The sequence below is a fragment of the Pseudorca crassidens genome, chromosome 4, assembly GCF_039906515.1.
Source record: "Pseudorca crassidens isolate mPseCra1 chromosome 4, mPseCra1.hap1, whole genome shotgun sequence".
NCBI classification, from domain to species: Eukaryota; Metazoa; Chordata; class Mammalia; order Artiodactyla; family Delphinidae; genus Pseudorca; species Pseudorca crassidens.
The window spans coordinates 112,067,759-113,213,012 of NC_090299.1; the positions used below are offsets into that span (position 1 = coordinate 112,067,759).

The 1,145,254-nt window shown below is 37.5% G+C and overlaps 4 protein-coding genes, 1 non-coding gene and 3 pseudogenes across 7 annotated transcripts; 3 read left to right on the forward strand and 5 right to left on the reverse strand.

Moving 5' to 3' along the window:
- Positions 1 to 10,813: 10,813 nt before the first annotated feature.
- LOC137223854 (proliferating cell nuclear antigen pseudogene) lies at positions 10,814 to 12,073 on the reverse strand (annotated as a pseudogene).
- A 50,660-nt stretch (positions 12,074 to 62,733) lies between these two features.
- On the forward strand, positions 62,734 to 84,585 carry FGF5 (fibroblast growth factor 5). Of its 2 annotated transcripts, XM_067734726.1 has the most exons (3): positions 62,734 to 63,211; positions 70,943 to 71,046; positions 81,658 to 84,585. In XM_067734726.1, exons 1-3 carry the CDS (start codon positions 62,851 to 62,853, stop codon positions 82,003 to 82,005), a joined length of 813 nt encoding a protein of 270 aa, XP_067590827.1. In that variant the 5' UTR covers positions 62,734 to 62,850; the 3' UTR covers positions 82,006 to 84,585. The 2 variants fall into 2 exon arrangements, with proteins under 2 accessions (XP_067590827.1, XP_067590828.1); XM_067734727.1 differs by lacking the exon at positions 70,943 to 71,046 and having other exon boundaries at positions 81,658 to 81,820.
- Positions 84,586 to 128,151: 43,566 nt separating this feature from the next.
- On the forward strand, positions 128,152 to 763,732 carry CFAP299 (cilia and flagella associated protein 299). 2 transcript variants are annotated; one of them, XM_067734728.1, is made up of 6 exons: positions 128,152 to 128,276; positions 146,445 to 146,575; positions 371,469 to 371,559; positions 663,527 to 663,669; positions 743,093 to 743,222; positions 761,585 to 763,732. In XM_067734728.1, exons 1-6 carry the CDS (start codon positions 128,166 to 128,168, stop codon positions 761,678 to 761,680), a joined length of 702 nt encoding a protein of 233 aa, XP_067590829.1. In that variant the 5' UTR covers positions 128,152 to 128,165; the 3' UTR covers positions 761,681 to 763,732. The 2 variants fall into 2 exon arrangements, 1 of the variants encoding a protein (XP_067590829.1); XR_010942757.1 differs by lacking the exons at positions 128,152 to 128,276; positions 146,445 to 146,575; positions 371,469 to 371,559; positions 663,527 to 663,669; positions 761,585 to 763,732 and adding an exon at positions 704,639 to 704,792 and having other exon boundaries at positions 743,093 to 743,223.
- On the reverse strand, positions 200,497 to 200,854 carry LOC137224133 (dynein light chain 1, cytoplasmic-like; annotated as a pseudogene).
- On the reverse strand, positions 662,842 to 662,914 carry TRNAR-UCU (transfer RNA arginine (anticodon UCU)). The gene has a single exon. It is a non-coding gene; the product is annotated as a tRNA-Arg (tRNA).
- A 62,490-nt stretch (positions 763,733 to 826,222) lies between the features above and the next one.
- On the forward strand, positions 826,223 to 850,387 carry BMP3 (bone morphogenetic protein 3). The gene is made up of 3 exons (XM_067734729.1): positions 826,223 to 826,547; positions 842,864 to 843,774; positions 850,196 to 850,387. Exons 1-3 carry the CDS (start codon positions 826,223 to 826,225, stop codon positions 850,385 to 850,387), a joined length of 1,428 nt encoding a protein of 475 aa, XP_067590830.1.
- Positions 850,388 to 880,890: 30,503 nt separating this feature from the next.
- PRKG2 (protein kinase cGMP-dependent 2) lies at positions 880,891 to 967,863 on the reverse strand. The gene is made up of 18 exons (XM_067736367.1): positions 967,403 to 967,863; positions 946,468 to 946,634; positions 942,481 to 942,594; positions 940,951 to 941,056; positions 937,370 to 937,433; positions 929,921 to 929,998; positions 928,213 to 928,307; positions 925,163 to 925,231; positions 920,798 to 920,896; positions 919,303 to 919,456; positions 917,297 to 917,433; positions 916,260 to 916,349; positions 914,044 to 914,185; positions 897,905 to 898,068; positions 894,319 to 894,441; positions 893,267 to 893,329; positions 886,187 to 886,253; positions 880,891 to 884,177 (listed from the first exon to the last, which is right to left on the reverse strand). The coding sequence occupies exons 1-18, from the start codon at positions 967,861 to 967,863 to the stop codon at positions 884,082 to 884,084; spliced, it is 2,289 nt and encodes a 762-aa protein (XP_067592468.1). The 3' UTR covers positions 880,891 to 884,081.
- Positions 967,864 to 998,339: 30,476 nt separating this feature from the next.
- On the reverse strand, positions 998,340 to 998,567 carry LOC137223224 (ragulator complex protein LAMTOR5 pseudogene; annotated as a pseudogene).
- Between the last annotated feature and the right edge of the window lie 146,687 nt (positions 998,568 to 1,145,254).

Consider the following 1,145,254-nt stretch of genomic DNA (forward strand, 5'->3'; position numbering starts at 1 on the left):
AAGGCAATTTTATAGCAGCTCAAAAACAGGAACCTGGGATTTCAGATAACACAAATTTCTCTTTTCTGGGATGGTGGCTTTCCTTTGAACACATTTCAGGAGAAGAAACTTAAAGTTTAATATGTACAGTTTCTGAGTCCGTGTCATATCGGTTCTTTACAACAGCCTGTTCAGGGACCCAGGAGCATAGGCAACTGGAAAATCAGGTAAAGATACTGAAAAAAAGAGGATTTCTGTAACAAGTTCACAATTTCATTAACTCAGTGAGAGAACAACTCCAAAAGAAAGTAATTCCCAGAAACTCACATTCTCAGAAATTTTCATCAGAAATGATAGAAAGAGCTATCATTTCTATCATTACTGTTCTATTAAAGAGTTATTAAAAGCTCCCAGAGCAGAGGAAAAGTAATATCTTTGGGATTAAAGAGACCCTAGAGACAGAGAGGGAAATCTCTACATCACCTATGTAGCTGTTAAAAATGCAGATTCTCAAACTCACCTCCAAAAATTGAGTAGATCTCATGAGGGGCCCAAAATCTTGCATTTTAAATAGTCATTAGGTGATTCTAGAGCAGGTGGTTCTCGATGCACACTTTGAGAAATACAGTGCAGGGGTTAGAACAGCAACCAGCCCTATAGAAACTTAAAGTAAAATGTGTGCGTCCTCAGTCTAGAAAATTGCTCTGTTTCTGAAATACTGAGGCTAAATTGAATTATAGTGCTATAAATATACATTAAATTAAAAAAACTCTTCAGTGATGCTCTATCTTTGTTTCAGATCGATTTTTTTCCATTTCCGGTGTTTCATAACATGTCTACATTTTGCTGTTCTTTTCTCACTCAAGTCTTGGTCACTTTGAACAACAAAACAATATAAATGCATAAGAAAGCCTCTGTTAAAGAAAACCTTTAAGCTAAATCTTTATGGAAAAATTTTTAACTGTTCTTGGATTATCACCCGCCGAGGGGTTTAATTTTTATTTTTTGGATTTCGATACATTAGGTTTTCTAAAATCATGTCACAACTTACTTGTATATGTGTGTTCACAGCCTGCACCAACTCATACTCTGACCCCAAGCTCCTAAAAGCCCTCTTTACCCATGGATTTTGGATAGGTAATAGCAGCAGAATTGAAAATCTCTTGAGCTACCTGTTTGCTCCCTGTTCCAGATGACCAATCAACCACTGCAACTTCTCTGCTGATGCCTGCACAGAGGCTGCCGTTTCTAATGGTGAGTGATTCTAAGCCAACGACTCCTGCTGCAGAAGCTACTGGTGCCAGGCAAACAGTCTCCACCATTGGCTTCATCTCCCTGAATTTGCTAACTCGTTACTACAGCTTCTACCTAGGACTCAGGCCTAAATCTGAGGAGGTGGCCAGCAAAGCCTGGCAGCACGGTGGAGGAGGAATGCAGAGTTCACAATAACCCATCAGTTCTGATGTTGCCCATTGTCACTGAACACAATACAGGCTCCCGGAATTTTTTTTTTTTTTTTTTTTTTTTTTTTTTTTTTTTGCGGTACGCGGGCCTTTCACTGCCGCGGCCTCTCCATTTCGGAGCACAGGCTCTGGACGCACAGGCTCAGCGGCCATGGCTCATGGGCCCAGCAGCTCCACAGCATGTGGGATCTTCCCGGACCGGGGCACGAACCCGTGTCCGCTGCATCGGCAGGCGGACTCTCAACCACTGTGCCATCAGGGAAGCCCTGGAATGCATTTTTAATGGAAATATAACTGTAATGAGCCTGCCCTATTGGGCTTCTAAGTTTGTCAGGACACGCCTGAATTCAAGGGTAGATGCAGTCTAATACTGGGACCAGAGCTACAAGATCGTTTTAATATCCACACAGTGCTATATTAGAACAGAGAATCCTGCTAAAAATTAGATTAGATTTCAGATCTAACATCTAATCTCCTTGTTCTGCCGTTCTCTAGCTGTGTGACCTTGGATGAACTAACTTTACCAAGCCTCAACCTTTTCACCTGTAAAATGAGAGGGTTAGACTAGATCAGAGCTTCTCAGACTTTTGGGTTCATAATAATTACTAGGGCACCTGATAAAAAAGACATGGCTCCATTTCTGGAGATTCAGAATGAAGACAGCAATGGCCCATGTGTAGGAACTTGCATTTTAATAAACCCTCTGGGTGATTCTCTAACCACCTTTGGGAAATATTTGTCTAAAATCAGTGATTCTCTACTCAGGTCTCAGAAATGATTGGGAAGTTTTTTCAAAATACTCATGACTGGTCCCACTGCAAATTAATTCATCAGAATATCTGGGTCTGGGAACAGGCATTGGTGTGCTTTAAAAGTTCTTCTGTGTGTCAAGGGTCAATAATCAGTGGATTAGGTAATCTCTAAGGTCTTTCCTTAGCTCTAGAACTTGGACTTTCAATCTAGGATTTTTGGTTCTACCACAATACCTCAGTTTAGAAAATGGGGCATTCTGTGTATACAGACTTACTCGTTGTTATGGTCTGAATTGTGTTCCCCCCTTAAATTCATATGTTGAAGTCCTAACCCTTAGTACTTCAGAATGTGACTATATTTGCAGATAGAGCCTTTAAAGAGGTAATTAAAGTAAAATAGGGTCATATGGGTGGATTCTAATCCCATATGACTGGTGGCCTTGTAAGAAGAGGAGATTAGGACACACACAACACAGACGTTCAACCATGAGAGGACACAAGGAGAAGGCTGCCATCTGCGAGTCGTGGAAAGAAGCCTCTGAAGAAACCAACCCTGCCAACACCTTGATCTTAGACTTCTAGCCTCCAGAATTGAGAGAAAAGAAATTTCTGCTGTATAAGACCTCCAGTTTGCGCTGTTTTGTTATGGTAGCCCTTGAAAGCTAATATATTAGTCAAAGTTTTCTGAAACTTATCTGACTTCAAAGAAAATAGGATTTGTCTTATTATTCATTCAGAACCAACTTATATCTAGTATGGACACAAACTAAACACACACACACACACACACACACACGCACAAGTGATTTAATGAGTTTTTTTTTTTCAAAATCTTGATGGAAGATAGGCTATGGAAATAAGTGAAAGCTATGACCTAATCTTGAGGATGATGTTTTAAACAGGACTAAGAAAATTTTCAGTGCTTTTTGCTACTAACAATAAATAACAAACCTGATTTCAATTAAAAAATAAATCACTACCAAATTTTTAATGTGATCATGTAAATTTAATGTAAATTTTAATTATGAGCATATGTGAAGCGAAATTTATTAATTTTAATTCTGGGTTTTATAAGACAACCCTGTTCCCTATCTTAATACATCTTTAATTCCTTATGCCTCTTTCTTAAGGTTTCTTTAGTCTTAATTTCAGTTGGGTCAACTAAAAAGGAAAACTACTCAAAAAAAGTAATTTTCATCATACCCTGGAAAAACAAATTTAGACTGTAAAGAAAAAGATATATTGCCACCTAGTGGAAAATAGGCAGAATCATCTGGTTGTAATTTAGGTTTAAACTACAAAATGGTTAGTACAAGAAATGTTTTAAAATGCTTTTTGATCATGAATAATTACGCTTTGTTAATGAAAGGATGTCTTCCATGTTTAGCTGCAATACCACCTTTGACTTTTATATATTCTTTACTTTTATTTAGCAACTGCTCATACACATGTAGTATATGCTGCTTGATAAAGTTGAACTTAATCTTTATCAAAGATATTTAGCTAAAGTGACAAAAGAATTTACAACTAAATATTAAATATTTACCACCCACAAAAGGTCAGTAATATAGTAAACAACCAATGTAAATATAGCTGACTGAGCTTGGGCAAGTCACAGCTCTGGACTGTTTCCTCATCTAAAAAAATGGGGTTGAACTACACGATTTATTAGACATTTTCAATTCTAATATGTTCAGATTATATATCTATAATACATGCTTATAGTTATTAAGGTCACGGTCTTTTTAATAATTAGGAGAGTACCCAAACTTGGTTTAGGAACCAGTGTTGGTGAGTTAATAGGTGTATGTCTTTGGAGTAATGTTTCAGCACAAAACTGAAAGAAGCTTATTAATGGGAATGAAGTTCCTATCTATTTATTTGGTTGCCAGGTTCCCAGGGTTTTTTTTTTCCATAAGAGTAAGATGACCTGGCTAATTTTAACTTCAGCAATTACATTCTATCCAGCTAAGTTATCCTTGCAGCTTCTGTTTTGATATAGCATCCTTTATTGTTTCCTGTCCTAAACTTTTAGGAAGTTGCTAGTAACTGATTTACTGTTGCTGACCTTTAATAAGCATGAAGGATAATATTAATTACTCGGTAATTCTGTAGGTCTTTCTTACCATAGGCCAGGGAAGGAAAGGAGAGTTTAAAGATGCTTCCCTTTTAATAGCCCTTGGTATGTAACAAGAGTGTCACAATTCTTAATTAGTTAACCCTACTATGTGTATGCCCTCGGAAAAGGTCTTATTTCAGGTGATGTAATTCAGGGAGCTTAAGTTATCAAATTGTTTTGGCTCAAATTGTTGGATACAATTTCTTGCTGTACAGCATTAAGGTAGAAGTCTTTCCCTTTCAAATAGGATGGATTTAATGTGCAAATGTCATTATGTCTATAGGAAATAAGGAAGCATGCTAAGTTAGTAGGTGTCGTGAAATACTACAGATAGGTAGTTTGCTATAATCACTCAACCTTTAAATAATTAATTGTGAGAAACTGCATTTATATGAGCATTAAGAAAATAGTTAGAAGACATAGGAAAGATTGATATCAAACTTCTGTTCGATGCTTTATCCAGAGATAAGGCCCTAGGGAATGCTAATTGTATTATTTCTAGTAACTTCCCTTATTTGTCCCTTTTTCTGTCCCACCCTCACCCCCCAACAGAGGCAAGAAAGGAAAAGGAACAAAAGAGAGAGAAATGGCTAATTTTCCAGAGTACATTTATTCTAATAAAGTCACAGAAAGTTGCTACTGACAGCTGAGAACAGAGAAGACATCTAGGGTCTCAGTTTTTCTTCCTAGAAACTCTTTTTGTGTGTTCTCTTTAGTAATAATTGATTCTTAGGTGCATATTGTGATACTTTTTGCCCATTTTACCTATTCTATTTTCAAACAAGCAAAACTGCAGAAAAATAATGTTCTAAGTCTCAAATATGTAGCTAGAAACTACCTGTCTTCTTAGAATGCATAACTGTTTCTCCTCTATTGTTTTTTCTATATGAATAACCAGATCCACCTAATTTCAGAGGTAAAAATTTCAGTTAATAGTGTGAAATACTCTTTATTCTATCAGATTACATGGCTGCTTCACATCACTTTCATTATCAATGTCACCAGCCTGTTATATATCGTCAAATTTCTCAGTTACGTAGGTAGTTTCAGCAATAAAATATGAGAGAGGGGTATACTGCATGCTTGAAATAATGGTTGGATGTGACAAGGACAAATTAAAGGTCATGACACATGTCATTAGGGAAGCAGTCTCTATAGGTTTGAAAAAAACTATCAGATTGATCTATGACTTAAATTTCAACATAATTTAATATATCTGTTCCTTGAACAGATACATCTGTCAACTGATTACCATTATTATTCTCTTTAAGATAGCATTTTCCCCTGCATTGTAGTGGAAGAGTACTAAAGAACATATGAAATAATGAGATGATTCCCGCTCTAGGAATCTATTATTAAAATATTCCATTTCAACTAAAGAAGGCATCCTAAGTACAGACACATGGAATGGGTACTTTGTAAGGTAACTTTGCTTTGACTGCATTGATTTTTTTCCTTTTTATTATCCAAATGCACTTTCATTTGATACACATTCCAGGGAAGCAGAGTTTAAAAAGTCAAAGGTTTTTTTTCACAATAAATGAAAAGAAATTTTTGAAGTCGTACATGTTAAATTCCAGGCATTTTCTATGGCTCCTGATAGAAAGAAGTTGTAGTATAATGAAATAGTTTGGAAATACTGCTCGTACTTAGAATTCAGAGAGAGTTAAGATGGAAAGTTGTCCCAGAAATACAGGCAAAACTGACAATAGTTCTTTCTGATAAAATATTGGTCTGCTTAACAGAAAAATGTTTTATTAACCCTCAGTTCTATTGAGCACATTTATACATATGCATGATAATAAGGTTATTTATATTCAACCAAACATTCATTTGGCAAGCAGCCTAGAATATTCCACTATTCTAAGAGTCAAACAAATGCCTGAGAGATTCAAAGTCTTTGTTTCTTTTTCAGTATCTCAAATCATAACAATTCTTTGCCCTCTTGTTTCTGCACTCTGTAAAGCATATTAATTGACAGACTACACAAGCTGCCTAAATGGCTTTCTCTATCTACCTTAGAGGTAGAGCCTTCATTTGGGGCTTATATATGATATTTTTAACACCTCTGTGTATTTGAGTGGATGAATTTGGCTTCTAGGCGGACTGAAAAAAGTCACAAGTTTTTATTTTATTTCATCTTGTTAGAGATTCTTTTTCTTTTGGTTCATTGGTGGGAAAAAACTTAAGTCAGGGTTCAGAATTTTTGGCTAGGCAGCTAATAAGAATGATTATTCAGATATTGAGACTACTGATGACCTAAGGAATGACCACTGCCCTTTCTTGCTTTTCTAGGTTTTCTGACTCCAAAAACAGGTATCAGAGTCAGAGAGACCATAGCATTTCTTCTCGGTAGTTGTCTGTGTAGTGTGTACTGTTGGCAAGTCACCTTGCTTTTCCGAACCTCAGTTTTCTCCCCTGTAAAGTGGAATACTGAAGACCACATAAGGTTGTTGTAAAGACTGGAGATAAAGTTTGGAAGTCCAAGTCACCTAGTAGGCACTAGATGCATAAAAATTATTTTCATAACCCCACTTTCTAGGTCTTTGTGAATTTCCCATTTCCTTGGGGTTACTCAACTTTATAAACTGTTTTCTCCCTTTTGTGAATGAAGGGAGGCATCTTTGGTACTCTATGTGTACAAAGAAGAGGATGTTGCTGGGAAACTATGAAAGGAGATTTCCTGGGATGCAGGCTGTTTCTTTTCCTGAGAATTGCAGGTGGGAAACTAAGACAAATACAGCTGGAGCCTGAACCACGGACTCCTCCACTTGACAGAATAGATTCCTTACCTCCCCTCAACATCTTGGGTAAAAATCCACTCCCCCAGACTCCTCTGGAAGCTCACTACTCCAGAGAGCTCCCTTCCCTGGTGGTCTGGTGAAGCCCAGGAATGCTGGCCTTTAGGGCACACAGACCAGACCTGTTTGCTCACTCAGACTCAGAGTGAGCAGCATGGGAGGTCTTGATAAGCTGGCTTCTTAAGCACGTAAGGCACTTTCCGAGCACTTGTATAGGCTGGTGAGACAAATTGTCAAGTGGTCGCTAAGAAGTCTGTATTCAAAGAAAAAAAAAGAATAAAAGCAAGGTTTTTATTAGCATATTATCCTATTAGAGCCCTAAAAGATGATTCTATATAGAATATTTTCAGATCTCTACGTTTAACTTTGGAAAAGAATTATCCTTTCTCTTTAAATAGCCTTCCAGTTCTCCTTTTTTTCCTAAATTACCTGGATGCTAGAAGAATTTAAACCAGGAAGGATGAAAAATTCGTGGCTCTGTAGTTTTCATTCTAAAGGAATTGAGTAAAAAGGAAAAACAAAACATGAAAAATAGATGAAAGTAATACTAAGCTTATACACCCCATTCCATTTTAATATTTCTCTGAATGGGTGTGGGGTTGAGCTACAAGAGGTTTTCAACTGAAAATCTTATTAGTCCCATAAAACTATATTATATTAGTTAAAGAAGACCTATAAAGTTCTCCTTCTAAAAATCTCCTCACCTCAAGATGATTACTAATTTACAAATTTTCAGAAATTAATTTTTAATTAATTTTTAACTCTAATCAAAAATTACAGTTTCTCTGGGTTAGAAAGAGTAAAATGATCATTCCAGGAATTTTCTATGCTCCTTGGAACTTGCACAGAATTTCTATGTTTACTTGAAAATACAGTTTCTGAATATATTTGCTTTTATATTCAAGAAATTTCATCTTAACTTTTTTCGCTCTTTGGGAAAATATGGTTCTTCTTTTTTTTTATTAGAATATATCGTGATTTTGGGGGGGGGCCTTCACTGCCGTGGCCTCTCCCGTCGTGGAGCACAGGCTCCAGACGCGCAGGCTCAGCGGCCACGGCCCACGGGCCCAGCCGCTCCGCAGCACGTGGTATCCTCCCAGACCGGGGCACGAACCCGCACTCCCTGCATCGGCAGGCAGACTCCCAACCACTACGCCACCAGGCAAGCCCCTATATCGTGATTTTTGAAGAGAAATATCATCTTTAACTTGGTGAGAACCTCTTCTACTTTTACTATTTTATCACCCTACTGTAAATCAACATCTTGTCTCCAATGTGTACATTTTAATGAACTTCCTTCAAGATCCTGAAGTCAGGAAACAACTGGTGCTGATTTGTGGCACTTATTCATCAGAGGATTTGAGCCCCTGCAGAGGATCGGCCTCACTTTTTTAACTGGAGTATAGTTGATTTACAATGTTGTGTTAATTTCTGCTGTATGGCAAAGTGATTCAGTTATAAATATATAATTATTCTTCATACTCTTTTCCATTATGATTTATCACAGGATACTGAATACAGTTCCCTGTGCTATACAGTAGGTAGGTCCTGGCTGTTTATCAATTCTATATATACTAGTTTGCACCTACTAGTCCCAAACTCCCACTCCATCCCTCCACCATCCCCCATACCCCTTGGCAACCACAGGTCTGTTCTCTATGTCTGTGAGTCTGTTTCTGTTTAATAGATACGTTCATTTGTGTCATATTTTGGATTCCACAGGTAAGTGATATCATATGGTATTTGTCTTTTTCTGACTTATGTCACTTAGTATGATAATCTCTAGGTCCATCCATGTTGCTGCAAATGGCATTATTTCATTCTTTTATGTGGATCAGCCTTATTTTATTTATTTATTTTTTAAATAAATTTATTTATTTTATTTATTTATTTTTGGCTGCGTTGGGTCTTTGTTGCTGCGTACAGGCTTTCTCTACCTGATGTGAGCGGGGTCTAATTTCTGTTGCGCTGCATGGGCTTCTCATTGCGGTGGCTTCTCTTGCTGCGGAGCACAGGCTCTAGGCGCGCAGGCTTCAGTAGTTGTGGCGTGCGCGCTCAGTAGTTGTGGCTCACAGGCTCTAGAGCGCAGGCTCAGTAGTTGTGGTGCATGGGCTTAGTTGCTCTGCAGCATGTGGGATCTTACCGGACCAGGACTTGAACCCATGTCCCCTGCATTGGCAGGTGGATTCTTAACCACTGCACAAACAGGGAAGCCCCAGCCTTATTTTAGAATGTGAGGAACCAGCACGTGGTGTGGGTCAGTCTTGCAGGTGCGCTGTTGACAGGCAAAGTGGGAGGTGAAAGAAATGAAGCACTCGGCCCACAGAGGCAAGTGCTGGTGAGATCCTATCACTCATTCCTTATAGATCTAAACCGTGTCTGTCCTGGTCCGACTGGAAATGCATTTTTGGCCGATAAACGCTATTCCATGTGTGAAAAGTACTTTTTAAACTTTATTTATTTATATTTTTAAATAAATTTATTTATTTATTTTATATCTATTTTTGGCTGCATTGGGTCATCGTTGCTGCGGGCGGGCTTTCTCTAGTTGCCTCGAGCGGGGCTACTCTTTGTTGCAGTGCACGGGATTCTCATTGCAGTGGCTCCTCTTGTCGTGGAGCACGGGCTTCAGTAGTTGCAGCACAAGGGCTCAGTAGCTGTGGCTCATGGGCTCTAGAGCGCAGGCTCAATAGTTGTGGCACACAAGCTTAGTTGCTCTGCAGCATGTGGGATCTTCCCGGACCAGGGCTTGAACCTGTGTCTCCCGCATTGGCAGGCAGATTCTTTTTTTTTTTTTTTTAAATGTCGAGCTTTATTAAGTATAATTTACATATGATAAAGTACAATTGGATTAGTTTTGAGAGATTCATATAGTCTTGGAGCCATCATCACAACGTAGATAAAATATTTTCATCACTCCAGAAATTTCCATCAGGCCCCTTTGCAGCCAGTATCCTTCCCCAAACCCAGGCACACAGAAAGGTAATGAATAGTTACCTACTGGATACAGTGAGTTCTACCATCACTGCAAGTACGACAGAAATCTGTCACTTAATCCACCAAACACAAAATACACCAGAAAAAAGGACTACAATAAAGGAATTCTCAGTATGCAGCATGCCAATTTGTGACCTTGTAGCACAATTACTGCTTGGCCTTTTTCACTTTCTTGGTTGAATCCAACATCCATGGAACTAAGCCACCTTCATCCTTTAAGGGAATAAGTCCCCACAAAAGGCTACTTACGCTAGAGAAATTATTTTTGCACAAACATACTCCTTGGGACCTATCAGATCTACTAAAACTTCCAAGATTCCTGTACAAGGCTCCCTAGGCTAATGAAACACTTCCCGGTAACAATGCTAGTCTTATAAAGCTGACAGAACTTTGGGTACATTAAGCTTCTGTAAAGTGTTAGTTTCTGCTAGCAAAACTGACAAAATATTATGTATTTTTTCTACTCTCCCCTTTTCATTTCTTGAGCTTAAGTCAGAATACCAAAATAAGTTTGGCAAATGAATCCCCCAAAATACTTTGTCACCTGCTGTATCTGGAATACTTTTTATCACTGTATCTAATGTCATATCAACCTGCTCTAGACTGAAAAAATAAGCTCATTTACATGAGCTGCTTGAATTGTGAATTCTCTAGGATACTTGCAACCATCGTGGTCCAAATGAAGGCACTGTCCTGTGATGCTTGAAATTCAAATGACTTTTATTTAAATTGAAAACAATACTTAAAACTGCATTTAGAGTCAAAACCCTTTTGTTTATAAAAATTATAAGGTGTATTCCTAGGTAAGGCAAAGTTATTACTCAGTTAACAAGACCAGATTTGACTTTGGACTTTACTCTTTGAACAAACTGTAGAGAATGGAGAAAAAAAAAAAGTTATTTACAGAAAACAATACCTACATATGTACTCAGAGGTACAAAGACAAAACAGACTTAAGTATGTGCTAGCATCTCAGAAACAGTTCTCAAAGAACTTAGTTTTATTTCCTTGAATTTTAAGAATGTCTAAGATCCTTCTTCATCCTCTATCTTGGGAGCCAAATATACTTTAAATGTCTCATATCAGCAATTTTATACTCTACAACAAGGGGTACATCTGCAGACATACTGAGTGTTACTGTAGGAGAGAGTGGAGTGGCTTTTGTAAAGAAGTTCAGTTACCTCAGTGCAAAAGTTAGCTGAACTGGTTCATTCATGTCTATGGTAACAGCCTCCTCTTCTTTATCAACGTTACTCGTTTGTGACAACTTAATATTTCCATTTCCAAGTTCTCCACTTGCAGAAAATTTCACTCCATCTTTTGCACAGGAAATTACAACAGCATCTCCAATATGACTGAGATCTCGGCATATACGTGCAAATTCACCAGAAGGCATCTTTACTACACAGCTGTACTCTTGTTCTGGAATTCCAAGTTGTTCAACATCTAAATCCATTAACTTCATTTCATAGTCTGAAACCTTTTCTTGATTTGGAACTTCAAATACAAGTGCCAAGGTGTCCGCATTATCTTCAGCCCTTACTGTAATGATGTCTTCATTGCCAGCACATTTCAGTATTTTGGACATGCTGGTGAGGTTCATGCCCATGGCCAAGTTGCCATCGCAGCGGTACGTGTCGAAGCCCTCGGAGCGCAGGGTGAGCTGCACCAAAGAGACATGGGACGAGTCCATGCTCTGCAGGTTCACGCCGCTCGAGCTGATGTCCCAGCAGGCCTCGTTCATGAGGTCCTTAAGCGCCTCAAGCACCTTCTTCAAGATGGAGCCCTGGACCAGGCGCGCCTCGAACATGGTGGCGGAGTCGCAATGACACGGCTGCTGGCAGAAGGAAGGAGGAAGGTGTAGCCGGCTTAGGCTTCAGAAGATGAGAACGAGCGGCGGAACTAACTCACGAACGCTTGAGACGGAGAAAGCCCACAACCAGCCCGCAGCGCCTGCAGCAATTTAATCGGCAGGCAGATTCTTAACCACTGCGCCACCAGGGAAGTCCTCTAAAGTTTATTTTAAATATATTAGATTATATCAGGAGAATTTATGAACTCTTTTTGAAATTATGATTTTTAAATTTTGAAAACAATCAAAATAAATACATTATGTTACTAAATCTGTTTTTAAGATACGTTATCAAGATTCTGTGTCTTCAGCAACTTATATTCATAATAAAAACTTTTATTTTTTTCAAAATGCAAAACTTGTTTTTAAACATCTTTATTGGAGTATAATTGCTTTACAATGGTGTGTTAGTTTCTGCTTTATAACAAAGTGAATCAGTTATACATATACATATGTCCCCGTATCTCTTCCCTCTTGCATCTCCCTCCCTCCCACCCTCCCTATCCCACCCCTCTAGGTGGTCACAAAGCACCGAGCTGATCTCCCTGTGCTATGCGGCTGCTTCCCACTAACTATCTATTTCACGTTTGGTAGTGTATATATGTCCATGCCACTCTCTCACTTTGTCACAGCTTACACTTCCCCCTCCCCGTATCCTCAAGTCCATTCTCTGGTAGGTCTGTGTCTTTATTCCCGTCTTGCCCCTAGGTTCTTCATGACCATATTTTTGTTGTTTTTTTTTAGATTCCATATATATGTGTTAGCATATGGTATTTGTTTTTCTCTTTCTGACTTACTTCACTCTGTATGAGAGACTCTAGATCCATCCACCTCACTACAAATAACTCAATTTCGTTTCTTTTTATGACTGAGTAATATTCTATTGTATATATGTGCCACATCTTCTTTATCCATTCATCTGTTGATGGACACTTAGGCTGCTTCCGTGTCCTGTCTATTGTAAATAGAGCTGCAATGAACATTGCGGTACATGAATCTTTTCGAATTATGTTTTTTTCAGGGTATCTGCCCAGTAGTGGGATTGCTGGGTCAAAATGCAAAACTTTATACATGAATCTAAGAGTCCACTAGAGGTCACTTTTTCAACTTATTTCCCATAAAAACAGAAAAATTTAGCTTTGATTCCTGTCATTGAATCTTTTATACATGACTTTGTTTTCCACGTTGGAATTTTTGATTCCTCCCAGAAAAATTTCTTCTATTTCTCACTCTTTTTCCTGAAATCTTTCTAATACTGGGTCATACATCCTTATGTTTCAAGTATATTTTCTATTGTGACATTTTTAATGACCTTCTTAGATATCTAATTAAGTCTATATTATTTTTGATTATTTAAATATCTCTATTTGAACACTAGCATCTAGAACATGTGTCTATTTCCTGAAGTTTTCATGGATTTTTAAATGCTGTATTAGTGTGAAAGAACCAGAGTACAGTCTTCCTAAGACTTAGAAACAGCTGCTCAATTTCTGCTTTTTGTCACAAACACTAGTGCTAATGAAAGACATCCAGTGTCAACACCTGTTGAATCGAATCTCTGAATTTCATCATTCTTGATTTAATTTCCCTAGTGATCCATTAGATTCATGTTCTGAATCACTTTTTAAAAAGCAATGACTCTAAAATGTGAATGCCTAATGTATTTTTGTTTATCTAACACATTTTTTTGCTTGAGGCTTGACTAGCATGAAAATGTTCACAAGCTGCTATTACATTGTTAGTACCACTACTTGTACATAAAAAGTCACTTTGCAAGCATATCTTTGTGTATATATAGTCTTGTGTACTTTTCACTAAGCTGTCTGACATAAAGTTACAATTTTCTGGCTTCCCAGTTGAATAAATGCCCTCTTCATAACTATATTGATTTTCAGTTATTCTTAAAAAAGAATTATCCCAAGTCAGCAGTTTTTAAACTCAGAAATACTGCAATATCTCATTTCTCTATGAAATGGAGGCATTCGTAGGGAAATAACATAGATTTATTCTTACCTTCCAAAAGACTATCTCTTTATATCATTCACTCAACACTCATCTAAGTACACTGTAATAGAGGTCCTTTTAACATAATTTCTACCAGTTTTGAAAAGATCTTACTGAAGAAAATATTTGATATCTGAAAACAAAAGTTAAAACAGCAGGTATGATTTAAATCATTCTACATATAATACCTAATTTGAACAGTATTACTTGTTGAATTTATTTTCACGCACGAATATAATACAAGAATAACTTCTCCATGTAAAATACTGAAATATTACAGAGACGAGGCCACTTCCATTGTTTACAAGGTCTAATCTCCAAAGTGGCCCAAAGATAGCTTCTTTTGTGTATTCTTCCAGATCTTGTGATACATATTTACATTCAAATGTTTCAAACAGCTAGAATATACACCATACTATTATTATACATATGTACTACATGTTTTATGTACCATACTACTATTATATACATGTACTACATGTTTCGTTTTATGTACATGTGTTTTTAAAGTAAATGTTATATAACATCGAACAAATTGTTCTGTCATTTATGTGCTTGATTTTTATTCAATAATAGATGTTGGGGACTTCCCTGGTGGCGCAGTGGTTGAGAGTCTGCCTGCCGATGCAGGGGACACGGGTTCATGCCCCGGTCTGGGAAGATCCCACATGCCGTGGAGCGGCTGGGCCCATGAGCCATGGCCGCTGAGCCTGCGGGTCCGGAGCCTGTGCTCTGCAACGGGAGGGGCCACAGCAGTGAGAGGCCCGCGTACCGCAGGAAAAAAAAAAAAAAAGATGTTGGAGTTATGTACATGTTGGTTCCTATAAATCCCTCTCATTCTTTTGATCTACAGCATAAAGTCTTTGAGAATGAACATGTCTATAGTTGAATTACCCATTTTCCTAGATAAGCACAGTCGTTTCTTTTTCCTCTTAGAAACAATGTGTATATGTGTGTATATTCTCCTACACATGGTCAAACCTTCCTCTACACTGAATATTGTGAAGAGAATTGCTAGATCATAGGAAAGAGGCACTGAACATGTAAACAGTTACTGCCAAATGGCTCTCCCAATGTCTCTCAGTGTTTCACCAGTGTCCTCTCAACTAGCAGCAATTGCAGAAGAGCGGACTCCTCACACCCATGTCCACAGTCATTACCTACCTTTACATTTTCGATCATTTCTATGGTATCTCATGTTTGAAATTGTACTTGCCTAGTTATTAATACTAATTATGTTCACCATATTTCTGTACATTTATTGTGTATTTGTATTTCCTCCTCTGTGAATTTCTTATTCATATTTTTTGTCCCTTTTCTACTGCATCATGTGCTTTCTCTTACTAATCTCTAGGAGATTTTACATATTTTGACTGTCAAGTCATTTTTGGTTATATTTATGCAAATATTCTTCAAGTCTCTCTCGACGTTTAACTTTATGATTTCACTGTCATAATTTTTAAAATATTTTTATGTGGTCAATTTTTCAATTCTTTCTCTTATTACTTTAATTGTGGTATCTTGCTTAAAAAAACCACTCCCACTCTCACAACAAATATATGTTTTATATATTTATCTTATATACGATTTTTTCATTTAATTCTTATATCATTTTATTGTTATAATTATTATTTAAGTCTTCAGATTTTCTAATTTTTTAAAATATCCTTATTGGAGTATAATTGCTTTACAATGGTGTGTTAGTTTCTGCTCTATAACAAAGTGAATCAGCTATACATATACATATATCCCCATATCTCCTCCGTCTTTCATCTCCCTCCCACCCTCCTAATCCCACCCCTGTAGGTGGTCACAAAGCAATGAGCTGATCTCCCTGTGCTATGTGGCTGCTTCCCACTAGCTATCTATTTCACGTTTGGTAGTGTATATATGTCCATGCCACTCTCTCACTTTGTCACAGCTTACACTTCCCCCTCCCCGTATCCTCAAGTCCATTCTCTGGTAGGTCTGTGTCTTTATTCCCGTCTTGCCCCTAGGTTCTTCATGACCATTTTTTGTTTGTTTGTTTTTTAGATTCCATATATATGTGTTAGCATATGGTATTTGTTTTTCTCTTTCTGACTTACTTCACTCTGTACGACAGACTCTAGGTCCATCCAACTCATTACAAATAACTCAATTTCATTTCCTTTTATGCCTGAGTAATATTCCATTGCATATATGTGCCACATATTCTTTATCCATTCATCTGTCAATGGACAATTACGTTGCTTCCATGCCATGGCTATTGTAAATAGAGCTGCAATGAACATTCTGATACATGACTCTTTTTGAATTATGGTTTTCTCAGGGTATATGCCCAGTAGTGGGATTGCTGGGTCATATGGTAGTTCTATTTTTAGTTTTTTTAAGGAAACTCCATACTATTCTCCATAGTGGCTATATCAATTTACATTCCCACCAACAGTGAAAGAGGGTTCCCTTCTCTCCACACCCTCTCTAGCATTTATTGTTTCTAGATTTTTTGATGATGGCCATTCTGACTGGTGTGAGGTCATACCTCATTGTAGTTTTGATTTGCATTTCTCTAATGATTAGTGATGTTGAGCATCTTTTCATGTGTTTGCTAGCAATCTGTATATCTTCTTTGGAGAAATGTCTGTTTAGGTCTTCTGCCCATTTTTGGATTGGGTTGTTTGTTTTTTTAATGTTGAGCTGTATGTGCTACTTGTAAATTTTGGAGATTAATCCTTTGTCAGTTGCTTCATTAGCAAATATTTTCTCCCATTCTGAGGGTTATCTTTTGGTATTGTTTATGGTTTTGCTTGCTGTGGAAAAGCTTTTACGTTTCATTAGGTCCCATTTGTTTATTTTTGGTTTTATTTCCATTTCTCTAAGAGGTGGGTCAAAAAGGATCTTGCTGTGATTTATATCATAAGAGTGTTCTGCCTATGTTTTTCTCTAAGAGTTTTATAGTGTCTGGCCTTACATTTAGGTCTCTGATCCATTTTGAGTTTATTTTTGTGTATGGTGTTAGAGAGTGTTCTAATTTCATTCTTTTGCATGTAGCTGTCCAGTTTTCCCAGCACCACTTATTGAAGAGGCTGTCTTTTCTCCATTGTATATTCTTGGCTCCTTTATCAAAAATAAGCTGACCATATGTGTGTGGGTTTATCTCTGGGCTTTCTATCCTTTTCCATTGATCTATATTTCTGTTTTTGTGCCAGTACCATACCGTCTTGTTTACTGTAGCTTTGTAGTATAGTCAGAAGTTCAGGAGCCTGATTCCTCCAGCTCCATTTTTCTTTTTCAAGATTGCTTTGGCTACTTGGGGTCTTTTGTGTTTCCATACAAATTTTGAAATATTTTGTTCTAGTTCTGTGACAAATGCCATCGGTAGCTGGGTAAAGATTGCAAGTGTACAACCTTGTCTTGTTCCTGATCTTGGATGAAATAGTTTCAGTTTTTCACCATTGAGAGCAATGTTGGCTGTGGGTTTGTCATATATGGCCTTTATTATGTTGAGGTGAGTTTCCTCTATGCCTACTTTCTGGAGAGTTTTTATCATAAATTGTTGTTGAATTTTGTCAAAAGCTTTTTCTGCATCTATTGAGATAATCATATGGTTTGTGTCCTTCAGTTTGTTAACATGGTGCATCACATTGATTGATTTGCCTATATTGAAGTATCCTTGCATTCCTGGGATAAACCCCACTTGATCAAGGTGTTCCCTTTTAATATGCTGTTTGCTAGTATTTTGTTGAGGATTTTTGCATCTATGTTCATCAGTGATATTGGCCTGTAGTTTTCTTTCTTTGTGACATCTTTGTCTGGTTTTGGTATCAGTGTGATGGTGGCCTTGTAGAATGAGTTTGGAAGTGTTCCTTCCTCTGCTCTAGTTTGGAAGAGTTTGAGGTTAGGTGTTAGCTCTTCTCTAAATGTTTTATAGAATTTATAGAATTCTCCTGTGAAGCCATCTGGTCGTTTGTTTTTTGGAAGATTTTTAATCACAGTCTCAATTTCAGTGCTTGTGATTGGTCTGTTTTTATTTTCTATTTTTTCCTGGTTCAGTCTTGGAAGGTTGTGCTTTTCTAAGAATTTGTCCATTTCTTCCAGGTTGTACATTTTATTGGCATATGGTTGCTTGTAGTAATCTCTCGTGATCCTTTGTATTTCTGCAGTGTCAGCTTTTACTCTCCTTTTTCATTTCTAATCCTATTGATTTGAGTCTTCTCCCTTTTTTTCTTGATGAGTCTGGCTAATGGTTTATCAATTTTCTTTATCTTCTCAAAGGACCAGATTTTAGTTTTATTGATCTTTGCTATTGTTTCCTTCATTTCTTTTTCATTTATTTCTGATTTGATCTTTATGATATTTTTCCTTCTGCTAACATTGGGGTTTATTCTTCTTCTTTCTCTAATTGCTTTAAGTGTAAGGTTAGCTTGTTTATTTGAGATTTTTCTTGTTTCTTGAGGTAGGATTGTATTGCTATAAACTTCCCTCTTAGAACTGCTTTTGCTGCATCCCATAGGTTTTGGGTCCTTGTGTTTTCATTGTCATTTGTTTCTAGGTATTTTTTGATTTCCTCTGATTTCTTCGGTGATCTCTTGGTTATTTAGTAGCATATTGTTTAGCCTCCATGTGTTTGTATTTTTTACAGATTTTTTTCTGTTATTGATATATAGTCTCATAGCCTTGTATTCAGAAAACATGTTTGATATGATTTCAATTTTCTTAAATTTACCAAGGCTTGATTTGTGACCCAAGATATGATCTATCCTGGAGGATGTTCCATGAACAGTTGAGAAGAAAGTGTATTCTGTTGTTTTTGGATGGAATGTCAAATAAATATCAATTAAGTCCACCTTGTTTCATGTATCATTTAAAGCTTGTGTTTCCTTATTTATTTTCATTTTGGATGATCTGTCCATTGATGAAAGTGAGTTGTTAAAGTCCCCTACTATGATTGTGTTACTGTCAATTTCTCTTTTTATGGCTGCTAGCATTTGCCTTATGTATTGAGGTGCTACTATTTTGGGTGCATAAATATTTACCATTGTTATATCTACTTCTTGGGTTGCTACTTTGATAATTATGAAGTGTCCTTCTTTGTCTCTTGTAATAATCTATATTTTAAAGTCTATTTTGTCTGATAAGAGAATTGCTACTACAACTTTCTTTTGATTTCCATTTGCATGGAATATCTTTTTCCATCCCCTCACTTTCAGTATGTATGTGTCCCTAGTTCTGAAGGGGGTCTCTTGTAGACAGCATATATATGGGTCTTGTTTCTGTATCCGTTCAGCCAGTCTATGTCTTTTGGTTGGAGCATTTAATCCATTTACATTTAAGGTAGCTCTCAATATGTATGTTCCTATTACCATTTTCTTAATTGTTTTGGCTTTGTTATTGTAGGTCTTTTCCTTCTCTGTGCTTTCTGCCTAGAGAAGTTCCTTTAGCATTTGTTGTAAAGCTGGTTTGGTGGTGCTGAATTCTCTTAGCTTTTGCTTGTCTGTAAAGGTTTTAATTTCTCCATCGAATCTGAATGAGATCCTTGCTGGGTAGAATAATCTTGGTTGTAGGTTTTTCCCTTTCATCACTTTAAATATGTCCTGTTACTCCCTTCTTGCTTGCAGTTTCTGCTGAAAGATCAGCTGTTAACCTTATGGGGATTCCCTTTTTTTTATTTGTTGTTTTTATCTTGCTGCTTTTAATACTTTTTCTTTGTATTTAATTTTTGGTAGTTTGCTTAATATGTGTCTTGGCATGTTTCTCCTTGGATTTATCCTGTATGGGACTCTCTGTGCTTCCTTGAGTTGACTGAATATTTCCTTTCCCATATTATGGAAATTTTCAACTATAATCTCTTCAAATATTTTCTCAGTCCCTTTCTCTTTCACTTTTTCTTCTGTGACCCCTATAATTCAAATGTTCGTGCATTTAATGTTGTCCCATAGGTCTCTGAACCTGTCCTCTATTCTTTCCAATCTTTTTTTCTTTATTCTGTTCTGCAGTAGTTATTTCCACTATTTTATCTCCCAGGTCACTTATCCATTCTTCTGCCTCAGTAATTCTGCTATTGATTCCTTCTAGAGAAATTTAAATTTCATTTGTTGCTGTGTTCATCATTGTTTGTTTGCTGTTTAGTTCTTCTAAGTCGTTGTTTAATGTTTCTTGTATTCTATTTCCAAGATTTTGGATCATATTTACTATCATTATTCTGAATTCTTTTTCAGGTAGACTGCCTATTTCCTCTTCATTTGCTTTGTCTGGTGGGTTTTTGCCTTGCTCCTTCATCTACTGTTTGTTTCTCTGTCTTCTCATTGTGCTTAACTTACTGTGTTTGGGGTCTCCTATTCGCAGGCTGCAGGTTCATAGTTCCCATTGTTTTTGGTGTCTGCCTACAGTGGCTAAGGTTGGTTCAGTAAGTTGTGTAGGTTTCCTGGTGGAGGAGACTTGTGCCTGTGTTCTGGTGGATGAGGCTGGATCTTTTCTTTCTGGTGGGAAGGACTGCATCCAGTGGTGTGTTTTAGGGTGTCTGTGACCTTATTATGATTGTAGGCAGCCTCTCTGCTAATGGGTGGAGCTGTGTTCCTGTCTTGCTAGTTGTTTGGCATAAGGTGTCCAGAACTGTAGCTTGCTGGTTGTTGAGTGGAGCTGGGACTTAATGTTGAGATGGAGGTCTCTGGGAGAGCTTTTGTAATTTGATATTATGTGGAGCCAGGAAGTCTCTGGTGGACGAATGTCCTGAATTCGGCTCTCCCACCTCAGAGGCACAGGGCTGACACCTGACTGGAGCACCAAGACCCTGTCAGCCACAGGGCTCAGAAGAAAAGGGAGAAAAAAGGAAAGAATGAATGAAAAAAAATAAAGTTATTAAAGTAAAAAATAAACATTTATTAAAAATTAAACAGTAATAAAACAAAGAAAAAAAAAGAAAGAAAGAAGAGAGCAACCAAATACACCAATGATTAGAAGCACTGAAGAAGCACTGAAAACTATACTAAAAAAAAAAAGCAACAAAGGACAGAAAGAACCCTAGGACAAATGGTAAAAGCAAAGCTATACAGACAAATTCACACAAAGAAGCATACACATACACACTCACAAAAAGAGAAAAAGGAAAAATAAATATATATCTATATATATAAAAGAAAGTAAGAGAGCAACCAAATCAATAAACAAATCTGCCAATGATAATAAACTCTAAATACTAAGCTGAGATAAACATAAAACCAGAAACAAATTAGATGCAAAAGGCAAACCCCAAGTCTACAGTTGCTCCCAAAGTCCACCGCCTCAATTTTGGGATGATTTGTTGTCTATTCAGGTATTCCTCAGATTCAGGGTATTTCAAGTTGATTGTGTAGATTTAATCTACTGCTCCTGAGGCTGCTGGGAGAGATTTCCCTTTCTCTTCTTTTTTCACACAGCTCCTGGGGTTCAGCTTTTGATTTGGTCCCGCCTCTGCATGGAGGTCACCTAAGGGCGTCTGTTCTTCGCTCAGACAGGACGGGGTTAAAGGAGCAGCTGATTAGGGAGCTCTGGCTCACTCAGGGCAGGGGGAGGGAGGGGTACGGAATGTGGGGAGAACCTGTGGCGGCAGAGGTCGGGGTGATATTGCACTAGCCTGATGTGGCCATGTGTTCTCCCGGGGAAGTTGTCCCTGGATCACGGGACCCTGGCAGTAGCGGACTGCACAGGCTTCTGGAGGGGCTGTGTGGATAGTGACCTGTGCTTGCACACAGGCTTCTTGGTGGCTGCAGTAGCAGCCTTAGCATTTCATGTCCGTCTCTGGGGTCCACGCTCATAGCCGTGGCTCGCGCCCATCTCTGGAGCTCGTTCAGGTGGTGCTGTGAATCCCCTCTCCTCACGCAGCCCGAAACAATGGTCTCTTGCATCTTAGGCAGGTCCAGACTTTTTCCCAGACTCCCTCCTGGCTAGCTGTGGTGCACTAGCCCCCTGCAGGCTGTGTTCACACCACCAACCCCAGTCCTCTCGCTGGGATCTGACCTCCGAAGCCCGAGCCTCAGCTCCGAGCCCCCACCCGCCCCGGCGGGTGAGCAGACACGCCTCTCAGGCTGGTGAGTGCCGGTCGGCACCGATCCTCTGTGCAGGAATCTCTCTGCTTTGCCCTCCGCACCCCTGTTGCTGTGCTCTCCTCTGTGTGGCTCTGAAGCTTCCCCCCTGCCACCCCCAGTCTCCACCAGTGAAGGATCTTCCTAGTGTGTGGAAACTTTTCCTCCTTCACTGGTGCAGGTCCCATCCCTATTCTTTTGTCTCTGTTTTTTCTTTTTTCTTTTGCTCTACCCAGGTATGTGGGGAGTTTCTTGCCTTTTGGAAAGTCTGAGGTCTTCTGCCAGCATTCAGTAGGTGTTCTGTAGGAGTTGTTCCACATGTAGATGTATTTCTAATGTATTTGTGGGGAGGAAGGTGATCTCCATGTCTTACTCCTCCACCATCTTGAAGGTCTCTCCCCAAGTCTTCAGATTTTCTAAGGATTATTTTTTGTGTGTGAGGTAAAAATCTCATTTCATTCTTTTCCCCAAATGGATGATAAATATTCCTTATACCCTTTGATGAATAGTTGACATCTTCTTACTTTTATGATAATGTAAGTTTCCTTAATTTCACAGAATTATTGCTGGGCACTTTATTATTAATTTATTATTATTTATTATTCATGCATACCTGTGTAACACATTTTAAAAAGTAGCCCATGTTTCGCTAACAGGCATATCAAAATCTTTTTTTCTTTCTTCAAATAGCAAGCTTAATAGCAAAATTATCTTTGCTATTTTTGCTCATTTACTCTTTCATATTAATTTTAGAATTAGCTTATGAAGGTTACTGAAAAATTCTACTGAAAGTCAATAATTGCATTGAATTCACATATCAGTATGGGGTGAAATGGCATGTTGAGTCCTCTCATCAATGAATATGTATCTCTGAAATTTTTATGTCACTTTATGTCCTTCAGTTAATGTATTTTTCTAATACACTGGTCTTGCCAGCTTTATTCACAGTCATGCTATAGTTATTGATATTGTGAATGAAACCTTTTATTCTTTTGCCATTTCTCATGATTGCTTGTGTAAAAGAAAGCTACTGACTTTTAAAGATTGATCTTGTGTCTGTCTACCTAAATGGATTAATTCTAAATATTAATTTAAAATCTTAATTCTAATAGTTTGTCAGGTGACCCTCTTAGATGATTTTTACATCAGTGATCATATCATCAGACAATGACAGTTTTATTTCTCCCTTCTGAAGATATATACCTCTTATTATTTTTCTGGTTTATTGCATTTAACTAGGATCTTTAAAATGCTGAATTGAAGGAATATTGGACATCTATGTCTTCTATTGACTTTAATGGGAAAATTTTTATTATGTCATTATGACTTTGCTGGGTTTTTGACAGTCACTTTTTATTAAGTTAGGGAACATGATATTAGTTTTTAATCTGCATATAATGTAATAAAATATTATTCTTATTAAACAGGGTAATCACTATTTTGAAAGTGTTGAGTTGTAATGGATTATTGTGTTGCTCAGTACTCCAAATAAATTGCATACAACATGAATTAGTCTATTCAATGTGAGTGAAGCTGAGGGTAATCCTAGAAAAATAATCAGAGGCAGCTAAAACCTCTGACCTAATCTTTAGGTTTCCTCTTAATTGAAATTCTTTTTTCTAAGGCTGTTTGTTAAAGAATATACCATTGGTGTGTACTAAAATATCAGATACAGCACAATTTTAAACTACATATTAAATACTTTGTCCAGTTTTTCCTAATAACACTGCTGCTTAAAATTTACTGACTAATAGGTAGTCCATTATTGGTCTTGGCACTGTTATAATGAATACTTCTAACCAATGACAGTATAAGGTGTCTGTGATTTATTCAACCAACATTTAAAGAATGCTCATTTTGTGCCAGACATAGAAGGTGAATATTGAAAGCTGGAGAAAAGTTGTGCCTCTGAAAATCTGAGTTGATTTAATTGTTATTGCCATATTCTAGAAGTAAAAACAGACATTCAAACTTATATATTTACCAGTGGTATATTACAACAGTTCTGAAAGTTCAGAGCTCCCTGAGATACTTTTGGGGAGTCCATAATGTCAATACTAACTCATATAATCTCAGTCTCTCACACTGGATTGGGGTGTTTCAGAGGCAATAGGAGGTGTGCTATCACAACAGACTGAATGCAGATAGGAGAATCCAGATAGTAAAGAGATTTACAGAAATGTAAAACAAAGCTTCTCTTCCTACTAAATTAATTTTGGTTTTGGAAAATATGATTATTCCTTATAAAAGATATACAATTCCATGCTCACAATGTCTCATGTTAAGAACCTTGGAGTTATCCTTGATTCCTCTATTTTTCTCCTATTCCTCATGCAAACGATCAATAAATCCTGTTGGCTCTATATCAAAATGTATCAGAATATGACACACATCTCATCATTTTTGCCACTACCAACTGCCTGATCCAAGCAAAGATGATCTCAAGCCTGGATTATTATCAAAAGCTTCTAATGCTTCTCCTTATTGAAGCCCTTTTCTACCTTCAGTGACTTGATTTGACTTAAATTTTATTTTATCCACTTTTTTTCTTTGTTTTTCTTTTAAAAAAATTTATTGAAGTATATTTGATTTACAGTTGTGTCAGTTTCAGGTGTAAAGCACAGTGATTCAGATATATATATATATATATATATATATATATATATATATATATATATATATATATATATATAAAGAATCTTTTTCAGATTCTTTTCCCTTACAGGCTATTACAAACTATTGAATATAGTTCCCTGTGCTATACAGTAGGTCCTTGTTGGTTGGTTATCTATTTTATATACAGTAATGTGTATGTATTAATCCCAACCTCCTAACATCCCTTCCCCCTTCCTTTCCCCCTTGATAAGCATAAGTTTGTTTTCTATGTCTATGGGTCTATTTCTGTTTTGTAAGTAAGTTCATTTGTTTTTTGTTTGTTTGTTTGTTTTAGTTTTAGAAGTCCTGGCTATAGCAATCAGAGAAGAAAAAGAAATAAAAGAATCCAAATTGGAAAAGAAGAAGTAAAACTGTCACTGTTTGCAGATGACATGATACTATATATAGAAAATCCTAAAGATGTTTCAAGGAAACTACTAGAGTTCATTAATGAATTCGTTAAAGTTGCAGGATACAAAATTAATACGTTAAATTTTAAACTAATTACTCCAGGAGCTGTGCTGAGGATAGACTGTAGAGGGAGATAAACGTGGGATCAATGTGTTTAATTCAGGTGAGAGTGATTGCAGCTCTACCTAGGCTAGTGGTGGTAGAGATAGTGGCAGTAAATGATTAAATTCTGGATGGTTTTCATTATGGGCAATTTCAAACAGATACAAATGTAGAAATAATAGAATAATGAACCCATATGTAACTATCTCCCAAACTCAACAACAATTGACTCATGACCAATTCGTGTTCATCTCTAATTTCCCACTCTCTGCTTTAATAGATTATTTTGAAGCATGTTCCAGACAGCAAATCATATGTAATCCTAAAAGATAAATTTTCAAAAAAAAAACCATGATCACATTTTAAAACTTAAGACTAATTTCTTAACATCATCAAGTATCAAATCAAATCAGTGTTTAAATTTCCCTGGTTGTCCCATACTAATTTTACAAACTGTTTGAACTAAGATCTAAATTGCAACTGATCTATATGTTTCCTAAACCTTTTAAAATCTACAATTCTGTTCTTTACTTTTTTCTTGTAATTTATTTCATGAAAAAGTTGGCCATTTGTCTTATAAAATTTCCTACATTCTAGGTTTTTTGGATTGCATGGTAGTGTCATTAAATCATGTTTCTCTGTCACCTTTATTTCATGTAAACTGGCAGTTAGATCTCTAGAGACTTGATCAGAATTCTTCATAGGTGGTACTGTGAACATGCATCAGGAGCCATCTGTCTGTTGTTTCACTTAGGAATGATAATGACCATTGATGGTCATTGCCTTGATCCATTATTTCATCAAATGTTGAAAAATGGTGACATTCTAACATTTCTTCTTTAATTATTATTAGCTGGAATTTTTCTGTCTGTAATTTCTTATAATTACAGATTCCTTGGAGCTTGAAGTGGCTTCACAGATAGGAGATTTAGCCCATTTTACAGTTGAGGAAATTAGGGGCAAAAATATGTAAGTAACTTCCCCAAATACACATGGTAACAGTTTTGGGACTCGATTCCTCTCTTTTAGTCAAATCTCTGCTCTCTGTATTACACCTCTTTGAGCATTGTAAGCTTCTTTGCAATTGTTAAATGACAACTTTGTGTCATTTTAACAGAATTTGAGGCCCCAGTAAGTAGGTGGAGAGGGATTTTGGGTGATGGTTGGGAGATGGTGGAGATGTCCCAGACTAGTCTGGCTACAGGATTTGCAGGGCCCAGTGCACAACAAGTGCAGCAGGAGAAGAGCGCCGTTAGAGGTATTAAAATAAAAAAGATTTTCCTTTTCTTCTGCTTCTCTCTCTCAACTTGTTTTTTTTTTATTAGCTATTTAATATGGTTCTAAGTAAAGAAAATTTAAAAATGCAAATTATTGCATGAAGTTTACTGTTTATCTTCATATTGTGTGATGCTAGTTTTAAATGTAAATATAAGAATATTGAACAAGTTTGCAGAATCAATCACTGAAATTACACAATTCTATTTTGTACCTCATACATGTGGCTTTGTAGTTTGTTCTTACCAGAACAGTGGCAATCTGCACAACACTAACTCAACTGTTTTTATTTCTTTTCTTAATAGGCACACGTTCTACCAATAGTCTTTGCCTTTGGCTTCCTGATAAGTAAGGAAGGCCTGAAAGGAAAAGAAATCGTGCATTGTCCTATCTTTTCCTTTTCTTCTATGTCTTTATTTTCAGCATAAGTCGTTGGCTAATACAAGAAAGCAGCACACCACCATTGCCTTCTTTCTGCTGTCAAAGCAAGTTCTGGTTCAGACTGAAAGTGTGGCACTGGGGGACTGTCAGCCGTGCTCCCTCATCCCCCTTTCTTGGTCTTAGATGTATCAAACTTACCTGGTACTGGCTTTGTGCCTCAATGAACTCCCACACATCATGGGTCCACTGGTATTCTATGCTCATGGGGATCACAAGCACGAAATGTGAGTCGGGCAGCGAGGAGCAGAGGTGGACACTCATGTTGGGCATATCTTCTCTGCTCTCCCACATACTTCCTTGTCCCACTAGACTTCATATCTGAAACATAATATCAATGATAAAATTATTAAAAATTTCAAGGTAGCAAGAGCAGAGTGTTAAACCAAGCAGGGTCTTTCTGAGCCTAGGGCCCTGAGCACCTGCACAGGTCACGTGACCATGAAGCTGACCCTACTTCACATTTTCCTGAAATCAGTCAGGAGATCCCTGGCTTGCCTGTGCATTGGCACCAAGCTGGTTTGCTTTGCATCACCTCTTCCCTTCCTCCCTCACTCTTTCAAGCAGCTTTTATCCAGAAACTCTCCCTTCATTCCTGACACTCATCTTCTACAGGGTTTCCATTGCTTACTGACATTTGATTTTATTTTATATCACTTTAATTTAATTTAATTTATCTTTGTGCCAGTTATCTAAATGATCTGAGGCACTATTTCTCTTTACTAAACTTCCCCATCTTTACAAAATTATTTATTATTAACATTGTACATTATAACAAAACTATTGCTTGTCTATTTTTGTTATTCCTTCTGAAATGTGTCCTACAAATACAAGGTATTTCTACCAGAAATTTTCCCCATGAGTAAATTTCATAAGTTTCCATGTTGCAAGGGTGATCGTCTCTTTATAAGACTAACAGTAGTAAATATTTTGCCTCTTTAAACTTTAGTCCACATTACTTGGTTTTCTCTTTTAAATATTTGTATCTTCCAAACTTTATTTTCCTCTAAATGTGTAGGAATTGAATTATCTTTCTTCACATGTAGTTTATCATTTAATGTTTTCATTTAGTTGAGCCATCAGAAATGCACATTTTCAATGACTTTTATTTCAGAAGAAATATGAATAATAGAGCTTGAATTTCTTTAGCATTTTATACTTACCAAAGCATTTCATTTACACATTCTCATCTGATCTTCATGGCAACCCTGGAAATGATTCACAAATGTATTTTTAGTTTTAAAATTAATAAATAACATTTTGTGTTATATCATTTTAAGCATTTTTATTTTTTCTTCCAATTTTATTAAGATATAATTGACATACAGCACTGTATAAATTTAAGGTGTACAGCATGATTTGACTTACATATATTGTGCAAAGATGACCATAATAGGCTTAGTTAACATCCATCATCTCATATAGATAAAAAAAAAAATCTTTTTTCCCTTGTGATGAGAACTCTTAACAACTTTCAAATATACCATGCAGCAGTTTTAACTATATTCATCATGTTGTACCTTATATCCCCAATACTTCTTTATCTTATAACTGAAAGTTTGTACCTTTTGACCACTGTCATCCAATTCCCCCACCCAGAAATAATGTTTTAAATAGCATATTAACATACTTATTCCTCTCATTCTGAGGTTTAAATTTTTACAAGCACTTCTTTGGAAATGATACATTAGCCTCCTCCACAACTTCATGGCAAATAAATAAACATAGCCATTTTGAGGTCAAGTCAGTTGGGTTGGTTGCTTACTACAGTTAGTCAGTCTAAAAGCACAATGGAATAATTTTAAAATAAATATTTCTTTATTCTAATACTTTTTAAATTTGCTCTGTGCTTATTTTCTAAGTCAAATGTACAGTATGGTAAAAGAGGAGGTCAAGTAATCAGGCCTGGTTTCTTTGCAGTGACCTCTTGTGTTAAGCAGAACTTAGTATTTCATTGTTACAAAACATGGGTACAAACATATCATAAAACTAGACCCAAGCCCCCAGTTTCCTTGAAAATGTTTCATGCATTTTCTCCTTCCAAAATTTAAATTACATAGCTTCATTCTTTTTTTTTTTTTTTTTTTTTTTTTTTTTTGCGGTACATGGGCCTCTCACTGTTGTGGCCTCTCCCGTTGCGGAGCACAGGCTCCGGATGCACAGGCTCAGCGGCCGTGGCTCACGGGCCCAGCCGCTCCGCAGCATGAGGGATCCTCCCGGACTGGGACATAAACCCGTGTCCCCTGCATCGGCAGGTGGACTCTCAACAACTGTGCCATCAGTGAAGCCCACATAGGTTCATTCTTGAAATCACAATTGCTATAAAATATTCTTTCTTACCATGGCAACATATAAGGAGAATTTGGAAAACCATTCAACTTTCCCTGCTGGTCAAATGAACCAACATTCCCTGTTACACAGCATCATAGTTAGCAGACTCCTAAATGCCTTCTCATTTTGACTATATCACCTAGTTAACTCTCTTGGAAATTATGTATATATATAATATAATATATATATAAAATATAATATATAAATATAATATTTATAATTGTATGATATAGAACATATAATATATAAATATACCTCTATAATTTATAATAATCTGAGAGAAGCTCTAAGCTATCTATTAGGCGAGTTTTAACAAAGGTCTCATTGCTTGTTGCCTTCTTTACATTTTATTCTGATTACCTACTTCTATTTTAAATTCAGATTTCTCTTCCTTCTGCTCACTTTCCATTCTTTCATCTGGGATACACCAATTCTTGGAATACCTTTGAATATTCACACTTCCTCTCTCTGTAGTTTCACTTTCCTTCCTTTTCCTTTCTCAGGTGTTCAGTTTCTCTATCCTCAGGTCCTTCCATACCCTCCCCTCACCACTCCCTCCTTCCAGTTGCTATAGCTGACTAGGAGTTGTCAGTTCCTAAAAAGGAGAAGGAGAAAGCATGTATTCGCACCCTATACTTTTTGGCTATTTTCCTACTATTGTTCCTCCTCTACCTCTCCCCCTACCCCCACACCTTCCTTTCTGTGGCTATTAACTTCTTTTCTAGCATATTCTCCCCATTCTTTCTTCCTTTGGTAATTTCTTGTAACTGCTACTGGATTCTTTCAATCATTACTTCTTACCCTTTTAGGCAGTAGTTATCATGTTACAGCTTCAGGATACAGGTAAAAAGATACAATTATTGTTAAAAAGAAGAAATATCAGTTATTTAAGTCACCGAGTAAGGGTCACACTGACCATTAATCTTGGAGCTTAGACGAGAGGCTGGTGTCTCCAGTCCTAGGAGTTCCTGGGTTCTCCCATACTTCTTGAGTATTATGAGTCATTATAGTAGACCCTGGCTTGCCACTAGCAGAACAGAAGTGAGTACCCTCACTTTTGTAAGATGCCAATAAGGGATATTATAAGATAATTATGCATTCATGAAAGAAACAGAATTGTGGATATTGTCAGTGTCTTAAGAGGAATATCTGTTGAGTGTGTAAAGAAGCCCTGAGGATGTATCCTCTTGCTTAAGTTCACACAGAGACAAAGACACCTTATGCTTTATCCTCCAGGGCCCCCATGAAAATGATTCACAGCAAAAATTTACCAACATGCAAAATTGGTTGATGGAATTGGGAAAGATTAACTCAAAAAGAGGAAGAACTAGATTGGACATGACAACTGTCCTCAAATAGCTGAAGTGCTATTAAATAGAATAGCAATTAAATAAATAATCAAATTGATTTCTAGAGGATGATAATTAGACCAAAAGTGGAAGCATATTTTTACTGCTTTAAAGAAAGTGAGGGGGTCTTTTGCCTAATTGTACATTTTCCCCTCTCTTCAGATTATATCTTTTTTCTATGGCTTAGCTACTCTAGGTGAAAGGGGTATTTTCTCCATCCTTTGGAAGATTTTATCATGTAAATCCTTCAGGACTGGCTTGATATATTAAATGGAACTAAAAGGAATTCATTAAATCTTCTACCACAATGGTTCTCAACTAAGGATTTTTTTTTTTTTTTTCCTCCAGGAGATATTTGGCAGCATCTGTAGATATTTTTGGTTGCCACACTTGGGGTGCTGCTAGGTAGAAACAAGGCATACTGCTAAACAGCCTACAATGCACAGGACAGTCCCCCCAAAACAGAGGAGCTTTTCTGAGGTTGATAAACCCTGGTCTATCAAGACAGTAGTCCATTTGACAAAGCTATTCCTAACTAGCCCTGCTGCCTAATCCTGTTTTCCATGTCAGAAGTAAAATATTACTTTATCCTTTCTCTTCATGTTTTCTAGCAAATTCTTACCATTATTTTCCCTTTCCAGGCAGTTGTATATTTTGGATCAGCTTGGTAAAGATCTTACACTCAGAAAGATTAAGGAGAGAAGCATATTTACAATTTTCAAAATATGACCCTTGTTAGAGGTGTCTATTAAGAGTAGCCATGAATAGCTTCTTAATGTGATTAGGTAATACCTTGAGTTGCTAATTTAAATTCCTTTTTCTCTGTATTTCCCATTCCCCTGATCTCCATCAGAGCAAGTGGCTGACTATACACTTTATTGAGCTAGAGGAACTACATGGCTGGGTGGAAGCCGAAGCACCATGTAAGTATTTCAAGGTACTGAAAATCCAAACAACACTTAGGAGAACTGAGAGGGTTTGTGGATGAAGACACAGGGACAAGGGAATTCTCAGGTATCAACAAGGTGCCTCAGAACTCAAGGGCATAGGTAGTGCTCTCCCACCCACAGAATAAAAGCACAACCTCCAATATTGCGGGTAAGGGTAGCCTGGAGGCAGACATATGAGGAGAGAGATATTTGGGGTCTTTGAGGCTCAGGTAGCATTGTCAGAGAGGAAGAAAACCTTTGAGAAAAGTGTCTGGTGAATTCATACTACAAATACAGCATACACCAGCACAAGTTTAATAATTCTGAAGGGATAGTTCAGGATGGATGAATGGTCATTCCAGTGGCAACCTATATTCACAAACAGTTAATAGCCAAGACTCCCTACTTTTCCCCCACCTTGCCCCCAACATGGAGAGAGGGATGAAGATCCCAGGAATCACTAGTATTTTGCCAGTCTGACATAATAAGGACCCAGAGAAATAAACTCAGTTGTTACATAAGATGAATTATATTCCTCGCACCTAAGAATTTGGAAATTCATATCCATTATAGGCGAGTTGTGCTTAGTTCCCCATGACTGAAAAGTATTTAAGACAAGGCTTCTTTCTTCAGCCATTCACAATCTTCCCTCCACACAACCTGATTAAGATAGCATTTTTCAACCTGCTAAGCATAGTCTATTAGTGGGTTATAAATCTTATTGGTGGGCTACAACATTGTAGAGAGAATAGCATAGATAGGAAAAGAAAAGAGAGTCCATAAAAAGTCTCACCCACGGCTAACTTAAGTGTTAGTTTGTGAAAGTGTATATTGGAAGCCACATAAAATGCACTTCTTCAAACAAAATGTTTTAAGAGCTTGGCCCAGGAGACTACTAGGACTAATGCCACCATGTCCTACATTCTGGCTGACTGCATCCAGAAGGCTTTCATCTCCATACAACTTTGCACGTTTCATCTAACCCTTTTCCACCTTCTTCTCTAGCCTTCACCCTTTTTCCACTGTGACATCTGAAGCTCCTGTTTTGTCATGAGAAAAATCCACGATGTCTTCAACTGCATTTCTAAATGCTCCTTCATCTTTTTGCTCTAATTTAATCTCTGTTCCCCTCTAAACAAGGGGCTGTGCTTCCCTGACAGCTTTCTCAAGTCACAGCTATGTCTTTCAGTCCCTTTGTGCCATTGAGCCAGAATTGAGGTATGTGTTCTTGCCCCTCACTTCTCTGAATCCCAGCTTTGGAGTCATATCATTGGACTATACCACTTGCTACCCTCCTTGTTGCTCCTTGCTGGAGATGTCTACAGATGCCCAGATCTTATTTCCTGAAGATGTTATCTCCTCTCCCCCCTCATGTATATAATTTATGATATCTGAACTATCTCTTAATGGTTTCCATATCCATATTATACATCCTTCAATACCCTTGCAGTTCTTTGATCTGCCTTCCTCTAAGGATATTGTCCTTCACCCACAACCATAGTCACAATGCCTTAACCATGCTGATTGGCTTTACTTTAAATTCATTACCATTAGCTTTAGGGCTCTCTGGTAATCCAACTACATTTCCCTACTCCATTCATTCTCCCACTCTCTGAGATACTGCTCTTCTCTTCTCCAGTTTCCAGTACATTCTTTCTCCTTTACATTCTCAGATGAAACAGAATCAATCCTTATATTCCCGTTATCACATCTTCAAGATTATCTGAATCCATGACTCTGCCTTTCCCCTTGCTACTGTGGGTGAACTATCTGTACTCTTGCCTAAGACCAAGTCCTACACCACTGGTTCTCAGTGATTTTATCCCTCAGGGGGCACTTGACAAAGTCTAGACATGTTTGATTATCACAACTTGACTATAGGGGAGGGGGTGCTTCAGGCATCTAATGCATAGTAGGGTCATGGTTTCTGCTAAGCAGTCCTGTAGTTTACAAGAGAATCCCCACAATAAATAATTGTCTGGCCCAATGTGTCAGTAGTGCTGAGGTAGAGAGATCCTGACCTACTCTAGAGCCCTGAGTCCCATCCCAGCGTTTCTCTCCTCCCTTCTTTGTATCATCAAGTTTTTCCTCTTACCTTATCATTTTGTCTTGATACCAATATACGATTAATACCCTCTATCTTAAAAAACTTTTTTTTCTCATTCCTGCATTCCTTTCTAGCCACCTTTCCATTTCTTAGATCCCCTGAACAACAAAATTCATGAATGAATGAATAAATTTTCCAAATTCTCTTTTCTTGTTCTCTCTTGAACCCACTGCAATCAGGCTTTCTTTCTCACCATTTAGAAAAATAGCGTTTGTCAAGGTCACTGATGAGGATCTTGTTGCCAAATTTAATGGTCAAATTCTTCGTTCTTCTCTAGCCGAACTGTCAACATTTAATGTGAATGCTCATTTCCTCCTCCTTGAAATAATTTCTTCTCTTGGTTTCTGGCCACTTTTCTCTCAGTTTTTCTCTTACCTCACTGGCCAGGGGTTTTCAGTCTGTTTTGTTTTCATTTTATTTGTAGCCTAACTTTAAAGTCTTTAGACCTCATTTGGATTGCTTGAAAATATAATTAAAGAATAATTTTACTTTGTGTTTTAAAAAAAAGCCTTTAGACCTCATTTGTATCTACACAAGTTTCCCAGGTGACCTCGTCTGGCCTCAGGGCTTTTGTTTCATGTATACACCCGTGGCTTTGGAATTTGTATCTCTAGAGCCAATTTCTCCCAAACTCCAGACTTTTACAATCAATACCCAGTCAATGTCTTCATGTGGTTACCCAATAGATAGCCAAAATAGAACTCCCAATTGATTTTCTTCTCCAGATCGACCCTTCCAGGAGTCTTCCCTATCTCACTCAATGGCATATCCCTTCTACCAAGTTGCTTAGTTCAAGAATCTTTGTGTCCTTTCTGGTTTCTCTGTTTCTCTTGTACTCCATACATTCTATCCATGAGTAGCTCCTGCTGGTCTATCTTCAAAATGTATCCAGCAGCCAACCACTTCAGTTTCTTTCAGTGCAAATGCCTTAGTCCAACCATATCATCTCAGCACTAGATTATTTCAATAGTCTTCTAACAGGACTTCTAGCTTTGACTTTTGTGCCCCTTACAGTCTATTGTCTACCCAACGGCCAGAGTGACCCTTTGGAAAATTAAGTCAGATCATATAATTTTGCTCAGAAACCTTCAACAGTTTCCCTTAGCTCTCAGAATAAAATTCACAATCCTTACCATCATCTGTAAAGTCGCACATGATAAGCATCCACCTGTTCTCCTATAACTCTCATTCTCTCTCATTATGTTTCAATCACATTGGCCTCCTTGCCCTTCCTGAATTGCACCAGACATGTCTTTTTCAGAATATGTTTTTGTCCATATCTGCACAGCTTGCTTCCTCACATTTTAATCTCTTTGCAATGGCAATTTGTTAAAAAAATAAAAAGCTGTCCTTGATCACTCTATATAAAATAGCAACATTCTATCCTCCAACCAAATATCTCCATCCTGCTTACTATGATTAATTTTTTAGTGGTTTATTTATCATTTGCTGCCCTTCACTGCAATGAAAGTTCAACAAAATTCTTGCTTGTTTTTTGTTGCTGTTGTTTATTATGACACCTCTAGTACCTAGGACAGCACCTGGTACAAAGTAAGAACTAAGAAAAAATTTTTGAATGAATAAACCAATCTAGTCATACCTATAGGTTGACATTTTAAGAACCTCCATTTAAAAAATTATTAATGGGTTTCCCTGGTGGCGCAGTGGTTAAGAATCCGCCTGCCAATGCAGGAGACATGGGTTCGAGCCCTGGTCTGGGAGGATCCCACATGCCGCGGAGCAGCTAAGCCGGTGCGCCACAACTACTGAGCCTGAGCTCTAGAGCCTGCAAGCCACAACTACTGAGCCCACGTGCCACAACTACTGAAGCCTGCGCGCCTAGAGCCCGTGCTCTGCAACAAGAGAAGCCACTGCTATGAGAAGCCCGCGCACCACAATGTAGAGTAACCCCCACTCAGCACAACTAGAGAAAGCCTGCGTGCAGCAACAAAGACCCAACGCAGCCAAAAATAAAAATATTTATTTAAAAAAATTATTAAGTGTATTAGAAAACATAATATACAGTAAGGTACTGAAATTAAACTCTGCTTTGCAACTTAACTCTCCCCTCAGCAAGATTGACACTTTGGAATCCTGGAGGAATATCTTCTAATGTGAGACAACTTGTCAAAACAAACATAATAAAATATTGATGCAATTTTATCACAGTGAATTATGTATGTAATCATATAGTTACATAGTGACAAGGCAGTATCCAAATGCAGCACAGTAGCAATCCTCAGTGACTCCTTATTTTATAGGACTTTTAATGCAGTAATCTGGCATCAGTAAATATTTACTCAATTGAATTGTATGAGAGAAGTGTTTTACAATCATTGGTAATTAGCCATCTTGATATGTGGTCTCAACACAGCTATCAAGCAGATAGAATTGGGGCTATAACAAGATATTTAATCTCAGTCTAAGAACTCTGGGTTCTTAGAGTATTTGGGGACACCCAGATGTTCCTCTCAGATCATGGTTCTTTGAGTGGAAAAAAAAGCAAATCATCAACAATAGATGAAAAAAAAGAAATAACACTAAGGCTCTTTTCTCTTTGTTTTCCTCTCTCCATGTGGCTGCAGTGTGTGGACTGCCTTCTGGCATGGGAGCTCTGGGTGACTCGCATGTCTGCTGGGGTACTGCAGGCTTCGCTGTCATCATGGTGTGATCCTCCCAAGCTAATTTGGGGCTGCAGGCCACCACTTCCACTCTTATCACATTTCCGGTTTGTTCAGGGGGTACCTGTCACCCTGCTATGACAGTCTGTTCTGCCCTGCTCCTCTATCCCCGTGCCATCATCTCTGCTCTTTCTCTGCTATCAGTAGTTCCTGAACTCTGGTTACCGACAGCTTGCCAACAGCACACTCTGTGCCCTTGTCATCTCTCGCCTATCACACCTGCTGCTGCCACCTGTTCCGGTACCTTGCCAACATCTCCCCTGCTGCCTTCAGTGCTGGTTATGCTCCTTCAGGGGAAAAGGTTTTTTTTTTTTTTAATTGGTGGCTGCTGCTGGACAGTGACACAACTAAACAGTGACATCTGGGAAATATCATGTCATCTGTCCTTGAGCTGGTGTACTCACTCTCTTTGTTGCCTAGATATTTAACCACCAAGTTCTGAGGTCTGTGGTGTTTACTGTTCTAAGAACACTCCCCACTCCTCCACTCCCCAGCTTTCTAAGAACTGCAACTTCTACCAGAATAAAATCTAACTGTTAATTAAAATTACTCCATTAAGCTTGTTTTCAAAGTCTTCTCCTTTGATTGTCATATCAAAATTTACTTAGGGGGAGACGAAGGAAGGGATATTTTGCAAAAGTTTGGTTTCAGCAACACTCATGTTAGCTAAGGTGATAGAGATAAGTCGAAATCAAAGAGCCCTATTACGTTTACAGGTAAGTCTGAATTAAACTTAGATTTTAAGGTGAATATTAACTTGGTATACGATCTGTAAAAGATACATAATTAGGGGCTTCCCTGGTGGCGCAGTGGTTGAGAGTCCGCCTGCCGATGCAGGGGACGTGGGTTCGTGACCCGGTCCGGGAAGATCCCACATGCTGCAGAGCAGCTGGGCCCGTGAGCCATGGCCGCTGCGCCTGCGAGTCCGGAGCCTGTGCTCCGCAACGGGAGAGGCCACAACGGTGAGAGGCCCGCGTACCGCAAAAAAAAAAAAAAAAAGAAAGAAAAGAAAGATACATAATTAGGATATTGATGACTATGCCACATACATCTGGGTGAATGATGTGCCCCATAATATTCTGGGTTTTTTTCCAAAATGCCAAAGAGAAAACTCGGTGGTGGGAGAGGGAGAGCGAGGGAAGTGAGAGAGTATGTTAGAGGTTAATATACATTTTCAGAAAACAAGATTTTTTAAAAACTTACATTTCTATAGAATAATAGATTAATGCAGATCCAAAGATCAATAGAAATCAAATGATATGAATGTGCTATGTAAGCAATTAACTATTATGCAAATATAAGGATGATTATTATTATTATATTATTATAATTATTTATTATTATTATTTTTTGCGATACACGGGCCTCTCACTGTTGTGGCCTCTCCCGTTGCGGAGCACAGGCTCCGGACGCGCAGGCTCAGCTGCCATGGCTCACGGGCCCAGCCGCTCCGCGGCATGTGGGATCTTCCCAGATCGGGTCACAAACGCGCGTCCCCTGCATCGGCAGGCAGACTCTCAACCACTGCACCACCAGGGAATCCCCGGGAAGCCCCTAAGGATTATTTTTAAGGAGGTTATTTCTGAAGCACAGCTAGAAACAGTAAAGTGATCTCTTAAAAAGGCAGTCTATTTCATTTATGAACAGCTCTCACTGCTAGAAAAATTATACCAAGCCAAAAGCTAATTTCACTTATGCTAGTTCTATGTTCTAGAATGATACAAAATAGCCCAATCTCATTAGCAAATCTTTTAAAACAATTGAAGATGTAAGTGTAAATTCCAGAATATCTATGTTTCTGTAAAAGTGAAAAATCAAGAGTTTTGTGCATTGTGGAGGGGGTCTGTGGAGAGATATATAGCTTTTTGACAAGTAATCTGGCAATACTTATTCAAATAAAGATTCCTCATAACATTTGACCCAGCTATCCCAGTTTTGGCAATCTATCCCACAGAAATAAAATCAAAGGTACATTTGAAAGTTTTGCATTCCAAGTAACTATGGTTAAAAAATACTGGAAACAAGTAACAGTGAAAGAATATATATTTATTGTATATGATTCTATGGAGCATAGAGCAATTATTTAAGAGAATGAACTAGATTCATATGTACTGATCTAGTCTAAGAAGGCCACACTTGGCATATTTTTATATGAGGGAAGCACAATCATGTGTATCATATGGTCTCATTTCTTAAAACAAACAAAAAAAACAACCCAAATATATATATTTGGGGATACGTGTTTGAAATAGAACAGAAAAAGGCATGGAGGAACATACTACTAACCAACATTGATTATATTTTTAAAAAACACTCTTTGATATAAATCAAATGGCAAGATCTTTTTTGATCCACTTCCTAGAGTAATGAAAATAAAAATAAACAAATGGGACCTAATGAAACTTAAAATCTTTTGCACAGCAAAGAAAACCATAAATGAGATGAAAAGACAACGCTCAGAACGGGAGAAAATATTTGCTAACGAACCAACTGACAAGGAATTAATCTCCAAAATATACAAATCTCCAAAATATATGTTGAGCTCATGCAACTCAACATCAGAAAAACAGAAAATCCAATCAAAAAATGGGCAGAAGACCTAAATAGACATTTCTCCAAAGAAGACATACAGATGGCCAAGGAGCACATGAAAAGATGCTCAACATCACTATTAGAGAAATACAAATCAAAACTACAATGAGGTATCACCTCACACCGTTCAGAAAGGCCATCATCAAGAAAATCTAGAAACAATAAATGATGGAGAGGGTATGGAGAAAAGGGAACCCTCTTGCACTGTTGGTGGGAATGTAAATTGATATAGCCACTATAAAAAAACAGTATGGAGGTTCCTTAAAAGACTAAAAATAGAGCTACCACATGGCCTAGCAATTCCACTATTGGGCATATACCTTGAGAAAATATAATTCAAAAAGATACATGCACCCCAGTGTTCATTGTAGCACTCTTTACAATAGCCAGGACATGGAATCAACCTAAATGTCCATGGACAGATGAATGGATAAAGAAAATGTGGTACATATATACAATGGAATACTACTCAGCCATAAACAGAATGAAATTGGGTCATTTATAGAGATGTGGATGTACCTAGAGTCTGTCATACAGAGTGTAATAAATCAGAAAAAGAAAAATAAATATCGTATATTATTAACACATATTTGTGAAATCTAGAAAAGTGGTACAGATGAACCTATTGGCAGGCAGGAATTGAGATGCAGATGTAGAGAGAGGATGTGTGGACATGGGTTGGGGAAGGGGGAGTGGGATGGAATTGGGAGATTGGGATTGAGATATATACACTACCATATGTAAAATAGATAGCTAGTGGGAACATGCTGTATAGCACAGGGAGCTCAGCTCCATGTTCTGTGGTGACCTAGATGGGTGGGATGGAGGGATGGGAGGAAGATCCAAGAGGATCTGTATATATGTATACATATAGCTGATTCACTTCATTGTACAGCAGAAACTAGCACAACACTGTAAAGTAACTATACCCTAATTTAAAAAAATATATAGGTCCCTTTTATTTGAATGTTTGCATTCTTTTTAAAATTTAAACTAATATCTAAAAATAAAAACATATTTTTAAAAGTAAATCTCAATCTATGCTATAACTATATATGAAATATACATGAAATTGAAGTTGCTTTTAGAATTTCTTCTGGTGTGGAAATTATACACAGTGACAAATTTATACAGTGACAAATTTATCCCTAAGAGATGCTTGGTTTTCATACATGAATCATTAAGGATCCTGTTAATCATTGTTCAACTCTAATAGTTATGGCAATAAGGTCTCTGTTTTGTTTAAGTCCTCACTTTTATATTTCGATTGAAATTGGGAACACAACCAAGTAAATGTAGAAAAGTTATAACTCCAAAAAGAGGTATAGTCCTTCCAATTCTATTTTCTATGATAAACATCCTCTGATCATTCAATTAAATACTAATATTATCAGATCTTTTATACTGTATTTTCTGTAACTTTCTGGTCCCGTTGTAAAATATGTCACACTGTTTTGGAAACAGTTTTCCATATCTTCTTTTTTTTTTTGTCCCCACCGCACCGCATGTGCAGATCTTAGTTCCCTGACCAGTGATGGAAAATGTGCCCCCTGCAGTGGAAGCATGGAGTCTTCACCACTGGACCACCAGGGAAGTCCCATCCATATCTTTTCTAAAGTATCCCAATACTGCAATTGATTTTGAGAAGCCTTGTCTCAATAGAGATTTACATTGAGATTGCGGCAAACTAACAGTCCCAAGGTCTTTTACCTGTGTTGTACTTGTGAATGTTTTAACACAAACAATGTTAGATTCTCTGCCCCATCTATCTTGTACCTGAGATATTGATTTTTTTAAGCCTACATGTAGGGCTTTATCATTATCCATTTTCACATTGACTGTGTTCACCATGTTAAAATTTTAAAAGGAACTAAATCGTACATACAGTGTGACTAAAACTATATGAAAAATACACTACTTGTTAAAAGAAGTGAAAAAGAAAATAAACAGATCAGAATTATTGACTGCGAGTATGGTTAGGGGTTAGAATCATAAGTGATTTGTCCTCCCACCCCCTTCTGATAGCTTTCTAATTCTCTTTAATGATATTTCAATGAAAAGTTGTATTCTTTTAAATACTAAAATTAAAATAACCTTCATCTTTTTTGTTTGAACAAACTGCTATATATCTGATGATGACATAAGAAAAAGACCTTGGGAACATTTAATAGTGGAGAAGCAAGAGTGCCCAGTTGATAAGATCTTGGGTGCTGACGTGGCCTGTCTCCTGACTTAAAAGGACAAAAGGGAAAAGGGGAGCTGTTGCTTAATGGGTATAAATTTTTAGTTTTGCAGGATGAAAAAGTTCTGGAAGTCTGTTTCACAACGATGTGACAGTACTTAACACTGCTGAACTAACACTACTTAAAAATGGTTAAGATGGTAAGTTTTATGTTATGTGTGTGTTTACAACAATTATAAAAAAGTGTGAAAAGAGCAAACTTCAATATTAGATATGATGGATGGGGAAGAATATGATCACTCAAAGCATTCTGGCTTGGAGAAACTTGGTAGAGGGTTATTGCATTAATGGAAGAAGTGAATATGTATGAAGAGGAGCAGTTTGGAGTGAAGATATTAATAGATGATGTGGTGCTTTGCACCATCTCTCTTTTGCCCAAATATTTCATCCTTGCTGTAGTAAGCAGCTCCTTGTGTATCGCCAGGGTCGCATCTCAAACAGGAAATGTACCTCTCTACTTTTCTACCACAGGGCTTTATTCTAAGGTGACAGTACCCTCATCCAGCACGTAGATGCAGCCTGGAAGTGGGAGGAAGAGGAATCAATGGATAATTGCTCCAACTTCCCCATCCTTCTATGAGACAATTTTAAGCCAGTTTCTACAAGGTGCCCAGCATGTCCCCTGTTGGTCTGTGCCCCAGCTACTGATGCTGGAAACTAGTTCAATAATTTATCCTTTTTTTGGCTCTCTCCTCATTTCTGCTTTCATTCTCTCATTTCTCTTGTCTGCTTCCTAGTTTTATCTTCCAAATAAACCATCTACACCCAATCCTTGTCTCAGGCTCTGATCAAATCTAAGATAAAGATAATGAACTATATTTAGGACATGATAAAGTTTTAGGAGTCTTTGGGAGACTCATTGAAGATGTCCATTAGAAAGTTAAAAATTAATTACTGGCATCACAAAAATAATCTTTCCATTGTCTTGATCCATTTTGCTCTTCACCCTTTCAAAATTTTTCTTTCTGCTCCTTATGTGCATTTATCATTGTTCTGTGCCCCTTCTCCTATTTTACTGTTGTTATTTATAAAGTCTGAGATCTTAAGAAAGTTTACTAAACAGAAAATTTGTTTAAAATGCCTCAACTTTTTCTTCCTCAAATGGATCATATGTGACTATATACAGGTCTAGCTTCTTTTCAGAGAATCTTTCGTCTCTCTTGAGTTTCTGGCCCTGGGACCACACCTAATTTATTCCTAAATCTAATTGCTCTAAATAAGGGCATGTTCCCTACCATGAGCTTTTATTTCATCAAATGCAAAGCAGTGTCATTAAAAACAATGGGAAAGAACATAATAAAAGATATTTTGATCATGCTTGGTCTTGTCAGTCTAAGAGAGGTTTAGTATTATAACAAAGTGAGTTTTATTTTCTTAAAAAAAATCTCTAGGAACCTGTTATGTCCATGTGTCATATCTTATTGGATACACAGTGTCAGAAATGTGGTTAAAATCTGGAGAAATCCTGGATCTTTGGCAATTTTCCAAACGCTAAAAGAAATCCTTGCAATAATGAAAGCTGTTTGTGTCTGGGAAAAGTAAAATTGTTCTGCTTGAATCAAAACTGTTGTTTCAAAGAGAACAAAAAGTGAAGAGTTTGGAAGATGAAATTATGTTAATCCACTCTTGTAAGTACTCTTCTCGTGGCAAGGATGCTGTGATCATGTTTCCTTATCTTAATCCTTCTGCAAGCACAGTGATCCCCATCTCCTGGGATATCAACTTTTCCTCTATGCTTTGTTTCTCCTGGTTTTGTATATATTGTCTATTGTCTTTTTCAGAAGTAACTGTTTTCTACAATATTTATTGTCTTTATAAGGTTTAGAGAACTTGTTAGTTTGACAAGCTTAAAGAAAATTATTGGAAATTAGGTATTTAAAAGACACTAATTCAAGAATTTTCACAAAAAAGAGTAACTTTAAACAAAAAAACATATTAAAAAATCTAGAATAATCAAATATTGGTGATAAAAATGGTCAGAAATATCTGATTCTTCTCCTAAGTTTGTATATAAGAAAATGAAGGTCCATGCAGTTTATATAATATGAAAAACCACATACCAATAATCAACCTTGCCAGGACTAAGCTATACTCTTTCCATCATTTAATGTAGTTTAATTGAAATAGGCTGTAACGTGGTCTATAAAACCTGAAATAATGTAGGGATAAGTGACTTTTTCTGTTGATCCTGTGTTTATAACATCTGTCTTTTTCTTTTAAGACTCTTAGTGATTATCTAATCGAATTGCTTTTCAGATTTTACATGTTACTGTTGAGGAAAACCTGATGTATGGAGAAAATAAAGAAGTTGGCAACCACATGGTTAATCGATGGCAGAGACAGAACCAGAACCCATTGATGCATTCACTCATTCATTTTTCCACTCAGGCAACAAATATTTCCTGAGTGCATTCTCAGTTGCTGGCATCATGTGGATTCAACTAGTGACCAAAATAAACACAGTTCCCACTGTAATGGAGTTCATGACCATGGAGACCATGGCTGGGCTGCTATAGATCCAATGATCACATGAGAAAGAGAATGTGGGAATATTTAATTGTGGAGTAGCAAGAATTCCTCATTGATAGGATCTTGGCTGCTGGTGTGGCCTATTCCCCCAGCCTAAAAGTATGAAAGGTGACAGAAAGATCGACAAGATGAAAAGACAGAGGGCTACGCACCAGATGAAGGAAGAAGATAAAACCCCAGAAAAACAACTAAATGAAGGAGAGATAGGCAAGCTTCCAGAAAAAGAATTCAGAATAATGATAGTGAAGATGATCCAAGACCTCGGAAAAAGAATGGAAACAAAGATCGAGAAGATGCAAGAAATGTGTAACAAAGACCTTGAAAAATTAAAGAACAAACACCTAGAAGAATTAAAGAACAAACAAACAGAGATGACAAAACAATAACTGAAATGAAAAATACACTAGAAGGAATCAATAGCAGAATAACTGAGGCAGAAGAACGGATAAGTGACCTGGAAGACAGAAGGGTGGAATTCACTGCCATGGAACAGAATAAAGAGAAAAGAATGAAAAGAAATGAATACTGTCTAAGAGACCTCTGGGGCAACATTAAACACAACAATATTCACATTATAGGGGTCCCAGAAGGAGAAGAGAGAGAGAAAGGAGCCGAGAGAGTATTTGAAGAGGTTATAGTTGAAAACTTCCCTAACATGGGAAGGGAAATAGCCAGCCAAGTCTAGGAAGTGCAGAGAGTCCCAGGAAGAATAAACCCAAGGAGAAACACACTGAGACACATAGTAATCAAATTGACAAAAATTAAAGACAAAGAAAAATTATTGAAGGCAACAAGGGAAAAATGACAAATAACATACAAGGGAACTTCCATAAGGTTAACAGCTGATTTTTCAGCAGAAACTCTACAAGCCAGAAGGGAGTGGCATGATATATTTAAAGTGAAGAAAGGGGAGAAACTACAACAAAGATTACTCTACCCAGCAAGGATCTCATTCAGATTAGACAGAGAAATCAAAAGCTTTACAGAGAAGCAAAAGCTAAGAGAACTCAGCACCACCAAACCAGCTCTACAACTAATGCTCAAGGAACTTCTCTAAGTGGGAAACACAAGAGAACAAAAGGACCTACAAAAACAAACCCAAAACAATTAAGAAAATGGTCATAGGAACATACATATCAATAATTACCTTAAACGTGAATGGATTAAATGCTCCAACCAAAAGACACAGGCTTGCTGAATGGATACAAAAACAAGACCCATATATATGCTGCCTACAAGAGACCCACTTCAGACCTAGGGATACATACAGACTGAAATTGAGGGGATAGAAAAAGATATTCCATGCAAATGGAAATCAAAAGAAAGCTGGAGTAGCAATTCTCATATCAGATAAAATAGACTTCAAAATAAAGAATGTTACAAGTGACAAGGAAGGACACTACATAATGATCAATGGATCAATCCAAGAAGAAGGTATAACAATTGTAAATCTGTATGCACCCAACATAGGAGCACCTCAATACATAAGGCAAATGCTAACAGCTATAAAAGAGGAAATCAAAGTAACACAATAGTAGTGGGGGACATTAACACCTCACTTACATCAATGGACAGATCATCCAAACAGAAAATTAATAAGGAAACACAAGCTTTAAATAACACAATAGACCAGATAGATTTAATTGATATTCATAGGATATTCCATCCAAAATCAAAAGATTACACTTTCTTCTCAAGTGTGCACAGAACATTCTCCAGGATAGATCACATCTTGGGTCACAAATCAAGCCTCAGTAAATTTAAGAAAACTGAGATCATATCAAGCACCTTTTCTGACCACAACACTATGAGATTAGAAATCAATTACAGGGAAAAAAACATAAAAAACACAAACACATGGAGGCTAAACAATATGTTACTAAATAACCAAGAGACCACTGAAGAAATCAAAGGAAATCAAAAAATACCTAGAAACAAATTACAATGGAAACACAACGATCCAAAACCTATGGGATGCAGCAAAAGCAGTTCTAAGAGGGAAGTTTATAGCAATACAAACCTACCTCAAGAAACAAGAAAAATCTCAAATAGACAATCTAACCTTACACCTAAATGAACTAGAGAAAGAAGAACAAACAAAATTGAAAGTTAGTAGAAGGAAAGAAATCATAAAGATCAGAGAAGAAATCAATGAAGTAGAAACAAAGAAAACAATAGCAAAGATCAATAAAACTAAAATCTGGTTCTTTGAGAAGATAAACAAAATTGATAAACCTTTAGCCAGACTCATCAAGAAAAAGAGGGAGAGGACTCAAGCCAATAAAATTAGAAATGAAAAAAGAGAAGTTACAACAGACACTGCAGAAATACAAAGCATCCTAAGAGACTACTACAAGAAACTCTATGCCAATAAAATGTACAACCTGGAAGAAATAGACAAATTCTTAGAAAGGTATAACCTCCAAGACTGAACCAGGAAGAAATAGAAAATATGAACAGACCAATCACAAGTAATGAAATTTAAACTGTGATTAAAAATCTTCCAACAAACAAAAGTCCAGGACCAGATGGCTTCACAGGTGAATTCTATCAAATATTTAGAGAAGAGAGAATACCCATCCTTCTCAAACTTTTCCAAAAAATTGCAGAGGAAGGAACACTCCCAAGCTCATTTTATGAGGCCACCATCCCCCTGATACCAAAACCAGACAAACATACTACAAAAAAAGAAAATTACAGACCAATATCACTGATGAATATAGATGCAAAAATCCTCAACACAATACTAGCAAACAGAATCCAACAACACATTAAAAAGATCATACACCACGATCAAGTGGGATTTATCTCAGGGATGCAAAGATTCTTCAATACGCGCAAATCAATCAGTTTGATACACTATATTAACAAATTGAAGAGTAAAAACTATGTGATCATCTCAATAGATGCAGAAAAAGCTTTCGACAAAATTCAACACCTGTTTATGATAAAAACTCTCCAGAAAGTGGGCACAGAGTGAACATACCTCAACATAATAAAGGCCATATATGACAAACCCACAGCAAACATCTTTCTCAATGGTGAAAAACTGAGAGCATTTCCTCTAAGATCAGGAACAAGACAAAGATGTCCACTCTCGCCAGTATTATTCAACCTAGTTTTGGAAGTCCTAGCCATGGCAATCAGAGAAGAAAAAGAAATAAAAGAAATACAAATTGGAAAAGAAGAAGTAAAACTCTCACTGTTTGAAGATCACATGGTATTATATGTAGAGAATCCTAAAGATGCCACCAGAAAACTACTAGAGCTAATCAATGAATTTGGTAAAGTTGCAGGATACAAAATTAAGGCACAGACATCTTTTGCATTCCTGTACACTGATGATGAAAAATCTGAAAGAGAAATTAAAGAAACACTCCCATTTACCACTGCAACAAAAAGAATAAAATACCTAGGAATAAATCTACCTAAGAAGACAAACGACCTGTATGCAGAAAACTATAAGACACTGATGAAAGAAATTAAAGATGATACCAACAGATAGAGAGATATACCATGTTCTTGGATTGGAAGAATCAATATTGTGAAAATGACTATACTACCCAAAGCAATCTACAGATTCAATGCAATCCCTATCAAATTACTAATGACATTTTTTATAGAACTAGAACAAACTGTCTTAAAATTTGTATGGAGACACAGAAGACCCTGAATAGCCAAAGCAGTCTTGAGGGAAAAAAAACAGAGCTGGAGGAATCAGACTATACTACTAACTTCAGACTATACTACAAAGCTACAGTAATCAAGACAATATGGTACTGGCACAAAAACAGAAAGATAGATCAATAGAACAGGATAGAAAGCCCAGAGATAAAACCACACACCTATGGTCAACTAATCTATGACAAAGGAAGCAAGGATATACAATGGAGAAAAGACAGTCTCTTTAAGAAGTGGTGCTGGGAAAACTGGACAGCTACATGTAAAAGAATGAAATTAGAACACTCCCTAATACCATACACAAAAATAAACTCAAAATGGATTAGAGACCTAAATGTAAGACTGGACACTATGAAACTCTTAGCGGAAAACATAGGAAGAACGTTCTTTGACATAAATCACAGCAAGATCTTTTTTGATCCACCTCCTAGAGTAATGGAAAAAGAATAGTATAAAAGGCAGTAGGCTTAAGGTTTTTTGTCTCCTTTTACCTGGTCAGTTATTCAAAGGACTGAATAAACCAATGTGACACTTTGCACACTGTAGCGTGAAGAACTAAGGAGAAATGATCAATCACGAGCACTCCCTTCTAAGATCTTTCTGTGTGTAAGCCATACTCTATATGGCTGCTGGTTCTGTAGTAAGACAAAGTGAAAGAAACATTTGTTAGGATTTCCTTTCTTGCCAGTATTTGAACCTAGATCAACCTTTGTGGGCCAGCCTGGCTTAGAGCTGATTGTCCATTGAAAGCTACTGAAAAGTGTAGCTGACTATAGAGTCTAACCCTAGGAGGAGAGACACTGGTGGTAGGTCTCATGCAATTTGTTCATTGGAAACAAGTTCATACAAGGAAGCCTCCACATTTAACTTCATTTATGTACTTTATAAACCCTAATGCTGATTTTCAGCTATACACATTGATCTTTACTTTCACACAGTTTTTACCCAACCATTAGAGAAAGGTTGGTATGGTATGGTCCCACTCCTGAGCATATATCTGGAGAAAACTATAATTCAAAAAGATGCATGCTCATTGCAGCACTGTTTACAATAACCAAGACATAGAAGCAACCTAAATGTCCATCAACAAATGAATGGATAAAGAAGATGTGGTATATATATAAATAAATAAATATCTATATCTCTATCTATCTATACACACACACACACACACACACACACACACACAATAGAATATTACTCAGCCATTAAAAAGAATGAAATATTGCTATTTGCAGCAAAATGGATGGACCTAGAGATTATCACGCTAAGTGAAGTAAACTAGACAGAGAAAGACAAATATCATATAATGTCACTTATATGAAGAATCTGAAAAAATGATAAAAATGAATTTATTTACAAAACAGAAATAGACTCACAGATATAGAAAACACACTTATGGTTACCAAAGTGGAAGAGGGGGAAGGGATAAATTAGGAGTTTGGGATTAACATATACATACTACTATATATAAAATAGATAACTAATAAGAACGTGTTGTATAGCACAGGGAACTCTACTCAATGCTCTGTAATGGCCTATATGGGAAAAGAATCTAAAAATTAAAAAAAGAGTGGATATATGTATACATATAACTGATTCACTTCACTGTACACCTGAAATGAACACAACATTGTAAATCAACTATGCTCCAAGAAAAATTTAAAAATAAAATAGATAACAAACAAGGACCTACTATATAGCATAGGGAACTATACTCAGTATCTTGCAATTACCTATGATGGAAAAGAATCTGAAAAATAATATATACATACATATACATATGTATATATAATTGAATCATTTTGCTATACACCTGAAACTAACACAACATTGTAAACTATACTTCAATTTTAAAAAATAAATGAAACAGATAAAAAAAATATTTGATAGTATTAGGCTTGTTTTACCCTTGAGCCTGAAAAAATCGTTGAAGAAAATACCATTTTTGGAGAGACTAGCAGGACCAATTGTATTCTCAACTCCTTTTTCAGCTTAGGTGATGTGGGAGATGGACTTTGGTTAATTATCCCATAAAAAGCTATGTAGAATAAAGCTGCATAGATATAATTGTGGCAAGTAAGAATACTTTATAAAGAATGGGATACATTGAAAAGACATCAAGGGAGGACCTAATCTAGATTTGGGGTGGGAGATGAGTCAGAGAAGGCACTTGAGAGGAAATAGCTTTTAAGCTGAGATCGTTTTTTTATAAAAAAGGAGCAAAAGAGAAGAAATTAGTTAAGAAAAATTGTGGGAAGTGGAGGGCTTATTTCAGAAGACAGAAGCCCATGTACCTTTCTTCTAACATTTTCCCCCATTCTTTGTGTTTTCCATTTAAAGGACTGTATCACTTACACTTTGTATTTATATTTTGTTACGTATATCTTAGGGCCAATTACAACCAAATGAAGGTCTTGATTGTGGCGATGGTTACATGTCTATGCATTTGTAAAACTGAGATCGGTACGCCAAAAAAGAATGAATTTTACTATATGTAAATTTTTAAAAGAAAGAAAAACAAACAACAAAATGGAAATAAAGTAGAGCACTGACTACTGTTGTCCAGTTGCTCCTTGGGCTTCATGTAAAGAAGCAGCAAGTAACACAGAAATATATGTGTGCTTCCTGGAAATTCTAATCTTACCCTGGACTGTTTGCACTTGTTTTTATTTGAGTGTTTTATGTTTTATTTTTCTAATACAGGAAGGACTCTTTAATATGCCTCTAATATGTGGACTGGCTAGGAAAATCCCTGCAAGAAGAATACTTTTTGTGACATACGGACGTGACAAATGGAGTGTCATTTGAAGGCTTTATTCTGGCATTAGGTGGCAGGTGTCTTCGGTATCTAGAAAAGATATGCTACCCGCACTGGGAGAACACATGATATAGGTGCCTGAATATCATCACTCCAGAAATGGGAAGACATGAGTGATCATTATTCCATAGCCTGCAAAACTTGTGTACTATTGTTGGTAAATTGGATGCCTATCACTTCGCTACGTGTCATCTGATGACATTGTTTCTGATATTTATGACAAAGGAAATCCCTTGTGATTTTTACCCATCAGGATAAAGAGCATTTACTTTTCCTTTCACAGAACTGAAGAAATCTGACTTAGAAAAGGAAGGCCCATTTAGATGCATTTGTTAACTTGCATCAAAATGTGAAGCCCTCTCTCTTCCAACATTATTTCCCCCAAAATAAGTGAGTGGAAAAGAGGAATTGCATTTTGATGGTTAACAGTACTGAGGCACCCAACGTGCCAGGAAAGGATAGTACTGCTTCTTTTATGTGCATTAGTTCCTTAGCTTTTACAACAATTATCAAAACAGCACTTGGAGACAGAGGTTATCACCAGTTCCATTTTACCAGTGAGTAGAGTGAGGTTCAGAGAGGTTAAGAAAGTTGGTCCAGGTTGCAGAGCTAGGAGTATTATGCCTGTGCAGATGATTGAGTGTGTGTTTCATGTGCCAAGGTCAGATGTGTTTGTGGAGAGGAGTAATGCTACATAATTCATCCAATCAGCCTCTAATGCTCATGTTTAGGTGCTGATTTCCTCTTGTTGGGCCTGCATCTTGTTTCAATTCATATTAAGATCTCAGTACCGTACTTCCTGGTTCCCAGAATTTACATAGAAGTTAGTTTCCTGTGATTCCCTTTAAGAAGCTGTAACCAAAGTGTCCCCCAGATTTTGCTTTGTTAACAGTCCTGCTTTCAATGTCAATAGATTAGGTGTGAAACAACTGCAATGGAGAGTGCAAGAGTTTCCTACCTCCTTATTAATCAATGCAAAGGTAATTTTTTTTTGTGTGTGTGTGTGTGGTGCACGGGCCTCTCACTGTTGTGGCCTCTCCTGTTGCAGAGCACAGGCTCCGGACACGCAGGCTGAGCGGCCATGGCTCACGGGCCCAGCCGCTCCACGGCATGTGGGATCTTCCCGGACCGGGGCATGAATCCGTGTCCCCTGCATCGGCAGGTGGACTCTCAACCACTGCGCTACCAGGGAAGCCCGCAAAGGTAATATTTTCCATAACAATTTCAAATGTTTCAAAATGCTTTACCTTGGTAACAAACCAACAGTGGTCTTTGCCACTGAAATAGTTTCTTTTTGATTTTTTTGTTTTCTTAAAACACATTGACCTTTAAAATTTTTAATCTTAGACATGCCCCCCTATTTTCCCTATGAGGCCTTGTTATAGTAAACCTACAGCACTGTTGATCATCTTTCTCCGAACAAATCAAAACACATTACAGATGAACCTTAATGAAGTAAGAGGTCCTAAAATGCTTTTTAAAACAAACTTTGAAAATTAATCATATATAAGGAAAACTCTTAAAACTGACACGTTTGTGTCTCAATTTTACTCATGGAGAAAATGCGGTGAAAACAGGTTAGAGTTTGTTCAAAGTGCTCTCCTCGGGCACCTCAGACACTGAGGTTATTCAATGCAGTCTGTGTAAATTATTTGTTTGATTTTAAGACAAGTAACTTTCACTACCATGGCGTCAATGTGTCTGCTACCAAAGTATTCCCATATGGAAATCTGACCAGAACTACTTTTCTTTCAAAGGACAAGTTATCTGGATAAATTCTCCTACTCTGCAAACTGCTGTACCTGCTAAAGGCCTTAGAGTCAGAAAAGACGACACACCAGTGACTCTTGCTGCTTTTAGAAGTACTAGCAGTATTAGGATCACTAGTTGAAGAAGACACTGGCAAATGCAGATTGGGCTTCTTTACTTCGATTATTTTCCTTTCCTTTAGTTTTCCTCAAAATAAGGCCGATAAATCTCATTCATCTTATAATTCAGAAATGTTCATTGTGATTGTCTTTCAGCTGCTGAAGTACCAATAGGGAATCATAATCTAGCCTTGTAAGAAGTTGCTGGACCGAGTTCCTCTGTCTTGTGTCTTCTGTCACAAATTATGACACACCAGCGCATTAAATTTATCTATTTTACCGTCTACATTTCTCCAAAGGCAAGGTGAACCGATTAAAATATTTTTATACTCATACATTGTTAGATTTTTTGTATATTAAGGAAGTGCATTATTCTGACAAATTTAATATGAACAACTATAATTTTTATAATTATATAATTTTAATTATAAATTAAATTTGTGTGATAATTTCACATTTATAGTCACACCTGTGCTCCTATTTACTTCTCTAAACAAAGAACAACAAAACAGAAATTATTACCCCTATTTTTACAGAGAATGAAAATGAGACTCTAAGGTTTGAGTCACCACACAGTGACTGTGTGTGTGTTTATGTGTGGAGGTGAGCTGTGGGATTAGAATTCAGGTATATTGGTTCTTGTTAGGGATCTTTTCCACCATTGCCCCTGTTGTCTTTACAAAATGAACTGAGTTGTGAAGCACTCACTGCAGGCTTCCACTCTGGAATTTAAAAAAATCTGGATGCAGGAGGTTTGCTTTGTTTTGTTTGCCAAGTGTGGGTACCACAAAGAACCAGCTCTATTGCTATCACATAGTCCATCCCCATTTTCTGGCTCCAGATCCGTCTCTCTTCGTGTTGTCATCATTACAGAATTCTTAGAGGAAGTAAGGTTTAAAGGATAACTGGTGTTTAGTATGTGTGTGTGACCCTCACTCCTTTCCTTACTTCTCTCTTCTCACATCTACCCACTCCAAATATAGGGTGGAGAGGAGTGGGTGGAGTTGTAAAGGAAACTTACAGTGAAAAAAAATTAGAGAGAAATAACAGCAGCATCCCTGAGGCAGTTTCTCTCATTCAAAAATTATAGGGTGGGCTTCCCTGGTGGTGCAGTGGTTGAGCGTCCGCCTGTCGATGCAGGGGGCGCGGGTTCGTGCCCCAGTCCGGGAGGATCCCGCGTGCCGCGGAGCAGCTGGGCCTGTGGGCCGTGGCCGCTGGGCCTGCGCATCCGGGGCCTGTGCTCCGCGGCGGGAGGGGCCGCAACGGTGAGGGGCCCACGTGCTGCAAAAAAAAAAAAAAAAAAAAAAAATTGTAGGGTGAAATAAAATATCTGAACTAGAATGCTGTTTCTCCTTGTTCTTATTCTACCTGAAGTCCCTGGAGGATAAACTGAGAAGTGGATGTTTTGGTAATGAACCCAAAATAATGTATCTCAAGCTGGGGAGCCGACTCTCAATCATCCAGTTTATTTATTCATTCAACAAATAATTATTGGCACCCACAATATATGTCAAGCATCATTCTAGGTGAATGATAAATATTTGTGAACAGAAGAAAGATCGTTACCATCGTGGAGCTTACATGCTAGCAGGGTGAAACAGACAATAAACAATAAATATAATAAGAAGTATATCCTATAGTATATTAGAAAGTGATAAGTACTTTGAGCACATTTGTAAGGGTATTGCTCCTAGAATCAGACTGAGCCTGAACCTCAGCTCTACCACTCCCTAGCTGTGTGACTTGGGTAAGTTACTTACCCTCTCTGTGCCCCAGTTTTCTTATGACTATAAAATAGACAAGACAATAGAGTCTACTCCATAGGTTGCTATGTGCATTTGATGAAATAATACCCGGAAAGAATGCCTGATTGATAGTAAGAGTCACATAACTGTTTATTAAACAAATAGCTGCTGTGGAAAAAAAATTAAAAAGAAGAGCAGCATGAAAGTTAGGGAGTGTGGAGCCTGTAGTTTTCTATAGGGTGGGCAGGTAATATTTGGGAAGAAAATATATGAGCAAAACCTTGAAAGAGACAAATATATTGAGAAGAGTAGTCCAAACAGAGGAAGTGACCTTGGTGAATGTCGTAAGATGAATGTGTGGCTGCTAAGTTTTGAGAACTGCCAGGGAACCAGTCTGGCTTGAACAGAGTGAGCCTGGGGTTCAGTTAGGGGCTGAAAGGCCACTGGGAGGAGTTTAGCTTTTATTTTAGGTGTGAAATGAGAAGTGATTTGTAGTTTTAAGGAGAGGAGTGGCATACACTGACTTTTCTTTTGAGAACGATTACTATGTTGCATTGAAAATAAACTGAAAGGGTGGAAAGGCCAAAAGCAAGGTCTTTTGGGAGGTGATGATGGCTTATACCTGGGTGGTTACAATGGAGATGGTATGAAGTGTATGGATTCTGCATATATTTGGAAGATAAAGCCAAAAGGAGCTCCTGATAGATTGCATATAGTGGGTGTAGGAAAGAGAAAAATCAAGAGTGAATCCAAGATTAAAAGTTCTCTTAATGATTTCTCCTCTCTGCTCTCCTTACCTACAACTTTATTCATGCACCCCCGTTTCCTCTTTTTATCTAATGCCAAGAGAGCTCTGAGCCTAGGAAAAGTCATAATGTAGGGAAAGGAGACAGTGGGACAGAAGAGAGAAGCAAAATCCATCTGGAGGAGGAATTTCAAGCTGACAGTTCCTCCCACACAATATAGTGGAAAACAGTTCCTACTGGAAAGAGATACAAATGGAAAGGCTCGATGGTCCCATTCTTACACTCCCTAGCTTTGTGGGTTATCTTTCACCAGATGAGGCAGGATCAAGACGTTTCTCTGAGCTGGCGTGGATTTCTATATATCTCGATTATGGGAAACAAAAGGTTAGGAAATCTAAAAATAAATATTGGTGCTAAAATCTATCTTTGAAAAATGTAGGCTTTTAATCTCCTCTCTCTCCTTCCCAAAACTTTGTATCATTTCATTTTCTTCCTTCTCCATGTGTGGACATAAACTGTATCTTAATAGCTAAACTGTCAAAGAATAATCGATAAGTTCAGGAACTGACACTGACTTTTTCCAGATAAGTCCGTTAAGCTGGTTATACCTGTCTCTACATAGGACCAGCCCAGTACCACGAATGCACTCCAAACGGTGATTTTCTGAAGGAGGTTGTCATATGGAAAAATCTTCTTTGTCCCATTTTTCTTGCTCTCCCAACATTTCTTCCCATCCTCTCTCTTTTCTTCTTGCTTCCCTTCATCCACTCTTAGCAACTGGATATTCATACATAAAAGCCATTTATAGTTTGATGCCTCAAAGCCCTCATATCTGTTAAACTACAGTCTCCTTTAGAAAGGAATTTCCTCAAACCTGACCACATTCATTCACTCATTAACAGATGTTGTGGCCCTAGGCTGCATTTCTGGGGAGTAGGTAGAGGGAAGGGATTCATCGACATCTTCTGTCAGAAGTCAGTAAGCTATTATTCAGCCCTCCCGGGCCCTAAGCAGGTGCTCTTTCCTTTCTTCTGACAATAGCAAAGGTTCCCAAGACCCCAGATGACAGTCCCTACATTAGTACTTACTGGCTCCACTGACAGGTGTTTCTCTGTACAACCAGACAACAGGTGTTTGCCCGGTGCAGCCTGCCAAAAGCCAAGGAGCCAGAGTAGAAAACAAAGCTCATTTGTGAAAATGATTACTGTAATTAAGAGCTACGGTAATGCAAACGATGAAAACTCATACACATGCGCACTTACACTCTCCCAAATTCTCTGTTCCCCTGGATAGAGGAAATGACAGACTACAGATCACCCAGCATTATGATATACTTTTAAATGTTAAAGTTCTCGCTTCTTTGGGGGAGAGATTGAAATGATTATTAAGGCATCTTTTGAAACCATCCCTCTTAAGGATCCTCATTTAGAATTTATGTTATTGTGCATTTGGGGGATTACAAGGCAGTGTATGCTGAAGGAGACTGCCTTTGAGGGGCTTATGATTTACTTGAGAGCCCCATATACATCCATGAGAAAAGTGAAACAGCTAATCAATACTCAAATCACAATACGTTTGGTGGTGACCCTCATTACAGCGACTTCCACTGTGCGCCCCACGGCCTCCCAGCAGGAAATGGCCTCATTTACAACCAGGAAAAGTCTTGATAGTAATATGCTGTGTGCTTCTCAACTCCTCCCCTAGGAAGCATCCATGAGCTTCAGAGCTAGGGCAGATAGCAGAATGGTGTGCATAAGGTAAATATTTCTTTCTTAAAAATCTGTGAACATACATCAGTCACTCATTTGTGTTTCAGGAGCTAAGGGTCCTCTCACTGCTCTGATCTGAGTGGAATGAAAAGCAAAGTGTGGAATGCACCAAGGGTGAGGACACAGGTCAGAAGACGTCATGGACTTTATCAATATGATTTTCATATTATGCATATATGATCACAATATGCAAAATAAATTATAACTGTTAAGTCCCTCTGCTCCATTTTCAATCCCATGTTTACATGGGAGCTGAAGGGAGGCATATGGGTAGTTCAATTCTAGCTGTTGCATACTGTGATTACTATTTCTATTATTTTTGCCATCAGGAGTTTCTTTATTTTAACAAATTTACAGAAGTGGAAAACTTATAGATATTCTTTTTGTCCAGTAAACAATATAATTATTATTCATCATGTATGGTTTAAAAATGCTTATACAATTTTCAATTTTGTAGGCTTTTATATTCCCCTCTCTTAACTCTCTAGCCAAGTTTAAAATTTTTATGCCTTTTATTTTGATTTTCTTAGTGTATTACATACTAAGAGCATATTTTATTTCAGTTTTCTATAGTTATTATTATTATTTATTTTTTTTGCGGTACGCTGGCCTCTCACTGTTGTGGCCTCTCCCGTTGCGGAGCATAGGCTCCGGACGCGCAGGCTCAGCGGCCGTGGCTCACGGGCCCAGCAGCTCCACGGCATGTGGAATCCTCCCAGACCAGGGCATGAACCCGTGTCCCTTGCATCGGCAGGCGGACTCTCAACCACTGAGCCACCAGGGAAGCCCTCTATAATTATTAAAGGGATAAATAATGTATTATGATTCACTAAAATAGAGTAATAAATAATTTACATGCTGTGATTATTAAATACTTTTATACTGTGATTGCCAAAAGAATGGTCCTGGATTTTTCAGCTAGGTATTTTTCAGTGTAAAAAAAAAAAACATTGAAAGAAATAAAAAAGGCAATTCACAAATAATTCTTCTATAGGACACAGGAATGGAATGCTTTTTTTTTTTTTTTAACAGCTTTTGGTTAAGCTGAAAAAGATTTTTGGGCTTCTCAGAAAGTTCTTGATTATAAAAAAAGTATGAAAGGAGTATTTCTCTAGAATGTGATGTCTAAAGTTTTATTGGGAAAAAAACTAAACCGAAGCAAAACATCCACTTGGTATTGTTGAAGATATCTTTCAAATTCTGTGTACTTCCCAGCCAACAGTTGCATCTTCAATTTTGGTCCCCATACTGCTTTAACAACTGAAGAAAAATAAGCATCTTATTATGGGAAAAAAAAAACTGTCTGTGTGGACTGGCTCTCAGACTTAGTCTGAGAAATCAGCTTTGATCAAATTACTTTCTGAACAAATGGACTTTGACTGGGTCGATGAAAAGATAGCCCATGTGTCCTGGGTTTCAGCAGCTTCCTATCTGTTTATTACTGGTACCAGGCTTGGTCTCACTTCTGTTCTCTTCCTCCTGTCTCATTTGGCACAAAAGGGATGTCCTAGAAGAGGACACTGTGCTTCCTTTCTCTTCATCCCCCCACCCTCATTTTTCTTGAATGAGTGCCCATTTGCTTATGGCCTGTCTCTCTGGATACAAACCAACAATAGCAGCAACTCTAATTCACCCTCTTTATCTCTCATGATAAAGATGAGAGATGAGAAAAGTCTCTGATTCCTCACTCTTTTTGCTACCTAACCCACTTCTTACTAAGAATTGAGACTGGAAGTACCACACCTCTCCTCTTATGCTCAGAACGACCTCTCTAGACATTATTAGATACAGATTGTGCCAGGAACAAAACCCATCATAAAGGCAAAGTGGGCTCTGTTTGGGTCAGGGGATGGTGGCATGATCTCAGATCACGACTTTTGTACTCATATGTAGCCAGTACAAGGAAATACATCCTCCATCTTCAATGGCTGGCCCTGGACAGGATAAGGGGCTTCTAGTACTTTAAGAGCAGTTATTTCCTGCAATTGGATATTGTGTGCTGAGATAACTGGGGGCCTGTAGTGCTTTGGGACTCAGTGCATGGATGTACCAGAAACTAAAGCAAAACTAGTCACCAGGTTAGTTGGAAAGCACTAGAAATGAGCTTTATGAGAAAAAGTAACAGATTTCATTGAGTCAATTCACAAAAGATCTCTTTCTACTAGCAAGGGCTGCTTTGCTTTCTGACTCCACAGATATGGAGGAGACCAGCTGCCTGTGGCCATTTCAAAACAGCTGCCTCTTCAGCAAGAAGTAATAGACCCTGGAGAAAGAAGAAGAGATCTAACCTCCGGACCTGCGGAGTGCCTAATCACTCTGTCAGCACCCTGCCTGTGCGCCCTCGCTCTCTGTTTCTTTCCCGCACAGCCAGCCCTTCCCACCCTGCTCAGCCTGCTCAGGGCTCCTTTAGCCACATGCTATTTGTTCCTGTAATTGCTGCCAACTTGGCTGGTGAGAAGCCAGGCCTGGAGGAAATAGAGGGTCCTGGCAACAACACAGACTGACGGCCCCAACAGGGTCAGCGCCTGAGTCCTCCCACAATGCAATTGTGCCTCCGACAAAAATCCTATGGAACTAGAAGTGATTGTGGGGTCACCAGGGACCTGGTTAGCAAAAAGCGGTGCTGCTGTCTGGATTCAGCCTCTGAGTGTGTGGAAGGGCAGCAGGGATGGAGAGGGAGGGCGAGATTCAAGCCCTTCACTTAGGAAAAATTTCTGAAATCCTCTGGGCTTTTGTCTGCTAGAATCAAGCAAAGAAAACCAGTCCTTGCCTTGAACTGCAACAAACCAGACTAGGCAAACCTCATAGATTGTGGGTACCTCCAGCAGAAGAAATGAGGAGAGACTGACTTGCTCTGAACAGAAGCCTGTGCGAGGTCCGCGGGGACCCTGGCAGCCTCGTTCGTGGGCTGGAGAGCCTTCCGCACACTGTGGTTTGCACTGCCCAGGGTTGCTCATCCTATCCCACCATCTATCTCTGGTCCTTCCCTCCATCACAGTGTGATGCACTGTAGGACGGACCAGGCTTTGGCCTCTCCGCTGGAGCTCTGGTCTCAGAGACCTCCAACATCTGTTTACAACCAGAGGAGGGTTGTAATTAGTAAGCTTGTCCCTCGGGTGAAGGGAAGCTTGTCTTTGCCCTGATCTCTTTCTTCCTAGACTTTTAAGTGGCAGCCTGAGGATACAAGTCATCGTATCTTGCTTTGAATTGACTCCTGTTGCTAGTAACTGGATCATAGCTATAGCTACAAAAGACCTATGAGAAATTCATCCTTTGGTTCCCACACAGAACTAGGGGAGGCCTGGAAAGAAAGTTCAGGTGCTGCGGCTAGGAAAGGTGAACCTGAGGTGGTGAGGCTACAGAACATGAGGCCGAGGGATTGAAGAGATGAGGAACGTAAACCCGAAGAGATGGGGACCAGAGCTATGCCTAGATGACTGGTGGGACCCATTCACCTGTTAGTTTTTCGGTGCCCCGTCCAGTGGAGATGAGTGGAAACTAGCCTTTATCTCTGCAGGTAGCCAGGAGCCTGCACCTTCTCCCCGACCTTGCTTCCGCGGCAGGGGGAGCGCATGAATCAAGAACAGCACGACGCAGCGGCCGCGGGCGCGTCTCCGCCTATGCCCTGGCGACCTTGACCAGGCTCACTGGCCTGTGAATGGACTGAGGGATCGTCTCCAGCCAGGGGGCTTTTGATGATCCAGAAAAAAAAAAAAAAAACAAGTGGCACAAGCTTGCACTCTCTTTCGAGTGGAATTTATGGGAGTAGAGCCCGGGTAGCCAAGACCGTGAAATGAGAATTTTTCCGACCGCAGATTTGCGGTGCACCCAGGCTCCGCGGATCTGCTGCGCCAAGCGTGAGGCAGCGCGCTGGCCAGGGAGGGCGCAGCCGGGAGCGCAGGGCGACTGGCTCCTCTCTCGGCGGAGCTGCGGAGAGAGGGAGTTTGGCTGTTCAGTGCACGGGACAGGCGCAGTGCTGTCTTCTTTCACTGCTCAGTTTTTGCAGGTCTTTACATTTAAAAAAAAAAAAAAAAAAGACCCAAATACATGTTCAACCCTCTTGTAGATTTTTAAAATGTTACTGGCACCCACCCTACTTGCTCACGCACACCATACCGATTCCGTTTTAAGGGCGCACTTTAAAAAAAAGTCTCCTAGCATCCAGGAGAGTTGAGAAGGAACCTGAGGTCTAGTTTGCCAAACTCAGTCACAAGAGCTGGTCAGTGCTCTCCACTTAGTGAATGCTCTGCTTTTCTGAAAGTTTCAACCTCAGACCCCAGAGGAGGTCGGAGTGCACCTTGCCACCCTCCAGGCTGAGCTGGGCTAAAACCTGAGCAGGTGTCTTGGCCTTCCTGGGCCATCCCTAGACAAGAGTTTGACCCCCAGCTGGAATCTTGCAGAACATGAGAGGGATACGGGAATGGTTCTTTCACTGGGGGTGGGGCTTGAGGAGCTGAAAGAAAGAAGAAGAGAAAAGGCATAATCTCAGTTCCAGAGGCTCAGCCCCAGAGTGGTTTTGACCTCCTGGGTTTGGGAAGGAGGCTGATAATGCCTGATAGTGTCTCCAGTGAGACACAAGCAACTGGATTTACTTTGGAAAATCTTTGTCACTTGAGGAATGGGTGACACACAGGGGAACTTAGTGATGGCATCCAGCACCACCAATGGGTCTTAAACCCTGACAGCTTTTTTAGAGACCCAAGGACATCACTTGCAGAAAGCACAGTGCCCAGGCCCAGCATTCCACAATCATTAACCCTGGAAAGAGGCAATGCCAGTCAAGTGGATAGTCCTGAGGGACCACCCGTCCTCAATGTCCACTTTCAGGATTGCCTTGCAAGGGTCTGCTTACCTATGGTGGTTAAACCAGAAGCAAAAAGCTTGAGCCTAGCACAGCGGAAAAAGAAGGGGTGTTCAGCCCAGGACAGCATCTTATATAGTGCCCAGGCCATGCACATCTATGTGTGATGTGCCCTTTCTTCCCCCCCCCCAACCACCCCGTGGCTTCACTAAGTTGTCCAGTTGATTTTCTGTTTACCGCTGCCTTGATGTTAAGTATTCTAACCATGGGAGATTTCCAATCCTGAAAAATAAACATATGTTTTATATGCCTTTCATTATTGAGATAGGAATCCTTAAGTGGGTCTCAAAAATGGAGAAAGCCACCTCTTAGCATCAACCTTGGCTTATATGAATTGACCTTATCGGTCCAAATCACAGCCTTTTCATTAAAATGAGCAATGAATAATGTGCCGGAGTGTAGTTTAAAGCTTCAAATATGTTTTCAGATGGAAATATTTCAAGAATGCAAGCCAGGTATATTTCTCAGATAAATGACAGTAGGGGCATTGCATACACGGGAATTCTCCGTTCTCAGGTTTCCTGAAATCCAGCGCGCGCATCATTAATCATTCATTGGAGTCGGCCTTCAGTCAATGGCAGCTCTGAGTAAGCTGAAGCGAGCCGTTAGCTAATCCTTCCTGCCACGGGGATCCTGGGGCGAGAGAGGACAACTGGACAGTTAGTCACATGTGCCGGTGCCCAGAACCTACCCCTCTTGCCCGGCTCCGAGCACGGTGTGCGTGTGCGCTCACTCTCCCGGGCGCAGACCTAGAGCTTCCCAGAAGGAAAAACAAATTCGGTGGCATTATGCTTAGCGCGACCAAGAGTTTCCCAACAGGAAAGCAGCTCGAGCCCTGGCGTAAAGGCTTAGGGCGGCTCTCTAAATGCTGAGTAAATCCATTCATTAGCTCTTTAGTAAATCAGTAGCAGCAACAAAAGCCTTCTCCCCACCGCGCCACATCAAAGCCTTCCAACTTGCGCTGCGAACAGTTGCAGCGGTGGGATCCTGGCCGCAAACACTAGCAGCGGTGGGATCCCTCGGCGGGACGCAGTTCCCGAGAGATCCCTGGGGCAGGGGTTGTAACAGTCGGGTCTGCTGGGCAAAGGGAAGGGAACCTGGAAACTGTGTCCTGGGTAGGCGAGAGCGCATTGCTGGGACGCAAGCCTGCGGCAGAGGTGCGAGAGACGAGAACTCACTCCCACGTTTCACCCTCCCATTCCCGTGACTGCCCCAGGAGGACTCCAGGGCTCGCGGGGAGCTGAGTTCCGCGCAGCGTTAGCTCGAGTGGAGGGTGGCCGTGTGGCGCGTGAGAAGTGCTGGGGTGCGTGGCCTCGGTGTGCGCGCGCCCAGAGTCGGGGCGCAGCTTCTCTCCGCCTGGCTTCTCCTCCCACTCACCCTCTCCCGTCTCCTCCCTCCTCCACACCCCCGCCCCCGGGACGGCGAGGCTTCCTCCCCGCACCGGCCGGAGAGTACACAAAGCGGCGGGTGAGGGGAAGCCTCGCAGGCGTGCACCGAGCAGTGAGATCACTGGCGTTATAAATATCCCAGTGCCAGCGCCGAGATCCGTTCGGGTGGCCTCTCTCTCTCTCCCCCTCTCCCTCTCTCTTCCCCGAGGCTATGTCCACCCGGTGCGGCGAGGGGGGCAGCGCCAGAGGCACACAGCCGCGCGCGGGCTACAGAGCCCAGAACCAGCCCTGCAAAATGCACTTAGGACCCCCGCGGCTGGAAGAATGAGCTTGTCCTTCCTCCTCCTGCTCTTCCTCAGTCACCTGATCCTCAGCGCCTGGGCTCAAGGGGAGGAGCGCCTCGCACCCAAAGGGCAACCCGAACAGGCTGCCACCGGTAGGAACCCCGGAGGAGCCAGCAGCAGCCGGAGCAGCAGTAGCACGAAGTCTTCCTCTTCTTCCTCTGTCTCCTCCTCCCCCGGCGCTCCTCTGGGCAGTCAAGGAAATGGCTTGGAGCAGAGCAGTTTCCAGTGGACCCCCTCGGGGCGCCGGACCGGCAGCCTCTACTGCAGAGTGGGCATCGGTTTCCATCTGCAGATCTACCCGGATGGCAAAGTCAATGGCTCCCACGAAGCCAATATGTTAAGTAAGTTGCCTGCTCTCCTACAAAACCTGTCCTAAGCGGGCGGCGGGAGCCTCGGGAGGGGACAGCTGGTGATTCCCTGGTCTGCAAGCCCACCTTCCGGAGCCCCGGCCACTGGGATGCAGCCGGCCCTCGAAACAGCCGGGCGGGTTGGGTGGAGATGCGTCTACGTGGCGGGCACACACTTTCCCCTCTCGTGAGTACGAGGAATGGCGATTACTGAGGTATAGGCTACCCGGAGGCTGGCGCAGACAGGCACCTTGTTTCCAGTTTGCCCTGGTCCCAAAGAGGAGCTCCAGCCAGTGCCTGGAGAAAAACCAAAAATCTCCTTTCTCCTCGTTTAGCTTCTGTTTACCAGACTCGCATTTTTCACTGGGCATCAAAGCGCACCCCTTTTCCCTGCCCATAACTGAACAGTTTTATTTAGAATAATCAAATCTCACATACTGCCCCTCACAACGGCTACCATAACCCCGAATTAATATTATATATAATGTATATATACATATGTGTATACGGATATGTCTATTGTAGATACGTACATATTTACACATTATATACATATAGAATATATATGTATATTATACGGGAGACCAGACATTCCCTGTTTGGAAGAAGACAGTGATCTAGAAAACTGGACACGTTTAGAGAGGAAGACGTGATGGACATTAGAATTAATAATTGCAGAGTTGGGTTTAGCACCTTTTAGTATCTTGAAACTATGACCAGACCTTGAGGAAGCGTGGCCTGCCTTTGGTCCCCAAGGACAATTAGGGGAAAGTTCTTTATTTTAGAAGAAATTCAGAGGCGGTTTAATTCGGTACAGGTGAAAATTTTGTAGGTTTTTTTTTTAAGCCAAGTTTTAAATTTTCTTTCGGAGTTTAGCTCTCTCTCTTTCCCTCCTTTCTCATCTTCTCCTCCCTTCCACCCCGTCTGAGTTTTCAGACCATCACTGCCATTCCTCTGATTCCTCTCACTGCCCCTCTAGGCAGCAGAGGGGAGAGATGATTTGCGGTTGTATGCGGGACCGGGGAGATCTCTGCAGGCCTTTTCCTCCGTAGGGCCAGATGGTCTTCCAGCCGGGGTTAGTCCAACAGACAGAAGCACAGCCCGGGCCTCAGAGGCACCCAGGGAGAGCGGAAACATGGCCAGGAGATACCGATGCGCACACGGTCACCCGGCTCCGGAGTGTCAGCCTGGTGGCTCCCACGTGTACTTAACTTTCTCCGTCTCAAACCAACGACCCGACGGGTTTCTTCTTACCCAAGCTCCGGAGGAGCGCGGGCTCCACAGAGGGGCTGGCATCTGGCACCCGCCCCCGACAAGGGTTGGAGGTATGCACGTCTGTGGGATGGCTGGTCGGCAAGCTTCCTCCGGGGGATTCAGGAGGCTGGAAGTGGAAGAGCTGGCGGTTCGCGCCGGAAGGGGAGCGGGTCCACGCCAGCCTCCTGCCCCTGACTGGTCTTTCAGGCTCTGCCGCTCCAGCTGTCTGTGTTGCACATGGCGAGGTGGCCTGGAGCAGCAAACACGAGAGGGGCCTTCCCTGTCTGCCCCAGCGAGTCCCAGGCCCTCCCACACACTCCTTAGAGGCGTCTGCTTTTATGTTTTAAGGTTCATTACACTCACTAAGCAACTGACCATCTTCGGTGATAAAAGGCAAGGTCAGTTAGGGCGAAGGGGAATTTCCTGAGATTTAAGGGTAAGCAAGAGTTGTGTCTAGTTCAGTATTTCCATTTGTCCTCATTTTGTCCCACCAAACTCTTTTCCTCCACCAGCCATCAGAGCCCTATTCCCCACTTCTAGTAGTATTTTCCCCTTTCACTTACATGAACACTGTTTCTATTCTGTTCTTCTTGCAGCCTCAACAGAGGATAACTTCTGTGTTCCCAAGGGAACATCCAAAGTTAGCCTGTAAGGAGGGCAGATTGGACCCCAGGGGGTAAAAGGATGTGTGGGAGGTGGGTTTCGGTGTGCTAGGGATCTCTGAAAACCAGACTTATTCCCAAGATATTCACCCTCTTCTCTTGGAAGAAACCATAAGAGACAAAGATTTTTGCAGCTTAGGCCTTGTGGAGGGGAAATTGTAGAAAAGGATAGAAAGGAAAATGAGAACAGATCAACAAAGAACACATTCAGCTAAAGAAGACATTGGCCAGTATTTATTTCCAAGGTACATTTTATTTTAACATCCACTTTGAAAGATATCTAACAAAGAACAGACACAAAACACTGCTTTGTTTCTTAAACAAAACTGAAGTGCCTAAATAAAACTCTCTTAATTTAATGAACACTTTCCTAATTCATTTCAGTTTATAACAGCCTTTCAGAGTTTAGTCTGTGCCTTTCACTTGGCTTGCAATCATTCACTTATTCATTTATCCATTTATTCATGTACCCAACATAGGATACCTAGCTCACCAAGCTTGTTATTTTGATTACTTTGGGGTTAGTTGGGATTTTTTTTTTCCTTTACCTTCCATAGGTTTTTCTCACAGAGGAAAGTATAATTTAAGTGTTTAAATCATGGTGATTTTCAGCTTTGTGATGTCTGGAATGTCCAATAATATATCATAAGATTTCGCTACCATAGATCCATGAAGAATTTATGAAATACGTCATGTTTAAAAGGATAGCAAGTAATTTGGAAGTTTAAAATGAATCTCTGTCTTTAAGTAGCTGTGAAAGAGAAACAGGACCTGCTAATTGCAGTTGGTCATATACCTCTTTGTAGATAGCACTTGATGCTTTCCTGATACATAATGTAACCTCAGGAGTTGTTTATGGAATGTTGGTTAGAGTAGATGAGGAACCATTTGTCCAAGTCTCTCAAGAGAAACTGACCATGAGGATCATGGAGAATACATCAGAGTTTTACCTCATCATCTAATTCTACGGTCTGTGAGTTAACAGTGATTGAAAACTTACATTATTTTGTCACAGCTTACTACTTCTGTAAAGAGTCAAAACTTTGCCATGCCAAACATTCTAACAGGTTCTTTTAAACTCAATAATTTTCTGTAATGTTTGTCAGAAGAAATAAATATATGTTGGAATATATGTTTCACAACTATCTTTTGACATTAAAATTTTTGCAAACTGTGAATATTTTCTAGTTTGGCTATCAGAAGTACACTGACCATAGATTTGAAACATAATTTGTTTAGTTAAGGAATACCACTTAACATATTCCTAGCTTCTCTTATACAGTAGTTATCTCAGGTTTTGAAGACAGGAAAAAGAATCAAGCTCATTGCACATAAACTCTTATTATAAGGAAATAGTAGGGAAGAGTGAAGAAAGATGGGCAAGACAAGATAGGTGATAAAATCCCACTACTGAATAGAAACAAAGACTTTGTTTTAATTTCTATGCTTTCAAGTTTAATTCCAAAACAATGCTTCTGTTTGCTTATCTTGGGCCATTGAAGAATAGGCAATCAAGTAATTGTCAATTTAGGGAGCAAAAGCTTAAGGCTATAGCTACACAAAGCCAAATTGTTTACATAAAATATAGAAATTCCAATTATGTATTTTGGCTAAACCAAACCCTCAGTTTTACTAACTTTAAAAAATCTGAATTCACTATCAATTTTGATGTTAATGTACAGTCAAACTTTATGTAGTCCCCAAAGCCTAAATAAACCAGAATCTCTATCTTCTGTATGGAAAAACTCAAGTAGGAAATTTCTATGTTGCTAACTTAATCAATGAAGACTACTAAACTGGATATTTCAAGACTCAGATTTGATAAAGACATGGCATATTTGTTGCTGTGTGAGCACAAGTAGAGAAACTTCAGTTTCAAATGGTTTTTCTTGGGGCTTCCCTGGTGGCACAGTGGTTGAGAATCTGCCTGCTAATACAGAGGACACGGGTTCGAGCCCTGGTCTGGGAGGATCCCACTTGCCGCGGAGCAACTAGGCCTGTGAGCCACAACTACTGAGCCTGCGCGTCTGGAGCTTGTGCTCCGCAACAAGAGAGGCCGCGTTAGTGAGAGGTCCACGCACCGTGATGAAGAGTGGCCCCCGCTTGCCACAACTAGAGAAAGCCCTCGCATAGAAACGAAGACCCAACACAGCAAAAATAAATAAATTAATTAATAAACTCCTACCCCCAACATCTAAAAAAAAAATCATTTTTCTTTGAGGATTTTTCAGATGGGCTGTTGATAGCTTCTGAATACATGGAATATCTGTATATCTTTCTCATTCACTGAGAAAAGAGAGAAAAAGGAGAAGTCTACATAATTGTATCAACCATCATTGATAGAGTCCTAATGTATTAAAAACTCTAGAGGGGACTAAGTAAGAAAATCTATATCCAGAATAATTTTACTTTGTAACGCATACTTATGCTTGTAAGTAAGTGGATTAAACAGTGTATAATCTGAGAGACACTGAGTTCTTGCATCCTTCAACCTAGATGTCAATCACAAAATTCCACCAAGAGAGAATAACTCCTTCAGTTAAGCACTGTTTTTTTCTTTTGATCCTCTTAAATGTGAACACCCTAGGAAAGATAACACATTGTCACTTGCACTTTAACTCTCTCCCTGCCCCACTCCGCCAGCAGTAGAGGGCCAAAATAGCAGGAGAGTACTAAGACATGTGTCCATACATGTGTACACATGGGGTGTCCTGAAAAGGAAGAGAGGTAGTGAGAAGGTCAAAGAAACAATCCAATTTAGCAAACATTCATTGACTATCTACGATCTGTGAGACACAGTTGGCCTTCCACAATTTTGCTTAGGGATACCATCTGGGCTTCCACGTGAATTGTAAATTCCCATCAAATTTATTATTACTGAGGAAATTACTGAAATTGAAAAAATAAATCCGTTTTAGAGAAATATTTTCTGGAATTTATATACGTGTGATTTAACGCACATGGGTTTAAAATACTTAGAATTCTTTAATGAGTTACTGAGACTTGGCATGAAAAATCAATAGGCCTGTGATCTTTTTGGGGAGCGGGGGCAGGAGGTTAAATTGTGGAGCTTGTAGAATCTGCTCCTATATTCTAGGAAAAAAGACATCATGAAATTGCTGTTGAAATTACTTTGGAAACTATGATCTTAACAAGGTTCCTAATATTACACCATAATTACATTATTTAGAACATCATACCAAAGTTGCCTATTTGAAAAAAAACAATTATTTCATCTAATCTCATCTTTTTTCTTTCCTGCATTCTTCATAATTTTAAATAGAATGATGTATGTAAAAGTATGTTTTTAAGCTTTCAATTAAGTATAATTTTCTTAATATTATAAAATCTTTTCATTCTCAGGCACTATATCATTTTTTATACTGGAACTTACAAGAAAAGAAACCACGTAGTATGTAATAAAATAACACTTTCACATATATTATTTCATCTTCCCCATATTTAAAATTTATTACAATGCAAATTTATATAACAGATACATGCAGAATGTACAGTGTATTGGGAAACAAGTTGAGTCAAAATGGGTCTTTCTTAAAAATAGAATATGTTGTCAGAAACCAATAGTTTACATAAGCAAAGCAATGCTCCCATTAAAGAAGTATGTACAGAGTCCTTTTGTCTTGACCTCTTAAATGATAGCCTGCAAACATATATGCTTAATGAGAATTTTATCTTTTATGCTACCATGTATTTTTTTTCCCACTAATACAAAATAGATTTTCATTTACAAAACCAGGTAATTTTCCAGACAATGGTATAAAAAACCTTTAACAAAGCAGAACCAGGAGTAAATTGGGGGAAACATATGGTCAAGTCTCCTTTTCTACCAACTCCACATTGTCTCTTTTGTGGCTGTCATTCTACACATAGATGATTTCTCATGTTCTCCCTGTCTCATTTTTTAACAGACATTTACACAGTATTCACAATCACATCTCCCATCTCTGAAATATCCAAAATCATTAATGCTGTTTTTCAATATCATTCTGTAATTTTGATAGAAATATAACTTTGTATCAGATGTTCTATTCATGTTTTATTAATAATATTATTACAGCACTACATTGTGTAGTAAATTTATCTTTACAAAGGATTCTGTGTGTTTTGCTACTATTTCATAAAATGATAATGCTTTTAAATCTTTTTTGGGTATGCATCACAGTCAAATAATTTGCATAGCAAAATCTATTGTAAATAGCATTTTGAAAACATTTTGAAGGAAAGAATTTTTTGAGACAGTTTTTTTTTAGGAGTTTCTTCCTAGAAGCAGAAGTAGTTCCTTTCCAAGTTTTTAGATTTTTTTGGGTTTGTTTTAAAGAAATATCCACTAATAAAGTGGTAGCTGCAGTTTTCTTGAGATGTGTTTTATTTACTCTAGGCTAAGAATGCTCATCACAAGATCAATAGTTCCTTCACAAACTTTCTGATTAATTATTTTTAAGAAATCAGGTTAAATAAATAAGCGACAGTATTTGCTACAATTATAGGTATTAGGTCGCATTATTCAACATAAGTGCTCTATAACGATATTCATATATGTGTTTACATGTATTATATATATGTGTATCCACAATACACTGCATTTGGTAAGTTGAATAATTTTATATGTACTTCAAATACTGCAGGGGGAGACTGCTATTTTAAGAAAACCTGGTGATTTTCTCTATTTGTCATAGTCCTATTGACATATTCTAATTAGAATATGTACTCAAAATACTACAGATTGAAATGTTGAGATGTTTTTTCCCTCCTCCCTCCCATCCTTGCTTGCTTCCTTCCTTTCTTCCAGGACAAGTCCTTTTTTAGCTTTAGTGAACCATATTATTTTGTCCTTTTTTTTTTTTGCATTTTGTTGTAGGCAATTAACAAAAAGCTCTATGCTTTTCTTCTGTTCATATAACATTAATACAAGTTTATGGTAAACAGGCAGGAATCCCAATTATATACAAACTATGAGTTTCATCTTCTTAAAATACTCTAAACTGTGGTGTGTGACTCTCTTGACCCAGTGGATGTGGACTTTCAAATTATTAAAGGAGACAGAGGGACATTGACTTGATAATTCTGACTACTAAATGCCAAATATAAACAATAACGTAATAAATACCTCATTAAATTTTTTCCAGAAAAGTCACTCAAAATGCAAGATGTCTCAAACCATAATCCATCAAACACTTCACTGAGCCAATAGTCTCAGATTATTTATATTGCTTTCAGTATCTTATGTATACTCTTTAAATGAGCAAGTCACTAAATGATAGAGTGTGATATATATTGATTTATCGATTTGTATTATGATCATTTGAGAAGAGGGATTTCTTTTATGTAAATAAGTATTATTTTCAAGGCTTCCAATGATTTATACTAATCTTGAGTACCATCTTCTGTGCTTTAATATTAAAAGTACTGTATTATCTCTGACAGAAAAACAATGCATGAGAACTGTTTTGTAAAACATTTTAAAAAGTCTTTGCCATTCCTTTAGAACTTGAAAAGATTCTACTGTCAAACATTGATTACTAAAAGTGACTTATCATTTGTAAGGAGAAAAAGAATTACTAATGAAGCACAAATTTTTGAACCTTGAAATTTATTATTTTAAATGAATACTTGAGTGCTAGACCTTTTTATTTCTTTTACATAATAAATGTCACAAAAAATAAAGATGTTAAATACTTTTTTAAAAATCACAGTGATAAAGAATGGAGACAATCTACATAGAAATTTAATTCTTCACAATGGTATATAGAAGAGTCTGTGTTTTATTTTGGGATTTCTGTCATCCTAGGTATTTTGGAAATATTTGCTGTGTCTCAGGGGATTGTAGGAATACGAGGAGTTTTCAGCAACAAATTTTTAGCGATGTCAAAAAAAGGAAAACTCCATGCAAGTGTAAGTAGAACCACTTTGTATTTGTTAAAGGTGTTATAGAGATTTTACATTTGTAAAGTGGAATGAAGTGATTTTCCAAATTGATAGGACAATTTGCCCAGAGAACTTAATGTTTTTTTGTTTTTGTAAAATTATATGTACATTAAACCAAGAGAAATGTATGTGTTTTTGTAAGTAATCGTTTAAATATTTTATTTACTTGAGAAGATAATATAGAATCCACAAAAAGTTTTAAGGGTAAGTGTATTTGAAAACAGCATTTTCTAAGTGATTGCCATTATTTATTTCTTAAAAGTGGTCCAAGTGAGGAGAAATATTATGGAAATACTATGTTTTTAATTTACATGTTTATGGTGGTTGTGTGTGTGTGTTCGGTAGATCATGTTCTTAATTTTAAAAGCTACTTATGATGTCAAAAATGGAGTCTAAGTAATGTAACGTATATTCATATTAATAAGTATGGAGGGAAGAAACAAATAGTGAGAAGACTTTGACCTTTAATAGAGAAATTTAATTTGACTCATTTGAGAAATTTTCATCTTGTTTTTTTGTTGCATCAAAAACACTTCTTAAAACTATGAAGACTAGTTTTGCACTCTTAAAAATTTCTTCAGCCCACTTAACACAGTTTGTAATCAATTTACAAATTATAGATTTCTATGCTTTGTTCTGAAAATGTTCATTACTTGGGAAGCATTAAAATGTTTTAAAGATAATAAAATATATTTAGCTTAGTTTTCCCGCTCACAGGTTCTGTTTATTAGTATTAGTAGTATGCACAGCCCTTAAAAGTGATTTATGCTTTTTTTGTAGTGTACTGAGTTTTGTCATGTTAAATTATTTTAAAAAGCAATTCTTCTTTAAAGCTACTCCTTTAATCCTTATTCACTTTAATTCTTATTAAACAAATTGGAGAAATATCACTTTTCCAGTTTTCAAAGTATATAGGAAGTTTTAACTGAGTGCAATCAATTGGAACTTGCTAATTATGATTTCTTCTTTACAGACCTTTAAAAAATTGAATGAGAATTTCACTTGGTTTAATGTTTAAGACTTTCAATTTTCCTTTCTCTAGCATCTAAATGTGGTTTGTTAATATCTCTTGGAGGAGACAGTAGAATTCAAGCTATTTCTACAGTTATTTGAGGATTAAATGAGATAATGTATATAAAGCTTGTTAGAACAATATTAAATACCTTGTAAGTACCCAATAAATATTACCTATTATTGAATGATAATTTAAATATATTCTAAATATAATAAACTACTAAAATCTCAGTTTATTAAGATAGATGGGAAATCTTTGGTAACCTCTCTGATCATCCATTACAAGCATTATAACCAGATTTACTTATTTCATCTTCTGAGCTGGTTACTATATTCTAGTAAACCACAATACAGTGTTCATAAAATAATTGCTCTTTAATTTATTACATGTCTTAAGGGAAAACGTTCTTCATTGCTGTGGAAAAGTAGGACATGCCATTTTATTTTTTAAAAAATATTTGATTTTTAAAAATCCACATACAAAATAAAAAACAATGATCAAATGCATCTACACTGAATAACTTTTCCTCGATCTACTTTAAGGTGGTAAAAGATGGAAACACCTTCAAAATCTAAGCATCATAACAATATGCAATGCCTAAAAAGAAATTGTCTTTTATTGGTTTGCTTGTTTTGGGTGAAAATCTTAATTTTTTAAATATTCTGATTCATGCTTTAGTACATGCAAAAAAATAGACTACCTTGGGGCAGCTTAAGGATAATTGCAACAGAAAGCGAAGTACTACAAATGGATGCCAATTAGAAAGGTCAAACTGAAAGGTTAGGTTACATGATTCCTCTGTCAAATGCAAGTAACAAATTTCCAGAAACTTGACCCAAATGTCTAAGGATGGCTGGCCGAAATAATGCAGATAATGCAAAAACAGCATCTGTTATTCTTTCTCATCTTGGCAGGCTAAAGTTATTTCATGGAATAATGACTTTTAAACAGTACAAAGCAAGCCTTGCTCTTGTCACTCACTGAAGCCCTTTGATATAAAAGTCATTCTGATGACTTTGAGCTGAATTGTAGATAAAAAATTAAGCCCTACGATTATGTGGATTCTTTCTAAACCATTTGTCCAAGCCCACTTTCTCTTAGCATTTATTAGCACTTTTTCTCTAGATAGAAACCTAATTAAATTATAAAGTGATTTATTTTTAAGGAAGTTGAATTTTGAAATAGTATTAATTCTAACCATTATTAGTTTTATGCCAGATGGTTTCTTTCCTCTTTTCAGTTTCTAGTTAAACATGTTGAAAAATTGTTCTTATAGCTAGCTTTAAATATAATTATTTGATTTAGTTTTGGTTTTTACAAAATTTCATCACCACTAAAAATGCTAAAACCCCTTATACTTTTAGGATTAAATGTTGCTTAGGATTAGTGAGTTGCTTTAAATTAATAATTGTGCAGAGGCATTTAAAGAATACCTTTATAATCATTTCAAAAATATATGTATATAAAACCATGTTGTGCATCTTAAACTTAAACAATGTCGTATGTCAATTATATCTCAATAAAACTAGAAAACAATGTAAATAAATAAAGAGTAACTTTAGGGTTTTATTTACAAAGTAAATATAAACTATAAATCTAAAGTAGTCATATAATTCTGGGGAAAGTAAATCTATAGCGTATTGAGAAATACTCATGGATAATAGGAGATTTTCAACTTCGTTTTTATAGTAACAATGAGACTATTAAAAATTAGCTACTTGGCAGAGGTAAAAGATTTGCATATTTCTTTAAAATGTCTTTCATTCACATTATCTCATTACATAGTTAGGTGAGGAAATAGTCTCAGAGATGTTAAATATTTTCCTAAGTTACCACAGGTAACAATTGATTGAACCAGAATTACATAATTCAAAAATTCTCTCTCCTTTTAAATGCTATAATACTTGGTAGGGAAAAGTTAGCTTGAAAGAAGGCATTTTGTTTCATTTGGAACTATTTACACTGTTTTCAGCTATTATTTTATAGGAATTATTAATTGTATGTTTTAATAATATTTTTGTATTACGTTTTAAAGAATGAATACTGTGGTTCATCCTTAGAATATTTTTGGTTGCTTCTCTCTCTCTTTCTCACTCTCTCTCATTCCAAACCCTTTTGGAGGATCTTTTTTCCCCTTCTACTTCTGTGTCTCCTACTTGATTTTAAAGTCTAGAAAGGAGGGGATGTGTGCACCACAAAACTTGTCACACAGTTTTATAAATGTTGGTTATTCAGTGTGAAGATGAGTTGCATAGGGAACCCCTTTTAGGATGTACTTTCAGAACAGAAAAGAGATCTATTTTGTTCACAGACACTCTTCATTTAGGAAATGCTTCATTGTCAGTGGACAGGAAGATGGTAAACACTATTATCAGGCCAGAAAGTTTAAACTTAGGCAACATATATGCTGATTTCCTTTGTGTGCTAAGTTTGTTAATTTGGTAAGAGAAGTTTTCATTGAACTTCATCCATCTCGGTGTGCTCTGCTCATGCACTCAGTCCACCTATATACTCATAGTAATCTCCTTGCAGCTTTCCTTAAGACCTTGACTGATAGACCCTAAGTAGACAATGCATTTCAATTCCTAGTGTGCAGGGTTTTTTCAGCATTCTTTACAAGGATGAAGGTGTCTGGTCTTCTTCTCGAGATGCCTTGGGAATCACTGAGAGTAAGAGCAGGTAATTGCTTCCCCAAGAGCCATGAGGGTTAGTCAGAGCCTTCACTGTGGCCTGTATCCTCTTTCTCGACTTATTCCCAGACTGCGGTGCTTTGTGGGGCTGAGCACCCTTCTCTTTTGGTCTCTACCTCTGCCTGCCTGTCTGTTTGTGCTCTCTCCTCAGGTTTACTGTCTTTATCCAAAGTTGCATAGGCAGCCTTTCTGGATTTATCTGAGGTGTGTCCAGATGTAAGTGTAGAAGGTCTTGAGTGTGGTGGTGAAGAGCACAGTTCAATTGTGTCATTCTACCTGAGATACACTGTGTCATTTTACTTAATCTTTCTATTCCTTGGTTTTATCAGCTATACATGGAAGAAAATTAAAGTAAAAATACATGGTGATAGTTGAGCATTTTAAATGAGATAATATGTATAAAACACTTAGAATAGTTCCTGGAAAGTATTCAGCATTTAATGTTAGAACAGATCTTCCTGAATTTGCTCTCAGGCAGCTGTTTGATGATCCTCTATCTCCTCTCAGAATACTTTCTGATTTTGGGGTCAAGCAGCTGTGACCCCCTCAGATATTTAGACCAGCCACAAATCCCATTTATTATTTGCCCCTTTTTTCTTTAGGTCCAAACTCATCTTGCATACAGTAGCCCCTTTTCTTCTGGGTTTTCCTTTTTCCAAGGAACCTAATTTGAAAGCAAAATTCCCAGGTTCAAGATCTTAAAGAGGCAAGGATTTCCAATGGTCATAATCTCATAATTTTTTAAGATCCTTCTTGTGCATTGTGGTTTTCCCCTTAAAAAATCTCAATCTTGAAAAAGGTGGTTATCATGAATTCTTCAGTCTTTTCATTAAGTATGCATGTTCACTTATTGCCTGTTGGGGGAAAAACATTTTAGCTCATTTTAAAGATACAGAAAGAAGCACGTGGTGGAATTATTTTTGTTTCTCAGTGTTTTAGGGAATCGTGTTTGGAAGGAAAGCTAATTGTAGAGTTTACGAAATAGGCATGGAATGTGTGCTTGATCAGCCCTAAGCAAGGACTAGAACAGCCTCCTTTCCTGGTTTCAGAGGGCGCCAGCTGGCTTGCCTGGGATGAGAGTCTGGACTAGACTTCCTGAGCTCGGGGCAGAGTGAGGATGAGTCCGCAGCCCCTAAAGCTGGGCATGTTTATTGAAAGGGGAAACGGAATCTTGAGTAACGGTTATCATCATCATTAAAAAAATAAGTTATTAAGCACTCCACTCTTGCAGTCAAGACCCTGAGCTCTATAAAGGCCTTGAATAGAAACTCGCCTTGCCCTCTAAGAGCTTTCAATTTACATAGTAAAACTGAATAGCTAGTAATTCAGGCTAAAAAATGAGTTCAGTGTTCTACCTTTGCAGTAAATGTCAGTTTTCTCTTAATTTCACACTATGTAAATCTGGTTAGAGGGCTTATTTTATTGAGGAAATCTGCCTGTGATGAATCGACTTGTAATTTCAGAGATCCATTTCAGCCTAAAGTGAGAGATGGTGTTCTACGTCTTAGATGGTTGGGGGAATGGCACTTGTTTTTCATCAGTATTTTAATATGGAGCAACTGCAGGGCAGGTAGGACTATATAGAAACCTAGGAGATGCCTTGGGTTTGTACAGTGTTACTGAAAGAGTTTGAATCTAGGAATCAGTAGGTGAGATTTAAGTCACAGGCCTACCCTGGCACGTGATAAATGAGGGGATTTAGACTAATTCTTTTCTTTACTCTTCTGTCTGGAAAATCAGGTAATAACATCCTAATAGTCATGGAATTATATCAAGAATGAAATAATATATGTAAAACACCTGGCACATGGTAGCCCTCAATAGCCCAGCTTTTTTGAGCTATTAAGAGCATCAGACAGTGAACTATCTTATACCATGTTTCTACAAGTGTGGTTCTCACCTCACCTGCATCAAGATCACACAGGATGCTGGTTAATGATGTGATTCCAGGGTCTCAGCTCAGACTTACTAAAACAATCTCTGGAGATAGGGCCTTGGGAATCTGCATTTTGACCTGGCTCCCTGAGTAATTTGAAGTCAAATTCAAGAGGTTCAGAGGAGGAGAAATCATGTGGCTAGCATTCTTCACTACCTTACCTCAGGTTGATTTAAATCCAACTTGTATATTCCCTTGGTTGCATGAAGAACTGAGACACAGAATGGCCAGATACCTAGTGCCAAGCAGGAAGTATGACCATGCTCTGGAGATGGTCATACATCAACTGACCCATATAAGGCTTGTGAACTAAAGAGAAAGAGGCAGCTCCTGTACATGCATGCTGCTCTGTTCTGGGGTTCTCTGCTTGGGAGCAGTTGGAGCAGGGTCTAGCTTTCAGCCTTCACTCACCACCAAAGGTGGGTGCTTTTGTGCTGGGCACATCCTACACAGCCATACAAAACAGCCTGGGCTTAGGGGACCTGACCCGGGCAGTCCCATTGGTGAGACTAGGGGTGGGAACCAAAATGCATTGAAAGGAGGCAGGGGAACAAGAAGTGTAGGGATGCAGGCAGCAAGAAAACTTTGCTTAGAGCACAATCTGGTCTTTAATTGTTTTCGTTACAGTCTATAATAATAGTTTAATTATTTAATAACATTATATAGTCTATAATAGCATTTTAGTTGCTTATATTTAATTATTTCTTAACTTTATAAAGCTTTTCAAGAGAAAGAGGCAAATCAAAGAAAACAAAGTGAAATAAAGAAGTAAAATTGATTAAATGATTAAATAATCTGCAGACTCCAGGGTTGGTACTACTGTTAGTCCAAGTTCAATCCTCTTTATATACCTCTTTCATACAATGCGTATTTACTTCTTCAGTCACACGTAATGAGAATCGGGACTTGTAGGCATAGCCTCAATGCATTTGCTACAATATTCTCAATCATCATAGAGCACGTTTACTAAGGAACAAATCTATGTTAAGAGGTTTTAGAAAGTTTTTAAAAATATTGTTTCAGAAAGAATTCTCTGGTTTAATTGACCTTCAGATTTTAATTAAGCAGAATCGGTCTTTTCTGGAATATCACAGTCAAAGTTTTACTTTCTTTGAACTGAATTTGACCTTTCTTTTAAATATTCACTGTGTGCCCTCATCACATGAGGAGATGAGTAGAATCAAGGTAAAGTATCCTCCTAAGCCCAAAATTCTTGTTTTATTTAATAGCACTATATTGCCCCACCTCTGAATAATTTGCATTTGCATATTCAGGCAAAAGTAGTTTAATTTCATTTTCATCTGTGTTTTTCAGTTAAGACTCCTTTAAATTACGTAGAAATCAGCCAGTTTAAACTTGTTAGTTTTGCAATTATGGCTTGTTGACTATAACTTATTTTTACACTTGCAAGATCAAGGAGAAATTATAGAGGAAAACATAGATAATTTAAGTCAACAAAGAACATGGGCAGGACCATGGCTATATTGTTTTTCATTGTAAAAGTGACAACCAGCACAGTGTCTGGCATGTGATATACAGTCGATAAATATCTGTGGAATGAATCCACAAAAAACTGAGTTTGAAACAAAGATAGGGGCTCTTTACGAACATTTTAATGAATGCGTTTGTTGTAGTGGCTGATGGTGGTAGGGTGGAAGTTATGGGGGTCCTGATTTCAATAGCTTATTTGAAATTAGATTTACCTCTCTACTTCACAGCTGAACTGTAGATAAAGTCTTTACATCCCCTTCCCATTTTCTAGGGAAATAATCCAGTTCTATTGTTTTAAAAGTATATATATTGCTAAAGCACTTTTTATAATTCAAAGGAGATTTCAAAAATTAAAAGTAACCTGGAAAGTTTATTATCTAAAATTGTGTAATGGTAAATGGTAAATATATTTAAATGGCTCTGCTGCTTGGTGACTCTGTTGTGAAGATGCCTCATACGTAACATTAGGGACAGAGATGAACTGCTTAATGTCGCCGTGTTGTCTGAACAGGGCCGGGAATACTGACAGGGACAGTCCATCCCTCCAGAAGAAACCAGATCTCCTGATGAAAAACTCACTATGTTTGTTTCAAATGGTTTTGTTCCATCATAGCTGGAAGAATTTTTCAGACAAAATATTAAATTAGAAGTCAATTAAGAAATCCAAAACAGTCTGACTGCCTTCACTCCTGTTTTAATGTGGGGTTTGGAATGGCTGAGGGCCAGCAAGTAATGTGGGTCCTCAGAATTCTGAACATCCTTATCCCATGTGACAGTTAGGTGACCCTCGAAAAATCTAGAGCCTGAACAGCCATCCTCTTTAAGTCTTCTCTTAAGAAAGAACTTAGAACATGAACCTTGAGGGGGAAAGAGAAAGTTTTCAGATGGAATAATTTTCGGGGGTGGCATCGGTAGGTTTTCACCCCATGAAAGACAGTAAGATGGAATTGCTATAGGTTAATATACCGTGTGTGTGTGTGTATGTGTGCATGCACACGCATGTGTGTCTGTTGGCCACATCAATTAAAAAAGACATGTTCCTTCTTTATTTTTTTTTGACACCATTAAGGAAAAAATAAGGTTAAATTATGCAGTACACTTAAAAAAATCTAACTGTCAAAATTGAATAAAGCAATCACTGCTATCTTTATTTCAGGAAAATGATTTTTTGTGTGTGAAACAAGGGTAGAAGTCAGGTCTATAATGTATTATAAACATTATAGACATTAAAAATGTTATTCAAATAAATTTTAGGAAAAAAATCTGAGGCAGGGTAAATATACCTGCTACCGTTTTTAGTGAAATCTCCCACACCTTTCTAAAATGCTTGGTCTTTTCTGTAGCAGAAAATATTCCAGATGGTTATAGCTTTTATTTTAAAGTAAAACTTTGGGATTATCTAATTGAATGGGAGAGCATTGAAGTCCTTTCAAGAGCTAAGCAGACAAATCTATGTTTGACTTGTAAGAAAGACTTTTTAATTAAAAAAAAATAAGGAACAATAAATGTGTGCTCTTCTAAAGGAATGGCAACATAGCACCCTTGTCCTGGTCAGGGGCTTGTAGGTTATGATGGGATGAGAGAAAGCCATTGGCAGTGGTTCTTTAAAATAGCGGCTTACAGCCTGCTAGAGACCCAGTCCAGGGTATATAGCTTCATAGCCTCCAAATAAAGAGCTGTATTGATTGAACTACACTCGAATGTAAATAACCTGGATAGACTATCGTACATAAGATAAATGTGCTGCTGGAAATACTCTGAAACTGGTTGTCTCCTGATATTGTCAGTACCCTGCACAACTCAAAAATTCCACGTGGCCATCAACAGTAGTTCTGTGTAAACTGCCTTGCAATGTTCAGACTTCTATATTACAGCGTTGGGATCTGTATTGCAGAAGAAAGTTTGGCATTATTGAAAAGCAAGGGAATTAAAGGACTTTTAATTCCATGTTAGAACCTCTTGGTTTGATATAGAAAGAATCATATCTCTGTGTGTGTGTGTGTGTGTGTGTGTGTGTGTGTATGTGTAGTGTTCTTATATAGGAGTCAAGATATTTGGTATTTCTAAGCCCAGGACGTTTATACAAATGGTGTTCCCTGAAATTGTGAAACATGTTGGTCTAGTCCAGGTTAGGGATTTGAATTCTTTGGGGGCTATGGAATCTTGTATTTGATAAAAGCTCCAGATCCTTTCCTTAGAAAAATATTTTGATTCTCACAATAGCCCTACAGTTGCAAGGATTGTGGATAAAGAGCCTAAAGCTGAGAACTCAACTGGCAGGATTGGCATTTGATTGCATGTCTGTCTGACACATTCTCACTTGCTTCCCCTGTACTGCGGTCATTCAATTTCCTCAATACGGCAAACTCAGCCTTTTCAGAGCTTGTTGTGGCCTGCTTTGTTGTCCTCATCTCTTCTTCCTTTCTCCATGCGTCCTAAGTGGAAATCACACTGAACTACTTATAGTGCTGTCCTGCTGACCTGTGAACACACCAGTTCTGCTCCCTGAAATCCTTTCTCATGTCACCTGCCTTGCTCACACCTTGTCGGACTTGAAGACTCAGCTCAGAAGTCAGCTTTTCTAGGAAGACATCCTGCCCTCTTCCCTGCTACCTCCATCCTCTCAGATGCCCTTCCTCTATGCTATCATTGTATCCTCTGCATACCGCTGTCATAATTCCATTTATCAAGCTGCATCGTGATGGATGTCTACTTCTTTGCTTAATCCACTGTTTCTGTGAGCATTTCAAGGGCAGAGTTGTGTGTGTGTGTGTGTGTGTGTGTGTGTGTGTGTGTGTGTGTGTAGAGAGAGAGAGAGAGAGATCTGGCTGAAGTATTGTTAGTGACTCCAAAGGTAATTTTTTTCTTCCTGCCATCAAATATACTCTCCTGTATCACTGTGTGAAGATACATTCTTTCCTAAAGAACTCTAACATATGCAATATTAATAGGGCCATATGCTACCCCTTTCTCAGCACCATGAAGCATGCTGATAAGATTGAAAAATGTATTCTTGTTTCAAAGGATAATATGACCCCATTCCTCTGAATAATATAGTACTATTTATTTTCTTGATGGCTTAAGAGGGGGAAAAATCTTATAAGTTAACATTTTAACTAAAAATTTCAAAGTAATTAGAAAGAGTAATAGAATTTAAATATACAAGTTCCTGTTATCACTTTTATATACATTGATATTATTTCACGATTGTACATAATAAACAGAAATCAGCATTACTAAGATGAATAAAGTAGGAATATAGAAATGAAAATAGTAATTTTAAAGCAACTCTAAAAGAAGCAAATGTGTCTTTATAAAAGAGAATGGAGTAGGAGGGCAGGGGTCAATGGAATTCTTGTTTTTTCTTTACAGTAGAAGACCTCATTTTATTACATGCTGAACATATTATCACTACTTGAATTTCCTCTTCTTCTTTTATTCCCTAGGCCAAATTTACAGATGACTGCAAGTTCAGGGAGCGATTTCAAGAAAACAGCTATAATACCTATGCCTCAGCAATACACCGAACTGAAAAAACGGGGCGGGAGTGGTACGTGGCCCTGAACAAGAGAGGGAAAGCTAAACGGGGCTGCAGCCCCCGTGTTAAACCTCAGCACATCTCTACCCACTTTCTGCCAAGATTCAAGCAATCAGAGCAGCCAGAACTTTCTTTCACAGTTACTGTTCCTGAAAAGAAAAAGCCACCTAATCCCATCAAGCCAAAGGTTCCCCTCTCCGCACCTCGGAGAAGTCCCAACACAGTGAAATACAGACTCAAGTTTCGCTTTGGATAATACTCATCTTGGCCTTGTGAGAAACCATGCCTTCCCTTCAGGAGTTTCTGTAGGTGTCTTTGTGCTCTGAAGACAACTTTTTGGACACAGCTTCAGTTACACTACACTGTACTGAAGTCAGGACATTTGTTTCAGTTTGGCTGAAACAAAAATGTCTCCTGATAGGAACTAAACTGGAATTCTTTGTACCAATACAGGGAGCTCACTGCTTTAGTTCAGTATGACATAAAGCCTTTTGCTTTATGCTTGGTGCATACTGGGACTCTGTTTCCAGAAAGTTAAATGGTGGGGATTATGTATTTTTCTGACTTTTACAGATCAACCTGAAAAAGCATACGATACATTTTTATTTTTGGTTTCCAAAGACTATTTTGATGCAGATAAAAATATTTTATTAACGTTTGTTTTTTGGGTTTTGGTTTTTTTTAAAGTACCTTGCATTGAGCATATTTTCTTACTTTTGTTATTTTTAATTAATAAGACATAAAACAGCCATTTTAATGCAATTTATGAATTATAAATGTGTTTATAGCCTGTTTATAACATGTGGATTTATTTTTCATTTTTCTTATTCATTGCACTTTTAATTTTTATTGTGATTATTTTTTTTTACCATACCTCAGATAATGTAAGTTAGTCTTGCATCTTAAAATGTTTAAATTCTCTTCAACAGCACCAAATGTTGAGCTTGGGTTTGTATGTGTGTGTGTGTGTGTGTGTGTGTGTGTGTGTGTGTGTGTGTGTGTGTATAAATTCATGCTATTATATGGAATCCTGTCTTTTTGGTGGCTGGGCTACAATGAATTGGAAGTAAGGAGAAAATATAAGGACTTTTTTGGTGGAATTAAAAGTTGGAGATAAGGAAGAGGATTAGAGGTACAAGTACACTGAGTTTGCAGCATTTACTGATATCTAATTCTGCCTTGCCTTCACTTCTCCTTTTATCTACCCTGCCCTCATTCTTTAACTGCTGGAGGAATACATTTTATTCTGTCCATCAAACATACACTATGAAACCAGAGTGCTTAAAATACCTCTTTTATGACCCTCTGCTATCTCCACTGTATAGATCCACAGGGAGCAACCCACTTAGTGGAAACACACAGAGAACCAAAGGAGATGAATCATGTAACAGTTACCCATGTCAAGTCCCATTGTCAAAAATATTCTTATTACTCAGTTAAACACACTTTGAGTTTCCTATCCTAAAGGTAACCATCCCAGTGAATAGATCTGCCCTTTTATAAGGAAAATTTCTGATGTATGTTTTTAAAAAGTTGGCTGTGCGATATGGGAAACTTAATTTGGGAATTTGATGAGTTGAAAACGGCACTTAATTGTCAACCCAAATACTGGATGTTGGGCATAAATCACAGAAAATTTAACTTAAAAGAATTTATATAATTTATTTTCTTGGGTAATCATTTTTATGGCGTTCTATGAAACATAAGTGTTTATCTTCAGAAATGTGGCAATAAAAACGGTAAAGCTAATGTTTAAAAGTATGTCTCATAGGAAGAACAAAAGCATTCACAGAAAGTTTATGGTTTGTATTTAAGCATGTTTCTTTTCTTTTAGAGAATATTGCTAAACTTCTTTTAAAAACAAAGTATGTTTTATTTTGATGCACAAATGCAAAATAGAAACTCAGCAAAATTGAACTTACTACCATTTAAGCAGACTGCTTTGTTTTAATGGAAACTATACACATATATTTTATACAATATATATAAAATCCATCCATCAACTAAAACATCACACGTATACTCTAGAATGGTGTTTTATTATAAAACTATAATATGATTAAACATTGTTTGCATTTAATGCATAATTTTTTATTTTTAAAATCTATTATTATTATTATTATTATTATTATTTTTGTCACACCACGAGGCATGCCGGATCCTAGTTCCCCAACCAGGGATGGAACCCGTGCCCCCTGCAGTGGAAGCATGGAGTCTTAACCACTGGGCCACCAGGGACATCCCTTAATACATGATTTTTTAAAAACAAAATACAATGCTACAATAGTTTTAACTAATTTATACATTAAAAATCTCCTGGATTAAATGAAATGAAATTTTGCCAACACAGATATCTTACTCTTATCTAATTGGTATATCACATATATACATGGTATAAAGCTAAAAATAATCCTCTAGTTTATTTTAATATATCGTTAAAAATTGTACACTGTATATCAAGTTCTTACTACACATGAGAAATAAAATTGCAGAACAGGAGAACAGTAGACATATGTCCCTAAATGGGCAAGGAAAAGATGACTTTAATGATGATTAACAACAAACTAAGTTAATGTATATATTGTATTCGACAAATGTTGCTGGTAATTTATGTTAAACTAAAAAAATTACCTTATCTTGTACTCCTAGTTTGATTTGATTAGCATTTGGAAGTTCAAGTAGAATAGCTACCAAATATATATTATGCAAGTCAGGATTCATTAATTTCAAAATTTAAAGCCAAGCTAAAATTAAAAAGAAATAACTTTAAATTACACTTCTCTTTAGTTTACTGGCCATACACAATTATATTTATTTAAAGCTCACTGAAGCAAAAAGTTACCTAAATTAATTAATTGAAAGAACTCATGTAGAGAAAATATGTATAAATATAATTCCTTACCAATACCTAGCACTTTTTTTTTTTTTTGCGGTACGCAGGCCTCCCACTGTTGTGGCCTCTCCCGCTGCGGAGCACAGGCTCCGGACGCGCAGGCTCAGCAGCCATGGCTCACGGGCCCAGCCACTCCGCGGGCATGTGGGATCTTCCCGGACCGGGGCACGAACCCGTGTCCCCTGCATCGGCAGGCGGACTCTCAACCACAGCGCCACCAGGGAAGCCCCCTAGGCCTTTTAAAAGGGGTCTTTGCTTATGTAGTTTTGGTAATTTTGAAGTAACTAGACCTATCTCATATTAAATAAAATTGTTTAATTGAGATTGTGTTCACCTAAAAATGTCAATGAATTTTACATTACAATTTTGGAACCTCATTTGTCTAGAAGAGAGATGACAAACACCTTCAGAATGACATTTCAGCTTTATTAATTACATTAATTTAATTTAAGATAATCTTTATTTGGAGCATCAGTAGAGGTAAATAGAGGTTTTCAATAAGATGTAATAATATCATGGTTTTTATTTTGCAAAATATACTGTCACTTCTTTCTCAAGAAACTAATTTGAGAGTGTGGTTATATATAAATTATCTTTTAGTTCTTTTAGCTGAGTTATAGTGACTCAGCTGTATAAAACTGTGTGATGGTGATAAAGGACGCTGACAAAAGTTATTTCTAAATTTAACAGTTATATCATCTTAGATGCTTTTATTTCTTGTACCTGAAAATAAAACACCATAAATCTAGTAGGTAAATTTTCTATAAAGTTGATCTTGAAATAGAAAACTGAACAATTGTCTTACATTAACATTTTTACCCTTCCAAAGGACAGCGGAATTAAGCTATAACTTCCCACATTTTCAATCACGAAATGAAAATACTGCACTAACCAAAAACTTGAATTCTGGCATGATTTTTACAGCTGCAGAAAATTTCTTGTACAGTTAATTTAAAAAATAAAAACAGTATTGTAGACAATGCTGCAATGGGAAGAAAACAAAAATATCTTGTCCAAGGAATTCTACACCTTCTTCAAGATTTATTTCATTGCTACAACTAAATTTTGATCACTTAAAATCTTTTTTTTAAGCCAATTATCTTTTTGCACATTTTGAAAGAAACTTTTCTTTCTTTATTTAAAATTTATTTATTTTTGGCTGTGTTGGGTCTTCGTTGCTGCACATGGGCTTTCTCTAGTTGCAGGAGTGGGGGTCACTCTTCGTTGCGGTGCACGGGCTTCTCATTTCAGTGGCTTCTCTTGTTGTGGAGCATGGGCTCTAGGCACGCGGGCTTCAGTAGTTGTGGCACGCAGGCTCAGTAGTGGTTTGTGGGCTCTAGAGCACAGGCTCAGTAGTTGTGGCACACGGGCTTAGCTGCTCCGCAGCATGTGGGATCTTCCCGGACCAGGGCTCGAACCCATGTCCCCTGCATTGGCAGGTGGATTCTTAACCACTGCGCCACCAGGGAAGCCCAAAAGAGACTTTTAGGTAAGTGAACATGACTCCTCTATTTTTCTTTTGTAAGTCATCTAATTGTACTAGTCGGTTTTTGAAATAAGATTATCAAATGATTAGGCATTAGTCCAAGAAAAGCGTTACCTCCTCTATGTCATTCCACAGGAAAGAAGGGAGGAGAACGCAGCCTGAGTCAGTGGAGGCATTTTTTACATCCAAGAATCACATACAAAGCAGAAATTAACACACCATTGCAAAGCAATTATACTCCAATAAAGATGTAAAGAAAAAAAAAAAAGAATCACATACAACATTCAGAGATACCATCAGACAACTGAGCTACAAATCATCCATCAGTATTTAAACAATTTTATGTAATAAAAATACTAGATTAGGAAGCAATAGCTCTTACATACTTCTAATTTTATTGTCTTTTTCCTGACTCTGATGTGTGATTACCGGAGGTCAATCTCTAGGCCTTGTTTCACCCATGCTATCTCAAGCGTCATTTTCAGCTTTGTCATCAGTGATTGTTTGAGTCTTAAAATGTTGACGTACCAAAAAGAGGACATGGTCCCTCTTCAGGCAAAACTAAAAGTCTATGTCCAGTTGAAATTGCACAACCACATGAAAAGAATTGTGAAAGAAATAATAAACAGATATTTTAAAAAGGCCTTGTCTTAGATTAAGAAGAAAAATAAACTGAGTGCGAGATTGGATCAAGACATTTAAAAAATGGGAATCCATTCTGGGTTTACTTTTCTTTTCTTTTCTTTTTTTTTTTCTTTTGCACTGCCAAGAAGCTTGTGGGATCTTAGTTCCCCGACCAGGGATTGAACCCAGGCCCTTGACAGTGAGTCCTAACCAACCGACCACCAGGGAATTCCCCTGGGCTTACCTTTTCATAAGGGACTTTGCAAATTTGCAGTAATTTCCTATTAATTAAATCAAATTTCCTATTAATCCAGATAGGAACGGTCAGAGTAACATCACTGTTGATAATACATAGTTCATGACCTTAACTAAACATGTAATTATTGAACATCTCTGTTTTGACCAAAATCACACTTTCTCCATGAAGCCTTCTAGAAATTCATGAAGAAATATGAATAATCTCATCTTGACACCACTCCTTCAAATATGTATAACTCATGACATTCCACCACCATTCCCTTACTATCCCAATAATTCAGTATTTTCTGAGATCCTGCTTCGCCAAGACACTCAGCTAGTGAAACAGTTCTTCATTTGCTCAATACTTGTTCAGTATGTTCCTTGTAGAGGTTGACATCAACATAGTCTTAGATTTTGAACTCCTGCAGGGAATATAGCTGCTCTCTCCTTGCACATTGCCCAACCCAAGTTCAGGCTAATAAAAGGAACTTAAGAAATGTTCTTAGCTGATATAGCAATTTTGAACGATGTGTTCCTCCGAATTAAACACTTCGTGGAGGCTATTGGACATTCTATTTATTCAAAGTACTGGCTATATAATTATATCTACAGGTCCCTATATGGAATATGTTAGGTGCTCAAAAAAAAAGCTTGTAGGATGGATATTAGCACTGAATAAGATTTACTTGATGAAAAGGTTGATGATGGTTAAGAGAATTCCTGTGAGATACAAAATGGCTCCAACAACAAGAGTAAGAACACTGGCTGCTTCCCTCACTCTGCTTGGATTTCCCACACACAAATCCCAAGTCCAGACTAGAAATATCAGGCCCTTGCAAGCTGCATTTAAATATCAATAAATTAGTCATCGTATGAAACTTCAGTTTCATTGACAATCAGAAAAACAGGTGACTGTGCAAATCCTGATGATTTTGCTGTTTGCAGGCCAAATAAGCAGTCCAGTGGGGTGTCAGTAGGTATCAGTGGGAGGGTGAAGACATTACTTTTTGGTAATTTGTTTCTAGACATGTTTTTTTTCCCTTTTGTCAGATAAACTCTCTCAGAGAAGACCGCCTTTTTCTGTACCCTACAGAGAGATTAGTGAATGCATAATCACACAGTGACAGGTCCCGTTCCAATGTGTTTCTCATTAAATTCTCTATCATTCCCTCTGTGGGAAACTGGAAAATTTAACAGATTTTCATACAGGGAGGTGAATTTCTGCTGAGGAGGCAACACAATGTCTTTTACTCTCCGGAGTGCAATTATCATTCTGCTGCCACAGCCCTGCTTCGTCTTCCATAGGGCTCTCTTTGTGGGATGCATGCATTCCATAACCTGTTTCCATACTTTGACACAGGTTATATATTTACATTTTTAAAAGTTTGCTAGCTGTTCTACATTCTTCTCTGTAAAAGGCTCCTGAGAGCAAGTGGAAATATACTAGAATATTAAATGCACCAGAAGAAGATACAAAGACCTCCCTAATAGTCAACATCCTAATGGAGAATGGGACAGGACGAGCTTAAAGTCTAGAAGCGAAAAGCAGTCAAAAGTTGTATGTTCACTGTCTATTCTCTCTCTCTCTCTTCGCATATAAGATGCATTACAAAGGGGCGAAAACATGTTTTCTGTTTAGGTAATGAAAGAATAACAGTCATGGCAATGACTACTATAAATATCCTCTGAGACCTGCAATTCCTGTAAATGTTATGTTGCCACCTTTATATATCACTGGGTTATAAAACTGAGTCAGCTCTGAGTGAGAGTTTGCTTTCACCTTGGAAATCATGCTACCTGAGATTCTCAGCCTTTACTGTCTGGAGAGCAAGAGAGCAAATGAGAAAAAGACAGAGCCCGATGTGCTGGTACAGAGCACAAACCACAAGATCTCTCTACTAGTCAAGAGAGTTTAACATTTAATGATGAGAAATCAACTCTGTCCAGCAAACTCCAAGGTCCAAAGGAACCCACTCAAACTAAAAGGGGTAATGATTTCTTGGTTGCTAATAATTTATGGCAGAAATCTCTAATAAATTTCTAATAAAGATATTCAATGTTCATTTAACCCCTTACAAGACACTGGCATAGCGCTGGGGTTCTAGGGATAGAACTAAACATAGCACCTGTTTGGGAGGAAACTTACATTCTTGCTTCTATCGTCAGGGTAGTGGATTATTTCTTTTGAGTGTTTTATCCAGTTCTCAGTTAGTTAAAAATGACACTTATTCTTGCCAAAAGAATGTAATATGTTAGGATACTATTTACCACAATAGACCCCAAAGCTTAAGCTGCAGGTTACATTATAACTTTGGAAGTACTTCAGAAAATTCTTTGGTGCTCCCTTTGGAAAGCATGCTTTCTAATGGTTATTGAAAAAGATGGAAGATTATTCTACACTCATTGAAAGACAATTAGGAAGACAATAGAACATAGGAAAATGGGACGTACATTTTTCTATGGAGACCTCTAATTCTGTCTATTGTAACACTGACCTGATCGCTGGGATTGGAAGATCAATGGCCAACTGATTTCAGTATTGCTTAGAAATGGGAAAAACTGACTTGTGCTTCCCAGAGTCTAATATTTTTCCCACGACAAGGATGTCCATGGGATAGGAACAAGTGTGTGGGTAAAAAATCAAAACGTGAACGTGGCCCTGAGTCTTGCCTAAATGTTCAGCTCTATTCTACCTGTTTGCAGGAAGCTGGAAAAATTGTTAACAATTTAGAACTTAAAAAAAAAACAAAACAAAACTACCTCCCACTGTTGGTCTTAAACAAAGGATTATATCAGACTCCCTTTGAGAACAGCTGTTGCTTTGGGGGCTGCTAAGATTACTGCAAACCAACCTCCCCCAGGACGTGTGAGGGGGTTGGCAAATGTTGCGGTGTCTACCTTGAGTGTTACAGAGGCACCCTTGCAGTTCTTTCAGGCAGTGTTCCTGTAACGTTGGCCCGCAGTCAATAAGTATGTCGTGTCTCTTGCCCCCAGGGTGTGCTCAGAGGACCACCCTGCAAGTGTCTGCCTCTGTGGTCATGGTCATGCTGTGGGAGGAAAGGTGGGTGTCGAACCAGAGGCAGGATGTGCAGGCAGGATCCAATGTGGTTAAAATTTGGGATCACTGATCTGGCTGTAGGGAATCTGGAGACTTCTTCATGTCAACACTCATTCTGGGAGGAGAAGTATGTCCACCAGAGGATTATCATCAAGCATCAGTGTGACTCACTCAAGGGGTAATGGAAGGAAGCATTCATAAGAGGTGAAGTTGCAGGTTAAGGGAGAAATGGAGGCCTCTCGGACTTCTCACCAGGGCTTTCACTGTTAAGGTAATGTACAATGCCACCTTCCATTTAGGAAGGAAACTCTCAAAACTTCCCAAAGGCAGGCACACAAATGAGAAAGGGTTCTTGTCTCCTTAACTCTTTAAAACCTGTCATGAATGGTGCATTGAAACAGTAATGCACTAAGTGAATATCTAATAAACCAAATGATTTAAGATATGGTCAGGGTTCTGATTGCCTAATAAAGAAACTCACAGGCCAGAGAGGGTATTACGAGTTTTGTATCGCTGAAGAAAATACAAGGAAAAATGAAAATGAAGTCTCACATAGATTTGGGACCTAATATATTACCTTCCTTGCACCCTAATGGAGGGTGGGTCTAGTTGTTGTAAACCATCATTTGGATGGCTTACTTATTCATCTCCTGCCTCTTTATTTTCCATTGACACTGGTTGAGTACCTACTGTATACCTAATACAGTACCAAGTGTTGGGTACACAGAGATAAATAAGACATGGCTTCTTCTCTCAAGAAGCTTCTAGTCTAGATGGGAAGATGGACAATTCAGCAAATAAGCCCTATACATGCTATAGTGGAGGGGCTGGGCCAGGTAGGCAATAATATTAGTATCAGAACTTGACTACTCTAATTACTACTACTACCTTATATTGGAACAGTGCTTTTTAGTTTTAACTTAGCACTTTTGGTTTTCAGAATATATTTAGCTACCTTACCTAATTAGATGTATATTTAAAACACTTTGAAGGAAATGAATAGTTTCTAAAGTGTTGGCATTTGAACCTTGAACCCTGTGGTGCTCCGTGCAGATTCCTTCTTCAGTGCTGTGACACTCATTCCCCAGCTGCCAGAAATGCACCTACTCAAGGCTGTGGCCCTTGGCCCTTAGAGAACAGTCCTGTCCAAGATTATACCCACTCCCAGGGGCACCATGAGGCCAGTGACTGGCTGATTCAGAGATTCAATGGCCTAGCCCACTTGCCACAATTTGCAATAAATAAGGAGGACCACGCTAGCTTCAAAGAGCCCCCAGGATCATCTGAGGCCTTTGTTGTAATCATACAAAGGATCACCTCCTTCTAACCTGCCTTCTTCACCTCCTTACAGGTAAGGATGCAGATAAAATACAACATTTTCAGTTTAATTAAAATTCCAGGTATAAACCAGATAATGTTTTAGTATTAGTGTATTCAGATGTTGCATGGGCTCCCTGTATTTTTATTTGCTAAGTTTGGCAACCATACTTAGGGAAGTTGCTCTCGAGCGTACTCCCCAATAAACCTTCTGTGTGCTACTGTCAGCCACAGATTGTTTCCAGGGAATCCATTCTCCAGGAAAATGTACTATGGGCACTAAACACCAAGGGTTACCTTGGATTGCCAATGAAAACTCAGAGAGGAACAAGAATAGGATCTAGAAGTTTCACCTTCCACATTTGGGGGGACGTATTTCAACATTTTCATGGGCATAAAGACCGTTATACTCATAAGCAATGCCAAATTCAGACGTTTCAGTGGCTATACAACCCCTAAATTATTTTTTATCCTAAGTGTGATCTTAAGGCATCAACACTTCACTCCACCAAGATATTGGCCATCTGTCTATGTGTTTGTATGTGTTATACCAAAGCATTTGGACTGTATTTTCCTAAAATTATGCAAGGAATGTAATCATTTTGAGACTTACCACCACCATTTCTGAAAGTCTCTTAAAAAGGTGGTCACTCCCGCCTTTGTGAACCACATGTTTTAGTTATTTTCCAAAGTGCCACATGCCCTTGGTCTTCCTGCCAGCTCAGTGGCTAGCTCCGTGCAGATTCCCTCTTCACTGCTGTGACACTCATGAGCCGTTCCTTCCTCATCTCTTGGGCTACCCCTCTTGCAGCTGACCTCTAAATCTTGCAGGACCCCAGGGCTCAGTTTTCGGCTCCTTTCAACTCTCTCTCTCAAAACTCACTCTCTGTGTGATTTGTATGCTGATGACTCTCCAATTTAAATCTCCAGCCTCAACCTCTCCCAGAGCTCCAGGCTCACATAATCAGCTGCCTATTCGACGTTGCTCCTTGGATTTCTAACAGGAATTTGAGCTCTAGACTGTCCAAAACTCAACCCTTGTTCCCAAACAGCTGAAGTGTCCAGACTGCCACAGTTTAATAAACAGCATGATGATATATTTAGTGACATGAGCCAAAAATCTAATAGGAATCATTCTTGTGCCTCCTCTTTCTTTCATAACCCTCATCCAACCTACCAGAAACTCCTTTTGCCCAAACCTTTGAAATAAATCCTGAATCCTCTCTCTCTACTCCATACCTCAGTCCAAGCCACCCTCACTTCTCACTCCATTTATTGCTACAGCCTCCCAACTGGTCTCTCTTCTCGCAAGAGTGGATTTTACAAGAGAAATCAGAGTAAAATTTTCAAAACTTAAATCATGTCAAAGTCCTGCTCAGAACACTTTACTTCCTTCTCTGCCCACTAGAACGGACCTGGTCCTTTCTTCACTCTCCCATCACATCTCCCACTCTCCAGCAGCCTCACTCCCTCTGCTCCAAACACAATGGCCTGGAATGCCTTCCCTCCAGTTCTCCACCAACTGCACTCTCTCTCTTTCCTCAGAGATGCCTTCTCTGACAGCTCTGTTTAAAGCCTCTTCCCCAAGTTCATATCATCCTCTCTTTATTTTCTTTAGCGCATCTTACACACTCCTTAATTATCTTACATCCTTCTGTGTTTACTGGTTTCCCCAGGGGAATGTAAGTAGTCTGTCTCTTCCCAGTAGAATGTAAGCTCCTTGAGGGAAGCCACCTTGTTTGGTTTATTCATTGCAGTATCTCAGGCACCAAGCAATGTGCCTGGCATGTAGGAGGCACCCAATATTTATTGATTGAATGAATGAATATGGTCAGTTTTGTTGCGATGCTTCTTTTGAGAACGCTAATTTGTTCCAACTTGATTGATATGTAAAGGAACAACTTGAACAAAATGAGAATTTGTGTTTGCTTATATGAAATTTCATCCATGAGAAATATTATGCATTTCAGATAACCAAACTGCATAGACATACACAACATATACTGCACACTTCTCATGAAGTCAGTGAGTCACACCTGTCCACATCTGGTTTTACAACTTTCCACTTGATTTAGACAACCCTCCTTCAACCATTTTATGGACTGAATTGTGTCTCCCACAAATTCATATGTCCAAGTTCTATCCCCCATGTATTTGAGGATAGGACCTTTAAGGAGATAATTAAAGTTAGCCAAGCGTATAAGAGTGGGGCCCTAATTTGATGGATTGGTTGGGATTGGTGTCCTTATAAGAAGAGTAAGAGGCAGCAGAGAGCTCCCTCTACCCTCTCTGTTGTTCAAGCCATCCTTTCTGTAGGCTTTGGTGACGGCAGCCGCAGCAGACTGGTACAAACCACTTGGCAATAACTCACAAGCCACACCCCTCCCTACAGCCACCCTGGTCACACAGTCTGGCACCCTCCCTCCTTTTAATTTCCCCCTTTCTCCTCTTAGCCTTTTTGGTATTTTTTTCATCTGTGTTCTTTTCCTCTCTTTAGCGCTCTTTTATTATAAAAGTATTGTCTCACTTTTTTTCTATCGCTTTCTTTCTCTGTTACTTATACTGGAAACTTAAGTATAAGCAAACTTAAGACTTTTGAAAAGGTAAAATGGCATATTTATATTTATATCTATACATATGTATATATCTATACATATATTATATCTATATATATAGATATGTATAGATATACATACATATGTATATATTTCTTAACCATTTAACATGTATAATCTGCCATTTTTATTAGGTTTCTATCCCTTTTTTAATGGGTCACCTGAGGAAGTTTTGAGTGTTGTATTCCTAACACCCCCCCAATTTTCTCCTGTGGTTTTTATTGCATAATTTTGTGTATTGCATGATTTTTTAGAAATGCATATGTTGGGTTATTACAGTTTTAAGAAGCTATGCATTTTATTATCAGATAATATTTATCAAACACAAACTATGTACAAATCTGTAAAAATGACTAAAGAAGACTTCTTCTGTTAGTTGTTCCATTTACTGGGTGCATTCTCCAAGGCGGGGAGCCATTGGGTGAACTGCTTGTAATAGAAAGAGCTGCAATTGGCAGATGTGAGTCAGTGTCCTGACCTTGGCCCTGCCACGAATTAACTGGAAGGGGTTGGACATCTTAATGGGGATTAAGCTGTTGATTTGTAAAGTTCCCCAGCAGCATGAGCTGGTGAATTAGTCAGGGTTCTCTAGAGAAACAGAACCAGTAGGATCAATCTATCTATCTGTCTATGTAACTATCATCTATCTATCTATCTACAGAGGCAATTTATATAGGAATTGATTTGTATGATTATGGAGTCTGAGAGTCCCCCCATCTGTCATCTACAAGCTGGAGAACGAGGAAAGCCAATGGTATAATTCAGTCTGAGTCCAAAGGCCTAGAACCAGGAACACTGATGTCTGAGGGCAGGAAAAGATGGATGCCCCAGCTCAAACAGAGAAAATAAATTTACCCTCCCTCCATCTTTAATTCTATATAAGCCCTCAGTGGATTGAAGGATGCCCAAGCACATTGGGGAGGGTGATCTTCTTTACTCAGTCTACCCATTCAAATGGTAATCTCTCCTGGAAACACTCTCCAAAACACATTTAGAAATAATGTTTTGCCAGTTATCTGGGCATCCCTTAGTCCAGTCAAGTTGACACATAAAATTCACCATCACAGCTGGGTTTTCTGCTCTTTTCCCTCCAGTCCAGCTTCCAAATTGGCTACATTTAGGGTTGAACCTCTGTTTAGGCTGTAAATGATATTGTGGAGAACTCTTTGTTCTTCCACCAAAAGTCCACAGACCTCTGTAAGCTTCCTTTAGGAAGACCTTAGTGGATGAATAGGAATAAGACAAAGTCTTCTGTAAGAACACAGAGTCCTTCTAACTTTGCAACATGGTTCACTCAGAAATGATCTACTTAATAATTACAGACTATAGGGCGAGAAGGGGGAGAGGATATCAATAAGACATGGTTAGTTTAATCAGTACAGTTAATTGAATGAATGAAAGAATTAACAAAGATTACTTTCTTTTTTGATGTAGGTCAACTCTCGAAAGTCTTTTAATAACATTCCACTCTGAGGTAGAAGGAGTTGATGAGATTATTTCAATTTAGAGGTAACCAAAACTTTTAAACTCTCCTACTAGATTTAAATCTTGTTTTCAACTTGACTTTCCCCAAATAAATCACACTTCCTAATGTAGCTCCCATTAACCTATTGATATAGAAACTCAATTCTCTTTTAAGACTTGTTTTCCTTTCTTACAGTGAATATTTTCCAAATTAAACAGAGAGAGAGAGAAAATCTTACAGTTATAAACACAAATGTGACAAAAAACAAGACAAAGATAGAAATGTTTATAGTAAGATGTAGGAAGTTGCATCTTAAATTGCTTCTAAGGCACTATCCAAATTTAAGCTTTTAAAATTACATAAAACTCACTAGTTTTAGATATGTTGATTGACCAGCTGCTACATTAATTATAATTTAAGCCATTTTTTGAAAATCTCACTGAAGTAGAAAACCATGGTAATAGCCCTCATAGGAACTGACCTTAAGATGTGCTTGAATATTTCAGTGATAAGCCATACATTCTAGTAGTGAGGTACTCATTTTACAAGAAAGGAACAATACCATGTAAATAATATAAAAACAATAAATCATTTAGAGTGGCTTTAAACCAAGCTTCTGATCTTGTCTCTGAGAGAGTTAAGGTTCATTTTCCACATATCTTGAGTGGGAGAAATGAGAACACTCTTGTTCTCAACAACAACAAGAAAATGAACGGCCGGCTGTGTTCTACAAAAGATAGTCTGTTTTGTCTTCAGAATACAGTAGGGGGCAAAGGAAAGGGCACTTTAAGGAAAATGACACACATATTTTTAGCAGAAGTTATGACCACTCATATGATCCAATAAAAAATATGTCCCATCTACATAATAGCATCATGCTTACTATTGTGTTAATTGAACTCTGTACTTTTGATGCATTCTCTATTCATGTAAAAGTGTGGGTAGCAAGTGATAGAAGTCAACAGTCATGGCAATTGGACACTCTGAAAATCTTTCTTCTGTGACTGAGTCAGTCTCCTCAGTGGATTACTAAACACATTCCAGAAATCTCATAAATTACTACTGGTCTAAAAATGGATATAATTAAAGATGAGTAAACCTACCGCAGAGCTTGATGTAATCTTTAACGGTAATTAACACAAACTATTTACAATGGACTTTTATTCCACTTTTCTAAAGATTGCATGTATGTTACTACAAGTTCATATACCTTACCATTACAAAAGCAACCCCTCCCCCAACATATTCACACAAAGCAAAGAGATATCTGCATTGTAACAGACCTAGAGTCTGTCATACAGAGTGAAGTAAGTCAGAAAGAGAAAGACAAATACCGTATGCTAACACATATATATGGAATTTAAGAGGAAAAAAATGTCATGAAGAACCTAGGGGTAAGACAGGAATACAGACACAGACCTACTAGAGAATGGACTTGAGGATATGGGGAGGGGGAAGGGTAAGCTGTGACAAAGGGAGAGAAGCATGGACATATATACACTACCAAACATAAGGTAGATAGCTAGTGGGAAGCACCCACATAGCACAGGGATATCAGCTAGGTGTTTTGTGACCACCTGGAGGGGTGGGATAGAGAGGGTGGGAGGGAGGGAGACGCAAGAGGGAAGAGATATGGGAACATATGTATATGTATAACTGATTCACTTTGTTATAAAGCAGAAACTAACACACCATTGTAAAGCAATTATACTCCAATAAAGGTGTAAAAAAATAAAATAAAAAAGCAGTTCTAGAGGAGGTAAATCCAGTAACTATGGTTGTCACTTTGACCAGAGCCCGGCTAAGATCTGGGGATCCTTCATGAATTTCACTACTTCAGAGATTTACCAGTACATACCTCTGTGTTTGGGAGTACTGTGATTTGGGGTATTAACTTCCTAAGATATGACTGTCTCAACGTTAAGTTGCTTTTATTGCTGTGCCACAAGCTGCTTTCCATGGTGGGGGGAGAGAGGACTGATTTATAAAATTCTCTTTTTTGTTCAGGTCTGGTGGAGTGTTATCAAATTCTAGAAAGTAAGGCTCCTTTTCTTGCTGTCTCATAGTTTTCTCTTAACTCAGACACAAACTTTCCATAGTAAAGCTTTCCATTCTATGTGGACTTGCTAAAAGACTTATGAAATAAGGTTGTTTCCAGATAATTAGCTCTATTTTTTCATTTCATAATCGACCATTACTTCTAGTAGGCCAGGTACAGTGCTCAGTGCTTTCATCCTATATCTTTAGCCTTCACAACCACTGTAGGTGAATGAGTAATTTCTCCCTTCTCAGGCTGATGAAACTGAGGCTGAGGGATTAAGTCTTCTAGGATCACAGGGCAAAACTGAGAATCAAATCAGGTTTGTTTTTTGCCCCTGTGTTCCCCAAGTTTTAGCTTAAAAGCAGTGTGTTCATCCTTGAAACTCTGTTATATATTACACCGTTCAAAACCTAAATGTTACCTTCTCTATTGAGACAGCTATGGGGGGTAGGGTACAGGGGGCATATAGGGTTTAGAAAAGAAGAGCAAATGGTCAGATGTAAATTCGGTTTTCGGAGCCTGCACGTGGAGAGTTTATGAATCTGTGTGTTGGTATACAGGAGAGATGCACCAAGCTCTGAGAAATAACAAAATGACTGGTTGGATAAGGATTATGGGTACTGAATGACATGTATGTCAGCCTATACATCTGGAGATGCCCACTGATCTTTTAAGGTATTGAATCCTTTTTACTTGTCCATTCTGATATTTTTTTAACATCTTTATTGGAGTATAATTGCTTTACAATGGTATGTTAGTTTCAGCTTCACAACAAAATGAATCAGTTATATATATACATATGTTCCCATATATCTTCCCTCTTGCGTCTCCCTCCCTCGCACCCTCCCTATCCCACCCCTCCAGGCGGTCACACAACACCGAGCTGATCTCCCTGTGCTGTGCGGCTGCTTCACACTAGCTATCTACCTTACGTTTGGTAGTGTATATATGTCCATGCCTCTTTCTCGCTTTGTCACCATTTACCCTTCCCCCTCCCCATAGCCTCAAGTCCATTCTCTAGTAAGTCTGTGTCTTTATTCCTGTTTCACCCCTAGGTTTTTCATGACATTTTTTTCCTTAAATTCCATATATATGTGTTAGCATACAGTATTTGTCTCTCTCTTTCTGACTTACTTCACTCTGTATGACAGACTCTAGGTGTATCCACCTCATTACAAATAGCTCAATTTCGTTTCTTTTTATGGCTGAGTAATATTCCATTGTATATATGTGCCACATCTTCTTTATCCATTCATCCGATGATGGACACCTAGGTTGTTTTCATCTCTGGGCTATTGTAAATAGAGCTGCAATGAATATTTTGGTACATGATTCTTTTTGAATTATGGTTTTCTCAGGGTATATGCCCAGTAGTGGGATTGCTGGGTCATATGGTAGTTCTATTTGTAGTTTTTTAAGGAACCTCCATACTGTTCTCCACAGTGGCTGTATCAATTTACATTCCCACCAACAGTGTAAGAGGGTTCCCTTTTCTCCACACCCTCTCCAGCATTTATTGTTTCTAGATTTTTTGATGATGGCCATTCTGACTGGTGTGAGATGATATCTCATTGTAGTTTTGATTTGCATTTCTCTAATGATTAGTGATGTTGAGCATTCTTTCATGTGTTTGTTGGCACTCTGTATATCTTCTTTGGAGAAATGTCTGTTTAGGTCTTCTGCCCATTTTTGGATTGGGTTGTTTGTTTTTTTGTTATTAAGCTGCATGAGCTGTTTACAAATTTTGGAGATTAATCCTTTGTCAGTTGCTTCATTTGCAAATATTTTCTCCCATTCTGAGGGTTGTCTTTTGGTCTTCTTTATGGTTTCCTTTGCTGCGCAAAAGCTTTTAAGTTTCATTAGGTCCCATTTGTTTACTTTGTTTTTATTTCCATTTCTCTAGGAGGTGGGTCAAAAAGGACCTCGCTGTGATTTATGTCATAGAGTGTCCTGCCTATGTTTTCCTCTAAGAGTTTGATAGTTTCTGGCCTTACATTTAGGTCTTTAATCCATTTTGAGCTTATTTTTGTGTATGGTGTTAGGGAGTGATCTAATCTCATACTTTTACATGTAGCTGTCCAGTTTTCCCAGCACCACTTATTGAATAGGCTGTCCTTTCTCCACTGTACATTCCTGCCTCCTTTGTCAAAGATAAGGTGACCATATGTGCATGGGTTTATCTCTGGGCTTTCTATCCTGTTCCATTGATCTATCTTTCTGTTTTTGTGCCAGTACCATACTGTATTGATTACTGTAGCTTTGTAGTATAGTCTGAAGTCAGGAAGCCTGATTCCTCCAGCTCCGTTTTTCATTCTCAAGATTGCTTTGGCTATTCGGGGTCTTTTGTGTCTCCATACAAATTGTGAAATTTTTTGTTCTAGTTCTGTGAAAAATGCCAGTGGTAGTTTGATAGGGATTGCATTGAATCTGTAGATTGCTTTGGGTAGTAGAGTCATTTTCACAATGTTGATTCTTCCAATCCAAGAACATGGTATATCTCTCCATCTATTTGTATCATCTTTAATTTCTTTCATCAGTGTCTTATAATTTTCTGCATACAGGTCTTTTGTCTCCTTAGGTAGGTTTATTCCTAGATATTTTATTCTTTTTGTTGCAATGGTAAATGGGAGTGTTTTCTTGATTTCACTTTCAGATTTTTCATCCTTAGTGTATAGGAATGTCAGAGATTTCTGTGCATTAATTTTGTATCCTGCTACTTTACCAAATTCATTGATTAGCTCTAGTAGTTTTCTGGTAGCATCTTTAGGATTCTCTATGTATAGTATCATGTCATCTGCAAACAGTGACAGCTTTACTTCTTCTTTTCCGATTTGGATTCCTTTTATTTCCTTTTCTTCTCTGATTGCTGTGGCTAAAACTTCCAAAACTATGTTGAATAAGAGTGGTGAGAGTGGGCAACCTTGTCTTTTCCTGATCTTAGTGGAAATGCTTTCAGTTTTTCACCATTGAGGACGATGTTGGCTGTGGGTTTGTCATATATGGCCTTTATTATGTTGAGGAAAGTTCCCTCCATGTCTACTTTCTGCAGGGTTTTTATCCTAAATGGGTTTTGAATTTTGTCAAAAGCTTTCTCTGCATCTATTGAGATGATCATATGGTTTTTCTCCTTCAATTTGTTAATATGGTGTATCACGTTGATTGATTTGCGTATATTGAAGAATCCTTGCATTCCTGGAATAAACCCCACTTGATCATGGTGTATGATCCGTTTAATGTGCTGTTGGATTCTGTTTGCTAGTATTTTGTTGAGGATTTTTGCATCTATGTTTATCAGTGATATTGGCCTGTAGTTTTCTTTCTTTGTGACATCCTTGTCTGGTTTTGGTATCAGGGTGATGGTGGCCTCGTAGAATGAGTTGGGGAGTGTTCCTCCCTCTGCTATATTTTGGAAGAGTCTGAGAAGGATAGGTGATAGCTCTTCTCTAAATTGTCCATTCTGATTTTTGATGAATAACATACAATTTTTCTTTCCGTTGTTACACCTACATATCAGGGATTAATATCACCTTCAATTTTAAAAATTTTTACATCAAAGAACCAGAAAACAAATGGTAGGAATCAATCATCACAAAACTCAGGACTCAAATCCTGTCTTTGAGATACGTTTGTCTCATTAAAATTTGACCTGATTGTAGCTGGGGAGTAGTTGAGAATATTTCCCTTTTTCTTAGCTGTCAAAATTCAGTTGATACATCACAGATCCCTAAAACTATGTAGGGAACTCTTCCCTTAATTCCACCTGCTTCATTTCTAAGCATCTGTAATAGTCACGGCTGGGTTCAGTGAAAGTTCTGCTTGCCATGAGCATGAGATCATGACCTAAGTAATTACAGTAAGCATGCAATGAAAATATGTGGTGAGTATAATGTCAGGAAATCATGCAAATTTTATTATCGTCAGTGAATTGGTGGCTGGCTGGTGGAGAACTTGTATGTATTTGCAACTGGTAGCTTCTAATTACCTTGATTTACTTGTAGTTCCATTCATAACCTTGCTGCTGTGCTGTTCCTGACAGCACTATTGCATTTTACAAGAAAGGAACAATACCATGTAAATAATTTAAAAACAATAAATCATTTAGAGTGGCCTTAAACCAAAACCTAATGCAGTAGCTGGCTGAGGACTTGCTACACTTGACAGGTAGCTGGCATGCAGAATTCATCTATGAATCATAAGTATTTACTTTAAAAATTCCCCAATCCAAACCAGGCACATTGAAGAAAAAATAAGACCTAAGTCTCCTCCATTCTGCCTCTCCTTCTCCATTCTCCTCCTTTTTGAGGCAAAATGGGTAATAGATAAATTAAGTTTTATATAGGGTAGTTCTACTGAGAACACAGATTTGCTGAGTTATGCTAGGTAAATGACTAATTAAGGCTGAGTCTCCGAGCAGAGCTGGCTGTGTTGGAAGAGTACATAGACACGCCTGTGGTGGCATCCCCCCCACCCCCACCCCCCGGGAGGGAATGACTGGAAATATTGAGAGCCGGATGAGAGAACAAGCTGCTACTAACCAGTTCCCACCTACTCACAGGGGAAGACGGAGCTCTTTCTCTTTGGTCATTTCTATTCATACAAGACAAAGCAGATAATAAAAAGCAAAAACCCACCTAGAAAAGCTTCAGCTTAAGAAAAAGGTAGGACTACTTCCATTATGCCAGAGGGAGAGTGGGTCTGCCAGCTGCCTTTGGACAATTGAGTTCCTACTGGGTACCAAGCATGTCATTATCTCTTGTAATCCTCTCAACAATTCTCTGAGGTAGGTATGATTATCCCCTTTTACAGATAAGGACAAAACCTGAGTTAGATTAAGTAATTTGCCTGAGATCACCAGCTAGGAAGTGACTTTTGGAATTAAGTCTGAATCTGTCTGACTCCGGCAGCATTTTCCCTCCTTTCCCTGCTTTGTATCACCCATCCTTCCCCACAAGTCCGATTTCTTTCTGAACTCCATCTCTATTTTTGACATACTTGTGAGGCTGTCCTATGAACATTCAGAATGGTGTAATCCCTGAAAGTCACTGAGTCAGGCTATGTCTAAAACATCACTCTTGGAACAGACTTGTGGTTGCCAAGGGGGAGAGAAGGATTGGGAGTTTGGGGTTAGCAGATGTAGACTATTATATATAGAATGGATAAACAACAAGGACCTACTGTATAGCACAGGGAACTATACGCACTACCTTGTAATAACCTATGATGGAAAAGAATCTGAAAAAATATATATATGTGTGTATATATATATATCTTGGAATCACTTTGCTGTACAGCAGAAATTAACACAACATTGTAGATCAACTATAGTTTAAAATAAAATAAAATAAAAGCTCCTTCTTCCACCTCTCCAAAAAGGGTCCCCTAGCATATTCTGCGAGTACCCCATAGTAAGGCAGTAGGGCACACACATGGATTGCTTGAAACAGATGACAGCTCTGTTTCTTCTCTATACATTGCTCCTGTCCGCCCCCAGTAATCTCCTCAAGTTCCCAGCTATCTTTTCTCATTAAATGTTTCTCTTTCAGGGGAAACCTTACCAGACCTGTTAAAAATGCCAAAGTGTTTTTTTTTTTCCTAAAATACCAACATTCAAATATTTATTTATTTAGATTAATGGTTCTCCAACATTAGTCTGCATAAGAATTACCTGGAGCACTTGCTAAAACACAGATGGCCATCTTGTGAATTAAAAATGTGTAATGCTCTGGCTCCTGGTAGGCACTCAATAAATGTTAGTTCCTTTTTTAGTCTAGATTTTAAATGATCCTCATATCTTCCCGATTTATGTTTACCTTGGTGTCCCCCAGGCTTTGAATATCAGTTTCCTATTAACCAACAGCAGGTTTCTTGAATTAATGCATTTAGAAGGAAAATCAGGGGCATTTTTACCCACTTACTTGTACTGCACGAAGAAGCAAAATCTACCTGGCACGGACAAGAGACAGTGTAGTGTAATCGCAGTTGTGCTGCATCTGTGGAAAAAGATCATGTCTTTAGAAGGTTACTCTTCAAATGCATTAGAAATATTTTGAGGGAAAGAGAGCTGTTCTTTAAGAACTAGAAGTAAATGGCAGAGTCTAGCTGATAAAATCTGCTAGACGCTTACTAAAGCTACTCAGAGGGATGTACATTTGCGAGAGGTTAGGTACTGATCAGAAGGGGACTTGGCAGTTAGTTGTCAAAGAATATTGCCTTCTGTGGGGAAAGATCATTAAGGAAGAAGAAACCTGGTGGGCTTTTATCAACTGCTCAGAGTAGTGGTTCTTAAAGTGTGGTCCCTAGACCAGCAGCAACAGCATCCCTTGTGAAATACAAATTCTCTGATCTCATCCTAGACCTACTGAAGTAGAAACCTTGGGCGAGGGCATGGAAATCTGTGTTCTAGCAAGCTCTCCAGAGGATCCTCATGAATAGGAAAGTTTGAGAACACAGTCTTAGAACAATTTTCCTAAAGAAAGGCTCAAAAGACCTGGGATATTAGCTATGACTTTGGTCTATCACTCGCAGTAGAGTCTTTCATAAGGACAGCTTAACAGTGGAGCAGTATAAAGGTGATTCTCAACTCGTGGTTGCACATTAGCATCACTTGGGGGCACTTTAAAAAATACTACCAACCACCAAAAAAACAACCAACCAAATGAAAAAAACTCCACTCCGGCCACATCCTAGCAATTGCATTTTCCTTGAGGCGGGGTCCCAGGCTTCCATAATTTTAAGGCTCGCTCAGATGACTAATGTGGTGGCCTGGGTTGAGAATCACTGTTGTAGAGACCTGAAGTTTGGAACTTAAGATACCATAAGAGAAAGTTAGTGATATTTCCTTAAAAACACAATTTAAGTACGGGATGATAACAGCCATCAGTTAGCTGAGTTATCAGAGCTCCTGTCACAATTAGGAGACTGTCTAGATTGCAAGGCCACTGCCATTGTTCCTAGTCTGACCTGTCAGCAGCCTTTGCAGGCTGCTGGACACATGCACAAGTAGAGTTGTATACCCTTGAACAGAGCCCACTGCCCCTTTTGCAACTGTGCTCTGTGTGAGGGGAAAGTAGGGAGGCTCATGGAAAGAACTTGGTCTCAGAGGGAGAAAATCTACACTGGAGCACCTGCCTCACCACTAACAAGCTCTACAATGAGGTCAAATAACTTAAGTACCCTGCACCTGTTTCCTTGTCTGTGCTACTCAATACCCTTCCTCCACCTTCTTTAGTTTCATGCAAAGCAGATATTTGTACATTTACTTATTAAGAGACAACATGGTCTGATGCATCACAGATCTCAATCCTTGAATCTTATTCCTTTGGCTCTTTCATTTGTTAGAGTTAACCTTTCCCCTTTTGATAAATAAGATTGATGCTCTAAGGGAAACACAGAAATTCCTGAAATTGAGTTCACACTATGAACTGAGAGTGTCCACTTTACCTCTTTCAACTGTAAAATCAGTTGAAAGCAATCCATTCAGGTACCTGTAAAATCAAGTTTTCATGAAAGGAATGGAATTGGCTATAGAAAATAAGAAGTTTCTCTGGCTGCCTTTTTTAACAAGCTGCGATTAGATGTGCTTAAATTTGATTTCATGATTCTTTTTTATTATCAAGTCAACTTATAAGCTGAGAAGCACATTCCCGTCCTCTCATAAATGATGCTCCAGATAGTATGTGATTCTGACAGGTACCATATGAAGCGTATCATATAATTATTACAGTCCATTCATCATGGTTGGTTTCAACCACTGGATTTGGAAACCGTGCAAAGATCAGATTCTAAATGGAGTACTTAGGAAGGAGACAGATATGGCCTCTGGCTTTATTGCTCCTGTACTCTATCCTTCTTACATATTAATATTGTAAATATTCGTTCTGCTGTAGCATAAAAGGACTCTTTTCCCCTCTCTCTCTCTCTCCCTACCTTCCCTTTTGCCCTCTTACTCTAACGTATCTCCAAGTATTATTAAGTCAGAAAAGTTCACTTAAGAGATTCATATAAACTTTCATTTTTGTTGAGGCATAGGTCAATTGATAAATGCCAGTTTTCATTTACATGCTTTTAACAAATCTCAAAATACATATGTGCCTATGGATACACGTGTGTGCATGTGTGAGTGCGTGCACATCCGCATGCGTGCGCGCGCGCACACACACACACACACACACACACACACACACATTTGCAGCCTTAATAGCAAAACTATTCCCTTCTCTTTAACCAAAACATGGTCTTGGAGGCAGTCACATGGGCCAGGACTAGAGGTTGAACCAGGAAGTACTGAACTGGAGGAAATGAGACCTCTTCTAGTTAAAGATGCACAGTACTTTCTAACTAGCATGAAAGATTGTTATCAGGGAAGACAGAGATATATTTGCTGGATTTCAACAAAACTCTTTTACCTAATTGGCAGATGAGATTGAAAAATGCTATTGTGATTCAACAAGCAGCGTCTATGTTGCACCTCTCCCATATGGGTCTATGAAGCTTAGGAAGAATATTTTTCAGTTATAACAGCTATTTAAAATCGTGTATCGAAACATGCTGAATTTAGACCCATAGCTTTGAATTGCTGTACCACAAAGGGTTAAATCAAGTTAAAAACATTACAAGACACTCAATCATTTTGCTCTTAATTAAAATATTAATATTAGTGAGACAAAAATTATTTGAACTATTGGTAAATAACAAAAATTATTTAAAACTTTATGGATTACATTTTATCTCATCCTTTTCAATTTCATATATATTTATAACACAAACACGATATAAATATGTATTACATTTTTTATGTTTATAAGGGAAGGTCACCTATATAGGGGACAATCTATAACAGAAAATTGTAACAAAAAAGACCACTAAGTGGGTGAATTAGAGTATTGGGTTCATCCACAAACAAAGGCAATTATAGTTCTTTTATGAAAATAAACAGACAAACCAAAAATAACAATCCAAAACTCCTACAAATCTTATTGAGGACTTATAAGAAGGTGATTGTTTTAATTCAGCAAGAGAGATGCAAGCTGTATATCAAGACAAGTTCTCCAACTATGAGTTGTGAAATATTTCTAATACATATTAAGAGTTTGACAAGTAGAGTTTCTTGGATGCTATGATGTGTGTGAGGCTTGGGGAATTAGATGTTAAGAGACTTTTCACAATCCATTTTATAACCACTGGTGATCAATTGTACCTCCTGTTTTCTCTTCCATCATATCTGGATTTAAACAAGGATTTCAGGTGAGAGAAATTTCAAGCTGAAAAAAAAAAGATGGATGAATCAATAGGTAGATAGATGTATAGGTAGATGAGTGAAAGCTATTTCAGCACCCCCCACCAAAGTCTCCATACCTTTTAAAATTAACCCTATTAATAAAAGATTATTTGAACCCAAACCCCAAATTTTATATCTTTATTTATAAATTGCATAAAGTTCTATTGTACCAATATATAATTATCAGTAATATGTATCAAAACAGAGTAAATATTTTTATATTGCTTTATAGCATATCCAAGGGGACTTTTTTTGTATTATTGAGTTTTTAATCTACCTTATCATCTCCCCCCTATCTTTCACCAGGTACAGGATGTAGTTTTTGTTCATTGAACACTTTTTGAACTCCTACTATTTCCTAGGTACAATACTAAGACCTCTAGGTGATACATAGAGGAAATAGGGTTGTCATATCTCATCTATTGTGTGCCTAGTGCCTCTGAAAAATATACACCCTAGACATCATAGCAGCTGTTGAATTAATGAGGGCATATGGTTCAATGCAGGCTGTGGTTTGTTATCTGTTAGTCCTCCATACAGGTAGTACTGCCTTCCTGGAAGTAAAGGAGATAATAAAGTGAATGCTAAGGTACAAAAGTTGGAAAATTATATATATAATATATATAGCATATATATACTTTATACATAAATATATATGCTTTATATACAGCATATATGGTATATATATGATATGTTATATATTTATCTTTTAAATTTAAAGTGTTTCAGTAATACTAATAGTAGACAGTATCAATATATATGTTATAAGAGGAAATTATAGTGTATTCTTATTAGCTCTCAATTATAATTAAAATAAACATGAGTGTAAGACAAATTATTAGTTAAGATTTTCAGATTAGTAGGCAAAGAAAGGAATAGAATTCAAAGTCTATATGAGAACTTACCATGTGCCAAGCATTGTGCTAAATTTTTCAATGTACATATTCTCATTTCATCTTTTAAGATAACTCTTAAACTAAGTAGTTCCATTACTTTCAGTTTACAAAGAAGAGAGCAGGCTTAGGAGAGATTTTGTGATTTACCCAATATGACACAGCCACAAAAGGGTAGATCCAAGACTACAATTCAGATTATTCTGGTTAATAGCTAAGGCTCTGGAGTCAATTCTAGACTGACTTTCCTACCTCTTTACTAATAGGGATGCTCCAGTGTTTTCACTGAGATTGAAATCAACAGCATTTAAGTACAGTTTGTGGAGGCATGTTCGGATAAGTCACTTGTAAGTAAGCATTCTCGCGGTTTGTTTTGTTATGAATTAATGATAACGGAGGCTATCAACTCTGCCAAATTTTAATATATGTTCAATAACTGTTTTTATAACAGTTAAAGCTTGGTCTTAAAAAAATGTATGAGTGGCAGTGGTTAAAAATATGAAATATAACCAGCCAGACTAGAAGACTAATTACTTAAACCTTTCCTGTGATTATATATATTTCACTTCTAGAAGCATGTAATACAAAATATCCCAGAACAGAGCTGAAGTTCTATCACAGATTAATCTATTTCCTTCTGATTAAGGATTTTAACCTCATTCTAAATGCAGCATCTTTTTCTGTGTGTCACTCTCCTAACTTCTAGATAAAACTCCTTAAAAGAGATATTTTCTCAGAAATTTCATGGACATATTCCTTATAATATACATTGGTTCTGGGATCACTCCACATCCTGGGGTCAGGAGGTTGCTCCTGAACTCGGTACCCTCTTTGGTAACACAGTAACCCATCAGCTGAGCTCCTTAATGAGTGCCTCAGAAACATAATTCTAATGAAGACAGCCATATGTGGCTGATAGATGGAGTTTGGACAGAGACAGAGAGACATGTTGAAAGCTTCACAGTGTTCCCAGAATCAATTATATAATTCTTGACTAATTTTTATTGCTTTGCTATTAGTCTTGTGCCAAATGCTGGTAGATTTGTTTTTTAATTCAATATGTTACAAAGTGACTACAGGGGCATTTTTCTTCTGTAGAGGAGAAATTAGCCATAAGTGGCAGGTATTTATGTTTTGTGATGTGGGGGACACATACATCAAAATTTTAATTGGCCTCTTGTGGGCAGATGTTCTATTGTCTTATTTATATTACTACAAATTTACTGCCATAGTGATGTGACATTGCTCTTCTGTACTTTTGATTGCTGTGTAAAACTCTATTCTAAAGAAATTTGTCTTATTTTGTTGAATCAGATACTACTGACCCTGCAATTGGTTAGATAACATAATCCTTTCAAAATAAATGGTAATAACATCTTTATTTTTTGGCAGAAAGGTAACAGTTTTACTCTGGGGAAGTAAAGTGGTCAGAGGAAACAACGGTCCAAGCATATATTTAAGAAAAGAAAAAAAAGGGAAGAAAAGGAATATTTATCAGAGAATCATATATTAGTGAAAAGTAGATTTGACAAAAATGAAAAATCCATGTATAAATTCTTACATTTGGACTTAGTATACTCAATGATTTCATTTAAGGCTAAAATGTGGTAAATTATTATTTTAAAGGCATTACTAAGAAGTAAAACTATCTCTATTTGAGATGACATGAACTTGTATATAGAAGAAACTAAGGAATCAACTAAAAAACCATTAGAAGTAATGGACAAATTCAGCCAGGTTGCAGCATGTAAGATAAATATATAAAAATCTATATTGTAGGGGCTTCCCTGGTGGCACAGTGGTTGAGAGTCCGCCTGCCGATGCAGGGGACGTGGGTTCGTGCCCTGGTCCGGGAAGATCCCACATGCCATGGAGCGGCTGGGCCCGTGAGCCATGGCCACTGAGCCTGTGCATCCGGAGCCTGTGCTCCTCAACGGGAGAGGCCACAACAGTGAGAGGCGCGTGTACCGCAAAAAATAAATAAAATAAAATAAAATTAAATTAAATTAAAAAAAATCTATATTGTGTGTATATATATATATATATATATGAGTATATATTGTATACTCTTGCAGTGAACAATCCAAAAATGAAACCTAAAACAATTTAATTCATATAATAGCATCAAAAAGAATAAAACACTTAGGAGTAAATTTAACAAAAGAGTGTGAAACGAATACTCTGAAAACTACAAAATATTGTTGAAAGAAACCAATCATCTAAATAAATAGAAAGACATCCTGTGCTCATGGATTAGAAATCCCTATCAGAAACCCAACTGGCTTCTTTGTAGAAACTGACATGCTGATCCTAAAATGTATATAGAAATTCAGAACACCCAAAATAACCAAAGCAATTCTGAAAAAGAACAAAGTTGGAGAAATCGAATTTCCCAATTTCAAAGCTCACTACTACAAAGCAACAGTAATTAAGACAGCATAGTATTGGCATAAGGATAGACATATAGATCTATAGAAAAGAATCAACATCTCTATCGTCAGTTGATTTTCAATAAGGGTGCCAAGACCATTCAATGAGGAAAGTAGAGTCTTTTCAACAAATGTCAATAGGATAACTGAATATTCACCTTGAAAAAAAAAAGTTGGACTACTACTGCATACTCCATGTGAAAATTAACTTGAAATTTGTTAAATGGAATCTCTAAAACTATAAAATTCTTAAAAGAAAACATAGGGATAAATCATCATGACCTTGGATTTAGCAATGATTTCTTAGATACAATACCAAAGACATGAGCAACAAAAGAAAAAGATTAAATGGACTTTATAAAAATTTACAACTTTTGTGCTTCCAAGGACACTACCAAAAGAGTGAAAAGACAACTGTCATCTCGAATAGCCAAAGCAATCTTGAGAACGAAAAATGGGGCTGGAGGAATCAGGCTTCGTGACTTTAGACTATACTACAAAGCTACAGTAATCAAGACAGTATGGTACTGGCACAAAAACAGAAATATAGATCAATGGAACAGGATACAAAGCCCAGAGATAAACCCATTCACATATGGTCACCTTATCTTTGATAAAGGAAGCAAGAATATACAGTGGAGAAGAGACAGCCTCTTCAATAAGTGGTGCTGGGAAAACTGGACAGGTACATGTAAAAGTATGAAATTAGAACACTCCCTAACACCATACACAAAAATAAACTAAAAATGGATCAGAGACCTAAATGTAAGGCCAGACACTATCAAACTCTTAGAGGAAAACATAGCAGAACACTCTATGACATAAATCACAGCAAGATCCTTTTTGACCCACCTCCTAGAGAAATGGAAATAAGAACAAAAATAAACAAATGGGACCTAATGAAAATTAAAATCTTTTGCACAGCAAAGGAAACCATAAACAAGACCTAAAGACAACCCTCAGAATGGGAGAAAATATTTGCAAATGAAGCAACTGACAAAGGATTAATCTCCAAAATGTACGAGCAGCTCATGCAGCTCAATAACAAAAATACAAACAACCCAATCCAAAAATGGGCAGAAGACCTAAATAAACATTTCTCCAAAGAAGATATACAGATTGCCTACAAACACATGAAAGAATGCTCAACATCACTAATCATTAGAGAAATGCAAATCAAAACTACAATGAGATACCATCTCACACCGGTCAGAATGGCCATCATGGAAAATTCTAGAAATAATAAGTGCTGGAGAGGGTGTGGAGAACAGGGAACACTCTTGCATTGTTGGTGGGAATGTAAATCTATACAGCCACTATGGAGAACAGTATGGAGGTTCCTTAAAAAACTAAAACTAGAACTACCATATGACCCAGCAATCCCACTACTGGACATATACCCTGAGAAAACCATAATTCAAAAAGAGTTATGTATCAAAATGTTCATTGCAGCTCTATTTACAATAGCCAGGACACAGAAGCGACCTAAGTGTCCATCAACAAATGAATGGATAAAGAAGATGTGGCACATATATACAATGGAATATTACTCAGCCATAAAAAGAAACGAAATTGAGTTATTTGTAGTGAGGTGGATAGAACTAGGGTCTGTCATACAGAGTGAAGTAAGTCAGAAAGAGAAAAACAAATACCGTATGCTAACACATATGTATGGAATCTAAGAAAGAATAAAAAGAAAAGGTCATGAAGAACCTAGGAGTAAGACGGAAATAAAGACACAGCCCTACTAGAGAATGGACTTGAGGATATGGGGAGGGGGAAGTGTAAGCTACGACAAAGTGAGAAAGTGGCGTGGACATATATACACTACCAAACGTAAAATAGATACCTAGTGGGAAGCAGCCGCATAGCACAGGGAGATCAGCTAGGTGCTTTGTGACCACCTAGAGGGGTGGGATAGAGAGAGTGGGAGGGAGGGAGACACAAGAGGAAGAGATATGGGAACATATGTATATGTATAACTGATTCACTTTGTTATAAAGCAGAAACTAACACACTATTGTAAAGCAATTATTCTCCAATAAAGATGTTAAAAAAAAAGATAACTGTCAGAATGAGAGAAATTATTTGCAAATCATATGTCTGATAAGGGGATTGTATCTAGAATATAGAAAGGATTCCTATGATTCAATACTGAAAGGACAAGTAACCCAGTTAAAAAATGGGCAAAGGATATGTACAGACATTTCTCTCAAGAAGATATACAAATGGTCAATAGGTTCATGAAAAGGTTTTTTTAATCAGAGAAGTGCAAATCAAAGCCACAATGAGATACCATATTTTCATCCACTAGGGTGGCTATAATCAAAAAGTCAGATAACAAGGGTTGATGAGAATGTGAAGAAATTGGAATCCTTATACACTGCTGGTGGGAATGTAAAACGGTACAGCCACTTTGCAAAGCAGTGTGGCAGTTCCTCAAAAAGTCACACATGGAGTTACTACATGGCCCAAGAATTCAAATTCCAGGTATATATTCAACAGATATGAAAACATATACATACAAAGACATGTACATTAATTTTCATAGCAGCATTATTCATAATAGTCAAAGGGTAGAAACAACCAAAATGTCCATCAACTAATGAATGGATAAACAAAATGTGGTATATCCATGAAATGGAATATTATTTGGCTAAAAATAGGTATGAAGTGTGTATACATGCTATAACATAGATGAACCAGATGCTAAGAGAAAGAAGTCAAACACAAAATACCATGTATTTTGAGATTTCATTTACATAAATTATTCAGGATAGGCAAATCTACAGAGACAGAAAGTAAACTAGTGGTTGCCTAGGACTGGGGGTGGGAGTCTGGCTGGCTGGGAATAACTAAAGTGTACAGGGTTTCTTTGGGGAGTGATAGAATGTTGTAAAACTAATTGTGTTAATGGTTGCACAACTCTTTGAATAGACTAAAAACCATTGAGTTATACACTCTAAATTTGTGAATTATATGGTATGTGAATTATATTTAAATACAGCTGTGGCCAAGGAAAGCATTATTTCTGAGGCAACAAACACACACTTTTAAGTATCCAGTCCTTTCAACATGGGTTTTCCAGTTATACCTGTGCAAAATAAGGAAACATTTCTGAAGAGAACTTTATTTGTTCTGGATGAAGAAACATCCACTATACTTCGAAAATACAGATTCATTTAAGCTTTGGTATGTCACAATGCTTACTAGCATTGTGAAGTTATAGTTGAAAAGGTCAAGGGATGTGAAATAGGAGAACAAATTCTTTAGACTTTTTTCTTTTTTAACAGGTGCACCATATCCAGAGAAACAGTTGGTGTAACCCCTATATCCATCTTTTTTGTTGATATCTCAGTAGAAAAGACTATTTTCAGAAAGTATTGTCTTGCCAACGAGTTATACGTTTACAACCTGTCATTCTTGCCCAGCTACAAAAATAATCTTAGGGCATTGCACCAGAATCCTGAAGAGCTGGCGCAAGAGCCAATTCTGTTTGCCTCTTGTCTCTCTTTTGCCTCTGAGCCTTTCTACTTAATAAATCTGAAAAATGTATTAGTCACAGTGGTTTTGGATTCTGCTTTCCTAAAGCTCTCTTCTAAGTGAGTTGTTGCGCTTCTGAATTAAAATTTCCCCGCTCTTTGCCATCTTTCACCCTGTGCTTTTCCTTTCCTAAAATGTCAAAGTATCAAGCAGATGGAATTACATTTGGAACATGGGTTTAGTAGGGAATGACTCCATGCTTTCAGCAGATCTGTAATTGTAGTATTTTTACTTATTTATTTTTTGGCCTCGCTGTGGCATGTGGGGATTTTAGTTCCCTGACCAGGGATCGAACCCATGCCCCCTGCAGTGGAAGCATGGAGTCTTAACCACTGGACCGCCAGGAAAGTCCCCTGTAGTAGTAGTATTTTAAAAAACAATAGACTGTTAATAAAGGACTCACTGAATCCGGTTCTCTGTCTCAAGTAACTATTGTGTTAAAATATTCAATACTGTAAAATAAAATCAGCACTGGCCCTTTGCTAAGGTACCTAGGAAGTTATCGTAGGCCAGATTTTTGTCTAGTAATTCTTCAGAAGAAAGAGTTTTAGGTACATTTGGATTTACTTCAAAACTTTTTTTTTTTTTTTTTTTTGGTGCATCTGGGTTAAAGAAGTTAAAACACTTCTTCAACCTCTTTTGAGCAGAAGGTTAGAATAGCTTCCTTTTTGCCAGGGTCTTGTGCCCATGGAGCATCAGGCAAAGACATTTTGTTCTGCCCTTTAAAAGGATAGGCATTATGTTTCATTTAACTAGAAGTGTACAAAGATGCATTTCTGTGATTGGGAGTACATTCTTTTCCTTACTGGATTTCAGACCTACATGACTACAATTATGTCTTATTGCATTGCTGACTATGGCTAGGGAAAATATGAGGATGAGTAGTGCCAGAACAACTGACCAGGAACTAGGAGTCCTTCTGGCTTCTAACACTGGCTCTGTCACTAACTCTGCCTTTGGGTAATATTTCCATCATCCAACAGATATTTATAAGCACATAGTGTGAATGCGCAAAGTACGGTCTAGATGTCTAGACTCATAGGAGTTCAGTTTCCTCATCTGTAAAATGAAACATGATTTTTAAGCTGTAAAGTAGATTATTCTCCTAGGACCCAGAGAGCAGAGGTTAACACATTTGACCTTTGTTCTAGAGAAATCAGAAATTTTACCCATATTTGTACACCATGATTTCTCACTCATAGGGAAGCCCCTCTATTCTAAGTGATGTTAATAAAGTCTTGTACATGCCTTAAACTAAATTTTGAAAGTCACTTTAAATGAAAATTGTGTGTGTGCATACAACCTGACAGGAAAGTCAGCAGTGGAAATGTGACATTGGGCAACTTATGGTACGGTGTCACAATTTTAAATGACTTGAGATTCCCTCCAGTCTGAACAGGGAGGAATGACAAGATATTTTGTTAGTCTTAAAAAACTGCTGGATTCTAGTCCACTTGCTCCTTTATTCTTCTCCCCCTTTTCAAGAAAAAAAAAATGACCAAATGCAATGAGGACCAGTGTAGCTGTAGCCCAGTAGGGGCTAGCAAGTGTTCTTAGTCGCAGTCACAGTATGGGATACGGGCCACTTTATAAACTGCCCTTTGGTCCTTCAGCCCTGCTCACAATCAATCTGCTTCCTCATGACGGGGGATGGGGAGGAGGACACTGAAGCCTGGGCTCTGTATTTGTTTTTTATTTTTTTATTTTTTATTTGCGGTCCACGGGCCTCTTACTATTGTGGCCTCTCCCGCTGCGGAACACAGGCTCTGGATGCACAGGCTCAGCGACCATGGCTCACGGGTCCAGCCGCTCCGCGGCATGTGGGATCTTCCCGGGCCGGGGCACGAAGCCGCGTCCCCTGCATCGGCAGGCGGACTCTCAACCACTGCGCCACCAGGGAAGACCTGGGCTCTGTATTTTTAAGTGCACCCTCCTTTTCCTGCCATGCCCCTCCCAATTTGAAGAGTTAAGTGGTTAAAAGAACAACTCCACTCAGATCTGGATCCTTTCCTTTTAGACTGGGCTTTTGGTACTGGGATTCCAGAATTCTCTGTTAACAGGGCCTCCACACTGCAGGTGTATGGACCCTGCCTGAAGGGTGGTCAGGCTAGGCATGGACCCAGAATAAACCTTTGCATGTGCATCAGGGATGAGAGGAGAGGGGAGAATTGGGCTCCAGGCCATGTAAAAATTGGGGCTGGGCCTGAGAGTAGATATTAACTACTCTTTCTAAGACATCCTCCTATGTGTACGTTTCCATGGTCACTCCCTCTTTTCTGCAAGGAGCACACATTTTCAGAGCAATTTAACTCTAAACCCTGGGCAGAATGGTAAACTTGGTTAAGATCTCCCTTTGAGGGAGGAGAGATTGGTGCAAAAATCAGTATAACTGTAACATTTTGGTAGGGGAGAGAGAAAATAGCAAGTAGAAGGAGAAAAAAGGATTTAGAAGGGTACTGGAAATACTTCTTGTCCTTGGGGGAATTAATATGGGTATTCACTTTGATATAAATCATTCTGGGTATTTTTCTCTTGGTGTGTTACAATTTTCAATAAAGAAATATTTTTTAAAGCTTTAGATTAAAAAGATCCTTCGGTTTCCTCTGCCCCTCCTTTATGCATCTCTCAGTCATGTTGGTGATTCCTTTCCAACACCCCATCACCCTGTATTCCCACACGTTTATCACTGGCTGCTCTTAAATCTCTACCAAACAGGTTACCTCACCTGGACCAAGCTCACTCCTTTGATTCCTCATCCCTCCCTACCCCAAATCAACATGGCTAGGTCTCCATTTGTTCCAGGAAGTACTGTGCTGTTGTAAGCAGCTTAATTAATTAATTAAATGTATCTTTAATGATCCATTTACTAATTAACGTGTTCTTTTTTTTTTTTTTTTTTGCGGTACGCGGGCCTCTCACTGTTGTGGCCTCTCCCGTTGCGGAGCACAGGCTCCGGACGCGCAGGCTCAGCGGCCATGGCTCACGGGCCCAGCCACTCCACGGCATGTGGGATCTTCCCGGACCGGGGCACGAACCCGTGTCCCCTGCATCGGCAGGTGGACTCTCAACCACTGCGCCACCAGGGAAGCCCTCAGAAGGCATTTATAAGGAAAATAACATCCACAGGGAAAGGAAAACTCAGAACTTCTTGTGTTTTAGGAAGTAGAATCATCTGGTGAGGAATGTTCCCTGAGTACCTGTGTTTGCTTGGATTTTTCTCATTCTCGTTACAGTTTCCATTACTTCTGTTACCATCACCCCTGGGCCACTCTCTTCTTAGGTGCATACAATCTCTTGTCTTTAGGCAAACTTATTTTTAACACTTTTTTTTTCCTTTCTAAATACTAAAGTAGAATAAAAGGATTACAAGAAACGTAAAAATCTTGCTTGCCAAGCACCATCCGTTCTGCTAAAGCGCAATTGTTGAAATCTTAGGAAACCTTGAGTTCTCAATAATCATGTAGGGAAACAATTATTTCAAAGAGGAAAAGGTAGGAGGGGTGCAAGAAGGATTCAGAGTCAAAACAACGAAGTTCTTTTAAGGAGCAACACTAATGATCCTCGGCTGGAATTTCAGGTAGGCTTCCCGCGGAGTTTTTGGCTGACAGGCCCGATGCCCTTCAAACCACCCCGTATTACAGCTTTCACCTGTAGGTAAAGCTGTTCCTGAAGGGCACCATTGGCAGACACAGAAGTAACCATTGGATCATGCTTTCAGATTGGGGAGACTCAGGCAGGAGCGCCACCCACAGGAAGTTGGAATAAATGCATTACTCAGGGAAAGAGGAAGCAACGTGGAAGAAAAATCCATCTCCAGGCCAGAAGCAATGGCCAAGGTCATAACTGGGAGAGTAGGGTAAAATATGGGGTGGAAAGGCAAAGTCAGATTGTAAATGGAAGAGTAACAAACTTAATCAGTAATAGAGAGGTCAGAAACTAGTTGGAACACAGTGTATAAATTAGGGCAATTGGTTCTGGACCAAAAACTTTGAATAGTGATTAGAAGCCAGCTGTCATCTAATGTCTTGGGTGCAGAGTTTATGGATTGAAGAGCTCATGACTTCAAAAAAAAAGGAAGAAAACATGGTCTCTGTTTTATGTAGCTCATTTCTCTTAATTAACTTCACTGTTTAACTATGGCTTGAAGCTGTAATTATCACTGTCTCTCAATAAAGTAAGATATAAAGGATTTATAGGATTTGACTATGGTTCCCAGCTAAATAAACATAATTGGGCCTTGATTTTTTCGAACCTAAACCAACACGATATGTTAAATGCTGGCTTCTCAGGAAAACTGTCTTAAATAGTTTTTTCTTGACCCAACAAAACATTTAATTACTTTTTTTCTGTTAGTATCCAAAGACCTACGTAAAAATTACATTAGCCTAAGAAAGCTATTGATTAAGATTGATTAGCATGTGGAGGAACAAATTCGTTATGTAATCATGTATATTGGTCAATAATTATATAGGCCTATAATAGAAAGTGTGCAAGTATTTCATAAAAATAATATCATTCTTTACTCTTGAATAATTATGCAGGCCAAACTTTCAGAAATCAGTAGAAGCGTTAATTCTGTTTTAAAATTACTTAGCATATTTTTAGTTTGTTTTAACTTAAAAATTAGATTTCCTCCTTTGTACTAATAATTATTTGGAAACATTGAGTGACTTAGTTTAATCAGAATGATTGGCAAAAGACATCTTTTTTCTTTTTTAAAATTAATTTTTATTGGAGTATAGTTGCTTTACAATGTTGTGTTAGTTTCTACTGTACAGCAAAATGAATCAGCTATACGTATACATATATCCCCCCTTTTTGGATTTCCTTCCCATTTAGGTCACCACAGTGCATTAAATAGAGTTCCCTGTGCTATACAGTATGCTCTCATTTGTTGTCTGTTTTATACATAGAATCAATAGTGTATATGTGTCAATCTCAATCTCCCAGTTCCTCCTGCCCACTTCCCCCCTTGGTATCCATACCTTTGTTCTCTACGTCTGTGTCTCTATTTCTGCTTTGCAAATAAGATCATCTATACCATTTTTCTAGATTCCACATATATGCATTAATATATGATATTTTGTTTTTCTCTTTCTTACTTCACTCTGTATGACACTCTCTAGGTCTATCCATGTCTCTACAAGTAACCCAACTTCAGTCCTTTTTATGGCTGAGTAATATTCCATTGTATATATGTGCCACATCTTCTTTATCCATTCTTCTGTTGATGGACATTTAGGTTGCTTCCATGTCCTGGCTATTGAAAATTGTGTGGCAATGAACATTGTGGTACATGTGTCTTTTTGAATTATGGTTTTCTCTGGATACATGCCCAGTAGTGGGATTGATGGGTCATATGGTGGTTCTATTTTTAGCTTTCTAAGGAACCTCCATACTGTTCTCCATAGTGGCTGTATAGATTTACATTCTCACCAACAGTGCATGAGGGTTCCCTTTTCTCCACACCCTCTCCAGCGTTTATTGTTTCTAGGTTTTTTGAAGATGGCCATTCTGACTGGTGTGAGGTGATACCTCATTGTAGTTTTGATTTGCATTTCTCTAATGATTAGTGATGTTGAGCATCTTTTCATGTGTTTGCTGGCAATCTGTATGTCTTCTTTGGAGAAATGTCTGTTTAGGTCTTCTGACCATTTTTGGATTGGGTTGTTTGTTTTTTTGCTATTGAGCTGCATGAGCTGCTTGTATATTTTGGAGATTAATCCTTTGTCAGTTGCTTCATTTGCAAATATTTTCTCCCATTCTGAGGGTTGTCTTTTCATCTTTTTTTATGGTTTCCTTTGTTGTGCAAAAGTTTTTAAGTTTCATTAGGTCCCATTTGTTTATTTTTGTTTTTACTTTCATTACTCTAGGAGGTGGGTCAAAAAAGATCTTGCTGTGATTTATGTCATAGAGTGTTCTTCGTATGTTTTCCTCTAAGAGTTTTATAGTGTCTGGCCTTACATTTAGGGCTTTAATCCATTTTGAATCTATTTTTGTGTATGGTGTTAGGGAGGTTCTAATTTTATTCTTTTACATGTAGCTGTCCAGTTTTCCCAGCACAACTTATTCAAGAGGCTGTCTTTTCGTCATTGTGTATTTTTTTAGCCTCCTTTGTCAGAGATTAGGTGACCATAGGTGCATGGGTTTATCTCTGGGCTTTCTATCCTGTTCCACTGGTCTATATTTCTGTTTTCCTGCCAGTACCATACTATCTTGATTACTATAGCTTTGTAGAGTCACATGTTCTTGATAGCTGCCATTGCAGTAATACTTTAAGGCAAATAACTAGATTTTTAATTAAAGTAAGGGACAATATTCTTAAACTACATTTTTTAAAAATTCAGGAATTTATACTACATGTACACTCTTTCTGGAATACGTAATCTACTGGGAAACATTATGAAAGAACACAAAGTAAAAACAGTGTTCTGCTCCCTGGAGTGGTTACCATGAAAGGCTCTCAGAGTACTTTGCAATCAATTTTTATTATCAGCCCCTTTACAAAATCCCTCAAAATCCAGTAACTGACTCATAAACTAAATAGTAAATGGAAAGGGAAAAAATTAGAAGCATAGCGCATTACACATGGTATCGTAAACAGACGCCTAAGTTATCATTATTAATGCATTTGGTTATTGATAGGTATGCATATAGAGCTACACTTTATGTGATAAAACTTTATCACAGACTCACTCACAGCCATTTCAGTTGTGTTGTTGCCATCACCTCATCTGTCTCAATGTTCTATAATGCAAATCAGAGATACTAACACTAATGTGTCCTGGAAGCAAACAAGTTTTAAAGAAATTTGAAATTCTGAGAATAGCAACAATTTTGAAAAAGAAAATGTGGGCATTATATATGACAGTAGATATTCTGAATGGACATGGAAAAGGAGAAGTCTGAGGAGAAAGGTAAAAGGACTGAGAAATAAAAGTGTTAATGAGGTCCAGATAGAAAAGGTGGCAGCTGGGGATCTTTTAACACGGTCACACAATAACACATTCGTGTTATGTTCATTAAAATAACTTCACATTTAATGTGCGTATTGCTGAAACACTGTAGTTGCTAGAAATATTCACTCTTGGTTATTGAAATTAATATTTTTGTGTGCCTTAGCTAAAGTTAACCACATCATTTTGGCAAGTGGTAACAGTATCTATTTATATAAGCTTTTCATTTTTTTCATAAATACATTCTAAGATATTAATATATTTTGTGTTCAGATTATTTGGCTAGGGTTAGCTTTATCAGTCTGAATTTTCCTAAAAATAATATTCATCTGATCTGTTTTAACATTCAAAAATTAAATTGCCGTGTAGATGTCAGTATTGGGTGGGTAGTAGTGGTGGAGGGAGGGAGAAGGAAAGAGACAATTTTGAATAAGAGAGAAGATTGTAAATTCACATTTTTTGGACACACTAAGACAATATGATAGTCTTGCCAAGCGTGCTGGGATTTTTGGTCATAAAATAATTTAGTACAATATATGTTTTTCTTAAGGCAAAACCCATTATAGGGGAGCAATTCTACTATTTCCCCCTCTTTTCAGAGACTTTCTTTAGGTTAAATCCAAACACTTAATAAACATTATGTTATGTTAGAGTATCACAGAATTTTGAAGCTAGATGTGATCTCACAGATCATCTAGTTCTCTTAGAGAAGACAAAATTATTTTCTGACTTCTTAAAATACAACATTCTTGCATTCTTTCTATTAAGTATGTCCTTCACACATAGAAGCAATTTTTCTCACCTATATCTCACTCTGTACATTGTAAATATTTTTATCATAACTCCTATAAATTTAAAATGTGTTTCCCAATTCTGCTTAGTTCATCTTCTTCTTTTCCTTTACTCAACCAACTACCAGTTCAGGCTATCTCTCATGCCTAAATTATAATATCCTTGAAGCTATAAAGGACCAGGTTTTATTTTTTGTTGCACTTTCAGGGCCTAGCACAGTGCCTGATCTGGTTATGTTAAATTATTGCCGAGTGATTAAGTTTATTGCTGTGATAAGTAAGCGTCAGTGGGAAAGATGGGACAAAACATCTTTTATTATAATTACTGTGATTAATTTTTTTGTAGTCAGAGAATGTTTGATATCCTGGAGAATTAGAGCCAAGTTCAATGAGTGAATTTCCTCTTAATGGGATTGGCATCCCTTCCTTTAATGCTTCTTCTAGAGCGATTAAAGAAGTCTAGTGATCTTTCTCCCTGTTTTGTATTGGCTTAGTTGTGACTGGAGTTGTATTATTACCATGGCTGCAAAAACACTTTAGTACCTGATGAGCCCTGACACTGTACTCAGAGGCTAGAAAGAAGATGTTGGTTTAAAATAGATTAAGCTTCTCCTCTGATGAATTCTATAGAGGTCAGTGCGTATTTTAGAGGTGCTAAATATACTCCTCAGGGAAGCAGCTTGTTTCCACCTTGTCTCTGGAGTTTTAAAAGTGTCACTTTCTTTTTCCTCCAGAAATTTCATCTGAATTTTCTTTTTACATTCACATCAGTGCTTCATTATTTGAGCTTATTAAGTAGTTGCAAGCTTTCATTAAAAACCAACCACATCACTGTATTTCTTATTTTGAGCAGGCAAAAGTTTGATCTGAAATGAAAATTTTCTGAATCTTATTTGAGGGTAAAAGTATGTGTTGAACTTGAAATCAGTTGTTCCTCTATACAGTTTCTTCCCCAAAGGTTTCTAGAATCCATCTCTCCTAGGTGTAATGTGTGAGACGGAGGATAGAGATTGTCAGATGAAAGAATGTGGATGGCCTTGTCAGCCATGTTTAAAAAAAAAAAAAAGGAAAGAAAATTTACTCTTGAGGACAATGGGAAACCCGTGGAGGTTTTCAGAGGAGTGTGCTGAAATCAGATCAGTGTTTTTAAATAAACACTTCGACTCCGTTGTGAAGAGTGGAATGGAAAGGGTGCCTATGGGATCTAAGGAAACCAGAAAAGGGGCTATCTTTGGAGTCTAGATGTCAGTCTCTGGCTTAGGCAAGAAAGCAAAGGCAATGAGATTGGACAGAAATTGAAGCCTTCAAGTGATGTATTTGGGAGACTGAAATAACAGGTCATATATTTCAAGGGTAAAGGAGAGGCAAGGATCACAGCTGTCTTCCAGGTTTCTTCCATGAACCACAGAGAGGAGAAAGAAAGATGTATACTGAAGGAGGGAACACATGGGGAGCAGCAAGTTTAGGAAGCATGGGAAGAGAAAAAAATTCAATTTTATACATGTTATCGTCTGGTGATGTATTGTAGGCAGTTGGTTATTTGGGCTGGAGCTCAGGAGAGTGACCGGGCTAGTTGTATAAACCTCGGAACTGTACGCATGTAGGTTATAAGTTATGGATGTGGATTTAGTCTCAAAGTCAGAGAGTATAGAAGCAGAAACAGGCCTATGAGAGAACCCTGAGACTCTCCAGTTTTTAAAAGCTACTTAAGGGGAAGAGGAGCCAACAAAGGAGACAGAAAAAAACCCAGCTAATGGAAAACCAACCAACCAGTCAACCAACCAACTAGGCTTAGGGCAAAGTAATGTGATGGAAGCTATGGGAGAGTTTTGAAGAGAAGGGAGTGGTCACAGACGCAAATGCCCCTGAGAGTCAAGTACTATGAGGACAGAAAAAATGCGTAGGAGATCATATTGGTGAAGATAGTTTCATGGAACAGTGTGTAACACTAGATTAGAATGTGCTGGGCCGAAAGTGGAAGGTAAGAAAATGGGGATAGGGATTGTTGCTAACTCTTTCAAGAAGCCTTGCTGTGAAAGATGAGAGAGCCTATAGCTGAAGCAGGCTGTGGGGTTGATGGGGGGTTGTTTTGGGGTTCATTTGCTTGTTTTAAAAATGGGAAAGGAAGTACGAGAGAGAGAGAGAGAGAGAGAGGAAGGGAAAGAGAGAGGAAGAGAGATAGTGATACAGTAGTGAGAAGGGATAATGAAAGTAAGAAATCCCGAGAAGGCAGAAGGAGAGAACCAATGTAGAATGAAGGTCTAAGAGAACATGAATATCTTCCTTTGAAACAAAAGGGAAGAAGTAAAGGATTGATATGTGAGTTAGCTTGTATATTTGACTACAGGATATCTAATCTGAAGACCTTTTCTTCCCTTGTGATGTAGGAGTTAAGATTGTCTGCTTTGAGACCGGAGGATATAGGAGTACAGAGAGAAGAGAGAGTAGGAAAAGACATTGTAGGAAGTAAGAGAGAATTGAAGGGAAAAAACATAGTAAAGATCGGGGGCAGTGCTGAGCAGCCATTTGAAACTGGCAGCTCTGCATTGATTGTGGTGACGGTCTATTCACGGGTGGTGTCTTTTGAGAGTGTTTGGTCACTCAAGGGAAGTGGTGTTTCAGGGTAGAGCCTGATTTCCATATAGGCAAGGAGGGTGAGGGAATTTTCAGTGAAATTGTTAGGAAAATCCTATAGAGTCACTGAGAGCCCAAGTTTTTTTCTGTTCCAAGGAGATGGTTGAGGCTACCATATCCATCATCTATCCCACTGTAACTGAAAGCACTGTAACTTGAAAGCACTGTAACTTTCAAACTTTTATTAGCTTCTGACACCTGTCATCTCCACTCCTGGGAGCAGTTCCCTCTTATACTTGTCTTTCTCTCTTCTGGATCCTTCCTTTTACACTGTCAGATATAGGCAAGGAGAGAACTCTGGAGTTATGACACACGAACCCATCATGTCTCCATGACCGAGAAGCTGTGGAACCAGAACTCCAGGACCTTTGATAAATAAGATGGTGTGGAAGTCCAGTGATCTCATCACAACAAATATCTTAAATTCAGTGTCGTCATTATTATAAAGCACAAAAGAGCTCTCTTCAGCTGATGATTAAGCAATAGTCCTCATCTGTAATCCACAGAAGCTTTACAAGCAACTGGGTAACATCAGACACAAATCTCTTATCTTTTTAGCGTGAGCATATGTTTTTCTTTCTTACAATATGGTAATGTATTAAGTCCATTTTAATAGAGCTTCAAGTTCTTAGAGTGTTTAGCATCTTATTAACATAATAAGCAGGGCATTCCCCTTCTTAGCACGTCAAAATATCAAAAGTATGTTTTCTATTCACTTTCCCAGATTTCATGCTATATTGCTAGATATTTGGACATAGAAAAGCATAGACTTTAATTTGAAATTCTTTCATATACTTTCACCAAGTAAGTATAATACCAGAGCCTTTTTATTTCAAAGAGATAATGATGCTTAGATTTTGCTTACAGTCCTATGATTTTTATTTTGATATTGTGTCAGTTTTTTAAACTCAGTAAACTAAGCTAAATATGGTATATATTTTGTTACTCTTACATAGCACATGTTTCTTTTATCTTTTAGAGTTTTGTTGTGAATATATATAATCCTTGCTGGTCCTCTTGCAAAAAAATGGAATATCTGGGATTGGGTGCTAAATTCAGATTTCAATCTTTAAAAATCCTCAACTTTATGTAAGAATTCATGTTATCCAAAATAAAGTATTTCCCGATCATAACAAAGACTTTGCAATAGGAAATAGAAACCTGCTGAAGCTTGTTAATTTCTTTCACGCAATTTTTTTAAAAACATCTTTATTAGAGTATAATTGCTTTACAATGGTGTGTCAGTTTCTGCTTTATAACAAAGTGAATCAGTTATATATATACATATGTCCCCATATCTCTTCCCTCTTGCATCTCCCTCCCTCCCACCCTCCCTATCCCACCCCTCTAGGTGGTCACAAAGCACCGAGCTGATCTCTCTGTGCTATGTCACGCAATTTCTTTCATGCAATTTCTCAGGCACAGGTTTGAAACTGCTTTTGAACTTAAATTGAAAGTTAAGCAAAATACAATTGAATTAGGCCTATTATCATGCAAGCCTTTCTGTGGGAACCAAGCCTATGTTTACACATTTTCATTTTTTCTTTCACTATTCATAGAAAAACTAATTTGTTGAAAATCATCCTCAGTGTTTTGAGTTGGAACACATTACTAGATTCATTGACTGAAAATACTTTCATGATTGTTTAAATTTAGATGTTTCAGAGATTACTTCATCAAAGAGCTGTTGATTTAATGAGGTTTCCATTGAAAATGCATAGTCACAATGGATAATAGATAATAGAATGATATACAGGCAAACAATAACCTCACATTTTACTAACATATAGGTCCTTGTAATCAAACTGCCATAGTTTAATGAACCCAAAGATTCCCTAGATGCTTTACAGTTTCTTGAAAGCGATGAGATTGTGATGGAGGAGGACTTCAAAGCTAATATAATCAATATAAGCACTCTGGAGGCTTTAAGAGTAAGACACGTTTTGTTCAGTAGTACGTGATCATCACTCACAGTCATTTTCATTTTACCCTCTCTTCTTCCACGATTACTATCTCTGCAAGCGATTCATCCAAGCACTCAAAACCTTCCTACCAGTTTTCCTCCTTAGTCAGCTTCCTTTCCTCTGCTCTCCTTACTGGATCCCTCACAGCTGCCGGATCGATGTGCAGCTCTTCCCTACACAATCTTCCTTGCCTCCATGTCTCGGAATATGCCATCACCTTTTGCTCCTTTATTTGCACTGACCTGTATTCCCTCTCACAATTGGACTTATTTTTCTAATAAACACAAAAAAACCAACTTTCATAGTTAATTCCATGTGGCCCTTCAAACCTCTATTCACCTCTGCTTTCTCTTTCTGGGAAATCAGGAGTAATTTGTTGTGTGGCTATTTTTATCTTTGGGACTTTGGCCAATCCACTAAAATTCATTCTGTCTCTATATTATGGATAACGCTAGTGTTACTTTCCTGGTGGATTTGAGGTCATGATTAAACAAGATAATGAATGTAAAGTATGTATTTAGAACAGGGCTGGCACATGGTAAAGTTTTAATAAATATTATCATACTGAAACAAATATATATTTTCCATACATAGTAAGTGGCTAGAACTTTTCTAAGCCTTTCCTTATGCTCAGTTCATCCAGAATAATGCCTCTTTCAGGAGGCATTTATAGAACTCTCTGGATAATTGAGAATACTGAGACCTGTGTCCCTTATCAATTAGAATGTCTTAAGTCACATGGATTTCTTCTCATCCTTGGGCTGTTTGAATTTTCAAGTCTTTTTAGACATGAAAATCTTTTTAGATTAGATGATATCAAAGTGTTGGTGGTTGTTAATTTTAGCATAAATACTAGTTAAAGATGTAATTCTTTGTTGACACTTAGGACAGTGCCTGGTATGCAGGGTGCACTCAATAAATGGTATTATTATTATTAATGTTGTTGTTATTATGTGTCCAGGGTTTCTCTCTCCTTTCTTTCTGTTCTCCTAAATTAAATGATTACATTGCATTTAAAAATAATGTCCAAAGTGCCTTTTAAAACATTTCAGAATATATTATTTAAAAGACAAGTCAGTAATATCCTAGAGATTATTGTTTACATCACTTAAACTTTGTACATTCATGACATCCTAATTTTGAGATGACTTTTTAAACTAAGAAAGCTAACTCAAGGTGAAGTATCTTACCAGATGTTTTCATTAAAAAATGTTTTTGCACTTCTGTGAAAATCTTCAGAATCAATTCAATAAGTACTTAGAGAGCAACTACCTCAGGCTCAAGTGTTGTATTATGTGTTAATTCCTAAGGACCATTTGTAGAACGTTAAAATCCAAAAATGGATTCTGAAAAGTTTTGCCAGCTGCCAGGTTGGATTACTTTAAATCCATGTTTTAAAAATGCAAAACTGTTCTAAAGGAAAAGTCTTTAGTAAAAACCTTTACTGTCTAAGTTTCCAGATATTGTACCCTTTGAAAAAGACAGCTTCAACAAGCCAAGGTCTTTCATTGTGTGCTTACTGAAACTTAAAAAGTAAAAAGAAAAAAAAAATTAAAAACAAGCACTTGGAAAACAAACAAACAAACAAACAAAAAAACAAAAAAAAACCCCAAGCACTTGGGGCCAAAAAAGGTCTTCAAAGACATTTCATTGAGTTTCTTTCCTTTAGGAAATTCACAAATTCTTCCTTGTAACCAAAATTTTTGAAATAACACAATCATTAATGTATTTTGTTATCGGATTTGTTCACAAGACCATTTCCAGAAACTTGTTTTGAGATACTCTCCCTGCAAAAGTGGATCTTCAGTTACTTGAGAACTAACCATGAAATTTTTGTCCTTCACAGCACTGTTTTAGAACAAGATTAGGAGCGTTGATCTATAGTATTTTGTCTACATATTCTTTTAAATTTTGGATTGCAATTTGCATCTCTCCCGTGGCTGCATGTTTCGCCGAAGTCCGGTCAGTTGATGGTGTCAGACCTGAACTTGGACTGGGTAATTTGAGACGGCGTTCCTAGGAGTTAGAAGGAAGCCTGAAACGCTAGCAAGACACGGGGGTGGGATTAACGTCCACAGCTCCGCACCGGTTCCCAACTGATTGGAAGGGACGAAGTGGGTGGAACCTTCTGACCCTGCCCCCGCCCCCCCCGCCTCCGTTGCTGGGGACGCTCCGATCAAGGCAACCGCAATGGATCAGGAAGAGGGGTGGACCACTGTGGACAATATAGTCACTCAGTTCAACACCTATGAAGATTTCCTGGATTCGCAGATTACTACACTGGACTTGTACTACCTGGAGGTAAGGGCGGCAGCCCCGCAGGGTGGCCACAGCTTCGCGTTCCTCGGTGCCTCCCGAGCCCCCGCGTCGTGGGGTGTTCGCCGCCTGGCGGTGGACCGCGGGAACGGCCGACTCCGCAGTTTCCCGACTGCTGTACGGCGGGGCCTGGGTCCGTACAGAATTCGGGGCCCTGGCGTCCGTGACCGGCACAGAACCGCGCGCGCGCGCGCGCGCGCACGTACACTCGCTGCGGGGCCTGGTATGTCTGTACGGCGGCCTCCGTCGCCCCGCTCCTGGTCCGTACCCTTTCCAAAGTCCTGCTCCTTTGAGGAACGGGGCTGGATTCCGAGGCCCACTGAGACCCTTCCGGGGTCTGCAATTCAGGTCTGACACTGTTTCTCTCTCCTTTGCCAGTTTGTACTAAAGAACAGAAGACAGTATCCTCCCAGGTGTATCTAGTATATACTAGGCATTTGGTTCCATGAACTTCCACGCCAAGCTAGTTGACTCAGAAAGCCCTTTAATTACGGATACACGTTACAGCTCCCTGGCATTGCAGGCATGAGCTGATTCATTTTTATCGAGTTGATTGTTCACAACTATAGTTGATAGTTAAAAAAAAAAAAAAATCCTGCAACACAGCAAAATCGGACGTAATTGGGATTGGCTACTGTCTTCCTCTCAGCAGCCATCCTCCGACCTGCCTCTTAAAGGTGTGGGGATGGGCAGGAAGCTGATAGGGGGCGGGCGGGGGGGCGGCGCGGAGGGATGGAGTTCTTGTGCTCTTTGGGGAGAACCAAGTTGAGCGGGGAAAATAATAGACTACGGGTCCTGGGAAGCAGGAGGTGGACAGTGGTCCCTAGAGCCGTGGCGTATTCCCAGACTAGGCCGACTAAATGGGCACTGACTTGGATTCTCCTGCCCTGGACCCATGCCACAGAGCCGCCAATTGCCCCTCTCTATTTAGGCCAGAAAGAACAAGGGCCTCTGTTTGGGGTCACACCATACCTGAGTCTGAGAAGGATTTGTATCCTGCAGCCAATCCCCAAACTCCTTATGCGCAACAACGTGATTCAGCCGTTTAGGGGACTGAAATTTTTGGACTTCAGTGATCATGTTCAAAGTGAGATTTTACTTCAGTGTAGGTTCCAAGGTCTGAAAAGTGCTTATCCTCCAAAACACATTCATGTTCTAGATAGGAACATAATTTTAAGGAGCTAGAATCATCTAATTTTAGTCCTATCTCTGCTAAGAACAAGTTGTGTGACCTTGGACGGATAATTTGATCTTTCTGGAATTAACTGTTAAAAAAAGCCAGGTGGTATTTCCAACATATCTTCTGATTTCAAAAACAAGCTTTTGAATATTTTATACAGATAACATGTTTAAAATCATGAAGGTTCCGTTTTATGCCTTGCATGGAAGTCACTGCAATGAAGGGGAAATAGTAGTGGTGCCAAACAATGTTTGCATCTAAGGTTTTGAATATCTAAATAAACAAGAATGAAATATAGACAATAAATATCCCAATAGGCTATAATCATCTTTGTAGCACTTGTGGAAAATTGTCAAGCTTAAGCTTGATATCCTTAAGAAGGGTTTCAACTTTTTTAAAGGCAGAGGTTTTTTTTTTTTCACGTGAATTAGAAACTAAGAGCATTAACGTTGATTAGGAGTGAGAAATTAATACTTTGTTTCATCAATCAGAATTTTAAAGTTCTGCAAAATGGGAAATGGTGACCATGTTTAGGCGAAAGGTAAAGAAATTTACTTTTAAATTTGGCATTGGTTAAGACAGTTGCTGTCAACCAGCCTCTTTCATTGGCCACCTTAGCGCTGGCATGATGGGCACAGGGAGGAAGATGGAGGCTACACATGGGCCCAGTAGGGTGGGCTTCCACTTGTCAAGGCTGATGTAGCTACTGGCTACCTCAGAATGTCCAACTTGGATGACAGGCATTCGACTGTCAGCAAGCAAGTCGAATGCCTCCGATACAGCACCATTTTTCAAGGGAATCAACTAGCCACTTGGTGGCAACTAAAAGCATTGGGCCCCTTCAACTTTGGAAGGGTCAGCAATTCAGTGTGATAGGAACAGCCACATTTGGTAGTAATGGGTTTGCTCTTCTGGCTGTAGTCATAACACTGCTCTGCTACCTAATGGAATATTTTTTTCTCTTGGCTTTATTGAGATCTCATTGACATATAGCACTGCCTAAGTTTAAGGTATAGAGCATAATGACTTAACTTACATATTTTGCAAAATGATTACCACAATAAGTTTAGTTAACATCTGTCATCTCATGTAGATGAAAGAGAAAAAAAGAAAAAATGGTGTTTTCCTTGTGATGAGAACTTTTAGGATTTACTGTCTTGGCAACGTTCAGCTCTACCACCCAGCAATGGTAGCCATAGTCATCAGGTTGTGCATTACATCTCCAGGCCTAATTTATACCTGGAAGTTTGTACCTTTTGACCACGGGCATCCAATCCCTTCATCTGGTAACCACATATCTGATCTCTTTGAGTTTGTTTTTTTGTGTGTTTGTTTGTTTGTTTTTAGATTCCACATATAAGTGAGATACAGTATTTGTCTTTCTTAGTCTGACTTATTTCACTTAGCATAATGTCCTCAAGGTCCATCCATGTCGTTGATGATGGCAGAATTTCCTTCTTTTTCATGGCTGAATAGTATTCAGTATGGCTGAATGGTGCACCACTTTTCTTTATCCATTGATCTGTTGATGGACTCTTATGTTGTTGGTTCCATGTCTTGGCAGTTGTAAATAATGCTATAATGAACATGCGGGTGCAGATATCTCTTCAACATAGTGTTTCTGTTTCCTATGGATGTATTCCCAGAAGTGGAATTGCTGGCTTGTGTGGTAGTTCTATTTGTAATTTTTTGAGGAACTTCATATTGTTTTCCATAGTGGCTGCAAGCATTTCCTTTTCTCCATATCCTCACTAGCATTTGTTATCACTTGTCTTTTTGACGATAGCCATTCTAACAGGCTGTGGTAGTATCTCATTGTGATTTTGATTTTCACCCTACTGATTAGTGATGTTGAGCACCTTGTCATGTACCTGTTGGCCATTTGAATATCTTCTTGGGACAATATGTCTATTCAGGTTCTTTGTCCATTTTTAAATTAGATTGTTTATTTTTCTGCTATTGAGTTATATGAGTTTTTCTTTTTTTTATATTTTGGATTTTAACTCCTTATCAGATATATGATTTCCATTCCATATGTGGTCTTTTCATTTTGTTGATCATTTTGCTGTGCAGAAACTTTTTAGTTTGATGTAGTCCCACTTATTTACTTTTGATTTTGTTGCTTATGCTTTTGGCGTCAAATCCAAAAAATCATTGCCTAGACCCTTCAATGAGCTTTTTTCCTGTTTTCTTCTATGAGTTTTACGGTTTCAGGTTTTACATTTAAGTCTTTAATCCATTTCAAGTTAATTTTTGTGAGTCATGTAAGATTTGGGTCTAGTTTCGTTATTTTACATGTGGCTATCAAATTTTCCTGGCACCACTTATGGAAAAGACTGTCTTTTCTCTATTGAATATTCTTGGTTCACTTGTCAAATGTTAGTTGACCATATGCATGGGTTTATTTCTGGGCTGTCAATTATGTTCCATTGGTCTATGTGTCTGTTTTATGCCATTACCATACTATTTTGATTACTATAATTTCCTAATATAGCTTGAAATCAGGAATTGTGATGCCTCCCAGTTTGTTGTTCTTTTCCAAGATTACTTTGACTGTTTGGGGTCTTTTGTAGTTCCATATAAATTTTAGGATTTTTTTTCTACTTCTGTAAAAAATTGTCATTAAAATCTTGATGGGAATTGCATAGCATCTATAGATGGGGTCTTATGGAATGACTATTTCATCCACAGGCACAGGGTCCCATTTACCACTGTGTCAGACTAGGGACCTAGGCTACAACAGAGGAGCTGTGGGAATAAGGACCTGAGCATGTGGTTCACTTTTAATGATATATTCAGAAACATTCAGAGCTGCCAGCAGATAGATCATTGGAATGGGTTGCTAAAAGCATAAATAAGTGCCAATTTGGAGATGATAGTTTCAGAGAATGGGTGCCGTCCACCATGATACAGCATATACTTAGCATCCAAGATCTTTGCACTGAGCTTTGTTCCCTTTTTCTGGGAACTAAGAGGTTAAAGCACCTAACCTAAAGAATCTGGACTTTCTTTCCTCACTGGGGGCTCTGCAGGTTAATTGTCCTGGTACTAAATGGGGGAACATGCCATCAGGTGACTTGGTGAGAGTCAGTTGAATTAGGAGTTATAACTCTTGCCTGGAATCTTCAGGCTCCTTGTCTAGGAATCAGGAGGCAAGAAGAGAGTCACCATCTTGGCAAGCATAATTGAGCTTTACTGTCAGGAAAAGTTAGGACTTATAAAATCAGTCATGAAGGAACGTGTTTGGAATTCTGGTGACTCACTTGGATGCCTCTTGGTAATCTCTCTCAGTTGTGGTGGTAAATGTACAAGGGCAGCAACCCAGACTTGAAAAGGGCTTCAGAGCCCTCAGGAATGAGGGTCTGGCTCACACCACTTGATATGCTACCAAGACCAGTAGAGGTGTTAGTTGAGGGTGAGGAGAATCTAGACTAGGTGGCAGAGGTAGGAGATGGTATTTGTGTGGTTCTGAGTCAAGCTGCAGCAACAAGGGCTGAAGTTTACCCCAGTATCTTTCTTCTTGCATACATCTGAGTAGTCTTCAAAAATATATATATTTTTAATAAATTTTATTTATTTATTTATTTATGGCTGCGTTGGGTCTTCGTTGCTGCACACGGGCTTCCTCTAGTTGCAGAGGGCAGGGGCTTCTCATTGCCGTGGCTTCTCCTGTTGCAGAGCACGGGCTCCAGGGCACATGGGCTTCAGTATTATACTACATAAATATTTTCATTATATGTAAATATATATATTATTCTTCATTTATATTTTCCACACAGAAGGTAATATTTATATCTTTCTGTAACAAAAAAAACGACATTAAATCTTGGAGGCCATTTAATATCACTCTATATAGGTCTTCCTATTCTTTATAAGTTGCTACATTGAATCCACTGTTTACTTAGGTTGGTCCTTTGGAAGTTCATTTTCCTTATTGCAATATCTCAAACAACAGTGAAATGAGCGTCTTTTGTACATCCTCTTTGTGTGCAGTTGTAAGTGAATCAAAAAGTAGAATTGATGGGTCATAATAAACATGGTCAAAGTGCCCTCCAGAGTAGTCATTTACTCTCCCACCAGCATGTATGAGACACCTTTTCTCTCAGACAGTCACCAGCACTTGATATTGTCGACCCTTTTATTTTTTGTCAAATCATATGTGAAAAAAAACTCGTTGTTTTAATTTTAATTTCTCTGATTATTAGTGAGGTTGACCATCTTTTACATTTTTCCTGGCCATTTGCATTTCTTTTGCGAATTGCCTATTGCTCTTCCTTGATTCCACCGCCCCCCACCCCCAGCTTGTTTTTCAAACTTTCTTTCCTCTCTTCAGGCTCTTAGTGGATGACTTCATCTTCCAAATCAACAAAAAGAGTCAATCAGGCTGGAACCCTCTTCGGTTTTCTACCATGAAACTTATAAAACCACCTTAAATTCTGGCCATCCTCTCTTCCTTCCCACCTGTGTTAATGGTGTCTACCATGCATGGTGCCTATCTGAATATACCGAATCTGGCATTTGAACACCCATTATCATTATAATGTTTTGGGAATTTTCCCAACTCTGAGTCCCACCTCCCTAAGGTAGAGGCAGAAATTCATCTTCTCAGTTTTCCTTGCGGCTAGTGTATCCTTGTGTGACTTAGGCACTGCTAATCATATACACCTACATGAGACTGCTGTATAGGAAAAGAGTGACGTGAGGAAGAAAGCACCATGTAGAATCCATTTTGTATTGAATGAGGTGGTTGAGGCTCTTGACTTTCAGTTGATGCAGTGGCATAAATTCAGGCGTGTAATGTCCTAGGTCAACATGGTGAGTTGCAGTATATGTTTTCAGTGGTGGCAGTGAGGGATATTTGCTGAAATAGTTTGTATGGCTTAGAGTATTGTTTCTGGCTGTGTAGGCTTCAAATTTCACTTTCCCAGGGATCTTTTGAGCTATTGTATTTTAATAATTCCTTTTTATGCTTGGACTGGTTACAGTAAACCCTGCTGTTTACAACTAATAGGCTTGACTGATGATGGTCACTTGCATTCTCTACCCTTTCCTTTCATATATTTAGGGAACTACCTCTATTGATTAGCTCCTCTCACCTTTAATTCCAACAGTCCCTTCTGTGCTCAGTGAGGTAGCTCCCATTTTCCCCTCCATATCTGTCTTTTCTTCCTTTTTTACAGTTATCCTTTTTGAATGAATTGTAAAATCCTTAATCTTCATTTCCTCCATCTTCCGTTTTTCAACCCACTGCTAGCTGGCTCCCATCTTCACATTCAATAGAAATTGTTCTTGCCATGGTGACAAGTGAGGGATGTGTCACTAAATCCAATGGACACTTTCTGGTTTAATCATTCAGTCTTCCATTGGAAGGATGGATTGGATTGTTTTACAACTAGAGGCAAGAGAGTTTTTCTGAAGCTTTTTAGGTATATTAAAAAAAGAAGAAGTTGTGGCTGAAGTAGACACTGTGGATTGTAGAGCCCTGGATATAATCAAGCTTGCTTCCTTCCTTCCTTGCTTGCTTCCTTCCTTCCCTCCCTCTCACACTCCACCCTTCCTCCCTCCTTCCTTTCCTTCCTACCCGTCATCTGTCTATCCATTTTCCTTGTAAATATGAAATAGAATAAATCTACAATAGCACTAGGAGACATGAAAGGATGCTACTCTACAGGATCAGAAATTGTGCTTATTTCTGATAAGTTAGAGATTGACAAGATAGAGAAAACCATAGCCCAAAATTAGTAAATAAGAACAGTGTTGGGAAGGTAAAGCAGATTTAGAGAAAAGTCAGAGGTAACAATAATACAAAGAGCAAGAGAGAACCTATAATTGATTAAAGAAGTTAATTCTGCCTTAGCTAAGCCAGAGGTGTATCCTATCCCCAGCATATACCTACAATGTTTAACCCAAGGGTAAATGAGAGAACTGCTCTCTAAAAAAAGTGCCTAGCAAGGAGTCCTGGAGCAGGTAAAGGGGCTTGAGAGATAATCAAAACTAAGTGTGAAGTAGCTAGATAGTGCTAGAAGTCCAGAACAGATGTTGGAGAGGAGAAGATAATCTGGAGAGAGTTACACTTATTACCAAATCCTTCTTATTTTGGTAATTAGGTTGGAGAGGGTGGGATTTACCCCAGACCGCCTTCCTTCTTCATGTCCGCATCCTCAAGTGGAGTCTGTACATTGCTATACTCTGTTGTTTTACACATAACTTCCTCAGTTCATCTATTCAGAGGAGAAACCAGTTAGGGAATCAGATCTGTACGACTATAGAGGGAATCCATGCTAATGACTTTGCTAATTACCCAGTTCTCTATTCATAACTATGTATTCCGAGATGTTTGAGGGAACACAGGAGCATGAAAGAGAGGGCCTAAGATGAATAGAGGAGAACAAGTAATGTCAGACAAAACAAAACACTCAAAACCCTGAGGCAACTTTAAATAAATTCCAATTTTCTACCTTACAGGCATTTTAATATGTATAATATGAAGTCTGTAAGCAAAATAATAGACTGGTATGAAAAGGGAGCAATCAGAGAGCAAGAAAGAATCCTTAGAAATTAAAAACTTGATGCCATTTTTAAAAGAGGTAATTAATGGAAGGAGAATGTCACTTTTAAAGGACAATTTAATGATCTGGAAGTTAAAGTTGATGTAATTACCCAGAATGCAGTACGAAAAAAATGAGGAGAATAAGAATTATATGAAGGAAAGTATGAACAAATAATTCCAGGAGGCTCAATATTTATCTAATAGACATTCCAGAAAGAAATTATACAGAAAATGAGGGGGATAAAATAATCAAAGAGGGCTTCCCTGGTGGCGCAGTGGTTGAGAGTCCGCCTGCCAATGCAGGGGACACGGGTTCGTGCCCCGGTCCGGGAAGATCCCACATGCAATGGAGCGGCTGGGCCCGTGAGCCATGGCCGCTGAGCCTGCGCGTCCGGAGCCTGTGCTCCACAACGGGAGAGGCCACAACAGTGAGAGGCCCGCGTACCGCAAAAAAAAAAAAAAAAAAAAAATCAATGAAATAACAACAACAACAAAAATTCTCTGTGTTGGAGATAAGTGCAAGATTGTAAGTGCCCATCTTACAATCACTTGCTTAGTAGGATGAATGAAAAAGATCCACACCTTGGCAGATAGTGGTAGAATTACAGAACTCTGAGAATAAAATGATAGTTCAAAAATAATTCAAATTACATGACATCAAAATTAAAAACTTATGTGTATTGAAAGACACCATCAATAGAGTCAAAAGGCAACCCATAGAATGGGAGGAAATATTTGCAAATTATATATCTGATAGGGGTTAATATCCAGAATACGGAAAAAAACTACAGTTGAACAACACAAAAGCAAATAATCCAATTAAAAATTGGGCAAAGAACTTGAAAAGATGTTTCTCCAAAGAATGTATGCAAATGACCAATAAGCACATAAAAAGGTGTCAACATCATTAATCATTAGGGAAATGCAAGTCAAAACCACAATGGCATATCACTTCACACCCATTAGGATAGCTATTATCAAAAAAAAGTAGAAAATGACAAGTGGTGGTGAGGATGTGGAGAGACTGGAACACTGTACACTGCTGGTGGGGATGTGAAAAGGTGCAGCCATTGCGGAAATAGTATGGCAGCTCCTCAAAAAATTAGAAAGAAAATTACCATATGATCTAGAGATTCCATTTCTGGGTACTATGTAGCCAAAAGAATTGAAAGCAGGAACTTGAATAGATATTTGTATACTCATGTTGATAGTAGCATTATTCACAATTGCCAAAGGTAGAAGCAACTCAAGTGTCTACTGATGGATGAATGCATAAACAGAATGTGGTATATATCTACAATGGAATATTATTAAGCCTTTAAAATGAAGGAAATTCTGAAACATGCTACAACATGGAAGTCTTGAGGACATTATTCTAAGCAAAATAAGTAGCCACAAAAAGACAAACACTGTGTAATTCCACTTATATGAGGTGCCTAGGGTAGTCAAATTCACGGAGACAGAAAGTAGAATGGTCATTGCCAGGGTCTTGGGGGAAGGGAAGATGGGGAGCTAATGTTTAACTGGCACATAGTTTCAGTTTTGTAAGATAAAAAGAGTTGTGGTGACAGATGGTAGTGATGATAATGTCACAATAACATGAATGTATTTAATACCACTGTACCGTACACTTAAAATGGTTAGTTTTATGTCATGTATATTTTACCACAATTTTAAAAATAATTCAGAGTGTCAACAAATAACCTGTAAATGGGAATCAGCTTGATCCTAGACTTTGCATTCCTAATAGTGATTCCTAGAAGAAAATGGAGTAATATCTTTAAACTTCTTAGGAAACTTTACTTTGAGCCTAGAATTCTGTCCCTGGCTATATTCTGTCCCTGTTTGGCCCCTGAGATTCTGTCTTACCTTGAATTCTATCCTACCCCAACGTGCTCTGTGCTGTGTGCCCCAAGAGGTTGATTTCTGTTGACTACTTCAACTGGACTCCCTTTACATTTGGCCAGTTGGGTTCAGCCAATAAGAGGCACCAGTAAGAAATTAGAAGCCAGGAGGCTGGGCATTGTTTTTCAGACTCCTTCCATACTATGCTGCAGGTTAGCAGTCGATATTTTCTTCCACCAAGCCAAAACTCAGGGTCTGATAACACTGTGCTACAGCCATCTCCCTGTGTCCTATTAGTTGCTCCCTCCCCTTACCTCATTTGCATAGGTTAATGGCTACTAATACAGTAGCTTACTGCTGTTGCTAGCTGCAGGGTATTTCATTGTCCCACTTGGATTTCTCTTAACCTGGTGAATACCTTTGTAAATTAACTCAGCCATTCAGTTTCCTTCAGTTACTCCATTTAAATACATCATCTATTTCCTGCCTGGACTCTGACTAAATAAACTAATATTCAAATGGGAATGCAAAATGAAGACATTTTTGGGGAAAAATCAAGGACTCATAAAACCACCTACAGATCTGTTCTGAATTCATAACTTGAGCAAATGCTTCATATATTTTTACACAGATTTTCAAATTATTACTATAAACTTGTATGTAGTTTTCTTTTATCTGTTGTTATGGCTCTTTTCTGATTTCTAAAATTGTTTGTGTATTCCTTCTTTTCCACCATTAATCTTGCCAAATGTTATCTATTTTATTGGTCTTTTAAAAGAATAAGCTCTTGAGGGACTTCCCTGGTGGTCCAGTGGCTAAGACTTTGCGCTCCCAGTGCAGGGGGCCTGGGTTTGATCCCTGGTCAAGGAACTAGATCAACATGCCACAACTAAAGATCCTGCATGCCACACCTAAAGATCCCGTATGCCGCAACTAAAGATCCCATGTACTGCACTGAAGATCCTGTGTGCCGCAACTAAGACCCAGTGCAGCCAAATAAATAAATAAATATTAAAAAAAACAAAACAAAGAGGAAGCTCTTGAAATCAACTATACTTCAATTAAAAAAAACAGAATAAGCTCTTGGCTTTCATTAGACAATTAAAGCTGACTGGATTTGTATATTTTAATTTCTATTTTATTCAGTTTCATAATGAAATGAACAGTTCATTCAGTTGTTTTTATTCTTTCCTTCTATATCATTTTGATGTATTTTGTTATTCTTTCTCTAGTTAAATGGTTAGCTGTTTATTTTCAAGCTTTCTTTTCTCTATTAAATGCACTGATGCAGTTTTTCTGTGTATTTTATTAAGGTTTCATATACAATTTCCTTGCCAAAATTTTTAAACTCTGTATGACAAAATATAAATCAAATGATAAGCAACTAGCTGAGAATAAATATTTGTAAAATGTATACTCAACAAGGACTTGCTGTATAGAATATAGCTTTATAAATCAATAGTAAATAAAATCCAATAGAAAAATGAGCAAATTTAACAAACAGGTAATTCTTATATGGATACTAAAAAATAATAATTATTTGAAAAGTTGTGTATATATGGCATAATATCTTTATGGAAAAAAGCTTTTAAAAATCATGAAACTATGTCAAATATTTTCCCCTTTCATAATGTGGGTAGTCCTGTGTAACTAACCTGCCACCAAATGGCTGGCTAATCCCCAAACCGTGAGCTTCTCATTTTCTTTTCCCAAGGCCTTCAACACACTTGGAAGCAACCAATACCATTATGTTTCTTATTGCCACTAAATTGTCCTCTGGAAGCAAACACTTGGTTACCTAAAGCTCTGTTTTCATTGCATGTCTTTAAAGGTGATAAATAACTTGGCCTCTGCATTTCACTGACTACAGTATAATCTTTTCTAGTGTAAACAGGGCTTGTAATACTTTTAATAAGATCAGAGAACCAATTCTAGGTAACCCAGAACCAACTCAGAGAACCCACCCTTAAATTTCTGTTCCTCTGGAACCATTGCCAATAGCTAATTGTGACTCATTCAGGGTTCAGTCAGAGAAGCAGAACACACACACATACATATATATGTAGATGTAGATATATGTGTGTCACATGTATTTACTTTTTTATAGAGATTTGCCCCTACACAATTATGAGAACTGTTTAAATGGTCAATGAAAGGCTGTTTCTTTGGTGTCTGGTGCTGGAACCTGAAGTCATTAGGACAGACAGCCAAGAAGGAAACGTACATGAGAATTATGGGAAACAAGGGCAAACAGACCTGCAAGGATGAGCTAGAATTCATAAGGACAAACTGGAACTTGGATCAGGCCCTCACCTCTTTCACACCTCCAACTTTGATGGTAGAAGAGATCTGCAGAAGAAGCTGGCACCTTTAGTCACAGAGCTTAACACACTCATGCACTTGGCCCAGGAGTTGGAGGAGGTACAGGAGAAGCTTCTATAAGAGCTAGAACAATATGGCTTCTCCTTTTCTGTCTTCCAAATCTATTGCAAATGTCTCTTGTGGCCCAATGTAACCTGTAACTATCTAAGGAAGAAAAATTATGGAAACAAAGCTCCAGCTTAGCTAAGTTGACAGAATACAAATTCACTACATCTGCCACATGTTAATTTTTTCACAAGGAGAATGTATTTATGTCTGACTTATATAATTAAAAATTAATGAAAAGAAAAGCATGTAATTTGCTTAAACCATTTTATAGGACTTGTGTAACCCTGACATCAATCTAGAGAAGAATAGCACAAAATGGAAAGCTAAAGACTAATTTTACTTATGAACTGGAGGAAAAGAAGTGAAAAATGATCTAGGACTATATTAAGAAATAATAGATCAGAGACTACTAAATACTACTCCTAAGTAGTGTGATTTATCATAGGAATGCAACGATGAGTTCAGACAGGAAAGATTGAACTTCTCATCAGAAATAATACAAGTCATGGGACAATGGGATGACATCTCTAAAGTGCTGAAAGGTAAAAAGTCAGCCTGGAACACTAATCCAGCAAAAATGTCTTTCAAAAATTAAGGTGAAATCACTGAAGAAATCAAAGAGAAAATTTAAAAAAATTCCTGGAGGAAAATGAAAAAGAAAACCCAACGATCCAAAATCTAGGGGATGAAGCAAAATCAGGTCTAAGAGGGAAGTGTATAATGAAAGAAGGTTTTCAAGAGACAAGAAAAATCTCAAATAAACAACCTAACCTTACACCTAAAGGAACTAGAAAAAGAAGAACAAACATAACCCAAAGTGAGTAAACAGAAAGAAATCATGAAGATCAGAGCAGAAATAAATGATGTAGAGACTAGAAAAACAATAGAAAAGATCATTGAAGCTAGGAGCTGTTTCTTTGAAAAGATAAACATAGTTGATAAACCTTTAGCCAGCCTCATCAAAGAAAAAACAGAGAGGACCCAAACAAATAAAATCAGAAATGAAAAAGGAGAAGTTACAACTGACACCACAAAAATACAAAGGATCATAAGAGACTACTATGAACACCTATATGCCAATAAAATGGACAACCTAGAAGAAGTGGACAAATTCCTAGAAATGTACAATGTCCTAAAACTGAACCAGGAAGAAATAGAAAATACGAACAGACCAATTACCAGTAATGAAATTGAATCAGTAATAAACAAACTCCCAACAAACAAAAGCCCAGGACCAGATGGCTTCTCAGGTGAATTCTACTAAATATTTAGAGAAGAGTTAGCACCTATACCTTTCAAACACTTCAAAAAATTAAGGCAGAAGTAATGCTTCCAAACCCATTCTACAAAGCCAGCATCACCCAGATACCAAAACCAGACAAAATCAGGCCAAAAAAGAAAATTACAGCCCAATAGCCTCAAAAATTCTCAACAAAATATTAGCAAACTGAATTCAACACTATATGGAAAGGATCATACAGCATGATCAAGTGAGATTTATCCCAGAGATGCAAGGATGGCTCAATATCCACAAATCAATCAAAGTGATACACCCTATTAACAAACTGATGAAGGAAAATCATATGATCATTTCGATAGATGCAGTAGAAGCTTTCGACAAAATTCAATATCCATTTATGATAAAAACTCTCAACGAAGTGGGTATAAAGGAAACATACCTCAATGTAATAAAGACCATATATGACAAGCCCACAGCTAACATCATACTCAACAGTGGAAGGCTGAAAGTGTTTCCTCTAAGATCAGGAGTAAGACAAGGATGCCCACACATGGCACTTTTGTTCAACATAGTATTGTAAATCCTAACCACAGCAGTCAGAGAAGAAGAAGAAATAAAAGGAATCCAAACTGGAAAGGAAAAAGTAAAAGTGTCCCTGTTTGCAGATGACATGATACTATACATAATAAATTCTAAAGATGTCATCAAAAAACTACTAGGACTCATCAAGGGATTTGGTAAAGTTGCAGTATACAAAATTAATATACAGAAACCTGTTGCTTTTCTATATGCTAACAATGAACTATCAGAAAGGGAAACTAAGAAAACAATCCTGTTTGCAATTGCATCAAAAAGAATAAAATAGTTAGGAATAAATCTAACTAAGGAGGCAGAAGACCTGTACTTGGAAAAATTTAAGACACTGATGAAGAAAAGTGAAGGTGACACAAACAGATGGAAAGATACACAGTACTCATGGATTGGAGGAATTATTGTTAAAATGACCATACTACCCAAGGCAATCTACAGATTCAATGCAATCCCTATAAAAATACCAATGGGATTTTTTCATAGAACTAGAACAAATTCTAAGATTTGTATGGAAACACAGAAGGCTTCAAATATCCAAAACAATCTTGATAAAGAAACAAAGCTGGATTTCAAACTATAATACAAAACTATGGTAATCAAAAAAACATGGTACTGGCACAAAAACAGACACATAGATCAATGGAACAGAATAGAGAGCCCAGAAATGAACCCACACTTTAATGGGAAATTAATCTTTGACAAAGCAGACAAGAATATACAAGGGGAAAAAGACAACCTCTTTAATAAATGCTGTTGGGAAAACTGGATAGCTGTATGCAAAAGGGTCAAACTGGACTACCTTCTCACACCATGCACCAAAAGACTTCAATGTAAGACCTGTAACCATGAAACTTCTAGAAGAAAGCATAGGCAGTGTGCTCTTTGACATTGGTCTAGATAATATATTTTTGGATATTTCTCCCCAGGCAAGGAAAACAAAAGGAAAAATAAACAAATGGGATTACATCAAGCTAAAAAGCTTTTGCACAACAAAGGAAACTATCAACAAAACAAAAAGGCCACGTACTGAATGGGAGAATATATTTACAAATGATATATCTGAGAAGGGGTTAATATCCAAAATATACAAAGAACTCATACAGCTCAACATCAAAAAACCCCCAAGCAACCTGATTAAAGAAATGACAGAGAATCTGAATAGACATTTTTCCACAGAAGATATACAGATGGCCAAGAGGTATATGAAAAGATGCTCAATATCACTAGTCATCAGGAAAATGCAAATCAAACCCACAAAGAGATATCACCTCACAACTTTCAGAATGATTATTAACAAATAACAAATAACAAGTATTGGCGAGGGTGTGGAGAAAAGGGAACCTTCATGTACTGTTGGTGGGAATGTAAATTGCTGCAGCCACTGTGGAAAAGAGTATGGAGATTCCTCAAAAATTAAAACCAGAACTACCATACAATCCAGCAGTTCTACTCTTGGGTATTTATCCAAAGAAAATGAAAAACACTAATTTGAAAAGACATGCACCCCTGTTTTCATCATAGCACTATTTACAGTAGGCAAGATATAGAAGGAACCTAAGCACCCATCCACAGATGAATGGATAAAGAAGATGTGGTTGCAATAGCATATTACTCAGCCATAAAAAAGAATGAAATCGTACCATTTCTGAAAACATGGATGGACCTAAAGGGCATTATGCTTAGTAAAATAAGTCAGACAGAGAAAGATACTGTATGATCTCACTTATATGTAGAATCAAAAAAATCAAAACAAATGAACAAATATAACAAAGCAGAAATAGAGTCAGAGATACAGAGAACAAACCAGTGGTTGCCAAAGGGGAGGGAACTGGAGAGAGGAGAGAAATAGGTGAGGGAGATTAAGAGGTACAATCTTCCAGTTGCACAGAATTAAATGAGTCACAGGTATGAAATGTACAGTGTGGGGAATATAGTCAATAACTATGTAATATCTTTGTATGGTGACATATTTGTTAACTAGATATCATGGTGATCATCTTGTAATATATAGAAATATCGAATCATTATGTTGTGTGATAGGACCTAACTTAGTGTTGTAGGTCAATTATACTTCAAAAACAAACAAACAAACATACTCATAGAAAAACATCAGATTTGTGGTTACCAGAGGTTGGGGTGTGGAGGGAGGGGGAATTGAATGAAGGCAGTGAAAAGGTATTGAACTGCCAATTATAAGAGAAATAAGTACTAGGGATCTAATATACAGCATGATAAATATAATTAACACGGCTTTATGTTATATATGAAAGTAAATCCTAAGAGTTCTCATCCCAAGGGAAAAAAAATATATTTTTCTCTTTCTTTAATTTTGTATCTATATGAGATGATAGACGTTCACTAAACTTACTAAGGTAATCATTTCGTGATGTCTATAAGTCAATTATATCTCAATAAAACTGGAAGAAAAAAATTAAGGTGAAGTCAATATTTTTTTCAGTAAAACAGAAGCCACAATACTTTTGTTGTTAGCAGACCTTTACTATAAGAATTGTTAAAGTTTTTTAGGTAGAAGGAAAATCATATATTAGTAGGAAACTTAGGTCTACACAAAGGAATGAAAATCACCAGAAATGCTAAATACGTGAATAAATAAAAGTATTTTATTTCTCAGTTTCTTTAAAGATAATTCTTTAAAGATTATTGACCATTTACAGGAGAGAGATGGCTTGTAATTCCACCAGTTAAAACATGGTAATGGTTAAGTGGGGCAACAGCTTCAACTTTGTATCTGATCTTGTCATTTGTAGCAATATACGTGAGTGTCAGTGAGTGCAGAACTATCCAAATGATTCTGTGTGGCTCAGGTAAGGCACACAGGAATGCATAGTTCATTCCATATACAAAGTTAGTACAGGAAATTTTTAATGCCCTTTATTATGTAAAATACTCTGTTGACCACAAGCAACTTATATTCCACTAGAAGAACCCCACAGTCTCAGCAGAGCTCACTGCAAGTTCTTCCCGTAAGCTCACTTTAAGTAATGTATTTAAGAAAGTCATTCCACTTTTGTAAATCAAACCCGAAATCTGCATCGCTTTTTCATTTAAATATTAACTCCACTAGGTGGAGGCATTTGCTCAGTTTTGTTGTTCGCACTAAAGCAACCTGGGATAGCAAGTATAGTGAGCAGGGGAACAAGTCAGAAAGAAGGCAAAGCGCCCTTGTGCAAAGCCTGGTGCTTTGCCTTAACTTGGCAAATGTATCCATATTGCTACACAGAGTTCAGCAATTTGCTTTTAGTGTTTAGCAAAGCAAAGTAGCAAAGTTTTCTAGGTTGATGGTGTCTAATTTTTTTTTTGTTAGAATAGTTGGAACTTTAAAATAGCCACCATGGGTTGTATAGATTATTAACCACGAATCTTAAGTTTTCTTATTTAATTCTGTTAGACAGTTCTTGCATTCAGCAGTGATGTAGTAAGTAAGGGTCTGTAACAATAAAATATATGCTGTTTTCTCTATATTTCAGACATTTCATGTTTAATGTAAGGATAATGTAATATGTTAATATACATATTTTTATGTAATACATAAGCCTTTATATTAGTAACTTCAAGTAAAATGTCACCTATTCAAGTTTTGGGGAAATGCTGTTCTTTTTTGAAGATGCTATGCAGTGACAAAAATGTGTGTGACAGTTCTTAAAGTAACTGAAATATAAAAGGTCTAAAGGACTGTGGGGAAATTTTTTTTTTTTCAGTTTGAAGCTTCTTGTCATCTTCTTGGGTTTCTACTTCTCTGCTTTTATTGGTACCAACATTACATGGAAACAATATCTTTCTACTCAAATAGGAAATTCATCTGCCCTTTGTTTTGTATTTGAAGTTATAATGCTCTGTGTCATCAGTTAATTGACTTCAAGGAAGTAAGTCTCTGAAATGTTGAACTTGCTGAAAGCAACCCAATTTTCTTTTTGTGCAGTTGGTTTTTAAAAAGTCTTTCTTGTATAAATACTATTGTCTATAGTTTTATTGTTTTAAAGATACTTTATTACCTACAGCTGTTCTCATAAATTGATTAAAAACATTACAGACTTTTGTCCTGCAATCCCTTAGAGAAAATTTAGTGCTTGATGTTATTCTTATTTTTTTTTCATCTTACATCTTTGGGAAAGGGATGACAAATCAGATGTTTATAAAACTATTGTTAGAAAGAATTCTAACTTTTCAATCTAATAGATCTTGTCTCATATTTAAATATTCCATTTGATTTTTCATTTAAAACAATTATTCAGTATACATTGGATAAAATAAGATGTCTCATTAATCCACAAATGTAACAATTGATTTTCTTTTTAGGATGAAGGCCTGGCCCGCCAGTTGGTGGAGCTAGGCTACCGCGGGACTGGAGAGGTGGTGAAAAGGGAAGATTTTGAAGCAAGGAAGGCAGCTATAGAGATTGCAAGGTTGGCTGAAAGAACTCAGAAAAAGTAAGTGTCCATGTTCCAAATGGATTTTATATTATATTGTAGAGTCTCTGGAAAAATCCAATTTTGTTGGCAGTGTTTTAATTTAGAAACATTGGTTGGAGCAGGTAGAACTTGGAATATTCCAAGCGTTTGTTCTGCAGATCAGGAACTGGAGGAACTGTGATATTGCGATAAAGCCACATGAAACTGGGAGCTACAAATTTAAAAATATAAATACCAAAATATGGCCATCATACCAATAAAGTCCTGTTTACGCATAGCTCAGTATTATTGGCTTTACACATTTATATACTAAAAGTATGAGTGACCTTTGCCTTAGAGTTCTTTGTACTTTCGAGGCCTGTAAATCTTTGGCTTCATTTATGTTCTCACATTTTTGTAGACATTGATTCATTGAACTCTATTTAAACGATCACTGGCTTTTGTTAATATGACTCATATGTGGTTATATAAAATATGAATCTAATAAAGTATGTTAGGAAAGAGATGTACACCTAAAGTGAACCGTATCAAACTAAGACAATCTGAAAAAGACTTGACAAAGTAATTATCTATTTACTTTTAAAAAATGAATGCTAAAGTTTTAAATGTTGTTGAGAAAAATTACTTAGAAATTGGTATATTATTCTTAGATAACATTTAAAAAAATACCCAGTAATTATGAGTAGAAGTCTCCCATGTATTTATTATAAAAATAACATTTGGTAGTGGAATGTGAATTGGTTCTGGGAATGTGCAATTTTAATTGATTGTTCTAGTGGTTCTTGTATTTCAGAACCCTAGAATATTGTCATTTAATACAGTAACCTTCAGTAATATACTAGTTTTCTATTGCTGTCATAACACATTACCACAAATGTAGTCGCTGAACACGACACAAACGTATTTATTCATAGTTCTGTAGGTCAGAAATCAGAGTACAGTGGCTCAGCTGGATTCCCTGCTACATATATCACAAAGTTAAAATCCTGGTGTTGGCTGGACTGAGTTCTTTTCTGGACACTCTGTGAATGAGTCTGCTTCCACCCTCATTTAGGCCAAATTCATTTCTTTGTGATTATAGGACTGATGTCTCATTTCCCTGTCACCTGTCAATCTGGGGACTCCTCTTTGCTCCTGTAGGCTGCCCACATTCCTTCTCATGCTTTCCATGTGGCTGCCCGCCAGCAAGAATGGGTCAAGATCCTGCCAACCTTTAAATCTCTCTGACTTCTCCTTATGCAAGTCTTCCCTGACTCCAGCCACAGAAAAATCTCTCCTTCTGAGGGCTCATGTGATCACACTGGGTCCATCTAGATAATCTAGGATAATCTCCCTATTTTAAGGTCTATAACCTTCATTACATCTGCAAAGTCCCTTCTGTCATGTACTGTAACATACTAATAGGATTAGGCAAGGGTATCTTTGAAGGGGCCATTCTTCTTACCAAAGGTAAATTTATATAAAACTTCATTAGTTTATGCAACACAAGTATACTTGGCTTCTATTTGTAGAAAATTGAAATGATGCAAAATATATGTGTACATGTGATGTGTCATATAAAACATCAGGGGAGTCTTCTCTTTCTGTTTTTAATCAATAAATGTTTATCAGTCAGGAGCAGAAGTATAGAGATTTTTGTGAGATTTTATAAGGAATTAATGTATATTCATATTTTATTAGAGATGTATCCTATTTTATATCAGGAGGACTTGGTCATGTTTACAGTATAAATTCTATCCATGTACATGTTCATTTTGTGTTTGGCTCAAAATGAGTATTTATTCTATCGATAGTCTCTTTAACTGGCCAGAGCTGGAAGTCATCAGACTACTTAAGTGCCAGTCTTGGGAGACTAATCCCCACACAGAGCTGCTAAAATCGGAAAGCCTTTTCATCTGCGCATCTTCTCATCTGCCTTTGTAGTGGGATGGGCCCCATATGTTTCCTCTTTCCTTCCCTGCCAGGTCCATTGTAGTGTTATTGGCAGCAGGGCCAGCAGAGTGTGGACACCAAATATGTCCTGTGCCTATATTTGCTTGAGGATCACTTTGAAAATATGCATGAACATGTGACTGCCCGCCAACTGGTACCAACTTGGAAACACGTGATTCTACTATCAGATTATCTTAAATTCTCTAATGTGTGGGTGAGCAGCCCCAAGCAGATCACAATCCTCTTCACTAGCAATCATAGAGCACCCGTTTCAAGAAGTGCTGGCACCTAAGAGTATGTCACTTACTTAGAATAGTTTCATAGATAAAAAGGGTCTGGTTAAAGATATTGGGAGGGGGTATTTTGATAAGTATTTTGCCAGAAGAAGTCATAAAGTGAAAAAAATTATTTTGACCCTTTATTTAGTCATTCACTTCACAAATACTCATAGACAACCATACGCCATTAGGCACTATGCTAGGTGCTGGGGATACAATAGAACATAAGACTTAGTCCCTGACCTCAAGAAATTTGAGGGTTAGATAAATGAAAGACAGTTACGTTGCTGGTGGGAGTATACAATGGAAAATAGTTTGGCAATTCTTCAAATACTTAAACATAGAGTTACCATATGACCCAGTAATTCCACTCTTAGATGTATATCCAAGGGAATTGAAAACAGAGGTCCACTTAAAAACCAGTGTTCCTAGCAACGTTATTCATAGCGTTATTCATAGTAGCCATAAAGAAGCAACAACCCAAATGTCCACCAACTGATGAATGGATTAAAAAATGTGGTACATAGATAAAATGGAATATTATTTAGTCATAAAAAGGAGTGAAGTACTCTTACCTGCTACAACATGGGTAAACCTTGAAAACATTAGGCTTAGCAAAAGAAGGCAGACAAAAAGATTGTAAATTGTATAGTCCCATTTATATAAAATATTCGGAATAGGTAAATCCATAGGGACAGAAAGTAGATTTGTGGTGGCCAAGGGCTGGAAGGAAGAGTGAAAGAAGAATGATTGCTAATGGGTATGGAGATTCCTTCTGAGGTGATAGAATGTTCTGGAATTAGATATGGGTGATGACAGCACAACTTTGTGACTATACTAAGAGCCATTGAATTGTATACCTTAAAAGTTTGAATTTTATGGTATGTGAATTATATCTCAATTAAAAAAGGCAGTTACAACGGAAGATAACATATGCTATCATAGGTGTTGTGGCAACACCCTAAAGTAATACTAAGTCAAGATTTGAAGGATGTGGAGAACAGGGAAGGCTATTCTTAAGGCATGACTGCTAAATTTACCTTTAAAGGGTAAGTAGGAGCCAAGCAGGCAAACAAGGGTATGAAGATGGACACATTTACTTTGCCTCAATTCTATAAATTTTTCTTCTTCACAAATCATTCTCTCTACCTCTTTGTTTTAACTTGTGCCTATTCCCTTGCTAAGACTTTTTTCCCCCCTAAAGTTGTGCCAGCTAGAGGCCACTCATTTCCACATGTACTGGATTGGTGGTGGTGGCAATGGTGGTGGTAGGTGGGCTCTGCATTCTCCTAGCTTCTTCAAGCTTTGCTTCAAAGCCATCTCTGCTTCCTATCATGTAAACAGCATCTCTCATCTCTCTTACCCTGAGATTCATGCCAGCTGGGTTTAGTAGCCACAAGGCAGAGACTATAAAGTTTGGAAAGAAGGGATGGGATAAGTTTAGCTGGTGGTTACTGAGGTAGCTCCTATCATGAGTCCTGGAGAATTTCTGTTTGTAGTGAGAAGTTCAGTTGATTTCTATGGGTGATGGAGAGATAGACTTTGACTGCACAGAAGTTGAATATTGGGTTCTTGGGATCTAGTTAGTAGTTGTAACTGAGTCATCTCTCAGGTGGAACACTTTCCTGGATGAGCTTGTAAGACCATTGGCCTCTTCACTTTGGGTCAGCTTATCTTTGTAGGAGATGAATTAGCACTTCTTAAAACTGCTTCTGAGATAATGACCTTATTTTACTGAAACACAGAATCTGAAACATAGATGGAATAAATGGCAGCCCTGATGGAACTGATAATTATACTGCTTGGTTGTTGCTATCTTCTCAAGAGACTTTGTGATGAGCCTTTGGGAATTCTTGTAAAGTGAGCTTGACAGGAGTCTCAGATGCTGAATATATAGGGATCCCTGTGATCCTTTTTGCTGAAATGAAGAGGGTATCTGTGGTGATTAAGGAGAAGGCTCTTGTGTCCTTTTATCCTCTGGTACATCTGGGACTAAATTTTAAAAGTTGGACAAGTCCCCAGCCTTTTTTATTCTAGCCAATCTAGTCAGTTTATCAACTGTCAACTATTTCTGGTGTGATTGGAGTATTCTTCTTCAATTTGTTTTTAAAAATAGGAGGTGGAAGTATCTATTAATTGATAACATGCTCTTTTAATTTTATGAAGATGAAGTTGGATAAAAGGCCAAAATTTGTTTCATGTAAAATGACTTTACTCCATTCACTTTATGATCAAAAGTGAATACCATATGCTAGTGAATTAAATGAATTTCTGTAAGTTTAAAATGTTCTGCTAGATAAAATCTGGCTTCTGTGAAATGGTTTCAACTTTTTGGTTTGTTTCAAATATTTTATGTTTTAAAAGTTATTCTGATACATTTTATAGCTCTTAAACAAAAAATATGGAGTTGTGGCTTGTCACAGACTAGCTGCTCCAGGAAGCAGACAGTGAGGGTTAAGAGTGCAGAAGGTTTGATGGGGACATAACACCTGTGAAAGGAAAAGTGAGGAAACAGGACTAAGCAGGGTCAGAATCTTGATGCCAAAGTTTCAGAGACTCTCCCAGCACAGTGGAAAGCTCCAGGGTAAAGGCTGTCCATTAAAGAAGTCCCACATTGGGTGAAATGTTCAGGCCCTGGTACCTCTTCTGTGCCCAGTCATTGCCTGAGGGCTGCCCCCAAAAGTGTGATCTCAGCTTGAAACTGAGGCAGACCCTGGAAATGTTCACAGCTGGAGGCTGTCAGCTCAGCAACTCCTCACAGCCAGGCAGAGAGGCCTTTCTCCAAGGGGTATCTGAGTGATGTGTCCATATGCCTGCCACAGTTCGCCCCTTGTGACATACAGATCCATTTTGTGCATGCAGGGAGCAGTTCTTCCAGAGCACCAAGGGCCTTTCTCCTGGGCAGGATACTCAGAAGAGGAAAGTTAGTCCCCAACACTGCTGTTGGTCTGGAGGCCAGAGGTGGTTCTCATCATCTCCTTCTTCCATTAACCATCCTAAATCCTCTGCCTTCAGCTGTCACCTCTCTGAGTCTCAATCATAAGATGGTGGAGGCCCTGGTAATCCTACTGTCCTTAGGCTGGGGTTGTTGCATTTCTCATTCTCATTTAAAACTCTATAAGGGAGTACCAAGAGGTAGCTAGGTGGGCCGCTCGAGTTTGTCACTTGTTACTCTCTACCCCCATTCTGTAACAACAGTCCTATCTCTCTTGCTGATCAGCAGCAATTACTCTTCACAAGATAGTGTCTCTCTGTCTTGCCTGCTGTTCCCTGGGCACAAGACACTCAAAGTGCTCACGTGGCAGCCATAGTTTGTAGTTCAGTGAGACACTTGCTGTTTTCCCTGGTGAGAGTGTTCTAAAAGATGGCGCCCTATCCTTGAACAATATTGCCTCTAAGCTGGTGATTCAGCTGTGCCTTAAGTGGACCATTCCAACACTTTCAGGCTGACAGCTTCTGATGGGGCACTGTGTGATATGGCCGGAAGATCCCATGGTCATGAGCTCTCTCCCACACCTTTTTTGTTGTATAGCGGGTTCCCTGGTTGGGATGCTATGCTGTGTTGTATTCCATGCCTGTGGATCAGGCATTTTGTAAGTACCCAGATAGTGGGACCAACTAAGACCAAGGAGGCAGAAAAGGCACACTCATATCTGGAATAGGTAGATATTCCTGTGGGAATGAACTGTTGTCCCTTCTTGGTTTATAAAAAGGACCCAGTGTAGTCAGATTGAGTCCATTGTTCTCCTTGAGGAATAATGACCTACCAGGGGCTCAACATTGGTCTCTGTTGCTGGCAAATTGGACATGGAGAAGTAGAAGTAGCTAGACTGGCCTTGGTAAGTGGGAGTCTATTCTGTTGGGTCCTTGGATAACCTTCATCTGCTCTACATTGTTCATGTGTCCATCATGCTATTATTGAGAAGACTGCTGACAAGGCTGGCTGACATCGACTGGCTGAGCCCTTTTGTCTGTTTGGGTTGTTTAGTGCATCATTTTTGGTGGGTGTTATAAAAATCTTCACACTTGTACTCATTCCCCTATGTCCATCCACGTGACTCAGACATTCCTAGTCTCCACCTTTTTGCTTCACAGTTTCCTGCTCAGCCAGCCAGTCCATTCACCATTGCTTATGAGTCTCTTCTAATCTTTGGGACATTTCTTTTTCCTTATCCTTCTACACAAAGTGGGTGATCAGATGTGTCACCTGAAGTTCTGCCCATTTGGGAAAGTTTTTCTTCCCTACTGTAATTTAAGGCCATCCTTGAATTTTATGGGTTGAAATGTGTTCTCCAGCAAAGGTATGTTGAAATCCTAATGGCCAGTACCCTAGCATGTGACCTGATTTGGGAATAAGATCATTGCAGATATTTGGATCAACGATCCCTGGGTGGATCCATGGACACAGTGGACCTATTATAAACCAACCCTTGGCCAGGATTCCATGTGTTATCCTACCCTCCTATGCCTTCACTCTAATAGTGGGACCATGGTGTTGCTTTGGATCTCCAGATACCAATCTCAGCTATGACCCTGCACCCAATACTCTATCAACTATCTGGCTATTCTCCTTTCCTTAGTATCTACTCATTTAAGTAAATGGTTAAAGATCCCTTGGGGGAAGAACAGAGGGAATCATTGCCATGGATAATTGATATAGTGTTACAGGTCTATTCCTCTAGCACAGGGTAACTTCTTTAGTCAGCAGGTTCCTAGTCTGAGAACTGGATCAGGTAGAGATACTGGGCCAACACATCCTGACTTTCTATTGTGATGGCTGCCTTCAACCTCAGATAATTAACTTTGATTTCTTGTTGTGATACAGATTGAGTAGTACCTTTGTTGACCGCCTATCTATTTTGCCTCAAGGGATGTTGTGTTCAATAAACCAACTTCATGACTTTCAAGGTTAGGGTCCTTGACTCTGAGCTTGTTGGTCTTTATAATAATTACAAGTCCCTGGATTCTTGAGGTTTAGCTCCACTTCTGAGTCTGCAATATATGGTACTGGTAAATGCTCACTCTCAACTAGTTGGATATTGTAACATTACTGAGATTACACACTGAATTTTTCCTCCTTTCCTCCCTCCTTCCCTCTGCCTCTCTTTCACCCTTTTTTTCCTTCTCTTTCTCTCTCCCTCCCTCCCTTTCTGTCCAACAAGCAAGCAATTACAGATGGTGTTGATATTTCCAAGGAACATCATATTATCTGTATCTATCTATCTATCTGTCTGTCTGTCTACAGGTGTATCCATATTATTCTTTAGTTGAGTACTTATATGAACGTGCTCATAAGTGCAATTAATTCTGCCTCAGAGAGTAAATGGACCCATTGCTTAGATGAATTGATTATTTTTGTATTTGGCAAGTTGTTAACATTGCCACATTTATAGATCTTAGCCTATTTGAGCTTAAAATAAATCTAAAAATAGTCACAGAGAAAACTATGTAGACAAAATCCAATATTGATAACAGTTCAGCTAATGATTAATCAAAAGCAAATGAAATTCACATGTTTAAAAACGTTATAGTCCTTTTCTTCAGAATATTATTTAGATTTGTTTCTTTTGTGTTCTTAATTTAGCTCTTGATTTAAATTGTGTTGATTCATTCAATACTCATTCATAGTCCCTTTGTAGGCAAATTCAAGGATTTCTTCTCAGATTCACTTTGCTTGGTTGATGTCTACTGATGCCTTTAACAGCAATTTGGAATTATCCATTTCTTGAAATGTTCCCTTTGAATTTTATTACCTTTAACCTCCCATTTTCTTCTATTTGCTGTTGTCCACTATCTTTGCTGTATCTTCTTCCTTCTCACTAATTTGGATCTCTCCCAAAGGACAGTTCTTTGTTTTTTTTCACCCTTTTTAATACTCCACTATTTTCATATATCAACCACTTTTACGTTTCCAGTTTTCCTGTGTCAGATCTCCAATCCTGATTTCTTTCTTGGGTTTTTAACTCCATGTTTGTTTTAATACTGTGTTGTCAAACCAATACCAAAATAGTAAAATAAAGTCTCATTATTGTTCCCTTACAGATCCACTCCCCATAAAAAAATTCCATTTTTTAATGCCAGTAATACCATTTTTTAAAAAACTCTATAGGCGTTATATTTTACAATATCTTCAAAGTCTACTTGTGAGCAATTCTAAAAGGCAATTAACAGTGGATTTCTGTTGACTCCTTTGTTCACATTTGCTCCTACGTTCATACATTTTTCACTCTACTTACACGTTGCTAATCCAATTTTTCTTCAGATTGACTTTTATTGCGATGTCTTACCTGATTGCTCAATCTCAACTTTCTTCATTCTCTAATACCATGCTGCCTGATCATACATCTGTGAAACAGCTTTCAAAATGTCTCTTTCCTCCTGTCCCTTCCTCATTCCATTCCTTCCTCTTTCTATCAGCATCTAAATATGCATCTCTATAAAAGAATATGAGGTATGAATATGAGTTTACAAGGGAAATAGGAATATCTCATAGCAACAAGACTTTAAAAGGTAGAGAAGAAAAAGTAAAGGTGGAAGAAATGCAGTGAAGCTGAGGTTGAGCTTAGTGCCCAAAATGTATGCCAGATTTGGGAAGATAATGCAAAGAGGTAAATATTTACATTACATAATTCATTATGTCGACCTGGAGCAACAAAACCATTGACAAAAAGTGTAGATATTCCTGGTTCTGAGAGCTGTAGGGAAGGGAAAAATTTCTTCGACCCATTTAGGGTCCCTGGATGCATCTGAAAATTGAATTCACAAACACATTAGCAGGAGAAAAGGATAAAAATTTATTTAATATAAGTTTTACATGATACAGGATCCTTCAAGAGGAAATAAAGACCTAAAGAAACAGACCTGAGTATTTTATACTAGGTTTGATGAAAAGTGGACAGTTATCAAGGAATATAACAGGTTAAGGAGTATGAGGTAATTATAGTAAACTGGGGGAAACTTAGCAAGGCCTGTTTGTTAGGATTCTTCTTGGCATTTCTTTGTCCTCAGAGAAGTGATGATTGTTCAATATCTGCAAATCAATCAGTGTGATACACCACATTAACAAACTGAAGAATGAAAGCCATATGATCATCTCAATAGATGCAGAAAAAGCTTCTGATAAAATTCAACATCCATTTATGATAAAAACTCTCCAGAAAGTGGGCATAGAGGGAACCTACCTCAACATGGTAAAGGCCATATATGACAAGCTCACAGCTAACATCATACTTAATAGTGAAAAGCTGAAAGCATTTCCTCTAAGATTATGAACAAGACATGGTTGTCTACTCTCTCTCCACTTTTATTCAGCATAGTTTTGGGAGTCTTAGCCACAGCAATCAGAGAAGAAAAAGAAATAAAAGGAGTCCAAATTGGAAAAGAAGAGGAAGTAAAACTGTCACTGTTTGCAGATGACGTGATACTATACATAGAAAATCCTAAAGACTCTACCAGAAAACTACTAGAGCTCATCAATGAATTCAGTAAAATTGCAGGATGCAAAATTAATATACAGAAATCTGTTGCATTTCTATACACTAGCAATAAAAGTTCAGAAAGAGAAATTAAGGAAACAATCCTATTTACCATTGCATCAAAAAGAATAAAATACCTAGGAATAAACCTACCTCAGGAGGCAAAAGACCTGTCCTCTGAAACTATAAGATGCTAACGAAAGACATCAAAGATGATACAAAAAAATAGAAAGATACACCATGTTCTTGGATTGGAAGAATCAGTATTGTCAAAGTGATTATACTACCCAAGGCAATCTAGAGATTCAGCACAATCCCTATCAAACAGTCAATAGCATTTTTCACAAAACTAGAACCAAAAATTTTTAAATTTGTGTAGAAACACAAAAGACCCCAAATAGCTAAAGCAATCTTGAGGAAAAAAAAACAAAACAGAGCTGGAGGAATCAGGCTCCCTGACTTCAGACTATACTACATTGCTACAGTAATAAAAATAGTATGGTACTGGCACAAAAACAGAAATATAGATCAATGGAACAGGGTCAAAAGCCCAGAGATAAACCCACGCACCTATGGTCAATTAATCTATGACAAAGGAGGCAATGAAGAAAAAACAGTCTCTTCAATAAGTATGCTGGGAAAACTGGACAGCTACATGTAAAATAATGAAATTAGAACATTTTCTAACACCATACACACAAAAAAACTCAAAATGGATTAAAGACCTAACTGTAAGACTGAATACTATAAAATTCTTAGAGGAAAACATAGGCAGAACACCCTTTGACATAAATCACAGCAATATCTTTTTGGATTTGTCTCCTAGAGTAATGGAAAGAAAAACAAAAATAAACAAACTGGCCCTAACTAACCTTAAAAGCTTTTGCACAGCAAAGGAAATCATAAACAAACAAAAAAAGCCAGCCTACAGAGTGGGAGAAAATATTTGCAAACACTGTGACTGACAAGGGATTAATCTCCAAAATATACAAACAGCTCATACAGCTCAATATCAAAACCAAACAACCCAATCAAAACATGGGAAGAAGATCTAAAAAGACATTTATCCAAAGAAGACATACAGATGACCAGGAGGCACATGAAAAGATCACTAATTATTAGAGAAATGCAAATCAGAACTACAATGAGGTATCACCTCACACTGGTCAGAATGGCCAACATCAAAAAGTCTACAAATAATAAGTGCTGAAGAGGGTGTGGGGAAAAAGAAACCCTCCTACGTTGTTGGTGGGAATGTAAATTGGTACAGCCACTATGGAGAAAAGTATGGAGGTTCCTTAAAAAACTGAAAATAGAGCTACCATATAATCTTGCAGTTCCACTCCTGGGCATATATCCAGAGAAAAACATCATTCGAAAAGATACATATACCCCAATGTTTATAGCAGCACTATTTACAATAGCCAAGACATTGAAGCAACCTAAATGTCTGTGGACAGATGAATGGATAAAGAAGATGTGCTATATATATATATATATATATATATATATATATATATATATATATATATATTATATATATATATATTTTATATATATATATATATATATATACACACACACACACACACACACACACAGTGGAATATTACTCAGCCATAAAAAAAACAATGGAATAAAGCCATTTGTAGCAACATGGATAGACCTAGAGATTGTCATACTGAGTGAAGTAAGTCAGACAGAGAAAGAGAAATATCATATGATATCACTTATATTTTTGTGGAATCTAAAAAAAAGACGCAAATGAACTTATTTACAAAACAGAAATAAACTCACAGACATAGATAACAAACTGATGGTTGCCAAAGGTGGGGGAGAGGTAAATTAGGAGTTTGGGATTAACATATACACACTACTATATATAAAATAGATAACCAACAAGGACCTACGGTATAGCACAGGAAACTATACTCAATATCTTGTAATGACCTATAATGGAAGAGAATGTAAAAAAAAATTATATATTCATATATATATATCTGAATCACTTTGCTGTACACCTGAAACTTACACAACATTGTAAATCAACTATATTTCAATAAAAATTTAAAAAGAATACCAAGAACATTGAAGGTATTTGTTTCAGAAAGCAAAGCTGATGTCATGCTTCCCAGTCCCTTTTTAATTTAAGGACCTCAGAACACAGAGTTTATCTGATTGTGCTCTTCTTTCCATTGCATGCTATTTCCATGAGTCCTTACTAGGCTCCTCTTTAATGAAAAAATTTTAATGTTTTCCTTCTTTATCCCCCATTTTTCATTGCACTTCTCTTCCTCCTAATATACCTACCCTAGAATATTTAATTTATTTCCCTCGCTTTCTTCTTTTCATACATTTAAATGTATGTTTTCTAGAAAAATCATGTTTAAATTTTTGCAGAAATATGAATTGCACTATATATACTATATTTCTTATAATTTGTTAGTAGTTTATTTGGGGCAGTGGGATTTCAATGTAGGTATTCCTATCATTTGCAAATAATGATATCATATTGTTTCTTCCAATTATTTCGCTTAATTTGTTTTTCCTTTTTTAATTGTCCTTGTGAGGCACTCAAGTACATGGGTCAATGGGAATGTTGATAGTGGGCTTTCTTATATTGTTCCTGATTTTAAAGGGATGGTGTCTACTATTTCCCTGTTTATAGTGGTGTATGTGTGTGTGTGTGTGTGTCCGTGCACGTGTGTGTGTGTGCACACATGCGTGTGTTTGTATGTGTTTGACCTGGAAATTTCCCTTCTATATTCAGTTTACTGAGATAGACTATCATATGGGTTTTTTTTCCCCTTTATTAAAGTGGAGAAAGATACTTAAGGTTTTTCTAATACTGAACTATCCTTGCATTCCTGGTATAAACTTAAGTTGGTCAGGTTTCTTATTCATTTTTGGACTCAGATAATAGCAACTTATCTGGATTGTCTCTTGGATTTTTCTACCAATATTACCTGTTAATCACTTTATTTGGTATCACCTTAACAAACTAACTCTTCTCTTCAGGGCTTTACCTTCTAACCATCTCCCTATTTCATTCCCCTACCTCTCCCCTCTGGGGTAAAATCAATCTTTTATAAGCCCCATTTTAAGAGTCTAAGGATTTTTTAAAAACACACTTAATTAACATAGGTCTGGTCCTCATGGAACTAAGGAACAAGGCAGTCCCCAGCTGTTTCTAAATCCATAGTCCAGGCAAGGGACCTGTGCTTGGAATGGACAAAAAACCAGAGCAGAAAATCAGTGGTATCTGAGGGATGAAGGATAAATAGAATACTTTTTGGTTTTAACTGTACCAGGGGAACAGGGATGAGTAGAATGATAAGACTTCGGCAGAAAATGTTTATTTGAAGACAGGGGCTTGATTCTGTCATTAAGAAATCAAGATCTACTACCTGGGTAACTCATTGGCTAACGGAGCTAGTTAGAGGCATTTTTACTTTCTGCCTCGATTGTTTAATTGATAATGAAAATAGCTGACATTATTGAACACATAATAACATTCAGATATTTAGTACTAAAATGCTTTTTTTAGTATTTACTTATTAAAACCATTTCATGGATGATGAAATTGGGCACAGAGAAATCAAGAAACATGGCCAAAGTCCTTCAGTTGGTATGTAGCTGAAGATTTAAATCTAGGCCAGAGCCCACAGTGGTTTTCTAGTTTAAGAATTGATTACTAGAGATTTTTAAACATTTTCTAAGTATCATGCCTTAAGTGAGAAGTTTAATGAGTCTTAACCTGATTATTACAAGTTATTAGGTAAAAAATTTGAAAAAAGAAATGGAATGATTTAAGTAAATCTGTGGCAAGTAGCTTTTTGCTATCTTTATTAATTTGAATGAAGTTTTAAAACTAAATTCAAGCCCATGAAAGTGTTCATTTTTTATCAAGTCATTGAATAATTTACTATGTTAACGATCTATTAATTGCTTTAACCCCTGGTTACTGTATTTATTATAATAGGTTAACATTGAATGGTATTAAGATTGAAACTGGAGAACCTAAAAAATGCTTATGTTCTACACACACACACAGAACACACACACACGTATTCTCTCTTTCCCTTTTCTTCCTCTCCCTTTCTCTTTTAATGTGTTTAGAGTCACTACTGAGTGAAAATAAGTAAATGGAACAATAGCTATTTTCCACATTGCTATATGTTGCTCTCAAGTTTTTTAGCATATTCGATTAACTAGTTTGCTTAGTTGACAAATTATTTTTCTTTTTTGTTTTAGTTTTTATTTGATGAGAAAATTCTTTATAACCATCAAACCATATATTTGATCTGAGAAGGATAGCAAAACCTCACTACAATGGTCCTTTCATCTACTTAGAGTTAGAGATGTTCATTTCCAGTAATCAATGTATAATAAGGAGAGGTGTCAGGAGCAGGATAAACAGAGTTTCTTCCAGTTTCTCATGAGTCAGTTCAGTACCTCGTAAACGCCCTTGTTTTCCTCAAACATATTTTCAAGGGTAATTGCAAACATCCATTGAGAAAATAAAATATATATTTTATATATATATATATAAAACATTTCATATATATGAATTCAGATAATGATTTCTAAAATTTTATACTATGAATTTTATTAGCATCAGTATTAATTTTAGAGACAGGTAGTAAGCATTAAGTTCTTTCCAGTGTACAGAATCCTACTAGTAGAATTATCCCAATCAAGATGATTGTAAGTGATCTTTTTCAATTAAAATGTTGAAATAATTTCCAGATGTGAGCTAATTTCTTTACTTGACACAACTTATACATTTTAGAAAACATAGATTTTCTTTTAAACCAGAGGGGTTTTTTGTTTGTTTGTTTTTGCCATAACATTAAATGATTGTATGGCACATCTTTGAAACAAATTATCGTCATAAAGCTACTAGATTTTTAACACTAAAATTTAATTTCCCTATTTGTTGGGCTAATGTTATGACTTTTTTTTTTTTTTTTTTTTTGCGGTATGCGGGCCTCTCACTGTTGTGGCCTCTCCCGTTGCGGAGCACAGGCTCTGGACGTGCAGGCTCAGCGGCCATGGCTTACGGGCCCAGCCGCTCTGCGGCATGTGGGATCTTCCTGGACCGGGGCACGAACCCGTGTCCCCTGCATCGGCAGGCGGACTCTCAACCACTGCGCCACCAGGGAAGCCCTGTTATGACTTTTTAATTTTGGACTTTAGTTTATATATTATCTTTTTCTTTATATCTGTATGTTGAATGATATATCCATATATCATAGAACAAGAATATATACATATATATGTATTTAAAAACAAACTTTCATGGCAGTGAATAGTTTGACAGTATAGTGATCTGAGTGTATTTTGTGTATAATATAGTAATAATAGTTAGTAGTATTGTAGCTATCATTTGCTGATATGTGCCAGGCACCATAGATCATTTTATGTGTTTTAACTTATTTAATGTTCACAACCACCTTCGTGGATATAAGTATCTCCGTTTTACAGTGGAAAAACTCAGTACATAGAGTTTATATACAAGTTTAAACAACCATTAAGAGGCAGATGTAGGATGAAGCGCAAGCAGTCTGGTGTTAGAGCCTGGATTCTTAACTACTACACTCCTTGCCTCATGTAATGAAATATGTCATTAAATGCCATATCCTCAGTACATAGTCTCTCCCTTATATTCAGTACATTACGCTGTGTATTCTTAATCACGTATGTCTTATGACCAAGGTAATACTAAAGTGAAATTATAAGCACCAAGTACCACCTGATAATATTGGATTTGAAACAGAACTCACGAAATGCGAAGGTTTATCTTTATCAGAATCCAAGTAGCTTGTTTAATTCACTTTAAGTAGCAAATTGGGCAGTAGAGCTTTTTGATGACTAAACTTCATGTCCTTAATATGTTTACTTTAACACAATATTAAATCAGTTCTGAAAAGGTGCAGGTGTGTTTGGGTAGCTTTTCTCTCTTAGTAGTGAATTTGTAACATTAGCAAAAATGTTTTTGCACCTGGATTTGGACTGCGATAACAGACTTTCTCAGCCTAAGAATAAATTTGGACTCCTTAAATTTTTTTTTTCTATGACTGAAAAATAGTCTAAATCTAAATAATTTTGGAAAACCCTGCAGCAATAAATAAATAAAATTTGTTTACATAGGTGCAACAAAACATTTCCTTTTAATAGGAATTGTTTCTACTTGTAATAAGTTAATAATCTTCAAGCAAAAGGGGCTAGAGGCAGTAACTTGTTTGTGGAGTCCAAGGCTGTTACGCATAGGTTTAAAAGGATCCTGCTCTTTTGAATCCTTTTCCTCTTTTATTTCAATATTAACTGACAGTTTTGATTTGTTTCTTTTGTGAACATGAAGCTTGTTCCTGATATAGACTCTGCACTAGCTGTTCTTTTTGTTTGGAAAACTCTTCTGCCTGATTGATCATTATGTGGCCGGCTTCTTTATGTTATTCAGATCACAGTCCGTATCTCAATATCTCAATAGAGGTATCCCCAGACTGTCAATCTAATCTGGCCACAGTCATTTGCTTCAACATTGCTCTATTTTATTCTTCTCTGAGGTCAAAAACTTCACAGGTTGGACTTCCCTGGTGGCCCAGTGGGTAAGAATCCACCTGCCAATGCAGGGGACATGGGTTCGAACCGTAGTCCAGGAAGATCCCACATGCCACGGAGCAACTCAGCCTGTGCACCACAACTACTGAGCCTGCGCTCTAGAGCCCACGAGCCACAACTACTGAGCCCGTGTGCCACAACTACTGAAGCCTGCGTGCCTAGAGCCTATGCTCTGCAGCAAGGCAAGCCACCGCAATGAGAAGCCTGCGCACTGCAATGAAGAGTAGCCCCCTCTCGCTGCAACTAGGGAAAGCCTGAGTGCAGCAACGAAGACCCAATGCAGCCAAAAATAAATAAATAAAAATAAATTAAAAAAAACAAACTTCATAGGTTTTTGTTTGTATTGATTGATTGATATATGCAGTCTTTCTCCTCAGCAACATGTAAGCTCTGTATGAACAGGCGTTTTTCTTTTGCTCACCACTGGCTCACCAAAGTCAGCCTTAGTGCCTGATAGATAGTAGGTTCTCAACTACTAGTTGAATAAATGACTTTTTGATTCAGGACTTGAGAGTGCCAGGTACTGGATGTATTATGGACAAGGTAGCAGTAAAATGATTTGTCATTCAATTTGCAACACTAATGTTTATCCAGCATTGACAATGGAGTCCCAGAAATGGCACCCAAGAGCTTCACTCGAGTTCAGAAACTTAACACACGCACTTTGAACCTACATTATCAAAATAAATCACACTGCCAAAACCTATACCTCCATATATCTTTTAAAAACTTACATCTGGGCTTCCCTGGTGGTGTGGTGGTTGGGAGTCCACCTACTGATGCAGGGGACACGGGTTTGTGCCCCAGTCTGGAAAGATTCCGCATGCCGCGGAGCGGCTGGGCCCGTGAGCCATGGCCGCTGAGCCTGCCCGTCCGGAGCCTGTACTCCGCAACAGGAGAGGCCACAACAGTGAGAGGCCCGCGTACTGCAAAAAAAAAAAAAAAAAACCCCAAACTTACATCTATGTGCAATTAGGTACTTAGGCAAATTGCTCCTAATTTAGATTGTGAATCAATGGCAATGATTAACAAGTCAATGGTTAAGTAACAATTATATGTAATATATAATATATATAATATAAATTCTATATTTGTGGTATAAATACACATTACATAAGATTTACCATCCTAACCATTTTAAAGTGTACAATTCAGAAATGTATATTCACATTATTGTGCAGCCAATCTCCAGAACTTTTTGGTCTTGCAAAACTGAAACTCTATACCTGTTAAACAAAACTCCCTATGTTTCCCCTTCCCCCCAGCTCCTGGCAACCTATTTTCCGTCTCTGAATTTGACTACTCTTAAGATACCTCATGTAAGTGGAATCATGCTGTATTCTCTGTTTTATGACTTGTTTATTTCACTTAACATGATGTCCTGCAAGGTTCATCCATGTTGTAGCATGTGTCAGAATTTCCTTTGTCATTTTCTGAAGAGCATATTATTTTTTTTTCATTTTTGTCTTTTTTCAGCTTCTGAAAAAGTATTAACTATATCCTGGATATAGTTATTATATTTAGCCTTGACAATAATTATTATCAGCTCACATGCTTTTTTTTAAATTGGCTGATCAAAAACTGCAGAATTATTTGTGATATTTTTTATTGTACCTACCCATCAGGGTATGCCATGTCTTAACTGAAAAATAAAAAAGGTAAATCACACACAGGAAAGACCCAAGAGGAATAATTTTAAAGAGGCATAGGGATGTCGATATATTCAGCACACATTATTTAATGATCTTGTATATTTGCTTCCAGAATGTTAGTAGCATGGGTCCTGGGCATGTTCTCCTGGCAGAGGCAGGGATCTAAGGGAGAGAGACCCAGACTTGGAACCAGCACACTATCATTTCTATACCATCTTATTCACCAAAGCGAGTCCCAGGGCCAGTCCAGACTCACGGGATGGAAAAACAGACTCTGCCTCTTGATGGAAGAAGGTGCAAAATGATATTGCAAAGGGGTTAGTTGTAGGGAGAGGTATGAAAGATTGAGCCCATTTTTTAAATAATTTGATTCATTTCTATTATCACAAATTAACCAACATTCTGAATTCTGCATTCACTATCTTCTTGCTTTCCTTTTAATATAATTTTATATCTATATGTGTTCCTAAAAAGTAAATTTTTAATTTTAATTGTTTTGACTTTACAAAGGATGGTATTGCTAAATATCCTCTTTTGGGATTTAGTTTTTCACATAATATTTTATTACTAAGAATAATTCATGTTGTTGTGTGTTGCTATATTTTATTTATTTTTTGCCTTCTGTATAACATTCTGTTGATGGTATCAGCACTGAGTCTTAAACATCCTTGTTGATAGGAATTTGGGTTGCTTATAGGTCTTGCTGTTGTGAACATATCTCCTAATGCATGTTTCTCCTGGACATATCCCACACACTGGGATATATCAGTTGTAGAGTATGTGAATGTTTAATTTTACTTCCAAAGTAGTTGAGCCAATTTGCCTTCCTACTACCAATTAATAAAATATCTTTTGGCTCTCCATCCCACCCAATACTTGTATGGTCAGAATTTTGTTTTATTTTTGTCACTAGAATTTTTTTTTTTTTTTTTTTGCGGTATGCGGGCCTCTCACTGCTGTGGCCTCTCCCGTTGCGGAGCACAGGCTCCGGACGCGCAGGCTCAGCGGCCATGGCTCACGGGCCCAGCCGCTCCGCGGCATGTGGCATCTTCCCGGATCGGGGCATGAACCCGTGTCCCCTGCATCGGCAGGCGGACTCCCAACCACTGCGCCACCAGGGAAGCCCACTAGAATGTTTTTAAAGTGACTTCTCAATGTAGTTTTGTGTTCCCTAATCACGAAAGAAATTGAATTGAAAATACCAATATGTTTATCGGCCATATAGGTTTCTCTTTTGAGCTTTTCTTATTTTCTTGCAGGAATATTTTATTTATACTTGTTTCAGGATTGTATACTTCAAGTAGTTCCTTCTAGTCTGTAATTTGTCTTCTCCCTTAGTTTAAGGTGTCTTTTGATAGTCAGAATGTGAAATTAATTTGGGTGTGAGGTTATGAAGAGTCATGGAGTGAGTTATACATTTTCATTGTCACACACAAAACAGAGATGCATATTGTCCTCTCTTCCATACATTACTTAGATTGTGTGCTGCTGTTTAAGAGAATAGTTAAGAATGGCAGGCACCCAGAAGAGGCTCTGAAAATATGGAACAAATTGGGAAGAAAATTCCCTATTTAAAAAATTAATTTCTAAAATGAAAACATTGCCTTTACTGTTTTTCTTCAAATCATTGTAATGCTTTTCTTTTTACGTCTTTCAGTTTTAGCATTCCTAAACAATAAAGTGGTCAAGTGATGTCTTAAAAATATGAACAACTGATAAATATATGTGTTAGGGAACTGTATAATTCTGGCTTAACATGTTTGTGAAGTGAGAATTTGTACATAGTTCGGTAGCTTCATGAAGGTAAACAGAAAAAACATGAGAACTATTAGCTGGTTTCAAATATAGTTATTTATAATAGTTCAAGATAAAAAATTAGAGTTACTGGCAATTCTTAACACCCTGTGAAATGTATCCCTTGATAAATACATTTAAACATTTAAAGCAATATGCGTCTGAAAATGCTTAATGTATATCATTAAAAGATAGAGTCTAGATTAAAGTTATGAAACTCAAATCAGATTTAAAATGTGCTGGCCTCACCAGTTTTACAAATTTATTGACAAATTCATCTGTAAATTTTAACCTTTTAGTTTCTGGTGTTGTTATTACTTGTTTACATGTTACTCCTATAAAATCTGTCAGAATATGTCATCTTAACTTAGAAGAAAATGGATTTCTACATACATGTGAAGAAAACATATTTCTTAAATGTCATCAAGATGTAAATGTTGATGGTTATTTCATGGATTGTGTGAATTTTGATTTTGTTTTCACAGCTTTTCTATTTTAGCTTTGATAGAAGGTAGAAAAATGTGCTGAAGCTGTGCACTTCTAAATTTGGTCCTTACTGACAGGGAGGAATTATTTGAAGCACCCAAAATCTGATCAGAGCCTTGGAGGAAGGTACCACAAGATGATAGTGTACATGATTACAAAGCAAGGAGGATTAGAAAGAGCAATATATTTTTGGAAAAAAGGGCAAGCACACCACTTGGAATGTTTTATCAAGAGAGGGATACAGAAGTGAAAAGTAATCCTTTTGCTTTATTTGGCATTATTGCTGTGTTCGATTTTGGTCTTTGCATTTGGCAAAGTACATGGAGACTCTGGAGAAGGTCCAGCGAAGATCAGCAAAAGTGATGTAAGGAACGGGGACTAGCTCCTAAGAGAGGGCTCAGTGCGATCAGGACTGTTTAACTTGGAGAAGGGAAGACTAAGGGGTGATTTAACTGTCTTCAAGTATTTGAAAGGTTATTATATGGAAGATGCAGAACAGATGTTCTTTACTTCCACAGGAGACCAAATAAAAGGAAATAGTTTTAAACTGTAGCCAGAGAAAAAGTTCAGTTGATCATAAGGATGGACATAACTATGAAGAAGGGATTAAACATTGAAACAGGTAACCAAGGAATATAGGGAAATTCAATCCTTAGAGATCTTTAAAACTAGGAATAGACAGCCATCTGCCTAGGACGGTTTAAGTGTCTTCCACCTCAGTGCAGAGAGCTACCCAGTTTCTCTGTTTGAAACTCTTCCCACTTTGAGATTCTATGCATGTTGTTTCTACTCTTTCAGAGTTACCTGGAAGATAGTCAGTTACTAGTATCTATCCCAGGATAGAAGCTAGAATTCAGCAAAGGCAGAGATCAAAGGGCTACCCGGTGTTCCCCTGAGTATCTCTGATCTCCTTCTAACTACATAGATATTAGTGACTGGACCAGAGAGGAGAAAGTATTTCTTACCTGTTCATTTGTAGAACTATAGTATATATGTTCTTTCTTCCCGGAGCTTTCTGGTAATGCAATGGTAATTCAGGGATTATGCTAGCTACTGTGATATGGAAGGGCAGGCATTGCACTAAATTATCTCAATCACAGGCAGGTGGTGTGTTTCTCCTTTCACATATAAGGAAACCAAGACTTCGAGAATTTAGTCATTAGCTTAAGGTCCTTCTATGAGTTAGTGACAAAGGCAGAATTCTTGTTCGAACTTCTTGTTTGTCTCTGTTCTAATGAGAGGTTATACACATTTAGATGTGTTCTTCATTAATAATGCCAGCTTCTGTTATTATTAAGAACAGAATGTGGGTACAAAAGTAATAATCATCATTAGACTATAAGGAAATAGGTGTTGAATGAATGATGACCCAGACTTAGATTTGAAGCAAAATTTGTGATGTTTTGTGATATACATCATAATTAAATTGCTCCCCTTCACTAAAGCAGCACTTTATGTAACCAAAGATGATTATTTACTTTGGCTATTTGATCTATAGTTAGGACAATTGAATAGTGGCCTCATGAATCATAAAAACTTTACAATTCAAATAAGCTTTGAAGTTTGAGCATCTATACTTCCTAAAGACATGAGTGACATGGGATATTGCAAACTTCCACAATTAAGTTAAACACAAAATGATAATATAACTATTTTAGAGGAAATTTAAATGAATCAAATGGTATATGTTTAATTTGATGTTTGATTCACTGATTCTTAATGGTCCTCAGTCAATACCTCATTTAACTTTATCACTGCCTAAAGTTTGTTTAGAGTTAACTTAATCTGACTCTTTGTATTTCTAGTAAAAATACTTCTGGGAAAATCTAAATAGATAAAAGGGATATAAACAATCTATTTTTTAAATTAAAAGATTAGCAATTAACATACTACAGTATTTATCTTGTTTTTAGAAAAATAATACCTTTCTCATTAATCTATCCAACGATAAACTTTAAAGAACCTGCGGCTATGTATTATGAAGTCTTAATTTGTTAGGGTAGTAGAAATGTGAAGTCTTTCACCCTGTTTCGTTACTGTTTCATTGCTGTGATTCTTGGGAAGCTTATCGGGCAAATAATGTTAAGAGCACTTGAATATTATTTTCTAGGATAAGATTTCTCTCTGCCCAATTTCTCTTTTGTATTCCATAATTTAGATTTCTTTTACTTTGTAGTAAAGAGAAAGAAAGATAATAAATAACATTTATTGAACACTTCAAGTCAGTGCCACAGAGGGCACCATCTATGGTACAGTCTATGCAGTGGTTTCTTTTTTGTATGACAGGTAATCATCTAAATGCTCTGAAGGTATTATCTCATCTAATCCTGATACTCATCCTATGAATGGGACTTTGATTAGGCTCCTCTTATGGAATAAGAAACAGAGTATGTTGTATGTAGACTACAGTCACAAAGAGGTTAGCTAATGAATCAGGTCACCCAGCTAGTAAGTGGAAGAGTAAGGATTCATACTCCGGCAATCTAGTGACCATGCTTTTGGCCTCATACCGTGCTGCCTGTCTTTTTGAGATCACCTTGCCTATGGAAAATCTCATAACTGTCATTTCAATAATCCAAGCTTTCTGTACCTTATTTCTAATTAATAGTTTGAATCAACATAGTGTTTTTATTTTTTTGCTTATTAAACACTAACATAGAACCGTTACAATTCAAATAATTATTTGTTTCTTCTAAGCTATGACCAAAATGAATGCGTTTTGCATGACACATTTTAGGATAAAAGTTAAGCATGAAAAAGCTCTTTTTGTTTTGTTAAGGAACTTATAGTTCAGAGAGATTAACACATAAATTCAACTAAATATATTGCTTGAAGCAGAATGTGCTAACTGGTATAAGAGAAGTATAAACAACATATTCCAGAAGCACAGAGGAGGGACAGATTCATTCTCACTTGGCAAGTGTAGTGCCATGGAGCTTGCTATAGGGAGAGAGAGCTAAAGGATATGTATTAAGTAGGGTAACTACAAGACGTGGGCACATACGATGTGCAGTGAGGGAAAGAGAGACATTCTTTCCAGCAGCTTATGCCCATTGAGGACTGTAGGGAATGCAGCAATGTGTAGATATATCTCTCAATTATTTGCTGGATTATGAACATCAGAAATGGCACTTTGACACACACACATATCCATCCATCTGGCTATTCACTCTTTTATCAAATCTCTGGTTAAAGTAATATCAGTTAATTGGGATGGTGATTGTCTTCCTTAATAAGTATGCAGTTTTTTAAAAATTATTTATTTATTTATTTATTTTTGGCTGCGTTGGGTCTTCGTTGCTGCGCGTGGGCCTTCTCTAGTTGCAGTGAGCAGGGGCTACTCTTCCTTGCAGTGCACGGGCTTCTCATTGCGGTGGCTTCTCTTGTTGCGGAGCACGGACTCTAGGCACGTGGGCTTCAGTAGTTGTGGCTCGTGGGCTCAGTAATTGTGGCTCGCGGGCTCTAGAGTGCAGACGCAGTGGCCATGGCTCACGGACCCAGTTGCTGTGGGATGTGGGATCCCACAGCGGCATGTGGGATCTTCCCAGACCAGGGCTCGAACCCGTGTCCCCTGCATTGGCAGGCAGATTCTTAACCAGTGCGCCACCAGGGAAGTCCCAGGTATGCATTTTTTCAACCTCAAGAAGATTTAAAATGAGTGTAAAGGTGTTTAAGACTCAAAATTTTAGAGCATTAATATCTCTGTGTTAAGGAAGAATCTTCATAATTAACATTGTGTTTGCTTCAAATGAGCAGATCTCAAGCTTTTAAAATGATAACCTGGTAGCTTCAAATTAAAATGTGTAATTGACTAAGTAGTTTCAACTTGTGGTTTTATGTATAAATATTTCTAAATTTATATGTTGTATTAGAACATTTAAGAGAACTTAAGATTACCCTTTTTATATGTTTAATTTACTAAATATATAAAAAATACTTAAATGCTTTGGAAAGCTTTTTTTCCAGGAAGATAATTGAAGTATTTAAAAAGGAAATTGAGTATATTGAATTTATGAATGCACTTTAATATGTTTGAATGTATTTAATTTTATAAATGGAACAAAATGTCAATCAAACACTGCTTAAACAGACCCTTAAAAATTTCTAGGCTTATAAGGAAGATTTATCAGCAGAGTTTAAAAGGCTAGAAAAGATGTTACATTTGTATCCCAAAGCTGCCTGTGTGATAACATCAATTATAGGGGTAAAAGTCTAATTGGAATGGTTTTAAGAGAGAATGGGAGGAGTGGAATTGGACAGCAACCGTAGACCCAAGTATAGACCCAGACATTAGTGTCATTACTTAGGTGTTGACTGTGGTGCTGGCCACAGCTTTGAAGTCTTACCCTTAAATGATTGTACAAGCAGCAGTCTTCCTGAGAGGGACCAGAGTGGGGAAAGATGACAAGACTGTGCATGAGCTCACCTGTGACACCTCCCAAGGTGAGATTCAGGAGCTGGGGCTGCTTGCAGCTATGCAGACAGGGGCTAACACCTGCAAATGTGGCTTATTACCTTTAGTAAAACCCTGTTTGTAATATACAGACTTCTGAGTCTGAAACTCACTCTACAAGAGTAAAAAAGAGGAAGAAAAGTCTGGGACAATGAAGGCACCAAGAAACTGGAGGAACTGTGGAGAGTGGTGGATGCCTTAGATTTCTGGATGAAAGGAACAGAAGCCCATTTTATGGCTGGGTCTCATAAGGCAGCAGAACCCAGGAACTAAAAAGTCAGGAATGAAGTTTTCTTTCTCTGCCTCTCCAGTGTCTCATGGTCACTCACTTCGGCTTTTGTCTGCCTATCTGTGTCATTCTTTTCTGTCTTTAGCTACAATCCTGCTTCTCTATTTCTGTGTTTATGACAAAAAATGATGGATGCAGCCTTATATATCTTTCTGTTCAAGCAATCAGAAACTCATAAAAGTCATGAGTCACAACTGCAGATTTCTAGGAGCAAAAAGTGTGATTGACCCAGGTCCAGTCACTTCTGGCTAAGGGAGCAAAGTCTATGGTCCGTTGTCCTCTTAACGAGCATGAATATCTTCTCTGAAAAGCAGACCCAGTCATTGTCTTGGAGTGGGGTGTGAAGGCCATGCAGGAAATGGATGGGCATTTCTGGTGTACTGGGATATGTCTGGAAAACGCAGCTAGAGAAGAATATTATTCCAAATCTAATTTTTTAATAGAAACCAGTTCAAAACTTTATCCATGATAATCAAAGGATTTTTACATAGTTCTAAAGTGGTTTTGCATCAAGTTTAAGGAATAAAATGAAGCATAGTAAATAGGTCAGTGATGTTCAATTTTTTTTGTTTTTTGTTTTTCCTTCAGCAGAATCTTTTTGCAAATGAAATCTCATGTGCAACTGCACAAGATAGAACAGATGTGGGTGGAGTGCTGTGGCAGAAGTATTGTCAAGGGGTATGGAACCCTCGCTGCCCCATTCTCTGAAATATATGTTACATCCTAATAGGTTCCATCTTCTACTTCTATTTCTAGCCCTTTTTCCACATCCAGCATCCACATGAAATTACCCTTGGTGTACTGTAGAGGAATTTCATCTTTCTTGACATATTTATTTTAATTTTACTTTTCATTTTCACATGTGCATTCTATGTGAATAGTTTCATATACATTTATGTTAGGGACCTTGAAGGGACTGTTGAACTTTTTGATTCACAAGGGTGACCCTACCAACCCAGACCCCTGGCTGGAACACAGATGTGCTGAAGCCATAGTTGTATTGAATGAATATAGATAAATTAATAAAATTATAAAGAGAGGGACCGTGTCACACTGTAAAAACCATTCACCTAACAAAAGTCTAGTAGTTGTGCAATAAATATTCGCTTAATTAAGTCAACTTAAAAATAAAAATAGAACCTCTATCTAGTGTTCCTTGGTAGTATTACAATTGTGGCTGTGATAACATATCTAGTGGAAATTTGCCAGTCTTTCTGGATTAACTAAGGTGCAGTTCAGGCCTAAAAAAATGACTTAGGAGGCTTAAAAGTTGTTACTAATTTTCCATTTCTGAGTTTTTTCCCCAAATAATTCTATACTGTAAAGGAGGTCAAATAAAAAAATACTCTTTCAAACATTTACCACTTGCATAAAAATTACTGCCACTTGTATAGTGGATTATTAATTTGTGTATAATCCTACCTCAACACATTGAATCTGAGTGAAATAAATTTTTGAATTTTGTTTTATATATGTGTATATGTATTTAAATATTTTAATTAAGACTTTTAATTAAGACTTTACTTTTTAAAGGATTTCTGGGTTCACAGCAAAATTGAGAGGGAGGTATAGATATTTCCCATATGCCTCCTTCCGACACATGCATAACCTTTCCCATTATCAACATCCCCTACCACAGGGGTACATTTTTTATAACGGATGACCTTACATTGACACATTGTAACCACCCCAAATTCATAGCTTAAATATGGTTCACTCTTGATGTTGTCCATTCGGTGGATTTGGACAAATGTATAATGACACGTATCCATTATTATGGTATCGTATGGAGTATTTTCACTGCCCTAAACATCCTCTGTGTTCCATCTATTCATTCCTCCCCTATCAATCCCTGATCTTTTCACTGTCTCTACAGTTTGACCTTTTCCTGAATATTGTATCTTTGTAATCATACAGTATGCAGCCTTTTCAGATTGTTTTATACATTTAGTAAAATATGCACTTAAGTTTCCTCCATGTCTTCATGGCTTGATAGTTCATTTCTTTTGAGTGCTGATTATTTCATTGTCTGCATAGTCTACATAGGTATAAATGGCGGCACCACCTATTTGTCTGAACTTGTATATCCACACATTTCTGCTCATCAGAAATAAAAGAAGTATAGCAACTTTCTCTATGACATTTCCATAAACTTCATCCTACCATTCACTGATTTGAGTAAAATGAGGACAGTTCTCAAAAGATGCTGTTATAATGAGCAAACCAAATAAATGAAGTTACTTTATAAATTGCATCATTGTGTTATAATTACTGACTTAAAAATTAATTTAAAATGATCTCCCACGTATAGATGTTGAAACCTGGCGATTTGGTAAAGGCCCATAACATTGACATTCAGAAAAGGAAGGCACCGTGGCAGGAGTTCTATCACAACAGCTCACCAACAGTAAGATAGCCCCATTCTGCATGTGAGATCGAGAATAAATGCTCAGATGTTGTGCTGGTGGCTCTTTCCTTGAGGCGGCGCTCAGCCTGTTGTGTTTCTATTTTGCCAATACTAGGTCATTTTTACTATTACAGAAGGATTAGTTTCACTGTTGGGTGGCAATTTGAAATCCAATTATATTCTATATTTCATTACACTGAAGAGTGTTTCCAGAGCTTTGCACCTAAGATGCCGGGTGATGCCTTGCCATGTTTTAGGGAGGTTTTGACAAGGGGGTGGTTATGACGTGCCCCATGATTCTGTGGCTCCCAGCCCTCATCTCTGCCCTTGGATCTTATATCCTACTCTCCTCTCACTAAAACAGAGCTCTGGTTTTGCTTCTCTCTAGGTCATAATCCAGCAAATAATTGAGAGATATTTATTTATTTATTTATGGCTGTGTTGGGTCTTCGTTGCTGCACGTGGGCTTTCTCTAGTTGCAGCGAGCAGGGGCTACTCTTCACTCATTGTTCACTCAGCTTCCCTTCACTCATTGTTCCAACTTACTTTTACTATCGAATTCTTCACTTCTCCTCTTGCTATTTACTTTGACCAAGATAAGATGCTTCTTATGGCTCACACAGGCCTTGGACTGCCCTGCTTCTTTACCTTTTCATATTCCTTTGTTTGTTTTTTGAATAACCAAGTGTTGGGGCTGCTTCATGCCAGGCACCTGTCTTTCTTAACCTCCTCATATGCTGTAGAATCCTATCCATTATTCAAAGCCCAACTGAGATACTTCATGAAATCTTCCATGTTATACCTTGATAGCCCCATTCTTCTGGGAGCTTATGACATATTGTCACATTATCTGTATTTTGCTCATGACAAATCACATTCAGTCTTGCATTATCATTACTTATGTAAGGCTTTTAGAGCTTCTATTAGATTATAGTCTCCTTGAGGACATAGATTTTGTTTTAGTCCTTTGGCTTTCTCCATAATCCCTAGTGTGGTACTTTTTAGATTGTCATAGGCATTTGCAGAATAAAAAAACAGAAATTAGATTTTAGACCAGTTTTAATTCAAACTGATTTCCATGTTGAGAAATGAGGAGACTGATATATCTACTTTATGACATTTTGTGGTCTTGGTACAGTAGCTTTCTAAATAATTAGCACTTACTGATTACTTATCTTATAGTCCCATGAATTTTTATTTCCCTCTGTCTTGTCTTTCTCTTATTTAAAATGTTTGGATAAGAAAGATAAGTAGGAAAAAAATAGAAAATAATTTAATGTAGACCAAATCAGGTTTTGAACGTATGTTCCCCAAACTCCTTAAAGAGGGGATTCCATGAATGGCCTTTAGAGGGTCTGGGAACTCCATGATATTATATGCAGATCTTGTGGGTGAGTCAGTAGTTTTTATCCAATTCTCAAAGGAATCTTTTACACAAAAGCAAAACAAAATAACAACAATAAGAACAAAGAACCCCACCATTCTAATTAGTCTTCTTCATCCTTCTACTTTATCCCAGAATTTCAGAAAAGGTCATTATATATGAAAGGGTTTTTGGAAACTAAATTCTATGTATAAATTAATTTTAGGCATTATTGTTGTCAGCAAAAGTCCATGTGATAAGAACAGTTATTTAGTATAGTTCACTAAGAGACCATTCATTAGTAAGACTTAGAGAAGTGAATGCCAAAGTCATTTTTTTTCCTGTCTTAATGAGATAAAATACAAAAATGTGAATACAGCAGTCCCAAGGGCTGGTATACTATTATGAAAGAGCATGTGATTTGTTCCCTAAATACTAAAAGAGTGAAAAAATGCTGCCTTGCTTAAAGCTGACCAAGGTTTAAGGAAACAGAGAATGCAATGATTCTGGAATGCCACTCTCATTCCATTGAAGTTGTACTCATAACTATCCACCATAATTCAGTGTCCTATAAAGTCACTGGTATTACATACCTGATGGAGAACAGTCCTCTGTAGTTTAGGAAATAAATAGTTTTCCTCCTTAGTAATCTAAAAGCATTGGTTTTTCCAGTGCTACCCAAATTAAGAAAAAAATCTTCCACTTAGCCCTCCACAGCATGGTTAGTGAGCTGCATTTCTAACTGCATCTCCCAAGACCTTCATACATAGAACCTAAGTTTCTTACAAATGAGATTCCTTGCAGGGCCTTGTACTTTTTCAGCGTTTTACTTTTCCTCATCCTGTTATTTTTTCCTTAAAAGGAGTTAACTAACTCAATTATTTATTCCACCAGTTTTTATTGAGTAAGTACCCTGTACCAGGACTGAGCACCAAGTATCTTACTTACTGATAAGTAAGATATAGTCTTCAGGCAGTCAATACCCTGCCCTGGCCATTAGATAGGGTAATTAGATAGGATAAAGTATTAGTAGATGATCAGTATACATTTTATATACATAAAAATGTATATAAAATAGCCTTCACAGTCATTTACACATTTTCATGTAGAGAACCTATTTTTTTCTGCCTGGATACTTGTACTGTATATGTATAACAGACAAACATACTGATCATCAACTAACACATCCTTACCTATGTGCCTTTCTTGAAAACATTATTTTAAGAAATATTCTATATTGTGAATTAATTTTTGACAAGAATACTCAATGGAGAAAAGATACTCTCTTCAGAACTTCCCTGGCAGTCCAGTGGTTGAGACTTCACCTCCCAATGCAGGGGGTGCAGGTTCGATCCCTGGTCGGGGAGCTAAGATCCCACATGTCTTGCAGCCAAAAAACTAAAACATAGAACAGAAGGAATATTGTAACAAATTCAATATAGCCTTTAAAAAAAAAAAAAAAGACAATCTCTTCAATAGACGGTGCTGGGAAAACTGGATATTTACATGTAAAAGAATGCAACTGGATACTCCTGTATCATACCACTCACAAAAATGAATTGGAAATGTACTAAAGACTTAAATGTAAGGTCTGAAATCATAAAACTCCAAGTAAGAAAACATAGGAAAAAAGCTTAAGTCTTTGCAATGATTTTTTGGATATGACACCTAAAGCACAAGCAACAAAATAAAAAATAAACAAGTGAAACTACATCAAACTAAAAAGCTTCTGCACAGCCAAAGAAATTATCAACAAAATAAAATGACAACCTACAGAACGGGAAAAATATTTGCAAATCATATATTTGATAAGGTGTTAATATCCAAAATATATAAAAAAACTCATGCAACTCAATAGCAAAAAATAAAAAGAAATGACAATAATCTAATTAAAAATGGGCAAAGGACCTGAATAGACATTTTCCAAAGAAGCTATATGAATGGTCAACAGGTATATGAAAAGGTGCTCGGCATCACTAATTATTAGGGAAATGTAAATAAATACCACAATGAGATATCAGCTCATGCCACTTAGAATGGCTATCACCAAAAAGAGATAAATGCTAGTGAGAATGTGGAGAAAAGGAGAACCCCTGTGAAGTATCGGTGGGATTGTAAACTGGTACAGCCACTACAGAAAACAGTATGGAGATTCCTCAAAAAATTAAAAATAGAACTATCATGATCCAGCAATTCCATATCTGGGAGTATATTCAAAGTAAATGAAAAGTGGTATATATAATGGAATATTATTCAGCCATTAAGAAGAAGGAAATCCTGCCTTTTGTGACAGCATGGATGGCCCTAGAGGACATTATGCTAAGTGAAATAAGCAGACAGAGAAAGACAAATACTGTATAATTTCACTTATATCTAAAACCAAAAAAGAAAAAGGAAAAAGAAAAAGAAGAAATGCAAACTCATAGTATAAGAGATCAGATTTGTGGTTGCCAGAGCTGGGTGGAAGTGGGAGGGGGAATTGGAGGAAAGTGATCAAAAGGTACAAACTTCCAGTTATAAATAAGTCCTGGGGATGTGATGTACAATACGATGACTACAGCTAACACTGCTGTGTTATATATTTGAAAGTTGTTAAGAGAGTAAATCCTGAGAGTTCTTATCACAAGGAGACAAGTGGTTTTTTTCTTTTTCTTTTTTTTTTGTATCTATATGAGATGCTGTGATAATCATTTCATGATATATGTGATTCAAGCTGTTACACTGTACACCTTAAACTTATACAGTGCTGTGTGTCAATTATATGTCAATAAAACTGGGGGTAAAAAATACAATAAGAAAACAGTGGAAAAAGAAGAGAGTACAGTGCCAGGCAAGAATAGTATCTCAATAAATGTTTCCCGAATAAATGAACAGAAAGGAGAAAAGGAACCCTGAAAATTTAATTGGATTATGATGGGCTGGATTTCAGAGCTTCTGGGATCAAATGCAACGAAAAATATTCAGACCATCAGAAAACTATTCTAAATGACAAAAATTAATCAAAATTAATAATGGAGAAATCATGATATAATAACTGGACTATTGGTAATCCCTAGAATAGCCTGATATAGTTGGGATTGCCAGATTTAGCAAATAAAAATATAGGACACCCAGCTAAGTTTGGTTGCCAGAAGCCCTTTCCTCAAATGTTTGGAGTTCTCTTCTGGCTCCTGGGACCTGTTAAGACCAGTGGTGGTTTCTGGAGCAGCACCTGGCAAGTTCTGGACTGTGTGGGCTGCAGTTCCTGTGTTTCCTGCTGGGGGAGCTCTCCAACTCTCTACCTTGAGGATGAAGCCAATTAGATGTCACGGGAGCTCTGGGACTTGAGCTTTTGGGGTCACTTCAGTCCACCATAGTTTGGCTGGGGTTCTGGGGGGCAGTCTGCTGGGAAGATCCCTCTTCTCACTGGTGCAGTAATTCTTTCTCTGATTGGGCAAGATTGAGTCACAAGAATGGTACTGACATACAGATTATTGGTGACTCACCCATGCAGGTCAGTGAACAAATTCAGGGCTCTGGGAGACTGAAAGAACCTTGTGCTTGAACCACTTGGGCAGGTGTAGGCATTGTCAGTGTATTCCAACTGTGGTGCTGCCTTGAGTCTACTCTACTCTCAACACTCCCCACCCCTGCCCACCCCTCCCACTACTGGCATCCAGGGCAGCCACCCACCTCTCTGCAGGTATTCCTCCAAAGTGGGCATGCCTCTGCCTCTGAGAACTTTAGAAATCATTGCTCTCAACACCAGTGGGCCCTACTGATTGATATCCTCTCTTGTCTCTGATCTATGTAGATGCATGTTCTCCTGGTCAATCTTAAGCTATGTCGGAAAAGAGGGACATTTCTTACTCTGGTGGGACTCTTCTCTTGCGGACCATGGCTCTTCCCCTAACCAGGACACTAGTGGCAGTGTGTGGGAGGCAGGGTTGTGGTTTCAAAAGAATCCACATTCTATGAATGCAGTGATTATAACCAGAAGACTTCAGGAAGAGGCACTATTGAAAGATGTTTGTTCTGTGTTATAAAAATCCAAAGGTAAATTTAACATGACCAGAAAATGAATTATCATTCACACTTTCCTGCATGCTCTGGGTAAGACTTGCTTTTGTGGTTATCATCAGTAAAGCAAGTATCATCTTTTGAATGTCACTGGATGCCATGCCAGCATTCACGAGTGGCATGAGGGATGAGGCATAAGGAATGATGTAATTAGCATGAAAGAACTGGTATTAGGGAAGTGCAGAGGCAAGAAGGTGTATATTGTTTCAATACAAACAAGTGCCAAAGAGTCATGGCATTATGAGTAATAATAGTGCTGCTAGCTTTTACTTGCTGAAGGGGATAGGAAATTAACCAAGAAAAGCACACTTGATAATAAAGAACACAAAGAGATAGTTCCTGGACTTGTTCAAGAGGGGATGCTACCTAGACATTAGGAGGAATTGTCACATGTGTTACTGGACTGAATTTGGGTCTGCTTGCCCACCACACAGCCAAGCCAATCTACTGACACCACTGGGTTGTGGTGAAGGAGAGTATAGCATTTATTGCAGGCACCAAGCAAGGAGAATGGGTGGCTTATGCTCAAATGACCTGAACTCCCTGATGGCTTTCAGGTAAGGGTGTTTTAAAGGCAACATTTGGGGTGAGAATTACAGCTCATGGACTTTCTTCTGATTCATTGGTGGTGAGGTAACAGGGTGATGTTTTAGGAATCTTAACCATCAACCTTCTGGTTCTAACCAGTTTAGGGTCTGCTGCTTGTGGTCAGTGTGTCCTGACCTCCACCTGGGTGGCAGGGGGATCTTAGTTTCTGTAGAGCAATTCAAAGATATCCATCAGTTTGTTATAAATATCCCTTGAGGAGGAATAGGACTCTGTTTTATCACTGAATTATTGTTTAAGCTACTTTTCTTGCTTAATTGCTTTTTCTTTGTTTCTGCATTCCCTCACTTCCCTAATTAGTAACTGCTTGAGTCTGCTCTTTGGAATTCAGGGGAGGCTTAGGAGACTAAAGTTTTTTTTCTACAAATAAGAAACTGGGGACAAAGAGGGGCTTTTATACCTGGGAAGGCCCTGCATGGTCCTGCTTGGTTTCAACCGTTCTTTTTCTTTGATATTTCTCAATCCTGATGGGAACAGAGGGCAGGGCAAGAAAGAGAATAAAGTTTTGGATAAAGAAGTTAATCTGACAGAGAAACTCGGTTTTAGGGGTACTTGGTTTTACACACACTGATTGGACAATACAAAAATACTTAAATACCTGTTTTCTACCCATTTTCCTAAATTGTTATCAATCACTAGACATCATATAGATACATGAATTTTTAAAATACATTATTTAATCAACTAGTTTATATAGACAGGGACCCTACACACTCTAAGGGCAACCTAGCCAGAATCAGCACTTTGTCCATGGATTGTTTGGAAGGAATGGTACCATCTGTTCCTGGAGACTGTTTTATTTATTAGTCATTTTTTACCTCTTGCAAGGCCTAGCCCATAGTTTCTCACATGATTTTTTTTTTCACATTGTACTCTGAGGACCTATGGTAAGCTCTCAATAAATATTTGTTGAATGAATAATAGCTGCTTAATACATACCTATTGAATTAAAAAGGATAACTGTATAACAAATGGCACAGAGAAAATGCTTAGCTGTTACTCCTGGTAATTATTTCTCCATTGGGGGATAATAAAAAATATTTTCCTGTTATTTACTACTACAGATAAATTTCTGAGAACACACTCACATAGCTCTGGGGATACCTTTGTTATACCAGGGATTATTCTCACCCTTTCTTGTCCTTGGGGAGAACTGATTCAGGCTTTGTGAAGAAAATGTTTAGTGTTGTTTTCTTGTTCCATTATCTGTTCCTAGGTCTTTTCATTTAGAATCCTTGTAAAACAGGTGTATAAATAGAATTGTTTTCAATGAAAGGGAGCCTTGCCCTTAGCAAGCCTCTGAACAGTTGTTTTTTGCACCTGCAGTAATAAAATTCGAGAGAGATAATGTATTGAATTTTAATCACATGCTGCCTTGTTACATATTCACTGTTTAAAAACATTTCCTTTATTGTGGAGCTGTTAGTAAAAAGGCGGTGTTGCCAGTTAAGCCACTGAATGGCCTGGGGAGTGATTTTACACTGGGGAATGATTATAGTCTTGTGTAAAAATATCAGACTCTTAGGTTAAAGTGAAAAAGACTGGTAAAAATGCTTGATGAAAGCTGTGCTCACTAGAAATGCTTCAAGTGTGTGTGTGTATTTAAGGTTATAGATGAAGTAGAATTTTTATCTAAACACACAGAAAAGGATCATTTAGTCGACAGCTATGTATATTAAAATTTTGATAACATCAATATATTTAATAAAATTGACCTCTGAAGGGAAGGGGAGCAGATTTTGCCACCCCAAAATATGCCTGTTTGGCATAAGGATTACCTTTACCTGGTTATTTTTTAAGAAACAGCAGGAAGAGAAAAGCTTCGAAAACTGAATAGAAGTAAGAGACGTTGACAGTTATAAGGGAAATCTCCATTTGGAAGGATGTCACCCTGCTGTAACAGGAGGAGGATGATGACCAAATCTCTAGAAACTCTTATCATGGAGAAGGCTATGACTTAAATCTGTATAACAGTGTTAGCCTTGTTTATTGTGCTTTGCCTGATGATTTCCCATAACTGGTTCCCCTACCCCAACGTTTTTGTCTTTAGGTGGAGATGGTATTTAAGGCGCTGCTTGGGCCATTTCCTGGGTACCCAGTTTTCCTGGGTATCTCCCATATTTATAAAATGTATACATAGTATTAAGCTTCTGTTTGTTTTCTCCTGTTAATCTGTGTTTTATTATAGATGATCTCAACTGAGAACCTGGAAAGGTGGAGGGAAAATGATACTTCCTCCCCAACACAACCAAAGACAGTTTAACAGAGTTCCTAGGGCTGTCAGTTTTCTTCTTGTTACTTGACTTTTAACAAATATTAGACTTATTTCATGTTGACTGTTTCCACATTTATTTACCTGAACATATTCAATGCTTATTTAATAGAGATTATTTCAGTTATTTTTTAAAAGGAATTATGAAAGGGAAAAAAGTTATTCTTATTAGCCTTTATTTTTTTACTGTATATTTTAATATGATCAATGCATTATGTTTTGCTCTGTTTTCTGGAAGACTCTAGATATTTTCTTTATATTGGAATATGGAGTTCTCTAATATGGAGTTTTTCTCAAAAGGTGGAGAATAGATACAGATGAAAAAGTATCTGCTGTTCTTCATCCTCAGGTAAAAAAGTACACAAAAAAACTAAAATGTAAGAATTTAGTGGTACTGATGAATCTAGTGGCAGGGCAGGAATAGAGACGCAGAGGTAGAGAGCGGACTTGTGGACACAGGTGGGGAAGGGAAGGGTGGGACGAATTGAGAGAGTAGCATTGACATATATACACTACCATGTATAAAGCTAGCTAGTGGGAAGCTTCCATATAGCACAGGGAGATCAGCTCCGTTCTTTGTGATGACCTAGAGGCATGGGATAGGGAGGGTGGGACGGAGGCTCAAGAGGGAAGAGATATGGGAATATATGTATACATATAGCTGATTCACTTGGTTGTACAGTAGAAACTAACACAACATTGTAAAGCAATTATAATCCAATAAAGATGTAAAGAAAACAAATAAAATGTATGAATTTAGGTTAATATATGTTAGAAATTAGGTGACATATATGTTAGAATTTTCAGAGATTCAGCATAACATAGTGTGGGATTTCCCAAACTTGCTTGTTCATAAGATCTTCTGGGTGTGTCACCTTGGTGAGTGTCAAGACAAAAGGCACAACCAAGCCAAAGATCGGGAGGCGGAAGTATTTATTACTTGCAGCAGTAAGGAGAACACCAGGGATATTTCCCAAAGTAATGTCTTCCTGAACAGCAAAATTGGGGAAGTTTTAAACTAAACATCATGCATATTCATGAAGGGGTTTCAGCAGAGGAGAATTCAGCATAGAAGTGGGGCAAAGGTCTTCAGAGGCCAAGCTCTAGCTTGACTGAAGTCTGGAAAGATCAACATCATCATCCCTTCTTCACCTGGGTGAGGGCCTTTGTTCCTGCAGAACTCAGAGATATGTATCAGATTATCATGTTATATCCCTTGAGGAGGAACTAGGACTCTGTTTTATCACTGAACTATTGTTTCTTGACTGCTTTTCCTTTGTTCCTGAATTCCCTTACTTCCCTAAGGATCATTAATTACTGAGATCTGTTCAAGGACAAGCACTGTGGCCCGGCTTAGATCACAAAATGGCTCAGGCCCAAAATAGCTTCTCTTATGTCAAGAAAGCCATGCCTGGTTCTCTTTCTCCAGGGACCCCCTATCACATCTGCTTACAGGAGGACTTCTTGCTAATGTAGATTCTTGGGTCCCCCAGGCCTGCAGAATCAGAATCTCCAGGGAGACGGCCTGGAGTGCTTGTTTAACATACAAAACATTGGGTAGTGGTTAAGAGCAGGTGTTTGGGACTAGAATATCTGAGTTAGAACCTTGATTTCATCATTTTTTAACAGGTTATTCATGGAGAAGGTATTAAAAGTTCTAAGCCTCAGTTTTCTCGCACATAAAATGGGGGAAGTGGTAATGCCTACTAAGAGGGTTGCTGTATGGATTAGATGAGATGGTAAATTGTGTCAGGTATTTAGTACAAGACTTGGCACTGGGTAAACGTTCAATAAATATTAGCTACTATCATTTGTAGTATAATATTTAGTACATATTCAAATAAATTTTCTCAAAGAAATTATGAAATACACTGATTATTTAAATAGGTTGGCTACTATTTAATGTGAGAATCAAATGAACCAAAATGCTATTTTCAGCTCTTTGAAGCTAATTCAGTCTTTTGAGCTTTTCCCTAACAAAAAGGCACATTTGGGCTTCTCTGGTGGCGCAGTGGTTGAGAGTCCGCCTGCCAATGCAGGGGACGCGGGTTCATGCCGCAGAGCGGCTGGGCCCGTGAGCCATGGCCGCTGAGCCTGCGCGTCCGGAGCCTGTCTCCGCAACAGGAGTGGCCACAACAGTGAGAGGCCCGCGTACCACAAAACAAAAAAAAAAAGGCACATTTATGCCACATATATTCTGGCATTTTAAAAAATACAGCATTTTCCTGAAGTAAAATGTTGCAACAGATCTAAAAGACGGTTTTTGTTGTATTGTCTGTAAGTTACTTTTAAATACTTAAGCATAGAAAGTGTGATATATATGTGTAAATTGTTTTGTTTTTTTAAAAATAAATAAATTTATTTATTGGCTGCGTTGGGTCTTTGTTGCTGTGAGCGGGCTTTCTCTAGTTGTGGCGAGCGAGGGCTACTCTTCGTTGTGGTGTGAGGGCTTCTCTTGTTGTGGAGCACAGGCTCTAGGCATGCCGGCTGCAGTAGTTGCGGCATGCAGACTCAGTAGTTGTGGCTCGAGGGCTCTAGAGCGTAGGCTCAATAGTTGTGGTGCAGGGGCTTAGCTGCTCTGCAGCATGTGGGATCTTCCCGGACCAGGGCTCGAACCCATGTGCCCTGCATTGGCAGGTGGATTCTTAACCACTGCACCACCAGAGAAGTCCTGTAAATTGTTTTTAAACCACAACTGTTAACATTTGAAATGACCTAATCAGGAATCCACAGGCTAAGGGAAGTTAGTTAGCATTCAAAGAGACGATTATCTGAATCTGCAAGAGAGGGTTTATTAACTATCATAAGTGATTTTAGAAAAACATTTTCATTGATTAAATTGGAGCTGTCAATTTACGTGGATTGGGTAGATACTATAATGCACCACCACTTTTGCATGGTTGAGGTAGAAAAATTAGGAGCGTCCGTCAGCTTGATCCCTTCAGATTGATACAGATAGGTTGACTTTCCTTCAGTCCTTTATCCCAACACTTAAAGGATGGGCCATTGTGTGATTCAGCTAGGCACTCAGATCAGCTCATCCTGCCCACAGAATGCTGTGTTTGTCTCTGAATCTTTAATGTGAGGCTCTTCCTGGAGAGCCCAAGGGCAAGTGAGGACTTCATCTCGCTTACAGACCTGGGTTTGTGCCTCCTTTCTATAAATGTTTATACATGTGGGGGAATTCATTGTGAAGCTAACTTTGTTTTTCACATATTCTGGTGGTGAGTTGTAGAAAAGGACACGTGCAGCACTCACCTGCCTTTGATCATTAAAGCTACTAAGCAAGAGATACTCAGAAAAAAAAAAATGTGACCAATTTTGAGTGACCACTGTTAAAACATGAACTGAGACATATTAAAATTTTTAAAAGTGTTGTTGAGCGAAAATTGACTTGGGCAGTGCCAAACCAGAAGTGGTTAGGAGCACTCCTTGGACAGGAGCCAGGGGAAAGACTTACCTAGAGAGGATGAAGAAGCAAAGAAAGGAAATTATTGATTGGCTTAAAGCCCTGCTGGCTGTTTGTGATTGGTTGTGCTTAGCATTTTGATTTCAAAACCATGAGGCATTTACAGGCTGAGATTTTGGTTTGCTTACATAGGCCACCCAGACATTAGTACCACCGCAGTCTGATGGCTTCTTTGTTTACTTAATTTAACACCACATAAGTTTACTTCAATTCACGCATACCTCCTAGTTTCATTGCAAGTTTTAAAGGTTGAAGGTCAAAATCTTAGGGATTTTAGTATTCGTTTTTCAGTCCTTGGTATCATATATTCACTCAAAAGTGGCAATTCTGCATAACTCTTCCAGGTTCATTGGCAGCTTGAAATAGAACGTGGCAGGAATGTTCACAAGTTGGCAAACTCCACAAACTTCCCCAACCATCCCCCCGCAGAGCTGTTTGCTAAATATTTACCTAGACTTTCATGGTCTGGTGTCCATTCTGACAGGTCTGTACTCATGATTCACTGGATTTAAAAAAGATTCAGAATAGTACCTTTGCATAGAAGATAAAGGTCGGCAAATACTTAAAAAGCTCATAAATTTCTTGCTTTCTTTCTGGACCACATTGCATTGCTGGGAGACAATGTGGAATACAGCCAGCTAGAAGCACAGAATTGGCCTGGGCCTTTGGCAGAAGAGGTTGGTTTTAGATGAAATTCAGAGATAAAACCCAGATAAAACCAAGACAGGTGATGGAGCTGAATAAAGAAACTAAGGTTCATGTATTAATTTCCACAAGCATCTCTTAATTTTCTGTTGGTAATAAAGATTGGTAACATATTTATTGTTCTTTATGTAAATGTTCTTCAGTTAAATTTTTTTTATTTTGAGATATTTGTAGATTTATTTGCAGTTGTATGAAATAATACAGAGATCCCATGTACCCTTTACCCATTCTCCCTCAGTGGCAACATTCTACAAAACTGTAACACCATAGCCTTGACATTGACACTGATGTAGTCAAGATACAGAACATTTCCATCACTACAAGGATCCGTCCTAATGCCCTTTGATAGCCATGGCCACTCCCACTCACCACCACTCCTTCCTTATAACCCTTGACAACCATAAATGTGTTCTTCATTTCTATAATTTTGTCATTTCAAGAATGTTATGTAACTGGAGTAATACAATATGTAACCTTGGGATTGGCTTTTTTTCACTCAGCGTAATTCTCTGAAGCTTCATTGAGGTCACTGTGTGTATCAAAAGTTCATTCCTTTTTATTGCTTGGTGGTTATTCATGGTGTGGATGTACCACAGTTTGTTTAATCATTTACCCATTGACGGATATCTGGGTTGTTTTGGCTGTTATGAATAAGGCTGTTATAAACATGGGTGTACAGGTTTTTTGGTGAATGTAATTTTTTATTTTTCTGGGATATATGCCCAGGAGTGCAATTGCTGGGTTATATGGTCGTCACATTTAAGTTTTTAAAGAATGTGCCACACTTTTTAGAGTTCTGTATCATTTTTACATTCCCATCAGCAAAGTATGAGAGATCCAGAGTTTCTGTATCCTTGCCAGCATGTGGGCATGTGACTAGTTTTTATTTCAGCCATTCTTGCAGGTGTATCTCATTGTGGTTTTAAGGCATTCTTACTGGCTAATGATGCTGGACATATTTTTTTGTATTTATTTGCCATCTGTATATCTTCTTTGTTGACATGTCTCTTCATGTCTTTTTCCCATTTTCTAATCGGATTTTTTTTTTGACTGTTGAGTTTTGAGAGTTCTTTAGATATTTTAGGCTAGTCCTTTGGCAAATATGTGGTTTGTAAATGTTTTCTCCTGGACTATAGCTTGTCTTTTCACATTTATCATATGATCTTTTGCAGAACAAGAGATTTTAATTTTTATAAGTTCCAATTTATCATTTTTTTCTTTTTGGTGTTGACTAAGAGGGCTTTGCTTAATCCTAGATCTTCAGGATTTTTTTTTTCCTTCCAAAAGTTTTGTAGTTTTTTATATATATATATATATATATTTATATAGTTTTATATTTTAGATTTAATCTGTGGTCTATTTTGAGCTAATTTTTGTATAAAGAGTGAGACTTAGGTGAGTTTTATTTTTTGGTTTATGGATGTTTAATTGTCCAGCATTGTTTATGGAAAAGGTGATTTTTTTTACATTGAAGTGCTTTTGAACTTCTGTCAAAAAACAATTGGTTATATTTGTGTGGGCCCATTCTGGCTTCTCTGTGCTGTTCCAATTTCATTGATTTTTGCTCTCTACTTTTTTTCATCCTTCTGCTTGCTCAGGGTTTATTTTGTCCTTCTTTTTCAAGGTTCTTGAAGTGGGAGCTTAAATTATTGATTTGAGAATTTTCTCCTTTTCTACTGCATTAAGTTCACACTATAAATTTTTTCTCTCAGCACTATTAGCAGTCTCCCACAAATTGATGATGTATTTTCATTTTCATTCTGTTCAATGTATTTTTAATTTCTCTTGACTCTTTCCTTTTTTATCCATTTACTATTTAGAAGTGTGTTATTTACTTCCTAAGTGTTTGTAGATTTTCCCATTATCTTTCTTGTTGATTTCTAGCTTAATCTCTTTTTGAAGAACACACTGCATGTGATTTGAATTCTTTTAAATTGTTAAGACTTGTTTTATGGCCCAGAATATCTATCTTGGAGTATATTTCTTGGGCAGTTGAAAAGAAGGTGTATTATGCTGTTGTTGGGTGAACTGTTCTATAAATGTTGAGATTCTGTTGGTTGATAATGTCAAGTTCTATGTCCTTGCTGATTTTCTGTTTGGTGGTTGTTTTATCAATTGTTGAGAGAGGAGTGTTGAAGTCTACAAGTATACTTTGGAATTTACTTCTTTTTATTTTCAGTTCTAGCAGTTTGGGATTCACATAATTTGCAGCTCTGTTATTTGGTTCATACTCATTTAGGATTGTTATGTCTTCATGGTCGATTTACCCTTTTATAACTAGATAATGTGTCTCTCTGTTTCTGGTAATTTCCTTTGCTCTAAAGTCTATTTTATGTCATATTAATAGAGCCACTCCTATTTGCCTTTGATTAATGTTTACATGATATGTCTTTTTTAATCCTTTTACTTCCAGGTGACCTATATTGTTACATTTAAAGTGAGTTTCTTTAGACAGCACATAGTTAGTCCATGTGTTTAATTCACTCTGCCAATCTTTGTCTTTTAATAAGTGTATTAGGCCATTTCATATAATGTATGTATTGATATGTTGGGGTTTAAGTCTGCCATTTTATTTTTTGTTTCGTGTTTTCTTTTGCCTATATTCCTATGTATTTCTTGAACCTGTTTTAGAACTTATTTTCATTTATCTGTATTGTTCTTTGTGTGTATGTGTGTGTGTTAGTTTCTGCTTTACAACAAAGTGAATCAGTTATACATATACATATATCCCCATATCTCTTCCCTCTTGCGTTTCCCTCCCTCTCACCCTCCCTATCCCACCCTTCTAGCTAGTCACAAAGCACAAAGCTGATCTCCCTGTGTTATGCTACTGCTTCCCACTAGCTATTTTACATTTGGTAGTGTATATATGTCTATGTATACACTACCACTCTCACACTTTGTCCCAGCTTACCCTTCCCTGTCCCTGTGTCCCCAAGTCCCTTCTCTAGTAGGTCTGTGTCTTTATTCCCATCTTGCCCCTAGGTTCTTCATGACCATTTTTTTTTTTTTTTAGATTCCATATATATGTGTTAGTATACGGTATTTGTTTTTCTCTTTCTGACTTACTTCACTCTGTATGACAGACCCTAGGTCTATCCACCTCACTACAAATAACTCAATTTCGTTGCTTTTTATGGCTGAGTAATATTCCATTGTATATATGTGCCACATCTTCTTTATCCATTCATCTGATGATGGACACTTAGGTTGTTTCCATCTCCGGGCTATTGTAAATAGAACTGCAATGAACATTGTGGTACATGACTCTTTTTGAATTATGGATTTCTCAGGGTATATGCCCAGTATTGGGATTACTGGGTCATAGGGTAATTCTATTTTTAGTTTTTTAAGGACCCTACATACTGTTCTCCATAGTGGCTGTATCAATTTACATTCCTACCAGCAGTGCAAGAAGGTTCCCTTTTCTCCACACCCTTTCCAGCATTTATTGTTTGTAGATTTTTTGATGATGGGCATTCTGACCGGTGTGAGATGATATTGCATTGTAGTTTTGATTTGCATTTCTCTAATTTTTAATGACGTTGAGCCTCCTTTCATATGTTTGTTGGCAATCTGTATATCTTTGGAGAAATGTCTATTTAGGTCTTCGGCCCATTTTTGGATTGGGTTGTTTGTTTTTTTGTTATTGAACTGTATGAGCTGCTTGTAAATTTTGGAGATTAATCCTTTGTCAGTTGCTTCATTCGCAAATATTTCCTCCCATTCTGAGGGTTGTCTTTTCATCTTGTTTATGGTTTCCTTTGCTGTGCAAAAGATTTTAAGTTTCATTAGGTCACATTTATTTATTTTTGTTTTTATTTCCATTTCTCTAGGAGGTGGGTCAAAAAGAATCTTGCTGTGATTTATGTCATAGAGTGTTCTGCCTATGTTTTCCTCTAAGAATTTGATAGTGTCTGGCCTTACGTTTAGGTCTTTAATCCATTTTGAGTTTATTTTTGTGTATGATGTTAGGAAGTGTTCTAATTTCATTCTTTTACACGTAGGTGTCCAGTTTTCCTAGCATCATTTATTGAAGAGGCTGTCTTTTCTTCATTGTATATTCTTGCCTCCTTTGTCAAAAATAAGGTGACCATATGTGTGTGGGTTTATCGCTGGGCTTTCTAGCCTGTTCCATTGAGCTATATTTCTGTTTTTGTTCCAGTACCATACTGTTTTGATTACTGTAGCTTTGTCAGAAGTCCAGGAGCCTGATTCCTCCAGCTCCATTTTTCTTTTCCAAGATTGCTTTGGCTACTTGGGGTCTTTTGTGTTTCCATACAAATTGTGAAATTTTTTGTTCTAGTTCTGTGAAAATTGCCAGTGGTAGTTTGATAGGGATTGCATTGAATCTGTAGATTGCTTTGGGTAGTAGAGTCATTCTCACAATGTTGATTCTTCCAATCCAAGAACATGATATATCTCTCCATCTATTTGTATCATCTTTAATTTCTTTCATCATCTTATAATTTTCTGCATACAGGTCTTTTGTCTCCTTAGGTAGGTTTATTCCTAGGTATTTTATTTTATTTTTTTGCAATGGTAAATGGGAGTGTTTTCTTAATTTCACTTTCAGATTTTTCATGATTAGTGTATAGGAATGCAAGAGATTTCTGTGCATTCATTTTGTATCCTGCTACTTCACTAAATTCATTGATTAGCTCTAATAGTTTTCTGGTGGCATCTTTAGGATTCTCTATGTATAGTATCATGTCATCTGCAAACAGTGACAGCTTTACTTCTTCTTTTCCGATTTGGATTCCTTTTATTTCCTTTTCTTCTCTGATTGCTGTGGCTAAAACTTCCAAAACTATGTTGAATAAGAGTGGTGAGAGTGGGCAACCTTGTCTTGTTCCTGATCTTAGTGGAAATGGTTTCAGTTTTTCACCATTGAGAATGATGTTGGCTGTGGGTTTGTCATATATGGCCTTTATTATGTTGAGGTAAGTTCCCTCTATGACTACTTTCTGGAGGGTTTTTATCATAAATGGATGTTGAATTTTGTCAAAAGTTTCTCTGCATCTATTGAGATGATCATATGGTTTTTCTCCTTCAATTTGTTAATATGGTGTATCCCATTGATTGACTTACGTATATTGAAGAATCCTTGCATTCTTGGGGTAAACCCCACTTGATCATGGTATATGATCCTTTTAATGTGCTGTTGGATTCTGCTTGCTAGTATTCTGTTGAGGATTTTTGCATCTATGTTCATCAGTGATATTGGTCTGTAGTTTTCTTTTTTTGTGACATCTTTGTCTGGTTTTGGTATCAGGGTGATGGTGGCCTCGTAGAATGAGTTTGGGAATGTTCCCTTCTCTGCAATTTTTTAGAGGAGTTTGAGAAGGATAGCTGTTAGCTTTTCTCTGAATGTTTGATAGAATTCGCCTGTGAAAACATCTGGTCCTTTTGTTTGTTGGAAGATTTTTAATCACAATTTTAATTTCAGTGCTTGTGATTGGTCTGTTCATATTTTCTATTTCTTCCTGGTTCAGTCTTGGGAGGTTGTGCATTTCTAAGAATTTGTTCATTTCTTCCAGGTTGTCCATTTTTTTGGCATATAGTTGCTTGAAGTAATTTCTCATGATCCTTTGTATTTCTGCTGTGTCAGTTCTTACTTCCCCTTTTTCATTTCTAAATCTATTGATTTGAGTCTTCTCCCTTTTTTTCTTGATGAGTCTGGCTAATGGTTTATCAATTTTGTTTATCTTCTCGAAGAACCAGCTTTTAGTTTTATTGATCTTTGCTATCATTACCTTCATTTCTTTTTCATTTATTTCTGATCTGATCTTTATGATGTCTTTCCTTCTGCTAACTTTGGGAGGTTTTTTGTTCTTCTTTCTCTAATTGCTTTAGGTGTAAGGTTAGGTTGTTTATTTGAGATGTTTCTTGTTTCTTAAGGTAGGATTGTATTGCTATAAAATTTCCTCTTAGAACTGCTTTTGCTCTTTCCCATAGGTTTTGGGTTGTTGTGTTTTCATTGTCATTTGTTTGTAGGTATTTTTTGATTTCCTGTTTTATTTCTTCAGTGATCTCTTGGTTATTAAGTAGTGTATTGTTTAGCCTCCATGTGTTTGTATTTTTTTACAGATTTTTTCCTGTAATTTATATCTAGTCTCATAGCATTGTGGTCAGAAAAGATACTTGATATGATTTCAATTTTCTTAAAATTACCAAAGCTTGACTTGTGACCCAAGATATGATCTATCCTGGAGAATGTTCCATGAGCACTTGAGAAGAAAGTGTATTCTGTTGTTTTTGTTTTTGAATAGAATGTCCTATAAATATCGATTAAGTCCATCTTGTTTAATGTATCATTTAAAGCTTGTATTTCCTCAGTTATTTTCATTTTGGATGATCTGTCCATTGGTGAAAGTGGGGTGTTAAAGTTCCCTACTATTGTGTTACTGTCAATTTCCCCTTTTATGGCTGCTAGCACTTGCCTTATGTATTGAGGTGCTCCTATGTTGGGTGCATAAATATTTACAATTGTTATATCTTCTTCTTGGATTGATCATTTGATCATTATGTAGTGTCCTTCTCTGTCTCTTGTAACAGTCTTTGTTTTAAAGTCTATTTTGTCTGATATGAGAATTGCTACTCCAGCTTTCTTTTGATTTCCATTTGCATGGAATATCTTTTTCCATCCCCTCACTTTCAGTCTGTATGTGTCCCTAGGTGTGAAGTGTGTCTCTTGTAGACAGCACATATGCAGGTCTTGTTTTTGTATCCATTCAGCCAGTCTGTGTCTTTTGGTTGGAGCACTTAATCCAATTACATTTAAGGCAATTATTGATATGTATATTCCTATTACCATTTTCTTAATTGTTTTGGGTTTGTTATTGCAGGTCTTTTCCTTCTCTTATGTTTCCTGACTAAAGAAGTTCCTTTAGCAATTGTTGTAAAGCTGGTTTGATGGTGCTGAATTCTCTTAGCTTTTGCTTGTCTGTAAAGGTTTTAATTTCTCTGTCAAATCTGAGTGAGATCATTGCTGGGTAAAGTAATCTTGGTTTTAGGTTTTTCTCCTTCATCACTTTAAATATATCCTGCCACTCCCTTCTGGCTTGCAGTTTCTGCTGAAAGATCAGCTGTTAACCTTATGGAGATTCCCTTGTGTGTTATTTGTTGTTTTTCCCTTGCTGCTTTTAATATTTTTTTCTTTTTGTTTAATTTTTGGTAGTTTGATTAATATGTGTCTTGGTGTGTTTCTCCTTGGATTTATCCTGTATGGGACTCTCTGTACTTTCTGGACTTGATAGACTATTTCCTTTACCATATTAGGGTAGTTTTCAATATAATCTCTTCAAATTTTTTCTCAGTCCCTTTCTTTTTCTCTTCTACTTCTGGGATCCCTATAATTCTAATGTTGGTTCATTTAATATTGTTGCAGCGGTCTCTGAGACTGTCCTCAATTCTTTTCATTCATTTTTGTTTATTCTGCTCTGCAGTAGTTATTTCCACTATTTTATCTTCCAGGTCGCTTATACGTTCTTCTGCCTCAGTTATTTTGCTATTGATCCCTTCTAGAGAATTTTTAATTTCATTTATTGTGTTGTTCATGATTGTTTGTTTGCTCTTTAATTCTTCTAAGTCGTTGTTAAATGTTTCTTGTATTTTCTCCATTCTATTTCCAATATTTTGGATCATATTTACTATCATTATTCTGAATTATTTTTCAGGTAGACTGCCTATTTCCTCTTCATTTGTTTGGTCTGGTGGGTTTTTACCTTGCTCCTTCATCTGCTGTGTGTTTCCTTGTCTTCTCGTTTTGCTTAACTTACTGTGTTTGGGGTCTCCTTTTCGCAGGTTGCAGGTTCGTAGTTCCCATTGTTTTTGGTGTCGGCCCCTAGTGGCTAAGGTTGGTTCAGTGGGTTGTGTAGGCTTCCTGGTGGAGGGGACTAGTTCCTGTGTTCTGGTGGATGAGGCTGGATCTTGTCTTTCTGGTGGGCAGGTCCACGTCTGGTGGTGTATTTTGGGGTGTCTGTTACCTTATTATGATTTTAGGCAGCCTCTCTGCTAATGGATGGGGCTGTATTCCTGTCTTCCCAGTTGTTTGGCATAGGGTGTCCAGTATCTGTATTGTTTTTGGTGTGTCTTTTTGCGTAGCTTTTTGGTGGTTGCACTTGATTAATTATATTTATATGTACATAATTTATCACAGTCTGCCGCTATTATCATTTTTCTCATTTGAGTTAAATATAGAAGGCTTACCAACCGTTTAATCATTTTATTTTCCTTTGTTAGAACATAATTGTTTTAAACCTCTCCTCTCCATACATTTAATCAATCAGACAGTGTTACATTTTTTGCTTCAACCATCAGTTACCTAATAGTTCATTTACCTCTTCCTTGTTTCACTCTAGCTTAACTACCACTCATCTGCCCCACTTATTACTTATAAAAGATAAACCAGAGATAAAGTGCTGTAGATGGGGTAATATCAGTGCCACTCTGCTGAGCACAGGAACTACAAAATAGTCTCCATACTCAGTCAGGGGTAAGGTATGGGAGTAGGGTCAAGTTCATTGGCCAGTAGGGCAATATTTTAGTTTTTGTCATTTTTGTTTTCATTAAGTTTCTTTCTCATTTTCTTTGGGTTACGAATGGTAAGAAATTTGGAATGCTTATCGAAAGAAGTGCAAAATGTGTTAAAAACCCAAATATAACATTTAAGAAATTAGTTTCTATTTCTCAATATCTGTATCCTTGCTTCAGGGTTCCTGCTAATATACACAGTGTCTGTGAAAAGTAGAGGAAAACACTCCCACTGGGGGAAGAATTGTAAAAAGGTGCCATTTTTAGGGCTGCTCTAGCCCCACAATATGTGGGCTAAATTTTCTACCCTCACCATCTTAGCAGGGTCCCTCTGTGATGGGCTCAACCTGCCTCACTGTTACCTGTGAACCTGCCTTACCTCTCTGAATTTCTCTCATGTTTTGATCTAAAGAAATTTTCTAAGAAATCTGCTCAGATATATTATTTTTCTTTTATTCTGATATCTTGGTTTCTTTCAAGAGGAATAAAATGTAAGTTAAATGTAGATTTATTTCTATTCAAAATTCAGTATTAATAAAAGCAATTGTAGCTCTTACCACACCCATCAAAAGTAATTTCCAACAACAGGTAACAGGTGTTTTGAGGGAAAGGGGACTTCATGGTCAAAAAAAGTTGAGAAAATGGTACATAATCTATCCCATTTTTGTATATTTATATAGTAACAACTCTCAAAAGTTATGTAGTAAAGAAATTCTTGCTTAACTTAGTTTAATCTAGCATTTAACTATATAATTCTACATAATTAAATAATCCAAATTTATTTAACTACATAATTCCTCTCCAGTATATTTCATTTTATTTTACTTTGCATATAACCAATTAATAAGTTTTAGTCTATTAATGACTATTAAAACCAATTTTAGCTTGGGAAATGTAAGTTAAAAATTATTTATTTGGTTTCTACAATATGTGGGATGTTGTACTATGAACTGATATAATTAATCTTTTTGGCTTTTTAAAGTTAATAACAAATCTGTAACTTTACTGTCATCTCCTCTATAGGAAGTTCTCTTAATCTGCATTTTATGGACCTTTTCAGGTTCCAGTGAATGGCATGAACAGTCCCCAAATTGGGTATGGTATTTTGTGTAAGGTGTGCACATTTCTGTAGAAAGGCTCATTGTTTTAAAATTCAGTCTTCAAAGAGTTTGTGACCCTTGTAAGATTAAGACCTACTCTTCTATAGGAGGTAGTTGCCACCATTAGTGTAGTTTTTCCTTTCCCAAATCAAGGTACTGCATTAAACAGCAATTTATGTATCTAAACAAGATATAAAGATACATTATAATATATGGGTGAAGGCATTTAGGACATTTTATTTCAACTACCTATAATGATTATAACTTGTATAAAAGGGCAGGGGAAGTCACACTCTTCACGTTTTTATATTAAATAGCAGATTCAAATTTTTTTCATTGTTGCTTTAGTTTCCTGATGTGTTTTTTTTGTCTGTTTATATTTATTCACAAATGGCTACTAAATAGCGACTAGTTGCCATATATTAGATATTATGAAATAAAAAGAAGAATCATCAGGTGATTTTAAGGGATAAGTCTTCATTTGAACTTTACATTTCTTGGACAATAATTAGTAAGGTTAATATGCTAGAGAGCAGGCCATTGCAGAAGGTGTTCCCCGTCCCCGCCCCAAAAAAAAACAGAAATTGAAGGGATGCATTTTCAGCAGTTTGTTGAACAGCTAAACTTACTCCTGTTTTGTTACTTCAGACACCTGTTCTGATGCTATTCCTTGGCTCTGTATCACAGAACTTCCCATTAATGACTGTCCTTTTATTTCCAGTTTGATTCTTAATTCCATAAAATTTCTATTTTCATTCTTCCACTATTCCTATCCATCCAACATCTTTTTATAAAAAGTCTATTTTATATTGAAAACAGGCAGGGACTATTTTTTATCTGTATTCTATAAAGTGATGTGGGCAGGATTTAGGTCCCAGCATGTAATTTTAATAATTTAAGTGATCCGCCCGGGAATGGGGAATGGCTGAGGGTGCAAAATCTGAAACCTTGACCTTAATAGCATCGTGTTTGAAAACGCTGAATTAATTACTCTAAGAAAATAATGTACAAGTATAGTAACATATGAAGAAAATGTTTCCTTGGGAGAAAAATGAATTAATTATGGTAAAAAATTTTCAGCAGAAACAACACTGCATTCTTTTAAAGTGAAATCATGAATAGAGGTAAACTAATATTTCCGGAATTACTGACACTCCATATACAACGTGTGTATTTTTCTTGGCCTTAAAATTTTTTTTCCACTAAATCAGATTCATTGCATTTGGCAAGATTTTCAGAAAGAGCATGAGGTTATTTGGGGGATGAGTATTTGACATGTTCACACAATGTACAGTTCAGGGTTCAAAGTTGAAATCACAGCACTGTTTTCCTTGACAAGAATTCTCTCTGGCAAATTGCCTAGGAAAATTCTGGTAGGTTTCCTTGCATCCCACCCAATATTCAACTAATATTGTAAAATCAGTCATCAGCTGGGACTAACAACTCTCCATTAGACTTGTTGAAACAATAGGACACATTTAATTGAAAGACTCAAATATTCTTTTGCCTAAAAATTGGTGAGAAAATATATGTTGAATTTGTATCTTTGATAATATGACAATTATATTATTGGTAAGTTATAGAAATATCTATATATCTCAGGATAAAATCTAAGTAGGAACTTCTTAGAAATGTTTCTGCTCTAACTTCATTTAATGACATGTTACTGTTGTACTCTTACTATGCCATCAACATTCTCACTTGTTAATTTATTTTGGTGGCTATAGTGCTGAAATTTTATGTCATTTAGAACTATGGACTCTGCCTCATGGAAAATATTATAGTGGTATTCAGAGAGTATAGACTCAGATTGGCTATTATAGTGTGAGTCTAAAATTTGATTTTAGGAGTGTGAGCATGTTGCTGAATCCAAGTTTGTGTGACTGACGCACAGTAAGGCCAAAGAAACCGAAATGCCAGAATTTGGAGCTGAGAAAGGTTTATTGTGAGGGCCAAGGAAGGAGAACAGGCAACTCATGCTAAAAAAACCCAAACTCCATGATGGTTGTCAGGAAAGAGGTTTTAAAGGCAGAATTTGGGTTGCGGGCTGCAGGTTGTGTGATTTTCTTCTGATTGGTTGGCAGTGAGGTAACAGGGTGGTGATCCAGGGATCTTGTGCTCAGCCTGAAGTTACCGTCCTCCACCTGGGTGGAGTCCTTACTTCCTGCAGAAGAACTCAAAGATAGTTAGGTACATCCCTTGAGGAGGAGCTAGGACCTTATTGCTGCACTATTGTTTGACTGCTTTTCCTTTGTTTCTGCATTCTTTCACTTTCCTGCTTAGTAACTGTTTGAATCTGACCTTTGAAACTCAGGAAAGGTTTAGGAGGCTGAAGTCTTTTCCCTACAAATGAAAGTGGGGACATGAAAAGGCTTTTGTACCTGGGAGGGCCCCACAGGGTCCTGCTTGGTTTCAAGCAGGCTGTGAAATGTTGAACAACTAATGTAATTCTAGTGGAGTTCTTCAGTGTCTTCCAATAGAATTAAATATTGCTTTTTGAAAGAAGTTAATTTGGGATTAAGAGCTGTAATTTGTAATGTGCCATTGCAAAACATTATGTAAAATGGCCATGTTTGTAAATATGCAAGGTTTAGGTAAAATAAGTAATTTGGATGCTAAAGCAAAAATTAGGGATGCATATTATTTTTTTATTTCCAAGTTTTCTTCCTGTATACTATCAACTCTCTGTGCATTTTGTAGTTAAATTGGTGCTATGTAGAACCTGAAGCTTTATAGCAAAGTTCTACTTTTTTCTATCTAACAATGTTTACAAGCATTTCACCATCATAAAATATTTTTCACTTTATATTTTATTTTTATGTTTATATTCACAACAGAGATTCATCCATTTATTAATATGCATTTATTGAACATGAATTATGTACCAGACACTGTTCTATCCCTCAGAATTTACTAATGACTAAGACAGGAAGAAACTTCTAACCATAATGATGTTTACATTATAGCAGGAGAGAAGACAATAAACAAACAAATCCAATGACTAATTCTTAGTTCTCATCTTAGTTGACTTACAGAAGCATTCAACAGAGCTGATCTTTTTCAATACCTTGCAACTCTTTCTTTACTTAGTGTTGGGATTTCCCCAGGTTTTCTTCTCTGTCTGTTCATTCTCTATTTCCTTTGCTGGTTCCTCCTTATCTTCTTGATTTCTTAATATTGACATGCTCCAGGGCTGTCCTTGAACTTCTTCTTCTTGTCTTCTTTGCATCCTTGATGATTGTATTTATTAGCATGGCTTTAAATACACTCTGTACTCTGACAACTGCCTACTCATTAGTCTCCAACTTAGACCTCTCCCTTGATCTCCAGGTTCACTATGGAATTGTTCACTCCATATATCTTCTTTAATATCTGATACACGTAAAGTCCTGATTGTACCTTCCAGATTGGCTTGTCCTGCAGGCTTTTCCATTTTAGTAAATGGTATCCCCAGCCAAAAATCTAAGAGCTGTCGTTCACTTCTCTTTCTCTTCTAACACATCTCTAGTCCATTGTCTTTTTGATCTCATTACCCCTCATTTTCCCAACTCCAGCCATTCTAGCCTCCGTGCTGTTCCTCCAGTACACTGTATATGGTTCAGCCCGAGGGCCTTCTGCTGGAAATCTCATCTCCCAGATTTACTCATGGCACACTGCCTCACATCCTTCAGGTTTGTTCCCAAACTAACTTCTGTGAAACCTTCCCTGACCTATTGAAAAATTATACACTCCTTATTTATGTTCCTTCCTAAGTTTTTCTTTATTGCATTTATCCCTGCCTAACATACTGTGTATTTTACTTCCTTTGTACTTTTGCTAGCTCCTCTCCTGCTAGAATGTGAGCTCCATGGGCAGGAAATTTCATGTTTTGCTCTGTACCTGGAATGGTATCTGGCATGCGGTAAATCCTCAGTGGAATGTGGGGCTCCAGAGCAGAGGAACCACATCTCTGCAGGGTTTTCCTCCCTCCTTCTTCCCTCACCATTTCCCCTCCTTTCCTTCTTCCTTCCCTCTTTATCTCCCTTCCTTCCTCCCTTCCCCGGCCCCCTTCCTCTTCCTCCTCTTTCTTCATTGTTCTTAATAGGCTTGGAGAAGCTGCTGAGTTAAAGCCAGTTTTCTATTTCTGGCTCTCTGTTTGGATTGGCAGTCACTTGGTTATTGGGAAATTCGTGCCTAGTCTTCCTGAGGTGTGGGCTGCCTGGACATCATAGAAGCCTCTTCATCTTCAGGGTCATGGCCTATTTTTTTTGTTGTTTTGTTTTGCTAATTGCTTTATAACCACAACAAACTAGTACAGAGTATGCCCTGTACAAAGCAACACAATAAAGGTCGAGGTGTTCCCTTGGGCAAGGCTGAAGTTTTCAGTCTGTGGTATTTGGAATTTAGGCTACAGTCCTTGTTTTTGGATGGATCATTGGGTGTGTGGCACAGTCCATGCTTTTAACAATATTTGAACAGGAGAATGGCCACTCGGCCCAGGTAGAAGTAGATGAAGTGTTTGGTTTCATGTGTCACGTAAGTACCGAAGTTCCTCCCCACAATGCAGTGCCAGGTGGGGTTCTACTTCTTGTCAAACTCCTTGATACGGGCAGCAATGTCCTTATATACATTTCTCCAATGCCTGAGTAGCACACTCCACCAAGTCCTGTTGCATCTCCTCCAACATATCGGCATTTTTGATCACGGCCTTTCGATCACACATAGTTACCAAAGAGCAGCGGCTGGCCGACTGCAACGGTCTCCTGGGGGAGAAGCTGGCGAGGCTCAGACCCTTAGAGAGGAGCAGTCCCTACTGAAGCCGTGGCGCATCTATCAGAGTCACAGCCTATTAACCCTATAATTTGAATTCTGCTCCTGGCAACTCACCAGTCATTGAATGCCATTGATATGTGGCTGCAAACGTTCTGTTTGGGGAGTGGCTTGTTCTTCTAGTGAGTGTCCAAGCTGCTGCCCACCATCGTGGCTCTGGATAACCCTCCTTTAGTACCTCCTATGATACTGTGCTACATTCACAAACTCATTTATTGTTCTCCATGGCAGTAAATTGTAAGCTCTATGAGAATAGGAACATTTTTTGAATAGCAAGGCCTAGGACACTGCCTTGGTCACGAAAATAAATATTTGTTGAATAAATGAAGGAATGTCTAAATTACACTTATAGATAGAAAAATCTATAAAAAATCTATAAAAATCTATAAAAAAAATAAAGATGAAAACTATTTTATGATGATAAAATATTGGTAATAAGAACATAGTTTTTTTCTTTCATTTATCTATGCTATTTCTAAAAAAAGTCTTTGTCATTTTTTGGCACAAAGTTTCCAGTTCTTATACAGTGTACACCCTATTTTTTATATACTTTCATTCATGTTAATGGGAATCTGGAGCTGGATGGAGAGAAATGAGTGTGCCTAGCTTGCCATCTTTCCCAGAATATTTTCACCAATGTTTATATTTTTTAATAAATGTGTTGTAATGAAAAATACTTCTCAGCTTTTTTGCTCACCTTATATGCTTGATAGAACAATAAATGACTTTGTCCACTCTCAAAGAACAAAAATTTAGTCTCATCAAGGAGACTTAAAAAAATATCTGTTCTTTGTGTGACAAGGCAGGTACTGAGCAGTTGTTTTCCTGCACCTATTGTCCTTAATTTTTTTCTGTTCATCTCTTCATTCCCAAATATGCAAAACTACAGAGAAAAAAAGTTATCAAAGCCTAACGATATGTGATTTCTCCTAAGGTGTTATTCTGTAGAAACATCTGGGTGTGTCATGTACCTGAGTGATTATAAAACAAACATTTTATATATGTTTATAAACAGGTCATTTCCCTTAATGTGTGCACAGCCTTCAAAATAATATATCCCAATAGTCTATAGCAATGCATTCCTAAAAATAATCCATGGTGATAACTAAATGCTGCTTCTAGGAATGGAAGAATAGAAAAGAGAAAGATTTGTGAAAAAATGAGAAGAATAGTTTACCTCATTGAAAGTATTGGTTCAAGTTCTTCTTTTCTGTTTCTCAAAACTACAAATGAATTATTTTATTCTTCGTATGTAAGCACAAATAGCTTTGATGGTTATAAAGAAATAGTTCATGTATGTGTCATTGATTTAAATTACTTGAAAACCATTCCAATTTTAAGCAAATAATTACATGTCACAATTTCATGCTAAATATGTTGTTACTTTTTACTAAAATCTTAAGTGTAAGATTCAGTATAATATAAAAATTACATAAATAAATACCAATTAATTCATTTGGTCTTAGAGTAACCTTCTTACTAAGAGTGAGTTAAAAAAAGGATACCCAATTTTTTATCTTATTTGAAATTATAAAATTATTTTAAGAAAAAATTTAATTTAGGAAGTTTTATTTTTCTGTATAATCATTGGGAATTGTGTAGAAAATTTATTATATTTATTATTTATATATTATTATTATTTTATATGTTTATTAGATGTGTATAGCACTTCACGTTGCCAGTATCATCAAGTAAAATGCTGCCAACCCCTTCCATATGTCATACCTTTTTTTAATATGTCTTTGGTGTCTACACAGTCATGGCCTCATTGCAGTGATTCAGTATATATTTGTTGCTTAGTCAGTTCATTCATTCTTTCATTCAACAATTATTTATCAAACGCCTATTATGTATCAGATATTTAATGCAAAAGGTAAACTAAATTTACATTTATTTATATCAAAATTTATATTTTGGATGTTATACCTTGGAAAATATTCTATAAATATCATTAGGTGAGCAGTTATTCCTAAAATAATGTTCTATTCACCTTAGTTCTTATTGTTATAAATACTGGTTCACAAAACACCATGTTAGATCCCAATAATGTCACTTATTTTAAGGCTGTAGCAAGGACATTTTTTGCTCCCTGATATCCGTGATCCTCTTCTCCTATAATGAAAGGACTCTTGTTTTGTAGCAGGACATGTGGCTACAGAGTAAGCACTACATTTTCTAAGCTCCCTTGGAGGTGATGTGTGCGGTTTCCAGATTTTCCTTAAAGGACGAAGAGCTGGCCCTCTGCCACCTTTTCCCCATCCTGCTGCTTTGAAAAGTGTTTATGGTGATGGATCATCTTGTACCATGTGGATAAGAGCAGTATCTGAGGGATGACAGAACTACGTGATAGAAAAAGCCTGGGTCCCCCATAAAATCCCTAGACTATCATTTCCATACTGTAATGTGAAAGGAATAAACCTCTATTTTCTTTCTTTTTTTTTTTTTTTTTTTGCGGTACGCGGGCCACTCACTGTTGTGGCCTCTCCCGTTGGGGAGCACAGGCTCCGGACGCGCAGGCTCAGCGGCCATGGCTCACGGGCCCAGCCGCTCCGCGGCATGTGGGATCTTCCCGGACCGGGGCACGAACCCGTGTCCCCTGCATTGGCAGGCGGACTCTCAACCACTGCGCCACCAGGGAAGCCCTATTTTCTTTATGGACTGTATTTGAATCTCTGTTATGCATTTCCTAAGGCAGAATTTGGTACCAGAAATGGGGTGCATGAAGTGGCATAACCTAGGTCTGTGGCATAATATGTTTAGCACTTGGGAGGCAGGAAGCACAGACACAGATATTGGAAGTTGAAAAGCTGGTTGATCCCTGATATGCTGAGGCAAAACATTGATATAACTCTTGATTACAGTATTTTAGAAGGCAGATTAAATGGTGACGGAGGCCATATATAACATTAGGGGAAATCACTGGAAAGCTGCAGGATCTTCATGTGTGTTGGCAGCTTCTTGCTCTTCCAGCAAAATCCTATGACAGAGATGAACTCAGGCTAGCGTTAACCAGTCTGCAAGCAGAGGTGGAAGGGCATATAGTTCTGTTAAGAAAGGCTCTTTGTGCCAGGTTAGCAAAATAATTTCACTGAGAGTCCTATAATTTGAGGCCTTTGAGGGTTGAAAAAGTCAACTCCTTCTGTATTCCAAACCAAAGCAATTATAGCTGGTAGCTTCAAAGCCACTGCCTTACTAGGAGATAAATTCAATGTCCTGCCAGATTTGCGAGCCAGACGAGAAGCAAAATCAAATTAAGAGTATTGCTTTTCCACCCAAACAAAATGGTTTAGATAGCCTGGATGTAGCTTCCATCCAGAGAGGGGGTAAGGAAACACAGAGGGTAATAAGGAAAAGACAAGCATCTTCAGGCTTAAAGAGTACATCTAGATTAAATCTTTGGCTATAGTTACTTACATATGGAACTAATCCAAAACAAATTGCCTGGAATCTTGCTAAGGTTTTAAGGGAATTGTATGGCTACAGAACAACAACATAGCCTGCAAAAGCCTGTAATTGTTCAACCCTTTAGAAAATTCCTGGGCCGCCAAATCTGGACCAGCAAGGAGAAGGCTACAAAAATATTGCAGTCTCCAAGAAGAGCAATCTTTGTACCACCTGCTTGATTCATAGCAAGGGAGGACAAAAGATAGGAAAGCACCCGCCAGGGGGTAGAACCAAAGGCTTTGGAAGAAAGCACACATTTCTTCCAGGAAAGCAGAATCAGGGCCTTCCAGATGAGACTAATCCATTGTTGGTTCATGGAATATTTGTAACGCCTATCTAGTAGGATTTGATTATTGCCATGGCCCAGAGACTGCTGTAAGTTTCCCAATCCCTCTTTGCTCAATAGGGGCAGTTTAGTTTGCAATATCTACTTCTTCACAAGCCGTGAGTATTGAGTGTATGGGGACAGATAAACTTGTTTTAGTTTGTAGGTTGCCAAATCATGAGGCTCCACATCCATGATTAATGAAGGGAAAGGGCTATACGTCATCCAGAGGGGAGACTTTTAGCTGGGTACAGTAACCAGTGGGACTTCGGAATTTTCTCCTTTGTGGAGGTGATCAATGTATTCTATGTGAAGGAGAGAGATTGTGATGGATATTTGGGTTGCCACATGAATAGACTGTGGCAAATAATGCTAGTTGTATTTAAATGTCCATTCTCTCAGTTAACAGAGACACAGGCATACCTCTGAGATGTTGCAGGTTCAATTTTAAACCACCACAATAAAGTGAGCATCACAATTGAGATACACAATTTTTTTTTTTGTTTCCCAGTGTATGAGTTATGTTTATACCATACCATAGTGTATTAAATGTGGAATAGCATTATGTCTAAGAAAACAACGTTCATGCCTTAATTAAAAGTACTTTATTGCTAAAAAATGCTAATCATCATCTGAGCCTTCAGTTGAGTCATAGTAGTTACATTAAAGATCACAGATTTCAGATCATCACAACAAATATAATAATAATGAAAAAATTTGAAATATTGTGAGAGTTAACCAGACTGTGACACAGAGACATGAAGTGAGCAAATACTGTTGGAAAAGTGGCACCAATAGACTTGCTCCACGCAGGGTTGCCACAAACCTTCAATTTGTAGAAAACACAATAACTCTGAAGTGTAATAAAGAGAAGCACAACAAAACAAGGTATGCCTGTAAAGCCTCTGAGTTTTGGCTATGTGCAGGACTGCCAAAAATAAAGTTTTTTTTTACCTTCCTTGTAGTTAGGTGTGGCCACATGACTAATATCTAATGGATGTAAGGAGACTTTGTGGGTGCAGAATCTGGGATGTTTTTAAAAGGCAAGTGTGTTGCATTTCTGTCATCCTTCCTCTATCCCATTTTTTCGAACACAAATGAGGTAGTGAGCTACCTTGGAACAAGAACTAAGGATGATTTTGTTGGAAAGGTAGATCAGTAAGATAGAAGGAGCTTTTGTCCTTGGGTAACTTTGTGTAGCAGAGCTCCCATACTAGTTCTGTATTGCTTCCCTTAAGAATATTTCACAAGGGAGAAGTAAACTTTTATTACATTAAGAGGGTTGATATTTGGGTCTTGTATCAGTCAGCTATTGCTGCATAACAAACAATATAAAAATTTCAGTGACATACAAAAATAATCATTTATTTCTTGCTCATGATTTTATGAATTGGTTGGAACAGTTCTATTTCATACTTCAGGTAAAATGGTAAATTCTGCTTCATATTCTCATACTTCTCCTAAGATATGAGTGTGTATACTGTTTGTAGCTAAGAGTTATGAGAGCCAGATAAATGACTGTAGTGAACTGTCCTACATAATAGTGAACTATTATGCATTTATGAATATCATGTAGGTGAAAGAGAAGTTGAATGATGGTTTTGAGTTTTGAAGGTGTAATTTAGTACTGTATTGAGTGGAAGTAAATCACTATATCAGTGCTAATGCTAGTGTAGCTATACAAAAATCCTGTTATTTTGCCATCTCTCTATCTAGAACTGTAAAAAGGCCTGGGATTTTACCCTACTTGCACACTAATAAGTTAGCCTGCTATAGGTTTATAGATGCTGACAGGAGACAAGGCTCTTGGGTCAGAACAATTTATTATTCACAGCATTAGCAGCAACCAGAAAATCAGCATTTTTTGCACCTGTTTTCTGGGCTCCAGTTCCCATAAGGAAACACAAAGAGGGTGAGCTGATACCTGCACACTCCATGGGTTGCATTACAGGAGAAGAATCCAGAGCATACAGAGCCCAGAGTTTTTATTAATGGGTAGTAAGCATCCTGCCTTTTGCTACAGAGGGGAGACAATGTCTTTATCTTCCAAAGTTGTAAACAAATGTGTCTCTTACTGCAGAGTAAATACCACATCTTCCAAGGCTGTTCACAATACAAACATACTTGAAACGATCTTCTGGAATAAAGGACAGTCAGTATCCTTACTAGCAATGGGTGTAGAAATGAGAGATCCATGGAGAACTGTCTCCCAAACTGCTTTTGCCAAAGTCATTAGTGACATTCTAATTTTTGTTCTAACGTGTACTTTTGCCTGCTTATCTAACTTGATCTCTTACAGCTTATGGCTCCGTTGTCATTTTACCCATTCTGGTTTAATTACACCATTTTCTCTAGGCTTTCTTCTTACTCCTTTGACTTTTTATTCATTCTTTCTTCATTTATCAAATATGTTTTGAGCACTTTGTATGCTCCAGGTAGTCTTGTAGGCACTGAGAAGGGAACAATACAGAAAAAGCACCTTTGCTTTCATGAAACTTGCAGTCTAGTAGGGGAAGTCAGATAATAAGTGAGATAAATTAAATGACATATAATATTTTAGGTGGTGTCAAGTACTAAGGAGAAAATTAATGCAAGGTAAAGGAATAGAGGAATAGGAAGATTCCAGTGGGTTGCCATTTGAGAACAAAGGCTTTACTGAGCAAGTAACATTTGAATAAAAATCTGAAATAAGTGAGCAAACCTTGAGGCTGTTTGGGCCCTATTTGAGGTGGATGGAAGAGATCTAGGAAAAGCCAACAGGAAATGCAAGGCCTTGAGCCCACAGTGGGCCTTGTGTGTCTGAGGAATAGCAGGAGGTGTCCTATTACTTATCCGTTTATTGTTCAGCTTCCAAAGGTCATCCTAACTCTGGCAATATAAACTTAATTTTTTTTTCTTCTACAAATTTATGGTTTTATGTGTGTGAGTGTGTGTGTGTGTGTGTGTGTGTGTGTGTGAGAGAGAGAGAGAGAGAGAGAGAGACATGCTTCATCCATTTGTAAGAGTTAAGGCAGAGAATTTTCCAAAAGGTTATCTAGTTTTTCTAAGATAATTTATTGAGTAATCTTTTTCTTTCTCCATTGATTTGAAATGTTACCTTTGTCATTTAAGGAATTAAAATAAATTCTTACCTGAATTAAGCTTTTTTTTTTTACTTCTGTTGCATTCATCTGTTTATCAATTTTTTAAATTCATTAAGAAGCTATTTTAATTATATGACTTCTTTTAGAAATTTCTAGACTTTCCTCCTTATTTTTCCAATTGAAATGTATAATCCCTCTGTCTGATTTCAACATTTTCTTGGTATTTTAATTTATATTGCACTTAATAGTTGACAGATAGATAAATAGATAAATGACTATAGCAACTGAGTCATCCCATACAAGAATGTGATTTGTTTATTAATTTATTTAAATATTCTTTTATACTCCTCAGTAGATCTTTAAGGTACAATAATGTGTCTTTTTGGTTATTGGGTTTATACTTAGGCCTTTTTTTTCAATTGTGTTTGGGTGTTAGTAACATTGAACATAATAGAGAAAAACACATCTCCGGACCCAATTTTAACAGTTAATATGCTTTATTTTCAGCCTCAGATAATTCTTAGAATTCAAATTGCAGTTATTTTGTTTATTATTCTAATGAAATTATGACATATCCAGTATAGAAAGTTATCAAACATATTTCTAAGTGAGAGTTTTGGTGTTCTGGGCTTTGCGTACATAACGATGATGAGGCAGTTACTGATCCTGTGACAGAAACATACGCCAAGTGATCATCTAATCTTCTGTCTCCCTCTGGATAGAGCTAAATTAAAAACATCAGGCAAAGCAGCTTAATGTACTTATTGGAGATTTAAGTCAAGACAAGAAGATCCACATATTCCTCTGGTACAGTCTGCAAAGTATAGAGTCATTTTGCAGATGGTCTTATATCCCAATGGGGCAAAGATATACCACCTGCATTTTTCTATTTTGTTTTGATTTTTAGTCAAAGTTTGCATGATGGCATGGAGACTATCCCACTCACTTTCCTACCATAGTCTGATTATTATTTAAGTCATGATGTTTATCAATAAAGTTCTTTGTTTTGTGGGTACAAGTAAAATATTCAGTTTTTCTTAAGGTTTATTTTCCTCTGAATTTTCACAATGAAATTATTTCATGCTTAATTTTATTATTTTTGTAATAAAAACAGAATTACTTTTTAAATTATCTCTAGCTTCATTCTTATTTTCCTTATTTCCTTATTGGCTACTGATATTAACAATTAGCCAAGCCTGATTCTTGATGCAATTTCACAACTTTTTTCATGTAAAGGTAGAAAAGGTTTACTTCTAAAAGCAAATAAATGAAAATAATTTAATAATTTTGTTAAACATGATTGTGTGTCTTACTGGATTCAGAAATCTATTTTTTAAAAACATTTAAAATAATGATCATAATTGATAATTATATTTTTTGAATTTTCCAGGATTACAATGAAATGAAATAATTTATAATATTTTCTACTTTGCTAACCATGTGCTTAGCTATCAAGTTTTCAATCCATTTTGTTTTGTATAATTTCTAAGAATGCCAACATCTAAAAAACACTGACAAACTTATCTTCTGAAGCTAGAGAGTCCCCCAGTCTCCTTCAGTACTTTATTTTTAATTCAATACTTATAGATATTAATTTTTCACCAAAATGTACAACTTCTTTCTCAAAGCTAGAAGGTTACTGATTCATAAGGTAGATTACCTTGTTACTAATTCAAATAGCTTTTTGGTCCCCCAATAATTTCTCTCTTCCTCTTCCCACATGTCTTACTTGCCTGGAAAAGATATGCTATAAAGCAGTGGAGCAAAGTACATTATGCTGGCACAAAATTTAAAAAAAAACCATTATTTTGAGATTGCTTATAACAGCAAATCAAGCGCAAGAAGCTAGTTTTAGAATTAAGTCCTAGTGCTAGAAAAAAAGACACCTCACATAACTGCAAACCTTTAATTTTACCAGCCTATATAAAAACTTGTCAATACTGTATTTGATATCAAAGAGGGGAAGAGAATAAAAAAGTTGCCTTTTCAAACAATGCTATTAGTAAATATGTTGACGTTCATATCAAATATGAGAGAGACAACATGAATCCAGAAGAATAGTACATCATAAAGTTTTCATTACACGTGGATGATTCCACAGAAGTAATATACTTACTAATATCATACAGCTTGGAATCCCTGAAGACAAATGCTTGGAAGAATATTATTTGTTCCAAAGAAGCTCTATATCAAATATCTGAGAATAAAATGTTCAAAGTGGTAAAGGGATACTTGAAACCAATAACATACTAAGGAAGCACTCACCAAAGTATCTTTGGGCATTGAAGGTTATGTTAGGTTGTAGGAAAACATGAGATTTACATCAAAAGTTCTTTTTAAACCCTAGAATTCAAAAATACATTATTTAATTCACATTAGATATATTTATATATGTCAGTGTTTGTCCATAGATTTACAGTCCATATTAAAAGATGTTATTAAAATGGTGATTGGTAATAAAAAATGAGGGTAATATATATATAATGGTAATTAAATCCAAGCTGTTAAAATATCTTTTTCATCTTTATTCAAAGAAATATGATCAGAACACAATTTCATACTGAAGTGCATTGGTTCTTCAAGGAGAGTTAGGCAAGAATTTATAAAATTATTGATGAATTGTGTGTGTGTGTGTGTGTGTGTGTGTGAGAGAGAGAGAGAGAGAGAGAGAGACAGAGAGAGAGATGAAGGAGTGTAAGGAAGAGGAGGGGCTGGTTTCTTACTTTGCATATTTTTAAAAGGCATTGTTGTTGGCTTTCAAAACAGTGCATTTTGTATTTTTTCAGCTTCTAAGGAGCTTAATTAAAGTATTTTAACAGGTACTGATAGAGTTAATGGAAAAATCTGAATCCTAAACATTTAAGATGAGCAAAGCAACATCTGTGTAGGATTAAGGAAAATCTTTAATATTTTTAAATACTTGAAGGTTTAAAGTCAGCATTACCACCAGACTGTTCACTGTTAAATTTGTCCCACACAAAAAAGAGGGAAGACATTTTAAAGGACTGATTGCTCCCATGAAATATTGATATAATTTAAACAGAATTATCTGAATTCTGGTAATTTTGTAAGAAAGCAATTGAAATACAAGCAACGTATATTCATTTGATACCACCTACTTATGTGAACAAAATTTGTCATTAATATCACTATGAAAAATTTAAGGAGATCATCATTAAAAAGTCTTGATAAGGATTTGTGTGTAGCTATTTCGAACATAAAACCATATACTAAAGCATTATGTCCACAGAAGATATTTCATGTTTCTTATTAAAAGTTAGAAAACATTTTTTGGAAAGTGCATTTATAGTCGATATTTTAAATCTTCCCTAATACTTTGTATTTTATTTATATTATAATCATAAAATGCAAAGGAAATGTAACACTTTTTTCCTCTAAGTCTTATATAGATGCTCCCAGAGTCAGTTTTGTGAAAATTTTATTTCTATGTGTGTCATGAAAAAAAGACTGTGAGTCACTTCTTTATAATGCAGCAAGGGAGAATAGTGTCAATAACTGGTGAAATTATCAGGGCTGAAAGAAGCAGCATCTTTGAAAACAGGCAGTGAAGGAGTTAGATAATTTTCATCAGAATAAAAAAACAAATGAGGTAAAGCTAAAGTAGATTAGGGAAGATAACTGTTCTTGGGAAGTTGAAAACTCTTTGTCGATTTTTATACAGTGTTTTAGTAATTGTGCTTCTCAATTACGTGAAGTGTTTCTGTAATGCACTGAGCAGCTGGGATGGGACCAGTCTCCCAGTGCTGTACTCATCCCAGTAGCTAGCGCCCTCCCAACCCATGATGGTGCTCAGGTAGTATTTGTTGAGTGAATGGGGGTTGTATTAGTTTGCTCTGGCTGCTGTTACAAAGTATCACAGACTTGGTGGCTGGCTTAAACAATAGAAATTCATTTTCTCACAGTTCTAGAGGATGGAAGTCCAAGATCAAAATTTTGGCAGGGCTGGCATCTTCTGAAGCTTCTGTCTTTGGCTTACTGGTCGCTGCTTTCTTGTAGTGCACAGACATCCTTGGTATCTATTCATGTGTCTAAATTTCCTCTTGTTATAAGGACACCAGTCAGATTGGAATAGGGTCTGCGTATACAGTGTATCTCCAAGTATAATCATGCTCTGGGGTACTGGGGCTTGGCATTTTCCCATATGAATTTTAGGGGGATACAATTCAGCCCAAGATAGGGGTGCAGCAATGCAATTGAGACTCTGTAGGAGCTCATTTTTAAAAATTTGAGTTAATATCTTTCAGTGTAGGAATGATTTTCATGATATTCAGTAATGATAAAGGAAACAGTTCTGTCAGGTATACAATTAATATAGTTAATTATCTACAGAAATACTGCTTTCATTTAAACTTTTTTTAATGCTTGATTTAGTGTTTGTTTTCAATCTTTTGACAATATAAGCCATTCATTTCCTTTCTTCTTTGACAACTGTTATACAAAACATTATACAAAGGCTAGAAATGTCAGTGATAGATGGCTTAGATTAATTTAGTCTCCTCCTCACTTTCGCCCATTACTCTAACAAACTATGCTACTGAGAAGATGGGGCCTCATTTAAGACTGTCTATATTGATCTGATAATTACTCAGTGAAAGACTAGATCCCATCATACCTAAATCCTGAGCCTGTTAACTGGAAAATTGTTCCTAGAAAACTGATGGTGCACCAGTAAACACTTAGGTCCTGCAGTAAACGCTCAGAAAAATGCTAGGGATGTTACCTGTTAACTTGTGCCTCATGGGTACAAGAACAGTTGGTGAGGGTAAACATACAAACCCACCAGAAGAAATATAAAAGTAACTTCCAGAAGGCCTTAGGATATCTTCACTCTGAAGAGACACGACTCTGCTGATAGATGTTTGCTGGGGACTTGAGGCAGGCAAGCCTGCCCTCTGCCTGGGAGTGCTGCCACGTCATGATTGGTGCATACAGTAAGCTGTATGTCGTAACCTGAATTCTTTCCATACTTTAAAGGAGCAGTTTAGTCTTTGCATGGCTCTGTGGGTATATTTTAGTCGGTTATATCATCCTGTTGGGGCAAACAGGCCCTCAGCTATTCATTTCATTCCCCACTTGTTCCTCTTGATACAGAGGAACGCCCAGCAGAATAAGTTACAGGATATGTGACTCCAAATTAGTTTTCTTCTGGCTACTGTCACTTCTGGGAAAGAGAAGTGGATAAAATTACTTTTATAATTTCTTCTGAGAATTGTTGGTCTCTCAGGTTTGTAAAGGCCTTGGGTATCCTGTATGGAACTAGCTGAGTTATGTTAACATGCTGCTGTTTGGGTAAAGACTATTGTAAAATACATCTCATGATTGATTTTAGATGACAGAAATTTAATGCCTTTTGGAGCTAAAGCTATTATTGTTAATACTACTAACATTAAAAGGGCCATCAAACCAAGCTGAATGAGAACAATGTGGTACAACAACAATAAGTCTGAAAAATAAGGTAATTAAATTATTGTATTCTACTTGATTACTTGTTAAGCAGTAGGAGTTGTGGGGTTAGATTATGGGATTTGTTTGAAGGGATATAACACATTTTTCCAAATGAAAACATCTGTTCACACTGGTGTTTTCCATTAGTCATCTTCAGGGATGTTAATTTAACTTAAAACAATTCACACTACTCTGTTGATGATTAATTTGAAAATGATGTTTGCATTATTAGTTGAAGTCAGAGACACCGTGAGAAACGGTAGTGAAAGCACATGGCCATGATGATGCATTTGGTACTTAGAATGTTTATATTAAAGCAGCACCTGGTGTTTGCACAGGGATTGAGAGCAGAGGAGAAACTAACATTGGCACAGGTTATTAAGATGCCTGACTCAGGAGTCAACGTAAGCCCTGAGTAGAGTCTCATAGAAACTGCAGTCTTACCAAGTTTCATGTGATTGATATAGCATGCACTCACCTATTATTCTACAAGGCTATAGAGTAAGCAGTGAGAACTCAATCCCTTTTATTTATTTATATTTAAGAAAAGGTTTTAAAATAATAAAAACTATTAGGAGAGATCATGCTTTTGTCTAATGAACTTGCATATCACAAACACTCCAATTCTTAATAGACAACAGAGTTTTCTCTGAGCATTCAGGCAGAGGCATTTACACTCCTTTAAGAATACTCATCCTAAGAGGTGTGTTCTCATATATCATCCCTTTAATTCATTTGTTCCCAAATTTATTGTGCATGTATCCTGTCCTATACATCTTAATTTAATTAGTCAGTATTTTGGCCCAGTAATCTAAATTTTTAACAAACTTTAGAAATGCTCTAAAGAAAAAATTTTAAAAATTCACATACACCTAATCCTCAAATTATTCCTTAAAGATAATCCCCAAGCCTGATGTTCGTTTTTACCTAAGTAGCTATTTTCCTAGCATTTTAGCTTTACAGTAGCTTTAAAGGTCAGAGATTTTTGGTTCATGATGGCACACTAATCACATGGTATGGTGTCCTTTACCATTTCAGACACCTCAAAGGGATTAAAACATATAAATACATCATTTTGAAGATAATAGGAGGTGACCATTAATGGTTGACAATTTTCAGCAATTTTCTGGCAGACAGAAAGCAGTTTGGGGAGAGCTACTGGAAGAAGCAGGATAGAGGGGGCCAGGACCTGGGAGGGAGTTGATCTACCCTGCTGAATCCTAGAGAGCCTCAAGATTCTGGGATGCCAGTTCTGATGAACAACAGGAGTGAAGAGTGAGTTGAAAAACAAGGCCATTAAGATCTATATATGGAAGGTCACCATAATCTTATACTTCACATGGTGGACAGGGTACCCAACAATGACCATCAACCCACTTAAGCAAAATGTTGGAAGGTCCTTATTTTAGAAATGTGACTGTCTGAATGCATGTGGACAGCTGGTGTGGGAGTTGGTGCTGAGATCAAAGACCTCAGCATTCTGGGAGGTAGGAGTTCTCAAGCATAAGGACCAGTTCATCACTGAAAAATTCCACCAGCATCCGTGCACACATTGCCACGTTATTTAGGTTTTTATTGCCTCATTCCTAAATGTGAAAAGATGACTAAGGTTCAACAGATATTTGAGGAAAACTTGAAACATAAGAAAGAAAAACTAGGGTAAACATATTTAAAAATGCCTACAAATGCACACACAGTCACAAATGAAACAGATACTTATTCAAATTATATGGGGATTTTAGTGAATTCTCGCACCACACACTCATACACACTTTCACACTCTATTCAGTATTCTTAAAAACAAGGATACAATGCTGTGCGAAAACAACACTTGGAGAACAAGTAAGATTTTTTAAAAAATATAGGCACAATAAAAGATTTCAAATGTAGGACCAGTAAAGTTGAGGAAAATTCCTAGATAGCAGGAAAAAAATACACTGACCTATTTCATTTTATAACATATAGCCCAAGGGAATAAGCATCTCCTTGAAGTGCCTTTAAAGTTTTAAAGTTACTATTTTCAGATACAAATTTTGACAGTCACCAGTATACAATATTCAGTGATTCACACATCAATGAATTATCCTTTATTCATTCATTATCTTGTATTCATTGAGCATCTACTATTTGCCTGTCATTACTCTAAGTACCAAGTAGTGATCAATACAGTGATCAAAACGTACAAAAATTTCTGTATCCACAGAGCTCATGTTTTTGTTGGGAAAGATAGACAATAAACAAAACCCAAAAATATATAGTATGATAGATGGTCATAAGTACTTTGGAAAAAAATAAAGCAGGTAAAGGAGATAGGAAAGGTGCTTTTGGGTGTGGGGTCATGAGGAGGATTTTATGGAGGGTTGGAATCTATAGAGTTTGTGTTTCAGACATATCAAGTTAGAGATGCCATGTAGAAATCCAAGTGGAGATGGAGAGGGCAGTTGGGTAAGCCTTTTGGAGTTCAGTGGAGAGGTCTGGGCTGGAGATATTAATTTGTGAGTCATTCAAGTATAGTAGTATTTAAAGTCATGTGAATGGATAAGATCAAGAAGAGTTACAGGGAATGAGCCCTGCCACATGCCAGCACATAGAGGTCCGTGTGACGAGGAAGAACTTCCTAGCGGAGACAGAGAGGGGTTAGCCAGGAAGAGACCAAAGGGAGTATGGTGTTCTGGATACCGAGAGAGAAAAGTATTTTGAGGAGGAGGCAGTAGTCAGTCATTCCAAATGCTTTTATAAAAATATTTTCATCTGCAAATGGGTAGTGATAGTGTTCTTGTTTATGAGGCTGTGAAAATAAGTGAAAATAGGAGAGTTATACTGCACAAGTAGTTTACACTATACCAAAATGTAGCCACTTCAAATACAACTTTGAAGTAAGCAGAGTAGAAGTAAATTATTGAGTTAACCACTAAATTGAAAGGGAAGGATTACACTATTTGATGATCCACAGGCAGCATACCCCCCAACCCCCCAATAAATCACATGGGACATTGAGTAACTGTCTTTGTTATTTGCCTATGCCCTAATAGCATCTCTGAAACCTGAAATCATTATTGGGACATGTTGGAAAGTTGTTTTTGGTAATTTCCCTAGTTTGGAGAAGAGAGTCAAAGAGGCTACCCTGTTTGTGGTATTTTAAAACATATTCTTTGAGTTTTCTCACTTACGCAAAATTAAATGGAGTGATAGATGTTTAACCACTGAATCGCTTTGGCTTGGATGCATTGGCAGGGTAGCAGGAAAAGTTCTTGCTTTTAATATATTCTTTGGGTGCCTAGAGTGCTCTTAATACTTCATTTATTATAAATATTGATACAACAATATATGTTAACTTGTTGAGATATTATTTGTTGGTCCTTTGTGTTTCCTTCCCTCATTTATTGATATTTTCCTAGAGCTTCTGCCTGGAGTCCTGAAGGGCAGAGAGAGCCCAATCTTTGAAAGTAAGGAGAGGTACAGAACAGATTTTCTTCCTGACTCAGTAGGATAGAGGCTGTCAGATCTTTTGAGTAGGAGGGAATCCATTCCCACCTTAGAGCAGTACCTTGCACCATGGGCCTAAGGAGCCTGATCCCCAAGAATGGAGGGCCCTAGCCGTACCAGGTGTGACACAGAGGAAACCTTCAGCTTCCAGGGCCTCTATGGCTAGAGGCAACAAACGTCATTCTTCTGTGATCTTCAGGTGGCACTGGAACAAATTTATGTGCAAGAGTTCCGTATAGTACCATCATACAGTACCATCTCATTTTTGCCCTTGATTCATAGGCTACTGCTCAAAAATTCAAGGTTTTTTAGTCATAGCTTTTCTCCTGAGCTAGCCCTAACTTTGTTGGTTCTTCCCTGCCCCATGGGTTATTTTCAAATGCCTTCCAGGCCTTCTTTAACTACATTCTACTTTAACACTCATTTTTCATAGACTGCTTCATGCAACACTTCATTTTTGCCCTAACTGAAGCTAGGTCCCCCTGCTGAGGATATGATTTTTCTGGCAGCCATCTGCAAGAGAGACTATTTATCCATCCCGTGTTTCACAGAGCTTGTAGTTCCCTGTTGATTTTCTACACCATTTCCTGCATCTTCCAGTAACAATCCTCCTTCTACTTTGAGACTTATTCCTGACATCCATCTCCATCCTTCTGTGACATATTAATCCACCTCTTGTGTTTGTCAAGGGCTTTGGCACCTAGGTCAAAATTTTACTTGTCATTCCAAGTGCCTTCATTTTTTACCATTACTTCCTGTGGTTCACACAGCTCTGAAAGTTCACAGTTCTTAACGATAACCTGCCAGGTGGCTACATCCTGGAACCTCTCATTCCCAGTACTCCTCCTTCTTTGGACTCCAAAATTTTACTATCTTTACTTCTAGTCACAATCTCTAATATTTCTAGCTTTCTCTCCCCTCCTTGGTAATCTTAATCTCCAGTTCCTTAACTGCTTATGCTCCATCTCTCCTTCCCCTTTTGGCTTAACTTCATTTTTCTCTTACTACTTAAATCTTCCTTTGCTTGTGTTCTCAACTTCTTAGCTTGTCTCTGTCTTTGCCTCTTTCCTTTTCCCTCCCTCCCTCCCTCCCTTCCTTTCTTCCTTCCTTCATCTATATCTTCCTCTTGATCTTTCTTTTTATCTATCTATCTATCTATCTATCTATCTATCTATCTATCTATCCATCCATCCATCCTAACTTACTGAAACCTACCCCTTATGTCAGCAACTTGGCTAGCTCTTCACTGAAAACCTTTTTTTTAAATTTCTTTCTAGCACATAGGCATCCAGTTAGGTTTTAGCATGTGTCTGAGGTCTAGCCAATAGGTTGTGAGTGGAAATAATGTGTGCCACTTCTAGGCCTGGTCTATAAATAAACCTCTCGCATGACCCTTCATCTCTCCCCGAGTCCCATCTGCTGGTTGGATGACAACACTCAAGGTGTTCTTGGAATTCACATGTTGAAGATGGGTGAGCCTTCACTAGCTTGACTCCCTAAATGACTTCATGCATAAATCCCTACTCCTAAATAATTTTAAATGAATGAGAAATAAGCTTCTATTTTGTTAAACAATTGAAATTTCTAAGTTAATCTGTTATAGCATTTGGTGTTATCACAACCAAAGATAGATCCACACCTCTGCCTTTTTTTTCTTTCCCATGTTTGGTCTGTCACTGAATGGCACTGGAGAAATTCTCACCATTGTGTGGATTTGTACCAAAATCTACCACCTTCAACTTTAGCTGGATTGTCAGTTGTGCTCGATGATCACCCTGTGTATCATATTTCTTCTTTTTCTCATTTCATTCAATAATTATTTTATTTATTTTACTATGACATCCTAATTTGGGTATATGATTTTCATCCTGTATTATAGAAATAGGAAAGACCTTGATGTCTGAACTTTTTCAAACTCCTACCCAACTCCTATCCTGCTCTTCCCTCCATCTACAAACATGCCTGCACTCATCACTTTACCCTAGTTCTATGAAAGAATTGATTCTCTTTCTCCTTGAGGCTAATAGCTCCATTTGGATATTCATCTCATTTACCTTCTTAGAGCCTTTGGTCCATCTGAGAATCTCAACAGGGCAGCAGTCATGCTAATTTAACCCATCCTTGGATCCCCAACATGAAGCACGGTACATGATACATAGTGGGTGTTCAAAACAAATTTCTTGAGTGAGAAAATAATTGCATTTTCTTTATTGTATTTTCAACATCATCCTCTCTACTGATACTTTTCCTCCTCAGTATATAGTCAATTCTGTCCCTATGAAAAACAAATACAAGTAAACAAAACTTCCTCAACCTGGGCTTCCTTGGTGGCGCAGTGGTTGGGGGTCCGCCTGCCGATGCAGGGGGCGCGGGTTCGTGCCCCGGTCTGGGAAGGTCCCACGTGCCGCGGAGCGGCTGGGCCCGTGAGCCGTGGCCGCTGGGCCTGCGCGTCTGGAGCCTGTGCTCCGCAACGGGAGAGGCCGCAGCAGTGAGAGGCCCGCATACCGAAAAAAAAAAAAAAAAAAAAAAAACTTCCTCAACCTTTAAACTCCTCGAACTCCTGCTCTATTTCTCTTTTATGAGCAACCTTTCTGGGAAAGCTATCTACATAACTCTTCTCCTCCTCAGCCCACCATAGCTAGACTTCTGTCTCCATCGCTTCACTAAGCTGTTTTGCTTGTTTGTTAAGCAAGACTTTGTAGTTCTTAAATTAAAAGTACATCAGCACCCTTCTTGTCTCAGTTTCCTTGATTTCTCTGCTGGATCTCATGCTGTTGTCACTCCCCTACCCCCACCACAACATTTTCCCTTGACACATAGTTTTGGTTTTCTTCCTATCTCTATGCTCTTGCCCTCCCACCATCAATTTATCTATTCATGCTGGTGGTACTGATTTGCTTTCTTCTCTCTCTATAGACTCTAAGTGATCTCTTCCCACACATGCTTTCCCAATTTACAACAGTCCCAACCTCTGGCCAGTTTCAGATCTGTTTATTCAACTATTCACTGGATGATCCATAGATGCTTCAAACTCAACATGTCCCAAAGTGCACGCATCAGCCTATCACCCAGGGAAACTTCCTCCTGTTCCTAAATTTCCCTTTTTAATGGTAACAGAGTCCTAATAACAGCCTATACTGGAAGTTTTAGTTCTTTTTTTCTTCAACATACCACTTCAGTCTAGAGTATTGGAGGATGAGGTTGTGAGGGCAGGAGAAGTTGACTCCTAAGGATGACAGAATAGGACCAGGTGAATATCTGAGCAAAACGGGAAGTAGAAGAGGAAGGTATGCATGTCAGGTTGTTTTGAAGTTGTGCATCTGAGAAAATAAATCACCTGCTCCCCTCAGATAGTGAGTGGGACAGGAAAAATCTTCAAAATCTATCTTTTGGCAACAGTAAGTCAGAATAAAATGACTAAATATTAAAAAAATCTTTTTAACACAAGACTTATTAAAACTTTTATATAACAGAGAAAAAGAAACAGGCAATTAAACACTCAGAAGAAAAGCAAAACTTGTGAAAATCATGTATAGCAAATGGCTATTTTAGAAACACTATCATAGGAATGAACCAATTAGGAATGAATGCTATAAATTATATGAAGAAAGAACATGAGGTATAATCAAGAAACTGCTCTGAAGAATTTCACGAACAAAAGGAAATGACCTTAAAGAGATTAAACATATCTTCTTATGAGTACACCAACCCTATCATGTTAGGGTCCCGCTCTTATGACCTCATTTAACGTTAATTATCTCTCTAAAGGCCCTATCTCTAAATACAGTCACATTGGGCACTAGGGGTTCAACATATGAATTTTAGGGGGACACAATTCAGTTCATAACATTATACTAAACACAGTAGAGGTTCACTGAAGTGATACTTTGCTTACTAGGTAATATTATTACTCCCATGGCATAGACTCATATGCACAAACGTTAAAGCTCTGCCAGTCAGACCTGGTCTTCATTATCTACAAATGTCTGTAACATTTCATTTTTAAAGTTAAAACTGACTTTAAATGAGAGATGCATAAAAGTATCTAGATTCTAGCCAAGACCATGTTATTTTTGGCCACCTTTGACTAAATAACAAGAAAACTAATTTTGACTTTATTTTGTAAGGTAAAAGAAAAAAAAATATTGCACACTCTAGTGAAGAACTTCCATGCCAAGTTTAAGCCCAGAGCCAATGTTAAAACCAAATTATAACTCCCTAAAATGTAGAAGTTTGCTAGAACCTTAACATTACTGTGCTGCCAATTGCTTACTGTAACATTTACTTAACACTACTAGTCCTTAAGCTAAAGGAAACTGAATGTGGCTGCTTAATTCAAGACACATGAAACTATGTGCTGTATTTTCTGTGCATTTTACTCTTTTCAGCATTCACTAAGAAAATGATGATTTTTACCTAAGCAGTGAAAAAGGTAACATTCATTGGCCACTCAAAACGTTGCAGTGCTAAATGGTACACCCATAGTGTGTGATGCAGAACTTTAAAAACACTGAGTGTCTTTCAATTTTCCAATATTTAAAGCTTTGCTCCTAACATTTTAGAGCTTTACAGATGAGGTATATCGTCCAGGATTCCAAACTTCAAAGGCTTAAAAAATAAACTGCAAACTAGCAAACATTTTGTTTTTGTTTTACTTCCATTATTTTTGTAACCTTTCCTTTTAAACACACTTTTTCTTGCATTTGCCATTTGCAGATAAAGTTAGTAGTACTGAAATAATTCATTTTTAATAAATTTTAAATGGGTTGAACTTTCTGTGAGTTTTACCAAATGACATAAAAATGTAAATTCCAGAGATTTTATAGTTTCTTCTACTTTCTCATAATATTTTGACATCTTCTAGTGAGCTTCATATTAAAAAGGTACCTGGCATATTATTGATTAATAGAAAAACAATGAACCTGTGAACTGCAGAGAACACTTTTATGTCTTTTACTTTTTCAGTTATTTAATTTTCTACTCTGGCAAGATAAAACTAGCTAGTATTTTTTTCTCTTCTATGATGAGCCTAAACTTTTTTTTTATTAAGAATGGCATTAAAATTATAAATTATTTCATAATTCCATGTAAAAATGATTTTCCCGTGGCTAAGTTGCTTTCAGGTATTGATCAAAGTTGATTTACAATTAATAATGCAATAAAAATTATGATTCCTGGGTGTGTGTGTAACCTAAATGATCTGGATTATTTTATTAAATTACCATGCATTGTATGTACTGGACCTTATTTTCCAGCAGACATAAGTCAAGAATAGACAAAAATAGAATTTGGCATTTCTGTTTTATATGATACCCAAATTTAGATAACAAAAATGCTAGAGATACAGACTAAGGTGACAGGGGAGGAGAGCAGTGATGTTGGGAGGTCATAATTCCCTGTGAAGGGAGAGACAGGAAGGTGGGCTGCTTTAGAAAAGAGGTGGCAGAGAGTCGCAGAGGCAAAGATTCCAAAATGCCCCACAGATCCCGGGAGCAACCTGAGATTATGCATCGGGACTGGAGTGAGGGAACCAAATACTTCAGTTTTCTGTATCTATCACTGCCCTTCCATCCCTTCCACACCCTAAAAACTGTTGCTATATTATGAGGAAATTAAAATAGATCCCTGTCCCTCCCTCTCTCCCCTTGGGAGAGTGAAAGAGAAAGAAACCATGGGAAGAAATGGAGTGAGTGACACAGAATGAAAAAAACAAACCAAGCCAACACACAAACTAACAAATCACAGCCTTTCGACACGTTTTGGAGCTTTTCCTTAATGTTTTAACCCTCTGAAAACTGTTCTTTCCTTGGACATACATGAGCAAGGCTCCTGAGACAGGCAGTCCCAAAGAAAACAAAAAAGGAGTGCCTAATGAATAAACACTTTGTGTGATTAATGTTCACAACCCTGAGGATTGCAGCCGGGCAACTCAAGCTGTACTTCACACACAGACGAATGTAAACTCCTCTTTCATTCAGCAGCCATAATTTCTGGGAAGAAACAGATCCTCGCACAGGTTCAGAGGAGCACAGAATTTCCAGTTTTTGAGGTCCCCAGTTGCAATTTTCTAATTTAAAGGAGGATGCCTGAAAATAATTCAGGGTACCTTAAAAAACTCAAATCATTTTCTAGTAATTTAAAATGTATATGAGCTAATAATCAAGGGAAAAATATCTAGTTTTTATGTAATGTCATCTCAGACCGGAATGGCATCGACTTGCGTACAAAAAAAATGGCACAAAGTACAAATTAGAAGCCCTTTTTGAGCCCAAATCTTTCTAGACCCTTTCTGAAAAAAGGAATAACAAGTATAAGTCATGGAAATACCACCAGGATAGTCATTGTTATGTTCTTTCAAACAAAAGGAACCAAGTATTTTAAGGTTTTAAAAATTCTCTGTGAATTGCTTATCAATGTTGGAAGAAACAAAATATGCGATGGTTTCTCTCAAAGTATTTTTAAAATAAATATGCCTAAAAATCTAAAATAGGTACAAAGCATTTAGAACCATATTTCAAAATGTTTAACCTGAAGGCCCAGTTTGGAGGTATGGTCCTGTTATGGACTGTTGACCAGCACTAGAACTATGGTAGGTGGTCATGGAGGCCTTCTGCTCCTGGGCTATTGCTTTCCTTCTAGTCACTTTGAAGCCAGCTGTGGTAGAGAGCCTTATTCCCCTTACCAGCCCACCCCATATCACAGAGAGTCAGCCGAAGGCAGCATTTTTCATCCCTCAGCGCTTGAATTCTGTTTTCGCTGATGTAGCCCCTGAAGCTGACCTCAAGTAATCTTTACCACCCCGTCAAATGCTCTGTCACCCAGGCTGCTGCAGTCTTGCATCACCTCAGACCCTTACACTGCAGGGTGTATGTACAATGAAAGCAGCTAGAGATGTATGTCAGTACCAAAAGATGAAATAGCTGCAGGCTAAGGCTTTGTTTAGAAACTTGGAAGAAGGTAATCCCATGCCTCTCTCTCAATTACAGAGAAGAGATAGTTCTCCATTCTACCGAGAACTTTAGGGTCAACATTCTAGCAGAGAGCTGGAAGAAGGCTGTAGAGCTATTGTCTTGAAGCTGTGTTGAATAGTGGGTCTACTGATTTTCTCTTAGGTTGTGTTTTCCTAGGTGGGTTTGGGGCAGGGGTGTGCTGGAGCCAGCTTTCACAAACTAGCAAGACCATTGGGCACTTCTCTTCCCAGATAGGCCATCAGTTGGTAGCTTGAAATTTGCCAAGGTGGGAGTGTTTACACCTTTACACCATTCATACTGGCAAATGCTATCAATCAGGGCCTCTGTCCCTCCTTTACCCTGCCCCAGCCAGGTTTGGGGATATTGATAGTGATTGGAGCAGAGCAGCTAAAACCATTCTAAGCCAATACCTTGGTGGTACCACTGTCTTAACCACTTCCTAAAATGCAAACCTTCCTTCATTTTTCTGCTTTTTTCTCATCTTCATTTTGCTCTAGATTTCCTCTCCAGACTAATCCACTTCCCCTCTCCAACTTTTCCCATTCCACCCTTCTTGTAAAATCATCTGCCTCCTGAATCTCTTCCCAGAAAGTTCCCCAATTCTTTGCCTTGTCTCAGTCTGGCAGGCTTCTAAGTCCACAACTTTGCCTGCACCTCTATCCCTCTTATTCAACATGTGGGAGAATATTTTCCTTTCATGTGTCCTCCAACGCTGGAATATGTAGTAGAGACTAAATAATGTAGATCTTAATGCTAAGTGATATGATACAAGTGTGCATGAGAGAAAGAAAAAGTTGATACTACATAGGCATTGTGTTACCTGTCTTTTACTTGTTTGTTTTTTTGCCCTTATATGTAATCCAGATTTTTCACTTATAAGATTGAACAAAAAAAATGTGACCATTGTAAATGTCTTTAATAAAAGAAGATAGTGAGAACCAAAGTGAACATTGGTTCCTTTGTTAGCTTTAGAAAACTCGTAGGTAAATGTGGTTTAGAAAGGGATGTTAATTACAATAGAATAATATCCAGCCATTACATGGAATGAAGTTCTGATACATATTACAACATGGATGAACCTTGACGTAAGCCAGGCACAAAAGGACAAATATCGTAGGAAATACATAGAGACAGAAGGTAGATTAATGTTTATCAAGGGCTGGAGAGAGGGGTAATGGGAAGTTATTGCTTGATGGGTCCAGAGTTTCTATTTGGGATAATGGAAAGTTTTGTAAATAGTGGTAGTGGTGCTCAATACTGTGAATAATTAATACTACTAAATTGTGTGCTTAAAAATGGTTAAAATAGCATATTTTATGTTATGTTTATTTTACCACAATAAAAAAATACCCTAATTGAAAAAAAAAAAGAAAGGGATGTTATTTCTTGATACTCCTCTTTATTATTCTTTATCTCAGTGAGGTATATATTTAGAAGCTTTAAAATTCTAGGCCAGTGGTTCCCAGTAAGTGGTCTCTGACCAAGCAACATCAGTATCATGTGGGAACTTGTTAGAAATGCAAATTCTCTTGGCCACACCTCAAGTCTACTGAATCAGAAACTCTGATGGTGGGGGAGAGGTGGAGGGGTGGGGGAGTGGGGGGATGGGGGGGCTGCGATCTGTGTTTTTCACAAGCCCTCCAGGTGATTGATGCCTGCTGGTTTTGAGAACCACTCTTCTGGGCTGTGGCCACAGAGTTGACTGCCAATGCTGTGCTGTCTTTTTATCTGAAAGAGAACATGGGATTTGTAGTAACAGGATGAGCATAAGTGTTTATGATGAAATGCATGAGTATTTACTATTTATGTGACCTGGGGCAAGCTACTAAGTTTTTCTCATGTGTACAAAGGTTTTCTCATCCATTAAGTGGGGATAATGACAGTACCTAATTCAAAAGATATTCTGTGTGAAAACACATAAAAAATTTGGCATTATTATACATTTAATATTAATAATAATAGTATTAACAATAGCTAACAATATATAGGAGGATGCTGGGTTAGGATGTTAGGAAAGGGCATCATTTAATATATTATCTGTGGGTGTCCAATCAAAGAAAACAGGTGAGAAATTTCCTTTAAAGGTTTAATGGCAGGAAAAATGTTTTATTTTTCCCCAAGAAATAAGTGCCCTTGTTCATTTCTGCTTATGAGAATTATATAGTTTTTCATGTGTTCATTTTTACTTTGGTTGCTAAGATACTCAGGGCCCAATTTGATACTCAATCCCATCAATTACTCAAGACTTCTTGTATAATACATTTACTTCCCTTAGTTCCTTGGTTCTATTTTTTTTAATTCACCTTATTTTGTATAAGTCCCTAATTATAAGTTCCTTCACACTTACTTTATTTTGTCTTAGTAAAAAATAGAAGAGAGAAAGGATAAAAAACCTAAGAGTATCATTTGGTTTAGTAAAATGACTTTACTTAAGAATGCTAGGAATACCAGGAAAAGTCTCCATACTGAAGGAATGCCTCTGTGTTCTTTCTGTGGTCATAAGCTTCCTCATGCTCAGTCTCTCCTCTGCATAATGAAAAATGATTTTCCGGGACCACATAGTGAGAAGAGCACTAGCCAGTATTCAGGAAAACCAACCACAAGCCTCTGCTACCTTGTACATTTCATATATTCAGTTCCCCCATCTCTTAAATGGATTATGAAGATCAAATAAGAAAATCTGTGTAAAAATGCTTGGTAAATAACAAAGCCCTACACAAGTCGAAGCTGATGTATACAAAATTTTGGTCACATAGATACCATTTGTTAAATGAATGGAGAAACAATGAATGAATAGATTCTGCATCTGCCTTCTTCTCTTTCCCTCTCTTTCTATTGCTGTGCCTGAGTATACTGGCTTCCAGAACAAAGTTTAGGGCAATGTTTTAATAAATAAAATTCATTTTGTCATTAAGAACATGGTATTCAGTTCGTGTAGATATCACCTCAAATGGAAATATGATACTTTTAATACCTTATACAACTGTAATTGTTATTATATGTATTGTTACTGAGTCACTTGATGTCATTTAATGGCCCGTACTTGTTTTTATTTTCTTTAGATTCAGTTGTGGATATGACAGTTGTCTCAATTTCATGTTGACTTAAAATTTGTCAGTTATTCTGTGAATCAGGAATAATGGCATGACATGTTGTTAATGAAATCCTGGGATGCATTTTGACAGTTTTTACCAAAGTACCATCTTTCATACAGCAGAAAATTGACTCAAGAGAAATGTTCAAAACTGAGAAAATAGAATAGAATAGGGGAGAGAGATTATATTTTAGCAGAGAAGTTAATTACAAATTTATTTATTTGCATTTTATAGTCAATCATTTCATACAATCAAGCAGTTTGGGAACCATATCAAATGAAGTTAAATTCTAAATGAAATAAGTTTGATATTATTAAAAAGTTGTAATAATGAGATTAATAGTAATTTTACACTATTACCAGGCACTGTATAACCAAAAAAATAACCCCCTACAGGGAGCTATCATACTTATCTCCATTTTGTAAAGGAAGGCCTGAGGCTTGAGAATTTACATAATCTGCTCAAGCGTCATAGGTTGTTCAGCTAAAATATGAACTGAGACTGTCTGCCTTCACAACATATATATATATATAAATAAATATATATATATTTAACATCTTTATTGGAGTATAATTGCTTTACAAATGGTGTTACAACCTATATTTATAACCATTGGCTACCCTAAAAGTTATTATACACTATTTTAACACTGTTTTTGATAACAGAGAGATATATCAGAAAACTAAACCCACACTTTCCCCCCAAAAAAAACCCCATATAAAACCAAAACAACTTCAAAAGAGCAAAGCCCTAAAAACTGAAAGAAAAAAAAGAAAACCCAAATCCAAACCTATTAACAAATGTTATTTTTATTGATACATTTATTGGTAATGTATGGCATAGTCCTAATATATTTTTAAAAAGCACTGCTATGCCATTTAACAGACTTTGGCAAGAATAATCCTCTTGTGGCATTAATTCCATGCAACCGTAAAAAGAATCCTTGCTAAATGCCAGCAAATGAGGTGGTAATAACTTCAAACTACCTTACTCAGCAGGGAGATGCTCAGCAGGGGAAAAAAAAAAGATCTGCTTTCCATCTCTTAAAATTTTCAATGTAAAACAATGATATGAGGTTCAGGTGTGCTTCATGGACCCTTTAAGTTGAGGATGTATTAACCTGCGAATTAAGATGTAGCAATTTTACAAAAACGGTCTATTTTCAGAATTTCGCATTCAGACTCCACAGCGTGACCGCCAGTGTTTCTTTAGCTGCTAGATGGGAGAGCCCTGCGCGCCTTCCCACACACCTGTGTTTACATTGAGGCCTTGGCAGCACATGACCCGTAGCCATCCCTCACTCACAGCTTTCGGTTTGCTTTCAGCCATGGCAGGCCGCACTGTCCCTGTACTTTCACTAGCTAGCACTGTTAGAATGTTGACTCAGGAGTCCTAAGCTTGGAATTTCATATAAATCAGTTTGTTGAATCTCACTCATTTTAGAATGTTACACAGACATTTTCTAAAATCCTAAACTGGAATTGATTATGTCTTGAAAATACTGTTGAACTTTAAAAAGGGAGTGGGGCAGGGGAGTTGTTTTCATGTAACTTTTGCTTTTATATGGACTTAAGATATTTCTCTCCATTTGCAATGCTTGAAAAATAGGGATCATGGACTTAAAATGAGTTAGTTATTTAGCAAAATAGATAGCAAGACAGGAGGGGGGTAATGTTTCTTTGAGGCTTCATAGGTTTCAGGTACAAGATATTAAAGCAAAAGAAATCTATAACAATACAACTTTGCAGTGACGGTTAAAGTTTTTAGATGTTACTTTTCATGAAAAATTTGATGCGTAATTAATCTTTTCATCAAAATATGTGCCACTGCTCTCAGAACCTGATGAATGAATAGTGAGTGGAGTGCACTGACCTCCAAATTTCTTGGAAAATAGCAGGTACTCTGGCTATATTCAACTACAGTGAATGTGACTGATGTGATTAATTGATTCATGAAACAAATTATGCTTTCCAAAAGTTCATTGCTGAAGAAGATAATCAGCTCCTGCCCACAATGAGCTTAAACTTGTTTAGGGGTTAGAGACAAGCAAATAGACCATTACAATAAGAATAAATAAGAAGAGAAGTACAGGATGTCCTGGAAATCCACAGGAGGGACCCCTAACCCAGATACTGTGGGACCAGGAAAGCCTGTACACAGAGGGGGATACAGCCAAGTTGAGACCTGACAGGTGAGTAGAGGCCAGCCAGGTAAGGATCTGGGTAAAGAATATTCTAGGCGGAAGGTAGAGATGTATGAATCCCCAAAACCAAAAACATTTCTACAAAACAAATTCAGTAAAATGAGTCTGAGGCCAGTATCATTAATCCTTCCCAAGTGGTTCTAGGGTTTAATTTTAAATTTGTAGTTTTCGATAGGCTTAAAACATCCCATGCTTTAAAAAAAAAAAAAAATCCGAGGTGCTACTTTTTTTAGGGAGGTGGACTGTCTCTCAGGGAATATCTCTTTTATTTATATATTTTGTGCCCTTTGGGAGTAAAATAGAAAGAGCACAGCCTGTTCAAAAAAGTTAGAAATTTTGTTTTACTCCATGAATTACCAAAAAGAGTTTGATTATAAACTACATTAAAACTAAAAATCTTTTTGCTATTAAAAAATTTCTACTATTAAAAAAGTTTATTATAAATCATTCTTTTTACTATTTAAAATGCTTTGGCTATTTAAAATTATGATTTTAAAATTGAAATTAAATTAATTTAATGAATAAAGTTGAATTATAAATTTAATTTAATTGAATAATTTAATGAATATGTTGAAATTAAAATGGAAATTTAATGAATAAGTTCTGGGGCCCTCAGGTACAGAATAGTGATTACAGTTTGTAATACTGTATTATATACTTGAAAGTTGCTGTGAGAGTAGATCTTAAATGTTCTCACCACAAAAAAGAAATGGAAATATGTGACATAATGCAGCTAACACTATGGTGGTGATCATTTTGCAATATTAAGTATATTAAATCAACATGTTGTACACCTTAAACTTACATAACATTAATATTCAATTATATATCTCAAGGGAGCTGGAAAAAAAATTGTTTTCATCACATATGGCTGTGTCTCAGGTTTCTCCAATTTTGTATTATCAGCATTTTCATTAAGCAAAGGACATGCTGAATAATAGAATAAGAAAAATGTGTTTATTTGAACAATAATGTTTGGGTACATAATTTATCTGGTAAATACGATTTTATATATAGTTTTAACTTACTGAATTATGACTCTTTTCAAAAAGCTGAGCAGTGAGTTTACAGATCTGACAAATAATGCTCCTTATTTTTAAAATGGAAGAAAGTGATTGTAATTAGAAAATGTTTTTTCCACCTAGAAATTTCCTGGATGGGACAATAAAGTCAGTTTTGGAGCACTTAAGGTTAGTGAGGTATTGAACAATTCCCTGTTCATCTATAAAAAGCAAGCAATCTAAAACAAATTCAGTTTTCTTCTTTGACATGGTAGAGTGGGATGAAAAGTATATATGTTCAAATATGACTTTAAAACAATTTTCTGAGGGGCAATTCAAGATGGCAGTGTAGGAAGATCCTAAAGACTCAGCCCCTCCCATGGACACACAAATTGTGTATGTAGAACCAATTGTTCTACGTTTGAAACAAGTCCTTCTGTAAAAGACCTGAAAACTAGCTGAATGGTTCCTCCCCAATAAAGGATAAAAGGGCCACAGTGAGATGGTAGGAGAGGCAGAGACGTGGTCTCACCAAATATTCGATCCTCCCACAGTCAGGAGGGATCTCACAAATACAGAGCTTCTTTCTGAGGAGTGAGGCATTCATGCCCAACGTCAAGCATCCCAACCCTTGGGACCTGCACTGGAAAGAGGAGCCCCCAAAAGGTCTGGCTTTGAAAACCAAAGGGACTTACATCCAAGAGACCCAACGGGCTATAGGGAACAGAGATTTCAATCCTGAAGGACTCATGCACAGAGTCACTCACCCTGGGACCCAGCACAAAAGCAGCAGTTTGAAAAGCACATAGATCATATGTGAAGGAGATTCATTTGCTAATCTTAAAACATCTGTTGGAGTGGCAGGAGCCTGTTGGCACTCTCTCTGGGAAAAGAGGTGATGTTGGGTGCCATTTCTGTGTTCATCATCTACCTTGCTAGCAACAGTGGGCATGCCCTGGCCCCAGACTCTCCTACAGTCCCACAAAAGCTGGTAGGTGTGCCCCAGCATCATGCTCACCTATGGGCCTGCTAAAGTCAACAGGAGCACACTGGCCTCACACTCTCCTGTCACTGTGCTAAAGCTCGTGGGGGCACACAGTCCACGCAGCTGTTGATGCTTGTTGCCATCAGGTTGTGCATTTCTGTCCCCTGCAGAACTGAAAACAATCAGAGAGACTGTTCTTGGCAGGCTTTGCACAGACAGTAGACTGAAACACATCCCCAGTCATCCTGTGAAAAAGGCCTATTTACTTGTCCTGGAGCTTCAGTCTGAGCAACAGACTTCACACATCTAGAAGCTACTGAGGTGCTCTCAGAGTATGTGGGCCAGGGGAACCATCTTTGCACTCTCCCTTGGCCTTGCTACAGCTTGCCAGTACTTCCCAGAAAGGAGCTTATACACTTGTCTGGACCCCTGATTTTTATAACTTTAATGAAGAGGACACTTCCAGATCACATGGTTTGGAAGCCAGCAGGGTTTATGATTGAGGTCCCACAGGACTGTATATGTGTGCATACTTTAAAAGCTGCTGCCTGAGGGTCTGGCTTCCATTCAGCCTGAAACTTGTGCTGACTGAGATCCCTCCCTCTGGAATGCTGACAGGTCTTGGCACACCCTCAGTAACTGGGACCTATCAAGAATAAATCAGGCTGCTTAAACAATCACAAAGGTTTGAGAGACAACTAAGAACTAGGACAAGGTTGAATGATAAGATTCATTTCTTATATAAGGCCACTCCTTCAAATCTGGAAGAGTGAACTTTTTTGCCCAATACATAGAAACAAACATGGAGAGTCAAGCAAATGAGGAAACAGAGGAATGTGTTCCAAATGAAAGAACAAGATAAATCCCTGGGGTGGGGGGTGGGGAACTTAATGAAATGCAGATAAGTAAGTTAGCTGATAAAGAGTTAAAAGTAATGGTCATAAAGATGAGAACTTCAACAAAGAGATAGAAAATACAAGAAAGTAACAAACGGAGGTTGTGGTTGAATAAGAATATAATAAATGAACTGAAAAATACACTGGAGGAGTTCAACAGCAGACTAGATGAAGCAGCAGAAAGGATCAGTGGTCTGGAAGGCTGGCCAGTGGAACTCACCCAAACAGAATAGCAAAAAGAAAAAAGAATTTAAAAAAGTGAAGGTAGCTTAAGGGACCTATGGGACAACATAAAGCAGAACAACGTTTGCATTATAGGGGTCCCAGGAGGAGAAGAGAGAGAGAAAGGGGCAGAAAACTTATCTGAAAAAATAATGGCTGAAAATTTCCCTAACATGGGGAAGGAAATAGACATCCAGATCCAGGAAGCCCAGAGAGTTCCAAATAAGAGGAACCCAGAGAGATTCACACCAAGACACATTATAAGTAAAATATCAAAGTTAAAGAGAGAATCTTAAAAGAGCAAGAGAAAAAACACTTGTTATATACAAAGGAATTTCCATAAGACTATAGCAGATTTTCAGCAGAAACTTTGCAGGCAAGAAAGGAGTGGCATGATATATTCAAAGTGCTGAAAGGGAAAACTTTCAAGCAAGAATACTCTACCTGGCAAGATTATCATTCAGAATTGAAGGAAAGATAGTTTTCCAGACAAGCAAAAAGTAAAGGAGTTCATGACCACTAAACTGACCTTAAAAGAAATGTTAAAGGGACTTCTTTAAGGTGAAAAGTAAGGGCACTAATTAGTAACAAGAAAACATATGATTATAACTATCTCACTGGTAAAGGTAAATATATAGTAAAGGTAGGGATTAATCACTTATAAAGCTAGTATGAAGATTAAAAGACAAAAGTAGTAAAAATAAGTATAACTACAATAATTAGTTACACAGAATAAAAAGATGCAAAATGTGATGTCAAAAACATAAAATGTGGGGAAGGGGGAATAAAAATGTAGTGTTTTAGAATGTGTTCAAACTTAAATTGCTACAACTTAAAATAGAATGATATATATATAGTAAGTCCCCTACATATGAACCTTCAAGCTGCAAACTTTCAAAGATGCGAATGTGCATTTGCATGTCCAATCACGTAAGTTAGTTCACATGTATGATATACATGGTCACATGCATGCATCTTCTACAAGTGGTTGCGCTTTTGTGTACTTTGCAGTACTGTATAGAGTACAGTAGTACAGTATCTTTATTTCAAGCCCAGGATGTTTGGAAGCAAGCGTAAAAGCAGTGATAATGTAGCTGGTATAGTACTACCCAGACATCACTAGATCGTTTTTTCAAGACAGTAGATAGAATTGAATCCAGCAAGGAACCAGAACCTGTGCCATCAGTATCAGGTAAGAGTGAAATTGCAGCTTGCCCTTCATCTCTTATTGCTGACAATCCTTCAGCTATATCCCTCACCTCCCCTCCCTCTTCCAGTAAGTGACTCTTCTTGCCTGTTCACTCAATGCCAGCCCCTATATGCCAGCAGTTGTACTGTACTACTGTACTTTTCAAGGTAGTGTACTGTAAAATTAAAAATGTTTCTTTTTTTGTGTGTTTGTTTTTTATGTATTATTTGTGTGAAAAGTATTATAAACCTATTACAGTAGAGTACTATATAGCCGATTGTGTTAGTTGGGTACCTAAGCTAACTTTGTTGGACTTATGAACAAGTTGGACTTATGAATGTGCTCTTGGAACAGAACTCGTTCATATGTAAGAAACTTACTATACATACACAAATATACATACATAGGCTATTATATGTGAGCCTCATATAACCACATCTAAAAAATGAACAGTAGATAAACAAAAGGTAATGAGAATGGGATCTAAGCATAACAGTAAAGTAAGTCATCAAACCATAAGGGAAGAGAGCAAGAGAAGAAGAAACAGAGAGGAACTACAAAACAGCCAGAAAACAACTAACAAAAAGACAATAAGTACATATCTATCAAACTTACTTTAAATGTAAATGGACTAAATTCTCCAATCAAAAGATGTGGAGTGGTGGGTTCAAGATGGTGGAGTAGAAGGCGCTCACTCCCTCTTGCAAGAGTGCCAGAATCACAATTACCTGCTGGGCAGTCATTGACAGGAAGACACTGGAACTCACCAAGGAAGATACCCCTCATCGAAGGACAAGAGAGAGGCTGCAGTGAGATGGTAGGAGGGGTACAATCACAGTGAAATCAAGTCCCATGGCCCCTGGGTGGGTGACTCACAAACTGGAGAACAGTTGTGCCACAGAGGTCCACCCACTGGAGTGAGGGTTCTGGGCCCCACGTTGGACTTACCAACCTGGGGGTCTGGCAATGGGGGGAGGAATTCCCAGAGAATCGGACTTTGGGGGATAGCAGGATTTGATTGCAGGACTTTGACAGGACTGGGGGAAGTGGTGACTTCACTCTTGGAGGGTGCACACAGAGTGGTGTGTGCATCGGGATCCAGCGGGAAGGAGCAGTGACCCTGTGGGATACTGAACCAGACCTGCCTGCTGAGACCCTGTTGGAGGGTCTCCTGCAGAGGTGGGGGGGTAGCTGTGGCTCACCACAGGGACAAGGACACTGGCAGCAGAAGTTCTGGGAAGTACTCCTTGGCATGAGCCCTCCTGGAGTCTGCCATTAACCCCACCAAAGAGTCTGTAGGCTCCAGTGTTGGGTCACCTCAGGCCAAACAACCAACACGGAGGTAACTCAGCCCCACCCATCAGCAGACAAGTGGATTAAAGTTTTACTGAGCTCTGGCCAACAGAGCAACACCCAGCTCTACCCACTACCAGTCTCTCCCATCAGGAAGCTTGAACAAGCCTCGTAGATAGCCTCATCCACCAGAGGACAGACAGCAGAAGCAAGAAGAACTATAGTCCTGGAACGAAAACCACATTCACAGAAAGATAGACAAAATGAAAAGGCAGAGGACTATGTACCAGATGAAGGAAAAAGATAAAACCCCAGAAAAACAGCTAAATGAAGTGGAGATAGGCAACCTTCCAGAAAAAGAATTCAGAATAATGATAGTGAAGTTGATCCAGGATCTTGGAAAAAGAATGGAGGCAAAGATCAAGAAGATGCAAGAAATGTTTAACAAAGACTTAGGAGAATTAAAGAACAAACACCTAGAAGAATTAAAGAAAAAACAAAGATGAACAATACAATAACTGAAATGAAAAATACACTAGAAGGAATCAAAAGTAGAATAATTGAGGCAGAAGAAAGGATAAGTAACCTGGAAGGCAGAATGATGAAATTCACTGCTGCAGAACAGAATAAAGAAAAAGAATGAAAAGAAATGAAGACAGCCTAAGAGACCTCTGGGACAACATTAAACACACCAACATTTTCATTGTAGGGGTCCCAGAAGGAGAAGAGAGAGAGAAAGGACCCAAGAAAATATTTGAATAGATTATAGTAAAAAACTTCCCTAACATGGGAAAGGAAAGAGCCACCCAAGTCCAAGAAGCTCAGAGAGTTCCAGGCAGGATAAACCCAAGGAGGAACACGCCGAGACATGTAGTAATCAAGGTGACAAAAATTAAAGACAAAGAAAAATTATTAAAAGTAACAAGGGAAAAACGACAAATAACATGCAGGGGAACTCCCGTACGGTTAAGAGCAGATCTCTCAGCAGAAACTCTACAAGCCAAAAGGGAGTGGCACGATATATTTAAAGTGATGAAAGGGAAGAACCTACAGCCAAGATTACTGTACCCAGCAAGGATCTCATTCAGATTCGATGGGGAAATCAAAAGCTTTACAGACAAGCAAAAGCGAAGAGAATTCAGCACTACCAAACCAGCTGTACAACAAATGCTAAAGGAACTTCTCTAAGTGGGAAGTTAAGGACCCAAGAGAAGAAAAGGACCTACAAAAACAAATCCAAAACAATAAGAAAATGTTAATAGGAACATCCATATTGATAATTACCTTAAATGTGAACAATTAAATGCTCCAACCAAAAGACACAGGCTCGCTGATTAGATACAAAAACAAGACCTGTATATATGCTGTATACAAGAGACCCACTTCAGACCTAGAGACACATACACACTGAAAGTGATATTCCATGAAAATGTAAATCAAAAGAAAGCTGGAGTAGCAATATCCATATCAGATAAAATAGACTTTAAAATAAAGAATATTATAAGAGACAAAGAAGGACACTACATAATGATCAAGAGATCAATCCAAGAAAAATATATAACAATTATAAATATATATGCACCCAACATACGATCACCTCAATACATAACAGCTATAAAAGAGAAAATCAACAGTAACACAATAATAGTGGAGGACTTTAACACCTCACTTACACAATGGACAGATCATCCAGACAGAAAATTAATAAGGAAACACAAGCTTTAAATAACACAGCAGACCAGACAGATTTGATTGATATTTATAGGACATTCCATCCGAAAACAGCAGATTACATTTTCTTCTCAAGTGCACATGGAACATTCTCCAAGATAGATCACATCTTGGGTAACAAATCAAGCCTCGGTAAATTTAAGAAATTTGAAATCATTTCAAGCATTTTTTCTGACCACAACACTATGAGATTAGAAATAAATTACACGGAAAAAAACCCCATAAAAAACACAAACACTTGGAGGCTAAACAATAAGTTACTAAATAACCAAGAGATCACTGAAGAAATCAAAGAGGAAATCAAAAAACCTAGAGAGACAAATGATGATGAACACATGACAATCCAAAACATATGGGATGCAACAAAAGCAGTTCTAAAGGGGAAGTTTATAGCATTATAATCCCACCTCAAGAAACAAGAAAAATCTCAAATAACAATCTAACCTTACACCCAAAGAGACTAGAGAAAGAAGAACAAACAAAACCCAGAGTTACTAGAAGGAAAAAAGTCATAAAGATCAGAGCAGAAATAAATGAAATAGAAAGAACAAAAAGGAGTAGCAAATATCAGTAAAACTAAATGTTGGTTCTTTGAGAAGATGAACATAATTGATAAACCTTTAGCCAGACTCATCAAGAAAAAGAGGGAGAGGACTCAAATCAATAAAATTAGAAATGAAAAAGGAGAACTAACAATGGACACTGCAGAAATACAAAGCATCCTGAGAGGCTACTACAGGCAACTCTGTGCTGATAAAGCCGATAAAATGGACAACCTGGAAGAAATGGACAAATTCTTAGAAAGGTATAACCTTCCAAGACTGAACCAGGAAGAAATAGAAAATATGAACAGACCAATCACAAGTAATGAAATTGAAACTGTGATTAAAAATCTTCCAACAAACAAAAATCCAGGACCAGATGGCTTCACAGATGAATTCTATCAAACATTTAGAGAAGAGCTAACACCCATCCTTCTCAAACTCTTCCAAAAAATTGCAGAGGAAGTAACACTCCCAAACTCATTCTCTGAGGCCACTGTCACCCTGATACCAAAACCAGACAAAGATACTACAAAAAAAAAAAAAAAGAGAAAATTACAGACCAATATCACTGATGAATATAGATGCAAAAATCCTCAACAAAATGCTAGCAAACAGAATCCAACAACACATTAAAAGGGTCATACACCATGATCAAGTGGGATTTATCCCAGGGATGCAAGGATTCTTCAATATACGCAAATCAATCAATGTGATACACCACATTAACAGATTGAAGACTAGAAATCATATGATCACCTCAATAGATGCAGAAAAAGCTTCTGACAAAATTCAACACCCATTTATGATAAAAAAAGAAAGTAGGGGGGCTTCCCTGGTGGTGCATTGGTTGGGAGTCCGCCTGCCGATGCAGGGGACATGGGTTCGTGTCCCGGTCCAGGAAGATCCCACATGCCGTGGAGCGCTGGGCCCGTGAGCCATGGCCGCTGAGCCTGCGCGTCTGGAGCCTGTGCTCTGCAACGGGAGAGGCCACAACAGTGAGAGGCTCACGTACCGCAAAAAAAAAAAAAAAAAAAAAAAAGAAGAAAGTAGGCATAGAGGGAACCTACATCAACATAATATAGACCATATATAGCAAACCCACAGCAAACATCATTCTCCTTGGTGAAAAACTGAAAATATTTCCTTTAAGATCAGGAAGAAGACAAGGTTGTCCCCTCTCACCACTATTATTCAACATAGTTTTGGAAGTTTTAGCCACAGCAATCAGAGAAGAAAAGGAAATAAAAGGAATACAAATTGGAAAAGAAGAAGTAAAATTGTCACTGTTTGCAGATGACATGATACTGCACATAGATAACCCTAAATATGCCACCAGAAAACTGCTAGAGCTAATCAATGAATTTGGTAAAGTAGCAGGACACAAAATTAATGCACAGAAATCTCTTGCATTACTATACACTAACAATGAAAGATCAGAGAGAGAAATTAAGGAAAAAATCCCATTCACCATTGCAACATAAAGAATAAAATACCTAGGAATAAACCTACCTAAGGAGGTAAAAGACCTGTACTCAGAAAACTGTAAGACACTGATGAAAGAAATCAAAGATGACACAAACAGATGGAGAGATATACCATGTTCTTGGATTGGAATAATCAATATCATGAAAATGACTCTACTACCCAAAACAATCTACAGATTCAGTGCAATCCCTATCAAATTAACAATGGCATTTTTTTACAGACCTGGAACAAAAAATCTTAAAATGTGTGTGGAGACTCAAAAGACCCTGAATAGCCAAAGCAATCTTGAGAAAGAAAAACGGAGCTGGAGGAATCAGACTCCCTGACTTCAGACTATACTACAAAGCTATGGTAATCAAGACAACATGGTACTGGCACCCAAACAGAAATTTAGATCAACAGAACAGGATAGAAAGCCCAGAGATAAACCCATGCTCCTTGGTCAACTAATCCACGACAAAGGAGGCAAGGATATACATTGGAGAAAAGAGTCTCTTCAATAAGTGGTGCTGGGAAAACTGGACAGCTACATGTAAAAGAATGAAATTAGAACACTCCCTAACATCATACACAAAAATAAACTCAAAATGTAAAATAAACTCTAAATGTAAAACCAGACACTATAAAACTCTTAGCAGAAAACATAGGAAGAACACTCTTTGACATAAATCACAGCAGGATCTTTTTTGACTCACCTCCTAGAGTAATGGAAATAAAAACAAAAATAAACAAATGGGACCTAATGAAACTTAAATGCTTTTGCACAGCAAAGGAAACTATAAATAAGATGAAAAGACAACCCTCAGAATGGGAAAAAATATATTTGCAAATGAATCAATGGACAAAGGATTAATCTCCAAAATATATAAACAGCTCATGCAGCTTATATTAAAAAAAAAATCAAAAAGTGGCCAGAAGACCTAAATAGACCTTTCTCCAAAGAAGATATGCAGATGGCCAAGAGGCACATGAAAAGCTGCTCAACATCACTAATTATTAGAGAAATGCAAATCAAAACTATAATGAGGGGGCTTTCCTGGTGGCGCAGTGTTTGAGAATCTGCCTGCCAATGCAGGGGACATGGGTTCGAGCCCTAGTCTGGGAAGATCCCACATGCCATGGAGCAGCTAGGCCCATGAGCCACAACTACTGAGCCTGTGCATCTGGAGCCTGTTGTCCACAACAAGAGAGGCTGCGGTAGTGAGAGGCCCGCGCACCGTGATGAACAGTGGCCCCCACTTGCTGCAATTAGAGAAAGCCCTCGCAGAGAAACGAAGACCCAACACAGCCAAAAATAAAAATAAATTAAAAAAAAAAAAAACTACAATGAGGTATCAGCTCACACCAGTTAGAACTGGCATCAACAGAAAATCTACCAACAACAAATGCTGGGGGTGGGGTGTGGAGAAAAGGGAACCCTCTTGCACTGTTAGTGGGAATGTAAATTGATACAGCCACTTTGGAGAACAGTATGGAGGTTCCTTAAAAAACTAAAAATATAATTACCTTATGACCCAGCAATCCCACTAATGGGCATATATCCAGAGAAAACCATAATTCAAAAAGACACATGGACCCCAATGTTCATTGCAGCCCTATTTACAATAGGCAGGTAATGGAAGCAACCTAAATGCCCATCGACAGATGAATGGATAAGGAAGATGTGGTACATATATACAGTGGAATATTACTCGGCTGTAAAACGGAACGAAATTGGGTTTTTTGTAGAGATGTGGATGGACCTAGAGACTGTCATACAGAGTGAAGTAAGTCAGAAAGCGAAAAATGAATACGTGTATTAACACATATATATGGAATCTAGAAAACTCGTGCAAGGCAGAAATAGAGACACAGATGTAGAGAACAAACGTATGGGCACCAAGGGGGGAAAGCAAGGTGGGCGTGTTGGTTGTGGGATGAACTGAGAGATTGAGATTGACATATATACACTAATATATATATTATAGATAACTAATAAGAACCTGCTGTAAAAAAAGTAAATAAGTAAAATAAAATTTTTTAAAAAAAGGATTGGAGTGGCCATGTGGATAAAAAACAAGACCCCTCTATCTGCTGCCTATAAATGACTCACTGTAGATGTAAGCACACACAGACTGAAAGTGAAAGCATGGAAAAAGATTTTTCATGTAGATGGAGACCAAAAGGAAGCTGAGGTAGATATACTTATATCAGGCAATATAGACCTTAAAACAAAGAGTGTAATAAAAGACAAAGATGGGCATTACATAATGAAAAGGGGTCAATCCAACAAGAAGATATAACATTTGTAAATATTTATTCACCCAGCATAGGAGCACCCAAATATATAAAGCAAATATTAATAGACCTAAATGGAGAAACTGACAGCAATACCATAGTGGAGGATTTTAACACCCCAGTTACATCAATGTATAGGTCATACAGACAGAAAATCAATAAGGAAGCATTGGCCTTAAATGAAATATTGGACAAGATAGACTTAATAGATATATACAGAATATTCCTTCCAAAAAAGGTAGACTACATTCTTCCCAAGTGCACATGGAACGTTATCCAGGAAGGATAATATGTTAGGCCACACAAGCCTCAATAAATTTAAGAAGATTGAAATCATATCAACCATCTTTTGTAACCACAATGGTATGAAACTAGAAATCCATAAGAACACTGGAACAATTACAAATATGTGGAGATTAAACAACATGGTACTGGACAACCAATGGAAGAAATCAAAGGAGAAATAAAAAAAAAAATACCTTGAGACAAATGAAATCGGAAATACACGTACCAAAACTTATGAGATGCAGCAAAAGCAGTTCTAAGAGGAAAATTCATAATGATACAGACCTAACTCAAGAAACAAGAAATATTTCAAATAAACAATCTAACTTTACACTTAAAAGAACTACATAAAGAGGAACAAATGAAGCCCAAATTTAGCTGAGAGAATGGAATAAGAAAGATCAGAGTGGACATACATGAAAGAGACTAAAATGCAGTAGAAAAGATCAATGAAACTAATAGCTGGTTCTTTGAAAAGATGAACAAAATTTACAAACCTTTAGCTAGACTCACTAAGAACAAAAGAGAGAGGACCCAAATAAATAAAATTAGAAATGAAAGAGAAGTTACAAGGTGTACCAAAGAAATACAAAGGATCATAATAGAAGAAATGGATAAATTCCTAGAAACATGCACTCTTCCAAGACTTAATCATGAAGAAACAGAAAATCTGAATAGACTAATTATTAGTAAGGAGATTAAACCACTGATCAAAAATCTCTCCCCAAATGAAAGTCCAGAACCAGATGGCTTCACTGGTGAATTCTACCAAACTTTCAAAGATTTATTACCTATTCTTAAACTCTTCCAGAAAGTTGAAGAGGAGGGAATGCTTCCAAACTCATTTTACAAGGCCAGCATTACTGATACTTAAATCAGAGAAGTACACCACACAAAAAGAAAATTATAGGCCAATATCCCAGGTGACCCTAGATGCAAATATCCACAGCAAAATATTAGCAAACCAAATTAAACAGTATATTAATAGGATCACATACTATGATCAAGTGGATTTATTCCAGGGATACAGGGATTGTTTAACATCTACAAATCAATTACCATGATACACTACATTAACAAAATGAAGAATAAAAATCATATGATGATCTTTATTGATGCAGAAGAAACGTTTGACAGACTTCAGCATCCAGTTATGATAAAAAAAAAACTTTCAATAAAGTGAGTATAGAGGAAATATACCTCAACATAGTAAAGGCTATATATGACAAACCCACAGCTAACATCATACTCAATGGTGAAAAGCTGAAATCTTTCCTCTAAGATGAAGTATAAGACAGGGATGCCCACTCTCACTACTTTAATTCCACATTATATTGGAAATCCTAGCCAGAGCAAATTAGGCAAGTAAAATAAATGAAAGACATTTAAATTGGAAAGGATGAAGTAAAACTGTCATTATTTGCAATTGAAATTATTTATATATAGAAAGTGTAACGAGTACATCAAAAAAAAAAACCTGTTAGAATTAATTTAAAAAAATCAATAAAGTTGCAGGTACAAAATCAATATACAGATATCTGTTGTGTTTTTATACAGTAACACTGAACTATCAGAAAGAGTAATTAAGAAAGCAATGCCATTTACTATTGCATCAAAAAGAATAAAATACCTAGGGATAAATTTAAGCAAGAAGGTGAAAAACCTGTACACTGAAAAGTATAACACGTTGATGAAAGTAATTGAGGGTGATGCAAATAAATGGAAGGATATTCTGTGCTCATAGATTGGAAGAATAAATATTGTTAAAATGTCCCTATTACCCAAAGTGATCTATAGACTCAGTGCAATCCCAATCAAATTCCAATGGCATTTTTCAAAGAAATAGAACAAATAAACCTAAAGTGTGTATGGAGCCACAAATGATCCCAAATAGCCAAAGCAATCTTGAGAAAGAAGAACAAAGCTGGAGGCATCACACGTCCTGATTTCAAACTATATTACAAAGCTATAGTAATCAAAGAAGTATGGTATTTGCATAAAAACAGACACATAGATTACTGTAAGAGAATGGAGAAACCAGAAATAAACTTACACATATATAGTCTCAATTAATTTCCAACAAAGGAGTCAAGAATACACCATGGGGAAAGGACAGTCTTTTTAATAAATAGTATTCAGAAAACTGGACAGCCACAAAAAGGTGAAATTAAGCTACTATCTTATACCATGCACAAAGATCAACTAAAAAATGGATCAAAGATTTGAATGTAAGAAATGAAACCATAAAACTCCTAGAAGAAAATACAGATGGCAAGCTCCTTGACATTGGTCTTCACAATGATTTTTCATATTTAACACCAAAAGCCACGGCAACAAAAGCAAAAATAAACAAGTGAGACAACATCAAACTAAAAAGGTCTGCACAGGGCTTCCCTGGTGGTGCAGTGGTTGAGAGTCCGCCTGCCAATGCAGGGGATGCGGGTTTGTGCCCTGGTCCAGGAAGATCCCACATGCCACGGAGCAGCTGGGCTCGTGAGCCATGGCCACTGAGCCTGCGCTCCACAATGGGAGAGGCCACAACAGTGAGAGGCCCACGTACCACAAAAAAAAAAAAAAAAAAAGCTCTGCACAGCAAAGGCAGCTATCAACAAAATGAAAAAGCAAAGGTACAGAGTGGGAGAAGATATTTTCAAAGCATATATTCAATAAGGGATTAAGATCTAAACTATATAAGAAACTCATAAAACTCAACAAGAAAAAAAACAAGAAACTTGAAAGTTGCTAAGAGAGTAAACCTTAAAAAGTTTTTATCACAAGAAGAAGAATTTTTGTTATTTTGTATCTTGACAGATGGTAACTAGACTTATTGTGATCATTTTGCAGTGTATACAAATATTGAATCATCATGTTGCCCACCTGACACTAATATAAAGTTATATGTCAATTATACTTCAGTTATAAAAAGGAAAGAAAAATCCCTGCATCTCACCATCAATATACTATGACAACTATTTAAATATGGCTTTATATCATATAATGGGATTCAGGAAATGGGTCAGGTTAGAAATATTTTGCAGAATACAAAGAAGAATTAAACTGAGTCATATAAGTGAGTAGAATTTGAGATTTAGTATATAAAGCAAAAAAAAAATGAGAATGTAAAGAATATATTTATAAATTGACCATTTACTTATTCCTCAATTCTTTCAGCAATATTATTTGGTCATGGAACTATCATTCAAGGTTTTGGGGATACAGAGATGAAAAAGACATACATGATGCCTGTGTTCATGGGGTTTATAGTCTAGTGAGGAAGTAAACACATCAATTTGAAATCCAGGTTTAAGTGTTAATTGATAGTGTGAGGAAATGAAGCAGAACATGGTGCCTTGGCTGACTTGAGGTGGTGCAGTACAAATAAACGGACAAATGAATGTTCACGGGTATGGGGTATATGCGGGGTGTTCAGTGATGAGAACACAGGTGTTTAAAACTAACTTAGTGGGCCTAATTGAGAGCCTCCAGGGGAAGTGATAGAAGTAAAGAGGGCCAAGGACAGAGTCCTAGACCACTTCAAAATTTAGACATTAGGAGAGGAGGATGATCTAGCAAGGACACTGAGAAAGAGAGTCAGTGAGGCAGGGTGGAAGGCAGGAGAATGTGCTGTCCCAGAGGTCAGTAAAGAAAGAGGTGTTGACTGAAATAAAAATGCACACTGTGAGAGCTGTGAGGTTCTGTTTTACTGGGGACTTACTGAGCACTATAGCCCAGGATACAGCCTCTCAGACAGCTCTGAGGAACTGCTCCAAAGAGGTAAGGTCAGCATATATGTGAAGAGTACCTTTATAGAAAAGGGGTGCATGCAATCAAGCACACATCTTGGTAGAAGGTTGCTGCTAGTCACAAGGCACAGATATGTTACTTAATGATTTTAGTGCTTTTCTAAGTATGAGAAGATGCAAGAAATTGGGTTCACAAAATTTTCTCCTGAAAATATCTGTCTGAAGACATGTTCTGGTGGTTTTCCCAGAGCACAGAGTGGCTCATTCCTGATTTCTGTCCTGAACTACTTTCAGGGTGTGTTGAAGGTCAGCGAATGCAGTGGCTAATGACACAATCCTTGTGGAGCCAGATGGCTAGTGACATTCTTTAGTTGGCAGAGGCTGCTGAACTCTTACTGGTCCCTGGTGAAACCAAGTGGTCTGTTTTTTTAATGGATGAAGTGCTGTAATAAGGCTGTCCCTCCTCCAACCACTAAAGCATCAATGGCAGGAGTAATGAAGGTGTTCTTGAACCTCCAAGCTCCTGGAAAGATCCCTTCTTTCTTAACACTCACAACTTCACCAACCACTTCTGTCTGCCTTGATAGTGTTGGGATGAAAACTTGTCCTCTTCCAACTTGGGTCTAGTGTTTGGGGACCTGGAAGTAAATTGACAATAGAAAGATCAACAGGAGAAAAGACAAGGTTCATTTGTACGTTCACAGGTATGGGGTATATGTGGGGTGTTCAGTGATGAGTAACTCACTCAGTAGCCAGAGATAAAAGGTTTATATACCAAACTTCCAAGGGTGGGGTGTTGGGTTAGGGTTTCACTGGGAAGGTATGGAAAGTTTTGTTGGGCTTTTTGATGCTAAAGGGAATGAGTAGTCTGTCTTCATGGTAGCTGAATTCATAGGAAACTCCCTTGGAGGGGGTTTAAAAGTAGCTGTATTTTTGGAAGACTCTACTTCAGATAGATGAAATTCAGATAATATTTCTTTCTGCATCTTCTATAGTTCAAATGTTTTCACTTAAATTAATCTTTATACCAACTCTTGGGGTCCAAGTGGTTCTCCCATAATGGCATCAGGATTAATCTCATGTTCTGTTTCACTGTCAGATATACAGACACTCAAGATTTCCAGGAGTCCTTATCCCCTGGAATTTCATTCCACTTATGCATCTCCTTTTCTGACTCTATCTTCAATTTCTTTCCAAGTTTTGGATCCCTTTCACTGTGCTCTCTGAAGCTCTTGTCTGATCACCCTCTTCATTGCCTACTGGCTCTTCCTCAAGGACACTATCTCCCCTGCAGCCCTCTTGAATGATGATGAATTTTACACTTTCATACCCCTGGGACTGCTGTTTCTGGACAATTTTCCTTTGTCTGCTCCAGTCTCCCAGCTTTGAAAATCATGTCTTCAGATTACATCATCTACCACCCCTGCTTCTTGATGTTCTCTACAAACTTCAGTTTAACCTCCTGGATCTGTCAGTCTTTTCAAACTGTTAAAAGATAAACTGAAGCCTATGAAAAATTTCAGGAGTTTATTTGAGCAAAAAACGATTTTAATCAGGCAACACCAAACCAGAAGTGGTTAGGAGAGCTCCACCAACAGGAGCTCAGGGAGAGACTTTGATAGAGAAAAGGCAGAAGCAAAGCAGTGAAATTATTTATTGACTACAGCTTAAAGCCTTGCTGGCTATTTCTGATAGGTTGTCCTTAGGTTTCAATTTTGTAACCTTGAGGAATTTATTGCTTAGATTTTGGTTTGCTTACTTATATAGGCCTCTAAGACATTAGAGTCACCTCAGTCAAATGGCCTGTTGTTTAAATAACTTAATCCCCATGCCCATCATACTCTTGGGGATTCAATAAGCATGGAGGTAAACCTTTCAGTCTGGCTACTCAGATCCTGGTTTTCTTCTCCTCCAATGAGCTTGTCCACCAATGACCCTTACCCACTCATCACACCATCAGACCCTAGACCTTGCATTACACTTTCATACCCCTGGGACTGCAGGGATATCTGCAGTCCCTCCATAATCTCAATTTCAAATATTTCATTTTCTCAACACCACCACTGACATTTCCACAGGTCTCTCTTTAGTTCTCTAGATTTATTCTTTGACTCTCATGAGCCCTATAGCCCATTGTTCCTACACCTTTTAAAAACTATCCCTTAAGTCCCTATTCTCCCATTTCCCTCCCATTTCCCTCCCAAGTTAGTTTGAATTCCATAGTGCATCATTATAATCCCTCCCTTGCAGACATTGTCAATGCACTTGCTTCTATTTTTTGCTTTATTATTGTTGCTTGGCAAAACTCCAACTCTGGTTAAATCCAACTCTCCTCTCCCTCCACACCTGCACTTGCAGACCTGAACATAGCTGGAGAAAATCCTGCAAAAGTGACTGGTCTTTTTTTGAATTCTTAAGAACTAACCTACATGAACCCTTAGTGCTCCTGCAATCCTACAATATTTCCCTAGTGCATTTGTTTACTCCCCCAGTTTCCTAAATCAGTGGTCTTCAAACATATTGTTCATTTACTCCTAGAAGAATTTTGAAAAACTCTACACTCCTCATGTATTTTTTAAGTTTATATCTAATATTTTCACCATAATTTAAATTATTACAAAGAATGTCACACCTGGTATATTGTATGCCACCTTTTAAAATGTATCCAATGGAAACTAAATGCCATAGCAGATATGTCCACTATTTCCCATTTAAAAACCCAGACAAGCTCTTCCATAACAATTCAAAATGTTTGTCACTAATGTTTGACTTTAATTCCATTCTACTTAACCTACAGAATTTTATTTTGTTCTAATGAATTTTTCTTTGTGCTTGATAGTCTTTCATTTATGTCCTTATCATACTTATCTGGAATAATAATGCCTATAAATAAAAATTTACAAATTCTTTGTATTCCATTAGCATAGTCCTCTAGCCTCTAAAGTAGTTAATGGATTATTGTCAGTGCAAATATTTTTAGAAGTAGATGATCAAATAAATAATCTTTTGTGTATTTCATAAAACAATAATAAGCCTAAAAATAAAAACAAATTTACTGGAAGTTCAGGTTCGAAAGAGACTGACAATTTTTAAGCACCAATAAATATATGCACCCAATGAAACCATTTTGTTTCTGAATGCAATAGTTGGGTGTGAGTTGATTCTATTTCCTTGCATTTTCCTTAGATTGAAAGTTTAACTCCCTGTCTTAATATATTTATTATCATTTAATTTATTATCATTTATTTATGAAATTTAAAATCCTTGCTTAGAAAGACATGACTGTAGTGGAGTGCCCTGGCAAAAAAAAAAGGCATATTTGGGGGGATGAGGGTGGGAGTGGAGGGTGTTGATGTGTTGATTTCACATAAAATTTTCAAAGAAGCCTACTTTAAAAAGGGAATGTGCAGCAGTAATGTCAGACAGGTCTTGATGTGTAAAGTGGTTCCTGATTCTTGGAATATGCTGTCTTCATTAGATTGATATGCCTAGTGTCGATTATCACAATTCAAAATGATTGTAGATATTTTTGAAAAGTTAGGGTTCCAGAAGAATGGTCAAATGGGTATAAATTGTGATTTATAAGGAAAAAAAATAGTAGGACTTTGGTCTATTTAGTCTATCAAAGTGAAAGCTAAGGAGTGATATAACAGTTTTACAATGCCAAGCACAGTACCTTGGTGAGTATTTACTGCATTGAGTTGAATTATGTAAAAGTTGAGTTTAAGGTTGCCAGTTTATCAACAGTCTCTATTAAAACAAAAAAGAGAATGAGACATAGGGGGCTCAAAGTAAAAAGATATAGATTTGAAAGACTTGAAAACAAATTATTTAAGAATTAGAAATGAAGTATACAATGAAAACTTGGAGGTATCTTTTCTATCCCAAGCCTTTTAAAGTACTCTCTGCATGAGGTTAATATCTTTTATCAGATATAAGGATTCCATAGTCAAATAAATTTGGGAAATGCCGAGTTAAAGAAAATCAAACTGATTTCTTTTTTGCCAGATTTCTCAGATCATTTAATATGCTAACATGCATAAGAAAAGCAGTAAATACTTTAAAATTTTGTGGAACACACTCTGAGAAAGCACCAGATTAGACATTAAATAAATGTTTCTATCATTAATTGGTTTTTACAACTGTGAGGTAAGACTAGGACATATTTCTGGTCAAAAGTGCAAATTTTTGCCCCAGACTGATAAAGTAATGAATTATTTATTATGAAAACTGGTCTATTTGGAATAATGGCATTGTAAACAAATCCATTAGTTAAAAAATTCAAATTAGGTATTTTAATGTTAAGTGGTCATGTAGAACTTACTGCAGCGTTAGAAAGTGCTACATCACTTTAGTCCAATGAAATTGGTTAGTTCAGTAAATTGAGACTACATCTTGAAAAATCTTTATATTGTACTTATTCAGTACTCACTGAATTAAGTGGACACCTGGAACATTAACACATTTTGGGAAGCCTTAAGAGAACCAAGTGACAGAAAGCTCACAGCCTATTGCCATAGAGCTAAAACATGTGCTCTGATTTATGCTGGCCAAATATCTGCTAATAGTTGTATCCAGACTTTTTTTTTAATGGTTATACCCATCTATAACAACTTAATGTGAACCTGGGCAGTACCTATTTGATTTATTCTTTTTTTTTTTTTTTTTTAAGCGGTACGCGGGCCTTTCACTGTTGTGGCCTCTCCCGTTGCGGAGCACAGGCTCCGGACGCGCAGGCTCAGCGGCCATGGCTCACGGGCCCAGCTGCTTCGCGACATGTGGGATCTTCCCGGACCGGGGCACGAACCCGTGTCCCCTGCATCGGCAGGCGGACACTCAACCACTGTGCCACCAGGGAAGCCCTGATTTATTCTTTCCCTTAATGTACTAGGGCATTTTCCTTAAAAACAAATTAATACAAAACTTTTAACTGTGTTCTTTGTTCAAGTATTATCCCCATGCTTCCTTATCGATTGCATAGTACTCCAAGGATAAAAGTGTCTAAGTGGATATTGTAAAGATGCTTCTGGTTGTTTATTTGATGGATTGTTTCAAAGAATTACATTTTCAAGATAGTATTTCCAATCAAAATAAATTTCCAATTACAGTATGTGTAGAAAAACCTCTGAAGTTCTGGTATTGGATTTGTTCTCATTATTCATAGCTCTACTCAATTTACAGAGTGCAATAAAATATGCATTTGTCCATGAAGTATTTTTTTTTAAAATCATTCTATATTAATTTAGCTAATAAATTATCTGAACAAGTATGTGCTATTGTTAAATATCAACTGATGGCCAGAAAGTCAATCATTATCCCTGGAAAAGTATCAAAATGCCCCAAAGACATATTTTTAGACTATTAGTCTCATTAAGTCATGAAAGCAGAAATGGCATGTTCAAAGACAATGACATTGTCATGTATGGCAGATGGGAAAGCATAGTCATAGATACTTCTAAGAAGAGGCAGCGCTTTGTTGGAAAGGCTTAGTATCAGTAGAGGCAGCCAATAGATGTTCTGAGGATTTGGGGTCTGACTTGTAAAGACAAATAGTCTAGACAAGGATGCCAGTACTTCACTGAAATGAAGATGCTCTTGTGAAGTTCATAGCTGGTTGTTTCTGAAAAATCTCTTTATGCCACAAAAACAAAATAATGTGCTAAAATGATTAATTACCACCACTTAAATCCCCCCAAAGGCATAGCAAATAACATATTTTAAGATCTATGTGTATTAGTGAGCTATTGATTTTTTTAAGTTAACAAAATTGAAACTCACTGTAGAGACTTCACTCAGCTTAAGGCATTTTAAAAAACTCTGTTGAAAGAGTAAATTCACCTATTTTACTGGCTTTGCAAAGTACACATGAAATAATTTTGCTAATATGAATTTTGTTTTTTTTAGAGAATTTTGATTACTGACTGTAGCCACTAAATGTGGATAAAGTTTTAAAACTAGAAGGAAACTTGGAAATCTAGTCTTTATTTCCTTATTTTACAGGTTGAGGATACCATGCCTGACCCTGAGGGCTTAAAAGTGACTTGTTTAAAAATTTCATGCTGATTGGTAGCAGAGCTGGGGCTAAAATACAGGTGTTCCTACTTCTAAGCTGAAAATAGAAAATATTATTGAACGAGTATGTCTTTATTGTTACCAGTTAACATATGGTGATAGCGGTGCTACCATGTATTTTTTTCCCCCATTTATATTCTGTTCCTCTAAGAATTTTTCAATATGAGCCTGGTTTATTTTAGGACCTGGTACATGGCTAATGCTCAATATCACACATTTAATTAGAAATCCTATTCCAAGAAGTGGAAAGACAAAATATTTTGTGTTCTGGTATATATGGCATTATTTGAAAATATGGGAACACACGTTTTGAGTGAATATATGAGAAAGGCTTACTATCTAAAACTGGATAATAATAAAAGAAGTGGAAGTGTAAAATGGCTCTATAACTGCACAGGTGGCAACTCTATCTGGGAATATAGAATTTAAGGAAAGATTTTATGACGCTTGAAATTCTTTTACCAGAAATGTGTACTAGATAATAAGAAAGTACATATTACTGTTTGTAGTAATATCGGTACTGGCTCTAACTGCCCTTTCTCTTTTCTCTGACCATGAAGCGATATTAGAGCATGAGAGGAAATTCAGAATGAAGTCTCAAGGACTGTCACTTTTGTCTAGATGATATTTCTATCATTTGTTTAATAATAATATTACCCATAAAGTATTCCTTTTGGAAAGATTAAAATGCCACTCAAGATTTTAACACTACTAAGAAATCTCTTATTAAGTCATCCAAGAAATAAGAAAGTTTTAGCACATGCACTTAATAAAATATCTTGGCATTCAGGCTGTCGTGACATATGCATTTTAGCAATTGTTGGTTAGTAAAACAATAAAGAACAAAGCAGTAGAGAATAAATTAAGGAAAAAAGTCTTAACTCTGGGCAGATATTTGAGGAGGTAGCAAATAGTATATTGTTTTCAATAATCTAATAATATCAACTAGTGTTTTTGAAGGACTGATTATACTAAGTCAGGTATTGTGTCCAATCTTTTACGTAATTTACCCTTATCCTCACAATAATCCTATGAGATATTTTTTGTCTCAGTTTCTTAGGTAAGGAAAGCATTGCCCAGATGATTTCAAAAATATGTTAAATCAAATAGCCATTAAATGCTGAAGCTGAAATTTGAATCAGGTGTCTCTCTGAACACTAGCTCTCGGTGAAAATGTCACCTCAACTTTAGTGTTTTAAATGTACTTACTAGTGTATATGTAAATTCCAAAGAAGGGACTTCAAAGAGAACTGAGGTAGACAGAATAATGAGCCTCCGAAGATGTCCATGTCCTAATCCCTATAATTTATGAATGTTACCTGTCTGACAAAGGGGAAATAAAGCTGTAGATGGAAGTAAGATTGCTAATCAGCTCACATTAAAGTAGGGAGATTACCCTAGATTACCCTGGTGGGCCATTGTAATCCCAGGGGTGTTTGAAAGTGTCTGAGAGAGGCAGAAGAGGAAGTCATGTGATCACAGCATCCTATGTGAGAAGGATTTGACCTGCATTCTGGCTTTGAAGATTGAAGGAGGCCACAATCTAGGAATACAGGTGCATTCTAGAATGTGAAAAAGACAACGAAATGGGTTCTCCCCTAGAGCCCTAATTTACAGAACTATAATACATATATTTTGTTTTACATCACGAAGTTTGTGGTAATTTGTTATAGCATCAGTAGAAAACTAATACACCAGGTACAGTTTTATCATTCTCTTTCTTTCTAATTATGATGAGTTACATTGATGATTTCCTACTTTTTATTCTCTTCATTGCATTATGGATACGAATATTTTTAAAAATCTTTTTGTCATTCTCAATTTTGTCTTCATTGTATACTAAGTTTCTCCATAGTCTTTTAAAATGTGTTTAAGCAAGATTAAAGTATAGTTATAACTAGATGAAGTATGGGGTCAATTTTTAAAATCTGAATGAAAATAATAAAAAATCTTCAGGAGTAGTTTGTAGTAGTCAGTTCAAAACTGTGTACATCAAATGTTGAAAATATCTTAAAAGTAGGGTTCTTAAAACTTTCCTCCTTCCTTCTTCCTTTTGTCCCAGACCCTTTATGAATCAAAGACCTAGACTCTTGTTGTTGCTGTTAATTATTTAAGTAAACTTTGAATCTCTTGTTAAAACATTTCCTTTTACAATTAAATAATTAGGATACTTGAATGTTCAAATTGTTTTGTTCTACACCACTTGTAATACCTGATTTTTTGGCAATAGTGTTGAAAGCATTAGTTTTTATAACAGTCTCAAAAATTTTCTTTAAAAGAGCAAATTCTTAATGCTAAACATGGTAGAGAAAAGATCATTTGATTCAAATATGGAAGAGGTATTGAAATAGTATAGTGATTTTTAAAATAATAAATGACTTGCTTTCAACTTGCATATGTTTACCTTTCTCTTTTCCTGGTTTTTTGGTCTTAGTGAAATGTAGCTTTTTAAACAAACTTTAATTGTCTGCTAAATATTATTAATTTCAGTTTCTCTGTAACTGTAATGCCTGAATAAAATGAATAATTGAAGAGATCAAATATAAAAAATTGATTTCTACTAAAAACATCTAAATCATATTCACTAAAGATACCTAACAAGATGCACTGTTGTGTTAAAATAAATGATAACTGTAACTTAATAATATTTTTATCTGAATGAGTGTAAATGAAGTGAATACTGATGGCAGAAATTGTTTGAAGTACAGGACTACAAGCTAAAAATTTTTTTCTTGTAAGATTTGCCTTCCTCCATCAGAAACAATTGTATAAAAAATTTTAGTTTAGTTTTTTTTTTTTTTTTTTTTTGCTGTATGCGGACCTCTCACTGTTGTGGCCTCTCCCGTTGCGGAGCACAGGCTCCGGATGCGCAGGCTCAGCGGCCATGGCTCACGGGTGCAGCTCCGCGGCATGTGGGATCTTCCCGGACCGGGGCATGAACCCGTGTCCTCTGCATCGGCAGGCGGACTCTCAACCACTGCGCCACTACGGAAGCCCCCAAATTTTAGTTTTAATTTACCATTATGAATGCAATTTTATTATACAAAATTTTAAATATAAAGAAAAAATATTGCAAATTTCAGCACCTACTAACCCAGTCACTGTAAGTGTTCCTGCTCTTTTTTATTGCATATGTTTTTATATAGCTGGGATAAAGGAAAAAAAATTTTTTTTCCTATTTGTCCTATACAAATTATATTTCAGGGTAGAAATGGCCCTAGTTGATGAGAGAACATTTTTTATAGGAAAATTCCAGCTAAGAACCATAGAAGGAATGACAGCATTAGCAAATCACATTTTGCAATCCTATTGAAATAAATGAATTAGTAGCAGCGATGAATGCTTAAACCATTAGGAGAAAGAGTGACAAGGAAGTTTATAATGGAAGGACTGAGCTGTAATCACCTGGGCTTAGCATCACTAAATGGAGGCAAAGAGGCATTATGTGTTTCCTCATACGATACTGTATATATTTCACAGCACCATCTATGATGTAGTCTTGCTAAAGAAGTTGAATTTGACTAATATAGCCTTTAGCTCTAAGTACAATTTCTATGAGATATGGAGGATAAAGGAACGAGCTGAATTATAAAAGAGGAAGCAATCAGAAAAATTCAGAATATGGAGTATTCTCAGGACAACCAACCCAATTTCTCCAACAAGTCAATGGCATGGATAGGTGGGTGGAATGAGGTGGTTCTTATTTACAAGAGAATTAAAAAACTAAATTAAATGTGTGGATTTTGTTAGGATCCCAACTTTAATAAGCCAACTATTCAAAAATATTTTTGAAGATGATTGGGATAAATTTAATAGGAATGATATTAAATGATATTAATGGAATTTTGTTAAGTGTAGTAATTATAATTATGTAAGAAAATTTACTTTCCTATAATACCTGTAGAAACATTTGGAGGAAAAAATGACATTATTTGAGGACTGACATTGTCTTCTAATTATTCATCCATGGGAAAGTGCAATAGATGGTAAAGTAGTAATGGTTCAGTATCTTGTCTGTTTTCTGTATCTCTGTTGGAAAATGATATAGCTTATAGCAACTTCAAACTCTTATGCCTGCTAATTTTTAAATATCATGACTTCAAATAAGCTTGACACTAAAAAGTTAATAGTAATAATTTTGGACAGAATATCAATATAATTTACTAGTATACATAAAATATAAAATAATAATTTTAGACAAAATAATATTTCCAATTGGTATATAGATGAACCTGTGAAGAGATCTCTAAGAATGTTAAAATACTTTGAACCTTTGTATGTTTAAGTAGTAAAATGAAGACTTAACTGGAACAACTCTCTGCAGAAGTAACCCAAGAGAGTGGGTGTAAATGAATCCTGAGGAGTTTTGGAAACACGTAAAAATCCCAATCAAGTATACTGGAATGTTTTCTCAGAAAGGTAGAGCTGGATTGTGGTTGCAGCTGAGAAATTTTAAAACCATCCATTCATTTATTCACTAGTGGTTATTGACTGTACCTTACTATGGAGCAGGCTCTGTGCTAGGTAAAAGAGCAACAAACAAAATACCATGGTAACTGCTCTTAATCAACTGAATATATTATTATATCTTTTGCAAAGGAAAAACTCTGTTGAAAGAAAAGGAGATGCTCAGCATGGAACCTGGAATCAGATGGCAAGCTTATGTCAATGTGTTTCTTGGCACTGCCCAGATTCACCTTAATGGTTGCCTGAAACAAAAGTAATTACTCCATTTTCTTGTCTTCAAAGAACAATATTTATTTAGATTTAACAGAAAGGGTCAGCTGGAACCAAAGGTGTTGTGGCCTCCCTGAATGTTTCTTCTCTACTTTTTCTGTTTCTTCTTGGAGATGGGTCCAGAGTTAGATTCCTGCTAGTTGGACAACATAGATTTCTCCAACAAGGTAGATCTAAAGGTATTTTTACTATTATTTTTAAAGCGATTTCATGTATCCTTTTGTTGAATTGGGAGCTGCCATTCAGATGTCTGCTGCTCACTTATTGGCTCATCTTGGTAAGCCCTGAAGTTGGCAATTCTCTTCAGTTGCTGACCAAGGAGAGAGGTAGGGTTGAATGTACCAGCAATTGGTCTTTGGGCAGCATGAAAATTAAGGGTCTATTACTGGATGAAGTTTCAACTTCAGTCAGTGTCACAAGAAGACAAGAGATAATATGGAAGCTAAGGAAGGCAAATGTAGAAAGCAAACATGGCCCTTCATCTAGCTGGGCTATGTCATGTAAGGCATTGGGATATTCGTCTAGCTGGAGAGGTACAAGTAACCATGGTTACATATAAAAACCTACTTTATTTCAGACAGCTGACCTCCTCTTTATCTCTGGTGCTAGGAATCAGAGTTCATTTTCCCACCTTTTGAGCTACCTAACTGTAATAAGGTACTGCTTTTGTATAAGAAGTTTTGAAACAAGTTCCTCTGATGATTCTACCGTAGCATTCAAACTTGTCAGACTACTTGGCAAATATATCCTTAAGTTATGATCTATCAGGCTACTAATTATAACTTTATTTTTATTGACCATTAAGATTATTCAACTATCTGCTCTTGTTGGAATCCATGACCATTGAAGCCACCTTCTGATTTTAAATATGCTTTCTTTGTTGAATTTCTTTTTGGCAGTTACAGTTCCCAATGCAGATGAGCTGTCTGGTTTTATAGCAATCTCTTGGGGATTTGGTTAGCAGAAATCAGTATCCCCCGAGCCTGTTTACATGAGACAACCTGCCTGTGTGATCAGCCAACTGCTTCAGACATTTGGAGTCCTCATTGCAACTTGACTTTATATTTTTCTAGATCTATACTATCTCCTATAGACTATAACATTATAGTAAGCAGAACTTTCTTCTTGAATGTCAAGTCCCAAGTATATTTAGGCACTTTATATAGGTTGGCTTTTTTCCTCCCCATTTCTAGGTGCTGCTGTAGTGTAACATTATTTCAATTATGTCAATACTTTGGGAAAATATACAGAACTTATATCACCAAAGGCATGCAAAAAATAAATTTAGTAATTTCTAACTATTATTTAGTACATTATTTTAGCAATAATGGAAGATGCATTTAATTTTTTTTTAAATGTTTACTTTATCAGGAGCTGTTACAGTGGAGGATTACTGGACTGAATGTCAATATTATGACATAGTATGAGTGTGTTTCGTGTTTGGTAATTGCGATCATTGTTGCTTTTGTTGTGGTCATCCATTTACAATGCTTGGTGTCAGTTTATTTATCTCGTAAAAATAACAGTGTGTGTGTGTGGAAAAAAAACTTAAAAAACAAAAAAATAAATAAAATAAAAATAGGGCAACATAACACTCAAAGATATAGAGAACAAACTAGTGGTTACCAGTGGGGAGAGGGAAGAGGAGAGGGGCAATATAGGAATAGGGGATTTTGAAAAAGGGTTATTATGGGATTATATGAAATCATGTGTGTGAAACGTTTGAAGATTGGAAAGCACTGTAGAATTTAAAGAATCTTTCATTCAATAAAATTAAAAAAATGTTTACTTTATCAACAATGATCTTTGTCAACTATGATGACTTAGGTTTTTATAAATAGTAATATACATTCTTATTTTCCCTGACATATCTCTTTCTGTTCTACTGAATATCGCTCTGTGAAATTTAATATAATCTACCCAACTCAGGGGATCCTGGACAAGTCTATAAGGGTCTCTTCATCCTCTCACTACTGTTTTTCACGTGGTGAATATATGGGTCTTTTTGCCTTAGGTAAAGCCTCTCAAGGCTGTGTCACCTGAGGATTTCAGAATACTTACCTATGCCTCCTGACTTTGACTCTTCTAAATCTTAGCTTCTTTGGTACTTGGTCTTTCTTTGTTTCACTTCTCTGTTTCAGCCTGCCTATATTGCCTCTCTTACAAAGCCTCCTATCTTTGATTTAACAAGTCACCATCTACTTTTGTTCTACTTTATCAATGTCCACCCTATAGAGTATAAGACCTATGGGTGCAGAAACCTCTTCTGCCTCGTTCACTAATACCCTGAGTTGTTCCTGGATTATAACAGAGGTTAGATATTATATAAATGCTGAACCAAGTGCCTCTTTATACGATATTTCTTCTTCTAGAAATAATATAATTTATATATTCTGGGAATTCCCAATTACGTTCTTCACATTTGACAAAACTTTCCTGGATTTTTTTTTTTTTTTTTTGGTTTAAATTGGCACTTAAAAAAAATCAAACGCATTTGTTTTGAGATCTCATAGTTTTAAATCCAGTGCATTAAATATGTATAAAATTTAAACCCTTACAACTTTCCAATAATTCAGTAAAATATTCTACAGAAGGGCTTACTGCCTTTTTAAAGACAGCTCTACTCATAACTTTTTATTATACAAATTTCGTTTTCTTTAGTATTTCTATAAAGAGGATGTTTTTCTTGGTTAATTAATCTTGTTTGCATCTCCATTTTACGAAAGGCAAATTTTTGTTTTAACAGTGCCTGAGTAGCTTGTCATGCTCCCAACAAAAAGTTCAATCTAGCATTTAACAGTGTTTGCCAAGAGTAAAAATATTCTGACATGAAATGCTTTTTTAATATGTTTAATTTTGTCTAATATGGATGTCATTAAGCTGTGGATCAAAATTATTTAACTCTAATGAAAATAATTGTAATTTGCTTTTCAGGAAGACCACACATTTTATGTAATGATTATTTTAATGAGAAAGATTTAAAAAAAATTCTAAGGATAATTTCATGGTTTAAAAATAGAATTTATATAGGCTGGATACCAGATTTTTTTGTAAGTTTCATATGTTCATAAAAATAGAGGTAGAAAATTAAACTTAGAATTCTGAATGCCATTTGATAAAAGCACTTAAATAATAATGAGTTTTGCTCAGGCTTTAAAAAAGAACTCATCTGGAAAATATGTTATGCAGGACAGCACATATGATATGCATACAGATACCATAGTTAACGTTCATAAATAGGACATAAGAGTAATATAGCCATTTTCTTTCTCTAGTTAAGGAAATGTTTTGTTGTAGTCAGGTAAACACGATATTATACAGCCCATATCTGTGTGTAATAACTTTGAAAAGCTTCTACTTTTCAGTTCATTCTCACCTGATTTCATGAGTTAATATTTTTGACAATCCAGTGTCAAGAAAGGTTAACGATAGAGATGTTTGTAAAAGTAAATAAGCGTGTAGTGGCTCATGATAAACTAGTTCTTTGGGGGATGCAGGGAAAATAGTTGTAACCAATAGGAGGTCAAAGGCAGAGAGCTTTTATGTAGGATAAAGTGGAGGGACTTGCAAGTATGTGTAAAGGAGTCAGGAAGAAATACACCTTGGTATAGTATAATGCTAGTTGCTAGTTTAAATGGTTTCAACAGGCTCTGGAGTATATATAAGGCTGTGTCTAGTTGTATGGTACCTGGGATTGGTGATTAGGGCAGGATGATAGTAGCTTGTGGTGTGAGAGTCTGATAAAAGGTATGGTTGGGAGTATATATGGTTGGGGCTTTGAATCAATTGGTTTATACACGAAAGGTGTAAGGAGAGGAGGGTCCTTTACTGTCTCTAGGAAATTGGCTAGCCCAAGGAGGGGCCAAATCTCCAGGGTCAGCGAGGCCCCAGTTGTCACAGCATCAGAATAAAGAGATGCTTAATACAAGTCTCTCACCAACCCTTTAGGTCGATATAGTATTTATAATTTATTTCATTTAACTGCATGCTTCATACATTCTCATGCCTTTAAAATTCCTTATATGCTAATGACTTTATATCTAGCTCTGGCCTCTCTTTGAACTTGAGCCTGAACTGTGTCATCAACATCTCATACCTGGTTGTATTATATTCTTGAAGTTAACATTTTGCTTGATTTCCAAACCCATCCTTCATCCCAAACTGCTCCTCTTCCCATTATCCCCAGCTCCACTATGTTAGACCAAGTCATTATCAAAGTACCCTAACTGTTCCCACGTTTTGCTCTCCTGTAGTACTTCACATAATAGGCAGTACGATTTTTTTTTTTTTAAACATACATCTGATCAGGTAACTCCCTTGCTTAAAACCTCTGCTTGGCTTCCCTTTATATAGAGAGTAAAATCTAAACTTCTTACTGTGGCTTATCAGTCCCTACATGATTTGACGGTTTCCTGGCTTTCTATCTGTATTTCATACTCTACCTGTCCTCATGTGCTCATGACCCTCTGGCCATGATAGCCTCCTTTCCATTCATCACACCCCAAGTGCATTCTTGTTTCCCTGACTTGTATTTCCTCTGTTTGGATTGTTCTGCTACATGTTCTACATGTGTGACTCTTCATCCATCTGGTCTGGGCTCATACGGCAGTTATTTTAAGCAGTCTTCCTTGATCACTTGAATTAACTAACCCATCCTCTACTCCTTAACCCTATGTCAATTTTATTTCCTTCACAGCATTTTTTAAAAAATTACAATTTATAATTATGTTTAGTTATTCAGCTATTTATTGTCTTTTACTCCACTGAATTGAAACCCTCAAGACAGCTGAGACCCAGTCTCTTTCTCCTTCCCATTGCTCTAATATCACCCTTATGTTTTAGTGACTGGAATATACACATAGTCAATATTTGTGGAATAAAGCAATATATTAATACATATGGTAGACTCAGAAAAATCAAAGTGATCATCTGTGGCAATTAAGAGTCTTAATTCCAGTATATTTGACTCCAGGTCCAGCAATTTCTCAACTATAATCTACAGAGAGATGTCTCTGTTTTACCTCATCTTTTAAAAGAAAATCATCACAATTTATATGCTAAATTTTATTTTGTTTTGTTAAGGCATATAAAGGTAGGCTAGATTTTATGGATTTGGTGTTCGTCCGCAATGTGAAAATTCAGTATTAGCTTTTACATTTTACAATGAAGGTAGCAAGAGGAAGGAGAAGGAAAAACTATTTAATTTGGCTGAAACTCTGATTTCCTTCTTGAAATGTATCCTTATATCGCTTACTTTACTAGCAGAAAAGCATCAGCAGCAAGAACAAATTTTACCTATATATTTAACATAACATTTTAAGAAATCATATAAATATCACAGACACATTTAGCTGTCAATTTTTGGTTATCGTGAAATTTTTAATGTGGGTAAAAAAAATTATAGTTTTTCTTTATTTAGAAGAAAATTTTCTTTAATTTCTACCAAAGTAATTATACAATGCATATCAATTTTTTTGTTTAATTTTCTTAAAGCCGTAATGCAAGTTTTGTTAGTTAATAAGTGACTTTGGCCATTTCTTTTTTTTACTTTTTAAAAAATTTTATTTTTATACAATTTTTAAAGGTCACTTTCCATTTACACTTTCCAGTTATTACAAAATATTGACTATATTCCTTGTGTTGTACAGCACATCCTTGAGCCTATCTCACACCCAGTAGTTTGTACCTCCCACTTCCCCATCCCTGTATCGTGCCCCGCCCCGCACTGGGAACCAGTAGTTTGCTGTCATTTCTTTTGACATAGATTTCCTTAAGTGGCTTTGATAAATGAGACTCTTGAAGTAAAACAGAAATATGTCTATTTAAAAGGTAAGGAATAGAGTATCAAATAAGATAAAGTTAATACTTGTCACTCTAAAAGTAACCTTTTATAAAAATGATATTCAATATAGAAAATAAAAAAATAAGCAAAAATGATAAAGATTGCCTGTAATTCTGTCACCTTGTTTTGGTATATTGATATAGTTCTTTCCCTTTATTTATATATATATGTGAATCTCTATTTTATATATTATTTAAAATTTGGATCATGCTATACATTCCATTTTGAAACTTGCTTTTTAACCTAATAGTATACTATGGGCAATGTTCAAAATCATTACATATTTTTTGTAACTTATTGTTTATTTATTTATAAATATATTTTTAATAAAAATTTATATATTTAAGGCATACAACATGAAGATTTGATATACTTATGCATTGTGAAAGGATTTCTGGATACCCACTGTTAATTAACACATCCATCACCTCACATATTTAACTTTTTTATTTTTTAGTTTTTGGTGAGAACACTTCAGTACTACTCTGTTAGCAAATTTCAATTATACAATGCAGTATTATCAACTGTAGTCACGATGTTACACATTTATCTTATAACAGAAAGTTTTTACCCTTTAACTAGCCTCTCCATACTTCCCCCACACCCCAGCCCCTGGTAACCACCATTTCTACTCTGTTTCTATGAGTTCTAGTTTTTTTTGTTTTGTTTTTTTAAGATTTTGCATGTAAGTGAGACCATGTAGTACAGTCTGCCCTCCCTATCCGTTCTGCATCTGCAAATTCAACCAACCACGGATGGTAAATATTTGAAAAAGAAAAGTCCAGAAAGCTCCAAAAACCAGAACTTCAATTTGCCTCACACCAGCAACTATTTACATAGCATTTATATTTTATTTACAATTATTTACATAGCATTTACATTCTATGAGGTATTATAAGTAACCTAGAGATGAGTTATATTATACAGGAAGATGTGCATAGGCTATATGCAAATATGACACCGTTTTATATAAGGACTTGAGCATCCATGGATTTTGTTTATCTGTGGGGGGTTTTGGAACCAATATCTCATGGATACCGAGGACAGTTGTATTTATCTTTCTTTGTCTGGTTTACTTCACTTAGCATAATTCCCTCCAGGTTCATCCATGTTGTTGCAAATGCCAGGATTTTTTTAAAAACACAATAGTATCCCATTGTATATTTAAACCACATTTTCTTTATCCATTCATTTATTAAAGACACTTAGGTTGTTTCTATACCTTGGATAAGATAAATAATGCTTCATTGAACATGGGAGCACAAATAACTCTTCAAGATAGTGATTTCATGTAATATAATTTTGAATGGCAATATCATAATATGGATGTCCCATGTTTAGGATTTTTATTGTACTTTATATTTCACATTATTCTTTTCTTGTAATATAATAAAATAATGATAATATGCTTCAAACTTGAATTTGCTTACTAGAACACTAATGGATATTATTTTTACCATGTAATGATTTAACCTTGAATCTAATGTTTCTGACATTAACATTTCTGCATTATTGTACATACCACTAGCATTTGCCCCATGTACTTTTCTCATCCCTTTAATTTTTCCCTTTTTTTTGTATTTTGATATAGGTATGTCTCTTGTTAACAGTGTGCACATATTTTTAAAAAATTTATATTCATCTAAGTGGAAAATCTCTGGTAGTTAAAAAGAGATTTTAGCCTACTTTCAATATTTTTGTTTAATTTGTGTTAATTTTAGTGGGTGGGTGCAGTATACGTCCATGAGCTACTTCAGCCATTTTAGTTCTATCTCCTCTTTTTTTAATTGAGGTATAATTGACATATAACATTATATTTGTTTCATATGTACAACATAATGATATTTGCATATATTGCGAAATGATCACTACAATAAGTCTAGTTAACATCCATCACCATATGTATAATAGTTACAAAAATTTTTTTTCTTGTGATAAGACCTATTCAGATTTACTCTAACAGTAGCTTTCAAATATTTATTATAGTATTATTAATTATATTCACCACGCTGTACATTACCTCCCCATGACTTATTTATTTTATAACTGGAAGTTTTTATCTTTTAACTCCCTTCACCTGTTTCATCCACTCCCCATCCCCTGCCTCTGGTAACCACCATTCTGGTCTCTATATCTATGAGTTTTGTTGTTGTTTAAATTCCACATATAAGGGCTTCCCTGGTGGCGCAGTGGTTGGGAATCCACCTGCCAATGCAGGGGACGTGGGTTCATGCCCCAGTCCGGGAAGATCCCACATGCCGCAGAGCGGCTGGGCCCGTGAGCCATGGCCGCTGAGCCTGCGCGTCCGGAAGCCTGTGCCTTGCAATGGGAGAGGCCACAGCAGTGAGAGGCCCGCGTACTGCAAAAAAAAAAAAAAATTCCACATATAAGTGAGATCATATGATATTTTTCTTTCTCTATTTCACTTAGCCTAATGCCCTCAATGTCTATCTGTGTTGTCAAAAATGGCAAGATTTCATTTTTTTATGACTGAATATACACACACACACCCCCCACATTTTCTTTATCCATTCATCCATAATGCATACTTAGGTTGTTTCCTCTACCTCCTCTTGATAGCTCTTTTTCTAAGTTTAATAATAAACATAAAGTCAGGATTTCTCTGATTAAAGCCCACATTCTAGAGTATGATGGCAAAATGTCTCATAACTTCTAATTAAGCCTTGCCATTTTAAATCTCATATTTTATTTACATAAAATAGCCATTAATAGCCAGCCTAGCTCTAAGGAATTTAGAAACCTACTTATTTTATTGAGTTCATTTTGTTGTTGTTGTTGCTCTTTTTTTATGACAGGCCTATGCATTTGCATTTTGAAATGTTAACACTTGATTTTTCTGGTCAGAGGGAATATTACCTCTGTCTTCCACTAAATGGAAGTCATTTCCATTTAGTCCTCAGACCACTGCAATCTGGGATGAACTCCCATCTCAACTAAAATTGCCCTTGTCAGCATCACCAGTGACTTCTAGTTAATCAATCCATTGGTCATTTAATACTACTCTCCTAATTAAACTCTCTGATGCTTTTGGCATTATTGAAAAGGGGTTCCCAGAAGAATATGGTGAGAAACTGTGAGAGAGTAGTGTCTTAATGGGCAGTCTCCTTTGGGTCGCCTTCTTCCATGTATGGAAGGTAGTTTCATTCAGTGTTTAGTCTTTGAGTTTGTTCTCTTCTGATTATTAATTTCTCCTTGGAAGAGCTCATTTAAAAGTTGTCTCCTAATTTTTCGCATACAAGAGCCTGATATATTTTATTATAATAAAATCCTTAAATTTAAATCTGTGTAGATTGTACAGTATTAGTAAAATTAGACTATAACAAGCTACCATATTTTAAATTGCAATAATTTTGCTATTTCAATATATCCAATTTCTCATTTGTTGGAATAACCAGCTATTTTGTTGAAACTGCTGTCAAAGCAATGGTAAATTTATTCTCAAACGTTTTAATATTTGTGGTATTTGGCACTATATTCAATAAGTCTTTAATTATATCTGTTAGAAATACAAGTTCCATCTGTCTTACACGTGCGTCCTACTCAGAGTATGGCACCAGTGCAAGTCTGTTTCCGATGCTCATAAATAAGATACCAACAAACCCACAATATTGGTACAGACTGTTCTGGACTAGGTTCTAAAACGTTAACCACAGGAAGTGATTTTAGTTCTTTTTTTAAAACCTTTTTTCCCTTCCAGCAGGCCGCCTACGTGCTCATTGTGGCACTTTAGATTTCCTGGATCTTCTAAGTACTCAAAATTACTGGAATAACCAAGTGGAAGGCAATCTTATTTACTTAAATAAAATGTGGACATATAACTAAAATGATAGCTGTCTAAGTCTGATTTTTCTGAAACTGGGGGTTTTAATAAAGCCCATTGAAGCTTGTAAAATGTGTGGTCACAGCAAGTACAGACTGGTGCATTAATGGTCAACCCTCCTGATAATTTGTAAGATAACATGGGCCTTCATAACTCTAGCTTACCTTATCACTGCTCTTGGACATTTGTATTTACAATATGAGTTATTGCTTATTGGAATTGAAATTGTTTTAAATGGGAACAAAAGTACTAAAAATGGAATTGGTGCATTGTGCTTAATAGTGGACTTAATTTTTCTCAGGAGACACTTTCTTTTGTAATTACAATAATGTATTCTTTATTAATTTCCATTTTTATATATAAATAGAAATAAGTGTATATTTATAGTATATAAATATATAAACATATGTCACAATTAATTTATTAAAATTAATCTTAAAATAAAAAAATTCTATTCATGTAACTGAGTAGGTTTCTAAGAGTTGTCTTAACAGTTTGAACTTGTCTCCACATTTTTGAACACAGAAAAATATTTCTACAGTGTTCACAGATAGACACTATGTTTGATGTAATATTTATTCTCTTTATTTTTTCTTGTTTATAACATAATAGAGGAAATGAAACATGTAAAGTTTAGTAGTTTGGAAGATATGGTTTTTCATTTTTTAGGAGGAATTTTAATTATTCTGATCATTTTACTAAGGTTATAATTCATTGTCTTGGTTCTGCTCAGTTCTGCCCAACTGCCCAATATTTTACCCCATGGTAAATAATTTGAAATACTTTTATGTTTTGGGTGGTCCATTTTAATTATTCTTTGTTTTTTCTTTTTTTTTTTTTTTTTTTGCGGTACACGGGGCTCTCACTGTTGTGGCCTCTCCCGTTGCGGAGCACAGGCTCCGGACGCGCAGGCTCAGCGGCCATGGCTCACGGGCCCAGCCGCTCCGCGGCGTGTGGGATCTTCCCAGACCAGGGCATAAACCCGCGTCCCCTGCATTGGCAGGCGGATTCCCAACCACTGCGCCACAAGGGATTTTTAATTATTCTTGATCAAGATGACTGATTTTATAAAAGGCCATGAAATAATCCCTCTCCTACTCTTTTTATTTTATGAAATGCTTAGATGAATGAGTCAAATTTGATGCTTTCTTTAATTTTGCCCCACGTACCCACTTATCAAGTAAATTAAATTTGCAGATTTTCTTTACTCAGGTGGTTCCAGATAGAAACTGGCAAATAAGAGATCCTGACTAAACGCTTTTCATTTACTGAGAATTTAACCTGGTGCACAATTGATCAAACTCTAGAGGGGAGTAAAAGTTTAGGTAGGGAAGTGAACAAGGGTGGGGAAGGGTAGAAACGTGTTGTTAATTTCCTGAAGGGCATGTGAGAGAAAGTGTGAGATCCAAAGATCTCTAGGATTTTGAAAGACCATCTGCCCTCCATGGTAGGAATTATTAAACTGAGTTATCACAGAAAACCCGAGGAATTACATGGAACTGGCAAACAGAGATTGTTGTCCTTTAATGTCTGAACAAGCTTACTCTCAACTCTTGATTTCTCCAAGACATCCTTATGGTTATCTTTACCACAGAATGTCTTGAAGATGTCAGTCTGTATTCACTGCTTTTACTTCTCAGTCCTTAAATATCAATCTGATTTCCTCCCACCATTTTGTGAGTTCTTCTGGAAAAATCTAAGTCCACTACTGTTTTTGATCTTCATCTTACCCAATCTCTTGATAGCATTTGTCACTGAGACCAACACCTCCTTGATAATATCTCAGCTTCCGCCTACCATGTCACACTTCTCTCTTAATTTATCTTCTGCCTTCTGGGATCCTTTTTTTGGCTATTTCTCCAGATCTACTTCTTCTACCTAACTTTACTAGTTAGGTTTCTCACATATGCTTTTTTGTCCTCCTTTTGGCATGTTTTTCTTTGTCCATCTCATTTATTCCTATGGCTTCAACTACTGATAACACCCAGTTTTATATGCATACAAACCCTTTCTTAGCTCATGAGCCTGGATCACCCATGAAACATATAGTTACAAGCTGTGGTAGGTGTTAGAATAAAGCTCCATTAGAGCTATGAGAATAAATAAATAATTTAGAAAAATAAAAGGAAGAATCTGACCCATTGGGGAAAGGGTGGTTAGGGAAGACTTCCTGGAGGAACTGATAATTGAGATGGAATTTGAAGGCATGGAGGAAATGATGTCATGAAGAGGTAGAAGAACAAGCAAGATTCTTGCATCCTGTCTAAAACTGAATTTGCCAAACATCATTCTCATGGTAACGATACCTGACTAAAATCCTTCAGTGCTATCTTATCATCTACAAAATAAGGTTAAAACCCTTCAGTCTAGGACTTGAAGTCTGTCATATCTCAAGTTAATTTTCATCTAATTTCTAGAACTCCCTCTGATCTACTTGGTTGGTCCCTAAACATAAATGTACACCTAATACTTTGTCATTTGTTTTCCACTGTTTTCTTTACCTAGATTGTCATTTTTCTTCCACATTTTGTTCCTGGTGAGCATCTCTTACTCATCATTCAAAGTCCAATGAAATATTGCGCCTCTGCAAGTTTCCTACACTACGGGTTTTCGTAGAACTTTTTATGTGACTTTATTATGTTCCCATTGTATCATGCTCACAAGAGGCAGTGTTGTATTGATGCCAAGAGCAATGACCCAGGTCACAGACTGCCTGGAATCAGTATCCTGATTCCTCTGATTGTTACCTGCGCGATCTTATACAAGTTTATGATAGTACTTCATAGGGTTGTTGTAAGGGCCATAGGTATCTCTCTTTTTTTTTAAGGTTTTTAAAATGACATTTGTTCTTAAAAGTTAACATGTGCATAATAGGAAACCAAAAAAAACAAGAAGCAAAAAACAAAGTCATCCATGATCACAAGCAGTTACTGTTTGATGTGTCCTTCCAGGTCTCGTTTGTGTATCTATACAACTAAGCATCCATTTATATATAATGAAAATCATACAGTTATGTATCATGTTTTTTCACACATCATGAATGTTTACCGTTTCAAAGTCCCAAAGCTATGAATATTCTGATAAACAAGAATACACTACACCAACTCAATCTGGAAGGAAAAAATGTAATCCTGCCTTTCTTGGCAACAAAAATTTCATAAAAGTCAAAAATGGCAATGGGCCTCTAGATAAAGATATTGGCAGAGTTATGATTAAAATACTACATTCCCTTAATTTTCAATTAAAAATGAGACATAAAGCAACAGAGTACACAAAGTATGTTTCTAAGATGATTCATTATCTGATCTAAAGTATTAAAGTGTTAGCAAGGATGTATGTTTCCATTGAATTACTTAATAATGTATTCCTATAGTACAGCCGAGAGATGCACACACATCAATGGTTATTATCAAAATATAAATATGAGCACATCCACATACATCCCTCCCTTTATACTGCCCTCTGCTGTCAACCTAATGAGCAAGTCCTGACGTACATTTCTCAGAGATGGTTTAACAATTCCGTGTCCAAGATACTGCTTTTTTATCAATTTTAACAAAGATATTTACAAATTAGTTAATTCACTAGCTCTACTTTTTATCATACATAGTCACCCCAGAACATCTAAAAAGCCTAGATGTTGCAAAATAAAGAATGAACCTTGGCTATAATAAAGATAGGTACTTTACAAAAATACACATATAGACCTAAGTTTATAACCTAAAACTGTCTTCTAGATATGGAGATACTAGTCAGGAGCCCTTCCCTTCACTCTTCCTCTTACCCCTCCTCCAGCACATCAGCCAGCGACTAAGTACAGGACTACATCTAGCTCTGAGAGGTGGATTAACATAGACAGTCCCAGAAGACACAGCCCTTCTTAAAAACCAACAAAAGGACATTTATTAAGGGGTTATTTTACTACCTCTACTTTTAATATACTTTGGGCATTAGGACTTGCTTATTCTTTACTACATAGCAATATTAACTAAAATGCACAAATAGAACAGTGGTTAGACAATCTGAACTTGTCTAAAGACTCATGGGCACAGAACCCTTCTCTCTCTACTTCCTTCCCTGTCCCCTCTCCTCTCCCCCACTACCCAGTGAACAGCTTACTCTCCAAGACTCAAGTTTAATAATTCCACTCCCCAAATACAACCATTCCTATGAATTAACAGAAAAAAATACTTAAAAGGTGTTACTTTAACTCACTACTTTCAACTTAATGTTGTGCACTTTTACACATCTAGAAAGACTAGATATGTCAAATAAGGATTTTAGTTTATCCACTATACATACATGTAGTAGCATTGAATGAGCTACACACGAAGGCTATAATCTCAAAGTGTTTTCTAAACAGGAACACTCTGGCCTAGAACCCTTCCCCTTCTCATCTCTGTCAACCCCGTGGACAAGTGTAATAAGCATCTGTAATGCTTAGAGAGGATTTTAACAATTTCACTTCTTCCAGTTGTTTTCAGAAGTCTTTCCTATGAATCTTAACACAAAGTGTGCACCATGTGTTTATTTGCTATTTTTGTCATACACTGGCCACCTCTTTAACATCTAGGAAGACTAGATATTGTAAATTTGGACGTTTGTCCTTTATGTACACTGTATACACAGCTAAGTAAAACAAAATGCAGAGACATATAGGACAATGGTTAATCTTGCCTAACTAAAAACATACTGGTATAAAGCCCTTTGCACCTTTGTTTTTTCTCCCTGAACCAGCACAAATAAAATAATGTGTACTGCTCACAGAGGTGGTTTGATCATTTTGATCTTTCCATTTCTAGAAGACAATATTTCACATGAATTTTAACAAAAAGATATCTATGAAATGTGCGGTTTCACTACCTCTACCTTTAACATAGTTTGTGCACTTCTAAACATCTAGAAAGACTAGATGTTTTAAATAAGGACTTAAGTGTATACACAGTAGTGTTGAATAAACTACACACGTAACAATGGTTATATCTGAAAGTGTCTTCTACCTAAGAACATTCTAGTCTAGAACCCTTCATTTCTCCCAATTCCTCCTTTCTGCCATCCATCCAACAGTGGGCGAGTACAGGCATGTGTGTCACTTAGATGTGATTTACAATTTCACTTCCAAAGGTACTTTTCAGAAGACGGCCTTCCAATGAATTTTTTTTTTTTTTTTTTTTTTTTGTGGTACGCGGGCCTCTCACTGCTGTGGCCTCTCCCGTTGTGGAGCACAGGCTACGGACACACAGGCTCAGCGGCCATGGCTCACGGGCCTAGCCGCTCTGCAGCATGTGGGATCTTCCCGGACCAGGGCACGAACCCGTGTCCCCTGCATTGGCAGGTGGACTCTCAACCACTGCGCCACCAGGGAAGCCCCCTTCCGATGAATTTTAACACAAAGTGTACAAAATGTATTAGTTTACTGACTCTACTTGTGTCATACGTTGGTAACCTTTTTAATATCTAGAGACTAGATATTATAAAATTGGGACCCATTTGTCCAGTATATATGTAATATATAAAGTTAAACAAAATGCATGTAACATATAGAGCAATGGATAAGTTGAAATGTTCTAGTACGCACTAGCAAAACATCTTTTGCAGTCTTCCCTCCCACCTCCCTCAACCCAATGAACAAGCACAGAGTATATTGTTCAGAGAGGAGGTTTAACAATTTCATTTCCAAAGATAGTATTTCCCGTCAGTTTTTACAAGCTATTTACAAGAAGCATTATTCCACTACTTCTACCTTTAAATACATCAAGCATTTCTAAATTTCTAGAAAGACTAGATATTTCATGTAAAGAACTTACTTGTCCACTAGGTAGGTATTTATTTCTTAGAACAGTGGCTGACTTGTATTAAGCAGTCACTTTCTGAGTTGTCACTTTTTTATTATATATCAACCTGTATGTTCAAACTACAAGCCTTTTGGGGGAAGAAGCTGTCTTATTCACCTTTGTGCTGGCCACAAAGTAAATGAAAAAATAGATATTTGTAAGACTGAGTTGAAAGGGATGCCACGGCATTAAAGTTCAGGCTTTAGTTAGTTGATCGGGTGGTATTTCCTATTATGCATCAGAACCATTCATTCATTCAACAAATACTTATGGATAGCCTACTCTGTGCCAGGCACACTGCTAAGAACTAGAGATGAGATGGTGAGCAAAGAAACAAGGTTCATGCATTTGTGAATTTTATAGATGGTGGTTAAGAAAGATACTAAACAAATAATCATGCAAATAGATATATAATTCAAACTGTCTAGTGCTATGAAGGGGTGGTATGTGGCGTTTCTTATCATCGGGGGGAGGTTGACTTGATTTAGGAGGTTATGAATGGCTTCCCTGAGGAATTGATACATGTTCTGAGATGGGATGGATGATCAAGTTGGTGGTAGAGAGAACCTGGTAAGCATGGGGGAAAGATGCCAGTGTGTCTGGGACAGAGAGAGCAAGGGAGAACATGGTAGGAGATGGCACAGTAGAGGTAGGTCTTTGTAGAGTAGGAGTATGTTTTGTATTGTGAGAATAATGGGAAACCATTTTAAGTACTGGGTGTTATCAGTTTTGCACTTAAAAAACAAACTAATTCTCTGCCTGCAATGTGAAGAGCAGATGGATAGGCCTAGAAAGGATCTAAATTGATATCTTAGGTTGATGATGAGATGTCTCCATTAGTTTGATGATGATTAAGTAACGTTAGGAAGATGGAGAGACTTGGATGGATTTGAAAAAACAAAGAGATGGTATCACATACATGATAGTCCTTCCTGGAGCTCATGTCCAAGGAAAGCCTTAAAAAACATACAAAGTAGCAAAGTAGCCAGCTGCCCAGCATTTTTACTCAAATTTTGTACTTTATGATTTTTTTTAACTTACCTTTTTATTTTTACTTATATATGTACTTAAATTGTACTTAAAATCCCAGCATTATAGATTTTTTTCCTTTGGAATACATCGTCTCTAAAATTCTATTCAGAGAATAAAATGAAGCTTCCCTTTTAAAAACATATGCACTACTGGGAAGGAAATACATTAAATTATTTTAGTTTTTGTTTATTAAGACCTCAATTTCTAAGATTTTGGGGAGTTTGTGGAAAATAGATGTAAGAAAGCACTTTAGAAATGAGAGATTACATGGCACTTTTTGGCAAGGTCAAGGCAAGTGGGCTGAGAAAAGGGTAGCATGTGGTTACTAAGGCTAAAAGGAACAGGAATGAAGAGGAAGATGAAGACGGGCATATATGAAAGGACTTCTCTTTCTTTCTATCTCACTCTATGTGTGTGTGTATGTATGTGTATATGTATATATATATCTATATTTATACACACATATATATGAAAGGATATATATGTATATAGGATACATATATGATGAAGAAGGCATATGTATGTGTATATATACATATATACACATATATATATAAAAGAGATGGAAATACATCTTACCTTTTCACAATTCTTTTCTAGAGTAGTAATATATTTAGTACTTATGATTTGCAACTTTTATTTCTTTTATATTCTTTGAAATATTGAACTGTACTGCTAAGTTATACATGTAGTGACCAAAATTTAATCCAGTTATTTTCTGAATGGAGGAACAAGCTTGTTACATTTTAAAGTAATGCTCTTTTCTGCATTAATTCGCTTGTGTAGGTGCTAATTGACCTATGAAATGATACCCTTTTACTACAGGGGAGTGACATAAGCTTTCATCATTTTCCTGTGCAGTTGTATTTGTTTGGACAGAGGCTAGGAATGATACAATAAAACTGTTAAAAATAACAATACAAAAATGACTATTACTGTACAAAATTTAAAAGTGGAAGTTGTATAAAATGTGAATATCATTATGAAAAATAAGTTCAACTACCTCTTATTTTCCTAGCCTATTTCCCAAGACACTTAGATATTAAGTGATATAAGAAGGGTGCTTATTAAGATATAAGTATGTATAGTAATATATGTGAAGATACTTTTTCTGAAGGGTTAAAGTCTATAATATATGAAGAAAAGATATTTTTTATTACCTCAAAAGGAAATCCTATGGGTCATACCTTTGTGGGGACTTTTTTGTTTTGTTTTTGTTTAATGTCTGCTTGGCATTTTCTGCTTGTGGATAAGTTTGAATGTACTTATTTTATGCTTTTTTCTTGACTCAGTGTGGGAGATGACATTTAGATGTAAGTGATAAAAATGACACTGAATTGCTTGTGATTTTAAATGTAAAATTCTACTATTCATAAATCTCTAGACTGAGTTATGGTAGATAGATACATTTTAACATCAGTCCTCATTTTAAGAATTTTTGGTTGTAGTAAATCCAGGTGAGACTGTTTGAGACACATATTTACATAAAGAGATTTCTAGATGTGGGGAATATTCTTTTTTATAGTAATGTGACTATTGAAATCGTGGGGGTTGTGTAGATGCAGAGATAATAATAGTATAGTGAGAAAGTGTACTTGTCAGAGGGGAAATCTCACTGAGGCTAGACTAGCTAAGTGAAAGTGTGGTTTGCTATTTCTATGAAATTCTTAGAATGAAATTTTTACCACGACCTTTGTTTTTATATCTGTTCATGGTTTTGTAGGGAAACAGAATTAGGGTAACAAACTAATTTCTCTGTCACTTGAATGAGTGTCAATATATTGACTGATGTCTTGATATAAAGTACTCAGTATATGTATAACTGAATCACTTTGCTGTACGCATGAAACTAACACAACATTGTTAATCAACTATGCTACAATATAAAATAAAAAAAAATAATTAAAAAAATACTCAGGAAGCTCTTGACTGAATTGCGAACTGGACAAAGTTTGTCCTTTTTTCCTGAATTAGTTCCCCAAAGCTCTTCTCCTATTCCTAACATCCTAGCTATTCCTAGCTATTCTTTATCTGCCTCATAAACTTCAACTCTCAATTACCTGATAAGCATCTCAAAAGCAGTGGGATATAAGAAAATAACACATAGATTGGTGTGAATTATTGTCAGTGTTCTAGTTCCAGAGTTGGTTGTTCAGTTCATGGAAGTTCAGTATAAAATACAGAAAAAAAGAAAAGTTGATCATGCATGGCCCATGGTGATTAATCCAATTCTATGAACTAAAGTCTATCTAACAATATTTTTTCCTTTTTAGATGATAAGGCTACAGTACTTTCCAGAGTTATTTGCATTTTAATGGGGAACTGAATTTACTTCAAAGAATCCATCTCTTAGTCATTTAAAACTCAGTATCAGATTGTCCTGTTATTTCTAGTTCTAGAGATTTTGATTCTCCTGTATCTCATATCTGCTCACATTCTTTTTATGGAGGTTTACTTCTTCATATTCATAAGAAACATATATGTGTTTGTATGTCGGTAGTTGGGGAAAGGAGCTGTCCTTATCATCTTAGGTCATCATGTTGCCATAGATTCCTGAAGGCATTGCTAATAGTTAAACTTCAGAGTAACAAGCCTTGGGCAATGTGATGGGAGGGGCATTCTTTGGAGCATCACATGGTCTTCCCACTCCATCTGCTTCTAAGGTAGATCCTGATTATACTTATTTGAAAATATTGTTAGTGTGTTTGGGAGCCTTCAGAACTATATCCTATAACAAGAGTTGAGGCAATTTTCTAAATAGTACATTCAGAGTGTTGCATTAATTTAATAATACTAGCTTTAGAAGCATCACTTTCTTGGATCTTTCACAAGTATTCTTTTGGAAGATTGATTTTTAATTAAAATCTAATCGATCACCAAATTATGTTGATCCCAGTTCAAAAAGAGATCTTAAATTTGTTGACATCTGCCAGTTTTCACTGCCACTGTCCTGGTCCAATCACATCATTTCCGCCGGAGAAAACCACCACGTTGGCCTCCTACCTGGTCTGGGTGCTTGCAGTTTGGCTCTTCTTCTCGACAAGCCCCCTATCTGATGCTTTTACAGCAGAAACACATTACAAGTGCCAAACTCTAAGCTTTAGGAACTTTTGTAATGGACGCAGATTCCAGAAGCTTCACTTATTGGGGATTTATGTTATCTTTTCTTGATTCAAAAACAATAAATTACAACTGATTTCCATATAAAGACAGATGACACTTTTGTGTCAGTTTTGTCTTTATACTGTACACTATAATTAGTCAGACCAAAATAACTTTAATTATACTAGCTAGATACAATTTTAAAATTGGTCTCAGCTGGTATACAAGAATAATACATAATTGAGACCTTAAAATTATGTCATGTCTACTGCACCCTAGGAAAAAAAAATTTAAAAACCTATATTTAGATTATACTGAGAAAGGTGTTATTTCTTTAGAGGAAGCAGTTAGTTTGAATTTGATTTTTTTCTACTCGTTTACCTATATTCTGAAATTTCCACACTTCTTCCTTTTTAATATTAATATCCAAATAAATTGACCATCCATGTAATAACTTTCTTCACAGAGAAGGACTGTGTAAAGATATTATTCTGTGATATAGTTCAGTATAACAATTATTTTTTTATCGTGTGGTAGAAAGGTATAATTTTTTTTCTGATTCAACCAATTCTATGGAATAGATGGTCCCGTAAATGCAATTTTTTGTTTTGATTCGTTTTCTGTCTAATGTAATAAACAAAATAAGGAAGAAACTTTTGCAGTAAGAACTTAGTTGTATAAACCTTGTAATGACTCTATCCTGTATCAAGTAGGCGTTGTCTTCAGATTCCCTTTATCTCTTCAATTCTTTTTTTTTTTTTTTTTTTTTTTTGCGGTACGCGGGCCTCTCACTGCTGTGGCCTCTCTCGCTGCAGAGCACAGGCTCCGGACGCACAGGCTCAGCGGCCATGGCTCACGGGCCCAGCCGCTCCACGGCATGTGTGGATCCTCCCTGACCGGGGCACGAACCCGTGTCCCCCGCATTGGCAGGCGGACTCTCAACCACTGCGCCACCAGGGAAGCCCCTATCTCTTCAATGCTAATCAGCTCTATTGACTATCTAAAGTAAATTTACTGGAAAAACAATATGGTGACACACACACACACACTGATATACTAGAGCCAGTCCCCTCTTGCCAACTTAAGGACATCTCTCCAGGCACCCTGTCTTCTTTCAACATAAACTTTTCTCTCACTATTAGGTCATTCATGTCAGTGGAAAATTTTACTGTAATTTTTCTCATCTCATAAATCCCAATCTTAAGTCCATATTTCACTCCACATATCATACCATCTCTCTGTTTCTCTTTACAACAAAACTACTTGAGATAGTTATTTATACTTTCTGCATCCAAGTCTTCTCCTCTTATTATTTCTCACCTTAGAAAAAATTGTATTCAGATTTATTGATTAGCACCATGTAGTGTACAAAATCTGTTTTACTCTTTTATGATTTCTTGAACCCGTGAGTTTTATATAATTTTTCCATTTAATATTATTAAAACCTTCTTGCTTTCTATCATCTTGAAAACATGGCTATTAAATAGTCTTCCTTTTTAAAATTCCCAATGAAAAGATACTTAAATGTGACATTTCACTTTTAAAAAAAATCATGGGGTATTTTGTACCTACCTTTGTGACATGATAATTACCATTTTATCTTGGAGGGACTGTATTCACTAGCAAGAAAGACAGTTTATTAGCAATGCTCTCTGGTACGGTCTTACTGCAGGGTGCTATGACTTGAAACACATACCAGTGTTTTCGCTATCATAAAGTTGCAATGCTTCTCTTCTTGAACCTACTCTACCAGGCTTCCTTCCATCCTCACCTCTCTCCACTTAATCTACTCTTGCTCAGGTCACTACTGATTTCCATGTTGTTTTTTCCAGTGGCTGATCCTCAGTCCTGATCCGACAGAGACAATCACTTTATTCTTCTTGAAACAACATCTCCGCTTGGTTTCTAAGACTCTTTCAGGACACCATATTCCTCTAGTTTCCTTCCTACCTCATTGGTCATTCCTGCTCAGTCTCACTGACTGGTTACTTTTAATATTCCATAATTATAAATGCTTGAGTATTCTAGAGCTAAGATCTTGACCTCTTCATATCCACTTACATGTTGTTACTTCCAGACTTCTCCCATAAACTCCAGACTTTTATATTCAGATGCCTATTGGGCATCTCTACTTAGATGTCTAACAGGCAACTTAAATTTACTGCGTCCAAAGCTGAACTTCTGACCTCTCACTCCATCTCCAAACCTTCTTTTTCCCACAGGCTTTCCCATATCAGGAAGTGGAAGATCTATCCATCCAGTTGCTCAGACCAAAAAATATTTGAGTTACCTTGATCCTTCTCTTCCTACCTCACCCCAAATCAAATCTGTCAGCAAATCATGTAAGATCTACCTCTACAATATATCCAGAATTGAATCATTGCTCACTAACTCCACTACTACCTTTCTGGTCTACACACCACCATTTCTAGCCTGGAATATATATACCATACAATAGCCTCTTAACTGGTCTGCTTGATTCTGTGCCCTTCCTGCTTCCCCACCACTTTCTTTTCTCAACTCAATAGTCAGAATGATCATATTAATTTAGATCAGTTTAGTTCTCTACCCCAAACTTTCAGTACATATTCTTTTCCTTCACTGTACAAGCCAAAGTCCACATGATGGCTTACGAAGCCCTACCCAAACTGGCTTCTTTTCACCTTTCTGACCTTACCTCTTACCAGTCTCCCCATTACTTACTTCACAGAAGCCGCACTGACCTTAACATGTCACGCAAACTCCTAACTCAAGGACCCTGCTCTTGCTATTCCTGTTGCCTAGAACACTCTTCTTCCAGATCATACCCTTCCTCGTGAGTCACACCCTTACCTCCTTTGCACCTTTGCTTATGCATCACCTTCTCAGTGAGGCCAACCCTACCACCTACTACCATATGACTGAATATGTATTTACTTGCTTATGTGGTCATGGTGTATCTCCACATTGGAATATAAGCTCCAGGAGGATAGGGACTTTACACTAGTTTTCTCCCTGCTGATTTTCAAATGCCTAGAACAGTGCCTGGCTGGGTTATAACAATGCTTATTAAATGAATGAATGAATGAAACACAATGCAAACGTTCTCCATCTTCACCCTGTAATTTTATTCATTCTTCAAATCTTATTTTATACTTTACATCCTTTGGGAAGGCTTTATTTCCCCTCCTGCCCCCATGTCAAGAGTGAATTAGCTGCACCTCTTAGCTGCAGTCATTGCATCCTATACTAAGCCATATTTTTGCACCTTATCACCCTGCCTATTTTCATATGTGCCGTCATGGAGGGCAAGTACCAAGTGTTTACCACTACACATTCAGTAACTGTATCATAATACATGTTCAATAATTATTTGTTGAATAAATGAATCACATATATATTCTCTATTGGGATTCTACCAGTGTCACAGAAATACTATTTGTTGTATATCTAATAATTATCTTTATTGTATGCTAAGATTTGTTTGATGCTTTCAAACCTCTTCTTAAATGAATAGTACATGGGTACCTTTTGAATTAAATTTTAAAACATACTGTTGGCAACCTTGACAACTTGACTATTCATTAGTAAATATTTTAAATAATACCCTTATTACTCTTTGATTAATTTTTAGACCATATTTTCTCTCTTGGGGAATTGTGTTGATTTATTGCCCATTATCAGATTGAAATCCTAGATAAAATCCAAGTTCAGTGTCTTCAATAATCTTTATTAGTGTTAGGATCTGTTTTTATTTTATTTTATTTTTAAAATTTTATTGGAGTGTAGTTGATTTACAATGTGGTGTTAGTTTCAGGTGTACAGCAAAGTGATTCAGTTATACATATACATATGTTCATTCTTTTTCAGATTCTTTCCTCATATAGGTTATCACAGAATATAAAGTTCCCTGTGCTATACAGCAGGTCCTTATTGGTTATCTATCTTATATATAGCAGTGTGTGTATATTAATCCCAAGATCCTGATTTTCCGCCCCCCCCCCCACGTTTCCCTTTTGTAAGGGTAAAAACCATAAGTTTGTTTTTGATATCTGTAAGTCTGTTTCTGTTTTGTAAATAAGTTCGTTTGTATCATTTTTAAAATTAGATTCCACATATGAGTGATATCATATGATATTTATCTTTCTCTGTCTGACTTACTCCACTTAGTATGATAACTTCTAGGTCCATCCGTGTTGCTGCAGATGGCATTATTTCATTCATTTTTATGGCTGAGTAGTATTCCATTGTATATATATACCACATCTTCTTTATCCATTCCTCTGTTAATGGACATTTAGGTTGCTTCCATGTCTTGGCTATTGTAAATAGTGCTGCAGTGAACACTAGGGTGCATGTCCCTTTTCGAATTACAGTTTTCTCCAGATATATGCCTAAGAGTGGGATTGCTGGATCACATGGTAGTTCTAATTTTAGTTTTTTAAGGAACTTCCATACTGTTCTTCATAGTGGCTGTACCAATTTACATTCCCACCAACAGTGTAGGAGGGTTCCCTCTTCTCCACATCCTTTCTAGCATTTATTGTTTGTAGACTTTTTGATGATGGTCATTTTGACTGGTGTGAGGTGATAACTCAATGTAGTTTTGATTTGCATTCCTGTGATAATTTGTGATGCTGAGAATCTTTTCATGTGCTTTTTGGCCATCTGTATGTCTTTTTTGGAGAAATGTCTATTTAGATCTTCTGCTCATTTTTTTAAATTGGGTTATTTGTTTTTTTGATAGAGCTTCACAAGCTGTTTGTATATTTTGGAGATTAATCCCTTGTTGGTGCCTTCGTTTGCAAACATTTTCTCCCATTCTGTGGGTTGTCTTTTTGCTTTGTTTAGGGTTTCCTTTGCTGTATATGATCTGTATTTTAACATCTTGCTTCTCTTTGAAGGAAGGAAAGAGGTCAAGTAGGTTGCTTTAGATGAATCTAACTTCTTATAACAGTTCCTTAAGAGCTAACTGGCTTCATTTAGAACTTAGGTGTAATAATGAAAACCAAATGTTGACTATACTTTTGGTAAAGTTTAAAACAAAGTAAGAATTAATTTTTATTTTATTCCTGACACCATATACAACAGAATATCATTTTAACAAAGTCCAGTTGTTTCACATTTTCAGATATTTTAAAAGTCTCATAAAGTCTCCAAATAGACCACCACACATTGCATAAATTTGTTGGAACGTTGATGGCCTGGAATAGCAATGTCAGTCCTGCAGTCAGCACCATATGTATTGTTCAGAGATTAAACTTTATAATACATTATCAAGATATTAAACATTTTGAAGCAACATGGGTATTTGGGAAAAAATTTTAGAAGGCGTCTTCATGTCTAGTCTTATTCCTTATTTAAGGAGGAGTAAAAATATATATGTTAGAAGACCATCATAAAATTGTTAAAATAAACTTGATTTGTAAATGCTTATAGTCACTTGGCTGTCTGAAAAATGTGTATAAATAAAGCTATCAGTTCTAGATTATGTTGGGTACAGGAAATGTCATTTTACAATTTTATTCTAATTAATTATGTGATACACATGAAAAAATTAACCTAAGTGTAATCGTTTTAAGAAGGTATTATATGCAAGTTATATCCATTTTAAGAGTTAGGCTCAACAGTCCTTTATTAAAAATAAATAACTGTGAATCAACCTATAAACATTAAATGAAATCATTTGTAGCCGATAGTATTTTAAGTATATTCCACTTTTCTTAACCAGAATTTTGGTGGATCTTGGTCCATCTGCTATTCAGTATGCTGGAGAAGTCTTTATTCATTTCTCAAGAGAAGGGAATACTCAGAAAAAAGTTGAGAATAAAGGGAAAAGCAAGAGAATGTCTTCCTTCAGGAGGGTATAGGAATGGGGCTGGGGAGAAATTCAAAGGAGAATCGATCAAGGCTTTATCTCAGTCTGGGGGATCCTTGAGAAAAGAGTCATGTACCCTGATTGCCTCCCTCTAATAGTCGAGCCCCAGGTGAAGATCAATAGAGATCTCAACTGAGATCCCAGAGCAGAGGAGACCTAGACCTTACCCTTATGGAAGGGCCTGGGACCTGGAGACCTGGCAAGTAGAGATGGCTACATAACACGTCTAAGCAGACTGCCCTGAGGTTAACCCATAGTTTTCCCATGGACCACCATGCTCTGCAGTGACTAAAAATCCTCAGGCACCCAAAAGGTTATGAAAATAAAGGAGAGAGTTTCTGGATAAGATCCTATGAATGAGAATTAGGTTTGACAGAATTGTAACCTCAATAGACTGACTTCCAAGGACCAGACCACAGATTAGGTAAGATTCAGAACGTGTGAGCCTGGGCAGGTGTCACCAAGGAACACTCCCAACCCTATGTTTTAATACTACATCAGACCCTTGGCATGTATACTCAATCCTAAGCAAAAATAGCTGGAGTTTGGGTGAGTTCAGAAATTAAATTTTTATAGAAAAATAAAGGTTTTGTTTTCCCTTACAACTGAATATGTGGGTAGAGCTTCATACCTACTTCAAACATCTCTTTTTTCAAATATATTGAAAGTTTTAACTAATACGTATCCTTAAGTCAGTAGACAACCACAGTTCATATGATGACAGTGGAGAATTGCTTCCTTAGCTACATTTCAGGGGCCATTTGGCTGGTATATGGAGCTCATTATACAGCTCTGATTGGCAAAAATATCTTCTACAGGAACTGTCGAATAGGGGTTGCCCTGACCTTGGGAATATTTGAGATCTATACAAGAGGAGAATCCAGATACTCTCCATCATATATACAAAAGCACCGTGGGTAAATAAGTTCCTATCTGTTGTGCTTAAGAATAAATAAATAAAAGCCACCCTCAGAGATTTTCAGGTTTACAGATCCAACACTGAGAAATTTCCAAGTTCATGGTGAATTGCCTCCTCTACTCGGTGTTTATAGATTTTCTCTGGAACACAGCTCTCCAGACACCAGAACAGGCCAAATGACAAGTTGCCAACAGAGCAATATGGGAAACGGTTGAGATTACATTTTAGACAGAGAACCACAAACTTCTAGAACTGGAGGTCAGCTCTAGAAGTTTAGCCTTTCTTGACTATAAATCTGGAAGATAACTTCCTGCCCCCAGGTGTTTCCATGATGATCTTGGTGACTAATGAAGGGAATGAGGGAAGATGTTTAAACCACAGGATATGGTATGGTTGGAATTAAATACCTAATTATGGCTTATATAAATTAAATAATAAACACATTTGCTCATGTACTCTAAATATGTGAAATTATGTAATTTTTGTTTTAAACAACTTATAAAAAGTAAAAGCATGGCACCCTTTATTTTTATTAGTCTATAGCATGCTAAAATATATTGTTAAATCTTGAATTTATGTGAAAGCATTTTAGAACAAGCTTGAGTAGAGGAGGCGGAATTAAATGTGAGTATTTATAGACAGTAGTACTCTGCACACAGAGGAAACAAAAAAGTTTTTTAAAATTTATTTGTTTGATTTATTTATTTTTGGCTGCGTTGGATCTTCGTTGCTGTGCACGGGCTTTCTCTAGTTGCAGCGACCGTGGGCTACTCTTCGTTGTGGTGCACGGGCTTCTCATTGTGGTGGCTTGTCTTGTTGCAGAACATGGGCTCTAGGTGCGCAGGCTTCAATAGTTGCAGCACACGGGCTTCAGTAGTTGCAGCATGTGGGCTCAGTAGTTGTGGCACTTGGGCTCAGTAATTGTGGCTCGCATGCTATAGAGTGAGTGTAGGTCGGTAGTTGTGGTGCATGGGCTTAGTTGCTCCGCAGCATGTGGGATCTTCCCGGACCAGGGGTCGAACCCGTTTCCCCTGCATTGGCAGATGGACTCTTTTTTTTTTTTTTTTAAATAAATTTATTTATTTTTGGCTGTGTTGTAGTTTCTGTGCAAGGGCTTTCTCTAGTTGTGGCAAGCGGGAGCCACTCTTCATCGCGGTGCACGGGCCTCTCACTGTCACGGCCTCTTTTGTTGCAGAGCACAGGCTCCAGACACGCAGGCTCAGTAGCTGTGGCTCACGGGCCCAGTTGCTCCGCGGAATGTGGGATCTTCCCAGACCACGGCTCGAACCCGTGTCCCCTGCATTGGCAGGCAGATTCTCAACCACTGCTGCCACCAGCAAAGCCTGGCAGTTGGACTCTTAACCACTGTGCCACCAGGGAAGCCCGGAAACAAAGTTTTAAGATGTATTTGCTTTCACATGAAGTAGGCTTTTACTTAAAATGGAATGAAAGCTGAGTAAACACCAAATCTTTTGTTATGTGTGAATAAACACGTGTGAATGTGGCTTGTAGTCAAAAATATATTGTTATATACACTCATAGCAGTTTTCCTTAGTCAAACCTTCAATCTTGACCTTTAAGTGTGAACATTGGAACTCTATATTGTGATCTTATAAAGTTGCCTATTTCTGAAAAAAATAGTAACTAGCAACAGAATTTATTAGGCCATATACATTAGGGATACATAATTATTATTTCTTCACATAGAATTGACTATTACCGATGTTAGAATTAACTAATCAGCAACAGAAAATCACCATACATTTTGAAGATTGAACATTTTGTTTCATTGAGGTGAGTAATGATAAAGTTACCTAGAAAAAGCATGGATTTATCACAAAACTGATTCCCTGATCATCCTCTGTCCTCTGACTTGTCCTGCTTCCCTCACTGCGTTTCTCCTCTGAGCAGTCCCTTAACAGTACAAAAGTACCCGAATACCTGACTCAGGCTTTGCTGCTAGGTACCTCTGTCTGAGTCAATCACTAATTAGGAGAGGGACCATTTATTACTCATCTCTGCATCTCCACCACCTTGCACCATTCTTGACACATTATAGGTGTTCTATAATGTTTGAATGAAAGGCCTTTCTAGGATGGTTTATTTTAGTGGTAAATTTCTTTCAATTTAGTATTGTCCAAGACATAATTGTGGAGGGTATAAATTAATCTTCCTTCATAGATATATACTTCCCTCTAACTTCCTGGTGTGGTCTTTCCAGTAAGGCCCCCAGCTCTAGACCATCTCTGACTCCAATCTCAGACTTCTAAAATGTTTATTTCTTTGATGGCCTATTTTAAACTCAGTTTCTTTGGAAAGATTTTGAATTCATAGCATATTAGAATGAGAGAAGCCTTACAGAATATCCAGAAAGGAAATTGTAAAAGAAAAAATCTTGGATGTTCAGGAAGCAAGAAGAAAAGAAACAATGAAAAAATCAGAGGTGTGGTTACATATAATGGGCTATCCTTTTTCTCCTGTGCTTTATAAATCCTATTCTGATGATCATAGCAAAGTTATGAATTATCAGATGTAACCATCTGGTACACAAGACAATGATATTTAAAGATGAGGAAAGTAAAGTGACTTAAATGGAAGTGAAGTGTCCACACTTAAATAGTAGTGGTAAAAATGATGATACCAGTAAAGTATTATAAGTCACATGTGTATACTGTAATTCTCTGAGCAACACTATGAAAACTACGCAAAGAGATACAGTCAAAAACACTATAAATCAATCAAGCTGGAATCCTAAAAAATATTCAGTTACCCCACAGAAAGGCAAGAAAAGAAAAACAGAAGAATGAGTTCCAGGAGAAAGAAACAGAAAAAAATTTAATAAAAAGGGAAGACAAGTTCTAGAGCATTGACAGCTCAATGGTACCAATCAAAATATACCAATCAAAAGACAAATTGGCAGAGTGGCTTAAAAAAATAACACAACCATGTGCTGTTTCAAATTCAATGACATAATTAGGTTGAAAGTAAAAGACAGAAAAAGGTATACATGAAAATATTAACTTAAAAAATTCAGGATTGCAGTGGTTGAGAGCCCGCCTGCCAATGCAGGGTACATGGGTTCGAGCCCTGGTCCGGGAAGATCCCGCATGCCACAGAGCAGCTGGGCCTGTGCGCCACAGCTGCTGAGCCTGCACTCTGGAGTGTGAGCCGCAACTACAGAGGCTGCGTGCTACAATTACTGAAGCCCACGTGCCTAGAGCCCGTGCTCCGCAACAAGAAAAGCCACCTCAATGAGAAGCCCGTGCACCGCAACAAAGAGTAGCCCCCACTCGCTGTAACTAGAGAAAGCCTGTGAGCAGCAACGAAGACCCATAGAAGGTAACTGGGTAAATTTGATTTCATCCAAATTTAAGACTTTTGCTATGTGAAAGTCTATGTCAAAAGGATGAAAAAAGCTACAGATTGGGAGGAAATATTTGCAGGCTATTTATCAACAGAAGACTAAAATGTAGAGTATATAAGGAGCTCTCAAAACTCAACAGTAAAATATAGTCTAAACAGAAAATGGACAATCAACATGAAGAGGCATTTCAATGAAAAGGATACACAGATGGCTAATAAGCACATGGAAATATGTTCAGCATCAAAGAAACACAAATTAAAACCTCCGTGAGTTGTTACTGCACAGCTATCAGAAGGGCAAAAGTGAAAAAAAAAATAGTGATGATACCAAGTGCTCGAGAGGATGTGGAGAAACTAGGTCTGTCACTGGTGGGAATGTAAAATGGTACAGCCTCTTTGGAAAACAAATTGGCAGTTTCTTATAAAACTAGACATGCAATTGCCATATGATCCAGTAATTATACTCCTAGGCATTTATCCCAGAGAAATGAAAACGTATGGTCACTTAAACTCCTGTACAATGTTCATAGCAGCTTTCTTTGGAATAGCCGAAAGCTGAAATGACCCCCAATGCCCTTCAACAGATCAATGGTTAAACAAACTGTGGTACATATATATTGTGGACTACTACTCAGCAATAAAAAGAAAGGACCTGATTCGTACAACAAATTGGGTGAATCTCCAGGGAATTATGCTGAGTGAAAAACAGCCAAGCAGGGCTTCCCTGGTGGCGCAGTGGTTGAGGATCTGCCTGCCGATGCAGGGGACATGGGTTCGTGCCCCAGTCCGGGAAAATCCCACATGCCACAGAGCGGCTAGGCCCGTGAGCCATGGCTGCTGAGCCTGTGCATCCGGAGCCTGTGCTCCACGACAGGAGAGGCCACAACAGTGAGAGGCCTGCGTACTACAAAAAATAAAAAATAAAAAATAAAAAACAGCCAATCACCAAAAGTTACATACCTTGATTCCATTTATAGAGCATTTAAAAAAATTTAAGTGTAGTTGATGTGCAATATTGTGTTACAGATGTATGATATAGTGATTCAAAATTTTAAAGGTTATATTCCATTTATAGTTTTTATAAACTATTGGCTATATTCTCTGTGTTATACAATATATCCTTGTAGTTTATTATATACATAATAGTTTGTACTTCTTAATCCCGTACCCCTATATTGCCCCTCTCCCCTGCGCTCTTGCCACTGGTAACCAATAGCTTATTCTTTGTATCTGTAAGTCTGCTTCTTTTTTGTTATAGTTACCAGTTTGTTGTATTTTTTAGATTCCACATATAAGTGATATCATAGAGTTTTTGTTTTTCTCTGTCTGACTTATTTCACTTAGCGTAATACCCTCCAAGTTATAGCATTTTTTAAATGACAAAATTTTAGAAATGTAGGGCAGATTAGTGGATATCAGAGGTTAGGAACAAAGGAAGGTTGGAGGTGGGAGGGAGATGAATGTGGTTACAAAAGGGCAACAGGAGGGATTCTTATGGTGATGGAACTCAGTATCTTGGCTAGGTGGTACATACAGGAAGCTACACATATTATAAAATTGTATACTACCAAATCCATGCACACATACCTGAGTACAAATAAAATGGGAAAATTGAATAATATTAGTGGATTGTATCAATGTTGATATTCTGATTAGGATATTATACTATAATGGTATTATACTACCATGCTACCATTGGGGGAAACTAGAAAACGTATACAAGGGATCTTTCTGTATTATATCTCTTAACTGCATGTGAATCTACAATTTTCTCAAGTGAAAAATCAATAATTAATAAAAAGTTATCTCAATAATAAGTCAGAAGAAATTCAAAGAATGGTAACTTTAATTATAAATTTAAATATTTTTGTTTAAAGTCTTATTCAGTACAAGGGCAGTATTATTGTCTAATTTATTGCCTGTAGAGTTCATTTTTTATTTGGGAACTTTATGTTCACACTTTGTTATAAGATAGTTATTCATGTACAGCCAGTTCTAAGATATAAAATATATTCAAGATGGTGGAGGAGTAAGACATGGAGATCAGCTTCCTCCTCACAAATACATCAAAAATACATCTACATGTGGGACAACTCGTACAGAACACCTACCGAACGCTGGCAGAAGACCTCAGACTTCCCAAAAGGCAAGAAACTCCCCACGTACCTGGGTAGGGCAAAAGAAAAAAGAAAAAAAACAGAGACCAAAGAATAGGGACGGGACCTGTACCTCTGGGAGGGAGCTCTGAAGGAGGAAAAGTTTCCACACACTAGGAAGCCCCTTCACTGGTGGAGACGGGGTGGTGGTGGGGAGGGACGCTTCAGAGCCATGGAGGAGAGTGCAGCCACAGGGGTGCGGAGGGCAAAGTGGAGAGATTCCCGCACAGAGGATTGGTGCCGACCAGCACTCACCAGCCCGAGAGGCTTGTCTGCTCACCCGCCGGGGCAGGCTGGGGCTGGGAGCTGAGGCTCGGGCTTCGGTTGGATCGCAGGGAGAGGACAGGCGGCATGAACACAGCATGAAGGGGCTAGTGCGCCACGGCTAGCCAGGAGGTAGTCCGGGAAAAAGTCTGGAGCTGCCGAAGAGGCAAGAGACCATTGTTTCGGCGTGCACGAGGAGAGGGGATTCCTTTCCTGTGTGCCCACAGAAGGCAGAGCACTGCCTACGCAAGCTCCGTAGACGGGTGCAAGCCGTGGCCATCAGCTCAGACCCCAGATATGGACATGAAACGCTAACGCTGCTGTAGCAGCCACCAAGAATCCTCTGTGCGTTCACAGGTCACTATCCACACCCCCGCTCCCACTCCCTGGGAACTTCTGCAGCCAGCCACTGCTAGGGTCCTGTGATCCAGGGACAGCTTCCCCAGGAGAACACATGGTGCACCTCAGGCTGTTGCAATGTCACGCTGGCCTCGGCCGCTGCAGGCTCACCCCGCATTCCAATTATGACTACTGTACCCCTCCCCCCCCCCCCAGCCTGAGAGAGCAAGAGTGCCCTAATCAGCTGCTGCTTTAACCCCCTCCTGTCTGGGCGTGGAACAGATGCCTGAGGGCGACCTACACTCACAGGTGGGTCCAAATCCAAAGCTGACCCCAGGAGCTGTGCGAACAAAGAAGAGAAAGAGAAATCTCTCCATGCAGCCTCAGGAGCAGTGGATTAAACCCCCACAATCAACTTGATGTACACTGCATCTGTGGAACACCTGAATAGACAATGAATCAACCTAAAATTGAGGTGGTGGACTTTGGGAGCAAATGTAGACTTGGGGTTTGCTGTCTGTGACTAATTTGTTTTTATGTTTATCTTAGTTTAGTTTTTAGCGCTTGTTATCATTTGTGGATTTGTTTATTGGTTTGGTTGCTCTCTTTGTTTTTTATTATTATTTGTTTAATTTTAGTAATTTATTATTTATTAAATTTTTTTTTCTGTTATTATTTTTTTCTTTCTTTTTTTCTCCCTTTTCTTCTGAGCCATGTGGCTGACAGGATCTCGGTGCTCCGGGCTGGTGTCAGACCTGAGCCTCCGAGGTGGGAAAGCTGAGTTCAGGACATTGGTCCACCAGAGACCTCCCAGCCCACATAATATCAGTCAAAGAGAGCTCTCCCAGAGATCTCCAACTCAATGCTAAGACCCAGCTCCACCTAAAGGTCAGCAAGCTCCAGTACTGCATGCCCCATACCAAACAACTAGCAAGACAGGAACACAAGCCTACCCATTAGTAGAGAGGCTGCCTAAAATCATATTAAGTTCACAGACACCCCAAAACACCACCTGACACGGCCCTGCCTACCAGAAAGACAAGGCACAGCCCCACCCACCAGAACACAGGCACCATTTCCCTCTACTAGGAAGCCTACACAAGACACTGAACCATCCTCACCCACTGGGGGCAGACACCAAAAACAGTGGGAACTGTGAATCTGCAGCCTCCAGAAGAGACCCCAAGCACAGTAAGTTAAACAAAATGAGAAGACAGAGAAATATGCAGCAGATGAAAGAGCAAGGTAAAAACACACCAGACCGAACAAATGAAGAGGAAATAGGCAATCTACCTGAAAAAGAATTCAGAGTAATGACAGTAAAGGTGATCCAAAACCTTGGAAACAGGATGGAGAAAATACAAGAAATGTTTAACAAGGACCTAGAAGAACCAAAGAGCAAACAAATGATGATGAACAACACAATAAATGAAATTAAAAATTGTCTGCAAGGAATCAATAGCAGAATAACTGAGGCCGAAGAATGGATAAGTGACCTGGAAGATAAAATAGTGGAAATAAGTACTGCAGAGGAGAATAAAGAATAAAGAATGAAAAGAATTGAGGACAGTTTCAGAGACCTCTGGGACAAAATTAAATGCACCAACATTTGAATTATAGGGGTCACAGAAGAAGATGAGAAAATAGAAGGGGTCTGAGAAAATATTTGAAGAGATTATAGTTGAAAACTTCTCTAACATGGGAGAGGAAATAATCAAGTCCAGGAAGTGCAGAGAGTCTCAAACAGGATAAGTCCAAGGAGAAACATGCCAAGACACATATTAACCAAACTATCAAAAATTAAATACTAAGAAAAAATATTAAAAGCAGCAAGGGAAAAGTAACAAACAACATACGAGGGAACCCCCAAAGGTTAACAGCTGATCTTTCAGCAGAGACTCTGCAAGCCTGAAGGGAGTGGCAGGATATATTTAAAGTGATAAAAGGGAAAAACCTACAACCAATATTACTCTACCCAGGAAGGATCTCCTTCAGATTTGATGGAGAAATTAAAACCTTTACAGACAAGCAAAAGTTAAGAGAATTCAGCACCACCAAACCAGCTTTACAACAAATGCTAAAGGAACTTCTCTAGGCAGGAAACACAAGGGAAGGAAAAGACCTACAATAACAAACCCAAAACAATTAAGAAAATGGTAATAGGAACATACATATCAATAATTACCTTAAATGTAAATGGATTAAATGCTCCAACCAAAAGGCATAGACTGGCTGAATGGATACAAAAACAAGACCTTTATATGTGCTGTCTACAAGAGACCCACTTCAGACCTAGAGACACATACAGACTGAAAGTGACAGGGTGGAAAAAGATATTCCATGCAAATAGAAATCAAAAGAAAGCTGGAGTAGCAATTCTCATATCAAACAAAATAGACTTTAAAATGAAGACTATTACAAGAGACAAAGAAGGACACTACATAATGATCAAGGGATCAGTCCAAGAAGAAGATATAACAATTGTACATATTTACACACCCAACATAGGAGCACCTCAATACATAAGGCAAATGCTAACAGCCATAAAAGGGAAACTTGACAGTAACACAATAATAGTAGGGGACTTTAACACCCCACTTTCACCAATGGAGAGATCATCCAAAATGAAAATAAATAAGGAAACACAGGCTTTAAATGACACATTAGACAAGATGAAAAAGAAATGAAGAAAACAGTAGCAAAGATCAATAAAACTAAAACCTGTTTTTTGGAGATGATAAACAAAATTGATAAAACATTAGCCAAACTCATCAATAAAAATAGGGAGAAGACTGAAATCAATAGAATTAGAAATGAAAAAGGAGAAGTAACAACTGACACTGCAGAAATACAAAGGATCATGAGAGATTGCTAAAGGCAACAAAATGCCAATAAAATGGACAACCTGGAAGAAATGGGCAAATTCTTAGAAAAGCACAACCTTCCATGACTGAACCAGGAAGAAATAGAAAATATAAACAGACCAATCACAAGCACTGAAATTGAGACTGTGATTAAAAATCTTCCAACAAACAAAAACCCAGGACCAGATGGCTTCACAGGTGAATTCTATCAGACATTTAGAGAAGAGCTAACCACCTATCCTCAAATTCTTCCAAAATATAGCAGAGGGAGGAACACTCCCAAACTCATTCTATGAGGCCACCAGCACCCTTATATCAAAACCAGACAAAGATGTCACCAAAAAAGAAACTACAGGCGAGTATCACTGATGAACATAGATGCAAAGATCCTCAACAAAATACTAGGAAACAGAATCCAACAGCACATTAAAAGGATCATACACCATGATCAAGTGGGGTTTATCTCAGGAAGGTAAGGATTCTTCAACATATGAAAATCAATCAATGTGATACACCATATTAACAAATTGAAGGATAAAAACCATGTGATAATCTCAGTAGATGCAGAAAAAGCTTTTGACAGAATTCAACAAACATTTATGATAAAAACTCTCCAACATGCATGCATAGACAGAACCTACCTCAACATAATAAAGGCCATATATGACAAACCCACAGCCAACATCATTCTCAATGGTGAAAAATTGAAACCATTTCCTCTAAGATCAGGAACAAGAAAAGGTTGCCCCTCTCACCACTCTTATTCAACATAGTTTTGGAAGTCCTAGCCACAGCAATCAGAGAAGAAAAAGAAATAAAGGAAACCCAAATCAGAAAAGAGGAAGTAAAACTGTCACTGTTTGTGGATACATAGAGAATCCTAAAGATGCTACCAGAAAACTACAAGAGTTAATCAATGAATTTGGTAAAGTAGCAGGATACAAAATTAATGCACAGATATCTCTTGCATTCCTATACACTACTGATGAAAAATCTGAAAGTGAAATTAAGAAAACACTCCCATTTACCATTGCAACATAAAGAGTAAAATACCTAGGAATAAACCTACCTAAGGAGACAAAAGACCTGTATGCAGAAAATTATAGACACTGATGAAAGAAATTAAAGGTGATACAAATAGATGGAGAGATATACCATGTTCTTGGATTGGAAGAATCAACATTGTGAAAATGACTCTACTACCCAAAGCAATATACAGATTCAATGCAATCCCTATCAAACTATCAACTGGCATTTTTCGCAGAACTAGAACAAAAAATTTCACAACTTGTATGGAAACACAAAAGACCCTGAATAGCCAAAGCAATCTTTAGAAAGAAAAACGGAGCTGGAAGAATCAGACTCCCAGATTTCAGACTATACTACAAAGCTACAGTAATCAAGATGGTATGGTACTGGCACAAAAACAGAAATATAGATCAATGGAACAGAATAGAAAGCCCAGAGATAAATCCACACACACGGTCACCTTATCTTTGATAAAGAAGGCAAGAATGAACAATGGAGGAAAGACAGCCTCTTCAATAAGTGGTGCTGGGAAAACTGGACTGCTACATGTAAAAGACTGAAATTAGAATACTTCCTAACACCATACATAAAAATAAACACAAAATGGATGAAAGACCTAAATGTAAGACCAGACACTATCAAACTCTTAGAGGAAAACATAGGCAGAGCACTCTTTGACATAAATCACAGCAAGATCTTTTTTGACCCACCTCCTAGAGAAATGGAAATAAAAAGAAAAATAAACAAATGGGACCTAATGAAACTTAAAATCTTTTGCACAGCAAAGGAAACCATAAACAGGACAAAAAGACAACCCTCAGAATGGGAGAAAATATTTGCAAATGAAGCAACTGACAAAGGATTAATCTCCAAAATACACAAGCAGCTCATGCAGCTCCATATCAAAAAAATAAACAACCCAATCGAAAAATGGGCAGAAGACCTAAACAATCATTTCTCCAAAGAACATATACAGATTGCCAACAAACACAGGAAAGGAGCTCAACGTCACTAATCATTAGAGAAATGCAAATCAAAACTACAATGAGGTATCACCTCACACTGGTCAGAATGGCCATCATCAAAAAATCTACAAACATTAAATGCTGGGGAGGGTGTGGAGAAAAGGGAGCCCTCTTGCATTTTTGGTGGGTATGTAAATTGATACAGCCACTATGGAGAACAGTATGGAGGTTCCTTAAAAAACTAAATATAGAACTACCATATGACCCAGCAATCCCGCTACTGTGCACATACCCTGAAAAAACCACAATTCTAAAGGACACATGTACCACAATGTTCATTGCAGCACTATTTACAATAGCCAGGACATGGAAGCAACCTAAGTGTCCATTAACAGATGAATGGATAAAGAAGATGTGGCATATATATGCAATGGAATATTACTCAGCTATAAAAAGAAATGAAATTGAGCTATTTGTAATGAGGAGGATGGACCTAGAGTCTGTCATACAGAGTGAAGTAAGTCAGAAAGAGAAAAACAAATACCATATGCTAACACATATATATGGAATCTGAAAAAAAGTGTTTCTGATGAACCTAGGGACAGGACAGGAATAAAGACGTAGATGTAGATAATGGACTTGAGGACACAGGGAGGGGGAAATTAAGCTGGGACGAAGTGAGAAAGTAGCATTGACATATATACACTATTAAATGTAAAATAGATAGCTAGTGGGAAGCAGCTGCATAGCACAGGGAGATCAGCTTGGTGCTTTGTGACCACCTAGAGGGGTGGGATAGGGAGGTTAGGAGGGAGAGGCAAGAAGGAGGGGATATGGGGATATATGTATACATATAGCTGATTCAGTTTGTTATACAGCAGAAAGTAACACACCATTGTAAAGCAATTATATTCCAATAGAGATGTTAAAAAAAAAGACACATGCACCCTAATATTCATTGCAGCACTGTTTATAATAGCCAAATCATGGAAGCGACCTAAATGCCCATCGACAGACGAATGGATAAAAAAGATGTGGTACATATACACAATGGAATATTACGCAGCCATAAAAATAGAATGATGTTGGATCATTTGTAATGTCATGGAAGGACCTAGAGACTGCCATACAGAGTGAAGTAAGCCAGAAAGAGAAAAATAAATATCACATATTAATGCATATGTGAGGAATCTAGAAAAATGGTACAGATGAACTGGTTTGCAAGGCAGAAATAGAGAAACAGATGTAGAGAACACACATATGGACACCAAGGGGGGAAAGCGGAGGTGGGTGGTGGTGGTGGTGGGATGAATTGTGAGATTGGGATTGACATATATACACTAATACATATAAAATACATAACTAATAAGAGCCTGCTGTATAAAAAATAAATAAAATTCAAAAAAATAATAAAATATATTGGATATTTTTATAATTATAAAATTCCTTGATGAAATGGACCTGCTGATACTTTTTAAATGTGTGTCCTATTCTATTTTTGTTTTCCTTCCTGACACCGACCAAATGTCCTAGAACTTAATTCTGATATTAACTATATGTAATTAGTGTCCATCTCCTCGGGTTTATGGACTCAGTCCCAAGATTTTCTCCACTTCAGACACCAGTTACAAGTGAGGTGCGCAGGAGACCCACATTTCTGCATGATTGAGTACAAATTCAGGGATTCCTATGACCTCCCCTCAGATTTGATAATTCACTAGGACAATTCACAGAACGCAAGAAAATTATAGCTAGATGGAAGAGATGCACAGGGCAAGGTATGGAGGGAGGGGTGTGTGTGTGCAGAGCTTCCATGCCCTCTCAGACCACACCATCCTCCCAGCACCTCAATGTGTTCACCAACCCTCTGAACTACGTCATTTAGGGATTTTTATGGCGGTTCCATCATGCAGGCATGATTGATTAAATCGGCTATTGGTGACTCAACCTCTAGCCTCTTTTCCCTCCCTGGAGTTCTGGGGGTGGGGCTGAAAGTTCCAGCTGTCTAATCACGTAGTTGGTTCTTCTGGCAGCCAGCCCCCATCCTGAAGCTAAGATCATGGTTGCTCAAGTTGGACTGAGTTCAAGTCCCACTTCACTTATCTATATATTATCTTGGGCAATCTACTTAACCTCTTTGTGCCTCTCCATAACTATAGTAAAAGTACCTACTTCATGAATAAACTAAGTACATATAAAATGATTAGAACTGAGACACATGGGAAGCATTCTATTGATGTTGGTGATTGTTACTTTTGACATGAAATACAGGAGATGCCCATAGCATTTGATAATTTATGTTTGAGTGTATTACAGCTATAGTCAATACTGATTTGTAAATGATTTTTCCTGAATTGATAAAATGATTACTATCTTGGGGCTTCCCTGGTGGCGCAGTGGTTGAGAGTCCGCCTGCCGATGCAGGGGACGCGGGTTCGTGCCCAGGTCCGGGAAGATCCCACGTGCCGCGGAGCGGCTGGGCCCGTGAGCCATGGCCGCTGAGCCTGCACGTCCGGAGCCTGTGCTCTGCAACGGGAGGGGCCACAACAGTGAGAGGCCCACGTACTGCAAAAAAAAAAAAAAAAAAAAAAAATGATTACTATCTTAATTTGGCTAATATTTTCTATGAAGAAATAAAATAATGGTTTAATATAACTAATATATTATATTGAAGTATTCAAAACTACCAGTTCATATTTTTATACTAAAGTGAATAGACTGATATTTTAATATCTGGTTTTTGGTAAGTCAGTAGTTACTAACAATGAAGTTAGTGGCTATGGATGTGATAATGAAATTCGTCATTGTGCAGCACTTAGGGTGTATTTCTTTTTCTTGAATTTATTAAAGACCAGAATCTTCAGACAAACCATATTGCAACATTTATAAAGCTACCTGACCCCAGACCCATCATTTGACCTAAAGATTGACTGAAGAGAATCTTTATATATCTTAATGGTATGTCCAATAACTGTAGTCAAACCAAGCATAAAATAACAGGTCCTCTTCTCTTTAAAGTTATATTAACTCAGGAATTGCCTTAATGCTAATTTCTCTTAGGATCACTGCAAGGATTACTACATTGAGGCTAAGATTTCATATGAAATCCTGAGAGATTCATAAGGCCTAGAAGTTGATTTTTTAAAAATTCTTAAGTTTTAATTATTGATCAACATATGTAAGTTTTTTTTTTTTTTTTTTTTTAAGAGAGTGTCCCCTCAGCCCCCTTCAGTTTTTTTAGGACCTGAGACAAACCAAATTGCTCAGCTCCAACTCCCAACACTTTTATATGTGTGAAATCAGATTAAAATGAAGATGAAGTACAACCATAGAAGAGGAAAATAATAGAAAGTCAATTCTGTTTGGTAGAGATGGCAGGCACACATTTTACACACTATATACTAGTACCTTGGGAGTTTTTTATGTATGTATAAAATAAAACACATCTTTTCCCATCAGCCATCTCCCTGATTGATTACCTCAATATCTACTAATTTGAAGAAAATGGGAGAAAGTGATGCAACTTGCTATGCTAGGAAGAGCTGTGTCTTGCAAGAGAAAATTGTACTCAACTTCTAACGAACAACTTATAGAGCAGCAATATGCTTATGGAGCACACATGGAGAATAGCTCTAAATGGCAGTACTCAGTGTAGTGACACATATTTTGGACCCAGATGACGATGCAGTCCTCAAGGCTTTTATTGAGTAAGTTATATATTATATGTGTGAGCTGCCCAACAAGACAACTAGAGCCATTTAGTAGTGGGGTACTATAGGACAGAAGCTACCAGTTAAGCTCAAGAGATCAGACTGCCTCAGTTCAAATTCCCAGCTCTACTGTTTAGCAGCTGAGGCCTTGTGTAAGTGGCTTAACTTCTTACTGTCTCTGTATTCTCATCTGAAACATGGGAATAATAATAACTACCTGATGGAGTTATTATAAGGAGTATTATTCTTAGAACAATTTCTAGTACTTAATAATCACTCAATAAATGCTGACTATTTTAATTTTATTATTTGGCAATTTAGTAATAAATTTTGTACAGAATTCAAGAAAAAAAACGTTCCTATTTGATTTCTACTTTGTAGTGATTAGTACTGTTAACGTATTTCAGGATTCCTTGCCCTTTGGTACCTGTTTTCTATGTTTATCATTACATTATTTAAAAGTATGGAATTTGAAATATTTTGTAATCCATATAATTTTTAGGTATGGTCATGTCTGACTGCATCAGGGAGAATGTTTATCAATAAGCATAACTCTGTAAAAATCCAAATTACCTCATTGTGTTCCTCATTAATGTATCCTGGAGGACTGAAAGATTGTAAATAGGAACCAGATGCCATGAATCTTTAACATATAGCTTCAAAGTCATTGCAAATTTTTTAACCTAAATACAATCACAAATATTTAGCTCACCAGAGCCACTGTAATGGAAGGGTACATAAGTTAGAAAGCACAGAAGTAAGGCCATATTTACATTCTAACAAAATTCTAGTGTTGAAATCCATGCTGAAAGCCAGCTTGTGAAAGTACAGTGCAAAACTGGTTGATTTGTACTTCATATTTTTATTTAAAAACTTGCCTGCTTAGATAAAGAACATTCAGTGTAATTAAAATTTTTATTAAATTCAATCAGGGAGCATTTGAAGTTATAGTTTACAAAGTGCAAATTTGAAAATTAAATTTTAGACTTTACTGCTAACATATTGTAAACAACTGTACCTTTCCCACAGCCCCTGACACCAGTCCCAATATTGGATATCATAGTGGTCAAGAGTCCAAACACAAAGGACAGGCTGCATGAGTTCAAATCCCAGCTCATATCCCTGCTGGTGGTGTGACTTTGACTTTGGGGAAATTATTTAGCCTCTCTGTGCCTCAGTTTCCTCATCTGTGAAACAAATTATAGTACAGTACCCACTTCATAGGGTTTCTGTGAGGATTACAGAATGTATATATTCTGTATATATTGTATGTATATATATAAGGTGTCTCTCTATATAATAGACACACACATATATACACAAGTGTGTATATATATGAGTGTGTGTGTCTATATATATTATATGTATATAGAAAATATATAGCTGAAGAATTACCATGTCCCTATATTTGGCTTTCTCCTAAACCATTGTTACTCTTGCTGCCTTTCTCTAGGTATAAGGGGAGAGAAATCAGACTTTTCAATAACACCTTTACTCTCCTGGCCTGGGAAAAATAATGAAGCTGTTGAAATTTGTTTTTTTATAGCATTCCATCTCCCCTTCTGCACTCTTGTCTCTTTTCTAGTATTCAATATTCCCTTTTTAGCCACTCTTAAAAAATAATGCCTTTAAGCTGCCCACACTGGTTTTCGAAAGTCCATTTCTCTAGTGCTTTTCTTGTGTCTGCCTTATCACAAAGTGTTAAAATAATAACTTCTTACCCTCTTGCCCCTTCCCATCAATTCAAAACTCTTTTTTCTTACGTGATCAGCACTTGGGACAATACCAACTGGCAAATACACACTAAGGTGTGACCTACTAATAGCCTTACCTGTGGCTCCCTTCCTCTGATGGAAAAAAATCTGTGCCCCTGCACTGGAGTAGTGAAATTGGAATTTTGCAATTCCAATTGATTTGTATTAGTGGGTATGAGTGATTGGAGAGGTGGCTGACACCCTTGGGGTAAAGCTAACTGTAAAGAGAAGTAGATAGCCTCAGTTCTAATATTTAGTGAAAGTAAGTGTCATGGAAAGGTAAACAGAAGAATCTAGAAACTAAGGTAGTTTAACATAAGCAGTCTTTATTTAGAGTCACTGTCTTTCATTCACTTACTTAGAGTACTGTTTATTTCCTTTACAGCTCCTAAGCCACTACCTAAAATTGTCTTGTGTATTTGAATAACTTTGAGAAGGGCAGACATGAGAACACAGATATTGTGGGTCTTGTTTACCCACTGTATCTCTTAGGGTAGATGCTCAATAAATGCATGTTGAATACAAGAAATATAAATGGGCCTATTTCCTTTTGACATCTTTTTGGCTTACCTGCCTCAACATTTTTTATTTTTTAAAAAATAAAATTGAATTTTTGTGAATTTTAAATGAAAATTGATAATCAATAGAGAAGTTTTTAAAACCTGTTCAAACACACCTCTGCATTTTCAACCCTATTAAAATACACATATGCACCAATTGCAGCAACATTATTCCTGGGGCCTAGAGAGAGCCTGAAGGGAATGCACAAAAGATGCTAACACAGCTTTAAGTGGTAGCAAAGCCAGAGCAATACAAATGGGTTTTAATCAGTTTTCCTCTCTCAGAGGTGTTTCACTGACCTTCTCTGGGATAGCCAGGCCTAGGAAATACCCACAGCTCCTTTGAAGAGTACTCAAAATATAACCTCACAACAAGAGCCATTTTAGGGGGAAGTAGTTGGGCAATAATATTTAAATAAATCCATAAATAAATGATTTCAAGCAGTTGTAATGTAACCTGATAAGCACCTGTAATCAGTTCTCAACCAATGTGTTAAGTAACTTCTCATAATCCAGCTGCAGAGAAATTACATTAGAGCCTTTGTGCAAAAATAATCTCTGGATGTGAAGACCAAGAAAGTTTAGTAAAATATATTTGATGACTAAGTAATAATAATATTGAGGAAAACAATACTTTGTACTTGTCTCTAGAGGATTAACTTCAATTACATCTAGTACCATATTTGACATTTTTAGAATTTTTCTCTTTCTGTCTCCACATAAATGATTACTGATAATGATTAAAATAAATTAATTACATGTTTTAAATTTTGTTGAAGGCATAAAATAAATAGTAGATCAAGAATATTTCCAATTATACCCCAAGCTGAGTTCAAATTTTTAAACTTTGCTGAATTTCCATTTAAATAAAAATGTATGGAAGAATTATACATTCATTCTTTGGTCCCCTGATATTAAGGAGACCATTTTTGCTTGTGACTTTGTCTGGATAGTGTCAGATTGTGTCAGTTATCCCAGCATAATAATTCATAACACTGTCTTTGACTCTCAACGATATTGTGCTTTGATTGATACAGCATATGTACATCCTACCTAGTACAGAGAATTTGTTTGCGATGTGCTTTTATAATCTAAAAAATTCTGGAAATTTTCAGGCTGTGATTCACACGTAGTGGTGCGAATTGTGTCCGGTCATAATAAACATCAGTTCTTCTGCCTGGTCATTCTTACCAATGCTGCTTTATGAGGCATTCCTCCAAATATTTTGCCACGTTCTTTAAAGTAAAAAAGTATTACTCCTTCCTAACATGTTTTATTCAAAACATTCAAAACTGCAAGTCCACTTTTTCCCCTAACATATTAACATATCTAACATGTTACGATTTTTATTTGTGCAGTACTTAGGAGTCTGTGTTATTATTCAGTAGAGGAAAGATCTTTTGGAAGCTATAGCTTCATTAGTCAACTTCATCCTCAGGTAAACTCTTGGCTTCTGGAAGTATCATCCTGGATGTAGCATAATGTCTGCTATGCAGTAGGCACCTAACAGATATCTGTTAAATGAATGAATGAGTAGCAATAATAGTTTTCTAAACTTTAAAAATATATTAATTTATTTTAAGTTAATGGCATTATTTTTCAAGTCATCCAAGCTACAATGCGAATAATAAAATTCTTACTTGAAAAATAGCCAGTCATTAGTATCCACATTTATTAGGATACACTAAAGGAGAATTAACTAAATTACCCCAAGTGAGATATTAACTGAGAAACTTTAACCCATATACGTTTAAATATGAAGGAAGAAAAAAACAATGTGGAGGGGAGAGTACCCATGAAATAACTGAATTTCTTGTCATGGTGAATGGTGGGCCCATGAATTTCTTCAGACTTGCTGTTGAAAGCTTATCAATAATTATTCTGGAGCCCCTTAAAAATATACTTTCCATGTTATGTTACAAATTTCTGTCATGTTCAGAGAGATGGCTTGTGATTTCAGCCTAACATCAATTTAAAAAATGCACCATATTACAGAGGAGGAAAGCTTGGGACATCAGTAGGCCGTGAACTTTTCGGCCGGTAATTTGAAAGCAGAGTTTGAGAACTGCACTTTAAGAAATGGGCTTTGCTCCTTTGATCATGTTATTAATCTTTCAGGAATTTAATAACACTTAAGCCAATTTTACAATTAAACTAAGAGGTAGTCAATAATTACAATAAACTATAAGTGTCTGTAATAGCATGTGATGGGAAAAGAAAGGATCAGAGTGGATCAGAGTTTTAAAAGTTTTTCTTCAAGTCAATTGGAAGAGAATTATTGGCATAAAAATGGGCTAATTCAGGTGAATTACCAAAAGGTGACCGGCAAGCCACTATCAAATTAAAATGATTGTTTAAAGCCCACTAGTCCCTTGATGTTGCAATTGAATCCCATCAAAGCACTGAGCTCTACATCCTCTTTTCATTCCTAACCACATTTTTGTATACCTGGCAATTTTTTCCCTACCTTTCTCATTCCTTTCTCTTAGTTTCATCTACCTCTTTTAGTTGTTAAAAAAGAGTATCATTTTATGTCCTTTTTTAAGTAAAAATAATATATAATGGAGATAAAAGCATAGTTGCTTCAAAGTTCAATAACTACATATTGAAATTGCTGGAATAAGTAAAAAATTGCCCTTACTGGGGGGCCAAACCCCTCTCCCACTGTAACAGGAGAGAAGACAGAAAACATGCATGTTGGTGCAGCTAAGTTTGTAGGTCTGATGGCAGAAAATTGAGGGGATGCTGTTGGCTTTAATTTTTGTTGTGTAATGCTAAGGTTATTATTTTATATTGAGCAAGGGTATAGCCAGAGTTTTGAGATGAGTGGAGATTTTTTTGAAAAGGCTGCATGAGGACTGGAAAGAGCATTTGCTAGTGATACCTAAAAGTGTCCTAGACAGTAAAGTGAGCTGTTGATATTGGAGGCCACAGATATTTAGTGACACTGACATGCATTACTTATTTTCTCTAGCAAGGTACAGCTTTGCAGGTTTAGAAGGAAGACATTCAGTTTAAATCAGTGAGGGTGTATTGTAGGGATAAGCGAGGGAGTTGAGGACATAGTAAGAGCAATTGGTACGGTGCACTATGGAGTTGAATATGAGAGGAGATAAAGTAGAGATATGATTAGTGGATTTGATAGGGAGAAAGTAGAAGCATTAGAAATTGGGTACCTTACTAAAACCTAATACCTGGTGCAAGGGGGAGAAAAGTTGAGTTATAGAGCTAGGATGATGGACAGGTGTGGTTGTTTGAGTTTCAGAGTTTGGCAGTGGACCAGTTGCAGGTTATGAAAAGAACCAGGATACAGAAAAGAGAGTTGGGTGGTAAAGTGGAGTAGAAGTGAGGTTCACTGAAGATGAGGAAGCATGAGAGATTAAGCTTGTGCTTTTGGACTTTGAAGATACTCAAGGTGATATTAACAATTGGTGTACAGGAAATAATGCTGATAGAAGCGAGAAGCCTTCAGTGAATGTGGGGCAATGGCTAAGAGATTGATAGATAAATAGTAACAAGGAGATTTAGAGGGTAGAAAGCTGGAATGCAGCATAAGCCTTTAAAGATCAGAGGTTCTCATGGAATTCTGTAGGCATAAAGATGTAGAGGCATCATTGAGGAGCTGGGATTATGATAACTAGTCATCTTGACTCTAACATAAAACAATATGAGGAAATGAGCGGATTTTACCCATGAGTTCTATATGGGGAAACCAGGTTTGAATCAAGGCAAGGACATAGAGAAGATATTCAGTGAAAATGTTCAGAATGCATGTCTCTTTGTTCTTCATGAAATACTTTTTTGGGACCACTCTGTTTTTAGAGGGAGAAAAACCAATGTTTGGTCAGATGAGAGGAATTACAGAAATGTATGGAGATATGAATTTAAGAGAGAGAAAATGACCGACGAAGGTTACACCTTAGGTGGAAAGATAACAGGACTGAGAGAGGAATGCTGACTTAACATGCATCAGATTTCCTGCCCTGGTGAATGGGACTGTGAGACCCTCAGCTTGCTCAGAACAGTCTAGTTTGGCATTTAAGCTAGGTTTTGACAAAGTGAGTAGGACTTTGCTTAGAAAAAAAGCATGGGAAGCTGTAACAGGCAGAAGGAATAGCACACACTAAGAAATACAACTATGCAAGTACTTTTCAAGTAAAGTGAATGCTGTAAAGTTGAGTATGGATAGAGCCACAGCGTATGTGGGCAGGAGTAGTAGACCATAAGGCTTGGTTGTAAAGGAGTAAAAAAGTTTCATCAATGCTGGTGATTAAATAAAAACTATTTTTGTCTTTCTCATATCTGTAACCTCACTTCCTAGCATAGTTACTAACACATAGAAAGCACTCTGTTACTATTTGTTGAACAAATACATTTGCAGTTACCTAAAGCTTTGAGGAATCAACACATTTGAGTTAGATTTCAAAAAAAAATTGAGAACAGACTGGAATGGGCCAAAAACATTGAGGTGTAATCTAATGTCGGGACCAATATACAATTTTAGCCTCATGTTCAAGAAGTCAACAAGCTAAGTACAGAATGGTGTGGTGGTGTGGGGGTAAGCCGAGCTGAAGAGCAGTTTAGGACTGGAAAATGTAGGGGCTTTAACTGACCATAGCCAAATATGTGTCAACACTGCCATACAAAGGACCCAAATCATGGATCCCCAAATATATGTCGCTCACTAGAAGTTACAAAAGCAAAGTGGGTAAGAGCCCAGAAACCTACAAGTTAGTCCATACCTGGAGCATCGTTTTGAGTTCTGAGCACATAATTTTATGATTCATATAGTGTAAGAACTATAGTTAGTGAGCGTTGGGATGGGCCAGGACAGAAAGAGATACAGGCTTTCTACTCCTTGCCTGCCTCCCCATCTCCATTCTAGGCAACCACGAGTTTGGGGGTCTTACTGGAGAGCTGCCAACAGATCTTTGAAGACAGTATAAAAGAAGCACATGTTGACTTTTAAAGCTCTTTAAAAGTTCTCTATTTAATTTTCTATGTGTTCACTCTGTTTTGAGTACTTAATATGTTTAATTGTATCATATGACACAAGCAGAGAGAAACAAGCCTATCTAAAACATTGTTCTGGGAGGGGCATTCCTTAACTCATTTTATCTCCTCTGAGCACCAAAATGTTGACTTTTACCAGCTAGCTGGGGTATATTTAGCAACATACCTTAGAGTTAGTTCACTTGGTCCTGTTCTCTGTCAGCATTTTTTCTGTGATTACCTTCTCTGACACATTAGGGAGGGCTATACTTTGATCTGCCAAAAGAATCTACTGATTGTTTAAGAATTTTTTCCTTAAAATTTCCTCCTTTACCTTTACCTTTAATATGGAATTGTCAAAACATTTCCCAAGATGGTAGTGACATCACCATCACAGTAGCATAAGACATTCCTCGTTTTTGTCACCCCCATAACAACAAAAATTTGGCATTTATTCATCCACAAATAAAACTGCCTCTGTGGGAGTTGTGGGATCCAGTACCATATGCCAAGGGACCTGGAAAGAGTCTCGCCCACCTGTGCATCGGGTAATAGACTGACAGACCTCAGTACCAGCTGTGGACCCTGCAGTAGCCTGTGAAGCAGTTCCAGCCCTCTCGGCAGTGGTCCAGAGCACCTGGAGAACACTGACCTGGGCAGTTACCCATGGAGGGACAAGAGAGCCTTTGTGGAAATCTAGGTTTCCAGAGAAGAAGTTGTAGCACTCTGCTGGAGAGAAAAAAAATATGAGTTTGGATGAATTGGAGTGGATAAGGAGAATAACTTGACTTCGCCCACATCACCCATCTCCCAGGTGGCACAGCTTAGGCCTAAATGAGACCCATTTGGCCTGAGATGTCTCCCATGGGAGAAGGGAGAAATGGTGAATGAATGTGAGGCTTCTCCAGCTGTGCGGGATGCTGCCAAAGAGACTCATTTCTCTCTTCCAGCATCCAGAGTCCTAAACTGAGAGCTTCATGACTGGGAGGAAGAAGGAGATTGGGAAAGAGGCAGATGTGATTCTGGGAAGGTATTAAAGGGATGTAGTTTCTGATGGCTGCATAGTGGACTCCATTAGGAAGCTTGCCCATGAGCCACTGGGGAAACCTCATGTGTGAATTCCCCCAACTGGCCTTTGGGTACCTGCAGTACCTGCATGCCTTTACCCACTTCCCCCTACTCTGCTGCTGGCTCCCTATGGTCACTCCAGAAAGCAGGGAGAGTGAGCTTTGGTAGGAGTAAGCAAGCACAGAAAGCAGGCCAGGTTCTGTGGGCCAGAGGGAAACCACTAAAAAGTCCCATGGTAGGGCTACATTCAGGAAAACAAAGAGAGGCTATCAGCAGCCAACCTGTTGCACTGTAGGACTGAGAGAAGACATACAAGCTTAAGAATTATTGGGGCTTCCCTGGTGGCGCAGTGGTTGAGAGTCCACCTGCCGATGCAGGGGACGCGGGTTCGTGCCCCGGTCTGGGAAGATCCCACATGCCGTGGAGCAGCTAGGCCCGTGAGCCATGGCTGCTGAGCCTGCACGTCCGGAGCCTGTGTTCCACAACAGGAGAGGCCACAACAGTGAGAAGCCCGAGTACTGCAAAAAAAAAAAAAAAAAAAAAAAAAAAGAATTATGCCACAGTGGGAGCAAGAAGTATGGAGTAGGCATATTCATACAAGGTCTGAGAAAGCCTCAAAATGTCTACCAGGACTGATGGAAGGTATTGTTACACTGAAGTCAGTTAATAAAGATTGGAGGAGGTGACTGCTAACTCAAATGTGAAGATAGCAATACAAAACTCCAGGGAACAGGAAAAGTCAAGGAAACGTTATGAAAGATCACAATACTCTTCCAGTAACTGAATCCAAAGACATGGAGAGCTATGATTTACCCAATAAAGAATTTTGAAAAGCTGTTTTAAGGAAACTCAGTGAACTACAATAAAACACGGAAAGACAATTCAATGAAATCATTAACACAATGAGAAATTTAACAAAGAGATAGAAGTCCTAAAAGGAACCAAACATTCTGGAGCTGAAGAATTTGGTGAATGAAATAAAAAATGCAATAGAAAGCATCAACCACAGAATAGACCAAATAGAAAAAGAATCTGTGCATTAGAAGATAGGAATTTTGAAAATACCCAGTCAGAGGAAAACAAAGGAAACGGTTACCAAGGGGAAAGGGGGGGAGGGATAAACTGGGAGACAGGGATTAACTTATACACATTACTATATATAAAATAGATAACTAATAAGAACCTACTGTATAGCACAGGGAACTCTACTCAGTACTCTGTAACAACCTATATGGGAAAAGAATCCAAAAAAGAGTGGATATGATTCACTTTGCTGTACAGCAGAAACTAACACAACATTGTAAATCAACTATACACCAATAAAAATTAATTTAGAAATAGTGCTGCATTATTTTAGGGGTATGTGTTTTCTCACTACAAGCAGATATTATCACATAGTAAATGCTTATCTTCAGATGCCCAACTTTAATATTTATTAGTTGTGTAACTGGGGCAATTACATAACCTCAGCTTCTTAAACTATAAAATGCGGATAAGTAGTAATGACCTATTTCAAGCATTATTATTCAGTAATTTAGAACATTATCTAGTACACATGAAGTATCAGTAAATTTATTAAGAGTGTATTCTGAAATGTATCTTCATTTTCATATGACAGCCCCATTGATCAAGAGCAATAAGATACCTCCCTACGCAAATCAAAGTTTTTAACAGAAAAAAAAAAAAACGAAATGAAAAAGTAACCTATGGAATGGAAGAAATTATTTGCAAACCATATATATAATAAAAGGGTAACTCATACAACTCAGTAACAAAAACAATCTGAATAAAAATTGGGGGCTTCCCTGGTGGCGCAGTTGTTGAGAGTCCGCCTGGCGATGCAGGGCACACAGGTTCATGTCCCGGTCCAGGAAGATCCCACATGCCGCAGAGCGGCTAGGCCCGTGAGCCATGGCTGCTAAGCCTGCGCGTCTGGAGCCTGTGCTCCACAACGGGAGAGGCCACAACAGTGAGAGGCCCACGTATCGCAAAAAAAAAAAAAAAAAAAAAAAATTGGGCAGAGGATCTGAATAGACATTTTTCTAAAAACAACATACAGATGGCTAAAAGGTGCATGAAAAGGTGCTCAACATCACTAACATCAGGGAAATGCAAATTAAAAGCACAGTGAGGTAGCACCTCAAACCTGTCTTATCCAAAAGACAAGAAATAACAAGTGTTGGCAAGGATACGGAACAAAGGGAACCTTTGATGGGGAACAGGGATACGGAACAAAGGGAACACTGTTGATGAGAATGTAAATTGATGCATTTATGGAAAATAGTATAAAGGTTCTACAAAAAATTAAAAATAGAAGTATCATATGATTCAGAAATCCCACATCTGGGTATATAGCCAAAGGAAATGAAAACAGAATCCCAATGAAGTGTCTACACTTCCATGTTTATTGCAGCATTATTCACAATAGCCAAAATATGGAACAATCTAAGTGTCTATCAAGGACAAATGGATAAAGAAGTTGTGGTATATACATATATAATGGAATATTATTCAGCTATGCGAAAGAAGGAAATTCTGCCATTTGGGACAACATGGATGCACCTGAGGGCATTATGCTAAGTGAAATGTCAGACATGAAAGATAAATAGGTGTATGATATCACTTATATGTGGACTTTTAAAAAGCCAAACTTGTGGGAACAGAGAGTAGAATGGTGGTTACCAGGGCCTTAGAGCTGGGGGAAATGGAGGATTGTTGGCCAAAGGGTAGAAATTTCCAGTTAGAAAATGCATAAATTTGAGGGATCTGGTGTACAGCATGGTGTCTATATTGTACTGTACTGTATTATACTTGAAATACTGTATTATTTACTTGTACTGTATTATATACTTGAAAAATAAGAGAGTATATCTGAAATGTATTCCTCACAAAAAGGAAATGGTAATTATGTGATGTGATGGTAGTGTTAGTTTATGCTACAGTGGTAATCGTTTTGTAATATGTAAGTATATCAAATGAACACCTGGTACATTTTAAAGGTACACAATGTTATATGTCAATTACATCCCAATAAATGTGGGAAAAATTTCCCATGGATCATCATTAAACATTCCCTACAAGCAGTAGCTCAGCTATAATACACCTTCACCAAATTATGCCCCACTCGTGTACAAGTTCAAGGTACTGAGGTCAGCCTTGTATGTGAGAAGATGAGACCTTGATGATTCATATCTACTCACGCATAAGTGGTTGTGCTAGCAGAAAACACCTAAGTCATATATACTTTCAGAAAAGTGACTTTAAAGATAGTTGACACCTTTTTAAAACTTAAAACTGTGGTTAAGAAGACTTTATGGTGGTTTTAAAAAAACTATAAATTATGTTCTAACTTATCCTACAAATAATTTAAGGTACTTTATAGCAAGCAAATATAATTTAGGAACAAAAAAGAAAATGAAGAAAAAATAAAGATATATGGAACTAGGGTTATGATGTCTATGAAAACACATACCACAGTGTGCCATGCTTGTGAATAGTGGGCCATCAATTTAAGTTTTTTATCAGTCAGTGAAAAAAGGAGAAGCAGACTCACAGACATAGAGAACAAACTGGTGGTTGCCAGTGTGGAAGGGGGAGGGGCAATATAGGCATGGGGGAGTGCGAGGTACAAAGTATTGGGCGTAAGATAGGCTCAAGGATGTATTGTACAACATGGGGAATATAGCCCATATTTTGTAATAAAGGGTAAATAAAAAGTAAACTAAAAATTTTATAAAAAATGAAAAAAATGAGCTCACAGGACAAAGGAATTATGTACATAAAGAAATAGAGAAAACTTTTGCCATAAGAGCAATGACACCAAATATGTAGACAAGAGAAAGTCTTAGGATCACTTGAAAATTTAAAAATAGTACAAAAAATTAGATATTAATACCTGAAATGATGGAGATTTTAGGTTCATTCCTGAAGGATTAAACTGACAAAAACCAGTTCTTGTATGTATTGTAAGTAAAACTTTCACCAAATGATATCAGATTTGGTACAGATTTTCCCTAGGCAAAATAAGAGATAAATTTTATTCTAATTATTATATGACTATCACAAAATTGATGTTCACTTGAATATTTTACTCCTTGATTTAAATTGAAGTGGTTTCTATTTCTGTTATATGAAACTAATGTTTTTATACTTGAATGTTATCACAAGTAGTCTTTGGCTATGACAAAAGTAAGAAAATGGTTTTATTTTAACATGCATAAAATGTCTTGTTCTGTGCCAAATGTTTTATACACTTTTCTGAAAGTGGTAAATTACTTAACTAAAATATTAAAGAGTTATTTTACCACTTTCAGAAATTTCCCTGAAATAAAAGGTAAATACAAGGAAATGATACAATAAATTAAGGGGAAATTTTTCATTAATAGCCTAGTGGTTGCAGAACAGGAACCTATAATTTTGAATCTCATACCCAGTTCTGATTTTTATCACAGTATGCTCTTGAACAAATCTGTACTATCTGTACTGTAATTTATGCTCATACAATAGAAATCCATCTTGCCTTACATGAGATGATATTTTCAAAAGAGAGAATGATAAAAATACCCATTATGGTATTTAAACCAGAGATTTTTTATCATTTTAAGTAAACTTCAAGGAATGCCCTACGTCACTATAGAAGCAGCTGAAATTCATCCAAAATGAATAAGACATCAGATAATTTGCTGAATCAGTCTTTTATTTATTAGACAGTGTTACCTTGAAAACCAATCCATTCATTCAACAAATATTTAATAAATGTCTGCTTCAAAACACTGTGCTATTTTTTTTTACATCTTTATTGGAGTATAATTGCTTTACAATGGTGTACTAGTTTCTGCTTTATAACAAAGTGAATCAGTTATACATAAAATTCCCATCTCTCTTCCCTCATGTGTCTACCTCCCTCCCACCCTCCCTATCCCACCCCTCTAGGTGGTCACAAAGCACCTAGCTGATCTCCCTGTGCTAGGTGGCTGCTTCCCACTAGCTATCTACCTTACGTTTGGTAGTGTATATATGTCCATGCCACTCTCTCGCTTTGTCACAGCTTACTCTTCCCCCTCCCCATATCCTCAAGTCCATTCTCTAGTAGGTCTGTGTCTTTATTCCTGTCTTACCCCTAGGTTCTTCATGACATTTTTTTTTCTTAAATTCCATATATATGTGTTAGCATATGGTATTTGTTTGTCTCTTTCTGACTTACTTCACTCCGTATGACAGACTCTAGGTCCATCCACCTCATTACAAATAGCTCAATTTCGTTTCTTTTTATGGCTGAGTAATATTCCATTGTATATATGTGCCACATCTTCTTCATCCATTCATCTGATGATGGACACTTGGGTTATTTCCATCTCTGGGCTATTGTAAATAGAGCTGCAATGAATATTTTGGTACATGACTCTTTTTGAATTATGGTTTTCTCAGGGTATATGCCCAGTAGTGGGATTGCTGGGTCATATGGTAGTTCTATTTTTAGTTCTCCATAGTGGCTATATCAATTTACATTCCCACCAACAGTGCAGAGGGTTCCCTTTTCTCCACACGCTCTCCAGCATTTATTGTTTCTAGATTTTTTGATGATGGCCATTCTGACTGGTGTGAGATGATATCTCATTCTAGTTTTGATTTGCATTTCTCTAATGATTAATGATGTTGAGCATCCTTTCATGTGTTTATTGGCAGTCTGTATATATCCTTTGGAGAAATGTCTATTTAGGTCTTCTGCCCATTTTTGGATTGGGTTGTTTGTTTTTTTGTTATTGAGCTGCATGAGCTGCTTGTAAATTTTGGAGATTAATCCTCTGTCAGTTGCTTCATTTCCAAATATTTTCTCCCATTCTGAGGGTTGTCTTTAGGTCTTCTTTATGGTTTCCCTTGCAGTGAAAAAGCTCTGAAGTTTCATTAGGTCCCATTTGTTTATTTTTGTTTTTTACTTCCATTTCTATGGGAGGTGGGTCAAAAAGAATCTTGCTGTGAGTTATGTCATAGTGTGTTCTGCCTGTGTTTTCCTCTAAGAGTTTGATAGTTTCTGGCCTTACATTTAGGGCTTTAATCCATTTTGAGCTTATTTTTATGTATGGTGTTAGGGAGTGATCTAATCTCATACTTTTACATGTACCTGTCCAGTTTTCCCAGCACCACTTATTGAAGAGGCTGTCCTTTCTCCACTGTACATTCCTGCCTCCTTTATCAAAGATAAGGTGACCATATGTGCATGGGTTTATCTCTGGGCTTTCTATCCTGTTCCATTGATCTATCTTTCTGTTTTTGTGCCGTGCCATACTGTCTTGATTACTGTACCTTTGTAGTATAGTCTGAAGTCTGGTAGCCTGAATCCTCCAGCTCCATTTTTCATTCTCAAGATTGCTTTGGCTATTCGGGGTCTTTTGTGTTTCCATACAAATTGTGGAATTTTTTGTTCTAGTTCTGGGAAAAATGCCATTGGTAGTTTGATAGGGATTGCATTGAATCTGTAGATTCCTTTGGGTAGTAGAGTCATTTTCACAATGTTGATTCTTCCAATCCAAGAACATGGTATATGTCTCCACCTATTTGTATTATCTTTAATTTCTTTCATCAGTGTCTTATAATTTTCTGCATACAGGTCTTTTGTCTCCTTAGGTAGGTTTATTCCTAGATATTTTATTCTTTTTGTTCCTATGGTAAATGGGAGTGTTTTCTTGATTTCACTTTCCGATTTTTCATCATTAGTGTATAGGAATGCCAGAGATTTCTGTGCATTAATTTTGTATCCTGCTACTTTACCAAATTCATTGATTAGCTCTAGTAGTTTTCTGGTAGCATCTTTAGGATTCTCTATGTATAGTATCATGTCATCTGCAAACGGTGACAGATTTACTTCTTCTTTTCCAATTTGGATTCCTTTCTTCTCTGATTGCTGTTGCTAAAACTTCCAAAACTATGTTGCATAAGAGTGGTGAGAGTGGGCAACCTTGTCTTGTTCTTGATCTTAATGGAAATGGTTTCAGTTTTTCACCATTGAGGACGATGTTGGCTGTGGGTTTCTCATATATGGCCTTTATTATGTTGAGGAAAGTTCCCTCTATGCCTACTTTCTGCAGGGATTTTTATCATAAATGGGTGTTGAATTTTGTTGAAAGCTTTCTCTGCATCTATTGAGATGATCATATGGTTTTTCTCCTTCAATTTGTTAATATGGTGTATCACATTGATTGATTTGCATATATTGAAGAATCCTTGCATTCCTGGAATAAACCCCACTTGATCATGGTGTATGATCCTTTTAATGTGCTGTTGGATTCTGTTTGCTAGTATTTTGTTGAGGATTTTTCATCTATGCTCATCAGTGATATTGGCCTGTAGTTTTCTTTCTTTGTGACATCCTTGTCTGCTTTTGGTATCAGGGTGATGGTGGCCTTGTAGAATGAGTTGGGGAGTGTTTCTCCCTCTGCTATATTTTGGAAGAGTTTGAGAAGGATAGGTGTTAACTCTCCTCTAAATGTTTGATAGAATTCGCCTGTTAAGCCATCTGGTCCTGGGCTTTTGTTTGTTGGAAAATTTCTAATCACAGTTTCAAAATCAGTGCTTGTGATTGTTCTGTTCCTATTTTCTGTTTCCTCCTGATTCAGTCTTGGCAGGTTGCTTTTCTTAGAATTTGTCCATTTCTTCCAGGTTGTCCATTTTATTGGCATAGAGTTGCTTGTAGTAATCTCTCATGATCTTTTGTATTTCTGCAGTGTCAGTTATTACTTCTCCTTTTTCATTTCTAATTCTATTGATTTGAGTCTTCTCCCTTTTTTTCTTGATGAGTCTGGCTAATGGTTTATCAATTTTTTTTATCTTCTCAAAGAAACAGCTTTTAGTTTTATTGATCTTTGCTATCGTTTCCTTCATTTCTTTTTCATTTATTTCTGATCTGATCTTTATGATTTCTTTCCTTCTGCTAACTTGGGGTTTTTATTCTTCTTTCTCTAATTGCTTTAGGTGCAAGGTTAGGTTGTTTATTTGAGATGTTTCCTGTTTCTTAAGGTAGGATTGTATTGCTATAAACTTCCCTCTTAGAACTGCTTTTGCTGCATCCCATAGGTTTTAGGTCATTGGGTCTCCATTGTCATTTGTTTCTAGGTATTTTTTGATTTCCTCTTTGATTTCTTCAGTGATCACTTCGTTATTATGTAGTGTATTGTTTAGCCTCCATGTGTTTGTATTTTTTACAGATCTTTTCCTGTAATTGATATCTAGTCTCATAGCATTGTGGTTAGAAAAGATACTTGATACAATTTCAATTTTCTTAAATTTTCCAAGGCTTGATTTGTGAACCAGGATATGATCTATCCTGCAGAATGTTCCATGAGCACTTGAGAAAAATGTGTATTCTGTTGTTTTTGGATGGAGTGTCCTATAAATATCAAGTCCATCTTGTTTAATGTATCATTTAAAGCTTGTGTTTCCTTATTTATTTTCATGTTGGATGATCTGTCCATTGGTGAAAGTGGGGTGTTAAAGTCCCCTACTATGAATGTGTTACTGTCGATTTCCCCTTTTATGGCTGTTAGTATTTGCCTTATGTATTGAGGTGCTCCTATGTTGGGTGCATAAATATTTACAATTGTTATATCTTTTTCTTGGATTGATCCCCTGATCATTATGTAGTGTCCTTCTTTGTCTCTTCTAATAGTCTTTATTTTAAAGTCTATTTTGTCTGATATGAGAATTGCTACTCCAGCTTTCTTTTGGTTTCCATTTGCATGGAATATCTTTTTCCATCCCCTCACTTTCAGTCTGTATGTGTCTCTAGGTCTGAAGTGGGTCTCTTGTAGACAGCGTATATATGGGTCTTGTTTTTGTATCCATTCAGCCAGTCTGTTTCTTTTGGTGGGAGCATTTAGTCCATGTATATTTAAGGTAATTATCAATATGTATGTTCCTATTCCCATTTTCTTAATTGTTTTGGTTTTGTTATTGTAGGTCTTTTCCTTCTCTTGTGTTTTTTCCTGGAGAAGGTCCTTTAGCATTTGTTGTAAAGCTGGTTTGGTGGTGCTGAACTCTCTCAGCTTTTGCTTGTCTGTAAAGGTTTTAATTTCTCCATCAAATCTGAATGAGATCCTTGCTGGGTAGAGTAATATTGGTTGTAGGTTTTTCTCCTTCATCACTTTAAATATGTCCTTCCAGTCCCTTTTGCCTTGCAGAGTTTCTGCTGAAAGATCAGCTGTTAACCTTATGGGGATTCCCTTGTGTGTTATTTGTTGTTTTTTCTTTGCTGCTTTTAATATGTTTTCTTTGTATTTAATTTTTGATAGTTTGATTAGTATGTGTCTTGGTGTGTTTCTCCTTGGATTTATCCTGTATGGGACTCTCTGTGCTTCCAGGACTTCATTAACTATTTCCTTTCCCATATTAGGGAAGTTTTCAACTATAATCTCTTCAGATATTTTCTCAGTCCCTTTCTTCTTTTTCTCTTCTTCTTCTGGAACCCCTATAATTCGAATGTTGGTGCATTTAATGTTGTCCCAGAGGTCTCTGAGACTGTCCTCAGTTCTTTTCATTCTTTTTTCTTTATTCTATTCTGCAGTAGTTATTTCCACTATTTTATCTTCCAGGTCACTTATCCATTCTTCTGCCTCAGTTATTCTGCTATTGATCCCATTTAGAGTATTTTTAATTTCATTTATTGTGTTGTTCATCATTGCTCGTTTCTTCTTTAGTTCTTCTAGGTCCTTGTTAAATGTTTCCTGCATTTTCTCTATTCTGTTTCCAAGATTTTGGATCATCTTTACTATCATTATTCTGACTTCTTTTTCAGGTAGACTGCCTATTTCCTCTTCATTTTTCAGGTCTGGTGGGTTTTTATCTTGTTCCTTCACCTGCTGTGTGTTTTTCTGTCTTCTCAGTTTGCTTATCTTACTGTGTTTGGGGTCTCCTTTTTGCGGCTGCATGTTCGTTGTTCCCGTTGTTTTTGGTGTCTGTCCCCAGTGGCTAAGGTTGTTTCAGTGGGTTGTGTAGGCTTCCTGGTGGAGGGGACTAGTGCCTGTGTTCTGGTGGATGACGCTGGATGTTGTCTTTCTGGTGGGCAGGTCTACGTCTGATGGTGTGTTTTGGGGTGTCTGTGGACTTATTATGATTTTAGACAGCCTCTCTGCTAATTGGTGGGGTTGTGTTCCTGTCTTGCTAGTTGTTTGGCATAGGGTGTCCAGCAGTGTATCTTGCTGGTTGTTGAGTGAAGCTGGGTGCTGGTGTTGAGATGGAGATCTCTGGGAGATTTTCGCCATTTGATATTATGTGCAGCTGGGAGGTCTCTTGTGGACCAGTGTCCTTAAGTTGGCTCTCCCACCTCAGAGGCACAGCACTGACTCCTGGCTGCAGCACCAAGAGCCTTTCATCCACACGGCTCAGATTAAAAGGGAGAAAAAGTAGGAAGAAAGAAAGAAAGAAAGAAAGAAAGGAAGAAAGAAAGAAAGAAAGAAAGAAAGAAAGAAAGAAAGAAAGAAAGAAAGAAAGAAAGAAAGAAAGAAAGAGAGAGAGAGAGAAGGAAGGAAGGGAAGGAGGGGGGGAGGGAGGGGAGGAAGGAAGGAAGGAAGGAGGGAAGGAAGGAAGAAAAAGAGAAAAGAAAGAAAGAAAGGAAAAAATAAAATAAAGTAAGGTAAAATTAAATAAAGTTATTAAAATAGAAATTAATTATTAAGAGAATAATTTTTTTAAGAGAAAAGAAAAAAAAAAGGATGGATAGAACCCTAGGACAAATGGTGACAGCAAAGCTATACAGACAAAATCTCACACAGAAGCATACACATACACACTCACAAAAAGAGGAAAAGGGGAAAAAATAGTAAATCTTACTCTCAAAGTCCACCTCAATTTGGGATGATTTGTTGTATATTCAGATATTCCACAGATGCAGGGTACATCAAGTTGATTGTGGAGCTTTAATCCGCTGCTTCTGAGGCTGCTGGGAGAGATATCCCTTTCTCTTCTTTGGTCTCACAGCTCCCAGGGCCTCAGCTTTGGATTTGGCCCCTCCTCTGGGTGTAGTTTGCCAGAGGGCGTCTGTTCTTCGCTCAGACAGGACGAGGTTAAAGGAGCAGCTGCTTCGGGGACTCTGGCTCACTCAGGCCGGGGGGGAGGGAGGGGTGTGGATGCGGGGCGAGCCTGCGGCGGCAGAGGCCAGTAGAACGTTGCACCAGCCTGAGGCGTGCCATGCATTCTCCCGGGGAAGTTGTCCCTGGATCCCAGGACCCTGGCAGTGGCGGGATGCACAGTCTCCCCAGAAGGGATGTGTGGAGAGTGACCTGTGCTCGCACACAGGCTTCTTGGTGGCGGCAGTAGCAGCCTTAGCGTCTCATGCCCATCTCTGGTGTCCGCGCTTTTAGCCGCGGCTCGCATCCATCTCTGGAGCTCCTTTAAGCAGGGCTCTTAATCCCCTCTCCTCGTGCACCAGGAAACAAAGAGGGAAGAAAAAATCTCTTGCCTCTTTGGCAGGTCCAGACTTTTCCCCCGGACTCCCTCCCGGCTAGCCGTGGTGCACTAACCCCCTGCAGGCTGCTTTCACGCCGCCAACCCCAGTCCTCTCCCTGGGCTCCTACCGAAGCCCGAGCCTCAGCTCCCAGCCCCGCCTGCCCCGGCGGGTGAGTAGACAAGCCTCTCGGGCTGGTGAGTGCTGGTCGGCACCTATCATCTGTGCTGGAATCTTTCCGCTTTGCCCTCCACACCCCTGTTGCTGTGCTCTCCTCCGCGGCCCCGAAGCTTCCCCCTCCGCCACCCGCAGTCTCTGCCCGCGAAGGGGCTTCCTAGTGTGTGGAAACCTTTCCTCCTTCACAGCTCCCTCCCACTGGTGCAGGTCCCGTCTATTCTTTTGTCTCTGTTTATTCTTTTTTCTTTTGCCCTACCCAGGTACGTGGGGAGTTTCTTGCCTTTTGGGAGGTTTGAGGTTTTCTGCCAGCGTTCAGTAGGTGTTCTGTAGGAGCTGTTCCACATGTAGATGTATTTCTGGTGTATCTGTGGGGAGGAAGGTGATCTCCTCATCTTACTCTTCTGCCATCTTCCCGATTACCCCCCACTGTGCTATTTTCAGTGCCAAAAATAAAATTATAGGTGACGTATTCTCAGCCTTCAAGGGGCTCACAGTCTAACAGCAGAAATTAGACTAATACAAATGTATTAAAGTGAGACTTAAAGCAAGCTCAGGAAGAAGGAGGAGTTGTAGAAAGGGGAATTTAAGTATGAAGAGGTTTTTTTTTGCGGTACGCGGGCCTCTCACTGTTGTGGCCTCTCCCGTTGCGGAGCACAGGCTCCAGACACGCAGGATCAGCGGCCATGGCTCACGGGCCCAGCCGCTCTGCGGCATGTGGGATCTTCCCAGACCAGGGCACGAACCCGTGTCCCCTGCATCGGCAGGCAGACTCTCAACCACTGCGCCACCAGGGAAGCCCCATGAAGAGTTTTTTTTAAGTAGACAAAGTAAGATTTTACTGCTAGTATACGAGCTGAAGACTGCCAAGAGATACCTTTTACTCAAAGATATCTCCCTCACTATCACTTTAGGTCTCAAAGGCTTTTATGTTATTAAGAGTTAAACGGCAGTTTAATCATTAAACACAAATGTCTTGGAAATCTAACATCTTCAGATCTAATGATTTCCTAGTATTCATTTTTGGTGTCCTAGCAAGTGAAGAATCTTAGGGTAATGGGAGGAAGAATATGACCTTGAAGAACAGAAGAGCATATAAAACAGATTCTGAAAACTAGAGTGCTATGTGATATCCTTCTCAGTACTCACTTCTCTCAACCTAAGGTCCTGCTTTATGTGGCCAAAGATAGGATGCCAGCCCTGGAACCCTGAATCTTAAAGCTTGTTGCTTACTAGAACTTACTAAGCTTTCCCACCAGTGATTGCTGCCTGACTGTTTGCCAGAACTTTGGTAATATTATTAAGACTCTCATTGATGATCACTTACCCCAGGATGATCACCTACCACCTGCCCAGTGTTCCCAGAATTTATTTACTGAATCCCCCAAATTTTCCTTTACCTTAATATTTAAATCCATTAAAAAATGACTGTATGTCCTGCTTGAAATAGGTTCTTCAATATTCATTGCATTATTTGGGTTCACTCTCATCTCCCATGAAACTGGGAGTCATCTTGGACTCCTCCCATAGTCTTGCCCCCAATTTCTGGTCAATTGTTAACATTTACCTATTTTATCTCATAAATATATCCAGAACGCATTTTTTTCCTATCTATCTTCAATGCCATTTCCCTATTTGCAGTCTTCTTTACCACTGTTCTGACCTCCTTTATTTTTCCACATTCTGTCTACATAATTCAGGCCCTTAGGATCCTCCTCACCAAACTACCCCATAAGCATCCCTTTATTTAAAAAAAAATCATATTGCATTCTTATAAATCTCTTTTCTTTATTCTGACTTTTATCCAGTTTGTCCTTCAACCATATTCAAGTCCTTTTAAGGGAAATATTTTAAAAATATATTAAATTTTCTGTATTATTTTCTATATGTAATTCATACTGGAAAGTTTATTTTATGTTATTAAATCTATTTTTGAGGAGAATTTTAAATATACACATATATGTAGAAAGAATATAATTAATCTTTTTTTGAAACTAGCACTATTTACTAGAATTTTTCAGGTTGAAGTTATTGCTATTTTTTATTAAAAGTTTTTGTATTATAGTTTTTCTAAAATATTTTTATTACAAAACAATATATATTTATTTAAAAAGTTAAAAAATAAAATTGTGTGAAATAAAAAGCAAAAGTCTCTCTGTCTATATCCTTAATATACTCCTTGGAGTAAGCTACTGAAAAATTATGGTAGTCATTCTTTCAGACATTTTTTAATAGAAAATGTATATAATTTTTATATATGTACACATACATGTACTTTCTACATATAAATGGAATAATATATTGTGACCTTCTTTTTAATCAGTTATCAATATATTTTAAATATCACTTCACTTGGTGGATATAGATTTACCTCATTACTTTAATATATGGATGTCGTATAATTTATTTAACCAGGTTCCTATTGATGGACATTTAGATTTTTCCCAATTATTTACCTTTATCAAAATGCTACAGTGTTTGCACAGCAAAGGAAACCATAAACAAAATGAAAAGACAACCTATGGCCTGGGAGAAAATATTTGCAAATAATATGAATGACGAGGGCTTAATTTCCAAAATATATGATCAGTTCATACAACTCAATATCAAAAAACAAACAACCCAATCAAAAAATGGGCAGAAGACCTAAATATATATTTCTCCAAAGAAGACATACAGATGGCCAAAAACACATGAAAAGATGCTCAGCATTGATAATTATTAGAGAAATGCAAGTCAAAACTACAATGAAGTATCATCTCACCCCTGTCAGAATGGCCATCATTAAAAAGTCTACAAATAAATGCTACAGATGGTGTGGAGAAAAGGGAACCCTCCTGCACTGTTGGTGGGAATGTAAATTGGTACAGTCATTATGAAAAACAGTATGGAGGTTCCTTAGAAACTAAACATAGAGCTACCATATGATCCAGCAGTCCCAGTCATGTGCATATGTCTGGACAAAACTATAATTTGAAACGATACATGGACCCCTATGTTCATAACAGCACTATTTACAATAGCCAAGACATGGAAGCAACCTAAATGTCCACTAACAGGTGAATGGATAAAGAAGACGTGGTATATATATACAATGAAATATTACTCAGCCATAAAAAAAGAATGAAATAATGCCATTTGCAGTAACATGGATAGACCTAGAGATTATCATACTAGGTTAAGTAAGTCAGAAAGAGAAAGAAAAATATATGTGTAATCTTATATGTGTAATCTTAAATGTGATACAAATGAACTTATTTTTGAAACAGAAACAGACTCACAGACATAGAGAATAGACTTGTGGTTGCCAAGGGAAGGGGGGAGGTGGAGGAGGGATGGATTGGGATTTGGGGATTAGCAGATGCAGACTATTATATATAGGATGGATAAACAACAAGGTCTTACTCTATAACACAGGGAGCTATATTCAATATCCTGTGATAAACCATTCAGATATATATATATATCTCTAAATTACTTTGCTGTATGCTAGAAACTAACAAACACATTATAAATCAACTATACTTCAATAAAAAATAAAATTTAAAAATGTTACAGTGAATATATTAATATATTTGCTTTCTTTTATTAGTGTATTAGTATAGTAAATTCTGAGAAGTGGATCCTTGGGCTAAACTATGTATATTTTAAATTTTAATAGATATTTCCAAATAGTCCTCCCCAAATTTTACCAACTTACATTCCTAAAAATGGGCTATGAGATTTACTGTACTCAGCTACCACAGGCTATTATCAAACTTCTTTTTTATCTTTTCAAATTTCCAAATGAAAAATGATACCCCACTATATTTTTACCTGTACAGTTGACCTTTGAACTACACAGGTTTGAACCATGTGGGTCCAGTTATAAGTGGATTTTTTTTTCAATAAATATGTACTGCAGTATTACAAGACTTCCGGTTGGTTGAATCTGTGGATGGAGAACTACCAATAAGGAGGGCTGGAGGGCTGACTATGAATTTAAACACTGATTTTTCAATACGCTGAGGGAAGTTGGCATCCTTAACCCCCACGTTGTTTAAGGGTCAACTGTACTTATTAATGAGTGTTGTTGAGCAACTTTTCACATATTTATTCATGACAAGAAAATTGATCAACGATTTTCAAATTACTGTAGTCATTAAGACCACTAAAATTCAAGGATGTCTTTTGACCTCCAGGAGACTTTCTTTTTACCCATGCCTAGAAGATCATGTTCAAACACCCTCTAAGGCATGAAAGAAGAGTGATGTGTAGATATTTATTTGAGAACAGATGAAATACTTTGGATTCATTTTGGACAAGGAAAGACTGAGAGAAGAAGTGACTTAAATTTCTAAGACCATGGACACTATGATAAATTGAACATAAACTTGCTTACTCTGATGAAATGTTATAATGTGTTCATTATTGGGTGAATGCTTTAATTGGCCAGGCATGTTAGCTAAGAATGGAAATTGACTTGGGTGATTTTTTTTTATACTAATCCACATATATCTGAGAACATAGGAATCAAGTCATATACCACTGAGTTTTACAACACCCAAACCTTGGAATTAACCCTGGAACACTCACTTCTCTTGAAACACAATCGTGGATGAGATAATTGAAGGAGAATACAGCCTAGAAGGGGAAATACCTAGGACAAACTCTGGAAGAACTCAAACTTCTATTTAATATAGTACTCTCTTCTACTTTTCTTGCAACTCCATCTTTGTTTCCTTTGCAGGTTAATCCTTCTCTTTCCAGCCATAAAATGTTGACCTTACTGAAGGCTCAGTTCTAAATTGTCTCAACTTTTCACTTTATGCTTTTTTTCTGGATAATCTAATACCATGCCCATTGATTCATACATTATTCACACACCTATGTATACATTTATATATCTAGCCCAGAGTTTCTCAACCTTAGCATTATCGATAATTTGGGTGGGATTTTTTTGGTATGGAGATCTATCCTGTGCATTTGAGGATGTTTGGCAGAATTCTTGGCTTCTCCCACTAGATGCCAGTAGTAACCCCCATTTGTAGCTATCAAAAACATTTCTAGACATCGTCAAATGTTCCTGAGGGGCAAAATCACCATTGATCTAGCCTAAGCCTTCTTTTAGCTCCATATATGCAAATATCTAATTACCATGCCTCTTGAGTGTTTCAAGGAGCCTCAAATTCAACATGCCCCAAACAAAACTAATTGTCTGTCTCTAAATCTGGGTGTTTACCAATCCTTGCTCACTCAATGAAAAGCACCACACCCTCTGTCTATGCAAGCCAGAACCTAGATATCTCTCTTTTTCTAGATGTATTCGTTATCTACTGATGTGTAACAAATTACCACAAATTTAGTGGCTTAAAACAGCACACATTTATTATGTCACAGTTTCTGTGAGTCAGGAGGAGTCCGCACACAGCTTAGCTGACTCCTCTGCTGAGGATCTTACGAGGCTGTGATCAAAGTGTCAGCAGGGCTTTATTCTTTTTTAAAAATAAATTTATTTATTTAATTTATTTATTTTTGGCTGCATTGGGTCTTCATTGCTGCGTGTGGGCTTTCTCTAGTTGCGGTGAGCGGGGCCTACTCTTCATTGTGGTGCGTGGGATCCTCACTGTGGTAGCTTCTCTTGTGGAGCATGAGCTCTAGGTGTGCGGGCTTCAATAGTTGTGGCACGCAGGCTCAGTAGTTGTGGCCCACGGGCTAAGTTGCTCCGCACATGTGGGATCTTCCTGGACCAGGGATAGAACTGTATCCCCTGCATTGGCAGACGGATTCTTAACCACTGCGCCACCGGGAAAGTCTGCAGCAGGGCTTTATTCTCGTTTGAGGGCTTGACTAGGTTAAAATTTACTTCAAGTTCCTTTTGGTTGTTGTTGAAGTTCATTTCCTTGTGGCTGTGTGACTGAGGGCCCTGACTGTTTGCTGGCTGTTGTTTGGAGGCTGTCCTCAGGTCCTAGAGGTTACCCACAGTTCCCTGCTCTATGATCATCTTGATAAGCAGTTCACGGTATCTGGTATTTGCTTCTTCAAGGCCAGAAAAAGAATCTCTCTCCAGTCTGTTAAGACAGCCTTCTATGACATAATTTAATCAAGAGTAAGATCCCACTACCTTTGCCATATTCTATTAGTTAGAATCAAGTCACAGGTCCCACCTGTATTCAAGGAGAGGGGATTATATAAGAGCATGACTCATTGGGGGTCATCTTAGGGTGTTATTGCCTCCCTAGAAAATCAATCCATTACGAACACGTGCATTTTATCTTAACATGTTTATCTATATCTACCAGCTTCCATCTGTCTCCTCCTCAACCTTTCTTATGAACCTGTTCCAGTCTATCGTCATCATTTATCTGGACTGTTGCAGTGTCTTCTTTAATGTGTTTGTCTATATCCACTCTGGTCTTCTCCAATCCATTCTCTACCATATAGCCAATGTGATCTCTTTGAAATGCAAATATATTCATGTCCCCCTTTTGCTTAAATCTTTCCAAAGGCTTTCAAGAGTTCTTGATGGATAAAACTCCTTATCAAAACTTCCAGGGCTCCTGCTAACTGGTCATTCCTATCAAGATCCCTGGTCTCCTCCCTCACTGCTCCCCTTCACTGTGTCTGCTCCAGTCATTTCAGCTTTTTAAAGATCCTTTTCTCCCTTCTGCCACAGGGTCTCTGTATACATTTTCTTCCTTCACCTAGAAAGATTTTACCTCTCATCATCACCCAGCTCACTTCCTCAGAGAAACTTTCTGACCTCTATGTATATAGACTCTTCTTATGACAAATTCCTCCTCTTGGAATTTATAGCAGTCTCAATGTTATAAATGAGTTTATGGTTAATTGAATAACGTCTCTCTCTTCCACTAGACAATAAGCTTTATGAAGGCAGGGGCTATGTCTGATTTTGCTTACTTTTTAGCCTCTGCATGAAGTACTAGGTCTGACATATAATAGGCATTTATTGCTTTTTTTTATAATTAACTTTTATTGGAGTATAGCTGCTTTACAATGTTGTGTTAGTTTCTACTGTACAGCAAAGTGAATCAACTATACATATACATATATCCCTGCTTTTTTGGATTTCCTTCCCATTTAGGTCACCACAGTGCATTAAGTAGAGTTCCCTGTGCTATACAGTATGTTCTCATTAGTTGTCTATTTTATACATAGTGTCAATAGTGTATATGTGTCAATCACAGTCTCCCAATTCCTCCCACCCCACCTCTTTCCTCCTTGGTGTTCATATGTTTATTCTCTATGTCTTTGTCTCTATTTCTGCTTTGCAAATAAGATAATCTATACCATTTTTCTAAATTCCAAGTGTATGTGTTAATATACGATATTTGTTTTTCTCTTTCTGACTTACTTCACTCTGTATGACAGTCTCTAGGTCCATCCACGTCTCTACAAATGACCCAGTTTCATTTCTTTTTATGGCTGAGTAATATTCTATTGTATATATATACCACATCTTCTTTATCCATTCCTCTGTTGATGGACACATAATAGGCATTTAATTTTTTTTTGTTTTAGTAGATGAATAATTGATCAGAGAGTTAATTCAGGAAACTGCAATCATATAGGAGATATGGATACTTTGTTTAGTTTTTAATATCAGCTGATTCTAGAATGAGAACAGTACATACATGTACTACTTAGCAGTCATATATCTAACAGTTTTTACGGGTCAGGAGTCCAGGCATAGCTCAGCTGGGTCCTCTACTTGGGATGTGCTATGATTTGATTGTTTTATACCGTACCCCCCATTCATATGTTGAAGTCCTAACCTCCAAAGATGATGGTGTTAGGAAGTGGGGCCTTTGGGAGGTGCTTAGGTCATAAGGATGGAGCCCTCATGTATGGTATTAGTGACTTATAAAAAGAGGATCCAGAGAGATCTCTGGTCCTTTCCACCATATGAGGACACAGAGAGAAAATGCTGACTATGAACCAGGAAGACAGCCCTCTCCAGAGAATGCAGCCATGCTTGTGTCTTCATCTTGAACTTTCAGCCTCCAGAACTGTGAGAAATACATTTCTGTTGTTTATAAACTACCCAGTCTGTGGTATTTTGTTACAGCAGCCCAAATGGACTAAGATAGGCCGCAATTAAATACTCGGAAAACTTCAACTGAGATGAATTGCTCAGGAATTTTAATCAAGAAATTAAGAAATTGTATTCATTTGGAAAGTAGCTTGAAAGACTACATTTTGGCATAGAAAATAGAAAATTCATTATATAATATTAAACAGAAGTTCAAAGTGAAAAATAACTCTCTATTCCTTTAGGGCCCCAAATCTTTCTACTGCCCAGTTAAAAAAGTCTTTCATGCAAATATGACTAATACATAGTAAATTAAAATAATAAATCTCTAGAAACTAGTGACATAGTTTCTACTATTTATGCTAATGTATATTTATTAAAAAGCAAATTTAAATTAAAAACCTGTGTGTCATCTCTTCAATAGCATTCTGTCTTAGCAACTTAAAGGGAAGTGAGGGCTTCCCCAGTGGCGCAGTGGTTGAGAATACGCCTGCCAATTCAGGGGACACGGGTTCGATCCCTGGCCCGGGAAGATCCCAAATGCCGCGGAGCAACTAAGCTCATGTGCCACAACTACTGAGCTTGTGCTCTAGAGCCTGTGAGCCACAACTACTGAGCCCGTGTGCTGCAACCACTGAAACCCGCGCGCCTAGAGCCCATGCTCCACAATGAGAGAAGCCACTGCAATGAGAAGCCCGAGTACCGCAATGAAAAGTAGACCCCGCTCACTGCAGCTAGAGAAAGCCCACATGCAGCAACGAAGACCCAACACAGCCAAAAATAAATAAATAAATAAATAAATAGATAAATAAAATTTTAAAAAAAAGGAAGTGATCAGACTATACTACAAAGCTACATTATCAAGACGGTATGGTACTGGCACAAAAACAGAAAGATAGATCAATGGAACAGGATAGAAAGCCCAGAGATAAACCCATGCACATATGGACACCTTATCTTTGATAAAGGTGGTAGGAATGTACAGTGGAGAAAGGGCAGCCTCTTCAATAAGTGGTGCTGGGAAAACTGGACAAGTACATGTAAAAGTATGAGATTAGATCACTCCCTAACACCATACACAAAAATAAGCTCAAAATGGATTAAAAACCTAAATGTAAGGCCAGAAACTATCAAACTCTTAGAGGAAAACATAGGCAGCACACTCTATGACATAAATCACAGCAAGATCCTTTCTGACCCACCTCCTAGAGAAATGGAAATAAAAACAAAAATAAACAAATGGGACCTAATGAAACTTCAAAGCTTTTGCATAGCAAAGGAAACCATAAACAAGACCAAAAGACAACCCTCAGAATGGGAGAAAATATTTGCAAATGAAGCAACCGACAAAGGATTAAACTCCAAAATTTACAAGCAGCTCATGCAGCTCAATAACAAAAAAACAAACAACCCAATCCAAAAATGGGCAGAAGACCTAAATAGACATTTCTCCAAAGAAGATATACAGACTGCCAACAAACACATGAAAGAATGCTCAACATCATTAATCATTAGAGAAATGCAAATCAAAACTACAATGAGATATCATCTCACACCAGTCAGAATGGCCATCATCAAAAAATCTTGAAACAATAAATGCTGGAGAGGGTTTGGAGAAAAGGGAACACTCTTGCACTGCTGGCGGGAATGTGAATTGGTTCAGCCACTATGGAGAACAGTATGGAGGTTCCTTAAAAAACTACAAATAGAACTACCATATGACCCAGGTATCCCACTACTGGGCATATACCCTGAGAAAACCAAAATTCAAAAAGAGTCATGTACCAAACTGTTCATTGCAGCTCTATTTACAATAGCCCAGAGATGGAAACAACCTAAGTGCCCATCATCGGATGAATGGGTAAAGAAGATGTGGCACATATATACAATGGAATATTACTCAGCCATAAAAAGAAACGAAATTGAGCTATTTGTAATGAGGTGGATAGACCTAGAGTCTGTCATACAGAGTGAAGTAAGTCAGAAAGAAAAAGACAAATACTGTATGCTAACACATATATATGGAATTTAAGAAAAAAATAAATGTCATGAAGAACCTAGGGGTAAGGCAGGAATAAAGACGCAGACCTCCTAGAGAACAGACTTGAGGTTATGGGCTGGGGGAAGGGTGAGCTGTGACAGGGCGAGAGAGAGTCATGGACATATACACACTAACAAATGTAGTAAGGTAGATAGCTAGTGGGAAGCAGCCGCATGGCACAGGGATATTGGCTCGGTGCTTTGTGACAGCGTGGAGGGGTGGGATAGGGAGGGTGGGAGGGAGGGAAACGCAAGAGGGAAGACATATGGGTACATATGTATATGTATAACTGATTCACTTTGTTATAAAGCAGAAACTAACACACCATTGTAAAGCAATTATACCCCAATAAAGATGTTAAAAAAAAAAAAAGGGAAGTGAAACCTTCTAAATATTCTAACGATTTTTAATAATGAGTATAGATTTTTTTGCATTAGTACGATCCTACAATTGCAGTTTATAACTTTAAAATCAAATGAGGTATTGCCATTTTTTTAATGGGCTCTCTTGGTAATTTGTTGTTTTAGTAAATAAGGTTATTCTACAGTTTGTAAGCTATGTACTGTGATTCTAATTAAAACTGACCAACAAACATAAACAAATAGACAAGCAGAATGGATTTACTTAGCTGTTCTATTGCATCATGTCTTATACCCCTTTTAGTTCCCAGTCTTGCCAGCACTGTACGCGTCCTAAGAGCCTAATATCTAGTTTTTGAATAAACACGTATATAAGGCCTTTATTTTGAAGATGTTACAATTAAGTAGACAAAAAGTGCACTTTGAACTTTTTCCATCTCTTTCCAAAGTACAGTGTACAATAGCAAGATATCAGCTGTGTGGCCTTGGGGCAGTTACTTAAATTTTTCAAGCTGCATTTTCCTCATCCAATACCTACTCATTTATTATTGCGAGGATCAAATGAGATAAAGCACACAAGAGCTTAATAGAATGCCTAGCTCATACTAAACATATTCAGGTAATATTAGCAGTTGTTATTTGCTCTTTATATAAATTCATCATCATCTTTCAGAAATGTGCTCCTTAGTGCTACATCACGCTTGCTTGTCATGGAATCATTGGGGACTTGCTAGTAAAAATTTTTAATCTTAACAGTAACATTTGTTTCTGTAAAAAATATTATCCTACTCAGATTAGAAGCAGTTTTCATGACAGATTAGCATAGGAAGAGACTTGGAGGGTTTTATAAGAATTTGCCTGTGACCTTTTTCTGTTTATTGCATCTTTTCTCACAATGTTTGCCTATGTAGGTGTTGGCAATGAAGAAGCAAAAGAAGGGCATAGGGCCTTATTCATATTCCTAAAATACCACTTTTTTCATTTATCCACCTTTTACAAAAGCCCTTAACAACTTTCTGTTGTTTAGAAGACAGTGTGCAAAGCTAAAATCAGAGAGTGAAGGTCCCTCTATAATCAGGCCTTCCCCATCTTTCACCAGTGATTCCTTTTTCTCTCGTACATGCTGCCCTAATAGGATTGGTCTGCTGTCCATTTCACTGGAACTGCATAACCATTCTCACATCTGCACTTCCATTCATGCCCTTTCCTTTCGTGGTGTGCCCCCTCTGTTTCAGAGTTTATTAAGTCTTTATGGCTTCTTATGATTGCTTTTGCCAACATTGTGTGTATGCTTGAAAAGAAGGGATACTCTATGATGTTGTTATACAAAGAAAAGAATTGTTGGAGAAGGGTGGTTAAAGAACTTAGCCATCTCAGACCTTGAAGAGAATTATTGCTGTCTTCTTGGTTGACAAATTTTGTGATCTCTGCATTAGGCTTGCAAGCAGCTGAGGGTGGCTCTCACCCTTAACTTCCTTCTCCTATTTCCTGATTCAGAGCCCCTTCTACATTTTGGATAATGGACAATTCTTGCAGTCTGGTAGATTATTTATTAAGATTTCTGGTTTCTCGTGTGGCTGCATTTTTCACTTTGTTGTGTGTTATTCTCATAAATAAATGGAAGGAGATATAACGGAAGCTCTTCGATAGTTTTCATCTTACTGGAAGCCCTTCCATATTTGAATTTAATGCCAATCATTAGAATTCCTCTAGTCCTCTTTTGAGCCCATTAGACCCTCTCTCCTATATTTGCAACCTCATTCTGCTCCTGGATCTTTCCCTACAACATGCTTATGCCACTTTGTTTGAAAAGAAAAAGGCAAGTACTTTCCTGTGTCTCCTTCCAGCCGTTTTTCTTTAGAGTCATGGTTCATGGAACCTTCTGAGTCTAATGTCTAAGTGTCTCCATTTGTAGTGGACATCATGGAGAGATGGTTAGATCCCTGTCTTATTCTTTTCACTCTGCTATAACAAAAATGCCATAGACTGGGTGACTTGCAAACAACAGAAATTTATTTCTCACAGTTCTGGAGGCTGGCAAGTCCAAAATCAAGGCTGTGCAGATTCAATGTCTGATGAGAACCCGCTTCCTGGTTCATAGAAGGCTGTCTCTCACTTTGTCCTCACATGGCAGAAGGAGCGAGGGAGCTCTCTGGGGTCTCTTTCATAAGGGCACTAATACCATTCCTGAGGGCTTCATTCTTATGACCTAGTCACTTCCTCAAAACCCTGCCTCCTAATACCATCACACTGAGGATTAGATGTCAACATATAAATCTGGGGGGAACATAAACGTTTGTCTATAGCAACCCCCTTTCAGATTAAGGCCCTTCTTCTCCAGCTGCGGGGAGATTATTGGCTGCTATAGCCAAACAGTTGAGCTCCTCTCCAAGAATTGCCCTTACAGAAGGACGCTGCCTGGCTCCCCTCCCAGGCCTACTACCCAGACCTCACACGCAGCCCACATCCAATAACCAGTTGATGTCAGGATATAAATGTCTGGTCTTCTTGCCTTGAATTGGAATAACTCTGAAGAGCTATAACGTCTCTGTGAGACCCCCTTTTGCAACCGCAGTATAGTTAAACTTTTCCCCTTGCACATTCCTTTACAGCAATGATGAGAGCACTCACCAATAAACCTCATACACATAATCCTAGAAGCTCAAAGTCTGATTCTCAGAGAATTCAACCTACCACTCTTGGCAATATTCCTTTCTTCTAGAAAAAAATCTTTCCTGTTTTCTGCTGATAGTTATTAAGTTCTGCTGTTCCTGTCACTTTACTGCCTTATACCCTAAACTAGAGCCTTACACAGTTAAGAGCATCTCATGTTCCAGAAACATCTCATGCTGTTTCACACCTCCCACTCCCTAGCTTTGAACTTGCCCTTTGTTTTCCCTTCAGAAATGCCACATCTCTCCCACATTGCATTGCAGTCCTCATTATCTTCCAGACACGGGTCACAATCACTGCCAACCCACTTCCAAAAATGTGAATTTGCATTCTCGTGCAACATTGTGTTTTTAATCACAATGTCCCTCATTGTATTATAATTATTTACAGTCCTGTCATCTTCACTAAACTGTGTGCTTCTTGATTTATTTATCTTGGCATTCCCAGCTCTTAGTATGGTATCTAGAGTGTAATAGATAGCTAATAAATATTTTTTGAATGAGTGGATGAATGAATGCAGTGGCAGAGGAGAGAAGGACAGAGAAGGATAGAGAATCAAGAGATAATTTAGGCACTAGGTTTGATAAAGCTTCATAACTATGGGCCTGTGGGAAGGAAAGGTGCTATCTATCGGTACACTTGTGTGATAGTCAGGTAGAGATGTCTAGAAGAATCAAAGAAATAGGAGAATAAAACCTGTAAAAGAAAGTTGGAACCCCCGCATCCAGATTTGGGAGACATGTATTAGCACTTTTGTTCTGTGATTGTTTTGTCAATTATGTCAATTTTGTCAATGCTAGAGTTTCTTCTCCTTGGGAAACATTTACTCTCATGTCCTTAATTACTGTAACTAAGGACCACCAAAGCTTTATTTCAGGTTGACTAGGGTCTTTTCATACCCATATATCCAACTGCCTATTAGATATCTCCTCTTGAATCCATTAAAAATTTACTTATTGAGCACCTAATATGACCAGGAACTTTTCTAAGTGATAAGAATAGTGATCAAAACAGACCAATTTTTTTCATGTATTTTCCATTCCATACAAGGATATAGATGATCGACACATAAATAAATTCATAGTATAATTTCAGGTAGTGATGAGTACTATATTATGAAGAAAAGTAAAAATGGTTAAACAGTTTGAAAGGGGCAGGGTGGTATTTTAGATAGGCTCAGGATGGGTTCACCAGGGAAAACCTTCCTAATAAAGTGAATGAGTATAGCAGTGAGCTATGCAGATATCTGATGACAAAGTGTTCCAGGCAGAAAGAGGAACATGTACAGAGCCTTGAGATGGGAGTGTGCTTGGCTTGTTTGAGAAATGGCAAGGAGAACGGTGACGGCATAGTTACAGATGTGATCAGAGAGGCTAGTTGGAGGGGCATGACCTTGGAGGCTATGCCCAAGGTCATATCTAAAGATTTTGGATTTCATTCTGTGTGAGATGGGAGGTCTTTGGAGGGTTTTGAGCCAAGCAATGACACAATCTGACTTAAATTTAAAGGGTTCACTCTGGCTGCTATATTGACAATCAATTATAAAGGGACAAGGAGGCCAATTAAGAGACTGTTGCAATAATCCCAAGAGTCCATATCTAGGACTAGGATAAGAGCAGAGCAAATGGTGAGCAATGGTCAGATCAGACTCTGGATATATTTTGAAGTTAGAGCCTGTAGGCTTTGCTCATGGACTAGATGAGAAGAGACAAGGGTTCTTCCTGGATTTTGGCTTTGAATATTCTACAGTAACCTTAAAGACAGTGTATTCAAAACTAAACTCATCTTATTCACTCCAGCTTTCATTCTGGTATTTAAATTTCAGTGTCCCAATATCTCTTGCTTATTCTGACCATTTTTTTCTCCTTTCTTGGTCTACCCAAACAATTCCTAAATCCTGCCACTTTTACTACCTTACTGATATCAAATACATTCACTTCTATTCACTCACTATCTTATTTCAGGCCATGGAACTACCTTGTTTGGATTACTCCCACAAACTTTCTCTATCTGCCTTCAGAATATCTTCATTTCAATCTACTCTCTGCATGTAGCCAAAACAATCTTTCTCAAACTCAATGAAACATTTCAGTGACTTCTGTGATCTGGCAACAGTCTTCTTCTCTCTTGCTGGATTCTTCAAGCCCCAGTCTCTTGCACCTTTGCCTGCACCATATTCTCTTACATCCAGCCCTTTGCATGTGCTGTGTTCTCTGCTCATAGGCTCTCTTCCAATTCCTTCTTGAGAATAGGTATGACTCATGTCTCAGGTCTCAGTTTAGTCATGTGAACAGTTTGAGAAACCTTTCCTGGTTCATTTTTATAGTATACTGCATTGTATAAGACAAATAATGTTCTTATTTTCTAAACATGAACTAACATAGTTGAATTTTCAAAACAGTACTCAATGCTTTTGTATCTCTATGTTGGATTGTTTATTTCCTCTCAATCTGGCTGATAGTTTCACTCATTTACAGTAAAATTAGTTGGCCATTTGGGTCACCCTAATGTGGTTTAACCATTGCTGGAATACAGTCATGTATTTCACATGAACACATTTTTATCCTGAATTTTAGCAGAGAAATATTTTAAAGAGCTATTTTGGAGCTGCTGTGTTTAGTTTTAGCTTTTGTTTTTCTTTTCTGTGTGCATGGAGAGAGTCTAAGGACTCCTTGCTCACCTGTACTTGCTAACTCCCTGTTTAGACACAGGGCCTTCCTTTCGTTGGCAAACAAGGTAGGTTGTAAGAAAAACCCAGGGAGGTGAGAGGACCTGTGGACCCAAAGGAAGGACAGTGAATTACATACAAATTAAAAAGACAGCAGATTTTCCTTTTTCTAATATGGTGCAAAAATTTTAAAACACCTAATCTCTTGTTTTGAAAGCAATATTTGAACACAGTGAGGGAAAAAGAATGTGACCTGAGGGAAGAAATTGTATAAATCACCAAGTTGAAATATTTTCCTTACAGACTATAAATACTAATTTTTAAAATGCATGTGAGTTAGCAAAGCAGGTCACACGTTCACTAGTATGGAGAGAATATTTATGTGAAATACACAAGGGGTTTCAACATCTCGATGTTTGCCTTGGAATGTAATTGCAATGACATCACAAATATATTTGAAAATATGTCTGAAACTATGATCATAGTGTTTCAAAATTTGAAATGCCAAGAGTAGCAAAATATATCATGTTAATATTAGTGATTTCTTTCAGAAATAGTATAGATTTTATTTGTAACATATAAATACTTCCTGGAACAGTCAAGTGAAATGTTTTTAAGATAATATGGGTACCCTGCTACCAAATTGATATTTTCTAGAGAATATCATTTGTAGAAATCTTATGCAAAAAAGAAAGTCATTTAATTAAGCTGTAATCTAGTTTTCTTTTTCTATTTCTGAACTATAAGGCATTTCTTCTTTTTTTATTAACTAATGATGTCTATCAAGCCATTCAACAAGTATTTATGGAGTATCTCCTATGTATCAACCATGTTCAGGCACAAGGGTTCATCAGTTAACAAAAAGTAAAGTCCCTACTTTGATAGAGGCTACTCTGTGGAGGGAAGAGAGACAATAAATAAGTAACAAGACAATGTATTGTATGTTACAAGGATGATAAATGCAGAGAAGAAAAAGAAAGCAGAAGAGGTAGGATACAGAATGCTGGAGGAGAGGGGCTGGGCTGCCTTTTTCCATAGTGTCCCCCAGCAATGCCTAATCAATATGATGAGAGTGAAGAAGAAATGAAAGGAAATTTAGGAAGAAAGCCAAGCAAATTTGGGGGAGAAAGTGCTCCAGGCAGAGTGAAAGCATGTACAAAGAGCTTGAGGTGGACGTGTGCTTCCAGGAGTGGCTAGAGTGGATAAGTAGTAGAGCCGATAGGAAATGAGATCAAGATCTGTGATGTGGGAGTCGGTGATGGCAGAGATCACATAGGGCCTTGTGATCAAGTTTGTATGTCAACATACAAACTTGAAGTTTTGTTTTGGAAAAAGATTGGAATCTTTTAGATGGTTAAAAGCAGAGGCAAAAATGGTTTACATTTTAGAATATGACTGTGGCTGCTGTGTTGAGAGGCAAAAGAGGAAGTGGGAAGACCAGTTAAAAGTCTAGTTTTATAATCTAGGCAAGAGTTGAGGATAGCTTGACTGGGATGGTAAGAGGGTGGAAATAGAAAACCATGGCCAGGTTCCAGATATATTTTAAAGGTAGCTTTCAAAAGACTTCCTGATGTCTTAGATGTGAAATGTGAGTGAAAGAAAGAAATCGTGAATTATTTAAAATTTTTTACCTTTATATTTCTTTTTTATCATTTTTAAAAATTTTATTGAAGTGTAGTTTTTTCTACAATGTTGTGTTAATTTCTTCTATACAGCAATGACTCATATATATATATGTATATATATATTATTTTTCATATTCTTTTCCATTATGGTTTGTCACAAGATATTGAATATAGTTCCTTGTGCTACACAGTAGGACCTTGTTGTTTATCCATCCTATATATAATAGTTTGCCTCTGCCCATCCCAAATTCCCATTCATTCTCTCCCCTACCCCCGTACCCCTTGGCAACCACAAGTCTATTCCCTATATCTGTGAGGCTGTTTTTGTTTCGTAGATATGTTGATTTGTATCGTATTTTAGATTCCACGTATAAGTGATATCATATGGTATTTGTCTTTCTCTTTCTGACTTAATATGCTTAGTATGATAATCTCTAGGTCCATCCATGTTGCTGCAAATGGCATTATTTCATTCTTTTTTTATGGCTGAGTAATATTCCATTGTGTATTTATATATATATATATATATATATATATATATATATATATATACACTGCATATTACTTATCCATTCATCTGTCAATGGATATTTAAGTTGCTTCCATGTCTTGGCTATTGTAAATAGTGCTGCTATGAACATAGGGGTACATGTATCTTTTCAAATTATAGTTTTGTTACCTACCTTTATATTTCAATTTATACATTGCTTTTTAATGTTTAGAACATAATTTTAAATAATTCTTAAAGTGCAAAATGAAGTACTTGATAATTTTACTAGTTTTTATTATTTGAGCTTGTGGCTCAAAGATTTGTTTTCAAATGTTACTCCACCTGCAGCTGATACAATTTTCCAATTTAGAATTAATATTTTAATTATAATACTAAATTATAGTCTTTTATCATCTTTGAAAATCTACAGAAAAAAAAAACAGAAAGACTATTTTAGTCTGTGAGAAGCAACTGATAGTGACCTATTGAATATCCATTCTTTTCTTCATTAAAGAGAAATCTCTGATTTGGTTCAAGGTGGAAATGTGCCCAGCTAAATATACTTGCTTTCTCAGCCTCCCTGGCAACTAGACATGGCCATGTGACCCAATTTTGACCATTAAAATGTAAAAGGCAAGCACAGGTGATGAGACTCCGGGAATGATTTAAGGTACAAAGACGAAGATGACGCGGTGCTTCTCCCTACTGCCTTTTCTTCTTCTTCCTACTTTGAGCTGTCTTAAAATCTCAATTGAGTATTTAATGTCTTGGAGATCTGGCTATTTTGGGAATATCTTATCACGGTTTAATACTTCTATTTTTTTAAATAAGAGAAATAAGCATAAGGAAGAATGTGACACTTTTCTAGATATTTACTGCTAAGTGTTGGGAAAAGGTTTGTTAGAAGGGAACAAGATATTAAAAAATAGTTATTAGTCCATTATAAACTTCTTGACTTTTTTGGTCATTTCTCTGCAACATTCTGGAATGTAAGATTGGAAAGCCATATTTATCTTGCCCATTCTCTGTAGTGTCAGGTAGATTTAGAATTGTCTTCTGCTCTGTCCCTTAATCATATGGGTGGGCTAAGGTTCAGTTTCCTGGTTTGTAAAATAAGATCAATAGTTATTTTCTGATTAGTTTGTTGTGAGGATTAAATGACATAATATTGGTAAATTGTGTAAATCCTATGAAATTCCACAGCCTATGTCTGGCATATGGTAAGAGCTAATTACATGTTAACTGCTACTATTATTGTTGTTATTTCATTGATATTTGGAAATCTATGTTATTTGAGTAACACAGTAAAAAATTTGGCAAATAAACTTTAAGTTGAACACATTGTTTATAAAGCAGAAAGAAAACTCCACAAAGCTAGAGAGACCACAGATCTGATATAGTTACACCAAAGTTGTCTGCCAAGCGAGTACAAAGGACCTCCTACAAGGAGAAACCTAATGGATAGCTAAGTACTGTTCTTTACCTTTTTCTTCCCATTACTTTAATGTCACTGGGCCAAGCATCTCAACACTAAAAAACTTCTTAATAATTTATTATATTCTTGTTGTGTCTGTTTTCCATCTGACAATGTCTAAACCTTATATGTACTATGCCTTATTGAATTCCTTGAAAGTATTGTCTTCCTTTAAAAAGCTTTTTACCTGCTTTACTGTAATCTGAGTTGAGCAATCTCACATGCTTGTCTGTGGAACAGGATTTAAGAACTCATTAGAAATATTAAATCCAGAGGCAAGCACAGGTGCACGACTTCTGGCTTCAATTTCATTTGCATAATAGTAGCTGGGTAATTGAAGCTGTCAGTGGTTACCTGGCCAAACACAAAAGATAAAAACACGGTATTCAAGCATGGTTCCCTAAAGCTGTCTACCTTTTAGTCTTTACAAACTTGAGTGAATGTTGTTAACATTTATTAGTATGCACAGGTGTGGAATTCTAGGATTCCTATTTATAAATTCTTTTACTGGAATGTCGCAGTCTCTTCGTTAAACCTTATTTTTGACTCTAGCTAGAAAGGAAGTTTTTGCCACTAAATACTTTTTTCCTTTCAGGGTGTATACCTTTTGCAATTTTAATTATAGAAGAGCCTTAACAGTTGGCAAAACAAAGCTACTGGGTTTCCGGCCTCAGGGAAACTTTAAAAAAGGATTGTGGCTGATTGTATGGACTAAATATGTAAGGTCCAGCCGTTTCTCACAGTCTTTCAATGTTTGAAACAAAACAAAACAAAACAATCAAAAAACCTTCTAACAACAATTTAGCAATACATATCAGAAGCATTTTAATGTCAATGAATTCACATCATATGCACACATGGTCCAAAGATGTTCATCATAGAGAGATTTATAAGACAAAACCTGGGAAGCTTTCTACAGTAAAATATGGAACCCGCATACAATTGAATACTAAGTTGTCCTTTAAAGTAATATTGTAAAAAAAAAAAAAAACAACTGTTTTATAACCTAGGAATATGTTCTTGACTTCTTAAGTAAGAAATAAAACCCCAGATACGTTGCATTGTATTATGTAAAAATAATGGGAATATACATAACTGTTGATTAGATCCAGCACTGGACTCAGAATAATTGTGAGGCAAACATTGTCATCACTGGGAGAGAATACTAAGATTAATTATTGATAACTGCCATAAGTAAAGAAAAGGATACTAATGTCCTGAATGCTACATATTTAAAATTCTTGCCCCAAACAGTAAAAGTTATCATTTCTGGGAGGTGGATTAAAGGTTATTTTATTTTTCTATTTTTGTTTATCTCTGATTTTTGAACCTTTGAGAAATGACTTTGTTATTTTATAACATTAAAAAAAGCTCAAAAAATTTTTTTATGAATCTTTCCTTAAAAGCAAATTATCCGCAAATTAAACATAAAACTCATAAAGAAATCAACCAAAATTTTTCTGATATATTTTTGTTAAGGTTTATAAAGTTCAGATAACTTTTATAACATTTCTATGTGAGGTGATTCCATCGGCAATGTATGCTGGCCTGGTCTTAGTAGTTAAATGTACTTTAAGTACAACACACAATTAATCTTGATAATTAGAAATAGAAAATTATCTCTTAAGAATTTGATGATTTTCTTAGGGTTTAACAAATTTAACTTTTGTTCTATTTATCCACAGAAACAAAATGATTTACTATGGTGTTAAAAGAAAATTTTCCACAGACAATTTACTGATCCGGTTGGCTTTTATTTAGTGAATCAAGAAGCATCTAGTCTAGAAAATACAATCATGTTTCAAAGAGTTGTATAAGGCAAGAGGGTTTTATAGACCAAAGTGAGAAGAAGAAGGAATTTACACTGGGCATTTGCTGATTAGTTAAAGCAGGGTTACTTTCCTTGGGTGGAAAAAAGGGAAGTATTAGAGCCGGGTCAGGTCACTTGTGCTGAGCTGGCAAGTGTTGAGTGGTTGACTCAGTCTTTCCCTTTCTGAGAGAGTCAAGCATAGGAACATAGATAAGTTTTGGTTTGCTGATATGGGGCTTAGCATGCGCTAGTCCATCTTGTGCCTTATCTGGTTACTTCCACAGTTGGTAATCAGTTGAATATAAAAAATAAGGTTTTTAATTTATAGTTTTATGTCGGGAATATAAAGACATTTTCTTCTTGTTTCAGAAAATAAGCCATGGACAAATGAGAAAGAAGTCTGAAAAAGAGTGGGTATATGTATACGTATAGTTTTAGTTAGTTTCTGTACAGCAGAAACTAACACAACATTGTAAAGCGACTATACTCCAATAAAAATTAGAACAAAACAAAACAAAAACAAAACAAACCAACCAAAAAACCAGAAAGAAAGTAAGCCATGGGCTCCTGTTATTAAAGACATTTTCTTTTACTAACACATTTATAGGACAAAGATATTTTAAGAATCATGCTGGGAAATTTATGAATGACAATCTCCAATTTAAAGAAAATAAATGGATTTCATTATTCGTCAGTATTTTTAATTGGACATGGATTTTTTTCCCTTCTTTTTTTAAATGTAGGAATGATTGAAACCTTTGGATAATAGGAATAACCAGAGAGAAATTTGTAAGACTATCAAGAAGTCTTTTAAGAATTCTAGATTCCCCAGGGTTTTTTTTTACCTGATTTCTGAACAATAAAAATAGTAAGGATTAAAAGAGAACTCTCATCCCACTCATGCCAGTCCTGGATGAGATGATGGGCTATAACTACATGACAAAGGTAAGAGACTCATAGTTTAGCTAATTTGTGTGTGTGCCTGTTTCATTGAGGAGAATCATTTTCAACCTGGGTAGGGCAAAGCACATACCATAAACATATAAAAAGTTAAGCATGAAGCATATTTTCTAAGTCCCATTTTTTAGCCTCCAGAACTCACATGTTAGGAGTAGAATAGAGTGGCCATTTTGTTTTCAGAGTCATTTCTAAGAGTGAGAGACCTGACAGGGGATCCTACTTTAGTTTTCCAAATGGGAAAAGAATTCAGTTTCAGACACTCTAGACTGAGGAACTTCATGTCAATCCCTAGCCCTGTTTTGGAACATATAAATAGACAACTGATTGGTGAACACTTAGTGAAGGGGCGATATTAACACTAGAAGAGAACCTTGATTCTTAAGAATAGGAATTTTAACAAACTCTTTTCCTGTTTTGATAAATTTACTAGCTTGATAGTCATTCTTTTAGCCTTGAGCTTTAATGGTGTATGACTGAACCTTGCAAATACCTTGGGCAATTAGATAGAAGTGACTTTAAGATTTGTTAAAATCAGTCTGTGTCAACAGCATGATGTAAGTGCTTACAAGTGTAGAGCAGAAATGCTTTCCCATTGTACTCTCAGTTAACCATCTGCAGAGTATAGTTCTGAATTGTGGGAACTTTATTTTATAGGAAATACTTTAAAATTGGAGGTTATTCAGAGAAGGGTCATCAACTAATGAGAGCTCTAGAACCATGTGCGTTGAAGTTGTTAAGGAACTGGTGATATTTAGCATAAAGAGGTGAGGTATAAGGTGGTCACAGAAAAGCTATCCTCAAATAGTTAAAGGTATGCCCGATAGATGGCATAATTGTGAGGCTTAGGAAAACAAAACTAGAAGCAGTAGGTAGTAATTTCAGGGAGGAAAATTTCAACTCAGTGTAAGGAACCATGTTCTAATCATTAGAACTGCTCAACAATGGGATAACTGGCCTTCAGAAATTTCCTGCCGTGGAAAATATTGCTGCAGAATCCAAATTACTGCCTTTCAAGGATGTCACTAATTACTGCCTTTCAAGAATGTCATCCTTTCAAGGATGTCAGTGTAGTGAATCCTTTCAAGGATTCACTACACTGGGTAGGAATCCTTAGATTCTCTGATTTTATGACTCTAGTTTTGTTCTACATAAACAAATCTGCATAATTATTCCACTAGGTAACTCTAAGTCATGAAATACATGTATCATTTAAAGATCTTTTAATTATCCTACTGAGATTCATTAGATGAATATTATTTCATTAACAAAAACTCATAGAAGAGTGCTACATCATCCACAGCTCTTAGATTAAGGTACTTTAAAATGTGTTGTATAAACAATAGGGTTCACATTTCTACACTGTGACTTCCTTAGTAGGCTTTTACTTGTCTCACAGCACTAAAGACATCTTCAGGTTAAGGACAAGTTTAAAGGACATATTGGTGATTTTCCAGGGAAGTATCCTAAATTGAAATTTGTCTACAATTTCTCTCACTAAATTTAATTAACTGGAAAACTTTCTATTATTAAAATGATCTCATTTACTTATTAGATATACTGGTCGTTTATCATACTTGTGGCTTTGCACCATCTTTGAAACACCTGTATTTGGATGGTTCTTCAGATTATATGCCTTGGACTCATGGTTTAAGATTTGTACCCTGGATTTTGTTCTAATTAGATATGGTAAGGTGACAGGCAAGGAGATATCTGCCTTTGAAAGAAGAATTTATTACTTACATTTTCTAAGAGAAGGGACATGCCATGCTCCAGAGGGCTACATGGAGAAGCACCAGGTTTTGTCAGGAGGCCGAAGCAGGAGTGAGCGGGAGAGCGTGGCTGAGAGCCTTTATCATGTTTTCTGTGGGAAAAGCAAGGCAGGGCAAGGGAAACAACTTAGGGTTGGCTAGTTTGAATAATGTCAGCTGGCTCTGGGCAATATGGGTAGTCTCTAGTTGTTTGGTACCTGGCTCTGGGTGATTTAGGACAAGAAGCATATTGACTTGGTGTGTGAGAGTTAGGTAAAGGAGTTGGTTGGGAGTATGGAGTCTTGATTGGCTGGAGGGTTTATAATATCATCTTCATATACCTGCAAAAGCTGGATTGCAAGGGAGATGTAAACAATTTTAGCTGTTAATTTAGCTCTGTGATTATTCAGTGCCAAATAGACAAATACAGAATTAAAACAAAACAAAACAAAACACAGAATGCTTCCTCAAAGTAGAAGTCAGGATCATTATCCTAGCCTCTCTTGCTTCTAGAGCATGAACATGTGACTTCAACTTACAAATCTCTTGATTTGCAAGAGATCTGTATTTGGAGGTGTCCAAGGTGAGGGAATCAAGACATTGGGAATACATTTTTTTGGCGAGTAAAGCATCTAGTTTTTGGGGCCTGCAGTGGGGAATCTTCTGGAATCTAATCTTAGTATTTTTGATAAGAGCTATGGAGTCTATAAAAGCACAATGTCTTGGCTAAGTGCAGAGGCTAAGTGTTTTTGCTAAAGCTATCAATTCAAAGTAATTGAGTAGCTTCTGTTTCTGGATTTCTGCCCTTTTTCAAAGTTATGTGATCTCCTTAAGATCCTTTGATTAAATTTGATTTATACTTAACCTAGCCAGAGTGGATTCTGTTGTTTGCAACTAAGAACATTGAGATATACAGTGACTTTCTAGGAGTCTACATTTTCCTGAATTTTCTTTTAATAAATAGAGAATCCAGACATAAATCATTGAAAATATGTTTAACTATTTTAATTAAACATGAATATCAATAAAATAATTATGGCTTGAAACTTAAGTATCTACTGAACCATATGATGAAAGGCAGAAATTGTAAGTGGGTTAAACAAATAATATGCTGCAAGATTGTGTAATTCCAATACCGCAAACAATGACAGGAAATGAAAAGGAGGCAAATTAACTTGTAAACTTCAGTTGTAAATATATGACTATTTTGATGACACAAAGAGATTTAGAGGAAAACAACTCTTTACAATGAATAACTTTAGTTAGAAACCAAAACAAAGTCTGTTTATGTGGAACAGAGAGAGGAAAGACAGAGTTGGCGATCATACGTCAGGATGTTCAGCACACCCCTACCCATGGATAGCAAGCTAAAAACCTCTGGTTCAAATAAGAAGGATGAAGTGTGTATTTTCTCTATATGTAGGTTTTATTTCCATGATGTAAAGTAAATAATGTATACTTGAAACTTACAAAAAATGAAGAGTTCTTAATGTGCCACAAATGACCCCAAGTAATTTTTTTCCTATGTCATATAAGGAACCTTTGTAGTGATTAGCAGGGGGCTATCTAACAAATTTTTTCAACTCTTGCAAAACTCTCATATGTTTCTTTGATGGGGATTTTTATTCTTGATAATTATCAGAGCTGCTAACCACAGAGAAGGATCAGAGAAGCAGATGATTCACTTCTTGCTCTGATCTTTGTGTCCTAGTCAAATTAAAACCTTGTTACAAAAAAGAAATTTTCTTCCTCTAAGATATTTAGTAATGTATGTTGCCTTTTCCAAGAAACATGATGGAGATATTATTTTATGTGACTTAGACATAATATGCACAGAAAATAAATGTTTCGTATGACAGGAAAGATTATTGTGAGAAATAATATACATGCCATTTTTTCTAACTTTCCTTAGACATTGCAGAAATATAATTTCTCTGTTTATGTGTATTCCACATAAACATGGTTACGTTTATTTGAACACTTTGTTTTCATGTTGCTTCATTGTGGTTGCTAGTTTTGACCATTGTAAGGATTAAACATTTCTTCCAAGAGACAGTTGGGTTAGTTCAATCAAAGTTATAAATGCATTAAATATATACATATATATATATTACATATGCATATTATGAATATTTTTCTTCTTAACATTTTACATTAGTTAAGAGAATGTTAGGATATTTTTGATGTAGTGTTATATGCCATTTCTACAGGTTTATTTGGCACTCGTACCTCACAGGTTTTATCAAACTTCTAATTCTCTGTTTAATATTCTGTCTTCTTCTATTTCATTTATAACTTTTTTTTTTTTTTTTTTTTTGCGGTATGCGGGCCTCTCACTGTTGTGGCCTCTCCCGTTGCGGAGCACAGGCTCCGGACGCGCAGCCTCAGCGGCCATGGCTCACAGGCCCAGCCGCTCCGCGGCATGTGGGATCTTGTGGACCAGGGCACGAACCCGTGTCCCCTGCATTGGCAGGCAGACTCTCAACCACTGCACCACCTGGGAAGCCCCATTTATAACTTTTTAAAAGGAGGATATATTATCACATTTCTTCTTCTAGTTTTTATCAAAGTAACTGATACAGTAGGTAATTCATACAAAAATTCACTCAGTTCACAGACATTTATTGAAGCGCTCTGCTGCTCATTGCGTATGCAGAGTTAAGCAAGGTAGATAAGGTTCTTGATCTCACCAGCTTCAGCCCAGTGAGGATAATAGACATTTCCCAATACAACACAAAAATAAATGTTATAATCGCTATAAAGAAAAAGAAAAGGATTCCGTGTAAACTCTAAAATAATGTGATAGGAATTCCAAGTAGTTTATTTATTATCATGGTACTAGGCCACTACTGAGCCATTGGCCAAGGATTGGCAAGGGAATCAAGTTTGAAGGCATATTCACAAGAAAAATAAGAAAAAACTATTGTAAAACATGAGAGCTAGGCTAGAAATATCCATCTACATAATTAATTATGAAAACTTTAAGATATGAGAAATTCAGTTTGTATGACTGCAGTGTGTTTTGTCTTTTCCCTGTGAGGGAAACTGTGGCCCTACCAATCTCCTCACTCTGTGTGAGTTTGTGTGAATTAAAGCTCTGATCAGGATATGATGGTTTGCTTAACTCATTTTCCCCTTAGTATTACTTTCTTTTGTAATAAAACCTTAGTTTTAATCTGTTGTGTTTTCAAGTGCTGTAATTATCTTTCATTGAAATTGTGTAATTGCCGAAATTAGAAAGGAGGTCAGGGAGGACTCTCTGTGGATGTGACATTTAAGTTGATATATTATAGATAAGCAGGAATTAGAGAGACAAAAGAATATTCCAAATAGTATTTTCAGCAAAGGAAACATCTTGTAGGGAGACCTGAGGCAGAAACAGCATTACATGTTTCAAGAACTGTACATGACCAGTACGGTCAAAGTAGTGAGAGGGAGAGAGTGGCAAGAAAAATCTTGCAACGCTTTTCAGGACAGGTTTGTGATTTTTATATTTTATTCCAAGTTCTGCAGGAAACAATTAATTAGAAGGGTTTAATCAAGCAAACAACACACACACATGCACACACATACAGACACACATATTTTTAGGGTACTCTGGCTTCAATGAGGAAAACTGACTGGAGAGTAAACTTAGAGATGCCAGCTAAGAGGCTATTGTAATTTTGAACATAAGTGATGACAATGGGTTGGATTTAGGATAGTGGCAAAGAAGACAGAGGAAGTTGAATGGATTCTAGATATATTATAGAGGGAGACTTAGCAAGACTTGGTGAAAAGTGAGAGGGAAGGACATAGCATGATTAAACTATTGAAATGTTTACAATGTTTCCAAAAACATATTTTATATGTTTATGTATATACTTGTTACACGTATATTAATAGATGTTCTGTGAAATGACAGAAACTCATTCTGTGGTCAAATGAATTTTGGAAACACTGAGTTTAGGCAAAGTTAAAAAGATTACTATAAGAGTTTTCCATGTTTTTAATACACTAATGTGCACTGTGGATTTTCAGCAGGGTGACAATAAAAACTCTTGTATTTGATGAAATTCTTGTAGACTTAGTCTTTTCCTGAACATACTTTGTGATTTGCTGCTTAAAGGAGTAAATGAGCTCTCATAGAAACATATTAAATACTGAATTTTAATAAATTTTTCTTTTAGCTGATTGAGAGTATTTATGTGTTTTTGGAATTGAGATAAAAAGGGATTTTAGAAAAACCATTGAAAGCTGAATATAATGTTTGATAAGTTTATTAGACAGAAAAAAGTTTGTATGTTATAAATGCACTTTATCATTGCTGCAAGGTAAGAGGAAAAAATGAAAATTGATCTACGGAAATTATCCTTTGTCAAAATTTTCCTCTGTTCATTCAAACTCCTTAAACTTTACCAGTTCATTAAATAACATTTTTATATTATGCAAAATTTAACTATCTACAAAATGTCATTCTAATTAATATTTTATAATTATTATATGTGATTGTAGAAATAAAAAAATGCAGCTACTTAAAATTTTACACAATATAACATTAATCTATCACAGGAGATTTTATTTGTCTATTCAACAATATTTATTGAGCTAAATATTATATTAGGCATGTAAAATTATAAATAAGACATGAAAATTATGTCTCATAAAAAATTAGCCAATGTTAATATTTATTGATTGATATTAAGTGCAAGTATCCCTTTATATTTTAATTGAATCATCTGAATCCTGAGTCACCATATCCAACTCTTTCTTTCCTACATTTAAGTACACATGTATCTACATAAGTTGGGCTGATCTGATATAGGCAAATTTTACTTTTTCGTAGCCATGTCTCAATTTAAGGCTCAAATGTCTTTAGATTTTTTAAATAGCTAGTGGGAAGCAGCTCATAGCACAGGGAGATCAGCTCAGTGCTTTGTGATCACCTAGAGGGGTGGGATAGGGAGGGTGGGAGGGAGACGCAAGATGGAGGGGATATGGGGATATATGTATACATATAGCTGATTCACTTTGTTATACAGCAGAAACCAACACACCATTGTAAAGCAATCATACTCCAATAAAGATGTTAAGAAAAAAGTCTTTAGATTTTTGACTAGGTAATATCATCTTCTTAAGTGGCTTCAAAATAGGTTCTGTTTTATTTTACTATTATTAATTATTCATATGGAAAATGAAGTTAGAGTTTGACCCTTATCCTTCTTTTAATCCCTACCATTCTTATCCTAAAATTAACATTGTTCCTAACTTAACGTCTCATATGATTCAGGCTGTAGCAACGTATATAACTTAGAATATTTTCTAAATATTTAAAGTATCACTCAACACACACACACACATGCACAAATACACACAGATACTCACACAGACACACACTTCTAAATATGAAATATGAAGGACAAAAATTACCTCTTCACATATACTGGGCTATGCTATAACCATATAAGAAGAGCTTCTCAGTTATAGTTTTTTCCCCTTTCTGGAAGTGGTAGGTTTTACAAACTTAGCAGAAAGCTGATAAAGAAATTATATATATATATATATATATATATATATATATATATATATGTTATTAATGCTGGGTAAGTGACATGGGACATGCTGCTGGTAGCTCTGTTAACTGAAACATTTGTGCCAATATTTGGTCAGGTGTGGACTTCCAGTGTAAGCCAAAACTCCCATAACTGTGGAAACTGTTCAACTGAAGTTGTGAGCAATAATAATATTTTTTAAATCGTTTACTCTGTGGAGTTTCAAATATCATATACTAAGTGTAGTTTTTACAATTACTTGTTCATTTTATTAAACAATAAAAATGCGGTATTAAGATCCTTACAAAGGCATTTCCTGTACATTAGATTATGTAAGTAGCAATCAAATTTTTATGGTAGAATTTTCAGCTGACAACATGCCAACAATGTCAAAATGACTAACAATCTAAGCTTTAAAAAATGACTTCCTAATCCAATTATTTCTTATAAAGGATAGCACATTTTAAAAGTATCTTTAACTTAGAAATAAAATACATGATAGAAAGATAGGGTATACATAAATAAAATATGTTTATTCTGACAACATATACATTGTTATTTCTAATTCATATGCATTGTTATTTCTAATTCATATTCTAAGTCCAGATATCAACTAACTGTACTATAAATAATATCATGTGTTAAAACTTTTTTCCCTTGGAGTGGGTTTTAGTTTTATACATGGAAATTTATGTGTACAATTCTTCCAATATTAAATCTAAGATTTCTTCAGATGACTAATACTTGAATTTTGATGTATAAAAGATTTTCATGTAAGTTATGTATCTACTAATGTTTTTAAAGAAACTGAAACCATTATATTTACTTAAGATAAGAACGTAATAAAATTCTTTGCCTTTCAAGGTAGTATTTAGATACAAATAGCCACTTAAATAATAGAATCTTGTTTGTTTTCCTTATTGGGGCAACCTAACTAGTACATGCTGCTTGGAACGTCAGTTAATAAAAGGTATTAAAATATTGCTGGTTTAAATTGGAATATGGTGCTGGTAACACAGGTGACCAACTTGATTGCTTTTGTATTTGGGGAAATAGAAATAGATTCTGCTTTTGATGAAGTAGAAAGTGCCATCAAAAGGAAATGAAAAAGAAAAATATCTGTTCCCTGGCCCTGGCCTGTAAAATGCTTTCGTAGCATATATATAATTGTGCCACCAACTCTGAGCCAGCCAGGTGAAATTCCCAACCAGAACAGCATGGGCCATAGTGCTTTTTATTAGAAATGAGTGGTATATTTAATTATCTAGACTTTAAAGTCTTCTAATATGTCTCCTATGTATTTGTATGGTCTAGAATATTACAAAGGAAGCCGTAGAGAGGAAAAGAAAAAGGGAAATATTTTGCTAACATGAAAGCTGACTTTACAAAGATTTAAATAAATAAATATATATATATATATATATATATATTTTTTTTTTTTTTTTTCGGTACGCGGGCCTCTCACTGTAGTGGCCTCTCCCGTTGCAGAGCACAGGCTCCAGACACTCAGGCTCAGCGGCCATGGCTCACAGGCCCAGCCGCTCCGCGGCATGTGGGGTCTTCGCGGACCGGGGCACAAACCCCTGTCCCCTGCATCGGCAGGCGGACTCTCAACCACTGCACCACCAGGGAAGCCCTAAATATATTTGGAACAAGAGTTTATTACTACACCTAGAAGCTTTATTCTTAGAACATATGTGAATGAATAGCCAGTTATGAATGGTAGACAAATTTATGAAATGAAAGATAAATTAAAATGTGGTTTTCCATTCATTGAATGTGAGAATCATTTATTTTGAACATAAACATGAAGGTTTATAATATTTTTCCCATAGGAAATAAACTTCATTCTACATCTTCTAAATAAATATTTGTTCTGGTTATCCCGTCTTTTGCAAAACACACCACAGCTTTAGATATCTGTTTTGTTTTGCTTATACTTCTGTGAGTCAGGACTTCAGGAAGGGCTTGTCTGGAAAGCTGGTCTTTGCTCAGTAGACTCTGAGGGGGCTGGAGCTGGAGGGTCCACTTCCAACATGGCCTCTTCACTGATATGTCTGTGGCCTCAGTACTCTGTCTACCAGTGTCTGTCTGTCTCTCCATCTCCTTCTCTCCAAGTGACAGCTCCCTCTCCAGGGTTTTTTTCTGGTGGCTTGGGCTTTTCACAGCATGGATGTTGTCTCAGTGTAGCTGGCTTACATGGCAGTTGGCTTCTGAGACAGTATGTTCCAAGAGAGAAGGAGGAAAGATGCCAATTCAAGTACAAGCTGGGTTTAGAACTGGCACAGTGTTATTTCCCTATATTCTGTTGTTCAAAATAATCAGATTCAAGGAGGTGGAGAACAAAAGACTACTCCTTCTGCTGGGAGGGATGGCATGAGTGCAATGCATACGAGTATGTAGGATGGGAGATACTATTGCTGCCATTTTGAAAAATGCAGTCTAACACAATGTCCAATAAATCTTTTAAAAAGCAGTGGTCTAGATGGATACTTTATGATTTACCTATTTGGGAAGCCCACATATCTCCTTGATTGGAGCATAGAGAGAGGCAGGTGAAAATAAAAGAGACTCAAAATTTAAATGTTAAAGTATAACTTTACTACACCAGATATCTCTTTCTCTGTTTTGATCCTCCATCAAATGATGGCAATAATAATCATAATGATAACAAAAATAGTTTTATTTACTGAGCACTTACTATGTGCCATGCAATGTACTAAGGGCCTTGCATAAATTATCTTAGAGCCCACAGCAATACTACTGCATTATATATTGTTGTTATCAACGACCTTTTTTCATTCTAGTTTCATTCTGGGCTGCCAAGAATTGCTAACAGGCAGCAGATGTTTTTATCAATGTTGCATTTGTCTGATGTCTTTTACTTTTTTTTTTTTTCAACTTGGGTATGTCAATCAGAGTGAGTTCACCAAGCAGAGTAAGATATATAGTTCTATCTTATAGATAATGTTAATAAGAAAAACAGGCATGTTGGTTTCCCATTATTAAAAAATTGAAGAGCTAACACAACAAGGATAAAGAACATGAATAACAAATATACATATACTTATACACATACGTTGTAGGAGTGCCTGGAGAAGAAAAAAAACAAAACAACAACATAAAATTAGAACTAAGCATTATACTTTAAGGAAATTTTCGGAAATAAAAGACTGGAAGGGCACACTACTTTTCCAGAAATAAACAGAATAGCCTACAAGACATGTAAAATAGAATTTAAGGAAAAAGAAAAAAAAATGCCTCTGGGTATACAGGCAAAAAAGACTTCTTAGGGAAAGCAGCTCAGATTGTCATCAGACTTTTCAGTGTTTTATGCAGCAAATAATGGAGAACGTTTAAGAGACTCAAAGAAAGAAATTATGAGCCAAGGATTTTTTTTCCGGCCAACCTAAACTTCATGTACAAAAGTTGCAAACACGCTTTCCTGGGCATGCAGAAACTCAGGAATATTTTTCCCATGAGCCTTCCCGAGGAATTAACTAAAGAAGACACTTCAGACCACGAAGATGACCAGAAAGACGTAAATCAAAGGACTCGTGGTCAACAATAAATATATATTTATCTGTAAAACTAAGACTAAATGGAATATAAGTGAGGAAATATAATATAACATTGTTGTATACACTGGCAATACAGATAGAATTAGCTATCAAAAATAAGGGAAAGTATACGAAGAATAAAGTAAATTCACTAACTGCCTTATAGGTATTAACTGAGAGGAAAAGGCATATGATTCCAGATTAGATGTTTAGAGATAGGAAAGAGTGGTAGAAAAAAATGCTGCTAGCTAATTTTAATATTTTTCATAGTAGGAACAATGAACATTAGCTAAAAAGAAAAAGAGATGGGCAAGAGTTTTATATAAAGGTGTTCATATAAAGGTAATCATTTGAACAAAATACAGGCCCTTCATAATGCCAGGGAATACATAGAAAAAAAGATGTATCTTCATAGTGGAAAAACCGTGTGTGTGTGTGTGTGTGTGTGTGTGTGTGTGTGTGTGTGCGCGCGCGCTATATGCAATACGAATCAGTATGACAGATTATAATATAAAGCATTATGACACAAACTAAGGCCAAATTTATCAATTACATCAGTATATGTAAATGAACTTAATTCAACTATAAAAACAAAATGGTCCATATTTTATATAAAATATATAAATTAGAGAAATACAGAAATGTAAAAATAAAAAAATGCAAATACTCCAGATACAAATAAAAGAGTTATAATTTTGACATATAACAAATTAGTATTAAAATAAAAAAGCATTAACAGACAATGAAGGACAAAATATAGTGCTTAAAGCTATAATTCACAATTGTAGATATGAGTTAATATTACCCAATTAATAACCCAAGAACACAAATTGATAGAGCAGAAACACAGTAGAGGAAGTGATAAATGGCAGAAACACACTAATAATAGAAGTCTTTAGCACGTTTATCTCAATCCAAATCAGAACAAGCAGGCAAATATTTACTAGAGGGATGAAAGACAATGTAATTAATAAATCCGTTTTTATTACTATATAGTAAACTCTGAACTCTGATAACAAAGACTTCACCTCTTCAAGTCTACATGGAACATTCTCCAAATTGAACTATATCTTGCCACACATGTGCACCAAAAAAAAAATATATATATATATATCCCCTTAATAAATTTCACTCCCTTGATTACTACAAAGAGCATTATCAGACCACAATCCAATTAAATGACATTAATAACAACAACAATAAAAACGACTTTAAAATGAGGCTTTTAAAATCATATTATTAAATAACTCTTGGGTAAAAGGGGAAACAGAAAATGAAATAGCAGAATTTCTTTAAAATAAAAATAGTGAAAATACAACTATCAGAATCTACAGATACGGTTAAAGCAGTTTTCAGAGAAAAATGTATAGCATTAAATATCTCTATCAATAAAAACAAATGAACTAGGTACCCAATTCAAAAGGTAGAAAAAGGACTACAGAGTACCCCAAAAAGTAAAAGGAAGACATTAATTAAAAAATCCAAATAAGGGCTTCCCTGGTGGCGCAGTGGTTGAGAGTCCGCCTGCCGATGCAGGGGACACAGGTTCGTGCCCTGGTCCGGGAGGATCCCACATACCGCGGAGCGGCTGGGTCCGTGAGCCATGGCCGCTGAGCCTGCGCGTCCGGAGCCTGTGCTCCGCAACGGGAGAGGCCACCCAGTGAGAGGCCCGCGTACCGCATAAACAAAAACAAAAAAATCCAAATAAGTGAGAAAAATGTAGAATTAATAATAAATCCAAATGCCAGTTCTTTGAAAAATAATTAACAGAATAGTCAAACAGCTAGCTAACCCAGCTAAGACAAAAGGGAGAAACTACAAGTACATAAAATGAGAAATGGTAGGGTGTTTTAACTGTTAAAACAGAAGACTTTAAAAAAATCAATAGAGACTACTTTATATTTGTAAGCAATAGATGAAATAGATAAATTTTTCCAGAAAAATACAACTATCCAAAATTGGTTATGGAAGAGATTGTGTAAATAGATCAATTATTATAGACAGAAATGAAGTAGATGGTGCACAGTATGATAGTATTTATGAGTTCAGTTTGGTGATCAGACTCATGAAAACACATGGTTTTAATCAAATATTACATTTATTAGATTAATGGAAAATATAGAACTGGAGATAAAACAGTGAAGCATTTTACTCTCTTTGAAAGGCATAGCAATAATTCAGGTACACAGTGTCTACAGGAGCCAGGATACATGTGGATAACCATGACACAGAGAAGCTGTGATTCCAGTTTCATGCCAATCTTTTACACTGTTCTAGTCAAGGCCTACATTTCAATTTAAAGCTCCCTCAATCCAGTGCAGTCCCATACAGCAGATGAGCAGACAGAAATTCCATATCTATCTCCATTCTGTAGTTCTAAAGAAAACAGTTCTGTGCAAATGGATTAGAGATTGTTCTCTTAGGCAGGCCTGGATTGACACAGGCCTGAAATTAACTTTTTTTTTAATTGAAGCATAATTCTGTACAATATTATGTTACAAGTATATAATATAGTGATTCACAATTTCTAAAGGTATACTCCATTTATAGTTATTATAAAATATTGGCTATACTCCCCATGTTGTACAATACATCCTTGTAGTTTATTTTATACGTAATAGTTTGTACCTCTTATTCCCCTCCCCCTATATTGCCCCTCCCCCTTCCCTCTCTCCACTGGTACCCACTAGTTTGTTCTCTATATCTGTGAGTCTGCTTATTTTTTGTTGTATTCACTAGTTTGTTGTATTTTTTATCACATATAAGTGATATCATACAGTGTTTATCTTTCTCTCTGACTTATTTCACTTAGCATAATGCCCTCCAAGTCCATCCATGTTGCTACAAATAGCAAAATTTTGTTCTTTTTTATGGCTAACTAGTATGATTCAAACTAGTTAAGGAGCTGCACCAAAAAAGAGTTCCAGTCACAGTGGTGTCACAGGAATTCCACCAATCTTTTAAATATCAAATAGTCCCAGGTATTAGACTACTTCAGAACATTGAAAAAGAAAGAAAACTTCTAAATTCATTTTATGAAGTGTGTTTAACATTGATTCACAAAACTTACAAAGCTTATATGTAAAGAGATGTCTACTAACTAACTTTGCTTATGAATATGATACAAAAATCTTAAATAAATTACAACTGTGCATCAAAAAATAATACATCATGATTAAGTGCAGTTTATCCTAAGAATACAGGGATGATTCAATAGAAGTAGATAGAAAACAATAAAATCCATCATATAAACAATGCTAAGGAGAAAAATCTTGATCATTTCTATTTTGGTTATTTATTACTACAAATCAAATCACCTAAAACTGAGTGGTTAATAGTAATCATTTATTTATTTGCTCATGATTCTGCAATTTGGGCATATTTTGGTGGGGATAGCTTATCTTTACTCTGTGTGGCATCTGTTGGAACTAGAATATCCAAGATGGCTTCTTCAGTTACATGTCTTCTCATCTGGGATGGCTGGGGGCTGGCCAAACATCTCCCTCTCTTCATGTGTACTCTCCAAGTAGCTAGCTTGGGATTTCATATAATAGGACAGATTCAGAGTAGCAGGACTTCTTACACATGGTGGCTGGCTTCCCCAAAGTGCAGAAGTGTAAGCTTTCTGGCCTTTTTAATGTCATTTCTTAATGTCACTTCTGCTATATTGTATAGGTCAAAGAGAGGAGTAGATTCTACCTCTTAGTGAGAGAGAGCAAAACTCATGTTATAAAATAAAAAAAGAATGCATGAGATGGGGGATATTGTTGCAACCATCTTTAGAAACATAAGTTATGACATTTAGAAATTTAAAGTAATCCTGGTAAATTATCATCAGTTTTTGAGGGATTTTGGGAACTAGACAATTTAATTATAAAATTAAAAAGTAATTTGCTTTGGAAAAAGCAAATAAGTGGGAATATCCACAAAAACCCTGAAAAAAGAATAGCAGTGAGAGGGGGTAACTTTACCAGATATTAAAAGATAGAGTTTCTATAATCAATATACTGTGGTACTAATGTATGAACAGACAAAGCAACTGAGCAAAATAGAAAACATAGGAATAGACTCAGGCATATATGGAAATTCATTATTTGATAAAGACATCATCTCAAATCAGTGTAAAAAACAAAGGTGGACTTTTAAATAAATGGTGTTGGGAATAGGCAAATGGAAAAAGTTAGAAGTGGATCAATTTATCACACAGACAATTATGGTACATTCCAAGGAATTAGAGATATAAATGTTAAAACAAATAAAAAAAGAAACCATTCAAGTTCTAGAAGAAAACAACATGAATTCCTCCATAATCTGTAAGTGATTCAAAGTCCATAGTCAGGAAGGGAAAGATTGATAATTTGCTAACACAAATAAAACATTTTCTTGGTAAAATGCACTCTAAGCAGAGTAGGATGACAAATGAAAAACTGGGAAAATATTTGCAATTCATATCACAGAGAATAGCTAAAATTCTTCATGTTTAAAGAAGAAAAGAGGCCAAGAATATTATAGAAAAATGAGATATCAACATATAGTTCACAGAAAAAGAAATTCAAATAGTCTAAACATATGAAAATATGTTAACGTTTTTTAAAAAATAAGATAAATACAAAAAGTTTACTGAGATAGTTTCTCACCTATCAAATCAGCAAAAATCTAAAAGCTTTAGAACATACTTTTTTGGTGAGTCTGTGCAGAAACTTATAAATGGTACTCTTATAAATGACAGGGAGGACTGCAAAATAGCCCAACCCCTTGAAGAAGAATTTGATAATATTTAACAAAATAAAATACTCATGCACTCTTTGACCAGGAATTCTGCACCGAGGTATTTATTCCAAAAATATACTGGCAAAAAATATGAAATGACCTATGCCCAAAGCTATAAGCAATATTTGTCATAACAAATAACAGAGAACAACCCAAATGACCACAAGTAGCTAAGTGACTATATTATAATAGAGTACTATGCAACTAAAAGAGGAGTGAAAATGTCTCTTACTGCTATAGCATAATTCCCTGAATATAATGCTAAGTGAAAAAGCAAGGTTGAGATAAATGAGTATAGGATGCTACTATTTACAAAATAAATATAGAGCTAGCTAGCTAGATGATAGATAGATATGCTTATATTTAAAAAAATAACAGTTAAAAAGGCAATATAAAGCTAATCCTTTTATTTAAAATGATGATCTATATAGAAGGGAGGTAATAGAACAGGATAGAGGGAACTGGGAGAGATACAAGCTAGACTTCTTTAAATCTCTAAATTGTAGATTTGACTTTAGAATTCTAAGAATATTTTCTATAATTATAAGGCAATTTTTAAAATAGCTTAAAAAGTGAAATAAAATTAAATAAATGAACCTAATTATGTATCTAGCTGGGATCATAGGTATAAAGAAGGGATGTTTTTCAAGTGTGGTGACTTTACAACACAGTAATGTGGTCATGCATCTCTACTGGGATATACCCTAAGGAAAAAAAGATCTGCAAAAAGTCTTAAAGTTTTTTCAAAGCACATTGTTGATGATAATATTGGCAATTTTATTTTGAGACTCTATTCGTGATAAAGCAAGTGAATTATTGTGTTGGTGATTTTGAACCTCAGGATTTTTGTTTTGGATGAAAGGAGATTGTGGTTGTTAGGAGAATGTACCTCACATAAGGAGTGTAATTAACTGAGGGCCCCTTCAGATGGTTTTGAAACCTATTGTGCATTTGCACCCAGGCCACACCTCCCATAGGCTGCTTTCCCTCAGCGACTGAGTATGGCAGGGATATTAAGGGCAGATCCATTTCTGGGGGCTGTAACTCTTTATTTGCTGACTTTAGTTTAAGGACATACTTAGAGCTTTGCTGAACCTTCCTTAGCATAGCAGTTTAGGTCTCTCTTTCTGTCTCCTCATTCTAATGTTGTCCCATCTTTTCTAAACTCTCTTTATCACTAAGGGTCAGACTTGCAACACAGTACGACAACTTTTATTAAAGGGCTAACACAGGGGATCATACAGAGGACATCAGGCAGCAAGCCTTCCTAACAGCCTTCTTTAGGTATCTTTCTCCTCAAGGTCCCACATGGATACCCCTCTCCTCCCATACAGCGCCCCCCTCGTCTGTATACTCTTCTGCTCTGAGCACACATATGTCCACTATTCCCGATACATGACAGACCTTACTGCCTCATACAGTTGTTTAGAAATGCAGTGTGGGCTTCTGCTTAGACTGCTTTTCTCTGGTGAGGAATTGCCCCCTGGAATTTCATTGCATCAAATTGTCTTCCTCTTTATATAGAATCTTTCAAAAATTATTAACAAGAGACACACACATAAAGACTAGCTATTTAGCATAAAGATGTTGAGCCTCAAGACCTTCAGCTTTCTAAAGCCTCATGTGCATGACAACCTCAGCGTTCTATGGAGCAATAAGGCTGATTCCCACAGATAGGAGTTTGGAGGCAAGCATATCAAACCAGGGGTTACTTTCCTTGCTTTCTATTTTCTCACTGGCTTTACTGTATAAATATAACCAGAAGATGAGGGAATATACTTCAAAACAGATAAAAGATTTAGCTCCCTCCCAGAGGAGGGTAAAAGCAAAGTTATATATTAATGTGTTTACAGAATAAAAGCAAACACGTTCAGAAACTACGAGCATTTATTTTCTCTCTAAGCAACTTCTTTTCTCCTCAAAGTGTGAGAACATCTTAACCTACCATATTTAAGAAGTAATTAGAGAAACTTGCCAAATGTACCAAAAAATGAGGAGTTCATTGACACTTTCTCACACAGAAGCCAAACCATTTCGTTCCCTCAAAAAAAAAGCACAAATTTTCATCCAGGCGAAGTGGAGTTTGACTGATGTAAGATACCACAGATTTTTCAGGACTCCCACTTGGGTTTTTCTCAAAATAGAAAATGAAAAGAAACAGCTGTCCAGTGTGCATGTTAGCACTTCTTGTCTTTCGTCTGTGTGCTTCTGACAGTTGAAGTTTTTTCCCAGAGATGTTGATAGCTTTACTGTACATTTGATAATTTAAAAACTCTTTCACACAGAAAAGTGTGGGGAAGGTGGTGCCATTCATCTTCTTAATGGAAATTTGATTCTCATTCCTTCTCACCAATAAATGAATCTCATTTCTCAAGTAGTCTCCTTTTCTGAAATTTATTAGAATATAAATTGATGACCTCCTGGAAATTCTGTGGGAATCACAGTATATGGTATAAAAGTTCCTAAACCTTAAGTGTCTCCAAATGTATTCCTGACTGATTTGACTGCTAAGGAACACTGTTTCAATTATATTTTAAGAAAAGAAAAGCCACCAAGAATAGCTTACACGAAAAGACAGGAGACTCAAAAACCACACATTGGATTTAGCTCCACTATATTTTTCCTCTTGGATCTTCAAAAAATCACCCCTCCAGTATTAAAGGTAGATTTATGCTCAAAGGAAAGGACTTGAAATTGTTCACTGGTTGCTTTTTTCCTTCTACGCAATTTCTGGTATTCATTCTGGTATTCAGAGGACATACAATCAGACATAAAAGTATGTACATACAAAACATAAAAGTAATCAGGGAAATGCAAATTAAAGACATGATGAGATACTAGTACAAATACACTGAGTTGCCTAATATTAAAAAGTCCTAAAATGCAACATTTTGGGAATGATATGGAGCAAAAAGAACTCTCATGTTCTGGTAGTAGGAGTGTAAATTGGTTCAACCATTTTGGAAAGAAGCTGGCATTATTTTGTAAAGTTAAAGTTACAAATATCCTACAACACAGCTGTTCCATTGCTAGCTACATATCTTAGAGAAATTTATGCTCAGGACACATGTACAGGAAATTCTAGCAGCATGTTTATAATACACCCAAATGAGAAACAACTTTGTGGTCTATGTTAATAAAAAGGATAAATAAATAATTGTATATTCATGTAAAAGAATTCAGTGAAAGTGAGGTACAGCCCCATGCATCAGCATGTATGCAAAAATGTACATCAAAAATATTAATGAAAGAAACAGTATGTTAAAAATACACACTTCATGATCCCATTTTAGAAAGTTCAAAAACAGGCAAATTAAACTATATTGTTTGAGGATACATACTTAAGTGATAAAAGGTAATGATGATCATGAAAGTTGAAGACAGATAAGGGAAAAGCATGGGAGTGGATTTCATAAGAGTAAGAAAGTGGTTACCTGTGGTGATGATGGTGGTGGGAGATGGAGTTGTGAGCAGGAAGGAATAAGCGGAGGTCCTGGAGTGTCATCATTGTTCTATTTCTTGACTAAGTGTTGAGCTACAGGGGTTGGCTTTGTCATAACAGATTAACAAAGTTTTATGCTGCTTTTATGTATGTTAGTTATATTCCACACATATAAAAGTTAAAATAGTCCTATAATGCATGTATTATTTTCATCTAAATTCACATTCAAGATAAGGAAAAGGAAATTTTTCTCTATGCTATTTGAGGCAAATTCCTATGGTCAGGCATTTGGAATTTTTCTGTGGTTATCTGGCTTGAAATTGTTTGCACCTTGCTAAGGATAGCTGGAGAGGAACAAATAGCTTACTGCAGTAACTTAATCTAGCATATCTCAAGAGGTAAAAACTTGCAAAGTTATCCCACATGTTAAAAGAAAATTTGAAATATCAAAGTTGTACCGGGCTTCCCTGATGGCGCAGTGGTTGAGAGTCCGCCTGCCGATGCAGGGGACGTGGGTTCGTGCCCCGGTCCGGGAGGATCCCACGTGCCGCGGAGCGGCTGGGCCTGTGAGCCATGGCCACTGAGCCTGCGCGTCTGGAGCCTGTGCCCCGCAATGGGGGAGACCACAACAGTGAGGGGCCGGTGTGCCCCCCCCCAAAAAAAAAATTGTACCAAAGAAGTGATAAGGCAAGCAAGACAGAATATTGCAAGAAAAAATAAAATGTGGGAAACGAGTTCTGAAGGGAGAAAGAATATGCTATGAATAGAATTGTGTGCACCTCTCATCCCACTCCCACCCTGCCAAATTCATATGCTGAAACCCTAACCCCCAGTGGGATGGTATTTGGAGACTGGCCTTTGGCAGGCAGTTGGGTTTAGATGAGATTATGATGGTGGGGCCTTCGTGATGGGTTTAGTGCTCATATAAGAAGAAATACCAGAGAGTTTGCTCTTGTTCTCTCTCTGCTGTGTGAGGACACAGTGAGAAGGCAGCCAGCTGCAAGCTAAAGAGAAACAGAACAAGCTGGTACCCTGACCTCAGACTTCCAATGTCCAGAACTGTGATAAATAAATTTCTGTTATTGAAGCCATCCAGTCTGTGGGCATAATAAAATACTATGGTATTTTACTATGGCAGCCTGAGCTAATTAATACAGAGCAAATATACAGTGACAAATTAAGAAAAGAAATGTGAAGATTTACCAATTTAAAAATATTCATAAAACATTTTATTGGGGGAAAAATAAGATTTTTTTCCTCCTAATTTATGTAAAGGACAAAACAAAAGGTATCATGTTGTCCTGGAATAAATGTGCAAGATCATCACTCTCTAACAAAGCAACAGATGCCCTATGATAAAGGACTATAAAAACATATCTCCCAATTTCATACTCAGACACTCAAATGACTTATCTAAAAATTCACACATTGTTTAACTAAAATTATATATATATTTTATCAACTTTGCAAACAATTTTTTCCATTTTGGCCTCTAAAAAATCAAAATTATATTATTTGAGACCATACAAATACACATACATACAAATAGTTTTGTCAGTAAACTCATCATGGGAAATAAAGCTGTTTATGAAAACTACTTTTTCATAAAAAGTGTGCTTGTTTCTTTAGAAGATAATATTATAGAGTTTTTATAATAAATTTTTTACTCATTTACTATTTTTTACTTTATTTTTTACTATACTCTCCATTTAATTTTTCCAAACTGAGTTACTAAAAATCCTTTTAAAGAAACTGAGGCACAGAGAGGTTGAATTACATATTGAAACAAGTGCTAATGAGTTGAATGTAAATTCTAGAAACATGAAATGTGAATGTGGGATATATAAGCAACGTAATTAAACCATAAAGCCAGTAGCCTAATTTTTGAGGATTAAGAATATATTTAGTCATTCATGTAGAATTATATAAATATGTTTAGCTAATGATTAAACAAGGTTGGTAAAATTTAACTCATCCATATGATTTTTATGCCATTTTGAAAGTGTGGTGGAGTGTAAACAAAGATGGAGTATTTGCCTTTATAAAACTTATAGCCCTCAGATTTTGTAACAGAACTACTTCACTTCTTGAGGAAGTAACTCCTTTTGTAATATTTACTTAAGCAAGGTTTCTCAGGTCACTGACTGTTAAATAAATCTAGTTAAGTAAGAGTAATGCATGTTAAAGATTTAAGAATTCCTTACCACACCCTCGGTATTACCTTTCTTTTCCAATATTTCTCCTTGCTGAGAAGTTTCAGGTTCTCAGATGTAGCATGCTATAATAATTGATTATTTATATAATTTGTTTTACTCTGCTGCAAATAGCTTAGGGGTTATAGACCATATTCTCTCTGTTCCCAGTTTATAGAACAAAAATACTTTTATCTTCCTCATAGAGGTTATAAGAAATGATGTAAGTCTGTGTATGTAAGACTTGAACAATATGCTCTTAATGTATTGTCAGTGTGACAGTCACATTTCTTAAGCTGATTATAAATTAATGATGTTTGGTGATTGATGATAGAGTATGATCATTTTACATTACAAGTTGTACAACTGCTAGGGGGCTTAGAGATTATTTAGCCCATTGTGAAATCCAGGTTCAGAAAAACATGATGACTTGGACTAATCAGTTGGTAAATGGATAAGAATTAAAGACTGATGTCCCATCTTTTATTTCAGCTTAATTTCCATTATCTCATGCTTCCATTTAAAATACTTAACATTTTGACTATTTAAAAAACAATTCATTTTAATTAGATAAGTAATACAGTCTCCTGTGATATCCTCAGAATATTACGGATAAGGTTAAAGTCTAGTTTGATCACCAAGCCAATCCCACAACACCATCTTTGTCGGAAGGGTGAGCAATTTCATATGGTGAATGTATCTGTTTAGATTAAGTTTAGTTAAAAATAATAGAAAAACCTAAAATGACAGTGGCTGAAACCAAATATAAACCCTTTTTAGTCTCATATTCCAGATGTCCAGATGGTGTCAATCAAGGCTGGGTTGGTCCTCCAGGGTGCCAGGGATTCTCCTTTCTCTTGTTTCTCCGTAACAGTGGCCTCTCACTTAAGTCAAGATGGCAGCTGGAGCAACAGTCATTATATGGCATTCCAACTACAGGCAAAATGGCACCCACCCCCTTTAAGTACAGAAGTTGTATGTAATTTTCACTTGGATACCATTGTGCAAAAATTAGTCATATGGGCATAAGTACCTGCAAAAAAGCCTAGAAAATGTAGTCTTTATTCCAGGAAGCTACATGCTCAGGTGAAAACCAGGGTTTTATTTTTAAGGAAAAAGGGAAAACAGTGTGGGTCAAAGTAAGTGTCCAGGGACAGCAAAAATTCTACTGCAATTATTTCCTTTTCCTGCCCTGCCCAGATACCTGCTAAAAGCCTCAGCTGTTTGCAAGTGAGCTAGGCCTGGCAGAATATTAGGAGTTCCTTCCCTGCTAGTGAATGGTACCTAGAAATCTATTATTCTGACTTTTCATGTCTGATAAACTTGGGAATAATTTTGATCTTCCTTGGCACTCTCATAAACATCTACTCCCAGGAACAATAACAACAATGCAACAAAACAGTAAGTTGAAAAATATGTGATAAAATGAACAACTCACCAAGTGATACTATATATGCTTTTATGGGTACACAAGTATATACGTAAACAATAGACAATGACCTTGAAGGATGCATGCAGAAATGATAATGATGGTTACCTTTGGTGTTTTGAGGCAGGAGTTGGTGATCAAATTGGACTTTAACTTATCTGTAATGTTCTAAAGATTTACAGCAAAGTCAGGTGTATTTGGGGAGGTGGGAGGAGTGGACAGTAGACTTACTATATGGAAACCTTTAGGAGCTCTGCAGTATCTTAGCTAGATAACCATCATGTCAATTATAGGTTTTGGTTGTGAGCAATAGAAACCAATTCTAATGAACTAAATAAAAAAATGAGATTTATTGGAGGAGCACTGGTTATCATAGATTTGAAGAAAAAGTTGAATGATGAAGTTATGTAGTAGGAATTAAGGACAATCACTACAATTCCAGTTGCTTTTCATCCTTGTGTCTCTCTGTTTATTATGTAAGTTCTCTTGAGGTTAAGTGATATTGGTTAAGCTTGAGGCATATTCATTCGCTGGGATTTGGGAGGTAAGAGTTGTGAGTGAGTGGGTACCTTAAATGACTGTGTTAACAAAGCATAGCAAGTGGGAGGGACCATTTTCCAAATAAAAATTAGGTTCTGTTATCAAAAGTGGGAAGGGATGTCAGGGAGGCAAAACCAACAGGTGTTTATGACTATCACAGAAGACCACATACCAGACTATTTCATTCCTTCAACCATAATTTTTAGAAGTTTTATGGGTCTGTGGGAAAACATTCTGCTTTGGAGCTAAGATTAGTGATCTTAATTTACAAAAGCATCTTTATTTGGTTAAATTGCAATGAACCACATTATTTAACACATTTTGTATACCTTTAAATTTTACTCAGAAATTGTTTTCTTTATTGCTCTTGTTTACTGAGCTATCTACTCTCAGCCTTTGTTTGGTTATGCTATAGAAGCAAGGGGTACATAGGATACTGTTTACAGATATTTGCTACTCTTCCCTGGGCAGTATTATACCTTTCCATCCCATTGATTTCAGGCATGGCACTTGCTTTGGCCAATCAAATGTGAGTGGACGTGACATGAGTCTCTTACAAGCAGATGCTCTAAGAGCCAGCATGTGACCATGTTCCCTCTGCACAATAACCAAAGATGTTTCAGATAGAGGCTATTTCATGAGCCTCCCAGTTCATCCCTTCAAGATGAAGAGCCACAATCAACCTGCTATTGATGCATAGCATTATTGAGAAATAATCCTTTGTAATTATAAACCACAGACATTTGGGCCACTTGTTACTATAGTATAACCTAACCAGTCCTGATTGATACACTTGTAAAACTAATTCTCTGTTCAAACTTCACAAAGAATTTCTAACTCGTTCTGGTTTTAAATATAGACCATAAGCAGGAAATTAGGTAGAAACTGACCAGTGATGAAAAGATTAACCTGTGAGCAATGGAGAAAAAATACATGTTTTCTGGGCAAGCTTCTGACAAAATAAATTTGATATTTTGGAGATTTAATGTCAGAGCAGTGCATAGGTGTATTATAATATGGAAGACTCAATTTTGAATAGCACAATAAATTGAGAAATTTCTCAAATATCTGATTCTCTGCATTGGTACCAATGAGTAGTTTATGTATATTTAGATATTTTGAGTATTAGTTGATATTGATACTATAAGCCAAGGCACATAAAACTAGAAAAGGAAAAGCTGACAAACTGTGATCAACTTAACGAGTTGAATTTATAGTTCAACAAAATTATCAGTAGGTTACATATTGTACATGCCTATATTGATTTAAAGAAACCTGGTAGTAATCTTGAACTCTTCACAAAAAGAAATCACCAGGTCTACTTCCCTTTTAAATATTTCCTTAATCTATCCCCTCTTATTTTTACCACCACTGCTTTAACTCAGGTCTTCATCATCTCTTACTAAAGCTCCCTAATTAATCTTTCCATTGTGGCTCTCCTCCATGCTATGTTTATCACAATGCCTGGATACTATTACTGAAACACAAAATTGACCATCTTATTTCCTTGCATACGACACTTGTGATTCATCTCCTACAAGATAAGGCTCAAGCTCCTTAATGTAGCATACAAGGCCTTCCTGGAAAGGCAGCATGGCCTAATGGTTATGAGAATCAGTTTTGGAACCAGACTGCCTGAGTTTGAAAACAGGTCTGCTCCGATTAGCTGAGTGGCCTTAACTAAATATTTACAACAGTATGTCTGTAAAAATATTAGCTTTTATTAATATTGTATGGTTTCTCCTTCACTTCCTGTGCTTACTTTCTGACTGTTTTGCAGTTACCCAAGGGCACCTGGCAGTTTTTCATCTCTGTTCTTTAATTCCTTTGAAGTTACTCAAAACTCTTTCCGTCTCCCACCACCCTCACCCCCAAACTGGCTAATGCTGTCTCATCTTTTAACACTTAGTTCAACGATGGCTTTAAAACTTAAGATTAAGTGACTTATTTATCTCTTGTAAAAATAAAATACAGTTTGTGTGTGAAAAAAAAAAAGATTAAGTGACTTTTCCTTGAATAGGTAAGGTATTTCTCTTATGATTCAATATCCATCCATATCTCTATTATTACACTTATCACATGGTATGATATTATAATGTTCCTGTATCTGTTCACCTCCATCAGACCACAGGCAACTTGAAAGCAGGAATTATGTCTCATTTATCTTTGTCCCTAGTACTGTTCCTGGTACATAATAGACATGCAATAGAAATGTTTGTTGAATATATAGAAAATTGCTAAATAAAGAAATGCTTATTATTTCTCAAATCACTCTTGAACGCAGTCTTTATTTTGTGGTTCAGTGTTGCTTGATCAAGATCACTGTGATAAATTTTCTTTAAAATTTATTTCCAAAGAAAGTCATTTCTCTCTTGAATTCTTAATGCTTTCTTTTCTTTTTTTTATTACATATTTATATTGGAGTATAATTGCTTTACAATGGTGTGTTAGTTTCTGCTTTATAACAAAGTGAATCAGTTACACATATACATATGTTCCCATATCTCTTCACTCTTGCATCTCCCTCCCTCCCAATCTCCCTATCCCACCCCTCCAGGCGATCACAAAGCACCAAGCTGATCTCCCTGTGCTATGCGGCTGCTTCCCACTAGCTATTTATTTTACGCTTGGTAGTATATATATGTCCATGCCTCTCTCTCGTTTTGTCACAGCTTACCCTTCCACCTCCCCATATCCTCAAGTCCATTCTCTAGTAAGTGTGTGTCTTTATTCCTGTCTTACCCCTAGGTTCTTCGTGACATTTTTTCCCCTTAAATTCCATATATATGTGTTAGCATACGGTATTTGTCTTTCTCTTTCTGACTTACTTCACTCTGTATGACACACTCTAGGTCTATCCACCTCATTAAAAATAGCTCAATTTCGTTTCTTTTTATGGCTGAGTAATATTCCATTGTATATATGTGCCACATCTTCTTTATCCATTCATCCGATGATGGACACTTAGGTTGCTTCCATCTCTGGGCTATTGTAAATAGAGCTGCAATGAACATTTTGGTACATGACTCTTTTTGAATTATGGTTTTCTCAGGGTATATGCCCAGTAGTGGGATTGCTGGGTCATATGGTAGTTCTATTTTTAGTTTTTTAAGGAACCTCCATACTGTTCTCCATAGTGGCTGTACCAATTCACATTCCCACCAGCAGTGCAACAGTGTTCCCTTTTCTCCAAACCCTCTCCAGCATTTATTGTTTCAAGATTTTTTGATGATGGCCATTCTGACTGGTGTGAGATGATATCTCATTCTAGTTTTGATTTGCATTTCTCTAATGATTAATGATGTTGAGCATTCTTTCATGTGTTTGTTGGCAGTCTGTATATCTTCTTTGCAGAAATGTCTATTTAAGTCTTCTGCCCATTTTTGGATTGGATTGTTTGTTTTTTTGTTATTGAGCTGCATGAGCTGCTTATAAATTTTGGAGATTAATCCTTTGTCACTTGCTTCATTTGCAAATACTTTCTCCCATTCTGAGGGTTGTCTTTTGGTCTTGTGTATGTTTCCTTTGCCTTGCAAAAGCTTTGAAGTTTCATTAGATCCCATTTGTTTATTTTTGTTTTTATTTCCATTTCTCTAGGAGGTGGGTCAAAAAGGATCTTGCTGTGATTTATGTCATAGAGTGTTCTGCCTATGATTTCCTTTAAGGGTTTGATAGTTTCTGGCCTTACATTTAGGTTTTTAATCCATTTTGGGCTTATTTTTGTGTATGGTGTTAGGGAGTGATCTAATCTCATACTTTTACATGTAGCTGTCCAGTTTTCCCAGCACCACTTATTGGAGAGGCTGTCCTTTCTCCACTGTACATTCCTGCCTCCTTTATCAAAGATAAGGTGACCATATGTGCGTGGGTTTATCTCTGGGCTTTCTATCCTGTTCCATTCATCTATCTTTCTGTTTTTGTGCCAGTACCATACTGTCTTGATTACTGTAGCTTTGTAGTATAGTCTGAAGTCAGGGAGCCTGATTCCTCCAGCTCCATTTTTTGTTCTCAAGATTGCTTTGGCTATTCGGGGTCTTTTGTGTTTCCATACAAATTGTGAAATTTTTTGTTCTAGTTCTGTGAAAAATGCCATTGGTAGTTTGATAGGGTTGCATTGAATCGGTAGATTGTTTTGGGTAGTAGAGTCATTTTCACAATGTTGATTCTTCCAATCCAAGAACATGGTATATCTCTCCATCTATTTGTAACATCTTTAATTTCTTTCATCAGTGTCCTATAATTTTCTGGATACAGGTCTTTTGTCTCCTTAGGTAGGTTTATTCCTAGATATTTTATTCTTTTTGTTGCAATGGTAAATGGGAGTGTTTTCTTGATTTCACTTTCAGATTTTTCATCATTAGTGTATAGGAATGCCAGAGATTTCTGTGCATTAATTTTGTATCCTGCTACTTTACCAAATTCATTGATTAGCTCTAGTAGTTTTCTGGTAGCATCTTTAGGATTCTCTATGTATAGTAACATGTCATCTGCAAACAGTGACAGCTTTACTTCTTCTTTTCCAATTTGGATTCCTTTTATTTCCTTTTCTTCTCTGATTGCTGTGGCTAAAACTTCCAAAACTATGTTGAATAAGAGTGGTGAGAGTGGGCAACCTTGTCTTCTTCCTGATCTTAAACTGAAATGCTTTCAGTTTTTCACCATTGAGGACGATGTTGGCTGTGGGTTTGTCATATACGGCCTTTATTATGTTGAGGAAAGTTCCCTCTATGCCTACTTTCTGCAGGGTTTTTTACATAAATTGGTGTTGAATTTTGTCAAAAGCTTTCTCTGCATCTATTGAGATGATCATATGGTTTTTCTCCTTCAATTTGTTAATATGGGATATCATGTTGATTGATTTGCATATATTGAAGAATCCTTGCATTCCTGGTATAAACCCCACTTGATCATGTTGTATGATCCTTTTAATGTGCTGTTGGCTTCTGTTTGTTAGTATTTTGTTGAGGATTTTTGCATCTATGTTCATCAGTGATATTGGCCTGTAGTTTTCTTTCTTTGTGACATCCTTGTCTGGTTTTGGTATCAGGGTGATGGTGGCCTCGTAGAATGAGTTTGGGAGTGTTCCTCCATCTGCTATATTTTGGAAGAGTTTGAGAAGGATAGGTGTTAGCTCTTCTCTAAATGTTTGAAAGAATTCGCATGTGAAGCCATCTGGTCCTGGGCTTGTTTTTGTTGGAAGATTTTTAATCACAGTTTCAATTTCAGTGCTCGTGATTGGTCTGTTCATATTTTCTGTTTCTTCCTGATTTAGCCTTGGCAGGTTTTGCTTTTCTTAGAATTTGTCCATTTCTTCCAGGTTGTCCATTTTATTGGCATAGAGTTGCTTGTAGTAATCTCTCATGATCTTTTGTATTTCTGCAGTGTCAGTTGTTACTTCTCCTTTTTCATTTCTAATTCTATTGATTTGAGTCTTCTCCCTATCCTGGAGAATGTTCCATGAGCACTTGAGAAAAATGTGTATTCTGTTGTTTTTGGATGGAATGTCCTATAAATATCAATTAAGTCCATCTTGTTTAATGTATCATTTAAAGCTTGTGTTTCCTTATTTATTTTCATGTTGGATGATCTGTCCATTGGTGAAAGTGGGCTGTTAAAGTCTACTACTATGAATTTGTTACTGTCGATTTCCCCTCTTATGGCTGTTAGTATTTGCCTTATGTATTGAGGTGCTCCTATGTTGGGTGCATAAATATTTACAATTGTTATATCTTCTTCTTGGATTGATCACTTGATCATTAAGTAGTTCCTTCTTTGTCTCTTCTAATAGTCTTTATATTAATGTCTATTTTGTCTGATATGAGAATTGCTACTCCAGCTTTCTTTTGGTTTTCATTTGCATGGAATATCTTTTTCCATCCCCTTACTTTCAGTCTGTATGTGTCTCTAGGTCTGAAGTGGGTCTCTTGTAGACAACATATATATGGGTCTTGTTTTTGTATCCATTCAGCTAATCTGTGTCTTTTGGTGGGAGCATTTAGTCTATGTACATTTAAGGTAATTATCGATATGAATGTTCCCATTCCCATTTTCTTAATTGTTTTAGGTTCGTTATTGTAGGTCTTTTTCTCTTGTGTTTGTTGCCTAGAGAAGTTCCTTTAGCATTTGTTGTTAAGCTGGTTTGGTGGTGCTGAACTCTCTCAGCTTTTGCTTGTCTGTAAAGGTTTTAATTTCTCCATCGAATCTGAATGAGATCCTTGCTGGGTAGAGTAATCTTGGTTGCAGGTTTTTCTCCTTCATCACTTTAAATATGTCCTGCCTCTCCCTTCTGGCTTGCAGAGTTTCTGCTGAAAGATCAGCTGTTAACCATTTCAGGGATTCCCTTGTGTGTTATTTTTTGTTTTTCCCTTGCTGCTTTTAATATGTTTTTTTTGTATTTAATTTTTGATAGTTTGATTAATATGTGTCTTGTCATATTTCGCCTTGGATTTATCCTGTATGGGACTCTCTGTGCTTCTAGGAGTTGATTAACTATTTTCTTTCCCATATTAGGGAAGTTTTCAACTATAATCTCTTCAAATATTTTCTCAGTCCCTTTCTTTTTCTCTTCTTCTTCTGGAACCCCTATAATTCAAATGTTGGTGCGTTTAATGTTGTCCCAGAGTTCTCTGAGACTGTCTTCAGTTCTTTTCATTCTTTTTTCTTTATTCTGCTCTGCAGTAGTTATTTCCATTATTTTATCTTCCAGGTCACTTATCTGTTCTTCTGCCTGTTATTCTGCTAGTGATCCCATCTAGAGTATTTTTCATTTCATTTATTGTGTTGTTCATCATTGTTTGTTTCATCTTTAGTTCTTCTAGGTCCTTGTTAAATGTTTCTTGCATTTTGTCTATTCTATTTCCAGGATTTTGGATCATCTTTACTATCATTATTCTGAATTCTTTTTCAGGTAGACTGCCTATATCCTCTTGAATTGTTAGGTCTGGTGGGTTTTTATCTTCCTCCTTCACCTGCTGTGTGTTTTTCTGTCTTCTCATTTTGCTTATCTTACTGTGTTTGGGGTCTCCTTTTTGCAGGCTGCAGGTTCGTAGTTCCCGCTGTTCTTGGTCTCTGTCCGCAGTGGCTAAGGTTGGTTCAATGGGTTGTGTAGACTTCCTGGTGGAGGGGGCTAGTGCCTGTGTTCTGGTGGGTGAGGCTGGATCTTGTCTTTCTGGTGGGCAGGTCCATGTCTGGTGGTGTATTTTGGGGTGTCTGTGGACTTCTTATGATTTTAGGCAGCCTCTCTGCTAATTGGTGGGGTTGTGTTCCTGTCTTGCTAGTTGTTTGGCATAGGGTGTCCAGCAGTGTATCTTGCTGGTTGTTGAGTGAATCTGGGTGCTGGTGTTGAGATGGAGATCTCTGGGAGATTTTCGCCATTTGATATTATGTGGAGCTGGGAGGTCTCTTGTGGACCAGTGTCCTGAAGATGGCTCTCCCACCTCAGAGGTACAGCACTGACTCCTGGCTGCAGCACCAAGAGCCTTTCATCCACACGGCTCAGAATAAAAGGGAGAAAAAGTAGAAAGAAAGAATTAGTAGATGTAGAAAGAAAGAAAGAAAGATAGAAGGAAAGATAGAAGGAAAGAAAGAAAAGAAGGAGGGAGGGGGAAAGATGGAAGGAAGGAGGGAACGAAGGAAAAAAGAAAGAAAGAAGATAAAGTAAAAAAAAAAGGTAAAATATAATAAAGTTATTAAAATAAAAAATAATTGTTAAGAAAAGAAAATTTAAAAAAAAAAATTGACGGATAGAACCCTCGGACAAATGGTGGAAGCAAAGCTATACAGACAAAATCTCACACAGTAGCATACACCTACACACTCACAAAAAGAGGAAAAGGGGAAAAAATCATAAATCTTGCTCTCAAAGTCCACCTCCTCAATTTGGGATGATTTGTTGTCTATTCAGTTATTCCACAGATGCAGGGTACCTCAAGTTGATTGTGGAGCTTTAATCCGCTGCTTCTGAGGCTGCTGGGAGAGATATCCCTTTCTCTTCTTTGGTCTCACAGCTGCCAGGGCCTCAGCTTTGGATTTGGCCCCGCCTCTGTGTGTAGGTCGCCGGAGGGCGTCTGTTCTTCGCTCAGACAGGACGAGGTTAAAGGAGCAGCTGCTTCGGGGGCTCTGGCTCACTCAGGCCGGGGGGGGGGGGGGGGGGGAGGGGAGGGAGGGGCATGGAGTGTGGGGCGGGCCTGCGGCGGCAGAGGCCGGCATGACGTTGTACCAGCCTGAGGCGCGCTGTGCGTTCTCCTGGGGAAGTTGTCCCTGGATCTCGGGACCCTGGCAGTGGCGGGATGCACAGGCTCCCCGGGAGGGGAGGTGTGGATAGTGACCTGTGCTCGCACACAGGCTTCTTGGTGGCGGCAGTAGCAGCCTTAGCGTCTCATGCCCGTCTCTGGGGTCCGCGCTTTTGGCCGCGGCTCGCGCCCGTCTCTGGAGCTTCTTTAAGCAGGGCTCTTAATCCCCTCTCCTCGTGCACCAGGAAACAAAGAGGGAAGAAAAAGTCTCTTGCCTCTTCTGCAGCTCCAGACGTTTTCCCGGACTCCCTCCCGGCTAGCCGCAGTGCACTAACCCCCTGCAGGCTGTGTTCACGCCGCCAACCCCAGTCGTCTCCCTGGGTTCCGACCTCCGAAGCCTGAGCCTCAGCTCCCAGCCCCGCCCGCCCTGGCGGGTGAGCAGAGAAGCCTCTCGGGCTGGTGAGTGCTGGTCGGCACCGATCCTCTGTGTGGGAATCTCCCCGCTTTGCCCTCCGCACCCCTGTTGCTGTGCTCTCCTCCGCGGCCCCGAAGCTTCCCCCTCTGCCACCCGCAGTCTCCGCCAGCGAAGGGCCCTCCTAGTGTGTGGAAACCTTTCCTCCTTCACAGCTCCCTCCCACTGGTGCAGGTCCGTCCCTCTCCTTTTGGCTGTGTTTATTCTTTTTTCTTTTGCCCTACCCAGGTACGTGGAGAGTTTCTTGCCTTTTGGGAGGTTTGAGGTTTTCTGCCAGCGTTCAGTAGGTTTTCTGTAGGAGTTGTTCCTCTTGTAGGTGTATTTCCGGTGTATCTGTGGGGAGGAAGGTGATCTCCATGTCTTACTCTTCCGCCATCTTCCCCTCTTCTCTCTAATGCTTTCTTTTATCTGGCAAAGATAACCTAGTTTCCTGTCTTGCCTTGATTATCTCCACTCATAAAACTAAAACAGTGCTCTGTTCCAGTAACTGAATTGGCTTAAGTGGCTAATATTTTAGTTTTCTTATATTAAATTAATAAATTGTACTTAAATTACAGGCAATTTAAAATTATTTTTTGTAGTGAGGGGAATAAATATATTGAATTTTCATGGCACGATAAAAAGAATAATATGGGCACATAAATGGAATTAACTGTATCTGGTGTCAGTATTGATATTATTTATAAACTTGATTCCAATTATTTGTAAATAAAGACTGTATAACTGTTTGAAATTAAATTGAAGTATCTAATAGATTATAATAATTGTTTATGGTTTATAATGATTTTGTATAATGTGTATATATAGTTTTAGTGTTAAAGGGATTGTCACTTGGAATAAACAAGCATTGTTTTTTGTACCCAGGGTATTTTCAACATATTTGTTTATCTAATATATTATAATTGAAGACCTGCTTTTTATAGGACATTAACAAGTGCTGGTAAAGACCTGCATGATAATTTTCTGAAGGCTCTGGCAGTGAGAGAAGAAGACAATCGCAATGGAATAGTGAGCGTGAGTACATTTCATTCAAAGGCTAAAAATGTATACCTTAAAGGCACAGTTAGTATATAATATATAGTTAGTTAATAACATAACTTTCACTACTGTCTCTGAAAGGTAATTCATGAGGGATGTAATATAGCTCTTTATTATTTATATATTATAAGAATATAGGTAAAAAAAAAATTATTCCAATTTACATCTGTAGAAGTAGCCAAATGGTGAAAAATATTAGTAGTATTCTGTGTATCTGTTGTGGGGAAAATGTCTGTATTTGGCAGACTGGTTGTCATCTCCAACTCTGTGCTACTCCTATGTTGAAACTTCATGGTTCTTTTCAACCCAAGCTCCTACTACACTTCTCCAAATCATGTCATCCACTCATCCCCAATGTTTTCCCCTACCTACCTGATTTGTGCTACCCCTATAGTCATCCTATCGTCCTATCTGAGGAGGTGTGATAGAAACCACATAATGGAGAGATATGATTTTGAATCATACAAGGAGAGCATGCTCTTGCTTTATTAAAATATGTGCTAGATCAAATATTTAAAATTGCTAATATTATTTGGAATATTTGCTTTCATGCTTGCTAATATAATATTGGTGATAACAGTCTTCTTTAAGTCTCAAAATGTTCCAAGTTAAGGATAAAAATAGACAAATATTCATGCTGAAACTGTAATAGTGAATTACAGAAAAATAATCAGAAGTAGTACAATGAAAAATTTAGAGCAACAGAAAAATATGTTATAAGGATATCTATTTTTACCAAAGTTTTCTCAATAAAAAAGTTGGCATTTTTCTCACTATCATGTCCCTTGAAAATTTCACATGCAGATAAAATCCTCAATGTTCTTCAGAAAGAAAAAGAAATCATGCCTTCGTTAGAGAATTGTATAGAATGATCCTGGACTTGAAAGCAGGGAAAGTTTCTTGGTGGAAGTGGGCTGAGTGAGGTTGGAAATATGGGTGGGGACTAGACTAGTCAGTCACAACAGAAAAGTTTGGAATTTATCTGATCATTAATAGAAGGAGAAGATAGAAAGGTAGGAAGAAAGGCAGAAAAATGTGGTGACATAGGAATCCATGGTAAGGACTTTCAAGAAGGAACAAACGATCATCAGTGATCAAGCAGGATAAGAACTGAAAAAGGATCTGTTGTATTTGGGAACATGCACATTTGAAAGAAAAAAAATTGACAAGAACAAATTTCATTCATAGGAAGGATAGAAATAAGGTTTCTTAGGGTTGAAAAAAAAATGGCCCATGGTTAAACAGTAGCATCAACAAACACAAACAGCTTTAGAGACGCTAGGCCCATGTTTTTTTTACTGCAATGGTATACTTCCTCTCAAAAATGTCTTTTTAACCTTTCTATCCTATTGGTATTTCCTTTAAAAATGAATGATGGCATCATCCACTCATTTACCCAGATGAGATGTCAGTTATAATAAACTTTCTTTTTTTTAAGTCTTTATTGAATTTGTTACAATATTGCTTCTGTTTTTTATGTTTTGGTTTTTTGGCCATGAGGCATGTGGGATCTAGCTCCCTGACTAGGGATGGAACCTACACCCCCTCCATTGGAGGTGAAGTCTTAACCACTGGCCTGCCGGGGAAGTCCCATAATAAACTCTTTATTCTCTTTCACCCATGTTGAATGAGCCACTAAGTTCTTCTAAATGTGTCAAATCGCTTCACTTTTCACCATCTCAAATACCATTTATCTAGATTCGAACACCCATCATATCTTAAATATATTACTGTAACAGCCTCCTAAATGATACACCTGTGTATTTTCTTGGCCAACTCCCATCCATTTTCCAATCACTCAATATATATTTCTTGTGTACCTGCTCAAGCCTGGAACTGTTTTAGTCGCTGGGACACTGGGGCACTGCTGAATCTATGACCTTAAACTGTTTATATTTTAGAGAGGGAGATAAAAAATTAGTAAACAAAATAAAAATGGAACAATTAATTTCAGCTCTGGATAGGTGCTATGAAGAACATAGAACATAGAATATGGAATATAGAGAGATTGAATAGACAATGGTTGGTTGCTTTATCTACTGTATACAGGAAAAATTACTTTAAAGAGGTGACATCTGTTGAGACTTGAATGAAATGAGGAAGATAGCCATGGAATTTGAAGGGTGAGATACCCCAAAGAGATAAATATTTGAGAGGGAGAAATATCCCAAGAAGAAGGAACATGTATTAAAATCTCCTGCGATAACAGCAATCATGGCATATTCAAGAGATGGTAAGAAGACCAGAATGGCTGGAAGGCAGCTATTGAAGGGAATTAGAAAATCAGATGAGATCAGAGAGGAGGTCAGCAGCCAGATAATGTAGGTTTTAAGGAATTTTGATTTTATCTTTTTTTAATTTTTATATTTATTCTTTTATTATTGTGATAGAAAGTTGATGGACAGATGATCTTTAGCAGAGAAGTGACCCGATCTGGTTTACACTTTAGAAAGATTGATCTCATTGTTGCTGTGTGGGGTAGAAGAATGTGGTAAAGAAATGTAGAGCCAGAAGCAAGGAGATAAGTTAGGGAGCTCTTGTAATCAACCAGCAAGAGATGAAACTCTCAAGGCATCATGGTTGTAGTTGAGATGGAGGGAAGTTACTGAATTGTGTCTATGTTTTGGAGGCAAAGCAGACAGGACTCACTGATGGATTGGATGTGGAATATTAAAAAGAGGAAATTAGGATGACTTCTAGGTTTTTAGTTTGAACAGGTGGGGATGATGGTGGCACTTACTGTGACAGGGAAACTTATTTCAGGAATCAATAATGAAATAGCTCTGTTTGGGCTATATTAATTTTGTGATGCCTATTAGATATCCAAGTGGAGAAGTTGATTGGTTACTTACATATATTGGTTTGGAACTTGGGAGAAGTTTTGGCTAGGATATAAATCTGAAAGCTATCAACATCTAAATGGTATGTAAAGTCATGGGTTTGCAAAAGTTTACCAGGCAGAGAGTGTGGGTAGAAAGAGTGAGGTTCTATGACAGATTTTTAGGACACTGCAACATTTAGAGGTCTGAAATGTGTGAAAGAACTAGCTAAGTAACAGGTAGGAGAAAAATCAGGTGAGAGCCATGATATAGACATGGGAAAAGAAAAAAATTTCAAAGGCAGGAATGCTCACCATGTCAAATGCTGCTGAGAGGTTAAATAAGATGATCTGTTAGTTTCTCATGGCTGCCATAACAAGTTATCACAAACTGAGTGGCTTGAAACAACAGAAATTAGTTCTCTCACAGTTCTTCTGGAGGCCAGAAATCTGAAGTCAAGGTGTCAGCAGAACCGTTCTGAAGCATCTAGGGGAGACTCTATTCCATGCCTTTCCCTTAGCTTCTGGTGTGTCTGAGAGTCATTGGTGTTCTTTGGTTTGTAGAGACATCACTCTAACCTCTGCCTGCATCATCACATGGCATTCTCCTTATGTATCTGTATCTCTGTCTTCTTTTCTTATAAAGGCACCAGTCATTGCATTAGCACCCCCTCCCCTGGTTGAATACAACTTAATATTAATTCCATTATACCTACAAAGAGCCTATTTCCAAATAAGGTTATTTTCACAGGTACCAAGTGTTAAGATCTCAACATATCTTTTGGAGCGGGGGGCGGGGACATACAAATGATGAAAAGTTTGCTATTGTTTTTGGCTAAGTAAGTATCATTGAGTATGTTGATGAGGGCTGCTTCAGTGGAGGGCTGTGGTTAAATGTCTCATTGGAGTATGTATAGAAAAGAAGAAAGTGTGTAAGTGAAGATAAGGAGGTCAAATGTTTTTGAGGATTTTTGCAGTGAAGTCTAACATAGATCTTGAATGACAGCTGGTACAGGGCTGGGGGTCTAGAAAGTTTGTTTTAAGATGGATAATATTAACCAAGTTTATGTTAACGGGAATGACCCAGTAGAGAGAGGGATATTGATGGCACAGTGAACAAAGGGGATCTTTGCTGGGATTCAGAGCACCAGGAAAGGGTTTGTCTTTGAGAGGGGCAGAAGCCACTAGCAGGAGGGAAGAAAGAGTATATAGGCACATCTGCCAAATAGGTTGATGGATTTAGATATGGGAAGATGAGATAGCTCTGCTGTGAGTTTATCTATTTTTTTTTCTACATTGCTGCTCCAAATGACCTTTAATTACATCGTTATGGTTTTTTTCCCCTTAGAAAATATCATAAATTTAACTTTTTTTAAGTCATTTAATGTTGGGTAGGTTGTCATTGATTTGGAAACAAGCGTCTTTTTTAGATTTATAGCTTGCTTGCTGACTTTGAAAATAACATATGGTCATTTATTTGGGCCTTTGAATTTGTGATACTATTATAATCAGCAGACTACATATCATTGTATCAAGGGTGGCATTTAAGGCTTAATTTTGTATGTCCTAGTCTTGTCTTAATGAAGACTCCAAATAGTTTTAGAGCAAACACTTTACAACAGAATACAATATATTTTAGAAAGATCTAATTATTAGGATCATGGGCTTACTTTAAAATCCATTTACTAACTGGATATGCTTTTTTAAAAGTAGTCCTATAAAATATACAATATTCATGAGATTTGAATCTATATTAATTTACTGTCAGCAGAAATTACATGTGAATTTTATGAGGTCTGAACTCTCTGAGGGAAATGACTATTTCCTGAGCATTGAGATTTCTCTACATAATGTGTAGGGTCAAAATAAATGGAGAACTTCAACCCAGAGGCACATTTGCTACTCTTTTTGTTTCATCTTATTGAAGGTACATACGAGAAAAAATTATGTTAGAGTTTTAGAACTGACGTAGTTGACTTGACCTGCATGGCCTAATAAGGTTTGAAGGCTAATTTCATAGCAATTTTCCTAGGTAATTTTCTTTAAATGTAGCTAGGAAGTTAGAAGAAGATTAGATTTACTTTCCCACACTCATAACTTTTTATTTTATTTTTAAGTTTGGTGATCCCAGGTTTCAAATGCTATTTAGTGTAATTGGATCTTGTTCTGAGTGTCCTCTTTCTCCCTCTGGTCAACTAATTGCAAATGTGATTTATTAGTTTTCTCCACTTAGGCTTTGAATTTACTCTGCTATAGAGCCTGGAGCTTAGGAAAACATCACTCCTTTCTGCCCCCTCATCTCCAGGGGCCTCCACCCTAATATTTTCAATGTGCAAGTTATAGGATTATTTGCTTATTATATACATTTATACCATTCCCACAAAGCTGCTGCTTGGGTGTGTAGTCTTGGGCTATGCCCTGGGAGAGAATAGGGTTTTATGAAAATTAGAAATTTATATAGCTGCTATTTAAAGAATAAAAATTCTTGCAAATGTACTTCCTTTAAAGCTTTCAGTGGCTCAGTGGGTCAGATGTTCTAGATATAGATATTGTTTAGATAAGTCCGTTTTTAAGAAGCTTGTAGTAAGCCAGAGGTAACTCAGTTTAATTCAAGAATTAGTATTATTTCATGATTGCCTCTGAATTTTGTATATAATATATACAAAATAATGTGTATGTATAATATATGAATATGTATATATACACATATATACACACATATACAAGCACTATATATAAGCATATATATATATGTATGTATAAGCACACATTTCTTTTTTTACATCTTTTCCAAAATACTCTGTTTTAAATTACTATGATGCTCCATGCATTTTGTTTAGACAAAACATTGAGCCTTATGTGTAATTCATGTACAAAAATGTTTGAAAGGATTAATTGTGTAGTACTTCAAATGACAGCTACAATAAGTATTTTTTCCTAGTAATATAACTATTTAATTTTATTTTAAATGTGAGCTATTCATGTAAGAAAACATTTCTACCTCATGACTCATGTATTTCAGATTTAAAACTTTTTAAAAGACTAAAATGACTAACCATTTTCTTCTCATTGGTAAGCAGATTTATTGTTTCCTGGGAAAGTGTAGTTTTCTTATTGCTCATGCTATGAAGTGTTTAACACTGCCACCACAATGACCCATTTATTAAGTGTATGTTTATAACAAGTGCTTGGGAAAGCACGTTAAACAAGCCTGGTTCTAGATATCCAGAAACTCAGATCAGAGGCAAATCATAGTGATGCTAGTGGACATTAAAAAATTCACAGAGAACTGAACACATTGTGTGAACATATGAGATAGTGCAAAATGCATTTTCTCAGAAAAATCAGTGGAAATGTTAAATAATTAAATATTTAAATAAGAGTGGGATTAAAGGGAATTTTTTTTTTACAATTTCCAGAAATGTCTTAATAGAAATGGTTGAATTACAGAGGATGCTTGAATGAAGATGTTACATCCTGAGGGCATTTCATGTTCATGATAGAGACTAAGGAAAATATTTGAGGTCAAGATGTGTTGATTGTATAAAGAAAAGACTAGATAGACAACAGAGTGAAGAGGTAAAATGAGTTCTTCTGAGACAGTAGTATCCAATTTCTTTCTAAACTGCTCTGAGTTTTTTATATAGTTGATTAATCTTTTTTTCTCTCCTATCTTGGTGTCTGTGACATGATTATCTTATAGTTTTCCAATTTTCTTCTGATTTTGATCTCAGTCTCTTTCTTGGGCTGACCACCATATACCTCCATTTGACCTGCATCTCTTCCACTATACACATTTTCCCTTGGTGAGTCACCCAGACCCATGAACTCACTAACTGTATGCTTCTTGCTACAGAGGCTTAGCTCTTTGTTGTCCATCTATTTATTAATTTATTCACTTATTTAGTAAATGGTGATAACTGGTTCTGTACAAGGCATTATATGAGCTTCTGGGGATACAGTGGATGGCAAGTGCCTTACAGAGCTTAGAGTTGCTTGGAAAAGAAAGTGTATGATCAAGTAAACATACAGATAAAGCAAAATTGCAACTGTGATAAGTGCTATGAATGCAAAACACAAAAAGATCTGATTGCATTTAAGTAGGTTGAGAGATGATATGGTCAGAGTTTTAGACAAAAAAGATCAGTGTGCTATCAATATAGAGAATAATTTATAGAAAGCATAAAGCAGATGCTTTATCTTTTGCAATGCAATAAATGCATTGCAAGATCTGATAAGAGAAGATGAGATGGTAGCCTGGACCAGGAAGATGATAGGGAAGATAAAGAAGATTTGAGAGTTATTTAGAAGGTAAAGTGGGTAGGAATTGGTGACAGTTAGGATATGGCTAAGGAGGGAGCTGAGGCAAAGGGAGTGGCCATGGATAATTGGCCTTCACAGCTGGATGGTAGGTGCTGCTACTCTTTGAGACATGGGGCAGTGAAAGATGGGGAATGGGGTACAGAGATCATGGGTCTGATTTTGGACATACTGAGTTTGAGTTGTCTTTGACGAAAGAAGTTGTTGAGATGTTAAGTAGAGAGCTGGAGAAGAAGATCTAAACTCTATTCCAATGTTTATCTCCACATTGCTATACCTCAGATACTTACATTTAATCTATAGCTAAATCAAATTTCTGTTCCTCTTCTATTCCTCAGTTATCACACCCAGTTGGTGACCAAACCTGGTCAACTCTACCTTGTAAATATGTCTCAAATAAATGTGGGAGATGTGGCAAGAAAGCCAAAGTGGTGGGTGACAGCCAGCTCGGAGGGCTCTGTTGTGCTGTGCTCAGTAGCGTGGGTAATGCCCTGAAGATGATGGCTGTCCATGAAAGAATTTAGACAAATGGTCCATGTGATCCAATGTGTATTTTAAGAGTACATCGGGGACAGGATGTAAGGAAAAGCACGTGTCTGTAGAGATAGGAGATGAGATATGAGACAGGGAGATCAACTGAGAGGCCACTGTAACATTTCAGGTAGATAATAAAAGGCTGGGATAGAGAAATGACAGAATGAGTGGTGGGAAAGGATGGATTTGTGTAATTCAGGAGATAACTTTGTTTTTTTGATAAGGAAATTGTGAGAGGAAGTTTTGAATACTGTTTATGCATTTCTGTTTGGGGGATTCAATGGAGCATATAAACAGCTGATGATAATTTTATTTATGGGAAGAGAAGTGTGATCCTGGCTTTAGAGGATTTAGTGTAGTTCAGTGGCTAAGAGCATAGAACTTGCAGTAGACAGTAACTAGTCTAAAGTTCCAGATTTACTATTTACCCAGTATTACAAATTTCTAAAGGACTATGCTACTTTTCCCTAAACCACAATGTCCTGCTCTGTAATGTAGAGATTAAAAGGGTACCCTCATCTTAATAATGATTGAGTATTGAAAAGAAAATAAAGGTTAAACATTTGGCACACTGCATGATACATGACAAGTATTTAATAATGTGGACCAGTCCCTCCCATCAGGAAACTTGCTCAAGCCTCTTAGATAGCCTCATCCACCAGAGGGCAGACAGCAGAAGCAAGAAGAATTACAATCCTGCAGCCTGTGGAAAAAAAAACCCACATTCACAGAAAGATAGACAAGATGAAAAGGCAGAAGGCTATGTCCCAGATAAAGGAACAAGATAAAACCCCAGAAAAACAACTAAATGAAGTGGAGATAGGCAACCTTCCAGAAAAAGAATTCAGAAAACTGATAATGAAGATGATCCAGGACCTCAGAAAAAGAATGGAAGCAAAGATTGAAAAGATGCAAGAAATGTTTAACAAACACCTAGAAGAATTAAAGAACAAACAAACAGAGATGACAAAACAGTAACTGAAATGAAAACTACACTAGAAGGAATCAATAGCAGAACTGAGGCAGAACGGTTAAGTGACCTGGAAGACAGAATGGTGGAATTCACGGCTGCAGAACAGAATAAAGTAAAAAGAATGAAAAGAAATGAAGACAGCCTAAGAGACCTCTGGGACAACATTAAACACGACAACATTCACATTAAAGGAGTCCCAGAAGGAGAAGAGAGAGAGAAAGGACCCAAGAGAATATTTGAAGAGATTATAGTAGAAAATTTCCCTAACATGGGAAAGGAAATAGCTACCCAAGTCTAGGAAGGGCAGAGAGTTCCAGGCAGGGTAAACCAAGGAGAAACACACTGAGACACATAGTAATCAAATTGACAAAAATTAAAGACAAAGAAAAATTATTGAAAACAACAAGGGAAAGATGGCAAATAATATACAAGGGAATTCCCTTAAGGTTAACAGCTGATTTCTCAGTGGAAACTCTAAAAGCCAGAAGGGAGTGGCATGACATATTTAAAGTGATGAAAGGGAAGAACCTACAACCAAGATTACTTTACCCAGCAAGGATCTCATTCAGATTCGATGGAGAAATCAAAAGCTTTACAGACAAGCAAAAGCTAAGAGAATTCAGCACCATCAAACCAGCTTTACAACAAATGCTAAAGGAACTTCTCTAAGTGGGAAACACAAGAGAAGAAAAAGACCTACAAAAACAAACCCAAAACAATTTAAAAAATGGTAATAGGAACATACATATCAACAATTACCTTAAACATGAATGGAATAAATGCTCTAACCAAAAGACACAAACTCGCTGAATGAATACAAAAACAAGACCCACATATATGCTGTCTATAAGAGACCCACTTCAGACCTAGGGAAACATAGAGACTGAAAGTGAGGTGATGGAAAAAGATATTCCATGCAAATGGAAATCAAAAGAAAGATAGAGTAGCAATACTCATATCAGATAATATAGACTCTAAAATAAAGAATGTTACAAGAGACAAGGAAGGACACTACATAATGATCAAGGGATCAATCCAAGAAGATATAACAATTATAAATGTATATCCACCCAACATAGGAGCACCTCATACATAAGGCAACTGCTAACAGTTATAAAAGAGGAAATCAACAGTAGCACAATAATAGTGGGGGACTTTAACACCTCACTTACACCAATGGACAGATCATCCAAGCAAAAAATTAATAAGGAAACACAAGCTTTAAATGACACAATAGACCAGATCGATTTAATTGATATTTATAGGACATTCCATCCCAAAACAGCAGATTACACTTTCTTCTCAAGTGCGCACGGAGCATTCTCCAGGATAGATCACATTTCGGGTCACAAATCAAGCCTCAGTAAATTTAAGAAAATTGAAATCATATCAAGCATCTTTTCTGACCACAACGCTATGAGATTAGAAATGAATTACAGGGAAAAAAACATAAAAAACACAAACACATGGAGGCTAAACAATACGTTACTAAATAACCAAGAGATCACTGAAGAAATCGAAGAGGAAATCAAAAAATACCTAGAGACAAATGACATTGAAAACACAATGATCCAAAATCTATGGGATGCAGCAAAAGCAGTTCTAAGAGGGAAGTTTATAGCAATACAAGCCCACCTCAAGAAACAAGAGAAATCTCAAATAAACAATCTAACCTTACACCTAAAGGAACTAGAGAAAGAAGAACAAACAAAACCAAAAGGTAGTAGAAGGGAAGAAATAATAAAGATCAGAACAGAAATCAATGAAATAGAAACAAATAAAACAATAGCAAAGATCAATGAATCTAAAAGCTTGTTCTTTGGGCAGATAAACTAAATTGATAAAACATTAGCCAGACTCATCAAGAAAAAGAGGGAGAAGAGTCAAAGCAATCAAATTAGAAATGAAAAAGGAGAAGTTACAACAGACACCACAGAAATACAACGCGTCCAAAGAGACTACTACAAGCAACTCTATGCCAATAAAAAGGACAACCTGGAAGAAATGGACAAATTCTTAGAAAGGTATAACCTTCCAAGACTGAACCAAGAAGAAATAGAAAATATGCAAAGGCCAATAACAAGTAATGAAATTGAAACTATGATTAAAAATCTTCCAACAAACAAAAGTCCAGGACCAGATGGCTTCACAGGCGAATTCTATCAAACATTTAGAGAAGAGCTAACACCTATCCTTCTCAAACTCTTCCAAAAAATAGCAGAGGAAATAACACTCCCAAACTCATTCTCTGAGGCCACCGTCACCCTGATACCAAAACCAGACAAAGATACTAAAAAAAAAAGAGAAAATTACAGACCAATATCACTGATGAATATAGATGCAAAAATCCTCAACAAAATACTAGTAAACAGAATCCAACAACACATTAAAAGGATCATACACCATGATCAAGTGGGATTTATTCCAGGGATGCAAGGATTCTTCAATATATGCAAATCAATCAATGTGATACACCATATTAACAAATTGAAGAAGAAAAACCCTATGATCATCTCAATAGATGCAGAAAAAGCTTTTGACAAAATTCAGTACCCACTTATGATAAAAACCCTCCAGAAAGTGGGCATAGAGGGAACCTACCTCAACATAATAAAGGCCATATACAACAAACCCACAGCAGACATCATTCTCAATGATGAAAAACTGAAAGCATTTCCGCTAAGATCAGGAACAAGACAAGGATGTCCACTCTCACCACTATTATTCAACATCGTTTTGGATGTCTTAGCCATGGCAATCAGAGAAGAAAAATAAAGGAATACAAATTGGAAAAGAAGAAGTAAAACTTTCACTGTTTGCAGATGACATGATACTATACATAGAGAATCCTAAAGTTGCCACCAGAAAACTACTAGAGCTAATCAATGAATCTGGTAAAGTAGCAGTATACAAAATTAATGCACAGAAATCTCTTGCATTCCTATACACTAATGATGAAAAATCCGAAAGAGAAATTAAGGAAACAGTTCCTTTTACCATTGCAACAAAAAGAATAAAATACCTAGGAATAAACCTACCTAGGGAGACAAAAGACCTGTATGCAGAAAACTATAAGACACTGATGAAAGAAATTAAAGATGATAGCAACAGATGGAGAGATATACCATGTTCTTGGATTGGAAGAGTCAATATTGTGAAGATGACTATACTACCCAAAGCAATCTACAGATTCAATGCAATGCCTATCAAATTACCAATGGCATTTTTTACGGAAGTAGAACATAAAATCTTAAAATTTTTATGGAGACACAAAAACCCCGAATAGCCAAAGCGGTCTTGAGAACAAAAAACAGAGCTGGAGGAATCAGACTCCCTAACTTCAGAGTATACTACAAAGTTACAGTAATCAAGACAATATAGTACTGGCACAAAGACAGAGATATAGATCAATGGAACAGGATAGAAAGCCTAGAGATAAACCCACGCACCTATGGTCAACTAATCTATGACAAAGGAGGCAGGGATATACAATGGAAAAAAGAGAGTCTCTTCAATAAGTGGTGATGGGAAAACTGGACAGCTCCATGTAAAAGAATGAAATTAGAACACTCCCTAACACCATACACAAAAATAAACTCAAAATGGATTAGAGACCTCAATGTAAGACTGGACACTATAAAACTCTTAGAGGAATACATAGGAAGAACACTCTTTGACATAAATCATAGCAAGATCTTTTTTGATCCACCTCCTAGAGTAATGGGAATAAAAGCAAAAATAAACAAATGGGACCTACTGAAACTTAAAAACTTTGCAAAGCAAAGGAAACTACAAGCAAGACGAAAAGACATCCCTCAGACTGGGAAAAAAATATTTGCAAACGAATCAATGGGGAAAGGATTAATCTCCAAAAAATATAAACATCTCATGTAGCTCAATATTAAAAAAACAAACAACCCAATCAAAAAAATGGGCAGAAGACCTAAATAGATATTTCTCAAACGAAGACATACAGATGGCCAAGGAGCATGTGAAAAGCTGCTCAACATCACTAATTATTAGAGAAATGCAAATCAAAACTACAATGAGATATCACCTCATACCAGTTAGAATGGGCATCATCAGAAAATCTACAAACAACAAATGCTGGAGAGGGTGTGGAGAAAAGGGAACCCTCTTGCACTGTTGGTGGGAATGTAAATTGATACAGCCACTATGGAGAACAGTATGGAGGTTCCTTAAAAAACTAAAAATAGAATTACCCTATGACCCAGCAACCCCACTACTGGGCATATACCCAGAGAAAACCATAATCCAAAAAGACACATGCATCCCAATGTTCATTGCAGCACTATTTACAATAGCCAGGTCATGGAAGCAACCTAAATGCCCATTGACAGACGAATGGATAAAGAAGATGTGGTACATATATACAATGGAATATTATTCAGCCATAAAAAGCACGAAATTGTGTCATTTGTAGAGACGTGGATGAATCTGGAGACTGTCATACAGAGTGAAGTAAGTCAGAAAGAGAAAAACAAATAGTGTATATTAATGCATATATGGGGAACCTAGAAAAATGGTACCGATGAACCAGTTTGCACGGCACAAATTGAGACACAGTTGTAGAGAACAAACGTAGGGACACCAAGCGGGGGGGAAAGTGGCGGGGGTGGAGGTGGTGTGATGAACTGGAAGATTGAGATTGACATGTATACACTGATATGTGTAAAATGGATGACAAATAAGAACCTGCTGTATAAAAAAATAAATAAAAATAAATAAATAATGTGATTTCTGCAGTAAAAGAAAATGTAGCATTGCTAGAGCTAAAATTGTAAATAAAATAGAAATTGTAGAAAGTATGCAATACTTTTGTTTATAGTTTTTAAGGTAAGCATTGAATAGTTTTTAATCCTTTTTTAGAAAAAATCGTGGAAAGGGTTCCTTGAGACCATAGATACTAATAGATTTTATTAGAGATCTAAAGATTGTTAGTCATTGGCAAGATATTATAGCAATCAGAGTATTTTTAAAAAGACTTTATGTTATGGATTTTTTTTTAATGTTATAGGAAACCATATAGGAAACCACAGTTCATTTCATTAGTTTTCTGCTCTGTGCAAACCACATTGCTCTTTGCCATAATATTTGCTGTTTTCCAAAGACTAAAAAGACACAGGCCTTCCCTACAGGGTTTCTAGTGTGATAGGGTTACATAACTCTTTTAAGTAGCTAAGTGGCAGGGTGGGGGTGGGTGAGGGGAGTTGTTATTTTTCAGGTGGTAGTAAACAAAGACTCCTGCATTTATTGATTCCACAAAAACAAAAACAAAAAGTCCCTTCCTAATCAGAGACTGATGAAGATGGAAATGAAGGGTCACAGCTGTTATGGGTTGGGAAAATAGAACCTGTTGACACTTATTTTCCCACTGAATGTTGACTGTGTAAACAGTTACATGGCTGACTAGTTTGGGCTTTGAAGTATGCATTATTGAAGCTGGTATAAAAGCACTGCTTACAGGTTTTTCTTTCAGAGTCATTCAAAGAAACTACTGTATGTGGGGCAGGAAAACCTATGAATTAGGCAGTTCCTAATATACCCATTTCCTGTGTTGAAATCTCTATGAAACATAAGATTGCGTTGTATATGACCAGTAACATTGTGCTGACATGATCTTTTCCCTCCTTGCTGTTTTCCAACTTATATAAAATGTTCCCTTTCAAGAAAATGAAGGTATTATACAGATGTTTATTTCCTTTTTAATTGAATCCATGCTTGTCCACTAATAAACCCTATGGAAATTATATGACTCATACAATCTTACCTTCATTTTAAACAAATTACATCAATGTTTGGAAAATAGAATGCACATCAACTTCCATTTCACTAAAAAAAAGTATAGTCAAGTAGATCTTTAATTTTTTATTTTCTGGATAAAAGTATGATACAGAGGCAGCAAGAAATTCTAAAGAGTAGAGATTATGGAGCCATATTCAGCTGAGTTTGATTCTTGGCTTTCCCACTTATTATACACTAAGTTCTTCAACTCTACAATCTGAGTTTCCCCACCAACCATATGGGGATCATAATTTTCATATAGTTCAGATACTTCTAGAATAAAATTATACCATGTTTAAAGCACAAATAAACCTAATCCTTAGTAGGTGTTTAATAAATTATAAGTAGTATGTGTTGTGTTAGTTCAGGTCCTCTAGAAGCGGAGTCTAAGATGCAGATTTTGGTGCAAGTGATTACATGAGAAAGTTTTCGCATATGAAACCTGTTAAGGGAATGAGGGATGCATGATTGTATAGAAGAAAAAGGTAGGCAGAGATGTGGTTTCAGTGGAAATCTAGCCTCAGTCTGATCACACAGGGGGCTGTGGAGCATGAATCGTATCAGATTCGTTCTGCCTTGAGGTAAGGGGGATGTGCTTATATACACTCTCTGTCCCCTTTCCTGTCTCCATCAATTAATTCTCAGCTGCCACAGGGGTTGGGGGAGGAGGGAAAGTGGCTCCAGTCACCAAAGAACAGTCCTTTCTGAGGGGAGTGCAAGTGTGAACCATTAGCCATTAACACCTGCAGCATCTGGAACTGAGTGTACCAGCCTGGGAAAAGGGGATCTAGGAGGGCCCCCACCAACATACTCTTCAGATGTAAAAGCTCAGTTTCAGCCATTTTTGAAAGAAAAGAATGCCCCTCTTTCAATAATGTAATCTTATAGACAAAAAATATTTTTAAAATATTTAAATTTATCAATCACTTTTATACAAAAATTTATTTCTTTAGTGTTACCTTTCCATAATCATTTGAATTAAAATAAAATGTATTATACTGCAAAGGCCTCTTCATTTACAAATAATCAGAAGTTCAAACATAGTCTTCAGGTCCAGAAATTTTGCATATGTTAATAAGCTTTCCCATTTAAGTCTTATTTCCACTAGTACATGTCCCCATATAGATAGAATGTTTTGTTAGGATTGACAGAATCAATGACTAGTGACTCTACTCATGAGTGAGCAACCAACCTCACGTTGGAGTGCATTCACCAAAGATATGTTTGTGAATATAGTAAGAAATAAAGTCATTATAAGGAATGGAGATACAGTTTATTACCTGCTAAACACAATGCATTTTCACATCTAGTACAATATTTTTGGATGCTTTTGGTTGTTTGTGGGATATGAAAAAGAGTAAAGTTGATATATGGTTACCAAAATTTGAAAATGAATCTCTTTGCCACATTATGGAGTTATTATATCCCCAATGTTCTGTGCAAACCAGTTACCTTGGTTCTTTGTCTAATGGTGAAATGTAGTAGAATTGTTTAGATATTAACGAAGGTCTGAACATTCTAAGAATGCATCACTTTTCTCCATAAATGAAAATAGAGCTAAAAATGCTTTTTAAAAAAGCACCAGTTTACTGACAGCAAGTGCCCTGATATGAAAGATTTTGTGGATTTCCAAGTCCACAGTCCCTTAACCACCAATCTAAAATCCACAAAATTCTGAAAACCAAAGGACTTTTTAAGTTTGGAATAAAGTAAATTGGCATTGAAACCTGACCTGACATGAGGCTATTTATGGAGTTTATCTCATTTAGTGTGACTATCCTTTTAGTTCATCACAGAAAAATTAATGCGTTAGGTTAATGGGTGCTGTCCTAGGCTTCTGTGGGAATGTGGATTGATATTTGAATATCCACCATGCTTACCAAAATCCATATATTCTGAATTCTAAAACAATTCTAGCTCCAGAGATTTCAGGTAAAAGTTGTGAATCTGTATACATATAATACAAAGTATTAATTATGGTGCAGTGAACTGTATAAGAAAACAAAACACATCTTAGTGGTTTAATACAATAAAAATGTATTGCTCTCTCATTTTACGCTCAGTCTCTTGTCCAAGTTAAACTCACAGTAGGGCTTTTTCTGTTTCTTGCATTCATTCAGGAACCTATATTGATAGATGTGCTCTATTATCTTCATTATATAGCTTCTGAAAATGCTCTTGTTATTGAGAATCCACTCAGGGAAGAGAGAGAGGAGAATCATGCAGATGTTTCTTTATGGGTCAAGCCTGGACGTGTTGTTTACAGTACTCTGTCCCACTTCTTGTGCTTAGGACTCAGTCACATGGCCTCACCTAATTGGGATGACTGGGAAATGCAGTCTAGCTGAGTGACAGGAGGAAAAGGAAATGTGATTGATGAGTTCCTAGATGTTCCTGGGGTCTGCCACATATGCATATGTACACATTATATTATATATATATATATTGCTGTGTCATATTCCCAGAATGTTTATTCACAGAAAAATTATTTTTTAATTAAAGCCATCAGTGATCTTTAGTAAATGAATGACGTTTACATTTCTAAAAATAATGGGCAAACTCTGAAAAAGAAGAATAATGGTGTGGGTAACCAGTTTTACCAGATAATAATATACATTAAAAATCTATCATTACTAAGTCAATATGGTACTGGAGTGTGAAAAGACAGAATGCTCAGCTATGCTAGTAATCAGAGAAATGAAAATTAAAATGAGTTACAGTTCATGCCCATAAAATCGGCAAAAATTAAAAAGACTGATCTTTCCAAGTGCAGGTGAGAATGTGAAGAAGTAGGAAACCAGGTTCAGAGATGGCAGGAGAGTGCATTGTTAAGTGCACTTCAGAGAGCAATATCTGGATGAAAGAAAGATGTACACAATCTTTAAACTGGTAGATATATATCTAAGAGAAACTCTCGATCATATATATAAGAAGATGATTACAAGTAAGTGCATTATAGCATTGCTTAGAATAGCAAAATAACCTAAATGTTCACAGACATGAGAACAAGTTGTGGTCTATTTATGGAGTGGGATGTACAGCAGTCAATGTGAAAAGCTAGGTGTATTCTGTATATCAACGTGGAGTCATCTTAAAAACATCATTTTATGTTAAAAGAAAAAAAAGTGTGTTTCAGAATGACATGTGCAGGATGGCCCTCCCTCAGTCACTGACAAGCTCTGTTCCTTTCTATGTCTCAGTTTCCTTATCTGCCTATTGAACTAATCACAGTATTAAGTTAGTAGAATTGGTGTGAAGTTGAAAGGAACTAACACAAGCAAAGTGCTTGGAACTCTATTTGGAGCACAGTAAATTCTCAACAAATACCATTATTGAAAACATTTATGTAAGCTTTAAAAACGTACAAAGTCACTGAACATTTTTTACGGATATACTCAGTTCTAATTGTATAAAAACTTCATGGGGTCAATATACACCAGATTTTGGAAAGTGGTTATATTGTGCAAGGTGAGAAGAGGTTGGAAAGGAAAGAGAGGAGAAGAATAGAATTGAAGAACAGACTTTTATGTAATGTTTTATTTCTTTAAAATTTATGATGCCAGTATGGGAGAATGTAAAGATTTAAGCAAGTTACTTAGCTGGATGTTGGCTAAGATGTAGTAGTTGTGGTAGTTATGTTAATAAATATTATTCATGTTAATATTTTTTGTAATTTTCTTTATGCTTGAAATATTTCATAGTCATAAATGGAAGGAAAAAAGATTATAATATTTTTGGAAAAAATTTTAAATGAGTGAGTTTAAATTTATTTATTTATTTATTTTTTTGTGGTATGTGGGCCTCTCACTGTTGTGGCCTGTCCCGTTGCGGAGCACAGGCTCCGGACGCGCAGGCTCAGTGGCCATGGCTCACGGGCCCAGCCGCTCCGTGGCATGTGGGATCTTCCCTCACCAGGGCACAAATCCGTGTCCCCTGCATCGACAGGCGGACTCTCAACCACTGAGCCACCAGGGAAGCCCTTTAAATTTTTATAAGGAAATAAACAAAAAAAATGCAGCCAAGAGGTCAAACGCACAGGGCAAATTTTGGGGTGGCAGTTCACAATTCTTTTGCCTCTGAGAATGGAACCCAGATCCAGAAGAGGGCCTCCAGAGGCCACAGGTGTCCTGCTTTCCCCTATGCTCTGGATGACTGATTCATGTTGGGCCAATAGGATGTTCTCTGGTGGGAAGTGACATTAGAAATGCTGAGATACACTACCAAGAAGGCATTGATGCTAAGAGAAATGGTCCATGAACTCCAACTGCTGAGTTATCTGAGCTGCCTATGTATCTACTCTTAAGTTTTGAACATTCAATCCTGCCTTTGAATCTGGGAGATATTGCAGGACTGTTCCAATAAAACCTCCATTTTGCTTAAATTAGAGTCCAATTCCTGGTTTACAGCAAGGGAACCTACAATCTTACAATTAGTAAAGTTTATCTCTGATAGAGAGGGGATAATCATTTAGCAAAATCCTTTTGTGGGAATATGATATTTCCAATTTCATCTAGAATAAACCTCCAAAAGCATTGGTAGAGTTGGAATCTATGGATTCATGCTCCATGTGAATCTAAGAAACCTATTACTTCCTCTAAACTCAGTTCTGTGTACTTACTTCTCACACAGCAATTCAAAGGTTAATTGAAACAAATTTTCCAGAGATGCAATGCAAAATGCTCTGAGTCCAGTGAAATGTAAAATTAATGGATGTGCCAATTGTGGTGACATACACAAGGGCTTTTATTTTTTAAATGTTATATGTTAATTAAATTATACATCTGTTACTCTATATAAGCAAGGAAACATTTACAGATTGTTTTGTATTTGGACATGTGCAGTGGAGGACCAGTATATTCATGAGGCTATTTGACCATTGGTGTAACATATAGTAATATTTCTTTCTTCAAATCCATAAATTTTAAGAAAAAACTTCTGGCTACTTAATGTTAACAAACACGATGATTTTCATAAAGTGAGTGATACAAAAACAACAGGAAAAGAAAATTTCTTGATACATAAAATATGCTCTTAGAAATGAATGAATTAACTAGCTCTTCTGTCAACAGATAGTTTCACTTCCTGAAATTAACAGAGGATCTCATAAGGAAGTTTCTACTGAAAATTAGCTGTTTACTATAATAAATAATAGAGCTGACCTTCAGCACAATAAGAGGGATATAACAAAGATTGCTCTTTAAAATTTATTAACATTTTTGCTCAACACAATTTGCAAAACATGATGGTGAATTTGACAGAAAGTTGTAATACCTAATAGTTCTAATTTAATGTTTGTGGTGTTAGGAAAAAATTATATCATATTCAAAAGATTTTTTCTTTTGATTTTTCAATTGAATATAATTTAGAACTTTAAGAGATTAGTAGATATGTTCTTAGCAAGGTCTGGATCACAAACAGAAACTTAGCAGCCGTGTTGATTTCTCTTTTCCTCTTTAACTCCAGTATGTGGTGAATTAATTAAGTGCTCTTCTTTTTTCCCACATTCTCCAGTCCAAGCAAAGGTATGTATTATAGCTCTAAGCACATGACAAGATTGTGTTCCTTTAGATGAGAAAAACAGTGTAGTGTTGCCAGGTGCCTTTCTTTGGACCAGTTCTACATGTCTGACCATTGCTGGTCTCTATATTTACTAATCTTGGGTAGAGAGGTTCCAGGGGAGGGACCAGATCTATACCAATGTCTTCATTAAACTCAAGATAGCAAGAATACCTGCTTCCTTTGGCATGGTAGGGGGCCAAATACATTTATACTCAGCTTTAGTTCTTGGGAGATGGAAGAAAAATCTCAGAAGGATCATTTTATCTGTCACTCTTTTTTTTTTTTTTTTTAGAAATCTCTATTCCTCTTCATATTTGATCAGCATAGAGCCTTTGCAGTGTTTACAAATTACAATTAAGATAATTGTCTTTTATTGAATGTTCACTTTTTGTTGGCACTTGTAATTTGTCAAATTTATTAGCATAAAGTTATTCATAATATTCCTTGATCATTTTATTATCTGTTAGATCTATAGTGATATCCACTTTCATTCCTGATATTGGTAATTTGTGTCTTCTCTTTTTTCCTGAGCTGTCTGGCCCTGAAGTTTATCAGTATTATTGGTCTCCTTATAGAACCAGTTATTTGCTTCATTGATTTTCTTTAGTAATTTCATATTGTTTATGCCATTGATATTTGCCCCTTATTATTTTGTTTCTCCTGCTTACTTTGGATTTAATTTGTTCTTTTTCTAGTTTCTTAAGATGAAAGTTTAAGTCATTGATTTGAGATTTTTTTTCTTTTCTAATACAGGTGTTTTCGTGCTATATATTACACTCTAAGCACTGCTTTAGCTCCAGCAGATATTTTGATAGATCATGTTTTCATTTTCATGCAATTCATTTGATATGCAGTACAAATTACTTTCTGATTTCTCCTTGGATTTCTTTTTGACCCATGAGTTATCTAAAAGTTATTATTTAGTTTCCAAATATTTAGGTATTTTCCAGCTTCTAAGATTGCCCCAAGGTCTAAGATTAATTTATTAACTTTGATTACCTGTGCCTCTTCTTCCTTTACTGCCATGGTCTTATCATTTGAGATCAACAGACTAATATATCACTGTTCTAGCTGATGTTCTTTCATCCTAGTATTGTGTTCTTATGTGACCCCTGAGGAGACTAGAGGTTTTGGTTTTTTGTTTGTTAATGTTCTCTGTTGCCAAAATTACTTCTTTGTCTTCTGGGGGAAATCATTTTTTATGTATTTTTGTCTATCATGTTGCAAGATTCTTCATTCATGTTTAAGAAAAAGGCAGCATAAAAGCTGACTATGAGCTCTGATGGGTTTTGCATTAACCTGTGGTTAGTCAAGGAGCTTACCATAACGCAGCAGCCCTCTTAAACATGGAAGACTTTGTTCCGTGGCTGTTCTGATTCTCCCCAGGGACTTTGTGCAGTTTCTTTAGATATTAATCTTCAATTCTTTGGGTGTTTGAGGATCATGACTGTCTAGCTACTGATAATTGTGTTCATGCAGGTGGAGTATATTTTGACTGTCTTTCTTGTTTCTAGCTCACTTCTTAGCCTTTGGCACTTATGTAAGTGGAATTTCTGAGTTCTGAGCTTCTCCAAGGCTCGGCTGATAAAACTGGTTCCCTACTTGGGTGCAGTTCTCTCCCCACTCCCTCCTGCCATCCATTCTTCCTTTCCTCCTTTGTGAATAGGCCCAGTTATACCTGATTCTCTTTTAATAATAATGACAGGTATATTTTAATCCTTGATAGTTACAGAGCTTTATTTTTTAAAACAGAATTATGCCACTGTATCCTCACCACCAAGAATCTAACGTTTGATATGAGCAGAGTGTGCTCATATAGATGTATAATTTATAAATTATACAAGAAAATGTTCTGTTCATTTATTAATGTAATTTTTGGTAAAGCACATTTTCCCATATTTTAAAGATTTCTAGGAATACTAAGAAATGTAATATATACACCAAATTATATAGGAACTCTTCGGGCGTTATGTTGAGGGGGCTTGTTCAACACTTTGTGTGTATGTGTGGCTTTGCAATAGGTGTTATTTGATAGGCCAGAACTAAGATGACTTCTTAATTAAATGCTTTCTACCTTATTGGATTGGGGTTAAAAATAAAATGACATCTCAATTATTTGAGAACTAATATGCTGAAATGAATATAAAATTCAACCAAATGCTGTTGTTCTGAAGACCTAAGGGATAAGGTATTGTTGAAAGAATTCTGTATACCACTTTGGCATCTGTAGTCAGGTTTGAAATATTTATTATGTATGTATTTACTTGTGTGTTTTCTGAGGTAGTGGAGTTCTTAAAGATTCTTGGTATAATATTTGGGGAGAAGAAACATCCAGTTCCAAAATATTTTCTCTTTTGGAAGAAGTGAAGTTGGCAGGGCACGGACTATGTAACACTCTACATCTGGCCCATGGTGAGGGCTGCCATCGCACTTACCAGTCTTTGTGTGATTCACCTGAAGGAAATAGAATTAGGAAAACAAAAGATCTCATTTTCTATTGTTATCTTTTTAGAGTCTGGGGGACAGAGAGGGATTGTGGAATGAGGGCAAAGAGAAGGGAGGGAGGGAGGAGAGAAAGACAAGATATATTTGACACCAATTTCATCATGAACCATCATGAACACCAACTTCATCTTAGAAATGAAGGGAGCAGAGTGCATCTTGTTCAACCCTTTTCCAATATGGAAATCCCTTTTTCAGCTTCTCTGACAGAATAGTTTAAATACTTTCATTGGCAGGGAGCTCATTTCTCTGTAGGTTGTCATTTACATTTCAGAGTCTAACAGTTAGAGCTGGGAAAAATCTGCCTCCTCTTAGTTACTTGTCTTCTGGAATAATATAAAATAATGCTGCTGCCACACTGATTTTTGAGGATAGCTTTCATTTTTTTCTTTCACATTTTCTGGCCTTTTTAAGTTAACTTTTTTATTTCCTTCAATCACTCTTTATTTAAACATTCAGTATTCCGATTTTTTTCTTGAAACTCCCTAATTTTCAGTGTCCCTCAACAAACTTCTTAAAATTAAATTATAACATACATATAAAAGTACACAACTTGTAAATGTGCCACTTCATAGATTGCCATAAATGAACAAACCCTTTGATCAATACCCCGAATAAGAAAAAGAACATTATAGATATCAAAAAAGCCCCCTCTGTGCCCATTTATTCACTACTCTCCTACCCCCAAATATAATCATATTCTAATTTCTAACACCATTGAACAGTTCTGTCATTTTTGAAATTTTATGTAAATAAAACCGGATTGTCTGAGGTCTTTCACTCAGTATGTTGTTTGTGAGACTCATCCATGTTGTTGTGTGTAGTTGTAGTATATAGTATTTCATTTCTGTGGTTTTTCACTGTATAATTACACAATTTATTTTTCTATTTTACTGTTATGGACTGTGGATTGTTTACAGTTTAGGACTGCTAAGAATTATGGGGCTATGAACATTCTTGCACACGCCTTTGTGTGCATATGTACATGAATATTTCTATATCTATTGGATATATACTTATAAATGAAGTTGTCAGGTAATAAGTTATATATATGTTTAGCTTTAGTAGATAATGCCAAACACTTTCCAAAGTGATTGAGCCAATTTACATTCCCAGCAATCATGTATGAGAGTCCCTATTGCCTCGGTCTCATTAACATTCATTTATTTTAATTTTTGATTTTAGAAATTCTAATAAGTGTGTGATGTTATCTCATTGTGGTTTAAATTTGCATTTCTTTGATTATTGATGAGGTCTTCCATGTGTTCATTGGTCATTTGGATATCCTCTTCCGAGAAGTGTCTGTTCAAGACTCTTCCATTTCTCTGCTGTATTTTTTTGCCTTTTTCTAATTGATTTAAGGCATTTTCCATATATTCAGGATAAAAAGTCTTTGTTGATTGTTTGTGCTGGAAATACCTTCTCCCACTCAGTACCTTGACTTTTTGCTCTCTTAATGAAAGTTCCTAGTTTTAATGTAGTCTAATTTATTAATCATTTCCTTTATGGCTAGAGCTTTTTTTTTTTATCCTGTTTAAGATATCTATGCTATTCCAAGATCATAAATATATATTCCTATTTTATCTTCTAGTAGTTTTATTGTTTAATGTTTACATTAGATGTATATTTTACCTGCAATTACTTTTTCAAATATGGTGTGAAGTAGAGGTCAAGTTCCACTGAGATACCTATTGTACATCCTAACAAAGACGCCAAGCAGGCATAGATATAAAAATTTGGATTTCCAAGTGGAGGTCAGCATTGAAGTTAAAGTTTTAGGAGTGTTCAGCGTACAAGATGCTGCTTAAAGTTATGTGATTGATTGCTATTGCTAGAGAAATGAGCATAGATTGAGAAGAAGCCTGAAGACAGAGCCCAGGGGCATGCCAACACGTCACCTGAAATTACATTCAGTACTCTGTTACATGTTAGTGTGGAGTACAGCATACTAACATAGGGCAGAGTGTACTATAGATTCTAGCCATCTGGATACCACCTTCAGTAGTGTATCCCATGATTGTGTTGGCTTATGCCACAGTCAAGGCAGAACATAAACTTAGTTCAATGTTATGGCAAGCCAGAATGTCATATTTTTTAATATGATTTGTTAAGCCAAATGCTTCATTCTGCACTAATGGAGTTAATTAGTTGGCATATAAAAGCAATAATTTATATTTTTTTCTTGAGCATTTTATGAGGTTTTCATGTTATTTGGGTTATTTGTCTCAACCTGTCAGGATACTTTGGAATACTAAATAATTAATCCAACATGTTAGCTATCTGTCATACATACAGACATTCAACATTTATAGATTTGATAAGCAAAGGACTAATAGGGAATATTGGATACTATAGGATCATATCTTGAAATCTTTGGTACACTAGAAACCTTCCTCCTCTAGCTGACATTGCTCCCAAGCTCAAACCTTGTTTGAGCAAAACTGTTCAACTATGTCTAACTTACTGTCATCCAGATCATATTTCCTCAGCTTTTCTAGGAAGGAAATCTTGAGAGAAGCCATCTTTGTTTGAATTCTCACTTTAGGTAGTCTTGAGTGGGGCACCTAATGCTGAAATATTGCCTACATTCTTGTCAGAGTAAATTACTTCCAGTGTCAATTTATTTCACCTCTGCGAGAAGGAATATCCACAAGATGGTATGATGCATGCCCAAATGTCACATTTGGCCTCCAGCCACCTCCAACAGTGTGAAAGTAAAAACTGTGCAGAGTAGCTTTTATTCAGCCAAATTCAAGAAGAAAAAGTCCCTGAGCATGCATTCATTTCAGTTGCAACATTTACGAAGTGCCTGTTTTATGCAATGCACTGTTTCAGATGTTATGAAGAGTGTAACATGAATTATGGATCCCTGCCATCACACCATATACCTAACTTAGAGGTCTGTCACTTATATTGCTCGTGAGTCCACAACTCTGTAATTTTCTTCATTTTCCACGTAATTTGTCCCCAGATCGTTTCCTGTGATATTGCTTCTTTGAGACACCTCTTTGTTACAAGGTGCTTTTCTAAGTTCTTTCCAGCAGTGACAGTATTTGACTCTTTAGAGCCACATGCCTAATATTCCTATCCTGTGAACCACCTTTGATTCTCTACTGTCGTACAGAGGTTTGGTAATGAGAAACAAGGACACTGAGTCTTTTAGAGGTTAAGTCATGTAGTTTGTGGCCAGCGGGGTCTGGAAAATAAATGCCCTCATGTCCAGTTCTATTCTTTTTTCACTAGTCCACAAAGTGGGATTTCAGAATTGCAGAGGCATTGAATTTAAGGACCCTTATTAACAATGAATACAGACTCAAAACTCTCTTGGGTGTACCTCATGACCATGTTGTTGTGAATTTCATGTAAAATGAGGTATTGCCACTCCTGATCTTGCAAGCTACTACTGTTACACTCCTAGGAAATCTTTGAGGTCTGAAAACTTGTGTTTAGATTACAAGGGATCATTTATTCCTGAAACATTTACAGTAGTGTTTTTATAAGGCATGTGACCAAATCATAATATGTGCCTTTAGTGATGAAGGAATAAAGGTTGTTGATTATCAGTTGGAAACTTGGATGTTATACACTTGAAATTGGGATACAAAACAAAACAAAAAGCTAAAGATGACCAGATCTCAAAGAGAAAAATTAGTAATCCATGAATAATAAACAGAGAAAATATTTTTAAAAGGTAGGGTGTCAGAATACCTCTGAGATCAGTTTAACATATATGATCCGCACTTATATATAGCAGATTACCTAAATTCAAACTGACCTTGGGCACTGTATGGGAGCAGTATTTTTGAAAGAATGAGCTGTACTAAAACAGTTTCTGCAGTATATTAGGCACAAATATGCTTTCCTTCCATGTTAGGCATGCAGAACTTTTTCCCACCTGTTTATTTTTCCTTAAACAAACATATTATCTGATATAACTAGTCCAAAGAAAATTTTCTCTTCCTCTATGTGAATGAACTCCCCTCTTACCCTTTTGCTAATTCCTGGAGTTCTGATGTAGTTCAGGATCTTATATTACATCCATGTCACTTTTTGGAATCACTTCAGTGGTATAGTGACTTGAATTATTTTCAAGTATTTAATCAGCTTCTGTTTGTTGGTTTTCTCCTTTGACAGTGTAAATTTATTTTCCAAATGCAAATGTATGATAATACAGACTGGCCTCCCTGTGCTGTTATGAGGTTTGAAACAAAAAATAAGTTTTTGTCTTAAAGTCTTTTATAGCTGCAAAAAGTGGCAAAATTAAGACTGCTTCATCAAGTCTGTACTGTAGCTCTCATGACAGTTATTAAATACTGTGGCTGTTTATTTTCTTTTCATCATTGAAAACTTAAGATGTTTTTCCATGGAAATGGACAGCTCCTAAAGGAATGGTTCTGGGTTTCCAAAATATAAGGAAGAACTTTTCTAATAAATGGATTTAGACTTATTCTGTGATTAAAAAAAATAGTAGGTGCCGGATTCAGGGTTTTAGATTTATAGCTGAGCTCTGATATTTACTAGTTTGAGCACTTTGGGAAAAATGATATGCCCTTTCTGTACCTCAGTTTCCTCAGTTATGGAATAAGGATGATAGTGGCTCTCAGTCATTGGATTATGGAATGCTTTAAATGAGGCAGAGTGTGTGATGTACTTAGTGAGTGCTCAATAAATATTAATTATTAAGATTTACACACAAGATTATTATATAAAGTAGTGACCTTCCCAGAGGGTTGAAGAATGGCATCACTAGGAAAGATTAATAACGTTCAGTTACCTTTTGTATACAGGTGATGAAATTGAGACTCAGAGGTGACAGGTTATTATAGCTATCTTAATTACCTAACAAGGTAAATTGAAGAGGTTAAGCTTTAAATCTCACTGTTTTATCATACAGCATTATTTAAAGTGGAAATTTGTGCTAGTATAACTTAACTTCTGCCTAAATTTTGAGTTTATCTGATTTGGATATTTAAAATTTTTCATTTGATGAAATTTCCTTAATGGAAAATATACCATAGTTTGTGCATTTTGAGATGTAAGTTGTATGAATAAATAAACAATAAATACTGTTGGAGTTTGAGGACATTATATATGATTTCTCTGTTCCTCACCTAAATTTGGATTTGATTTAGAGAAGATCCTAAAATCAGACAGAATGGGAAAATGATATTGATCTTAAAACAGATAAATAAATATATATTGACTGGGTGGCTTAGGATGAAAGCAAATGGGCTTGCCATTGCTATTCTTTTTCCCAGGATAGATTTTGGAACAACTAGTCTAAAGGGAAAGTTCGCTCTACAGAGTGGAGTTTTCATTTACCTAGGATCACTACACCACTTCACAGTTACAGCTTTTTGAGCTCTACCTAGTTGAGAGAAGCAAGGATTACTAACTTGTCCATTTCTGTAGGGAGGAGTAAGAGGTAGAACAGGCAGTTTTCTTAAAAATCAAGAGGTTCCAAGTGAGTGTAGATGAGGAGAATGCAGGGATGAAACACTAGATGCAGACCTGTTAAAGTTGGACTACCTGGCAAGAATGTTGGCAATCACTGCAGTTGCGTACGATTATCATTATCCTAAAGGCTCTAGCTTAAGAAATAACCTAATGAAATAAAAAACCTATATGTAAACATGGAAAGGAAGAATTCCAAGAATCAATAGTGGACGATGATGTCATTTTTTTCAAAGTTCAATAGAACTAAATGAAAAATTATTGGAACTACTAGGTGAGAAGACCAAATATCAGATCTTTGCCTTCTGCCAGAGAATTCCAGGATAAAAATTTAAATATAAAAAGTAATTAATCATTAGATTTAGGTTGATGAGAGACAACTCCAGCAGCCCTGGTGACTAACCTCTTTTCCTTTCTTGGTTGCTTAGCAGAGAACTGGCTCAGAAGGTGTAAGTTAGTTCAACAGAAGAACAGTCACTGGGGTCCAGAGGCAGCCCCTTTCTAACAGGGCCATCCCCTGATGAGGAGGTTTCTACTGATACAGATCTCATAGATTTCCCTGACCCTTAGCCTTACAAATATGTGGGGTGTTACTGACGCGAACTTCCTCTCTGCTGGAACATTGGCCATGTGCACATGGATATGAGCAGTGGATGATGAGAGTTGAGGGTTGGGAATGCTGTGTGTTCTGCTGCTTCTCTGCTTGTCAGTTTTCTCTTGATAACCCCCATGTTCTATCTGGACTGTAAAGTGTTGGTGGTGTTTGCCCATGACTGGCAACTAGGAAGCAAAGAGGGACACCCATGTTTCAAGGTGAACACAGGAAAACAATCAATAATCAAAGTATGAGTCATACAAAAGTATGAATTGCACATCACATCAGAAAGGCAGAATGGGTAGATGTCAGTGACCTTGGATTGGACACGTGTCCCCCGAGGCCAGTGTGATACCAGGAGGAAAAATTTAACCCTGGGAGGATCAAAAAGAGAACAGGGAGGAGGAGAATTCTGAGCCATCAGAATATTTTTCTCAGAGAAAGTGTTTAAAGTAACTGAGTTTATTTTACACTGGCACGATTACATATTTTGCCACCAGTTGAAATGGGGACTCACGAGGTAAGTTCAGTTATACAGAAAAAAACTTAAAGCTCCATTTTTCATGGCTGAGTTATATAAAATTCATACCTCAATTAAAAGAGAAATTGTTATTTGTATCCTACTTGAGGTCATGTTAAGATAATTTATTCATATTTTAAAAAGTGGGAGTTAGATGATTTTCATTGAAGAGATACTTCTGTACAAATACATTTTCTTTTGAACAACATTTACTTTTCAACCAAATGCTTAATAAGTATGTCTGTGACTTTATTTTCCAAGGGTAAAAAGTGGCCTAATGGGAGAAGAAAAATACCAAAATGATTTTCCTAATGCGTTTCCATAATAATAATTTTTCCTTAAACATAAAAGAAGTTACACTAATACATCTAACTCTAGATACAGACTGGAAAGCTGAAAAACTAGATTATATAGCCAAGAGGAAATAACATTATGAAATACTCCTACTGATTTACTACATTACCTTTTAAATAAAAGAAATAGAAACAAATGTTAGGAATGTTCTTTCAAGAATAGCTTTTTGCTTGTGGTATTTCATTCTGGCTCTAAACATAACCTACAAATGAAATGAAAAGAGGACATTTATTTGTTTTTATAGAAAACCAAAAAAAGTTTGTTTTGTCACCTACTTGATAACACTTCATTATGCCAGCTTTCTTTTTTTGTTTTTGAATCTTTTTCTTGAGAAATAATTTTAAACTATAGAAAAGACACAAGAATAATATAGACAGCATCTGTATACCTTTTACCCAGATTCACCTATTGTTACCTATCATTTTTAAGGACACTTTTCAAAATTTTAATATATTGAGTACTTAAACAAAAGTTAGTCATGCTGCATTGTTTTGTGTGTTTCATGGGCAACATCCCTGCTTCCAGGGAAGGACAGCTGTAGCCAGTCCTCACAAGTCCTCTTAGGGCAACAGGAACCAAATTGCCTTTCTTTTGTAATTCTAAGAGGGGCCACTCCACTTGTTGAAAAAAGAGTCAGTGAAGCTCCCAACTATTCTACCTAATGAATAAATTAAAAAACAATAAATAAATAAATGTGTTAGCAAGTAAATAAGTCTTAACAATAGGTATACATTTTAAAATTGAAAGTCCCAATTTCCAATCTCACTACTCCTTCTGCAACTAACGGTATCTCGTAAAACTTTCCAGAAAAATTCTACGGATGTACAAAGATGTATGGCCATCACTATAGAAACAGGTATATATTGGGTTGGCCAAAAAGTTAGTTTGGGTTTTTCCATAAGATGTTATGGAAAAACCCAAACTAACCTTTTGGCAAACCCAATAGTTATAGACATATATAGAATTATAAATACATTTGTAAGTGGAATTACAGATACAGATTTAGAAATCCTTTTCCATATATAGTCTAATGAGATTATACTGTATATACTCTTCTGCAGCTTGCTCTTTCCACGTAGCAAAATATGTTAATTAGCTTGTGATATTAGGTCATATAGATCTACCTCAATCTTTTTAAAAGCTGCATAATATTTCATTGTGTGTATACGCCATAATTTTTTAATCCATACTACAAATGATAAGTATTTAATTTTTTTCTTTTTACCTCTTGCTGTTACAGAACTAACAAATATCCTTATCATAACTGAGTTTCTATAAAATAAACTTCTAGCAGGGTATTTGTGCATTTAAATGGTGATAATAATTGTTAAATAATTTTGATAATGGTCATTTGATATTTCTTGTGTTTGGAACACAGTATGCATTCAGAAAATATTTGTAGAAGGAAGGGAGGGAAGGAGGTAGAAAGGGAGGGAAAGAAGTAAAGAAGGCTAGTCTCTTGGGGACAGTTTCCTTTACCTAAGTGGAGAAGAAGAGGGACCTTTCAGACAAGATTATGATTGCCTTTACTTACAAGTTTTCTACTATGCTTTATATCTTTGTATTTGCATACTTTTAAAATATTATGTAATTTTTATATCTTTCAGAGGCCAGCTTGACTCTTACTTCCTCAGAAAGAATATAAGAAATAGAATGTTAAATATTTTTATTGTATGGTCCTGTCATACCCTAAACTTCTTTATCACACTTGCATTTTCCTTCAATGTCTGTTTCCTTAGATCAGAAGCAAGAAGCACCCTAAGGATCGTGTCTGTCTTGTTTGTCAGTGTATTCTCTACATGAGGATGTCTAGGTGTTCAGCATTTGTTAAAAGCAAAAAGGTGGTGGAGAGGAGAGAATTAGAGAGAGGGAGACAGAGAGATAGGGAGATATAGACACAGAGAGAGAGAAATAGAAAGAGAGAGAGAAAAGAAGGAAGGGAAGGAGTGATTGAGGGAGGGAGGAGAGGAGGGAGATGAGAAGGTTGATGATGGCAGGAGTTAGAGCTGTAAATATGGGAGAAATAGGTAAAAATGAATGGTGAGAAAGAAAAAACTCACAGATATAAGAATCTCAGTATTTTCTGACTAGAATAGGGAAACACTGGGTCATTTTTCAGCAAACCAAAGGAGTTGACCATAGCTTGGTTTCTGACTGCAGAGTGAAAGCTATGAGTGTTGGAAGGTCCAGAATGAGGATTGTTTGGAGGACTTGTTTTTCCATGAAGTGGTGCAAAGGTAACTGGGAAAGGTAACACTGTAAAGATGAAATATCTGCTTTGTATTCCTAACACTGTGGGAATAGGAATATAATTACGATCATGAATCCATCATAGAGGGGCCACTTGGAAATTGCACTGGACTCAAAGCTCATGTAACATAAGAGTGTGAAGGTTACATGAGGTAGTTTTGCTTATTTTTATTTTACATTAGAATGTAATGTAGACATTTATAAAACATTTCCTAGCTAAAATTTCTTTTTGAATCTACTACATTATAATTATATAACTCTTTATCTATATTTCTATATGTCTCTATATACATACAAAATATAATTATAATGCATAGAGACATTCACATTCACAAATGAACCATCTGAAATTTAATACCATTCATAAGTGTTGTTAAACCTAAAAAATTAGGAAGTAGATTATTCAATTTATAAGCTTCTTGCTTTTTCTGTTTCACTCTCCTTTTTTGGGCCATATGTCTGTTTTCACCAACATTGGAAAGTGGGTTCTTGAAAGGAAAGTAAATGAAATATTTAAATGATTAATAGCAGGTTGCACATTTTTTGTTCATTTTACTTATCAATATTCTCATATTATCAATATGCCTGATTGATGATTGATGTCAACAATAACAGAAGGTGGGATTCAAATTATACTCTAATAGGACCATTTGTTAACCTGTGGAATATGCCTCATTTGGATTGCCTCTCAGTTTATTGGAGTTAAATCAACAGGAGGCTGATGCTGCTCATACCTTGAAGAAGCAACTGGCAGAAAGTAGTGCTCATGGAAAAGTTTCCTTTACAAGTTAGAAAAACATTTTGGCTTCATCCTACATATACTACACTCCAAGGTCTACTGCTACCGTTTTCCAAATTACTCACTGGCTTGATGAATGGCAGTTACAAGTAGTGCTTTTATTGCAATACACAGATGTTGTTGTTTTCCAATTTTTATGAAGTAAATGGAGGGCTTTCATATAGAAAAACTCATTTTGGATGTAATAAAAGAACGTGGATTTCTGCTTTTTAAAGATCCATACAACGCCTACATTTTATTCTTATTTTGTAAAGAAAGTTTATTTAAAGAACCTGTCTTTCTTGGCATTGATAGAAAGCAGGTGTTACCTAATGGGATGAAGCCAGGAGGTTTAATGAGGAATAATAGAGAGTTAGAATAATCATGTTGAGGGTCAGAAAAGGGTTAGAATTCTTATATACAACTGAGTAAAGCTAACAGTGTGTGTGTGTGTGTGTGTGTGTGTGTGTGTGTGTGTATCTGTGGGCATGTATGCAGAAAGAGAGAGAAAGAGAGGTTGAGAGGGAGTGGATGATGAAAAGGAGGTGAAAATAAGGAAACGTGTGAAAATATTTCCTGATAAAATTTAATTCTACAAATGATTTGGGATTACCTACATTTAAGTTTATTTCAATTGTTTGAGGTTCACAAAGTGTGTGAAACTTTTAAATTAGGGCTTATAACTCAATATAAAGAAATGTAGGGATGAATTTCTTGGAAAAGTTTCTGAGGGCTTTTTGTATAACTATACTATTTGCTATTTGAGCACCTTACTATATCCAGAAACTTAAGGTTGTTTTGGGGAAAAAAAACGTTTACATTTTGTTAAATAACATGACTTTGTAAATCAGTAGGACTCTTGCCTTGTCTATAATTATTTATACTAGCAAAATTTTACAGTACTTTGTGACTGCCTGGAGGGGTGGGATAGGGAGGGTAGGAGGGAGGGAGACGCAAGAGGGAAGAGATATGGGAACATATGTATATATATAACTGATTCATTTTGTTGTAAAGCAGAAACTAACACACCATTGTAAAGCAATTATACTCCAATAAAGATGTTAAAAAAAAAAAAAGAAGCCCTGGTTTGGGGACTGGCTTTACTTTTATCTAAAAGCATTTTACCTACTTGGGTAGCATATAGTTAAAAATGTATACTAGAAACACAAATCTCTGTTGAGATAATAAAAGATTTGCATTCACCCAAAAGAAATCTGAATAATATTCATAGTTATTACTTTCTCCCCATATGTCCCCTTCCTCCACACATGCGTGGCCTTCCCCATTATCAATATCCCTCAACAGAGTGGTTCATTTGTTACAATTGATGAACCTCATTGACACACTGTGATTACCCAAAGTCTATACTTTGCATTATAGTTAACTCTTGGTGGTGTGCATTCTATGGGTTTCTAAAAATCCTCTGTTCTCTGCCTTTCCATCACTCCCCACTGTCCCCCAGCCTCTGGCAACTACTGATCTTTATACTGTTTCCACAGTTTTGCCTCTTCCAGAATGTCATATAGTTGGTTTTATATAGTATGTAGACTTTTCAGATTGGCTTTTTTCACTTAGCAATATGCAGTTAAGTTTCTTCCACATCTTTTCATGGCTTGATAGCTCATTTCTTTTTAGTATTGATTAATATCCCACAGTTCATTTATCCATTTACCTACCGGAGGATACCTTGGTTGCTTCCAAGTTTTAGTAGTTATGAATAAAGCTGCTGCAAGCATCTGTGTGAAGGTTTTTCTGTGGATGTAAGCATTCAGTTCTTTGGGTAAATATCAAGGAGTGGTCTGACGATTTTTTAATGGTGCCTTGAATGTTTACAACTCTCCCTGTCTTTTTGTTTATATGGCATTAGTGAATTTTTTTATAATTTCTATTTTATGTATAACAGTATGTATTGGTAACTTTTCAGTGGTACCTAGCCGGCCTATGTATTTGCCTGTTTGTATGCTACATTCTGTGACTTTTTGTGACCATATCCCTGTGCCCACTAGTGGATTTTTGTCTGGTTAAATAATGATTTTGTTTTAATAGTTCATAAATGACCCTCAAAATGATAAAGTGAAAAGAAGCCAAAAATTCTAAACTGTCTTTGAACAAACCAAATGCATTTTAGTAGTTATTTCCTTCTTTGAATCATATCCAGCCAACATTTTACCCATGGGAAGTTTCTTGAAACTTTACAAAAGGCAGAATAATACTCATTAATATCTGTGGATTTTCAGGTAATTTGCATATTTATTTAATCTTTATATTTTATGAGGTAGATCTAATTTATTAATTGAAGAGATTTCAGTTCCCCTTTGTAGTGCCTCTTTCTGATCACATTAACTTCTTTAATTTAATAGAAGCTCTAATAAAATTAAATAACATCAGCAAGATGCAGAGGGAAATGAGAGTCTGCTCTCTGTTCACAGAAGACATTACACTGGTTTCACGGGAATGAATACCTCTGAATTCATCTGAACCCCCAGTCCACCCCAAATGGACATAGTGCTGAAGTAGTAAAAAGATGCACATTTAAGGAGAAGAGAGCAATTTTTTCCAGCTTTATTGAGATATAATTGACAAATAAAAATCATATCTATTTAAATGTAAAATATGATGATGTGAGCTACATATATATTATGAAATCATTAACACAATCAAGCTAGTTACCATGTCCATCACCTCACATACATTTTTTGATGAGAGCACAAGATCTATTCTCATAGCAAATTTCAAGTATACTATACAGTATTGTTAACTATAGTCATCATGCTGTACATTAGATCCCCAGAAGCTATACATCTTATAACTATTTATCTTATACTCTATGGCTAATATCTCCCCATTCCTCCCTCACCCCACCACTCCGCAGCCCCTAGCAACCACGATTCTACTCTTTGCTTCTGTGAGTTTGGCTATTTTAATTAAGATTTCACATATAACTGAGATCATACAGTACTTGTTTTTCTGTGTCTGGCTCATTTCTTTTAGTGTAATGTTCCCAGGGTTCATCCATATTGTTGCACATGGCAGAATTTCCTTCTATTTTATGGCTCAATAATATTTCATAATTATAATTTTATGGCTGAATATATATATATATACATATATATATATACATATATATATATATATATATATACTCATCAGCAGTGTAGAAGGGTTCCCTTTTTTCCATATCCTCTCCAACACTTATCTCTTAATTTTTTGATAATAGCCATTTGAACAGGTGTGAGGTGACATCTTATTGTGGTTTTGATTTGCATTTCCTGATGGTTAGTGTTGTTCAGCAGCTTTTCATATACCTGTTGGCCATTTTATGTTTGCTTTAAAAAATGTCTGTTCAGATTGTTTGCACATTTTTTTAACAGGATTATTTGTTTTTTCGCTATTGAGTTGCATGAGCTCCTCATATAATTTGGGTATGAACTTCTTGTCAGATATATGGTTTGCAATTATTTTTCTCCCCAAAGAGTAAATTCTAACAAAATGGTATGCTAATTTGATATCTAAAGAGAAATAGCCACTTCTTGTTTTTGTCTCCCATTCTATCCCATGTCTTTCCTGTGACACTCATTACATTCTTCCTTATATTATAGTAATTTACACTTACATCTTCTCTCCTTCACATTTAAAATTTTTCTTAAACTCACTGTTGCTAAGCCCAGTTCCTTAATGATAATAGTATGTTGGTTTAATTAATCAATACAATTTAAAGACCTTTTATCAGAATGGACTTAAAGCTAAAAAGTCCTTTGGGACCTTATTCTCAATACTATACAATCTAAAAAAGTGACATAAGATCCTTTCTAAATGTAAACCCGTGGTTTGTGTTCAGTGATAATTATAAAAACTTTTTGTACCCAGGTCCCTGTCTTTTTTTTTTTTTTTTTTTTGCGGTATGCGGGCCTCTCACTGTTGTGGCCTCTCCCGTTGCGTAGCACAGGCTCCAGACGCGCAAGCTCAGCGGCCACGGCTCACGGGCCCAGCCGCTCCGCGGCATGTGGGATCCTCCCGGACCGGGGCACGAACCCATGTCCCTTGCACCGGCAGGCGGACTCTCAACCACTGCGCCACCAGGGGAGCCCCAGGTCCCTGTCTTAAATCTTGTGATTAGCCCAGAAACTTGCTGGCAGGAGGGTTTCATCAGTCATGGTTCAATTGCTCTGGGTGGCCTATAAGCATTATGTCATTATCAGCTGCAGGATGAGCTGGTCACACTGTTTGTAGGTTCACTAAGTTGTTCTATCAGCTCTCCAGAAGTAAATGCAAATAAACGGGTTCCAAACCCCTTCAGAGCACACTGTAAATCTTTGTAACTTCATGGCCAAATGGTAAACCGCAGGACCACATGACTCAATTCCCTTGAGACAGTCGTGTTATTCCTGTCAGACTTTTCTTCCCCCATTCATCAGCTGGAGGCTTTCATCTCCTTTTAAAGTCATGGCCTTTCAAGTAGGGGTGAAATTACACCTGTCAGTAATAAATGTGCCCAGTACTTTCTATCATTCTGTCATTTCACAAAAGATATTAAAAGGAAGCATAGCTTATTCCAAATTCAGTTAGCAACACTTTTTTCTTTTCTCCACAGTACTTTTCAGTACCTTCCAGTTATGTAATTGTTGAGAGAATTTAAAACATTCTCACATAAGATGGTTTTAAAAATATTCCCCTAAATCAGGGAACCTTGAGGAAATTAGCTTCCATGTGAGCTATACATTATATTCAGTAACTGCATTAAACTTATTTGACAGAAAGATTTAACTGTATACATAATCTACAACGGCAATCTAAATATGTCCCTTAGCACACTTGTTCTGTTTATTTTTTCTACCTTACCCTCTGATAACTTTGTGTTTGCCTGTAATACCATACAGCAGGTGCACCTGGACAGCCACCATTTTATTTACACAGAGAACAAAGTTAATGTTTTATCAAATGCAGGTCACACCTGGGTTGAGACATTAGTAGGAAGCAGGGTTCAAGTCAAAATTGCAACTTGCTTTCAGCCTGATATTTGAACTCCATTGAGCAAACTCTCTTGAGTTCTCTTGAAAGTTCTGAGGACTTGGTCTCTTAACTCCCCATTTACTGAAGGATGAAAGGGAAGCCAGGAGACTGAATACATTACTGGTAGTGCTACCACTCTCTATGGTAGGTCTGGATCTAAGCAATGAGAAAAAACAAATTGTGTCATTATTGCCCATACCATGAACTCCATACACTGTCCCAGGTAGAGAATTCTTGAAATACAAATCTGGTCTGATGTACATGAGGGTGAGGGAAAAAGTTTGGGTCAATATCCTAAAAGTCAACTAGGTAAATGAATGAATACTGTGTGAACGTCACAAATCACTGATAATGGTCGTAGTGTAAAGAGTTTTTGTTGTAGTTGTTGTCATCCCTCAAGGAGAAAGTATGTGCCATTTGTTCTTAGGTTAGTGATACTGTGAAGAAGACACGAATACAGTTATCCACCACAATTATTAGCAAAAAATTGTATTTTACTTTTTTCAGAACACAAAGGAAATATATAATTCTTCTGTCTCTGTACCTTGTTTCTTACCCTGTGTTGTCCATTTTCTTATTTCCCCTAAGGAGAAAAAAAAACAAAAAACAGTAAACTAAAAAAACAGAGCCTAAAACTTAGTGAAAAGGGTGGATTGACCCAGCATGTTACTAAACTAAAAAATTTATGTCAAAAGCACAATGCAAATTTAATTTGTCTGGAAATTATTACATTAGAGTCTGATGAGAAGACATCTGAAGTATCTATTTGAAGATTTATCAACTAATATCCTATTTATAGAAACAACCTCAACCATATATAAGGCTAAAAATGAATTACTATTTTTTAATATGATGTGTTTTTTGATTCTTCTTTAAATTTTTAATCTCTATTGGAGTATAGCTGACTTACAATATTGTGTTAGTTTTAGGTGTACAGCAAAGTGATTCAGTTATACATATACATGTATCTATTCTCTTTCAGATTCTTTTCCCATATAGGTTATTACAGAATATTGAGTAGAGTTCCTTGTGCTATTCAGTAGGCCCTTGTTGATTATCTATTTTATATAAGTAGCATATACATGTTAATCCCAAACTCCTAATTTATCCCTCTCCCTGATGTTTCCCCTTCAGTAACCGTAAGTTTGTTTTCTAAGTCTGTGAGTCTATTTCTGTTTTGTAAATAAGTTCATTTGTATCATTTTTCTAGATTCCACATATAAATGATAGCATATGATATTTGTCTTTTTCCCTCTGACTTACTTCAGTTAGTATGGTAATCTCTGGGTCCATGCATGTTGCTGCAAATGGCATTATTTCATTCTTTTTTTATGGCTGAGTAATATTCCATTGTATATATGTACTGCATCATTTTTATCCACTCATCTATCAATTTCTTCTGTTTATCTGTAGGCTATTGTAAATAGTGCAGCAATTAACACTGTGGTGCATGTATCTTTTTGAATTATGGTTTTCTCTGGATATATGCCCAGGAGTGGGATTTCTGGATCGTATGGTAGCTGTATTTTTATTTTTTTAAGGAACCTACATACTGTTCTTGATAGTGGCTGTACCAATTTACATTCCCACCAATAGTGTAGGAGGGATCCCTTTTCTCCACACGCTCTCCAGCATTTGTTGTTTGTAGACTTTTTGATGATGGCCATTCTGACCCATGTGAGGTGATACCTCATAGTAGTTTTGATTTGCATTTCTCTAATAATTTGCAATGTTGAACATCTTTTCATGTGCTTTTTGGCCATCTGTAAGTCTTCTTTGGAGAAATGTCTATTTAGATTTCTGCTCACTTTTTTTAATTGGGTTGTTTCTTGTTTTGATATAGAGCTGCATGAGCTGTTTGTATATTTTGGAGGTTAATCCCTTGTTGGGTGCTTCGTTTGCAAATATTTTCTCCCATTCTGTAGGTTGTCTTTTCATTTTGTTTATGGTTTCCTTTGCTGTGCAAAAGCTTTTAAGTTTAATTAGTCCCATTTGTTTATTTTTGATTTTATTTTCACTACTCTAGGAGGTGGATCCAAAAAGACATTGCTGCGATTTATGTCAAAGAGTGTTCTGCCTATGTTTTCCTCTAAGAGTTTTATAGTATCCGGTCTTACATTCAGATCTTTAATCCATTTTGAGTTTATTTTTGTGTATGGTATTAAAGAATGTTCTAATTTCATTCTTTTACATGTAGCAGTCCAGTTTTTCCAGCACCACTTAATGAAGAGACTGTCTTTTCTCCATTGTATATTCTTTTCTCCTTTGAAGATTAGTTGACCATAAGTATGTGGGTTTACTTCTGGGCTTTCTATCTTGTTCCATTGATCTATAAATCTGTCTTTGTGCCAGTACCATACTGTTTTGATTAGTGTAGTTTTATAGTATAGTCTGAAGTCAGGGAGCCTGATTTCTCCAGCTTTGTTTTTCTTTGTCATGTTTGCTTTGGCTCTTCGGGTTCTTTTGTGTTTCCACACAAATTTTAAGATTTTTTGTTCTAGATCTGCAAAAAAATACCATTGGTAATTTGATAGTGATTGCATTGAATCTGTAGTTTGCTTTGGGTAGTATAGTCATTTTCACAATATTGATTCTTCAAATCCAAGAACATGGTATATCTCTCCATCTGTTTGTGTCATCTCTGATTTCTTTCATCAGTATCTTATAGTTTTCTGAGTACAGGGCTTTTGCCTTCTAAGGTAGGTTTATTCCTACATATCTTATTCTTTTTGATGCTATGGTAAATGGGATTATTTCCTTAATTTATTTTTATTGTCTTTCATTGTTAGTGTATAGAAATGCAACAGATTTCCATGTATTAATTTTGTATCCTGCAATATTACTGAATTCATTGATGAGCTCTAGTTGTTTTCTGGTAGCATATGTAGGATTTTCTGTATACAGTATCATGTCATCTGCCAACAGTGACAGTTTTACTTCTTCTTTTCCAATTGGATTCCTTTTATTTCTTTTTCTTTTCTGATTGCTGTGGCTAGGACTTCCAAAAAAATGTATTGTGTTTTGTGGAATCTCTTTATCTATATAAATGATTTGTGAAAATTGAGTTATTCCTATTTCTTTACCTAGATAATCCTTATACTAAATAATTTTCTGTGGTTTAAAGTGTTCTAATACTATTTCCACTTAAATAGCTTTTGAACAATCCTCTCAATTAGGTGCAAAATGCCTCTGAACACCCCAAACCCTAACATTGTGGCCTTGGGCTATCACTCCAAGTCTTCTTCCATTTAATGCATGGTTCTTAAGAATCTTGTTTTTCTGTTTTATTCACCTTTAGAAGATAAGAAGCACGAACACAAAACAATTAAGTACCATAGCGAGAAGGTAAAAACTAACAGGGAAGGAGAGAAAGGAAAATAACAATGACGTGCTGGACATTTTATTAGGCTCTTTCACATTTAATGCTCACAACCTTACATGAGGTACATTACTTATTTCACAAATAAGTACATGAGGTACATTACTTATTTCACGAATAAGTAGGCTACGGCATAAGGCATGCAATTTTCCTCAAGGCTAGTAAGCAACAGAATTGGGATATTAACTCAGGATATTTTACCTTAATCCTGTGGGGAAAAGTCAGAAGGCTGACATAAGTCACCTATACAGTGAGTGTAAATGTTGTCTAGTGTGTTTGTCAGAGCAAGAAGTAGAGAATTCATTTTAGGGAGATCCATAGAAATGTTTAAAATATACAGAGCTTTGAAGTCATTGGTATCATGTCTTTTGTGGAACCTCTCATTTTCTAAAGATAATTAATACATTATTTTACATATTTTTGTTGTCACTGCCTGAATCATTTAACTCTAAAACTGATGTGGCCCCTCGGCTGTCTCAAATAAATTTAAATAACTCAGTTCCTTAAACTCAATTCATTATAATCCCAAATTACATTATTTCCTTCACTCTCTCCCCAAAACTCAGTCACATACATAATGCCAATCAGGATAAACAGAAGCACTTGTCTCCTGCCCCATTTCAGCTGGCTTTTATGTTTTACTGATATGCACCCCTACCATGTAGCAGTATTTTACAAAATGCAATCCACAGGTCACCTCCATGAGAATCACCTATGTTGCTCTTTGTAGAAAGCTGAATTAGGTCATCAGGGACTGGGGCTTAGGCACTTAAATCTGAGAACCACTGTCTTTTAGTTCAACATCATTTCCCTTTGTACATATGATGGTGGTGTTTTGCACTGACTGCATTTTACAATCCATCTACACTACAAAGACTAACGCTTGCCCAAAACGCTGTTAACTGAGACAGAAGTGATGGGGAAAACAAATGTCTGTCTTTGGTTTATAACTCTGAACACTGTTGGCCATGCTCTTACTGTTCCTTTGCCAAAAAAAAGCAGGCTGGAACATATTTGATTCATTCTCTCCAATTATTTTAAGTTATTACTGTTGTTTCCCAATTAGTATGGAATTGGGTTTTGTTAATTGATGCTATTATTCATGGGCCCCTGTCTTATTCGTTAAGTACATTTGTAATCTGTATTCCATTTTTTCTCTCTGTATATATAACAAATCATCCATTTACAAGTTAGGTTTACCCCAACAGATTTTTAATGTCAGTTTACACTGAAATTATGATATTCTTCCTATCTTAATGAGAAGAGTTTTTATTAAAATTAACTGCTATCTTAAAATATTTTGTCTCAAGGGGTGATTCAAAACACATAGAGTGTTCCTGACAGAAAGTGTCCTAGGAAGTGCATTTGTACGACTAATAGTGACCAGGTCCCTGTAGCTCTATATCTAATACAGATGACAGAGGTACATGGCAGTGGGGAGGCATTGTCTCTAAATTAGAGGCACTTCTACTGAAAAAGGAGATCTTGATGTAGCAGATATCACAGATACTCTAATTAGTGAAGATGGCTCTGATTTGATGTGGGTGATGGGGAAGAACTGGGGCCAGGTCTTCTGCTGGAAAAGCATGTGTCACTGTGTCCTTGGAAGCCTAGCTGCACTCCTGAAAGGTTAGGAGTCAAAGTTCATGTAGTTTGTTTGACAGAGAAGTTAGGTAATATGGGACAATGCTTTTTTTTTTTTTTTTTAACTTGTAAGAATAAATGCTGTCAATTTCTGGCAATGTGGCTCTTTTTAAATGTGGTTACAAGTCAAATTTAAATGAGTTAGGGGAAAATTAGGGGTTTGGGATTAAGAGATACAAACTTCTATCTATAAAATAGGTAAGCAACAAGGATATATTGCATAGCACAGGGAATTATGGCCATTATCTTGTAATAAGTTTTAATGGAGCATAGTCTGTAAAAATACTGAATCACTATGCTGTACACCTAAAACAAATGTAATATTGTAACTCAACTATACTTCAGTAATGTGTTATCTTATTGCATTGAATGTCAGTTACCTGGATTTCAGTGTTAATAGATCTTTACTTCAAAACTAAATAATAAAATTTCTAGTTATCCCTGCCTATAAAAAAGTAGATGAGTTAGTCCCATTTACCAAAAGTTTTGAAAAAGTATTGCATACACATGCTATTAAAATGTTGTTTGACGTTGACATGTTTTGAAAGGTTTTCTGATCAGAAGAGAAAAACATGATTTTAATGTCAACAAGAAGAAGACACCTTTGCTTGCACTTGTACCAAAATTTTATGAACTATTTTTAACTATAGGCTCAAGTTTCCCATATCTTTATGGATATACTTAAATGTTTATCAACTAATTATATTTTAAATACCATATTCTATTATGGATTTCCTCAATGGTAAAGAGTATTAAAAGTTCATTTGTATTTTAATAGTATACTTTACTTGAAAATCTGTATTTTTATTTCATTAACTCTTTCCTTCTCTCTGTGTAGTCAAATTTTGGCTAATACTGAGAACTGAAATTGCTAATATTTACTAATATGAACAAATTAGTGTACTAGGCTTTAGAAATCCTGATTTGAGCTTAGGGAACTGTAAACAGTGCAGAATTTAGAAATCATTGGCTATTTACTGGTCAAACATTGTTCATTGGCTAGGTAAATAATGATATGGAAGCAAACTTGTACAAGTGCAAAGTAAATAACAATGTGTTTACTTTTTTCTAATATTTCAATCTATTTATAACAAAGTATTATGGGTTATTGGAAGTCAAACTTCTTTACAAAGTAAATCTTTAGGAATACTTTAATGCCTAACTGCAATGTGTCTACTTTAGCATAGAAAACTGACACCACTGATTCACCCTAGGTGGGCATGCATCTTGGTATTTTCAACAATGTTAGCTTAGAATTAATTTCTGTCTCCCCTGTTTCACTCAGCAACCTTTACAAGACCTGAAGGGCATTATTGAAAAAAACACATTATTGCTTGTGGGCATGGAGTAGAGTAGGTGTAGTTGGGTGGGTATCTGGGCCCTCACTATCTCCTTCAAAGTAGAGCAGTCTGGGGGTTACTCTCAACGCCATTCCTTCAGCTGCTTGGGAGCTGGTAATTAACCGTAATTATCCACAGCTTAGTTACTAACCCTCTCCAGGAAAGGGGAGCTATTTCCTCTGATTGGTTAATACAACCTCAGATGTCTAAGAGTTAACCTCAAGTAAAATTATAACAAGTATCATAGTGTTGTATTGTATTATGTTGTATCATATTCTATTTTCATGTAAATTTTGTTTGTGTGTCTTCCCAGGTAAACTGTTAACTTCATTTTGGGTGTCAAGACTGGAACCAGGCCAAAGTAGCTCTTTTTTTGTGAGCCCTAGCCTTCTGGCTGCCCCCAAACATATAAAATTACAATGAAGGGTTAAGAATCCGTTATAACCTATAAGCATCTTATGGTTATATTAATGAAGGTCAAGCCTGGAAAGAATAAGCTTTTACTCTTTAGGTTTTTGAAGAAAAAATAAGAGGTCGAGCAAGGTTTACTCTTGGAATTAAGAGGTAGGAGGTATTGTATGAAGTCAAGTTATATTTAAAGAAAAAGGTATTATCTACAACATGTAAGATTTTTATCTCATGAGCATGTAAGTAAAGAGAGTAAACAGCTTTTCTTAAACAGACACAGGACTGAAGGACAACCAAGCAAATACGTAATTTGATAATAATTAAATATTAAGTCTTTCAAGTTTGTGATCAAGTATTCTTATATTCAAAATTGTACCATGGATACAAAAAAGTTAAGAACCTCTACTGTGTTAGAAAAGAATTAGAGGGCTTCCCTGGTGGCGCAGTGGTTGAGAGTCTGCCTGCTAATGCAGGGGACACGGGTTCGAGCCCTGGTCTGGGAGGATCCCACATGCCGCGGAGCAACTGGGCCCGTGAGCCACAACTACTGAGCCTGCGCATCTGGAGCCTGTGCTCCGCAACGAGAGAGGCCACAACAGTGAGAGGCCCGTGCACCGCGATGAGGAGTGGCCCCCCGCTTGCCGCAACTGGAGAGGGCCCTCGCACAGAAACGAAGACCCAACACAGCAAAAATAAATAAATTAATTAATAAACTCCTACCCCCAACATCTTCTTTAAAAAAAAAAAAAAAGAAAAGAATTAGAGATATATAAAAGTAATTTAGAGGTGAAATCATATTAGGTAAATATCGATGAAGTCTTAGAAGATAAAATGGAAGCACAAACTAAAATCATATAAAAATAGTTGAGGTAGCAGGAAGGGATTTCTTTCTGAAGGGTCTTGCAGCTAGATCAGTCACTGAACTCTGATTATTAACACGATTTTTATTACTAATAAACTAAAATATATATATCATTTTTTCCCAATTCAATTGAAGAGGAGATAGCTAATAACAAGTGGATTTTTACTTATTGTAGTTAGAGTAGGGTTTACTATATTATAAATAGAACAAACTACTAGTTAAGGGCTTAAAATAAGTACCTTCTAATAGCAGGAATGAAATAAAATTTTTATTTAAAGCACATGTGAAACTCATAATAAAAATTATTTTTTAAAAATAGAGGAAGTGTGACATCTATATATGTAATACTTATTACTCTTTTGGGGGACCCAATTTATTAGTCCAGGAGGACCCAATTCCAGCATGTGTGTATGTGTGTGTGTGTGTGTGTGTGTGTCTGTGTGTGTGTCTGTGTGTGTGTGTAGGCTTCCTCACACCAATGAGCAATTCTTGGACGCCAGTACATGTCCAAGAATTTGAATTAATTCTGACTTATCTACTTGGAGATAGCATCAGATTACACAGGTAAAGGGCTTGGTCACACAAGACCACTCCTTACTTCAGATGCCAATTACAAGTCCAGTTTGTTACCTGTACTTCTGACCCACTGACTATATAAATCAGTGGTTCACATGACCCCTTCCTTGGGTTTGGTTAATTTACTGGAACAGCTCACAGAATTCAGGAAAACCCGTTTACTCACTAGAGTCCTGATTTATTACAAAGGATATTACAGGATATGGATCAACAGTCAGATGAAGAGATATATAGGGTGAGGTCTCAAGCAAAAGAGTTTCCATACTTGTGGAGCTTGGGGCCTGGCATAGTGGCACCTGGAAGTGATCTGGTTCCCCAGCCTGAAGGCTCTCTGAACCCCCTCCTTTTGGGTTTTTATGAAAGCTTCATTACATAGGCATGATTGATTAACTCATTGGCCACTGGTGATTGATTCAACCTCCAGCTCCTCTCTCCTCCCTGGAAATCATGGGGGGGGGAACTGAAATTTTCAGCCCTCTAATCACATGGCTGGTTCTCCTGACTACCAGCCCTCATCCTTAGTACTTTCCAAAAGTCACCTTCCATAATATGAATGTAGACTCAATAGTGATGGAAAGGGGTTTGTCAAGAATAACAAAACACCCATTTCATCTTTGTGGCTCTGAGGCACTTTCAGAGACTGAGGATAGGAGACCAAATATTGTCATAAAAGCTGTTCTTATTCTTCTTATTGCTTAGGAAATACCAGGTGTTTTGGGAGCTGTGAGCCAGGAAACGTGGATGAAGATCAAATATATATGAGAAATATATTTTGGTCATCTGAATGACCAAGTCTATATTTATTTCTTGTAAATCATGATATCACAATTACTAAAGTGATCTTTGGTTACCTTTCAGTTTTGCAAAGACATTCAGAGCTCAGGGACAATTTTAAGTTGTTGAATATTTTATTAGAATTGACTGACTTGTCTGAACCTGTGAAAATACAAACTAGATATGAAAAGAATTACCTATACAGCATTAAAATCCAGTGAGAATCAGTTTATCACCAAAGGAAATAATTGGGAAAGATCCCTACTCCAGTTTACACTTCATTGTGATATGTTAGGGATACATTGCTTATCAAAACTTGTTGAATCAAAATGCCACGAGGTCGCAGTGGCCTGCTCAAGGCAGTGGCCTTTCAGAGGGCACTGAAGGCCCTTTAGAGTTGACATTCTATTTCTATCTTGTATTTTTCGATAATTGAACTTCCTGTTTAGACACATGGCGTTTTCTGAATACATTTAATGTTGGAAAACATTTAATTACTCATTTCCTTAACCTTTATTATCTTCTTCAATCCTAAAAGAAGGAAAGAAGAAAATATTATATTTAATGTGCCAGCCACCCAACTAGATGCCTTACACATATTATGTATCTAGAATGTAGTTAAATATTCAGCAGATATTTAGTACTCTTGAAGGACTGAAATAAAGTATATTTTCCTTCATCTCAAAACACAGTGCAAACAGATCTTCACTAAGCACCTATTAAACCTCTCACTCTCTAAGCTCCTATCACTCTCTGTGACAGTTGATTTGATTTGCCGACGTAAAATATCTGTCCACATATGCATTTTATGTTTAGGGATATATTCCAGGGTGATTGCATCTAATACAATGATTTTGTAATATTTTTTCTCTATTGCAATGGGCTAAGCTGAGGTTGAGAGAATTTGTCATGATGCTGTTAGCAGTCCATTTTCTACTATAAAAATGACTAAATGATCTGTAAACTTATTGTTTTCCAATTTCCATATAAACATTTTGATATATTAATGAAAAATGCCATTAGTAGTCAAAAGCATTGAGAGAATGAGATAATACAGAGTTGTGGAAACAATTTTAAAATATGTGATATAAAATACAAAGCATTTTGTTACTGTTATTGTTCTTAGGTTGAATGCATATATTTTCACAAGTTACATTTATGAAAAAAGATACAAAAAAATCCATGCAACAGTACACACTTGTCTCAACACCTGTAGGCAGATTACAGTGGTCAAGGCTGTGCAGTAAATTTATAGATAAGAATCTTTGGAGTTGAATGTTTGCCATTACCCTTGCTTATTGATAAGGGCAGTAATACAATGTATAACTTTATTTATGGGTGGCTTATCAGTGGATGACTCCAGAGAAGAATGAAAAGAGAAATTTGTTGAAAAGGAGGTGACTACAGAGGTGCCAGGGATGTCTTGGTAATGAAGCAGGTGTAGTTCTACTCTCAGAGATAGCACAGGAAGATTTCTGAAAGGGCTTTGTGATTGAGAGCTATTGTGACTTTATTCAAAGATGTTCATAAAACAGTTTTGAAATGAATTTAATAAATCTTTCATTTGTATTTTCTGTTTGATCTACGATTGAGTGAACTTAAGACTACGTTACTATTGCTTCAGGGGAATGGCTTTATTCCTGATGATAAATTCAGGTTGGACTCCTCATTCCTGTCATCATTCTCATCCCTTGATTTAATTAGTTCTTTGAGGTCATGTTTAATCAACTTTACACTGACTGACTGATAGTCTCTCCTGTCTCTTTTGTATCCTTAAATCTGTGCCCTGTAGAAAGTCAGAGCCCTGGCTTTACAGCAAAGTAGATCTGGGTTCAAATTTTGGCCTAGCTACTTTCTAGCTATGAGATTTTTGGCTATTTATCCTCTATAAACCTTACTTTCCTAGTATATAAAATAAGAAAAATGATGTCTGCCTTTGGGGGTTGGTTTGTGATGAAGACTGAATGACACAAGTATTTAGAGCACTTGGCCTACATTATTTAGGTAAATTGGAGCTATTTCTGTGACTGCTACTTCCAGGCTCTGGAACTGTCTCAACAGCTCTATCTACTTCATCAAGTAAGTGAGTGACCTTTAGTAAAGTCACTGACACCCTTTTCTAGTGGTCCCTGTGAGTATTTCCAGTGGAGAGCTTCCCTCCTTCAATTATTGCCTTAAATATTTGGTATATTATGAAAAATATTTTTTTTCCGGGATCCAGTTATGGGTGTGAAGCCACATCAGTTTTATCCAAGATGCTTTGAAATGTGTGCTGTGAATGTTGCCACTTGAAGAGGACTTCTTCCCTTTTCCCAAGGAGTAAGCTTGGAACCTATTTAAGAGAGTAGTTAACATTATGAAGACTTATGAAAGATTAAATACCAGATTCTAAAAATATTGCTTTTGGACTCACTGAGTAAAAAGCTCAACTAATAGTTAGACAAACATTGGAGATCCTGGGGTGAAGGAGATAAGAACTCTTTCTAGAAGATCTTAGTTGTAATTATTTGCTTATAAATAATTAATACAGTATGATAAGTGCTTCAAATGAGGTGTCAACCCAGTGCTGGGGCATGCAGAAAAGGCAGATATTTGGCCTGGATCTTTAAGGAAGTGAGAATTTTCTAGGACATTGGGGGAAGTGTGGGCTGCTGAGGGGAATGTATTAAGGAAAAAGACTTTTGTAGTCTTAGAGTGAAGCATTGTGTTAGGAATGTTTTTGTGGACAAAGAAGGCACTTAAAGTTCAATACAACAAGCTGAGCATGAAGAAGCAAGTTGGGGCCAGATGCTAAAGGCCTTGAGTGTCATGCTTAGAAAGTCAGTCTCTTTTCTGTAAGGTTGGGGAACAATTGGATTCTTTAGTACAAAGATCTGCCATGATCATTTTTATTAGAATAGTAATTCTTCTGGTCATGGAAGAGGAGAAACTGATAGTGGGGGACTAATTGGGAGACTGTGGCAATAGTCAGGTGAGAGGGGATGTAAGATGAAGACGGGCATTGAATAGGAATACAACAGTCCAGGTGTACTGTGACCTATACGGGGGAGCTTCTGTTTTCTTCTTCACATCAACATGGAATGATTCTGCCTGCACCATGGCCCTACTGTCTGGATCAGGCCATCCTCAGATGAGTTAGATCAGAGAATGTTGATCAGCGCTCTGTTTCAAATCTCAGTATGCCAAAACGTTCTTTCTTAGATAAAGACTTTTACATAGGCATCTTTTCTAAAACCATCTTTTCTCGTAATATGTTAACTTTACCAGTCTTTATAATTTTTCTTATACATATGTTTTTAACAATAACTTGCATTACAGGTTGGGATAACACAGTGGATTCATATTTAAAGCACCACCTCTGCTTCAAAAAATAGCAGTGAAAGATGAAAATAAAGAATATCTAAAAGATATAGCTGGGCTCAAAAGCAAGATTAGGATCTCTATAGACCCAAAACATGGTATGAGTCACATGGTCTAAAAGTCTCTATGTAATACTTGAAACTAGAGAGAGTGGGCTTACTGCTTCATGTCTGGGATGGGAATGACTCTTGCTTATTCTGGTGCCACTCAGGAAAGGAGGTTAGAATTATGGTTGTGATTGTGAGCTTGGGACTATGGCATTATAAGACACTGTAGGTCAAAGTAGGCAAGACTACCAATACATTACTTTTTTTTTTTTTATTGAAAATGAGTCAAGTTGCTCATTGGCTTAGTGGTTAAAGCCTGTGTTATCACTGATATACCACAAAGAAGGACCTATTTTATTGTCTGATTCTGGACTTAATTCATTAGGAGCCTAAGTGGATACAACTAAAATACAGAAGAATAAGAAGGGCTTATAATAGTTGAGAGAGAGAGAAGTGAGAAGGAAAAGGTGGAGGAGAGAGGGGATTCCTTTCATTCAAATGAACTTGCAAACCAAGATTCCAAAGTATATGAGCAAACTTAATGTTAAGAAACACAGCCAACAAACTAGGTAAATGTTCACAAGAATGCACCCAAGATGAAATTAATTTTAGGGAATAGTCTGATAATAATATTCATGACAAAAATTAAGAAACAAAAAAGGCAGAAAAGAAATAAAAATAATTAGATATGAATAGAGCCAAGTTACACTTTTGGAAATACAACTATTTTTATTGAAGTTAATAAAAGTATTAGATGGAATAAATTCTAGATTGAACATCATCTAAGAGTAAATTAGTGAACTGGATGATTGGACTCAGGATCTCACCCAGAATGTAGCACAGAGAGGCAGAGAGATGAGAAATATAAAACAACCAAGAGATACGGAGGGTAGATTGAGAGGCTCAACATATTTCAATAGAACTTCCAGCAGTTAATGGAAGTAATGGAATAAAAGCAATATTTGTTATTTGTCTGTTTATTTATATTTTTTTTCTAACAGAGAAAAGGAAAACACTGACTAATGGTAGAGTAAAATTATTTCAAATTCAACCTCATCACTCTGCGTCTGTGAAAGTTGCATATGCCAGACATTATAGCAGTTATCAGAAAAGTCCTGTCTTTAAAGATATCTTAAAAGGAAAATTTGCAGTCTGCTTTGTAAATTGGTGAATACCATTGTTTTAAAAACTGTAGCTTGAGTGATAACTAAATTTAGAAGAGTGCAATTTTTAAATAAATTATGAGATAATAAACTTAAAAAGTATTATGTTTTGGAATGCTTTAGAAAAGACCTTATTGGCAACTATAACATTGATATTATTCTAGGCATATTTTGTTCAAGGCAAATGAAAGACATAAGCTTATTTTTTAATAGCAAAACTTTGATTACCGCCACTTCAGTAGATCTACAGTTCAGTGATAGTTGGTGATCATAATCCTGACTCTAAACACATTCCAAATTACACAATTTCTTAGAAAATTAAAAAAACAAACCACCAAATTAGGTGATGCAATATGTTGAAATTTTGAGACCATATTAATAATTCAATTTTAAAAGTTCCAGTTTTGCTAAGATATATGATCTACACACACACACTACATCACAACTATAAATCAATATCTCAGGATTCTTATTTTCTTTTAAGGGCTTGCTTATAAATGTATCTTCAATAGTTTCCTAAAACTTTACAACTTATAAAGTAGTTTCCTTGGTATAATATTTGAAAATATCAATTGTCTTTATATTTTGGAAACAGAAATAGTTCTGTATTTTGATTTTCTTCCTTGAAAATCTTTCATTTTTCTTCTACTTGGATAAACTTGTCAAAAGTTTGAAATAGCCCAGGGGCCTGGAAAATGCAGTGCTTTAGGACCATGGGACTCATTCAAAGAAGAACAAAGTTATGATGATAAAGTTTTCAGCATATACACTTAATTACTTAGTACATGGCATTTAAATTATTTATTCATTACATGTTAGTACTATGGATGGAAATTAATGATCCATTTATTATTAAGTAATATATTGACGATAACTGCATGATATTTTTTTATAAGAACTTAAATGATATTACTTGATTCATGGTAGATTTTCCATGAAATCAATGCCAAGTATAGGCAGACTTGTAAATTATTTTTTTCACTCAAGCATACGTAAGAGTTATGTTAACATATTACTTTAGCACAACATATTTTGGAGATTAATTAGGTCTAATATGAGAATAGACCCTCACCAAATCCCCTTAATGACAGGAAGATGCCATTTAGACTGGTAAAATATTAAAATTAGAAAGTATAAGAGAAGTATGATCAGTTGTAGGGATATTCATAAAATACAGTTACTTCCTGTATTAGAGAATAGTGTTGTTTAAATTAATTATAAACTAACATTGTGTTCACATCAATTGGCCCAGTCTTTGATATGTTAAACTGGTATAGTCACTAGGATTATCTTTTTAACTTTAATAAAAGATACAACAGTACTTTAATAAAAAACACAATAAAAGTGTTGATTTTGTGATTATTGAATGTTACCAGATTAGTAGATATGAATAGTAAACTGCATTATTATTTTATAATTGATTTTATATGAAATATCTGTTGATATTATATTATATAATATATGCTTTGTTAATTATATTTAAATATACATTATTAAGTAATAAATTATATAAACATCATAAGATTTAACGCAAATACTTAAAATAGATGCTCATATAAGTATGAAGCACAAATTATGAATTAAACACTAGGGCTGGAAATTAGTAGTTGATAAGATTAAACATTAAAAAAGAAAAATATGTATGGTGGGATTCCTGGCCATATGCATTTCTTCCCTTTTAATAATTTTCCATTAAGTTAGCATCCTTTCCTTTATGCTTTTTGGTATATTATAATCCTAGTAGCTCAGATGTTCAAGTATTTATCTGTTTCATTTTGAAAATGAGAGGCATTTCATTTTGCCCCTTGCAATGTTCAAATACTAGCATAATTCTGACTGTATGAACATATTGTTTTCAAATCAATTTGCATAAATTTCTTTCAAATTTTTTTCTTTTTAATCCATATCATCATGGACTATGATTGCTTTTGTCATGTTAACAATAGTAAAAGCATTTTGGAAAATTAGAGTTATTCAGAACATTCTATCTGAGGTTTCATTTTGTAGTCCACTTTATTGATTTATTTCATTATGATATGAACACTTCGTAATAAAAAAACATTTTCTTGTATCAAAATTGTTTTTATGGGGCTTCCCTGGTGGCGCAGTGGTTGAGAATCTGCCTGCCAATGCAGGGGACACGGGTTTGAGCCCTGGTCTGGAAAGATCCCACATGCCGCGGAGCAACTAAGCCCGTGAGCCACAATTACTAAGCCTGCGCGTCTGGAGCCTGTGCTCCGCAACAAGAGAGGCCGCGATAGTGAGAGGCCCACGCACCGCGATGAGGGGTGGCCCCCGCTTGCCGCAACTGGAGAAGGCCCTCGCACAGGGACGAGGACCCAACACAGCCATAAATAAATAAATAAAATTTAAAAAAAAAAAAAAGAATGATTCCCCCCTTTTAAAAAAAATTGTTTTTATAACAATATGACTTTCTTTTCACAAAGGCCAAATACTCCTGGTTATTATTAACACTGAGTTATTTATTTATTCTTTTCTCCATATTAGTTAATCCATTTATTCATTCATTCAATGAATCTACGTTTATTCCGCATCTTTTATGTGCTTATCAAATGCTAGCTGCTGGTGATAAAACTTGACAAGTCCCTGGATATCGTGGAAATTAATGCTCCCTAAGAGAGATAGACAATAAACAATAAGTAAATGTAGAGTGGTAACTACAATACTATGAAGAAAACAAAGAACAAGAATAATGACTTATGTGGGGCAGACTAATTTACATATACATGCTTATGAGAATACATACACTTACCACTTTTCATGTGTATAATGAGAAGTAAAATCATTTTTTGGTGAGGAGGTGCCTTTTTGCAAGTTTCTTTGTATATATTCAACACAATGATAATTGAACTAGAGAAAAAATATTATCAAGTAAATAGAAATTTAAATATCTCCTAAGATCTCATTAGTGGAAATTTTTTAAACCCATTTACCTGATTTGTAAAAGAAGAGAGAAAAGAGAGTAAAAATAATCTATGTGAACAATGTAATTTTAATAAGCACAATCCATATTGTGTTGAAAACTCACAATATGATGAATAAAAAATTTTATATGAGTGACTTGTATTTGATACAACAATTAAGACAAAAATTTGCTGAAAGGGCATATATTAAACATGATTATCTTTCATCTCTTTAAAATGCCATTTTTGAAAAAAATTAAATGTTTATCTTAACACTTAAAATTGGGAAACTTGTAAATCATATACATTATGGTAATAGAATCTTCTTTTTTTAAAATGTGAACATTACTACTTAACTTTTTAAATTAGAGTTTAAAAATTACCTTGGTAATTTTAATAGACCTTATTACTTGGTTTAATTTTTTGTTTTTAGGACACATTTTATTAGATTATGCCATGGCTTTAGGGTTTTATATATGGCAGGATACTATCAGGAATGTAGATACTTTCTTTCTTGAATTTTCTTTGAGTCTAATTAAGATTATAACTACCATTGAAAAAATTAAATCTTGCTCCTTTGTTTCTGAATTTCACGGGAGAATAATTTATTTTGAACTGTACTGATTATTTACTTTGCTCAAATTTGTACACTAATACCAACTGCATTAATGTATGAGAAGCAATGTTTCCTGAAAATAATTAGTCTTAATTACAGATTTTTTTTCTTCATGGTTTAATATTTTTTCCCTCTTTAAACATTTTTAGTATGCAGAGAATGAGAACCATGAAACTATTAAAACAAAAATCTGAGTGTAAATTCTTGCTCACTGAGGGGAAAACTCATGAGATAGCACAGAATAATGGTGAAGAGTAGAGGTGAAGGGGCTAGAGGCAGATTAAGCTCACTTCAAATGAGCTCTGCTGTCAACTTCTTGGGCAAGATCATCTCTGTGGTTTTCAGTTCCCTCATGTGTAAAATAGAGAAGATAATATCTTCCTCAGACTGTCATTTTCATTATATATATAGGTATATATACATAGGCACATTTAAAAGAGTATGCCTGCTATTTTATAAACACTCTATTAACATTTGCTATTATTTTTTAACATTTTCACTTAGCTGTTTAAACATTTTACCTTGATTGCAATGATTGTAAAGTAATGTGATCTTAGAGCATAGAGGTTGAACATGGGCGACAAAACACACTTTTTTGGTAGGCTACTATAATTGAATTATTAAATTGTACTCAAAAGCACAACCACATTGGATCTACTAATCTGAATTTTGTAAGCTTCTAAAAGCACTTAGGGTTTTTTTTTTTTTTTACGTTCTTTGGAGACATCATTATGAACATCTACTATCATTTAATTGTAGTTGTATTAAAGTTATGTTGACAAAGAGTTCCATTTAGTGAATGCCTGTTAAACTTGAATTGCTAAAATATAAAAGCTGTAGGCTATGCATTCTCTAACTTGAAATCATCAAAATGTGAATAGTGAAATACAATTAACATTATGTATTCCACTGAGGTCATTGTAAATCATTTCGTATTATGCTGTCTCCCAAAGGAATTTAATATATGAAATAATTAATTGTACAAAAATTGTACTTTCTTAATATAGGCACCCTTAGAGTAATCTAGCTTTATAAAATTCTGTAATTCTTATAATTATAAAGTAGGAAATGAATTTCATGAATGTTTATGGAAACTTTTCATTTATAACATTTTAGCTCATGTTGACGTTTAACATACATGGAACTAAGCTGGAAATAGCTGAAATAGTGATTGTCATATATGCAGCTTTCCCCACAGGAAGTGTGTTTCATGAGAGAGAACTAGCCCCCCCAGAATATTGAATCTGGAATACAATCTCCCTACCATGAAGTACAGATCTAGAATCTGCTTTTCCTTCTCCTTTTTTCTTCCTGCTGCAAACAGCCATCCTATAACTAACAGCCACTTTCACTTTCCTACTTTACTTCCATTACGTTTAGACAAAATAAATAATACTCAAAGAAAATAGATTTACATTTTTAAATTTTGTTAAAATACAGCATTTTATTAAAAGCTAAGATAAATTCTCTGAAACAAAATTGCTCATAAATTTAATGTATGTTAGTGACTCCTATTTACTCTTCATCTGTAACTTATTCTTAGAATTGAAATTAATAAAAGAGAAACGTAAAGGTAAAATAAGCAGGTCATTTCATTATTTTACATGCTCACTTACGTTTTCACAGCTGCCCTCAGATTCCCCTCAGGTAATACAGCAGTAATTTGCTAGGAAGTGGATTTTTATGACCCATGTTAGTATTGAAAGTAGCAGCAGGCATTCATCTATCAATTTGTAGTGTTCTAACAATCATGGGCCCTCACTTATTCAACTTTACTACCTTAGGTAACTGCAGAAAATTTGGAGATCTTAGATCTTTGGTTAAATATGGCCCACTGATAATTGGATAGTTTCACATTCTGATAGAATTATAAATTATATGTTTCTTGGAAGAAACTTCACATAAATTCACTAATACCCAAAGTAAATGTACCATGAATAGCAAATCTTATCAGCATTTCAGTTAGTTAATAGGAGTACTATATTATTACCAAAATGACAAACCTTTTGGATACTATCGCAGTTGTCACGTATCATGGTCACTAATATTCCTCAGAAGGTTCAGAAAATAAAGGCCCCTCCTTCTCCTGAAAGCTCACTCTCTTCTTCAGGGGTACAGACAGCGATTTGAGAGGGAGAAAGAGGACAGAACAGCAGCCTTAACTTTGGCCATTAAAGCAGTATCAGACGTCACAGCCAGTTCCTTCTCAGACCCTTCTTTTCAATATTAAAAGTTCAGTTATGGATGAATGGAGTGTTTCATTTATAACCACTCAGAAATTTTATTGAGGGGTTCTAAAAGTTTACTTTTCAAAGGAAAGCAATAAAAAATAAAATATTTTGCAAAAAGGAATTGTTTTAAGATTTAAAAAAACCTGTTCACAAGTTGTAGCATTTAGCTTCTTTAGCATTTGTCCACCAGTAGTGAAGGGGATGCTCAAGTGACTATTGAAATGTTAGGATTTGTTAACATTCACCTAGACCAGACACCTTCACATTACAAATTAGGGAGCTCAGAGAGGCTAAGAGATGTGCCCAAAGTGACATAGTTGATGAAAAAGCTTGTTCTAAATGAACATATCTTGGCATCCTATATTTATGATTTGCACAACACCATATATAGAATAGGATAGAGCAGGAGTCAGCAACTATGGCCTGTGGGCCAAATGCAGCCTGTTTTATTTTTGTAAATAAAATTTTATTGAAGCACATCTGTGCTCGTTCAATAACATATTGTTTATGGCTGCTTTTGTGCTAGATGACAAAGTTAACTAATTATAACACAGACTGTATGATTCCCAAAATATAGAGTACATACTATTTGGCTCATTACAGAAAAAGTTCACCAACCCCTGGTGTAGAGAACTAAGGTATGAGTGTGTGCTAGATAAGAGAACAATTGCAGTGTTTTAAAAAGTGTTGTTCAATGTGCCTATCAAAAAATAGTTTGAAACTTTACTCTGAATCTCCAATCAAAAATAAAGATTATAGCCATCCATGGATGTTATAAAGCCTGGGTCTTTCATAAATTACTTTTGTTCCTTTTTTAGAGATCAAGAATCTAAAACCCATTGTATTATGTTTAATGAACATAAAATCTTAGTATGGAAAGGCTATATAAAAGGTATGGATAATATTCTCTAAATTGTATTCCAACAAAATAGAGGGTAAATGAGAAAAAAAGTCATTGTCAGCAAGGTATAATAGATATAATATAATGTACAGTAAAAAGGAGAAGTGATAGACATGCATTTTCATTCTTGTAAAACTCCCTTACTTTGGAAAGAAATGGTTGTCAATGCCTGTGCATTTCCTTGACAGATTATACCATGGTGCACAATGGCAGCATTTGTCTTTGGTCTGTGGACCTAAGACATTCAGTATTGATGGGACCTTTTTCAGTACAGGTAATAATAAGGTGGTCAGTCATGCAACCGAAAGATCGAGTTTAAAGTTAAAATTAAAGAAGAATTCCCAGCACTATAGCATTTCGTTTTATGTAAAGCTCTTCACCAGCCAGGCTCGTTTACTTGTCATAGGTCCCCAAATGAGAATATAAGGTTGACATGAAAGATACAAGCAAGTAAGCTAGTCTCATTCCATAGAAAAGGAGCTAACAGAAACACTAGAACGAGCCGATTAGATGACTTAAAAGAATGGCAAAGGAGTAATTAACAAAAGTCTGTAATCTCTATCATGTCCTTTAAAAAAACAACATGTCCAAGCAGCAGTTCAACCAAAGGTCATGGTGCCTGACTTCCCAGTCTTCACTGGAGAAGCCACTGGTAAAGAGTCAGTACAATGTGTTTCTTTTGTCACACACAGTTGACTCTCTTAAAATAATATTTAATTTATAGTATCATGGTTGATTTCTAGCAATAAAGACAATGCTTCTTTAACTTTCTACTTGCACTTATAGAGATGGGAGGGAAACTGGCGACTTTTGTAGTGTTTAGAGTTCAGGGAGATTCACCTCACCAAACCCTCTTGTGTTGACAGATAAGGAAACTGAGGCTCAGAGAGCCTTATTTCCAGAGCTACACAATGTGTAAGGGTGTGGCTGATAGACTAGAAACAAATAACGCCAACCTTCTGTCGTAGACTCTGCACAGTACTACTTTAATTCCCTACTTGGAGAGCTTTTATTCAGTTTATTTGTTGAGGTGTGGCAAGGAGTTAAGGTATGCCAAAGGGATCCAATTTGAGGACATTTCCTTCAACATTTATATATTATCATGCACTATACTGATATAAGCTTTGAAACCTATTTAGCCATCCTTCTTAGGTCTAGTCATAGGTCCCCAGATGAGAATACAAGGCGGACATGAAAGGTACAAACAAGTAAGGTAGCCTTATTCTTATTTTTTATTCCAAAAAAAGGGATCTAGAGACTTCCAGAATCAGAAACACTAGGGCACGCCTATTGGATGACTAACACATGGAGTCTAAGACTTGGATCATGCTTTCCTGAGAATATAAGTGCTAGGTTACAGCTCACAGTTTCAGTGATTAGACCAAGTCCCTGACTAGAGTTTCTGGACACCAAAGCTATCACATTTCCCAGTGTTCTATCGTTTCCCCATCAGTTCTTACTAAATTTAAAGTCCTATAAAAATGCCAATTGTGATCCACTATGGGAGCATGCAGCCATTCTTATATTCAGTGAACATATTAGAGCACTCAGTTTGTATCAGATTGTCTTAGTCTGCTTGAGCTTCCATAAGAAAATATCATGGAGTAGTTGACCTAAACAACAGAAATTTATTTTCTCACATTTTCTGGAGACTAGAAGTCTGAGATTAGGGTGGTGGCATGGTGGATTTCTGATAAGGACTCTCTTCCTGACTTGCATATGTCCACTTTCTGAATGTGTCTTTTCACAACAGAAAGAACAAGGACAAACTCTCTGGTTTCTTTTCTCATAAGGATAGTATTCCCATCATGAGTGCAGTAACCCCCTACCATGACTTCATCTAAACCTGATTACCTCCCAAGGGCCCCATCTCCAAATATTATCATACTGGGGATTAGGGCTTCGACATACGCATTTTTGCGGGGGGAGAACAATTCAGGAACTACACCAGGCATGAAGGATACAAGGATAAGTAAGACATTTCCTCTAGCTGGGAAGACAGATTTAAGAAGAAAGAATCACAATACAATGTGAAGAGTGCCATCAGTGAGTAAATACAAACACTCTAAGGAGTGTAGTGGGCTGTATCGTCTGTTATTCATCTCATAGAAGAGATGAAATTTAAGTCAAGCTTAGAAGGACATGGAGATGATTTTGGTGTGGAGAAGATGGAGGTAATTACAATTATTCACAGAAGGACTAGCTACATAACTTGTGAGAGGACCAGTGCAAAATGAAACTGGAGAGGCTCTTGTTCTAAAATTATTAAGAATTTCAAGGCAGTGACAGTGGAGTATTCAAGTATGGGCAAAAGGACAAGTACTGTATGATTCCATTTATACGGGAGTACCTAGAGTAGACAAATTCAAAGAGACAAAGTAGACAAGTGGCTATAGGGGTTGGAGAAGGGGAGAATGGGAAGCTACTTTTTAAGGGATACGGAGTTTCTGTTTGGAATGATGAAAAAGTTTTGGCAGTGGATGGCAGTGACAGTTGCACAACAATGTAAATGTACTTAATGCCACTGGACTGTACACTTAAAAATGATTAAAATGGTAAATTTTATGTTATGTCTATTTTATCACAATAAAAAAATAAATAAACCAAGTGTGGGGCTCTTCTGAGTCCAGGGCACTATGTGACAGCTGGGAGGTATGCCCATGAATCCAGCTCTGATATGCAGCAGCTAGGAAAATGCTGAGTCCTTAGATCTGCTCGAATGCCAGAGGCATATGTGTGGGTGTGTCAGGGTTGAGAGGAGATGAGAGCTGGAACAGTAGACTGAGACCAGGTCATTTTGGCCCGTAGCATTGCTTGCCTACCCAATGAGGTTTACCCTTCTTTCCTCTTAATTAGCCACCTGTTTTGTTCAGGTCTTGTGCCCTTGGGCACAGTAACCCTATCTCAAGTTCAGAGCTTAATACTGATTAGCCTGTGAAAACAGAGCAGTACTCAGAGTATTCCCATTGCCAGTGGTTAGTTAAGAAGCAGCCCCAAATTCATCTTCACATATTTTCCTCCACGGAGTGCTAAGAAACACATGTAATCATGTTTCAGGATTAGTCCTGGGAATTTTAAAATTCCCCCAAAGTGAACTCCAGTAGTGACACTAGATACCACCTGTAATACTCATTGTATTTGTTTAAATGTAGTCTGTTTTTAATCTGTGTCTATTTTCTGGTGAATTATTGTTCTTCTCCTGTGTGCACATTGCTTACATTCTGTGTCTCAGAGGGTTACTCAAGATTAATTAGTGGTCCCCTGTATATAGAAAGTGACAACCTCTGCAGTTAATCATTAGGGAATATCATCCGTACTTTGCTCAACAAAATCTAGATAAAAATATTTTACGTTTCCATGGAGGTATTAATGGGATATGTAAATAAATATGCTATGTCCATTAGCTAAATTTTCTGGGTAAGTCTGTCACTATAGATAGAAAAATTTAATAACTGCTAAATATGATATCAGATGAATTACATGAATTTGAAAAATTTTATTATACAGGGTATTATTTTGAAAGACTTGATTTTTTGATCATCAAAGCATTTTAAAAACTAAATCAGTATAGTTATGCAGATATAACATCATCATATCTATAACTTAAAAGTCATTTCTGCAAATTTAATATATTCATCATAGCATATTTGGCTACATAAAGTTTCTCTTTTAAATCCAATATCACAGTGGTATTTATCCAGAGATTGCACAATATTTTGCCCTATTTATCACCTTAGTTTAATTACTTTTAAAATTAACTATATACTTTGTACAAGGTATGTGCTAGGTGCTATACAGAATTTAATCATGAATAAGAAATCTACCCACAGCTTACATTGTGAAAGTACAAATGATTGTAACAAGAAAGAGTAGAAAGGGCATCACATGGATATGGCCACACAGTGGGGGACATTCACATATCATTGAGCTGAACAGGAAAATGTATCATATGAGTTAAGCAAATGGGATAGGGAGAATCTGTGTAAGCTGAAATCAAGCAAAGTACAATTCGGCAAATACTTAATGAAGGGGTCATTTGGGGTAGCGAGGAACTTGTAAAATCAATGACAGGTACCTACTTCAGGAAAAAGGGATGGTTCTGTTTCATGGATATTTAGGGGTAACTAAATGAAGCTAATGGAGGGGGGATGTGTTTGCATTTAATAGGGCCTTTAAAGGCCAGTCTAAGGAGTTTGTGCTTAATCTGTTGTTTTTAGGGAGTTAAAACATTTATAAATTGCAAATTATCATTCTAAATCTTCTGTCTAGGAGAATTAATCTGTTAACAGTGTGAAGAGTAATTTAAACTATGGAAGGATAGAGGCCAAGGGATGCAGTTGGAAGGGATACAGTAAACATAAAACCTCACAGGAGTTGGCAACTGATTAAATTTGGATTTAAGTACTATTCTGAATAATCTAGCCAGGCAGGGAAATGAATGTTGGCATTATTAACTGAACTAGGAAAGTCAGGAGAAAAGTTGATTTATGAGAGAATATAATCAATTGTTTAGACATTTTACAAATTAGTAGGAACTCTTGAGGTTCACTGTGCCAAAATTACCAGTATCTACCTTGGTAATTTGGTGAAAAGTCAATAGTTGTGCAAGCATACCATAGACCTACTACATGGGCTACAACATGCCAGACCCTACTTTAAGTGCTGGGATATTAAGCAGTTAATAAAAGGGACAGAAACTAAGACCCTCCTGTCATGGAGCTTACATTTTAGTGGTAGAAAAACAGCTAAGGACACTTGAATGAAATAGGAGGAAGATCCAGAGAGATGCTAAACTGGAGCAGAAGTAAAGGAATTGTTTAAAGGAAAGAGTGACCTACTGGGTCAAATGCTGCTGGTAGAGGAAGGAGAAGACAAACAAGTGGTCATTATATTTGGCAAGATGAAAGTTGTTGGTGACTTCATGAAGAGCTGCTTTGAAGAGAAGGGTGAGGATAGACACCTGAGTGGAGTGGGACCAATAAAAAAAAGAAGAGGGAATAAGTGTGAAAGACCCTACCATTTATCAGAAGACTTTGCCATAATGAAGAGTATAGAAAGAGGCCAGTGGCTAGAGAGGAAAGAGGGGTCATGGAGTCATTGGCTTGTCTGCTTTGAAGTGGATGAAATTGTAGGATATTTGTTTATTGATGGAAAAATCCACTAGAGAAGGAAACGTGATGATAAAGTAAGTAAAGGGAAGAATTCTAGAGCAATGTCTTTGAATAGGTGAGAGGCAATGGCATCCAGCATGCAAGTTGGAGAGTTGGCTCTTGTATAGGAAGATGGATGATTCATCCTGTATGATAAGGGAAAATACAGTTTTGGGGTCCAGACGAAGGGATTGGTAGGTATGATTGAGGGAACATATGGAAGTTCTGTTCTTACTGCTTCAGTTCTCATTGCTTCAGAAAAATAAGAATCAAGGAAATTAGCTGAGAATGAGTTTTTTGTGTAACTCTCATCAATAATCAGAAACATATTATTTTATAATAGATTTATAGGAAAAAAGAGAAAATTTTCATGTTACAATGTAATATGTCTTTTGAAAGATATTTGTAACATTAGGCAGTACAGGCAGCTTTAGTATCTGTATGAGATATTGATTTTTGCATCATGCAAATTCTAAGGTATAGTGTCAATGGCTCTAGTGTCCATCAATAGGGAAGTAGTTGAATTCATTATGGTACATCCACACTGGAGAATACTATGTAGTTATTTGAAAATAAATTTGTTAGCTCTATAGCTACTGGACTAGAGGTATTTCCAATATATCTTTGTCAGGTGAGAAAAGCCAGTTATAGGGTAATGTAGTTATTATGATCCCAGATTTTATAAAAACAAAGTATGTGTCTTGTGTATATTTTTGTATATCATGTTATTAATATGAAAAATCAATGCAAAAGGATACATAGTAAGCTATTAGCATTAACTGACTTCTGAGGAATGAGAATGAAAGAGTGATGGAGGGATTAATAGCTTTGTTTTTACATATCTTTTCACTGTTTCACTGATGATAACGAATATACTTTTATTTAATTAAAAATTAAAGAGAAAACAGTTATAGAGACTGAATTATTCAATATCATCCTTCAGTAACACACCCAACACCAGAAACCAGACTTAACAATTCAATTTTATGGTTCTTTTTATGAAAAAACTATATTGACTTTTTTCATATTTTGGACTTTTCATACTACTATCCTATTTTCTTCTTCCTGTATCCCCATGGAATTACAGATCAGTTGGTAATTGGGTTGAAGGAAACAATAATAAGTATTTGTCTAAGTGTTCTATGAAGCCTAATTCAGAAGTTTAGAGAATGCCAACTTCTGTTCCTTAAGTGGATTTTGCAACCTATTTGGAAGAATTTTATGCCTGAGGCAGCTGCTGCCCCTGTAATGGGCTTATGTATGACTCTGGGCCTGTTGCCTAACTTCAAAGGGCAATATTTCTCATGCTTCATTATGAAATGAAATAATTTTTAAAATGCCTAATTCATAGCAAAACTGTGAGCAAAAAAAGAAAAAGGGATATTAGACACAGAAGTATTTTTCACCTCCACTCTCACTGATCTTTCATCAGTGTTTGTTGCTTTCCTTCTTGAAAGACTTTATTAATCTAACTTCTGTGACACAACATTCTCCCACAGAAGTCTTACCCCATTTATGTCTTCCAGCTCAGACTTCCTCCCTGAGTTCCAGAGTACCTACTTTACATACAGATGCTCTTCATTAGATCAAAACTGGAAACCTGACATTGCTCAAGCTGAATTGCGCATCTTTCCCAACACTGTTCTCCAATGTTTGCCATCTCAACAAATGTTGAGGGTCTTTAAAATACTTATAGTTCTTATAACTGTAACACACAGAGGCAGAAGAGGGGGAACCAGAGAGATGTCTATCATTTATCCAGATGTAGAGTTGCTCTTCAACGGCAAGCAAAGAGGTGAGGCCCACAGTCCAATAGCCCATGAATTACTTCATCTCATCCTGCCAGAAGCTGTGAGAATGAGCTTGGAAGTGGATTCTCCCCAGTTTGAGCCTTCAGAAAGTCCGATATTTAGCATCTTTTATACACTTTGGTTTTTTCTATTTCCCTGTATTAGTTTCCTTTTGCTGCTGTAACAAATTACCACAAACTTAGTGAGTTAAAACAACACAAATTCATGATTCTAAAACACTGGAGGTCAGAAGCTTGAAACAGGTATCACTGGGGTAAAATGAAGGTGTTGGCTGGGCTACATTCCTTCTAGAGTTTCAAGGGTAGAATCTGTTTCCTTGCCATCTCCAGCTTAGGGTGGCCACCTGCATTCCTTGGTTTGTGATCCCTCTCCGAATGTTGGGCTTCATGTTTCCCATGCTGCATCTCTTGTGTTTATGTTCTTCTGCCTCTCTCTTCCACTTATAAAGACCCTTATGATTACATTGGACTCACCCAGATAACCCAGGCTAATCTTCCCATCTCAAAGTCAGTGATTAGCAAACTTAATTCCATCTCTAAACTTAATTCCCCCTTGCCAAGTAACCAACATATTCTTGAGTTCTATAGATCAGGATGTGAGTGTCTCTTGGGGCCACTATTCTACCTAACACATGGGTTCACCCTAGAAAATGTGTGCAAATTAGACGCACACACAACAAAAGGAGAGTAGAGTGGGGTGTCAAATATTTATAAAGTAATTGGAGTGAGAGAATGTCAAAGCAAACATGATATGAGTAGCATGAGGCTACGGGGTCAGGAATATCCTTTCTTCTGATGTGTTCTTAGGTGTTCCAATAAAATCACACTTGTACAGTAAGAGTTTAGTATATGAGTTTGGAAACACAGGAGAATTAAAAGAATAAAATAAATTGGTTATGGGACATAATTAGGGCTTATTTTTTCCCCTATGTCTAGCCCACGTGTGACGGTGAATCTCCTGATGCCACACTTGTTCAGTGTGACTGGAGCTGTGCAGTTGGGAAGCATCCCACAGCAGAGTGGTGCTGCTGGGTCCCCGCCTTTAATCAGCTCCCTTTGTTGGGCAAAGTATGACCTGTGTCCCCAACTAGAAAATGAAAAATTATCTTCCACTTCCCAAACCCATACTAGTCAAAAATCATATTGCCAGGGAAAACTCCCCTCTATATTGTAGAGGTAGTCTGACTTTTATTTTGCCTTGAAAGATTAGAATGCCATTATCCAAGTAGACGACATTGAGAGCAAGAGGTTTGACTTTATATAATGCAAGTAACTGCCTAGAATTATAGCTGATTTAAATTAATGTTATATTCAGAAGCTGAATTAATTACTTCTTTAGGTCACCCTGCAACAGTCAGTTGCAAGTCATCTAACTTATGAAATGTAAAATAACTAGGAAAAATGGGAGAACTAATAGCTCTCTGGGTGCTTGAAATGTATTCCCATCACTTGGATTATTTTTGAGGTGGGGAAGAGACATTTGGCTTCTATTGTGTGGGTTTCTTTCTATTACTTGGCATATTTTCCAAGGCCTTCGTGACTCGGAAGGTTAAGTGCTGACTGTGCCTTTTCTCACAAACAATATCAAGTAAAAATGAGGAAAGTGCTTGGTAGACATTATCTGCAAAGAATGTTTGTTTAGAACCTGTGTTTTTACTGTGGTTGAATTGCTTTCAGTCCGAAATATTTGAAATTTAGCATGATCTCCAAACATGTGGTTGTTTCACTCTTTAGCTTTTAGGACTGAGCTTTTAACACACAGTCACCGAAAAGGCAGCATCCTTTCCTAAACGCGGTTGTATCTTTGAACCACAAGTTAATGAAAATGGATGATTTCAACTGCCAAACCACAACAGTGCCTCCAGTGTCTGTAATCTTGCTTTGAGCTGGCACAAATGCATGTGTTCTGCATCTGTATTAGAAAGTTTTGCCTTGACATTCCTTCATCCCATGCAATATTTGTTAAAAAAAAAAGAAAAAGAAAGGAGTGGACATGCTTCACCCAGATGTGATATTTAGTCAGCCTGGAAATTCTCCCATGATGTCTTTCCTGTCACCAAACAGCACCATGCCAATGCTGGCTTCCTGCATCCAATTTAAATTGTTGATTGCTGGTGACTTATTATCCTAATTTCTCATCAGCTGATTACAATAGATCTACTGCCCAGAATATGAGTGCTGCAGTTTATTCCAGAAAAAGTCTTATTCTCAGTTTCATGTTTACAAATTCTACATTTAATTAATTATCTCCTGTGTGAGCCGCTTTAATTTCTGAGTGTTTTGAAAGGTTAGAAAAAAAGCAATCCAAATCATTTTGAAAGTTTTATCAGAAAACAAGGTCATGTGTCACAGTTTTATCATATTCATTCCTGGAAAACAATGCATTTTGACTGGTGATATTCACTGTCTTCTCTAAATCCTAGACTCCAGATAACGTGGAAATTCTTGATATTGTTTTGTTCTTCTTTCCACCTTCCCTTTTCTCCCTGTCCCTGTCTCTTCCCTCTCCCTCTTTTTTCTCCTTCCAAACTATAAGCCATATTTTGTGTGCTAATAAAGTAACATAAATGCAGAATGGGTTAATAATATTTAAAAATATAATTAATAATATTAATAATATTAAATATTCTTAATTATTTAATAATGTTTTGGTTTTATATTATATTCTCCAATCTGACACTGTGATTTTGAAATATATAGAGTGAAAAAAAAAAGACTTGAAATTGGATTTCAATTAGGTTTTTCAGTTTTTTGAATATATAAATATTTCCAAGCACTGGAAAATGAAGTGTAGGAGTAGTTTATTGTTAAAGTATATGAACAATTCTCCTTAAAATAACGTGTCAAATAATAAATATTATGGAGAGAGCGTCTGTGCCAGACAGTGGACCTACATGCCCCAGACCAGAGGGCAGTGTCCTTCAAACCATGTGCTAGTGAATGCTAGGGTTTCACAGAAACTTTGTGAACATTCCCTAAAATATAATTTAAAAAACTCTCATGTGCATTGTAAAATTTTTTAGGTCCACCAGTTTGTTTACTTATGAAGACAGGTGTATTTATTTCTGGTGTAGACCAGCAGTCCCCTACCTTTTTTGGCACCAGGGACCAGTTTCATGGAAGACAATTTTTCCACGGACGGGGCGGGGAGGGGGGATGGTTCAGACAGTAATGCGAGCGATGGGGGGTGGCAGGTGGGCAGATGAACCTTTGCTCGCTTGCCCACCGCTCACCTCCTGCTGTGTGCCAGGTTCCTAATAGGCTGTGGACCAGTACTGCTCCATGGCCCTGGGGTTGGGGACCCCTGGTGTAGACCATGGAATAAACTCTCAATCATGGTGCAGTTGACTCATCTGATAAATTTTTTATCAAATGGATGACTGTATCTTTGCACTGGTCATGTTAAAAAGAAAAACTCACTTCTGTGCATGTCCCCTTATGTAAAATGGTGGAAGTAACAAATAATTTTCCTACATTCAGAACCATGGAATCCAAAGTTGACTGTGAATATTTCATAAAGCATAATATGTACAGATGTACATCATATAATTTATAAATATACATATATAAACATGCATATATGTGTATATATGCATATATGTACATAGATAATTATATAGATAAGCATATATTTATAAATAAAGAGATATATATAATCCTCAAATATTTTTACTGGTAGACGTGTGAACAATAAGTTTAGAGACTACAACTCTAAAGAATATAGGTTCTATAAAGGAATGGATCTTTTTATCAGTATATTTCTTGAACTGAGCACAGTTTATTGCATGTTTTGGGAGTCAATGAACATTAATTAATCAATTCAACTTACTCGCATAGAATTCAATTAAAAATCAGTCAAGTCTCAGATACATTTGTTTGGTGGATGGTCTTATCTTTGTTGTCCGTTGAATAACATGAAATAATGTTTTAACGGCAAGTACTAAAATGGCATTACAGATAGATTTCACATGTATTTTATGTTTCCTCTCCAGTTTATATTTCTAACAGGAATTCCAAATATTGTTAAGTAATTAGTACAGTAGAAAGCCTCTAAATCTACATTTCATGACTCACTGGACTATGAAATGATCCATTTCCTCTGAAAGCCCATGGTAGGATGGGTGTTCAAAGTTAGTGAAATACTCCGCTGCAGCCCTGTGCACTCCTGCTCCCTCTAGCTGTGCTGTATCCTAATCATGAGCCATTTATTTTATTACTTTTTTATTATTTTTTTTTTACATCTTTATTGGAGTATAATTGCTTTACAATGGTGTGTTAGTTTCTGCTGTATAACAAAGTGAATCAGTTATGCATATACATATGTTCCCATATCTCTTCCCTCTTGCATCTCCCTCCCTCCCACCCTCCCTATATCACCCCTCTAGGTGGTCACAAAGCACCGAGTTGATCTCCCTCTGCTATGTGGCTGCTTCCCACTAGCTATCTATTTTACGTTTGTTACTGTATATATGTCCATGCCACTCAAGAGCCATTTATTTTTGTTTCCCTACCTGTGTATGCTAGTTGTTCTCTTATTTACCATTACATTAAATTTAATATTTAATTGTTCACGTAATTGAGTGTTACATAGGAGATTAAATACGGGAGCAAAAGAAATGTTGTTTCTAAGAAAAGTAAGTAAATGCTTTGGAAAGTTTTGGTTAAAATCACAGTTAAATTAGGTGTAGAAAAAATAATTATAAATTATTGGAAAAAGAATCATAAAAATCTAGATGATTTTCATGTGCCAGTTGCTTCTAAATATCTTTGAGTTCCTGTCATGTTTTAAAGAAACAGATACTAGACTTTATAGATGATACATAAGGAGCTCTGAGGAGCAGCTGCTTACTTAGAAAAGGCTTATCCATAGTTTTAAAATGGGATAAATTGAAAGATTGGGATTGACACATACACACTACTATATATAAAATAAGTAACTGATAAGGACCTACTGTATAGCACAGGGGACTCTACTCAATACTCTGTAATGGGAAAAGGATCTAAAAGAATCTAAAATAGAGTGGATATATGTATATGTATAACAGATTCACTTTGCTGTACACCTGAAACTAATACGACATTGTAAATCAACTATACCTCAATAAAAAAAAATTTTAAACGGCCACAATATGGACCTTTGTATGTTTTACGTGAAAAATTAAATTGTTTGTATCCGTTCATAATCCTCTCCTTAACTGTTTTTTTGACACACAGACTACTTACCAGTCTGTCAGTGAAGAGGCCTTCTACCATAATTCAACTTTGACATTTCCTTTTATTCCTCTTTCATGCTCTGGGGCAATGTTATTGAAAGATCTTGAGACTGAAAAATAAGGAGTTAAAAATCTATTACCATTTGCAACTTAATTGTGTGAGTCATGATTTTTTGTTATTGTACAACCTAGAGAAAATTCAGAAATAAGTGAAAAAGTATAGCTGTTAGGCATGAAAATAAATGTTACTCAGATTCTCTTTTCAAAGGTCTCTCAAAACAGCCTCATTGTTTTCACTGATTAACTACAAAATAAGTAAAGATCATAAATGCAAACATAAACAAGAAATTCTAAGGCACATTTTAATATATTGGGAGATTTATATAAGTTTTCATCAAAAAAGTATTTCTTTATCAAAATATGCTTCAAATACTCTATTTTAGAATGTTCAAAAGTGATTCAGATCCTGCCTGGGCTCTCTAGAAAGAAGAGTAGGAACAAGACAATATCAGATTGATACAAAGGAAATCAGTGGATGGTGGGCTTCCTTCCCAGTAAGGGAATAGGGGAGACTTCACATAGGAAGTAAGTTTAAACTCAGTCTTAAAATTTTCTGGCAGATAGAGGGAAAGGTAATTGCAGAGAGGAAACTCAGCAAAGGATGGTACAAGAGAAGCGGAAAGTACTTATAAAGAAGGGTAGAAGCGATTGGTCCTGGAATCGGGAGGGAGGGAGCTGCCTGAAGGCCAAGGCATTGGACCTTTTAAGTAAGTGTCTTTTTTGAGCCACTGACGTTGCCTGAGTCTGCAAATGACACTGATTGTTAATTTATGGAACATCTGTTAAGAAGGGTATGAAGTATTATGGGAGAACCTATGAAACAATGACTAATTCTGCCTGTAGGGAAGCGTCTTCATAGGGGAGATGACACTTAAATTTAACTTTAATTTAATTCATTTTGATGGATCCATATTTCGGATCTACTTACTGGGCATAATTTGAAGGAGGTAGAGACCAGAGACAGTGATACTGATATGGTGCAATGGAAAATAATTTATGACTTTAGTCAAACAATTTCCCTTCATTTTAAGGTAATTACTGTTGAAGTTTAAAAATAAATTCCAAATTAGTGGAATTTAAATTAACAAATTATCATTTCCTCCTGCTTTATTTGTCCTTTTCTCTTAGATTCAGAAAGTCCACCACTAACTATCTTGGAGGCATTTGACTGAAGTCAAAAATTAATTTAAAAAACCTTTAGATCAAAACTGATCATTATTTCTAAATAAAATGAAAATACAAGTTTATTTTGTAGAAAAATAAAATGTTTGCTCAAATTGTATTATTATTAAAAGACCACTAAAATGGATTTTAAATGTTTTTGAAAGATTCCTAATTGTTGTCATATGGTCCAGTTTCATGTATGTTTAGGCATTAAGGAGTTTCCTTTCATAAATCACTGAAAAATACGTTCCTTGTGAAATGGACTTTCAGTATTATTCATGATTAATAAGGGAAAGAAGTACAATTGTGTCTTTTTTTTCTCAGTGCTGTACGGGCTTTCATTTGAGAGGTTAGCTTGTAAATAAGCAAAATAGTGACAAAATAACTTCATAATACAGAAATGCCTTATATAATACATGTGGTATGAGAAATATGAATACAGTTCATATATAGAATCATTTAAAAATATGTTGGGAAGGTCAATATTTGCAAGCGTTTGCAGAATTCATAGTATTCACAAATTGAGAGCTGTAACTTTTGTGTATGAGGTATTCATTTTTTAAATAACAATTTTAAATTAATACTTAACGAAAAACTTTTTAGAAACATCAGTAAGACAAAAAAATTACTTTTTATCCTACCATCCCCCCAAAATAATTTGTAGGATATATCTTTTATGGATACATAAAACTATGTAACCTATTCCTTTTTACTGTTTTCTTACAAAAATTATATTGATATATCATTTTTTAAACTTAATTCTTTACTTAGCATATCCCATTAACATCTTTTTAATATTCTAAATCTTTTTTTTTTTTTTTTTTTGCGGTACGCGGGCCTATCACTGTTGTGGCCTCTCCCGTTGCTGAGCACAGGCTCTGGACGCGCAGGCTCAGTGGCCATGGCTCACGGGCCCAGCCACTCTGCGGCATGTGGGATCTTCCCACACCGGGACACAAACCCGTGTCCCCTGTATCGGCAGGCGGACTCTCAACCACTGCACCATCAGGGAAGTCCTCTAAATCAGTTTTTAAGAACGGGATCTTAAGGCTTACACAAATGTTATCATATTGATATATCATATTTTATTTAGTCATCTGTGGTGGGCATTTACACTGTTCATGTTGCCTCTAATGTAACCATGAAGGTGAACTACCTGAGACCTAAATATTTGTGCCCATCTCTTAGAGGACAGTACAAGGATGTAGGCAGTAAGTGTCTTAAGGCTTTTGATTCATAGTGTGAAAGGGCTATCCAATTTAAATGCCTACTTTCTCTAAACTCTCCCATCCTAGGTAGCATCATTATTTCATCATTGTTTTTGTTATTTTTATTCTTTGTAGTTTTCTGCTTAAAAATCATTTCTTTGGTGTTGAACATATTTTACATTTATTGGCTATTTATATTTTTGTGAATTGCACATTAATGTACTTTTCTGTGAATTTATACGGTACCTTTTGTCATTTAAGTTGCCAATATTTTCCTCATCCTGTCCCTTGCTTTGATATTTTGTTTATGGCATTTTTGAAATGTAGATATTTATAATTTGATTTGTCTAGTCTAAATATCTTGCTTCTTTGTCTAGGCTGTTAGGTGTATGCATGTGTGTGTGTGGGGGGGGGGGTCTGTGTGTGGTATGGGGCTGTAAATGGGCACATAAAAGGAAAAAGCACTCAGATAAATTTTGAAATATTAATCCACTACATATTATTCAATTTCATTCAGGAAAAAGTCAAAGCCTATTTAAACAGTCCATATATTTATGAATTTGAGGATTCACTTAAGTTGCAAGTTTAAGGCCTTAAAAATGTTCTGGGGCTAATGAATTCTCTCTAAAAGAAAGATAATGCTCTTAAAATCTAGGACATACTCTACTCAGAATTAGTGTATTTGGGTGGTTTTGAGAATAGAACAGAAGAGAGAATTCCTGTGAAGATGAAAATCTACACTTATGCTAGGAGATAAAAAGTCAGTGGTATGATTAAGTCTCTCAAAACACTCAAGACAAATTAGGCTGTGATTGTCACAATGAAATTTTCATCTGATGAAAACTTGAAACTCAGTGCATGATTGCCAATAAATGTTTCCCATTAGAAGGGACACTGTACATTTTAGATGATGAAATACTGTTGTTAATGGATATAGAACTTCAACAGTGCCAAAAATACTTCATCAAGTGAATTCTCTGCATGTGGTGAAATTTCACCAAGTACAAAAATTTTATGAACAATATTTTAGAAAATATGTATTTATATATTTGGCAAAACTATAGAGAAAAGTAAAAAATGAAAAACATAAATTTTAGGTTAGTAGTTACCTTTGGGAGAGAGGAAAGGGAGTGTGAATAGGGTAAATAGGGGCAACAAGTTACTGAGAATGTTCAAAGTGGTGGTGGTTACACAAGTTGTTATTATCATTATTATCCCTTATGTATACATTATGCCTAGGCTTTGTTTGAAGAAGCTATTAAAATATTTTAATGATTTTTGAAATCACAAAAGTATCTAAAATAAATACAGTGATAGTCAATACTTCTGAATGTGTCCTGTGTGCCAGGTACTTCCTTCATGTCTGGTTCCCCTTCCCCCATCACGTTTCCACACTGTGTTGACCTCCTTCCTATCTGTCTTGTGTTTCTGTTCTGCCTCTGGTGCTCTCTCACTGCTCTCTGGTGGATGCCTTCCTGATATGGGTGTTCAGTTTTCTCTGCCAAAATACCTTGGGTAAGTTCTCTCCAAGAAGCATATTAATGAGCTTGAGCTTCTAAACCTGACTCACTCCCAAGTTACTTATCTTACATGTGCCCTATTGCCATAGAGTCTCAGATTCAGGCCCCCATGTTTTCCAAATGGTGAATAGACAAGTCTAAAACATTAATACTATATGAAAATTGTTAATAAAAGACATAGAGCCTCTTCACTCCTTTGTCTCTTGTTATCGATGGCCTTCAGAGACAATGGCCCACGCTTCTGCTGTCCACTTAAAACTTTGAAATGATGTCTAATTTTTATCCCAAACCTCTTTTCTCAGCTCCACGTTTCTATATTCAGCTGCATGCCCTACTTGTATAGCAAACATATACTAAAGTGGATGCATAATTCCTCACACTTACCCTAAACCTCCTCTTCCTGTGCTATGTGTTGATGAATTGCAGGGTTACTGCCAAATGGTGCAGATAAGAGTCATAGGAGGCACCCTGAACTTGTCCCCCCATTCATTTCCAGTGACTCCACCCTGGCCATCTGTTTTCTTTCCTCCTTCCCTCTCACTGCTATAGTTTTAGGGCTTCATTTTTACTCAGCTAGATTATGTATGTAGTAACAAATTAAAAATTACAAATGACCTTATTGACCTATCATATTGCCTACTCAAATTTATTCTCTACACAGAGTGAACATCCTAGAACATCGATCTATCAATATCATCCTCCTGTTCAAAAAGCATTTCTCCTCAATGTCTATATCAGTGGTCTCCAAAGTGCAAACCTTAAGGGTGGGCAAGACAAACCAGTGTAGTGCAGGAAGAAAACATTAACACTTATATTTATATTTGGTTTTTTAATTTATTTTTTATTGAGGTATAATTGACAATATAACATTGTGTAAGTTTAAGGTGTACCACAAGTCGATTTGATACGTTTATATATTTCAATATGATTAAGACTGTAGCTTTAGCTACTGCTTCTATCACATCACATAATTATAATTTCTTTTTTGTGCTGAGAACATTTTGTGTTTGTTGTGAATATATAAAATTAGGAAGAAATTAATCTTTATTAGTATTAAAATATGTATTGGCTGGATTGGCACTGTTTTTTTTTTCATTCAATCTATATAGTCTATGGCCATTGGTTATGAACAGTAACAAGATATATTGAGGAGCAAGTTGGAATTTAAAAACTCTAGCAATTGGCTAGTGGTACCTTTACTTATTTTCTTCCTTTCAGCATATATTAACGTATTGCAGTTCATGTGTGACAAGTTAATTGGATTTACTGATTATAATATCTAGTTTTAATTAAACTAACCTTCAGAAAATGGACAAGAAACTAACAAATATTTCTGCAAAATGAAAGAAAAGGAGAGAGGGAGAAAGGGAGAGGGGAGAGGAAGGCAGGAAGGAAGGGAGGGAGGGAGGGAGGGAGGGAGGGAGGATGGAAGAAAGGAGAAAGTGAGGGTGGGAAAGAAAGAAAGCCTGCTGATTAGGAATGATACTAATGATGAATACATTGAATAAATTTTCTAAGTGAGGAAAATCTTCCTTTAGGGAGACTAGATTAAATAAAAGACATTTAAAAAGTAGATAAAAGCTCTAATATCTAATATCTTTCAATTAATTTGTCTGGAAAAAAATTAACATTAGAGAAGATGAAAATTTGCTAGCTGAATTTTAACCAAAAAAATTGTGTAATTTATGGATGTAATTGAAAAATGAGTGTCATGATTTAGTGAGTGCATCTTGGTTTGTAACTTTTCTACTTGCATCTAAGTAAGTTTGTGGGTTATCTTTTTTCAGTTCTGACAGACATCAAGAGCAAGTGGGCAGCTAATCCAAATTTAGAACCAGATTTTTAAAGCACTATTTTACAAAGTGTTAGATGTAAATTTAGGGGGGAGGGGAAATGAAGCATGTTTATTTAAAAAATATTCTAAACTAAAAATAGAACTACCATATGACCCAGCAATCCCACTACTGGGCATATACCCTGAGAACACCATAATTCAAAAAGAGTCATGTACCACAATGTTCATTGCAGCCCTATTTACAATAGCCAGGACATGGAAGCAACCTAAGTGTCCATCAACAGATGAATGGATAAAGAAGATGTGGCACATATATATATATTACTCAGCCATAAAAAGAAATGAAATTGAGTTTTATGTAGTGAGGTGGATGGACCTAGAGTCGGTCATACAGAGTGAAGTAAGTCAGAAAGAGAAAGACAAATACCATATGCTAACACATATATATGGAATCTAAAAAAAAAAAAAAAAAAGGTTATGAAGAACCTAGGGGCAGGACAGGAATAAAGACGCAGACCTACTAGAGAATGGACTTGAGGACATGGAGAGTAAGAAGGGTAAGCTGGGACGAAGTGAGAGAGTGGCATGGACATATATACACTACGAAATTATACTCCAATAAAGATGTTAAAAAATAATTCTATATTTCATCTCTATTGCATCCTTTAAAAATATATTTGATTTGTGTTTAAACATACATCCATGTTAGTAAAGTAATAAATATATATGTATATATTTATCTATTTATAATAAACAAACTTAAAATACTTCTGTGTTTTAATTTTACTTATAGTGCATATTCTTTAAAAGGTTAATAAAATAGCATAAATTTAGGATAGTTATGGAATATATGCTATTTAGGAAAGGCAGGATAAAATTAAAAGTTTTGACAATATAAAAAGGGCTATTCATAATCCTGACCATCTAATTTAAATATAGTGTATAATAAATTTCACTATCTGGTTTCCCAGTTCTCCTAGAGGAAAGTACTTGTGAGGTAGGCACAGACAAAAAAATGTGAGGAGACAGCTGACATCCTGAAAGCAAAGGGAAAATTAAGAACTATCTCAAAAGTGGTTACTCAGTTGTATAATACTTTACATGATACAAGGTGGATATTCATGATGGCATCAAGAAACACTTCGTTTTTATATTTGATTTTCACTATAATTATTTGAAGTTTATCACTTGAATTATTACACTCCAATATTGAAATTTTTTCATAGTCTAAGATATTTTTTTCTCAATAAATTGGACAGCCATGTAGTGTTCTTTTCTTGCTGAACATTTCATGTGAGTGTTTTATGAAATTATTCACTGCCATGAAGTCTGTGTCCAATTTGCTCACATACTAGTAATGTCTGTTATGTAGATGTGGGTATGCATAGTGTGCTAATTAGGGAGAATTCATTTTTATATACGAATGCAATAGGCAAGCATTAAGCTGATTTTTTTTTTCCAGATACTCACTCGTTGCAGTTACTCCATTTCAGGTATAAGATTTGCTTCAAATTGTGGCTAACCTGATTATAAAGCTCCATAATGTTGGAGTACTGGGGAATGATAGACATCTTCTGAAAGCTGATTAAGAAGATCAACAATACTAATACATTATTGGGTTCATGTGTATCTGTCTAATTGCTGATGTTCAAGGAAGATGAAGCATATTTAGTGATTCATTATGTTCTTAGGATAAAGAGAGGCACAAAAAGAAAGGCATAAAGTTAGATGGCAGGTATTTAGGTGGTATTTACTGGTCAGTGTAGATGGCTCATGGAATTTTCTTAAATTCTGCGGTGCTCCAAAGACCTGATAGTTCTTATTAGGTCTTGTCAAACCCTATACTAAATAATGTGTTTATGGTTCTTGGTTTCTTTCCTTTTTTCAGCTTTTTGGTCACGCTGTGTTTCAGGTCTGGTTAATCTTACTGTGAAGTTTTCTGACGTAAATGAATGATTATCTGGGGATAAAATGTCAATAGAAATTTAAAGTAAGCACACAAATGTAAGAGTGTCCACAGATACACCACCTATATTGCACTAATTTATTAATTTGTGCAATTTTATATTCATTATTCTAAATATTGGTTTTAAAAAATAATAGATATTTCCACTTATATAAGTAAGAAATATTCCAAGACTTCTGTTTCCTAGTCCCTTTAGTCAGAGCCCCCCCGACCAAGGGAATATTTTCATAAAAGACATTAAGGGTGAATTCTAGGCAATGCCACCTAATTATCAATATTAACTTATTACTTTTATTTCTAAAAATAATGTCTTAGGAGTTTGTATTCTGCACAGAATTAATGAAAGACAGTGAAGATTTTCAGTGAAACTGATTAACTTGAATAGGTTTTTTCCATTAAATTATTGATAACATATCAGTTGTCCATTTATCATTTCCAGTAATTATTTGCTAAACAGTCTCTCTAGCATAGTGGATAGAAAGAAAGGATTTACTATGAAGTAAAGGTGACACTGAAAAGTACTAAGATAAGCTATCTTCCATTGGTACCTGATACAATATCACTGAAATACTTATTTTAAAAACCAATATATTCTGGAATCATGGCAGGAAATACATTTCATGTGTCTTAAATCTGAATCTATATAAAAGCTAGAAAGGATACTGGGTAGACAGACTTGGTATGGTAAGTGGGTCCTGCAGCTGTGTTGGCTTCACAAATGCTTTGCATGTATCATTCTTGAAGAGCGAATAATAAAGCAGTCCCCTCATCTTCCAAGGGCATGAGAATATTTTTTTCCTTTTAATAGTAGTCCCAAATATTATCTTCATTTTATTTCCTTAAAATGTTTGAAACAGTGAGTAGACACTTCAACTTGAAGACAGCTGTTCAGTTGATCAGGCACAAAAGAAGACCAACAATATCCTCAAACTGAAATTGAAATTGTAATTATGTGGATTTTAGCTACTGAAATTATAAACGTGGGGACCCTTCAAGGAAAGCTGGAAAGCTGCCAGCTGCGTTTTATGAAAACATTCGCAGATATCACAAAGAAATTTACATTTTGTCACCCTCTTCCCTTTGTTGACATGTAAACCATCTCCCTGCTCTCTGCCACGTACTTCTTCTATTTGAAGGTGGAAGTCAGTTGGTTTGAAGTTGCTTTAATGATTTCCTCTCATCTGCTCAAAATGAGCAGCTGCAGTAAATTGTGCAGCATCATTTTGAATATGCATAGACCAATGCTCAGCTCCGATTAAAAAGAAAGTGTGACTTTATCTTCTTGGCTATTTCAGTTTGCGTTGAACATTTTTAAGGCAGAACTATTATTGTTGCATTTTGATACTGTACAAAATGGACTATTATTGTTATGGGGCCTTTGAGATATATTTTAAGTTACTTAATGTACACTTTGAAAATTTTTAGAAAATTCTTTGACAAAAGGTAGAGAAATTTTTCCTTTTCACAGTTTCCAAAAAATTCTATTTAGTTTTTTTATGATTACCCCTCAAAATTATTAATACAATTTTGAGTTATTGAAGATAGTCATTTGCTTTTATCAAAGCCATGTGAAATAATTAATGTGCTCCCTGCCATATATTTCTTGTTATTAGGACAAAGCTAGAACTTTGTGACTTTTCATTAGCTTTCATGTTTTTATTCAATTCTTGTGTCTGTCCAGCCATACATTTCTTCTATTTTTAAATTATTTCTTTTTAATTTTTTTTAAATCTTTAACGTTTTGAAAATGTTACCTCTCTGAGCGTACCTTATTATTAACTTAAATTTTAATTTATTATTTAAAAAAACTTTGGATTTTTTCATAAAAAATCTCCAAACAAAAAGAAAAATGTTGATTATCATTTGTATTTGGGGTCAGCATCTACTATTTAAACTACTGCTGAAAACATGTAACTTTCATCTATAGTAATCTTGTTTATTCCATGAAGATTCTAAATGCTAAAGGATTCCTTGGAAGGAAAGTTAACACTTAAAGTATACAAATAGTTTTGATACCCATTATTATGAATTTTGAATTGAAAAATGATTTTGAATTATTATCAATATTTTAAAAATATTTTCTAAATATTGATAATGCAAAAGTATCATTAAAATATTTTTTAATATACTACTTGTATGTCTCAAAATTATGAGACATCTGGGGTTAGAATTGTTTACCGTGGCTAAATCTATTGCTCACTTCTAAGACTTGATTGAATTCTCTTTGTAGCATTTGATAGTATTAGCCATTTAAGCTTTTTGCCTTTTTCTAACTCTCCCTCATACTCCAGACCTGGTACTTTTTCATAGCAGCATCTCATGTCACTGCTAGCCTCTTAAATATATCTGAATTTTATTCATGTTTGTATGTTCCTTTCTTATTAAACTTACTCTACCCTGGGTACTTCTTTTTTTCCCCAAGTTTTCACCTCATGCTCAAGGCTAACAGATCTTTCTTCATCTCAGCTCTCTCCTATGAACTCCAGAACCATATCATCAAGTGCTGCTGGAAATCTCCACTGAGTTGTTCTACAGACACTTTAAACTCAGCTTCTCCAAAACAGAACTTATTATTTTTCATTTACCCCTATTCCAAGCCCCGTGTTTCCCCACTACTACTTGAAAAGGCCAGGAACATGGACATCATCCTATAGATAATATCTTCCTTCTAACCTAATCTCCCACAATATTCATCAAGGCTTATCACTTTTAGCTTTTCAATACTGATAGCAGAGTTATCTCATTCAACAGCCATTCCAGCCCCTTTCTATTTTGACTTCTCAAATTCTAGATGCCAGAAAATAATAAAATTACATATTTCTAGACTGTCTTGCAACTAGATTTCTACATGTGACATAGATACCTCCAAATAGGGAGGAGCTAAGCAAGAAGATGCAGTAGTCACACTCACCAAGCACCATATCTTCTATCAAACCTTGATGGTACCATCTGATATTTTGGACAGCTGAAGCAGAAAGCCTAACATCAAAGTTCCCAAGGGATGAAGAGTGATTGAACATTTCTTATGACTGGCTTGCCTTCAATTTCCATAGTCTGGCATTCAAGGCTCTCCAAGATCAGCTCATCTACTTTTATTTTCTTTTTATCCTTCCATTACTCTGTACTACAGACAAACAGGACTGCTGTTGTTATTCATACCTAAACCAGAATTTCCTGTGGTCAAGCCTTTATTCTGCATTTTCTTCCCATAATCGGCCCTAACCTCACCCTTACAAATGTAATCTTCCAGTTCCTAGATCACTCAAGTTCTATTACTTCTCTTATCGTTTTATACATTGGAATTCATTTATTTACATGATGACTTTTTTCTGTTCTACTCTTTTGTAATTTTCTTTAAGAAATAGTTTATGTTTTTTTCTTTGTATCCCCACAGTTTTTAGCTTTCAGTTTTTGGACCTTGAATATTTAAATATTTTGAACGTATGCATGGTTTTGATTAAGGATTACTGAGATATGAATGGAATTATTGACCAACATTTTATATTGTGGTAAAATACACATAGCATAAATTTTGCTATTTTACTTTTTTTAAACAGTACAGTCAAATGGCATTAAGTATATTCAGATGGTTGTGCAACTATTAGCACCATCCATCTCCGGACTTTTTCATCTTCCCGAACAGTAACTTTGTACCCATTAAACCATAAGTTCCCATTCTAAAATAGCTAGCCTCTGCCCCACGGAACCACCCTTCTGCTTTCTGCCTCTATGAATTTGACTACTCTAGGTACCTCATGCAAGTAAAATCACACGATATTTTTCCTTTTGTGACTGTTTATTTCACTTAGCATACCGTCCTTAAGGTTAATCCAGGTTGTCACATGGTCAGAATTTCATCCCTTTTTAAAACTGAGTAGTGTTCCATGGTATATATATATACCACATTTTGTTTATCCATTCATCTGTCAATGTACATTTGGGTTGCTTCCACCTTTTGGCTGTTGTGAATATGCTGCTGTGAACATGGGTGTAAACATATCTGTTCAAGTCCTTGCTTTCAATTATCTTGAGCATATATCCAGAAGTGGAATTGCTGGATCATATGGCAATTCTATATATAACTTTTTTCGCACTGCTCTACTGTTTTTCATTGTGGCTATACCATTTTAAATGCCCACAAGAAATGCTCTAATTTCTCCATATCTTTGCCAATGCTTGTTATTTTCTGTTTGTTTGTTTGTTTTTGATAGTAGCCATCCTAGTGGGTGTGAAGTGGTGTCTCTTTGTGGTTTTGATTTAATTGCCCTAATGATTAGGGATGTTGAGCATCTTTTCATGTGCTTATTGGCCATCTGTATGTCTTCCTTGGAATAATGTTTATTCAAGTCCTTTGCCTTATTTGTTAATAGGGTTGTTTGTTTTTTTGCTGTTGAGTTATAGAAGTTCTTTTATATATTCTGGATATTAAACCCTTATCAGATGTATAGTTTGAAAATATTTTCCATTTTGTGGACTGTCTTTTCACTCTGTTGATAATATCCTTTGATGCATAAAAATTTGTAATTCTGATAAAGTCCAATTTATCTACATTTCTTTTTGTGTCTGTGCTTTTAATGTCATAGTTAAGAAATAATTGCCAAAAACAGTGTCATGAAGATTTTCCCCTTTTGTTTCTTCTAAGAATTCTATAGTTTTAGATCTTATGTTTAGGTCTTTGATCCATTTTGAGTTCATTTTTTGATTATGCTCTAAGGTAAGAGTCTAACTTTGTTCTTCTACATGTGGATATCCAGTTTTCTCAACACCATTTGAAAAGACTATTCTTTCTCTGTTGAAAGGTCTTGGCACCCTTGTTGAAAATCATTTGAGAATACATGTGAGGGTTTATTTCTGGGTTCTATATTCCATTCTCTTGGTCTATACTTCTCTTTATGCTGGTATCACACTGATTACTTTGTAGTAAGTTTTGAAATCAGGAAATGTGAGACCTCCAACTTTGTTCTTTTTCAAGGTTGTTTTGACTATTTGGGGTGCCTTGAAATTTCATATGAATTTTAGTTATCAACCACATTTTTTTGTCCTCTTTTTACTCAGCCACACAAATGGGCATAGAATCAAAGCAATTAGTATTCCATCTGTTTTTTTAGTGCAGGAGAATATTGCATATTTTTGGATATTAATAATACCTGAACCATTAGAATACAAAGAAGACATTATTGTGTAATGGAAACAACCTTGAATAATACTTGAGAAGTTTAGAGATTCTGGTTCTAGTCTCTAACTAGCTATGTGGTCATCAGCAAACTATTTAATCCATCTTGGCCTCAGTTTCTTTATCCTTATACTGAGGGTATTGAAATGGATTATGTCTAGATGTGTTCTAACTCTGAAGTTTTTATGAAAAATACAATATTTGGAAATTCTGCATGATAGCATTTTAGTTCCTTTCCCTACCTACTCCTAGCTAATATTATGATTATGAAAAGTAGTCCTTCTCTCTATCGAATATATGTGTAGCCCTTCCTGTGGCAAAGGGAAATCTCTTGTGAATTCTGTACATGCATATGTTTGTTAATGCCCCATCAATCAGGAGGTTGACGAGGTGGAAGTTTAACAAAGGATGAAAGTCAACTTGTACCCAGGTGTGCAGAAAGAAGTAAGTTGGGTAAACAAGAAAAATCACGAGGGGTTAGCACCAGAAGCAAACAATTAGGAGAGGCCAGTGGAGGAAAGGCGGTGGGAAGCTTGTAGAACTGGAAAGTTTGGGGCTGGAATGCTGGAAACTGGGGCAGTAGAGGACATTTCCACTTATGCATCTGAACTAGAATTAGGACTACCCACATCTTTAGTTGCCCAGGGACCTAGAGGTATAGAAGCAGAGAAAAGGAGAGAACTCTTCCTGACGTGTTGAAAGGGAAGGGTGAAGCATAAAAACTGGATGAAATTAGAAAGAGAATGTAATGTAGCATAGCATTAGCCAAAGGTAATTTAACAGATGGCAAGATGTATAAGATGCATAATTGTGATCCTGACCAGTAACTACGAAATATTCAATAAAGTCCCCTAAGCTCATGAATGCTTTGTGTGAGAAACATTTTGGTGTGTTTAAACTGCCAAAGGGCTAATTCTCATGCCTGCATCCATGTAGCCCAATGCAAAGGCAGCCCTTGAATTCAAGAACTTGCAGAATATTAGACCACCAAAAGTTCCCAGAACTTTGGGGAAGGCCTTGGAAACTTACAACTTTAGAAAGTGGTAGAGAAAAGAGATACAAGGTGATATTGGAATATAAGTGAAAGAGAAAAGGGAGAAATTAGCTGTTGAACGGGCTGATTTCAGTGGGATATACAAAAAAGGTCAATTTTATTCTTCTCCAACCACTGCTTTTAGATTTGTCCTGTGGAATCTGCCTTCCTTTTCCCTGGACAATATCACAGGCTTAGTTTTCTATTTTTTTTTTCCCACTAAAGATAGTCTTACGGTTAATTCAAATTCACTTTCAGTTTTTAAAAGTCCAGTCCAGTCTAAATCAAACTTTTAGTCTAATGCACAATTATTATTATCAGATAAGTTCTCACCTTACATTTGGGGTAGGAAACTGTGATCTGTTTTGTTGTTTATTTCATATTCTTTTGAATAAGAAGAACAATAGCTAAGATTTGAGTGCTAAGCTGTACATTCTATGCGCATAGCACATTTATTCTTTGTGACAACCATATTACTGCCTCCATCACATAAATGAGGGAACTGAGCCTGAGAAGGTGAAGTCCCTTTCTCAAAGGTCATATCTTCACTGCTTTTAGTCTAGATCTTCCCCACTAAGCCAGTATTTTATGCATATCACTTAGATTTCATTTTTCAAGTTTCACTCTATCAAATCTGGCCCATTGAGATCCTTCCAATGTTTCTGACATCCTACCCCTTTCTCCTAGCTCTTGAAGGCTGCCAATGGATAAAACCTTCCCTGTCATCATCCCAATTGTTGATAAGACGGTTGAAAAGATTGGTACCAAGAGCAGAGCCCTGAGGTCATCTGCCAGAGAGCAGTTCTTACATTGTATCAATTCATCCTTCAACGTTCTATGCAGGCTGCTGATTTACAGGTTGTGAATTAACTCTCATTCAGCCCATTTTTAAAAACCTGGTCCACAGATTTTTGTCAAATTCTTTTTCCTTCTCTAGTATAACACCTTTATCTTAAAGATAATACGAGAATAAATTTGCTGTTCTATGGGCTGATGTGGTGATGGTGGTGGGCAGAATACAGTGTAAATATGAAGACTATAAACTATTATTTTTAAGTTCACAAAGTGAAAATATCTCAACGGGTCTCCCAATACATTCTGCTCCATGCCAATACATTAATAATTATATTATTTATTTCTTAAATATCTATAAGTCCTCATGCTTCTTAGTAACAAAACCTAGTGGCTGATGTCTAAATTTTCATAAACTCAAAAAGTCTTGCAGAAGTTCCCCTTGAACATTCTATCTCATATTGTCTTATTTTATCATTACCAAAAGATGTTTAATAGAGGAGACTGGTATTTATTTTATAACATAAAACCTACAGGATTACCTGGAAAATCTCCATTTTCTTTTAACTAACCTAATGTGGATCTATCCACATTGAATTTAATGAAATATCTCTTGAACATATTTGTATTTTTAGCTTTGCTTTTAATGTTAATGAGTTCCATATGTTTACTACTGAACTGCCTAAAATAAATATTTTAGAACTTTTTTATAATTTTAGTTTTGAAAAATAGGAATAGCACAAAATTTATGAGATATTTATTGAGTACATACTATTTACACAGTGCCTTATCCATAACAGATGCTCAATAAGTATTTATTTAAAGAGCTTTTGTGTTATGGAAATCTCGTGTATTTTCTTTTCTGTATTATAAAATGTCTTTCTTTGAGTGTCAAGGAGTGCACATTAGTTCTAGTCTTAACATTTGGGGGAGTAGTCCATTTTTATAAGTTTTAGGATTTTATAGACTTTAATCACATCTATTTTTAAATTTCACTTTCCAAACTGGAGTCCCAGTTGTTTCTAATATAATCTTGTAGGAGAGCTACATAACATCCTTGCTAATTGCAGTTGTCCATTTCTGAATCTTTGCCAGAGTAGTTGTATCTTTTCTGTTCCATAACTGATTAATCAGAATGTAAGCTTCTAGGTATGAGTGACCATTATTTGTTGTTCCAGGGCATCTTAAGATGTTTTTCTTTGTTTTATTTCTGCCATTTATCCTGAGATATCTATTTTTTAATCTTTCTAACTATTATATGCTGGTTTAATTTTTTAGAATCAGGAAGTCATTAATATTATCTAAACTAGACCCCTTCTCTTTGAAATGAATTCCATTTTTCTTGTTCTTCACCCAATGGATAAGGTTTAGCCACTCTTACCCAGGACTACTAGGCTTTACATCATTAAAAACTCTTATTACAATTACCTTCACACTTTTTCTGAGTAAAAGTCCATCTTTCTGTAGGTTCTATTATGTCTGTTTACACAGTCTCAAAACTGTTTCTCAGGGCTTCCCTGGTGGCGCAGTGGTTGAGAGTCCGCCAGCCGATGCAGGGGACACGGGTTTGTGCCCCAGTCCGGGAAGATCCCACATGCCGCGGAGCGGCTGGGCCCGTGAGCCATGGCCGCTGGGCCTGCGCATCCGGAGCCTGTGCTCCACAACGGGAGAGGCCACAACAGTGAGAGGCCCGCATACTGCAAAAAAAAAAGACAAAAAAACAAAAAACAAAACTGTTTCTCTTCCATTGAAGCCTAGGCACTTCAGACATACATGTATATTATGTCTGTCCCAGTAACGTCTCAGAAAAAATTTTAAAAATAGAAATGGTAAAATACTTAAGTTCATATAAACAGTACAATGATATCGATATGTATTATTTGTGTAATTATACACAATTTAAATGATATTAGAAAATTATTTAAAATTTGTATCTGTATGTTGTTTTATCAAGACGACACAAATAGGAAACTTATCCACAAAGCCAGAATTGAATACTCTATACAATGCTATTGTCCTTTAAAATTTTCAGATAAAAGAGACTTTGGGGCTGGCCTCACACATTCAGCTAACATTTCTCTGTAGTTTTCATCACTTATTCTAAGAAGCTCTTGTTCAGCGAATGAATTTTCAGAATGTTATTAAATTTAGGTTACTAGTTTCTTAGATTTGGTTTGAGATCTCTGAGGGGAAAACTGCAGAGCGTCACCATTAGCTACCCAACACATAATGTCTGCTTTCAAAACAATGAGCAGGGAAATGTGACCCCGTGCTTGGGAATTGAAATCTTGCCAATTGCACTGAAGTGTTACATTCATTATGTCATACCACACACATCTGATAAGGGAAGACATAATGCTGTTGGATAGGTTCTTGTATACAAGAACTCTCTAGGTCAAGTAAAGGGCTGTTTTTCATTTAATAACTGAACTATGCAGGTGCTAATTTGGACCATATGTAGGACAATGAAGAAATATCTTACTCTACAGTGGAATGGTAGCATGTGTGTGAATTGATATTAAGGGGGATTTTTTGATTAATTAAGGTGCCTATGCTCTGGTTAATTTAAACCATGGAAATCAATTAGCATAACTTTGTAAAAAATAAAGCTTGCAGAAAACTGTCATAACGCTGAAATTTTTCCTGTTCCTTCTCTTCATACACCCTGACTTTTTGAAGCTCCCAGTGGACCAGTTCATCTGAGAGAAACATATTGGACACTGGGAAAGGCCAAATTAGAACTGAGGCAGCAACTGACTCCCTCATTAAGTATGCCTGCCATGGGATCTACATAGTATATCTGGCACAAGTATTACTGAGTGATTCAGGTTCTTAATATTTTTCATCTTCTTGTGGGAACTAAGTTAGAAAAAAGGACCCCAGAGGTAACATGCTAAGAACCATTTTCACAATTTAATTGCAAATTTGCCCTAACCAACCAAATATAGACTACGTATTGAGGATTAAATAAATCCATGAGAACTTTGGTGAAAATTTCATTTGGATGCTATTAGGATCAACTCCTAAGAGAACTTTTTAGATTGTTGACCTATCTAGTGAAATCCACATTTTGCAACCTTCTGCCCTCCAGTTGCTCATATGCCTCTCTAGCATTTTTGTACTTTCTTCTTGCTCCTTTTTGAGATTATGTTATAAAAATCCTTTTATTTGCATTACAAATATTATTCTCTTCCTAAAAGAATCATTAGAGCTGAGTAATTTTTTAGTTCATTATGATCATACAAATGCATGTGAAGAAAAATTTTGTCACCCTACTGGATACAGAAATGCTGCCCCAGGTCTCCCTGTTTCATGGGTCTTATTGCTATTGCACAATGGCAGGGTTTATGGTGCAGTGGCAGCACATAGATGCCATTCTTAATTCTGAGGAGCAAGAAGATTTCCAGAGAATATAATTTTTGATCATATCTTTGGCACTTAACCAGGATATGGCCTTTCCTGAGCCTAGATTTCTACCACAATGTGAAGCATCTGCCCCATCAAATGAAAATATGGACTAATTTCCTCCAAAGTTGCATGTAAAACTCATCTCCACTCTACAGTGCAGTGATTTGGAGACCATGTGCATGGTATAACATTTCTGTTTTTCCCTTTACACATCCAGCTGAAACCCCCTGAGTTATGCTCCTTATATACTTGTTCCTATATCCCTATAGCTTGCTAATTGGACTTATCACCTCTAAAATACCCACACATATCAGTTTCATAAATCTCTATAAAACGTACTTTGCAAAAGTTACCCCTTCTCCTTAGAAAACACTCTTGCTTCTAAAATAAATCCTGAACCCTGAGCTGGGTAATTAAGTCACTATGCCATCTGGCCCAACTTACTAGTCAACTTTCTCTCCTGCCACTCTCCAATGTGTCTTCACTTGAACAAATCTGACCCATCACTGGACTTTTGAAACTATTATGTCAACTCTCCTCTAATCTGTGCTCTCCCAATTCCGTTTCCCTGGAATGTGCTCCTCCCTCCTCTCTATTTATTAAACCTCCATATTTCACATTCTTATCTCAAACTCCAGCTCTACCAACCTGGATCTCCTCGGCCTCAAAACTCTTGAAATTAGTTATTGTAGGATTTCAGAATTTTCATACCTAAAGGGAGCTTTATAAGTGACCTATTTTAATAAGCTCATTTTATAAGTAAGAAAACTGAGAGCCATGGAAGATAAAATTAATAGCTTTCTATTGAAGAAAGCTTTAAAGATACACAGAGGAAGGATTTATCCCTGGGGAAGGGGGTGGGTGGTGGGTGGGCATCACAATTGTAAATTCTTTGAGATCAGAGTTTGGGTCTCATACTCATCACCTAGCAAGTATGTAACGGGTGCTTTGTAAATAATTTGATGATGACATCCTGATCAGATTTACATGATGGAAAATGGTGACCATTTTTTGTCATCTAAAGGCTATCCAAAATGTAGAGTATTGGCTTCCATCATTAGAAACTTTGCAACAAAAATATTAGGTTGGCCAAAAAGTTCGTTCAGGTTTTTCTGTAACATCTTATGGAAAAATCCAAATGACCTTTTTGGCCAACACAATAATTTGTAAAAATCATTCTTCCATCTCAGCAGATTAATGCCCTTATAGCTGTCATAAACAGCTAAATTTAATCATAGAGGGAGTCATTCCTAGTATTTACTATTTATACATAAAAATTATTTTAAAACTTCCATTTTAAAGTTTACTATGAATAAAATTGTCACTGCCCTAAGAACTGGTGTTTCTGCCTCACCACTTAATATTGGAAATACAACAGTTGAGTTCTGAAAGTCACACGTGGAGTACATTCTTTGGAATCTTCTTTGTTTGATCACTGCTGAACAACACGCAAAGCTTTGTATTTTTTCACCTGAATAAATAGTGCCCTGCATTTCACCCTTTGAGGTCAATACATATGTCTCACAAGACAGGCGTTCTTCAGCTCTTTCCTGCAGATTCTAATGAAAAGCAAAAAGCTCAGCACTCATGCCACCTGACTGAGAGTGGAGGAGTCTGTGTTTTTTATTCTTATTTTGCAAGACCAGATGCTGGTCACCAGTAGTTTTATATATGGTAATGTTTTCTCAGTAGGAAGGAACAGGGTACATCTATATACTGCTCTCAACTTTATCTACCAACATAGCGTCAAAGTAGATGACTTGCCAAATACACTGAATATTTAAATTTCATTGTAATTTGTAATAACAGGTGTGCAAAAGAGTTGCCAGTATCTGTGTAGTGTTTGTGAATTTAATTATTACTTGCCAGAATAATTAATATTTAATTGATATTTTGAATTCTAACTTGGCAATAGCTCTTTAAAAAGTTTTACTTTCATTAGAAATTGTTGTTTATTATTCATAAATGTCAATTGTGGGTGGAAAACATGTTTACTATTTTTAAGAAATCTCAGATTATTTACAACATGTTTTTAGTTGAAATTTTTTTCATTGTGTCTTGAATCTGACACTTTTTAAAGTAACGTAAAGAAAAACTACTGTGATTTAATTGTGCAGAACAAATGCATTATAAGGTTTAGAGTCCAAAGCAGAAACCAAGACTTCATTTGTGTAGCTTCCATGAGTCTCCATAACTTGACCTATTTTTAGATGCAGGGGCCAAATTTGGGGTGCTAAAATTGTTCTAGTGGTTATCAGACCATTTAGGTTTGCTAACAAACCCTATACACTCTATAGTGTTTGGAAATGTCTCAAAATAGCGTCATTAAACAAACTAAGTATACACATATATGTGATGAGAGCCACATTAATATGAATGTGCACATGGTTTTCTTATTTAGGCACAGGATAATATTTCGATAGCACATCCGTACCTCATCATTCATTTGGGGAAATATTTGCTGTGTTGTTAACTAATAGGCAGTGTGGACTATTCTGGATAATCCTAGGTATATTGTAAAATTGATTTCATTAGCATATCTTACCAGTTAAGTCTAGTGATAATATATGGACTGCTAGAACCTTCTTGGGTTTTTTTGGTTGTTGTTTTTTGCTTTTTACCACCTAGCTTCTTCCCACTTACCTTATTCCAGGGACAGCTTCCTCACATGCATTGAGGTCCAGTTGCCGTCCTTGGCAGGTACCTTCACTACCCAGATGGGGCAAGCTGTATTTTATCCATCCACATGTTTTGTTTGTTTTTTTTTTCAGAATGAAAATATGACCCAAATGGATGTGAGCACCTGTATAAATTTTGTTTGTGTTACTCCCCACCACCACATCCTCAAATGTTCCTCTCCTTTCATAAAGCTAGAGTTGACTGTATCAGAAATCCACCAATGCAAACCACATTTTTATCACCTTAAATGGTACAAAAACTTGGGCATAAATAGACAAAAGCCTCATGTATATAGTATTTTTAAAACTATAGAAGAGGGCTTCCCTGGTGGCACAGTGGTTGAGAGTCCGCCTGCCGATGCAGGGGACACGGGTTCGTGCCCGGTCTGGGAAGATCCCACATGCCCCAGAGCGGCTGGGCCCGTGAGCCATGGCCGCTGAGCATGCGCGTCCGGAACCTGTGCTCCGCAATGGGAAAGGCCACAACAGTGAGAGACCCGTGTACCGCAAAAAAAAAAAAAAAAAAAAAAATTATAGAAGAAAAATTTGAGTCACTATGACTTAAAGTTACTAATTTAAAATGAGTCATTTGTTCAGTGGACATATAGGAAAGAGGAGAAGCTGGATTATGCAGAATAGTATGGTTTTCCTGCACCATGGTGAGAGGAGAACCTCCTGACAGCAGTTAAAAGTGACAAATGACAATCAAATACCAAGATAAGAGACAGAAAAATAAAGAAAGCAGCACATGATCTGTGAAAGTACAGTGAATCTACAGACTTCATCACCTGTTCTCTAAAATGGTTCTTTCTTTAATAATTACTGTCTTCTGTGTTCTATATAGTAAGGATACAGAATGGCGAATAAGGATATAGAACAGTGAGTAAGGATATGGACACTGAAAATGTAGAACAGAGGATAAAACAGGCAAAGCTCCTCTTTCTATGTAATTTACATTCTATGTGGGGACACACATAAATAAAAATAAACTTGATCATTTCATGGGAAAAATACAAAAGGGAATGAAAACAAGCCATGATAAAGACTTTCAAAGGTGGTTATGAAAGGCTTATCTGAGAAAGTGACATTTGAGAGGAGGGCTGAATGGCTGGAAGAGCAAAGGGAAGAACTGATGAAAGTGTTCCAGGCAGAAGGAGTAGTAAATGTGAAGACCTTGAGGCATAAATGAATTTAAGGTGCATGAAGAACAGTAAGAAGGCCAATATACTTGGACTATGTAAGCACTGGGAAGAGTGGTATGAGATGAGGGTGGGAGGAGGTAGCCAGACACAAATCACATGTGACCTTTTGTGAAGAGAAGCAATTTGGATTATATTCTGTTGTGTCAGTGGAAAAAAATGAAGTTCAGTATATTTGAGACCATATAGACTGATGCTTTTAAAAAGATTTTAATCAAAGTACTTAAATCTTTAAAAATTAAACATTCCTTAAAGCAGTTATTTCTAGTTACCAAGAAAATGATCTATCTCAGAAATGGAGATCCTGGTTAAAGGGGACCTTGAGGAGGATGAATTTCTTTATAGGATAGCCTAAGGTTTGGGGGTAATTTTAGAAGCAAATTGTGTTTGTGCAATCACTGTTTTTGTTGTCTTTTTAATTGCTGTCACTCTCATAATAGAACCCTATTGCCTCAGCTTTCCAAGTCTATTCAAGCAAGTACAGGAGCCACGACTAGCCTCATCTCCAAACAAATGAATACATAAACAGAATAAACCGCAACTGCAAAAGACAGACTGAAACAAGAATCAAGTGGCTCCTGGCCTTTTGGACTTGGTGTTATGAACCTACACAACTTAGGCTAAACCTCAGCAGTGACATTGGGTGACAGTAGTAGGGGCTACTCCCTGGGAAGTGTCATGAAAACCTCTTAGATTTGTAGAATTGTGGCTTTGGACCAGGGTGAAAGGTAAGCATGATCATAACATTTAGATTTCTCACAATGGAAGTGGACAAGAGCAAGATTTATGGATGCTACTACTCAGCTTCACTTTAGCCCTCCAATTTACCACGCGTGACATGGGGCGGTATGTCTCAAGATCTGTCCATACAAAGTGGCAGTCAAGATAACTTGTGGTTGCATGAGGACAAACTTTTAATTTTGTTAGAAATATATTTATTTTAATGAATATTATGAAGAAAAGAACTATAACAAATCAAACTAAGGGTTTTGTAGACAGTATTGCTTTAGACAGGTAATATTTAAATGGAAATAGTACCTTATATGACAAAAATTGTCAACTTCATAGCTGAACGATGGAAGATTGAGGAATGGGAGCCTTGACCTAACATAGATACCAAAATTGAACTTCTGGTGCTTTGACGTCCTAAATGTATGACTTTGGCAAATCACTTTAATCTTTGAGGGACCACTTCTTATAAAATGGGGGGAATATTCCAAATTTCATCATTATTTTTGTGAGAATTAAATGAAATAATTCATTTGCAGACACTAACAAAGTGTCTGTCCTGTAGTAAATACCCCAAATTAGCAGTTGCCATTACTGTTTTCTATCACCATAGGCTCCTTGAGGACAGATATTTTCTTTAGTACATTTACATCTCTAGAATCTAGCCCAGTGACCTGGTAGTCAATGAATGTTTTTGAATAAATAAAAGAATGACTGACTCTACTGCAATTGAATTTCTTAATAAGTTAAATTAATTGGATTTCTTTCTCGACTTTCAATCCAGTAAATATTTTTTAGGTGCCTACTATATATTAAGCACTCTCTTAGTTAGATGATCATTGCCTTCAAAGACTTCACAACATATGCCGCAAAATAATTCCAACACAGATAAGAATTAGAATCCTAAGCATGTTAAGCTTATTTGGAAAATTACTAAATGTTTAATATTTCTGGCACAATTTGAATTTCCTCAGTCCTCATAAGCTTACTGGTACCAAAGAAATCACTTAACAGTGATAATTAAATTTTGCAGCTTCTTTCTCCTCTGCAGTAAGTGCCTTAAGCTCGCAGACCCCAAAGGGGTATAATTGATACATCCCTTCACCCCAGCAACTTAGTTTTGTCTGAGACTAGTCAGTATTATCTCAGACGTGTTTATAAAAAAAACTTTGTTCCAAACAGGTTCTGCATTTGCTCTGTTGGGCAGGACAGGCTGTCTGCTGGGCTATGGGTTGCCTGTCAACATTTCAGTCTACAACTTCATTGCTGCTCCAACAGATACCATGTTATCTATGGCTGCTTTTCCAGACCCCATAATTCCCAACCACCTGCCACATTTTCCCCAGATGCAGAAAGCATACTTATTATTCCACCAGGCAGTACCAGAAACACTCTGAATCCCCATAGTGCCCAAGATGGGAAGCAATCTGTGGCAAAATGGGTAATGGGAAGGTGACTTTCCTCTGACTTATACCTTATTAGAGTTGCCCGAGAAATGCTGTTAGCTAATATTTTACGGCTTCTTCAATTGTTACCGGTAGTCAAGTTCCATAGAACAGTTGAAGAGATGGTCAATGGCTATATATGAAATAACTCCTTACCTCTGATAACCAGGGCTTTGTTACTAGTGCAAGTTTACACTAGTTTATTGTACATTGCCATATGGATATGCCACTGGCTCTTCAAACTCAATATTTCAAAAATTTAACTCATTATGTTACCTTTCAAACTTACCTTGAATCCTAATCTCATGTCCCATTTTTTTCAGTTAGTTCTTGGTTTACTGGGTTTGTTTTTTTGTCCCTGGGTTTAAATTCTCCCAGAAAGTTCCTAAGTCCCTGCCTCAATAGACTGCTAGGTTATCACACATGCCTGAACTTCAGCTCTGGACACAGTCTATACTCAATTTGGGATCCCTAGTTATATGTGTGAATAAAAATGACAAGAGTTGGCATTGAAGAGGTAGGCAGTATCTGTATAGTGAAACTTAGTTTTTATCCTCAAAGTTATTGGGAACCATTGAAGCAGGGAAGTAACTCATCAGGATTTAATATTAGACAGATCCTTTCGGCAGGATTAGGGTAGATGGATTGGAAAGAACTAGAAGCAAAGAATGTAGTAACCACATAGGTGAGATAACATGAGAATATGAAGCAATCTATTTGTTAGGTATATAGGAGATAAAATGTGTAGAATTTGGTATACTAGCCCAATAAAGGAGGTGAAGGAAATTGAGAAGTTAAAGGTGACTTTCATCTTTCTGTCTTCTAAGCTGAGGTCAGTATAGCAAAAGTGGTTAAATATGCAGTCTCCAAAGGCAGAATACTTGGTTTTACTACTTACTAGCTGTGTAACCTTGGGCAAGTTACTTAAGCCTGCTTTTCATCAGCTATGGTAGTAATTGCTTCCTAGGATTTTTTGGACCATTAGTGAGTTAATATTTGTAAATACTTAGAACAGTGCTTGGCACACAGTAAACATTGATAGCTTTAGTCATTGCTGTTATAGTTTGTAGTTAATATAATACTTATTATTTTATCAAATGGATGGTAATGGTGCCACTAATTGGAATGGGCAATAGAAGAGGCAAAGTATACTTGAAAACTAAGGTAATGTTTTAATTTAGACTTACTGAGTCTGAGGTGCCAGTCATATGTTCAGGTAGCAATGTACCACCAGAAGATGAGCCTGCAGTTCTAGCAAGGGGTCTGGCTAGAAGAATGTGAGTAGGTAAGATTGCCTTCTAAAAAAACGTGCTAGAGTTTGGGAACTAAACAGAAACCAATTTGTTCAGGAATAAATAAAATGAGAATGTGATGATAGGATGTCTAGCATATTCGTTCAAGAAGTTGTAGATGAGAGAAAAATATGTATGGCAGTAGTCAGAGAGAGGAAGAATTTTTTAATAAAGTTTTTTAAAAATAAAATCTTAAAATATTTTAAATAAAAAACTAGATTTAATATATTTATAGACTGAGTTTATACGAAGCCAGAGGATGGCAAGGAAAGGAAAATACTCAATAAAAATCAAAATAAAAACTAATATTAATTATTTACTAATGAAAAGGCATACTTATTTTGTGTCAGCCACCGTTCTAAGTACTTACATGCATTATCCCACTGGACCCTCAGAGCCAAGCAAGATGGGTACTGGATGAGAAAGCTTGGAGTTTGAGAGGCTAAGCTGGACTGTGTGGCCTTGAACCCAGGACTACCTGTTACCAAAGTTATTGTCTTTAAGCACTGTACTATTTTGCTTCCCATACTTGGAATAAAAGGGATAATGGACAGTGATCCTAAAAACAAGAGTTCGGGTTAGAACTGAGAACAAAAATGGAAAAGTCGATGTAATAACCTATAATAGAAGAGAATGTAAAAAAATGAATATATATATTTATATATGTATGTATCACTGAATCACTTTACTGTACACCTGAGACTAACACAACACTGTAAATCAACTATATTTCAATATTTTTTTAAAAGAATGGATAAATCAAGAGCATCATATAGTTGAGGATATGATTGAAGAATCTTTGGGTTGGGTTAGAAAGGAAGATATTAAACGAGTGAGAGGATATAGAGAACAGATTTCTCATACCTTGGACACTGTGAAAACAGAAATATTATTTATATTAAAAATGTCTAAATCCTAATATTCAGTTGTCAAACACCAGTCATCAAACAATTTTAATGAACTTACTGCTTTTTCAAGAATACCTAAATCTGTTGGTTCTCTTGAGGAAGTGCTAAGACTCCTTTGGCAAGAAGGATTTGAAAGTGATATTTAAAAATAATAATCCTAGATGTGAGTCCATTTATCTAAACTGATTTTAGGCAGGAAATACAGTGAGATTTACTGGTGTGTCTATTTGTCTGTTTTTTTTCCACAATAGTTTGAATGTTGTTAATGGGGTAATTGTTAGCAGAAACCTTTTCCTTATAGCAATGTTGGTGGGCTTTAAAATCCCTTGTACTTAAATTATCTTTTTCCCCCTTATTTTATCTATGCAGTATTTACTTGAGAGGAAAAAAAATCTGTACTGATTCATACCAGGCTTATAAAACAGAATGTGTGCTTCTACTTTTAATAGGCAAATGAAATAGAATGATTATAAACAATGAACTTGCCAACGTGATACTGCTAATCAGCTTGTTTAAACAAAATCCAAATCATGTGCCAAATACCTGCCATCTTGTTAAGGAACAGTTTGTGTTCTTTGTATGTGGCCAGATTTTATTCCCCAGAGATTTGATGCTATGAGGCTGGAATTCAATTTGTATGTGGTTAGGAATGATATTAGGTTCTAGACACACTGCCAGGACATATCTTTCCAAACAGGTGGGAGAATGAGGTGGAGTGGAAAAACTCTACAGTGATGCTTGAGGAGATGCATAAATAGATTTATTTTTATAATGGCCTTTCAAAAATCTTCTCAGCCCTTTTCAGTTAATCACAAGGTTAGGACGTTCTCATTCTCATTCTCCATACTCATTACCCTGTATTTTCTTTTGCTTAATACAATGTAGAGGATGTATTTCAATGTTTGTAAATATTCATTTTCCAGAAACTCTTTTTCCATACATTTCATGAATCCATACTTGGTTTATTGCATTTTTCCCATCTGTTTAAAAGACATTTATCAATTAAAAAAACTTATGGCACAGAAAATTTCTCTTGGAAATGCTGCAGAAATAATTTATTTTTCTGCTTTAATATACAGCACTAAGCTGTTCCTTAGTGGAATGGAGATAAATATCTTACCAAATGTCTGAAATGTTGGCATCGGTACAAGCTAATCTGCATGTCTGTGATGGATATTAGGTCATTCTAGAAAACTGTACTCAGATAAGACCATGCAACTACTTTTATCTGTCCCTTTTTTAAAGTTTTTGCTATTTGGGTAAGTTCTGGAATTTCATTGAATATTTTTTTCCTGCCCATTTTGCCTCACAACATCTGCTAAGTAAGAAAGAAATGAATCTGCAAATATTTTACATTTTATATTTTTAAAAATAAACATATGAAGTCTCAATTAAGTTTGCCTATATTAAGTATTTCATGCTAGTTAACTGCTAATGGGGTTTAAAATCTTGTATCATATAACAAATAAGCCTCATCAGATAAACTGGAAACTATTCCAATTGAGTCTGTATTCTGATTCATGGAGCATTTCAGAACTAGCCTTGGAAAAATTGACATAATGGAAGAAAAAATGCTTAACTTTCTGGTAAGGTATTATGGAAATAAACTGTGCTAATGCCATCCTTCATAGTTAGATCAACCTCCAGCTCGACATAGACTCAGCTGTCTTCTTCCTACTTACGTCTGTTTCACCTTCCATGACCTGTTTTGTCTTAGTGGGACTGGAGGGGAATCTACTCCTGCCCCTTAACACAAACATAGCATATGTCTTCTTAATAAAGAAGTTAATAGGTCTTGGTTGCTTCAGGTTAACCTCAATTAACATCTGTAGTTTTCTTATTCATTAAACTGAAATCTTTGTGATCAAAGACTGTCTTTGATTGGACCTGGATCTACTGACCTACTGCTGTCTGTAGCTAACACCCTATGACCTTAGAGGAAATGTCAATTTTTGAAGACCTAAGGAAGGATCAGTCTAGCTTGCCCTATATATATCTCTCCTTAAAGACAATGAAGTGTTAATATAGTCAGTTATTGAAATGATATTGATCATTGGCATATCTTTTGTCCTTCTGTACAGAATAACAGGAACTTTCTTGTGACCAAGGATGAAAATTTTAAACAGTAAGACTTGAACCCTGGAAAATTAAGACCTATAAACAAAATAGAAATATCTATAGAAATTTTTAGAAATATCTATAGAATTCTCTCTGGTCTCCACCCCTGTCTTCTCTGTTACTGCCCATTTGTCCTTCTGTAATCAACAGTGCATAAATAATCTTGGCCCTTCACTTCCATACAGAAAAATAATCAAATTTCTATTTAATTATTACAGAGCAATATCTAATCTGAAAACCAGGTAAACTGATGCACACAAGTTTGCTTGTAATTGGGAGAAAATAGAACATCTCTTTCTCAGGTCACTTTCCCTTAAATTGTGATATTTTTGTAAAAACACTCCTTGCCTTTGTTGTCTGCATGAACTGTTTTTACTGGGACTTGGGAAAGGTTGTACATAGCAGTAGCAGCTTTTGGTGCCTTAGGAAAAGTCCCAGTTATGTGATGAAAAGAGCGTGGGCCACCTACTCATCTACCTGGGCAGATCCTGTCTCTTCTACTTTAGCTCAAACCCTTGGCTTCTCCAAGCCACCTTTCTTTTTTAAAAAAAATAAATAAATAAGTTAATAAATGTAAAGCATATGGAACAGTGTATGGAACACATAAAAAATCAACAAGTCAACAATCAATAAATCAATTCCTGTAGATAGTTATGCACATATCAGGTTAGCCCATGGACTTTGCTTCAGCAGGCACCCAAAACCCATTACACACCATAACTCTATGAGAAAGCTTAGAAGGAACAGTGACAATTGTATATATTCCTGAAAGAGCAAATCTATTTGTAAGGCTAAATTAGTTCTTCAGTAAGTTCCCCATTATAGTCACAGCAATCTTGTGAAAGAATCATACCTCAAAAAGCCCATAAGAAATACTGGAAGTGATGGTAAACGGTTAGTTATTCCTCATTTTTTAACCAGAATATCCTGTATTAATGGCTTATTTACACACTCAGATTTCTCTTCACTGTACTTCATTTATTATGGGAAATATAAAATACGAAAATGTCAGTTCTGATAGTGGCAAAGAAAGCTGTGAATTGTTGTAATGTGATAAGGACGTAGATAGTTAGATTTGGTCTAAAGGCAGAAGAATATAATAGCAAGGAATAAGTGATAGGATGTAGCAAAATACAAGGATTTGGGACCAAGAAGAGTAGCTAAATTTCCTTACTTACCCATTTTCCTGAATTTAAAGTGTATTCTCATATTTCGGTGCTTCTAGAGGTTATGAAATATTTATTTGCTTAAAAATAACTGTAATGAAAATTCTGAATATGCTACATAGATGTTGATATTCAGGACCCTCTACACTCTATCATAGTCTACTTCTTAGCCCTTTCTCCCTTTCTTTCTCTACAACCACCCAACAAGATAAATATATTTCCTTCCAAAAACGTTGTCTTTTTGTCTCAACTTTGCTCTTCTATTTCTGTGCCTATCTTAGTCCATCTTCAGTGGACAATATCCAGCCCACTTCCTCATACATCTAGATTAAAACTGATTAAGAAACCAGCGGCTGGGAAAGGAAAAGAAGCAGAAAATGTAGGTTATCCTTTTAAAAGTTTGTTAGTAAAAAGGAGAAAGGTGAAATAATGTTGCAAGTTCCTGAGGAAGATTTCCTTTCTCTTTTCTTTTTGTCCTTAGAATTTTGCTTTAGACTGAGAAAATTAATAGAGAAGAAGAGAAAATTGTATGTACTGGGAAAATGAGGAAGCTTGATAGAGAAAACCTGGAGGAGGTGAAAATAAACTGAATCAAGGGTAAAGATGGGGCTGTATCTAGAGTCTAGGAGGTAGTGAATGATAAGGCTTCAAAGAGATGCTGGAGAGTTATTTTATAGATAGGTGAAAGTTGAAGAATTTGAGTGAACTCATTATGATGGCCTGCATCTTCTCAGTAACATAACTGCTGAAAATGAGAAATGCAGGGTTGGAGATGATGGACACTTAAGAAGAGTAGAAAAGTTCTGGAAGGGCTATCATAGGAAATAAGATAGGTTGTCAGCTGAATTTAAGGAATGCAAAGTTAAATTGAAGACCTAGTTGAGATTAGATACATATAGAGATGATGCAAGTTGCAATTAAGGAATCTCATTTTTTGTTCATTTCTAAGAATAAGGCATGATGCTGTACAGTTACATTTTATGATTAGGTTCCTGATAGACATAGCAGATAAAAGGCATAATTACATGTCAGTGTTATTGTTGGCAAAAGATCAGACATTCCTGAAATTGCAGAAGCAGCATGCCTTTCTTCAAGCCTTTAATATTAACAAAATGGATAACTATTCGTTGCTAAAAAATAATCTAATGTAATACCAGCCTGTCCTAGATAGAACTATATCTGCAGATGTACCAAGCACTTATGGAGGTTTCAATCAATTCTAATAAATATAAAATTCTGTTTTATAGAATGTTGATATACATGGTTTTACATTACTGGAGCTGTCAGTTAAGAAGAACTAAGACTACAGGATTAAATGGTTATTTTCCCATTTTAGATACAATGATAGTAATTGGATAAGGCTCACCCAGTTTTTGTATAAACAGGAGATCATAGAACCATTGGCTTTAGACTCTAATACAGGTTCAAGTAGAAACTAGAGACAGTAATGACAATAAAGTCAGGAGTGCTTGACAGGCATTGGAGGGACAAGAGTGCTAGCAGTTTTCTTCTTCTTTTTTTAATTTTTTTTGAAAGGAGTGCTAGCAGTTTTGTCTCAGAAAGAAGAAAGAGAAAATGTAACTTCCTCTTCACCTATATCCCCAATTACATAATAATAGGGTAATACTAACTGCTATAAAAAATGTGCCACAACATTTATAATTGCTTGAACAACTAGTTTGTTTCTTGCTCACAAAACAGTCCTGAGCTATTCCAGTTTAGTGGAAAGTAAGGAATGTTTCATTCCGCTTAGTCATGCAGGAACCCAGGTTAATGAAGTCTCTGCCATACTCAAGACATGGCTTCCAAGGTTGTATAGTTGTCTCCTCCCAATGAAAGAATGAGAAGTTTCCTGGAAATTGGCTTCTGGGAAGTTTGATGGGCCAATATAGAAGTGTAGCACGTTGATTGTGCTAAATTTTGTTCTATTATCCAGAACTTTGTCATGTGGCAAATCCTAATTGTAAGGGAAGCTAAGAATGTAATCTAGTTGTGTGCCTAGGAAAAGAGGAAAAGGGGTGTAGAATAACTCACAGTTGGTGCCATGCTAACTGCTTAGTAGACATTGTGACAACAGTAACTGGTATATTAATCTAATATGGAAGGTTATCTCTTACCTAACCCTAAGCGCCACTTCATGTTTGGGAACATGTAGCTGGTTTCCTTCTAGTTAGACCTTGTTTGAATACATTTTTAAAATTAAGAAATCAGCAATTAAACTCATTATCCAACATTTGAAAACTGTTGAATTGTTTTAGAATTCACCTGTTCAGTGTCACAACTATACATGACCCTTGACGATGAGGCAATGTGGAAAATTCTTATTTTTCCAAGGACACAAAGTCTTATCCCCACTGTGATTGGCAACTGTAAAAATAATGAGTGCGTTGGAGAAAAGACAGCCTCTTCAATAAGTGGTGCTGGGAAAACTGGACAGGTACATGTAAAAGTATGAAATTAGAACACTCTCTAACACCATACACAAAAATAAACTCAAAATGGATTAAAGACCTAAATGTAAGGCCAGACACTATCAAACTCTTAGAGGGAAACATAGGCAGAACACTCTATGACATAAATCACAGCAAGATCCTTTTTGACCCACCTCCTAGAGAAATGGAAATAAAAACAAAAGTAAACAAATGGGACCTAATGAAACTTAAAAGCTTTTGCACAGCAAAGGAAAACATAAACAAGATGAAAAGGGAACCCTCAGAATGGAGAACATATTTGCAAATGAAGCAACTGACAAAGGATTAATCTCCAAAATTTACAAGCACCTCATGCAGCTCAATAACAACAACAACAAAAAAACCCAATCCAAAAATGGGCAGAAGACCTAAATAGACATTTCTCCAAAGAAGATATACAGATTGCCAATAAACACATGAAAGAATGCTCAACATTAATCATTAGAGAAATGCAAAACTACAATGAGATATCATCTCACACTGGTCAGAATGGCCATGAACAAAAATTCTAGAAAAAATAAATACTGGAGAGGGTGTGGAGAAAAGGGAACACTCTTGCACTGTTGGTGGGAATGTAAACTGATACAGCCACTATGTAGAACAGTATGGAGGTTCCTTAAAAGCTACAAATAGAACTACCATATGACCCAGCAATCCCACTACTGGGCATATACCCTGAGAAAACCATAATTCAAAAAGAGTCATGTACCAAAATGTTCATTGCAGCTCTATTTACAATAGCCAGGACATGGAAGCAACCTAAGTGTCCATCAACAGATGAATGGATAAAGAAGAAGTGACACATATATACAATGGAATGTTACTCAGCCATAAAAAGAAACGAAATTGAGTTTTTGGTAGTGAGGTGGATGGACCTAGAGTCTGTCATACAGAGTGAAGTAAGTCAGAAAGAGAAAAACAAATACTGTATGCTAACACATATATACGGAATCTAAGAAAAAAAAAAAGGTCATGAAGAACCTAGGGGTAAGATGGGAATAAAAACACAGACCTACTAGAGCATGGACTTGAGGATATGGGGAGGGGGAAGGGTAAGCTGTGACAAAGTGAGAGAGTGGCATGGACATATATACACTACCAAATGTAAAATAGACAGCTAGTGGGAAGTAGCCACAGAGCACACGGAGATCAGCTAGGTGGTTTGTGACCACCTAGAGGGGAGGGAGGGAGACGCAAGAGGGAAGAGATATGGGAACATATGTATATGTATAACTGATTCACTTTGTTATAAAGCAGAAACTAACACACCATTGTAAAGCAATTACACTCCAATAAAGATGTTTAAAAATATTCTAAAATTTAGTTATTGGCCAGTTCTATAAATAAAGTAAAAACGATTGAATTATATATTTTAAATGGGTGAATGTTACTGTATATAAATTGTAGTGAGATAAAGCTGTTACAAACGTACTTTTAGCTGATATGTCCTTTATGAATTTCCAGACTATTTCTTAATTAAAATTTTCACCTAACAAAAAAAAATTTAAAAAATAGTGAGTGCGTTTTGACTAAAGAGGATGATAATATTCATTTGTTAAAGTAGTGGGATTTTACATATTTTTTTTTCATTTAAAAAATGTCTGCTGTTGCCTCAATACTGTTTATGCAATAAATAAAAACTCTTGCTTTTTAAATGGTAAGTACAAGTTTCTCAAATGTGTTTAAGTGCCTATGTTATGTTAATGTATATGTTATGTTTAAAAGCCTACTATGGATTTTTCAAAATTCATATTATAATTCTCTTATAATCTTAACTTGACTTTGAATGTAGGCTCTCATTAGCAAGTATGCCCAGATGCATTCCTTAAAAAATTGTCATCATTATTGACCTTTGTTACTTTGTGGTCTGTGCTATGTCTTAAGAAAATATTGTTTATTTTTTCTCATATTTGGGAGTTGGGTTTGTGTGAACATATCTTAAAATGTTAAAAATTTTAATTAAAACAAATGAGAATATTCCAGAATCCCTATATTGTCTAAGGATTAAAGGAAAAATTACTTATATTAAGTCTTGGCCTCACTAGTTAGCACAAGCTTCAAAGTTTCAAAGAATAAAGGTTTTCCCAAAAAAGTAAGGTTTCTGGGAAAAACATGAATTCAAATCATATTTGAAATTATTATTCTCTTCTCTCCTAATACCCTCCCAACATGCAAATGTACAAATTCCTAATAATCATTAATGAAATCATATATGGAATTATAGCCTGAATAATTGTAAGGAGAAATTTATAAAAATTTCGTAGATACATTGAATTTCTTCCTGCTATGGGACAGAGGATTGTGTGGCAATGTGTATGTCTCTGTGTGTGTACCACGTGTGTATGTTTAGCATGCATGTAAGACTGAGTTTTGCAGTTTCCTTTTGCTCTCATACCAATTCGTTAGAGTGAGATTTACTGAATAGTTTTATGCTACAGTCAGTTTTGACATTTCTATGGATAATTAGATATACATATGGGCTTCTCTGGTTTCAGTAATAAGCATGAAACATTGATTTCATCACTTAAATAATACCTACCAAAGTATCTCCATATCAAGAAAGTTGTTCTTGAACTTAAGTACACACAAAAATTAACTGGATAGCTTAATAGAAGTGTAGATTTCCAATGAAATAAAATTAGAAGGGCATGAATATGCATTTATTATCAGCACCCCCTCCAAGGTGCTTGCTCCATGGATCACATGTCAAGAAACACTGCCTTGGGTAGTGTATATATGTCAACGCATATGTAAAATAGATAGCAAGTGGGAAGCAACCGCATAGCACAGGGAGTTCAGCTTGGTGCTCTGTGACGACCTAGAGGGGTGAGATAAGTAGGATGGGAGGGAGACACAAGAGGGAGGGGATATGGGGATATAAGTATACGTATAGCTGATTCACTTTGTTATACAGCAGAAACTAACATAACAATGTAAAGCAATTATACTCCAATAAAGATGTTTAAAAAAAAAAAACAGAAACACTGCCTTAAGGAGTGACTCAAGGAATATTTCAATGTTCAACTCCTTTATCATGCATCTTACATCAAGCCTTATGCAAAACGACGTTTTTGAAATGAATATTTTGTGCCACCCATATTTAACCTGAATTCTGTAGTGACACATGAAGTTCCTGATTAATAACCCACCCAGTTTCCCTTTGAACATGAAATATCTCAGCTGTAGAACAGGGGCTAGGAAACTATGTCCTGTGAGCCAAATCTGGCCTGTCTGTTTTTGTTGGGCCTATAAGCTGAGTGGTTTTTACAGTTTGAAATGGTTTAAAAAAATTGAAAGAATATTTCATGATACGTGAAAATTATATTCAAATTTCAGTGCCCATAAAATAAAGCTTTTTAAGTTTTATTTATGCTCATCTGTTTACATATCACCTATGGCAGTTCATATGCTATAATGACAAAATTAAGTAGCAACCACTGTATGGTATGCTATCATCACTTTTCATTGCTGTTCAGTGCACTTCAAATCACAGTGACACAGTTATAATTCTATGTAGTCTTTCAAGTGCCACACGTATGGTCATATCATGTCATTGGCAAAGCAGTGGCACTGTGGTTGTGCTAAAATAATAAAATATGTCAACATCACCAAATTAAGCATGCACTAGTAATATTCCAAATTGATAAGAAAACAATAGTCAAAAAATTAGAAAATTAAAATGGAATTTCTCACCATAGCAGAATTCCTTCACAAAAATAAAAATGAGAATGAAGATGCAACCATAGTAAGTTTCTGAATCATTCATTTGTTAAACAAGGAAAGTCATTTGCTGATGTTGAGTTAAATCATGTTTGATTGCAATAGTTGAAGAAATTTATCGGGAGAAAATAAACTTGTTTAAGACTATTAGTTTTTTGGTAAGAACAGTTGCTGAAAGAATTGAGGATGTTGGGAGGAACATCAATAGTCAGTTGAAAAACAAAACAAGTGATTTCCTTGGCTGTTGATCAGCCCACGAATGTTGCTGATACTGCTGTTAATTTGAACAGTCAATGCCAAGTGTAAAGTAACAGAAGAATTAGCCCCTATGAATAGACCATAGGCAAGAAATTTGTAAAGAACTTGAAAAAAACACTAATTCAGTACAACCTGAAGCGGAATCAGCTAAGACGTTATAATAGTGTTGAAGATATATATCAAGCAGAGAAGGATTTGTTATACAAATTTACAAAGTTTGTGAAAATGAAAAGGTGTTTAAACTATTATTCATCACCGGGGACTTTGTGGGAAATATTTGAATCTGTAGTGTATTATTGAGCTAATTGTGTTAGTGGTGAACTTCGTTCACTCTTGTGGCATTAACGACTGTCATTTCTAGGCATTTTTTTGTCAGAAATAGAGACTGAATATGTTGAGTTGCCCCACCATGTGGCAGTTCAATGGTGTAACAGTGGTCAAGTTTTATTATAGTTTTCTTTTTTAGCTCAAGGCTGAGATTGAAGTTTTTCTGAATAGGAAGCACAACCTTCAATGACTATTTTTGAATATTAAATGATTTTGGAAATTAGCTTTGCTTCAGACTTGGTAATGTTTCTTAATGGATTCAACCTAAACTTATAAGCAAAACAGTGCATATATGTGCAATTTTTATTGCAGTAAAGTCATTTCAACAATGACTTATGTTGTTTGAATTAAATATATTACTTTTCTATTGATGTGTAACAAATTATTACAAAGTAGGCAGCTTAAAGCAAAACCTATTTATTAACTCACAGTTCTGTATGCTGAAATCAAGATGTCAGCCAGGCTGAGTTCTCCTAAGGGCACTCTAGGGAAAAATCCACTTCCAAGCTCATTCGTTTTGTTGGCAGAATTCAATTCCATTTAGTCTTAGGACAAAAAAATCGTTTCCTTGACAGCTTCATCAAAGAACCACTCTCAACATCTAGAGACTGCCCACATTTCTTTCCACATGGTACTCTCAATTTTCAAGCCAGCAAGGTGCATCAAATCCTTTTCATTCTTAGAATCTCAGACTTCCTCTATCTCTGACCTCTAGAACAGGTTTGAAGGGCTCCTGTGGTCAGGCCTAATCATGGGAGTAAATTTCATCCCCTCACAGTCTCAGAGATTATACAGGGTGTGTACACAGAGGGTGGGAATATTGGGAGTCATCTTAGAATTCTGCCTACCACACATTAGTGATGTCAAGGTGCTTTATACACTTCCATTGCTGTTGAATGGTAAAATCAAAAGCAAGATCTCCATTTCCACACAAATTTGCAATGGATATATTTTCTGAACTCAAACTATAGATCCAGTAGTGTTTTTCAGACCTCTATGTAAGTACAAAGAAAATTTCAATAAATAAAAATCCACTTAACTGTGCCATTGAGAAGCTTTGACATAACTCTCAATTAGAAGTGATTCATCTGCAGTGTAATAACATGCTTAAGGGAAAATATAAAAAGATTAATGTAGTAGAACTAAACAGATTCCTTCCAAGGAATGAATATACTCAATTAAAATCATATTTTTATAGATTGATATCAGTAGTTGGCAATACCTGTCTTGTGAAAAGACATTCTCAAATATGAAATACATAAAATCTCATCGAAGATCAGCATTAACAGATGAGCATTTGCAATTGATTTGAACAATATATTTGAAATTTAATTAAGTAAATTATTATTTAAAAAAACAAGGAATTCAATTTTTGGTAATAGGCTTGTCTTATAAAAAGTTGAATTCTATCATTACTATTATTGTTTGAATTTCATCAATAAAATGTGTATTGTTATAATTACATAAGTACATAATTTCCTCAATTTTGTGTCTTGACCACCAAAAATCTAAAATATTTACTATCTGTCCTTTTAAAGGAAAAGTTTTCTTGCTTTAGAATCGTGCAGCTATCTGTGGGTCAATGGTGATAGTGATGTCTGTTTTGATGTGTGCTTCTAAGTGATGTCATATATAGTATTGGCTATACAGCACCTTCATCAAGAATGTCTCTATGATTTACATCTTTGCAGTTACTAAACTCCTCAACCTCCTCAACTCCTTCATTTCTTTCCATTTATAAATCTAATAAATATTTAGCACCTATTAGGTGCCAGGTACTGTATTAGTCTTGGTGAGAAGGTACAGGGTGAATGACAGGCTTAATTCCTGCTTTCATGGGTTTTCACTCAAGTTTGGATAGCAGAACAAAAATAAAATAAAATTAAGTAAAATAAAGTAAAAAATAAACGTGTGAAATATTTATAAAGTGTAGCTAACGCTATTCATTCAGAATGCTTACTGAGTTCCTTTCTCTGAGCCAGACACTATTCTAGGCACTGTAGACTTACTGGAGAAAAAAAAGTCAAAAATCCTTTTACTAATGGAGTTTACATTCTAGTGGAAGAAACAAGCAAAACTGAAAAAGAATAAATGATCAGTCGCCATTATATCGAAGAATCGGGAATCCTTTTCTATGGTGAACACCGAAGTTGAACCTAAATGATAAGAAGAGTTGTTCTTACAAAGAATGGACGGAAGAGTGTCCTAATTAAGGGAACAATGTGTGCAAAGATCCTGAGACAGAGCCTGTTTTGGTCATCAGCACCCCCAGCACCGAATAGGTCTCAGTAAATATGTTTCTAAATTTGTTTTTGTGGGATGTAGCATAGCATGTGAGGAAAAGAGTGGCATAGATGGAGGGAAAGACATTATTCAAGGTATTTCATACTTTAAAAGGAAGTTAGATTTATTCAAAGTGAAGGGTAAGCCATTAAAGAGTTCTACATGAAGGATAAAATCATACATGCATGTTTTGAGAAAATAATTCACTACATCATTCCCACTCACCACCACCGCATGTGATCCTCTCCTTCACTCAGTGGTCTAACCAAACTACATTTAACGTCCCTAAACATTTTGTGCCCTATCAGCATTCCATGACACAGCTTCATTACTAACTATTCTTTGAAGCCTTTCCTGATTCTCCTAGCAGATTTAGTTGTTCCCACCCCAGCAGGTTCTTTATAGCTTTGATATTATTGTATTCTATATTACATGTTAGCATTTGTCTCCAATGACTTGAACATGAATTTTCCAAATACAGCCTTCAAATCTTACTTATGTTTCTAACTTCTTCTTTCACTGTGCTTGCAACATAGTAGGTATTCAGAAAATGTTGACTGAATAAAGAAAACCATGAAACATTTTATCTCCTAATATAAGGTTTAGTTAATATTACTTTTTAATAGCGACTGTAATTTCCAGGAGGCTCTCTGGTGGATTTATAAAAATTAATCACTTTCACTGTTGTGATCATCATAATTTGGATAAGTGTATTTGGATAGAAAAAGAGGAAAATATTGAGTTTAGATTCCAATTACTGATTCCAATTCAGATTATGTTTTTAAAAATACTGAATCGGTCCAGCAATTCTGCTGTAAATAAGGTGATATTTCATAAAGGTCAAGGACTGGGGGTGGTAAATATCTGATGTATTTATTTTAAAATAAAAACGTAAGAAAAATAGGTGATGTTATAAAATAAAATTCTGTATCAAATTAAGAGTTATAAGAATTAAGATTTTTATTGAAGTACATTGATTTACAATATTATGTTAGTCTCTGGTGTACAGCATAGTGATTCAGCATTTTTACAGCTTACATGCCATTAAAAATTATTACAAGATAATGGCTATAATTCCCTTTATTATACAATATATCTTTGTTACTTTTCTATTTTATTCATAGTAGTTTGTGTCCATTAATCCCATACCTCTGTCCTGCCCCTTGCCCCTTCCCTCTCCCCACTGGTAACCACTAGTTTGTTTTCTGTATTTGTGAGTCTGTTTCTATTTTGCTATATACATTCATTTGTTTCATTTTTAGATTCCACATAATATAAGTGATATCATATGGTGTTTGTCTTTCTCTGTCTGACTTATTTCACTAAGCATAAGATTTTTTAGACTCATCCACAATGCTGCAAATGGCAGACTTTTCATTCTTTTTTATGGCTGAGTAATATTCCATTATATATATATATAATATACATTTTATGTATATCCCATTATATGTATATAATAATATTCCACTATATATATATATATATATATATATATCACCTTTTCTTTATCCATTCATCTATTGATGGACACTTGGGTTGCTTCCATATCTTGGCTATTATAAATAGTGCTGCTGTGAACATTGGGGCATGTGTATCTTTTTGGATTAGTGTTTTCATGTTTTCCAGACATATACCCAGAAATGGAACTGCTGGATCATATGTTGTTCTGTTTTTAGTTTTTTGAGGAATCTCCATGCTGTTTTCCATAGTGGCTGCACCAATTTACATAACCACCAACAGTGTACAAGTGTTTCCTTTTCTCTACATCCTCACCAACATTTGTTATTTGTAGACTTTTGGATGATAGCCATTCTGACAGGTGTGAGGTGATACCTCATTGTGGTTTTTGATTTGCATTTCTCTAATAATTAGTGATGTTGAATATCTTTTCATGTGCCTTTTAGCTGTCTGTATGTCTTCTTTGGAAAAATGTCTATTCAGGTCTTCTGCCCACTTTTTGATTGGGTTGTTTGCTTTTTTGATATTGAGTTGTATGAACTGTTTAACTATTTTGGATATTAACCCCATGTCAGTTACATCATTTGCAAATATTTTCTCCCATTTCATAGATTGTCTTTTTGTTCTGTCAGTGGTTTCCTTTGCTGTGCAAAAGCTTTTAAGTTTGATTAGTTCCCATTGGCTTACTTTTGCTTTTACTTCTTTGGCCTTGAGAGATAGATTGAAAAATATATTGCTGTGATTTATGTCAAAGAGTGTTTGGCCTATGTTCTTTTCTAAGAGTTTTATGGTTTCAGGTCTTACATTTGGGTATTTAATCCATTTGAGTGTATTTTTGTATATGATGTGAGGAAATATTCTAATCTCACTGTTTTACATGTAGCTGTCCAGTTTGAAGAGGGTGTCTTTTCCCCATTGTATATTCTTGCCACTTTTTTCATAGACTAATTGACCATAGGTGTGTATGTTTATTTCTGGGCTCTCTATTCTGTTACATTGATCTATGTGTCTGCTTTTGTGCTCATACCATGCTGTTTGTATTTCTGTAGCTTTGTAGTATAATCTGAAGTCTGGGACGATGATAGCTCCAGCTTTGTTCTTTTTTTTAAGGTTGCTTTGGCAATTTGGGACCTTTTTTGGTTCCATATGACTTTTGGGATTGTTTGTTCTAGTTCTGTGGAAAATGTCATGGGTATTTTGATAAGGATTGAATTAAATCTGTAGATTGCTTTGGGTAGTATGGACATTTAAACAATATTAATTCTTCCAGTTCAAGAACACAGGATATCTTTCCATTCTTTTGTATCAACTTCAATTTCCTTCATCAGTGTTCTGTAGTTTCCAGAATATAGGTCTTTCACTTTGTTGATTAAGTTAATTCCTAGGTATTTTACTCTCTTTTGATGCAATTTTAAACAAGATTTTTTTTTTTACTTTCTCTTTCTGATAGTTAATTATTGGTGTATAGAGAAGCAGCACATTTCTGTATGTCAGTCTTGTGTCCTGCAACTTTGCTAAATTCACTAGTTCTAATAGTTTTTCAGTGGAGACTTTAGAGTTTTCTATATAAAATATCATGTCATCTGTAACTAGTGACAGTTTTATTCTTACCTTCCAATTTGGATGTCTTTTATTTCTTTTTCTTGTCTGATTGCTGTGGCTGGGCTTCCAATTCGCTGTTAAATAGAAATGGAGAGAGTGGGCATCCTTCTCTTGTTCCTGATTTTAAAGGAGAGGCTCTCAGCTTTTCACCATTGAGTATGATGCTGGCTGTGGCTTTGTCATAAATGGCCTTTATTATGTTGAGATATGTTCCCTCTATACCCACTTTGGTGAGAATTTTTATCATGAATGGATGCTGAATTTTGTCAGATACTTTCTCTCTGTCTATTGAGATGGTAATGTAATTGTTATTCTTTCTTTGTTAATGTGATATATCACATTGATTGATTTGTGAATATTGAATCATCCTTGCCTCCTTGGAATAAATTCCAAAGATCATCATGGTGTATGATCCTTTTATATATTGCTGGATTCAGTTTTTTAATATGTTGTTGAGGATTTTTGCTTGTATATTCATCAAAGACACTGGCCTGTAATTTTCTTTTTTTGTAGTGTTTGTCTAGTTTGATTTCAGGGTGGCCTGGTAGAATGAATTTGGGAGTTTTCTGTCCTCTTCAATTTTTTGGAATAGTTTGAGGATAGGTATTAGATCCTCTTTATATGTTTGACAGAATTATCCCATGCAGCCCTCCAGTCCTGGACTTTTCTTTGCTGGGAGTGCTTTTATTACAAATTTAACTTTACTGCTAGTGATTGGTCTGTTTAAATTGTCTGTTTCTTCTTAATTCAGTCTTGTCAGGTTGAATCTTTATAGAAATTTCCTCATTTCTTCTAGGTTGTCCAATTGGTATCAGCTGTTGTTTCTCCTCTTTCATTTCTTTTTTTTAAAAATTTGTGTCCTCTCTACTTTCTTGGTGAGCTGGGCTAAAGATTTTTCAATTTTGTTTATCTTTTGCTAAAAGCTGGGCTAAAGATTTTTCAATTTTGTGAGCTCTGCTAAAGATTTTTCAATTTTGTTTATCTTTTCCTAAAACCACCTCTTGGTTTTATTGATCTTTTCTTTTCTTTTCTTTTTGATGTCTATTTTATTTATTCCCTCTCTGATCTTTATTATTTCTTTCCTTCTGCTGACTTTGGGCTTTGTTCTTTTTCTAATTCCTTTAGGTGATAGTTTAAGTTGTTTATTTGAGATTTTTCTTGTTTCTTGAGGAAGGCTTGTATTGCTATAAACTTCATTCTTTGAACCGTTTTTGCTGCATCCCATAGATTTTGGAGTGTTGTATTTCCATTTTCATTTGTCTCAAGGTATTTTCTGATTTCCTCTTTGATTTCTTTATTCACCCATTAGTTTTATAGTAGCATGTTGTTTAGTATCACCCAATTTTTTTTTGTAGCATGTTGTTTAGTCTCCATGTGTTTGTTATTTTCCCCTTTTTCTTTCTGTAATTGATTTCTAGTTTCATATCATCGTGGTTGGAAAAAATGCTTGATATAATTTCTATCCTTTTAAATTTGTTGAGGTTTATTTTCTGGCCTATTATGTAACCTATCTTGGAGAATGTTCCATGTGCACTTGAAAAGAATGTGTATTCTGCTGTTTTGGATATAATGTCCTACAGATATCTATTAAGTACAACTGGTCTATTGCATCATTTAAGACCACTGTTGCCTTATTGATTTTCTGTCTGAATGATCTGTCCATTGATGTCAGTATGGTGTTAAAATCCCCTACTATTGTATTATTGTCAGTTTCTCCCTTCATGTCTGTTGGTATTTGCTTTGTATATTCAGATGCTCCTGTATTGGATGCATATATGTTAATGAGCTTAATGTCTCTTGTATTGATCCCTTTATCATTCTGTAATGCCCTTCTTTGTCTCTTGTTATACCCTTTGTTTTAAAGACTATTTTGTCTGATATGTGTATTGCTACCGCAACTATCTTGTTGTTTCCATTTGCATGAAACATCTCTTTCCATCCCCTTACTTTCAGTCAGTGTGTGTCTTTAGCCCTGAAGTGAGTCTCTTGCAGGCAGCATATCAAATGGTCCTGGTTTTGTTTGTTTGCTTGTTTGTTTGTTTTATCCAATCAGCCACCCTATGTCTTTTGATTGGAGTGTTTAGTCCATTGACATTTAAAGTAATTTTTGATAAATATTTACCTACTGCAAATAACAATTTTATTACTTGTTTTCTGGTTGTTTTGTAGTTCTTCATTGTTCATTTCTTTGTGTTTCTTTCCTTGGGGTTTAATGATTTTTGTTAGCATGCTTGTGTTCCTTTCTTTTTAGTATTGTACCCATTGTGGGTTTTGATTTGTGGTTAGCATGGGGTTCATATACCTTGACCTATCACTATATCTATTTGTTTTAAACTGGTAGTCATTTAAGTTCAAACACATTCTAAAAGATCTACAATTTTTTACTCCCTCCCCCTACATTTTGTGTTTTTGGTGTTATATTTTACATCTTCATGGTTATACCTTAACTGTTTATTGTAGTTATAGTTTCTTTTACACTTTTTTGTCTTTTACAATCTTTATATTGGTTTAAGTGTTTGATCCTCAGTCCTTACTATATATTTACTTTTCCTGTGGGATTTTCTCTTTCCTATAGATTTTTACTTCTTTTCCACTTAGAGAAGGCTCTTTAACATTTCTTTTAGGTTTGATTTAGTATTGATGAAAGAATTAAGTTCTTTTGAGTTTCTTTTGATATTCATGTTACTCCCATATAAATTTGGTTCCCACCTTTATCTCTAAGATAAAAAAATATGTAATTTCTTACACTTGATTCAGTGTCATTGAAAAGCAGAAGGAACTCAATAAATGTTAGATGGTTATATGAAAGAGTGAATGAATTTATCCTCCTCAAGTATATTAATAGCAAACTCACACTTTTTTCTTTTACACATTAGTTATATTTACTTTTAGTAACTTCAACATTTACATAATGACAGTCTTAATGTTCTGATATTACAGTTTCTCATCTTTCCTGGCTCTTTTAGGTTTCATTGGTACATCATGGCAGTTATCCACTTGCAAGACTCCTTCATGTGTCATTCAAAACTGCTCATGTCCAGCATTATCAAATTTATAAAACAAGAAACTCCAATATTTTCAACTTCCCCTCATTCTCATTCATTATTTATGGTTACCTTGCCATAGCAGCCTCCAATTTTTCCTCACCAGTGTATTGTGTCTTCAGTTTCATTCTTATGCAACTTGTTTCCTTCTTTTAGCTACATTGGTTAATATGCCATTTTATCAGTCTCTCAACTAACACAAACTTATTATATCTTTCTCTCCTGGTAATCTTTATAATCACCAATAATGTACTTCTTCACTTTGATGTTTAGATCGCCTTTACTTTAGTCCATGCCATAATTATCATTTATTTTGTGTATTAGAATTGTGTAACTTCTAGGGCATACACAACCTCACCATTACTACAGATCAATAGCTCAACCTGCCAAGTATTTATTTATTTCACAACACTTCTTAATTCCCACTCTTCCTGTTCTAGGCATTGCAAATTCTAAAGTTCCAAATGTTCCATTCAAGTTTATTTCTGTCTCATTTCTGGACAGTAATCCCATTATTTCTAATTTTGAATATTTAAAACTTCATTGAGTGAGTCACACATGTTACTAAATTTTAACTATCTGTGCAGCAAACACAAAATTGTAGTAAATGAGCATTTTCTTCTAGTTCAAGAAAGTATCATTGTACATGTGGCTATTTGTCACCACCACTTTAGCTGTGATGAATTAGAGAAAGTGGTCTTAGGAGGAAGGAAAAATTCCGGAATCTGAAGAGGTACTATCTGCAGATCTAGGCACCACAAATCAGGAGCTTTCAATTATTTTCATCCATGAGGGACAGGTAGTTTAATCTTGACACTATTGGTTTCAAATCAGGAAATCTGGACCCAGTATCAATAGCAGTCAGGAATGTTAACTTCACTAGTATATCTGAGTGATAGCTGCTTACCAGCAAACCCAACTGTGGGCAAGTTTTTCACTTAAATTGTTTCACTTGATATAATTTTCACAGTTTGATGCACCATGTTTTCTTACACCATGTTTTCTTCTTAGATTTCAACCAGTCCTCCTTTTGAGCTGGCTTGGAAAAAAAGGACTGATGAAATTTATGCTTTATGCTTTTACACTTTTTAATTGAGCTATAATTAGTATATAATATTATATTAGTTTCAGTGGTACACCATAGTGAATCAATATTTTCATATGTTATGAAATGATTGCTTCACTAAGACCAGTTATCATCCATCACTAGTTGTTACAATATTATTCACTATATTTCCTTTGTTTTTATAACATCCTGTGACTTAGTTATGTGCTTTTACATTCTTGTTGTCTTTGCAGACCACCTAGGAAAGAGTCCAATCCTAGTAGGAGATAGATTATTTTAAATCTTTTTGCTCTTTATGTGAATGTATTCCAGATTCTTTTTACTTTACTGAATATAAGTGAAAGTGAGTCCAACATTCCACATGATGTCTGGCATTTTCTTTATTAGGTTCAATGTACTATTTACAGTTCAAATTATTCCCTTTATAGAGATATTCAATTGGGAAAGACTGTCAGTTGGTAGTTTTCTTACAAGGTTTGCTAGGATTCTATTTTAAATTAGTGTAAAATATTTATGAAAAAATGCCTTTGATGTTAGTATTTTTAACATACTGAAAGAAGTACATATGGACATGTTCAAATAGCTTTTTCAGTGGAGAGAGTCACTTAGGCAATAATAATGTGGTTAAAAAGCAAATAACATGTAAGGATGATAAATCATAAGAAAATGCCCTTGAATTTGAACTTTTAGTTACTAATAACCAAGAGCACAACTTAAAATATTAAAATACATGACTATATGCATTGTTTTAAATGTAAAGAAAAACTATATTTAAAGAGGGAATCAGGGTATGGTTAATTTGACATCTGATCTGTAGAGTATCAATCTTAAACCTGTAACAGTCACACAAAATAAATGTCAGCTCTGTTTTTACTATTATAAATACTATAGCTATTAACACTTTTACTTTTTTTCCAATAGCTGGAAAAAGTGTACCAAACCAATGTGAGCCCAGTAAATGTTATAACAAAGGCAAATATATTCTTATAGCCAAGCGCTTTTGCATTTAGATATCAGTCAGTCGCTAGAAAAATCCATTTCTCTTTTTGGACTTTAGCTGTTTGATTCTTCCACATGTTTTACATTTGTTAAAGGAAGTGGCTTCTTTGAAAGACGTTTTAACTTACAGCCTCTCTGTTGTATTGGTAAATGAAAGTAATTGATGCTGTTGTAAAGTATAAAGACAAAAGAAAATTTTGCCAAGGTTGCAAACAAGTATAAGCCTGTAAAATGTATATGTAATCTGGGTTAAATATCATGGTTGTCAGAAGCACTGTTATATATTGCTGCTATCCTCATTCATATTTTGATATAAATCGCTACCCCTATGAATAAGAACAATTATTGAGCAAGTTTCTTCCCAAGTTTAAATTTCTTCTTCAATTTGAGTGTATTAGTGCTTCACCCATCCCCTAGTAGTTCAGATGCTGGACAATCTGATTCAGTAGAGGCCCATGGTGTTCTGTCATCTGTAAGCTAGATAAAATGCAACACAAACACAGCCTGGTTCCTTTGGGTCATCAGGCACAGGGTTGATCAGACTGGTTGAACAAGAAGTGTGTTTTGCTAAGTCAACACTTATACAGTGATCTAGATTTCACTCATGTTGGTGGCAGTGTGCAAAAATCTTGGGTTTTGCTTAAACACATTGCTTCAACATTGTCGGAGCTCAAGACATACCTGGGGAAGAAAGGCAGGAAGATAAGGAGGGAGCTTGGGCCGGTAGATAACAGGGACTCTCATTTTCTTTAAAATTATTTTAACTTTAAAGTCCCTATGACAGTTATAAAGCACATAATGAATGTTAACAACTATCACAGTTATTTAGCCACAGCACACTATGACACGTATACTTAATACTTACAGCTATGCATATACAGTAAGTAGTGCACAATTGATTGATTTCTCATATCTCTGATAACCAATAAAAATCAATAGCTATTAGGAAACTGTCAAATTTATCTGAATGCCAGCTGGAGAAATTGATCTCAGAATGATGAGAATGATAAATCAAGATTGAATTATATAAGGCCATGGTGATAATCGAGTAGCTGAACAAATTTTTATAGGACTAAAAATTGGGGCTCAAAGAGGGAAGGAAGCTCTGTAGCCAGCTATCTTCAAGGTCAAAAAATCAGAAGAATGTGAACTGGGAGAGCATTTTATCTGAGCTTCATTATTTGAGACCCATTGTGGAGGTAGGTGAAGTCTTCTCATTGGCAAGGATGATTGAGAAAAAAAGGTTTCCTTTGTTTAAGGAAAGCAACATACAGAAAACAGAAAAGGAAATTTGATTTTTTTAGGGATGCCAAAAAGGGACAAACTTGTGATTGAGAGAAAGAAGCTCAAGTAAACCTACCAGGGAAGCAAGTTCTAATTCCAACTCTTCTGCCAAGCTGCTGGGTGATTAAGACAAGTAACAGTCTCTCTGAGCAATGACTTTCTTACTTTTAAAATAATTATGTTGGAATATCTTGCATTACAGATTGATGGCGTGGTCTCTAATTTGAAGAACTGAAGTGAGACTTTTTGTCCATGATGTTTAAAAGATTTGAATCTAAAGCCTTAAAGAGGCTTTTATACATTTCCTGATTCTACCAGGACTCCCCTCCTCTACCCTTTGTCCTCCTTGCTCAAGGAGGACAGTGTTTGCCCTTGACAGTGTTTGATTTTGCAGTCTCTATACTTCTCTTTCTATTGTCTTTTGCTGTTGTTAGTTTTGTTTTGTTGTTTTGTTTTTTGCTCTAAAATTTCATCAGTCTCTGCAGATAATGATAGAATGAACAATAATACTGGCTAGTTTTTGGCCTCCTTTTATGTGCTTGACAGTAACCCTCAGAACCACCTTACAGGGTCAGTAACATTATGTTAATTTACAGATGATTAAATTGAGCCTAAGGGATGCTAATGACTTGTCTGAGGCCACATACCTTGTGAGTAGCAGGGCCACGGTCCTAATTCTCACCTAACTGGAACCAAGATTGAAAGTCTTCCCATTGTACCATACTTCCTTAAACTAGTGTTCACTATTGCTATTTTTTAAATTATGAACCTAAAAAGTGGAAGTATTTAGTCATGTTGGAGATGTTCTCATCCAGAGTGACATATTTCCTAATTATGCTGTAAAAATGAGTTGCTATCTTTCATCAAATAAGGTTACTTCAAGATAGACCCTCCCAGTAGGCTTAAGAGATACTTCTTTGACCAGGCATTGTAGAACACAAATTCTAAGAATTGATTCTTAAAGCAGATCAAAATGTAAAGTTGCAGTTATCATCCCAATGTTTAAAGTTATATTTTGCTTGCATTTCTAAACCACAGGATCCTCTGTAATTAAATTTTGTAAAATTAATTTAATGTACTAACATTAAATTTTCATTTTAGTATTGAAGAGGCAATAGTTATCTAGTTTAAAATGTTGTTCAAAAAGTCCTCAAAAGTTTAATGAAGCCAAACTTCTTGTAAGTTCACACATGCTGAGGCTGTGGTAATGAGGTAACCATACTTCTTGAAAGCTAAAGGTGCAGGTGTCTGACAACATGCATCCTTTATGTATTTAACACATGTGGTTACTTCTCAACAGCCATACTGCCCTGAGAGCCATTATCTCCTAACATCTGCTCCTTAAGTACTATCTGAATTATGACTGTTTAGCATACTGAGAAGAAAACCCTGCATCTGTACCACTGTTAATATTGCAAAGCCAGTACAGCCAGGATAGAGTAGATTGGCTTCATTTAACCTCATGTATCAACAAAAACTTCAGATAAGTACTAAGTCCAGAATCTAGGTTATATGTGATAACATAAAGTATGACGAAGACCAGCTAACACTGGCAATCTTCGTTTCTTAGCTACTAGCTTGAGCTTGCAGTGCTGGCTGTACAAAAAAATTGTCGTTTTGACTTGAACAAATTAAATGTGTAAGTCAGTAATGATGACTAATTTTATGATCCATACTTAACAATTTTTAATTATTTTCTTCACTAAAATGAGTAAACTGTAAACTTTCAAATCAACAACAAAATGTTGTTGTAGAGCCAAAGACTTTTTAAAAATCAAATATAGAAATGATTTGGAATCATTTGTCTTTCCATAATAACTTGATTAATTCAATAAGTCAGTGAATAGTTTGTCCAAAAATGATCTGTTGACCTTTAGATTTAACAAAATGGTACTAAAGGTTCTGCTATGTTCACATGTTTTGTACACTCTGACCAGTATTGTACTTTGAACCTGTAAACAGAAACTTTCGTATGCCTCCATTTCATCATCTCTCTGTAGGGGGGAGAGGTACCCTATCAGAGGGGTATCCTTTCATCCATTCATTCTTTTAGAGCCAACAGTGTGCCAAGCACTATTCTGGGTGCTAGGGAATAGTGGTGAGCCAACCATTAAGTTGGGAGCCTAGGAGAGGGTGTAAGAACTGACTATTTGAGAATATGCCGGAGTTAACCTGATGGATGGGACATGAGAGTGCATTCCAAGAGAGCAGAGAAACTGGAGCAGAGGCGTGGAGGTGAGAGACAGCACAAAGTATAAAGAACTAAAGGTTAATGGTGTTTATGGAGCATAAAGTAAAAAGAAGAGGCTGGAGAGTTGGGCAAAAGCTTGGCTACAAGGATTCTGTTAACGGGTTTGAGCCCCTGAAGGGAGGCCACTGAAGAGCTGAAGTCAGAAGAATTGAATATCCAGCTGTGCAACAGGCAGCTGTGTGCAATTTTGAAAAGACAATTATCAGACTTCAAGGCAAGAGACCAAGCAAGAGATGATGATGGTCTGAAGTAGGCTGTTCTTGTTCCATAGAAAATAAATCGTTCTCTAGAATGTAGGAAGAATTCGAGGATATCAGAAGAATCCCACAAAGACATCACCAATAGCAGCAATGGTAACATCAGTGGCAACAACAGTAGCAACCAGAATTTATGGAGAGCTTACTTGGTGCCAGGAACTCTGCCAAGACATTATATGCTCCAGCGCAGTCCTTACTGTGACTTTTTGAGTTAGGTACTCATTATCTCCATGTTGAGAGAAGGTCACACAGCTAGGAATTGGGTGAACTGAGACTCAAAGCCAGATCTTTTTTAGAGCTATGGTCTTAGCTACTATGCTATGCAACCAAGCTTATTTTATTTATAACTTTAAGTTTGCATAAAATACTAATGACTTTCAGAATAAAAACTAAATAAACTTGTCTACTAAAGTAGTCAAGTGAGTGGGCTTTGTGACTGCTTTTGCCCACGCTTCAAAGAGGCATTTAACTTCCAAGTTTGCAGTCATTAGACAGGTGCTTAAACTCTGGAGGAGTCTGCTCATACCCAAACAAAAGTAAGCTACAAAGCAGGCCCTATTAAATTTATGAAGTAGTAGAATATATTTTCAGCCCTTCTTGTCTCTTCACCCTTATTTCTTGTAGACTTTTTTTTATAAAACATCTTTATTGGAGTATAATTGCTTTACAATGGTGTGTTAGTTTCTGCTTTATAACAAAGTGAATCAGTTGTACATATAGATATGTCCCCGTATTTCTTCCCTCTTGCATGTCCCTCCCCCCCACCCTCCCTATCCCACCCCTCTAGGTGGTCACAAAGCACCGAGCTGATCTCCCTGTGCTATGCGGCTGCTTCCCACTAGCTATCTATTCTATGTTTGGTAGTGTATATATGTCTATGCCACTCTCTCACTTTGTCCCAGCTTACCCTTCCCCCTCCCCATATCCTCAAGTCCATTCTCTAGTAGGTCTGTGTCTTTCTTCCTGTCTTGCCCCTAGGTTCTCCTTTTTTTTTTTTTTTTTAGATTCCATATATATGTGTTAGCATACAGTATTTGTTTTTCTCTTTCTGACTTACTTCACTCTGTATGACAGACTCTAGGTCCATCCACCTCACTACCAAAAACTCAATTTCGTTTCCTTTTATGGCTGAGTAATATTCCACTGTATACATGTGCCACTTCTTCTTTATCCATTCATCTGTTGATGGACACTTAGGTTGCTTCCATGTCCTGGCTATTGTAAAAGGACCTGCAATGAACATTGTGGTACATGACTCTTTTTGAATTATGGTTTTCTCAGGGATATGCCCAGTAGTGGGATTGCTGGGTCATATGGTAGTTCTATTTGTAGTTTTTTAAGGAACCTCCATACTGTTCTCCATAGTGGCTTTATCAATTTACATTCCCACCAAAAGTGCAAGAGTGTTCCCTTTTCTCCACACCCGTTCCAGCATTTATTGTTTCTAGATTTTTTGATGATGGCCATTCTGACTGGGGTGAGATGATATTGTATTGTAGTTTTGATTTGCATTTCTCTAATGATTAATGATGTTGAGCATTCTTTCATGTGTTTGTTGGCAATCTGTATATCTTCCTTGGAGAAATGTCTATTTAAGTCTTCTGCCCATTTTAGGATTGGGTAGTTTGACAAAGGATTAATCTCCAAAATTTACAAGCAGCTCTTGTTGACTTTTATCCTCTTCACTAGGTTATCTGTGATTTAATGCTCTCTTTCCCACCTCTTGGGATAAAAGTTATCTGAGAAACTGATTTTAACATCTATGATTATTAGTGACTCAGTGGGATATTTCTCCTAGAGGATATTTTTATATGAAGAGTGGGCTATACAAGGTTAGAAAGTAAAGAGAGAGGCTTCAGAAGTACTTGGAATGGGTTACTTCCTAGAAGGACTAACTCTAATTTTAAAATAGTGATCCTGTATCATGAATATAAGCATGCAAATTACATAGTAAAAACATCCGTATTCAGATTCTGTCCTTCAAAGCAAATGTCTGATTATAATATAACTTTCACTGTGGTTGGACTACCTGGAGAGGGTTCTCTGAGTAAAGGTGAAGTACCTGGATACACAGTCCATTATAGTTCTCAATTTTAATCCCTAAAATAGCATCTGGTTTTATCTGTTACATGTCTGTCACCTTTGGTTAATGTGAGTCAGTTTCTGAGATGCAAATCCATTCCCAGAATGCTCCCAGATCAAATTCTAAGTCTGACACCCTGAGGATAGGCTTGGAGTAATGGTGAATCCATCAAGGAAAATGCTCTCTTTTAATGCTCTTTGGCAATAATCCAGATTGTCTTTCTATGTTACACCCTTACTTGGCTATATGTCCCTTCCCTTTGGAAAGTTTTACAAGACCTGTTTAGAAACTCAAATTGTAAGCATCTCCATCTTAGAACTTGGAAGGGAGATAGAGTTCTGAGAAAGCTGGCTTTTCCATTACCTCCAGACCATATCATGTAGAAAATTGAGCCCGTTTTGGAAATCTACTAATCATACTTCCGACATTGATGACTTCTTACATTATTCCAAGGAAAAATATCAATTCTGACAGCTGACAATTTTTTATAATTGCATTTAATCAAAGAGTTTATTTTAAGGCTGCCTGGAGTTCTTACTGCATTCCACATGGCTGACTCTTGGCAAACTTAGGAATACTGATAGTCTTACTAAAACCTCATAATTTTCCAGGTAGTTCCCTGTCTTAGCCAATAAATCTCATTTTCTCTTCTCAAAAGTCATTAGACTTCCTGGGCAATGTACCAAGTTGGGCAGATGTTTTGAAGATGTTCTGATCAATCCAAATTAGGAAATAGGTATTTGAAGTTCACTATATAAACATAATTGTACGGAAACTTGGATGTATGATTTGGGTGGAACACAGAAAAAGAAACACAAAACATTTGCTGCCTCTGTATGACCCAAACTTTAAGAGACGAGAAAAAAAAAAAAGGCAAGTTGGCTTACCACAGATATATTTTGATATCCCTGCAAATCCTGGCAATACTTAGGTCTCTTTGCTGTTGATAATAACAGATCAAGAAATATTTTCCACAAAAATATTGTGATGGCATAAATTATTTTTCTTGTTTCTCATCTAGAAATAGCATATATTTTAATTTCCTGAGGGTTGTCATAAATATTGCACTTCTGAAACACCTAAATGAGCCTACAGAGTGATGTCAAAGAAATATATTCCATTGTTCATCAATTTATTTAACATTATGGGAAAGTGCTTTTCAGAAATAAAATAGTTGTCTTTTAAAAAAGAAAAGTTGCTTTTAAATATAGAAAATACACATTTTTCCCTTGAATGGATGTCTTCCTTACATACATTTTTTAATAACATTGCTATTTAAAATTTGATTGTGAGAGGGAAGACAGCAGAAGCAAGAACTACAATCCTGCAGCCTGTGGAACAAAAACCACATTCACAGAAAGACAGACAAGATGAAAAGGCAAAGGGTTATGTACCAGATGAAGGAACAAGATAAATCCCCAGAAAAACAACTAAATGAAGTGGAGATAGGCAACCTTCCAGCAAAAGAATTCAGAATAATGATAGTGAAGGTGATCCAGGACCTCGGAAAAAGAGTAGAGAAAAAGATCAAGAAGATGCAAGAAATATTTAACAAAGACTTAGAAGAATTAAAGAACAAACAAACAGAGATGAACAATACAATAACTGAAATGAAAAATGCACTAGAAGGAATCAATAGCAGAATAACTGAGGCAGATGAACGGGTAAGTGACCTGGAAGACAGAATGTTGGAATTCACTGCTGCAGAACAAAAAAAAGAAAAAAGAATGGAAAGAAATGAAGACAGCCTAACAGACGTCTGGGACAACATTAAATACAGCAACATTCGCATTATAGGGGTCCCAGAAGGAGAAGAGAGAGAGAAAGGACCCAAGAAAATATTTGAAGAGATTATTGTTGAAAAATTCCTTAACATGTGAAAGGAAATAGCCACCCAAGTCTAGGAAATGCAGCGAGTCCAATACAAGATAAACCCAAGGAGAAACACGTTGAGGCACATGGTAATCAAATTGGCAAAAATTAAAGACAAGGAAAAATTATTAAAAGCAGCAAGGGAAAAAATGACAAATAACATACAAGGAAACTCCCATAAGGTTAACAGCTGATTTTTCAGCAGAAACCCTACAAGCCAGAAGGGAGTGGCAGGACATATTTAAAGTGATGAAAGGGAAGACCCTACAATCAAGATTACTCTACCCTGCAAGGATCTCATTCAAATTTGACAGAAAAATCAAAAGCTTTACAGACAAGCAAAAGCTGAGATAATTCAGCACCACCAAACCAGCTCTACAACAAATGCTAAAGGAACTTCTCTAAGTGGGAGACACAAGAGAAGAAAAGGACCTACAAAAACAAACATAAAATAATTAAGAAAATGGTAATAGGAACATACATATCGATAATTACCTTAAACGTGAATGGATTAAATGCTCCAAGCAAAAGACACAGGCTCAATGAATGGATACAAAAACAAGACCCACATATATGTTGTCCACAAGAGATCCACTTCAGACCTAGGGACACATACAGACTGAAAGTGAGGGGATGGAATAAGGTATTCCATGCAAATGGAAATGAAAAGAAAGCTGGAGTAGCAATACTCATATCAGATAAAATAGACTTTAAAATAAAAAATGTTACAAAAGACAAGGAAGGACACTACATAATGATCAAGGGATCAATCCAAGAAGATATAACAATTATAAATATATATGCACTCAACAGAGGAGCACCTCAATACATAAGTCAAGTGCTAACAGATATAAAAGAGCAAGTCAACAGTAACACAATAATAGTGGGGAACTTTAACACGTCACTTACACCAATGGACAGATCATCCAAGCAAAAATTAATAAGGAAACACAAGCTTTAAATGACACAATAGACCAGATAGATTTAATTGATATTTAAAGGACATTCCATCCAAAAACAGCAGATTACACTTTCTTCTCAAGTGCACACAGAACATTCTCCAGGATAGTTCACATTTTGGGTCACAAATCAAGCCTCACTAAATTTAGGAGAACTGAAATCATATCAACCATCTTTTCTCACCACAACACTATGAGATTAGATATCAATTACAGGTGAAAAAATGTAAAAAATGCAAACACATGGAGGCTAAACAGTATGTTACCAAATAACCAGAGATCAGTGAAGAAATCAAAGAGGAAATCAAAAAATACCTAGAGACAAATGACAATAAAAACACGACAATCCAAAACCTATGGGATGCAGCAAAAGCAGTTCTAAGAGGGATGTTTATAGCAATACAATCTTACCTCAAGGAATAACAAACATCTCAAATTAACAATCTAACCTTAACCATAAGGAACTAGAGAAAGAAGAACAAACAAAACCCAAAGTTAGCAGAAGGAAAGAAATCATAAGTTTCAGAGCAGAAATAAATGAAATAGAAACAAAGAAAACAATTGCAAAGATCAATAAAACTAAAAGCTGGTTCTTTGAGAAGATAAACAAAATTGATATACCATTAGCCAGACTCATCAAGAAAAACAGGGAGAGGACTCAAATCAATAAAATTAGAAATGAAAAAGGAGAAGTTACAACAGACACCACAGAAATACAAAACCTCCTAAGAGACTACTAAAGCAACTCTATGCCAATAAAATGGATAACCTGGAAGAAATGGGCAAATTCTTAGAAAGGTATAACCTTCCAAAACTGAACCAGGATGAAATAGAAAATATGAAGAGGCCAGTCACAAGTAATGAAATTGAAACTGTGATTAACAATCTTCCAACCAGCAAAAGTCCAGGACCAGATGGCTTCAGAGGTGAATTCTATCAAACCTTTAGAGAAGAGCTAACACCCATCCTTCTCAAACTCTTCCAAAAAATTGCAGGAGAAAGAACACTCCCAAACTCATTCTATGAGGCCATCATCACCCTGACACCAAAATCAGACAAAGATATTACAAAAAAAGAAAATTACAGACCAATATCACTGATGAATATAGATACAAAAATCTTCAACAAAATACTAGGAAACAGAATCCAACAACACATTGAAAGGATCATACATCATAATCAAGTGGAATTTATCCCAGGGATGCAAGGATTCTTCCATATACACAAATCAATCAATGTGATACACCATATTAACAGTTTGAAGAATAGAAACTGTATAATCATCTCAATAGATGCAGAAAAAGCTTTTGACAAAATTCAACACCTATTTATGATAAAAAAAAAAAGCAAGTAGACCTAGAGGAAACCTACCTCAACATAATAAAGGCCATATATGACAAACCCACAGCAAACACCATTCTCAATGGTGAAAAACTGAAAATATTTCCTATAAGATCAGGAACAAGACAAAGATGTCCATTCTCACCACTATTATTCAACATAGTTTTGGAAGTTTGAGCCACAGGAATCAGAGAAGAAAAAGAAATAAAAGGAATACAAATTGGAAAAGATGAAGTAAAACTGTCACTGTTTGCAGATGACATGATACTATACATAGAGAAGCCTAAAGATGCCACCAGAAAACTACTAGAGCTAATCAATGAATTTGGTAAAGTTGCAGGATACAAAATTAAGGCACAGACATCTCTTGCATTCCTATACACTAATGATGAAAAATCTGAAAGAGAAGTTAAGGCAACACTCCCATTTACCATTGCAACAAAAATAATAAAATACCTAGGAATAAGCCTACCTATGGAGATAAACGACCTGTATGCAGAGAACTATAAGACACTGATGAAAGAAATTAAAGATGATACAAACAGATGGAGAGATATACCATGTTTTTGGATTGGAATAGTCAATATTGTGAAAATGACTATACTACCCAACGCAATCTACAGATTCAATGCAATTCCTGTCAAACTACCAATGGCATTTTTTACAAAACTAGAACAAAAAAGCTTAAAATTTGTATGGAGACACAAAAGACCCCAAATAGCCACATCTGTCTTGAGGGAAAAAAAAAAGAGCTGGAAGAATCAGACTCCCTGACTTCAGACTACACTACAAAGCTACAGTAATCAAGAGAATATGGTACTGGCACAAAAACAGAAATATGGATCAATGGAACAGGATAGAAAGCCCAGAGATTAACCCACACATCTATGGTCAACTAATCTATGACAAATGAGGCAAGAATACATAATGGAGAAAAGACAGTCTCTTCAATAAGTGGTGCTGGGAAAACTGGACAGCTACATGTAAAAGAATGAAATTAGAACACTCCCTAAACACCATACACAAAAATAAACTCAAAATGGATTAGAAACCTAAATGTAAGACCGGACACTATGAAACTCTTAGAGCAAAACATAGGAATGACACTCTTTGACATAAATCACAGCAAGATCTTTTTTGATCCACCTCTAGAGTAATGGAAATAAAAACAAAAATAAACAATGGGAGCTAATGAAACTTAACAATTTTTGCAAAGCAAAGGAAACTACAAACAAGACAAAAAGACAACCCTCAGAATGGTAGAAAATATTTGCAAATGAATCAACAGACAAAGGATTAATCTCCAAATATATAAACAGCTCATGCAGCTCAATATTAAAAAAAAAACAAACAACCCAATCCAAAAATGGGCAGAAGACCTAAATAGACATTTCTCTAAAGAAGACATACAGATGGCCAAGAAACACATGAAAAGCTGTTCAACATCATTAATTATTTGAGAAATGAAAATCAAAACTACAATGAGATATCACCTCACACCAGTTAGAATGGGCATCATAAGAAAATCTACAAACAACAAATGCTGGAGAGGGTGTGGAGAAAAGGGAACCCTCTTGCACTGTTGGTGAGAATGTAAATTGATACAGCCACTATGGAGAACAGTATGGACGTTCCCTATAAAACTAATAGAATTACCATATGATCCAGCAATCCCACTAGTGGGCATATACCCAGAGAAAACCATAATTCAAAAAGACACATGCACCCCAATGTTCTTTGCAGCACTATTTACAATAGCCAGGACATGGAAGCAACCTAAATTCCCATCGACAGAGGAATGGATAAAGAAGATGTGGTACATATATATACAATGGAATATTACTCAACCATAAAAAGGAACGAAATTGGGTCGTTTGTTGTGACATGGATGGATCTAGAGACTGTCATACAGAGTGAAGTAAGTCAGAAAGAGAAAAACAAATATCGTATATTAACACATGTATGTGGAACCTAGAAAAATGGTACAGATGAACCGGTTTCCAGGGCAGAAATTGAGACACAGACATAGAGAACAAATATATGGACACCAAGGGGAGAAAGTGGCGGTGGGGTGGGGGTGGGTGGTGTCATGAACTGGGAGATTTGGACTGACATGTATACACTAATATGTATAAAATGGATAACTAATAAGAACCTGCTGTATAAAAAAATAAAATAAAATTCAAATATCAAAAAAAAATTGATGGCATTTGATGATTTTAAGAAGTTTAGAGTTTAGTATCCCCATTTTATTGGCAAGGATTTCAAACTAATGGTTGCAATGATAATGAATGCAGAGCTGCGTTTAAAAGTCATGTCCAGTGTTTCCAACAAACCTTGAATTTGTACCCATTTTGGTGTACCTAAGAGATAACAAACCTGTACTGTAAGCAATTGCTATTTTTCTGGGACCCTGGTTTGATTCTCATTATGTCAGAAACTGAAAATAATTCTCCTATTTGTAAACTTACTAGGATAATGTTCATGGGACTGAAAGAATGCAGGAGTTGTAACCTATAACGCTATAAAACTCCAAATGGAAAGAAGGAAGAAAGCAGACCTTGTTCAGTAAAATAGAGTAAGAAAATCAATATGATAGGTGTGTTAACAATCCCTTAAAAACTTTGAAGCGATATGTTAACACAATGTGGCTTCTATATTTGTTTGTTTGTTTGTTTGTTTATTTGTTATATGTTATATATGTTACATATATGTTATATATATAAATATAACAAACATATATTTGTTATGTTATATTTATTTGTTCCTCCCAACGATCCTGTGAGAGAAACAAGGCACATAGTTTCACTTTGCAGATAAGGAAAAGGAAGCTTAGAAAGCTAAAATATCTAATGTCTGACAACAGGCGAATGTCAGTAAGGATAACTCTGGCTCCTAATATATGATATAACTACGTTAGTTTGAGCTTCAGTTGAGTCCATTGGTGACACGTGCACCTACTTACACCCATGCAAAAACAACTTGAATGTAATCACTTCACTGTGTCTTACCTTAAAACACTCACTCCCAACATGTAAACTTACATCTTGTATATGCATCCTGGTTCTTCTACTACCAAGCTACATGACTTTGATCAGTTATGACATATTTTATGGCCACTTTACTTATTTATAGTAGAAATGATCATCCTACGCCCTTATAGTTTGTGCCACTGAGTAAAATGGCATGATAAAGCACATAGCTCTTAGCCTAGTACATAGCTAGTTCTCTACAATCTAGTTTAGTTGAATCTGAATATGTAAGTATTCAACACATAGCTGTGGATTAAGGAATCTTTGCTCGTTCCAAAGCAATGCCAATCCTGAAGGTCTCTGAAGGTCTGTCATCATTATCAATGATAGAGAAGTTGCTCTGGGGATGCAGATAAAATTTTCTCATTCTATCAAGACGTTTGGAGGAGTGTGCTTGCATGTTCTCTGGTGTTTACTTCAGACCCAGATTCTAGAACTGTCTCTGGCTGTACACTGAAATTTCCATGTCTGTTAGGGAATTTATTCATTTACTCAATAAATAATGAGTTGACAACATTGTGCCAAACAGTCTGTGTAGTGCTGGGGCAACAACAATGAATAAGACAGACAGGCCTCTTATTTTTATGGAGTTTGTAATATATTGAGAAGATATACAGCTAAAAAATAACTATGAAAAAATGTGATGAATATTATGATAGGGGAATTTGAGGTTAGGACACTTAGAGGAGTCTAGCCTAAAGGGAATGCCTTCACTAAGGAAGTGAGCGTGTTTAAGCAAAAAACTGAAGGATGAGTTGAGTTAGCTGTTTTTAAATGAGAGAAGAGAACCAGAAAGTCTGGCAATGATTTTGTTCTGTGTAGTTCCAGCTTCTCCCATGACATTTGAGATATACAAAGTCATATTTGAATGCTTTGTTGTGACCACTGTGTGTTACGGGAAATAAACTCAGGTCAGCAAAAATCACATATGACTACTACTCTTTCTTTCCAACTACTGGTAGACAAAATATCTAAATTCCCCCAAAATGTATCCTGTAAAGGCCTTTAAGTTATTTATGTTTCAGGATCACTGTTTTAAAAAAATTTTTTTTTAATGTCTATCTTTATATAAGAATGCACTAATAATGAAAACGAGAACTACCATATATCTAGCACCTGCTCTGTGTCAAGCATAGCATTCATTAGTTCTGATCTTATCAACAACCCCATAAGTTGATATTTTTATCACCATACTGTGCAAATAAAAATTGAGGTGCAGTTTGTCTAATTCTTATTCTATTAATCATGAAGTCTTACTTTTATAAAATATTACATGTGCAACTGTGTGCTAGCTAAAGCATTTGACTTTCCCCATTTCACAAATACCTTCTTATTATTAATCACTATAATTTTTTGACCATTTTTAGTTTTATAATTATAACTGTGTATTAATTCTCCAGTATGTATTATTTTTCTATGACCTCTCCTTTAACTTTACACTTGGTAATAGTAATGCCCTACTAATTGTTGGAGCCAGAGTCTTTATAACTCAGGGAAGGGTAAGCGAGAACATGAAGAGGTGAAGATGGTACACAATATTGTTATAGTGATCATTAATATAGTTTTTATAGATAGACTCTACAATAATTTGAGTAACATTGCATGGCAGTACTAACTCTTTGGAACATTGTACCTAAAAATATGGAACAAAACTATGAGTGATTCTAGCAAAACTCAAGGAGAAAAAAAGACATGGCAGATTACCATGCTTCTTCTGGGACAGGGACCAAGTCTTCAACTTGGTATCTGTGGTACCCACATTATGCTCAATTTTTTGGTGAACTGGAGAATATACAGGTGGTCTGAAACTAACACAACACTGTAAATCAACTATACTCCAATATAAGATAAAAATTAAATTAAAAAATTTAAAAAGTAACAATATACAGATGGAGAGGAAAGAATCTTGTCAATAAGGAATGTGTTTAAAATGGTTATTTTCATCAACACAAACATATAGGAGCCATGTTTCTGTTTAGTATTTTGGAACAGTTGTCACTGTTTCTGTGAATTGAGTATACAGGTGGAGGGGGAAAGGATCTCTTCAATAAGGAATGTGCTTAAAACAGTTATTTTCATTCAAGCAAACATACAGTAGCAGTGTCTCTGTATAGTATTTTGGAACAGTTGTCAAGAGTAAACAATTGGGAACTTCCCCAGTGGTCCAAATGTTAAGACTCTGTGCTCCCAGTGCAGGGGACACAGGTTTGATCCCTGGTCAGGGAACTAAGATCCTGCAAGCCACACAGCACAGCCAAAAAAAAGAGTAAACAATTGATGGTAGGGAGACTTTAGGAATTTAATGGAAGAGAAGGTTTTAAAAGTACTGAAAATAAGAACAAAAAATAAAATAATTCTTAAAAACGTATTTCTATTTTAAAAGTCAATTATATATTAGGTCACAAATAAAACATCAGTAAGTATCCTGATGTAAAAATATTACAAAAAATATTCTTCAATCACAAGGCAATAAAATTAGAAATTATGCATAAAATAAAGACCAAAAAGGTCCTTACATCTGTAAATTAAAAATAAAATCTTCTATTAAACAACTTTCAGATAAAAAGGGAAAAATAAACTGATCTAACAGAATTTGCAAATAGTAATAATAATTAAAAATACTACATATCAGGACCAATGGCATATATTTAAACAGTAATCAGAAGAAAATCCAAAAACTTATTAAATTAAGACCTTTGCTGCTACCATCTTAGTGCATAGGTGGAGAAGTGGGGGAGAAGCAGGTGAATGAGATACCAGCCCTGGCTAGTTTACAAATAGTTAAGATATTTTCATATCTGACTATTGTGGGGTAATGGGGACCAGATTTACCTTCTTCATGAAACAACTAAAGAAATAGATTAAAATGTATGAAACAACAGTTGTCCTGCCATTGGATATCAAGAAAACAATGGGCAGTTACCCCTGAAAATGGAAAATAAATGAAATGAGCCCTGCAGTTTTCCCAGGTTACTGCCCGGAGAAAGTGTATAGGTTGCAATGCAGGGAGGGGGAAACCAGGCAGAGTCCAGAAGTCTCCATGAGATGAAGAGATGAAATTGGTAACCTGGGGAGGCCAAGACAGCTATGGTTCACTGAGCAGTTGACTGGAGAAGAGCAAGCTACACAGAGAGACAACATCTGAGATCTGTAGAGGGTCTCTCTCAAGCAATCAGCTGAGTATTAGTAATGCATGTGAGCAACTTGTCTGGAGTTGGGGGGAATTAATTTCCTGAAAGGGTTAGAAAGAACAATCTTTAAAGCCAACACAGGACCAGTAACTTGAGTGGAAAACCTCACAATTCACAGAGCATTAGGTAAAGTACTCAGAAGGGGTTTGCCTCAGTAATAGGAAAAATTAACCCTAGACTAAATGTTGCTCTGGCTCCACTTAACAAACCTTAAAAACAAAACTGAATGGATGAAACTAATTCCAAGTAATTAGACAACTTCAGAATAAAGCTCAAGAATATTTATAGGTATACAGAAATATCCAGCACTCCAAAAAGTTAAAATTCACAATGTCAGGCATCTAATAGAAATTACCAAAAATACAAAGAAACAGAAAAATACTACACATAATAGATTCTATTGAATGAGGAGAAAACTCAACCAACAAAACAGACTCAGAATTGACACAGATGATAGAATTAATGGTCAAAGATATTAAAATAGTTATTATAACTGTATTCCATATGTTCAAGAAATTAGAGAAAAGACTGAACATGTTAAGTAAAGAGTGAGAGAGTGGCATGGACATATATACACTACCAAATGTAAAATAGATATCTAGTGGGAATCAGCCACATAGCACAAGGATATCAGCTCGGTGCTTTGTGATCACCTAGAGGGGTGGGATAGGGAGGGTGGGAGCAAGGGAGATGCAAGAGGGAAGAAATATGGGGACATATGTATATGTATAACTGATTCACTTTGTTATAAAGCAGAAACTGACACAACAATGTAAAGCAATTATACTCCAATAAAGATGTTAAAAAAAAAAAGAAAAAAAGAATACCGAGTACAATGCAAAAAATAGAGTTGGAAGGTATTTTTTAAATGACCCAAATTGAACTTCTAGTGATAAAGGCTATAGCAGTTGAAATGAAAAATATACTGGATAAGGTTAATAGTAAATTAGACATTGAGGAAAAAATATTAACAAAAAAGATGCAGTTGTTGAATTAATGACAGACTCTATCCAAAATTAAACGCAGAAAGAAAAATGAAAAAAATATAGCAATTTTGAAAGCTGAGGGATAACTTCAAACAACCTAATATATGTACAATTGTAGTTCACAAAGAAAAGACAGGGATAGCAAAAAAAAAAAAAAATGAGAAGAAATAATGGCTGAAAAATTCCAAATTTGATGGAATCTATAAACCCACAGATCCAAATAGTTCAATGAACCCCAAGTCTAAGAAGTATGAAGAAAATTACACTAAGGCACAACACAATCAAATTCCTTAAAGCAAGTGATAGAGATAAAAATCAGAGATAAAAATCTTAAAAGCAGCTGGAAGAAGGGGAGGAGAGAGAAGATACATTATATCCAAAGACACAAAGATAAGGAAGACAGCATATTTCTGGTAGGAAATAATGCAAGTGGGAAGAGAGTAGGGAAACGTCCTTAAACAACTGAAAGAAAAAACTGTCAAACTAGAACTTTTTACCCAACAAAATAATTATTCAAGAAACTAGCAAAATAAAGACATTTTGAAACATAGAAGAGCTGAAATAATTCATCGCCATCAGACCAGTACTACAAGAAATGTTAAAGGAAGTCATTTAAGCAGAAGGAGAATTACACCAGATAGAATCCTGGATCTACACAAAGGAATGAAGGACACCAGAAATGATAAGTACATTGGTAAATAGATTTTTTAATTTATTTAAATATATTTAAAATATAATAAACTGTTTAAAGCAAAAATAATGACAAGTTGTGGGTTTTCTAACATATGTAGAAGCATAATCCATAAAAGGAAAATTGATGAATTGTATTTTATTAAACTTCAGGATGTTATTCTTCAAATGATGCGCTTAGTAGAATGAAAAGACAAGCCACAGACTGGTAAAAATACTTTTAAAGCATATATCTGATAAAAGACTTGTATCCAGAATATATAAAGAACTCTCAAAACTCAATTATTAGAGTACAAACAATGCAATAATAAAAGCAGGCAAATGACTTGAACAAATACCTTACCAAAAACAATACATGGATGGCAAATAAACACTTGAAAAAGTGTTCAACATTACTAACCTCACTAGGGAAATGCAAATTAAAACTGTAACAGGATACCACTTTACACCTATTAATATGTCTAAAATAAACAAGACTGATTATACCATCTGTTGGCAAGGATGTGGAACTCTCATACTCTATAGTGGGAATGTAAAATGGTACAATCACTTTGGAGAACTTTTTTGGCAGTTTCTTAACTGTTAAACATACACCTACTATATGACTTATTTTCCTAGTCAGTTATCAAAAAGATATCCTCATACAAAGACTTGTACATGAATGGTTGGAGCATGATTCATAACAGTCACAAGCTAGGAACAACCCGTGTATCCATTAACAGGCTAAAGGATAAAAAAGCAGTAGTATATACATACAAAGGAATACTACTTAGCAAAAAAGGAATGAATTGCTGATACATGTTACAACGTGGATGAATCCCAAAATGATTATGCTGAGTGAAAGAAGCCAGATAAAAGGGTCCATAGATGATTCCATTTATACAAAATTCTAAAAATGCAAACTAATCTACAGTGTAAGAAAGCAGATCTGCGATTGTCTTGGGATGAGAGGTTGGGGAGAAGTAGGAGGAAGGGTATGGAAGGCAACAAGACAACTTTTGTGAGTAATGGGTATGTTCATTATCCATATTGTCAGGATGGTTTTACGTAGCTAAAACGTAAATAGTACACTTTATATGTGTGCATATTTTAATGTATGTCAATGGTACCTATTAAAATATAAAAATAAAATGAATAAATGAGTTGAATACCTACAGCCCCCCACAAAAAAAAAACTAGATAAAAAACAACAAATCAAAGGAAGCTCAAAGGAATTATTAAATATAAAAGTAGAGATAATGAGGTAGACAATAGATAAATAGCCTACCTAACTAATAATTCAAAACCTTGCTGTTACAAAAAAAACCCTAAGATAATAGACAAACCACCAGCTAATTTCATAAGGAAAAAGGGAAGGGAAGCAACATTATACAAGGTAAGAAATGATAATACATAGACCTCTGTTAAAACATAAATATTTCATTTCATTTCACAATAAATTCCAGAAATTTTAGTACCGTCCATATCTTTGTTTCCTTGAGTTCATTTCTTCATAGACTCAACAGCAACTGCAACAACTGTTTAGAAGTTAGATGCACACAAACTTGTTATGGATAAGACTGTTTTATCACTGACACAGTTTAGAATTGTTGGCTCATGATACTAATAAAAAGCAGACTACTTTTAGTTGGTTTTATTCTTTTAAAATTTTCTACACACAGTGCACCCCTTTCTTGCCTGTACCCAGGTAAGGCCATTTCCATCATCCCACCCTTAATATGCAACTACATCCAACTACTTTCTTAATATTTCCTATTGAATAGTTTATTTTCATTATTTTTCTAATTCCCAAAAGATTTGCCTTATTCTCTGAATGTTTCTTTTTTATATCATGGATGAACTTCTTTCTTTTAACTCTTTGAGGATATTAATTTTATATATTTTGAGGTTTTTATTTTTGCTTTCTTCATTAGCATGAAGAGACTATATTTCCGAGTCTCCTTTTCAGTTTGTCTTTTTTATCACCTTTGTTTTATGTTAGAAACTTCCCTCCAATGTCTGGAGATCCTTGGTTTACTTATATTTAAGAAAATGCACTGAAAAGGCCATTTGGAAGGTCTCTATCCCTGTGGCTGAGTTCTTCCAAAGGTACAAAAGTATATCTCACCATGGAGGTACTGAGTGGAGAAGAACCTAATTAGTTATGGGAGCCCTACTCCAAGTCAGATTCTTTCTCTCCAGAGGTCAGCACCAGTGAGGACTTCTCTCATCTTCTGCCCACAAGGGAGATTAAAAAGGGGCAACTATAGACTTCACTGCCAACCTGAGCGTTAAGAACAAGGGGCTGGAGTCTTCTTTTTTTTTTTTTTGGGGGGGGGGGGTACGCAGGCCTCTCACTGCTGTGGCCTCTCCCGTTGCGGAGCACAGACTCCGGACACGCAGGCTCAGCGGCCATGGTGGCTCACGGGCCCAGCCGCTCTGCGGCATGTGGGATCCGCCCGGATCGGGGCACGAACCCACATCCCCTGCATCGGCAGGCAGACTCTCAACCCCTGCGCCACCAGGGAAGGCCTGGAGTCTTCTTATTCAGACTTTCTGGTTTGTTGTCTTTCACTTCATGATCCTGTTTTCACTGTGGCTTCTGATCCTCCTGCTTGACTGATCTCTGAGTTCCAGAGACCCTGTGTTTTTCAACTTTTCTGAACTCTTGCATTGGTAAGGGAAGGAGAGACACTTTCCTGGCTGCCAAACCTAGGGAGGGGATGGAAGATAGTTCTAAGTGGTATCCATTTAGGCTTTCACATAATTTTGATTTCTGCCCCGTTCCCAGAGGAACCCTCTTACACCGAGTGCCTCTCATTTTCTTTCCCCTATGCAGAGAACACTTGGGCATCAACCTCTTCTGCTGTTAACTGGTGCTCAACAATCTGCTTGATACCTTCTGTGGTTTTGTGGATTTCTCTCTTTGTCACTCATTTCCTCCCTAATTCTCTTTGCTCTTGTGAGTTCATGCAATCTGTATCCTTTTACTGTTGTTTCATTAGGCTTTCCAGGGGGAGCAGAGGTAAATGAGTGTGTTCAATCTGTCAAATTTAACCAGAAGCTTGTATGTATAAGACTCTTCCTGTATGACATAATTAGAATTATAACATTAAAATTTATATACTGAAGCTGTCTGTAATTTTCAAGTGTTTGGATGGGTTTTCTTTTGGATTTTTAAAAAACTGTCCCATCAGGTGATCACTAATACTTGGTAAGTTTATCTTAGAAGAGAGAAGAAAATGCCTCTTAAAAAGCCTCCAAATAAATTTTTTATACTTATTTTAGGTATATTTAAAGTATAGTTACTTTAAATATATAGGTATATTTAAAGTATACTTACTTTAAATATACTTAAAAATAAAACAAATACATTTATACAACCTGTGTTCAAAGTTGAATAAGTAATTATCAAATAATGAGAATTAAAAGGAAAGAAAAAACAAAATGTATCAAGAAGATTAACTTTTTTCCCCCACACTTCACTGGTGTTGAAATGTGTTATGAGCTATCTTTCTCTGTAATGCTTTTGGCACTTCACATTCATAGCAGATCAAAACTAGCATATGTTCTTTTCCTGATTTTCCATTTCTTCACTAACTTAAACATTGTGGGGACTGGCTGTATTACTCACCAATGGTGGAATAAAGTAGTTGGCTTGAAATTGATTTAAATTAAATCTGATATTTCAAAGATACAATCCATGTTTTGACAGTATTACCACAACACCCATGAGGTATTATATAATCAGTTGGATGCAGATATGTGTTTATCAGTTGGTCTTTTCTCATCTAGGAATACTTTTCATGATTGTATTGTTTTTCTTTCAGTTCAGTAATTTCCCTCAGAGAAAATCTAAAGGTTTCTTCTTTCCACCCCCCACCCCCAGCCTTCCAGGAAAAATAAAGTAAAAAATAAATAAAAGAAAATAGATCGCCATGAGTTAGGGCAATGTCCTATATGTTCCAAGATAACATTTAGATATTTTAAGGAAAATATTTACTTTCAATGTGAAAGAACGTCTATGTATCCTTTCTAGAAAAAATATTTTTATTTCAGCTCACTAGTAAAATATGACATAGTCAGCATTCCAGGTCATTTAACGAAGGTATCTACATGTTCTTATTTTCCTTCTGGAACATTTTATTTACTACTTTACTGCTATAATATTTTAAAATAGCTAGAATATCTTCTGAAAATTATTTAACTAGGCTGTACTTCACTTTATTCCTCCAAGAGGATAAAGAATGTAGAATATGAATTGTATTAACTTACATGCACTACCATGTGTTTTTGCTTTAAGGACAACAAATGCCTGGAAAAATATGTAGAGGTGGTTAAGAGTAATGGACTCTTAAGCCAGACTACATGAGTTCAGATCTTATTTCCACCACTTATTGTCTTGTGGAAGCATGGCCCTTGGTGTCCTCATTTTAAAAATAAGGCTAATAATAGTACCACATAAAAATGTTAAGAAATTTAAAGAAAGGTAAGACATAAAAAGCATTACATAGGGCCAGTTACTTAGTAAAAACTCAATAAATGTTATGTATTAATTGTCATTATTATCATAAACTAGTAACAATATTATTATTATTATCATTATTACCAAATCAAGGAAAATCATTTTAAGATGTTGCCCAAGAATATTCTGTTGTTAGATTTGGGACAGATCTTTAGGTCTTGAGTCCTGATTTCCTAGGCTTCCATTGACAAGCAAAATATATTTCAGAAAATGGTCTAGAAAACAAATGTGAACTTACTGGCAAAATATGTTCGGAAATTCCTCATCCTATTTTGAAGTGACAGCAATATTAATAAATTTATAAATAGAATTTCTTTTTGCAACTGTTAATTGGCAGTCTAAGAAAAGCTCAAGTCAATTATGCATTTAATGAATAACAAAAGAACAATTGCTATGTCTAAAACCATGAATATCAGGGATTTTCCTTCAGAACATATTACAATTTAAAAATTAATAGCAATAACAAAGTTCCAGTTGGTTTTGGAAAGGAAACTATCCTTAATATCTCCATATTCAATCCTCAGTAAGTAGTCTTAAAACTGATATGATTTATTGCACAATAGTGATATTCTTTTTTTATCCCCTTATTTTTCCAAACCTGTAGAATATTATTTACTCTAATCTTAGTGCTTTTCTCTTTAATTCTGAGTCTAAAAAATTTTGGCTTAGCACTTTCTACATATTACAATGATAGCAGAGTAATAGACTAAAAATATTGTGGAAAAACAAAAAACAGTAGACTGAAGAATGTTACTATAGATTCTGTTTTCTTTAAAATAATACTCTTTTTCCAGGAACAACACTTATTTTAGTTCTTTCTTCATTTGCTTTTGACCTCAGATTTATGAAACTGTTCAGAGCCATATTCTATATTTATCTTTTCCTGTTATAATTACTTTCAAACTTACATTTCCTTCTGTCTTCCCAATTGATCTCATCAAGTAAACTAGGAGACTGGGAACTAACCTAAATCCTTCCTTCTTCCATATACTCTGCATTCAATCAATCATCATCTCATGCATTTTACTTTTAAAAAAAATCTCTCAATTCCATTCTCTCTGTGTCTTTTCTGTCCCTGTCTTAGTTCCTGCACCAGTCCCAAATATGAGGACTTGAAGAAATAATCATCCTTGAAACATAGCCTTCAAACCCACTCTTTCCACGTTACTGTCAATGTGATCTCTATAAAACGTAGTACCTTCAGAAGTCACACATTGCCCATAGGGCAAATCTAGGCTTTTTAGGGTGAGAGATAAAGCCTAGTTTTGTTGGTTCCTGCCTACCTATTCAGTGTCTTGCTTTGACCTTTGCACCAATGTACACTCAGTTTTTAAAGGATGCTTTTGCTCCCCCCAACCCACATACAACCAAAAGAGATCTACTCCTTTTTCCTGTGATCAGGAAAAGTGAGTTCGATTAACCAAGACAAAGTTTCTTAGGTAGATGGAAAAAAAAGATTGCAGATTGCTGTTGTAGGCTGTCCCCCTTCAATGATGAGATTGAGATTACACAAAAAATGGAAGGTAGATGCATCTTTATCCTAATAAGTGTCTACTCTGGGTGCTGCCACAAAGCTTTCACAGATTTCCTAGTCATCTGGAACTGAGGCCACCAGTTTGGTCTCATAGGCAGAACAGTATATAAGGTTCTGTGTGAAAGCTTTGGCTTACACCAGTGCCACCTCAGAGCTTTTATAGGTTGCTGACCCCTCAGCCTCAGCAGTGCCACCTTAAGCATGCCTGGAAGGAAATTTACATATGTTTGTGATTGGCAGCCTCTTAGGCAGGTAGCTCTCAATGGTCCTACCCTCCTGATATTCATGCACTTATGCTACCTCCTTCCCTCGAATAAGTTGGACTTTATGACTCACTTTTAACAAATAGAATACAGCAGAGATTATGGTATGTCACTCTTGAAATTGGGTTATAAAAAGACTGTGGTTTCCTTCTTGAGCACTCTCTCTTAGATGGCTCATTCTGGGGGAAGCAAGCTGACATGTTATGAGCAGTCCTGGGAAGAAACCCACTTGAGTGAGCTTGGGAATTAATCCTTTATTTCAATCAAGCCTTGAGATGACTGTAGCCCTGGTCAACAGCTTGACTACAATCTCCTGAGAGACCCTGAGACAGAGGCACACAGTTCGGCTGGGACCAGATTCTTAGCTCACAAAAACTGTAAAATAATAAATGTTCGTTATTTTAAGCTGCTAAATTTTAGGGGTCATTTGAGCAGTAAATAACCAATACACTGTTCCTTACAACTATCACACCTCCATGCAATGCATTGGCTGCCATTAGCTTAATTACACTGCTAAAGTACTGAACGACTTTAGAAATTCCCATACATACCGAGTTGATTCATTTCTTCCCTCCTTTTCGCATGCCTTTCTTCTTCCTATCTGCCCTTCATCTTCACTTGTTTTCTAGTCTTACTATTAGATTCCTGAGATGGTAAAATTACATAGCACTTCCTCTCTATTATTTCTATGCTTTGTAAGTATAGAAATTGTTGACTGTTGACTTTCTGTTGTAATGAATTGAGAGATCTTCTGACTCATAAACATATAACCTAATTCTATGTGCCTCTTTTCTCTGTGTGTGTGTTTAAAGATGACACCTACTTTTCATATAAAGTAAAACCTTTGTGAGAGTAGTAGGTCCCTGGTTTATTTATTTATTTTTTAACTTTTGAAAGCTTCAAAGTGCCAATCAAATCACATACTGAAGCAGGTACAAGGTAGTTCCACATTGTTGGAATAAATGTTAAGTTAGACTATATGGGTAAAAAAGCAGACACAGTAAAATCACCAGATCCTCTGCATTTTAAAAATGCCCTGTGGCGGGCTTCCCTGGTGGCGCAGTGGTTGAGAGTTTGCCTGCCAATGCAGGAAACGCGGGTTCGTGCCCCGGTCCAGGAAGATCCCACATGCCGCACAGCGGCTGGGCCCGTGAGCCATGGCTGCTGAGCCTGCGCGTCCGGAGCCTGTGCTCCGCAACAGGAGAGGCCACAACAGTGAGAGGCCCATGTACCGCAAAAAAAAAAAAAAAAAAAAAAAAAAGCCCTGTGGCAATTTTCCTAGAAACCTCCACTGACAATAAAAAGGAAGGCATGCATGGGGAAATGCACAATAATGGCTTGTAAAGTAACTTTCAAATTACAAGAAGTCAAACGTTCTGGTTTCTGTCAGGGCCCAGTGGCCATTACTAAGCTTTAATGGGTGCAGGTGTGGTTGGTTCTTAACATGTTTTTGTTTTTACTTAATCCCGTTATCACTGGGTGTTACCCCAGTGCCCACTCCATCTCTTCGCCCTCATCGTTCACTCATTTAGCACTGCCTTGGCAAGCTCAGTTTATCCATGGAAAGGAAAAGAATTCCTTGATTTCACCATAATCTAGTAGTGAGTGACCTTGTATTCTTAAGTTCATTGGCCTAAAACTGTAGAAGCCTTTGGCCAAGTTGACTTTCATCAGCTTTTCATAAGTTTTCTCATAATGAATGTCACGATTATGACCACTTCATTTCCTAGGTATAGAATTCTAAAAATTCCCTGACTTTTTAAATTCTCATCAGCCCTCAGTGTGGTTCTTTACTGATTTATTTCTATAATTCATAATTTTTATTATCAGCTTCTCATGTGTTTGCTATGCTATAACCCCAAATTGCCTCATTTCTGAAAGCTTTCATAAACTTTTCTTTTTGTTATGTGATTTCTCCTTTAAAATGCTGTACAAATATTTCCCTGCATTAAATATATATATATTGTATGTCTTGAGTGTAGACACTGAAAGCAGGAAAAAGACCAATCTGATTGGAAGTGTTCCAGGAAGGTTGGAATATTTGAAAGAAAGTGTTCAGTTTAATGGTTTTCCTTCATAAATCTTGCTGTTTACTTGGAGGAAAGCCATAGATACTCTGGGAATTTGCTTTAAGAATCACACACCTTGACCTATTAGATCTCCTTGCTGTTTCCAGATGCATAGAATGACCTGCTGCTTATTTTTCGATTACACATTAACCTTGCTTCCTCAGCTTTTCAATAATTAAGAAAGTATCTTCCCTTTTGACTGGAAATACAGAACACAGTGAGACCACATACAAGGGTTATTTAAGACATGCATACGAGTTTTCAACTATAAATAAGAAAAGAAACAGCAACTGGAGAAGAATTATTTTGCAACACTGTAATATTTAATTATTACTGTTCCAATTCAACTTTTAGATGCAGAGTAGCAATTGTCCCTAAGGGTCATTATTCTTCTCCTTTTTCCCCACGAATTCCTCTTCTAACTTCAAGATTAACTTGAGAAAGGTATTCTCTGATACCCTTTCCTGAGTCCCCACACTGAGTAATTGTCACATTGCTGTATTCTCTTCTGTTTACTCTAGACTTTGAGCTCATTCTTCTCTGTATTCCTCCTGTTAGAAAAGAGTCTGTTACATAATAGACTCTCAACAAATGTTTTGAGGAAAGGCAGCAAGAACGAACTTCAGGATAAATTTTTCATTATTTGCCAAGAGCTATGACAATAAATGTAGCATTGTTTTCTAACTCTTGATGAATTATAAGCCTTATTGAAGCATTTGACATGGGTTACTTTCAAAACTCCCTGGAATATACACGTATACTACTAAATCAGTGTTAATTGGGCCCACATCAGTAATGTGATTATGGTTGCTTATCATCTGCATGTGTCTATAATTTTGAGACAATAATATATTAAGTTCTGCATATAATAATTTTGAAGTTTACATAAATCTACTAGCCTGAACTATAACTGAAAATCTGTGAATGGGTATTAAATATAAATTAACACTTGTAAAGGCATGCAAATAAATTTTTAATGAACTACCAAGTTACTCTTTGAACTTATGCCAATTTTAATGAACAGCTAATTTTGTCTCAGCTTAACGTAGGGCATTAGAAAGGGAATAAAATAAGAAGTGTATAGATAGAACTCTTATAGGAAAAATAAGGCAGTTTCTAATAAAAGTCATTAAATTTATTTATTCATTTCCTTAGTCATTCATGAAATAATTATTGAGTTTCTAAAAAGCGCCAGGCACCATTCTAGTTCTAGGCTGTAGCAGGAGAGAAACCAAATTCCCTACCCTCAGGGAGGTGAAATTATAGTGGTAGAGATAGACCATAAATAAATCTATCATATACTTAGGATAAAGAGACACAGACAGATAAACAGACAGACAGATAGAAAGAATAATGTCAGCCTCTGGTAAGTGCTATGAAGAAAACTGACAGGTCAGAGAATGAGTGGGCTATTTTGATAGGTGGTAAAGGAAGAGCTCTTTATCAGAATGTTGAGATCAGGATCTGAAAAGGTTTTCTACAAGTGAGATAATTTTGAAGAATATTTGCATCTAACAACTTCTGTATTTGACTCAACCTGATTGTGTAGCTTGTTGTCAAATTTGATATTTATTTTATATGTCATTGAAACATTGTGTGAGTATATATATAGTGTATGTTTATACACACAATATGTCTGTTATATAATACTGTGTTTCATTCATAACAAGGTTCAAGCAACTTTTCAAACTTATTTTGTAAATGATCATTAAAGTATTAGGGTTTCTTTGAGGCATGTTGGCAGGTAATTAGTTAATAGAAAACAGTCGGGTATGATTTTTATCTCTAGGAAGAAGTTGGGTTGAAGTCATTGGTTTCTTTTTCAAGTTCAGGTAGCTGGTAACATTTTCAGACAAGATAGAATTTTGTTCTCTTCATCAGCAGTTAGGAGTTAGATCTGAGAGAACATATCGCCTCTAAAATTAAATCAAACTGTTTTACTCCCATTTAGTGAGATATTGATTACACAAGGAAATATTAGGTTTTGAAAGAATATGTCTAGATAGATAAAACAATTCTTATTTCTTCCTTATAGAGGAGATCTAAATCCTTGCCCCCAAAATCATAAAAATAACTGATAAATATGCATTTAAATTCATAAAATACACTTGATTTTAAAAAGTTAACGTACTGTCATATGTGGTCAGAAGCCAAGCTTCATTCCACATTGAGCAGTGCTCACTTTTGGTCCATAATTCCTTGAATTTCCTATGCTAATCCTGTAACTTGGAATGTAAATGGTAAAGGAGCAATCTCAAACCAGCACAGAAATATTCAGCGAAAAGTATTTGTAGAACTATGACTTATACACATATAACATGTTGCTAGAAATGACAAAAAAGGAAGGAAAATTTTGAACATCATAACCCAAACTAATTCTTTAGATAATTTATATTTATTTATACTATTTTCTATATATACACACACATACACACAGACACACACACGCACACACACATGCACACACACAGGTTTATCTGATCCCATGGTTAGCTTTTGACCTCCGATAAAATAGGAAATGCATTTTATGATAGCCATTAATACATGCATATAAATGATTATAAATATAAAATAATGTTAAATTGAATTTTGAGTCTACAATATATAATGATTTGGTTTTCATGAACTATTTTCTGGCTTAGTCTAAGTAGGGATCTTTAAAAGAGACTATTCAGCTGCTCAGTGGTATTTGAGAATGAGTAGAATTGAAATCTATAAAATATGACTTAATTTGCCACATGTCAGAAGCCATAAAAGCAAATATATCTAAAGGTCTTTCATGCCTACATGTATAACACAAGTGGTCTTTTTCATCATTTATAGTAAATATGATTACTGCCAGATTGTAAATATGGACCCAGGCTGTTCCTTGGGAAATTTAGTTCAATCTGTTTTCAACTCTTTACAGATGTGAGTTTTCCATAAAGATAATATCTTTGTATTTTGCTACAAACTGTAAGTTAGATTATTTCATTTATCTCTTAAAAGAATACGATAACATTACTTAAGTAATTCAGGATAAGACTGAATGTTCATGATTTTTTGTGAAAGAAGATAATAGAAGAAAAGGGTAGGAAAATAAGATGGCAGTTTCTTCACAACAGAGACATCTCATTTTAAAGAGAGCAATATAATGACCTTATAAGAAGTGCTATTGCTGTCTTTCCATTGTTCAGATGTCCTAGAAAGAATCCAAGGACACTGTGCCTCATTTAGGTCGTAGTTGTAATCCCTGCTATGTCTGTGTCTCTGTTTGTAACCCTGACCAGCCAACTCAGAGATGTTTACTATAGTTCATAAGAACAGGAGGAAAATAGTGAAAAATAGATGAATAGGCACTTATTTTCACTTTTGAAAAACTTGATATACATATATTACTAATGCAGGTCAGCCTTGACATTTTGAATGTTAGGGCACCATTTTGGGCAGGTAGTCCTGCTTCCTGCCTATGAGCACCTCCTTTCTCTTACCTTTTATGGTTCTCTTGTTTTCCTTTTTAAAGGCTGTTTACTTTATTAATTCCTATTAACACACAAGATCTACCCAGCATATAAATTATTCATTTTAGTCATTTATATAGTTTACAGGAAGTACATTGATTTTTTAAGAATTTGACCACCTTTTATAATAATAAGCCTCAAATTTCTCCTCAACTTGAGAAAGTGAGCTCCATGATTGAAAAAAATCCAAATCATCTCAGATACAGATCACTTCAAAAGTTATGCAAAATACTACTCCACTGGTTGGGAAGTTGGGTTGGTCACCTTATATGTGGCAGTGAGGGATAAGAAAACATTTCTGGTAGATGAATAAAAGCATTCTGAACTAAGGCTTGCCCTACCAAAGAGGAATTTCTAATGTATTATTTGTTTCAACCAAGACAAAGCCAAATGACTCATCTGGCCAAAAAAAATTGAAAAGGACAGATAAACACTGACTTTAAAATGAAGATCATAAACATACAAGTGTCTAAGCCAACTCCACAGTGTAGGCAGGCATTAAGTCACAGAGAAGGACATGACCTTGAGGCAGTGACACAGCAAATCTTCAGAAATGGTGGCTGCACATCACAGTGTTGTAACACCTCAATACTCACGTTTGGTGATTCATCCAGAGGCCATGTGCCTTAGCCCATCTTGTAGTGAAATCTCAAAGGGATATTTCTAATCTTCTCCACATGACCCTGAAAGTGTTCAGATGGTTACAAGCAGGGAAGCAAAATATGATGTCCTATACTCAACAAAAATAATGTTTGAATAGGGTGCAATATATTTTAAGAGGTAACATATAAAGATCTTCCACTAGTCTTTTTTGGGGAGTATTGCTCTACAATGTTGTGTGACTTTCTGCTGTACAACAAAATGAATCAGCTATATGTATACATATATCCCCTCACTCTTGGACCTCCCTCCTATTCCCCCCACCCCCATCCCGCCCCTGTAGGTCATCACAGATCACTGAGCTGAGCTCCCTGTGCTATACCACATGTTCCCACTAGCTATCCATTTTACACATGGTAGTGTATTTATGTCTAATCTAATCTCCCAGTTCATCCCACCCTCCCCTCCCCCCACTGTGTCCACATGTCCATTCTCTACATCTGCGTCTCTATTCCTGCTCTGGAAATAGGTTCATCTGTACTACTAGTATTGATATCATTATCTCATTTCATCCCAACTGCAATCCTGTGGGTTATCAATTTTTATCCCCACTTTAAACACAAAGAAACAGAATGAGAGATCGCCATCTTGAATTGAGTGTTGTCTGCAACTTCTGCCCACGGTCCTGAAGCTGAAGTGATGGGCGCAGCCACATCGCACCAGGAACTCTGGTCTGAGGTGCTGGGGGCAAGGCCTCTGCACACAGCATCCTGTGAGCAAGTGAAACCAGACTAAGCACAAAGGAAAGGAAAAAAAAAAGCTTGCAAGATCTTGGTTTCAGGCCAGAGGTCAGACCCAAGCTCCTGTGGAGGGAGCTCCAAGTCCAAAACACTGGACTAACAGGGAACCTCAGACCCCAGGGAATATTAATCTGAGTGAGGCGTCCAGAGGTCCTCATCTCAGCACAAAGACCCAGCTCTGTCAAACTGCCTGCAAACTCCAGTGCTGGATGTCTCAGGACAAACAACCAGTAAGAAAGGAGTACAGCACCACCCATCAAAAACAAAAAATGAAATGACAAAAATATATGTTACAGATGAATGAGCAAGGTAAAAACCTACAAAACCAAATAAATGAAGATGAAATAGGCAGTCTACCTGAAAAAGAATTCAGAGTAATGATAGTAAAGATGATCCAAAATCTCAGAAACAGAATGGAGAAAATAAAAGAAAGATTTAACAAGGATCTAGAAGAACTAAAGAGCAAACAGTGATGAACAGCACAATAACTGAAATTAAAAATACTCTAGAAGGAATCAATAGCAGAATAACTGAGGCAGAAGAACGGTAAGTGAGCAGGAAGATAAAATGGTGGAAATAACGGCCAGTGAGCAGAATAAAGAAAAAAGAATGAAAAAGATTGATGGCAGTCTCAGAGACCACTGAACGCACCAACATTCGAATTATACGGGTCCCAGAAGACGAAGAGGAAAAGAAAGCATCTGAAAAAATATTTGAAAAGATTATAGTTGAAAACTTCCCTAACACAGGTTAGGAAATAGTCAAGTCCAGGAAGCACAGAGAGTACCATACAGGATAAACCCAAGCAGAAACACACTGAGACACATATTAATCAAACTATCAAGAATTAAATACAAAGAAAAAATATTAAAAGCAGCAAGGGAAAAGCAACAAATAACATACACGGGAATCCCCATAAGGTTAACAGCTGATCTTTCACTAGACAGAAGGGAATGGCAAAACATATTTAAAGTGATGAAAGGGAAAACCTACAACCACGATTACTCTAACCAGCAAGGATCTCATTCAGATTCGATGCAGAAATTAAAACCTTTACAGATAAGCAAAAGTTAAGAGAATTCAGCACCACCAAACGTGCTTTACAACAAATGCTAAAGGAACTTCTCTAGGCAGGAAACACAAGAGAAGGAAAAGGCCTACAAAACAAACCAAAAACAATTAAGAAAATGGTAATAGGAACAAATTGATAACTACCTTAGATGTAAATGGATTAAATGCTCCAACCAAAAGACATAGACTGGCTGAATGGATATAAAAACAAGATCCATACATATGCTGTCTACAAGAGATCCACTTCAGACCTAGGGGCACATAGGGACTGAAAGTGAGGGGATGAAAAACGATATTACATGCAAATGGAAAACAAAAGGAAGCTTGAGTAGCAATTCTCACATCAGACAAAATACACTTTAAAATAAAAACTATTACAAGAGACAAAGAATGGCACTACATAATGATCAAGGTATCAATCCAAGAAGAAGATATAACTATTGTAAATATTTATGCAACCAAAAGAGGAATACATCAATACATAAGGCAAATGCTAACAGCCATAAAAGGGGAAATCAATAGTAACACAATAATAGTAAGGGCCTTTAACACCCCACTTTCACCAATGGACAGAAATGAATCCAAATGAATCCATTTCATCCAAAATGAAAATAAATAAGGAAACATAAGCTTTAAATGACACATTAACCAAGATGGACTTAATTGATATTTATGGGACATTCCATCCAAAAACAACAGAATACACTTTCTTCTCAAGTGCTCATGGAACATTCTCCAGGATAGATCATATCTTGGGTCACAAATCAAGCCTTGGTAAATTTAAGAAAATTGAAATAATATCAAGCGTCTTTTCCAACCACAACGCTATGAGAGTAGATATCAATTACAGGAAAAAAATCTGTAAAGAATACAAACACATGGAGACTAAACAACATGCTATTAAGTAACCAAGAGATCACTGAAGAAATCAAAGAGGAAATCAAAAAATACTGAGAAACAAATGACAATGAAAACCTGACAACCCAAAATCTATGGGGCGCAGCACAACCAGATCTAAGAGGGAAGTTTATAGCAATACAATCCTACCTCAAGAAACAACAAACATCTCAAATAAACAACCTAAAATTACACCTAAAGGAATTAGAGAAAGAAGAACAAAAACCCCAAAATTAACAGAAGGAAAGGAATCATAAAGATAAGATCAGAAATAAATGAAAAAGAAATGAAGGAAACTAGCAAATATCAATAAAACTAAAAGGTTGTTTTTTGAGAAGATAAACAAAATTGATAAACCATTAGCTGGACTCATCAGGAAAAACAGGGAGAAGACTTAAATCAATAGAATTAGGAATGAAAAAGGAGAAGTAACAACTGATACTGCGGAAATACAAAGGACCATGAGAGATTACTACAAGCAACTATATGCCAATAAAATGAACAACCTGGAAGAAATGCCCAAATTCTTAAAAAAGCACAACTTTCTGAGACTGAACCAGGAAGAAATAGAAAATATAAACACACCAATCAGAAGCACTAAAATTGAAACTGTGATTAAAAATCTTCCAGCAAACAAAAGCCCAGGACCAGATGGCTTCACAGGCAAATTCAATCAAACATTTAGAGAAGAGCTAAAACCTATCCTTCTCAAATTCTTCCAAAATATAGCAGAGGGAGGAATGCTCCCAAACTCATTCTACCAGGCGACCATCACCCTGATACCAAAACCAGACAAAGATGTCACACAAAAAAGAAAACTATAGGCCAATATCAGTGATGAACATAGATGCAAAAATCCTCAACAAAATACTAGCAAACAGAATCCAACAGCACATTAAAAGGATCGTACACCATGATCAAGTGGGGTTTATCCCAAGAATGCAAGGATTCTTCAATATATGCAAATCAATCAATGTGATACACCATATTAACAAATTGAAGGATAAAAACTATATGATAATCTCAATAGATGCAGAAAAAGCTATTGACAAAATTCAACAACACCCATTTATGGTAAAAACCGTCCAGAAAGTAGGCATAGAGGGAACCTACCTCAATATAATAAAGGCCATATATCACAAACCCACAGCCAACATCATTCTCAATGGTGAAAAACTGAAAGCATTTCCACTAAGATCAGGAACAAGACAAGGCTGCCCACTCTTACCACTATTACTCAACATAGTTTTGGAAGTTTTAGCCACAGCAATCAGAAAAGAAAAAGAAATACAATGAATCCAAATCGGAAAAGAAGAAGTAAAACTGTCACTGTTTGCAGATGACCTGATTCTATACTTAGAGAATCCTAAAGATGCTACCAGAAATCTACTACAGCTAATCAATGAATTTGGTAGAGTAGCAGGATACAAAATTAATGCAGAGAAATGTCTTATATTCCTATACACTAATGATGAAAAATCTTAAAGAGAAAGTGAGGAAACACTCCCATTTACCACTGCAACAAAAAGAATAAGATACCTAGGAATAAACCTACCTAAGGAGACAAAAGACCTGTATGCAGAAAACTATAAGACATTGATGAAAGAAATTAAAGATGATACAAAGAGATGGAGAGATGTACCATGTTCTTGGATTGGAAGAATCAGTATTGTGAAAATGACTATACTACCTAAAGCAATCTACAGATTCAATGCAGTCTGTATCAAACTACCAATGGCATTTTTCACAGAATGAGAACTAAAACTTTCACAATGTGTATGGAAACACAAAAGACCCCGAACAGCCAAAGCAATCTTAAAGAAGAATGGAGCTGGAGGAATCAGGCTCCCAGAATTCAGACTATAATACAAAGCTACAGTAATCAAGACAGTATGGTACTGGCACAAAAACAGAAATATACATCAATGGAACAGGATAGAAAGCCCAGAGATAAACCCAGGCACATATGGTCACCTTATCTTTGATAAAGGAGGCCAGAACATACAATGGATATAAGAAAGCCTCTTCAATAAGTTGTGCTGGGAAAATGACAGCCACATGTAAAAGAATGAAATTAGAACACTTCCTAACTCCATACACAAAAATAAAATCAAAATTGATTAAAGACTTAAATGTAAGGCCAGACACTATCAAACTCTTAGAGGAAAACATAGGCAGAACACCCTATCACATAAATCACAGCAAGATCCTTTTTGACCCACCTCCTAGATAAATGGAAATAAAAACAAAAATAAACAAATGGGACCTAATGAAACTTCAAAGCTTTTGCACAGCAAAGGAAACCATAAACAAACCGAAAAGACAACCCTCAGAATGGGAGAAAATATTTGCAAACAAAGCACTGACAAACGATTAATCTCCAAAATATGTAAGCAGCTCATACAGCTCAATATCAAAAAAACAAAGAACCTAATCCAAAAATGGGCAGAAGACCTAAATAGACATTTCTCCAAAGAAAATATACAGATTGCCAACAAGCACATGAAAAGATGCTCAACATCACTAATCATTAGTGAAATGCAAATCAAAATTAGGTGAGGTATCACCTCACACTAGTCAGAATGGCCATCATCAAAAAATGTACAAACAATAAATGCTGAAGAGGATGTGGAGAAAAGGGAACCCTCTGCACTGTTGATGGGAATGTAAATTGATATAGCCACTATGGAGAACAGTATGGAGGTTCCTTTAAAAACTAAAGATAGAACTTCCATATGACCCAGCAATCCCACTACTGGGCATATTCCCTGAGAAAATCATAATTCAAAAAGAGTCATGTGCCACAATGTTCATTGCAGCACTATTTACAATAGCCAGGACTTGGAAGCAACCTAAGTGTCCATCGACAGATGAATGGATAAAGAAGATGTGGCACATATATACAATGGAATATTACTCAACCATAAAAAGAAACAAAATTGAGTTATTTGTAGTGAGATAGATGGACCTAGAGTCGGTCATACAGAGTGCAGTAAGTCAGAAAGAGAAACACAAGTACCATATGCCAGCACATATGTATGGAATCTAAAAAAAAAAATGGTTCTGATGAACCTAGGGGCGGGACAGGTATAAAGACACAAACATAGAGAATGGACTGGAAGACATGGGGAGGGGAAATGGTAAGCTGAGACGAAGTGAGAGAGTAACCCTGACATACATACACTACCAAATATAAAATAGCTAGTGAGAAGCAGCTGCATAGCACAGGGAGATCAGCTTGGTGCTTTGCGACCACCTAGAGGGATAGGATAAGGAGGGTGGGAGGGAGATGCAAGAGGGAGGGGATATGGGGATATACATATGCATATAGCTGATTCACTGTGTTATATAGCAGAAACTAACACAACATTGTAAAGCAATTATACTCCAATAAAGATGTTAAAAAAAAAAAAAGAAACAGAATGAGATGAGTTAAGGAGTTTGTGAAAAGTTTTGCCTTGACGGTATGTATGAAACTAATGACATAGTTTGTATAAAAATATTATTAAAATGACCAGCAGATCCAACATAATATGAACCAAACCTTAATTAATTAAGTTGCAGGTTGGAATATTGCACGTGGGTATGCTGCACCAAATAAAATTTCCTTTATATGTTTCTAGGAAGTCTTCAAAAAGTTTGCATTCAGTTTGAGAATTGTGTTTATAGGTTTCATTTAGTAAAAATGAAGTATAGAGTAGCATTTTTTAAACTTCTTTAGTAAACTTTTTATTTTAGAATAGATTTAGATTTACAGAAAATTTGTGATGGTTATATAGAGTTCCCATATACCACATACTCAGTTTACACTACTATTAATGTCTTACATCAGTTTGAAACATTTATCAGAATTAATGAACCAATATTGATTCATTATTATTGACTAAAGTCCCTACTTTATTCAGATTTCCTTAGTTTTTACCGAAGGTCCTTTTTCTCCTCCAGGGTCCCACACAGGATATTGCATTAGATTTAGTCACCATGTTTCCTTACCTCTTCTTGGCTTCTCTGTTTTTGAAGACTTGACAATTTGGAGGAGTACTGGTCAGAACATCCCTCAGTAGGGATTTGTGTGATTGTGTTTTCATTTGCCTGATATGTGTCTTGAGCTAAGAAATTTCCCAAGGAATTCAAATTCTACCTCAATTTCCTAGAATCTTCTGGCTCTCAGTCCTATCTGAGTTGAGGTAGTCATGTTGTAAAAACCCAAGGTACAAGCAATTTAGGACCTGGAGCTTTTCTGCAAGTAAAAAATTGGAAACATCACAGAAAACAAAAAGGACCTATGCCTGAGTCTTGGTTCAACCTCTCATTAGATTTTTGTACTGAGGCAAATAATCTCCTAGAGCCAGTTTACTCATCAGTAAAGGGCCACCTTCCACTTTAGAGGATGTTCTAAGGACTAAAATAAATGAAGCATGCTACATTTCTGATATAGTTCCTTGATATAATGTTATTAATAAGTAGTAGCTTTAAAAATATTATTAGATACCACATGTAAAGAGTTGGGCACAGCATAGTGCTTTATAAGAATCTATTAAAAATGAGTGACTTGAGAAGTAAGCCTACTTAATTTGTGAAAATATTTAATTTGGAAATATATACTATTATACTAAGGGAAGTAACATTTTTTGCACTTGGTTTCACTAGAATCTATTCAGCTTTTAGGGTGCTAAAATTTCGTTGTTCATCAAATTTAGAGGTTGATATCAATCAGGTTGTTGTGACTTCCTTCAGGAGCAGAGATGGGTCAGCTCCTTAGTGTCTAATCACCTTTGAGTAACTAATGATTAAAATTACATTCATAGTCAAACAAGAGTTAATTCTATAGTGAAAATAATCTAGTATTGGGACAGACGGCTGTTTTTATAGACTTCTATTCAAGTGGATAGTGAAAATAGAAAAAAGATAGTATATAGTCTAACTGAAATGCATTTTTCATTTAGCCTGTAAAAAGTAACCTAATCAAGCCCATTCAAAGCTTGTGTGCACAAATAAGGGCATTAGAAAAACAAACTAGGAACTAGGAAATGGTCCTCAGAATATGACAAGTTGGGTAAGACTGAGTGATAATGATAATAAGTACTGGCCTTTGTATCCATGGCTTTAAAGAAACCAGAATGGGCTCAATGGAAATTGGGCTCTGAGCCCAAGAAGAATTAGGCAGGGAGCCTAAAGGAAATTTAATGTTCTCTGCTTCTTCTTTCTGCTTTCTATTTAATTTGGTTTTGGAAGAAATCTCTATTTACAGGCCAATTTTAAGTTTATCTGAAGCAGGTGGAAGATGGTTTTAGACCTACTGAGATGGAGAAGCAGAGAAAGATACAGGAAAAAAAAGGAGAGGGCGCCACTGGTGTATGTCAGAGAGACCGTCGAAATCTTTGCAGATAGGATTTGATGCTCTGTAATATAAAGGAGATTTATAGGTTTTGCCTGGGTGAGCTGGATATTTGATTGTTTGTCTTTGTTTCATAGTTTAGCTAATCTGTCCTCCATTATTGTAATAGAATTGTATTAATCTCAAAAAAGCACTGGAATAGTTTGATTTACTACACAACATTTCCATGAAATAGGTTCCATATATTTGTAAAGTATATCTAAATATAAAGAGGACTTAGAAATAATACATCCAGTAGGAATATAAATTTATTTGCTCCAAGCAGTATATAGAAGTTCTTTATACATGTGTACTATGGTTAAACGCTCTTTAAGTTTTTACTAAGTAAAGTTTCAGAATATATCAGGTATGGAAGAAACTTTATAGTTTAATATATACACAGTACATGACTGAGAAATTTACAAATGAACTTACTCCACGGCTCTTTAAGATTTCAATAAATGTAGATGCTAGCTTGATACTGATCTTAATTTTACTAATGTAGTCAAATTCTGTTTTAAGCAAAGGGCATAATATTTATCACATCAATTCCAGACACCAAAGTCCAAGGTGGACTCAGAAGTAAATTGGTTGAAACAATTGGCAGAATATCTCAAATCAACAATTAATTAAATTTATGAAACTTTAGAACATAAATAGATGATGCACAAAATAATTCCTTTCCAGCTCTAGGGACTGGGTGGGGTTGCCATTTTTGAGTGGAAGAGCTTTCACAAATAGAATAAGAGGAGCCAAAAATAAGAAAGAAGATATGCAATTAATAAACTGAATAATCAAGTGATGCTAAGGTGATGCTTATTATATCCTAATGAGTTGATTATATAATTAAGGTCTAGAGAATGCAGTTTGTCACATTAAAAGTATCACTATTAAATATAAAATAAAAATTGAAACTGGAGAAAAAGGCATTTTGACCAGAATCCTGAGTTCCAGCTAGGTTTGTTGCTTAAAATCTCTATTTTTTAACAAACATTTTCATGTTGGGACCATCTATAAGTTGGAATTGTTTTATCTATAAGTAATATTGTTGTGCAGATTAATTGAATCTGGTATAGCCTCCAAATGGAAACACTTAGAAAATTGTAAAATGCCATTGAAAGCAAATATTATTGTCTCTGTTAAAGGCCTGTGCTCTTCCCAAGTTAGCACGTTCAACAGCCTGCACACTGAACATATTTCTAGATAATAATTATAATCATAGGAAATACAGACTCATTTGGTAGTCTAATTGTTTACTGCTTCGAGAGAACAAAACAACATTAAAATTAATGAACTTTGAGGCTCCCAATATAGCCAATGTTTCTGAACACATTTTTCAAAGTTGGGAAAAAAAGAATGGCTACGTGCACAAAAAAGAAATATTCCTGGGTCCAAGCTTTCTTTATTTTATTTTAATTTTTTTAAGGAGGAGCATGGTGGAACTAGAAAGCCTCAATGAAATTAATCAGTGAGCAAACAAATGGCAACCTTGTGTTTGGAGCTCAGCTGGCTTACAGATGAGTCTGTTTTCTTCTTCCAGTACAGATGCCATTAGCGTATCTATGGACAATAGCCCAAGCATCCAGCTCTGTTTCCCTAAAGCAAGGCAGTAGTTCTAGAGTCTGTGCTTTCACGACTAATCAAATTACTTTGACGAGGAGAAGTCACTTTAAAAAAAAAAAAAAAAAAGGAGGGTGCCAGGACTGTTGGTACTTAACCTTAAGCACAGTGGTATGCCTTCATTAGCTGTGCAGTTGTTAGCTGAGGGCTTTCTAATCTGCTCATTGGGATTATCAGTGGTTTAAGGGGAGCTGTTCTTTAGCACCCAGCAGTTAGTAGGTACACATCATATTACTGGAGTGATAAAGATTTATCACATTGAATAGAGTTGCTGGGATTTAACTGCCCTTGTCTGGATTTCTTAAAAATCAATATTCCAAGCAAAGATTGATGTCTATCATGTTTTTTCTCTTTCCCTTTTTCAATGTCTCTTTGCTTCATTCTTATAATGACACTTCCCAGATTTCCACAGGTTTTAGCCCTGTAGTTTGTCTTGGAATAGCAAGAGGCAGCTACTAGCCAGCCAGTGATGATTTTGTTTCTATGTGCATGTGTCTGTTCCACTGTGACACAAATTTTACCTAATTAAAATTATTTCTGATATGGATAGGGAGATTCCTTAATTTCAGTGAGTTTGATGTGATATATATGAGAGTTGACACAGTTCTTAGGAAATATGATTTAAAACTGGGCAGAACTTTGTAAGAGAAAGATTAGGGTCAATAACAGATAGAGGAAACAAACACCAGACATTTGAGTTGTTTCTGGTTTGGGCTATCACAAATAATGTTGATGTGAACATTCTTTTATGGTGGACTTGTGCAAACATTATTATAGGAAATATACATATATATATATGTGTGTGTGTGTGTGTGTGTGTGTGTGTGTATGAAATAGCAGTAGAATTGCTGTACCATAGGTTGTTTTTAGGCCCACATTTAGTAGAAAATATTAACAGGTGTCCATAGTAGTTTTAACAGTTTATATGCCTACTGGTGTGTGAGACTTGCAGTTTGTCTGCAACCTCACCAAAACATGGGATTGTTGACCTTTTATAGCCCTTCTGGTGAGTTTATAGTGGTGCCACATTGTGGTATAAGTGTGCATTTTCTTGATTTCTAATGGAGTTGACAATTTTTTTTCATATGTTTACTGGCCACTTAGATATCTCTTTGGTGAGGTTGTGGAAGCAATTGTGAATTTTTTATTGGTTTGTCTTTTGCTTGTTGATTTATAAGTATTCTTTACATACTTTGTATTGAGGCTTCTGTCCATTACATGGATTGTAAAAATGATTTCTCACTCTGTACCTTGCCTTTACATTTATTTCCTTAATGGGGTGTCAGTGAACAGACACTCCCAATATGAATGTAGTCCAGTTTGTTAATCTTCTTCTTCATGAGACTATAGCTATATATAAGATAGTTATATAATAGAGTTCTGAAGCAAATTTTCACTTCCTTTTCTTTACTATCTTGTTGGCAGCCATGGACAATAAGAATAATCCTGGCTATGATTTTTTTTCTTTTCTTTTTTAGCATTTTTAAGCAATAATTTTATTTATTTATTTATTATTATTATTATTTTTTTTTGCGGTACGCGGGCCTCCCACCGTTGCGGCCTCTCCCGCTGCGGAGCACAGGCTCCGGACGCTCAGGCTCAGCGGCCATGGCTCACGGGCCCAGCCGCTCCGCGGCACGCGGGATCCTCCCAGACCAGGGCACGAACCCGCGTTCCCCGCATTGGCAGGCGGACCCCCAACCGCTGCGCCACCAGGGAAGCCCCTAATTTTAGTTTTTTAAAATAGATCTTTATTGGAGTATAATTGCTTCACAAGACCGTGTTAGTTTCTGTTGTACAGATTCCATATATATATGTTAGCATATGGTCTTTGTTTTTCTCTTTCTGACTTACTTCACTCTGTATGACAGACTCTAGGTCCATCCACCTCACTGCAAATAACTCCATTTCGTTTCCTTTTATGGCTGAGTAATATTCCATTATATATATGTGCTACATCTTCTTTATCCATTCATCTTTCAATGGACAATAGGATACTTCCATGTCCTGGCTATTTTTTTAACATATTTATTGGAGTATAATTGCTTTACGATGTTGTGTTAGTTTCCACTTTATAACAAAGTGAATCAGTCATACGTATACACATATCCAAATATCTCCTCCCTCTTGCTTCTCCCTCTCACCCTCCCTATCCCAACCCTCTAGGTGGTCACAAAGCACCGAGCTGATCTCCCTGTGCTATGTGGCTGCTTCTCACCAGCTATCTATTTTACATTTGGTAGTATATATAAGTCCATGCCACTCTCTCACTTCATCCCAGCTTACCCTTCCCCCTCCCCACATCCTCAAGTCCATTCTCTACGTCTACATATTTATTCCTATCTTGCCACTAGGTTCTTCAGAACCTTTTTTTTTTTTTTTTTTTTTTTTTAGTTTCCATATATATGTGATAACATACGGTATTTTTCTCTTTCTGACTTACTTCACTCTGTATGACCGACTCTAGGTCCATCCACCTCACTACAAATAACTCAGTTTCGTTTCTTTTTAAGGCTGAGTAATATTCCGTCGTATATATGTGCCACATCTTCTTTATCCATTCATCTGTTGATGGACACTTTGGTTGCTTCCATATCCTGGCTATTGTAAATAGTGCTGCAGTGAATATTGTGGTACATGACTCTTTTTGAATTATGGTTTTCTCAGGGTATATGCCCAATAGTGGGATTGCTGTGTCATATGGTAGTTCTATTTGTAGTTTTTTAAGGGATCTCCATACTGTTCTCCATAGTGGCTGTATCAATATACATTCCCACCAACAGTGCAAGAGGGTTCCCTTGTCTCCAAACCCTCTCCAGCATTTATTGTTTGTAGATTTTTTGATGATGGCCATTCTGACTGGTGTGAGGTGTTACGTCATTGTAGTTTTGATTTGCATTTCTCTAATGATTAGTGATGTTGAGCATTCTTTCATATGTTTGTTTGCAATCTGTATATCTTCTTTGGAGAAATGTAAATTTAGGTCTTCTGCCCATTTTTGTATTGCATTGTTTGTGTTTTTGATATTGAGCTGCATGAGCTGCTTATAAATTTTGGAGATTACTCCTTTGTCAGTTGCTTCATTTGCAAATATTTTCTCCATTCTGAGGGTACCCTTTACGACTTGTTTATTGTTTCCTTTGCTGTGCAAAAGCTTTTAAGTTTCATCAGGTCCTATTTGCTTATTTTTGTTTTTATTTCCATTTCTCTAGGAGGTGGATCAAAAATGATTTTGCTGTGATTTATGTCATAGAGTGTTCTGCCTATGTTTTCCTCTAAGAGTTTTATAGTGTCTGGCCTTACACTATAAAATTTAGGTCTTTATCCATTTTGAGTTTATTTTTGTGTATGCTGTTTTGGAGTGTTCTAATTTCATTCTTTTACATGTAGCTGTCCAGTTTTCCCAGCACCACTTATTGAAGAGGCTTTCTTATATCCATTGTATATTCTTGCCTCTTTTATCAAAAATAAGGTGACCATATGTGCATGGGTTTATGTCTGGGCTTTTTTTCCTGTTCCATTGATCTATATTTCTGTTCTTGTGCCACTACCATACTGTCTTGATGACTGCAGCTTTGTAGTATAGTCTGAATTCATGGAGCCTGATTCCTCCAGCTCTCGTTTTCTTTCTCAAGATTGCTTTGGCTTTGGGGGTCTTTTGTGTTTCCATAGAAATTGTGAAATTTTTTTTTCTAGTTTTGTGAAAAATGCCATTGGTAGTTTAATAGAGATTGTGTGGAATCTGTAGATTGCTTTGGGTAGTATAGTCATTTTCACAATGTTGATTCATTCAATCCAAGAACATGGTATATCTCTCCATCTGTTGGTATCATCTTGAATTTCTTTATCAGTGTCTTATAGTTTTCTGCATACAGGTCTTTTGTCTCCTTAGGTAGGTTTATTCTCAGGTATTTTATTCTTTTTGTTACAAAGCTAAATGGAAGTGTTTCCTTAATTTCTCTTTCAAAGTTTTCATCATTAGTGTATAGGAATGCAAGAGATAGCTGTGCATTAATTTTGTATCCTGCTACTTTACCAAATTCATTGATTAAACCTAGTAGTTTTCTGGTAGCATCTTTAGCATTCTTTATGTATAGTATCATGTCATCTGCAAACAGTGACAGCTTTACTTCTTCTTTTCCAGTTTGGATTCCTTTTATATCTTTTTCTTCTCTGATTACTCTGGCTAAAACTTCCAAAACTATGTTGAATAAGAGTGGTGATAGTGGGCAACCTTGTCTTCTTCCTGATCTTAATGGAAATGGTTTCAGTTTTTCACCATTGAGAACGATGTTGGCTGTGAGTTTGCCATATATAGCCTTTGATATGTTGAGGTAAGTTCCCTCTATGCCTACATTTTGGAGGGTTTTTATCATAATTTGTGTTGAATTTTGTCAAAAGCTTTTTCTGCATCTGTTGAGATGATCATATTGTTTTTCTCCTTCAATTTGTTAATATGGTGTATCACATTGATTGATTTGCATATATTGGAGAATCCTTGTATTCCTGTGATAAAACCCACTTGATCATGGTGTATGATCCTTTTAATGTGCTGCTGGGTTGTGTTTGCTAGTATTTTGTTGAGGATTTTTGCATCTATGTTCATCACTGATATTGGCCTGTAGTTTTCTTTCTTTGTGACATCTTTGTCTGGTTTTGGTATCAGGGTGATGGTGATCTCGTAGAATGAGTCTGGCAGTGTTCTTCCCTTCTGCTATATTTTGGAAGAGTTTGAGAAAGATAGGCGTAGCCCTTCTCTAAATGTTTGATAGAATTCCCCTGTGAAGCCATCTTGTCCTGGGCTTTGTTTGTGGGAAGATTTTTAATCACAGTTTCAATGTCAGTGCTTGTGATTGGTCTGTTTATAATTTCTGTTTCTTCCTGGTTCAGTCTCAGAAAGTTTTGCTTTTCTCAGAATTTGTCCATATCTTCATGGTTTTCCATTTTATTGGCATATAGTTGCTTGGAGTAATCTCTCATGATCCTTTGTATTTCTGCAGTGTCAGTTGTTACTTCTCCTTTTTCCTTTCTAATTCTATTGATTTGAGTCTTCTTCCTTTTTTTCTTGATGAGTCTGGCTAATGTTTTATCATTTTTTTTATCTTCTCAAAACCCAGCTTTTAGTTTTATTGATCTTTGTTATTGTTTCCTTCATTTCTTTTTCATTTATTTCTGATCTTATCTTTATGATTTCTTTCCTCCTGCTAACTTTGGGGTTTTTTTGTTCTTCTTTTGATAATTGCTTTAGGTGTAAGTTTAGGTTGTTTATTTGAGGTGTTTGTTGTTTCTTGAGGTAGGATTGTATTGCTATAAACTTCCCTCTTAGAACTGCTTTTGCTGCATCCCATAGGTTTTGGGTCATTGTGTTTTCATTGTCATTTGTTTGTAGGTATATTTGATTTCCTCTTTGATTTCTTCAGTGCTCTCTTGGTTATTAAGTAGTGTATTGTTTAGCCTCCATGTGTTTGTATTTTTTACACATTTTATCCTGTAATTGATATCTACTCTCATAGCATTGTGGTTGGAAAAGACGCTTGATATTATTTCAATTTTCTTAAATTTACCAAGGCTTGATTTGTGAACCAAGATATGATCTATCCTGGAGAATGTTCCATGAGCACTTGAGAACAATGTGTATTCTGTTGTTTTTGGATGGAATGTCCCATAAATATCAATTAAGTCCATCTTGGTTAATGTATCATTTAAAGCTTGTGTTTCCTTATTTATTTTCATTTTGGATGATCTGCCCATTGGTTAAAGTGGGGTGTTAAAGTCCCCTATTATGATTGTGTTACTCTCAATTTCCTGTTTTATGGCTGTTAGCATTTGCCTTATGTATTGAGGTGCTCCTATGTTGGGTGCATAAATATTTACAACTGTTATATCTTCTTCTTGGATTGATCCCTTGATCATTATGTAGTGTCCTTCTTTGTCTCTTGTAATAATTTTTATTTTAAAGTCTGTTTTGTCTGATATGAGAATTGCTACTCCAGCTTTATTTTGATTTCCATTTGCATGGAATATCTTTCTCCATCCCCTCACTTTCTGTCTGTATGTGTTGCTAGGTCTGAAGTGGGTCTCTTGTAGACAGCATTTATATGGGTCTTGTTTTTGTAACCATTCAACCAGTCTATGTCTTTTAGTTGGAGCATTTACTTCATTTACATATAAGGTAATTATTGATATGTAAGTTCCTATTACCATTTTCTTAATTGTTTTTGGTTTGCTATTGTTGGACTTTTCTTGTATCTCCTGTCCAGAGAAGTTCCTTTAGCATTTGTGGTAAAGCTGGTTTGGTATTGCTGAATTCTCTTAGCTTTTGCTTGTCTGTAATGTTTTTAATTTCTCTGTCAAATCTGGATGAGATCATTGCTGGGTAGAGTAATCATGGTTGTTGCCTTTTCCCTTTCATCACTTTAAATATAGCTTGCCGCTCCCTTGCAGCCTGTAGAGTTTCTGTTGAACAATCAGCTTATCACCTTATGGGGATTCCCCTGTATGTCATTTGTTGTTTTTCCCTTGCTGTTTTTAAAATTTTTTCTTTGTATTTAAGTTTTGATAGTTTGATTATATGTGTCTTGGCATGATTCTCCTTGGATTTATCTTGTATGGGACTCTCTGTGCTTCCTGGACTTGATTATTTCCTTTCCCATATTTGGGAAGTTTTCAACTGTAATATCTTCAAATATTTTCTCAGTCCTTTTCTTTTTCTTTTTCTTCTGGGACCCCTATAATTCAAATGTTGGTGCTTTTAACATTGTCCCAGAGTTTTCTGAGACTGTCCTCGATTCTTTTCATTCTTCTTTCTTTATTCTACTCTGCAGTAGTTATTTCCATTATTTTATCTTCCAGATCACTTATCCGTTCTGCCTTTTTTATTCTGCTATTGATTCTTTCTAGAGAATTTTTAATTTCATTTATTGTGTTGTTCATGATTGTTTGTTTGCTCCTTAGTTCTTCTAGGTCCTTGTTAAACGTTTCTTGTATTTTCTCCAACCTATTTCCAAGATTTTGGATCATTTTTACTATCATTACTCTGAATTCTTTTTCAGGTAGACTGCCTCTTTCCTCTTCATTTGTTTGGTCTGGTGGGTTTTTACCTTGCTCCTTCATCTGCTGTGTGTTTCTCTGTCTTCTCTTTTTGCTTAACTTACTGTGTTTGGGGTCTCCTTTTCGCAGGCTGCAGGTTCATAGTTCCCATTTTTTTTGGTGTCTGCCCCTAGTGGCTCAGGTTGGTTTAGTGGGTTGTGATGCTTCCTGGTGGAGGGAACTGGTGCCTGTGTTCTGGTGGATGAGGCTGGATCTTGTCTTTCTGGTGGGCAGGTGTCTGGTGGTGTGTTTTGGGGTGTCTGTGACCTTAGGCAGCGTCTGTACTAATGGGTGGGGTTGTGTTCCTGTCTTTGTAGTTTGGCACAGGGTGTCCAGCACTGTAGCTTGCTGGTCATTGAGTGGAGCTGGGTCTTAGATTTGAGTTGGAAATCTCTAGGAGAGCTTTCACCATTTGATATATGGAGCCAGGAGGTCTCTGGTGGACCAATGTCCTGGACTCGGCTCTCCCACTTCAGAGGCAGAGGCCTGACACCCGGCCGGAGCACCGAGACCCTGTCAGCCACGTGGGTCAGAAGAAAAGGGAGAAAAGAAAGAAAGAAAAAAATAAAGTTATTAAAATAAAAAGAACTTATTAAAAATAAAAAAATTAAAAAGTAATAAAAAAGAACAAAGAAAGAAGAGGGCAACCAAACCAAAAAACAATTCCACGAATGATAACAAGCACTAAAAACTACACTAAACAAAACAAAACAAAAAATGGACAGAGAGAACCCTAGGAAATGGTAAAAACAAAGCTATGCAGACAAAATCACACAAAGAAGCATGGACATACACACTCACAAAAAGAGAAAAAGGAAAAGAATATATATATCATTGCTCCCAATGTCCACTGCCTCAATTTTGGGATGAATTTGTTGTCTATTCAGGTATTCCACAGATGCAGGGTACATCAAGTTGATTGTGGAGATTTACTCTGCTGCTTCTTAGGCTGCTGGGAGAGATTTCCCTTTCTCTTCTTTGTTTGCCCAGATCCTGGGGTTCAGCTTTGGATTTGGCCCTGCCTCTGCATGTAGGTCACCTGAGGGCATCTGTTCTTTGCTCAGACAGGATGGGGTTAATGTAGTAGCTGATTGGGGGCTCTGGCTCACTCAGGCCGGGGAGAGGGAGGGGTACGGAATGCGGGGCAAGCCTGTGGTGGCACAGGCCAACATGACCTTGCAACAGCCTGAGGCATGCCGTGTGCTCTCCCGGGGAAGTTGTCCCTGGATCACAGGACCCTGGCAGTGGTGGGCTGCATAGGTTCCTGGGAGGGGAGGTGTGGATAGTGACCTGTGCTTGCACACAGGCTTCTTGGTGGCTGCAGCAACAGCCTTAGCGTCTCATGCCTATCTCTGGTTTCCATGCTGATAGCTGCGGCTCTCATGCATCTCTGGAGCTCGTTTAGGCAGTGCTCTGAATCCCATCTCCTCACGCACCCCAAAACAATGGCCTCTTGCCTCTTCTGCAGTTCCATACTTTTTCCCAGACTCCCTCCCAGCTAGCTGCGGTGCACTAGCCCCCTTCAGGGGGCCAACCCCAGTCCTCTACCTGGGGTCTGAACTCGGAAGCCAGAACCTCAGTTCCCAGCCCCCACTCATCCCAGCAGGTGAGCAGACAAGCCTCTCGGGCTGGTGAGTGCTGGTCAGCATCGATCCTCTGTGTGGGAATCTCTCTGCTTTGCCCTCTGCACCCCTATTGCTGTGCTCTCCCCTGTGGTTTGAAGCTTCTCCCCCACCACCCCCCGTCTCCACCAGTGAAGGGGCTTCTAGTGTGTGGAAACCTTTCCTCCTTCACAGCTCCCTCCCTCACAGCTCCCTCCCTGAGGTGCAGGTCCCATCCCTATTCTTTTGTCTCTGTTTTTTTCTTTTGCCCTACCCAGGTATGTGGGGAGTTTTTTGCCTTTTGGGAAGTCTGAGGTCTTCTTTCAGTGTTCAGTAGGTGTTCTGTAGGAGTTGTTCCACATGTAGATGTATTTCTGATGTATTTGTGGGAAGGAAGGTGATCTCCACATCTTACTCTTCTGCCATCTTGAAGGTCTAGCCCCTGGCTATTGTTAGTAGTGCTGCAATGAACATTGTGGTGCATGTCTCTTTTTGAATTATGGTTTTGTCAGGGTATATGCCTGGTAGTGGGATTGCTGGGTCATATGGTAGTTCTATTTTTAGTTTTATAAGGAACCTCCATACTGTTCTCCATAGTGGTTGTATCAATTTACATTCCCAGCAAGAGTGCAGGAGGGTTCTCTTTTCACCACACCCTTTCTAGCATTTATTGTTTCTGGATTTTTTGAGAATGGCCATTCTGACCAATGTGAGGTGATATCTCATTGTGGTTTTGATTTGTATTTCTCTAATAATTAGTGATGTTGAGCATCTTTTCAAGTGCCTCTTGGCCATCTGTATGTCTTCTTTGGTTAAATGTCTATTTAGGTCTTCCACCCATTTTTTTAATTGAGTTGTTTGTTTTTTTGAAATTGAGTTCCATGAGCTGTCTGTATATTTTGGAGATTAATCATTGTCCATTGTTTCATTTGCAAATATTTTCTCCCATTCTCAGGGTTGTCTTTTTGTCTCTTTTATGGTTTCCTTTGCTGTCCAAAAGCTTTGAAGTTTCATTAGGTCTCATTTGTTTATTTTTGGTTTCATTTCCATTACTCTAGGAGGTGAGTCAAAAAAGATCTTGCTGTGGTTTATGTCAGAGAGTGTTTTTCCTATATTTTCCTCTAAGAGTTTTACAATGTCTGGTCTTAAATTCAAGTCTTTAATACATTTTGACTTTATTTTTTGTATGGAGTTAGGTAGTGTTCTAATTTCATTCTTTTACATGTAGCTGTGCAGTTTTCCCAGCGCCACTTATTGAAGAGGCTGTCTTTTCTCCATTGTATGTTTTTGCCTCCTTTGTCATAAATTAGGTGACCATATGTGTGTGGGTTTATCTCTGGGCTTTCTATCCTGTACCATTGATCTATATTTCTGTTTTTGTGCCAGTACCATACTGTCTTGATTACTGTAGCTTTGTAGTATTGTTTGAAGTCAGGGAGCCTGACTCCTCCAGCTCCGTTTTTCTTTCTCAAGATTGCTTTGGCTCTTCAGGGTCTTTTGTGTTTCCATACAAATTGTAAAATTTTTTGTTCTAATTCTCTGAAGAATACCACTTGTAGTTTCATAGAGGTTGCATTGAGTCTGTAGATTGTGTTGAGTAGTATAGTCATTTTCACAATATTGATTCTTCCAATCCAAGAACATGGTATATTTCTCCATCTCTTTATGGCATCTTTGATTTCTTTCATCAGTGTTTTATCACGTTCTGAGTTCAAGTCTTTCGCCTCCTTAGGTAGGTTTATTCCTAGGTATTTTATTCTTTTTGTTGTGATGGTAAAGGGGATTATTTCCTTAATTTCTCTTTCTGATTTTTCATTATTATTATATAGGAGTGCCAGAGATTTCTGTGCATTAATTTTGTGTCTGGCAACCTTACCAAATTCATTGATTAGTTCTAGTATTTTTCTGGTGGCATCTTTAGGATTTCCTATGGTTTCTTTTTGTGTTATTTACATTCTCACCTTCTATAATATCTTGGTAGCATTCCGCGTAGTTGACTGCATGCTAGTTTTACTCAATTAGCATTTTCCTTTGTCTGCCCTGACACAGCTAGTACTTAGCTGATTTTTTGTTACTCTCAGTCTTTTTTGTCAAATTCTATGATATTCAACTTGAAATGGTAAAATTCATAGTGATCTCACTCAAACTTTCTTCTTTTCTCACTGTTTATTCCATGTCAGGTGTTCTTATCTGTATTCATGGCTATATGCTGAAAAATTACACATTTATATCTACAGATCAAACATTTTTTCTGAATTCCTGATTTATCAGCTTACAGGCACTTGAAATCAAATATGTCCAAAAATGAACTCATGAACTTTCTACAACTCTCCAATGTTCTCTTGTTAGGTAAATCACACCTATTATCCAAGTTCTAGGAAATCATCCTTTATACCCACCTTTTCTTTTTCAACTGTTATATACTGTCGCCTGCATAATCCTGCCTTCTATTTATTAAATATTTCTCTTTTCAGCCACCATCAAGTCATAGATTACACCAACAGCTCTCTAATTAGTACCCTTACATTTACCCTGTAGCCCCAGTGCCTTTTTCACATTGAAGAGTAATCTATTTAGGATGCAGGGGAATTCCCTGGTGGTCCAGTGGTTAGGACTCCACCCTTCTACTGCAGGGGGCACGGTCTGTTTGATCCCTGATCAGGGAACTAAGATCCCACATGCTTCGAGGCTCACCCCCCCCCCCAAAAAAGGATAGAATTCAAATATTAAGTTGTCATTCCCTTGTTTAACCCCCTTCAGTGATTTCCCATGCTTTTGGAGTAATAAAAATCCCTTTATCCCTTAATGTAGCTTAAACAATTGGGCATAATTTCATCTTGTTGACTTATTCAACCTTATCTCTTTTCACTCTCCTAGATGAGTGTCTGTTTTCCCTACTAGATTGTAAACTCCAGGAAAACATAACTGTTTTTTTCTTTTTTGACACTTAGTAACTATTTAGTTTTTGTGTGTGTGTGTGTGGTACATGGGCCTCTCACTGTTGTGGCCTCTCCCATTGCGGAGCACAGGCTCTGGACGCGCAGGCTCAGCAGCCATGGCTCATGGGCCCAGCCGCTCCGCAGCATGTGGGATCTTCCCGGACCGGGGCTCGAACCTGTGTCCCCTGCATCGGCAGGTGGACTCTCAACCACTGCGCCACCAGGGAAGCCCTATTTAGTATATTTTTGTTGAATGGATAAAATGTATCATGGTGTTTTCCACATTCTCATTTATGCTGGAATATCCCTTTTTTGGTTTTAGATGTTATCACTGTTTGTGAATTTGCTCAAATTGATTTTAATACAGTGTCTTTATTTATCATATCCCTAAGGCGATCTCTTCTCATCCATATGCTCTGCCACCATTTGCTTATAGACCTGGAACTGGCTTTGCCCTCTTGGAAGGATTGTACATTCTGATTACTTGCCCATGTGTTCAGCCTGTGTATTTTTTGCCACACTGCAACAATGGGTGGGGTTCAATCTTTCTTTTTGGTAAACATTTGGGGTCCAATATTAAAAGTAAACTTCTGCCCATATATACAATACAGCAGCATGAAGACCATACTACTTCCTAATTAACAACTCTCTTAATTTTCTCTTTCTCTATAGAATGATATGATTTTTTTCTCTTTAACCATTTCACATTCACTAGTTAATAGGAAACATTTGTGCAGATATATATGGTAGGGCTCTATTTACATGCCATTAAATAGAAAAAGAACATTCATCCACTTATTTTAAAACATTTATTGAATAGTTAGGGAATCATGAATAATAATGCTACATGGTGTTCAATGCATGGAGGTAATACTGAGTATGAGGTACAAGGCTTTGGAATGTACAACCTGGTTTTGAATCTTCATTGCACCATGTAAGAGCTGTTCAAGCTACTTGTTTTGGTTTCCTTATGTATAACATGGAAATAAAATCTCATCTTATAGGGCTGTTGTGAGGATTAAAAAAGAAGCATTTATCACAGTACCTAGCACTATGTAAGCAATTAATAAATCTTAGCAATTACTAAAGTAAAACTTAGGAAGATAAATCTTTTGTATGAAATGATTGCTTATACTATAAAATATATTCTAAAATATGACACGTGCCAATACTTATTTTTTCTAAAGTAAAATTTCTAATATTGTATGAATAAGTTATACAAATCCATGACAAATCATTTAAACTGTTTAAAATGGTATTATAATGAAAAGTCTCTCTGCTACCCTTGTTGAATTACATTCAAAAGTAGTAATATTTTTAAAAATTAAAGGATATCACTTTAAAGTATTCACAATATGCCTGACACATCTAGATCATTGTTAAGTGCTTTGCATACTTAAATGGGAAGAGGATTCTTTGTGTTTAAGTCATATTGAAAGCCGCAGCCCCTGTGTGAGTTACTTTTGCAATACCATGGTTTGATCATGTTGTGACAACATCAGAAACAAAACATGCTTTGGATTATGTCAGACTCTGCTTAAACTATTCTTCAAGAAAGACAAAACCATAAAGAATGCTGCAAGTTAATACCATGTTCAGAGTTTCAGAAGTTTGGTTCACCTTTTACTTGTCAACTTATAATATAGGACTGAGAAAGGAGGGAGGAAGAGGAAAGTATGAATTCCAGGCAGCATGATAAATTTCCAAACACAAAGTCTTATCAATTACATGCCTTCAGAGTAGTAAAAGTTGAAGGAAGTGAGGAGCTTTGTTCAAAAGAGAGAATTGTCTTTCCAATTTTCTTATCTTTTAAAGTTTATTCTTTGAAAATTTCAGGTTAGTGTTATTACTTTCATTTTTCCAAAAGTGTTTCCATGATTTTCTCTACTCTGCCTTCTCTGAATATCAGAGTTGCTGCTCACAAATTTTTATTTATTAAAAAATTAACTGACAAACAGGTACTGTGAGAAATACGATGAAGAAGGAGTAGAAGAAGAAGAAGATGGGAAGGAATGGCAAGAAGACAAAGAAAAGACAGGAAGAGGGAGCAGAACAAGAGGAAAGAGATGAGATCCCTGCTCTCCAATGTCTAAAATATTCACCTGTACAATTATCTCTAACTAAAGAGTAAAATTATGTACTCTATTAGTTTGCTAGGGCTGCCTTAACAAAATACCATACACTGGATGGCTTCAAACAATAGAACATTTTTTTTTCACAGTCTGGAGGCTAGAAGTCCAAGATCAAGGTGTCAGCAGGTTTGATTTCTTCTAAGGTGCCTCTTGAGCTTGGTTTGTAGATGGCCTTCTTCTGGTGTTTTCACATGGTCTTTCCTCTGTATTTCTGTGTCATAATTGCCTCTCCTCGTAAAGACACTAGTCATATTGGATTAGGGTCAGCCCACATGACCTCATTTTACCTTAAATTACTTCTTTAAAGCTCATTTTCCAAATCCATTCATTCTGAGGGTTAGGACTTCAACGTATGAATTTTGGGGAGCACAATATAAGTTTCTATAGTATGTTTTTGAGCAAATTAGAATACAAAAAGAGTAGAACAATTAATTCCAGCCAAAGAAATTTGGGAAAGTTTCATGGTAGAGGAAATATATATTCCTAAATTCACATACATATCACATGATGACAGGTTTGAATTTTAGGGCTATAGTCATTTTCAATAAATACTTAATATGTTGAATATAATAATATTGTATGCATGAGTAGGATTAATTTTTCAGGGAGCAAAGTAAGTATAATGTCCTTAGCTGTTATTTATGCAAGAGAAATGTTGAAACATTCCAAGCCCTCTGCATTAATATTCAGTTCAAAGAAATATTCTATATTAAAGATTGTTTTAGTTATAAGTGTATACATGGTCTGTTTTCCAAAATTATTTCCAAGTGTATGTGCCTTAATACATTTCCCTATAGTTTTACCTCTTTGCTATCACTCCGGAATAAGAATCTGAAATGAAAAAGAGTTAGGTAATTTAGTTTAAAAGGGGGAAAAAGACCATTTTTTAAATTACATTTAAGTTTTAAAAAATTAACAAGTTGTAAACCAGGAAGTGAAAAATTATAAAGGTATGCAGACATCCTAATTTGAGTTGTCTTCTTTTCGTTAAATATTAAATATTCTTTTGAAAGAAATGGTGTTGTATTTTTGTAAAACATAATCAGACTGGTTTAAGTTCAGCTTACATTTCTATTGTTTGCAACTATTCCTATACTGAAAAGATGAAGCATTCTATTTGCAATATAATTACTATTACTTTTTCCACATACTAATTTAATATGTCTTCTATAGACCAAATGCTTGAGCCCCCACCCCAATTCATATGTTGAAACCTAATCCTCAGTGTGATGGTATTTGGAAGTAGGGTAGGGCCTTTGGGAGGTGGTTATGTCCTGAGGACAGAGACCTCATCAAAGTGATCAGTGCCCTTATAAAAGAGACCCAGAGAGCTCCTTTCTCCCTTCCACCATGTGAGGACATAGTAAGAAGCTAGCCATCTGTGAACCAGAAAGCAGGTTCTCACCAGACGCTGAATCTTTCGGCACTTTGATATTAGTCATCCCAGCCTCCAGAACTGTGAGAAATAAATTTATGTTGTTTATATGCCATCCAGTCTGTGGTATTACAGACAATGTCTCTGTAAAGTTGGATACCAAGAACAACTTCAAGAAATGCATCTGTCATTAGGGGGGAAAAAGCCATTTCAGTATTTTTAAATAAGAAAAATCTCAATAGATGAAATCTAATACGTTCTTAAAATAATGCAGACTGTGATTTATGGAGCCTTTACTTAAGGATATGAAGTAGAAGTACTTACTTATGACAAAGCTGAAAATTAGGACAAGGATGATGATGATAATGGTAATGGTGATGAATAACCAAAATTCTCAAGTAGCTGGAAATTGTCTTTTTTTTTTTTTTTTTGCGGTACATGGGTCTCTCACTGCTGTGGCCTCTCCCATTGCGGAGCACAGGCTCCGGACGCGCAGGCTCAGCGGCCATGGCTCACGGGCCCAGCCGCTCCGTGGCATGTGGGATCCTCCCGGACCGGGGCACGAACCCATATCCCCTGCATCGGCAGGTGGACTCTCAACCACTGCACCACCAGGGATCTGGAAATTGTCTTTGATTCCCCTTTATCACTTTTGGTCCAGAGGAAGCAGGCAACTCTAAATATTTTTGAAAGCCCATTATCTAGCACCTGGTTCTCAAAATCTATACTTTCTCTACATCTAAATATATTATCTACTTCTCAATTCTGTTACACTACCAAGATTCTCAGTGCAACTGAAATTGGTATTAAGAAGAACTTTCTAAGAGTATTATTAAGGTTAATTTTAGGCAAAATGGTAGGCTAGCAAAATAAGTGTATTTAAATTACACCATTACCTAAAATTGGTCTTTTATATCACAGAGTTTATATGTGCATCCAGCTTATTATTTTGATTTGAATAATTACTTATGATTGAGACATGATCCAACTTCTTGGTCATATATTAAATAATTCATTCTATATATTTTTTTAATTTGAAATTTATTTCTGCTGTAACATAAATTAGAAATAGAGGATTCATGGATAACTTAGACCATGCTATAACTATTATGATAGTTACGTATGCGGTTGTTAATTTTTTAAACCTTTATTTAAATATTCTATTCAATGTAAAAAAAGTCATAAATCACAAGCTGTGGTTCAAGGTATTATCACAAAGTGAACACACCTACATAAATACCACCAAGATCAGGAAATAAAACACTGCCAGCATCCCAGAAGCCCTCCTTTAACCTCTTTCATCACCGATACATTATTCCTCCTTTTTATTCTCCTCCGTAAAGCAAACCAATATAGATTAGTTTTTCCTGGTATTGAATTTTATGTAAATAAACCATGCAGTATGTATTCTTCTGTGTTTGGCTTATTTTGCTCAGTATTATTATTGTGGGATTTATGTTGTTGTGTGTAGCAATAGTTTATTCATTTTCATGTTTGAAAATGTCTTAGATTATGTTCCCCAGAAGCAAAACCTGGGATAACAGATTATGTTAAACTCATTTTATCATTCCTAATAAAATCCCAAGGAAAAAAATGGTAGGGGACTGTGGGAGGGGGATAGAGGTTAGAGGCCAAGCAAGGTAAGTACAATATAAAGCAAAGTTGCCAGGAGGAATTGTGCCCAGTCTCACACGGGACCCCTGTGCAGAGTAACTTGAAGACAGAGCTATCTGGATCAGGGCTAGAGGAATTGGGAAACTTAGACTCTTGCACCTATCACTCATTGGTTAAGGGTTGCCCATAAGGTAGATAAATTTTCAGGCACTTCTGGCTCTCTGGGTGCACAATAAATTAGGTTCCTGTAGTCTAAAGACAGCCTGATCTAGGTGCAGGTGTTGGCTGCTGAAAATGAAAGTACACCAAGGAAGATGGCAAAGGAGTACAAGGACATATGGATGGAGTGCTGAAGATCTGTTACAAATAATATACCATTGTATAAATACACCAGGATTTATGTATCCATTATATGGTTGACAGACATTTGGGTTGGTTTCCAACCCTTGGCTATTATGAATAATGCTGCTTTGAACATTCTTTGACTTGTCTTTTGGTGGACTTCTCTATACATCTATACTTCTATGCTTCTCTATACATTCTATACATCAATATAGGAAATAGACCTAGCAGTGGAATTGCTTTGTCGTTAGCTCCTCGTGTAGTACAAAATATTAGCAGTTCTCCATAGTAGTTTTAACACATCCCCATCAGGAATGTGTGAGACTTCCAGTTGCTCAAGAGCCTCAGCAAAATTTGAGATCTGTCAGTCTCTTTCTTAGCCATTCTAGTGAGTTGCATTTCCCTGCAAACTCTAATATAGAGTTGACTTTTTTTTTGGTTATCTTTATTGGCCATTTAGATATCTTCTTTTGTGAAGTTGTGTGCTTCATATTTTATTGTCTTGGCCTTTCTCTTGTTGATTTGTAAGCATTCTTTATATTGTTTAGATTTGAGCCCTCTGTTGGTACATGGTGCAGTAGGCTGAATAACGGCCCTCTAGATATATCAGGTCCAAATCTCTGAAACCTATAAATGTTACTTTATGTGATGGAAATTTCACAGAAGTGATTAATTAAGGATATTGAGATGGAGAGATGACACTTTGTTATCTGGATGGACTGTAAATGCAATCATAAACATCATTTTAAGAGGGAGGCAGAGAAGATTTCCCTGGTGGCGCAGTGGTTGAGAGTCTGCCTGCCGGTGCAGGGGACACGGGTTCGTATCCCGGTCTGGGAAGATCCCACATGCCACGGAGCGGCTTGGCCCGTGAGCCATGGCCGTTGAGCCTGCGCGTCTGGAGCCTGTGCTCCGCAGCAGGAGAGGCCGCTGCAGTGAGAAGCCCGCGTGCCGCCAAAAAAAAGAAAAAGAAAAGAGGGAGGCAGAGGGAGATTTGGCGAAGACATAGAAGATAAGGCGACAAAGACTTAGAGCCTTGTCCTCGCAGCCTCAGAAGCCTGAAGAGGCAAGGAAGAGATTCTCCCTCTAGGGCCTGCTGACAATTTGATTTTGACCCAGTGATGTTGATTTCAGACCTCAGTCACCCAGAAGTGTGAGAGAATACCTTTCTGTTGTATTGGTTTTTGGTAATCAGTTAGAGAAGCTTTAGAAACTAATACACATGGGTTGCACATATCATCTCTGCCATATAGCTTGCATTTTCATTCTTCGAATGGTGTCTTTGATGAAGAGAAGCTCCCAAAATGAATGTACTCCAATTTATCAATCTCTTTCTTATGGTTAGTGCCTTTTTCTTGCCATGTTTAAGAAATATTTCCCTGTCCTAATGACATGAAGATACTCTCCCATGTTATCCCATTTTATCTTGCATATTTATGTTTACCAAACACTTAGAATGGGTTTTTGTACATAAAATGAGGTAGGGAAGTCAGGTTTTATTTTTTTCCCCTGTATGGATATCCCTTGGATTTGGGACCATTTACTGAAACAACTTTCCTTTCCCCTCTACCCTTCAGAGGCACCTTTCTTGTAAATGAGATGATTGATTCCATAGAACTGTCTCTACTTTTGTCTCTGTTCCATTGATCTATTTGTCTGTACTTGCACAAACACACCTTGATGTTAAGCAGAATAAGTTCTCCCATCTTGTTATTCTTCAAGGTTGTCTTGGCTATTTGACCTTTGCACGTCCATAACTGTTTTACAGTCATTTTGTCAATTTTCACAAAAATATTGGATGGAATTTTGAATTTTATTGACTCATAAACCATTTTGAGAAAATCGGGAGCCTGTAAAAAAATGGCCTTTTCAATTCATGAATATGATATTTCCTTCTATTCATTATTCAAGATAATGTTTTAAAATTTTTACTAGATTTATAAGTGTTTGATGTTATTATCATAAATGATAACTTGAAAATGTCATGTTCTTAACTCTTTGTGGCTCTTAAATACAAATATGATTGATTTTTAAAAATATTAACTTTCTATCAAGCCAAATGGTTAAATTCATTTACTCTAAAAAAATCTTTTGCATTTCCTATATATACAATCATATTATACACAAATAAACTATTATTTTTTTCTTTTAAAACTCATAGATGTTGCTTTTTTTACTTTTCTCCTTTTTTAAAATTTCATTGATGAGGCTTTCCACTACAATTTGAATAGAATTGCTAATAGCAGGCAACCATTTTTTCCCCTGGTGTCAGAGGGAAAGATTTACCACTAATTATGAGATTTGCTTAAATTTTTTGTTGATTTTTTTATAAAATTAAGAATATACCCTTCTAATGTTAATTTTGCTGAGATATTTTAAATCACAAATTTACACATGCTTCGTTCTGGATGTTATTTGAGGGAATAATTTTATTTCCCCCCCCCCTTTATTCTGCTTAATGTGTTGAATAACCTCAACTGATTTTCTAATATTAATAAACCTAACCTGTCAATGATGGATTTTTTTTAATACATGACTAAAATTCGTTTGTCAATTTTTTTTTATATAGAATTTTATTTAGTTATTTATTTTTGGCCACGTTGGGTCTTTGTTGCTGCACGCGGGCTTTCTCTAGTTGCCGCGAGCGGGGGCTACTCTTCGTTGCAGTGCACGGGCCTCTCATTGCAGTGGCTTCTCTTGTTGCGGAGCACGGGCTCTAGGCATGCGGGCTTCAGTAGTTGTGGTTCGTGGGCTCTAGAGTGCAGCCTCAGTAGTTGTGGCGCACGGGCTTAGTTGCCTTGCGGCATGTGGGATCTTCCCGGACCAGGGCTGGAACTCGTGTCCCCTGCATTGGAAGGCGGATTCCCTCGTTTGTTAATATTTTGAACATAAATATTCGTAGCTATATTCATCGATTAGATCGGACTGTAATTTTCTCTTCCTGTAATGTTTTCAGATTTTGGCATCAAGATTATCTTAGCCCCATAAAACAAATTTGGATGTCTTTTCTCTTTTTCAGTATTCTGGAAGAGTTTTTACAAGATTAACATTGTTTCTTCCTTAAGTGATTAGTAAAACTTACTGATGAAACTATCTGAGATAGAGTGAGATAGAGTTTTTTTGTTTGTTTTTGGTTTTTTTTTGTTGTTTTTTTTGTTGTTGTTGTTTTGTTTTTGGGTTTTTTTTGCGGTATGCGGGCCTCTCACTGTTGTGGCCTCTCCGTTGAGGAGCACAGGCTCCGGATGTGCAGGCTCAGCGGCCATGGCTCACGGGCCCAGCCACTCTGCGGCATGTGGGATCTTCCCGGACCGGGACACGAACCCATGTCCCCTGCATCGGCAGGCGGACTCTCAACCACTGCGCCACCAGGGAAGCCCTGAGATAGAGTTTTGTTGTAAGAAAGATTTTTATTTATGTATTCAATGAAATTATTTCTTCTTGTGTCAATGTAGTGGGATATGCTTTTCTAGGAATTTTATATCTTCACAGACTTTCCAATTTGTTTGCATAAACTTTGTAAAACTCTTTTCTGACCTTTTTAAAGTCTGTATGACCTGAAGTAATGTTCCTTTTTCATTCTTGGAATTGATTATGCTTTCTCTCTCTCTCTTTTGTTGAACAGTCAGTATCACCAGGTGACATTTTTATTATTATTATCAAATATCTAAATTTGTCTATGAGATTCCACTCTATTGCTTTTATCTTTTATATTCCCCTCATTGTATTTTTCTTCATTTATTTTTTATTGTTTTTCTGTCTCTCGAGATGAATACCTAGGGACTATTGATTTTCTTCTTTTTTTTTTTTTCTGTTCTAATATACTTATTTTAGGCTGCTCTACCCTGAACTTTAGGTCTTCCCTTTGCATAGTGCCTTAGACTGTCTTCCTACCACCTCTTGTCCCTCTCCCAAGAGTAAGAAGACTGCTGTTACTCAGTGCTTGCCATCCTGCTGGGGTGGGGGACAGGGGCATTTTTTCTTGATTAAGAACTAGGTGTAGGTAAGCACTCTGTCAATGGGTATTGAAATAGGGCATTCTCAGTGACTCTGTCCCAATCCCGGATTCAGTTCTGGGTCATACATGTATCCCCCTCCTCTCTCCTCCTCCAGGGGCGAAGTGGACTTTTTCTTAGTTCCATTCTTCTAGTTGCAGTGAGTTTTCAGGAGGTCCCTAAGGGTGACAGTTTTTTTGGCATTCCCCCACCATTTTAAGGCCTTTTTTCCCCCTAGGGAAATAAGAGGAAGATCTGGTCAGGTGTTGAGCCTTTTCTAAAAGTGGTCACTCTTCAACTCCCCTAGGCATGTGCCTTACATATACTTTCTCATGACTCTCATTGGTCTTTTTTTTGCAGGAAGAACCTGAGTGCTTGTGTGAATTTCCCTTGTGTTTGTGGTTCTCACATGTTCTATATTCTCTTGCTGTCCACAGTCAGCCTTCAGCAATTTGTTAAAATTTTTAGCTGAATTCTTCCAGTCTTTCACTGGGATCCACTCTAGGTAAGCAAGAAAACTTGTATTCTGTCTGTGGAGATGCCTGCCTTTCCGTAGACTTCATGTTAGTTAGTTTGTGACTTCAACTCTGATGAGTTCAAGAAAAGTTGTGTTTGCAGGTTGTCGAAGGTATTGTAGGTATTGTCTACCTCCTGTGTGGAAACAGGTGTTCATTTCTAAGTCATTAATGGTCAATCGGCAACAAGAATCTTAGTCTTAGAGGTCCAGGCAGTCTGAGGTTTTCTAGGTCGATAGTAACCAAATGAGGTAGAGCTGAGTCTATGGACGGGGTGAAGAGGGAAGAGGTAGATACATGGGCAGTGGTTTTATTTCTCTACTATTGTTGCCTGATAGTTTTATAGAAAGAGTCATAATGTACCATTGTTTGGTCTGCTCTTTGAGAGAGGTGAGTAGAACCAATAGGCATTAGGCTAAATACAAAATTGCCTGCTCTGGAGTCAGATCTAACAAAAGAAAAACAACCAAACACAAATCATGGGTGAAAAATGCTAAACTCTTTGTAAGACATTAAAATCTAATACTTCGTTCCATTTCATTTGATTGATTTTGAAACCATTCTTCAATGTTTTCTCAATTATATATTATGACAAAATACTTTGAGAATGAAATTAAAGGACCATAAATCCTGTAGAACAAATACTTAAAAGATTGTGTAGAAAATGATTTCATTCAATTATTAAGTTCACCCTTTACTCCTCAGGGTGATAATGAAAGTAGAAGTTGAGCTAAATGGGAAGTGGAAATCCAACATAATCCAAGATAGGTCCTAGATAGGTCTTTGTGAATCCTTGAGAAACTCAAGGGCTCCCTTTCTAATTCTTGGTCAGTGAGCAGTGAAGTTTTCATTAGAACTCTGTGGCCAGCAGAAACATCCGCTTAGTTCATTTTACTAGCAAGTATTTTTGTACTTCTACATAAATAAATAAAAAAGACTGGTTCAAGCAGGCCTGTTTCTTTCCTTTGGTGCTTTTGGTAACAAAGGGCTAGTGTCAGTTTTAGGGCAACCCTCCCATCCTGCCCATGGTCTCTCTCATTAGAGTTATCTGAGAGCTATATTGTGTGGACTCTGCTCTCTCACCTTCAAGAAAACATGTTACCCAAGGTCGTGAAATGAAGGGAAAAACACATGTCCTCCGTTAGACCCCTTGTTGTCCTTCAAAATTTCATCTTCTTGTCACTGACCAGGGTTCTTGGATTCCTTAATCAATAGAAATTGATAAGAAGCCAGACAAGAAATTCAGGCAAGGCTTTCTTGGGACTCATGCTACAACATGAGGGAGTGAAAACAGGTAACAGTTTCCCTTGCTTACTCCCTGAGTGGGGGGCGAGCTGGTTCCTTAAGTAGGGTAAGGGTAAGGGTAGATCCTGGGGTCAGGCAGGAAGGGTGGCCTGGGTGTTCTGCTCACCCACTTGGTGGTACTGTGTGCAGGGATCCTATGCAGGACCCTGCTTTTGCCCCCAACACCTCAGAAGTGGCACTTGGTCTTTTTGTATCATGTTGTTCATAATTTGCTCCAACTGAGTATGTTATTTTTAGTCCCTTATCTTTTCTTTGTATTCTGTTGCTTGAAGAGACGTTTGTCTAGATGCAAGCACTGCAGCAAAGGGTTCCAGGTCCCAGGTCCCAGCCTGTCTCATTTTCAGAGGAAGCCCATGTACCTCTGCTTTGCAATTTAGGTAGTTTTAATGTAGAAAATACTATGCCTACTTTGAATCAATTGTAATAGTTCTCCAGCTAGACAATCAAATAGCATGTTAGATTAATGTGTGTCTTCATTAGTTTTGTTTTCTGTGCCCCAAGTTTTTCATTTTTTTCTTTCTTTGAAGAAAGTATGGTTTAGATATTTGGCTGGTTGCCTTTGCACAGTGTCACTGCATCTATTTGTCTTTATACAAACATATTACAGTTTACTCTTTAAGTATGAAAACCTGTGATTAGTTTCCTGTTTGACCACCATCAGTGGGCTTAAGATTATTATCCCACAACTGAATTCAGTTGACAGGCTCCTCAGTACTCTGTGTCAGGAGTTGGCAAACTATGGCCCACAGGCCAAATCCAGCCCATTACTTGTTTTGTACACTCAGGAGCTAAGGATGGTTTTCATATTTTTTAAATTATTTTTAAAATAACATCATAAGAAGGGTAATATTTTACGACACATGAAAATTATGCCATTCGAATTTCAATGTCCATAAATCGAGTTTTATTAGAACTTTATTTGCTTAGTATTTTTCAGTAATTTATTGGAACGGCCACACCCGTGTGTCTTTGAAATATTTATGGCTGCTTTCTGCTGTGAGAGCAGAGTTGAGTAGTTGCCACAGAACTGTATGGCCCACAAAGCCTAAAATACTGATCTGCCAATTAGCAGGAAATGTTTGTTGGCCTCTGCTGTCTATAAAGTATCTAGATTGATCACGATCAAGAATATTTCAAGGAGAAAGAAGTGTGCCAAACAGTAGATGATGCAAAGGAGTTATCATTGTTATCATTACCTAGAATTCATGATGTCCTAAAATGTACTGGATTTTTACAAAATAATGTAGTTGATATTTGTGGTTACATGCAGCTAATACTGATTCCTCCCCAAGAATGTCCACACCATGGTTGGGGTTTTAATCAATTTTAAAATAATGAAAATAATCACTCAAACCACACCTAGAAATCAGTACTATTTTTCTATTCCCATAACACATCAATGTTTGGTTTTTCTAATGTTCTGGTAAGTCAGTTTTTATAATCTCTCTTCATTAGTTTATATGAGACATTGGACAGAATTTTTTAAAAAGAGAAAGAAAAATTATAATTAGAAGTAAAATATCAGATGTTTGATAACTACTGAAAGTTCAATTTTAAAAATATATTATTAATCAAAAAATTGGGGCTTCCCTGGTGGCGCAGTGGTTGAGAGTCTACCTGCCGATGCAGGGGACACGGGTTCGTGCCCCGGTCCAAGAAGATCCCACATGCCACAGAGCAGCTGGGCCCGTGAGCCATAGCCGCTGAGCCTGCGCGTCCGGAGCCTGTGCTCTGCAACGGGAGAGGCCACAACAATGAGAGGCCCACGTACCGCAAAATAAAAGAAAAAAAGATTGTTTAAGATTCAAAATTCAGTAAAAAATAATTTTAAAATTGTATTTCTCATGACTACAAACAATTGGGTTTGTTACCTTTATCCTGAAAGCTTCTATAGTTTCTTACCAGAGGTAAGATTCCATTATTCATATTGCTAGCTTAGTATTAGACATTAGCAAGTTAATGTAGACATTTTTTCATTGTTAAACATTAGTTCTAACTTTTCCACAAAATCACTTTTTTAATTTTCCCAATCTAAGTTGAATTAAACTGGTATTTCCTCCTAGACCTATGTTTTATAACATATGCATTATATAAACAATAAAGGATAATAAAGAATTTCTAAAGGACATAACTTTGTGGACCTAAATGATATTAATACAGATATAACAATATTGCCCTTTTCAAAGTTTTATTAAATTAATTGCAAAAAAATGTATGTCAGGCATGTAAAGATGGTATATTTTCTAAGGCTAGCAAAACAGAGAGAATTATATGTCAAAGATGTCCAGAAAGCAGAAGTAAACTTCCTCAAGTATGGATAAAATCAGGGTAAATTGTATTGGCCAAAAAGAATTCCTACCATCTTCTAAATATTAAAATAGCAGGAAAGCATTATTAATGTTTTTTGTACTGTCCTGGATTCTTATTCTTAAAATTAACTCTGGAAAAGAGGTGATGAAGCTCACTGAAATTACTTTGAAAAATATATTTATATTTTTATAAAAAATAAGTCATGACCACAAAAAGACATAAAACTTGATTTGTGTAATATTCGTGCTTAAAACTTCCTATTTCTTTTTTTAGCGTGGTTTTAGTGAATCACTTTATTTCAATAAATCTTTTTGAATTCCTCTATTTGCCAGGCACTGTGTTAGGCTCTGAAGGAGGATATACACTTGGTCAGTATGTAGACTGATTCTCCAGGTGCTCACAGTCCAACAGTTGATGTAGAATTTGTACAATTCCTACATGGCCAAATGTGTATCAGATAAGGTTATGAGAAAAAAGATTTAAAGTGGTAGTCTGAGATCCTATTAAAGCGAAAAACTTGAATGCCATTGTTATACTTTGAACTTCATTTGTACTCATTAAAAACTTATGAGTGGATAGTAGTTATGATTATAGTTGTACTTAAAAACCATAGAAGAAAAATGTGAACAAAGTTGTCTTTTGTTTTATATGTTTGGTTTTGTTGTTTTATGTTGCTCCTTTCAACAAATATTCTGACCTATGTTAAGAAATGGGAAAAAATATCAAATTAATAATATTGACTATTGTATATCCATGGCAATTTTGACATCACCATTATTTCACTTGTTTGTGGAATTATTATACTTTTTTTTTGGAATTATGTTATTGTTGTTCTTGTTGTTAGAGTATAGGACAGACTTGCCATAAACATAGAAAACTGGAAGTATTTGATATCAGTGTTACAGGGATTTAACAAAAATAGAAATAATGATGATTTGCATAACTTTTACACTGAATTTATTTACTAACTTAATTAATTCCATAACTTTATCCCATATTTTATTCCTGATTTTCCATAGCTTTATTTACCTCAATATGGACTTAATCTCCTTAAGCATTTTTTTCCTTATATATTAAAAAACCCTCTAGATCTTATCACAGCAGTTTTTTATTTGGGATTGTGTTATGGGTAAGTTTGCCCATAGCTGCAGACAACCTTTTTACAAGTCTAAGAAATATGTCCAAGGACGGAGAAAAATCTTTATTTAGCTTACCCTGATTTAGTCAACGTTATGGCTTTCATAAACTTCACAAAGCTAGACTGTCTTTTTAAATTTTCATATTGGCTCAATTTATTTCTGCAATGAACATCTACTAAGAAATCACTAACCTGAATTTTGATCTTTAGCATGTTTAACAAAGTATGAAATAACCTGAAAGAGAGAAATAGTGGTTATTACTTTCTGTATCGATCAGGGTTTCATCACAAAGCAGAACTACTACTATGAGCATTATGGAATAATGGACCCATTGTAGGAATTGCATCTTACATAGCTGTGGAAGAAGTTGGGGAATAATTTAGGTGTCCGGAAGGAAGAAGAGCTGGACATAGAGCAAGGGAGAGATAGAACAAACTAAGACCCACTACCCCCTCTGCATCTATTTCCACCATATCTAACCACAATGGCATTCAAAGCGCAATGGCCACTGGGTAATTTCCAATTTCCAAACCCTGTGCAAATTTCTCTTTTGCCTAACTTTAGCCAGGAATTATCCAGGGAAGGGGATTCTGAGAAACAGTTTCAGCTTAGCTAAGTTGACACAGTACAAAACTACCACACTGCTCTTTTTAAAAAATCATTTATATATACTTTCACTTATTTTACAGTTATTTAATAAGCACTTACAAGTTTCCAAGCCCCTTGTTAGTTGTTGAAGATGCGGTTCTAAACAAGAATGCCACTTCTTCTCAAAATTCAACTTTTTTCAGGGACAAAAATGTAAGAAACAAAATAAAAGTGTAACAAGAAGTACCCGTAAAAATGGGAACAGCAGAGGCCTTTCCAAAAGAGTTCACCAGAGAAGACTTCCTGGGCAATGAGACATCTAAACTAATACCTGATGGGTGAACAGATGTGATGGACGATGGGGGAGAGAAGTAGAGGAAGGAACGTGTGAAAACATGTGAAATGCCCCAGAACCAAGAGATATCATGGTGTCTTGGGAGAACTGAAAAAAGTTCAGGATAACTATCAATAGAATGCTGAGTCCCCAGGAGGACTGCGTAACCTGTGATGAACAAATTACTGTTTTTTTGGTAAACTGTTATAAATATATTTAATTTCTTCCTGTCCCCATACTCATTTTGATAGTAATTCAGTTATCTGAGGATTGTCATTTAAAAGTTCTTCTGGTCCTAGATAAAAGTATGCTTTAATTGATATTATTGTCTCACAGCAGATGTTTTAGAAATAATTATATCAGATAGAAACTGCATTTTTTTAAAAAAATCTCAATTTAAATTTGTCTAGAAGTATAATATAAACAAAAACATGTGTTTAAGAAAATGTTTTTTTCTCTCTCCATATCCTCTTAGCAACAAGTCCTTTACTTCTGGGTGGTCACTATGGTGGTCTTTGTTTTTCCAAAGGAAAATATAAGAGGACTCTCCTGTAAACTAAAACAAGTGGAACTTTGCTTAGAATTAGACTACTAAAGAAACCACAATCGTGGGCGCATTATTTCCTGTTGTTATCAGCATGGTCAATCTCTAGTTGCAATGATGTGCGGCACTATTCAAAACTGAAAAATTTATATATTTGTATCAATATAGGGGGAAAAAAGAGAATGCTTCACCTTAGATTCAAATACCCAGGCTATAAAAACTAAAGTATAGGGACTTCCCTGGTGGCACAGTGATTAAGAATCCGCCTGCCAATGCAGGGGACACAGGTTCGAGCCCTGGTCCGGGAAGATCCCACATGCCGTGAAACAACTAAGCCCGTGTGGCACAACTACTGAGCCTACGCTAGAGCCCACGAGACACAACTACAGAAGCCCACGTGCCTAGAGCCCATGCTCCACAACAAGAGAAGCCACCGCAATGAGAAGCATGCACACCGCAATAAAGAGTAGCCCCTGTTCACTGCAACTGGAGAAAGCCCGCGTGTAGCAATGAAGACCCAACAGAGCCAAAATTAAATAAATAAAAATAAATTTATTTAAAAAAACCTAAAATGTATATTCAATAAAGTAGATGCCTACACAATGTATACAGGAAAAAAAGCAAAAGATTTCCTCTATATCTACAATAGCCAACTCTGTAAAGGATGAAAATTAATAATAAATATAAAATAATTAGACAATAATTAGAGAAATAGCTTAACAAAAAAATTCAGGCTTTAAATAATGTTAACAAGCTCTGATCAAATTTCCAATGCAAGTTTATCTAGTTTTAAAGGCGATTTTAATATTTCTTTTAAGTAATAGTCAAACTATGTTAGGAGAGCATAAGAGAATCCTGTATAGTAAAAAGAAATATGAATCTACAAATATCTAATAATGTGATATTGGTACAGAAGTAGATAAGCAGGTTAATGGAGATGAATAGAAAACACAAGAACGGAAATGTGGTTGAATATCTTTGTGCATGTTTATGTGTGTTTGGGGTTCAAATATAATAAAGTATCATTTTAAATCAATAGATAAATTATTAATTATTCCATAAATGGTGCTGGATTTTAACTTGGTAAAAAATATAACAGTATATGCATATATTAATTTGATGCAATCTGATAAATTTAGGTTAAGTTTTAAAAATTGAAAACCTACGTTTCTTTTCTTGCAAGTTGATGGACTAAGATAACATCAAAAACTTCCCACACATACATAGAAATGCTGGGGATGAAATATAAAAATGTTGACCTCGTGGATAAAAATCACAAGAAAGAAAGATACGTGAAATAAATGATATGCTTTTCCTTTTGCCTGGGACAGTCCTGCCGTCCAAGTGTAAGTGGACTTCCAAAAATATCTTGGTTTGGATGACTCCACTAATTATAAACAGGAACTAGAAGCTCATGGACTATTAATGCACCTGGTGGTCCTGGTGTGGGGGATGGAATATGGTGAGAATTGAGTTTGTAGTTTTGATGTCAGTAAGTTAGAGCGTAAGTTTAATGCTCATGTAGGAATAGGAGATGTGGTCTTGAGCCCACCAGAGGAGGGGAGTTGGGGCCCTTAAAGTCTGTACTGTAGTGAATGACGTATTTCTAGATCCCCTTTCAATAAAATGCTTATTATTCCAGTTGTTAGGAGTGCCTGGCAGACAGTCCTTTGCTACCAGCCCCCTTTGGAAATTGCCTCAGCTAAAGAGAGCTATTTCACCAGAGCCATGCCCCTGTCCCAGGGTGGCCAGCATCCAACGACTGATCGACAAGGGTATAAAGACCTGGTCCTGTTTCCTCAGTGAGAAAAAACTATAAAGGGCCATCCCAACTCCAAAGCCACACGTAAGGTCAGCAGAGGCATTTAATGTAATTGCATATAGCTTAACTTCTTCCATTGTCCAATCTTATTTCCTTTCTTTTCCTTCCAGAGGTGTTAATCCCAAGAGCATTCCTAATGGCTTGAGCACTAAACTCTTTTTTCAGTCTGTATTTCAGAGAACCCAATCCGTGACATGTACACTTGGTGAAAGAGTGGACTGCAGGTAACCTGCCTAATGGCACAAGAGGGCTATCTGTTTTTCCAAGATACTGCATAGGAAGGGAAAAAAAAGAGAAGTCCAACTGCTGGATGTGGGCCTAGCCCATGCTGAGGTCCAAATTTACTCTACCCACGTGGTTCAGGAAGCCTTATGCTTTATAAAACATATCAAGAAAATTCACTTTATATTAATTGGTAGACATAAATATACTAAAGAACTAGAGTTTCAAGAGTTTAAGATAATTAGATTGAAATTTTAAAATTAGTGTTTTTAAATGAATAGATTAAAAAATAAAATAAATAGGTCATCAGAAAGAACAAGACACTATGAAAATGTTAAATTTTAAAAGAACTAATGTGAACTTCTAAAATGTAATAAAAACATCGTATTATAATTAAAGGAGGGGAAAACCTCAATGGACAGATTAAATAACATTAAAAAAATGGAAGAGAAAATTAGTAATTCAGAATATAGAATTAAATAAATTACCCAGAATGCAGTATAGAGATATAATATTTTGTAATTAATAAAGAGGTTATGACACACAAATGATAACATGAGATGTTGGACCACACATCTACTATAAGTTTCAGAAGGACAGAACAGAGAAAATGGCAGTGAAGCAGTACTTGAAAAAACAGTAGCCAGGAGGGACAAGAGAGCGGTAAGGGATTAAGAGGTACAAACTACTATGTATAAGATAAATAAGCTACAAGAATATATTGTACAGCACAGGGGATATAGCCAATATTTTATAATAACTATAAAAGGAGTATAATCTATAAAATTTTGAATCACTATGTTGTACACCTGAAACTAATATAATATTGTAAATCAAAGTATACTTCAATTTTTTAAAAGTAAAATTTTTTAAAAATAAATTTAAACAAACAACAGTCCCCAGTTTTTTTGAGTAGTTGAAAGTCATGAATCTTAAGACTTGAGAAGCATAATGAGTTAACAGCAGGATAAATAAAAATAAACCATCACCTAGACAGAATATAGTGAAATGTATAGCAACAAGAACAAAGAAAATACTCAAAATAACTATAGAAAAAATCCAGGTCATTTACCAAAGAAAAACAGATTGACAAGTTAAAATGTACACAATAGTATGAAACGTCAACAACAATAGAGATCAAAAGACAATGAGAAAATAGCTTCAACTTTCACAAGGACAATAAATGTTACACTAGAATTCTAAACTGTTGTTTAGGTAAAATATTCTACTTATACAGATGTGTAATATATACAGGAAATAATTTGCTCATTTTTAAGCACTTAAGATAATTGAATTTTATCCTCTCTACACAGTTGAAATATGAAATCATTAGCAATGGCCAAAGACTAGTTTTATATCATTTATGGGGTCTTTTCAGCTAATACAACACTTTGACAACATTTCTACATAGCCCTCAGACATACATACACACACACACACACACACACACACACACACACACACACACAGAGTTAAATCAGACAGGAGTACCATTTCTCTTTTACAGAGAGTGAGATTGAGGTTCTAAAATACTTTGAGACTTCTTCAGACGTTTTTGACTCATTCCTTCACTCTCTTTATTATGCCACACAAATTAAAACCAAGCAAGCAACCAAAAAACAACAAAAAAAGAACTATCATGAATGTTGGGATTTTGTGAGTGCCAGATAACATTCTAGAAATGACATTTTGTATTTGAGGTCTAAGTAACTGAAATTTTGCCGGATCTCATCAAATTTTGCTTTGCAAATTGCTATAAAGCCATTTCCTCATTCCTATTTAACTCCTTGATTTAAGAATCTTAAGTGGAGAGTCAACTTGTTAAAAACTGTGTGATTGTGTGTATGTGTTTTAAAGGAGCAGATTTTAGTTTTAAGCAGATATGAGTCTTGTTGCATTTCTGTTAAGCCCTGAATGATGCAATAAGGACAATAACAGACTTAGTATTATTTTCAGTATTCAATTGTCTCCTTCTTATGACTTTTATCACCTGACTTATTGCTCTATTATTGGATGACTTTCATTCTTTTGAAGAACTTAAGCTGATTTTTCCATTTATTATTTATCAAATACAACTCTCCTTCATCAAAGAAGAATCTCTATTTTTTGTTCCACTAGTTATTTATCATTTCCTTTTAATTACCCTATGTACATCTTTGTCAAATAAATTAATATTAGCATTGATGTTTTAAAACTAGTGCTGTAATTTCTAGTAAAATGTATTATTTCTAGTTATACACAATATGTTTGCTTTGGACTTGAAAATATATTTAGTGTTTCAGTTTTGCAAGTGAGAGCATTTTAATAAGTGAGGTCCAGAGTGCCATCAACATTATTAGCACCCATTTTTTCCCTTTCAGGAAGGCTGAATCATCAGTAACCAAACTTTAAAAATGCTACCTAAGATTCTAAAACACAGCTTTTAAAAAGTGTAGAGGTTTCCACAGATGTTATCAAGAAGTCATACGATGCATACACCTGAGAAGTAAGAAGGCATCACCTAATAGTAACTTGTATCTGTTTACTATTTTAAGTATAATGGCTTACCCTAAAGTCAAGGAGATAGAGATTGTTCAACAATCTCTAATGAGAAAAAAATTCAGTGGAAATATAAAAAATCCAATCTATCCAGATGATATTTTATTCATATCTACTGAACAAAACATTTGATTTTAACTGAACTTTATAAATTTTCTGGCTGTTCCATACTATATAAAGACTAGCATGTAATTACTAGCAATGTTAAAGATAGATTCATATTTGCAACATGAAAATAAATTTATTATTCAGCAGGCCTATTCTATTGCTTTGCCTAAGTAGGTCCAATATTTAACCATCACAAGTATACAGAAAATCACCAGTTTTTTTTTGCTATGGGAAATTCAAAGTGTTTTATTAACTGAATACATCGTGTAGAATTTCCTTCTGATGATTCATTTTAATTCAGTACATATTGATTAAGCTTCTACTGTGTACCAGATGCTTTGTTAGATTCTGGGGTCAAGGGTCGAAGACAGAGATACCAGGAAGAATAAAACATTTCAAACAGTCTGCCATTTAAGGGGAATATAGACATGCAAACATCCAGATAGAGGGTAGGATAAAGTATGCCTTAAATAGAACTACAAATAACAAATACTGTGGTTGCTCCAAGGAAGGACTGATTAATGCTGTCTGAGAGGATTCAAGTAAAGCTTTAGGCAACAAGAGATATTAATTTGATCTGTGATGTACAGCAATACTTTCTAAAGGTGGAGATTAAGTAGATAAGCAGAGCAGATTAGATAACCTTAGGTTAAGCCTTTGATAGAAGTCAATATAGTAAGTTGAAAGAAAAATTTAAGGATTTTGTAATTTTCTTGGAAATAATGATATATATATATATATATACACATATATACATATATATATATATATATAGTTAATTGCTTGCTAGGTGCCTGACATTTTGCTTTGGCTTAATGAGAATTATTTCATTCAATACATGGTAGTATGACAGAGGTATTACTATCCTATTTTACTGATTCTCTAACTCAGAATTAGTGAGTCTGTTATAGAATTTTACTGAGTGTGACATAGCTTATTCATAGCTATATTAGATTTATATTGTTGTGCAAAAAATAACCGTAAACTTAGTGGCTACATTTATTATCTCATAGTCCTATAGGTCAGAAGTACAGGTCCAGGTTAGCTCAGTCCCCTGTTCAGGGTCTCACCAAGCCTGTGATTCTTATCTGAAGTTCAAGAACCTCCTCCAAGCTTATCTGTTGTTGACATGATTCATTTCCTTGTGGCTGTGACTAAGGTCCTTGTCTTCTTGCTGGCTGTTGGCAGGGGACTGCTCTTAGCAGCTAGAAGCTGCCCACAGTTCCTTTCCAGCTGACACCCATAAGAAGCTCACAATGTGAGTGTTTGCTTTCTTCCAGGCCAGGAGAAGCTGATCCCTCTGACTTCTAGATACCTTTATAGATTGTTATGATGGAGTCTTATATAATGTAAAGTAATCAATGAGTGACAATCCTATCACCATTTGGCGTAAAAGTTAACCTGAAAATGAGTGGCTATTCCATCATATTCACAGGTTCCACCCACATTTGAAAGGAGGTGACTATACAAGGTGTATACACCAGGGGACCAAAATCTTGGAGGCCCTCTCAGAACTGTCTGCCCTTACAAATGCAAAATACATTCACTCCCCTTCTGAAGTCCCCCAAAGACTTATCCCATCACACCATCAGCTGTAGTCCAAAATCCCATCATCTAAACAAAAATTTCATAATCCATTCAGGTCAAGTCCAAAATTGTATCTAAATCTCCTTAGCTTAAAGTAAAAACATTTCATCATCCAAATCATCTTAATGGGGTATAGATGAGGCTCCTACCATAATCCATAAATACAACTCTTGGGGCACACTTCCCCTCCATCTGTAGATCTATAAAATTAAACAGAAAAGTAGTCTGTTCACAGCATTACCAACATACAAGGTGAGACAGGCATATCAGATTATAAACATTCTGGTTCAAAAGCAGAGAAATGGAAGGTCAAAAGGAGTCACTGGTCCAAAACAGTTCTGTAATCCAGAGTTTCTTGATTACTTTGTAAAGGCTGTGAATAATTCTCTGTGGTTCTTCATTGCACCCTCTGGGCTCTAGGTTTCACCCTCTGAGTCATCCTTTCTCTTTATGAAAAGTAGTTTGCAGTTGAGTAGTTTATCTGCCTGCTTCTTGGCAGCAGAATTTCAGGGCGGGGGTGGGGGAGGAGAAGTCTAACAGCCTCCTTTCATTTTGTACTTCCTCTGTCCTTTTCAGCCAAGCTTGAGATGTTTGTACTAATAGAATTTTTTCAAGGACTTTTTGGGCCTTCCATGAATTTCCATGACATTCACTCCATTAGGCAAATCCATACTCACAAATCTTTGTGAGATAACTGCTTTCTCTTTGGCTCCTCTTCTTAGAGGTCCTCTAGTTGGTTGAAGTGTGTGAGACAACTTTTAATCTCTTGAAATAGGCATAATCTAAATCCAGACCTCTTTTACTCTAAAGCTCCTTCTTTTAATATTAGGTTATACTGCCGTCTCCTAGAGTTATTCTGAAGCATATTTCATAATTTAATATGTTAAAGCCAGGATAGATGTACATGCTTTTTCAAAGTATCAGGCACAGACCAAATTTATTTACCTCCCACCCATAAAGAGATAAATCCATATTTGCTCAGAAATATAGGTGTTTGATACAGAAACATCTTACATATATAAACATTAATTACAATACTGGTTAGTACAGTTAATATAACTAAATTTGTTCTTGTACCCAGTCAATTCAATTGAATAAAATCTATTACATGATCTCAACCAATAAAAACTACCCTGGCACTTCTGTGTGCAACTTTTCAGCTTATATTATTAGTTAGAAGTCTATTCAAGTACTAATAAATGGTAAAGTATAAGATAGGTTTTTTAATCTCACTTAAGTATTAGGCTAACTATAAGCAATTAGGTCTGATATGGTAGAGACCCATGCCCCTTCCATGTTGTTGCTCAGCCATCCTAAAAACATGTCTTCCATTATGTCCATTATGTACTCTAAGGTGGCTCCTCTGACCCCTGCTGTAACTCTAGCTAACAAGGACAAGGGGAGGAACAGAGAGGGCATGTCCATGGACATTTCTATTTAAGAGAATGACTAACAGTTGCTTTCTCTCACATTCCATTTTTTATAGGGACTAGTCAAATGGCCATTCCTAGCTGCAAAGGTCTCTAAGAAATTTAGTCTTTGATGAACAATGGCAGATTCAGCCAAAATTTTTTATTATCATAGAAAAAAGAAAAATGAAGATCAGAGGACCATTAGCAGTGACTGACATATTTTGTAATTGCTGCCCTGAGTGTTGTTGGCCAGTACTTCAGGTTGTTATGACTGGTTTTGACCTATCATTTCTGGCTAACCAACGGTAGGCAAATCACATAGGGTATGAAAATCTAAGGTTTTACTGACTCTGGGCAGAGAAGCACATTTAAGATAGCAACCAAATAAATGGTAAAGATCAGTGGTCAATAAGAAATTAGTAGAATTTTTTTCCTTTACAAAGGACATTATAAACATCAATGGAGCCTGAAGAAACATGACAAAAATGTCAAGAGTTGCCAGAAAAAAGTGTGGTGCAGGCATCTGATTGCTTCAGAGGTTGTGAGGAAAAGAGGATATGACTGACGTATAAAGACATGGAACACAATAGTGTGGGGGAATAAGTGCTATTAATTTCATTCAGTTCTATTCAGATGATGCTCCCATCTCAGGGAACTCATCTCTAGGCTGGATAAAATAGTGACTCTATATAAATCATTAAACTAAAATCTCACATATAATTAGGTTAATATTTGTCTATAACCACTTGAGAAAGCACATTTTCCTATTATGCACTCAGAACTAGCATAGCTCAGATATAAGGAATATAATCAGATATCATTTAAATATCCTTTAAGAATTGTGGCCTGACATACTGTAAGAATATGAAACAAATTCAGAATAGCATGAAGCAGGGGATAGATTCATGGAATCCTAGTAAGTATTAAAGTGAGTAGGGTATGACTCAAACCAGACAGAAGATATTCTTTGCTAGTTTCCTGAGTTGAGAGCCCTGAGTTGATGTTAGCCAGCACCATGTGGAAGGTATGGACTTGAATCCATGGTTGTTATAGTGACTAGTGGCCCAATGTGTCCCTGTTTGGCAAGGGAAAAATCCATCTGGATGTCTGCAGTCCATTTTTTCTTTCATTCTGCAAAAAAATGGTTATCCCAATTTTCTTTTTTCCTTGGTGGATAATTTTCTTTAAAACTCCAGAAGTATTAGAATTGCAAATATAAGTGATAGAGTAAATTGTAAGCATGGCCTTATTATATTTTTGTTAAATCTAGAAATGCAGATTTTTGTAATAATTTTATCAGTCATTTATTTGATATTTTAAATATTTTAATAAGGAAATTGGAAGTGATATTTAGCAGGTGAGCCTTAGATTTCAATTAAATGTGTACCTGAGTAATTTTTTGAGACTTGCAATTTGTAGGTCTAAAGTTATAAAAGAATTTTTCATGTTATTAGTGAGTCTTAGGTGTCATACTTCAGAGTTTAATATATTTGGGTTACTAAAGTTATTTAAGTACTCCAGCAAACTTCTAACTTGGAATAACTGAATTACTTGAAAAGAAAGTTAAAAACAAATTTATACATGAGCTGTAGTTGAAAGTGTTTCAAGAAATTTAATTAACTAAGTTTGTAAATGGTAGAGATTGTTAAGAAATTTCAGTTTGTTTATATTAGACTGGTTAAACATTAATCAAAGGCTCTCTTGAAAGATATTGTTAAAATTTACTCAATTTATGAAACTAATAATGAAGAAAAATGTAAGATAATTTAAAATTTGAAGTTAAAGTCTTAGGTAAAATAGATCTGTGATTTTGTGAATTTATTAAATTTAGTATTTAAAGAATCCAAATAGCTATCATTAATTTTTCCAGGCACAAGAGTTAACCTCACAGTCACCAAAATTTGACACAAATACTTTCTTAGGAGGAAGGATAGTAATACTTATATTTTGAAAAATAAGAGTAATACCAATTTAAACAAAACAAAAGTGCATATAAAAACTAAGTATCTTTTACATGTACCGCAATGTTCATTGCAGCACTATTTACAATAGCCAGGACATGGAAGCAACCTAAATGTCCATCAACAGATGATTGGATAAAGAAGATGTGGCACATAAATACAATGGAATATTACCCATAAAAAGGAATGAAATTGAGTTACTTGTAGTGAGGTAGATGGACCTAGAATCTGTCATACAGAGTGAAGTAAGTCAGAAAGAGAAAAACAAATACCATATGCTAACACATATATATGGAATTTTAAAAAGCCATACTGATGAACCTAGTGGCAGGGCAGGAATAAAGATGCAGGCATAGAGAACGGACAATTGGGTTGCCTGCATGTCTTGGCTATTGTAAATAATGCTACATTGAGGTTCATGTATCTTTTCAAATTAGTGTTTTCATTTTCCTCATATATATGACCAGAAGTGGAATTGCTGGATCATATGATAGGTCTATTTTTAGTTTTTTGAGGAACGTCCATACTGTTTCCATAGTGGCTGCACCAATGTCATTCCCAGCAACAGTGTACTAGGGTCTCTGTTCTCCGTATCCTTGCCAACATTTGTTATTTGTGGTCTTTTTTATGATAACTATTCTGATAGATATGACATAATATCTCATTGTAGTTTTGATTTGCATTTTTCTGATGATTAGTGATTTTGAACATCTTTTCATGTGCTGTTGGCCATCTGTATGTCTTCTTTGGAAAAATGTCTATTCATATCATCCTTTAATTAGATTTCTTTTTGGCATTGATTTGTGTGAGCTGTTTGTATATTTTGGATATTAACCCCTCATTGGTCATATCATTTGCAAATATTTTCTCCCATACAGTAGGTTGTTTTTTTTTTTTTTGATTAGTCAATGGTTTCCTTTGCTGTGCAGAAGCTTTTAAGTTTAATTAGGTCCCATTTGTCTATTTTTACTTTTGTTTTCTTTGCCTTAGGAGACAGATCCAAAAAAATATTGCTACGATTTATGTCAAAGAGTATTCTGCCTATGTTTTCTCCTAAGAGTTTTATGGTTTCCAGACTTACATTTAGGTATTTAATCAATTTTGAGTTTACTTTTATATTTGGTGTGAGAAAAGATTAATGACTATATGTGTGTGAGTTTGTGTGGGTTTATTTCTGGGCTCTCTGTTCTCTTCAGTTGATCAATGTTTTTGTGCCAGTACCATGTTATTGTGCCAGTACCATGCTGTTTTGATTACTGTATCTTTGTAGTATAGTCTGCAGTCATGGAGCGTGATACCTCCAGCTTTGTTCTTTTTTACTCAAGATTGCTTTGGCTATTTGAGGTCTTTTGTGTTCCATATAAATTTTAGGATTATTTGTTCTAGTTCTGTGAAAAATGTCATGGATATTTTGATAAGATTGTATTAAATCTGTAGATTGCTTTAGGTAATATGTATATTTTAACAACATTAATTCTTCAATCTGTGAACATGGGATATCTTTCCATTTCTTTGTATCATCTTCAATTTCCTTCATGAATGTTCTATAGTTTTCAGAATATAAGTCTTCCACCTCCTTGGTTAAGTTTATTCCTAGACATTTTGGATGTGTTTTTTTTTTTTTTTTTTTTTTTTTTTTGATACACGGGCTTCTCACTGTTGTGGCCTCTCCCGTTGCGGAGCACAGGCTCCGGACGTGCAGGCTCAGCAGACATGGCTCACGGGCCTAGCCGCTCCGTGGCATGTGGGATCCTTCCAGACCAGGGCACGAACCCGTGTCCCCTGCATCGGCAGGTTGACTCTCAACCACTGTGTCACCAGGGAAGCCCTTTGATGTGATTTTTAAACAGATTATTTTCTTGCTTTCTCTTTCTGATAGTTCATTATTAGTATATATTTAGAAAAGCAACAGATTTCTGTATATTAAGCTTGTATTTTGCTATGTTATTAAATTCATTATTAGTTCTAATACTTTTTTGGTGGAAACTTTAGGGTTTCTATATATAGCATCATGTTATCTGTAAATAGTGACAGTTTTACTTCTTCCCTTCCAATTCTGATGCCTTTTATTTCTTTTTCTTGTCTGATTGCTGTGATTAGGACTTCCAATAATACTATGTTAGATAAAAGTGGCAAGAGTGGGCATCCTTGTCTTGTTCCTTATTTAAAGGAAAAGCTTTCAGCTTTTCACTATTGAATATAATGTTAGCTGTGGGTTTGTCATAAATGACCTTTATTATGTTGAGATATGTTCCCTCTATACCAGCTTTGAAGAGTTTTTATCACGAATGGATGTTGAATTTTATCAAGTACTTTTTCTGTGTCTGTTGAGGTGATCATGTGATTTTTATTCTTTCTTTTCCTAATGTGGCATATCACATTGATTGATTGCAGATACTGAACCATCCTTGCATTCCTAGAATAAATCTCACTTGATCATGTTATATGATACTTTTTATATATTGCTGGATTCAATTTACTAATACGTTGTTGAGGATTTTTACGTCTCTATTCATCAAAGATATTGGCCTGTAATTTTCTTTTTTTGTAGTGTCTTTGTCTGATTTTGGTATCAGGGTAATGATGTCCTGGTAAAATGAATCTGGAAAACAGGCAGACTCTCTGGCATATACCTTGGTGATATATGTCAAAAAGCTTAGAACATCCACATTCTTTGATCTATTGGTTCTGTTTCAAAATATTTACAGGCAAGGATATTCATCACAGTCATACTTTTTAAAAAATTGGATAAAACTAAACATCCAAAGAAAAGACTCATTAAAAAGTTGTCTTCATTTGGTGAACTATGATGTAGCTATTAAAAACTTAGTTTCAGAACAATTTCATGAGGATATTGCTTAGTGGAGAACTAAGCTATAAACCTATGTATAAATATGCTTCTAATCAAAATGAATATGTAGTATAGAGAGATATATTTGTAAGGTATCAAAGAAGACAATAAAGTATTACAACATAATTTCAATATCTCAGGTTGCTAGAGTTACAGATTTTAAAATATATTTTCCTTATGCATCTCTGTAGATCCAGGTTTTCCTCAATGGTTATGCATTACTTTAATAATTATACATAATACATTATTTATTTAAAGCATAATAACAAAAATAAGGGATATTCAATTTTATATATTCATTCATTCATTCTATTCACTAATTCATGACTAGGCCTCTTCCATCTGTAACACACCATATTTATTTTCTTGCTATTTGGCTCTATTTAGTTGGTGTAATTTTAGATCATCTAGTTCATCAGTTTAGGGAATGAAATTAGAGCACAGTTTTCCAAATTCCAAGCAAGCATTCTTTGACTGAGACTACACTGCAAAACAAGAAATAATTTGAAAATTAACTAAAAGAAGCACCAGAACACTAAAAGTGAAAAAAAATTCAGTGCAAATATGTTTGTACAAAAGTTTAAAATCTTGGGCTTGGGACCATTTTGGAGAATATTTCTGAAACACTGGCCATCCAAATAAAACAAGTTTGTCTGGGATGTAAATTCATAAACAAAATGGTTGTATGAAATGAGAAACGCATGAGTCTTTGTTTGCTTCGATATTATTTTTAACACATTGGAATATTCCAGTAAGTGATTTGAATTGCAATTTAGGAACCAACTGAGTCAACAAAATAAATATGACAATTTGATGCCATTTGAGGATATTGGCATTTTATAAAAGAAATTGTCTTGTAGAGTAGATGGTGGTTCTGGCTCAGGTTGCATCTCTTTTACTTTTTTTGTGCCCCTGGATTGAGATCGTTGCCACCAGGTTCAAAGTATTCTCTTGCCAATTCTAACACCATGGAAATAATTTAAAAGGTGCAATGGATGAAATGCTTCAAGGTAATGAGGCTTTTATGACTGTTTAGGATACAAGGATACCCTTGTACAGGTGATCAAGAGAGGGAACATAGAGATATATCATGCTAATTTGGCAATTTTCACACTTATTTTAGGACCGTAGCCAGAAGTTCAACAAAGCATGCTTCTCTACAATGTCAGGCCACAGTGGTTGCTCAGCCTCTACTTAAATGTTTCTAGAACAGAGAACTCTCAATCTCTCCCAGGTTCTTAACTTGGGGTCACAAATGCCATAGGAGTACCTAAACAAGTTTTAGGGATCATATAATACCTTGAAGTTACATGCAAATTTTTGGATTCATGTGTTAGTTTTCATATCTTAAGTTCCCAAAAATGTGAGCATCCTCAAAAGAATTAAGAACCATTGCAGAGGTAGCTGATTACATTTTCAAATAGATCAAGTACTTAAAAAATACACACACACACACACACACACACACACACATTCATTCTGGGACAAAACAGAATAAGTCTAGTCATTTGAGCTGATTATAACATTTTAATAGAACAAATACTTCACCATTTACTCCTAAAATCTCCTCCACTCTAAACACTATTTTCTTAAACATTTCCTTTCTGGAGACTGGTTGCCCCATCACCATGTCCACTCTCTTTTATACATATTCCACTTTGATCATTTATTGCTTCTTCAAGTGTGGTTCCCAGCTTGCAAATTTCAGGTGTGATCTAAACCACACACACCAAAGAGGATTAATCCTCCTCCTATTCTGTACCCTCATCTTATATTAATAGAGAAATGCTTACCTTTGGGAGGGAACCATAACAAATGTTTCTCATCTTTGAAAATCAAATAATTTTTCATGTATTCAGATGTAATATTTGCTACAATTCCATAAAGTATAATGAAATTGCATATCTCCCGTTTCTACTCCAGCCCCCACACCTACTTGATCTACTCTTTTCTATCACTAGGACATTTGATTGTTTGGCCTCACCTACTGTTAAGTCACTCATGTGCTTGCTTGGACTTTTCATTCAGATTAGGCAAGGTTCTCTTTAATTACATCAGTGCTGATCTTAACTAACGCTTCTACATTTTCCAGCATGGCATATGGAGAAATACAAGTCATACAGATGCAAAACACTGCAGTTTGATTCTTAGTTCTATCTCTTATTAATTGTGTGATCTTGGACCTTTTATATAACATTTCAAAGCATCAAGTTCTTCATCTATAAAATGGAAATATTAATATACAATTCATAGTGTTATAAGAATTAGAAAAGATTACCTCTACATATTTTTCTAGAACAGCTCTCTTCTTTCCATCTTTTCTACATTCAATTTTTAACAGCATTTATATTTTTATTATATTGTATACATGTAGAAAACTGAAGAATGCTCAGTAAATGCTTAGCAAATTTTAGGCCTTATACCGTATGTATCCCTCTACCCTTTAACGTATTCTACTATTGTCCACACCCCCGCCACTTATTCTTCAGTTTTATCCATGCTGACTTTCTTACTGTTCCTAAAACATTCCACACAAACTTGCATTTCAGGGCTTTTGATTTGCTGTTCACTTAAGCTGGATTGCTCCCTGCTTCCCTCCCCCATCTCCCCAGTTAAAAACGTATTTCTTATTTCTTATCTCCTACTTCATGTCTTTATTTTTCAAGTGAAGCCAGCCTGTCAAGATTGCAATGCTTGCCCTCCTCCAAACATAGGACATAAACCTAGAATATCCTGACATGCTAGAAATCAAGGAAGCTCTCAAAGAATACTGGGGTTGTGTGGAAGACAGTTTCATAATCAAAAAAGAAGAATGATAGGTAAATGAAACTTCTATTTCTGGCTACTATGGAGTAATCTCTATCATCAGACCATCTCTTCTACTTAGTATAATTATAAAGGCAGGATAAAAAATTAATAGATAAATAAATACAATGTTTTAAAGTTAATCAGTGGACAACAACCAAAGCAGCCAGCATTTGAGGGCTCCACATTCCAGAAAGAAATTTAGGTGACTCAACTTCCTTTGCCATTTTCCCCATGGAATATTAGGCAAATTTTAGTCACAGCACTGAGGTGCAACAGAAAACAATAACCTAAAGCAGGGGTCAGCAAACTGCTACCCGAGGGCCAGATCTGGCCTGTTGTATACGCCATGCTCATTGGATTACATAATGTCTGTGGCTGCTCTGCAGGACAAGGGCAGAGTTGAGTGTTTTCTTAGAGACTGTCTAGCCTGTAAAGCAGACATGACTTTATGTCTCTCTCACAGAAATGGAGGGACAAATATTGGATTTTAGGGCTGCCAGTGCCATAATAGAAAGGAAACCTAAAAGTATCAAAGAATCTTGGAAAATACATGTTTTTCAGTTGAGACCTCAGAAAGACTATGGTCTATGACTAAGAGCAAACTCAAAACTAGAAAGACTTCACAAAACCTAACTCCCATCTTTGATCCCTCTCAGCCCTTGATTGGATCAAAGTTCTTGATTTTTACCAACTCTTCTTGACAACTTGAAGAGTAGTAAATCCTCTCTGGAAAAACATAACTTTATCCAGAACTTCTATAATTTTTCATACTCAATGCCTGACATTTAATCAGTAACTACCAGAAATGTCAGGAGACAAGACAAGTGAAAAGCAAGAGGGGAAAACAAATTATAAAAAGGGAGCCTGGAAGTGTCAAGATAATGAAGTTACCAGGTGTAGACTTTAAAACAACTGATTAATATATTTAAGAAAATAAATGACAGTATTGATAACTCACCATAGAGTCATAATGTATGCAAAAATTGAAAATTCTAAAAGTGAAAAACACAATTAATGAAATTAAGAGCACAACTGATATGTTTAGTAGCAGATAAAAACTATACTAAAGCAGTGAAAGAAAGAAGGATGGAAGATACATTAAAAAAATGTAAGACACATGGGACCCAGTGAAAACCTGTCACAGGGGTTCTAATATACAGGAGAGAGATAATGATGTGGAAGCACAATTTGAAGAGATACTAGTTTTAAAAAAATAATAAACTAAAGATATCATAAATTAATAAAACCTTATTAATCCTAAAGAATATGAATGAAAAGAACCCACACCTATGTATCCCATAAAAAAATCTTCTGAAAATTTAAAACAGGAAAAAATTGTAAAAACAGCCAGAGAGAGAAAGAAAAAAAAAAAAAAACAAACACATTTCCCTCAGTGAAGCTATAGCAAGACTGACACCTAACTATGAACCAGAAACTATGAAAACCAGATGAATCTGATCAAAGCTATAAATATAACTATAAAAGCCATAAGGATATAGAAGATCATGTTAAATGTCATCAGGTATAAAGTCAACCAAATCCAGAATGTCAAAAATTCTAATGGCATATGGTTTCTGCATCAGACAGATAGAAGAACAAAGAGGAGAATGAGAAGAGGAGAAGTGGAGAGGAGAAAAGTAGGAGGAGGAGAAGGAAGAAGAAGAAGAGGAGAGGAAGAGGAAGGGGAAGGGGAGGGGGAGGGAGAGGAGAAATTATCTTGAATGCATATTAATCTAATGCAGTGCTGGAACTTTGCATGTGTCCCGATTTTAATAAACTGAAAAAAGACATTTGCGAAACAATTGGGGAATTGTAGGTGTGATAATCCTATTTTGGATGTTTTTTTTTAAAGCCCTTAACTCTTAGAGGCATGTACCAAACTACAAACACAGTAATATGATATTCATGACTTACTTTAATAGAATTCAGTGGAGATTTAAGATTTACCAGGTTGATGATTTTTTTAAATTAATTAATTTTATTTGTTTTTGGCTGTGTTGGGTCTTCATTGCTGCACGCAGGCTTTCTCTAGTTGTGGCAAGTGGGGGCTACTCTTCGTTGCAGTGCATGGGCTTCTCATTGCGGTGTCTTCTCTTGTTGCGGAACATGGGCTCTAGACGCGTGGCCTTCAGTAGGTGTGGCACGTGGGCTCTAGAGCGCAGGCTCAGTAGTTGTGGCACATGGGATTTGTTGTTCCGCGGCATGTGGGATCTTCCTGGACCAGGGCTGGAACCTGTGTCCCCTGCTTTGGCAGGAGGATTCTTAACCACTGCACCACCAGGGAAGTCCCACCATGTTGATAATTTTTGAAGCTTGTTGATGAATATAGGAAATCTACCATATTACTATACCTATATTTGTGTTTTAGAACATTTCTATAATAAAAAAGCCAAAACTTTAAAAAGAGAAAGAAATTACTTCCGGCTATTTGAGTTGAACAAAATGAGATTACAATTGATATTTTAAAAAGGCATATCTGTGGAATTATTTTATTATACCGAAATCCCAGGTATTTCCTCAGAAGCACAAAAAGTCAAAGCAACAATTCTAGATTCCAAAGTTTCAGTCCTTTTATAGAGGCTTAGAATCATTTTTAAATTTTTTTCTTCTTTCTTTCAAATTTGTGATGTAGACACTACTTCAAGACTTCCTAGCTAAAATGCAACAGATATTTACAAACCACCTGTACAGAATGTGCTTTATACACCAATTTGGAGAGGAGCAAGTCTTACTGTGTACCTGTACTGGTCCTTAGAGCTCCTTTGTGTGAATTAGAAAAAAGGTTCTAGCAGAGGCCACTTGTTTGGGATCTGGGTTTCAGCCTTTGCTGATCCCTCAGCTGGGCATTATTGTTTAATGAACAAATTGAACACGTTCTTGAGACAGCCTTGGGATTATGGAATATTTTCTCCATCATCCAGGCTCTGCTATTCAAACTGATTTTTATTTTTCGTAGAAAATTACTGATTAACTACCCCCTCCTCCTCTCACTGGTTTTTCTACCACCTTCTTTCACACTGCTGGTACAAAGTGCTTTTAAGCCCTTAAAAGATGACTGTTCTCTCTGTATTACATGAAATCCTCCCCTTCACATAAACCAGTGCACTGCAACACAGCCATTTCTTCCACAGATTTATAAAGGGATAGAGAACAACCCACACCTTCTTTAAATTATACTCTGAGTAATTGTAGATTCACATGCAGTTGTAGGAAATAATATCTTCTTGCATAGTTTTCCCCTTTGCTAACATCCTACAAACTATAGTACACTATCACAACGAGTATATTGATACTGATACAACCCATCAATCTTATCCAGACTTCCTCAATTTTATTTGTACTTATTTGTGTATATGTACTTGGTTTTTGCAGTTTTGCTGAATGTATAGGTTAACCCACACATTTTCACTTGTATGCTTTTGTACAGTTACCATGTGTTAACTGAACCATCATAAAAATAACTAACACATATAGTATTTAATATATGCCCAACAATGTTCTAAGCATCCTACATATATTAACTCACTTAGTACTCAGAACAAACTTAGAAAGTAGGCACTATTTATTCTCTCCATTTTAAAAATGAAAAAACTGAGGCACAGAGTGTTTAAGTACTTCACTCCTGTGTCACATAGTAAACCAGGGGGAAAGTGCAAACTTGAGCTAGGCATTCTGATCCAGTGTCTGTGCTCTTAATCTTTACACTGTATGCCCTGACAAATTAGTTCATTTTTCAGCTCTTCCATACTTTCTAAATGGGCTTAATAATTGAGAATTTTTTGAGCCAACATCTCTATTTCAATATGTCATCTAGTTCTGTGACAGAAAAGTTATTTTTTGTGACTCTAAGTTCAGGTCACAGCTGGCCCAGCACCTAGCTATCTATCTATCCTACTTTACTGGAGTGGCATGAGGATTAAGTGAGACTCAGCAAGTCAACTGTCTAGCACAGTGTTGCAGAGATAATAACAAGAATTTTTTGCCTTCTTTCCCTTTGAATCTGTTATTCCTTCTTCATTTCACCACAGCTGGGTCCAGACCCTGTCATTACACACCTCAGTTCCTCAAGATAATAAATTAAGATATTCAGACACTGTTCATATATATACTGTAACAGACTGTAGCCCTTTTATTTCCTCCGGCCTCTTCCAGTCCTGCCTCCACTCTTCACCCACCACAATGACACTTATTCTTCTTCTCATCCAGCTGGCACATCATTTCCTAAATCTTCACCTTGTCACTCTCCTACTCAGCATTGTAGTGTCTTCTTCTCAATCTTTGGCTGTCAGTTTCTATTTATTTATTTATGTGTGAGAAGAGTAGTACTCTTCTTTGAAGAAAGCATATGTGAAATTCCAGTATGTAATAGGTATTGGGAAAAAAAAAGAAAAAGGTCTCCAGAATCCCGTTGAATAAAAGCTCCTGGCTCCGTGGAACACAGCTTTAAAACACCTCTGCTTTTATTTATTCCACTTTTACATTATTTCATACAACTCATTCCACCCCTCTGGACCTTCCTCTCCTCTTCTCCACATTTCCATTTTTGTTGCCATGATTATTCATTGTTTGTTTTGATTCATACTTTTTTGTCCTTACCTGAACTGTTCTCCTTCCTCCCCTCCACATTTGCAATTCTTATTCATTCTCCAAACAAACTCTATCTAAGACACCGCCTCCTTTTCTCACTCCACTCCCATTCCTTGTTTTGCTCCCCAGCATCTCTTTGGCTGCTATTGCCTGTACCAATGCATCCTTTTGGCATTTAATAATATGTTGGCTTATGTTGGGATTTATGACTTCTGATGGTCTCTTTGTGCCATTACAAGCTCTTGAATGGCAGTGCAACTTTCTCAGAATCCCATCTTTGCCACTACTTAATCAGGCAAAGTACTTCTTGGCATTCCCATAGCAATTAGCAGAGCATACTACATATAAGGCCTACACAGACATTTTTTGTTAAATGAATAACTGAAATGTTTACAACATCATAGCTTGGGGTATAGAAATTATATGAGGTACACAGTGTTTAAGGAAAATATTTAAATTCCGGGTAACCTTAGAAACAAGCAAATGATTCTTATTGGCCTCATAGTTCACTTAAAACCAATAATCCCATTCAAATCTGTTGCTACAGACTTTTAGTTAGAAAAATGTTTGTCTCTGATCATATGCATAGAGTTATTCCTAATGACTTACACTAATGAAAATTCAAATAGTTTTGCTTATATGCCTATACAACTGAATCTGGGAAAGAAACATATGTAAAAGTAATATCTAAGCCTGTCAGTGATTGCACAGTCAGTGACTAAATACACACAGTCTATGTTTACGGTAGAAATACAGTTGGTATGTATAAATAAAAATCTATGTTTATGGTAGAAATGCAGTTGGTATAAATAAAAAAGGGTTAAGTTGATTTTTTTCCCTAAGTATGTTATGCCTATGAATTGGACCCCAAACCCATGTATTTTCATGCTTATGCTGATTCTTTGTGACAAACTTCAGCCATAAGAAATTTATATAAAATGTGTATTACATAATTATGACATTCATAATTGTATACTTTTCATATTTAGACATTATCATACCATATTGTTTTCTTTAAAGGAGATTTATAATTAATCAAGTTAAAGAAGTCATAGTATGAGATATTAAGATATTAATATCTCATAGTATGAGATATTAAGGAAGGGAAGAAGAAAATTCTAATGCCTTCAAGTATCTGATATTGTTGAGTAGTTTAAAGAATCCTATTTTGGGGGAAAAGTCATACTATTTTCTTTGTTTCAGGGAAAGTGACAAAGAGGGCAATTATTTTATCATCATCAGAACTGTTTGATTAATATCATTGATCTTGAAAAACTTAAGAATGGTTTTAATAATCAGTAGCAATATTAAAGTGGTACTTCAAAAGAGCCTGGGGGATTCCCTGGTGGCGCAATGGTTGAGAGTCCGCCTGCCGATGCAGGGGACACGGGTTCGTGCCCCGGTCCGGGAAGATCCCACATGCAGCAGAGTGCCTGGGCCCGTGAGCCATGGCCGCTGAGCCTGCGCGTCCGGAGCCTGTGCTCCGCAGCGGAAGAGGCCACAACAGTGAGAGGCCCGCATACCGCAAAAAAAAAAAAAAAAAAAAAGAGCCTGGGATAAGAGTGGATGTCAAATAAAACAGATATATGCAATACTGATATGTTAAATGAAGAGGAATAGGTAAGCACCTATATATTTGTATAGTATTCTAGAACGGTAGATTGTTTTTGAGATTTAATCTTCAAGGGTTAGATTACATAAAGAGCAGAAAGGATAGCCAATAAAAACTTGACTGTCACAGCCCTTGATCTTGGTTTGCTGGAAACTAGAATAAGACCATTTGCAAGGCCTGAGGGAAATTATTAACACTTGTTCATCCAGTAACCACAAGGGAAGGCTTAATTAACAAGATTGTACACTGATTTTCTATAGCCCAGACCATGACTCAAAAATTTAGGTTTCATAGCTGAGTATATAGGATAATTGAAGAAACTGACCAGATTATACAGGGTAGGAGTATAATTTAGAAGAGAGGGAGTGGAACAGGTGTAGTGTCTGAATAACTCAAATCACCAAGCCACAGTAAAATAATAATTCATAGGATCACTTAGAGAGGTAATATAATAATGTGGTGTAGCACATGGAATCAGGAATCTGACTGGCCTTTCCAGGTGTGGCTGTGCAAGTCCATGCAAGCCACTCAAGCTCTGTACTTCAGTGTCCCCTGTGGAATGTAATAATCATATCAACTACTTCATATAATTGTTGTGAGGTATGAGAGATATTTATTATTTTTGCCCAGTATCCATTTACCCTTCTTCTAATCATGAGACCCTAGTACCCTAGTTTTCTTCTGGCAGCCACCCCTCCCCTACTTTTAACCTGTGTTCATCAGAGGAAGCATGTGATTTAACCTGACCAATTATGGTGCCCTTCCCCTGGCTCTGTGATTGGGTCAGAGACATTTACGTTGTCTAGTCAGAGCAACAGTGATACAATGAGAATTTTTCTGGGATTGTTGGGAGAGAGAGGCATTTTTTTTCCCACTGGACTGGAACCGAGAAGAATCTAGGGCCGAAGCTGCTGGGAGCCTTTGCTGGGGAGAGCTTGAGAACTAAAATAACATGGGAAGAAGGCAAAGCGCAAGGATGGAGAGAGAGACAAGGTGGTATTGTGTAAGCCCCTGAATCTAGCAGTTTGTGAAAGAAGCTCTTGCCTTGTCTTTTTAGTTACTTCAACCAAAAATTCTTTATTTTATGAGGGGAGGGGTGTTCAGTTAAGCCAGTTTGAGTTGAGTCTTCGGACACCTGAAACATAAAGAATGCTAACCATATGAGGTTTAAGTGAGACAATACATATGTATACATATATGAACTAGGATAGAGGATAGGAGATATATATATATGTATATATATCCCAGTTTCTAAAACACACTGGTGCTCAGGAATATTACAAACACTTATGTGAATTCATTATATTCTAGATACTATTCTGTTGGCTTCACATACTTATCTCATTTAATCTCACAACCTATCAGGCAGGGTATATTAGTTACCTATTGCAGCATAATAAATTACACCAAAGCTTAACATTCATTGTTTCATAGTTTCTGTAAGTCAGGAGTTTGGACTCAGCTTATTTGATGCTGGTCTGACTCATAGTCTCTCGTGAGGTTTGAGCTAAAATGCCATTTGGGATTACAGACACCCGAAGACTTGACTGGGGCTGGAGGATCCACTTTCAAGAGAGAAGTGTAAATGATCCGGTAGAGACAGAAACTTCACTGTCTTTCATGACTGAGTATTGGAAGTGATACTCTGCCACTTGCATATCATCCTATTGCTTACACAAGTTATCCCTATTCAGTGTAGGAGGCGACTACACAAGGACGTGAATACCAGGAGGCAGGGACCATCAGGGGCCACCTTGGAGACTGGCTAACCATACAAGAGTATGTTATTATCTCCATTTTAAATATGAAGAAATTAAGACAGAGTATTTAAGTAATCTGTCCAAGGTCACATAGCTATTACGTGATAAAACATGATTTGGGGACTTCACTGGTTGCACAGTGGTTAAGAATCCACCTGCCAAAGCGGGGGACACGGGTTCGAGCCCTGGTCCGGGAAGATCCCACATGCCGCAGAGCAGCTTACGCCCATGCACCACAAGTACTGAGCCTGCGCTCTAGAGCCCGCAAGCCACAACTACTGAGCCCGTGTGCCACAACTACTGAAGCCCGCACACCTAGAGCCCATGCTCTGCAACAAGAGAAGCCACCGCAATGAGAAGCCTGCACACCACAAGGAAGAGTAGTCGCCACTCGCTGCAACTAGAGGAAGCCCTCACGCAGCAACGAAGACCCAACACAGCCAAAAATTAATTAATTAATTAATTATTAAAAAACTTTAAAAAAACCCCCAAGATTTAGGACTTATACAGTCTTTTTTCCAGAATCTGCTCTCTTAATCACAATGCAATGCTTTTTAGTTAACTGTCTCAGTAAAAGTTATTTATTACTTAATTCTAATGTGTTCAGCAACTCATTTTCCTTCATATATGGATGTAAAACTATAGAATGTAAAACAATGTCTCTCTCACTTTAATGTTGAAACATGTCTTTGTTTTAAAACTGTAGTAAATATTAGTGAGGCTTAAAATAATATATCTTTGCAAAAGGTTGTTTCAAAGAGATTTCATGTATATTAAGGCATTTGGAGCAACTTTCCTGGCATCTCCATTGGCCAAACCCAAACAGAAGCCAGCCAGTTTGGGAGCCTTGAGTGCACTTCTCAGGATCAGTGTTCAGGGAATGGAGCCAGGCATAAACGGGCAAAGATGTTCCACGGAGGCAAACAGAATGACAAGCCCAACATCCCTACACCTTTAACTAGTAAATAACTTACTTGGAAAGAAGCAAATTGTAAGTAAAGTGAAAAATTAACCCTATGTAGAGCACAGTTTTAGGGGATTTTCCAAAAAATTTTAGCTCACCAAAATATTCTGAATGGTTAATATTTCATCCATATTCCTTCTTTCTTCTTGCTTTAAATAGCCTGTTTTTCTTCATCCTTTCATATTGACTTTTTTTGGACCAACTGTATGTTTAGAAGGCTTTACCCAGTTGATAAAGTCAAGAGTTTAATGACTGTACAAATACCCTTATGCTCTGCTGTTCATATGGCATGTTCCATATTACAGAACAGGTAAATGCTTTCTGATTGATAAAGAAGACAAGTTGTATCCAACAATTTTATTTAAAACATTATTTCAACAGAATCAAGTTGGCTGATACATTTTGCCAAATTTTAGTATCACTTTTATTTGAGAAAGTATTTGTGAATACCCTAACGACAAAAAGAAACCTCTTTTTCCATGTCACTGTGGCTTTAGCACTTCATCTTTAGCTTGTCATTATTTATTTATTTAAAGCTAAGATTCTTATTTATATGTGTTAAAAGTTCCCTGATGAAAACAAAAGGTTATACTTTCAGGGATATCTATATATGGCGCCCTACTTTCCCACCTCTTCCAATGGTATCCCACGTACTTCTGTCCTTGAGCTAAGGTGTTTTCTTCTCCATCATGTCTAGAATTTTTCTTGCAGAGCATCCCTAAGATCACCATTTTCTTTTCATTTCCATGGTCAAAATTTCAATCCATATTCTAATCACCCCAGTAACACTCTGCTGGGCTCATGCATTAAATGCATCAAACATTCATTTACTAAAGTGAAATTATGGAGTCTTATGTAAACACACTTGCTTTGGATAATGATGACACAGCAACGTCTGTAGATAGTAAGAGTCATTAGACCGCATGGAGCATAAAAAGTCAGGATAGAAGTTTTGATCATGAGGCATATAGAGCTGCCTGTTGAAGCCATATGAATAGATATTTTTCCCAGTGATTACTAGAGTTAATATTCTTCACAGTGTAACTTTTTTTTTAACTGAAAGAGTCTGTAATTGGTTTCATCAATATAGGAAAGTGCCTTGCTTCAAAACACAGTTAAAGTAACTCAGAGCACAAAAATAATATTTTTGAGTTACTCTTCTTGAGTCTGGCAATAAAGCTCAATGCTCAGGGCCAAGCAGAATGGAATAATGAAAAAAAAAAAAACCTCATAAGTTTTAATTTTTTTTCCTTTCAATGTCAGAAAGGACCTCCACATATTTTCTAGAAATCTTGCAATTTGGAATTGCTATTGTCTTTGGCTCTGATTTAACCAGTAAACTAGTTACCCTAAACTCTAAGACCTCGTGATAGACATGTGGCTGGTGAAATAGACCCTCTGTTTAGTGGACTATGGTTTCTGCAGAAAGAACTATAGTACTCCAGGCTATTTTAATGTCAGGGCTTTAAAAGGATAACCCTAGTGCAATTAAGTCATAGTTTGGAGTGGAAAGGGGGTGGGGAAGGAGATATTAAAACCAATGAAAACACTGCTGACCAAATTATTTTGGCTCTTTGATGGAGCAGATACATCAGATTAAAAAGTGGTGATTTGCAATACTATGTACATACTACAGTCCAAGAGGGTTTGACTTTCAGATTAATGAAGCTGTAAAGAAAAATTGCCACCTCTATGCTTGCTTACTTTTCAAATGTGAAATACTTAAAAACTGAAGTCTAATTATGGACTATAGTCCTCCAGTGAACATTAATAAAAGTTTGACCAAACCTAAATTACGCTTTGCCCAACCTTTTTAAAGTCAAAAAAAAACCCAAAAACCCTCAATCAATTATAGTAACAGTGCTGTGTAGGAGGTTTGCAAATATATGATACATTTTGACAGCTGTTTTTTACTGGAATCCTATCAAGACAATCACTAAAATATTTTGGAATGTTTAAAATGAGGGAATGCTAAATTTGTAGCTGTGCCTCAGCCACTGGAGGCTCCAGAGTTCGAAAGTGCTTTTGGGTTGCTGCAGCGCTACCAATTCTCAAGTCAGCCACATTCTGTAACTCAGATTCCCCAGTGATTGATACAAAATATTCACTTTAAATGTAATCCCTCACTGCTCAAAATGTTTATACCATTTGTGCTAAGAGGTTTGTCCCTCTGACACACTGGATCAATAAAATGGACAGGTAAGATATTCAGAGATTGCCCCTATAAAATGGGCTTGATGATTATAAAATAACACTCCCAAACTTGTAAATAACAGATTGCTGGGAAACTAACAGAAGGAATAAATGAAAGTGTGCAGAGCTGATGCTTGACCCTGTCATTGTCAATAGTATCTTAGATGATGATGAAGTACAGATAATGTTCTATCTCCTGGTCTGTGAACTATCTATAGTAACTATATAATAGCCATACATATCTATGTGGTTAATTTAATTCCCCCTATGTTGTTTTTGTTATTGTTGTGTGTGTCTGTTTTATTTAGAATAAAGGGAACTTTAGTTAAAAGCACTTTTTGCTATCCTTCCACCCCTTTTCTTCCCTCTCTTTACTCCAGCTCAGTCACCTTTGCTTACATCTGTCACAGCCCAGCTGCGTCCCTGAGCTTCTGCACCTATATAGAAGCACCTGAGTCTGAGGCTCCCTCCCTTCTTCTGATTCTTTCCTTCTCTCCCAGCACTGGACAGCAAAGTGTCTTCCTCACACTACCTAAGAGCATCCTGAGGAAGTTCCGGAAAGCCATGGTCTGTAGCAGATGGCAAACAGGAAACCCAAATCTTACATCAATTCCAGGTCCTTTTCACAGTGGGTCCCTGAAGTTATTTGCTCCAGCCCTTATACGAATCACTGTATGAGATAAGACCTGCAATATTTAAGGCATACACATACACTCCAATTCCAGTGTATCTATTACCGTCCCTTGCCTCTTACTTTCAATTTCTAGGAATGTCAAACAAATGGCATTCTTTCCTCTCTGCTTTTGTTAATGTCCATTCTGCCTGGAAAAAATTTATAAATCCTCCCCACAGCTCAAGTATCAGTTAACCTCCAAGTTAACATCTGTGTTTCTTTTTTTTTTAATTTATTTTATTGAACTATAGTTGATTTACAATATTAATTTCTGCTGTACAGAAAAGTGATTCAGTTATACATATATAGACATTCTTTTTCATATTCTTTTCCATTATGGTTTATCTCAGGATATTGAATATAGTTCCCTGTGCTATAGAGTAGGACCTTGTTTATCCATTCTATATATAATAGTTTGCATCTGCTGATCCCAAACTCCCAGTCCATCCCTCTGCCACCTGCCCTCCCCCTTGGCAACCACAAGTCTGTTCTTTATGTCTGTGAGTCTGTTTCTGTTTGGTAGGTAAGTTCATTTGTGTCATATTTTCAATTCCACATATAAGTGATATCATATGGTATTTGTCTTTCTCTTTCTGACTTAACTTCACTTAGTATGATAATTTCTAAGTCCATCCATGTTACTGCAAATGGCATTATTTCATTCTTTTTTATGGCTGAGTAGTATTCCATTGTATATACGTACCACATCTTCTTTATCCATTCATTTCAATGGACATTTAGGTTGTTTCCATGTCTTAGCTATTGTAAATAGTGCTGCTATGGACACTGGAGTGCATGTATCTTTTTGAACTATAATTTTTCCAGATATATGCCCAGGAATGGGACTGCTGGATCATATGGCAACTCTATTTTTAGTTGTTTTTTTTTTTTTTTTTTTTTTTTTTTCTTTTTTGCAGTATGCGGGCCTCTCACTGTTGTGGCCTCTCCCGTTGTGGAGCACAGGCTCCAGACACACAGGCTCAGCGGCCATGGCTCATGGGCCCAGCTGCTCTGCAGCATGTGGGATCTTCCCGGACCAGGGCACGAACCCGTGTCCCCTGCATCGGCAGGCGGACTCTCAACCACTGCGCCACCAGGGAAGCCCTATTTTTAGTTTTTGAGGAACCTCCATACTGTTTTTCATAGTGGCTGCACCAATTTATATTACCACCACATTACATTACCAACAGTGTAGGAGGGTTCCCTTTTCTCCCGTGTGTTTCTTTCTAATCCCTGTGTACTTAGGCCCTCAAACTTCAGTGTGCACCAAAACCTGCAGGGCTTGTTGCAGTTCAGATTCCTGAGTTTCTGTTTCAGTAGATCTGAAGTGGCCTGAAATTTTGAAATTCTAACAAGTCTCTAGGAGAAGTTGATACTGGTAATGTAGGGATACACTTTGAGACTCACTGTTCCAGGTTCTAATCAAACATAGAAAATGATAAGACAATGTAGGGTTTCCCCAACTCAACTGTGAACTCTTTGAAGGCAAAGGACTTGGTTTAGAACCCATGGATGCAGAACTCATGGATGAGGAGAGCCTAAGGTACTAAGCCATTTTATATAAGGGACTTGAGCATCCAGGGATTTTTGTATCCAAGGGGGCCCTAGAACCAATCCCCCTGCAGATACCAAGGGGCAACTCTATGTACTTTCAGTACCTGAGCACAGTGCCTGACACTCAGTAAGCAATCAGTACTGAGAAATAAAATCTTATAGACTTGGGGGAGAGGCAGAAATGCATCTTATTGTACCAACAACTAGCTGAACTAGCTGTTTGGTAACTTGGGTATCTAATTTTAGTTGTCAAGCATTCAGTTTCCTCATCTATATTTATGGATTAAAAACTAGGATAACCCATATCTGGTTATTTTATTAAATGAAATGTATTGACATATGTTACATATATAAATATATGTTTGATATAATCCTCTCTATTGGTTTTGAAGTGTGTGTGTGTGTGTGTGTGTGTGTGTGTGTGTATAGTAATGAGCTCATTGCTAGTGCATCTTAAGTACTTAGTAAGTAGTATCTTATTAGAATTATGAATAAATTTGTTTGAAAAGTCTCTCTCTTCTGGCTACTAACCATATTAACTGCACAGTTTGTACTGGTCAGCTTCTATGGAGGGGTGGGGGTGAGCAATGGAAGCAAGAGGACAAAAAAAGCTATTACATAGAGGACAAGAGGACACATGATAGGTCTCTGAAACATGATTTTCTGTGGTAACTGGAAAGTCCTTGTTTATTAAAAAGTGGTTTAGGGTTAGACAATATGTTCTTGAATTTTCAAAGCTTTGGTTTTCATTGGAATGGATAAACCTTTAAATTAAATGTGGTTAACTTAACATAAACATCTAATACTTTCTTCCTCTCCTATATCTGCTCTCCTTGGCACATTGCCAAGTCACTTGAGGGTTGCTGAAATACAGTTCTTGAATAATGATTAACATATAGTGTGAGGTTAGTTTTCCATCTGGAGATTTTGCATGTGTGTACACTAAAACACGGAGGGATTTTGACTAAGAGAAAGTCTCAAATTCTAGGAAGTATAGGTGAACAGCTAACATCTGATTGAAATACACAACTGGCCTGTTCTGACCAGGGTTGGGCAGGAAGGAAGGTGCTTCAGTCTGTCAGGTCTTTAGAATGTCATTGAAGCTATTCTTACCACCAAAATCCTAAAAACTGAGAAATATCTTACTCCTATGTTGGAGTGACTTAAGTGCCAAACTGATTTCTTCATATACTTAGGCGGGGGTTTGCGAGGAAAGCAGAATGAACTTTTGGAATTGATTTCAGTTAGAACCTAATCTACTCTACTTACTTTAAATAACTTCATTAACTTGGATAAAAGTTAATACTAACAGAAAATTACCTGATATAGGATTATTATGAGTTTGTTAAAACGCTGATAAATCATTCTATCCTAAACATCCTTACAAATCACTGCTCAGTTACTTGCACCATCTGTGAATGAAAAACCAAACATTATTAAGCATATACTACGTTTAGGCTCTTTGACATGTGTTTATTCTTCACATGGCTGATGTTTATCACTGTCCTGGAGATGAACAAACAGAACCTCTGAATAAGAGAGATTTGCCCAAGAAAATAACTCTTAGTAAGCAGATGTGGGACCAGTTCCTGACTGCAAATCTAGAATTTACTACATTTCAGCTAAATTCTCCTCATCAAGGATGAAAATCTATTCACCTGTTCACACATTTTAAAACTGCATTAACTTTCTCTGTATGTTAGCCATCCAATTATTTTGCTGATATAGACCCCTCACCTAAGAGTTAATTTGCTTTCGAAAAAAATGAAAATGTGCTTTCTACCCTCACATATTCTACTCATAATGGCTAGGTAAGGTAGGTACTAATATACCAGTGTTTTATTTCCTTAGTAGGAATCAGTAGGAGACTTGCTCAAGATCATCCATCAAATAAGTCAGAGTCTACATCACTATATTCTCTCCTCACAAATCCATTTTTTTTTGCATTTCCATGCAAAGTCCTGTTATAGTTCTTTTGTGCATAAAGTAGGATCAAGTGTTATCATTTTTATTGAAACATTATTCTCATTTACTATTTACGAGTTTGAAAACCACCAGGTTCCATTTTAAATGCGTAGGTTTCCTTGAAATATGAATTTACCTGTGGCCAAAGGATGTTCTCCATTGTTTTCTAGTTCACACTACCACTTTGCAGTACAACAGAGACAGATTTCACAAACTCCAAAAGGTTTGGAAGTCCCTGTCTTACTTGTCACAGTATGATTTTCTTTTTCATAGACACTGGGATTCATCTTGAACCACAATCAGCATACAGATGATAAACTAGGAGATTTACCTGCTAAAGACATGTGAGCAAAGAACATTTAATTAAGGATGAGATTAGTAATATTCCATCCAAAATCCTGAATAGCAGAAATGGTTCCCATGTTAAAATTCTAATGGGACACTTATTTTTGAATATATCTCAAACCATGAACTATATAAGTGAGGTTTTGCAATTTCTAATGATATAAGGCCAAACATGCATGCCTTCTCCCTCAGGGGAAAAACAAAAAATCTCTTAAATTTTCAATGACTAGACCTTAACTAGATCTTAACATTAACAAAGTTTGAAGTTGAATTTTCTGACTGGTTGTAATTTTCATTATTATTCTAGAGAAAGGAAATACATTACTTAGCAAGTCTCCTTTTGTTTCATGAACATAAAAGGTAAAATTTCCCTGTTATGGATGAGAGTTTCAGGGGAAAAAACTATTTAAGTCTGTGGGCTTTAAAGTCAGACAGACTGGATTTGATTCCTAGCTCTGTTGTCTCCTAACTGTGTGAACTTGGACAAATATTTAACCTCGTTGACTCTTAGACGAGGGGATAACCATGGGAATAATGATACCTACTTTCAAGAACAGTAGAGAGGATTAAGTGAGATAATCCACAGAAAGTATTTAGTACCATTCTTGCACAAGGGAGGTCTTCAATATATATTAGCAGTTACAGCAATTACTGAGACGTGGTACATATTTTGATAAGTTAGGAGTAAACCCTTCATGCACATTAGAATCTAATATTGAAATCACCAATAATCACATTATTGGTGAAGGAGAAGTAAAATAACACGTGCTTTACTGCATTTTTTTTGCACATCTTTTTTTTTTTTTTTTGTGGGCTTAGTTGCTCCGTGGCATGTGGGATCTTCCCGGATCAGGGCTTGAACCCATGTCCCCTGCCTTGACAGGTGGATTCTTAACCACTGGGCCACCAGGGCAGTCCCCAGAAAATGTGCTTTCAAGAAAGAAAGTCTCAGAGCTTTGTGGAAAAGTACTCCATCAGGCACTTCAAACTATTGACACTAAAGCGTAGACTCGCAGGTAGAGCCTCTCTGAGCAGACATCACTCAGATAACTTTCAGACCATACCAGTGAACTGACTCGGAATTTCCAAGGCTCATTTTAATCCACAAAAAGTTAGCCACCTGCAAGCATATGGGTAACCTAGGCTCCAGCAGAAAAACAAACAACAAATTTTAAAAAACCCAACTAATTACATAGGATTGAGTGAACCAAGGAGAGAAATTACATTGGTCTATTTATTTTCAATATTGTTGGTGTTGTTTGAATGTGCCATTTTCCAGATATGTATGGAAGTCCTTTTGCTTTTTTCTTAAGCTATTTGCAACTCAAAACAGTAACTCTGCATTTATAATTGAAATAATACATTTAAAATGATATCTGATTCTCACTGACCTTGCAGAATTCTTAAAATCTGAGTCTCTTTACTTTTTTTTTAAAAAAAACATCTTTATTGGAGTATAATTGCTTTACAATGGTATGTTAGTTTCTGCTTCACAACAAAATGAATCAGTTATATATACACATATGTTCCCATATCTCTTCCCGCTTGCGTCTCCCTCCCTCCCACCCTCCCTATCCCACCCCTCCAGGCGGTCACAAAGCACCGAGCTGATCTCCCTGTGCTACGCGGCTGCTTCCCACTAGCTATCTACCTTACGTTTGATAGTGTATATATGTCCATGCCTCTCTCTCGCTTTGTCACAGTTTACCCTTCCCCCTCCCCATATCCTCAAGTTCATTCTCTAGTAAGTGTGTGTCTTTATTCCTGTTTTACCCCTAGGTTCTTCATGACATTTTTTTCCCTTAAATTCCAAATATATGTGTTAGCATACGGTATTTGTCTCTCTCTTTCTGACTTTCTTCACTCTGTATGACAGACTCTAGGTCTATCCACCTCATTACAAATAGCTCAATTTCATTTCTTTTTATGGCCGAGTAATATTCCATTGTATATATGTGCCACATCTTCTTTATCCATTCATCCGATGATGGACACTTAGGTTGTTTCCATCTCTGGGCTATTGTAAATAGAGCTGCAATGAGCAGTTTGGTACATGACTCTTTTTGAATTATTGTTTTCTCAGGGTATATGCCCAGTAGTGGGATTGCTGGGTCATATGGTAGTTCTATTTGTAGTTTTTTAAGGAACCTCCATACTGTTCTCCACAGTGGCTGTATCAATTTACATTCCCACCAATATTGTAAGAGGGTTCCCTTTTCTCCACACTCTCTCCAGAATTTATTATTTCTAGATTTTTTGATGATGGCCATTCTGATTAGTGTGAGATGATATCTCATTGTAGTTTTAATTTGCATTTCTCTAATGATTAGTGATGTTGAGCATTCTTTCATGTGTTTGTTGGCAGTCTGTATATCTTCTTTGTAGAAATGTCTATTTAGCTCTCCTGCCCATTTTTGGATTGGGTTGTTTGTTTTTTTGTTATTAAGCTGCATGAGCTGCTTATAAATTTTGGAGATTAATCCTTTGTCCATTGCTTCATTTGCAAATATTTTCTCCCATTCTGAGGGTTGTCTTTTGGTCTTGTTTATGGTTTCCTTTGCTGTGCATAAACTTTGAAGTTTCATTAGGTCCCATTTGTTTATTTTTGTTTTTATTTCCATTTCTCTAGGAGGTGGGTCACAAAGGACCTTGCTGTGATTTATGTCATGGAGTGTCCTGCCCATGTTTTCCTCTAAGAGTTTGATACTTTCTGGCCTTACATTTAGGTCTTTAATCCATTTTGAGCTTATTTTTGTGTATGGTGTTAGGGAGTGATCTAATCTCATACTTTTACATGTAGCTGTCCAGTTTTCCCAGCACCACTTATTGAAGAGGCTGTCCTTTCTCCACTGTACATTCCTGCCTCCTTTATCAAAGACAAGGTGACCATATGTGCATGGGTATATCTCTGGGCTTCCTATCCTGTTCCACTGATCTATATTTCTGTTTTTGTGCCAGTACCATACTGTCTTGATTACTGTAGCTTTGTAGTATAGTCTGAAGTCAGGAAGCCTGATTCCTCCAGCTCCGTTTTTCATTCCCAAGATTGCTTTGGCTATTCGGGGTCTTTTGTGTTTCCATACAAATTGTGAAATTTTTTGTTCTAGTTCTGTGAAAAATGCCAGTGGTAGTTTGATAAGGATTGCATTGAATCTGTAGATTGCTTTGGGTAGTAGATTCATTTTCACAATGTTGATTATTCCAATCCAAGAACATGGTATATCTCTCCATCTATTTGTATCATCTTTAATTTCTTTCATCAGTGTCTTATAATTTTCTGCATACAGGTCTTTTGTCTCCTTAGGTAGGTTTATTCTCAGATATTTTATTCTTTTTGTTGCAGTGGTAAATGGGAGTGTTTTTTTGATTTCACTTTCAGATTTTTCATCATTAGTGTATAGGAATGCCAGAGATTTCTGTGCATTAATTTTGTATCCTGCTACTTTACCAAATTCATTGATTAAACCTAGTAGTTTTCTGGTAGCATCTTTAGGATTCTCTATGTAGAGCATCATGTCATCTGCAAATAGTGACAGCTTTACTTCTTCTTTTCCAATTTGGATTCCTTTTATTTCCTTTTCTTCTCTGATTGCTGTGGCTAAAACTTCCAAAACTGTGTTGAATAAGAGTGGTGAGAGTGGGCAACCTTGTCTTCTTCCTGATCTTAGTGGAAATGCTTTCAGTTTTTCACCATTGAGGACAATGTTGGCTGTGGGTTTGTCATATATGACCTTTATTATGTTGAGGAAAGTTCCCTCTGTGCCTACTTTCTGCAGGGTTTTTATCATAAATGGGTGTTGAATTTTGTCAAAAGCTTTCTCTGCATCTATTGAGATGATCATATGGTTTTTCTCCTTCAATTTGTTAATATGGTGTATCACGTTGATTGATTTGCGTATATTGAAGAATCCTTGCATTCCTGGAATAAACCCCACTTGATCATGGTGTATGATCTGTTTAAAGTGCTGTTGGATTCTGTTTGCTAGTATTTTGTTGAGGATTTTTGCATCTATGTTCATCAGTGATATTGGCCTGTCGTTTTCTTTCTTTGTGACATCCTTGTCTGGTTTTGGTATCAGGGTGATGGTGGCCTTGTAGAATGAGTTGCAGAGTGTTCCTCCCTCTGCTATATTTTGGAAGAGTTTGAGAAGGATAGGTGTTAGCTCTTCTCTAAATGTTTGATAGAATTCACCTGTGAAGCCATCTGGTCCTGGGCTTTTGTTTGTTGGAAGATTTTTAATCACAGTTTCAATTTCAGTGCTCGTGATTGGTCTGTTCATATTTTCTATTTCTTCCTGATTCAGTCTTAGCTGGTTGTGCCTTTCTAAGAATTTGTCCATTTCTTCCATGTTGTCCATTTTATTGGCATAGAGTTGCTTGTAGTAATCTCTCATGATCCTTTGTATTTCTGCAGTGTCAGTTGTAACTTCTCCTTTTTCATTTCTAATTCTATTGATTTCAGTCTTCTTCCTTCTTTTCTTGATGAGACTGGCTAATGGTTTATCAATTTTGTTTATCTTCTCAAAGAACCAGCTTTTAGTTTTATTGATCTTTGCTATCGTTTCCTTCATTTCTTTTTCATTTATTTCTGATCTGATTTTTATGATTTCTTTCCTTCTGCTAACTTTGGGGGTTTTTTGTTCTTCTTTCTCTAATTCCTTTAGGTGCAAGCTTAGGTTGTTTATTCGAGATGTTTCCTGTTTCGTAAGGTAGGATTGTATTGCTATAAACTTCCCTCTTAGAACTGGTTTTGCCATAGATTTTGGGTTGTCATGTCTCCATTGTCATTTGTTTCTAAGTATTTTTTGATTTCTTCAGTGATCACTTCGTTATTAAGTAGTGTATTGTTTAGCCTCCATGTGTTTGTATTTTTTACAGATCTTTTCCTGTAATTGATATCTAGTCTCATAGTGTTGTGGTCAGAAAAGATGCTTGATATGATTTCAGTTTTCTTAAATTTACCAAGGCTTGAGTTGTGACCCAAGATATGATCTATCCTGGAGAATGTTCCATGAGCACTAGAGAAAAATGTGTATTCTGTTGTTTTTGGATGGAATGTCCTATAAATATCAATTAAGTCCATCTTGTTTAATGTATCATTGAAAGCTTGGGTTTCCTTATTTCTTTTCATTTTGGATGATCTGTCCATTGGTGAAAGTGGGGTGTTAAAGTCCCCTACTATGAATGTGTTACTGTCGATTTCCCCTTTTATGGCTGTTAGTATTTGCCTCATGTATTGAGATGCTCCTATGTTGGGTGCATAAATATTTACAATTTTTATATCTTCTTCTTGGATCGATCCCTTGATCATTATGTAGTGTCCTTCTTTGTCTCTTCTAATAGTCTTTATTTTAAAGTCTATTTTGTCTGTTATGAGAATTGCTACTCCAGCTTTCTTTTGGTTTCCATTTGCATGAAATATCTTTTTCCATCCCCTTACTTTCAGTCTGTATGTGTCTCTAGGTCTGAAGTGGGTCTCTTGTAGACAGCAAATATATGTGTCTTGTTTTTGTATCCATTCAGCCAATCTGTGACTTTTGGTGGGAGCATTTAATCCATTTACATTTAAGGTAATTATTGATATGTATGTACCTATTCCCATTTTCTTAATTGTTTTGGGTTCATTATTGTAGGTCTTTTCCTCCTCTTGTGTTTCTTACCTAGAGAAGTTCCTTTAGCAGTTGTTGTAGAGCTGCTTTGGTGGTGCTGAACTCTCTCAGCTTTTGCTTGTCTGTAAAGGTTTTAATTTCTCCATCAAATCTGAATGAGATCCTTGCTGGGTAGAGTAATCTTGGTTGCAGGTTTTTCTCCTTCATCACTTTCAATATGTCCTGCCACTCCTTCCTAGCTTGCAGAGTTTCTGCTGAAAGATCAGCTGTTAACCTTATGGGGATTCCCTTGTGTGTTATTTGTTGTTTTTCCCTTGCTGCTTTTAATATGTTTTCTTTGTATTTAATTTTTGACAGTTTGATTAATACGTGTCTTGGCGTATTTCTCCTTGGATTTATCCTGTATGGGACTCTCTGTGCTTCCTGGGCTTGAATCACTATTTCCTTTCCCATATTAGGGAAGTTTTCAACTACAATCTCTTCAAAAATTTTCTGTCCCTTTCTTTTTCTCTTCTTCTTCTGGAACCCCTGTAATTTGAATGTTGGTGCATTTAATGTTGTCCTAGAGGTCTCTGAGACTGTCTTCAGTTCTTTTCATTCTTTTTTCTTTATTCTGCTCTGCATTAGTTATTTCCACTATTTTATCTTCCAGGTCACTTATCCGTTCTTCTGCCTCAGTTATTCTGCTATTGATCCCATCTAGAGTATTTTTCGTTTCATTTATTGTGTTGTTCATCATTGTTTCATCTTTAGTTCTTCTAGGTCCTTGTTAAATGTTTCTTGCATTTTGTCTATTCTATTTCCAGGATTTTGGATCATCTTTACTATCATTATTCTGAATTCTTTTTCAGGTAGACTGCCTATTTCCTCTTCAATTGTTAGGTCTGGTGGGTTTTTATCTTGCTCCTTCATCTGCTGTGTGTTTTTCTGTCTTCTCATTTTGCTTATCTTACTGTTTTTGGGGTCTCCTTTTTGCAGGCTGCAGGTTCATAGTTCCTGTTGTTTTTGGTGTGTGTCCCCAGTGGCTAAGTTTGCTTCAGTGGGTTGTGTAGGCTTCCTGGTGGAGGGGACTAGTGCCTGTGTTCTGGTGGATGACGCTGGATGTTGTCTTTCTGGTGGGCAGGTCCACGTCTGGTGGTGTGTTTTGGTGTGTCTGTCAACTTATTATGATTTTGGGCAGCCTCTCTGCTAATGAGTGAGGTTGTGTTCCTGTCTTGCTAGTTGTTTGGCATAGGATGTCCAGTACTGTAGCTTGTTGGTCGTTGAGTGAAGCTGGGTGCTGGTGTTGAGATGGAGATCTCTGGGAGATTTTCGCCATTTGATATTATGTGCAGCTGGGAGGTCTCTTGTGGACCAGTGTCCTTAAGTTGGCTCTCCCACCTCAGAGGCACAGCACTAACTCCTGGATGCAGCACCAAGAGCCTTTCGGCTCAGAAGAAAAGGGAGAAAAAGTAGAAAGAAAGAATTAGTAGAAGTAGAAAGAAAGAAAGGAGGGAGGGAGGGAGGAAGGAAGGAAGTAGGGAAGGAAGGAAAAAAGAAAGGCGATAAAGTAAAATAAAATAAAGTAAGATAAAATATAATAAAGTTATTAAAATAAAAAAATAATTATTAAGAGGTAAAAAAAAAAAACGGATGGATAGAACCCTGGAACAAATGGTGGAAGCAAAGCTATAGAGACAAAATCTCACACAGAAGCATACACATACACATTCACAAAAAGAGGAAAGGGGAAAAAATCATAAATCTTGCTCTCAAAGTCCACCTCCTCAATTTGGGATGATTTGTTGTGTAAAGGAGGGAAGGAAGGAAAGAAAGAACAAAGATAAAGTAAAATAAAATAAAGTTATTAAAATAAAAATAATTATTAAGAGAAAAATTTTTAAAAAATGGATGGATAGAACCCTCAGATAAATGGTGGAAGCAAAGCTATACAGACAAAATCTCACACAGTAGCATACACATACACACTCACAAAAAAAGGAAAAGGGGAAAAAATCATAAATCTTTCTCTCGAAGTCCACCTCTTTAATTTGGGATGATTCATTGTCTATTCATGTATTCCACAGCTGCAAGGTACATCAAGTTGATTATGGAGCTTTAATCTGCTGCTTCTGAGGCTGCTGGGAGAGATTTCCCTTTCTCTTCTTTGTTCTCACAGCTCCCAGGGGCTCAGCTTTGGATTTGGCCCCGCCTGTGTATGTAGGTCGCTGGAGGGCGTCAATTCTTCGCTCAGACAGGACGGGGTTAAAGGAGCTGCTGATTCGGAGGCTCTGGCTCGCTCAGGCCGGGGGGTAGGGAGGGACACGGAGTGCAGGGCAATCCTGCGGCGGCAGAGGCCTGCGTGACGTTGCACCAGCCTGAGGCGCGCCGTTCGTTCTCCTGGGGGAGTTTTCCCTGGATCACGGGACCCTGGTAGTGGCGGGCTGCACAGGCTCCCCAGAAGGGGGGTGTGGATAGTGACCTGTGCTCGCACACAGGCTTCTTGGTGGCGGCAGCAGCAGCCTTAGCATCTCATGTCTGTCTCTGGGGTCCGCGCTTTTAGCCGCGGCTCGCACCCGTCTCTGGAGCTCCTTTAAGCATAGTTCTTAATCCCCTGTCCTCGCGCACCAGGAAATAAAGAGGGAAGAAAAAGTCTCTTGCCTCTTTGGCAGGTCCAGACTTTTACCCAGACTCCCTCCTGGCCAACCGTGGTGCACTAACCCCCTTCAGGATGTGTTCACGCTGCCAACCCCAGTCCTCTCCCGGCACTCCGACCGAAGCCCGAGCCTCAGCTCCCAGCCCCGGCTCCTGCGGTGGGTGAGCAGACAAGCCTCTCGGGCTGGTGAGTGCTGGTCGGCACTGATCCTCTATGCGGGAATCTCTCCACTTTGCCCTCCGCACCCCTGTTGCTGTGCTCTCCTCTGCAGCTCCGTAGCTCGCCCACTCTGCCACCCGCCGTCTCCACCCGCGAAGGGGCTTCCTAGTGTGTGGACACTTTTCCTCCTTCACAGCTCCCTCCCACTGGTGCAGGTGCCTTCCCTATCCTTTTGTCTCTGTTTATTCTTTTTTCTTTTGCCCTACCCAGGTACGTGGGGGATTTCTTGCCTTTTGGGAGGTCTGAGGTCTTTTGCCAGCGTTCAGTAGGTGTTCTGTAGGAGTTGTTCCACGTATAGATGTATTTCTGGTGTATCTGTGGGGAGGAAGGTGATCTCCGCGTCCTACTCTTCCACCATCTTCCCCTTTTCACACCTTTATTGGAGTATAAATGCTTTTCAATGTTGTGTTAGTTTCTGCTGTACAACAAAGTTAATCAGCTATATGTATACATATATGCCCATATCCTCTCCCTCTTGAGCCTCCCTCCTACCCTCCCTATGCCAACCCTCTATGTCGTCACAAAGCATCAGGTTGATCTCCTTGAACTATGAGGCAGCTTCCCACTAGCTATCCATTTTACATTTGGTAGTGTATATATGTCAATGATTCTCTCTCACTTCATCCCAGCTTCCCCTTCCACCTCCATATGTCCTGAAGTCTGTTCTCTACACCTGCATCTTTATTCCTGCCCTGCCACTAGGTTCATCAGTACCGCTTTTTAAAATTCCATATATATGCATTAGCATACGGTATTTGTTTTTCTCTTTCTGACTTACTTCACTCTGTATGACAGTCTCTAGCTCCATCCACCTCACTACAATAACTCCATTTCGTTGCTCTAAAGGCTGATTAATATTCCATTGTATATATGTGCCACATCTTCTTTATCCATTCATCTGTTGATGTACACTTAGGTTGCTTCCATGTCCTGGCTATTGTAAATAGTGCTTCAGTGAACATTGTAGTACATGCATCTTTTTGAATTATGGTTTTCTCAGGGTATATGCCCAGTAGTGGGATTGCTGGGTCATATGGTAGTTCTGTTTTTCGCTTTTTAAGAAAGCTCCATTCTGTTCTCATAGTGGCTATATCGATTTACATTCCCACCAACAGTGCAGGAGGGTTCCCTTTTCTCCACACTCTCTCCAGCATTTATTGTTTGTAGATTTTTTGATGATGGCCATTCTGACTGGTGTGAGATGATATCTCATTGTAGTTTTGATTTGCATTTCTCTGATGATTAGTGATCTTGAGCATCTTTTCATGTATTTGTTGGCAATCTGTATGTCTTCTTAGGAGAAATGTCTATTTAGGTCTTCCACCCATTTTTGGATTGGGCTGTTTGTTTTTGTGATATTGAGGTGCATGAGCTGCTTGTATATTTTGGAGATTAATCCTTTGTCAGTTGCTTTGTTTGAAAATATTTTCTCCCATTCTGAGGGTTGTCTTTTCATTTTGTTTATGGTTTCCTTTGCTGTGCAGAAGCTTTTAAGTTTCAGTAGATCCTATTTGTTTATTTTTGTTTTTATTTCCATTACTCTAGGACGTGGGTCAACAGGATCTTGCTGTGATTTTATGTCATAGAGTGTTCTGCCAATGTTTTCCTCTGAGTTTTATAGTGTCTGGCCTTACATTTAGGTCTTTAACACATTTTGAGTTTATTTTTGTTAGGTGTTAGGATGTGTTCTAATTTCATTCTTTTACATGTATTGTATATTTTTGCCTCATTTGTCAAAGATAAGGTGACCATATGTGAGGGGGTTTATCTCTGGGCTTTCTATCCTGTTCCATTGATCTATATTTCTGTTTTTGTGTCAGTACATACTGTCTTGATTACTGTAATTTTGTAATATAGTCTGAAGTCAGGGAGCCTGATTCCTCCAGCTCCGTTTTCCTTTCTTAAGATTGTTTTGGCTATTTGGGGTCTTTTGTGTTTCCATACAAATTGTAAAATTTCTTCTTCTACTTCTGTGAAAAATGCCATTGGTGGGCTTCCCGGGTGGTGCAGTGGTTGAGAGTCTTCCTGCCGATGCAGAGGACGTGGGTTCGTGCCCCGGACCGGGAAGATCCCACATGCTGCGGAGTGGCTGGGTCCGTGAGCCATGGCTGTTGAGCCTGCCCGTGCGGAGCCTGTGCTCTCCAATAGGAGAGGCCACAACAGTGAGAAGCCCATGTACCGAAAAAAAAAAAATGCCATTGGTAATTTGATAGGGATTGCATTGAACCTGTAGATTGCTTTGGGTGGTAGAGTCATTTTCACAATATTGTTCCAATCCAAGAACTTGGTATATCTCTCCATCTGTTTGTGTCATCTTTGATTTCTTTCATAAGTGTTCTGTAGTTTTTTCAGTACAGGTCTTTTGCCTCCTTAGGTAGGTTTATTCCTAGGTATTTTATTCTTTTTGTTGCGATGGTAAATGGGATTGTTTCCTTAATTTCTCTTTCTGATCTTTCATTGTTAGTGTATAGGATACACTATCTGTGTATTAATTTTGTATCCTGTAACCTTACAGAGATATCTGTGCATTAATTTTGTATCCTGTAACCTTACCAAAGTCATTGATTAGTTCTAGTAATTTTCTGGTGGCATCTTTAGGATTTTCTATGTATAGTATCATGTCTTGGCAAACAGTGAAAGTTTTACTTCCTCTCTTTCAATGTGTATTCCTTTTCTTTTTCTTCTCTGATTGCTGTGGCTAGGACTTCCAGTACTATGTTGAATAATAGTGGCTAGAGTGGACATCCTTGTCTTGCTCCTGATCTTAGAGGAAATGGTTTCAGTTTTTCACCACTGAGAGTGATGTTTGCTGTGGGTTTGTCATATATGGCTTTTATTATGTTGAGGTAGCTTCCCTCTATGCCCACTTTCTGGATACTCTTTATCATAAATGGTGTTGAATTTTGTCAAAAGCTTTTTCTGCATCTATTGAGATGATCATATGGTTTTTATCCTTCAGTTTGTTAACATGGTGTATCACACTGATTGATTTGCATACATTGAAGAATCGTTTCGTCCCTGGGAAAAATTCCACTTGATTATGGTGTGTGATCCTTTCAATGTGTTGTTGGATTCTGTTTGCTAGTATTCTCTTGAGGATTTTTGCATCTATGTTCACCCGTGATATTGGTCTATAATTTTCCTTTTTTGTGATATCTTTGTCTGGTTTTGGTGTCAGAGTGATGGTGGCCTCATAGAACGAGTTTGGGAGTGTTCCTCCCTCTGCAATTTTTTGGAAGAGTTTGAGAAGGATAGATGTTAACTCTTCTCTAAATGTTTGCCAGAATTTTCTTGTGAAGCCATCTGGTCCTGGACTTTTGTTTGTTGGCAGATTTTTAATGACAGTTTCAGTTTCATTACCTGTGATTGGTCTGTTCATATTTTCTAATTCTTCCTGGTTCAGTCTTGGAAGGTTGTACTTTTCCAAGAATTTGTCCGTTTCTTCATGGTTGTCCATTTTATTGGCATATAGTTGCTTGTAGTAGTCTCTTATGGTCTTTTGTATTTCTGCGGTGTCATCTGTAACCTCTCCTTTTTCATTTCTAATTTTATGGATTTGAGTCCTCTCTCTTTTTTTCTTGATGAGTCTGGCTAAAGGCTTATCAATTTTGTTTATCTTCTCAAAGAACCAATTTTTAGTTTTATTGATCTTTGCTATGGTTTTCTTCATTTCTATTTCATTCATCTCACTCTAATCTTTATGATTTCTTCCCTTCTACTAACTTTGGGTGGTTTTTGTTCTTTTTCTAGTTGATTTAGATGTAAGGTTAGATTGTTTATTTGAGATTTTTCTTGTTTCTTGTGGTGAGCTTGAATTGCTATGAACTTCCCTTTTAGAACTGCTTTTGCTGCGTCCCATAGGTTTTGGATCGTCATGTTTTCATTGTCATTTGTTTCTAGGTATTTTTAAATTTCTTCTTTGATTACTTCAGTGATCTCTTGGTTATTTAGCAGTGCACTGTTTGCCTCCATTTTTTGTATTGTTTACAGTTTTTTTCTGTAATTGATATCTAGTCTCATAGCATTGTGGTTGGAAAAGATGCTTGATATGATTTCAGTTTTCTTAAGTTTACCAAGGCTTGATTTGTGACCCAAGATGTGATCTATTCTGGAGAACATTCTGTGTGCACTTGAAAAGAAAGTGTATTCTGCCACTTTCAGGTGGAATGTCCTAAAAATATCAGTTATGTCTATCTGGTCTATTGTGTCATTTAATGCTTGTGTTTCCTTATTTATTTTCTTTCTGAGTGATCTGTCTATTGGTGTAAGTGGGGTGTTAAAGTCCCCCACTATTATTGTGTTACTGTTGATTTCTCCTTTTATGGGTGTTTATATTTGCCTTATGTATTGCTCCTATGTTGTGTGCATAAATATTTATAATTGTTATGTTTTCTTCTTGGAATGATCCCTTGATCATTATGCAGTGTCCTTCCTTATCTCTTGTAACTCTTTCTTTTAAAGTCATCTGATATGAGTATTGCTACTCCAGCTTTCTTGTGATTTCCATTTGCATGGAATATCTTTTTTCCATCCCCTCGCTTTCAGTCTGTATGTGTCCCTAGGTCTGAAGAGGGTTTCTTGTAGACAGCGTATATAAGGGTCTTTTTTTTATCCATTCAGCCAGTCTGTGTCTTTTGGTGGGAGCATTTAATCCATTTACATTCAAGGTGATTATTGATATGTATGTTCCTATTACCATTTTCTTAATGATTTTGGCTGGGTTTTGTTGGTCTTTTTCTTCTCTTGTGTTTCCCATTAGCATTCGTTGTAAATCTGGTTTGGTGGTGCTGAATTCTCGAAGCTTTTGCTTGTCTGTAAAGCTTTTGATTTCTCTGTCAAATCTGAATGAGATCCTTGCCAGGCAGAGTAATCTGGGTTGTAGGATTTTCCCTTTCATCTCTTTAAATATGTCTTGCCACTCCCTTCTGGCTTGCATAGTTTCTGCGGAAAGATCAGCTGTTAAGCTTATGGGGATTCCCTTAACATTCCATCAAGTATGTTATTTGATGTTTTTCCCTTGCTGCTTTTAACATTTTTTATTTTTATTTAATTTTTGATAATTTGATTAATATGTGTCTCAGCATGCTTCTCTTTGGGTTTATCCTGTATGAAACTCTTTGTGCTTCCTAGACTTGATTGACTATTTCCTTTCCCATGTTAGGGAATTTTTTGACCATAAGCTCTTCAAATATTTTCTCAGACCCTTTCTTTTATTCTTCTTCTTCTGGGACCCATATAATTCGAATGTTAGTGCATTTAATGTTGTACCAGAGGTCTCTGAGACTGTCCTCAATTCTTTTCATTCTTTTTTCTTTATTCTGCTCCCCAGCAGTTATTTCCTCCATTTTATCTTCCAGCTCGCTTATCCATGCTTCTGCCTCAGTTATTCTGCTATTGATTCCTTCTAGAATATTTTAAATTTCAGTTACTGTGTTGTTCATCACTGTTTGTTTGCTCTTTCATTCTTCTAGATCCTTGTTAAACATTTCTTGTATTTTCTCCATTCTATTTCTGAGATTTTAGATCATCTTTACTATCATTACTCTGAATTCTTTTTCAGGTAGGTTGCCTATCCCATCTTCATTCATTTGATCTTATAGGGTTCTACCTTGCTCCTTCATCTGTAACATATTTTTTTGTCGTTTCATTTTATTTTTTGATGGATGGGGCTGTGTTCCTGTCTTACTGGTTATTTGGCCTGAGGTGTGCAGCACTGGTGTTTGTGGGAAGTTGGGTAAAACCAGGTCTTGGTGCTGAGATGAGGACCTCTGGGAGGCCTCACTCTGATTAATATTCCCTGGGGTCTGAGGTTCTCTGTTAGTCAAGTGGTTTGGACTCTGTGCTCCCACCACAGGAGCTCTGGCCAACCTCTGGCCTGGGAACCAAGACCCCACAAACTGCGTGGCATGGCAAAAAAAAAAAAAAAAAAAGAATAAAAGGAGCAGTACAATAACAAAGAATAAAAATAAAACAAAATTAGAAAGATAAAAAATATATTAGGAAAAATAAAAAAAATTTTTTTATTTTAAAAATAAAAATGTAATTGCAACAAGGTAAAACAAAACCACAACAGAAAAAAAAAGTGGGGGTGGGCACAAGCCAAAAGAAGCAGAACAATAACAAAGTATAAAGAATAAAATAAAATTAGAACAATAAAAGATTTATTAGAAAAAATAAAAATATAAATGAATCAGCAACAACAAGGAGAAAGAACCCCAACCTAAAAGAAGAAAAGAAAAAAAAAAAGCCTTGGGTATGGGGGCAGAGTTTAGGCAGGGGTGGAACTTAGGCAGGGGCGGGGTTTAGGGTAGGGCAGGACCTAGGCGGCTGGGGGGGGCCTTGGCTCAGGACCCATGAAGCTGGAAAAACCCTTGGGGGCAGGGCCTAGGCAGGGCTACGTTCAAGCGCAGAGCGGGGCCTCTGCTTAGGATGTGCGTGGAAGGGGAGAGGCAGCATGTCTAAAGGGGGGCCTCTGGAATTTGGAATTCTGGAGTTTATAGGTAAGGCCCTGGGTGAGGGTGTGTGGGTGGGGGTTAGGCCCAGCACGGTTGGAGGGGGTCTCCAAGTGTAGAGATAGGGCCCTGGGTGGGGGTGTAGGGGTGGGGTTTGGACTCTGAATGGTAGGAGGGTGGCTCCAAGGGCAGAGGATTAGGCCTGGGAGCCCAACAGGCTCCCCGGTGAGTAAGTGGACAGGGAAATCACTGGCCACATTCCGTTCCTCTGTGCTCCCCCCCCCCCCAGGGTCTCCCCCAACCCTGCTGGACCCCTAACCATGGGTGGGTCCCACTGGGTGTAGGAACCCCTCCCCTCCCCCAGCCACCCCTCACAGGTGCTGGTCCCATAGGTCTGGCCTTTACTTTTGCTCTGCCTTCCCTCCCTCCCACTCCCTCAGGTTGCTGGCGTCTGGAGGGGGCTTCTGTGTACAGAGGATCAGGCCTGGGATCTCAGCAGGTTGCCAGGGGGCCCAAGTGGGCAGGGGAAACCTGGCCACACTCCCTTTTTGATCCTCTGCCCTCGCAATGGTCCCCCAATTTCCCCTTTCAGGCATGGGATCCCTTCCCCTCCCCAAGCCGCCCCTCAGGGGTGCCAGTCCCCTCCTGCCTCCACTTCTCCTCCACCCCTCACTCCCCCTCACTCCCCCCAAGCCCCACATCCTACCCAGTCACTGGGGGCACCTCCCGTCCCCTTAGGTGTCCGTGTTCCCCCACCAGTACCTGGTAGGTGCCCTAGTTGTGCAGAGATGTGAATTCCACGTCCTTCTAGTCCGCCATCTTGACTCTGCCTCTCCCCCCAGTCTTCGCTTTACTGCACTTTTGCAAACCCTTAAATAGGTGCGAGCTGACTTTAGAAAGAAAATGAGCCTGGGAATAATGACCAATGAGTAAAGATTTCAAGGAGTTAAGGTGTATTGTTGCTACATAAATGAGCAATATAAACTATAGAAGCTCACTGAAAAAGGAAATTGAGACCATATTCCCTCTCAAGGAAATACTGACAAATATATATTTAAAATGCATAAAATCTTAATTATCCACATGTTCTTAGAATCTTGGCAGACAACATCGAGGAGCAGGGTTATCAAATATTAACAGCTTTGACCAAGAGCTACTAAACAGAAAACACACAAAATCAGTTGAAATTAATAACTGGATGTTACAATAAATTTGATCTGAAAATTTATATAGTGTTATCAGATTATTACCTATAATTTTAGGTATGTAGCTTGAAATTTTTATCAGGTAATAATTTTCCAATATGGTCATCTACTACATGTGAATATTAAAATTAATATTTATTTAAAGTTAAATGAAAATCTAATCTCAGTGGCACCAAGTTGGATCTTCAATAACAAAAAAACAGAATATAATCTCTGTTTCACACTATTGACTTAGTAAAGCTTTTGTAGGCATCTGGTAGGACTGTACAGCAAAATTGTATCTGGGTTGATTTGGTCTCGTAAGAAAGTTGAATTTTCTGACTGAGTTGCAGTAGGATTTAGTGTTCTTTTGGATTAAATTCATAAACCATGAGTGATAGACCAGACAAGTAAGTAGGAAAATGCCTCCTAGCGATAGTGAAAGAATTAAACAACCATTAGAAAAGGTAGAAATGCGCTGCAACTCTAGAAATTCTGGGTGAATCATAGTGTTAATATATGATGCTGTCATTATAGTGATTATGAATTTTAAGTATAATGTTATTTAATCATGAAAATGTTACTTTTTCAGTGGCTGTGGGTTTGAGACAGTATTGTTAGGCAAATAGTTGAAGGTTGTTAAGTAAACCACACTTGGAATTTCTTTTCTTTATATCCCTACATAAACATAATCTGTATTTTGAAATGTTTGTTCAGATAGATTTTCTGCATTTATCCCTTCCACAACCCAATTTGTGTAAGCAGTTTGAATTTTGCAAGATCAACATATATCCATGTACAACTCTTAGGTCTAACTAAAAACTTGGTCATCTTATGTTTTGGGCATATTTAGCTATGGATCAAAGGGAGATTCTGGGCTTGGTCCTCCCATAATATTTATCTGAAAGTAGGGATCTAATGATATCTAATTTTCTTATTTCCTGAACATGTAACTGAGGGACACCTACTTCTTGTTCAACAACAAAAACAATGAATTTTGAGCTTCAAAAATTATTTTCTGATGCTAAATGATTAATTTTTGAAACAATGTTTTTGAGAATTTTCTACCTGCAATAGTTATTCCTCCCCCAAAAAAAGCATTATGAAATAAAATTCATGAATAACAAATGTAAGTAATGTATTGATTTTTATCCCTTTACTCTAAAATTTTTAGTGAAATTTTCTGTGAAGTGAAATCCAAATGAAGAGAAAAATGTATTGTTAGTCATTACTTAAAAAAATGGTTGACAAGAAGTTGATAGGCTGTTCATTAAATTTACATACATAAGAGAGAATAAAGGCTGCATTTTAAAGCATTTGTTCCAAATCAGTTTTATGAATTAAGTCAGAATCTTGCTTTTTATTACTCATGGTTAGCAGAAGAAATCATGAAGGGGTGTCAGTCATGTTCCACTCATCACTGGTGGATTGTTTTCAGATTCTTCTCAAGCTCTGTAGAGTTATAGCATCAACTGGGAAGGACGAAAGAGAGCAAAGTAGATTGTCCATCAAATTGGAAGAGGCAAACCTTTGTGCAGAAAAAGATGTCTCTGACTTTCACAAGAATGGGTTAAGTAAAGTCTCAAAACCATTCTGCCCAAAGCAGTCTTTGCTTTCTCACATTCAAGCTCCTGTGACGTTCAGTAGAAATGCAATCCTTATGTTTCTGATTCACTTTCAACTAATTCAGCACAACAATGTTTTGCAAGCACTTTTTGATATCAGAGAAACATGTTGTGTGTTTCTATAAAGCCATTTTTGCTGAAGCAGGAAGTTACAAATTAGCACAAAGAACAAAACACTGTACTTTTCAAAACATGGTTTAAATGTTCAAAATGAATGAGCCTAAAACTTTCAAAATAGGATTGTTTTATTCATCATTTTAATTAAAGGGTTTGGAAACATTCTTATCTCCAACACCTGTCTTCTTTTACAACAGAAAGACTAGATGCAGGGAATGTAGGAATGGAAATAGGGATTAAATAACTAATTTTAAATGTATTTTGAATGCAATGGGACAGAGGTTTTAGAACACTTAAGCATATCCGTTTTGAGGCCTGGATTTACTCAAGATATATGTTTTTAGAAGTGGTTGAGTTCTTTGAGTTGTGGTATATATGATTGTGGTATTGTTTATTTTTCATTTCTTATTCTCATTCTATCATATTTCATTTTAAAACAATAATAGAATTATGGGTTCTCTAATACATGCCTTCAACTCGGTTTTATTATTAGCTGCTATGATGTCGGTTCATTAGTGGTCATCTATGAGCACTTCAGATTTTCCCTCCACCATCTTAGAAGCTCTCAGATGCACTCCACTTTTTCTGCCATCAAAAACAGTCTTTGATATTTGAAACCTCCAGTGTTTAGAAGAAATTCTGGGAAAAAGGTCAATATTTGAAATGAGCCCCACCATGCCTTCTTTCATTTCTTTCCATCTCCCTCACTTGGTATAATTTGAAAAGATTATACTGTCTTTCACTTGGCCTTTCTTCTATACAAGCAATTTTTGTTCATTTAACTATAATGAATTTCCTAAGGTTAAAAAAATACAATATGTAACAAATTGCCATTCTAAATTATGCATTATTGCATTATTAATCTGTATGATTTCGGTAATTCTTTTATACTGAAATCTCTCATTAACCTTAAACCAAAACCTGGAAACATCTTTATTTATAAAATAAGGAAATGTCCTTTATTGACGAAAAGTTAATGGCAAGGAAGTTGATATAAAGGATATATTTTTTTAAAGGAGTGTCAAATGGCATACAATAGAATAATTAACAGATTCAGCTCAATCTCTTACATTATCTGCATATTAGAATTTAAATGAAAGTTTAAAATTCCCCTATGTAATCAGTGTTGAGGACATAATTCAAAATAATTTTTTAGGGCTTCCCTGGTGGCACAGTGGTTGAGAGTCCGTCTGCCGATGCAGGGGACACGGGTTCGTGCCCCGGTCCAGGAAGATCCCACATGCCGTGGAGCGGCTAGGCACGTGAGCCGTGGCCGCTGAGCCTGCACGTCCGGAGCCTGTGCTCTGCAACGGGAAAGGCCACAACTGAGAGGCCCGTGTACCGCAAAAAAATAATAATAATAATTTTTTACTCCAAATTTCATTTATGTTCTTTCATCCTATGAACACTTATTAAGTGCATCTAGAGTTTGTGGGAGAACTCTCAGCCTGTTACAGGAGACAGGTGTATACCAATGATTACAATATAGTGCAATAAGGGAAATTATTAACATACATATAGATATGGGAGCATCATCAATGAAGAAGTGGTCAATGTTAGCTGGGTAGATCAGATAAGATCTCGTAAAGAAAAGCATTGAAATAAGTTTTGCAATGTTACTAGGATTTCACCAAGGGAATAAAAAAAATTGAAAGGCTTTCCATCAAAGAGATTAGGATATTTAGAAGTCTGAATGAATGTAAAAGTATCACAGGCTGGGTCACAGAGTGTATACCAAACTGAGTCACAGCCTGGACCATGGGCTGATTCATTGATCAGCTAAGGGTTTGGAGAGGAAGGTGGAAACTGGAGCAAGGGGAGGCTTACATTTATCCTATCCTATGGGTCAGTTCTGTCCAGTAGAAAACAACACCAGTTACATATGTAATTTAAAATTTTCTAGTAGCCATATTAAGAAAGAAAAAAGCTGGTAAATTAATTTTAGTGATACTTAACATACAGAATATAATACATTGCATTTTATACATAATATATAAAATATATTTTATTTAACTCAATATGGCTAATTATTACCATTTCAATATCATCAAAATAAAAACTATTAATGAGATATTTTACATTTTTTTATACTAAGTTGTCAAATTCCCATGTGTATTTTACTCTCATGGTGCATCTTAATTAGGACTAACCACATTTCAAATGCTTTAATAGCCACACAGCCACCACAGTGACTGATCCAGCCATAGACAATAAGAAATATTTTAAGCAGGGGAATAATATGACCAACTTGTGTCACTCTGTTGGCAGTTTGAAAGATGGTTTAAGGTGGACAGATTGGAAGCAAACAGACTAACTGAGAAGTTATTGCAGTAGTCCCTATAAGGACGAGGAGGTTTTGAACTAAGGTGGTGATCATGGGGGTGCCATGGGAAGGGGGATTGATAGTAGAGCTGAATGGACATTATCAACTTGATAGTCGGTATGAGGGAGCAGGATTCCAAGAATGACGCATAGTTTCTGATCTAGAAAAGTCTTAGTTGATTGTCTTCTTAACCTAAGTGTTTTATACCTGACTCTGTGCAACATAATGTAAGGGTTAAGAGCCACGACTCTGTTGTCAGTCTTCTTGGGTATGAATCCTGTCTCTAACACTTACTAGTAGTGAGCCTTTGGACAAGTTACTTAAACTGTAATTGAGGGTTGTTGTGAGGATTAGCTGAGTTAATAAATGTAAAACATTTAGAGCAGTGGTTAATGAACTATTAAATTGTGTCAGCTATAACTTTAATCTCTTGAAAATTGATCATTTATGTATAAATTATGAGGTAATAACACTCTTATAACCAAAATATTCAATTAACTGGAGCACCCACAATCCATCTAGATAAATGAGAATTTGCTGATTTGTTTTTTACCTTTACATATAACAGTGGAATCATTAGAAATATTAGGAAAAATACCTCTAAAATGGTTTTGTAAATCAACTTGTGAGTATAATGGACGCATACATATTGTCAGTATATTAGCAAACGTGACTGAACTTAAGAAAATTTACTTTATTCTTATCCATATAGTTACACAGACTTCTGTTGTGGTTTGTGAAATTTTCATGCAGATAATACATAAATTTAAGCATTTAACCATTGCCTCTTTCATTCTTCTCTACTCTCTAGATACTATTTCTACTGATTTGCTATTATTATACATGCTCCTTGTCGTCTTTATTCATATACTTGATCTCTAAATAATTTCAAGGAACAATACTATGTCAGAGTACTATTAAATTCCAGATGACCTTGACAAATTGAGAATAGTCAAACTTACAGAAAATGTGATATAAAGAAATGAGTGTTGCCATGTTTGAGAATTTACTATATTATCACTTAATTTTTGCAGTCATCCCATTATTATCATTTCCATTTTATAGATAAAAGAAACTAAGGTACAGAGAAGCAAAACTTTACATTTTCATTATTAAAATCTTCATTTTGGGAACACAAACAGAAACTTCAGGGTGCAGTGTTTAAGTTAAAGAAATTTTGAGAATGTCGTATGTTATAGATGATATTAAAAAATACAAAAATAACACTTGCAAGTTTTCACTATACTCTGTATCTCTAATGCTTATCAGAGTGCAGTTTTTGTCACCACACATTTAAAAAAAAAAAAAAGAACCACAAACCTTCAGAGGAAATTGATGTAAGTAAGGTCTTCCCACTGAATTATAATGCTTCACAAAATCAGGGACTATATCTCTTTAGTTCATAAAATAAGTGATTTTAAATTAAAGCAAAAATACTTCTAGCAAATAATCTTTGAATACCTATTCAGAGCATGGTAATGTGCTAAAAGCTCTGAGAATACAAACAAATGTAAGAATCCTATAACATACTTGGGGAGAACTATAATAATTAATAACATGTAAAATAATAATAAATCAGATATAAGAAGGAGGTCTTAAATGCCAGAACAGTAAACTACTAAATAGCAACTAAGGGAGGTTGTGGACTCACTTCTCTTTGCACATTCTTAAAAATGAGGTAAGTCAAATCATGCTGATTGATTTAATGATTGAAAATGCCCAATTTCTTGAATATATTCTATGTGCCAGTCATTGATGAGCACACTGCCAATGTTATCATTTAACATCAAGTCCTGTTAAAGAGGTTAATTCATAATTCCGCATCTTCTACCTCTGTTTATGTTTTCAGAAAAAGACCCTTTGCTTGCTTTCTAAAACCGTGTTACTAAACTTTAGTCCATTACGTATTTATTGAACATCTACTATGTAGCAGGCCCTGTGCTAGGGTCTGGAGTTGTAAAGATGTCCTTGAAAAACTTTCCTATGGCAGTCAGATACAGAACCAAAATATAATGTGAAAATACTAAGGAATTTACAAAGAGAGGTTCATTCAACAAATTTTATTGAACTCCTATCATGAACCTGGCAGTGTTCTAGAGGTGTACCACTGGAGATACATTACAAGCAAAACCAGCAAAAATCCCTGCCCTGTGGAGTTCATTTTCCAGTGCAATTGGACCTGCAATGAAGAGATAATTAATTCCAGTGATTGAGAAGAGTCAGTAGAAACTACAGAAGGCCTGGACATTTAGGGTAGGCTTTGAAGGATGAACTGGAATTTGCTGGGTTAACAAGGAGGTGTCAGACATCGCTAAAGGAAGTTGAAGGCTTTCAAAGGTCCTGAGGGAGACAGGGCTTCCAAGGTATCTGTTCACACACAGCACTCACTTCCTCTTAGATGATAATATATTAAGAAAATCTAAAACCTATTAGATGGTAGAAAATGCCAGAATATCTCTAGGGTGTATCTTGTTGATTTTTAATCATCTGAAGACATCATTTTCTCTGTTAATAATTGTAAAAGTATAGGCTGAATCATATTAAGTATGCTTTGAAGATAAGAAAGAATTACCCTGGGACCTACTCATGAGGTGTCAAACTTGTCAACTGAAGGAAGGCTGGCGGTTTATAGAAGTAAAGTTGTACTTCTTCTCTTAGAAGTAAATTATCCCCCTTAAACAGGGTTCTCTATTTTAAAGACTGATTTTTTTGTTTAAATATATAAACTGGGACTTCCCTGGTGGTGCAGTGGTTAAGAATCCACCTGCCAACGCAGGGGACACGGGTTTGATCCCCGGTTCAGGAAGATTCCACATGCCGCGGAGCAACTAAGCCCCCGGGCCACAACTACTGAGCCTGCGCTCTAGAGCCCGCAAGCCACAACCACTGAGCCCACGTGCTACAACTACTGAAGTCCGCGCACTGCAACTGCAACTACTGAAGCCCACGCTCCTAAAGCCCGTGCTCCGCAACAAGAGAAGCCACCGCAATGAGAAGCCCACGCACCACAGCGAAGAGTAGCCCCCACTCGCTGCAACTAGAGAAAGCCCGCGTGCAACAAAGACCCATCGCAGCCAAAAAAAAAAATTAAAATTAAAAAATATATAAACTTTTTTATAATGCGGGTGATGAATAAATATAAAACACTTTGGTCCTCCATTTTGCCTACAGATAAACCCAAATATTTTAAAGAAAAGTTATCTTTACAGTGAAATGTATGTATGCTGTAAATGCATAACCATCTCACGAATCAAAACACAGAATTACATTGCAGTTTTTGGAGTTAATTTGGTTTAAATTCAAAATTAATAAATATGTCTGCCAGTTGTGAAGTAACTAATAGGTATTGAACTACGCAATAACATGCACAATTTAGGTTGTGCTCATCACAAAGAAGCACCAGAGAAAAATCAGAAAGCGTTTGAGATATTTATTTCATCCTTCAAAAAATTCAGTGACTCAGGTACAATACATAAAATTATTTAATTTTTAATGAAAAGACTTTTGTAGGAAAATACACTCTTAAAATCTGATCTTTAATAAAGGTCCCTGGGTATCAATCCTAGGTTATGGCCCAATGAACTGAAAAGATGCTGTTCTTTTGCTCTAAGTGGTTTAAAGAAGGGCTTTCACATTGAATAAACATGACAAAGATCATGCGTTAAAAAAAAAATTCTGATAGTAATTTATTATATTCTCCTGACAAATAACAGTTTTCAGACATTTCAAAACTTACGTGCTAGGGAGCCTCAGTTCAGTAATGGTGGATCTTGGAGTTAAAATGAAAACATAACCCATTTCATTGTGTCATAATTAAAAGTCACGGTTGAGGGGAGGAGGTGGGTGGGGCAACCTCATTTGTTGAATCGCCCTATTTCAAAAATTTGCGTGCAGGCGTCACAAATAGGAAAAACCAGGAAGAGAACCTGCCTATGGACTGTGAGCAATTTAAACCCTGTTAGTCAAGAAGAAAGAAAACAAAGGGGGACATAAGCATTTAATTTTTTAATATGGAACTTTTAAAAATATTATGCATAAATTAAAGGATTCTGTATATAAATATTCAAAAGTTCACAAGATTATATTTCAGTATTTCCATTTTGATACTGAAATACTGAGTCAAACCAATTAATTTGGCTGTTAAAATTTTCTAAGATCCATATGTTTATCATTATGACAAAACCAGATTCGCCGGTTACTAATCACAATTCTGTTTGAAGAAGGAATTTGGCATTCATAGATCATAATATGCTGCTACCTTGGATGACCTTTGTGAAGGCATTTGCATGCACAACGGTGGAAGCATTAGTTTAACGTGAAATACCAAACATAGTGATGTGTTGTCAGTCTGTATCTTAAGTTATTTTCCTGCAGAACAGCACTGTGATTTCATGAAAAAAAATTGTTAAACTTAATTCTGAATTCAAATGTATACTCCACATTACTCTAAAATGCATTGTTAATTCTGACGTGCAGGGAAGTTATTGAGTTTTGTGAAGTAAACATCTTTGATTTCAGTATATGTTATGTGGTGAACCCTACTGCCTTTGCACTGAGTATGTAGTGATCCTTTTCTCTCTTTCCATAAAATAAGCATTACAAAAGCTGCTAACCTGTCACTTCATGTGCTGCACATGTTAGACATTAACTAATATGATTTTTCAAGCATCTTTTACATGTGACACATTTAGGACTAAATGCTTGCAAGAGTCTTGATTCTAAGAGCCACAATTATAGGTTAGAGCCCACTCTCCCTTTTTATTTGTGGTTAAGTTTTAATGTGGTCACGGTACATAGTCACAGGATTTACAATCAGATGGATTAGCCACTAACTTATGCCTCACATAAGCATTATAAATTCATACGCATACCTTCCAGATGCAGGGAAAATGCAAAGACATTTTCATAATGGATTATTCAGACCATTTTGAGTGGGGGGAGAAAAACAATCCAAAGCAAAAACAGCTTTTACATATGGCATCCATAGCTGTAACACTCACTATTTTGCAGAAAATGCTCAGATGAAGCAAAAATGTCCTGACAAAGACCAAAAAAAAAAAAATTAACCCAACAAACTATTTATAGCTATAGCTCAAGCTGTCAAATTTAGAGTAAACCTTTTGCCTCTAACCACATTTGCTGCAGAATTCTGACTAATTGCAGGCTACTCCTGCTTTGCATGGATACATCTGTACCATGGCACACCCTGTAATTATATGGGAAGGGATCACTCATGGTTTTGTTGATAGTGTATTATAGCTAAATCCTTTGGGTGGAAACAGGAGGATTGCATTGTTTCGATCTAGGTGCAACTTTTAAGGAAGTAAAATTGTCCACAGAATAAACCATGCAAGTGTTCTACGATAATGTTTCATACTTTTTCTTAACTGCATAGAGAGAATCTTTAAATTCTATGAAAGAGAAAGAGAGAAGGGGAATGAGAGATCTCTACACAGCCAGGATTATTCCCTCCAAGTGTATATTTGAAATGAGTCAATTACCACCACCCTAGTTCAGACCCTTATTTGTTCTTGACTGTTGATTGCAAGGATTCTTAGTGCAAATGTCTCCTAACGGATTGCATCAAGATCCTCATTCTTCAGTCTCTCCCGGACACTAACCATTGGCACAATCTTCCCAGTTCCTTGTTTCTATCATGTTATGCATCCTGCCAAAAACTTCAGTGACTCTGTTCCTTGCAGAACTTCCCATACCCGGCTTTCACAAACTTCCAAAGCTGTTCCCAAACTCCTCTTCTTGGTGTATCCCTTCCTATAGGGCTACATCAATATTGTGTTTGGAAATGTCCGTGGCCTACTGAATTCAGATTGTCCAGATCTGAGGTCTAGTCACATTACTGACCAGCTGCATGACTGGGGGCCAGTGATGTAACAACTCGGGGTCTCAATATCTTCATCTAAGTGGCTCTAATAATCTCATCCACATTTTAGGGTCTTGGTGAAAATTCCAAATACTAATCAACATGTCAAACACTTATAACAGTGCTTGGCATATAGTAAGCACTCTCAAATTGAGAGCTATTTTTATTGCTATTGTTGTTTATTGGAGAATACACACCAGGTATCCTCTGGCTAAATCTTTCCTCCAGAAGTATATTATCTGGCAAGCCATGTTTTAATTATTTTTTGAATTTGCAATTTTTTAGACTGATCTTGATGTCTAGTAACTTACTTGTTACTTCCGAGTCCTTGAAGAAATATAATCAGAGTCCTCTACCTCTGTGAGCACTACCTAGCCATCTACAGTGGGTTGAATAGTGTCCCTCCAAAATTCATGTTCATCCAGAACCTCAGAATATGACCTTATTTGGAAATAGCAGCTTTGAAGATGTAATTATTTAAGAATCTTGAGGCTAAATCATCCTGGATTTACAGTGAGCCCTAAATCTCTTGTCTGGTGTCCTTCTAAGAAGAGAGGACACAGAAAGACACTGAAAAGAAAATCATGTGAAGGCAGAGGTAATGATTAGAGGGATGCAGCTGCAAGCCAAGGAACACCAAGGATTGTTGCAACACCAGAGCCTAGGGGGAAGCATGGGATGCTTTCTCACTTAGAGCTGCCAGAAGGAACTAACCCTGCCCACACCTTGATTTTAGACTTCTGGGCTCCAGAACTGTGATCAATTTCTGTTATTTTAAGCCATCAGTTTGTGGTAATTTGTTATGATAGCCTCAGGAAGCCAATATGTAGGCATCATTTTATCCATCTTTCAAGTCTCTGTTCAATTCCTCCCTATGTGGTGAAACCTTCTCTAATTAAATCACTCCAGCCTGACACAAATGCTTTCTGTTCTGAACCTTCACTGAAAGGCCATCAGCCCTACTCATTTGGTTCCTATCTTGTCTTCCCTTTTTGCCTTTGCACATGAAGGACTATAAACCTTATAAGGTTGAAATCTTATCCCCACACATTTTTATACTCCTTAGAGCAATTTTAATGCCATAGGCTGTGATAAATGTTAATTGATTGATCCAAATCACCTCTGAACTTTATGAATAATATGATTCTGTAAATTTATTGAAAAATCTGCCATTCAAAACAATTCATTTAAATTGCAATCATCTTTTATCAAGATATTGTTAGTATACAAATTATATATTTAAAATATGCAAAATGTATATTTAAATACCTTTTCAGTGATACATGTCACATTGATAGCCAGAAGCATATGTATCCATCATCAATTGCAAAAAATATGATATATTCCCAAAACAAATATTATATATAATATATGGCCATCACGGTGTAGCTATTCTTTAACATATGACTTAATTATATACATTGTGATCAGCTATGATAATAATTTGTTTCTCATGTAAATTCTTTAGATGAAAATGTTTGCATGCTTGAAAACATGTAATCCAAATTTGCCATCTAAGTTAATATGACAGATGTATTAGTGACTGTTTCATTGAGTTGTACATAGTTAGTGCTTCAAAGACCGTAACTAAGGCCATGGGTTTTATCTCCTTATGGCCTACTTAGTTTTGCAGCTACAGACTGTCCCCTTTACCACAGCTGGCTGACTCAAAAATTTGTGACACTGGGTCAGGTGTGTCCACTTTGTGTTCAAAGGGCAGTGAGTTGAGAAGCTGCACTACTGGAGAGTTGGTTGTAAAGGGCATCGAAGATTGAAGATAAGGCGTCTGGCACTTCAGACTTGAGAGGTTAATCTTGGTGTAAACTGAAGGCCCAGAGCCAAAATTGGATGAAAAGGAGAGCAGGTGTAAAAGCAGAACAAAACATAAAGGCAGAAATTTGGAAAGAATCAGGGAATCAAAAAAAGCTAGAATAAGGCAGGATTATGGGAGGTCATAAATACATAAAAATGCAATGTATGAAGTAGCTGAAGAACAACTAAGTTATGTGAAAGGGGATTGCAATAGCAGCCACATAGTTTCAACAGTGGGAGATAAAGTCTCTTTTTAATGAGTCAGTAATGTATTTATACATTCCAAAATTCCAAAAGTTAAGCTTGTAAAAATGGCGACTAGGTTGTGTCTATCGTCTATACCCAGTAAGCTGAGTTGACCAATGAGTCATAGCTGGAAGGAACGGTTTTCCGATTGCCTTGATTTTGTTTTTTTTTTTTTTTTTTTGCTTCAGCATTTATTGATCACCTGTTAGGTGCCATAAGCTTCTCTGCACACATAGTTCCTACCTCCCATAAGATTGCAGAGGTGGTTGGATGTACTGACACTATTAAAGTACAGGTGACAAATGTTTTGATAGAAATTTGTATGTAGTGGGATTACATATTACATAAAAGAGTCCCCTCCTTTGTTTTGGAATTCAGCAAGGAAAGCTTCCAAGATGAAATGGCACTTAAACTGAAGAAAGAGGCTCTAAAGAGTGGTGGAAGCACTAAAATTTATCATGAAAAGTAGCTTGCATTTGTTCCATTTATTTAGTTAGTAAGTACTTATTGAACCACCTACTATTTTCAAGGCACTTTAGAGGGCTTGATAAACCTTTAGAGCTTTTACAATCTAATCTGGACCTTGCAGTCCAGTGCAGACAACAAATATGGTCAAATTAGCAGGAATAGTTTTTACATTGCTTTCATACCAATAAAACATTCACCTAGGAAAAATAGAGCATTTGTGTTAAAAATGGAATGGCTACAGAGGAAACACTTTGGTTAATCATAATTTGCATGAACAATTTTCAGATCACTTTATACTAAAGACTGGCTACAATATGGTTGAGACTTCTATATTAATCATTACAATGTATGTTGGTTCCATATTTCACATTAGGTCTAGCAATATCACTAATATATTTATTTACAAGCATACCCATTAAAGTCTGCAGACATTTCTTTAAGAGATTATTGACTTTTCACATGAAGTGTTATTTTCTATTTTAGTGTTCTATTAACTTTCACAAAATGTTAAATTAGAGGAGAAAACTGTTGCTTTAAAACTTTAAAATATTTTAACTGAACACTTTAATATAAGACTAATATGAAAACCTCTCATCACATATTAAATTATAGGATCCATATAAATGCTTATTCTACCTGTATTCACAAGATGTTGATATGCAAGTAAAAATCCACATGCTTAAAGTACACTTATTAACACAGAAGAAAACGTTTGTCATTAAATAGATGAGGAAAATTATTATACTGGGTCTTTGACATAAACTGAGAAGCAGTTTTCTATCACTCAACAACTAGATTTATGAAAGGCAGGTTTCCATGAACAAAGGAATATTTCTGGAGTTTAAAGATTTATTCTTAAAACTATATTAAATTCTTCAAATGATTTTTTGTGAAAATCAAGGAGCATTGTATATAGGATAGCAAGCAATGAGGCAAAGTGGCTCTCTATATGTATTTACAGGAAGGACATCTTCTTTTTATCCTAGTATATTTATTGGCAGTAGGTATCTGTTCCAAATAATAAGTCTTCTGGGCTTGTCAATAAAACCTATGGCTCATCAACTAAATCTGTACCAAATGAGGCAGAACTTACATGAATCAAGACTTTGATTTAATTCACACAGAATTCAGAAGTTTAGGAAACCGGAGTTTATTTAAACATCTATTGGGTGGGGAGGGGATATGTGGAGTAGCCATATGGGTTTATGAAACTAACAAATAAATGAAAATAACATCATCACTCTGACAAAAATCATTGTCAGAAATATAAGTATAGATATGAAGCCAAACCCAATGCAGCCAAAAATTTGGTATAATTTCTTACCCAGAAAAAAAAAATCAAATTTGAAGGAGTACTGGAAAAGTCCTTAGCTTATTGTAACATCGGTTTGGTCACTTTGTCTGAATTTATTTTCATTGCTAAGTAAAGATAGGTTGCATTTGATCGTGTTTATTTTCTCTTTTCTAATTATGTTTTTAAAAGTTGGTGTACATTATTCTACATATTACAATCTGATGTGACTGCATATATGTTAGCTATCTCTCAAAAGTACTGGCAAGTTTTATTTAGCACAACTATTTTTCTTTCTCTGTCTTTCGTCATTGCACTATCCCAGAACTTTAAGAAGCAGAATTCTACTGCTCAAAGATTTGTGAAGTGTGTTTGAATAAGTTGAATTCAATTACACTTCATCACTTCCCTTAAACAAGTGAGCTAATGATGTTCTTTCCTTTTAAAATGTTGTTGAGACATCCACACGTGTTCCTCAGGAACCCCCAAACTTGTTAAAAGCATGTGCCTGTTTCATGCTCTGGAAGTGTACTTGATGTTGGCATTTGGTATCAAACCCAGATGGACATGAGTGTCATCATGTCATTAGTAAACCCATAGAGAGGCATTTTTTTCATGTTTATAGTGGATTTTGAAGGCCTTTAGATAGTTTCAACGAAAGGGGAATACTTGAGCCAGAACACACATTCCACAGAAAAATATGCAAGAAATCAACTCCCCAGTGAGTTTTGTGTTCATATGATTTTTTCCTAAGATTCTTTGTAATTTGGCAGTCATTTTAACATCTCTAACTAGTTTAAGCTCTACATGCATGAGTTAAAATACTTCCTTGGAGTATTTAGAAATTAGAGTTCTTTTTACTTGCTTTCAGCTATTAATTTAAAATGAAGGTTAAAAAAAATCTTCATTTTCTTTCTTAACAAATTAAACAGCTTGGCTGAGAGGAAGTCCCTAGTGAATATTGACGCTAGAAAAATAAGCCGGGCAAAGTCTGAGGTAACCTCTTATCTGCATAAGGACAGTAAAGGAGAAAAAAATAAAATAAAGAATAAAATTTGCTCCTAGGATAAAGTTTGCATTGAAAATTCTGACCCAGGTATCAGGATAGTGCCCTGAGATACATAAAATCTAGAAGACATGCCACCCAAGACATATAAAATCTAGAAGACATGCCACCCATACATCTCAAATGGATACATGTTCTGGGCACACATGTATACATACACACACACAAACGTACACACACACATCAGTCAGAAGAAGTTGGCCAATGCAGTCAGCACCTACATTGCCCAAAGGCAAACTGGAATTATTGAGTACAAATATGAACAAATAAACAAACTTGCCAAACATTTGATGAAAACCAATAGCCAAAGAGAAGTGCCAAACTCAACGGAAGAATTAGCAACCAAACAGAGAAAAACTTTAAAATTGGCATTTAATGTACTTAGAGTTGAGAAGATATTGCATCTATAAAATAAAGTTAAGCTACTAAGAAAGAGAAATAAACCTTTGTAAAATTAAAACTATGATGTGGCAAATGCAGCAGATTTCCTTTCTCAACTCTGTTCCAACCCCTTTGTAACATTCCCTATTGCGTGCTAGAGACTGGGAAGTCTGTATTTCTCAAACTCCTTTCCCTCTAGGTATCTGCGTGGGACCTAGATGGATTCTTAAAAGGAGAATGCAATGTGTGAAGTTTGGAAGGCAGACGTGAACATGCTGAGGTGGAGGCCACACTCGAGCTGCTTTTGTTGTGTCTGCTGGCAAGTACAGTCAGGCAGGCATTTGGCTTTTCTGAGGCAGCTCTAGCAGAGTTCCAAATGTCTGTCCTCTGGCTTCAGGGGCATTCAGAAGCAGCATGTGACATCTGTTTACTGGTACACGTCATGGCTGAGGCTGCATGTTCTGTAGCCAGCAGAGATGTAACGTAATGACACCTTATCCCTGAGCTGGGACTGAGGCACTTAGACATGGAGCCAGCATTTGTGGTGGCAGATTCTTCGCAGCAGCACAAGTAGCAGCCCTCAGCCTGGCCAGTTCTGTCATGCTCTGCGAGTTGTTTCAGGACTTCCCAATTACGGACTGCTCCTCCTGACCTTCAGATGATTTTGTAAACATCTAATTTAATCTATTAAATTTTTTCTACCTAATCTAGCCAGAGGGCAGCTGGAACCCTGATTGATATATGTGATAATCTAAATAATACAGCTTCATATATATATATGGGTTGAAGCACAAAATAGATGCATTTTGAAGATTGAATTGATGAGCTGGAAGATCAAAATAATCTCTAAAATGTAACACAAAAGGAACTGGAGATGGAAAATGTGAAAGAAAAGCCAAAGCACAAAAGATAAATTTATGATTTCCACTATTTGTCTAATAGGAGTTCTAGAAGGATAGGACTGAGAAAATGCAAGGAAAGAAATAAACAAAGAAATAAAAGAAACTCCCAATATTGAAAATAATTTTCAGAGTCAGGTCTCAGAAAGTCACTAACTACAGACCCTTTCTTTTCTAGTTATATTTAATATATAAGAAGGTTGAAATAATAAACATGAAAAAACTCAAGAAAGAGGATGACATCAAACTAAATATATAATGGTATTAAGTGATGAGACATTTGTTTAAAAATTAATAAGATGGCAGGAAAAATAAGGTAGCAAACATTGCTTATCACAATAAATATTAATAACAATTATCTATTAAAATAGGTACTATAGCCATCAATTTGTCGTAAGCATACTGTGGAGCCCTAAAACGTTCTCCAAGTCAATTATAAAAATAAAATATAGCAAGTAGCAGAACATTGTGTAAACTGTGACCACAATTATGTTTGAATGTTGTGTATAGTACATATGATTAAATGTGAGTGCATAGGTAAAGGGTTAGAAAGGTATATGTCAAATTTTTAACATTGTTTCCCTCTGAGTAGGAATTGAACTAGGGTTGGGAGTGGTGATGGAAAACTGCAGTGAATATTTTTTACCAATAAAATATTTTTACAATACTTGTAACATTAAAAATAAGAAAGATTTTGCTACTTTCCAAAGATAATTGTATCAACAAAAACATTTTGAAATCAGAAAAAAATTATTACAACATAATCATAAAACTCCTATCTGACAAACCATTTCTACAAAGACACTCGTAAAGTCAATGAATTAGTAGAGTACATCAGAATTAGAGAATAAGGTTTTTAAAAAAGACACCCTCTTTAGGATAATAATTTATATAAAATATATGCAGAATTTCCCCAGGAGCAACTCACCCTGCAAATGATTTGTGAATGGTTGTGGATAAGATTCTTCCAAATTTAGAACCAATAATTAAACTATAAGAAAGATAAAATAAAATGTAGAATCTACATTAAGTCTGGAAAAAAAATATCAGTGTACCTTCAGCAGTAAAGGAAAATGCATCCTTCTAATATAGAAAATGGTATTATGGGACTATTTCGATTTGAAAGCAGGTATCTTTTAGTACCATCACTTTTTTTCCCTGATACAATACAAATCAAGAAAACTTCTGGTATCAGTTTGTTTTCACAAGGAGATTTTTTTCAACTGTCAGCCAAGACAAATATTTTGGTCCTCATGTCAGTTATATACTCTGTGAAAATTAATAGATTGGAGTTTTGATATGCATTTCATTCTTATGAATTGTGCTAATGTGAATCCATTCCCTTTCTTCTCATCAAGTGATGAGAATACATGGGATATAATATATAGTATATTAATATACAGACTGATATATAAATGATAATATAATTTACATGTATATATTCACAGTTTATATATTTTGTAAGTATTGATATATGAATAAATTAAAATTAATTGGCTTTAAAGTATTAATATGAATATACTAAAATTACATTACAAATCCAGCTACCTTAATGTGGTCTTCTTGACCCCAAAATACAAATTAGATTGCCTTGGTATTATTTTTTTATACCATCATGCAATTTTTCCTCACAGATCTTATCATAGATTCTAACTCTATATTCACCCATGTGGATATTTGTTTAATATAATAAAATATGTTTAATTCCACTAGACTAGAAACTTTATCAGTGATTCACATATAGGACAAATCTGGCACGTAGTATGTAATTAGAATTATTTCTTGTTCAAAAACATTTTTATAGGTAGGTTCAAATATTTTTTCCCAAACTTTTTTTGCCTCTTAATTTTATCTGTGTCTTAAAATCAAGGTTTTAAAAACACTTTTAATTATGGAATATTTTTTTTTTAATTTATGGCTTTGGTGGCATGTTCGTTATGTTCATCATCATCCCAACTTTCTTCTAGTGCTATTATTTTTCTTCTAGTGCTTACATAGTTTTCCTTTTATGTTTTAATCAGCTTTAATCAATACGTAATCTATTTTGATTTTAGAAAATAATTTTTAAAAATTTTCTTTTGCTTGGGTCCAAATAGTTTGCCAGTTTTTTTTCCAATAGCTTTTTATTGAATAAACTGTTCTTTTACCACTGTTTCAAAACACTACTTTTTCATATACTAAATTATTTTATATGTACTTATGTCTACTATATTATGTTTGGTTCCATTGCTCTATCTGACAACATCTTAGCTGGTAATAGAATATTAAAGTTCAACTGTAAATGCATCATTACTCTTCTCTTTAACATATCATTAGATTCTTTTACATTCTCTCAAGGAAATATAAGGAACTGTTGTATCAAGTCACCTTCACCCACCAAAAAAAAATCTAGATGTACAATAATTTGCTGAAATTGGAAAAAGCAGATCAAAGAGAACTATTAGAATAGAGATTTGGAGAGCCTTGGTAACACTTTGACATAAGGAACTAAAAACAATGAGTTTCACATTAAAATGTGATGTAGATGTCATCATTTCACTGTGTATATCAAATCATGTTGTATACCTTAAGTACATATGATTTTTATTGAAACAAAAACAACAATAATGGGCTTCCCTGGTGGCGCAGTGGTAGAGAGTCCGCCTGCTGATGCAGAGGACACGGGTTCGTGTCCCGGTCCAGGAAGATTCCACATGCCGCGGAGTGGCTAGGCCCGTGAGCCATGACCACTGAGCCTGCGCGTCTGGAGCCTGTGCTCCGCAATGGGAGAGACCACAACAGTGAGAGGCCCGTGTCCTGAAAAAAAAAAAAAAAAAAAAAACAAACAATAACAACAACCTAGTAGTCCCTGATTTTGGATTGGGAAATATTACCCATAAAAACCTGTTCCGTCAAACCAAACAGGATAATATACTGTCCTGGCAAAATGGTGGCTGGTGAACCATCCCTTCTCTCTTCTTCTCCTCCTCCCTCAGGCTTCATATTGCCTATTTGAAATGCTGTCCTTTTACCCACTCTTTAAGATTTTTGCTTATTAAGTCATTATGGTATGATTCAATTGAATTAAATAAAACTCACTAAAAATCTTAGAAAAAAAAAAAAGAAAAAAAGGAAAGTAACACCTAAATTACTGGAGCACATTGAAGGGGAGGTAAGCTGAGAGGTTCTCTCTCAATAGAAAATAACCCAGGAGGGGAACGAAAATACTTTCATTTCATACTGTTATAAACCAGGTTTGGAAAGTGTATACATGTAACTCAGAGTGAGAAAAATGACTGCTTATATGAATTTGAGGACACGTGCAATACAAGGAGAACTGGAGGAATGTGATTTTCGTTGACTTAGGTATATTAGGAAGTCATTGTATATGAAACTGATTTCACGTGTGGCAAGAGAAAGCTGAAAATAATAACATTTGAGCAGTCAGTCCTCAGCTAGGAGAAGAAGCTGTGTAGGATTTATGAGGGCTTCAGGTATGTGAGAAAAATTTCAGAGAGTAAAAACTGTCTGTGGGCTTCAGAAAAGTCACAGGAGGTCTTTAGAAGAGCCTTGGTGTAAAAATACTGACGAAAGGCAAGCCACATCAGGGAGTGCAGGCAGCCTAAGACTTACGGTTAGGAGTGTTAAGAGTGTGTTAGTTGAAAAAAGAGATCAAACCACCTGGTAGATTTTGGAGACTGTTGAGAATGGCTTCACACAAAAGTTGTACTAATGAACCAACCAAGTCCACAAGAAATAAGTTTCCAGGTCAAGTAATCCAGGGAAGTGGTCAGAATTAACTTGATGTCTAGACAAATAAAAAGAAAAAGAAAGCAGCTAACTGGTATAGAGGAGGAAATTGCTGTAACTTACAATCATAATAAGGATAAGTAAGAGAACAATAGAATTATTCATTTCCAGGATACAGGAATGATGTCTGTGAACACTGACCTTAATCATTTCTTTTCTATTTACCCAAACTAAAAAAAGTCTATTGGGAAACATCCCAACTCATAAAATCTAAAAAAGCTTTTAGCTTGAGTAAGTACTGTGAGAGTCTTAATATAAAACTGACAAAAACAAATACAAGTGTTGTCAACACCAGGCTCCTACTATTTTAGAGACCTTTTAAAAGGCTTCATTCTCATGGACAGTCAAACTGTGATGAGTTTTCCTAAGACTAACTCGAAAGTCTAACTAGCCAAAGTTCTTGAGAACCAGCTGAAAATTTTCAGAAAGTAGCTTTTCTTTCTTCCTTCCTTTCTCTCTCCCTTCCTCCCTCTCTCCTTTTTTTCTTTCCTTCCTTCTTTCTTTTCTTTTTTTCCTTTTTTTCTTTTTTTGGCCTCCAGACAATTTGAGAAGTGATAAGAGAATTACAGATAAAAGTGTCTGTATCACAGTAGCCGAAAGAAATGTTAGTAATATAATAAAGTTTGAAATAAATGATGCTTTCCCTGACTTCTAAACACTTCTTTAGTAGCATGTGGATTTACACTTTAGTAAATTTCCATTTTAAGAAATATAGACAGGTATATGATCACTATAACATCTTATACGATAACACTAAAGATTTATGGTGATATATTAGGGTTCTTTTTTCACATATCTCTAAGTAGCCTAAAGACCACATATGGATGCATTCATTCAGTTATTGAACAAATATTTATTGAAATTGTACTATATGAAGGACTGTTCCAGACCCAGGGGAAACAAGAGGGAAACAACAAAAAACTCTAACCTCGTGAAACTTGAATAAGAGATCAGACCAAAGCTAGAGATTAATGAGAACGGGATCGGATCAGGAGATAAATACCAGAGCGTTAATAAAGAAATATGCAGCTACAATTTGTAGAACAAGCAGTTGGGGGCAGTGTGTTTGAGAAACAGCAAGAAGGCCATTGCTGCTGGAGCAGACTAAGGGCAAGAGTCGGGCAGGACATGAGGTGGGAGAGAGTGAGGTGCCAGCCTTAGAGGTGTAGCTCAGTTTTAGGCAGAGGGGCGACGTGATCTGACTCATGTTTTTAAAGGGTACCTGTGGACGCAATGGATCAGTGTGGTGGGCGGGCAGAGAAGGGGCTGGAAAGACACCATCATTCTCTTTGTTTCACTTTGCCTTGCCGGGCACATTGCCTGGCACACATTGATGGTTCAGTCAGTGTTCACTGAGTGAGTAAATGAATGAATGGAGATATTTATGACTGATGATAGATTTTATGAATATAAGAAATAGCAACTTCTCAAGCAATATAAGCTGCCATTTGGAATACTAGAGGTCATTAGACAGAGAGGAATATTTTAAGCACTGAGAACCAGTTAAAAGATTCCCAGCCTAATAATCCTGAGCCACTTTTAACTTTACCACATCCCTTTAAATGTAGTGAATAGGGTCCACAATATTATTAGAGTAGTCATGGGGAAAGATGGCAAAGAGGATCACAGAACTGAATTATCATAAAACAATTATGCTAAGCAATTTCTACTAATTAGCAATTCCTTCAGCAGAAATTGTTTTTGAATATTGTAATTAAGATTGTAAATCTCATACACTTGACTTTGAGTGAGCCTAGTTAATAAACCAGTAACCTTCCCATGTATGAAGGGGCATTTGGAAATTCATCACAGAACCATCATGGTAAGAAGCTCCATTCTTAGTTTTGGGTCTCTGAAAATGTAACTTGAGGAGGAAAACGGTTCCCATTTGAAAAGATGTTTATTTCTTTTTATTCAACTGTGCATAATAGATTTGAAAAATAAAATAGTTCAAAATCATATGAATGATTCTTAGCTCCTTTAATAGTAACCCCCCTCCCTCACTTTTGGAAAACAAATTATACAAACAAACTTCTGAAGAAGAGAACTGCCTCAGGACCAAGCAGAGGATGTGTTCTGGTGAAAGCTAAAATGGAAAAGCAGCACACCTGCTCGCAGCTGGTCCCCCCCTTCACATATCTCACACGGCCTCGCCATGTGAAGTCTCGTCCAAGTCAAACAAGTAGCAATTTTAAAGTAGCACCTAAAGAGGAACTCAGGCAGAGCTTGCCAGCAAAACCCCAGACGTTAGAAGTTCCTGCTGCACAGGATTTATTTTCATTTCCTTGACCCATTTGCCAAGAGTTGTTACTGATGGCCCACTAGGCCTCCCTGTACACAGCACACCAATAATAAACAGAGGCCGGCTGACACCAGAGACACCTGCAGAACACTCACAGTGCAGGATTGTTCATCCAAGGGGGAACGTTTGGACTGAGGGTGGATGGGTAACCATCCTCTGGCTCAGTGTACACACACACACACACACACACACACACGCGTGCGTGTGCGCACGCACGCACGCACACACACACACACCTGAAAGAAGTTTACCAAGGACCCTCCCGAGGGCTTGCTGGACTGCCAAGAGGGCTAATAGAAAAGAACCGCTGACTGTGAAAAGGCCTCTGTATGCAGTCATCCCCTTGTATCCCAAGCACTTGGACTTGCTGAAATTAATTTTGCAGAAGTTGGGTAGAAACTTCATGCAAGAGTTTACACAAAGACTTGAAGGCATGGAGCTTATTATTCCACTTTCTTAGGATCCAACTTCTTATTTATTCATAAATTACACATTTGCCAATGAAAATACTTAGTTGAAGGTCTGATCAAGCAGGTGCATTCACATAACCTGAAAAGCCTTCACTAACATTTGAAAACTTTTCAGAACTGGATTTCTTGGAATTGACAACAAAGGTCTTTTCTTTCTTCTATGAATTCGAGTTTGAAATATTTTTCTAAATAATTCAGAAAATATGATTTAAGTTGGTAATGAATAAATAGGAATATATGTAGTAACATTCATCATGTTATGAAATAAATATTTCAAATATATTCAAATACAATAATTAACATCTTTAAGGAGCCTGCTTGGTATTTTAAATATTCATACACTCAATGCTTTTGATTAATGCTTATTCATGACAGGAGAAATAAAGGAGAGCTAACTTTTATAATTTTGTGGCTTCAAAAACCTAAGATTCAATTCACTTATAATTTTTAAACTGGATAAGATTTATGAGAGGGCATAAAAATAGAAAATTATTGCACCCAAAGACGTATCATAACATAACCAAGGGCCACATAAGAAGGGGCACAGAGTTAACATGGAAACTAGATTTCAAGCTTCTAATACAATATACTCTTTCTAGAATATTGTACAGCCTATCTTGTGCATGGCTTCCTTTGGTATTTGTCAATGGTACAGTAATTTTCTGTAAAAAAAATGAGTAAAAAATTGGGTACTATCTCAAATTGTTTAGGGATTCTAGCAAATTTAAATCTTTTGGTTTTGTCTCATTTTTTTCTCATTAACAATTTCTCTGATGGTCTTTAAAATAACTTACATCAATCTTAGGAATAGTCAAAACCATTCTTGGACCAGAGAGAACGCACCAGCTGTGGTTTAAGAGCAATGCAGCTGTAGAAATTATGTGAGCAAAACCTGAAGCTGGAGAAAAGCCAGTTTGCCTTAAAAAATTCCACCTGGACCTACTTAGCACCTCTTCCCTTGCCCTAACCCTAAACACATGCACTTGGACTCCTCAGGGACAGGAATGAAACCTGGAGAGAGCAAGAGGCTTGGTTTGTGTTGCCAAGATTGCTCCTAGGACCCTTCCATTTCCTGTTTCCCATACCTCTCCTCTTTGCTCCAGCAGATAATTGAAACTCAGTATAGCCAGTAGTCAATCACTACTACATATTAATAAATCAGAAACTGTAACAATTCCCTCATATTGTCTTTTTATTGTTTTTATGAAAGAAATCCAAGGGATATACTGGGGACTTTCTTTCACTGCATGTAACCAGAATTTAAATAATAAATAATTTGGCTGGTACAATGCTTATTTAGGTACATTGTTTCAGCTATTAAGAAACAATTTCCAAAAAACAAAAAAAGAAAAAATTTCCATATTCATATTCTTCAGAATACTTATTCTTAAATAGATACACCACTTTTGTACATCCAGCAGCTGAAATATAGACATTAAAGTTCCTTTAGAAGATTCAGGAAATTTATTATGCCTTTGTTTATTCATTCATTCATTTATTCAACAAATAACGACTATAGCTTTCACTGACTGCATATATCTATTTGTGTCTGATAGTGTGTTAAATATTCTGCACAGATCCTAACATTTAAACTTTGTAACAATGCATAAAGTAAGTACTGTCATTATCCTCCTTTTCTAGATAAGGAAACTGAAGTTCAAAGAGGTTAACTTGCCCAAGGTTACCCAGCTAAGAAGTTATAGAATTAATATTTGAATAGAGTTGCTTTCAAAAATGTTAATTATAGGATCTAGGCACCAAGTATATGAGGATTCACTGTATAATTCTTTCACCTTTTCCACATGTTTGTAAATTTTCATAATAAAATGTCAAGAGTAAAATCACTTCTATTTTCATTTCTATGAAGCTTTCCTTGATATATCATCATATTGTGACTCATTTGATATTCGATATGTGGAGCTACATTATGAACACTAATGCAAAATTAAGACACTCGCAGATAAACAAAGCTGAGGAAGTTCATGACCACTGGACCTGCCCTGTAAGAAATGCTCAGGCATCCTGCAAGTTAAAATGAAAAGACACTAGACAGTAATTTGAAGCCATATGAGGAAATAAAGATCTCAATAAGTGTAAACATACACACTGATGCTAAAATCTTCACAAAATACTATCAAACTGAATTCAACAGCATGCTAAAAGAATTATACATCATGACTAAGTGGGATTTATTATGGAATGCAAGGATGGTTCAACATATGATAATAGATGTAATGTAATACACCATATTAACAGAGTGGAGGAGAAAAAAGTTACATGATTATTTCAATTGATGCAGAAAATGCATTTGGCAAAATTCAACATTCTTTCATTATAAAAAGGCTCAACAAGCTGAGAATATATGGAAACAACCTCAACATAATAAAAGCCATATATGAAAAACCCACAGTGGACATCACACTCAATGGTGAAAAACTGAAAGCTTTACCTCTAATAGCAGGAAGAAAGTAAAAATGCCCACTCTCACCACTCCTATTCTGCATAGTACTGTAAATCCTACTGAGAACAATTAGGCAAGAAAAAGAAATAAAAGGCACCCATATTGGAAAAGAAGAAGTAAAATTATGTCTGTTCATGATACAATCTTATATGTAGAGAACGTTAAAAATTCCACAAAAAAACTCTTAGAGTTAATAAATTAATTTAGCAAAAAATCAGGATACAAAGTCAACACACAAAACTCAATCACATTTCTATATGCTAACAATGAACAATCTGAAAAGGAATTTAGGAAAATAGTTTCATTTACAGTAGCATCACAAAGAATAAAATGCTCAGAAATTAACTTAATCAAGGAGGTAAAAAGTTTGTATGCTGAAAATTGTAAAACATTGCTGAAAGAAATTATAGAAGACATAAGTAAGTAGAAACACTTTCCATGTTCATGGATTAGAAAATTTAATATTGCTAAAGTGTGCTTACTACCAAGTGTGATCTACAGATTTTATGCAATCTCCATAAAAATCCCAATGAAGTTTTTAAAGAAATAGAGAAATCCATCCTAAAATTCATATGGAATCTCAAAGGACTTCAAACAGCCAGAATAATCTTGAAAAATAGTGGAGTTGGAAAACTCTCCAATTTGAAAACCTATTACTACAAAGCTCTAGTAATCAAAACAGTGTGGTACAAAGACAGACATATAGATCAATGGAATAGAACAGAGAGCCCAGAAATAAACCCTCATATATAAGGACAAATGATTTCAACAAGGGTGCCAAGGCCATTCAATGGGGGAAAGGACAGTCTTGTCAATAAATGGTACTGGTGAAACTAGATATCCACATGCAAAAGAATGAAATTAGACCCTTACCTACCACCATATACAAAAATTAACTCAAAATGGATTAAAGTCATAAATGTAAGAGCTGAAACTATAAAACTCTCAGGAGAAAACAGGACAAAAGCTTCATGACATGACATTAGGTTTGGCAGTGATTTTTTGGATATGACACTAAAGTCACAGGCAACAAAAGAAAAAATAGACAAATTGGATTTCATGAAAATTAAACCATATTTTTCATTAAAAGATTCTATGAACAGAATTAAAAAGGCAACCTACAGAATGAGAGAAAGTATTTGCAATTCACATATTTCATAAGGTATTAATATCCAGAATATATAGAGAAATCCTAAAACTCAACAACAAAAACCAAACAACCAGATTCAAAAATCAACAGAAGACCTGAATAGACATTTCTCCAAAGAAGATATACAAATGGCCAACAAGCACATGAAAACAAAAACAAAAACAAAAACAAAACCTCAACATTACTAATCATTAGGGAGACGCAAATCAAAACTGCAGTGAGATACCATCTCACACCATTAGATGGCTACTATCAAAAAAAAAAAAAAAAAGAAAACCCAGAAAATAACAGATGCTGAGAAGGATGTAGAGAAATTGGACCCATGTGCACTGCTGATGGAAATTAAATGGTATAGTTTCTATAGAAAACAATATGGCAGTTCCAAAAATTTTTTAAATAGCATTACCATACAATCTACCAATGCCACTTCTGAATATATACCCAAAAGAATTGAAAGTACAGTCTCAAAGAAATGTACTTGTACACCTATGTTCATAGCAGCATTTTTCACAACAGTTAAAATGTTGAAACAACCCAAGTGTCTATCAATGGATGAATGGATAAGCAAAATGTTGCATGTATATACAATGCAATATTATTATCCTTAAAAAGGAAGGAAATTCTGACATATGCTACAACATGGATGAACCTTTAAGATGTGCTAAATGAAATGTCAATAACAAAAGGACAAATATTGGGCTTTCCTGGTGGCGCAGTGGTTGAGAGTCCGCCTGCTGATGCAGGGGACACGGGTTCGTGTCCCAGTCTGGGAAGATCCCACATGCCGCGGAGCGGCTGGACCCGTGAGCCATGGCCGCTGAGCCTGCGCGTCCACAGCCTGTGCTCTGCAAAGGGAGAGGCCACAACAAGTGAGAGGCCCGTGTGGCACACACACAAAAAAGGACAAATATTATATGATTCCTCTTATATGAGGTACCTAGAGTATTGAAAAATCATAGAGACAAAGTAGAATGGTGGTTACCACAGGCTGGAGGGAAGAGGGAATAATATAGAGTTTCTGTTTTGCAAGATGAAAAGAGTTCTGGAGATGGATGATGGTGACGGTTACATACCAGTATGAATATATGTAACACCACTGAACTGTACACTTAAAAGTGGTTAACATAACAAACTGTATGTTATATGTATTTTACAATTTTAAAAAATTGAAAATAAATACGGACACTAAAATGCATAGTCATCCAGCTTTCCAGAACATACTTATTTTATTTTTATAGATTGTCATCAAATTTTTTAATTTGTTATAGGATTCACAGTTGTCAAATAATGCATGTGAAGACCATGCAGATTCCCATATCCCAGCATGAAAAATACTCAAATGAACAAATAATCACAATAAAATACCATGTATATTATGAAGGTGGCAAATCCATAGAAAAGTGATCAAGCCTAGTTGAAGGGAAGGATAACCTTCCAGAGGAATGAGGAGAAGATGAGGAGAGATGGATATGTGCTTTGGGCAGAGGAAATATATGTACATAGACCCAGAAGCAAAAGGGAATCTAGCACATTCCAGGAATGAAAATGTTCATTAAGGCCCCAAATTATGGTAGTAATCCAGGTAAAAGGTCATATAGGCTGGACTAGGGTAATTGCAACAAGAGTGGATACAAGTGGACAATATTCAAGCTGATTAACAAGTGAAAGAGTCAGAAAATGGTGACTACCTATGAGAAGAACAGGAATTAAGAGTGATAATAACAGCTGACTTTTTTTTAATTTTAATTTTTTTTTTTTTTGGCTGCACCGCACGGCTTGTGGGATAATTTTAATTCCTCAACCAGGGATCGAACCCTAGCCCACGGCAGTGAAAGCGCGGACTCAATCACTGGACCGCCAGGGAATTCCCAACAACTGAGTTTTAAAAAAGCTCATCATGGCCCAGGCATTGTATTAAGCACTTTACATAAATCATCCTACTTAATTCTCACAATACTCTATGAGGTATTTACTAATTTAGAAATGCTGGGTAACGTGTGCAGTGTAGCACAGATTGGAAATAGCAGAATTAGGGCTGCAGTCAAGGACGGTTCACTCCCAAACACATGCTCATAACAACTATCTAGACAGTCTCTCATCAACTGGGTAGAAGGTATGGCCATTTACTGAAGAATAATGGGAGAGGGTGTATTGGGGAAGGGGGTCAAGATAATGAAAATATTTTTTAAACACTTTAATGGAAATGGATGTTATATATAATTTATTAGTTTCATGATCTAAATATCAAAAGAAGTTTTACTATTTCTCTTAAGTTAAATAGGTCAAATATTAAAATCATTTAATAATGAACAGCCAATAGAAGTTAATTCTATTTACCCCATTGTTTCTCAGCCTAGCTGTGAGTCAGAATCACCTTTAGCATTTTTATTTTTTTTATTCTTTTTTAACATCTTTAAAGGAGTATAATTGCTTTACAATGGTGTGTTAGTTTCTACTTTATAACAAAGTGAATCAGCTATACATATATCCCCATATCTCTTCCCTCTTTCATCTCCCTCCCTTCCACCCTCCCACCTTTAGCATTTTTAAAATCAAGGCATGTCTGGAGTTCACTCCATGGAATAAATATATGGAGAGGTATCTGTATCTTTCTAAAACTTCTCAGAGATGCTAGGGCTGAGAGCTGCCATTATATACAATTTATGGCAGTGTTTTTCAAAATGGGAGAGCAAGACTGATGGCATTAAGAATTCAGGAATACTTATTAAAAATGCAAATCCTAGGTCCCCTCCCATGCTTCTATATAGGCTCTCTGGGAGTGTGGCTCAGAAACTACATTTTAACTGCCTTCTCAAGAGACAGTTATGTACAATAAATTTTGACAACTAATAGTATGTGGTATTTATCTGCATTCATATTATAGAGGTATTTTAATAATAAAAGCTATACCATTAATCTTCCAAATGTGTAACAGTGATAATATATATTGAGGACACACCATTTTAGCATCTAATAATTCTCTGTTCCTTTTTGTTTACTTTTTAAAAGTATAATACTCCATTTCCAGTCATTCCCAAATCAGTCACTATTGTGTGAAAGAGAGAACACAAATCCTTCAATCAGTAGGAACTGCTACTCCGTAATGGCGTTCCAAATAATTCTGCATGTCAGAACTGTACTATGCCCGTTCATAATAAATCTAGGCCACGGCAAGTTTACAGGAGCTGTTTCCAAATAACGCTTCCACAGAAAACATGTGTCAGATTTGTTTTTCTGTGTCAGAGCAAAGAGCACAATAGGAATGGATTTTTACTCCTCTGATGATTCAAAATATTTGTTGTTTAATGCTAATGGGCTTTGAGTCTCCCCAGAAACTGGTTTCCCATGTGTCTATTAGTTAGGGCTGTCATGTACAGTGATGCAGGATGTGCACTGCACAACTCCAGGGGACACCATACATACTATGGGCTATGATGTGCAACATGGTGACAACTCTCAGAGGCAGTAATTAAATCCCAAAGAAATTTTTAAATTCTAAATTAAGTCTTATTTTACTATTTTCTATGGCATCACATTGGGAAATATGTCCTTTACTTGAAATGGTACATGTACATTGTTGACTAAATAGCTCGAAAGTACATTGGTAAATAAAAGTAAGACATGTACTCACCAAAGATAAGATCGTTGATAATTTGGTTCAAAAAATTATAAAAAAACTGTTGCAGCTAGTCAAAAAAAAGTTCATACAACTTTTTAAAAATATTAAATTTCAAAGTAAAGTTTTAATTTTTCCTTAATTTGGCTTTAATTTAAAATGTAAAGATTTAAGATTGTTTATTTTAATCTTGACTGCCTATGTAAACAATAAACTGCCTTTTTAGTTTGTTTGCAAAGCAATAGTGTTTGTTATCACAAAACCTGAGGTCCCACTTAGAGAATGTGTTTTTCTATTATAGACATATAATGATTAAGTAAATGTTTTTATCAGAGATTTGAATATAAACATTTTCACTTTACATGTACATTAGAAGCAAGAAGATAGTATATCTCAAAATTTCAAGAAATTTGACATAATTATTACCATTTAGAGATACTTAGTTTTAAAAAATTCTTATTCTTAAAAATAATCAGGCATATCTCTTTTACTCTTGATGTTTGCTTTCTTAATCTTCTAAATCCAAGTATTATAATAGTCTAAACCTGAAATATTCATACCTGGAAGAGAGTATTATACTTGAACTTTTGTGAGTTTATAGTAATTATGTTTTCTTAACCATATATATATATATATATATATATATATGGTTAAGAAAACATATATATATATATATATTTTTTTCGGTACGCGGGCCGCTTACTGTTGTGGCCTCTCCCATTGCAGAGCACAGGCTCCAGACGCGCAGGCTCAGCAGCCATGGCTCACGGGCCCAGCCGCTCCACGGCATGTGGGATCTTCCCAGACCGGGGCACGAACCCACATTCCCTGCATCAGCAGGCAGACTCTCAACCGCTGCGCCACTAGGGAAGCCCTTAACCATACATTTTAATGATATTTTACTTTACTCAATTAGCATGTGATTATGCAAAACAGACTTTGCAGTATTTACTGAACATAGTAACCTAAAGTAGGTCAAATATTTCAGATAATAAAAGGCATAATTTACAAGCCCATAAACCTATTTTATGAAGTACTATCAGTTTAATTTCAGAGTGCTGTAGTGAAGACAAATATATTCATGTTCTTAAACCTGAAAATATATTGAATATTGATAGTTAAAATCAACATTTGCTTATTTGGGAACTGAGAACCCATGAGACCTCCCTAACACTAATCTTGCCCTCCCCAGCTACCTGCTTCATTGTTAATTTATAGCATTATCAACAGTTCTGCAAGGAGGGAGAGAAACACCATGTACTGGACCTACTGTGTGCCACACAGTGTGTGCAGCACGTACTTTTAGGAAATCAGGAGGGAAGGAAAAGAGGCAAAACATAAATGAGACAATTTTATTACCACTTGGCAGTTCTAATAAGCTTAATAAGAAAATACATGATATTATTGATTAAAAGTATGTTTAAGGATTTTTTCTCTATATTTCATACATCCATTCATTCTCCCCCAATAGTATGACTGCTTGATTATTGGAGATATTTTAATGAATAAATAATTTCAAATGCAAGCAAACAGTGGAACCTACCCTGCATGGAAAACTGTCTACCAGACTGTGCCTATTCTAATGAAGGAAAAAGCTTCCTTGGTAGATGTGAAATAACATATGGTCTCTCTAGCGTTAACATTACTGATACAGTGATACACAGACAACCCCATATCAACCTTCTCAGTGAATTCCAGGGATTAATTTTTGGCCCAGAGTAGAGTAAGAAATGGAGGCCAGCTGAGAACATCCCAAATCAGTGGTATATTGGAGAGTAGATAGAAGTGATAAGTTTGCAAGTTCACAGAGAGGAGTAAAAAGGTAAAGCTCTTTCAGTTATCTCATACAGAAAATAGTCGCTGTTCCCTAATTGTATGTGCATCTAAAGAAGCTCAGTTTTTTGGTTTTCTGGTTTTTGTTTTGTTTTGTTTTGTCCTCAGAGTGCACATATACCCCAGCTCCTTCACATTACCTCACGCTCAATAAATATTTTCTGAATGAATGAACTAGTGAGTATTTCTAATACTCACTTGTGATTGAAGACACTATGCCAGTGAGATAGAGGCATCCTGAAGCAACCGGGGGCCAGATGTGCAAGAAAGGCCATAGTCTCCTCATCTGTGAAGTGCCTCCCTTACTTCATGGGTTGCTGTAAACATTATTTGAGACCATAAAGCTCTTTCAGAGAGAGTGCCAGGCATCAAATAAGCCCTTGATGGTTGCAAGTATCAATTATGTTGTTACCAGTACTACAATGGCTGATGCTTCGTGTGAGGCCAAAGTGTTTTGGAAACTCTGAATTTTACGACTAAAAGAATTTTCACTAGTTCTGTGAAAAATGCCATTGGTATTTTGATAGGAAGTTCATTGAATCTGTAGATAGCCTTGGGTAGTATGGTCATTTTAACAATATTAATTCTTCCAATCCAAGAACGCAGTATATCATTCCTTCTGTTTATGTCATCTTCAACTTCTTTCATCAGTGTCTTGTAGTTTTCTGAGTACAGGTCTTTTACCTCCTTAGGTAGGTTTATTCTTAGGTGTTTTATTCGTTTTGAAGCAATCGTAAATGAGATTGTTTCCTTAATTTCTCTGTCTGATATTTTGTAGTTAGCATATAGAAATGCAACAGATTTCTGTATATGAATTTTGTAACCTGCAACTTTACTGAATTCATTGATGAGCTCTAGTAGTTTTCTGATGGCCTCTTACAGTTTTACTTCTTCCTTTCCAATTAGGATTCCTTTTATTTCTTTTTCTCCTCTGATTGCTATGGCTGTAACTTCCAAACCTATGTTGAATAAAAGTGGTGAGAGTGGGCATCCTTGTCTTATTCCTGATCTCAGAGGAAATGCTTTCAGCTTTTTGTCACTGAGTATGATGTTAGCTGTGGAACATTCTGGATGAGCCTGGAGGCTGTCATCAGTACTTACAGGAGAGACTTGCACCTCTGGACAATGGGCATCCACCTACAGAGAATAATTTCAGAGACTTCAGTGACAGACTGACACAAATATCTCTGCCATTCTTCTCTCATTTTGGAAATGTGCTCATTAGACCCAAAAATCATTGTTCCTTTAGCCTAAAACTTTATTCCTTTAAAATATAAAAGTTTGGCTAAAGTCTTACATACTGCCTTCTTACTTACTCCTTACTTCTCTTCACTGCCAGCCAGTCACTTTTCAAGTTCTGACAATGTCACCTTCAACTATTTATTGAATAGTGCTTCTCAAATTTTAATGTGCATAGAAATCAACTGAGGATTTTGTTAAAATGCAGGTTTTGGTAAGACTTAGGGTCAGACATATTTCTTAAACTAAATGCAACTTAGTATAGCATCAGGATTAAAAAACAAAAAACAAAAAAACATTATTACCAGCACTCCAGAAATCAGCTATAGTGGGCTGAATGGTGATCCCAAAGCTATCAAGTCCTAATCCTGGAAACCTGTGAATGTTAACATATACTGTAAAGTTTCTGTAGATATAATTACAGTAGATCCTTGAAGTGAAAAAAAAAATTGTCCTGAATTAAGCAAGCAGCCTCTAAATGCCATCACGAGTGTTATAAGAGAGAGACGGAGGGATTAGACACACACAAAGAAGGCCATGTGAAGACAGAGGCAGAGATTGGAGTGATGTAGCCACAAGCCAAGGAATTTAGTCACAAGAAGTTTAAAGAGGCAAGGAACAGATTCTCCCCCTAGAGCCTCCAGAGGAAGTGAAGACCTGCCAACACCTTTATTTGGGACTTAACAGCCTCCAGAACTGAGATTGAATTAAATATCTGTTGCTTTCAGCCACCAAGTCTATGGTAATTTTCATAGCAGCAAGAGGGAAATAAATATACTAGCTTTAATTTTTTTTTTAATGAAATATCTCTCATCCTTTGCTGCCATTAAGACTCATATACTTTTCTGAGAACACTTTTTAGGGAACCTGAACGAAATGAGTGAAAAGTCCCTGTCTGATATCTTCATATTACTGAATGACATAACTTGCTCAATTTTTTTCCATTTCACTTTTCAATTTTAGATACAGTTACATATTTAGCATTGAGAAATTTCTGTATCTCAATTACTGGCCCTATTTACTTAATTCTTAGTTACTGTAATTCTTAAATTGATTTAGCACTTTTACCGTCAGCCTGTGTATAATTAATGATATGATTTGATTTTTCTAAATAATCCGTGGTTGTAACTAATAATTGAATAACCCCTTCTAATGTAGAAGCCAAGTAAGTAGTCTAAATTTCTTGCTGCATTGTTTTCTATGCAACTTATAACAAATTACCACCAAGTTAGGAGCTTAAAACAACACAATTTAGTATCTTACAGTTTATAGTTCGAAAGTCTGACGTGAGTTTTATCAGGCTAAAATCAAAGTGGCAGCTGGGCTGAGTTCCTTTCTGCAGATTTATAGAGAGAATTAGTTTTCTTATCTAGCTTCTAGAGGTTGCCCACATTCCTTGGCCCATGGCCCCCTTCCTTTATACTCAATGCAGCAGTGTTCCACCTATCTGATGACCCTTCTTCAAGAGTCACAGCTCCTCCCTGATCACAGTGGGAAACGTTTTCCTCTTTTCAGAACCCTTGCGAATACATTGGGTTGACCCAGATGATCCACGCTAACCTCTCTATTTCTAGGTTCTTAACCTTAATTACATATTCAAAGTCCCTTTGCCATGTAAAGCAACATATTTACAGGTTCCAGAGATAAGACATGGATATCCTTGGGGTCCATGATCTAGCCTTTCTAGTTCCACCACCTAATTTTGATGATGTAGGAGATTTTAATATTTCGAGTTACTTTTAGAAAATAAAAGAGCCTTTTTGATTTTTTAATCTTAATTATTTTCTAAAGTCACTCACTTTAAGTAAAATACTTATTTAAAACATTACTCATCCAAATATTTTATCTTTGTATAGTGCTGCTAAATACAGTTCCAGGCTTTCAGCCATTTTCAGAATCATTATTGTTAGAGTAATTTTTATACTGGAATCATTATTTTTCCTGAATTAAAGATATATAGGACTTCCAGGAAGATGGCGGAAGAGTAAGACGCGGAGATCACCTTCCTCCCCACAGATACACCAGAAATACATCTATGCGTGGAACAACTCCTACGGAGCACCTACTGAACGCTGGCAGAAGACCTCAGACCTCCCAAAAGGCAAGGAACCCCCCACGTACCTGGTTAGGGCAAAAGAAAAAACTAAACAGAGACAAAAGGATAGAAACGGGTCCTGCACCAGCGGGAGAGAGCTGTGAAGGAGGAAAAGTGTCCACACACTAGGAAGCCCCTTCGCGGGTGGAGACTTCGGGAGGTGGAGTGGGGGAGCTTGGGAGCCGCGGAGGAGAGCACAGCAACAGGGGTGCGGAGGGCAAAGCGGACAGATTCCAGCGCAGAGGATCGGGCCGACCGGCACTCACCAGCCGAGAGGCTTGTCTGCTCGCCCGCCGGGGCGGGCGGGACTGGGAGCTGAGGCTCCGGCTTTTGTCGGAGCGCCGGGAGAGGACTGGGGTTGGCGGCGTGAACACAGCCTGCAGGGCGTTAGTGCGCCGCGGCTGGCCGGGAGAGAGTCCGGGGAAAGGTCTGGACCTGCCGAAGAGGCAAGAGACTTTTACGTCCCTCTTTGTTTCCTGGTGCACGAGGAGAGGGGATTGAGAATGCTGCTTGAGAGAGCTCCAGGGACGGGCGCGAGCCGCGGCTAAAAGTGCGGAGCCCAGAGACAGACATGAGACGCTAAGGCCGCTGCTGCCACCACCAGGAGGCCTGTGTGCGTACACGGGTCACTAGCCACACGCCCTTCCGGGGAGCCTGTGCAGCCCGCCACTGCCAGGGTCCCGGGATCCAGGGACAACTCCCCCGGGAGAACGCACGGCGCGCCTCAGGCTGCAACGTCACGCCGGACTCTGCCGCCGCAGGCCCGCCCCACACTCCGTGACCCTCCCTACCCCCCTGGCCTGAGTGAGCCAGAGCCTCCGAATCAGCGGCTCCTTTAACCCCGTCCTGTCTGAGCAAAGAACAGACGCCCTCCGGCCACCTACACGCACAGGCGGGGCCAAATCCAAAGCTGAGCCCCGGGGAACTGTGAGAACAAAGAAGAGAAAGGGAAATCTCTCCCAGCAGCCTCAGAAGCAGTGGATTAAAGCTCCACAATCAACTTGATATACCCTGCATCTGTGGAATACCTGAATAGACAACGAATCATCCCAAATTAAGGAACCCTGTGGATGAAAGGCTCTTGGTGCTGCAGCCAGGAGTCAGTGCTGTGCCTCTGAGGTGGGAGAGCCAACTTCAGGACACTGGTCCACAAGAGACCTCCCAGCTGCACATAATATCAAACAGCAAAAATCTCCGAGAGATCTCCATCTCAATGCCAGCACCCAGCTTCACTCAACGACCGGCAAGCTACAGTGCTGGACATCCTATGCCAAACAACTAGCAAGACAGGAACACAACCCCACCCATTAGCAGAGAGGCTGCCCAAAATCATAATAAGTCTACAGACACCCCAAAACACACCACCAGACGTGGACCTGCCCACCAGAAAGACAAGATCCAGCCTCATCCACCAGAACACAGGCACTAGTACCCTCCACCAGGAAGCCTACACAACCCACTGAACCAACCTTAGCCACTGGGGACAGACACAAAAAACAACAGGAACTACGAACCTTCAGCCTGCAAAAAAGGAGACCCCAAACACAGTAAGATAAGCAAAATGAAAAGACAGAAAAACACACAGCAGATGAAGGAGCAAGATAAAAACCCACCAGACCTAACAAATGAAGAGGAAATAGGCAGTCTACCTGAAAAAGAATTCAGAATAATGATAGTAAGGTTGATCTGAAATCTTGGAGATAGAATGGACAATAGAATGGACAAAATGCAAGAATCAGTTAACAAGGACCTAGAAGAACTAAAGATGAAACAAGCAACGATGAACAACACAATAAATGAAATTAAAAGTACTCTAGATGGGATCAATAGCAGAATACCTGAGGCAGAAGAACGGATAAGTGACCTGGAAGATAAAATAGTGGAAATAACTACTGCAGAGCAGAATAAAGAAAAAAGAATGAAAAGAACTGAGGACAGTCTCAGAGGCCTCTGGGACAACATTAAATGCACCAACATTCGAATTATAGGGGTTCCAGAAGAAGAAGAGAAAAAGAAAGGGACTGAGAAAATATTTGAAGAGATTATAGTTGAAAACTTCCCTAATATGGGAAAGGAAATAGTTAATCAAGTCCAGGAAGCACAGAGAGTCCCATACAGGATAAATCCAAGGAGAAATACGCCAAGACACATATTAATCAAACTGTCAAAAATTAAATACAAAGAAAACATATTAAAAGCAGCAAGGGAAAAACAACAAATAACACACAAGGGAATCCCCATAAGGTTAACAGCTGATCTTTCAGCAGAAACTCTGCAAGCCAGAAGGGAGTGGCAGGACATATTGAAAGTGTTGAAGGAGAAAAACCTGCAACCAAGATTACTCTACCCAGCAAGGATCTCATTCAGATTTGATGGAGAAATTAAAACCTTTACAGACAAGCAAAAGCTGAGAGAGTTCAGCACCACCAAAGCAGCTCTACAACAACTGCTAAAGGAACTTCTCTAGGCAAGAAACACAAAAGAAGGAAAAGACCTACAATAACGAACCCAAAACAATTAAGAAAATAGGAATAGGAACACACATATCGATAATTACCTTAAATGTAAATGGACTAAATGCTCCCACCAAAAGACACAGATTGGCTGAATGGATACAAAAACAAGACCCATATATTTGCTGTCTACAAGAGACCCACTTCAGACCTAGAGACACATACAGACTGAAAGTAAGGGGATGGAAAAAGATATTTCATGCAAATGGAAACCAAAAGAAAGCTGGAGTAGCAATTCTCATATCAGACAAAATAGACTTTAAAACAAAGACTATTACAAGAGACAAAGAAGGACACTACATAATGATCAAGGGATCGATCCAAGAGGAAAATATAACAATTGTAAATATTTATGCACCCAACATAGGTGCACCTCAATACATAAGGCAAATACTGACAACCATAAAAGGGGAAATCGACAGTAACACATTCATAGTAGGGGACTTTAACACCCCACTTTCACCAATGGACAGATCATCCAAAATGAAAATAAATAAGGAAACACAAGCTTTAAATGATACATTAAACGAGATGGAGTTAATTGATATTTATAGGACATTCCATCCAAAAACAACAGAATACACATTTTTCTCAAGTGCTCATGGAACATTCTCCAGGATAGATCATATCTTGGGTCACAAATCAAGCCTTGGTAAATTTAAGAAAATTGAAATTGTATCAAGTATCTTTTCCGACCACAACGCTATGAGACTCAATATCAATTACAGGAGAAGATCTGTAAAAAATACAAACACATGGAGGCTAAACAATACACTACTGAATAACGAAGTGATCACTGAAGAAGTCAAAGAGGAAATCAAAAAATACCTAGAAACAAATGAAAATGGAGACACGATGACTCAAAATCTATGGGATGCAGCAAAAGCAGTTCTAAGAGGGAAGTTTATAGCAATACAATCTTACCTTAAGAAACAGGAAACATCTCGAATAAACAACCTAACCTTGCACCTAAAGCAATTAGAGAAAGAAGAACAAAAACACCCCAAAGTTAGCAGGAGGAAAGAAATCATAAAAATCAGATCAGAAATAAATGAAAAAGAAATGAAGGAAACAATAGCGAAGATCAATAAAACTAAAAGCTGGTTCTTTGAGAAGATAAACAAAATTGATAAACCATTAGCCAGACTCATCAAGAAAAAAAGGGAGGAGACTCAAATCAATAGAATTAGAAATGAAAAAGGAGAAGTAACAACTGACACTGCAGAAATACAAAAGATCATGAGAGATTACTACAAGCAACTCTATGCCAATAAAATGGACAGCCTGGAAGAAATGGACAAATTCTTAGAAAGGCACAACCTGCCAAAACTGAATCAGGAAGAAATAGAAAATATGAACAGACCAATCACAAGCACTGAAATTGAAACTGTGATTAAAAATCTTCCAACAAGCAAAAGCCCAGGACCAGATGGCTTCACAAGCGAATTCTATCAAACATTTAGAGACGAGCTAACACCTATCCTTCTCAGACTCTTCCAAAATATAGCAGAGGGAGGAACACTCCCCAACTCATTCTACGAGGCCACCATCACCCTGATACCAAAACCAGACAAGGATGTCACAAAGAAAGAAAACTACAGGCCAATATCACTGATGAACATAGATGCAAAAATCCTCAACAAAATACTAGCAAACAGAATCCAACAGCACATTAAAAGGATCATACACCATGATCAAGTGGGGTTTATTCCAGGAGTGCAAGGATTCTTCAATATACGCAAATCAATCAACGTGATACACCATATTAACAAATTGAAGGAGAAAAACCATATGATCATCTCAATAGATGCAGAGAAAGCTTTTGACAAAATTCAACACCCATTTATGATAAAAACCCTGCAGAAAGTAGGCATAGAGGGAACTTTCCTCAACATAATAAAGGCCATATATGACAAACCCACAGCCAACATCGTCCTCAATGGTGAAAAACTGAAAGCATTTCCACTAAGATCAGGAACAAGACAAGGTTGCCCACTCTCACCACTCTTATTCAACATAGTTTTGGAAGTTTTAGCCACAGCAGAGAAGAAAAGGAAATAAAAGGAATCCAAATCGGAAAAGAAGAAGTAAAGCTGTCACTGTTTGCAGATGACATGATACTATACATAGAGAATCCTAAAGATGCTACCAGAAAACTACTAGAGCTAATCAATGAATTTGGTAAAGTAGCAGGATACAAAATTAATGCACAGAAATCTCTGGCATTCCTATACACTAAGGATGAAAAATCTGAAAGTGAAATCAAGAAAACACTCCCATTTACCATTGCAACAAAAAGAATAAAATACCTAGGAATAAACCTACCTAAGGAGACAAAAGACCCGTATGCAGAAAATTATAAGACACTGATGAAAGAAATTAAAGATGATACAAATAGATGGAGAGATATACCATGTTCTTGGATTGGAAGAATCAACATTGTGAAAATGACTCTACTACCCAAAGCAATCTACAGATTCAATGCAATCCCTATGAAACTACCACTGGCATTTTTCACAGAACTAGAACAAAAAATTTCACAATTTGTATGGAAACACAAAAGACCCCGAATAGCCAAAGCAATCTTGAGAACGAAAAATGGAGCTGGAGGAATCAGGCTTCCTGACTTCAGACTATACTACAAAGCTACAGTAATCAAGACAGTATGGTACTGGCACAAAAACAGAAATATAGATCAATGGAACAGGATAGAAAGCCCAGAGATAAACCCACGCACATATGGTCACATTATCTTTGACAAAGGAGGCAGAAATGTACAGTGGAGAAAGGACAGCCTATTCAATAAGTGGTGCTGGGAAAACTGGACAGCTACATGTAAAAGTATGAGATTAGATCACTCCCTAACACCATACACAAAAATAAGCTCAAAATGGATTAAAGACCTAAATGTAAGGCCAGAAAGTATCAAACTCTTAGAGGAAAACATAGGCAGAACACTCTATGACATAAATCACAGCAAGGTCCTTTTTGACCCACCTCCTAGAGAAATGGAAATAAAAACAAAAGTAAACAAATGGGACCTAATGAAACTTAAAAGCTTTTGCGCAGCAAAGGAAACCATAAAGACCAAAAGACAACCCTCAGAATGGGAGAAAATATTTGCAAATGAAGCAACTGACAAAGGATTAATCTCCAAAATTTATAAGCAGCTCATGCAGCCTAATAACAAAAAAACAAACAACCCAATCCAAAAATGGGCAGAAGACCTAAATAGACATTTCTCCAAAGAAGATATACAGAGTGCCAACAAACACATGAAAGAATGCTCAACATCACTAATCATTAGAGAAATGCAAATCAAAACTACAATGAGATATCATCTCACACCAGTCAGAATGGCCATCATCAAAAAATCTAGAAACAATAAATGCTGGAGAGGGTGTGGAGAAAAGGGAACCCTCTTACACTGTTGGTGGGAATGTAAATTGATACAGCCACTGTGGAGAACAGTATGGAGGTTCCTTAAAAAGCTACAAATAGAACTACCATATGACCCAACAATCCCACTACTGGGCATATACCCTGAGGAAACCATAATTCAAAAAGAGTCATGTACCAGAATGTTCATTGCAGCTCTATTCACAATAGCCCAGAGATGGAAACAACCTAAGTGCCCATCATCGGATGAATGGATAAAGAAGATGTGGCACATATATACAATGGAATATTACTCAGCCATAAAAAGAGACAAAATTGAGCTATTTGTAATGCGGTGGATAGACCTAGAGTCTGTCATACAGAGTGAAGTAAGTCAGAAAGAGAGAGACAAATACCGTATGCTAACACATATATATGGAATTTAAGAAAAAAAAAATGTCATGAAAAACCTAGGGGTGAAACAGGAATAAAAACACAGACTTACTAGAGAATGGACTTGAGGCTATGGGGAGGCGGAGGGGTAAACGGTGACAAAGCGATAAAGAGGCATGGACATATATACACTACCAAACGTAAGGTAGATAGCTAGTGGGAAGCAGCCGCATAGCACAGGGAGATCAGCTCGGTGCTTTGTGACCGCCTAGAGGGGTGGGATAGGGAGGGTGGGAGGGAGGGAGACGCAAGCGGGAGGAGATATGGGAACATATGTATATATATAACTGATTCATTTTGTTGTGAAGCTGAAACTAACATACGATTGTAAAGCAATTATACTCCAATAAAGATGTTAAAAAAAAGATATATAATAATTTTAGCAATACTATTTAAAATATATTGTTTATTTACTTGTTAGATGATCTTTCTTGAAGTGAAAGACAAGAATTATCCTATTTTTATAAATTAACAAGCTGAGATGGAGATATTGATTTTACCAGTGCCTATCAAAAGGGAAAAAAAGAGCTAAAGTAAGAGGTCACAAATATTTGACCTATAGTCCTTCTTGTGGTTCTTTAAATTCCATTGTAACCAAGTTATTGATTCATTGTGTTTTTCTAACACGTTAACTGAAAGTGTTGCCTAAACATTAGAGAAAACTAGTAGACTCTCATCTGCCGATTTTTTTTTAGGTATGTGGACATTTCTGCCTGTCCCAAATCCACAAATTCATCAAAATGTATTCATATCCCTCTCTTCCAATGCACCTATCCTGATTATGCCAGTCCACAGTGATATGGTTCTTCCAAAGATTTAAACTGTTTCTTTGGTAGATTGTTCATTTGGTAGGTACATGTGAGCTGCCTTGAATTATGCATTACTTTTTCTATGGATTAACATTTTCTTCCAAATGAATTGTGAACTACGTGGTGGCAAATGATATTCATTATGTTTCTTCGTATTCCTCTTGTGCTTATCATACTGTTCTGCCCCTTGTGGGTAATTATAGCACATTTGTTGGTTGCTCAGCAGTATCACACCCCCATCCTCCTCATCATTATCAGCATCATCCGTAAGCATTTACTGAGAAAATGACAAGTCATTGTCTAGAACAGCAAAGAATGTCCTCAGAAATGCTTAACACATGTTTTTCTTGCATCATACACAGGAAAGGAAATACTGTCTTGTACTGGTGAATTCATGGGCACAAAAAGGCAGTGTGATCTAATGAACATTTTAAGGGGTTAAAAAAAAAATCAGGAGATCTGCCTCCTACTCCTTCAGGCCTTCACTAGCAGACTTAACTCTAGGCAAGCTAAGTTATCTTGGCCATTGTGCTGTTTCCTCACCCTGCAAAATTGCCCCTGTAGCAATTTCTTTCCTACATATACCACTAGGCTATACTGTGGGTATATTTAAAAAATAGAAGATAATTTATTTTTAAAAAGGTATATTTCTCATAAAAACCAAATTCTCTTTCATTGTCATCTTAAAATCACATTCTCAAATGGGAATTCCCAAGGGGATAAGTGGTTTTTAAAAGACATTCTCTGTGGAATTCCCAATTTAAAAATCCCCTGAATGTGTTTCAAGGTAATAAAAGTCCCTCCTCTGCTCTGTGGCTCCACACTAGAGCAATTTACTTGCCTTCCTTGCTTCTGAGACCTTGAAGTTTCTGGAAACATCCAAGAAACGATCAAGGTCCCAGCAAGGAAAACCCCAGCCCATGCTGAAGCCGAATTTATCTGAAGTGTTATTGTTGTACCCACTCTACAGATTGTACTCATTCTACAGATGACGAAACTGCCTTACAGGATTGTTGTGAGTTGCAAATGAGTAAATTTTTGTGCAAACCCTTATGCAAAGACATTGTTTTTAGGTGCTTAACTCAGGAAAATTGAAAAAGTTCATCTATTAATCTATCTGCTTTGCTGATGTTAATAGCTTCATGTTTATTAAAAATTCACAAATCTGACATTTCAGATTTGAGTGATCCACATTCAAATTCATGTTTTTCATAATCAAAATATGTGATTTGAACTAGATGCTGTATGTTATGCTTTAATCTTCATTAATTAATCTTCATTAATAAATAGCATCAACTATTTCTATGGCTATGACTATCAAAAATGTTTACATGTTTGATAGCCTTAAAGCGCCTAAACAAATCATACAGACAGAAAGGACTTGGATGACTTGATATTTTAAAATGATGTAAATATAAGTAGACAAGTTGGTATTTTGTTTTAAAAGTAGATGCTATTGGGTTATTTGGCATAATTATCATGGTTAAAAATAAAAGTATTTTAAATGGGCAGATAACAAAGATAAACACACATTTATTATTTTTTTAATCTTGAGATCACAATGTTGTATTTGCACATTACCCTTAAACCACATCCTGCATGTTTTGAATTTCAGAGAGTTTAGGATTAAGGGCAGTTCTTTTTATCTTATGCTTACTCTCAGAGTTTGTTTTGATTTTTTTTCCCTAGCATGATACATAAGAGTTTTAAGTTCTTTAAAGATCCTCTGGACTTATGAGCAAAGGAAGAAGAGGATCAAGATGATCTTATTTTTATTTAATATTTATTAAGCACACAAGTTATTCCAGAATTTTTGGAAAACACCAAACTAAAATAGCCTCAAAAAAAATGTTTACCTCTTAGATTTTTAGATTGAGATGTCTAAACATTCCTGCCACTTTCCTTTTACATATGAGGAAAATAAGTCACAAAATTCTTAAGTTGCTTATCTCTGGTCATATAGCTGGTTAAAGGCAGAGATTAGAAGCCCCTGATGCTTTCCCTCTTACCCAATCTAGACTCTTTCCACTATCCCAAACTGCCACTCATGACAACTAAATGTTTCCAAGAAGGATAAATATGTCATTATACATTAGAATGGAGGAAGATTGACGGCAAAGATGGTGTCCTGTTCATCCATGTGCCTAGCACACAATAACAATAAACACTTTATAAACATACACTGAATAGTGGAGCTGCTGACCAGTGCTCACTTTGCTCTATCACATAACAGTGGAATCAGTGCATCATCTTTGGCTGAGGTAGGCATCTTAATTGAAGCCTAGCTGTTCAATTAGCCTCGATTTTGTGGTCTCATGGGCAATAAAGGTCACAAACTCTTCCTATCTAGAAGGAAATAACCTCTAGAGCACTGGTCTTGAAGATCTTAATGCTCAAAGTGACCATACAAACGTCCCTGTGCAAATAACATTTTACAACGCCCCCAAGTTGATGTTCCAACACAGTCTCTGACTGTATTGTTCTGCTGCCCAGATGAGCAGACAAATCCACACAGGCTCATAAATTCCTATTATAACGTACTCCTTAAACAAGATTTTTAGAAACCAAGAAAGTAATTAAAATATTACAAAATTATGCTTGGTAATGTAAGGTACATCTAAGGTAGTATTACAGTTATATTTCAATCTAAATCCAAAAAATTATATTTGATCCCCAGACAACTAAAACTTGTGTGACAACAAACTTTCCCAATAGAATGCTAAGGTAATAATCCAGGCAAATGGGTACCCTCATTTAAAATGAGATTTTTGTCCCAAATCCCATGATGAGTGAAACTAAACCACACGAAGGATGCCTTTTTGTCTGTACTAGATTTTGTCTGAAGTGACCCAAGACACTTGAAATAGACTAAGAGGAACTTCTTGTCTCCTTTTCACACAAGCCGTCTTCTGTAATTCTTTGTTTACCAGGCTAATGAGAAAATCTTGGCAAGAAAACGAGCCAGAGGCGTGTTTCTAATTCTAATTCTAGCTCTGTCACGTATAGCTATAACTTGGGGAAATTACTTCTCTCAAGTCACAGTTTTCTAATCAGTAAAGTGGAGGTGATAAGTGTGCTTGTTTGTTAGTTCATTGTGAGTACTAGATGAAATAATGCATGTGAAGTGTTTAGCACAGCGCATGGCCCAGTCTACACAGTGCATGACCCAGTTTGATCGTTTAATAAATATTAGATTTTAATAACAATAGCCGAAGCTTGGATGTGAGCTTAAATGGGATGTGGGAAGAGGATGCCTTTCAGCCACCTATAATCTTAGATGCAGGGTCACCTCGGGCACCTTAATAACAGTTGCCCTTTCACGTGATTCAGCCTAAATCCTTAGTCTATGACACCACGTGTTGCCAACAGAACCTCCGAGTAATCAGGAATGTTCACTAGCGTTAAGTTTTCATTTCCTTCAGATGCTTTGCAGGAGTGGGTAGTGGATAGGATTTGAGGGTCTGGGGTATTCGTGCTAAATCCAATCTTACTATCATTTCTTCAACAATAATGTAAGTTAAATGCCAATTTGCTGTCTAAAACATGACTAAATAGAATTTATGGCTGTTGTGTTCATATTGGTTGCAGCAGCCTTCTAGTCCTGAAGGTTGGGACAAAGTCTTATACATCTCAGTTGTCTTTTCTGTTCCAACCTCCATTCTTATCACAGCACCATCTGCTCCAGCCCCATACTTTCTTCTCCAGAAGACCTTTTAAATTCTCCAGCGATGTCTTTAAATTAAAACTCATGGTACTCTGTTACATGAAACTACTCAGTGACTTCCTATTGCATTTTTTCCCATCTTTATTGGAGTATAATTGCTTTACAGTGTTGCGTTAGTTTCTGCTGTATAACAAAGTGAATCAGCTATATGTATGCATATATCCCCATATCCCCTCCCTCTTAAGCCTCCCTCCCACCCTCCCTATCCCACCACTCTAGGTGGTCACAAAGCACCGAGCTCATCTCCCTGTGCTATACAGCATCTTCCCACTAGCTATCTATTTTACATTTGGTATTGTCTATAAGTCAGTGCTACTCTCTCACTTCGTCCCAGCCTCCCCAGTGAGGTGGATGGACCTAGAGTCTGTCATACAGAGTGAAGTAAGTCAGAATGAGAAAAAGAAATACTGTATGCTAACACATATATGTGGAATCTAGAAAAATGGTACTGATGAACCTAGTGGCAAGGCAGGAATAAAGACGCAGACCTATCTCATTTAAATCAAATTGAAAGCCATTTTTAGAGCCCACTTAGCCTACAAAATTTAGGTCCTACTTAATCCTAAAATTTACCTCATGTCATCCCTTCCCCATCCACTTCTCTGTTCTCACAGTAATCCAGACACAATGACCTTCTTTCTATATTTTTGAACAAGCCAGGCGATTTCCTGTAAGAGGACCATTGCATTTGCTATTCCTTCTGCCTGGTATGTTATTACCTAGCATCTTCCCATGGCTTTTGTATTATTCAAGTTTCACTTAAAACATTTCCTCCTCAGAGAGGCCTGATTCAACCTCACTATCTAAAGTAGCTAGGTCCTTTCCAATTAATATCAACTTCATTGTTCTCACAGCACAGTATCTATACCTACAATTATTTGTTTACATATTTATGATTCTTCTTTCTCTACTGAAAAGCACTGTAGTGAGAGCAGGGACCTTATCTTATTCACCATTTATTATCAGTGTTTAGAACAGCGATCTGCTTATGGATTCTCAATAAATATTCATTAAACATGAGAATGAATGAATGACCTGAAATCTTTCTTTAGTAGTAGTCTCGTCCCCACTGACTCCCCGTCCCATACCTCTGAAATGTATTCAGCATTGAATATTGTTTAGGACTTTGCTACTTTTATATCAGTTAGCTTTTACCTAATCCCTTTAACTCTCCACATCAGGGGTCCCCAAACCCTGGCCTGTTAGGAACCGGGCCGCACAGCAGGAGGTGAGCAGTGGGCAAGTGAGCAAAGCTTCATCTGCCACTCCCCGTCGCTCACTTGCATTACCGCCTGGACCATTCCCACCATCGCTCGCATTACTGCCTGAACCATCTCTCGTGTTACTGCCTGAACCACCCTGCCCCCCACCATGTGTGGAAAAATTGTCTTCCACAAAACCGGTCCCTGGTGCCAAAAAGGTTGGGGACCACTTGTCCACATGGTCACCCTGCATTTCACATTCCAGGTAATGCTGCACAGGCTTCCTTTGTTCATTTGCTTATGATTGCTGGGTGGGGCAGCATCACCTCTCTTTGGGGGCTGAGGACAGAGAGGTGGATACTTACTAAACCCTTGGATAAGTTCTTGTTTCCTCCAGAAGGTACTCACTTCCAGGCAATGTTGATAGGCAATATCCTTTAGACCATGCACAATCTTGTATAGAAGGCAAAGTATGGCTGTGTGAGTTTTTACAATCCCACCATGTTCCTAATTTATACATAGGGTTGAGGACATCTTACTAGAGAATGTGCTCATTGTCATAACAACAATTTACAACTAATTTTGAGACATTCTTCCATGCTTGCTGGGAGGTGGTCTGGTGTTGGAGAGAGCAAAGACTTGAGTTTGGAAACTTTCATTCGGAGTTCCAACTCGGCCTTTACTAGCTGTGAGTCCTTGGGCAAAATATAATATTTTTCTTATGTGATTAAAAAAATGAAAATAGAAATGCCTAACTTACTTAGTAGAAATGCAAGTAAAGCCCCTGTCACATAGAGGACTATCAATAAATTGTGACTCTTATACTTTTCGCCATCAAGTGTGCATATGACTCATGCCCATTTTGAGGTTAACGTTTGGAAAGTGGGTAGAAGAAAGATATTTTTCTTCTCTCTTTTGTTCAGTTATGCATTTAATCAATAAACATTATCGTATGTCTTCTCTGTGCTGGACATGAGGCTTGACTGTGGAGGAACAAAGGTACATGATGGTAACATCCCTGATCACAAGCAGCTTACAGTCTAACAGGGGGACAGTCAAGAGACCAATAAGATACAGTATGATAGTTGAGAGGAGAGTTAAGAAATGGGTTCTGTGGAGATACTGCATAGGGGCAGAGGTCCACAAAATCCTCCAAGAAAATGAGTTCTAAGAATAAGAGAAAATGCCCAGATGGTAAAGGAGAAGAAGTTCCTTCCAGATTTCCATATGGAGAAGTTGCCTGTCTTCTTCATTAGACTGTGAACTCCATGAGGTCAGGTTCTTATTTCGTTCAGTATTGTATCTCCAGCACCTAGGACAGCGCCCGGTGCACACTGGTCTTTCAATAAGTATATTTGAATGAGCCCCTCCAAAGCAAAGTATGATTAACTCTGTTCGGAAGCCTATATTAAAAGATATAGATGAGTTTTTTAACTTCGAATTGTATGGAGACAATGAAAAAATTTTTTGAGGTTGACAGAATCCAGTCTATAATGAGAATGATAAATAATTTACTACACATTCATATTCAATGAATTATAGAACCTCACTATATAATGAGTTCAGATACCAATTTATAGTTTCTCCTCACTAAGGAAGTGGTTTTAACCCACAATTAGTCTTGTTAATTGAAGAGACTATGTTCTGGCTTTGTCATATCTTCATTGTCAGGATGCAGTTATCCCACTGGGATGACCATGTTCTGTCAGCCTCTCTTATTTCTGATTTCTTAGTCTTCAATCATGCCTGAAGCCCTTTGATCCAAACCAATAACACCATGCAAAATTCGAAGTGCCTGTCAGCTTGCTAAAAAGAATCTATATGTGATGTCATAGTCATTTTTATCTTATTCCCTAAGCAATTGTATTATCCTTGCAAAATGAATGTTCCATCAATGTTAATGGTGGAAAGGAAGTAAAAATCCCTTTGTTCATAAGAATCACTTTGTTTTTGGAATCTGAATTGTAAAGGAAACCTCCCTTCCTGCCTGCCACCCCACGAGCATAGCAGAGGCTTTGTAGTCAAATGCTTGGGTACAAATCCCAGCATTATCACTAACTATTCCACATACATTGATTTTGTTTCTTCATAGCCTCTTCCATTATTCTCTCCACCCTACTCTCTACCTAGGGAGGCTGCTTCTATGGAGTACATACATGGTATCAGGGATCTGGACCCAGTTAGATTTGGCCAATATGAGGCTCCAGCAGGAAGGTATTTATTCCCTTGATCCTCCTTCTGTGAGATTACCTATAGCTATCTATGTCCTTTGACATCAGTTATCTGCTCTGCTCCAGCACGCTCTCAGCCTGTGCATCTCTCCTTCCCTCTTGGGTTCTGATAAACTCTCCCACTTGGGGGTGAGGGAGAGGCCTGTGGTAGGGATAGTGTCAGTTTCAGTACTAGTAGCCCTGGCTTCATGCAGGATCCCTTGTGGTGACCATATATGCCATCCATTAATCCCTGCATACATACACAAATGTTGCCGTTGTTTTCTGTTGGACTTCTGTCTGATACGCTAACCATATAAGCCTGGGCCCTAGCTCCTCCTCTTGCTTTAGTTTTCTTATCTGTAAAATAGGATTAATAATGTTACCTACATTGTGGAACTTGTGTTAGGATTAAATGAGAGAAATTTTGGCACTTAGTAAACACTCTTTAAAAGTTAGCTCTTAGCACTAGTATTATTTTGTTACATGGTGACACTTTCTGTGAAGCATGATTAAATAAATAGCACGCTCGCAGTTTATCTTGTTGGACTTTGTTTAATCACCTCAAATCCAAAACCATGTTGGTTATACATGTTCTTTGAACCAAGGGCCAGGGGAGATATTAAGCATACAAAGTTAGATAAAGATATAGTCTCCAGTCTCCAAGGACCTTGAACACTACAATATAAAATAGTAAGTGCAAAAAGAAAAATATTTTTTAAACTGTTATGGGAGCTCAGGTAACAAGCAGAGGAAATTCCCAAGATGCTTCTATTTTCAGAGGGAAAAATCATTGAATGTGAGGGAAAAAAAGATATTTTTGAAAGTTTGAGGAGAGAAGATATAAAAAAATGGGAGTGTGGGAGAGGGGAAGAGCTTATCATAGACAATTATTATGCAAGCGCTATAGGTCCAAAGGAGTTTATGGTCATTAATATTTGTGAGAAGAGTCATTATAGTTTTCTTTTTTTCTTGCCAAACTCAGTCATAGCTATGAAAAAACAATAAAAGGAAAGTTGGGTCGAAACAGTACTGGAATTTTTTCAATGAGTGTAACAGGATATGTGCAAGGAATTTAAAGAGGTATGCAAGTGAACAATTATGATGCTCCACCATGGAATCTTAGCTGTATAAAGCGGAAAACGAGTATATAAAGAGGGTAGTAAACATTGAAACATGGTAGTTTAATGGATCAGCAGTTCCAAAGATCTGAAAGTGCTTCCAGATTATGTGAGCTAGAAAAATAAGAGGTGGAGGTTCAGAGAGTGGTATGTTTGGACAAAAGATTTTGGGGTCGTGTAGTTAAAGAAGAGTATGCATTCATTATAGAAAATTTAGAAAATATCATGCTGTAGAAAAACATATACACTATACGCATACACATTTGTGTGTAAGGGTGTGTTTCTGAAGTATTACTTTCCATTATCCATCTATCACTCTACCAATGATATAAGATTTACTTTTTGTAACTTCATATCTAATAATGCAAGTTCTGCTGTTTATTCTTCCTTTTCAAAATTATCTTAGATAATGTTAACCACGATCTTCAAGGTAAAATTCTAAGGAATCAAAAGTACCCCACTGGTATTTTGCTTAAAATTTTAATACATTTATTTTATAATAATATATTTCCTTCAGCAATGTAGCCTCTTTGTTTAGTTTTTATGTTATTTTAGAAAAGTTTTTCATAAAAGATGTTTGGAAGAATGTTATAATTTTTAAAAAGCATACTGAAAATAAAGATTGTATGCACAATAGCTAATAGGTTATTTCTAGTGTGAAACCAAGCTATTTTTTTTGTGTGTAGATATTTTGTACTGGTTTTAGTTAGCTGTCTCTGATTTTCTAAGTAAATTATCATTCTATATACAAATATGATAATTTTTCTCCTTTCCAGTATTTAGAGCTTATATATACTTTTAGTATTATTTTCATTCATTAAAATTTCCAGAACATTTTGGATACTAACAGTGAGATCGGACGTTCCTAAGTTCTTAACCTCACTGGTAATGCAAAGAAGAACCTTTTTAAATATGGACATTTTTGTAAGCTGGGAGAGAAAAAAAATTAATAAAGTCAATGATTCCCTTCAGAAATCAAATCTCCAACTGTCGAAATATGAGCAAAACTCTTAGGTTCTTTATGGTAAATACTTATAGATTGCAAAAAATAGCCACCATTCTTCACTTTGTCTTTTATCCGTGCCCCTTTGCAATGACACTTGGCAAGTGCTCCCATCAAGAAGAGAAGTCACTCTGCCTGCCTCTTGAATCTCAGCTGGCCTGTGACCTGCTTTGTGCAACAGGATGTGGAAGGAAAAGTCTGCTGGTTCTGAGAGTAAGCCTCCAACAGGGAGGACAAAAGCTGTCTTTCACATAACCCTGAGAAGTGTGTGAATAGTGAAAAGATATGTCTAATCGCAAATGAATAAGAAGATATAGAATTTTGAAATAATTACCAGCATAAAAAATTCAGAAAATAACTTGTATCAGAGAAATTTATAGTGACAGACATTTTGAAATGTTAGAAAACGATTGTTTGTCCAAACTTAAACTCCATTTGCAAAATCATTTCTCTTCCAAAACAAAACAATTCCCTAAAACTAATGATTCATAAAGGCATTCCAGAGTCTTAAAATTCTAGGAGATAAAATTCTCTCTTCATTTGTCTTTATCAGGGAGCATGCTGACAGTCTCAGTGGGGGAGTCACCAGTACTTAGCTTGTCTGACAGCTTTCATACTCTGAAATGGATGTTTCAGTTTTTGTGCAGCAACATACTGCTTAGTGCGCTTTTTGTTTAACTGACTTTGGCTTCACTGTTGAAAAAGTCCCGTTTCGATGTATCAGGTTTATGCCTCCTCATTAGTGTTTGGCAAGAAAAATCAGGCAACACATGTACTCAACTCATAACAAGTTTATGAATTTGTATTTTAATCCACTTCTGGGAAAACACAAGCAGCCAGAGATCCAAATGATATATTAATGGTCTAAATTGTACTTTAATTCATCTTTTCCCAACACATGAGAAGTAATGAGGACCTAACTAAGCATTCCATAAGTCTTTTGATTCACATTTGAGGTCACAGACCATCTCAGTAAAATCTCAGGTTCCACATGCTCCTTGGTGTCTGACCCCCCCACTTCCATTTCAGGAATGCTTGTATCTTGATATTGATCAATAGCTTGTTCTTGTGCTTTTCATTGTTGTTTTTGTTACTTAAAAAAAAATCTGTGTCTTTTGCTTAGGTTGCAAATAAATGTAGACCATTATTCATGGTTTCAAATGAGTATCATTTGGTTTACTGAAATACTTGTGTTGGTTGTAACTTGAATTATTCTAGAAAAGATTAAAGGGTCTTATCTAAGGACTATGAGCATTTTGGAAGTTTTCCTCTTATAAACATAGCATCATCATTTAAAAGAGCCCTTCGATAATTAAAATATAGAGTTTTCATGTGTCTTTTGGGAAATTAACTCTGATTAAAAGGTTATTAGAATGAATAAGACCATATATTGTATGATTCCATTTATATGAAAAAAAATTCAGAAAAGGAAAGTCTATAGAGATACAAAGTAGATTAGTGATTGCCTGGGACTGGGGGTGGGAACAGGGTTAACTGCAAATGGGCACAAGGGATCTCTTTGGGGTGATGAAAATATTCTAAAGCTACATTGTGTTTCACAGCTCTAGAAATTTACTAGAAGTCATTGAATTATACACTTAAAACTTTAGAATGAATTTTATGTTATGTAAACTATACCTCAATAATGCTATTATATTTTTTAAAAGAAAAAGAAAGGTTAGTAGAGAAGTTTAAAACAATTATTTATAACATTTTCTAATTCCTATTGAAACAACAGAGGTATCCAAATAAAAAAGCTTTCAGTTACTAAAATATGTCATACTCAAGCTGAAATAAACCTGGTTCTTCAAAGGGGCTCTGTTAACCTATTATATCCATTGTGGATGCCAGAATCATGATTTTACTGTCAATTAGGCCCATCCTGTATAATACCTGGAAAGATTGTTTAAATTTTAACTTCAAAATACATCCAAAGTTTTAACTGAGGATGACTAAATTTAACAAATGAATTGAACATGTACTGCAACCTAAACATAATTATACAAACTTAGGTAATGGAATTCTGATATGATCATTCCATTTCCTTATCCCAAAGGTATTGACAAAACTCTTAACACAGTATAACTACAATAATGACAATATAGTAAAATTTTTTTAAGCAATAGGTAATATTTACTGAGGTTTTATCATGTACTAGGCATTGTTATGTGCTTAGCAAAAATAGTCTTATTTAATTCACACAGCAACCCTAAGAGGCAGGTGTTATGACCATTTTGTGATAGAGGAAACTGAATCTTAAAAAGGATAACTAACTTACCAATGTCACAAAGTAAGTAGGTGGCAGGGTCGGCATTTGGATCCAGGTCTGTGTGTCCACTGCATGGTGGTTAGGAGCATGGGCTTCATGGGAAGTAGGTGTGTGAGTGTATGTGCCCCACTCTCTAGCTGCATGTCCTTTGGGAGGTTCCTCAAACTCTCAATGCTTTGAGGTCCTACATTTATAAAATGAGGATAATAATGCTATCTAGCCATTATATATATTTTAGAGAATTAAATAAGATGATAAATATAAAGCTAATATTTTGCTCAAAACATAGTGGGTTCTTAATAGATGATAGATAGTAATATTAATGGTAGGAGTAATTAGTATTCACGTTGGAGGAAAATACACATTTTATAAATGAACACATTAAATTAATTAATCAAGAGCATTAGTTAACTTCATTCTAATTCTCTACCTCTCACCTCTTCTGTCTTACTGTTTTTCTACTACCCTACACTGTGCTTTTTTATTAAATTAATTAATTAATTTATTTATTTATTTTTGGCTGTGTTGGGTCTTCATTGCTGTGTGCGGTCTTTCTCTAGTTGCAGTGAGCGGGGAACTACTCTTCGCGTGGTGCGCGGGCTTCTCATTGCAGTGGCTCATCTTTGTTGCAGAGCATGGGCTCTAGGCACGCAGGCTTCAGTAGTCGTGGCACGAGCACAGTAGTTATGACTCGCGGACTCTAGAGCGCAGGCTCAGAAGTTGTGGCACACGGGCTTAGTTGCTCTGCAGCATGTGGGATCTTCCTGGACCAGGGCTTGAGCCCATATACCCTGTACTGGCAGGTAGATTCTTAACCACTGTGCCACCAGGGAAGTCCCTACACTGTGCTTTTTAATGATGCATTTCTAAAGTTAAATTTGTAATTTCCTGACTATCACCAATTACTATACATCAACAGTTCTAACCAGATTTTTAAAATAATTTCATAAAGCGTGTTATTCATTAGGAAGATTTTTCATTTTAGCAAATTTTTTTTAATTTTACTAAAAAGTTTTTTTAAAAAATATACTTTTACACATATGTAACCATACTTGGAAAGATATGAATAAAGTAATTTTCATTTGGTCTGTACAGATTTTTCTGAAAACAGCTCCTTCTGAATATTTTCCCAGGTCTAAAATTATAGAAATTTTAGTTGAACATTTTGTTTTTATTGAAAATAAAAGGAATCGTAGATACAATGATCACCAGAATTCCTGTTAGGAAAGAAACAGTATTTGCATGTTGTTTACAAATTGGGTGAATAGGGCAGAAGGTAAGGCTTTGGCAGCACCTAAATGTGAATTTAGCAGTTTCATGCAAGACAAAAGGAAGAGATTATTCTGTTACTCTGTAGAGTGGAAAGACAAACAGGTAGAAGGGAGAGGTTGCAAGAAGGCTTAACCACAATGTTATATCAGCTTCAGGTGTACCACATAGTAATTCCATATTTTTATAGATTATACTCCATACAAAGTCATAATAAAACATTGACTATGTTCCCTGTGCTGTATATTACATCCTTGTAATTTATTTATTTTATACCTAGTGGTTTATACCTCTTAATCCCCTTCATCTATTTTGCCCCTCTCCTCCCCCACTCCCCTCTGGTAACCACTAGTTTATTCTCTGTATCTGTGAGTCTGTTTCTTGTTTTTGTTATATTTGTTTTATTTTTTAGATTTCACATGTAAGTGAAAATATACAGAATCAGTCAGCTATCCTTCAATAAAAAAGAAAAAGAAAAAAGAAAGAGGAGGCTTAACTAACTAAATGCTTAGGTCCAAGCAGGATTTTGACCTCTTGTTTATTTTGGTGTGTTTTGTTTTGTTTTGGGGGGTGTTCAGTTTGGTTTGGTGTAGAGACTTGCTGGATTTTGCAGGAACCTATTTAAGGGCATAGGACTTATGAATATAGAGAGGCATTAAGAGTTTGAACAACCCACCCAAAGACACACAGTGAACATGGAGGGAATCACACTTATACCCAGTTTGGCCTTAACTGAAGTTATCTAGCTTCAGAAGACCCCAAAATCTCAGGATTCACAAAAATCACAGAGCAGGCACTTAACTCTCACAAGACCAGAGAAGTGAGATTTGAAATTTATTCAGATTTCCATGGGCAGAGGGCTTTAACACACATGGCAAGGATATATATAATAAAGTAAAATAGTGAAATTATGGTCAAATATACATCATTTTAGACAATCAGTCATTTTATCCACAAGAACATTAAAGACTAAAGATGTTTAGGTACTTGACTAAGTTAAAAACTGAACAGTCAAGCTTGTATATTTTAATTCTTTACAATCTATATTTATTCTATAATATTTAAATATTTATTCTCTTGGATCTAGAGCTTAATGAGAGAGATAAATTTACCACAGTGATGATGACTTATTCTACAGTCCTATCAATTTTTGCTTTAGCTATTTTAAGGCTATGTTTTCAAAGGTTCATTCAAGTTTAGAATTATTATATCTTTCTGTAAATGGAATCTTTCATCATTATCTAGTGACTCTCCATCTCTAGTAATGCATTTTGCCTTAAAGTCCATTTTGCCTAATATTAATATGCCAATACCAGCTCTCTTTTGGATAGGAACTTTCTTTTGTGTATTCTTTGATTATTTAATTTTCAACCTTATATTTTACTTCATATTTTTGTATTCACTCTAATAATCTTTGTCTTTTAACTTAAACATTTGGCCATTTACATTTATTGTAATTACTTAATTATTTAAATTTATTATTATTGTATTAATTTGCTAGAGCTGCCATAACAAAATACCATAGACTGGGTAGCTTAAATAACAGAAATTTATTTTCTCATAGTTCTCAAGGCTAGAAGTCCAAAACAGATCAAGGTGTTGGCAGATTTGGTTTCTTCTGAGGCCTTTCTCCTTGCTTGCAGATGGTTCCTCTCACTGTGTCTTCACATGGTCTTTTCTCCATGCACACAACCCCCCAATGTCTCTCTGTGTGTCCAAATTTCCTCTTCTTATAAAGTCAGATTGCATTAGGGCCTACCCTAATGGGCTCATTTTTACTTAATTAACTCTTTAAAGGTCCTTTGTCTAAAACATTCTCTGAGGTACTCAGGGTTAGGTTTCAACATATGGATTCTGAGGGAACACAATACAGCCCATAATACTATCATTACATTTGTGTATTTTACTTGTCCTGCCTCTTCCAAATTTTTCCTCTCCCTTCTTGCCTTCTGTTTCATTGATTGATTGCTTTTTCCTCACTTTGTTTTATCCTCTAATAATTTAAAGATGATATACACTATCTCCTGTCGTGACCCAAATTTATACATACATATTTAGCAAATTCTAAAGTTAATCAGTATAGCTGCCCTCATTCTAAAAAATTTAGACACTCCAACTTTAACTCTGACAACTTTCTCCAAACATACATTTATATAAAAAATTTTAGGCATACTGTTATTTTTATTACAGAAGATACTGTTAACATTTGTTTATATTGACCTATATATTTATAATATTTGATTCTATTCCTTATCTATTCTATTTTTTCTTATTATTCTACTCTTTATCTCTAACTTGCCAGCTGGAGTCACATTCTTTTGGCTAAAGTACATCCTGCAGAATTTCTTTGAGCAAGAGGCTGTTGTTAGCCAAGTCTCTTATTTATTTATTTATTTATTTATTTGGTCTAAAAAATCTATATATTGTTCACCATAAAAGTGTTTTCTCTGGATGTAACTCTGGAATGATTCTTCTTTTCTCTGAACACAGTGGAGATATTTTTTCATCCTTTATTTGTTTCTCAGCTTTATGTTGCTGCAATAGGTCCTGTTAGTCTCTCTATCTGAAAGACTGGATTTTGTTTCCTGTCACCCCCACCTGACATAATCATGAAATCTTTGCTGAGATTCTCTAAGGTTGGGCAAATACCTGCAAGACAAGGATGACTTTAGGGTTCTGATTTCCTCTCTGGGCTCCTGCTTTCATTTATTTTTTGGGCTCTGAGTATTCATCATTTTCTTGCCAGTGTATCAATGCATGTTACAAATGTTAAAATTTTTTAGATTTTATCCAGATTTCTTATTTGTTTTCAGCAGGAAGGTCAGTTACAATATCTGGTATGCTATTCTGCTAGAAGAATAAGGCTGGTCCATCTCTCATTTAAAGAGAGAAAGACAGAGAAACAGAGACAAAAACAGAGACAGAGAGAGACAGAGGAGCTTTCTTTTCTGTTAATAGAGTTCCATTTTGAAAGGAAAGGACTTATTTTGGATATTTTTCCCCCTCTCAGTCCCTGCATGATTTGCCTTACATCAGGAGCAGCCTTGATTGAATAAAGATTACAAGCACCTTTTGTATTACACATGAAATATGTATAGCTCATGGCCTTGTTTAAGTAGGGACAGCAAAGTTAGTTATTGGTTTAGTTGTGTGAGAATCTCAAGAAGTCTAAGTTACTATCCATTTAAATTTTGTGCTGTATAAACTAAAAACTAGGTGACTAAAAGCATGGAGAAATCCATATAAATTTAACTGGGAGTTACATGGGGGAAATGAGAAGGACTATGGATTGAGTTTATACACAATTGGGCACAGAAATAACAATGAATATTAGTTCATCCAGGCATATCTATGGGAAACATCACTAATCCAGTACAATCCTCCCTCCCCTTGGGCTAAGAAAGTGCCTCAGAATTCTTCTCAGCACCCAATGCTGTTCCATAGTAAGCTGGAAGATGAAGCATCAGCAGAATAACAAATAATTCTAAGTTGTGTCTCTGTTCCTCCATTTTTCTGTTGGCATATTGTTAGCAACCTGTTTTCATAGGTGTAGCAGGGGAAAGAATTATTTCAATTTTCTAACTTCACCCTTTTGGAAACTCTGCTATCTGAGGCGACCTGTGTTAGTGCTCCCTATAATTGACTACACAAAGACCCAACAAGTAACAATCCAGTAATTGCTCAAGAGGAACAGGAAGGCTTGTTTACAGGTTCTTCCAAATATAGAACTTCTCCATGAAATTCTACATTTTGATCTAGATTTGGAAATGAATACATTATGAACTTTTCCAATTACACTTAGTGTTTTTTTCTTTTTCTTTATTTCCTCCTAGAACTTGAGATCAATGTCTACTGGCTTAAGCAGGAAAAGACTACAATTCTTCTATTTGCATTACCTTGTTTCCACTTTAGGGCCTTTCTACCAGCTGTTCCCTTTTCCTGATAGGCTCCTATTCTAGATCTTTACAAGGCTTACCTCTTCTTAGCCTTCAAGTCTTGGCTTAAATACCTCCTCAAGGTCTTTTCTGATTACTCTACCCAAAGTAGCCTTCACCACCACCAACTCCTCTAGCCAACCATCTTCTTTATTTGCTTTATAACACTTATCCCTCACTGTAAGTATTGTTTTCTCTTCATGTCTATTGTCTGTCTCTGCTTACCTAAACATAAGTTCCAAGAGATCAGGACCTTTACTATCTTGCTTATCACTGTATCCTTGGCACATTCAACAGTGTCTCACATGTAGTAGCTGCTCAAAGATATTCGTGAAGGAATTGATACAAAGGAGAAATATGTACTTTCTGTATAGGTTTGACCTATAAAATTAATTTTCTAAAGAGATTTTAATTTGTAAAGAGATTTTTTTTAAGTGGTTCATTTTTTTTAAACTATTTATTTATTGGTCATGCTGTGCAGCATGTGGATCTTAGTTCCCTGAACAGGGATCAAACCTGCACCCACTGCAATAGAAGCACAGAGTCTTAACCACTGGACCACCAGGGAAGTCCCAAAAGATTTTAATTTGCAAAGAGATTTTAATTTTGTAGAGATTTTTTTTTGACTCTTATGATAATAAAAAGAAGGGACCCCATTTTTCTATATATAACGTAAAATATATAGCTGTTTAAATGGAAAAAGAATGTAATGATTAGAAGTACAAACACATGAGCCTGGGTTTTAATCTGAGCTTCTCAATTTACTAGCTGTGTGAGGTACTCAACCTCTCTGTTTTTCAGTTTTTTAACTTGCAAAATGATGACAAAGAGAAGACAATGGGACTGGGAAAAAAGTAAATAATGTTTTATTTTCAAATACTGAAAATAATATCTGTCCTTAGGAAGACTTCTATGAATTATTTATTGATATTGTTATATACAATTGCTATATATAAACTTTATATGCATGTTCAGTTAACTTTTCATAAATTTCTTCACTGCCAGGAGAAAATAATAATACTTACCCCATAGGATCATGGTAAGTATGAAGCATAAAGCACTTAGAATAGGGTATAACACAGGTATCACTCAATAACTGTAGATTTTATTATCATGTAAAATTTACTGAAATGAGTTTTGTTCATTTACTCTCTGCATTCTCTATTTTTCTATGTACTAGTCTGTGATCTTTATTCGTGACAGAAATTCTCATGGGCAGGAGGTGTCAGGATACATTGACTATGCTCACAGGCTAAAGACTGAAGATTTTGAAGTCTACTTTAGTGGAAAAAAAAGACTTCTTCCAAGACCCACAGATATGAGGTAAGTTGTGCACATTTTTCACAACTTCAATAAGAGAGCAAGCTTCTCAGAGGTAAAGATAAGGATTTTTATTTTATTTTCTGGAACATTAATGTATATATAGCAGGAATGTGGTAAGAGTGGTTTGAATAAAAAGTAAATACATTTTAAAACAGGGAATGAACATAGATGCATATTTTCCATTAACAGCCTGAGGAAGGGAACTCTTCAGAGATGAGATAAGTAAATTCTCAGTGACATTCCTTTTAAATGATAAGTAGAGCCTAAAATTTGCTACTCTCACATGGCTCTTGCACTACTTGGGACTTCATCTGTCTAAAAGCCTCAAGAGCAGTCCATGGAACACATTCCACATTCTCCTCCCACTTTTTTTTTTTTTTTTTTGGTCACCAACCAAAATCCAGGCCTCTGAGTAGCTCACCTTCATTTACTCTCACCACTGGCCTATTTGGGGATTTCTTCTACTCATGATTCTTTTTACTATTGACCCCTATCCTTTCCTCTGTAACCCTTATCCCACCACATAGGATCTACTCTACAAAGTCAACCTATTTATAGATCCCGATCCTTCTACCACCTCCTGAATAGCTCTCAAGCTAAACTTTTTATTCTATACCTCTCACTTATCACAGAACACAAAAGTAGTAGCAGCATTCTGCTTTAACTCTCCACTGCCATATCCAGATTATTTAATACTTTTTTTAATTGGGGTATTAATGAGAACCAGCTGTATAGCACAGGGAACTCCACTTCACTGTACAGCAAATTATTTGACACTTTTAACAACACTATTCCTCTGACATTCCTGCCCTCTTGTGTCCATCCTTCTTGCTATTATCTAAAGACTTCATAACCCATCACCATTTCATGGACATACCCCTTTTCCTATCCAACCTAGATGCATAGCAAAATCATTTAACTTGCCTCTTGCAATAATCCCAGTGGCCCATGTCTTTTTGTGCTTTGGTTGTATCTGTCCTGATGACCCTCAAAAGCAGATTGACCCAATTATCCTCTTGCTTGCACCGTTAGCTTGACCCCTGGGTAACGCAGAAGGAAATTTTAAGAAATTTCACAAAGGTGTGGATGGCTGCTACCAATAATTTATGGTCTCCAAACTCAGCCAGCCCCTTTTTGGCCCTCAGCCACCCATTTATTTGCTGTTTCTCAATTCGTAGTTTTACAATTCTCCCCCCCAAAATATTCTGAAGCTGCACCTCTCTCTCAAAATCATTGTTCTCAACTGCTGACCCTGACTCCTGTCCATATTTGCCTCACATTTCACAGAGAACGTTAAGTCTAAACATAGAAACCAACACCTGATCTGTCTCTCTGTCAACCAAAATCAGCTTCCTTACTAGCTGGTGCCCCCCTCAGAGTGCCCTTCTGATTATTCCCAGTCACAATTCCATTCTGGCTGCTACTGGCCCCTGGGCCCACCATCTATGTTCAGAACACATCTGCCCCTAACTCTTAGAACACCACATGCCCTCCTTCCCTCAGCCCACCTCTCAGAGGCCCAATTTGCTACACACTTGTCCACATTCTCCCAACACAGCAAGCCTTAGGCTTCCCCAAAGACCACGAGGGAGTATGTGCCCTCAGAGTGACTCAGGCTTTTCTGGTGACATTTCTGAAATAAAATAAGTGGCTGCACTCTCTAATTTTTGAAACAGATTTTTTCTGGAAAAAAAATTAGTAGTTCATTTTTATTAAGTGAAATATTCCTTTATACATGCATCTACTCTCACCACACTTTTCCAGATTCAGAGAAAAGGACTCCTTGACTTGGTTAGAGCTAATTTATTCAACTTGTTTTTTATCCTTTTCACCCTTCTTTTCACTGAAGCCATACTTTATCTATCGTTCTCTTTTTTTATATATATACATTCTCAAACTGACTCTCCCAACTGGCTCTTTTATCTTGCCTCTAAACATGCTGGAACCATTTCTATATTAAAGAAAAGAAATCCTCTACCTCTCTTATAATTTCCTGCTAAGCTCCTCAAAAGAACAAGTGTCTCCAACTCTCACTTCTCATGTAGGTGCTAACCCATTGTAATTAGCCCTCTGCCACCGTTATTTTTTTTTATTATTATTATTTTTTTGCGGTACGCGGGCCTCTCACTGCTGTGGCCTCTCCCGTTGCGGAGCACAGGCTCCGGACGCGCAGGCTCAGCGGCCATGGCTCACGGGCCTAGCCGCTCCGCGGCATGTGGGATCTTCCCGGACCGGGACACGAACCCATGTCCCCTGCATCGGCAGGCGAACTCAACCACTGCGCCACCAGGGAAGCCCCTGCCACCGTTATTCAAATGAAACAATTCCTGCTAAAATCACCAGTGACTGCCAATTTCAAAATCTTATGCACTATTTTTATTTCTCATCTTATTTAACTTCTCGACCTTATTTAATTACTGTTGGTTAATCCTTATGCTGATTAATTCTTTCTTCTCAAAACTATTCAAATATTCTAACATTTTATGTCAGAATTTCTCATTGAACTCTCCCCTTGTTTATTTCATGCATGTTGGTAATCACCAGGGTTCATCCTTGGACTTCTTTTCTTACCATATGCATTCTCTTGAGTGATTTGATCAGTTTTCTGGTAAACTATAACCCTAGCACAGATCTCTTCTTTATTTAAGACTCAATTATCCTATTGCTCACTTGAGAACCTTCTGGGTATCCCATTAGCATCTAAAACTTATTTTCAAAATTAAAATCATTTTTATCTGTGAAACCTACTGTTGCTTCTGTGTCCCCTTTCTTGGCAAATAGTACCACCCTGGTAACCCAAGGCAAAATCCAAATGTTATCCTAGACCTCTTCCTCGCCATCACCACCACCTCTATAACTAACGATTTACTAAAAATACTAGATTCTGTTATATTAAAAGCTCTGTTTATATTAAAGCAAATATAAAATGTCATTTCACTTGTAAACACTTCAGTATGAATCTTCATGTGATAACATTTTAAATAAAACCATCATGACATTATACCTAACAAAATAATTCCTTAATATCATCTAATACCTAGTTAGTCCTTATTCATACTTCATTGACTATCTTAAAGTTATCTTTCCATAGCTGGTTTGACCAAATCAAAATCCAAATAATATTGTGTTATTCTTTTACTTTATAACAGCCCCCTTTCTTCTTTTTATCTTTTATGCTGTGATTTGTTGGAGAAACTAGGTCATTTGTCCTAAGAAATGTCATATGCTAAATGTGACTGATCGTGCTCATGCTGTTGTTTGTTACACACTCCCTCTATCCTCCTATTTCCTGTCAACTGGCTTGATGAAATTCAGTTTCAATTTTTTTTAGGTAAGTTTTTTTTTTTTTAATGTGAAACTCTGTGAGTTTGATCAGTGGGTTCAGGTGGTGTCAGTCTGATGACTCTATTATAAAATTCCCATCAAATTTCACCCAGTGGTTTTAGCATACAATAATGAAGTCTACCTAAATGTTTTTACTAAGGTTTGTATAATGGTGATTTTCTAATTCTATCATTCATTCTGCATTTTTTTAATTAGAATTCTTCCACAGAGAATAACTTTTCCTCATTGTTTATTTGATTGCCCTGAAATGGAATTCAATTCATGCAGAAAAACAAAATAAATGTTTTATTATTTTCCTTAGTTTATGAAAAAATGCAAAGCTGAAAGCACAAGAGTATACAGATAGTGCCAAATTGTTTTCAAAGTGGTTATGCTATTTTATATCCACCAAAAATACTATATAAGTGCTCTCATTAGCCCTCATCCTTACCAACACATGACATCTACAAACTTTTTTTTTCCACTGTGCTAAGTTATAAATGATGTCTCATGGTGGTCTTAATTTTTATTTTTGTGATTACTAGTCAGATTGGGGATCTTTTATTGGTTGTTCAGATTTCCTTTCTTTGAAGTATTTATTAAGACTTTTCCTCATTTTTTCTATTGGTTATTTATTCTTCCTTTTCTTATAAATTGTAGGAGTTCCTTTTGTTTTTTTGAATATTGATTAATCCTTTGCCTCTTATATATATTGAAAAATATAATCTTCCAGTATGTAATTCTCCTTTCACTTCCTTTACATGGACTTTTGATGGTCAGAAGTCAGAAGTTTTGATAGATTAGTTCATTTTATTAATCTTTTCCTCAGAGGTTTGCATTTTTTGTGTTTTGTTTAACAAATTCCTACCTTTCTGGAAGTCATAAAGATATTGTCCTATAAAGTACTGTAGTTTTGCTTTTTATTTTATATCTTTAACCTACCTGAATTTAAAACTATATATGGTGGTTAGGTAAGGGTGCACTTTTTGTTTTGTCTTCCATATGACTAATAATGTGTCCTAGCAACATTTATTGAAAAGTCCACTATCCCTTCTCCCACATCTGCAACACCATTTGTGTCAAAAGTTGAGTTCTGTATGTGCTGGGTTGTTTCTGGGCTCACTCTTTTGTTTTACTAGTCTCTCCTTAAAATAATAAAATCTTACTCATTTGTTATATGTTCATAATAATTCTTGATATAAAGAAAGGCAATTTCTCCATCTGGTTTTTCTTTTTCAAGCATATCTAGTCTATGCTTGTCCTTTACTCTCTCTTATAAATTTAGTCAACTTCAAATATTCACACACACAAAATGGTGTAATTTTGATTGGAATTGCTTTCAAGTTATGACCAATGTACCACTGATTGCCATCTTTATGGTATTAAGTCTTCCATTTATTTATTTACATTTATTTATGCCCCTTTAATTTCTTTTAATAATATTTTATAATTTTCTCAATTAAAGAGTTTTGTCATTTTGGGTTTTTTTTCCTCCTCGGTGCCAGATTTCTGAGCTTTCAAACAAAATTAGCTCTATTACGAAGATCCCACTGTAAAACTTTACCATGTTGAGTTTAATTTACGCCATCCATCAGAATCATACTTCAGATATTTCACTCAAGAGATTTCATGCCATTAAATGACTTAAACAGTTGTTACTAGAGGAAAAAAATATCTTTGGTATCCATAATTCCACACTTAGTTTGATTCAGAACTAAAACAAAGACTTTATAAAGCTTTCAAAAGGTCCCTTTCTATTTACTTATCTTTTGACATGCTGTTTTATTCTGTGTAGGAAGAGACAGTAGTTCTGTGATTAGAATCCTGCCTTGCATTTTTACTGTGGAAAACATAAATATGAGCAGACAGCTGCAACTGTTATGAAATGCAGCAGTAGAAAGGGCCGAGAACTTGATCACCTTGTCAATTCAGACTTCATCTTGACCATGTGTTTACAATTCAGTACCTTCCTTTGGGCATGATTGTGAATAAACTATAAGCAAATAGCATGTTACCATTTACCAAGTTGCTTTATGCTTCCCTAGAACAACTTTGTGAAATAGGTTCAACAAGCATTATTCTTAACATCTGAGGGAGGATAAAAGAGGATAAATCACTTGCTAAAGTTCACAAGTGAAACAGTGATAAGTGAGAACAAGTTCTTAGGAATTCACTGCTTACTTCCAAAACACTCTTCTAGGTTTAAAAGCGTTTGTATCCTGAGGACATTTGCACTATGTAGAATCCTTGAGTTACATTCTGCCCCACATTTAGCTGCTTAAATTTCTGTATTTATGTATTGTTGAACAAAGATCTAAGGTCTGCCTGTCGAGCTCTACCGATCTTTCAAATAGAATGGTCAGGAGGAAATGAAAAAGTTCTCTTTGTGTTTCTCTTTGGAGAGTCCATGAAATATTCATACCCTTGACCGAGGAATGCCCCTAAATACTAAAGCTTAGAGAGGTATTATTGTCAAATTTCCCTTGCCGTCCCATTGTCTGTTTTATTAAAACGTCGAATGTGCCAAATCTCTGAAGTTAGAACTATAAAGTTGCACTTATCCTGTGCTTAAACGCATTCTCATGAAAGCATCTGGTAACATATTGGCAGGTTCTGAAGTTTAAAAAAAAAAAGGAGTAAATGACTCAGTGCTTCTACAAGGGGTATATAAAATATTGCCTATTTTAAAGTTATTAATATTATTCCACATCTAAATATGGTGACCAAACATTAGAATATCAATTTAGTCTCTTCAACAGATATTTGCTAAATTTGAAAGAGAAGGGAGTGCTTTGGGGGGCGAAAGTGCTGATTGAAGAAGACTTGCCATAACCATCTAGCTCCTAGATATTCAAAGCGTGGTCCATGGACCAGGAGCACTGACACCACCTGAGAGCCTGTAAGAAGTGAAGGATCTCAGGCTCTATCCCAACCAGTGAAGCAGAAATGGCATTTTAACATGATCCCCCAAATTTCAATATGCATATTAAAGTTTGAGAAGCATACTGTAGACCTATGCTGTCCAGTAGGGTCACCACTAGCCATATATGGCTATTGAGTACTTTCAGTGTAACTAACCCTGAATTAAGATGTGCTGTAAGTGTAAAATACACACCTGAATTTGAAGACATCATAAAAATATAAAATATGTTATTAATAAATTTACATTCACTATGTGTTAACATAATAATATGCTAGATATATTGAGTTAAATGAGATATATTATTAAAATTATTTCCACCTATTTCTTCTTACTTGTTTTTAGTGTGGCTACTAGGAAATTCAAAATGACATATATAGCTCATGTTTATGGCTCACCTTATACACACACACACACACACACACACACACACACACAGCACTGTTCTGGTCTGCTGGTCCCCAACCCAGAGGTTCACTCCCATCCTGATCTTTAGGACCAATACTGATCTTAGGTAGGTGTGATACAAGAAGTCATAAACTAGAGATCACCATTTAATAGGGTCTGGCTGCAGACATGTTTTATTTGGCCTGCACAATATATTTAAAAGTTGTGTCAATGTCAATGTTCTAGAAACAGGAAATGTCACATAAAATATCTTTGAGTTGCAGATTCTCCTAAAGACTGATAAGGTCTTCCCACACTGAGCCTACATTCTCTCATTCCAGCCATGATCTTGAATTAAATAGAAGCTGCTCCGTGAGATGGGGTATGTTCTCACCAGATTAACAGAGACTTGCCCACTCATACTAACTGCACAGTCATCCTTGAGTCACTCATTCAGATAACACCTATCAGATTCTTCTAGGCATTTGAGTTTGTGACTTCCGGTCTAAATTCCCACCTTAGGTTTTTAAAGTCATATTTGCCATTAGCCCAGTCATGATCTCCTTTGCTAGACCCCTCTGGGTGGGTTTAACTTCAGCCCTTGGGCTCTCTCAGGTTGTTCCATACCACTGTGACTGGTCTGAGTCAAAGCCTGAGATGGTTATGATGCTGATAAAAATTAACTGAGAGCTTACCGTGCACAAGGCACTGTGCTAAATAATTTATATACATCATTTCACTTACTCTTTACAACAACCTTATGGGTTAGGAATATTTTTCACATTTTAACATCAAAGAACATGCATCATAATGGTGTTAATTGGCTTAACCAAAGTTACACATAGACGGTTGCACTCACAATCCAGGACCAAATAGAGATCTGTGGAACCCCAGATGTCATGATTTTTTTTTTTTTTTTTTTTTTTTTTTTTTTTTTTTTTTTTTTTTTGCGGTACGTGGGCCTCTCACTGTTGTGGCCTCTCCCGTTGCGGAGCACAGGCTCCGGACGCGCAGGCTCAGCGGCCATGGCTCACGGGCCCAGCCGCTCCGCAGCATGTGGGACCTTCCTGGACCGGGGCATGAACCCGTGTCTCCTGCATCGGCAGGCAGACTCTCAACCACTGCGCCACCAGGGGAGCCCCATGATTTTTTTTTAATCGATGCTATATGATTCTACTTTAGGACTTTGTCATGAAAAGATATTTTCCCCTTTGGTCTCATATCCATATCCTAGTCATTGTCATATATTTCTTTTGCAGATGTGTATCTGACTTGACAAGACCTAATTTGGGGTTGTTTTTCAGAACTTTAAGCAATCCTGCTATCCATGGTTAAGACTGGGGAATTTCAGCCATCCTGTACCCACCCTTGCCACTTCCTCCTTTCATTGAGCTTGGCAGAAAACAACTCTTTGTACTTGACCAGGCTTTTATTTTCAGTCACTATGAGTAAGAATTATAGTGTCCCACAGCTTTGTGTGTGGAAGAGCTCAGGACAGAATTAAAAGTGGCCTTTAATTGTGGCTTCAGCCTAAAAATCTTTAGGGAAAAAATTGGCCCTGACTTGTTGAACCTCAGTTATGTTCCAGGATACTTTTAGAATCTATTCATATCCTCTGAACTGTGGTTCACATAATTTTTGTAATATCTACGTGGAATTCTTTTACAAATAAATTTAATTTTCCAATACTTAACTCATTTTAGTTTTTCCTTATCCAAAGGTAAACACTAACTACTATCTCTCATGGAAGACTCAAGGATGGAGAAGAGAGATCTGAAAGCTGGACCTCCTTCTGTTGGTCTATAAAACCCAAATATACTAGAATAGTTCCTACCGAACTCCTACTGAAATATCTGTCTACATTATTCTATGGTAGAATTCTATCTAGGCTGTTTGGCTCATTGCCTTAAAAAAAGTCAGAATCCCAGAGCAATTATCTGGTAGTATCTTTAATTGTCTAGAATGTGTTTCCCTGAAGATTGTGTCTCTGGGTAAACCTTAAGTGAATAATTAGAGATCTGAGACAACCTCTAGTTCACTGACAACATTTACTGTGGTTGTGACAGTATTATTCTTTACACTAGATTTTTTCCAGCATTTAAAAAAATTTGGTAAAATATACATAGCATAAAATTTACCATTTTAACCATTTTTAAGTGTACTGTCCAGTGGCATTAAGTACATTCAAACTGTGCAACTCTTCCAACTTTTATTATAAAATTTAAAAATTTTTTGAAAAGTTTGAATAACAGTACAATAAATGCCAATATACTCACAACCTACACTGAACAACTGTTAACATTTTTCCAAATGTGCTTTATCTCTCTTTTGTATGTTGGTGTGTGTGTATGTGTGTGTGTACCATTTTAAAGTAGCTTGCAGATTTACCCCTAAATGTTTCACCATTCATGTCCTAAGAATAACAACATTCTCCTATATAACATTACCATTATCATATACAAGAAAATTAATAATTATTTCCCATTATTATCTAATATCCAGCTCATATTCAAATTTTCCTAATTGTTCCAAAAAGTGTTTTGTAGCTGGTTTTGTGAACCATCATCCAAACAGTGTACAAAAATCACATTACTTATGTATTTTGACTCTCTTTTATTCTAAGATAACACCTTCTCCCCTACTTTCCAACAAGGTATTTTTTTCTTGGTCGTGATATTGTTTTTTTAAAGAGATAAGGCCAGTTGCCTTTTACATTGTCCTGTATTCTGGATTTGTCTGATTGTTTCCTTGGAGTATTATTTGATTTGCTTCTCTCATATCTGTATTTTCTTTAAACTGGGAGATAAGTCTAAAAGCTTGATTGTATTAAGTGTAAATATTTTTTCAGTAAGAATTCTCTATTGGTGAAAACTATGTATTGCATCATATCAGAAGGTGCTTAATGTCAAATTGTCTTATAGTTAGTGATACTCAATTTGACCCCTTAGTTAAAGAAGAATTGTTAAATATTTCTTCTGAAAAGCTATATTTTATTTTCCTTGGGAAAATTTTATAGTAGCTAAACTAGTATGAACTAACATTTATGTATTTGTTTATTTCCTATTTAAAATCTATGTTTTTTAAAAGAAAGACTATTAGTAGCAAATTAACCTTGATATCCAGAGTTTTTTCATTTAATTTTCTAAATCAGAATAAAAGACAGTATTTGTTATAACAGAATTCAAATAAAGTTATACTGTAGAGCTGTCAGAAATCATAAACAATTTCTAATATGTAGATAAACTGTGCACCAAAACTGCACTTATTTATGGAACTCAGAACCATTTTCCTAGAGAAACTATCAGTCCATTTCCTAGGTCAGCTCACAAAATGCCAAACCCATTATTTCTTTTGAAAAATTAATTTTGTTTTATGTAGCAAGAAGAAACTCTGTGACAGCAAATAATGTCTCCACCCTCTTGCAAGTTCCCTGCCTCACGTGTATGGTGACCATCCCATTTGGGTTAATTAAATAAGTAGGGACACACCATGATAATCTTCCTTCAGATAACATATCTGTGACCATCATGGAATCATAAAGGAAGGTAACATGCTTCAGGGAACACATCTTGCTCTCTGGAGTAGTAGGCAAGATCAGTTCCTATTCTTTGAATACATGCAAATCAATACATTCCGGGTAGATTCTGTTCAAAAGTCCAACATTCATAACCTGGGGAACACTATCAATCTGGTGATGATTGAAAATCTAAATATCTAAGGATGCTTACGTGTAAATCTCACAAGTGAGAAGAGGATTAACGGCTTGCTTAAGCACAAAAGGGTAAATGTAATAGAAGTGATGTGAATTAAATTTTTACATGATCATGCTGTCTCTAGAATTAAGAGGAAACTATGGAGAGAGTAAAGATAGAAGCAGAGAAAAACAGAGGCTACTGGATCTAAAATGTCAACTTTCTCAATGGTAGTTCAGTAATTCCATACACTGGGTTTTCTGTTAAAGTTGGTCTAATCATGGGTCCTTAAACTTCAGCATACACATGAATCACATAGAAGACTTGTTAAAACCAGATTTCTGGACCCTACTCCCAGAGCTTTTAACTTAGTAAAATTAAAGTAGGACCTGAGAAATTGTATTACTAATAAATACTCAAGTGATACTGATGCTGCTAGTCCAGGCACCACACTTTAAGAACCACTGGTCTAGAGGATGCCTCTACTTCCCCCTGTCAATGCCAGGCATCAGGGCTGCCTGAGGAAAAGCTGGATCTGCATAGCAAACAGTGACAGTTTTATTTCTTCTTTTCCAATTTGGATTCCTCTTATTTCTTTTTCTGTGTTGAATAAAAGTGGCAAGAATGGTTGCATAGAGTGAGAAATTAGAAGTTTTTAACAAGGAATTAGAAAATATAAAGAACAACCAAACAGAATTAAAGAATACAGTAACTGAAATGAAAAATACACTAGAAGGAATCAATAGTAGACTAAATGAGGCAGAAGAATGGATAAGTGAGCTGGAAGACAGAGTAATGGAAATCACTGCTGTCAAACAGAAAAAAATAAAAAAGAATGAAAAGAAATTAGGACAGTTTAAGAAACCTGTAGGACAACATCAAGCATGCTAATATTCACATTACAGGAGTCCCAGAAGGAGAAGAGAGAAATAGCTTGAGAAAATATTTGAAGAGACAATAGCTGAAAATTTCCCTAATCTGGGGAAGGAAACAGTCACCCAAGTTCAAGAAGCACAAAGATTCTCCTACAGGATTAACCCACAGAGGAATACACCATGACACATTGTAATCAAAATGACAAAAATTAAAGAGAGAATACTAAAAACAACAAGTGAGAAGAAACAATAACATATAAGGGAACTCCCATAAGGCTATCAGCTGATTTTCAGTAGAAATTCTGCAGGCCAGAAGGGAGTTGCATGATATACTTATTATATATACTTAAAGTGATGAAAGAGAAAAATCTACAACCAAGAATACTCTACCCAGCAAGGCTCTCATTCAGATTTGGTGGAGAAATCAAAAGCTTTACAAGCAAGCAAAAGCTAAAAGAATTCAGCACCACCAAACTAGCTTTCCAACAAATGCTAAAGGATCTTCTCTAGGCAGAAAAGGAAAAGCCACAACTAGACACAAGAAAGTTACAAAATGGAAAAGCTTGCTGGTAAATGCAAACGTACAATAAATGTAGGAAATCATCCACACACAAAGCTAATAGGGAGGTTAAAAGACAAGAGTGGTAAAAATCGTTTGTATCCACAATAAACAGTTAAGGAATACTCAAAACAATTAGATGTATAATATAAAGTCAAAAATGGTAATTATGGAGGGAGGAGAGTACAAATGCAGGGTATCTAAAATGCATTTGAAATTAAGAGATCAGCAACTTAAAACAAGCATTTATAAATACAGACTCCTATACAAAATTCTCATGGTAACCACAAAACAATAATCTGTAATAGATATACAACAAAAAAGAAAAAGGAACCCAAACATAACACTAAAGATAGTCATCATATCACAAGAGAAGAGAACAAAAGAAGAAAGTGGAAAAAAAGAGCTACAAAAGCAAATCCAAAACAGTTAACAAAAAAGCCATAGAATGTACATATTGGTAATTACCTTAAACGTAAATGGACTAAATTTCCAACCAAAAGACAGAGACTGGCTGAATGGATACAAAAACAAGACCTGTATATTTGCTGCCTACAAGAAACTCACTTCAGGGCTTCCCTGGTGGCGCAGTGATTGAGAGTCCGCCTGCCGATGCAGGGGACATGGGTTTGTGCCCCGGTTCTGGAAGATCCCACATGCCGCGGATTGACTAGGCCTGTGAACCATGGCCACTGAGCCTGCACGTCCGGAGCCTGTTCTCCACAAAGGGAGAGACCACAACAGTGAGAGGCCCACGTACCGCAAAAAAAAAAAAAAAAGAAAAGAAACTCACTTCAGATATAGAGACACATGCAGACTGAAAGTGAGGGGTTGGAAAAAGGTATTCCATGCAAATGAAAATCAAAAGAAAGCTGGAGTGGCAATTCTCATATCAGAGAAAATAGACTTTAAACTAAAGACTGTTACAAGAGACAAAGAAGGACACTACATACTGATCAAAAGATCAATCCAAGAAGAAGATATAACAATTATAAATATATATGCAGCCAATACAGGAGCACCTCAATATATAAGGCAAATGTTAACAGATATAAAAGGAGAACTTGACAGTAAAACATTAATAGTGGGGGACTTCAACACCCCACTTACATCAATGCACAGATCATCCAGACAGAAAATTGATAAGGAAACACATGCTTTAAAATGACACACTAGACCAGATGGACTTAATATTTATATAGCATTCCATCCAAAAGCAGCAGAATGCACATTCTTTTCACGTGCACATGGAACATGCTCCAGGATAGATCACATGCTGGACCACAAAGCAGCCCTCAGTAAATTTAAGAAAACTTAAATCATATCAAGCATCTTTTCCAAGCACAAGACTGTGATGCTAGAAATCAACTACAAGAGAAAAAAAAACTGCAAAAAACACAAACATGTGGAGGCTAAACAATATGCTACTAAACAACCAATGGATCACTGAAGAAATCAAAAAGGAAATAAAATATTACCTAGAGCCAAATGAAAATGAAAACGCAATGATCCAAAACCTATGGGATATAACAGAAGCAGTTCTAAGAGAGAAGTTTATAGTGATACAATCTTACCTCAGGAAACAAGAAAAATCTCAAATAAACAACCTAATGTTATGCCTAAAGCAACTAGAGAACGAAGAACAAACAAAACCCAAAAGTTTTGTTTATTAGTAGAAGTTAGTAGTAGAAAGTTAGTAGAACAGAAGAAATCATAAAGATCAGAGCAGAAATAAATGAAGTAGAGACTAAAAAACAGTAGAAAATATCAATGAAACTAAAAGCTAGTTCTTTGAAAAGATAAACAAAATTGATAAAACTTTAGCCAGACTCATCAAGAAAATAAGGAAGAGGGCTCAAATCAATACAATCAGAAATGAAAAAGGAGAAGTTACAACCAACACTATAGAAATAAAAAGGATCATAAGAATCTACCACAAGCAACTATACACCAATAAAAGGGACAACCTAGAAGAAATGGACACATTCGTAGAAAGGTACAATCTCCCAAGACTGAACCAGGAAGAAATTGAAAATATGAACAGACCAATTACCAGTACTGAAATTAATTCAGTAATTAAAAAACTCCCAACAAGCAAAATTCAAGGGCCAGATGGCTTCAGAGGTGAATTCTACCATTTAGAGAAGAGTTGACTCCTATCCTTCTGAAACTATTCCAAAAATGAAAGAGGAAGGAACACTTCAGAACCATTCTATGAGGCCACTGTCACCCTGATACCAAAACCAGACAAAGATAACACACAAAAAAAGGAAAATTACAGGCCAATATCACTGATGAACATAGATACAAAACTCCTCAACAAAGACCAGAAAACCGACTCCAATAATACATTAAAAGTATCATATACCATGAGCAAGTGGGATGTACCCCAGTGATGCAAGGACTTTTCAATATCCACAAATCAATCAATGTGATACACCACATTAACAAATTGAAGAATAAACACCATATGATCATCTCAATAGATGCAGAAAAATCTTTTGACAAAATTCAACATTGATTTATGATAAAAACTCTTCAGAAAGTGGGCATAGATGGAACATAATAAAGACCATATATGACAAATCCACAGCTAGCATCATTCTCAATGGTGAAAAACTGAAAGCATTTCCTCTAAGATCAGGAACAAGACAAGGATGCCCACTCTTGCCTCTTTTATTCAAAAACTAATTAAAATTTTAGTATAATCTTTCGCTATTTTCATAAATGTCCAAGAATATAGAGTGTGATATGTACAAAGTATCTGAATTTTCTTCTGGTTTTTGTATAGAAATGATTTCTTTATATTATCAAATTTCCATTTGGTTCTACTTTGTTACATAAAGGGAGTGTAGGGCAGTAAGGTGGGATAAAAGAGCTTATAAAATTTAGAACTTGAACTGCCAAATTACTTGTAAAATTAAATTCATTCCAGTTCTACTAATTTATGAAATTGAATGAAGCAACGTGAGACCAGTTTCTTTAAACAATATATGATTTCATTTTCAAATGTTACAAAATTTTTCACATAAATTTCAAAACCAGAACAATTTGAAAAATCAAGCTGATCTTAAAGATTTTGTTGTAAAGAGAACACTCTGTGTGTTATTTTTTATTTTCCCTACCCCTACTTTTACGAGTAAGGCTGCTCATTTTAAAAGAATTAAATAATTCAGTTCAATTTGATGATTTCTCAATTTTGTTTTCATGAGCAAATGAGAAGAATGAAATCAAAATCCTGATATGTCTTACCTTTGTCTATTTCTATAAGAGGATCCAGGAACATACAAAGATTTCACACCTAGCCCTAGGCACACTCAGCTGAAGAAGGCAAACCCAACTGGAGTTTGCCTGAGCATTTGAATTCAGAAACAATTAATATAATTCTTTGATTTCCTGACTTTCCCACATTAGCACAATTTGATGTTATTTAGCTATGGAAACAGCAATACAGTGTATATATTCAAACTCTCACACACACAAATATTGTAAAGGCTTGTTAACACATTCATATTCTGAGTCATTTATGTTCCATCATGCATAAATTTGTAAAGGCACAACAGAAGGGAAGTTAACTTGATGACATGCATCTAAAAATTCCATACCAACATTTTTATTCTTTAACTCTCAGGATCTTTACTTTATATCAACATTTATATTTGATTTTTACTTATTTTTACATAATCATTTTTCGAGAAAGAATGTGAACCAGATAAGCCCTCAAGCTGTGTAATTCTGATTCATGAATACACCTTACAATCTGGTAACATGTGCATGCACTTCTGTGCCAAAATTTAATGAAATGGAATAATGGCACTTTAAATGGTTTAGCATCTTTAGCCATAACCCAGAATTCAACCTCTCATTTCCCTCCCTTACCTTCATATAAGGAAAGCAATAAACAAGTCCAACATGAAAAGGCAAGTCATTGGGAATGCCAACAATCCTTCTTATTAGTTCCCATAAGCTCTGTCCATTATCATCCATCTGAATGGAAGCCTGCATGTCCGATCCTTGGGATTTTACTGTTTAAGTTGGAGAGTATGCTGGTGCTTAAGTCCTTTGTCTGTGATGAACTGTCAAGAAAGTGCAGAAAAATGAACACAGTAAAAAAAGGAAAGGAAATTATTGCTTTAGTTCATCAGCTCATGTTGATTGAAGCCACTTTAAAGGCATTTGGGTGAAATACTCTGTAGAAATTAGTTAATCAACCTTTAGTAGAAAAGAAAAAAATTAGAAACTCTCAATTTGCTGGAAAGGTCCATTTTCTTTATTTCCAAATGCATACTTTATGTTCTTCGTAATTTGAGACCTTGTCTCCACTAGTTTTCAAAGAATACGTAAGATTTGAAGGATGCAGAACCAGATGATGATGTTTTGTGCTTTTCTATAGTCAAGTTTACTTGAATATCTGCAGAAAATAAAAACATGCATGTATATATGAGAACTGTCACAAGGAGATTTCAGTCACTGTGTCTGTGAAAGCCATGTAGGATTAACCCATAGTTTAGACTTGTGTAAAGATGAAAATGAGCTATTTAGCTCATCTGGGAAGCAGCTGTACAGAACTGTGGAAGGCAGTGGTAAGGAAAAATCACTATTACATAAACAAAGCAACAGAAAGATGGTGAAAAGGGTAAAGGAATAAGAAATTAGAATCCATTCAAACAAAACTTAACTTGGATGAATGAGGAAGAAAGCCGTTTTCTGCCAACTCAGTAAATGTTTAATCTGGAAAAGCATGCTTCCACATCTGGCTTATGTTTAATATTGTAAATATTATCTCTTTGATTTTTTACTTTATTTTTGATGTAAATATTTGTTTATTAACAAAAATAAAATAAAAATCAGTGGAGATATGTATTAATATTACAAATGCTAGATATTTCAAATAAAATATTCAAAATACAAAATAAGACCTGTTTTCAAACATGTGCTAACAAAAGCCACTAAAGAAGAAAATTGAAAATATTGGAAATAATAAACCTTTTTATTGTTTGAATATGAGTCACCTAATATATTAAATGCTATGAAAGAAAATTCTCTAAATGACCAGAGAAGTAGTCATTTTGGTATACTTGCAATACAGCATGATTTTGAAAATGAGTATAAATCATTTAAAAGGAACAAAGAAAGTAAAAATCATTCACTTGTGTTTATCTGTTTGAGGACAGTATTATAATGTTTTGTATGCAGGAATGAACTAGCTCCAAACTGAATTGTTCCTTAATTTTCTGAGGAATTACTCTGAGGGAGGCTTCTACACTTCAAGTCAGCCATACAGATTAGCATGTGTATGCCAAAGGCTTCCTGGCCCTTCTTTCTTGGGCTTCCAAAAGTCAGGTCATGTGTAAGTCAGTCCACAAAAAGAAGATAAATGGAAGAAATTGGAGGTCTACCTACCTGGAAAGAGAAATAAGTGAAATTAAGCAATAACTTTCCTCTGCTTCTGCATGTAAAAATAAAGATAATAACTTACATTTGTGAAAGAGACATGTACCACAATGTTCATTGCAGCACTATTTACAATAGCCAGGACATAGAAGCAACCTAAGGGTCTATCAACAGATGAATGGATAAAGAAGTTGTGGCACATATATACAATGGAATATTACTCAGCCATAAAAAGAAATGAAATTGAGTTATTTGTAGTGAGGTGGATGGACCTAGAGTCTGTCATACAGAGTGAAGTAAGTCAGAAAGAGAAAAACAAGTACCATATGCTAACACATATATATGGAATCTAAAAACAAATTGGTTCTGATGAACCTAGGGGCAGGACAGGAATAAAGATGCAGATGTAGGGAATAGACTTGAGGACATGGGGAGGGGGAAAGGTAAGCTGGGACGAAGTGAGAGAGTAGCATTAACATATATACACTACCAAATGTAAAATAGATAGCTAGTGGGAAGCAGCTGCATAGCACAGGGAGATTAGCTCAGCGCTTTGTGACCACCTAGAGGGGTGGGATAGGGAGGGTGGGAGGGAAGCACCAGAGGGATGGGATATGGGGATATATGTATACATATAGCTGATTCATTTTGTTACACAGCAGAAACTAACACAACATTGTAAAGCAATTATACTCCAATAAAGATGTTAAAAAAGAAAAAGAAACTAGGGAGTGAAAGTTGGACAGGGGACAGGATATTTACTAGTGTCAAAGTATCTTCCCACAAAAATACTTATTAATTACAAAGGGAAAAAGAGAAACTTTATAGTGGAGACATCTGGGCAATGCCACCTTACTCTAGTGAGCAAACTACCAGGCATGGGGCAAATCAACTTCAAGTGCCCCTCAAGGGGATGCAGCATCACCCATCGTTCTATCAATATGTAGTTCCTGCCCAATACACATAATCTTCATGTTATTGGGAAGACACATCAGACAAACACAAACTTGTGGAGTCTACAAAATAACTGACCTGTAATCTTTTGAAATATTAAGGTCATGAGAGTCAAGGGAGGGCTGAGGACCTGTTCCCAGAGACTAGACAAAGCTAGTTGCAACACATGATCCTGGATGGATCCCTTTCCTAAAGAACATTACTGGGAAAGTTGGAAAAACTTGAATAATGTCTCTGGGTAAAGGGTACATGAGAGTTCTTTGTACTGTTCTTGTACTGTTCTGTGAGTTTGACATGATTTAAAATGAGAAAGAATAAAAATTATGTTGTTAGAGTTCCTGAGAGTGTACTATTGGAATAAACCCTATTTGGTCACATGGAAAGAAAAAATAACTTACATTTGTGAGTTTATAGCACATTTTCACAAAAGCATTTTGTTGTTTTAATGTTCTTCACCCATACATTTTATTTCACCTAGTAATTGTAACACAATGACTCAGAATAATAAAATGTTATTATTATTAATCACATTAATATATAATATTAAAATGTTATAAATACTATAATAAAATATCTACAATGTATTACAAGAACACAGATTAAGGTGTGATTAATTAATCACTTGGGGGAAGTACAGGAGAGGCTGCTGCAAGAAAATAATTTAGCTTGTCCTTGAAAAACAAGTAGGAGTCTATGTAGTAGAAAAGTGGAGGACGGGGTATTCCAAATAGGAGCAAAAGCTCATGAGAAACCATGACAAATTTTAGGAACAGTGAGTAACTGATACCTATTCAGCAATCTTGGTCTCCTTGATACATCATATTCTAGGACCAAGGTGAAATGAAATATAATACACATAGAGAAAGAGGAAGGTAGGCTGGCAGGAAGTTTTTTAGCTGGTATTCCAAAGCAGTTTCTATAATTGTAGAAGAAATTAAACATTTTTAAATCTTTGTCATGAAATTCAGTAATAATATATTAACACCTGCTATGAGCTAAGCTCTACTTGACAGTGGGAATTCAGCAATCAACAGTAAAAGGCTAACTTCTCTTGAAGTGCTTATAGTCTGGCAGATAAGACAGAAACAAAAATTATTAGATATAATGACCAAGGTTCTTAGTTGCAGACAACAGAGTCTACTAAATCTGGTTTAAGCACAAAGAGATTTAATATAAATATTAATAAGAATTTAATAAGAATATTTATATAACTTATAAATATATAAGTTCATAAAATCATTTGGAGGACTGAAGAAACAGACTCCAGACTGAGTTTCTACACTTAAGTCACACTGCAGAACTGAGCTGGCAAAAAGCTGCAACTTCCACCACAATCAGGAAACTACATTATCAAGAAGCTTCTACCACTGTTGACAGCTCCAGAACCATGCTGGTTCTGCAACAATCAGGAGCTGCAGTACCTTGAATTTTCTGCCACACCTGCCACTTCTAGAACTGTGCCTTTTCTGCCAAAATCTGTTTGAGCAAAACTGTTCCTTATGGCCCCACATAACTTATTTCTAAATTAATTACCCCTGTGAGAGCTTCTAAATGGTGGAAACTAAATCACATGGAAAAACCCAGCTGCAAGGTAATTTTAGAAAAGTAGATTTTAGGCCTCCCACCTCAGCAGTTCAGGAAGGCACACCAGAAAGGGATTAGAATGGGTATTGAGCAAAACAATCCATGTTATCTGACAGAAGTAAATGATGAGTAAATTGCATGACTTACAATTTGTAATAAATAATTTCAAAGAAATAAATAGGAGGCTAAGAGAGAACAAGCAGGCAGGAGTTCCTCCAGATAGGATGAGTAAGGACAGCTTTTCTGAATAGGTAAAATGTAGGCTTATTCCTAAAAGAGGAGAGTGCTTCCTAACTTTCCACATGAAGAGTGAGGAAAGATGATTTTAGGCAAAGAGATATAGAGTCTAGTAAAGAGCAAGATCTCTAGAACTAAACTGGGTCAAAAACTTTCTCTGCCTCTTGCTTACTTTGTGATCTTGGGCAAATTACTCAAACTCTCACATTATTCTTGTTTATAAAACAAAGATAATAATAATACTACCAAAGAAGGTTACTGTGAGGATTGTATGATTTAGTGTGTGTAAAGTACTTACAACAGTGACTGACACATAATATGTGTAATAAAAACGGTTGTCATTATCATTAACTTTTCCTACATGTTAAGTCTGAGTTACCTATGAGATAGGTCTAGAGATACAAATTTGAAAGTATTCAACAGAAAATTAGTATTTAAATCTCTGGGAAGGAATGTTGCTAACTAGGGGAAAGAATAGAAGAGATATAATGTGAAAATGCCAAATTTTAGATGTTGGGAAGGGAAAAGAACCCAGTAAACTAAACAGAAGGAAGGTACAGTGACATAGAAGGAAAAGCAGAGCCCAATCATATGATGGAATTCAGCATAGTGATTATAGTTAATAACACTCTTATATACTTGAAAGTTGCTAAGAGAGTAGAGCTTAAATGTCATCACAAAAAAAGAAACATTAATTATGTGATGTGATACAGGTATTAGCTAACACTGTGGTGGTAATCATTTTGCAGTATATAAGGGTATCAAATCAACACAGTGTATACCTTAAAGTTATACAATGTTATATGTCAATTATAACTCAGTAAAGCTAGGGAAAAAAGAATGAAGAAGTGCCATCTATTGATTAAGATGAGCATTTAAAAAAGTCCCTTGTGTCTGGAAATGTGGAGAACATTAGTGAACTTTATAAGAACAGTTTCTGTCACATGGTGGTGGTATTGGGAAAACTGTATTGTAGTGGATTGAAAGGCGACTTGGCGGTGGAGAAAGAGAAACAGCATGAGTAGAAAACTCTAGAAGTTCGATGAGAAAAGAAATCAAAGTGGAAGAAATTGCAGGTGTGTGTGTGTGTGTGTGTGTGTTGGTAGGGGTAGATGAGAATAGTAGTCAATCAAGGAAGAGAGATATGAGAACTAAAAATGTTCTTTAGGACAAGATAGAAGAGTAAAAAGGAAACGGAATGGCATTCAAATCATCCCATCCTATGTCATTCTAAATCAATTCTTTTATATTTTTCTCTTATATGTATACATGCCCATTTCCTATAACTACACAATGATTATAATAGGGAGGTATTAAAATAGCAATGTCCTTGTCTGGTTATATGCCTTATATTTAAAGAGCCTGGGCTTTGGAATCACTCAACCTTCATTTCTAATTCTGGTTCTGTCATCTTGGACAAGCATTTGACTTCTATGACCCTTAGTTTCTACATCTTATAAAAGTTGATAAATAATATCTTCCTCAAATGATAGAGGATCATATGATCATATGGTATCGCATGTAAAGTACCTAGCATGAAAACTAACCCATAGGAGATACTTAATATATTAAGGCATTGTTAATTATTTCATTAAGTGCTGAGTGTCAATGAGTAGTGAAGTTGGTTTAAAAAATGCAGGATTAAAAGGAATTTATGAAGGCCAGTAAAAATGTAAATTTCATAGACCACCTATCATGTGGAATATACTTTGAGAAAAATACATGAAGTGCTAGAATAATTTTGGTTCTAAAACTGGAAAATGGACAGTTGTGAAACAGCATGAGAAAAATCACAAGTCACCACCATAGTAAGCAACTATGCACAAATCAGATGGCAAGGTTGCGTATTGAGGCAGGACTCTCCCTTTGGGCATGAAGGGGTGGAGAAGGAATGTGGAAGGGTAAACAAAATATACCCAATGCAGAATAAAACAGTTTCAAATATAGAATCTGTAGCATAGACTAGAACATGCACACATGCACATGCACACACACACACACACACGAACACATTACATATTAAGCAATTTAAATTTTTGAAATCCATTGCTTTATCAAAGGGTTGATTTTTTTTAGCAGCCCTCAGGATCTGCTAGAGACATTCTCTTCTCCCTTGGATGAAGCAGTATAATTATGTAATGTATGTTACTGGATATTCTTATTAAACATTCTGGGTCTTTCTGAGGGTGAAAAAAGGACAGAAATCATTTGCTCTCACATTCCATCATAGTAAACATTTTCAAGAAAGATGTTTGCCTTCACTTTGTCAATTCTAAGATGTTTATGGTCCTTAGGTATTGCCACAGGTATATGACAGCTTGTTTTATCTGCTTGGAACTTTAAAACCCACTGAAATTTGGTCACTGTGCAAATATTCATCTTATTCCACTGTCTAGAATGACAGGTTTCTGGACTACAGATTTAATAATTATTAACATATTATCCTCTTGGCTCAATCACTGTCAGCTATTTGTCCAACTCTCTCATTTCTTTCAGATATGGATACCTAGTTTAGCTTAAATATGACTAGAGACTTATTAAGCCGACAGTTTCCAAAGAGAACTCTAAATTAATCTTTCAAAGTTTTAGAATAGTTTTCATTTTTCCTTCTCAAAAATTGCCAGGTAAATTCCCCCCCTTCTTCCTGAGTTGGCCAATTAGTTTTTGCCTTAGGCTAATGTTTTCTTTCCCTCTCCCCATTCTCTGATATCCCCATCTCTAAAGTTACACACTTTTACACATATTCAAGAGTGGAACTTTAAATAGTAAAATTGTGATATTTTTCATCTGAGTCAGGTTCCTCCCTCTTTCTTATTGTGAGATGCCCTGAAGTTACATTTCTCTGTGAGAAAAGTTTGAACATTTTCCCTAAGGAAGGAGAAGCTGCAGAACATGTAACCCAGAGAGCCCTTTCTTTCTCTGGGGCCAGGATGGAAGTAAGAGCTGTCTCAACCATCTGCATATCTACAATAAATATGTGGCAGAAGATGGCTCCTGGTTTTTAGTACTGTTCTTTTTTTTCAAATCTGATTTAGGTAATCTCTAGTTAGGACTGCAATAGTCAGCCCTCAATCAGCAGATTCCACATCCATGGATTTAACTAACTGTGGATCAAAAATATTCAGAAAAAAAACCAGAAAGTTCCAAAAAGCAAACCTTGAATTTTCATACTCTGGTCACTATTTACATAGCATTTAGATTGTATTTACAACTATTTACATAGTATTTACATTGTATTAGGTATTATAAGGAATTGAAATGATTTAAAATATACAGGAGGATGTGCATACGTTATATGCAAATACTGCATTACTACATTTTATATAAAGAGCTTGAGCATCCCTAGATTTTGGTATCTCCAGGATGTGGATGAGGGATGACTGTACATCATCAGCCTTTGGTGAAAAAAAAAAAGCATGGTTGGTTTGCTAACCACAGAAGAAACGGTTTCAAGAGAACATCACTTTTTATAAATGCAGATTTCTGGAAGTAATTTTTAAAGAAGTTGATAAACAACTTTTTACTTCCAATTAGATTTTATAACTGTTCAAGTACAAGAGTAAGTTGTTTTTACAGAGTAAAATAGTATACAGATATACCTCATTTTATTTTATTGAATTTTATTTTATCTTTTTATACAGCAGGTTCTTATTAGTTATCTATTTTATACATATTGGGGTATACATGTAAATCCCAATCTCCCAATTCATCACACCACTGCCCCAAGCCACTTTTCCCCTTGGTGTCCATACATTTGTTATCTACATCTATGTCTCTATTTCTGCCCATACAGATGAACCAAACCAGTTCATCTGTATCATTTTTCTAGATTCCACATATATGTGTTAATATACGATATTTGTTTTTCTCTTTCTGACATACTTCACTCTGTATGGTAGTCTCTAGGTCGATCCACATCTCTACAAATGCCCCAATTTCGTTCCTATTTATATTACATTGTATATATGTACCACATCTTCTTTACCCATTCATCTCTTGATGGGCCTTTATGTTGCTTCCATGACCTGGCTATTGTAAATAGTGCAATTAATGTTGGGGTGCATGTGTCTTTTTGAATTATGATTCTGTCTGGGTATATGCCCAGTAGCGGGATTGCTGGATCATATGGTAGTTCTATTCTTAGTTTTTTAAGGAACCTCCATACTATTTGCCATAGAGGTTGTACCAATTTACATTCCCACCAATAGTGCAGGAGTGTTCCCTTTTCTCCACACCCTCTCCAGCATTTGTTGTTTGTAGATTTTCTGATGATGCCCATTCTAACTGGTGCGAGGTGATACCTCATTGTAGTTTTGATTTGCATTTCTCTAATAATTAGTGATGTTGAGCATCTTTTCATGTGCCTCTTGGCCATCTGTATGTCTTCTTTGGAGAAATGTCTATTTAGGTCTTCTGCCCATTTTTTGATTGGGTTGTTTTTTTTTTTGTTTTCTAATATTGAGCTGCATGTGCTATTTATATATTTTGGAGATTAATCCTTTGTCCATTGATTTGTTTGCAAATATTTACTCCCATTCTGAGGCTTGTCTTTTCATCTTGTTTATAGTCTCCTTTGCTGTGCAAAAGTTTTAAATTTCATTATGTCCCACTTGTTTATTTTGTTTTTATTTCCATTACTCTAGGAGGTAGGTCAAAAAAATCTTGCTGTGATTTATGTCACAGAGTGTTCTGCTTATGTTTTCCTCTAAGAGATTTATAGTTTCTGGTCTTACATTTAGGTCTTTAATCCATTTTGACTTACTTTTTGTGTATGGTGTTAAGGAGTGTTCTAATTTCATTCTTTTACATGTAGCTGTCCAGTTTTCCTAGCACTACTTATTGAAGAGACTGTCTTTTCTCCATTGTATATCCTTGCTTCCTTTGTGATAGATCAGTTGACCATAGGTGCGTGGGTTCACCTCTGTGCTTTCTATCTTGTTCCATTGATCTATATTTCTGTTTTTGTGCCACTACCATATTGTCTTGATTACTGTAGCTTTGTCGTGTAGCCTGAAGTCAGGGAGTCTGATTCCTCCACCTTCGTTTTTTTCCCTCAAGATTGCTTTGGCTAATCGGGGTCTTTTGTGTCTGCATACATGTGTACGGCCCCGGGCGTCCCCGGGAGTCCCGACCAGCAGGACACATCCTTGTGAGTCTGAGGAGGAACCTGTGGGGGTTGAAAAAAGGGGGAAGGGCAGGAGACGCGAAAGAATGGAGGCAAGACAGAATCCTGATCAAGCCTCAAACTTTTATTGCTGCGGTAGCTGTATTTATACACTGCAGAGAAAGGGGGGCGGGATTCAGAATGAGGGAAGTACTTGGCTAATCATCATTGGTGCTGCGTGCGCGGGCTTTCATTTTAGGCGCGAACTTCTATCTCATAAATCAGGAAGAGAAGCAGGGTGTCGGCCATCTTCTAATGGCGAAAACTTCTTGGCTCCCAACATTTCCTCCCTTTTTATTTCTTTTAAGGAGGTGGGCATTAACCGAGTGAGGGAGTAGTGACCTGAATCCTCCCGTGGACAAGGTATGTGTGTCCACACTCATCGGCTCTTGGTATCTTTTGGGGAGGAGAGGCAGAGCCAAAGATAATCTTATCTACTAAAAGCCAAAAACAATGTTTAGATACCAACCTCTATCATAATTCAGGTATACTCACAGGGAATAACAGAGATTACCTTGTATATACATATATACACGTTTTCCCTTGTGCATGCTTTGCTGCCACACTCAACTCGGTACCCATACCCTCCATCAAAGAGGGGGGTAGGCATGTCTCTGTTTCATGCCGCTCCAGTGGAGGGGCAGCCAGAATCATCCTTTGGTTCTGCTTCTGTAATGGCGAGGCGATGGTAATGTATCAGGTTAAATTTTGAGGCAAGTGGGGAGTGCTTTCAGCCTGTCCAACAACCAGCAAAGATGACAGGATCAGGGTCACAACGGATAACTCATGTCGTCTCTGCCGCTCTTTCAATATTAGGAGGGTCTCCATCTTTTTCTGAAAAAGAAAAAGAAATACAATCTCAGGGAAAAGGGCCCTGGATAAAATTTATTACTTTATAGAACTTATAGGTTTAATAAGGCGCTCAGGCAACCAGCGTGCTCCACCTTCTTTGGTATTATATACACATGCGGATCCCCTCCCCCAGATGAGGAGTGGATCGGGTCCATGCCATTTAAAGGTCAAAGGGTCTTTCCACATAACTTGTGCATATTGATTTTTAGTTTCTTGATGCCAAAGGCGATCGGCGGCAGATCTACCATTATTATCTAATTGTAAAAAATTAATTACAAACAGGGCATGACTAAGAATATTTTTTGGGGAATTTTTTGTAACAGTTAAATCATTATTTTTAAGCTTGGAAATGGTATTTTTAAGGGTTTGATGGGCTCTTTCTACTATGCCTTGACCCTGGGGGTTATATGGAATTCCCGTAAGATGTTTTATTTGAAGCCGGGTGCAAAAATCTTGGAAAGCCTGGGAGGTATACCCAGGCCCATTATCTGTTTTAATTATTTGAGGCTTGCCTAAAACTGTAAAACATTGGAGCACATGTGAAATAATGTTTTTTGTGGCTTCTCCTCCCTGAAGGGAGGCATATATAAAGCCGCTAAAGGACACATGAATAAATTTTAATTTTCCAAATTCAGCAAGATGGGTAACATCCATCTGCCAGATTTCATTAGGTAATAGACCTCTTGGGTTTACCCCAAGATGTGGAAGAGGTAAAAATGTAACGCACCCTGGACAATTTTTTACAATTTGTCTTGATTGTTCTCGAGTAAGCTTAAACATTAAGCGAAGAGTATGTGCATTAACATGATGTAGCTGATGAAATTGAGTAGCTTGAGAAACAGAATCAGAGGTTACGGTGCACATCAGGCGGGCATTTTTATCAGCTAAATCATTGCCCTGAGAGAGGGGTCCAGGAAGATCTGTATGAGCCCTAAGATGATCAATAAAAAAAGGCGCTTGTCTTCGAAGTATAAGACTTTGAAGTTGTTGAAAAAGGGGAACAGCATTGGAAGAGGGTTTAATATATGAAACAGTTTCTAAAAGGGGGACGGACAAAGCTATATATGAGCTGTCCGTATATAAATTAAAGGGGATATTCTGTAACATCTCAAAAACCTGAAGAATGGCAAAAAGCTCAACAAGTTGTGCTGATAAAAAGGGGGACTGTACCCTATAGGGCTGATTATTTATAACAAATACAGCAACACCGGATGATGATCCATCAGTGAATACTAGGGCAGCATCTCCCAGAGGAACAGCAGAAGTGATTTTGGGAAATATAAACAGATGTTTTCTAGCAAACTGAAGGAGCTTATCAGGTGGATAATGATTATCAATATTACCCTGAAAGGAGGATAAGGAAACAAGCCATTTATCATCAGTTTGTAATAACCAACTAAGCTCTTCTTTGGTATAGGGGAGAATCAAATGATCAGGATCTCTGCCAAAAAATTGACGGCTTTTTTCTCGGCCCAAAGTAAGAACCTGTGCTACTAAGGAAGGGTAGGTCTTAAGCACTTTATTAGGAGATACGGACAAATGTATCCACAAGAGGGGATGATCTTGCCATAGGACTCCAGTGGGTGTATGTGCAGTGGCACAAATAATCAAACTAAAGGGACGACCATAATCTAAAAAGGTAATCTGTTGACATCTAATGGCCTTTTCTACTAATTGAAGAGAATTTTTAGCCTCCTTAGTCAGCCTACGGGGTGACAAGGGATCTGATGGCCCTTGTAAAATCTCGAATAAGGGTTTTAACTCTCCCGTAGTAAGTTTAAGATACGGTCGTAGCCAATTAATATCTCCCAAAAATTTTTGAAAATCATTGAGGGTTTGCAAATGTGGTACTTGTATGTGTATCTTTTGAGTGGTAATTATTTTTTTGTTTAATTCGAAACCAAGATAATAGTATGGATCTTTTAATTGTACCTTATTTGAAGCAATTTGAAGGCCAGAGGAAGCAAGATTATCTTTTAAATCTTGATAACACTTAAGGAGTTCATCAGTTGATTTCCCAGCCAAAAGAATATCATCCATATAATGAATGATATAGATACCAGGCCAACGAGCCCTAAGAGGGTCTACAGCTTGTGCAACAAATTTTTGACATAAGGTGGGGCTATTGGCCATACCCTGCGGGAGGACCTTCCATTGAAAACGTGGCATTGGGCCTTTAAAATTAATTACTGGGAGACTAAATGCAAAACGCTCTCTATCCTGAGGATGGAGAGGGATAGTAAAAAAGCAATCTTTAAGATCAATAATGATTTTAAAATAGCCAGCTGGAATGGCAATAGGAGAAGGCAAGCCAGGCTGTAAAGCTCCCATAGTAAACATTGTTTTATTAATTTCCCTAAGATCTTGGAGAAGTCGCCATGAGCCAGATCTCTTTTTTATCACAAATATAGGGGTATTCCATGGCGAAGTAGTGGCTTCTAAATGTCCAGCGGCCAATTGTTCCTGCACTAACTTTGTGGCAGCTGTAAGTTTTTCTTCTGTTAGAGGCCATTGGTCCACCCAAACGGGATCATTAGTTTTCCATCGTATTTTGTCCGCATGGGGCACAGGAAGGTCAATGGCCGCTAAGAAAAAGGCGAACTGCCTAGGCCCTGGCGATTTATGTTAGATGCCAGGGAAATAGGTCGTGTAATACCCTGATTATTTTTTCCTAAGCCTAAGCCTGGTAGAAACCCTTGGTTTAGCGTTTGTTGGGTCACCACCTCATTGGGGCTGGCCATGATTAACTTTAATTGTGACAGGATGTCACGTCCCCAAAGATTCAACGGGATATGTGGCAAAATATAAGGTTGTACCTGTCCAGTATTACCTTCAGTATCTATCCATGTAAGAACTTTAGAGCTCCGTTTAGGATTGGTAGAATGTCCTATGCCTTGTAAATGAGTTATAGACACTGTACAAGGCCAAGAGGAGGGCCAATATTTTTCCGAAATAACTGTTGCATCGGCTCCTGTATCGACTAAACCCTCAAATTTCTTTCCATCTAACCACAGGGTTAGGAGTGGCCTTTCAGGAGTAATTTGTTGGACCCAATAAACATCTGAGGAGCCAAAAGCAGCATCTGCTCTAGGACAATTAGTATGGCTCTTATTTAAAGAATTTAGGGGCAACAATACTAACTGTGCTATCCTTTGACCTTTAGGGATTGATATAGGGCCTTGTAAAGCAGATGCCAAAAGGGTAATTTGACCTGAATAATCATTATCAATAACACCAGGTATAATTTGGAGGCCAGCCAAAGCGGAACTACCTCTTCCTAAAATTAAACCAAAAGTATTTGGGGGCAGGGGGCCATAAACTTCTGTGGGAATTGGTTGTACTCCTTGTTCTGGGACTAATATTGAGTCGGTGGAGGCACAGAGGTCCAATCCTGCGCTTCCGGGTGTGGCTCGACAGAGGGAGCCAACATCCGGGTGCAGGGAACTTGTCCAGATTTTTGAGGAACAAACCAAATTGCCCCTTGGTTTGGTTCCAAGGAAGGGGCCAGGGGCTGGCCCCGTGAAAAGTTTCCCTGTTTTTTGGGGAGCAATTGGCCATTTATATCCGTTTTTGAAAAACATTCTGAAGACCAATGTTTGCCTCTTTTACAACGAGGGCAAACGGTGGTGGGAGGAGCCCGGGATTGATATCGGGGTTGTTGTGGGCTAGCCTTTAATGACTGTCCTTGTCTATGTAATGAACAATCCCGGGCAAAATGTCCAGGTTGTTTGCAATTATAGCAAGTTTTTTGTTGTTTATCTAGGACGGATGTATCTTTAATAAAATCTTTTAGAGCAGCTCCAATCGCAAGACCAACAGAATGGGAGGGACCAATTCCGGAGCACAACTTAATGTAATCAGCCAGGCTACCACCACGATGAGCCCGAAGGGCAGCTTGGCAGGCCGGATTGGCATTTTCATAAGCTAAATGTTTAACAAAGGCATTATCAGTTTCACTATCACCCACTACACGCTCGGCGGCGTCCGTGAGGCGGCTAATAAACTCACAATAAGGCTCTTCTGGTCCCTGGCGAATTTTTGCCAAGGAAGTTGTGGGCGAACCCTTAGGCGGAAGACGGCGCCAGGCCTTAAGGCCAGCATTTTGTATTTGAGCCAACAAACCAGGGGGAAAAGCAGCCTGAGACTCATTGGATTCATAGGGGGGACGGCCAAGTAATTTATCTTGGGTCCATGATCGGGAAGTTCTGTTTTCAGCATTTCTTTGGGCAGTTTCTCTACAATTTTCTGCAAATTCAGTGCGCCATAAAACAAAATCTCCCCCAGAAAGGGTGGCCCGAGCCAGGGTAAGCCAATCATTTGGGGTCAGCCAGCGATCGCTTAATCCCTCCAAGATTGCCAATGTATAAGGGGCTGTGGGCCCATAATTATTGACAGCAGATTTTAAATCTTTTATATGTTTTAAATTGAGGCGGTGATATTTATGTTCAAAAGGGCCGCCCCCAGAAGAATTATGAATATCTGGTCCCTCATCAGGTTCAGGAGATTCTTCTCCCTCTTCCTCTTCCCCTTCCTCACTATCTTCAGCTTGAATTTCACCTTGAGTGGGTAAATTTTGACTGCGAGTAACAGGGAAGGCTAACTTAATGGATCCTGGTTTTTGTCGAAGCGGGGGTTTATTGGGACCGTTCGAGACATTAAAAGAAGTAAGCTCCACCTCAAGGGCCTTAAGCTCCTTTAGGAGATCCAAGCGTTCCCGTTTTTGTTGTAAAACATCTCTCAAAGAGGAAATTTCCTGGGTTAAGGCCATCTTAGCCTGTCGAAGGGAATCAATCAGGGGGGCAATGGGAGCAGGGGCGCTAAAGGCAGGCATCTGATGAGGAGTATTATAAGATGGTGGAGGCTTCAAAAGGGGGAATCCCCAGGAATCATCATTGCGATGATAACGAGCAGCCTGCTCATCGAGAGTTTCCTGATCTTGGGGGGAAAGCTGGTCATCATTGGGATCACCCTTAATAGCAGTAAGGGAAGGATAAATCTTTGGGATAACTTTATCATCTGTGGGATAATGATGACCGGTTTCTGGAATTTTTGGGAACTCTTCATTTGAACCCATATCAATGGTAACGGATGGACAAGCTGAATGGAGACGAGAGGCTGCTTTAAGAATTGTTTCCCCGGTCTCTACAACCTTTTGGACATCGGGGTCAAAAAAATGACCCATGAGAATCTCCCTAATTAAATTCCAATACGAAAATGCAGTCACAGGCACTTTAGAAGGCCCAAAGGTTTGATAATAATCATTTAAACAATTTCCTACACGATTCCAGCATTTTTTATCTATTGTCCCTTCCTGTGGGAACCATGGGCAAACATCAGACAAGAACATAAAAAATTCACGCAAATCTTTTTTTCTAGCCTTAATCTTCCGCATCTTGAGGGAATCCTCGATCCCCTGAAGAAAGAGTTCATGGGAACTCAATTCCTGTCCCATATTTATAGCTCCGCTTACCTTATCCTCAGGTCACGACTGCCGAAGGTCGGCCAGTCCTCCGGGGACCTAATCAAGCTGCACTTTCGAGTAAGTCTCGCGGCGGCTCAGTGGGTGCCTGGCCAGGCGTTCGTAAGCGTGCTACCTCCGTCAGGATCCGTTCCTCAGGCCCCACGTTGGGCGCCAATTGTGTACGGCCCCGGGCGTCCCCGGGAGTCCCGACCAGCAGGACAAATCCTTGTGAGTCTGAGGAGGAACCTGTGGGGGTTGAAAAAAGGGGGAAGGGCAGGAGACGCGAAAGAATGGAGGCAAGACAGAATCCTGATCAAGCCTCAAACTTTTATTGCTGCGGTAGCTGTATTTATACACTGCAGAGAAAGGGGGGCGGGATTCAGAATGAGGGAAGTACTTGGCTAATCATCATTGGTGCTGCGTGCGCGGGCTTTCATTTTAGGCGCGAACTTCTATCTCATAAATCAGGAAGAGAAGCAGGGTGTCGGCCATCTTCTAATGGCGAAAACTTCTTGGCTCCCAACACATACAAATTTTAAGATTTTTTGTTCTAGTTCTGTAAAAATGCCATTGGTAATTTGATAGGGATTACATTGAATCTGTAGATTGCTTTGAATAGTATAGTTATTTTCAAAATATTGATTCTTCCAATCCAAGGACATGGTATATCTCTCCATCTGTTTGTGCTATCTTTGATTGCTTTCATCAGTGTCTTATAGTTTTCTGAGTACAGGTCTTTTACCTCCTTAGATAGGTTTATTCCTAGGTATTTTATTCTTTTTGTTGCAGTGGTGAATGGGATTGTTTCCTTAATTTCTCTTTCTGATCTTTCATTGTTAGTGTATATGAATAGAAGAGTTTTCTGTGCATTAATTTTGTATCCTACAACTTTACCTAATTAATTGATTAGCTCTAGTAGTTTTCCGGTGGCATCCTTAGGATTCTCTATATATAGTATCATGTCATCTGCAAACAGTGACAGTTTTAATTCTTTTTTTCCATTTTGTATTCCTTTTATTTCTTTTTCTTCTCTGATAGCCATGGCTAGGACTTCCAAAATTATGTTGAGTAATCGTGGTGACAGTGGACATTCTTGTCTTGTTCCTGATCATAGAGGAAATGCCTTCAGTTTTTCACCATTGAGAATGATGTTTGCTGTGGGTTTGTTGTATATAGCTTTTATTATGTTGAGGTAGGTTCCCTCTATGCCCACTTTCTGGAGAGTTTTTATCATAAATGGATATTCAATTTTGTCTAAAACTTTTTCTGCATCTATTGAGATGATCATATGGTTTTTCTTCTTCAATTTGTTAATATGGTGTATCACATTGATTGATTTGCATATATTGAAGAATCCTTGCATCCCTGGGATAAATCCCACTTGATCATGGTGTGTGATCCTTTTAATGTGTTGTTGGAATCTGTTTGCTAGTATTTTGTTCAGGATTTTTCCATCTACTTTCCTCAGTGATACTGGTCTGTAAGTTTCTTTTTTTGTAATATCTTTGTCTGGTTTTGGTAACAAGGTGATGGTGGTCTCATAGAATGAGTTCGGGAGTGTTCCTTCCTCTGCAATTTTTTGCAAGAGTTTGAGAAGGATGGGTGTTAGCTCTTCTCTAAATGTTTGATAGAATTCACCTGTGAAGCCATCTGGTCCTGCACATTTGTTTGTAGGAATATTTTTAATCACAGTTTCAAATTCATTACTTGTGATTGGTCTGTTCATATATTCTGTTTCTTCCTGGTTCAGTCTTGGAAGGTTATGCCTTTCTGAGAATTTGTCAATTTCTTCCAAGTTGTCCATTTTATTGACATAGAGTTGCAAGTAGCAGTCTCTTAGGATGCTTTGTATTTCTGCAGTGTCCGTTGTAACTTCTCCTTTTTCATTTCAAATTTTATTGATTTGAGTCCTCTCCCTCTTTTTCTTGATGAGTCTGGCTAATGGTTTATCAGTTTTGTTTATCTTCTCAAAGAACCAGCTTTGAGATAGCCTCATCCACCAGAGGGCAGAGAGCAGAAGCAAGCAGAACTACAATCCTGCAGCCTGTGGAACAAAAACCACATTCACAGAAAGACAGACAAGATGAAAAGGCAGAAGGCTATGTACCAGATGAAGGAACAAGATAAAACCCCAGAAAAATCAATTAAGTGAAGTGGAGATATGCAACCTTCCAGAAAAAGAATTCAGAACAATGATAGTGAAGATGATCAAGGACTTCGGAAAAAGAATGGAGACAAAGATCAATAAGTTGCAAGAAATGTTTAACAAAGACTGAGGAGAAGTAAAGAACAAACAAACGGAGATGAACAATACAATAACTGAAATGAAAACTACACTAGAAGGACTCAATAGAAGAATAACTGAGGCAGAAGAACAGATAAGTGACTAGGAAGACAGAATGTTGGAATTCACTGCTGCAGAACAGACTAAAGAAAAAAGAATGAAAAGAAATGAAGACAGCCTAAGAGACCTCTAGGACAACATTAAACACACCAACAATCGTATTATAGGGGTCCCAGAAGGAGAAGAGAGAGAGAAAGGACCCAAGAAAATATTTGAAGAGATTATAATTGAAAAATCCCCTAACATGGGAAAGGAAATAACCACCCAAGTCCAGGAAGTGCAACGAGTCCAATAAAGGAGAAACCCAAGGAGAAACACACGGAGACACATAGGAATCAAATTGGCAAAAATTAAAGACAAAGAAAAATTATTGAAAGCAGCAAGGGAAAAACAACAAATAACATACAAGGGAACTCCCATAAGGTTAACAGCTGATTTCTCAGCAGAAACTCTACAAGCCAGAAGGGAGTGGCATGATATACTTAAAGTGATGAAAGGGAAAAACCTACAACCAAGATTACTCTACCCAGCAAGGGTCTCATTCAGATTCAATGGAGAAGTCAAAAGCTTTACAGACAAGCAAAAGCTAAGAGAATTCAGCCCCACCAAACCAGCTCTACAACAAATGCTAAAGGAACTTCTCTAAATGGGAAACACAAGAGAAGAAAAGGACCTACAAAAACAAACCCAAAACAATTAAGAAAATGGTAATAGGAACATATATATCAATTATTACCTTAAATGTGAATGGATTAAATGCTCCAACCAAAAGACACAGGTTTGCTAAATGGATTCAAAAACAAGACCCATATATATGCTGTCCACAAGAGACCCACTCAGACCTAAGGACACATACAAACTGAAAATGAGGGGGTGGAAAGAGATATTCCATACAAATGGAAATCAAAAGAAAGCTGGAGTAGTAATACAATATCAGATAAAATAGACTTTAAAATAAAGAATATTACAACAGACAAGGAAGGACACTACATAATGATCAAGGGATCAATCCAAGAAGAAGATATAACAATTATAAATATATATGCACCCAACGTAGGAGCACCTCAATGCATAAGGCCACTGCTAACAGTTATAAAAGAGGAAATCAACTGTAACACAATAATAGTGGGGAACTTTAATAACACCTCACTTACAGCAATGGACAGATCATCCAAAATGAAAATAAATAAGGAAAGAGAAGCTCTAAATGACACAATAGGCCAGATAGATTTAATTGATATTTATGGGACATTCCATCCAAAAACAGCAGACTACATTTTCTTCTCAAGTGTGCACAAAACATTCTCCAGGATAGATCACATCTTGGGTCACAAATCAAGCCTCAGTAAATTTAAGAAAATTGAAATCATATTAAGCATCTTTTCTGACCACAACGCTATGAGATTAGAAATGAATTACAGAGGAAAAAATGTAAAAACTACAAACACGTGGAGGCTAAACAATACGTTACTAAATAACCAAGAGATCATTGAAGAAATCAAAGAGGAAATCAAAAAATACCTAGAGACAAATGACAATGAAAACAAGACGATCCAAAACCTATGGGATGCAACAAAAGCAGTTCTACGAGGGAAGTTCATAGCTATACAAGCCTACCTCAAGAAACAAGAAAAATCTCAAATAAAAAATCTAACCTTACACCTAAAAGAAATAGAGTTAGAAGAATGAACAAAACCCAAAGTTAGCAGAAGGAAAGAAATCATAAAGATCAGAGCAGAAATAAATGAAATAGAAACAATGAAAACAATAGCCAAGATAAATAAAACTAAAACCTGGTTCTTTGAGAATATAAAGAAAATTGATAAACCATTAGCCATACTCATCAAGAAAAAGAGGGAGAGGACTCAAATCAATAAAATTTGAAATGAAAAAGGAGAAGTTACAACACACACTGCAGAAATACAAAGCATCCTAAGAGACTACTACAAGCAACTCTATGCCAATACAATGGACAACCTGGAAGAAATGGACAAATTCTTAGAAAGGCATAACCTTCCAAGACTGAACCAAGAAGAAGTAGAAAATATGAACAGACCAATCACAAGTAATGAATTTGAAACTGTGATTAAAAATATTCCTACAAACAAATGTGCAGGACCAGATGGCTTCACAGGTGAATTCTATGAAACATTTAGAGAAGAGCTAACACCCATCCTTCTCAAACTCTTGCAAAAAATTGCAGAGGAAGGAACACTCCCAAACTCATTCTATGAGACCACCATCACCCTGATACCAAAACCAAAGATATTACAAAAAAAGAAACTTACAGACCAATATCACTGAGGAAAGTAGATGGAAAAATCCTGAACAAAATACTAGCAAACAGATTCCAACTACACATTAAAAGGATCATACACCATGATCAAGTGGGATTTATCCCCGGTATGCAAGGATTCTTCAATATACGCAAATCAATTAATGTGGTACACCATATTAACAAAGTGAAGAATAAAAACCGTATGATCATCTCAATAGATGCAGAAAAAACTTTTGACAAAATTCAACACCAATTTATGATAAAAACTCTCCAGAAAGTGGGCATAGAGGGAACCTACCTCAACATAATAAAGGTCATATATGACAAAGCCACAGCAAACATTATTCTCAATGGTGAAAAACTGAAAGCATTTCCTCTAAGATCAGGAACAAGACAAGGATGTCCACTCGCACTGCTATTGTTCAATATAGATTTGGAATTCCTATGCTTGTCAATCAGAGAAGAAAAAGAAACAAAAGGAATACAATTAGAAAAGAAGAAGTAAAACTGTCACTGTTTGCCGATGACATGATACTATACATAGAGAATCCTAAAGATGCCACCAGAAAACTACTAGAGGTAATTAATGAATTTGGTAAAGTTGCAGGGTATAAAATTAATGGACAGAAATCTCTTGCATTCCTATACACTAATGATGAAAAATCTGAAAGAGAAATTAAGGAAACACTCTCATTTACCATTGGAACAAAAAGAATAAAATACCTAGGAATAAACCTACCTAGGGAGACAAAAGACCTGTATACAGAGAACTATCAGACACTGTTGAAAGAAATTAAAGATCATACCAACAGATGGAGAGATATACATGTTTTTGGATTGGAAAAATCAATATTGTGAAAATGACTGTACTACCCAAAGCAATCTGCAGATTCAATGCAATCCCTATCAAATTACCAATGGTATTTTTTATGGAACTAGAACAAAAAATCTTAAAATTTGTATGGAGACACAAAAGACCCCAAATAACAAAAGCAGTCTTGAGGGAAAAAATCGGAGATGGAGGAATCAGACTCCCTGACTTCAGACTATACTACAAAGCTACAGTAATCAAGACAATATGTTGCTGGCACAAAAACAGAAACATAGATCAGTGGAACAAGATAGAAAGCCCAGAGGTTAACCCACACACCTATGGTCAACTAATCTATGACAAAGGAGGCAAGGATATACAATGGAGAAAAGACAGTCTCTTCAATAAGCGGTGCTGGTAAAACTGGACAGCTACATGTAAAAGAATGAAATTAGAACACTCCTTAACACCATACACAAACATAAACTCAAAATGGATTAGAGACCTAAATATAAGACCAGACACTAAAACTCTTAGAGGAAAACCAAGGAAGAACACTCTTTGACATAAATCACTGCAAGTTCTTTTTTGATCCACCTCCTAGAGTAATGGAAATAAAAAGAAAAATAAACAGATGGGACCTAATGAAACTTAGAAGCTTTCGCACAGCAAAGGAAACCATAAACATGATGAAAAGACAACCCTCAGAATGGAAGAAAATATTTGCAAATGAATCAACGGACAAAGGATTAATCTCCAAAATATATAAACAGCACATGCAGCTCAATATTACAAAAAAAAAAAAAAAAACCCTATCAAAAATGGGCAGAAGACCTAAATAGACATTTCTCCAAAGAAGACATACAGATGGCCAAGAGGCACATGAAAAGATTCTCAACGTCACTAATTATTAGAGAAATGCAAATCTAAACTACAATGAGGTATCACCTCGCACCAGTTAGAATGGGTATCATCAGAAAATCTACAAACAACAAATGCTGGAGAGGGTGTGGAGAAAAGGGAACCCTCTTGCACTGTTGGTGGGAATGTAAACTGATACAGCCACTATGGAGAACAGTATGGAGGTTCCTTAAAAGAGTAAAAATAGTATTATCATATGATCCAGTAATCCCACTACTGAGCATATACCCAGAGTAAACCACAATTTAAAAAGACACATGCACCCCAAAGTTAATTGCAGCACTATTTACAATAGCCAGGTCATGGAAGCAAACTAAATGCCCATAAACAGATGAATGGATAAAGAAGATGTGGAACATATATACAATGGAATTTACTCAGCCATAAAAAGGAATGAAATTGGGTTATTTGTTGAGACGTGGATGGATCCAGAGACTGTCATACAGAGTGAAGTAAGTCAGAAAGAGAAAAACAAATATCGTATATTAACCCATATATGTGGAACCTAGAAAAATGGTACAGATGAACTCGTTTGCAGGGAAGAAATAGAGACACAGATGTAGAGAACAACCATATGGACACCAAGGTGGGAAAGCCACGGGGCGGGGGGGTTGGGAGTGGTGGTGTGATGAATTGGGTGATTGGGATTGACATGTATACACTGTTGTGTATAAAATTGATGACTAATAAGAACCTGCTGTATAAAAAAAATAGGAAAAACCTATTTATTAAAAAAATTATTAAAAAATAAGAAGAAATAAACAAACAAAAAAAACTTTAAAATTTTTTTTCTAAAAAGCACCAGCTTTTAGTTTTATTTATCTTTGCTACTGTTTTCTTTGTTTCTATTTCATTTATTTCTGCTCTGATCTTTATGATTTCTTTCCTTCTACTAACTTTTGTTTTGTTTGTTCTTCTTTCTTTAGTTCCTTTAGGTGTAAGGTTAGATTATTTATTTTAGATTTTTCTTGTTTCTTCAGGTAGGATTTTATTGCTATAAACTTCCCTCTTAGAACAACTTTTGCTGCATCCCATAGGTTTTGGGTTGTCATGTTTTCATTTTCATTTGTTTCTAGGTATCTTTTGGTTTCCTCTTTGATTTCTTCAGTGATCTCTTGGTTATTTAGTAATGTATTGTTTCGCCTCCATGTGTTTGTGTTTTTCACGTTTTTTTCCTATAATTGATTTCTAATCTCATAGTGTTGTGGTCGGAAAAGATGCTTGATATGATTTCAGTTTTCTTAAATTTACTGAGGCTTGATTTTTGACCCAAGATGTGATCTATTGTGGAGAAAGTTCCGTGTGAACTTAAGAAGTGAGTGTAACCTGCTGTTTTCAGATGGATGTTTTATAGATGTTAGCATTTCCCTTATGTATTGAGGTGCTCTCATGTTGGGTGCATATATATTTATAATTGTTATATCATCTTCTTGGGTTGATTCCTTGATCATTATGTAGTGTCCTTCCTTATTTCTTGTAACATTCTTTATATTAAAAGTATTAAAGTCTATTTTATCTGATAGGAGTATTCTATTCCAGCTTTCTTTTTTTTTTTTTTTTTTTTTCCAGTACATGGACCTCTCACTGTTGTGGCCTCTCCTGTTGTGGAGCACAGGCTCCGGACACGCAGGCTCAGCGGCCATGATGCATGGGCCCAGACGCTCCGCGGCATGTGGGATCTTCCCGGACCGGGACACGAACCCGTGTCCCCTGCATCAGCAGGCAGACTCTCAATCACTGCGCCACCAGGGAAGCCCTCCAGCTTTCTTTTGATTTCCATTTGCATGGAATATCTTTTTCCATCCCCTCACTTTCAGTCTGTATGTGTCCCTAGGTCTGAAGTAGGTCTCTTGTGGACAGCATATGTATGGGTCTTGTTTTTGTATCCATTCAGTGAGCCTGTGTCTTTTGGTTGGAGGATTTAATCCATTCACATTTAAGGTAATAATCAATATGTGTGTTCTATTACCATTTTCTTAGTTGTTTTGGGTTTGTTTTTGTAGGTCCTTTTCTTCTCTTGCTTTTCCCACTTAGAGAAGTTCCTTTAGCATTTGTTATAGAGCTGGTTTGGTGATGCTGAATTATCTCAGCTTTTGCTTGTCTGTAAAGTTTTTGATTTCTCCATCGAATCTGAATGAGATCCTTGCAGGGTAGAGTAATCTTGGTTTTAGGTTCTTCCCTTTCATCACTTTAAATATATTGTGCCACTCCCTTCTGGCTTGTAGAGTTTCTGCTGAAAAATCAGCTGTTAACCTTATGGGAGTTCCCTTGTATGTTATTTGTCATTTTTCCCTCGTTGCTTTTAATAATTTTTCTTTGTCTTTAATTTTTGTCGACCTGATTCCTATGTGTCTCAGTGTGTTTATCCTTGGGTTTATCCTACCTGGGACTCTCTGCCCTTCCTGGACTTGGGTGGCTATTTCCTTTCCCATGTTAGGGAAGTTTTCGACTGTAATCTCTTCAAATATTTTCTTGGGTCCTTTCTCTTTCCCTTCTCCTTCTGGGACCCCTATAATGTTAACATTCACACGTTTAATGTTGTCTCAGAGGTCTCTTAGACTGTCTTCATTTCTTTTCATTCTTTTTCTTTATTCTTTTCCACAGCAGTGAATTCCACCATTCTGTCTTCCTAGTCACTTATCCATTCTTCTGCCTCAGCTATTCAGCTACTGATTCCTTCTAGTGTATTTTTAATTTCAGTTATTGTATTATTCATGTCTTTTTTTTTTGTTCTTTAACTCTTCTAGGTGTTTGTTCTTTACTTCTTCCAGGTCTTTGTTAAATATTTCTTGCATCTTCTCCATCTTTGCTTCCATTCTTTTTCCAAGGTCCTGAATCATCTTCACTATAATTATTCTGAATTCTTTTTCTGGAAGATTGCCTATCTCCACTTCATTTAGTTGTTTTTCTGGGGTCTTATCTTGTTCCTTCATCTGCTACATAGCCCTCTGCCTTTTCATCTTGTCTATCTTTCTGTGAATGTGGTTTTCATTCCACAGGCTGCAGGATTGTAGTTTTTCTTGTTTCTGCGTCTGCTCTCTTGTGGATGAGGCTATCTAAGGGGCCTGTGCAAACTTGCTGATGGGAGGGACTAGTGTTGGGTAGATCTGGGTGTTGCTCTCCTGGGCAGAGCTCAGCAAAACTTTAATCCCCTTTTCTGCTGATGGGTGGGGCTGAGTTCCCTCCCTCTTTGGCCTGAGGCGACCCAGCCTTGGAGAATAGAGGCTCCTCAGTGGGGCCAATGGCAGACTCCAAGAAGGCTTATGCCATGGAGCACCTCCCAGAATCTCTACTGCCAGTGTCCCTGTCCTTGCAGTGAGCCACTGCCACCCCTTGCCTCTGCAAGAGACCCTCCAACACCAGCAGGTAGGTCTGGTTCAGTCTCCCCTGTGGTCACTGCTCCTTCCCCTGGGTCCCAATGTGCACACTACTTTGTGTGTGCCCTCCAAGAGTGGAGTCTCTGTTTCCCCCAGCCCTATCGAAGTCCTGCAATCAAATTCTGCTAGCCTTCAAAGTCTGATTCTCTTGGAATTCCTCCTCCCATTGCCAGAACCCCAGTTTGGGAAGCCTGAGGTGGGGCTCAGAACCTTCACTCCAGTGGGTGGATTTCTGTGGTGTAATTGTTCTCCAGTTTGTTAGTCACCCACCCAGTGGTTATGGGATTTGATTTTACTGTGATTGCACCCCTCCTACTGTCTCTTTGCAGCTTCTCCTTTGTCTTTTGATTTGGGGTATCTTTTTTGGTGAGTTCCTGTGTCTTCCTGTCAATGATTTTTCAGCAGTTAGTTGTGATTCTGGTGCCCTCGCAAGAGGAAGTGAGCACACGTCCTTCTACTCTGCCATCTTGAACCAATCTCCATACCTCATTTTGTTGTGCTTTGCAGCTATTGCATTTTTTACAAATATAAGTTTTATGGCAACACTGCACCCACCATGTCAATTAACACAATTTTCCCAACAGCATATGCTCACTTCGTGTCTCTGTGTCACAGTTTTGTAATTCCCCCAATATATCAAACTTTTTCATTATTTTTATATTTGTTATGGTGATCTGTGATCAGTGGTTTTTGATGTTACTGTTGCAAAAAGATTATGACTTGCCAAAGGCTTAGATGCATGACAGCATTTTTTTTTTTTTTTTTTTTTTGCAGTATGTGGGCCTCTCTCTGTTGTGGTCTCTCCTGTTGTGGAGCACAGGCTCCAGATGTGCAGGCTCAGTGGCCATGGCTCACGGGCCCAGCCGCTCCGTGGCCTGTGGGATCTTCCCGGACCGGGGCACGAACCCATGTCCCCTGCATCGGCAGGTGGACTCTCAACCACTGTGCCACCAGGGAATTCCCATGATAGCATTTTTAGGCAAAAAAACATTTTAAAAAAACCCTACTACTTTATTTATTTATCTTTTATTGAAGTATAGTTGATTTACAATGTTGTTTTAGTTTCAGGTATACAACAAAATGTTTCAAGTTGTTTTTTCTGATTATATTCCATTACAGTTTATTACAAGATATTGAATATAGTTCGCTGTGCTATACAATAAATCCTTGTTCCTCATCTATTTTATGTATAGTAGTTGTATGTGTTAGTGCCATACTCCTAATTTGCCCCTCTCCTTTCCCTCTCCCCTTTGGTAACCATAAGTTTGTTTTCTTCATCTCTGAGTCTGTTTGTTTTGTATGTCGATTCATTTTTATTCTTTTTCTAGATTCCACATATAAATGATATCATATAGTATTTGTATTCTCTGATTTATTTCACTAAGTATAATATTCTCTGAGACCATCCATGTTGCTGCAAATGGCAATATTTCATTCTCTTTTATGGCTGAGTAATATTCCATTGTATATATATGTACCACATTTTAAGCCAGTCGTCTGTTGATGCACACTTGGGTTGTTTCCCTGTCTTGGCTATTGTAAATAGTGCTGCTATGAACATTAGCAAAAAATATTTTTAAATTAAGGTATGTACATTATTTTATGCACACTTTGAAGACACACTTTTTGAAGACATGCTATTGCACAGTTAATAGAATACAGTATAGTATAAACATAACTTTTATATGCATTGGGAAATCAGAAAATTTATATAACTTGCTTTATTGTGATATTTGCTTTATTTTGATGGTCTGGAACCAAACTTGAAATATCTCTGAGCTATACCTGTATATAGGACATTATGGTAGTGGATTATTGAATTATATTTACACATAAATATGCCATTTATGTATACATATTATAAATAATCAGTGAATATTATTATGCTTCAAATAAATTGAGATTATTTCAATATTTTGGTATAATTTCATATAAAGCATTACACTATAACCAGGTCATCATGATTTACTAGACTCTTAGGAATCCTCAGTCAAAGATAAGTCTTTTAAATGAATTTATTGGCAAAGACAAAGTGAGAAAACCTAAATCTTTGGTGAGATGATATTGAAAGTTCCTACCTTTTTGGATAGAGGAGACTATGGAATGTTACAAAGCATCTTTCATTTTGACAGCTGTTGCCCCACTGGGACACCCTGACCTCAGAATTCAAATCACATGTCTGTCTGCAGATGTGTCAGGGATAAGAAATCCTCAGTGTTGGTGTTGTCCATGACCATATATCATTGGTCTGCATAGCCGAAGGAGAGATTTTTCCTAGTGGTCCAACAAACAACCTAAAATTCCAGAGAAATTGGGGAATGGAAAAGGGAAAAGTTTACCTCTCCAGAAGGCAGATTTCTAGTTCTATCACAGTTACATAGAAAAAAAATTAAAATCAAATACAAAGAACTTTTCTTAGGTGTTCTTATCATAACACTTATTTTCATAAGTGTTCTTATCATCGCCCTTATTTTGGTTGTAATTATAAAGCTAATTTACCTTTAGTGAAGACAAATAGTACACAAAAGTATAAAGAAAGTTAAAATCATCCATAATTTTATCACTCCAAGATATTACTGTTATTATTTTGATATTTCCTTCTGGTATCCCTTTAGTTGTGAAGATATATAATTAGCAATAGCAAAATTGATATCAATATAGGTACACATAAATATGTAGATCCTAATACAGGTTTTTTCAAAATTTGAATCATGCTGTCATACAAGATTATTTCAACTGCTCTAGTAAATTCTTTTTTAGAGCACAGATCTTCCTCAACTTATAATGTGGTTATATCCCCATAAACCAATTGTAAATTAAAAATATTGTAATTGAAAATGCATCAATACACCTAACCTACCAAACATTATGGCTTAGCCTAGCCTACCTTAAACTGCTCAAAACATTTAACACAGGGGTCCCCAACCCCTGAGCCACACAGCAGGAGGTGAGTGGCAGGCAAGGAAGCAAAGCTTCACCAGTATTTACAGCCACTCCGCATTGTTTGCATTACTGCCTGAGCTCCGCCTCCTGTCAGATCAGTGGCAGCATTAGATTCTCATAGGAGTGCAAACCCTACTGTGAACTTCGCCTATGAGGGATCTAGGCTGTGTGCTCCTTATGAGAATCTAATGCCTGATGTGAGCTGGAACTGAGACAGCGATGCTAGCACTGGGGAGTGGCTGCAAATACAGATTAACATTAGCAGAGAGGTTTGACTGCACAGAGACCATAATAAATCAATTGCTTGCAGACTCATATCAAAACCCTATCAGTGAGTGGCAAGTGAAAACAAGCTCAGGGCTCCCACTGATTCTGCATTATGCTGAGTTGTATAATTATTTCATTATATATTACAATGTAATAATAATAATAGAAATAAAGTGCACAATACATGTAATGCACTTGAATCATCCTGAAACCATCACCCCACCCTGGTCTGTGGAAAGATTGTCTTCCACAAAACCGGCCCCTGGTGCCAAAAAGGTTGGGGACTGCTGATTTAACAGTAGCCTACAGTTGGGCAAAATCATCTATCAGAGAGCCTATTTTATGATAAAGTGTCAAGTATCTCACATAATTTATTGAATACTATACTGAAAATGAAAAATAATGGTTGTATGGGTACAGAATGATTGTAAGCATATGGGTGGTTTATCCATATGTACTTGTGACCACATGGCTGACTGGGAGCTGTGTCTGCTGCCACTGCCAATGCCCAGCATTATGAGAGAGTATCATACTGCATATCACCAGCCCAAGAAAAGATCCAAATTCAGAATTCAAAGTACAGTTTCTGCAGAATGCATATCATTTTCACACCATTATAAAGTCAAAAAATTGTAAGTTAAAGCATTGTTAAGCTGGGGACTGTTTGTAATTATTTTATTTGTTGTAAGAAAGTTCCTCAAACATATATCTGAGAGGCATCTATCAGTCAATTCAGTGAAACCCATTAAATAATTTTGATTATCTATAACGTACACAGCGGTGTAACACATAGTCATTAGTCTCAAGAAATTTTTATTACTCCCTGCACTTATACAGGGATTCATAGAAAAATAAAGCTAAACAATTTATACTTAATCAGGAACACAGAGAAACATTTCTGAATTGCCCAAAAACACATATACTTAGTAGAAACTCTATCACTTTTTATTTGGCAATACACTTCATAGAGGTAATATTATTTCAAAATGATTCGTATGATATACTTGTGTGCTTTAGATTCTACTTTAAGCAATACATGTGCAGTGCAATTAGCTAATTATCTATGGATTTAAAGTAAAATTGAAGGTTTCCCAGTTTCAAGTGTATAGTTTTTGGAAATGTTGCCTTCATTGCTCTCTGCCAAGCATGATGCTAAGTGTTATCTGGCTTAATCCTGAAATTCAATTGGAGGAATGTTTGGTGTGAGGAACACTGAATCCAAGCAATGCATCTCAGAACATGGTTCAAAGTCAGGTGGGAACAGCTTCAACTATTTTTAGAGTCGTGGAGTGCATATTGGCAAGTCAATGAGTGAGGCCTGCTGCAGTAATGACATAAAGACACCTGCCTCTCTCCACCCCATCCCACCCCAAGGTCCTGGTCAGATTGGCAGGTAGGGTCCTTTTGCTTGGATGCTATGGGGAACAGTTTAAGAAGCTCTACATTGGATAATTCCATCTTTTTGCTTCATACCCTAGTTAAGGGAATGCTCTTTTCCCCCTCACTTTCCTTGAAGGACTTTTCCTTGGGCTTTGCCTTTCCTCACAATTGGTGTGGTAATATCTGGAGAAACCTATATTGGCAACCAGGCCAAGATAAAAGGAACAAGGAGGCTGTTCAGCATGTTTTTTACAGGCCTTAAGTCAACCTGGTCTAGGAAAGCCATCCATGGTTCAGCCTAGCACTCAAGATAATGCACTGGAATTTGGGACAAAAGCCTAATAATAAAAATCATCCACTTATACATCTTAGTGAGAAGAAGTGAATCTTGATATGCAGTAAAACCGATATTGATCCTCAGGGAAGCCGGTGAGGTGATATGTGTCATAAGAAGCAAACATGAGTATCTTAAGCCTTTGTCACAGGCGATAAAAAACATCTGCTGAATATGAGGAAGAAAGCATTGTACGGTGGGAGATGAGTGCAAAATGGTTTTCCAATGTGATAGGCTGTTGTTAGAATATCCAGCTTTATGATATTTTAAAAGTATGTGTGAGATAATGAAATTCTACATGAGTTTGTAATAAAGACATGATCAAAATTTTATAAGTTAAAACAATTTTTAAAAGACACAGTACTCCCACTCCCTATACTTTATAAATTAAAGTTCCCCATTTCTTGAAATTGGGAAAAACTGGAAATGCTTAATTACACTAAAAGAGCACTCCCTGGTTACAATGCAAACCTATGTACTACTTGCCAACCAACTTTCATCATTTCAATTATTTGATCATTTCAGTCCATCAGCTTAATGGTAACTATATTTGAATCTAGTCCATTCAGTGAAAAAAGCCAGGAATAAAGGAAAACAGCTATTAAACCAAACTTACTGGTGAGTTTGCCCATAGATAAGGACTGCTATCTAATTCCTGCTCTTCAACAGAGACTGCTGGGCTGCTTTCCATTGTTCCTTCTAATCACTAAAATAGTTTTTAACCAGAAAATATGTCTTTTTTAAAAGACTAGAATTCAAAAGACTTGGATGTACACGGCAGTAATGTTCTTAGTACTCAAAGAAAATCTCCTGACAGTGTTTTTACTCTGAATCTCTCTCACCCAGAAAGTTTCCCAAAAATACATCAAGTTCACCAGGAGAAACCTGCCAGGAAGCTTAAGGGAGCTCATGTCCCATCACCTTGTTGCTGCAGTGGGAAAACGGTTCTTTTAGTTACTGTTAGCTTTCAATGCAGTTTCCCTGTGGCAAAGGGCTCATCCTTGCAATTTTTCATCATGCTTTTTCATCTTGAGATTAACAGGCAAATGCAAAATGGTTTCAAACTTTGCTTCAGGGAGCCTGAAGTGTCTTGTTCATTGGTGTTGGAACTTCTCAGTTCTCACAAACGCTTCTACTACTTTTTCAGTGGTCCCCAATAATCACTGTTAGCGAGTGCGTAATGAACTCTGGTGTTTCAGTTGAGACACTTTACATCTGTATATGATGACGACTTGACTGCAGGTAGTGGATAAATCCTGCGGGTTACATTTATCAACGCTGAGAAAACAGCCGCAAAACGCAGTCAAGTACGCTTAATTTATTTTGCTGATAGGATGTCCCATAGAGTTTAAACTTTAAGAATATTTTTCTGAGTTCAAGTTTTGTTCTCCACCGCTTCTTTGTTTAATATTCTGAGAATATGGGTTTAGCGTGACATTCCTACCTGCTTAAGTAACAAGGTTTGGGAAAAATTAGTGGAGAAGTGATCCAAGATAGAGTTGCTCCCATGCCAGGATTTTATTTTTCCATACTTTGCTTTGGTGATGCACCTGCCCCTACACATTAGAGTCAGGAGAGGGAAAGCATTTCTTTAAGAGCTGATTCTCATTACATCTCCAGATTAAAATGACCTTTGGAAGTAAGTGTGCAAGCCAAATTGCCTTGTTGGTATAGGTGTACTATACCTTGTGTAAAATCGCTAAGGTTGTTCAAATTGTCAATTGACATATTTGCTGAAGCAGTTTGCAAGTTTATTGAAGTTATCTTTAGGTGTTAATGCTCACCTCTTTCATCACCACTTTACTCTTGTGCATGATCTATACCAAAAATATAACTCTGGATCTAATGCAAATGTTTGAAAATGCATTTTAAACTTACACACATTAACGTACATGTGTGCGCACAAACACACATCTGAACTCACATTCTGCCCTAGTCCCACCTGATTTAAGCCCTCAGCTAATGAGAGTCATGCCCTGATGCTGATTATGACCCAAACTTGTGGAAAGTCTCATAGCATTGTAAAGGCTTTTTACTCTACCAAATATATACGCAACTTCATTAATTCTCACAATTCTCCCCAATTTTCCAAATGCAAAACCTGTAAACACATACTTAAAATATACGTCTAGAGTGGCTGTGAATTTAAATCCAAATCTATTTTACCAATTGACTTTATATTTTTTACTACTTGAATACTAACAATTAACTATATTTTGTTCAATAGTCACCAAACTTTAGCAAGTGCTTGGGCTAGTTCATGGTTGCAGTAAAAAAGGGTTCAGTATTTTCTAGAATTTATCTGCATATTTGTTACAAGATTTAGTTTCCTTCCAGCTATGGCACCAGATTAAAATTTGTAATTTAATTGTGACAATCTTAATGATAAATTCATAATTAGCTGTTCTAAACAGATATGAAAAATGAATCTATTATGTAATGGTCTGATGATTCCAAAGGAATACATACCAGTAATATGTATTTTAGAGTCCCAGGAAACATTTAAATTTGATGTACAATGTATGCCTTGCTGCTGTAAATTTTTCATTCTGAGAAAGTTTTTTTTATTATGCCTTGCCTTTCTTAAACTTCAAGTGGAAAGAGAAATTACCGTAATTTTTAAATTCTTATTCATTTTTACAAGTTATTTCGTTTCAAAATTCCAAAACGATAAATAAAATCTCTGTGCTTTTAAAAGGAAAAAATGGCCTATGTAAAATTTAGAAAACAGCGTGCTTTAAACTCTCTATTCAATTTCTGAAGCAGGCTTGCAACGAAAACAGGTTTTTTAAATGGTTCAATTTAGTCAAATAATTGAATTTTTGAAAACCATAAATGGAATTCAAACAACCTGCTATTAATTATGTTTTTAATAACAATTGCTTGAATTAATTCATACTTTAAAAAGTCCACAAATTGATATTTACATCTAAATTCAATATGCAAGGAAAAGGTTCAGAATAACTAAATGTATGTTTGATCATAAAAAGTCCTCTCAGCCCAGCAGATTAGCACAACAAAGTTTACATCTGAACTTTATCTCCAAATAGACAGTTTATTTTACATAAGTTATTGACTTCATTAAAATGGTCAGTGTTATCATTTTCTACTCTAAAAGTAAAATAGTCTGGGAAATAGAAAGTCAAAGTTCTCTGCAAGATTTGTACCACCTTCTCTAGTTCTCAAGATAGATTACTAGAAGTGCTTCCAAATTAAAAAAAAAAAAAAGCAATTTGGATAATGTAATAAATGTTCAGTAACACTTTTTCTTACAAACTTTTCCTAATCTTTGGCTTTCAGTTTTTTGACTCATCCCAAACTTAACATTTTATTCTTAAAATAAGTATTTATATTTAAAGTATTTATACATTTACAATTGAGCACTTCAAGAGTATCTAAATAAAATGAAACATAAGTGGTTTGTTCCTTTTTTGTTTCTTTGCCTCTGGTCAGATCCATTATTTAAAGTTTTTGCTTGATTTTGTTTTTTTTAAGCCATCTTATATATAAAATATCTCCTTTTCTATTGCAATCACTCTTTTTTCTAACCTTTCTCATCTTTTTCACTCATACACTCCTCCCATTCTATTCTGCCAAACTCACTTCTGAAGACATTATTCTGACATAAATACAAATTGGTTTTACAAGAATTTTCATATCAAATATACTAGTGAATGTGTTGATTAAAGAAGAAAGAGAATCAAAACATTTTTTTGGTTTAATTTTATGACCAACACAGGTGTTGGATAGATTCAGAACCAGGTATCTATTCCAAATGGCAGATTTTTTTCTCTTTTTTTTTTACCATTTATTTGTCTGTATGCTAAAAAGAAATTTAAGTTGAGTACATTCATCATCCAAATTGATGTCAGGCTTAGGTTGTTAGGAAAAAATCTGGCTGCAATAAGATGCTGGTCAATTCCATAAATCTCATGATGACTTTCATGTCATACCAAAGCACATCATACCAACCTTTAAAACCATACCACATACCAGAGGAAGGAAATCAGAATTGCTTCTGTCAGGATCAACATAATGCCATAAGAAGTACTTCTTGAAAGGGAAAATGATTTACAAAAAAGGAAGAGGCACTTGTTTTACATTCAAGAAACCTGTGTCTATTTACTTGGACTTTTTTTATACCATGCAAAATGGTTTAGTCTGTGACATAACTGACAAAGAACTCTCTTTCACAAGCAGAATTTGGCTGGAATTATCTAAAGAAAAAAATGTGTATTTTCCTTTTTTTAATTTAAGGAATGCTGACCTCAAGGCAATAGACCAACATTATTTAATAGCTTCTTTTTTCAGAGAAAATATTAAGCATTTGATCCCCTGAATGAAATGTTTGATTTATTGAGAAGATTAAGTATTCTGTGGGCCTTCCAATCTGTCAGAGAAAAAACAAACAAACATACAACAGTAATGGCATGCCAGTGCCTAATAGAGCTAGATGCACTGGAAATGCAAAAGAAATGTAAGATACAGTGCTCCTTCTCCAAGAACTTATTCTACCTCCACCAGCATAATTAACATTTAGGCTGCAGTTAGAGAATACCTGGGCATCAGATTATCACCACACACCTGTCTTTACCAGGAGACAGGCAAGGGACTCATGGTCAATGGGAATGAAGAAGGTACAACCTTAGATCCATATGACCTAAGACAGACCTAGGCAAACAATATGTCATCTTATTAGTCAGAGTCAAGAGAGAACATTAATTGGAAGAGCTAATTGGCACAGTTGAGCAATAGTGTTGAAAGCCCTTGGAGAGGATAGACATGACCAGTCCTGGAACACTGCCTTCTTCATTGCGTGGGACCTGTGTAGGCCATAGAGTACTGTAGACCTGAGCAGGGCTGCAATCCTAACAGACAAAGTTGACACATCCATCAGGGGTAACCTGGTGTCCTGAATACTTCCTGTGTCAGACATAAGTGAGGCTCACTCAAAATCAACTTCATCCCCATTCTTAGCAGCACAATCTCTTGTGATCTCATGCTAGAGGATCCAGCTACTGGGTCTAGGAAGACTCTGAAAGTATGAAGCCTAGAGCTCCTCGAGTCTTCTGGTGGATCCCACAAGCATGACTTAGGGATAAAGGAGGGTCAGAGAGGACCTTCAAGGGGGAAAACGGGGACCAGGGAAAACACAGGTCTTGGTGGTCTGATTCTCCACCCATACAGCACTGCCTACCACAGTTGATCTCCACCACTAAGTACCACTGTAAAGGTATTTTGACATTTTTTAGAAGGGCACTCCAAAGAATAGGGGCCCCTGATATGTAAGCCCTGCTTCCCTGGGTCTAGGAGCAGTATTGCCAGAAAGAAGGGCTGGAGCTAGGCTTGGAAAGATAGTAAGGATCCAGATAAGAATAAAGAAGGACTTGACAGTAAGCGAGAGAGAAAGGTTGGAAGGTAGAAAGAGAGAGATCCCAAATGAGAAAGAAGAAAATAAATTACATGAAGAGAAGCAGGGAAGAGACTAGCTAGTCACTACTTTAAGGTGAGCTGAAGAATTGTGGTGAACACTTTGGACTGGCTCATTTGTTTTTGGTTCCAACTTCCATTTAATATGCCTTAATGTGCTATGGAATCTGGAGCTAAAAATCACATTGCTCAGACCCCAGTACAGCTAGACTCTGAAAAATAGGTTTCCCTACTTCAATTTGGATGTGTGTTTATGGAGAGGGAGGCGGGTGGTGAGCATCCAGTTTGGGAGTGTGAACTATGGCTCTGAAGGGGGTAGAGGGAACTGGAATTGTAGAGGCAGCTTCCTATTTGGGCAGGGGGCTTCCCAATTTTGACAGAGGCTGAGTGGTTCTGAAACCCAGAGTTATAGAAGGAGTTTCCCTCATTTGGAATGCAGTTTCTTTCTTTATTTCCGCCTTTAATTGGTTTATTCCATAATCTACATACAATAAAACTTCCTGAGTTTAAAATGTACAATTTGTGAGTTTCGGCAAATGTATGCAGTCATGCAAATACCACCAAATACCACCACAGTCAAGAATCAATGTAGAACATTTTCATCACCCCCTAAAATACAACTTTCACCCCTTTGTAGTCAATCCCCAACCCCCAATCTGGCCCTAGTGGTCTGCTTTTTGGTACCATAATATGTCTTTTTCCTGAATTTCATAAAAATGGAATTAAACAGCATGTAGTCTTTGAAGTATGGCTTCTTTCACTTAGATTAATGCTTTCAGGATTCATCCATGCTGTTGCATGCATCAATGGTGTATTTCTTTCTATTGCTGAGTAGTGTTTCATTATATAGATATGCCACAATCTGTTTATTCATTAACAAGTTGATGGATATTTGAGTTCTTCCCAGTTTGTTGCTAAAATGAATAAAATGGCTATGACAATAAACAAGTCTTTCTGTGGCCATACGTTTTTGTTTTTCTTAGGTAAACACCTAGCAGGAGTATTGTTGGATACAATAAGCTCATGTTTAACATTTTAAGAAACTGCCAAACTTTTTCCCAAAGATGCTGTAACATTTTTTGCTTCCACCGGCATTTTATGAGATCCTTTTGCTCCACATCTTTACCAACATTGGTATTGTGAGACTTTTTAATTTTGGCTACTCTACTGTGTATGTAGTGTCAGTTTCTTAAGCTCAGCACCATTGGCATTTGACGCCAGATAATTTTTTCTTCTGTTTATTGTAGGATGTTTAGAAACATGCCTGTCCAATAACAATCCTCTAGTTATAACAACAAAAGCTGTCTCCAAACATTGTCAAATGTCCCCTGGGGGCAAATGACCACCTCCTTATTGAGAACCTCTAATGTAGTGGTGTATCATTGTGGATTTAATTTCCATTTCTCTAATAATGAAGACAGTGAGCATCTCTGTATGAGCATATATATAGGATTCTTCAGGTTACCTGTCTCCTTAATTGAGCTTTGATAGTTTGTGTCTTTTAAGGAACTTGTCAGTCTCATCTAATTTGTTAAATTTATTTAACAGAAAGTTATTCATAATAGTCCTTCATTATCCTCTTTACCACCTGTAGGATACGTCTGCTTTCTTTTTTCTTGATCAAGCCAACTGGAGTCTTATCAATTTTATTGATCTTTTCATGGAGCAAGGTTTTAATTTCATAGATTTTTATCTCTGTCATTCTTCTGTCCTCAATCTTACTGATAAAAGTACACTTTTATCTTTATTATTTCCTTTTTTTCTTAGATCATTGATTTGAGATCTTTTTTCTTTTCCAGTATAAGTACTTATTGCTGTTTCTCTAAGCACTGCTTTAGCTTCATCCTACAAATTTTTATATATTTTTTTCACTTTTATTCATTTAAAGTATTTTTTAAATGCTCTTGTGATTTTTTTCTTTGATCTGTGGGTTGTTTTAAAATGTTTGGAAATTTCTCTCAATTATCTTTGTAAGCATCTTTATTTCATCTTCATTTTTGAAAGATATTTTTACTGTGTATAGAATTCTAGGTTGACAGATTTTTTTTTCCTTAGGTACTTTAAAGATGTCACTTCATTTTCTTTAGCAGACAGTTTCTGATGAGATATTGTCTATCATTCTGATCCCTTTTTTTAATCTGCACATAATGTATCTTTTTCTCTGGTTTTTAAGATTTTTCTTTTCATCACTGATTTTCTACAATTTGGTATATTTTCCTCAATTTTCGGTGTATTGCTGCCTTGGTGTATTTTTTTTAATGTGTCTTCTACTTGAAGTTCATTGAGCCTCTTACAGCTGCAGGCTTGTAGTGTTCACTAAGTTTAGAAAATTTTAGGCCTCTATTTTTTCAAGTATTTTTTTCTGAATTCCCTCTTTACTATCCCCTCTGGATCCTCCCTCTCTTTCCTAACCTCCTTTGAGGACTCCAATTACACCTTTGTTAGCTCACTGAGCTGTTACATTTTTTTGGATAGCTTCTATTGCCGTGTCTCCAAGTTCACTGGTATTGTTTTTCCTTCTGCAGTGTCTAATCTGCTATTAATTCCATCAAGTTTATTTTTTATTTCCAATACTATATTTTTTCTCTTTACAATTTCATTTGGGTTATTTTCATATTTTCCATGTTCTCTCTTTCCCAGGTACATTGTTAAGCATATTTAAAACATATATACTGGCTCTTTTATAAACTAGGCCCATCATCTTTGTCACTTTGGAGTATATTACCATTAATTGATATTTTCTTCTGGCTGTGGATCACATGTTCCTACTTCTTTGTATATCTAGTATATTGATTAGAACTGGGTATTGTGGATTTTACATTTTTGGGTGCTGGATATTTTTGTATTCCTTTAAAGAGTGTAGCACTTTGTCCTGAAATGTAATTAAGTTATATGGAATCAGTAAGATCCTTCTGACATTTGTTTTCAAGCTGTGTTTGGGCAGATTCAGAGCAATGACTCTGCCCAATAACCCAGATATTATGATACCTACAGTTCAGCTGAAGGGAACCTGAACTACTTTAATCCCTTGGGTGAGTTCTGGGAACTCTTCCTCCGATACTTTAATAAATTCCTTATTTTTCAATTCAGCCAGGGCAGGTTCCAGAAAATTCTAACAGAAAGGGAATAGTGGTTGCTGGGATTATATAATTAGGAGAAAATAAGTTATAAAAGACATTGAAAGTCTAGCTGAGCAGCCAAGTTACAACTCAATTCAAGTGTAAGGATGGAACTATTATTGGTTTTTGAAAAGGTAACTGATAAAATACAAGGGAATAAAATCTGGGGTGAAGTAATTTTTGTTGTGTATTCAAGGAAAGAAAGTGTGGAAATAGGGAGACCAGCTAAGAAGTTAAGTAATCCAGCATTTCTCAACAGTGATAAGTGTGGAGCAGTAGAGAGAAGGTGGTTACTATGAGCAACATTTGGAAGGAAGAAATCATCTGAAAGGAAAGGCCTGGTGACACACTGGGTATAAGATATTAGGAATGGAAAAGTCAAAGATGACTCCAAGATTTCTAGCCAGGGTGATACTAAAAGAAATGGGCAAGGAAAAATAGCTTTCAAGAGGAGAAGATGAGCAAGTTTTGGACTTGCGTTTCCTGATGAAGGTGGCACGTCCAAGTAACCATGTCCTGGAGGCTGTTGAAAGACAACTGTGTTACAGATAATAGATCTGGGCAAGAGACCTAAGTCTAGACAAAAAATGACATGGTCAGTATGGATGAATTTAGTCACTTCTCAAATGCATTACCCTTCAAAATTCTATCCTCATATCAGTCTTAATTTGGTAAAAGAAAAACTAATAATAATATTTTCTCTGTTTTAGATTTTGAATGTCTTTTGGTTTCTAGATTTGAAAAGGAATTAGAAATATCATAATAATTCAAGGGAAGCTATTCTTCTGTGTAATTACTTACACAAGTATTGGAAGCCTCACGTAAAATGTTGTGTTTGAGGGAACTCCAGCTCATATTCTTTACCAGAATTTTGGCTAACCTTCAGATAAACAAGCCTCCAAATCGTTCAATAGTCACTGCCAGCAGTTGCCAGGCTAATGCTTTCATTTCCTTTCCATGGCGCATTTCCCAAAGAATCTGAGCCTTTTGTGCTTTGAGGAAGGATTTCATACAGCATAAATAGGCTCTAAAAACACAATAGATGACTCTTTTGCTCATTTCATAACACAGACAACTTCCAGAATACATCACACAATTTTCTGTTCTGTATAATTTCCTAGGGTAGCAATCCATTCACCACTGTTACGCTAAATTAATCATTAGACAAAAACATAAATTATAGCATTCCAGGGGACTTTAGAAATCACCAACTCCAGATGCTTTCCTATATAGATATAGAAATTGTCGGTAGGAAATGGTATACTTTCCTGTCCAGATTAATGACACAGTTAGAACTAGAATTAAATGTGATGTCTGTTCAGTGCTACATGCTGTACCATTAGCTCTGCTCCTTGCAAATATTTTTAAAGCCTCTCTTAAGATAGGAAGATGCCAATCAAGCATGATTTTTTGATTTCTTCACCTTAAATGTTGGTATCTTACATTGCCCTGGTTTTCTATTAAACTCATAAAGCGGCTGGGTAACACTGGGTAATCTCCAATTGACCTACGATGATTCAGTTGAATTCACAACACATCTGAAACAAGCATTTTGCCTATATCTCTTTTGTTACTGTATGCCTTGACTCTAATTACAAGATGAATTTCTAGTTTCCATGGCTATGAATAACAAAGTAAAATTTCCCCCCACTTTAAAATGGTGGGGAAAACTAACAAATGATATAATCTAATTTATGACTAATCATATCTAGCTTATCTTTGTAGACCCCAATTTACAAATGATTTATATTCCAAAAGTTTGCAAACTGGCTATTAGAAACATTTACTGTATTTTTCCAACGATATTACATATCGAAGTCAGATCTGTTCAATGATACTATTACTTCTGTAGTGTGTTGTGTGTATGGGGGTGTCTGTAAACTTTAATGGGAAACTGATAACTGTCTTTTATCTATAGTAGTGGTTTTATGTAAAAAACATTTTATAAGTTCTAATGTTTATGGCTAATATCTAATATAATAATATATTTAATATAATTTAATAATATATAATATCCAATAACATAATTTTCCCACCCTAAAGGTAAAAAATTTCCTACCCTACTCAGGCACAAGTGTCACAATCCAGCTCCAGTAAACAAAGAGAGTGGGATAGGTAAGGAAGAGAGGCTGAATGGCATCTTACAGGCAGTGTCTGGGCTGCCTCAATAGCAGCTTCCCCTAAATCAAGGGAAACTCTGGGTTCAGGGAAGTGGTTTCTGAGGATGTAAGTTCTACTTACAGTGTCCATCTGTAAGGAAGCTAAGTAGAAGTAAAAGATCTGTAGACTGTGATGTGGCTGAGGTCTCCAGCAGCAGCACAGGCCCTTCTGTCAATCAGGAGGGTAAAGGAAGAGCCCACACACAATATCATGTGTAACTGTTGGTTGTAAATTGTATGAGCAAAAGCCAGAGACTGTCTGTAGTTTCCACAATCTGGCAATGAACCCAAAACCCTGAGGACTTAGATTTATTTTCTTCTTATTATTTCAGTAAACGCACATTTAGTTCTAAATGTTAATTCCTAAAGCATACTACAAGGAGCAAATTACAAAACAGAATATTCCTAGTTAGAATGGTTTCCAGATTCCACAATTCAGGTTATAATCCAATGTATTATATCAGTATTTAGCCTCCATACGTTTTAATAACCATGTTGAATTACCATGCAACCCTCTAATTCAACTTACTGGACAAATGTGGTATATGAAGTTCAAGAATTTAGCCTCAGGTCACAATCATGTCTAAGACAGAAATGCAGTCATCTGCGGTTTTCAGCACATTATAATTCAAATGGGTAGAATTTTCTGTTATAATTTCAGGCTATTGCAGTGTTTTCCATCTTCAGCTCTTACTATGTGATCCTCAGGTGAAACTGAATTATCCGTTACTTCAAGTTAAGCAGTCCTCTCATTTTACAAGCTACATGAGAAACTATTTTCTCTCTGAGTCAAATCCATGACTCACAAGTTCAATGTCTGGATCATTTCATTTCTAGGTGGGCATCATTTTCTATTGTTTTGGTCCAGGTTTATCTGGTTCACATAGAATCAGGACATCAGGTTCATTAAAGGAAAATTTATTGTGTCTATAATTCCAGGCCAATGTTAGATACTACTATTGCAAAGATCACCATCCAGATAATATCAAAGGGAGCTGTAATTTTCTTACATGAACCTAACTCCCTCAGGTGTCAAAAGTAGGATGCCTACCCCAGATCATTTGCATAGGCAGGGTTTGACGTGCCCCAGTGTACATGGGCCTTCTAGGATACCCCATCCAGCTCCACAATATAGGCCACAGACATAACTTCTCTCTTAAACAATTATCTAAACTGTTTTTTTTTTTTAATTCTTAGTAAAAATTTGGACTTGTAAAACCTCCTCTATGCAAAATACTACTCTTGTGTGATGCACTTCTCCATCTCCAGCTCCACCCCAGGATCTTGCACTGAAGTTACTTCTACAATTATACATACCTTTTCAAACTTATAGAGCAAGACCAATAATCCTGGTCAAAATTCCTTCCTGACAAGTGAGGTCATAAGCAGATTTGTCAATATCCATCAAATGAATATGGAGCTGGACTCCTAGCTCCTCACTCTGAATGTGACTCATCTATCTTTTCTCCATTGAATACACACTAGATCCCACTGGAGATGAAAGTATTTCCTAACTAAACCAAATTGAATCAATGCTAAGCAAATCAAACGGGGGTGGGTCATATAGAATACGAGCCAGATTGTAGTGTTGGTGTACCTAACCTGCTTCCTGGACTGCAGAAGAGGCCAAGATTCATGACCTAGGTCTTCACATGATGTCTTTAGACCTTGAGAGGGTATGCCACTTGGATGTCCTCTTACCCCCTAGTTCTAGCCCCTTCTCCTACCTTCTCTTCCCATAATGCATCTTCCTTTTAGCTCCTTTCTGTGTGATGTCTCTGAGCCAGTCTGCCCTAAGATATGTGACTTTTACTACAAAATAGTGACGCCTCAGCCTCCAGTCTCTTTATGTTACTTTTTAGTAATGTCCAGAAGTCCCCTAAATATCCATGACTTCTTTCTGCCACAAGAAGCGAGAAGCTCTGGCCTCAGTTTCTAATACTTCTAGGAGTATACATGGGGATTTGGGAAAGGAAAGGTTGAGATGTGGTTAAGGTAGGGATGAGGACTTCTATTCTTGGCTGTGGCTAACTTTTTAAAAGTAACTGAAAGTAAACCCAACTTACCAATAGAATATGATTTCCCTATCAAGTGTTACTCAACCTAATCCTTCTAAAACCCACAAAGTACTTCTATTAACCTGACTTTTATTCTATTTCTCATGAATTAAATAACCATTTTCTTATTTATTAATATGCACATTTGTCTCCTTCCAGTCTAAATTTTCATGACACTGTTTCCCCCATATTAATTGACAAATGCAAGCACCAAGCCCAGTTCTCATATCCTTAATCTTTAAATAGTTCAGTTTATCCTCCCACATATCTTTATTTTATTTTCTAAATTTCTATTTATGAACCTACTATGCATTGGGCATAGCGTTAAGTGATTTTATAAAAGATAAGATACAGTTCCTTCCCTCAAGGAACACATTGTCCAATAAAAAGTTAGAGACATAGAGAAACAATTATAAAACAGTTTAGAAATAGCAAGATATAGATATGCCCAGGGCATATCCAATTATAGAGGAAAATATAGAAAGAATTCATGTGGGGAAAAGACAGGGCTTTCTAGAGGAGGTGCCGACAGAACTCATTCTTAAGGAATGCATAGGCGTTTCCAGGCATGGAAGATGGGGAAATGGCATTTCGGCAGAGGGAACAGCATGAACAAGGGCATAAAACTAAAAAACAACAAATGCCATAGGAAAGGAACTATTCACAGTTCAAGGTTGCTACAGCCTAAACCTCAAACTGGGAGCTATAAGACATGAAGGCCCATGCAAACCAAATTAAGAAGCTTGGAATTTATGCTACAGGTGATGGTGAGTCATTGAAAGGGATTTGCATTGGGAAGCAACGTGGTTAAATCTGAGTATGAGAAAAACCCTGGAGGCTGTGTTGAAGATGGACTGAATAGATATAAGACAGGAAGAAAGGAGACAGACAAGCTAAGGGCCTGGATTAGGGCAGTAGCGAGGGAGGCAGGATGACCAGGGACCTGATATGAGAAATATTAATGAAGGGAAACTGGCAGAACTGAGTGGAAACGGGCTATGTGGAGAGGAGAGAGGAGAGTCAAGCCCAATTCCAGATCTAAAACATGAATATCTCTATAAACAGAGGTACCAACAAATATAAGAAAGAAAATTCAGGGCAACAGTAGCTCAGGGGGAAGATCAAGGACTCAGTTCTGGATATGTTGCATTTAAAGTGCCAGTGGAATATCTAAAATACAGTAGATAGATATAAAATTCTGAATCTCTGAGATGTCCAGGCAGAGAAATGGATGTGGAATTTTAAAAATATAAGTAGTAACTAACACAATGAGAGAAAATGAAGTTATCCAAGGAGGTCGTTCTTTATACCATTAGCAGTGATAATGCTCCTTTTATAGGAGTACCAGTTTTGTTTACTGTTTTTGAAGAATGAGTATTATTATTTTGTGTATATGTGAATAGCACATATGTTTTGAGATAGACAGTTGACAAATATCATTAACTTTTACTTTCAAATTTAAATATATAAAGGTAAGGAAACAGGTACAACTCTTTTTCATGATTTTATGACTAAAAGCTTGAGAGGTAATTTTAAATATTTTTCTCAAAAATAAAACAATAACTTACTGTTTATAGATGGATTTCATGTCAATTTTTAGTGTCCCAGATAAAAACTCAAGAATACTCTTTTTTCTCAAAATCAGCCCCCCAGTTTATACTTCAAGATTTTTCATATAATCTTGCAAAGCATATCATGTCCAGACATACTTGGAAACAAAAGAAAACCATGTATTTTATTTATTTAGCATATGTATTATAATAAAGAGTTTTCTTTTTCCTCTATTTAAAAAGAAATATTTTGCTCTTTTTGGACTTAAAACTATTGTATGCTCATTGTGGAAAACATGTAAACTATAAAAGCATATAAAGTATAAAAGAGAAAATCAAAATCTCTCCTAACTCAAAATCCTGAAGTGTTATAAACGTTAAAATGTCATAAACAGAAAATTTTACAATTATTTTAAATGTTATAAATATAAACAGTATACAAAGATATATAACATATAAAATATATGTATGTATAACATACATAGACACACACATATATATTAGGAAGAGATAGAAGATTGGCTATTGGGCAAAATTCTGTTCAGTTCAGTGACTGTAGGTCAAATGTGTGCCATATAATCAGTTACATGCCTGCTACTTGCTAAACAAAGGCAAGAGCAGCAAAACATTTACATTTTTATTAAATAACCTATTCCAAAGGGGAAAACATCACTAGCTCAAGGAGGGTTTCCTTCCTGGTTGTTACGGGCTTTGCCTTCAAAGGATTGCTGATAATACAAGTTTGCCCCTAGCCAATCAGGGAGGGGGTTACAGACATTCTCAGGCACACCTGTTTGTGGAGTTGGAATTGAATCTAACTGGGTCCCAAACTGTGTACCTCTCTCCACATCTACCACTATCTCTTCCACTACAACCTTTCACTTTTGCCTTTCATTATAGTCTCTCAGGATATATACAAAACAGCATGTATAGTATATGTGTCGCTCTAAGGGCCAGTAAGCATTCAAGAACATATTTGCCCTTTTTTACTGTGATGTTACTATAAAGAGGGAAAAGATCTATCAAAGGTGGCGGCAACTGTCAAGTAGTCAATCGTATGTGTAGGTGTGTTCATGGATGTGTTTTTTTGCTGTCTTATTGTATATATGCAACTCTGAATCTTACATAGTAAGCACTTTATCTTCTCTCTGAAAATTCTTCATGGATATCAGTTACAACAGCTGCCAGTACCTCACTTTATGGTGCTGTCTCTAGTTAACCAATTTTCAATTATTAAGCATTATTTCAAAATAATTTCAGTGCCCTCTAAGGCTCTTCGTCCTCCATGGGTTGAAGTCTCAGGACTCCTACAAAATATGGACCTTGTTTGGATTCTGACTTGAGCAAACTATGTAAAGAAGAAACTAATAAGACAATTGGTGAAATTTGAATGGTAACTGGGTACTTGGTGGTATTGAATAATTATTGTCATATTAAGGTATGATAAAAATTGGTGGTTATATTTTTAAAAAGGGCTATCTTTTAGAGATTAAAGCAAAGCTGTTTCTCTACTTATAATACTTCTAACACCGGATATGGGGTGCGGGGTTTCCTCTCATGAATTTTCCAGCTCTCAGGACACCAACTGGGTCTCCTCCAATTTAATGCAAGTCTGACACTAACTACCCAGAGTTAGAGTCAGACTACACAGGTTTAAGGTCTCAGTCCCACAAGACTGCCCTCATTTCAGATGCTAGTTGAAAGCAGTGGGTCCCCAAGTACCCATGGTTCTGTCCAAGATGGCTGCAAAGTCAGGGGTTCCCACCACCCCCTTCCCCCACCTGGTTTGATAATTTGCTAGAACAGCTCATGAAAGTCAGAGAAATATTTACTTATGTTTACCAGTTTATCATAAATGATATTATAAAAGACCCAGACAAACAGCCAGAGAAGGAGGTTCATAGGGTGAGGTCTGGAAGGGTCCAAGTGTGCAGGAGTTTCTGTCCCGTAGAGTTCGGGGTGCACCATCTTCCTGGCACAGGGATGCGTTCCCCAACCCAAAAGCTCTCCAAAATCATTGGCCACTCGTGAATCTCTAGCTCCTCCAGCCAGCCCCTCTCCCCTTCCTAGAAGTTCAAGGGTGGGACTGAAAGTTCTAACCCTCTAATCACAAGGTCAATTCCTCTGGCAACAAACCCCCATCCTGAAGCTATCTAGGACCCCACCTAAAGTCTGCTCATTAGCATGCACTCAGGGATGGTTGAAAAGGGCTTATTTTGAATAACAAAACATTCTCCTCTCACTCCTACTGCTCAAGAAATTACAAGGGTTTATGGGAAGAAGACCAAATATATATTTCCTATTATATCACAATATCACAGAAATCCATACTGAAGTTTTTTCAGATGAAATGATATAAAGTCCAGAACTTGCTAATTTGGTTGGTGGGAGTGAGTTTGTGGGAGGAGAGAGATGAAACTGAGAGACTCTTTGTGGATAATTATTGATGCTAGATAATGGGTACATGGGGATTTGTTACTCCAGTCTCTACTTTTAGGTGTGTTTGAAATGTTTCAAAAAACATTTTTTTAAAGGGGAAGAGGAGATGCCCTGAGTCTCTAAATCAATACTCTAGATAAACATTTTATAAAAATTACCCAGTAAAGTGCCCTCCAATATTTTCTACTCCATTCTACACCATTCTGGATTTTCATTCTGACTGTGGCCCAGCAAATTGATTTTGCAATTCAAAAAAGACTCACAACAGCTGCGGTTTAAAAACCACTGTCTCTACATGTTCTACCTCCCAGTCTGCCTTTTCCCACTACTAACTCCTCATCGCTACTACTAGTTGCAGACCCAGTTTAAGTAAGAATTTGGCCTCCTGACTGCCTAGAATAAGAGTTTGGACCACATAAGTTCATTTCAAGCCATTATTTTTATAAATAATACTGTGAAGAGTCTTTATGTGCATACATCTTTGTCTATAGTACCTAGAAGTAGAATTGCTGGGTCAAGTGATATAAATACTTACAAGACTTATTATGCACATTGCCAAGTAGCTTTCCAAAAATGTAGTAACTTGCACTCTCACAAGCTATCAATGCACGGTCTCATGGCACCCTTGCTAGTAGGAAGTATTACACGCTTCTTAATTTTTCCCCATTTTAAAAGTCAAAAACATTCTTTTTATTATTAGCAAAGTTTATGCTCATTTCAATTATTTCTTGGTTATTATTTTATTTTCGTGATCTATCTATCCTTGGTCTCTCCCAATGTTAAAAGTTAGGATCATTGAAATTTTAAAAATTACTCTATAAGAGAGTTTTATAATTTATACCACATATTTTCCTTATTTTTTGTTTGCCTTTATTTTTATTTATGACTTCTCATGACATAAAAATATTTTAAATTGTTATGAAGTTAAACTGATCTATCTTTTCCTTTAGGATTTCTTCCATTACTTTTAAGCTTGAGAAATCCCTTGATATGTGCCAATCAAATAAAGAGTAACCTATATGTCTTCCCTTTCATTTCCTCTGGAGGCTTTTTAATGTTCAATGTGTAGTGTCTTTTGGTCTTCTTACTCTATCTTTACTGAACAAAATATTGCTAATTTACCTTTTTCCATTTTGTCATTATTATCAAGTTCAAATACTTGTCAAAGGCATATCTTACCAGCTTTCTTAAGGGTGAAACAATGGATTTTTAAAGGCAGTGTGTTTTACCCAACTCTAGTGATCTGTGCCACTCAATTTCCAATGGGGTGCCTGATGCTCCGGTCATATTGACAAGAGAGTTATGCTTTGTATAAACTAAGGAGGTTGCTGAGTATGTGATGTGGTTGAAGGACAGTCAGGAAACTGCCTCACCTCCCACACAAAAATGTGTCCTCTTAAAAGTGACAGAGCATACAGCCCGACAATTAGATATCCATGACATTGGCAAATGAAAGAAGTCACATATTTTGTGCTAATGTATTTGTAGTTCATAATGTCCTGAATCAAAGCTCTTAGCAGAGCAGTGAAGACGAAAGGACAAAGAAGGTGACAGTAGACCCAAGAGCAAAAGAGAAGCTGATGCTGAAGATGAAAGTCAAGTCATATCCCTCATGGCAGTCTCATGGTAGTGGAGGGAAAGGTTAAACATTTGTTGGAAATAACCAAGTGCCAGGTACCACAAGAAGCTCTAGGAGTAGTCAGATAAAGCTGGTTCCTACCCTAATGAGGCTCACAGGCTAATTGAGAAGACAGAATAGTAAATCAATTGTTACAGGACAGAACTTTTGTTTCTGTTAGTAGGTAACTATTCAGCCCAGAGACTGGAATATAAATTAGGCTAGGTGAGGGTTGAAGGTTCCCTTGGGAGGTATTGCATGATACTGGATTTGGAGAATGAGTAGTACTTAACTAGGTGAGAAAAAGAAATGTGGAGAGGACAGTCCAGGCAAAGAAAACAGCATGTCCAACGGTAGAGAGGCACTGGCAGGGCCTGGAATGACATGTTTAAAGAAATGCAGATAGTGGGAAAAGCTTAAGAGAAATCTGGGGTTGGGAGTGTGTGGGGCGGCCAGAGAGGCAGCTTCCAGGTTTTGGAGAGTTAGTGTGCTAAGCTACAGAGTGTGTTTAGAAAGCCATAGGTGTCAGGAAAATATTTTAAGCAGGAATGTAATAGCTGATGCGATATTTTTAAAGATATCTGTGATTGCAAGAACGATAGATGATAGGGGATGCAGACAAAAGGGGGAGGGGGACTGATTGTGAAGGTATTGTATTAATTCAGGTAAGAATTGGCGTAAGATGCAGCATTTGAAGAGGAGTATGTGGACATGAGAGGTTATGGAGATAGCATCTATGAGACTTGATGGGAGAGAGGATGCAGGGTGAGGAAGTGGGAAAAGCCTGAGGTGACCCACATTTCTAGATTAGGTGCGAGGGTGGATAGTGGTATCACTTACTGGTGACTCACATTCATCAGATCATGGCTCATAAACGTGATAAAACATTGTTTCTTCTGTTTCACTGTTAAAAAATATCAAAGGAAGAAGGAAAATCATTTGCAGGAAAAAGACTGAGTAGCATTGTAGTGTAGTAGAAAGAGCTCTGGTATAAAAGAACAAGTATAAGGTAATGGTCTCACTTGTAAATATAAATCATTAAACACTTTATTATTTAAATAAAGAAGGCCTTCAAGGGAGATATGTCAGTTGAGGAAGGAGAGCTGAATGAGCAGCTCTGATTCTTTCCACTTAATGTTTTGCCCCCTCAATTCTTACTACCTTCACCACGATGGGCCCCAATGAATAGCTGCTCCCATTTTCATTCTGTCCCAGAAGAGCCAGCACATCTTTTCTCTCTCTTTTTTTTTTTTTTTTTTGTCTGCTTTGGGTCTTCGTTCCTGCGTGTGGTCTCTCTCTAGTTGCGGCAAGCGGGGGCTACTCTTCGTTGTGGGGCACGGGCCTCTCATTGCAGTGGCTTCTCTTGTTGCAGAGCATGGGCTGTAGAGCGCAGGCTCAGTAGCTGTGGTGCATGGGCTTAGTTGCTCTGCAGCATGTGGGATCTTCCCAGACCAAGGATCAAACCCATGTCCCCTGGATTGACAGGCAGATTCTTAACCATTGCACCACCAGGGAAGCCCCAGACATAAACTTTTTGAAGATAGTTTTACATAGCATGTACAGAAATGCAAAACTGTCCAATGAAAAGTCAAAGGCTATGAAGTGTTAGGCTTCTCTTTCTGCCTAAGGTTGTTTTTCTACTACATGGATTCTCATTGCTTTCATCTGTGTTGTTTCAGTGTTATTTTTGTTATTTCTCCCTGATCACATTCTATTTATAACTGATATTCTGCTTCACCAATCTCGAGTACAAAATGAGGTCACATTCCTTTTAATATTCAAAATAAATTTTGAGCCTCCGATCCATCCCAGCCCCCCAACTGTGATAAAATGTTTATTTCATCCTCAACAGACTCCCTTAAGCTAACTCCAAAGCACTTACAATGCCTACTATCTTAGCTTTCTAATGCTGAGTAACAAATTGCCACAAATTTAGCAGCTTAAAATAACACTCATGTCACCATCCACAGGTCGGCACGGTGTGGCTGGATTCTCAGTTCAGGGTCTCACAAGACTGAGATTAAGGTGTCAGCAGAACTGCATTCCTTTCTGCTTGCTCTGGGGAAGAATACACTCCAAGCCCATTTAGACTGTTGGCAGAATTCAGTTCTATCTAGTTATAGAACTGAGGTCCCTGTGGTCCCTCCATCTTAAAGCCAGCAACAGTGCATCCAATCCTTCTCATGCTTTGAATTTCTCTGACTTCTGGCTTGCTTTTCTGTTTTGAAGGGCTCTTATGGTTACATTGTGCCTACCTGGATAATCTAGGATTTTCTCCCAATTTTAAGGTCAAACAATTAGTGAAGTCCTTTTTGCCAAGTGACATAACATATTGTGGATCCAACCCTAAAGAGCAGAGACCACAGAAGATATTTTGAATTCTGCCCACCAAGCCTACCTGTTCCAAAGTGAGTAAGTCTTGGTTACTATCCTTTGAAGGACACAAAGTCACAAAACCATCTTCAGTAGCCAAGGAGCCGCCTTTTAACACGTTGTCCCTGTTGAAACCCAGCCACCTAGAAGCTCAGATGCCTTTCCTTTCTAGAGAATTGTGATTTAAGCACAGAGACTCTAATGTTCTCAAAATCATCTTACTTGTGCTGCCAAATGATCCCATTTCCTAGACAAACATACCATACCAGGCAGATAATGCCTAGCAAAACTCCTATCCACTTAAGAAAAGTACTTTAATGACTTGGGGTTCTACTGCTAACCTGGGTGATGTCTCCAAGTATAGCAGGAGAGAAGGAAGTCTCTCTCCTCCAGCATTAAGTTCCTCCATCATAGCTTCACTCTAAACCTTGTTTCATTAAACTCATTTATAATATAGTTCTAAATTGCACATCTCTTTTAGTTTACACAAATTCAAAGCCATTTTACCTGAAAGTGCAATTACAGTGCCTGAGCCTGGGGGAGTGGCCAGTCTCCCTCACAACATACTTACACTCCAGTTTTCCCTTCTGGTTTCTTTCCCTGGTCCCTAGGACCCAGGACCCACCATGATTTCCTCTCCCTAATATACTGACATTTCTTTAATGAAAAGCCTTGCCTTGTCACATAGTCATGACTAGAAAATTCTAATTCTAGAAATATATCCACAGATATGAAGGAAAACTATGGTGATTACAGGGCAGAATTGGCATACTACTCATAGAAAGATCAGTAAACCTAAAGAACATCGCAATATTCATAATGTAAAAGGTTGCTGAGTGGAGCAATGGTTCAAAATATTTTCATATTCACAAAATTTGAGTTGTTGAGACCTGCCAGATAGAAAGAGTATGTTAAGTCAAAGAATGTTTGTTATTTTTAAGTAACAGAACTCTAATCTTGTAATTCCAGTAGAAGCAACAGAGATTACTTTTCTATACAATCTCCTTAGCCTAAGATAAATGCTCGCTAACCCCAAAGAGAACAGTTACCAATGATAGCCATCACATTTTGGTTATTTTCTCATTCCTTCCTTGCATTTGACAAGGGGGATCTCCTCATTGTTTTTTCATGCCTTCTATTCCTTTTGGTTCTCATGGCACTGTCTTACTCCTCGTACATTCGTATGCAATTCTCTGTCTCCTTCTCGGGCTCGTCTCTTATGTATGCTCAGTGTAAACTGTGACATCAAAAACATAAAATGTGCATACAAATAACAAACATTGGTGAGAATGTGGAGAAAAGGGAACACTTGTATACTGTTGGTGGGACTATAAATCGATATAGCCACGTGAAAAACAGTATGGAGTTTCCACAAAAAAATGCCATAAGATCCAGCAATTCCACTCTTGGGTGTGTATATGGGAAAAAAAATGAAAACACTAATTCTAAAAGATACATACACCCCAGTGTTCATAACAGCACTATTTACAGGTGCCAAGGTTTGGAAACAACCCAAGTGTCCATCAACAGATGAATGGATAAAGAGGAGTTGGTGTATACACACACACACACACACACACACACACACACACTGAAATATTACTCATACATAAAAAAGAATGAAATTATGCCATTTTCAACAATGTGGTTGGACCTAGAGTGTATTATGCTTAGTGAAATAAGTTAGACCAAGAAAACCAAATACTCTATGTTATCACTTATGTGTGGAATCAAAAAAATAAACAAATGCATATAACAAAACAGAAACAGACTCACAGACATAGAAAACAAACTTATGGTTACCAAAGGGGAGAGGGAGGGGAGGGGAGAAGGGACAAAATAGGAGTATGGGATTAACAGATACAAACTACTATACATAAAATAGATAAGCAACAAGGATTTACTGTATAGCACAGGAAATTATATTCAATATTTTGTAATAAGCTATAAATAAATACCCTACCTAATACATCATTATTCTGGACATTAAACAAGAGTATAAACGTGAAAGCTCTTTTTAGATGACAAAGCACTACATCAATGTAAAATAACAAGTGTCAGTTGTTTCAATAATAATATCAGAAAGAGAATGAAATTAAGTAGGGCTCTCTGGGACACCCACCCCATCCCTGTACCATTCCTTCAGGTTTCTGCCTTGGGAAAGTGCTTTCTTTGCAATCTCTTCACCGGGAATGGCCACTATAGGACTAGCTACTGGCATTCTTGCTTGACCTTGAGGTTCTCATTCTATGATTTGCAACTGAGAAGTTGCAAATACTTCTCAGGATGTTTCTAATACTTGCTCTGATTGCAAAATCAGAAAGAGCTTTGTGTAACTCATAAATCTATCTCCATAGCCTTACTATGGGAAGATATGGTTATAAGTACATCCGTGATTATCACCTGCTTCTTTCCCATTGCATGGAGCTAGCAATGAAGCATTCCAGACATCCCACCAGAGGGCTAGGGTCTTCAGTGAGGAGGCCAGCATAGGAGTATAGAAGCAGTTATGGAATATTTCCTCAGAATCTTTCCCTGATAAGTCCCCGTTGGGGGCTTATCACAAATAGTCAAGTATCCCAGGTATTATATTACATTCATCTCTCCCTTAGCACCTTCCATAACCAGTCCATATACTTGACATTGCACTTTGGGTTCAGAGCACATAATATGATGAACATGATAGACATCTGTTTTCTGACTCAAATGAAAATTAAGAGCAATAGCCTACTGGCAATGAACACTCCCTTCTATCCACTGCCTTAAAGGGATAGGAAAGCCAAACTTACTAGCTCTCCTTGCTTCCTTTGCTCTGAGCCACTCTGTCCCCAAAGGGAATGCACACCCAAACTTTCTGCACTTTGGTAGAAGACAGTTAATAATCACATTTCACATTCAATTCTCAACTCACAGCAATTTGCTTTCTGCCTCATTAGCAATAAACTACTGAATATCTCTCATAAATGTTAACACTGATCATGAACATTTTTCAGTTCTTATCTAATCTAACTTTTACTATCCTTTCTACCTGGAATGCTTGGCCCTGCTTCTTTCCATCAGGAAAATCTCATTAGAAATATATTTCAGTATTATAATCCTTTGTTTACATTTTTGACATGTTGAATTGAATTGAATGACCCTTCTGACTACCTGTCACTAGGGCTTTTAATGTTCTCAATTATTTTAATAATTACAGTAGGTTGTTCAACAGTTATTTATATTTTCCCAACTGGCATATGCATTTATTAAATAGCTGATTGAAGTTAGAGATACATTATATAGTTATGAATAGGAGCCAAGTTAACTAACTTATGGAAACACTAAACTTTAGATTTCATATTCTTACCAACCAAAATAACTGATCAAACCTATATTTTTACATGGAATATGATATTTCAGGAAATTAGTTTGTTATAGAATGTTTTACTGCTTTGATATTATTTGAAAAATAGAAAAAGAACAGGAGTGTTTATTATTCTAGATTAAATTTCATGTCTCTATACCACAATTGCAATTTCATATAATATAATTTTTCCACAGCAATAAAATAAAATAAAAAGTATCAACCATAAGAAAACATGTTTTAGCATTTTTTAAACAACTTTATCATATTTTTGGCAAATCCATGGCAAAACTTTGGAAACATTTTGCACAAACATTGGATAAATCAGCTCTAAAACAGCAGTGTTTAAATGGTTTGTAGGTGTAGAGACCACACATCTCAGTTTTCCTGGCATTGTCTGGGCTCACTCTTATTGTGTTGGCACAATTAGTAGCAGCTTTCTTCTTTCACAGAAGGAGCCTAGTTTAGAAAGTAAAATTGTAAAGCCATCCTACTTACAGACTGTCTACACAGAGATTAAAAAGGAGACAATAATGTTTAATGCTTAAATGTCCCCATGACTCTCATAAAATCCCCTGAATTTTCATTTTTCAATAGAAATCTTTTTTTTTTAAAGAAGTGAACTATGGGTGTAAACCACTGTCAGTTGTTTTTTTGTGTGTGTGTGTTTCTTTTTATTTATTTATTTGGCTGCATCAGGTCTTAGCTGCAGCATGTGAGATCTTCGTTGTGGTATGTGGGATATTTCGCTGCTGTGAGCAGGCTCTTTGTTGCAGCATGGGGGCTCCAGAGTGTGCAGCATGCAGGCTCTCTAGTTGTGGCGCATGGGCCTAGTTGCCCTACGGCATATGGGATCTTAGTTCCCCAACCAGGTGTCGAACACCCGTCCCCTTCGATGGAAGGTGGATTCTTAACAACTGGACCACCAGGGAAGTCCCTCAATAAAAATCTTTTGATTTCACAAAAAATGTTTTTGTAGGTTTTTAATTTTATTTCTGTTTTTTACAAATTTCCTTTAAATATGAATATCTCTCTGTCCTAAAAATTATATCTTATAAATATTCTTTATTTTTCTCTCAAATGAAATGTTTTTTTTTAACTGTATAAGCATATTCAAGTATTAGGTACTGTACATGCCTACTTGTCCAACAGTTTAAAACCCAAAAAGATTCCATAATTAATAGAAATTGAAACATCTCCCTCCTAATCATTATGAACTATTGGTTATATTCATGGGGAAAATCTCTTAGATGGTAATAGCTTCTATTTCAGTGATGTGTCCTCTGTGATTTCAAATTCCCTGTTCTTGTGGTAGTGATCTTATTTTTTCCCTGTGCTTTATGTACTGGAGACTACAATTTTTATAGTCATTATTTTTGTTCTGTATTCACCCCTAAGGCCTTGGATTGCCTTTAAATGTATTTTTAAGTGCAAATTTTTCTAATCTTTGATAGCATTGCCCATTTTGTGCTTTCATGATTTCCCTAAATATGCCATTTCCACTCCATTTGAAGGAAGATATTGAGCAAAACTAGGGCAAACAAAGTATTCTGGAGACACGGCTTTGAAATTTACTCCCCCTGGTGGTCCAATGCTCTGTTGTCGTGTAATGTCATAAAAATATTTTCTCTGGTATCAGGAGTTATCATGTAAAATAGATGACAAACAGGTAATTGTTTCCAAAAACATACATGAGGACCCCCTTATCACTTAGTGAACAGATTTTACACATATTTATCTCAATTCATTATCCCAACTTATTTGTATAAGTTGTGTATAAGTACACTCTCATACAACAAAATGCCCAAACCTTGGATGCTTTTCATGGGGAGCAAATGGAAAATTGTTCTTTTATTCCTAAACCTTAAATAATTTCACATAAGTTACCCCTTAAGTTCTTCTATCTATTTTAGATACAGTATGTTTGAACTTTTCTACAAGTATTTTCTAGATGTGACCACTTAGACGTAAATTAAAATAACGTGTAAGAACTCATTGGATCAAAGGAAGCTTTCATAATAACAGTCTATTACCATTGTAAAGAGCCTTTGCAATATATAGTTCAACCTCTAAACTTTAGATAAGAGAAAATTGAAACCACTGCATGAGGGTTTAGATTTCCTAAGTCCCGGATCAATGTTCTAGATCAATTCTCTTAATTACATTTTAAAGTAAATTTTCTTGCTACTTCTTTATTTTAATTCTGTAATAATTAAAAATACTGTAATCAGCTGTATCACAAATAATAATAAAGATGGACATATATCATTAATTTAGTCAATGAACATTTATTGAGTGCCACTTTTTTTTTTTTTTTGCTGTACGCGGGCGTCTCACTGTTGTGGCCTCTCCCATTGTGGAACACAGGCTCCGGACGTGCAGGCTCAGTGGCCATGGCTCACGGGCCTAGCTGCTCCACGGCATGTGTGATCTTCCCAGACCGGGGCACGAACCGGTGTCCCCTGCATTGTCAGGTGGACTCTCAACCACTGTGCCACCAGGGAAGCTCGAGTGCCACTTATTGTTAGATAGAGTACAGCAAGTATAAACAGGTTTGGAAGGTGGGAAAAATTTATTTTCTAATATGTTGAGATTGAGGAGTCTATGATTTATCCCAGTAAATATTTACAATTGAGCAAGTCATGTGGATAAGCAGCTCAGGTGAGAGAACTGAGATGGAACAGCGATCGAGGTAAGTTGGCATAGAGAAGATAGATTTAATTATAATATATTAGGAGAAAAGTGTGATGACCTGGAGAGAATCTAAGTTTGGGGAAGTTTTTAAATCTCTTTTCTCTTCTTTCCTTTCCCCTTTTTATTCCTTTCTTTCCTTTTTTACTTCTTTCTCTCTCCCTCTCTTTCTTTCTTTTCCTTGTTTAGCTGAAATTCATATGTTTGTTAGTTCTAGGAAAAGTTTTATCGTGAACAAATGGATACCAAGGGGGATAGGTGGGTTGGGATGAATTGTGAGATTGAGATTGACATAAATACACTATTGATACTATGTATAAAATAGATAAATAGTGAGAAACTACTGTGTAGCTCAGGAAACTCTACTCAATGCTCTCTGGTGACCTAAATGGGAAGGAAATCCAAAAAGGAGGCGATATATGTATATATATATATATATATATATATATATATATATATATATATATATATATATATATATGTATGTATGTATAGCTGATTCACTTTGCTGTACAGTAGAAACTAACACAACATTGTAAAGCAACTGTATTCCAATAAAAATTAATTAAAAATAAAAGAAATCAAGAAATAGCAGATTAAAAAGAGCATTTGGATTGGTGACATCAGCAAGATAGCAGAGTAGGAAGCCCTGGACTCTCCTCCCACAAATACACAGATTCAGCAAGAATTCCTAGACAAATTCCCTTTGTGATAAATCCAGAAACTAATTGAAAGGTCCCTGTATCCCCAGGCAAATGCAAAGCCAGCCTCACCAAAGCCAGTAGAGAGGTTTGGGACACCGTCTTACTGGAATCCCTACTGCCAGCATAGCACCATACTATGAAAAAGAAACACCTTAACTCTCAGCTTCTCCCAAGGGAGGCAGGGGTTGGTCTGTGCATTCAGACTCCCAGCTCTTCTCGGGGGGGGGGGGGGGGGTCCCCAGAGGACTAACTTCAATTTTGCCAGTCTTGGAGTTCTGGTGGGCCAGGCACATTCCATGCACCTGGAGGAAAATGGCGACAGCAGCTTGGGCTGGTAGACATCATACATAGATCTTACTCCCTGCTCATCACATAGCAAATGACAAAACCCACAGCTGCCTGCTTCTCCCTGGGGAGGGAAAAAGTTAGAAGAGACCAGTGAATCTCTGTCCAGGTTGCTTGGTGGAGGTCTTCTCCTGTATAAGGCCAGTCCATGAAGACTGGGAGAGATGCCTACTTTGTCTAATATGCAGGCAGCAACACAGAAAGTCAAGGAAAATCAAGAATCAGGCAAGAATGTTCTCCCCAAAAGGAATAAGATAAATCTCCAGATACTGACACTACAGAAAGGTACTGATAGTATACCTAAAAGAGAATTCAAAATAACTGTCATAAAGGTGCTCACTGAGGTCAAGAAAACAATTCATGAACAAAGGGAGAAATTCAACAAGGAAAAAATATTAAAAAGTACAAAACAGAAATCATAGAGCTAAAGACAATAATTAAACTTAAAAAAAAACCCACTAAAGTGTTTCAACATCAGACTAGATTAAGCAGAATAAAACATCGATGAACTCAAAGACCAGTCATTGGAAATAATTAAGTCAGAGAAGCAAAAAGAAAACAATGAAAAAGAGTGAAAAAACCTTAAGAGAGTTATGGGACACCATCAAGGAATCAATACACATATTATGGGATTCCAAGAATGAGGAGAGATAAAGGATGAGAAAAATTATTCAAAGAAATAATGACTGAAAACTTCCAAAATCTGGGAAGGAAATGGACATCCAAATCCAAAAAGCTTAAGGGACACCAATCAGATAAATCTACTTCAAGACACACATTATAATTAAATTGTCAAAAATCAAAGACAAAGAGAGAATTTTGAAAGAAGCAAGAGAAAAGCAACTTGTCACATCCAATGGACCCTCCTCGCCTTCTTATAAGACAATTAACAGATTTTCAATAGAAACCTTGCAGGCCAGAAGGGAGTGGGATGATAGACTCACACTGCTGACAGAAAAGAGCTACTACCAAAGAGTAATATGCCCAGAATAACTGTCCTTCAAAAATGAAGAAGAGATAAAGACTTTCCCACACAGAAAAAATGCTCAGAAAGTTCACCACCACTAGATTTGCCCTATAAAAAATGCTAAAGGGAGTTCTTCAAATTAAAATGAAAGGATGCTAAAAAGAAACATGATAGCATAAGAAAGTATGAGACTCATTGATAAAGGTAAATATATAAAAAAATTCAGAGTAGTGTATTACTGTAATGGCAGTGGGTAAATCTCTTTTAATTCTACTATAAAAATTATAAGACAAAAGTATTAAAAAATAATTATAACAAAAAAGTTAAAGATACACAGTATGAATAGATATAAATTTTGACAATAGCATGAAGTACATGGATGGGAGAAGTTAAAATGTAAAGTTTGTGTATGTGATTAAACTTGTTATTATCATCTTAAAATTAACATTTACAACTATAAGATATTTTATGTTAACCTCAAGATAACTACAAAAAAATACTTATAGAAGATACACAAAAGAAAAAGATCAAGTATTCAAAATATATCAATAAAAGAATTAACAAAACAAAAAGGAAGACAGCAAGAGAGGAAAAAAAAAGACAAAAGAACTCCAAGACTAACAGACAACAATTAATAAAATGGCAAGAACAAATCCTTCCCTATCAATAACTGCTTTAAGTATAAATGGATTAAACTCCCCAATCAAAAAACAGAATGGCTAAATGGATTTTAAAAAACAACACTCAACTATATGCGGTCTAAAAGAAACTATTCACAACAGCCAAGATGTGGAAACTACCTAAATGTCCATTGACAAATGAATGGAAAAAGAAAATGTGGTATATACATACAATGGAATATTATTTAACCTTAAAAAAGAAGGAAATTCTGCAATATGTGACAACACGAATGAAACTTGAGGGCATTATGAAAAGTGAAATAAGCCAGTCACAGGAAGACAAATACTGTATGATTTCGCTTATATGAGGTATCTAAAATAGTCAAATTCGTAGACTCAAAGAATGGAATGGTGGTTACCTGGGGCTGGGGAGGAGGGGGAATTGAGGAGTTAATAATCAACAGGCATAAAGTTTCACTTAAACAAGATGAATAAGCTATAAAGCTCTGCGGTACAGCATTGTACTTACGGTCAACATAATGTATTGTACACTTAAAAATTTGTTAAGAGGGCAAGTCTCCTGTTAAGTGTTCTTACCACAATAAAATAAACATTTTTAGAAAAAGTACTTGTTTTAGATTCTATAGGCTAGGTCTGAGACTGTATTCTAGTACTTACTAGTAATGTAAACTTCAAATTTTTTATTATCTTCTCTTAGCTCCAGTTCACTCATCTATATAATAGGAATAGTAATAAATAATATGCAGGGTTCTTACTAAAATCAAATTAACCTACATATATATAGGAATATCATAGTTCTGTTGTATATTAGATACATCTTCTCATATAGAATTTTTTATGGCAAAGCCTTTTTATAGCTCCTGCCTCTTTAGGATCCTGCTTTCTCTATTTTTCCCTCTTCACACCATGGAAACATGTTCAAGAATATTTCATCTTTTTTTTAAAAAAAGCTGAACTTTAATTTTTTATATCCCCAGTGCTACCCTAGTTTTCTTGTTTACTTTATAACTAAATTAATAAAGGAATTTTTTATTCAGTAATCTGTTCCCATCTTGCCCTTAAATTCTCTATAACTGAATTTTGCCCCCACCATTTTACTGCAACTGCTTTTCCTGTAATATCCTTCCAAGTGCAAATTTTGATGAACTCTCTTCATGCCTTATCTAATATATGAGGCATTTGACACTATTGTCTTTCTTAAAGTACTATTTCTTGATATATTCTCCTCTCTTCAGTTTTTGCAAAAAAGTAACTCTTTCCTGGTTCTTTCTGATGCTTCAGATCACTGTTTTTTACTCTCCTTTGCTGATTCCCCTTCCTACTCGATAAAATTGATGTTCCAGATTTCATTCTTATCTCCATCTTCTCCTTTGTCCATCTCAGTCACCTCTTTGAATTTAAACACTGCTGATACTTCTAGATACATTACTCCATCTAAGAAAAGTCTCTAACTTCAGAAATTCATCCATTATCTATTTCTTCCATTAATATGCATTTAGCATCTACCATTGTGAGGCATGGTCTGAAAAAAGGAATTGGAAATAGGGCAGTAAACAACACAAACCAAGATCCTTGCTTTCATTTTCTTAGATATTTCATAAGGATTTCAAGTTCAAGACGTCTAAAACTGAACTACACGCCCCCCACCTCACCTCCTACAATCTGTTCCTTACCTCGTATTTTAGTTCCTAGTAAATAATTCCATCCACTTAAGTATTCAAACCAGAAATCTGAGAGTAATCCTAGACTCTTATCTCATTGATGTCTTTCTCATAACCATTAAATCCACTTTTCAATGTCTTCTCAAATCCAGTCCCTCATCTTCATCCACAAGTACACTTCAAGATCACTTGGGCTCTGCATGTATAAAAGGGGATAGTTTTATGCCTACTTCATGGTGTTGACAATAAGGTTGATGAGATAATAGATTCATTAGTCTCAGAACAGTACCCAACACATGGTGTGGTGCTTATTAAATAAGTGTTAGTTATCTTTATTAAATACTAATAATTATTAGCTATTAGAATTGGCATGTGAGATGAAACCTGTTTCCCTTCCCTGCCTAGTAAAACAAAAGTATTGATTAACAATCCAAATCACTTCATCAAAAGTACCACGTGCTACACAAATTAACTTTTTTTGATAAAGTGTATATATATAAAATCTGCCTGTATGACTCAAGCATTTTATTGGGGTTATGTATATCCATATATCTCAGAAATATATGTATGTGTATATATATATATATATATATATATATATATATATATATAGTTGAGGATCATACCCATGTCCCCTATTCCAATTTGTGAATCTCCTAACTGAACAGCCAGGAGAATAGAGGTCAATTTATCTTCTTTATTATGAATTAAACTGAATTGGGGGACCCAGCTTAGGTGCATAGTCAAATTGGCTTGTAATACTTTTACCACTGGATTGAATTTATCACCAGTACTATAGGCTGCTCTCCTATCATCACCCTATTAGGCATTGAGCCTGCCATGATAAACTTCACTCATGAAAGCTGGCTAAAGTGAGGACCTAGAAAGCCATGAATGTTTAGCTCCTTTTCTCAGTTCACTAATCAGATAGTCATTCCTGCTCTCTTGCAGAGGCTTGATTAAACAGACAGAGATGGTTGGAAAACCACTTTTCCTGACTCTGTGCCTCAGAAAAGGCAGACACTCCAATGTCTTGGCCATAGAAGGAGTAAGAGGGGAAGAGAGAGAATAGTTCTCACTAATATGCACCCCCAAAGATATAAATATATGATCTATATAATCAGTTTTTTCTGAGTATTAAAAAATTTGAGAGTAAACATATTACATTTTCAGGTAGTAGCAAAAAGGTGATGCCTCAGAAAACAATGTAATTCAGAGTGAGTTTAATCAATGAAATCTACTCTTTCAAAATGAAGAAGAGGAGTAATAGAGGGAAAAACAACCCAGAAATAGGATAAGGGGAAAATGATTAAAAATAAATATTACAAATATTTGAAAGGCATACTGGGCTGGGAGCTCTACATGACTTATCTCTGTGGCTGTCATTTTAAAAGCAAACATAATATTAGAAATGTGTTAATGGGAATAAGATATGTAAAAATAAGTGTATTGAGTATACTTCCAATGAACATAACAGCATTATATTTGTTTTTGACAAGTAAGTATAAAATGAGAGATGGAAAAAAATAGAAAGTTTCCATAGACAAACCTCCAAAGAAGGGATTGAACAGGCAATGTTGAACAGTAGAAAGAACATGAATATGCTTTGAAACACACAGATCTGGGTTGAAATATTAACCCTATGATGTATTAGTTGCAGGGTGTTAACTATGCTAGTTGAACTCCCATAGTATCCTTGCTTTGTCTTTGAAATAAGAGCAAATTCATATGGGTGTTGTTTTAGAATACATCACATCATGCCTGGCCTCTGGTAACCTCTCAAACACAAGTAGTTTTCTTACTGCCTGGGAAACATATTATTGAAAAATAGAACCTTAAAGAAATGAATTAATTTGTTTTGAATGAAAAGAGGTGACTTAGCCTGCCTTTCCTTCCAGTAAACAGTCTCTTAATACCCTGAATACTCAATATCTTGAAGAGTCTGAACTAGAAGAAATAGCCTTATATTGCATCAATTTTCTTCTTGACTTCCTGGGAATATGATACTGGAATAGGTCCTAGGTCCTAGAGTGTCCAAACCAGGAAATCATGCAAAACATTCATAAATATGTATCTAAATGATTTGAAAATAACCCAGTCTAATCTTTTCTGCAAGAATTTTAATCACACATGTGGTCTACATTGTTGTATAGACTGTGATCCTATCCATTTATTTTGAAGCTGAACTGCCCCAAATATTTTCTGAAATATATTTGTCAATTTAATTCATTATGCATATTAATTCCTAATAAATATTTATTTCTATAGTTTTTACAACTGGGACAGTCATGTTGCTGTTTGGAATTCAACTCCCAACTACCAAGTGATTGCTGATAATCCAGAAGGCTTACTTTTCAAATACAAAAGAGACAGAAAAATTCTCAACGTGGACCCTAAGGTAAGTCTGCTTTTACACTTAGGTATCTCCTCAAATTTTATTGTATCTCTACCATCATTCAAAAATTATTAAATATTTGACCTTAAGCTTTTAAATTTAGAAGTGAAAAGATATGTGGAAACTTAGAGCATCTACTCTCCTTAAAGAAAAAAACTTCAAAACAATAAATTATCAGAAGTCAACAAAGAAGAATTTGGGAGGAATTTAAATGGAACTCACATGTGGGAACACTTCTCCATGCCTGACAGCAGAATTAGGTAAGGGAGTCAGTGACAGCAAATCTGTTTGCTCTGATTCTGGGGAGTCCAGTAACTTTCTGCTCTGAAAAGGGAGATGAGTCATTTAGGGAAGAGAGACTCTCACCTCACACACATACCTTTTTTTATGTGACTAACACTGAAAACAGTGTTGTGTTTACTGCATTTCTGAGCATTAACTTAGGAAATACATTTGATTTAAATATTTTTAAAACATGTGCCATGATATTTTGAATTTGTTCAAAGACAAATGTTTACATCTTACATATTTTCAAAGACTACGTTTACATCATGACTTTTAATCATGATTTGTCATATAGCTGGGGGTGAAGGTTGAAACGTAAAAGTCGTATGTGCTTGGGTTGCTTTGGTGGTTTTTTTTCTAACTTTTAGAAAACATGTTACTCACATGACAATATCAGTCTAAAATCCAAAGTCAAGAGAAATAGTTCTTCATAGTGAAGGAATAAAATTGTGTGATATGCCTGGGGTAGGTAAAGAATGGACTGAAGGTAAAGGGGAGTCTTAATCTAAAACCTTTTCAAAAAGTTTTTCAAAATAAAAAATATTTAGTTTCATATCCACTTAATGTAGCTCTTTGCTCATAAAAAGTACTTAGTAACTATGTGCTCAAAAAATGAATAAAGGAAATTTTGTAGCATGAAATAGATTCTTCTCTGAATCAGATACAGCTTCAAACACAAGAAACCCCAAGCTGGTGACTTAAAGAGAAAAGAGACTTCTTTCTCTCCCACTTGTAAGTCTATATAGTGGCTGTCCAAAGTTGGAGTGGCAGCTACACTGTCATCTGGGCCAAGGTGGCCCTCATCCTCTTAGGCCAACATAGATCTCCAGCCAAAACAACCACCTTTTAAACAGAATGTATGGAAGAAGGTGAGTAGGTACAAAGAACATGCCCCCGCTGCCTTGTAAGGAAGTTTCCCCAAAGCTACCACACTCATGGTCACTTATGTTCCATGGCAAGAGCTTAGTCACACGGCCATATCTTGCTACATGGAAGGCTGGGAAATGTAATCTTTATTTAGGTAGTCATATGTCTTGTAGAACAAGAGTTCTACAAAAAGGAGAAGAGAGGTTTGCATAGACAACTAGCAGTTCTGTTACTATATTGGCCTTATGGAGCACCCCCCACCCCACCCTTGTGCCCTAGCCTGGCTGAAGACACCTGCCTTGGCGAGGGAGCTTCTTTTCCTGTTCAGATTTGCACAGGCAATAACAAAACTGATGCTGAGATTGAAATAACACAAGCTTTATTCAATGGCCAGAGAATGGAGAAGCCGGAACTTAGTTCACAAATCAACTTCTAGTCAGGGGGTGATCAAGGCAAGATTTTTAAAGGTAGGGTTAATGACAGGGAGGCATATGCATTGGCTTTCTGGGAATAGGCGGGGTTCTTCCTGGAACTGGTTGCCACCTCCTTTTTTTCCTTCTATGGTGTGGTAATTCCTGTTATGGCCACCGGCAAGCGTGTCACTTAGCATGCTCGTGTATTACAGTGAGTGTATGATGGGGCTCAAGGTCTACTGAAGACCAGGTCATCAGCCATTTTAGACTTGGCCAGTTCTAACCAGTTCTGGTGGCCTCCTGTTTTTCTCTTCTGGTGGTTTCTTGTGAGACAAAGATAACACTTCCCCACAGCTTACATTCCCTTGGGGGAGGGGGAGAGTTAGAGTTAACAACCATGGTGACAGTTTCTGACACAACACTATCTCCTTCAAAAGAACATTACTCTTTTTTTTTTTTGTTCTCAGGTTTCTCATTAGTAAGATGAGGGACTGGACCTGAACATCAGTAGGGCCATATTTATTATGAATCTATGAATAGCGGAGAAGTTTATGAGTGCATCTTCTCTCTGGTGGTGCCTCTATACTCAACATAGATGGGTGTCAACATGTTATCATTTGAGGCAAATTACAGAAAACTTAATAAATAGCATTCACAGAGTCTTTTCCTTTTTGAAGGCTAAACTATGTACATAAGAAAAGATATAAATTGATTTATAGCATCATTAAGACGTATGAAACAAATTTTTGAATCAGTTTTGAATGATATCACACAGACTCTTTTAGGGCTCTATTTTAACTGATGCCATATACATATATCAAGAATGTATGTCATGAATTAGAGTTTTTGTCTATGTCTTTGAAGAATCATTATTGAATCCAAACTGCTGCTTGACTGGTTCAAATAACTTTAACTAAAACACACATTTACAAAGTAATCAATCATGATCTTTCAAAGACTTAGACAACAATCCATGAAATATAATGTCTTCCTCTTTTTTCCTGGAAGATTTTACTTATAACTCAAAAGATTCATGATGAGTCTGAAGGAAAGTTACTTCCAAAATCTTGGAGAATGAACAAGGATTTGGTTAATTAATGATAAAAGTAAAGAATTATTGGGTGAGATATCCAATGATATTTGGGTACTTCTATTTCTTTAAATTTTATTTTAAGCTTATCTTTTTAAAGATAAAAACTTACTGGAAAAGAATGTCGGTCTCAGCATTAATAAACAAAATTCTAGGCCTTACTTTACTATTAACTGGCTGCATGGCCTTGAGAAATTCACTTTACCTCCCTAGGCTTTACTGTTCACAACTGGAAGATGAGAGTTTATTGTTGTTGTTGTTATCATTGTTTTCTGATCTCTGGAGTCCTTCTACAGGCTCAGACCTGATTCACAGAGATTCTGACTCAACTGGGCCCAGAAGTACATATTTTCATAAGTGGCCAGTGTGATTCTGCTGTAGATTGCCATGAACCACAATTTGAAAAAGTCTTATCTATAAAAGCACAATAATCTCAAGAGATCTGTGTTCCCAAACACAAGTGTTCTCAAACAAAATATAACACATATATTTTCATTTTTATGGACTAGATATAAAAGTAGCATGTACATCACCTACCTGATTTCTTAGCTTTTTCACCCTCCTCAAAGAGCCATGATCCTTTTATATTTCATGCATCCACATAGCAGCTCTTACAGGCCTGCAGGAGAGTGAAGAAATAAGCTAATATGTCAAGTTTTTTGAACTACAAACAACGATACGAGTTACATTTTTATAGTCAGTATTCTTCTTAATAATTTTGCTGACAATTCTTCTTAAGATGAACACCTTCTAATAACTTCATAGTTAAAGTGTTATAAAATGTTGTAAGAACAACACAACTCAACTCTCCTTCAAGTACTCTCTTTGAAATATTTTATGCTTAAAATTAAAGGGGTCAAGATAAATGAAAAGTGGAAACACTGGTAAACAGGATGTGTTTCCTTTGTACAACACAGATGTAGACTCATTAATTCTGAAGCATGTTTCCTATGAAACATAGTTGTTTGTGAATGGTAAGAGTGGAAAAAAGAAAATTGTGCAGGTCTTAGAACAAGTAATATGAGTTCATTGGTTAATAAATTCCCAATGCAATAAGAGTTTGGTTGCACTGAAAACAGGACCACTGGCTTTAACTTCCCTGCAGCTGCATAACATCTGGAAAAAATAAGGTCAGTTTCTACTTTTGAGTGAAGAATGCTTGTCTAAGTGATTCACACCCACCAAAATGTTTCCATTGTATTACCTTTAGAAGGACTGAGGGGACACAGTTTGCACTCACTCCTCTGCACTATCTGGACAAATGAGAAAAACTAGGCATTTTTCTTTTACTTTTAGGAAACATTAACCTGAAAGAGTTTGCTTTGAGTCTTAGCCTAACATAGGTGGTCTAAAACCTTCATGATCTACTAATAAGATGACATAAAATGGTTAAAATAGGAAACATCTTCCACAGTTACACCAGCTTTTTTCCTTTCCCCTCCCCTCTTCTATTAACTAATGTGAGAACATATCACCTGGAAAAATGTCTGGTTAATAGGTACTTAATAAATATTCATGGAACAAATGATTAAATGAATGATTCCCTCCAAACACACAAATATAATGCTATAATAATTCAAAGTTGAGGAGTGGATTATGTCACTGATGCTTGAGGTAACAGTGATAGCTAGAAAGGGTACAGTCACACCACTCTGTATTGATCCAAGTAAGTCAAAAAATAAATTACAGGAACTTATCAGTGGAAACAGCTAGTGTTGCCATAATTGTAGGCTTTGTTGAGGTTATGCAGAAACCTTTATTTGGTATGTGCTTTCAAGTGTTCTTGTGCAGTCCCAGGAATATGTAATTTAAGCTGTCTCAAATTAAGACTGTTAAATTAGAATATGTTTTTGATTTATGAACAAATTGACACAAACAGGTTAAATGACTTGTTCAAGGTCACAGAGTTCATCATTAGTAGACTCTAGCGATGGAGGTTAAACATAAATTTGAGACACCATAGGGAATGTAAAGATGAGCAAGAGTTCAACCCTTGCCCTTTAAGTGCTTGAAAGATTTTTAAGGAAACAGGTATGTAAAAAATATAACTGCAACATAAGGAAGAAAGTGATATGTTGCAAAAAAGAGAAATGCTTTGGGGATTCAGTGGAAGAGATGACTTTTGATCTGAGGCAGGAGCCAGTGGAAAGGAGACGGTGAGGGGACAGCATTGGGGATTATTAGGTGATTATTAATAGAGGAGGTAATCTTTTACCTGAAATTGAAGAATGATTAAGAATTGAACTCATAGAGATGGAGAAGAAGATAATGCCAGGAATGAAACCTATTAGCAAAGATAAGGTTGATGAGTGTAAAACAAAGGCAAAGAAAACCTAAATAGTTCAATTTGGCTGCTGAATTAGTTTGGAGAAGGAGCAGAATGGGAATTGAGCATGGAAAGGTCATGAAAAGCCTTGAATGCAAGACTGATGAAGACCTTGGAGTAGACCTGACAGGAAATAGGGAAATATGCCCAGGCTCTTGTGCAGGGAAATAACAGGAAGAAAGTTGTGTTTTAAGGAGATTAGAGGGTGTTGATCACGACAGACTAGGGAGAAAGACTGGAGAAAATGAGAGCATAACAGTAATCCAGGTGAAGAGCAAAGAGAACCAGAATTAGGGGCCCTACCCCAGTTAGGATGTTTCTGAGTTACGTTTTTAGTATCACAACTACCCGGCCATCCAGGTAAAGACAAAACTTAGAGAATATATCAATGAAGAAAAAGTGGTTGAGAGATCTCACTTTACTCCAACACTTAGGAAAGAGAAAGAGAGTTAGTTCTAGTGCTGGATGAGTATAGAGAAAAAGGTGGATGGATGTTAGTCAGTCTGTCGCCTCTTCATTCTTCCTTCCATCCTCCTGTTCCTCATCTGATGTTTACTGAGTAACTACTGGGCACTGTGAGGTATAAAAAGTGGACCCGAAAGGTGGGTTTCTTGCCCTAAAAAGCTTATAGGTTAATTGGTGGGCGGGTGAGAACATAAAATACGCAGAGAAATGGCAAGCTGGAAAGTGACCTGAGAGGAAAGAAAATGCTCCAAGAATTCAAAGGAGGAAGAAGTTACTTTGGACCTAAAGCATTCAAAAAAAAGTTAATGAAAGAGATGGCATCTGAACTGGATCTTAAAGGATGAGTATGGTGAAAACATGAGGACTGGAGCAGAGGAGTATACTGATAGGAAGGAACATCACATAAAAGGTGTGGAAGCACAGAGCATGCGGCTACATGGGAAGGGAGAGGAGCTCCTTTTGGCTAAAGAGTCATTCTCAGCATGGGCCAGACATCAGAATCACCCAGAAAGTTTTAGAATATTTGATCCCCAAAGATTCATCCCCAAAGATTCTAGTTTAATTGGTCTGGGTGGAAGGCCTGGGCATCCATACTTTTTAAAAGCTCCCAGGTGATTCTTAACTGCAAGCAGTTGAGACCAAGGTACAGGAAGGAGAGAAATAGCAGAGAAGTTTTGAGAGAAAATTGAACTCCAAGAGTGGAAGCCAAATCTAATGAGTTTTTGCCATTCTGCACAGTTCAATGAAAATCTGTACCATTTGTGTTATGACTTAGAATCAAAATTTCTGAGTACAAAAATGATTAAGACATTTTGAAAGGAGGTTATTTTTCTGTTGGCTAAACTCCAATTGGTGTTCAAAAGAAAATCAATTGTATGAAAAATGTGAAATTCAGTAAGACAGAGGCTCCTTTTTATTACTTTGTTTCGTGTCTAATAGAGTGCATTTGAATATAGTTCCCTGATAAATAGCTGATAACAAAACAAGCAAACAAACAAACAAACAAAAATGTTAAAAGATCTTAGAGATGTGTGGTTTCTACTAGATGTAAGAAATTGAAACAAAAGACATTATTATAGCATAAACCTTTCTGGTTCACCCTGAGTGTCACAGAACTTGGACAATATGCAAATGCAGACCGTGCATTGATTTAGCAGGATGTATTTCTTTTCTCTTTACATATCAATACTCCTGTCTATACAGCAGGTGCTCCCCAACCCAGTCTCCCCTTTTTGAAAATCACAACTGTTCAAACATAAAAATGTGCTACTTTGGAATGCAAACTGTTATCACAAGAGCTCTTCATCAACATCCAGCCCACCATGGCTTGATTAGTAGCAATTTCCTTCACTTCTATATAGCATTTCCCCTTCCTCTCTCCTCACGCCAGCCAATCAGGAGAACACTAAGCTCCACCCCCTAGAGGTTCAAACTGCATAGGTCTGTGGCAAGGCCCAGGAATTTGTATTTTTTTAATATTTTATTTTATTAGAGTATAGTTGATTTACAATGTTGTGTTAGTTTCAGGTGTATAGCAAAGTGATTCAGTTCTACATTTATTTTTTTTTTCTTTTTCAGATTCTTTTCCCATATAGGTCATTACAAAACATTGAGTATAGTTCCCTTTGTTATACAGTAGGTCCTTGTTGTTTCTCTGTTTTGTTTGTAGTAGTGTGTATATGTTACTCCCAAATTCCTTATTTATGCCCCACCTTACCTGTCCCCTTTGGTAACCATAAGTTTGTTTTCTATGCCTGTGAGTCTATTTCTGTTTTGTAAATAAGTGCATTTGTATCATTTTTTTAGATTCCAGATATAAATGATATCATATGATATTTGTCTTCTGTCTGACTTATTTCACTTAGTATGATAATCTCTAAGTTCATCTGTGTTGCAGCAAATGGCAATATTTCGTTCTTTCTTATGGCTGAATAGTATTCCATTGTGTGTATATATATATATATATATATATATATATATATATATATATATACCACATCTTCTTTATCCATTCATCAGCCAATGGATATTTAGGTTGCTTCCATGTCTTGACTATTGTAAACGGTGCTGCGGTGAACATTGGGGTGCATATGTCTTTTTGAATTATGGTTTTCTCCAGATATATGCCCAAGAGTATTTTTAAATGTCTCCTCAGGTGAGCTTAAAGATTAGCTGGATTTGATATATACTGCTTTTCATAGTGATATATCATTAGCTATTGTTTCACCTTACCATATGTCCATAAGGTAATCAAACTTCATTCCTCTAAAACACCTTTTAAGTCAACAGTGTTAATTTTAAGTAGTCTAAATTACACATTCCTGAGACTGCACAAACTGACTACAAAGTACAAACCGTACAGCAAAGGCTTCTGGATAACCTCCACAGTAATATGAATGACCACAGTAGATGCTTCCACTGATAAATTTTTCCTTACTTACTTGGATCATTATAGAATAAGGGTGATGGTACTCATTCTTGCTGTCATGGCCTCATCAAGAATCATTTTGTCAGGTAGGTTTGCCCAGAGGCTTCTATGAAACATACATGACAGAGACTTATAAAGCATAAACTGAAACGTAGGGCAGAAACCCTTTCTGGTCTCTAGTGCTAGCATATGGCAGGTGCTTAGTAAACATCTGTGGAATGAATAAACTGAATATTAAATATTTGCTAAAGAAATGAATAGGAGGGCCAAAAATATCCTGGAAACTTTTGAGGTTAACGTTAAACTATTTTAGGATCTTAGACATTTGAAACATATGTAGAGTTAATGCTATTTTTAAAGAGTTGAAAATTGCCAGAGTAATTGACTTTGGTGCTTTTCTGTCCTTGGTAGGTGAGTTAACCCTGGGGGTCCTTTGCTGAACTTTGGAGTGCTGATTCTAGGTGTCCAGGGCAATGGCGCTGTGTTAGGTTCTTGGTATTTTATTATTTTTTTAAAATGAATGTATAGTCATTATTGTATATGATACAGATGCAAAAAGACACAAAAAATCAAAAAGCCACATTTTACTTTCTTTTTCTACGAGCAAAACAATATCTAGTGAACAACGTTTAAAATTAAAAATAACTTCTACTAATGAAAACATATGTTTTTGTTTTGGGGGGTTTTGGTTGTTTGTTTGCTGAATTTAGAGGACGATTCCAGCAATACCTCCTCACAGCTCCTCTCTCCTCTGTTCCGCAAACCCCCACCCAAACACTTGCTACTATTAGTAGGAAAGGTGTTAATTGCCTCCTAATTCTGCCTCCCAGTTCATTGACTATGTTAAAATCATCTGGAGCCTGTCACAGGCTGAAATTTCTCTTCTCAAAATGGTGGCCCATAACATTCCTACATCCTTCCCGCAGATGGTTCGAATTTATTCTCTTGAAGCTCCACCCTCACTGAAGGTCCTCAGTTTTACAGTCTGTCTTTTTACAGGGCCAAGGTATATTTCCTATTGGATAGTTTTAAAAAGAACCCATATTGACTAGAATAGGTTTAAGAGAAGCTATGATTTCTTCAAAGTCTCCAACAGCGTTCCCTCAACTCCACGCAAACTTGAATTAATGGGGCAAGGGATACTTACTGAATCACCAGCACCACTTTTTTGGCTCCTGGATTTTCCTCAGAGAGCTCTTGTAAAAGTTGCTTTTTAACAGTGGCACAGTCACAGTTATTAAGTAAAGCGGAGGCCTTGCCAACTTTCTGGTTTTGCTGCCCAAATTATTGAATGTTTGGTTGATTATAGCCCTAAAACACCCACATACTAAGGAGCTTTTAAACATTTTCTCCCCTGGGCAATCACCTGGTATACCTGAACTGAAAGTCCACCACATATAAATTAAGTATTTACTCAACTAACTGCTAAAATCAATGGCCTTGAGGAATACATTAAAAATTACACAACAGAGCTTGGCTTTTATGAATTAAAACTCCTAAAGCTTAAATGTGATGACCTCTTCTCAACCTGGAAAACTGATTTTAATTTTTATGCAGTATTATGCAACAACCCCTAGAGATAAGCACATTGTTGTTAAGGGTCCAATATATGAACTCATAAATAAGGTGTAGCACAGAAAAGTTGAGCTGGAGGAAAGAAAAAAATTAAATATATAATTTAAAATTATATACATATATATATATCAATGCTTAGTAATGAAAGTATGAATGATAACCCTTCACTGTCCAAGTTGAATATCTGCTGTGAAAAGAAAAGTATATATTTCAATAAAACATACATGACAAAGGAAAATTGTTTTAAGCCTCTGACTAGGAAAGCCTAATCAAACATTATGCCAATGGTAAAACAGGCCAAAACAGAAATGAGAATGGAGAAATTTGAGGAAGAGAGTTTTAGCCCCAATTCATGCTCACTTTTTTGCAAAATTTATCACAAATCAGGACAAGGAAGGAAAGAATGGAAGGTTAGTTTCTTGGCTAAATGAAAGGTTTAAATAAGAACAAAATAATTGTTTCCTTCATGATTTCAAAGACTGATAACTAATGATAGAGAAGCAGGCACCAGAAACACAGTCAGGCATGGAGTCATTGTTGGTGCAAGACCACAGTTAATGGATCATTTCTAATTCAAAGAGAGCATGATTTCTTCTGGGTCTCAACAGTTGAACACATAGTCAGCTCCTTAACGATTCACCATGCCAGCAGATGCTTACAGTTTCTGAGTCACTAAAATCCTAAAGCAGGTTGAGGGATATTGAAATATATTGGAACATGGAACACACTAGCATGAATAGTGATCAAGTCCATTGGCAAGAGAGAAAAATCTCATGTTGATAACTTCTAAATGGTTATTGCTGCTTGGGATGTCTTCAGCATAAATATTGGTGGCCTCAGTGATACACATAGCCTCAAATAGCTGAAGCAAGAGTAAAAAACACAATAAAACAAACAAACAAATGGCAGCCCCAACTTGGTAACCCAGAACACTGCCTTAACAAGCACGTGAGACTGCTCTCCAGAGAATAGGTTCTTAACCTTTTGGGAAACACAACTTATTTTAACAATTTGATACATTTTATGGATTTGCTCAGAAAAGAAAATGCACACATGGGGCCACACACAGAGTAATATAATAATATTTTAGGATATTCACAAGACCTGTCTAAGTCTCTTAATGAATTCCATTTGAGAACTGAAGACCTAAGGGCTCTCCAAAATGCCTGGGATCAATTGAAAGGGGCTAGAAGAACAACAGGACAAGTGGCCAAGTGTGGGGAATAACCACCAGGACTCAGGCAGGGAAAAGCTGTTTAAGAGGGGCAATAGGTAAAATGAGCTGGAGTTAAATAGATCTTATCCGCTTCGTGATTAAGGCAAATTACTTAACCCCTTCGGAGCACTTCTCTACCTCGGTTTTCTCATCTGTTAAATCTGTAAAAAACAACCATTTTACACAAGGCTGTTGTGCTGATTAAATGAGAGAACGTGTTTAATGTGCTATTGAATAGGTGCTCTGTGAATAGATATTGTTTCCTGATGGTGTATCAACTTAGAAAAAAATGAACGTTCTAAAAGAATTTCATTTTTTTATTGGAATAGTTAAAAACAGGATATAATCCATATGTCCATGACTGGGCAATGATTAAATAAATTATGGTACATCATCACAGTGAAATAGTATGAAGCAGCTTTAAAAATGAGTTAAAGCTATACTTATTGAAGTTGATGTGCTAGTATGGATAGATGTTTATTTACACTATTAAATGGAAAAAGCAAGCTGTAAAACAATATTCTACCCTATAAAGTACTCATCATTTATATAAGGATTTCCCACTGATGGACATTTAGGTTGGTTTCTGTTTTTCTCCCTAGGTTTAAATAACAACTCTCTATAACCAAGCTTCTGATTTTTTTCTTTAAGATGGACTAAAAAGGAAATTGCTTAGTCAAAAGATACATACATTGTAAAGCTTTAGAGAGATATTGTCAAATCACTTGGCAGTTAACCCATATCAATTTACAATTATACCTGAACTGTTTAAGACTGCCCCCAAACCATGCTCTATTTATTTTGCATACTTTTGAAGCTTTGTTAATTTTATAGTTCAGATTAATTGAGGGTCACTTTGAGTTTCATTTTCAATTATTATCAGGGATGAACATTTCTTTCACATGCATGTTAGTATATTGCCCTCTACACACTTTTCTATGGAGTTTTAGTAGGGTTTTTTTTTCATTAAATTTAAAGTATGAAAGGTAGAAAATCTTTGGCTTTCATATTTCTTCGTGACACATTCCAATTTAGATATCTATCTTTTCACATTTATAATATTTTTGGCATACAAATTTTAAATTTTATATAGTCCAAACTACTGATTCCCCTTTCTGATTTCTTCCCATGTTTCTATGTTTAAAAAGATTCCCATACTAAGAATGGGCAAGTACTTAATGATATTTTCTTGTAGATTGGTTTATGGTTTCCTCTATACATTTAAATCTATAACTTTTCTCAGATTTTCAGTTTAGGGTCTTTTTACTTTGTTTGGTCAATTATTCTTTTTCAGCAGTTTATAACCAATGATCTTATCCCAGTGTCTTGTTTTACTCATATTTTATATTTGGCTTGGAGTCCCCATCTCTCCTGGGACCTAGTAGTGACTTCAGGCAGAAGTCTTTTAGCAAGTCCTTACAGTGCTGTGAACTTGGAGTCAGAGTTTTCTAAGTGCAGAATTTTCTCAACCAACTGCATTGTTTGTTGTTGTTGTTGTATATGTGAGATTATTTCTAGCATTCTTGTTATCTATCATTAAGGTTATAGATATAAAATGAGCATGTATCAAAGATTTTTAACTCATTAATTAATGAGGAACTGGTAGATGTTACTATGGATTCCAAGAAGAATTCAAAGCAGAGACATATAAAGGGAAAAAGAAATTTTGAAATGAATTTACAACTAGATGCAAAACTGGTCTATCAAAATCAGTGCAAAACTTAGTTGCAGTCCATCAAACACAACTGCTTTGCATTTATACAGACAAGAAGTATTTGCATTATTATCAGATTTCTACCACTTACAGAGTTGTAATATCAATCAAAGATGAGAAAACCTAAATTAGTGAGTAGTCAAGATAGTCACCATTTGTTTTTTGCCCTTTCACAGTCTCTCACAATTTTCCCTGACAGTCTCCTCCCCTCTTTTTATCATAATAATTTCAAAGAAAGATTATTCTTATAAAATAAAGTTGGTCTCATTAGAGTTGACTGATTTTTTACATAGGTGAAGTAAAAATTTTATTTACCATATTGGACACCTTAAGTTGCCCATGTAAACCCTAAATCCATACAATTTTGAACAAATACTAAATTAAACTGTGCTTGGAAATTTTCATAAGAACTCTCAAATTGGATTTTTAAAAACCTCTATTATTTGTTGACCTGAGGCTAGGAAACCAAGCCTAAGGAATGCTCAAGTTAGTTACACAGAATATATAATATTCTTGGACTTTTTAAGTCAAGAAATAGGCCAGGGCTTCGTAGACATTGCTTCCATAAGTAAAGTCAAACTTAATCCCTGAAAAGAGTGGCTGTTTCTACCTGATTAAATAAGCATTATTTTCAAGTATGACATTCTAGTCAAGGCCCTGATTTTATAATTTGTACAATTATATTATGTACAATTATAGATGACAGAGCATTAACGAACCTATGCAAATAACTAAATGGCCGTGGAAAGTAAGGAGACTTAATATAAATTTCTGAATCCTGGAAGAGAAGTGGGAATCAGATATCATTTTAAAATGTTTCACTTCAGTTTACAAAAGCAGACTTTACTAAATTGCAATAGGTTACATATTGCTTAACAAGAGAGAGATAGGGTAGTTCTTATATATCTGAAAATAGAAGCTTAAAAGAATATCAAGAATATTCCAGACAAATAGCCACAATATAATTTCTCTTATTAGTTCGTTCAGTCTTATTATAATTGATTCCTGCTCCACTGGATCTTTGGTTAGCTGTCCTATGCAGTCCTCTCGTTTGGCCAAAACAGGACCTGGAAATCGGCGGTGCAGTTTGGAAGTTGTCTAATCTATGTCAGCTCAGCTTTGAAGTGTCAATAATTGAAGTACCTGGTATAGTTATTTTCTACAATATTCTGACACTTTTCTTCTTAGTTGAAGACACAGATTCTCACCTGTAACTATAAGAGAGACTTCAAGAAAGCATCAGAGTAAAACAATACCATCTGTAGGTGATAGGGACTTAAAATGTCTGAGTGATTTATTACTAATAATTTTCAAATGTGAACAGTCTGATGAGGGTTCATAATAAGAATAATGCAGAAAACAAAATGGTTAGTGCTTTCTGTGGTATGCAAAACAAAAATGATAAAGCCATTCCCTCCCCCCCCCGCAAAAAAAAAAAGACAAACCATCTAAGGATAATGATTAAATTTATTTTAAAAGAAGTTTGTGAGTGCTGTACTTGATTCAGAAAAATGGATGAAAATAATTTTATAGAGGAAGAACTATTGAGATATGACGTAAAATAATCCTGAGATATAATTGTTTATAACAGGAACGTCAAGTAAGAGGTTCAGTAAGTCTGCAGTAAGACCTAAACATTTGTATCTTTAAAAACAAGAGCTGAAATTATGACAGATAACATTATACTACTGTTGTCTAATATCATCAGGCTCAGTACCACCAGAACTCTGCTAAATACAACAAAACCTGATGGAAATATTCCTAAGAGTTGCAATCAGTGTTTTCCCTGAGGGTAAAGCCATATTATAAGACAAGAAGGGCAATGACATAACTCCAGGGACTTCCCAAAAAGCACACAAAATATCTGAAATAGTTATGTTAATAATATTATACCTATACAAATCTAACCTCGACAAGGCTGAGCACCTCTTCTGATTTAACAACTCTTCCCACAGAATTCTACAGAAAAATCTAATTCTTTCTGGCACCTCTTTTCAAAGGTGAAAAAATAAATCTTTATGATTTTTCCAGGGGCCCTCTGGGAAATCGCAAATATAGCTTCTGGTGTAAAATATATCTGGAAGGTTTTATTTAATTTTTCTTATACTTAGGATCCAATTATGGAAAGTCAAAAATCAGGAAAAAAATTATCAGAAGATATTTGGACACTTGATTAAGATAGGATCAGGGTGCTACAAAAAATAATACTGAGTTGACTAATTAAACATTTAAGACAATAAAACATTTAAAAATAAACATTACATTAACATGATTGTAAAGAACCTTAGCTCTTTATAAGTGAGGAATTTTTGTTCTTTGTTTTCTTTTATTTGTTTCTTATTTTTTTCTTTCTTAAACAATCAAGGATGTAATAAATTCATCATAAAGGACAGAAAATTATTCTTGTAAGACACAATTTGCTACCTAGACAGATTACACAGAAGGTATAAAAAAAAAAGAAAAGAAAAGACTTTCATATAGTAGGCAAAGGAATTAGCCAGTAATCAAGACAGGGCAAACTTAACTAAAATTTTAGCACATTTCATCACTTCTATTCAGACTCAAGTACTATAAATCAAGGAAAGGAAAATTTACTTCCAAATTTTGTCCTTCATTTTGCTTTTTCATATCACAGCAATTCTCAGGAGATCCATGAACTCAAAATAATTTTTATATTAATAGTAAGATGTTATTTCTGTTAACATTTCAATTATATTCATCATAGCTATAATCAAATGAATCAGTATTTTAAATTTGCTCAATTTCCACTTCCAGTATGGTAAATATTGACAGTTATAATCCACATAAAATTTCTTTGTGGTCTTCAGTAAGTCCCAAGATTTTACAGAGGTTCTGAGATAGAACAAAAGAGAAAAAAAGAAAAGCCTGAAAAGCACTACTATATATACATTATATAGTTATGTTTAATATATATTGTGTATAATTATAACGGTGTATAGCAGTGATTTTTTTTAAAGATTTAATTTTATTTATTTTTGGCTACGTTGGGTCTTTGTTGCTGCGCGCGGCCTTTCTCTAGTTGCGTCAAGCAGGGGCTACTCTTCGTTGCCGTGCGCAGGCTTCTCCTTGTGGTGGCTTCTCTTGTTGCAGAGCACAGGCTTCAATAGTTGTGGTACGTACGTGGGCTCAGTAGTTGTGGCTTGCGGGCTGTAGAGCACAGGCTCAGTAGTTGTAGTGTACGGGCTTAGCTGTTCCGCGGCATGTGGGATCTTCCCGGACCAAGGATCAAACCCATGTCCCCTGCATTGGCAGGCAGATTCTTATCCACTGCGCCACGAGGGAAGTTCCTATGATTGTGACTTTATATATATAAACATATATAAATTATAAATATATAAAAATTATATAAATTATATTTATAAATATATAAATATATAAATGTATGTTATATATAAATGTGTTATATGTGTATATAGATACGTATAATTACTACTATTTACTGTTATAAAGCCTCCACTATAGGATATAACTACTTTCTCTTTGAAACACAAAAGCAAAGAGACAGTGGTATTAGTCTGTCCCTATTGCTTATGATGTAGTCTCAACCATTCATATTAATTGTGATTTTTAACCAAAGTAACTTCTATTTCATAGAGAAAACTAGAGGTGGATAACTAAGTACTGTCTCTCTCCTAAAAGCATTTTAACAGACAAGCAAAGTTTATATTACATCTTTGTACAGCCACACACAGACCCTTTTAAAGAGACAAAATGAACAGTTCATTACCATGACCCAAGATAGGAACTTTCCATTGGATATAAGCAAAGTATATAAACTTAAAATTATTCCTAATAATTAGGCATCAAATTTTCAGTATTCTATCACAATTAGAAACTATCTGGGTATCATATGAATATTCATTATGTAATTCAACCTAACAGCTGTCTAAGTTTTTATATTACTTAAAGATCTGGGGAATTATATTCAAGCTGACATAGTAAAAAACAAAATTACTGTTGACATAAAGTTGTCAGAAAAATGATTTGATTTTGTTGAATACAGACTTGCATTTCTCATTATCTTAAAGATTGTGTCAGAGTAATGTTAGCTTATTTTACCAGTATATCTCAATAAGTTAAAAAAAAGTAAACCCAAGTACAGTAGAATAAAATGTATATGCTTATGTTATACCTAACATTGATAAATCAGAGGACAAGCTGTTTGCATTAAACCAAAATTATTACAGTAGTCTGATTTACCAAATATTTATCTCAATTAAATGACCTTAAGTTGTTTAAACATTTCTGTGAGAATAACTTTTTAAGGATAGCACATTTAAAGTATCCAAACTTTAATTTCCATATTTTCCTGGAAGTTTATAAATATTTGACTTACATAAGAACTTACTTGTATAAGAACTCTATAGGCCAATCAGAACAGAGTTTCTTTAATTTAGGAGAATTTTAAATCTAATTTATGAATTCCTCCAGAGATAGGAAAATATTATATACTCACACATAAAGATGTAAAGGCCTTTCTGAATTCTAAGCATATATACACACAGACATGTAGGGAACGTATAGCTTCAAATCTAAACATTAGCCACAGTTCAAAAGTAAATGCAAAGAAGTTACCAGTCCATATATCAAAGAGTTGTCCTCTTTCCTGATGCACATGGGATTCTTAATTTCTTCAAAGTAGACAAGTAAACAAATAAAGAAAAACTGCTAACAAATCAGATTCTCTGTTATCTCTCCCTCAAGAAAGAATAAATCTCGGTGATCTATTAATCTATTTACAGAGATCACTAAGGTTAAGACGTAAAATCAAATTTCGAATCATTGTTGTCACCAACGGGGAATAATTTATTCATTGTAAAAGTTCCGAAAACACAAACAAAACGCAAAAATAGCAAAAAGGAAAATATGTAAAATTAATTTACAAATTGGTACAAAGCAGGTCCCAACACAGGGCAATAATCAATTGCATGCCACTGGGCGTAATTAATTTGTATCTTTGTAGACAAGAATATACTGCATTATTATCAGTTTTCTCCAACTTAAAGATTTGTAAAATGGCACAAAAACGTGGATGAGTAAGCCACTCGAGACACCCACTCCTTTCGTTTTACCCATTTCAAAATCTTTACAATTTTACAAACTCTATTTAACCAAAGATGGGTCAAATATATTCTTTCTCACTAGTGTAAGAAAATGAATACTATGGGGAAAAGGCAATATCAAAGCTTCTCTCTAGTCCCAGATCTAAATTTCTTATCATCTCTTCCTACAAGAGAAGTAGAGCGAGTAACATCATTCTTTTGTACTTCAAATATAGAAAAGGCCCAATGACTAATATTTTGCAATTGTAGATATTGTCTGACTTGTTTAGCATCTGTTTTCTCTTACCAGTACCACATTAGTGAACACTTGCCCCCATAGGCATTCCCTAGGAGCCTGTAAGCATGACAGACTATCGTGAATAAAGGCAAAAGGACCAAACCTTTTTTCACAGATTACAATACAAAGGGGAAAAAAAGTAGATCAAATAGTTTTTAAACTGATAAGAAATTTTTTATGAAACCCACCAGGGACAGGTAGTTAGTTACACTAGTCTGAACCAGTTCCAAACTTGAGACATTTTTATTTGACAAACTTGAAATCAAGATAGCATTCTTTTTGACTTATTACCCTGCAATCACATGTGTTTACAAAACCCTCCCCTGGGAACTTTGCAGAGTTAGTGACCTATGGGGTTCAGCAGAGTCTAGACAAGCATGAACCTGGGGAACACTGCTTTGATCCTAGATATTTTCAGTAATGTCACAACCCAGGGCCTCAAATCTCCTGATTGGAATTATTACCGCTCCTGAGAAAAAGAATCTGGGGGGAAACACAAACATATCTCCATGGCCACAGCCTTCTTAGTTCTGTTTGCTGCAACATTGAAGCACGAAGAAATTTCATTTAATGCTAATTATTTACATGGACTGGACTGATTAACGATATGATTTTTGTATTTTAGGCTCAACCAGGTGACAACTCTACTAGAACCCCTATCCAGACAGAGCTCTACATACAAGCTGTCATTTTTGACCACGTTTCCAGAAGAAAGACTTAACTACCAACATGTTAGATAGTTTCCTAATGGTTTGCTAAATTTAAATGACTCCTATAACCAGAAGCAAATTAGAATAATAAATGAGTCCTGTAGCTATAAGGCAAATCAGAATAATAAAAGTTGATAAAGAAATTAGAAAGAAAATCATGATCTTGATTATCTGTTTTGTGGTACAAATAACTTCTTAATCTGATTTGAGGTTTTTCTAAATTTTTTCCCCCTAAACACTGAAGCTGATTGCAGTAGTTCATGGGAGAAAATCTTATGGCTATTTCAAAGATATAGTAATTAGTGACTTCTTTTGTACCTCAGATTTTCCACGTTTCCAAAGGTTCCAAAAATGTTCTGGGTCCTACTATTGCCAAATATAGCAGGCCAAGCCTTATACCACATGGCAGTGCTAGCTCTCGAAATCACTGGAAGACAGGCATAAGGAAATATAAATACAAGGCTTTTAGTAGCACTACATGAGTAAATATAATCTGAAATATCCCATGAGATTATGTATAAAATGATTGAAGTGTTTGATATGTTTATGTGCCTGGACAACATGAACCCCATGACAATAAAGCTGAGAAAATGAAATCTAAAGGAAACCAGAAGATTTTAGAGAAATGAGGACCTCAGAAGAGTGAAGAACATGTTTTCCTAATATACCCCTGCAGGTGACTTTTGTGCAGAAAAGATGTTCAGAGGCCATTTGTGATTTAAGATTCATATTTGGCTCTTCCTCTTCTCCTTCCCATTGTCTTTCTTCCCTTTCTAAACAATCCAGTTCTAAAGCAATTAGGTGGAGCCAAGCAAGGTAGAAGTCTGCTCAGTGTGGGTACGGGGGTGGGAGATCCTGGAGCAGGAATTCCCCTGTTGCAATGGGGTGACAAGGCTGTATTCATGGTGGAGGTGATGGTCTGGCACGAGGTGTCAGATCTCAGTCTAGGTGAGTAGAGTGGTGTTAAATTAGAATTGGATATATTGGTGTGATCTCATCATTTTCAATATATACAACAGGTACAGAATATATGTTAATGTGTGTATGTCTGCATATTCCAATGCTCCATCCACTGAGAGGGCCTTGGAGCAGCAGCACCCAATATCAGTGAGCACAGCACACCTAGCACCCAGATCTTAGTTTCTCAACACCATTTTCTGCCAAAGGGAAGAAGGGATCCTTAGAAAAATGACTGATTCCAGGGCTGAGGCAGGGAAAATAAAAGAGTCTGGAATCTCTGTGCCAGAAAGCAAAGCAGTTCTGGAAAAATGAAGGGGACTTATCAAAAGGACACAGAATCCACCTTGAAAGTGTTCCCACTGGCCAAATCTGGGACAGTTTGAGCATCAAAATAAATAGTGATAACAACAGGCATAAAATAGGAAACCATGAGTCTATACTGATCTATGTAAATGAGTAATTGATGAGGAATGGGATATTTACATAGTATCTCACATAAAATACTTACTAATTACAGAGGGAAAAATGGAAAAGCCTGAAAGACACCACTTTCATAAGTGATCAAAGAGAATATGATTAGTAATGAGGTGAACTGAATTTGTTCCCCACCGAAGAAGATGCAACAGAGGAACTCAGCATCCCTTTTGTAATAATCCTGCCAAAGTTGCATAACCTGAATCTAATCAAGAGAAAACACAGACAAACCCAAATCCAAGGACATTAAACAAAATAACTGGCTTGACGTCTTCAAAAGTGTCAAGATCATCAAAGTAGAAGACTGAGAAATTGTCCCAGATTGAGTGAGACTAGAGAGACATGATAATCAAATGCAACACAAGACTCTGAGTTTCATTCGTACCGTATAAAGGGAATTTGGGGACAACTGGTGAAAATTGAATGATTTCTGAAGATTAGATGGTAGTAATATAAAAATGTTTATGTCCTGATTTTGATGATTATGTTGTGGTTATATTAGAAAATGTCCTTGATCGTAGGAAATTACACTAAAGCATTTGGGAGTCAAAGGGCATCATGTCAGCAAATTATTTATAAAATTTTATGGGGAAAAATTATTTGTGCTGTACTTGCAGCTTTTCTGTAAGTCTGAGATTGTTTTTGAAATAAAATAATTTGATTTATTATATTTATCAGTTCAAAACTCTACTTATATTTTAAGTATGTACACAAATTAGTTTGTTCTATCTATAGATTTGATGAAATTTTAGCAATCATTTTTATTTCTTCCATAGTTCAGTTAACTAAATTCCTTTAAACATTTTAAATTTTATTTATGAACTTCATTACATTCAATTTTCTAATGAAGTCAAATTTCCAAGTAACAAATAAGCTTTCATACACATTTAAATAGCTGTCATAAATTTAATAAATTAAAATTGTAATGATTCATGTTCTCTTAAAGTTTAAATATAGTTCATAAATTTATAAAATTTCAATTTAAAATAGTCTGAATTAACTATTCAAATATCACATTTTATTTTATTTTTAAATAAAAGTAACTTCTATCAAGATTTAAATTTCTCTTAATCCCTTTTTTCTAGGAGCTGCCTCTCAGCTGATCTAATTTAGATATTTTTTCTTTTTTTTATTGAAGTATAGTTGATTTGCAATGTTGCATTAGTTTCAGGTGTACAGCAAAGTGATTCAGTTATAGATACTTTTCATATTATTTTCCATTATAGGTTATTACAATATATTGAATATAATTCCCTGTGCTATACAGTAAATCCTATTGCTGATCTATTTCATGTACAGTAGTTTGCATCTGTTAATCCCATACTCCTAATTTATCCCTCCCCTCCCCATTCCTTTCCCCTTTGTAACCATAAACAGTAAGTCCCCTACATACAAACCTTCAGTTGCAAACTTTCAAAGATGTGAAAGTACGTTCACATCTCCAATCACGTAAGTTAGTTCACGTGCCTGGCGTACATTGTCGTATGTGTGCATCCTCTACAAGTGGTTGTGCTTTTGTGTACTTTACTGTACAGAACTGTATAGAGTACAGTAGTACAGTATCTTTATTTCAAGCCCAGGATGTCCAGAATCAAGCGTAAAAGCAGCGGTGATGTAGCTGGTACTGCTAAGAAACGCCAAGCGATAACAATGGAACTTGCTGTGCATAGCAAGGAGGAAGAGAGACAAGAGGAAGAAGAAGTAACTGAAGAACTGAAGAGATTCACGACACAACAAATGGCTAGGGGATTTTCTTCATTTGAGGAGGTACTGTTAGTTTTTGAGGCACAGGACCCGAAAGTAGAATGGTACACAAAGGTTGAAGCAATGCAACCTTCTGCAAGGTTCAGAATGCAATCCAGTGCTACCATGTCATCTATGATGAGAAAAAAAGAGCTACTATCCAGACATCACTGGGTCATTTTTTCAAGAGAGTAGAAAGAATAGAATCCAGCAAGGAACCAGAACCTGTGCCATCAACATCAGGCGTGAGTGAAATTGCAGCTTGCCCTCCGTCTCCTGTTGCTGACGATCCTTCAGCTCTACCATCTCCCACCTCCACCCCCTCGTCCAGTCAGTAACCCTTCTTGCCTGTTCACTCGATGCCAGCCCCTGGATGCCAGCTGTTGTACTGTACTACTGTACTTTTCAAGGTACTGTACTGTGAGATTTAAAATGTTTTCTTTATTTTTTGTGTTTGTTTGTTTTTTATGTATTATTTGTATGAAAAGTATTGTAAACCTATTACAGTACAATACTATATAGCCAGTTGTGTTGGTTGGGTACCTAGACTAACTTTGTTGGACTTAAAAACGCACTCTCGGAACGGAACTTGTTCGTGTGTAGGGGACTTAACTGAATTTGTTTTCTATGCCTGTGAGTCTGTTTCTGTTTTGTAAACATTTTAAACTGGAAAAATAATGCTTACATATTAAATACTCTATCCTCTAATATGCCAGTGTTTCTTAAATGTTTTAACTATTTTAAATATTTTTAAGTGTAGGTATTTCAAATATTTAAAATACTTTGTATATTTACAGATTATTCCTATATTTAGTCCCATGGTTTAAGACACAAAAATTAATTATGTCATCACAAGTAATTTTTACTTTACCTTCTGAACTGAATTTAATGATAGTAAATACTGAACAGAGATTTGAGTTAGGTTATGGGATGTTTTTGTTTGCTAGGGCTGCCATAAGAAAATACCACAGACTGGGTGGCTGAAACAACAGAAATTTATGTTCTGACACTTCTGGAGACTGTAAGTCCAAGATCAAGTTATCAACAAGTTTGGTTTCTTCTGAGGCCTCTCTCCTTGGCTTGCAGACGGCATGCTTCTTGCTGTTCTTTGCATGGTCTTTCCTCTGTGCAGGCGTCCCTGGTGTCTCTCCATGTGTCAAAATTTCTTATTCTTGTGAGAACAACAGTCAGATTGGATTAGAATCCACCATAATGACGTCATTTTAACTCAGTTACCTCTTTACACACCCTTTCTCAAAGTACAATCACATTCTGAGGTACCAGGGGTGGGGTGGGGGGGCGGGGTGGAGCTTTAGCTATGAATTTGGGCACAATTTGGCCCATAACACGGGTTGTGGACTACAAATACCCAGGACATTCTCATGATTAGAATGTCTCGTTCAATGCTAAGCCAAGTCTAGACTTCTGAGGGTTCCTTCTGAGGTTCATGTCTTTTAAATGTGGATGGCCTTGGATTCAGATGTCATATTGCCTAGTTTTGTAGCCTGATTTAAGTTTGCAGCACCCACCCAGGTTGACTGATATTCAAGGTTTCATTCTATTTCTGATTTTTTTTCATATTCTTTCTGTCAACAGAGCCACAATTCCTATAAATGTTTAAATAACATCCCATTTTGTTGAGCTTATCTCTCACATCTTACCTTGCTCTGTGGTCGCAGTACTGAGGTCAAACTAATGCAACTATTAGTAAGTGGAAATTCCTTTTATGGAAGCTCATTAGGTTGACTTTTACCCAGTAAAGAAGAGAGAGCAATTGGAAAGCTGCTGTGCCTGAGTCCAGGGTACACGAAGAAAGTAATTTTAACTTGAAGTTAATGGTTGAATGCAGGGCCAAGGAAATGGAATATGTGAAATGAATGTGAGAATCAGCAGAACAGCGGGCCAAAGACACAGGACCAAAGAATGAGCTAGCCAACAGAAAGGAAATGAAACCAGAAATCGAGCAATGCAATACAAAGTAAAGAGCATTAAGAACCAGACTGTTTGGCAAGCTGATGTTGGTAATTGGCCAAATCACTTTATCTCTCCAGACTTTGGCTCTTGAAGGTCGCTTCAAAATACAAAACATCTATGATTTCTCCTTGCTGTTTTTCTAATCTATTTATAGACTCCCTCAGATGAACAGAATAACATTGCTAGGTAAGTGTAATTTTCTCCAAGTGATAGTTTAAGTGCATTGTCCAAGACTCTAGTTGCAAGTGATGGCTAACCAATTTGAAGCCTTATTATAAAAACACTGAGGGGTCTCCCAGAACTAAAGAAAGGAATATGCCTGCATCCCAGGAATAATCATAATCAAACACTTGAACACTATCAGACATCCCGCTCTATCTCATTACTGTATTTTTCCCTGTGCATCATTATTCTTTCCAACGAAACAGCCTCTCTGTTTCTCCAGACACACTTTTCTCTCTCTTCCTCTCCCCCTTTCCCTCCCTCTCCCTCTTCCTCTCTCTCTTCCTCCCTCTTTCCTTCCCTCCCTTCACCCTTCTCTTTTTTCCCCAAGTCCTTCTCTTTTTTGCCCAGAGAAGGGAAACTTGACTCAGCATCAGTCGGGAGCCAAGCCCCACTAAAATCGAACTGTCAGGCTGGGAAGATTTATGTTCTCCTTAATACAACTATAACAATTTTGTGAATGAATGAGAATCTTCAGAAAAGCAGGTAATTCTGTGACAAAACAATGCACCCAGTTCAATGGAATAGAGAGAGAGTTTAGGAGAGAGAAAAGGGAGAAGTCTGGGATGCTAAGGTACTCAGTCATTGGAGTAGCAATTCATTCTTCCTCTTTTCACTGGTGGTGACAAAAGCAAGAAAAGCAGCAGTGGCAATGTGACTGGATGAATATTCTTTTTGTGTGATTCCTGCTTTATAACACAGCTTTCTAAGATAAGAAATTATACAATTAAACCTGCCTGATCTATGACCAACCTCCTCAAATGTTATTGTATTTTCCAGAATAATCTGATTTAAACAATCGACAATAACCAGAAACTATATTAATCTCAAGGAAATTAAAAAGAAATATCTACTTATTTAATTATAGAGGACACACTACTTACTCATTTGTTTGTTTCTTGTGAGCCAGATACTCTTCCAGGGGCACAATACTGAATAAGTGCTTCCCTCAAGAAATTCGCCAACTTGGATTAAAAAGAAATCTGAGGGATCTTATGCTTTTATTTTTGTTGCTGATGCTGCTGCTATTATGGATGGATTTCCTCCTCATTACAGCTACCAATAGATTGTTACAGGTGTTCCATGGATTGGCCAAGACTTTCCAGAACCATATGAAGTCATGAGGATGACCATGCTGGTTTATTGGGAATACCACTAAGGAAGTATTTCCCAAAGTATGTTCTGTAGCACACTAGTCTTTTTAAAGTATCTTCCAAAAATTAAAATTTTCTGTGGTCGCATAAGGCTGAGAAATTGCATACCACAGATTTCTCCTAGAGACTTACAATGTGGCATTTTATTGACTCTGAGAAGTTCCAAAATAAAGACAGCTCTGTAAGTTTGTTTAAGTTCCCACACAAATTGTCCACTGATCAACACCTCTCCATTTTCACCATCAAACACCTATTAGTGTCTGAGTTACCAGAGGCTTTCTGTTGTTGTTTGCAAGCCACAAAAACAAATCTCACACATTTAAGCAGATATAGGAGTATACTAGAATCCAAGGAATGGTTGAAAGCTAAGACTCAGGAAAGAAAGAATAAAGAATTCTGGAAGCCTCTCTGTCAAACACTGTCAGTAAATAAAGCAGAGCTCCATCCACTTCCCAGTCTCTGTCAATCCCAAATTTCAAATTCTCAGGAGATGGAACCTGATCAGCCACAGGAGGGTCAGGTGTCCCCCACTGCATCAGTCAGCAATGGTCAAGGTCGGATGGTAGACATAACACTTGGAAGTTCATCCCTATGTCTCAAGGGCTGTTTCTAGAGAAGGGGAGATTATCATAAGTTGGGAAGACACCCACGAAATATCTACTATGAAATCTCTTGAAACTAGCAACACACTTAGTTAAAAATCATTAGTGTGATGTTGACTCTTGATTTAATATTAATATTTTAATCTGGGGGGAAATATACTCCTATTCCTAATGCTGCTTTGAGACTTAACCAGGAATGGATGTCAGTGTTTCCTTCCAAATGCAGTTTTGCCATCAGTTGAAATTATTATGAATAAAATTAAGTTGTACAGTGTGCTATGTGTATAAATTTTGAGATGTCTTCCAGGTAAAAATGCTTCTTGAATTATTTCTTCAATAGACCATCCAAATTGTTTTGCTCATATATTATTTGAGATTTCTGCAATTCTATATATGAGAGTGCTTTCTATGTATGTAGTTTTCCTCTTTGCCAATAACAGTTTATTTATGGACACTGGATATTGAATTTTATGTAACTTTTTTAATTAATAGAATTTATTTTCTTGGATAAGTTTTAGGTTTACAGAAAAATTGAGCAGAAAGTATAGTTTCCATATACCTCTTCTCCCCATACTTACATGGCTTCCCTTGTTATTAACATCTTGCATTAATGTGCTATGTTTGTTACAATTAATAAACCAAATTGAAAAATTATTAACTAAGTCCATAGTTTACATTAGGGATCATTCTTTGTGCTGTCATTTAGTTCTATGGATTTTGACAAATAAGTACTGTTTTGTATCTACCATAACAGTTATCAAAGCAGATATCCAAATATCGAGCCCTAAATATTCCCTGTGCCCAGGTACTCATCCCTCTCCCTCTATCTCCTTTAACCTCTGGGAACCACTTATCTTTTTACTGTCTCTATAGTTTTGCCTTTTCCAGAATGTCATATAGTTGGAATCATGTAGTACATAGCCATTTCAGAGTGGCTTCTTTCACTTAGTAATATGCATTTAAAGTTCCTCCATGTCTTTTCATGGCTTGAGAGCTCATTTCTTTTTAGTGCTGAATGATAGTCCATTGTCTGGATGTACCACAGTTTCTTTATCCACTTACCTATTGAAGCATCTTGGTTGCTTCCAAGTTTTGGCAGTTATGGTATAAATCTGCTATAAATAGTCATGTGCAGGTTTTTGTGTGGACAGGTTTTCAACTCATTTGGGTGTATATCTAGGACTGTGATTGCTGGATCATATGGTAAGATTATGTTTAGCTTTGCAAGAAACTGTCAAACTGTTTACCAAAGTGGCTGTACCACCAACAGTGAATGACAGTGCCCATTGTTCTATATCCTTGTCAGCATTTTGTGTTGTCAGTGTTTTGGATTTTGGCCTTCATAGTACGTATGTAATAGTATTTCAGTTGTTTTAATTTGCAATTTCCTAATAACATATGATATTGAGCATCTTTTCATATGCTTATTTTCCATCTGTATATCTTCTTTGGTCGGTATCTGTTCAAATATTTTGTCCACTTTTTAATTGGACTGTTTCCTTATTGTTTTAGGTGTTCTTTGTATATTTTGGACACAAGTCCTTTACCAGATACACTTTGCAAATATTTTTTTCCCAATCTGTGGCTTTTCTTTTCATTCTCTTAAAGTATACAGTATAGTTTTTTCATACTATCTTTAAAAGACTCTTTAAAAATCAAAGTTGGCTTTTTCCATATTTGAGAAAAGTTTTTATGTAGAATTTCGACTATCTTTTTTAAAAAGTTTGACATAATTCTCAACGGTAAAACCACATGGCTCATAGCTTTTCACAAAAAATTTTTGATTATTTCTGATAAGAGAAAATAATGCTTTTTATTTCTTGAGACAATTTGAATGTTAAATTTTTCTCAGATATCTACTGCATTGAAATTTTCTAATATATTTTCATAGAATAGTATATAATATCTTCATAGTATATTTCCTCTATACTTTTTTGTGATATAAAATATCTAATTCCTATTTTTAAAATTTGTGTTGACCTTTTCCCTTAATTATATTCATAAGATATTTGGTTTTAAAGAGCTTACTATTTTATTTTTTAATTGATTCTTATTAATTTTATTTTAATTTTTATTCTTCACCACATCCTTCTTTATGCCTTTTTAGGTATGTTTTGTTGTTTTGCTCAAACTCCTTGAGTTGTGATTAGTCATTTATTTTTTATTTCTGTTTTTTTAAAATAATGAAAGCTTTTAACACAAAATCTTTCCTTCTGAGAACAGCTTTGGCCACAATCAACAAATTTTGAGAATTAGTGTTATCATTTTTCTTATTTATTAAGTACTCCACACTTGTAGATTTGCACTTGACTCTAGCACAAAATTTTTGTTGAATCCTTTTTTAATTTCAAAGTAACCCTAATTACTTTTGTCTAAGGTTGTGAACATGATTTCTAATTTTACTGCATTGTTGTCAAAGAACCTTGCCTTTATAGTTCCTACTTTGGGGATTTTATTGCTTTCTTTTGTTACTTAGCTTAGAGTTAGTTTTATTTTTTTAGTTTAGTGTTCCACAGATGGTTGAAAAAACTGAGTATTGTTTTAATATGCATTTAAACTTTATTAACATATTATCCAAGTACCTATATCTCTTATTTTATGTGTATATCTGTGTATGTATGTACATATGTATGAATGTATATATTTTGGCCCATCAGAGGCTAACAGAGATATAGTCAAGCTTTCTACTAAAAAGTGTTTATTATTCCTTGTAAATCTAAAAATTTTTGTTTAATTAATTTTGAAACTCTTCTTTTGCTGTTGTTCATGGGCATTGTCAGCATTGATTTTACCTTTACTAAAAGAAAAGAACCTTCAATTTCCTTTTTTTTTTTTTTAACCTGCATCCTATTTTTTTCTGAAATTTAAAATACCAGCCCTACTTTATATCTGTTTTTATTTGTCTGATAAATAAGTGCCCAATTTATTACCACTCCCAACATTTTTCAGTACTTATTAATGTAATCTTAAGGTATAAGGCTATATTATTTTCATTTTTAATATATCCTCTCTTTCAATAATATTTACTGAAATTTAAAATCAGTTTTGTAGCAATATTTATGATAGTTGTTCTCAATTCTGTTTTTAAAGTGCTTGAATGTCACCTTCAGTACCTTTATAAGGGACTGAAGTTTTTATAGAATGAAATCTCTATTCTTAAATTCTAATTTTATCAAGTAATTTCCTTTTTTTAAAATTCCAAAATTACATTTACCTCCTCACGGCAAATAACTCAAACAGGATTGAAAAATAGAAAACTGGAAGTCAAGTCCCCTCCCTCATAGGTCGGGGGTGGGGAGTGAAGTGAGTTAGATGCCTGGGCACAAAATTTAAGGAGGTACTTAATCTCAGGGTGCTTCCTGTAACCTGTAGCCTAGGTGCCTAATTCACCTCACTGTAGGTCTGGCTCTGCTTTCTTGTACTCAGTCCACTCTAGAAAAGACTACTGCTAATGGTTTCTTTTCTCTCTTTCCAGGAAATTGTCTGTGGTTGCATGTATATGTATGTGTGGCTTTTTTTCCCCTAAATACTTGGGATCATTGCTACATGCCACTTCTTATTGCTCCATACTTAGAATGAAGGTCACCCACTCACTTCAATAAATATTAAGATGCCTGCTGTTGTAGTTATTTACGCAAGACAAAGACCAAGAGAACATGAACATATTTTAGTCTTCCTAAGTACTACATGCTGTTCCATTGTAGAAATGCGCCATAATGTTTTTAACCAGTCTGGTATTTATGGTATTTAACTGTTTGTTGTCACAAACTATACTTTTGTTAACATCCTTTTTTCATGTATTTTTCTGCCATGGAGTGAATTTACATGTAAGAGAAATTCCTGAACATAGAACTGCTGGGTCAAAAGGTATGTCTAAATGTTTATGGGAGTTATCAAATTGCCATCACAAAATGTTACACCAATTCATAGCCCTAAAGTGCATATGAAGGTGCATCTCTCTCCTCACTGATACTGCATCTTAGCGATCTTTTCATTATCTGCCTCACTAATAGGTAAATATTTGTTTTCCATTGTAGTTTCATTGTATTTATTTAATCATAAGTGAGTTTAAACATATTTTTATGTATTTATTGAATACCTTTATGTATTTTTGCATTTTTGCCTACTTCTTATTTTGATGTTCTTTATTTTCTAATTGATTTGAGAAAGTTTGGGATATATAAACAATTCTTTTTTTCTGAAATATGTGATGCAAATATTTTTCTCAGTTTATTGTTATTTGATTTTCTATGGTAACATTTGTTGTGCAAAAGGATTTAATTTTTAAGTAGTCAAGTTCAATTGTGCTTAGCTTTTGCATTTAATGGCAGAAAGATTTCCCCACTCCAAGATGGTAATAACATTAAAATTTTTCTTCTGATACTTTTATTGTTGTTTACATGTACATTTTTGCACATTTGTGATTTATTTTGATATAAGGGATGATGCAGGAAATTTAACATAATGTTTTTCTGAAATAGCTATTAATTTGTCCCAGTATTTTTCAAAATAATTCACTTTTTCTTCACTAATTTAAAATCCCAAATTTATCATAATAAATTCACCCGTTTTTTAGTTCATTTCTAGTATCTCTATCTCATGTATTGCTGGGTCATTGCATGCTTTAATTTCTTTTTTCTTATAATAGCTTTTAATGTCCTTTAGAGCACATTCATCTTCATTACGTTTTTTATAGTTCACACAATAATTTTTTTACATTATCTTTAATATTTTCAAATTCCAAAAGGTCATATAAGGAATGTACACATTTAGAATAATATCTGTCACATAGTAAATACTCAATAAATTTTAGCCACTTAAATTAATTGTCCAATGAAGTAAAATCTATCTAGACCTTGGAAGATGGTGACATTTCCACTGTCTCCACTCACTCTGCACTTGGATGTTGCTTGAATTATCTACTCACATATGTTCCTCAACCACAGCAGAACGCATGCAGCTGTCCTTAGCAGTCATTTATATTGTGTATCTGTCCTAGGCTGAGTTAGGACTTTCTCCTATGCTCATCATGCCAAGCACCAAAAGATATTGTGACAATTGTTATTCCCAGCATGCACTTTTACCAAGATTCTTCTTATCTGCTCAAGGGTCTTGTACCTGGGGCATACATACACACTACTGCAAGGATTCCTTCTTCTTCTTGTGCAGTTATTTTAAGAGTGGTAAAATAATGGTACACATGTGAGAGAGCAGTGCTTTTTTTAAAAAATTTTTATTGAAGTATAGTTGATTTACAATGTTCTGTTAGTTTCCGGTGTACAGCAAAGTAGTTATACTTATACATATATACACTCTTTTTTTTTTTTTAAGATTCTTTTCCCATATAGGCCAGAGTACTGAGTAGAGTTCCCTGGGCTATACAGCAGGTTCTTATTACTTAACTATTTTATATATAGTAGTGTGTATATGTCAGTCCCAATCTCCCAGTTTATCCCCAGTAACCAAAAGTTTGTTTTCTACATCTGTGACTCTACTTCTGTTTTGTAAATAAGTTCATTTGTACCCTTTTTTAAATTAGATTCCACATATAAGCAATATCATATGACATTTGTCTTTCTGTGTCTGACACTTCACTCAGTATGACAGTCTCTAGGTACATCCATGTTGCTGCAAATGGCATTATTTTGTTCTCTTTTATGGCTGAGTAATATTCCATTGTATATATGTACCACATCTTCTTTGTCCATTCCTCTGCTGATGGACATTTAAGTTGCTTCCATAACCTGGCTATTGTAAATAGTGCTACAGTGAACATTGGGGTGTATGTATATTTTCGAGTTATGGTTTTCTTAGGGTATATGCCCAGGAGTGGGATTGCTGGGTCATATGGTAGTTCTATTTTTAGTCTTTTAAGGAGCCTCCATACTGTTCTCCATAGTGGCTGTTTTTAAATTGTATTCTTCAGAGCCCTGAAGTTACGGTTAAAAGTCTTAAGGACCATCTCAAAGTGCAATAGAAGGCAGAGCTAATGGATCTCCAAGATTCCTGTGCATTTTCAGCTACAACAGCTCTTTATGTTTCAAGAAATACTTCATTGGGACAAATGATGAAATTATTTTTAAAATAAAGGTTGGGGAGGGGAGCACAAGACAGCAGAGGACTCCTATCCAACCCTCTAGGTAAGGTAGACCAGGGTTTCTCAGCATCAGCACTATTGATGTTTTGGGCTAATAGCTTCTTTATTGTAGAGGGGAATATTCTGTGAGCTGTAGGATGTACAGCAACAGCTTTGGCCTCTAGCTAGTAGCAATCCTTACACATTTGTAATAGAAAAAATGTCTGCAGACATTGCCAGAACTCGCATGGTTGGCAAAATCGTCAGCAGTTGAGAACCACAGGTATAGATCATGCCTTTGCATCTTGAGGCCATAATAGTGGGTGTGTGAAGCACCACATATCCTTCTTCAGTTTGACAAGTTTGCTTTTGATCACATGTTTTTCAATCCATTTTATCAGACTTTAATTAATAGGGGTTCCCTCCAGGCTCTATTAGATTTAATAATTTAGTGTTTATAAGGTTAGGAAAACTGCATCAAGTCCTCCTAGTGTGATAGCACTTAATACCAGCCTCCTTGAAGACTTTAAATTGTACGGTACTGCCATAATAATCAGAAAATTATTAGTTAATGATGAACAGCAAATAAACATAAATCAAGCAATGTTTTCTAATTGGTGGGTTTCAGCCTCCAATAGCCCATGAAAACATGCATAAGAATTGGATACCTGGTAACTGATACCTTGAATCAGTCTTTATTTTACTTTCACTTCTTTCTCACCAGACCACTTTGGATCTCAATTTCTCCAATATTTCATTTGCTCTGTTCTTACACTTTGGACAATACTTGAGTGAATACTACCAGCTTTCAAATCTTCCTTTTGGTTCTCCCAATCCTTGCCACTGATGATTCTTATTTTTAAAATATCTATTTTTAAAGATCAAAACTGTCAATTTTTAAGAAAAGATATTTTATTTCATTTTCAACTGGCTCATAATGGAAAAAGAGAACACTATCTGAAAGATTTCCCCTTCTCAGGCATAATTTTCTTCCAAAAAATATGAACATTCAGCCAGTAATGTGTTGTGGTTATTTCTTTCAGGAAATCAAATAAGTAGGTGTTTGCTAATCTCATTATGTAATAAGTAATATTTAAAATTGAAAAATAATTTCTGCTTTTTCTTGGCAGTTTATTAATTCCATAGCTGGCATGTGATAGTGGGGGAAAATGTGCTTACTATGCAAGTCATAACCACATGTCAAAGTCAAAAGGTCAGTAAGCTTATAAACCAAATTTTTAGTTTTTAATTTGCCAATTTTGATTTATTTTACATCTTTATTGGAGTATAATTGCTTCACAATGGTGTGTTAGTTCTGCTTTATAACAAAGTCAGTCAGCTATATATATACATATATCCCCATATCTCCTCCCTCTTGCGTCTCCCTCCCACCCTCCCTATCCCACCCCTCTAGGTGGTCACAAAGCACCAAGCTGATCTCCCTGTGCTATGTGGCTGCTTCCCACTAGCTATCTATTTTACATTTGGTAGTGTATATATGTCCATGCCACTCTCTCACGTCATCCCAGCTTACCCTTCCCCCTCCCCGTGTCCTCAAGTCCATTCTCTACGTCTGCGTCTTTATTCCTGTTCTGCCCCTAGGTTCTTCAGAAACATTTTTTTTTTTTTTTTAGATTCCATATATATGTGTTAGCATACAGTATTTGTTTTACTCTTTCTGACTTACTTCACTCTGTATGACAGACTCTAGGTCAATCCACCTCACTACAAATAACTCAATTTCGTTTCTTTTTATGGCAGAGTAATATTCCATTGTATATATGTGCCACATCTTCGTTATACATTTATCTGTCAATGGACACTTAGGTTGCTTCCATGTCCTGGCTATTGTATATAGTGCTGCAATGAACATTGTGGTACATGACTCTTTTTGAATTATGGTTTTCTCAGGGTATATACTCAGTAGTGGGATTGCTGGGTCATATGGTAGTTCTATTTTTAGTTTTTTAGGGAACCTCCATACTGTTCTCCACAGTGGCTGTATCAATATACATTCCCACCAACAGTGCAAGAAGGTTCCCTTTTCTCCACACCCTCTCCAACATTTATTGTTTCTAGATTTTTTGATGATGACTATTCTGACCAGTGTGAGGTGATACCTCATTGTAGTTTTGATTTGCATTTCTCTAATCATTAGTGATGTTGAGCACCCTTTCATGTGTTTGTTGGCAATCTGTTTATCTTCTTTGGAGAAATGTCTATTTAGGTCTTCTGCCCATTCTTGGATTGGGTTGTTCGTTTTTTTGATATTGAGCTGCATGAGCTGCTTGTAAATTCTGGAGATTAATCCCTTGTGAGTTGCTTCATTTGCAAATATTTTCTCCCATTCTGAGGGTAGTCTTTTGGTCTTGTTTATGGTTTCCTTTGCTGTGCAAAAGCTTTTAAGTTTCATTAGGTCCCATCTGTTTATTTTTATTTCCATTTCTCTAGGAGGTGGGTCAAAAAGGATCTTACTGTGATTTGTGTCATAGAGTGTTCTGCCTATGTTTTCCTCTAAGAGTTTTATAGTGTCTGGCGTTACATTTAGGTCTGTTAACCCATTTGGAGCTTCTTTTTGTATATGGTGTTAGGGAGTGTTCTAATTTCATTCTTTTCCATGTAGCTGTCCAGTTTTCCCAGCACCACTTATTGAAGAGGCTTTCTTTTCTCCATTGTATATTCTTGCTTCCTGTATCAAAAATACAGTGACAATATTTGCGTGGGTTTATGTCTGGGCCTTCTACCCTGTTCCATTGATCTATATTTCTGTTTTTGTGCCAGTACCATACTGTCTTGATGACTGTAGCTTTGTAGTATAGTCTGAAGTTCGGGAGCCTGATTCTTTGGGCTCCATTTTTCTTTCTCAAGATTGCTTTGGCTATTCGGGGTCTTTTGTGCTTCCATACAAATTGTGAAATTTTTCATTCTAGTTCTGTGAAAAATGCCACTGGTAGTTTGATAGGGATTGCATTGAATCTGTAGATTGCTTTCGGTAGTATAGTCATTTTAACAATGTTGATTCTTCCAATCCAAGAACATGGTATATTTCTCCATCCGTTTGTATCATCTTTAATTTCTTTCATCAGTGTCTTATAGTTTTCTGCTTACAGGTCTTTTGTCTCCTTAGGTAGGTTTATTCCTAGGTATTTTATTCTTTTTGTTGCAATGGTAAATGGGAGTATTTCTTTAATTTCTCTTTCAGATTTTTCATCATTAGGTTATAGGAATGCAAGAGATTTCTGTGCATTAATTTTGTATCCTGCTACTTTACCAAATTCATTGATTAGCTCTAGTAGTTTTCTGTAAGTATCTTTAGGTTCTCTATGTATAGTATCATGTCATGTGCAAACAGTGACAGCTTTATTTCTTCTTTTCTGATTTGGATTCCTTTTATTTCTTTTTCTCCTCTGATTGCTGTGGCTAAAACTTCCAAATCTATGTTGAATAATAGTGTGAGAGGGGACAACCTTATCTTGTTCCTGATCTTAGAGGAAATGGTTTCAGTTTTTCACCATTGAGAATGATGTTGGCTGTGAGTTTGTCATATATGACCTTTATTATGTTGAGGTAAGTTTCCTCTATGCCTACTTTCTGGAGGGTTTTTATCATACATGGGTGTTGAATTTTGTTGAAAACTTTCTCTGCATCTATTGAGATGATCATATGGTTTTTCTGCTTCAATTTGTTAATATGGTTTATCACATTGATTGATTTGAGTATATTGAAGAATCCTTGCATTCCTGAGATAAAACCCACTTGATGATGTTGTATGATCCTTTTAATGTGCTGCTGGATTCTGTTTGCTAGTATTTTGTTGAGGATCTTTTCATCTATGTTCATCAGTGATATTGGCCTGTAGTCTTCTTTTTTTTTGACATCCTTTTCTGGTTTTGATATCAGGGTGATGGTGGCCTCATAGAATGAGTTTGGGAGCATTCCTGCCTCTGCTATATTTTGGAGGAATTTGAGAAGGATAACTGTTAGCTCTTCTCTAAATGTTTGTTAGAATTCGCCTGTGAAGCCATATGGTCCTGGGCTTTTGTTTTTTGGAAGATTTTTAATCACAGTCTGAATTTTAGTGCTTGTGATTGGTCTGTTTATATTTTCTGATTCTTCCTGGTTCATTCTCAGAAGGTTGTGCTTTTCTAAGAATTTGTCCTTTTCTTCCAGGTTGCCATTTTATTGGCATATAGTTGCTTGTAGTAATCTCTCATGATCCTTTGCATTTCTGCAGTGTCAGTTGTTACTTCTCCTTTTTTTCCTTTCTAATTCTATTGATTTGAGTCTTCTCCCTTTTTTTCTTGATGAGTCTGGCTAATGTTTTATCATTTTTTTATCTTCTCAAAAACCAGCTTTTAGTTTTATTGATTTTGCTATTGTTTCCTTCATTTCTTTTTCATTTATTTCTGATCTGATCTTTATGATTTCTTTCCTTCTGCTAACTTTGGGAGTTTCTTGTTCTTCTTTTGCTAATTGCTTTAGGTATATGGTTAGGTTGTTTTTTTGTGATGTTTCTTGTTTCTTAAGGTAGGATTTTATTGCTATAAACTTCACTCTTAAAACTGCTTTTGCTGCATCCCATATGTTTTGGGTCATCGTGTTTTCATTGTCATTTGTTTCTAGGTATTTTTTGACTTCCTCTTTGATTTCTTCAGTGATCTCTTGGTTATTAAGTAGTGTATTGTTTAGCCGCCATGTGTTTGTATTTTTTACAGATATTTTCCTGTAATTGATATCTAGTCTCATAGAGTTGTGGTCAGAAAAGATACTTCATACGATTTCAATTTTCTTAAATATACCAAGGCTTGATTTGTGACCAAAGGTATGATCTATCCTGGTGAATGTTCCATGAACACTTGAGAAGAAACTGTATTCGGTTGTTTTTGGATGGAATGTCTTATAAATATCAATTAAGTCCATCTTGTTTAATGTATCATTGAAAGCTTGTGTTTCCTTATTTATTTTCATTTTGGATGATCTGTCCATTGGTGAAAGTGTGGTGTTAAAGTCCCCTACTATGATTGTGTTACTGTCAATTTCCCTTTCTATGGCTGTTAACATTTGCCTTATGTATTGAGTTATTCCTATGTTGGGTGCATAACTATTTACAATTGTTATATCTTCTTCTTGGTTTGATCCCTTGATCATTATGTAGTGTCCTTCTTTGTCTCTTCTAATAGTCTTTATTTTAAAGTCTATTTTGTCTGATATGAGAATTGCTACTTCAGCTTTCTTTTGATTTCCATTTGCATGGAATATATTTTTCCATCCCCTCACTTTCAGTCTGCATGTGTCCCTAGGTCAGAATTGGGTCTCTTGCAGACAGCATATATACAGGTCTTGTTTTTGTATGCATTCAGCCAGTCTATGTCTTTTGCTTGGAGCATTTAACCCATTTACATTTAAGGTAGCTATTGATATGTATGTTCCTATTACCATTTATTTTTATTTTTTGGGGTTTGTTATTGTAGGTCTTTTCCTTCTCTTGTGTTTCCTGCACAGAGAAGTTCCTTTAGCATTTGTTGTAAAGCTGCTTTGGTGGTGCTGAATTCTCTTAGCTTTTGCTTGTCTGTAAAGGTTTTTATTTCTCCATCAAATCTGAATGAGATCCTTGCAAGGAAGAGTAATCTTGGTTGTGGGTTTTTTCCTTTCATCACTTTAAATATGTCTTGCCACTCCGTTCTGGCTTGCAGAGTTTCTGCTGAAAGATCAGCTGTTAACCTTATGGGGATTCCCTTGTATGTTATTTGATGTTTTTCCCTTGCTGCTTTTAATATTTTTTCTTTGTATTTAATTTTGATAGTTTGGTTAATATGTGTCTTGGTGTGTTTCTCCTTGGATTTATCCTGTATGGGACTTTTTGTGCTTCCTGGACTGATTGACTATTTCCTTTCCCATATTAGGGAAGTTTTCAACAATAATCTCTTCAAATATTTTCTCAGTCCCTTTTTTTTCTGTTCTTCTTCTGGGACCCCTATAATTCGAATGTTGGTGCATTTAATGTTGTCTCAGAGGTCTCTATGACTGCTCAATTCTTTTCATTCTTTTTTCTTTATTCTGCTCTGTGGTAGTTATTTCCACTATTTTATCTTCCAGGTCACTTATCTGTTCTTCTGCCTCAGTTATTCTGCTATTCATTCCTTCTAGAGAATTTTTAATTTCATTTATTGTGTTGTTCATCGTTGCTTGTTTCCACTTTAGTTCTTCCAGCTCCTTGTTAAATGTTTCTTGCATTTTCTCTATTCTATTTCCAAGATTTTGGATCATGTTTACTATCATTAATCTGAATCCTTTTTCAGGTAGACTGCCTATTTCCTCTTCATTTGTTTGGCCTAGTGGGTTCTTACCTTGCTCCTTCATCTGCTGTGTGTTTCTCTGTCTTGTCATTTTGCTTAACTTACTGTGTTTGGAGTCTCCTTTTTGCAGACTGCAGGTTCGTAATTCCCTTTGTTTGTGGTATCTGCCCCCAGTGGCTAAGGTTGGTTCAGTGGGTTGTGTAGGCTTCCTGGTGGAGGGGACTGGTGCCTGTGTTCTGGTGGGTGGGGCTGGATCTTGTCTTTCTGGTGGGCAGGACTTCATCCAGTGGTGTGTTTTGGGGTGTCTGTGACCTTATTATGATTTTAGGCAGCCTCTCTGCTAATGGGTAGGGTTATGTTCCTGTCTTTCTAGTTGTTTGGCATGGAGTGTCCAGCACTGTAGCTTGCTGTTCGTTCAGTGGAGCTGGGTCTTAGCATTGAGATGGTGATCTCTGGGAGAGCTTTCACCGTTTGATATTTCATAGGGCCAGGAGGTCTCTGGTGGACCAATGTCCTGAACTCGGCTCTCCCATCTCAGAGGCACAGGCCTGACACCCGGCCAGAGCACCAAGACCCTGTCAGCCACATGGCTTCAGTGTCTTTTTCATTCCCCCTCCTTTCTGCAAGATGAGATTTGAAGAGACAAATAAACGATGCGCTCACTCTGCAGTTGCCTCAGGACCAGGACTACAACTCCGAGGAGGCTGCATGGTATACAGAGCAGTTCCTTCCCAGAATTCCTGCCAATTATTTTTAAATTGGTCAGTGTTTCTTTCTATTTATCACTGTACAATGGATTAACTATTATAATGATGAGAAATTCCAGTCTAAGTCCAAAAGTGTACTAAGGAAACTGAAAACTTAGAAAATCAGATATAAATGGAGGGGTTGGGTGGGGGTGTGGAATCAAATAAATAAAAACCTTCAAGAGACTCCTGGAAATGTAAGTGATAAAAATCTATGATTTTGCATTACTGTACCTAAACGCACATTTACCAAATTCTACAACTGTTATTGTTGACTGTAACTCTGCCCAGCCATATCTGTAATGCAAAGTAAGAAGTTACCCTTACTTACTTCTCCCACGCCATACATACCAAAACATCCCAAAAACCTTCACCAGCCTTAGTTTTAGAAGATCCAGGTTCATTTTCTGATGTTCTACCCCCTGCAGTTTACTTGAGTAAGTTCTTTAACTGCTCTGGGCCCATCTTCAGCCGTGCAGCTCTCACGTGTCATAATTCCTTGACTGCAGTCAAACACAGTTTAGAATATTGTACAGGGCCTCTCACCCCCTCATATGGGTTTAGGAAGAGCCTGTGGGCACTCATCCAATTGTCTCCTGATGAGAGTCTGCATGCACCACATAGCATCAACCTGAAGGCCTGCATCTGACACTGTCACATACTGTGAAGTGCCTAGAAATATGAATATTCACTACCTAATAATGACATTGTTACAGTGTGTATTATTTATTTATTCATACAACAAATACTAAGCACCTACTATGTGCCAGGCAAGCTTCTAAGCCCCGGGACTGAAGCAGTAAACAATATAGTCAAAGCCCCTGATCCCAGGGATCTTACTTTCCAGTGAGGAACACAGACAATAGACAAAGAAACAGCCAAGGATAGCATTATTCTATAACTTTCAACTGTGCTTTTAAGATTGAGGAACAATTGTAGCATAATATAAAGAGCTATGATTTTGGACTCAAGAGACCTTCATTTGTGTGCCAGTTTATTCACATTTTAGCTGAATTATTTTAAGAAAATCACAATTTAATTTTCCAATCTTCAGATTCCTCACATGAAAAAAAGCGATAATCATATACATTTTGTTAGAATTAACTGATATAAGACCTGAAACAACCCCTTGCAATAAAATATTGAAAAAGAGAAACATATTTATAAAGTTAAAGTCATCTTCAAAAAGTACATTCTTTTTCAATGCTATGTCTTCTTTTAATTGTCCTTTTTAAGGCTCGTGAACAATTCAAAAATACCCAAAAGTGCAGAATTCTTCCTGTTGCCCATTGTAAAACATATCCTGATGTTCTGTTAGCTTCAGCAGAGCATCAGTAGGCAATGGCAGAACAACACGGGCGCAGGGCCAGGAAAGAGGTGGCTAAACCCCAAATTAAATACAGATGATCCTATCTCAACTGTTAGCATTTTTGAGATGCAAACCTCAATACCCTGATATTAGACTGAGATTCCAATGCTTGATATTTTGATATGTTTCTTTGAAATAGACGCAACCCACTTAAAAAATGCCAAAGAAATTTACTAAACATAATGAAATTTAGGGTGGAAATATTAAATGCCAAGTCAAATGCTTGCATTTCATTCTGAAAGCTGACAACATAAAATGAGAAAATATTATAGATTAGAATTCAATTTGGGGACTACCAATTTTCCTCCATTAATTGTATTCATTTGACAAGATGCAGTCTGTTTTTTATTTTTACAATGAACATTATATAAGGATGTTTCATCTAAGTTGTTGTATCACATAGTCAGTAGGGGTATGCATAGCCCCCTGATACAGGAACATATATTTTTACTATAACATTTCTCTGCCTCAGCCAGTCTCCCAAAACTCAGATGCATTTTACCAACTGCCTGTTGAATTTTTCTGCCTGAATAAGTCATGGCACGTTAAGCTCAACAAATTCAAAATGGAATTCGTAATATTTCTTTCTAAACTTTGTACTTCTCCTGATACTTCCATTCCCATTGATATCCTATGATATCCAAGGACTTCTACTTAGTTCAAAGTCCAATCCTGTGTCAATTCCTCTTTACATTCTCAGTGCCACTGCCCCGGCCCAAGTCCATCCTGTTCCCTACCTAGGGAGGATCAAAAGCCACCTAATTAATTCCTAAGATGAGCCTCCTCCCAGTTTCAATCCACCTACCTTGTGAAAGACAGAATAATGGCCCCCAAAGATGGCCATATCCTAATTCCCAGAACCTGTGACTTTGTCACCTTACACAGCAAAAGAAGACTTTGCAGATGTGATTAAGTTTAAGGACCTAGACATGGGGAGGTTATTGCGGATTATTCAGGTGGGCCCAACCTAATCACAAATTCTTAAAATCAGAGAAGCTTTCCTCCTGTGATCCAAGGACAATGTGACTAAATGGAAAAGGTCAGAGGATGTAAGGTTGCTAGCTTTGAAGATGAAGGGTGGGGGCCAGAGACAAGGAATGCAAGCAGCCTCTGATGCTGGAAAGAGCAAAAAAAAAAAAAAAAAAAGGGCAGGGAATCATTCTCCCCTACTGTCTCCATAAAGGAACACAGTGCTGCAGACACTTGGATTTTAGTCCAGCAAGACCTACATCATACTTCTGACCTTTATACAGGGCTAGAAGATAATAATTTTGTGTTGAGACACTAAATTTGTGTTAATTTGGTACAGCAGCAATTGAAAATGAATACTCATGTGCTGCTAGTTTAGTCAATTTAAGAACATCCCTATGCTCTTATACCAGCTCAAGACTGTAGCAACCATTCATCTGTCAAGTGTAACTCCAGTGAGTCAACATTATATATAAAAGAATTTATAATTTTATTGTAGACATCTTCCACTATTTCCCTTCACCGTTACATACCTAAGAAATGTCTATAAGCTACTCTCCAAATCGGTCCTTCACTTTCCCACCACTGTGCCTTTGCACATCTTTTGTCTGGAATTGCTTCCTCTTCATCACCACTTGCTGAAATTCTAGTTGTCTTTCAAATTCAAAATCCATTGCCATCTCCTCCAAGTGGCCTTTTCTGATTTCTCTAGCAGGAGATGAATCATTTTCTCTTCTGTGCTTTCTTTACCCTGTTTATGTCTCTTAATTTTGTTTTAGTTCCTTCTAACTTCTTAATACAGAAATGTTGTTTTGTCCTTATTAAATCTATGAGCTTTTCAAGAACAAGAATCTTGACTTTTATCTTTGAACCCCCAATGCTCTGAGTTCAGGTCATTGTAAATAAATACTCAAGACTTTTTTTGTTGAACAAAAAGAATAAAAGAATGAATAAATAAATGTGTAGAAAATGCACACATTTATGTCATTTCCTCATGACTAGTTTAAAGAACTGGTATAACATATCTGATCTGCTTTAAAAGGAACACTTTAGAGTTTTAAAACTAATTTTATTGAATTATCTTTATGGTACTAAAGAGTAAATATCATATTACAGTTTTAGAAGGCAGTCATAATAAAAATCTTCTGATACAACAGTATCATCTGGGTCTCTCTGTAACATACAATGTAATAAACATTGTAGATAATCTTCAGACCATGACCATTCTTGTAGTCTGAACAATTTCCCTATGGTTGATATGGTTCTTTAATGATGCTCCAATGTTTGTTTCTCCATTCTCTGATTTCCTTATTTTTCCATATTTTGAAAATGACAATGTTGTTGTCTCTAAGCAATGTCAGCCCAGAACCCTAGGCAGACAGAGTGAGACAAATGTGCCAAACATATGGATGACAGGGCAATGATTTTCCCAGAAATGATAACCACATAAATGTTTTAAGAATGTCCTCCTTGGCTTTGGGACTTTTTCGCCAAAGAAAGTGCAAATTATATGGGCTGAAGTGAGAGTCATACAGAGGGATAAGGAAACTGGTTCAATATTTTCAGAAAAGAGAATCACCTTCTTGACATAGAAAATAACTTCATTATTCCTACATAATATTGACTCTACTTCTAAAAGGGCACTGTTGGAAAATGGTATTTCTATGAAACAAGAAAATCAGTGTTGTTGGAACTGACAACATTTACGAGACATAAAGGGAGAAGTAATTCATTTATATTGGGGACATTGTGTATTGAATGCCTGCTCTGCTGGGCACTAGAGGAGAAACTGGGGACACCAAACCTAATAATATAGGGCTTTGCCCACAGGAAGCTTAAATTCTCAGCCACTTCATACTTGTTTAATTCACTTAAGGGTCTGATGGGCTTTCCATGATTTATTTTCAATGATTCAACTTTTGGTGAATTAACCTGCTTCTGAGAAATTCTAAGAATTTCTGAGAACTGAGAACATAGTAGTAGGAATAGATAAATAAATGATTTTAATTAAATGGGGTAAAGAGTATGACAGAAGTTTTCACAAGATTATTTGATAGTCTAAAGAAGATGCACCAAGACTGCTTTCTGGATGAGGCGATACCTAAGATAAGTCCTAAAGAAGGAGAGGAAAGACCCAGGCAAAGGTGAGACATCTACAGGAAAAGACGCAGAGAGAGAACAGGATGTGTTTGAGGAACTCTGCATAAACGAGGCTTGTTGGAACAAAGTGTCTGCAGCAGGATGTGCCCGGCGAGACGGGAAGAAGAGGTGAACAACAGCCAGATCATGAAAGGTCTCCTGCATGCTACCCATGCATTTGTATTTTGTATTGACAAACCTGGGAAAACTAGACAGAAAAGCTGAAATATCAATAGGATTGAGGTAAGACAGAATGGAAGAAGGGGCATTTTAATTAGTAGATTAGATGACATGGGATTGAAGAGAGAAAAGGAGAGGCTTGGTTAGTTCTTGAGCTTCTGCAGAGATATGACTGGATCACTCAGTGTAATGGAAACATTGGAGCTGGAGAGATGAGAGACAAGAAGGTCACTTAGGAGGCACTTGCCATAATTCATGAACGAATCATCAGGGGGTGACAGAGGTCTAGAAAGAAGAAAACAGATGTGAGAAATATTGGGGAAGTAGTATTAACATGATTTAGAGACCTATTGGCTATGAGGGAGGAAGACATTGCAGATGACCTAGTGATCTCCAGCCTGGGAAACTGGGAAAGTGATGATGGCATTAAGCGATAGTAAACCTAGTGAAAGTGGCACAGAGTTCATGGTGGAGGTGGGAGAAAACCTTGCTTTATTTATTATGTTGACTCACACACATTAGCCCAGCATCTTCATGGAGCAGCTGAAAATTATCCAAGAGCTAAAAGTTTATAATTTAGTATGATTTTTCATTTAAAATGTTTTCTAAAATGTTGGCCAAGCATGTCATTAATACGTAAAGAAGATGCACAGAAGTGGCTTTTGTACCACTCTCAGAGTCGTTTCTATGTAATTTTACTTGGCCAAAGGAAAAGGCATTAATATTTCCCAAATACCTGTTATATGCAGGCACTGTTTTAGAGTATTTTTGCATACTATGTCCTCTAATACTCACAAAACTTGAAGAAAATGATGTCCAGGAAAGTTCAGGAAACTTAGAGGTAGTCATCTCCGACTATAGTCTAAACCTTAACTTTGTAAGTTATAGGCTCTCTGTGCCCAGGGCCACAGACTAGCAAATGTTTTTCTTTTCTGAGCACAAAGGTAGGCCATAGACGGAATAATACTTTATCTTTGAGGGCACTTAGCTTTGTACATCTTTGGTAAAGTGGTAATCCATTTGGTCTTGTGTGTGAAAGGTTAAAATTGTAATATATCATTTGGACACTGGATGGCAATATTCTTAACAGGCTAGTCTACTTCCCTATGTTGGGGACAGCCTTACACCGGGTTTGCATAATAAATCGTCATTTCTGAAATCCTATTCAGTCTCTGGCTTTCTGAGCCTTGTATGGTATTTTTGCCAATAGAAAATAGAAAAGCCAATTTGGCTAAACCTGCCAGTCACTCCATCCAAATACTTGCAACAGGTCAATCATATTATCCTTAATGAAGGAAATGATATACACAGGATATTAACTCCAGGAGGCTAAGAGCTAAGTTTTCTCGTAGTGAAATTAAGAAGCTGAACCCACTCAACTAATTTCTGCCCCAGTGCAAAATGTGAGCATCAATAATTCTGCCGCATTCACATCCGATGAACATATTCTGAAATGGTTGTGGTCTGGGTGTGAATATGTTTCACTGTCCCCAGAATTGGGGAATCCGTGATCATATGGATCTGTTTGGGGCAGCATAACACCAGATTAGAAACTTGAGGCGGGAGAAATGAGGAGAACAGTGTCAGTTGGCTGGAGTTTGGTATTAAGATAAAAGGAGAAGGATTGTGCGTGGAAATGAGGCAGAAGGGGCTCATTATCTGATTTATCTGTGCATGTATAAGACTTTCCCTGTCTAAAAGAAGGAATATAGAGCTGGGTGGTTTTTTTATGTTTTTTGTTTGTTTTGAGAGATTCAAGGATGTGACTTGCAGCCAGACTTGTACAATTTCAGAAACTCATACGCCAGGTCCCTCGGTGGTTCATACTCCAGGAAAATTACCCAGTTTCTCCAAATTTTCAGAGCTAGATCTTAACAATAGATTAGAAATCAAAGCTAATGAATAAATTCCTGAAGCCAGCCATGTGTCATAAAAGCACAGATCTTGGCCATTTCCCTGGCCAGTGTCTCAAAATGGTAATAATCAAAAGCACCTGGTGAAGCTCAGCTCTTGGGAACAGCTGTCAAAGCTGAACCTGCTTCAGGAGCAGGTGTGTACTCATCTATAACAGCTTGCTCTCCTAAACTCTGCTGCCATTCTCTTTATAGTGCACGTGATATTATGAAACACGGGGAAAAATACTATACCTTAAAATAAACAAAAAGCACTAGCAGCAAAAAGTGTTCCCACGTGAAAAGCATATAATATGTGTATATCATTCAAGTGTTATGTTCGGCTGTATAGTATGATTTCTATGTGGGTTTAACTGAGATTGCTGAAAATTACAGAAGATGCTGAAATATGAGATCAAAATCATCTTAAGGTTAAGAAGAAAATATCAGAAAGCTAATCTATTTTATTGGATTTTAATCCCGCCATTTTCTAAAATAGGGTGGAACTGAGGATAGTTATATCTTCTCTGAGTAGCTATTAGCAGTTTCTGGGTATACAGCAACATAACAGCAATATGCTAAAGAAAAAGATTCTGTTTAGAAGTAAAGAGTATGCATTTGTTTGAGCAGTAAGGGAAGTAAAACATCATTTTTTAATTACATGTATGTTCGCATTTAGATGTTATACTTGCAGTTTTTTAAAAGTTTGAATGTATACTATTTCTAGATTGTTTGTTACACTTGTAAGGAGGCAGTAATGAAGATAGTTAGGCAGGTGGTTGTGTAGGGATGTTCACAGAGGTTATCATCTAAAAATCCAGTGGATCTTAAGCTCGACTCAGTAATTGGGAAAGTCTTTTAAAAATAAAGCTACATCCTAGCTCTAAGGAATCAACATCTTCAGGCAGTGGCACATTCATATACTGTCATTAGAAGTCATGAGATATCCCCTTTCAGTTGGGTGCCATGGCCCAGCCCAGCAGGCAGCACTCTGGGGGAGGCTCCTTTCAAGACAGCTCAGACCTAGCCACCATCCGAAATGTCCCTGATCTTCAGGAAATGGCATGCTCTATTTCTCCACCAATGGGCAGCTTACCCAGCTGTGGCCTGCTTTCCTCACCCTGCTAGCTTCCCACTTTCATAATTCTCCAGGTGGGAAGTAACCACTAATCCCTATAACTACATACACTCCCGACCCCTAGAGAACATGCACTGAGATCATACCTGATGCTTTGGTCCATGCCCACAGCTGTGCTTCAGCCTAGTCAATATCTGGTGCATGCCTGCCCAGTCTTCTTAAGTGTTTCTTGACTTAGAGACTCTCCTTTGGCTGAGAAAAGAAGTACCCTCTTCTCTTCTCTGGGAAGAGAAAAGTCAAAATATTTCCTACTGCGACACATTTCTTTAGGAAATTGATTTCTCCAAATTGTAATTTTCTTTCCTATATGCTTTAGCTGAGTCCTGCTAGTTAAGAGACAAGCTCACTCATCATGCAAAAAGAGGAGGTAAATGTAGTAATTCTCTTTAGAATAGGGAAATACTTATCTCTTATTGTTTTCCACTTTCAGCCTTAGCCAACATTTAGGAAGTCGCTTTAACACCCTGTTCCACAGATATTTAAACTCAAGTCTGCTGAGTTCAATTATAAAAATATTGTGATGGTTAATTTTATGTATCAACTTGACTAGCCATGGAGTGCCCAGATATTTGGTTAAACGCTATTTCTGGTGTGACCCTGAGAGTGATTTTGGATGAGATTGACATTAGAATCAATAGACTCACCAAAGCAGATTACCTTCCCCAATGTGGGTGGGCATCGTCCAATCCATTGAAGGACTGAATAGAACAAAAAGGCTGAGTAAGAAAGAATTCTCTCTCTCTCTCTCTCTCTCCCCCCCCCCCCCCCCCCGCCTGACTGATTTTGAGCTGGGACATGGGTCTTCTCTTGTCTTCTGACTTGGACTTGCATTGAAACTTTTATCTTTGGCTCTCCAGGTTTTCAACCTGGACTCAGACTGGAAGTAAACCATCAGTTCTGCTGGGTCTCCATCTTGCAGACTGCAGATCTTGGGACTTCTCAGCCTCCATAATTGTTTGAGACAATTCCTTTTAACAGATAGATAGATTGATTGATCAATCGTTAGATAGATAGATAGATAAAAAGATATCCTGCTGGTTCTGTTTCTCTGGAGAACCCTCATACAGATATGTAATTCTTTCTCAACACTCCCTGTTAAACTGATTCTGTTGGCCTGTTCTCTTACCCACACCAATTCCCCACCCTAGACTCCATGAGGAAGAACTTATCCTATAACTTTTCCCTTCTCTGTTTACTGCAGAACAATCTCAACTAGTTTGCACCGACTCAGTTGAGGTTAAAATGTATCTACTATTCGGAGACCTTTCCTGCTAGTTGTTAAAGTTTTGGTAGCTTGATGTTGGCAATCGTTTAGCATTCACAAAATTGGTGAATGCTAAAAATGAGGATTGGGGGGAGGGGATATAGTTTTACTAACACCAGTCAAATAGAATAACATAAAATTTGTCTTAAAACTACCCCCTCCCTAAGGCTGTGCACTATACTCTAAGCATAAATGTTACATTAAACAGATGTTAATAAAAAGTTTTTTAAAAAGTAAAGTAGTAAAAAAGTTAAAATATAATAATACTCCATTCCCTTAACCCCAAGACTATGGCTAGCTTTAGGCTTGGAAACCTAGCTTGGAAACCATGACAAGCATCTTGTCTATTCTCCTTTCTTACTTTCGTAATTCTCCTCTGCCACTCAGTACCTGCTGTTGCTGATCTTTCTAAGGTGGGGCTTCAAATGAAAGGAGCTTGGGGAGAAAGAACACAGCTTTAGGTAGCTGGTGCAGTTGTAACCTGGCATTGGTTCCCCATGACTGCGGTGGCTGCACAGTCACTATAACTCTTCTCCTACGGGTTTCTTTTGAGGCCAGAGTTTTCAGGCTGGAGACCTCCAAATGGTCTCTGACTACTTCTCTGGCTGATTGTTTAGGTCATTCTTTCAGCCTTTGGACTCAGACAGTCCAGCCTTTTATTGAGGTTACATGGCCCTTCCAGGCAGTCCTCTTAGATGAGATACCTTTTAAGATGACTCCCAATAGAATTCCTTCCGCTCACCTACATTTGCCTCTCCCTGCATCTTCTCCTTCAGAAAATAGGTACTTGCAGTCCTCAATCTGCTCTGTCCCTCAAGAGTCTCCTGTCCTTGACGTTGCAAACATGAGTCAAGGTCACTGTGTCCTCCAAACCCCAGATAGCACAAGGCAAGATCTCTAAGCAATTCTCTTGAAGCGTCCTTTCCCAAGCGGGCTAATGTGAAGAGGAAGGATCACCCAAGTGCCTCTCATTGGGGAAAGGAACCCATACAGCAGAAAAATGACTTCCTAAAAATGTTGTTCTCCCAATTTTTTTTATTGCCTTGTGATGAGCCAATAGCAGCCACACAAGCTTTATGGCTTCTCAATACATCCTGTATAGACTGTCTGGCATCTTGCTTTACTATGTAAGGAGAACTTGGTACGTCTATTATTGCTCTAGGAGCAATAGATCTATTGCTTTGGAGCCTCAGCAGAAATTCTGAGATAAAAAAGTCATATTTAACATCTTATTATATATGTACCTATAAATATGTTTGAATTAATATATAAAATAACTTGAGCAATGCATATAATTATTACAACTTAACCTCTGAGGAAAAGCATTTGGGGGATATATATGCTTTTTACTATATAGTTTTCTGTTGTATGTAGTTTATTTCTACAAGGTGGATGTATTAACATATTCTGTTTTAAAAGAATAAGATGGCTCTGGTGCCCATTCAGTTTTAAGAACCACTGACATCTCAGTATCTATTATTTTGTTTAAGTAACTTACTGCAATCTGTAATACTTCCACTATTTGTATATATTTTTACTGTCTGCCTCTCTCTCTAGACTGTAATGTCCAAGGGCTGTTTGTATTTTTTACTAGTGTATCACTGGCACTAAGCAGTTAGTAGATGTTCTTTGCTGAAGCAAAAATGAGAGACAGAAAAACGGGAGCTAGTAGAAGTGGTTACCCATAGTTGGTGGGTATGAGATAGATGGGAATTGCAACAGTGCTCTTCAACGTATTTTTTTTTAATTGTTTGGTTTTTTAATGTATTACATTGTTCAAAATGAGAGGTTTTGAAAAAGAGAAAGCTGAAACAAATAAAGGAGAAAAATGAATATCTTCTTTGACTTAGTAGTAGTATATATGTGTGTGTTATTATTTTCTGAAGTTTTGGTATTGGTATGTATAAATATTTCATAATTTGTAATTTTTAAGGAAAAGATAAAAATTAAAACACCAGATGATGTAATAGTTTTAAAAACATGTGGCTTTGAAGTCAGAACAACAGCAAATCTGTTTTGTGTCACCCAGGCTGAGCTACCAGAGACTTTAGGCAAGTGACCACTCCATTTGTAAAATGAAGACGATGGCAAAATTACGAGATATGTGTGTTGAAGTGCCTTGTAAAATCTAATGTAAGATGCAAATATTAATATTTTTTCTTATTATTTCAAATTCTTTAAATTTGGGACTACACTTTCTTCTTCTTTATATACTCTCCAACCATTATCTGAGTACCCAATTACAGGACTGTTATCTTTATTTACTGAATATAAACTAAGATTTTTCAAGGTTGGCAATACAAAATAATCTCCACATGGGAAAAAGTCAGTAGGCATTGTAACCTTAACTTTTGTCTCCTTGGAAATGCATCCTCCATATGGGAGAAAGGCCGTTAATTATGGCTGCCAAGAGTGCAGCATCATCCAGGGCCACTGCTCTCTTGTCTATGTGGCCTCAGTGCTCATCTATGACTTCCCTTGCCTGCTCTTGGCATGACTGGCAATAAGCCAACACATTAAATAGACTTTACTAAGAACTTGGAGATAGTGAAGGAGGAGAAGAAAGAAGAAAAAAGAAAGAGGAGGAGGAGGAAGGAACCAACACTAGACCAAATAAAGATTTTAAACTCTCGATAAAAGATACACTAGGGCTTCCCTGGTGGCATGGTGGTTGAGAGTCCACCTGCCAATGCAGGGGACACGTGTTCGTGCCCCGGTCGGGGAGGATCCCACATGCCGCGGAGCAGCTAGGCCCGTGAGCCATGGCCGCTGAGCCTGAGCGTCTGGGGCCTGTGCTCCGCAACGGGAGAGGCCACAACAGTGAGAAGCCCGCGTACCGCAAAAAAAAAAAAAAAAAAAAAAAAAAAAAGTACACTAAACCAATAATCTTATTTATAAAATTTGCTTCCCTTTCAGAAATTCCAGACCCTATCCCCAGCCTAAGCAATTGCCTTGCCTCCATATAGAGGACTCTGTATTAGCACACATAGTCAGAATATGCCCATTGAAAGACATTTTTACAACTGAAAATGCATAGTCAAAGAACAGGACACATAAACACACTCACACATACACACAGCTCTCTTTGATCTTAAATTTAATAGAATTTCAAGTCTTCTTAACCAATACATTTCTGAACTATTCACCAGACAGATTAGGATTAGTGTCTCAGAAACTCAGAATTTTAAAGGAGTTCTAAGCTTCAAAGAACAAAATCTTTACTTGTTTAAGTTTGATGTTAATAACACGATCCATATTATACAATTTAGTCGAAGTAATTAATACATAGAGTAAGCTGAAGAGTTGCATTTTATGATTTTCTGTGGTCTAAAAACACATGCCTATTTTCCAGTTTAAGTAAGATTTAAATAGCAGGGAGAGAGATTTTTCTAGGGTTCTATAAAGTTCAAATATTTCTTATTAATTATAACATAAAACTTAAAGAAATTGTTTTTGTCCCTGGAGAGACATTTTTCCCTTACCTATTATTTAATTACCTAATATTTTAATAGAGATAGTCTTAAACTCAGGAAGTGAAACAACATAGAAAAGACGCATAAATCTCTTGAGGTATAAATGACCTCGGGCACAGATCAAAAACATTACAGCCATTATTATTATAAGAGAATGAAACAGGGGCTTCCTAATCAAATTAGTGAAGAAAAAGAAATAAACTTTCCACCGCCAAATTATGGTATTCAGTAGTATTGAATAAATTCACTTTCTAATATGAGTATAACATGAATCGTGTCCAATTATGTAATTTGAAAACTCTACCCAAAAGAAACAGAGTGTAATCAGCACTCATTCAGAAAATAATCCAAAATTCAAAAGAGGAGAACTTGTTCTCTCAATGTATTTAAAGTGTTGAATATCCATTACATTTTTTGAATAATACCAAATTAGTCAATCCAAACGGCAACTCCTTAAGGATCCAACCATTTGTGATCCACTTTCAAGCAAACATTCCAGCTTCTAGATCCCTTCCCTGTAGAATATATGTGGGCAAAATGTAGTGGCATCCAAGCAGCCCAATGTATTAGACTATCCCCTACCTATTTATTAATGCATTCAAAGTACATCTAGTAAGTGCATATCACATACCAATTTCAAAGGTGTGAAAGATATCACCTGCCTCTATGGGGCTTACTAAATAACAAGGAAATGATTAAACAAGCAATATAATATGATGTGGTAATAATTGAGAGATACAGTATTCTGTAGAAGTACGTGGCAGAAGTAACTAAATGTGTCACGGGATCTGTGCGTGTGGAAGGGAGCAAACTCCAAAGAAATGATCTGAAAACTCATGTGTGGCTTTCTTCCCCATGTCTCCATTCATTTTCTCCTCTATTTTTCTTTTTTGTTTCTTTTACCTTATTATAAATATTTTTCTTTTTCTTTTTCTTTTTTTTCTTGTCCCAACCTGCCTAGTATTAGTTCCTTTACTCTTGCTACAGTTGGAAATGACATAGGACTTGACCAGCAGTCCTCTTTACAGCTAAAACTCACTTAATTCAGATCCAAATTCAGTTTCCTAAACCACACAGAAGCCTACGGCCTTGCTAAGTGAGTGAGCACTGCACTTGTAGTCAGAAGATCTGGATTTGAATCCTGTTTTTACTGAGTGGTAATAGCTGTGTGGCTGAGGAGAAAGAGCCTCTCAGAGTCTCAGAGTCTTCATCTTCATAATGAACGTAACTTACAGGGATGTTGCAAAGAGAATGTAGTGAGAATAGTGTATGAAATAAAGAGTCAAATGAAAGGGAATCTTATCATCCAAGAAACAAGTAAACCAAAAAATGTGTATAATTTGACTCACTCGTGAGATGTTTTAGGAGACTTTGTTTTGAAATACATGAAAACTTATACTGCAGTTATGCCATCTACACAATAAATCACATGGCAGAACTGAGATAGCTGGGGCTGTACTGTGTGTGTTTACTTTGTTTTTAGTGGATTTTGTTAGTGTCTGAACATGTCTAAGTATCTTAACATGACAGAGTTTGGAGAATTTTTTTTTTAAGACTGTACGTTCATCATATATCCTACTCTTTCCATTTGTATAGCTTTTTAAATGATAGAATGAAGGCTTCTTACCATGTAAATCCTGGAAGCTGTCTTAAGCTTAGAATGGACTTACTTAATTATTCAAAATACATAGACATGGATTTATATTATTGTCGACAATTTTTTTAAACATCTAAAAAATACTGAGTAGTTTACACTTTATTTTCCATCATCTGCAGCTACAGAGTCCTCAAAGAAATAGCAGCTCAAAGGGAAAAGGATACACTATTAGTGAATTACCACGGTCCTTGAATTTGCAATAGACCTTCATCCAGGGCCTAGAGTGATAACCCACTCTTCTCTCATAGTATTGCCAGACAGTAGGTCACCTTTTAGCAGAAATTTTGGAAGAGTGTATTTTAAACTATATATATATATATATATATATATATATATTTGTATTTTACATTTATATGTATATATATTTGTATTTTATAAAAAGATTTTGTCTACTTTATTTTCTTGTAAGATAATTTTTAAGTTTCCTTTTCTTTGGACAAGGCCATGTTCAATTCAGGGCATTTCAGGAAAACTATCTACCTCTATTTTCTTGTTGACTAATTCAGTCACTCTTTGAACAAATATTTAGGGAGGAACTAGTATGTGCCAGGTAACCTTTCAAGGGTTATTTCATCTCACTCTTGAGACAACACTGCAAGTTACACATTATCCCCCATTTTAAGGGTAAAGATCCTTGGACAGAGACAAACCAAATAAAATTCTGTCAAAAGCACACATAAGTGTTCTGTTATCCATATCTTTGTGGAGTTAGTTTGCTCATCTAGGCACACTGGGCAGTAAATGCCAAAACCTGTTCTGAACTGTTTTTCAGTGGCACCCCATCACTGTAAAAAAGGCACTTTGGAATCACTGGCTGAGGGCACTCCACCAGATTTCCACTTCACACAGCGAACGCAATTCGATAGAACCCGGGAAGAGGGAATAGGAATCCTACTCCTATCTAGAGGATCTGCCACCTAGTGGTGAAGTCCTCTGAATTAGAAGTTGGGTGCTTCTGGATTTCTAAATTATCTGCCCTTTTGTTTCTCCGGCTTTCAAAAATGGTATTGGCAAGTATTTTTCTCCTTCGTTTCCTGCTTTTTTTAACTTATAAAATACAAATTTCAGTATTCCTCACCAAATGACAAAAGTAAAGTGTTTGGGAATTTTCAGAGGAACAGTATTTTTGCAGACACTGCAGTTTGCCAAAAATTCTGAAGTCGAAGTCTGAAGAAGAATAAGACTTACATTAAATGACAGGCAAGAAGTCTATCATTTCTAAGTCTTATGTAGGTATATAATTCTGTATTTTATGTTACAATCCTATTCTGCCACTGAAACATTCATAATATTGAGATTTGGAACCAGGATGAGATTTTGATTTGGAGTGAGAATGAACTGAGTCACTCATTCTCAGATAAAATGCACACAGTCAAGAGCTCCATGACTATCTGTGAGACAGATGGGAACTCCTGATGCATACCAGGCAACTGTTCTTCAGCAAAGAAAACAAAAACCCAGGTGCAGAATGTATTGGAAAAGTGCAGATGGGCCTTCAAGGGTGTTCACTGTTTACAAGAAAAAGGAACAGAGCTCTCATCACTGAGTGACCACTCTTCCTGGGGATCTATTTCCCCCAGCTGGTCTCAAGCAGCATATCCCCCCAAAGGCCCAAGCAGCAGCTGTCAATGACCTCTGGCCCTTCAAAGGGAGAGGCTGGGTGGCCACTCTCCCCCTGTCAAGACGTGCTAATTACGTGAATGCTGCGAGTCAGAGACTACACACTAGAACGGTTTTTCCATAGCCTGTCTGCCTCTCACATATCTTTCTCTTGTCTTCAGTCTTTTTAAGGAAAACAATTTCCATCTGTTTCTATACAGATTCCTGGCATCTTTTCCATCCAGTTGTATGTTATCAGCTCCCAGTTCTGTCTGAAACATGCTGTTATTTCCCCTAATTGAAATTGGGGAATTGAAAGTCAACTATAAGGAGAGGAATTTGGAAAGAGAGAAGGGCCCTCTTGATACCTATCCTGTGCCAGGTGCATGTCCATCATTTACAGATGAAGCTTCATTTGATCATCATCATAACCCCTACAAGAGAACATTGCTGTTCACACTTGATGGGCAAAGAAACTGAAGCTAGGGGAGACTGATACTCTCCACAACTCTCTAATCTCTTCTCTCCTCATTTCATCTTTCACACTACTTCATTTATCTTTGTAAAATTCTGATTATTTCATACTCCACAGCCTTCCCTTATCTAGTCAAGGAAGTACAAACTGCTCTGTCTGCCTTTTAAGATGTAGTCTCAGCCTGACCTGTATCAGCTGTATCCTGGGTTTCTGCCCTTCCTCACACAGCTAAGGTTTCTCTCACTTACCTATCTTACCCTTTATTCTCACCTTTCTCCCAGGGACATTTTACCATATTTTGCACATCAGCACAAATACCCTCTCCCTAGTGAAATCTTTTCTCCTCCTTTAGTATGTGTTAAATCCATTATAACTCTTAGCATGTTAAACTTGTGCCTCTTAGTCCGTTAAAAGTGATGTTGAACTATCTATGCACACACTGAAAACCGTCACCAAAGTGCAATATTATAATGATCTCCACGGACACTGTATTAGGCATAGGTAAGGAGAATTAGAGAAAAGAGGCTGAATTTCTGATCTTGTCTGAGCTGGGTTGAAAGAGAGAGAGAAACAGAGAGTAGAGAACTGAGTCACATAATATAATATGAAATTAAGTTTCCAAGTAAAAATCTATTATCATTCTGTTTTGTCTAGAGGTGTTGAAATCAAAGATTTTCAGACACATGTGCTCTATAGGGATGGCTCAGGTGAAGGAAAATTCATATTGCCTCCCTACAATTGATGAGAACCTATTCATTATCTCATTTTATACATAGGCAGAGATGTACTGATAAATGTTTAACAATAGGCTCTCTGAAATAAAAAGGGGGCCTTGATCTGTAGTCTTTGCCAATTTATTTAGTGTAAATATTTCTACCACTACGATTTCAATTTCAAACTACTGATATGACATCTCTGATCACGGAGTTAGAAGAGTTATGCACACTGGGCTCTTAGGAGCTGGTACAAGCCCCTCCAGCACACCTCTCTAAAAGCCTATTATCCCCATTAAGCAGATGAGGAAACTGAGAGTCAGAGAGGTTTTATAACTTGTGCAAGACCACCTTGTAGATATATTGAAGACATGTGCTTTTAGTCTGACATGTAAGATTACAAATTCCATTCTTTCCTGCTAGAGCAGACTGTCTGGACAGAGTCAATAAGTGATGGCATTAAGAACATTGAACACAGACACTTCTCAGTCCCTTGATGCTTCTACCAGAAGTAGGGAAGCAGAACACAAGGGAATAGTCACACAGTAGACAAGTCTTCAATAAAATATTTCAACGGGAGAGAAATATCTGGTAGCATATAGTGATGATTCTCAGAAAGAGAGAGGGATGAACAGGAATAGAGCTTTTGCCTTTGCACATAATCTTCCCTCTACTTTTACAAGCCCTTCATTTTCATAGAAACACACTACTTTCCTTTAGGCCTTAACTTAGTCACACAGTGAATTTCTCCCTGTAGTTTGTATTTTTATCCCTCCCTCATTTCTTCCCTCCGTCCCTCCCATCACTCCTTCCTTCCTTCTTTACTCCTTTCTTTCCTTCTTTCTTACTTCCTTCCCCTCTTCCTCATTTCTTTCTTTCCCTAACACTATTTTATTGTTGCTCTTTGGTTATCAAGTCTGAAATTATATATGACACTGTTTACCAATGATGTATACCACATATAATTCATCCTGCAAAAGTCATTTGGCCAAATAGGATACAAAAAGTAGTCACAGAGTGAGGATCTGTTAATGGGGGAACAAAAATGTGTTGTGAGGGTCAAATAAGTTTACCCAGAGGCATATAAAACACTCCCATTGAAAGTTTGGAGTGAAAAATTAATTTCTGGGATAAGCAGCTGAATTTTGACCCTTCTCAGTATGTACAAACCAAGGTTAAGGTCTAAATGTTTGTGCATATAACTTTCAGATCTTAATATCTTACAGAGAAAAAAGATTATAGTACTATAAAGAACGCACAAAGTACACTTCCTTTTATTCCCATAATGACCCTGCCTGATACACTGTTTAACACCAAAATGAATTTCTAACTTAGCCTTTATAAGAAAAAGGACCAATTCTCTGATAGTTGACGTTGCATATCAAGTGAAATACAAAACTACTCATGACAAAAAGAAGCCGTCCAGTTAAATCCAATGAGGCCACACACTCAGAAATCACTTTGTAGCCCTTGGCTTTTGGTCTAAAGTATTCCCAAGGGAAGAATCAGCCCCTCTCCCACCCACCAGCACCCTCTTCACGTCTCCCATTTGTCAAGCCATTTGTCAGCACACAGCAGTCTCCAAAGTGCCTGGACTTCGTCAGATTCTCATCTGGGAAGCAAAGCAAAGCTGTTAAAGTCACTCACACAGCCACCTTCTTACAATGACCAGAGCCTATTCTCCAAGAAACCTGCCCCTCTTGAGCCACACTCATGGAACAGAGCTCTCTGAGTAGCTGTGACACATCTACCTAGAGAACCATTAAAAACTGGAGGAACCGAAGGGATAAGAAACAGGAATTGAGACCTGGCTCCCAGTGTCTGCAGGCCTCAGTTTCTTCATCTTTACATTAGACAGGATCTGGACCAGATGATTTTAAGGTCGTTTTCAGCCTCAAATCTCTATAACACAAATAAGGGCATCACTAGGGTATAGTTTACTTTTTTAACTTCATAGATAAGATTCAGGGATTCTACAAGTAAAATAAAGTATTTTAACTTTGGGGATGTTTGTCCCAAACAGACTAAATGTGATGTACCAGTGTGTGCTTTGGAACTTTGCTTGGTCATCTTGGAAATTCTGAAACAAAGGATATATAAGTAAAAGATCTCAATAAGGGATGCCTCCTGTCTATGCAGGAGGGAAAGAGTTTGATTTCCAGTTAGCACCCACAGTGGGTTAGATGCTTGAGGTAAGTACACTAAGTTGGTAACATCTTGGTGGGGTGACATTTTCTATGGTCTAGTCTCGAGCGTTCATGGTTTGGAGCATATTAATAGGTGCTTCACTTCTCTTTGAGATGAATAGGCTCCTAGAGCCTGCCTCACACTGATGAAATAATAATAACTGCCACACAGTTATCAGGCACTTTCCCCACAATACGTATTTTAGTACTCACTAGAGCCTCATCAGTCCCATCTTATACAAGAAGAGGAAGCTGAAGTTCAGAAATGTTGAGAAATGCCCCAAATCATACAAATTGTAGGAGGCAGAGCTTGGTTTCAAGCCCTGGTCTCCCTAATTATGAAGCTAATTTTCCCTGATATGCCAATACAAAGTGTGGTCCAAAGAAGCACTTGGGGTGTCTGTTTAGGTTCCTGGACCCCAGGCTGGAGTGTGTGTGCGTGCATGCGTGCGTGTGTGTGTGTGTGTGTGTGTGTTGCTGGGGAAGGGGGACAGACATTTAATTTTTTAAACAAATTTTAAGTGATTGTTTTACCCATTCAAATTTGAGAACTTCTGCACAATACTATATTACGTTTCGAAGTAAAACTTACAGAACCTGATATGACCCAAAATGTAATTATAGAAAGAATTATAAAAAGAAATATAGATGCCAAGAAAATGGTAATACTCAGGTTGATTGGGTCTATTCTGTCCCCAGCACATGAGAAACTAAACTCCTCTCAGAAGGGCTCTGGTGAGCGAGCATGGGGTAGGTGCAAAGGGGTTTGGATTAACTCAAGAATAACATCATTATGTCTGGGTCTACAATGGGCCTAACCTGACAGGGGAACCTCTATTTTTGCCAGATCTAGTCTGTACTGATAAATTCTTGCTCCTTGTCTCCCCTGACCAATTCCAATCTTCCATTGATACACACCATCAGTTGGTGTGCAGTAACATTAATGAGGCTATGGTTCTTATTTTTATCTCCTGAAGAAGCAGCTTAGGTACCTCAGTTAGAATGGGACACTCTCCTGATTGCACTTTTGCAAACTATTTCTTCAGCAGGGAATGGATTTGCAGTTAATTTAAGTAGCTAGCACATATATACAGTGTTCTAAGGACTTGACTGTGTGATCTTAATTAATCTTAATTAATTAAGCAACCCTCTGAAGGAAGTACCATTAATTGTCCTCATTTTACAGATGCAGAAACAGAGACACAAAGAGGTCAGGTAAATTTCTGAAGGTCACACAGCTCTAAGCAGCAGAACTGGGGTTTGAACACATGGAGCTGAGCCCCCGTTCATTCTCTTATCCACCCTGATATATTGCTTCTAAGAATACTTCATATGCTTATTTTTACTATTTTTTATTCTTTGGTGATGGCAAAACCTCTACATTCAGGTGACATTTTAAAGAAAAGATTGTGAATGTAACAATTAAAAGTACAAGTGACTCAGCATTATATATATCACATACACAGGAGAATATCTGAAAAAAACTCAGTTGTCTTTATAATATCCATTTGTCATCTTTCCCATAAGCATAGCACCCATTCCGATTCAGGGATTATTTTGACTGAACAAATCAATTTAAAAAAATATAAAATTACATAATGTAAAGTCTACACACAAATTGTCACTGGGAATATAAAACCAACTGGATGAAACAGTGTAATGTAAATAATACATCACTTCTCTCCTATGGTTATATCAGCCCTCCTATGTGTGTCTGGATGTTTTCACCAATACACTATTTCAGGATCACAAGAACTCATTAATTACACCTTCTATTTCATAATACTACCATTACCACATCACTGCTGATGCTGAAGATGTCTTCCAAGTCAGTTGAACTAAGTCCTACCTTTTATATTTATTTTTGAAAGATTCTTTTGAAGCTCCATGGCATCAGGAGGTGAGGGTCTGCAGGAATGATAACAGGCCAGATACAAGCTGTTTCTACTGTTTCTTTTCTTTCATGTAAAGACCTGACTTAACACAGTATCCTGAAATTTCCACTCTGTACTCATCAATATCGCTGCTGGGTCCCTGCCTCATAGAGAGACAGAGTTGTTGGAATTTTCCAAAGTGATTTAGGAAGGCTGTAACCTCCTAAAGTTTGGAACTGGACAATGCTTCTTGAAATGTTCGTTTTATTTTTATAAACAAGTTAAAGGAGAAAGAACTTCTCCTCTTTCTTTTTCCCTTCCCTTGCTTTGATTTTATGTTTGGTTGCTAAATAGTAACCTGCGTACACTATTTCATTTTTAAGAAAAACCCCAACATAGTTACCCCAGTTGAACAGGAAAAAATTCTATAATGCTGCATCAAACCTAGATTAAAGTTAATTATAAATAATACAAAGAAGATTTTAGACTTCGTGCTTTACCAGGTAAGTCAAGTATTCAATCAATACATGAATTACCATGGATTAAATATTACCAGTCAACAAAAGATTAAATGATTCAATTCTAGGTGAATGACTAGATGGATACCAACAGACCTTGCAAAAGAATATCAACTAGTCTTTTATTCTAGAGGAGGAATATCACATATTCACCTTATGCATAAAGTCTATGGTTGGCCCCTTGAAGAGCATGTATACAACACCAAATCTCCCAAGGGTTTCCAAGACAACCTTGATTTCAAACATCTTGCCGTGTTCACCCCAGGCAATTACTGAGTGGCCCCTCTGTGCCATACAGAGTATATTACTGTTTGTCAAACTGTGTGTACTAATTTTTTGTTTGGAAAATATGGTCAGAATAGAATTTTACTTTCTCTATCATCAATGGGCTTTATGAGGGTGATCTTTCAAAATGTATCTGATAGAACTTGGACTTGAATGAGCTAATTTCAAGAGTTCATGTTTCTGAAACCAGATTGCCTGGGTTCATAGCACAGTCCCTATTTGTTACTCACTTGTTGTGTGAACTAGGGAATGTAACTTAACCCCATGAAGCTTTAGGCCCCTCATCTGCAAAGTGAATAATAATAGTATGCATTTCATTGGGTTAAGATAATTTAGTAAGGTAATCAACATAAAGTTCTTAGAGTAGTTCTTAGCACATACTAAGTTCTCAATAAAAGTTAACTCAGTATTTTATCTAGGCTGATTATGAATCAATTTAATTGACCATTGGATGATACCAACACAAGTATATTGCCATCTTACCTCAAAAATGGCTCTGTACAATAAGAAGGGTGTGCAATTTGTACTATGGATTTGTTGATATAATTTAACCCATTCCTAGAAAATTGTCTCACTTTCTACCTTGCCCTTAATTTATAGTGTATGGCTACTGTATTGTTGTATAAGTAACTTTACAATGTGAGAAAATATTTTTGTCAAGTTTTTAGTGCCAATAAGTTATTACTTTAATTGCTCACTAAAGGAAAAACACTTTAGGATGACAATAGCACATCTTCCTCATTACCTGCCTCCATACATTTTCAAATGAATGGAACTGCCTGTTACACCAGGACCAAGTTATTTCAAGTATTGCAACAAAGATATACTCATTTGCTATTTTCTTTTCTGATTCGTCTATTATCAAGCATTGATACATATTTTAAAAATCATATATCTTATTTTCAATGTCTAATAGAAGGTTGGCAAATGAAATATCTATATGGCACCTTTGTTAACTTGGGATAAGAAATATTTATACATGATATTTTTTTCCCCAAAAAAAACAATGTAAATAGAAGTAATAATCTGGAAAAGCACATGAGCAGGAGAATCTGAGTCCAACAAATAAGAAGCCATTAATTCTTGAGAAGTGAATGTTACAATAAACAATTACAAAAGTTCTAACTGAAGCTTGCAGAAAACCAGTTCCCATGGGTCCACTATGGGAAGGATAGATGGCGTAATATGTGAGAATCAACTGTGTAGTGCTAAAATAGTGTCAAAGCACCAAGCGGCGGAGGGGGGCGGGAGGGGGAAGAGGTTTATTAAGACATCTGTAGAACAACTTTAAGCCACATCATCTAACATAAGCACCTCCCAGTCTTGCAGTCGACACAGCCTCACTCATAGTAGGAATTCAAGAAATGTTAGCTGGATGAATGAATAAATGAATGGGTTTGGTCTTGGACTGTAAGAGGATAGGAAATGCAGACTAATATATGTTGTGGGTTTTGTTTTTGGTTTTTTTTTTTTCATTTGTTTGGTTTTTGACAGAATGGTGATCAAGTAACCTACTTCTCTAAACCTCAGTTTCTTCTTTAGGAAAATGTATATAGTAATAATGTTATAATTGAATAATCCTTCCTACCCCAAAGGGTCATTGTAATTTTCAAATGAGTGCACTCTGGAATTTACAAATGCTCTACACAATTAAGTAATTTTTATTTCACTTCCTTGAAAAAAGTGAAAAGTCCCTGGTATGTTTCCACAGATTTTGTCCCTTTCAATCTACCTTTACATTATCTGGGGTGTGGGGGGGGGTGAGGTTAAGGGTAGAGTGGGAAAGGGAGAAGTGAGCATTTGTACAAAAGAAGTTGAAGAGTCTTCAATCATCTTTCTCCGTGATGGAGAGGGATTGTCTGCGGAAGGTGTGAATGAGAGAAGGGAGTCTCCATTTTTTCCCTCCGCAAGTCAAACATTGGATGGTTTATAGGAAACAAGGTGTGGTGAGTCCCCAAGGAAAAAGGTGAGAGCAGTTACAACCATAAATGGACGAACAGTCATCACAAGTTCAAAGTGTGAAAAGCACAATTAGTCAAGCATGACTATTTTAAGTTTCACTTGCACTCAAAGCAAGCAGTGTGTGAGAAGTTTAGGCCAACCCCCTCTCCCTTCTGAAAGCAGAGAGGAGACAGACCAGAAAGGGGAATCAGGGTTTCTCGTGTTAAAATATTAATTATTTGTGGGTGGTACTTTTTAAACATAGCCAGGAGTTGCTCTTGAAATGCAAATGTGTGTTTATTGCCCTGAAGGAGATGTTGTAAAAAAGAAAAAAAGTAGACAATACCCAGAGCTGGAAATTGCCCTCTGGGCCAAGGGCAGATGTTGGGCAAGAGCAGTAACAGGCAGAGAGGATGGGAAGAAGGGAGGAGGGGCAGGGGAAAAAGTGCCAGGAAGAAGTAGAAAAGGCCAGTCTGGACATCCCATGAAAGCTGATAAAAAAGTCACAGCTGAGCCCAGACTTTGTCACAATCCAAGAAAGGATTCACAAGGTTTAGTGGGTAGAGTGGTCAACTACTAAGGATTGAAACACTCTCCGCCTGTATTTAGAAGTAAATATGGTCAAGCTGATCTATACTGCCTTAATAATGTGAAATGATACACATCTACTCCTGGTGAGATGAAGACCAGATTTCCCCTCTCCTTAGCGTAAAAGTTGGCTTAGAAATAAAGCAGCCTTAGAGAACCCAAGTCTGGAGCAGAATAGCAATATCACTAGAGATGAAATAGAGAAGAGGCAGAAAAGGCTGAACTTCCGTAATATTTATTGGAGAGATTTCCCACTAATCTTTTTTACCCAGAAATGGTGATAGGAGAGGAAAATTGAAGACTATTAGGAATGGGTCTGGAAGAAATAGGGAAAAACTGAATAATCAAACTCCCATTGTTTCATCACTTTCCCACATTACTGGAATATGAATAAAAACAACAAAAACAATAACAACTAGTCTTAGACACAATCACTCATCCAAGAACTATTGTTATTTCTGGATAATTTAATACATAAAGGCAAAATGCTAAGGAAACTTGAATACATACAGGTGGGCTGGGAAGCAAAACTAGAACTAAATTCATATCTTTATGTCTCCTGTAGGCTCAAAGTGCCTTTGTATGTGAGTCCATGTACATTAATATGAAATGTCACAGAACTACCTATTTCATTTAGAGGTTAAACCCAAGTCAAATGGAATTTAAACACCGTTTTTTAAAATTGATTTGTTCACTCAAAAATTAGGCATGAGTGCTTCCTCTATGCCACATGCCCTGCTGAGTCCCGGGACAGAGCCATGAGCAAAGATGGGCATAGCGCATAAACTTTATGTCCATGTCACAGAAACGTAAGAGTGATGATGAAGCTCCCCTAAGTTACCCAGACTTTTTATCCTTAGTCAGATGGACAAAAGGGACCATAGATGTGTTTTTATCAGAAAAAAAAAAAAAGGCAGAATCAATTTGTACTGCAGAAAGATGATGCATTACTTGTATGCAAAAATGGATGGATGGGAAGGAGAATCAAGAATTTGAAAGGTCAGAAAACTGTTTAATGAGGTTGCTGCATAAACAGTCCTCAGGACACAGAAATGTAAACTAGAGTGGTGTCAATGAGAATATTTTTAAAAGGATCAGATCTTTACCAGAAGAACTGGCAAAACTCGAGAACAATTAGAAACAGAGGGTAAAAGAGGAAGGAAAGATTGCAAAATTATGAGAAGCTTTTGGTTGAGAAATTCCACATGAAAAGGAATAATTTGTTAATATAAATGAGCTAAGTCATTCTAAGAACCATAGAAAACCAAGAAATCAGTAAGTTTTCCTCAAACCGGTGGTAAGTGATAAGACGTGTCAAAATGCTCACAGCTCTCCAGGCACCGGGGTCAAGAGTGGTTCTTAGATTTCTAGGTTTCTTATCTTAACTTCATCAGTAAGATCCTTAATGTTAACATATGCTGCATTAGAGCTAAGTTTGTTTTACAGTTGGTGGAGATATCATTCATTACACCAAAAAAGGTAAGTGCTAGAGGAAGAAAAACACATTTGAGAATGACCTCTTATTTATTCTTAAGGACGTGGCTTTATCAACTCACCTCGTTTCACAGACCAGAAGATCTCCTTGTCAGAACACACTAGGTCTCAAGGATCCCAAATTTAAAATTAGAGTGTAAAGATTAAGGATAAAGTGTAAAGAACACTGGATCAGGAAGAACTTTTTTTTTCCTAACCCTGCCCTGCTACTTACTAGCTATGTGCCTTGGATAAGAAAAGCAACAAACACGCTGTAGCTAAATACACACACATACACGGGCACATACACACACGCACACACAACACTGGGAAGTTGATTCATTCGTTTATTCATTCAACAAGCTTTTACTGAACATCCTCTTTGTACTAGGCACTGTTCACCACCCTGGGGGACGGCAGAGGGGGAATTATAAGGTACTAATAGTGAAACAAAAGACAACACAGTATGCTGGGAATGCTTCCAGAGAAGACTGGAAAGCTCCCCTTGGCTATGGAGAGACTTCACAAAGGAAGTAAAATCTGAACTCTCTCAAATGTCAAGCAAGCTTTTGCCACGTGTTTCCACTGTGGATGACTTTCCTACTAGAAAGAACTGACTAGTAATCAGAAAACTAAAACCCATTGTGTTGACATTTAAATGATTTTGAAACCAATCTTGTAAATTTTAAACTTAAAAGGTTTTCTTTCCAGAGAATAATACATATTCTTTTGAGACGAGGTTAATAGGATGTAAAGAAATTATCCTGTTTGAGAGAAATTAAGAAATTTTATGAAAGTCTCAAAAACAGCTGAACAAGATTAACATTTCCATATAATCTAACAGAGATAGATAAAAATGTTTTAAAATAGTGACCTATTCATTCAATATTTTTACGAAGTACATGAGTTCTTACAGGTTTTTTGATGTGTTTCATTCTTCTTTGTTCTACTGAAAAGACCTTAGTAAAGAAAAAAAAATCCTGCCAAGTAAAGGATTCTGTTCAATTGTATGAGCATTTATAGAAGCTTCCTGATTTTTTTAAATCCATGTTTTATTCTTATGATTGGGAGAATCAAGGCAATAAGAGTTTGTCTTTTGAAACATTAATTACTTGATTCTATTCCATAGTTCTGTGCATCCACGCATGAGGATTCACAGTAGGTCTAATAGGCAACAGTTTTTGCCTCCTACTGTAATATTCAAAAAATGTTTTCTGTTGTTTCTTTGAGATATAGGTTATAACGTGTATTTTTAAAGGTAACTTTTAAAAATGACATATTAGAACAGCATAGTAAAATTTGTACTAAATATTCTCTAAATTAGAATGAAGTGATACAGCATCTTGAAAGAGAAAAAAAATCTAGTTATAATTTGCTGAGTTTCTACTTTGTGCCAAGCACATTACATTATCTTATTAAATCCATTACATTGGGAGACGCAAGAGGGAAGAGATATGGGAACATATGTATATGTATAACTGATTCACTTTGTTATAAAGCAGAAACTAACACACCATTGTAAAGTAATTATACCCCAATAAAGATGTTAAAAAAAAAAAATCCATTACATTATCTTATTTCCCGTAAACCACATCTCAGCCTTGTGCTTAAGAACACTAGACACACTAGAGCACTATGCTTGGGGCCATATTGAGGCAAAATCACCAACAAAAAGCACAAAAATGTGAAAAACATGGCATCAGCTGGACTGTGAAAAGGACACCTGTTTATAGTATGAGAGCTGAAGTAAGACAGCAGAGGGTTGCCTTGTTCAGCTTCAGCTGGAGATGTGCACGGTGGACAGCTCACATTTTTTACCACACTGCACACGTTCATGAATGACTGCAAAAGTGCCAAATATTGATTTTGAGGATACAAATAAATTTTAGCAAGTTAGTGAATTTGCAAATATAGAATCTGCACATAATAAGGATTGACCGTAATTATTATTACTCCTATTTAATAGAGAAATAGAGAGAGCTTAAATAACTTGCCCAAGGACATCCATCTAGGAAATAACTGGCTCAACAATTATTCAAACTTAGCCTCATCTAGGGACTTTAACCTTAACTAATTTTTTCAAACAGTCAACGTGCAAGAAGGATTAAGCTAGGGCTTCCCCGGTGGCGCAGTGGTTGAGAATCTGCCTGCTAATGCAGGGGACACGGGTTCAAGCCCTGGTCTGGGAGTATCCCACATGCCGCGGAGCAACTGGGCCCGTGAGCCACAACTACTGAGCCTGCGCGTCTGGAGCCTGTGCTCCGCAACAAGAGAGGCCGCGATAGTGAGAGGCCCGCGCACCGCGATGAAGAGTGGCCCCCGCTTGCCACAGCTAGAGAAAGCCCTTGCACAGAAACGAAGACCCAACACAGCAAAAATTAATTAATTAATTAATAAACTCCTACCCCCAACATCTTCTTTAAAAAAAAAAAAAAACCTTTCATTATTTCTAAGTCTCACTGTAACCCTGCAAGGCATTATTAACATGATATAAAAAAAAAAAAAAAAGGATTAGGCTAGAAGGTTCTAGAATCTCAGCAGCTGGGTTCAAATCCTAGTTCTACCATTTACTATGTGTTTGACCTTGGAATATTGGTTAAGCCCTCCAAGCCTGATTATGTCACTGGTAAAATGAGGACCGATAACAATCACTACATAATTGGTGATTGTGAGGATTAAACAAATAATGCCTGTAAAATGACTAGTACAGCTCATAGCATATGAAATGACTGTTAACCATTCAAACGCTCTCTTACCCTCTCTGTAGCTGCCATATAGTGAGTGTCAATGGAGTCAAACACTGCAGCGGGAAAAGGGTATTTGTGTACTCCTTCCAACAACCTTACAACAAATTTTGTAAATGAGTAAATTGAGGCTCATGGAGGTTTAATAACCTGTTCAAGTCCACTAAGCCATTAGTCGAGAAACCAAGATTTATTTTGTTTTGTTTTGTTCTTATTGAAGTATAGTTGATTACATTGTTGTGTTAGTTTCAAGTGTACAGCAAAATGATTCCGATATGTATGTGTATACATATATACATATATACACACACACACACACATATATATATATATATATCCTTTTTCAGATTCTTTTCCCTCATAGGTTATTACAAAATATTGAGTATATTTCCCTGTGCTCTACAGTAGGTCCTTGTGCGTTATCTATTTTTTATATATAGTACTGTGTATAAACCAAGATTTGAATTCAACTCTTTGACTCCAGCCAGTGTGTTTTCAATGTGTCCTCCCACTGTCTCTTTGGTCCATCACTGCAGTATCTGTATTTGAAGAACAATAATCTCACTGGGTTCACGTGCACCATAGCATAACATGCTACCCTCTTCCACCTGCTCTGTGCTTCTAGATTCAATTTCAGATAAATTGGAAATTCTCTAACTGAAAATGCAACTATTTCATCACTCTGAAGTATTATTCACAATGCTATGTCAGTTTTATAAAAAAAATAATAATAGCTCACTTCACGTTTAGTGCCCTGCAAAGTATACTGTCAATATCCATATTTTTTTGAGATTTCTTTTTGAAATGTCTTATTTCCATTGTTTCCTCAAGATTGTATTATTGTAGACATCAAATTTTTCAAGAGGCATTTAAAGTGACATGACTGTGATGATTAATTTAATGTGTCCACTTGGCTAGGCTATGGTGCCTATTTCATCAAACAGTGGTCTAGATGTGGCTGTGAAGATATTTGTGGATGTGATTAACTTTCACAATCAGTTGAACTTAAATAGAGCAGATTATTTTCCATAGTGGGGTGGGCTTTGTCCAATTAGTTGAAGGTCTTGAGAGCAGGAGAACCTTGACTAATCCAGTGACCAACCATCGTGGTTTGTCCAGGATGGAGAGATTAAGTGGGACATGGAGCTTTAAGTCCTAAAGCCAGGATAGACTTGGGCAAACCAAGACAAGTTGATCATCCTACATTAAAGTGTCTCTTCCTGCAGTAAATTGCATGGCAAAAAGAAATATTAATGTTACACAGATTTGCAAGATCTTTCCAATTATTGTTGGCACAAAGTTATCTAGCCAATCACAAGTCAGGCTATATTAATTTAGCACTGCATTAGCTTGCATGTGTGTATGGTAAAGTACACGTAACACAAAATTTACCGTTTAAACCATTATAAAGGTACACATACCAATGTGCAATCATCACCACTAGCTACTTGCAGAATCTTTGCATTACCCCAAACAGAATCCCATATCCATTAAGTAGTCACTCTCCCCAGCTCCTGGCAACCATTAATCTGTTTTCTGCCTCTGTGAGTTTGCCTATTCTGGCAAATATACCACACTGGATTACAAGGCTGCCTGAAGGAATTGAGTTTTGAGCCTGATGACTCAACAACACAGATTATGAGGAAAAGTGTTTCGGGGTTTAAATCATTTATTCCTGCATTCAGCAACTCTTTATTGAACAGCTACTGTGAACCAGATGCTTTTCGCAGTACTGAGGCTCTAACTGTCCTCAGAGTCATGGAGCTGTGACACAGAGGGTCAGCCATTAGTGGCAAAATGATTGGATGTACTGAGTTCATGGAAAAATGGAAATGGAAATTAAGCTGATGGAAGTTAAAAGCCCTTGAATTCTGGACCGAGGAGTTCAAGTGTTAACTCTGTTAGGCCCTGGACAGTCACTGGAGATTCCCGAAACATGAAGCAGCCAGGCAGTCGTCGGCTGTTCTTGTCCTGTTTCTGTGTGGACAGAGATAGGGGACATCAGCAAGCGATTCTTCTAAGCTGGCATGAAGACGAGTGTGGCTGCCATGGAAGAGGGGGAGAATAGAAATGACTGTGGACATGGAAAAGAAGGCCTTCCACTTTTTCAAGGGATTAAAAAAAAAAAATCTATCCAAACTGCTTTGAACGGGGCTTAGCTATGCATTCGGATATCACTCTCTGATAAGAAATACTATAAAACACCTGTGTTAGGTAATAAAAGTCAACAACATCTCCTTTCTATCAGGACTTCTATATTCATCAGTGGTTAGTAGGACTTCTACCATGGCCCGGCAAGGGGATACAAACAGGTCCACCTCTCTGCAGAACTAGAGATAAGTACTTCCACAAAATATTACCATTATGATACTACATAGATCAAGTTTACAGTCCTGTAATAAAACCACTAATCACACTTTGTACTTATGAATTGCCTCACACTGAAAAATCTCAAATGTTTTATAGACCATAAATTCTCCCAACACCCTTCATGAGATAAAGAATGATTACTCTCCCCTACTAACAGATAAAGCAGAAACTAGCTTAGCTGAATGACTTGCCCAAGGCCACTGAGGTAAGACAGAAGTCCACTTGTTCTGGAGATTAAAGCAGGGCCCATCCTGGAGGGATGGTAGATAATACTTTATCCCAGGGACTGTTTCTATTTTCCCTTTCTTTTTCTACCAATTTCTGGCAACTCTCCCAAGTTTCCCTCAAGGTGTTAACTGATACCTGTTGATAGTGCTCAAAGTGTTAGACCTCCCGGGGAAACCTACCTTTTATTAGGAAGCTCTTGAAGCCTGGATGAATTTCAGGAACCAAGGAAAAGAGCTCTTTGAACCGCTGATGGACAGTTTGTTCCCTTCTCATTGCTCACACTGTCTACTGCCCAGGGGACCATTCACCCCCTGCGCTGCCACCCCAGAGAACATCTCCAGAGAAAACCTCTTCTCCTACTAAATCAACCAGTATACTTTGAGGTTTTGCTTTGTCTTAAGGACAGAAGTGGGAACAAAAGAATCATCTTTGTGCCCAGAAGTTTCTAACGTCAGGACCCATCTGGTTCTGTCTGAGCCACCTCTTCATTAAGCAGCAGGATCCCTGAAAATATTTTGTCGCTCCATTCTTTGTGCCCAAATATTGTTAGTAAGTGAATTGTGCCTTGACATTTGCTGGGAGTACAATCCAAACACTGCCACCAGCTGGGATTTCTTTCACCTAGCAGGACAGACATTTCCCACAGCACTTCCAAGATCAGCAACATTCAAGACCTTTTCCTACCTAAATGGGGAAAAATTGGAACAATTTGAAACCACTAGAAAAATACCTGGTTGTCTATTGCCCTTTGTTGGAACTTATATCTGATTTCCTAAATTAGTTTCAAATAGTCAGTCTATTACACATGATTCAAAAGGAAAGTGGGAAATAGGCACTCAGGGGCTGAGGTTTGCTGTATGATCACTTGCATATCTTTTATGACATGCATCATTTACAAATTTTGGAGAAGGCAGTTACACTCACATTATGTACAAGTGCTGAATGAACAGAGAAAAGTACTGAAAAAAATTTTTTCTCCCAATCTTTTTCATCGCTGGAAGAGTAGTACTGCTTTTCTCTAAAAAAGAAACACATTTCTGCTATCAACATGAATTTCCTCTGTATAACAGCCCTGTTGGGATTTGGAGATATAATAGACTATCCCAAGTTTAAAGCTTCTCTTTTTCATCTTTATGTCATCTTAGGTGACAGAACTAGGATATCACTATTTGTGCCTCAGTGCTCTTATTTCAGTTACTTTTCTAAAGGGTAGCTACTGAATATCTACTGTAGGCAAAAAGCTCTCCCAGGCACTACACGTGATTCTTGTTCTTAGGAGGCTGCATTCTAAATAGAGACGCAAATGTATACAAATGCCCATTTTATATGGTCAGTTAACTTCTCATATGTTTATGTATCAGATAATAATGGCCTGAAGTCATCCAGGAAAGCTTTATGAAAAAAAATAAAATCTGAAGTGTGCTGATCTGGAGAAGATTCACATTTTGGTTTGGCTTGGGTGTCACATTAGGAGGAAATTTGCACCAGAGTGTTTTAAAGCAAGAACAGCTGCCATAGGACAGCAGCATATTCCTTGAGGGTATTCCTTGTCAATTCCTTAGAATTCAAAAATATATGCTGAACTAGCTACAAAGATCATCACGAATCTCTTGTTAATTATTTACACTTCCTTCAAAATATGGATTTCAATAAAAATGTATACTTAGCATAGATGTAGGATGACAAAGATGGAAAAGAAGCAGCCTTTGGTCTTGCTGAGCTCAGGATCTGTCAGCTTCCGTTCCATGTTAATTCCAGTCCAGCCAAATCCTACTTAGCTCGCCCAGCACTACCCAGACACTCCTGCTCTGTTTACAGCTCAGCAATGGTTACCAGGATTGACGACATGGAGACCTGAAGCATTTATATAGCATTTATGCAATCACTCTTCATTGCCTAGTAAAGATGGGTTTGCAGGGGCTGGCTCCTTGCCAGAGTTATCTAGATCTTAATTTTATAAGTCAAGAATTTACCCCAGAGTTCAAAAATTGAAAAACAGGGTGGAGGAGTTGTTGGTGCTGATCATTTGTGGTCAAAGAAAGCTGTTTGCTTTTCTGTGGGCAGATATCCAGGAGCAGTTTGAAATGACTTCCCTCAAGGAAGAAATGACAGAAAAACACCTGGAAATCCTAAAGTGAAAGTAGAGAATAAAATTAGTTCCCAGTGGTGATATTTATCATTTCTACACCCCCCATCTGTCCATATTTTTAAAGGATTCATCACCATACGTAAGCAACTTTAATTGATCCTGTTAAGGCTTTTACATGGGTCATCTGAGCAGCTACGCCTGGAAATTTATTTGCAGGGTGAAAAGGCAGATGCCTGCAGCCATGCCAATGATTGGATCCCTGGGTTGCCAAGGTGACAACTGCGATCACCTCCCTCCAGATACTGGAGGGTCAGTAACCTTTTCAATCCATAGTCCTACTGCCAACCATCATATGGACTGCATTTAGAGGTAGGGCCAGTTGGGAGGGAAGAGGGACAAAAGGAGGTGGAATTAAGAGAGTAGGAAAAGGTAGAGAGAGAGGTGTGAGCCTGAGAACGGAAGAGGAATGGGACAGCCACATGTATTTCTGCATTGCCAGGTAATCCTCACCTCTGGGGGCTTAGAGGCATGACTACCTGGGAGAGTATTATGGACATATGAATGGAAATATTCACTGAATTGTGCTAGGTCACAAAATAATTTAAGTGTTACACTTTTAGAAATCAGTTTAGGAAACAATCACCAAAAGGGTGAGGGAGAACAGAGAGATGAATTCTAAGAAGAGGAGATTTTTTTTTTTTAAAGTAACGGCTTTTCCCAAAAGAATCAAACGCAGTAAGCTGCCATGTACAGAAACAGCTAAGCCCAAGAGAGAGAAATCTGCTGGTAAAAAGATCTTTAGGAGGCCGTAAGAATTAAAACACGAATTCCAGAGGAAGGATGCCACCTGAACTGCCTGCAGGAAGAAGCTGATTAATATGGCAGGTAGAGTTCCACACGCAAATCCTATAGACAACACTCGGAAAACAGTAGGACCAGCACTTGAGGAGACACTCCAGCTATCAAATCACAAGGACTAAATGAACAACCAGTGGAAGGAAAGCTTCAAGATAGGCTTGCAAAATTTCTCATGCTGAGATTCAAGCATGACACAAAACATTCTACCAAGGGGAAAAACATCAGTTGTTGTAAGTAAGGTTCTTTCCCTTTTCTTGGGGGGGGGGAGGTGTAATGGCATATTCTCATAGCATCATTATCAGTTGAAATTTTCAGTATAGGTGGAATTGAATAATACAAGAGAGAATATGACTGGGCATGTCAGTTATAAAACCTTAGTGTACATGTGGTTCTGATATGTTGATTATGAAGCAGAATCAACATCGTCAAGCATAAAAAAGGATCCAGTCCCCTCACAATATAATTTCTTTATTTTTTTTATTAAACAGTAAAAAGTCAAAATACTGTGTGATTCTAAAGATATAATTAACACGTGGAAATATTCTATGCCCTAGGCACAGAAGAAGGGAGACTGAGAAGTTATATCCCAAGATGCTAATTTTGGTTTGCTTTCGGTCCTATGACGACGGGTAATGTGAAAGTATATAAAATACTGTTTCTGCCCTTAAGGATCTAATTCTTTTTCCTTATTATATTTGTTTAGTCATCTTTAATTTTCACATCGTTCAAATTTTAAGGAATGTCTTAGTTGAAAAGCAGTTGAAATGAATTCAGAAAAAAAGGGAATAAGCAACAGCTAAAATCAAGTTATTTTGTGTTATAGGAAGATAAACACGCTTTATTCTATGTATTTACATAGGAAGACAAATGTGTTTGGTAGGAGATGTCTGGTGCAACACCCCTTCATCTTATCACTATTCAGTTGGATTCTGTTCCACAAATATTATGTTAAGCATGTAATGAAGTGTAAGGAAATTAGAGGAAGGTGGTGGGCGTAAAAGATGAACAACTCTCCCTGCCTTTGCATCTAATAAGAAGTCGGATCAATGTAAGGACACTTCCAGGTCTCAGTTCAAATGCTGGGTCTTCAGAGGATGTCTCTTGACCACCTCATCGTCCTGGAATACCCCAGCATCCCCTTCCAGATACACATACCATTCTAGATCCTGTTACTTTGCTGTATTATCTTCATGATACTTTTGTGAAATTCTTAAATTTTCGGCTTGGTTTTATTGTCCATTTCTCTTGGAATATAAACTCCATGAGGGTAGGATTTCAATGGTCTTTTGTGTGGCTATATCCCCAACTTCTAGAATAGCGTATGGATTATAACGTATGCTCAATGAATATTAATGAATAGATGAGGAAGCACTTGCCTCTGCCTCTCTGGGTCTTACTAACTTGACCCCAGATTAAAAAAAAAAAAGTCATGTTGTTCCCATTGTCTCTCCAGCACCGCAGAGGGATTTCTGATACACGATGGATGTTCAGTTAAATAATTGTTAGCAAAAATTATGGTAGGACAGGAGCCAGGAAGAAAAAGACCCAAAAAGCAGAAAATCAAAATGTGGTATAAGTCAGATGATGGAGCTGTATGTTGATATCTGTGTGTTTATTTCCATGAACCTTTAGTCAATTATTGTTTGCAAGTTCCAGGCTTGCTTCAACTATGTGACAAAAATCCAAAATTAAATTAGTTGTGTGTTCAAGCTTAGCTAGAATGAGAGAGAAGGTGTAGCAGAATCCTTTTGTGCAGTGCAGTAGTAAAAATAGGAAGCAGCCAGAGAAAGATGGGGCAGATGGAAAATCTCTGGGGACGGAGAGTCAGACAAGTGTTCCAACCACTTCTTCCGCAGGTGGATGTTCTCCCATTGCTGCCAACAGTGAGGGAGCTGGGTTTTATTAGAGAAGCAGCTATTTCTTTATAAAAGTAAACAAAAGCAGCATATGACAGAATCTCTTAAGTGCTATAAGAGGTACTAAATGCTATGAAGATTTAAAGGATTAAGAGCTCACAAGCCATTGGACTGATTAGGAATCACTGCACAGAAAAGGTAACATTTTCAGATGGATCTTGAAGATTACAAACCAGGCAAAGGAAGACTGCAAGTGAAAAAAAGTGGAAAAGAACCATCTACTCTGGCTAGAGCATAGAGAATATGTGGGAAAGAATAGAGATACACCAGAAAACTGGGCTGAGGACATACTGTGGAAGGCTATGAGTATCAAACTGAGGATTTATTTTATTTTGCTTAAGTTTAGTTGGTAATGAGCAATTACTTATTTGTTTTTGAGAAAGCTTATAATATTACTGAAGTAAGTTTTAGGAGGATAAATCTAGTAGCAGTATTTAGATGATTACCATGGTAGGCAGAATTCTAAACTGACTCCAGTCATTTGTACAATCTTCAGTGTAAGAGAAAGCTATAGATATGATGGGATATCCTTCTGGTGATTATACTATATGGCAAAATTGAGTTTAAGAAGGGGAGCTTATCCTTGGTGGGTGGGCCTGACCTCAGGCAAGTCCTTTAAAAGGATGGGGATTCTTTCTGGAGAAAGAGATTAGAAGCACTGTATAAAACATGCAAGAACTTCTCCATTGCTGGTTCGAAGATGGAGAGAACCACGTGGTAGAAATGGCAAGTGGCTTCTGGGAGCTGATAACAAGACCAACAAAAAGATGAGAACCCAGTCTTATAACCATAAGGAACTGGATTCTGTCAACACATGAATGAGCTTGGAAGAAGATTCTTACTCAGAGCTATCAGATAAGAACACCACCCATCCAACACCTTCAATCTGAGACCCTGAGCAGGAACCCAGATGAACCCACTGGATCTGACCTACAGAACTGTGACATAATAAATGGGCATTGTTTTATGCCTTTAAGTGTGTGGTGATTTGTTATGCAGCAATAGAAATCAAAAACAGTTGGAGTGACGAGGAACCGGAAGCCATTTGGGAGACAGCTCATCCAGATTAGAATATAATAGCAACTAAATGAAAGAGATTGCAATAAAAATAAAGGGGACAGATGGCAGAGATATCACAGAGATAACTTGCATGGGACTTAGCAATGATTAGATATGGTGGTCAGAGAGAGAAGGCAAATGTGACTCTAAGACTTGGAACCTAGATGGCTATAAGGATAATGGTGCCATTCACAGAAGAATGGAAACCAAGAATAAGATGATGGGGAGGGTGATGATCAGTTTCATTACAGATGCACAGAATTTATGATGCCAACAGAACATCCACAAGCTTATAAAAAATGGAGTCTGAAATTTTGTAGGTTAGGAAAATCATTTGGGGAGTTTCTGAAAAGTAAATAAAAGTACATAGCTAAAGTGACTTAACTACCAAGGAAATAATTAGAGAGAGAGATTGGTATGAAGTTGGAAGAACATCCCAGAAGAAAGGCCTCTCCTACTTCTGTGTTCTGGATACTTCCTCTGCCTGGAATATCATATCTGAAATTGTCCTGGAAAACCACTTATTTAACTTTCAGATCTCAGTTCAAGTATCATCTCATCCATGTAGCACTTTATTCAGCCATTCAAAATTATCTTAAGGTTTCTTAAGTGATAATATCCCTATCTCCCCAGTAGACCAAGTTTCCAGAGGATAGGGACAATTTCATTCCATCTCTGTATTCTCAATACCAAACTAAGCATCAAGAACACAGTAGAGGAGTTCCCTGGTGACACAGCGGTTAAGAATCCACCTGCCAGTGCAGGGGACATAGGTTCGAGCCCTGGTCCGGGAAGATCCCATATGCCACAGAGCAACTAAGCCCACACGCCACAACTACTGAGCCTGGGCTCTGGAGCCCGTGAGCCACAACTACTGAGCCCATGTGCCTAGAGCCCATGCTCCGCAACAAGAGAAGCCACCACAATGAGAAGCTTGTGCACCACAACGAAGAGGAACCCCTGCTCGCCGCAACTAGAGAAAGCCCGTGTGCAGCAACGAAGATCTAACCAACGCAGCCAAAAATAAATAAATAAATAAATAAAACACAGTAGACACTAAATATTTGTTGAATGAATTAAACAACAATATGTGCAATCAGAAAGATAGGAAGAAACCAGAATAGGTAAGATAAAAAAGGAAGAGAGTTTCAAGGAAAGGGTGGTAGATAGTGTCAAACACTCAGGTAAGGATGAAGCCTGGGGGTGGGGGTGGGAGGAGGGTAGCAGTTGGATTGGTGATTAGAAGGTTAGTGCCTAATACAAGGACAGTTTCAGTAGAGTACAAAGAACTTGTTACAGATGGTAAGAAATAAAATGAAGTGACGTGATTATAGGTAGTGGGAAAGTGAAATATTAGGTGTAGACTACTTTTTAAACAAGTTCAGAGATCAAAGAAAAGAAAGTGAGAGGATGACAGTTTGTGAAATAGATATGGAAAAGAGTTTTGATGTTTGTTTTTGTTTTTAGAATGGAGAAAAACTAAACAAGTTTACAGGCAGAATAGAAAATAACTAATAAATGGATTGAAGATTCATAGACTCTCAACATTGGGAGGGTCCTTATATCAAACCCTGTTAGTTACTTTACATTTTCCATTCTCCCTTCTTCCTTGACAACTGAACTCAGATTCTATTTGCAATGGCAATGTGCCCAGGTTGAGACAAGATACTCCAGTCCCCCTCATTCAGATAATTTTGAATGGCTGCAGGTAAAGATGGCCATGAGATAAGATTTCAACCAGTGAGATATAAGTGATAACAGCCAGAGCTCTGAGAGAACGTTTGCTTTGCTTGATGAAAAGGAAGAGATATAGATGGTGCCTCCCCTTTCCTCCTTCTTTCTTCCTGAAACAAGGGCTGGATGGCTGAAGTTGCAGGAGCCATCTGGTGACCCTGAGGCAGTAAGAGAGAAAAGATGAGTCACCTAAACATTACTAATGATATTGTCAAGCCACTGAACAAATATCAACAGCTCTTTATCTGCAGATTTCTTACAACAGGATGAAGAATAAATCCCTATATGTTTAAGCCACTGTGAATCAGATATATATATATATATATATATCATGTTTAAGCCACTGTGAATCAGATATATATATATATATATATATATATATATATATATATATATATATATCCTTGCAGTCAAGTAAATTTGCAACTAATAAGGCTTTTTTTTTTTTTTTTGGCTGTACGCGGGCCTCTCACTGTTGTGGCCTCTCCCGTTGCGGAGCACAGCGGCCATGGCTCACGGGCCCAGCCGCTCCACGGCATGGGGGATCTTCCCGGACCGGGGCACGAACCCGTGTCCCCTGCATCGGCAGGCAGACTCTCAACCACTGTGCCACCAGGGAAGCCCACTAATAAGGTTTTAAATATCTTTAATCAACCTTCTGATATTTGAATCAGTTCTAAAATTTCTCCAAGTTGTCATCTACCTTATGTTTACATACTTCCAGAGGCAGGAAATTTATTAGTTATTAAAACTTTCCAGACCATTTTGGAGAGTTTGGACCATTAGAAATGCTTCTCTTCTCAAAAACATTCTATGGTTCCCTACTTTCCCCTTGATTTAGCATTCAAGGTCCTCCATAAACTCATTCTAGCCGACAATCCATCTCTATTTCCTGTACTCTCCAGCATACATACATGCTCTATTCAAATCAGATCAACCTTAGTCCCAACAGGCACAGTCTTATTAACATGGCAAGCTCATTCTTACTTCTGCAACTCATCTCTTACCGCTATTCTTTCCTAAATTACAAGTCCTTTATGTTTGATTTGTCTAAAGTCCTACCCGTTTTCCAAGGCTAAAAAGAGACTCACCTTTTCCAGGAAATCTTCTCTGGCTACTCCATCTCCCACTGATTTCCTCCTTTTGACTGACACAGCAAATTGTGATACAGTCTACAAAACATGGTTGAACGCTACTTCTCCCATTATTTGTTAGTTGGCCCATGTGGCTTTCTTTGATTCACCTACTAGAAGGTTAAACTCCTCCAAGCCTAAGACACAATCTTCTTATATATTTTCCCCACAATTGCTACTGCAGCCTTATGTAAGTATTCAATAAAAATTGTCCACAGGATGTTTTTAGAAAATAAATGTATATAGTGCTTAAGAAGGCTAATAAGAGGACATGCATTATATATATACATACACACATGTACATACACACATGTACATACATGTCTATACATACATATGCATATATACACGCACACAGAGACATGATATATACACACACAGAGAGACATACATATACATACATATATATATATATATATATACACACACACAGAGACATGATTTTGTCGTCAAAAGTAGAACTCAACTCAACGGAATCCACTAAAATCTCTAATTTGCATCTGCTGTTAAATTACAGAAATGTCTTTCTTTAACTCTCCTTGTGTTTAGGAAAAGAGACTATGTGTCTTATGATTCAGTGGTTGGCAGTAACAGTAACAGCTACTCGCTAAGATAAAAATAGGAAACTCCTATTACTAAAATATAAGACAGATTTTAATTAACCAGACTCAACAAGAAATCAGACCATGTACCACCATTGGATTCAATTCAGAAGTTCCTTGTTTTGCATAGCTACAAATCCTCCAAGTATCAGGTAAGACAGATGCTGAGCCAGAATTATGAATCCCATCTTTCATCCCTTTTGGAGGAAAGCATCTAAAGATGCCAGCATTCTGAGACAATTTAAACCATCCAGATCTGTGATTCTGTGAACTTTGATAAAAGAAACATTGTGCTACGGTTGTGAAGTATCATAAGATGGCATCTCTAGGTACTCTGATGAAGGAACTATTACTCCCAATTCAATTTGCTTTCAATTCAGTTTCTCAGGAGGTCACTCAGAGGGTCTGACATGAGTGTCATTTCTTTGTCATTGAAGAACATTATGCTGCTGGCTTGAACTGTTCATCCCTTGCTCCATCTACTTGGGTGTAGGTTAGCTGTAAATGAGGCACTTTTGGTCCAGGATCTGGCTGCTACAAGTGTTCTTCAGTTTGCCAGCTTTTATCCACACTTTTCAATCTGGTCTTGCAATTACAGGTGAGAGTCCCAGGTAGGGGTAAGTCTACCTGCTTAGTATCTCCTTGTCACTTTGTTTACTCTGAATGTAATGGCTGGTCACTAAAATATAAAGATGAGTATGGCTTGACCTCTGCTTTTTTTTTTTTTTGACCTCTGCTTTAGACAAAAACATACAAGCAATCTCTCTTAGCTCAGAGCTGATTCTTCTTAAGCATTTGCTATGTGATAGGCACTGTACTAATCTCTTGACATGGGCTGTCCCATGATTTTTTACAATGACTCTGTCAACAGGAACTATTACTTTATACTTACGACTCAAATAAGAAAATGGCAGCACAAGGAAGGGAAAGTGTATACATCTAGGAAGAAGTAAGGGTAGATGTTGAAGACATATGGTCAACTCCAGCAGTCACAGCACAGCTTCTAAAAAGGAGAAATTACATCGAGTACAAAGTAGCAGAGGTAGCAATGGAGCTATGCACTGGAGCTAAAGGAAGGGAAGTGTTGGGGATGGTTTCAAAATGGAGGAAGGTGAAATTTAAGCAATGCAGACTGGGGCTGAGAGAGCTCCAGAGCTATATATTTGAAGGTCAGAGGTGGCCACCAAAGCAGGAGATTTTTTTTCTCAATTTGGTATCCTCTCAGGGCAGGTTATAAACATGTGAGAAACACTGAAGGCAGGCCAAGAAAGAGGAGGCAGATCACAGAGCTGAGAGAGAGCAAGAAGCAGAGAGAATGAACCAAAGATTCACAGAGGAAAATCAAAGGGGGAGAGAATTTCCAGGGCCTATTGAATTTTGCAATTGGGTCTTCATTATTAATCACAAAAGCTATTATGTTCTTTATGCCAGGCAAAGATCACACACACACACACACACACACACACACACACACACACAATCTCACATAAGTCTCACAACCAGCCTTGAAGTTTGTGTTATTATCTGCAGAACAGTTCCAGGGGTGGCCAAGGGCAAAATCCAAACCACAAAGGATTGAGAAGTGACTTAGTGGGGAGGATGTAGTCTGCATTTGGGATAAATTTGGGATACAAAGAGATTGAGCCCCTACTGGAGGCTAGCCAGTGTGCCAGTCACTTTAGCACTGCCTTCCATTGTCATCCAAACAAAACTCTAAAAGGAATGTGTGCTTATTCACCTTCAAAGAAGAAAGGGAGATTTGGAAGCCCAATGTGATCGCACAGCCTATATTCTTTTCCATAAACCCAACTCTGCTCCCACCGAGGGAACAGATAGATATGCTGCAACAGACATTTACTGGGGTCTTTACTGCAGGAGGCCAGGAATTGTGCTAAGAACATGTACCTGAATTGTCACACTGAAACTTCAGTTTAAATGCTAGTCTCTTAGAGAATGGACTTGAGGATACGGGGAGGGGAGAAGGGTAAGCTGGGACAAAGTGAGAGAGTGACATGGACATATATACACTACCAAGTGTAAAATAGATAGCTAGTGGGAAGCAGCCACATAGCACAGGGAGATCAGCTCGGTGCTTTGTGACCACCTAGAGGGGTGGGATAGGGAGGGTGGGAGGGAGGGAAACGCAAGAGGGAGGAGATATGGGAACATATGTATATGTATAACCGATTCACTTTGTTATAGAGCAGAAACTGACACACCGTTGTAAAGCAATTATACTCTAATAAAGATGTTTAAAAAATAAATTAAATAAATGCTAGTTTCATTATTAATAGTGTGATGATTAACTGCTTGAGCCCAGGAATCAGACTCCCTGAGTTTGGAGTTCAGGTCTGCCATCTAGGAGTGTCCTTTTGCCTCAGTTTCCTCATCGGTAAAATGGGCTTTCTCGTTAAAATCCTTTAAAGACAATACACTTGAAATCAAAAGAACAGCGAGTACCTAGGGCATGGTAAGTGTGGGGTAAAATGTTAGTTAGCTAGTAGTTTAATCACCATTTTACAGCCAGGAAAGACAGGGTGAGGAAGGATCTAAGTAAGAGGTGCTAACTCTGAGAGCCCACTCTGGATTCTGGCGTGTCCCAGAAGTCTTTCCGTTTCACCACCGCTCACAATCCTGCAGAGAATCCTCTCGAGGGGGAATGTGTGTGGGGGGGGGAGGGGGGTTTGTAGTGTGTTTGCTTGTTTATTGTTTTAAGACGAGATTGACTCCACTCGCACATACTTTTCTCCTGGGGGCAGGGGGGAGGAGGTGGATTCAAAGTGAAGATGCAGAAGAGAAGGAGCGATGATGGGTAAGCTCTCAGAGAGACAGGGAGAGATGGCAACCCGGCACAGGTGCAGGGTCCGCAACCTGGGTCTCGAGAGGCCCACGAAAGGAAGCGAGAATGGTGTTCACATCTTGATGTTGTTTGGAATCAGAGGCGAAAGTGTCCAGGAAGAAGTTTATTTTTCCTCTGCTCTCTTGTTGGCCGGGACATAGCCAATGTTCTTGAAGGGATTAAAAAAGTAATACCCCGTCCCTCCTACCCTTTGCTTCTTCCTCGATCTTCTCCTTTCCCCCCTCCTCTCCCCTACCACCCCCAACTTTGCTTCCTCTTCTCTCCCTCCCCCTGCTGGTTTGCTGGTTACTTCCCCCTTCCGTTCTCTCCCGGCTATAGCGGGGTCCCAGCCGTCTGCGAGGGCGAGGGATACAGCAAGATTGGCTGCTGACTGTACAGATCAGCCAGAGAACGAAGGCAGTCTCTCTCTCTCTCTCTCTCTCTCTCTCTCTCTTGCACACAACACACACACACACGCGCGCGCACACACACACACACACACACACACGCATACACTCAAAACTCGGACTGGCCGCACCGCGGCTGCTCCAATCCTTGCAAAAGGCGAGCGAGCGCCCTCAGAACCGCGGCGCTCAACCCCGCTCAGTCTCTGCGCCTGACCCGGCGCTAGTCCCCGTGCCCAGCGCGGCAACTTCGGCCGGGTGTTCCCGAAAATAAAGCGGGGAGGGAGGGTACAGACAGATCCGAAAACACCCCGGCCGCACACGCCACGACTTCAGCTCTTTCTTGGGGTCCGAGTGGAGACTGCGCCGGCAGCGCCCTGCGCTGGTGAGGTCAGCGCCGCTGCCGGGGAAGAGCCCACCTGCCGGTCCGCGATCGACCGGCGCAAAAAGTGGGGCTGGTCGCTGTCCTGCTCAGGCAGCGTCCGGGCTCCGGGAGCCCTCGCCCCGCTCGTTGGGAGTTCAACCTTCCTCTCTGCCGCCGGCCCTGCGCGCCGCAGAGGGAGCCCCCAGGACGCAGCAGCGGACGCGGACCTCGCTATGGCTGGGGCTCGCAGACTGCTCCATCTATGGCTGGGCTGCTTGTGCGTGAGCCTGGCGCACGGACAGAGACTCAAGCAGCATTTCCCGGAGCTCCGCGAGCCCGTGCCAGGCGACCGTACGGCAGGTGGTGGCCCAGACCCCCTCCCGCAGCCGCTCGACAAGGTGTCAGAGCACATGCTGCGGCTCTACGACAGGTACAGAGGCGGCGGCAGAGCCGAGGCGGCGCGGACACCGGGGTCCTCGGAACGGGGTTCGCCCCCTCTGCTCCCCCAGCCCCTGAGCGAGGGCAACACGGTTCGCAGCTTTCGAGCCGCAGCAGCAGGTGAGTGCCCGAGGCGCCCCCTTTCCGCGCTCACGCCCCAGGTGTCTCCCGGGACCCCCACGGCTTCCTCATCTGCCCTGTGTTACCTAGAGACCTTCCCTCGCCCTCCAGCTGCCCTCCGAGCCCCTCGGTCCTGTCACACCCCGCATCCCGCCTGTGAGTCAGCCCAATGGTAGAGTCCGAATTGAGAGGGAGAAGTGGAGAGAAGGGCGCTGAGCCCTGGAGGGAGTCGGCTGGAGGAAGTGCGTGAAAGAAGGGAAGGGGCTGCCCCCCACCCCGCCCACAGGGTCCTCCTGCCCTGGGTGTCTGGAGCTTCTCTGGGGTATCTTGTGCTGATGTTTCTTAAGTCGGTCAGCGGAAATTCCCTTGGACTGGGCTTTAGCCATGTTTACCTAGAGGCAGATGTCATTTTATGCCAATCCCGGGGGCACCAGAGAGAAAAGTCACACCTGAACTAGATGCCTTCCCTTGGGCTTTTAGACAGTCGTTTCTCCAGACCTTGCACCTCCTCTTAACTCGCGTCCTCTGTGTTACTATATTTGACACTTTCTACTTGATAGTCCCTTGGTGGCAAACACACAAACTAAACCAGGTGCTTGGGTGTTTCGATTATTTAAAACCCATCTGGGCAAATAGGGGCTGTACCACCCACCCTGGGAGGAGCTGGAAGGGAGGGGAGCAGCCGAGGATGTAAACACCTCTTGGAATCCGCCGATGAAAATCTGCTCATCCCGTTTTTCAACACACAGATCACTGCGGACTGAAATTCATGGCTTAACAAGGTTTCTCCTGGCCCCTGCGGTGAAGCGAATAACTTATGCTAACAGCCTGCCTCCCTTGTGCTAACAGCTTGAGGGAAAGTTTCCTGGACACTAACTCGGTTTATGTGCTTTGAGGATGCACCAGGCTTTTTTGTTCACTACATTCATGATAAAGGGACCTGTCTTCAGTGAACCGTTGAAAAATAGCCAAGAACTTCAAGTAAGGAGGCCGTGCCTCACGCTCTATCAATTCTGTCAGAATCACTAGAAAGAAATCTCCCAAAGCTTTGATATGTAGGACTCCTGGAAAAGAGGAACACAAAAGCATCCATCAAGGAAAGCCCTAGGTTGACACTGTAAATATACTCTAGAGCTCATAGGCATGATGACATTTACAATAAACGTGAATTATGCTTTCTAATGCAGGAGTCTTCAGCTATAGTCTGAGCTGAACCAGATTTCACTTTCTTCTTAAAACCACGAGCATGATCTATAAGGAGCTGGCCTTTGCTACGGAAACAGAAACCTGCTCTGGTTCATCCACACTGTGTCAGCCACTTGAGAAGGCTGTCCTGACAGCTGACCACACCAGTGAATGCCCTGTTTACTTTAGTGCAACTCCAAGGGCAGAGCTCAATGAAGAAGTAGTGTGGGAGAAACAAGGGTAGTTGGGTGGGCAAGGCAGGTGGCAATAATGAAGATACTGGAATCATTCTTATCTCGATATTCATTTTCTTGGTACTATTCCCAGGGAGTAGCTGAGGTACCCAAAAGGTGAATAGCATTTTTGGTATTGGCAAGTTTCATTTTAGCATGAATCACGAGGTTTGGAGGTAGCATGTGAGTTTGTTTCATTCACAACTATTGTATAGTGTTTTTGTATGTTTGTTTTAGACTGAGGGAACCATGAGTGGGAGATGGATAAGGATTTGAATAACTCAGCCCCCTTTACTTTTGGGGTCCAACTCACTCCATGCATTATAATTTCAGAGTGTCCCTTATCAGCCTCTCTGTAGTCTTATACCATCAAATGATAAACTCTGATACAGAGGCCAGAAGTTCCCTTGAAATGATGAATTGCAGCTTGAAGCCTATATACAAGGCTGCGTGCCCTGATAAGAAAAGTAATTCCTTTAACATCCTAGAGACTGTCTTAATGACTTATTCATCAAATGTAGACACTGGTTTTTGTGGAAGCTGAAGTGTCCTGTTACTACATTGGAGACTTCTGGAGAGACTGTTCGCCTTGGACCCCTTCCAAGAGTGTTTAGTTACTAACACACTAGAAGGACCTTATTATGAGGCAGTTCTGGCTTTAATAAGGCAGGGCTCCAGGAAGGTGCTAAGGCTTTCGTGTGTGTGTCTCTCCTTTATCCATAACAGCATTTCTGTAACATCCTTCAGCTTGTGACATACATTCTGATGCAGGCGAAAGATGCTGTCTGCATTAATAAATTAGTTATGTTTTCTAGTCCGTAGTGTTTAAGTTTCACAATGTATGGGCTTCTCCGTACCAAGGATGTTACAGATTTTAATGGAAGGTCAGGTGTGTGCTCTATCTATGGAGTGGCTGCTGTTCTGGCAGACTTTCCCAGTGCTTATTCAGGCTGAGTTATAGCCTTAGAGCCCTATTTGCTCCTTGGAACATACCTGATTAAAATTATTTATTGTTCTAAACCTAGAATATCTTTGGTTGAAATTTAGCTGCTGTGGTCTCCCTCTGATTACTTTCTACTTAAACCATTACTTGATGGTGGGTGGCATTCATCCTAAATACACTTTCTGCTAACCCTTTTCTCCTCCCCCAATGGTGTGCAGTTGGTGTGCCAAAACCGTAAGTTTGGAGAACTCATAAGTCTTTTTGTGATGTGTAAGGGTTTACATAAAGATACGTTTTATCTTTCCCTTTGTAAAAGGTAATTTACAAAATTATTGATGACAGAGAAGTTCGGCTTTAGAAAAACACACCGTCTTAAAGGAAGACAAGAGGGATATGAAATCAGCTTTTATTTTAATCTTAGTTTAAGTTGTCCTTGGCTTCTATGTAATAAAAAAAGAGTATTTTACATGAGGTTTTCTCCTGGCTTGGTCCTTTAAGATACATACTTTGTGTTCATTAGTTTCTCATCATTTCCATAGTCACTTAATCTTATTTTTCTTAATCATAAATTTAACCTCTTTAGGGAAAGCAATTAAAGCACAGATGTTCTTATCAGGAAACTATCATTATTTTAATTTATGACATGTAACTACAAAAATGGTTGCATTTCAGTGGATTTATGTCACCTTAAAAAAAAAATCACATAGACTTCAGAGACAAAAAGAAAAGAAAATTGAGGAAAGTCAGACCCAAAAGTGAATATTTTCCTTCAGTGAGAAAGGGGAGAGTCTTTCCTACTGTAACCAAAAGTCTTTAAAAATGAAGAATTGTAAAGTGACATATTTCTGAAGTGTAAGTCTAAAATATAAGGCTTTAGGAAAGATATAATTAAGGGCTAAACAATCATTCCAATAGGAGCCAGTCCTGTAAAATGCATGGGCCAGTGGGAAAGCATCATTTTTGATGGATTTGATGGCAAGGGGATGTAACAACTTTATTAAAACACAGTTACCTTGAAATTCCTGGCACCTAGAAACTAGGCTTGAAATTAAAGAGTACTTAGATTATCTGATGTTTTTATTCCAAGAACAATAGTACATCTGGAGAGGGGGAGCTGGATGTGCAGCTGCTTTGAATTACACACTACTTTGAATACATGATAGCCCTTAATGAAGTTTTTACTGTAATAGACAAGACAGCTTTACAATCTCTGACATTTAAAAATCCATAAAACCATGAATTCTTGATTATCTATGCTAATGGAAAAGAGAAAGAGAATGTATTACCTAGAAAATAATTTAAATTTAGCTTTTTAGTATAGTTAGACACACTCAAAGAGACCAAGAGACCATGAGGGTCAATGAAAAACATCGCCTAAGCAGATTAATTCACTAGGGGAATATTTGTACATTAAAAATATATACATAATTAAGAATATATTAAAAGGGTTACAGACATTTTATCTAAGCAGTGGAAATTTATAAGCACTTGATTGACCCAGTTCAGATTTTTCTAAAAATTAAATAGAGATGTGGATGTCAAACCTGCTCTTAAGCATTTTGGGATTATACAATTTTGTATTTGGAAGAGGCTTTAAAGAAAGCAAGTCCAACCCCTTACTTAAATGGAAGAAGAAATGGGCATCATGATGTATTTGCCAGACAGTTTTTCAAACATACTGAGCTCATCTCAAAACCTATATTTCTAATCATCTTATTTTCTAGGAGAAAATTTTTTTAAAGAGGATCTTTAAAAGATGTTAACAGGTGTTACATAAAATTGCATTCCCTGGTCAAATAAGTTTGGGAAAAATGATCAGTTTGCTTTGGGACCTTTCAGGTCCTTTAAATGCTAGTGGACCCTCTTAAGCGTGGATCACTTTCTCCCCAAGAGAGCATTTTAGAGAATTATGGTTCTAAGATATCTATTTGGGTAAACATTTGTTCAGAGCCTTCCTAATTTCTCAAGAAAGAAGATATGCAAAATTCAAGTGAATATTATGACTGAAAACTGTCTCATTTCTCATTTGTTTATTCAGGATGTTTACTTACATTGTTAGTTTTTGGACTTGAGTCCAGTTGGCATTGTACAGTTGGCCCTCCACATCCCTGGTTACCAAGGATCCAACTACAGATTGAAAATATTTGAGCAGAAAAATTTCAGAAATTTCCCAAAGGCAAAACTTGATTTTGTTGAATTATAAATACTCTAGGATGTGGTAGGTTATATGCAGATACTATGTATGCCATTTTATATAAGGGACTTAAACATCTGTGGATTTTGGTATCTGCAGGGTTCCTGCAACCAGTTCCCTGCGAATACCAAGGGCCGACTCTACCATCTTCCTGATTAAATATCTTAAACTTCTCTGAATGTAATTTTAGAGTTTCTGTCATTAAATTTGATTTTGCCTGTTTCCCTATGAATTCTCCTTCATTGTTTTCTTCTATAGGATTAATATTTATTATTTTACATCTAATCTGGTATTATTCTTTTAAAAGAAAAGCTACTTTATTTGTGGAAAAATTCACTAGAGGTCATGCACATCACTTCTTTAATGTTTTACCACAATTAATCCTTGGTTATAGATACCTATCAAATCTCTTATATAATCCCAATTTGTTTGCTGTATTTATTAGATATAATAAAGCTCATACCTATCAAAAAGCCTAGTGAAAATTATTGAGCAACTTTGCATATACTTTGTATTTGCTATTCAGGATTTTTGTGCTCCTACGTCAGAACTTTTCTCCTAAAATTTTAATGGTTTTCTCATATATCCAATGTGTATACCCTAGTAATCAGTATCTTAATAACTTTATTTCAGTGGTATGGTGGAAAGAAGCTTGGCATCACAAAGAGTCTCTATTTGAACTTTCCTACGCCAAGTTTCAATTCAGAGTGAATTTTTAGGTTTACGTTACGAACACATGAAAATAGAATTTTGTAATGGAAACACTGACATAGTATTAATCAAGTGACACAAGTATACCAGGATAATATCTACTTTGGACCATAGTAAACCATGACAGTATGACCGAAGAGCCCTCATCTATGGAATGTATTTAAAAATCCATTAACATTGCTAGTCTATTCATATGTTAGTAGTGGCTGTGTCCTAGAATATTTTCAGGGATGATATTATTAAAGGCACGAATGTCTCTTTTTTCATCTGAAACATCGGCATGTAAGTCATAAAGCCAATTGACCATGGGGTTTTATTGACTCCTTCAATGATCTACCTTCCTTTACGACCCATCATTTCTTGGCAATAGAACCACAGTAAATGCAGTGCCTTGATTTTATTTGGGCACACTGTAAATAAAAGTGTTTGGACAAACTGATCCTACTGTATTAGCAACTTCAGTATGTTCTTCCTTTATTGAGTGAGTAAATATTAAATATTCCTATTAAATATTATAGTAAGTGTTAAATATTCCTTTTATAAAATAATTGCATCCAATAGCTTTAGAAATGAAAGCTTCTTTGCCCAGTCCTCTGATTTTACAATTAAAACTATTGAGGCCCAACGTGATCTTCTTTGCTTTTCCTTCAAAGAAAATTTTAATTTAATTGCATGGTATTAATCTAAAGACTGTTTGAGTTGAGTATAATTGCTGCACTTAGGCATGGGTTAAGATAAATGGTTTTCAAGAAGAGAATAAATTCCTAGAGTTTCAGTTTTTCTATTTCCTGAGGCTAAGCATTAAGAGATCTAAATGTTAATCTTGGCTGAATTGCTAATTAATAAAGTTATCTAATATTGCTAGGCCTAGTTTTGACATCTATCAAACGGCTTAAGTCACACCTACTGTGCTAGTCTCACAGAAAGATGGTGCAACTTAATTGAAAAAAATTGAGTGTGAAAATGAATTAAAAGTTTGGAAGCCCTATATAAATGAGGTGTTCTTAATATTTGGAGATACTGTTTCTCTCTAGCTTCCCACAAAACCTTAAACCTACGTAAAACATTAATAATTGCAATTGTTTGTAGCACAAAGGATATATTTGGGTAGAAACGTAAATACGAACCGGTAGTAGTCCTCTTGTAATACAATCTATGCTATGCCAAACCTACATTCGAGAAATTACCATTTCTGTCCTAACCTTGGTGGCTGCATGCAGCAGAGTTGCACCTTTTTATAGTGATTTCTTGAAGTTAGTTTTTCTCAAAGTATGGTCCCTGGATTGGCAGCAGCAACATCACCCGGGAATTGTTAGAAATTCTCCAGCCCACCCAAACCATCTGAATCATACTCTGAGCTTGGGGCACAGAAATCTCTGTTTTCACAGGCCATCAAGGTGATTCTGATGCATGTTTGAGACACTCTGTTCTAAGCTCACGTCTCTGGAGTTTTGAGTATCTTTTAACCAGCGTCTGAAATCTAGGATTGATTAACGTTCTAGTTCTGGTCTCATCTGGCCCTTTTAGTTGGCGTTTCCCCCAGACAAATGGTTTATTAACTTATGTAAGGGTAACTTTCTTTCACTTTGGAAGGTATATTAATGTCTTTATGACAGTTTTACCCTGGGGAGGAGTTCAAAAGTAAGTTGATAAAGACGTCTTACCCTTCTTTCACAGCTGCAGAGAGTTTGGGGCCTGATAGGATTGCTAGAAAGAGGATGATGGGGCAGGGGCCAAGTCTCTGGAGGGCAAAGGGCATATCTCATTTCATGCTTGTATTCTGAAGGCCTGGCATAGTTTGCCACACAGTAGGCACTCAGTAAATATTTCAGTTGACCTGAATTAGATGTTCAGAGGACTAGATAAGAAAAAATAGTAGAAAAACTATTTGCCAGGCAAAGGATCCTTTAAAAATAAGATTGCCATGAAAGAATTTTCCATGAGGCACTTTACAAAATATACGTTGAATGGCAAAACTATTCTATTTTATATACCACTGTTCTTGTAATGCTTCTTTTCTGATGAACTGAAACTCCAACAGTACTTATCCCCAAGAAGGCCTTTTGCTGACTTGAAAGTTTTTTCACTTGAAAGCTTTTTCACTTTAGTGTGAAGTAGGAAACACTTTAGAATCTGGTAAGTTTATACCGTTGCTCATTCAACAAATTTGACAAGTATTTTTCAGGATATCAATGCTCCAGACTGTGCAAAGAACTAGGAGTTCAAAACTTTATCCAGACATGGGTCTACCCTCCGAGAGCTCACAGTCTAGGAATGCCCTCGGGTGGAGGCTAAGAGCAGATAAACTGATTAGTGAACATTTTGCTGTTCTAGAAAAACATACATTATACCATCTTTGGCCATGTTTTACTTTGGACATAGAGAACGGTTGTTTTGAGATCCCATAAAAGTCAGTTATTTGACTGGAACACTGCAAGAAAAACCACATTCTGACTTTGTGTTCTATTTAGAATCTCTCCATCTCACCTTTGCCCGGAAACCGAAGGTGGCATAGAGGAACTGCAGCCTTGACTCCATAATCTACAGCAAATATTCAGCCAGTGACCATGGGCGTATATGGTCCTGTCCTAGGCACCCCTGCATTTCTAGCAGCTGTGCTTTGTTTGGAGAAAGAGGTGGAAAAAAAAGAGTTGTTCTTAGTTACATATTTTCTGTATGACTAAAATGTTTTCCCTGCTTCCTGGGGATTTAACAAATCATCAAGATTTCATTTAGTCTATTTGTTTTAAAATCAGACTTTACATAGAAAGCTTTCCATTGTATATTCTATTTCCCTTTGAAAACGTTCTGTGTGGGCCAGCACCAAGGTGACCTTCCACTCACCACTCCCTGGGCACTGCCTCAGCTGCTCCCTGAGAGGAATTGAACTGTCGCAATAGTACAGCTGGTCCCAAGTCACAGTTTCCTTACTGAGCCCTTGGTTTCATGAGGTGCAGGTGCTTTCTTTTCAGATGAAAACAGAAATAGATCTTGTACCTTTATCTAATAACCAAACTCCTAAAAAAGTCCATATAGGTAGTACAAGACCTGGGTTCCTCTCCAAAATCAATGCTCACCAGCTGGCTGCCTTTATGGGCCTTCATTTTTACATTTCTATGAATAGGTTGGACTAAATTCATTGGACTAATTCATTTAGTCCAATGAATAGGTTGGACTAAATCTGTTTATTCACAAAAGAAGCATTTATTGAGCACCGCTTAAGAGTTAAGCCCCACGCTCGGGACTGAAGAGTCTGATGTAATTACTACAGAGCCTTGTCTTTACGGAATTTATGGTCTTAGGAAGGAATAACAATATAATGAAAATAGTAATAGACGAGGGGTCTGAACCGAAGGAGTGGGTTGTCGTGACAAGCTTGCCTCTGCTTTGCCTTAAAAACAGAATCTGGATAATAATCAAGGAGAACTACGTTGGGTAAAAGCATTTCAGGGAGAAATGGCAGCAGCGGCAAAGTCCTAACAGATGTGCAAAGGAAAGTATGGCTTGCTCTGAAACTCACCTGACTTCTAAACCCCTTTCCAATTCACAGGTATTATGACTCTAGAAAATTCAGAATAAGATTATCATGCCAATGGCACATCCTAACTAGACCACAGTAGACGTATTCTCAGCAAGGAAAAATCCAAGCTTGTGCTAGTGCCAGCAAACAGTAAGAAAACAGCACCACCTATTGGTAGTTATATTTCGGCATCAAAAACATTTCCTTAGGAAGAGCTGGAAATATAGCCTATGGTAGTTCCTTGCAAGGGATCTGAGAGGTTATCTAGTTCACTTTTCACACCTTCCCTACCGTAAAGAGATCCTCCTGTAATAGTCTTGAATTATGACCATCTCTCTTCTGTCTGCCTCGTCCCACAGGGGTCTCACCCTCAGGTTAGACACTTAGAAAGTCATTACGTTGACCTTTATTCTGGTTTCATTCAGCTATCACGTTTAGACTTAATTCTCATCTTTGACACTGACAAGAAAAACCCTGATCTCTCTGCAGCCCCTCAAATATTTGCAAACAATTCTCACGTCACCGATTAACCTTTTTTTTTCCTTCTTCCAGAGCAGGTATTCTCTATTTAACTCAAATTTGTAAGAAATAACTTTAAGACCAACATCTTGGTTACTTTCCTAGTTGCTCTCTTTTATATCAATAAGCTAGTTAAAATAAGAGCACCCAGAATTAAGCATGCAACTCTAGATAGAATTGGATTGGCATGGCACAGTTACGTTCTCTAATACCTGAAGACTACCAACAGCCTAAAAATACATAAACTATTGTTTTGTAACCTGATAACATCTGCCATTGCTTTTTAATATTATTATTATATGTTTGTTCTTATTAACCAGAAAGTATACCTCCGTTTCCGGATTCATCGATTCCAAATAGGTAAGTATCGGAATATTTCAGAAGAATAGAAAAAGTGAACACGAAAGTATTTTCCATTCACTGATATTTCAACATAGATATCTTCTTCACAGATAAGTCTGCTACTCATGGGGAAGAGAGAGAAGGTTACTGCAAAACTCCTGTTGTTAAGTATACGAGAAGATACTTTTTTGAAAAGATAAATTAATATAAAATCTAAAAAAGCATGAGAGTAATTGAATAGATATTATTACCACATATTTCAACTTGCAGGGAGGTATTTATCTTATCTTATATACTCTACTGCACTCATCTACTCGACTCCATGCAGCTCTCTCACTACTCTTTTTGTCCATTTATAAAGACTAAGTACTTGTTGACTTGTTTTAGGGAAAAGAGCATTGACTTGCACGGAAATGAAATGCTTAAAGTCAGGGAAGGCAAAAATAAAGTATGGGTTCAAGGAATGTTTTGTGGAATTGTTGAGACTTCTAGCTCACTGTTTTAAAAGACATGGGGAGGAGGGAGATCTAGGACAGGCAGAGGTAATGCATCTCCTCATCTGGGTGGAAATAGCAAAGGCATCGAGTGCTAGGTATCATACAACACCTTTAGTTAGGAGCTAAATGTGAATTGGCCATTCCTTTTCTGAATTTCGGCAGTTTAGGTGTCTGTAAGGACTTCGAATAACTACGTTAATCTGGGATATTTTTATAAGTTCCCATTAAACATTGGAAATATTGCTTATGCAAAATCTTCCAGATGTCCAACACTGCTTGTGACTAGAATGTGCTGCTTTTATCTCCTGCCCAACACTCCCTTTTCCTCTCATTTTTTTTTTAATTGAAGTATAGTTGATTTACAATGCCATGTTAGTCTCAGGTATACAGCAAAGTGATTCAGTTATACACATATATATATTCTTTTTCAGATTCTTTTACCTTATAGGTTATTGCAAAATATTGAGTGTAGTTCCCTGTGCAGTAGCTCCTTGTTTGTTATCTATTTTATATATAGTAGTGTGTATCTGTTAATCCCAACCTCCTAATTTATCCCTCCCCACCTTCCCCTTTGGTAACCATAAGTTTGTTTTCTATGTCTGTGGGTCCATTGCTATTTTGTATATAAGAGCATTTGTATCAGTTTTTTTTTTTTTTTTTTAGATTCCAAATGTAAGCGATATCATATGATATTTGCCTTTCTTTCCTCATTCTTAAAAGTCTGGTTAAAGGTTGCATCTTCCCCATATGTCCCTCTTCCCCATACATGGGGAAAGTTCATTGCTCCCTCCTTTGTGCTCCAAAAGCATAGTTAACACCTTTGACGGAAAGTAGCATCATCACGGCGTAGCTACCTGCATATTGATCTTTTCCCCTTGTCCTGGTGTGGACAGCAGTGGCCACTGGGCAGCGGACCCAGCCAAGGGTCCAGCACCTAATAGGTGTTCAATTCATATTTGTTAAAGTAAAACATTTGTTTTGCTTTAGTTCCTGTTCTTTGTTGGTTGTAGTGGTTGTATATGTGTAATACACAAATAACACAATTGAAGCTATGTGTATAATTGCTTTGCCATAAAGCACTGTTGCTCAACTGCCCATTTAACTCTATTTTAGAGCAGTTTGTTGGTCTTAGACTTTTGATTGCAGATTGAACTGATTAGCTTCAGCTGGAGGGAAAATTTAAAAGTATTCACCAAAATTATCTTAATATAATGTCCTTAATAAAGGAAGGTGTGTTGCATTCCAAGAAAATAATCTTTTGCTCAACTTATGTTTTGGTTTGCATATTCATGTTTAGCAAATTCCTAATTCTTCACCGCCTTTGTAAAACAATGCCTTTTTTCTTTCCTTTTGGACTATATGACCACAAAAATGGTGGTCATTCCACTGTCCAAGAGAAATTTACTTTGAACCACAGATGTGAGCCACATATGTAATTTAAAAATTTTAGTAGCCACATTAAAAAACATGAGAAGTGAAAGGAGAAATTAATTTCAATAATATATTACATTTTAAATGTTCTGCACCCACACCAACAAGCAATTCTTGAACACCAGCAAGGGGTCTGAGAATTCAACTGAATTCTGCCACCATCTACCCGAAGACAGCATCAAATTCCCTAGGTAAAGGGCGCAGTCCCACAAGACTGTCCTCCACTTCAGATGCCAGTCCCAAACCCAGGTTGTTTCCTGTGCTTCTGACCAAACTAGCTACAGATTGGAGTTTCCCACAACCTCCTCCTTGGGTTTGGTTAATTTGCTAGAGTGGCTCACAGAACTCAGGAAACCCATTTACTCACTAGATTACCAGTTTAGTATAAAAAGATATAACTCAGGAACAGCCAGATAAAAGAGATGCAGAGGGCAAGGTAGGGGAAAGGGCTTGGAGATTCCATGCCCTCTCTAGGCACTCCACTCTCCCCAATCTCCATTTTGTTCACCAACCCAGAAGCTCTCCAAACCTTGTTTTTTAAAATTTTTATGGAGGCTTTGTTACCAAGTCCAAGTTCGCTCTGCTCACCACAGGACAGGACAAAATATTGGATCGGAAAGCCAAGAAAATGGCAGACTAGTGTCTCTGAAAAACTATCTTATCAGGGTTTGGATGCCCGTTTCTTTTATAGCACAGAGAGGGGGAGGAGATAAGGAAGTAAAGTAAAAAGGCCATAAGTTTTGGAAATATCCCCTGGAATGGCCAGCCTCGGGGAGGGGGTGTGGTAATTTCTTCTTTCTTGCAGCCATCCTCAGGTGGACAGGGTCCGGATGCTTCCCTGAACAAAGGCACTTTGGTTTAACATTCAGGCAGAGGGGCAGGGTTCCCTGAGGCAGGCCATTATGTATAGACGGTATCCTTTTGGTGAACAAAAGCAGCGGAAAGCAAAGGTTAAAGTAAAAGAAACAGATCCAGTATGTAGTCACATTTGGCTCTTCCCTGTTACAGCTTCCTTATGTAGGCATGGCTGATTAAATCATTGGCCATTGGTGATTAATTCAACCCTCAGCCCCTCTCCCCACCCCAGAGGTGGGGATTAGAGCTGAAAGTGCAAATCCCCAATCACAGGGTTGGTTCCCAGGCAGCCAGACCCCATTCTTAGGTGACCTCCAAAAGTCACCTCATTAACATAACAAAGGACACCTCACGGCTCTCATCACTTAGGAAATTCCTAGAGTTTTCGGAGTTCTAGACCAGAAACGGAGACAAAGACCAAATATGTATTTCTTATTATAAATCACAGTATCACAACATTTAACCCAGTGTATCCAAATATTATGATTTCAACACGTAATCAATATAAAATATATTAATGTGATATTTTATACTAAGGCTTCAAAATACAGTGTGTATTTTACACTTACGGCACATCTCAATTCAAACTTAAGTGACTAGTTGCTATCATAGTGGACATTGCAGGTCTAGTTAGCTAACGTTCATTGAGATTTTCCTAAGGGCTATGTGCATTACCTGCATTCTTTCAATTAATTCTCACAACTCTGCCGTTGATACTATTGGGTTCATTTTACAGGTGAGCAAACTGAGACTTGAAGAGTTTAGGTAATTTGCCTGAGTACAGCTATTGGGTGTGGTGGAGCTGAGGCAGGGCCATAGGGCTTTGACTTCAAACGAAGGCACTGAATTAAAATTAAAGCCATCAGAAGAGGCAGTATGGCGAGTTCTGTGACATTTATGAGACGATACTGAAGATTAGACACAAGGTGAAGGCTGGTTAACAGCAGAGCACAAGGTGTCTGGAAACATGTGTGAAAGAAGGAAATATTTTGAAGCAAAATGTAGGCAAAAGGAGTAGGATTGGTTTCCCCAATGAGACACCATCACCCACATCCCTCGGAGTTCATTTCTTCCCTGCCAGTGTGTTCCTTTGGCAACCATCTGATTGCCACATACTTAGAACAGAGTGACTTCTCTTTCCTTCCATTTAAAACTTCCATCTGGGTAAAAGTACACGCTCTTTGAATGTATGAATTAAAAGTATGAATTAAAGCTAGAGTCTGAACAAGCCTGATGCCATGGCTTTGTTATAAACGTCTGTAAAATATTATCCTGGTGTCATGGATTATACAAACATTCACAAATGGCAGTTTACTCCTTTTCCCTCACACAATGTTAGAAATGAGTAAAATATGTTTCCCACTGCACTTCCCTTATAAATGAGGACTCAATGAACTCATTTTAAGTTTCCAGATCTTTATAAAAATGTTTTGTTTTTACTAAAATATGTTTTTGATCAAGAGCATAATTTCACGATTGCGTGTATGTTTCTGAAATAAATATGTATATGAAACAAGTGTATGGAGGAGGGCCCAGGCTCTGGTGACTGATCCCAGGACAGAGGATTCTTGAGCCTAAGCTCAGCCTTACCATTAGGTCATTAGATGATCTCAAGAACAGGAACCAATTTCTGCCCTTACTAATCAATTGCCCATTCTGTTACTCTCTCTCATTTCTGCATCTGAAGACTTGGAAATACAAATTGCCCAGTTTCGATAATTCTGTCGCACTCTACAGAAGCAATTCAACTCTTATATTCATGTAATTGCATAAACTTTAGACAAGCTCCACAACAGCACTACTTCTTCATGACACGCTTGACTGTGTGACTCATTTTTCAGATGTTATCTGAAGATGGAGCTATATGGTCTTGCTTACCCGCCCTCATCCTGCACCCTTAACTTTGTGAGGAAGATAGAAGAAGGGGTAATCCCTGTATTATGGTTAACACCAGTACGAACAACAATAATAATTTATACTTAAGAAACACTTACTGGACCCTTTATGAACTGATTTACACACATCTCATTTAATTCTGATGACAGGAGTATTATTCCATTTAATGAATGACAGCACTAGTTACGTAGTTAATAAGTGGCTGAGTTACATAGTTACATAGTTAATAAGTGGCTGAGCCAGGATTTGAATCAAAGTGAATTTCCTTCCACCAATGCTTGTAACCAGTAGGCTAGACGCTGCTTCAGATAAGATGCTATCATGACACTGTGCCAAAATTCTAGGAATAGTTCTTGGCGGTCTCATAATTAAAAGCCAGAACTCCCAGCTCTCATACCGCTATGTTTACAAGTGTGTTTCAGTAAAGGAAAGAGAAAATTAGTAAAAATGGCTGACCCTTGCCTTAATCTTCATCCAGTTGATAAAATTACTCCTTTTGTTTAATTGTGGTGAAAATTACATCATTTAAGTATAGCTATTTTTAAGTGAACAACTCAGGGGCATTTGGTACCTTCACAGTGTTATGCAACCACCAGGTTTATCTAGTTCCAAAATATTTCTATAATCCCAACGTAAAACCCCCTACCCATTAAGCAATTTCTCCACATTCAGCCCCTGGCAAACACTGGTCTGCATTCTGTCTCTACGGATTTACCTGTTCTGGATATTTCACGTAAATGGAATCGTACAACATGGGACATTTTGTGTCTGACTTCTTTCGTTTAGCACAATGTTCTCAAGGTTCATCCACATTGTAGTATTATCAGTCCCTCATTCCTTTTTATGGCTGAATAATGTTCCATTATATGATTATACAACATTTATTTATCCATTTACCCACTGATGGACATTGAGTTGTTTCTACCTTTTGGCTATTGTGAAGAGTAGTGCTGCTATAAACGTGCATGTACGTGTACTTGTTTGAACACCTGTTTTCAATTCTTTTGGGTTTATACCTGGGGTAGAATTGCAGGGTCATGTGATATTTCTATGTTTAACTTTGAGGAATTGTCAAACTGTTTTCCACAGCAGCTGAACTATTTTACATTATAGCCAGCAATGTAAAAGTGCTCCAATTTCTCCACATCCTCACTAACACTTGTTATCTTGTTTTTCTTATTATAGCCAGTCTAGTATATGTCAAATGGTACCTCATTTTGGTTTTGATTTACATTTTTCTGATGACTAATGATGCTGAGTATCTCTTCATGTGCTTGTTGGCTATTTGTATATCTTCTTTGGAGAAATGTCTATTTGATTCCTTTGTTCATTTTTTATTGGTTTGTTTGTCTTTTTGTTTTGAGTTGTAAGGGCTATTTTTATATTCTGGGTCCTAGATTTTATCATATATATGATTTGAAAATATTTTCTCCATTCTGTAGGTTGTACAGACTTTCTTGATAATGTCTTTTTTTTTTTCTTTTTTTTTGTGGTATGCGGGCCTCTCACTGCTGTGGCCTCTCCCGTTGTGGAGCACAGGCTCCAGACGCGCAGGCTTAGCGGCCATGGCTCACGGGCCCAGCCGCGCCATGGCCTGTGGGATCTTCCCGGACCGGGGCACGAACCCGTGTCCCCTGCATCGGCAGGCAGACTCTCAACTGCGCCACCAGGGAAGCCCGATAATGTCTTTTGATGCACATAATTTTAAGTTTTGATGAAGTCCAGTTTATCTATTTTATGGATTTATCTACTTTTTTGATTTATATGTTATTTTCTTTTCTTACTTGCACTTTGGGTGTCATATATAAAAATCCACTGTCAAATCCAAAGCCATGAAGATTTTACCCCTATGTTTTCTTCTAAGAATTTTATGATTTTAGTGCTTATATTTAGGTCATTCGTTCATTTTGAGTTAATTTTTGTATATGATGTGAGGTAGGGGTCACGTTTACTCCTGTTTACTTTCTTTCTTTCTTTTTTTTCTTCCTAGGAACCCTTGAAAATGAGAAACTGCATATTTTTAACCTGACTTCTCTAACCAAGTCTGAAAACATTTTATCTGCCACACTGTATTTCTATATTGGAGAGCTAATAAATATCAGCCTGAGTTGTCCTGTGTCCCAAGGATGCTCACATCATTCCCAAAGGAAACACATTCACATTGAGCTCTCTACGTGGATCCTCAAATCCACCGGAAACCAAAGTCAACTCCTGGGTCATCTTTCAGTAGATGGAGCGAAACTTCATCGAGATTTTGTTTCCTGGCTGTCTAAAGACATCACTCAACTTTTGAGGAAAGCCAAGGAAAATGAGGAGTCCCTCATAGGATTTAACATTACTTCCAAAGGCCACCAGCTGCCAAAGAAGATAACACCCTTTCCTGAGCCTTATATCTTGGTGTATGCCAATGATATTGCGATTTCTGAGCCCGAGAGTGTGGTATCAAGCTTGCAAGGACACTGGAATTTCCCCACTGGAGCTGTGCCCAAACTGGATAGCCATATCAGGGCTGCCCTTTCTACTGAACGGAGGAAGAAGCGCTCTGCTGGGGTCCTGCTGCCTCTGCAGAACAATGAGCTTCCTGGGGCAGAATATCAGTATAAGGAGGATGGGGTATGGGAGGAGAGAAAACCTTACAAGACTCTTCAGACTCAGCCCCCTGAAAAGAGTAAGAACAAAAAGAAACAGAGAAAGGGACCTCACCAGAAGAGCCAGACGCTCCAGTTTGATGAACAGACCCTGAAGAAGGCAAGAAGAAAGCAATGGATTGAACCTCGCAACTGTGCCAGGCGGTACCTTAAAGTGGACTTTGCAGATATTGGCTGGAGTGAATGGATTATCTCCCCCAAGTCCTTTGATGCCTATTATTGCTCCGGAGCATGCCAGTTCCCCATGCCAAAGGTAGCCATTGTTCTTTGTCCTGTCCTTCCTATTTCCACAGAGTAGAAAGGCACATGTTGAGTGTGTGTTTCCATTTACAAAATCCATCTGGACCTTTATTCTTGCATTCTAAAGTGTAATAGGTAACATGGTTATGCTTGGTTTTTCTTTAATGGTTGTTAAAGTAATATGAAGTCAATATTGGTATGAAGAAAGATATGAGAAAAAAATGTATGTGTAAAACATGTTTTCTGCATTGTTTCCAAACACAGTGCATATTCAGCTACCTGGTCACATGTGAATCTGTGCCGGTCCACAACAAGCAAGCCCCAAATGGTAGAAGGCTGATCTTTGAGGGGGTATTCAGGGAATGAGTGAATGTCATGAGAGCAAAAGGAAGGACTAATTGGACTGATGCCCTGATGCAGAACATTTTTTGATAGTCTCTTGTGCAATGAATTGTCATCATGGGGCTTAGGATCAGGGTTGGGCTAGGAAAACTTACCTCATGAAATCCACCAGATGCTTATATCGTTTGCTTCTCTGATAAATATCAGAACAGGAGTCAGAATATGGAACAATGACTCTGTAGACTTCTAAGACCCGTTTCAACCAGTCAGAGCTTACCTGTGCCTCTTCCAAAATCAATGGACTGAACTTCGTCCTATCAGTACTCAGAATCCTGACAGATATATTCTCAGAAGCCTTCCCAATCCCACCTCCATCTTGCACAGCAAGTCCAAGCGACTGTTCTCTTTGAATTTAGAGTTAATAAAACATATTTGTACCCCTTTGCCTTCCATTAAGCTTACTGCTGCACTTTCATTCTTAGCTTGTAACAATTTGGATTATACAATGAAAAGTGTTCCTAGAAATAGAATTCAGAGGAAGAATAAGAGTGTTTTTTTGTTTTGTTTTTGTTTGTTTGTTTGTTGCAAAACTTGAAGTGAATCAACTTCTGCTATTGTATGTGGATGGAGGAAAAAAACCCTTTGCCTCAAAAAGTGACCAACTTCTGCTTACAGATCTTTAAAGCAGCTTGTTCATGTTACAGGCCTGTGATCATTGGGATGCTAAGGGCAACACACCCATAAAGCAAAGGGCCGACTGAACAAGACCAGGTCAGCCTCAGGGCCAGGACCTTGACCGAAATCCCATTTTCCTATTACAATGTCTCAGGAGGATGAGCTTTCTACATTTTCTAGACCTTGTGAATTCCATGTTTTGTCAACACAAACACAAAGTAAGCATTATATACATTTATAATGACATAAACTGCCTTATCTTGTCTAAATATTTATAAAGGACATTTTACTGATCAAACGAAACTTGGTCAAACTGCGATAGCATTTAAAACACACAACAAGGATGCCAAATATAACAGGCAGTGATGAATCTTTATTTTACAGTGTGGCTTGCTTTGTGGCATTGAGAGGCAGAAATGGATTCAAACTGTCTCTAAACCTGGGATGACTGATTTTAAGTGGGTCTCTGAGTTTTCCAAATAATCCCTCTCACTCTCATAAACTGTGGTTCCTTCTAGGTAGCCTGGGGAAGGAGTTTCCCTCTTTCTTCTTGACTCCAGATTTTAAGACCCAGGGAGCCATGATAATGTGGCGATACTTAGTCAGTTGGCTTACCTGGCCTGGTCTCCACATTACCCCAGTTTGCCTCTCCCATTTCCTGTCGGCTCCTGTTGCTTTTCCTGTTCAAAAACATTGCTTCCATAGATCTTCATCGTGGCTCTCAGTGATCTAAAGAATAATAATTCAAAAGTTAAGAATAGAAGAGATAAGTTTAAGGAAAGAAGTGTGGTAGTGCAACAGAATGATTAAATGTGCGTGCTCGACCATAGCTGGGTTTCTTAACCTTAAGATGCCTGCAATTTGCCTCAGGATCTTGTTAATCTGTAGGTTCTGATCCAGTGGTTCTGAGGGTCGAGCCTAATATTCTGCATATCTCACAAGCCCCTAGATGTTGCTGATACTACTGGTCCACACATCGTACTTTGAGCCGTCAAATCCTTTTGCCTTAAAACTTGGTTCCACCTCTTACCAGCTTTGTGGTTTTTTGTGGTTTTTTTTTTTGGCTGGGGGGGAGTTACTCAAACTTTCTGTATGTTAGGTTTCTCATCTTTGAAAGAGGTACCACAGTAAATAAAAATATCGTAGTATCTACATAATGAAAACAGTGGGAAAATGAGATCATAGAGCACTTTGTGCTTAGTAGGCACTCAACAAATTTTTGCCATTGACATGATTATTCGTGGCCATTGTTTATTATTATTGTTGTATTAATGGCCAATGGACTGAGGAGAATAGAAAATCAAATGTAGGGGACTGAAGAAAAACCACTTAGGAAAAGGGATCAAAAGAATAGAAGACGTAAGACAAGAAAAAGTTTTGTACATGTTTCTTACCCCTTTTTAACATCACAAAGCTTCAAACTGGATTCTCCCTTCAGTCCAACAGTCCATAACCTCTTTGGAGGGTAATAGAATCAGGAGGGCATTGGTTGCAGCACTGAACTCATGATAATAGTTGTCAAAACTTGAGATGGCATCAGACCTGCAGGGAGAGTTAACAGGGATAAGGGTGTTTTCTCTCTGAGTTGGAGATGTCCTTCTGCCAAGTTGAGAGTAGAAGTTTGGCTGTGATGTGGAGTTCTCAGTCTCTCATCACGTTGTGTGGATCTGCTTTTCAAGCTTTTTAGTGATTCCCTTTAAGTGTTCCAGGCTTTGTGTCTTTCAAATGGTACAGTCACCTAAAGGATGGGAAGCGTGAAGCAGTGTGAAGCTGTGACATCAGGGGTACCTAATCAGTGTTGCTGTTATCAGCAGTGTCCAGCATGGTAAGCAGAGTAAACTATTTAAATAAAAATATAGTCTGAGCAACAGAGGAAAACAAGGTCTCTGACCAGATCAGTACAAACACATGTGGAATAAGTGAGGTGCCAAAGAACTTTCAGACTGTAGATATACATTTTGCCCCAGAGAAAATTTCTCCCAGGCCAGACTCCTCTGCTGGCCCTCCTTCCTTCTGGCCTCCTGAGTGAGAGCCTGCTCTCTAGAGCGGGTTCTTTGTCTGCAAAAGTTGACAACCTGTCTGTAATTCAGAACAGCTGTGTTCTGCCTTTCCCAAATTCCTGGCTTTGCCCTTTCACTGATTCCAATTAGATAGTTTCTGGGCTATCACACCCATGTGGGCTGGAAGAGTGTGGAGCAAAACCCCATGGCCTGAGTCAGGAATGAAGGCTTGGAGCTGATGACATACTCTCCCCTGCTAACGCATTTGTAATCAAATTCAACTCGAGGACATCATCCACAGCTTGGCAGGTGCGGGCCTGACCACTGCAGATTTCATTCACAGACACGGCAGCTTGAATTTTTCTGATTTCTAGCCCCTACAGCCAATCTGTCCTCCCAGGGAGAGAGACCCCTGGCGTTCTGCCATGAGATGAGAAATACCCATGTAGCTTTAGCCAAGCCGTATGCTTTTGCCTCCCCTCACCACCATAAAAGAGATGGAAAACAGAGATTTCAGATGAAAATGATTGAGCCATTGTTGCTGACAGAGGTCCAAGGGAACCAGCAAGGATTGGAGGAGTGAAGGACTTTTTTCATGGAATGGTGCTAAGGCTGGGAATAGCAAAGACACAGAACTAGGGAGCAAGGAAGCTAAACACTTTGAACCAAGCATATAAAGAAGAAATTTGAACCAAGCATATAAAGAAGAAATTCACATGGATGAGGTCAAAATGATGTGCCCTCAATTAATTTCCTGAGGTTTCCAGTTCCAATCTCTGATCATGAAGATGAACTCTAAAAATCCTAAATCTTGATGTACCGAGTTACCTAAGCAAAAAAAAAAAAAAAAAAAAAATGACCTAAACAGATGTCAATGTCATGTTTCACCTTCAATAAAAAGGGAGACTGGGGAGAAAAACAACACAGGTTTGCATTTGCCATCACTAGGTTTCTTAAGCTACGTAAAGAGGGTCCTGAGAAATGTAATCGGAGCTCAAAAACAAACAAAAATGATAAACTGGCAAATGCTCCACACTAGCAAATGACCGCATGGATCTTTTGTGCATGATATAATTATTCCTGGTCACGGCAGCTTGATCAGAGAACTTCACAGTGAGAAAAAAGGGGACAACTCCCTCTAAAACTGAGAGGTTGCTGATAAGACACACCAGCAGGGAATCAAGGGCTTGCACCTGGATTCCAGTGAGCCCACCAGAGACAGCTCATAGTTCCTGAATCTATCATTTGTGAGTTAGAGCTTAAAAAAAAAAAAAAAAAATGACAGGAATTTTCCTAGGGAACACCCATGAATATTTTCCATATCTGCGCCAGGTCATTTGCTCAGAACCTTTCATTTTTGTTGATGGGAATTATTTCCACAGAAATAGGTACAGTGGAGGGTATGTTATTATTTATAAGTATTTCATCCATTTGGCAAGTATTAATTCAGTGCCTAGAAAGCCTGCTCTGCTTCAGGCACTGAGGACCAGCCATGCACAGCAGGATTTATGGATCAAGTCCTCGTCTACTTAAATAGATCTACTTTATATGAAAATTAAATAGTATAGGAGTCAGTAAAACATTAACAATAACAGAATATTGTCATAAAATCTATGGTTTTTAAAAAATCCTTTGGGGCATTATCATATGCTGTTTGGATGATTGAATCTTAAAAATAAATTAATAGAGAAAAGTGTAGCTGCAAAAGTTTTCTTTAGAAATCACCAATACTAATGAAATAGCAAACAGTGGCCATTGAGCCCTGTTGTACAATATGGATTGCAGTTTGTCAGTTACACAGATAGTATTGTTGCCACAGGGCACATGAGATGCAAAATAGAGCAACATAGACTTCTTATCCTTAAGGAGAGAGAACACCTTTCTTTGCAATGCTACTTAATTGTAAGTTAACTACTCTTCTTAACATACACTTAAAATCTCTAGGAAGAAAGAGTAAATAAGGCAGCTGGCCATCATCAGACTAATTTTAAAATAATTTATGCCTGTTAGCAATAATGTTGAAGTCTAATGTATGGATAATTTTTTTCACTAAGATTGAAAGATGAGATGAGACAAATCAGATTTGCCCTTTTTCTGCCCCCCTCCCCCCAGTCCTATTTTTTTTTTTACACTGTGCCAGCTTTCTATATTATTTGCTTCTTCCTTGGCTTGTATATACTCTTAACCTTTTAACTTGTTGCAGTTTCCCATACTGAGAGTTTTAGGTGTGTAAAATTAGAATACCAATTAATTCACTGGGGGCAGAGGTGCCTCTGAAACATGGCTCAAAATCTTGACATTAGAAAACCAGAGTTTTGGCCTAAATCCCACACCTGAATTGACACATGATCCCTGGCAAGTTACCAAATTCCTGTTTTTAAATTTGTTTGAAACAAAACTGGTTTCATCTGCTTAAAAGAGACATTGGGGAGAACTAATGTTGAAAATTGTGGCACCGCTCATGAAGAAGTTCTTACCACTCTGGCAATACCTAAGCATTCTGGGCTTGGAAGAGTGACCAGGCTTCAATGCTTAGCAGAGCTGGATGATACTCTCTAGATAAAACCACACGTCTCCCGTGGACGTTAATGATCCCATTTGGCATTTCTGGGGAACAGCTTTTACCCAGGTTTCTTTGGTCAAACTTCTGACAGCCATGGGATAACCTCAGGCCCTCTAGATTATTCCCTGAGGATATGCCCCAGACTTAGAAGACGCTACAACCTTTAAGTCTGAACCCATTGAGCAACAGTGACCCCCAGTGGCCAATTGTGTAATCACCATCAATTCATCCTGGTGGTAATCATTAAACAAAGTATAAATTTGTTTATACATTTGCAAAATGTATTTGTATTTTGTATATGTATTTGTATATAAATTTGCAAAACAAAGTATAAATTTCACTATAGCAGTGGCAAAAATATCTATGTTAAATAGGTTCTTGTTAAGGGTTCTTTATGATTAGCATAGGATCAAGATCAAATTGTTTCCGTTGCAAACCTGTTATACAGAACAACCTAGGGTGTATTAATTCTCTGGGGAGTAACTCATTTCTAATTAAACAATTCTTGCTTTAAAAACTGGATTAAAATCCTCACTCTACATGTCTACATGACTTTAGACATGTCGTTTAAGCTTTCTGAGTCTATGTCTCTACCTGTAAAATGTATGAGATGGCTGTTTTGTTGTAAGGATTAGAAATATTACACAGAACATGCCTGGCACTGAGCCGGCACTTAGTAAATGACAAATCACCGTTTTGGTGATGGTGATATTGGAGGTTGGGTTGAATGTGTAACGATGCCAGGGCTTTAGTAAGCTGTTGAAACGGGTTCATAATATATACATTTTAGCGATGAGGGCTGGAGAGCAGAAAAGCAGTTCCACCTAATTGGTGTTCTCTCTTTTCTTTTCCAGTCTTTGAAGCCATCAAATCATGCTACCATCCAGAGTATAGTGAGAGCTGTTGGCGTCGTTCCTGGGATTCCTGAGCCTTGCTGTGTGCCAGAAAAGATGTCCTCGCTCAGCATCTTATTCTTTGATGAAAATAAGAATGTGGTACTTAAGGTATATCCAAACATGACGGTAGAGTCTTGCGCTTGCAGATAACCCAGCAAAGAACTCATCTGAATGCTTAATTCAATCATTAGTTTATTTTTATGGACTTTTTTTTTTTTGCACTGCCAATGCCTTTCATTTCAAAAGATTTTTTAATGGTCAAAAGAGAATGAGTAAATAGACTGATGATTTCCACCAGGGAGAACTGGACTGTATCTGTTTCTGAATGTAATTCAAAGCAAGATTTTAGAAAATATGGACATCTCTTTCTTTAAAAAAAAAATTAAGCAAGACAAGTGATCAAACTGTTTTTAGAACTATTAGAGAACAAACTGATTTATTTTTGTAATGGGCTTTGAAAATAGATTGGAAAAACCCAATAGCTTATCATTGATCTCTGCTCATAGAGAATAGAATCATTTCATATCTTAAAGCAGGCTTATGACCTTAGATTCCTGAGCAATGCATCAAGTGCTAAATAATCCTATCAGCTCTGATGTTTGTCTTAAAATTTATGGAGACTAGTTTACCTGTGTTTGTCTCTACAGGTCATTGTGTGACTAGCTGAGTGCAGAGTGTGTGCTCTGTGTAGATGGATGTGAGCACATTGCCAGGGGCCTGTGCCCTCTTTAGGAAGGTTTGCTTAACATGGCTTTATAATTCAGTCTGCACAGGATTCTTGTTTTGTTTCATTTCATGTTCTGGCAAGTTCCATTCAGTTACGAGAACTTTACCGAAAAGAATAGACTGATCCAAAAGCATATGCAGAGAGTTACCACTTGGCTCAGCCATTTATTTGGAAATACTGATGTTTTCATTTCATGGCCTCCCAGGAAAGGGAACCAGCAACCCAATTTTCAAAAACCCAGACGTAATTCTTCTTCCATATCTATTTTCCATGAGTGCTTTCATTTGTTCTTTTAAATGGAACTTAAAAATTCAGTTGTTTAATTCTCTTGATATGCCTTTACTTCCTATGAAGTAATCAATAGATACCGAGGCTCAGAAGTGAAGGGAATATTGGCGATTTCTTTAAGTGATCAATCTAATCACAATCACACGTTCAATATCGTTGTTCAGCCACATCCAGGTCCAGGCACTTTTTCACGTGGATCAAGGCCTTTGGCTCAGACGGGGAATCTACATTTTAGCAAAACTCACTGAAAATTATCCAACAAGAATGGGAGTCAAATATAGACACTTCTTGGTGTTTTCCCATTTCTATTTGTCATAAATATCTCCTCTTACACTTTTGCCTTCAAGAAATTGTTTCAAAAATCTTTTCCTCACTATATTTATGTGTGTGACAGAAATGTTGTCAGACCATGGATTGTTGCTGATATTCTATCTGTGGTTAATCCTTATTTCAGTTCAGTCTGACCTGAATAGAGTCAACTAAGCCATTTCAGAGGCTGTGAAGTATCAGAAGACACGGGGTTTTGTTCTGTCCCTGCCTATAGCTATCTATGGTGGTTCATAATTTAATAATACTAATTGAGCATCTACTTTCTGAAAGACATGTGTTAACTTCAGTGTCTTCACTGGTAAAATAAAGAGGCTGACTAGTTGAGCTGGAAGTTCCTTCTGCTACCGAAAGCTTGGGTTTACAATACAGTACTCGCTAGGTCACACACATCTTCCTTGAATGGATGGTAGCAATAGAGCTTAAAAACACTGCAAATATAGCTATTCATAAACCAAAGGAAAAAACATCCTACTCTTCGGTGTTTATGAGTGAGTATGGCATCCTCCATGGTTTAAGTAGTATTTCTCTCTTACTGGAAACCCATTAAAAAAGTGCCATGAAAAGAAGTTTTTGACACTTCTGGAGTGTGTGTTGACGCCATGAATGAGACACACCTGTTCTAAATAATGAATTAAGTCTTGGTTCCTGAGTTACTATGGTTTCTTCCAGTCATTTTCTGTTCTGGTAGCATAAAGTTAAAGATTCAAAATGAGACAAGGGATGAAATTATTTTTTACTAAATTTTGTCAAAAATTTGAAAACAAAATTATGTAGTAGAAGTGAGGCAGTGTGTGGCTGCCCTATCCTGGTCATAGTGTCTTTCAATAAAGAAAACTTTTCTTTCATTGGTAGATTGAAATGAAATTCTTAATGTAGTTTTTTCTAGAAATGTATCAACCAAAACCTCTAGCAATGTCCAGTTGTACTTCTCAGCCTTTTTCTATCGTGATGTCTGTCTGTTACCTTTCTTCATTTAAATTGATGCCCACTTGTTACAGATTAAATCCTACAATGGCCAAAAAAAAATTATCTAATTAATATTTTATCTTTAAGAACAATTGATATGACAAAATTACAACATAATGAAAGAGTTTGAGCAGTAGTTATTTCTCGGTGACCTTGTAACCATCACTTTCTACCGTATTGAGCAAATATTACAGTTTAAATGGGAAAATGTTTAGTCCCCCAAAGTAAAGGAAGATTACTTTTCAAGGGGTTGAAGTGGTTGAAATAAATGAGTTAATATTTTAATTAATAAAAATATACATGAAATAGTTGGAAAATTGATTATTTCACAATTTGTTAGGTACTAGTATCTATATAGTTACTATATAAACTTTTTATAAATGTCTTGATATTAAAGTGGCTTTAATGAGAAGGGAAATTATATTTATAATGCCATTTCCTAAATCATGCCTCTTTCTCTTCCAACCACCCTCCCACCCCCATTCCTACATATGAGACACACACACACAGTTAGTTAAAAATGAATTTTTTTTCAGTAACTGTTCTCTTGAATTCAAATTCAGGGACTGCTGATGTCGATATAGTATTTTCAAAGGTTTTTGTTGTAACCTGTGTAAATAATATGCAGTTTACAGGATTTGGGGTTGTAGAATTTAAACTGGAAGATTGGACTCCCCAGATTTCAGGACTACAATATTCCAGATCAATTTTGACACTCACCTAGCTATATATTAACTGATGATCATTTATTCATTAAGCTAAGATTTTTTACTTTAACATTTCTGAAAAAAAAACCCCTTTTTGCCCATTTATTATTTTCATAGACAATCATATGTGTATAATACTATTATCAGTCTGGCTTATAAAAATTTTTTATATAATTACATTATTCAGTTTTAGTCTTTCACTTTTCTCTGTGCTAGCAAGTAAGAAATGCCTGAATATTGATTTGGTTGAATCAAGGCTGGGTTAAAAAATAGTTTTGCACACCTGATGTGTAAGATTAAATATGAGATTAAATACGATACCTTGGTTAAGTCTGACTTCTCTGTATATCTTTTTTCCCTTGAGAATTGTATTTTAATGTAGTTTATAGGTGCTTAAATGATCCCCTTTTCCTAAAAACCAAGATTTCCCTTCGGCTTTCTACAGTAGTTTCTGTAAATGTTTTAGTTGAGAACTGAATGCTTGTACAGTCGATGGCAATTTTGAAAATATATATTATATATGTATATGGAAAAACTTTAAAGATGCTTTTAATTTATTTAATGACTATTGCCTTCCTATCTACAATGGTAATAATTTTCGTACTTAGATGGTGAGAAAAGGTTCTTTTTACTACAATTATTATGTGCAAAATGACATTTGGTTCTTCAGTACATTTGCTAAAGGGGCGTATTGCAGTGAAACTGTGAAGGACGCTTCACTACTGATGTGTAAGCTTTGCTGGCTTTGTATCACTTTCCTCCAGTAATGGAGAGCTTTTCACTATACAGTTTGGAAATAAAATTGCTTAACTGAACTCCTCCCCATTCTCCTCTACTTATCATTGGGAAAGACTACATTTTCAAAACTTGAAAAAGTTGAAAAACTGTGGTGCATTTGAAAAGAGATAATAAAGTTTGGGCACAGAGTTGAACATTTTCAAATGGTATCATGAATGGAGCATCATAACCTACAAACAACATAACATGAAATATAATTAACACTGTGAGACAATATTGAAATATACCCATAAGGAGAAAACTCTTATGTCTTCCGAACTTGAGAAACTCAATTTGAATTGTTTCATATTTTCCTTCTCTTTCTCTTTCTCTCTCTCTCTTTCTCTTTCTCTCTCTCTCTCTCTCGGCATTTCTTGTTTAACCACAAACTCCACTTAGAAAAATTTTTTCTGGATGCCTGCTATTTGACAATAACTTTATTTCATCTGTCATTGTTACCATGTCCTGTCCATTTTAGGATGATAAGCATCTAATTTAATTAATCTGATCATTGTGATGTAGTTCACCATTTTTGTTTAGGCTATACCTTTCTCTTTAAGAAGAAAAATGACCTGAGGTTAAGAAACAAAATATACTTTCATATTATTTTCACTCATTTAATCTATCTCTGTTACATTTATTCAGACTGTGTTGTTTAATTAAAAACCATAGGGCTTCCCTGGTGGCGCAGTGGTTGAGAGTCCGCCTGCCGATGCAGGGGACACGGGTTCGTGCCCCGGTCTGGGAGTATCCCACATGACGCGGAGCAGCTGGGCCCGTGAGCCATGGCCGCTGAGCCTGCGCGTCCGGAGCCTGTGCCCCGCAACAGGAGAGGCCACAACAGTGAGAGGCCTGCGTACCACAAAAAAAAAAGAAAAAACCATAGCATTTTGTAACTACCAGGCACTCTGAAGATCACGTTGAACAAGTTCCTTAATCTCTCCATGCCTCACTTATCTAAAATAAACTTCTTGCCTTATAGGGTTGTTACAAGGTTTAAAGAGATTATACACATAAGTTATGTTAGGGTTGTTACAAGGTTTAAAGAGATTATACACATAAATTATGTTGCCAAGCACCTGAAGCAGAATAAAGATTTAGTTACTATCAATTATTATTATTATCTAATCCAGTCTTCTCATTTTCCAAATAAGGAAATGTAGACATGCTGTGGTTTACACCTATTTGGTTGTCTGCTCATCATGCCCTCTTCTGAAAACTGGCTCCCACCAACAGACATGGGTTCCTTGACACTAACAAAGATGGGCATCTGACAATTCAGAGAGAGAAGAATGAATCTGGCGCAGGTAGAACACTGAGCCTTACAGAGTAAGGAGAATAGCTGCCTTGTTCCTGATGATATTCCTGTTTCTGATCCTGTCTCTCAGAAACTGCAGTTTCTGTCCTTGGATGACATGAGATATCCCTGCAAACTCAGTAACGGGCTAACTCTTACATAAGCAGGTTTGAGCCCATGTCTAAATTGCAGCCAAAAGAATCTTGACTACACTGTATCGAGTTGTTGAGTATGCTCAGTGTCATCTGACAAACTACTAGGAAAACTGGTATTAGGACCCTTCGTAACATCATGAATGAGAGAGAGAGCATCATGAGAGAGCAATGTCTTTGAGGTCAAAAAAACTTTACATTAGAATCCTGGCACTGCCAGTTAATATCAGGGTGACATGTGCCCTTGAGGAATAATAACCAGGTCATCATGCCATCAGGGTGGCCAGTTCTGTAACTCATGAAGACTTCCAAAAAGGTCACTGCTGTAATTCATTGACTCAGTTCTCATGCCAGAGGAATTGCCTTGAAATACCTCTTAGGATAAGACTTTGTAGCTATCAGCAGAAGATATGGTGGAGGTAAGGGTTGAGAATAAGAACTCTGAGTACAAATCCATATCATCCTATAAATCACTTAGTACAGGCACACCTCAGAGATGGGGTCAGTTCCAGAGTACCACGATAAAGCAAATACTGCAATAAAGTGAGTCATACAAATTTTTTGGCGTTCCAGTACATATAAAAGTTATGTTTACATTCTACTGTAGTCTATTAAATGTGCACTGGTATTATTTCTAAAAAAATGTACAGACCTTAATTAAAAAATACTTTATTGCTAAAAAATGCTAACTGTCATCTGAGCCTTCATCGAGTCGTGATCTTTTTGCAGCAGTAACATCAAAGTTGACTGATCACGGATCACCATAACAAACATAATAAGAATGAAAAACTTTGAAATATTGTTAGAATCACCAAAATGTGACACAGAGACACAGAGTAAACAGAAGCTATTGGGAAAATGGTGCCGACAGACTTTCTTGATACGGTTGCCCAAAATTTCAATTTGTAAAAAACACGGTATCCGCGAATCGTAAAGACATGGGATGTTTGTATTCCTAAAGACTGTTCAGCTTGTACAAAACCGTATCTTAAGCCGCATGAGCTGTTTTTAAATTTTGGAGACTAATCCCTTGGGTGGCAGCCTGGATGGGAAGGGAGTTTGAGGGAGAATGGATACATGTACGTGTAGGGCTGAGTTGCTTTGCTGTGCAGCTGAAACTATCACAACATTGTTAATCGGCTCTACTCCAATATAAAATAAAAAGTTTTTATAAAGGGGGTCACGGAAGAGAAAGAATCAAGTCCACATGTGGACAACTGCCACACCCAGGGAGGGGCCGTAACACCAGATTACACCTGTGCCTAACAAGAGAGACCTTTCCTTGGCCTTCTTATCTCTTTTTCCTTCCGTTTACCTGACTTTGGAGAGGCCAGAAACCGTCAGTGCCGAAGAAGGCAAAGAGAAACCAAAGCTGAATTGTCCATGCTCCTACAACTCCCCGATGTAGGTTTTTGTGCCTGGCACTAACCCAAGCTCGGGGAGGGGAGAAATTAGATGTTGAATGAGGGTTTGAAACTTTAATATTAGACTGGACTGGGACTTTCAAAATCTTGAAGTGGTGGGGAAAGCTACAAGAACTCTCTGGGATTTTATCCAGCGACAGAGAAGACTGATTCTTTGGTGTTAGGTTTAAAGGGACAGTGGTGAGTTGGAATAAAGTTACTTTTGGCTTGCTTGCTGCCAAGTCACAAAACCAGTTACCTTTGTAATGTTGCAGGAATCAAAGAAGCTAATGGGTGGGAGAGCTCTCTGAACATTGTAAAATGTTATACATATTTGGCAATATTGCTTATTCATTTATATGCATATAGCTATAACTGAAAAAATAAAACAGAAAACACCTAGTAAGCATCTATTCAGTGCGAAGAAGGTCCTATGCCAGATGTTTAGAGGATGTAAAAATAAATATGACATTGTCCCTGCAAAAACAAACAAACAAACAACAACAAAAAAACAAACCCTATCTTAGTTAGCGGAGATGTGCTTGATGATATAGAACATCAATGTCTAAGTTGTCCACAGTCTCAGAACTGGAAATTAGGTATATGTAACTATTATCAAATGAATATCAACAAATAATGCTAAAACATTATCACAGTGGGCAAAACCACAATGCCACAGGGTTATACATTTAGATCCACAACACAAAATTTAAGGATCCACAGGTCTTCTCTTCATGCACTTATGTTCACAAAAAAAGGATCTTCTCATGGTATGAGTTTTCACACTTAAATTGGGTTATAATGTTCATTTTTTTTGGCTGTATTTGGTGTAACCCTGGATTCTGGCCCTGGCATTGCTAAGCTCTGGGCTCGTGTGCTTTGTTATGTTCCTTCACCACCTGGTGGCCTTAATTTTCTCTTCAGTGGAGACCCCTCCTTCTCAAGTGTACCAGATTCTATGATCCAGACATTCTTACTAAATCACAACTTCCAAGAATTTTTGTCCTGATCATGTCTTAGGAAGAAACAGCCAAAGTACTGATGAAAGGGAGAGTGGAAAGCAGGTGAGAAAGGACTAGGAAAGGGGGTCAACCTGCCCTCAACTTAGGTGATCAGGGATTCTATTGCACTTCTATCATATGATGGTGCTTTTGAGATGCCTCTACCTTTCATGCCTGTATTTAACTTAAAGCACTCATTCTCTCATTTTAATAGGAAAATAATTTTTTTAAACTAGATTCATCTGTCATTAATTAGAGAGGACAGCATGGGAGTTAGGGGCTCAGGCTTGGAGCCAGACTATTTGCATTAGAATCCCAACTCTGTCTCTTATTAGCTGTGTGCCCTGGGACAAGTTATTAACCCTCTCTGTGCTTCATGTCCTCACGTGTAAAAGAAGAACAAAACACAGAACCTACCTCACAGAGTTGTGAGGATTACTTGAGTTATTACACATGCAACACTTAGAAATGTTGACAGCACAAAGTAAATGTCCTAGAATATTAGCTTTTTGATTTATTAAATGCATTTTATACATTTCCATGAATGAGTCTTCATTTGAACCTGAGATGTAGGATTGCAGGGATTATCCTCATTTTACTGATCAAGGGGAATCACTGGTTTAACTGAAGTCAGAACCATGGTAGCTTCAGAGCTGAGATTCAAGCAGTGGTTGACTCACCCTGTCCTTTTCTTTTCCACTTTGCTTCAGACGCCTCTACTTTAAAAAAGCCATCAGAATATGTATTCCCTTGGAGTTCTGAAAAATTTGGGGGAAATAAGGGGATTGGATAGGGAGCAAAAAATAAGTTTTGCTTGACTAGTGTTTGGATCTGAGGCCTTTCCCCTGGAGCTGAACTTCCCTGCCCAGCTCCAAGTGGTGTAGAGACTGTCCCATGAGCTGAGATCCTGGAACATGGAAAAATGTGTATTTCAAACAGATAATTCTGAAAACGGGAAAGTCAGAGAAGGGCTGAACTGTGTACTTTCAGTCTCCATTTCTTCACAACATCAATCAGATCAGTTGCTCCCTTTACAAAGAAAAGATGGAGACAGGAACTAAAAAGGGTGCTCCCACACTGTTCCCTCATAGAGAGGACAAAGGACCCGTCACTGCCTGTGTGGGATACAAGAGGGAGGTGGGGTGTTACTCAGAGCCTTCTCCAATCCCCATAATGCGGTCACGTGGGAAGTGAGGCACTTCCTTACATCCCATTCAGCTCAGAGAGCCCAAGAGAACAAGAGCACAAGTGACTGGAATCTTTAATCTTACCATGTCCCCACTGAGAAATAGGGACCAATTGGCGAATGGCTGGTTCTGAGTCTGTCACCACTAGGATCGTTACTCCTCTTCCCCTGGGGAAGCCACTCCTTCCCAAGACGTGTTTTCTGCTATGTTCCCTCTTGCCAAGTGGGGTAGAAGTAAAGCCCCATTTATGGAAAGGTGAGGAATGGGGGGGGGGGGTAAAGTGCCTCTTCTAACATACCTTGTGATCCAAACTGTCTTCTATCACTTTTTCAATTATAATGAACGTTTGTCATCAACCTAAAAGGAGCAAACACAATATACAGCAATCATTTCAGGTAGCTGTTAGGATTTGCTTTTTAAGAATCCCCATGGGGACTTCCCTGGTGGCGCAGTAGTTAAGAATCCGCCTGCCAATGCAGGGGACACAGGTTCGAGCCCTGGTCCGGGAAGATCCCACATTCCGCGGAGCAACTAAGTCCGTGCACCACAACTACTGAGCCCGCGTGCTGCAACTACTGAAGCCCGCGCGCCTAGAGCCCGCGCGCCTAGAGCCCATGCTCCGCAGCAAGAGAAGCCACCGCGATGAAAAGCCCGCGCACTGCAATGAAGAGTAGACACCGAAACTAGAGAAAGCCATGTGCAGCAACAAAGACCCAACGCAGCCAGAAAAAAAAAAAGAAAAAGAATGCCCCTACCCTGTTTATTATGCCGATTTTTTCCAGGCCCATCAGAGGATGTCAAAAGAAAACCCATCTTTGATTTGCCTCAAGGCCAAGGTTGTCTGGGTATTTGAGCTCTAGCCTTGTAGGGAGAGAGACGTCTATCCTGTGAGACAATTGGAGGCTGCTGATAATTGACAAGGTGAGAATATGAAACATACTCCTCCCCCCACCCTTAAGGGTGTCGATTTTAGTGTGTGACAACTTGGTTTTCATTTTGTCCTCATTTCCATCTGGGGCATTGAAACACTGCTGTGAGGGCAATAAGAAATCCAGTCCCAGAGAAAGTTGAATTGGAGAATAGCAGGTGTTTTTCCTCCCCCCCCCATTCCCTTCATCCCAGCCCTTGCCCAGTATCTTTTGCTCTCTCTCTCTCTCTCTCTCTCACACACACACACACACACACACACAGAGAGATGCTAGGTCCACTGCAGTGTCGCTGAAGCAGGGAGGGAGGTATGGTTATATTCCAACCCCTTGACTCAAAATGGTAGCCAACTGCATTTTCAGGTTCAGAACACAGGCAAACTGCCATCAGGTTCCAGTCAAAACCAAGCCCCACCTCATGGGGGCTCAGGCCAGATGTGAAGGCAGCAGTTCAGAGGTGAGGCAGTTATGTGCAAGAACCATGTGACAGAGCTTTTCCCAAAATGGACTTACTTAAGAGAAACATTTTGGTGTTTATAGGACTTCAGCTCTGCTTTCTGGAGATTTTCCATCACTATAAACACTGACATACATACATATGAACGTGCATGGACTTTTAAAATTGGGTCCAGCCTATGTAATTTCATTAAGTCATCTTATTTGTTAGAAATGGGAGAAATTAATGACACAATATCAAAATTTTGGCAGTCGAAACAGTCACATAGACAAACGCTATATGGAAACTGGAGCCCACGCTCTGGTGTCAATAACATGAGTTGGGAAACTTGGAGCTGTTGGTAGTGTTTGGAGGAGTTTACAGTGCAGAGGTGGCTAGCCTGCCTGGCAAGTGAACATGCATCAGGAGATAACTGAGCCCTTTGGAGCTGTGCTTTCTACTTCCTTTGATCTGAAGCTCACTTTGTAACACTTCCAAGGGACAACAACAAATATTACGAAGTTTAAGATTTGATAGATTGGGCTGAGAGCACTTTGAAGTTGCTAAAGTCATCAGTAGTTCCCATTCTGCTAGCAGAGTGGTATAGGAGTTGCTTTTTGTTTGTTGGTTTGGTTTTTTGTTTTTGTTTTTATTAAAGTATAGTTGGGGGCTTCCCTGGTGGCGCAGTGGTAGAGAGTCTGCCTGCCGATGCAGGGGACGCGGGTTCGTGCCCCGGTCCGGGAAGATCCCGCATGCCGCAGAGTGGCTGGGCCCGTGAGCCAGTGAGAGGCCCGCATACCGCAAAAAAAAAAAAAAAAAAAAAAAGTATAGTTGATTTACAATGTTGTGTCAATTTCTGCTGTACAGCAAAGTGATTCAGTTATACATACATATACATTCTTTTTTATATTCTTTTCCATTATGGCTTACCCCAGGATATTAAGTATAGTTCCTTGGGCTACGCAGTAGGACTTTGTTGTTTATCCATTCTATATTAGAAGTTTGGGATTAGCAGATGCAAATTATTATGTATAGGAGTTGTTTTGAATTCTATCCCACTCCAACTAGTTACAGAATTAAGGTCTAGAACTCATCATCGAGATGAGATATTTCCGTCTTGCAGAAGGCAGACTCCTCTACTACATTCTGCTTTGAACTACCTATTAGACATGGAAGAAAATGACCCCATGGTTTGAGAACAAGGGAGAAATCACCCAAACATGAGTATATTGATTTAAATTAAAATGTTGTATTTTATTTATATTTTTAAAAAGCTTAAAGAATATTGGACTGTGTTATTATTCTTTCTTAGGCCACTTGCAGCTTTCCGGAATAAAATCTGAATTTGTGAGAAGGCTCAATAGCCCCAAGAATTGTTACCAGGCACATATAGATGATGGTCTACAAACCTGAATTAGGATACACAGAAAAAAATAAGTGCAAAATGGAATGATTGAATCTACACATTCAATATTTACTGATTGAAAGGATTTTGTTTTACATTTATTGTATTTCTGGGAAAATGACAGCATCAAGTCCTAGACATTTATGACTGATGAAAAATAATTATTTTGCTTATAAAACCTCTTACTCAAAAAAAGAAAATAAAAATGTCTGTTTTGAACCACTGGGAATTTGAAGAGTGTTACATGACCAATGACAAGCAGTCTTCAGTAGTAATGTATTCATTAATCCATATAAATAGTAGTGGCTGAAAGTGGAGGGACCCTAAATAAGAGGCTCTTCAGTAGTTTGAATGATAGGAAACTTAAATTCTAGTTTTGGCCCAGGTTTCAAAGGTTTAGCATCTGATACTAAACCATTCAGGAAAATTCCCTCTGTGGACCAAAGAGTTAGGAGAGCTTGAATCTAAGGCTGCACAAATACGGTGGTCACTAGCCATACGGGGCTGTTTAACTTCAAGTTAATTAAAACTGAATAAAATTAAAAATTCAGTTCCTCAATCCAACAAACCACATTTCAAGTGCCCAATAGTCACATGTGACTGGTGGCTACTTTATTGAACAGCACAGATATAGAACATTTTCATCATCACAGAAAGTTCTCTTGGATAGCGCTAATCTAAGGGATAAACAGGAAGTCGTTTCACTTTGACTCTTCAGAAAAATGTTATCTGTTTTATGTCTCTCATTTGGACAAGGTGCACTATCAAAGACAGAGATCCTCGGCCAATATGCAGGCTCTGAAACGTGGTAAAAGATGCAGGGCCCTCCTGGCTAACTAACATTAAAAAAAAAACCAAACTATTACAGTGTGTAGTTTATAACCCGTACTTATTTAAGATTCTATGTTAATCACCCTCCAACCTAAAATCTGCCTCAGGTCATTTCTCCTGGCACTGGATCCAGTTTTTACTCACCTGCTATTTATGATACAGATGTTAATTACCAAACCCAGCTGTGCTACTCTTTCCGGCCTTACACTACTCCCCACAAAAAAATCACAGTATTGTTAAAATTATATATTTACATCTTATAAAAAGGTGAAATGGTTCTCCAAATTTCTTGTCTGTCCTCCTTCCTTTGAGACAGATTGATTGCTATTAAAATAAGTAATAAATATTTAAAAATAATTATGTCCTAAAGGTAGCCATTTTCCAGGCTAAAATAGAAAGTTGTGGGTATAAACTAGACAAAAGCAGTCAGTTTCAGACTTGCCAGTTTCTTTTCTGTGTGATGTTGGGTCTTTGCCCAGAGAAGCTGAGGGGAAATCTTCAGTCTCTATAACCCAGAGAGAATATACTTGCTCTCTGTTTTCTGAAGGACTTACGTCCCTCTAAAACCCTTTTTAAAAATTGTTTTTAACTTTCCAGGGTACACAAGCCTGTGTCAACTGACTGCAAGTGTTAATGTTTCTGGACTAAGAATGGGATCATGTGTGTAAAATATATCTTAGTTATGTTTTCAAAATGTGTGGGTAGCTCTAGAATTTTTTCCTCAGCATCCCATCTACAGAGATGAATGGATAAATGAAGATGAGCACTGAATTTTTTCATTCTTGCTTACAAGTCAGTTTAGAGAAAAAGTTCATAACTGAAGTAAGATTTTTGGAGTGGAAGCTGAGCAATGATAGGTAATCAAGATGATAATATAATAACATGGATAGATAAAGTGTTAAGGTTGAGAAGTGTTCATAAATTCTGGTTGAGAAATCCATAAATTAGTATACTTATTTACTTACAAAGCTGAGTAGATTTAAATGAGAGTTTTAGAAAGACTGGAGAGGAAAGAACTTGCTATGAAATTCTTCCATGGCTCAGAACAAATCTGTTATGCTTCTCTTTATCATAGTCTCTCTCATTTCATGCAGGAAGAGCTCTTCCCCTGCCGTTATTCTTTCTCTTTTGTGGTGTGTAGACAGAGTGTGTTTATGCACACATACACACCCACACACATACAGTTACAAAAAAGTGTTTTTCCAACTACTCTCCCCCACTCAACAAATCTACATTAAACTCTCTCCCGTCTCTCTGATGCACCTGCATTCTGACTTTCTGGCTAGGAAAGAGAGAGTGGAAACTTTCGGAAACTATCAGACGCCTCTTAAATCAGCCAGGTAAATGAGTTACACATGGCTTTCAGTGTTCATGGGAATTCCCAAATAATATGGAGAAGAATAAATGCAATCCACAGTAATTCATGGAAACCTATCAACAGCCCATAGTTTATTCCAGCGTTGTGAATCTTTTTATTGTGGAATACTTTGTGCACCATAAAATACAATATAACTTTTAGCTATTATTGGTTTCTATGCATTGTATCTATCAATTCATTCTCAATTCCCAATAACCTAAACCTAATAAATCTTCCTGACTTTCTAAGTGTGAATAAGAATGCTAAGAATACTCTTATTTTACAGGCGTTACATAGATGATAGAAACAAAAGTCATAAAATTCTAAGATCCTCAGTATGAATAATAATATTCATAGTATCTTTCATTTTTTAAGCAACGGACAATACTAATTTCTTTTCGTCACATCTAGTTTAATCTTTACAACAGCAGAACCCAAGACTTGGAAAAGGTAAGTAAATGTTAAAGATCTTACAGTTAAGAAAAGGTAGATAGATTCCATTTGAACTCTGATTTAATCTGAAAGCAAAGCTAACAGCATAGCCATTACGACTGACAGACTTGCTCTATTAATAGTGTTTCCAACTTATGACAACTGACAAAGAGGATGCCATTCTATGAGATACGATTACTTCAATTCTATAAATAGTAGAAGTGAGACTCAAAGATAATATTTTCTAAATGTATATGGCAAGTTATGATACTCTTTCCACCTTTTAGTTTTCGATTCTCTTACTTTGTAATTATTTCATTATTACCATATTTATTTATCTATTCCCCAGTTATTTAGTGAGCATTGTGCCAGGCACTCTGTCAAAGTTGGGAATACAAGCTTAGACAAGATTATCTTGGTGCTTGATCTCAAAGTGCCCACAGTCCAGTAGGCAGGTGATTCAGCCGGCAAAGCAGAAGGACATGCCAGGATGCCAAGAAGACCAGGTGGTGTCCTGCCCCCTCAAAAATTCCTAGCACATCATATGGAGAGCAACAGTCAGCAACCTCTATTCTTGACCTGACAGGCAGTAGAGATGATTGTTGCTGCCTCAGGCTGGCCATCACAGTACAATTATCCAACTGCTAGAAAGCTGGGCTTACAGCCAAGAACCACCCAGAAAATGCAGAAGCCATTTCCTGGCATCTGAGACTAATTGTTCCAGGGCATCTGGTCATAAATTCAATAAACATTTATTGAGCATGTACAATATGCTAGGCACCAGGGATGAAAAGTCACATAATACATCACGGGAACACTGACGTGCAAGCAAATGATAGGAATGCGGCATCCGTGCACCATAGATGTGGACTCAGAGCACCATCGGATTCTCCCAACCCATGTCCCATAAGGAAACCATGCAGATTCGGTGCTGATAATAAAACACCAGCTATTGTGAATGCTGTACAGTTCGAGGGAATCAAATTAAGAACCTTATAACCAGAATGATCATCCATCTTAATTTGCCCAGGTCAGTTCCCAAATTACATCTTGCGTTGGCTTAATTAAGCACCTCCTTTTACTCTCATAAATTATATGGTCGCCCACCTTATGTCTAATGGAGGTTAATATTTGTTTCGTTTTAATACACAGTGAATGGCTTAATTTTCATTTCTGGAACACTGACTATGTGCAGTCATAGTTCTTGCAGCTATCGCCACCTAACCCATCACAAGAATTAGATGCAGTGGTATTACCCCTGCTCTCCAGATGAGAAAACTAAAATTTTGGAGAGTTCAGTTACTTGTCCAAGCATCACAGAGATATTAAATGGTAATGCCAGGATTTAAACACAAGTGCTGTTGGGCTCATTGTAGCAGCCAATGGAGTAAGTTTGACAGCAATATTAAGGACTAAAGAGGAAGACTGTCCTCAGAGAAGCTTAGGTGGGAGACAATCGGGACCTGGCCCATAAGTATAGAGACAGGATGGTCACCACTGTGGTCACCGGTGAGCCCAGGAAAGGCCTGTATCCTCAGTCATCCCCACCACCCCCTTGTCTACGCTCATCTCTCACTGGCCATTTCTTCAGCTCTGACACCTGATTCTGACCACAGCACACACACCACCATGTGGGGTGATGACTGCGGGCAGAAGGGATGTGTCCTGACCATGCAAGCTCTTTGTTACCCTGCCTCCTGCAGAGACCATCTTTCTGTCTTTGCAAGTTTCCTTTTTACCTCCTTCCATATGGAGCCTTAATATCGTGCCTAAGGGATATGAGAAGAGAGAATTTTTTTATCGGTGAAATGGAACTTTTATGGTCTGTGAAAGATACATCTCTCTTGTTAGTTCCTTTATTTAGCTCTGTAGTGCAATAAACTGAAACAGGAAATTATACATTGAGATTAGGAAACACTGTGGAAGGCGTAGTTAGAGATTTTTGTGGAAATTTGCCCCAGTTGCTCAGGCTTTATTCCCATCTTCAATAAAAGTTGCTTAATCTATCTGATAATAGAAGTAATTTATCATACTTGTGAGAAATACAAACAACAGAGAAAGGTATAAAAAGAAAGTGAAAATTGTCTGTAATTTCACCACCAAACGACAACTACTAGTAGTGTTTTAATTTATATCTTGCTGGATATTTTTCCATGGTAATTCATGTGCATAGACAATTCACTATTTTAATAAAATTGTGACATACATATATTCTTTTGTAAGCTAGATGTCCTTAATGTATTATAAATATTTTATGTTATAAATGTAGATCTATAAAAATTTTCATTATAGTATAACAGTTTAATATGTGGCTCTAACCCAATTATTTAACCATTCCTAAATAGCAAAATATTTAGGGTTGGTTGCTTGTTGCTGGTTCTTTTCTATTTCCTTTGCTATTATACAAAATGCTACAACGAAGGTTATTAGAAATACATTTCTGTGTAGCTGTCCATCCAGTTGTTTCTTTTAGATATACTAAAAGTGGAATCTTTTCCATCTTGATTGAAAGCACAAAGTCTTATAATAAAAGATAATAAAAGATTGTTATTAACAGTTAACTTTAGTTAACTGCATAATTAAATAATAATTAAAACTAATTTCACTACTTAAAAGTTGATTTAATTTATCTATTTGCTTGGTAAACTTAAATGCATTTTTAATGGATTTTTGACTATCTGTAGTTCTCGTCTGAGAATGACCTGTTTATGTACTTTGCTCCTCTTTTCTCTAAGGAGGTTTTTTTTTTATTGCTATTCATTGGTAAAAATTCTTCATACATGAATGATATAAAATTTTTATGTTGTTCATGTTCCAAATGTTTTCCCTGAGTGGTCATCTGTCTTTGGCTGATTGTGAATTTTTAAAATCGACTGTGAGGACTTCCCTGGTGGCGCAGCGGTTGAGAGTCCGCCTGCCGATGCAGGGGACGCGGGTTCGTCCCCCGGTATGGGAAGATCCCACACGCCGCGGAGCGGCTGGGCCCGTGAGCCATGGCCGCTGGGCATGCGCGTCCGGAGCCTGTGCTCCGCAACGGGAGAGGCCACGACAGTGAGAGGCCCGCGTACCGCAAAAAAAAAAAAAAAAAAAAAAAAAATCGACTGTGAGGTATGTGTGTATATATTTATATGTGTATATGTTTACATATGTATACACACACAGAGAACAGATATGGACAAGGATATAGCCAAGCACAATTACAGATACAGATACAGTTTAATATTCTATGGCACCTCCTCATTCCTACACCTATGAGTAATTATCTAACCCTCAGACATCTACATGGAACTCTCTTGTGGCCTTCTGCTATGGAATTTAGTACCTTCTAGAATGTATTTTCAATATTTACTTTAAACACTTATTTCTTTCTTGAACTTTAAAATTTTTGAGTCCCACAGAGTACTCAGCAGAGGATCTGGCTGGTACTAAACAGACAAGTGGAGAAAAGCTGTGCATCTCACGCTGTCACCCTAGACTTGCAGAATCTGTCCCACAGAGGTTTAGCCCCAGGATCTGCCTGAAGTCACATAGCAGAAATGATGCTCCTGACGCTTCACCCAGTACTGTGCCCCCCAACCTCCCACGTTTCACATAATAATAAAATACGTCACACAAACCATCAGAGGGAGGAAAAGCGCTGCACGGCCAACAGGGCCTCAGCCACACGGTCTCCTACCTGCAAAAGGAGGGTAGCAGAATGTCTGACACAGAGGCCTAAGGCTGTGTGCTTTGTGTGTTGCCGTTGTTTTATTCGGTCATGACAGCCCCCTCGGACAACAGCAGCAAGTCAAATCTCAAGATGAGGACTGATTTGCTTTGGTGTAAAGTCTCTTTCTGGAAGCAGCTAGATCCCGGTTTGTTATTATGACCACTAGATGGAGTCCAGTTATTAGTCTGAACGAGACAACACTGCATGTTGAAGGGCATCCCAGCTTCCATGGTCACCCAGAAGGTGACCCGCCACCGTGCAGAAGGCTCTGTGACAGCCCTTGCTTCCGAAGGGGACAATTCTAGATAAGTCCGGAGATCAAAGTGTTTTGTCTTTCTCTTTGTTGTGAATTAATTATCCTTTTGTGAGGCTCTTCAGCAGAATTTCGAGTTTGCATTTAAATGTTCCTAGACTCCCACTTCCTCTCCCTCTCCTCCTCCTTCTCTCTCCTTTCTTTTTTATTGTTTTTAAAGAGAAAGAGTATTTTGTGCATCCCTCAGGCAGATATCTGTCCTCGGTCAAATATTTCTGCTCCCAAAGCATTCTGAGTTATTAGATTTGCCTGGTGAGATAATATTGCTGCACTGAAATAAGAAAAAAAAAAAAATCAAGAAATAGTTTCACCTCCTCATTGAATCTAAAGGATTAAATGCCACATGATCTGGAATGGAATTCCTCTTGAGCACATGTTCAATTACAACTTTTTCAGAAAATGATACTTAGGGGTGCCTTTTGTCACATTATTGTTTGATCAGTTTTCAGAGAGGACATGGCAAATTTTGCAATTGTCATCCTTTTCTAAGCTTTGAATACTGCTTAAATTTGCAGAGTTTTTAAAAGCCACCTGCATTTCCCTGACCTATCAAATATAAACACAAATCAGACGTGGCTGAAAGTAGGGCAAACAAAACCCCAAGTGGCAGTTCTAACCCTGAGCACTCGTGCTTTTTAAAATTCAAAATCATTCCACTTCATTTGTATGAAACGAATTGCCCCAGCTTCCCTAGGAGGCTTACCATCAGTTAACTTAATCCTCATTTAGAAATAGAGAAAATAACTCCTTACAGGTTTATACTAGTATGTCTAATATTGTTCCCCTCTAAACAGCTCAAACTGGGTAACAAATGTGACAGAGCCTCCCCTTCATCAACATTCACATTACTTACCTTGAGAATGATTGAGACATTTAAAAGAGGCTTTGGAAAATAATCAACCTTTTAACCAGACAGTAATAGAGCACCATAAATATGACTTACAAGACAGAGGAAGATTTCAGGTTAAACAAAACTCCCTGGTATATTTTTGATACTTTAAAATATATATATTATTAAAAATATATATATATTTATATATAATATATATTATTTCCTATCTCTGTAGGTTTTCTCTTAATGTACAATATACCGTTCAGGCAGAAAAGTAATGTAATATCTATTTTCTCTCTTCCTAGTTCTCTGACAAACACTAACATTCTGAAGCAAAAATGTATGAGGATAGATTAGGTCTTGCAGCTTGATGTGAAGGTCAGAACGTTGCATAATGTCCATAAAAATTTAAAGATGACATCCCCTGAATTTACTATAAATGTTGGCATTTCTGGATAATGTATCAACATCTCACTGCATTCATAAAAATAGAATTTGGCATATTTGTACAACTCTGTCTAATATGCTCTTTTATTTAACATACTAATCTGAACATTTTAGGATCTGTGTTAGGTTATAGCTTTGGTTTTTTTTTAAAAAGCAGTTAAATTCTAAAAAGAAAATATTTGTGAAATCAACAGATTCAAGCCATGCTTTAAATTCTGAGATTTTTGTGAATGAAAACAAACCCTATTCATTGGGAAGTATTTAAAGGTAACAGACAACCAAACAAATTCAAATTTAATTCAATATATTAATATCATAGTGGTAAAAGAGTATACTGGAAAAATATATTGGATTAGGGAATCAGAAGACTGAGGCACTAATAGTTTCGCTGACACCAGTGAAGTTACATAAATCTTCTGGGCTCAGTTACCTCACCCACAATTCATTCATTCATTCATTCATTCATCCAAGAAATGCCTACATATGCCAAGCACTATTCTAGACACCAGGTAGAGCACTCTGTCTTCATCAAGTTTATATTCTACTGGAGGAAAACAGAAAATCAGCAAAATACATAGGTAAATATATTAAATATAGATTATATTAGAGAATGGTAAGTGCTGTGGAATAAAGTACCAAGAGGAATAGGGATAAACAATAGCAAGGCATTTGCAATGCTAAGTAGGGTCATCAAGAAAAAGCACACTGGAAGGTGAGATTTGAGTCAAAATCAAAGAAGGCAAATGTGAGGGGGAAAGACATTCCCGGCAGAGGGAGGAGCCAGTGCAAAGAGCGCGAGGTGGGAGTGGAACTGCCACGTTTGAGGAAGAGCAAGAAGGCTGGTGTGACGGGAGTGGAGTGAGTAGGAGAAAGAAGTGGGGCTGGAAGTCAGGGAGATTGCAGAGATGGAGGTGGAGTGAGTTAGACTATAGGAAATGAGTGATTTGGGTTCTTCCTCTGAATGTGATGAGAAGTCATCATGGGGTTTTGCAGAGAGAAGTGATATTGTCTGGCTTATATTTGACTGGATCGCTTGGGCTGCCATATTGGGAATTAATAAAATGGGGGCAGAAGTAGAAACTGTGAGACCAGCAAGGTGACTATTTCAATAGTCTATGTAAAAGATAATGGTGGCTTGAATGGGGAGGGCAGCAGTACCTGTGCTATCAGCATCTCAAATCAATCAAATTTAATAATTCAGATGACAATGATTGGGAAGTTGTAAATTTCTTCACAAATATATGATAGGTATCATGTTCTTGTTTTTAAAGTTTTTGACTATTCTTTTTCATATACTATTCCAGATCAACTTCAGAAACATTTTGTCAAGTTCATTAGAAATATATATAGCTTCTCTTACAAAGAGATTTTTCCAAATTGGATCTTAAATTTTATCTTTATAAAATGATTTATCAGTATGATTAAATATATTTTCCTTAATCTATTTATCTTATAAATTCCATTAATGCTTTTCCAAATAGTTAAGAGTTAAACTCTACCTGGTTACAGTGAATGAATCTTGTGACATAGTTTTGGATTTGATTTGCTGATGTTTTTAAGACTTTGCAACTATTTTTATAAATAGGATTGGTGCACTTTTTTTGTTGTTGTTATATAGTATTGATAGAATTGGATATCATGGTTTTACTAGCTAAGAGAATGAATTTGGAAGTACTTTTCTTTCTTTGTGCAGAAAGAGTATAAGTATCAAAGGAATGGTCTGAACGCTAGTAAAGGATCTGGGCTGATTTCTTTGTGGGTGTAGGGAATTATTTCATTTCGATCTATTCAGATGTTATAACTCTACATGAGTTGATTTTTAGTGATTTACATGCTCTTGGAAATTATCTACATTTGTAATTTATTTTTATCTACATTTGTAATGTTTTTTATCTACATTTGTAATTTATCTACATTTGTAATTTATTTATTTTTTTCTTTTCTTTTTTTTTTTTTTTGCGGTATGCGGGCCTTTCGCTGTTGTGGCCTCTCCCGTTGCGGCCTCTCCCGTTGCGGAGCACAGGCTCCGGACGCGCAGGCCCAGCGGCCACGGCTCATGGGCCCAGCCGCTCCGTGGCATGTGGGATCCTCCCGGACCGGGGCACGAACCGGTGTCCCCTGCATTGGCAGGCGGACCCTCAACCACTGCGCCACCAGGGAAGCCCTGTAATTTATTTTATCATTTAAATTAATCCACATCTGTAGTTTTTCCTTTTCTTATTCCTACCATCATTTATGTTTTCTCTCTTTCCCCCATGTTGATCTTACATATTTTTCCTATTATAATGATCTTTTAAAAAAAATTAGCTTTTTTCCCCTTTCATTAGGTAGTGCTTTAATCAGCAAAATAGTTTCTTCTAATTTCCTTGTATTTATTTATTTATTTTTCTACCCTCTTATGGGGAATATGGAGTTTACTTATTTTCAGTTTTTACAGTGGTTTAGTAAGCTCACGTAAGAATAAACATTTTCCTCTGAGTACTATTTAACTATATCTCACAAGTTTTTGAAATGTATTGCTCATGTTCTTCTTAATTTCTACCTTGAAATTTTATATTTTAAAGTCACCTTTAAAACATAGAGTCATTTGGGAAAAAAGTAATTTCCTACTCGATAGTTGTTTGGGAGCTATCCTATTATTGGTTCTAGTTTTATTGCCTTGCATGCTTGGTTGTTTTTTCTGATCTACTTTTTTTTTTTTTTTTTTGGTACGCGGGCCTCTCACTGTTGTGGCCTCTCCCGTTGCAGAGCACATGCTCCGGACGCGCAGGCTCAGCGGCCATGGCTCACAGGCCCAGCCACTCCGCGGCATGTGGGATCTTCCCAGACCGGGGCACGAACCCGCGTCCCCTGCATCGGCAGGCGGACTCTCAACCACTGTGCCATCAGGGAAGCCCCCCGATCTACTTTTGAACACAATAAGTACATCTTTGATAAATCTAAAGACCCTTTATCTCAAAGTTAATTTAATATATAACAATTTTAATTTGGATTTAGTGTTTTTAAGAAAAATGAATTTAGACAAAGTAATTTTCTGTCATTAAATTTGTGCCTTGGAAAAAAATACTCTAACAGAAGTACAAATGGTTACTGATACAGATGTAGAGTGGAAGAAAGGAGAACAATCCTAAAGAGTTCAAATAATCTCAGCAAGAGATGAGATTTAACAAGGCTGAACAGAGATGAGAGATGTAGAATGAGGAGTTATGTTTTGAACTGAGTTTGTGATAGCTAGAAAATTTAGGGGATATGATCAGAGTCCTGTTGGCCTGCAGCTCAGCTGTAAGGTCTGGTCTAGAGGTAGGAAATTGGAGTTACAGTTACACAGATAATAGTAAAAAATAAAGTAGGAAGTGGAGCCATTTGTAAGGAGTGAGGGGCCAAAGGAATTGAGAAAAGTAGCGAAGATTTGATTTGATAGAGAGCAGTTGTGAGGAATGAAGAGAAAGTGAATACCAGAGTCCTGAATAGAGGATTAAGTCCAAAGTGTTGAATTGATAGTTGTATCTTTATATAGGCTAGTTGGCCTGTATAGGCCACGGAGGCCGCGTCTGATAGCTCTTTGACCCTCTCTTGAGAGATGTGGGAAGAAGAGCAGGATTTGGGGGATGAAAGAAGAGGAATTGTGTTTTAGATATGTTCAGCAACCAGTACAAAAACTAATACAGTAAATAAATGTCCAGAGTCTGACTAAAGAGTAGAAGTAGCAGTGAGCGTTAATTCAGGTAGTAAGAAAAATTAAAAGATGAATAAAACCTGGCAAGTGGAAGAGGAAGGTGTGAATAAGGTGGTATGACCTAATATTTAGCAAGCATATTAGAACTTTACTCCATGCCTAAAGACATTTCCTTGGGAGGCTACACACTCCAAAAATTTTGGCAATCTCCTGGGTTACAAGAAAGTACATTTCTTCTCTTGATAGCAACACATTATTCTGAACCAAAATGGTATTGCTTATCAATCCTATTAGTCTATATTTTTACACTTGGCTGGCATGGATTTCTGATGTGTTTCCATATATCTTTAGGTTGCCTTTTCCATCTAGAGAGAAGTTGGAGTAAAGGATAAATTGATTCATAGCATGATTCTATAGGTGACTTCCCTGAGTAGCCAAGAATCGTTTGAATATATACTTCTTCCCACTAAAAATAATCTTGTTCCTTATTTTCATACTTGCGTATCATGAATGCAAGTCATAGAAGCAAAAATAATAATAATAATAAAGTCTTATGTGAAAGCTAGAAGATAAATTTGATGGGACAACCCTGCTAGGAATAACCAGAATTGAGCTTGAGTTGGAAAAAAATTAGAAAACTAACCAAGGAGAACTAAGAAAGCTGCATTGGAGTCTGTGGATTGGATCTATTCCATAGAAGAGAGGAATGTAGACTCCTACAAAAGAAAGAAGTGATGAATCCAAGAAGTGAAGAGGATTGTTAGAGCAGCTGGAAGCCCAACTCTGCTTCGTTCCAAGAAAAACTAAAAAGATAGTAGAAATTGAAGTTAGCATGAAGAGGGATAAAAAACTGAAACACTCCGCCATCTAAAACCACTACAACATGACTTGTATATAATATACATATTTTGACTGACACCCTGGAACAGCATATGCTTGATAGTATTTTTGAGCACTACTGTTATGTCTGGTTTAAATTAGTACATGAAAGGCAAGGTCTTTCATTTTAACTAGTTTTGCACCCAGAAAATATACCACACAATGAGTAGGATTTAAGACCTTTTTTTTTCCCCTAGTAAATGGTCATAGTAATGGGAATACTGTTATTTATCCATACTGAGCTTCAACTATGAATAAAATGCACACAGAAGTTTCTTTTAAAATGTTGGTTGAATACATGTTTGAAGTGTGTAAGTTTCTTTTCCCTCCAGAGTAAAATATCCTCATCTATTAAGTAGTAGAAACTATTACTTCATAAAGTTGAGGCATAAAGTTCAACTGAGATAAAATTTGTAATGGACTTAGCACACTGCCTGTCACATAAGTGCTTAAGATGTTAATCTCTTTCCTTTTTTTTTACTTTTAACTTGAACAATGTAATCACCAATATATGGCAACACTACTTGAAAAATAACTGAGACCACAAGCGGTTCTTAGAAGAAGAAAGAATATTTTTTAAAAAATTACATATACATATACACATATACTTACATATACGTATATACACACATATAGATATACCAGTATACATCTATTTACTCACCTAGAATGTTGAAAATCCCAAGAATCATTCTTGTTGCTTCTTCTCGTTATCTCATTCTTTGCATCCAGTCCTTTCACCTGTCACCTCTTTCCAAAACACAACCTCAGTATCACTCCTTGTATGTGACCCATTTGACATTCTAGTCAGAACCAGTTCCCATTAGTTTTCCTCTGAATTAAACACTTCAACTGCCTGCTAACTGATCTGCCTGCTTCCTTTACTCCCCCATCTATGCTATGTGCTATGAAGATAGCACAGTCACCAGAGTGATCTTTTGAAAACATAGATCAGCGCAAGTCATTCTCCTGCTCTACAGGAAAAAAAAAAAAAAAAAAAAAAAGGCTTCACATTTCTCTTGGGATAAAAAACAAACACTTGCCTGTGGTCCATGAGGTTCTCCTACTCTGGCCCTGCCTACCTTTCTGAGCTGTCACTACTCTGGAAACTTACAAGACTTCTGTTTCTCCAACATGCCAAATTCATTAATACCCCCAACAGCTTTTGCATTTAATTTCTTTGCCTGGAACACTTTTTCCTAGACAGTCTCAAGGTTGTTTCCTTTGTACCATTCAAATCTCATCTCAAATGTCACTTACTCAGGAAAGCATTTCCTTACCACTTATTCAAAGCCATTCTCACCTCTCTTCAGCCTCACTCTGTCATATTAACCTACTTAATTATATTAATAGAGTTTATTGCTGTGATGAAAATTTCTAATTTATTTTTGCAAAGAGGGAATAATTCTACTTTTGAATTATTAATGTGATCTTGTTTTTGGCTTCATGAGAATACATCTTGGTTCTTTTCTAGAATCATCCACCTGCTGATTAGGATTAGTTCCAGTAGGGTAGAACTGAGAAAGTCTTAGGTGACATTATGCTTTTGGAATTCAAAAGCCAAGCTTTGGTTCTGAGAAAGGATTATCTAAATTCCTCTATGTCCTTTAGCTTATAAAGGATCAGGCTTTGTGGAAGAGACCAGAGAATTTTATGTACGTAAGAAAAGTCCAGACAGAAGAGAAAGAGGAGGAAGCCTGCCCTTTTCTAGCCTCAGGGAACTGTGGAAGGAAAGAGGGAGGAGAGGAAGGTGCTCCTTCCCATGTTTGGGACTCATGACAGGCTGCTCTAGAATAAACGTCAGCATAGTAACTTTGGGGACACAGCGTAGCCTGCAGTACGAGATTCTGAGCTATTTCATCCTAAATTCCCTTGGCTTCTGCATTGTAAAAACAGGACGTATAATTCTGAAGGTCTGCTAGGTCGCTCATCAGAGGGCATCAACTTAGTAGGCAGTAGGTGGCTTTACAGTGAGCAGGTCTCAGCTAGAGCTGGAAGGGACCACAGGCAATCCCCAAAGGTCTTTAGTGCCAGTAGTAACCACAGGGAAGCTGAGTCATCGAGGGAGGGCTTGGGCCCTGTCTCAGCCCAGAGAGGACAAGTGATGAGCTTCTCCAGCCATAAACTTCTGCCATGAACATCAGTCAAACACACAGCAACCAAGTAGATATCTGGCCTTAGAGCTTTGACTCATCCTCCATCTTGCTCAGGGACGTAATTAGATTCTCTCTAAAGGAGAATCTGAGAAATTTTGTCTAAGAGAGACTGAACCTTTTGTAGAGCAATGGTTCTCAAACTCTGTGGTTTATCAGAACCTCCTGGGGAGCTTAAAAAGCCCATAGTGACTCAGGCTCCTTGAAGTGGAGTAAGGCCCAGGCCTTTATACTTGTATTAGTTCCCATCAAAAGTTGATAGCCACCAAAACTTGAGAACCACTGCCCTAAAAGGACGGTTTAAATTACTTCATTGGATTAACTTTAAACTAGATGAGACTTTTCATGTCTCTCCCTCTAACCAGTAGGTGGAAGCCCAAAGGAGATGAGATAAACATCATCATTTTTTAAGTTATATTTTATCTATGCACATCCAGATTTTATGTTGTTAAATTTTTTAATGACCTCCATTTGTTTAACAATTTCCTGTCATCCTCTTGCAATTAGAACATATGTTTCACGATGGAAGGGGTCTTTATGTTGTTCACTGCTAAACGCCAGGTCTGGTACAGAGTAGTCACACAAATATTTGTGGAGGGAATCAATCAATCAGTTGGTTAATTAGCTAGTTAATGAATTTATGCATATGCATGTAGTGGAGAGAATTTGGTGTCAGAAGACACTCTGCCTGGGGATGATAGAGAAGATGGGGGAACAAGGCATAGGAGATCTGGCAGAAGGAGAACTAGATATTTTTCAAAAACAGCTAAAAACACCCAGTGAAGTAAATCACCTGTTGCTAACAAGTGAAAGCCTTAATTTGGATCTGTAGAAATAGGTCAGAATTTAGAGGTAAGGAACAAAGAGTCTGTAAAAGTTTGATGCAAAGATTTATGTAAATAAGAGCTTAATGCTGGAGAGGCCTGAGAGGGTATATCTGTCACCTGCCTTTAAAGTGATTTGATACAGTGAAATCTGTACTTGATGTTCCCCAGTCCCTCTTTTTTTCCCAATAATTTTTCTGGTATCTATCCTATCTCTCTGATGCAAGTATATGTTTTAAAGTGAATGTCTTTATTATAAGATATAAGTTCAATGTATAAAACTTAGAAGAAAATATCCATGATCACACCACCTGGAGGTCATCACCTAGTCATCCAATAAGTATGAATATATATTAGGACTGTGATTTTTGTCCTCCTGCTGTATCCTCAGCACTTAGAAGAGTGCCTGGAACAGTGTTCTATTAATAATTGTTGAATGAATCTACTAAGACATGCATTAAATATTTTTCTTCACATTCACTATTCCTTAGAATGATTCCACTTACTCCCTTTGATAAAAAAAATATATATATATTAATATTTTTACTAGCCTTTCTTTTCTTTCTTTGGCCTTGACTCATGGATCGAATTTTTAAGTATTTCTAGGCATACCTTAATATTTTAACTCTCCTTGCCCCATTTGCTCTACTTGGTTTCAAGGATTGATGCATTGCTGGTATTCTTCCTTGATCTCATCATATTTTCTTCTGCTTTTTATTTTCCCAATGCATGCCCACTTGGTTTTTCCTCACTGAGGAAGTTTGTATTTGTCAAAACAAATTTCATGTTACTTTTTATTACACCATTTTCAATTTATAACAAACAATTAAATAAACAAAAATATCTTGGTTTTGTACTTTCCAAAACTGAAAATGCTCGAGCTCTAACTCAATTTAGAGCTTGCCTGTAAATCACCTGAGATAAATCGATATTGCTGGTTTCAGTTGAGTAATGTGGCCTGCGCTCTAGGTGCACTTTGATAAGTGAAAGTGGGTAGAAAGACAGGAAGCAAATCTCATTAGTTAAAATTTCTAAGTAAACTACATAAAAATAATGACATATATAGGTTTGAAATTGAGTGACTTGGTACTGTGTCAATTCAGCTAAGCCAGAAATATGTTCCCAGATTTTCCTTCTCTGTGTGGTTCTGAGTTTGGCCTTGCCACAAGAGAAATCTGCATAAGACCTGAAATGCCAAAGTGGATAGCAGCCATATTTATACTCCAGACGTCGGCACAAGACCAAGCACAGTTGGAGCTCATGCACATTTTTGTTGATTTGCTGCCTCACCTTGGTGGTGAAGGGCAGCATTCAGGCTTGTGGTTCCTTTAGCTCCAGCCAGATTGCTCCTTTGGCATCTGCACATCCCGAGCCAGGTACACGTAAAAGGTGTCAGCTTATCCTGCAAGCCACCCATATGGCCAAGGTTGGCAACCATGAAAGACACAGATTCAAAAGTTTGTCTTCTTGGGTTCTGGCTTGCCAGTTTGTTCTCTTGTGTCCATTTTGTTCTTGTTTCCCTTACTTCATGTCCGTCTTTCCTTCCCAACCTAGTACTTTAATTCAACACGCATTTCTTATCTTACAGTCTCTGCAGGTCAGGAATCTGGGAGTTGTTTATCTGGCTCCTCTGGCTCATGGATTCTCACTGGGCTTTGACCAAGTATTGGCTAAGGTTACAGTCTCATCTGGAGGCTCAAGTGAAGGAGGATCTACTTCCAAGCTCACTCCTGCGGTTGTTGGCAGGATTCAGTTCATCACAGGTTGTGGGACTGGGGGCCTCATTTCCTCATTGACTGTTGGCTAGAGGTTCCTTTAGTTATTTGCCACATGAGCCTCTCCATAGAGAAGTTCACATCATGGCAGCTGGCTTCTATCAGAGCAAGCAAATGAGAGAGCAAGAGAAGGTGAACAGGACAGAAGCAGATTCACTTTGTAACATAATCTCAGAAGTGACTTCCCATCACTTTTATTATATTCTATTTGTTAGAAGGAAGTCACTAGATTCAGTCAACACTCAAGAGGAGAGGATTATAAAAGGGCATGGACACCATAAGCAAGGATCATTGGAAGGCATCTTTGAAACTGACTACCAGAGCCTTTCAAAAGGCAAAAGACCTTCCAAGCATCTTAAGCATGTGCTGTACACACCCTCACTTTTAAGAAAATAGAACTTCTAGGAATCATTATTTCCACAGCATCGTCACAGAAAAGATTTGTGAGTGTAGCTTTTGCCTAATAGAGTGGATCATGAATTTATACATTGGAAATTCACAAAGTTTTTAAAAGAAATGTATCAGCTTGCAATGGAGAGAGAGACAAATTTTAAAAAGGCATCTCTACCACCAAACATTTACAGGCAGGAAACAGGCTAAGAAGTCTACTCAGTTGCAAATACCAGCCATATCTTATAGAAAAAACAAACAAACGAAAAGGCTAACTCAGAGGCAGAACCCAGATTCTACATGGTGGGGCCAAGAGCTGCAGAGAACAACTCACAGGGAGTAGGACTGAGCCGTGAGCAGTGAAATGGTAACACGAGTCACACCAAATTTCAGAATTCTATGGACCAGTGCTGCTTTGTGCCTCTCATCTTCTCCCTCTCAGAATGCAAGAATCTGTTGTGGTTATCCACTGGTCGTCTCGCCATTCAGTGTTGTGAGTGTGGTGACAGATGACTTGTTAATTAAGTTTACAGGCTTTCTGACCTAAAAGAATGTATCCAAGGAATTACACCCGAGGAGTCTTTATCCACACCTGAATTGAACTTAGATGACAAGATCCCGGACCTTGACCCTGAGTCTGATGTAATGAGATGATATTTTTAGGGAGACTCTTGAGAGGGAATGAATTTATTTTGCATATGGCAATAATGTAAGTAGTCTGTGGACAGAAAGTGGTTTGTGGCAGTTTTAAAACTTGCTTGCAAATTCTTTGAAACTCTCTTCATTAAGAAATGGAGCCTATGTTCCCTCCCCACAAATCTGGGTGGGCTTGTGCTTCTACCCACAGAGTATGGCAGAAGCGAAGTGATGTGATTCCAAGGCTGGTTCATAAAGTTTAGTGCAGCTTCTCCCTGTTGGCTGAAATACTTGCTCTTGAAGTCCCAAGCCACCATGAAAGGAGTCTGACTACTTTAACGATGCCATAATGTGAGGAATTCAAACCATGTTGAGAACACGTGTGGGCACACTGAACAGCAGTCCTAGTCCTTGAGTTGTCCCAGCCCAGGCTCCAGATACATGAGTGAACAAGGCTTCAGGCGATTCTAGCTCCCAGCCGTTGAGTCACCCCAGTCTTTGAATCTTTCCACCTGATGCCCCAGATTCTGTGGTGCAGAGACAAGCCATCTTTGCCATGTGCTGTCTGAATTCCTGACCCACAGAATCCCGAAGAATAAAATGGTGTTCCAAGCAACTAAGTTGTGGGTTAATTTGTTATATTGTTATAGCAACTGGATCTAAGCTATGTAAAACCAGCACAGCTAAATTGAGAATGAAAGGCATATTTGAGGCCAATATTTAGCTTTGAAGGCAGTCAATAGTCAGTGTGTTTATAATTATTTTAGAATCTTGTGTGTATGAGACAATGGATGCAAATGCTCCTAGTACAATACCTGGCAATAAAAAAAACAAGGATTTATTATTATACCAAAAAGAAACAGATATATTTCCAAATGATTATTATCAATGACCTACAAGTAATAATATTCTGGCCCAGTGTTCCAAAGCTTTATCTGTACCATCTCTAAGTTATAGGTGAATAAAGATGTGGTTTGTTATTCAATGTCACACAAACCTGGACAGAGCAAGAATTCAAACCCATAATTTTTGACTCCAAGTCTTACTTTTCACCACTACATTCTCCTCCCTCCAGACATTTTAATAGAGAACATATTAGGAAACTATCATCATGAAAAGTTGGCCCTGCAGAGAAGAGGCTCAAGAATGAAAAATTAACTTTGCACCCAGAAAAGACAGATTAGGAATGACTTAATGATTAGGAATATGATGGGTCTGTATATAGGGGGATAATTTTCTGTATTTTCTAAGAATATATATATGTACATATACATATATATCCTTAATTTATAAAAAGTTAAAACTTAGAACTTAGGTGAGCAGTGAACTCTTTTTTTTTTTTTTTTTTTTTTTTGCGGTACACAGGCCTCTCACTGTTGTGGCCTCTCCCATTGCAGAGCACAGGCTCCAGACGCGCAGGCTCAGCGGCCATGGCTCACGGGCCCAGCCACTCGGCGGCATGTGGGATCTTCCCGGACCGGGGCACGAACCTGCATCCCCTGCATCGGCAGGCAGACTCTCAACCACTGCGCCACCAGGGAAGCCCGAGCAGTGAACTCTTAATAAAGCACTTCATTTTGGTGAGGGTTAACTCTTCATCACATGCATTAAAATTTGATTAACCATCTTTACTTCATGATTTAAAAGAAAAAGAAAAGATTGATACTGGATTTAATTGGTACAATTGTGCATACAGATACCAATGATACATAAGGTCCAGGACTAAACGGTTATTAAGGCCCCTTTAATTCTAATAGAGATAGTAACAGTAGCTCCCATCTATGCAGCATTGATTATTTCATTGAAATTGGCAAAGGACTGTCTAGGTATCAATTTACTCCCCAAAACAGGCGCCTAAAGTAGGTATTATTTTACTGTGCTTTTTCTACAGGTGAGAAAGCTAGTACTCAAAAAAGTGAAGTCATTTTTCCAAAGTCACCCAGCTACAAAATAGAAATGGGATTGTATTAATGGTTCAGTCTCTCATTTCTCCATCTTTATAAAGTACTCCAAAGTAAACACAATAAAATCACATGTGGAGATTATATATTGACATGGCCAGTCATAGCCAAAATAAACTTGTAGTACCCTAAGTTGGTTTTTATTTGTATATATGTAAGTCTTTTTTGAATTACAACTATTGATCACCTTTGAGAATATCATTGCTAATATAACTGTACAGTTCTAATATCCACCCAATACATAAATTCCCTACATTTATAGGTGGGTAATTTAAAAATATATACATGGAAAAACATACAGTGCTTACAAACCAAATTCAAATAAAAATCTTTAAAAAATCTTAGAAATTCATTAAGCAGGTTATGTTGATCCTATTAAAAATGGTTCTTCTATGTACAATACATAAACTTTAAAAATACTACTACAGGAAACAAAAATTCTTTGGTTCAGCAAAAGGATTCTAAATGTGGAAATTTAATTTGTTAAGGATGCACCTTCCTGGGTTGGGCCTCACTTATCTGGTTTAACACTTCAGAAGCAGATAGATGACTCTCTGAATGCTGAAAATATGGGTGGATGTGGATAGCGATGCTTTTCCTATAGAACATTAGCATAGGAAAGTATAACCAGAAGCTTGAATAATGCAGGAACTTCGACGTTATTTTTACTCTGCCAGATCAAAAAGATAAAAAGAAAATCTGTTTCCCATCCATTTGGGAAGGAGGGTGGGAGAATGATCATGATCGGTACATAAAACATTCTACTAGTAAAGTTCTTAGGTTACTGGCGTCCAATGCTATTGAAACAAATCTATTTGTTATTTGGAAGACTGCAGGGAGGAGCCAGGAGGGGGACAGATGCTGGATGTCCCTTTTACCGTCCCATCCCTTCTCTAGTGGCTTGCCTGCCTTAACAATCTAAAATTATAAACACTCCCATGACTCAAATGTCTCCTTAAAGTTATTAATGCAGCAGTGATTAGGCGTGCATCAATATCTGCCAATGGGATTTCCATTAAAAATTAACTGTGGTTATTTCTATACTCTTGGTTTATTAATAGCAACAATCACAGAACTGGCCAAAATATCTCAGAGTTTCAAAGAGTCAGCATTTATACCTTTTAGAATTTTTTCTCCTCCATATGTAATGGGAAGGAAAAGCCTTCACAATGTAGTTCCTGCGTGTTTTCTAATTTGATTGTGAAAATATTTAATATATAAGATAAAACCTTTCCAAAGGCCCATCAATTAACCACACATTATAACCATCTTTAACAAGACTTTTGAAAAGTCTCTGAGGTATCACAGCTGGTCACAGGAGAATAAAAATATTTTTTGCTTTGTTTATTGTTTCTAAGTTCCCCAATAGAATATAATTACCTGGCTAGATTCATTAACTCATCTGTGTTAGAAAGTGGTACCAATGACTAATACTCAAATTTGCCTTTCCCCAGACTAGGTTCAGAAGCCTATCAATATAGTTCTAGGTTGAACACAGGTGAAAATCAAGAACTTCTGTTGACTACCAAGTTTACGGCAAGCCATGACTTCAAGATGCCATAATGCTTACGTGGGATTGTTGAGAACGGGGGAAATCTTCCAAAATTCACCCTTGTTCTTTCTTCTATTTGAATGACTTAGTTGCTCAAGGGCAAGACACTTTTTAAACCTTACTAGGACTCAAAGGAGACAAATATGATTGGGACGGAGCAACAGATTGCAGAGAAAATTATGTCCCTTTGACAAAAATGGTTCTGACTTTGAAGAGGGGAATAGGATAGCCTTCAACATTTGAGAAAAGCAAAGAACAGAACACACGAATAATTCACAGCATCTAAATGAGACATTATCATTCAGAACCACCTCCGCACCTACTATTTCCCACCCCCAGCTCATGGGCAGGGATTTCTTTTCTCTAATAGTCTTCTAAAAGATAGTATAATACTCTGAAGAGAAATAATCAGTGTTGGATTGTTGGTCCTTATAGTCCTTTTGTGTATGTAGGGCAGTAATCATCTTTTCTTCTGTCAGAAGTCTTTATCCCAGCCTGACAGCTCATCAGGAGGCACCCCCTTCTCGGGAGGATACTTGTCAAAGTAGCTGTGATCTGTGGGTCCACTTAGCTAGTAGAAAAAGGATGAAACCAAAGGTGAGGATAACGTTGACAAAGCATGCTAGAACATATGGGGAATGCTTTCTGTATCTGAACACTGATTTTCTACTGCAACCACTTGTAATGTACATGTAAGGAAAATAGAACCAGTTATCATTTTTGAGTCACGCTCTCAGCCTCATGAGATCTCCCCTTTAGAACAAATGGATCGGGTCCCAGAATTACATGCAGTAGGAGCTACCTGGCTTAAGGGGTTATTTCTGAAAGAAAAGGTGACAGAAATGATGTCTCTTTTTTTTTTTTCAAATTGGAAAATATTTTAAAAGGAAATATTAAAAATATCAAAATTTGCCAGAATCCTTCTTCCACTTTATAATAAAGTTTCTCACTGATCTTGAATTTTTATAGGGTTAATTGACCCGTATAAATTCTCCAGAATGTCAAACAAAGGGACAATTCAAAATACTAGTGACTTTGTTGAAAGAGTGAAATTACTCTGGTATTAAATTACTTTGCAAATCAAGTGGTTTCCAATTCTTTGCTTTCAAACAATCTTCATTAGTACCTAATTGAATTATCAGCTGATAGATCACTAAAAATACTATTTATGATCCATCATAATGAGTTTTTTGGGGGCATAAGGAGACTACTCAGAAGGTGCTCAAAGTGACATTGCTATTATAAAATCCTCCACTCTCATTTACTTATTTATGTGAACACAACTCTTAGCACTTTCATCTACAGAAAAATAATTTTAAAAAGAAATAGAATTGATGTGGAATCTGATCCCATTTTTTAGTAAATAATATTCATCCACAAGTACATTAATAATTTCTTTTCAAAACATTTTTGTTTAATAATTATTTAAAAATTTATAATATATGTATGTTGTTTGATACTGCATGCTACAAAAATGTAATTATAACTGAATCCAGAAGAAATATCTGTATTGCCAGCGAAATTTTTATCCTCACAAAAATTTTTAATTTTATAAAAACTAAAATTGAAAGGCACTTAAAGAATGATTAATAGAAGACCATCCAGTATAAAAATCTTTTACATTAGGATGAAATTTTATAGAGAAAATCTAATGGAAACATGAAAATAGGAGTTTAGAGAGAAAAAGTAGTCATGTAATATTTCTGTCTATTTTTTAAATGGCTGATGGGTTTCATATCTCAATGGCATTTAGATTCCACTGGATATATTTAAAGGGGCAAAGTGAGAGTAGTGTTTTACTATAAAATGTCAATATTTACAACATACTCGAAATTACATTTTCCACAATGACTTAGACGAGTAATGAAAAAATTCAGATGTCAATCTAAAAAGGTACAAAGAAAGACAAAGATCCTCAAAATTCCTTTACAGAGAACACAACATAACATTTGTAGGGTGTTGACTAGATTATTCCTGAGTCATCCCCCTCCCTCCCCAACTTAGCAGATGTTCTGCTTTCTCTGGAGCTGTGCTGTCCAACCAGCAATGGGGACTGAGCACTGGAAATATAGCTAGTCGGAACTGAGATGGCTGAAAGTGGAAAAACCACTTGGGATTTTTGAAAATTCAGTATGAAAAAAATAAATGTAACATCTTTATTAATATATTAATATTCTGTGTTTGTTACATGTTGAAATAATATTTTAATGTATTATGATAATTAAAATTAATTTCACCCATTTCTTTTTACCTTTTTTAATACGGCTACTGGAAAATTTTAAATTACATATAGGTTCATATTATATTTTTAGAACCATCTGTCAGCCTGACCAACACTGGCTACCTTGGGATTTAGATTTACATGTAATCCATTCTTAAGAGCTGAGCTAAGGTCCATTGAATACATAATACTATTTAGACCATATAGTCACAATTGCAAAGACATTTTCACTTAAATTTTAAAACTGTTAAAAAAAATTTTTAATCTATTCTACACACACACACACACGCCCCTAAAACCTGTTTACAAAAACAAATACTTGGAAAAAAATCAAGAGAGTAATATAGTAGATACGATACCTCTCTTTGTAAAGGTGATGGAAGGTTCCGTGCTTTAAGTCCTTCCCAATTAAAACCATTTAACCACCTGAGAAATCAGAAAAGTACAGAGAAATATTACTTATCTGATAAACTATTAGCATGTCAAGTCATCTGTCCACCCATTTTGTTGCCTGCTCCCTGCCTGCAACAGTATAGCTGCAAGTGATCAGAGGAAAATACCAACCATGCCCACACACATGTGTGTCTCTCACATTAAATCCATGCCCACTACCCTCAGGGGGGCCTTTAATGCTGCCCAGCAGTCAGTCTAGGTTTCCCTGTTGTTCCCCTCGTCACACTCCCTTAGACTCATAATCCATTCTTCGTCCTCTCTCCTCAAACTTTCAGACCTCCTATCCATCTTCCCTCCCAAATGGTGGCCTGACTTCCTATTTCACTAAGAAACCAGGAGCAGAAAAGAGAACTTCTACAATTTTCCACCAGCAAACCTGCCTGTGTAGGCACATCTGTGTGTTCCCTTTCTCTACTGCACCATGAATAAACTGCCCTTGCTTCTCTCTAAGGTCAGCTCCTCTGCTGTGTATTTGATCTTGTAGACATTCTCTATTCAGACATGCTCCTTAAATTCTCCTCTCTCCTGAATCTTTAACATCGTCTCTCCTGGGGCATTCGAATCAGTATGGAAACATTTAAATTCTTCCAACCACAAAGCAATCTCCCTTGACCCGAACTCCCCTCCAACTCTCATTCCATTTCTCTCTTCCCATTGGAGGAAAACTTGAAAGAGTAAACTAATCACTGTATCAACTGCGGACAAAAAAAACTGTTGCCTGCCACTCCAGTAAACACTAAGTGTTGCCTGCCCTGAAGCCGTCAGCCATTGCAGCCACCTGATGGGGGATTCAGGATGGAGAAAAACTGAATACTGGTCCGAGATAGTTAAGATGCATATCTAAGGGGTAATTTCAAGGAGCCCAAACTCTTACATCTTCCCATATATAGAAAAGCAGTAAAATCGTTGACTTGAGATGTCTTCTATTTGTGATTAGCGGTAAATTTTTTTCTTTTTCTTTTTAAAATTGAAGTATAGTTGCTGTACAGCAGTATGTAAGTTACAGGTGTACAATATAGTGATGTACAATTTTTAAAACTTATACTCCATTTATAGTTATTACAAAATATTGGCTATATTTCCTGTGTTGTACAATATATCCTCGTAGCTCATTCTATACCTAATAGTTTGTACCTCTTACTCCCCAACCCCTATATGGCCCTTCCCCACTTCAGCAGTAATCTTCCAATGTTGTACTACATGTTTTTGTTTTTAAAGCAAAAACTCTTATATATCCTGATTCCTCCTTTACCTCTTTGCAGCAGTTCCTCAGAGCTGAGAGGTTGTCTCCTGGGCTATAGTCCTCAGTAAGGTCTCCAAATAAAACATAACTTGCAACTTTTAGGTTGTTGTGTTTTTCTTCAGTCGACACTACCCATTTTCTCCTAGGCACACCGCAATCAGGCTTCACCCTCTCCACTCCAGCGAATTCCCTTAATTCTCAGTTTTCATCTTACTCTTAGCACAGCTCATCACTCACACTTCCCAAAACACTTTCTTCACTTGGCGCCAGAGACATGCCCTTGTCCTGGCTTTCTTCTTACCATCTTGGGTGCTTTCTCTCATTTTCCATTGCTATTTCCATAGGAAGTTGGCATGCTCTGGGGCTCAGTCCTTGGACCTCTTCTTCCAACTACTCCCACTTTCTAGGAAATCTCATTCAGTCTTGTGGCTTTAAATAGCATGTATAAACTGATTACTCCCAAACTGCTATTTCCACCACCACCCTGCCCCCCTCCACACACACACACACACACACACACACACACACACACACACACACACACACACTGCTTAACAGGCTGCTAGCTACAAGTGCTATTCACCATCTCCCCACTGGATGTCTAACGGGCATCTAGCTGTATCAGGTCCACATTGAAGCTCCAAATTTTCCGCAACGAACTTCCCTCAACTCTTCCAGTTGCTCAAACCAAAGACTTTGGAGTTATCCTTTCTCTCACATCCTATCTCACTCCATATGTAAATCTAGTCTGTTACGTTCAAAATACGTTGGTATTCAGAACCTGGCCAATACTCAACACCTCTACTCTACCAGCATGGGCCAAGCCACAGTTATTTCTTGCCTGTATTAGTATAATAACATCCTAACGGGTCCTCCTGCTTTTGTCCATGGGAAACAGCCCAGCAAGGGTGATCATTTAAAATGCAAGTCATTTGGAGGAAATGTTTCCTCCAACATTTTAAGTTTGGAGGAAAACTTGAAAGAGTAATCTAATCACTGTATCAACTGCAGACAAAAAAAACTGTTGCCTGTCATTCCAGTAAACACTAAATGTTGCCTGCCTGAAGCCATCAGCCATTGCAGCCTTTGTTCACATCATGCCTTTGTTCAAAACTGTCCAATGCTTCCAATTTCACTCAGTGTAAAAGGCAAAGTCATTACCATGTCTTTATTAAAACCCAGAGGCCTTATCACCCTTTCCACCACCACCCTTCCCCCACCCTGCCACTGCCCTACCTTTCTCTTTCTCTCTCTCTTTGCTCCTTTGTCTCCTCAACATTCTTCCAACAAGCATGGGATGTTCCCACTTCAAGACCTTTGCACTTGAGCCCCTGTAGCTGAATTGTCCTTTCCCCAGATTTCCACATGGTCTGTCTCCTCAACACCATCAGGTATTTTCTCGAAGGTCATCTTCTTAGAGAGGCCTTCATTGGCCATCCAGTCTAACATGGCAACCCCTCCCCAACCCCACCCCCATGTACTTCCCATCCTCCTTCCATACTTTATTTTCTCTCCTTATAAGTTACTGCCTTCTAATATACCTACTATACACTTAATTATTTTCTTTATTTTCTTTCTCTCCAACTAGAATGCAAGCTCCATGAGAGTAGGGGTTTTTGTCTGTTTCCTTTCCTTCTGTGTCCCTAACACTTGCAACAGTACTTGACACAAAACAGGGGCTCCAATAAATGTCTGTTGAATAACTGAATGACTCTACAAGAGAACACCCTTACATAGGACCTCTAACTATCATGTCTTACAGTAACACACTGCCATGGTGGTGATGCTATTGGTGAAATGTATATAAGAGGCTCCAAGATAAAAAGTATTTTACAGTTATCTGTAATGAGAGAAGGCTGATGGCCAGATGAAGTTCTTTCATTTATTGCTTCCAAACTATTAATCTAAAAGGAACGACTGATCTGGTCTTTAGGATACGTATCAGGCTTGGTGAGCTGGAAATGCAACACCAGAAATGAGGAGGACTTGCTCCTCTCAGACAGAAACAATGTACTGTGTCTCTCAGAATCTTATAAAGAACCTGGAATAATACTGTTTAAATCCACTGATCTTTTCTATTGGGACACCGAGGTCAGGTCTGCCAGCCAACAAAAATTTATGGAAAGTCAACTTGGTCCCAGGCATCAAAAACAACAAAGACCCTGCTTTCAAGATATTTTTATTTTGGCAGGAGGTGACAAGTAATCAAACAAAAAAGTAAACAGTACGAACATTTACATTAATTTCATATACTAATACGTACTAGGAAGATAAAAGAGAATAAAATGGTGGATGATGACTGGGATACGGATGGCTTGGGAGGTGCTGCTTTTAGCTAGGGTGCTATCTGAAGAAGTGATATTTGAATTGAGGCCAGAATGAAGAGAAGGGAGAAGCCATGGGAAGATTTGTGGCAATGACCTTCTGAATGGAAGAAAGTGATAGGAATGAGCTGAAGTGTGGTGAGTGGAGGGGAAACGAGAGAAAAATATGATGTCTGAGAACCAGCCAGAGGCCAGATCTTATAAGGTCTTGTAGAACACAACAAGGAGTCAAGATTTTATGCTTATCGGGAAGCCAGTAGAAAGTTGTAAGGAAGTGATGCAATCTAAATATGTTTTCAGAAGACGATTCTGGCTGCTATGTGAAGAATGATCGCAGTGGGGGGCGTGATAGGTCAGGGTGGTGGTGGGAGGTATCAGAATGAAGGCTGGGAGATTTTAGGAGGCCCTCGTATTCATCGGTCTGTCAACTGTATCCGAAGTTACCCTCTTCTACCTTTTTCAATCTCCTCCCTCTCGTGGAGTTGGTTTTGGGTCACTCCTTGACTGGATTTCTCATTCCAAGTCTAAGCTTAGCAAGAGAAAAAGTACTAAAAACAGAGAGGGCGGGCTCTTAGTACATTCCATTTCAGATGCCATTCTTAACCCAAAGTGCCATTTTGGTCTACACTGTTGAGTCTCTAAGCAAAGAGTGAGAGTCAGACAGCAATCCTAGATGTATGACTTCCATTGTCCTTGCTGCAAAACCACAGAAGTCCTCTCCATGATCCACCCATCACCTTCTTTGCACAGACCGAGGCTCCATTTTTAGGGATTTCTAGGCACACAGTTCTGTGGATTCTTTTCTTTTGCCACCGATGACTGACACAATTCCTTTTCACATATTTTACAATGCTCTCTACCCAGATGCTACTCCATAAATATTAATAAAAATCATTACTGTTACTCTACTGAATCAAAGAGCCTATGCATTTCTTGCTGAGTACTTGTTACAATTTGACTTATGGCAATATTTACTTAACATGAGTGGTTATTCACTTAACACCTGGCCTTTTTGACACTAACCACATTTTAAGTAATCCAAGTGCCAGCATGCAGTCGTGTGTGAAAAATATTCACTAAAGAAATATTAGCAGCAACTGTACATAAATTGCTTCTTCATTTTTAAAAGAGTAGTAGCTATTCTTGAGAGTAAAATTCTAGAGACTGGAAATATTAAAGGTAACATTAAGAGACCTGAAACAAATTACTCCTCTACCTAGCAGGAAAGATTTAATTGTACCCTACAACTATATTATCCCTCTTTTCAGAGAGGTGTTGGGAGACATGATTGGTACCTAGTTTATAAGTTAACTTATAAATAGGAGACGGAGGAACTCTATTTTTAAGAAAGATGATTTAACACAGACTGAACAAACATATAACAATATGCCACGTTTAAGTGTATTGTTGTTAAATACAAAATTGAAGTAAATGGCTCTCCAAGGAAAAAAGATGTTTTACTTTAGAGAGGAGTGGGAAAATCTCATGGCAAATTTTAGAAAGAATGCTTTTTTAAAAAAACATTACAAGAATATACTGGGTAGTGAAGCTATATGTGCCTTGGAGACTTACGCAAGGCTATAGAACACTCCTATTTGAAAGCAAAGAGAGTTCTATTTTTCAGACCCCCGTGCCCCATCTTTGTATGCTAAGAAGCACTATGAAAATCAGATGAAATAATGTTTTTGATCTCCCTGAGCTCACCGGAAGGCACTGTGTAAATTTGGTACATCTTATTAGTGAACTCTGCCCTACACACAGCAGCTTCAGCTGTATGCTTCAGCTACTTGGCAAAGAACACCCTGTTAAGAAGAGTGGGCAAATTAATCCCTATGGGGAAGGAAATTCAAAATTCTTCATTACCATGCTGAAGTGAGAAAATCCTTCAGCATGAATCTGCATGTACATCTAATCACAACTTGACAGCTATATTTAAATGAGCCTCAGGTAAATAAGAAGTAAGAGATAAAACGGGAACCTGTTAACAATTATATCACTTCTATTTCCCACCTACCCCAGAGCAAACATGAAGATGCTTCTTTAATGAGATAAAAGAGGAAATACATTGGAAGGGGGGACTTTTACTGACTGAACACTTGTTTGTTCAATATGAATGGTGTGTTTATGTGTCATTTTATCATGAGATAAGAAACTGTGATAACAGCACATAGGAAGAGAGATAAATTGGAATCTAAGACAAATAATGAGCTTTACACGAAAGACAATCCAAAAGATGACAAAGAACAATAAAATACGTATTTGGATGTATATAAAATCCACAGATGTGTCTGTCTCCATCTCTTCCTCCCTCCCTGCTTCCCCATCCCCGTCCTGATATATCCTTATGGCAGAGCCCGATATGAATTTACAATGTTGAATACATGGCTTTATTTCAAGAAAGTTCATGAATAGATAGAGCAGGGCTGGCAGCTTGGGGATTTTTTTTTTTTTTTTTTGAGCTGCACCACTACTGTTCAGAAAAACGAATAGTGTTTCTATTCAGCAGCATCTCTCCCTTTATTTTCACACTGTGTTGATGTGCCCCTAATTCTTCAGTAAAAATATCCAGAGAAGAATAAAATGTTGAGAGGTGTTTTTCTTTCTGAAAGTGAACACAGCAGTGTGCTCAAAGGTTTTCAGTAATGAAATTCTCAAATTTATTTTTTGTACTATCAATAGGTGATGTTTCACTTCTGTAAATCATAAGTAAAATCAAAACATCTCAAGGATTGCAGGATTTAGCTAGGCATAGATTTAAAAAAAAAAAACAAAAAAACTCCAAGGCCTGAACTTCCACATATGGAACGAAATCAGAGAGTTTATATTATGGAAGTTATTGATGGTTTTAAAGACCAGCTTTAGAAATTCACAGACCTGAAAAAGGTGCTTTGTAGACTATTACATAAGGATAAAACACTGTTTGAGGTTTTGTGGAAATCAATGTACTTTACCCCAAAAGTAAAATACGATAGGAAGCTTCAAAATGTGGAGAGCTGGTCAAAGGAAAATTATATTTTAAATAAATATATAATATTGGTTAAAACTGAAGTAGAATACTATTTAACAGTTGGTTTAGCTGACCCATTTTCTAGAATATTGAGAACAATAACTATCCTACTTTAACTGTAAATGAAACGTCAAAATTAGAACTTGATTCCTTTATAGAATCCAAGTTAATATTAAAAAATAATGGAGATTACAGCAGATAAAAAGCTAAGTTGCTATAACTTGAATATGTGATTTTGTAATTTGTTTTATAACTTCATCGCAGCTAGTAAAACACAAATTAAAAATAAAGCACCAAAAAGGAAAACTTGATCATTTGTGTAGGGATCTTTACAGACTGAGAGAAGCTTCAAGATTACCACACTTTAAAAATAAATTTCTAGATTTTTCTGGGCAAAGAAGTAACTGTGTACCTGTGTTTCTTAATGTCATTGATTCCATTCTTCAGATTTCCTAGTCTTTCTGTTGGATTTTGCCTAAAATAAAAATTTTAAGTCAATTTATAATAATTATGTTTGAGTGAATTTTACATTAAAATTTAACAATTTTTCTTTATTCATTCATTCATTTTGTCAACAATATTCATAGACCAGGCACATCTGAGAATAAAGGAGATGGAAAACACATGCCCCCTCTGGGGGAGCCACAGTCAAATTACAGTCAGGAATATGAATATATGTATTCAATATCTATATATCCCAATATATAGATATAGGTATATACATACGGATATATAGATATAGGTATCTCCCAGTGCTTTAAATGAGCTATGAATAAATGCTTAAAAGAACAGGACGATGCCACTTTACCAAGTCTGCTAAGGGAACCAGGGAAAGCTTTAGAGAATCATTTACAACAGAGCTGAAATTTTAGAAGCATGCAGAAATTTCTGTGGGCAACTCACAGCTAGGTTTCATGTTCTAAATTTACTAAATTTCAAAGCTTTTAAAAAAGTTCAGGTGTGCAAGAAAACTGCAACAAAATGAAGCTTAAACAAAATTCTAGAAGTCTTCTGTTCTCCAATAAATTATTTTTAGTGGTAAGTAGAAATTTGGATTAATTTAAAATAGGGGTACTTTTTTTTTTAATGAAGATTGAAAGAGGACATACAGTAACACTTTATCATCGCCACTAATTTTCTCTCAAAATAACAATGCTGTAAACTACTCTTTTATTAAGCTAAGTTTTGTGGTTCTATTTTCCTCTAACAAAGATGATTCTCAAAGATAATCTGAACAATCTGCATCTCTTTTAAACTATGAGTAGGTACTGTGTATTACATGAAGGAAACTCAAACTTCTAGCACAGACGGCAAAATAGAAAATGATTTTCATTAAATATAATTTAACTACATAGAAAAGTACAAAAAGTAAATATACACCTAACTTTAAAATGTGTGGCAGCAGAAATGAGAAGCCTTCACACCTTCCCCCAAGAACAAGGGGTTTTTAATAGTCATTCTCACCTGCAAAGCCTCCGAATCAAATCCTCAGGTCGTCTGGTTATCTTTCTGGGAAAATCCATTTTTTCAATTCCTTTGAGAATCAAATTGTAGGTCATCATTTGGTCAACCCCAGAAAAGGGCGGGCTAGAGAAAAGCCAAAATGGGACACTAGGACCAGCATCTGAGACACATTTACAACTAAATTTCTTTTCTTTCTTTCCCTCCCTCCCTCCCTCTCATGAGTTGTTTTATAGCAAATCTGGATATATGCTAGAAAATAATTTCATATCACTTAACAAAATACACACACACACGCGCACACACATACACACAGAGGTAATCTGTCAAGTGGTGATAATCACTAAAAAGAAAAATAAAGGGGAGGGCAGAGAGTGAGAGAGAGGAGGTGTGGTTTTATTTAGACACAGTGGATAGGAAAAGCATCTCTCATATGTTGGCAGTTGAGCAGAGGTGGGAGTGAATGAGCCAAACAGGCAAGGGATTCCAAGACAGCAAGTACAAAGGCCAGGAGTCAGGAGTGGACGTGGGTCGTTCTTGGAACAGAAAGGAGGGCAGTGTTGCTGGTGGAGTGAGGAAGCAGGAGAGAGTGTAAGAGGTGAGGGCAGCATGGTCATCTCGATCTAGCGGGCTACGGGAAGGACCTGGGAATACTCTCAGGTCAGGTGATCTAATTTACAGAAGTCAGAGTAAGCTTTTTAAAAATGTGTTGAAAATAAACTGTGATGGTACTAGCGGTGGGGGAAGGCAGGCCTGGTAGCCTGGACTCGAACGGTAGTGGTGAAGGTGGTGAGAAATGGTGGGATTCTGGATTATTTCGATGGCATAAAGTCAACAGGATTTGCTACTGGGGTGAATGTGGTACGCAGGAGAAAGAAAGGATTCAAGAAGGATACTGAAGTGTTTTGACCTATGGAACGGAGATACTGTTTACTAAGACTGGTGTGGAGGTTACGCTGGGGGTGCGCAGGTTCAGAGCAGGTTCTGAGGAAGAGAATCGAGTTGCATCTTGAACATCCAAATAGAGATGCTAAGCAGACAGTTACATTTATGAGTCTGACATTCAGGGAAGAGGTTAGGGCTGGAGGTATGATTCCGGGGAGTCATCAGACAGTATCTACAGGGCATAGGGCTTGATGTTATCACCCAAGGAGTGAGTGGGTAGGAAAGAGGTCAAGGACTGAAGTGGCCCGATGACCACTGAAGAAGGTCAGGATGACAAGAAGAATCCAGCAACAGACACTGAGCTGGAGCCTCTAGCATGGGAAGAGAAATGAGAGAAAGGGAGGTCCTAGAAACCACGAAGAGAGAATTTCAAGGCAACTGTTGCTAAGACGAGTAAGAAAGCACTGGAAATTAACCACTGGGTTTGGATAACACGTTCATGCATGGACTCTGCTTTTAAAAACACTTTCATACCTATTCTATTGTATCATTTAATTTTTGAAAATTAAAGATGATTTTCATGAATGACTCTGTTGTACCTTGGTCACGCTTGAGACCTTTGGATACCGAGAGTTCCCACTCTTGGTAATGAACCTGAAACAAGTCCGTTGCACCAACTTTTCAATAATCTATGTTTCACTTGAAAAGAAAATGAAGTAGAAAACAAAAACCATTGCTACAATTCCTTCAACTTATTTATATATTTACAAGTAGGTTGTGTTTTGTTTTGGTTTGGTTTTTTAGTTCTTTTGTTTTACCTCCTGACTTTAGGGCATTTAAAATGAACTTTTCTCATGCCCTACCCCGAAAGCCTTTATAACAGCAGTTTTGCACCTTCTTCATGACAGCTCAAGGTCACTTCAGCAACTCCAAGTTATTGAGGATTTTTTTCCCCTTCCTTATTCTCTCACTTTATTTCCCTACTTCTTGTGACAATTTATTCCAGCTGATGAAGACTGAAATGCATATTCTCCAGTTACCTACAAGAGCCATCATGTATGTCTTAGAAATGCAGCTGACAAATTTTCCAGGGATGAGGAAACAAACCCTTGAAATAGAAATCCTTGTGTCCTGAGACCTTAATCAACTTTATCCCTGAATGACTACCTGGAAATTTTTCTCTTTTTTACTTCAAAATCTTAAGCAATGAATATTTGAAAATGATTACAGATATCAAATAATCTTTTTTTTTTTTTTTGCGGTACACGGGCCTCTCACTGTTGTGACCTCTCCAGTTGCGGAGCACAGGCTCCGGATGCGCAGGCTCAGCGGCCATGGCTCATGGGCCCAGCCGCTCCGCGGCATGTGGGATCCTCCCCGGACCGGGGCACGAACCCGTGTCCCCTGCATCGGCAGGTGGACTCTCAACCACTGCGCCACCAGGGAAGTCCTCAAATAATCTTTCATGTGGACAAGGAAAAAGAATGGAGCCATGGGTAACCCAACATTGAAATCTGCAGTGTAAAAAGCTCAAGAAGATTCTACAAAACTCTCCTTTTGGAACGCAGCTGTTGAGACTGGAATCCCCGTCACTGGGCTCATTCCAGCATTTCTTATGCCATTTCAAATGCAAATCCTCCCTGACATCAAGACTGAGAATATTTGGTTGTAAAGGCTTAAAAGAATGACCAAATCAGTTAATGAGAAATGGAGGAAAGAAAACTACCTGATCTGAATCCTGTCTATACAGCCATGCATTATATTAAAAAACTCTTATGTATAAGGCACACGTGTTTAATGAAAAGTGTGTCATATTTAGAGTCAGAAGACCTGAGATTAAATCCTTGATCTTAGGCAAGTAGCTCTCTGACCCAGTTTTCTAATCTATAAGATTTAAATCATAAAATAATCATAATACAAATTTAAACCATAAGATAATAAACAATTCCTGCTTTAACTTCCATACAAGCTTGTGAAAACAAAATTAGATAATACACATGTAAGTGCTTTGTAAGCTGTCAAGGGCTTTACAGATGTGAGGTAATATGTGTGTGTATAAGTGTGTACGTGTGTGCAGGCAGGTTGAATATTTGGGATCCTGGATTCATTAATACAGCCCTTTAATCGCTTCAGGAATGGCAATCCAATTTTAACTTGTAAAACTCCTGCTGTGTCTTGTCTCTGTTCATTAGCACCTCTAGAAAGCAGTTGACAAGGGGATTAAAATTTAAATCCAGCAATGTTGCCTTCTTTCAGCATTTCTGGTTAATGATTTATTGGGAAAATGGAAGAACACGGCTAAATTTAATTGATCAATGGATTTAATGGAATTATGATTGCTATTTTCTCAACTACAAAATAAAATATGAGGAAATAATAACAGCCCACAACTTCAATTTCCTTTCTTATTTTTATGATGGATTCCTCAAACCTTCACACACTTGATATATTATCTATAATAACAGGCCTTGCCACTCTAGGTAAACCATAGCAATTTTGTACTCCTTTCCTGCACCTTCCTGAATCTTTTCACCATGTTACAAGCTAGAAAGCATGTTATATATGACATAATGTGAAGAGGAAAAGGCATCATGCTTAATCAAAAACACTTCCAAAATGTTAAATTCTTAAATCATATATTTTTTATCATTAGTAAGTTATTTTTGCACTTCTCTAAAGAAGAGACAAAACACAAGGTACTTACTTGCCCGTGAGGAGCTCATACACTAGAATTCCCAGGGACCAAAAATCCACACTGAAGTCATGTCCTTTGTTGAGAATGACTTCAGGAGCTACGTACTCGGGAGTTCCACAGAATGTCCATGTTTTCTGTCCAGATCCTATTTTCTTAGCAAATCCAAAGTCAACCTGGAAAAGAAGATCAAAGAAATTTTCAGAGACCGTAAAACTCACATTCTTCTTTGTCTTCCTCTAACTTCTTCAATCTTCTTTCAACACCTCCACCCTGCCCTTCACACCACACACAAACACACACACACACACACACACACACACACACACACACACACACACACTCCACTGACCCTCTCATTTATTCTTTTGCAGGGCCAGGTGTAAATCTCGTTACATTGGAGAAAATTCCATGCACACACCTCTACGCCCACGAGGATGAGAGGGATGGTTTAGCAAGGAGAGACCCTTATAACCAAGGTGAAGTTCAGGGCAAGCAGACAAGTAACTTGCAAATCAATAGTGGTATTCATTGACAAGAAGAGAGAAGGGGGAAGTGATAGACACTTGCGCCCTTTGAGCGTCATCATAAAAGGAAAAATGATAGCAGAATTGAGAGTTTGGGAAAGGGACCGTTGTTGAGAAGAAGAGGGGCTTAAAATTCTGGACAGTCTTTAAAAACCTTTATGCACAATGTCTGCACCCTCTAAATGTTGGCAGTCCAAAGTAAAAGCAAGGATCATCCCATCTCAACTTTGGCTGAACTCTGTACACCCTCAGTCTCTCTCAGGGTGGCAGCACTTGCATTAACTTATTTATTCTGCAAAAATACTGTCAGCACTCACAATAGGCCAGGCTCTGTGCTACAGATACAGTGTTGACTAGGAGAAGCTCAGAGTACTGGGAATACTTAAACAGATGTGATTAAAAAACTGCCATGTGAGACAGGATATAGTAGAAGATTATGCAAAGTATAAACTCATAGAGCCAAAAGACATAGAATTCTGGAACATTAGGGAGAAGATGGTGGGGAAAGACGTCATTAAGAAGTGACATCTGGGCTTCCCTGGTGGCACAGTGGTTGAGAGTCCGCCTGCCGATGCAGGGGACACGGGTTCGTGCCCGGGTCCGGGAAGATCCCACATGCCGCGGAGCGGCTAGGCCCGTGAGCTATGGCCGCTGAGCCTGCGCGTCTGGAGCCTGTGCTCCGCAACGGGAGAGCCCACAACAGTGAGAGGCCCGCGTACCGCAAAAAAAAAAAAGAAGTGACATCTGGGGCTTCCCTGGTGGCGCAGTGGTTGGGAGTACGCCTGCCGATGCAGGGGACACGGGTTCGTGCCCCGGTCCGGGAAGATCCCACATGCCGCGGAGCGGCTGGGCCCGTGAGCCATGGCCGCTGGGCCTGCGCGTCCGAAGCCTGTGCTCCGCAACGGGAGAGGCCACAGCGGTGAGAGGCCCGCGTACCGCAAAAAAAAAGAAAAAGAAGTGACATCTGAGCTCAGCACTGACTGAGGATTAGGAGCTCTCCCAGCGTGATGAATGGGTGCTACCCTCTTCTGTCTTTTCAGGATAGGCCCTTCCACTTCTCTGAGACTCTATTCAATGAACTCCGTGAACTGAATAAAGACAGGAAAGAAAGCTGGAGCAACAGAAGACGCGCTCATTAAATCGAGGCAGTGTATATGACTGAAGTCCTGCCCTGCAAAACAAAGTTGGTTTCCTTCCACAGGGGCGATTTAGCATGTACTTTTCATCTCCAATACATAAAGATATTATTTTAGTAAAACCACCCTCCACCTCCAAGTAAACAGACACATAAATTATAGCTGGGCTTCAACATGCACATTTTAATAGATTCATTATACATGGACTATCTCAATAATATGGCAATAATCATGGCTAAAAAAATTAAATAAATCAGGTTAACACATCAAAATAGGCCCTCACCTAAAAAAATATGAATCAGTGAACTATAAAATCTAGCCCTCATTTATTTATTCAAATATTAATATTTAAAACATTTGTCATATGTTTAAAAATCTCTTAGAAATTTACCTTTTTACTAAGGCTTTTTGGTATTTATCACATAACAGCAAGGATATCCTTATTAGAAAAAAGGGAATTTAAACAACCTAATTTGAAGTGGGCTTTTCTTCTTTTCTTTTATCTACACAGAATGACTCGCAAAGATTGTACCTAAGAGATAGCTGGGAATATTATGAAATTAAAATTTGTAACTAGCTGAAATTAGCATATCTACTTATTCCTCAGATAAAGAACCAATATGAAAATCTTAACTAATTTTATAAAGACTGAAATTTAAGAAACAAGAAAGCAATGCTTATAATTTCATTTGCATCCATGCATGTATGGAAATATTATATTTTGTAGTTCTGTAACAGCCCTTCAACTCATTTTTTAAACTGCACTTAAGTTTCCCATGTAAGGATGACTGGAATTTCATTAGATGTTTAGGAGAGCTTTTCCAGTTCTGAAAGTAAGAAATTTTAATTTGAGTACCTGATTTTGCATTTGTATTTACATATTGACCCAAAGAGATGGCAATAATTATATTAAGATTTTAAGATTTATGAAAACTTACCACTTCCTTTATCTCCTTTGATCTTATCAACTTTAGTCTAATCCATTTGGTTGGAGGAAATTGATGCTCAGACCTATTCAAAGTCATGTGCCAAATATAGAAGGTCCCACATCTTCTGATGTGAAGTTCTGTGTATTTTCTATAAAAATTCACACTACCTCTGTCTTGTACCAGCATGGATACCACCACGAAGCCTCAATCTTTTCTTTAACCCTTTATCTTCTAGTCAATAGAAATGTAAGTTCTTTCCTTTGTTCATTCAATGAATATTTATTGAAAACCATTATGTACCAATCACCAGGGTACAGACAAAGTCCCCAGTCTTCTTAGAGCTTACATTTAAAAGAAAGAGGAGAACATGCATAAAAAATATAATATCATATAACCAACAAGGACCTACTGTGTAGCACAGGGAACTATACTCGATATTTTGTAATAACCCATGGGGAAAAGAATCTGAAAAAGAATGTATATATATATATATATATGTGTGTGTGTGTGTGTGTATATATATATATATATACATGTATACCTATGTATATATATAACTGAATGACTTTGTTGTACTGAAAGTAACACATTGTAAATCAACTATACTTCAATAAAAAAGTAAAAAAATATATCATAGCATATGTAATATTGCCAAATAGTGATATATGCAATGGAGAAACATACAGCAGTTAGGTACAGAGATCAACAGGAATTATACTTTAAATGGGGTGATCAGAAAAGTCTCTCTGAGGAGGTAGCATTTGAGCAGATTGGAGCAGAAATATTCATGAAATAAGAATGAGAGTTCTGTAAAAATCTGAGCAAGGATGATTCTGACAGATAAAGAGCTAGCACAACGGCCCTAACCTTCGGGAACATGCGAGGTGAAGATCAAGGATTGGCAAGAAGGCCACTGTGTCTGGGTCCTAGTGTATGACGGGAAGTGGCAGGAAGTGAGGGCAGATTGTGGAGTGGTCTAGTAAACCATAGAAAGAGTTTCAGATTTGTTTTCTAGGAGGCCATTGGAGGGGTAGCCTCCAGCGGTAGAGAAGGGGTATGCATGGCTTGGCTTATGTTTCAAAGGGCTCATTCTAGAAGATAAGAAAACAGACACCTTCCCTTTAAAAAATTTTTTTCCTAGAAGAACTGAGCTTTCAAGAAGAATCTCTGGAGAAGCTGCACACAGGTTTTCCCTTGTCTCTATTAAATTCCCATTATGAAAGACAGCTTACATTATGCTGAAAGCTTAAAAACATTGTCTCCAAAGATTTTAACACACCAGAAGGTTATAAGATGCTTCTATATCTGAAGCAATGATTGGTTCATTCAGAAAGAAAAATTAGCGCTGTGGCTTGCTGGAGCTGGTATCCAGTAAGTATTAGCTTTTTCCCAGAAGTTTCTCTCTGGGTCAGTAAATTTGTCAGCTACTGGTTCTCTTGGTCACATAAAAAAGGATACAAAAGGACCAGTCTAATTAAGCCAGATGATTCATGGAGACATAACATTCCCCCAAAAAATATTTATGTGGCATTTTTAGGGCCCTTACTTTGCCCGAGTGTAGACAAAGGTAAAGTGGAATCTATTTATCCTATCCACCAACAACTAAGGAGGATTTCATGTCCCTGTGATACTAAGGTCCATCTACTAAAACGGACAACTGTGGATGGCTTCCACTGGAGGCAAGAGCAAGTGAGAGAGGCAAAGGTATGGTACGGACGAGGCCTTCACAGCCACACCCTATTCTTTAGGTGACTGTGGTGACTCACCTGAAATACTTAGAGTGTTTAGTGGAAAGTGGGAACGATGATGGGGAGCTTTGCATACACGAGAGCAAACAAAAAAAATCAGATCATTGGGGGCTCAACTCACAGGCCGCCGCCTCCTTGAAGCCTCCCTTGAATTTACAGAACCAATTCCTTTCTCTTTGAGGTTCTTTAACAGTTTCTATTCCACAATGACCTCCCCTACGGCAGCACTGTCTAGTTGTGTGTGAATAAATCTAGCTCCTGGAGGAGAGGCATTACATCCTATTAATTTTGTACCCCCTACAGCATCTGTAGCACAGCAGATGGTCAACATGTGTTTGATGAAAGAATCTGAATGAAGACATAACTGTTAACATCCGTTTCAATAAGATGTACATGTATAATCTTCACAACAACTTTATGAGTTAGGGACTATATCTCAATGTTGAAGATGACAAAATTAAAGTCTAGCAAGGTCATGGAGACTTAAGATGAGACTGAAACCAGGTTCCAAAGGAACCTTCACATTACAGGTAAATTCATTAGTAAGTAGATTTTTAAGGGAAAAAGCAACATAAAAAGCATGTTAGTGGGAAAAGTTTAATTGTCACTTAATAAGTACAGCTAATAACGGTCTGTCAAAAAGAATATAGTTAGAGTCAATGATTACTCTTATTTTTCAAGTTAAGAAATACTTGACACATGTAAAATAATGTGACATACATGCAAGTTATAAAGTATGAGAATAAAAACACCCCAGTATCCACCACCAGTTTAATAATTAGAACAGAACCAATGCAGAAGCCCTCTGTGCTCCTTCCACACTGTCCTTCTACCCCTTGCCAAGAGGTCACCATTACCCTGACTTTTTGTGTTTATCATTTGCTTGCCTTCATTTCTAATTTTCCCACATATCTAATATCCTTATATGATATATAGTTCTCATTTTAAAAATTTTTAGATAAATCTTATCTATTCTTGGGCAAACTGCCTTTTTTCACTTAAAATCGTATTTTTGAATTTAATCCATTTTGCAGTACACTTACATTGCTGTATCATACACCACTGAAAGAACATGCTGTAAATGGTGTAAAGTTTTTGTCCTTCACGCCGTTGATGGAAATTTGTCTTATATCCAATAGCGTGTTATCACACAAAAAGCTTCTATTAACATCATTTCCCATCTTGCCTACTGGACATGTGTAAGAAGGTAGAATTTCTGGGTCAAAGACATGGTATGTTCAACTTCACTGCTTATTGTCAAATTATTTTCCTTAGGTCCTATATTACCTACCCCTTCACCAACAGCAGTGGTAAAGAGTTCCTATTGTTCTACATCCTCACCATCCTTTAGTGACATCAACTTTTATTTTTTGCCATCTGTAAGTATTAAATCACTGTGGTTTTAACTTGCAACCTCCCATTAGCAATTATTTTGAGCTACAGCATTATAATTAGTTCTGATATCTGAGAGAGTTCCCTCCCATGTTCTTTTTTGCCCTCAGAAATGTCTTGGCTATTCTTGGCCTTTGATCAGTCTGTATAAACTTTAGAATCAGCTTGCCAAGCTTCATGGAAAGCTCTGCTGGAATTCCACTGGAAATGGATCAAATCTGCAGATCATTTTGCGAAGTATCAATATCTTTAGGATGTTGAGTCTTTCTATTTTTAAACCTAATACATTTTTCTGAGTTAATTAGAGTAATGCTAGCTACTGCAACAAAGATATCCAAGAAAGTACAGAAGCTTACACTCTCCATTAATTTACTTCTTCCTCACATAATGGGTTTTCCTGAGCAGCAGGGAAATCTCCTCCAAGTAGTGGTTCAGGGACGCGGGATCCCTCCATCTTAGGGTTCTGCCAACTTCAAATCTGCTGTGTTCATCGGCCACAAGCCAGAAAGACGGCATAGAAATTAGCTGCACAGATCACCATCAGACCAGGTCTGACAGCGGTGCAAAGCGTGTCACCTCACATTTCACGAGCTAGAACTGTGTCACATGGTCACAACAAGCCACAAAGAAGGTTGGGGTAAGTTTTCTGGCTCTGTGCCCAAAAGAAATGAGAATGAACCTACTAATTTAGGTCTTTCTAATATCTTTCTATAAATTTGTATGTTTCTCAGTAAAGCTTTCACATATTTTTGTCAGATTTATTCCTAGATAGATTATATTTATATTATATAAATATATAGATTATATATTTATGCTTTTTGTAAATGGCAGTTGTATTCCTATTTATCAATTATGTTTCTGGTATTTAACCTTATCATCCAGCAACCATACTGAACTCTCTAGTAAATTCTAATAATTTGCTGTTACATTCTGGATTTCTATAGAGTTAATCGTATCACATGGGAAAATAGGTTTTGTTGTTTATGTTCCAATCTTTCTTTTAATTTTACCTGTATCTTTCTGCATTGGGTAGAGCCTCCTATAAAATACTGAACCTCCTGCAAACCAGGAAGAGAGCTCTCACCCAACCATTTATATATATAATATACTATATACTATATTATATGTAGTAGTATAGTTGCCCAAATACTTTCTAATCATGTAACTCTCTACTATAACTGTAGTTGTGTTCACTCATTATAGCATTTATCTGTACCGCTTCTCTTTTTCTTTTGATCAGTATTTTCACAGTTTGTTAGTTTCATTAGTTTTTCAAAACATCCTGACTTCATATCCTTTTATATTTTATAAATTCATGTTCTTAACTTTGTTTTTTCCTTCTCTTTTCTTTGTTTTTCCCCCTTTTCCATATTCTTAAGTTGAATACTTATAATTTTTAGCCTTCTTTATTTCCTAGTTGAAACATTAAAAGCTATAAACATTATTCTGTCATTTTAGTTGCAACCCACATGTGTTGATATGTAGTGTTTTCTACTATGCAATTCTGTTTTATAATATTCATTAAAATTTCTTCTTCATTGATCCTTTGAGTTATTTTGAAATATCCTTTAAATTCCAATGAGATGAATTCAAATATTTTTAGTGATTTCTTAGTTTTTTATTTATTTTTATTTATTTATTTTTTTACTTTAAATTTTTATTATGGTAAGAACACTTAACAAGAGATCTAGCCTTTTAAATTTTGAAGCAATTTTTAAGTCAGCTGTACAGTTCTTTTTTTTTTTTAACATCTTTATTGGAGTCCTGTTTTCTAAATTTTGTTATTGATTTCTACCTTACCTACTTTGATGTCACTGAACAAAAGCTTTATGTTCCTAAATATTTTGGGAGTGAAGAGGAAGTGACCTCAATGACTTTTTTCTTTTTTAACAAATTGTTTACTCAGTCATTTTATATTTTTTATTTATTTATCTTTTGGCTGTGCTGTGCAGCATACGGGATCTTAGTTCCCCGACCAAGGATTGAACCCGTACCCCCTGCATTGGGGGCACAAAGTTTTATCCACTGGACCACCAGGGAAATCCCCTCATTGACCTTTCATTCATTCTTCTGTGCTAAGCAGTGTGTTAACGTCCAGCAGTAAATACCATAGCACAGTTGCTGCCATTATGGGGCTATCAGCACAGACGGGCACAGAGATCATAAAGAAGCAGGCAATAATATCAACATTTAATGTATTTTCTTAAACAATACTCAATGTAAGATTGAGGTGTTCTCTTATCACATGAGGTGTATTGATCACATGAATTAATAGCACAGTCATATAGAACATTTATTGATGAGTGACAGCTGAGATTTACTGGATTACAACCAAGTTTTCTCCTGTGCAACCCCAAGAAGGCTAGCTACTATATAAATTCTGCTTGGGTTGAGAACAAGGTCAGTTTTTAACTCTTTAAGTACTGTCCTACATCTTAATATCACCCCAGATTCATTCATTATAACCAGAAGGAGGACTCATAACCATGACTGCCTTCATCAGCTCCCCCTGGCCTTGAAAGTGAAGAAAAAATTAGGAAATTATTGGATGGGCAGAAGAGAGATGGTAATGTGAGAATATCCATTGTCCTTTAGTAGTATCTGCTAATGCTTCTTCTCCACCTAATATGTTTCCTGATGGAGATGGCTTAGACCAGGTGGGCTCCATGTGGGACTGAACCAGTCTGCACTCTTGATCATAAATTGGGGAAGAAGAGTAGAATCAAGTCGTCATCCCTCACTACAAACACATCTTCTGTAATGATCACTAAAGAGCAAACCTCTATAGCCTCTAGAGAGACACTTTCAAAATGCAGATCTTTCTCCTACTTAGGTCTTTTTTCCAGGCTTTTGCTGGTTATTCTTTGCTGAGGGGAAAAAAGTCTTTCCTTATTGTTGTCCTTAGATATCTGACCTCTCACTGATATTGCCAAGAAATGATAAAGGAAGATGAAAACACCACTTATGAAAATTTGAAGAATGAGACCAAGGTCATCCTTTCAAGGAGTCTTTCATCCTCAGGACATTCATGTCCAAGTCTGGACTGCCCAGTGTCCGTCACCCAGACGTGCATTCCTGAGGTGCTGGACCAGGCATCCTCACTGCCCTCACTTCTACTGGGACCCCCTCAGGAACCTTCAAAGGCAGCAGCACTGTTAGGCTGCCAGCTGCCAGCCCAATTCCTATTTTTTTTATATTTGCTGAAACTTGCTTAATGACCTAGTATATGATCAAATTTTGTTCATGTGCATTCTCTAAATATTGGGAATATCCTACATGCCAATTATATCAAGTTTATAAATTGTGTTGTACACATCTTCTAAAGTTTTAGTGAATTTTGGTCGGAATGTTCTATCAATTTCTGCAAGAGGAGTATTAAAATTTCCAACAGTTGTCCATTTCTCCTTACTGGTTCTGTCAAATTCTGCTTCTTATTTTTGAAGCATTTTGGTAGGTAAATAAAAGATCTGGATTGTTACATTATCTTGGTAAAATGAACCTTCCATCGTCATATGGTAACCCTCTCTATCTTTAGTAATACTTCTTCCCTGATACCAACATAATGAAACCTGCATTTCAATTTGCTGAATATTTCCCAGACACATGCTTTTCTATCCTTTTAATTTCAACCTTTCTGCATCCTCATGTTTTAGGTCTGTCTCTTGTAAACATCATTTTTATTTTTGAAATCTATTTGACAGTGTTTGGCTTTTATCTGAAGAGTTAAGTCTGTTTACATATGTTAAATTTCTTTCTACTTTCAATTTGTGTTTTCTCTTTGATTTTTTTTCTAGGTTTCCTGTTCTCCTTTGCTTCCTTCTTTTAAAATGATTGACATCTTCTCCCACTTTTATTCCAATTACACCTACTCTCAGTTTACCTGCTGCTGTTGTTCAGTTATTTAGCATTTTCTCACTTTTAATACTACACAGCAGAGTGAGAATTATTACTTTATACCATAATTTTGAAAGATTTAACCACATGTTTACCATTTTTCTATAGTCACCACTCCCTGTTGCATCTTAAACCCTTCATCAGGGATTTTTCATCTCCCTTAAGCACATCCTTTTGTAGGTGGTTAACACTCTTTATCTTTGTTTAAAAATGTCTTTATTTCATCCTTCTTGAAAGATAATTTCTCTGGATTTATAATTCAAATTTGTTTTCTCTTGGAATTTTAAAGCTATTATTCCACTGCATTCTTGTTTCTATGGTTGCCGTTGAGATGTCAACTGAAAGCCTAATTTTTACTCCTTTATATGTAAACTGTCCTTTCTCTTTGGTAGCTTTTAAGACTTTGCTTTTGTTCTGCACTTTTACCACTACAATAGCCAACATCCAAGAGAGCCTAAATGATCCCCTTGTCCTGGTATTCAGAGGTGTCCTCTCTCAAATCAGGGCTGGCCCCGTGTGGCCGACAGAGCACAGTAGAAGCACCAGTGTGGGACTGAGAGTAAGTCTTAGAAGGCAGTGTAGCTATTCCTCGGTCTCTTGAATGACTCATTCTGAGGGAAGCCAAGCCGCCACGCCATGAGGACGTTCAACCCGGAAAGAGACTCATATGGAAAAGAATTAAGACCACCAACAGCCAGCATCAGTTTGCCAGCCAGAGGGGTGAGTCACCTTGAATGTGGATCTGCAGCCCTAGCCGACACTTGACAGAACTTCCTGAGAGACCCTGAGTCAGAACCAACCAATCGAACTACTCCCAAACCTCTGACCCACAGAAACTGTGAGAGATCGTCCACGATCCTTGTTATTTTAAGCCATTGAATTTTGGAGTGATTCGTTACACAAAGACAGAAGCTACAATAAATACAATTTTTCTCAGTTGGGATTTGCTGGGGTTCCTTTACCTGATGATTGGTATTTTCTATAACTTCTGGAAAATTCTCAGCCATTATTTCTTTAAATACTTTTCTCTCATTCTCTATATTTTTATCTTGGACTCCAATTGAACATTTTAAGAACTTCTCACTCTATTCCCCAAGTTTCCTAATTTCTTTTATTTTCCATCTTTTTGTGTCTCTATGCTTCATTCTGTGTAAATTAGTTTATCTTTCAATTCACTGATTTTTCTGTTCACTTGTGAATCATCCACTATTTAACCTTTCCATTACATTTTTCAAATTGATATATAATTTATAAGCAATACAATGCACAGATTTTTGGTGTACAGTTCATTGAATTTTGATGCAGATTATACTCATGTAACCACAACCACCATATATAGTCAAGAGACAGACACTTGCATTATCTCAGAAAGTTCCCTCATGCCCCTTTCCAGTCAAATGCTCCTCCCAGAGGCAACCGTTGCATTAATTTCTACCATCTATTCTACAACAGATGTAATCATAAAGAGGGATAGTCTTCTGTGTCTGCCTTCCTTTTGCTCCACATAGTTTTTAAACTTCATTCATGTTGTTGCCTGTAGTAATTCATTGCTTTATACTGTTGAGGAGAGTTCCATTGATGAATATACTACTATATGTTTATACATTGAATTGATGATGGGTATTTGGGCTCCTTCTGATTTGGGGGCTTTCAGGAAAAAGTTGTTATGAAGATTCTTGTCCAAGAATTTTGAAAACACGATTTCAATTTTCCTGGATAAATAACAAGGAGTGGAATTTCTACTAAGGAGTGGAATTTCTTGTTGTAGAATAGGGGTATGTTTGACTCTATGAGAAACTGACAAATTATTCCTCAAACAGTTTATAATTTTGCTTTCCCACTTGAAATTTAGGCAAGTTTCCTCACCTACACTTGGTATTGTCAATCTTTTAAATTATAGCCACTCTAGTGGATGTGAAATGTCACAACTTTGTGGTTTTTATTTGTGTTTCCTAATGACTATTGATACTGTCTATTGATCATGCCTATGTCTTCTCTTGTAAAGTGATTTTTCAAGATCTTTGATCATTTTTAAAAACTGGGTTGTTTGTCTTTTCTTACTGAGTTCTTTATATATTTCTGGACACAAGTCCTTTGTCATGTAATGATATATTGCAAATATTTTCTACTAGTTTATGGCATGGCTATTCATTTTCTTAACAGTATATTCTGATGATGAGGATGTTTTAATTTTGATGAAGTCCAATTATTGTGGACTGCATGTTTGTATCTCCCCTCCCCAAATTTATATGTTGAAACCCTAATCCCCAGTGTGATGGAATTTGGAGGTAAAGCCTTTGGGAGATAATTAGGTCATGAGGGTGAAACCCCCATGATGGAATTAGTACCCTTATAAGAAGAGATAGTAGAGAGCCCTCTCTCTGTGTGTCTCTCTCTGTGTCTCTCTCCCATGTGAAGAAAAGAGGAGACAGCTCTCTGTAAGCCAGGAAGTTGGCCCTGACCAGACACCAGATCAGCCAGCACCTTGACCTTGAACTTTCCAGCTTCTAGAACTAAATAAATTGTTGTTTAAGCCACCTAGTCTATAGTATTTTTGTTATAGTAGCCTGAACTTTTCAAGCTTACTACTAGTGTTCTAAGAAATCTCTGCCTAGCCCATGTTGTGAAGATATTACTCTATGCTTACTTATGGATGCTTTATAGGTCCATGATCCATCTCGAATTAATTTTTTTATATGGTGTGTGGTGGGAGTCATGTTCCTTTTTTTGACCATATATATCCAATTGTTTCAGCAATATCTGTTGAGAAGACTAGCCCTTCCATTTTTTCTAAAAATCAGTTGACTGTGTATGTCTATTTCTGAACTTTATTCTGTTAGATTAAGTAATTTGTCCTTACACCATTATCACACTGCCTTGATTACTATAGCTTTATAGTGAGTCTGACATCACATATTATAAATTCCTCAATTTTGTTCTTCTTTTTTCAAAGTGGTTATTGACTCTTCTAAACTGCGTTTCTGTGTAAATTTTAGAATAAACGTCTCAGTTTCTAAAAATGGCTGCTCCAATTTTTATTGCATTGGCCTTAAATCTGTAGATCAACTGGACAAGACTGAACATCTTATGAAATACTGAGTTATATGATTTATGAACATAGTGTATTTTACCATTTAGTCATTTTTCTGTCAATAAAACTTTGTAGTTTTCAATGTAGAGGTCTTACACATTTTTACACATTTATTTTATGTTTTGATATTACAAATGGCATTTTAATTTCATTTATAAATATTTACTGCTAGTATATAAAAATTAAATTTTTATTTGTATATTGACTTTGTACCTGTAATTGTGCTTAATTTACTTATTCTTTCCAGAACTTGTTGGTAGATTCTTCATTCTTTTCTACATAAACAATCATGTTGTCTGCAAATAAAGACAGGTAACTTCTTCCTTTCTAATCTTTGGCCTTTCATTGCTTTTTTGTGTTCTATTTCTTTTGCTAAGACCTCTGTTACGATTTTGAAAAATCGTAGTGAAAGAAAATAATCTTGTTCATAATCTAAATGGAAAATATTCAATATTTCACTGTCAGGTATGATGTTAACTAAAGTTTATTCTTCATACCTTATACAATAAAGAGTGCTTTGAAATGAACAGCTGTATTAATATGGATTTCACCCAGTGTGGTTCCCTATTTTCAAGGTTTGAATGTCTATTTCTTATTGTTCTCCAAAGCTTTCACACATTTTTATACATATATTATAATTAACCTCAGCAAGGAGATTAGTCCAATGCAAGCTACTCCACCATTAATGAAAACTTCCATTGAATATTTAATTTCAATTATTATATTCTTAATAGAAGTTTTATTTGTTATTTTTTTTTCTAAACATGTTAGATCCTTTTTGAGAGTCTCTGTTCCTTACTCATTTGTTAGTCCCTCTCTTACTTTTAAAAGACTTAGATGTATTTATTTTATATTTTGTATCTGATTACTGCAATATATGAGACTTTTATGTGCCTGCCAAATAATGTTCCTGGCACCTTTTTTCCTCATGCATATAACATTATTTTTTAATGTGAGCTTATATTCCCTGGAAGTTTATCTCTGGGAGTTCTCTGTATCCTAAGTTGAGAGAACATTCTTCCAGAGAGAATATACATTGATTCGCGGAAACTTGGGCATGCTACCAACATGGATCCATTTTCATTTAAATTTTTTCTTGGGGTTCTCCATCCTTGAAGACTGGGCATCCAAAACCCCATGAAGACCAGCCTGTGGCCAAGTATTCTTAGACTCTTTTGTTCCTCTACCAAGAGCCCAATAATGAGAAAAGCATGTTTTCTTGCATGTACTCTGCCTTTAGACATTAGATTTTTCCCCTGTTTTCTTTTTCTCTGAAAGTACAATCTGTATGATTCCTGGCTCTTGACAATGTTCTCTGATTCAACTTTCCACACTGCCCAGGTCCAAAACTTGGTCTCCTGTTCCCAGAAGGTACAGCAATTAAAATAAAACCTCTAGGCCACCTAGGATTGCTGGGTGCCCACAAGACAGCAGCTTCAGTGTTTGAGTTCCACCCTTCACTACTGCCCAAGTTTGGTTCTCGGCCTCAGGGGACTCCCAGTGCTGTCTTACAAAGTCAGCCAGGCATATAATACTGCTTTTCATGTTTCCTCCAGTACTTGAGACATTTTGTATAAGAGAATTTCAATATATCTGGTTTGAAATATAGCTAGAAATGGAAATACTCAACATTTACTTTTTAATTTCTAAAGGCTTTAGTTATTACTCTTCATTTAGCTGGTTGTCAAATGAGTTAGCTGATGGATAACAATGGCTAACAAAAGAGATGGTTATGGACGTCTATGCCTATAAATACTGAATATACTACCTGATTTCTTAAAAATAGGCATGAAAAGAAGAAAACAAATATCATACTTTAATGCATATATGTGGAATCTAGACAAATGGTACAGATGAACTTATTTGCAGGGCAGGAACAGAGATGCAGAAGTAGAGAACAGACATGTGGACACAGTGGGGAAGGGGAGGGTGGGACGAATTGGGAGATCAGCACTGACATGTATATACTACCATATGTAAAACAGATAGCTAGTGGGAACCTGCTGTATAGCACAGGGAGCTCAGCTCAGTGCTCTGTGATGACCTAGATGGGTGGGATGGGTGTGGGGTGGGAGGGAGGTCCAAGAGGGAGGGAATATATGTATACGTATAGCTGATTCACTTCATTGTACAGCAGAAACTAACACACCACTGTAAAGTAACTATACTCCAATAAAAAAAAAAATTGAATAGAAAAAAAAGAATGAATTTAATGGATAATCTACATCCTTCATGATGGGTTTACTTCTAGAATATTCCAAAAGGTTTTTCTAAAGAGCTGTAAGAGGCATACCCAATGAAGGAATTGTGAAGGAGACAAGCGATTAAGGCCTTGTGTTAGTACCTCACCAGTTCCCAAAGCTGTCTTTCATGGATAAAATAAAGCTTGAACGCATCAAAATGTTTCTTGGAAGTCAGCCAGATTTCACATGAAAGGACTTACTTTATTCCTTCACTATGGAGAGAAATCACCTAGCAATTACACATCGTGAATTTAATTCCTAAGTTTAAATTGAACACTATAACATGTGGATGATAAAACCCATCTCATCAATTGTTAAATATATTAACTGCAAAATGTTTATTTAGCACAGCTTTACACTTTAAATGGTAGCTATTATTATTTCCATATAAAAAAGTTCTGTTATTAGAAACTTCTAATACCTTTGTAAATGTTAAGTTCAGAGATGGTTTAATGTCCTTGAGCTCCTGACAAAAGGGACTCAGGGAAAATTCATCCTGGGTTCCCCATCCTGATGACGTTCCCTCCTGAGATCCAAAATGCCTGCTTTCTACTATTATGACTGCCCATTTCTCTTACAGTTTTGCACCAGAAGCAGTTTACATGACTGGTAGCATTTTTTTCTGTTGTGCGACATGCAAGGGGATTCATGTTAGGCATGCTATCCATTACAAAGATGCATGGCAAGGAAAGTCTCTGTCCTCAAGCAAACTACAGTCTTGTGTTCTGATTCTCAACCCTGGTTGTACCTTAGAATCACTCACAAATATTTTTTTAAACTACCAACATTCATATGTGTATCTTTTCCCCCTCTACAGACAGTGGCTGTCTTGGGACAGAAACTGTACTATCTTCTTTCCTTATTCCTCATAGCTAATCCCTATATGTAGCAGGAATTTATTAAAACCTACCTGAAATTATATAAAAATGCTAACAAAATCCAATTTTAAAGGCTTTCTATTATTTGAATCCTTAGTAGGAGTCACAAATATGGTTGAAACCTGAAAGGCCTAGGCCAAAAAGAATGTACTTGTAGCACAGCTCCCTGTGTTAAGTGTGCTGATTTCAAAGGCCATATCCCCCAGAATGACAATAACAAATGTACCAAAATTAAAAGAGAATTGCAACTGTAACACAGCTTTGTGTTTAGAAATATCTCATACGATACTGTAAGTTGCAGAATTTGTCTTACCAATTTAAGATAGCCCTCAGCATCTAGAATTAAGTTTTCTGGTTTCAGGTCTCTGTAGATAATACCTAGTCGATGCAGGTAATCAAATGCTTCTGTCACACAAGCAACGCAGAACTTGGAGGTGGGTTCATCAAAGCTGCCTCTGCAATGAAATCATTTTCCCTCTTAATACTCTAGACACACATCCTTGTTCTAGATTCTAGGTGTCAATTATTATACAGTAAATTTATGCAATATAAACGTTTTGTATGGCATTAGCACTAAAAAATACTTCATGCTGCCAATGAATTAGACCACTGATTATAAAGAAATTTAGGGGGATACTTGATGCAAACAAGAACCACTTCACTAAAATTAAAGTGTCTACATCCAAACAATTGTTTCTGGCAATCATATATGAACATATAAAATGGAAAGACAAGAAAATAAAACTTTTCAAAGACATCTCTGGCAAACTCTGGGGAAAATGCAACTATTTCAATGGAGCGCTTGAACCACACTTCTCCATTTGATTGCTTGACTAAAAACGACTCAAGTGACCATTTTCATTTCCTGTTTGTATAGCTTGTAACAATAACCTATGTAGAAACGGGGTCATAACTCTTTCCTATTTAGTGCACCTTGATGGTATTAGAGTTGCCCTGTGTCAGCACTGTGTGTAGGTTTACATACTGAATTATTGAAATGTGGTGGTGATTTGTTGCATGGTATAATAGAAGGCTGTGGCTTTGGAACGAGAGAAACTGGTTTTGACTCCTTCTTCTTCCACTAACTGCATCCTTAGGCAAGTTGTTCTGCTGTTCTGAGCCTCAGATTCGTATCTGTAAAATGGGTTTACTACTGACTTAACAAGGCTGTTTTATGGATCAGGTAAAGTGCCTAACACTAGAGTAGGAACTCCCACCTCTAAACAGATTTATATTTTCTAAAAAGATTTGCGTATGGAAGCAAAGATGGAAGATGCAAATGCTTCTGCAGGTATCATGCAAGTTTCCTCAACCCTTCCAGGTTTCCCGCATTCAGATCCATCCAACAATATGTTCCCAGTACAACACATGAATCTCTACTCAGATGCTCAAAAGTCTCTTATTACCTAGGTCGGTGATTCTTGACCATGAATGAACATTAGAATTGCCTGAAAGGCAGTTAAGAGTCATTTTCTGGACCCATTGCAACTGAACCAAATCAAAGCCTTTGGCATTAGGGCCCAGCATTTTTACTTTGTAAAAGCTACCCATGAGACTCTGACGTGAAGCCAGGGCTGAGAATCACTAAGCCAGGGAATGCTGTCTAAATGTTTGGCCTGGCATTAACCTCCACAGCCTAATGCAAAGCCACCTTCCCATCTCCTTTTCTGCTGCCCTTGTCCTCTATTCAAATTCTGCTCTTACTCAGCAAGTTAAGACACTTAATCCTATCCTAATGTTCCTGCGGTTTACCTTCCTCTCTGCCTTTCCAAATTTTGTCTTTAGAGTTTAGCTCAAGTCCTTCCTTGACCATCACATTTTTCTATCTTTCCTCTTCTCCAAGCTCACTATCCACAACACTCATTGGACATTTCGTTACAAACTGCCAACTTCTTTGTCATATTTAGTTTTCACGTTAAATAATGAAATGTTTTAGAATTGCACATTACATTATCTCCCAAAACAAAATCTAAACTCAGTGGAGGAAAACGTTATACTTTGAGGGGTTAGAACAGTTTACTTTGTTTAGAAAACTCCCACACTGTCTCCTATGGAGCCTTATACATAGGTGGAGCTTAGTAAATATCTGTGGTTTTGATTGTGTGGAAATCACCCCTTTTGTAAAATGGAATCTTTGCAGACATTTCACTCTGCCTTTCAGTCCAGGCTTCCCCACGCTCCACCCCTTTCATCATCTCTCTTCTCAAGATTCGGAATCAGTAACATCTGGGTTTATACTTACTCTGCCTCATACTAACCATGTGACATGGATGGTTCACACTCTAAGCCTGGGCTTCTTTAATCCCTAATATGAGAATGACAATAACTGCTTTACAGGGTGCCTATTACATGATTATAATGTTAGCTAAGAAAATATCACTACTACTACTTTTTTATCAAGTGATAATACGTTCTTAGACTCATTTCTTAATAACTTTCTTCATGCCTCTTTAAATGATCATGAACATAGCATCCTTTAGATGACACAGGAGGAGACAAAAGTTATTGTTTATTATTCTTTTTCATTACCTGTCTCTTAATATACTCCATAGCTCCCCACCTAAGCAGGCCTCCAGAAGCATGTATACATACTTATTGTCCTTGAAAGTGCGATATAATCTGTGAAGATAAAGAAAAGCACAGTTATTATTAGAAACCCAGTTTTAAAATGTCTTCCAAGTTGCTTAAGAGCATCATCAATAACACTTTGGGGGCTTCCCTGGTGGCGCAGTGGTTGAGAGTCCACCTGCCGATGCAGGGGACACGGGTTCGTGCCCCGGCCCGGGAAGATCCCACATGCTGCGGAGCGGCTGGGCCCGTGAGCCATGGCCGCTGAGCCTGTGCGTCCGGAGCCTGTGCTCCGCAACGGGAGAGGCCAAAACAGTGAGAGGCCCGCGTACCAAAAAAAAAAAAAAAAAAAAAAGCATAGATGCTACTCATTATAGAGGCACTTTACATCACCCAGAAATCTCTAAAGCTACACTCCAGGAGCATTAAGACAGGTAGGAAAAAATATGCCTTAACTGGCCTACACCACTAACCCATGAATTCACAAGAGAGCCATGGCCTAGAATAATACATTTCTCTTGCAAACTCTGGTGATAGCTAAAGAAAGCAGTAACTGCAAAGGCGGTGGATCTTCTGGCACCCAGGCACTGTTAGGACCAGCTCCTCAACAACCTAAATACGTCCAGATGCCACTTCTTGTCGAAATTCAACAGCAGCACGTCCCCTGAAGGGTTCTGAATGAATTCTTGCTTCCCAAATTCTGCATTGGGTCTGAGTTAAATAAGCAGTTCAAATTATTGCCACAATAATTTTATATTCACACACACACATACAAACACACACATACACCCTACACGCTTTCCTGAGATTTATCCAAGAATAAAAAAATCTGGACTCTTGACTTCAGATCTCAAACTTCTAACATTTTATGTATCATCGCTGTGACTGGGCTGGAGAATTCAGAGCGAGGCCTTCTCTTCCACCTCTGTCCTCTTGCATGGAAACACTCAAAAGGAGAGCCTAAGATGCTAAGTTCTGGGAGCGAGATGCTCGCTTACTTCACGATAAAGGGGGAGCACAGCTCTTCCAGGATCCTCTTTTCTGCGTAGACATGCTCCTGCTGTTTCGTGTCAACTATGTGCTTTTTCCTTATACACTTCATTGCAAAAGCAACATTCTCATTTTTTACCTTAACCTAGGGAAGAAGAGAACAAGCCCTCAAAATGAACTTACTAGGAAAGATTTGCAATATCTACGTAAAACATGTTAACTAATGAGAGTTCGAATTCTTTCACATTTAAATAGCATGTAAGCTTTTAACCACTTATCCCTCCGGGAACTGAATTTTATCCAGGTGTACACACTTCCTTTTCACTGTAATTTCCAAAAGAGTTCACATATCTGGAACATGGCTCTAGAATGCTTGTATTGAAACAAGAAAAATACTCTAGTTAGAAGATTGAATGTTTAGAAATCTCTTCAGTTTGGAGTATGTGACATGAAAAACTTTGGCCAGAATTGCCAAAAACTGTTTTTTCTTAATAGTCACTTCTTTGAGTTTCAAAACAAAACATATTAAATCAAGATTCATATCTGCACGAGCCAATATAATAGCCACTAGTCACATAAGGTTAATTTTAAATTGATTAAAATTAAAAATTCAGTTCCTCAGTTGCGTGATCCGAAAGCTCTCCAGCCACATATAGCCAGTGGCTACCCTACTGGACACACAGATACTGAACATTTCCATCAGCGCAGAAAGCTCTGTTGGAGACCATGCTCTAGATGGACAAACAGGATTTTCCCTTAAAAGGAAATTTTTAAAATTTAATAAGCATTCAGATAGACTTTTAAAACTCCTTTAGCAGACTATATTTGACAAGTAATGAAACTGTGCAGAAATGGTTGCACCCCACATTTTGCTCACAGTTGCCATTAGTGCTGCCTATGACTTTTAAATCAATGGTGGAATTATTGTTTCAATTATTATTATCTAACTATATAAAAAGGAAACCTCAGCATTGTTAATTCAATCCTTTTGCCAAGATTTTGATGAAAAATACAGCAGATGGATCTCTCCCTTATCTCTCCATATGGCAGAAGAAACACTACAAATACTCTTTGGCCTATTAAGAAATCGTTTCTTCCCCCCTTACCCAAGAATTGACTGGGTGTAAAGTTTACTACCCAGAGTCTCCTGGCAGCATTTCAGATCTGCTCACACCCAGGCCACCCATCAGATGGAAGTGTCAGCATAGTTCCCAAGGTTAATGTACAGCAAATTGTTACAAATCTGCTGGGCAAAGAAGGGCTTGGTAATTGCCAAGGGTTCAGAGCCATCTCTACCCAGTAAGGTCACAGATCTCCATTCTACTGTTTCCTCAGAGCACTTGATCTGACAGCACCGCTCTGCTACTCTTTGGAAGCGATTATAAAGCTCAGAGAGGTGGTGATATGGAAGATGCAGCCGAAATCAGGCCATAAGTTCCCAGCTGTCCTGACCAGCACTACAGAAGGCTGCTCTTCAAATATCTCCTTGCATTCAGCTTTTTTTTTTGATAGAAAATTTGGCAACCCAAAAATAGAATAATGAAAGCCAAATACAGACATGGCAGGGGAGTTGTTTAAGAAATGGAGCTATGATATTAAAGATTTCATTTCTATGACACTTTCACTGGACACATTCTTCTTTGCTTTAGCATACAGTTAATGCATCGTGAACGTATGTATACATACATTTTGCTGTTAGGAAACACATTTTATGTTTTGTAGCCTTTGGGTATGGTTACTGGTACATTCTCCAATAACTAACTGCCCTCAAGAAAAAAAAAAATCACAAAAGGATGTGATGTAAGAGGCTTGAAATCGCAGCTATATTATAAGTTACTAGCACAGACCTGCTATTACACAACATAAAGAGTGAAAAGTGTACTTTCTCAATTTCTGTTCAAAGCAATGTTTAGATAGCAATAACAATGCATATATTCCTCTGACATACACTGGAATACAAAACAAAAAATAGTCAAAAGGCTTCTCTCAGATGCTTGAAACGTAAACCCCTTACAAGCTCAACTCTTCCGAACCCACCAACGCCCAGTGTTGCGATAATCTCAAGGTTCTGGAATGGGGATGATGAGGAAAATCTGGCCACTTTCTCCTTCAGCTGAATCATCTCCAAAGAGAGTGCTTTGGACAGCTTCCAGCTAGACATGGATCTCCTGTAGGAGATAAGAGAAACTTTACATACGCTCCCTTGGGCAAGCAGGGGTCACGGCACACATAAATTCCACCCTTACAACAGTCTTATTTCTGCCAGTAATTACTGCCCATAGTTACCATAGAGCTTATCTCAACTCTTATAGGGTCAGATTCAGTTACATCTGGGGAGAAAAACAATAGACTATACAAATAAAAAACAGATATACTCACACACAATAAAAAATAGACAAAAGTCAAACTGAATCAATGAGAGGTAAAAACAGGTGAATTGTGTGGTATTTGAAATACATCTCAATAAAGCTGTTTAAAAAACAAAGAATCAGTGAGAGCAAATAAAACCAGAAAAGAGAGCCACTTCCTTTGTTGCACACACAGGAGGATTCCACACTGAGAATCTTTGCCATATTTTGCTACTTTTGTCAGATCTTGAAGATTTCTCTGGCTGAACCAGAATAACTGCTTTGTGAAACATGAAAAATACAGTTCATATTTTATGTCTAAGTATTGTTACTTGGAAATACTCAATTCTCTTTTAATTAGAGTTTACTGTTCTGGGTTACGTATTTATAAATTGTTCTCGCTACAAAAGGCCTTTGGCATAAAAACTGCAAGTATACTCCCTGCAAGAAAAAAAAGCAAAAACAAACTTATGCAGTCCTGACTGAATGCTCTAATTTAACTCAAAGGTCAGTCTTCTAGAACTCTTGACTCTTCAATTGTAATGGTACTATCTGGTGAATATATGCTTAAGTATTCATTCTACAAAATGTTTTAGCAAAGGATTTTCAAATAATTTTAATTTTACAAAGTATTGTTTCTATTAAACAAAAAACCATTTTCATCAGTATTACTACATTTAGAACCCAACACACAACGCCATGGGCAACAGCTCCCTTATATTTTGAAATAACCCAGACTCTAGCCCTAGCTCTTTACCTGGAATCAGAATGAATGGGCTACGCTATGCCTTGGTATTCCTGTTTGATTTCCATGGGCAAGAGAGCCTTCCTTTCTGAATTAATGTCCTTTTGAACTAAGTCACCAGTCAATGTAAAGAATCCCTTTCCCAAGGTTTTCTATCAGGAAATTTCTTCCTAACATTACTACCCATCACTGAAAATAAGAAACTATTTATTGACTAAAATAATAGCCATACTATTATTATCCTGGTAGAGGATACCAGGCAAATGGTATCCTCTTTGTGGAAGAACAATTTAAAAGAACTCCCCCAAATTTTCTAATGGCAACACACTAAAAGTTACGCCACAGCAAACCACACCCTTCAGTCCCCTTCTTTATCAACTGCCACATCCGGCTTAGGAAAATATTCCTCCACTTACTTCGCATGTCTTTTTTCATCATCACGATTCAGGTTTGCCACATACCCTTCAAGGTATTTTTGGAGTTCTTCAAAAGTCCCGACTGTTTGGTTGAATGTTCTAAATGAATAAAATAAGATAAAATAAAAAGCTCAGCGCTGAGAGTTACCATTGCAACTTGTCATTCTTCTTAAGCTCATAAAAGACTATTTGTATGGTTATTCACAGCTTTGCAAATTGTTTTTCAATAATTTATGTTACATTAAAATTGCTGTCACATGTAGAATAGTTATTGGAAGCTATATAATTGATCTTTTGAGTTTCTGAAAGCAAAGAGGCTATCAATGAGAAGAGACACCATTTCTGTAATCTTCCCCCTTGTGGTTCAGGTTTACCAATATTGTTCTTTTGTTTTTTTTTTTAAAGAAGACAGTGAAAAGGAAATAGGCTACATGATCTGTTTACTGAATCAACAGGTTACATGGGTTCCAGATTTTTCTAACTTTGCTTAACCAAATTAATTAAGCTATTTATTTTTAAAGTCAAGGATACAATTTCTCTCTTCTTTGTCCATAGATAATACTACTCATTTCACATTCCTTCATAATTAAATCCAAATCGTTTACCTTAACTTAGTAGTTCCCTGTCTGAGGCTCAGCCAGCATCTTCCCGTTACCTCCCTCACCCTCACGGATCACAGGTTACGTGTCCCATCTAATCTGCCTGTCCCTGGTCCCTTATCTCTTGGAATTCTTACATAGGGCACTGCCCATGAGAAAAAAAGAATCCCCTTCCTCACCAAACAAACCTATTTTCTGGATTATCCTTCCAATGCTTCCCGCACCCCACACTTGACAATCTACCTGGATTCGTGATTTTCAGGGTAGTTCTCTTCCCTACTACAAAACAGTATCCTTCTAGAAACCATGCTTTAATCACCTCAGTAAATCTTAAGCTCCTGGACATAAAGAAATGAAAGGAATGAAAATTTACCTCAAAACACCTAAAACTGAAACCAATAAGCCAGAATTCCCCTCATTAGTGTACTGTTGCCACTTACTGCCTGCCTAGCCCTCAAGACCTCTACCCACATTTAACTGACCACCAACCTACACTTACATTATTAAGTATACCTTATGCACTGTGCCGGGTATTTTCCATTTCCCCCTTCAGATCTACTAGGCACTCTTTTCTGCCCTGCTCTGTGGACCGTCCTTTGCTGACTGTACAGTAGTGAGAAACAAAAGAGTATTGCCATGCAATTTCAAATTCCCAATGGTTGAAATTTTCAAGTAAAAGGAAATACTTCTTGTACTTTGCTTTTGTTTTTTTTTTTTTTTGGTCTCTTTTAATTTTTTGTTTTTATTTATTTATTTTTTAACATCTTTATTGGAGTATAATTGCTTTACAATGTTGTGTTAGTTTCTGCTGTATAACAAAGTGAATCAGCTATAGGTATACATATATCCCCATATCCCCTCCCTCTTGCGTCTCCCTCCCACCCTCCCTATCCCACTGATTTTATTTATTCTACATGTCACCATTATCTTGCTTGCTATGAAACTAATTGAAGTATTGTTGTAAAGAAATTTGATTTTTTAAATGTGACACTGGTGTCACAGGTCTATAGAAATTCTCCACAAACTAAAGTTTAAACGGCTACAACATTCTAGCTGTAACATTCAAGTATGCATTTTTAAAATGATGAATTAGGAAAGAAGAAATAAAGAGCCATAGGCTTTCAGTCACTATATTTCATTGCAAGGATGGTGTCCTTTATTAAGCCAGCATCTGGATCGCTTCCTGTTATGCCAAGGACTATGTCAAATGCTGGCACAGCAACAGCAGCGAACAAAGTAAATGTTTCTGTCCTCATGAAGAAACAGAAGAGTGGGAAGACAGATGTTAAATAAAGCAATCAAATAAAGTGTGAACAATGATGTAAGGGTACTATGGGAGAATTATTACGGGATCTTAATCTAGCTTTATAAGTGATAGCTACAATGATCATATAATTTATCATTCAAACTGAATGTTTTCCAGAGTGAAGGGGAGTGCCAATCATAAACATGTTGGAATAACCAGAACTGTCCCAGGAAATCCAGGATGTAGGTCAACCCAGTCATACCTGATATTCAGTTTCTCTTATGCACAGAATAAATTCATGTAACTTTTAATGTCTCATTGTGTCTAACAGGACAGTACTCTTTATGTTATAAGAATCTCAACTATGCACATGTAAATTAAGCGTTTTAAAATTATAAACTTCCAAATAATTTATAAACTCTACAAAAACCATTGCATCCTTTACATGGATTATGAATCCATGAGATATTGTATAGATATTTGGTTACGTGATTATAATAAAGAAAAGGGGGAGGAGTTCTTCCTTTCTATCCTGTTTTTAGTCCTTGCATTTTGGAGCAATTTATAAGATTTTACCACACCGCTAATGCTATTTAGTGCATGCATATATTTTTAAGGAACTCATATACAAAACAATGCATTGTCAGGGCAATACCATATCAATATATTTTCCATTTGAGAGCTGCCACCAAAGATTACCTTCATCTGAACATGATTTGCACTTCCTAGACCTATGCCTTTGTTTTTAAGGTTTATTTCACCTGGAGAGATTTCCACATTTCCTCTTTGCCTAGAAAACTCCTGTGAATTTTAAGCCCCATTTCCACACTTAAAAAATAAAGTAAAACTTTTCCCACTTCACAGTATTGTGATTGCTTCCCTTCTGAACACATGCTATGGAAGCCAAATGGCATGGTGGAAAGACTGCTGAAAGGCACTGGAAGACCTGGGCAGAAGCCCCTGTTCCATCACAGATGACACAGTTGGGGCAATTCTTTTTTTTTTTTTTTTGCGGTACGCGGGCCTCTCACTGTCATGGCCTCTCGGCTCCGGACGCACAGGCTCAGCGGCCATGGCTCACGGGCCCAGCCGCTCCGCGGCATGTGGGATCTTCCTGGACCGGGGCACGAACCCGTGTCCCCCGCATCGGCAGGCGGACTCTCAACCACTGCACCACCAGGGATCCCGGGGGCAATTCTTTAACTGACCTGGACTTACTTTTTTTTATCTGTAAGGGAAAGATTAAAGTAACTCAAAGTGATACTAAGAATTATTGTCCTATGTGTGGTGATGGATGCTAACTAGACTTATTGTAGTGACCATTTTGCAATGTATCCGTATATTGGATCATTATGTTGTACACCTGACACTAATATAATGTTATGTGTCAATTATACCTCAATTAAAAAATAATAAAGAAAGAAAGAATTGGTAACTTTTTAGGCATGTTATGTTATTGTGGTCATGTATTATAAATAATACTTAGCTTTTAGAGATGCTAGTAAAATTCATAGATGAAATAATTTTATGTTTGGAATTTGCTTATAAATAGTGTGTAGAAGGCAGGGAGAGGATGGCAAAGTGGTATAGAAGAGGCTTTAATTGATAATTCTTGAGCTTGCATGATGGGGTCCATAATATCATCCTATTTTTTAATATGTTTGAAATTTTCCATAATAAAAAGATTTTGTAAAATATTCCAAAGTTCTTTCCAGCTCTAAATCTCTATGATTCTATGTTCAATAAATGTTGTATTCAATTAGCAATCATCTACATACTCTTGTGATACCTATTGTCATTTTACTATTTTTTGTTAATATTTCATATGAGTATGCCCTATTTCTTTTGACTATACATGGCTTTTGTCAGACAATGGCCTAGTTTTGGTATATTTGAATTTCCTTTTTTATATCTAGATAGTCAATAAATATTCAACTGATTAATGAGAGATCCAAGGGGTCAGATTCAAATTTGATTTGAAGTGAGTTAAGGACACAAAATAAAATATTCTGAGAAATAACCTCAGACATTTAGAGATTAATATTGACACACATCTTCTGCAAATTACTACAAGCATTAAACTAAAACTTCTCTGGGAATACATCTAGCTAATGAACATTTTATATTTTGAGAGAGAGAGGTTTTTGACGGCTTAGAGCATTTTAGCAATAAATTATGAAATTGTTCACTACATTGTATGGGGAAAAATCCATGAGAGTACTAATAAGCTTATTTCTCTGTAAGATGCAGAATTTAAACCAGTCTATTGCTGATATTTATGTACAAACTCTGCACACAAAATATTTAGCCTGCCAGCATCTGCCACTGCCGCAGACAGATTCAGATCAGAAGGCCCAGTGCCTTCCCATGAATTTTAATCGAATGTACTCGCAGCTGAGGATTGGCCAGCGTTTCCAAGTGCTGATGAAAGGGAAGACAGATGGGCCCTTGTAGTAACAGAAGGCCAAGTCTTCAAAGGTGGCAGTAGCCTGCATTCTCCGACAACATCAGTATACTCACTCACGATCTATAACCAGGCATGCAACATCATTTTCTTCAGCAATAATGTTAGCTGATCTGACATCTTCACTGCAGATAAAAACAGGAAAGTCAATTTTCTAGTGAGAAATTAAACATCCATTTTTATTAGGGAAATCTGCTACTGGTATGAAACACCGTCACTTAAACCTTCCAAAGATTATGCTTTTTTTAAAAAAATCATAATTTATACTCTACCCCTTCCCAAAAAAAGGATTTGAAATGTGTCCTAATAAAGGGCATGCACACAAGGAATACAGAGGAGAAGAAGCTAAATGCACTAAGAATGTAAAGGAATCAGTGAGTGCAACTGTGCGTGGAATTTCATTCTGCGCTCTTTGTCAGCCCAAATAAGATAGCCCCACTCTGATCAAACAGGAATTGCTAATTAATAAGCAGCCAAAATTGAAATGAACCGATCAAAGAAATTTATAAGAAAAACATTGAAGTATTAACTTCTAACAAACCAGTTAGGAATAAAACCTGAAGAAAGTGTTTTTAGTGTCATATCACCCAGTGAATTAAAGAAATACTAAAATCTTTCATTTCATAGCCTAAGATGTACATTTTCCATTAAAATCTCTGAAATCAGAGCATGCCTTACAATCGACGATGAGTCATAGTGTAATTAATAGCACTGTCTTTCTTTCTCAGGGGTACATAATATAATAGTGCATCTCACAATAATCCCCTTAGATACAATGAATTATAGCATATGATCTAATGATGGCAAATTTAATTACCTAATGAATACCAATGGGTCAAGCACCAGGTAAAGTATTTCTTTAGAGACCTTTGTTTATGTTAGTTGTCTCCCTCTATTAGTTACAAACTAAAGACCCTGAAAAGAAGGTACATCCATATGGTACTCAGTGCTCTGAGATTTATTTAAGGTAACTTGGAGCAGCAATCATATTAAGACTGCTCTAAGCAACTTCATCAAAAACAGCATCACAAAAAGTATAGTTCTTTCATCTTCCTTTAGCGATGGGACAGAGAAAACGCTGGCAGCCCATCTCTCATTCCAGAGAGGTCCCCCATCCACATAGCTGGCATCCAGAAACCTTCTGACATAACCCACAGTCCCTCCCAAGTTTACAGGATCCTTGCTAGAAGACACTGGTGAAACCTTTCAGCTTGATATGCTTTTGAGTTGGGAGCTGGGTAGTTTACACTCAACTTGCATGTGTGTAGATATCTATATGATATGATCTTGGATATGGGTAAACTATTTGCTTTGTTAGTTCAAAAAAAAAGAGGTATGGCATCCTTTCACTTGACAGTGTCATGATTTTGACTAGGAATATTCTCTGCAAACAGTGCACAAGTATTAGATGTTTACAAATACACATCTGGTTCTTTCATAATAACTGTGTAAGTGCCACGGATTTATTTTTGCACATAAAGTGCTGAAAGAACTCCTGGGACTATTTAATGGAAATACATGGAAAATACACCGAATATAAGGAACATTGAGCCACAGTCAGTGACCCTAAAAAGTGATAGCATAAAAATGTACAAAAATGTAAAAATATTTGTATCCAACTCTCCTCCTCATTGATTTTAGCTTTACATTTTAAATGCTTTGGGGAGTTGTGTCTTTATTAAATATAAATCCCCATGTTTCTCATGGGAAAACACTGTAATTGGCTGGTTGCAACATAGAGCACAAATTATTTCAGATCCAGCATAACCAGACAGCATATTTCCTTTCCAGAGCTATCTTGAGTCTATAGTGCATTTATAAATAATTTCTCTGCACTTTCAAACTTTAATAGTTTTGCTTGAAGGTATGAGAAAAATAATGTGTTAATGTTAAGAACAAATACATTGAAGTCTTGAATAATGGTATTACATGATTACATTACATGAACAAATTCATATTGTCACAAATAAGCAAACAAAAGAGGACAATTTCCCTGTTATTGAAACAAGTTCATTACCAGCTAGAAAATGGGAAATAAAAATTCAACTTGCCTTTAAATTCAATTTTTAAATTGTTTACAAAATAGCCATAACTTACTAGGATTAAGTAGTTTAATTTTCTTTAAAAAATAAGAGCTTTATGATTTTTAAAGAATCAAATTTGTCTTCAGGTAATATATGAACACTTTTTCTTTGCTCTGTACTTAATGTAATCCTGACATGTAAATCAGCAGAACTAGGGCTTCACAGACAAAAATTAAAAAGGAAGAAAAATGAGCAGACACACTACTCATTTTTATAAGCATAAATATGAAATAAAAAGCATTTAGTAATAACATAAATTTTAAATTCTTTCTTAATTAATTTCAAGTATTCATTTAAAAACATATGTAACTCCAAAAAAGAGTGTGTTGCTCAAAATTCTAACTTGAATTTTTATAAAGTTATTTATATTTAAGAAAAGTTTTTTTTAGACTTGAAGTTGTTTTCTGAGTTCCAGGAAGCACATAGTGTCTCCTGAGCAATTTGATTAATCTTTACAAATGTTTCTTCCATAACTTAGATCAACAGTAAATAAACTCATATCTCAAAAGGCCTAAGGTTCAGGTAGAAATGTCAAATACACTATTTTGAGTTGTTTCTAAAGCTTGCAAAATGAGCCAATAAAAATTCTTAAGAAAATATTACCTTTGACATAATGATTTAAAAACACAAAAAATACGTAAAGTCATTATTTGATCATTTCTTAAAGGGTAAAACAGGACAATATTTCAAACCTTGAAAATATAAAAACTCATTCTTATGGGAAAATTTAAAATTTCATGCCTTTAATTTCTTTCTCTTTTAAACTAAAAATTCTAAGAGAAGACCAATTTTATTTTCACTAGTAGACTTAAGACTTTCTAAATTATTTCCCACGCAGAATTAATATACTTATTTCCTGCTTAACAATGAAAATTTTAGAATTCAGTTTAAAAATTTGTTTATTTCCTGGATAATGGCTGCCATTAATTTGGTAGCTCAGTTTGACAACTCTCAGTGGGTAGGTGCACATGCAAAACAACCAAAGAATTATTTAAGTATGGAATATAAATTCATAGATTCACCTGATAAGAGCTTTTTCTCCAAAATATTCTCCTTTCTGCAGAGTTTTTATCAGTTGTGGTTGATCATGGCCCTCAGTACTCTGGGTGACTTTTACCTAAATGATGTCAAATAATTTAAGAAGAGAGAGAGAGAGAAGAAAATAAGGAAAATCTGAACACATATCCATTCAACCAGACCCTCCTGTTCTGTATAAACTTGACTCAATAAGGAAAAATCAAAGCCTTTGCTTTAATTTTGCAGTAGTTATGACAATCTAACTATAGTCACCTCATTTGGATGGACTAGAAAATCCTGTGATTGAACACAATCCACCTTTTATAAGAGGAAGCTTCTCCATCCAAACCTCATGGCTCAAAGTTATAATTTTTTACATGAATCCAGTTATTCCTTCCTAAGGATGCTCAAAGCAAATAATAATGGTCCTGTGGGAACTTTATTTTTTCAAAAAGCCAAATGGAGTTGACAAATCAATCACGAATAAGACTGAGTATCAAGAATTCTAAATCTCATGTCCATGACTGACTTGTTGATTCCTGTGTACCCTCTAAAACTGAATGCAAAATGTGGATATAGAGGAGGGTCCACAACTTTCATGACAGTCCCAATGCAATCCACAGCCCAGGAAGGTTCAAGAACCCCCATAGCAGAGCCAAACAAAAACTTCAATATTCCCTTTTGTGGCTAGAATTATTCCAGTTCAACATGGTAAGAAGGACTGCATCATTCTGATTAGAAATTCTGGTTAGCACTTATGGAAATCACAATAAATTTAAAAATTTTTAAATGATAAATGCAATTTGTTTATTAACCAGGATTCTTTCAAAGTATGAGGTCCAGGTTGAGGAGAAATGATAAAAAGTGGTTCTGAGTGTTGAAGAGTTTCTGAAACTATTATGTTAAAAAATTTTTTTCCGTCACTGGGGGTCCAGTTCAAAGTTCAACCACAAAAGTAGTTTACAAAGGGCAGTGTCTGATTCTCTGATGATAAACTCTTCCATGGAAGAAAGAGCATATGTGAAAATCTGACAGTTTATAGACACAGGTGCTCAAGATTTTATCCTTTCCATCAACATTCCACAAATGCTTTTTGTCTCTGAGGAACATTGTAAAGAGTCAAGCTGGGAATAACCGGCAACATGTTATCCACTCAACATCTAGTTAAAAAAAAGATTTGTTGTCTATATTAGCGTAAAATTTTCATCAGCATCTAAATCAACTTGAGCAACTGTGTACGAATTGAAGTTCTGAGCCATATTGTTCTACAGCTTGATGCCTGATCATTCTGTCCTCAATTGTCTAGTTCATTCTCTTCCACCTGTTGTTTGTCTTATTAGTGGGTTGGGGAAATGTTCCAGCCCTTGATCTTAGACCCCTGGGCTGAGAATCACATACTCATTGGATTATTAGAAATAATCCAGTCATTTTATACACAATGAAACAACATCCAAAGAAAGCCAAGTGACCTGACTAAGGTCACTAAGAAATTACTAAATCAGCTGGAACCCAAGACAAGTCTCCTGTGGGCCCAAAGCCAGTGCTCAGACTGCCCCCCGCCACTTCCCCAGGACTCTTCTGAGCAGAAGGTCCTTTAACTGCTCACTGCAGACAGAGGACTTGGGCTGCAATGCAGAACACTGCTGCGTTTATGGCCAACAGATTTGATATGATTCTTTGATTTACTTTAAGTAAGCTTTAACTAATAGTTACCTTTCCTTTTGCTAAAATGAAAAAGGTACTTCCTTCCTCGCCCTCTCTAATAATGTAATCTCCTTTGTCATAGTATTCCTATGGGGACAAGAGAAAAAGAAAAAGTTAGATGCAGCGGAGACGTTCAGATGACACAAATGAAATAGAACTCCTGGTGTCTTAGAAATGAGCATTCCACACCTGTTTCTGTTATTTTTTTGCTTATTGTAATTGTAATCTTCTTAAATATTGTAGTCTTAAACCATAAAAAAGTAAGGAGACTTTTGCTTGTTTATCTGCATTTATGTTTATCTTTCATGGAAAAAAAAATTCACCTGGAATACTGAATTTCAAGCATGGACACTGAAGACACAAAGAAACGAGAGCAAGGCAATTATCACCGATCCGCAGGTGGGCTTCACCCAAATAATCTAAATACAAACGGTTCAGTGATCTGCAACAGTCTGAAACTGGCGCTAGAGTTTAGAAAGAGGACAAATATTATCTAATAAATTGAAAATATTATCCTCAATGGATAGGAGGAATATCAGCCTCAATTCCTAATTTCTTTCGGAGCAAAGGTTGGGAAAATTCTACATACACAGTAAGGAGCTCTTTCATATGGATTCTTTCCAAAGATTTATCATCATGAAAGGTTGACATTAGAATTTTTACATGTAAATTCTGTTTTTCAACAAAGTTTAACCTCATGAAATCCTAAACTGTCACTTATTTCTTTGTTTCCCTCATATAGGTGAGTGTAATCAGAGAATTCTTGTCAGGGAAAAGTAATTCTTCCACCTGCCAGACCAAAAAAGTAATTCAGTGTCTTAGAAAATAAAAGATGGATTAAACTTTCCATCCCTACTTTGCTTTAATTTGATATTGGCACAAAGTCATAGAACTAAAATGGATCTCTTAATTATTTATACAAACAAAAATGGGCTTGTTTAATTTTCGTAAAAGGCATAAAGAACAACACAATAGCTCTCTCTTATTTTTATTTTAGACTTGAAAATAAAATCCAAACAAACTACTTTTGTGTCTGCTATAGTTCAGTATCATTTTTGGTCATTTACTCTTAAAACATATTTACATTTATGGAATAAACATTACTCCTAATACTAATAAACTTACCTTTTATTTACATAGCACTATGTACATTTTACAAGGCATTCAAAATCTCATGGAAGGAAGCAGAATATCTCAGGGGAAAAGGCACTTTGAAGCCACAGAAATCTAGATTCAAATCTCAGTTCTGCTTTGAATTTCACTTTCATCAATCCAGAAAATTCAAATAAGAATATTTATACTCAAAGATTGAGAGAAGATAAGCACATTTGTTTTCTATTGCTGCTGTAACAAATAACCACACACACTTAGTGGCTTGAAACTACCCCCATTTATTATCTGAGTTTCTGTGGGACAGAGAGTCCAGGCACGGTGTGGTTCACCTGAATTTCTCTGTTCAGGGTCTCTCGAGGCTGAAGTCAAGGTGTCAGTAGGGCTGTGTTCCTTTCTGGAGGCTTCGGGGAAAAAATTGCTTTCAAGTGCGATCAGGTTGTTGGCAGAATTCAGTTCCTTGCGGTTGTAGGATAAGGTCCCATTTCCCTGATGGCTGTGAGCTGGGGGCTGCCCCCTTAGCTCCCAGAGACTTCTCTCCTGTCCTTGCACAGAGCCCCTGATATTTCAGAACCAGTAAGGGCACATGAAATTCTTCATACACTTGGAATCTCTCTGACTTCCACTTCTGCTGCATCTCTCTGATTCCAGCCAGAGAAAATTCTCTGCTTTTAAGGGCCCATGTAATAATACTTGACCCACCTAGATAGTCCAAGATAATCTCCCTTATTTTAAGGTCCCAAACCTTAATTACATCTGCAAAGTTCCTTTTGCCATGTAACATAACGCGTTTATGCATTCCAGGGTTTAGGATGTGGATACTTTGGAGGGGGTCCATTTTTGCCTACCACCATAAGTCAATTAAAGACAATTAATTTTTGATGCATTAAAAGCACCTGAAATGTAGTAAATACTCAATTAATGATTGCCATGTTAAGGGGGAGGCTGAGAACGGTTTGCTTAGATGTTACTTAAATCTTCTGGACCTCAGTTTCCTATTCTGTAAAATTAAGATGGTATGACCTACCACACCTAAGGATGTGTGAGGATTAAGTGAGATAGTCACCTGGTGACTGTTAATTCCTGCGAAAGAGTCTGTGAGCTGGTCATCAATGTCTTCCACAGGTAAACTGCATTCCCCAGCTGCCCTGCTGTTAGCTGTGGCCATGTGGTTAACTTCCAGCTAAAAGGGTCTGAGTAGAAGCAACGTATGCCACTTCCATGCCAGGCCCATGAACCATTCCAGACACATGCCTTCATACTTGTGCCCCATTTGTAACGGCATGTCCCAGAGAAATCCTGGGAGAGGGACCATGTGGAAGATGGCAGAGTAGCCATCAGCTTGGGTTCCTGAAGGATTCTGCATAGCCACCTAGGACCATCCTCCCTGGACTGTTATGTGAGCAAGAAACATGCTTCTGTTCTACCCGGAAAATAATATTTTGAGTTTTTACATCACAAACTGCTTACTCCAACTCTCTATTTTTTCTCATTATAGCTCTATCACAAACCTTCACTCGATTCAAGTGTGATTTTACCATTCAGATGACTGTGACCTGCAAAGGTTAAGTGAGTGACCATGACACTGCAGTGCAGGAGTCTTCATGATATAGTTAATGCTCAATTCTCTTTACTAGAACTGCTAGTGTCACGGTGGACTTTCCTGTTTCAGGCGGTCTCAGGCTCTCCTGTTCCTATCTCAATCTCAGTCCCCGTTACCCAGACAGAGCAGAAGGAATCTGGAGAATTTTTGAACTGCTTATAGGCTGTTCTTCAGTTATTATACAGCCTCTGGTCTGTGCAGATGTGCAGCTTTAATTTCTGTCAGTCGGATAAGCTAAAAGGCAGAAGCTGGAAATGGAACACTGAGAAAGCGCTTTGTTGTTTCTTAAGGGGAAAGCTTCCTGGTGGTATTTTTCCCAGGGATGAGTCTTTGTCACCCAAAACCATGGGAGGAAGATAAATAATACCTCGCAGTGTGTTGACAGTAACTTCATAGATGAGAAAAGGCTGTGGATGTAGATCAGACCATAAATATATAGTGGTAAGTACTGGCTACGATGCCACACTAGCCAGTGTTTGTCAACTGGGGAGTGCAGCCAGTCTAGCCAGGGTGGTCACCAACACCAAAAAGAGAACTTCAAACAGTGTGGTTTATTGTCCTGTGGTTACATTGCAAAGGGGTCCCTTAGAGGACCAAGAAGCCATAGACCCTACCCTGTAAAGCGATGGTTTTCAAGCAGTTTTTACCCTGACCTACAGTAAGAAACATATTTTATATATACACTCACATACACACATGTGAGCATGCACACACACATTTGTATAAATCTGAAACATATCTGAACAATACTTGTGCTTACTACCCTGATATTTTTTTAAAGTGTTCATCTAAATTGATTTTATGACCTACTAATGAGTTGTGTCCCACAGTCTGAAAAAGATGATTTAAAAGAAGATATCTAGAAACACTGAGAGTAGGTACTTAGTATATGGCCAAAAGGAAACTTAGGAAATCAATTCCAGGGCAGACTGAGAGATAGAGGTTAAAAGTAAACCATACACTGGAAAAAAAAGAAGAAGAAGAAAACCATACATCAGAAACTGCTAAAGATGGAAAGAGTTTCTCATGTAAAGAAAATGCTCATTCTGTGATAGCTAGCAAAATGATAGATAGAGCCTGAGTGCCTGTAAATAGAATATATGCAACCAGAATTAAAATCTAAGGTGATGGAGGACAAAGACAAAGAAGCAAGCCTATGATTTCCTTAGTTTCCTTAGTGTGCGGCTAGAAATCTTCATCACAAAAAAGAATTGATGATACACAGTCAGATGTATGATCACACACACACACACACACACACACACACACACACACACACACACACAACCCTGCATCATGTGACCATGTCCCTAAGTTGATTGTTTAAAAAACTGTATACATTTATTGGGGTTTGCTACCAGCTATTTTTGTTTGTCCAAGTACAGTAGTTAAAACACCTTAGAAATTTTAAAGCAAACACACCTGGATTAGGTGGACCCTATCAACCATTCCAGCATAATTTTAGCATCTGATTGCTTATTTCCAAGGAACTGGAGCCTACAAAATGAAAATCAACAGAAATTCCTCCATTTGGGTGAGCCAACTGTATAGAATTTTGTAACTGAAACACTGAGACAGCCCGTACAGATGTGACCCAGCACCCCCTTATTTTATAGATGAGGTGACCCTGATGCCCACCACAATTAACTGACAGCTGTGAGGGACAGAGGCTTGACCATAAACCTTAAGCTCCAGACTTTGGACTAGCTAACTTTCTAGGACACCTAGCTGCACCCCCCCTTTATTTAACAGGTTCCTAAACTGGCAAAATCCACAATTATCTCAACTTTCTTATGGTTCTAGATGTAACCATTAAAATGGGAAAAACCCTCTGGCTTATGCAAGTGTTAGCAGGAACTATAAGAAAGGAAGACTAGACTTTCAAAAAACGATGAAAAATGGAAAACTTGTGACTAATGAGGCAGACTATGGCAAATCCTAAATATATGTATTCAATTCATAACTTTAAACTTTAAGAATCGTGTTGTTGGGCTTCCCTGGTGGCGCAGTGGTTGAGAGTCCGCCTGCCGATGCAGGGGACACGGGTTTGTGCCCCGGTCCGGGAAGATCCCGCATGCCGCGGAGCGGCTGGGCCCGTGAGCCATGGCTGCTGGGCCTGCGCGTCCGGTGCCTGTGCTCCGCAATGGGAGAGGCCACAGCAGTGAGAGGCCCGCGTACCACAAAAAAAAAAAAAAAAAAAAGAATCATGTTGTTAAAATGTGGATTTCTGGGTCCCTACCCCAGAGTTCCTGATTCAGTAAGTGTGAGGTAGTACCTGGGAATCTGCCTTTTAATAGCATCACTGGTGATCTGATTAAGGACAAGGACATTTCACATTCCCTACCCCAGTCCCACTCCCACTGGAGCTCCAGTTTCATGAAAGATGCCATGTCAGAGTGGCAGTGCAGAGGGTCACTGGGTCAAACACTAAATCTCTGTAACAAAGAGTTCCGTAACGTTTCAATCCACCACACAGTCAAATCCCGGGCCTCCCGGATCTCTCACCAAGAGTGGGAACAGAAACTCTTCCCACTCTTGTCTTCCGTACTACCCAACTGCCAGGTACAGAAGTCACATTGTCATTTTCATTATCATTAATAGTCACACTGCATTTGGAATCTGTGTCGTGCTTTAGGGTGTTCATTAGTTAACTCTTAAAGCACACCAGTGAATGTGTTGCTACTTTTCCCACCCTCCTTTTCCCATTAGACCACGAGAAGAGGTTTAAAGGCAATGTCTGCCTCCAGAACTGAATACTTTGGGTGATTTATGCTAAAGCAAGAAACGCTGTTGGAACACTGCACATTCAGGCCATGTGGTCTAGGACTTCAACAAACCAAAGTCTTAACAAACACATCAGAACAACTGCTTGGTGATGGGAAATTCTGATACTCCCTCCCCGCCCCCTGCACAAAAACTTAAAACCACCCAAAATCAACTCCTAAATAGCATGCCAGATTCAGCCTGTTTTACTCAAAGATTATGGAGCCAGTTTGTGGGACAGCTGGCCCTGGAACTCAGCAGGTGCTCTGTCATAACTCCAATGCATTAGTGATTGGCTGTGGTCAGGACCCAGTTGATGGGTCATTAGTCCAAGCTATGCTGGTAAATTATGTGCTTTTCTTAGCGCTAAATAGATCCCATTACTCCCTTGTTAATCACTTTCGAATTTGTGAATTTTCACACATTACAGAGACACATTTGTTTGCCAGGTATGAATAAAGAGCCCTTTATAAACCACGCTGCTGTTTGCAAATGCTAATATATAATAAAGCCTTCTAGGGTGTTTTAAAAGATGAGACTTTCAAATTCGAATTGTGTGTTAATTAATACTAGGTTGGAGCCCCCATCTATATATTCTGTAGCTATTGCCTGTGGCTACTATAAATATGTCTAATTTACCATTTATTTTTAATGATACTAAATTTTAATATTTTCTGTCAGCATGGAATTCCCCTCTGGTGAATCTACTCTATTAGTGTTATATTAAAAACAGATTTCCTCGGTTAACAAAAAAATATAGGGCCTCTCCAGCTTTAAAAAAAAAACACTCAGAAATTAGGATGAATTATTAATTTGTAACATCTGTGATTGGGTTATGTTACACTGAGAAAATCCCAAGAGATGCAGGGCAAGCAGTCCTCTTGAAAATGACTTCATATCTGAACGCTCTGGGGACACAAGGCCAGGCACTGTGTCATCATGGCCTGTCCTTGATAAACTGCTGGATGGGTTCCATGAATTGTAAATGGAAACATTACTGGTGTCACTTACACTTAAGGATAAAATGGTTGGTGCTCCCTTCTCAACAGGTATTAGTTTACATTGTATATTGAGATTGACAGAGGCATGAATCTGTCAACAATCAGTCTTGCAGGGTATTTTTTGTCTCCCACTGAGAATAGCTTTATAAAATCTTAAAGTCTACATCTGACTCCTTTACTATTCCTTACCTCCTTTAAATTCCCGAAAAGCAATTTGGTTTCAATGAAATTGACCGACACACACCAAAAAAAAGTTAGACAGAGGTTATTTACTTTGAATATTAATCTCTGAAGAGGTTTTCATATAATGAAAATTATTAGAATCCAAGGTACATATCATAAAAGCATTATTCACAAAAAGACTTGACTAGTCTTGGACAAGAACCAACCATCGGCGTGATGCCTAATATGAATTTTTGAACACGTTCCAATACGCCATTTTCCCCTAGATGTTAAAATAGGTAAAGTGCTTCTTAAGTACAGGGTTTTTTTGTTATTTTTTTTTTCTTTAAAGTCTTCATAGCCTAGAGTTTTCAAGTATGGAATGTTTCATACCTTGATTCAGAAGCCTGTTCACGAAAGTCCCAATATACCCTTTCTCTACTCCATTACCTAATTATGCATCACTGACTCCTTCATACTACGAAAACTCTGTAAGGGATTGTGATGTTAATTGCAGAAAATCAAATGCCTCTTGAGTGAGGCAGATTAGTTTTATAAAATATACTAAAAAGATTAAAATATGTAAATCAAATGTCACTTTACACATGCAAATCCAATTTTCTTTTATATATTTCAGAAGAGTCCCTGAACCCCACCCCAGCCCCTTAATTCAGTGTGAGTTTTCACAATAGAAAAAGGCTCCTGGTCTCTGTGGACTGGTGATCACCATCTTTTCCTTTTTAATCATTTACAGTGTTAATAATGACTAGATCATATAATCTTTTAATGAAATATAGTTTTTACTTTAAAATTTCTTACCACTTCCAAGCAGTCAATGATCTTGGTTAATTTATCTTCAGGTAAATTCTTCAGCAAGGATACACTGCAAAATTAAAAAGAAACCTTTATTTAATTATCATCATGAATTAAACTATAAATATACACCTCTACATAGATTCATGCATGCATTTAAAAAATACAATGCACTTTAATTTTTCCAAAGTAAACCTCCAAATATATCACACATAAATAACTGAATTTCAGATACATTGAAATTATATAATTACATGTAACAGCAGACATTTATCACAGGTAAATAAATAAAAATAGTAAGACCCCATGAAAGGAAAAAAATCAAATTTTGTTTCTTTGGAGAAAAAAAAATTACATTTGTTGTTGGCTTACGAAGTGAATCACATCCAGAAATGTGTTCCACATCTCAATATCTCTTTTATTAGCATGGATGAGGACCTCTGCTTCCAGAGGAGAATCAGATTTTCATCTAAATCCTTGAAATTAAGTAAAGACTGAATCCAGGAGGGAATGTAGGAATTAGCATGGAAATGATCTTGATTATTAGTCATATTGTACTGTCTTTTAAAATTAATGGTAGCCAGAGGCATGTAATAGGAACATTTTTACAGATAATAATAATATACAGAGAATGACAGAATACTGAAATTGTTTGAAAAAAATATAAAAAAATCCACTCAGGGGCTTCCCTGATGGCACAGTGGTTGAGAGTCCGCCTGCCGATGCAGGGGACACGGGTTCGTGCCCCGGTCCGGGAAGATCCCACATGCCGTGGAGCGGCTGGGCCCGTGGCCATGGCCACTGAGCCTGCGCGTCCGGAGCCTGTGCTCCGCAACGGGAGAGGCCACAGCAGTGAGAGGCCCGCGTACCGCAAAAAAAAAAATTCCACTCAGTATGATTAACCCATCAGTATGATTAAATTGTTCTTTTAGAGAAATTTCTACTTTACCCATTTTCACTCAGGACTGTTGATATAATTTCTATAAGATAGATACTTCTTTCTTACCATCTAAAATTTGACACTCCTAAGGAAAAAATGATGCACCTCCATAAATACATGATTGGATCTGAGTTTTGAAAAGAGAGCTCTAGACTCATTCTTGAACACAAGGACCAGGAGGCATGTAGCCAGGAGCTGGGTCTAAGAATGTCTGCATCTGAATCACTTGTAATTGCAAAACACTGGAACATGCCCAATGGGAGAGCAGATATATGAACTGTGGTCGAGTCAGATAACAGAACTCTACAACAGGAGAAATGACTGCACTAACCAAGTAGATGAACCTTAAAAAATGTATTGAGTGAAAAAACTGACTTGCAAAAATAACACCAATTTTGTAAAGTTCAAAAGTAGGCTAAACCGGGGCTTCCCTGGTGGTGCAGTGGTTGAGAGTCCGCCTGCCGATGCAGGGGACACGAGTTCGTGCCCCGGTATGGGAAGATCCCACGTGCCATGGAGCGGCTGGGCCCGTGAGCCATGGCAGCTGAGCCTGTGCGTCCGGAGCCTGTGCTCCGCAACGGGAGAGGCCACAGCAGCGAGAGGTCCGCGTACAGCAAAAAAAAAAAAAAAAAAGGTTAAACCAAGCTACAGGCAGAATAATAAAGAATAGCAAGGTTACGGTTACCAAACTTCAGAATACAGACTACTCCAAGGAGAGGAGGAGAGGAGGTACCCCGAGGAAGGCTAGAAAATGACATAGGGGAACAAATGAGAATGCCAACAACATTGCTAACTTTCTACTTAGGCTGGGCCCGTGGCTTGATGGGGCTCACTTTATTATTATGTCATTAAAACTTACATATGTACTATGTATCCTTTGATACATGTCAGATACTTCATAATAAAAAGATGTAAATGGAAAAGAGCTTACTGTATATTATGAAACGAAGAGAAATGTATTTCTCTAATGTGTCTCCTTATGGATGAAAAGGTAAAAGGGTTAACCAGAACTTTTTTCTATATAGTGGCATATAGAAGAAAAGGGAATACTTTTTGTTCCTTTGGTTTAATTGACTAACACATGCCTGTCATGAAAGTTCTACTTCGGGTCCAAACTGGGCGCTGTAGCGTTAGTGAAAATTCTCTCCTGTAAGCCTATCACCTTTGGGGATTGGTGAGGAAATTGATATGAGAAAAAATCTTTTGTCTGTCTCCCCTCTATGAAGGCAGAGATCAGGTTTATCTTGTTCACCACTGAATCCACAATGTTTACCCCTGGCAATAATGCATGAATGAATGCATGAATGAGATACCAAAAAGAAGAAAAGGAGGGAAGGAACCTGTACTAGTAAATTCTCTGAGCTCCCTCCACTAAGGCAGAACGCACTAGACTCCAAGGGAAAACCTAGTGGCTCAGGTTTTATCTCAGACATGATGCAACCCATGGGCACCAGTTTATTTATGTATCCTTTTTTGGCCCTTGCATAAGTGCAGTTTATTAGCTTTAAATACTGACCTGCATTGCTCAGTTGCTGGATTTTGAGATTACCTATACTCAGGTAGACCCCATAACATGATGGTTAAGGCACTGATTATCGTATAGGTAAGGCACCTTCTTGTCATTACTGCAGTTCTCTTCCAGGAGTCATTATTGTTTCCGGGAAAGTAAATCAGCAAGAGTCCATATGAAAAATCTCAATGCCTGCAATGTTCTACTGATTAACAATGCCTTCATTCAATATTCACTGAGTCCTCACTACATGATAGGCACAGCACAGCCCTAAAATCATTGACCTTGCAGGCTAGTTATGCAAGATAAAGTCACTATACTTAAAAAGAACTTGGAATTTATTTTTGGAAACCACAGGATATTTTATTGTTATTACCACTTATCAAAGGTTACATTTCATTACAGTATGTATTGCAGTTTCAGAGACTGTCAAATCTCCCACAAAAGACACAGAAATAGTTTAAATAAGGAACTTATACTTTCCAAAAAAAAAATGTTTTTAATGTGTAGCTGACCTTTTCAGTTACATAGGTACTTGTTTCTCTGTAATTTGATGCGTCCAAGTTGTTGGGGGTTCAGAACAGTTGACAAAATGTGTATGTTCCAAGGATCCATGTCGTGATAGCAAGCATAATAACATTTTTGGCAAGTTAATTTGCTGCAAATAATAGTAATTTGGAAGATGGCGTGGCTATGCCAATGAGAAAAAATGTCTCAGGTAAAGCAAGTAAGGATAGTAAAATCATTTATTTTAATATTATTCTAAGCAAAGCATTATTTTTTGTTATCTACTTCCAAATTATAGGACATCTTTCAAAGTCAACTGAGCAACCCAAGTGAATATTTTAGGATTTTATGCACATTATTCTATACTATGTGCAATGACTCCATCAACACAAGGGCAAAATTAGCAAGAGAAATAAATCAGTGAACAAGGCTAATGGGAATGAAACATAATTCTTCATATATATAGTGTCATTTACTGCCAGAGAATTCTTTTGTTCCTTTGGCTTAATCATATGGAAAATGTTTAAATAAGAAAGATTGTAGTAAAATAATTACTCTGATAAAACCAACATATCCACAATATGGCTATACCACCTTCTGCTCTTTCTGCCACCAACGTGTTATTCTTACCTTCTGAGGAAGTTTCTGTACTCTTCATCTCTGGCTTGAGCTGTCCTTCTCATTATATTCTGGAATACCTCTCGATCTAGTGCCCATGTTTTAACATTGGTAATAGCTTTAGAAAAATCAAGAAAATAATAAAATATTGTTTAGCTCTTAGACTAAGAAAACATTCCAACATGTTAATCAATAAATTTTTCATGTACTCTCATAAAATGATATTTCTTGGACAATGCATTATTTAAGCATGCAAATGGAAGGAAGTAGTGATGTAAAGAGTAGGTAATTTTATAAAATCATTTTTGGCTTTGAAATAAATGATGATTTGAAAGTGAGCAGCAAAAGATTTCCATTCTAATTATGTTTTGCTTAGGATGATATTAAAATTAGTTTGCAATCCCTAATTACACACTACATCATCAGGAGGTATTTTAGATTTGTGCTGTGATACAAAAGAAAGCCAGCCAGCCTGTAGCTAATCCAGAGAGTGAAGAATTCACAAGCAGAGAACTGAGAGTTAAAGATCTCTGCGTGTGAGTCTGTTTTTATGTCTTTTTATGTTGTTTAGACACTGTTGCTAACGGGAGCCAATATATTTTAAGAATCTCTATGGTTACTTTTACATAAAATATATAAAATCATTTTCAAAGAAATTATGCAAGACAGTTTTTGGGACAACGTTTTCATAGGAAAGACATTAAAATCAAGAATAAAACCTAAAAAGGAAGAAGAACAGAAGTAGCAGCTCTAAAAAATCTGTATGAAATTATGGTAGTAAGATATTTTTTAAAGGAGTGATGAGAGCCTACAGAAGAGATCAAAATCAAAATCTCTGGTTTACTAAACTTTAGAGTGAATTAGAATTATTTTGACATTCTTGTTAAAAATAGAGATCCCTGGGCCCCACTGTCAGAGATTATTTGGAGTGGAGCCTCAGAATCTGCATTTTTATCAAATACTGCAACAATGCTGACACACATAACCTCGTCCCAAACTCTGAGAAACACCACATCTAAGTAATTCAGAAGAAAACCTGATATTACCATGAATAAAGTCGATAAAAACAAGAACCCTAAGGAGAAGCAACTGAACTAATCCCAAAAGTCACTCATGAAAACTCTCATTAATTAATTCATATCCTTTTTGATATTTATACACATTTATTGGTTTAATTAAATTTTCTGGTTTGTAATATGGTCAGAACCTTATGGAGAATAGAAAGCAAACATGCTGGATGAGCCAAAGGCAAATGTCTACATAATACAAAATTGAAGTGGCAATGATAGCAAATAGTGGAATCAATTCTGTTTAAATCCATACTCATATTTTATATACAGGTATCTGACGGAAAGATCTTTTTAAGCTTGAATCATTTAGACAAGGGCTTCAATATAAATCCTTTTATAAGCATAGCCTTTCTATTAATAAGAGCATATGGGGCACAACGGGAGACAAAAAGACTCAGGATGCAACAGTGTCTTAGGTTATCTTTAACGTTGTGTAACAATTTAAAAAATACAGCATTTCATCTCCTGTTACCTTTCACAGAGGCAGTTCTTGTACAGTTGTATAAAATGGCTAGTTCCCCAAATGTTGTCCATATAGGAATGCATGATAGCCATTTCTCCCCTTGGAACACCTCTAGTTGACCCTCTATCAAGTAGAATGTAAGAAAACACAAGTAATCAAAATCCACCTGGATTCCATAAGTTAAAAAAAAACAATCAGAAGGTATACAAAGCATACAGGTAAGATATATTATGATTCTCATTATAATAAAGTGGTTAAGAATGCAGACTGAAGCCCACTCTCTATTAGCTGATTAGCCTGAAGACTTACCCACTCTGCCTGGGTTCCTCATCAATAATGGGGATAATATTAATAATATTTACTTCATACAGTTGTGAGAAGTAAATAAGTTACTACAGGTAAGATCACAGATCCATGGCTAGCACATAGTAGATGCCATGTAAGTGTTAGCTATTGGGAATTCCCTAGCAGTCCAGTGATTAAGATTCTGCGCTTCCACTGCAGGCAGGCACAGGTTCTATCCCTGGTCGGGGAACTAACATCCCGCATGCTGTGCAGTGCAGCCAAAGAAAACCCACAAAAAACAAAAACAAACAAACGAAATCCCATATTATTATTATTGTGATTGTTACAAAGCTCTTTCCTGAAGCAGTGGATGGCAAGTGGTTCATTTAAAATTCATTCTACCCCATGAAAAATGTAGCACATGAAACTACTTCTCTTGCACAAGGAACACAACAATCACTGTACGTCTTGAAAACACAGCACAGGTGTTCACACTGGCGGAAGGACTAACTTGTCATAACTGAGAAGTATGCTGGCCCTGGAGTCAGGCCGCCTGGCTCTGACTAGTCTTTGGCCATGTGACCTTGGGTACGTTACTTCACCGTGCCTTGCTTGTTGCCTAACCCCTCATTCATTGAAATGCATTAATAAATGAAGTCACTAAGAAGAGAATTAAAAGACAAGCCACAGGGCTTCCCTGGTGGCGCAGTGGTTGAGAGTCCGCCTGCCGATGCATGGGACACGGGTTCGTGCCCCGGTATGGGAAGATCCCACATGCCGCGGAGCGGCTGCGCCCGTGAGCCATGGCCGCTGAGCCTGCGCGTCCGGAGCCTGTGCTCCGCAATGGTAGAGGCCACAACAGTGAGAGTCCCACGTACCGCAAAAAACAAAAACAAAAAAACTGTAGCTTGCTGGTGAGTGATGCTGATAACAGGAGAGGCTGTGGATGTGGGGAGGCAGGGGTATATGGGAAATCTCTGTTCCACCCTATCAATTTTGCTGTAAACCTAAAACTGCTCTAAAAATTAAATTCATAAAAAAGAAAAAGAAGAGTGCTTGACACCAATCTTTGGCTAAGCAGAGTTTGGGGGAAGGGAGAGGCAACTTCCTCACCATGCTTCAGCCCTGGCAATTCTCTTCTCTTTTCCCTTCAAACAAATGCAAATAAAACCTTAGCTAATCAAAAGCTTTGCAAAAAAGACCTATATTTTTAGAGGAAGAAAATGGTGGGGTTATTTCTCTTTCCCTTGAAGAACTGGTCTTTCCTTCTCCTAATTCACCACTAAGTAGCTCTGGGTCATCTCCGTCCAACCACTCATTCAGTGCATCTGATATGAATACCTATGCTGTGCCAGGAACTAGCCCAGGTGAAAGAAAGACAGGGTAGACAAAACAGAAAAAATATTTATCCTGTTAGAACTTATATTCTAGTAAGAAATAAATTCTGTTTTGGCTCCGAATCTTATATATTAGTTATGCAATTTAATAATTTCTCATTATAACTAAATTCTATTCCATCAAAACTACTTAGCTTCACTGTTGAGTTAGTATCATGGAACTTTATGCATTTCAAGTTTTTTTCTAATTCGTTATGGCACATGGGACTTCAGCAACACTGAACAATTATATGGAATACCAAAACTTTAAGCTAAATATGCTTTTACTATTTGCTATTCTTGCTCTATTTTATAAAGGGGAGATTTTGAATTAACAAACTAATTTGCTCGATCAATTAAATCACACAATTCAATTCTTAGATAACATCATAATTAATTCAAATAAGAAAGCATCCAATTTTCATTTCCATGTGTGCTATAGCCCTGACTTCCATAACTATATTGATACTGACTTCTGTTCAAACCCTTCTCTCCCCAAGCCTTTCATCAGAGTTGCTGGCAAAGAACAAGATGAGCTGACATGAGTTTCTCATCTTTCCTTGCAGGTTTCCTAAATATTGGTTGACTTAATGCCCTATCTTCTCTTGCCAGAATGTTCTAGTGTTGCTAAAGTAGAAGTGAGAGAGCCAAGAGAAAAGTTGAAAGAGGGGGAAATTGCTCTGGGTCACCTGTCCCTAAAACTTGAAGGCTGGCTAAATTAAGACTGTAATTCACTTCTTGGGGAGAATAATTACTTGAGGATGACTATAGTTTTAAGGACGTCTACAAAGACATATGTGGCAAATAATTCACTAATAATTATGCAACTGGCATGTTTAAAGAATCAAAATAGAGAAAACAATCTTTTATACGCTGTCAATAGATGTGTATTAATTTGTTTGGATAGGCAACTTCTGCTCCACACCTAAGGCCTCAAGGAAACAAAGTTAAGCATTGCTTAACTTTGTTTCTTAGTTTCTGTGATTCTTTTTACACCTCCTTGCTATACAAGGATTTGTCTAAAGTTGCAGGTCACTCACCAGAATGTAACCTCCCATGGGAATCATGTCTTATTCTCCTGTGTCTCTCTCAGAACTCAGCACTGGGCTTTGACCATAGTTGGCCATCAATAAAAAATTATAAAGTTTATGGGCTTCCCTGGTGGCACAGTGGTTGAGAGTGCGCCTGCTGATGTAGGGGACGCGGGTGCGTGCCCTGGTCTGGGAGGATCCCACATGCCGCGGAGCGGCTAGGCCCGTGAGCCATGGCCGCTGAGCCTATGCGTCCGGAGCCTGTGCTCCGCAACAGGAGAGGCCACAACAGTGAGAGGCCCGTGTACCGCAAAAAAAAAAAAAAAAAAAAATTATAAAGTTTATGAAGCATTGCTTAGATCATCAGGACCTACAGTGCAAAATAAAATGCCACAGCACATCCCAGGTTACCACTACCTCTGAACAAGGCAGTTAACTTTTTTCCCTAAAACTCAAAAATTGGGGTCAATTCAGAATTTGACAGGGCATTCAATAACTGTAAGCCTTGTTCAGATGATTCCTTGCTTCTATATCTAAAAAAAAGTTGTTGAATTCCAGTATAAGATTTATGTGTTTGATAAGCATTTGAGAAATAAATCCTTTTCCTATCTAACCATTATAATCTACCCAGCATGGAAGCACGTTCAAGGGATCATGTATGGAGGAAGCCATTTAAATGGTTCTAAAAACACCAGCTTTAACCTTAAGGCATTCCATTTGACTTATCTGTTGGTTAAATGTACCTAAATTGTCTTTTGAAATCATTGGTATATAACGAAAATATTTTACAAAGTCACAAAAATAATTGTTTTCTTTTCCATGGTACAACAATGGAAAAAGGTCAACACAAGCAGCAGTGTTTTGAATACTCTGAAACGCCTTCTTGTATATGTTGAGTGAGTGGCACTGTGATTAAAAGTATGGACTCTCTAATCAGATTGTTTAAATTTGCATTCTACCTCCACCACTAATGAGCTGTGTGGCCTTGGGTAAGTTACTTAACCTCTCTGTGACACAGTCCACATAGTAACATGAAGATAGTAGCACTTGCCTAACAGAGTCGGTGAGTTGAAATGAGATCTTTCTATTAAGTTCTCAGTAGGATGCTGGACATAGAGAAAGCATTCTGTAAATATTAAGTATTAGCAACATGATCAACAAGGTTACTATTCCATGAGCTCAATCTGTTATGTTTTCTACAAATAGAGCAACCAATTTTGCATTTTTATAAATGTTTGCAAAAAATCATTAAACTATAGGCAAATATTTATTATATGTTGACTGGAAAAATCTGTGAAGCCCACCTGCCAGTACAAAGATATGGTTTCCTGGTTCTCCTTGCTTAATAATGTAACTCCCTTGCTGGTAGTTTCTCCCATACATGCATTCCACCATGTCTTTGATCTGCTGAGGATCCAGTCTCTTCAGAAATTGATTTTTATTAAGGGCATCTGTAATGAGCTTCTTCTCACTGGTATAATGGAAAGAAGATGTTGGTTACAATTAGTGAAAACCGTGATTTGCTGTTTAGAGTCACTTCATTTTTATTCTTGATATTACTACCTATGTATTTACAACTTTCCCAGCAAGGAAAAAAATTTTTTCTAGCCCCACCAACACCTGACCCTTAGAACTACCATACTTTACTTGGAAATCCTTTGAAAACAGTTTTGAATATTTTTTTCTGGTAAAATCATTATTAAATCAATTTTATCATCACTCCTAATTGTCATCATCACAAAGGTAGCAAACTTCAAGGTCCCTAGATGCAATACTAATGGACATATGATTTTTAGATGGGAAGCAGGTCTGGTTGGTAGGTAGAAGGTGTACCTAAGGGACTATAACACAGTATTCATTCACTGATGTATACACGCGTGCCTAATTCCTACTGTGCTAGTCCTTTTATATCTTATTTAATCCTCACTACTATCCTGTGAGATGACTATTCCGACTTTATAGATAAGTAGACTAAAAGCTAAGAAGCAACTTATCCTCCCCTAGGATTTAAATCTAAGTCTGAGTCTGAAGTCTGTGCTGCTTCCATTCCATCTGTTGCTCCTTCCGAGGTGGAGAAGTCAGCTCCCTTGGGACTCATAAGGTTTGATCAGACATAGCGGGTGATGGTGATAGTTCAGGTTTGCCTATGTTTTGACTCTTAGTACGTCTAGACTAGACAGAACTTACATTTCCAACCTCCCAGCCTATTCACTCCCCAAATCAGAAGCCCACTTGTTGGTAATCCTAGAACACTCCAGTTTCTTTTGGAAAAGAAGTAGCTCAAAATAATTGCCTAATCTGCATCACCTTAAATTTCTAATGTTCTAATTAGCATAATTTATATGTAGATATCATAGAATTACGAGCTGGAAGAAAAGTTGCCTAAGTCAGAATCTTTGCACAATATATTTGCTTTCACTCAAATTCAGTGTGATTCTTTTAAAATATGGGTATTTTCCTGTATTTTTCATTCAAACTCTCTCCCATACATAGCTTTGCTGTTTAAAAACTTGTGATCTTTTCTACACAGAAAGTGTTGAAGGGAATTCCCTGGTGGTCCAGTGGTTAGGACTCAGGACTCAGTGCTTTCACTGTTGGGGTCTGGGTTCGACCTCTGGTTGGGGAACTAAGATCCCACAAGCCAGGTGGCGCGGCTAAATTAAAAAAAAAAAAAAGAAAGTTCTCAAACACAAGGTAAAATTTCATGGAATTAGATAATTTATGAACCTATCTATCAAATCATTAGGCTTCATGAAGGAAACGGAACAAAGTCTTGTACAGAAATTCCTTCTTCCCTACTCCATCAACCTCAGAGCCATCTGAACTCTCTGGGTTCCTTGAGAACTTCCTTCCTCCTTCATCTAATCTATCACTATGTCTTGTCAATTCTCTTTGCAAAATATCACTGTTATCCATTTTAGTTTCCATTTTCAAGGGTCACCAAGTCCAAGAAAAAATCTTAGGTCTGGATAATTTTAACAGCTTCCTTTTTGGTTTTTCAGCTTCTAGCCTCTTCCCCCTGCAGTCCATCCTATACCACACTATCAGATTCACATTGGTAAATTCATCTTGACTTCACCCTGATCTCATTCTTCCTTCATCCACTAAAACCAACAATTCATTCAATTAAGATATACCGAGAAAATACTTTTGCAAGATATTCTTCTCAAGGGTAGAACTGTGAACAATATCATAAAAGTTCCAGATTTCATGAGTCTTTCATGCTAGTGTAACATTCCAGCAAGAGTTTCCTCAATGCCCACATATCCCAATTTCCCAAAATATGTTCCAAGAATCACTGTTCTTTTATAATCAAAAGTTTGCTGAGTTTAAACAATTTTGGAAATTCAGCATGCACAGTTTAAAGGTTCAAAGAAATCTTGCAGTAAACAAATCTGTTTAAACCAATGTTTCCCAAACCTCAGTGTCTTCTTTATTTATTTCTTTTTTTTGGCTTAACTTCTATTAACATTCCATGGAAGTATTATGAAAATCCTTTTGCCATGGAAGACAATCAACTTCCCACAATCTGGATTCCCCATTTCCCACCATATACCTTCACTCTATCCATCTAGCACTTACTCCCTAACACAAATCCTTTGTTACAGATAGACTGGTCTCCTCATTTTCTCCTATGCTTGCCAGCTTTACCTTCAGGCTTGGCACATGTTTTCTCCTTGAATTTAGCTTCCTTTCCCCTCAACCTACCCAAACATTAGACATCTACCAAGAAACCCCTTATGACCTACTCAACTCTACCTGGATACTGTAGCTCACACAATCCTTCTGTTCTACCCTAAACTCCTAGAGTACTCGTTTTCATGTCCATCCAACTCATCAAATTTATCAAGCAAATACTTAAGACATAAAAATTAGTAAAGCATGGCCCATAGCCTCAAAGAGTTCCCAGATCCTCTTAATTTAGTTTAGTCCATAAACACATTGTAATATTCTATTAGAAAAGAGTGCTTAGTACTTCCCTGGTGGCATGGTAGTTAAGAATCCACCTGCCAGTGCAGGAGACATGGGTTCGAGCCCTGGTCTGGGAAGATCCCACATGCCGTGGAACAACTAAGCCCATGCACCACAACTACTGAGCCTGCACTCTAGAGCCCGTGAGCCACAACTACTGAGCCCATGAGCCACAACTACTGAGCCCACGTGCCACAACTACTGAAGCCCGCATGCCTAGAGTCTCTCTGCAACAAGAGAAGCCACCACAATGAGAAGCCTGCACACCACAACAACACTCGCCACAACTAGAGAAAAGCCCGTGTGCAGCAATGAAGACCCAACTCAGCCAAATAAATAAATAAATAAATATATAAAAAAAAAAAGAAAGAAAAGAGTTCTCTCTATGAGGTTTTCTCCAAACTAAATCATAAATACTTAGAGGAGTGGGTCTTGTCTGGAATTTTCTGTTTACAAAGCCGCATACAGCAGTGATTAAGAGTATGAAGTTTGCAACTTCTCCTATAACTATGATATAGGCCAGCTATTGTAAGCACAACTCTCCCTGCTCACACAAAACAAGTATAAAAGTTGATTAAAATATATATTTACAAATCTGTTTGACAGCATTGGAGAACTATCAACTTAGCAACAGCTTGATGAATGATGATCAACAAGAGAACATGAATTTGACATTCACCTCTGCTTTTTCCTTCAAGGCATTTATTGATTTGTAGGCAGCATGAAGCAGAGTTTTGGCAGTCTCAAAGGATTGGGAAGACACAGGTCAGTGTTCAAGACACACCATGAAAGAGGATCCTGGTAAACACTCAGAATTTCAGATGGGACATCTAAAGGGCTGTAAACTAGAAGTAAAGACTAACAAAAAACAGGCAAAAAGAGTCCCAAACCAACTTTGAAACTATTCCTATTTTGGCTAAAATTATTTGCCCCTGCTTAACTGCCTGTGAGAAGCAAAGGTGAATATTTTCTGTAGGATGTTCACAAAATCTAGGACTCAAATTTTCTCTATAATTTTTCCATAAGGAGTATCTGGCATGATATCAAAAACTAACAGGCATACCAGGAGAAAAGATCAAATGACTGAAGACCAAGAGGAAAAAAAACAATAGAAACAGACCCACAGTAGATTAAAAAAATTGTATGTATCAAGCACAAACTTTAGTACAACTATAATAGGTTTAAGAAAATCAAGGATAAAATAGAAAATGTCAACAGAGAACATGAACCTTTTTAAAAATCAAGTAGATATTCTAGAATTGAAACATACAATATCTGAAGCTTGGACCTCAATAGATGGGTTTAAAATCTGATAAGACACAGCTGAAAATGATTACAAACTGAATATGGGCAGGTAGAATATATCCAGATGGAAGACTGGAGAAGATCTAGGACAGAAAATAGAACAATAAAAACAAAAACAAAACAAAACACAGGAGACACATATGGCATGATAGAGAAGTTGAGCATATATGTAATCTGGACCACCAAAGAAAGGGAAAGAATTGGCCTGAAACAATACATGAAGGTAACATATTCAAGAATTTTCTTAAATCAATGAAAATGTATCAAGCCATAGACAATAAACTCCAAACGAAATATATACATTAAAAATTATTTAGTCCCATCATAGTCAAATTATTGAAATACAAAAAGAAAAATCTATGAAGCAGCTGGAGAAAACAGACATATTACCTTCAAACAACCAACAACAGGACTGACTTACTCTTCAACAGAAATAATGGAAACCAGAAGACAGTGGAATATCTTCAAAGTGCTTCAGAGTGCCTATTCCAATATCTTTACTCAGTGAAAACAGCCTTCAAAAATGAGAGCAAAATGAATATATTTTCAAAATGTTATTCCGTTGGCAACAGACTTAACAGAGAAGGAAAATGATCCTGGATGGAAACTAGTAGATGTTAGAAGAAAGAACGAATGGGAAAAGTAAATATCTGGGTGACTAAAGGAAGCTCATCTTTATAAAAGAGTAATAATAATACCTTGTACAGTTTGAAATATGTGATAAACAAAATGTATGAAAACAATCAGCCAAAACTGCATGGTCAGTAAATGGAGTTAGTTAACATAATTTAAAAGCACTAATCTATATTGGAAATTGAACAAGTTAAGGATGCATGTTACAATTTAGGGTAACCCCTACAAGATTAGACATAGAATGTTTAACTAGAAGAGAAAATGGAATAATAGTATGTATTTAATTAATTCAAGAAAATGGAAAGAAAATAGAGAAAAAGAAACCAAAGAAATGAAACAAATAAGAAACAAATAGTAAGATGTTAATGTTAAACCCAAATATTTTGTATTTACATTAAATATAAATGTAATAAATACCCCAATTAAAAGACCAGATTGTCAGACTGATAAAATAAATAAATAAAAAAGAAAATACCAAGTATATGTTGCTTATAAGAGGTATACCTTAAAGATAATGATATAGAAAAGTTCAAAGTAAAAAGGCAGAAAAAGATATACTATGTAAACACCAATTACAGGCATACCTCAGAGATATTTTGGGTTCAGTTCCAAATCCCAACAATACAGCAAATATTATAATAAAGTGAGTCACACAAATTTTTTGGTTTCTCAGATGCATATAAAAGTTATGTTTACACTATACTGTAGACTATTAAGTGTGAAATAGCACTATGTCTAAAAATCAATGTACACTCCTTAATTAAAAAATACTTTTTTGCTAAAAAATGCTAACCATCGTCTGAGCCTTCAGCAAGTCACAGTAGTAACATCAAAGATCACTGATCACAGATCACCATAACAAATACAGTAAAAATGGAAAATGTTTAAAATATTGTGAGAATTACAAAAACATGACACAAAGACATGAAGTGAGCAAATGCTGTCAGAAAAATGGAGTGCCTATAGATCTGCTGGACATAGGGTTGCCACAAACCTTCAATTTGTAAAAAATGCAATATCTTAAAGTGCAGTAGGGCTTCCCTGGTGACGCAGCGGTTGAGAGTCTGCCTGCCGATGCAGGGGACACGGGTTCGTGCCCCAGTCCAGGAAGATTCCACATGTCGCGGAGCAGCTGGGCCCGTGAGCCATGGCCGCTGAGCCTACGCGTCCAGAGCCTGTGCTCCGCAAGGGGAGAGGCCACAACAGTGAGAGGCCCGCGTACCACACACACACAAAAAAAAGTGCAGTAAAGTGAAGCACAACAAAACAAGGTATGCCTGTATAAAGAAAATTTTCCTTGATACAGGAAAGTAGGCTTTAAAGAAAGACATTATTTCTAGAAATGAAGAGGAATATTTTATATTGATATGTTCAGGAAAATACATATATTCTAAATGTGTATCCATCTAGTTAGATACCATCAACTTGACAAAAAAACAACTGACAAAATTAAAAGAAGAAATAGACAAATCCACAATCACTTTGAGAGATTTAAAATATCTCTCTAAGAAATAATAGAATAAGCAGACAAAAATTAGTTAGAAGATAGAAGATCTAAACCCTTGATTATCAAACTTTACTTAATCTCTTGACCTAATAGCTATTTTAAAGGTTGTATTCAACCAATTCGGAATACACATTCTTTTCAAGTACACGTGGAACCTTCACGAAAACTGACCTTATGGGGACTGTAAATCAAACCTAACAAATTTCACAGGATTGCATAATACAGAGTATATTCTTTGCAAACAATAGAAGCTAAAAATTTAAGCTAGAAATCAATAACAAAATCAGTAACAAAAATAATCAGAAAATCCTCAAATGTTTGAGAACTGAGTAATATATTTCTGAACAGCTCATTGATCAAAGGAAGATTAAATCATAGGGAAGTCAGATAATATTTTGAAATAAATGATAAAAATGTGATTATCAAAACTTGTAGGATGCAGTTAAATCAATACTAAGAGGAAAACTTACAGTATTAAATAGATACATCACAAAAGAAAACAGATTAAAAATGAATGACTAAGTGTCTATCTCAAAGAGCTAGAAAAAGAAAAGCAATTGAGCTCAAAAAAGGGAAAAGGAAATAACAAAATAGAAACAGATAACACAGAAAGAAAAAAGTGCAATGAAGAAGATCAAGAGAGCCCTAAATAGGTTATTTGAAGAGTCAAATAGAACCAAAAAATTCATGGCAAATGGGGGGTTGGGGAGAAAGGATAATTAACAGTGTTGGAAATGAGAAAAGGGACATCACTATAGATATTACAGATAGGAAAAATGAGTGGACAGTATGAACAACTATTTTAAAAATTTAGATTAAATGAAAATTTCCTAGAAAAATATGCATATCAAATCTTATATAAGAAAAAATAGAAAATTGGATTAGCAATAAAGAAATAAAAACTATCCCACAAAGAAAATTCTAGACCAAGGTGACATTACCATTAAGTTTTCCAGACATTTAAGGATAAAAATTATTTATTTATTTATTTTTTTCTTTTCTCCTTGAGGTACGTGGGCCTCTCACTGCTGTGGCCTCTCCCGTTGCAGAGCACAGGCTCCGGACGCGCAGGCTCAGCGGCCATGGCTCACGGGCCCAGCCGCTCTGCGGCATGTGGGATCCTCCCCGACCGGGGCATGAACCCATGTCCCCTGCATCGGCAGGCAGACTCTCAACCACTGCGCCACCAGGGAAGCCCAAGGATAAAAATTATTAATCTTACATAATCTTTTCCAGAAAATAGAAAAAAGAAATTTTTCCCAACTTATTTTAGAGTGTCAGAATAGCCTAATAACAAAAACCCATATTACAACAAAGACAAATTAAAGGTTAATATTCCTAATGAAGATAGGTACAAAAGTCAAAAACAAACAAGTCTAGACCAGATTGAAAATTAATGTAATTAACCACATGAAAAGAATAAGGGAGAAAAATACATAGCAAAATCTTATTGTATGAGGAAAAAGTATTTGGTAAAATTAAACACCTGTATATGAGTTTTAAATTTTAAAAAAAACACTTAGTAAATTAGAAATAGAAGGGAATTTCCTTAATCTGATAAAAAATCTATAAAACAAAACAAAAACAGAAAGTATCATATCACATGTGAAATATTGAAAGCTTTCCCCCAGATATCAGAAATGGGACACTTCAATTCTACCCTGAATAAAAAGTCTGAGCAAACTTAATAAATTGAGAAAAAAAGAAACAAAAGGGAAAAAATATATGAAAGATATAAACACAGTAAAAGAAGAAGTAAAATTGTCATTCTTTCCAAAAGACATGGTTATGTAAATTGAAAACTCAAAAGAATGGACAGGGTAAAACCATCAAAATTAATAGGTGATTTCAATAATCTCACTGGATTCAAGGTCAGTAAACAAACTCAATCGTATTTCTATATCTCAGTATCAAAGTGAAAATGCTAATTTTTAAATGACATCCTTTTAAAAAGATCAATAATATCAACTATATAAGATTATATATAACAAAAATGTGTAAAACCTCTACAAACAATATTACAAAATATTAAGAGAAATGAAAGAATAGCTAAATAAATGGAGGCATATAGCAGAGTCATGAATGAGAAGACAATTTTTTAATGATGTCAATTCTATTCAAATTGATCAGGTTCAATGAAATCTCAATCGACATTCTAAAAAATTTTTTATGAAAATTGACAAGCTAATTCTAAAATTCTTACAATCATAAGAAGGCCCAAGAATAGCCATCACAACATTGAAGAACAATAACAAAACTAGAAGACTTAAGGTAATGGATATCAAGAATTATTATTGGGAATTCCCTGGCGGTCCAGTGGTTAGGACTCTGCGCTTTCACTGCCGAGAGCCTGGGTTCAATCCCTGGTTGGGGAGCTAAGATCCCACAAGCTGCAAGGCGTGGCCAAAAAAAAAAATTATTAATAATCAAAATAATTGAAAGACTATACTCTTGGCACAAGGAGGCACAAAAAAGACCTTTGGACCTGAATAGAAAGAACTAAAACCCACTTAAACATATATAGATACTTGATTTATGACAACGGTTGTACTACAGAGATACAGAGGGAAAGCAGACATCAATGGAAAACACATAAATTAAAAAGTGTTCACCCTGTTAATTATCAAGGAAAAGAAAGTCAAAACCACAATGAGATACCACAACATAAACATACCCACCAGAATGGCTAAAATGAAAAAGACTGACAGTGCTAAATGCTGGTGAGGATGGAGAGTAGAAATACTCATACACTGTTGGTGGGGGGTATATATTTGTCCAGCCATTTTGGAAAACTATTTGGCAATCTATATTAAATGTGAACTTAGGGACTTCCCTGGTGGCACAGTGGTTGGGAATCCGCCTGCCAATACAGGGGACATGGGTTCAATCCCTGGTCTGGGAAGATCCCACATGCCGTGGAGCAACTAAGCCCATGTGCCCCAACTATTGAGCCTGTGCTCTAGAGCCCACGAGCCACAACTACTGAGGTCACGTGCCGCAACTACTGAGGCCCACGTGCACAGAGGCCATGCTCCACAACAAGAGAAGCCACCGCAATGAGAAGCCCGCTCACTGCAACAAAGAGTAGCCCCCACTCGCCTCAACTAGAGAAAGCCCGTGCGCAGCAACAAAGACCCCATGCACCCAAAAATAAATAAGTAAAAAACAAATAAATTTATAAAACAAAAATGTGAACTTAGATAAAATGTACCACCCAGCAATTCCATGCCTAGTTATATACCTATCATAAATCATATATAAATCAAAAGTGCAAAAATATTCATGGCAGCATTATTCAAAATTGCTAAACACCAGAATCAACCAAATGTCCATCAACAGTAGAACTGATAAGTTGTAGCATAGTCACAACAAACACTATAGAGCAACGATAATGAATGAACCATCACTACACACAATATCATAAATGACTCTCACTATATAAACTAAAGGAGCCAGAGTCTGTAGAGTCCATACTCTATAATTCCACTAACATAAAGTTCAAAAATAGGCATAGTAATCTATGATAATACTAGTGCAGATAGTGGCTACCTTAGAAGTAGATAATGGATAGGGATTGGAAGGGAGCAGAAGGGGCTTCTGATTTCCTGATCTGTTTGGTGGTTACATGGGCGTGTTCACTTTATGATTTGTTCACGTCAATAAAAAATTCATTTAATAAATAGAATGTGTACATAGCTTTGGAGGCAGAAGATCCTAGGTTCAAATCTCAGCTCTGCCACTTCCTAGCTGTGTGATCTTAACCTTTCTGAACCTCAGATTTCTTCTTTGTGAATAGAGCTGAGTAATCATACCTGCATCATAAGGATACTATGCACATTAACTCAGATAAGGTGCTAAGATATGCCTAATAAATGGCAGTGACAGTAGTAGTTGGCAATAGTAGTGGTTATGGTATGCTTTTTGTGGGGAAGGGTATGAAAAGTTCTAGAAACCACGAAGAAAGAAAGAGGCACTGCCAAGACTCTCTGCTTAGTTCAAAGTTCCTCCAATAGGGTTGGATCTCGAATGTATGCACATCAGTGGCAGTGTGCCATAATCCTTTTACACCCCCTACTTACATAATCAATATTCTTTGAAGCAATAAATTCCTGTCCTCTAAGTTGCTTCAGGAAGTTTAATTTGTCAAAGTCCACTGACAGTTCTTGTTAAGCTGGGCCCTCAATCTTCCTTCTCTGGAACTGTTTACTAGAAGCCTGTGTTCTCACTGTTTTTGTCAGGTCAGACAAAGCATGTGTCTTGCAAACTTCTTTGCACAAGGTTCAGTGCCAAGCAGGGACCAGGGGCTTCCACCTACTTTCTTATCTGTCAAGAATTTCTTGTGAGCACAAAGGCCGAGGCAACTTTACTTGCGTGGCATATCATAACTTAATTATATATACAAATAGGAAGTATATTAGAAGGCATATTTGTCGAGGGCCCAAAATCTAAAGCTGGAATGATTCCTAATTCTGCCACTTACGAACGGTGGAACTCTGGGCAAGTCACTTAATCTCAAGTTTTCTCAGCTGTAAAATGACAATAAACACAGTCCACAGGTCATAGGATTTCTATGAGAATTAAGTTAGTTAACAATACTGAGCACTAAGAACATGGCCTGGCACATAAAATATATTACAGAAGGAATAGCTGTACTATTATATGTCAGCAAATTACCAGCAACTTTAAAATCTTCGAGTTAAAATAGCTCTAAAAACTCTATACTTGCGAACCGCCACTATTTATTAAGGGAGACTCCTTCACAATGTGAGTAAAACTCCTGACAATCCAGGTCCCCCGCCTGGCCAGCCTCCCTGTGCTCGGGGTACCCCAGGCCCACTGAACTGCTTGCAGGTCCCCGGATGTGTCAGGCCGCTTGGTCTCCCAGCCATCCATATCTCCTCAAAACCCAGCTCAACGTCGGCTCATCTATGGAGGTGTCCCTGATCCCACCAAGCACAGGATGCTCCCTCCGTCCTTTGTACACCCATCTCTTAGAATATCAATCACACAAGACTGCAATACATTTTAATTTCCCCAAAGAGACCGAGATCTTCAAGGGTGACAACACTTTCTTCATCCTCTTACCTAAAATCAGAATTGCACCTGGCACAAAATAGGGACTCAACAAAATTAATACTAAAGGACATTCAAGTTCTTTCTCCTAGTTTAAAAATCCTGGGTACAGAGACGAGAGTGGAGGTGGGAAATGTCCATCATCCACTAAACAGGCACAGAAAATAAGCAAAATAAACATCTATTTACTTTTCCCCCAAATTTTTTGAGTAATAAACCAGCAAGAAAAAAATAGCTAATAAATGCACACGTTTATAATTTGAGAAACCAGCATGAAAAGATGAGGTCATTCCATGAATAATCAGAAAATGAGCATGACTTTGTCCTGTCAACTCTCTTACCCTATTGCCCACATAATTAAGTACAGTTGTAATTGAATCATGTTTACTGTTACTTCATGCTTACAGCAAACATTTCTCTCTCCCTTTCTCAAATGTGTGCAGATGATCCAATTTCCGGGAGCATCAAAGAACAGAGCTTAATAATGAAATGTTGAAAACCAAAACATATAAGGAAGTTAGTCTGACACACTCAGTGATATGCATAATCATCATTGCGCTGCATGGTAATTAGGTAGAAATGGTAAATAGTTCTCTTAGATGCCTGTAATGAGCATTGCTCTTAGAGTGTCAAACTGAATATTTCTAGAGTCAGCTGCAGGGAAGCCTGTTCCTATAAAAAAAATGGTTCTCAATTGTCACTGCACATTAGAATCATCAAGGTACCTTCTGTAAATCCTGATACCCAGGGCCTTTACCTCAAACCAATTTAATCAGACTCCCTCGAGGTCGTACCAGGACATCAATATTTTTTAATACTTCCCTGGTGATTACAATGTGCACTTAAGCTTAAGAATTACAGCTGTAAACAAGAAAACACAAGGGAGTTTGAAGTTGTTCATTCCCTCTATTTTCCCACAGCACTGGGAACAAGCCTCCATTGAAGGCTCAACAAGCAATCAATTAATTACTATTAAGTAATTAATGGCTGATTAATTAACAATAATCAATTGATGTTCGTTTGTCACAAGACTTTGCTGTATCTTATTCTCCTTTACAAGATAACCAATAAGAGAAAAAAAAAATAAGAAAAGAGAAAATCATCACTCTACCTCCTTCCAGCATCCTATATGGAACTTGAAACAGCCTGGCACTTAGAGGTATGCTGTCAAATCAGCCCCAGGACTTTTTTTTTCAATTGTGGTAAAATGCACAACACAAACTGTACCATCTTAACTACTGTTAAGTGCACAGCTCAGTGGCATTAAGTATATTCCCATTATTTTGCACCTATCGCCACCACCCATCTCCAGAACTTTTCTAATCTTCCCAAACTAAAACTCTGTACCCATTAAACAATAACTCCCCATTCCCTGCTCCTCCCAGCCCCTGGAAACTTCCATTCTACTTGATGTGTCTAGAAATTTGATTGCTCTAGGTACCTAATATAAAGTGGAATAATTTGAGTCTGACTTATTTCACTTAGCATAAAGTCATCAAGATTCATTCATATTGTAGCATGAAAAAGGAAGGGCTTTCCCTCCTATGAATATGCATGTACAAGACTCTGGGCTTTTTATATATGGCTTTACATATCTAGCATGGCCAGATTCTTAGTCAGAGAATCTCATACCAGAGACGCAAAGGGGCTGGTATGGTGCGCAGAAGTCTAAGATGGCCCCACTGTCTCTACCCATCTGGTGTCAAGCTCTTATATAATCCCCTCTCCCTGAGTGGAGATGGAACCTGGGACTTGCTCCTTGACAACACAATATAGCAACTGTGATGGGAGGGTCACCCAGCGTATGTTATATAAGACTTCATCTTAGTCAACACTAAAGAGATTCTCCAGCTGGCCCTGAAGCAGTAAGCAGCCATGTTGTGAGAGGGCCCCGTCATATGAGGGGGACATATGACAGGGAACTCTGGGCAGACCTCTAGGAGCTGAGAGCAGCCCCTGGCTGACAGCCAGCAAGAAAATGGGGCCCTCAGTCCTACCACCACAAGGAACTGAATTCTGCCAACAATCACTTGAGCTTACAGGAGGACCTCTTCCACTAGAAAGCTCTAGAAAGGAACACAGCCGGTTGACACCTTGACTGCAGCCTGCTGAAACCCTGAGCAGATGACCTAAATAGCCTCACCCACACTCCTGACCCACAGAAATGCCGAGATAACAAATATGCATTGTTTCAAGCTGCTAAGTTTGTGGTAACTTGTTATCCAACAATTGAAAACAAACACACCTGGGTTTCCCTGAGTTTCTGGTTCCAAGGGCTATCCCTTTTTACCTCCCTTTTTCTCACCTCATCTGGAGAGAAGAGACTGGAAGCTACAGATCTTTCTTTCCTTCATATTTCTCAGAGCTTGATTTGTAAATCCCAAAAAGACTATGAAAGTTGATGCTTGGAATTTACTAATTCAAATTAATTTGTCATGACAAACAACCACTCCTGGAACAATTCAAAGGAAATTGAGAGAGGAGGAAAATTAGGAGCAAACAAAATAAACATATAAGTGAAAGAAATGGGGGAGAGGAGACAGAAAGAACTACAGAAAAGAAAGGAAAGAAAACAAAACTAAAGAATTCAATATTCGATAAACATTTGTTAAACTGAATGTGTTCACCTGAAGGCATAAAGGGAATGTTTCTAGCCAAGGCTATGGGGTCAAAAATGGCTGTGGTTATTGTGCAGTAGTATAAACACATCACAGAACATGCTGTAACTCAGGAACGCCGACCACCAGGCAAGGGAAAGGTGGTTGAGTCAGCACTTCGATTTTTGATTTTCACAACGATTAGTCCTTGAGTCCTGAGTGTTTCCTGAGGCTTAATTACACATTTTTCCTAACACCTAGCAACTGACAGACTGGAAGATGTGAGGATAAAGTGAGAAGGAACAGAGGGCGGCTATAAACCAAGCAGAGGGTAATTTGAGAGGTTGAGAGAGGGCTTAGGTGGGGTGCAGAGTGAGGAGAGCCCAGGCCCTTTGGCTTCTAGAGAGAAAGAAGAAAAGGCAGGGGCAGGAAGTCCCGGGCGCTGGGTGCCAAGACTCTGGAAAATCTGCCAAAATCTATCTCACTTCTCTGAGGTGTCAAGGCAGCTGCCAATGAATTCTAGGCAGGTTCTTCAATTCCTCCGTGCTCTTAACCTCTCCTTTTTCTGAAGTTTAACAGCACTGCCTATCCCCTCTACACCCCTCACCAACCCCAAGGGGGAGTCATTCACTTTGCAGGCTGCTCTGGCTCTAAGAGTCGTGCACACAATGGTAGAGAACACACTTCTCACATCAGGCAGACTCACACTGGACACCTAGTTCAGCAGAGGACCCTGAGCAAGCTGTTGAACGCCTCTGAGCTTTCGTTTCATCTTTGGTCCAAGGTTAAAGTAACACCTACCTCACCAGGCAAGTCTCCATGAGATAATACACAGAAAACAACAGACGTCTAGCAGTTGCCCAAACGCTTGGTTTTCTCACCCCATCCCTGAGTAGCCAGCTCTGATCTGGATGTCTAAATGCACGTTATTGCTATAAAACATTCTGATTTCAAACATCCTAACAACAATAGCAGGGAGCTGTTTGTAATCATATGGAAAAAAAATTAGAAACGTATCTATTTCTAATTATTTATTTAATTTTTTACGAGGCTTCCCAACTAAAATATGAAGAATCCTCCTCTAATTTTCATTTTGGTATAGTGGGATATTGCAGTTGTTACAGCAGACTTTTTATTGACGTATACTTGGTTTAAATATTGTGTTAGTTTCAGGTATACAGCAAAGTGATTCAGTTATATATATGTATTCTTTTTCAGATTATTTTCCATTATAGGTTATTACAAGATAATGAATACAGTTCCCTGTGCTAGACAGTCAGTCCTTATTTAGAACAGACTTTAGATAGCAGATTTCTTGGTTTTGAATCCCGGTTCCAATACTAAAAGCTGTGTAACCTTAGGCAAGTTATTTAATTCTGTAAGCCTCAGTTTCTTCATATATAAAATGATACATAATCACATCTATTATGATGGTGATAATATCTATTTCATGCGTTTGTTGTGAGGATTAAATAATCCAATATTTGTGAAGCACTCAGAGTGGTGCCTGGCACATCATTAGCGATGTATAAACGTTGTTATTACTATTATCGTTATCATTCCATGAAAACACTTCTGCTCAGTAAAAGAGCTGTATTTCTGTAACGCACATTCAAATCCTCGGCACTGCTTTCGAAAGGAAGAACAAATAATAACAAACATACTCTTTCTTCCTGGCTGTTTTTCCACATCTTGTTTAAATGCGTTACTCACTAGCATTTTCCACTTTTACCTATTCTGCTCCTATTCTGGGTGGGAGTGACAAATGAGACTCATTGTCCTTCCTAAAACTAGAGTCAACATCTGAAGTCTGATGGCAAGTCTTTGTTTTACCTCTCCTTTTCAAAGAAGAACAATAGTTTCAGATGATAGTTAAAGCGTTCTCAGTGAAAGGAAGTCATACCAGCGACTTGCCAGATGTCTCTGATTAATTTGCCTGTGTTCCACCAGACATTCTGCACGAGCTCATAATTTTGTTCTGCTGGTGCTGAAGTTTGTTAAACAATGTCTACATCAACAGAAAATTTAATTTCAGTAAAAGGTCTGACCTCTGCAGGCATGGTTGTCTTGGTGCTCAAGGCAGGTCAGACATGGACAGAAATGCGATCTGAGCTCTTTCTCACCCACCTTTGCCACTGATATTCAGTTCTCAGCCCTGAGAAGCTCTGTACTTGTTTCAGAACCCATTCGTGCCCCTCCATATATATCAGTCTGTACCATCAGATGGATCAAATCCATTCTCTGTGTCCTTTTCACACAGGTCTGAGCTCTCAGGATGTAGCACTTGGTGAATATTAATGAAATGGGTAAGCTCTGCTCAACTCTGCTTGGAAGAAGTTGGGAAGCAGCATTGTTCTTCCTACCAACCAATACAGTGTATCAAAATAAAGCAGACTGGTGCCCAAACTAACCTGACTTGAGCCCTTTGATCTTTGTGGGTTAAGAACACTGGTATAGGTAGGTAGGGTGGGGGACCCCCAGAGGAAGAGAACCAGACATATCTTTCTTGACATAAGAGAAGTCATTTTAGGCCTAAGCCATTTTGTGATCTAAGTCTGGCCACAATGCTTGCTCTTGATCAGGCCAGAAAATAACCATATTGGAGACAATAAGTCAGTTGTAAAGACTCCCAGTTCTATTTCAAAGATAAAGATCAGTCTGAAGCATATTCTTGAGCTATTCTGCAGGATCCAAAACTCCCTCAAGCACTCAACCACCCGACTAACTGGAACCTAAGGAATGATCATGCTGACCTTTATTGATTTCAGTCAACTAGAGCCAGGACTCTGTCAGTCTTTGCCCCACTTCTACACTGAATTCTCCTCCATGAATATGCATACAATGCCCAAGCCCCTTCATAAATATGCATGTACCCTTAGCTTAAAACTTTCCCAATTTTGCTGTTCAGGGACATACTACTTTGGGAAATATCTTCAGTGTTCTCTTTACTTGCTGCAGGTAATAAATCCTTCCTTCTCCTGCTCTTTGGTTTGGTAGTGTCTTTTGGCTTGACACCTACCCAGAGGCAAATCCAGTCTTTGCGCAACTGTTTTTGGGATTGTAGAGGGAAAGAACTGGTTTCAAAGTCAATCTTGGGTTCTAATCTTAGCTCTGCCACTTACCATGGCCTATTCTGCCACTCCCCTGCACCTGTTTCCTCACTTCTGCAATAGGGGAGAAGTGTGAAACAATCTCTAAGATTCTTCCAGCCCTAAAGTCTTCTGATAGTTACTATAATAGATTAAATCAGGGATCAGAGTATATGATATACTGGAATGCTCTGACTGATCATGATTTATGATACTTCAGAAAGGCTGAGTACCTATAATAAAACGGGCTACATGCCCACATGGTTGTATGCTTCTGAAGATCTAAAATGGTCAGTGGGCACAAAGCCAAGTCCCTACAAAAGGCTATGATAGACTGCAGGTTCCATTCAGCTGAAGAGGGATTCCACATTGTGCCCACCTCAATCTGACAGGCTCATTTTCATTTTCTGTGACATTGTCCTAATACCGAACACAGGTCTTATTTTGTCTGTAAGTTCTCTCAAACTTCACTACGGTCACAATTCCCACCTCAAAAGATAGCGGTTACAGTCAAAACCACATAATCTAGAACTGTAGTATCCAATACAGTGGCCATTAGACACATGTGGCTATTTAATTTTAAAATAACTTGAAATTAAAAATTCAATTCCTCAGGGGCACTAGTCACACTTCCAGTGCTCAACAGCTACATTCTGCTGTTGGCTACCATATCAGACAACACAGATTCTAGAACATTTCCATCATTGCAGAAAATTCTCTTGAACAGCACTGAGTTATTCTAGAACCTGATCTTAAAAAGTAGCCCCTTGAATTTTGCAAGAGACAAATTAAAAGAGTTCTCCAATGCCATTAGAGCATACAAGTTCCTCCAAATAAAGCAGGGAGGTGCAACTATACTATTTAAGCTCCCCCTTCCTACCTTACAAGTACACTTGCTGGGTACAAGACAACAAAGATGGCATGAGTGGGCTTCCTGGCAGTTGCTGAGGTTCACTTGCCATTTACAATACATTTGAGCACAGGGGCCTCAGCAAACTCGCAGACTGCGGTGGCATGGGCTTGAGAGTCTCTCATGAATTACCGAATCTGAATCCTCAAATTCGAAATCTATCATCCCCCCAAATGTTATTCTCTGGTTTCTCTCAGTACTTCATATCTCCCCCACGCTGTTGATTGCAGGAGGGCTGGAATCTCCCCCCACTTTCTTTCTCATTGGTAAGTACTCATCAGAGACATACTGTTTGACAAAAAGACTAAAACACCATTCAATGACTTTCTGATCCAGTGTGGAGGGAGAACCTGATCCAAAATGTAGTTGACACGTATTAGTAAAAACAAATTTATTCATAAAGTCAGCCAGGAAACTTTATAAAGTTCAACAAATAAATCATGAGAACCTAAAACTAAATGAAGGCTCCATTTTGACTGTTACCTTAAATTCTCTAATATCTATCTAACAGGAACTGCTTGGAAAAGTAGCCAAACCAATGGACACTGTCCATTATCCTTTTATCAATGAATGGTGCTCTCATCTTTTCTAATGTTCTAACTTCCAGAAAGTTTTTTCTTCCAAAATTTTTGATAGACTGTATAAAGACTGTATATAAAGACTGTATAAAATTTATATTTGGATAAATTATCCAAACTTTACTTACAGACTTTCTCTAAAACTGGAACTATTTGAAAATGGAAAATGAATTGTAATATTGAGCACTTTCAAAGAATTAGACATTTTTAAATCTCTGAATTGATGTTATCTGCGTTTAGCCACTTATTCCAGACTTAAGGGGAAAGACATTTTGTAAGGGAAATTGCAGGGAAAATTCAGGTACAAATGTCTGCAAGGGGAAATAAGACATAAACCAGTCAATGACAAAAGAGTGGTTCCCATATTCTAATTAACTTTTCAATTTAGAACTAAAAGGCTCTATGAAAGCATAAAGGGATTATGAAGGCATAAATAATCTAATTTGGTCTCTTTAGGATTTAATCATTAAGGAATCAGTTATCCCATTTCTTCATCGTATCCCCAACACAAACTTGTACCCACTGGGCCTGCCTTTATGATGGATGAGGGGAATCATTGCTCATCCTTATTCATCCATCCTTCTAAGGGCTGTAATGTCTTTCCTCTCCTGTGTCCCACTCACTACAGACAGATGGTTTGGCCCAAAAACTAACTGTGCTTAGCTATTGATTTCCTCTACCTCGTTATAATAGAGCTAATAAAAAATACAGTAGAATGTACTTATCTTGGATTGTTCTGTTACCTAACACCAGGAGAATAGTGTTTTGCCTCAAGACGGGCATAAGTCTTTGGAAAAAATAATTGAAAATAATCTTCATTCAAGAGGAGAAATCTGGTGGAATATGTAGTAAGAGGGTCAAAGAAGATGAATTACTATTAAATTCTCTCGCACTTCTCCTAGATATATAAGCACATTGTTATTGAAAGAATTTTTGTGGGTAAACAATATATTGTCTTATGTATACACATATAGTATGTATAACATATGTATGTGTATAGTACGTATATAGAGAGAATGCATAATACAATTATTATATGTGCATATATCTCTTATACATCAAAAGAGAACACTATGATGTTCAATTTTTGAAAAACAAGCGTAAGTTCGTAAGCAACGTTTATAATTTCTGAATTCACACCATTAAAAATAAATAATTATTATTTTTGCAATGGGAATACAGAAGACCTTTCTAAGCCAACTAATAAATAAACTCTTGGCTTAAAAAAAGTCTTCTGAACTCTAACGTCAATCAGATTCTTTCAACCACAGAGTATTGTACGTTTATAATCCGGCATGACTTGTTTCCTTAACAAACATTTATTGCTCATTCACTATGTGCCAAGCACTGTCAACAAATTGATGAATTAAACTTCCCTTTATAATCCTGTTATCAAAATTAATCATTTATTTGTTTAAGTCAAATGTTTTATCTTGATTTATATTATTTATGTGTGTGAATAAATTAAAGTTGTTTTAATTTCACAAATCTTGGATTTTGCAAGAAGGACCCAGGCTCAGCCAAGACATTATCAAGGCAAAAGATCTAATTTCAACTGATAAATATTTACTCATTTAAAAATAGTGCAGAAAGGAGACCCCAACCATAATGTTTCTAATCAATCTTTCCTGGTTAGGAAATTCAAACTTGAGCCAGAAAAGAAACGTACCCATACACACACACACACACACACACACACACAAGAATACTGTGGGAAATATTTACATGTTCTTTTAAAAATCCTTATTTTTAAAATTAATTCTAGCTTTTAATTGTTCCCTCTGCCTGAAGTAAGTGCCCCTTCTACCTGGTCTATTCTCCTTTTTCTCCTTTGGGTCTCAGTTAAAGGTCACCTCCTCAACCAGGTCTCCATGACAATCCCAATTCTGTCCCCTCCTTGACCTTCTCTCCCTCTTAATCCCAGACACCACCCACTCTACTGTCAGTTTCATCATATCATTCATCTTAATTAATAATTACACAATGTTTACTTGTTTCCGGGTATACTATCTTCCCACAGGAAATGCTCTGTGTCTATTTATTCACTGATATATACTTAGCATCTAACACAGTGGCTGGGAGAAGGCAGTGCTTAACTAAAACTGTGGGATGAATGAATGAATGCACCCCCCTCAGAGGCATCAGCTTATCCCTTTTTCATGACACTTGCAGACTAAGTGCTAAGAAGTGGATTTTGCTATACATATTCATAATTCAGTGTGATTTGTGTACACCCGTTAAGTCTACTTCTTTGGAAGAGAGATGGGCAGACTCCCTAGAACCACCTCTGCACTCCCCTAGGGTTTTCAAGATAACAGAAATGACTTTTGTAAACTCGGTTCCTCAGTTATGCAAATCACAAATCAAAGTCCAGGTAAAGCAGGAGTCCTGCTTTAAAGAGAAGTTCTACTTAAAGGGAGACGCTGTTGCAAAACAAAACCCTTTCAGAAGCCCCTCTATCCCAAAATCTGAAAGGGTTAATATGCGCTTCTCCATTGAGGAGACTCAATAAATAGCGTTCTAATGTTTCATAATATTTAAGGCCACCTGAGTCCAAAAGCGGGTGGGAACTTACCTGGAGTCCTTTCTGACTCTCGCTTTCTCAAAGGAAAATTCAGGGGGTTTGTTGAGGTCATAGGTTCGGGTGGTGGGCTCAGCAGACACACCAGCCTTCGCTCCCCTCCTGCTATGGAGGGAGACCAATCCCGAGGTCTTGCGGTGGACCTCAAGAGGCACTTTATCCGGAGACGCCTGACGCGGGCTTCCTCCCTGCATGTGTACCACATCCTGAAGCTTGTTCAGCTGGATGCACTTGTTCTGGAGCTCCTCCGTGAGCTCTGCAATGGCCACAGTCTGCTTGGACAGCTGCTCCCGTAGCTCCTTCAAATGGTACTCCCGCTCCTGGATCTCGGCATCCTTCCTCCTCAGCTCTCTCTCCAGCTCTGTCACCTTGCTCCGGAGGGCACTGGTAGTGAGGTTCCCGGAGTGGCCATCTGGATTCTTGGAATGTTTGGGTTTCACGGAACCATTTCCCATTTTGCTCAAGGACCTGAGAGAGGGCAGAGAATTGGGGATTCCCTAGTGGAGTTTCACTTCCCAACCGCCACCGCCACCCCTCTCAATCCGCTCTGTTTCATAAAGAGAAACACAGCGCTCATCGCTGTTGGGTAAGCAATAAATTCCCCCACGCTTCCAGAAGAAAAGCAACAGATTGATTCCCTTTGTCCCTCAATGAGGAGGAGCTGGCACTTGGTTTCGTTCTTCCCCATCCCTTTGCTGGCCCAAGCATCCCACCTAATAAGCATTTTGCACAAACGGCCTGCGTTACCTGCTCTTCTCTTTGGTCGTTCTCTCCGGACAGCTGTCAAAAGCATCACAACACAACTGCGATTCGGATGTCAGCATGGCAAAGATAAAACACCAACGAGCAGCTGCGGCTACCGCAGCAGAGGCTTGTTAATGTCACAACTCTCACAGCACCCTGAGTGGCTACACTAAGAAACCTCCCCCTAGTTTAGAAAATAACACATCTGCACTTCGGGCAGAGGAGGCACAGTTGGTGTTGCTGTATTAGCACTTTTCTCCAGCCGTGTGTGCCTATTACGTTTGGCTTTTCTGACAACGCTCGCTGTTGCAAACTTCTGGATGGCAGTTACCAGAAGGTAAAACAGAGGCATGGGGGTTCTTCTACATCCTTTACTTTATATCCTAAAGCCAAGATTGTCCAAAAAATGACAACCTATGGTACGATACTGTATTATTTTCCTGTAAAGAATATCCTCAGTGTAGGCCCCAAAGTAGTTACTAATCCAGTGAGTCTCAGGATGTAACAGGCAGACTGGGGATTATGAGGCATGATTTTAGTTGATTCAAAAATGTTTTTTAGGGATTTCCCTGGTGCAGTGGTTAAGAATCTGCCTGCCAGGGCTTCCCTGGTGGCGCAGTGGTTGAGAGTCCGCCTGACGATGCAGGGGACACGGGTTCATGCCCAGGTCCAGGAGGATCCCACGTGCCGCAGAGCGGCTGGGCCCGTGAGCCATGGCCGCTGAGCCTGGGCGTCCGGAGCCTGTGCTCTGCAATGAGAGAGGCCACAACAGTGAGAGGCCCGCATACCGCAAGAAAAAAAAAAGAATCTGCCTGCCAATGCAGGGGACACGGGTTCGAGCCCTGGTCCGGGAAGATCCCACATGCTGCAGAGCAACTAAGCCCATGCGCCACAGCTACTGAGCCTGTGCTCTAGAGCCCGTGAGCCACAACTACTGAAGCCCACGCGCCTAGAGCCCGTGCTCTGCAACAAGAGAAGCCGCCGCAATGAGAAACCCGCGCACCGCAATGAAGAGTGGCCCCTGCTCGCTGCAACTAGACAAAGCCCGCACACAGCAACAAAGACCCAACGCAGCCAAAAAATAAATAAATAAATAAATAAATAAAATTTATTTTTTAAAAAATGTTTTTTAGTTCAATAGCTATGTATTTATTTTAACATTCATTAGAAATATAAATAATTGGCACCACAAAAGTTTGAGGTTCAGTAAGATAGTTAGATTTACTGAGTCAATTCAATGAAAATAGAAAAGAAATCATCTGCAGTTAATAAGCACATACGAGCAAAATCAAAAAGAACTTGAAAGGCTGAAGTTTGGAAAATACTGCTTTGATTAATTATCATAAGGTTTAAGTCTTTTTAAGCTAGCTACTTAAATTTCATACCTTTGCACGTGTAATTTTTGACAGCCATAACCCAAGAAACTTGTAAACTAAGTTTGAATGACCGCTTATTATCTAATACGAGATAGATGGAAGTTTGAAGTTATAAATCTCACACATTCTTGGCCCTCTCTCTCCCCAAATTTCAAACTCTGAGAGAAATAAAAGCTTAGACTGATTTCACTAGCTCTACCGGAATCATCATGAACCTTTACAACCAATACAGAGACATAAACAGCCTCTAAGTTTCAAACTGATGCAACCAAATAGTCAATGCAGGTCACCTAAGATGGATGGTAGAAACAGAAAATAAATTCACTTATAAAAGTAATCTTGCAATACCCAGACATTCTTCATAGAATTCAGGTTCAAAGTAGTCGTTAATAAACATTAGCCTCCAGGGAACTGCCGTAATATGTTGCAGAGATGTGGCAGGTTTAACATTTAAGTTTCTGTTGACTCGGCAGCATTTACTATTCCTATATATTAGGAATATATAAAAAGGTTAAGGAGACTAGAATTCAAAGAAGTGGCCCAGGACACTGTGGTAGCCTGAATAAGCAATTCAGAAGATATTAGATTGGGACCTGAGAATAAACTTGAATGAGATTCTGAATGACAGGCATGAGAAGGGTACCCCCAAAGGGATCTTAAATTCATGTGCGCACAAGTTTTAACATGCAGCAATGAGACATCTCCTAGATGTGCTTTTTTGGTTCATGGGCAAGCATTCCTAATCCAAGACAGGATAGAGGGAGGGGAATGGGTGGAAGAAAAGAAATTGCCTTATAAAGAACAAAAGTAAGCACAAACATTTTAAAATCTAACAACTCATTCTTTATTCATAGAACAATTGTTTACTAAGACCAAACTAAGTGTCATGTACTATACCAGGGGCATAGTTCCATGAATTTGCAGTCAAATTCGACACAGAGAAGACTTCTAGCATTCTAAATATGAAAAGGCTTAGAATCATTTTTGCTCTATGTATGGTAGTCAAAACATTCTGTACCAATCCAATAATTTTACAAACCTGAAACACAATTAGGCAGAGGTGGTTAAATTCTCCCAAAACACCAGCTATTCTCTGGCTTTAATGAAGTCAGTTTGGAAGCTGAATAAATCTTTCGAGCTATTTAGAATTCTAAAGAGGGATGAAATGAGACTAACTAACCCATCTTTCAAGTCGCTAATTTAAGATATGTAAGGACTACTGAATGACTCAATACTAAGTCTGATTTCTTACTTAGTTCACCCCTTTCAATTCTGGTGTCCCTCAAGCCAAGGCTTCGAGTGTCTGGCTTCATAAAACCTAATTAGACTCCCTCTGTTTCCTGTCTGCATCAGTCACTAAGAGAGACAAGCTATTTCTCAAATATGTATTGCCAGTCACAACTGAACCACAGGATTTTGTTCCATCAATCTAGCAACTACAGGTTCTTAGAATCATTCTTGTAATCAGAGAACAGAATGCAAAGTAATAAGAAATGAGCTTGGAGATAAAGATCAGGATATTTTTCCTTCCAGTTTTATTGAAATATAATTGACATATAGCACTGTATAAGTTTAAGGTGTACAGCAAAATAATTTGATGTATATACATCATGAAACGATTACCATAAGTTTAGTGAACGTTCATCATCTCATATAGATACAAAATTTAAGAAATAGAAAAAAAATTGTTCCTTGTGATGAGAGCTCAGGATTTACTCTCTTAACAGCTTTCATATATAACACACAGCAGTGTTAATTATATGTATCATACTGTACTTGACATCCCTAATATTTATCTTATAACTGGACATCTGTACCTTTTGGCTGCCTGTATCCAATCCCCCCTACCACCACCACCTCTGGTAACCACAAATCTGACCTCTTTTTCTATGAGTTTGTTTGTTTGTTTTCAATGTATAGTGAAGTAATAAGAAATGAGCATGGAGACGAAGATCAGGATTTGACATAAGCAATGGAGTCAAGCCAGCCAGGGTAGAAAAACAATCTGCCTTTTCCCAGCTGTGTTACCTTCTACAAATTACTTAGAATCCTCGGTTTTCTAATCTAGAAAGTGGATATAATTATGCCCATCTCATAGATTTATTATGAAGATTATGTTTGTAAGGTATCCTGTGCATTGTCAGGCATGTAGTACACACCAAGTAGCATTTATAGTGTGTGACTAGCAAGGCACTAAGTGACTTGGTATGAGGAAATGCCCAGAGGGCATCATTACTGGGTGGGGAAGAAGTCTAGTAGACTGGATGTTTTCCGGACAAGAGGTCTTTAAAGATGAAAATTATTGGGGGCAGGGGAGAGGGGTATCCTTACTCTGTCTTCATTAAGACAAAAAGTCATTCTGGGACTAACAACCTGGGAAACCCTCCCAGTTAAGCAAAGCCCCACCAATAGATGACGACCAGAAAGTTTCATAAGCAACGCAGCCCAGGTTCCAGGACTGCAAGGACTCCTCCTTTGTCATTCCCTTATGTAGCCTCTATCTATTTACACATATTACACTGAAATCCTTAAACCAAAAGGGCCCACCTAATAATCTTCAAAGGCAACAAAAAACATGGTTCACTTTGAAGGGGATATTCTTCTGCAGCCAGGGACAGGAGCGAGGAATACAATGAGCAGTGGCATCTAGCAAAAGAGAGGAAAATTGTATAAAGTTATAAATTATTATTACATTAATTTAATCATGATTTAGGAAATGTCATATACAAGAGGTAACTAGAAAAGACACAGGAAAAGCAAAACTGACTGTGGACGCTCTTGCAGGCAGACTAACGCCTGACAGCCAATGTGGGAGGAATTAGCCTTTGTTGTCTGTTTTTCCTCCAGCTCTAAAGTAGTTTGAAACCAAAATCTTGGCTCTGATCTAGATAGTATCTATTTTTCTCTCTACCCGTCTGGATTCTGACATATATATATCTATACATACAGGAGATGGTATAGTGCTGGCTAATGTTATAGAGCCAGAGTCCCAATCCAAGCACTTTCACTTAGTATTTATAAGCCCTAGGCCTTGACATTGGGCATGAATGTGAATAATAGAAGAGGTGGATAGACACATAGATAGATTGACAGATAGATAAAATAATGTTGCATATCATTTAGAATTGTTAGAGGGTTAAATGAGATAAACCATGATAAGCATTTAGCACAGGGCTTGACGTATAGTATGCGTTCAATGTGCATTAAATATTATTGTTATTACTGTTAACATTATTTAGCCAATAAAACAACTCATTTTAGTGGAAAAACTTATTGATCAAAAAATATGTACTAAAGTAACAGGACATTATAGGAGAACAAAGTTAGAGTGCTGATACTACCAGACTTCAAGACTTACCATAAAGCTTCAACAATCAAGAAAACGTGGTACTGGTGAAAGAATAGACAAATAGATCAATGGTACAGAATAGAGAGACCAAAAACAGACCCACAAAAATTTAGTCAACTGTTCTTTTACAAAGGAGCAAATACAATTCAATGGGGAAAAGATAGCCTTTTGAACAAATTGTACTGGAACAACTGGGAATCCATATGCAAAAAAAAGAATCTGGAAACAGACTTTACATCTTTCACAAAAATTAGTTCAAAATGAATCAAGGTCCTAAATGTAAAACACAAACTATAAAACTGCTAGTAGACAATACAGGAAAAAATGGAAGTGATCTTGAGTTTGGTGATGACTTTTGAGATAAAACACTGAAAGCACAATCCATGAAGGGAAAAATCGATAAGTCGGACTTCAATAAAACTAAAAACTTCTGCTCTGTAAAAGGCACTGTTAAGCAAATGAAACAACAAGACACAGACTGGAAGAAAGAATTTGCAAAACACATATCTAATAAAGGACTACTATCCAAAATATACAAGGAACTCTTTAATATTCAACAACAAGAAAAAGAACAATCCAGCTGCAAAATGGGCAAAAGATCTAAACAACCACCTCACCGAAAAGATACACACATGACATACAAGGATATGAAATGATGCTTAATATCCTATGTCATTAGAGAATCTCAAATTAAAACAATGAGATACCATGCTCCTTGGTATTTATCCAACTGATATGAAAACACAGGCCCACACAGAGGTTTACAGCAGTTTTACTCATAATTGCCAAAACTTGGAAGCAACTAAGACATCCTCCAGTGGACGGCTGGATAAACAAACTGTGACACATCCAGACAATGGAATATTATTTGGTGATGAGAAGCAATAACTATCAAGCCCTGAAAAGACATGGAAGAACTTTAAATGTATATTGCAAAGTGAAAGAAGCCAATCTGTGAAACCTACATCCTTTGTGATTCCAACTATATGGCATTCTGGAAAAGACAAAACTTGGAGACAGTAAGAAGTTTAGTGGTTTCCAGGAGATTGGGGAGAGGGAGAAAGGAATGAATAGGTGGAGTACAGGGGAATTTGGGGGCAGTGAAGCTATGTTGTATGATACTGTTATGGTGGATACATGTCATTATATATTTGTCCAAGCCCATAGAACTGAACAACAACAAAAAATGATCTCTAATGTAAGCTATGGACTTCAGTTAATAATTTTTCCATATTGGCCCATCAATGTATCACATTGATGCAAGATGTTAAGAATAGGAAAGGGAAGGGGAGACTATGGAACCTCTCCATAGTTTTCACCTTAGTTTTCTGTAAACCTAAAACTGCTTGAAAAAAGAAATTCTATTAATTAAAAACAAAACAAAACAAAACATGTACTAGGAGTGAACACAAGAAAGCTGATGGCATATTTAAGGAACAGGCTGAAATGTATGATGGGTGAAGGAGAGTGATGAGAAGTGAAGCTAAAAAAGTAAGATAATAGAATGAGATACTGAAAAATTTCATTTGCCATTTACGGTATCTGGATTTTAGTGTAGGTCAAGTTGTTTTCAAGTTATATGGTCAGATCTGTCCTTTAGAAAAATAAACAACTTTTTTTGGCAATAAATATGGAATGGAGTGAAAAGAGCTTACAGGAAGAAAGACAAAATAAGAGGCTACTGCACCAATCCAAGTAAGAGAGGATGAGAACAGGGTTAACATCAGAAAGCGTCCCAACCCTATTCTAATATCTTGAACTCAAGAAAAAATGAACCATTTCCATGGTAGCCATTTCCAAAAGAGAAAAACAATATCATAGGGCATCTGGCAAAAGCTATGGCTATAGGCAACTCTGCAATTTCCTTCCCTTCAATAAATCATGAAAAGTAGAATAGATTCTTTTTCATGATATGGGCAGGTTAGCTTGAAGTCAAATGAATGACACAGCCTTCTCGAGATAGTTTTCTAAGTACATATGAAACCGATGCATCTGGTGGTGTTACTCTTAACTTTGTCTCACCAAATGTCTTTTAGAAAATAATTAACTATCATTGAGTATATAACCCCCTGCTGCTCCTCCCTGAAGCAACCACAAAGAGTTGTCCTTGTGAGAAACAGCTCAATTTCATATTGATTCTACAATTAATAGCGTCTGTCCATCTGACCTTGTGACTGTTGACCTTGGGCTCGGTTTTGAATCTACTGCTTGTTTTCTCTGTCTATGGCATTTTAATTTGTGGAGTAATTCTCTCTTGTCAGGCAGTCATATGAGCTTTTATTGTACCAAAGTTTCAGTTACTCCTGAGGCTATCTCCTTGTAATGGTGCCCTAACACACACACCCCACAGAATGTTTACAGTGAGTCTTATAAATGCCACATATCCCATATGTTCACTGCCAAATGTAGTGGCATTCCATTCAGCTATTTTGGGGTGCCATAGTAGCAGATAAGGAGGCAAACACACAGAAATGTAATTATATAGGTGTAGGTCCAGAGATGGTAGCTGATGGAATCTGAGTGATGTTAAGAAGAAAGACAAAGATCTGGAAGTTTCCACTGTGGCAACTGGGTAAGAGAAGATGTCATTAACCAAACTGAGGAGCAGATTTGAGGGATATGACAGTGAGTTTAATTTTGGACAGTTTGAGGAAACTGTGGAAAGTTTAAGGTCAAGAAGTTCAGTAGGCAGTAAGAAACAAGGGACTAGAAAATCAAAAAGGGGGAGCTGAAAATACCTAGCAATCATAAGTAAAGGCTGAAGCTGAAGAAGTAGATAAAAGTGCCCATTAGATTGGCAATGAAGAGAAGAAAAGTGTTTAGGTCTATATGAAGTTTGAAAGAAAAACTAAAGATGCTAAGAAGACGCTATCGTGTTAGAGAAAGGATGTGGAGGGATTAACTGTATAAGACAAGATGGTGGGAGTAATACTGCAGAGGCAGAATCTCTAAATGTGGTAATTAAGTGGGTGCACACAAAAGGGGAGTCAAAAAAGATTCCAATGTTTTGATCTTGGCAGGCGGGGAGGAAGGAAGGCAGTACTATGAACTCATTCATTCATTAAAAATGAATAGAGCACCATCGTTGGGTTAGGCACTGTGACACTGACCACAGTCAAGAGAATAAGCAAGCTTTATGGAAAAAGTGATGAATCTGGATTTATATTTGTTGACTTTGAGGTGCCTATGAGTCATCAAGGTGGAAATGTCTAACACATGGCAGCAAAGAAGAAAGGTCAAGGCAAGTGAACACTTCATAGGTAAGAACTGAAGTCCCACTAGTAGATGAGATCACTGAGGGAAAAAAAGAAAGGAATGCCTCTATGGTTACGTATGTACATTTAGATGGTACCTGTGGATATTATTTATAGGAGAAGAGGGGGAGGAGATGCAAATAAAAGCAGTGAAGGAACAGTTGTACAATAAGAGATCTAGAAGTACATTGGAAACCATAAAGATAAGATTTTCAAGAGGTGAGCAAGCTGCAGTTCACATCCCAGAGACATATTAAAGCACATGAGGGAAATATACTGAATTTGGCCTTTCACAGAAGAGTTGGGATAGAAACCGGATTACAAAGGACGGCGAGAAGAGCTGACACTGAGAGCAGAGACTTCAACATGGTACCATGTTTCAGGCAGTGGATTTTTAGAATTGTGAAAACTTGAAGAGTATTTGTAAGCCCCAAATAATGAATCAGTGAATATAGAGAAAATGAAAACATAGGAGAAGAGGGGATAATTGATAGGAAAATAGCCTAGAGGAAGCAAGACAATACGGGCTCAAAAGACTTGGGCAGCATCCAGGCAACATACGCCTTCACTGTGAGGTGAATTAGCCCTCACTTGTAAGGATTTCAGAGGACTGAAATGGAGCATTTCAGGTAAAAGAGAAAGATCTCTGTGTACCATCTTTTTATGTCGTTTATTCTTAGTTACACAATGTTCCAATGGAGACGATGGCCTCTAATTCTCCAAAGATAATTCTCCACCATATTAGCGCCTATCCTCCTGCGTAAAACTGAACAGTAGTACTGGCAACACCTACTGTGTGTTATGTAGGTAATCGTCTTCTCCAAGAGTTAAATGGAAACTTGCAAAGAAAAGAGACAACAATTTCTAAGGCACTGTTCGGGGTGGGGAGCGCAGGCAGGTGTCTGTTGCTCTCCTCCTTTATAGAGAAGCCCCTGGGAACTGCAGCGACGAGATGAAGACCAGAGCTTCATCCTTTCTACCTGTTCATTCTGCCTGCGTTGTGCCTTTGCAGGGTCTCAACTGCTATGCATCCGTACCCTAGTTCTTCTCAAACTTGAACCCCTTGCTTTTTCTCTCATCCCCAAAGTGACGGATTGGTTTTTGTTTGTTTGTTTACTCTTGCTTCTTCACCAGGAAAAACAGAGCGAGAAATGTGAAAGCGCCGCACGGTGCCGAGAGTGACACAGGACACCCACACAAGTTTACAAGTCCTCGCCCAAGTCCTCGTCTCCTAGCAGCTCCCCGTAGCTCGGTGAAGCGAAGCCGGGAGCGCACGCCCTGAGAGCACTGCCAAGCCCCTAACCCGGAGCAGCAGTCTCCCCGGCCGCCGGGGCTAAAGGAATGAGAACCTGACGTCTCCCCACCCGGGCTGAGCTCGCCCCTCCCGCCCGGAGCCGAGCTTCTGGAAATCCAGTAGCCTCCCCCTGCCTCCCGGAGCTCCCTGCTGGCTGCCACCCCGAGCGAACGCACAGCGTGCACACGTCCACACGCCAGCAACACAGGCACGAGAGCGGCTGGGTGTGGAACGGAGGCGCACCGCACGAACTGCATGCCCAGCCGACACCCGCGCGGACCCCGGCCGCGGCCCCCCGGCGCCCCTCGGTGCCCGAGCCCCCAGCCCGCGAGCCTCACCAGACAGCCGGTAACTTTCCAGGTGCGCAGCTCGTCCCCTCGGCACCGCCGCCCCTGCGTCTCCGTGTCCGCTTTCTCGCCTCCCTCCCTCCCCAGCCTCCCACGGCGCCCCAGCCGGGCGCAGGTCAGTTTAGCCAGGCCGGGCGCGGGGCGCGTAGCGCGGGCCCGGGGCTGCCGGCGCCGCCGCTCGGGCTACGTGAGACCGGGGGGCACGGGCGAGGGCGTTGCGCGCAGAGGCTGCGGCGACTCCCGTGCTGCCGCCTGGCTTCTCCGCGGGGGCCGGTGCAGAGAAGACGCGCTGGGAGAGAGGGAGAGAGGCAGGGAGGGAGGGGGGAAGGAGGGAGGAGAGGCGAGGACGAAAGGGAGGGGGCGGGGGTCAGTCGGGGCGATGGCGTGGAAGAACAGGGAGCCGGCTTCCCTAAAGGTGGGGTCACCCGCCCGCGCACCCACACCGGCCCCAGCCTTTACTCCCGAGACACGGTAGCGGCAACAGCATCGCCCAGAGTGAGAGAACTTAAGTAGGGAATTAGCGTCGTGGTTGTAAGCATTTTTTTTTCATGTTATTGTTTCTATTTCAAGTGTGTGGGACGAGGCTAGAGGAAAGTTCAGGGAGGTGTTCGTCTTTTCCTTCCCCTCCTTCTCTCCCCCCGCCCCCGCCCCCAGGTCCGTTTTCACTGCAGGCTCTCTCCCGCCTCGCCTTCACTCCCAGAGCGCAAACAGGCGCACGTACCCCGGACGTGCTCTCCTCTGTCACACCGGTCCCCTTCTAGAAGACATGTGACCCTGGAGCAGCTTGGCGACGCGCTCTTCCCGGACTCTGGAGCCATAACTTGCATCGAGTTTGCCAGTTCACATGATGCTGGGGGCAGTGGTTTGAACCGAGTTTCAAGGGACCTTCGGAATCTCTAGGTCCTCTGGCAGGGAGCTTTCTTGATCACCCAAGTTGGTAATCCTCTCCCCGTCGCCTTTTGATTACATGTTTTTTCCTGAGGCTCGCATTATGGTTTTCTAAATATATATATACCCCACCGCATTATTTGCTGTGCCCTGGAGTTGTGAGATCTCCGTGTGGCTTGTCCCCTTTTCTCCTGCCTCCAGAGGAATTTCACTGGTAAATCCTCGGAAGACAAGGGCAGTTTCTGTGCGGAGGAATGGGAACTACAGTGAGGGTCTATTCACTGTGCCTCTAGAGAATGTTAGAACCCAGCTCCCTTGGGTTTTAAACCACAGGGTGGCAATGGGACTCATGTAATGCCGGTCTGCACTAGTACATATATAAACTTACATAGAAGTTAGGCCCACGTAAAATATGTTGAATAGGGCCATTAAATTTCAAAGAAGGGAAAATGTAGTCCTGGTTTTTGTGTGTGTGTGCTAACTGGAAAAAAATCGGCAAAAGTACAAAGTACTTTTTCATGAACACATGAGAGAGTCTTTCCATTTTACGCAGGCCTTCGAAATAGCCCAACTAGAGGAGATGGGGATGGAGAAGAATTCCACAGGAAAAGGGAAAATAATTAAGTCATTGTTAAGTCACTGTAATAATGGACATTTAAGTCAATGGCCTTATGGACAGTTAAGCAACAAAAAAAAAGAGAAAATCAGAGATTTTCAAAGTCCTTACATTTAATTTAGTACATGGGGGTGGTGCTGTAGGTAACTAATTAATGGGTCCAAAAATTGATGTATTGGGCCAGAACTTGCATTTTTCTAATGAAATAGAATAGGATAAAAATGTCAGAGACATTTACACATAGTACAAGTAAATATGCTCTATAAACCTTTCTCTTCGGTTAAATAGGTAAATGTGTGTGTACTGGGTCAACCGTGTAATATGTATTTTCTTACTGTTCCTTGAGGTAAAACTTGAAAGGCGCTGATGTAGTGCAGGCTGCTGCCCAGAGTCAGAGTTTGAGGGAGAACTTAGGTTCCTTCCTAGGGATCCTGTGCTCTGGCAACAGGGCAGAGTTATAGAGAACAAGGAGGAGGGTGAGAAAGAGGAGAAGAAAAGGGACCATGTTTGAGCTCTTTATTCATTCTTCCCACAAATGTGCTTGAGCAGCTTCTATGCCTTAGGCCCGGTGCTAAAATCTGGGAATTTAATGGTGAGCAAAGTCAACATGTGATCTCGGCACTTTAGAATCCGTTGGGGGAAACAGACATCAATCAACTAAACACAAAAGTAACTATATATGTGATAAATGCTATGAAGGAAAATATGATATGAGAGCAAAAATGATGGTGTCATAATTTAGATGAGGGAGGCTACAATTAATAAGTAACCCAATTTAAAATGTCTTCAATGATAAGGAAATTTATTGTTTCATATGGCAAGAAGTCCCAAGGTCAAGAGGCTCTATCTAGTGAATTCAGCATCTCAGTGCTGTCAGGGAAGGCCCAGGGCCGGTTCCGTTATTCCCCCTGCCATCTCCAGCATGCCAGCATGGTACTGGGTCTGCCCCACCCACGGTCCAGAGCAGCTCCCTATAGGACAGACAATCCTGACAGTGCCCCATGGTAGCAGAGTATGTCCTTTTTCCAGAGTGGGGAAATCTTTCTCAGAAGCTTCTAGCAGACTTCTCACCCGTCATCAGTCCAAACTAAGTCATATACCCACGCATGTCTAAATGCTGGGAAGGAGGGCCGCGGAGGCGGGGAGTTGAGGATTACCGTAATTGGTCAAGGCTCTTCAGGATTTGCCCTTGAATTTTTCAGGATTGCATTCTTTGAGGAGTCGATACTTAAACAAAAAAGGAGAAGGTGGCAGTGGATGCTGGGTAGCCAATCCAGAGTCTGCTACAGGAGCTCAGGGATGACGCCTCTGAAATAAATGACATTTAAACTTAAGATGAGTAACAGCAAGAAGTAAGGAGGACGCACCTTCAGGCAAAGGGAGTCGCGTGTGTGGTCTGACCGCGCCACCTGTTAAAGGTGTACATGAAATTCCTCATTTACTACGTCGACCCATAAAGGTAAGTGTACCTGAGGAAGCAAGCTCAAAGGGTTAAATAACGTGATCCAGTTTACAGAGCTTATAAGTCACAGAGCCAATCAATCTAATTCCAGAGCCTAAAATCTTGGCTTCTGCCTCTACGGAGATGGTGAGAAGCCAGAATTCACTGGCCTTTCCCGGCCACTGACTGAGGAACAGAGCGCAACCTCCAGGCCCCCTCTGCAAGGTTTCTCTGGGCCCACTGGTAGTGCAGGACCCATGTTCATGAATAAATCCTCTAGTACTGGGTGTACCTCTGCTCCACTGGGTGTCATGGTCCCCACCAAGCACTGTCACCAGAGCGCTAGCGCTCTCATGGTGTCAAAGCTCAGAGATGGCTTGTGGAGATGTGGAGAGTAAAATGCCCATCTTTGTGTTAAGAAGCCCTTAAGCAGCCTTGGTGTTTTAGAAAAATCTGTTTCTCGTACTTTCTTTCTCACATGGACATGCATCTAAGGGACTAAGCTGGGAACAGACTGCTTCCCCTGAGCTCAGACTCCCAAGGCCCTGCCTAACTGAGTTCTGGTTCACGTTCATCTAGATGAAATACTATTCTTTGGGGATAAATGCCCTCACAGGAGACTCTGTAGTTGCCCTTGCACTTGGCTGCCCCATTAGATCAGCCTTTGTGCTCACAAAGTTTGAGCCCAGCTCAGAGCACCCCGGGGTGCAAGCTGAGCTCTCTCCGTTGTGTCACCAGAAGAAGCTCTTCTGAGGGCACGAGAGGGGCACATCCACCATCCTGGTTCCCAGTTTTTTCTCCCTGTCTCTCTGGTTCTGCTCCCTTCTCTCTTGTCTTCTTTCATTTGTCTGCATGCTTATTTATCTCACCAGACTGACCTCGTGAGAAGCCATTTCAATTTCTAAAGCCAAAAGCTTAGGTCACTGTGCCCTTCTTTCACTTCAGCTTTGCCAAACCTTAACCCAGGAGAAATACTACCATTTGCTGTTGGCATTCCTGCTGTCCAGGGGCCGGCATCCTCAATATGCTTATGAAACAGGACCAATTGATTCCACCACCGTGTTCCTGCTGTCTAACCTCCCTGCAGCCCACCATCCCTTTCTTCACTTCAAAGCCATTTATTCCTTCCATGAAGTCTCCCTGATTCTGCCGAGTGGTGGTTCTGTGACCCCACAGGAGCGTGCTGCCCCAAGTCTCAAAGGCTCGTCAGCTTGTCTCCATCCTTTACTGGACATCAGAGCAGGGACATTGTTGTTTTAACTCATATCTTCAGAACATACATAGCTGAAGTCTTTTCATAATGCGAAAAACAATCCCCCCAATTCCACTCTTTAATCTACTGTCTCTGTTTTCTTAAAAAACAAACAAAAAGCACAAAAACTATTTGCTAGGATACTAGAGACTTGAGAAAGAAACCTATGGGAGCCCATTACACACAGCACATAATCTTCTGGGCCTAGTGCTGAGTTCTCCATCCCACTTTTGTGTCTCCAAGGGGACAATGGCTTCTCATTTGCCAAATCCCTCCCTGCTGATCCCTGGTGGGGAGAAGGGTGAGCCCTGTGTGCATTAACTCACAGCGCATTAGGGTAGTCTCCTGGCCCTCCGGCAGCAGCCGGAGCCTACAAGTGCCTCCCATTTTAAATTGACCAGTCTCTTGCCCACGTTCTCCTTGAAAGACCTTCCTCCTCTACCCCACTCCTACTCGTTCTAAATTTTCCCAGGATTCTGTCCTTAGCCCCTTCCTTCCTCCTTTCCTCCCTCCCTTCCTTTCCTCCCTCTCTCTCTCCCCCCCCCCACCCCCCCCCCCTCATAGCTTCAATTATCACTTCTCAGTGTACTTCCTTTTTTCAGAGCTGCACTTTATCTCAGCCCTTCTGGTGGTATTTATCACATTCTACTTTGTATTATTGTTATCTATTTACATTGCTTATCTCCTCTACTTGACTGTAAATACCTGGAGGGCATGGTTCACATCTGATTCATCTACCCTGTGTCTCTCACAGCACCCACTGAAGGTCCAAATCCTAGGGATAGAGAGAGTTATGACTTACTATCTAGAAGAATTGTATTTAAGTTTCTGAAATTCTGTAGAAAGAATTTGAAATGTGTTCTTGATTTTCCTTCTGGAATAAAGACAATTGTTTGGAATAATGACACAATTTAGAAATTAATAGTCTGCCCAATTAGCAAGCAGGTAGTCGTAAATTTTACTACAAAAGACCAATATACAAATACATTTTATGTTCTGTTTCTACCTGCACATACTGAGTTTTAGTCCCTAGTGCACTGACGTTCCTAAATAGTGATTTTTTTTTCCTAGTTATGGGTGTAGCCAATGTGCACTAACTATGCACTAGGCTCACAGTGTTTGGCATCCCACATCCTGTACTATTTCAAAATCCATGTGGACCATCCATCCAGCACTTTGGCCTCCCAACTCCTTAGACCTCGTATCCAATAATCTTCGTGTCCACTCAGTTTCAGGCATTCACTGCCACAGTTAGACATGGAATCTTCTCTAAAATTATGGAGGCTTGTGCACCCCAGAACATCTTGGCCCTGCCTGCCCCCAAGGCTTTAGCCCTTTGCTTTTCTTCTTAGACACAGTGGTCTCAGCAGGGGCTCATGCCTTTCCAGTGGTTGTAAAGCCCCGGTGAATCCTGTCACCGACCTCAGCCTCCTCTGGAGTCAGGACCAGACCAGCATGGCCTCCGTAACACCCACCGGAGAGGGAGCCTCAGTGGTTCCAGCTCCCAGGTCTGACCTGGCTGGACCCACAGAAGTTCTGGCTTCCCTAGCTGCTGCCTGGAGGGGCCCAAAACTTACCCTAGAGATATAGTGGAATTAATGTGCTGTGGAGCTAACTCTGACCATTGAGAGACAACAGCAAGGAAGAAGCCAGCAGGTAATTGCTCACCCTTCCTGCCCATCCAGGAGCTGTTCAGAGATGCAATGGTTCTGTACTTCTGGCTAATCAGGCATGACTCAGCAACCAGCTTTATTTTCTAGAGAAGATGTGACAGATTGGTAATGCATCACCTTGAATCTGCTTTCTCTCCTCTCCATCATTTTCTCTTTCTCCCTCACTCCTGTTTCCTTAGGATAACACCCCCCCATTAAGAATAAGCATGTGAGCTTTGCCTCAGGCTCTGTTTCCTAGAGAACCCAGGCTAAGATAAGCCCTTATACTCTGTGACCACAACTTTCCATCCTTCAAGCTTATTTGCTCAGTTATTTTCTCTTCATGTGTGTTTGACCTTAAAGTGACCTCTAGTTCTTTGACCCTCTGTTTTCTTCCTCCCTGTCTTTACGCTGCTTCTTACTCAGTTTAGTGTGCAGTCCATTATTTCACACTCTTGGTATTTCTCCCCAACGATGTATTCTGCAACAGCCAGATGAAGCCCCCATCCTGGAGGAATCCCACTTCTCACCTTCTTTTTCTTTTTCTTTTCTTTTTTAATCTTCTTTTTCTTATACTTGGACAGTGAGTGCTAGTGGAACAAGGTAAATATAAGCCCTGTTCTCATGGAACTGAAGTTCTGGGTCAGTGGTAGTATATTAGACTGGTCAAGCCATTCTGGAGAGCCGTCTTTGCTCAAATTAAGATTAAGTACAGCTCACTTGCAATTCTGCTTCTGAGTATACTATATAGCCCAGAAAAATTCTCACACAGGTCCCTATGGGGACACGTACAAGGACGTTTATTGAAGCTTCTCTTGTGTTATTGTGGTTAGGGAAGGTACTTAGGTATCCATCTCCAAGAGAATGGATATGTAAATTGTTCATGGAGATATGCCGTAGAATATTATACAGTACTTAGAACAACAGATTTGATATTCACAAGGAAAAATGATATACCTTAAATGTATAGTATCTAATGGAAAAATGAAAGAAATTGAGATATGTATATATATAAAACACGATACTCTTTGCATAGATCAAAAATATGCACAAAATAATTTGCAAAAACACATACAAATAAAAAGATATAAAATTAGCACATTGGAACGTTTGCCTCTGTGGGAGAAGGGGAATGGGAGTAGAATATTTGAGCAAAGGAAAGAATAAGGCAAAAAGAAAAAAACTCTGGAGAAGGAGAGATAGAATAGAAAAAAAGAATTAAGAGACATATTTTCCAATATTGACAAGTGTTATAAAGACCATAAAACAGAACATAGGTTGGATTTGGAAGACGACTTCCAAGAGGTGGTCAGAGGAGACCTCCCTGAAGAGGGAGCATTTGAGTGAAGCCTAAGTGATGAGATAAAACCTACCATAGGATGCTCCAGGGGAAGTGCATGCAGGGCCGAGGGAAGAGCAAAGGCCAGGAGGCCACAAGGAGCTTGGTGAGGTGCAGGAGCAGGAAGAAGGCCATGGTGGCTGGAACATGTGAGCTTGGAGGAGTGTGATGAAGGATAAGTCAGTGGGGCAAAGCTTGGAGTCAGATTGCACAGGGCCCTGGAGACACTAATAAAAAGTTAGGGTTTTTGGCCACTGTAAATTCTTGATACCAACCACTTCTGGTTGCTAAAGACTCCCTAGCAATCCTGCTAAATTTACTTGGTCAGCTCTTTCTCTCTATTATAATAAAAATGGCCAACTTTTTCCTCTTTCTTTAAACCTTCTTCTCACCACTCTTACTCATGGCGGGTAGCCTCACTGACTCTTTGTAGAGAAAAGAGTAATAATAATTGTCATGAAATGAATCGTGCGCCCCGCACCCCCGCTCCTAATTCATATGTTGAAGTCCTAACTCCCAGTACCTCAGAACATGACCTTATTTGGAAATAGGGTCATTGTAGATGTGGTTAATTAATATGAGGTCTACAGTGTTGCCCTAATGTAATACGACTGATGTCTTTATAAAAAGGGGAAATTTGGACACAGAGACAGACACACATACAGGGAAGATGATGTAAAGTGACCCAGGGAGATGGCCATCTACAAACCAAAGACAGAAGCCTGGAACAGACCCTTCCCTCACAGTCCTCAGGAGGAACGAACCCTGCCAACACCTTAGTTTCAAATTTCCAGCCTCCAGAACTGGGAGACAGTAAAGCTCCCGGGTGGTTGTTAAGCTACCCGGTTTGTGGTGCTTTGTTACATCAGCCCTGGAAAAACGAATATAATAATAATAACTAACAGGTGTGGAACCCATACAATGCATATGAGCACTGCACTTGACATGTGCTAAGGCAGTTAATCCTCATGAAGACCCTATGAGATACTATTATTATCATTATTACTTCTTATTATTATTTGAAATAAGGAAACTGAGGCACGGAGAGAATAAGTATAACTCATTAGTAAGGCGCTACCTCAGTATTCCCACATCAGATTTAGAAACCCCTCTGCACCAGGATGTGTCCTTTCCTCCCTCACTTCCTCTTAGGATGATGTGTCCTTCATCCCGTCTGTGCTCCCACCTGTGCTCTTTATCCCTCCCTGCCCCTCTTTGTTCCTCAACCTCGTGATTCTACTTCTGAATCTTTCATCTTCCTGTTCTTACTGATATCCTTCCATTAGTGTATATATATATATATATATATATATATATATATATATATATGTATATATATATATGCTAATTTATATACATTAGGAATTTATGTCTCTCTCAGCTTATGGCTTATAAGTTTCTCCCACCTTAAGCAAAGGCTCCTTCTGTTATATCTTACACAGCTCCTCCTCAAGCTTCCCACACTCACTGTCTTCATTTCCTCTGTTTTTCCTTTGACCTTCAGTGTATCAGTTTCTTAATGCTGCTGTAACAAATTACCACAAAGTTAGTGGCTTAAACCAAGCAACAACACACACTTATTTCCTTACAGTTCTTGAGGTCAGAACTCTGAAATGGGTCTCACTGGGCTAAAATCAAGGTTTCGTCAGGGCCGTGTTCCTTCTGGAGGCCGTGGAAGAGAATCTGTTGCCTGTGGCCTCTTGTGGCTTCTGGAAGTTTATGTTCCTTGGCTCGTGGTCCCCTCCATCTTCAAGGCCGGCATCTTAGCATCTTCAAAGCTCTCTCCGACTCTGACCTTCCTGGCTCCCTCTTTCACTTATAAGGACCCTTGTCATTACATTCGGTCCACCCAGATAATCCAGGATAATCTCATCATCTCAAGATCCCTACCTTAATCACATCTGCAGAGTCCTTTTTTGCAAGTGTAATATCTTCACAGGTTCTAGAGATTAGGGCATGTACTTTGAGGGAGCTGTCCTTTTGCCTACTGCACTCAGTAATCTGGCTTCCCACCACCCTACCGAAGATACTTTCTCAGAGGTCACCAATTTCTAGTTTCCTTAGAAATACGTGTATCTTAGTTGACATCTCAGCAGCACTGAATGCAGGTACTTCTCACAGGAGTGACCTCAGTGACCACGTATTCTCCCAAGTTTCTTTCCTTCTTCACAACAGTAGACTCGCCTTCCCAGTCTCCCTTGCCAATGACTCTGTCTCTAACCGTAAATGTTGAAAGTCCTTGCTCCCCTAAGCAAGGTTGTCTTTCCTCTTTGTCAGTGACCGACCTCTTAAAAGTAGCGCCCCCTTTAAGTTCCGCAGTAAAGACAGAGAAGCATAGAGAAGCCCTCGTTTCCATCCCTATTTGCGTGCTGGTGACTCCCGAATCTCCATTGCCACGTGGCACTTCTCTTCCGTGATCCAGAGCAGATTGTTCAGCTACCTTTGTGATATTTCCCCTCAGGGACCAAGATACAAGTCACTCGATATCAACATGTCCAAAAGTAAAGGAACAACTTGTTCCCAAGAACTAATGACTCCTTCAGTGTCTCTTATACGAATAAGCTGTTTTCCAGTTAGATTTCTTAGTTTGGAATTTAGGGAGTCATCCCTGTGTCCTGCTTTCCCTCACTCCCCATAAGAAATGTGTCCCAAGGTCCTGAAAATTCTGCCACACGCCTCTCTCTAATATTCAGGAGATTCCCTCTGTCACCACCATCAACATCTTCTCTTGCTTGAGCTGCCGAGAGAGTCATCTCGTCATTTCTCAGCGGCCACTCCTGTTCCCACACCAAGCCCTAGCCCTAGGGCTAGCCTCTCTGTTGTCAGTGATCTTTTTAGGCCATAAAGCAGACTTTGCCACTTCTCTGCTCAAAGCCCATTAATCTAATAGGCATATAGCCACAGTGCTTAGAGCCATATGTTAGCAAGGACCTGTGGACCTGTGGAATTATATGGGACCTGGAAAAAAATCATTGCCCCCTGTGCTACAAAAGAGAAAAATACAAAGTGTTGAGTTAAATATCTACAAAGGATGACATTATGCAAACTAGCAATTCAAGTGTACATGTGAATATATGTGTATATTTGTATGTATATGCATATATATTATCAATTTTAAAGCAGAAAACAAAAGGAATAATTTAGCCATATAAAAACACAACTTTAAAAATTATTAATTTTTTTTTTTAAATATGTCTGCATTTTCGTGATACCAATATATTTGCTTAATATGCTGTGGAAGTAGAGCCTCCAAAAGTCAGAGTGCATAGGGCCTATAAAAATCCCCAAACATTTCTACCTCCAAGGCCTTCCCACTGCGCTTACTATAAAGTCTCAAATCTTTAATGTGGCTTTCCAGCACGTCAGGCTGAATTATGTAGCTTGCCTTGGGAGGTGTCCATATCAAAGGAATACACTGGCCTCCTAGGCAGCCCTAGACCAGTGCATCTGATCACCCGAGGAGCTTGTTCAAATGCAGGTTCTGACTCGGTAGGTCTGGGAGGAGGCTGAGATGCTGCATTGCATTTTTCATAAGCTCCCAGGTGACACCGCTGCTGCTGGTCCGCGAATCACACTTAGAGTGGAAAGACCCCCGAGGGCAGCCTTGCCTCCTTCTGCTGGCCACTCCAGTAATGCTAAGAGCTCCATAGCGTCTCAACTGGTTTGGAGGTTCAAGGGCTGGGACATGCTTGTAACCTGATGGAAAATTTTTGTGGAAGAAGAAGGTGATTTTAAGGATTAGAAGCTGAGAGACCACAACGCTTTCCTGTATGCAGTATTGGAGCTGAATGTGAGGGGAGAGATAGCAGAAGCAAATACACTTACCTTTGTGTGTGCTTGTGCTCTGGACATTCACACAGCCCTGGGCCTGCCCCTAAGCCTGTTTCCCTAATGCTAGGATCTGACTGAGGCTTTGCCTGTGTCACAGCTTTTATCAAACAGTTTTATAATCCTATGTTTGTGTACCTGTTTTAGGATTAAACTGTAAACTCCTATGCAGCCCAGATGAGTTCTTCTTCGAGGTACTCATTCAGTAGAAGTCCATTAATAAAAGAAGGACGTTAAATCCCCACTCAAGTATAACTTCCAGCCAGAAGGCAACATTGTTCTGGAATGCTGGGAAATAATTCCATCTCACAGGACAACCTTGGGTACAGTAACTAGAGATGTGTTGGCTGTTTTGACATTCAGTTGCCAAATGCCCAACAAATGGAAATAGCAACAGCTCTATAAATGGCAGCCCTAGCTATAAATTTTAAAAGAACACCCATGCCTACCTAGTAATACCTAGTGAAATGGAGCAGGACCCTGTGGTCTATGCACCCCATGTCCTCAGCCTGCCTTTTGTCTGTGGAAAAACTTTAGCCAAAGAATAAGTTTAATCAGAGAAGTGAAAAAGTAGAGAAACAAAGGAAAACACTCAAAAGAGACCAAATAAAAGTAGTTTAGTCATTAAACATAGTCAAGGACCTTTAGTTCCTCCTTAAGGGATACAGGTAATATTCTGAGCCATGTCCTGTGAGCTGTCTTAAAGATACTGAAGCCCGCACCGGTGGAAGAAGTTAACTACATGAGCAGGCTGTAGCCATGACATAAGCTGCTACAATTCCGAGAACTGGCCTCAAAGAAATGGAAACAAACTGACCTGAAGATTAACCGTACCTGAAGCAATCAAGATGATGCTGGTCAGACCACCAGTGACCAATTTCAAGATGACTGTCAGAGCCGACTGTACTGTTTCTGCATGTAGCCCCCTCCCTCCATCTATAAAAGCTCTTGCCCACTGGTTGTAGGAAGTGGGGAGTCGGCCTTTGGACAGGCGTCCACCCTCCCCTCTCCCTGGCTGCCAGCATCCAAAATAAAGCAAACTTTCCTTTCCACCAACCTTGCCTCTCTATTGGCTTTTGAGTAACAAGCAGCCAGACTGCACTTTCAGTTACACTGGGATATCATAAACTGTTTCTTAATAGTAGCTGAGTTTTGTTATTGGTTTGTTCCATTTGTTGTTTATGTCGTTGTTATTAATACATTAATTGGGGCTTTTATGGTGGCGCAGTGGTTGAGAGTCTGCCTGCTGGTGCAGGAGACACGGGTTCGTGCCCCGGTCCGGGAGGATCCCACATGCCGCGGAGCGGCTGGGCCCGTGAGCCATGGCCGCTGAGCCTGCACATCTGGAGCCTATGCTCTGCAACGGGAGAGGCCACAACAGTCAGAGGCCCGCATACCGCAAAAAAAAAAAAAGATATAATACGTTAATTGTATTAGACATAGTGACAACTTCCAAAGTAATGAAAGATAGATAAAGACAACTTGAGTGTTATTGTTTTTCATTTGGCTCTTTTAGAGTATTGTGCCATGTGGATATGGGCTATTATTTGCTCACCCTGTCATTTAAACAGCAAAAACCTGGCTTGAACTATATTTATCTTTCCATGTAACCATTCAAGAGGAACTAAAGCCATTAGGACCTCAGTGGAGATATAAAGTTGTCCTATTTCCCAGACCCAGACTGTCTGTAACTGCTGCTTCCTCTCAGAAAGTCCTCCAGACACAGAAGGTTTCATTTAATCAGCCAGCAATAACACTTCCCTGAAAGAAGGGTAACTGAGATCCCTGTTTAGTTTCAGTACTTCAGAGGGTCAAGTTGTTTTTCAGATTTTGCTCAGTGTGTGTAAACAGTGTGCCGCTAAGTGAGCTTATTGGATGCCATACTGCCAGGCAGAATCATCTGCTCAAGGAAAGCAAATAATAAATCATCTCCAGGCCTGTATCAAGCCGGCATGTTGCATGAAGAAGCCGGTAAAACAAGACTACGTAGTCTTCTGTCTTAGCATACTGTCAGCTCTTACTGTTTATTTCATGATCTGGCCAATCGGGATCACCACAGATTAACCTAAGCTACGTGACCCTCTCCTTTTCTCTGACCATGCTATTCTTTGTTACCGACTTGGCAATTTACATGTCCAGCTTCCCTTTGGAGACCCGAATTGGGAGTAAACCACCAATTTAATTGTCGGTGTGGTCCATTTAAAACAGGTTGCTACGTTTGTTCTGATCTCTATTTCATTTTATAAAGGCCAAGGTCCCGTAACTATTTATCAGGGGCTGGCCATAGGATACACCGTATCTTCTCAGCCAGGTATTTGCAAACATTCCCAGTATCCCTAACACAGAATGGGTGGTCCATCATTGTTTCTTGAGTGGATGTATACATGTTGCTAGGCTCCTTCCTGTAAGACCAGAGGTGAACACGACTCTGTTTTCTGGCAATTTAATAAAAGTAAAAATGCTTGAGGATCAATTTCTTTTTTAATTATAGATTTTTATTAGAAATTCTGCAACTGTGATTAAGAGTTATTTTATTTTCCCCCATCACTGAATGGCTCCTTTATTGAGAGAACATTTCAGAAAGCACATAATCAGCCCACTCTCCAGGAGCTGATTGTAATGACTCGCCCTTGAACAGATTTTCTGTAGGAGTTGAGGCTCCCTGGTGCTGGAAGAAGATGGCTTTGAGGGACTTGCAGTAGGGAGAAGGGACGTCAGAGTTTGGCCTCAGACCAGAGAGTAAATATCTGGTTCCAGTTGCAGATCCCTGATGAAGCAGAAATAACATGGCCCTTGTGGAGAGAGTAGGTTCAGAGGAATGAAGTTGTGAAGGGGGTGGGTGTCCAGATCCTTGTAAATGATTCGCCTTCTGCCTTCACACCCCACCTACACACCAGCTAGAAGGAAGCACACTCTAGGCAATGCTTCCTGAGAGGGCAGTGGGTCTGAAACTTCTTATGAGTCCGTGTTTGTCTAAGTCAGTGGTTCTCACATTTTCGGTCTCAGATGAGTTTTACAGTCTTAAAGGACCCCAACGTACTTTTGTTTATGTGGGTTATATCTATCAACATTCATCATGTTCAAAAGTAAAACTGAGAAAATGTTTGTAAGTATTTATCTTAAAATAACTGGTATACATCATTAAATATTAACATAAATGACATCATCTTATGAGAAATAGCTGTTTCCAAAACATAGTGAAGAGAAGCATTGTCTTATGGTTTTGCAAATCTTTTTAATGTTTGACTTAATAGAAGATAGCTAGATTTGCATACTGACCTCTACATTCAGTCTGATGTTATACCACATACCATGTAGTGCCTGGGAAAGTCCACTGAATGGGAATTAAAAAGGCAGATAAGAGCTCAGTATTGTCCTAATGATTCTGATCTGTAACTCCCTGAAAAGCTCTTGGGGACTCCCATGGGTTGCCAGGCCACACTTTGAGAACCACTGTTCTAATTTATAAGCCCCATACTCCTTTATATGTCATGGATGGTCCCAAAGGCATCTTACCACAGTGGCTGTCTTTGGGATTCAGCCCAATTGGCTTCCCAAGCTCAGGCTTCCAACAATTGGACAAAAAAAAAAAAAAAAAAAGATATGAATTACTCAGCTCTCGGGTGCTTTTTCAATTCCCAAGTGTAAGTGAGTAAGTGAATGAATGAATAAATGAATGAAATAATGAAACTGTTCCTCATTTTTAGTACTTTCATTTTCTTGATCTTAAAATCAGATTATAGTCCCCATCATGAAGCTGGATTAGCTGCATTCAATCTGAGATTAACAGAGATTAGACAAATTTTTGCCTCTTTGTATGATCTTATATCACTTGCTCCTAAATCTTTAATTTTTATTTATTTATTTATTTTTGGCTGTTTTGGGTCTTCATTGCTGTGCGTGGGCTTTCTCTAGTTGTGGCAAGCAAGGGCTACTCTTGGTTGTGGTGGCTTCTCTTGTTGTGGAGCACGGGCTTCTAGGCATGCGGGCTTCAGTAGTTGTGGCGCACGGGCTCAGTAGTTGTGCTCGCAGGCTCTAGAGCGCAGGCTCAGTAGTTGTGGCACACGGGCTTAGTTGCTCCGCGGCATGTGGGATCTTCCCGGACCAGGGCTTGAACCCGTGTCCCCTGAATGGACAGGCGGATTCTTAACCACTGCACCACCAGGGAAGTCCTGCTCCTAAATCTTATAAAGCACGGAGGGAAAACTGCCACATGCTGGGCTTCTAGTCACCTATAATCATTCATTCAGCCAAATCATTCATTGACTAAATCATTCATTCTGCCAACAGACTTTTATTCAACTTTGGGGATTCAAAATTTACAAAGGCAAGGTCTCTGTCTTCTAGAAGTTCACAGTCAAATAGAAGATGCTGTGGCCTTATAATCCATGCGTGCATTTATTCAGCGTGCTCTAATCCATTCAGCAAATATTTGGAGGGCATCTGTTATGAGCCATGATTAAAGCAGGTGGGCAAAAAGCCATTTCTTGTCTTGCGGAATTCAACCTACTGGGGCTACAAACCCAAATAAGTAATTAAAATATAAATTATTGTGACTTATCACAATAAAAGTAAGTACAAAACTCTCCAGGAACTTGGAGGAGAAAGTGAATATTTGGCTAGGAACGTTAAGGAAGATTTCTGGCTTGGCAAGAGGTTAAGAAACAGGAACATTGATTCTGTGATCTGAAAGAGACAGGTTCCAGTGCCACCTCCTTATCACTCTAACCTCTCTCAGTCTAACTCACAAGGTTGTGAATACGAATGGGATCATATCTGTGTCGTACCCAGGACAGTGTTGATTATCATAATTAGCGAAGTGATGGCGTTCTTTAGTTGGAAATGAATCAGGCATATGTTCTAGGTGAGGAAGATGACACATGCAAAAGCCAGGAGATGTAAAAAAAAAGCATAGCGTATCCTGGAAACGAATGAAATAGAACAAAATTGATAAAGTTGGTCAAGTAAAATGCCACAAGGTCCTTATTGAGGTAAGGTCAGGATTTCATTGCTTTTGCTCAAAAATCACTCCCTACACCACCTACAAAGAAAAATAAGATATAAAAGCCTTTGATAAAGTAAATCACAATGCTGAAAAAAGACAAATAGGAGTAGCTTTCTGAGTATAAGCCTAGGTAACATTTTACAGTTTTTATCAAAAAGTGAGTCTGCATGGAAATGGGCTTTCCAGGGAGCTAGAGACAAAGATATGATTAAGAGATTCCTGACACTCACTGTCGTTTCTCCCCTTGGATGAAGTTGTGGCTTTGTCAATGTTGAATCTGGATCAAGAACGAGTAGAACGCCACGTTTGTAAACATTCTCTTGAACAGAAGGCCAGAGTTTGTAAATTCTTCAGGGATGGTGCTGTAAGTTTACACATAAAAGTGCAGTGGTGGCACTTTTTCCAGATCCAAGTCACCTCTGCCATGCAGGGACAGTGCCGCCAGAGCAGCTGTGCCCACCAGAAATGCTAGAGGCTGGGAGAAGCTAGGCTTTGTGGCCACTCTGCATCCTGTGAAATCTCGAATCTGTATTAGCTCCCCAGGGCTGCCTTCAAAAACTACCACAAACCAGGTCCCACAAACAACAGAAATATATCGTCCCACAGTTTTGGAGACTAGAAGTCTAACACCAAGATGTTGTCAGTCCCATGCTCGCTCTGAAACTGGAAGGGGAGAATCCTTCTTTGCCTCTTTGGTGGTCATCAATCCTTGGCATTCCTCGTCTTGTAGCTACAGGACCTCCATCATCATGTAGCACTCTCCCTTTGCGACTGTTGTCCAAATTTCCCCTTTTCATAAGGACATCGGTTATATTGGATTAGAGCCCACCCTAATGGCCTCATCTTAACTTGATCCCATCTGCAAAGACCAGTTTCCACATAGGGTCACATTCCTAGGTACCAGGGATTAGGATTTCAAACATCCATTTTCAGTGTAATATAATTCAACCCATAACAGTATCCTTGGTGAATTAATTTTGGAACTGAACCTAACAGTGTGTGTGTGTGCACGCACGTGTGTGTGTGTGTGTCTGTGTCAGTGGTGGAGTGAGACAGAGTCCCTCTTTCACCTGTCCAACACCTACCTGAAATAATACAGAGTCATAAAACTAATATATCAGAGTGCCTTTGACTCACAATGTTTAAAGTCAATTTAGGTATCATTTGTGAAGTGAGGAATAATTTGCTATGTCTAGAAAATAAGTTTGGGCCAATTATGAGATAACAAGGTATTTGTACATAACCATTTAGGGATTGAGGAGCCATTGATGTTTCTAAGTAACAAAGTGATATGAGTAGACTTGGTTACAGAAAGGTTGCTCTGGCAATAGTGTGTAATGAGTAATTTTCCAGGGCAAATCTTAGAGGCAGAAATAGGAATTAGAAAATCACTGCAAGAGTCTGGAGAAAGAAACTGACTGGGGAGGGCTGGGGATATAGGTGTATATGGCAGTGGACAGGTATGCTGGACCAAACAGTGACCAGAAAAAGGAGAGGAGGGGAGTGATTAGGAACATTCTGAGTGACATGTTGGATGTGACTAGTAAGAAAGACAGAAGAATTGAGATCGACTCTGAGGTGATGAGCTTGGCTAAGTGGGGAGAATATGTCACCATTAATGGGGATGGAAAGCACAGGAGAAAATGCAGATTTTCTAAAAAGTGAAGTGCATAACAATGAAATATAGAGGGTGCTATACAGGGATAACAAAGGCATGAATGTTATTAAAAATATTTGTGAAAAACTGCCTTTGCCTGGGCAGTTATGCAAGGACACTGAGGTGCAGTGTCCTCTACTCTAAAGGTCCGCAGTTACCCCACACTCAAAATGACCCAAAAGATTGATTTGTCCTCTTTACTATCAACTTGCCCCATTCCCCCACAAACAGTCCTGTATTCCCTACCTTGGTAGGTAGCACCATCATTTACCTGTCTCTTAAGCCATGAATCTGTTACCTCCCTCTCCCCAGATCCTCATATCTAGTCATCAAGTCTTGCATCATCTTATACATCTCTTGAATTGACCTGGTCTCTTCATTTGCATGGCGTCTGCTTTACTGAAGGTTCTAGTTCACTCCCATCTGCATCATTGTCACAGCACCTTACCAAGTCAATCCCCCGGTGCACTTGAACTCACTCCAATGACACAGCCGGAGTGCTCTTTGCAGAATGCAAGTCTGATCCTATTGCTGTGAGACGTAGCAATCTCATATTACTGAGACTCAGCTTATCCACACTAAGACATTTCCCTGCCCCCTGCCTCACAGCCTGCCAAACAAGGTCCCAACTCCATAACATGACCTACAAAGCCTTGGATGTTTTTACTCCTGCTTATCTCTAGACTTTGTCTCCTTCTATATGTGTTACCTTCTGCACATTTTAGCCCATTTAAGAATTGTGGAACTTTATAATCTCTGAATATTTCTTGCTTCTGCTTTGCATGGTGTTTCCTCCACCTGGGTGTCCTTCCCCCGCTGCTCCCCTAGAATCCCCTCCCCTTTCATGGTCTCCCTGACACTTTGATGCATAACTCATCTCACTCTCTTTCCCTCTTCTACTTCTGTATCATGACATGCTTCCCCTGTTCCACTTACAACAGCACTGTGTCATTTTTGATGCAGCTGACTCCGCAGGTCACCCACAATCTCCCTGAGGGCAGGGCTGTCCAGATTCCATTCCACAAGCAGACTGGGCATCTGTTTTGTTTCATGCACTGTCTTTCTGCTCAAGATACAAAGATGAATGGGTTCCTCACTTCAAGTTTCTGAAACCTGTGGACCAAAGAATTGGATAATTCAAACATTGAAAAGGAGCTTATCGCCTAATAGGAGAGTCAAGAAAAATAAAAATGTAGAAAAAAAAATAAGTTGGCACAGTCAAAAGTGAATTATTACAGGTCAGAATTTTAATGGGTTTGGTTAAAAGCCACTGCAAGACATACAGACCAGGATAGCTACAGTATTATCTTTAAGGCAAACCATATAGATCAAAACAGAACAAAATGAGAGTGAATTTCCAAATATAAAAATGATGACATTTTTCAATTCTTTTGAAGAAGTCACTAGACCAATACATTGCCTCTGACATTTTATTCACACCAACTAAAGTAACTCTCAACTCTGCTTTGCTCCACTCAAAATGGAGAAATGGGGCTTCCCTGGTGGCGCAGTGGTTGAGTCCGCCTGCCGAAGCAGGGGACGCGGGTTCGTGCTCCGGTCCGGGAAGATCCCACATGCCGCGGAGCGGCTGGGCCAGTGAGCCATGGCCGCTGGGCATGCGCGTCCGGAGCCTGTGCCCTGCAACGGGAGAGGCCACAACAGTGAGAGGTCCGCGTACCGCAAAAAAAAAAAAAAAAAAAAAAAATAGAGAAATGGTATACAAATAAGTGCATTTTAAAAAATAGTAGAGTAGCTAAGGTATTCATTTTCTGATCAGAACTGGCCTCCGGAATCATCTGACCTGACTTTTGACGGACAGAAAACTTTTCCGCCACTGCAGTCAGCACCTGTAATCTAGCCACACCCATTTCTCCCTGGAGTCAGTGCAGTCAGGTCCAGTCAGAACTTCCCTGCTCCTCTCTTGCTCTCTAATAGCCTTCTTTGTTCTTTTTCCCGCCTTCTAACCAGATTTATTAAACATAACAAAAGTCTCTCTACAAAGCGACCTATACCTTCAAAACATGCTAATACCATACGCTAACACATATATATGGAACCAAAAAAAAAAAAAAAAAAAAGGTCCTGAAGAACCTAGGGGCAGGACGGAATAAAGACGCAGACCTACTAGAGAATGGACTTGAGGACACAGGGAGGGGGAAGGGTAAGCTGTGACAAAGTGAGAGAGTGGCATGGACATATATACACTACCAAACGTATATACACTACCAAATCGATAGCTAGTGGGAAGCAGCCACGTAGCACAGGGAGATCAGCTCGGTGCTTTGTGACCACCTGGAGGGGTGGGATAGGGAGGGTGGGAGGGAGGGTGGGAGGGAGGGAGACGCAAGAGGGAAGAGATATGGGGATATATGTATATGTATAGCTGATTCACTTTGTTATAAAGCAGAAACTAATACAGCATTGTAAAGCAATTATACTCCAATAAAGATGTTAAAAGAAAAAAAAAAGAAAAGAACAAAGAGAGGGTTTTCGATTTAGAAAGAAATTTCCAAACTCTCATTCATTGGCTGGAGAAATGAAGAGACATAACCAAGTCATACATGGCTTATTGATAGCCGTGTGGGACAAGAGCCAAGAATCTGTTATCTCCAGCTCATTGGACCAAAAAACAAAACAAAACAAAAAGCTATTTTCTTAACTAGTATTTTGATAAGTCAATCCATAGAATGTCCAAAAGCAGCTTACTCTAAAATTAATGGAAAAGTGTCCAATGCACATTCCATGACTGGCCTAACTACTGGAACTCTCGCAGTTCTATAAGATAATTAACACAAGGTATGATTGAGTCCCTGTGACAGGGTGCTGGGGAACGGATACGAAATGTCAAGAGGCCATTTTGTGCACCGCCGTTGTAATGCCATCGCGTTTCTAGATGATGATAATGTTCCCTGATTCTAGACACATCATAGGAATATCAGTGGGGGCCAAGGTCAGCTTAGCTGCTTGCTGGGCTAGAACAAATATCACCCCAGCATGCTCAGCTGACAGGGTTCTGCAGCAGCCCAGATCGAGTCCTTGTGAACCTGTGCACAGGACTCCAACGGTGGATGGATTCTTCACCGCATCCTTCAGGTGCTGCTCCAAGATCGCCTCCATCCCGCTGTCCGCCCCCCAGGCAGGACCCCGAGGTGTGTCACCTTCTCCTTCTTTGTTCTGAAGTTCCAGTCCCCAGTTTAGCTTGCAGGTTACTGCATGGTCTGCAGATCCATCAATAGGAGGCAGCCTACTTTCAGTCAAAAACACTCCAAACACTTTCCCTTCTCAGGGCCTTTGTTAAAGGCTAGATTAAACAAAAAGGCTCAGCAGGTCTAGATCAGCAAAACTATCTTGAAATTATTCAATATTCAAAATTTCAAAAGTGAAAACACTAACCTAGTCGTGGTGGAAAAACTGTGAATCTGGTGGAACTTGCTTCCACCTATTTTGTGGTTTAGTCCTGTTTCACTTTTGAATTACATCGCTATTACATGTGTCTTGGGGAAGAGGAAAACAATAGTCTTTTCAGAATTTAAGTCTTCTTTAGATCTTAATTTAATCCTGTTTTCACTGTGTGAATGAAGGCGTCTCCTTACCTTCCAGCCGTGGGTCTCACCTTCCATTAACCTTAGGGAAGCCTTCTTGACCCTCCTGCTCTACCTCATTCCCGTTAAAATGCCACTTGCTCCTCTATTCCTCCCTTCCGTGGCCTCGGTCTGGGCTGCCATCATCCTTGACCTAGACTACTGTAGCAGCTGCGTCACTGGTCTCACTACTCTTACTTCTAATCCTTTCAATCCATTCTCCACACGGCAGCAGACTATTAGAATAGGTCAGATCACTCTCTGCTTAAAATCCTTCAGGGGCTTCCCACTTCATTAGAATAAAATCCCCACTTCTCTCGCTGTCCCACGAAAGCCCTGTGATCTGGCTCCTGCCACCCACCCACCCCCAGCCCCCGACAGCTCTGGTCACTGGATTTCCATTAAGGTTTCTTCTCCATCCGGTCGTGATCATTCACCCTCAAGACTTTGCACTTCCTGTTTCCTCTGACTGGAAATTTTCTACCTCTTCCTAAAATGACAACTTCTTTCATCTTCAGATCTCAGCTGAAATATCACCTTCTCTATGGAAATCTTATCAGCTCACAGCCTCTAAAGATGGCCTCACTTTTGTCCCTTTCTTTGTTCGTTTGTTTTCCCGTAACGTTTATCACAAGTTATTGTTACGTCTTTGTTTATTTGTAATTAATTAACTTATTGGTCTTTGGGGCTGAAAGTGAGCTCCATTAAAAAAAAGAGGTGTCTCTGACTCATTCACATTGGTATTTCCGTTGTCTAGCACATTAACTGGCTCATAATAAGCCACTCAATACATATTTATTGAATGAGTAATCCTTTATTACACACTTTATGTATATTTATATAAAATTTTACAATTTTAATTATGTTTGTATGTGTTCTTTTATTGACTTAATGTCTTCTTCTACTTTACTAAAGTTCTACAAGAGCAAAGATCAAGTCTACTTTGTTCACTGATGTGTTACTGGGACCTTGTAAGTAATAAGGCCCTTGCTGTTATTTATTTCATAAGTAAACGCATTAAATAATTATCAATCAATAGAAGACACTTAAAAAGGTAATACTAAAGAGTCCAGATAGGCCATTGAGTTATAAAACAAAGCAGATGAACTCTGCTTTCAAAATCCTAAACTGGGGAAAGGCAGGTTTCAGCAGGTAATGACTTCCTATAATCCCTTTAATTGCTTAATTCTATCTATAAAAATTAAGATCTAATAACCAGCCTGTTGGATAGAGAATTAATTTTCTTTTTTTTTTTTAAATCAAGGATCCAGTCTTGTATGTTAGCATCTACTTGAAACGAACTTGGTTTATGGGGATAGAATGTACTTAAAAACATCTATGATGTTTAACAACCTAGTCCTTATTTTTTGGATATTGGCCTCAATATAATCTTGATGGAAAGTTCTGTTCAAGAGGTTTCCAGAATTGATATTGGAGCATAATGTTGGCCTACACTTCTGATCTGTGGGAAAGCTTTTGTGCCATAATGTCAAATGGCTATTGTGGTAAATGACAAAAATGACCACGAGACCCTGTACCTCCTTCCACCCAGCAGTGGAGTCCATTTCCTAACTGTTGAATCTGTGCTGGCCCTGGAACTTATTTTGCTCAATAGAATACGGCAAGAGTGATAGTGTGCCAGTTCTAAGTCTCCATTTCAAAAGACCTTATAGCTTCATTCTTACTCTCTGAGAAACTTGCAAATGCCATGTGAACAAACTTGGCTAGCCTGCTGGAGGGTGAGAACACAGTGAGAGAGACCCCAGTTCTTTCAGACACCTCAGCGGAAGCCATCATAATCAGCTGGCCTGGCCAGTCCACCAGCTGCCTGCAGATGCATGAGAAAGCCCAGCTGTATTAGTCTGCTAAGGCTTATACACACACATACACACACACACACACACACACACACACACACACACACACACACTAGAATATAACTCAGCCATAAAGAAAGAATGAAATCTTGCCATTTGCAACAACAGGAATGGACCTGGAGGGTTTATGTTAAGTAAGTCAGACAGAGAAACACAAATACTGTGTAATTTCACTTATATGTGGAATCTCAAAAAATGAAACAAACAGAACAGAAACAGATTCATAGACGCAGAGAACAAATTAGTAGTTGCCAGAGGGGACAGAGGTAGGGGGGTTAGGTAAAAATAGGTGAAGGGAATTGAGAGGTACAAATTTCCATTTATAAAATAAATGAATCATGGAGATATAATATGCAGCAAAAGGAAAATAGTCAATAATATTGTAATAACTCTGTATGGGATTAGACTTGACTTATCATGGTGATCACTTTGTAATGTATTTAAGTGTCAAATCACTACGTTGTACACATGAAACTACCATAATATTGTACATCAACTCTGCTTCAGTTTTTTTTTTTAATGCAAAGTACCACAGACTGGGTAGCTTAAACAACAGAAATTTATTTTCTCAAAGTCCTGGAGGCTAAAGGTCTGAGGTCAAAGTTAGCAGCGTTGGTTCCTTTCGAGGGCTCTGAGGGAAGAATCTGTCCCAGGCCTCTCCCGCTGGCTTGTAGACAGCTGTCTTCATGTTGACATAGTGTTCTCCCTGTATCTTCACAACATCTTCCCTCTGTATGCATCCCTGTCCAAATTTTCTCTTCTTACAAGGACACCAGTCATATGCAAATATGCATTTGAGTGGCCACATGGGGGGAATCATGCAATTCAGCTTGTAACACTAGCCAAGATTGGTAAAGCAAGGAGAACTGCCCATCTCAACCTAGCCCAAACGGCTAACATACAAAATAGAGAGCCAAATAAATAGCTGTTATTTTAAGTTACTAAATTTTAGAGTAGTTTGTTACCCAGCACAGGTTAACTGACACAGCCATATTTAATTGAATTTCAGTGCATTTACTACTTGGTTTTAAGACTGTAGACTATAGCAGTCTGTTTGAGCTGCTATAACAAAAGATGGGTGGCGTAAACAACAAACATTTATTTCTCATATTTCTGGAGCCTAGGAAGTCCAAGATCAAGGCACTGGCAGGTTTGGTGTCTGATAAGAGCTGTCTTCCTGGTTCATAAGATGGCCATCTTCTCCCTGTGTCTTCACATGGAAAAGGATGAGGGAGCTCTCTAGGGTCTCTTTTATAAGAGAAGTAATCCTGTTCCTGAGAGCTCCACTCTCTGACCTAATCACCTTCCAAAGGTCCCTCCTCCTGATGCCATCACTTGGGGATTAGGTTTCAACATGTGGATTTGGAGGGAAAACAAACATTCAGTCTTTGGCAGTCGACTTTCCAGCTATCGCTAAGTGAGTTACAACAGCTGTGCTGGTTACATGGAAAACTTACTGTGATAAACATTCACTGAAAACACACTTAATCCCTCTAGTACTCCAAGGATGAGCTAGTTGTAATTTACCACAAGTAGTTAATTTTTTCTTTCAGGTTATCCTTTGTGAGCTCCAACAGCAGTGATCACTTCAAACTCAGATTTAGTACTTTCCTATCGATATGTCTGCCAAAAGTATGTTCTTCAAGGTATGTTCTTAACCAAGTTTAACAAGGCCTATTTTCTAAAAAAATCAAATCATCACACCTCATAACACCCTCACATAGATAGAAAGCATGTTTTTTTTTATTTTTATGTTCATCTCTAAATACCAATATTTTCACCAAACTTAGTCTTGAGAAGTTAAATTTCATGCATGTAAGAAATGTTTCCCCAACTGAGTAAATATTAAAATGAACAATTCTACTTTTTGACAGACAGTGTTAAATGTGTTTGGTCATCAAATTTGACTTAGTATTACACAGGGTATCCTAATGTTTTGGGGCAATATCTCAGAGCTCGTATGAATCTCCCAACCAACTGTTGCTTTGAAGGGCAGTTTCTTCACCTAGCAGGAAGTTTTTCTAGTTTATTCACCTTTACTTAGAGTTCCATATTTTCCTCTTTTAATATTTCCTACATATTTAAGCACAGCTAAAAATGTGACCAAAAAATGTTCTAAAAGTTTTACTTGGTTACGAAGCTTTACTATTCTCATGCTGGGAAACTGATAATTTGTGATTCTAATTTTAACTGGACTAATCTCACTCAAAAACCCTTCCATGCCTATTGCACATGTTATTGTCCAACTTCATGAAGAATTTAGCAACTACTCTATGTGGAAAATGCTGAGAATTGAGATGTTTTTGCTGTTGAAGGAACATTACTCATGCTCTAAAATGCAATTTAAACCTAAGTGAATGTTATACGCAAGTTAATTTTTATTTTGAAAATACTTTTGTAAAAGTTTAGTTTCTTTAGGATTCTTGAACAAAAATCATAGACACTCCTACTCTCAAAAGTACCACTATGTTCCCACCACCACAGTTTCTCACTCTATTGAGGGCTAGTTACTGTTCAGCTTCAAAGCGTCAACATTTTCCCCTTGTGGCTATCTGGGGACATGGCTAGGTTTTGCCATTCCTTGAGGGTTACACTGCTTTCCTTTATGCATTGGCTTTAACTGGGTATCTGCCCTTTCCTATGTTCCAGGAAGTCTGCTACTTTCTACCTGCCTCTAATTCAGTTTGTTAATATACAGCATTTATCTGGCTTATGGACATAGAGTAAATCCTAGATAATTTCATCTATGCTTGCCAATTGACTATACCAGATAAGAGCCTTACCATCAACATTAGGCTGCCCAGAAATTCTTTTGTGCTTTGACCTTTCATTTTAATAGTCTGTAGCTGGACAATGTTGGTTTGGCATATAATCATCATTTCTTTGGCTGGGGCCCTCTTTCTGTCTTTCATCTCTGGTAGTGTAATAACCTCTCTACCATCTTTTTTCTTTTTTAAATTTTCTTTTTATCTTTGCATATTGGAGGACATGAGAGTTCTCCAATTTTGCTTTGCTTTCTTCCTTACTCTGGAAATGCTCTAGCTCCTTCAAGGGTCTCTTTCTCATCTAATTTCCTTGATTTTGCCAGAATCAACAAGGAAGCATTTCTTGGTGTCGTCCTTCCTGAGCAGAAAGTCTATGTGCCAGACCATATTAGACAATTTTTTTCTCCAGAACTATCTAAGTTGAAGTGGCATTGGTGTCTGTGTTCTTGCAAAAATCGCCATTGGAATCCCCCTCTTCAAGACTTCCAGCAGCTTCCCCTGTTCAGAAAATACTTCTTTCCCACTCAACAAATTCTCCAGAGATCTGGAAAGAATGTTTCTCTGTCCAGGAATATCAGTTCGTCTAAAAACAGACAAACAAATAAAATGTGTGTCCGGTAACAGCAGCCAGAACTGTACCTTTACCTTCCCCTGATTTACCATTTGAAATAAATGATTCTGATAGTTTTAATGATAAATGTAACTCATGTCAGCTAAACTAATCAGTCATTGTGAGGGTCAGAATAATCTTAAGGCAGGTTTTGTCCTGGGGTCACCCTTTGGCGCATCAGATACCACCTGGGACTTATTGTATCGCTAGATACACGAAGATCACTAAATATTTGAAAATGGCTAGGAAACCTTTTTAGGCATCAGATATCCTCAGAAATTCAGATAAATTGGTGGGCTTTGGTTTGTTTGTTTGTTTCTTTTTGCGGTACGCGGACCTCTCACTATTGTGGCCTCTCCTGTTGCGGAGCACAGGCTCTGGACGCGCAGGCTCAGCAGCCATGGCTCACGGGCCAGCCACTCCGCGGCATGTGGGATCTTCCCGGACCGGAGTACGAACCCGTGTCCCCTGCATCGGCAGGCGGACTCTCAATCACTGCGCCACCAGGGAAGCCCTGGGTTTTTTTTTAAGAAAATAGAAGGCAAAAATGCTTAGATAACTGTAATGCATACCAAGAGAAGCAAAAGTGGAAGGAATCAATATTTATTACGCATTTACCCTAGGTAACATGACACGTTGCAAAATGATCTCTGTATTCCTCATAATAAACCTTTAAGTAAATTTTACATCTCTATTTTATAAATGAGAAAACTAAGACTTGAGATCTCTAAGACTAGAGATGTTAAGCTACCTGCCTAAGGTCACAGTGCACCCTGGCTAGTATGCTGATATGCTGAAGCCAGGACAGTAACCCCCTTCCAAAGGCCATGCTTATTCCGCTGTACTTGTCTGGATTCCTGAGAAGCAGAAGCAAAAAAGAAAAAGCAAGGAGATAGGATTGATTTATTTTGATCATATTTCATACATGATTTATTTTCCATGTATGCTAGAACTTAGGAAAATGATAAGTATGTTGTGTAAGATAGCATCTCATGATTGAACATGGAGACCCTGAATGTATATGTTTTCTGCAGAGTAAATGATGACTGAAAAGAATGACAACAAAATTGAAGTTATATTGCTTCGGATCAAGTAATGTGAATCAAGTACTCTATGTCCATGCTTTTACTTCCACAGACCATCAGAGGCACAGTGTAGTGGTTAAGAACTTGGGCCTCTGGAGCCAGACTGCACGTTCAAGGACCTCTTCTTCCTCTCACCAGCTGTGCAGCTCTGGGCAAGTTACTTAGCCTCTGTTTGCTGCCGTTTCCTCCTTTGTAAAATGGGGATGGCCTTAAAGAACAGCTTACGTTGTTGGGTTAAAAGGATTAAATGAGCAATACATAAACATTATTTAGAGCTGTGTCTGGCTTACAGTAAGTACTTAAAGCATGCTGCCTCATTATCTTCTGCTCTGAATCTCAAAAATCCTGTGAATATCTATCTGTTACGAACATGAGCCATAAGGACCTATGGTAGTATCATTAGACGGTTTCTGGAGTTCTTAAAATAGTTCACAGAGTTCTTGGGAACACAATCTGTATCATAAGTAGCTGGTAGAGAGGCCTAGACAGCAGGCCATCAAGACCAGTGGTTGAATCCTGATTCTACCACCTATTAGAAATACAACCAGGGTATCCCAGCTAAGCATTTTTCCATGTCTGTAAAATGGGAGAATAGTACCTCAGGGGATTATAGAGGAGATTAATAAAATCATGTTTTGAACAGTATCTAGAGGCTCTCAAGGAATTATTCGTGTGTGTGTGTGTGTATTATATATATATATATATATCATATAATATCATATCAGTTCAGTGCTCTCAAGGCCAGAATATGAATTTCTTTGCTTGGTGTCTTTTGAACTTACCTACCTAAACCTTATAATGATAATGTCTTAAATTCGTGTGGTGTGTTTCAGCTTACTCAGTGCTTTACATCCATCATCTCATTTAATCCAGAAAATCACTTTGTGAGACAGGTATCATTACTCTTAGAATGTAGACTCAGGATCACAAAGTTGCTAAGTAATTGAGCTGGAACTTGAACCCAGATCTTCTGAGTAAAAGCGTCTAATGACAGTTTTTCATGTTTCTCTACTTTCTTCTGAATGTTCTCAGGAAAAAATGTTTAAGAATATGTAGACCTGGAGTTATACATGTCTCCACCATACATGTTACATTGGCCAAACTGAAACAAAGAAAGAAAGTCTTTCCTAAAAGCAATTAGATAGTTTCAGAGTAGAGAAAAGGAGAAAGAAACACAATGATATGCTTCATCTTTTGCAAATATCTTTCCTTTGCAGTTCTCAAGTCAGTAAGAATCATGTGACAAATTAGTTTACAGAGTTCCCATTGAAATTTGTGAACCTAGAAAAGGTAGGCAGGAAAATAAACTGGACAGACAATCAAACTTTTTATATTTTATGTTTTCACTTATTTTTTAAATATATTCTGTTTTCATACACACACGAATATGAACATTGAGAAACCATTTTAAAACCCAGTAGAAGTATTATTAAATTACAAAAAAGACATAGTTGATAGGGATGTGTAGATAATTACTATGATTTTTTCCCCATAATCCACTGTCAATAACTTATTCCAGTGGTATAAGCTGACATTTACTTTCTTACCTTTTTTAAACTCCTGGGTTTCGGCTAAAGTTCAGTTTCCAGGAAATCCCTCCCCATTTGGGGTGACTGTGTACCACAGCCTCAAATTCCTCCCGAGGCCCTTGCCCATGTACACAGTCATACAACTCACCGTCTGTTCGGGCTGGTTTGGTCGACAGCGCCCATGTGACAAAATTATATCCCTCGGGAAGGAACTGGAATGAAAGAGAACAGATATTACCCACTCAAGGACAGGTTTAGTAGGAAACCATGGACTCTAGCTGGCCATGATCACAAGCTTTGCCAGCAGGCTCTGATTTTTGAATTTTGGTCCCTTGTATCTGTCATGCTTCTTTTTAAAGAGTACTGAGATGTAGAAAATATAAAACCAAGTCTTTTTTATCCAGGAAGCCAGCCCTGCTGATTTTCACACTGAGAAGTTTAAACAGAGAGGTAGAAGAGCAGGATATTATAATAACCACTTTCTCCTTGATGGAGAAAAAATAACGGGGGTGTTACAAGTCGAATCTAAATATCGACACCTTGACAAGCCAAAAAGGACTAAAGAAATAAGATTGTGAATCAAGCTGTACTGTGATTCGATTTTGGTTAATGAAACTAACGGATTGACTGAATTTTTTTTGGCCCAAGTGATGCATTTAAATGCCTGGTTATTTGCTATTTCATTCAATATCACACATTCCTTCTCCCACACTGAAGAGAACACTGTCACTTAGAAAATCAGGGCTTTCTGTTGTTCCCTGTGACCGTTCTGTGAGCTTGCTTATCAGCTACACAGATGTGCTACAAGGTCTTTAGTTGGCTTGGGACCACAAGTGAGTGTGTGGTGCAAAAAAGACCTCACCATGCAATTTAACAGATTCCAAAAAAAGGAACAAAAATCCTGAGAGAAGGCATTCATAACAGTAAAAATTACGGTTGGTGAAACTTGGCTGAATTGGCTGAGGAATTCTTCATCCTTCTAAAAAGATTTGCCTCATGTATTGGGGTTAAGTTCAGTCCTGAAACGACCTATTTGAAATGCTGTTCTTGCATGTGGCTGAGGACATACTACCCCAAATTAGCCACACACAAATGCCATTTTTAGTCTTTCAACATTTGATTAAAACAAGGGTTCACATCCTTTGAAGCACAATTCTTTATGGTTGCAGTATAGTCAGTAAGCATTGACATACTTATTATGTTCTGATTAAGTGAATATTCTGGTAAGATAAAATGCTACCCATAATCAATTTTTATTTCAATGTTTATTTTTTGAGAATCATGCTAATGTGTTAGACTAGTGTTCTCTGTTTTGAAACTCAGTATACGGAATATAATTGAATTATTTCTTTAAAAACGGTAACCTAAAAACAGAGTAAGATATTAAATATCTTAAAAAGTAGCCTTTTGAATTTGTAATCACTATGAATGTGATTGGAAATAGAACATAAAAAAGGAAATACCTGAATAAGGAATCTGGCCTCCAGAACAATGCTTCTGATAGCTTTAAGTATCTTGGCATGCTTTTAGTTTCCCATTATGATTATTAATATATATCTTTTAAATGATGTTGAAGAAGATGATGACTGGTACCAAGCTAAGGCTATATTCTAAAAGAGCTAGTTGTAAAAATTCCATGATTTATGAGCACAGCAGTATGATTCATAAGAACTGGAATATGGGAGCAAACCAAATATCTACTGACAGATAATTGGATAAACAAAATGTGATATATACATACAATGGAATATTACTCACCTTATTCATATAATAGAATATTATCTAGCCTTAAAAAAGAAGGAAATTCTGTCACATGCTGCAATATGGATGAACCATGGGGACATTATCTAAGTGAAATAAGCCAGTCACAAAAAGACAAATACTGTGTGATTCTACTTACATGAGATAACGAGAGTACGTAGTCAATTTTATAGAAAGAGAAAGTAGAATGATGATTGTCAAGAGTAGGGGCAGGGGGTGATGGGGAATTGCTGTTTGATTGGTACAGAGTTTCAGTTTTTTTGTTTTTCCCACATAAAAACACTTTGTTACCATATTAAGTAACAAGTTTTTTTTTTTTATCCCAACCCCCCCTCCCACTTCCCCCCTTGGTGTCCATACGTTTGTTCTCTGCATCTCTGTCTCTAGTTCTGCCTTGAAAACCAATTCATCTGTACCATTTTTCTAGATTCCACATATATGCGTTAATATACGATATTTGTTTTTCTCTGTCTGACTTACTTCACTCTGTATAACAGTCTCTAGGTCCATCCACTTCTCTACAAATGACCCAGTTTCGTTCCTTTTTATGGCTGAGTAGTATTCTGTTGTATATATGTACCACATCTTTATCCATTCATCTGTCTATGGGCATTTAGGTTGCTTCCATGACCTGGCTATTGTAAATAGTGCTGCAATGAACATTGGCGGGGGGCACGGTGCATGTGTCTTTTTGAATTATGATTTTCTCTGGGTATAGGCCCAGTAGTGGGATTGCTGGGTCATATGGTAGTTCTATTTTTCGTTTTTTAAGGAACCTCCATACTGGTCTCCATAGTGGCTGTATCAATTTACATTCCCACCAACAATGCAAGAGGGTTCCCTCTTCTCCACACCCTCTCCAGCATTTGTTGTTTGTAGATTTTCTGATGCTGCCCATTCTAATCAGTGTGAGGTGATACCTCATTGTAGTTTTCATTTGCATTTCTCTAATAATTAGTGATGTTGAGCAGCTTTTCATGTGCCTCTTGGCCATCTGTATGTCTTCTTTGGAGAAATGTCTATTTAGGTCTTCTGCCCATTTTTTGATTGGGTTGTTTGTTTTTATAATATTGAGCTGCATGTGCTATTTATATATTTTGGAGATTAATCATTTGTCTGTTAATTTGTTTGCAAATGTGTTCTCCCATTCTGAGGGTTGTCTTTTCATCTTGTTTATAGTTTCCTTTGCTGTGCAAAAGCTTTTAAGTTTCCTTAGGTCCCATTTGTTTATTTTTGTTTTTATTTCCATTACCCTACGAGGTGAGTCAAAAAAGATCTTGCTGTGATTTATGTCAAAGAATGTTCTTCCTACGCTTTCCTCTAAGAGTTTTATAGTGTCCAGTCTTACATTTAGGTCTGTAATCCATTTTGAATTTATTTTTGTGTATGGTGTTTAGGGAGTGTTCTAATTTCATTCTTTTACATGTAGCTGTCCAGTTTTCTCAGCACCACTTACTGAAGAGACTGTCTTTTCTCCATTGTATATCCTTGCTTCCTTTGTCATAGATTAGTTGACCATAGGTCAACGTGGGTTTACCTCTGGGCTTTCTATCCTGTCCCATCGACCTATATTTCTGTTTTTGTGCCAGTACCGCATTGTCTTGATTACTGTAGCTTTGTAGTATAGTCTTAGGTCAGGGAGTCTGATTCCTCCAGCTCCATTTTTTTCTGTCAAGTTTGCTTTGGCTATTCGGGGTCTTTTGTGTCTCCAAACAAATTTTAAGATTTTTTGTTCTAGTTCTGTAAAAATGCCGTTGATAATTTGACAGGGATTGCATTGAATCTGTACATTGCTTTGGGTAGTATTGTCATTTTCACAATATTGATTCTTCCAATCCAAGAACATGGTATTTCTCTCCATCTGTTTGTGTCATCTTTGATTTCTTTCATCAGTGTCTTATAGTTTTCTGAGTACAGGTCTTTTATCTCCTTAGGTAGGTTTACTCCTAGGTATTTTATACTTTTTGTTGCAATGGTGAATGGGATTGTTTCCTTAATTTCTCTTTCTGATCTTTCATTGTTAGCGTATAGGAATGCAAGAGATTTCTATGCATTAATTTTGTATCCTGCAACTTTACCAAATTCATTGATTAGCTCTAGTAGTTTTCTGGTGGCATCTTTAGGATTCTCTATGTATAGCATCATGTCATCTGCAAACAGGGGCAGTTTTACTTCATCTTTTCCAGTTTATATTCCTTTTATTTCTTTTTCTTCTCTGATTGCCATGGCTAGGACTTCCAAAACTATGTTGAATAATAGTGGCGAGAGTGGACATCCTTGTCTTGTTTCTGATCTTAGAGGAAAGGCTTTCAGTTTTTCACCACTGAGAATGATGTTTGCTGTGGGTTTGTCATATATGGCCTTTATTATGCTGAGGTAGGTTCCCTCTGTGCCCACTTTCTGGAGAGTTTTTATCATAAATGGGTTTTGAACTTTGTCAAAAGCTTTTTCTGCATCTATTGAGATGATCATATGGTTTTTATTCTTCAGTTTCTCAATATGGTGTTATCACATTGATTGATTTGCATATATTGAAGAATCCTTGCATCCCTGGGATAAATCCCACTTGATCATGGTATATGATCCTTTTAATGTGCTGTTGGATTCTGTTTGCTAGTATTTTGTTGAGGATTTTTGAGTCTATATTCATCAGTGATATTAGTCAGTAATTTTCTTTTTTTGTAGTATCTTTTTCTGGTTTTGGTATCAGGGTGATGGTGGCTTCATAGAATGAGTTTGGGAGTGTTCCTTCCTCTACAATTTTTCAGAAGAGTTTGAGAAGGATGGGTGTTAGCTCTTCTCTAAATGACAGAATTCACCTTTGAAGCCATCTGGTTCAGGACTTTCGTTTGTTGGAAGATTTTTAATCACAGTTTCAATTTCATTCCTTGTGATTGGTCTGTTCATATTTTCTATCTCTTCCTTGTTCAGTCTTGGAAGCTTATACCTTTCTAAGAATTTGTCCATTTCTTCCAGGTTGTCCATTTTATTGGCATTGAGTTGCTCGTAGTAGTCTCTTAGGATGCTTTGTATTTCTGCAGTGTCTGTTGTAATTTCTCCTTTTTCATTTCTAATTTTATTGATTTGAGGCCTCTCCCTCTTTTTCTTGATGAGTCTGGCTAATGGTCTATCAATTTTGTTTAGCTTCTCAAAGAACCAGCTTTTAGTTTTATTGAGCTTTGCTATTATTTTCCTTGTTTCTATTTCATTTATTTCTGCTCTGATATTTATGATTTATTTCCTTCTACTAACTTTGGGTTTTATTTGTTCTTCTTTCTCTAGTTCCTTTAGGTGTAAGGTTAGATTGTTTATTTGAGACTTTTCTTTTTTCTTGAGGTAGGCTTGTATTGCTGTAAGCTTCCCTCTTAGAACTGCTTTTGCTGCATCCCATAGGTTTTGGATCATTGTGTTTTCATTGTCATCTGTCTCTAGGTATGTTTTGATTTCCTCTTTGACTTCTCCAGTGATCTCTTGGTTATTTAAAACATATTGTTTAGCCTCCATTTGTTTGTGTTTTTTCCCCTGTAATTTATTTCTGATCTCAGAGCATTGTGATTGGAAAAGATGCTTGATATGATTTCAATTTTCTTAAATTTACCAAGGTTTGATTTGTGACCCAAGATGTGATCTATCCTGGAGAATGTTCCATGTGCACTTGAGAAGAAAGTGTAATCTGCTGTTTTCGGATGGAATGTCCTATAAATATCAATTAAATCTATCTGGTTTATTGTGCCATTTAAAGCTTGTGTTTCCTTATTAATTTTCTGTCTGGATTTGTTCATTAGTGTAAGTGAGGTGTTAAAGTCCCCCAATATTATAGTGTTACCGTTGATTTCCTCTTTTATACATACCTCAATACATAAGCATTTGCCTTATGTATTGAGGTGCTCATATGTTGGGTGCATATATATTTATAATTGTTATATCTTCCTCTTGGATTGATCCCTTGATCATTATGTAGTGGCCGTCCTTGTCTCTTGTAACATTCTTTATTTTAAAGTCTATTTTATCTGATATGAGTCTTGCTACTCCAGCTTTCTTTTGATTTACATTTGCATGGAATACCTTTTTCCATCCCCTCACTTTCAGTCTGTATGTGTCCCTAGGTATGAAGTGGGTCTCTTGTAGATGGCATATATATGGGTCTTGCTTTTGTGTCCATTCAGCAAGCCTGTGTCTTTTGGAGCATTTAATCCATTCACGTTTAAGGTAATTATTGATATGTATGTTCCTATGACCATTTTCTTAATTGTTTTGGGTTTGTTATTGTAGGTCTTTTCCTTCTCTTGTGTTTCCCGTGTAGAGAAGTTCCTTTACCATTTGTTGTAGAGCTGGTTTGGTGGTGCTGAATTCTCTTAGCTTTTGTTTGTCTGTAAAGGTTTTAATTTCTCTGTCAAATCTGAATGAGATCCTTGCAGGGTAGAGTAATCTTGGTTGTAGGTTGCTCTCTTTCATCACTTTAAATATATCATGCAAGTCCCTTCTGGCTTGTAGAGTTTCTGCTGAGAAATCAGCTGTAAACCTTATAGGAGTTCCCTTGTATGTTATTTGTCATTTTTCCCTTGTTGCTTTTAATAATTTTTCTTTGTCTTTAATTTTTGTCAACTTGATTACTATGTGTCTCAACGTGTTTCTCCTTGGGTTTATCCTGCCTGGGACTCTCTGTGATTCCTGGACTTGGGTGGCTCTTTCCTTTCCCATGTTAGGGAAGTTTTCGACTATAATCTCTTCAAATATTTTCTCGGGTCCTTTCTCTCTTCTCCTTCTGGGACCCCTGTATGTGAATGTTGGAGCATTTAATGTTGTCCCCGTGGTCTCTTAGGTTGTCTTCATTTCTTTTCATTCTTTTTTCTTTATTCTGTTCCATGGCAGTGAATTCCACCATTCTGTCTTCCAGGTCACTTATCCGTTCTTCTGCCTCAGTTATTCTGCTATTGATTCCTTCTAGTGTATTTTCATTTCAGTTATTGTATTGTTCATCTGTTTGTTTGTTCTTTAATTCTTCTAGATGTTTGTTCTTTAACTCTTCTAGGTCTTTGTTAAACATTTCTTGCATCTTCTCGATCTTTGCCTCCATTCTTTTTCCAAGGTCCTGGATCATCTTCACTGTCATTATTCTGAATTCTTGTTCTGGAAGGTTGCTATCTCCACTTAATTTAGTTGTTTTCTGCAGTTTTATATTGTTCCTTCATCTGGTACATAGTCCTCTGCCTTTTCATTTTGTTATTCTTTCTGTGAATGTGGTTTTCATTCCACAAGCTGCAGAATTGTAGTTCTTCTTGCTTCTCCTGTCTGCCCTCTGGTGGATGAGGCTATCCAAGAAGCTTGTGCAAGCTTCCTGATGGGAGGGACTGGTGGTGGGTAGAGCTGGGTGTTGCTCTGGTGGGCAGAACTCAGTAAAACTTTAATCCGCTTGTCTGCTGATTGGTGGGACTGGGTTCCCTCCTGTTGGTTGTTTGGCCTGAGGTGACCCAGCACTGGAGCTCTTTGGTGGGGCTAATAGCGGACTCTGGGAGGGCTCACCCCAAGGGCTACTTCCCAGAACTTCTGCTCCCAGTGTCCTTTTCCCCACAGTGAGCCACAGCTACCTGCCCTTGCAACACCAGCAGGTAGGTCTGGTACAGTTTTCCATGGGGTCTACTTCTTCCCCTGGGTCCTCATGTGCACACTACTTGGTGTGTGCCCTCCAAGACTGGAGTCTCTGTTTCCCCCAGTCTTGTTGAAGTCCTGCAATCAAATCCCGCTAGCCTTCAAAGTCTGATTATCTTGGAATTCCTCCTCCCGTTGCTGGACCCTCAGGTTGCAAAGCCTGTGGTGGGGCTCAGAACCTTCACTCCAGTGGGTGGACTTCTGTGGTATAATTGTTCTACAGTTTGTGAGTCACCCACCCAGTGGCTATGGGATTTGATTTTATTGTGCTTGCACCCCTCCTTCTGTCTCACTGTGGCTTCTCCTTTGTCTTTGGATGTGGGATATCTGTTTTGGTGAGTTCCAGTGTCTTCTTGTTGATGATTGTTCAGCAGTTAGTTGTGATTCCGGTTCTCTCACAAGAAGGAGTGAGCACACGTCCTTCTACTCTGCCATCTTGAACCAATCCCCCAGAGTTTCAGTTTTGCGACATGAAAAATTATGGAGATTGATTGCACAACAATGTAAATGTACTTAACACTGTCGAACCATATGTACACCAAAAATGATCAAGACTAAATTTTGCTGTGTATTTTACCACAATTAATTTTTTTAAAGATAAAATGTTCCATGATTTAAGCTTGTAGTCTTGTCATTTTCTCCTCTTTTAAATTCATATGTAGAAAAAAATGTAGGTTGAGGAAAGGATGGAATTAAGATTTTTCTATACAGAAAGCTTGAGAAACCACAAGGACTTAGTACAATAGCCTTGGTCTCCATTTTATAGCAGATAGTGATGACAGGAAATATGTTCTTTCCAGGAAATTAAGGAAGACTGTTTTCCTAAAACTTTCTTGTTCTCTAACGTTTTCTTATTCCATTAATTATCTCCCCTGTCATTTGTTTCTTTCATTTCTCCATCCCCACTGGCGCTTTTCGTGCAGTCTACCCAACATCTTGGGACTCCTAAATCCATTAACCCAATTTTCCTCACTCTACCTCTTATCTTTCCTAGTTCTTAATATGTATAATGTGGGCTTTATATACAAATTGGAGCTGACTGGGAAGTAGTTGATAAGAGAGGGAGGAAATTTAAAATGCTAGGTAGGTACTCTAAACCATTGAATCAGGATTTATGATTCAAGCCAGAGCTGAGAAAGCAGGCAGTGGCACAAGTGACAAGAGAAATGGCTGGAGAAGGAGCCAAAGGAAAAGAGAGACCAAAGTAAAGACCAGGTCTTCAGCTAGGGGCACAAAGAGACCCAGCATAAGGCCAGGTATGGAGGCTATATAGGATATAGGATCAGTGCTTCCAAAGCTTGTTAAAATTTGAACACAGCCTGTATTCCAGCCATCTATCTTCATTATGGCCCTATTAAACTATTTGCTCCTCCAAGTTTCCATGATTTTATTCATCTTATTCTCAGTCTAGTTAGAGTACCGTCCAATAGAACTTTTTCTGTTGGCAAAGTGTTCTCTATATCTGCATGGACCAGTACAGTAGCTACTACCCACATGTGACTAAAGGCTGATATATTGAATAGCACAGTTCTAGAATGTTCTTCCCTATTTCCAAATCTGTTGAAACTCTACATTTTTCCTTTGAATGTCTAACACTATTGTGAATACTGCCAGTGTTCCACCCAGAGCCTCTCAGACCCCTTTTACTGCTCTGTGTGCCTCTCAGCTTTTGCTTCTAATAGCCTGTACTTATGACTCTTCAGAGGACTGTCCTGAAATTACCGGAGAGATTGTGCACAAAGGGGAAGAGGTCGGAGAGCTTGGGAGTTTATGCCCTGCCTCACCTCCTATCCCCCACTCTCAGGGCATCACTCTGGCTCTGACTGACCAGTCCAGGAGCATGAAAACCCAGCTGTCTGACTCAGGCTAACTCTGAGATAAAACACACTCAAGAGCACCCTGCAGTGTCAAATTGAAGGTACATTCTGCCAGACTTTGCCTGAAATCTTGCCCTTGTGCTTGGCTTCTTTCTCTCCTTGTCCTGCTTCCCTAGATTCCTTACTAGTTTCTCCTGGGAGCACCTCCTTAATAAACCACTTGCACATAAATCCTCATGCTAAGATATCAGGGTCTTGTCTAGGGAATTCTAAGGCAAACTAAAATGCTAATTGCTCTGTGAAACTTCCCCCAGTCCCCAATCAGTATTAATCTCGAATTCCTCTAAGCAGGCATAGCACTTTATTTATTTATATCTATAGTACAGCACCAAGTAAGTGTTAGATAATTACATTCATGACTGGGTCCCCAACTGGAATGTGAGCTGTCTGTGAGTAGGGATCATGGTATATTTATCCTTGTATCCTCTTGCTCCATGTCTCTGTATTATAGATTCTATAATATATTTGTTGAATTTATTCCAATATAAAGGAAAAGGTGGATACAATATTTATCATTTTTAATAAAAAATATTTAATGATTTAAGCTTATTTAAATTGTACAGAGAGAGTTTTTGCCATAAGGTATTTATTTATTAAACTATAGGTTCTTTCCATAGTCAGTGATGTTGGCTAGCAGTTGTATAAATTGAAAAAGATTAATGTAAAAAAATGGTTCATAACTCATAGACAGAGACAATGACAATAATTCCTGATTTTAAGGAGTTCTTCAAACTTTAGACTCTTTAGAAATTCAACTGGGAATGATTCAGATACAATTACAATGATTCAATTAGGTGAATCAGGGCAACACACACAGTAGAAAGAAAAAAAGCCATACCTTTCCCATCTTTTGTTGATCAGAGTAAAACATGGACAATGTTGAATTTCTTGTAGCTCTTTAAAAACATATAATTGAAACAGTAAATACTTATCAGATGAACAAGTAAATAATGTTTAATGTCAAGGAAAAAATAGATCACAAAGTAGTACATATTTTAAAAACCAAAATATACATAGGACATAAAAAGAAGAAAAAATTATACCAGAATGATAGAAATGGCTTGCTCTGGATAGTGCCATTTTGGGTGATTTCTACTTCCTTGCTCATGCTTTTTTGGATTTTCCACATTTTCTACAGTGAATATGTACACTTTTTGAAACTAGAAAACAAATATATTTTTTAAAATTTCTAGCCACATCCACATCTTTGCAGGACTGCCTACTCCAAAAATCAGCAACAATAATCAAATGAAAACTCAAGTCAGCTTTACAAAGAGAAAAATAAAAATAAGAGTTGTTTTACTCATTGAGAAATCATTCGCAATTCAATCAACTGTAGAGTAAAGCTTGGCGCTATGAGTCAGGCAGACCCAAGCAATGACTTGTTATGATAGAGACATAACCCAACACAAACCACAGGGAGCCAATTCAGTTGCAGGATTCGATTCTTTCCCTACATGCTCTCATGTATGTATGTATTTTACACACAAAGCCCGTGTCATTGTACCAAAATGCATTAATTCAACTATGTGAACCTTTAGTTAGCAATTCAAGTTCATCATTCTTACTTTGAATGATTATGTTAGAAGCTAACAAATTAATTTGGCTAAAAGGACTGAACTATGCCTTATACTGTCATGTAAAGACTTTTTTAATGGACTAAAATTATTAAATTGGAAATAAATCACTCAGAGAATTCCTATTGAGCAAACTGTTCAGATTCTTCAAGGAAATATCCTGGGAATCGCCTGGCAGTCCAGTGGTTAGGACTGTGCTCTTCCATAGCAGGGGGCCCGGGTTCAATCCCTGGTCGGGAAACTAAGACCCGCAAGCCACATGGCGAGGCCAAAAAAAAAAAATCCAAACATCCTAACTTCTTTCCCTTTGAAATTCACCTTTGGCCATAAAATTGTAAAAAGAGAAACCTGATCTCAACCTCATTGTATGGAGAGGGAAATGATCTCTAAAGCACAAAGTTTTTAGGTAAGCTTAATATCAGATTCCTATCTAAGGAAAACTTTTGTTAATACATAGAAGTATTCCTTTTAAAAATGTGTTCATCTTTATTTCCACATTTTAGGCATATAATAGCACTGAAAACTTCCAAGAACTTCTCCAGAGTGCTTAGCAGAAGAGTTCCACCCCTCTGTGCCGGATGGGGCAATTCAGCACCACTCACACCCCAGCCCTGCACTGTCCACGGTCTGGGTGGTCTTTAGCGGAAGCCCTCAGAGGAGTACTGATTAGGACCAGAATTGCCTTGCCACACACACAGTTTCTAGTGTCAGAACCCAGCCAGCTAAAGCGTAGTAGCTATCCTAAAATAATAAAAACAAATTAATAGAATTGCCGCAAGGGGAAATCAATTTCTACTTATAGACCTAGTGGCAGAACAGCTGTTAAAATTCATTAAATTGGAAATTCCTGTAGTAGCTTCTTGAGGATGTTTTTCAAAGTCTTTGGGCCACTACTATAAAAAAAAACCTGGTTAGGGCTTCCCTGGTGGTGCAGTGGCTGAGAGTCCGCCTGCCGATGCAGGGAATACGGATTCGTGCCCCGGTCCGGGAAGATCCCACATGCTGCAGAGCGGCTGGGCCCGTGAGCCATGGCCGCTGAGCCTGTGCGTCCGGAGCCTGTGCTCCGCAACGGGAGGGGCCACAGCGGTGGGAGGCCTGCGTATCGCCAAAACAAACAAACAAAAAGCCTGGTTTAACATTTTTCATCAGAAAGTATTTTTGCAGGGAGGACATGGAGCATATTTTGAAATCTTCATAGGATGTAAGACTGTGGCTGGACCATATGCAAAGTTTACATTACAGTAGGTTTTGACAGATGGGCTCATTGTAGTTTTAAAATTTAAGGGGAGATCAATGGCTGCATTAAAAACCCCAAAAACCTTTCCACTGAGCGTGATTTTCTTTATCAAAGAAACTTCTATAAGATGTTTATAGATTTTCACAAATCTGGCTACAAATTTTATAATAAAATTCTTAGCTAATGACAAGAGCAACCTAAAGCCTATGTTACTTTAATTTTTTTTAAAGTGCGTTTATCTACCTTTTTCTTCCAAGGAGATTTCCATGCTGTTACAATTAGGACTGTGCTGTTATATAGATGAAATATTTCAGGAAGAATCCTTATAATGCTAATAATAAGGGAATGTGTCTGATGAGAAAAGAAATGAGTTTAGCTGTTCTCTGTCCTTCAGATTCTTCATCTCTTAAAAAAAAAAAAAAAGGAGTTTGAATAAGCTGATCTCTGTGAACTTCTTTGGCTTTTGAGTTCTAGGAAACTAGAATTCCAAGACACCTCTAAATACAGAGTTTAATGCATGCATTCAGCAAGAATTTGGGGATTGTTGACACTGCAAAACAGTGTTCATATATGTATCATTTATGGTCTTTGATTATAAATACCAGAACTCAACTCTGGCTAATTGCGGATGAAAGGGAAATCATGATGAGGTCAGGGTGGGGCTCACAGGGGAAACCTGAAGAAGCAGAAGGCTGAAAGGACAAGAACTAGGGCTTTGGGGAGATCTAAGTGGCAAATCTCCAGGACCCTGCACTGGCTCCAACCATTTTTCTTCTGTCCTTCAGTCGCTAGGCTCAAGAGTCCACGTGTGGAGAAGAGTCCATTGCTCACATGATGGATTGATGCTCTCTATTCATTTTGCCCTATTCCAGGATCCCTTCACTTATGGTAAAGGCTAGAAAGCTAAAAACTATATTCCCCAGTCTCCCTTGCAGCCAGTGTTCTGGAAGAAAATTATTATTCAACTAGTCACATGCATTTCTGTGAGATTGGAAAGGCAGAAGTGAGGTAGAGACCACACTTGTGCTGCTTCTGCAATTTCTACTCCAGAGCGTGGATATCAAGATGTTTGATTTTTCTGCAACATCTCTAGCCAAGGTTCCAATACCCAACCACTAGCTTAATAAGTGTTGAGAGGCATGGCACAGCTCATCCATATTATTGGTACAGTCCCAGCAGATGTCATGGCTCTGGAACCACCAATTCTGGCAGTGAATTCTAACCCCAGGTCACAGCTCAGGTGGCATATTCCTGGAGCCCACAGTTGCAGTGGGCACCAGAAGCTGGCATGGTGGCTTCCTAATTCCTCAGCTTCCTGATGGGAGTCATTCTCTTTGCACACCAATCTTGTACTGCCAGTAATTCCTGGAAGCCTTGTTCTCTGTACTAAATCCCCTTCCGCTTAAATAGCTAGAGAGAGTTCCATTAGAGTCTACTTGGCCATCGTGGTTCATATGCCCACCTTGCAACTAGAAGAAGGCAGGATATGTTCTTTTGGGGAAAAGATCACAAACACCGATGGAAGAGAGATAATTCTCCCCCAAAGTAAATAAGGCACCATTAGCAAAAAAAGAGGAGGTGATGGATTGTGAGTGGCAGAAAACAATAAACAACTGTCCTACAAATTAATACAAAGATAATTAAATCAGCGTTGTTTCAAAAGTGTGTTGCAGGTCCATTACACAAGCCAAAGTTTTCTGAAGTGTTACAGTGCATTGTGAAAGCTTAACTATCCTAATGGAAGGAGGTAGAGAAGGCTTCATAATGTGATATCTGATCAAGTAGATATGAAGGGCTTTCAGAGTAGTGGAAAATTAATAACTTAATTTGTAGTGTGTGTGTGAAGTATCTAAATATAGATTGAAGGGTTGATTAAATAGTGAAAAGAAAAGTTTCATTTTGATTTTTTTCTCAAATAGGTGTAAATTTCATAATTGGAAGGAACCCTAAAAAGGCAACTCAAACAATTGAGACACTATAGACCCCTGTTAGCTAGCAGAAGATTCCAAGGGCCCAGCCTCAGTACTTCCAAGCCCTACCCAGAGGGCACATAGAAGCAGGCAGCTTCCTATCTCTGCCCCTTTAATTGTCCTGTGCATCCTAGCTTCCTTAGATAGAAAATGGATTTAATTCCTGAATGCGTCCAAATGCTAAGATTCGTTATCTATGGACTCCCATATCACCTGATTTTTTACGACTTCCCAACATTTTTCCCTAGGCTTAGTTTGCCTCTCAGAGTCATGGTCACTAGCTCATGGATGGGCCCCTAGGGATATAAGATAGTCCTGCTTCCCCCAAGGGAAACTAGACCCCTATTATTTCTTTCTCGACTCCAGCTAAGGCTGCAGTTTTATTTCTATCCTGATCCGTGACTGCTGTTTTTCTCACTCAGCCATTTCACACATTGAGTTCAACTTTTACCTGCATTGGAAATGTTGCTGAGACAATACTGTCACAATGATGCTTTGACCCAAACTCACACAATATGTTTTATCTGCCACCTGGTAGCATCATCACCAGCAGGAAGGGAAGGAAAACTAATACTAATTGAATTTCCATTATGCATCAGGTACACATCTAAGACTTCTCCCATGTGTTATTCATTGAATATAATTTATATAGTGGTTTGCATCCCCAAACACATCCTTCAGCCTGTGTCAGCACTTCCCAGGGACTGGCTACGATAGAATTCAATTTCATTAAATATCTCCCTCCCAGCAGCGCCGTTTCTTCCACTCATCCTGCCTATTAATCCAGGTGAACCTCCAGCCCATCTCACCTACCCTTGCCTTCGCCACTGCCATCCTCCAGAGGTCCTCTCTCTCTTATTTCTTATTCTTTCCTGACTCTAAGCTTTCTACATGCAGCTCTGATCTCATCCCCAAATTCAAGTCAATTCTAAGTCAAATGCATCCAGTACCTCAGATGCTGATACTGACCACACAGAGAGGGAGAAATTGTGATAAGAACCAAATTTCTAACATTCCTACCAGTTTTCTACAACTGTGTCCATCTGTTTCGAATCAGTGGCATACATTAAGTGAATGTGATTCTCCCAACAGGATAAAAATGAGTAGATGTTACTTATCACACAGTTTCTCAAAGCTTTTCTTCTTTACTTGACCTTCCACATTTTCTTTTCAAGTGGCAAGAGGACTACTAAAAGAGAAGTTTCTGAAATATGATAGTGTTCCCCAAAAGATTAGAAAGTAAAGATAAAAATCATAGATCAAAAAAATGAATGAACAGTAATATAAGCAGCCCTGAGGAGACTTCTGTGAGCTGCTAAAAAGAGGAAAGTCCTGATTCCTCTATGTACAAGCTTGCACACACACACACACACACACACACACACACACACACACACACCTCACCATTTACTATTCTGTCGTAGTGTTTAAAAATCTGTGTTGCATTGCCTCCATTTATTCACACATTGAGTTTCTAAGCATAAAAGCTGTAAAAAAAAAACCCCACTATTTTTACAACCAGATCCCTGGTATTAGGTGCTGGATGAGACTTTGGTTTTTTAAACAATTATGGCCCTGGCTGAGAGAAAAGGTGCTAAGTTTCTAAGAGAACTGTGAGAAGCTGCGTCCAACCACTTCTCCAAGGCTTGAGGTGTCAGGACAAGGCATTTCTATTCCCCCTCTTCTCGCCCCTCAGCGATATAAGAGGAGAAATGGGAGCTAGAAAGACTTCATCTTTTAGGGGAGTACAGTGTGTTATGCAATGTAACTATTTCCTCCTTTCAGCTCCCCCTACTGGGACGAGAGGACTTTGCCTCCCTGAATCCAAAGGAGGGCGGCCCCACAAGAAGTCTGATGAGGTTTGCGGTGACTGGGAAGTAGAGATTGATGATTCATTTTTTGGTTACATATCTGATTAGGAACTGAGCTGGCTCATCTTTGAAATGCCATTCAAGCAAGGAAAATGGAACACTGGAAATCTTGCTGGGAACCCCTGCAGCATAGGGGCAGAGAACTTAGTGGAGGAATGCCAGCTGATGTTACCAGCTGCATGTCAGAGTGTGGTAAGGACTGAGATATTTCAGCATTTTTGCATCTTACGTCTCAGACTATGAAGTAATAAAACGTGTACGTGCTTCATATACATTTGTCTGGAACTGGTTTCAAGAAGAGGCTTCAAAACTAATTTGAGCAATGACAGCTAAACAGAACAAAATGCATCATTTTTCCTAGTAGGAATTTTGAAAGGAAACACATTTAGATCTCCCTATTTTGTTGTGCTTGTTCAAAAGAACTGCTCAGCCCTTAAAGTCTCAGTTTACATGGGCTGTTGTATAACTGGAGTAGCTGTAATATTCCCACCATCATGAAGACTTCCAGTGGTGGATTTTTATGATTCACCTTTGTCCTCCTGCTTTCATTTGTGGACCATTAGTCCAGATGTATTGAGAAATGTTTAACAATTGGGCTTGTGGTGGGGGTAGAGGGAAGATACGACTGATTTTTAAAGGTATAAAAATCGCGGCTGACTCACCACCGTGGTTAATTTCAGGCTACCAACGTGACATCACTAAATGTGGGGCTGGGAAGAGAGGAGCAAAGTAGCTCTCAGAAGCCAGTATAAGCATCTCCAGGACACCACTGAAGTGGTAAGTGTGACAGTAAGAGCCATACACAGTCTGCACCATCGGTCCAATTGAAATGTTATTGTACTGTTACTTTCTATTTTATATTAAATGTCCTTCCTCCAACAGTCCCAAATTGCATAGAAAGAATATAGTACTCAAGTACAAGCAAGAATGGGAATGAAAAGGAAATATAGGACATAAAAATTATCAGTTATTTAGAGAAGCCTTCCTAGATGAAGGAGCTAATCGTTCGTAGCATGGTATGTACCAATCTTGTTTTTTTTTTTTTTTTTTTGCAGTACACGGGCCTCTCACTGTTGCGGTCTCTCCCGTTGCGGAGCACAGGCTCTGGACGCGCAGGCTCAGCGGACATGGCTCATGGGTCTAGCCGCTCCGCGGCATGTGGGATCTTCCCGGACCACGGCACGATCCCGTGTCCCCTGCATCGGCAGGCGGACTCTCAACCAACTGCGCCACCAGGGAAGCCCCCAATCCTGTTTTTAAGAAGACAAAACAATAGTCCCACTGGTTTTAGATTCTTGCCATAATGGCCCCTACTGCAGCACATCTTACAGCACGGGTCTTTTGGTGGATTTGCTGCTGTGGTGTGTAAAGTACCTCAACACTGTGGAGTACTAGCTCGTCAGCCACACTTGGAGGCACAGCTCCTCGTCCTCTGCAAAGGAGAAAAGACCAGAGTCGAAAAGTTAGTAGAGTTCATTTTCTAAAACAGGAGTTGTTTCCCCCAAGCTGATGGAGGGGTGTACTAGCAACAAGCCACAGAAGCCCAGGGATTCTTTAGAGCCAGTAATTTCAAAAACAAGATTTCTACCAGGACCTCTGAAGTCGTAGTCTGCATCCATTCAGATTCTCAGCTGTAGCCCAAGTAGAGATGAAGAGGACCATGGCCCAATTAAGGTGCTCTCTCAGAAAATGAAATCAAAAGATTATGGCTCGCACCGTTCTTTCTTAGAAAAAAACACCAAAAAGTCATACAGTTTTCAATCAAAAACAAAAAAAGCAAGAGAATTAACAGCATGACCTCAATTTCACATCTGCATTAACAATTCAAGAAGAACAATTTTGCAATCATCTCTGAGTAGAGGATTCTATCACTGGCCTGATTCAATTACATGTTGAACCGAGAAGGCCAAGTCTCTAAAAAAAAAAAGCATAGCAAAGTGTTTCTGAGTTTTCACACAGAACTTTTGTAGAAGACTCACTTTGATTTTGAGGTGCTACATTTACACATTCCAATTATGTCCTTATAAAGTTCAGTGAGCAGCGTGAGGTCAACCCAATTAAATGGCAACATGAAGACCTTCTTTCACTTCCTGGTCCATCCCTGCCCAACGCCAGTCATCCCATTTTATAACAACTGGAAGCTTAGCATGGAGCTGAAGTTTAAAGGTCTTACTATTTCCCTGCTTTTTTTAATTTGAAGAAAAGGCTGTTGTAATGGTTTCATTTAAAACCCATTCTAGGAATATATAATATGATTTAGTCCCTCATCACCAAAGGAATAGGTCAGAGGTACTGGACCATATTTATTTGCATTTTGCCACTTTTCATAATCCATTCTCCTCTTCTTCATAGAAAAATAGGTAGAGAAAGAAAGAAGAGAGAAAGAGAGACAGAGAGAAAGAGATAAAGCAGATCAAGATAGGTTAAACTGCCTCAGAGGAATATACTCATATTTTAAAGAGTTTCTTCAGTCATGCAAAGGTGGAAGCCATCTCCAAAATGTGTCAGGAAGTTATCAATCCAATATTGCACAGATTGACAAGGAAGAAACCTGAACAAACAAGGCTAAGCCCTTTGAGATGACAGCAGGCAGAGTGTGACTTGAAAGACTAAAGCCCAACTCTGAACATTTTGAGAGTCGTACCTACCTCAGAAGCCACTTCTTGTTCGAGCATTTCCAGTGGAATTCCCTGTGAACTTATGGACCAGGAAATGGCCTGCCAGGGACTCCAACAATAGAGTGACATTTATCTTGGCATAGCTTTATGAAACTGACCCCATGTGGGAAACAGATGACCACCAGACACTCAAGGAACTTCCATAATTGTGAGTGAAAGTAGGGCAGCCACAAGCAGGTTGGCACAAGAGTACTATTTTAAGGATTCCTTGAAGCACAGCTTCAAATGATGAGGCCCAGCTTTGTCACATTAGTCTGATGGGAAAGTAATTTTAAAGACCTTAGGCTAACACATGAAACTCAGAGCGAGCAAAAGGCTCAGATTCTGCAAATAGCAGCTGCAACTGCACTTCCAGAAACAGAATGGGTCCTTTCAGCCATTCTGATTCAAACTATCAGTCTCTGTCACTGTCATCTTGGAACTGAAAAGTCAATGCCAGGCTTCCCTGGTGGCACAGTGGTTGAGAGTCCACCTGCCGATGCAGGGGACACAGGTTCGTGCCCCGGTCCGGGAAGATCCCACATGCCGCAGAGCGGCTGGGCCTGTGAGCCATGGCCGCTGAGCCTGCGCGTCCGGAGCCTGTGCTCCGCAATGGGAGAGGCCACAACAGTGAGAGGCCCGTGTACAGAAAAAAAAAAAAAAAAAAAAAGTCAATGCCTGCAAGTGATCTGGCCTGCATAGAGAAATTAATTTGGAACAATTTGCCCCAGCAATATAAATGGCAACCAAAGTGTCAAAATATAAAGAACTGTTACTGATCAATAGGAAAAGAAACAATGCCCCAATGTTTTGAACTGGGGAAAGAATATGAAAGAACAATATTTAAAAGTAGAACTACAGTCATCAGCAAGAATATAAAAAAAAGTTCAAACTAAACATTGATCAAAGACATAAAAGACACCATCAACAAGATGTCAGTTTTTACTTATTTGAAGATTTTTTTCTTAATGATAGTGATAGGTAGTTGGCAGGAAAATGGACTCATATGCATTAATTTATGTGTTAAAAATTTTTTGAACACATTACACATGCCAAGCACTATTCCAGATGCCAGAAATATAGTAAAGTAACAATCAAAATCTTTGTCCTCATGGAGATTACACTCTATGAGAAGAAGGAAATTAATAAATTATTAAAATACTTTCAGACGGTGATAATCCTATAGAACATAAAACAGAATAATTGGATAAGCAGTGACAGGAGAGATGTCTACTTTAGACTGGTTAGGGAAGGCCTCTTAGAGGCGATGACGTTTGAGTCGTGATGGCAGTGTGAGCACAATTCTACCTCTAAAAATATATGTGAAGGAAACTATGAATGTCTAAAATATTTAACTGTAAAGATGTTCATTGCAGTCTATTTTATAATTACAGAAAATTGGAAGCAATATAGAAGGCACCAAAATGTTCTGCCTTTTCTTTGTCTTGGATCACTGGTTATGGAGGAAGCCAGATGCCATGTTGTGAGCCGTCCTATGGAAAGGTCCACGTGGCAAGAAACTGAGGCCTCCAGCCAACAGCCAAAGGCCTAGGCTTGGGAGGGATCCTGCAGCCCCAGTCAAGGCTTCAAATGACAGCACCCTTGTGGCTACAATCTTATGAGAGACCTTGAGCTGTTCCCAGGTTCTTGAACCATGTGTTGTTTTAAGATGCTAATTTCCTTAAGACAATTTGTTACACAGTAACAGCCAACTAATATACCTGGCCAGAAGGATGCTTTTAGAAATTTGAATCTAAATGCTTTGGGATTGGGAAAATATCTCCCAATTTGTCACAGACTCTTATCTCTACCCACCTCAGGCTTTCACCCAGTTCATAGAGATATCTGAGCTGAAAATACCTGTATGACTTTCATCAGATATTCAATGGAAGTTGCGTATTTTAAAGAATTGACCCAGGCCATATGTTTTTCTAATTCAAGCCAAAAAGAAAACAAGTTTGGCTATAAAAAATGTTTGGGAAACGCAGACATGAGCTAATTCCTACTCCTATTGCATCCTGACATCTTAAAGTCTATAGGGTGTGCTTCATGAAAGAACTCTGTTTAACTTTCTTTAGTCTAATTTTTAGTCTAATCTTGGTCTAATATTTCCCAAAATTTAGTTAGTTACCTTTCATTTCTTTGTTTCTTTCATCCTTCATTGCATGATAGCTCTCACCATACCATGGAACACTTCAAGAAATGCTGTGCCACTTGCATATCAGAGCTCCTAAAATTGTGAGGTTTGCAACATCACCCATGGTGGACTAACAGAGACATGAATTAGAGTCTTAGCTTTTTTGTGCTAAGTGAATAGCTAGCGCAAAGTGAACAGCTAGAGTCCTGTCTGACCTGGTGTCCTAGGAATTTGCCTTGCTTGCTTTTTTATTATAATCCATTGCCAAATACAGGTGCATAGAGGAGTCATTCTTTAAGCATTAAATTGCTACCATACATCCTGCCTAGTGCCTGGCTGTCACTCAAGGAAGCAGAAACTGGCACTTGGAGTAGATCACCCAGGAACAGGGGCAGCCAGGTGTGGGTTTCCTGATTGGTGGCAAGGCAGGCAACCTGAAGCATACCTCAGAAGGAAGAAGTTGAATGACACCAGAGACCATCAGTCCTCTTTTTCCAATGGGAGAGACTTAGAAGGGCTACTATAGCTTAGAAGAATTGTTAATGGTATTCATTTGCTCCCATCTGTATCCATAGGTGGCCTTTGTGGAGAGAAAGAAGGAAATGTATGGACATTGCCATTTTCCATCTTCTGACAAAGAGTGTCCTCTTCTTCTCCAAGTGCTTTGCTGGGTTGAGTTGTCTTAGTTTGAACTCCTCCTGAGGCAGACCCTGAGACAAGATTCCAGTGTAAGTAGTTTAGTGAGGTGGTGGTGCCAGGAAACCCTGTAGAGTGCAGAGAAGAGAACAAGAGGGAAAAGGAAGCCAGTGAAGAGGAAAGATCAAGCCAGTTACCACCGCAAGCAAGTGGCACTTATCCCCACTGGGAGCTCTAGGAGTCAATGAGGACTCAGCTCAGAGTTTTCCCTGCAGGGAGCTGGGCATTTTGTCCACAAACTCCTATGAGTGATTGGAGGGAAATAACTCCCCTTTTTGAGGGGCAATAATTCCCCTTTACTGCCAGCCTCTCCTGGCAGTCAGAGAGCCTGCAGGCAAGGACCAATGGTGCCAGCAGTTAGAAGTCAGGCCTGGGTGCATGGAAATGGTAAATTGTCTGCTACAAAAGTCAATTTCTGTCTTTCCTGATGGCTTCCTCTTTCACTTTCATTTATGCTTGGTCTCTTTCCCTAATCCCTCTAGTTCTTCTAAGTCACTGAGTGCCTCTTTCTAGAAGAGCCAAGGCTCACCTGTCTACCTGATCTTTCAGGCAAACTTACCTGCACTTCTGCGAAGTTTTGGTTAGTCTCCTCCGTGTCCTTTTCTACCCCCGTTGGACTCTGTTAGGAGTCTGAGATGCAATTAGATATCACATGCAGGATAGTTAATAGAAATCTAGTTTCTTCACAAGCATGCATATTTTAATAACTTTTGGTAGCAACCAACCACTTTGAAAACTTGACCGTTGCTGTTTCCCTGATAAGCTATTCAATTTAATTTACTTGGTTGTAGTAACCATTTGGTAGTTAATCAAAGAGGAAAAATATTTGAATCACTTAAGTATGTGCAGACATTTTCTCTTCATATTGACTTTAATCACAAGTCACTTTCTTTCTGTTAAACATCAGGTAAGCAAATTTTCCAAGTCTGATATATAAAACCTCTGAATTCCCATTTCTTCATAGTTAACTAAAAGTTGAGACTGTTGCTTCAAATCTTGCTGGGTTTTGTTTTTTTTTTTTTTTTTGCTGATGAGATAAATGATTTTATGTGTCCTATGACTTTAGAAAGATCACACTGTTTATTCACATTAACTATTACATTTTGGTTAATAGTTAAAGTAAAAATGTCCACCCAGCCTTTCCTCCCTCCAAGACTTTGCTGGGATTCAAGGCAGGCCACCCCCAAATGTACCTCAATGGCATAGTGATTATTTTTAATTAAAGGAATTTAAGAAATGGCCAACACAAGAGGGACACCTTGACCCTCCTTTCCGTCGCCCTGAAACAAGAATTAAATCTCTCATGGGAAAGGCACACTCTTTGCATCTGGAGGTAGAAGGGCACCCTTAATTGCCAGAGACAGGGAATTAGGGCCAAGAAGCTTACATAAACAAACACTGTTACTTCTTTAATCTACTGCCTCAAGCCCAATCTCTGTTTAGATTCTTCACTAATTGAGCTCTCAAAACCTACGTTTCTTTATGCTGTCAATTTCTCACAAATTTATATTTTGTCTCCCTAAAAAGGATAAAAGCTGCCTGCTTTGGCCACTTCTTAGGTCCCATTTCTATGAGACCTCCATGTGCATGAATTAAAATTTGTTTCTTTTTGCACTGTTAGCTTGTGTCAATTTTACTATTACTCAAGAGGGAAATTTTCCCCTTTCCAACAACTTCTTCCAGGGAAATGTTAATCAATGAAAATTAAATATGTCTTCCTAGGGAAAGAAACAATTTATGCCTTTTCACTACCTAAAGGGCATAAAGGTATATATTGCTTCAATCTGAAATGTCAAGGTGGGGAGTGGGGGAAGAGACAGAGAGAGAGAGAGACAGAGCAATAAAACTCTAGCATCCTTGAAGGAGAGAAGAGTTGCCAGTTTAATGATGTAGGCTCAAAGGCCTAAACACAAACATTACTGGAGGCATTTATCTGGAAATTACTGAGAGGGTTTTGAGTTGTTTTTGTTGTATCTTTCAAAGTACTCTAGGTTCATCAAGGGTCCTGGAAACAACTGTGAAGGAGGCAGGGTGGATTTGTTTTTGGTTTGCTTTGTTTGTTTTGTTCCGAGGGTTTCTTCATTGTTTGGGAAACACTGATCTCAGTGTCTCCTTACCTTTTCAGGACTCCCTTACCTAGAGTCTAAAGTCTCCTGATTCTTTGTAAGAGTCCTGGTCATTTTCTAACCAATGTTATTAAAATGTTTACATGCCTGCCTCCCCAAGCACACTCTCTTATTCGTCTTTGCAGTTCTCACAGAATCTAGCACCCTGATTTGTATATAGGTTATCTTATTTATATATTGACATGTGGTTTTATAGTATACTTATATTTACAGTTATATAATGCATATACATGCATGTAAATGTATATATGTCCATATAGAGAGTATCTACCATTGCTTAATTCAGTTCAGCAACACAATGATCTGACTCTGCTCACTCTGCATGAGAAAACCAAGCTATTTCTCATGCTTGAGTTTGACCATACGCCACATAAATATGACAGCACCCTCAGTTTATCACACACTGGAAAATCTTTAGACTCTCCGAAGTTCTCATGCTATTTATCAAAACCCAATACTAAATTTAAGTCTTTCACGTACATGTGTTTTCTAATATATCTGCCCCATTTTTGAAACATCTCAGCTGTTGCACATCACATGCCACTTAGATATAGGAAATGATTCCAATATGTTTTTAAAAGTATGATATGCAGATATATTCTCGTATTTCTAGAGTCTTCAAAAACAAATGGTGACAACTCACCAATTCCTGCTGAAGACACATGCATAGGCACACATGATTTTCTCACCCACAATAATCACCAAATCTAGTTAGTACGAGTAGATTCTTCCAAGCTAGTGAGAGAGGGAAATGAAGTTTCACGATTTCAGGAAAGGAATGTAAAGCAACATAGTTATGATGGAGGAATGGAACTAGTAAATAAAAACTTAAGACTCTCAGGAACATTCTTCAAATCCCCCAAATTATAACTCTTTTTTTTTTTTTTTTTTTTTGCAGTACGCGGGCCTCTCACTGTTGTGGCCTCTCCCTTTGCGGAGCGCAGGCTCAGAGGCCACGGCTCACGGGCCCAGCCGCTCCGCGGCATGTGGGATCTTCCCGTTCCGGGGCACGAACCCGTAGTCCCCTGCATTGGCAGGCGGACTCTCAACCACTGTGCCACCAGGGAAGCCCATAACTCTTTTTTAAAACTATAAGTTTATAAGAAGAAAACTGAATATGGCAATTTACAGACATCATGTCCACACGGTTCTTAGGAAATCAAAGAAAGGCAACTTCTTATACTCTTTTAAGAATACGTATGGATCTCAAACCCTTTCATCGGAAATGTTTCAGGTATCACTGGTGGAAGAATGTTTTACTGGGCGGAGAAAGAACATGGAGGTGTATTTCGAAAATAATCTAAACCTAGAATGGGGTGATATTGGTGAGAAGCTTGATACAACATGGTGAAACCTGGCCCCTCGTTCTAGTCGAGGTTCTGCTGGGTATTGGCTCTTATCTTTTTACCTTCCTTCTGCAATAATTGTTTCAGCCACCAAAAAGAGGTTGAGCTGGAAGACCTCTTAAGCTCCTTTTTTTCAGGGTTGTTTCAAAAGAATCTGAACTTTGCAGCCCATATTCCAAAAGTGCCTTTAACAATCACAATTTATATGTTTGACTCAAATGGGATAATAAATAGTACAGTCATGACGACATGTATGTGATCCCAAAAATGAATTTGACTACTCTGATATTCTCTCTGATTATATTGGCTAGCTATTTCCCTAAATTGACTAAAACGTGTCTGTTGTTTAGAAAATCACGTAGACATAGTAGTAGTAGGCATGTAGTCATGCAGAGTAGGTGAAGACACCTTTGAGGTGAAGATGGCTTTAGTAAGATGAAGATGGCTTTAGTAAGGTAAAGCCAGGGATCAACAGTATTCTTTTTCCTCCTAACGTTGCTGGTTTAGTGACATGATTTTATTTTGACTAAATTATAAAGCCAAGGATATGGTGGTATTTAACAACATGATATTAAAAGTTAGCCTAGAATATTATTGTTTTATGATCAGTGCTCAATGAAGGAAATTAGTATACCTGAAAAGGATGATCTGTATCCTAGAGCTAATAGTAGAATAGATTTGTCTCATCATTTTAGGGACCTTCTAAATTGTTAATGAGATTTTCTGATGACACAATGATAACAGTTGCATTCAGGCTCCCAAGGCTGACTTTAAACATCTGCTTTTGCTGTTAAAGTTATTGTTCATTTCATCTTAAAATAGGAATAATACAACACTCAGCTTTTCCAGAAATAGATCTATCACTTGTAAAACAATGACAAGTGAGAGCACTATTTTATAGATAAAGAAAATTTATATTTAACTATTCAATAAATAGAACCCAGTCTTAGATAAATCACAAAGATAGACCCTATTATGGGCTGAATTCTGTCCACCCAAAATTCATACGTTGAAGCTCAAGCCCTCAATGAAACTGTATTTGGAGATAGGACCTTTATTACTAAAATAATTAAGATTGAATGAGGTCATAAGGGATTTTAGGATTAGAGTCCTTATAAGAAGAGGAAGAGAGACCAGATCTCTCTCTCTCTTTGCCATGTGAAGACATAGCAAGAATGTAAGCCAGGAAGAGAGTCCTCACCAAGAACTGAATCAGCCAGCACCTTGATCTTGGACTTCCAACCTCCAGAACTGTGAGAAATGCATGTCTATTGTTTAAGCCACCCTGTCTATGGTATTTTGTTATGGCAGCCTGAGCTGACTAATGTAGACCCTATCATGGATGACGAAAATCAACGTTTTTAAGTTAGGATAAGTAGTAGGTGAATGTGCTTTTTAATGTCTTCTTGCCATTATTGTTCACTTGTTTGTTTGTTTTTCAGAAGTGGAGCTCCCCAATATGGCCCGAGAATAGACTATTCAATGAAAGGCAAGAAGCTAGTGTGTAACTGACATACAATTCTTTACAAGATCTCCTGTGTTCTTCAGGAACCCAACCTAAGCTTCTGACCTCTAGATTAGCAGCTAGGCTTATGCATTTTCTTTTTTTTTTTTTTTGCGGTACGCGGACCTCTCACTGTTGTGGCCTCTCCCGTTGCGGAGCACAGGCTCCGGACGTGCAGGCTCAGCGGCCATGGCTCACGGGCCCAGCCGCTCCGCGGCATGTGGGATCTTCCCGGACCGGGGCACGAACCCGTGTCCCCCGCATTGGCAGGCGGACTGTCAACCACTGCGCCACCAGGGAAGCCCTTATGCCTTTTCTTTACATTATCCAGTGACACCTGTCCTTGTTTCCTTGACCTGGCTCTAATTGCTGTCTATCTCTTTCCAATTGGCCTGCAGGACCTGTTGAAGAAGCTAAGAGTACTATATTTACAGATCTCGTGAGATTGGTAAAGATAGGAAAAATAAGTCCATGTGAACACTGCTGTTGTTTGAGCCCTGATGTCAGATTCATTTTTATCTGCCCAAGTGGGAATACAATAAAAATGTTCCAAAAAAAAAAAATAGTATTTGTTTCTTCTCATAAGAGTCATAGCAGACAAAATAGCTGGGTGAGAACTGAAAGAGTCATAGCAGAATTGCAAAGATAGAAATAGATTAAGTAACAAACATATGCTGTGGATAAGATTTCTGGAGCATACACTATGTAATGCGCACTCTGGGGGCATAAAGAAGTAGAATCTGACCCTGCATGTGGTGTAAGATGATGTCATGAAACAACACAGCACAAAATCAATCAACTTGTATTTACTCAACCCTAACTACGCTCAAGGCATCATACTTGATGCTGTGGCATATACTCCATTTTTCTATATGCAAGTGCATACATATGCATGCTAGCAATAAAAAATAACAGCAAATTGACTGGAAATTTGTTATACTTACATGGAGACAATAATTCTTCCCTCACAGCCTTTTGGGGGATGGGGAGTGAGGATTAAATGGAAAGCAAAATACTTAAGTGCTCCAGACAAACTTGGGTTTGATTCCTTGCCCTGCTGCTTATGAGATAATCTTAGGCAGGTAATTCACCTTTTATTAAGCCTCAATATCCTCATCTGGTAAGAAGGGATAATAATAGTAGCTTCACATGATTGGTGAGAGGGTTAAATAAGATGATCTGTATAAAAGTGTTTAGCACAATGCCTGGCATTTAGTAAGCACTCAATAAATATTAGCTAATTCCTTATATTCATTTAAAGTGCCCAGCACAGGGCCTGATTTAAATAGTTGTTAAACACATGTTATGTCTTATTGTTTTTTCCCTAAGTGTCAAAGGAAGAAGATTATTAACAAGAAATAACATGCACAACTGTTATATATAGAGTGGATAAACAGCAAAGTCCTACTATACAGCCGAGGGAACTATATTCAATATCCTGTGATAAACCATAATGGAAAAGAACATGAAAAAGAATATATATGTATGTATAACTGAATCACTTTGCTGTACAGCAGAAATTAACACAACATTGTAAATCAACTATACTTTAATAAAATTTTTGAAAAATGAAAGAACATGCACAGCAAATATTTAGTTAGAAATAGATGAAGAAGGAGAGAGCAAAGGAATGGGGCTATAGTCTTACCTAATCTGATCTACAGACAGACATACCCAAAGCCAAATAGCACTAGCGGAGTGGTCGCAAAGGATGCCACTCAGAAGTACTACAGGGTTTGATGTAATCAAATCCATAAGGAAATCCTGTTGGCAGTAACTTCAGAATACCTCTCACCACCGTCACTGCTACTACCAGGTCCAGGCCACCTCATCCTGTACTGGATTATCAGAGCAGCCTCCTGACTGCTCTTTCAGCCCCTCTTCTCTCCCCCTTATACTCTATCCCCACGTAGCCAGGGTGATTCTCTTAAAATGTAAATCAGATCGCGTCACGCCCCTTTTTAAAACCCTACTGTGGCTTCCAATTTCACTCACGATAAGCGCCCCAATCCTTGTAATGTCCTATGGGGCACTCGTGATCAGATTTCCCACCCTGCACCCATTGTTTTTCGGTTCTTGACCTCATCCTCTTTTACTCTCCCCAGGCCCCTCCGTGCCCGCTGCAGTAGCCTCTTTGCTGTTTGTTGAACACTCCACCTAGCTCTTTGCCTTATGGCCTTGGCACTGGCTGCTCCTACTACCTGGATCTAGTGTCCCCCAGGTATTCCCCCTTCTCCTTCAAGACTTGCTCAGACTCAACTTCTCGGTGATTCTTGCCTCATTTAAAATTGCCTCTTTCCCCTCAGCATTACTGATTTCCCTTGTCCTGCTCTACTTTTAATTTTTCTGTAGCAGTCATCAACTATTTAATTTACTTATTTATTATGGTTATTGTTCTTTTTTTCCCCCAGTAGAATGGAAACTTCTGCATTCACAAGGATTTGTGTCTGTTTTAAGTTTGTTTATAGATCTAAAAGAATGACAAATGAATATTCAAAAATTATTTACTGAATGAATGACTAATCTATTACTAATATTTATATTTATAGTTTATATATTACTACTGTTTATATTAGTAATAGATTAGTCTCAGTAAATATAATATATTCAGTAAAATATATACTTATATATATTTTTATATTAGTAATATATTACTAATAATTCTAATATGCCTGCTACCTTTAATTCTAACATACTATTTAAAGTTATTAATAATATTAGTAATTACTAAAATTGCTAATAATATAGAATTACTAGTAATTCAAATACGCTATTAATATAAAATGGACAGGTAAGGGTTTGAGGTATCACAGCCCCTTGAGTCTGTTGGACTGTGTATCATTGCAAGAGAGAATCAATCCTTGGATGGCCTGGCTAGAGTGCTTATAGGTACCAGTAGAAGGAAGCAAAGAAAGGGAATGGGGTCTCCCTGGCTGTCTTTATGGGACTACTATTGAAGCCATTTAGGGATGCAGTGGTTATATCTTAATTGTCTAGCTCTTTGAATATGATTTTTAGGTAGATGACTTAAATCAGGATCATCTAGCAAGTCATTGAAAAATAAATCCATTGATCTGACAGATTATGTGATGGGTCATTAATGTCTGGATGTAAACTTTCCAGAAATTTAGCGGCAAATGCACACAGAAATGCTGCATTTACTGAGCTCACTAAGAAGCACAGCTCATGGAGTCAACATATCCATCATCATGGATGGATGTGTCTTTAGAGAGAGATCCGAGGAATGCCTCTGACCCTGTGTGCCCATCTTACCCCTCTTACTAAGGGAATTCCTTTGTTTTTGTACCTCCCTCTCTCTACCCCCAATCTGTGGCATGGACATGCATCCCCTTCTTACTGAAGCAGCAAAATCTTTCCCACTTCTTCCCCACACACATTGTTTACCATGTTCACCTTCTACCTAAAGTGTGGAATGTATATTTTCCTCATACTAAGGCAAGGTCCTGTTCCCAACAATTTGTTTCAGCGGGCCACAGGGGAAAACAGGTGTTTTTTCACATAACTAGATGTGGAATATGGACTTTTTCTTTCGACAGTTTACTGAGTGATATATATTTTTTCTCTCTCTCTTTGTTTTTTCTTGTTTCAAATCTCTTATGGTAACCCAAAATCTTGTGAGCAAAGTAAAACGTCTAGAACTCGGCAATGGAATGTACTTGCAGGAAACCTCTTTCTGAATTCTAATACATATATATATGTTTAAATTTCAATCAAATAGAACACTGAATTCTATTCGGTTTTCTTCATGTGGTGGAGAATCTCTTTATTTAAACAGAGAAAAGTGTTCTCCTCTGTTTTCCTTACTATACTCTGGACTAAGTACTATATGACTGTAAATTGGAAAGGCCTGTTTTCTAATAGAAACCATGTCTAAATTAAGAAGAATTTAAAGGAAAGTTCTGAATGCAAAACAACCACAAAGCATTTCAGACTCTGTTAGGGGGATAGTTACTTCTCTGTTTAAAGGTTTTATGTTACTGGGGACTTCCCTGGTGGTCCAGTGGTCAGGACGCCACGCTTCCACTGCAGGGGGCCGGGATTCGATCCCTGGTCGGGGAGCTAGGATCCCACACGCCTTTTATGTTACTGTAGGAGGGTAACTTATTGAGAAGGACTTATCATTGGTTTCTGTTGCTATTTAGTGACTAGGAGCATTGTCACCTCGTTCTGTTATTCCAGAATGACGTTCATTGCAGCACGTACGCCTACATTATTAAAAAAAAAAAAAAATCTGTGGCCTTTTCCTGAGTTGAGGTGAATGCAAGAACTATCAGTTTGGAAAAAAAGGACTATTGCCCATTCCTTTCAGCAGAAGCCACATTTATAGGGATCTAGAGCATTGCAAAATCATCTCAAAAAACATTTTGTATTAAATGGCATATAAATAATGAATAAATTGTTATCAAAAACACCAGGCAGGATGGCTAGCCATGTAACGGAGCACTGGGCTATGGGCAGAACAAGTAAGAAGGGAGAGTCAGGAGAGGTTAAATAGAAATGATGCCTCTTTAGAGCACTGAGAACGGGCTGTGAGGCACCCTCGCACCTCGTCTATGAAACGGCCACCAACTGCTGTGTGGCATGGCTAAATCACACGGGAAAGACGTACGGTCGCACGTGGTGTCAGGAGACCCCATACGTAACAGCTGACAAAGCATTTTGGGCCCCCTATTGTTGCCACTGTGCCCAGAGATGCAGATGCCAAAAGGAATGAACTTTCAACAGCTTAAAGAGCAGAGGACCCCTTGTTGAAGGGCACACACAGTAACAGTCTTCAAAGACCCACAGGTGTTCGAGCCACAGAATCCTGAGTTTGTTCAGATCCCACGCGCCTTATAGATTTGCTTTAACTTCTAACAGTGAAATGGATCAAATCATAGATCCTTTTTCACTGACTCTAGAGTTGAAGAAAATGATGCATTTCTTCCAGATTTGGTCTGAGGAAGCTTTGAATAAGAGATGAAGTGAGGGAGGTTACATTTCACCTTGACAGTAACTTGGGTTGATTTGTTTACTGTTTTTTTTGTTTTTTTTGCTTTTGCGGTACATGGGTCTCTCACTGTTGTGGCCTCTCCCGTTGCGGAGCACGGACGCGCAGGCTCAGTGGCCATGGCTCACGGGCCCAGCCGCTCCGCGGCATGTGGGATCTTCCCGGACCGGGGCACAAACCCATGTCCCCTGCATTGGCAGGCGGACTCTCAACCACTGTGCCACCAGGGAAGCCCTGATTTGTTTACTTTTAAAGGTCTCTGTCAGAGCACGACTTTGCCTGGTTCACATCCTACTGCCCTGTATGGTTTCGCAAACTTGTTTTTAGGCCTGGGATGGGAGGAGACGAGAATCAGCCCTGTTGTTTCACAGGTGCATCCCCCAAAATGCTGGAAGATAGTGACATGTGACCCCAACATTAACAAATAATAGGGAAAATATGCTTCTGTCACCAAGAATAGTACTGCCAGATGGTTGGCACAGGAGGAAAACGCCAAGGAATCATTTTCCTAGTTTGTAATGAAAACTTGTTTTTGAAAAAGAATCTTAAAGGTGAAGGGAGCCTTAATGAAAAGGGTTGAGATTGAAGATTTTATTTGCCCTACTTGCTCTACAAATTCTCTTTAACTTAAGTCATCCTTAGATCTAACCCTACATCCATCCCCAAACACTATAATACTTTGTTATAATGAGTGCCAGAAACAAGTCTCCAGTATGTGCTTTGGTTCCAGTAATAAACATCATCTGTGGAAAGAGAAAATATGGATGGTAATCAATGGCAGAGTCTACATTACACCTAAAATCCTCTCTGAGATAGTAAATAAAGTCTGTCTGACCCGATATGGCTTGCCTTCATGACTTGATTCAGAGTTATTAATTTCACCCTGTTAATAGTATGAGGCAGAGAAACAAAGTCACTGGACTATTCAGTTCATCACCTATACCAACTTGACTTTAGTTAAAGGAAAAAGATCCCCATCTAGGTAGATGAGGGACTGTATCAGGTGTCTGGGAGACTCAGGAGCATGAAGCGTAGCTGAAGAAAAACTTCCACCATGCATTTTGGATCTGCAAGCCCTAGAGATGTTGCTACGCCAGGTTCAAGTCTATAAAACTCACACCACTTTCCACCTGCTTCATTCCATCCTTCTTCAGTCCCTCCTCCTTTCCTTTTAAGTATCGTCCAAAGGCCTCAGGGAGAGTAATGTAAACGCTACTCATACCACGAGCCTGATCTGGCTGGCTGGACTTCCATTCCTAGAACGCTTTCTGCCTATACAATTGATTTGGCACAGGAACCCTGCAGTGCGGCCTTGCTTTACCATTTAATTGCATCCTATTTACCCATTACCTTCTTCAATAAGTCTGAGAGCCTGTATGGAGCAGAACTTGGACAGTTAGTACTTTTCCCCTCTTCTTCATCACCCCTCCCACAGTGCCTTATCCTGTGTACAATTTAAGTGAATTGCTTTGAAATAAATCACTTTACTGAGTAGGACTGTATTCCTTTATAGGGAAAAATGCCTTACGACAAACTGGTTCTGTGACACTGGAAGTTTATATTCTAGCCCCTTGGGCAAATTTTCCGAAAAAGTTTCCAACTGTAACAAATATTTCTCCTGAGGAGCAATTAAAAACCAAATCTGAATGGACAAAACTGTCTTACTAATGGGCTAAAGAAAATAGTGATGTCTCAAAAATTATTTGATTTGGGAATAATATTACTATTTTAGAATTGAACTACTTCATTTTCCACTTCTAATCTTTTGAAGTTTATATCCTCACATTGGAAAGAGTTGATGAAATGTTTAATAAGTAAAGACTAATTGTAAAAGACATTTGCTGGCTCAAGTCTGTGTAAACATAGGACTTTAAAAAAAAAGGAATTGTATCTTATGAAAGACCCTCTGAGACTGTCCTTTGTACAAGAAAACAATTTGTAAATTGAACTTACACTACAAACTCTCTGTCTTCTTAGTCTAACGTGCGGTGCCAAGCTTAGCAATCTGTAGACTAGAAAGGTGTGCATCACGGCTGGGTAGTAACAGCGACACCAAGGTTCTGTTGGTCTGGAAGGCGAGCATTTCATTTTTCTGCCTCACAAGCAAGCGAGTGTCTGTCACAGGGTCAAGTATATTTCCCAAATAAGGAGGAAAAGCAAGACAGTATATCTATGCTATGTTGTCTAGAAGTCCTGACTACAGCCGCCGTTAAGGCTTGCCTTTTTAAGGATGGAGATAAACTTCATTGCTGCTGTCTTATGTCCTCTGGCAGCCAGAAACTAGAAGGATGTAATGACAGCAATCCTCCTGTCTAGGGCAGGGTCCCAAGTTGCTAAACAGTCTCCCAGACTTGAAGAAGTGAGTTAATGCAGAGCAGTTACTTTCTCATGGTCAGCATTGTGATCTTGCTCTAGTTCTCCCCATATTTATAAACCTTTAAACCCAGAGTCCTGATAAACGCTCCACCCCCTCCACACACACACACATACCAGTCTCTTCCACTACCTACCCAAACACACAGCACAGCGTTTCCTTTTCTCTTGGGAACCAACAGAATCAAGCATACAGAGTCTTGGGGTTGTCTTTTGAAGCAGATCTTCCCTTCATGAAGAGAATTATTAAAATGCATGGATGCTATTTTATAGCATGTTGCCCCAGAGTTCTTTGCATTTAGTTGGCATGATTATGTCCAGCAGTTGCAGCTTTCAAAAGTTACCAACAAGTGTAAAATTTCTGCTAAAATCATTGATACTAAATTCCCTACCATTTCCCATATGAAAGTCCTCCTACAGGCAGGTATAGAAAGCTTTACCAACTGAAGGATATGCATTGATTATTGAATGAAACCTTCTGCCATGTTGTATCATGTTATATGAACTAGCGTCAATTGAGCTTATTCTATATGCTAGGTACTATGCCAGCTGCCTTTGCATATTATTTTTTTTAATCCTCCCAACAGTCCTAGGATTTACATATTACTCCAAGTTTTGCCAATGAAAAGTGAAGGCTACAGAGGTAATTAGTAGTAATATGAATTCAAAATCAGGTTTTCTAAACCTAACGCCAGATTTTTTTCAATGATGTCAAGACGACTCTCATTTATTTAACTTCTCAAGCTCTGAAACAAAATACCAGCAAATTCAAAATTAAGAATCATTCAGTAAAGGACCAGGCTCTCTAGACAGAAAAGAGAATATGTTTACTTCGTCAGTTAAAATCCCAGTATACCCTCTTTGCTTGGAACCAAAGTTAAATTGGAGTGTATTCAAGTTGTATGCTTAAAATATACAACAATATTGGTGTTCAGTAACTTTGTTTTAGAAAAAGAGTTAAACTAATAACTCACTCTCACTGTGAAATGAATGGGAAATATTCTATTCATTTCCTGTCCTCATTTTATCCTATTTCCCATGGCTCAGATAGAGGTCAGGACAAAAGCACTTCCTTGTGTCCTGCACAAACATCCAGCTCATGTGAGGACACTAGGATCCACTAAGACAGAAACCTGAGGCTGCTACGGGAAGCTGAAAGGAAAGAGTTATGCCTCCACTGCATTTCCCTACAGCAAGCCCTAATCCCGCTGCCTCTGTTACTTATTAAATCATTTACTTTATATCTCAGTTTTTAATCTTTCACTAATAAGAACACTGGACAAAGTTCATCAAGATTTATTGGGCTGTCCAAATGTTTAGTCAACAGGTCATATGATGTTAGAGTCATACAGAGTAGCCTGTTTCCATAGATAAAGATAATAAAAATTTATGACCATGCATGTTTTTAGCAAAAGGAAATTGAATTGCATCCTCAAGTCCAAACAAAAGCACTTCTATGTAATTGAATAAAGTAATATGACAGTTAATTATTTTGTTATGATAACTCGTTGTTGTCTAAGTATCATCTTCTCTGGGTTATTTGACTGAAACCAATCAGTGCGTCTTACCTATAGACAGAGATTTCTGGTGTTCTTACCTTCACCATCTCCTCTGAAAGCCAACCTTCAGAGATCAGCATGAGAGCCATGGAAAAGAGCATGAGGATGCTGAAATTTTCAATTGTTCAGAGGAAAAGCAAATGAAGAAAGCTTCAATAAGCAACAAAATCTATGAAACTTTTGGAGAAGAATGTTTATGTTTGTTCTTTCTTATGACATATAGTGCAACACAAGGAATTTTATTTAGATCAGTGATGCTCAAACTTTGGAATGCAAAATGAGCCCATGGGGAGCTTGTTCATAATTCAGATACCTGATCCTCAAACCGTTGAATATTCTGATTCAGTAGATTTGGATAGAGCCTATAATTTCAATCCCCGTTTCCAGCTCTCCCTGTGACCTTCCCTGCTTTACTTTTCTTCCCTGGTACTTACCGCCTCCTAAGATCCTAGATAAGTAAATTACCTAGTATGTATATTGTTTCTTTGTCAGTTTCCTCCTATGTGTTTTGTTCACCAGAGTGGTGTCTGGCACAGAGTGGTGCTCCAAGGGAAACAAGGAAGGCAGACAGGGCTATCAGCTATGTGGTCTTCTCAGAGCTCTTTTAGTCTATTGTTAGAACCAGATGGCAGTCTCAAGATTGAAATGTCCATTTAAATTCCTCATACACTGTGTGCCAGGCCTGGCACAGGCTATTGATGATTCTTTTGAGAACTGGCACACACCAACCCCACTCTCCTCACTCTTATCTCCTGGCCAAATTCCCTGCCTCTCACTACTTCTCATCAGACTATGTCAAATGTCAGGAGAACCAGGAAAGGCTAATGGAAATGTTGTCAAGGACTAAGACAGGTTCCTTCTCATCTAAACATGAAGGAAGGAAGGAAATGTGAAAGAAGGAAATAAGGGATTAAAAAGAGAGAGAGAGAGAGAGATAATTTTCTAGATTGATCCTGGAGCCAATTGAGTGGGACTTTGCCCAGAAACTGCCTAGTTAGTTACAAGTGCTAATCAACTTTCACATAAGAATAAACTCTACAGAGCATATCGTTTTGGATTCACAAAAAGCCAAATCTGAATCATCTTAGATCTCTCCTTTCTATAGAGTTTGATATGTATTACATTTAAGGAGAAAATTGTGAGAAACTTGGCTACACTTGGACATGAATGAGCTGGGAACTTGGTCGAGGCTCACATGAGACTTAATATCTTGAACTCACTCCACCAGGCTAATTAAAGGGAGCCAGAAAAAAACAAAATGGGGTTAAACTGGGAAAATCTTGGGTTATACTTTATGCTGTGTCATTTAACTATTTGAATGCCTGTCTTATTTAAAAGAGATCTAATAATGTGATAAGTATGAAAATCGTGTAATGGATATTTTTGTTATTGTTTTTTATAGGCATTGTGTTATTTATAGAACAGATGGGCCCAATTGACTTAGATCATAGAGTAAGTTTCTATAAGGAAAATTTCCCCTACTGACTTCTATTACAAATTGGAGGATTCCCAGAGAAAAATAGTAGTATAATACTGAGGACTGCAGCTTCTTTCAAAGCTCTATAACCCAAGAAGTGCTCACAACTGTCTTTCTCTTTTCCTATAGATCATGTTTGGGTTTTCTGATATATTTGCACCATACAGTGCACAAATAAAAACTAATCTGGAGAAAACAAGTTATTTTTTAAAAAACTATTCTCTGGATAGGTTAATCTTACCACTTAGTCATTCAATAAATAATTTTTATAAAGCCCAATAACACTAAGCACTGGAGGGAATTAAATAAATTTGGTCACTGACAAGCTCTATATAGTAAATACACTGTAGAATGTCAAACAGACAATATCTATTACATATATAACATAAACTCAGCATTATTCTATAGCTGGGAAAGGTCTAGAGAAATAAAAGATGGTTCAGTCCTTAGGTTATGAAATTAACAAACCCCAATACCATGCTGTATTTGTCTATGAGGCTCTGATTTGCAGCTTGAAGAATCCCATCAAGTGCCCAAACAAAGTGAATGAAAAGCAAAGAGTATAACATTAAATAAAAAGGTAAATTTAAGACTGAATATATATGTCACATCAATGAACAAATGGTTAGAAGTCACCTATAATAGCAAAAGGATTCTTACACTGGATATAGACTACAATCCAATAAATGTTGATATGATACATTTAAAACAAAGTAATTTGGAAACACATTTCAGAAAACTTAAAAATACAGTTCTTAAAATTAAAAAAAATAATAATAACATGGTTGGATGATAAAGTCAAGAAATTCTCTTGTAACAAAGCTAAAGGAAAATGAAAGGTGTAATGAATGTCCAGCCCATTAAATTGAAAATAAACACATAAAGGGATATTATTTTGAAAGTTTAGAATGTTAGGAATAAAGAGGAGATCCAAAAACTTCCAGAGAGGAAAAGATCAAATACAAAGGTAAAAGAAAGCAGACATCCCAATAGCAACATGGGCTACTAGACAACAAAGGCGAAGTGCCTTCAAAATTCCAAGAGAAAATAATTTCAATCTCAAATTCTAGAATCAAATGCAAATGGAGATGGTTTGTGGAATTTTAAGTGCTCACTGTAGTAAATCTTTGTTTTGTAGATTTGAAGGGACATAGTTTTACAAGTTTATGAAATCACCACTAGTTATAAATATTAAGTAAAATGAAGTCAATATAAATTATTATTTTCTGTTTGAAAAAAAATTTAAGTGAAAATTATTTAATCATTTTGGGGCAGAAAAATACAATATAAGATTGGTATCTTGGTGTCTGAAATCATTTTATGGTATGCATTTTAAGAATATTGTTTCTTATATTGCATGTTGGTCAAAGGGTACAAACTTGCAACTACAAGATGAATGAGTTCTGGAGATCTAGTGCATAGCATGGAGGTTATAGTCAGCAAGACTACGTTGTGTACTTCAAGGTTGCTAAGAGACTGTATTGCAAAATGTCCTCACCAAATAGAAATGATAATTATGTGAGGATGGAGGTGTTAGCTAACGTCACAGTGGTAACCATACTGTAATACATAAATGTATCAAATCAACAAGTTGTACACCATAAACTTATAAAATTTTATAGGTCAATTATATCTCAATTTTAAAAATCATTCTGCTGTACATCTTAAACTTTAAAATATATTGTTTCTAACTACGAAAATATCCACCAGAAGAAACAGTTAAGAGTTAAAAGCAGTTGGCATGTAGAGTAGGACTGTATTCAACTGGTTTTGTGGTGGTTTTTTTTTCCTTTATAAAGCTTCCCCAGATGATTCATTTTTTAAACTATCATATATATTTAGTCTATTTTAAATGCTTAATAAAATAAAAGATATTCATTACAAAATAAATTAACAACAAACAAATTAAAACCTTCTGAGCTCACCATTACTTAAAACACTGACCCCAGCCATTTTTATCCCATAAAGGTACTTTTGCTAGTGTCCAAAGTGTAAATACTCCCACTATGATTGGTTTCAAGCTACCAACATGACATCACTGATTGTGGAGTTGGGAAAAGAGGCAAAGCAATTTACCATTATCTAATATTTCTACCATACAGATATCAGAAATTTAAATAACCTTAAGAGCACAGATAATACTGAAATGTAGTAAAATTATTAGGAAATGATGAGTTTTGAGTACTTATTAACTTTATTTGTAATTCATTGCACTGTAGATTTATATAATTTAATATTTTTTTAATTTTTTAAAAAAATTTTTAAAACATGCAAATTTTTTAAAACATGCAAATTCCTGGAAATTTAACAATTGTCACAAGCCTGTGTGAGCCAGATTCAGCACCCAGCTGACAGATGACATTAACATGCCATCACACTCTTGTGAAGTTCAATGAATGTTAGATGGATGGATGGATGGTTGAATAGATAGATCAAAACATAACTAAATGAAAACACTAGCCATTCAAGAGGAAATTCTCAAGGATGGGTTTTCTCTTTTGTAACTAACATTTTGAAAATTAAAGGCAATGCATCCACAACGACAGTCATTCTGTGTGGTGCTATAGTCATCTATACAGGCACTGCTGGTTGTTCTTTTATTTAAAGCATCATTGGTTATTTTCTGACAGTTTTGGCTACATTCATAAAAAGTTGGAATGTTTCATCAGGAAGCACTATCTTGAAATCTAAAGAAACTACCAATAGTCATCAGAAACCATAAACCAGGAACCAGAGTGGATATTTGCCTGGATTATCTGATGAGGCTGTGTTAATAGAATTCAGTTCTTCAAGTAAATTACAGGTATTTGAGGGCAGATATTGTACCTGGCTAATTTTTCTAGCCTCAGTAGCACTTACACAATGTTTAAAACTAGACTGGGATTTACCACTCAAGTATTGCAATAATCTTTTCTTCTAATAAACTGTGCACTCTCCTTGAAAGTGAAGGTTTTATCTTGTCAACTCTATGTGCCAGTGCATGGTTGCTATTAACCTCTCATTAAATATTAGTTCAGGTAGATTGAAGTTATCTAATAAACATTTATTGAATTAAATTAATTAGACTGAATCAGAACCTAATTTAATGTCATGTTGGCATAGTCCAAAAAGGGTTATCAAAAAAGAAGGCTTTGTATCATTAGTCAGTATAATATATGCTATTTGGATTTAACTTATATCTCTATATCCTACATGCTTCCAGAACTTCATCAAGTACATAATTCCCATAAACCTCGGTTTCTCCATCCTAACATGCAGATAATAATCATACGATCTATTGTTAAGTGTTTAACATAATACTTGGCACACAATAAGCTCTTAAAAAATGTTTGCTGCTATATTATTATGGCTTTGTGTCATAGATAAATCTGATATGTGGTCATAAAGCATGATTGGCCTAAAGGGTAACTTAGGTCTTTAAAACAGTGAAACATACTCCCAATTGCCAGCCACAAAGCTTCTCATAAAATTGAACTTTATAATGCTCATCAGATTGTCACAGTTTCCCTTCAAGATGTAATCTGTGATTCATTAACCTAAATCCAGACTGGATTTTAAGGGACTGTTGAATTTTGATCTTTTTTCTGTCTTAAGTTTGCCTTGGAGATAGGGCATGCTAATTAAAGCCACATATTGGTCTTCACATTATTTCAGTGGATCTTCATGTCAACCATGGATGTTAACACATTTTATTAGCCTTGACCAGAAAATGGATCCTTGAAGGCAAAAAGCTCAAGCATATAACACAGGATTTTGACTCATCAGTTCCTTCCACGCAAAGCCCTTTCTAGTACAGAATATTGCCTCTCTTAGATTGCATAAGATCTCATCTCGCTTTTCTCACCAAGTATTCTATCTTGAGGTGTGTGGTCCAGGGAAATCAATTATGTGCATTTACCCCTGATCCTCAGTTGTAAAAGTGAAGTTGTATACCAAGGCAGGATTTTAAAAAGAGCTGAAAATTTTTTGACACCTTTTCAACTGAGAAGTGGGGTCTGTGTTTCCTTTCTTGGCATCTGGGTGGGCTTATAACTGCTTTGACCAATAGAGTATGACAGAAGTGACACTATGTTGCTTCTGAGGTTGGTCATGAAAGGGCTCCCATCTTTCACCTTGTTCCCTGGAGTGCTGTTTCTTGGAATCCTGAACTGCCATGGCTGCCTTGTTTAGAGAAGGCCCAACCCGTATGCAGAGGCCAGAAATAGACTTTCTGGTCAATAGTTCCAGATGAAGCCAAACTTGAATCCCTCCAGCCCATAAGTCAGACATGTGAGTGAAGAAGCTTCCAGATGATTCCAGCTCTCAACCATTCAAATCACCACTAGCTGTTCTACTCTTCCCAACTGAGGCCTCAGATTTGTGGAGCAGATAAAAGGGTCTCTACTGTGCTCGGTCAAAATTCCCGGCCTCCAGAATCTGTGAGCACGATAAAATGGTAGTTGTTCTATACCACTGAATTAGAGGTGGTTTGTTTTTCAGCAATAGTAACTGGAACATTTAACATGAGCCACAGGGAAGCCATAGAGGTGGAAATACACTGCAAAAAAGAAACACACTGTTTGAGGGTGGGGCATGGAAAGATGATGTTTCCAGGAAACCAGACTCAAGTGCTTATTGTACAGGTATGCAGCATTTCCTATCCTTATCTTTTTAGCACCAGCAAATGTTGTCATCTTCCTCCTAATCCTCTGGCTCTACTTGTTGTCTGATCTCTGATGTTACACTAGATACCTCAAAGATGGCTCCAAGACAATTTCCCTGATTAACTATATGTGAGCTATAGCTATAAGTAGGGAGACGTTTTTTAATTGAAAGAAGGAGAAGTCTCTCCTTCTGGGGTAAGAAATGAAAAGAGCATAAGTTTGGGAAAGCTCTTTTTATAAAGGTTACTCTTTTTTTTTCATTTAAAAAGAAAATTATTAGATACACAGACATAGAGAACAAACATATGGATACCAAGGGGGAAAGTTGGGGGGATGAATTGGGAGATTGGGATTGACATACATACACTATTGATACTATGTATAAAATAGATAGCTAATGAGAACCTACTGTATAGCACAGGGAACTCTACTCAATGCTATGTGGTGACCTAAATGAGGAAGAAATCCAGAAAATGTTACTCTTGAATTCTATCCTTTTGAAATAAATGATAGAGGAGTGAAAGAATAAGGAAAAACATATTTTTTTTAAAACCTGGTAGAAAAGAAAGATGTTTTATTAATTTGTCTTGCCAAATCATGCATGAAATTTTATGATGCCTACAAGGTCCTAGATATTTAATAGTGTCTGCTATTGCTCTTTGACCTGATGTGTCTTCACAATATAAGTGATGTGACCAAATATTTAAGACTCTGCTACATGTATTGCTGTATTTCTTATTCATATTGCTCAAGCTAAAAAATCAGTTACAAAACTAAAAGCTGGTATAATATTCATGGCTGCAAAATAAGTGAATCTCATACAAATGAAAAGTACAAAAATAATAATACATTTTAATAAAAAACAATACTTCAATTTAAAAAGGTCTCTGTAACTCGCTGTATTTCTTTAGAGGCATTATTTGACATAGATCTTGGTAATGAATAACAGCTCTAATTCAATAATAATAATGGCGATTACCCATTTAAGGCTTATAACAAACTGCCCTATGAATTGGATATGTTTTCCCCATTTTTACAAGTGATGAGTAGATTCAAGAAAGTGTCACTAGTAAAGTAGAGCCAGAATATAACAGAGGGTGGTCCATTCTCATAGTGGCCTGTATGCCAGGCTAACTGTTTAAATAGCACTTGATAATTTAGAACGTATTTCCATGTGCAACATTTAACCTCATTGAATCTGGAAAGCAATGCTGTGAGTCATCCTGTGCTTTCTATTTTATAGATAAAGAATCTTCAGCTCAGGGAGGCTGAGCAAATTTCCCTAAGTCAGACCATAACTATGAAATGCTTTTGTACATCATAATTTCTCAATAAATAATACTTGAAATGTGTTCTTCTGTGAGAGTGATAAAGAATTTATCAGTTGGGAATATGGTGGCTTGTGAAGGGAGATTTTAGTTTTGTGAGAGACATTGTTAAGAAAAAGAATAAAAGACTGAAATATCAAAATTAGGTAACGAAGTAAATATTAGTTCAGAATGAGAAAATAAATCACCACAAATTATAAATTTTAAGAAGCTGAAAAGTACCTAGGACATTGCAAAAATCCAGAAAATAACAAAAAGTTTTTTTTGAAATAACTGTTAACATAGTTCTGTAATTGCTTTTCCCTATGTTTTTGGTTGCAGGCTCCTTTATCACCTTTTTATATGTTAATTTTAAAAAAATAATCTATAGAAAGAACAAAAAGATAATTCATTCTTCTAATAAGACTAATTGAAATCTGTTTTCTTTAATTAATAGTTGAGATGATTAAATTACATGACCCACCCCTCCCTGCCACAGGCCTTCTCCCTGTTTGTAAAAAATGAGTGCAGCTTTTTGTCCAATAAACACAGATAAATTCTGATAAATTCTATTTCAGCAGCTCCTATTAACAGTATAGTAGGCTGACAATTGTATATGTTGCATTATTGAGTATATTCTGTACATGAAAGAACTTCTATTTTGACTAGGAATCAAAAAGAATGAAATCCTCTTTTTAAAACTGCACACATCCAGCGATTGAAATAATTTTCCATAAATTAGCTTTTGAGTCTATATATTTCAAGCCATGTTTCTCCTTAGGACCCACCTGCTTCCTGTGCTAAGTACTGGTGTATCACAATACACCTCAAGTCCTGCACCTTTGTGTCACACACCACACCTGAAAACCACATCACAGAGGAAAAACCAGCTATAATTTAACTGATTGTAAACCCCATAGATAATACCAACCTAAATCTGCTCTCACCTCAAGTCCCCAAAGTGTTCACAGACACTCCAAGGCATCCTGACAGGAGAGTAAATATGACAGAGAGGAGGTCAGAGAAGAACAACTCAGATGTCTGAACAGATTACAGTTAAATATTCTATGTTCGTGAAACTTACAAAAACACGTGTCTGTAGGAAAACATTGCTTGGGCTGCTTCAGGGCCTTGAAATTTAAGCTTCCTCAATGTCATGGTGAACTACCTCTGTCTTCATGAAAAGGGTGGCAGAGAAGAGTCTGCAGAAAGATTGAAAAATTATTAGCATCTCAAAAGCTTCCCTTAATTCTTTGACTTGGACTTTCTTGGGCCAATCAGGAGGGAATCGAAATTCTAATTGTCTAAGGATCTGTCCACAGCATCTTTTTTTTGTAGGTGAGCCTCATCTACAGTGGGCTGTAAAGGGACAAACCTGAGCACTTAAAGTATGCAAAGAATTGAAGCTGTAAAACCATGTTATCTAGATCAATTAAAAAGTGTTCTTGGCTAAGCTCATTTGCATATTTATATTAATTCCCCACTTCACTTCAACTGTATGATCTACAGGGCTTCACTTAGTTATAATAACCCTTCGTCTATCAACCACAACTCATGCTAACAGTAAGTGTTATCTATCTATTCAGTATAAAGTACATTATAATCCACAAGGAGCAGTCATTTTCAGGCTCGGAAAACTTGAACAAGCATGATGGCAAGGGAATGGAAACCCAGGAGAAGTGGAAAGCAGTTGGAAATAAAGCTCTTAGTGGCTTTAAATAAACACAAATCTCCAGACAGAGATGAATTCCTTCCTGAAGAACTGAGAATTGCAAATGTGAATATTGCTCATTTTTGTAACTTGCATAATTACAGAAAACAGAGGCAATGTTGAGAATCAAGAAGTAGAAAAGTTGCCACTCCAAAAAAGAGGAGATAGACATATTTGGTGTCAATTTCTAACAAAATACTAAAACAGATTATTATTTTATCACGTCGGAATTTCACAATTACCAACTCAATAATCAAATTTGATTTCTGTCTACAAGCTACAATTCTAGCTGATAAAGAAAACAATCTACTCGTTTCTAAGTTGAACTCGATGCAACTCAGCCATTTTCTCATTTAGGTTTATGATTCAGAAAGACCTTCTCTCAGGGTTTTTTCTCTTCCTTTCCTCCTTGAGGTTGATTCTAAGCCCTAGGGGGCACTTTAGAAATTTCCACGTTGTCTCCCTTCCCAGTATGGAGGAAGCTGATTATCTCTGAGTTAGCTCTGTCTGCCTACATCCTGTGTGAGGCTTCTGCTCCATATATAAATCCTTACACAAGGTCCTCGAGGCAGACAATGGACACCGCCCCCTTCAAGAGCAACCTAGTTGGTCCTCGTGGAGTGGGATAGGCTGCCACTGGAGTCTAGAAAAAAAACCCATCAGCCTTAGCCGGAGATATGACCAAGGCCCAAGGTCTCTTCTCAGAGAGATCACAGGAGTCACTAACTTGATTATGTCAGGATAACCTGCTCCATTCCCGTGTGTTTTTGTAAAGAGCCTTTAGAGCAAATTGATGCTGCTCTTATGAATTCTGAATGATCCTCCATTTGCAGAAGTGAAAATGATAGCACACAAGCCTGGATGTGTCAAGATAAGGGAAACCTCTGAATTGCCTGAGAAATTGCAGAATTCAGTGGAGTTTTCTTTGATTTTGTAAGATTACATTTGCTCCTAGAGAGTGGAATCGGAATTCAACAATGAATTGAAGCTTAGTTTTAGAAAACAAATGTTCTGTTTTTGTACAGCTAAGCTGTGGCTTATAAAATTCATACCACAGTCTTTTAAGCACTTAGAAAAAGAAGCATTTATGGCTCAGAGCCCATAGAAATTTACAAACTATAACTCCTATTAAACTAAACACCATTTCTCAATTTAAAAAAAAAATCTGAGAAATCAGGGAAACATTGTACACTTGCATCTTTTTTTTTATTGAAGCATGGTCGATTTACAATGTTGTGTTAATTTCAGGTCTACATCAAAGTAATTCAGATATATATAGATATATCTATATATGTCTATATATATATTCTTTTTCAGATTTTTTCCCATACAGATTATTACAAAATATTGAGTATAGATTCCTGTGCTATACAGCAGGTTCTTGTTGGTTATCTATTTTATATATAGTAGTGAGTACACATGCATCTTGATTGAAGAAAATTAATACTTTTAAAATAAATACTTTTTTTCATAACATCTCAGAGCCAGAAATGACATGGGAACAGAATTACTTCAAATTCTAATATTTCAGGGACTTCCCTGGTGGTCCAGTGCTTAAGAATCCACCTTCCAAGGCAGGGGATGTCAGTTCGATCCCTGGTCTGGGAATTAAGTTCCCACATGCCACGGGGCAACTGAGTCCACGTGCGGCAATTAAGACCTGACCCAGCCAAAAATAAATAAATAAATTTAATTCCAATATTTCAAATGAGGAAAACGAGGTTTAAGTGACATCCTCAAGGACAAACACTCAAACAGTAATAGAGACCGAATTTAGAATCTGGACTCTTGTCTTTCAGACCATTTACAGGCAGGCTATGTGTCAGATGCTGTGCTAGAAGTTAAGGACATGAAGATGAACAATCACAGTCTTAGCTTTAGGAAGCGTGAAGCTAAGGCAGGAACATTAAAATGAACCCCAGGTGGCTCCAATCTCTGGGCTCAAGGGAGTTCCTGGCACTTTTATTTGCGGGCACGTGCTGGAGATAGCTCTCCACCAGCGCACGTAGCCGAGTGTATGTGGCTCTTCCCAACTGCACGTTCAGTGACGTTATGCCAGTGTATTGAATTTGGCAGTGGTGAGAAAATTCACTCCAGGAGAGCTGGCAAATCCACAAACGTTACAAATCAGGGCTTTCTCCTACCACCACAGCCAGTTTTAAAACATTTACCAGTTCACCGCTGCCTCAGGGATTCTCTTGTTTTTCTTCTTGTTGCTGCCACCTTCTTCTCCAACCCTGAACTCTGTTCTCCACAAGGCTCCCCAAATTTTCTTGTGCCCCTAAAAAAAAGTTCTTGTCATTCTAAGGGAACTGAGGGTAGTAAAAAGGTAACAAGAAATCCGATAACATGAGGAAGTTACATCAGCTCCTATAGTTTGCATTTTTCTTACCACCCTGGCCTCTAGTCTTTTTCGTAGTTCACATCTGAGTTCATAAATGAATAAGATAATGTATGTAAAGCCCCTAGTACAGCGCTTGGCACATCTGGATAGGTCTTCTGGTTCCTGGAAGTGCACTTAGGTGATGAGGCCAGTGAACAAACGTTCTGTCTTTGAAATATGATCTGGTGAACACAGGCCCACGCCATGAGCTCTGTGCCTGCCTTGCTCATACCTCGTCCCTTCCAGTCCTGGTGCTCTGTGCACACAGCCTGTGGCTCTTTCTTTCCATGAGGTTATCTGGCCCTTGAAGTTACTGAGCCTGGTTTTGACATTAAATGAACCATATGCTAATGAAGTGAGTTAACCAGTGTTTAGTATTTGGATTGGGAGGGAAACTTGTATTGAATTTTCTCAGCAACTTCTCAATTCTTTATTTAACATTGCTTAAGTAGTAACAGATAGAATACCAAGAGTCTTTTTATCCCTTTAACTAGTTAATTAACATCTCAAGTAATAATCCAAGACAGGCTCCAAATACGGCATGTGAGAGATGAATTCTAGACGTTAAATTGTTCTTAATTTTGTCTGTGCATAGAGATGACTTCCTGACCAGTTCTAGGAAATGCTTAAGCAAATGAACTTCATTACATATCAGTTGTCATCTTCTGATGAATGCATATTTTAAATAGCCTGCATTTAATTACATTCTTTAGTGAAGGCAAAAGATATTTCTATATTTAAATCCAAATGGCCTTGTCTGCTTCCCTCAGAGATGTAAATAGGTTCATTATCTTCTCAATGAGATTTTGTCCATTAGGGTATATTATTACATTAGACACTAAGAATTGGCACAGGATGTAAATCACACTGAGTATTTTTCTGAAAAGCGTCTGATCTAGATAATACTAACAGTTGCCCTCGCATAGGAAGAAGATACTACAAATCCACCCTCAGTTTTTAAACATAATCTCTATCCAAATATGTTTAAAGGTTTAAAGATACATTAAGGAAATGTATTCACTCAATAGAATAAAGAAAGCAGGGTTAATACAGAAGTATAGTTAAACTATTTTTGGTAAATCGGGGGAATATTAGAATAAATACATGCATACCAAAAGGTCCCATCCATTTAGTTCTGAATTTTCAACCCAAGAAGAATACAATCAAATGTTACATTCAGAGTGTCCATAAGATAAACAATAACTAGTTGAAGAAAAGTACAGTTCTTACCATATATAAATATTCTTCTCATGGATGCTCAGCTCATAAACAGTAGACCTGTAGTTTAATGAGTTTAACAGGTTTCTCTAGCTATTACAGGAACATGGTTTAATCAATCCTCAGGCTCTGGTGCTATTCTTTCTGTGACCAGTGATACTGGTGATAGAATCTGTGCCAAAGAGCAGTGGTGTGAACAGATCCATCTAGTGATTTGTTTCCTCCCTTGAGTAATGGAGAAATGGAAAATTATTTGTAAGAGGTTTTATATATATATATGATAGAATACGTAGATGAGACAGTTACAGAAAGAGGAAAACAGAATGATTTTTAAATATATATTTATATATGTTATAAAATATTTGTTTTATTTATCTATAGCACTGGAGTTGACCTTCTTATTGAAAAACCCACTTATCTGGGAGAAGGGAACAAGGCAAGCTCCTTCTGAAAAGCAGAATTGATTTCTGAGGTAAAGGTAGGATTTGTTTGCATATTGAAGCAAAGAATTTGGGGGCAAGGAGGGAGGAAGATTAAACCCATGGTTACCTAAGAGTGTAACTTAGAGAAGCCGGTGGGCCAAGTGGGCTTTGACTAGGGTTTACTGACAGCAAAGATCGCTAGAGGCTCCACATTGTTCAAGAAAAGTCAATTCTGATGACCTTCATTCAGCACAAGGTCTTAGGAATGGGGGGAGGACTGGTTCCAACATGGGGATAACCAAAGGCAGAAATCACTCTGAAGCTTAGCCCAGTGGCTGTGCTTTTAGTAACAGCCACTGGCCATATGGGTATGCGCTAAAAAGAGCCTTAGCCTAGTATTCTAAGCAGAGGGTTCCAGTGAGCCCTTGGACAGACAGCAAGCCACTCCCCAACCATCTGACACCAGACTGTAGTGACCAGAGACAGTGGCAGCCACAGACTGATCCATTTTTCCAGTTTTCCTTGTACCTGGCATTTGGAAGCAGGGCTAATCCCAGCCTCCTTCCCCAAACGAATTACACTCTCAAGGTTGTTGGACAATTTAGTGAGAGAAAGTATTAAAAGTGTGATTCTGGACTTCTAATGAATAAGAAAAGTGGTCTTCTCAAATGACTGTTGGGAAAAATGCAAGAGATATGACCATATTTATTCCTCAGCCTTGTGAAACATGCAGTAACAACTCCATGGGACTCAGGTACAGCACAGTGATCAAGCAGGGGGAGCTGACCAGCCTCACAGTTAGCCCTACACTTGGCAGCTGACTTCCGCTAAGCTATGTACAATGAAGGGAAAGGAATCAGGATGCACATTTATCCAGCGTCTATGTCAGGCAAATAGATAGATGAATGAATGAATGTCACGTCTAAAGGATGGTCAATATAAATCTTAATGCCTAAATAGCTTCCCATAACTGAATGTTTGATGAATTAATTTGGAGAAGCCATTTTTTTAAAAATATGTGGTGTCCATCCAAAGTGCTTAATTAGTGATTATTAAAACCATAAACATATTGTGAGCTAGTCATTTCCCTCCTGCACACTGCCACCAAATATGATGCCCACTATAATATTCAACACTCCTGGGTGAAATATTCTCTACCAGTTAGTGCTAAAGGGAAAAAACTTACAGATAAAAGGAAACATATTTTCCTTGATATCCTGGTTTTCATTCATTCTCTCTATTATTCATTTAAAGTACCAGCTATGTGACAGGCATTTGCTGTGCACTGGGCATACAGAGAGGTGTAGAACACAGTCCCTAACCTCTGGAGATGCCCAGTTATAGTGGAGGAGGAAGACAGGCACATACAGTGTTACAAGATGCTAAGGGTGGAATGGGTGCATAGCAGAGGGAGTTTTGATCCTGGAGGAGTTTGAGAAAGACCTGTGCAGGAAGAGACCTATGAGCTGAGTCTTGAAGAGTAAGGGAGAAGCAGGTACCAAGATGAATCTGCGGTTTCAGACTCGGCAAGCTCAGGAATCATGGTGCCTTTAACCAAGATAGGGAGTGAACAAAGGAGGGCTCATTTCTGGAGGGAGATAAAGAGTTCATCTTTGACGTTTCACCTTGATACTGCTGCCTTGGTTTTGATCCCAGTGTGGCATGGTTGACAGGCAAGGGCTTTCACTTCAGCTGAACCAGGATCATATCCTGGCTCTACCATGAACTAATGATATTTACCTTGGGCAAATTTCTTAAACCCTCAGGGCTGTGGCTTTCTCATTCATAAAATGGTACTGATGATATATACTTCTTAAATTGCAAGGATTAAAATGTACCATAGTAACGAAATTTGTAACCCTTTTAGTAATTTTTCTACAGACCTCCCTGAGCCCAATCTGAACCCGAACTGAAACCATTTTGCTCCTGCTTGGTCTTTTTCTTTCTTTTTTTTTTTTTTCTTTAGTTTAGTTAATGTGGATTTTTTTGTTTTTCTTCTGAGACTAAGAAAAGGACTGGAACCAGTCCTCCCCCCATTCCTGAGACTATACTGAAGTATAGTTGATTTACAATGTTTCAGGTGTACAGCAAAATGATTCAGTTATACATATATATCTATTCTTTTTCAGATTCTTTTCCATTATAAGTTATTACAAAATATTGAGTATAGTTCCCTGTGCTCTACAGTTATCTGTTTTATTGGTTGGTTATCTATTTTATATATAGTAGTGTGTATCTATTAATCCCAATTTCCTAATTTATCCCTCCCTCTCCTTTTGCCTTTGGTAACCATAAGTTTGTTTTCTATGTCTGTGAGTCTATTTCTGTTTTGCAAATAAGTTCATGTATCATATTTTTAGATTCCACAGAAAAGTGATATCATATGATATTTGTCTTTCTCTGACTTACTTCACTAAGTATGATAATCTCCAGGTCCATCCATGTTGCTGCAAATGGCATTATTTCATTCTTTGCCAATGAGTGGTGAACTTCTTTCTATTGCCTACAATCCCATCCTTTGTGCCATACAAGCTGGTTTCCTAGTGACCCACCTTCTGCCTAGAGTTGAATCCCTTATTCTCACCATGCTTCATAGCCAGTGTTGAGAAGCGTACCCTATCTCAATGTTGTCTTTAAGCCTCAGGACAGGGAATGAATAAAAATAAGGATACATACTGTCTCCCCAGTTCAAATCTGTATCACCTGTTGGGACCACACGTTGCTGATGGATTGGGTGTTTACAACTATGAGTTTTGTCCTAACTTCCTTCGTTCTTCAATCCTCCATCCTCCATGGGGAGTGATGTCCTCTCACAGTCTTGGGGCGAAGCCAGAATACAGACTAATGTCATTCTGCTGGACTGTTCACATGCATTGGAGGGTGACAGCTGGATCCCAGACAGCTGTTGTATGGCAGGCTGAAGTGGGATAATCACAAGCTGGGAAGGATAAAGGAAATGCTTTCCGGGTTCACTGAAGCATAACTTCAAAAACACAGAAAAACTGGAGACAATTAGGAAACTCAGGCTGAAGCACTCAAAAACAGCAAAATATCTTTCAGATAGCTGCGGCCAGTGGTAATTAAAGAACGTTTCCTGTGTGCTCAGTTTAGCAAGGACTGCTAGACCATTGAGGGTATTTCTGGCTAAATGCTCATCCAGATTTCAGCACCGCCTCTGTGAGCAGGATGGCCACGTGACAGTCTGTTAATCTCCCTGTCTGTTTCTCAGGGCACCAGAAGTAGGGCCTTGCAGCCACTCTTCATTCGGATAAAAGGACTTCAGCAGCCACAAGAGAAAGGATCACAGCACATGTGGTTAGTGAGTGGGGCTATTGGGCCAAATAGTAGACAACCTAACAGGTTGACACCTAGGGACTCAATGTGCTTCAGCAAAAAGAGTCAAGGGTAGATTTAAATCCCAACTCTGCACCAGTGTGAGACTTTGCTTCCTGGCCTGTAAAATGAAGAGGAAAATACCTCTAATGGTTTTCTAAAAATTAAATGCAACAATATGTAGTGCATTCCTAACACACTAAATCTAAAACAATTAGTCCCATACTCTTTATATACTGAGGGAAAACAGTCAGGTACAGAAGTGACTTCAGCCATGCCTTTAGCTATGACATCTGTGACTCCCCCAGTGCTCAGGTTTTGTTTTTTTGTTTAAAGAGTTAAACATGATGTTGTTATAACCTAATTGCATCATTCCACTTAATGAGCTCACTGGTAAGTAATGCAATTGCTTAATCATCTAGCTCCCTCCCTCTGTGAGGGGACTACTCACAGTTATGATACATATTATAAAAAGAAAAAAGTAACCTCCAAGTCACATTTCCTAGCTTGATATCAGGAAGGGGGAAGGATAGGCAGTAGGCAAGGCTCTGAGACCTTCCTCAATCAAAGCATCCTTACTTTGAAATGTTACATAGACTGGCTTTCCCATAAGGTCTTTCTATACCCAAAGGATTCTATGACTGAAAAATTAAGTTTGAAAATCACTTTTCTATAACATTTATGTTCATGAGAACACTTGGATAAAAAGGCAACAGTATTTTTACATCCTAGGTCAATTCACATGGCTACCCCATTCATTTAGTCTATGCAGGGCTGGAAATTGGTATATAACATAGAACGTTCCTGCCAGAAATGTCTCTGAAATGAACTAGTTCCTGAAATGATATAGGGAAAAGGAAACATTTCAAGCATACTGGGTTAGGGGTTCTCAAGACCATCCTCAGTTTTGATGATTCCCTTGGAGGACTAACAGGATCTGCACATAGAAATACTTATGGTTATAATTATTACAGCCAAAAGATACAAAGCAAAATCAATGAAGGAAAAAGGCCCATGAAGCAGAGTTTGGAGGAAACCAGGAGCAGACTTTCAAGAGTCCTCTCCCAATGGAGTCACACAGCAACAGGCTGGAACAACACGTGCAAAATGTTCTCTACCAAGAAAGCTCATTAGAGACAGTGTCCAGGAGTTCTGTTGGGGGATGGGCACATAGGCATCCTCTGCCTAGCACTTACCAAAATTCTAGACTTCTAGAAGAAAGCAGGTGTTCAGCATTAGCCAAATTGTTTGTACAAACAGTTTAGAAACTGTGAGCCACTCTTACCAGTTAGAATAACATGATCCGTCCCAAAATATAAGTTCTCAGATGCCAGCCAAGCCATTCATAAGAGAGGAGTCAGGTCTGCTATGTTAACTCTTTTTGTGCATAGATATCCATTAAATACCTTGAAAGTCAATGACGTAAGCATGATATAAACATCAGGATGTGAATGACTTTAAATCATCTGTTACCATATAAATGCCATTATAGGTATCCCTCCATTATAGGTATTCTTCTTTGATTCATAGATCAAGGTATGTACATAAATAGGAAAACAAAGGGCAAAACCATTGCAATGAGATGACTGTAGTTAAAAAATCTTAGATCATAGCTTAATCCTCTTATTTTACAAGTAAGGATAGAGAACCTGAGAGATTATTTGACTGATCCAAGATTACACAGCTGCCTATGGGCCAAGCAGAGCGTAGAACCCAGCTGCCAATTCATAGCAACACTCTGTCCCCCTTCACTTCACTGCACTAGTCATATTCTGAGGTCCCTGGGAAAGACAATCTCTAAGTGTAAACGTATTGCTTAGAAGGTGTTATGTCAGGGAAAATACAACGTTACTGTAGGAATATTACTGCATGCCCGCAAAATTAATTAATCCATAAATTAACAAATACCTTCCAACCCCACTGATGATATTGAGAAATGAGCTCCAAAAACTTTTTCAAACATGTAAAATAGGAGTGTTATTGTGACAAGGTTAATGAAATGAGAACATGGCAGGCCTGGGACAAGTGGTCATGCCAATTGGATGTTAGGTTGAATTTCTCAGGGTATGTTCTTGGGGAATTTCCTCTATCTTCAAATAAGGTTTGATGTTTTTGTGTTTGGTATTCATATAGCTTTTACCTTCACACATTCTACATTGATTTTCACAAATCTCCTTTCTTCAGTAGATTTCAGTCTTTCACTTGGAATTGGCCTGAGTTAAGTCACCATGGGATGTCTCTAACTGCCAACAGTGGGCGAGGGCTCAGGTACTACAGAGACAGAGGTGGGCTCTGGGGAAGGGGCTGGTGTCAGAATCTGAGACAAGGGGGAATCGTCCTTCAACTCTTCATTTTGTTCCCTCCCCACCTTCTTAGTTCTCAAAAAAAGCACCTTTCAGGGTGAGTATGAAGGGACATTGCCCAAACTCAGACTCACAGAAGCCCTCACTGCCCCCTGGGGGTGAGGGTTTGGGTAGAGTGACAGGCAGAGTGGGCGTAGCCCTAGCCAGCTTTATACAAGATGTTAAGAGCTATGAAAATGTTAAACCTTAGAGAAGGAACAAGGGTAGGTAAAACACAGGTCTGGTCCTTGGAGGAGATGGATAATATAATGAATAACTACCAACTGCCCGTTTCACTTATGTTTCTCTATCAATGAAAGTGATGATTATTAGAGCAAAGTCCAAAAGAGGGAAGGAGATTGTAAATGGCTGTGCAAGTCCCCTTGGCCCCCATACATTATATCCTCCTGCTTGAAAAGAGCATGGAGCACATACAGGAAAGCAGGTGGTCTTCTAAGAAAAGATAGAAAAGATATGAAATGTCAAAATCAGCAAATGTTGTCCTCATTTTTAAAAAGGAGAGAGGGTAGCTATGGCAGATAAAAGACTGTTTATCTTGAGATTCATCCAGAGCAAGATTCTAAAAAAGTAGCAATAAAGTATCGTGGTATTATACTTGCCACATGGCAGACATTGTTCTCAGTCCTTTAGGACAGCGGTCCCCAACCTTTTTGGCACCAGGGACTGGTTTCTTGGAAGACAATTTTTCCACGGATTGGATGGGGGGTGGTGGAAATGGTTTGGGGGTGATTCAAGCACATTAAATTTATTGTGAATTTTATTTCTATTATTATTACATTGTAATATATAATGAAATAGTTATACAACTCACCATAATGCTGACAAGAGGCGGAGCTCAGGTGATAATGCGAGCGATGGGGAGCAGCTGTAAATACAGATGAAGCTTCAGTCACTGGCCTGCCGCTCACCTCCTGCTGTGTGGCTCAGTTCCTAACAGGCACAGACTGGTACCAGTCCATGGCCCCAGGGTTGGGAACCCCTGCTTTATGAGACTTAACATCTCATGCTCACAGCAGCCCTCTAGATAGGTAGGGAACAGATCCCCACTGGCAGGTCCTTTGGGATCTCACCTTCTCGAAATGGGCTCACTGAAAATTTTCTCTGAAGATGACATTCTCTGCTAGAAGGAAATTCTGATAAATACAATTTTTTCTACCACATGCTATAGAGGAAAAGATGCAGATGGAGGGAAATTGGCTTCTTTTCTAACTGTTAAAAAAAACTATTAAAATCCTATTCTATGTTCTGAAGGTGCTGCCTTCCCTGGCCCAGATGACCTGAAGTTTGTGGGAGAATCATTGAAGGGCCAGATCAAGTTTCCTAAAGTGGGGGGCAGTCCCTCTGCTGTCACTGTCATTTATGGTTCTGGGAAGGTGAGCCTGGTCTGTCCCTTTTCCAAACATCTGTAGCCTTTCCTCCAACCCCAGCCCAAGAGTGGAGTTAGAGTCCTTTAAAGATCTTTGTTGGATGTGTAAGGCACTTAAACCAGGATTAGAGAGCAGTCCCATAAACCTTTGTTTATTCTGAATAGTGGCCTATTTCTTATTCTTCTTTCAGGTTCTTGTAACTCCTGGTACAAGCATATTCCTCCTTTTGCATCTTATTCCTGATTTTATGAAGCCAAGATTTTAGAGAGAACTCTGTACAGCTACATCTCTCCTCATATCTTCACGGACATTTGGAAATCTGAGATCCTAACTCTGTGCCCTTTGCTGAACTCTGAGGATACATCTGACCATGGACAACCTTCTCTTCTTGGGCAGTCAGGTCCTCTTTCTTGTTGATCAGATTTTGATCTAAAACAGTGATTCTCATGGTTTCCTTCATCATCTGAAACTTGATATCGACAAGAAACTAGGATAAGACCTGGGTTTTTTTGTTTTTGTTTTTAGCAGAACAGGACTTACAAAAGCTATACAAATGGCTGAATTTTAACGTTAGTATAATTAGTATATTTGGGTGTTTTGTTTGTTTTACAGTTTATATGTATAATTATGAAAGAGCAAGAGAATAGGGAAAGGGGGATGAGAAAGGAATTTCATTGCTTTTGTTTGGTTGAAAATGATGCTATTTTAATGGACTGTACAGAAAGGCATGCTAAAAAAATCTGAATAACTCAGTCTTTTAGCTCCATTAAGAGCAGAATAAATTAGTGGTTCAGAGCATGAGCTTTGGAGTTATATGGGGCTGCCTTCAGATGCTGGCTGCTTTACTTACCCACTATATGACTCAGTGGCTTTAATTTTTCTAACATACAATTTCCTCATTTATGTAATGTAGTTATTAAAAGACCTCATTGGGGCTTCCCTGGTGGCGCAGTCGTTGAGAGTCCATCTGCCGATGCAGGGAACACGGGTTCGTGCTCCGGTCCGGGAGGATCCCACATACCGCGGAGCGGCTGGGCCCGTGAGCCATGGCCACTGAGCCTGCGCGTCCGGAGCCTGTGCTCCGCAACGGGAGAGGCCACAATAGTGAGAGGCTCGCGTACCGCAAAAAAAAAGACCTCATTGTGAGGTAGAAATTATATAATGCATAAAATATGCTTATTACTTTGCTTGGCACATAGTAAACAGCTAAAACTTGGTAGTTACTATTTTAGTAGGGACTAGATAAGTCCCTGCATTAATTCAGGATCAGCCTCATGAATAAAAAGAATAGGACTTGTGGTTTAATATAAGTTATGTCCTCATGATTTGCTTGCTCATTCTCCCACTGGCCTTAAGGCAGTAAGGCTCTTGTGTCTAGCTTATTATTAAATAAGCTGGATTCCACAGAGTACAAGCAAAAGGCAAATTTTTTCTTTCTGCCACTAACTCTTTGAACCCACTCCCTCAACTGGTTCTTTCTCTGACCCTGGATGAATGCTGGGCAGGTCTCACAGCTCTCCTGGTTACTATTAAATGGTAAGTCACTCTTAAATAAGTAAAAAGTTAATCTTACGTGGTAACCACATAGCTCCAAACTCACATTTAATTTAAATCTCTGCCATACAAGCTTAGGTCTCATTTAGGTCTGCAATAAGATTGGGAGGTGGATGAGGGGCACTGGCTGCTTCTTTGTCTCTCTCTTTGGTCTTCATTAAACATTGTCTGGGGCTTCCCTGATAGTGTAGTGGTTGAGAGTCTGCCTGCCGATGCAGGGGACACGAGTTCGTGTCCCAGTCCGGGAAGATCCCACATGCCGCAGAGCGGCTGGGCCCGTGAACCATGGCCGCTGAGCCTGCGCATCTGGAGCCTGTGCCCCGAAACGGGAGAGGCCACAACAGTGAGAGGTCCGCGTACCGCAAAAAAAAAAACATTGTCTGAAAGAAGGAAATGTTAAGTCAGTCCTAGCTTCCAACATCTGCTTATTAAATATGCTCTCAAATCCTGGCTTCCCCATGGCAGCCTCAGCTGGTGTCACAGAATCCCTTTAGCTATGGGTACAGTTGTTCCCATTTAGTCAAGGAGAGAAGTATTTGGAGTCTCATCCCCATCGGTCTGGCTTCCTTCTGCACAGGGCCTCAGGCTGTGCTAGCGAATCAGGGGAAAGAACCTGGCCATGTGTCATGGACAAGACAGGCTACACAGTTTGTGGAATCCTGTGCAAAACAAAACTCCAGGATCCTTGTTCAGAAATTATTCAGAATTTCAAGATAGTGACAGTAGAGCAGTAAACCAAGAAGGGGGCTCTTCTGAGCACATGGCCATATGTAATTGTCACACGCCCATGAAGCCAGCTCTGATCATGGAACAAATCCAAAATGACAGAGTGATGGTAAAACAGAGCTTCTGTTTCCAGGCAAGGGTGGAGACTAAGGACAAAGTCCCAAGAAAGATGAAAGGAGGCCATTCGGAAAGAAAAGGCTGAAGACTTCTTAGAAACAGACTTGAAGGGTGCTGGGCTGGTTAATAAAACCACAAACTCGTGCTATCATAGACCAGTGTGCAGGTGTCTGAGCCGAGCTCTGGACACCCAGATGCAGAGTGAGGGGTGGCCTTCCTGCAGAGCTTGCCTGGCTTCCCCTGTGGGCAGAGGGCTGCTAATCAAAGCCCCAGTAAATTTTATGAGTGGAGGAAAACATTAAATGGGAAATGGAATACTGAAATCTGATGAGGAATGGCAGAAGGAAAAGTTCCCCATTTGCCGTCATAACTTCACTGAGCCTCAAATCCACTCTAGGCTCATCCCTGCCCTGTGGGCGGCCTCACCCTCCTCCTGTTGATGCTGTCCCTTAGCAAGACCGGGTAGAGCGTGTGAGCAAGGGAACGGACACTGATCTGTGGGGTCAGCAGTCCCTTTCTCTCAATGGGAGAGTTTATCTCTTTTGTAGAGGTCAAAACACCTTCCTAATCCTAAAATGCTGTGAGCTGCTTCAGTGTACACTCTCCTGCGATGTCACTGTGGCTCAGATTATTTCAAAAGGGTCACCAGATACGGAAAATATCAGAGGCCCTCTCTAAAGTACTTCAAACACTTGACACTTATAACTGAGAATGTAAACCATGACAACTCGATTTCTTCTTTACTTTCCTCTGGATTGACACCTTTGTTTAAATCTAATATAGTTTATTTAACTATCCTCACTATAGATGTTTAACACATCAAAAAGATACTTTAATGTTGAACACTGTGTTGTCACTACTATGTTTTTAAAGCTTATTTTTTTAAAAAAGACAGACTTTATGTAGAGTATATATATTATTATATAATGTTAGTATTAAATAATATAATACAATGAAAATAATATTTTATGTGTGTGTGTGCATATGTTTATTTCTGGCAGCAGAAGGAGTTAATTCTTTTTTTTCTTTTTAATCAGTTAGATGTGAGAAGAAAAAAAAAATCCTAAAGTCACTTTGTTACAAAAATATCCCCGAATCTGGGAAACTGGCCCAAAACCTAGGAAGATTTGAATTTCATATTGAACGAACAAGGTCAACCAGAGAAGAACTTTCTGGTAAGCATTTGTGCATAAGAATGCAATTAGAATTCGTTCAAAGAGAAAAACTGAAAATAAATGGAGAAGGTAAGAAATCATAACCCACACTTTGTTTCTTTCAATGTTACCCTTGAACTTCATTCTTAAGTACAGTGTTTGCTGACTCTTGCTGAGGTTTAAATGCCTTAATGAAGATATGTTTTTCTAAATAACAGTTTAGTTAAAACTTTGATTAAGCACTTAAGCCTTGTTGTTTGAATTCTAGGACCACAGTAGTATTCCTGGAGTTTGCAGCTCACCAGCACTTCAAAATTTAACTCTGATGAGTTAATAAACATAAACCTAGATATAAACGTAGGTACAGAGCAACTATAACCATCATAATGATATATACATGCAAAAGCATAGATAAAGAAAGTTTCTCCACTCACTTTTCCTTTCAATACTGAACTGAATATACTTATTTTATTCTTTACTGTTCCCAGAATTTTCCTTGATGATCTATTATTAAGATACATTATTAGAGAGTTCTTAGAGTTTATGAAAAAGTGTTTTGAAAGGCAAATTATTTTCTAATGAAATCAGCACTTTTTCTTGCAGCAGATTACTGGATATTACAGACGTTACTCATAAAATACCTGTCAACAGACCAGGCAGGAAATCTAATTGTGTCATAGATAGAAGCTATATATATCTTGGTTTGTATAAGGAGACAATATTATGTTAAATGAGAGTTTCAGAGGAAATTTAAGCCTTTTGTATAAACCAAGGTGCTGTTTTAGTAATGATATAGACACAAAAGTGTCAGTCTAAAATAAATAGTTAAATCTTATACAAATATATATGGACAACTCATTTGACTTATACTAGTTTTGAAGGCAAATGTACAATACAGCCATAGTTGTGTCCACCTCTAGGAAAACATACAAGAATCTAAATTTAAAATATATTATTTAAGGGCTATACTTTGCTGATATAATGTGTTTGTACTACCAAAAAACAGGACAATAAACATTGCTAGAATAAGCTATTGTTGAACTTTCAGTTTCAATATTTATTCCTTACCAAAACTTTTTCTATCCTTCTTTTACTGTTTTCTACCTTCTTTCTTTTTTTAGTTTTCCTTTTCATCACCTTGCCAACTCCATGAAAGCTGATACCTATCCTCTGAAACTTCTTTTTTTAATATCACAGTAACTGTGATATTTAATATCACATTAACAGTTAACAGTATTTAGACATCTAATCAGGTTTCCTTCTTATTCAAAATGATTCATCTATACACCAAAAGCATAAGCAATGAAAGAAAAAACAGATAAATTGGACAACATCAAAATTAAATCTTTTGTGTTGCAAAGGACATCAAGAGAGTGAAAAGGCAACCTGCAAAGTGGGAGAGTATTTTTTAAAATCATACTTCTCTTAAGGGTCTTGTGTCTAGAATATCTAAAGAACTACTACAACTCAGTGATAAAAAGACAACACAATTTAAAAATGGACAAAGGATTTGAATAGACATTTCTCCAAAGAAAATATGCAAATGGTCAATAAGCATATTGCAAAGATGTTCTCCATCATTAAACATTAGAGAACTGTTAACCAAAACCACAGTGAGACACCACTGCATACCCACTAGGATAACTCTAATCAAAAAGTCAAGGGCTTCCCTGGTAGCGCAGTGGTTGAGAGTCCGCCTGCCGATGCAGGGGACGTGGGTTCATGCCCCGGTCCGGGAAGATCCCACATGCCGCGGAACAGCTGGGCCCGTGAGCCATGGCCTCTGAGCCTGCCCGTCTGGAGCTGTGCTCCACAACGGGAGAGACCACAACAGTGAGAGGCCCCCGTACCACAAAATTAATAATAATAATAATAATTTTTAAAAAGTCACTTAAAAAAAAAGTCAGATAGTAACAAGTGCTAGTGAGGACGGGGAGAAATTGAAATCCTCATACACTGCTAGTAAGAATATAAACTGGTACCACTGTTTTGAAAAGAGTCTGATAGTTTTTCAAATATTAAGACATACAGTTATCATATGATCCAGCAATTCTACTTCCCATTATATATCCAAGAGAAATGGAAACCTATGTTCACACAAAAACTTGTACACAGGTGTTCATAGCACTATTCAAAACAGTTAAAAAGTGGAAACAACCCAAATGTCCATCAACTGATAAATATAATAGGGAACCAAAATGCAGTATTACATCTTTACAACAGAATGTTATTTGTCAATAAAAAGGAATGAAGTACTGATTCAACACGGATGAACCTTGAAAACATTACGCTAAGTAAAAGAAGCCAGTCACAAAGGAGCACATAATTGTATGACTCTATTTATGTGGAATGTCAAGGACAGGCAAATCTATAGAGGCAGAAAGTAGATTAGTGGTTTTCTAAGCCTGGAGATGATGGGGAGATCAGGGATGATGACTAAAGAAGCTTAATAAAAAGAGGTTCATCCTCTACCCACCGGCTCTGCTGTAGCAAAAGATCAGTGAGGCTGCAAGTTGTTGGAAACTCCATCTCACAAGTCTCCACACATTTGTGTACTCACCTGTTCCTTGTGGTGGAGGAGTTCTGCATTTATCATCAGAAGTCCTGGGTTTTGCATCCTGTCTGCTTTTAGCTATATGACCTTGAGAAATTCACTTAACCTTTTCAAATCTTAATAAAATAGAGATCATAATAACTATCTCACGGACACATAATGGAAGCTAAATGAGGTGACACAGCTTTATTAACTGTAAATTACTGTATGAATGTAAATAGTTGCTATTAGCATTTCTTTTTTTTTTTTTTTTTTTTTTTTCCCGCGGTTCGCGGGCCTCTCACTGTTGTGGCCTCTCCCATTACGGAGCAACAGGCTCTGGACGCGCAGGCTCAGCGGCCATGGCTCACGGGCGCAGCCGCTCCGGAGCATGTGGGATCTTCCCGGACTGGGGCACGAATCCGTGTCCCCTGCATCGGCAGGCGGACTCTCAACCACTGCGCCACCGGGGAAGCCCGCTATTAGCATTTCTAATAGCAATACCTAGGGCCTTGATACTTAGCCTACCACAGAAGAAGACCTGACACACATCACCCAACTACATCGCTTGCAGGAGCCAGAGTCTTAATTTTACAGTGAGAAATCACACTGCCAAGACGATTGGATAGTCATGTCAGTCTGTCCACTCATTTCCTTCCCAAAAGAGAAATCTATTGGAGAAACTCATTCACCATAGGAAGGTTGCTTGGAGAGTACAGAATCAGAGTTGCAGGGGTTAGATTATCCTGGGAACATTACCATGAAGATAGGGAAAACTACTGAGTTCCCTTCCTTCTCTACAGAAATAGATCTGTCGAGCAGACTAGACATCGTTCCTTCTTTAGTGCAGGAAACTGCTCCCAAAGATGCTCTTTCACCCCTATTTTTGCAGGTAATCCTCCTTCTACTCAGGGTGTTTGTAACTACCTTAACTTCATCACCTGTGTTCATTTCCCCCATTGTTATAATAAACCAATTCATAATTTCATATTTTTCTATCTGTTGTATTTTGTATGTAGACTGCTTCCCTGGTGACTATTCATGACCTCCAATTCCCCAGCTCCCCTCACAGAAACTTGGATCCAGTCAAGGTTCCCCCCACAATCCACAAAGAGCTAATCTAATCTACATAGCACAGCTTCTTTTCTGATCCAGTTACTTGTCTTATCTCCTTCGAGACAATTTATCTCAGGCCTAAAAATAGAGTTCTCTACAAATGTGAATTATTATGATTGCTGTAATCTCTGCAGATCGATACCTTGATGGTCTGTCATCATGGCATGATTAGAACCTGTTGGTAAAGCACAGTGCTCAGTCTCTCTGGCCTTTCTCCAGCACACTCTTACCACTATATATTTTTTAAATCAGCTTTGCTTTGGAAGAATTTCAAAAGCAGAGAAATGAAATAACCTTCACGTCACTAGACCACCAATATCCATTTTACTCTCACTGTGAGTTTTCTACTACTCTAGGATGAGAAATTAGTTATTAATAGATTGATCTGGTCTTTCCAGAAATGCAGGTATCATTATGGAGGTCACATGGCATAGTAGTGGGAAGAATGTGGACTTCAGGGCCAGGGAGTTGGAGAGTTCTGACCGAGCCTCTTATTAGTAACGTATCTTGGTCCAGTTACTTAACTACTCTGAACCTTACTTTCTTCATTCACTATAAATATCTTCATTGTTGACGTCCTGCAACAGTGAAAAATAATCCAAGATGACAAGGATTGTGACTGGCATGTTGTAGGTACAATGTAAAGGGTAGCTATTATTTTCTTAAAATGTTTATTGGAGTATAGTTGATTTACAATGTTGTGTTAGTTTCAGGTGTACAGCAAAGTGAATGAATCAGTTATACATATACGTATGTCCGCTCTTTTTTAGATTCTTTTCTCTTGTTTATTCTGCCTATATAGGCCATTACAGAGTATTGAGTAGAGTTCCTGTGCCATGCAGTAGGTCCTTATTAGTTATCTATTTTATATATAGTAACGTGTGAATTGCTACTGAGATCTTTGCATTCTTTAAAAAGGCCTCTATCAAACAGACTTGTGGTTGCCAAGGGGAGGGGGGTAGGAGAGGGAAGGAGTGGGAGTTTGGGGGTAGCAGATGAAAACTATTATATATATATAAAATGGATAAACAGCAAGGTCCTACTGAATAGCACAGGGAACTATATTCAATATCCTGTGATAAACCATATTGGAAAAGAGTATTAAAAAAAAGAATGTATACATATTTATAACTGAATCACTTTGTTGTACAGCAGAAATTAACACAACATTGTAAATCAACTATACTTCAACTTAAAAAAAAAAAAAGATTATTTTTGTGAGTTTAAAATCAGGATTAGTCATGGCTTGCTATGTGGCCTTCCAAAACTCTGGGTCTTTCCATTCATATTTGAAAAGCGAAGAAAAAAATGACACTTTTAAAAAGTAATAACAGTGTGGTTAAACAAGATTTCCTCAGCACACTGAATTTTTTTCTTATACATTTCCAAAAAGTGGCTCAGTATATTATAGAACTTTAGTAAGTTTTATAGGGCAGACTCTTAAGAAATGGTCTTCTATGTAGAGAAACACAAACAGTATCTGTACAAATTTTCTCATCTGATCTCACCTACTATTTCAGGAGAGAGACAGAGAAGTACCCCACAGCATTACAGGCCCCTGACTTCCAAGCCTCTAAGTTTTTATACTACTGTTTGACTTGGAAAACCCATGGTCAGATGCCTAAGCTTTTTAAAAAATCAAACACCATTTAAAAGTCCTGCTAACTGCATTTCCAAGGTTTGATAACCTGATTCTTTTCCAGAAAGGAAAGAATGATCTGCAGAAGGAATATGACATAATGAAATGTTTTTCCTGAGTCAAATGTTTTGATTTCTAAAAATGTTCTAAGTGTTGATGACATTAGTGCAACTCTTCTGCTGAATGAAACAGAAGCGGGAAACAAAGAAAAATCTCAGAAAAAAGGCCTGGTATGGAATACCAGGTGCAACACAGTCCTAAAAAAAGCAAAGGTAGTTTTTCAGATTTCTTCTCTTTAAGAATGCTGTCTGGGTTGTTCATATTCTTGGGATCGCCTTTCAGGTTTCTTGAGCCTGTCCTGCCTCAGCCATCACATCTCTCAGTCACTCAAAGAAGAGCTGCCTGCCTGTTTTCCAGTGAACACTTAGGAAAAGAGTACTAGTCTGCTCAGCGTGTCATAAAAAAATACCATAGACTGGGTGGCTTAAACGACAGAAATGTATTTTCTCATGGTCTAGCATCTAGAGTTCATGATCAGGCTGTCAGCATGTTCTGGTTCTGATGAGAGCTCTCTTCCTGGCTTGTAGATGGCCATTATCACAACCTCTTTTTGCATGGGGAAGGGGTTGAGGGGTGGGGTAAAAGAGAGAGAGGAAGCAAGTTCTCTGGTATTTCTTCTTATAAAGGCACTAATCCCATCATGAGAGCCCCACCTTCATGACCTCATCTAAACCTAGTTACCTCCCAAAGGTCCCATCTGCAAATACCATCACATTGGGTATTAGGACCTCAATATACAAATCTGGGGGGCAGGGCATAATTCAGTCCACAGCACCCTTCTAACCTGCCTTTTACCATATCAATTCACTGAAATTTAATGGCTTCATGGTTTATTCTGCCTTATAGCACGACAATCATTCACCAGGTGAAGTGAACTGATATGCTTACAGAAGTTAAGTTTTAAAAGTTAAACTCCACAACAGGTAAAGACACAGATGTAGAAAATGGATTTGAGGACACAGGGAGGGGAAGGGTAAGCTGGGACGAAGTGAGAGAGTGGCATAGACATATATACACTACCAAATGTAAAATAGATAGCTAGTGGGAAGCAGCCGCATAGCACAGGGAGTTCAGCTCGGTGCTTTGTGACCACCTAGAGGGGTGGGATAGCAACGGTGGGAGGGAGATGCAAAAGGGAGGACATATGGGGACATATGCATACATATAGCTGATTCACTGTTATACAGCAGAAACTAACACAACATTGTAAAGCAATTATACTCCAATAAAGATGTGAAAAAAAGAAAGAAAGAAAGAAAGAAAGAAAGAAAGAAAGAAAGAAAGAAAGAAAGAAGGAAAGAAAGAAAGAAAGAAAAGAAGAAAGAAAGAAGAAAGAAAGAAAGAAAGAAGAAAGAAAGAAAGAAAGAAAGAAAGAAAAGGAAAGAAAGAAAGATACAGGGGATATTAAAAAAAATAAAATCTGAATAGAAAAAGGTCAATAGTTTATTGCCCAAAAGACTTCCTGTGATAACTCTACCTTGATGAGTCTGCCAAAATTCAGAGCTTGGTGCTCAGTCTTTCAGACTCACAAGTCAGATTTTTGTAAATGCAGCATTCAAAGTCAATTTCTAATGAAAAAAATTCACATTCACATAAGTCAAGGAACCAATGTATATATAAGAATGCTAATACATTGGAAGACAAGGAAAAACAAAAACTGTCACACATACACCAGCATACTCAAATTGACAGACTCCAAATTCTAAGGGATTCTTTTTGGAAAGTCAAATGATAATTAGAAAGCTTGCTAACAAAGACCTCAGAAGACGAGAGATTATTTGCATAATTAAAACGTTTAATATCATGAGGCTAAGTAAACTTACATCCAGCCCCACTGTAGAAACAGCCTTAAACCAAAGGGTTGATGAAAACCAGAATCTATTGGCGGGATAGATGCTCTCCCTGAAGAGTGTCTGATTTGGCTTCTCAAGTTGCTCTGATTTTCCACACTTCTGCTGTTAAATAACAGCATGTACCCTCCAGTTTTGCTCAGGCCTGGGAGCCACTGGACCTCTCCAGCCGAGGGATTATAATGAGGGGGTTCAGAACAGAGACTTGGGAGCCAGATGACCTTAGTTCTGCCACTTCTTGGCCACATGACCTTGAAGACTTTATCGAAAATAGCCTAAACCTCATTCCTCCATTGCAATATTAAGAATATAATCTCATTTAACTTGCAAGGTTATTGTAAGGGGTATGCTTGTAAAGCTTTTAGCACATTAGCCTTAGTAAATACTAAATAAATATTACCTATTATTTAGTAGAAATTTGCAAATCTCTGCTTTAATTCATTACCTGATTTTATAGTTTAACTCCCAGGGTACCATCTCATGTCTCTTAAATCCACCTTTCCTATAGCTGAGGTTTGTCTCATGTTGGCCCCTGGAACCTACCTCCTATCAAAGTGATGGTAGAGACAGTTGGTATAACTCCTTCTAGAGCACACACTGACTTCTTTTCTACCTTGCTAGATTAATTTTAACAGAAGACTTCTGGAGACAATGTTATTTACCACTTTGCTAGGACAAAAGTTCATCATCATTGTGGAAACTTGCGATGGTGTTTAAAAGAGGCAGCAGGAGGGCTTCCCTGGTGGCGCGGTGGTTGAGAGTCCGCCTGCCAATGCAGGGGACATGGGTTCATGCCCCAGTCCGGGAAGATCCCATATGCCACGGAGCGGCTGGGCCCGTGAGCCATGGCTGCTGAGCCTGTGCCACCGGAGCCTGTGCTCCGCAACGGGAGAGGCCACAACAGTGAGAGGCCCGCGTACCACAAAAAAAAAAGAAAAAGAAAGAAAAAAAAAGAGGCAGCAGGAGAAGAGGACCACAGAGATAAGAGGCAGAGGTGAACTGCTTATGTTCTCATGGGTTTTTCAAAACCCACAGTTACCCCTTTCCTTTATCTAATTCTTTCTTTATTGCAAAATATAATACATCTACCCAAAAATGCATGTACTGGCTTTATTTGTAATTATTTCCTTGCCTTTATTTATACTTTTACTAACTAAACAGTATTCCCTAACTACTTTATATAAATGTGATCACACAATATTTTCCATTTGATGTCTTTATCTTAATTTTATGTTTTCAACTTTAGTTTTTGTTGTTGGCTATAGTTGGGTTCATTCATTTAACTAGTATATGGTATCCCATTCTAGGAATACAACACCATTTATTTACCCATTCACTTTTGATAGAAATTATTTTGGTTTCAGTTTTGGCTATTACAAATAATGTTTTTTTTAAAACATACTTGTACATGGCTTTGGGTGAATCCATTAAAAAAAATCCAGTGGACATTCTAAAATTGAAAAAAAAATGTGACATATGAAAGTAAGAACTCTACAGACTGGTTTAACAGCCGATGGAACATAATAGAAGATAAAATTCATCAGCTGAAAGGTCAAAGCAAAGGACCCCAACTGAAGCATAGAGAGAAAAAGGACTGGGGGAAAAAAAACAAAATAAAAATCTCTGATGTTGGATTGTGTGAACTGCCCTAGACCCAACCAGTCAGAGGGTTCGTCTTCCCTTGACCACATGATTGGCTCAAGAGTTGGTGTGTAGTTCAGTTTGGTGCAATCAGAGCCAATCTTGGAGCTTGGGCTTCAGCCACCAGAGGGAGATATTCTCTTTCCTACTGGACTTGAACCTGGGCCTCAGACGTTAGCCTGGAGCTTCCAGGCTGGTGTCCAGTCAGGGCCAAGAGAAGAGCGTAACTGAGTCCTGGTAACATCATTTGAGGCCCTGGTAACATCATTTGAGACCCTGAGAGCTAAACCAGTCGTATCCCTGGACTGGTCAGTTCTATGAGCAAATATTTTCCTTCTGGCTTTAGACTAGTGGAGGTTTTGTTTTGCCACCTTCAATGAGAGTCCTAACTCTAAATGCTCCTTCACTCTTATGCATTCTCCAAATGCCCTCATCCATGCCTTCCACAAGGAAAGGGAGCTCCCATATTATGGAGAACTTTAGACCAATTTTCTGTCTATCTCCCAGCTAATATATAATCTTCCTTCTGGACCTTCCCCAATAAAGCCACAGCATTGATCTTGGAACCTGGCTGCACACAGGACATTTGTACTAAGCTCTTCTTCCTCCTTGGGTCTCAGTTGACCCATATTCATCTAGCAAACCTTTGCATTCCTCTGCCCCTTGTTCATTTTTGGACCCCTAAGTTTAATCTATTGTTTTAATTAACGTTTTAGGAGCTAAACTCTTAGCTCTGATTATGTCTGAGTGGGAGGGTGCATGATAACTCTTAGAATGGGATCGTATTCAAAATGAGGAACTGACTGTAAATTTCAATTGCTTCTGCTTTTGAATCTGAGGATGAATGTAACGCTCAAAATGGCCATCAGAAAGCCTGCTTGCTTAAATCTCTATAAATTGACTTCTCTGAGCTTCACAGCCTGCTCCTACTGAGTTCTCTTGCCTCTCCCCTTTCCTTTTCAGATGTAATTCTCCAGACCCTGGGCTCTCTGTGCTCTGAAATCTGGGCAGGACACTGTTTATTGCGTGGCTGATTATTTTACACAAAGTAAGAAACTGCCCCCATTTGAAACTAGATTGAAATCTCATTTTCATCCAGTTTCATACTGTTCCTTAGTTCCTCTCCTTTACTGGAATCATAAAGTTGTTTTTTTTTTTCTTTTTAGAATAATAAAGTTTTAAACTCACAGATAGGACCTTAGTTCCAACATCTCTTTTTATTCTTTGCTTTGTTCTTTGTGTCCTCCACAGCTCCACACACATAAAATTAACTAAGTCAGAACATACAAACTGGCAGGCTGTATGGCTGGCCCACAGATGAGTGTTGTTTGACATTAATATATTTTTAAATCGTGTCTTTGTTATACACCGTTCATATCGGGACAGCCTACAAAACAATTCTTACCTCAGGACCCTCTCAAAATACCAGGATGTCTGGCACTCCAGCCCATTTTCCCTCATGGCAGCAACTAGCTAGAGCAAAGTAACGGCAGCCCCTTTTGTCTTAGAACTGGTCCACTTCACTGGTTTATTCTCTCCTTGAAGCCCGAGGAAGGCGACACGATGCAGAGTAGTGACCAGAGGGCTACAGACAGTGTGTTGCTGTGCCGTCCTAAGGAGGGACAGATGTAGCGCAGAATCTGGATGCTGAGGGAACTTGGAGTTGGAGCTGGGGACTAGAAACCCAAGCAGTGATCTCTGTTGATGGACATGGGACAAAGGAGGCATCAGTGGATGCTAAAGAGCGACCACATGGTGGCCAAGATCAGAAGTCCCCAGTGCCTCGGCACTGCCAAGGAATGGAAGGAGGAAAAGAACAAACTGAGCTGTGTCATCAAATTTTTTCAAAGTTATTTCTCTGATACCTCTGAATAGATAGACTAAGATTCACGCTCTCCACGTTATGGATGGAGGCCTCATATTAAAATATTTTTCCTCTGCATCCCCCTACTGACCACTATTTTGTTTAATACTTTTTAATCCCATTCACTTCTGCATAATCTCCCGACACAGCTGACTGCCGGAAAGAGTATTTTTCAAAAGAATGTGAGCAATGCACTTAAGCATCACCTGGAGAATTTGTTGTTCTGGTTAGTATTGCTGTTGAGCAAACAACAATTGTTCCTCAATTTGGGCAGAGCATGGCAGGCTTGGCTTGTCTCTGCTCCACAAAATGTCAGTAGGTACTGCTTAAAGGTGACCCGTATCCAGGGACTGGAATTCAGAACACGGGCTCAGTCACGTGACTTGGGGGTGTTGCTAGGTGTCAGCACTCAACTGGGGGGTCAGCTGGAACTCTTGTAAACAGCCTCGCCATACAGCTGCTTGGCTTCCTTACAGCACTGTGGCTGGGTTCAAACAATAAGCATCCCAAGAGGCGGGAAGTAAAAGCTACCGGTTTAAGTCCTGGGCCCAGAAATCTGCACAGCATCCCGTCCACTGTGCTCTATCAGTCAAGTGATGAGTGTGCCCAGAGTCAAGGAGAGGGGACATGGACCTCAGCCCTCAATGCCAGGAGTGTCAAAGAATACGGGGCCATGTTTTAAAGCTGCTACACTTATTTATAAAGCAGATCGTTAGATTTTACCCTAGACCCACTGAATCAGTATTTCTGAGGCTTGAGGCTGGGAATCTAGTGTTAATAGACACCTCAAACTTTTCTTAAGCAGATAAATATACACTTTATATATCATCTTGGAACCTCCTATTTTAACATAAAAGTTCCACCTCCCCTATGTTTCTTTAGCCAGGAGTATTTCATGGTATCCACAACCTCATTGCTTTGTGTGATGGGAAGGGACATGCTAAGGGTTCTATTCTAAACTTGAATTCCTCCCACACTGCAAGAAGAGCCGAGCACAAGAAGGTGGAAGGGATTGAGTAAGGGCAGGGCTGGTAACACTAAAGTCTTCATGGATCTGCAGCCAGGTTGCAGCTGCACAGATGATAGGAAACTTCAGCTGATTTTTATCCTGCAGCATCCCTCGTTTTTTAGGAGATGTGCTTCCTTTCCATATAAATGTTAAGGAGAGAGAAATTATTTCAGCAGGGGTGTGTATTAGTCGGGTTTCTCTGAGAAGCAGACCCCAAGATGTGGACTGAATGTACGTTTTATTTGGGAGGTTCAGGGTTAGATGAGACAGAACAAGTAAGGCAGCCAATTGGAGCCCAGAATGAAGCCAGCTACCTCGGGGGCAACCAGAGCCTAATCCAACGAGAGGCTCTGGGAAAAGGCATCAACACATACACACCTGAGTTATCCTGACAAGGGGCAGGGGAGCTAGGATATTTGTATTCCCACCCTCAAGTAATTTGTAAGGATGCCCCTAGGGAGTCATTAATTCCTAGGCATTTCAATAGGCAAAGCAGGTTCTAGCAGCCCAGAGTAGGTATTGGCCACTGTGCATGGAAATGGTAAGGGACCCAAGAAGATATGAGGAGAACATACCCACAACGTGTCAGAAGATCTTACATCCGTGCACAGACTTAATCAAAACAAGTCCGAGTAAGGACTTTGACATTTGAGAATTTCCAACTGGTTTTGTTGGAAATTATAACTATTATTAATCTCTGTTCTATTGTTTTAGATTATACCTGGAAACTACTTATTATTCTTGGAGATAAAGAATCTGCCTAACTGGGAAACCTGCACTATTTCATCCTGAAGAAAGTAACAGTCTTATCAAAGAAAGAATTAACTTTTGAAGTACTTTTGACATTGTTTCCAGATGTGTGCTTTCCAGATATACACTGGTCAGATTGGAGGAGCGCAGGCAATGGTACAGAGCAGATGCCTGAAAGCTTTAGGGATGTCTTTGATTCCATGAAGACCCTGGCCTTGCAGACAACTTTGATGTCATCTTTCCCAGTTTACTGTGGTATATTTTACTTTACAAACAGGGGGAACGTCTGAGTTATTTCAGCTGGCTTCACTCTTTTAGGCAGTGTTTAGATTGTTGTTTGGCAAGGGCTATGCTGTAAATTGCCAGTGATAACATATGTGCTGTTTTTGTACTTCCTAGTACTCTTTCATGTTGCTCCGCCTCATATCTGAGCCAGCCCGTGTTGCCCAGAAGACCATTCAGATGTTAGTCTCCACATTCATTCTCTTTAGAAGGCAAGGAAATTGCAAGGCAAGAATTAGTATAATTATTCACTCAGGAGGGGCCTTGAGAGGAGATCCCAATTATTTTGGTTATGTTCCTTTGATTTGTAAATCTCTCTGCATATCATTTTCTTCCCCCACAGGAACAATCTTCTTCCCAGGCTATTTCTACTGAGTAGAAAACCAAACTGCAAAACAGATAGAAGAAAATATTAGACATTATCTATGACATCAAAGGAGGGAACACTTTATTAAGACATAAAAGTCACTCCTCTTTTGCTTTAGAAGCAAATTCAGACTCTAACCTGACCTCCAAAAGCTGACAGGCTGACATGCTGAGCTGACCTCTGATGTCATCTGTCCCCACTCCCTGTCTCCTCCCATGGGCCTTGGTTCTGTCTCCCAGTGCAGCAAGCCCACTTTGGGGCCTTCGCCCTGCCTAGAATGCTGTGACTTGTGCCTGGGTGGCCATCATTTAGGCCCTGGCTTTAATGTCACCTCCTCAGAGAAGCCTTCCCTGACTGCACCATCTTATGCATCTCAACTTTTAACTTATCTGAAACTTGACCATGATCCAAAATTATCTGACTTTTTGTTTGTTTATTGTATGTTTTCCCCACTAAAGAGTTTCATTAAAGCAAGGTTCTCACCTCCATTCAGCACTGTATTCCCAATATGTGGCACCAGTCAGTCCTCAATAAATTCTTGTTGGATGGATGAATAAATAAAGGAGATACTTGTTGGCAGAACAGAGGGTTTGATAAGCTTAGAGCAGGACTGAAAGAAGCAAGAGAGGAAGGAACTAAGGAAAAGAGTTCCCAAGGGTAGTAAGACTAGAAAAAGAGGCAGGGGCTTCCCCCTGGGCTGGGCAGGCTGCTTAACTACCCACTCCATCGCCTTTCCCGTCATTGTGGTTTCAAGCTCAGCAGAACATTTTAAAGGCAAAGATACGAGGGGTAGGAATCAGCCACTGTCATTCCCTCCAGCCCATCCCTGAGCTGAGCTCCCAGCCTGCTCATTCCTGCAAGGAGCCTGGAGGACACAGCCAGCCAACCAGTGGCCACAGCATCCTGCCTGCAGCGCGGCAGCTTGCCCAAGCCCATGGGAGGACCAGGGTGTTGGCCACAGTGCTGGCCTTGTCGCCTCTGCCTCCTTCTCCTGCTGGCCCCATTTATTCCTGACTCCTGTATCTCCCTTAGGAGCCTGAATCCAGGATTTAAAAGACTTGGGAAGGGCAAAGTTTATTTCTAACAATGAGCTGTGGGATGACCTTCAGCATAACCAGAGCCTATATTTATGAGGGCTAACTAGCTGAGTTAATCTCTTCAAATACATGATTCCATTTAAGCTACAACCCCTCTATGAGGTAGCTATTGTTATTATCCCCATTTCTCAGGTGAACAAACTGAAGCTTAGAGAATTAAACACTTTCCAGCATCACAAAGCTCAGCAAATGATAAAAATGACATATAAACCTAGGTGTAAATGCTTTAAAGTGTGATGTCCCCAAAATGAGTGAAAGTATACTTTAAACTTTCTTCCTGATTTTGGTACCTTTCCCTCAGTTTAACTGAGTAGTTGGTTGCTTCTTCCATTACTGGTATGGGAGATAAATATCTAAATATATTCGTGTATTTTTCTCTAGTGCCACCATGAATTCCAAAGAAATGTGGCAATCTTCGCACATCTGTTTAATTTTTCATACGAGGTAATTGTAGGGGTTATTTTTTGATTGTTTGCTTTTGGGGTACTCCCTCCTTGCTTGCCCTAGGCCGCAGAAAGCTGCTTCGCATCCTTTAAATCAAACAAGTGTCTTCTACCTGTCCCTCACTTTCTGTGTGGTGCTGCCCCCTAGTGGCTAAAGTAAATGCAGCTTCGGCTCAAGCAGTAACAGCCATCTTAGGGGCTCAGAAGCTCTCTTAAGGTGCCCGGAGACATACAAACGTAGGGTCAATCCTACACTCAGTGGATTCTTCAAAATAATTTGCCTGCCTGTATTAAATGGCACATGGGCACCCACATGCTGTCCCTGCCCAGTAACTCAGGATTGGGGTATGGGTTCAGAAAGACTGAAAGACACTTTTATAGGAAACATGCTTCATTTCATCAGCTTCGGGTATGGAAGCATTTCTCAGTTTCTCCCCCCATCGATCAGAAACTAGGAAAAAGCTGTAAAGTGCACAGAGAAGACAGCGGTGGCAATTAACCTGTGCTCTACAAGCAGGGCCTTCCTTCTACATGTCCCAGAGGGAATGTAAATCAGACGGCACTGTTGTTTTTACAACGAAATATAAATGTGGAATGCAGCCCACTTCTTAGGAACTCTGGCATTTTCATCTGACTGAGGGAAGGAGTGGGGCCTTTGCAGGAAGAATGGAGAGGCTGGTAATAATTCTCTAAAAAGCCTCATGTTAGAAGGAAGTACAGGTGAAAGATGTGAGTATATTCAAGATATTGTGTTTGTCTGTGTGGGCCCTTTTGGAGTTTGTGTATCAGAAAAACTCTGAAGTTGAGTCTACATAACTTTACAAGATTGACCAGGCTGACTGAATTAACCCCTGATTCAGTCAGACAGGTTGAACTGATTTTCTTCCCTGAAACACACCAGTCGTTCTGACGACTCATAGAGCAGCAAAACCAACCCCATGAGTTAGGCCTGACCACAAAACCTAGTCTAAGTTAGCAAGAATTCGGACTTGGACTCAGTTCAAGGTTGCTTTCACTTAGGTTTTATTACTAAAGGAGTAAAAAAAGTGCAAACATTATAGGTGGCATCAAGGACACAAATGTGTAGATTCGCTGGTGCCTCCCATTTTCATCCCCACGGTACACCCAAAGGTCAGTGGTCAGTGCAGCCCACGTGGGGTGATGAGCCTCCCAGGACAGTGGAGCCGCACGCAGATCTGCCAGGGAGACTTACACATCAGCTAGGCATCCTGAGCTTGAAGAGGAATACAGCAGCGGGCAGAGAACTTGGGGTTATTCTCTTGGAGAGGCTGGAAATGCATTCAGTATAAAGTGCACTTATGTGAAGAACGGTATGGATGGATGGCGGATTGTCCAAGGAGGTCAAGTGGTAAAACACATTTTCCCTGCTAAAGGATCCCTGAATCTGTAGACAGATATACAACATTCTCTGCAGGTCAGAGTGGTCAGGTGGCCTAGCCAAAGAGAGAGAGAAGTCCCTGGTGAGGGCAACCTTCCCCAAGTAAAAAGACAAGGCCTCGTTAGTAAGACAGGACAACATTCACATTTCTTTCACCCCTTTGCTCACACCTGGAACACAAACAGGAGGCTAGGGGGTACAGCAGCTATCTTGTGACCATGAGGCAACAAGCATGGAAATGAGGGCTTACGTGTTAAAGATGCTGGAAGGGTCACTGATGGTACTCCTGAGCCACCACACCTGCCTTGGGCTGGCTTCCCTTCCCTGCATTTCTTTGTGTGTCAGAAGAATCCTAATATTTAAGTCCCTTGTTCTGTCCTGTTGGTCCCAGCCTATTAACGGTAATGCTCTGGGCTAGGAAGGCCTGAGGCACTTGCCCTGGGCCCTGTCCCTCCTAGCAAGCTCCACAGACATTCCCAAGCCCACATCTGGGCCCAGGGTTGTATCTAGGCCCACACTTGCAGTGTTTATTATGATCACAGGAGACAGTTCAGTAAAAAAAAAAAAAAAATTCAGGGAACTTTAAGGAACAAGATTTATTACTCAGAGATTCTGGAAAGTATACTGCACACCCGAGGGCCACACAGCAAGATCACGAGGAGAGAGTCAGAGAGAGAGAGAGATGGAGAGAAGGGACCTGGGCTCTGCTTTGGTTAGGGTCCGAGGGTGAGGTGTCTGGGGTTTTGCAGGGTCACTCATTATGGGCTAATACGAAGCATGAGGGGGAATCAGGGCTCAGGAGATTAGAGGGAGGATCACACATAGGGTCTGTTATCCAGGCGGTGCAGGGAACTTCAGGAGTGTGGGTGGCCTAGTTCCTTACCTGATTGTTCTGCTAGGGTCATACAGCTGGGGATATGCTTAATCAGAGTAGATGTCTTTTGAGATGGATGCCTTCATAATCACAAGCTTAATGGCAGGCGCTTACACTCACCCATTCTCATAGAGTTTTCTGTTGGTTGTAGCTGAGTAATACATTCCTAACAGACAGTCTCAGTCTGCTCAGGCTACCCAAACAAAATACTGTAGACTTGATGGCTTAAACAAAAGAAATTTATTTCTCCCAGTTCTGGAAGCTGGAAGTCCAAGATCAAGGTGCCAAGGATTCCGTGTCTGATAAGAGCCCTCTCCTGGCTTGCAGATGGCCACCTTCTTGCTATGTCCTCACATGGCTTTTCCTCAGTGCCTGCTAGTGCAGAGAGAATGAGATTTCTCTCTCTTTCTCTTTTTGTAAGGTCACTAATCCCATTATAAGGGTCCCATCCTCATGATACAATCTAAACCTTATCACCTCCCAAAGGTCCCACATCCAAATATGATCAACATATGAATTTTGAGGGAAACATAAACATTCAGACCATAACACAGATATATTTACAAATAAACATGTAAGTTATAGAAGCTTATCAATATTCCTTTAGTTGCCCTGTGTTTTTACTTGGGATATACAAAGCTGTCCTATAAGTCATAGTATAGAGCAACTGCACTGGCAAGGCTATTCTTGGGGACAAGAATCAAAGGTTAGCATTTGATCCATTTGAAAATTGGGCACATTTGAAAATTGGGCACAATTTAGCTTGCTAGGCTATGCCCACTTAAGAGAGAGAAAACCATTTGATAACGAGTATCCATTTATTTATTTGGGTCATAAAATTTCACTTTGTTTTTTGGATTCAGATTGTGAATAACCAAAAAATAATTTATATTTGGCTATCAACTTTAGAGATGCATATCAGTTAAAAAAAGATACCCATAGACATATAGACACTTTTTTCTTTAATTTAATTTAATTTTTTTTATACAGCAGGTTCTTATTAGTTATCTATTTTATGCATATATACACAGTGTGTATATGTCAATCCCAATCATACGGACAATTTTGATCTTTGTTTCAGTTCCCAGCCTGTTTCCAGCACCTCTCTTTTTTTATTGACAGAAACTCCTCCAACATATCATGAGGAGGAATAACCCAGGCTGTGAATAGTTGTAAAATCATCAACATACAGTAGACCACTAGGAAATGAGCTATAACCATGAATTCATAAAAATTTGTAAAGAAATAGATTGGAATAGTACACTTGAAAAAGAAATTTTACAGTAAAATACAAGATGCCTTTGTGTTCGTTCAGCAGAAAAGTATCTGGGTATCATTGCAAGAGAGCTATTAGCTTCATGCGGATGCATAAATGTGTGCCTAATAGTGACTCACAACTGTAATTTTAGGTCATAATTATGCCATGCATTTTTATGTGTTTTCATGTTTTCTGTTGAGTACTTCTATTAAAGAATCAAAGCAAAAAGAAAAGAAAAAAAAAAACAGCAGTGAGAACATTTTAAAACATTTCATTGGACTCCTGAATTTTTTTCATTCCTAACACTTACAGAGAGCCCTAAAGATAGAGTACATTTTAAAATTTCCCTTTCACATCCATAAATCAGTCAGCATGATATAAGAACCCTCTAGGTTTGTATCTATGGCTTTATATCCCTCAAGAGGTTGGGTTTTTCCTTGCTCAGTAAGCTAACACCTTCCTGAAGTACCAGCTGGGGTCCCGGCAGGGCTTTGAACACAATGTCAGGTAATGAAGTGGCAAATATGTCTAGTTTCAGTGTTAGAAATTATGTCCAGGCAGAGAGGTTTGGGTTTTTGTTTTGCATTTTCTTATTCTTTTTAAAAAGATGAAAGATCAATTTTAATCATAACATATTTGGGAAGTGGTTAGATCAAAATGTACCACATAGGTTCTATAAATGCCACACCCTACGGTCTGTAAACAGTGCTGAGCTTCGGACAATACTTGAGCCACTGAGGATTACAGTGAGAATTAAGTGACCCCAGAAGCCATGTCCTGCCCTCTGGGGACTCCTAGACCTCTCTTTTGTCCCAGCTTCTTCTCTGAGACACTATAGAGATTATCCAGATTTTCTGTTGATGTCTGAATTCTACCCTTGGAGTCTGGATCAAACTAGGTTTTCTATGACCACTCTAGAAGTACTTAGAGTTCTATGTTGAAAGGAATTAAAACTTCAGAAATGCTTTGGACAAGTAAACAAGCCTGCCCTGAGTAGATGTCATAGGTGATTTAAAATGCCTGGTCTTATTTCTTTCCCCAGGTTTTTTCTCTTCCCTTCCACACATGTCCCCAAGGGGCCAGAGATATTAATACAGACTCAAGAAAGACCTCTCTTCTAGGACTTAGGGACAGAGTAGTGGTTCATTTTTATTATCCATACTGTAGCCTCTTCCTTATAAGGGGTTTAAGTCTGTCCAAATAGAAATTAATAATCTGAAGTTACAAAACAAAATGGAAGGAAATAAGGAAAGAAGGGAGGGGCAAGAAACAGAGGGAAGGGGAGGAGAGGGCATAGCAGAATATCCAACTACAAATGAGCTGTTGCATTTCACGATAGATGATTTGAATTTTGCTGATTTATTTCTTGGTAAGACATATTTTTAAATCCCATAATTTACATCGTGTCATGAATCTTTGAGTCTCTACTTGTATCTAAGAAAGCTTTGGCATCAATCCCTCTGAGTTTTCTTCGTATCATCATAGCTCTCATTCTAAGCAGTATCTTTGAGGCAAAGGGGCTACTGGGGCTATTTCAAAACTCAGAAGCTTGAAGACTGGAAGTACTTCCTGACATTTGCTTTGAAAAATTCATCACTTTTAACCCTTGAAACTGTGACCCCCTTCACTTTATATCTTGCTTGATTTTTCTCTGAGATGTCAACTATATCTGATAGTAAAATGTCATGTAATGTCCTCTAACTTCTAGAAAATATGTGATATATATTTATCCTGTTTCTAACAGAATTTCAGTTATACAACTTAAAAATAAGAGCAAATGTATGAAGTCCATTTTCTTGTATGTATGTTTATTTAATAAAAAAATTGAAAGAAATATATGTAATAAGTTGTAGCTGTTTGAGTTCACTTCTGTTAAAAATATTTATCTTTGACAATTCAAATCTTTCCCAATTAAATCAGATTCTTTGGGATTCATATAACCCTGGTACATAGTTTAAGTAGATTTTATACAAGTATGGTGATGATGACCACTCTTTGGAAGTACTGGGATTACAATTTTTTTTTAACATCTTTATTGGAGTATAATTGCTTTACAATGGTGTGTTAGTTTCTGCTTTATAACAAAGTGAATCAGTTATACATATACATATGTCCCCATATCTCTTCCCTCTTGCGTCTCCCACCCTCCCACTCTCCCTATCTCACCCCTCCAGGTGGTCACAAAGCACCGAGCTGAACTCCCTGTGCTATGCGGCTGCTTCCCACTAGCTATCTATTCTACATTTGGTAGTGTATATATGTCCATGCCACTCTCTCACTTTGTCCCAGCTTACCCTTCCCCCTCCCCATATCCTCAAGTCCATTCTCTAGTAGGTCTGCATCTTTATTCCCGTCTTGCCCCTAGGTTCTTCTGACCATTTTTTTTCTTTTTTAGATTCCACATATATGTGTTAGCATATGGTATTTGTTTGTCTCTTTCTGACTTACTTCACTCTATGTGACAGTCTCTAGGTCCATCCACCTCACTACAAATAGCTCAGTTTCGTTTCTTTTTATGGCTGAGTAATATTCCATTGTATACATGTGCCACATCTTCTTTATCCACTCATGTGTCGATGGACACTTAGGTGGCTTCCATGTCCTAGCTATTGTAAATAGTGCTGCAATGAACATTGTGGTACATGACTCTTTTTGGATTATGGTTTTCTCAGGGTATATGCCCAGTAGTGGGATTGCTGGGTCATATGGTAGCTCTATTTTTAGTTTTTTAAGGACCCTCCATACTGTTCTCCATAGTGGCTGTATCAATTTACATTCCCACCAACAGTGCAAGAATGTTCCCTTTTCTCCACACCCTCTCCAGCATTTATCGTTTGCAGATTTTTTGATGATGGCCATGCTGACCGGTGTGAGGTGATATCTCATTGTAGTTTTGATTTGCATTTCTCTAATGATTAATGATGTTGAGCATTCTTTCATGTGTTTGCTGGCAATCTGTATATCTTCTTTGGAGAAATGTGTATTTAGGTCTTCTGTCCATTTTTGGATTAGGTTGTTTGTTTTTTTGATATTGAGCTGCATGAGCTGCTTATAAATTTTGGAGATTAATCCGTTGTCAGTTGCTTCATTTGCAACTATTTTCTCCCATTCTAAGGGTTGTCTTTTCGTCGGAGGCAAGAATATACAGTGGAGAAAAGACAGCCTCTTCAATAAGTGGTGCTGGGAAAACTGGGCAGCTACATGGAAAAGAATGAAATTAGAACATTCCAAAACAGCATACACAAAAATAAACTCAAAATGGATTGAAGACCTAAATGTAAGGCCAGACACTATCAAACTCTTAGAGGAAAACATAGGCAGAACACTCTATGACATAAATCACAGAAAGATCCTTTTTGACCCACCTCCTAGAGAAATGGAAATAAAAACAAAAATAAACAAATGGGACCTAATGAAAATTAAAAGCTTTTGCACAGCAAAGGAAACCATAATTTATTCTTATAACTGGTACCACCTACAAAGTGGAAGCACCACAGCCCTACCCATGGCTCCTTCCTAGGTTTCACACAGACAAGGATCCTGGGAATTAAGGAAACTTGATTTGCAGCATACAAACATGTGATTTAATCACAATTAGGAAAGGAACTTTTACCCATTTGTAAAAGTCAGAAATGGTTATAGGGTTTTCCAAGGACAGTTTCCTCGAGGTTATGTGTTCATGAGTCCCAAAGTATTGACTCAGGCATCAATCCCATATCTTATTTCCTCTCCTCTCTTACCTATGTGTGATGTGTGTGTGGTTGTGTCTGCATGTCTGGATATATACAAATTATTTCATATGCAGTCAGGAGAAAGTTGTTGAAATCAGCATTAAACACATGTGTTGAAGCAATCATTAGCCAGTAAGTGTAGAACCATACAAGGTAAAGCTGTGCATGGACTAACCAGTATTTCTCAAAGTGTGTCCCATCTCCCCAGACCTATTAAATGAGAATCTCTGCCATTGAAGCCTGGGCATCTGTACTAAAATAAGCTCCATGAGTGATTCTTATTCTATTCTAAAATTTAAAGAATGTCTAGGCTTGATCATTTATTCATTAATATGTTCATTCAACAAACATTTACTGAGCTCCTACAAAATACTGGGGGATGCAAATGAACAAAAGAATCACAGACCCTGTCTACATGAAACCTAGAATCCAGCATTTGCTGAACTGTGTCTCACAGGTCTTCAGTGTCCTACAAGAACTTAATAATGGTTGCAAAATGTTGAGCAGACTTTTCTGCTGAACAGGACCCAAAGTCAGGAATACTCCCTATTCTAAAGGATAAAGAGAATTGTAAGCAATTGGAGACCAGATTCTTACTATGTCTAGGCTTAGTAAGTGACTGGAAGCTGAACTACCTCCAATAACTGCCATTCTTACCCAAGCCAAACCCATTTTCCATGCAAGAAGAATAGGAGGGAGGAGGGGAAGAAGGGAAGGCATAGGTTCAAGGGCACGAAGCGCCAAAGCTCTCCTCCTAGTACTATAGCTCTTCCCTCTCTCCCTTCTGAAAAGAAGGGTTGCTTCCTCACCCCAAAAGCCAAGTAAAGAAGGCGCTAGTTGAGACTCCTTTAGAAATTGGCAGATCCTTCTAGAAGGAGGGATAGACATCTAAATCCCGGGTCAAATGTCCACGTATGCGACGGACTTGCTAGTCTACTGTCTGTGGCTGTCTGAGCTGGGCTGCAGAGAGAGAGGAGCCAGGGTGGGAGAGAAGTGGCAGTGGAACAACCTGCACTCCCATGAAGATCATTGGATTTGAGCCACTACTCCACCTGGGAGGGCAGCCAGTTGATGAGGGGTCCCCAGATGCAAGAGTCTGTAGGGTCTACCATGCAGGTGGGAACTGAGAAATGTTGGAAGCGATCAATCCAGGAGCTCATCAGTGCATTATGCAGTGAAGATCCATGTCTCAGAGAAAGTAAACAAGGGCCCTATGAGAGAAGTAGCATTTGAATGTCTGTCTTGCCAAGTCACACACAGGGTTTCACAGTTAAGCAGGTCACCCAAAAGTGACACACAATGGTGTATTAAATTACATTGCCATTTACACACACACAGAAATAGCATTTGCTCTTTGTAACCTTTAATTTTTCTTTCCTATCCCAACACAGACAAAATAGAACCCAGAAGTTAGAGAAAAGAGGTGAAAGGGCAAACCAAGCCCCCTCCCTATTTTGAATGCCTGTGCTGAGGGAAGAGAATGGTGTATAGTACCACACTGGAAAGGAGACTGAAGTTTTTAACTGGACTGGATTGGACTAGAATGACTAGAAAGCTATGGGATCTGACTGTATCACTTTGGCACAAGGTATGTAGTTGAAGAAGGTAACTAAAAAAAAAATTATTTCATGTTTATACCACACTGTTATAGACCAAATATTTGTGTCCCCCCAAAATTCCTATGTTGAAACCTAGTCTCCAATGCAATGAGATGTAGGTGGGGCCTTTGGGAAGTGACTAGGTCATGAGGATGGATTCCTAATGAAGGGTTAGGAATTAGTGCCCTAATAAAAGACACTCTAGAGAGCTCCCTTGCCGCTTCTTCTATGTGAGGACACAGCAAGAAGACACAGCATAGAAGACAGTTATCTATGAACTAGGAAACGGGCTCTCATCAGACACCTAATCTGCAGGCACCTTGATCTTGGATTTCCCGGCCTCCAAACTGTGAGAAACAGCTTTCTGTGTTTAAATCTCCCAGTCTACCATATTTTTGTTATAGCAGCCCAAACAGACTGAGATACACACCTCAAATTCAGACCATTCAATAAACCACCTAGATGGATATTCTGTGAAAAACAAACAATGAAAAAGTGTTCTTTGGTAAAATAAGATTGGAAAACGATGTAAAATGTAATTCCCCCATCCCCCCAACCCCGTTAAAGTAGCCACCGCTGCTATCACCACCATGCTGAAATTGACAGACAACCAGTATATTAAAGACTCTGTGAAGTTCTGGCAGGAAAGACTATTTGATTGTATTCATCTCAGCATTTCTCTATCTTGTTTATCAATAGAAAGAGAAGGAGGGAGATGTTACATCTTATGGGATGTTGATGTTCTATGAAGGACAGCTTGGGAAGTAAATGCTGGAATAAACACAGTTTGTGCTGTGTAGTGTAGGATGCAGTGCTATGAGGCGACAGATCAAAGAGATTACCTGATCACTTTTTCATATTTTATTATATGACATCATGGTTAATAAAAGTAACTTTGGACATATTATCATTCATAAAGATAATAATAACTAATCTTTACTGGAAGCTAAATACCTTCTGAAGATTTTCCATACATTATCATATTTAATCTTCCCAAGAACCCTGAGGCAGATACTATTCATATCCCCAGGTAATAGTTGAGAAAATGGAGGCCAAGTTTACACAGCTAGGAGAAGGCCTTAACCCAGGTCTGTCAGACCCAAGCCCTGCTCTTGACCATTGGGATACATTGCTCTATAGCCCTATTTTTCTCTGCACTCTTATGGGAAATTATCCAGACTGTGATTCTAATATTACTCACCACCACATTGAATAATCAGTCATAGCAGTGAACTTCGTGGCAATTAAATGATCCTTACTTTTCCAACCAGCTTATTCAGGCTCAACAACAATGTAAGGGTCTGCGTAATAAGTGTAGTAGTGATTTGAAATTGATATAAACTACAAGAGAAAGGCCGAAGGGAGGCTGAGCAGCTGTACACTTCGGAAATGTTAAGGTTCCTCTGGGTGGCATATTATACGAGTCTCTGTGTGTGCTTGACGGGGTGGGATGGGTACGGGGATAATATTTATCTTCAATATACACTGAGTATGAGAAAATTGGTTGCAGATGGCTCACAGCTGTGGGGAATACCTTTGTTTCATTTGAAACTTGTTATAAATCTGTTCCTTAAACTACCTGCTCCAATGACTTTTAATTTAGAGGATGTGGGGTAAGTCCCTGGATCTGACCCCCATATATCATCATAAAAGTGGTGGTGGTGTGGCTTGGCCTGGAAACCCCTGGGAGAGGCCCTAGATTTATCGAAGGACTAGGTTACCACCTGTGCTTTGGGGAGTTTAAGTAAAGGCTTTTATTGATTATCAACATTGTAAAGAAGAAATCAATTTTTACCAAGAGGGGGACTGAGGGAGAAAAATCCCCTTTGGCTAATAAATTTTTAAAAAGAAGTTAGGTTAAAATTATTCTTTTTTTCTCTGAGAGCATTTTGGAAAGTGGAACTATTATTCCATAAGTTAAAGAAGCTTGGACAGAAATGGAAAAGATACAGTTTTTGTGGGTAAGCAGTTTAACTGGTTTCTGTCTAGAAGGGCAAGTAAGATTGAATAAATATCTAGCAGTACATTTTTAGGGGGTTGGGGTGGGGTGATGGGGGAAGATAAGTTGATGATAATCAAATGAGTTCTTTGGTTTCATAAAGTCCAAATTAATGGATCTCATGTTTGGAAAGTAAAACTTTTTTTTTCAGCTATGTTTTTGTATCCTACAGCAAATTGTCATTAAATCTTATAAAGTGACCCAAAAAAGTGTCTTAAATGTTGGCAGTTGCTATAATTTCTATATTAAGTTTTTAATTTCAAGGGTCCTTTTATACTAACTCTTTGAAAGTCAAAAGCTTTGAACTTAACATTTTCTTCTGACTCCTTGAAAGTTTTGAGAAGACTTGTAGTGAATAGGGGTGTACCCTCTACAGCGGCCTCCCTTTCTCCCCGTCGCAGCCAGCACATCAGTCTTCTCAGAGAACTGCCCAGGAAGTCAGTAGGCAATGGACCTCCCCTAGAGCGGCATCAAAATAGAGATCTAGATCTTAAAAAACCCTATGAACCACTTACACGTTTTTCTGTCACACACAAGCCATCCAAAGGAAAAACGAAATTCATCTCAACGAGCAACCAAAGAACGGAATGCAGGAGGCCACGACAAGGTAACAAAGGACCCCAGTGCTGCCCTGGCATTTCTCGTTCAAAGATTTTCTCCAACGTTCATATGCATGAAATTAGCAAGAACTTTTTTTTTTTTTTTTTTTTGCGGTACGCAGGCCTCTCCCTGCTGTGGTCTCTCCCGTTGCGGAGCACAGGCTCCGGACGCGCAGGCTCAGCGGCCATGGCTCACGGGCCCAGCCGCTCCACGGCATGTGGGATATTCCCGGACCGGGGCAGGAACCCGTGTCCCCTGCATCGGCAGGCGGACTCTCAATCACTGCGCCACCAGGGAAGTCCAGCAAGAACTTTTTTAAGAGCAATTGCCATAATTTTGAATAAAATTTAGAAGCCTGGAGCAATGAAGAATACCTCTGTTTGCAATACAAATGGTTGCCAGGGATAAAAATCTATATTATGCTCCTAACTTCACTGGATGTGTACTTTAAGATATATCATCGATTCAATCCCTACAGAAAGCCTCAAAAGACAGCAAAAATGCTTGGTTTTACCAAATAAATTTTTTTTTCCTAATAGGCTAAAATATTTAATTTCTGTTTTATATTATGTTTCTTTATTTTGTGATCAGATTTGCTGATTTTATGGTAGAAATTGGCTTCCAGGGACAAATTCTTAAGTTTATTATTGCACTATAGAAAATAAAAGTTTTATTTATTATGGCCCAACTTATGTCTGTCCAGGAACTATTTAGTCATATTTTGGGGAAAGATATCATCCATCAATTCAATTCAAGGTGTTAATACATGTTTTTATTTCCCTCTAATATGACAATTTAAAAAAATTTCCAGTTTGCAGGTAAGGTAACCCACATGTTTTAGCACAATACTTCTCAAATTTTAATGTGCCTGTAAACTACCCAGGGATCTTGTTAAAATGCAGATTCTGATTCATTGACTTGGATAGGGCCTGAGATTCTACTTTTCTAACAAGCTAACAAGACGATACTGATGTTACAAGTTTAACATCTCTGGTACTTGGATGAGGGGGAGAAAAGGAAATTTCCTAAATAAAGGAAAAAGCACAGCATAAAACACTGAGTACCTTGATGTCTTAGTGTCCACCTATAAATGTCTTTAAAATGAATAAAAATATATAGTTAGAGCCATAATGATAATAAATATATTTGGTTAAGGACTGTGTAAAGAATTATAACAAAAGAGCACCAGATTGGAATTCAAGAGAGTCTGGTTCTAACTTTAGCTCTGCCACTAATTATGTGAACTTGGGCAATTCAACCACACAATCTGGTTCTTGGTTTCCTTATCTCTATAATGATGTAGGCATGTCCTCAACTCATTATAGCACCAGAAAGAACATGATTTGCACGTTTATGAAAACATAAAGTGCTGCAGTTAAGAAAGATAAATTGGCACCTTCCTCTACTGTTATTGTATTTTCTGAAAAGCAGATGAACAATCCCTACCTTTCAACAAGAATTCCACCTCTAGAAATTAATCCTGAAATATAATCAGAGGTGCACACAAAGAGAGGTAAGCACAGCTTTATCGTAACAAAAATTCAGAGAAAAATCTGTGTCCAAAAATGTAACTAAAGTATTAAATTAAGTGTGGTTCATCCACATGATGGAATGTCCCCCAACAATTTTAAAAACATTTTTAAGGGTATTGTGATAAGACATTATGTAGTAGGTATATGGGAAAAATTCTGGAAGGAAATAGACCAGATTTAAATAAGATTTTGTACTCATCAAATTTTCTTTAGTGTGCATCTAATAGCTTGATAATCATAAATAAGATTTTTTAAGTCTCAATGAAGAATTGGAAAATCATCATAGATAATAATGTGTCATTTGCTCTCACCCTCAAAAAGTCGAGTGAAACCATTTCTTAGGTCCTTTCCAGCTCTAAAATACAATTGTTCTATAACTGGGCCTCTTTTTCTAACAAAGCACACTGAAGAATTGAAACAACCATCCAGGTAATCATTTAAAAGTCAGAGTTTTCCTTTATATTAAGTTTTCAGTGAGTGAAAAAATCTCCTTATGAAGCTTATGTAATACCCAGCTGATTGACTCACTCATCCATCTATACATTGACCCTTTGGGAATTAAATCTCACAATCCTGTGTGAGCTCCAGAGGTGTCTCAGTGTTTTTTCTTTCTCAATCTTGTAATCCCCAAAGTGTTGTTTGACTAATGCAAATTTAAATATCTATCAAAAAGCAGAGGAATTATCAAGTACTAAAAATCTACAGACCGCCACAAATTGCTGGCATTGGGGTATAGGACGAATTAGCCTTGTAGGTCGAGAGTGGTACATATAACAGGCTTTTACTTAGATAGTAATCTATGAAGGCGTGTTTTGGTGAAATGTTTGACGATGTAAATGAGACTGTGCAATAATGGACTTTGCTATAAGCAAATGTATACTTTCTCAAAAACCAACTGAACTGTAAATGCCTTATAATTAGAACAAAATCCTAAGATGAGCTCTGACTTAACATCTATACATCAATCTATGTTAACCTCTCTCTCCCTATGACCTGAAACAGTCAATGTACAGTGTAATGTCTGCAGCAATTGTTAGTTTGGGGCTGAATGGTCCAGTGCTTGTTCATTCTCCTGAAGTTGGGCGAGCACTCAAAGTCTGCATTCCTCACACTATCAGGGTGCCCAGGGCCTCCTCACACGTTTGCAAGATAGTGTGGATGAGTAGGTGGTGAAATCCCAAATAAATTGATACTGTTAAAAACGTTTTAAATGTCTTAAGTCAAAAATTAATAAAATGCAAATTTAATTAGAACATTTCTTGATAAAAAGATCGATCATAATGTTTAAGATATGAATGTGATATTATAGTGCATATAATTGATACATTTTCTATTGAAGCAGTGAATCTGTTCTTTTGATACTAATATGCAGAAAAGGTGATTTCCTGTTGAAAACTCACTGAAAAACCGCTGATACCACTTCCTAGAATACGGGGCCATCAAGATTCCATTTTGAAGCAAAGTGGTCATGTTTAATATTAGGTTCAAAGGAGTGATGATAAGCTTGGTTTCCCTTATCTTTGTTGCAATTTTGAGTCATACCCCCATTAGCAATTTATTCGGTCCTTGGTTTAAAAAAAAAAAAAGCTTAATATTTTGTAAACTGATTAATAAGACCAAGTCATACGTGTGTGTAATTTTATGTGTTTTCTATTATAAGTAAAGCCATTTGTACTTTGAAAAAAAAAGTTTTAAATGTGTATATCATTTAGTGTTTGCCTATTAATTGTTTTTATTTCTCACTTGGATAGAAAGAAGCCAAGTGGAAAGTTGTTGGATGTGTGAATCTCAGATCTGTTTTAAAAAGCTTAAAAAATTATTGAGATGATTGACACCATTTGACTTGCTGTTGTTAAGGAATTAGACTTCAGTTTTCACTTTCCAGCTGGTTCAGTCATTTGACTTGGGCTCAGAAATGAAAATGTTTAAAAACTCTCACAAAGGGAGGGTGAGAGGGAGATGCAAGAGGGAAGGCATATGGAGATATATGTATATGTATAGCTGATTCACTCTGTTATAAAGCAGAAATTAACACACCATTGTAAAGCAATTATACTCCAATAAAGATGTTAAAAAAAAAATAACTCTCACAAAGAATTCACCTGGACTTTCCCACTGTCACTTGGAGTCATTGTGTGTAATGAGATCGCATGGCCTCCCTGTAACTTGTGTTCTACGCGACACTTAGGATATCATTTTGCAAGTGACTTTACACCTACAAATTTTTAGAATGATGACTTTGTTTTTATGAAAATGATACACATTCATGACAAAAAAGTTTTAAGCAACAAGGAAAAGTATAAAAAAAGAAAACCACAGATGATCCCAAGTCTTACCACCTGATAATAAACATTTTTAATATTTGATGAATATTATATCTCTATACTTATACAGCTGAACCTTGAACAATGCAGGTGGTGGGATTGCGATTAAGGGTACCAACCCTCCACACGGTCAAAAATCCATGTACAACTTTATTTAGCCCTCCATATCTGTGGTTCCACCATACCCGGGGTTCTGCATCCACAGATTCAACCAACTTCGGACCGTGTAGTACTGTGGTAACTACTTATTGAAGAAAATCTGCGTATAAGTGGACTTGCATCATTCAAACTCATGCTGTTCAAGGGTCAACTGTATAAACAAATGGAGAGAGAGAGAGAGAGGGAGAATGACAGATCATACTGTACAATATTTAAATTTGGGGTTGTCTTTAGGATAAATCCTGATTTTATTTTTTTATATCTAAGTCCTGTTCCCAAGTTGTCCTAAATTTTTTCACAGTTTCGTCTCCCACTAGTGTTGATCCTTCCATTTTAGAGAAAGTGCTTAACACATTCTATGAGCTTTTCTGTCTTTTGATATTCACTCTTCCCGATCTTTCCCCTGTGCCCTCCCTGCCCACCCTGAGCAGAAGTGCTCTCCTCCTGCGTCTGGTCTCTAAAACCCACTAATGACCACACCTCTCTTTTGGCACTTACTGTCTGCTTCCTCTTATTGTTAGTTGTCTTTGTGTGACTTAGTATTGTCCCTATTAGACTATAAACTTCCTCAGCACAAGACCTGTATATTCTTTTCTTCTTCTTCTTCTTCTTTTTTTCCAGTCTCCAGGGCTTTCCACACAGTGTGGAGGGCCATATAGGCAAGTGCTTAACCAATAGCTGTTGAGTGACAATTCCCAGACCATGCAGATGAAAGTCTGCATTATGCAATCATTGGGTGGTTGTGATGTGCTGCCTGCATGCTTTGCAAGGCAGCTGAAGGGTCTGGAGGTATCACAGAAGTGGTGAGGTGTCACTGGAGGATTCACCAATGTGAACTTCGGGACAGATGTTTAGAAACACCTCACCAGGGAAGCTGGGAGCTTAGTTGAGAATGAAGAAACGTGCCTAACGACGGCACTGCCAAATTACATCCCTGAATCGCTTTATACAAACTTTTATTAAATAAGGATGAAGAGCTAAGTGTAACATTTTTAAGGAAGTTAATGCATTATGACACCTTGGATTTTTAAAAGAATGAAGGAAAAAACGTTGCAAAGATGAGAAGTAAACAGGAGAAAATTGCCCTTTGAGAGAGAGGAAAATAAGCAGAACTTCCTCTGGGGGAAATATGGGCAAAGAGAGGGCAAAGTGAGGGCAGGCAAGAAGGTGTAGTTCTTTGTCTAGCTGAGTGTCACAAACCTGCTGAAAAATCCTGCTTACGTGAAAGGGAGCAAAACCTTCGAGGGAGTGAGACCCATAATTGAGACCACATGTAAACCTGTTTTCAGGCTTTTCATGGATTGAAGAATGAAGAGTATGAAGACAATCTTAGGAGCCCATTTGCATTGCTGAATAATACACAGCAGTTCTACTTTTTCTATGTATGAAGATATATTTCATTGGACAAGAAAAATATCAGGCTGATTTCTGAATCTTGATTTCCAGATATCTTTTAAAATTTCTATCTATATAGTTTTTACATGCTCCTGAAGATATTAATGATTCAACCAGTCTCTGAGAGTACAGGTGGTTTCTGAAATCAGAAGGTATTATGGATGCCTCAAGCATCACCCAAGTCCATGCCACTCTGGACCAAAGACTCTGCCACCTCCCTTTAAGACTAGCTCCAGGAAAATACTCTTTGTTTTCCTCTGGTTCTGCTCTCAGATGAGAAAGGGGATAAAAGTGGGGAATGGCTAGCCTACCATCACAACCCCTGTCATATCAGACAAGTATTCAGTCTACTTTGCCCAAGTGTGTTACGGTCTCCCGTCTGAAACAAATTGTTTTCTCTCCAGGAGCTGAGAGGACATAGATGAGAACAGATTTGGGGTCAGATATGCTTGATTTGGGATCTTGACTTTGTGATTGGAGGATGTCATTTAGTCCCTCTGAAGCTCAGTTACCTCTTCAATAAGGTGGAAATAATAAGAGCTGCCTCATAGGATCCCTGTTATACTGAGTGGCGTAAGCATCACAGACAAGCTTGACACCTCTGTTCCACCCCCATAGGACATAAGAGGCTCCCAGGAACTGCACTTGTTCTGTCTGACAGTAGCCTCATCTCCAAGACTGAATAGAAAGTAAGTTATCCAAACAAATCTTTCCACAATCTTGGCCTAGAAATAAGAAACTCTAGGAAATCTAGGTTGGTTACTTGAGCTGAGGAGATAAAATGTGGGTGGTGGTATTTAGCCTTGTGCATCGCCAAAGCAGGAAAAGCTGCCCAAAGAATAAGAGAAAGAGGTAAGGGGACGACAAAATAAAATGAGAGAACACGTCCCCTTGGGTTCTGGATAGCTGTCCAGTTCTTAGTCCCTGTTCTTCATGATATTTTGCTAGCTTCCTGACCTTATAGCCAGGAGTTAATTCAATAGGCTCACATTGAATCCCTTTACACATGAAATAGTTAGAAACAGATTTCTATCACTTAGCACTCAAAAGAGATTTGACTAAAACCATATCTTAATGTCCCTAGAATAGCATCTAACACGTGGTGATTAGCTCTTTTGGTAACTGCTTTATGTGCTTGAGTGTGAAGTCCTTAGATATCTTTAAGACGCTTGTTAGGAAACTCCAGGAAAGAACTGAAACATCATTTTTACTGGTTTGATGTGGGTTTGCCAAAGCAATTGATGGAGATGTATCTTTGGATGATAAAAATACTAAGACAATAAAATCGAGTTTACAATGAGAAATGTTGACTCATCCGATTTGGGATTTATCCCTTCCTTGTTTTCCAAATTCATGTTTAGCCAAACAATATGGGCAAAATATAATAAGTGAATAATAAAATTATCCAAAAATATTTTTAGTCTGTGAAATTATATCAGATTCTCAAGACACAGACGATTATAGTGCTTCCCTCTCGAGAACATACTTACTTTCTATTAAAGGGTACCATCCATTGTACCCTACACATAAAAGACATTATCTAGCTCTCTCCAAGAGTTCCAAAAAGGAATGTGGCAAGAGAATCTGGCAGGTTATGAAAAAAGAAATGAAAAGCAGGAGATCAGATGATTGGGGACTTTTCCCAACTTAATTTTACAAAAGTTTTTTTAAGCTGGTACAACGTACAAAGTATTGGTGAATACGTAAAAAGATAGTGAGACTCTGCTCTCTAAGAGACTGCAGTTTAATACGCGAGATAAGACAAGGGTACCAAATAAGAAGTACAAATTCAGTACAAACTAAGAAGTCTGGGAATGCACTACAAGGGAAGTATGGAAGGGTAGCAGGACATGCCACCCCAAAATATGCCGCTCTGGTATATTGATTGCTTTGAGCTAAAGCCACTTGAGAAAACAGCACTTGCAGAGGGAGGCTTTCTCTGAACTTCCCTTATCTGCCTAAAGACAGACCCTCCTCACCCTTCGCCCCCCCACCAATATTCAATTGTCACAGATCCCCTGCCAGGGAGTTTCATCAACTGGGGAAGACTGACTCTCATCACAGGAGAGGAGTCTAGAAGTGGACACCATAGCCTGACTAACCTTGTCACAAACTATCACACCTCCCACCTATTCTTCTAAAGGCCCGTTCAGCTTTCCTAAAAATCATTTATTCTTCCCTGAGAGTCCTACATCTTCCCTTTGCTTTCCCTATAAGATGCTGTTTGATCCTGAATTAGAGGTCACCTCGGGGAGTTACTCATTTTCCTCTGGGTAGCCCATGAGGTATACAGGTTAGTAAACTTCTGTTTATTTTTCTCTTGTTAACATGTCTTTTATTACAGGGGTCTCAACTAGGAACTCAGAAGGGTAAAGGGAAAATTATTTTTCCTGCCCTGCAATACCAAGGCCTACAGTAGCACAAAGCAGAGGGCCACCAGGTTGATGGCATAAGGGAATTTAAAGCCAAACATAGCATTTGAGCTGAGCTTTTCACAGCAGGTAGGTTCTGGGACAGGAATGAGACAGAAGAGACTGAGAAACAGAATTCATCTCAGAATACCCTGTTCCCTCTACCTGGAACACCCCCCACCAACCCCCTTCCCATCCTAACCAACTCCTACCTTAAGACTTGGCTCACATGTCTCCTCCTCCAGAAAACATTTTATGATCAATTTCTTCTGCTGAAGTGCCACTGAGCTACTCAGCTCTGTGCTTCTTCCCATCACAACCTTTATCCATCACATTACAATGGCCATTTATTGGTCTGAGTCTCCCATTAGACCAACACATCTTACATACTGATATAGATTAATTACTTTTCAGATGTCTCACCAGTTTGTTACTAATAATCATTAAAATTCCAAACTTTACTTTTTTTTTTTTTTTTTTTTTGATAGTTCAGAGAATACTCCTGGTATCCCCATGATACCTTTCACACCACTTATGCCACTTTTACTTGGCTGGGAGAAATAACATGCCTACTTGAGAATTTAGGCCATTGTTCTAACCTTCCAGTTCCTCACTTATACAATGGTCCTGATGTTGCTAAACTTGATGTATCACCATAATCTGTTTGGCTTCAGCAAAGCTGTGACATTTACATCATGGCAGGCAAGACATTTATTAGTGGCGTAGAAAATCTACCCACTTGTGCTGAAAATTGTATAGTGATATTCAAAATACTTAACAGCCCATAGGGTGTGGGCAGTGACCAGTTAGAACACACACGGGTAGTGTTAGAACATGGTCCTAGAGCCTCTTCCCCCCACTACTCTGCACATGATAACCTTTATTTATTAGAATGAGCAGAAGTCTGGACAATCTCAGGGAAGGAGCCAGGATAGCCAGGGCTGCAGGAGATATCTGAGGGCTCAGAGAAGCTGTTATTTGCCAACAGGTATTTCAAGACATTTAACAACTGGACAAACTGTACTGTTGTGTGCCTAGCAAATACCAGTGCTACCAGATGAAAAGGAGAATTGGAGCAACTAATTTTGAAAAAAGAAAACACCCAGATTTCATGTGTGCTGGGACCCTGGAGAGGATTCCTAGACTGTGTTCCATGAGAAAATATAGCTCATAAGATATCTCTAGATGTCCCAAGAGAAAGGTTTCTATGGGCAAGTAAGATTTGAGTACAAATAATACTCCTCTTGTGTTCCACAGCACATGAGTGAATTACAAGTCCTGGAGTAAAGAAAACTCTTGAACTTTGTTTAGCCCAAGTATTTAACAAACTTACTTCCCCAAGGGAATCGCTTCACCATGACATGATTTCACTTTGGAAGGACACGAAGGTTCTATGAAACAACGTTTGGGAAATATAATTTCATATATCCTCTCCACATTTAGATACACCCAGGGTGGTGAGTTCTCACAGACAGCCCACCACTGATGTATACAAAGGCCAGATTTGTCCTGCTGCCATCATTTTCCAGAGGTTTCTCTTATACTTTATTTCACAGGCTCAAGAGTTTGGCCACTTGCTTACTTGTTTCTAACACCCAGGAAAGTCCTCAAACACTAACCCCTAGTGGTCGGGGTCAGCAAGTGCTTCCCATAAGGAGCCAGAAAATCAGTATCTTCAGTTCTGTGGACCGTCACGCCTTCTCACTCTGCATTATGACAGAGCAGCAATAGGCACAAATAAATGGGCATGGCTGTGTTCTCAAAAACGTTGTTTACAAACATAGGCAAAAGGTCAGACTTGTCCTGTTGTCTACAGTTTGCCAAGCCCTGATCTAGGCTGAAGAAACAGTAGCTTCCTCAGCCTCCCCTCTTTGGGCCTCAGAATGGTCTTTGCTCTATTTGCATCCTGGATCTCAGAGATAAGTTAACTTGAGATTCATATATTAATAGAGATAAATGAACCGAACGAGGCCTTGTTACTATTCAAATCTATAAGAAGAAATGAAGTTGGGCAATAGAGGGCAAGAAAATTCCAAATGGCAATACAAACTATGCACCAGGGAGTACAAGTAGAAAAGACCTTTCCCTGAGCTCCCTGAGATATTTAAAATTAGCCTCACTTCAGCTACTTCCAAGAAACATTTGGGGACTGAAAGCCTAATGACAATTCTTTGGCTGAGAATCAGGTAGCTGTCAGTTCAGTGATCCTGCTGTTTGCTACTATTTTTACTTGATAAGCAGAACCTTGTACAATACTTGGGCCTAGATATGAGGCAAGATCATCCGTGATTCGTGATTTAGAGGCGAGAGGGCCCCATCTCCAGGTTGACCCGTGTTCTGGTTTCTTTGGCAGAAGTATTGTAGGTGTTTTCAATTAGGGGAAAGCAAAACCTCCAGAGAGTAGGGCTTTAACCCAAATAAAACCTCCCCTTGAATATAATTTCCCTGTCTCTCTCTGTCTCTGTCTCTCTTTCTCAATCTGTAAATCTGTATGTGTGTGTGGGTGTGTATATGTGTGCAAAACGGTTGAGACAGCTGCATTATACAGGTGGCATCCTAGGCAGTAAATAATATGGCTTTTATAGATGGCTTGAGACACACAGTCTCAGAGCAATTAATTTTACCACTACACATTTGACCTAAGAACACTTTTTATCACAGCAGGAATTCCTTATCAAATTCTCAGGTGCAGGTGCCCCATAAACACCTTGGAGGCATACGGACCTCGTGGCTGAGATGGCTAGTAACTCAAGAAGAGAGTAAGAGGTGGCCTGGGAAGAAAGAGAAGTATCAAACACTGACCCCAGCTCAAAAAGGCAAACCCGAATTAATCAAAGCCACCCTTCCGTGAAGTTTGTATATTCCTCACCCAGTCATAGTATTGGAAAACCTTAACAATTTAGAAGTCAGCCATCATGGGGAAAGATTTGCTTTGTTGTCATAAGGCATGCAGAATCGAAGAGTTACAAGGGACTATATTTATATTTCCAAAGAATTGACAAAAATTAGCAAGTGGAGGACAAGGAAGTCAGTCGGCTGGCAAATCGGGGCTAAGGTGTGCTCACCAGCAACGCCAGCCAACAAAACATTTCATAAAACTCATAGGGCTGGAAATATATGCATATATGTATTTAAATATATCTTTAAAAATTTATATACTTAAAGAAACAAAGGGCTTCCCTGGTGGCGCAGTGGTTGAGAGTCCGCCTGCCGATGCAGGGAACACGGGTTCGTGCCCCGGTCTGGGAGGATCCCACGTGCCGCGGAGCGGCTGGGCCCGTGAGCCATGGCCGCTGAGCCTGCGCGTCCGGAGCCTGTGCTCCGCAACGGGAGAGGCCACAACAGTGAGAGGCCCGCGTACCGCAAAAAAAAGAAAAAAGAAACAAAGATATCCATCTGTCTCTGATACTAGTGACAATTAGTTTTATTTATTCATAAATTGTGTCTTATCTGCTGAAAACTCCTAGTCCAATTTTCTCTACTTGTATTAACTAAACAAAGATTTACTCAACTGGACACATAATCTGTAAATTAGGGATTCCACCAGAATTTATGTCAGGGTGTTTTATTGCTTGTTTGTTTTTCTATTAAATGGCCGCTGGGGCATGACATTCTTGTTAAAAAAACAAAAACAAGGGCAAGAAAAACTATTACAATTATTTTCGAGACCCATCCAAACCCTGACACTCTTCTAAGTTCAACAAACATTTTTGATGGGCCCGAATGACCGTGAAATGAACAAATCACTACAGTGAAAGCAAAGGTGCCGGAAAGCATTTATTCACTGACTGTCTGTGGTCTGTGAGCCTCTCCCAAGACAGAGATCCTCATCTTCTGGGAGAAAGGAGAGAGTTGGAAGGACAGGAAAAGCATTAAATGAGAAAAATCTGACAAAAACTACTCTTCTGAATCTGAGCCCATATGTAAGTTTCAGGTAGAATCATAAATTTAGAGATTTAAAATCCCTCTTCTGCTAAAAAATGGTAAAGGGATTATATTATACTTCTTTAACTCTTACTTAAAATCTTCCTTTTTATTATGCCTTTTATATCCACTATGTCATTATATAAATAAAATCGTTTCAGTTTCTTCCTGACCAGAGGATCCTGACTTTTGATGACTGAGGGACTGATCTCAGGGGAGGAACTAAGTGACTGATGTGGGACACACATACCATCAACACATAACTAATTAGAAATAATTAGGAAAAGAAATCCCAAAGGCAGCTTTTAACCCACATGTCTTTCTAGGAAAAGTTTATTCTTTCTTTAGAGTCTAAAATGCCGGTTTCAAGTACTTACTATTTCATGCTTTTTCTCAAAAGTTTGAAATGTTTGGCACCTCATAAGCCTCGCAATGATTCCCTCTCTTTTGAAGGGCAAAGCATAACAGACATCCTCTTTTAAGGAATAACTGCTAATAAGATAAAAATAACACAATATTTTTTTCTTGGATTTTATTGGTACTTGGGCATCTGTCTTTTCTCCACAAATAATGTGGTATATCCATTCAAGAGGACCATAAATATGAGAATCTTCTAATTTATTTGATCTAAAGCCAAAAATACTTGCACGTCCACCATGTGACTGGAGCTAACTGAATATGCCAGACACACAGATTTACAGCTCAATTCTACACGTGTTAGTTGGAGAAAGAAACCATGCTCCATTGAACTATGATGTCATGAACACACCCCATACCTTTTTTAATTTAAAAAAATAATGGTGAGATTACAACTCTGTGTCCATTATACTTGAAAAACTGGGAAAGAGAAATAGGTTGAGAACATATCCTGAGGCAGAAGGCACATTCCTTTAGCATGGCTTGAGGAAGCCCAAAATCTTCTCCTCTCTGCCCACTTTATCTTTCTGTCTGCTTGAAGAACTTTCCCAGGTTCCCCTGTGTTTCTTCTATCTCCTGGATTCTCAGAACGACTTCCCCCAGGTGTCCCAGGGGCGTGCTGGAACAAACTCCTGCCTGCTCACGTGCGTTGACCCTGTGAGTCTCTTCCCGACTCCATGTTCAGTGACCACTTTGTAGCTTGAAATCAGCCATGGTGGGAGTATTTACACCATGGAAATTGGCAAATGCTACAGATCAGGGCGTTTTTTCTCCCTGGAGATCCAGCCAGTTGTTAAACCTATACTAGCATACCAGTGTCTTGGACACATCTCTCTACTCTTTCTCCCTCCCCTTCTCGCATCTCAAATCCTATCCTCAGACGACCACACACTTGAAATACTCCAATAAGCGAATTTACTAAATTATTAGTGGAGAAAGAGGTATTTAATGTACTACCTCTGTCAAGCATATATTGAACACCATCTAATGATAATGCCTTAACCCAAAGTAAACAATCTCTGTCTGTTAAAGTCTGGATGTTGCTGAGGGATAGTACTTTTGTCTACGACAAACTTCTCAGCATCCTTCAAAGTATGCCATCAAAACAGCTAGTGACTCCCCCTTAAACCAGTGTTGACAAAGGATATTGAAAGCAGGGTCAGAAAAACTATCTGGATAGACAGCCCCATGTTGATTGAAGTACAGAGACAACCTTGTTGAGATAGAAAGGAGAAGCTGATTTTCAAATAAATAAATATCTTGTTACCACAGGAGGAAGAGTAAAGAAATAAGAGTGTTTCTTTGATGCTGTCCATCTTATAATCAATAATTTTTTTTGAAAATATATTTATTCCAACACTACATTGATACCATATTTCATGAAATCTAAGATATCATTGGTTGCGAGATACACCATTATATTCTATATCACCAAGAAAGGAGGTAACATTGCTACCTATTAAATGATGACCCAAAGTTTTCCACTCACTTAGAATTTTTCTTTTTATATTTATTGCAAGAGGCTTTTTTAGATTTGTTTGGACAGATTTTATTATGCATTTCTCTTGTGCATGCCTAAAATGAAAAATCTATGCAAAATAAGCTGGTTAAAGAATGTCCAAAATTCCCTCTCTTTGAGAATTGACTTTTCTGAGTCACTTTTTGACTGAGAGTCCTGGGAGTCCATGCAACACACGATATACCACATTTCTTAAAGGACTGCAATACAGTAAGTCCCCTACATACGAATGAGTTCCATTCTGAGAGCACGTTCGTAAGTCCACTTTGTTGGTAGGTCCACAAAGTTAGCCTAGGTACCCAACTAACAAATTCGGCTATATAGTTCTGTACTGTAATAGGTTTATAACACTTTTCACACAAATAATACATTAAAAAAACAAACACAAAAAATAAAGAAAACATTTTTAATGTTACAGCACAGGACCTTGAAAAGTACAGTGGTACAGTACAACAGCTGGCATACAGGGGCTGGCATCTAGTGAAAAGAAGAGTTCCTGACTGGAGGAGGGAGAGGAGGTGGGAGATGGTAGAGCTGAAGGATTGTCAGCGATAGGAGACAGAGGACAAGCTCCAATTTTACTCACACCTGACATTGATGGAACTCACGTTTGCATCTTTGAAAGTTGGCAACTTGAAGGTTCATATATAGGGGACTTACTGTACTGGTCCCAGCATTTTCCTCCAAACTGCTGTCACAGGTGATGATGCACACACTCAGGCAGGCTGAGCACCTAGCCTGGCTGATTACGTCCCAATTTCAGAGACTGTATATATAGATTTGGTGGAGGTGAGCGGAGGCTGAGGGCATCTTAGAATCAATGAAATATGACCGTTAGGGTCTTAGGTTTAGAAACCAGACCTAAGGTCTAGGCCCAGAAGAGAAGTCACCTCTGTGGGGTCTTTGCTTGTCTTTAGATCCAACTAAAGCTGAGTGTAGGCTAGAATTACCTGGTCAGGGGGAGGTGATTAAATCAGAATTTCTGAACTAAAAAACTAACTTACAGTAACACAATTGGTTGGAGACAATAAATTTAGTTAACAATTAACATCCTTTAATCACCCTGGAAATACGTAGTTTTATTAGTCCCCAACGATCCTAAACTACAGCTCTCCCTCAAACTGATTTTCCCCTCCCTTCTTTTTAACAGAATCTTTTTTTTTTTTTTTTTTTTTTTTTTTTTTTTTTTTGCGGTACGCGGGCCGCTCAATGTTGTGGCCTCTCCTGGTCCTCTCACTGTTGTGGCCTCTCCCGTTGCAGAGCACAGGCTCCGGACGCGCAGGCTCAGCGGCCATGGCTCACGGGCCTAGCCTCTTCGCGGCATGTGGGATCTTCCCGAACCGGGGCACGAACCCGTGTCCCCTGCATCGGCAGGTGGACTCTCAACCACTGCGCCACCAGGGAAACCCTAACAGAATCTTAATTGCTGTTCAAGTGTTCACCCCACTTCTAGCCCTAGAGGGAGACTCTTGATTATTCTCTGTCAATTAATGAATTCTTTGACTACTGTTATTATTCCAGAGACGGACAGGGTGTACTTAATCAGACTACAGGAAAGGACTCATACACCGTCTTTGAAAGTATAAGGTTTCTCATCTCTCTCTCCTACTGGGTGTGGCAAGGATGCTTGCAGCCTTGATTACCATTGGCCACCGTCTGAGACCACGAGGGGAACCAACTTGAAAATGAAATAGGCACAGAGCAGAGCAGAGGGATAGAAGGAACCCAGGCCCATGAGGGTACCACTAACTTCAAATTATGAGAGTTAATACATTTCCTGTTTGAGCCACTTTGAGTCAGATTTCTGTTACAGCTAAAAACATCAGATTACACCTCCTTCTCTGTGCATTGTCAAATATCGGGGTTCCAGCTCTGTTTGAACGCTGATGGGCCAGGGATAGAATGAAACTTTTACTGGTGTCTGACCACTTGATTTTTAGGATATTGGGAGGGCAAAGAGTGGAGGAAGGAGCAGAGACAGGATCTACAGATAAAAGGTTTGGAGGACCCTGCTTCCTCCTCTCCCTGACTGTGCGACAAATCCATTCAGCATTTAGAGCGTAGGTTCCTCATTTAAAGGATAAGTCTGTCATGACATTACCACACTAAACCAGGGATCAACAAACTTTTCTGTTACAGGCCAGATAATAAATATTTTAGGCTCAGTGGACCATACCATCTCTGTGACAACTACTCAGCTCCACCATCGTAGGGCAAAAGCGGTCATAGATAATCCTTGAAGGAATGAGTGTAGCTGTCTTCCAGTTACGCCTCATTTACAAAAGTGGGTGGTAGGTGGGATTTGACCCATGGGCCGTAGTTTATGACACCTGAGTTAGATGACATTAAATCACCATCAAAGAAGAGCAGCCAGATATCTTATACCTTCCCATGGTGATGCAACAGAACTACACGGTACCACCTATAAAGGACTTTTGCACCAAACCCCCAAAAACGTTTAACTTCATGTGATTAAAACTAACTTCCAGTTTACAAGAAATACAAGAGCTAAAGAATCAAGTTAGGGGCATCCCTGGTGGCGCAGTGGTTGAGAGTCCGCCTGCCGATGCAGGGGACACGGGTTTGTGCCCCAGTCTGGGAAGATCCCACGTGCCGCGGAGCAGCTGGGCCCGTGAGCCACGGCCGCTGAGCCTGCGCGTCCGGAGCCTGTGCTCCACAACGGGAGACGCCACAGCAGTGAGAGGCCCGTGTACAGCAAAAAAAAAAAGAAAAAAAAAGGATCAAGTTACATGATACAATGAGAAAATACACAGAAATATCCAGAATGTGGGACATTCAGGATGGACTAAGAACAGCTCCTGATTGAAAAGGATTAAAGTTCAATGCAATGGGTGCACTTTGTTTGAAACCTGAGTCAAACTGTCAAAAAAAGAAAAAAATTTTTTATTTATTTTTATTTATTTATTTGGCCAAGCTTCGCAGCATGCAGGGATTGAACCCATGCCCCCTGCGTTGGCAGCACGGAGTCTTAAGCACTGGACCACCAGGGAAGTCCCTAGAACCTTGTATTAAACTTCTGCTACTTCACTTCACTGGAATGTGTCCAGTTAAAAAAAAAATTTGGATTCAATTAAATTCAACAAATAATGATTTTATACCTCCAATATTCCAGACACTCAATTAGGTACAAGATAAATAAGTACTATGTCCATTTAGGAGATTTTATTATGGGCCACTGTCTGTGCTAATGATAATTTTACTTATATTATCTCATCTAATTGTTAAGATGTTTCTACAGTGACTTCTTATCCTCAGTTTGCCATCAAGGAACCTGAGGCAGGGGGATTAAGGGACTTTTTCAAGGCCACACAGCTATAAAACGGCAGGGTTTCTGCCCAGGTGTGTCTGACTCTAAGCCTGTGCTCTTACCTCTTTTCTCATGCTCTCTCCTCTCCTCAGGATACTCATGTCTAGTAAACTGGTTGAAGAATCTGAAATTTGAACTCAGACTCCTAAGGGCTGAATTTAGATGCAAGTGACTCCTTGTGACCCCTGACCCAGGAAGTGGTCAAGAGTCCGATTATTCAGTCTCCTCTGGCTCATCTTTTCCAAGTGATGATACAACACTTACCTTCACTAATGTTTGACAAAGTGCTCTTGAAAGGTATTAGATGCCCAACAAGGGACTCCCTTTGACCCTAACCATCAAGACTCCATTTGAATGAAAGCACCCATGTTGGAGGGATAACAAAGCAGTTCCCTTTCTGTGGCTTCACCTCACCTGGGCCCAGCCTCTCAGTTCAACTGAGGAAAGATTAGAATGTTTCTAAAAGAATTTCACTACAAAACAACAGTGGGAGAGCAACCAAAGGTAAGAAAGGAAAACACAAAAGCAGAGAAATGGATGAGTTTCAGAGTATGGGTTCCTGGTGCTAATGAAGCGCAAAGTGGTTTTCAGCTCATGTCCTTTCAAGCACAGATTCTGGTTCCTTCTCATCAGCCCATCAGGACCAGAGCTGGGCCATGCTCTCAGCCATGGTCATTTGCATTTGGCCGCCATGCTAGGCGAGGTCTGGGCGGGTCCTCAGACCATTCACAGAGCCACTTTCTCTGGTTTGGCTGGAGGTGTCAGAACTGAAGCAGCCGGGGGTGGGCACCAGGGAGCGGCATTATTTGTCCAATGTGGGACCTTCCCAACAAGTGTTTGAAGAAATGTGTTGACATAACCATTCTTAAGTCAATGATGAAAAGCTACTACAGAAGTAAAAATAAGACCTGTGGGCAAAGGGAGCCAAAGGACTATGCCCGTTTTACTCGCCCTTCTCCTCTCCCACCCACAGTGCAGACCCCACCTCAGGCTCGTTCCTCCTCACATGAGGTCTCAGACATCTAGGGCTCTGAGCTCTGCCAGACTGAACTCCTGCATGCTCTGCCCACCCACCTCCCGGCATTGTCCCCCTGTTTATCCCCCGTGTGAGAAAGGCATTTTATCATCTAAACTACAATGGTCCTGAGTGGCCCGGGAAATCACCTCCTTCACTTCCCATCATGTTGCTCTGACCCGGGCCCCCCCCGCCCCAACTTCGCTCATGAATCTTTTTGGCTCAGTTCTGTTCATTTGCCTAAAACCACGGGTCTGCAATAGCTAGCTCTACTTTCTGGGAAAGCTCAGATGCTTAATCTGTTCTAAGCGAGTATCCATTTCTAATCCAGCCAAGACCTGTGTTGGCTTCAAGAACATCACTGGGGATGCAGCAGGTACAGGGAAGGCAAGAAGACCAGTTAGATGGCACCCCAATACTTAAAAGGGGAGGCAGAAGCATCAGGCCAGGGGGCATGGGAGACAATGGCAGTGCCATGGAGGACGAATCCACCTCGGCCACTGGACCGCAAAGGACCAGATGGGGACTGACATAATCCATGCAGTGCACTTAGAATAATGCCTGTTATATCAGAAGTATGCAATAAATTTAGCTATTATTTTCATTAGATATGTATACTCAATTTGCCTTTCAGGCTGAATAATGCTCTCTATTATTGGTATTCATTATTCAGTCAGGGAAACATGTCTTCATTTCCAGAAGAAGCATAAAGAAATTTGCTGTAAAATGTTACTCTCCCACTTTCTGCATCAACTTAATATCATTCCTACAGCAGACCCTAAAATTAATTCATATGCAATGACAGATTAGAAAGACACTTTGCTATACGGGAGCAGAATTTGTAAAACCAAATTTGTTAAGGGTGAGTACAGAAATAACTTTCCACATGCCTGGCTTAAAAATTTACCCTACTCCGTATCTCTAGTCACCTCTGGCATGTTATTCCACTCTCGTCTCTGTTACAACATGTTAAAACCACTACACCACACTCCCTGATTTTTCCCTCTGCCTATTTTCTTGAGTTCCTGTCATAGCCTCAGGAGGGTGACAGAATTAGTTACATTTCCTACAGAGGTGAAAGGGAGCACATTGCCGTCGCCATGTAATGCTTGACTTCCAACAGCCTTTTATCGTTAAGAAAAATAAAAACTGTGGCCTTTGCCCCAGGAATGAGGAAGGGATTTTTTTCTGCATGTCTGCCTCCTCTCAGCTCTCAGGTCTGCTTTAGTCAGTATTTACCTGTCAGCCAAAATCATGCTGATGTTGAGCTCCAAGGAATTGAACCAATCTATTTTTCAACTTCCTTGTCAGACCCTTTGTTAGATATAGCTTTTGGGAACTGAGTATTTTTCTTTTATTTTTTAACATCTTTATTGGAGTATAACTGCTTTACAATGGTGTGTTAGTTTCTGCTTTATAACGAAGTGAATCAGCTATACATATACATATATCCCCTTCTCCCCTCCCTCTTCCGTCTCTCTCCCACCCTCCTTATCCCACCCCTCTAGGTGGTCACAAAGCACCGAGCTTATCTCCCTGGGCTATGCAGCTGCTTCCCACTAGCTATCTATTTCACATTTGGTAGTGTCTGTATGTCCATACCACTCTCTCACTTCGTCCCAGCTTACCCTTCCCCCTCCCCTCTAGGTCCATCCACCTCACTACAAATAACTCAATTTTGTTCCCTTTTATGGCTGAGTAATATTCCATTGTATATATGTGCCACATCTTCTTTATCCATTCATCTGTCGATGGACACTTAGGTTGCTTCCATGTCCTGGCTACTGTAAATAGAGCTGCAATGAACATTGTGGTACATGACTCTTTTTGAATTATGGTTTTCTCAGGGTATATGCCCAGTAGTGGGATTGCTGGGTCATATGGTAGTTCTATTTGTAGTTTTTTAAGGAACCTCCATACTGTTCTCCATAGTGGCTGTATCAATTTACAGTCCCACCAACAGTGCAAGAATGTTCCCTTTTCTCCACACCCTCTCCAGCATTCATTGTTTCTAGATTTTTTTTTTTAATTTAAAAACTTATATAATTTATAGTCCCTCAATTTTTTTTTTTTAACATCTTTATTGGGGTATAATTGCTTTACAATGGTGTGTTAGTTTCTGCTTTGTAACAAAGTGAATCAGTTATACATATACATATGTTCCCATATCTCTTCCCTCTTGCGTCTCCCTCCCTCCCACCCTCCCCATCCCACCCCTCCAGGCTGTCACGAAGCACCGAGCCAATATCCCTGTGCCTTGCGGCTGCTTCCCACTAGCTATCTATCTTACTACGTTTGTTAGTGTGTACATGTCCATGACTCTCCCTCGCCCCGTCACTGCTCACCCTTCCCCCTCCCCATAACCCCAAGTCCGTTCTCTAGGAGGTCTGCGTCTTTATTCCTGCCTTACCCCTAGGTTCTTCATGACATTTTTTTTTCTTAAATTCCATATATATGTGTTAGCATACGGTATTTGTCTTTCTCTTTCTGACTTACTTCACTGTGTATGACAGACTCTAGGTCTATCCACCTCATTACAAATAGCTCAATTTCGTTTCTTTTTATGGCTGAGTAATATTCCATTGTATATATGTGCCACATCTTCTTTATCCATTCATCCGATGATGGGCACTTAGGTTGTTTCCATCTCCGGGCTATTGTAAATAAAGCTGCAATGAACATTTTGGTACATGACTCTTTTTGAATTTCGGTTTTCTCAGGGTATATGCCCAGTAGTGGGATTGCTGGGTCATATGGTAGTTCTATTTGTAGTTTTTTAAGGACCCTCCATACTGTTCTCCATAGTGGCTGTATCAATTTACAGTCCCACCAACAGTGCAAGAATGTTCCCTTTTCTCCACACCCTCTCCAGCATTCATTGTTTCTAGATTTTTTGATGATGGCCATTCTGACCGGTGTGAGGTGATACCTCATTGTAGTTTTGATTTGCATTTCTCTAATGATTAATGATGTTGAGCATCTTTTCATGTGTTTGTTGGCAATCTGTATGTCTTCTTTGGAGAAACGTGTATTTAAGTCTTCTGCCCATTTTTGGATTGGGTTGTTTGTTTTTTTGATATTGAGTTGCATGAGCTGCTTGTATATTTTGGAGATTAATCCCTTGTCAGTTGTTTTATTTGCAAATATTTTCTCCCATTCTGAGGGTTGTCTTTTCATATTTTTTTATGGTTTCCTTTGCTGGGCAAAAGCTTTTAACTTTCATTAGGTTCCATTTGTTTGTTTTTGTTTTTATTTCCATTACTCTAGGAGGTGGATCAAAAATGATCTTTCTGTGACTTATGTCATAAAGAGTTCTGCCTATGTTTTCCTCTAATAGTTTCATAGTGTCTGGCCTTACATTTAGGTCTTTAATCCATTTTGAGTTTATTTTTGTGTATGGTGTTAGGGAGTGTTCTAATTTCATTCTTTTCCATGTAGCTGTCCAGTTTTCTCAGCACCACTTATTGAAGAGCCTGGCTTTTTGTACTTTTCTAAGAATTTGTCCCTTTCTTCCAGGTTGTCCATTTTATTGGCATATAGTTGCTTGTAGTAATCTCCCATGATCCTTTGTAATCTGCAGTGTCAGTTGTTTCTTCTCCTTTTTCATTTCTAATTCTGTTGATTTGAGTGTTTTTTCCCTTTACTTCTTGATAAGTCTGGCTAATGGTTTATCAATTTTCTTTATCTTCTCAAAGAACCAGCTTTTAGTTTTTGATCTTTGCTATCGTTTCCTTTATTTGTTTTCATTTATTTCTGATCTGATCTTCATGATTTCTTTCCTTCTTCTCACTTTGGGGTTTTTTGGTCCTTCTTTCTCTAATTGCTTTAGGTGTAAGGTTAGGTTGTTTATTTGAGATTTTTTTTGTTTCTTGAGGTAGGATTCTATTGCTATAAACTTCCCTGTTAGAACTGCTTTTGCTGCATCCCATAGATTTTGGGTCATCATGTTTTCATTGTCATTTGTTTCTAGGTATTTTTTGATTTCCTCTTTGATTTCTTCAGTGATCTCTTGGTTATTAATTAGTGTATTGTTTAGTCTCCATGTTTTTGGATTTTTTACATAATTTTCCTGTAATTGTTATCTAGTCTCATAGCATTGTGGTCAGAAAAGATACTTGATACAATTTCAATTTTCTTAAATTTACCAAGGCTTGGTTTGTGACCCAAGATATGATCTATCCTGAAGAATGTTCCATGAGCACTTGAGAAGAAAGTGTATTCTGTTGTTTTTGGATGGAATGTCCTATAAATATCAATTAAGTCCATCTTGTTTAATGTGTCATTTAAAGCTTGTGTTTCCTTATTTATTTTCATTTTGGTTGATCTGTCCATTGGTGAAAGTGAGGTGTTAAAGTCCCCTACTATGGTTGTTTTACTGTTGATTTCCCCTTTTATGGCTCTTTGCATTTGCCTCATGTATTGAGGTGCTCCTATGTTGGGTGCATAAACATTTATAATTGTTATATCTTCTTCTTGGATTGATCCCTTGATCATTATGTAGTGTCCTTGTTTGTCTCTTGTAATAGTCTTTATTTTAAAGTCTATTTTGTCTGATATGAGAATTGCTACTCCAGTTTTCTTTTGATTTCCATTTGCATGGAATATCTTTTTTCAATCCCCTCACTTTCAGTTTCTATGTGTCCCTATGTCTGAAGTGGGTCTCTTTTAGACAGCATATATATGGGTCTTGTCTTTGTATCCATTCAGCCAGTCTATGTCTTTTGCTGGGAGCATTTAATCCGTTTACATTTGAGGTAATTGTCGATATGTATGTTCTTATTACCATTTTCTTAATTGTTTTGGGTTTGTTATTGTAGGTCTTTTCCTTCCCTTGTGTTTCCTGCCTAGAGAAGTTCCTTTAGCATTTGTTGTAAAGCTGGTTTGATGGTGCTGAATTCTCTTAATTTTGTTTGTCTGTAAAGGTTTTAATTTCTCAAATCTGAATGAGATCCTTTTGGGTAATCTTGGTTGTAGGTTTTTCCCTTTCATCACTTTAAATATGTCTTGCCACTCCCTTCTGCCTTGCAGAGTTTCTGCTGAAAGATCAGCTGTTAACCTTATGGGGATTCCCTTTTATGTAATTCGTTGCTTTCCCCTCGTTGCTTTTAATATTTTTCTTCGTATTTAATTTTTGATAGTTTGATTAATATGTGTCTTGGCATGTTTCTCCTTGGATTTATCCTGTATAGGACTCTCTGCACTTCCTGGACTTGATTGACTATGTCCTTTACCATATTAGGGAAGTTTTCAACTATAATCTCTTCAAATATTTTCTCAGTCCCTTTCTTTTCCTCTTCTCCTTCTGGGACTCCTATAATTTGAATTTTGGTGCATTTCGTGTTGTCCCAGAGGTCTGTGAGACTGTCCTCAATTCTTTTCATTCTTTTTTCTTTATTCTGCTCTGCAGTAGTTATTTCCACTATTTTATCTTCCAGATCACTTATCTGTTCTTCTGCCTCAGGTATTCTGCTATTGATTCCTTCTAGAGAATTTTTAATTTTATTTATTGTGTTCTTCATCATTGTTTATTTGCTCTTTAGTTCTTCTAGGTCCTTGTTAAATTTTCTTGCATTTTCTCCAATCTATTTCCAAGATTTTGGATCATCTTTACTATCATTACTCTGAATTCTTTTTCAGGTACACTGCCTATTTCCTCTTCATTTGTTTGGTCTGGTGGGTTTTTGCTCCTTCATCTGCTACATATTTCTCTGTCTTCTCATTTTGCTTAACTTACTGTGTTTGGGGTCTCCTTTTTGCAGGCTGCAGGTTCGTAGTTCCCGTGGTTTTTGGTGTCCGCCCCCAGTGACTAAGGTTGGTTCAGTGGGTTGTGTAGGCTTCCGGGTGGAGGGGACTAGTGCCTGTGTTCTGATGGATGATGCTGGATCTTGTCTTTCTGGTGGGCAGGACTTCATCCAGTGGTGTATTTTGGGGTGTCTGTGACCTTATTATGATTTTAGGCAGCCTCTCTGCAAATGGCTGGTGTTGTGTTCCTGTCTTGCTAGTTGTTTGGCATGGGGTATCCAGCACTGGAGCTTGTTGGTTGTTGAGTGGAGCTGGGTCTTAGCGTTGAGATGGAGATCTCTGGGAGAGCTCTCACTGATTGATATTACATAGGGCTGGGAGGTCTCTGGTGGTCCAATATCCTGAACTCGGCTCTCCCACCTCTGAGGCTCAGGCCTGACACCAGGCCAGAGCACCAAGACCCTGTCAGCCACACAGCTTAGTTTTGTCATCTTGGATCAGACAGTTAACTTCTCTGTGCCTCAGATTTCCTTTCATGCAGCACCTCCTCACTCCAGAGGCCCAGTCAGGTGTGAGTGAAGGGCTATCGCTCACAGGCTGTGGAGCGAAGAAGCCCACGAGGCTGGTGTGGGACCAAACTCTGAGCTTAGTATTTTTAAGTGACAGACACAGTAGAAACTCTTTAAGCCATAGACAAAGGAACTGGATTCACACTTAACCTAGGAGCTTAACAGTCGTGATCCATTAGGCTATCACCCTCTGTAGCTGCCCTGATTCCAGAAACATCAGACCTACAAGGTATTGAACCCATATAATCAATAGCTGTTATGAGAAGATCCTTCTGTACTTGAAGACAAATAGTGCTTAAGAAGAAACACATTTATACAATGGAATATTACTCAGCCATAAAAAGGAACAAATTGGGTCATTTGTAGAGATGTGGATGGACCTAGAGTCTGTCGTACAGAGTGGAGTAAGCCAGGAAGAGAAAAACAAATATATATTAACGCATATATGTGGCATCTAGAAAAATGGTACAGATGAACCTATTTGCAGGACAGGAATAGAGACATACACATAGAGAACGGACATGTGGACACAGAGGGGGAAAGGGAGGGTGGGACAAACTGGGAGATTAGGATTGACATATATACACTACCATGCGTAAAGTAGATAGCTAGCGGGAACCTGCTATAAAGCACAAGAAGCTCAGCTCGGTGCTCTCTGATGACCTAGATGGGCGGGATGTGGCGGGTGGGAGGGAGGTCGAAGAGGGAGGGAATATAGGTATACATAGAGCTGATTCACTTCATCGTACAGCAGAAACTAACACAACATTATAAAGCAATTATACTCCAATAAATAAATAAATACATACATAAAAATTTTAAAAATAAAAAATCAAAGTTAACGCAAAAAAATTCGTGATGAGCAAACTATCAAAGTTTTAAATAAAGATAAGACTGGCCTGTAAACAAACAAACAAACAAAAAACACATTAGGCAACCATAAGTACTACTTAACCAAACAATTTTATTGTTTTGTCTTGTGGGATTTCTTTCCCCTCCTCCTCCTCTTCATCTTAGTCTTCTTTTAAATTGAGATGCCGTACATTTGACTGTAGTGCATTCCCTAGTAATGCATTATATCCTTTAGGCATGAATACAACGATTTTTAAAATATTTATGGTGACTTCAGTAGTCCTGGGGCTTTATCTTTATTTGTCCTCTCTTCCTTGGGGATCTGAATTATTTTTTTCCAACTTATGAGTGGTTTTCTATGCACTTGCCCTCTGCCTCTCACTACACTCATATAGGAGCTATTTGGAGAACAGAACAAACCAAAACTCACAATCTCTTTCCAGAACCTTCTCCTCTCAATGTTCCTGAGGGGCTCAAAGGAGACCCCTTCCATCAGTGAACAAAAGTTGCATGCATGCAGAACAGATTTCCTGTAAGACCTCAGCAGGAATATTAAGGGAAATTAATATGGTGAGATATAATCATTTCCAACAATGTAAGAAATTGTATGTAAGAGATTTCCAACGGACTGATGGAACATCAGTCCGGGCAACACATAGTTGGCCAGAGAATAGCCTGTGGGATGGACGGCTTGTTTAAGAATGAAAAATAAAGACCAAAAGGAAATTTTGCAGTGGAAAAAAAAAAAAAGTAAGAAAAAAACCAACAGAGTTTTTGGGGCAAAAGAAACTCTCAATTCTATCAGTGGTAGTAATCCCAACGAACTGCAAACATGGCCTGCTTTAAAATACAAACGCAAACAAATGAGACATATTCCACCTTCATCTTTGTAAGATAATCACCACAGAAGTTTCACAGTGGGGTCCTCTAAATGCTTTTTTCCTGGTGCATTTTAAATGATTATTTTGTAAGAATTCAAGTTAGACACCACTTGAGAAACACATAGCATTTGCTTAAGGTAAGGCCCACCCTCTTGCAGACCAAGATGAGAAACCCACCCAATATGGAACAAAGGAACCGCCATAACTTCTAAAGTTGTAGCCACAAGTCAGGCCATCAGTCAGCACATATGCATTGAGTGCCTGCTGGGCAACAGACACTACCCCTTCTCAGCATTCACAGTACAGCAAGAAATAAGAGAGGCAGTGTTACTAACCTTCACTGACTGCATTACCAGCAGAACATTTCATTTCTCAGTTTTGAGTTGCTTCACTGCATTTAGTTTTTCTTCCAAGAACAGTGACGGCTACTTTTCAAGACGAAACTGGTCTACCAATAAAGTATTTCTGCTTTGTTTTAGTTTTGCCCAGAACAAAAGGATAGTATGTCCCAAAGGTAAATCCAACCTGCCATTTCTAATAAGGCAGGAAATACTTGAAATAATTTTAAATGAGATTTTTCTTGGTTTCTCCTCAATCAGAGTTTCGGGGGAAAGAAATCAGGTCCAAGTCTCCTGCAGGATACTCCATTATCTTCCCTCTGAAGGAAGAAGAGACAGGATAAAGGAGATGAAATTGAGACAGGTTAGTTGACAAAGGGACCCTTGTTAGAAATACTTTTGGAAATTATAGATTTAGTATGAACAAAACTATTAAACAAACGCTAGATGACACTTGCCTCTTGTCTTTGAAAAGTCCTCCTCCCGGGAGCTGCCTGAGGCGGGTAAGAAAACCCAAAGCACAGTCAGAGCTCCGCCTTTTCTGAAACCGATTCAGAGAGCTCATCTGGTCACACTTTGTGAAGTCAGCGCCAAGCTGCCTTGCCCATTTCCTGCTCTGAGGAATAAAGTCATGGAGAGATGCACTGAAGACACTGTATGTTCGCCCATCCAGCTGGGTCCCACTTGAAGGCACAAGATCATAGTTGTAACAGAAGTTCCAGAATCACCTGTTCTGTATTATTGCGCCACAACCATAATGTCTTCTTACCTGTTCCACTGAATCCAAGAAGAAATTTAGAGATAAACATGAACTAAACTGTCATTGCCATTCAAAGCTTCACCTTTTTCCAGATGCATATTAGGTTATTCTCCTTCCTGTGAAAGAACTGTTGTCCCCCAAATCGTGCCCTCAGCAGAGTTCTAGAAAGCTCTCTGGGGGAATGCAGGGCAGTCAGTCACCCACGAAGCCTGCTCTGCGGCCACAGTAGACTCTATTGTACACTCGGTTGGCCACGGGGTCGGGGATAGCTGTTTCCACTTGGTTGCTGAGTAGATTAAGCCTGGAAGAATGTGATGCGAGCTGGGGGCCCTCTGCCCTCCACACAGGCCAGATCTCATTTCTGTGGTGCAGAGACATTTGGCAAGGCTTAGGGCTGGAACAAGTGCTTCTTAATCCCCGTGCACTGGCTACAGGTGTTCCAAACCCAGCAGCCTTCTGGGGCTGCAGAGCCTGGTGGGTCTGATCCCAAAAATGCTGTACCTAAAAATCAGATGACGCTGCTTTGAGTATGACAGGAACAACGGTCATGGGGCTGCACATCTAGCACGGAATGCCTCTTAGTTGAGAGTTACAAGCAGAATGTGTCTGTCACACAGTTATAACTTGGCTTGTTTTTATTGGGTCAGTTCCTTATTCTCTGAATGCAGTAATAACTCTCTCCTAGAGCTTCAGAGGATAAGAATCTGGAATCCGGCCTGGGGTTTAACCTTTGCTGAGCACGAGTGTTTGGCTCCTTACGGAATGTTGCAGTGGGACTTTCAAAATCCTTCATTCTCACGTTTGGGGAGTGGTGTTCGCTTAACCTTAGGTAGCACAGGCAGGGCGAGCTCCGATCAGCCCCGGTTCCTAGAGGAGCTGGCTACGTCACTGTGCTACAAAGAGGCTTAAATTGTGAACCGTGGGTAGAAAGGGCAGGGTAGAGTCGGGGTAACGCACCAGTGCCTGATCCCCACAGCTGTTGGAACACTTACCACTCCCTGAACATCTTTGACACCAGCATTTGCTGTCATCTATGGCACGGATTTAGCCAGTAATGTCAGAGCATCATCATAGACATCTGTGCAGCTTTTAATTCAGAATTCTAAGAAAGGTTCAAGCCATAACTCTGGTAACAACACTACCAATAACAAAGACCCAAACATAACCCTAAGTAATCGCTGCATTTACCATTCTCCCACCGCTGTATGCTTTTTCTGTTATGCAGAACTTAAGACTATTCCTTGAATTGTAGCTATTGTTTATGTACTATCACCCATTCTACACTGAAAGCCCCTTGGGGACAGAAGCCATATTTCAATCATTTTTGTCGCAAATATGGGACATTGAGAAGGACACACATAGCCTTTGATATTAAATCTACTTGTGTTTGAATGCCAGAGCTTCCAAGGTCGGTGGCCCTTTTATGACTTAATTGGCTTCTCCAAGCCTCAGTTTACTTACGTGTAAAATGGGAATAACACCCTCAACATAAAGTTCTTGGTTCCTTTCTTTGCTTTGCATCTCCTTCCCTACCCCAGTATCTACTATAGTGTTTTACATGCATGTGGTAGATATATGAAATATTTGAACTACATTGCTTAAAAGAAGCAGCTAATATTTTCCAAACAGAAAGACACACTTTATTTAACAATCCTACATATGAGTGCACGAAAGAGAGAACTCAAGAAACCCAATGAACAGTCCGAGACCATAGGACACATTGGGGACAGGTCTCAGGTTAAAATCAAAACTCTTGAACCTTAAATAAGCTCTTCAAGGTCAGATAAAGCGTTCCCTGAACGTGCGATTTCACAGTGGGCAATGGTCCATCAGGAGACAGAAGAGAGCAGACAGATGGCAGGGCTTCTGGAAATCTTATCAGGTCTCATGCGATTCCTGGACACACCACACACCAACATCAGGGCCTCAGTCAAAGGCATTAGGAGAGCAGAGACAGACTCCACAATGCCTGGAAGGTACATTATGTTCGCTAGAAGAATGTTGTCCACTGTGGCCCACAAGCGAAGAGAAGGGAGTTAAGGCAGATGAGAAGAAACCACAGTACAGGTAACTCTATATCCCTACCTACTCCTCCATACACTGGCCTTCCATTTCACACCTTACTGGAAAATAAAGAGCAGGAAAACAAGGAGTGCTTCAGACTAATACCACAAACGATATTTTGCAGACATAGTGAAGCGGCTGCTGCCAAAGGATTCCCCTACGGGGTCCTCTGCTGGTGCAGTGTATGCAGGGGAGCTCCACCTGGCGGCAGTGCCCCGCTGCCACCTTGTTGTGTTCTCACACAGTTTAGCCCATCCTTCATCATTCTGTGAGTAGTCAGTACAGACTAGTACCGGCAGTGCTAGTGTTCTGGCCTCCTGCACTAACTTAGCTACCCTCGGGGATCTCTAGTCTTCAAGCTTAAAGTCATTGGACTAGCTGATTTCGTTAAACGTATGAGGTGTAACCATGACGGAAAATGTAATGGAGAAATTGGTGTGGGTAAGTAAACTTAGAGGTGAGAGCCACTATCTACTAAAGATCAGCCAGAGATTCTGATTAAACGTCTCTGAAGTGGGGCGCCCACTGCCAATGGGAAAATAGGTTTCCATTCACCAAACCCATTGCAATGACATACTATTTAGGACAAGTCCATTGAACAAAGAGTGGGGCGTTGAAGGCCACGCTGTGTGTAAAGTTGGCAGGGGCAAGGATGACAGCCACCAGCAGGGCCTTGTGGGTTTCTTCACAAATAGCATGTACCACTCTCTCCCCGGGGGACTGACTTCCCCTCTTCAAATCCCTGAACTGAGCAGGAAGTTTGACCCTGGAGAACTTGATAAATGCACTTTTGCCATTTGGAGGGGAACCCTTAGTACTACTCCATCCCCCAGGGCATTTTTCCCCCTCATCTCCTGCCTCCCAGATTTGCAAAAGAGAAAGGGTGACACGTTGGAACTTGAGCATAACTTAACACTAAAGAAAATCTCCATAAAATGAGTCCACATGGTGGCACATCCAATCACATTAGCCTTGAGAAGCTTAACTCAGAGAACGGAATGTTGAAAATCAATCACACACCCAGCATCCCAGAAAAAGCCTTCAGCAGCCAAGAGACCACAAAGGTCTGAGTGTGTGACGGGGTACAGAAGATGGGAGGCACAGGTGGAATCAATGTACTTGCAGTTGTTTCCTCAGTACCTCCGATTTGATCATTTTGCTTTTTTTCGGTTTGTTTTGAGAGGCAAGACAGTTGGGATAAAACTGGCATCTAAAGTGCTCATGTGTGTCAGGTTGTTCCTTTCTTTTTAAGGGAAACACTAGAAAGGAGATATTAATTGACCAGGGGAAGCCCTGGGCCATTTCGTCCTACTTAGTGCTTTGCTCAGACATTCTAGTGGAGAGACAGCATCGTCTCCATTTGTTTCTCTTTGTCTGTGGTTCTTTATTAGGATAGAAGGGGAACGAGAGCAGAGATGAACATGAGAGAGAAAGGCAAAGACACGCAGGAGTTTACTGTGGGGAGGGAGTGCCCATAGCTGGGTGAGTATGGAAGCCAGAGGGATGGAGAAGAAGAAAGCAAGAGAAGGGAGAAGACAAGAGTTGAATACTCAGATGCCGAAGGCCCTCAGCAGATGACGTGGGGGAGTGATGCGCTGGCCAGGAGGAGAGTCCAGAGTGGGTGGTGGGGACCGCGGTGAACTGAAGAACGCTGGCCTGTCTACTCAGCTCCAGCCTGCGCTGATCAGGAGAGAACATGGGCTTGGTGTTGCCGGATCTTCTGAGTTTTTTCCAAAGCAGTCTGGCATCCAAACTTTTATGTGAATTATTCTACTTCCTAAATATTGGTAAAATACTATTCATCATAAAACATGCCTGCAGGGCAGATTTGACCCAAGGCCCACCAGTGTGTAGGCAAAGAACGAGTGAGGAAAGGGTCAGACACCCGCCAGATAGGAATGGGTTGATTTTCACAAAACAGAGGGTGGCTGAAGAGGAAGAATAAAGAGAGAGTTGACAAAGAAGCCAAGCGGGATGCCGGATCATCAGTGCATGGGGGTGGCGGCTGACGTGTGCATCTTGGAGTCTGGAATACAGGCATATCTCATTTTATTGCACTTTGCTATATTGCCCTTTGCAGATAATGCTTTTTTTTTTTTTTTTAACAAATTGAAGGTCTGTGGCAACCTTGTGTGGAGCGAGTCAATTGGGGCCATTTTTCCAACAACACTTGCTTCATGTCTCTGTGTCACATGTTGGTAACTCTTGCAGTATTTCAAACATTTTCTTTATTATTGTATTTGTTATAGTGATTGTGATCGGTGATCTTTGATGTTACTATTGCAAAAAGATTACCCCTTGCTGAAAGGCTCAGATGATGGTTAGCATTTTTTTTTATCAATAAAGTATTTTTTAATTAACATATGTGCATTGATTTTTTTTAAGACATAATGCTACTGCACACTTAATAAACTACATTATGGTATAGAGATAATTTTTATATGCACTGGGAAACCAAAAAAAATCGTGTGACTCACTTTATTGCAATATTCACTTTATTGCAGTGGTCTGGAACCAAACCCGCAATATCTCCGAAGTTTGCCTGTTCTTACTTGAATGCCAGGTTTTTTTGGGCAAGTTACTTGACCTCTGTGGGCTTCCACTCCCCCATCTGTGAACAGAGGAATGGTAGTGACCTTGCGTGGTTGTTGAGATGATGAGATGAGCACTCTTTACGGACGTGCCTGGCCTAGAGATGATGCTCCGTAGATGTTGGTTGACTTTCATCTTTTCCTTTTAGCAGATGGAATAGTTGGGTCCCAAGAAGGTAACTCACTGGTCTGAAGGACCAGACTGGTATTCCCTGGAAAGCCATTTAACAGGCCATTGAGGAATTATGAGTCCTTCTGAGAATTCTAGGAAATACATGGAATTTCTCTTCAGAAAAACATACATAGCAAAACACATACAGATACACATCACTTACAATTTCAGGAGGTCACAGGTCCTCTGAAACCTATCCATGAACTCCAGGTCAGGATCACTTACTTATAATGATTCTATCCCAAAGCATCAGAAAAGAGGACGTATCATGATCATTGGTGCCTGGTGTTGGTGAAGACAGGGTCAGACCCAGACGCAGAGCTTAGGATGGGTGCCTGGGAGGCGGGAGCGCGTGCATACGTTTCACGCGCCTGCTGCTGTCGGCTGACTCACCTCTGCCCCTGCATCAAGGAAAAGGGATTGTCCATACCGCCTACCTGAGGACCCGTCTCTGACGGAAATGTTTCCAAGGAGCCAAAGTGCTGTGGACAGATGGAATTGAGTGGGAGGCAAACTACCTTTGTCACTATTGGAAGGAGATGAGCTAAAGGAATGCTCCCCCGCGGGATTCCTGAGTGACAGGCTGACGGTGAGCTCTGCTGGGCCCACCGGTGGGCACCTCGAGATATTCGGAAACACCTTTCAGAAACACAGTAGGAACCCAAGGCGACAATGGAAACCAGGTGCCCTCTCCCTGAAGGTAATGTCCTGCACATGTACTAACAAAACACTACCAGGTAACAGGTAGCAACCCAGCCACAATACCCACCCATCTTACCTGTGTCTAAACTTTGCAGAGTAATCTTCGGAGACGTTTTGGAAATGCCACCTAAACCTATTCTTCACCCCTCAGCAATTACTACACTTGTCACAGAAATGACTTTATTATGTAATTGCTCCTTCTTCCATATTTACCTAAAACTCAAGATTGAGGCCTTCCAAGTGTTTCCTAAGAAATATATTTGTAAGTAGGTCTGGTCCCTCTCGAACTGAAGCATCTATGATTCTATTGTTCTTATATGTAAATTAAAGATAAGAAAAGCTAAGAATCCTGCAGAGAGAAAGCTCTGTGGAATGGGAAGGGGCCAAGGAGACCCCAAGCTGAGGCCAAGCCTTCCTCTCAGAGAAAGCCGCAGGCCTCCCCCTGCTGGCCACCGGGAAGGGCGAGGATTTCCCTAGAAAATCCAGAGCCCTCAGGATCGCCACATAAGGTTTGGGAATCTGTGTTCTCCTCAACTACCGTACTATTAAAGAAGGCAGGTGGCACTTGGGACCTGCAGTAAATAAGCAAAATGTCTTGAAAAATTTAAATCATATAGGAATTTCCCAGGTTTCCAGTTCCCGGGTTCCCATCTTTCAAGGTGTTTATTTTGGAAAATGGAAATCAGTGGCCCTTTTTCTTATTCATTGTTTAAAATAATGATTTCCTAAAAAGCATTTTTCCAGTTTTATTATCTATCTCTCCCTTTACCACTGTAAAGAAACAGGAAGAAGAATATATAAGCCGGGGTTTCATGTTCTTAAGTAGATAGGATTTAGACAATGTCCTTGAGCTGTTTTCTGGGAGACCTGTGTCTTGTGAGTCCTGTGGGCTCCCCTGCACTCAGGATCTGCCATGCGTGCAAGACAAAGACCAGAGTAAATGATGACTGGCCCAAGGTGACCTGTGGGAGGAAGTGGCCATGGAGGCTTTAAACAGGGACCCAGTGGACTGAATCATCATTTTGACTGGAATTCTACCGAGTGGAACTCAAAAAGCTAGAAATTTCCAAAGGGAGGGATGGGGAAGATTCAAGGTCTAGAAGAGTATGTTCAGTTGTAAAAATAAAGATTTATTTTTGCACCCCTGCACTTCATGGACTGCCATAACTATAAAACAGCAGAGCGGTTACGCATACTTTAGGAGAATTAATGTAAACAGGGCGCTTTGTTTCCATTTGGGGGATAGAAAAAGACAAGAAGCTCTTGTAAGAAAGAAGGCAAAAAATAAGGAGAATAATATTTATTGTGTTATATATGTGTCATGTGTACTTTACAGACAAGGAAAGTGAGGCTAAAAAATTCATTTACCTATAGCCACACGGAAGTGACCAAACTATAATTCAAAAATAGTGTATGTCCTTTCCCTACAAAAAGGAAGACAGAAATGTCAAAGGTTCGTTCTGCAAGCCTCACAATTTTCCCTCTCACAAAGCTGAACCATTTCTTTCTTGCCCTCAGTGCTTGTTTTCACATTGCCCACAAGGTGGCAGCGTTTCTCCAACCATACAGTCGTCAGCAACTAAAGCTAGAGGAATCAGCTGATCTAGCTAGAAGTAGAAATCAGGGGACAACTAATACAAAACATATAAAAAGAGGAAAATCTCCAAAATTGTGATGGTGTGCTAAAGGAATAAAGACTTTAAAACTCTACTTTCAAATTTAATAACTTCCAGCCTCTCTGTGTTCAAAAAAATTAATTCACAGCCGATTATTTTAGAGCTACCTTGTTCCACCACTTGATGGCGATAAAGACCCGTTTAACATCTAAAGCCCATTTTCTTTTTTGACAGTTCGTAATTCTGCACACTACTGTACATAAAATAGATGAACAACAAGGGCCTAATATAGGGAACTATATTCAGTATCTTGTAATAACCTATAATGAAAAAGAATCTGAAAAAGGATATATATATATATGTATCTGAATCCCTTCACTGTATACCTGAAACTAACAACATTGTAAATTAACCATATTTCAATTAAATAAATCTTTTAAAACTCCTATTGTTCCTGAAGTTATCAGTGGAGTTAAAAAAAAAGAAAGCTGGTAATTCAGTTCCAAAAGTTCAGCAGTCTGTGCCTTTATCCATAGTTCCCAGTCTCAAGTTCAAGATGCTGTGAGTGGTTGCCTGATCTTTCACAAGGCCCTTCCGTTCTGTCTGAGCTGTCTCTGGGAGCTAGCACAGGATTCTCAGACTCACACTTTCTCTGTGCTCGGTCTAATACATTTAGCAATTTTCCACCTCTAATCCGCATCCCTCCACAATTAACTAAGCCTTCTTGGCTTCCTCCTTCAAATTGTTGCTGAATTTCCAACTCCTTCCTGTCTGGCCCTATGCCATCCACACACCTAACTCCCATGACCCTCCATTACCATCATTCCACACAGCCTTAGACACCGACACTGTGTAATGCAGTTCCTAACTCGGTGTACCTAGTGGTGCAAGCAACCCTCAGACAGCTCCTCGAAGCTGAGACCATGTCTCACGAAGGTGAGACCAGCTTTAAGCTTTCAGCAGAAAGCCTAGCGTGATGCCTGCACTCCATGTGGGTTTATTGAATGAACTGGTCATTGTGAAACTGCGATTTCCTTTGCTTCAGTGATGTTCATGATAAATTTCCCCAGAGGAGGCGCTCTGTCAGTACATCTGCTTTGACATGGGCCTTGCACTTGCCCTGGTGATCCATGAAGATGATGATGATTGTAGGGGTGAGTCAATGTCACACGGGAGAAGGGGAGAATTTGTCCATGACGGGGGAGTACTGAGCAGTGTGCTGATCTGGAGGCCGTGACAGAAACCCTGGTGGGCTTTTACAGTGGTGGTGATCCCCCAGCCTGAAGCTTCATCCTTCTAGGATGGCCTGCTTCCAGGATCAACAGGCAACTTGAATGCAGTGTCAAGCCTTCTGTGGATTTTTTTTTTCCTTAGATGAGTTAAATTATACATCAAGATGCTATTGCTTTGGCCTTTTTAGCAATAATTTCTTGGCCGAACATTGAATGGAGAGGATTCAGGAAGCCACTCAGGAAATAAAGGAAAGGTTAGCAACTGGGACCTCTGAGGTGGGATGGGGAAAGCTGAAGAGGTGTCTTCTTCATAGCTCCTTAAGTATTTCAAGTTTGTTAAAGAAAGGAATTAATTAATAGGAGTTGTCCTTAGAGAAAGGAAGTAGTCTTCATGAAATCATGTCTATCTCTACTCTTTTTTTTTTCTTCTGTGACTGTAATTAAGGATGCTCTATTTTTCTTTTTTTTTTTGTCTACCGTATTACCGCTCAGACTGCAACTTTGTGCCAAATGAGGCAATGACTTCTTGGCATTCAAATCATACACACGGGTGTTTGTAGACAGTTATCATATCATTAGTCACTGCCTAGTTAGTCCTGCTTTCATGTTTCCACATAAATGAATCCCTCCTACTCCCTCAGTCATGTCTGTCCTTACTCTCTGATCTTCTTCCAGTGTTTCCATCTCTTCTGGGCCCCAGGGCACCTCACTGATGAGAGTTACCCAGAAGGAAACCAGAGTTACCCAGAGTTACCCAGAAGGAAACCATGGTGTGTGGACTCGGGTTAACCCTTTTCATACCCTTTTCCAAAGTTGGAACCAGGAACAAAGAAACTTCATTATGGTGTCCACCTTACTGTACAAAATGTCCAAACTGGTTTTAAAGTGCTTGACTATTTGCCAGCTGTACTCATAACAGAAATTTTGCAAGCGTACCTCTATAATACGTTATAATACATTTAATGTCTTTGTCCCCATAATGCTCAAACTTTATAACAGGGACAATAGCCTTTTGTAAAAGCGGATAGAGTGAGATTCAAAGAGAGCAGAGAATATGGGATGGCGACCACAGGAAGAGGTCTTAACCTTGTGTGGGAAGAGACTGTCCTTGGAGAGCCCTGGCAAATAGTCACACTGGGTACAGACACAAACCAGTTAAAAAGGGATGTGAGGAATAGATGGAGGAAGATGGAAGTTGGGTTGATGGTCCCCTGTTGACCTCAATTTTCTTGGTGAATCAGGAGGCAAGATGGTCAGCTGAGAGAGAATAGGACTGAGGATGGAAGGGGTTTTGAAAGTGAAGGCTGCGGGGGCAGGGAAGGGAAGGAGTGGGAGTTTGGGGTTAGCAGATGCAAGCTATTATATATAGAACAGATAAACAACAAGGTCCTACTGTACAGCACAGGGAACTATAGTCAATGTCCTGTGATAAAGCATAATGCAAAAGACCATTAAACGTCATTTCTATAAAAAAAGTGAAGGCTGGACCGACCACGGGAAGAGGGAATCATTGAGAGCCCGGCTAAATCCGGAAACCCTGACCGGGAAGCTTCAATCTGCACTCCCACAGTTTTCTTTTCCAGCCAATTATATCATCCATGATTGTTCATTCTGTTGAACATTCCTGATCCTGCCCTCTCTTCTCCATCCTAACTGCTGCTCTCTTGGTACAAGATTTCATCACTTTTCACCTGCACCTGATTGTTTCCCATCTCCCATCTCACACTGCCTGTCTTCCTTCTTTCTTGCAGCTGCCACAGTGACATCTCTCACCACCCAATCTGATCATGACTCCCTAGCTTAAAAGACATCCACGGCTCCCTTGGCCATGGGATGGAAACCATGTTCCTTTCCTCTGCACATGATATTTTGGTAAATTGAAAAGTGGCAATGAAATTTTCCCTTCCCTGTGTGTATGCACCTTTGCAAACTGACTTTGCAGTTCTTCCCATCAAGAGATGGAGTCTATTTCTCCACTGCTTTAACTTGGGCTTGGGCGTGTGATTTGCTTTGGCTGATGGGACAAGAGCAAAGTTGACACATGCAGAGATTGAAAAAGCCCTCTCTTGCTTTCCTTTGAGACCTTTAGACACCCACGTGAGCAAGTCAGTGGATGACAGACCACATGGAGGGAGGGTCCAGGCATCCTAGACATTCCAGCCAAGGCCATCATCAAGCCACCAAACCCAGCTGACCACAGACACATGGACGAGCCCAGCCTAGACCAGCAGAAGAACTGCCCAGCTCAGCTCACCCCAGATTTCCGACCCACGGGTTTGTGAGCCAAACCATTCAGTTTTCGGGTGGCTGAAGATTGGAATAGGGCCAGGGAAGTGAGGCACCCAGGGTGCAAAATGTAAGCAGGGCTTCACTCGTATTTCCGTGACCCTGAACGTGAACCTCCTTACATTTCGTACCAAAGGTACCTTACTCACCTCCCTCACCTCACCCTATGGTCCTGGTCCTGCGTAGTTGGTTACACAGCCATGGATAATGATAAAAGGATCTTCTCCATCTGGCTCCTGGAAGGTTTATTCTGACCAATCACAGCGCCCGTACCACGGCCACCGGTCCTTTAATCTCCCTGCTGTGTCCTGTGATATGTGTCCGGATAGCTGTGACTTATGACATATTGCCCTGTACTCCTGGTGACAGCTGCTGGGCACCAGAGTCAGGTACCTCCCCGAAGCTTTACAGCAAATTCAGAAGTCTGCTGATACAAAAAGTTCTGCTCGGACAAGGTTAGTGATGCTTATTTAGGCCAAGAGATTCTCAACCCTGGATTTTTGAACCAGGAAATTTTGAGAAAATCTGTCAGAGACCTAAAGTACTAATCCATTAACACCTGCCTGTGAGATCCCCAGGGCATCCTCGAATCTTGAATCGCCTTCCAGAATCAGCCTCCATCACGTGTCCGTATACTGCAGTTCTCCTTAGACTTACTTGAGATCCCCGCCTCTCCTGAGCCTCCTGGGATTTTTCCCCCTTGGCACCACAGAAGTCTAACCGCGCTATAGCTCTTTAGCCTGTTGTCCCTTATGTTCTATTTGCCCTTTATGTGGAGGAACACTGAGTCTATTTTTCTAAGCACATATCATTTTTTATACCTTCGCTCAGCTTTTTCTTCTGCTAGAAGGCCCTCCCTTTCATGACTCTGAGAGAGGACTTGGTTGGTGTGCACCCAGATCCCTGGAACCATATGTGATCCTTTAACAATATCTGGCACCCTTCCTCTGACTTCTGCCTGCTCTGCAGCTAGTGGCTCCCTCCCGGCACCCAGGACCCTGAAGATGCCCTGCTTATTCCCGATATGCCTGGGAGTTTCATCCCCTCCCTCTGCTCGTCCATCATTGTAGCCCATTACCAATGACAGACTGGTGTGGAAGTAGAGAAGCCCAGCTCTCTTACTCCAAGGAGGACAAACACCGAGGTGTCATTGACGATCCAGAGCTCGGGGTGAATCTGAGACTTCACGTGAAATGGCACTCTTGCTTAGCTTCTTCCCATCCTTATGATACAGCAAGTCCCCTGCATACGAACCTTCAACTGTGAACTTTTAAAGATGCAAACGTGCATTTGCATGCCCAATCACGTAAGTTCACGTGTCTGACATACAGACATTGTCCCATGCGTCCATCCCCTACAAGTGGTTGTGCTTTTGTGTAATTTGCTGTACAGTACTGTATAGAGTACAGTAGTACAGTATCTTTATTTCAAGGTCCGGATGTCTTGAAGCAAGCTTAAAAGCAGCGGTGATGGGTTTCCCTGGTGGCGCAGTGGTTGGGGGTCTGCCTGCCAATGCAGGGGACACGGGTTCGTGCCCTGGTCTGGGAAGATGCCACATGCCGCGGAGCGGCTGGGCCCGTGAGCCATGGCCGCTGAGCCTGCGCGTCCGGAGCCTGTGCTCCGCAACAGGAGAGGCCACAGCAGTGAGACACCCGCGTACCACCAAAAAAAAAAAAAAAAAAAAAAAAAGCAGCGGTGTTGTAGCTGGTACTGCTAAGAAGCGCCAGGAATTGGAGGCCCAGAGAAAGGACGAAGAGAGACAAGAGGAAGAAGGAACTGAAGAACCGAAGAGATTCACGACACAGGGAATGGCGAGGGGATTTTCTTTATGTGAAGAGGCACCGTTAGTTTTTGAGGCACAGGACGGAAATGTAGACTTGTACATGAAGGTTGCAGCAGCCGTTCAGAATGCAATCCAGTGCTACCGTGTCATCTATGACGAGAATAAAAGAGCTACTACCCAGACATCTATGGGTCATTTTCTCAAGAGGGTAGATAGAATAGAATCCAGCAAGGAACCAGAACCTGTGCCATCCACGTCAGGCGTGAGTGACATTGCAGCTTGCCCTCCGTCTCCTATTGCTGAGGATCCCTCAGCTCTACCATCCCCCACCCCCTCTCCCTCCTCCAGTCGGTAACTCTTCTGGCCTGTTCACTCGATGCCAGCCCCTGGATGCCAGCTGCTGTACTTACTATTGTACTTTTCAAGGTATTGTACTATAAGAGCAAAAGTATTTTCTTTATTTTTTGTGTCTGTTTTTTATGTATTATTTGTGTGAAAAGTATTATAAACCTATTACAGTACAGTACTATATAGCTGATTGTGTTAGTTGGGTACCTAGGCTAACTTTGTTGGACTTAAAAACAAAGTGGACTTATGAATGAGCTCTCAGAATAGAACTTGTTCGTATGTAGAAGACTTACTGTATCCTGAACTCCCTTACTGGCTTCTCCCGGGAACACTTCCCTCGCATGTATCCCCCTGCAAAATTCATACCTGTGCTTCTAAGTTATGCTTAATTATCACTTCTGTGAAGTGTCCCTGACCACCTAGGGAGAGAGAATCAATCACTCCTTCCCCTGTGCCACTGCTGACTTCTCCAGCAACTTCAAAGCGTGCATTTAAGCAAATCCATGTTTACAAGTCAACGAACTGTCTCTCTTATTGGTCAGTGAGCACTTTGAAGGCAGGGGTATGGTTACATTACTATCCATGAGAATATCTCCTGTAACCATTAGGGACACAGGACATATTTATTCATTAGAAAATTATTTCCATTGACTTGAAATCTTCCTTGTAATCTTCACTTTTGGACCCTTACTCTTCTCTTTTACACAATAGACTAAAACCTTCTGACAGTGGTTATTTCTCACCAGGTTTTCCCTTCAGGCTCAACAACTCTGGGTCCTGCCAAAGTCTCACCTGGCTTTGATTCCTAAAACTTCACTATCCTTATCACTGTCTTCTTGGTGCTCCGGAGTTTATCAATATCCCTCTAAAAGCTTCAGAACTGAAAACAATAGGATGAAAAAATGTTAGGATGGAATAATACAGATATGGTTTAGCAACCCAGTTGGCCACAGACCTCTAGTCTTCCTCCATCTGGATGCGAGATTTTTCTTAGTGAGACTGAGATGGCTGCTAAAAGCACCTGTGTGATGTCACACTATTGGTCCAGTGGAGAGACAGGTCAATTTAAATCACTAGGGTCCTTTACGTGAACTTTGTAAGACCCATTTTCTCCACTTGAATTTACAAGAGTGAGTTTTGAACCTAACAGTCTGTCAAGCTTCATCTGATTTGTTTTTATTATGGTTTTATTGCAGCAAAACAAAATGTTTTGAATATTGATGCCACATCGGTTTTGTGACCTTTTCAGTCTTCATGCTGGTCAGTGATAAAAATGAGAGCAGACCAGGACAGAGTGAGAATGCTGTCATTCCGTTCCAAACCTGTTTCCAGGCTACACTGTCACCCATCCACAGTCTGTGGGCACCATTGTTCAGCGAGCTCTGAATTCTGTGCTGTGAAAGGCCTGAATTTGTTCACCAATAGAATAAAATGAATACTTATCTGAAAAATTGGCAAAAATCAAGTGTTCTTATGACTTCAAAATTTTCCTAATCTATGGAGTGAAATTACAGAGCAACTAAGAACATGAACTTAGAGTCTGACACAGATAAATCTGAGCTGTGGCGCTCAGCTTTTGTGACATTAAACAAGTTTCTAACATCTATATGCCACAGCTTCTCTACCCCTTCAGTAAGAATAAGAATGGTTTCTACTGCATAGGATAGTTGTAACTAAATGAGTTGATCTCTGTCAAGAGTTTAACAGAGAACCTAACATACAGCAGGAAGTTCAATACACGTTATTACAAACTAATGGGCACATTGGGGAGGGGCTTGATGCTTTAGGGGAAGCAATTCTGGTCCCCAATTCAGCGTGTGGAGGGGGTTTCCCCACTCTTACCAAGCAATTCTGCAACACCAACTGGGGCTCCGACAATCCAGCTGAATTCTGAGTCGGATCCCACAGGCTAAGGGCACAGTCCTACAAGGCTGCCTGCCTCCCCCTCTTCAGATGCCAATCGCAAGTCCGGACTGTCACCTGTATTTCTGACCTGTTGGCTATATTTTGAAAATTCCCACAACCTTCTCCTTGGGTTTGATTAATTTGCTAGAGTGGCTCACAGAACTCAGAGGCATATTTACTTACTAGACCACCAGTTTGTTATAAAAGGATATAACTCGGGAACAGCCAGATGGAAGAGATGCAAAGGGCAAGGTACAGGGAAAGGGCAGGGAGCTTCCATGCCCTCTTTGAGCACTCCACTCTTCCCGAATCTCCACGTGTTCACCAGCTCAGAAGTTCTCTGAAGAACCTCTTTTGGGTTTTTATGGAGGATTTATTTCATAGGCATGATTGATCAAATCATTGGCCATTGGTGATTGAATCAACTTCTAGGCCCTCTCCCCTTCCCTGGGGTCAAGGGATGGGGGTGGGACTAAAAGATCCAACCCTTTTGTCCCATGATTGGTTCATGGTTGATTCTCCGGGCAACCAGCACCCATCCTTAAGTTTGATCCAAAAGTCACCTCATTAATACAACAAAAGATGCCTTTATCACTCTCGTCACTTAGGAAATCCTAAGAGTTTAGGAGCTGTGTGCCAGAAACAGGGACGAAGACCAAATATGTAGTTCTTACTCTAAAGCACAGTATCACCGGGGAGGATCAGTCAGAAGGCCTCACTGAGAAGGAGACATTCGAGCCGAGCTGATGAAGAAGAGGGACTGAGCCATGGGGCTGTCTGGGGAAGACTGCTCCAGGCCAAGGGGATGGTTAGGACAAGTCTTAGTGTGTGTGAGGACTAACAAGGTGAGCGTGACTCGATCTGAATGAACAAGGGGGAAGATGGTGGGGGAGAGGCAGGGTTATGTCTTTCTTACAGGACCTCGGATTTCACTTTGAGTGAAATGTGAAAGCACTTTAGGAATGTGAATGATGGGATGGGTGGCATAAGGGGACCTGTGCTCTAAACCACCACCCTAGCTGGTATGTGGCATAGGGACCATAGGAAAGCAAGGGTTTGGGACTGTTGCAATAATCCAGTAAAGCATGATAACAATCCAGTAAAACATGATAGCATCTTGACTGGGGAAATGTTGGAGGTGGAGAGAAGTATTCAGTCTCTAGATGTATTTGACGGTGCCGTCTACAGAACTATTGACATACAGTGAAAGAGAGAGGGGTCCAGGGTGAGGCCAAGTGATTCGTTCTGAGCTACCCAGAAGATTGAATGGTATTTATTGAGTGGAACAATGAGAAGAGGCACAGATTGGGGAAGTGTATCCATCAGGTTATGCTGTGGTAACAAACAGACCCCCAAGTTTCACTCGATTAACCCACAAAATTCTCTCTGTCACTCATAGTGCATGTCTACTACCATGGCAGGGAGCTCTTCTCTGATTATTAATCTGGGGACCCAGGGGGACTGAGGCCCTAGGGAACCTAGTGAATTGTACTCTGGCTTCTCAAGCTCCTGCTGGGAAGTGAAGTCACCTCCCCTCACATTTAATCAGAAAAAGCCACCACAGAGCTCTGCCTAACTTCAAAGAAGATGATGGGAAATGCAACCCTACCACATGTCTGGGAATCCGAGAGGTGGAAATATTTGGTGACTAGTACCAATGACTACCGCTGAAGAGAAAATCAGGAGGTTTTTTGTTTTTGGCTTTTGGACACAGCCATCCAAGTGGAGGTGTAGTGCACAAGTTTGAGGCCCAGGGGACAGTAAGGGGTGGACCCTAGCTTGTGGAACCAAGAGTTATATAATTCTAGGGGAAGTTTTTCTAAGTTAAAGAATTCAAGGGGGAGGGATAAATTAGGAGCTGGGAATTAATATATATACTACCAAATGTAAAGTGGATGGCTAGTGGGAAGCTGCTTCATAGCACAGGGAGATCAGCTCTATGCTTTGTGACCACCTAGAGGAGTGGGATAGGGAGGGTGGGAGGGAGATGCAATAGGGAGGGGATATGGGGATATATGTATGCGTATAGCTGATTCACTTTGTTGTACAAGAGAAACTAACACAACATTGTAAAGGAATTATACTCCAATAAAGATATAAAAAAACAGTATGTGTCTCTCCCCCCCCAAAAAAAAACCCAGATACACAATACTATGTATAAAATAGATTAACAACAAGGCCCTACCATATAGCACAGGGAACTATATTCAATATCTTATAATAATGTATAATGGAAAAGAATACGTATATGTGTATAACTGAATTACTTTACTGTATACCTGAAACTAACACAACACTGTAAATCAACTGTACTTCAATTAAAAAAAAAGACAAAGAATTCAAGACTCAATTCAAAATTAGGTACAGCATCTTAGAAGGGGTGTACAAGTGAGAGGCCCTAAAGGTTAAGCTATGCAAGCTTCGAAGTGAATCCATCTCTGAGAAGAAGGCCTAGCACTGCAGATGGGGAGTCACCCGGTAACAGTCACCGGGTGACAGAGGGTTTTAAAGCAATGAGACTGAATGAAGTATGTAGTGATGATAAATAAAGGAGTCCCTGATCCCTGGGGTAATCCAGTGTTTTGAGATTAAGAAGCAATCAGCAAAGGAAACTGAGCAGTAGCCAATGAGATAGATTTGATAACAAAAAATTTTTTTCTTTTTACATGAACTTTGTGCTTGCTCCCTTATACTCTGCTATTTATTTTTTATTACATCTCTTTTCTTGAACTACTGCAAAATGGAGAGTCCTGGATAATTTGACTTTTCACACCTGCGTTCAAATACCTGGGGTGGCCTCAGACCAATTCAGTTCAAAGAGAAATTCAGCACTGAACCAGCAGTATAAGGAGAAAGAATAGACTACAGGTCAAGAGAGGAAATCTTAACTTCTAGCCCTGTCACCAATTTATTAATTCACTAGCTCCGGCTCACATAAATCCTCTGGACCTTAGTATATGCATCTATAAAATGAGGGCTATATTATTTTCTCCAGAGTCCTTTATGACTCTGCCATTTCACCCACATATTCTATGTCACCATGGGTTGGAACTCAGGACTGGATCACATCAATTTTCGTGATATGTATTTAATAGAATTCACTGATTTGTGTAAACATTTCAAGTTCCCTATTCATTTTACATTGATTAAGATTGATGCACTTGAAGGTAATAAATAAAGTATGGAACCTTAAAAGGATGTTTGGCAGTAAAATGGAATGATTGTAGTTGCAGAGTTCAAGGTAAACTGTATTTACCTAATACCTTTATAAACCTCCTCTTTATTAGAGGGATTTAATTAACGGCAGACTCCAACTAACACATAATTTAATCATAAAAGAGACAGTTTTCTAGGGCTGCTGTAGCAAAGTACCACAAACTGAGTGGCTTAAACAGAAATGTATTATCTCTGGGCTCTAGAGGCCAGAAGTCTGAGATACAGGTGTCAGCAGGGCTATGATCCCTCTGAAGACACAAGGGAAGGCCTCTCTCCTACCTTCTGGTGGTCCCTTGGCTAGTGGCAGTGTAACCCCATCTCTACATGACGTTCTCCCTGTGTATGTATGTCTTCACATTTCCCCCTTTTTAAGGATACCAGTTGTATTGTTTTAGGGCCCACGCTAATAACCTCACTTTAACTTGATTACCTCTGAGAAGACCCTGTCGCCAAATACGGTCACGTTCTGAAGTACTGAGACTAGGAGTTGCACGTAGGTACCAATTCTAGGTGCCAGGATTCCAACACATCTTTTTAGGGGGGACACAATTTGGCCCATAACACAAACAACTGCTGCCCCCAGCCTCAGTTCCTCTTCATTCTCAAGGACACCCACACTGTGAGTCGTCTTCTCCCAGGGCTTTTATCTCTGCCTTCTTAACATTTTATGAATCTATTTCCTCCTCTCTATCTTCCCTGTTTCGGCTCAGACCCTCCTAACTTATTGCCTGGTCTAAGACAAGGATTTCCTATCCAGTTCCTCTACGTTATTCTTTTTTATCTTTTTTTTTTTCTTGTGGTACGCGGGCCTCTCACTGCTGTGGCCTCTCCTGTTGCGGAGCACAGGCTCCAGACGCGCAGGCTCAGCGGCCATGGCTCACGGGCCCAGCCGCTCCGCGGCATGGGGGGTCTTCCCGGACCGGGGCACGAACCCATGTCCCCTGCATCGGCAGGCAGACCCCCAACCACTGCGCCACCAGGGAAGCCCCTCTATGTTATTCTTATGATCACCCCTACCGCAGCCCCAATTCTCCATCCTCCCCACTCCCTCCCCTCAGCACCAATTCATCCTCTGCTGAGCAGCCAGTGTTTTCTTGCTAAAATGCACCTCTGACCTTGTCACCTCACTGCTAAAATCCCTCAGTGGTTTCACATAGACCTTTGGATATAGTGCAATTTCTCAGCACAGATCTCCAACCTCTCCTCTAGATCCTGACTATGTCTCAAGCCTCAGCTTGAACCCTAACTCAGCCGTAACAAACACGAGGTGGTTCTTTGAATAGTGCATTTTGTTTGTGCCCTATAGGAAGGCTGCTCCCTGCATATCAAGAGTCTCTGTGTCGGGCTTCCCTGGTGGCGCAGTGGTTGAGAGTCCGCCTGCCGATGCAGGGGACACGGGTTTGTGCCCCGGTCCGGGAGGATCCCACATGCCTCGGAGTGGCTGGGCCCGTGAGCCATGGCCGCTGAGCCTGCGCGTCCGGAGCCTGTGCTCCGCAACGGGAGAGGCCACAACAGTGAGAGGCCCGCGTACCGCAAAAAAAAAAAAAAAAAAAAAAAAAAAAAAAGAGTCTCTGTGTCAAGTGGGAAAAGGTACCCTATTGGGGAGGATGAATCACAATAAAGTCCCCCTTCCTCCTGTTGGAGGCGGCCTCCGTATATGTTCATACGCAGCTTGGGGCTGGATTTCAGTGCCCACTCCTCCTCTACTCCAGTACAGAACTAAATAATATAACCATGTATGGCTTCCCGGCCCTGTACACACATGCAGTAGGAATTCCCCAGGCAAACATTCATAAGATCTCAGGTTTGCATCTGCCAGGAAAAGCTCTCTGATCTCCCAAGCCGATTAGCTAAAGAATAGAGGATTCTGTGGGAACATCACTCCCAACACCTGTTGCGCTGCAAGGTGGTTTCCTCAGCGGAAGGTGAGCTCCTTCAACATAGGTGCTGGGTCTTAGTCACACCCCACTATGTCAGTACTCAGCATAGTGTGTAGCATACTCGGTACATCTCAAGTGAGATTTTTCCATTTTTTTCTTGACAAGTAGAGAACCTGTGAATTCAAAAGTGCTGGAATAGCTGAAAACACCACAAGTTGCTGATGGTGTGAACCTGGGCAAAGTCCCACGCAGGCTGGCCTGCTCTGGAGGGAAGCTGCTTAGTGCCAGGGAGCCGTCCTAGATGGTTGTTCTGGTCCCAAGCCATTCACCAAGCAGCTTGATGGCTAGAGGAATCAATCCCTTGGTAAAACCTTTAAAGCGCTTCTATTTTGTGGTTTTATAAGGTTCTCTTGTCCACATTTCTCCCCTCGCTGCCAAAATTTAAAAATTTTTCTCTACTATATGCCCTAAAACTCTACCAGCTAGAAAGTGAACATGAAATAATGCTCAATCACACAATCATATGAGTTAGATTGATAAATTTAAACCTTCAAATTGCTAGTTAAAATCAACAGTCCTGGAAGAAATGTACATCTTGATTTGGAGAGAGGAGTGAGGGGAAGCTCCAGGGCACAGACCATGTGAAGGTAGAAGGATGGGAGCTGGGACTGTGCCAGCCTTACTGGGAATAGTGTTGTCTGTTACTGACAAGGCTGAGTTTCCTCCATTCATCCCCTATCATCTAGGGCACATGACTGCTGACCTCCTGGGGCCCAGGCCCATTCCAAGCAAGGATAATTGATAGGACTCTTTGTTAAGGCAAAGAAAAGAGACCCTATAGATACTACAGCACCTGGGAATTGTGCTGAAAGAGGTGGCCAATCCCGGGGGTAATAAAACACTCTTCCTTCATGCCTTCCATGAGGGCAGAGTAAAACTCCCTTCAGGTTCTTTCCAGATTGACAGAGGACTGGCTGAAAAATTAACACGAGAAAAACCAAGCACTGTTTGTATCATACTCTGAACTCTCTGAATAGAGGAAGTTCTATTTGTAAGATTATCTTGGTAATAGGCCTGCACCCCCATCTCCTTATAAAATTTAAGGGCAGAGCTAAGGGATCCCATCGCAGCAGGGCTGGATTTATCTGTAAACCAAGAGAATACTCTGAAGGAAAAAAAAAGCATTTTACAAATCCTGAGCCTCTGTGGGGACACATAAGAATCCTGTGGGTTAGCCTTATTTCTCATCTAAGTTTAAACTGGCTGAGAAAGCAAGCCCCCCGCTAGCTCTTCTCTGCCCTGCCCAAAGGCCTTGATCATTTTTGAATACGTGGAGAAGGGCTGGTGATGCCTATTATTTTCCAGAATTTTATGAACTTTATTTTATGGAGTCGGTTCAGGAAAGTACTGTAATTAAAAATAATCCTCTGGGACTTCGCTGGTGGCGCAGTGGTTAAGAATCCACCTGCCAATGCCGGGGACACGGGTTTGAGCCCTGGTCCGGGAAGATCCCACGTTGCCGCGGAGCAACTAAACCCGTGCGCCACAACTACTGAGCCTGCGCACCACAACTACTGAAGCCTGTGGCCCCAGAGCCCATGCTCCGCAACAAGAGAAGCCAATGAGAAGCCTGCACTCCACAATGAATAGTAGCCACCACTCGCTGCAACTAGAGAAAGCCTGTGCGCAGCAACAGACCCGACACAGCCAAAAATAAATAAATTAATTAAAAAAAAATCCTCCTAGTTATCTAGTTCTATCCATTTACCTAATACCTATTTTAACAGCTAATAGTTTGTAGTTTCCCAAGAGAACAGAATTTCTTACTTCATTGTTTTCTTATTAGATCTTAAACGTTGAGTATTACAGAAGCTTCCAGCACTGCTAATGTCACACCTCTTCTTAAACTCCCACTTGCCAAAGATTTTTTATTTACATATCCCTCTACAGTTTTCTCCCTCTCCTGAGTTGTTTGTCTTTTTCTTCTCTGATCTTTTCTCTTTTGCGGAGGTCTTCCTGGATTAGGATTCATGGAGTATTTGTAGCCCAAGGAAAGAAGGTATCCATCCTCACAAGACTGGTCCATGCCTTTGCTGGTTTCCCTCCATGTAGGACTTCCTGTAAAAGGTATGTCAAATTCAGGAGTTTACCACTGTCTGGACAGTCTTCAGAGAAGGTCCCCAATCATTTTCAAAAAAGGAAATTTGACAAAATGCAGAAGGGGACTCTGATCATAACGTGTCTGGGTCTTGATATTTTAAGCCAAATAGTGATTCATTTGTGAATGACTAGGTGTGAACAGGCACTTTATATATGATTTTATCTACATAAACCAGCATAATTACAAGAGCTGCCATGGCAAGGATGTGTTCTACACAACAAAGTGTTTTTGTAGTCTTTGGAAGCTGTGCTTTCTTCATCTAGCACCTTTGAAATCATACAACTGGTTTTGCACAGAGGGTATTTTCTGGTTTCTGGTCTGGGTAGCAATCTCTCTTTACTATAAAGAACTCTATCCAGTGTGTGGCACGGGATTGGAGGGGGTAGCTGAGCCTTTTTCGCTTCTTTGTCTCCAATCAAACAGCAATTAGCCTCTTATCCCTTCCCTCTTCAAACACAACAAACAAAACACAAAATTGCCTGGCAGGAGGAAGGGAAGTTTGAAGCACAAATGCAGGATGCTGTTATTTACTTGCTAATTCACCTTTCTGTCCAGCAAGCTGAGAAAGTGCTTTCCCAAACCACAGACTCTCAGATCCGGACCGGCCAGTCCTCGTCAATTAGTCCAGACCCATTACTTCCTGATGAGGACACTGAGGTCTAAAAGGTGGGGAGACTTCCCCCAAAGCCCCAGAAATCTAGGGAGGGTGAGGTTTAGCCCACAGCCCACATTCTTCATCTAATACCCTTACAGAGTGTATTTCAGATTTATCCCATGACCTTAAACAGTCAGTCCCAGTTTTTCTTTTAATGATGGATTTATATATGTATATATATATATATATATTTTTTTTTTTTTTTTTCCCCCTTGGGGCATGCGGGCCTCCCACCGCCGTGCCCCACCCCCACCGCCGCGGAGCACAGGCTCCGGACGCGCAGGCTCAGTGGCCATGGCTCACGCGTCCAGCCGCTCCGCGGCACGCGGGATCCCCCCGGACCGCAGGGCGCAAACCCGCGTCCCCCGCATCGGCAGGAGGACTCTCAACCACTGCGCCACCAGGGAAGCCCCCAGTTTTTCTTTTAATGATGGATTTTTATATTGTTTTTAAAGATGGAGTTCTTGTCATGATTATTAGCTGTATACTAATAAACACAGAGGTGTGTTAATGTAATTACTAATCATAATAAAAACAAAGCCCTCAGTGCTTTGGATTTCCTTTGCTGATCTCTGAGGATAGTACCACCCATGGGAATGGATCAGAATCACTTGAATTTACGCTCATTTCCAAAGTCCAGGTATTGTAGGGGGACGAGATTTATTCAACTCCAATAAAGCAAAAACCTGTGAAGCTCCAAGACCGATAACCGGCTTGCTCATGGGTTCAGCATATATGTACTGAACACACATGAACTCCCCACATGGCTCACCTGCACTTACGAGGATCCATAATCACATTGCAAAACAATGAACGATGCCTATGGTCCTCCAGCTGCTGTGTCTCAACCAAGTTAACAACACACTCTGTTGAACTGACTTTCCCACAGTGATTCATCCAGAGAAAGATGATTTCATGCTAACTTTCATTTTCTCCAAGCAGCGTAGGTGGAAAGAGGGAAAGAAAGCAAACTTGGTTTCATGGTAGAAAACCCAATGGTTTGGCACTCTTCAAGGAACACCTAATTTTCTTGCTTATTCTGAGAAATATTAGTTCCCTTCTTTAATTCTCTAAATTGTGTTCCATAAACCATTACCTAAAAGTCCTAAAATGTTGGATGTTGTGCACGTTTAAACTTAAGTACACTAACAACTAACTATTCTAAGACAGCTGCCTCATGCTGCCTAGAATGTGAGTACACATTGGGATGTTTCATTTCTTATTAGATCGAATCTCAGAGAAATGAAGCAGGGTTTTAGCCTTGTGGAGTGGGGTTTAAGCCTGTTGAAGGCTGCTAGCACTAAAGAGGGAATTGGCTACCTGGGAATTTCCTCATTGCATTAAGTAAAGAAAAAAAAATGCATCCTTTAAGACGAGTTGATTCTTAAGTACAGAATTAAGGCATATTTTGAATTAGGGTCTATTTTGCACGGAGCTGGCCTTATTTGCTAGTTTTGAATGACAGGTCCTTAATCTTCAAGGTTTGGATACATACACCTCAAACCACAACGTCTCTTCTGTTAGCCTTGTGTAGAGTCAAGTGATCTTGATTACATGAAGCAGAGAACTGAGCAACTATCTAACCATTCAAACCCAGAAAATAATTTTGGCTTGACTTATCCAGGAAGTGCCCCAATTTTCTATTAAAACTCTGGAATCCCAGGTCTGACAAAAGTCTTTCCTTTTAAAATGTCTTAAGGGTAAAGTTAATAGAGTCACCATCAGAATCTCTGAGTTTGATATGTTTAGTTAGTTTCCGGGTCACTAAGCACATTTTTCTCCAGGAAGCAAATTCAGGAATTCCTTTGTACCCTTAGCTCCAAAAATATTTAGCCTAACACTCTTTTCTATCCTTGGTTGTGTGCTCTCCATCAGCATATCAAGACACGTTTGGAATAGAGGCAGAGGCTTTTGTTGAGACGGGCTACAGGGTAAACAGAATGCACCGAAGTGGAAGGCAGAGCATGTCAATCATCTACAGTTGAACATTCCTGTATAGTTTAGCAACTCACCTTCCAGTGCTGGGCTGTGCTTTCTTGGGATTCTAAGTGCAGGAGGCAGATGGGCAGCAGTTGGAAAAAGAAAGTACAGAGAGAAGCAAAAGTGTGATAAAGGTACAGGACGGGTGAGGAAATGGCAGGGGTGTCAGAGCCGGGCCCAGTGGAGAGGGAAAGCTGACAACCTTCAAAGACAGAGGCAAGTCAACCCTTTTCCAATGATTTTCTTTGTTAGATGAAAGGTGGGCCACAGCTGGGGAACTCGGGCCTGTGTCCCCAGAAACAAGGGACACTTCAAATTGTGAAAGGAGCTTTCTGCCTTCCCCACCCAACCCAGCTTGTTGTGAGGCTCCCTCTGGCCTCAGCTCAGAGCCTGCTGCTTAGGAATTCAGGGCGTACCTGGACAGAACTCTTCCTGAATCCACATCTAGGGGCTGACGTCACACGATGCTGCTTATGCTTGTGTTTACCCAGGCTTCCACCCGGCCACAGAAATGATCTACGCACCTAGACCCAAACCCCCAGACGGTGCACAGAGGAGAATGGTGACTGATTTCCACAGATAGGTTAGTACCTGGTTTAAACCACTGGCTTATCTGGACATGAAAACAAGAGACAGGTATGAGAATGGTAACTCTTTCTGTGAAGACTTTTTGTTTAAATAGCCTTAGAATTTCTAAGAATCCCTAATTTGTTAAGCCTAACACCATTTTAGGAAGAAATTTCTCAGTAGCCACATTTATGTATCTAATGCCTTAATAGAGACTTTAGAGCATTTTTACAAACTCATTGTAATGCTCAGAACAACCACTTAGAGAGTAGAGGTCAGCAAACTTTCTTTCTGTAAAGGGCAGAGAGTAAATATCTGAGGCTTTGTGGGCCATCCAGTCTCTGCTGCAACTACAAGACTCTGATTTGTAGCAGAAAGCAGCCATGAGAAAGTGTGTAAGCAAATGAATGTGTCTGTGTTCCAAACACTTCATTTATGGATGTGGAAATTTGCATTTCATGTAATTTTCATGTATCATGAAATACTCTTCTTTCCATTTTTTTTCAACAACTGTCACCTTGTGGCTCAAACAAAAGGGGTAGACTTGGCCAGCAGCCCATCATTTGAAGACCCCCAGACACAGAAGGCTGAAAGGTGGACATTGTTGCTGTCATGGCAACACATGCAAGGTGCAGAGTTCAGGGAAAGGCAAGGCGGCAGTGCTGCAGGGAGCCCCGCTCCGAGGGTTCCAGGACCAGCAGCATCAGTATTGCCTGGATCCCACCCCAGACCTAGAGAATCCACATCTGCAGGTCAGCGAGATCCCCAGGTTCCTTGCAAGCTTGAAGGTTATACTG

Bases quoted from the DNA above. Each gene is read 5' to 3' on its own strand.
- CFAP299 (XM_067734728.1), top strand. From the start codon at position 128,166: ATGGATCAGGAAGAGGGGTGGACCACTGTGGACAATATAGTCACTCAG. The intron at 146,576-371,468 runs GTAAGTGTCCAT...TGCTTTTTATAG, and splicing joins GCTGAAAGAACTCAGAAAAA to GACATTAACAAGTGCTGGTA. The intron at 371,560-663,526 runs GTGAGTACATTT...TCTATGTACTAG, and splicing joins ATCGCAATGGAATAGTGAGC to TCTGTGATCTTTATTCGTGA.
- PRKG2 (XM_067736367.1), bottom strand. From the start codon at position 967,863: ATGGGAAATGGTTCCGTGAAACCCAAACATTCCAAGAATCCAGATGGC. The intron at 898,069-914,043 runs GTAAGACAAATT...CTTCTTTTCCAG, and splicing joins CTGAGGGCTATCTTAAATTG to GTTGACTTTGGATTTGCTAA. The intron at 893,330-894,318 runs GTGAGAATGACT...TTTTTATTTTAG, and splicing joins TTGATTCGGAGGCTTTGCAG to GCAAAATCCAACAGAAAGAC.
- BMP3 (XM_067734729.1), top strand. From the start codon at position 826,223: ATGGCTGGGGCTCGCAGACTGCTCCATCTATGGCTGGGCTGCTTGTGC. The intron at 826,548-842,863 runs GTGAGTGCCCGA...TTTTCTTCCTAG, and splicing joins CTTTCGAGCCGCAGCAGCAG to GAACCCTTGAAAATGAGAAA. The intron at 843,775-850,195 runs GTAGCCATTGTT...TTTCTTTTCCAG, and splicing joins GCCAGTTCCCCATGCCAAAG to TCTTTGAAGCCATCAAATCA.
- FGF5 (XM_067734726.1), top strand. From the start codon at position 62,851: ATGAGCTTGTCCTTCCTCCTCCTGCTCTTCCTCAGTCACCTGATCCTC. The intron at 63,212-70,942 runs GTAAGTTGCCTG...CTGTCATCCTAG, and splicing joins CCACGAAGCCAATATGTTAA to GTATTTTGGAAATATTTGCT. The intron at 71,047-81,657 runs GTAAGTAGAACC...TTTATTCCCTAG, and splicing joins AAGGAAAACTCCATGCAAGT to GCCAAATTTACAGATGACTG.